At 42.3% G+C, this 999,806-nt stretch overlaps 7 protein-coding genes and 1 non-coding gene across 13 annotated transcripts; 4 read left to right on the forward strand and 4 right to left on the reverse strand.

Moving 5' to 3' along the window:
* Nucleotides 1–1,599: 1,599 nt before the first annotated feature.
* On the reverse strand, nucleotides 1,600–12,133 carry AMER2 (APC membrane recruitment protein 2). 2 transcript variants are annotated; one of them, XM_030922422.1, is made up of 3 exons: nucleotides 11,765–12,019; nucleotides 10,697–11,571; nucleotides 1,600–10,318 (listed from the first exon to the last, which is right to left on the reverse strand). In XM_030922422.1, exons 2-3 carry the CDS (start codon nucleotides 11,469–11,471, stop codon nucleotides 9,441–9,443), a joined length of 1,653 nt encoding a protein of 550 aa, XP_030778282.1. In that variant the 5' UTR covers nucleotides 11,472–11,571; nucleotides 11,765–12,019; the 3' UTR covers nucleotides 1,600–9,440. The 2 variants fall into 2 exon arrangements, with proteins under 2 accessions (XP_030778282.1, XP_030778281.1); XM_030922421.1 differs by having other exon boundaries at nucleotides 1,600–12,133.
* Nucleotides 12,134–92,539: 80,406 nt separating this feature from the next.
* On the reverse strand, nucleotides 92,540–134,240 carry MTMR6 (myotubularin related protein 6). Of its 2 annotated transcripts, XM_010360176.2 has the most exons (14): nucleotides 133,894–134,240; nucleotides 120,442–120,558; nucleotides 114,102–114,264; nucleotides 112,474–112,631; nucleotides 112,165–112,293; nucleotides 108,271–108,405; nucleotides 105,194–105,326; nucleotides 104,376–104,485; nucleotides 103,840–103,965; nucleotides 101,018–101,067; nucleotides 100,408–100,608; nucleotides 98,499–98,630; nucleotides 98,293–98,419; nucleotides 92,540–95,812 (listed from the first exon to the last, which is right to left on the reverse strand). In XM_010360176.2, the coding sequence occupies exons 1-14, from the start codon at nucleotides 133,915–133,917 to the stop codon at nucleotides 95,552–95,554; spliced, it is 1,866 nt and encodes a 621-aa protein (XP_010358478.1). In that variant the 5' UTR covers nucleotides 133,918–134,240; the 3' UTR covers nucleotides 92,540–95,551. The 2 variants fall into 2 exon arrangements, with proteins under 2 accessions (XP_010358478.1, XP_030778100.1); XM_030922240.1 differs by lacking the exon at nucleotides 98,499–98,630.
* A 14,178-nt stretch (nucleotides 134,241–148,418) lies between these two features.
* Nucleotides 148,419–190,756, forward strand: NUP58 (nucleoporin 58). The gene is made up of 16 exons (XM_010360177.2): nucleotides 148,419–148,775; nucleotides 155,291–155,433; nucleotides 156,723–156,758; nucleotides 160,320–160,469; nucleotides 161,168–161,305; nucleotides 162,936–163,046; nucleotides 167,259–167,283; nucleotides 168,429–168,494; nucleotides 168,799–168,973; nucleotides 173,112–173,191; nucleotides 175,027–175,145; nucleotides 175,545–175,627; nucleotides 179,625–179,826; nucleotides 185,282–185,380; nucleotides 186,976–187,071; nucleotides 188,304–190,756. Exons 1-16 carry the CDS (start codon nucleotides 148,669–148,671, stop codon nucleotides 188,471–188,473), a joined length of 1,800 nt encoding a protein of 599 aa, XP_010358479.1. The 5' UTR covers nucleotides 148,419–148,668; the 3' UTR covers nucleotides 188,474–190,756.
* A 12,247-nt stretch (nucleotides 190,757–203,003) lies between these two features.
* Nucleotides 203,004–854,839, forward strand: ATP8A2 (ATPase phospholipid transporting 8A2). Of its 2 annotated transcripts, XM_030922372.1 has the most exons (37): nucleotides 203,004–203,233; nucleotides 305,098–305,242; nucleotides 363,459–363,558; nucleotides 364,026–364,124; nucleotides 365,473–365,518; nucleotides 366,539–366,579; nucleotides 371,191–371,264; nucleotides 373,495–373,564; nucleotides 375,104–375,231; nucleotides 376,479–376,590; nucleotides 384,503–384,668; nucleotides 387,008–387,135; nucleotides 388,191–388,268; nucleotides 392,472–392,560; nucleotides 393,273–393,317; nucleotides 397,852–397,927; nucleotides 404,892–404,997; nucleotides 405,733–405,815; nucleotides 408,937–408,986; nucleotides 411,190–411,259; nucleotides 412,932–413,016; nucleotides 413,936–414,075; nucleotides 415,941–416,079; nucleotides 425,559–425,623; nucleotides 522,850–523,022; nucleotides 594,888–595,071; nucleotides 600,615–600,725; nucleotides 654,402–654,476; nucleotides 663,165–663,287; nucleotides 665,435–665,513; nucleotides 686,519–686,580; nucleotides 687,128–687,184; nucleotides 688,626–688,733; nucleotides 792,385–792,473; nucleotides 799,312–799,416; nucleotides 841,325–841,416; nucleotides 848,933–854,839. In XM_030922372.1, the coding sequence occupies exons 1-37, from the start codon at nucleotides 203,158–203,160 to the stop codon at nucleotides 849,028–849,030; spliced, it is 3,567 nt and encodes a 1,188-aa protein (XP_030778232.1). In that variant the 5' UTR covers nucleotides 203,004–203,157; the 3' UTR covers nucleotides 849,031–854,839. The 2 variants fall into 2 exon arrangements, with proteins under 2 accessions (XP_030778232.1, XP_030778233.1); XM_030922373.1 differs by lacking the exons at nucleotides 203,004–203,233; nucleotides 654,402–654,476 and adding an exon at nucleotides 304,955–304,961.
* Nucleotides 348,824–348,929, forward strand: LOC115894687. The gene has a single exon (XR_004054818.1). It is a non-coding gene; the product is annotated as a U6 spliceosomal RNA (small nuclear RNA).
* Nucleotides 353,626–362,903, forward strand: LOC104659986 (inorganic pyrophosphatase 2, mitochondrial-like). Its single transcript, XM_010360189.1, has 2 exons — nucleotides 353,626–354,217; nucleotides 362,835–362,903. Exons 1-2 carry the CDS (start codon nucleotides 353,651–353,653, stop codon nucleotides 362,901–362,903), a joined length of 636 nt encoding a protein of 211 aa, XP_010358491.1. The 5' UTR covers nucleotides 353,626–353,650.
* Nucleotides 854,840–881,404: 26,565 nt separating the features above from the next.
* Nucleotides 881,405–886,455, reverse strand: SHISA2 (shisa family member 2). The gene is made up of 2 exons (XM_010360182.2): nucleotides 885,989–886,455; nucleotides 881,405–882,447 (listed from the first exon to the last, which is right to left on the reverse strand). Exons 1-2 carry the CDS (start codon nucleotides 886,317–886,319, stop codon nucleotides 881,894–881,896), a joined length of 885 nt encoding a protein of 294 aa, XP_010358484.1. The 5' UTR covers nucleotides 886,320–886,455; the 3' UTR covers nucleotides 881,405–881,893.
* An 83,524-nt stretch (nucleotides 886,456–969,979) lies between these two features.
* On the reverse strand, nucleotides 969,980–980,727 carry RNF6 (ring finger protein 6). 3 transcript variants are annotated; one of them, XM_030922285.1, is made up of 5 exons: nucleotides 980,191–980,262; nucleotides 979,659–979,867; nucleotides 977,882–978,092; nucleotides 975,997–976,092; nucleotides 969,980–972,811 (listed from the first exon to the last, which is right to left on the reverse strand). In XM_030922285.1, exons 2-5 carry the CDS (start codon nucleotides 979,686–979,688, stop codon nucleotides 971,043–971,045), a joined length of 2,106 nt encoding a protein of 701 aa, XP_030778145.1. In that variant the 5' UTR covers nucleotides 979,689–979,867; nucleotides 980,191–980,262; the 3' UTR covers nucleotides 969,980–971,042. The 3 variants fall into 3 exon arrangements, with proteins under 3 accessions (XP_030778145.1, XP_010358486.2, XP_010358485.2); XM_010360184.2 differs by lacking the exon at nucleotides 980,191–980,262 and adding an exon at nucleotides 980,412–980,727 and having other exon boundaries at nucleotides 969,988–972,811; nucleotides 979,659–979,741; XM_010360183.2 differs by having other exon boundaries at nucleotides 969,988–972,811; nucleotides 979,659–979,741; nucleotides 980,191–980,413.
* Between the last annotated feature and the right edge of the window lie 19,079 nt (nucleotides 980,728–999,806).

Below are 999,806 nucleotides of genomic sequence, written 5' to 3' on the forward strand. Positions count from 1 at the left end.
TACTGCAACTGTAGTTATGCCCGTCTAATTCTGAACCATACTTTTATCTTTTCTATTTTTTTCTTTAAAAATATTGTTAGATGGTTTTCAAAAAATTTTTATCTTTGTTGATCTACTTTAGGGTATCTTTGTCTTCTGTATTATTGCTTTTTGCTCTTATTAATATTAATTCTTTTTTTTTTTTTTTTTTTTTTTGAGGTGGAGTTTCACTCTTATTGCCCAGGCTGGAGCGCAATGGCCCAATCTCAGCTCACTGAAACCTCCGCCTCCTGGGTTCAAGCAACTCTTGCCTCAGCCTCCCAAGAAGCTGGGATTAACAGGTCTCATCCACCATGCCAGGCTAATTTTGGATTTTTGGACAGGGTTTTACCATGTGGGGCAGGTTGGTCTCGAAATCCTGACCTCAAGTGATCCACCCGCCTCAGCCTCCCAAAGTGATGGGATTGCGGGCGTGAGCCACCGCACCTAGCCAGTTCTTAATTAAAATTCTTACGTGTTTATTCTGTTATTCTTTTCTTAACTTCTTACATTTAATTAAAATGGATTCTCCGCTTATTAATCCTCAGCTCCTTATCTTTTACAACCTATTTGAAGCTATAAAATTTCTCCTAAGTACAGAGTTGGTTATATTTCATGTCTTAATATAGATCATTTTCATAATTATGCATGTCTAATTGTTTTTTAATATCCTTACTCATTTATTCTCTGATCCATGAGCTATTGAATGGTGCATTTTTCAAATGTCCAAATGTATGGAGTGATTTTAATTATCTTTTTAATACTAATTTCTAGTGTAGGTGTGTTGTGGTAAGAGAACACATTCTGTGAGGAACTATTTTTTGAAATGTGTCAAGACTTACTTCATGGTCTAGGATATAATCAATATTCACAAATGTTTTATTTGCAGTTGAAAAGAATGTGGATTATCTAGTTGTTTGGTCCAGGGTTATAATACGTGGCCAAAGGTGTTGCTCAAATATCTTTATCCTGACTGATTTTCTGTGCTTGACCATCAGCTACCAAAAAAGGTCTAGGAAACAGTCCTCGCTGCCCTACTGTGGATGCGTCCACCTCCCCTTAGGTTCTCAGCCCATTCTTGGACCATGGAATGGAAAGCTCTTGGCCTACAGGGATCAGCAGCTACATCTGGGGGTTTCCGGCCTCCGTTCCTTGAGAGGCTTCCCTACCTGTTACACATAGAAAATGAAAACATACCACCAAAAACAAAATAAACAAAAACCAGAAAGCAACTTTTCAGAAAGATTCCAGGGGCCCTAATGTTGCTGCTACCTGACAGTCAGCGCAGATTAGCCGGCCTCATGAGAGATGATGAGGAATGGAGATTTTCTAAGTAAAGGGCTCAGAATTCAGATCAGAGTCAGAATAACAAATGAGCTTTTCAAAAGGCAGCTGCCCAAACCAAACAAGGAATTTTTCACTTGTTTACAAAGTGTGGAAAGAAATATGGGCCTCCCATTGGTCTTTCCACAAGACAGTCGCACACATCATCATCTCCTGATTATCACCATCATTAGTATAATTTGTAAAAATTGAATAAGACTGGAAATAAAATTGATCCTGGAGAAATAATAACCAGAATTCACTTTAAATGCAAAGGAGCAACAAAATTTATTGACTGAAATTAAACACAACAGTTAAAATGGCAGTGTGGTAGTTTCATTTTCAGATGTTTGAATGGAACAAGAAAAGTGCTATTAGTCCAAGCTTCTTACATTCATTAAAAGAGTGACTATCAAAAACAGCAACATGCACAATGGTACATATGCACAAAATGGAATTATATCAACAAATATACAAAATACCCAAAATAAAATATTTACAGGTTTAAAAATATAAACATTGATTCCTCTATCCCATTAAACCATTGGAGTGGAGAAAGGAGAAAAGACCCTATTGCTATTTAGAATCCCTTTTTAAAACAAGTTTTTAAAACATAGAATTAGTTCTAGGGGACAATTTTTGATGTTTTTCAGGGGTTTAACATTCTATTATAAAAATAATATCTATAAACCTACTAACAATTTTCCTCCTGTGCACAAAAATAATACCGCCAAAAGCTTGTCCTCAAAGACATGCCTGACTTTCAGGAAAACTAATTATAGAAATGGAGTTTCTCGTTCGGGTTTTCTTTGTTACTATTTTCAAATAACCTGCAATTCCCTATATTACACTAAGATACTTTATATAAATAACATGGGCAAAACCTGAAGTTCACAATGAGCCTGCTAGGTAGCTGGTGTCAAGTACAAATGATAGGAATCTACTTTGCCTACAACATCAAAAGCATTTTCCCTGATATTCCTGATAGACCTACGACTATCAGATCCTCCATATTCAGTAAGATTTATCCTGGAAGCAGTGAAAATGTTAAATATTACTTTGCTAGAGTTTCTCCTCCTTTATTTAGAAATAAATGTGTAGTAGGGACCAATGGTTATAATGTAGATATTTGAGAAGGTTCATTGATTCCTTCAGGCCACCTGGAGCCATTTCAAGGCAAGTGAACAAGCATTTTCCGCATGTCTACTCCATGCCCCTATGCTATTGAACCAGATATTTTTAGTATTTCTGCTTTATTTTGTTAAATGATTCAGGTCTGAGAGTATCTGAGAAAGTATAATATGTCTCAAGTAACCAGAAACCTAAGCCATATCTTATTTAAAACATATCTTCTCACATAGAGCAGAAAGTTATTCTACTCGATTATTGAAGAATTTCCAAAATTACCCCATTTTACCAATACCTACCTTACATGGTTCTTGTGAACAGTAAAGATAACAATGTAAAAAAAAAGCACACAGCATCCTCTCTGGCACCACAGTAAACATAGAGGATATGTTAATAGAATTCAATATAAAATACTCATCTTCATGGTGACTGACTTATTGAAGGTGTTCAATAGCTATTAGTTGAATGAGTTAATGAATCAGAAAATGTAGGACAGGATTCTATGGCTGTGGACACAACATAGGATGGACGGCTTTTAAAGGAGCCAGGTGCTTATTTCTGAAGTTCAGAATTGCATCAAGACAAGGGACAACTCAAACAGCTGTCATTTAAACAAACACAAATAACAAGTTGGCAAAGATGTGGAGAAATTGGAATCCTTATGCACCATTGCTAAGTATGTAAACAGATGAAACCACTGTGGAAAGCAGCACAGAAGTTCTTCCAGAAATTAAAAATAATTCTATTTTTAATTAGAATTACCATATGAATGACCCAGTAATTCCACTTCTGGGTATTTATTTAAAAAAACTGAAATCAGGATCTTAAAGATATATTTTCACTCCCTTGCTCATTGTAGCATTACTCACAATAGCCAAGATGTGAAAATAATGTAAATGTCTGTCAGTGGATGAATGGGTTTTTTAAAATGCAGCATATACATATAAGGAAATATTATTCAGCCTGAAAAAAGAAGGAAATCCTGCCATATGCAACAACATGGGTAAACTTGGGGGATGTTATACTCAATGAAATAAGCCAGTCACAGAAGGACAAATACTGCGCGTTCTCACTTCTATAAGGGATCTAAAATAGCCAAACTCATAGAAGCAGAGAGCAGAACGATGGTTGCCAGGGGCTGATGGGGGAGGAAATGAGGGGCTGCTGTTCAATGGGCATAGAGTTTCAGTTACGCAGGATGCATAGGTTAGAGAGATTTGCTGTACAACACTGTGGCTATAGTTAACAATACTCTATTGTATACTTAAAAATTAAAAAAGGTAGGCTGGGCGCAGTGGCTCATGCCTATAATCCCCACACTTTGGAGGTGGAGGTGGGCAGATCACTTGAGGTCAGGAGTTTGAGACCAGCCTGGCCAACATGGTGAAACCCTGTCTCTACCAAAAATACAAAAACTAACAGGTGTGGTGGTGCACGCCTGTAGTCTCAGCTACTTGGGAGGCTGAGGCAGAAGAATCCCTTGAACCTGGGAGGTGGAGGTTACAATGAGCTGAAATCATGCCACTGCACTCCAGCCTGGGCGACAGAATGAGACTCCATCTCAAAAAAAAAAAAAAAAAAAGAGGGTAGATCTCATATTCAATATTCTTACTTCAATTAAAACACACACACATATGCATAGGCCACCCAGAACCCACCAGGACTGGGCTTAAGGTAGGAATAAAAACAAATGAAACAAACTTGCTTGGAATGCATGATACCCTATCAGGGAAGAAATATCGCCATGACAACAGAAGAGATTTCTGTCTGTACTTCCCACGTTAATCCTAAGAGAAGAGGATCCGTCCAACGGAAGGCCAATGTTTGCCTACTCAGCGTAGCATAGTGGCAGGGTTCCCTGCACATGATTGTGAGCACCGTCATCTCAGACACAAAACTAATTTGCAGCTGCATGGACATGGGTTAGCTCTTTCTATTAGAAGTGAGCTGACAATGACACTAAGCAGTACTTAGCTCTTCTATTACTGCAAATCACTAAAGAGTTTATATCCCTGTCCTAGAGACTAGGGGAAAAAAGAGAGAGAGAGAGAGATGGAAAGGGATAGAAACAAAAAGGATGAATTAAAGCTGTCATACTGGAGAGATAATATTACCTACCCCATATGGCTGTTAAGAGGACTAAGTAATTATTTCTAAATCTCCTAGCAGTGCCTGACATATCGTAAGTATTCAACTAATGTTAACCATTGTTATATTTACTATTTTTTTAGAGGCATTCGTGTGGCTTAATTCATAGTGCCCTTCCTCGGCCTCACACCACTCTGCTTCACCCCACAAACTGTAAGCAACAAATGCAAATACCAAAAAAATGTAAAATAAAATTGTTTTGTGTTTTTAATGTATATTAAGAAAATCCAGTTACAGCACAGCTTAGGTGTGAGCTCCAAACTGAGGGGTTTTATTAAGTATTCGATACAGTAGATGCCCCATAAATGTGTGTGGTATTGAATTAAAGTAAATATCAATGATGAAAGGTGCCCAATTTCAGTTCTGGAGGCTTTGTGACTATTTTCATCTTTCCTTTGGCAGTTTGAGAAGGAACTCCTTTCCGTAATCATGAAACTATCATTCTGAATCACCTCTTAAAAACATCATCTGCAGTGACATAAAAACATTCCTTAGAAGTGGCTATTGTTGCAACAATCTGTCTCCTTTAATCCCCTATCACAGTGCAAGGATTTTGAGAAGCAATGCATGACAGCCACCAGGAAATCTGCAGAGCAAGATGAGGTCTCACAATCGATGGCCGCCTGTGAGGAGCCACCCTTACACACTGCACTGACAGTGTTACAGCTCGCTTCTGCCTGTGAACTACACCCTTGCCTTCTGCTTCCCCACACAGGCTCTATACAACACCCGTCTACCATGCCACCCCCTTGGTCCCAAACTGTTTCATAAATATTTTCGTGTGTTATGAATTGAAACTTTCTAAGGCTGAGTTTACACAAATAAGAACTGTTCCTTCCCTTGCTCTGCCTGGAGGCGGGGAAAGGGAAACTGGGTTAGGTGAGGTATTTGGGTTTTTTCTCTTATGTCACTCAGCTTCTTTAAACTAGCTTTCCTCAGTGATGAGACGAGGCAATTGTGATGCTTTTTCCTTATGCTTAACAGCAAAAAACTTCTTGAATTAATATCTTAACAATGAGAAGGGGAGCAAAGCATATGTGAATGGACTGGAACAGGTCTCAGTAGAAACCAAGCATCAGGGGAGCCAAATGCATGTATTTGTAATTCAGGAGAGAAATCTAGATGACTAACAGCAGGGAATGCATTCTGCCATGCGGACAGAGCAAACATGCTAGCGTCATGTGAAGTGTCCCGTCACTGCTGTGTGAGGGCACTTAGGAGACACGAGCTGCCTGAGTGGATCTCTTCACACCAAGCTAACAGTCAGGAGTCGCCTTTAAAATTAATCTGACAAAGGTGTAAATAATGAAAACTCTTAGAAAATTCAAAGAAATCTCAACACCTGACATAGTCTTTTTACCTGGATAATTGTGTAAGCAAAGGGCTATCTGCATACGGTTTAATTGCAAATACTTGAAGACTACCTCTGAGATGAAGAAATAAATCCTTTAAACACAGTGAGTTATTACCTTCATAGATATTAAACCCTTTGTATTTAAATAAGCAGATAATGTGTGGAAAATGTATCTAAAGGAAGTCCTTCGTATTCTATATTCTATTGTTGTTATTAGATAAAATAATAAAAATCTATTTCCTCTTGTGATTATTTCAAATACTGTAGTAAAATTTCTCCCAGTTGGTGCTAATGGCAGGCTAAAAGCATCAACCACCATCTGTACTAAAGCAGAGTGTTTCAAATAACAGTGTATGTGTAATATAGACATTAAAGTCAGGCTATCTTTGTGCAGAGCTATTAAACCAACTGATACATTTTCGTCCAACAGTTGATTGGACTTTTTCCTGTCTAATTTGGGCAGCTTTTCAACCAAAGGAAGTCAATCAACCAACTACCTTAGAATATACATACATGGGAAAGATACAATTAGCCTCTATCTAATCCTTCCCTTAAAAAGTCAGCAAATATGGGCCTGAATCATCTTCACAAGGTCATTAGATATAATGCATTAATAAAAATTGGAATGTAAATCTAGGAAAATTCTTGAAAAAACAATCTCCATGAACACAAATGAGAGAAAGTAGCCCTTGGCACAAGAAAGCAACTATGATCCCTTTTCCATGGTTGGAAAAAGTTGAGAATCCACTCTTCCTGCCACTCCAGGGATTTCCCATCAAGTGATTGAGGCTGTTTAATTCATTGCCCAAATCCTTTATTTGATTGGTGTGGGTGCAATTCTTAAAAATATAAGGTAAAAAACAAGTGGAAAATATAAATTTAAAAAGAAAATATTTTATACCTCTTACAACTGGTTAATTGACAGGCCAGTGGAAATTAAGATAAACTTTGCTCACGTGTTCCTTTTCTTATAAAGAGGAGACACAGCATAATGATGTAAATGGAGGAATAAGTCTGAAAATTAGGAAAGCAAAAACTTCTCTTCTACTGCTTAAGAAATAGATTGCCTTTACTATTACAATGTTCTCATAAGTTTTTCAGGTATTCTTAACTTTCCTGTACAACTGAACAAATGAACGAACATAACCTTGCCATGGATTCATGCAAAGGAGAATATAACCCTTGCAGGAAAATGTACCACAAGGAAATCAAGATCCTTTGTTTTACAGCTAGGAATAAAATTTATATTTTCTCCATTCACTAGGGGAAGATGAATGTATTTTGAGTCTAAATAGTACTATCGGCATGAAATCAAATTTAAATCCCTTGTTTAATACAGAAATAATTTCAAAAATAATTTTCAAATCTAGAGTAGATGTCTTTTGTCGGTTAGTCTGTACACAGTTGTGTGCATGAGCACGTGAGTGTGAGATGCTCCCATGAATTCCTGCTAGTGTGTTCAGAATGCTTAAGGCTATGACTGCATATAGGGCCTCAGCTACACACATGAAGAAATTAAATATTAAAAGATTACTTTGAAAAAGCATTATGGATCTGAGACAATGCAATAAAAGCCAGTCATATGACTAATGAAGAAATTCAGCAAACCTCTCCTAATTGAATCACTGCAAATTTAAAATGGGGAATGGCCTACTTTCTGCTACTGGCTCAAATTTGCTTTCCTTTGATGCCCATTTATTTTGTTACTTTCTTCATATTATTAAAATAGGTTTTCATATATTTAACTTGCCTTAGTCTTTCATTTACGAAACAGAAAACAAACTTAAAAAGCATGTAATAACAGTTCATTACTAACGCAATCTCTCTGGAAATGAGACTCATACAGAAGTGTTCATGTCATTTACATATGTGTAGTTTCACTTGAATATGCGTAATCTTCCTGCTATGATGAATCACCTCCTAGTAGAAGCTCTGGTCTTTCGATTAAATACACTGAAGTGTATTTAAAAAAGGATATTAATTTCATCATTAGACACTAATAGCATTCTAGGAACTGCTTCAGTTTATCATTGAAACTAGGCATATAATAACCCTTTCTGAAACAAATGTTTCATCTGAAATATTAGAAAACATACAAAGAGGCAAACGACTTTTCAAAAAAAATCTTGGCATGAAGGGTATACAATACATAAGCTTGCCAATATCATATTCTGCACACACTTGTCTTCATCATAAGTCCATAAAGCAAAAGGCAAATGATGTGAAAAACTGTATCTTTCTATTGTTTTTCTTTATGTGTTCCTCATTTTGCACTCACCATATTGAGGAATAGTTGGATCCAAAATTTTATAATCAAGGTTAAAAAAAATATCTGAAAAGAGGCTTTGGGGTGAGAAACAGACTCTTACCCAAACAAGGCAGAGCCATTCCTCTGGGACACCAGCACAATAGATTTGTTGTTGTTGCTGTTTTGAGAACCAGAGAACCCACATAAAAGAAAACCAGAATCTCTTCCCATTACAGTACATAACAGAACGTCAATGGTTTGGGGACCGTCATCACGTCTAGCTGTAAGACTGGATTTTATATTCTAGATTATTGACGATTACAAAATGTTAACAGCTGGATAAACTGTAAACTATGCATTATCTTCACATGAGAAGGTTTCAGCTTATAAATGCTTAAATACTGTATCTATTGGCATTTAGTAAAATCTTTCCCTGATCCTGATTTCTGCACTGGGTGGGGGAAGAAACAAACAAAAGCAAAAGCCTGCTCTCCTGAGCCTTTTATATCTCCCCAAACAAATTATTGAAATCAACCAAACCAAAACCCGCCTTTATTTTCCTAGTGTTAGATACTTATCAATTTGCATATCTAGCAACTGAAGTAGGGAAGTTTTCTGCCAATCAGTGGTCCCCTCTGCTCATCAGGTAAATACCTGGCTCTTTCAGCTTTGGAGGTGTTTTCCACACAGTGATACAGCAAAGGCTCTTTCTTTTTTTTTCTTTTCTTTTCTTTTTTCCTGGAAAGGAAAGAAGAAAGAAGGGAAGGAAGGAAATCTGTCTTGGAAGAGGAGATCTCCTCTGGTTCTTCAGTGGTTCCTTCAGGCCTCTGGACACTGGCTCATCCCAATATCCAGGCATGACTCTTATTTAGGTTTGGCTAAGTCCTGTTTTCTGCAAAGGCAAGTAAAGGTGACTTCCAAGTGTTCACTATAGTAAAGAAAAAAGAAGAAAAACTTAAAGGTAAAAAAGAAAAAAGTGCTTGAAAATAATTCTCAGGGACTTATCCTGAGAGGAGAATCCCAAGTGTAGCATCCCTCTTTCCGGTGTTATCCTGTCCCTGCTCAGGGCACAAAGACCTCCTCGGTCCATGCTCTGGAGCAGGCGGGGACGGGTGGTGTCCTGAAAGACTTTCTTTAGGAAAAGCAAAACTAACTTCAGTGGTTTCCAGGGAAAAGTTGTATTCCTTGACATGTGGCCCATCCACTTTGGCCTGGAAGACCTCACAACTTTTTGGCACTGTCGTGGCAGGCCGTTGCCCTGATGGTGGTCCCAGCCAAGCCCCGGTTGCTGACTCTGCGGACCAGCACTTTGGAAACCGGGATTTTTGTTCTGGGCATCTCACTCCTGGAGGGTTGCTGGTGCACCACGGGATGGCTAGATGGAAGGTTGGTCAGGTGCTTGATGCTAATAGGGATCTTAGAGTCCTTCAACAAGCTGCCTGGTGTTCGCAGTGGACAAGTGATGGTGCCTGGAGACACGGGCTTTAACCGGGACAGGCAGGACGTCTCCTCGTTGTCCTTCCCTCCAGGAAGGGTTGCTGGACTTCCGTCCGGGTCAGCATAGAGATCGTAGAGCGCGTCCCCGCTGTAGCTATCCCGGGGGAGGCCCGCCTTCTTCCCGCTGCTCGAGCTGTCTTCCTCTGGGCCCGGCGTGGTGGAGTCCCAATAGCCCTCGTCGCTGTTGGGGACGCCTTCCTGCTGCTCCTTCTCCGGGTGCTTGGGCTCCTCCTTCGGATGGGGCTCGATGGGAATCCGGTTGAGCCTCCTGCGCTTGACCGAGGACGCGTCCTTGGCCGCTTCCACACACCTGGTGTCTTTGGGGGTTTCGGGCGCCACCTTGGTTTCCAGCGCAGCTGCCGCCTTAGCCGCGCCCTCCTGGGGCCCGGGGCCCTGCTCCTCGGTCTGGGACAGCATGTCCCAGAACTCCTGCAGATAGGTGTCGTCCACCTCGTCCGGGCTGGCCATCTCTTCCCCGCCTCCCTGGTAGGCCACCACGCCGGGGTTCTTTTTAGAGAGAGCCGGCTTGCCCGGCCCGGGGGCATGCTTGTCACAGCTGGGACCTGCCTCTTCCTCTTGGTCTGCAATAATATCTCCACAGCCTGTAAGAGAGTCAAAGCTTTTCAGTGAAGTCACGTCAGAAAACATCAAACAAATACGATCTGCCGACGGGTCTGAGGGTGGATCCACAGAGGCGGGGTCCGGGGCGGCGGGGGCCCGGCCGCTGCCGCCTTCGGAGTCGACAAGGGGGACCGTCTTTACCGGAACGGCCCCCGTCCTGGAAGCGTCCTCGGCCGTGCGGACCTCCCCGGGCCCCGGCTCGGGGGGTCCCCGGGGCTTCTCGGCGCGCCCATGCCCCGCGGCGTCCTCTCCCCGGGCGCCGGTGTCGCCGGGGCGCGCGGGGCCCGCGGCCTCTGGGCAGCTCCGCGCCGGGGCGCGGTCGGCGGGGGCGGGCACCTCCTCTCCCCCTGCGGGCTCACCTGCTGGGTCTCGCGGGGCGTCCTGGCTGGGCTCCTCCGGCTCGCGCGCGGCTCGGGGCGTCTCCTCCTTGACGCACTCCAGGCTGGCGGTGAGCGAGCCGGGCAGGATCAGGCCGCCCCCGGTCGCGCGCCCCTCCGCGGCCTCCGCCTTGGCCCGCTTGTCTTTCCGGTGCCAGCGCATGCCGCTGAACAGCCCCCGCAGCCCCCGCTTTTGTTTGCCGCCGGCCTTGCTCGCGTCCGCCGGCTCTCCCTTGCCGTTTTCCGAGCGCCCGTTCTTCTTCAGCAGCGAGAAGAAGCTGTGCGACTTGGCCACCGAGCTGCTGGCGAGGGAGCCCCCGCCGGGCCCCGCGGCTCTGGGGGGCCCCGGATTCGGCCGCCCCCCGCCGCCCCCGCCACGGTCGCCCCCGCCGCGCGGCTCCTCCTTCCTGCCGCTCTCCAGCACCAGCACCTCGGCCAGGCCGTCGTGGGTCCTGCTCCTCACCAGCCCTGTCGGACCCGAGCTTTTCCCGTCCCCTTTGTTTTTGACCCCAAAAATGCTGGGCATGGTGCCACCCGATTTCCTTTTCTTGAATAATTTGAAGGCAGCTTTATTAATCTTCCCCGACGGCGGCTCGGCGGCCGGCGTGTCGGCGGCGCAGTCACAATGCAAGTCCATGTCTGCCGCGAGGGTCCCGGCCCCGGCCTCCGCCTTCCTCCTGCAGACCCCCGCGGACGCGCCAGCTCCGCCGCGCTCGCTGACAGCCCCGCCGCCGCCGCGGCTCCGGCTCGTCTCCATGGAAACCGCGCGGGATAAGCCGCTTTCGTCAGCAGTGGGCTCGCGCCAGGCCACTGTCACCCGTATTCTAAATCAACCTGAGCCGCGCTCGCCGCCGCCGCTGCAAAAGAAACACACGTAAAAGACCATCTTCCCTCCCGCAAGGGCTTATGTAACTCCCTACCCCACTTCCATCCGACTTGGCGCGGCGCTGCATGGCGTTTTTGTGGCAAGAGCAGGCAACACAGCCGCGAGCGGATTGCAGAAATTCGAGTCGTAATGATGGAATTCAAATTCCCTCAACTCTCACCCACCTTCCGAATCCTTCTCCAGACTCGCTCTTCGCGGGAGGGCAACCACGGATCACGAAATGCCTCTAAAAACGACAACGCAATTCAACCCAGCACAAAATGCTTGTTTTTCTTATCCTCTCTCCTGGACTCCATGCATCTTCATGCCTTTCCCAAGCCCTTCATGTCTGTCCTTAGCATTAGTGCACTAAGCGCAGCAGGCAGGAAGCACGTCTGCCTCCATCCATGTCTTGTCCAGAGCTAAGCACACGCTAGGTCCATGCTGTGTGGCTGTCGTTATGGTTATGGTTCTTGTGACAAAAGTACACGGCACCACTCAGTCAGTCGATCAGCAACCCGGCAATGCAGGCACAACAGCTCCCCGGGGTGGAGTTTGCCTGCACCTTTGGGACAACCATGAGTTTTATCCCAGACTCCAGCCACCATGGGATGAAGTCACAGACGCCAGGGCCCAGCCCACATTTGATAACAATAGACAAGCTGACCGAGAACACAGGCTGGGAATCTCAGACCCACTCCACAGGTGGGCCTTCGAGTCTGGGTTCTGCCCTCTCCTTTCCCACTCAGCAGGACACTGGCATCATTCCTGTCACTGCTGTACCACTCCCCTCCCCCATACCACCAGGACTGACTTGTGGCCCCCTTCCCCAATAGACAGAGCAGAAAAAGCTTGGCAGGGGTCCCTGTGTGTCCAGGGGTCTCTGCAGACATTCCTACCTGCCTGGACTGGGGAGAGGGAAAACCTTTTTTCTGGGAACAGCCCAGTCTAGGGATCTCTTCTGTGATCTGATTTTAAAAGTGACTGCTAATATTCTAATCGTGACATCTGATTTCCTAATCCCAGATGAGTGCTTTTTAGCAAAAAGAAGAAATTTGGAGAAGCATATACATATATTAATATAAAATAATATATATAAGCATATACATATATTAATATAACATATGTTAATATAATATTAATAATTAATACAATCAATAATACATTAATATAATATATATTTATATACATATATTAAGTATATACATATATTAATACACATATATTAATATAATATAAGCATATACATTATGCTTATATTAATATGTTAACATAATTACATATTATGTTACATATATTAATATGTTAACATATTAATATGTTATTACATATATTAATATGTTAACATAATTAATATGTTATTACATATATTAATATGTTAACATAATTAATATGTTATTACATATATTACATAATTAATATGTTATTACATAATTAATATGTTATTACATATATTAATATGTTAACATATATTAATATGTTAACATAATTAATATAACTATATTAATATAATATAGTATATATAGTTTATGTTATTTAATAATTTGATTATTTATTAGATATCATTTAAGAATATATGTAATAATTACATATGTATACAAATACCAGTCTCTTCCCTACTCATTTTTTATGTGCTGTTTGCATTATGCCAAGAAATTCCAATCCCCATCCACGTAAGTTGGCGTTTTATTAATGTATGTTGGCCATTGCAGCTTCTGTTGTTATGAGATACAGCTGGTTTACATTTAGACCTTGGAGTTATTAGTTGTATTATTTCCTTTTTTGTTTATTTTTATCAAGAACACTGTTTTGTAAAACAAAGAAATCAATGAGTTCAGGTTCACAAGAGGTTGTTACTTCCGAACTCTAATCCCGTCAACTCTCTCTCACTATCAGTGAGCGTCTCTCCTGGAACAGGAAGTAAGGTGAGGCCAGAGAGGCTTTCCCGGATTCTAACTGACCGCTTGACATCATGAATCAGACTCCTCAGTGCTTTCTGGGGAGACCGGGTGTAAGGAACTGTAAAGAGAAACCCATTTGTTATGTCTTTACAACCTTTTGAAGAACAATAGAAAGTCTCACTTTTACACACATACACACACACACCCATACAGTTGCTTAGATTTGTGAGTTACTATGCAGCTCTGTCAGTTTGGAAGAGTTTGTGACTGGGATCAAGGAAAAGTAAGTCGCCTATTAAAAAATCTCCCTTTCTCCACTGGGAGAAAGTGGTCTGCTTATTCACCCATCAGGACAGGTCAAATGTGACTAATTTACATGAGAATCTTTGGGCCTCCTGAGAGAAATCTGATAGAGGACTTTGGGATGGGTATCATTCCTTTGGGACATCAACACTCAAAGAGAAAGAGACAAAGCTGTCTTCAGCCTGGGGAAGTTGCCCTCACCATGAGTTCCTGGCCCTGAGACAGAAGAAAGCAGGGACCCCTGGAACCATCTGAAGACACTGGGCATGGGAGCTGTAGAGTCTGCAGTGTGAGTGAGGACCCTCCAGCATCCTCCTACCCAACATCCTTGTTATAGGGATAGTGGGAAAAAGCAGGGTGAGGCCAGCTGAAAGGAACTTACCCCAAGAGCCAGAGAGGTAAGGAGAGAGTCTGCAGGGGAGAGAGATGAGGTGCAGAATGGTCCGATGGTTTGATGGTTAGAGTCAGGTTATGAACCATCACAAAGACTGAGCCATACCTTATATTAAACTTCACAGTCAAGAGTGGAGAAAGCAAAATGGTGATTTATTTTTTTCCCTGAAAGACAGACCATGACAGTGAAGATAATTTTACCATAAGCACTCCCATTTTTCTTTATGGTTTCTTCTTTCATTCTTTTCCCCCATCCTGCTCCAGCTTGGGAGTGAACAGAAAATTAGAGTAGAAAGGAATAGAGTACAGGGCCGAGGGGAAACATTTTGGGGAAAAGCCATTCCAAAACATTAAGATGCGTCACAAATGCAAACAGCAAGTGGATTTTGCTGGAAGACATGTGTGGGCTTTTCTTTGTTGGCACCAGGAAGTATTTGTCATTTTGTTGAGGCTTTTTTTTTTTTTTTTTTTTTTGCTAGGTAGTGAGGTTCTCTGGAGGATGGTACTCAAAACAAGGAAAAAAAACGAAGAGAAACACAGGAAGGACCATTTAAGAACTTAACATCATCATCATCATCATTTCCTTTTTTAGGGTTCCTTCAAAGCAGTCCAGCCCTTTGCCCAAAACTTACTGGGTGGAATTCTTTTTCTTTCTTTCTTTTCTTCTTTTCTTTTCCTTCCTTCCTTCCTTCCTTCTTCTTTTTCCTCTTTCTTTTCTTCCTTTTATCTTTTCATTTCTTTCTTTCTTTCTTCTTTCTTGATTTAGCTCTTGTCTTCGTTTAGGATATTTCTTTTTTTTTTGTTTCTTTCTTGTTTCTTATCTTTTTGATGTTATTTACTCTCTTTCTTTTTCTTTCTGTCTCCCTTCCTTTCCCCTCCCCTCCCCTCCCCTCCCTTCCCCTCCCCTGTCCTTTCCTTTTCTTCCCTTCCCTTTCCTCTTTCCTTTCCTTCTTTCTTTCTTTTTTTCCCCAGAGTCTTGCTGTGTCATCCAGACTGGAGTGCAGTGGCGTGATCTCAGGGCTCACTGCAGCCTCCGCCTGCCATGCTCAAGCTGTTCTCCTGCTTCTGCTTCCCCTGTAGCTGGGATCACAGGTGTGCACCAAAAAACTCAGTTAATTTTTTTTGTACTTTTTTAATTTTAATTTTTTTTAGTAGAGACAGGGTTTCACCATGTTTGCCAGGCTGGTCTCAAATTCCTGACCTCAAGTGATCTGCCTGCCTCGGCCTCCCGAAGTGCTGGGATTACAAGCATGAGCCACCATGCCCAGCACTGGGTGGAATTTTCTATCCTAGGTGAGCCGCCAAGGAGCTTCCCTTTGAGCCGCTGTGTGGCTGCTGCTAAGGGACTTCTCGTGTGTCACAGCATTTCTGCTTAAGGAGGCTGCTAGCTTTACCTTAAACTTGCTGTGGGTCTTTAAAGGGATAACGCTTCATCACTGTGGTTTGGAAACAATGCCCGGATTGAGACTGCCACCTCCCGTCCGCAGACCGCTTGGCCAGCTCCTGACCTCACCCCAGGCTGAAATGTCTGCCTCCCTGCCCATGTCCATTCCCACATGGGATTAGCCTCCAAGGTGGACTTGAGAAGCTGTGCTGCCGGTGAGAACCCCTAAATGTCCAACCCCAGTCCCTCTTTATGAGATGAACAGAAAAAAGCTCAGAGCCACTAGTCTTAAAGTTCCCTGCTGTCCACTCTCTTCCTGTATCTGAGGCCTGTCCTTGCCCTCCATGGGCCTCATGGAAGCTGAGACCACAATGTGAAGTGCACAGGTGCCAGGAGAAATATGTGGATGCTCCTTGCAGAAAGCCTGGCCCTAGGTGCAATGCTGCTGGCATGTTCCCGTGCCCCCCTTGCCTGGGAAGATGAGGCTCGAGGCTAGGACGAGCAGCATGAGGGCTACAGGTCTGAGAATACTAGGCCCCGAGCTAAACTGAAGTTCTTGTGTTTTCTTTAGCATATTTTGATTCCTGATTTCCCCAAACATCAGCTTTGACTGTGAGTTAATAGCTCCCGTGGGTTTGTACCTGGATTCTAGGCAAGGGGAGTGCCACAGAAGACCAAATAAAAGCGAAATGAGCTTTTCCCTGTAGTGCTGGTAGGCACCAAGGGGGCACAGGCCATGCGGCAGCTGACAGCGCTGGTATTTGGGCAGTTTCCATGTCTCCCCCCAGGCTTCTGGTTGTTTAATCGTTGGAGTCCATTAGCTTCGAGACACATTTTTCTAATTTCTGCCTTGGTCTGAGGCAAAGATGTCATGTTCCTCTCTGCGTGCCTGTCTGTGTCTCTTCTCCTCTTCTTAGAATGACACTAGTCACATTGATTAAAGGCCCACGCTACTCCAGTATGACCTCTTCTTAACTTACACCTTGGTTACATTTGCAAAGACCCCATTTCCAAATAACGTCACATTCACAGGGACCCGGGGTTAGGACTGCAGCAGATCTTTTGGAAGACACAGTTCAACCCACCACAAACATGGTCAGCAATGGTGACAATCCGTCTCTCCTTCAGTCCTTCAACGCAGCCACCAGGACCCTTGGCACAGACAAGAGTATCCCTGGGCTCAGTCATCAGTGGGTTCAAACTGGGCATGAGCTTCTTCATCAGGTGTAGGCCTTCAGCAGAGTTTGGGGTCACTGATGGCACTTCTGGGGTTGCCAGCAGTATGGGACAGCACCACTGCCAACCAGAGGAAGCAAGAAGGGAAACAGTGTTGACCAAGAAGGGTAGATCTTGGCGTATACCTGTGAGACCTCTCAGAATTTTCTAGGAGGAACCTAAGACAGGTATCAAAGTTCCCATGTAGTGGAAAGGATAGAACAAGAGGACCACTGTCATTCTCCCTGTTCTCCATTCCCTGCATAGAAGCCAGAATGGCCTGAGAAACATGTCACGCCATAGCTGCTCCTCCCAATAATTCCCTTTTCTCTGGCTCTGCCATTTAGCTAGAGTTACTCTTAGAAAACATTGTATCTCAGATGGCAAAGAGGGTGGGATTTCTTCAGCTGTTGGCACTAAAGTGGGTACAGTGCAGCCAAAAACAGGGCAGAATGAGGTCAGATAGCAGAGGGTGCATGGACGGGATGCCAGGGCTCTGGGCATGGATAGATGCCCTGTTAGAGAGCAGCCAAATAAGCAGTGGGAATCATCTAACCCCAGCAGGGATGCAAACCAGAACCAGAGCCCAAGATGAGGGCCCTCTGTTGTGAATGAGGAGGCCAGGCTCGGAGATTCGAGACTGGGAAGCTGCAGGGAGGCTGCAGAAATGATCTGGCCCACAGTGGGACACCAATAGGAAGCCCACGCCCCTGCCCCTTGGGTGTACTTGTGCTCATTTTACAAAAACTCTACTCTGCATCTGCTTCTTGAAACAAAGCTGGCCTCACACTCAGCCCTTGGTCCAGCCCACCCAGCATGTACACAGTGTGAACCACCCTGTGTAGCTAAGGTAGGCCTTCTGCCCAGGTTTCTCATTGCCCCCAATCTCCAGCCATATGAGCAAGCTGCTTTCTGTCATGGCATCCCCACATCACAACCCTGCAACTCTTCTGAATCATGGCCCCCTTTCCCAGCTACTTCCACTTCTGTCAAAAAGACATGGGAAAGTTCTCTTGCTTTCTCATGCCACTCCAGGTCTGCCCCTGCCCCTTGTCTTAAGATCCCCTCCACTGGCCCTGCCATGGCAGCTCTGAGGACATACGTGAGCGTTTCAGACAGTAGCAGGGTCCTCTCTACTCTCAGGTCCCTAAGCTCATGAGGGGAGGGGTGTCTTATCCCCACTCCTTAGGAGCTAACGTGGGGGGAGGGTGCAGGGAGCACAGCCCCTTCCTAAAGACCCTCAGCAGGCTCTTGCATTCTTTCTGTGGAGCAGTTTCACGGTGCACAGGTATCAATCCCAGGGGAGGACTCTAAACACTTCACCAATCTCCATGCACCAGTAGCAATACTCTTGTACAAGTGCAGTGAGACAGAGCACTCATCAGCAAGTGAAGTGAGGCAGTCCTCCAAGGCCCAGCAGCTCTGCCCAGGCCCCATGGAGTCCCATCTGCATGTGCCCTGTGTTGCGCCACAGCTGAGGGACCCTGATAGCACACTCTGAGTTAGGTTTTATGCCAGGGGACCCATGGATCGCTGGGATAAAGTATTGCAGGACATCCTGTTCTAGGGCTGATGGGAACAGAGCCCAGGCTATCCCAGCCAGTTCCTCCTTATCTCAGGATGTTGCATTCCCAGCACATTCTACAGTTATTCTGAGAACTACAGGCAAGTAATGGGGGAAGAGCTGGTTGTCCAAGGCCCTCTGGGGACTTGTCCTGCCCTTTCCTCCTCTGCAACTCTTTTCTTCCATTTCCTAAAGTCTTGGGATCTTAACTCGTCTAGACAACAGACAAAACCACATTCAGAGCAATTACATATTTGTTTAAACTTACCGCTTAGGTCAAGATCTCAGCTCCTGAAGTTCAAATGACCATAGCTTTGGCAAACAAATACTTTTTTCCCCCAAAGATATCATGGACTTCAAACACATATTTTGAACTCTGAAAGCTGAGTCTTACCATTTGCTTTGCCTGCCTATTCCAGCTTCATTGCCCAGCCCTACCCCATCCCTAACCTCCTGCAAACAAGACACAAACACACGTGCTCTCACAGTCTATGCACCAACACTTTTGAGCATGTTTCCTAAGATGTCATTGTCCTCTTGCTTTTCTAAACACTGCAGCTGTCATCTGAGATGCTGTCACCCACTCTGTGCAGCTAATGAATTCCTATCTATTCCCCATGTAATGGCTGGGACCCCAGATCCTCTGTTTCTGTCAGAGGCCCAGCATATTCCCATGATACATCACAAAAATGCTCAGGCCAATTTCTATACAGTGTCAATCATCACGGTGCCCCAGGGCTGACTTCCCATAAGTTGGCTCTGACTTTTACCGAAAGAAAGTTGTGATGAGAGTGAGAAGTTCTTCCCCTCTGCGACAGGCACATCAGCCAACCAGCAGAGCTGCACTTGAGTGGCTCAACCATCTCAGTCAGAGGTAGATGACTCCTCTTCTTGGGCCATGACCTCCTTTCTCCCTTTGAGTCACGTGGCAGGGTGGGTTACTTCCCTTGGTAGTCAAATATGTTAGTTAAGATTGTGCTAGTTTGTGTAGCAAAATAGATTCCAAAATAAAACAGGTCAACTCAATAGAGGTCTATTCTTACTCACTGTTTTAGTCCATTTGGACGTCCATAACAAAATACCATGGATCAAGTGGCTTATAAAGAATAGAAATGTATTTCTCACTGTTCAGGAGGCTGAAAAGTCAAAGGTCAAGGGCACCAGCAGATTAGCTATCTGGTGAAGGCTTGCTTTATGGTTCATAGATGGTGCCTTCTACCTGTGTCTTCACATAGTAGAAGGGGGAATGAACTGCCTTGGCCCTATTTTGTAAAAGCACTAATCCCATTCATGAAGGCACCACCCTCGTGGCTTAATCCTCTCCCCAAAAATCTCACCCTCCTGATACCATCACCTGGGAGGTTAGGATTTCAACATATGAATTTGGGGAGGGCACAAACATTCAGATCATAGCACTCATCTATAAGTCAAGTATTGAAACCAGAAGGGTGAGTCTCTTCCATGCGATCATTCAGGGTCCCAGGCTTCACTTCTCTGTGTCCCCACTGTGGGGTTGTTGCTCTCTGCATTTAGCTGGTGGAAGGAGAAAGAGATCCTGGAAGAAGCACATCCATTTCTAAGAAGCTTGACTCCGACATGGAACAAATCACTTCCTCTCACTTCTGTTGGTGACATCTAGTCACATGGCCACATCTGGCTACGAGAGAGTGGGAAATATGGTCTAACCACGTGCCTGGCCACATTCCTATTACTACAGAAGGAGAGAACAGATTAGAGCAGGCAGCTGGCAGAATGTGCTACAAATCAACCTACTCAGTAGCTGTGCTGGGGAAAGGAAGCATTCCGTCTCCCCAGTGGGTTCACTTTCCTCCACACTTCCCCCTCCCACAAGACAGTGCATTCCCTCTCAAGACCTCCCTGTACCAATCTCTATCGCCTGCTCCCAGCTCTCTTCATACCCTTCAGCCTTCCCTTAGGGGAATGTATTTTTTGGTTCAAGCAAACACGTCTAGTAAATGTTTGAAATACACTAGATTAAAAACCTGATTGTGGTTATTCCCACCTCCAGAGTAGCGTAGGAAGGACCTCCATGGTGTCCATTCTGTTCCATGAGCATTTGTAGAGTCTCTCCCGTGTGCCGGGTGCTACCATGAATAAACCATGATGCCTGCCCTGCACGGTAACCAGGAGGCTCGTCAGTGTGAGACTTGGTTCAGTGTGAACTCGCCAGCTCATTAGGCCGACAGCACCATTGTTCCATCTTGGGTTGTAGGTCAGTGTGATCAGGCCTCAGCAGCTTGGGTGTTAGTTTTCTCTTCTTCTTATTTGAAAAAAACAAAAAAAAAATCTGTGTTTTCTTCCATGATGGCTAATCCCCAAATAGTCAGGCTTACTTCTGTCCCAGATCCTAACCACCTACCGGGTTTTCTTCGTGGGCTTTAGGTTAAGTCCCTGATCCGGTTTCATGTAGCTTTCATTGATGTTTCATTTGCTATCCACCACAGCAAGGTTACTTCTTTCAAAAGACAGAAATCTCAGCAGATGTATTCATTCTGGGATGTGTCCTGGACTCACACCAGTGAACTCATTAGCCCAGGCTAACTACGGGCCTTTGGGGGCCTTTTCTTTCCTTTATTTATTTATTTTTTTTTTCAGTTTGTAGCAAAAAGCAGGATCATGTGATTTGTGCATAGCAGCTCTCCTTCCTGTATGTTCAGTGAGCAGTGACTGAAATTCCCCCCAAGAAGGAGGGCTGTGCTTTCTAAACATGCATACACTTCTTAGCAGTGTCTGCTTTTGTTTAGTGGAAGACTGAAGCTGAAACAGGAAATTTCTAGGTCAGCTATACTTCTCTCTAATAAAAGAAAAGTCTAGCCAAAAAGAACAGCAAAACTATGGCCTGGGCTCTTTGCAGTGTCTTGTCTGATTACCCAATTATTACAGCTCAGATTAGGAAGGGATTAACCCCTGAGGTTGGACAGATGGAGAACACTATTAAAATACCCCATGTGGGGTTTCGGAGTGAGTAGCAAAGTAACCACCTGTCCCTGTTTCTTGGGTCAGTCTGCCCTCATTTAGAGTCTGAAGATCACTGTCTTTGATGTCCAAGTGTGGAGAAACTGAATAGCACAGGAAGCAAGCTGGGGCCCCACCCCTGTCTGGCCCAGAAGCACTGCTCTCCTGAGTCTCTGTCCCTATCTGGAGCCCTGCCCTAGACTGACCTGATCAGAAATATTCAGCTGAATTACAAGTGATTTTAGGGTTGTTATTGCCCAGGGCCCTTGGGAACAATCTGGGGACACTTTATGAGACTGTCACAGACAGAAAGGTTTCCATTTCAGACCTCCCTATTCCTTTGTTAACTATCGAAGAAACCGGCACCTCCTCCTTTCTTGAACCTCTGCATTTCAGGGGCTACATTGGGGCTGTTTTCTTTTAAGTGGTCTCAGAAGCTGCAGAGGGGTGAAGTGAGATCTGTGTCTTTGTGCCTTTTCGCCCCTGCATTGGGGAAGTTGGGCAGTCCCTCTCTGGGCAGGGAGGCTGAGTGACTTTGCTTCATGTTCCAGCCTTGAATTCGCAGGCAGGAAGGTACTATAAGCAGTCCATTCAATAATTAATAAGCCATTTAGTTCTGCTTCAAGTCCCTTATCTTACAGATAAAGGATGTGTTCAGGAACTTTAATGGTTGATGAGAAAACACTATGCCAAATAAAATATGTTGGGTAATCTTGAAATTGTCATGATTTAGCTGGGTGAGTACTTCTCTCTTGTATATATAACTTAAGTCAATTCGAGAAAAACCCATTGAGCACATTGAATGCCTACTTCACCCCCAGCACCACGGAAACACAGAATCTCAAGGTCAGCAGGGTCCTCGATCCCAAAATTATATAAGCAGCCAGCCATTCATGATTGGAGTGCTTCCAGGGAAAGCACTTCACTGCATCCAGAGGCAGTTTACTCCATGTCCTGACAATCCCATCAGAGATTTCTTTTTAGAGCTGATTTTTAAAAAACCGTCACAGCTTCTATCCTTTAGTTCTAGTTATACTCCTGTGTTGAGCAACTTTTATGTGCCAGATGCAGTTTCAGGTGATTTTCATGCATTCAATCTTTTAACTCCAGTCACCACATGAGGTGGGGTCTCTCCCATTTTTCAGATCACGCAACTGGCACAAAGAAATTAAATGATTTGCTCAAGATCAGTAACTAGTGAGTGGCAAAGCACTCTGGCTCCATTAGTATCTCTTCTTCTTCTCCTTTTTTTGGTTTTGTTTTGTTTTGTTTTTTGAGACAGTGTTGCCCCAGCTGGAGTGCAGTGGTATGATCTCAGCTCACTGCAGCCTCTGCCTCCCAGGTTCAAGTGATTCTCATGCCTCAGCCTCCTGAGTAGCTGGGATTACAGGTGCGTGTCACCACACCTGGCTAATTTTTGTATTTTTAGTAGAGATGGGGTTTCACCATATTGGCCAAGCTGGTCTTGAACTCCTGACCTCAGGTGATCCGCCCTCCTCAGCCTCCCAAAGTGTTGAGATGACAGGTATAAGCCACTGCACCCAGCCTCATAATATGTCTTTTTAATCACTGTTTTGATTATCTATTACTGAGTAACATACTGCTCCAAAACTTAATGGCTTTAAATGATAATCATTTTATTTGCTCATAATTTTGTGGGTCAGATATTTTGGCAGGGCTAAGCTGGGTGACTCTTCTTGCTCCACATGGCATCAACTGAGGTCTTTTGTGGATTGCAGTATGGTGGCCACTAGGACCAGGATGTCCAGGATGGTGTCGCTCACACATCTGGCAAGAACAGTGGGGAAGTTCATGTGGCTGACACCAGAGAACTAGCTTGGGCTTCTTTTCATGACAGCTGGACCCCAAAAGCAAGCATTTTAATCAGAAAAGGTGAATACTGCATATCTGTTCAGATCCAGTCTCAGAAGTTATATGCATTACATTCACATATTCTATCAGTCAAAATAAGTCACAGAGCCAGACCAGATTCAAGCAGAGGGTAATTAAGTTCTGCCTCTTTACTGGAAAACAAAAAAGAGTATGTAAGATGGCATATATTATTGCATCCAAGTGTAGAAACTCCAAGAACCAGAAAATTTAACACCATACTGCCCCTCTAGAAAACTAATTCATGCACACTCCAAACAACATCTCTCCAGGTATTTGAAACTAGCTATCAAGTATCTCCAAGTCTCCTGCTCTTCAAGCTTCTTCTTTCTTCAAGTGTTTCTTGTAAAATGTGGAATGGTACTGTCCCTCTCAAGTGTTCTAGAATTAAATGTCATACTCCAAGGTATGCCTGGCCTGGTGAGAGCAGAAGGCCCATCATCTTCTGTCTTTAAATATGGAGATTGAATCAACAGGAATTCTTGACCAACATATAGAAATTCTGTTACTTGAAACTCTGATGCCCCCGACCCTGTAATTGTGCAATTGTTTTGAAAGACCAAAGTTAAATTCTATTTTATGAAATTTGGCCTAGCACTCTTACTCATTGATTTCATCTTCCACTGCAGTCATGGTCCACTCAGCTTTCAGTCAAACCTGCATTTGACTCCTGACTTACCTCCTCCTTCCACAATTTCTTCCAAGTCATCGATAAAACTACTGGCCTGTTCAGATACAAGAAGGAGCTCTGAGGAACATCATGGAAAACCTCTCTCCGTATTAAAATCCAGACACTGATCTGCAACCTATGCAAACTGATAAGGCAGAGTTGTTCAGACAATTCTGGATCCACCAACTTGTCTGAGCACACATTTTCTTTTTTTTCTTTTTTTTTTTGTGAGGCAGAGTCTCGCTCTGTCGCCCAGGCTGGAGTGCAGTGGCCGGATCTCAGCTCACTGCAAGCTCCATCTCCCGGGTTTACGCCATTCTCCTGCCTCAGCCTCCCGAGTAGCTGGGACTACAGGCACCCGCCACCTCGCCCGGCTAGTTTTTTGTATTTTTTAGTAGAGATGGGGTTTCACCGTGTTAGCCAGGATGCTCTCGATCTCCTAACCTCGTGATCCGCCCGTCTCGGCCTCCCAAAGTGCTGGGATTACAGGCTTGAGCCACCGTGCCCGGCCTGCGCACACATTTTTACTTCTTGACTCAGGAGCCAAAAGAACCATCACCAGCACTGTGCTCACCCATGATCTTGGCAGCAAAAGAAATTACGTCAGTCTGGATGTGTCTTGTTTTCTTTTAGAGACAGGGTCTCACTCTGTCACCCAGGCTGGAGTGCAATGGCAAGATCATAGTTCACTGCAGCCTTCAACTCCTGAACTCAAGTGATCCTCCTGCCTCAGCTTCCCGGCTAGCAGGAACTATAGGCATGCAATATCTTGCCTAGCTAATTTTTTAATTTGTATTTTTGTACAGACAGGGTCTCACTATGTTGCCCGGGCTGAGCTCAAACTCCTGGGCTCAAGTCATCCTCCTGCCTCAGCCTCCCAAAGTGTTGGGATTACAGACATGAGCCACTGTGTCCGGCCAGGATGTTCTTACTGAGGCCCTGCTGACTCCTGGCAATCACAACTTCCCTTCTCAAATAATTTCTTTAACACTCCATGCTGGAATCTCACCCCACCTCATGCCCTTTCTGCCTCAACACTGTTCACCCATTTGTTCTCCAGAGTTCTCCAGAGATAACCTCAGTGATGCAGGCACCAAATCAGTTATAACAGCAGGATCTTAGAACCTGATCCTTTTATTAATCTGGGACAGGAGACATGAAATCAGAGCAGCAGGGGCTGCCCACTCTTTAAGAAACACGGGCTTCTGCTCCCCTTCATTATTCATTTTACAACAAGCAAAAGAACGCCTCAAGAGTCTACCTTCAAGAGTCTACAGCATAGCTCAAGGAGGAGGTATACATGCTAATAGTCAGAACATGAAACAAAATAGAATCACTGCCTGGGTGCAGGGAACATGAGACATTATAGGGCTTATAAGACCTTATTTCCACTTGGGCAGGTCACAAAAGGCTTCATGGACGCAGTGGCATATGGACTAGATTCTAAATAGCAGGTAAGTGCTGGCGAGTACGCAGAGAAGTGGCTCTCATATTACTGCCTGTAGGTCTGGAAATTCATAGACATTCTTCAAGATGACCAGGTATTAATTTCAAATGCTTATGCCATTCAACCTTGTGATTTCAAAGTCCAGGTAAATAATCTGAACATAAACTTATTCAAACTGTTAGTTAAAGGATACTGCTGTTTAATGGAACACAGGGCAACCACTAAGACTTTATGAACAGCAACCTGATGCCAGCTGAGGGACCGGGGGGCCCTCCCCGTGGTCTCTCAGATGTCTGATTGACATGCCCTGATTCTCCCTTCCACAATTTATGAAAATGCAAATCTTTCCCATTAACTTTGTAGATTACCAAGAGCTTCTTTTCAAGTACTTTTTTCTGGCTATGCCTTGCCCAGGGCTGCTTTAATTCAGCTCCTATTTCCCTCGAGTGTTTCATGATTTGGGTGATTGACTGCGCTTGTGTGGCTCCTGGACAGGGCTGGGATTGCGCAGTTTGGCACTGTCTCTCGCTCATTCTTGCTTCCTCTACTCCCTCGAGCAACTGACAAATGATTCCCCACACTCCTCCTCAGAGCTTTTTTTCTTTAAAAAGGCAAGTTTTCCCCTAAAAGGAATTCTCATATCAGTTGCTAATAATACACATTTCCCCTCACATTATTGTATGAAGAATTTTTTCATGACATGGGAAAATGCTTATGATAACATTTCTCCCCACTCCCTTCTGAGCAAGGAAAAAGCAACACACAGTCTTGAAACTCCACCCAGGATAGTATCACCCATGTAAAACAATATGCATCAAGGGAAATCTAATCAACGGTAGCAGTGGCCAGCTCTGGAATAGGACACTGGATGATTTGTATTCTTCTACATGAATTTGCTCACTTTACCAAGTCTTCAGAGATTACACAAAGATAACACATATTTGGAGCCCAGGTACCTGGGCAAATGGAAATTTTACTACTCGGAAAAATTGTAAAAAATCAAAAAGCGGTCAGCAGCCGGGGTGGGAAAGGCAGCTGCGGTTTCCTTTTCCCTCCGGGCGCAGGCGGTACACCTGCCAATGGGTGCTCCTGACCTCCTTACCCTGCACCGGTAGCTACCACCTCAAAGTGGAAGCTGGACGTTTGTAAAAGGCAGATCTCGGTGTTCTGACTTCTCCTCGTCCTGTTGGTAGACTGCCTCCGTGACACACCGGCAGGATTTCTATAAGGGCACAGAAGGCACCAGGAGGGTGGGTGAGGATCCTGTGGCCTGCGAGTGCGCGATGGGTACAAGTGCTGGTTTCGGGCCACCCTACAGATTCCCCAACTCACCTTCAGCAAGTACCTGCACCACGAACTGCACTTTCCAATACAGATGGTTCCCCTGTTGGCAGACTAGCAAAACTCTGGGAGCTACCCACAGAAAGTGCTCATCTTGCTACCTCTGTTAGACATTTAGCTTCTGACTAATCAATCCAAAACCATCACCCCACTGCAGACTTTCTGCAGCTGACAGACATGAATTCATGAGGACCAGGAAGGACTCCTAGCATTTCCATGTGAAGCGATACCCCTGAAATTTCATAGGCATGCGGTCACGCACACATCTTTCCGAGGTCTCAGAAGCACAGTAGCAATTCACAGCTTCTCTGAGAACAGACAAGGAGATTGCAGGTGGGTCGTCCTTGAATAAGCTTCTTTCTTCCCCTCCTGCCTCCAGTAACATGAAGCACCAGAATAACTCCCTGTTACTAATGTGCAAGAAGTTTCTTGTAGGTGGTCCATGCAGACACTATTCTTTCATTTTTTAAAAATCATTGTAAGAGGCCGGGCGTGGTGGCTCACGCCTGTAATCCCAGCACTTTGGGAGGCTGAGGCAGGTGGATCACAAGGTCAGGAGATCGAGACCACGGTGAAACCCTGTCTCTATTAAAAATACAAAAAATTAGCCGGGCGCGGTCGCGGGCGCCTGTAGTCCCAGCTACTCGGGAGGCTGAGGCAGGAGAATGGCATGAACCCGGGAGGCGGAGCTTGCAGTAAGCCGAGACTGCACCACTGCACTCCAGCCTGGGCAACAGAGCGAGACTCCATCTCAAAAAAAAAGAAAAACAAAACAAAACAAAACAAAACAAAATCACTATAAGAGATTGGCTCTGTATATGCGGGCAATTCCTTCCTTCCTTCCTTCCTTCCTTCCTTCCTTCCTTCCTTCCTTCCTTCCTTCCTTCCTTCCTTCCTTCCTTCCTTCCTCCCTCCCTCCCTCCCTCCTTCCCTCCCTCCCTCCCTCCCTTCCTTTTTCTTTCTTTCGCTCTCTTCCCTTTTTGTTTTTTACTGGGTCTTACTCTGTTGCCAAGGCTGGAGTGCAATGGCGTGATCTTGGCTCACTGCAACCTTCATCTCCCAGGTTCAAGTGATTCTCCTGCCTCACCCTCCCAAGTAGCTGGGATTACAGGCACCTGCCGCCACACCCAGTTAATTTTTGTATTTTTAGTAGAGACGGGGTTTTGCCACGTTGGCCATGCTGGTCTGAAACTCCTGACCCCAGGTGATCGGCCTGCCTTGGCCTCCCGAAGTGCTGGGATTACAGGTGTGAGCCCTGGTGCCCGGCCTGTGTGCTGACAGTTTCTTCTTACACCTATGAAAATGATGTTTGTCATTCTGACTAAGCAGAATTGTTCTCATGCGCTTGTGAAGCATTGTATTCACACTGAGTTCAAACCTCTGGTCCTCCCACTTTGCACACAGATGGCTGGAGACAACAGACACTCCAGTGCATGTTTCCGTGTCTCCCACTCTCTGCTCTCAGGCAGGAACGAAGCCCAAGGAAACCAGGCAATAATTCTCTGTCCTTACAGCAACAGGAAAGTTCTCCTGGAAGGAAAGGGCTATGGCTCCATTTAGACCTGCAGCCTGCCCTGCAGCGAAGTAGGGAGAAGGCAGGACCGGAGAGTGTGGAAGGGATCAGTGGCTAGGGTGGAAGAGGGCGTGAGAGAGAGAAATGGCTGTCTAGTAGCTTCCAAACCAAGGCAGGACCCAGACATGCAGGGATCCCCATCTCCTTTCTGATTCTTCCCACATAAACACGCTCCAGCTGGAATCTAGGTACCAGCAGCTCAGGTGATTTGGGAAATACTTTAGCTGCTCCACTAGCAATCCCAAAGCAGCCCTGATTTTATACCCTCTAAGTGTATAATGACATTGTGCATTTGGTGTACAAATACAGCATTGAAACAATTCTTCTAGTCATCTTTTTTTTTATGAGGTTAGGATTCTGAGACTTTTCTCTACAGACCTTTCTCTACAGAAATTCTAGAAGGTTCTAAACATGGGCTGGTGAGAACTGGCTTACGTTTTAAGAACCTCACCTGGCTGCTATGTGGAGATTGGATCTAGGGGCAAGGTGGCATGGGAGGCCAATTAGGAGGGTTCCTGGTGGTTTCGGCTAAGGTGGTAGCAACAGAGACAGGAAGAGATGGTGACATGTGTTAACAGACCACATTCTCAGACCTTGTTGTCAGTGACATTAAACATGAGGTTAACATTAAACACAATGTTGATAGAGCCACTTGTATAGCCGGATGTGGTAGGTGTGATAACTACGTCTGCATCTAGTCACTAATATTCAAAGCTATTTACTGAGCTCAGGAAAGCAAAATAAGACACAAACCCTATCTTCAAGTAGCTTACAGAATCCAGGACAGAAATTTTGCCTATAACCAGGTGGAACAAGTGCCATTTGAAAGGCACAATTCAGTGGGATTCAGACCCTCCAAACGAGGACAATGACTCCTGACAGTGGTAACCAGGGGTGCTTCCCTGGTGTGGGTGAGCAAATGTGAAGAGGACGCCTTCCTAACACGCAGAGGCCTATGGGGCAGGACAGGAATAGTTGGGGATAGGGAAGTGTGCAGTGTCCTCAAAAGGTGTGAATGCTGATTCGGGCGGGAGGGTAAGATTCACAAAGGAGTCGTTATTGGGAGGGAAGCTTGGAGGTAGATTAAGGTTAGTTTAAGGAAGGCTATAAATGCTCAATTAAAGGATTTATTCCATGGGCAAAGGGAAATACTGAAGTTTCGGGGCAGGAGGGAGTTTATCATTGTCTGTAGGCAGGCAGATTACAGGGGGCAAACCGGGACATGAGCACGGAGCTCAGTCACCCCTCTGCTGCTAGACAGGAAGAAAGAGTCGATTCTAGAAACAGTGTGGGCATAGAGCCACACTGTAATTACCTGGCTGAACGTGAAGGGTGAACAGAGGAGAGAAAAGAGAACTAAAGGATGCTGAAGTTTAATGACTAGGGGAGTTGGGAATTGCTGTTCATTTCTCTCCAACTGAATTTCAGGTACATCTGGCACAGGAGGGACGAGGTGGCCAGCAGGTACATGGAGACGCACAGCTAACACTGGGGAAAACCAGAGTGGAATAATTTCTCTGAGCCTTCTCCTTAGAGGCAGCAGTTAAAGCAATGAGAGTGCAAGCAACTGCGGAGAAAAAATAATGAAGAACCAGAGAGGAGGAAAGGAAAGGGGGTAAAGGACTCATCTTGTAGAAAACCCACAGCTAAGGGTCAAGAAGGAGAAGGTTAAGCAGAGTGATCAAGAGGTTGGTTGATAGCCCTGCTCTGTAGACCTTTAATTTGTTTGGAACTTGGTGCCACCCTGACATAATAGCTGGCCTGCTAATGTTCCAAATGACCTCCAGCTTGCTTGTCTGGGTATCTCTCTCTACTTTACTGGACATTATGATGCCCAAGTAACAGAATACTGCTGCTGAGAAAGATCTTTTACAAAATCTCTGTTGTACAATTAGAACTTGTTCATTTTCAGGTTTTTAAATCAGACCATAGTTCTGCATTGTGAGTCTTTCAGATCTCCATAAATAGTATTTATGTCTTCCTGGCTGAGGATCTCAAAGACACTCAACAATATTTGAATCTTAGGCTGGAGGACATTTTGTATTTTTTAGTCAGGAATACTACATTTCCTTTCATGAATAGAAGCTTTTAGGAATTATATCATGATGTACAAATAAAGAGGCCCTCACCTGGTAAATAATCCACCATGTATGCATCGTGTACAGAACACAGTGACTCTCGACCTCAGCCTGGCTTCCTGTGTAGAAGAGTATGGCAGAACCCGAGAGGAGAGAGGGATGGAGAGAAAGAACCCCAGCTCAGATCGTACGCATAATTCAGACTGCAAAGCAGGGCGGCTTCATGGCGTGCGGCATCAGTTGCACCAGGCCCATGCTGGGCTAATGCCCCGCTGGTGAGTTTTGAAATTCTTAATACTTTTTGAACAAGGAGCCCTGAATTTTTATTTTCACTGGGCACTGCATATGATCTAGCCAGTCCTGCTGCAGAGCTTAGCATATGTCTGAATAGTAACAGAAGAGGTCAATGGGGTCTCTCTTGGAAATACTGTTTGAAGTGGTTCTATAGGTCCTGCAAGCTGGGACTGCAGGATGTGGCCCCATGGGCTTCCATGACGGTGGCCAACCGAGGCCAGCCTGGGAGGAGCAAGCGCTCTGCAGACCGTGGCGTTGGAAGCTCTACCTTTGAGGCCAGTGTCTGGGCAACAGCTGCTCACCCTGCATGGCCAAAGAATTTAGCTGCAAAAATCTAATTTGGGACTCCCTAATTAAACTAATGAAGTCAGAGCATTTTAATCTGTTCTTGGTGCAGCCCTATGTCTAATCCCAGAATAAATAGATAATTGTGACTTTGTGGCATATGTGTGCTGAGAAAAAATAATGTGTGCTGGTTTTTTTTTTTTTTTTTTTTTTTTTTTTTGGTGATATGTAAGCCAGGCAACATCTTTGTATCCTTTTTTAAAAGCTTGGGAAAGGAACTGATTTTCCTTAGCCAAATGCAATGTTTAAAACGAAGCAAAATTGTAGTGCCTTTAAAATCAGTCACACTGCTATTTCACCATCCTTTACTGACTGCCATAAACAAGTCATGTCCAATAGTCTCAACTCCTGAAAGATCCTATCTGATCCTCAAATTTTTCTTGTTTTAAAGAACACTCATGAATAATAAATGCTACCACACAGATGTCGCCTAAAGAGGCTGAGGTTGGGGAAGTGCAGAGAGAGTCTTGTCTCCCTCCTTTAGCCTCGCATTCTACAAATGAGGAAAATTCACTGATTAGCCTTCAAACTATATCATGTTATTTCCCTGAGACACATACATCTTCATAATGTTGGAAAAGCCTATAAAATCCAGAAGCTAAAGGGTAATTCTGTTGAATCCTTCCATCTTTCTTCCCATCAAGAGTGTTTTTTATTAAGTATTTCTACCTCCTTTTCAAATAACTGAAATGAAGTCACTCTTACCCCCTTTGGAGTTTAGTGATTTATTTACCAAATCTTTTAAATATTAATCTAACTATTAGGCTACTTTTTTTTTGAGACGGAGTCTCACTCTGTTGCCCAGGCTGGAGATTGTCGCTCAATCTCTGCTCGCTGCAACCTCTGCCTCCCAGGTTCGAGCAATTCTCATGCCTCAGCCTCCCGAGTAGCTGGGTTACAGGCATTCGCCACCATGCCTGGCTATTTTTTATGATTTTAGTAGAGATGGGGTTTCACCATGTTGGCCAGGCTGGTCTTGAACTCCTGACCTCAGGTGATCCTCCGGCCTTGGCCTCCCAAAATGCTGGGATTACAGGTGAGGGCCACTGCATCCGGCCCTCAGATTATTTTATGCAGGAGAAATCTCTGTCCTACAGCCTCTCACTTTACCTCTAGCTCAGCTGAGTACTAAATGCAAGGTTTTCATTTCAGAGTGACCTCCGAGAGTGCATGGACAGTTGGCACACTCCACCTCCACTAGCGGAGAGGAATAACTTCTCAAGTGAATGGTGAACACTTGCTGTTTATCATGCCCAAGGCTGGCTGCTCCAGCCAGGGGATGCAAAAATCAGCAAAACACAGACCCTACCTAAAGAGGACATACGGACATTTTACCAATTTTCCTGCGAGTAAGTTTGTAATTTACAAATTTCCTTGACAAGATGTGACCAACCATCTCAATCTGCTGAAACGGAGGGACTTCCCAAGATACGAGACTTTCAGCTTCAAAATCAGGAAAGCCCTTGGCAAACCGGGAGGAGTTGGTTATTCTACTAGTTAAAAAGTAAATAGTATTACTGTGTATGTGGAAAAGAAAATACAGTACACGGGGCCAGGCATGGTGGCTCACACCTGTACTATCAGTGCTTTGGGAGGCTGAGGCAGGAGGGTCACTGGAGTGAGACTCTGTCTCTAAAAAAAGAAAGAAAGAAAATACAGCACACAAGCCCTGTGTGTGTGACCTCTGCCTGAGCAAACACATGGCTTTTGTGGACCTTTCTGTGTGCACCCCACGAACACGGAGGCAGAATGAGTTCCGTGGTTCAGTGACACACTCAAGATGCATACCTTGAGCTCTGAGTCCCTAAGACTCAGGTGAATAAGGTGAATAACGACCAGCTCAGGGAAAGGTAGGCTCTGCAGGAGGCCTTCCAGAAGCCCTGTGGGTGGGGAGGAGAAGACAGTTGCCCACATGACAGGCAGTGCTTTGGGAGGACCCCCCTGGGAGCACCCTTTGACTCTTCTCCCTTCTCTCTCTTGCTGGACTCCCCATCACCATCCCGTCACACTTGACTCCCAAGCGTCACCCCACAACACTTGACTCCTCCAACAGCAGGCAGCAGGGGCCATGGCTCTGCTCGGACCCCACTCCAGCCTCCCCTGCCACTCTAGGCTCCTCCTGCTGGTGACCCCAGCAGCAACGTCCTTCCTATACGCTGCTGTCTCTTGTCCTGGACATTGGATAAAGCTCAACAGGACAGACACGCCGGAGAAAGCAAATTTTATCCCAAGACAAACACTACAGTCTCTCTTCAGAGAAGCCTTTGAAGGTGGAAAACATTACAGTAGACAGAACTGGAGGTTTTCATGAAGCCTGTGAAGAAATGCTGGGAAACTAGAGGAACAGAGAGACAAACAGCTCCTCTTTCCTTTTGTCTTTATTTTGATATTTGTTCTTGGACAGTCCCTTGTTTATTATCCTATGGTGTGTATTCCGTCCACACGATGATGCCTACCGCAGAGCCAAAATGTGAAATGAGACTCATTGTCCACCGCAGATGTGCTGCTAGAGGCTGGCGGGGCAGCGGTGAGGGAGGGAGACGCGTCAGCTGAGCCCATGACAAAGGGATGCTGTGTGTGTTGTTTACCATGACCTTCACGAGAGTCCAGATGGGGAGCTGCACACTCAAGGTCTGAAATCCACAACAAGGGAGATTCTAGGCAGAGAAGAGGAGAACGCAGTTGAGCTTGGAGAGATGAACTGGGTTGGAGTTCAAGGAGAGACGCAATACTTCACTGTGGGCACAGTCATTTGCTGAGCTGAGAACAAGTGCTTGTTCTTGGGCGGTTAACACATAACAATGTCTTCTGGAGACAACAGATGCTTGAATCTTATTACTACTTAAGCTGATGTAAGATTTATATTAGCTTGGTTTAAGTGTGTCACTAGAATAACATTTTTTACTTCCATTTTAATTTTGAAGTTGAACTGGAAACAGTTGTGAAAACAAGCATGAAATTAATTTCTTTATAATCTCTCAGTAGTAATATGACATCAATATCAATAGAGCTCATATTGAAGAACTATTTGACTGAAAAACAATTATGTGTCAGGCACTATGTTAATCTTAGAGAATTCACATAGGCATCTCCTAGTAAAATAAGCACTCTATTTAATTTTATTCCGTATTTAGTTGTCTGCATTCCTGACTGAGCTGAAAATTTCACAGGAATAGGGATCAAATCTGTCTGTATCCTTTATGACTTGCACAGTCCCCAGCAAGCATATAGTAGCCACTCAATAAATACTTGTTCAATGTATGAATATATGAATGGACATAGTTCACATGAGGCATGATCTCTGCCTTTAAATTGTGCAATCTCATAAAGAAAACAAATATAATCTTTAAAAAATCCATACAAAACAGACTGAATTAATTGACAAATAGATAATCACATTCATTCATTTATTTGGTCAACAAATATTTATGGCCAGGTGAGTTGGTTCACGCCTGTAATCCCAGGACTTTGGGAGGCCAAGGTGGGCAGAGCGCTTGAGTTCAGGATTTCAAGACCAGCCTGGGAAACATGGCAAAACCCCATCTCTACAAAAAGATACAAAAATTAGCCAGCTGTGATGGTGCACACCTGCAGTCCCAGCCACTCCGGAGGCATATGAAAAGATACTCTACATCATATGTCATATGTCATCAAGGAAATGCAAATGAAAACAATGGTGAGATGCCACTACATATTTATTAGAATGGCTAAAGTCCAGAACACTGACAACACTAAATGCTGACAAGGATGTGGAGCAACAGGAACTCTCATTCATTGCTGGTGGGAATGCAAAATGGTACAGCCAGGTAGGGAGACAATTGGACAGTTTCTTACAAGACTAAACATATTCTTATCATACAATCCAGCTATTGTAGTTCTTAGTATTTACCCAATGAATTAAAAGCAATACATTTATGTCCACACAAAAACTTGCACACAAATGTCTGTGGCAGCTCTATTCATAACTGCTAAAACTTGGAAGCAACCAAGGTGTCCTTCAGTAAGTGAATGGACAAATAAATTATGGTCCCTCCAGACAATGGAATATTATTCAGGACTAAAAAGAAACGAACTAAACTATCAAGCCATGAAAAAACATGGAGGAACTTTAAATGCATATTACTAAGTGAAAGAAGTCAATCTGAAAAAGCTGCATAATGTGTGATTTCCAACTATATGATACTCTGGAAAAGTCACAACTTTAAAAAAAATTTTTTTTTAAATGGGAGAAGGAAGGAATGAATAGGTAGAGTCTAGGATTGTTAGGATAGTGAAACTACTCTGTATGGCACTACAATGGTGAGCACATGTCATTGTACATTTGTCCAGCCCCATAGAATGTTCAATACCAAGGATGAACTAACGTCAGCTATGGACTCTAGGGGATAATGATGTGTCCATGGAGGCTCATTGGTTGTAACAAATGTACCATTTTCTTGTGGGATGTTGATAGTAAGGGGAGGTTTGGTGGGGTGGGGCGCAGGAGGTATATGGGAACTCTCTGTATCTTCAACTCAATTTTGCTGTGACTTTAAGGCTACTCTACAAAAATAGTCTACTAAAAATGTATAGTGAGGAAATATATAAAAATCAATAATTTCTATTCAGTAAATATTACCATAAATAAAATGAAAATTATAACACTTTAAAATACGTTTATGTTTCAAACATTTAAAAATAGAAACACATTAAAACATAATATGTTGAAACCATAATATTATAACATTTATTTTCACTGTTCCAAATGTAATCTCCCCAATCCCACAACATTTGCTTCAACACAAACAGCTTTTCCCCAAACCATCAACATCAGCTGGTCTTCATGTCCCCATGGAGAGGGCAGCTAAGAAACTCAGCAGGATTCAGATCTCTTTCATGTTATCCTCTGGATCCAGAAGGAAGAGCACCTCTCCCCTGTGCTAGTCCAAGCATCCATTGGTTTTCCTGTCCTGGCTGGAGGGGCCTGTTACGAAGTGTTTCCTTTGGTTACGGCATTAGTGAGCTTTCTGGGCATTTTTTCGTTTTTGATTGCAGAGCAGGTGTAGCTTCTCACTGTAGGCAGCTAATAACTTCACCTGTTTCCCATCTGCCTTCATCTCTCCGAGTTTAACCTCTTACTGATGGGAAGAAAGTAGCAAATTAGGAAGCCCAGGCTGCCCGTGTGGAGTGCACATCACTGGCTGTGGTTTCACGTGTCTCTGACAATAACCAGAGATGGGTTTACTTTCCTCCTGAGTTTTTTGTTTTGTTTTGTTTTTTGAGATGGAATCTCGCTCTCTCTCCCAGGCTGGAGTGAGTGGTGCGATCTCTGCAGATTGCTGCAACCTCCGAACCCCAGGTTCAAGCAATTCTCCTAACTCAGCCTCCGGAGTAGCTGGGATGACAGGCATGCGCCACCACACCCAGCTAATTTTTGTATTTTTAGTAGAGATGGGGTTTTGCCATGTTGGCCAGGCTGGTCTCGAACTCCTGACCTCAGGTGATCCACGTCGGCCTCCCAAAGTGCTGGGATTACAGGTGTGAGCCACCACACCTTGCCCTGAGTTCTTCATACCTGGGCTCCAAGTTGCTTAATTCATCACACTAGGAGCATGAAGTTCAGTCAGAACACCTTTGTTTTCATCCTTTCCTAGTTCATCAAAACTTGCTGCTGCCACTACTCGGAGGCCCACGAGGATTGAGGGGCTGGGCTCTCATTTCAGATGATCTTCCAGGTTACTACCAATGCCATTCCTCCAGGTTTCCACCAACACCATTCCTCCTGTGTGCCTCCGACACGGCAAACTGTCCTCCATCAGAGCTCTGAGAGCCACAACTCCAGAGGTGCCTTCTTTTTTTTTTTTTTTTTTTTTTTTTGAGACGGAGTCTTGCTCTGTCTCCCAGGCTGGCGTGCAGTGGCCAGATCTCAGCTCACTGCAAGCTCCGCCTCCCGGGTTCCCACCATTCTCCAGCCTTAGCCTCCCGAGTAGCTGGGACTACAGGCACCGCCACCTTGCCCGGCTAGTTTTTTTGTATTTTTTTTAGTAGAGACGGGGTTTCACCGTGTTAGCCAGGATGGTCTCGATCTCCTGACCTCGTGATCCGCCCGTCTCAGCCTCCCAAAGTGCTGGGATTACAGGCTTGAGCCACCGTGCCCGGCCCTCAGGGGTGCCTTCTAAGCCCCAAGTCAGAAAAGTTATGGCCCAAAGTCTGCAGCCAGCTATGACAAAGATGGGATTCTGTCCAGCACCCAGAAACTTTTGTGCCACCAAATTGTTCTTTTTCTCCAATCATTAGACTTTTTCATGTTCTTTGAACAGTTCCCATCAAAGTAAGTCATGAGTGGGTCACTTCTTTGTATCAAATCTCGATTCTCCTTTGTCTCCTGAGAGCAGAATGTTTTCCTGGATAAATTGCTTTCATCTTGCCACTCTGTGTTTCAGTGACCTATTGCTGAATAACAAATGACCGTGAAACATCGTGACTCAAAGTAACACTTCAATGATTTCCCATGGTCCTGTGACCTGCGTGGGTGGCTTTTCATGGGTGTCCCCATGGATTGCTCACACCAATGTGTCTGTCTTGGGGCTGGGCTGGCCAAAAGGACCATGAAGGTGTCTTGCACATCTGAGGGCTGGGTGCTGGCTGTACACTGGAGATCATGGGTTCACTCCCCACCCCAGATCTCTCTGTCCCCATGTAGTGTTTCATCCTCCAGGGTTCCCCATGTTGCTGCTGTCTCCAGGAGAACAGTTTGGGCTTCCTCACACCATGGCGGCTGGGTTCCAAGAGCACGAACATGAAGCTTCCAGGCTTTCCCAAGAACTGGCACACTGATTCTGCATTCTATTAGCCAAGCGAGTCACGAGGCCAGTGCAGATTCAAGGGGAGGGGAAGCTGCCTGTACCTCTCAGTGATAGAAGTGGCAAAGAATCCTTAATCCACCACACTGTGCCACAGTCCTGCCCTCAAACTCACTCCCAAATGGCGAAGGGTAAACAAACAATCATCTTTCTGGTGTCACGTGCTTCTTCACCAGATGTTCCTGTGTCTCCTCATGTGCTTGTGTTCAGGCTTGGGGCAGCTTTCAGGAGCCCTGAGTGAAGTTCACCGAACAGACCTTTGCAGAGCCCAACACAGAAGCATGTTAGTTAGCAGTGAATGAACACCTCGACTTCTTCCTGCCTCCACTGCTTCTTCAGGTGACTGACGATTCCACCTGACTTAGGCACCAGGTTTGTTCCCAGCTCAGAATGCCTTTGAGTCAGAGAAGTACTGCCGTGGTGTTTGTCACCCGTGTTCCAGCTGCTTCAGTAGACCTGTGTGATGGAGATCAACTCTGGTGGCTGCCTCCTCTCATGCTGAGGAAGGCCTTGGGATGGGGCATTTTATGCGTCAATGTGGCCAGGCCACCAGATATTTAGTCAAACACCAGTCTTGATGTTGCTATGAAGGCATTTTTAGATGCGATTTACGGTTAATCAGTAGACTTGAGTAAAGCAGATGCCCCTCCCTAATGGGGTTGGGCCTCATTCAATCTGTTAAAGGAGTTAAACAATGGAGGCCTCCTGAAGAAGAGGGACTGCTGCCTCCAGACTGCCCCTGCACTTGAGCTACATCAACTCTTGCCTGGGTCTCCTGCCCCACGAAATTTGGACTTCCCAACCCCCACAATCACATGAGCCAATTTCTTTTTGAGTGTGTGGGGATGGGGTTCTGGAAAAGGGTCTTGCTCTGTCACCCAAGCTGGAATGCAGTGGCACAATCACAGCTTACTGCAGCCTTGACCTCAAGGTTCGAGCAATCCTCCCTCCTCAGCCTCCCGAGTAGCTGGGACTACAGACATGTACCACCACACCCAGCAAATTTTTGTATTTTTTTCATAGAGACAGGGTTTTGTCATGTTTCCCAGGCTGGTCTCAAACTCCTGGGCTCAAGCAATCCACCTGCCCCAGCCTCTTGAAGTGCTGGAATTACAAGCATGAGCCACTGCACCCAGCCCAATTTCTTAAAATATATCCCTCTCTCTATTTACACCCATCCTGTCAGTGTAGAGTGTCTCAGATATGTGTGGCTGTTTCTCTGGAGAACCCTAATTAATGCGGGCCTTGCAGTGCCCTCCAGGTGGGAGAACTGGGTGGGCGGGAGGCTCAGGGAGCTGAAGTTGGAGACATGGCCCCAAGTGGTCCTCCCTAAACTCCACCAGCGGCGGGAGTAAAAGCAGACCTGGCAAGGAACAGCACCAATGTAGAGAAAGGTCCAATGCACATCCTGAGTGAGGGGCTGAGGGAGCTGGAGGGACAGAGGGCCTCGACCCTGCCCTGAGCCTGCACCCTCTGCCTCCCATCCAGTGTGCTCAGAGGATCTGTTCAGCAGAGAAAAATTGTGAGTAGAGAGAGCATAGTTTGTTTGGCATCCAGACTCTTTTTTTATTAATAATATTTATTCACCACGAAGTGCCAGGCGTTCTGAAAGTCTACCATGTATCAGTGAGCTTCTGTTACAGTAGTGATTCATAACCAGCAACCCCAGATCTCAGTGGGCAGGAACCAAAAACAGTTCTCCCTCACAGACACACGCCTTCCCTCGTGGCCACGCTCCTGTTTCATTCTCCACATGGAAATATTCCTGGCACTCGTAGCTACTTTGCATACCTGCTGTGCTCTCCTAGGAAAGGCCGGGAATTTGGCTTCATTTTGTCATCTGAAGCCCTGTGTCTCCTCAGTTGTAGGTCACTTGGCCAGCTGTGTTCAGCAGAACCATAGGAAGCAGTGGGTAAAATCACCGCCAAACCTCTAAGTGAGGCCGGACACGTGCCGTTTCTCCCTTTTCTTTCGTCGCCGGGTGCAGTCGTGTGTTCAGTATTCCAAAGAATTGGCTGCTAACTCACACATTTTCAGGGCAATAGTAGCAGTTCCTATGCTGGGTTCATATGTGGTTACTGCAATTACTATTAATAATAGCTCACACATCATCCGAATGCCTGACGTGCTCTCAGCGTGACCCCCAGCCTGCAGTGTGGGGTGTGCTGCTTCAGAGCGGTGTTTGTGCCTATGCATGTGTATCTACACATCCGCACATGTGCACAGTGAACGCTTGCTCAGCTGTGAGATGGCCTGTGCCAGTCCCCATCTGGCCATCCTTTTTGAACCCTCCATCCTCTGGGTAATTTCCGGTACTCAGGCATTTCCTGGTGTTCTGGCAGGGTGGGTCTCTGTTCTGGGCTTCAGAGATGACAACTATCATGACTACCACTGCTGGGTGAATATGTATGAGACGAAGATCCTTACACGTGAACTCTCTTACTTCATTCTCATCATAGTCCATTGAGGTAGGTGTTGCTATTCCCATTTATGAATGAGAAAACCTGAGGCTAGAAATGGTAATTCACTTACCCAGAGCTAGATGTGAGTTAGGGCAGGTCCCAAGACTCTCATCAGCGTCAGAAAATAGAAGTCTTTCCATCCACTTTAGTGCAGTCTCATTTCTGTAATTAAAAATGTCCAATTTCCTGCAATAGTTGAGTCTCCAACTTAATTTAAAGGGAGATGCTTCTCCAGACAGATTTGGTCTGTAAATATCAATTTACACTAAAAGGAACCAGGATTCCTTGGAGAAATGATCGGTGTCAGAGTTGGGGCAGAAAATGTATACGATGAGCCTAAAATTTCTTGACCCTGAAGGCAAGGAAATAATCAGACCACATCTTCAAAACAACACAGGACCCAGCCTGAAGGTGCACCGGCTCACCAAAGAGGACAACCTGACCATCATAAAAAGAGAGACGATGGCAATCAAATATAGGAAAAACTCATGGGCTTATAGTAACACGAAATCAAACAAACATACCAAACTTATCAGCTCCCTTTGGAGGCTGCTGGGACACCTGCACATTATTCTGAAAATGGGTGTATAACAGAGAAGAATCCAGCATTATTCTGAGGTTTGTTTGTTCGCTTGTTTGTTTGTTTGTTTTTGAGACAGTCTTGCTCTGTCGCTCAGGCTGGAGTGCAGTGGCACCATCTCGGCTCACTGCAACCTCTGCCTCCCAGGTTCAAGTGATTCTCCTGCCTCAGGCCCCTGAGCAGCTGGGACTACAGGAGCCTGCCACGACACCCGGCTAATTTTTGTATTTTTAGTAAAGATGGGGTTTCAACATGTTGGCTAGGCTGGTCTGGAACTCCTGGCCTCAAGTGATTTGCCTGCCTCGGCCTCCCAAAGTGCTGGGATTACATGTGCGAACCACCATGCCCAGCCCCATTCTGCTTTTCATATGCAGACTGCATTTCAGAGTAACCAACCAGTCAATAGGGGAAAATTCTGCTTCATAGAAGAACCCACCTAATTGATAGCAAAGTAATTACACTGTTAGAAAATCACAGTTTTGCAACCCCCGAAAGAAAGAGTGGAGCTTCACAGCAATCATTAGTGGCTGCTAAAATCTATCGGGAGAAAAGCCATGTGCTAAGAGGCCTCTCCCATGAATGAAAGGCAAGGGTCCTGTTTAGACCCTGATTTGAATAAACCTGCTGAAAAATTCATTTCTGAGTCCAGCGGGGAAATTGAACACGGACTGCCTATTAGATATTAGATATTACAGGAATAGTATTAGTTTGGTTGGGTGTGATAATGTTGTTGTGGTTATGGTTTTTTTTTTTTTTAATGTCCTTGTCTGTTAGAGACACACACTGAAGTACACACCAGTAAAGTGATGCAATGTCTGGGATTTGCTTTAAAATACTCTAGGAAAAATAGTACCAGGGCAGAATAGAGAAAACGTAAAAGGCAGAATACTGATGATCGTTGAGAGTAGGGGATGAGTGAATGGGGGTTCATTACTGTAGTCTTTCTGTATATATGTGAAATTTTTCATAATAATTAAAAAAAATTATAATGTTAAAGCATCTCCCAGCTTGCTGCTTCTTTGGGCTGGAAGGTATAGAGGGAAAAGAGGGGTTCCTGTTTCTCCATAAGTTTTCCATTTCCTCCTTACCCAGTGTTCCAAAGGAAAAGTAAGGATAGGAACTTCCTCACCCAACAGGTGCCTTTGTGATCAAAGGTTGGTGTTTTCTGGGCCTGGGAGAGGTCATAGCTCCTTTTCCTCCGGGGTTGGGTGGATTTTACTTTATTTTGTGGAGACTCTTGCCACCCACAGGTCAGCAGCTCCTCTGGCTGGCTGCTGGTTATCCCCCCCTCCCCACCCCATTGCCCCATGCATTTGGGTTTCCAGCCTGGCCTTCTCAGATGTCAGCCGTTTACGATGGCTTTGGGTGGGTTCCCTCTTCCATGGAGACCACACTTCATCCTAGCCCAGTGGCTCCGCAATGGGATTGACTTCTGGGTCTCCTCATTTGTTTCCTTTCCAAATCATCTCCTGAGAGACACAAATAGGGACACTTGACTGGGGTGGTATCTGGGGTCATGAGTGGGAACAACAGCAGATCCTGTCACCTTCTGGGGACTGGTGCCATTTCTTGGCTCAGGTTGTCAGTAGAGGAATCCATCCACCCTCCTATCTACCCATCCTCTCAGTCTTGTGTGCAACAGGCTTCCCCAGGGTAAATCCCCCACTGTGAGCCTGTCCTGGGAGGCTTGGGGGTGTGTTGGTGTCTGCTACACCAGTCAGGGAGCTTTTGGCAGCAAGTAACAGAAAACATGACTAAGAGCGGCTACAGCAAAGGGGGTTGTTATTACATATACTAAGTATAGAAGAAGACAGTTCTGGCCGGGCGCAGTGACTCATGCCTGTAATCCCAGCATTTTGGGAGGCCGAGGCGGGTGGACCACGAGGTCAGGAGAGCGAGACCATCCTGGCAAACACGGTGAAACCCCATCTCTACTAAAGATATAAAAATTAGCTGGGCGTGGGGCGCCTGTAGTCCCAGCTACATGGGAGGCTGAGGCAGGAGAATGGTGTGAACCCGGGAGGTGGAGCTTGCAGTGAGCCAAGATTGCGCCACTGCACTCCAGCCTGGGTGACAGAGTGAGACTCTGTCTCAAAAAAAAAAAAAAAAAAAAAAAAGAACACAGTTCCATATTGATCCAGTGATTTGATGGTATTGAGGCTCTGCATTGCGTCAGCTTCTCTGCTATCTCTGTATTTTCCCCTCTTGGTCACAAGGTGGCTGCCACAGTTCCAAGCATCACGTCCTCACACAAAAATATGCCAAGGCAGGAAGGAAAGGGTAAATCCTCTTCGTGGACCTCTATTTTCAACAGAATGGAAAACCTTTCACCAAATTCCCCAACAGACTTTACATCTCATTGGCCAGGATGGGGCCCCATATTCCCACTCCCCACTGCCCCAACCCAATCCCTTTCTAAGGGGACTGGGATTCTCACGGTGGGTTTAGACTAATGATCTTTCCTGTGGAACTGCTTCCATCTTCCCTCAGTCAGCCTATCCCAGAACAAAATTGGGAGTCTGTTAGCAAGGGAAAGGCGGGGACTGCCTGTCGGCGAGCCGCCACACTGTCACCACAGGCACCAAACACCACCTACTTCCACCTCGTAGTGCTGCCCAAGGCAAGTTCTAAGACCGCATTCATCAGTCCTTCTGAGTTGAAATCAGTCATGCACGTGCCGAACAAACTGAATGAAGAGTGGGAAACAGGCCCAGTGCTACTCCAGGACATGAGCTCCGGGGCTGCAAGGCGGGGTTCCAGCCATGCCCCTTCACTGGGCAACACTGCCAGTCTGGCTTTGCATGTGCCTCAACTTCCCCAGATGGAAGCCTGGGTCTGCTGAACCAGGGAGGCGGGAATGCATGGAGTCGGGGCAGGGGAAAGCGTTTGGGGTTGTGGCACTCAGCTAAGGACCAACATGGCTGTGACACAACAACAAACCACAAACAGCTTTTAGCGTACAAACAGGGAGCAGTGGGGACATAAGGTGAAAATCCACCAGCACAGTGTGATCGAGGGGTGTAGGAATGTACAGTGCCTGCAGATGCGGCTGCCAGGACGCCCTGAGGAGCGGACTCAGAGGGCAATGAGATGAGAGTTGAATCCAGAAGGAAGGGAGAGAAAACAGTGAGTGGAGGTAGAGAGGGTGGGGAGGGACCGCAGAATGGGGAGGGAAAAGGGTCCTTTCCCCTGGGTTTGCAGATTCACTCTTAGAGGGTGGACTTCTCTTTGTTTTCTCCTGAAAGGAAGTGAGTTAGGGGGAGCTTATGTCCACGTTAAGAGGCTGGTGGTGGGAGAGCCCCAATGAAGAAGCGTCTCTAAACCAGTTAGTTTCTGACGATCACTGAAGCAGGTTATAGTGTGGCTTGTTTTCATTAGTTTGAATATCCATGCTCCGGGCTCAGGGGTGAATTTAACTTTCACCACTGTCATACACGAATCAGACCCTCCTCTTGGGGAGTCTGAATGTGAAATATAGAGAGTTAGAAAATAGGGTCAGTAAAGTGGAAGGGAAGGCAGGAGCAGAGCCCTGGAGACCCCGGAGCCTGGGAAAGCATTGAGGCGAAGAAGCAGCGGCCACAGGATCCCTGAAGAAATAAGTCATGTCCGGGTGGAGAGGGAGTGCCAGTACCAGGGAGGGGAGCGGTGCTGAGACACAGAAGGGAGGTCAGTGCTCCTGCTACCCCGGGAACTGCACAGTCCCATCCCTACAGCTGCCCTGCACTCAGAATGAGAAAGCTTCCCCTCTATCCTCTGACCCCTGCCAGGTGACACATCCCTCATTTCTTTATTTCCTCATGTGTCCCTTTAATAAACCCTCCTTACTTAAAGTAACCAGATAAGTACCTTTCTTTGACTCTAAAAGAGCTCATTAAGATCATCATCCTGTACTTGCTTCTCCATTTTGATCCTGAATCAATAAGAACATTTTTCCCACTGTGAAATATATTCCAGTTTTCTATTCATGAATATCGTCATTGCTGGGACTTTGGTATGCATGGATGGTGCCTGTGTGTGGACAAAAAAATAAATTCAGTAGTTTATTCACTCACCATGCATGTTTTCAACACGCACACTGGGTGCCAGGTGATGAAGCTCCGGAGGTGAAGAAGATGGTATTAAAGGGTTATGATTCTATCTAGAATATTTTATGCCTCAGAAAAGAGCGTAGAAAAACTGAAACCAAAGACAAAGGAACTATGGAGGAAGACAGATTTAAAAGACGTTCACTGGCTTAAGGAAGAAGAAAAGAGAAAGGATCACAAGCCCATCTGTCTCTATAGGGGACAGGAAAGCAATGAAGGTCCATCCATATGTGCACAGCACATGTCCCTCAGTGCCACTTGGTCCTCTCCAGGGTGGTGGCTGTCCTCGGGGGCAACGTGAAAAGTCTCCTGCCAGCACCCGTGATGCACAGCCCCCTCCACCCTGGTGCTTCCATCATCTGAGTCTCTGTCAGCAAGTGCCGCGCCGGCATCGGGGATGCTGCCTGCCTGCTGGGCAACAGCAGCTAGGTGCGTGGCTTTTAAGATCGAAAAGATAGGCCAGGCACAGTGGCTCACACCTATAATTCCAGCATTTTGGGAGACTGAGGCAGGTGGATCACCTGAGGTCAGGAGTTCGAGACCAGCCTGGCCAACATGGTGAAACCCTGTCTCTACTAAAATTACAAAAGTTAGCCGGGTGTGGTGGCGCACACCTGTAGTCCTCAGGAGGATGAGGCAGGAGAATCGCCTGAACCTGGGAGGTGGAGGTTGCAGTGAGCTGAGATTGCACCATAACACACCAGCCGGGGCAACAAGAGCGAAACTCTGTCTCAAAAAAAAAAAAAAAGAAAGAAAGAAAACTGAAAAACAATAAAGGTGTATGTGTCCTAGCGTGACTATTAACAGCACTGTAAATGATGTATCTAAAAGAGCCATCTAGACATGTGTGCTTTTGCATGCCAGGGTTTCAGAGGTCATCCAAGGAAAGGAACGGAATGAGACTTGTGTGTCAGACGCCAGGTCTGTGCTGGAATGAGAGAGCGCGGAAGCACCTGCTGCTTACATTTAGAACAATAGAGGAGTTGGGGCCAGGAGCGGGTGTGCAGCAGCTCATTGGCTGCCTGATTCAAGGCCGAAATCAAAGGCTGGATGCCTTTGCACTTCACTTACATGGTTTTCTTTTTAGAAAGTGGTGTCACCTGAAAATCCAATGATTCGTGCACTCTCTCAGAATCTTTCCAACCTGCTGTGAGAAATGTGCGCGAAGTGCACTTTTAAAAAGGAGTCAAGAACGATTTTTCTTACTAAGGTAGTCTGACTTCACACTCGAATAATGATCTTATGCTCACCTTGACTGTTTCCATGTCATCACTGCCTGGACTCACATACTGCATGGGAACTGCTCAAAGACAGTAGCAGCCACTGAGTAGTTTGTGAAATGCTTCATTCCACATCACCCTCGACGACCCTGCTCTTACTTAGTACAAGTGAGACCCATCACCGCCGGCTTGAACCCACCCACGAAGAAACACGGGCTCGGGAGGGGAAGCACCTGGTAAGAAACAGAGCCTTGACTTTCAACTCACAAGCCATGGGCCTTCAAAGAAATTAACCTAATAATCTGAATAAAACATAATAAAGCAAAAAAGTAAAGTTTTTGGATAAAGACTATGGATTTTTTTGACTCTTCATACTAACACAATTCTCACCCCTCTGGCTGAGTTCACCTGACCCAAGACTGCATAGCTTTGCTTCACTTCTTCCAGGAGCGCACAAGACCTGTGAGGCTGAGTGTCTTGAGGAGTGACTAGGAGATTGGCCCAGTCCTGTTTGCTCATGTGTGTTATGTATTGACACCAAGGACACTCCTTTCTGTCAGATGGAAAGAGTCATTGATCTGCAGGAACAAGAGCCCCCTTCTCCTCCCTGGCCATGCTACCCGATGCCCATGAGTACTCCACAGTCTCCAGCCAGAGGCATGTCTCACTCGGGCTTGTCCAATTATCTGAATAGCAAATGGAGAAAAACAAACCACCCATCACCCACAAAATAGATCTTCCAACTTCTGCTTTTAGAAAAGCTCTTTGGACCCTTTTCACAAGATGGCACCGAGGGTGAAGAAGGAAGCTTCTGCCCCTCCTAAAGCCAAAGCAAAGGCTCTGAAGGCCAAGAAGGCAGTGCAGAAAAGCACCCACAGCCACTGAAAAGGAAGAAGGAAGAAGAAGAAGAAGAAGAGGAAGAAGAAGAAGGAGGAGGAGGAGGAGGAGGAGGAGGAGGAGGAGGAGGGGAAGGAGGAGAAGGAGGAGAAGGAGAAGAAGGAGGAGGAGGAGGAGAAGGAGCAGGAGGAGGAGGAGGAGGAAAGAAGAAGAAAGAAGAAGAAGAAGGAAAAAGAAAGAAGGAGAAGAAAGAAGAAGAAAGAAGAAGGAGGAAGGAAGAAGAAAGAAGGAAGCAGCAGCAGCAGCAGCGCACACTGGTCCAAGACACTGCAACTCTGAAGGTAGCCAAAATATCCTTGGAAGAGTGTCCCCAGGAGAAACAAGCTTGACTACTATGCCATCACCAAGTTTCTGCTGACCACTGAGTCCGCCATGAAGACAGAAAACAACAATACACCGGTATTCATTGTGGATGTTAAAGCCAACAAGCACCAGATCAAACAGGCTGTGAAGAAGCTCTATGACACTGATGCAGCCAAGGTCAACACCATGATTCGGCCTGATGGAGAGAAAAAGGCATATGTTCGACCAGCTCCTGAAGACCATGCTTTGGATGGTCAACAAAATTGGGATTATCTCAACTGAGTCCTGCTGGATGGATATATATGTATTATATATTATATATTTTATATATAATATATAAAATACATATAATATATAATATATAAAAACATATAATATAAATATATATATTATATATATAAAATTTCACCAGAAAAATAAACAAATAAATAAAAGCTCTTATAGGCCAGGTGCGGTGACTTACACACTTTGGGAGGCCAAAGCTGCTGGATAACCTGAGGTCAGGAGTTTGAGACCAGCCTCACCAACATGGTGAAACCCCGTCTCTACTAAAAATACGAATATTAGCCTGGTGTGGTGCTGTGTGCCTGTAATCCCAGCTACTCGGGAGGCTGAGGCAGGAGAATCGCTTGAACCAGGGAGGCGGAGGTTGCAGTGAGCCAAGATGGTGCCACTACACTCCAGCCTGAGTGACAGAGTGAGCCTCCATCTCAATAAATAAAGAAATCAATCGGCTCTTACATTTGCCTGGTTGACGCTGTGGCTACGTCACCACCCGCTCTGCCTGGCACACTGCTTGGACCCCAGGAGGGATTCAGTAAGTATTTGTTGAGTGAGCGATTCACACTGCACGGCCTCTGTCCATCTGCACACGGTTGTCCCAGCTCACTTTACTTGCCCTGCCCCTCTAAGTAAGACCACTTGTGCAGGACCAGTGCAGGATATAGATGTCTCCGCACCTGGGGCTGGAACTGCAGGGAGCATGGAGGTCCTACAGGATGGGCCAAGCTTCCAGAGGTGGTGTGGGTAGTAGGAGCTCCATAGAGACCACACCAGCATCGTCTCTTCTATTTCCACTTTTAGAATAAATGAAGTCACTCTCCTGCTTAAAACCTTCCAGGAATTTCCCCCTTTTTCTTAGGGTGATCAAGTCTGAATTCCTTAACCCGGTCTACCTACCCCTTGCGGCTTCGCTCTTGACACTCTGTCCTAACCCACCTCCCGCCCCTGTCCCCTTCATCCACTGGGCTCTGGCCACCTGGCTTCCAAGTGCCACCCGCTCGCTTGCTGCCTCAGGCTCAGCCTACTCCAGCTCTGCCCCCACCTCATCTGTCCTTCACAGCACTCTCTCCATTGGAAACAGATGCTCACCGATGTAAGCCTCTCCCTTCAGACCATGAGCTCCACGAGGCAGAACCTCATCCGTCTTGCTCATCATCATCCCCATGAGAGGCAAAGTAGCAAAAGCCAAGCCAAGCTTGCTCATTCAGCAGAATTTCACAAAGCCCCTGACTCTGTGACGACATACAGCAGCTCTCCGAAAAGATGCTTTGAAGACAGAACAGGATAGAGCACATGGCTCCCTGTGTGTCTTGCCAGAGTCACTATATTCCTTAAAAGATAAATGACCATAGTCCTTGCCTTTTCCTACACAAAATGTCTGATGGGGTTAGGGATTATTCCTCCGTAATGTATAACCAGATGCGCTCTTACACCCAAACCTTGATGTGATTGCGTGTCAGTGTAACATCTGCGCAAGTTTGATGTGATTTTTGCACATGCTGAATTTCCACCACCTGTATATAAGCTGTAGGCTGAAATATTGTGGTGGAGCATTTGACAGAACCTCTCTAAAGGGCTGCTTCTGGGCTCTAGGCTCCAGTCAGTAAGACTTTTTGTGTATGTTGTATTTTTTTATTTTTTTTAGAGATGGGGTCTTGCTATGTTGCCCAGGCTAGTCTTGAACTCCTGGGCTCAAGTGATCCTCCTGCCTCAGCCTCCCAAAGTGCTGGGATTACAGATGTAAGCCACCATGCTTGGCCTAATACCTTTGTTTTTTGGTTTTGGGTTTTTTGGGGGGTGGTTTTGAGACAGAGTGAAACTCTGTCACCCAGGCTGGAGTGCAGTGGCACAATCACAGCTCACTGTACCCTTGAACTCCTGTGTTCAAACAATCCTCCCACCTCGGCCTCCTGAGTAGCTGGGACTACAGGCATGCCCCACCATGCCCAGATGATTTTTGTATTTTTTGTTGAGTTGGGGTTTCACCATATTGCCCAGGCTGGTTTCAATCTCCTGGCCTCAAAGGATCCACCTGCTTTGGCCTCCCAAACTGTTGGGATTACAGGCTTGAGCCACCACGCCTGGCTTCAGCCTAAGACCTTTGAATAACACTAACTTTAATTCTTTAAAAGCTTGACTTTTTTTCATTAATTGGCCCCCAGAAACATTACCTGTCACAGCGCAGATAAGCACTGAATATTGGAAGGAAGGGAATGAAGAAGGTGCCGGGGTGGAGGGCAAGAAAGGAGGGAAGAGGAGAAGGGGTGGGAGGCAAAGACAGTGGCGGATGCTCCTTACTTTAGGAAGGCCCCTCCTTCCTACCCATGGACTTACAGGTATCACAGAGACAGGCAGGGAGGAATTAATGAATAGCCTCCAAAAGACGATTCATTTCATTACATCCCATGCTCTGCAAAGAAACAGTCATTTTAGGAAATTTTCTCACGAAATTATATTGGTTTTATGGTATTGACTGCATTTTAATATTAGTCTGTTTCATTAAAGATAAATGCTTTCAAAAGCTTCCCACGGGAAAAATGCCCTGGCCCAGATAACATTGTGTTAAGCCTCTTAAATAAGCCATTTCTATAAAATCACCAATTCCCTCATTCTGAGCATAATGATGTAGGCTTTCTGACAGAAACTAAAAATCAGGCCTGTTGTCACTGGGTTTTTCTAGGTTTTGTTAAGAGGCCACCCCTCACATGAACTGGTAAGGGGCATTTTCCAAACCTCCTGGTTTCGTGGAGAAGGTAAGTCTAACACCAGCGTTTAGTACTCAAGGAGCCCCTGCCCTGTGCCAGCACTGGGAGAAGCAAGGTGTGACTGGGTGAAGCTCTGCTTTGATCCACGTTCTGCTGTCCAGCAGGTGGCCTCACGTGGGGACTTCCCTTCCTCTGTAAAGTGAGGACTATGATACTCCCCATCTCGGGCAGTGACAAGGATCAAGGGTCAGGATGCTGAGTGGCCCATGAAGAAGTCTCTGAAGACTGGGCGTGGTGATTCACACCTGTAATCCCAGCACTCTGGGAGGCTGACATGGGCGGATCATTTGAGGTCAGGAGTTCGAGACCAGCCTGGCCAACAGGGTGAAACTCTGTCTCCAGTTAAAAAAAAAAAATTATCTGCGTGTGGTGGCAGGTGCTTGTAATCCCAGCTACTGGGGAGGCTGAGACAGGAGAATCCCTTGAACCCGGGAGGTGGAGGTTGGTTACAGTGAGCCAAGATTGCGCCACTGCACTCCAGCCTGGGTGGCAGAGCGAGACTCTGTCCCAGAAGAAAAAAAAAAAAAAAAAAAAAAAAAGCCTTTGATACAAAAGTTGACTGTTGTCGTTCAAGAAGCCATCCAAGTGCATCCTCACAGGAAACTGACAATGGATGTGCAAGTATGAGTGCCACAGGCACGTATTTGCTGCTGTACAATTCTCACTGTGCAGAGGGGGAGACAGGTTTAGCGGAGAGATGCTAAAAGACAACTGTGGGAGGTCACCCTGACGATGTCAGGTCCTGGGGCAAAGGCGGGATTTTCACCCGTGGGCCTGTCCTTCCAGCCCATGCTGTCCGTCAGGTCTGGGTCTGGAAGGAGAAGACAGCCACAGCTGTGTGTCCCTGCACCAGGACTGCCTTAACCCACGCAAAAACAGGTGAGATGCCGGAAGCTGCCACCGGCCAGTGTCCCCCATGGCCCAGCGGTGCTTTTCTCTCTCCAGAAACAAGCACCAGACAAGGCAGCGGGGTCCACATTTTCACACTGGCCCATGAGCTCTGCGACCCTGGGAATGTCATCTCATCTTTTTCATCTTCAGATTCCTTAACTGTGAAATGAGAAAACCACATCCGGCTACACATACTCTAAAGGCTCACGGTGAAGAGAGAATGGGATGAGAAATGGTCCCATTCCTTACACGTTTTGAAGGACTCCACACATGAAGTCTTTGGGCTTTGTGGTTTTTGGTCCAGCAGTCTCTCTGTGGTAACAGAAGCTCAGGCAGCCCTGGCTCCCGTGCAGTGGCCCCAGGACCTTGGTCCAAGTTCTTGGAACCTGTCAGACTCTCCTTCCCGCTTTGTAACTGGACAGGAAGCACGTCCCCTCCCTGGGGTATTGCAAGGGCTAAATGAGAAGGATTGTGAGGAGCTGTGTAAAGCGTAAAACTCTACCCAAGGGTGAGATATTACTACTCCCTCTTTAGGGGCAAGGTCTGTTGTTCTCCCTCGTACGGCACTGTAGTTGCCTAATTGTGTGACCCTAGGGCAGGAGGGAAAATTAGAACTATCCAAAGGTTTCATGTCGTTTCCTTTTTGTTTTTGTTTTTGTTTTTTTGATTTTAGAGACAGGATCTGACCCTGTCTTTCAAGATGGAGTGCAATAGCGTGATTATAACTCGCTGTAGCCTTGGACTCCTGGGCTCAAGCAATCCTCCTGCCTCAGCCTCCCAGCATGCTGGGATTACAGGCCTGAGCCCCAGCGCCCAGCCTCATGTCATTTTTAAATTCCATTTCAGACTCCCTCTCTTCCGTGCACAGTACTGATGCCAGTAAAGCAGAGTGGAAACCAGTGTTCATGACCCAATAGAGCCCACCCAGGGCTGCACGGAGGCTCTCCAAACGCACGGGCACCGTGTAATCACAGTCACAGAGCTCTGACTTCCCGAGAGCCATTTCAGAAGGAAAATGTATGACTGATCAAATATTTCTGGAATACAGATTCTGCAAATTTCGATTAAAAATAATATTTAGGAAATACTCCAGGCTTTTGGTTGAAAGTGAAACATGAGGGTCATAAATATCTCATCGAGCCCATTAGACAGGCCACGGTCCCCATTAGGCAGGCCACGGTCCTCATTAGACAGGCCACGGTCCCCATTAGGCAGGCCACGGTCCCCATTAGACAGGCCACGGTCCCCATTAGGCAGGCCACGGTCCTCATTAGGCAGGCCACGGTCCCCATTAGACAGGCCACGGTCCCCATTAGGCAGGTCACGGTCCTCATTAGGCAGGCCACGGTCCCCATTAGGCAGGGCCACGGTCCTCATTAGGCAGGCCACGGTCCTCATTAGGCAGGCCACGGTCCCCATTAGGACAGGCCACGGTCCCCATTAGGCAGGCCACGGTCCCCATTAGGCAGGCCACGGTCCCCATTAGGCAGGCCACGGTCCCCATTAGGCAGGCCACGGTCCTCATTAGGCAGGCCACGGTCCCCATTAGGCAGGGCCACGGTCCTCATTAGGCAGGCCACGGTCCTCATTAGGCAGGCCACGGTCCCCATTAGACAGGCCACGGTCCCCATTAGGCAGGCCACGGTCCCCATTAGGCAGGCCACGGTCCCCATTAGGCAGGGCCACGGTCCTCATTAGGCAGGCCACGGTCCCCATTAGGCAGGCCACGGTCCCCATTAGGCAGGCCACGGTCCCCATTAGGCAGGGCCACGGTCCTCATTAGGCAGGCCACGGTCCCCATTAGGCAGGCCACGGTCCCCATTAGGCAGGCCACGGTCCCCATTAGGCAGGGCCACGGTCCTCATTAGGCAGGCCACGGTCCCCATTAGGCAGGCCACGGTCCCCATTAGGCAGGCCACGGTCCTCATTAGGCAGGCCACGGTCCTCATTAGGCAGGCCACGGTCCTACCATTAGGCAGGCCACGGTCCCCATTAGGCAGGCCACGGTCCCCATTAGGCAGGCCACGGTCCCCATTAGGCAGGCCACGGTCCTCATTAGGCAGGCCACGGTCCCCATTAGGCAGGCCACGGTCCCCATTAGGCAGGCCACGGTCCCCATTAGGCAGGGCCACGGTCCTCATTAGGCAGGCCACGGTCCTCATTAGGCAGGCCACGGTCCCCATTAGGCAGGCCACGGTCCCCATTAGGCAGGGCCACGGTCCCCATTAGGCAGGCCACGGTCCTCATGCCACATCAAGTAGGTCTCAAGCTCTGGGCTTCATTCATCACATGACTCTGTGATTATCTCGAAACCAGCAGCGAGTCCCTTTGTGGGAGTGATGATTAAAGAAGACATTCATAACTAGGAAGTTTCAAAGCCCACCTGTACTGCTAACATGTGAAGAAATGCTGGGTGTGTGCAAACTTAGAAAGTGGTGTTTGGACTCCCCCAGTAGCTGTGGCATGGGGTGAAAACTATATTTGGAAAATGGATGGTGCTGTGGCAGGGTGGGTCCCACACTTACCCCTTCCCCAGATAAGCAGAGAGGAAGGCCTCCGCTTTCTCTGCACCTGAGCTGCTGCTTCTCCAGAACTGTTCACACTGCAGGGAGGGAGGTGAGGACAAAATTTAATGGGACCCAGTGAATTCAACCTGACAGAACCATGTTGGCATCACCTTTAGGATACGCTCAGTCTTGTAAGGTAAAATGCTGGGTCTCTCGGAAACATCTCCCCTCTTCCTGCTGTTCTCTGAGACCCAGGTTGACAGTGGCTGATGACAGTCTGTGGAGCTGGGGGCCTCATCTCTCCTGGTGTCTTCCGGGGAGCCCCGGGGGTGACTGCAGAGTGGCTGATTGATTGGGCCCTATCCCAGATTTGCTGAGGAACGATGGGGCCTGTCTGGATTTGGGAGGGGAGAGAACGTGCCAGCACCTTCCACGGAGTCCTTGTTATGCCCCCGAACTAGGTTTCCGCCATCCGTGGGTTCTCCCCAGGTTATGAGTGCATGCTGGGTCCCTGCACACCGCCGCCGAGGGAACAGCCCTGGCAAAGGAGCTGCTGGGCCGTGGCCTCACACCACACCATAAGGGATCACCCTGGGGCTATGGATAACTACAAAGATGCCTTCAGAGAAAATGCCTGTTTCTCAGCAAGCACCGTGGGGAGGCTGACATTGGAACAGGTGGCATCTATGGCAGGTGGCTTATCAGAGACAGTGCCACAGGGAGACAAGCAATGGGGATGGGGTAGCCCTGGCCCTGACCCCTTTCACTCACAGAGATGAGCAATGATTTACTGTCAAAAGGATACACTGAAGCAAAGATCCCAGATCCCACCTCCTCCAGGAAGCCATGCAGAGTACTGTCAGCAGGCAGCATGAAGACTCATAACCTTCACTGGAGCCCTAATAGGGACAGAGAGCCAGGGGCCAGCCTCTGCAGCAATCCCTACATCAGGAACAGCAGCAGTCAAGGAAAGCTCATGCCTCCTCTGCCACACCTGCTGGCCACCTCCCTCCTAGCCTCTGGTCATCTATTGCTGCACAATGACAAGGACTCCTTCCTTGACCAAACTTCAGTCAGCTCCTCTGAGTCCTCCTTCATCTAGACCTCACCCTGGGTCCCCATCCTTGGCCTCCAAGCCTAGTTTTAGCAAAGAATCCTACTATGTTCCTCTTAGTAATTTTCTATCTACCCTTCTGTCGGCTATAAGTCCCCTCTTGTCCCTGTTGTGTTTGGAGCAGAGTTCAGCCTCCCTCCCCTATTGCAGTAGTCTTGACTCCTTGTTATAGTTTGGACGTTTGTCCCCCAAACTGCGTGTTGCAATTTGATTCCCAATGTTGGAGATGGGGCCTAATGGGAGGAGTCAGGGTCATGGGGACAGATCCCTCATGAACATCTTGGTGCCACACTCAAGGCGATGAGTGAGTTCTCATTCTATTAGCTCCCATGAGAGTTGTTTAAAAAAAGCCTGGCACCTCCCTCCCTCACCCCTTCCCTTGCCATGTGATCTCTGTACACACCACTGCCCTTCATCTTCCGCCATGAGTGGAAGTCACCGAAGGGACTCAACAGATGCCCAGTCTTCCAGCTAGCAGGATCATGGACCAAAAAAAAACCTTTTTTTAAAAATAAATTACTCAGTCTCAGGTATTCCTTTATAGCAAGTTTGCCCAACCTGCAGCCTGCAGACTGCATGAGGCCCAGGATGGCTTTGAATGTGACCCAACACAAATTTGTCAACTTTCTTGACACATAATGAGATTTATGCACAGATTTTTTTTTTCCAGCTCATCAGCTATCGTTAGTGTTAGTGTATTTTACATGTAGCCCAAGACAATTTTTCTTCTTCCAGTGTGGCCGAGGGAAAGCCAAAAGATTGGACACCCCTGCTTTATAGCAACACAAAGCAGACTAAGACACCCCTATTCCAACAGTCTTGAATAAAATCTTCCTTGCCATTTTTAACAAGTTCAGAATAATTCCTCTTTAACAGTTCCAATTCTACCCCAAAACTTAGTAGCAAGAAACCACCATCTGGTTTTGCTCGCAGTGTGGGAGGGGGATGGGAGCAATCTGTCTCGGACCTATGAGGAGTCAGCTGGGAGCTGGGGCTGAGCAGCCACTTCCACGGTGGCATCTTCACTTCCATGTCTGGCACCTCGGGACTTCCTGGCCTCTCCTTCTCTTCCTGGCAGCTCCTCGTCCAGGGCTTCACACTGTGGCGTTTCCAGCATGGTGAGTGCAGGCATTCCTGAGACATCTTCCCTGGGGTGGCAGCTGACATTCCTGAGTAAGTGTCCTAGCAGGGCCTGGAGAAACTGCAGAGCTGGAAGTCCCACATGTCACTTCTGCCACATGCTAGTGGCTAACCAAGTCTCTGAGGATGGCTCAGAGTCAGGGGGAGGGAGGAACAGACTCCACTCCCAACGGGGAGGTGGCTTGGTGGCTTACATATCCAGGGAGGGGAGGAATTGATGGTGGCATCTTAGAGACAAGCTACCCATCTACTGTCACCTGTTCCAGGTTTCGCTACTCTCAAAACAGGACACCTGGCTGGTCACAGTGGCTCACACCTGTAATCCCAGCACTTTGGGAGGCCAAGGTGGGTGGTCACCTGAGGTCAGGAGTTCCAGACCAACCTGGCCAATATGGTGAAACCCTGACTCTACTAAAAATACAAAAATTAGCCAGGCGTGGTGGTGTGCACCTGCAGCCCCAGCTACTTGGGAGGTTGAGACAAGAGAATCGCTTGAACCCAAGAGGTGGAGGTTGCAGTGAGCCAAAGATCACACCACTGCACTCCAGCCTGGGTGACAGAGTGAGACTCCTTCTCAAAAAAAAAAAAAAAAAATTAAAATTAAAATTAAATTAAAACAAGACACCCCGAGGAACTAACCCTGGAGCCACTGGCTTCTCTCTGACATTCCAAACTTCACAGTCACCTTATATTTTTAATAGTAGATGAGTTTCCAACCTGAAATAGTTCCAGTGGTCAAAGCTCAAACAATTTGAGCAACAAAGTAAATAACATTGTATTCATTTATAATCCAAACTACAAAATAAAAGTCCATGAGTTCTCATGAGGCAGGAGAATAAGGATTAGGGTAACTAAGGGTTAAGGCATAAGCAAAAGAACAGCAGGCACAGCCAGTTCTAGGCAAGATTAGTCAGCATCCAGGCCACATCCTCACTCCTGTGATAACAAGACAGAAATTTCCACTTCAGCTTCTGATTGACTGCGGGTCAAGTTTCCACTTCAGCCCCTGATTGGTTGTGGGCCAATCCTTCATAGGGTGTAACCAATTGGAGGCCTCTAAAGGGCACCTAGGAGTGTTACCAAATTCTTTCACCCTAATAAAAACCCTAAACATTGCAATTGATGAGGGAGCTCTTGAGCTGCTTTCTCAAGCTCACTCCCACTCTGGAGTAAACTTTCCCTTCAATAAATCTGTGCTTTCACTACTCCGTTCTTTTGTTGCTTTGTTTGTGCTTTTTGTTCAATTCTTTGTTCAACACGCCAAAAACCTGGATGACTCACAGTCAAGACCTTCCCATCTGGTAACACTGACTGATAAAATAAATGAATGAATGAATAAGTGGAGGAGATGAGACAACTATCTCATACAAAAGAGTTCCAGAGAGAGCAGTGCTTCTCCCAGCACGGAGTTTGAGCTCTGAGAACGGACAGACTGCCTCCTCAAGTGGGTCTCTGACCCCCGTGTAACCTAACTGGGAGACACCTCCCAGTAGGGGCCGACTGACACCTCATATAGCTGGGTGCCTCTCTGGGACGAAGCTTCTAGAGGAAGGATCAGGCAGCAATATTTGCTGTTCTGCAGCCTCTGCTGGTGATACCCAGGCAAACAGGGTGTGGAGTGCACCTCCAGCAAACTCCAACAGACCTGCAGCTGAGGGTCCTGACTGTTAGAAGGAAAACTAACAAACAGAAAGGAATAGCATCAACAGCAACAAAAAGATCATCCACACCAAAACCCCATCAGTAGGTCACCAACATCAAAGACCAAAGGTAGATAAAACCACAAAGATGGGGAGAAAGCAGAGCAGAAAAACCGAAAATTCTAAAAACCAGAGCGCCTCTTCTCCTCCAAAGGAATGCAGCTCCTCACCAGCAACGGAACAAACCTGGACAGAGAATGACTCTGACGAGTTGACAGAAGTAGGCTTCCGAAGGTCGGTGATAACAAACTTCTCTGAGCTAAAGGAGGATGTTCAAACCCATCGCAAGGAAGCTAAAAACCTTGAAAAAAGATTAGACGAATGGCTAACTAGAACAAACAGTGTAGAGAACACTTTAAATGACCTGACGAAGCTGAAATCCACGGCACAAGAACTACGTGACGCAAGCACAAACTTCAGTAGCTGATTTGATCAAGTGGAAGAAAGAGTATCAGTGATTAAAGATCAAATGAATGAAATGAAGTGACAAGAGAAGTTTAGAGAAAAAAGAGTAAAAAGAAATGAACAAAGCCTCCAAGAAATATGGGACTATGTGAAAAGACCAAATCTACATTTGATTGGTGTACCTGAAAGTGACGGGGAGAATGGGACCAAGTTGGAAAATACTCTTCAGGGTATTATCCGGGAGAACTTCCCCAACCTAGCAAGACAGGCCAACATTCAAATTCAGGAAATACAGAGAACACCACAAAGATATTCCTCGAGAAGAGCAACCCCAAGACACATAATTGTCAGATTCACCAAGGTTGAAATGAAGCAAAAATGTTAAGGGCAGCCAGAGAGAAAGGTCGGGTTACCCACAAAGGGAAGCCCATCAGACTAACGGCAGATCTCTCGGCAGAAACTCTACAAGCCAGAAGAAAGTGGGGGGCCAGTATTCAACATTCTTAAAGAAAAGAATTTTCAATGCAGAATTTCATATCCAGCCAAACTAAGCTTCATAAGTGAAGGAGAAATAAAATCCTTTACAGACAAGCAAATGCTGAGAAATTTTGTCACCACCAGGCCCACGTTACAAGAGCTCCTGAAGGCAACACTAAACATGGAAAGGAAAAACCGGTACCAGCCACTGCAAAAATATGCCACATTGTAAAGACCATCGATGCTAGGAAGAAACTGCATCGACTAACGAGCAAAATAACCAGATAACATCATAATGACAGGATCAAATTCAAACATAACAATATTAACCTTAAATGTAAATGGGCTAAATGTGCCAATTAAAAGACACAGACTGGCAAATTAGATAAAGAGTCAAGACCCATCAGTGTGTTGTATTCAGGAGACCCATCTCACATGCAGAGACACACACAGGCTCAAAATAAAGGGATAGAGGAAGATCTACCAAGCAAATGGAGAACAAAAAAAAAAAAAAAAAGCTTGGACTGCAATCCTAGTCTCTGATAAAACAGACTTTAAACCATCAAAGATCAAAAGAGACAAAGAAGGCCATTACATAACGGTAAAGGATTCAATACAACAAGAAGAGCTAACTATCCTAAATATATATGCACCCAATACAAGAGCACCCAGATTCATAAAGCAAATCCTTAGAGACCTACAAAGAGACTTAGACTCCCATACAATAACAATGGGAGAATTTAGCACCCCACTGCCAACATTAGACAGATCAACGAGACAGAAAGTTAACAAGGATATCCAGGACTTGAACTCAGCTCTGCACCAAGCGGACCTAATACACATCTACAGAACTCTCCACCCCAAATCAACAGAATATACATTCTTCTCAGCACCACATCACATCTATTCCAAAACTGACCACATAGCTGGAAGTAAAGCACTCCTCAGCAAATGCAAAAAAACAGAAATCACAACAAACTGTCTCTCAGACCACAGTGCAATCAAATTAGAACTCAGGCTGAAGAAATTCACTCAAAACTGCACAACTACATGGAAACTGAACAACCTGCTCCTGAATGACTACTGGGTAAATAACGAAATACAGGCAGAAATAAAGATGTTCTTTGAAACCAATGAGAACAAAGACACAACATACCAGAATCTCTGGGACACATTTAAAGCAGTGTGTAGAGGGAAATTTATAGCACTAAATGCCCACAAGAGAAAGCAGGAAAGATCTAAAATCAATACTCTAACATCACAATTAAAAGAACTGTAGAAGCAAGAGCAAACACATTCAAAAGCTAGCAGAAGGCAAGAAATAACTAAGATCAGAGCAGAACTGAAGGAGATAGACACAAAAAGCCCTTCAAAAAATCAATGAATCCAGGAGCTTGTTTTTTGAAAAGATCAACAAAATACATAGATCGCTAGCAAGACTAATAAAGAAGAAAAGAGAGAAGAATCAAATAGATGGAATAAAAAAATGATAAAGGGGATATCACCACCGACCCCACAGAAATACAAACTACCATCAGAGAATACTATAAACACCTCTACGCAAATCAACTAGAAAACCTAGAAGAAATGGATAATTTCCTGGACACTTACACTCTCCCAAGACTAAACCAGGAGGAAGTTGAATCCCTGAATAGAGCAATAACAGGCTCCGAAATTGAGGCAATAATTAATAGTCTACCAACCAAAAAAAGTCCAGGACCAGATGGATTCACAGCCAAATTCTACCAGAGGTACAAAGAGAAGCTGGTACCATTCCTTCTAAAACTATTCCTATCAATAGAAAAAGAGGGAATCCTCCCTAACTCATTTTATGGTTCCTGATATCAAAGCCTGGCAGAGACACAACAAAAAAAGAGAATTTTAGACCAATATCCCTGATGAACATCGATGCAAAAATCCTCAATAAAAACTGGCAAATCGAATCCAGCAGCACATCAAAAAGCTTATCCACCACTATCAAGTTGGCTTCATCCCTGGGATGCAAGGCTGGTTCAACATACACAAATCAATAAACATCATCCATCACATAAACAGAATCAATGACAAAAACCAGATGGTTATCTCAATAGATGCAGAAAAGGCCTTCAACAAAATTCAACAGACTTCATGCTAAAAACTCTCAATAAACTAGGTATTGATGGGGTGTATCTCAAAATAATAAGAACTATTTATGACAAATCTACAGCCAATATCATACTGAATGGGCAAAAACTGGAAGCATTCCCTTTGAAAACTGGTACAAGACAGGGATGCCCTCTCTCATCACTCCTATTCAACATAGTGTTGGAAGTTCTGGCTAGGGCAATCAGGCAAGAGAAAGAAATAAAGGGTACTCAGGAAAAGAAGTCAAATTGTCCCTGTTTGCAGATGACATGATTGTATATTTAGAAAACCCCATTGTCTCAGCCCAAAATCTCCTTAAGCTGATAAGCGACTTCAGCAAAGTCTCAGGACAGAAAATCAATGTGCAAAAATCACAACCATTCCTATACACCAATAACAGACAAACAGAGAGCCAAATCATGAGGGAACTCCCATTCACAATTGCTTCAAAGGGAAAGTGGCATGGAGTACAGTCAGCCCTCTATATCCGCAGGTTCTGCATCCACAAGTTTAACCACCTGCCAATCAAAAAAATCACGAAGTAATATATAAAATAGCACAAAATTTTAAAAATACAGTAAAACAACTATTTACACAACATTTACATTGTATGTGATTTTATAAGTAATCCAGAGATGATTTAAAGTATATGGAAGGATGGTTCATGCCTGTAATCCTAGCACTTTGGGAGGTTGAGGTGAGTGGATCACTGGAGGTCAAGAATCCGAGACAAGCCTGACCAACATGGTGAAACCTCATTTCTACTAAAAATACAAAAATTAGCTGGGCATGGTGGCGGGTGCCTGTAATCCCAGCTGCTCGGGAAGCTGAGGCAGGAGAATCGCTTGAACCCAGGAGGCAGAGGTTGCAGTGAGCGAGATGGTGCCACTGCGCTCCAGCCCGGGCAACAGAGCAAAAAAACCTCTGTCTCAAAATAATACTCATAATAAAATAAAGTAGACAGAAGGATGTGTGTAGGTCACATGCAAGTTCTATGTCATTTTGTATCAGAGACTCGAGCATCCACAGATTTTGTATTGGGCGGGTGTCCTGGAACCAGTCCCCTGTGGATACTGAGGGGTGAATGTATATGGAAATCTCTGAGCTATCTTTGCAACTCTTTTGTAAATCTAAGACTATTCTAAAACTAAAGAGCTCATCTAAAAAGTCAGATAAATCTAAGTCAAAACAATCTTAAGTCATTAATATGAGACTAAGGAATAGAAAACCAGAGGGAAAGGTCTAATCCTCACAACACCTGGAGCCTGTTACTTAAAACAGCAGTTAAGAGGACACAAATGGAATCAAAAGAGATAATGACTTTACTAAATTATAATTACCTCAGATTTGGGATTTAGAATTTTGAAACTATCAGTGACGGTACATGGAGTCATTAATTATAAAAGATAAACCAGATGGTGATTCCATTTAAATTTGGAATTTCAAATTTTGCTCTCCTTTCTTCTGCGTCATCCCGATTGGATACATTTCTGAACTGTAAATTGCATTTGCAATGACAGCAAAAGTGTTTGAGTCAGAATGTCCTCCTCCTGCGTGATGACGATGTTCACGAAAGGGTGATGAAGCAATGCAGTCATCTCGTTGCATTCTAGCTGCCTGATGACGCTGAACCAACCATCAGAAGCAACTTCTCCTAGATGAGGGGAGACCGCAGGGATTTAAAGTTTTGTTAGAGTGTTAACTCCAAAAGTGCTGGTACGGATGCCAGTGATACCAGGGCAGCAGCAGCACTTTCCCACAGCTGTTTCTCAGTGGAGATGCTACTTGGACGCTCACTTAGCCATGGCAACGGGCTGTCGGCTTCCAATCAAGCTGCCATTTGAGTGGCAGCTCAGTGGGAAACCCAGATGAGCACAATGAGGCCCCACTCTTCAAGGCCGACTCCATAATAAACGTAGCTCTTTTCCCAGGCTAAGGGTGCTGTGAAAATGCCCCTTATTTCCTGCATCCCACTGTGTCAGTTCCCATCGCTGTCTTTTTCAATGAGCCAGCATTCATACAGGAGAAGTGGTAATAGCACATAGTTTTGGGAGTGCATTTGATTTTGTCTTCCTAAGAAAGGACTCACGCGGAAGACAAAGGCTCCCTTCATCACATTCTAGTGAAGTGCTTGAGAGGGAGGCCGGCAGAGAGAAGGTTACATATGTGGTGAGGGGGTTCGATTTTATTCCCACTGCACTGGGAAGGCGTTGGAAGGTGCACCCATTCAAGGAAAGTGTGTGCTGGGGAATTTAAGAGATCTGCCTGGAACTGGGGGCAAATTTAGTGGCTCTGCCATGGCCCGTGTACATTTCAATGACATGGTAGAAAATTGGGACTGAAAGAAACAATTCCCTGAAGTTTTGGTCTCTTGAAAGGGTTTCCCCTACAAGCAGCTGTTTTCAGGGGACCCCACAAGAAGATGGACTCAGGTTTTAATTTGAAAAGGAGCTCCTGGAACCCTAGGCTATCAGGTAACAATTGTTAATTCATACACTAATGAATATTTCTTCACCACTAGCAATGTGCCAGGCACTGTGCTGGGTACCAGGATTCATAGAAAGCAAGGCTTGGCCCCTGCCCTTAAGTCACGTACAGCCAGCCCAGGGCTAGAGAGAGGCCGTAAAGGGGAACCCGCCTAGGAAAGACCAGCTCTGGTTTCACCAGGCTTTTGTAAGTTTGACCAACTCATGCCAAGTTTAAACATCTGAAAGAATGATTCCCAGATTGTCTCTGGGCTTGAGACCCAGCAGCTATTTAGGTTTGATGCCTCCTTCAATCATCTGTAAAGCATGCATGTGATTTAAGAACAACTTTTTCCATTGACATTAATGAATTTCCCAAGGTCAACAGCCATCCATTCAGATGCCTGAAAAGCTGGGACACTGACAAGGTTGCATTTGGGGGCCTCACGTTCATCTTTCCGTATCCTTCCCACTCTCCTTAGAATTCTAAAATCTTTCATTCTCTCTCCTCATTCCTTCCTCTCAGGAAAGAATCTAAAACTTACCCATCTTAAGATTTAAGGAACCGATGAAGCTCAAAGCACATTTTAGGGGGACAAAGTTGCTTTCTTTGCTTTTGGCGTAAGCTTCACTCAATTCCACTGTAGATGGTTCCTATATGTTGAACAAAAGAATAAATGAATACACTTAAGCAAAGAAATTAAAATAAAAAATAAAATAGGCTGGGCACCGTGACTCATATCTGTAATCCCAGCACTTTCAGAGGCAGAGGCAGGAGACCAGACTGAGCAACACAGTGAGACCTCGTCTCTACAAGTAAATTAAAAAATTAGCCAGACATGGTAGTGTACACGTATAGTTCCAGCTACCCAGGAAGCTGAGGCAGGAGGATCAGTTGGGTCCAGGAGGTCAAGGTTGTAGTGAGATATAATCATGCCACTGCCCTCCAGCCCAGACAATAGAGCAAGATCCTGTCTTGCAAAAAAAACAAAAAACAAACAAATAGAGTTAGGCAGTAGCATTCCACTACGCCAAATGCATTCATTACGCAATCAACAAACAAAAACAAAGAAATGATATTATAATAGGAAAAAATGTAGAGATGATATGCCCCCAGAAACAAGCATCATCTGCCCCAAGAGAAGGTGGTTAGCAACCTGACCCCACACACATGTACTGACTATACTGTCCACCCTTCACTCATTTTGCCAAGACTGGAAAAGGTGTATCATGGCCTGAGGCCAGTAGCAGCCCTCAGGCTATCTGGTGTCTAAAGCTACTGGGCCAGAAGCTGACCCCACTGACAGAAGCCCTCTCTTTTAAGTGGGAGGGATGGAAAGTGTGATGTGAAGCAACAGAGTGTTGCATCCTATGTGTGTGTTGCTCTTTCCTGGGAAGCGGAGGCCTATCTGCGAGGTCCACTACTGTGAAAGTAAGGGCTAATGGCCGGGCGCGGTGGCTCAAGCCTGTAATCCCAGCACTTTGGGAGGCCGAGACGGGTGGATCACAAGGTCAGGAGATCGAGACCATCCTGGCTAACATGGTGAAACCCCGTCTCTACTAAAAATACAAAAAACTAGCCGGGCGAGGTGGCGGCGCCTGTAGTCCCAGCTACTGGGGAGGCTGAGGCAGGAGAATGGCGTAAACCCGGGAGGCAGAGCTTGCAGTGAGCTGAGATCTGGCCACTGCACTCCAGCCTGGGTGACAGAGCGAGACTCTGTCTCAAAAAAAAAAAAAAAAAAAAAAAAGAAAGTAAGGGCTATTAAACTCGGTCTCCCTGAGAACTTCGCTCAGAGAGAGGGCGCCACCTCACTCCACTTTCTTCTTCTATTCCAATTTCACTGCCTCGTGTATGCATTTCCTTCCAGTAATCAATAAATTGTTGATTTCTTTTTTCTAAAAGGAAGACTTAAAGGTCTTAAATTATTCAACTTGTACCAATTGATATTGACTCCGTAGGTCATTCTTTCTTCAAGCCACACTTTAAACAGCACAAAAACTCTGTGTTGTATGTTTGTTATCCCTCTACACACACACACACACACACACACACACACACACACACACACACATACCCGTACCTTATCTAAGTGACTCTTTTACCTTTAAGATGAATTGTAAGTGGAGTTGCTTCCTCAGCCCTCCCAACTTCTCTGTGGGTTGTATTGTGTGATAAACTTTCCAGAGGAAGGAAGAAGACAAAACCACCACAATCTTTTCTTAAGGAAGGAGGCTGCGATTACACTTCTGCATTATAACAGACTGTCTGTTTTAGACCAAGGAAAGAATGAAGCAGGTTGCTGGGACAGAAGCAAGCTAATAATTTTTAGGTATTTATCTTGCATTCAGGCTGGACACAGTGGCTCACACCTGTAATCCCAGCACTTTGGGAGGCCAAGGTGGGTGGATCACCTGAGGTCAGGAGTTCAAGACCAGCCTGGACAACGTGGTGAAACCCCATCTCTACTAAAAATTAGCCAAGTGTGGTGCACCTATAATCTCAGCTACTCCGGAGGCTGAAGCAGGAGAATCTCTTGAACCCGCAAGGCAGCAGTTGCAGTGTGACAAGATTGCACCGCTGCACTCCAGCCTGGGCAACAAGAGCGAAACTCTGTCTCAGAAAAAAAAAAAAAAAAAAAAAAATCTTGCATTCAGCCACTTTACTGATTCTGTATTAAAGGAAATGCTTTCCCAGTAGATTATCTGGTGCTTTTTTAGGTAGACAATAATATTTCCTGTGATTTTTTTCTCCTTTTACATAATTAGACCTCTTATTTCTGTTTGATATCTAATTGCATTGCCCAGAAAATCCTGGAAATGGTAAGTACTAATAGTGACGGCAGATACTCTTGGGTTTTCTTTTCAATTTTATAGGAAATGTTTCTGAGTTTCACATTTATTATTTTAGCTATTGTTTCATAAAGTCACATATTTTATCCCAAAAGTGCATCCTCATAATTCCTCATCATCACACACTTTTCTACTTATACTTTCAAAAATGTGTAAATGTAGAATTACACTCTAGATTTCTCTGCAGTACAGGAAGTCAGAAAATAGCAAATCAAGGCAAGCGAAATTTCCTAATCTTTTAGCATCTCTGCGAAATCAATAAACTATCCTACATGTTGTTCTGGATTTGAAAAGGTTTTCAAGTAAATTACTCTTTTCTTCGTCCCTTTAAGCCTCAATCCCATTTTCAAGTGTGAAATGTCTTTCAAACACAAAACGGCAAAAAGGGATACCATAAAATGATATATTCAAGGAACAGTTTTTATTTTATTTTAATGTATTTGAGATAGGATCTCACTCTGTTACTCAGGCTGGAGTGCAGTGGCACGATCATAGCTCACTGTAGCCTCGAGTCCTGGATCCTCCTGCCGCTGCCTCCGAGTAGCTAAGACCACAGGTGTGAGCCACCATGACTGGCTTGTTTTTTTTCTTTGTAGAGATGGGGTCTCACTATGTTGCCTGGGCTGGTCTCAAATTCCTGCTTTAAGCGATCCTCCCATCTCGGCCTCCCAAAGTGCTGGGATTACAGGTGTGAGCCACCACACCTGGCCACAAGGAAAAAGTTGTAAAGAATTAGATGCTTTTGTCACTTCGCAGCAGACAGTTTGAAATGACAGCTGCTAGGACTTCTGGTGGTATTAGCAGAATAGTAAATATAACGTAGATGTCATTTTTATTCCAGACAGGAAGCATAGAGGTAGTTACTAGTCAATGACAGTAAATTATACCAGATGCCAAATAAATTTTAACAGCCTTGTAAGCTGCACATCTCACATTCACATATTCATCAATATGTTAATCTTTAGCTATGTAACTCAAGGTCTGAATACAATACCACGTTAAAAAGAAAATTACAAAGGTATCTACAAAACAACATTTGGCTCTTGAGACAAAACTTCAGTTTGATCGATACATTATTCTCTATCTACCCAAGAGAAATAAACCATATATCCACACAAGCACTTGTATGTGAATGTTCACAGCAGCGTTATTCATAACCCAAAACTAGAAATGATCCAAATGCACTTGACCTGGTGAATGGCTAAAATGTGGTTCATTCAGACAATGGAATATTATTCAGCAATAGAAAGAAATGAACTACTGATAGATGTACAACAAGGAGGCATCTCAAAAATATGTGGAATAAGCCAGATGCAAAAGGACACACATCGCATTACCCTCCTTATATGAAATGTCTAGAAAATAAAAATTTACATACAGAGAAAACAGATCGGTGATTATCTGGAGCTGGGGCTGGTAGGAGGGAATGACTGCAAAAGGGCATGAGGGATTTTTTTGGGGTGATGGAAGGGCTCTGGGGGTAGATTTTGGTGATGGTTGCACAACTTGTGGATTTGCTAAAAAAACATTAAACTGTACACTTAAAATAAGTGAATTTTATAATATGTAAACTATAACTCAGCCAAGTATGGTGGCTCATGCCTGTAATCTCAACACTTTGGGAAGCCAGGGTGGGAGGATCAGATCATTGAGCCCAAGAATTCGAAACCGGCCTGGGCAAGATAGCAAGACCCCATCTCTACAGGAAACTTTAAAAAATCAATTAGCTGGGCCTGGCGGCACATGCCTATGGTAATTTGCTAGTATTTTATAGAAGACTTCACATCTATGTTAAAAGGTGAGTCTGGTCTACAGTTTTCTGTTTTGGAATTTTGTGGAAATAAATCTTTATTGAAATTTTTAAGTTTATTTTTTATGGGTCTATTCAAGTTCCTATTTTGTCCAGTTAATAAAGATTTTTCTATTTATATGCATTTACTGTGAGATATAATTTTTTAAAACTGCATACTTATTGATTCCTTCCTTCATTTGACAAATATTGATTGCTTACATTGGACTTTATAGATTTAATTCATAGTAAGGTGTCTGCCACTTCACATTTTAAGGATTTAATCACTGTGACTGGCGCTGATTTTGCTGCTGGTAACACAGTTGTGAACACGACTGGAAAAGTCCTGGAAACCACAGACGGAGTCAACAAATGGATTACAGACGGTGGAGGTAGGTGGATATGGCTGCCTGGGATGAGCTGGTCAGAGACAGGGTGGCCAGGAAGACGAGGAGCTGCGATTTTAAGGGAGGGAGGCTTGCCAAGGCCAGGGGCCAGCACGTCTTGGTTGGGAGAATAGCAAGTATAAGGCTCTGAAGCCAGAACAAGCTTGATAGGTTAAAGAACAGAAACAAGGGCAGAAAGAAAAGGTAGGCAGGCAATGATAAAGGAGGCCAGAGAGGTAGGCACAGGTGAATTCAGAGGCCTCCAGGTCATCATGAGCAGGTGGCATGTACTCTAAGGGCAACGGCCATATACTGGAGGATTTTATGTAGATGGTGACATGATCCCAGTGTATGCTATATGATCAGTTGGGCTGTTACATGGAGTTCGGGCAATGTCTTAGTCTTTTTTTTTTTTTCACTGCTAAAAAATACCTTAGGCTGGGTCATTGGTCAACAACAGAAATTTATTGTTTACAGTTCTGGAGGCTGAGAAATAAAAATCAAGGCACAAGGAGATTCAGGGTCTGGTGAGGGCTCATTCCTCCTAGATGGTGCTTTCTGGTCCTCACATGGGAAGGGGCAGGAGAGCTCCTCTGAGCCTGTGGTGTTATGAGATGTATATGTGTATGGTATATGTGTAGGCGTTCCTCCACGGTTCCTCGCTGCTAACTCCCTTATGTTAGTCTGCTCTCCTGCTGCTAACAAAGACGTACCTGAGAGTATATAATTTATAAAGGAAAGAGGTTGAATGGACTCACAATTCCACATGGCTGGGGAGGCCTCACAATCATGGAGGAAGGCAAATGAGGAGCAAAGTCGCATCTTACATGGTGGCAGGCTGGAGAACGTGTGCAGGAGAACTCCCATTTATAAAAGCATCAGATCTGTAAGACCTACTCATTATCAGCAAGGGAAAGACACCTGCTCCATGACTGAATTATCTCCACCTGATCCCACCCTTGACACACGGGGATTATTACAATTCAAGGTGAGATTTGGGTGGGGACACAGCCAAACCATTATCACCTTGTTACAGTCTTTTGTTATAATGCTGGGTGTGTTGGGCCTCGGGACAGCCTCTGACCTTCTCCCGCCCTCCTGTCACCTGCCCCAAGGCGGAACACCAGTCTTTTCCTGCCTTTCTGATTGCTGGTTTTAAGACCTCCCCTGAGTGGGTCCCATCTCATGTCCTCGGGGAAAGGAATGCTTTCATAAAAACCCAGTAGGAGGACTGGGCTCAGAGTGCTTCCAGATGACTGAAAACGTGGAGGTTCATGGAAGCTCGGAACCGCTTCCCCCATACCTCACCCTATGCATCTCTTCTTCTGTATCCCGTGTACTATCCTTTATAATAAGCCAGCAAGTGAGTGTTTCCCAGAGTTGTGTGAGCTGCTGCAGCAAATTAATCAAACCCAAACAGGGGTCGTAGGAACCCTAACTTGAAGATGGCTGGTCAGAAGTTCCGGAGGTCCAGACTTGCAGCTGGTGTCAGGGCATACGAGGGGAATCTTGGGGACGGTGGGATCCAGTCCCCAGTGCTAGGGAGCCCCCAACCTGTGGGATCTGACACTGTTTCCCAGTAGTGTTGGAATTGAATTGGAGGACACCCAGCTGGTGTCTGCTGCTTCATGTGTGGGGAGAAATACCCACACATTTGGTCACAAAAGTTTTCTGTGTTGACTGTTGTGGTGGTGGGAAAGTAGAGGAAAAATGAGGTGGGAGAGACTTTTTCCCTAAACAAGCCTCTTTTACAAGGGCCCTAATCCCATGCATTTGGTGGAGCCCTCATGACTTAATTACTTCCCGAAGGCTTCACTACCATAGCAAGTATTAGTTTCTGAGATATGAATTTAGGGGAACAGCAACATTCAGGCTGGGAAGAAGAGCAGCAGCTGGGAGACTAGTGGGGTTTCTGTGGATGCGCAGGAGAGAGCTGAAGGTATTGCCACATTATTTTTCTCTTTTGTCTCATTTGTCTTTTTCACCCTTAAGTAGGTATGCTGAAAGTCTGCCTACTTGATTAATTTTTGTCTAAGAAACCGCTCTCAGGTTTCTTGACTTTTTTGATGTTCTCTTTTTAAAAATTCATTAACAGTGTTTTTTATCTTTGCTTTTCCTCTTCTTTCTTTCTGTTGTTTTTACTCATTTCCGCTTCTTAAGCTTAGCTCATTTGTTTGTTGCTTTCTTTAAAAACAGAAACAGGCCGGGCGTGGAGCCCGTAATCCCAGCACTTTGGGAGGCCGAGGTGGGCCAGAAGTTTGAGACAAGCCTGGCCAACATGGTGAAACCCCGTCTCCACACACAAAAAAATTATCCGGGCATCGTGGCGCATGCCTGTCATCCTAGTTACTCAGGAGGCTGAGGCAGGAGAATCACTTGAACCCAGGAATTGGAGGTTGCAGTGAGCCGAGATCGTGCCACTACACTCCAGCCTGGGCGATAGAGTGAGACTCCATCTAAAAAAAGAAAACACACACTCACACACACGTGCACACACACATATTTGTTGATTTCAATATATCCTATAAATCTGATAGGTAGCAAAATCTTAGTTTCCCCAGACATTGCCAACTTGGGCACTAATGGCCTTGCATTGGTGACCCAAATTTCACTGGGTCATGGCCCCACGTGGACAGTTACCATGATTTTTAACCCTCTTAAGTTTGAGGAACTCCCCACCATATAAAGCAGAACATACCTACCATATTTTAAATGAATAGCCCTGATGCTTTCCCAGCTCCTTTTGTGCTAAGACATGAGTCCTAGACCCTAAATTAAAATCCAAGGACAGGAAGAGCTGGTGGCTGTGCAGAGCCCTCCTGGGATGCAGGTAGACAGGGCCACAGCCACATACTATGACGGAGGAGGTTGTGGCATCTGGAAGCCAACAGCATAAAATGTTCCATGAAAGAGGGATGACCAAACACATCAAATGTTTTAAATGAACCAGAGAAACGGAGCAATGAAAACGGACCATTGGCCGTGGAGACCATGGGGAGTGGAATCAGGGGCCGCTCCTTCTCATGGTGTCTGTGTTGTCTATAAACAGGGAAGGAAGTGGCGCGAGGGGATGTTGGAGGCTGGAGGAGAGAACGTGTGTGGGCATCCACAGAAGGGGACAGTACTGAGTAAGGTTGGCACTTTTTTGAGATTTCTTGAACATATGCAAATTTCCAAACATTCAAACATTTCTGTAGCAGCAAGTCCCCATAACGTGTGTATTTGTTTCAGAGGATGCAAGAGTAAAAGCCAGATCAACTGCACTCTAGAGCCAACGTTAGGGGTAGAACCTCTGGGCAACTGGAAGGATGTACCAGGTCCCCAGAGTCTGTGGAGGGAATCACAGGATTGCTCCTGGAAACCCTGAGTGGGTGACAAGGGCTGAGTGGCTGGTGGCCCGGTGGGAACCTTGAGCTCCTCATAGTCCTAAGTCCTCCTCTATGCGGTCTTTCTCCCATGAGGAAAATTGGACTTAAAATGTTTGGATTTCACTGATGTAGATCTCCAATGAATGTTTTTTTTTTTTTTTTCCACTTTCATAGATCCCTGTAATTGCAAAAATCTAGTGGAGGTTATTTCTTGCACTCACTTCTGTTTTGACTGAATAATATGAGGACATTCCCCAGATAAGGACACATTTTAAATGTGCTCCATCAGAGGCCTCTACTTTCCGCTGTGGTTTAAATGCTTATCTTTGAATGTGCTCCTAGTCTATGAGGGAATTGGAAGAAGTATATAAATATTTGAAATGGCTAAAAGCAGATTTCCCCTGTCAAAACAACTGCAGTTTACTCGAAAAGTGAATCCCACAGAACTTAAGAGGCTTCCCTTTCAGGCTTACACCCCAGACAACACTTCCAGCCTAATCTTTAGGCTTTCTAATTACTGGCTTTCACTTTTTTGAGATGGAGTCTCGCTCTGTCGCCCAGGCTGGAGTGCAGTGGCGCCATCACGGCTCACTGCAACCTCCGCCTCCCATTCTCAAGCAATCCTTGTCCTTTAGCCTCCTGAGTAGCTGGGATTACAGGCACATACCACCACACCCAAGTAATTTTTGTATTTTTTGCAGAAACGGGGTTTCATTGTGTTGTCCAGGCTGGTCTCAAACTCCTGAGCTCAAGCAATCTGCCTGCCTTGGCCCAGAGTGCTGGGATTACAGGCATGAGTCATGACTTTCAATTTTAAAAGAGTAAGAGATTCTCCACACGTGTTCCCTATGATGTTAAGTCTCTGTGGCAGACAAGGAGTTGCAAATGGAACTTACAAAGATGCAATCAAAATTATAAATTGTAAATTTAATTATAAATATATAATCTTATAAAATTATAAAAATAAATTATGCATTATAAATTGAATCTATTTATTGAATGCTACAAAAATTGTAAATTGAATGCCAGGTACTACAATCCTATATTAAAGGGTTTTTACCCTATTACTATTTACAAAAGGATATTTGACTACCTGACTTTCACTTATTTCCATGCCAATGTTAAACGTAAGATGTATACCCGTGAGGATATAGACACAAGCAGTCCATATTTCAAGAGTGAAATACTGACTTCATTGTAGATGTGACGCTACACCACCGAGCTGCACTTCATTGGCTTCACTTAAGCTCTGGAATAGGACTCTAAGAGAATCTTCTAAATAGCTCATTCCTATTTTCCAAGCACACTAGTAAATCCACTGTGGAGAACAACTGAACATTCTACAGGCCAGCCTTTGAGACCATAAATAAATAGGAGATGCTAAAAAGAGGTAAATAAATAAGAACAAAGTCTAAGTTTCTGTGGGTGCTTCTTGTCTTTCACCCCCTGTTGCATTTCGCACCGTAGATCACGCCGCTTTCCAAACCTTTCCCCTCTTGACTTTCCCTATCCCTTCATTCATTCAACAGATCTTCACCGAGCGTCCATTATGCCCTCGGGCCTTGAGTGACATCCCACACATGAAGGTCCCTGTCCTCGTGAAGCGTACGCTTGACGTTTGCTGTTTAAAAGCCTCTTTCTGCAGCAGTGCTGAAATTGACGGGAACGGTGGGCAGGAGAGGGCACGCTGAAGCCAGCGCCTGCTCGGACCACCTGGTCCTCGCCTGCCTGGCAATACCTGCCCTACAGCCTTCCATCTGAGGGCTGACCCTCACCTGTTCCGTCTTTGCCTCCTTAGTGAGGCTCCCCATTGCCACTCCAGGCACCCACAGCCTTCTCCTCCTCCTAAGCCCTATTGCCCTTACTGTTTTTCACAGCACACATAGGTTTGCACTGTACAATAGAAATCGCTTCGACTGACGAGAGTTTAGTGACTGTCTCTCCCTCGAAGCTTCCAGGGAGACTCCTCAGTCTCCCTTGTCCTACTGAAAGAGATCAAATGAAATAATGAAATCCACAGGCAGACAGCCTGGGCGGCGCCTTGAGCCTAGCTAAAAGTTGACCCTAAAGGCAGACAGCCCGGGCGGCGCCTTGAGCCTAGTTAACAAGTTGACCCCAGACCCAACCGATAATGTTATCTATAGATTTCAGATGTTGTATAGACAAGCATTGTGAAAGTCCCTGTCTTGTTCTTTTTCTGTTCTAAATTACTAGTGCTTGCCATATATCTCTCAAACTTCCTGAGCCCAGTATAAACATATCCCTCCATATATCTCTCAACTTACTGGGCTCATCCCACTACATGTCTCCCCACCATATATCTCTCAATTCAAAGACTACCATATATCTCAACTTTAGAAAGACACCACCTGGAAAGTCCCCGATAAGAGCACAGTCGTTTGTGAGAGCGTGGGAACCAATAAAAAAACTGCTAAATGTATAGACTTAAAATGTTAACCAATTGTAATGCTGTAACCTAGAGAATTCCCTCGTTCCTCTGCAACTTTACAAGTCCTGTTTACATTAGGCTATAAAAGGCAAGCGCACGCATTGTTCAGGGCCCTCTTGTATGTTGTAAAACGGAGGGACCAAGTTCGAACTTGCATTAAAGATCCTTGCCGCTTGGCTTTGACTCTGGTCTCTGGTGGTCTTTTTTGGGGAATAAAAGGTCTGGGCATAACACTACCTCCACTTCATCTGTTTCCTTGGGTGTCATGCTCGGTTCTTTGCAGTAATGACTTAGTACCTGCTATCGGTCAGACGCTGAGGATACAACGATGAAATAAGCCTTGGTCCCCATCCTCAGGGAGCTTATAATGTGTCAGAGGAGGGAGGCATGTTAGCATTTTCACGGCTCAGTCCTCTGCTATGAGCTATGTTCAAGAAGTACTTGGATTTACTTGAATTCCTAGGAGATCACAAGCAGACCACTCAGCCCTGACTTCAGCCTACGGAAGACCTCTTGTTGACCATGAATTCAAGGATTCATTGGCCTAAGATGATATTGAAGAATGAGTAGAGGTTAGCTAAAAAGAGGGCAAGGGGGAGAGTAGAACATGGGTTACACTGGCAGGGCCAGTCAACCCTTCCCACTCCCAGGTAGGGATCCTCTTGACCCAAGCACATATGGTCCTTGGTGGCTGCACCTCTTGATGACTTCCCAGCGGCCATGGAACAAAACCTGAGCCCCTCATCTGCACACCTGCCCTTCCTTCCTGTATGTCCTGCTTTCCTGGGTGATGGAGGCATTTCTGTCTTTACCATGAACCCTTTTCTCAGGAAGACAAAATTAAATAATAAAGCTATAATAATACGATTTGTAATGGGCAAATGCTCTAATGTTTAAAAGGGAAGAAGATGGTGATAGACAACTAAACAGTGAGGCAGGGGAAAGAGGGGCACTGCTGTGGCACTCTCATTGCACCTGACCCTTTCCCCAAAGGTCTGGGAAAAGATTTGCATGCAAATGACATGAGATAGTATTTGTATTTTCATGAGTCACAGAACTGCCAGAAACAGACCTGTTTTCTGAGCTACAGACTCCTGAACCCAGCTTCCTACTAACCATCTCCTCCTGCCTTTCCAGAGTGCCTTCAATCCTTCCCGTGAAAAGCAGAACCCACAATATTCTGCACATACACCTGACCCCTGCAGCTTTATTTCTCAACTTGGTTAATGACACTGTGGTCCCAGCTGGCAATCCAAGAGATGTCAGAAATGCCTATTTCTGCTGTACCCTCACATTGAACTGGTCCTCAAGACCTTTCGATTCTCCCCACTACAACCCTCTCTACTACTTCCCCTACTTGATATCCCAGTATGCAATGTTTGCTGTTTTATCATTGCCTGAGCAATTGCAAAAGCTTCCTCATTGGAACCTGTCATCTCATGCTGGATTCCCACTCTCCTCCTTTCCCTAAAGCAGAGCTTTGCTAGAACCTGTGAGCAGGTAGCCCACCTGGGAACTACTCAAAGCGGCAGGAATGAAGGAGCCCAGTGAATAATGGGAGGAGCAAAACCAACATAAACATGAATTACTGAGATCACCTCTATAGGCAACTGGGGCTCAGTGCCACCACTTGAGCACATGCAGATTGCCTCTCTGAATGGACCAGGAGGAGCATGTGGCCACTGGCTCCATCCCTCCCTGTGTGAGGGAGTCCCCTGAAAGGGTTAAATCTCCTGCACTTTGGAGCTGGGTGGTTCTGAGCTGGGCACCCCTACCTGGAGTCAGCGGCTTTGGAGAATACCTGGAGCAGGTGCAAAAGGTGTGAGGTGTACTCTTGGGAAAAAAGCTTTAGTGCCAGGTGTATCCAAGCCACAGGAAAGTGCTCACTGCCCCAAGTGATGTGAAGGGGTGTGGGCAAGGCTCCAGAGGCATCTGACACCCGATAACCCAAATCTGCCCTCCTTCCAAAAGATCTTTCTAAAGTGTGTCTGATTATGTAACCTCCTGCTTAAAATCCTCCAGCTCCCGGAGGCTTACAGCGCAGCAACTGCTCCCAGTAGAATAGTCTGCACCGTCTGGCCACCGCCACCTTCTGACCTCATCTCCCATCTACCTATCCCCACCAACACATCAGAGTGCCTGCAGCACCCTGGACTAGTCATGATTTTGTCATTCCTTTGTTATTCATTTATTTTTTGAGATGGAGTCTTGCCCTTGTTGCCCAGGCTGGAGTGCAGTAGCACCATCTCAGCTCACTACAACCTCTGCCTCCTGGGTTTAAGCGATTCCCCTGCCTCAGCCTCCCAAGTAGCTGGGACTACAGGTGCCCACCGCACACCTAGCTAATTTTTACATTTTTAGTAGAGATGGGGGTTTCACCATATTGGCCAGGCTGGGCTCGAACTCCTGACTTCCGGTGATCCACCCACCTTGGCCTCCCAAAGTGCTGGGATTATAGGCATGAGCCATGACCTGGCCTCATTCTTTTGTTTTTGTTAATCTCTTTATCTTGAATGTTCCTTCTCTTCCACCTGGTGAATTCCTACTTATCACCTCAAACTCATCCCAACTATCATTTCTCCTGTGGAGCCCTCCTGACTCCTACCACATGCCCCCATCTGGCCTACAGAGGGGGAGAGCAAAAGCACGCCTCTCTTGTTCCTAAACCCAGTCATCACAGGCCATGTCATGGGTGGAATGGTGTAGCCGGCCTGTCCATTTTCTTGTATTACATGCCGCCTCTCTCCCAACTATCTTATGAGACCCTTCAGGGCAGAAACTCTTCTGTCTTATTTTTGCATTTTCAGTATCTTAAACAATGGTTGACCCATAAGTCACTCACAAAATGTTTCCTGAAGAGCAACATGAATGAGTCACATATAATGAACTAGCCACTTTGCTAAGTATTTAATCCATGTGCCACGTAACCGCATGGAGGAACCAAAAATTTGTCCTAATAAAGTACACCTGAAACCCTTATCAACAGTGGTCAGGCAAAGGGGTTAAACGAACACAGTCAGATGTGAACAGCTGAGGGTTCCATTCCTCTACCACTTACTCATCTTCACCATGCAGAGAAGCTTCCTCCCTTTTATATCCTTTAAAATATAGTCCTGGAAGAGCAACCGCTGTACATTTATTAGTTCACGTCAAAATCCCCAGGGACTTGAAAATGGACACTAAATCAGAGGATCTGGAGTGAAATGCCTCCAGAAAGGGTAAGTGGAGAAATGAATGGTCCTTGCGGAGTGAGAAACTGGGTTAAAGCAGTGGGAACAGTCAGGGAAAACAGCCACAAACACTACATCTCCCAGAGATGAAAGTGCTTCCCTAGCAGCTGCACAGGAAGGAGCAGCATGAAACATTTATTACTACTGCACATTTTCAGAAAGCTTTTGGCAAAGAGCCACCTGGCCTGACTCCTGGAGGTGTGGCCCTAGTCCCCCACCCCTGCCCCACTGCCAGGAGGTGCTGCTGAGCAGAGGTCCTCTAAGTGGGGTCTCTCCAATGGCAGAAGGCTCTTAGCTGTATTGGATGCATCCCATTATGATCCTGCTTTCTATCTAGTATTAATATTCAAACTGAAATCCTAGCTCACTTCTAACTCTGTAATGCACTCAAATATTTAGAATAAATATTTGCCTCAAATTAGGGGGAAGGAAAAAGAAAGCCTATTAAAAGAAAAAAAGGGCCAGGTGCGGTGGCTCACGCCTATAATCCCAGCACTTTGGGAGGCAGAGACGGGCGGATCCCCTAAGGTCGGGAGTTCGAGACCAGCCTGGCCAACATGGTAAACCCCATCGCTACTAAAAATACAAAATTAGCCAGGCATGGTGACACATGCATGTAATCCCAGCTACTTGGGAGGCTGAGGCAGGAGAATCCCTTGAACCAGGGAGGTGGAGGTTGTAGTAGGCCGAGATCGCACTATTGCACTCCAGCCTTGGCAACAAGAGTGAAACTCTGTCTCAAAATTAAAGAAAAAGAAAAAAAAAAAAAAAAGAGCAATTCTAGCAAATGGAAAAGTCACAAGCTATCTGAAATTTGAAAGTACAATTCTTGGTATGTAGCAATATTTTAACATGGTTCCTTTAAATTTCCTCTCAACTCAATCTGAAATTTGAAAAAAATAACCCTCAAAAGTCTGGACCTGTATATCCATCCATCCACCCATCTATTCAATCAATAAGGACTTCCTGAGCACCAGTGGGATGGCAGGCACTGTGCTTAAGTGTTGAGGATAAAAAGAGGACAATACTTTCCTGCCACTAAGAAGCCTTACAGTCCAGGACAAGAAATGAGTCATTTTTCCTTTTCCACGTCCAGTCCCTAGGACATCTTTAATAGATTCTGTTTTTCCAATTCTTCTTTTTTTTTGAGACAGGGTCTTGGTCTTTCACCCAGGCTGGAGTGCAGTGGCGAGATCATGGCTCACTGTAGCCTTGACTTCCTGGGCTCGAATGATCCTCCCAATTCAGTTTCCCAAGTAGCTGGGACTACAAATGCATGGCACCACACCTAAATTTTTGTAGAGATGGAACCTCATTATGTTGCTCAGGTTGGTGCTGAACTCCTGGGCTCAGGCGATCCTCCCACCTCGGCTTCCCAAAGTGCTGGGATTACAGGCGTCAGTCACCATGCCCAGCCCTACTTCAATTATTTTATTAGAAAAGTTATATAGATAAAAATGTAGTCTGCATTCATGGTCTCTATTTACTCATGTCCCATTAAACTATAAAGCCTCTACTACCTAATGTCGGCCTCTGCTCCCTACTGAAACTGCTCTTGCCAAATGAAAATAACAGGGACAATTTCTACCCTTTAAATGACCTGGGCCGGGCGCAGTGGCTCAAGCCTGTAATCCCAGCACTTTGGGAGGCCGAGAAGGGTGGATCACGAGGTCAGGAGATCGAGACCATCCTGGCTAACACGGTGAAACCCCGTCTCTAATAAAAAATTCAAAAAAAAAAAAAAAAAAAACTAGCCGGGCGAGGTGGCGGGCGCCTGTAGTCCCAGCTACTCGGGAGGCTGAGGCAGGAGAATGGCGTAAACCCAGGAGGCGGAGCTTGCAGTGAGCTGAGATCCGGCCACTGCACTCCAGCCTGGGCGACAGAGCAAGACTCCGTCTCAAAAATAAATAAATAAATAAATAAATAAATAACCTCTAGGTGGCACTGGACATAGTTAATAATTTTCTCAAACTTCTTCCCTGCATTCTGTCTCTCTTCGGTTTTCCAGTGGTCTCTCTTTTGCTGTTTTTTCTTAAGGTCTGCCCAGTTTTGAGGGATTCCGTCTCAGATCTCTTATCTTATTCTAAGAACTGAAAAGTGTTATGCATGCCCATAGCTTAATTCTGCACTATAACCTGGTAGCTTCTGGATTTCCCTCTCTAATTGATGTCTCTTCCCTTAACACCAGTCCCACGTTTCAATTTGTATAAAACAGCTCCCCTTGGATGTCTCAGAGACATCTCCATGTAATACACCTAAAACCCAAGCCTTTTTCCCACGTACCCGATTCTTCTCTTCTATGCCCTTCCTAGATGAACGGCAGCCCCATCCATCCCAGTCAGCCTGTGAAAAACCTGGAAATGCTCATACCTAGGCCCTCTAAATTCAGTCTGACCTTATATCCCTCTTGCTTAAAAACCAAAGCTCCAAACTGCCTCTCCATCTTCCTCAATGTGACATCCAATACAGCTCTTACAACTCGCTAGTCACATTTTCATTATGACCAAATTTTGAAATACGTTGCTCCCCACCAAAAGCCATGATCTCCCTTATTTGCCTTTGTATATATTCTAACCGGATAACTTTCCCCTCCCTACCTGGCTAAAGACTATACATTCATCCAAAGGCTACTCCTATATGAAAGCAGGTCAAAAGGAAGCCTTTGATGACCCCTCCCCAGGCTAGACTTCTCTATGCTGTAAGAGCAATAATTTACAGCAGCAAAACAACAACAAAACAAGTAACATTTACTAAGGACTAACTAGTCACACTGGTTCTTAAATGTGCATCAGCATCCCCTGGGAGCCTATGAAAATGCTGGTCTTCAAGGCCCAGTCTGATGCTCAGATCATCTGATCTGGGACTGAGCTCAAGAGTCTACTACATTTTTAACAAGGTACTCTAAGTGATGCTGACACAGTTGATCAGGGAACCAGATTCTGAGAAACACTGAACTACTGGCTCTCCTCCAATCCACTCACCATATTGCCACCAAATTCATATTCATAAAATAGCTTTTGTATTAAAACATCAAGTACTTGGCACCAAGCCTGATTGTGTGCTTCACACACAGCTGTCAACTAACTTCAATTCAGTGAGGTTGATCTTCTCTACAAAGAAACAGAAGATTATAGGGGTTAACTTGCTCAAACTCTCATTCCTAGTGATAGGATTTAAACTTGAGCCTCATTTCAGCCTACAATATATTGGGTCATTCTTTGTTATAAAAAAGTAATGACCAAAAGTTTCACTGGTACCTCCCTGACAGTCGATGGACTCAAATGCTTGGGCTGGATTCGAAGGCCCTGAGTCTTCCCCTCCCTACTTAACTCCCCATATTCCCCACATGAATGCCTTCTGATAATTTTCTTAGCAACACTCCCTTTCCTCTTACATTTTAAATCTCTCTTCTCCATCCCATCCCTCTCTAACTGCCAGATACATGGATCTTCCTTAAATTAAATCACAAGATCTTAGAACTGTAAGGGAACATGGCAAACAATGCCTTCACGTAAAGGGTGAGAGACTGAGACCCCGTGAGGAGGTGCCTTTCCCGGAGGCCAGTACAGAGCTGGAACTAGGTCCTGGTTCTCCTGGTCCTTGGGCCAGCACTCTCTCCTCAAAAAGCACCACCTCCCTTCATTTATTCCAAAAACGACACCTTCCTCTCGTGTGAAGGAGCTTTATGGAGTGATGGAAATGTTCTAAAACGGGATTGAAGTGACAGTTGCAAAACTCTATATTTACCAAAAACCACTGAATTGTACACTTAAAATGGGTGAATATTTAAGTATGTAAATTATATCTCAATAAAGCTGTTAGAAAATAAAATCTTGCCCTTGGAGAATGAACTATACAATTAGTCAGAAGCAGGCTCCAGCACACGGCAGACAGCGGTGCATCACTGTTATCAGCCTACTGCTTGTCCTCAAGTTAGGGTCCCTGTCCTTCCTTAATATTTTTTTGAGATGGAGTTTCGCTCTTGTCGCCCAGGCTGGAATGCAATGGTGCCATCTTGGCTCACTGCAACCTCCACCTCCCAGATTAAGCGATTCTCCTGCCTCAACCTCCCGAGTAGCTGGGATTACAGGTGCCCACCACCACGCCCGGCTAATTTTTGTATTTTTATAGTAGAGACGGGGTTTCACCATGTTGGCCAGGCTGGTCTTGAACTCCTGGTCTCAGATGATCCACCTACCCCAGCCTCCCAAAGTGCTGGGATTACAGGTGTCAGCCACCACGCCTGGACCCTGTCCTTCCTTTCATAGCAGCCATCTTACCTGCTGACACTGGAAGGTAAGCTTCCTGGGGTCATGGGCTTTTGTATTTGGTCCTCTTCTATGTCCCTGGTTTCTACAATAATACGTGGCATGTGGTAGGCATATCAAATATTTGTCAAATGAATGAATTTAAAAACATGCAAACCTCTTTTTCATCACTTGACCACATCAAACCTGGCTTGTTTTTCGAGGGAGGGGATGACCAACCTGCCCAAAGTTCACAGATCCTTGGGGCAGGGCAGGGACCGGCCAGGCTCCAGGGTCTGCGTTCTAACCACTGCCCTGTGCTGCCTCCCATGAGCATTGAACACACATTAGCTGGGAGCGCCAACAAATCTGCCGTTAGTGAGATTACCTAAGTCCTAAGAGATGGCCACGTTGGTCAGTATCATTTCTTCATTTAAGAGAGAGCTGGGTGAACTGTTTTTAATGAAGATTAAGAAGGGTTTTGGAATAGCAAGGCTAAGTGTGAATACAGATTGCTAGCTGTGTAATGGTGAGCACGTTATCTAACTGCTGAATTGGCTTCTTTACAAAAATGAGTAAAAGACCACTGTCCTTGCAGGGCTACCGTGAATCTTGAACCAAATAATGCCTATAATGTACCCAGCAGCCTACTTGGCATGCACTAGGCACTCAATAAATGCCAAGTGACTGAAAGAAATTGGGGGGAGTGGGGGCAAAGTGGAAAAATAATTACAGGAAAGAAGAGTAAGGAGATAATATGAGTAAGACAAGGACAGAAAGAAGAGGCAGAGGGCCAGACGTGGTGGCTCACTTCTGTAATCCCAGCACTTTGGGAGGCTGAGGAGGGCGGATCATGAGTTCAGGAGATCGAGACCATCCTGGCCAATATGGTGAAATCCTGTCTCCACTAAAAATACAAAAAATTAGCCAGGTGTGGTGACACACGCCTGTAGTCCCAGCTACTCAGGAGGTTGAGGCAGGAGAATCGCTTGAACCCGGGAGACGGAGGTTGCAGTGAACTGGGATTGCGCCACGGTACTACAGCCTGGGCGACAGGGCAAGACTCCATCTCAAAAAAAAAAAAAAAAAAGAGGCAGAAAGAGGAACTCAGTAACACCTATGTAAATTTTAAACACACATACACACTCGCAGGACAAGCATCTCGAAGGACATATATTCAATATGTTAAACAGACGTTGTGGCGGGTGAGGAATTCGAGGGAGCTGAAGGGGAATACAGAACGAGGCTGCGGCTTGTATGAGCAGAGGAGCTGATGCTGAGCCCTGAGACCTGAGTCACCCAGTCCCACAGGCCTCTCTGCTTCTCTCTCTCACACACACACCTCCCTCGGACTTACGCAAAGACAAGCAAAGAAGGAAGAGGCCACCCTCTCTGCCCACTCAACTTATGTTCCCAAACTCTCTGATGTTTTGTTTCACTATCTACCAGCTGCTCAAAATAATCTATCTTCTCCTGGCTCCAGTGAGCCCTAAATCCTCCACAATTCCCCTACGCCCTCCCTTGCCACAACGCCTTTGCAACCAGCCCTCCTTCCCCTCCTCAAATGCCAAGATTGCTTGTCGAGGCCTTATTTCTTGACAGTCTGCCCAATGTCTGCTATTTCTAGCGAATACATTATTAGATAAAGACTTCGGAATTTACATCTTCCTGGAGGAACTGTCTTGTATACAAGCATGCAGTTGGATCAGTTAAAAACGAGGGCAGAGAAGCTGACAATTTCTTCTGTCAAGCTTTTGAAACTAACTTGAGGAACAGCAACATCCTCTGATAATAATGTCTGGTGATCTGATAATTTGAATAAGAGCTTCTGACTCAGCCAATTTCACACTCAAGTGTTCTATTCAACATCTCCAACTTCATTTCTTTTATGATAGTCCATGTTTGCTTTCAGATAGCTGGGCTAGAGTGCACCTAAAATTTCTCATTTATCGTATATGATCCTTGTGTGTTTAATTTTCATATTTTTGACAACCATACCAACAGAGCAATTTAAGATGAGCAAAAGGATGACGGTTCAGTTAATAAAGGTGAGAAACATTTTTCTTCCTTCTTCCTTGCCGAAGTGGTCAGCTTTTCGTGGTGACCACCGTTCCTCTAGTTTACAAACCTATATTCTGCCAACATTAGGGAATAGCTGAATGAAAGCCAGAAAAGATGTTTCAAGAAAAAAAGGATACTGATACAAAAATCCTCAACCAGAATACCAGCAAACTGAATTCAACAGCACATTAAAAGGATTATATACCATGACCAAGTGGGATTTATTCCTGAAATGCAAGAGTGGTTCACATACGAAAGTCAATCAGTGTAATACACCACATTAAAAGAAAGAAGGAAAAAACCCCACATGATCATCTTGGTGCAGAAAAAGCACATGACCAAATGCACACATTTTCACAATAAAATGACACTCAACAAACTAGGAATGGAAGAAAGGTACCTCAACATAACAGAGGCCATACAGCATATGACAACCCCACAGCTAACACCATACTCAAGGGTGCAAGACTAAAACCTTTTCCTCTAAGATCAAGAAGATAAGGACGCCAGCTTTCACCACTTTTATTCAATATAGTATTTGAAGTTCTAGTCAGAACAATCAGTCCAGGCACAATGGCTCACGCCTAGAATCCCAGCACTTTGGGAGGTCAAGGCGGGAGAGTCACTTGAGTCCAGGAGTTTGAGACGAGCCTGGGCAACATAGTGAGACAAAATTAAAAAAAAAAAAAATTAGCTGAGCAAGGTGGCGCATGCCTATAGTCCCAGCTACTCAGAAGGCTGAGGTGGGAGAATCCCCTGAGCCCTGGAGGTCAAGGCTGCAGTGAGCCGAGGTTGCGCCACTGCACTCCAGCCTGGGCATTGGAGTGAGACTTTGTCTCAATAATAATAATAATAATAATAATTCCATTAAAATGTATCAAAAATAATACTTATAAACTTAACCAATGAGACTAAAGACTTGTACACTGAAAACCAAAAAATATCGCTAAAAGAAATTAAAGATGACACAAATAAATGAGATGACATCCCATGTTCACAGACTGGAAGACAATATTGTTAATTTGTCAATACTACCCCAAGCAATCTATGGATTCCATGTAATAACTATCAAAATTCCATAGCAATTTTTGCAGAAATAGAAAAACCTATGGAAGAATACATATGGAATCTCATGGGACCCTGAATAGCCAAAACGATCTTGAAAAAGCATAAAGTTAGAAGACTCACATTTTGATTTCAAAACCTACTACAAGTCTACAATAATCAAACAGTGTCGGCTGGCAGGGTAAATCATGCCTGTAATCCCAGCACTTTGGGTAGCTGAGGCCGGAGGATTGCTTGAAGCCAGGAGTTCGAGACCAGCCTTGGCAACATAGTGAAACCCTGTCTCTATTAAATAAATACTTAAGCTTATTTATTTATTTAAATACAGTGTAGTACTGGCATAAGGGCAGACATACAGACCAATGGAATAACATAAAGAGCTCAGAAATAAACCCTCACATATGTGGTCAACTGACTTCCAACAAAGGTGCCAAGACCATTCAATGGAGGAAAGGAACAAAGGCACCAGGAAAACTGGCTCTCTATATGCAAAAGAATAAACTTTGACCCTTACCTAACACTATATACAAAAGTTAACTCAAAGTGAATCAAAAAGTGAATCAAAGACCTAAATAAATGTAAGACATAAAAATATAAAATTCTTAGAATATAGGGCAAAAGCTCCACAAAATTGGATTTGGTGGTGATTTCTTGAAATGACACCAAAAGCACAGGCAACTAAAGAAAAAATAGGACTTTATCAAAAGTAAAAACTTCTGTACATCAAATGACACTATAAAAACAACCCACAGACTGGGAGAAAATATTTGCAAGTCATACATCTAAAGGGATTAATATCCAGAATATATAAAGTATTTCTAGAACTCAACAAAAAGCCCAATTAAAAAATGAGCAAAGGACTTGAGTAGACATTTCTCTAAAGAAGATATATATACAGGCCTGGCATGGTGGCTCATGCCTGTAATGCCAGCATTTTGGGAGGCTGAGGCAGGTGGATCACCTGAGGTCAGGAGTTTGGGAGCAGCCTAGCCAACATGATGAAACCCTGTCTCTACTAAAAATACAAACATTAGCCAGGCATGGTGTTGTGTGCCTGTAATCCCAGCTACTCAGGAGGCTGAGGCAAGAGAATCACCGTAACTCAGGAGGCAGAGGTTGCAGTGATCTGAGATCGCATTGCTCCACTCTAGTCTGGGCAACAACAGCAAGAATCCATCTCAGAAAAAAAAAAAAAAAAAAAGGAAAAAGAATATTGGCCATATACAAATGGCCAATAAGCACATGAAAGGATGTTCAGTATCATTAATCATTACCAAAACGCAAATAACAATCACAATGAGATACTGAGATACTACTTTATACCCTAATGACCATTGGGATGGTTATCATAAAAACAGAGTGGAAAATAACAAGTGTTGGCAAGGATGTGAGAAACTGGAACCCTTTGGCATTGTTGGTAAGAATGTAAAACAATCGCTATGGAAAAGTTTGTTCTTCAAAAAATGAAACATAGAATTATCATAGAATCTAGTAATTCACTTCTGGGTATATACAAAAAAGAATTAAAATTCTTATTCAGTTCTTGTTGAGACTTGAAGACTTATATACCAATGTCCACACCAGCATTATTCACAATGGCTAAAAAGTAGAAATAACACAAGTGTCCATTAACTGATGACAGGATAAACAAAACATGATCTATACATACAGTGGAATATTATTCAGCCAGAAAAAAGGTATGAAATTTTGATACATGCTAATCCATGGATAAATCCTGAAAACATGCTAAGTGAAACACACCAGACAGAAATGGACATATACCGTATTCTACTTATATGAAGCAACTAGAATAGTCAAATTCATAGAGACAGATAGTAGAATGATGGTACCAGGGGCTGGATTGAGGGTGGGGTGATGAGGAATTACTGTTTCACGGGTACACAGTTTTTGTTTGGGATGATGAAAAGTGGATGAGGTAATAGTTATAGTTGTACAACATCGTGAATGTACTTAATGCCACTGAATTATACATTTAAAAATCATTAAAATGTTAAGTTGGTGTTAGGTATATTTTACCACAATAGTAATGAACAAAAGAATACTTGAGGGGAATGGGTTCCCACAGGATAAATGGCAGCTACCCAAATTAGAATTTCCACATCCACCAAAACAACCATACAGATCAACAGGGAGGACAAACTAGGTTGCCCCTGGTGTACACTTGCAGCATGATTAAGAGTCAGAGAATTTTATAAATTTCAATTTAAATAGGACTGGAGAAATAAAGGCCTGAGACCAGTAGCTCTGGTTCCAGTTTTCACCGTCTATACCTGAGTGGACACAATCAGGTAAAGAATGTGCAGAACAGAGTACAATGAGGTTTTGCTGGTGATAGATCAGTAAATGTCAACTAGAGCTCATTCCCAGAAAGAGAGGGTCCCTCTCTCAGTAAAAATATTGACACCATGTCTGAAACTGGGGAGTCAAAGAAAGGCAGTCTTGAGAAAACATTATTTCTAAAAGAATATCTTTGAAAAGAATATCTTGGAAGGGTAGAGGTAACAGAAGAGAAGAAAACAGCTAAAGATAAACATCCTCCTGAGACAAGATGATATAAACAAGTTGAGACAGACAACAAAGGCACCCTTTATTAAGGACACTGTACTTCACTATAGCAACGAAGGAGGAAGCCCTTGAACTAAGAAAACTGTTAAGACACGCAAACTCTTCCATTCTTCTACATAGGACTGTCTGTTATCACTGGTCCAGGCAAATCCATCACAAATACTCATGAACAGAAAATGAAAAACAAACAAGCATTCATGTGAAGTTATTAATAAAAAAAGTTATACATAAAACTTTTCAATAGATGAAACCCAAAAGAGAAAGATTACAGGCAGAGGCAAATGGTACCAAAACTAAAAGATGGATTAAAATATAAGTAAAAATGCAAGTACTGATATGATAAACAACCACTTATCATAAATACAAAAACTCAGAATAAAAACAAAGGAACAAAGTGAAACAAGAACTACTGAACTTAAATAATAAGCTAAAGCAAAAGGAAAATATTTCAGAAATAAAAATTAAATTTTGTTTGCAAAGGGAAATATGAATAACAACATACAATAAGAATCATAAAGGAAAGAAATTAAAAGTGCCAAAAAATTAAATAGAAATTAACAAAAGATGGTAACAGGATCAGAGAGAAAATAATACGTATAGAAGATAAACAAGATCTAATACGTGTACAATTTGAGTTCCTAAAGAAGGAAAGAGAAACAATGTTTAAAACTGATTCAAGAAAACTGCCTAAATACAAGCAGACTTGAATCTACATGCTTGTACACAGGGAAAACTGACTTAGAGGAGTCAAGACATAATTTTGCAAAACTATTGACTTTAAAAAGAAAAAAAAAAAAACCCCACTGGACTTTCAGGCAAGAAACCAAGTCACTGACAAGGGAAAGAAATGAGGTTGGCTTCAGACTTCTTGACGATGTTACAAAGCAAGAGAATAATGAAACAACGTTTTCAAGAAAACCTAGGAAATAAGTGTGAGTATGGTCATGTGAAAATGGCTTTGTTCTTACAGGACACTCACTTTCAATACTTAAGGAACATAGGGCATCGTATCATAGCATCTTACTCTCAGAGGGATTCAGGAAAAAATGTCCCTTCTGTACTTGCCAATTTTTCAGTGTGGCTGGATTGTTTCAAAATAGAAAAAAAAAAAAAAAAAAAAAAAAAAAAAAAATAGCAAAGAAAACCCTGAGAAAGAAGAGTGATGAGGCAGAGCTAGCTCTACCATATAGCCTAGATAAATACAACTGGATGGGTTCGGCACATTAATACAGATACACATGCTACAGAACAGAATTAAGAACTACATAAAAGTGACATCTCAAATCACTGGCAAGATGAACTTACTAATAAATGATTCAAACAACCAGACAGCCATTTGGGAAACAGATAAATTTGGATCCATACATCTTTCTATATATCAGAATGAATTCCAAATGGATCAATCAAATGCAAAAACATAGAACCCTTTAAATATTGAGAACTGAGTGAATCCTTTATACCTAGTATTAGAGCAGTCAGATTATGATTCAAAACAAGAAGTAATATAAGACTAATAAAATTCTACCTCCTAAATGTCAAACTCTTTTACAAGGCAAAAAACATAAGCAGCAAATGACAAACTGGGAAAGTATCATTTGCATGTCTGTTTTCCCATACCTCAGGCTCATCTTGTCCTCTCCCTTCAGTTTTGGAATCAACCATTTGTCCAACAGAACCTTTGTTCCTTTGCACATTATATCACAAAATATAAAAAGCTCTTAAGAAAAATACCTATTTTTTTTTTTTTAGAAAAAATAGACAAAAGATACAGACAATTCACAGAAAAAGTGCAAATGACCTTAAGTACATGAAAAAAATGAAAAAATAATTGATGCCTTATCCATCAATGCTATCTTTACCATGCTCAAAACTTACAGACTACAATCCTATGTAGAAGAATGGAAGAGTGTGCATGTCTTAACAGTTTTCTTAGTTCAAGAGTTTCCTCTTTCATTGCTATAATGAAGTATAGTATTTTTAATAAAGGGTGCCTTTGTTGTCTGTCTCCTGACTTGTTTATATCATCTTGTCTAAGGAGGATGTTTACTTACATGTGGTGGCTCATGCCTGTTATCCCAGCACTTTGGGAGGCTAAGGAGGGCAGATCACTTAAGGTCAGGAGTTCAAGACTAGCATGGCCAACATGGCGAGACCCTACAAAAAATACAAAAATTGCTGGGCATGGTGGCGCGTCCCTGTGGTCCCAGCTACTTGGGAGCCTGAGGCATGAACTGCTTGAACACCGGAGGCGGGGATTGCAGTGAGCCGAGATTGTGCCACTGCACTTCAGCCTGGGCAACAGAGCGAGACTCTAAGTAATTAAATAAGTAAGAATTCCCCACTTTGGGAGGCTGAGGCAGGTGGATCACTTGAGATCAGGAGTTCAAAACCAGTCTAACCGGCCGGGCGCGGTGGCTCAAGCCTGTAATCCCAGCACTTTGGGAGGCCGAGACGGGCGGATCACGAGGTCAGGAGATCGAGACCATCCTGGCTAACACGGTGAAACCCCGTCTCTACTAAAAACTACAAAAAACTAGCCGGGCGACGTGGCGGCGCCTGTAGTCCCAGCTACCCGGGAGGCTGAGACAGGAGAATGGCGTGAACCCGGGAGGCGGAGCTTGCAGTGAGCTGAGATCCGGCCACTGCACTCCAGCCTGGGTGACAGAGCGAGACTCCGTCTCAAAAAAAAAAAAAAAAAAAAAAAAAAACAAAACAAAACAAAAAAAAAACCAGTCTAACCAACATGGTGAAACCCTGTCTCTACTAAAAATATAAAAAATTAGCCAGGCGTGGTGGAGGGCACCTGTAATCCCAGCTACTTGGGAGGCTGAGGAGAATCGCTTGCACCAGGGAGGCAGAGGTTGCAGTGAGCTGAGATCACACCACTGCACTCCAGCCTGGGTGATCCCAGCAAGACTCTGTCTCAAAAAAAAAAAAAAAAAAAAAAAAAAAAAAAAATTCCCTTTATCTTTACTCGATTCCCTGAACTACTTCTAGTCTAGCTGACCTGTTCAAAACACCCTCAACAAAAATATCCTCCTCTCAGCTGGTCATTTTCTTCCTCATATTTACAACCAGATCTGTCTCTGGAGAGACATTTCACCTTGAATGTTTGCGCTCACTGGGCCCTGCTGTTTCTGGAGTTTGTTCCTTCTGGTGGGTTCGCGGTCTCGCTGACTTCAAGAATGAAGTCCACAACCTTCGTGGTGTTACAGCTCTTAAAGGTGGCATGGACCCAAAGAGTGAGCAGCAGCAAGATTTACTGTGAAGAGCGAAAGAACAAGACTTCCACAGCGTGGAAGGGAACCCGGGCAGGTTACTGTTGATGGCTGCGGGGTGGGGTGTGTCCAACTTTTGTTCCCTAATTTGTCCCCGCCCATGTTCTGCTGATTGGTCCATTTTACAAACCTCTAGCTAGCCACAGAATGCTGATTGGTGCGTTTTTACAGAGCACTGATTGGTGCATTTTACAAACCTCTAGCTAGATACAGAGCGCTGATTAGTGCATTTTACAACCCTCTTGCAAGACAGAAAAGTTCCCCAAGTCCCCACTTGACCCACGAAGTCCAGCTGGCTTCACCTCTCACTGCATTCCAGTGTATGTGCACTCACTGGACCCAGCACTTCTTTAAAAAATGCCAGCAAGGCCGGGCGTGGTGGCTCATGCTTGTAATCCTAGCACATTGGGAGGCCAAGGTGGGGGATCACGAGGTCAGGAGATCGAGACCATCCTGGCCAACATGGTGAAACCCCATCTCTACTAAAATATAAAAAAATTGCCAGGCATGGTGGCACATGCCTGTAGTTCCAGCTACTCAGGAGGCTGAGGCAGGGGAATAGCTTGAACCCAGGAGAAGGAAGTTGCAGTGAGCCGAGACTGCGCCACTGCACTTCAGCCTGGCAACAGAGCAAGACTCCGTCTCAAACAAACGAACAAAGGCCTGCAAATGCATGTAAAAAGTTAAGACAAAATGAGAAAATCAGCATTTTGTAACATCAACGAAATAACTGATTTGGGCAAGTATAATTAATGGATAGGTTGTTAGGGATGAGATACTCAATTTGATGCCAAAATATCGCCCCATAGAGCATTTGCTGAGTTCAAAGGGAAAAAAATGTATCTTTACAAGGAAAAGATAACCAAGTGATTAAATTTAGCGTCACCAACAGTGGAACCCCCAGGCATTACATCCTCCTGCAGTAATTCAATATGAAGTACACAGCATCTTTCCTGAAATGTAAACTCTGAATTTCATCTAGTACCTACTTGACAGCAGCTACAGTAGACAGAGGAACAAGTTAAATCACACCACGAAGAAACAATCAGACAAAAGCAGAAAGTGGGGAAACCACAACTGGTCTGGTGCAAAAAGGTCAGTGGAGAGGGCAAGAGGTGACCGGCTGTTCAACACAGAGACGGATGGGCTATAACCAAATGTAGTGCACAAACCTCAGCTGGATACTGACGCAAAATAGCAGGACGAAGGCCATTTGGGAACTAATGGGAAAACAGAACTTGGTACAAATGGTTTCGTCCCTCAGGATGGGCACGGCTACACCACAGTAACAAAGAGCCCAAAATCTCAGTGGCTTAAAACAAAGGTTTATTTCTCCCTCTCACTTGTATCACAATGTTTCAGAAGTGTGATGCTCCCCAGCCTGTTGCTCTTTATGCAAGAGTAATTCTGAGGTGGGTGCGGTGGTTCACGCCTGTAATCCTTTGGGGGGTCAAAGCGGGTGGGTCACCTGAGGTCAGGAGTTTGAGATCAGCCTGACCAACATGGAGAAACGCCGTCTCTACTAGAACAGCGAAACTGTGGTGGAGCATGCCTGTAATCCCAGCTACTCTGGAGGCTGAGGCAGGACAATCACTTGAACCCGGAGGCGGAGGCTGTGGTGAGACGAGCTTGCACCACTGAACTCCAGCCTGGGCAACAAAAGCAAAACTCCATCTCAAAAAAAAAAAAAAATAATAATAATAATAATAATTCTGCATCCCTTGACGAACGAGATGTCTACTGACCATGATGGACGGTTTACAGCAGTGTTTCTCAAAGTATGATTCCCCAACCATTTGCATCACAATATCCAAAATATTGCTAAATGCAAACAAGTTATTGGTATGCAAATAATTTTAACTCCAGAGTCCCAACCCCTAACTACTGAATCACAAACAGAACACCAGGGCTGGAGAGTCTACTACTAGCTTCTGAAAGTTCCTTTCAGTTATGCAGGCCACTATTTTATAAAAGTTGCCATTTAAATGGATATTTTACTTTGCTAGAAATAACTAGAGTAGCACAAATACTGTTTATTAAAATGTCAGGGTTTCATGTTTACATTTTCTTATATCAAGTACAATGGTATATATATTCTTTTTTGAGATAATTATTCTAGATTATAGGCTTTCTTCTAGATGTAAGTTCCTAAAACTTAGTTTACATTGATATCTAGATATACATCTTAAACAGTCTCCAAATTTTCTTTAATTAATCAAGGCATGTTAATGTCACTTGGAATTCGACATGGAAAAGTCAACAAACTAACCAAAACTTGGCTAATGAAGATCAATGTCACTAATAAAAGTCTGCAACTGTAGTAGGAGGTTGGTGCAAAAGTACTTGTGGTTTTTGTCACCACTTTCAATGGCAAAAGCCCCAATTACTTTTGCAGCAACTATGTAGTTTTATAGATGATCAGCATTTAATCCAACTTAGCATGTCAACTGGAAATTTTTCGAAATTTTAAAACTGGCCTTCTGCAAAAACCCCTTTTTCAAAACAGGCTTGACTGACACCATCTCCCTGCTCTGCTGCCCGACCAAATAAATTCAATTTGTTTTTAAAGATTTCCCTTCATCTTTACTCAAGATTCCCTGAGCTACTTCTAGCCTAGCTGACCTTTTCAAAACACCCTCAATAAAATTATCCTCTTCTCAGCCAGTCATTTTCTTCCTCATATTTACATCCAGATCTGCCTTTGGAGAGACATTTCACCTTGAATGTCTGTACTCACTGGACCCTGCCTTCCGTCAAGCTGGCAAGGGCACAATAGAATACTGATTGTAACATGAGCAAGTGACAGAAACAAAAGGAAAACTTAATGACATTATTACCTACATCTGATGGGCCTTTTAGCCCACTATACCTATTTTAAATATTCTGGAAATTATTTTTGTATGAAACAGGTATGATTTATCAACAAACTTTTGGAAAATAAACTCCTCAAACCTTATGCTGTTACGTTAATGTAATGGGGAAGTCTACTTGCCCATGTGAGAAGAGAAAAAAAAAAAAACTACAACTTGATTCTATTTGTTTTATCCAGAAGAAAAACATTCAAAGTTAAATGTGAACATTTAATTACCTTTAAATAATATATGAAATAATTTACATGCTATACACTTCCAAACACACTGAACACAAATCCAACTTTTATAAGACATATACACAGCCTGCTTTTGCCAACATATACCCTGTAGGTCACTTAAGATGTAACTGATTTCTCAGTCCACCTGTGAGCATATAAACACACAAATATATGTCTAAAGTTGAAGATTAAGATAATACACCAGAGTTGAATACAAGAAGTCAGCCACAGAAGATTCTAAAACCACAATCAGTGACTGGAACACCAAGGCACAAAAACTTCCCTTTGTAGTCACAGAGATTAAGTTTCCATTCCCAGTGCTTAAATATGGAAGCAGTATTGGTTAATCACATACTATATTTTATAGTGCATTTCTGTTGCTGTTTAAAAAGGAATATTTTTAAAATTACATAATGTATTACAGAAAAGCAATGGAAAAATAAACAGGGTTAGATAAGCTCTCATACAATAAAGCTTTTTTTTTGTCTGAAAAAGATGTTTATGTTCAAAACTAATATAATAGAGGTGTAACAGAAAGCAGCATGAGGGACCCTATGCAAATTGCCTAATACTCAAATTGTACCTCATGCCACCATGTTATATAAATTTTAAAATTTAAAGCCAGTTGGGTGATATTGCTAATTCCAAGCGATAGTTTTGGGGTTTTTATGTTTTGTTTCTTGTTTTTTGGTAATTTAAAGATATGTACTTTAATAAACAGAATAAACAGTAAATATAACATGGCAAAATGAAATCTTTCCCAGAGTTTAAGTTGCTTTTGTTAAACAATAACTTTGTAGTAGAATCTCTTTAATTTTTTTTTCTATATTTAACAAGAAGAAAAATAATGCTCCACATAGAAATGACTTCAAAATTCATGCAACCATGCACAACCTAAACTATCTATACTTCCCTTTTATGTTTACCCAAAAGTTTTTGGGTAAACTGAAAGTTAGATACTCCAGGAACAGCAACTCACTGAGCAATAAGGCAGTTTAAAAATATACGTATACATATACTATTCACCGTTTCTAAGAACAGTTTTAGAGCTTTAGCTCTTTAAACTTACACAGTTGTGAAAGAAATAAAGCCAACCACAAAATAAAAATCAATGGAACGCAGTAATCCATATATAAAAGACAGTCAAATGTGCTTATACGTATTCAAGAAATCAATAATCTAAGCTGTAAATAATAAGTTACCAAATAGCACTAAACAAATTATGATCAGAATAAACCTTCAGTTTCATTAATTTTGAATATGAAAGTGGGGCAGGCTAAATGTGAACAGTGTACTTCTACAAGTGTTTATATAGAAGTATTGTAGCATGCAACCCCAGCAGTAATGAGAGCACAATTCTTTACAAACAAAACAAGGCTGATCAAAAGAAAAACAAAACAAAAAATCTTGTTGTAGGCTGTAAAACATAAGGGTAAAGAATCCACTGGGAATTTAAGGCTTCCTTAGAAATATTTTTCATGGCACTTCAACATTAAATATCACTAAAAGGCAAAAGATGTAAATATTCATAGTTACAAAGCTACATAATTGAAAGCACATGCCATATCATTTATTAGGAAACTATGTTGTCAAATTTTGTTTTCTTGAAGTTAAATTGTACTTAAGGAAGGCTATTTATGTTTGGCTGAATTAACATAAATCATAAATATCAATTCACTAGTGTACAGTGCAAATTGTGTTTTGAGTAAATACATCAAATACCACTCGTTTCTTACAGAATTGAATGTCATTCCTTGCTGGAAATGCAATTAAAATGACTTATCTCTCTCACAAGGGCAGTTATTATCCTTCCTTCAACTATTAGCCTACCGTTAAACCCTAAAATTTTTATTAGACAAATTCTTGGTCTTGCTTACAGACCATCCTCACAATAATCCTTTTCTTGTATTGCAATCATTGCAGAAAAAACTCTAGGAGTCTAACAAGTCATTCTTGCCACACCATACTCTAAGCTGACCACAGCAGGTTCTGATTTAGAAAACTCTTCTGCATATTCACTATAACGATTATCTGCCAGGCTGCTGCCCTCTATAGTTCGAAGAGCATCATTTACGGGTAGCAGAGTCTGCTCTTTAAAACACAGGGAAGTTTTGAGGGTAGGTGATTCAGGATGAACTGAATGCAACAATTCCTTGGTGAGGATGCCATCTGTTTGCTTATTTTTGCGTTGTTTAATTTTCTAGAACAAACACAAATTTGAAAAGAAAATTACTAATTGCATATACCACAATACTTTACATGAAAAAAAGAAAACATGCTTTTGCAAAATATGTTCTCTGTATGTATAACAAAACTAAATCTCAAAAAATTAGAAACATTTAATGCATATGACATGGTTGAAAATCCTAATTGTGTACAATTTTTTGCTGTGGAAAATTGTTAGTTTTTATGTTTATTAAACAAACAATCCAGCAAGACTTGACTGCAGGCGATCACTAGGCTTCCACACTTGAAATGGACATATATTACCTACAAAGCATAACAGTGAAACATTTATAAAAAAAAAAAAAAGTATATGAAACACGAAAACACAACAAATAATCTTGTGTAGCTAAAGGGCTCACTGTATAAAGAGTTTTTCTTACATGGTTTTCCTACAGTGATTTGTTAGGAAAAAATAACAGATTTTAAACACAACAGAACTTTTATTTTTTTAACAGAAGATTTTTAACGTGTCCTGTGGCAGAGTATCACGCTCTGTTAAATTCTTGGACTGTCCTGATAATCCTGTATTACCTATTAACCTGGGCTTGCCTCTCTTGACCATATCCTTCTACAATTTACTCAAGCAGTCATTACCTCCTTATACAAAAGATGAGTAAGGGAGACTCCTGCCTGAGAGGTAGATGAGACAGTCTTACTGTTATAACTGTCTAGGATTTTAAAAATATATATGTACTTACTGATCCTTTTTGCTTATATAGGATGGCAGAAAAAAGATTATAGGAAAGTCTTAGGGTAGAGAGGGATTTGTTAAACAAGACACACCCAGAAAGCATAAAACATTGGCCAATTTGACATGAAAATTCAAAACATCTATATATAGCATACCATAAATAAAGTGGAAGACAATAGGTTGGACAAAGCCATTTGTAATATATATAACTAACAGAATTAGTGCCTGGCATATAAACAACTCTTACAAATCAATAAGAAAAAGGCAAATATGCCAACAGAAAATGAGCAAAGATTTGAACAGTCCATTCACAGAAAAGGAAAACCAAATGGCCAACAAATATGGAAAGTCATTTAACTTCATTTGTAATCATGGAAATCCAAAACTGAAAACAATTTAAATATTCATTCATAGCTGAATGGATAGACTGTGATATATTCATACAATAGAAAGTTACACAGTAGTCACTAAAAAAACAGATGAGTAAAAGCTGCATGTATCAACATGGATAGATGTCAAAACAATGTTGAGCAAAATGAAGCACATAAACAGTATGGTAACAGTTTTTTTTTTTTTTTTTTTTTTTTTTTTTTTTTTTTTTTTGAGACGGAGTCTCGCTCTGTCGCCCGGGCTGGAGTGCAGTGGCCGGATCTCAGCTCACTGCAAGCTCCGCCTCCCGGGTTTACGCCATTCTCCTGCCTCAGCCTCCCGAGTAGCTGGGACTACAGGCGCCGCCACCTCGCCCGGCTAGGGCGCGGTGGCTCAAGCCTGTAATCTCAGCACTTTGGGAGGCCGAGACGGGCGGATCACGAGGTCAGGTAAGTTTTAAAACATCAGTTATTTAAGCAGAGTGGAGGGCATATGGGCATATACATTGTTTCCTTTTACACCTCATACAAACATTATAGATAGTCTTTGGTATTTTTTCAATACACAATAAAAATATTTTAAGACAAGAAAAACAGTATTACAAATTGTGGATGCAAACATATATAGTAAAAGTATAACAACATGCACAAGAATGACTAAGAGCAAATTCAGCACAGTGAATCTGCAGACCTCAAAATACATGGGTGAAGACTGGCTAAGAGTACAGAGGGTCTTCAAATAGATCTATGTTTTTTTCTTTTTTTGTTTGTTTTTGTTCTTGAGATGGAATCTCGCTCTGTCGCCCAGGTTGGAGTGCAGTGGCACGGTCTCGGCTCACTGCAACCTCCGCCTCCCGGATTCAAGCAATTCTCATGCTTCAGCCTCCCAAGTAACTGGGATTAAAGGAACACGCCACCATGCCTGGCTAATTTTTTAAATTGTTTTAGTAGATGGGGTTTCACTGTGCTGGCCAGGCTGGTCTCGAATTCCTGACCTCGTGATCCGCTCACCTCGGCCTCCCAAAGTGCTGGGATTACAGGCATGAGCCACCACGCCCGGCCTATGTTTTATTTCTTAAAACAAGAACGAGAAAGATCTGAGGCACATATAGTAAATGTTAAAATCCCACAAAAGCTAGCTGGTGGGTACACAGATAGTTATTGTATTTATCTATACATTATGCTATATACTTCTAGTATTTTAATGTATTTTAAAATACAAAGAAAGTGATTCGAACTAACATATTCAATCAAAGTAGGGTTGACCTGATTTTGAAGCAACTGCTTACTTCAGAAGTTTATATGCTGATTTACACCAACAATACAAGTATTAGTCTAATTGTAAACTAATTTCACATCCCAAATATATTAAATTAGATACATCAGAATACTTACAGATTCTAGGTCTTTAATATCTTTCTCTAATTGTTTATTTTGCTCATTCATATTCATAATCATATTAAATACAGACTGCCTAGGATGCAGTGTTCGATCAAATTGGTGGTACATGTTCCTCCAAAACCTTTATGACAAAAAAAAAAGTTTCAATAAATTGTGTTTGAGAAAATTCAAATATAAACACTTCAATGATGTCAACTTACTTAAAATTGAAAGATATTGTATTTGGCTCCAAAACTGTAAATCTGTGAGATTTGGAACTGTAGAGAGGATTTAAATACTTCTTTTGGTCTTCCAAAAGAAATGGCCACAGGGAATAAGTCTTCTCCTTCAACCTTAATGTAATGAGAAGAACATAGAGATCTTTCCTATAGATGCAAAGTAGGAATGGTAATATTCATTTTTATAAATCAGGCGATGGCTTCTGAAGCAGATTTAAATTTTAGTTTTTTCTTCTATTCACAGTCTAACCTCGTCTCAGAATCCCATATTCTCTCTATTCTCCTTTTTCATTCATAATTAGGTAATAAATAAAGCCATGTTTCTTGAACACAACACAGGTATAACACTTTCTCTCACAACCACACATTTTAAGGGATTCCTCTCAACTCACAGAATTTCAAAAACCTGGTCTGTGTTTCACCTACTTCAAATCACCACAAACATACACATAGAACAAGACACTAATGTATCTTTCTGTCTGGCCTTCTTCTCTTAACCGCACATCTGGGCTGTAGGGGCAAGTACCACAGGGCAGGAACACACGTAAGTGTGAGTGGGCACAAAAAGGGAAACAGGCCAAATCAGGATGTTATGCAAGAATTTTAAAAGCCAATTATTTTGCAAATCTAAGAGTAGGTAGGCAAAGGTAAGAATGGTTTTAGACTGCACATTTGCCAAGTAAACATAGTGTAGGTATCCAGAGGGAAAGCGGAAAATCTCATTTTTCCATAACTCCTAAGATGACCCATAGGTGTGTCTTAGAGAAAAACTACTAGGAAATATCTACTTTTATTTCCATCTTTCCATTTTTTATAATGTTTGGCACTAATTAAGAATAGTTTTTCCTAAAATAGCTCTGTACTCCAGGAAAAGAGTCACCTCTGTGCTCCAAATTATAATAAACTATTTTGAATCACTGTAGCATAGAGCTAAAGTCTCAATGTTCTTTGATTGTTCATCTCCGCCGTTCTCTATTCACTTTTTATTCCCTTTACACACCTTTAGAATTTTCCACATGCTCTCAGTTCTGCTGTTAACTCTGTTGGGAGTGTGAGCATGTGGCTATCTTCAAATACTACCAGATTTAGCTTCCTCAGTATGTCCCTTGGATGTTCAAAAGTCTGTTAAGTGCTCTTTATTGCCTACTGTAAGAGGCAATAAAGAAATCCAAACTCAGAAGCCCAACCTAAAACAATATACATAGGACCTCTAAGACCTACTCCAGAGATCTTCCTTGTAGCAGAATTCAGGCAAAACCCCCTATCCCCAAAGACTGGTCAGGAAATAACATGAACTAGGGTCAAGTAGCATCTCAGAGCTTTTCTCTGGACAGACGCGCTAGAGTCAACACAGCTAGATTTCTTTTCCCCAAAGAACTGTCTGTTTAGAAATGTGGGGAGAGCTATAAGGCTCCATCTTACCTTAAAACAAACCAACAGTTTAAAATATTTTACACTTTAAAACTAGCGACCAACACACTCTGGGAAATAAAACAGCATAAGGATTTCTCTGCTCTAAAATATATTAATGCAGACTGGAAAGAAGCATGAGGGGACTTCCCAGGGTGTTGGCAACATTTCACATTCTGGGTTCTGGTGACATAGGTGTGTGAGTTTGGTAAGATTTACTGAGCTTCATACTTACGCTATATGTACTTTTCTGTATGTATGCTACACTTCAAAACACACTTTATAATGTGTTTTTACTATTACCTGAAAGGCAGGGGAATATTAGAAGGGTACTCAGCTTTAGCTTTAGAAATACAAAAAATAAAATCTTTACAACAAAATTTCAAATTGTCAAGATATTTTATTAAGTTTCAACCACGATTTTTGTTAGACCTCGGCTAAGTAGGGGCAAAAGGAGACCCTTTTAATTGAATCATCTTACTTGAGCTCTTCTCTTTCCTTTTGACAATTTCCAAGGAAGTTTCCAAACTGGCATGAATGAATATGTTCATGGATCTGAAGAAGAAATGCTTCACTGAATTCAAAGGCTTGTGGAAACTGTTCGGTCAAATGCCACACACACTCCAAGAACTGAGTAAACACTGGTGAGACTTCCTTTGGGTCACCATCCAAATGGCCACACCTAACCCCACAGAAAGTACAAGCTTTTAAAAACACCTCTGAAAGAGTCCATTGTTCAGGTATTGTTAATCTTAAACATACAAAAATATTCCTAAAGCACTGTTATGTTAGCACAAAAAACTAGAATTTTTATTGAAATCATTTATGAGTTTTTAAACCACAGCTTTAAAGGATCTGTTACCATCTCTAAATATAATGCAGCCAAAAAGGAAGGTAATAAATAGTCAAGTGTACTAGAATTGAAAGAAATTACAGAAAAAAATTAAACATCTTCATGTAAAATACAGTAAAAACCATGACACTCTTACCTCCCACCACGCATGTGAGTTCATAAGGAACAGAAACATTTTGGCATTCTAAACTTGGTTTACTAATTTTATAAAATATATGACTGTGTAACTGTGACTCACCTCTCTGAAAATTTATGTCCAAAAGAGATCCAATCCTTTTCTATTAAAACCTTAATGAGAAAAAGTAAAATTCACTTTCTGACTACTTTCAATTATTTTGTTTAGGCTGGATTAAATCTTATTAGTTTAAAAACAGTATTTACTGTACACTTTTAACTTATAAACAAAACAGTACAAAAAACCACAGGCAGAAGAATGCCAAAACCTTGATTCGAGGTGGGGTTAAAGAAGAATAAAAACGCATAAAAAGAAATAGAGTAGTTTTGTGACTTAAATTATTTCCATTGAACTTATTACATTTTAAGTGAAAAGAACATGTTATAAAGCAGTATTACATTTAAGTTTTTGTATGTATGAAGATGATATATCATAGGAAAAAGGCTAGAAAAATGTAAACCAAAACTGCTAACAAAGGTTAACTCTAGGTGGTAGACTGAGGTGGATATTTTAAACCTTTTGGCTTACTTGTACATTCTTTATATTATTTATATACTACTCTTTTGAAGAAAAAAAACTGATGATAAAAAGACCAATTATTTTAATCAAATCATCTTACTTGAGTTCATGTTCAAATCCAAGTGTTAACATCTATCCTCTTGAATGGACTGACTTTATGTTTTCCTTGCTGCAGCTTCTCTACTTACCCACTCCACTGTAAAAACAGATTTCTAACTTTTTCAGTCTAATCTAAACAAATATTTGTAGTATTTAGTATACTTTATCACTTCATTATACAGTCACCAACCACATTCTTTTCATAGTGTCAAAACTGCCGGTTTTAGCTTCTCTGAGTTTTCTCAAGCCTCTGCTTTTGGCAGAAGACTATACACCGATGTGGCTGAGGATGTAGTCACTGGAGCTCAGGCACAGGCTCCAATCCCAGCTTCACCACTTAGTGTGACCTTGGCCAAGTGATCTTTTGGCTGAAGCTACAGATTTTATTCTGGTCTCTCTGCCATTCTTCTGCACAGCCACGTTTAAAGCATAACTCAATATCTTTCTCACTAAATGTATTCTTCGGCTTATCTCAGTGAAGAGCCAGAAAGCAGCACCATCCGTCCTGGCACCTAATTCAGAAACTTGGAAATCACCCCAGAGGAAGACTCCTCTCTTCTATCCCACATCCAATCCATGACCAATTCTTACTGACTCTGCTTTCTTTTTTTTTTTTTTTTTTTGAAACGGAGTCTCACTCTGTTGCCTAGGCTGGAGTGCAATGGTGCAATCTTGGCTCACTGCAACCTCCGCCTCCTGGGTTCAAGTGATTCTTCTGCCTCAGCCTCCTGAATAGCTGGGACTACAGGTGCACACCACCACACCCGGCTAATTTTTAGTAGAGACAGGATTTCACCATATTGGCCAGGCTGGTCTCAAACTCCTGACCTCCTGATCCACCCACCCTGGCCTCCCAAAGTGCTGGGATTACAGGAGTGAGCCACTGCGCCCAGCCACTGACTCTATTCTCTAAACATCCCTGGAACCCATCACTTCCCCCTTCACTTGTGTGTTACTCTTTTAGTGTGGTAAAATTAAAAACTTTTGTCTCGTAAGTTAGTGTAACAGTGTCTACACTGGCCTCCTAGCCTCCATTCCCACTCCCTCTGGCCTTCAAGACACCAAACCATCTTTTTAAAAAGCACATCTAATCAAGTTACTGTTTGCTTGTTTAAAACTCTTTAATAGCTCCCATTATCCAAAGAGGGGAAAGCCCCATTCCAGCCTTCTCTTCCTCAGGCCCTGACCCCACTCTATTCCTCTGCAGCCAAGCCTTCTATTCTAATATTCACTCTGAACTCCATCCATCACACATTACCTGCAGTCACCAAAAAAGGTTATGCTTTGGTTCACACTGTTCTTATTGCCTGGGAAGCTCTCACATCATCCCCATTTATTACCTATTTTCATTTGGATGTCTAATAAATAATTAAAGCCAAATAAGGCAAAGAAAATATTCCTTATCATATACTCTCAAGGTAAGCTGAGCATTATTTTCTTATTAGCAGCATTCCCGCTTGGCCTGTCCGAGAGTCAGTATGTTAGCAGCACAAAATAGTCGTGCTGAAAAGGGACTGGTGATTTTAAATCTTCCTTTGCTTTAAGATGGCACTGTATTTAATAATTCTAAACTAATGAAAATTTTCTAACATCTCTTCATTTAATTATGAGTTAAGATGTAAATTTTGAAAACATAAGTTAATCTGATCACACGTTTAAAAGCAAGCAAATAAAAATCTGATCATACCTTTAAAAGCAAAGAAACAAAAAGCAGGAACTAGGCCTTTATCTTCACAAAGGAGAAAATCTATTCAACCAGAAATTTTATCTTCAGATATAAAACATGGCTAACATGTTATTACACTTACAAATGCGGGTGTTTTAAATAGAAGGTTTCCTTCAGAATTTAATTTTAAGTACTCTTATTTGTGCATTGTTGTATTACATTATTTGTATTTGTTAGATAAAAATGAGGGACAAAATACTGAATATTTCCATTGCAACATTTTAGGAAAAAAAAGTTATTTAAATCTAAAGTTTATTGTCAGCGTTAGCACACATGGAAATGAGTCTAATTCACGGTTTCCCAACCTCAACAGTACTGACATTACAGGCCAGAATATTCTTTGCTGTGGGGCTGACCCCCCCAGCAAAAATTTTATGCATTATAAAATGTTTAGTTAGCAATATCCCTGGCCGCTCCCACAGATGCCAGTCTCATCATTTCCTTTAGTGCAAAATTGTCTCCAACATTGCCGAATGTCCTCTGGAGGGACATAAAATTACTCCTACTTAAGAACCATTGGTCTAACCAAATAAATCCTTACCATGAATCCCTTGATTGTCCTGTAGTAGGAATCCAATAAAAGAGAACCCAGGGAACAAACCTGGGAAGTCCTATCCCAACCGTCAGAACAATGCACCAACACACTTGCATTTTCAACTGTTATTGCCTGAAAAGAAAGATCACATACATTCTAGCATACTTTAAGGTAAACCAGTAAGTTCTACTTGAAAACCATACTACCAGGTACTGTTACAAAGAAGTGCTATGCCTGCAATAATAATGTCACAGCAACGGTTTCCAAAATATGCAACAAAATACGATAACAACAAACACACAAGCAAACAAACAAAAAACAAAGAAAAAAATGTTGCTTCAAAGTATTTAGAAACATCTTTTTAAGTTTCTACATTAAGTGCTACACGATATTTTTAAGGCTGAAAATAAAGTGAAGCTCATTAAAAAAGTAAAAAATAATAAAAGTTACCTGATGAATAGATACCAGCCCCCAACAGAATGAATCTACTCCTTCCCAATCATTATAGACCCCAAGACCAAATATGAAAGATAAAGTGTTACTTTGGCCAAGAAGATTGCAGCATCCATAACAGCTTTGATATGGCGAAGCCATCCTGAGCTCTCCAAACCGGAGTAGAAATCATTGACAGAAAGCCCTTTAGTGCCATTGACTAAAAGAGGGATAAAAATATTTCAATTAGAATATGGCTAGAGTTTCTGTGTTGTGTTTTCAAGATCTTTCTAGATAAGTGAATTAAGAAAGAAGACAAAATAAATAGGCAAGACTCTATAAATGAAAAGATGCTATTAAAAGCTCAATAACTGATTCTTGGATATATTTTTCTATTATACCTGTGCTTACAAAAATGCTCCAATCTCTCTAAAAACATTGTAGCACAAGCATCTAACTAAAAATAATCTTCTATTTTAATTTTTTAAATTCCATACTATGACTGGAATATTTAAATGAACATTACCATAAATTAGTATTTACTGTACTGACTACTCAAGAATATCTATCTAATAACAATTTTTTTGCAAAACCATTAGAATTGTTCTAATACAGTAGCCACTAACCAAATATGGCTACAAAACATTTGAAATATGGCTTGTCCAAACTCAGAAGTGTAGTAAGTGTAAAATACACACCTGATTTCTAAGAGTTGTTGAAAAGAAAAATATCTCATTACTGATTTTTTTATATTGATTACATGTTAAAATAATGTTTTTAATATATTAAGTAAGGATATCATTAAAATTAATTTCACTTGTTTCTTTTTAATTTTTAAAATGTGACCACTGGAAAATTCTAAATTACATGTGACTAGCATTAGATTTCTTTTGGACAAGGGTGCCTAAAAAAGTAAGCAATAATATACCTTCCAATAATTTCTGAAGGCTGGACCTCATGACATGAATATTTTCAATTCCAACAAACTGAAATCTAATATTGGAATAGTTGTCTTCATTTTCATAACCTTTTCCGGCTGCTCTGTTGGCCATTGCATTCAGCTAAAATTAAAAGTTTTAGAAATTTAGAGACAAATTACTTTTCTCTTCTAATTTACCAAAATGTCATGAAAATACTAAATAAGCCGTATTTTAGCTAGGAGAGAGTTTAAAGGAACTCATCAAAACTGAATAAGCTACCATTCATCTTTTAATAAGTAAAAATGCCCCATGTTATTAAATAGTAATGAAGGAAATAATAAAGTAATATGATTGCTATATAATGGAAAGGTCAAAGTTCTCATAAGTTCATGAAACCAATTCATTTATGCTTTCGTCAGTTTTCCATATGTTTCTAATATTTTAAAATTAGAAATAAATGTCTCCTATCTAATTTTTAAATGATTCAGTTGAGCAGAGCTGGCTGGGGGACTTTTCTTTTACAGCATGAACCTATAAGTTTACTTCAGAACAAGCCTAGAGCACTGATCATTCTGAAAGCCACAGGGAACTGAGAATCAGATCTGAAATATGCTTCAGATTACTTGAGGTCTTCTATATGAGAAATTATTGGAGGCCCATACACCATATAATATGGCATATAACCGGCCATCGAGATACATCTCTGAGAACTGGACCAAAAATAAACTGGTCTCCAGGAAAAAATAGATTGCTCACAGGCCCATGGTCTTTAGCTATTAGATCAAAATGTTGTCAGCGGTCCCCTTAGGATCTGTCATGCTCTATTCTTCCAGGCTAGGATTTCATATAGTATGTTAACACAATTTATTAAAAATTCTTATGAACATGGATAAAATGGAGCCTAAATTAGAAGAAAAGGAGCTCTTCATTTTGTGGATTTGACCTCAGTTTGGTAACAAGTACAGTTAAATTGTATCCTCCTGACTGTAAAATCTACAGTTAGATGCTAAAAAATGCTTCCACATTATTACTACTTGATTTACATTTAACTAGTAAAACAAAGAATGATATATTTTCTGGGAAGAAGATAATTATATAAATAAGAGCTACGAGGTCCTGAAAAACAAATCACTGTATCAGACCTCATCTTCAAAAATTCTCATATTACAATAGCCTTTTATATCTAATATTATCAAAAAAGTGTTCTAGAATTTTTCTAAGAGATATCACCAACACTCTCAACTCTTAATGAAGTCTTTTATTTTTAATAAAAGATTATCAAAGTTATCAATTTCTATTTTTAAATAATAATAATAATTATATATATTTTTTGTCACCCAGTCTGGAGTGCAATGGCATGATCTCGGCTCACTGCAACCTCTGCCTCCTGGGTTCAAGCAATTCTCGTGCCTCAGCCTCCCAAGTAGCTGGTACTACAGACGCCTGCCATCGTGCTGAGCTAATTTTTTATATTTTTAGTACTGATGGGGTTTCGCCATGTTGGCCAGGCTGCTCTGGAACTCCTGACCTCAGGTGATCCACCCACCTCAGCCTTCCAAAGTGCTGGGATTACAGGTGTGAACCACTATGCCTGGCCAAATAATTTTTTTTTTTTTTGAGACAGAGTTTCGCTCTTGTTGCCCAGGCTGTAGTGCAATAGCGTGATCTCGGCTCACCACAACCTTCACCTCCCAGGTTCAAGCAATTCTCCTGCCTCAGCCCCCTGAGTAGCTGGGATTACAGGCATTCGCCATCATGCCCGGCTAATTATGTATTTTTAGTACAGACAGAGTCTCCATGTTGGTCAGGCTGGTCTCAAACTCCTGACGTCAGGTGATCCACCCGCCTTGGCCTCCCAAAGTGCAATTTACTCAACTTAATCTCTTCTTCTGTTTTCTAGATTATCTTTTGTGAAATTGCATAATGATAAGAATCACTTCTAAAATAGTGACCATTCCCTTCACAAAGCTGCCTAAAAACCACTTGCGTTCTATATTGCTCACTCGCTTTTTCTCATTGCTTTCTCTTATTTTCTCATCATTCTGGATTTTTGAAGAAATCCTCACTATAATTCTGCCAATGTCCTTTTGTGTAGCCCACCAGCTCTGCATGCGACGCTATAACAAAAATTAAAAGTAATGTTAGCTATTACCACTGAGGATTTTAGTTATTTCAGTTTTAGGAACCTATATGAATTGCTTGTTTAACTATGTTAATAAAAAGACGGGACTCTGACATTTGTTCCAGTGATAACAATTTGGCCCCACAGCACAGATACCTAAGAGAACCCAAATTCCTGTTCACTATTTACAATTCTCTGGTTCAAATTGTTTCCTAAGTTAACTGTTTTCCTTATTTTCTTGAATATTTCAAGCTAAAATCCATTATTTTAGCATAAAAATGTTTTGCCAATTGAAAATTCTACAAAAAAGAATAATAAGAATTTAGAATGGGCGCAGTGGCTCATGCCTGTAATCCCAGCACTTTGGGAGGTCAACTGAGGTGGGTAGATCATTTGAGGCCTGGAGTTCGAGACCAGCCTGGCCAACATGGTGAAACCCCGTCTCTACCAAAAATACAAAAAATTAGCCAGGCATGGTGGTGCGTGCCTGTAATACCAGCTACTCAGGAGGCTGAAGCAGGACAATTGCTTGAACCGGGCAGGCAGAGGTTGCAGTGAGCTGAGATCACACCACTGCACTCCAGGGTGACAGAGCGCAACTCTGTCTTTAAAAAAAAAAAAAAAAAAAAGAATAGTAACAATTTATTTTTCACAACACACATTTTACTATTTCTTCACAATAACACAAGACTTAGATACTAGCAAGAGTTCTCAATATACAATTCAGCTTTCCTGAATTTATATACATCAGAAGACATAAGAAATCACCATGAGCTACTCAGAAACTGGTCTTCTAAATTGGTATCCTTTAAATAAAGGATTGATTTCCTTAGTATGATTAACCTTAGTTAATTTAAAACTAGGATTCAGATATTTTAAATATGGGCAAGTTTATTAACTCTCATTAAGTAAAGTAATAAAGATAATTAAACTAGCAGACTGTACCGTATTTAAAATACATACTTTTGGCCTGGTATCCATGACATACATATAGCGATTAACTGGATTGGCTTTACTAATGGCTTGAAGCAAATGTTCATCCTCCAGGCACCTGGCACTGAATCCAGAGAGTGGTTGACTACATCGACAAATGGCAGCCTATTTTTTTAAAGAACAGAAAACAGATTATGCAAATATCTCTAAAATGTATCCTTAAAAATGCTTACAAGAAAAAAAGCCAAAAGTGTTAAAATCAAATATAAAAATTAGGAGGCATTAACTTTAAGATCCTCTTTGAATTAAATACTACTTCAATATCTTGACATTCCCTAAGTTTTCCCAATAGTCTCTTCTCATAAGAAAACTAAACACCTCCTTATCTAGTTTGATGAAAAAACCCTGGGTCCTAAGAAATAACACCCAGTCAATTCTCTGTTAAGTAATCTTCTGTTAAGTAACCTACTGTTAAGATACCTGCATTCTGCGTTCCATTTAGATTACAGGATACTTCCAACTGACGTTCAAGTAAAAGATTAGTCAATAAAAATAGAACAAGAATTTTTAAGTAGCATCATTGGAACTTTTACTTTCTAAAGGCTTTAAGATCTCTAATTAGAAATCAGCAATCTTAATATAAAATGAGAAAAATGAGCTTCAATTCAAATTTGGGTTAAAATACAGTCAATCGAATAGAGCAAGAAAATCTATAAGTAGTGAATGGTTGGATTCATTATTTACTGTTTTTTGTTTGTTTGGTTGGTTTTTGAGACAAGGTCTTGCTCTGTCGCCCAGACTGGAATGCAGTGGTGCGATCACAGCTTACTGCAGCCTTGACCTCCTGGGCTCAAACAATCCTTCCAACTTAGCCTCCAGAGTAGCTGGGACTACAGGAACACACCACCGTGCTTGACTAATTTTTGTATTTTTTGTTAAGACGGGTTTTTGCCATGTTGCCCAGGCTGGTTGTCAACTGCTGGACTCAAGCAATCTGTCCACCTCAGCCTCACAACATGCTGGGATTACAGGCATAAGCCATCATGCCCAGCCTACTATTGTTTAAAGTCCTAAAAAAAGATTTAAAAGATTTAGACCCATATACTTTTTCTCCAATGGAAAACAAAAATACATACAAATTCACACAATTGCATATTTTAAACTCACAAAATAAAACCATGAAAATATGATAAAATAGTAGAAAATGAGTATTGCCTAATTAAATTATTTTCAGACCTACTTTCTGATTTGTTAAGTTGTTCACTGAATAACTATTTTCAGCCCAACTTTCCAATAAACAATGTTTACACATATGGCTGTGTCGAGAGGCCATAACCATTTAACCTCTCTATGATTTATTTGTGAAAAGTAGACTAGAAATTTCTGTCTAAACCCTTATCCCTTTGCCTCTGCTCCTTCCCAAAATCCAAGTCAGGTTCTAATAAAGAAAGTTAAAATGTATAAAACCACAGGGACAAAGAGAATGGGAAAAAAGACATAGAGATGTCAATAAAATTTGGGGAGATGATAGCTGACTAGCAAGTGATACCCAATTTTACAGGACAAAGAAAGCTGCTAACTCCCTTAAGTCAATAAGAAGCAAGGTATTTTGTGCAGCAAAATCCCAAAAGGCTCAAAACCTCTGAAGGCTTGAGCAGGGATATAACTGAAAAAAAGGAGAACTGGTGGAATGTCTGCATGAGGGCTAGCTAAGACCATCAGACTCTCCCTTACCTTGAAGACAAGGTTTATTCTATGATGAGGATGAACCTGAAGACTCTATAGACAATACACACAGCTGTGAGCAGGGGTGAAGCCCTATACTCACAAAAACTGAGAGCATTAAGTAAAGTCTACATAACAAAATGTGAGATCCTGCCACCACTCTTTTCACCCTTGGATCACGGCCAGACTTACTATACACATTGGGACCAAAATTAGAGGTTTCTTCTTTAAGGAAACCAACTTATACAACAGAAAGAATCCCAAAGCCAGGCTTGGTGGCTTACACCTGCAATCCCAGCATTTTGGGAGGCCGGGGCGGGTGTATCACCTGAGGTCAGCAGTTCGAGACCATCCTGGCCAAATGGTGAAACCCTACCCATCTCTACTAAGAACATAAAAATTAGCCAGGCGTGGTGGCACGTGCCTGTAATCCCAGCTACTCTGGAGGCTGAGGCAGGAGAATCACTGGAACCCAGGAGGCAGAGGTTGCAGTGAGCCGAGATTGTGCCACTGCACGCCAGCCTGGGAGACAAAGCAGGGCGCGGTGGCTCACACCTGTAATCTTAGCACTTTGGGAGGCCGAGGCGGGTGGATCACTTGACGTCAGGAGTTCAAGACCAGACTGGCCAACATGGTGAAACCCCGTCTCCACTAGAAATACAAAAATTGGCTGGGCATGGTGACAGGTGCCTATAATCCCAGCTACTTGGGAGGCTGCGGCAGGAGAACTGCCTGAACCCGGGAGGTAGAGGTTGCAGTGAGCTGAGATTACGCCATTGAACGCCACCCTGGGCAATGAGCGAAATTCCATCTCAAAAAAAAAAAAAAAAAAAAAAGGAATTTCAGAACACTGGGGAAAAAGAAGATTCTAAAGGTTCTCAGAGAAAACAAAACCAGGTCACAAAGGACTGGGAGTCAGAAATGGCATAGAATTCCTCAACTTACTTGCTGTGAGACAAGGAAGTGATTTACTCTCTTTGAACTTCAGTTTCCCCACTTGAAAGTTACAGGTAATTAGTAAAGCCTACCTTACAAAGTTAGGAAGACATGCATACAAAGCATTTAACATACAGTGCCTCCTGGCCTTCTATTAGCAGGCTACAAAGGTTAAGTTTTACTAATATAAGCAAACCTTATTACAGCATCTCACTACAAAGATGCCTCCTCCACTGCTTCATGTTGCAAAATCCTTTTGATTTGAGTTTACTATTAAAATGGGACTCTGAAATGCCCTTGGTTCTCTCCCTTGTCTCAGCGGTCATCTTATCAAAACCAACAGGTTTTCCCAAATATAAGCAGAATCAAAAGAGAACCACAGGAAAGAAAGAGGATCCTATCTGTTAACTAACTGTATTATTTTCAAGTCACTGCTGGAAGGAAGGAAGGGTCAAGAAAAGATGACAAGAAGTACGAAAATTTCTATATTTGAGTAGTTTTGTTTTAAATTTGCAAAAATGTAATTAAACAAAAAGCCAGTGCTTCTCCATTAGCAATCTTTTTTTTTTTTTTTTTTTTTTGAGACGGAGTCTTGCTGTGTCACCTGGGCTGGAGTGCAGTGGCCAGATCTCAGCTCACTGCAAGCTCCGCTGCCTCCCGGGTTCACGCCATTCTCTCGCCTCAGCCTCCCAAGTAGCTGGGACTACAGGCGCCCGCCACCTCGCCCAGCTAGTTTTTTTTGTATTTTTTAGTAGAGACGGAGTTTCACCATGTTAGCCAGGATGGTCTCGATCTCCTGACCTTGTGATCCACCCGTCTCGGCCTCCCAAAGTGCTGGGATTACAGGCTTGAGCCACCGCGCCCGGCCATTAGCAATCTTTTAATGTAAAAAATAGTGTTCTTGATCCAGGCAGTGGCTCACATCTGTAATCCCAGTACTTTGGGAGGCCAAGGCAGGCAGATCACTTGAGGTCAGGAGTTCAAGACCAGCCTGGGTCAACGTGGCAAAACCTCGTCTCTACTAAAATTAGCCAGGCATGGTGGCATGCGCCTGCAGTCCCAGGTACTCATGAGGCTGAGGCACAAGAATTGCTTGAACCAAGAGGTGGAGGTTGCAGTGAGCCAAGATCGTGCCACTGCACTCCAGCCTCAGCAACAGAGCGAGACCCTGTCTCAAAAAAAAAACACAAAGTGTTATTTTAGATACTTAACCCTGAAGATGAGTTATACCTTACTTCTAAAATCGAAAGAAAAGCATCCTACCTCCTTATCTTGATGATAGTAGGAAAGAACTGGGAATCTTCCCTTGCTCCGGAACTTGGAACTACCAACAATGATGGGTTTGCTTGCTATCCGGGGAACATACAGTTCTCGGGGGTACGTTTCACAAATCTGTAAATATCAAACAAAGCATAACCATTCTATCTCAGTTCAAAACCTCTTTAAACACCTTGAAACCTTATTAAACGCAAGAACAGCACATTTCAGCACACAGACAACTTGCTATGCTGACACTCGCTAACCCTCTGGTACTAACATTTTCTGAATTTCTCCAAAACGTTGTTAAGGTACCTTGTAGTCCCGGTTGGCATCAGACAACTGCCAGTGAGAATTTGGCACTCCCATCCTCTTATACTCCTCAGCGAGATCAATGAGCTGCCAGCCTTGTAGTCGTTCTGAATCATTTTGTTTGGGATTATAAGAAAATGCATAGAGATCTCCATATTTTGCTACAGAATACAAAAGTTTAAGTGTTAAGTGCAATTGATAAGACACACTACAAATAAATGTAATTTTTCAGTTTTTTCCTTCATTTTTCTCTTCAAAATCTTCAAAGAGATGGCTAATACCTGAATATATTTGATATTCAGTATGCAAATGATTATACCTAAAAAGCACACATATCAATCTGAGATTGGATTTTTTGTCATCAGCAAAAGTAAAGCTAATAAATACAGTTAGACTTACATGTTAAATCCTCTACTGCAATATTTCTTTTTCTTAAAAGTAAAATTATAAAGACACTAATAGACATTTCCTACTAATCACTTTCTCAAATGAGATGTAAAATAGACTAACATTATAATGAGAAGCTAGAGATAGCATACAGAACGTGAAATTGCATTATACATCCCTATCGGACACTGTTGACTAAAAATGGCAACCGTTGCACAGAGCTCTGGGGGCGCTTCAGAATCGTCTTTACTAGAAACTCTGGCTTGAGACAATGGGATGTTACAGGCTTATGTCCTCAGAGAGAAGAATGAACAAAGACCTGCTCTGAGATCACTCTTGCAGGCGGCAACCCAGACTGCTCAACCAAAATCCAGTCCAACATATAATTCAAGTCATGTTGGGGGAAGGAAGTCACCAGATCCACAGGGCATAAGTAGTTACAAGATTCTTCTTTAGTGGCTCACGCCTGCAATCCCCACACTTTGGGAGGCCAAGGAGGGTGGATCACAAGGTCAGGAGTTCAAGACCAGCCTGGCCAAGATGGTGAAATCCCGTCTCTACTAAAAATACAAAAATTAGCCGGGTGTGGTGGTGGCTGCCTGTAATCCCAGCTACTCAGGAAGCTGAGGCAGGGAACTGCTTGAATCCGGAAGGCAGAGGTTGCAGTGAGCTGAGATGGCGCCACTGCACTCCAGTGTGGACCAGAGTGAGATTCCGTCTCCAAAAAAAAAAAAAAAAGTTCTTCTTTAGGACTGAACTCAACCTTACTTCTACTCAAATAGAATTCACCCTCTCGTTTCTCTGCTCATCTTCTGTATCTCCCACTCAAATCTATTAAATATTTTAGTCCCACTGCTACCAAAGGACCTTGACCTTCTTCCTTAACTTTTTATTCCGTAATATCAATTTCCAAGTCATTCTCTTTGATTGTGAAATACCCTCTTAAAAAATATGTTGTGCTTGCTATCAATAGACTTAAAAGATTAATATAAAACTGTGGTTTTGTAAGTCTCTACTATAAATGCTTTACTTTTTCCTTACATTACCCCTTCTGATTATACCATTCTTATATCAGATCAATAGTTTCTAATTACTTTCAGGCCAATTTGGGAGAGATAGAGTACACAAGAACCTGACTGTCAGAGTAAAAAAGGATAAAATAACAATAATAAAACATTAAATAAAGTATCTTAGATAATCCATCTCAAATTGAGCATCTAAGCTTTGGTCTCTAAGAACAATACCTTGTTTTGACAGTTGTAGCAAAGAGTTGTAAATATCATGGCAATCTCTTTCTCTGGGAACAATGAAATGCACGGTTCTGAAGTTCTTGCACTGAATCACAAGGGGGCATCCAGAAGTAGTCAAAGCAAGTTTCTCTACTGAGGCAATATGGTGGTGTAATATCTACAGCATGAAAAAACATCCCGGTCATCAACATGGAAAGCACTAAATATTCTCTTCTAGAATGCACAAGTTTAAGAATGTCCTCCTCAACAAAAGTTGCAAATGTTACATACTCACTCAAACTTCAAGTTTTTAAATGACTGAATGCCCAAGTCAGAAATAGGGGTGTCACTCTGATCCCTCCTCCATCTCTCCACATACGCAATACATTATCAGACCCTGGGAACTGCATCGCCTACATGCTTCTGTAACCTATCCACTTCTCTCTATATCTACTGTCACATCCCTAGTTGTAATGTCCCCACTGTTGCTCATCTGAACTACTATAAATGAACAGGCTCCTAAATGCTCTCTCCATACCTACGCTTGACCCTCTGATCCATCTTCTACAACACAGTAGTGAACATTGAAAAGCAGACTAAAAAAAGGAAGGCAATCTAGTCATTTCAAGTCCCTCTCCCGATCATTGACTATGTTCTAGTGACAACAGCTTTCTTTTGGCTCTTCAAATGCACCAAGCTCCTTCACACATGGTCAGATGCTCCCACTAACTGGAATACTGTAACTCTACCTCTTCATCTAAGAACTTCTAGACACATTACTGGCCTTTGCTCAAAACTCATAATATCACCAAAAGTGTAGCCTGACATGCCCCACAACCCTTCCCAAGTAAGTTAGGCCCCCTCCCTTTTCTTACTGCAGCTCAAACTATACTTTCCCTTCATAGTGATGGCAGCAGCGGCCTGTCTGGAGTGGCCACTGTGAGGAAGCCAGTTGCAGTGGGGGAGGTGCAGCCAGGGTTGCATCCTCTGCACAGCAGGCAAGACCTGGGAACAGGTGATCCCAGCGGAAGCCCCATGCCCTACCGAGTTGGCAGGGCAGGAGCCACACTCCTGGGCACAGCTGCAGCCACCTAGCCATGGCTCTGGACCCAGGCATCCCTGTGTTCCTGGGGGCCTAGGAAACCCCCTCCCCCTGCAGGTTCAAAAGTGCCTGCTGCCACTCCCTGGCCTCTTCCCACTCCCATTGCCTGCTCTGTGGTAGAGCAAAGTTGTGGACTATATCCCGATAGCCCAGCCCAGGTACTGCCGTGACCTAGCTGGTTGTACATGTGCTTGGGGCGGCACTGACACACCAACCCCTGGCTGCCTTGGCCCCTCTGGAAACTACTTCTGAGGCTGAAACTTTGGGTGCCCATGAGCACAGGAGGGAGGCCCAGGGCCCGCGGGTGGCATGGTGCGGCATTGATCAACACTACATCTCCAGCACCTAACACAGTACCTGGAACATTATAATTGCCCCCCTCAGATCAAAAAGCTTACAAATGTTATATATCACACACTTCAACTTTAATTTTTTAAATGTGAATGCCCAAGCCAGAAATATGGATGTCATCCCTGATGCCTCCTTTATCACAATAAGAGTTTACTAAATGAATGAGTAAAAAGCCCTACTACAAATTCAATACTTGATGGCATTTTCAATATATGCTTACCATTCTCACCTACTACCAGTAACATTTTGTTCGCTACTAAAATTGCCTACTTTTTCTTAATACCACTCCTATTAAAGTATTTATAGAAAACTTTTCTGGAGAACAAAAGACCATAGGCTCCTAATCATGGCAAGAGATCCATTAATCCCAAATTAATCTAAAAATTCAACATAAATTTCAGTTTAAAAATTCCAATCTGCTTTGTTTTGTAGTGAGTGAGGGATGATTATTTATATAATACACATATATAATTATAATACTATGTTAATATTAATTATACATATTAAATCTAAAGTTCACCTGCAAAATTAAATGCACATAATCAAGAAAAGCTTGAAAAACAATAATGAGAAGCAGCTGTCAATGGAAATTAAAACTACACAGAGAACAAATAATTAACACACACACACATATATGGCCCTTACTTACGGCTAAGATTCAGCACCATTATCACTTATATTAATGGGACTGTGATAAGTTACCAAAAATGATCTAATAATAACATTTAAACAGAGAATAAGGAACAAAAGCTAACTGTAATATTACAAGTTGAGAACCCCTATCCAAAATGTTTGGGACTAGAAGTATTTCAAATTTTGGATTTTTAAAGATTTTGGTATATTTGCATTATACTTATTATACTTATCAACTGACTTCCCTAATCTGAAAATCTGGAATCTGAAACGCTCCAATGAGCATTTCCTTTGAACATCATGTCAGTGCTCAATTTGGGATTGGGGATATTCAACCTGTATATCACTGTTCTGATTTTAACTATAAAGACCCAAAAGCATTTGCAGGAAGAAAATGATGAAGAAACCTGGTCCTACCACTAACTAGTTATGTGATCTTGAAAACACAATCAACTATAAAGTGAGAAAAAGGACATAAGGTTGGTAAGGCCCCTTCTGGTTCTAAAATGTTCATTTCTACAGCTCCAGTATACTAAACACACTTCATTTAGGGGAAACATAAGGGAATATACTGATAAGAAAGCATTTAAAAGACAACAATAGGAGAGTAGAGAATAACACAGATATCTTTTTGCTGCCCCTCAAACTATATTCCTAGCAGCTGAAGGAATAGCTATATGGAAAGCCTTCATTTATATCTCTATGAGACGGACAATAGAGAACATACTGAAGCAAGTGGACAAAGGAGGGGTAGATGGAGTGGATGACATTATGACTAATTATTCCAGAAGGTACTGCTAGGTAAAATTCCTGGCAATTCTGGATGGAGAAGGGATCCAGTGCCTCTAGGGAATACAACTTCTCTGAGATCAGTATCTCAAGTGAGTTTCCTTAACAGCTGATATGGAATCATATATCAATTGGTCAGCCTTCTTCAGGAAATCAGAAGGGGACAATCAAAGAGAGAAAGAGAAGAGTACAATGTGTGCAGTACAGGGGTGTACCACAGAGCAACATGAATCTCTGGACTGGGAGGCATAATTGACCTCTAATCTTGATTCTACTGCTTAGAAAAGTAGTATGAGCAGCTATGATTTACTGCCACTACTATGTTTTAGGCACAGATGTTTTTCGTACTTTCTCTCATCTAAGACTCACGAAAGCCCTACATGATGACGGATGCTATATACCCATTTTACGTGGGTGCTAAGCTCGAAAGTTACGTACTTTTTGGCAGACACTGTTGGTCTGCCATTCCTCCCCACCTTCCTTACTTGTAAACACCCTTTTCCCTCAAGAGATCCAAAATACTAGGGTCTGCATTCTCTGCCTCCTTTTCAGGTAGGAGTAGCTAAGTGACCGGATTTTCAAACAATCAGATGTTAGGGAAAGTCGGCTGGGGGGCCCTTCTGAGAGAGTCTCTCCTCCCTGATAAAAGGAGAGGGGGCTACTGAGGAAAGCCTACCCACCTCTCCTGCTTTGCAAGGTTTGGCACCATGTTCAGTCAGGTATTCATTTACTTACAGCCAAAAGTACCCTGACATAGTCACCCAAGCAGTGAATAGCAGAGCTGACATTTGAACCCAAAGCTACCTGACAACACAGCCTACATGAGCTCCTTTTACTATGTGACACTGCCTGTGTAACACTGAATGAATTACCACTTCGCTGAGCTTCAGCTTCTTCATCTATAAAGTGGAGGTTCTAAAACCTGGCAGAGCTAGTGGCACAGAAACATGCCCAAGTCTCTTCCTCTCAAGCACAGAGACACAAGCCCCATATTCTAACTCCCTTTTCTATTTCTTTTTCTGCTTAGCACTTATCACTATGTATTTTACTTATTTACCTATTTATTGGTGATGTTATCCATATCTCTCAGCACTAGAATGTGGGCTCCATGAGGGCAGAATTCGTACCTGTTATTATTGGTTATTGTTTCCAAAATATCTAGAATAGTGATACGAAACACACTGTAGATGCTCAATAAATGTGTGCTGAATGAATAAATGAATGAATTCTAAAACAGAAAAGGAAAAACAAAGAGTCCAAAATAGCCATGGCAATTTGGAAGAACAAGTTGGAAGGGTATGCTCTACTTGATATCAAAATTCATTTAAAAGCTATAGTCAATAAAACAGTGTGGTACAGTGTAATCAGTATACCAAACGAATAGAAGAGAAAACTCAAAAGCAAAGCCTCACATACATGGAAGATGTTTTTAATGACAGAGCTGGTACTAAAGATGAATGAAATGAAACAGTCAATAAATGGTGCCAGTTGTCTATAAGAAAAAATAAAAATGAATCCCTATTCACGTCATACACCAAAATATTTCCCAGATGTATTAACAACTTACAGGATCAAACTTAAGCTTTTAGAAGAAAATACAGAAGAACCTTTATGACTTTGACATAGGAAAGGATTTCTTAAGTCACAACAGAGCACAAACAATTAAAGAAAAAAATGAAAAATCTATAACATTAAAAATATAAACTTTAACTGAAAGACACATAAAAAACACAGAACACAAGCCACCCACTGGGAAAAGCTATCTACGTCACACACATCTGACAAAGCATTATAACCTAGAACTCTTTCTTTTCTTGAGTAATACTTTTTTTTTTTTTAATTCAGTGGGTACATGTACAGATTTGTAATATGGATATATTGAATGATGCTGAGGTTTGAGCTTCAACTGAACCCATAGCCCAGATAGTGAACACAGTACCCAAGAGGTAGTTTTTCAACCCTTGTTCCTCTACTTCCCTCCCTCCCACCTCTATGAGTCTATTAATGTCTATTGTTCCCATTTTATGCTCATATGTACCCAATGTTAAGTTTCCACTTGTAAGTGAGAACATGCAGTATATGGTTTTTTGTTCGTGTTAATTCACTTAGAATAATGGCTTCCACCTGCATCCATGTTGCTGTAAAGGCCATGATTTTGTTCTTTTTTAAGGGGGCATAGTATTCTGCGGTGTATATGCACCACATTTTCTTTATCCAATCCACTGCTAATGGATACCTAGGTTGATTTCGTATCTTTGCTATCGTGAACAGTGCTGCAACAAACATGCAAATACCCATGTCTTTTTGGTTGGATGATTTATTTTCCTTTGAGTTTATATCCAGTAACAGGATTGCTGGGTTGAATGGTAATTCTATTTGTAGCCCAGAACTCTTATAAAATCAATAAAAGACAATGTAATAAAAAAAGAAAAGGAAACCCTTTCCTTCTTCTTTATCTGAAAAGGGTAAATTCTTTGTAATCAGCTCATTAACATTACAATTGGACATCTACTAGATAGGCACAAAATTTTAAACTGACAATATCAATGTTGTTGAGGATGTACAACATTGTGTAATACACTAGTGAGAATAAATTGGAACAACCATTTTGAAGAGGTGATATACTTAGTAAGGTTATATATGCGCTTATTCAAGACCCCATAATTTTACTCCCAGGCAAATATCCCAGAGGAACTCTGGCAAATATACAGAAAGAAACATATATGTCTCATATAAATACACAAAATGTTGTTTACATGTATATGCATACTGCAATATTTATACTAGAAAAAAAAAATACCCTAATTAAAATTTGTATAAAAACACTGTGGAATATACCAAACAATCCATTTGATCTGTTAACATGTACATATTTTTTAGATTTTTAAAAATTAAAAGGAACAATAGGTATTTTATTTTTATTTTTATTTTTTTTGAGACAGAGTCTCATACTGTTGCCCAGGCTGGAGTGCAATGGTGCAATCTCGGCTCACTGCAACCTCCGCCTCTTGAGTTCAAGCAATTCTCCTGTCTCACAATCCTGAGTAGCTGGGATTACAGGCACCCACCACCACGCCCTGCTGAAATGTTTTGTTATTTTTAGTACAGATAGGGTTTCACTATGTTGGCCAGGCTGGTCTTGAACTCCTGACCTCGTGATCCACCCAACTTGGCCTCCCAAAGTGCTGGGGTTACAGGCATGAGCCACCGTGTCCAGCCTAGGAACAACAGGTATTTCAAAATTATTTATGGAGATAAGAGTGTGGTATTTTATAGAATTCCATGTTACACACTCTTCTGTAACTGATTTATTAGAAGGGAGGGCAGGAGTGATCTGGAGACCAAAAAATATTTTGGTTGAGATAGGTAACCAATGATTAAAAATTGTGTTATATATTGTGTTATACACATTCAAAATAAAACATGACAGACCAAGTCCATTATTAGTATGATAAACAGTATAGCTGCGGTGCTCCTTACCCAGGTTTCCTTTTGATGAGAGTCTATAAATAATAGATGTGTAGCCGTAAGATACAGTGTTCCTGTTAATGACTTGTTGCTGGTACTGAATCGGTCAAGTAATTTTACTTGTTCTACCTAAAAGAAAAAAGATATTATTTTTCATTTCAAAAGTAGTATAAATTATTTTTCTGTTAGCCCAGGACTTACATGCACCATTCTCAATTTTTTTCTTCATTCTGTCTAAAATCATAAGAGCTTATTTAATACTTACTGTTAAATTCCATATATCTTTTTGGGGAATGTATAAGCCACAAATAACATAGAGATTATTTACAGTTACAAATGTAACCAATAGAGAACCACATTGTAGAAAACAGTAACACTTACATTGAGGGTAGCAAGAAAGAGGGGTGCAGTACAAATAAGCAAAAACATTTTTCATACCCAAGAGTCAACACTTTTATCTAAAGTTGGAAAATCAAAAAATAAATATATTATTATCTAGAGTTTTAAAGTAAACTACCAGAAAAATTAAATCAGGAAACATTTAAATGGTTGCCAACTCCAACTAGTCTCTATATTCTCCTCACTATCCCACACCAGGGCAATGACTGTTTTTTGTCCACCTCTGGGCTTTTACTCACACTGTTCTCTGCTTCTAAAATCGTCTCTTCTGCTTAGCTAAGTGGCAAGCATTCTTCAAGACTCACTAACATCCTGCCTCCTAACATTAATCCTTATTAGAGAATTCGTTCATTACTTACGTCTTGGCTTCGTATTCCTCTGTAGCTCTAAATTCCCTGGCACAGATTATGTCCTATGCTGCTTTGGCCTCCTCTAGTGCCTGAGCTGGTAAGGCACATAGTATGTGTTTATGAATACTAGTAGACAGACACACACACACACGCACACAAACACACACACACACGATGTTGCTGCTGGAGTGGAGAGTGGGACTAGGACTAACCAGGAATGTGCAGGAGAGTACTGCTGGGAATCTTTGTATTATTCATCCTTGTGAAAAAAAGTAAAATAACCACTACCAACCTAAAAAATGTTAATTTGGGCCAGGCACAGTGGCTCACGCCTATAATCCCAGCACTTTGGGAGGCCAACGTGGGTGGATCACCTAACTGCCTGGCCAACATGATAAAACCTCTACTAAAAATACAAAAAGCAGATGGGCATGGTGGCACACATATGTAATCCCAGCTACTTGGGAGGCTGAGGCAGGAGAATTGCTTGAATCTGGAAGGTGGAGGTCGCAGTGAGCCAAGATTGTGCCACTGCACTCCGGCCTGGGCGACAGAGTGAGATTCCATCTCAAAAAAACAAACAAGCAAAAAAACGTTAATTTATGTGTACCAGCAGGTTGTAGACAGTTTTTTAAATTGTTTATATCTTCAAAATCATCTAGATAGCTAATCACTAGCTCATTAATGCTACAATTTTTTCCCATATATTAATATATTTCATCACCACTAGGTGCAGTGGCTCACGCCTATAATCCCAGCACTTTGGGAGGCCAAGGCGGGTGGATCACGAAGTCAGGAGTTCAAGACCAGCCTGCCCAACATGGTGAGACCCCGTCTCTATTAAAAATGCAAAAAATTAGCTGGGCATAGTGGCGGGCGCCTATAATCCCAGCTACTCGGGAGGCTGAGGCAGGAGAATCGTTTGAACCTGGGAGGCAGAGGTTGTGGTAAGCCGAGATTGCACCATTGCAATCCTGCCTGGGCAACAAGAGCAAAACTCTTGTCTCAAAAAAGAAGAGGAAAGGAGGGGAGGGCAGGAGACGAGAGAGGAAGGCTTTCTACTTATAAACCTGAATAAAGATTTCTCTTAGAGGTCAACATTTATTTCATTGTTCAGGACCATTTCTTCCTTAAATAAAAATCTAGCTTCAGTTTACAACACACTGCAAATCCAAACTTAAACACCTTTCAAGACAAATGGGATCAACTACTGTTTACTCCTCTTCATTGTGCGTGACTTGGCTGGAAAGGGCACTGTGGCCAACCAGCACTGAGCAATTACCGCAATGTGGATCTCACCTATCTTTTTGGGTGGAGACACAGAACCAAACCATATCATCTCCTAAGCTATTAAAACCAAGTTTTTAAGGCTCTAACAAGAAGACAACAGATGAATATATATGGAAATAAAGGTTACCATAAAGTATCAACACTACTCAAGCAAATAATCTGTGTCCACATCATTCAGTAGGGTTTCAAATAGCTTCTCAGAAAAAATTAAAAAGTCTACTGGCAAGTAGTTTAAAAGTGGGGAGGGGCTGATTTTATTACTATTTAATTAAATAGGAAGTTTGCTTTAAAAAGAAATCCATGTGAAATTTTAAATTTGTGGATTTTTTGAAGATCATAAATATTCCTGGTTGTGCTTGCTCCAATTATAAATCTCAAATTGTAACTTATCTATGAGGCATAAGTATCTATAAAGCTTCTATACATGGAAAACAATCACACCACTTTTCATTTGGATTTTATTCCTCTTCTGTCCATCCCCTGTCCACTATTACTCTTCCTCAGGGGTCCATTCTCTATAGGGAACTTACCTACTGTCATTATGTAAGCCTATATGTTAATGACTCCCAAAATTGTACGTCCAGCTCCCCTCTCTCCTGAGTTCATACTGTCTGCTACACAGATAGTATTTCTTGACATACTAGTGAGGTCTCATATGTGCCTATTGCTGTGACAAGTGCTTACCATACATTATTTCTTTTAATTTTGACAACTCCTGTATAGTATGTACTAGTACTGTCCCCACAGAAACTGGGACTTGGTGAGGTTGGTTAGTCATCTCAAAGTCACACAGCGAGAAGCAGCTAGTGGTATAGCTTAGTCATAAACCTACGTGATCTGATTCCCAAGCCAAAACACCTTCCTACTATGCTATACTGTCTCCACTAGATGTGACGGAGCCATGTTATACATACTGAAAGCAAAACTGATTTCCCCCTCACCCCTCACAAATAGGTTTCTAATTCTGTATTTTGGATGTGAGTTAATGTTAATCCTCCATCCTTATCAAGTCACCCACACTGGAAATCTGTGAATCATCCTATGACTTCTTCTCAATCCCCAACATTCCATCAATCACCAATTCCTATGATTTTTATCACCTAAATATTTTTAAATCTGCCCCTTCCACCAGTATTAAAGCAATTCCTAAATTATAAGAAAGCCTCTGTTCATGTATCTGTCTTTTCCACTAAAGACTAACATACCCCAGGGCAAAGACTGTCTTTCATTTATGCACGAATATCTCCTAACAGCTAGTAGAGTGTCTGACATAATAAATGTTTGTTGAACTAAGATGAACGGCCACAGAAAAATTATTTTCCCCAGGTGAAAACCAGAAGGTGTGCCCAATTTACCAGTGATCCCTTTTGTTGAAATCATTTGATTTATTAAATAAGATTCTTCTTTATCCCATCATACTTTTCCTCATCTCTCTCTCTTTTTCCTACACAGTGGGTGAACAGTAGGTATTCATTCAGTAATGCTTGAATAAACCAGCAACAAACTAAAAGCAAATAGAAAACTACTAATAGAATACATATGTATAGTTCAGTTTCGGGGTTTGGGTTTTTTTTCTGTGTGTAGTACGTATCTGGACTTTCAATCCTCTATCTCTACTCCATCATTCATTAGAATAAAATCACTCTTCTAGAACTGTACAGTTCCTTCTGGCTGGGTCTCTTATCAAGGCGGGAAATTTTTGCTGAAAATGCTCTTTCCAACACTCTAAGCCTATTTCCTGACTCCGCCTAGTTTTATATGCAAAATAATCTGAAATTCTCTTTGTTAGATCTTTAACTTTGGTCAGCTATACACGATTCAAATCCCAGCTGCTCATATGAATCACCTCTAAAACTTTGCAAAAGTACAAATCCAAAGCCTCACCCCAACTTCACTCAGCTATCTGAGGAGATGGAGACCAAGAATCCATATTTTTCATAAGTTCACCTGCTCATTCTTATGCAACTGGTATTTCTTCTAACTTTTAACTCCAAATTAATTCCTCTGACTCAACATGAGGTTAGCTTCCTTCTCTACCTTTAGGCTCTTTTCCCAAATATTTACGGGCTCAGTTTATCCACCTCTCCCACTTTTTAAAGGACCTTATTACAACTTTGATCCTTTAAAATGCACAACTGCTACCGGCTGTGGTGGCTCAACGCCTGTAATCTCAGCACTTTGGGAGGCAGAGGTAGGCAATCACTTGAGCCCAAGAGTTTGAGATTAGCCTGGCCAACATGGCGAAACCCTTCTTTACTAAAAATATAAAAATCAGCGGCTGGGCCCAGTGGCTTACGCTTGTAATCCCAGCACTTTGGGATGCCAAGGTGGGTGGATCACCTGAGGTCAGGAGTTCAAAACCAGCCTGGCCAACATGGTGAAACCCTGTCTCTACTAAAAATACAAAAATTAGCTCAGCAGGCACCTATAATCCCAGCTACTTGGGAGGATAAGGCAGGAGAATTGCTTGAACCCTGGATGGAGGCAGAGGTTGCAGTGAGCAGAGGCTGAGTCATTGCACTCCAGCTTGAGTGACAGAGCGAGACTCTGTCATAAAATAAACAAGATGCATAACTGCATTACATGCACGCACACACCCAAACACACATACATCTCTGAAGAACATGCAGATAAATATATATATATATATATATATATATATATATATATCAGGAAAAGAGCTTTCTGATTCACTCATCAAAAATGTACTGGCTGTCAACTAAAGGCCAATCTACCTGAATCTCTAAAATAATCTCTTTTCAGAAAGCACTGAAAGGTTGGATAATAAATGTCAGGTACTGATATGGTTTGGCTCTGTGTCCCTGTCCAGATTTCATCTTGGATTGTAATCCCCATGTGTGGAGGAAGTGGCCGGGTGGGAGGTGATTGGATCATGGGGGTGGTTTCCCCCATGCTGTGCTCTCTTGACAGTGAGTTCTCCTGAGTTCTGATGGTCTTAAAGGAGGGCACTTTCCCCCTTTGCTCTCTCTCTCTCTCCTGCCACCATGAGAAAACATGCCTTGCCTCCCTTCACCTTCCATCAAGAGTGTATGTTTCCTGAGGCCTCTCCAGCCATGTGGAACTTGAGTCAATTAAACCTCTTTCCTTTATAAATTACCCAGTCTTGGGTTGTTCTTTACAGCAGTGTGAAAATGGACTAATACACATACTCTATCTTTGTCTGCCTAATAAATATAAGCAATAAAGTGCTCTAGTAAATATTTGCAAAACTACTGTAGTTAGTAATCTGGTCAAGTAGGTAGAGCCCTGACAGTCCTCTATGTCAAGCTACTGTCCAGTTAAGTTCAAATGGAGAAAGGAAGAAGGATACGTATGGAGTTTAAAAAGCAAATTCCATATTTAAAGGTGCTCCATAGTTGAAAAAAACTACTGTAAATGATGAAAGCAAAGATCAGCAAAATGTTCTTCACTAATGGGAATACAGAAAATACAAAATGTTCTTCACTAATGGGAATACAGAAAATATAAAATTCTCAACATAGGAAATACAACATTTATGTCTCAATAGCAGAGGCACAACATTTTATCTGATTAAAAAAACATGTTAAGGTACAAAATCTGTACTGTAGATTAAAAAAGATACAGAGGTTTTTAAGCACAGTAGTCTATTAAGAAATATCGCTTATAAGATCATTCCAGTGTCAATGTGGAGAAAATGCTGGGTTGATTAAGGGCAACCAGGTAAGAAGCTAATGAAGCCATCTAGGTGACTGGTTCACATTAGGGCCTGGAGTAAGCTGTGATAGAGAGGAAGTCCATCTTGAGATAATAACAAAACTGATAGGGGAAGGAAGAGAGGAGGAAAAACAGAGGTTCCTTAAGGGTTTTAAGCTTGTCACACTGGTTGCCATTCACTAAGATAAAGTAGTACAGAGAAGAAAACGTCTGAAAGAAAGGATGTCTTTAATATAACAAACTGAGGACTATCTTAGCATATGCCAACTTATATTCAAATTTATTTAACAGAAAATCATTACATACAACTGCTTCAATAGGGTAATCTCTATATGAAAGTGACAGATAGTGAAATTAATCTGAAATCATTCCAAAACATTTATTTAGTATTTACACTAAAGTTCTCAAGAAAATAAGAGAATTTCTAAGAAAATACACTGATTATTTTGCTCTTTGTGGCAAATCCCACCCCTCACCTCTAAGGAGGGGAAATCAAATATTTCTCTTTACTACAATCATTGACATACAAATTTCAAACCACAGACTTAGTCAACTTCTAAAAACCAACTGCTTCTTTATATTTCCCCTTTTCACCAAGGAACTAAAAGTATTTTACAGATGTTGCTACAGATTTTCCCCAGTCTGTTCTGAGAAATGTGTTAAGTCAGATGTTTAGGAAGCAACTACAACTCTTTCAGGTCACTATCACTGAGGTACTGCAGAAACTGTCAGGATCCTTAAATTATAGGTCTCATCACAGCCAAAAAGAAAATGGAAAAAAAGAAAAAAGCCTTTGGGAAAAGAAAGAACGAAGAATAAAAATGGGGCAAAGAGAAAGGAATTGGAAGATATCACTTCGGTGAGGAATGGTAAAGGCCAACACACATTAAGGACTATTTAGTTGAATCGTTGCCAACTATGGGCCTACACTAAAGGTACCCTAATGGTCTATGGAGAAAGTTCAAATTTCAGCCAATTATGAAGTTAGGACTGGAAAACACAGAGAACCCCACACATACGGATTCACATTCAGAAAATGTTGGGGCCATCACAGGTGTAGTGGCTTACGCTTATAATCCCAACACTTTGGGAGGCCAAGGCAGGTGGACTGCTTGAGACCAGGAGTCTGAGAACCAGCCTGGGCAACACAGTGACACCCTCATCTCTACAGGGGAAAAAAAATTGTTTTTTAATTAGCCAGGCATGGTGGCATGTGCCTGTAGACCCAGCTACTTGGGAGGCAGAGGCAGGAAGATCGTTTGAGCCCAGGAGGTAGAGGTTGCAATCAGTTATAATCATACCACTGCACTCCAGCCTAGGTGACAGAGCAAGATCCTACTGGAAAAGAAAGGAGAAAGACAGGAGAAAGGACAAAGAAGAAAGGAGAAAGGAAAGGGGAAAGAGAAAAGAAGAAAGGAAAGGAAAAGGAAGGAAAGGAAGAGAAAAGAAAAGAAAGAAGAAAATGTTGGAAATGAAAAACAAAGGGAGTCTCACAAACAGAATCACATTCAGAAAATTTAGACACCTCTTTATCCCTCAGGAAAAAGTGGCCTCTGGGACAGGAAGGGACCAATGGCTTTCAATCAGACTTCTGTGACCAACAGTTGTACTTATTCTATGACTACAACAATAGACACGGTGGCTACTGAAGCAGAAAGTGCACCATCACTGCTCCTCTGGCTTGTCGCACTCCTTCCCTATAGCCAGGCACTCATCTGGGACTCTCAGAATCATTCCACACTGACATCCTGCCAAGAATTAGCTTTCAAAAACGGAGCACTTCAAGTTGTGTGCAGGAAGTGGAGAGCAGAGATTATGTTTTTTTTTTTTTTTTTTTTTTTTGAGACAGAGTCTTGCTCTGCCACCCAGGCTGGAGTGCAGTGGCCGGATCTCAGCTCACTGCAAGCTCCGCCTCCCGGGTTTACGCCGTTCTCCTGCCTCAGCCTCCCGAGTAGCTGGGACTACAGGCGATCGCCTCGTCGCCCAGCTATTTTTTTGTATTTTTTAAAGTAGAGACAGGGTTTCACCGTATTAGCCAGGATGGTCTCAATCTCCTGACCTCGTGATCCGCCCGTCTCGGCCTCCCAAAGTGCTGGGATTACAGGCTTGAGCCACCACGCCTGGCCAGATTATGTTTTTTGTTCATGTATCCCAATTTCCAGAACAGTGTCTGGCTGCATAAATTATGAAATGAAACAGTCACAGACCTCAAGAGGGGAGAGAGTAACCTCTGATTGTAAATCCAGTGGGCACTTTTCAGTTTTATCTTACTTTGCTTATTCCATCAATGGCTTCCTATCTCACTCAAAAAAAAAACCAAGACTTTACAGTGGCCTTCAAGACTACAGTAACTTGCCCCTGTCCCCCAACTTTAATCTTCCACTATGCTCTTCTTCACTCACCCTGCTCTAGCTGTCTTGCTTGTTCTTAGCAACCAGGCATGCCCTCAAAGGGTTTTTGCTCCCGTTGTTCCCTTTGTTGGGACTCTCCTCCACATCCCCCATGTGGGGATGGCTTACGCCCTCACCAGTTTCAGGTCTGTACTCAAGAGTCACCTTCTCTGTAAGTGCTTCCCTAACCACTCGATTTACAGCGGTCCTCCCTTAAACCCCTCTTCAAGCCTCGTACTCTCCAGAGCCCTGGCTTGCTTTATTTTTATCCATAGCATTTACCGCCATCTAACATACTATAAATTGAACTTAATTCTCTTTATTGTTATCTCTTCTCCAAATAGATAAGTTATAAGGGCAGGAGTTTTTGTCGGAACCTACAACAGTGCCTGGCCCAAGGAGGAGGAAGCAGCCAGAGGATGGAGCAGAGAAGGAAATTAGAACAGGGAAGACTGTCCCCTTCCCATCTGTGCTTCACCTCTTCCAAATTCATCTGGCTTCTCCTCCTCTGCTTGCCTGCCCCCCACCCATTTATTTTTTTTCTTTTTGAGACAGAGCATTGCTCTGTCGCCCAGACTGGAGTGCAGTGGCATGATCTCGGCTCACTGCAACCTCCATCTCCCGGGTTCAAGTGATTCTCATGCCTCAGCCACCCAAGTAGCTGGGATCACAGGCACCCGCCACCAGGCCCCGCTAATGTTTTGTATTTTTAGTGAGACAGGGTTTCACCATGTTGGCCAGGCTGGTCTCAAACTCCTGACCTCAAGTGATCCTCCTGCCTTGACCTCCCAAAGTGCTAGGATTACAGGCATGAACCACCATGCCCGGCTTGCTTGCCCTTTTTAAATGTTTAGACTATTCTCTACAGAGTCTCAACATATTCTTGCATAAACTCATCCAAAATAGAAATTTCAATGATTTACCTAAACACAACTCCCTCCCAAATCTACTCTTGAAGCCACTCACACTAGATTCTCACAATCAGCTAGCTACTAGAAAAAGTCTGACCACCTAAGCTTCTCCTATTCATCCCCTGCTCTGTATTCTTACTCACACTGCCCCAACTAACTAATCAAATCTCTTGATTAGATCATTATTCTGTGAGGCAAGAGAGTGTGGTTAAGAGAACAGGCTTGCTATCAGAAAGACCTAAATTCAAGTTCCCACCTCCACCTCTTCTTTGGCAGAGCTAATTGTGCGAGCCAGGACAAGTTATTTTATTTATTCTCTAAGGGTTTCAGTTTCCTCACCTGTAAAATGGGATAGTATTAGTGAAAATCAAAACAGCACTTTACTTGGAAAAAAGCCTTCAGGTGCTCCTCAAAACCTATTGGCTCTTATTTCAAAGACAATTTAAATACTATCAGTTTCTCCTTACTCTTGATTCATTCTTATTTGTATATCTCCTTCCTTCTTTCAGAGGGAAGATATATTTGTATACATACATGGATGATATCACATTCTAATGACAAAAAGAGGGAGCAAGCTAAAGAACAAGTTAGGCATTAACTTTTGTAATAACTCAATTTGGGCCTTAGTAGCACCAGATTTTTATGAGACATTCCATTTGATTACAAACTCTAGCAGTCAGTCTTTCATTTATAGCTTAAAAAAAGTTCTTCCATTCCATTCAGTAAAGTTCCATTCACAGACAAGACAGTATCATTTGACATCAACATAAGATGTCAGCCAAAGCACTGGCAGAGAAAGGAGAAAGGCTGCATGAAGAACCGCCTCCGCACATTTCTCATTGTTTCTTGGCAGGACTATGTCATGACGGCAAAATTAGAGCTCAAAGCGATAGGCAGTAGCCACAAGATTCATAAGCGAAGCTTGGAAATGCTCTTTCAGAAATCCAGATTCAGGGACTTGACATCTTTGATGCTATACAGTTAGTAAACCAAACGTGACCAAAACAGAATGATATATATGTTCATTAGTATTCAGATAAATACTTAATCTGATAAAATTCTGGTTAGCAAGCAATAATAATCCTAAATATTATTTAAAAACAATACCACATAAATATTATTTATGGCAAAAAGAGGTTGGGGGGGAAGCTCTTAGAATTATTATCATTTATTTCTGAATTAATACTAATGCACATTTAACAATTAGATTAAAACTAGAGAGGCACTGGAAAAAGCATACATAGTCTTTGGAGTTAAACACACCTTAGTTTAAATACTAATTATATCTCTCATGAGCTAATTGAGCAGGTTTCTTAAATTCCTAAGCCTATTTCCTCCTCACCTATAAATGGAGATAATACTACCCAACTGACAGGGTTATTTAAGAGATCAGTGATGATACTGTATAAATTAACATTTATGCAATTGTACATATTATAAAGCAATAATATTGTATAATTGGCTATATTGACATACAGTTGCTCAACAAATGGTAATTACTACTTTTCAAATACAGCTGACTGAACAACATAAATCACTAAATAGTCATAAAGGACACTCTACAGTCAATTTTGATCCTAATGACTAAACTACATAAAGGTCAAAACAGCTAATAAATCTAAAACAATCCACTTTTGGTTTTTAAATACTTACACTTATTTTTGCAGCAAACTAACTAAATCCAGATGAAGGCTATGCATAATGGAAACAAAAGGTTGGCTATGTTCAAACCAATCTTTTAAGAATAAGTTATTTTCCCAATACATTAGTAATTTAAGAAAATGTTACAGTCCCCACAACAATTAACAGAACGTACCCTGAGGTCCACCTCTATCTTGCTGTGATATACCCAGTGTCAATAGAGCATCTGGCACATACTAGGTACCTAGCAAATATTTACTTGTGGTCTACATACACTCACTTAATATTACTCCAGAGTAGTGATCCAATACTAGAAAAACAACCCAAAGTAATAAAAGAGCATATTTGAGAAGTAGTTTTAATAGAAAATCATCAGAAATTTCTTAATCTCTAAAAAGGTCTTATTATACCACCAGTATGGGACCACTGTGTAAAGATAAGTCAAAATCAGAACATTACTTGAAGAAAACGTCATCCATTGATAAAGAGGAATATCAGACAAAATGAAAGTCAATGGTGACAACTTTCAAAGAGCTAATAAGAGGGGCTACAACTCTACAAATAAAAACAAAGATATATATTCACAATACATTGAAGGAGGAAAGATTTAAAATAACCAAGAGATCCTAAATATTTTCCAAGTCTGCTCACTCTTATCCACCTAAGAATAGAATTTGCTCTAGTTGATCAGATTCAGTTTACTTTTACTGATTTTTTTCTTCTTTTTTTTCCGCCCCCATTATGTCACCCAGGCTGGAGTGCAATGGCGCAATCTTGGCTCACTGCAACCTCCAAGTCCTGGGCTCAAGCCATCCTCTCATCTCAGCCTCCCGAGTAGCTGGGGACTACAGGTACACACCACCCCACCCGGCTTTTTTTTTTTCTTTTGAGACTGAGTCTGGCTCTATTGCCCAGGCTGGAGTGCAGCGGCGCCATCTTGGCTCACTGCAACCTCCACCTCCCGGGTTGAAGCAATTCTCCTGCCTCAGCCTCTGAGTAGCTGGGATTACAGGCGCCCGCCACCACGCCCGGTTAATTTTTGTATTTTTAGTAGAGATGGGGTTTTGCCAGGTTGGACAGGCTGGTCTCGAGCTCCTGACTTCAAGTGATCCGCCCACCTCGGCCTCCCAAAGTGCTGGGATTACAGGCGTGAGCCACCGTGCCCAGGCAATTTGTTTGTTTGTTTGTTTGTTTTTGTAGAAACTGGGTTTCACTATGTTGCCCAGGCTGGTCTCGGATTCCTAGGCTCAAACAATCTGCCCGCCATAGCCTCCCAAAGTGTTGGGATTACAAGCATAAGCCACCGTGCCCAGCCTTTTACTGGTTTTCGATTGTGTGCTATGCACCGTAGAAAGCACATGAAAAACAGAGGAGGTTCGAACTGATGCAGAAGTAAGTCACGTGCACTTAGCTACTATATAATACGTATCTGGAACCAATACAAGAACCTGATCCAATGTCTACTCTAGTCCTCTTTTCCGTCTGTGCACCTTCTACTAGTTTGGTTATAGACTTAAGCACCCTTCTATTTTCAAAATTTAAGTACCAACAACTTGCATTCTCAAGTTATTTTATCATTCTTCTCTTAAAAAAATGTTTTAAGGGGTTAGTTTTCAGCATCTTCAATTTTATTAGATATGGTATGCACAACGTTAAAGACAAACTCTAATAAAAATTCATGGGTACCTTTAAAAGGTTTGTGAAACATTTAAAAAAATTTTTAAAAACAAATTCTTCTTGGAATAATGAAGATAACGAACATCTGCTGGTTCCCTAAATGAGCAGGAACTTTAAGATGGGCAGCACCTAACAGGGCTTCAGCTTTGTCAAAACGTGGAGAGGCTGCCTTGCAGTGATTTTAAAATGGCTTGCAGTGATTTTAAAGATGGCTTGCAGTGATTTTAAAATGGCTTGCAGTGATTTTAAAGATGGCTTGCAGTGATTTTAAAATGTTACTTTTCCCGTCTCGATTTATGTTTTTCTCCCTCCCAAAGTTAAACTTAAATGTCGTTGGAAACGTAATTTGGTAATATTCTGACGTCATTTCCTTCCGTTTTAAAATGTGTAATGAAATAAAAATATTTGTTCGTTCTCAAAATAAAGGTCTTCCACACACAAAAATTAAGGCTGGAGTGTAATAAGATTAATCGAATAAAGCTGCGTCCCACCTTTTAAAATATGGAATAACATTTTTCCCTTCTCCAGAACTCCTGTTAAACTGACTACTGACACTTAGGACAATGCCTTAAGTTTGAAGCACCTACACGGGAACACCCGATCCGAAAGACTGGAGACCGAGACAGCAAAGGGAGGTGGCGCGGAGAGCTGATCTCCGTTCCTCCAAAACTCGTATTGTGAATCTGCGACACGGGACAATGAAATGTGAGCAAGGACAAGCTTACACAGCATTATAATGTTAAAGACCGATTTTCCAGTAGATGAGGCAACGAAAGGCCGAAAGACCCCAAAGTTAAAGGAGCCCCAATTTGCCCGAGAAAACGTGGAGCTAGGAGGGCGGTGACAAGTTTTCCCAGACTTGTCCCTACGCACTCCGAGATGCTGCAGGAGGGACCCCTGCTCCCGTAGGTACAGGGGGCCTCTGCACCCCGCTTGGCCCAAGCTGACCCTGCCCTCCAAGACCAGGCCTGGCCAGACCCTCCCGCCCCGGGCCGGGTCTCCGCCGGGCCGGCCCCCAGCCCCGGTCAGGCCAGCCGAGCCTTCGTCTCCTCCTGCCTCAGCCGGGTCAGACCAGGGCCCCTGAAGACTGGTTGTCCCGCGCTCGACTACCTTGGTCGTCCGGATATGCTCCATCGCGAGGAGACGTCAGCCAGCAGCCGGTCTCACGGGCGTACCATGGGGCTAGAGAAACAGGGCGGTGACAGCGACCGAGAGCAAGCGGGAACTCCCTCCGCCAGCCAGCGACGCGGCTCCGTCAGCCGGCCCCGGTAGCGTCAACCGCGCAGGCGCAGCCGGCAAGCGCCGTCTCCTAGAAACACTTCCCCAAACCCCGCGGCCTCCCGGGGAACAAGGGGCTGGCGGACCGGCAGAGAGTCTGCGGACCGAGAGCGGCTTGCTGGTTCGTCCCGGACCGCGGCGGATCCCACAGCGCCCCCTGCTGGAGGAGGCCGATACTGCTCACCACCCCTCCCGAGGCCGTCTTTGTCATCCCGCCGAGCGCACGCGGGGCGGTCGCAGAGGAAGACTGCGTGAGAATGGATCCCCAGTAAAGGGCTCCTGTGGGGTGAGAGCAAGACTGGAGGATGTTCTGAGGTCCATCGCCATACCAATGGACACCACCAAATTTAGTTTGAGCTGCAGTTCTACTCATAAGAATGTATTCTAAGGAAATAATTAGATTTGGAGTTACTATTCTAAGGAAATAACCAAATAACGAAACCAGCCTTATTTGAAACAATCAAATCTCCAATACTACGGATTCCTTATGTAAAGTACGATGATTAGCTAGTCCTCAATCTGGTCTGTTGTCAGAGTCCCGCCTCCTACCTCAATTTCATACGATGTTAGCACCAGCCTCCACTAAAACTCATCCTGTAGAGGGATATCACATAATGAAAATGTGAATGCTGCATTACCGAGGGAAGAAAAAAACTGGCTATAGAACAATAAGTTAGATGTAACCGTGTTCTGTAATTTTTATTTATGTAAACAAAAAGTTTACATTTCTAGATGAGGGTTATTTTTGTTCGAATACGTCTAATGTGGTACTTCTCAGCCTGGAGTGAGTTTTCTCCCCAGGGGACATTTGGCAAGCTCTGGAGATGTTTTTGGTTGTCTCAAATGGGGGTGGGTGGCGGCGGGGGGCAACTGGTGGGTGGAGGCCAAGCCGCAAGTCAGTTGCTGAACACCCTACTAGGCACCAGACCAACCCCCTAACAACAAGGAATTATCCGGCTCAGAGACGACAACAGTGCAGAGGTTGAAAAAACCTGCTCTACGCCAGGCGCGGTGGTTCACGCCTGTAATCCCAGCACTTTGGGAGGCTGAGGCGGGCGGATCAATTGAAGTCAGGAGTTCGAGTTCGAGAAACCCTGCTCTACGTTTTGTAAGTATTCTGTACTAAGCGAATTAGCGTTTGTAACCTTCATCTTTCTTACTGCGATTGGTGTTAGAAAAGCCTAACATCTAAGTTTTCTTTTATAATTAAAATTTTTGTTTCACTTATTTGTTTCATTTTGTTCAAGTTGTCTTGGCTTGTTTTGTTTTGAGTGCCTACTATGTTTCAGACAGATTGCCAACACAATGGAGATGGTTATTAAACACAACAGCCTTTGTGGTGGAGTTGCTGACTCCTTTAAGGTAAATATGTAATAAGAGTTACATTAAACGACCTAGAAACCGACATTAGTACAGTATCACATCCACCGCCTCCCCCCTCAAAAAAACTCAGAAAATCTGTTCAGAAAAAATATATATATACGAACATATATATGGAGAGAGAGAAAGAGAAAAGTAATGTAGGTCTTTACTGAGGATTGCTTTCTGAGAAAACAGAAAGAGGTGAATTGTATAGCACACAGCAAGACTTTCTTAATAAAACCTCTTTATATCATTTTCCTCCCAATTTATATCTTCCTCCTTCCCCATGCCCCTACAGATCATCCTCCCTCTTCTCATCTCCTCACTTCCTGTGTCCTCTCTTTACCAATGCTCACAGAGAGGCAATCACAGTGATGTCAGGTGACCAAAGGTACTGAGTGCTTTACGGGTATTCGGAGGAAAATGCTATTGCTTTCCTTATTTTAGAGACGAGACAAGTGAGACACAATGAAGTAAAGTAACTTGCCCCATATCACATAGCAGATAAAGCCAAGATCCATGTTATAAAGCCAGACAGGCTGACTTCAAAGTCTGTATCCTTGACAACTGTTATATATTGATTGGCTTCTCAAAATCCATATTAAAGTTCTACTTATGTTAATATGATAGTCTAGAAAATTACCTAGCTTTAGAGAAACAAAGTAAAATAACAGACAAAATATTAAATGACATTTCTTCGACTCTTGAGTTGACTACTCTTGCACTAGATAGAATATTCCTTATGGTTAAATCTGACAATCACTCAGTTCCATTATTTTTCCTCAAGACATCTCTTTAGAGGTCTCCAGATGCTTCTAGGAGCCTTTTCTCCCTTTGCTCCAGTTTGCACTTGTGTTCTCTGAGCTTACTGAATGGATATTATCCTGGGACTCTCCTCACCATGGGCCTCAGAAATGTGTTGATTACTCGTGCTGAAATTTAGATCCTGTGGTTTATCTTTCTTGATTTACTTACTTGCATTGTTTTATTTTGATGTAGTATATTCTGTATTAACTTCCTGAGAAAGGGTGAATGGAGCATAAATCCTTGATGGGAAGTTTGACTGGGTCTAGAATTCTGTAATTTTAATTAGGATTTTGAAAGCTCCCGGAGATGTATCCTAACTTTCAATGCAGTTCAGAAATCTGATGGTGTTCCGATTTCCCTTTAGGTATCGCTTCAACTTTCTCAGGATGCTTTTTGGATTTCTTTATCTCCAATGGTCTAAACTTTCAACAATAAACCTTAGCTTTCTTGTTTATTTTTCTGCCCAGTGTTTTGAGCTCTGTAATCTGAAAACATAAGTCCTTCGATTCTGGGACATTTTCTTTTATTATTTCTGTAATAATTACTGTTTCATTCTTTTTCCTTCTTCCTTTTTCTTTCTTCCCTTTTTAAATTTTTTTATTCTTCTCACCTGTCTTCTCTCCCTCATCTTTCTTCTTTCCTATTTCCCTCTTGTCCTTTCTCCTTTCTTTTTATTTTGTTTTATTTTTATTTATTTATTTTGAGACAGGGTCTCACTGTGTCACTGAGGTTGGAGTGCAGTGGCACGATCTCGGCTCATTACAGCCTCGACCTCTCAGGTTCAAGCAATCCTCCCACTTCAGCCTCCTGAGTAACTGGGACTACAGGTGGGCACCACCAAGCCCGGCTAGTTTTTGTATTTTTTGTAGAGACGGGTTTTTTCCATGTTGCCCAGGCTGGTCTTAAACTCCCGGGCTCAAGTGATCTGCCTGCCTCAGCCTCCCAAAGTGCTGGAATTGCAGGTATGAGCCACTGTGCCCAGCCCTTTCTTTTTTGAGTAGAAATTCCTGGTCTGACTCCCTAATTTTACTATCCTTTCACTCCTATTTTTTAAGTATTTGCCTTTCTAATCTACTCTCTAGGAAATTCTTACAACTTAATACTCCAATGTTTCTAATATTTTTAATTGCTGCAATTATATCGATATATTTGTGTATGTATGTGTGTCTATATATACATATTGTGTATATATATATATAGACACATATACATGTACATACATATATAATTGTAGACAAACCTTGTGCTCAGATCTTGGATTCTTTTTTCTTTTTTGTCTACTGAGCACAAGGTTTGCCTCCCAAAGTGCTGGGATTACAGGCATGAGCCACTGTGCCTGGCTTATATTTTTATTTTCTAAGTGTTTTCACTTTAAATAGACTTTATTTTTATTTATTTATTTATTGGTTTTTTAGAGATGAGGTCTCGCTATATTGCCCAGGCTGTAATGCAGTAGTTGTTCATAGGCATGATCGTAGTGCACTCCAGCCTCAAACTCCTGGGCTCAAGCTACCTCCTGCCTCAGCCTCCTGAGTAGCTGGGAATACAGGTATGCTGTACCACAAGATGTTCCAGGCTCACCTTGCATCTTTCCCACCCCAGCCCTAGAATCATCCATTTCTCCAAGGAGCTTTGGTTCCTTTTATTGGAAAACGATATTAGAATCCAAGATCTGTTCTGAACCCAAGATGACCTAACTGGAAAAAAAAAAAAAAAAAAAAAAAAGAATCCAAAATCTGAGCACAAGGTTTGTCTACTAGAATGTTATTGTTTCTAAGTGAAGAGATCTTTTTGGTTACATACATTTTCCTATTTTTCTTTGTTTTTCAGTTTGTTCATTTATTTGTTTTCTAGCCTCCTGCTCTGATACATGTAAGATCTCATCGCTCCTAGGTGAATAATAGTTTTTATTTATTTATATATTTCTTGTAATTTTTGCTTCCTGGACTCTATTGCTGTTAGGTTCTCTCTCTGCTGTTTTGGCCTCTGACTTTGATGTCAGAAGCCATCCTCCAACATCTGATCATCTTTAATAGTCCTTTCCAGCAATAAAATGTTGATTGGAAATTTACTCTTTATAGGAGAACTTGCCTATTGGCAAGCTTCACTATTGAATGATGGAGCAGGGATTTGGTACTTTTGTTGGAGGTCCCCGCATCATTATTTGAAGACCCTGTGCATGTGAAGAGCACAGGGAGCTCTGGGAACAGGTGTCCTGTTAGCAGCAGTAGCTGAGTGGAAGCCCCAGTCAGGTACCATATATAGGATCCAGGTGATCCAGGCCATCTGTTTCTCTGTCGCCAGTTCTCCCCTTGGTGATTACTGCAAGGAACTTTTAAAAGACCCATTTCCCCGCAATACAAGGGGTGGGACATGAAGAAATAGTGGAAAGAGAAGAGGTTCATTCATTAATACTTGTTTTATTGTTAGTAATATTTATAAAGCACATGATCCAGTCTCAGAGGATTTCAATACGCACCTGTGTTCCTACTTTCCTATCCTTCCCCTAAAAAATGTTGACATCTGGCCGGGCGCGGTGGCTCAAGCCTGTAATCCCAGCACTTTGGGAGGCCGAGACGGGCGGATCACAAGGTCAAGAGATCGAGACCATCCTGGCTAACCCAGTGAAACCCTGTCCCTACTAAAAAATACAAAAAACTAGCCGGGCGAGGTGGCGGGCGCCTGTAGTCCCAGCTACTCGGGAGGCTGAGGCAGGAGAATGGCGTAAACCCCGGAGGCGGAGCTTGCAGTGAGCTGAGATCCGGCCACTGCACTCCAGCCTGGGCAACAGAGCGAGACTCCGTCTCAAAAAAAAAAAAAAAAAAAAAAAAAGTTGATATCCAATAACATTCATCAGATTAAGCATTTTCTGCTGTCTGATCTCATCAGTTACGCCAATAGAGCACTTAATACAGTTACAATTCAATTGAGTAGTCCACTGCAACTTATAAACTAATCTGAAGGCAGACAATCAAGAAGAGGTCTGTCTTTGAGGTTAGACTGGTGAATATCAAAATACCAGTGTAATCCCTGACCACAAGAAAGCAGATGGGAATGAAGGTCAACATGTTCTCTTCCTGTAAAGCTTTGGGGGAGGTCACATTGCAGTTGAGAAGATGGCTTAGTTAGCATGAATTCAGAGCAGGGGAAACTAGCTGGATGATAGGAGAGGCTGTTGCCATTCAGCAAAGATCTTAATGCATCAGTCAACCCTATCGGGATATACCAACCACAAGAAAAGGCAGGAGTGGCTCTGGGCCAGGCAAGCCTCTGGAGGCAGTTCTGAAGGTTCATTATTTGAGGGAAATATTAGCTTTCCCTAAACGAGGCCTCATTGTTGAACAGTCCTCCTTCTAAGGGCCCTATTCTTTCTTTAGATATGCCATTCCATCTGCTAGGTTCCTATCAAGATGTGGTATAGAAGCTCTGCTGTCTTTTTAAGAAGACATATCTGTAACTTAATTTTGTTTTAATGTGTATATTTATAATTTCCTTTATCATCCAACTTCTAGGAGACATCAGGTGTTTTCTTACATGTGCCTACAAAAACAACTTAAAATATTGACATGACTAGTAATTGATGATTTTAATAAAATATCATTTTCTTAATTTACTTTGCATTTAAAGATGGAGTTTTTTGCACAAAAAGTTAAAAGTTAAAAATTCACAAAAAGCATCAAAGAAACTATAATTATGGTTTGAAATAATGAGGAATCAGTTTTTTTTTTTTTTTTTTGAGACAGAGTCTCACTCTGTTGCCCAGGCTGGAGTGCAGCAGCACGATCTCAGCTCACTGTAAGCTCTACCCCTGGGTTCAAGCCTCAGCCTCCTGAGTAGCTGGGACTACAGGTATGCGTTACCATGCCTAACTGATTTTTGTATGTTTTAGTGGAGACGGGGTTTTGCCATGTTGGCCAGGCTGGTCTCGTACACCTGTACTCAAGTGATCTGCCCACCTCGGCCTTCCAAGAGCCACCATGTAATCAGAGTCTTCTACATTTGTTTCTCTGTAATGTTTAATGCTTATTTTTACACTACTAAAAAATAAAATAAAATAAAAAATGCCCCATAAAAGGCACAAGAGATATTTGATATTTTGATTATTATGTAAGAAAATATTTTACATTTAAAAATAAAATATTGATACTCTCTGGGGGGTTGGCTTCAACAACAGAAATTTGTTGTCTTGCAATTTTTTTATTTTTATTTTTTACTTTAAGTTGTAGGATACATGAGCAAAATATGTAGGTTTGTTACATAGGTATTAATATGGCATGGTGGTTTGCTGTACCTATCAACCCATCATCTAGGTTTTTGGTTTTTTTTTTTTTTTGCGATGGAGTCTTGCTCTGTTGCCCAGACTGGAATGCAGTGGCACGATAATCTCGGCTCACTGCAAGCTCCACCTCCTAGGTTCAAGTGATTCTCCTGCCTCAGCCTCCTCAGTAGCTGGCACTACAGGCACGCACCACCACACCAGGCTAATTTTTTGTATTTTTAGTAGAGACGGGGTTTCACCATGTTAGCCAGGATAGTCTCAATCTCCTGACCTCGTGATCCACCTGCCTCAGCCTCCCAAAGTGCTGGGATTACAGGCATGAGCCACCGCGCCTGGCCCATCTAGATTTCAAGCCCTGCATGCATTAGGTATTTGACCTAATGCTCTCCCTCCCGTTTCCCCCTAACCCCTGACAGGCCCCAGTGTGTGATATTCCCCTCCCTGTGTCCATGTGTTCTCATTGTTCAACTTCCACTTATGAGTGAGAACATGCGGTGTTTGGTTTGCTGTTCCTGTGAGTTTGCTGAGAATGATGGCTTCTAGCTTCATTCATGTACCTGCAAAGGACATGAACTCATTCTTTTTTATGGCTGCATAGTATTCCATGGTGTATATGTGCCACATTTTCTTTATCCAGTCTATCATTGATGGGCATTTGGGTTGGTTCCAAGTCTTTGCTATTGTAAATAGTGGATGCTTTTATAATTATGTTTACTGTTTACCAGCGAATTGGATATTATAAAAGCAATCACAATTCCTAATCTTGGTGCTTCTTAAGTAAGTGTAAATCATTAAAAGAGCAAGAATATTTCACTTGATTTCATTTCTTGGCTTTTATTTCTAGGAGTTTCATGGAAGAAGGTGAAGTCTATGATTAGAATTCTCTGTGAAGTCAAAGATATCTGAATTCAGATCTCATTTCTGCCACTTACTAGCTGTGAATTTAGTCAAATCATTTAATGTCTCTAACACTTGATGTCCTTATCTGTATAAATAGGTAGTACTTATCATTATGTTCTTCATTGAGTTATTTGTACAGGTTAATGAAATAATGAACAGAAGTACTTAGCATAGTAGCTGGCCTCGATAAGTGCTCAATAGCTGGATATAGCAGCATATGCCTGTAGTCCCAGCTAGTCAGGAGGCTGAGGCAGGAGCAATCAGAGCTCACTCAGCTCACTTGAGCCGAGGAGTTTGAGGCTGCAGTGAGCTATGATTGCACTATTGTACTCCAGCCTAGGTGACAGAGGAAGACCCCCATCTCTAAAAATAATCACAGTAAATAAACACTCAATAAATAATAGTTGTATGTACATGTTAAGCAGAATAAATCCTAGAGTTCCCAGAAATATCTAGATACCTGTCGATCCTCATTCTAGTTCTTCACCATGGAGTTCAGAAATGTACTTGGGTCAGGCTGTGTTCGTTTGGGGAGACTGATCTTGTCTCAGGATGAAATTTGTCTGAATGCACTGTACACTGTATTCAAGTGATCACATTACGTATTCTATATCTCTGCAATTGAGTAGGTACACCTGGCCCAAAGAAATGCACATGTCCAGGTTATCTTCATGCTGGGTTGTAGGAAGACAATACTAGTATTATGTTTCCATAGGTTGCTGTGATCCTCACTCTTTCAGGATCTGGGGGTTCAGAGACTTGCTGTTCATTCTGTCTTTAAAAAGGTTACTAGCCATTATTTTTTCTAAGTGTCCTTCTCTCTAAATCCTTTAGATAAGTAAATCTTGATGATTTGGCCAAGTGGTATCTGTGTCTGGGTTTTTGCACTTGCTATTGATACAGTGCAAATATTGCCGATACAGTGGTTAGTCATGCTGTATTCTACATGACCACTTTATTGAACACTGTGTTCTGTGGGGTGCGAGCAGACTGTATCTTTCTTTTGCTCCACCACTACCCTTCAAGTCTGCTTTCTTGGCTGTCTCTTTACCTCTCCTCAACAGGAACTTGAGCTGATCCTGGAGAAGTACCTGTTTCTCTTGCATTTTAGAATAATCTGATGTATATTCATCAAAATGTATCCAGTTCAAAGCTTCTCCTTTTCCCTATACCACCCAGGTTTGATGACAGTGGGATGCAGGTGGGACGGGGTAGGAAAATCTGTCTTGGCCCACTTCCTTCCTGCTTGCTTTTTAGCTCCTGTTTTGGCTCCCCGAGCATCAGGTCTTACTTGATAAAACCTTTTATAATCTGGCATCACTGATTTGTGTGCAGCAGATGCCTGAATGCCTCCTCTTTCTCCCCTGGGCAACTTGGTCAACTACTTAACCCTTCATCTAACCTCTGGGGCTTGCAGAATGCCTCAATTCCCTGAAGTAGGTGCAGCTCTCTCTACTTCATTTCTTATAAGCTGGCTCTTGGTTTCTGATATACACAGGCTTGGCTACTCCCATTTTTTCTAGAAACTTGTCTGTCTGTACAATAACTCTGTGTTCTCACACCTCCACCATATATGCACACACTTGTGCTTGAACTACCTTGAGAGAGTTCCTATTCTTTGCAATAAAAGAGGTCTAATTAGATTATGGGAAAACTGCTCAGAGCAACGGGAATTGGGCAGGCTTAGGGAACTTTTATCCATGAGATGGAAAAGACATGAATGTACTCCTGCTTCATGGAGGTGGGCATCTCTCTAGTGACCAGAATATGTGTATCCATCAAGCACAATGACTTGTTTCCATGAAAGGTGAGAGCAATAAATGCAGATATATTGTTCCTCTTTGGCTCCCATTTTTTTGAGACTACATGTTGACCACTGCCTTTCTGTTGGCATGTTTCAAGGCAATTAGATAACAGGTCGTTGGTGGCATTTTTATTGTTATATTCCAGTCCTATATATACTATTGACCTTTGCCAATCTTGGATATTTCCTAGGTTTCCTCAGTAATACATGTAAAATTCTTCTTTTGGGGTGAATGCCTACTAAAAAGGTATACTGCATTTAGTTATGAATAATACAGATTTAGCTCTAATGGACTAAATAACATACAAATTGACTTTTCTCTCATTTAAAAGAAATCTGAAGGTAGGTAGTATAGGTTGGTATGGTGCCTCTATAGTATACCATCAGGGACCTAAGCTCATACTATTTTTTTGTGATACCCTCCTTTGCATATGACTTCCATTCTTAAAGTCACTCATGGACCAAGATGGCTATTGGAGATCCAGCCATTGTGTCTAAGTTCCAGGCAGCAGGAAGAAAGGAGAAGAAAGTAGAAACAGATGTATGCCAGCTATCTGTCCCCAAGAAAATGAGTGATCCAGGAAGTCTCATCTCATGTTTCCTACCCACCTCTACCTGTAAAGGAAGATGGAGACATATAGTTGTTTATCTGGTTAGTTTGCCACTTTGGAGAACACTGAGGTTTTAAGGGAGAAGGAAGGAAAGAATAAATATTGGTGGCCAGAAGATAGCTTCCATCGTTTATTTTATGTTGACATTGCTTAGTTTCTCTTCTCTGTCTTCCTTATCCACTACAGTTGTCAAGTCATAAAAGCAATTTTTTCAGGTCCCATCTCTGCCAATAGGAAGGGTGTATCTCAAAATAAATGACTATTGTTTGAATTAAATACATTTAGCTTTATGGATAACTCCTTACATTTATTTTTCTCATTTCTTGGGTGATGAGTGAAAAAAGTCATCAGGAAATAGACCATTACTGTTCTGACCTGTGATTGGGAACTTTTGTTTTGGCTTTCAGCTTTTTGCCCTTAACTTTTTAGTTTGAAAATTTCAAACCTACAGAAAGGTTGTAAAATTATTATAATGAACACCCATATACCTTGTTTTGACAGCCATCCAATAACTTGCATTATTGATTTATTTCTCTATATACATTTGGTGGTGGTTGTTGAATCACTTGAGAATTTAATGAATTTTTAAAGTGGAAGGACACTACTTAAATATTTAAAACCCTAAAATATTTAAGACCTTTTCTGAGAATAATTTTCAAGATAAAGACTGTGATTGAAGGCAAATGGTTACATGTTATTTCTAAAAGATAACCTCTCTTCTGGATATTTCAGAGGACCAGAACTAGAGATATTACAGACTCCTTTCAATAGACTTCAGATTCCCACTTCCTTTATGTGTTAGAACCTCTGTTGAGAGAGGTTCTCAAATGGTTATCCTGATCTGAACACCCCCCACCAAAGCAAACCTATTTTAGATATATTAATGCAAACACAAATTTTAGCCTGGGCAACATGGCGAAAACCCATCTTTACAAATAAACAAATTAGCCGGGCATGGTGGTGCACACCTGTATGTGGTCCTAGCTACTCAGGTGGCTGAGGTGGGAGGATCCCTTGAGCTAGAGAGGCAGAGGTTGCAGTGAGCCAAGATGGTGCCCCTGCACTCCAGCCTGGGCACAGAGCCAGACCGTGTCTCAAAAAGGAGAAAAAGAAAAAAGAAAAAAAGAAAATTTTTTACAGCGCTATTTCTGTTTGGATAATTCAGTTTGATTATGACATTAACAGTGTCATCATCCTGCTGGCAAATCAGCAAAAGATGGAGTTCTTTCACAGAATGCGTACAACGTAAGAAGCGAGGGAAGGCAAAATGGCCTCTCTAGCATTTAGAATCTGAAGCACTTGCTTCATCCTTGGAAGCAGCAGTTCACACAGAACTGACACATAGGTTCGAGTCCTCTAATGTTAAAAAGAGTAACATTTGGAAGATCCTTTGGGATAGGTTTGTTACTCTACCTAGACTAGGTCAGGGTTAAGCCAGATTCCAGTGCTCCATGGTTCTGCTCAGTTGCAGATAGGATTCAGGCTTATGTATGCATAATGCTCAGTTACTGCTATTTTACTGTTTTCAATTCACTAACCAAACCATTGAGCTTAATGAAAACTGCTTTCTTTGGAGTTTCATTTCGGTCGAATGTAAGGATGTAATTTCTTTCTTCACTAATAGGACAAGCAATACAAGGTATATGAGATGAGAAGGGATCTCTGAGATCTAGTCTTATACTTGGTGCATCTAGTGGTAGATTGCAATACTGCTCATCAGATATTCCAGATTTTGTCTCTGCAGTGCTCCTCCTTGAGTGATTTGGGGATTTATTACTGTAGCATAACTTAAAACTATTCTGTCAGATACAAGGCAAGAAATGCTACACTAAAATGTTGATAAAACAAAGTTGAAAGGATAGTTTGCTTGTTAATTGGAATGGCTTCCCCCAAAACCCGAACTTTAATCTAAGTCAGATTTCCTTTATTTCTTTTATAAACGTTTAGCTTTAAAACAATTATAGATTTGGCTGGGAGTGGTGGCTCACGCCTGTAATCTCAGTACTTTGGGAGGCCAAGGCAGGCAGATCACGAGGTCAGGAGATTGAGACCATCCTGGCCAACATGGTGAAACCCCATCTACTAAAAATACAAAAATTAGCTGGGCACGGTGGCATGTGCCTGTAATCTCAGCTACTTAGGAGGCTGAGGCAGGAGACTTGCCTGAACCAGGAAGTCGGAGGTTGTAGTGAGCCAGGATCTAGCCACTGCACCCCAGCCTGGCGACAGAGACTCTGTCCAAAAAAAAAAAAAGTTATAGATTTACGGAATTATTAATTACACAGAGTGCTCATATTCCTCACACCCAGTTTCCCCTATTATGAACATATTAGTTCCTATATTTTTACATGCTCTTTCCTTCCTGAGAATATTACAAGTCTTGTTCATTAACATATATTTCTTAAGTGCCAGCCATTTTGCTATTACTAATTGTAGGTTGATATTCTTCAAAAGTTTTGGAAAGAATACACGAGAAAATCAAAAGACATAGGGAGTGCCTTTCTATCTTCCCATAAAAATCATGTGCATCTTTCTTTTTTCAGTCAAAAGGAAGACTTCATGTGAACAATCCTCTTACTGACCATTCTATAGCCATTACTGAAAATAGCATTCTCTATATCACGGAAGCTTTAAAACTCACAACAATCTTTTATTTTTGCCTCCTGTTCGATAACTATGAAGTTTTTATTTATATCTTAATCCAAATAGATCCTTTTTTTTTTTTTTTATCATCCCCATTATGACCTCCATGACGTTTAAAATGTTATGGCCATGTGCAGTGGCTCACGCCTGTAATCCCAGCACTTTGGGAGGCCGAGATGGGCAGATCGCTTGAGGCCAGGAGTTCGAGACCAGCCTGGCCAACATGGTGAAACCCCATCTCTACTAAAAAATACAGAAATTAACCAGGCGTGGTGGTGTGCGCCTGTGATCCCAGTTACTCGGGAGGCTGAGGCAGGAGAATAGCTTGAACTCAGGAGGCGGAGGCTGCAGTGATAGGCCATTGTATTCCAGCCTGGGCAACAAAGCGAGACTCCATCTCAAAATAAAGTATAAATTTAAAAAATAATTAAATTAAAAAATAAAATAAAATGTCCATGTTTCTTTTTAATTACACAAACACAGAGGTGGTGTATTAGTCTGCTTGGCTGATGTAACAAAATACCATAGACTGAGGTGGCTATAACAACATTTACTTCTCTCAATTCCGGAGGCTAGGTCCCAGATAAAGATGGGGCAGTTTGGGTTCCAGGTGAAAGCCCCTTCTTGCTCTGTCCTCACATGGCACACAGAGAACAAACTCTGTTGTTTTTTCTCTTAAGGGCACTAATCTAGCCATGGGGGACCCACCCGGGTGACCTCATATAAATTGAATTACCTCCCAAAGGCTCCATCTCCAAATACCAACATATCGGGGTGGGGTAGGGCTTTAACATACGGATTGGGGGAGGAGGGAAATAGTTCGGTCCACAGCTGGTGGCAATGCCCAAGCTCAACGCAAGATTAAAGTACTGAATTACCGAATTACGGAGATGAGGTTAGAAAGACTCATCATACGGAGGTCATCAAGTGCCAGACTAAAGAGCCACTGGGCTTTTTAGATCATAAATCCGGGGGTTGCTTATGGGATGGATTTTGTTAGAGATCACGAGTAGGAAAACCATTTGGGGGAGTAATAGAACAATTCCTGAAGGAAAAATAAAAACGAACACTGTGATAACAACCCTCGAATGCACCACCACCAGGAAGCCTTTCCCGACGCTTCGCCAGACAGGTTCTCCTTAAACGCGAATTTTTCTTGAGTTACCCTAGAAATGTAAGTTCCCCTTCACATTTCGCCTTCTCTCGTACACGTTCCTGTGCGTTTCCTAACCGGTTACTTCCACTTCACAGTGCCTGCAGCACACGGTGTGTCCGAGCGCCCTACAGCCGTGCAGCGTCCTTCTGGCGCAGCCACCCGCGCTCGGCCCAAGGTCCCGCCCTCCCGCATCAGGATGCGCGGACGGTGTTTGTGGACTTGACCGCATGCCAGGAAATCCCGCGGGCCTGGCCACTTCTGGGCGCCAGGACCACAGCCGGCCACCCCACCGACGCCAGGGACGCTCTTCTGGACCCACTTCAGGGCCGCGCGTCGGGCTCCCAAGAACGGCGTCCAACTGGCCTGAGGCGCAGGGGTGGGGCTCACGTCGTCGGACGGTTGCACGGATTATTTTCGATTGATTTCCGAACCCTCAGGAAGCAGACACGCTCCCCTTCCTTCTTAGAGATGGGGCGGCAGCCAACGAAGGCCCGAAGCCGCCTCCTTTTCTGTGTGGGGAGCTAGGAGATGCTTAGGAGGGACCTCCCCGATTCTGCGATGCTGAGCATCATTTTTGGCAGGAGGCTACATATGAGTAGTAATTGACATTCATCACTCTATTGTGCAGATTATGTCAGTACGGATGCTACGATAGAAGAACTAAAAAATGACAGAAATGGTTTCACTGTTTTTAAACTCTGGGAGCCTACTGCTTTAAGAGATTAAGCCGTGCGCCAATGCCACCTGGTCCCGGGGTGCCTTGCGCGGCTCGCCGACCCCCCCCCCCCCCCCGCCACTCGCGTCCCAGGGCTCCCTGCGCGGCAGTTTCACTTCCGGCGGACTACGTGCGCGCGGCGAGCGACGGGCGTACTTTTGCGTGGTTGCTCCACCCCCTCAGCCTTATCTTCGCTGCCGTTGGGGTTGGAAGTTCCCGCCAGGTCGGTGCCGGGCGAGAGAGATGTTCCCCGGCCCGCCTCGGCTTTGAGACGAGAGAAGTGTCCCAGAGCCCTTTCATCTTGCTGACGGCGTCGCGCCCCGGGCAGACATGTCCACAGGGTTCTCCTTCGGGTCCGGGACTCTGGGCTCCACCACCGTGGCCGCAGGCGGGACCGGCACAGGCGGCGGTTTCTCCTTCGGAACGGGAGCGTCTAGGTAACCGCACTTTCTCGCCTTGCTGGGCCGGATTTCCCCCGAGCCCCACCCCCGCAAAGCTCCCTTGGTGTCCCCATCCTCTCTCTTCCCGCTGCTTCCTTCCCGGTGAGGCTGGAGAGAAGCACCTAAATGTAGCCGCCCGGCGTCGTAGGCCTCTAGCTCGCCGCGGTCCCCGGGCCCAGCGCGGCCTGGTGAAGTGGAGGGCGGGATGGGTTTTGTGCTGTGAGGTTTCCAGAATCCACGTATAGTTCAGGCATTGTTTGGACCTAGTGGGGTCTTGACTGCTTGGAGGGGCCTGGGGGTCTTCCCCGGAGCTTTAGCGATGCGTCAGTCTTAGGCGTAGAATGAACGTTGAATGAATGAATGAAATTATAGCATGTTGTGGAGTTTTATGATAGATAATTCCAGTTTCATTGCAGCATTTGCGGTCTTGGATATTAGTGTTTTAATAACGTTGTGGTTGTTTTTAACTAGCTTTTCAAGCTTCTGTGCCACATGGGACCTTACCTGTTTTAAAACAACAACAAGAAACACTTTTTTGCAGTGTTTTTTAGTGGTAATTTTGTGCAGTATGTGCAGATTAGTATATCTGACGCAAGAGTGTTGTAATAACTCAATATTGTCTTTTACTTAAATTTCAAAACGTAGGTAGCATGTTCCTCGTTTTTGTGCAACCCGTTAGTCCAGGTGGCGACAAAAACAACTGTCCAGAAGGAGACAAAGTGGTGAGACATTTATTTTAATGAGAGATTTAAGCTTTAGAACTCAATTTTTTAAAAGATAAAGGTGGAGGGGTTCATAAAGTTAAGGAGTGTGCACACTGTCAACAAGATACTTCCTGAAGCTTAAAAGATGCGGCTGTAGATTTAAAAGGCAAAAACTTAAGCATGACCTGCAGTTTAAAAAGGGAGGGAGGAGGAATCACAGGCTACACAGTCAATTCAGAAATTTGAATTTTCATCCGTACTTCCATTATTCTTACTCTACTCGCTCAACAGCAGGTCCTAATAATTTTACTTTTGCCATTTCCGTGTGTCTTTATTTCCAGTTCCACCACCCTGCTCAGGCTATTATCATTCATGGAACAAATATTTATTGGACAGATTCCCATGTGCAGGGCTCTGTTTTAGATATTAAGAGTCTTGCTCTCTTGATCCTTAACATTCTTAGGAAAATACTTCTGATTCTTGTCAGATTTTTAACCAGCTGTCTTTCTTGTTTTAGATGAAAACTACTCCAATCAACTTCTTCAATCTGTTCTGCCACATTGTAGCCAGAGTAATTTAAAAAAAAAAAAATTCTCATTGCTCCCCGTTTAATCATTTCCCGCTATCTTTAGAGTGAAGTTAAAAAAAAACAGACAAAAAAACTTACCATAGTCTGCAAGGTCCACTTCTGCTGGAACCTCTGGGTACTCATCTTGAGCCCGTCTTTTTATTTTAGGTATCCAGACCCACTGTTAAAAACAAACACGCAACTACCAGCCGGTACACCACTACCTGCACACAAATAACTGAAATAAAGTTTCGGAGAAAGATACTAACCCCTACTTCATGGGATGCACTTTGATGTTTTCTATTCTATTTCTTTTTTTTTAATGTTGTTGATGACTTGAATTAATTTTTATACTTCTCTCACGGTCCTGATCTTAGTGTGAGAAAGCCTGTCCTAGCAACATGACCTTTTCTCTTTTCAAGTGGACTTTGCCAGCCCCTTCCTTGCAAGTATCAAATGGTCTCTTCCCCAGAGAGGCCTTTTCTGACCTGTCGGTCTAGGGGAGATTTCCATTCTCCTAATACTCTTAGAGTGCTGATCACAAAATGTAATCAGTTTGTTGTATTTATTGTTAACTTGTTTGTTGTCAGATCTCAGCACTAGAATAATTAATATCTGTGTCTCTCACTGACTAGAAACTGCCTGAGGGCAGGGTCTGAGTCTTACCACCTCTTTCCTCAGTCCCAAGGACAGTGTCTGGCGTAGAAAAAGGGCTTTAATAACAATTTGAATGACTGAGCAAATGAGTTATTAGTAATAAGTTATAAAAAATTACCCAAGTTTTAGAGAGGCTTGGATAAATTAATGAAAGAGGAGACAGTCTGACATAAATTTGTTAGTGCTGGTTGGGAGGCCTGACAGCCCCTAGTGCCACCTGGTGATTTGATGTCTTGAGGTCCGTCATTTTAGGGGAGTTCTCACATCTGGAAAAGGAGTGGGTTACCTGAGTTGATGAGTGAGATGAAGCATTTGAATATTTAGCGTCAAGTCTGGCACTTGCTAAGTGCTCAGTAAATGTTAGCTATTATGTTAGCTGCCAAGTCCGCATTAGGGCAAGCTGGGCAAGTTAAAATAACATTCCTGATGTGATTGAGTCAAGTTGGTTTTTATACATCACATCCTGTCAAGTGCTTGGCACATAACGTTGGTTTGAGGCAATGATTGGTCAAGTCTAGGGTAGCTTTGAATTTAGTAAATTTCACTGACACCAAAATTTCTTTTGCTTTTGTGATAAAATTTCATTTCGATGTGTTTCTTTGGCAGTATTTTCAACTTTCATTATGTAATATTTCATAATATCTTCAGTTATGTTGTCAAGACATTTATTTTATATATATATATGTATGTATGTATTTTTTTTTTTTTTTTTGAGACGGAGTCTTGCTCTGTCATCCAGGCTGGAGTACAGTGGCGTGATCTTGGCTCACCGCAAGCTCCACCTCCTGAGTTCATGCAATTCTCCTGCCTCAGCCTCCTGAGTAGCTGGGACTACAGGTGCCACCACCACGCCCGGCTAATTTTTTTTGTATTTTTAGTAGAGACGGCGTTTCACCGTGTTAGCCAGGATGGTCTCGATCTCCTGACCTCGTGATCCACCTGCCTCGGCCTCCCAAAGTGCTGGGATTACAGGAGTGAGCCACTGTGCCTGGCCTTTTTTTTTTTTTTTGAGACAGAGTCTTGCTCTTGATACCCAGCCTGAAGTGCAGTGGCGCAATCTCGGCTCACTGCAACCTCCGCTTCCTGGGTTCAATCGATTCTCCTGCCTCAGCCTCCCGAATAGCTGGGATTACAGGCACACCACCACATCAGGCTAATTTTTTTTTTTTTTGATGTTTTTAGTAGAAACAGGGTTTCACCATGTTGACCAGGCTGGTCTCAAACTCCTGATTCAGGTAATCCGTCCTCCTCGGCATCCCAAGGTGCTGGAATTACAGGCGTGAGCCACTGCGCCCAGCCGCCAATAATGGTTTAGTATCCCCTAGATACTCGTTTGTTTCTACTCCACATTATACACACAACAGTTTCGAAATAACAATACGATCAGACTACCCACAGCGAAGCTAAATATTTTGGCATATATGCCCCTTTTATGGTTGTACCTATGTTATCTGGGTATAGCTATTGCATACTATATTCTTTTGCTTGTCACACTCAGGTCTCTGTGTGTGTGATATCATATCTCACTTAGTTTTGGTTGTAGCAATGTGTTTTTAATAATACCATTTATTTATTTATTTATTTATTTATTTATGTATTCTTTTTTTGAGACGGACTCTTGCTCTGTCGCCTGGGCTGGAGTGCAGTGGCCGGATCTCAGCTCACTACAAGCTCCGCCTCCCGGGTTCCTGCCATTCTCCTGCCTCAGCCTCCTGAGTAGCTGGGACTATAGGCGCCCGCCACCTCGCCCGGCTAGTTTTTTGTAGTTTTTTTAGTAGAGACGGGGTTTCACCATGTTAGCCAGGATGGTCTCAATCTCCAGACCTCGTGATCCACCCATCTCGGCCTCCAGAAGTGCTGGGATTACAGGCTTGAGCCACCGTGCCCGGCCTAATAATACCTTTTAAATTCAGACTAAATGTTTGAAGATCTGTGGGCTTTTTTTTTTTGTAAGACGGCGTTGCTCTGTCTCCCAGGCTGGAATGCAGTGATGCAGTCTCAGCTCACTACAACCTTCACCTCCTGGGCTAAAGTGATTCTTCCACCTCAGCTTCCTGAGTAGCTAGTATTATAGGCATGCTTCAGCACGCCTGGCTAATTTTTGTTTTGTGGAAGTTTTTTGTTGTTTTTTTCGGTAGAGACACTTTTACCATGTTGCCCAGGCTGGTCTCAAGCTTCTGGGCTCAAGCAGTCTGCCTACCTCAACCTCCCAAAGTGCTGGGATTACAGGCATGAGCCACCCGGTCTGGTCAAGATCTGTGTTTTAATTGTTAGTGAGAGCTTGCAGCACTACTTTGTCTCCCACCTCACCTTTATACACCGAAGGTGCACACAAACACATTTTAAAGATCAGCGGTGAACTAAGTACTTCCTCTCCTTTTACCTACTCAGTATGGATGGCACACCTCAAGTTCTGCCCCTTAATAGGCTCCTCCGTCTCTGTTCCCCTTACAGTGGTTAGCTCTTTGCCTCAAACTTGTGCAGTATCTCTTTGCCATCATTTGGCACTTGATTATAATCTGCCTTATAGTAATTGTAAACTTACTGAAGGTGTGTACATTTCTGCTGCTTGAATGATCTACTGCTTGAGTATTTCCTTTCCTCCTTGTCCCCCAATGTTTGCAAAAATCTGAGTGGCTTCTTAAGCTGGTTATGCAATTGAAGGCACCCAGACCCAAGTCACTTGGAGAAACTCTTCTGGCTTGGAGTACAGTTATTTGTGTTGTTTTCCCCCTGGTAAACGGCATGTTCCTTGACTAGGGACTTGGTCATCTTTCTGCTTCCTTGCTATTCCTGGCATAACGCCTTGTACATAATATATTTAGTTGAATTTATAAGTATCCATAATGATAACAGTCATAACAACATTTATTGAAGTTAATTCATCCTGTGCAATTTCTGAAGTCTTATATTTAAAAAAAAAATTCTGCTGGCCAGGCGCAGTGGCTCATGCCTGTAATCCCAGCACTTTGGGAGGCCGAGGCGGGCGGATCATGAGGTCAGAAGATCGAGACCATCCTGGCTAACATGGTGAAACCCTGTCTGTACTAAAAATACAAAAAATTAGCTGGGCGTGGTGGCAGGCGCCTATAGTCCCAGCTACTTGCTGCTTGGGAGGCTGAGGCAGGAGAATGGCATGAACCTGGGAGGCAGAGCTTGCAGTGAGCCGAGATCGCGCCACTGCACTCCAGCTTGGACGACAGAGCAAGACTCCGTCTCAAAAAAAAAAAAAAAAAATTACGCTAAGTAGGTACTGTTAATTCCTATTTTGCAGATGAGGAAATAGAGGCTCAGAAAGGTTAAGGAATGGCACACAAGTACCATAACTTGGGGGAACTGGTACTGGAACCAACCACACTACTGCTGCTAGAGATTTTGAGACTTAAAAAATGATACTGGGTTCTCCCATGGTGATTACTCTTTATGGAAGAGCAGCAAAGGAAGTAATAAATATGTACGATAAAGAGGATTCCCCATTATGCTATATAATCTCCCTTAACTCTCCTACATAATTTTTGAAGTGCCAACTTGTCAAACTTTGCTTGCTTTCACAATTTGTCTTCCCACCTTTTTCTAGCAAATCTGAACCTCTGAGTTTTGATAAGGGTAGTTGAAAAGTTGTGAACTTTGTTCACATTCACTTGCTTTTATCAGCTGTTCTTTTTTTAAGCTTTCCAACGCTCTCTGAAGAGTTTCTGTTAATGAACACATGATCCTGAGACACGGTGATTTTGCTTTGCGTTTAAGTTTTGCCAGGAAATGTGCCCACTAGTTTTTCTATTTTGCTTTTTTTGGTGGTAAAATCCCTAACTATGAGCTCTCCCCAACCCCACATTGCCCTATGAATGTGGTAATGTGGCAACGGAGAGCTAGTGAAGATAACTTAAAATCACTTTTCTATGGCCATTTTAAAATATGCTAGGTTTCAAAGATTGGTGAAAGCAGAATAATTGTGATCCTTACTTACGATTACCTTGAGATCTGAAATCCTTATTGCTGTAGACTGCTTTTCTTGAAATCTGGTATTTTTTTTTTTTTTGAGAGGGAGTCTCGCTCTGTCACTCAGACTGGAGTGCAGTGACACTATGTCGGCTCACTGCAACCTCTGCCTCCCGGGTTCAAGCGATTCTCCTGCCTCAGCCTCCTGAGTAGCTGGGATTACAGGCACATGTCACCACCATGCCCGGCTAAGTTTTGTATTTTTAGTAGAGACAAGGTTTCACCCTGTTGGTCAGGCTGGTCTGGAACTCCTGACTTCGTGATCCACTAGCCTTGGCCTCCCAAAGTGCTGGGATTACAGGCATTAGCCACCACGCCCAGCCTGAAATCTGGTAGTATTGTATTTTTTAAGACTACGTTTACATGTGGATTTATTTTTAAGGAAGAACAGAAACGTGTTTGAACTTGGTGGGTTAAAGGTAAATTTATTTTTATTTTTGGGTCCTATGACAATGTATTTGATACGTTACGTGAATGAAACTATCTTGAAGAGTTAATTTTTATTTTTCTTAAGTAAATATTGGCTCTAGTAGACTTCCTTTTGTGCATGTAGTTTTTGTTCTGTTTTTGTTTTTTTAAATAAGCAACCCTTCTGTGGGGCTCAATTTTGGAAATCTTGGAAGTACTGCAACTCCAGCAACTACATCTGCTGCTTCAAGTGGTTTTGGAACCGGGCTCTTTGGATCTAAACCTGCCACTGGATTCACTCTAGGAGGAACAAATACAGGTGAGGAGGATCTGACCACATTGTCAGAGAGTAGGCTTGGGATATTCTTTCCTAAATTCTGTCCTGTATCTCCGTTTACAAGGATCATCACTGGGAGTAGACCTTAAAAAATGGTAAATACTAAGATGAAAAGAAATACAAGGAATTGGAATTAAGGGCTAGTGATATAGGCCCGATCAGTGACTGTCATCTACTCTGAAGGAAGGAAGGAAAACATACAAACATTAAATTTTTAGATTGTATAATGTAGAGTTTTTCCTTAGTGAAGATTGTTGTTTAAGCCAGCTTTATCAATTTGGAACATTAACATACATGAGATAATGAGCACCCTTACTGTAACATATTTTACATTTTTTTTTTTTGGATACACAGTCTTGCTCTATTGTCTAGGCTGGAGTTCAGTGGCATGATCATGGCCCACTGTAGCCTGGCAACCTCTTGGATCCAAGTGATCCTCCCACCTCAGCCTCCTGAGTAGATGGAACCACAGGTGTGCACCACCACGCCTGGCTCTTTTTTTTTATTTTATTTTTTTTTACTTTTTGTAGAGAAGGGGTCTCCTCCTGGTCTTAAATTCCTGAGGTCAGGTGATCCTCCTGCCTTGGCCTCTCAGAGTGCTGGGATTGTAGGCCTGAGTTACCATGTCTGGTCTATAATTTACATTCCTAAGAGATGTTTTACATTTTCGCATTATTAAAACATATAAGTGGGAAGAGGGCAATAGATAAAGGACTTGAAGGTTTCGAAAACAATGGAAAATTTTTGTTTTTAATACAGCTGGAAAAATAGTGTTTCACTGGAGCTGACCATTTAAAAAGTTTGCTTCTTTATTTACCCTTTATTTTCTAATACTTTGTTTTCTTACTACTTTTTGCATTGATCTTCCAGCTTTGAGTGCAGCACATTTCACAGCCACATCTATAAAATGGAGAATGACAGGAATAAATATGAGCAGATTAGTCAGTGAGCTGCTTGAGACAGCTCAGTGTAGCATTTTGTTTGGAGTTGCTTTTTCTGGTCTTGCTTAATTTTGTTATAAGCAATAGTTATTTGCATTTTATAAATTTTATTCCTTAATCAAATTATGCACAGCTTGTAATATGAAAACCAGTGCTATGGGAAAAATGCGTGATTAGTGGTTATGGTGGCAGATACTATGATATGTATTGTTCTAATTAGAAGTATTGTCACTCCCTGAGGGTGATTTTAAGTCTTTGCCTTATGACGAGTAAACCAAAAGAATGTCATCTTCATTGATGATTAAATTTTATTTCTCTTTTTGTCCCCAGGAATAGCAACAACTATAACTACAGGATTAACTCTGGGTAAGAATTTTTGAGGAAAGATCCCAGCTCTGTGATCTTCTAATAATTTTAATAAATTGAGTGATCTTTCTACTCTTCTCTCTTCTAATATCTCACAGAGCTGGGGTATAGAAAAAAGTGTGTGTATCACAGATGGTGACTTATCAGAGAACCTTTCAGTATTTGAGTAGTGAAAAAAAGGAATGACTTTGTAGAGTACTTTTATAATTCAGAAAAGTATTTTAAATGCAGAAATTGTTTTTAATGTGGAAGTTTATTTCATATTACTTTTTTCAGTCATTTGACTTCATTTAGTGGAAAAAACACCAAACTTTAAGCCAGAAATTTTGGAAGTAAGCCTCTAAAATAGTTGTGAGGCCTTAGGTAATATTTGGGGGCTTTTAGTTATTTAAAAAATTGAGGGTGTTGAACTAATATCCAAATACATAATACCTTCTGTAGTGTTATGCTAAAGGGAATGTGAATAACTAGGGTTTCAGCCAGCTTTCAATCTGGATGGCAGTAAACAATGTGAACGGAAAGGAAAAGGAAATGAAAGAACATTTAGAAGCCCTTAAATTGAGTTTTAAAATAAGGATTGGCAGACTTCATTTGGATGCTACAGCTGTTATTAACAGAAAACACAACACATCTGTTTATCACCAAAGTTTTGGACTGGATTGGCTACAAAGACAAGCAAGTGAATCTTCTTGTTTTCTTTTTTGCTTTCTTTTCCCCCCCATCAGACAGGTTCTTCCTCTGTTGCCCAGGCTGGAGTGCAGTGGCACCATCACAGCTCACTGCAACCTCAAACTCTTGGGCTCAAGCGATCTTCCCTGAGGTTCCCAAATAGCTAGGACTATAGGTACATACCACAATGCTCGGCTAATTTTTCTTTTTTTTTTTTTAAGAGATGGAGTTTTGCTCTTACTGCCCAGGCTGGAGTGCAATGGCGCAATCTCGGCTCACTGCAACCTCCGCCTCCTGGGTTCAAGCGATTCTTCTGCCTCAGCCTCCCAAGTAACTGGGATTACAGGCATGTGCCACCATGCCCGGCAAATTTTGTATTTTTAGTAGAGGCAAGATTTCTCCATGTTGGTCGGTCAGACTGGTCTCAAACTCCCAACCTCAAATGATCCACCCGCTTTGGCCTCCCAAAAGTGCTGGGATTATAGGTGTAAGCCACTGCGCCTGGCTTTTTTTTTTTTTTTTTTTTTGGTAGAGACAAGGTCTCACTATGTTGCCTAGGCTGGTCATGGACTCCTAGCCTGAAGCCGCGTGCCCTCTTTGTCCTCCCAAAGTGCTGGGATTATAGACTTGAGCCACACTACGCCTGAGTCTTGTTTTCTGAGGTTGCAACCCCATACATGATTTCAAAGTACTGTACTCTGGCAGGAACTTACTAGTTGTGATCAGGGCAATCTAGAAGCATCGTTTCTGGCTTCTTTTCTCTCAGTGATTTCAGGTTAAGTCAATGCAGGTCATTCATACATTTCTTTACTTAATATTGTTTGAGCAGTTATTACTTCCTAACCATGCAGCCTTGTGTATACATGATGCCTTGAACATTGAATATTATCTTGTGGCACTGGTAGTGAGGATGGTCCTTGATGATGACATTGGGAACTGCTAAGGGTTGGAGCAAGACAGTCTGTTGTGAGGTGGAAGGGTTAGGCAGGTATATTAACATGTTCTTGTATAATCTGATAAATTTCCTAAAAGATGTGGGAGAGGCACCATGAAAGGGAGAGGAAGATAACAGTATGGTTTACTTTACGGGCAAGAAGCATTTCAAACAGAGGATTGGCAAATGCAAAGGCCCAGTCATAAAAGCATTCAGGGAAATACGAAATATTTTGTTCTTGGAGCTTAGAAATCAGAGGTGGAAATGGTGGGCAGAGTTGAGATTTGAGGAGCAGGTTGGGACCAGATAGGAAAGGGAGGTATATGTCATGCCTTTAAACTCTATTTTAAAGACAATCTAGAGTTAATAGGATCCTTAAGTTGGGCAGAATCACCAGGATATTTGTGGGGGGTTTTTGTTTTTGGTGGTGGTGGTGTTTTTTTTTTTGTTTTTTTTTGAGACGGAGTTTCGCTCTTGTTGCCCAGACTGGAGTGCAATGGCATGATCTCGGCTCACTACCACCCCTGCCTCCCAGGTTCAAAAAATTCTCCTGTCTCACTCAGCCTCCCTAGTAGCTGGGATTACAGACATGTGCCACCACGCCCAGTTAATTTTGTGTTTTTAGTAGAGATGGGATTTCGCCATGTTGGCCAGGCTGGTCTTGAACTCCTGACCTCAGGTGATCTGCCCGCCCCAGCCTCCCAAAATGCTGGGATTACAGATGTGAGCCACCGCACCCGGCCATTTTTTTTTTTTTTTTTTTTTTTGAGGTAACCAAGATAATTTTAAGAATAGATTAGAGGTTAGAAGAGACTGATACCAGAGAAATAAATACTGTTGTAGTAGTTCTTAAGAGAGGTGGCCTAAGCTAAGGTTTTTAAGGATACTTGTAGTACAGGATATTTCTGAAGTGCAGTCGACAGGATTTGTGACTAATGGAGTACAGGAGAAAGAAGGGATGTCAAGAATGACTGGTTTCTGGCTTGAGGAATTGAACTGAGCAAGGTTGGAGATTTAGCAAAAAGTTTTTGTGGTGAGATATGTAGGAGGCCAAAGGGGCATCAAGATAGAACTAGACAGTGAGGACTTAGGTGAATGTCAGTTTAGACTTAATCACCTGTAGTTGAAATGATGAAAGTGGGTGAGTCATTGGGGAAGTAAGGAAGTGGGAATGGAACCCTAGGAAGTGTCATTTAAGACATGAACAGAGGAAAGACAGCTACAGAAAAAAAAGAGCTGAAAAGGAATAGGGAGATAGCTGGGGGCGGACAGAGACACAGGGGCCAGAAGAAAGGAATAGAGAATGGTTATTAAAGTATTAGAGAGGAGGGACCATTTTTCTGCTGAGAGGGAAAGGAGGAGGATAAATGCTGCATTAGAGGTAAATCTAGGAGTAGAATTAAAATCGGTATATTACATTGATTGGATTTTCTTTTTTGCTTTGTTTTTCTTTTCTTTTTTTTTTTTTTGAGACAGAGTCTTTTGTCTCCCAGGCTGGAGTGCAGTGGTGTGATTTCAGCTTACTGCAACTTCCCCCTCCCAGATTCAAGTGACTATCATGCCTCAGCATCCCGAGTAGCTGGGGTTAGAGGTGTACACCGCCATACTCGACTAATTTTTGTATTTTTAGTAGAGGAGGAGTTTCACCATGTTGGCCAGGCTGGTCTCGAACTCCTGACCTCAAGTGATCTGCCCATTTTGGCCTCCCAAAGTGTTGGGATTACAGGCGTGAGCCACTGTACCAGGCCATTCTTTTGTTTTTCTTAAAGAGCCATCTTTTTTGTGTTCACCATGGTTTAGTCTCTACTTCTACATATTTTCTCTCATAGATGTATCCTCCTTCTGTTGGCAAAAGGTAGTATCACAAACTTTTAGGGATCCGTATTGAAACCAGTATAATAGAACACTTACAGGTAAAGTAGAATTTTGTTTGTTTACTTATTTATTTATTTAAATAGGAACGCCAGCCACTACATCTGCAGCTACAACAGGCTTCAGTTTAGGATTCAACAAACCTGCAGCATCTGCCACACCATTTGCTCTACCTATTGCTTCTACCTCAGCTAGCGGTCTGACTCTTTCGTCTGCTCTGACATCAACTCCAGCAGGTGAGGTAGAATGAAAAATCGTTGCATTCAATGGTTAAATTTCAATTTTATCTGGTTAGAGAACATAGTCAGTCACCTTTACTAAACATAACTTAGGATTTTGACTACAGAAATTATTGATTTATAAAGAAAATAATTTTTAATTATTAAAAATTAAAAATTATTTAAATAAATAAAATTTAATAAATAATTTAATAAATAAAATAAAATTTAAATAAATAAACTTTGAGCATTGAAGCAGGAGAGGCTGTCTTGGGAGATAGTCCCTATTTAAAGAGCAAAGCAGGGGAGAGGGCTAGAGAGGTAAAATGTAAACCTGTTAATATTGACTTTGTTTTCATGGAGCCATTTAGTGACAGGGAAAGACAAAGACTTGGCATAAACTTCACCTATCTTATGATTCATTTAATATGAAGGTGAAGTTGATGGCCTGGGTTGAAGACAATATTGCTGTCTAGAATCAGTTACCTGGTACCATTGTAATATTCCTCAAAGCCCTTATTTCTGTCCCAGATTTTTGCTTTAAAGCTGCTGTTTCTCTTTATTCTTAACCATGTAATTTTATCTTTAGCAAGTAGTTCTTCCAAAGAGCCAATTTTATCATGGATGTCAGTTTTTAAAAACATTGTATTTGTATTTTTCTATGGTGCTGTTAAATAAGTTGCCTTTTGAAAGCTTACTATCTCTTTTTTTTATAGCATCCACAGGATTTACTCTAAATAATTTGGGTGGGACAACAGCCACCACTACAACTGCATCAACAGGCCTCTCTTTAGGGGGAGCCTTAGCTGGTTTGGGAGGTTCACTTTTCCAGAGTACAAACACAGGAACATCAGGTAATTGATGGTATTTATTCTCCAGAATAGTAAATATTTATATTTAATGTACTTATTTTTATTTTAGCCCTTTGAACAAATCACTTTTTCTCTTTAATCTGCATATTTTCCTTTAAATATGAAAACTACATTATAAAATGATGGTTTTCATACATAATTGGATGTATTTGCCATATTTTATTTATTTATTTATTTATTTTGGGATGGAGTCTTGCTCTGTCACCCGGGCTGGAGTGCAGTGGCGTGATCTTCGTTCACTGTAACCTCCACCTCCAGGGTTCAAGAGAGATTCTCCTGCCTCAACCTCCTGAGTAGCTGGGATTACAGGTGTGTGCCAGCACGCCTGGCTAATTTTTGTATTTTTAGTAGAGATGGGGGTTTCACCATGTTGGCCAAGCTGGTCTCAAACTCCTGACCTCAAGTGATTCGGCTGCCTCGGCCTCCCAAAATGCTGTGATTACAGGCATAAGCCACCGCACCCAACCTATTAGCTGTATTTTAGAAATGCATTTTCCTCTTTCTCAATATTGACTAACTAGATAAGAAAACAAAGAAGAGCCTGTTTAAGGAGTCAGTAAATTGATCTAGAGATAACATTTTTTCTAAAAAGAACAAAAGTTATATCAGCTCAGGAATGCATGGTCTTATAGAAGTATAGATTTATTAGGCCGGGTGCGGGGGCTCATACCTGTAATCCCAGCACTTTGGGACGCCAAGGCGGGTGGATCACCTGAGGTCAGGAGTTTGAGACCGGCCTGGCCAACATGGTGAAACACCCCGTTTCTAGTAAAAATACAAAATTAGTCGGGTATGGTGCTGCATGCCTGTAATCCAAGCTGTTTGGGAGGCTGAGGCAGGAGAATCACTTGAACTGGGGAGGCGGAGGTTGCAGTGAGCCGAGATCATGCCGTTGTACTCCAACTTGGACAACAAGTTGAAACTCCATCTCAAAAACAATAATAATAATAATAAAGAAATACAGATTTATCAACACAAGATGCTTGAAATTTTGCTACTTGACTCACGAGTATACATTAATGACTTATGATTAACCATAGTCTGGTCCTTTTTATTCCTTTTGTCAGGGAGGGAAGATTTAAATAAACAAATGAATTCTAATACTGTTTTTTAAGTTTTGTGAAAAGAACTTGGGTGTATGAAATTATATTCAATACATGTTATATTCAAATCTTACAAATTCACACTAGGCTCTCTTAAAAGTATGCAGTTCTGAAGTGTGTTCGGAAGGCAAGATGTATTCACCTGAAAATACACCAACTGAAACTGCTTTTGTAGAGAGGATTTAAAAACCCTCTCTAACAAAACGCCTTTATAACAAATAAAGATTGAATGTCTACATATTAAATTGATATACATTCTGGCCCTTCTAATAATGACAAATTGCATCATCCAAACTACATATACCATTGCATTCAAGAAAGGGTATCAGTCTTTGACCAAAACATGCTCCAGACTTGTTTCTTGTTATTTGCTTAATATGAAGAAATGTATTATGCTTAATATGAAGAAAATCTAGAATCTAACTTTAAAAGCATTAGAGTCCTTTGAACAGTAAGGAAAGAAATTTGTTGTCTTCCAATGGAATTTATAAGTGATGTTTTATTTATAGGACTTGGACAGAATGCTTTAGGGTTGACTTTGGGAACTACAGCAGCTACTTCAACTGCAGGCAATGAAGGCCTTGGTGGTATAGATTTCAGTAGCTCCACAGATAAAAAGAGTAAGTAATGCTGTTGTAACTTTTATGTTCTAACAGTACCGTTGAGGGAATGTCGAGGTTGCTGTAAATTCTTTTGTGTGAAAGATTAGTAGTTTATATTTAGTAGTAACAGTTTTTACTTTTGAATTTGTTTGTATTATTTCACAAATTTTGTTGTGTGTGTTCATTTAAGGTTTTATTTTTGTAGGTAACAGATTTGTATGTGCATGTCTTATGTAGCTATCTTAATGTGTATACGAATATGTATTTTTTAATAGGGATCATGATACATATACAGTATTGTTTTGTAGTCTGTTCTTTTTTTTTTTTTTTTTTTTTTTTTTTTTTTTTTTTTTTTTTTTTGAGGCGGAGTCTCGCTCTGTCGCCCGGACTGGAGTGCAGTGGCCAGATCTCAGCTCACTGCAAGCTCCGCCTCCCGGGTTTACGCCATTCTCCTGCCTCAGCCTCCCGAGTAGCTGGGACTACAGGCGCCCGCCACCTCGCCCGGCTAGTTTTTGTATTTTTAGTAGAGACGGGGTTTCACCGTGTTAGCCAGGATGGTCTCGATCTCCTGACCTCGTGATCCGCCCGTCTCGGCCTCCCAAAGTGCTGGGATTACAGGCTTGAGCCACCGCGCCCGGCCATGTAGTCTGTTCTTATGTAACATCAGAAGCATTTGTCTCTCGGTAATTTTTTAAAAATATTTTAATGCTGCTTAATATCAGTTTTATGGATGGATAATTTAGTCAACCATTGTTCGCTTGTTAGATGTTTATTTCCAGATGTTTTACTCTGGGAAATAAAACATTGGGCATCTTTATCTAAAAAGGCAACATAATATAGTAGTTTAAGAGTGTCTACTATAGAGTGGAATTGCCTGGGTTCAGATCCTGGCTCAACTGCTTATAAGCTCTGTGACCTTATTGAAGTTACTTATATTGTGTGCTTTAGTTTTCCTTATCTGTTAAATGGTTTCAGGGTTGCTATTTGTAAAACCTTAGCAGAGCCAGACACGTAGGTGTCTCCTTTTATTATCAATGTTTGTTTATACTTTTGGTTATTTCTTAGGGAAAATACCTAGAAATTGGATCATTGGCTTAAAGAGAGGGATATTTTGGAGACTGTTAGTATATAGATTGTGAAATCGCTTTGCTAGAAAGATTTTACCAGTTTACCCCCAACCAGTATGAAAATACCTTTCTTGCAGTGCCCTTGCCACATTGAATATTGGTTTTAAAAATTTGCTCATCCAAATTCATTTTGAAAATGTTTTTATTGTTCTGTGTGTTACTTTGTTTTGCACCATCTCTTCTGCTTCTGATGAAAGCATGTTTCACTATATACCGTATATACTAGGGTGTATACATACATATTGACCTCTGAAGATGAGATAAATGGATGAAGATGTGAAATAGTATCTGCGTATCCATATGACTTTTTTAAAAAAAAACAGACACCGGTTTTATTATAAGGAGATACTATTCTAGGTTTTATCATAAGGAGATACTATTCTAGGTTGAATTACTATTTTAAATGTTGGTAAAACCTTTTTAAACTTTTACAAAGTTTAGGTTTCTCTTTCAATGAAAATTGACTAATTTCTAAACAAAGTTTGTTTTTACTTAGTTTTCTCTGTAGCAACTCCATAATTAGGAAAGCCGCCTTAGCAGCTTATTTGTTCAAAATGGAATAGGCTGGTACCACTTTTATTACTTTTATTTTAAGCATGAGAGTGCTTCTCTATTATAATTGTTTTTAGGCTGAAAGAGCAGGCTAAGGCAGAAGAGTAAGATAAATAAATGGGAGAAATTAATCTCCCCTCTTCTGCCCCTCCCCACGTCTTCCTGCTTTCATAGTGTACCTAAGATAGAGTTGAGCGAGGAGAATATATAGAATAAATGCAATAAATGTCTTAGATATGACATTAAATTTTATAAATATTTATGTATACACAAACATATATATATAAAACTTGGGTGTGTTTCTACTATGGATCTCTGATTACTACATCCCAGTTTCCTTTTATCTAGTGCTCATATCAAGGGATTCTTTTTTTTAATCCAAACGATTTCTTTTTTTCTAGTAGTTGTATCAGTTAGCTTGGGCTCTGCAGTACCAGTGTGGGATTTAACCAGATAGAGAGTAGCAGTAAACAGCATTCAGTGAAGAGGGGACAGCATCGAGTGAGACTAGAGATGAGAAGGACCTTGACCCTTTTGAAGAAATGACTGAAGGCCAGATTAGCCATAGAGGAGAAAGATGAGGTTCCAGAAGTCATGGAGGCCTTATTTGCCACGTTGAATTTTGTCATTGTATTAATACCTCAGGCAATTTGGGTCTGTTAAAGGGATGTGATGAGAATTGTATTTTAAGATTAAGAGCTTTCTGACAGCCATATGGAAAATAGCATCCGGGAAGAATAGACATGGAGAACTGTTAGGAAGCTTTTGTAGTGGTCCGCGTGTATTATTGAGGCAAAGCTAGGTAGATTAATTGGGGGTCCATGTTAATCAGGGATCCATGGTAAAAACAGGCTCAAGTTTTTTATTTACATGTTTGTGTGTACCTAAGTATTTACAAAATATAATAAAATGTCATATCAAAGAAATAATATGCTAGTCAATTTAAAAGTTGGTGAATTATTTGAAAAAACATAAAATTAAATCCCTAATTTTATTTCCATATCTCGTAAAATCTAGGACATCTATAGAAGATAGGTGGCAATATTAGAGATACTAAATATGAAATTAAAAAATCTTAAAATCGGTAAAATACAAAACACGGAAACATAAATTACAGTTGGATGAAAGTGGTAGAAAAGTAAAACCCCATGTGCAGAGGTAAAATGTAAATGAGGAAACTAAAATGCTTCATTTTTTTTTTTTTTTTTTTTTTTTTTTTTTTTGATACAGAGTCTTGCTCTGTCACCCAGGCTGGAATGCAGTGGTGTGATCTCACCTCACTGAAACCTCCACTCCCTGGCTCAAGTGATTCTCCTACCTTAGCCTCCTAAGTAGCTGGGACCACAAGTACACAGCACCACACCTAGCTAATTTAAAAAAATTTTTTTGGCCAGGCGCAGTGGCTCATGCCTGTAATCCCAGCACTTTGGGAGGCCGGGACAGGTGGATCACGAGGTCAGGAGCTCAAGACCAGCCTGGCCAAGATGGTGAAACAGTCTCTACTAAAAATACAAAAACTAGCCGGACATGGTGGCAGGAACCTGTAATCCCAGCTACTCAAGAAGCTGAGGCGGGAGAATCGGTTGAACCCAGGTGGCAGAGGTTGCAGTGAGCTGAGATCACACCACTGTACTCCAGCCTGGGTAATAGAGTGAGACTCCGTCTCAAAAGTGAAAAAAAAATTTGTAGGGACAGGGTTTTGCCCTGTTGCCCAGGCTGGTCTCCAATTCCTGGGTTCATGCAGTCTGTCCAAAATGCTTGATTTTTAGGTGCTTATTTTTTCACATTTTAACATCTCTGAAATTGAGATATATCTTAACAAGGGTCTAATATTAGAAATACTTAGGAAATTATGTAAAGGAGACAAATAATATACTTAATGTTGAAAAAGCTCTTAGAAATAAATAAGAAAAATACCTCAAGAAAAGTGTGCATATCACAAGCAGTTCACAAAAGAGAAATATACTTGTCTCATGAGCATTTGAAGAAAATGGTTTTCTTCACCAAATATAAACTAAGAATTATTATGAAGTGGCATTTTTCACCTACATAACTGGCAAAGGTTTTTTAAAAAATATGTCTGTCGTTGTGAGGGTGTGATAAGGTATTCATGGCAGATGGGAAGATAAATTGTGATAATTGTTTTAAGGGATTGTCAGATTGGAGAAATTCAGGTGATCTGACATAGTATTCTGTACTGATAGGACCTTAAAAAGTGTCAAGTAAAGTTTTCAGGAGTTAAACTGGTAGGCAACAACGTACATTTTCCATACAGGGTATTTTTCATGGAAGATGGTTGAGAAAGGAAGATTCTTGCCCTTGAAAGTAGATGTACATCTGCCATATATATCTGCTTATGTGTACTGATGTCTTCATAAAATGCTGTGCTTCTGAGTTCATGACTAGTCATGACATCACGTGATGTTTAAGAGGCAAGCAAAAAAATGCTTAACAGTTTATATTTGTACTTTAATTTGTGTTAATTTAAAACTTGTATTTGGAGTATGGTATTCAATTACTCTTTTTACATGGAGCTTCTTGAATTTTCTAGGTGATAAAACGGGAACAAGACCAGAGTAAGTTTACAAATTTACCCTTAAGACATTTTAATTGAAGAGTTTAACTTATTAAATTGTAGACAGATGGTATAATTGGAAGTAAATAGAATCATATACATTTAGGAGAAAAAACTTTTTTAACGGTATTTGTTAAAAGTGAAATAATAGACATGTTCTGGAAAGATAATGAAAGGTCAAATCTTTAGTTTTTAGTCATTAAAAAAATTTAAAACTATTTCTTTCTAGAAAGGTGTTTGGTATTTCCCTAAATAATATAAATAAATACAAATATGTGTGTTTATTTCTTTAGTCTATGAAATATTGAACAACTCATGGAACTTTACCTTTGGAGCATTTAAAAAAGATGAATTATTGTGCCAGTCCCATTTTATGTCCTGGTGTTTTCAGTGAGGAGAGTAGCCTCCGTATACATCATGTAGATGTTTGAAGATGGTCATTCTTATTATTACCAATTATATTTTCTTACATGATTTGTACTATATTAAATAAAGCATTCATAAATGCATGACAAATTCACTCCTTACAAACATCCTATGTGTATTTTAGCTTACTATTTAAATGAAGAAGATTAGAGAAACTAAGATCTGCATAAGGGTTATGAAATCTAACTCATGATTCCATTGCAGCATGCCAAATTTCACTTGTTCCTGTTCTCATTAAATATTTTTTATTCCTGTAAGCTCTGCCTAGGTCTTACTTTTTCATTCTAATGCATGTTGAAGAACTAATTGAAATGAGAAGTTTTGTAGCTTTCTTTAATAAATACATTAATATTTTGGAACTGAACAAATTGTCAGAATCTTTAAGCCAGAGGGAACTTAGTTTAACATCTCACCCAGTTTGCAGTATTTTCTGATTTTTTTGTTAGACATTTGGTCAAATGCTTTTAAATGTTTTTAATAGATGCCAGTCTTCTTAGATAAGAAATCTTCATGTCAGACGAATTGTTAAAATTATTTTATAGATCCTATTTACAAGAAATTTATTGTTTTTTATAAAGAACTTTGAAATCATCCAAAGAAGCTATACGTGCTTTTTTGCTGTATTTTCTTGTGTCTTAATACTCTAATACTCTATTAAAACTCAGCCGTCAACTTTTTAAAATCTCAGTGATCTTTATACATGTTTTGCATTTTTCTTAGGGATAGTAAAGCTCTGAAGGATGAAAATCTACCTCCTGTCATCTGCCAGGATGTTGAAAATCTCCAGTAAGTGAAGATAAATAACACTTGAAGAATTCTAGAATACTTCTTAAGGCGAGCATCTCTTCCTCCTCAAATCGCATCCTAGAGGAGCATCTCTTAACTAGGGTTAACATGTTAGAAATCAGAAAGAAAGCAGAACAACGGGAATTAAAATTCTGTAACTGCCATTCTGTAAAAAAGTGTGAACTGTAGATGAATTTTTAGTTTTGTTTTTTAAAACACTTGGACTGTTTTAAGTATATATATTTTTTTGTAGGAAACCAAAGATATATTTTTAAAAACTCAGTTTTAAATATATATTTTTTAGGAAATTTGTGAAGGAGCAGAAACAAGTTCAAGAAGAAATTAGTAGAATGTCTTCAAAAGCAATGCTTAAGGTACAAGAAGATATTAAAGCTCTGAAGCAGCTCCTGTCATTGGCTGCCAGTGGAATACAGAGAAACACTCTCAACATTGACAAATTGAAAATAGAAACAGCTCAGGTATACCAACCTGTGGCCATTTTGCCTTACGGTTTTTTTGTTTTGTTTTTTTCCAAAATTGAAATAAGGTGTTTTTTGTTTTGTTTTGTTTGTTTTTAATTATAAAGTTTGATACAGACATACTGGTAGGAAACCAGATAGCTCATACACTTTAATAATGAGTTTTTATTAAGCATTTTCTGTATACAAGACAGTATCCTAAGCAATTTAAATGTTTAAACCATTAAATTTTCTGAAAAGACCCAACAAGGTAGGTATTATTATTCCCATTATATAAATAAGAAAAACGGCACAGAGCTTTGTTAGTAAATGGAAGCTCCTGGATTCAGACCCTGGCAGTCCAACTCCAGAGCTTATGCTGTTAACTAAATAGGTTTCATAAGCGTGGTTGCTAGCTTAATTGGTCTGTTATATAAGAGGAAACATAGCTGGTCAGAAAATAATGTTTTTTAACTCTGTAAATTTGAGTGATGACTTGCAAGTCGTGGTTAAATCTTAGTTGATAAAAGTAGTAGGCCGGGTCTGGTGGTTCATGCCTTATAATCCCTGCACTTTGGGAAGCCGGGGCAGGTGAATCACCTGATGTCAGGAGTTTGAGACCAGCCTGACCAACATGGTGAAATCCCATCTCTACTAAAAATACAGTAATTAGCCAGGCGTGGTGGCGCATGTGTCTAATCCCAGCTATTCCGGAGGCTGAGGCAGGAGAATTGGTTGAACCCGGAAGGCGTAGGTTGCAGTAAGCTGAGATTACACCATTGCACTCCAGCCTGGGCAACAAGAGCAAAACTCCGTCTCAAAAAATTAAATAGTGTGGCTAATATTGTCTGTCACTAAGGTCTACTTGTTTTTCCTCCTTATGGTGTAATATGCAATACATATTTAATATGTAGTTCGTTTCTACCTCAGTGGGAAAGGATGATGATAGGTGATTTATTTTTGTTGTGTTTATCATAAGTACGGAATATACTTGATCTCATCATAGCAGTCTAGAAATCTTTCCGTAAAGTTGTCACTGATCTGTTAATGAACTTCATGTGAGACACACCTTTTTGCTGTGGATTTATCAGAGGGCTGTGATCTTCACAAATGAAATGGTAGTTTTTTTTTTTTTTTTTTTGAGACGGAGTCTCGCTCTGTCGCCCAGGCTGGAGTGCAGTGGCGCGATCTCGGCTCACTGCAAACTCCGCCTCCCGGGTTTACGCCATTCTCCTGCCTCAGCCTCCTGAGTAACTGGGACTACAGGCGCCCGCCACCTTGCCCGGCTAGTTTTTTTATATTTTTTTAGTAGAGACGGGGTTTCACCGTGTTAGCCAGGATGATCTCGATCTCCTGACCTCGTGATCCGCCCGTCTCGGCCTCCCAAAGTGCTGGGATTACAGGCTTGAGCCACCGCGCCCAGCATGAAATGGTAGTATTTTAAGTAAAATATTTAAAGGTGCTTTTGGGTCTTTAAGTCCACTGTTGGAGAATATCTTGTAATCTTTTTAATGATGATGTGTTACTAAAAGAGCTACTCAAAACTGTAATGGCTAAAGGGATTTCAAAGATATTATTGTCCTCAGATTTCCTGGTCTCTTAACACATTTACTTGGTTAAATATGAATGTAATACAGGTTGAGCATCCCTAGTCCAAAATCTGAAATGTTGCAAAATCCAAAACTTTTTGAGTGCTAACATGATGCCACAGGTGGAAAATTCCACACCTGAACTCGTGGGATAGGTTACAGTTAAAACTTCATTTCATGTACAAAATTATTAAAATTGTATACAGTTACTTTCCGGCTATATGTATAAGAAACACAAGTGAATTTTGCGTTTAAATTTGCATTCTATCCCCAAGGTGCTGTGTGCAGATATTCCAGAATCAGAAAAATTCTGAAATCCGAAACACTTCCGGTCCCAAGCTTTTTGAATATGGGATACTACACCTGTATTGCCCCATGTTTCCTCTCCACTTACTCTTCCTAATCATTACGTATGTCCTTTCTAGGGAATATAAAGAGTTAATTATGTTTTTATACTGGAGAATGTTTAGACTGTGATTAAATATCACATGAAATTATGTGAAATATTTGAAATTATATATAAGTTATATGGGAAACATCATTAGAGCAAAATAGTGGAGGAGGCAAACTTGAAAGAAAGATGTGAATGCCGTATGGGACCCATTTTAACTCTAAAACTGAATGATTCCATTCACCGCTGTTTGTGGAGTAGCTGTCATATAGTGGGCATGTTAATAGTCTTTTAGAGATAAAAAGACAACTCCAAAGGTACTAAAAGTCTAGGAGGGTGAATGAAATAATAAAAGATTGAGAAGAGCGTAAAGGTGGCAAAGGAACAAGAGGTTGGGAGTCAAAGTTTCCTTAAGGAAGAATCATCTGAGCTGAATTTCAGGAATTTTATAGTTAATGCATATTGGGCTTAATACCTAGGTGATGAATTGATAGGTGTGGCAAACCACCGTGGCACGTTTACCTGTGTAACAAACCTGCACATCCTGCACATCTATCCTGGAACTTAATAAATTTAAAAAAAGAGATTTTTATTTCCTGCTCACCAGGTCAAAGGGGAAGAAGAAAAAGAGAAAAAAAAATGTTTTTAAAGAAATTTGATCTAAGATTATTCCAATTTCTAGTAGACAGGAACTAATAATCTACTAAGAGTCTAGTGAATTACCAATTAAAAAAATGTTCTGAATCCTCTATAAAGTATCAATCTTATTTAACCCTAAAACGTTTTCTTCAAAGAAAGCCTTTCTGGGAAATAAAAGTTCTGCAGTTAGAAGTGATGTAGACCAGATTCTTGTGGAAGACAAAGTCTTTTATGTACTTCATTTTTAGTAAGTAACTTGAGTTTAAATTAAAATAGGATAGTTAGTTCTTCTTTTGGGGTGAGTCAGAGCTGCATGGTTTATTGAAGTTAAATTGCTGAGTTCAGCTCTCCAGTCATTCAGCTAACATTTTTAAAAGATCTGTTGTGTGCCAGGCGCTTTAGGGATCAAGACTTAGATTAGGGAGAGAGTTAAATCCATCAAGTGATACGATCCAGGTACAAGGGTTTTGTAGGGGCACAGAGGCCTCAAGTGGGCACTTTTATCATCTGTCCAGTGTAGAATACCTTTACATTGAGTCTTGAAAAAGAGGAAAGTATCATGAATGAGGGTATGGGCATGTCTGATGATCTGCAAGCAGTTTAGTGTTATAAGAGTCTGGGCCTGGCTAGAGTCAGTGCTTAGAGTGGTAGAAAATTCAGAGTCTTGAATCATCTACACATAAATTTGTATTGGAGTGGGGTGGGATGGAATCCTGAGTTGAGTGAAAAGGATGTAAAAAAAAAACAGTCATCAACTTAGCAGGTTGGCAGTTTAATGAGGGAGAGATGTTGCTACAGGGAATATAAAGTTAAAGTAACTCTTTGTGAAATAAAGAATACTTAAATAGAGTTCGAAAATATAGTGAAATGATAGGGATGTGGAATGTAAGGGGGTAAACAGAATACTAATCTTGAAAAAACATTGGTTAGAATTGTAGAAAACAATGTAAGAATGGTTGAGTGTGTAAGCTCTAAAAGATCCAGTTCTCAGGTCTTCTAGCAACATGGTTATTGGGCAAGTTACTTAATGGCTTTGTAAATCCATTTCTTCATCTGTAGAAAGAGAAACATTGCCTGCATTGTAGTGTTGTCCTTGAAGGAACCTTTAGCATAGTGTTTGGTACATAGCAAGCACCCAAATGTTAATTGTGCCTGACTCAGCCTCAACATTATTATTGCTACCTGCCTTTAAAAACAGCATTTTCTGCATTTATATTAAAGATTTTAAGTAGTAATATAATCTTTACACTGTCAATGAATTCACTTCATGAATCCTACAGAAATCATAGTTTTAAAAATAGATCTACAGCTCTTTATAATTTTATCATAAAGTTTGTTAAACAAACTGTAATTTGTCTGCTCTTGAAAGGTTTTAGCAACTTGTGAAGCAGCTTCATCCATAATGTGTTCTTATAGCATGAACCTGCAAGGTATTGTTTGAAATTTCAGTCCAGAGACTGAGTATTTTTTTAGTGTGGTATTTTTAACCTGACTCTTAACTGGCTTTTTTTTTTTTTTTTTAAACCCTCTGGTATATTAGGAGTTAAAGAATGCTGAAATAGCTTTAAGAACCCAGAAGACACCACCTGGACTTCAACATGAATATGCAGCTCCTGCTGAGTAAGTTGCTGGATTTTTAAAAACAAATGTTTCTCACTTTCAGAAAGCAGAACAGTAATAATAGTATACAAACTAAATGTTTTTAGTATACTGTGTGGAAAGGCTGAGCTAAAGCACTTTACATGGATTTTAAATTTCATAATAACCCTAAAAAGGTTTATCTCCATTAACACCATTTTCCTGCAGGGTAAGTGAAGGCTAAGATCTGAGCTTTTCACCACTATTAGGCATTTATACTTCATGTACATACTACTTACAGAGCCTGCTCCATTTTATTAAATTTTGCTGGTAATGGAAAATTACGATTATTCATTTACATAGGTAATACATGTTCTGGAAGAAAAAGTAGAAAATATAGATAAGTAGAAGAAACCAACCTGCAGTCACACCACTCAGCTTGTGTATACATGTGGTTTCCATACATGTAAAATACATCTTGTCTCTCTCTTTATGTCCTTCTATGTTGATGAAGATAATAATAACTAATGTTTACCAAATGCTTACTATTTGCCATGCAGTGTGCTTAGGACTATACATGCTTTACCTTCATATTTCACAAGACCTCTGTAGCTGTTGTTATTCCAGTTTTAGCGATAGACTGAAGTATGCAAAAGTGAGTTGAGTGGTGGAGATCTGTTTGATTCCTGATCCCTCACCATTAATTAATTAATTAACTTGTAGAGATGCCATTTCACAGTGTTGCCTAGGCTGGTCCTAGGCTAAAGTGATTCTCCTGCCTCAGACTCCTAAAGTGCTAGGATTACAGATGTGAGCCACCACGCCTGGCCCCTTACTTATGTTATTCTTTTAGTTTTTTATTATAATTTTGGTCTTACAGAAAAGTTTCAAGATGAGAACTAAAAATTCCTGTATGTCTTTCGTTCCAATTTCCTACATATTAACATGTTTACCATATTTTTGTTCCTCACACTCTATATGTATATATACATTTCTCCCCCAGTTTGGTTTATTTGCAGAAATCATGTTCACTATACTAAAGTACTTCAGTGGATATTTCTTAAAAATAAGGATATTCTTATACTTAACAATTCTCAAAATCAGGAAATTCATAATGACCATGGTATTCCTCTTACTCAGATTGGCATGGGATGTGCTTCCTCACTGGACTTCCTCTACTGTTTTATCCCTCTGTCTTGTTCTTAATACTGCCATCAAAGCTAATTTTGCAAAATGCTTTCATGGTTGCCCATTTTTTACTGAAAAACATTCAGATTCCTTTGTATACTACTCAAGATACTTTTTTTTTTTTTTTAAATCTATCTAGCACTCTCCGTGGGTAAATTTATTAGAAAAGTAGCAATAATTACATGTGCTTTCTGTAGTATACTATAGTGTTCTCAGATTATAAATTTCATTGATAAAATAACTATAAATTCTTAATTCTGCAGTCTGGTTGGTAGACGTTTCTACTTTATTGTAAATTTATTTTAACTTTACAGAAAACTTCCAAAATAGTAGTACAGAGAATTTATTTGTATCACTTCCCCTGCTTCCCCTAATGTTAACATTTATAGTATAATTGCCAAGAACAGGAAACTAAAATTGTACAATATTATTAACTAAACTACTAAACTTACTTAAATTCAGCCAGTTTTTCCACTAATGTACTTCTGTTTCAGCATCCTATTTGGGATTCACAGTACATTTGTAATTTCTCCTTAATCTCTTCCAATCACAGTTATTCAGTCCTTCCTTTCCTTGGATAACCCTGATACTTTTGAAGACTATTACTTATTGCAGAATATTCCTTAATTTGGATTTGTCACCCTGAATTAAAAAAACATTTGATCTGACTTTTTAAATGTTTTTTAAAGCTACTTCAGAATCTTGGTTCAGCAATTTGAGGTACAACTTCAGCAGTACAGGCAGCAGATTGAAGAACTAGAAAACCATCTTGCCACTCAAGCAAATAACTCACATATAACCCCTCAAGGTAACATGCCTACTGTGGTAATTTTTTTTGAACTTTTGTTTGTAGGAGATAGATGTGGTTATATAATAGGTATTCTGGATAACTACTGGTAGCCCCTTTAAGAAAATTCCTTTAGAAGTCATTTACTACTCCTTTATTCCCTATAAATGTAATATGCTTTATTATATGAATTGTTACTGTGGAAACAAGGGCAGAAATCTTAGGGCATTCCCCCCAGATTACTGTTGTAGACATTCTTCTCTCAGTCTACTACTTTGTATGTTGTCTAGACATTAGAACATTGATAAGAGTTTTTTTCTCCTACATGTTAACTATGCCAAAAATTGGACTCAAATAGAAAAGTAAAATGGATTGTGCTATGTATATATATTTGGGTGATAATGTAATTTTCTTTTATAGATTTGTCAATGGCTATGCAGAAAATTTATCAAACATTTGTAGCTTTAGCGGCACAACTTCAGTCTATTCATGAAAATGTAAAGGTAAGTTTTCATTGCCCATTTATCTACCTGGATATCTAGACCCAAGTGTTTGTTCTTCTGGGGACAAATGTATCCATTCTTGGTACAGAAATAGCTAAAATTACATATAAGTGAAAAGATGAAAACTACTCTAATCCATAATATACCCAGACATAATGATTGATAGTATCTGTTCTTTTAAAAAAGATCCAAGCACTCTGTACAGTCTGTTATTACAGCTTTTTTTTAGCAGTGTATTGTGAATAACTTTCTATGTTAATACACATATTTCCTGAATATCATTTTTAATAGTTAACGTAGGAGTTTGTTGTGTGTTTGTACATTGTTTAACCCGTTTTCTGTTGGATATTTAGGTGGTTTCTATTTCTTTACCACTATAAATAGCACTATAGAAAATAAACATCCTTAGCCAGGCGTGGTGGCTCACACCTGTAATCCCAGCACTTTGGGAGGTCGAGGCGGGCGAATCACAAGGTCAGGAGTTCGAGACCAGCCTGGCCAATATAGTGAAACCCTGTCTCTACTAAAAATACAAAATTTAGCCAGGCGTGGTGGTAAGCACCTGTAGTCCCAACTACCTGGGAGACTGAGGCAGGAGAATTGCTTGAACCCAGGAGGTGGAGGTTGCAGTGAGCCGAGATCATACCACTGTACTCCAGCCTAGGCAACAGAGTGAGACTCCATCTCAAAAAAAAAAAAAAGAACATTCTTAGTAGCAAAATAATTTTATACTACCTTAATTTTATGTGTGTTTTAAGTGTTTATTGGCCACTGCATTAAAAACCTGCTTATAGGATTTCTCCCTTCTAAATGCAGGGAACTGTTTGTGTTTATTAAATAATGCAAATAAAATGATTTATCACTGAATATTTAGACTGACTCTCGCTGTCTTTTTTTCTTTTTTTTTTTTGTATTTTTAGTAGAGACAGGGTTTTGCCATGTTGCAAAGGCTGGTCTCGAACTACTAAGTTCAGGCAATCCTCCCTCTTCGGCCTCCCAAAGTGCTAGGACTACAGGCATGAGCCACTGCACCCAGCCTGAATATTTTGACTCTCATATAATAACGTTAGTTTTGAAAATGTATTTAAGTGAAATATTAAATGTAAGTACATCTTTTCTAACTAACTGAGCAAATGTAATTAAACTCTTTAATGTTAGAGTATATGTGGTCCAAAAAAACCTTTAAAATTCAGGCCGCCAAACCTGAGTCTAGATAAATTATCAACTGTGTAGAATAGAGTTTAATTGGAATTATCAACATTTTCATTTTTATTTTGATCTCATGCATAGTAACAGAATTTTTTTAAAGTTAACCATTTAAATTACACTATTTTTGAAATGGTAGTGCAGTTTAGACCTTTTGCGTTAGTAGATTTAAAACTGTAACTCAAATCTTTAAATTTTGTTCTAAAGGAGGAATTTTTTTTTTTTTTTTTTTTTTTTTTTTTTTTTTTTTTTTGAGACGGAGTCTGGCTCTGTCGCCCAGGCTGGAGTGTAATGGCCGGATCTCAGCTCACTGCAAGCTCCACCTCCTGGGCTTACACCATTCTCCTGCCTCAGCCTCCCGAGTAGCTGGGACTACAGGCACCCGCCACCTCGCCCAGCTAGTTTTTTGTATTTTTTAGTAGAGACGGGGTTTCACCGTGTTAGCCAGGATGGTCTCGATCTCCTGACCTCGTGATCCGCCCATCTCGGCCTCCCAAAGTGCTGGGATTACAGGCTTGAGCCACCATGCCCGGCCTAAAGGAGGAATTTTATCAGATTTTAAAAAAATTTTATTAGTCTATAATAAATGTTACTTTAATTTTGTAGTAAAATTAATGTATGGCACTTAGAAGTCCATTGTGCAGAATTTTTTTCCTTAATTTTTATTATGAAATCTTTCAAATATACACAAAAGGAGGCTATCATGATAATGAATGCCCAGGTATGACTACGTAACTGCAGCCATTATCAGAACCTTGCCGAACTTGCTCCACAGGAGATGCTTTTTTACCCCTCGAAGTATTTTAGAGCAAATGCCCGGTGTAAATATACTTTTTTTTTTTTTTTAACAGCACTTTCTCCTCTCTGGTTTGGAAAATATATCATTTGTGGTAATATGACCATAAAACAGTGAGACGAAGACCACATAAAACTGCCCTAGATCATGTCAAAATAAACGTTGTAGACGTGAAATTTTGACCTACTCTTTAAGCAACCCAAGAACAAAAGGATATTCCCAAGAACCAAACAATATTTTATGATCAGATTTGGTATGTTGCCATTATTTTTAGCTTAGTTTAGTGAGCAAACTGTAAGCTCTAGGCTTCTTTATTTCTTATAAAAATCTCACAAGACATTTTTTTGTTCATTTTGTTTTTCATTAGGTAATCTGTTGAAACAGGCATTAACTATCTTATCCAGCCAGGCCTTAGGAACATTAACACATTTGGACGTTTTAGCAATTTGTTTTATAAATCATGGCTGATGTCAAAGTTTTTGTTTTATTATTTTCTTTTGTTTTGTTTTGTTGAGACAGGGGCTTGCTTTGTTGTCCATGCTGGAGAGCAGTGGCGTAATCGTGACTCGCTGCAGTCTCAATCTCCTGGGCCCAAGCGATCCTCCCGCCTCAGCTTCAGCCTCTTGAGTAGCTAGGACTACAAGCACGCATCACCACACCTAGCTAATTTGTTAACTTTTTGTAGAGAGGGGGACTTTTGGTGTTGCCCAGGCTGATCTTAACTCCTGGCCTCAAGGAGTCCTCCTGCCTAGACCTCCCAAAGGGCTGGGATTATAGGTGGGAGCCACCGCGGCCAGCCTGTTTCTTTCAACTAATGGTCTTAAGTATCTAAGGTGGATCATTATTTTCCATTATCTGAAGTAGAACTAAAATTTATGGGATACTGATGCTTGCTCAGGAAAAGGAAGGGTAGATTTGCAAGAGATGGGTAATGCTTGTTTTTCTTACATCATATGTCTTGATTCTGGCTTTATATCTTCTCCAATATCCAGTTCTTGGCAGGCCCCCTTTTTTAATACATCATAAATGTAGCAAAGTTTGGAAGATCAAACACAGCCACACAAAAAGGGCGATGATAGCTTTTAAATACTGTAAACAACAGATTTTTAAGTGCTGTACTGGTTATAATCAGAACCTAATGTTTATTAATTTCTGCTAAGAAATGGAAGAAATATGAAATATCTGTGTCTCTTCAAAAAGTGGTTAAAAACCTATCTAAATTAGGCTAAATCTTCAATGAAAGCATAAAATAATTCTAAAGTGAAACAGAATTGTTGCTTGTTAATGGCCTTAATCAAGGCAGATGCTGCATTGGGTAAAAGCAGCTCACTTTATGAACTTGGAAATTTTTCTTTCTTTGGAGTTATAAACTCATTTTTTTTCTTTGAGGTGGGTGGTTGGGTTCATAACTTTAACATGGATCAAGTCTCATTGTTCACTGGTCAAATAGTAGCAATAAAGTAGAAGCCCTCATGACACCCTCCAAGCATTCTGCTGAGGTGCAACATCTTATTTTAGCATGTGCCTTCTAAAAGTATTTAAAAATGTATATATTTAGTACTGACTTTTTTTTCGTTTTTTGACTGTTTTAATCAAAAGGCAATGAAAAGGTTGGACATTTGAGGGGAAAGTTTCCTGAAAAACTGGAATATTTAATTTTAAAGTCTTCATCCATCCATCTTCACATTGATGGAGTGTTTATTTAGATATTACTCTGTCTAAAAACGTAGCTGATTTATTTCAAACAAGACCTCACAAAGACAGTATTTTAGGAAGCATATTGTAAAGATAGGGAGTAAACTATTCAAGGGAGCAGTAGAACTCTTGAACTCATCACTTCCTACACGAAAGTGCATTATTAAGCACTGTAATTTGCAGTTTAGATTGAATGTATAATATTGGCAGTGTCTTTGGTATATTGGTATATTCATCCACGTATTACCATAGTCAATGTGGAACTTCATTTAGCCTTTTTGTTTATTTTTTATTCTTTAGGTTCTGAAAGAACAGTACCTTGGCTACAGGAAAATGTTCTTGGGAGATGCTGTTGATGTGTTTGAAACAAGGCGAGCAGAAGCTAAGAAGTGGCAGAACACACCCAGAGTTACTACTGGACCCACCCCTTTCAGCACCATGCCAAACGCAGCAGCCATTGCCATGGCTGCAACACTTACACAGCAGCAACAGCCTGCTACAGGTCTGAACGCATTCAAGTTATAGCTTCTTACTGTTCCAATGCAGAACATTTATGTGCGTTTTTATAAGTCTTCCATTTGTGTGAGCACTGAAGAAATTTATATGAGTAGCTGTTCCAATACAATCTAAAATTGTGATGGACACAATTATAAACATACCTGATAAAAAAGGCAGGGTAGTCTTAGCAATAATTATACATCAATTAGATACTGAATATTGTGAATTTACTTAATGTTATTTGCTGTATTGCTATAAATGCCCTTTAGAATATGGTGTTTCACTAGTGAATTACATTTAAGAATAACATTAGATTCTGAAATCATGATTGTACCATTTATTGTTTTAAAGTCAGAGATCATCCATCCTTACGTTGAATTTTTCATATATGATACTGATAGATGGTGCATTCTCATTTTACTCAGACATAGCGATTACCCACATTCAGGATGAAGTATGCTTTTATTGACTGAAGTTGTGTTGAAGATCAGTAGGCTTGTTTGTATGTATGTTGACTGTAAACAGAATACAGGCCCTCTAAACCAACTTTTGAAGAAGATACATGCTAGAATTGTACCTTTTCAAGGTGAACAGAACAGCAAGAGCCAGAAAAAGATGTTTTGAGATGTGGATTGCACATTAAGCACAGGAGAAAGATGTTTTGAGATGTGGATTGCACATTAAGCACAGGAGAAAGATATTTTGAGATGTGGATTGCACATTAAGGAGCAACTGAGAAGTTGAACAGATGAAAATAATCGGTGACATGGAAAGCAGATTGTTTTATTCCTTGGTTTAGTTACACTTCTAATTAGAGAAACATTTTTGTGGTCATTCTGCAGTGTTTTATTTGGTCCTGTGTCTATCGGAGGTTAATAATTATCTTAATCCTGCCATCCCTTTTGTCAGGTTTGAAGCTTGAGATGGAAAAATAGTCTTAATTGATACTGATTTTTTTGCTTTAATCATCATAAACTTCTTAGTAATGCTTATTACTCAATAGCATGTGTCTTTCTGAGAGTTCCATATAGTCCAGTAGTACATTATAATACAAAAAAATTAATACATATTTAGATTGCATTCAGGCTACCTATACTAGGGAAGCATTCTCTGGTTTTCACTATTGGCAGTTTAAAACATTGTTCTTCACATTTGGAGATGACAGAATTGACTTGCCATAAGTAAAGGGTTGATGATAGATTTATGTCAAATCCTCTCTATTCCATGGCTGGACCCATGTGAGTAGTGGCTCGCATGAGCACTGTCTGGTAGCTCTGACTGACTGGAGTGGAGGGTTGCATTCTCCAGTTACGGAGGGAAAAGGTCATGCTGGGATTGATTCCTTTGAGGATTGATACTTCTTCTTAAAAGGAATCAATCCCATAATTATGACCATCAGCTCTCATTATTACTTAACCAGTGAATCAAACCAACCATAGTACTAGTTTACTTTTTAGAGCCAGTATTAATCCTAAAGTAGATAAGTGTAGGTTTGGTTAAGTGCTCTTTAAACATAGTGAATTTCCATTCTATTAAATAAAACTTGAGAAATGTCAGTTATATAAAAAGTTACGTTGTAAGTGAATATATTCTATGATAAATACCTAAACTTGAAGCAAAACCTCCTGTCAAGGGTTTGTGTGTGTGTGTGTGTGTGTGTGTGTGTGTGTGTGTAACTTTCTTATCTAGACAGTATTATTTTGAGAAATTCATAGGTTTTCACTCATACATTTTGAGCTCGTGGACATATGGAGATGTGTGTTCATTCTCTAAATGAGTGCCTACTATGTGCTGGGTTCGGGAAATGCAAAAGTAGACAATATAGATTTGGTCTTTGTCCTCTGTGGTGGTTGAGAATATCAGCTTAATTTGGTGTATTCTTGAGCCTTTTGCTCATAGGCTTTAATTTTGCCTGTGACATTTGCCAGGCTTTGGGGAAATTGACTGCCTTCACTCTTCCCTGAAATTTTGAAGTCCACATAAGGGCTTTCTAATCAGATGGCAGAAATTATAATTTATTAACCTAAACAACCTTACAGTGTTTTCGCTTTGAATTGTATGAATTCTTAGAACTGAGAAGCTAAACAATAGTGATAACAATTTTACATTTATCTTTTCTTTCTCCTTTTGTTTCTCTAAAGGTCTCCCAGGCCTTCCCAGTCAAAATTTTAGTTATTTTAGTCATGTCACCATGATGTGAGATTTATGAGCTCTGTTAGATACATTTAGAAATGTCCCTATTTATTGAATGGTGTTTTGTACCCCGTAAGTTATCCCTTATGCTCTGTGACTTCTGTGAAATCTTTTAAGTGCCAGTAACAAATTTTAGACCATCTAGATGAAGGTAGAGAGAGAGAGCTTATGCATTGTTTGTATACATCACTGTTTATCTATACAAGATTTGAGTTCTCAGAGGGATTTTGCTTTTATTTGCATATGAAATTTTTATTAACATGAATATGGGCACAAAGCAAATAGCTATCTTAGACTGCTGCCTTCTGAAGGTGGTTTCTGTATCTTTCTCAGAGGAGGAGTAATAGACTTAAATGACTTGTCTTTCTTCAGTTTATTTAAATGAAAAAATCTATATACTAGGGCTTAGGCATGTATGATTTACAGTTATTTGTTCTGAAGGCTGCAGAGAATTGAATATCCAGCAGGCTATTTGTGTACGAAATCATGAGCATCATTACGTGGGTAACGTAGTTTCATGTTGGCAGAACGTGACGCGTGTCTATTAAGTGCTTCCCAAGCCTCCTGAAAAACTGAAGACATTTACATTAGGCTTTTCAGTATAATTTTAATTTAGGATAGGTTTTTTAGCAATGTACTGGGATTGAGTTTTGCTGTTGTGTTTTGACACTTTTAAGAGTTCTTGATGTTTACATAATAAGACTTTTCTTACGTGACTTAGCTGCTGTTTTAAGGAGAGCCAAGACGTTTTGTTAGGAATTCCTCCTTTTTAGCTTAGTGTAGGTTTGGACATTTAAGGTGTAGTGTTAAATAGGAAACGTTAAGTATTTCATCTTAGTTTCTTGTGGTTTTGTGATTTTGTTGTATTTAATAACCAAAGGAACATTCCCCATTAAATCAGTAAGAGTAAAACTTTTCAAACTGGGGAAAAGGCATTTTAGGTTTTTTAAAGAAAAATTATTTTAAAATGTGACTTAGAAATAACCATACTAATTACATTAGGCATTTTGGGTGATCATGGAAAATTATAAAATATTTTTAGCACTTTAGTCCTTTTTCTGTTAATGCAGTTTTACTTTTAAGAAAGTAGAATTTATTCTGGAAAATATGAATTACAGTGCTAAATCTGGTTTTGTTGTGTGTGAATATATTATATGGTAACTTTTGTAAAATGTTACTCTACATGAAGATTTCACTTTGGCCAGTCATTGATACATATCACTACTAACTTAATTTTATTTATGGAAGTAAGAACCTCTCATTGAATGACAGTTCAGATTTCAAAGCAGACTTCTTGAATTGTTTACGTAACTTTTGCCTGAAGGATTTAGACTCTGCTTTCTAATAGTGAAACTAATATATATAGTGGCCAGAGTGTAATATATGCTAGTACTTTGGCATGGGAGATACTTATCATGAGTTTTTGCTATTAAAAAATGTTATACATTTGCCTACGAGTTTTTAAAATGATGTTGCCTTCAGAATTTGTGTGAAGGTACAAAACTAAAAATGTCATGTATCTGATGTGCAATGAGAAGTCTTGTCATCATTAGGAGTTCTTGATTATCTATATTATGAATATTGATGATTAGAAAAATCTTATGTTCTGTTGCTCTTAACAATAGACCCACACACAACAAAAAGCATGCTATTTGAGTAACTCTTATGACTTACAAGGCTGAGGGCTGTGGTGTGCATTATTCTTTAGGGTCTTCCACCAGCAGTGCCTCCTATTAACCTGTGACACACAAGTCTCTCAATGTTAAACTGGACATGTGTTTTTTTATGTTTTTTGTTAGGAATCAGAAAGTATAATAATATGCTTGGTTTCTTTTTCCTATAGTAACATTTTACAAAAGAGCTGCTAGGCAGGTATTTTATTCTCAAATTGATCTCAAACTGGATGTAAAATTTTAAATTATTTTTTTAATAGTGGTATAAGAATTCTGGCTGCTATTAGTTATTGTTTATTTTCTGGGTAGAAGCTATTCGAAAAGTCCAGTTTCTGTCCCAGTGTAGCAAAATGTAGTTCCTCGGTTGTTTTTCTTTAAATGCTTTATAATTTTACACTACCTTTTTAATATACAAACCTCATTCTTCATTGGACAACTTGAAGGCTTTGATTTCTTTAAAAATTTAAATTTTAATGTGTGTATTACTTTGACAGTTCCCTCAACTTTGAGATGCACTGATCACTGTGCTTGAAAAAGACAATACTGAAGATTGTACTATGAAGTTTATTGAATAATTTTCATAAATTATTTATCCAAATGAGAGATTTTTAGATTTTTGTATTCTGCTTAGTTTAAAAAAAAATAGTAGTTTAAAAGAGAGGCTAGTAAGTTTGATGCTATTCTTGCCAAACAAACTCAGCCAAAATCTTTAAAGTAACAAGTGGGAAAAGGATGACTAATCGTTCTGCTTCTGAGTACATTTTCCAAAACGTTGGAAAGAAACTTCTCAATTGAAATCTTGAATGTATTGAATCTGTCAAGGTACACAGCGGTGCCTTTGTAAATGTTCATTACCTTATTTAATCAGGTGATAAGTGGTGTAATGTAGCAGAGCTTAAGAATAGAACTCAATTATCACTTTTTGTGAACAAGTTGGAATTGTCATGTTACTGTGTAATTGATTTGCTTTACAATGAACAATAAATTTAATAAAATAAAACATTGTCTTGTTTTTTATCTACTTATTGTATATATCATTTATATTTCATATGAGAAATCATGCCTAGTTTTTTGGGTACTTACTCTTATGAAATAACATGATAGTTTTGACATGTTAGTGTCAGTCTCTCTTCATCAGTTGAGACTTGACTCTAACACTAAGGAACTTGATTAAAAAAAATTAAAAACCGCTTACTGATTATACCAACTAGTTTTATCAGAAACAAGTGAGGAGATCTAAAATAATTCTAGAAGTAAATCTAAAGGAACTATAATTTATGATACATTAAAGATTTCAAATTATTTAGTAGGTTAAACTAACATTCATCTTTCATTGCGGTAAGCCTCTTTTAATTGTCTAGTTCTGAACAGGTTAATTTTTTAAAAATCTTTCTTTAAATTTTTAGATAAATCAATTTGGATAGATAAGTTACACTGGAGAGACATCCTGAAAACTGAGTTTTAACAAATGGAATCAGTTAAAAGTAATCACTGTTCATTTTAAAAATAATTTCATAAAGAATCTTTAATCTTGAAAGAGTAAGGCAAATTTGTTTTTTTTTCCCCCCCATTTTTTTTTTTTTTTTATACCAGGGCCACAGCCATCTCTGGGAGTTAGTTTTGGAACGCCATTCGGCTCAGGTATTGGCACTGGCTTGCAATCAAGTGGCTTAGGTTCTTCAAACCTTGGAGGTACACTTTAACTTTTCTAATATATCATTGAACTATTATATATTTGAATCGATACTAGCCTGTAAAAAAAAAATTTCTAAGAGGATCTGCTGCTGTTTTGGAAGTTAAGGTTCCATCTGGCAAAAACGATTCTCAAACATAATTATTGCTTTCTAATATTAGATTTAGTATCATTCCATCTTCTGTGAATAGTAAATATAAAGTATTAAAATTAAGTGGTAGGCATGTTCATGTTTTCAGAGCAATATGCTGACACATGAACTTGAAAATTCTTTAGTTTTAATCATCTTAATTAAAAATCTTAAAATTAATAGTCTTAATGTTAGTTTGGAGTCTGAACTACTTCTGGATGATATACATTCTCCTAATCAGTATCTTCTTTTTTCTGAAAATGAGTACTTAGGGAAATTATTATGAATTGAACAGCTAAACTCATGTCCATTTCTAAGCACATTTGGCAGATTTGCCTATGTACATACTTGTTTACATAAGCAATTAAGCTTATTTTAATAATACTTTCATAAGTTTAGTAAGGTAAGTCCTCTGCAAAAACATCATGCTAAATACAAATACATTCACAATTCTTTGATATGGATAACTGAAAGTTGGTTGTATTTTCACAGGCACATTATAATGTAATGAATAAATTGCCCTTATTTCCACTAAAATGTAAGACAGGAGACCTATAAGCTAGTATGGTTGTTTAATATAGACTGTTCTAAATTAGGAATTATTAGAATCATGGCAGATAGCATAATTCCTATAATCTATAATTAATTTGCCATCACATTTCTTGTTGTTACAGGCAATGATACTGCCACACTCAGTATTCTAGCTAAGCTGTTGCAAAGTAACGGAAAAAGAATTTGAACTTTATTTGTAGAGCACCTGGCTCTTAGGAGAGTGGAAAGTAGTCTTCACGTACTTAGAATGTCATGACCTTTGTGTAATGAAAAATCTTTCCTTTTTTAAATGATTAAGATAGTACTGTTAAGAGAAAAACCATGATCTTCTCACCACCAATTTTTCACTGTTACACTGGCTGGTAGTATGGCAGGAATCTACTGTTACTGAGTAGATTTAAAGTGTTTGACTATAGTTATGCAGTTTTTCAGTGCTACAGATTCTTAATTAACTAAAAATGTTTTGGGAAAGAGCAGAGTAAAATAACCTTGTAGTATTTAGTGTTTACATTGTTGTGCATGTCATGCTTATTAATGTATTTAGTCCTTTATTTGTGAAATGAAATACCCCTAAAGTGGAAATGTTTATAACTGACTGAAATCATACTTGAATGGTGGGTAAAATTTTCTAGCACATTTAAAATAGAAAATACTAATACTTTCTTTTTTATGGCCTTGTTCTTTAAAAATTGGGTCACAAACATAGTCTAAATAGATATAAACATTTTATTTCAGAATTAGTCTGGTTCTTCTAAAAGTCTCATGCAAAGGAGTAAGCAGATTTCCTTAATAAGGCCATGTTTTTCAACACTGTATCTATTAGACCTCTGATGATTTTCGGTTGTACTTGTCCGTATCCTTTAACCTGTGTTTTATGTGCCATTGTATATTTTTCTATTACCCTTCCACTAGGATTTGGAACTAGCTCTGGTTTTGGATGCAGCACCACAGGGGCCTCCACATTTGGATTTGGAACAACAAATAAACCCTCAGGAAGTCTTAGTGCAGGTTTGTGTGTTTCTGCCTGGATTTCAGGCAAATTTAAAGGTGTAAATTATTTAATTTAAAAGTATGTGTTGTTATTTCCAGTAACCCAAAAATTTCCCTCCCTGATTCAGTTTTTACTCCCTGGATGAAGTGTGCAAGCCTAACTAATCATTTTACTTTATCTCTCTCATAAACTAAAGGGCAGGTTTGTAAAATATTTCTAACAAGACTTCTTAGTTTGATTTAATAATTATATCTTCTAATTAAGTAGAGATTCATTTGAACCCTAGTGACTAACTTCGTGGTTAAGTCATTTTCTTCATTATTGCAAAAAGGAACCCATCATTGTGAAAGTTTAACCAAGTTTCTTGTCATAATTCATTCTGGAGAATGATTTCTATTCCAGAGTCCCTCTGGTTTTGAGAATACCAAATCTTTATTATTAATTTAGTTCCTTGTTCATTTTTGAAACAGGTATAATTTTTTTGACTCTTCTTATGAGAAATTCCAAATTTCATCTGCTTTTGCATTTATATTGGTAAATATGGCTTGTTTTAATGGGCAGTGCTTAGGGACAAATACCATATCTAATATAATGACATAATACTGTGAAAGATGTGTTTAAATTTAGAGAATTTAAAGGAAGTTCCACTTAATACAAGTAGTGTTTAAAATCAGCAGTTCCAGTGGAGGAAGATAATAATAGGATTCCATGTTATCAGGATTATAATCAAAATATTGTATTAGTTAACTAGGCAGTAGTAGTACTAGATCTTAATTTTGCAAAAGCTCTTACAAAATCAGAACAGTGAGTACTGCTCTTTTGTTGTTCATTGTCTTGAACATTGTGGGTTGACGCTTTCCTGGAGTGCGTGGGATAGCAAGGGTAGGTCCACATATGTGAATGTCCCTCTTCTACATGTGGCTAAAATGTTGGGGCTAAGGAGGAAGGCACCTTGACATATTTAATTAACAGGAAAGTTTCTGGCAATTTGAAGTTGGTATAGATTTTAGTTATTTGTGCTAAGGTTTCTCTTTTGGCCTGCATCACTAAACTCTCTTTCAAGGTGCCACTTAGTTGTTAGCTAAATTTTCCTGTTAAAATTTCATGTGAGAAATTTAGGGCTTTAAGATATTTGCATTTCTTACAGATTATGTATTCTTTTAGATAGAAATTTACTGCTTCTCCCTGTTTTTATATTTGTTTTTGGAATTCAACTTCTGATATGAATATTTTTTTCCCTAAACATAAGGCTTTGGCAGCTCAAGTACATCTGGGTTTAACTTCAGCAATCCTGGCATCACGGCATCCGCTGGTTTGACTTTTGGGGTGTCCAATCCTGCCTCTGCAGGTTTTGGAACAGGAGGACAACTCCTTCAGTTGAAGAAACCTCCAGCTGGAAACAAAAGAGGAAAAAGATAAACATGGGTTGATGTGTTGAGAGAATCCATAGCAGCACCGTTCATTCTATGAGTCTATTTTTCTAATGATGCAGTCATTAAATTGCATCCCAGGAGATTTATAAAATTTTGATATTTTTCCCTACTCTGGAATTTGAACTTTCTTCATGTTTGCCATACTGACCATCTTTTTTCTTGTGAATTTAAAGTCCAGTTGTGTTTTCTTTTTAGTTTGATTCTCAGTGTAAGAAATGTTCTCATTACATCAGTGATTGATAATGGTTAGAAACCATTAACCGAACACTTACTATTTAACCTAGTGTTTTGTTGATGAGGTTTACATTATGTGAATACATGCACATTTGTTTCTTATACAGATGGTGTGAACTCTAGGGCCTATACTAGAATCAATTTGTTCCTTGATAAAGGCCTTTTGAATTACACTGCAGGGCATCTTGTGAATATGTATGTAAATATATACAGAATAATACACACAGTTGTGTGTGCATATAGAATATATATTTACGCCGGGTACGGTGGCTCACGCCTGTAATCCCAGCACTTTGGGAGGCCGAGGCAGGTGGATCACCCGAGGTCAGGAGTTCGAGACCAGCCTGACTAACATGGTGAAACCCCATCTCTACTAAAAATACAAAAATTAGCCGGGCATGGTGGCAGGCGCCTATAATCCCAGCTACTCAGGAGGCTGAGGCACGAGAATCGCTTGAACCCAGGAGGTGGAGGTTGCAGTGAGCTGAGATCGCACCACTGCACTCCAGCCTGGGCAATAAGAGCAGAACTCTGTCTTCAAAAAAATGAAAATAAAATATGTATTTACAGGCCTACAACTTTTGCCTCAGACTGTTCCCCTTTTCTAAGGGTATTCAAGTTTTCACCTTTTAAGCTTCATATCCTCAGTGCTTGTAGAATGATGAGCTAGAGGCACCAGGTCATTACAGTTGTTTGCTTAAAGACTTATTGAAATGATTACTGGCGTAAATACTTGGCCAACTCAACTTTATTGCCCCAGCCTTTTCCATTTTTGTTTCCACCTTAACCTGTAGCAGCCCCTCCAAATGAGGAATGCTGTAAGACTCATCAAACAGATTTTAACAATTTTATTATCCTGTGTGTCCTTATTTGCTTCTGTGAGATGTTTTTTTCTTATCTGAGATGAACTTTCAGGAGCATATTTGAACTCCAGACTGGTGTTCTGGGGCAAAGAGCTATTAGCCAAACTGATTCTATGCAGGTGAAGGATGCACTAAAGTTCTCACTTTAGTGAGACCTTTTCTAGCTATTCCAATACAGAGTTCTTTCTTATAGGGCTATAGATATTGACACCAAATGGAGTGGCTTCTCAGCCTCTTAATGTCTTAAGTAAGTGCTTAATTTGGAATAGAGAAACCAGTATATTTTAAACAAGAAAAATATTCTTTGTAGCAACTGTAAATTCTCCCATTATAACAGTGAACAGAGCTCCAGGTAATAACGCATAGGCATGTCAGGTTGCATCTGTGTATTTGACTACATTAGTATTAGTATTAGTGACGTCAGGTGGATATAAAAGAAAACCGTTGGAAAGAGAACTGCCTTAGCCATGATTTCAGAGAGAAACCATTAGTAGACCTATTTATGATTCAGTTACAGTTTTCAGATAGGATGTGAACATGGAATTTCATTGAAAATAGTTTAATTTTTTATATAAAAGGTTTTGTATATAATGTGTGTCAGTGACTATTTTCAAAATCATTTTCATCAGGACACCTTTTTTCTAAAATAGGCATTGCATACATGCACATGTACGTGCTCACACGCACACACATATTTTTTGTATAATGTTGGGTTTGATTATAAAAGTGTTGTCAAATCTGTTTTATTTATCTGCATATAGCAGTGATTGGCTTTTTTGAATTGAAATTTTTGTGCATTGATGCATTGAAATAAGGAAAATTATTTATCTCTGAGCAGTAAGCTTATTTTTGCTTATTTCTGTAATATTGCAATCCCCAGATCCAGATCGTGGGAAGTTAGGGAAAAGGTGTGATTTTGTGTTTTGAATTACTGTCAGAATTACATACACAATTACAATAAACTTTTTTTAAAAGACATTTCATTGTACTGCAAAAATCTGAATATTTATATTTCTTGTTTTTTTCTTTATATATTTTGCATTTTAATATGTTGAGCCACTGGAAATTTGTAAGATTAATTTGTTATAGGAGTTTAAATGTGTTGTCATTGTCTCCATTGTCTTTGTCCAGAGCCTATTATTATGGAAACAATAAAATTTATTGTGTCAGTTGCTTTGATTCTTTATAGGTGTCAGTAGCTGTTCTTAATATGTAATTTTCTTATTATTGCTCTTTTCTTCTCCGCTTGGGTTTTAGTATATTCCCTTCATTGGTTTATATATCTTGCTCTTTTTTAAACAGAAGAGTGAACATAAAATAGTAAATTATTTCTCACTTGCTTTTGTCTTCTCAAAATGACAAAAACCGTGAACATTTTTAGTGATAAAGAAGAATATTGAGTAAAGGAAAAATCCCCTTGAACTTTTAGGCCCTGATTCCCCTCCATTTCCTAGTGTGCACTCTTAATGGTTTGATATGTATCCTTGTAGACCCTTTTAAATGTGTCTTAAAGAGTATATAAATGTTACTTCTCTTTTCTTTTTCTTTTATATTCTCTCTGATTTTTTTTTTTTTTATCACATTTCATTCTCTTAGATCCCTCTTTTTACTTTTTTAACAAATGGATTAAAAAGTTTGTGTTCTGGACTTGTTCTTCTTCCCTTCTATTGGTATATCATCAGCATTTTTCTGTGTCCATGTAGATTTACTTTTTACATACTGTCCCATAGAATGGGTGTACAATGATCTGTTGCAACTATTCTGTTTTGTGTTTTCTTAGGAAATGTAATTCTTATTTAAAATTTTGTTATTTCCATAGGTTTTTGGGGGAACAGGTGGTATTTGGTTACATGAGTAAGTTCTTTGGTGGTGATTTGTGAGATTTTGGTGCACCCATCACCTGAGCAGTATACACTGAACCCAATTTGTAGCCTTCTATCCTTCACCCTCTTCCCACCCCTTCCCCTCTAAGTTCCCATAGTCCATTGTATCATTTTTAACGCCTTTGTATCCTCATAGCTTAGCTCCCACTTAGAGATTGGTTTTCCATTCCTGAGTTTCTTCTCTTAGAATAATAGTCTCCAATCCCATCTAGGCTGCGAATGCCATTAATTCTTTTTTTTTTTTTGAGATGGAGTTTCACTTTTGTCGCCCAGGCTGATGCCATCTCGGCTTACTGCGACCTCTGCCTCCTGGGTTCGAGCAATTCTCCCTCAGCCTCCCGAGTAGCTGGGATTACAGGCATGATTACGCCTGGCTAAGTTTTGTATTTTTAGTAGAGATGGGGTTTTACCATGTTGGCCAGCCTGGCTGGAACTCCTGACCTCAGGTGATCTGCCTGCCTCAGCCTCCGAAAGTGTTGAGGTTACAGATGTGAGCCATCATGCCCCGTCAATTCATTCCGTTTAGTGGCTGTGTGGTATTCCATCATACACACACACACACACACACACACACACACCACACCAACTATTCTGTTGATGTACGGTTAGGTTCATTTGACTGTTTGAGTTTCTTTGGGGTTGATTCTGGAAAGAAATTGCTGAAAAGTCATATAAATTGTGTTTTTAAATGTCACATTGCCTTCCCAAAATGCTATACAAATATATACTCCTACCAGTATGTGTATCCATTTCCTAGTATTCTTTGTGATCCTAGTTAATTGTAATCCTAGGTCTTGTGAGGTCAAACTTTTTAATATGTACCAGCTATTTGTATGTGAGTGTAATTGCTTATTATATCCTTTCACAATTTTTATACGAAATTAGGGTTTTTTCTTAATGATTTGGAGGACCTCTGTAGATAATAGGTAATAATATTTTTCCTGAGAGGTATGTCTAGTCAGCTGTGTTCAGAATCCTGCCTTGACCATGTGTGATCTTAAGCAAGTTGCGTAACCTTTCTAGAGTTCAGCTTTATCATCTGGAAAATGAGGATAATATACATGGATGGTTATATTAATAATATAATCTAAAGCATTTGGGTAGTGTAAGCCCTGACACTTGAGAAGCATTAGCTGTTCCTGCACCAATACCCCACTGCATTAATCATTGTAGCCAGATGCTTTATTTGTATACCTGATAGGAAGCTGGTCTGTCTTATCCTTTTTGTTTTTGTGTGGGGAGGCTATTGTAGGACACTTAGTCTTTAAGATGAACTGTAGTCTGTACTTTATTGAGTTTGATTTTTCTTCAAAAAATTCTACTGAGATTTTTATTGGATTTACACAAAATAATATGTCCTGGGGGAAATTGACAACAATAAGGACAGCATGATATATGCATTTCTTGAGTCTTTTATTCTTTTAGCAAATTTTTTATTAGATTCTTGTTGGATTATTTTTACTAGCCATCTTGATTTTATTTGAGTGCAAATTTTTATCCCGTAGTAGGTATGAGGTCATTTACATTATTACAACCAGTTAATTCACCTGTCTTTTCTGATGATCGTATAGTAAATCCGAATTAATGTCCTACCTTTTCTGTGAATAAAGCTGACTTTGCCACACTTTTTAAAGCACACACCAAGACAGGCTTGTTCAGTCACAGGATTCTGGGCCTTGCTAACATGAGCCAGTGTCCTGGGGAGTCTGAGCTGGCATACCTAACTTACATCTCCTGCACAAAGTCCTATTTTCTTCTTAACATCACATCTCCATATATTGGGTGCATAGTCTGTCCTGGGTACCACTCTTGGCACTTTATATACTTGACCTTGTTTAGTCTGAATATTACCGTATAAAGCAGAAATACCCAATTTATAGATGAAGGAACTGAGGCTAACGTTGAGCAACTTATTTGAGGTCGCATAGCTAAGTCATAGGTCTGGGTTTTAAACCCAGATCTGTTTAATTCCAAAGCACAATATTTTACTGCCTGTCTCTGATACAGGAATAGCATGCTGATTTTCATGACTAGCAAAGGCACTGAAGGTAATGTGATTGCACAGTTCATATGGGGGAAACTACAAGTATGTAATAGACCAGATAGGGCAAAGTAAGGTAAGTACCTAGGTCTATGTGATTTAAAAGGAGAGGGAATAGTATCTGTGGTGTAAAGAGTGTTATAAAGAAGCAAGAGCTGGACTTGTGCAGTCCATCTTTGACCTTTTCCTGCTGGTTCCCTATGAAGAGGTTTATGGAGAAAAGCGTCATCCCAGCAGCTGGGCCATGGGGGCGGTGGGGGGTTATGTCCACCTTGGAAAAGGTAAGCAGAGCAATGTTGACTATTTGAATTTTATGAACTGTCAGAAGTTTAACAAGAAAACCCTTCCTGGAAGGCTTGTATGACTCCCCTCTCACATGCCCAGACCAAGTGAGAGTTGCAGGTACAGATGAACTTCAACAGGCCCTTTAGAAAAAGCTCAAGAGAACCTGGCCGGGCGCGGTGGCTCACGCCTGGAATCCCAGCACTTGGGGAGGCCGAGGCGGGCGGATCACGAGGTCAGGAGATCGAGACCATCCTGGCTAACACGGTGAAACCCCGTCTCTACTAAAAATACAAAAAAATTTAGCCCGGCGTGGTGGCGGCGCCTGTGGTCCCAACTACTCGGGAGGCTGAGGCGGGAGAATGGCGTGAACCCGGGAGGCGGAGCTTGCAGTGAGCTGAGATCCGGCCACTGCACTCCAGCCCGGGCGACAGAGCGAGACTCCGTCTCAAAAAAAAAAAAAAAAAAAAAAAAAAAAAAAAAAAGCTCAAGAGAACTATGGAAACAGCAGGCAAGAATGAGAGACCGCAACATACGTAGGAGAGAGTAGGGATGAATGGAAAAATTGATTGTGGCCCAGAATGGTTTTTGCCTTTTTCACATTCATTCAATAGAATGCATTTGCTTTTTCCACCTAGTCTGTCAGCTAATAGAAACAAAAAACCTACCAGGCTCACAAAGCTTTCATTGCTGACAAGTGTGCTGCAGAATTAACTTGGGGAGAACTTTCTTGTCATCACCACCCCTCTTTTAATCTCCCTGGTAGCAAGTCAGTTTAATTCAGTAAACATTACTTAATAATTTGTGTGCTCCACTGCTGGGAATTTAGGAATACATATATGGGTAGGATACTGTCTATACTCAATAATAGCTAACAGTGCTAAGTAGGTGCCAGGATCTACTCTTATGAGTTGCCATACATTAACTCATTTAGTCCTCAATCCTGTGAGCTGGGTACTGTTGTTCCTTTTTTTTTTTCCAGGTGAGAAAACAGGCACAGTTGTTAAATAATAGTCACCACTAAACTAGCAAGCGAATGGGCCAGAATTCAAACCCAGGCAGTCTATGTACAGTCTATGCAGGCTTTTAACTTTACATAAATTGATATAAAGTGGGCTTTCTTAAGTTGTAAGGATACAAGAAAAATTCTCGAGTGTATGAGGCCTGAGGGAATCAAGAAAATACGCGGCTTTGAGGAATAAATATGAATGTGGTTTATATTTTGTGAAGTATTTACAAGTTTAAAGAACCATGTATTTAATTTAAAATGTTAAATTTGAACAACATAAAGGGGTTCAAAATAAAAAGCAACTAATACCTCAGCCTCCAGAGGAAGTTTGTACCCCTTCTCTCAAATGCTTGGGACAAGAAGTGTGTTTCTTATATATATATATTTTTTTTGGTGACAGAGTCTCACTCTGTTGCCCAGGCTGGAGTGCAGTGGCGCAGTCTTGCTCACTGCAACCTCTGCCTCCCAGGTTCAAGTGATTCTCCTACCTCAGCCTCCTGAGTAGCTGGGATTACAGGCATCTGCCACCACACCCAACTAATTTTTGTATTTTTAGTAGAGACAGGGTTTCACCATGTTGGCCAGGCTGGTCTCGAACTCAAGTGATCCACCCGCCTCGGCCTCCCAAAATGCTGGGATTACAGACATGAACCACCACTCCCGACCTGGAATATTTTCATATATATAATGACATCTTGGGGATGGGACCCAAGTTTAAACATGAAATTCATTTATGTTTTTTATACACATAGCCTGGGGGTAATGTTATACACTATTTTAAATCATTTTGTGTGTCAAATAAAGTATTGACTGACCCTTCACATGAGGTCAGATGCGGAATTCTCCATTTGTGGCTCCATGTTGGCACTCAAGTTTCAGATTCTGGAACATTTCAAGTTAGGGATTCTCAACCTGTATTTGCATTCCAGCTCATGGGAAGAAGGAACGAGTGAAGAGAATACCTTTCTTTTCAGGAGTATGAGCCAGCAGTTGCATACTTCTACTCATACCACATTGGCCAGCACCTAGTCACATAGTTGCAAATAGGTCTGGGGAATGTCTTTTGCTAGATATCCTGCACTCAGCTAAAACTCATACTGGTAAGGAAGAAGGGCAGAATTTACCTAGGGTACAGTAAGCAAATCTCCACAGGCTGCTGGGCCTCGGCTTGCCTCCTGAGCAGGATTATAACCTCAATGTCTTTGTTAGCAGCCACAAGTCTCAGTGCTCCATCGTTCTCACACTTTCACTTCATTTTTGGCTTCCAAGAATTTATTTTATTGCTAATTCAACTCTGCATTTAAAAGATGTTTTTAAAAATTGCCCTCATTATTTTCAGGTGTGCTCTAGTGGGGCTGTGTTTTAGGAGTCTACTCCATATACAGTTTTAAACAGAAGGCCTTATGAGTTAAAGTTCCATAATGGAGCTTGTTTTTGTAGATGTTTTTATAGGTGCATCCATAACAATTCTTTCAAATCATTGTTTACATCTTCTCTATTAGCCAAACAAGGATTGCTCTAAAGAACAATACTCGGCCGGGCGCGGTGGCTCAGGCCTGTAATCCCGGCACTTTGGGAGGCCGAGATGGGCGGATCACGAGGTCAGGAGATCGAGACCATCCTGGCTAACACGGTGAAACCCTGTCTCTACTAAAAACTACAAAAAACTAGCCGGGTGAGGTGGCGGGCGCCTGTAGTCCCAGCTACTCGGGAGGCTGAGGCAGGAGAATGGCGTAAACCCGGGAGGCGGAGCTTGCAGTGAGCTGAGATCCGGCCACTGCACTCCAGCCTGGGCGACAGAGCGAGACTCCGTCTCAAAAAAAAAGAAAAAAAAAAAAGAACAATACTCTCTTTTTTTTTTAGTAACTTAACCAAAAACAATCATGTGCTGTGCATCTGCTTCTTCAGGTGTCAAGAATTTCTACTCCTCTATACTGTGTTTTACTTGCAGTTGGTTTAGAATGAGAGATTCTTCCTTTTTAGATCCTGATAATAAACATTTTGTTATAATCCAACGAGGGAATGGCTGGCAAGTTGTTCTCCCTTGGCTGAGAAGCAGTGCAGTCTGCACTGTCCACAGTGGTAACCACTGGCCATGTGTGGCTCCTGAGCACTGAAATATGGTAGGCATGATTGAGGAACTGAACTTTTAACTTTAATTTTTATCAATTAAAATGTAAAAACTGACACACCATTCAAATATTGGGCAGCATTGAAGTGTGTTTGGAAAAACTTGAGTACATGAGTCTACATTTTCAATAGTAAAATTTATAAAATCTAAATGCAAATTAAGTTTCAAAGGAAACTTAGCATTCAAATGGAAAATTCTTTACGTATAAAATTCACACTGGATTTTGAAGACAGTATGAAAAATGCAAAATATTTTGTTAATGATTTGTATTGACATGTTGAATATATTGAGTTAAATATATTTCAAAATGTTTGTTTACTTGTTTTAATGTGGTTAGTATAAAATCTATTATTATTATTATTATTATTATTTTTTCGAGATGAGGGGTCTTGTTACGTTGCCCAGGCTGGTCTTGAACTCCTGGCATCCAGTAATCTTTCCATCTTAGCCTCCCAAGTAGCTAGGATTACAGGCGCACACCATCACACCTGGCTAGTATAAAATTTAAAGTTATATATATGACTCGCATTTTATTTCTGTTACACCATGCTGCTTTAGATGGTGCAGACCATGGTTCTAGGACCAAATATGGCTTATATGTCTAAAAGATAAATTACAGATAATTTAATTTGCTTCTTTTTGCCTCTTACATCGATTGTTAAAGCAGTTTCCTGCTTGGTATCCCTGCTTTCTTTTGTCTACCGTTGTTCATCATCAGAGTTCCTACAGTTATCTTCACAAACAGGATCCTGTCAAGCCCATACTCATTGGTACTCTTTATTTCAAACTTTCTTTTTTTTTTTTTTTTTTTTGAGACGGAGTCTCGCTCTGTCGCCCAGGCTGGAGTGCAGTGGCCGGATCTCAGCTCACTGCAAGCTCCGCCTCCCGGGTTTACGCCATTCTCCTGCCTCAGCCTCCCGAGTAGCTGGGACTACAGGCGCCCGCCACCACGCCAGGCTAGTTTTTTGTATTTTTTAGTAGAGACGGGGTTTCACCGTGTTAGCCAGGATGGTCAAACTCTTTCATAACATAAAAAGCCCCTCAGAGTCCGGCCTCTACAGTCCCTTCTGACACTTTCCCACACCAAGGCCATTCCCCAACACTATGCTCTTTCACACCAGGGGCTGCTTCCTTTGTATGGAGTAAATGTTAGCCTTCAGCAGCATCTTTCCTCATCCTTCTCTAACTCCCCTGGACAAAGTTAGTTTGTACCTCTTCACTCTGGTTGGACTTTGAACCTTCTAATACAGGCTTACCAAGTTATATTTTTATTATTTGGTGGTATCTTTGTCTCCCATATTAGGCTGTGTAATCCCAGGACAGGAGCCCTGTCTTGTTTTAGTTTGGGTTTGTTTTTGCTTACCGTTTAACTGGATTCTATTAATGTTTATTGATTAAATAATGCAGTGGGAAAAGGGTTACTTCAGTGACCCTCCCTGCTGATCTTTCTCCATATAGGCCTTGCAACCATGCTACTAGGGTTAGAATCTCAGCTTTATCACTTGGTGGCTCTAGTTAGGCAAGTTATTTAACATCTGTGTGCCTCGTTAGTAAAATGAAGATAAGAATCCATCTTATAGGTTGACTGTGAAGATTAAAAGTGGTTAGCATATGTAAGGTGCTTAAATATGTTCCTGCAAGATGCAATAAGTATTAACTATTGTCATAATACAGTCTAAACAATTTTTCTCTTTCTCTCAGGCAACAAATCACAGGTTTTAACTGAATTTCGAAAACCCAGTGTTACAGAAACCAATGAAGTAGGAAGAAAAATCCAGTTCTGAGCAGTCCTTGAATCAACAAATATCTACCTTTAAGGAACCTCTAATTCTCATTTTGTAAATCCCATTATTTAAGAAAAGCGTGTTAAATTTAGAGTAGGTTTGGTCAAGATGTTTAGAATTAAGGAAATAAAACTTGCCCTTGGTGTTAAAGGACAATCTAATGGCTCGTATACCAGATCCTGGGAGTATTTAGAGGAATTGGGAAGCAGACCACTAATTCAATGTATAGAAGACACTGGTAGAAAACTCACTGAGTAGGAAAAGTCGGTGCAAAATAAAATTGACCAAGTATAGTGAATTAAATACTTTTAAATTCCAATTATGCAACTCACTCTTTTGTTAAAAAAAAACATTTTATTGAGATATAATTCACATACCATTACAGTTCATCCATTTGAAGTAAAATTCAGTAGTTTTTAGTGTATTCACAAAGTTGTACAATATTATCACAGTCTAGTTTTAATTAAAAAAAAATTTTTTTTTCGGATTGCCTGAGCTCAGGAGTTCAAAACCAGCCTGGGCAACATGGCAAAACCCCGTCTCTACTAAGAATACAAAAATTAGCCGGGTATGGTGGCAGGTGCCTGTAATCCCAGTTACTTGGGAGGCTAAGGCACGAGAATCACTTGAACTCAGAGACAGAGGTTGCAGTGAGTTGAGATTGCACCCATTGCACTCAAGTTTGGGTGACAGAGAGAGACTGTAAAAAAAAAAAAAAATTTTTTTTTTTAGAGATAGTCTCTTCACCCAGACTGGAGTGCAGTGGGGTGATCATAGCTCACTGCAACCTCCAACTCCTGGGCTCAAAAAGTCCCCCAGCATCTGCCTCCCAAGTAGCTGGAACTACAGGCACGTGCCACTATACCTGGTTAAATTTTTGTTTGTTTTTGTTTTTGAGATAAGGTCTCTTTGTGTTGCCCAGGTTGGTCTTGAACTCCTGGCCTCTAATGATCCTCCCACTTTGACCTCCCAAGGGGCTGGCATTACAGGCATGAGCCACCATGCCTGGCCACAGTCTAGTTTTAGAACATTTTTGTCACCTCCCCCCCTCCAAAAAACAAGCCCTGTAAGAACATTTTGTTACTCCTTATTCCACCCTAAGCCCTAGGTAATCATTACTCTCTGCCTCTCTAGCATGTTCTGGATTAGTTTATATAAATGTCACCATCTTTTTTCACTTCACATAAGGTTTTCAAGGGCCATCCATGTTGTAGCATGTATCAGTAGTACTTCATTCCTTTCTATTGTCAAATAACTTTTTAAATTTTTTATGTTTTTGGAGATGGAGTCTCCGTCACCCAGGTTGGAGTGCAGTGGCGCGATCTCGGCTCACTGCAATCTCTGCCTCCTGGTTCAAGTAATTCTCCTGCCTCAGCCTCCTGAGTAGCTGGGACTACAGGCACACGCCGCCACACTTGGCTAGCTCTTTGTAATTTAGTAGAGACAGGTTTCATTATGTTGCCCAGGCTGGTCTCAAACTCCCGAGCTCAGGCAATCCACCTGCCTCAGCCTCCCAAAGTGCTAGGATTACAGGCATGAGCCACCGTGCCTGGCCTATTGTCAAACAATATTTGATTGTGTGGGTATAACACATTTTATTCATCCAAGCATCAGCTGATGAACATCTGTTTCTGTTTTTTGGCTTTTGAGTATTACTGCTATGAATACACACGGACAGATTTTTGGGTCAATGCATGATTCCAATTATCTTGGGGTATATACCTAATAGCAGAGGTGCTGGGTCATCTGGTAACTCTATATTTAATATTTTGAGGAACTGCCAATGTTTTCCAAAGTTGCTGCACCATTTTACATTCTTACCAGCCAAGTATGAGGGTTTCATATCCTTTATTGTCTTTTTTATTAATGGCCATCCCAGTGAGCATGAAGTAGTACCTCATTGTGCTTTTGATTTGCATTTCCCTAACGACTAATGTTGAACATCTTTATCCACATGCTTATTGTCCATTTGCATATTATGCAATTCATTCTTACGTATACACCATTTCTAGGTTCATCTAATTAGCTAACAAATATTTGTGAGCAACTATTATGTGTCAGACATGTTTTTAAGTGTTGGAATAGGTAAGTGAACACATGAAACAAAAATTCCAGGCCAGGTGCAGTGGCTCACACCTGTAATCTCTGCACTTTGGGATGCCCAGGCTGGCGGATCACTTGAACTCAGGAGTTCAAGACCAGCCTGGGCAATGGGGTGAAAGCCTGTCTCTACAAAAAATACAAAAATAAGCCGGGAGTGTTGGCGCTCACCTGTAGTCCCAGCTACCTGAGAGGGTGAGGTGGGAAGATGCCTTGCGTCTAGGAATTCGAGGCTGCAGTGAGCCAAGGTCATACCCGTACACTTCAGCCTGGGTGACAAAGTGAGACCTTGTCTAAAAAAAAAAAGACTTGCGCGATGGCTCATGCCTGTAATCCCAGTACTTGGGGATGCAAGGCAGGTGGCTCACGAGGTCAGGAGATCGAGACCATCTTGGCTAACATGGTGAAACCCCGTCTCTACTAAAAAATACAAGTGTTTATGTAGACAGATGCAGTAGCTCATGTCTGTAAGAACAACATTAAAGGACTTAATGCTACTTAATACTTAATACTGTTTCATTGGTAATGGTATCTAATTTTGTTAATGTTGTTCAGTGATCTATTTGTCTATTCATATGCCACGTACATGGGGGTCTAATACCATAGATGGTCTCGATCTGACCTCGTGATCCGCCCACCTCGGCCTCCCAAAGTGCTGGGATTCCAGGCGTGAGCCACCGCGCCCGGCCAAAGATGCATTTTTTATCAGAAAATTTTTTGAGGGCCCAGAAGAGACAGGTAAAGAACCCTAACTGAAGCTACATTTAGTGTAGATTCTTACCAGCCTGCAGTTTTCAATGTAACTTGCCTGGCCTGGATGTTCTTAAGAAAATTAGAAGCAAAGGCCGGGCGTGGTGGCTCACGCCTGTAATTACAGCACTTTGTGAGGCCGAGGCAGGTGGATCGCCTGAGGTCAGGAGTTCGAGACCAGCCTGGCCAACATAGTGAAACCCCCGTCTCTGCTAAAAATACAAAAATTAACCAGGCGTGGTGGCAGGCGCCTGTAATTCCAGCTACTCGGGAGGCTGAGGCACGAGAATCCCTTGAACCCGGGCAGCAGAAGTTGCCGTGAGCCGAGATCGCGCCATTGCACTCCAGCCTGGACAACAAAAGCAAAACTCCGTCTTAAAAAAAAAAAAAAAAAAAAGTAAAAGAAAATAAAATCAGAAGCAGAGGCCAGGCAGGAGGAGCTCAGGCCGCACTGCTGTCTCTGCTAGCACAGATTCTTTTTGCTGAACTCTGTACTCCTCCTTGTCAGTCCCTAATGTTAATTTAGGTTAAAAGAAATGTAATGATCGCATCAGTAAATGCAAGGTCAGACGTTCACCTGAACGGTTTTATTTTTGTTTTGTTCCGTTTTTACCCCGAGGTCAGAATGTCATCAGGCACAATAAAGATTTAGCTTTTTATCTTCATGGGATTGTGCCCAGAAAGATCAAGCACAGTCTAAACATTATGCGATAAGAAAAAACAAAAAATAGATCAAGTGACCTTGGACAAGTCACCTTACCTCTCGATGGTTTTGTTTTATGAAAGGTGTGAGTGTGTTTTGATGGGTCTGTGCGTGTGTGTGTGCGTGTGCGCTCGCGGGAGAGTGCTGCTAAGGTTCCCTAGGGCTACCTGCAGTTTTAATATGCGTGGTTAGAATGCCAGGCAAGTTGTGTAGAGTGGGGGGCTGGAGACCCCCGACTTCTCTGAGTGCCAAGCCACATCAGACACTTTGGAAATAACCCTTCCACGAAGACCCTACACAGATACCACCAGGCTGGGCACGGAAGAACAGAAACTGCGAAAAGAAAGGGACAGGATGAGTCCTGGGGGATCACAGCGCCTCCACTTCCACATGACAAGTGACAGGCAGGTAAATAGGTAGCAAACAGGCAGAGACTCCAAGTCCCCCAGGGGCACCCCTCTTCTCGAAGAGCCCACGAAATCACAGGCCCAATCCCCCACCCCACCAAGCCCTCCCCATCGCCTTCCCCCACACCTGAAAGCCCCCCGGTCCTGCGTAATATTACGGATCCCTCCCAGCCTCCCGTCCGCTCCTCCTCTCGCGGGGCTCCGCTCAGGGCCGGTCCCCCGCCCCCACGCCGCAGCCCGGGCCAGCCGGGCCCGCCGCGGTGGCGTTCGCGGGCGCTGCCGCATTGGCCGCTGCGGCACGGACGGCGCAGCCTCGGGCGCTGCCCGGCACAGGCGCGGGCGGTCCCGGCCAGTTAGAAGCCCGGCAAGGTGCTGGCCCACCCATGGCCCTCGGGCCGCGGACCCTGCGCCCAGCCCTGCGCGTAGCCCTGCGCTTAGCCTCCGTCGCTCGCCCGGGGCCTCCGAGCCCCCCACACGGGCGAGATGCTGAACGGCGCAGGCCTGGACAAGGCTCTTAAGATGTCCCTGCCGCGGAGGTCGAGGATCCGCTCGTCCGTGGGTGAGCTGGGAGGGGCGCGGCGGGGGAGGGTGGGCCCGGGGCGGGGGCGGCGCGGGGCGCGCCTGCGGTTCTGCGACACTGCCCCGCCCGCGCCCTGCTCCCCTCCCTGGGCTCCCTGGGCTCCCTGGGCTCCCCGGGCTCCCCGGGCTGCAGGATCCGCCGACGCCGCGCGCTGGCCGCACGGGGGTTGGGCGTCGCTGCACCTGCGGGGCCAAAAAGCCCCAGGCCCGGGCGACGGGAGCGGCGGGCGTCAGAGACCCCCCGGCTCGTCCCTGTACAGATGTGTGTGTGCGCGCGCGCGCGTGTGTGTGCGCGCGCCCTGTGCGCGTGCCCGTGCGCCCCTACGCGCGGATGCGGCTCAGGGAGGTGACCTAGGCGGCAGTCCCCGCGGTGGTGGGCACTGATTGGTGGCGCAGGGAAGATGCAGCCTTCCCCGCCGGCGGCCGGCACCGCGGTGCTGCAGAGCTCAAAGGCAGAGGGGGAAAAAGGCATCCGAAAGGTTCCTCCAGTGATTCTCACCACTTGGAGCCCCGGGTCCTCGCGCGCACAGCGGTGACGTACCGGCTCATAACCATCCGTGCATACAACCACCTGGAGACGAACACACACACGCACACGCGCGCGCACACACACAGGTACACACGTCCACACGCACGCGTGCACACACACCCTGCCTGCCGGCTCCTGGGTGTTGGAACTCGAAACCTAAAGCCAAAAACGCATATAACATCCCCGACCCCTTGCACTATTAGAGGCCTGCGTTCTATGATTATAGAACACGTTTAGAAACCATGGTGTCGTGGAGCTGGATGTGATGTGGCTATGACACTTGATAAGGTTACCGAGACCATTAGTTAATGCAGACGTAAAGAGGAACCCCCAAATGATTTCTTACCCTCCAGGACTGCGGCAAATTTGCAGGCAGATCTTTGACATGAGGAAGGTAGAGGGTGTACAGTTTGGAGGTGGGGTCACTTGTCTTCGTGCTTTATTTGTTTTGAGAGAACAGAAGCATGAAAATAAGCGACTTTCGTATTTCTGTAGTTGAGTAACGTGAGAGGGAAGCAAGCTTATCAGGTAATTTAAGCCAGTGTTTGTTAAACTTGGGTAAAGTCAGGACACTTTCATATTCATTTTAAGGAGAATCCCAGCCTGAAGGGGTCACGGGGTGCAGGGTCAAGACTAAATAGCGGGGAAGAGCTGCGGCCGAGAGACAGTGGAAGGGCTCAGGGATACAGGCGTGAGGTGGCGGCAGCCTGGGGAGACCTGGGGACACTCTCTGTACCTTTGCAGGTGGAGCCAAAGGCATTTGCTTGTGATTTGGTTGTGGGGCTTCAGTACAATAAAAGAATTAAAGATGGCCCCACGGGTGTTGGTCTGAGACACTGGAGGAATGCACCCCTTGCTGAGATGGGGAAGCTGCGGAGGACCAGGGTTCTCTTTTGCGGAGAGGGAAGGTGTGAAGAATTTGGTCTGAAATGCCTACCACAGAGCCAAGTGGAGATGATTAGTAGAGAGCTGGATTTATGAGTCTGGGGCTCCGGGGAGTGTGCAAGGTATCTGCATTCAAGAGTCGTCGGCAGGACCGGCTCCAAGAGTGTATCCCCTGCAGCTGCTCAGAGTCTGGCTCTTACAAGAGTAGGCACTTGCTTGGATGTTCTGCCCACTGTTGCTGTCTTGAAAGTCTTAATTTGTGAACAAGGGGCCCACATTTTCATTTTACACTGGCCCCTAAGAATTATGTGATCAGCTGTCAATGTGTATAGATGTGACCTAGAAAAGAGGGGTCCTTGGATAGATTCCTGGGCACTCTAACATTTTGAGGTCAGGGAGATGAGGGACAACAGAAAGAGCCTGAGAGGATGGCCAGGGAGGTCCCTGGAAACCCAGAGGGGGTGCTGTGAAACTCAGTGAGGAGATGTTCAGGGAGGGGTGGGGTGCACCTGTGCCCAGTGCTGCTGAGCTCAATGAAGATGAGACTGGAGAACTGTCGTGTAAGTGGAGGTCACTGGTAATCTTGAAAAGAGCTGTTAACCTATCAATGTGGGGAACAATGCCTCATAGAGCAGGTGTAAGAGAGTAACAGGACAGGAACTGGAAACAGTCCAGAAAACTTTTTTTTTTTTTTTGAGACGGAGTCTTCCTCTGTCGCCCAGGCTGGAGTGCAGTGGCCGGATCTCAGCTCACTGCAAGCTCCGCCCCCCGGGTTCACGCCATTCTCCTGCCTCAGCCTCCCGAGTAGCTGGGACTACAGGCGCCCGCCACCTCGCCCGGCTAGTTTTTTGTATTTTTTAGTAGAGACGGAGTTTCACCGTGTTAGCCAGGATGGTCTTGATCTCCTGACCTCGTGATCCGCCCGTCTCGGCCTCCCAAAGTGCTGGGATTCCAGGCTTGAGCCACCGCGCCCAGCCCCAGAAAACTCTTTTGGGTGAATATTGCAGAAAAGGGAGACGGGGGGAGAAGCAGATCGACTGGTAACTGGGGGAAGATGTGAGTTCAAGAGAGGTCGCTTTGTTTTGAGACTGTCCTATCATCTGACGGCATGAACATCAACGCAGGGAGCTTTTAGGGAGCAAGGGGGAAGGCAGTGATCTGAGAGTAACTGTGAGGAGCAGGGTCCTCCTGGCAGAGCAGTTAAGGCAAGAAGTTTCAGGAATAGTCAGAGGGGTCAGGTTGTGGGGGATCTTGCTGATGATAGGCTGAAAGTTCCAGGAGACAGAGTGGAGGCTCTGAGATTGGGTCTGTTTAGGGTATTTGCATCATGTATGGAGAAGAAAGAGGATCTGCATAGTGTGGGCTCCTGGGGACACTGATGGAAACAGGGGCAAAGGGCCTGACAATCGTGTACTCCCATAAAAATACTAAACAAAGATGTGTGATTTTTAATGAAGTCTGCTACTTTTCATTTTTTAAAAATAAACTAATGATGAAAGGATTGCAGGTCATAGTCAGCCTGAAGATTATATGCTGAGCTGTGTATTATTTTTAAAAATAATTCTGGAATATTTTCTTGTCTGAGCCATCTTTGACTCTGATTCTGCATATTCAATTGCACTTTGATCAGTTTTACCTTTCCCCAAATATCTACTTGGTGCCAGTGTGTCTCATTTTACCAAATAATGAAAATCCAAAGATTTGTGACCACGGGGATCCTCCTGCCCTTATAGTGCTTACAGTCTGCTCAGGGTGGAGCCCCTTGGAATGGAAACAAAGTGAACACAGCAGTGTGTCTCGTGGAGCTTATGGTCTAGGCAGTGATTACAATGTACGTGGGAAGAGCTCTCAACTCTCTGCTCTCACCTTGACCCAGATGAGTAAGGAAATTAACTGTGTGCATGTGAATATGGGTGTCGGGGGTTGTGGGAGGGGAGCAGTGGGGACAGAAAGGAAGGAAGTTGTTCTCTATGGACGACAGCATCAGTGCTATCTAGGGCAGAAGCTCTTCCCTATCTTACTGAATTTCTGGACTTCGTGAAAGAGCAGGCAGGCAGGAAGTGCACAGACCAAATGCAGAACCCAGAGAACTACAAATATTCTTTTTTTTTTTTTTTTTTTTTTTTTTTGAGTCTGTCGCCAGGCTGGAGTGCGGTGGTGTGATCTTAGCTCACTGCAACCTCCGCCTCCCGGGTTCAACCAATTCTGCTGCCTCAGCCCTCGGAATAGCTGGGACTACAGGCGCGCGCCACCTTACCCAGCTAAGTTTCGTGTTTTTAGTACAGACGGGGGTTTCACCATGTTGGCTAGGATGGTCTCGATATCTTAACCTCGTTATTCACCCACCTCGGCCTCCCAAAGTGCTGGGATTACAGGCATGAGCCACCGCCCCCAATCAGGGCTACAAATCTTCTAGAAACTGACCCTGGAGCCCTCCTCTAAATTCCACGCCCAATTCACCCTGCCCTCTGCTGGTCATCAAAGATGTTTTTTAAATGTATGTTTGCTGTTTTTGCCAGAATAACTTGCCTTAAGTTTCAAGGAGGAGAATCAGGGCAGCTGAAAATACAAGCAGAGCTAATGTGAGAATGTAATAGCTGGAGGATATGGTCTGATGCCTTCACTTTACAAATGAAAAAAACAATTCAGAGAAATTCCTTACTTGCTGTGTAATTTCTGTCAGGACCAGCTAATTAGCAAGTCCAATGTGGTTCTTATTGTCCACCTGCCTAGTTCAATATCAGATCTAAATGGACCAGAATACTCTCATTGATTCTATATTGTTTTCTCTTCCTTGACAGGAAAGAAAGATAATAATCTAATTTCTCCTGCTTCCATTCCCTGTACTACCCTGTGTGTGCTCAGTAATTACAGATTTTACTCGTCTCTGTCATGGGCAGCTTTTGAACTTGGTCTAATGGTCTAGATTCTGTTTGGAAGTTTCTTAAGGGCAGTATATCTAGGGGTTAAAACCCCAGACTTTAGGGTTAAAGAGAATTCAGTTTTTTTTTTTGAAATGGAGTCTTGCTCTGTCGCCCAGGCTGGAGTGCAGTGGTGCCATCTTGGCTCACTGCAAGCTCTGCCTCCTGGGTTCATGCCATTCTCCTGCCTCAGTCTCCCGAGTAGCTGGGACTACAGGTGCCTGCCATCACACCAGGCTAATTTTTTTTTTTTGTATTTTTAATAGAGATGGGGTTTCACCATGTTAGCCAGGATAGTCTCGATCTCCTGATCTCATGATCCGCCCTCATCAGCCTCCCAAAGTGCTGTGATTACAGGCGTGAGCCACCGCGCCCTGCCCGAATTCAGGTTTTAACACTGTCATTTCTACCTATATGACATTCAAAAGGTTCATTTACTTCTGTTAAAGATAAAAATAAGAGTTTGCACTTCGTGGGTGGGTGGTAGTGGTCTGTGGGTATGTGCATGTAAGTGCATGCATTAATTGACACATAATCAGGATGATATCAACAGCATGTCAGATTTCTCCCATGCTGCCCATCGTCATCGAAGGCAAAGTCCTCCATCTAGGCATTTATCCTGTGTCATAGAAGAATTGGCAAAAACTTCCTTTATTATTTTCCCCTCTAAATCTAATGATGGAGGCCTAACTAGAAGAGGACTGCATAGTCATCACAGGAGAATGGAAATGTCCTGTTACTGCGATGATCCAGGTGTAAATGGTTACCGAAATAAGCGCTTACTCACCAGGAGCTCTGATTCTGGATAGAGTGTTGTTCATCGTCTAGGAGCTCTGAAGGTCATCCCCTGTTGAAAGGAGTCCTGCCTACAAGGCTGTCTTCTACCCCACACGTGGCCAATAAGCACCTCTGTGGATGCCTTCTGTTGTCCAATAATTGGTTTTACATTCACAACGGATGCGTTATCTTAAACCACCCTCAGACAGAGGTGCCCGCTAGGCAAATGGAATATTTTATAGTTATTTTTGAAAAAGTTTTTAAGCATTTATGAGAGGAAGTGTGTACAGTACCTCTAAAGAAGGGTCTCTATTCTTCCTCCTTGGATCTTTACGTTTACTAAATATAACTTCTGGTCAATACCACACTGGATACAAGATGTTATTTACATCCACTTAGGCTGGGAAAAGTGCTCAGCACAAATGTTAACAACCATTAAGAAGGGCTAAAAATAAAAAAGTGATCTCACCTCCATGCCCTGGGAGTCTCTCCCCATCATCATCAAGGACAAACACAGAAACAGGACCTACTCCAGGAAAGGAGAGAGCCCTTCCAGGAATAGAGTAAGGAGTGGGGACCTGTCACACCCCAGTGGCTTCCTGGGTCTGCCTGCACAGATGTGTCGTAAAAGTACCTGGATGGGCTGGGCACAGTGTCTCATGTCTGCAATCCCAGCACTTTGGGAGGCCGAGACAGGTGGATCATTTGAAGTCAGGAGTTCAAGACCAGCCTGGCCGACATGGAGAAACCCTAAAAGTGTAAAAATTAGCCAAGTGGTTGTGCTGTGTGCCTGTAATCCCTGTAACTCAGCAGGCTGAGGCAGGAGAATCACTTGAGTCTGTGAGGGGGAGGTTGTGGTGAGCCAAGATTGCACCACTGCACTCCAGTCTGGGCGACAGAGTGAGACCCTGTCTCTAACAAAACAAAACAGTACTTGAATGACCAAGCCTGGTGGCTCACGTGTGTAATGTCAGCACTTTGGGAGGTCCAGGTGGGAGGTTCATTTGAGGCCAGGAGTTCGAGACCAGCCTGTACAACATAGTGAGACCCCCCCCCATCTCTACAAAAAATTTATAAATAGCCAGGCATCGTGGCACATGCCTGTAGTCCCAGCTGCTTGAGAGACTGAGGTGGAAGGATCACTTGAGCCCAGGAATTCGAGGCTGCAATGAGCTACTACACCACCTTATTTCAGCCTGGACGACAGAGCAAGACCCTTTCTCTAAAGGAAAAAAGCACATGAATGACGCTGGTCACTCCCCAGCTGTGATGGGGGAGGGCTACTGGGCCCAATATTACCGCTGATGCGTGTGCACGTGTTTGTGTGAACAGGTCTCTTGCTCTGATGGTTCATTTCTTCCCTCCCGCCCTGCCCCTGTTAAGCTTGTCATATAATATTTCCTCATATTTCATGCTCAAAAGTGATCTAATCCTCATTCTGTCTTTTTCCCAGAGTTTTGCATTTTTTTTTTTTGTAATCATTACTTTATAAATACTGCCCATTTTGCTTTCCATCATGATCACTCCCAGGTGAGTGTAGAAAAAGCTGCATTCGGGAATATGGGAAACTGTTACAGGAAGATTTATGCCATTTTGATTGGTTCGCTTCAGGTTGCCTGAATTTTTAATACCCTCTTCTTGTCACAGAGAAGAGAACTTTGTTATTTTTGGCTTTCACTGGAGTTCTCACTTCAGAGTTGGTTAGCATGGGTTTCTGCTTTCCAAGCTGACATGTTTTTCTCTTTTTAGCATCTGTTCCATATACAGGGTGAATAGCTACAGGGTTCCCAAATTGCAAGTGAAGCAGGTCCTCCTCCACATATTCCTCACTAGCCCGCATAACTGACAGCACTTGGCTGTCTCCGTCCCTGCTGTCCTAGCTCTGTCCCTGCTGTCCTAGCTCCGTCCCTGCTATCCTAGCTACTCTGTAGCTCTGCCCACCTGATACTGCGCCACTGATGGCAGGCAGTGCTGTTGGGAAGAGAGCAAAGGAAGTGGGTCTGGTGGTGTGAGAATAAAGATAATAAAGGTAATTACGAATACGTCTTTAGTGTTTTTCACATATTTTTCTTACTGATCTTCACACCATCCCTCTGAGAAATATATTATTATTACTTCCCATTTAAACATTCTATATACATATTTGTATACTTTTCTTTTTAAGTAAAGGCAGGAGAGAAGAAATACTCCAGATAGGAGAAATGTTTTTTTCCTTTTCCCCTCTTTTGCAGAGAATGTTAAGGCAGGCTCGTTAATTTTGATTCAGAGGTTTTGCATTCAGAAGTAAGTTTTCCTGTCTTGTGTAAGCTTTTGCCAAATCATCAGCAATGTACATTTCACACATTGCAGGGAAGCATTCGGGTGCTCCTTCTCCCTTTTCTATCTCTAGAGATACTGTGTAAGCCAAACGCAGCACCGAGGATCCCAGGATTACTGTAAATATTTTAAGCACATTACAGTGACTGATTATAGAGGAAACTAGGGTAAGCAAACTACTCCATGGAGTGAGTGAGTACTTCTCTGTGCCGACATTTGGAATCTCATTCCAGATGTTTAGTTCGAAGACAGTTGCTTTTTTCACGGTCATGATATGTTAGTATTGGGGCGCAGTTCATTCATATTCAAAGGAGAGAACAGTGGCCTGGCTGATGATATATCCAGTCGCTGTGCCGTGGGATCAGGCCTCTTATCAGCTATTTTTAGCCACGTAATGATTATCCTTATTTAAGTCTCTTCCATTTTCTTTTTATTGTCTTTATTCTAATGCATCGAGGAAACGTAACACTGATTTTAAAACTGCAGAATTTCTGTTTTTAACCCTTAAAGCAGTAGTTACTGTATATGTAGCAAACAGACTAAGGAGTCTTCTGGGACTCGGCGGAGCGGGCCCTGCTAAACGTGGAAGATAGTGTGCCGTGTCTGCGGCGTCCCCTGCCCCAACCTGCCGTGTCCCCAGGTTACTCTGCGGTCCATTTATGCTGGAGAGAAGAATAGAAATAAACAGTCTTTCTGGATCCACTCTAAGTTCATTTTCCTGTTGCCCCTTCCTGAAGCTTGGAAATACATTTATTCAACTCGACTGAACTCTTCTAGTGTCTGATTTTCTGGTGTTAGAGTTTGGGCAAATTTTCTGGAAGGGAAGACATCAGTGTGGGCAGGCAACTGAATAGGTTTCTCGGCTGGATGCAAACACAGGGATGAGTGAAGATTGTAAATGAAATGCACAATTAGGGCCTGTTTGTTAAAGACTCCAGGTGCAAAATAATGAGACCTGAACCTGTGCAGCATCAGAGACAAGTGCAAGTGATAATGGAAAACAGCTGGGTTGCAATCAAGCCCTACAAATGGAAACCAGTGAGATGAGAGATGAGGGAGGAGCTCTCCCTGGTCTTGTGCAAGTAGAGTTGTTGAGCTTGTAGCTTGCTTGTCTAATATTTGTCCTTTAGAGAGCCCGAGATACTTTGTACAGAGCAGGCAATACTCTGTGGAGTCAGATTATTAAAGTTGAAGGTGACTTTGCAGATCTTTGCTGTGCAGTGGAGTGGCCGCTAGCTGCCTGTGGCTGAAGAAATGGTGAGTCACGACTGAGCTGGGCTGTAACGGTAAAATATGCACTGGATTTCTGAGACTTAGTATGAAAAAGGAAAATGAAACAGTTCATTCACCATGCTTTCTGTTTATTATATATCGAAATAATATTTTGGATATGTGAGGTTAAATAAAATATATTATTAAAATTATTTTATGTATTTCCTTTTACTTTTTTAGTGCAGCTGCTAGAAAGTTTAAAATTGTATATGTGGTCTGCATTATATGTCTATTGGTGAACAAATTATAGATCATCTAGTCCAAATACTTTAATTGATTATTTATGGAATTGCAGACTTTCATAAATAAAATTATCTGACAGTCAACACCCCCGTTTGCTACACAGGGACAGCAAGGTCATGAAAGGTGAAGATCCAGAGACTTGTCTGATCTTCCAAGGATAGTGCCAGTGTGAAAGAACTAAAGCCATGTCTTTGGATTCTCCAAGCATTAAAAAAAAAATTGTTTTTCTTCCCTGCCCCCTCCCTCCAGCATTTTTTTTTCAGGGTTATTTATCTTCCTCTTGAGTGAATGTCTCCTTCAGGCACACTCTGATATATCCACCTTAAGTGAATTTTGAAAATGAACGGGGTCATGGCACTAGGAAATACTATTATATTTCTTTGAACCTAATCTCTAATAGAATCTGTTTGCCTGAGTCTTTTAGTATTGTCTGATATTATCAGTCAGTATTTATGGAGAGGATCTTCAACACACTCCTCACTCCAAAACTGAGATTTATGGTTAATCTCACTTTTGACTGCATGACAAATCTTAATACCCTACACAACAACCTTCTTTAAGACCAGTGGGCATCTCAGCAGCACTTTTTTCTTCTCAGAGACCAGTCATTGATTGGAGTAGAGCACCTTTTAAAGCAATACATTTAAAAATGTGTTCCCGTTAGTGCACATTTTCTCCATAACACATTACTTTCTCCAATGTCGGAAAAATGGAGAAAGTAAATACAAAAGAGAAAAAGTCTGAATAGATAATGTTCAAATACCATTAGGTTGTGAGTGGCTCTAAGTCCTGCTAGGAAGACAAAGGTAGGTTTTCTTACCAGGGGATGCAGCTGGACTTCTAAAATTGTTCAAGACTGAGTTTTTAGGCCTTTCTTTTAAACTACATTGATGAAATTATGGGCTGTGATAATAAACACAGTGCTGGCAACCCAGATAATACTGGGTGATGATTAGTAGTCTGATAACTTGTATCAGTGTGTGGTTACTTTGATTTCACTCATAATTTGTGAGTCCACATGATGAGAGCTGTGTTGTCCGCAGTCTGTGATATTTTTCAGTGGAGATCTTGGCCTTCTGAGCGTGGGTATAGAGGTGGCTGAAGAGCCCCAGGGTAGGAGAGCTAGTCCGGAGTTCTGAGACTACCCGCCAGGCTCTTCTATGCAGGATGATATGTTGACAAGATATTACAGGGCAATGTCGGCAGTGTTGTGTAGAGGAAGTGGGATGCCATCTGTGTGAACACTGTGATGTCTGTGTTAACACTATGAATTCAGCACCAGAAGTCACACCATGATGTCACACTGTGTCACACCGTGACAATGTATAATGACAGGTATCCCCCATTGTACTATCATACTGAAGAGTTTCATTGCCCTAAAAAATCCCCTGTGCTCCAGCTGTTCATCCCATCCTTCCTCTGTAACCTCCTGCAACCACTGATCTTTTTACTGTCTCCACAGTTAACAGCTTTGCTCTTTACACAATGTCATGTAGTTAGCCTCATATAGGATGAAGCCTGTTCAGATTGGCTTCCTTTACTTAGCAATATGCATTTAATGTTCCCCCATGTCATTTCATGGCTTGATAGCTCATTTCTTTTTATCCTTGAATAATACTCCGTTGCCTAGAGGTACCACAGTTTATTTATCCATTCACCTCCTGAAGAACATCTTGGGTGGTTTTACTTTTTGAAATTATAAATAAAGCTGCTATAAATACTCCTGTGCAGGTTTTTGTGTGGACATCAGTTTTCATGTCTTTTGGGAAAATTCCGAGGAGTGTGATTGCTGGTTGATATGCTAAGAGTATTTTGGAAGAAACTGCCAGATTGTCATCCAAAGTGGCTGTACCATTTTGCATCCCCACCAGCAGTGAATGAGAGTTCCTATTGCTCCACATCCTCATCAGCATTTGGTGCTTTCAGTGTTTTGAATTTTAGCCGTTTGATAGATGTGTAGTGGTGTCTCATTATTTAAATTTGTAGTTTTCTCATGACATATGACATTCAGTGTTTTTCCATATTTGATTGCCATCTGTGTATCTTCTTTGGTGAAACATCTGTTCAGATCTTTTGTCATTTTTTTTTTTTTTGAGACAGTCTCACTCTGTTGCCAGGCTGGAGCACAGTGGCACGATCTCAACTCACAACAATCTCCTTCTCCTGGGTTCAAGAGATTCTCCTGCCTCACTGGGACTACCGGCATGCACCACCATGCCCAGCTAATATTTGTATTTTTAGTAGAGATGGGGTTTCGCCATATTGGCCAGGATGGTCTCAATCTCCTGACCTTGTGATCCACCCACCTCGGCCCCCCAAAGCGCTGGGATTACAGACATGCGTCTTTGGTCCATTTTTTAACTGGATTGTTTGTTTTCCTGGTTTTGAGTTTGAAGAGTTGTTTGTATATTTTGGATATCAGTCCTTTATAAAAAAAATCAGAGGTATGTTTTCCAAATATCCTTTCCCAGTCCATGGCTTGTCTTTCATTCTCTTAATAGTGTCTTTTGCAAGGGTGAAATTTTAATTTTAGCGAAATCCAACTCATCAATATGTTCTTTCATGAATTATACTTCTGGCGTTTCAAGGTTTTTTAATAATATTTTCGCTTAGCTTTTTGAAATTACATATTTAAATTTATTCTTTGAGAGGGTATACTTAAATTATGAATATAGTGTTTACTTACTCTGTCCCTAGCAATGGCTAGAGTTAATTAGTATATAGATCCTTTTTCCCTCCATAGTGACCCTCTCCAAACAAGAAGAAGGCAAAAACCTTGGCACGGTTTTACTCCCCACCCCTGACTCTCCCCTACTTTCTTCCTTGTCGTAATCACCTGAGTTGGTTCCAGAGAGTCATGAGTTTTCTCTGGGTAACAGGTGTGTGTGACTTTCTTTACTCAGCTGTGCTTCCTTGGGTTTCATTCCTGTTGCTGGAGTAGATCCCTGAGGATCTTTTAGGGAGCGTCTGTGAGCGGCCATCTGTCTGATTTTTTTCATGTCCCTAAAAATGCTTTCATGTCATCTTCACAAGTGACAGTTTTGCTGTCTGAGGAATTCTAGATTCAAATTCTTTTTCTCTGACACACTGCTTTATTATCTTACTCGTACTCAGATTTGCTGATGAGCATAGATATCAATCTGGTTCTTGTTCCTTTGTAGCTTATTTCTTTTCGTTTTGATTAGTTTTTAATGATATATCTATCTTTGATGTTCTGAAATTTCAAAATGATGGTTTAAGTATTTCTTTTATTCCATTTGTTGTCTGGTCAACACTGGAAAGATCTTGCAGTCTGACACAGGGTCTTTGTTTTTGGGGGAGAAGTCATCATGTCTCACGTCTTCAAGAGTGGCCTCCTGTGCATTCTCCCTGTTCTGGTGGCAACTCTAGAATTAGACTGCTCTTGCCACTTCTGTCTTTGCTCCCAGCTTTCTTAATTTTCCTTAAATCTCTTTGAGCCCCGTTTTTGAAGAACTCTTGGCTTTGTCTTCTTGTTCGGTGATTCGCTCTTCAGCTTTGTTTTGCGTTGTTTCGTTTTTTCCTCTCCAGTTCGTAGTATCTATTCAGTTTTTATTTCAACAATTATATTTTTTCTTGGAAAGATTTCTGACTCTTTTTTCATAACAGCCTAGTATTGCTTCATGTATTGAATATGCACCCATTTCCTGGAGGTTACGAATTACACTTCCTTTAACATCTTTTTCTGATTGTTTTATTATTTAAGTTCTGTTTGCTTCCTCTTTTTCTTGGTGTTCATGAATCTCAAATGCCTTATGATTCCAGAACCCCCACCCTCGTTTTCTGGCAGTCAGGAGTCCCAGGAGGGGGCAGGGCCGTGTGACACTGCCTTGAGCAAGTGCAGGGATGGGTGGGACATGCCACGGGTTGGGCCGCACCAGTGGCTGCTTTGCTGAGCTATATTGCTCAGTGTTTCTTCCACAGAAGCAGCTCCATGTTCCATAAACTGCGGGGACGCCCTCTCCAAAGGGCTTTAGTTAGTATTTTGACCAAAAACTAGCCGGGCGAGTTGGCGGGCGCCTGTAGTCCCAGCTATTCGGGAGGCTGAGGCGGGAGAATGGCGTAAACCCGGGAGGCGGAGCTTGCAGTGAGCTGAGATCCGGCCACTGCACTCCAGCCTGGGCGACAGAGCAAGACTCTGCCTCAAAAAAAAAAAAAAAAAAAAAAAAAAAAGAAAACAATCAAGGATTTCCAGGGCAGCAGTGAGCAACCATGAGCCTCAAGCTGGATGCTTTAGCCTGAGTTTAAATAGCGCAAATGGGTCTGAGCTGCAGGGTCTAAATGGACCTGTCTTTTCCACACCCGAAACGTTTCTTTCTGTTTGTGTGTTTGTACACATTCATCTCTAAGCACTTGCTTCTGCTTTTGTGGGTCACTTTGAGGTGGGCTGAGTCCTAGTCACGTCTCGATGATTGTAGCACATTCTAACTATTTCGGGTGCTGGGCTGAGCTCTTGGCGGGGTTCACCTGCTGCAGCCCAGGTTTAATGGTGGTCCACCTCGACTGTTGGGATGTGCACAGCTGCACTGCCTTAGCGACCTCACCAGTCACTAAAATGGGCATAAATGACAAACCCATTTATCAACTTACTTCAAGGTGCACCTAGAGAAAGAGGAGAACAATTGGAGTGATGGAAACTATTTAGAGCTGTAATTTTCTAAAACCTGAATAATTTTATAATTTTCAGAGTTTTTGATAGGTGTTTAAACTTAAAAGTTTAAAGATGGCCGGGCGCGGTGGCTCAAGCCTGTAATCCCAGCACTTTGGGAGGCCGAGACGGGTGGATCACGAGGTCAGGAGATCGAGACCATCCTGGTCTACACGGTGAAACCCCGTCTCTACTAAAAAATACAAAAAACTAGCCGGGCGAGGTGGCGGCGCCTGTAGTCCCAGCTACTCGGGAGGCTGAGGCAGGAGAATGGCGTAAACCCGGGAGGTGGAGCTTGCAGTGAGCTGAGATCCGGTCACTGCACTCCAGCCTGGGCCACAGAGCTAGACTCCGTCTCAAAAAAAAAAAAAAAAAAAAAAAAAAAAAAAAAAAAAAAAAAAGTTTAAAGATAGGGGTTTCGTTCTTTAATCTGTAAATGTTTCTATATATTGATTAAAATCACTTTACTAGGCCAGGCGTGGTGGCTCACGCCTGTAATCCCAGCACTTTGGCGGGGGCGGGGGTGGGTGGGTGGATTACCTGAGCTCAGGAGTTTGAGACCAGCCTGGACAACATGATGAAACCCCGTGTCTACTAAAAATACAAAATTAGCCAGGCGTGGTGGTGCGTGCCTGTAATCCCAGGCTTGGGATTATATGGGATAATCCCATACTTGGGAGGCTGAGGCAGGAGATTCACTTGAGCCTGGGAGGCAGAGACTGCGGTGAGCGAAGATCGTGCCACTTCACTCCAGCCTGGGCAACAGAGCAAGACTCCATTTCAAAAAAAAAAAAAAAAATCTTTACTAGTGTTTTCAGTTATTTTTATGGTGAGGGCTGTTTTGGTTGAGATATTGTTGTGTTATCTTATTTAGTGTCAGAATTAAGAAAGGAAGGGAGGGAAGGAGAGAAAGGAGGAAGGAAAGAAGGAAGGAAGGGATAAAGGAAGTGAAGAGAAGAAAGCTGGCTCCTGGGGGACACATCAAGGACACTTCAGCACAGTTCCCAGTTCCTGTGGTCAGGAGAGCTTGTCTCAGGAGTGAGCTGAACACAGGAGCAGTGGCACGGCCAGCAATGGGCATGAGGGGAAGTTGGGGTGAGGGCAGGTGTGCATGAAACACATGCTGAAGGAAATGATGTCTCCACCTGTTTGATGGAAAATAGATTCACCAGGACAGAGAAAGCCAATGAGAATCCAATGAAAGGGTCTTGGGCAAAGCTCTGTGATGTGGAAGAAATGCAGCTCTGCAGCAGGGGGATTCAGTGAGTGTAGCACCAACTGCCCACACCCAATAGGACAGTCATCCCAATTAAATTACCTGTTATAAGGTTGTGATAAGACAAACAAGAACTTAGTCAAGATAGTGGCACTCAGTGAAATATGGGGGAATCCAAGGCTGGAAGTAGCCGCTGTTTTACTTCCAGGAATTGAAAATAGCAAGTTTGGAAATAGGAAACCCCAGCATTTTAGATGTAAGGAGAATCAAATAGAAATTGTTGGGTTTTTGTAATATTAAAGTAGAATATGATTTTGTTGAGTATAATAATTATTTTGGTCATGATTTCCCCCTAAAATACTAAAACTCTGGACTTAATGAGGCCAGTAATTGTCAGCCAAGGAAATAAGACAGTAGGTTGAAAAAGGCAGCATCAGCACTGGCACAGTCCAAGCACTTTCTGGGAGGTGTGCTAAACTGGTCTAGGGTTACTTGGAAATCTTCAGCCTCTTCTTTTAGTCAGGGACAAATGAACTAGAGCACGAAGGGTGAAATGTACTACTGATTGACTTAGACAACCTGAGAGGCACTGAGAAAAGTTGTGTTTGGTAATTAATGCAGAAATGCATTTGTGAGCCTGTTCACCAAATTCAACTTTGGAATGAAGAAGTACACCAAGTAGCTTCTCTTAGCTGCTTTTTGCTCAAATCAACAAATATTTGTTGAACATCTCTTGTGTCTAACGTGTCAGTCAGTGACCTGGATTCCTAGTTGTGGATGAAGGATGCATAATACTGCATAGTTCCTGTTTCCAAGGCTTTTACCATCTGGTTGGGGAGAGAAGACCTGGACATGTAGAAAGGAAATAGTAAAAAGTAGGTGATGTCCAAGACAATACTGGAAAAGATGCTCACAAGGCATAATTAATTGCTAAAGGAGTTGTGAGGATAAGTGAACACTTGAAGCAAAGAGTGGTCATGGTAAACTTTTAGGAAGAGGACACAAGTTAGGTTTCAATTTTTTACCTTTTGTTTTGTTTTATTTTGAGACGGAGTCTCGCTCTGTCTCCCAGGCTGGAGTGCAGTGGTGTGATCTCAGCTGACTGCAACTTCCACCTCCCAGGTTTAAGTGATTCTCCTACCTCAGCCTCCTGAGTAGCTGGAATTACAGGCATGTGCCATCACGCCCAGCTAATTTTTGTATTTTTAGTACAGATGAGGTTTCGCCATAGTGGCCAGGCTAGTCTTGAACTCCTGACCTCAAGTGATTCACCCACCTTGGCCTCCCAAAGTGCTGGGATTACAGGCGTGAGCCACTGTGCCCAGCCCATTTTTTTGCTTTTTAAAAAGTCGAGGTTATTAAGGTATATTTTACACACAGTGAAATGTGCCCTTTTGGGGTGTACAGTATGTATAGTGTATGGGTGTATAATGTGGCTTGATGACTTTGACAAAAACACAGCTGTGTACAGTCAAGATAGGGATTTTCCATCACCCCTAAAGTTCTCCCCTGTCCCTTTGTACTCAGTTCCCTTCCCCTCTCCCAGCCCCTGTTAACCACTGATCTGATTTCTGACTCTGTAGCTTTGTCTTTCCCAGAATGTCATACAAATGGAATTATCCAGTGTGCAGTCTTCTTTGGCTTCTTTCACTTACACACTGCTTTTAAGATTCATCTGACCAGGCGCGGTGGCTCATGCCTGTAATCCCAGCATTTTGAAAGGCTAAGCTGGGTGGATCATTTGAGGTCAGGAGTTCGAGACCAACCTGGCCATCATGGTGAAACCCTGTCTCTACTAAAAATACAAAAGTTAGCTGGGCGTGGTGGTACACACCTGAATCCCAGCTACTCAGGAGGCTGAGGCAGGAGAATTTTTTGAACCTGGGAGGCAGAGGTTGCGGTGAGCTGAGATCGTACCACTGCACTCCAGCCTGGGCAACAGAGCGAGACTCTGTCTCACAAAAAAAAAAAAAAAAAAAAAAAAAAAAATTCATCCATGTTGCCGCATGTCTCAGTGGTTTCATTCCTTAGGATTACTGAGTCGTGTTCTATTATTATAGGGATGGACTGCAGTTTGTTCATTAGTTTCCCTGCTTCTTTGAGCTAAGTTTCAAAGGACAGTAGATTTAAATGGTCAGGAGAGAGGGGAAATGGGATAATTGGAGGTCAAATGGCATAAGGCAGAATAGAATGAGTCACTGAGATGTATCGCATCCTGCTTCTGGGAAGAATCAGTAAATCAGAGAAGACGACTCCTGGATACGAGGCTTTATCTGCATTTTTATTATAAATGAATCCAGCTCAAGCCTTATCTCCTCCTTCATACTTCAACCTGCAGTAAATTCTCCCTACTCTGAATTTCTATTCATCCGTCCATTCTTCACCCATCTATTCATCTGTCCATCCGTCCACCATTGATCCACCCATTCTTTCATCCTCTATTTATTTTATTTGTCCTTCATTTAATGACCTTTGTTTCAGGTCTCCAACATGCCAGGCGCTGACTCACGAACAGGTTAAACAAGTTAAAAATCATAATTCCTGCCCCCAGGAAGTTCTTAGGAATCTACTGGGGGAAACAGCAAGAAAGGTGAAGCTAATAACAGTTACTGTATACTGCTTTGCTTCATTGTTTTACTCTCCGTGTGTGTCCTTGGGGGCAGGAAGCTCGCCTTGCCATCTACTTCAGTGCCTTGAATATCATAAGAGTTCAACGGGGCCGGGCGCGGTGGCTCAAGCCTGTAATCCCAGCACTTTGGGAGGCCGAGACGGGCGGATCACGAGGTCAGGAGATCGAGACCATCCTGGCTAACACGGTGAAACCCCGTCTCTACTAAAAAACACACACACAAAAAACTAGCCGGGCGCGGTGGCGGGCGCCTGTAGTCCCAGCTACTCGGGAGGCTGAGGCAGGAGAATGGCGTAAACCCGGGAGGCGGAGCTTGCAGTGAGCTGAGATCGTGCCACTGCACTCCAGCCCGGGGGACAGAGCGAGACTCCGTCTCAAAAAAAAAAAAAAAAAAAAAAAAAAGAGTTCAACGAGTACAAAAAGTAGCTGAAACTGCAGCCCTGTAGCTTAGTTTTGGCCTTTGGAAAAGAAAGAAACCTATGTGTATGGATGCTGACGTTTTTTCCCTTACGGGAGGCCATACAGAGGCCGTACAGAAGGAAGGCCACAGCAGGGATCCTTGAACAGGCAGTCTTGAGTGGATGGAGCGCTCAGGGAAAATCGCAGCGTGGAACAGTTACATTTTCCTCATCAAGAATACGCGGTTGAAAAAACGATTTGGAAAATGCCAACAGGCATCTATCACACTTCGATATAAATGCATGAATATAAAATTAAAACTATCAGATTCCATTGCGGAGGTGGATGGGCAAAGGCAGCCACTTTGTCGCTGGGCCTACTTGTTTGGTGCTGAGCTGGTGCAATGTGATAGCGCAGTCAGCTCAGCCCACCCCGGTCAACAGCAGCTCTCAGGGGCTGACCTCACACACAGCAATGGGTAGTGGGCACCATCCAAGTGCCTGATGCACTAGTCAGAAGAACATTCTGTTTCTTTAATGCATACTGTACCTTTCCTTTGCACATCAGCACATGTCTTTGAAAATAAGTAATTTTAAAGTCTAAGCTGTTGAAACTTTCAATTATTTTGAACCTTAAAGGAATGTGACTATGAGACCTGAGTCATGTGACAGGCAGTTGTCACCTAGGAGCTGTAACCTTAGTTTCTCTGATTATAGATTGGCCTTCTTCCTTACCTATGTTGTTTTGTAAAATGTTGTAAATGACTAAACAGTCTCAGGGAAGACCTCTTCCCTCTCCACTGTCCATCTTCATCATAAAATTAACTTCCCTCTTTGCTCCCTCACACAGACTTCGTGAGTATCACACAGTCTAAGATGGGAATGTTAAATACATTCTTTTCTTTTTTATTTTTTGTTGTTGTTAATTTTTTTTTAATACTTTAAGTTCTAGGGTACATGTGCACAACATGCAGGTTTGTTACATATGTATACATTTGCCATAGGTGTGCTGCACCCATTAACTCGTCATTTACATTAGGTATATCTCCTAATGCTGTCCCTCCCCCCACCCCATGACAGGCCCCTGTGTGTGATGTTCCCCTTCCTGTGTCCAAGTGTTCTCATTGTTCAATTCCCACCTATGAGTGAGAACATGCGGTGTTTGGTTTTCTGTTCTTGCAATAGTTTGCTGAGAATGATGGTTTCCAGCTGCATCCATGTCCCTACAAAGTATACGAACTCATCCTTTTTTATGGCTGCATAGTATTCCATGGTGTATATGTGCCACATTTTCTTAATCCAGTCTATCATTGATGGACATTTGGGTTGGTTCCAAGTCTTTGCTATTGTGAATAGTGCCGCAGTAAACATATGTGTGGATGTGTCTTTATAGCAGCATGATTTATAATCCTTTGGTTATATACCCAGTAATGGGATGGCTGGGTCATATGGTACTTCTAGTTCTAGATCCTTGAGGAATCGCCGCACTGTCTTCCACAATGGTTGAACTACTTTACATTCCCACCAACAGTGTAAAAGTGTTCCTATTTCTTCACATCCTCTCCAGCACCTGTTGTTTCCTGACTTTTTAATGATTGCCATTCTAACTGGTGTGAGATGGTATCTCATTGTGGTTTTGGTTTGCATTTCTCTGATGGCCAGTGATGATGAGCATTTTTTCATGTGTCTGTTGGCTGCATAAATGTCTTCTTATGAGAAGTGTCTATTCATATCCTTCACCCACTTTTTGATGGGGTTGTTTGTTTTTTTCTTGTAAGTTTGTTTGAGTTCTTTGTAGATTCTGGATATTAGCCCTTTGTCAGATGAGTAGATTGTAAAAATTTTCTCCCATTCTGTAGGTTGCCTGTTCACTCTGATGGTAGTTTCTTTTGCTGTGCAGAAGCTCTTTAGTTTAATTAGATCCCATTTGTCAATTTTGGCTTTTGTTGCCATTGCTTTCGGTGTTTTAGACATGAAGTCCTTGCTCATGCCTATGTCCTGAATGGTATTGCCTAGGTTTTCTTCTAGGGTTTTTATGGTTTTAGGTCTAATATTTAAGTCTTTAATCCATCTTGAATTAATTTTTGTATAAGGTGTAAGGAAGGGATCCAGCTTCAGCTTTCTACACATGGCTAGCCAATTTTCCCAGCCTCATTTGTTAAATATGGAATCCTTTCCCCATTTCTTGTTTTTGTCAGGTTTGTCGAAGATCAGATGGTTGTAGATGTGTGGTATTATATCTGAGGGCTCTGTTCTGTTCCATTGGTCTGTATCTCTGTTTTGGTATCAGTACCATGCTGTTTTGGTTACTGTAGCCTTGTAGTATAGTTTGAAGTCAGGTAGCATGATGCCTCTAGCTTTGTTCGTTTTGCTTAGGATGGTCTTGGAAATGTGGGCAATTTTTTGGTTCCATGTGAACTTTAAAGTAGTTTTTTCCAATTCTGTGAAGAAAGTCATTGGTAGCTTGATGGGGATGCCATTGAATCTATAAATTACCTTGGGCAGTATGACCATTTTCACGATATTGATTCTTCCTCTCCATGAACATGGAATGTTCTTCCATTTGTTTGTGTCTTCTTTTATTTCGTTGAGCAGTGTTTTGTAGTTCTCCTTGAAGAGGTCCTTGACATCCCTTGTAAGTTGGATTCCTAGGTATTTTATTCTCTTTGAAGCAATTGTGAATGGAAGTTCATTCATGATTTGGCTCTCTGTTTGTCTGTTATTGGTGTATAAGAATGCTTGTGATTTTTGCACATCAATTTTGTATCCTGAGACTTTGCTGAAGTTGCTTATCAGCGTAAGGAGATTTGGGGCTGAGGTGATGGGGTTTTCTAAATATATAATCATGTCATCTGCAAACAGGGACAATTTGACTTCCTCTTTACCTAATGGAATACCCTTTATTTCTTTCTCCTGCCTGATTGCCCTGGCCAGAACTTCCAACACTGTGTTGAATAGGAGTGGTAAGAGAGGGCATCTGTGTCTTGTGCCAGTTTTCAAAGGGAATGCTTCCAGTTTTTGCCCATTCAGTATGATATTGGCTGTGGATTTGTCATAAATAGCTCTTATTATTTTGAAATACGTCCCATCAATACCTAGTTTATTGAGAGTTTTTAGCATGAAGGGCTGTTGAATTTTGTCAAAAGCCTTTTCTGCATCTATTGAGATAATCATGTGGTTCTTGTCTTTGGTTCTGTTTATATGGTGGATTACATTTATTGATTTGCGTATGTTGAACCAGCCTTGCATCCCAGGGATGAAGCCCACTTGATCATGGTGGATAAGCTTTTTGATATGCTGCTGGATTCGGTTTGCCAGTATTTTATTGAGGATTTTTGCATCGATGTTCATCAGGGATATTGGTCTAAAATTCTCTTTTTTTGTTGCATTTCTGCCAGGCTTTGCTATCAGGATGATGTTGGCCTCATAAAATGAGTTAGGGAGGATTCCCTCTTTTTCAATTGATTGGAATAGTTTCAGAAGGAATGGTACCAGCTCCTCCTTGTACCTCTGGTAGAATTCAGCTGTGAATCCATCTGGCCCTGGACTTTTTTTGGTTCGTAGGCTATTAATTATTGCCTCAATTTCAGAGCCCGTTATTGGTCTATTCAGGGATTCAACTTCTTCCTGGTTTAGTCTTGGGAGGGTGTATGTGTCCAGGAATTTATCCATTTCTTCTAGATTTTCTAGTTTATTTGTGTAGAGGTGTTTATAGTATTCTCTGATGGTAGTTTGTATTTCTGTGGGGTCCATGGTGATATCCCCTTTATCGTTTTTTCTTTCATCTATTTGGTTCTTTTCTCTTTTCTTCTTTATTAGTCTTGCTAGCAGTCTATCAATTATGTTGATCTTTTCAAAAAACCAGCTCCTGGATTCATCGATTTTTTGAAGGGTTTTTTGTCTCTCTATCTCCTTCAGTTCTGCTCTGATCTTAGTTATTTCTTGCCTTCTGCTAGCTTTTGAATGTGTTTGCTCTTGCCTCTCTAGTTCTTTTAATTGTGATGTTAGGGTGTCCATTTTAGATCCTTCCTGCTTTCTCTTGTGGGCATTTAGTGCTATAAATTTCCCTCTACTGCTTTAAATGTGTCCCAGAGATTCTGGTATGTTGTCTCTTTGTTCTCATTGGTTTCAAAGAACATCTTTATTTCTGCCTTCATTTCATTATGTACTGTAGTCATTCAGGAGCAGGTTATTCAGTTTCCATGTAGTTGAGCGGTTTTGATTGAGTTTCTTAGTCCTGAGTTCTAGTTTGATTGCACTGTGGTCTGAGAGACAGTTTGTTATAATTTCTGTTCTTTTACATTTGCTGAGATTTACATTTGCTGAGGAGTGCTTAACTTCCAACTATGTGGTCAGTTTTGGAATAAGTGTGATGTGGTGCTGAGAAGAATGTATATTCTGTTGATTTGGGGTGGAGAGTTCTGTAGATGTCTATTAGGTGTGCTTGGTGGAGAGCTGAGTTCAATTCCTGGATATCCTTTTTAACTTTCTGTCTCGTTGATCTGTCTAATGTTGACAGTGGGGTGTTAAAGTCTCCCATTATTATTGTGTGGGAGTCTAAATCTCTTTGTAGGTCTCTAAGGACTTGCTTTATGAATCTGGGTGCTCCTGTATTGGGTGCATATATATTTAGGATAGTTAGCTCTTCCTGTTGAATTGATCCCTTTACCATTATGTAATGGCCTTCTGTGTCTTTTTTGATGTTTGTTGGTTTAAAGTCTGTCTCACCAGAGACTAGGATTGGAACCCCTGTCTTTTATTGTTTTCCATTTGCTTGGTCGATCTTCCTCCATCCCTTTATTTTGAGCCTATTCGGGAGACCCGTCTCATGTGTCTCTGCATTTAAGGTTAATATTGTTATGTGTGAATTTGAACCTGTCATTATGATGTTACCTGGTTATTTTGCTCTTTAGTTGATGCAGTTTCTTCCTAGCATCGATGGTCTTTACAATGTGGCGTGTTTTTGCAGTGGCTGGTACCAGTTGTTCCTTTCCATGTTTAGTGCTTCCTTCAGGAGCTCTTGTAAGGCAGGCCTGGTGCTGACAAAATCTCTCAGCATTTGCTTGACTGTAAAGGATTTTATTTCTCCTTCAGTTATGAAGCTTAGTTTGACTGGATATGAAATTCTGGGTTGAATAAATTAGAAAGGAAATAAAAAGCCTTTCAGAAGAGAAAACAAACTGTAACCAATTAAATTATTGCAACTCAAACACTAGCTTTTTATAGAAAATGTTGTAATCCTGTTAAATTTCTTTGTTTTCTTCTTACATAAATAAGACTTGAACTTCGACCTTCAGAGCACTGACTCCATTTCTCTGGAGCACATGTTTCTAGGATGCCAGTTTACAACTTTGTGCTTGAATAAACTTTTAAAAACTGGATTCTAAGCTGGGCGTGGTGGCTCATACCTGTAGTTCCAGTGACTTGGGAGGCTGAGGCAAGAGGATCGTTTCAGGTCAGGAGTTTCAGACCAGACTGGGCAACACAGTGAAGCCTCAGCCCCACAAAAAACCCAAACAACAAAAATGAACTGGATTCTGATCCTGTTGATTATTTCAGGTTGGCATGGCCTTTCAAACCCAAATGCCCCCTCTTCCCTGGGACCTTTCATGGCTGATAAAGGTTGATAAGCTTTTCTTTCCCTGAGCCATAGTGGCACTTTATCTGTACCACTTTTTAGTTCATGGATCCTTTTTTTTAAACTCCCCCAAATTATTTGCATTTTTTTTTTTTTTTTTTTTTTAAGACAAGAGTCTTGCTCTGTCACCGAGGCTGGAGTGCAGTGGTATGATCATAACTCACTGCAGACTCAACTTCCTAAGCTCAAGCAATCTTCTTGCTTCAGCCTCCTGAGTATCTGGGGCTACAGGTGGGTGCCACCGTGCATGCCTAATTATCTTTTATTTTTTGTAGAGATGGCATCTCACTATGTTGCCCGGGGCTAATTTCCAACTCCTGGCCTTGAGTGATCCTCCCACCTCAGCCTCCCAAAGTACTGGGATTACAAGTGTGAGCCACCGTGCCCAACCTATTTGCATACTTTTTTTGTTTGTTTTTTGAGATGGAGTCTCACTTTGTCACCCAGGCTGGAGAGCAGTGGTGCAGTCTCAGCTCACTGCAACCTCCGCCTCCTGGGTTCAAGTGATTGTCCTGCCTCAGCCTCCTGAGTAGCTGGGATTACAGGCGTGCACCATCATGCCCAGCCAACTTTTGTATTTTTAGTAGAGATGGGGTTGCACCATGTTGACCAGGCTAGTCTTGAACTCCTGACCTCAGGTGATCTGCCTGCCTTGGCCTCTCAAAGTGCTGGGATTACAGGCATGAGCCACTGCGCCCGGCCCCTATTTACATACTTTTAAACTCCTCTATATAACTTTCAGCATCTTAAGAATCTGAGGTTCATTTTATGTTGTGCATGCCTTGACTATGACACATGCTCAGGACACATTTATTGACAATCTGACATGACAGTGGGGTTAGCTGAGAAGGGTCCAGAGTTCTGCATCAGGTAGACTCAGGTTGAATGTTGAACACTGATCATGAGATCTTGGGAAAACTGAAACTTCTCCAAGACTCAGTGTAGTAACCTATAAAACAGGAATATTAGGATCAATGAGAGGAACCAGACAGTCTGCAAACTGCCTAGCTTTTGATAGTTATTCCGTAAGTACTGTTTTCATTGTCTTGGTTGTTATCAAAAAATGAAGTGAATGACCACTATAACTGTTACACCTTGTAAGTGCATCTTTAACACAGGTTGTAAAGATTCTGATGGATGGTTTCAGTATTTTAGGTGGAGTTTACAGGCTGTAGATGGCTTGGCTTGTTCTGTAGAGTGTGATTAGACGTGTCTGCCTGTTCTGGCCATTGATAGGCTGAGAGTGAGCTGGGGGTAGTCTAGTGGGAGGAGAGCTCATTACTGGCTAGTAGTGATGCAGGGAAGTTGGGCTCAGGCAGGCATCAACAAAGATGTTGGTCAGGATAATTCATTAAGACATAAACTTGCTTTGTGTAATTTTTGGTATCTGTGTTTTACTTAACAATAGAAAACAAAATAAAAGAAGCAAACCAAAAACCAAGACAAAATAAAACTCCAAAGTCTAACTAGGATGTGGCAGGCTGAGTCCAGGCTGTGCCCTGCGCCTGAGGGGCAGCCAATCAGAAGAGGAAGATAAAGACAAAGCAGGAGGTGGCAGAGACCAATTGCTGGCCAGGTTGATGACATAGGTCAGATCTAGGCTTGCCAGGCCTATGAAGGGGACCATAATATGTCACCCTGAAATATGCCTTTTGGGCTAAGGGTTATTTTGAGCTGAAGGCATTGAAGAAACATCAGATGCAGAAAGAAAAAAAAAAAGCTTACTGTCCTTCCCCTATCTGGCTAAAAGCAGAACATAAATTTCCATTTGTAAAAGTGTCTCCCTCTCCCATACCAGAAAAAGCAAAACAACTCTTGTCACCTGAGATGACTAGAGTCTTATCAGCCCAGAGCACTGAGTGGAGCCTGCATGACAAGCCTTACTAAAGCAGCCTTATCTTCCGTTAATTTCCCCACAGTATTTACTCTCCCACAATTTACTGCCCTTAGAAGCTTTCCCTTTTCCTTTGCCTTGTCACAGCTTCACAATTTATCATTCGTTGTTGAAATGGTATGTAAACTCTCTAGCCTATGTACTTCTTTGGGTCTCTCTCTACATATACATACAAAGACCCTGTGTCTTCCTGAAACAATGACCATCAAATAAAATGTGCATGTCTTTACTTCTCTTCATTTGTCTTTTGTCAGTTTGATTAGCAGGGCCCTCGCTGCTGAACTTAGGATGGTAGAGGGGCAGGGTTTTTCACCCACTATTGGCATTCTTCTGGTCATCCCTCAGTAGGCTGCTGGTCCATCCACAATGGGTCCACTTAGTTACCAAAGCCAGAGATCTTGTCTTGGGCCTGAGGGGGCTTCTGTCTTTTTTAAAAAGGCCTTGAGACTCTGCTTGTCATCCTCACCTTCAGTTTTGTGGCTTGTAGGGGTCAAGGGAAAGCTTTCCCTTCACCCTCTGAAAGTTTGCTGAAAAATCTACTCAAAAAGGGCAGATTACTTAGAGAAAAGGCATACACATTTATTAATGTATACATGGGAGTCTTCAGAATAAAGACCAAAAGATAAAGGAAAATTGTCCATTTTTATGCTTAGGTTTAATGAAGTATGGAGAGCCAGGGAGAGAGATGATTCGACAGAAAGGGCCAGTCATAGCTCACTGCAGCCTTGAACTCCTGGGCTCAAATGATCCTCCCAGCTCAGTCTACTGAGTAGCTAGAACTACAGGCACGTGCCACCATGCTTGGCTAAGTTTTGAATTTTTTTGTAGAGATGGGATCTTGCTGTGTTGCTCAGGGATGTCTCAAACCCCTGGCCTCAAGTAATTGCCCTGCCTCAGTCTTCAAAAGTGCTAGAATTACAGGCATGAGCCACTGTGTCTGGCTGATCCAATTTTTCTTTTTCTTTTTTCTTTTTTTAGAGGAGTCTCACTCTGTCTCCAGGCTAGAGTGCAGTGGCGTAATCTCAGCTCACTGCTACCTCTGGCTCCCGGGTTCAAGAGATTTTCCTGCCTCAGCTTCCTGAGTATCTGGGACTACAGGTGCGCATCACCACGCCCAGCTAACTTTCTTATTTTTAGTAGAGAGGGGGTTTCACCATGTTGGCCAGGATGGTCTCGATCTCCTTACCTCGTGGTCTGCCCGCCTTGGCCTCCCAAAGTGCTGAGATTACAGGTGTGAGCCACCGCGCCCAGCCCTGATCCACTGTTAATAGACTGAGTGGGGAAACCCAGCAAGGCCTGTCTGTCTAGATTCTTCTCGGCCTCTTGAAGGAGTCTATCTTCCTTCTTGATGTGGAGCAGGATCCTTTCTGCAATAAGGAACTTAGGACCTACAGTCAAACAAGGTAAGTCAGATAACTTTTTTTATGGCCAGTTTTTACACAGAAAGAGGAAAAGTTTGAGTGCCTTTTTTAGGTTTTATGGCTGGTCTTGGGGAAAAGGGGTTCTGGTTTCTATGACCTGCCTTGAAGAGGACGGATTCTAGTTTTTATGGCTAGCCTGGGGGATAATGGGCCTGAGAGACAATAGGGCAGAAGAAGGTCAGAGAGAAACTTTTGCTTCTGAGGCCTTGATTTTAGGGTATTGTTTTCCCAGTCCCAGCAGGCTTCTGTCCTGGCTCTTGCCTCTAGGAACATGGGCTAATCTGCCCTTGACCCCGGGTAGCCTGCAATCATGAGGGTGCTCTTGGGTGCATTATGATCTTCATGTTCCCAATCTTTGCGCTCACGAACTCTATTTTGGGGCTGGAAATTTCATGTTTTTAACGCTGACTCTTAGTTGTGGGCGAGCGCCTGCCACTAGCAAGTGTGCATTTCCTTTCCTTTCTACTTTCAGACTTTTCAGACGCATCTATCGCAGGGAGGACTCTAAAAACTTTGCCAGTATATGCGATGTTATCAATCCACTGGCATGACTGTGGTGAGGCAGAACACTCACACAGCAAGCTTTCAGCAAAGCAGCTTTATTACTCACAGATAGGCAGCAAGAGATGGTAGAAGCCTAGGCCCAGGGCAGGCCAGTCCCTCAGGATTCAGGAAAGCTGCCCAAGGCAGATGGAGTCTTGTCTTCTGGAAATGCAAATTTGAATGAGACTTAGGAACACAAATTTGAATGAGGAACTTGGGAGGGGAGGAAGGTGTCTGCACAATTATTTCCAATACAACGTGATAAGCTCTGTTAAGAGCTATGAGTGACGTTGAGAAGTGGCGGGAAGGAGAAGAGCATCCTTCTCACCAGGTATGGGGGTGACCAGGAAAGACTTCATGAGAGAAAAGGGTGCTGTCTGCCATAAAATGTGCATCCATAGCTGAAGTAATGCGTATGAAAGACAATAAGACAGGTGGCAGACATCATAAACTTCAGGCTCTGTACATATGTATAATAAGATATTTTTACTACTATTAGTCTTTTCCTCTACTTGAAAATTTGCTGCAGTTTAGAGCAGTTATCAACAAATGCCACTTTGTGGACTGGCAGAGGCACGATCCCAGAAGGCAGGACCTGGGTATCTAATCTGCATGTATAACCAGCTGTGAGGAGGATGTGATATACCACGTAGTGTGGGGACTGCTGGGCATAGCAGTGGTTCTTACACTGAAGCATGCACTGGAGTCACTTGGAGGCTTATTAACATGCAAGTGGCTGTTTCCCACCCTCAGAAGTTCTGATTCAGGAAGTCTGGGATGGGACCAAGAATTTGCATTTCTCATAAATTCTCAGGTGATGCTGCTGCTACTGTTGCTAGTCTGTGGCACACTTTGAGAATCACTGGTGTACAGTAAGATCCTGATTTCTTGGTGGTTCTTCTTTTCTTCTCCTTCCTCCTCCTCCTCCTCTACTCCTCCTTCTCCTCCACTCCTCCTCCTCCTCTCCTCCTCCTCCTTCTTCTCGCTTCCTTCCGCTTTCATCTCTTCGCCCCCGAACCACCCCCCTCCTCTCTCCTCTTCTTCTCCCTCTTCCTTCTCCCTCCTCCTCCGCCTCCTCCCCCCCTCTCCTCCTCCCTCACCTCCTCCGCCTCCCTGCTCTCCTCCTCTCCTCCTCTCATCTTCTTCTCTGCTTCTCTTCTCTTTCTTCTCTTCTCCCCTTCACCTTCCCCTTCCCCTTCCCTTCCCCTCCCCCTCCCCTTCCCGTTCCCTCACCCTTCCCCTTCCCCACTTCCCCTCCCTCCCTTCTTCTTCCCTTCTTCTTCTTCTTCTCTTCTTCTTCTTCTTCTTCTTCTTCTCTCTTCGTCTTCTTTCTTCTTCTTCTTCTTCCTCCTCCTCCTCCCCCTCCTCCTCCTCCTCCTCCTCTTCTTCTTCCTCCTCTTCCTCTTCCTCCTCCTCTTCTTCTCCTTCTCCTCCTTTTTCTTCTTCCTTTTCTCCCTTCTTCTTCTCTTTCTCCTTTTTCCTTTTCTTCTTTCTTCTTCCTTTTTTGAGACAGGCTCTTGCTCTGTCGGCCAGGCTGGAGTGCAGTGGTGCCATCACAGCTCACTGCAACCTTGAACTCTTGAGCTTAAGCCATCCTCCCACCTCAGCCTCCCAAGTAGCCAGGTCTATAGGCAAACACTGCCACGCCCAGCTGATTTTTAATTTTTCTCTAGAGATAGGGTCTTCCTATGATACCCAGGCTAGTGTGTGAACTCCTGGGCTCAAGAGATCCTCCCACCTCAGCCTCCCACAGTGGCTGGGATGACAGGTGTGAGCCACCACACCTGGTTTCGTGGTGCTTCTGAGGAACACAGTGTTCCACGTAAATGACTGATCTGGATAACTAAAGATTATCTCTTCAAATGCCAAATCTTTGTTTCTTCAGGTCATATTAAAAGAACACTTACTGAAATAAGTTTTCCATTTCTTTGCTTTCTTTTCTTTCTTTTCTTGACGCATAATATTTTACATATTTATGGGGTACATGTGAGTGTTTGTTACCTGCATAGAATGTGTAATGATCAAGTCAGGGCATTTGGGGATCCATCACCTTGAGTGTTTATCATTTCTATGTGTTAGTATCATTTCAAGTCCTCTCTAGCTATTTTGAAATATACACAATATTGTTGCTAACACTCCTTTGCTTGCTTGCTTGCTTGCTTTCTTTCTTTCTTTCTTTCTTTCTTTCTTTCTTTCTTTCTTTCTTTCTTTCTTTCTTTCTTTTCTTTCTTTTCTTTCTTTCTTTTTTTTTTTTGAGACGGAGTGTTGCTCTCTTGCCCAGGCTGGAGTGCAGTGGCGCGATCTCCACTCACTGCAAGCTCTGCTTCCCAGGTTCACGCCATTCTCCTGCCTCAGCCTCCCGTGTAGCTGGGACTACAGGCGCCCGCCACCGCGCCTGGCTAATTTTTTTTTTTGTATTTTTAGTAGAGACAGGGTTTCACCGTGTTAGCCAGGATGGTCTCGATCTCCTGACCTCGTGATCCGCCCATCTCAGCCTTCCAAAGTGCTGGGATTACCGGCGTCAGCCTCCGCGCCCGGCCCTCCTTTGCTTTCTTAACCAGAGGATTCTGAACACCACTGAATCCTTTCCCGATGACTCAGGATTATTCTAATGCACATCCATTATGGTTCTGCACAGTAATACATAGGGTGGGTATTCAAATCGTTTAACACCAGACGGCATGAAGTCTTGCTGAACACAGACTCTTGCTGTAGTGGTGCAGAAAGGTTCTTGGGCCTCCCATGCTGTGGCAGTTACTGGCTTGTGGGAAGGCCTTGAGGGTTCTGGGAAAGGGTCTGAGAGGGCCGGCATTGTGGGGCCACAGAAGGCCTTGGGACAGTGGCTATGTATCACTATGTGGAAGCATTTTGATATTTCAACAACAGGAAGGATGTATTATGCACGTCAACCCTGAATACACATTGGTTCTGTGACTGCCCACTTAACAGGAAGTTTTTGTCTAGTGTTTCTTTATTATCAAGTCCTGGGGAATAATTTATAGTTAACTTTTCTTCATTCATATAATAACTGCCAGGCACTCTGGGTTTAGAGGAAAATGAACCAGATGTGCAGTGAGTGTGCTGCACAGCTCAGAAATGAGACACGGTCCTTAACTCCTCTGAGACGCAGCGCTCTCAGTAAAATTTGAGTACGTTCTTGTCCTTCCAATATTGCAGAATAGTGAGGATAAAAGTGAAAGAGGATGCAAAAGACCTTTAAAAGGTGCCGTTTAAAATGAGTATTGGGCAAATGAAAAGGATTGTTATGATTTTTACTGAAAGTGTTAAAAAGAAGTGGCATTTCTTAAATATTTTCAACCTGAAATAGTCTACTGTAGCAAATGCTGATATCTATCGAGTTATAAGTTGAATCTGATAAAAGAGCTAGCAGCAAGATTACTAATAAATCTTTGCTCTTGGGCTGTGGTAAGAAGGCTCTTGTTTCCTTTAAGTGGCAGCCAAAAGCTTTTTTTTCTGAAAATAACCATTTTTCATTATTATTCTCCTGCTTCAAGCTGTTCTTTTTTTAGCAGTGAATATGATTAGGCTAGATTGTGAGTGACAGAAATAAGTGCTTGTTGGTTCAGGAGGGAAAAAGCAGTAGATGGTGTCCAGTATTCATGGGGTGCACATTCCAAGACACCCAGTAGATACCGGAAACCTTGGATGATACTGAAATCTATATACACTATGCTCTTTCCTGTATGTACATAGCTATGATAAATTTTAATTTATAAATTAGGCACAGTGAGAGATTAATAACAACAATAATAAAATAGAACAATGATAATAATATCCCAACATCAGTACCGTTGTGCTTTGGGGCTATTATTATTATTTAGAGAAAAGGTTTCACTCTGTCACCCAGGCTGGAGTGCAGTGGCATGATCATAGCTCTCTGTAGCCTTGAACTCCTGGGCTCAAACGATCCTCCCTCCTCAGCCTCCCAAAATACTGGGAATACAGACATGAGCCACTGCACCCAGCCTGGGGCCATTAGTAAGTCAAATAAGGGCTGCTTGAATCTGAGCACTGTGATACCATGACAGTCGATCTGCCAAGAAGACTCCTAAGTAACTAAATGTGCTGACTGGGAACATCCTTATAGTGAATTCGCTGGATAAAGGGATGGTTCACGCCCTAGGTGGGAAGGAGCGGAATGGTGCGGGATTTCATCATGCCACTCAGGACAGCATGCAATTTCAAACTGATGAGTTGTTTATTTCTGGAATTTTTCATTTAATATTTTCAGACCATGGTTGACTGCAAGGAACTGAAACTGCAGAAAGCAAAACGGTGGGTCAAGGCGACTGCTGTGTATGAGAGCAAAGTGTCAGACACAAAGCGGCTTCGTGGACACCTGGCCCTGCGTGTGTTAGCGTGTGAATGTCTTTCTGCATGGATGAAAGGCCAGGATGATTTTAAAGGTCCTTTAAAAGTAGCATCGTTTCTGCCGGACGTGGTGGCTCACGCCTGTAATCCCAGCACTTTGGGAGGCCGAGGTGGGTGGATCACGAGGTCAGGAGATGGAGACCATCCTGGCTAACATGGTGAAATCCCATCTCTACTGAAAATACAGAAAACTTAGCCGGGCGTGGTGGCGGGCGCCGGTAGTCCCAGCTACTGGGGAGGCTGAGGCAGGAGAATGGCATGAACCCGGGGGGTGGAGCTTGCAGTGAGCTGAGATCGTACCACTGCACTCCAGCCTGGGCAACAGAGCAAGACTCCGTCTGAAGAAAAAAAAAGCATTATTTCTTTACTTCTGTGCTGGTGTGCCCTGGCACTGGCTCCTGGGTCAGCACCAAATCAAACATACGATTTACTGGTTCAATCGAATTCTTTCTTTGCCTGTTCAGCGGGGAATAGCTGAGTCAGGTTGGGCTCCCGTGAAAAAGACCCTCATGGATATGTGGTTGCTATAGTTTGAATGTTTGTGTCCCCAGTGCAACAGTATTAAGAGGTGGGGTATTTAGGAGATGATTTGGCCCTGAGGGCTCCACGTTTGAGAATGGGATTAGTGCCCTTAGGAAAGGGCTTGAGGGAGCAAGTTTGCCCTGTCTTAATCTGGTTGGGCTGCTATAATGAAATGCCTTACACTAAGCACCTTACAAGTAGTAGAAATTTATTTCCCACAGTTCCGGAGGCTAGGAAGTCTCAGATCATGGCGCAGCTAGATTCAGTTTCTGATGAGGTCCCTGTGTCTCATCAAAGATGATACCTCATTGCCATGTCATCACATGCAAGAGATAGAAAGGAAAAGAGGACGGACTCACTCCCTGACTCCCTTTTATAAGGGCACCAATCCTGTCCTTGAGAGCAGAGACCTCATGACCTAACCGTCTCCTACAGGCCCCACCTTTTAATACTGCTGCATTGGGGATTACATTTCAATATGAATTTTGGAGGGGACACAAACATTCTAACCACAGCACCTCTTTTTGCCTTTCCACCACGAGGGGACGCAGCAAACAAGGCACCACCTTGGAAGCAGAGAGCAGCCCTCACCAGACACTGAATCTACAAGTGCCTCGATCTTGGCCTTCCCTGCCTCCATGACTGTGAGACATAGGTTTCTATTTATGAATTACCCAGTCTGTGGCATTTTGTTACAGCAGGAGGAAGAGACTAAGACAAAGGTCCCAGATGGGTTTGCCTGGGAAAACGGTTGTTCCCAGACCAGTCCAGCTTAGTTTTTATACTGAGTTAAATCAGGCTTGGAAAGTACAGCAATGTTCTGTGCTAGAGAAAAGTATAGAAAATTCTTTAAAAAAAGAATTCAAGTTGAGTTGTGGATCCTATCGCCAGCTTCACTGGAACCTCACTGAGTGACCTCAAATCCATTTTCAATTCCTCTGCATCCGGACTTTTCATTCTAAGCCAGCTTTCTAGATCAGGAGATTAGGTGGTTGCCTCTATCTGTGTGGCAACCATACTTTTTCCAGAACACAATAGGAACATGTGGTCTTGAAATATTTTTTCTAACATGTATTTATTTTGAATGGAATGTTGCCTGCCAACTTAATTCCTTGGTCCCACGTTGCAGCTATGGCACTTGGAGATTAGTGGTTTAAAAGAGTAGATGACTTGAAGTTGGGACTGTCCATTAAAATCCAATGCAGATAGTTGCTGTAATCAATACAAAAGTTACCGGTTTGTTTTATTTGTCCCTGGTAAGATAAATCCTAGAAGTATGAGGGAGGGAGAGGGGCTGCAGGAAGGGATCCATGCATTCATTCACTCATCCATCCATTTGAATGTTTATTGAATACCTGCTCTATGCCAGGCACCGTGTTAAGTGCTGAGGATGTACTGGAGCATTAGGTATAATCTTTGCTCTCATGGGACTTATGGCTCAGTGGGAGACATAGATTGATTGGTAAGTGCTTCAGCAGGGAAAGTAGAGGAAGCACATAGGAAAACCACCCGGACTCAGAGGCCAGAGCAGGCTTCCTGAGGGGAGTGGTCTTAAGACTGAAGCCTCACTTATGCAGATTAGGAAGCTGGGGGCGGGGGTGGCAAGCATGAACAAAGCCAAGGTGACCAGAAGCCTGGAGATGTGTGAAAGCCAGGGAGGAGAGCTGGAAGCATCCACCTGGCTGGCATTTGTGGAGCGAGGCAGAATTGACTGAAAAGCTCAGCCTGGCTGAAGGATTTGAATTTCATCTGCAGGGTGGTGGAGATCCTTTGGAGGATGTGACCTTGCCACAGTGAGATTCACGCTTGAGGATTTTGGCCTGGTTCACTGTGGAGAGTGGCTTGGAGAGGAGAGTGGTCACAGTGAGGAAAGCACTCGAGGAGAGGAGTAAGCGGGGGATCACCCAGAGGAGTGGCGGTGAGGGTGGTGGGCAGTGGATGTGCATCTGAGAAACATGATCCATGTGGAAAGGAGGGAGAAAGAGGAGGCGAGTGCGCTGCTCAGATTTCTGGTTTACGCAACTGGGTGGGTGCAGAACGCGGGAGGAAGAGCAGGGTTGTGTAGGGATAATCATGTTTCTTTTTTGGCTGTGCGGATGTGAGGTGTCTGTGTGGGGGAGGGCAGGTGTCCAGCAGGCAGCTGGATCTGAGGGTGTGGTGCTGGCAGGTGAGAGACTGGAGAGTCATCAATGGGCACTCGTGGGAACTGATGTTCTGGTGGTGGAGGAGTAGCCCTGGGAACAGGGGAAGCGAGGAAAAAGTGCCCTGGCCAGAATTCGGTGAAAGGTCAACATCTAAGGAACAGGCAGAGAGAGGAAGAGAAAGCTGGAAATGCCACTGAGAAGTGGCCAGAGCGCTGGGGGAAAGCAGAAGAGGGTGGTCTCCCGGAAGCACAGGGATGGCCAAATTTCAAGTGGAGTGTGCTCAGCAGGGCCAAATGCTGCTGGGCTGGTCAGATGAAGGCTGGCAAAGGGTGTTTGGGTTCAGGAGCAAGAGGCTATTGGAGACCTTGATGAGAGCTGCTCCACGGAAGGCTCAGGACAGAGGCCGGATTGCAGTGCAGAAGGAGAAGAGGAGGGAAGGAGCAGACTCGAAAGTGTAGACGGCACTTTCCGAAAGCTCAGCTTCAAGGGGAGGGGTGGGAAGAGGCTGCTGAAAAGTTGATCCGAGTTCAGCAAATGGAGTCCTGAAGAGAAATGGAATCTACCGCATATGATGAGTCATGGATGCCCTTCTGTATCCAGTTAAATTAGAATGCACAGACATTTAGCAGTAGAGCTCATCTCCCTTCATTCATTTTTTCTAGGAGTCCCCAGGTCTTCTTTCTGAGTATGGCCCACATATCTCAGCTTCCCAGCAGGTGCATCCTCATTTGCTGTGGTCCTCTCTCCTTGGGGTACTCCCAGTGCGCTCTCTTGAGACCCTAAAGAGCTTGCTGGGCAGTGAGGTACTGCCCAAACTTGTAACCTGCCTCTCCAGGAGAGTTTGACCAACCAACAAATCAAGCTGATTCAGGGCCAAACCTTCTGGATCATGAGTTTTGAAAACATGGACAAAATCCTAGACATCATATATTAGAAACAAAGCGTTAAGATACAGCATTATATACACTCTTGTGCTATGTTTTTAGGCTAGACAGTGCCTTGCACTTCAAAGTGCATGTCCTAGGCAGGAACATTTTGGGGGAAATGGAAAAAGTGATTTATCCACAGGCACACAGCCATCTCTGCTTCCCCTTTAACTCTTCTTTTATTCTCCTACCCCTGTCTCCTCTCAACCTAGCTTCTGGCATGTTGAGTCATGACTCATTCATTCGTCCATTCACTCATTCATTTATTCATTCATCAAAAATATTTTGAGGACTCACCTTCCAGGACATGATTGTCACAAAGAACTCAAAGATTGGTAAACCAAGAGTTTTGCCTGTTAGGGGCAGTATGACCTGTTCCACTGTGGTCAGGTCTACGCAAACCTACTCCCAGATTCTGAGGAAGCAGAGAGGCTGAAGAAAGAGGCTGGTATATACAGTTTCTCAGAAAGAAACATTTAATAGGGACTTACGAACAGGAGCCATGCCTCTGTCTCAGGTGGTGGAGAGATGGTGGAACCCCGGTGCCATTACCCTTCAAATCCAGGATTTACAGACTACGGGGGAGTGGTGGTTCAGAAGGGAGGTGTAGACAATTGAAATATGATAACGTAAGGTTGCTTTGACCTAAGGGCAAGATTTATGGTAAATACCTGCTCTTACAGAAGAAATAATAGGTAAACTGGAAATCTTAGAGGGCTTCCCTAAACAGGAGTTAATCGAAAGCTGACATGGTGGGTTAGCTCCCAAGATGGAGCTGGAATTGTTTTTACTTTCACATGGCCAATGCTCTCACAGGACTGTGCATACACTATAGTGAGAGCCCAACAGAAGGCACTCATATATCTGCCTGGGAGTGCAGAAAGGAGGAGGAGGGCTCCCAGAGGAGGTGATATCTGAGTCTAGCCTGGAGTTGGCTCTCTCCAGGTGGCTGGCATTGAGACCATGCTTGGGGTTAGAATCTCCTGCCTCATCTCCCTCCTGGGGACCCACCTCACTTCTGGAAAGTCAGCTCTAGGGTGAGGGATTGCTGAAGCAGTTTTGTTACTCTTGCCAGAAAATATGTTATCTCTTCTGGGTCAGATACTTTTATTTCACAAACCATTGTATAGGTAATGCCTCAGCCCAAGCAGTAGCTTTCATGTGGGCCACGTTCTTAGGCTGGCAGATGGTCATACCTCTCAGATCGTCAGGCCACCAAGGTGGCTTCCCCTCTCCATTGGCTCCAGCCTGTTACCGCTGCTTCCAAATTCTGTACACGGCAACGGCATTGCTGAGAAAGGACACTTACCTGGCGGTTGTGATTTAAGGGTCACTTAAAGATATCGTGATTGGGCTGAATTAAGAACTGCAGAAGAGACTGCCTAGATCTCAGATGTTGTGGTGATATTCTCAGTATCCACCCAAGGTTTCATGAAAGAAAAGACTATACCATTAAATCTAATCAAACTAGGAAAACTGCTGGCTTGAGAAGAGAATGGATGTCCTATCATCCTAGACATATATTTTTCCTTACAGGGTAATTTAAAGAGAAAGCAAAACTTAGGCATTCTTTCTGGATGGCGTACTTCAGATAAAAGGAAGAACGTCTTTGAATTCTGATATAGAGGTTTGTTTCTAGACTATATTTTGTGTGTTTGTTTCAGTGAGGAGAGAAATGGATTTTTGCAAAAGGTAATTTGTAAGCTGTGGCATTGCCCATGCCTGTACAGATTTCAGGACGTAACAGGTACATGATAAATGTTTGTTAAACATACAAATGAGGGAAAGAATGAACAGAGATTGCCCTCTGACTGCAATGACCAAATTACTGTGAAAGTTTAAGGTTACCGTAGCAGTTGCAATTTTCTGCCTTTGAATTAAGGCTGAGGACTCTCTCTCCCAATTAGTACTTACAAAAGTACAATAAATAAACTGAGCAGCAGCTGCTGATGTCCCCTCTTCTTCAATTTTAACTATTCTTCTCATCTTAGGACTTAGTGAACTCTGTCTTTGCAGACAGGAATGATTATTTTCACTACCCAGAAATATCTGGAAATTATGTATCTTCAGGTACCGAAGGAAACCACCCGGTGAGAAATCTAGACTCTTTTCCTGTGCATTTAGATGCAACTCTGGCTTCTTATTGCAGGCTGTGTTTGCCTGGTATGCACCCTGATAGCTTAGGAACTGGTCCTCATGAAGAGAGGAAACACCCTCTTTCCCAAGAAGCTTTGGTGGGCCCTAATGTCCAGACAAGCCAATGTCCTGATCAAGCGTTGGTGTGGCCAGAGGACAGACTGGGCTTCTTCTCGGCATTCTTCTAGATCCAGGGTTTCTTATGCAAATGCAAGCACTTCTGAAAGAATCAGTCCCATTTCAGCGCAGATCAGTTGGTTGTAACTCAGAGGACTCTCTGGGAAGGTGTCGCGCTGGTAAGTACCAAGGCCTGCAAGCCAAGGAGGAAAGCTGTGCTGTTTGGGGGAGGCAAGACAGACGAATTCTTAAAGCTTCGTCATTTGGCTTCTTTCCCAGAAGAAATTGAGGAAGAAGAAGGCTAATTGAATTTTTGCTCCCTATGAAGACCCTTCCTCACTAGTAAGAGTTAAAACCCAGCAGACAAGGAAGCAGTTTTAAAAAACCAAACTCTTCCAACTGTATGTATTTTGGAAAGTGCAATTTGCATCAGTTATGGTAATGCTGAAACATAATCTAAATGAGAAACTCGTATCCCAAATATTCAGTGAAGTCAGTAAAGAGTAAGAACAAATGCTATCTTCCCACTGCCTAGAATTTCCCTCCATATTGAGGCCTAGGGAAGTGGTTAAGAGCTTGACAAGTAGGGATTATTTGATTTTGAGGAGGGTTATAAAAGAGCTTTATGAGGAAAACGATGAGCAGTTATTAGGAGACTGCACACGAGGGAACAATGGAAAGACCTAGAAGAAAGTAGATTACAACGGAAGAGAATGTCTGAGGGGTCAGGAAAGACCTCCTCCCTGGGTTTTGCTGGGGAGATCTACATGGGTTTCCAAAGGCGATTGCAGTCTGTCCGCCTGTACGTTGAATAAATCAGCAAACATGCCTTGAAAGGCATCACATCAGTTCTGTGGGAGACACCACGGAGCATAAGACATGAACTCCCACTTAGGGGAACCCATGGTTCAAGTTGAGGGGAACCGACTCCGTAGCCTCTCAAAGCCATTTATCCAAGAGAATGAATTAATCTTCTAACAGTTTTCAAAAATCAATACGGTAAAGAATATTTTGCCTTCACAATTTGTAATTGACTCAGCCCCCATCAACCAGCCACAACCTCCTTTCCTCACAGTCCTCTCTTTAACTTTTCCTGAACACTCTGCGCTCTGGATCTGGCCTGATCCCAACCTCTTTTGTTTTTTAATAGACATCATATTTTTGTTTGTTTGTTTTCTTTGTGAGACAGAGTTTCGCTCTGTCACCTGGGCTGGAGTGCCATGGCGCAATCTTGGCTCATTGCAATTCTGCCTTGGCCTCCCAAGTAGCTGGGACTACAGGCATGTGCCACCACGCCCAGATAATTTTTGTGTTTTTAGTAGTAACAAGGTTTCGCCATGTTGGCCAGGCTGGTCTTGAACTCCAGACTTTAAGCAATCCACTCACCTTGGCCTCCCAAAGTGCTGGGATTACAGGCGTGAGCCACTGCGTCCAGCCTTTTAATAGACTTTATATTTTAGAACAGTTTTAAGTTCATAGAAAAATGTAGTGGAAAGCACAATCGCCCTCATCCCCCCTCCCAATCTCCCCCACTGTCAGCCCCCATCAGTATCCCGAACCAGAATGGTATGTTTGCACAGACAATGAACCAGTGTTGACACATCATTATCATTCGAAGTCCATAGCTGACATTAGTTTGTATGTTCTGTGGGTTTGGACAAATGTATAATGACAGGTATCCTCCATTACAGCATCGTACAGAGCAGTTTCGCTGGCTAAAAATTCCCTGTGTTTCAACTGTTCATCCCTCCGTCCCCACTAACCCCTGACAAGCACTGGTCTTTTGCCATTTTTGAGTGTCAGAGCTAAAATCATACAGTAAGTAGACTTTTCAAATTCACTCCTTTCACGTAGTAATGTGTATTTAAGATTCCTCCATGTCTTTTCATGGCTTGTTAGCTCATTTCTTTTCAGTGCTGAATAATATTCTAACCTCTTTTGTAGACCCGTCATAGCTCTCAGGCTGCTACCTGGTATAGAGACAGAAGCAAAGGGGATATGGCTGTCTGGATGGCCAGTGTCCCTTAGGCACTGCATTTGAGAAAGGGTTGCCCACGGAGAAAAGCTCTGTCCCTTTAAAGCTCTGTCCTATAAGGAAATTTTGGAAATTTAAAAAATCTTGTTTCAACGGGTAAATTAACCCCTTACTTATTTGCATAATCATATCATCCTACCTTTGCAGCAGCTCGGGATAGTTTCGTAGTTTCTGTCTCTGAACTGGAAGGAACAGAATGATTGAAACTTATTCCCAGTCCTGCCTCTTCACATAGACCTCTTTCATGCCCTGTCCCCTACTTTCTGTGCTGGCTGCCCACATTCCCCTGTTGTCACTGTCTCCTTAGGGTTTTACTTGGCCGCTTTGAGGCCTCTGTTCCAGGAGATATGCTATTGCATGGGATGATGTGAGCAGGCCTGGATGTAGGTTGGTTTTGCTGCTGCAGTAGGTATAATTTGTCTGATTTTTATTGATGTGGAGCTCCTGTCTCTGTTGGTCAAAGAGAAGGCTTCCTCTCCTCCAGGGTTAAAATGCTTGTGGAGCACATAGGTTCATTGCAGCACTATTTACAATAGCAAAGACTTGGAACCAACCCAAATGCCCATTGATGATAGACTGGAGAATGAAAATGTGGCACATATATACCATGGAATACTATGCAGCCATAAAAAAAGAGTGAGATCCTGTCCTTTGCAGGGACATGGATGAAGCTGGAAGCTGTCATTCTCAGCAAGCTAACACAGGAACAGAAAACTAAACACTGCATGTTCTCACTCATAAGTGGGAGTTGAACAATGAGAACACATGGACACAGGGAGGGGAACAACACACAAGGGGCCTGTTGGAGGGTTGGGGGCAAAGGGAGGGAGAGCATTAGGACAAATACATAATGCATGCAGAGCTTAAAACCTAGAGGACGGGTTGATCAGTGCAGCAAACCACTACGGCACATGTATACCTATGTAACAAACCTACACATTCTGCACATGTATCCTGGAACTTAAAATTTAAAAAAAAAAAATGTATTTGGCATTTAAAAAAAAAAAATGTGACTGGGCGTGGTGAATCATGCCTGTAATCCCAGCACTTTGGGAGGCCAAGGCGGGCAGATGACGAGATCAGGAGATCAAAACAATCCTGGCCAACATGGTGAAACCCCGTCTCTACTGAAATACAAAACAATTAGCTGGGAATGGTGGCTTGTGCCTGTAGTCCTAGCAACTTGGGAGGCTGAGGCAGGGGGTTCGCTTGAACCCAGGAGGCGGAGGTTGCAGTGAGCTGAAATCGTGCCACTGCACTCCAGCCTGGTGACAGAGCAAGACTTCGTCTCAAAAAAATAAATAAATAAAAAATAAAATAAAATAAAATAAAATGCTTGTGCAGGATCCCGGGTGAGTGGGCCCTGCCCTTCTGGGTTCCCACAGACAGGATGGTGAGCAGTGAAGACTCGTACACAGTTCACTGTGGCAGGCGCATGCACATTGATGTGTTAACCTTGTTGAAAGATACTTTTCTTCTGTCTTCTGTCAATGGGTTTTTATTCGGTAACTAAGTTTTAATATAATGAGGTAAAGATTTGCAAGGTATTGTAGTAATGTCTTATTAATGAGTTCTGTTTATAGGTGATCTACACTAAGCTCTTACCTTAAACTCTTTACTTTCCCAAAATAATCTTGGCCTGATTTTAAAAGACTGTTTATAGTTAGAGACTCCTCAGATCTCTTATGCTCTGGGACCATTCTCTTTGTTCCTTGCTCAGCTAGTTCAAGGAAACTAATTTTACATTCAATAATTTTAATTTCTGATTGTAGATGCAGAACAATATTATGATCCTCTTGGAATGCTGCTAAAGGAGCAGCTTAAATATGGAAATAATGAGCTTTCTGCAAACATGCAAAGAATTATAATAATACTTAGAGAAATAAAGCATTGTTGTGATGCTTGATTTTAGTACCTTCAATTATAGTTTGCAAATTCATAGGTCATTTCATGGAATTGTTATTTCAATATCTTTCTTCTTTATTTTTCTGTGCTAGTGTTTGCCCTTTTCTATTTTGATCTTTCTGTAAAGCACTCTTTTTCTGCAAACAACAATTTCTGAAAATAACACTACTGGCGAGACCAGCAGGCCTGCTTTCATCTCTTCTCAGCCCTGGTACATGCTGTCTACTGAAGTATTGACTTAAAGGCTGCAGGCTCAGTAATAATGTCTATTGTGTCTATTTATGGAAAAGGAATTTTCTGGACCTCATTTTCTTTCGGGGAGAAAGGGAATAATTATGGACATCTATATATCAACTTTAGCATAATTGTGTTGAAGCAGGAAAAACAGAAAACAAAAAGACAAGATCGTGGACATCCAGGGCTCAAGATCTAAGATGTAATATTCCAAATATCACAGCAAATAGCCAAGCTGAAATATGAAAGACATGGCAAAACAGGTAACTTGGACGAGTCCATGGAAAAAGTGATTCAAGAGAATGATAATATCTTCTTTCAGATTCTTGTATGGATTCATCATGAGCTTCAGACAGAGCAAAAACACTGTGTCAGGCACCATGAAGCTTGGTCAAGTGTGGTACCTCCCCAGAGAGAATAACTAGGGAAAATATTGAGAATTTTTAAAACGTTGATGTACATCATTGAAACAGGAGATACAGCCTTGCAATCAGGAAGGATCACATGCCTTTCAAGTTTTGCCAGTAGAAGTAATAGGATTTTTGTATTGCAATGACACCTGATTTTGTATTGCAATGACACCATAATTACTTTTATGGCAAGTAGTTGTGGTTAGGGTATAGTCTGACTCTAATTAGCCGAAGAGGCTGAACCCATTAGGACAATGATTTTCTGAACACATGACATACAACGTATGCTCAGCTTTCTGCATGGCTCTTGCTGTAGTGGTTTGGTTTACCACATAGACCCCATTAGCTTCTCCCATCAGCCATGGCACTTACAAGTGTAAATGAATTTATGTAGACAGTCCTTAGTGGGTTTTTTCCCCCCTTATGGTAAAATGTTCTCCCTCCAGTTTCTGATTATTGAATTCATGTTTATCTTCAAGACCTTGGTCAAATGCTATTTGTTCTGGGAAGCTTTTCATCTTTTGTTCTGTCAGAATGAATTTAACATTTCCTCAAAGCCCCAGTGGCATCTATTCCTACATAGAAGTTAATTCACTTTCTTCTGCTGTCATTACATACCTGCTTCTCCCACTGAATTTTAAGTTATTTGAACTCAATGACCATATCTTATTCTTATTTGTAATATCAATGCACAACACTGTGCATGGTGCATATCAATTTGTTCTAAACAAAATAAAAGGATTAGTACCTTGTACAGCAGATCTCATTAAATCAACACAGTTTTTCACTACTCCTGTGAGCAAGACCCTGAATAAGGGTCAGGTATTCTGCTAAGCCTTGCTGTAAGGGCTGGAAGAAAGTGCACAGAAAGCTTCCTCATCCGTAAGTGGGATGGTCTGAAGATCGAGTCACTTGTATGCTCAGTGTCTAATGTGAGATAGGTGCTCAGTCTACAGTAACCATAGCTGTCACTTGGGAATTTTTCTGTTGGCTGTTGACTGAGCTAACATCATCCCTGGAATTTCACTTTGGGAGTTTCTCTGAACTGGTTCTACTCCCTTCTAGGCCTGCAGCCTGCTTCCAAGTTTTCACGACCACTCCTTTAACCATTTTCCTTTGTTCTTGCTATCTAGGTCTTAATATAACCAAACCAAAAACTGTTCATCCAGTTTTTCTGCTCTGTTTTTAGCATTTCTGTTCTCCTACTGACTGTACTCCAGGAGTTCTGGACTCTTAATCTCTCAGATCCTTTCCTTTTCCTTTCTCCTGGAAGCAATTCATTATGACAATATTAGCAAAAGATGATGGCTTATTTATAATGTTGTCAAACTTATAAAATTCTTACAACCTTCTTTTAAAACTAGCTCTATACTAGGGATATACCATACTATTCATAAGTTTTAAGGAGGGTGATCTCTTTTGCAACGACTAAAGGTTTTTCCCCTGCTGCAGCTCATGCTTTGTCCTACTCAGCCAGAAGAAGGAGAGTATCAAGTGTGTTTCTACATGGTTGCTGGTTCCTGAGAGGTGGCTAGTACTAAGAGAAGAGACCTGGATGAAGAGGGGGAACCTAATGTTTGCTTCACGGCTGCCTGCTTATCAGATTACATGAGTTTTCACAAATCACTTAGCTTTCTCAGAGCCCTAATTTTCGATACAGAAAGCAGGAATAATAGTCACTGTCAATCTCAGAGAGTTGTCTATCTTGTCAGCAGAAATGTTTTATACTGTTGTTAGGAGACTGAGAAGACTGGTTTAACAAATTAAGTGTAGCCATATAATGAGGTGGCATAGCTCTGTAGTTCACTGCTCTGGGAAGATGCTTAGAATGTATTGTCTTAAAAAACTACTGCATAATTCCATTTTATGTTAAAAAGTGCATGTGTATTTGTGTGTATATATATGTACATACACATATATATTTATGTGTATGTACACATAAATATGTACACACATATTTATATATACATACATGCATTAAAAAGCAGCCAATACTGGAAGGCAGCACACATAACTGTGAGTGCAAAGTGATCGGAGAGTTAATATCATTTCATCTCATTTCTGATATCTACATTTCTCTAAGTGGTAGGATTCTGGGTGACTTACCTTTTCTTTCGCAGTATTGGAAACAAATTAATAAAAAGAACTTTAAATCTTCCTGCCCAAACTCTTCTCCTCCTAAAACTATCTAAATAAAAATGCAGTTTTTGTCTGCCTATAGTTCTGTCTCTTCCTGCATCAGACCCATATAGATTTATTTTTAGCTGTAAAGATTTGTAGGGAATGTTGGCAATAGTTTAGATGAAAATACAGACTACTTTGTAAACAGAAAGTTCCTTTGGCAGAGGGTGGTGGGTGCCCCTCTCAGAGACAGGCAGGCATCCTCCGGGAGGGGGATAGGTATAGACTGGGTTAAGCTGCTTGGATCATATAAATGAACAACTCTATATAGGGGTGCTTCGGGGCAGAAGTACCAGGCAGTTATTTAATGATGGGCAGCAGTTTATCTAATGATTCCTGCAGGATACCTACGATGCCATAAAGCAGTATTCAAGAGTGATTAATTGCTTATTCTATAAGGTCTATAGCTTAAGCCACCATATTTGGGGACTGGAGGCTACAGGGATTTATCTTCCAAGAAATAACTTTGTTTCTGATGGAGGGCATGTGTCTGATTGTTTGGAGATCATCTGTCTTCTATAGCCACCGGCTGTGCTCAAACTATATTAGATGCTAAAATAATCCAGTTAAGGAAAGCAGAGCTCAAAACACCTATTATCCATGGAACCACTGGCCAGGTGGCTGCTGAAGGACTTACAAGAAGGGCCTTCAGACTTCTTGAAAGACTTTTTTTTTTTTTTTTTTGAGACAGAGTCTCGCTCTGTCGCCCGGGCTGGAGTGCAGTGGCTGGATCTCAGCTCACTGCAAGCTCCGCCTCCCGGGTTTACGCCATTCTCCTGCCTCAGCCTCCCGAGTAGCTGGGACTACAGGCGCCCGCCACCTCACCCGGCTAGTTTTTTGTATTTTTTAGTAGAGACGGGGTTTCACCATGTTAGCCAGGATGGTCTCGATCTTCTGACCTCGTGATCCGCCCGTCTCGGCCTCCCAAAGCGCTGGGATTACAGGCTTGAGCCACCGCGCCCGGCCTTGAAAGACTTTTTTGGGAGTAAAAGGTAGAGAACATCCTCCCTTAGGCCTAGTGCATCTAGTTATAATGGTAAGAAGGAGATAGGGGCCTAGGAAATGGGGGAATCATAGATTCATCACAGAGCAGCAAAGCCAACTGGTCACCCACCAGCCTGTTCCCTCTCTGACCCGACAGTGTCCAGGTAGGACCTACATGAGCATACCCCAGTGATGCCAAATGATCAATTCCTTCCTTCCTTCCTTCCTTCCTTCCTTCCTTCCTTCCTTCCTTCCTTCCTTCCTTCCTTCCTTCCTTCCTTCCTTCCTTCCCTCCTTCCTTCCTTCCTTCCCTCCTTCCTTCCTTCCTTCCTTCCTTTCTCTTTCTTCCTCCCTCCCTCCCTCCCTTCCTTCCTTCCTACCTTCTTTCTTTCTTTTTTTGAGATGGAGTCTTGCCCTGTTGCCCAGGTTGGAGTGTAGTGGCATGATCTTGGCTCACTGCAACCTCTGCCTCCCAGGTTCAAGCAGTTCTGCCTCAGCCTCCTGAGTAGCTGGAACTACAGGTGTGCGTCACCACACCTGGATAATTTTTGTATTTTTAGTGGAGATGGGGTGTCACCATGTTGGCCAGGCTGGTCTTCAACTCCCTGCCTCAAGTGATGCACCCACCTCAATCTCCCAAAGTGCTGAAATTACCGGTGTGAGCCACTATGCCTAGCCCCAAAGGGATCAGTTTGTAAATTCAGTAAACCAAAACAAAAATCTGGCTTTGTGTTTGATTTTTTGGTGCAATACTGCAATAGAAGTAATTCTTCTAGTAGTTTTGGTGACAATATCTTTTATACTTGTAGTCAGACTTCTTTTTATTTCCTTTTTTTTTTTTTTTGAGATGGAGTTTCACTCGTGTCGCCTTGGCTGGAGGGCATTGGTATGGTCTTGACTCATTGCAACCTCCACCTCCCAGGTTCAAGCGATTCTCCTGCCTCAGCCTCCCAGGTAGCTGGGATTACAGGCGCCCACCACCACACCTGGTTAATTTTTGTATTTTTAGTAGAGATGGGTTTTGCCATGTTGGCCAGGCTGGTCTCGAACTCCTGACCTCAGGTCATCTGCCCGCCTCGGCCTCCCAAAGTGTTATTTTTCCAAAGACTTACAACCTTAATTGATAATGTGATAATCTGAGTTAAAATCTAAATGAGCCTAGTTGCTGTTACTGATTCTGACTTATCCTTACGTGTAGTGTGGAGTTCAAGCCATTCTGGTTTTTCCTTTTTAATGGGAATCTAGAGGCCAGAAGGGTAAGTTACCAGCGATTTAGAGGCCAAACAGGTGTGGGGCAAAGGTCTTCTTCCCTGGAGTCTCTCTTCCATCGCTGGCCAAAGACCTTGTCATCATTTCAGAAGGGCTCTTTATTTCCTTAAAGGCTGCTCTATTTTTATTCTTCAACAATCCCCTGTTTTAATTTTTATTTCTGCTTTTATTTCTTTGATGACTAATGAGGTTTATCATTTTTCCATGGATTGACTGAAAATCTTTCGTAGTTGGTGGCTCTTTTCTTGCCTTCATGAGGGCATTGGAGTGAGCGTGAGGCGTGGTCAGTATCTGCCATGTGGAGTGATGATGATCAGAGAGTAGAATCATGGAGTAACCTTGGTGATCACTAAGCCTGACTTTCGCTCCTGAATTAGGAAACTGGGATCCACAGAGACCAGATGACTTGTCAATAACTAGAACTGTGATTGCATCCTGACACTTGACTCTGTGATTATCTTATCACAAGGGCTGTGTTTTTTTTTTTTTTTTTTTTTTTTTTTTTTTTTTTTTTTTGAGTTGGAGTCTCGCTCTGTCACCCAAGCTGGAGTGCAGTGATGCAATCTTGGCTCACTGCAACCTCTGCCTCCTGGGTTCAAGTGATTTTCCTGCCCCAGCCTCCTGAGCAGCTGGGATTACAGGCATGTGCCACCACGCCCAGCTAATTTTTTGTATTTTTAGTAGAGATGGGGTTTCACCATGTTGGCCAGGTTGGTCTTGAACTCCTGACCTCAGGTGATCCACCCACCTTGGCCTCCCAAAGTGCTGGGATTACAGGTATGAGCCACCTTGCCCAGTTGGGCTGTGTTTCTTAAACAGAAGTACCCATCATAATAAATTATATAAGTAAATGTAATAAATTTTAGGAGATTAAGCTGGCTGTTCTCAACTACAGGACCTAGTCTGGAATGTCATACTAACCAGTCCCTGGATGCATCTTATGTTTATGTCACTTTCCCACAAGTTGAGTGCCTTCATTTATTCCACTGAGGCTTCTTACGTATTATTAACCCCACTCATAGTATTAATTCCAAGCTGCAAAGTCTCAAAAGCACACATGATGCTGAATTTCATTGCCCAAGTTGTGGTTAATTACCTGATGTATACTTCCTTCTGAGAGAATTGCCCTTGGTTGTTATATGCTTGTTTTCCCTTCTTTTGTGCTCTCCCTATAACCCAGCTATCAATCATCTCTTCATTAGTTCCTGTCCCATGCTTGTGGCACAGGGTGATGCAGAGCAGGTGCTGGGTAAATACTTTACCGGGGAGCACGCACATTGCCCATTTACCAGAGAAGAAGCAAAAGAGCATGGTGCTTTTGCTCAGGGAGATGGTGTAGAGAGATGGTTTCGGAGAAAACTGATGCTGAAAGCCAACTGAGACTGTGACAGCTATGAGAGTTTCTAAGCTTTTGCATTAGAATAACATCTGCACCACTACAGATCCAATAGCACAGAATGTTACTCACTGTCGCATTTGCCTATGAACATATATTCATAGGCATATATGTGGGTATATTACAGTTAGCATATCCTCCTCCCCATGTGCTCTCCATGCATCCAGTATGTGGCCCCAGATCTTGGGGCAATGCTTGACTGCCCTTTCTCTCACACCCCACCCCATTCAGCAAATCCTGCTGCCTCTGCCTTTGAAACAGGTCCCCAATAGAACCACTTCCCACCACCTGCACAGCTAAGGCCCTGGGCCAATCCAGTGTCATCACTCAACGGGGGTCTGCACTGATCCTCTACCCTGCTCCCTGCCTCAACGGTTTCTTCTCTAGCCTACAGCAGATTGAGCCTTTGAAGATTTCATCAGATCGAATGGCACTCCCACTTGAATCACAAAGTGGCTTTTTTAGTTCTATGTAGACATGAACCAGAGCTCAACAGGGTAAATGCTCTTTGTGGTCCAGCTCTTGAGTCCTAACTGACATCCTGAGTCTCTTCCTCTTGACTTGCATGCGCGTACGCTGGCTTCCCGCTGTTCTTCAAAAGCAGTGAGCACATCCCTGTCTTGGCCTCTGCTCTTCTGTCTGTCTTGAGTGCTGTTCTCTCACTGGGTTTCTTTCCTCATCTCAGTCAATTATCTGATCAAATGTCATCTCTTCAGAAACGCCCCCTTGGCCTCCACATCTAAAGGTGATCTTCTTAGTCACCTGGTCCCTCTCTATCCCCCCCCTTTTTTTTCTGAGACAGGATCTTGCTCTGCCACCCAGGCTGGAGTGTAGAGGCCCAGTTGTAGCTCACTGCAGCCTCAAACTCCTGGGCTCAAGGGATCCTCCTGCTTCAGCCTCTCAAGTAGTTGAGACCACAGGTGTTCACTGCCACTCTGGCTATTTTTAAAATTTTTTGTAGAGATGGGGTTTCACTACGTTGCCTAGGCTGGTCTCAAACTTCCAGCCTCAAGCCGTCCTCCTGCCTTGGACTCCCAAAGTGTTGGGATAGTAGGCATGAGCCACTACACCTGGCCTCTTTTTCTTTACTGAATACTTTATACATTCATTCATTTATCATGTGCCCACCCCCAACCACCCCCTAGATTGCAGCCTCCATGAGACAGGCATTGGGTTTGGTTCACTATTTCCACCATAGAAAATAAACATCTGTGGAATGAATTACTGGGATTATCTGAGAACTGTATTTCAATGGTTAAAATTCCTGTTAAAACCCATACGGCTGAAAGGGCACTGGCAGCCTGCAGATGGTAAGACACTAGGGCTTGTCCTGTCATTGCCATTGGACTTGTTTGTGCTGCTGTTCCCCTGCTCCCACCCCTACCCCCACATAAAATAAAATGTTATCAATAGATTTCACTTGAAAGTCTCTTGGAAGACTCCAGGATTAGTCCTGGCACCAGGGGTAGAAGATGAGAGCCCTGGATGATGTGTTTTCAGAGCAAGTGCAGACAGTGTGCATCGATTCTGGACAGCATTAATGTCTGCGTGTTTATCTCCTTTACAGAAATTCAAGAACCCGTATTACCCTCCCACCCAGTCCTCTCAAAATGGACAGATTCCAAAGCCCTCAAGAAACATTAGCTGTAATTTGTTGCATCACATGCCTTACAAATTGTCGAGGAGAAGCATAAATTGTCAATACTTCTTCCAGAAGGATTAACTTTATTAATATTTATGATTAGCCTCTGAATGGTATCGTTCACCTTTTTGACTTTCTTTTATTCATGGGCGATGCACAAAGCAACTTCTTTTCGGGTTGAAAATACTGAGGCATATACAAAGTAAAGATATCTGAATGGAGCCATAAGCCAAGCTGTATTTTGTGCTTGTGACTTGTGTTTCTTGATGAGTGGTATACGGTCTTGAGCACTTTTGCTGCTTGGAATTGCCGTGGGATTGACAACTTGGGCTACCACAGGGGGTGGTTTAGAACACTGGATTCCAGATCAAGTAAAGCCATTTATCAGTATTGAGGTATTTTCTTTTCACTTGCTTGTCGTCTTTGCATCCTGAGGCCTTCTTTTGTCCCCAGTTTCCCATTAATTCTTGGCCATTTATGGAGACAGGTGTGGTTTAGTTTCCCCCAGTTTAGGCTGAGCCAGGTGTTTCATTCATCTTCAGCTTGTTGGTGTAACTGAGTCCTCACTTTCTACAAAGCTGGGTCCTAACTACCCAGGAACATTTGCACTTATTTGACTTCATTTCTCCCCTTTCCCCAAATGCCTGGGTTCTAAGTCCTGCCTTTTTGGTCTGGGCTAGACACTGGCCAGTTTCTTTACCATTTTGGCTTCCGTCTTCTTCATCCATAGATGAGATAGTTGTATTGGACAATCTGTAAGTCTATTCATTTATGAGCTGATATTTATGGACTGTCATCTCAGATGCTGGATAAATTTTCCTTGATTGATTCATGGACTCCTAATTTGTTTCAGAAAGAATTTAAGGCAGCTGGGTAAGTTTTTACTTCATTAGCTTACAAAGCACTTTCACATGTATTATCCCATTTGTTTATCCCAATAGTCCTGTGAGGCAGGTGAAAGTCTGGTGTTACTAATTTCATGGTACATATGGGATTAAAGCCTCTTTAACACTCCAGATTTGATGATTCTATAGCCCAATTGTTCAATTTAGACTTGTTAGGATAATTATTCTAGCTCAGTGATTCTGAAACTTCGTCGCGTAGGAGTGGAAGTTTGTTTACAGTAGAGATTTCTGACTCACCATATTTGGGTTGGAGCCCAGGAATCTGCATTTCTCATAAGCAATAGCATGATTCTGATCAGGAGGCTGCTGGCTGCGCCTCTGTGCTTACAAAGTGCCTGCCTCAGCAGGGATGTTCACCAAATGTTCATTGACTTAACTTATGCACAGCAAATCTCAAGTCAGTACAAAAACTTTTAAGCATAAACAGATATACAATGGACACAATATGCAGTCAGTTTGACTGTGGAGTCAGTTGATTGGCACCCAAGTGTCTGAAAGTAAAATTAACTGGTGCTCTGTGTACTGTGCTCCCAGGTCTCCTTGTTAATGCCGTAGGCTTCAGATTTTACCTCTTACACTTCTCATACCCATATGTCCCATAAACTCTCATTTCCCCCTGTTAACAGACTGTCTCAACCCACCTTTTCCTTCAGTGGCTTGCTTCAGGAAGCCCATTAATTCTCCCATTAGCAATTAGGGAACCAAGGTCTCCCTGCCCAGGACATAGCTCCCAATGAATAAATACTCTCAGATGTGGAATAACAGGAACCTGTATCAAAAGATCCCCACTGTCCTGTAATAATGCCCCTAATATTTGCATGGAACGAGAAAAGGCTCTATGTTAAAGCGGCATCAGCTGATGTTTTCTTGCGGTCTTTTAAAGTCTATTGATAAATGGCAGTACCCTATAGAAGGTAACAAATAGGGTTTTAAGCCTTGCAGTGCCAGACCTTCACTAAGAAACTCCATAGTCTCCTTGGGGACAAGGCTATTCTGCCTTCTCTATATCTAGTACCGTATCATGTTAAAGAATATTTTTCTTTTCCAAAAAGTTAAATCGTAACTCTCATAGACAAAGTGTTAAAGAGAGAAGTGGGAAGATGTTACGATCGATTCCAGGCAGAATCCAAAGAGCAGATGCATTTGTAGATCAAGAAGATTGAAATGAATTTGCAAATAGAGGCTGAGCTGGCATCTTCCACAGTATGGTGGGCGCAATGAGCTGAGCTGCCTCCCGATAGCATTTCCATGTCTACAGACAAGGATGATTTTGTATCGCCTTCCAAGATCCACAATTCGCAGAGCTCAGACAATGAAATGCTAGAATCAAATATCTCAGAAGGGTGTGAGTTCAACAGTTCATCATTTTCTATTGAAGCACCAATTTTCCTTGCCTTGACTATATGTACTTGTGTTTAACAGTCAGTTTAAGAGAGAATTCATCCTAAGTTGGGCTGCTCTGAGATTTCTCATCTGGCTCTTTCTGTCAGAAACAGAACCACATTCTCTAATGAAGGGATCCTTAAGGTAGTGGGCTGGAAGAGGGGGAAAAAAAGGAAGAGAAGGGAGGGGGAAGAAGGATGTATCAGAGTCATCTTAGAACCAGGGCCATGTGTGCATGTGTGTGTGTGTGTCTGCGTGCATGTGTGTGCACACGTGTGTTTAGGAAAAGCTCCTCATACCCTTGCTGAGATATTTGACTGCTCTGAAGTTTTAGGTTCCCATTCTCATCATTCAGTGCATTGACTCCAGGCACTTGGCCCTGGAGACTTTAGTTCTAGTCTTGGTCAGTGACTTGCACCCTTGGGGCTTTGATCCAATCACTTGACTCCAAATATCCTCATTTAAAACATGGAGAAATACTGATGTTGTTATTGTAGGGAAGTAGAATCTACTTTCTTTTCCTCCCCCATCACTAGGCTCATGATTGAGGCCCCTATCTGTAACAAAAGACAGATTAATAAGAGAAAAGCATACACATTTAATGTAAGTTTTCTGTGACCTGGGGACTTTCAGGAGTGAAGACCCAAAGAAACAAGGAAATACATTTTTATGCTGTTTTGCATTTTTTATGCTATTTTAAGGCTATTTTAACGAGTGCCCAATGCACTCGTTCACTGGGCAGTTGGAGTTTCCGGGAACACAAGAAGTACCATAATGCAAACAGAGAAGAGCCCCTGAGAACCAGCAGTGAGGTTTTTGCTTGTTCTCATCAACTGTCATGTTTTACTGCAAGTGTTGATTCTGTGCAGTCCTCTAAAGAATGGATATAATATCTTGCTTTAGGGAATTTATATCAAATCGCAAATGCGAGACTAATGATTAGGAAACAGCAAGTGCGCGAGTGAAATATAATCAAGGGCTGTTAAGTGGTGCAATGTGAATAGATGGTCATTGCTCTAGGTGGTCAGGAAAGAGTGCTCTGCAGAGAACCCTGGCCCTTACTTTATGTTTTCTGACAATGCACATGCAGGCAGTTATGACCCGGATTCTACTGACAATTGAAAGGAACAGAGAATTGAGGCAGGTGGACGAATAGTTCTAGAAAGGAATACGATACGTACTTCATGGAAAAATGTGCACACTGGTCATGGGTACATTATCTTCCCAGAGCTGAAGGGTTTCTGTGGAAAATATAGTCACCAACTTAGTATTCAGACTTAAGATTGGGAGCATCTCAGATTTTGATTTCATGTTGAAAGGTAGGGAGAGGCCAAAGGGAGTCCTCCTTGTCCTTTTGGGCTTATTTCTTTCTGGAATTTACCAATTCTTCATTTTTTTTTTAAAAACCATTTGAAAAGAGCCATTTTACAATGAATTGGCCAGAAGGAGGTTAATACAGACAGGAAGGTGGCACAGCAGGGCTCTGTGGCCATCAAAGACAAGGATGAAGTGGGACCAGGTGGCCAGGAGTGGTTTTGGCTAGAGCAGACACAAGGCTTTGGAAGAGGCTGTGCCTCCCTGGTTAGCATTTTAAAAATTGTTCTCTGGGAAATGTCACATCCTTGAGCTTATTACATTGAACAATAGAGAGGCTTTTAGATGCAATTTGGTGACTACAAAATAAAATTTTTGGTGATAATTGAAATGAGCTTCATATTTGATTTATAAAATTCAATGCTCTCAATAGATAATGCATGCAGGCCCGAATACCTAGGTGATGGGTTGATCTGTGCAGCAAACCACCATGCACATGTTTACCTGTGTAACAAGCCTGCATATCCTGCACATGTATCCCAGAACTTAAAAAAGATAAAAGTTGAATGCTCTCATTCACATGGTCACAGATAGTTACCTATAGATATTTCTGGAATATTGATGGTAAGAATGGATATCCAAGCAGGCAACTTGAACACAAGAAGCTCAGTTTCATTTGAAGTCTCTGTTCTGTTCTTAGTGAGCTCAAGCATTAAATGACAAACTTAAGGTTTAACTGGTGTGGCTAGAAACAGCTCTGTACAAACCTCCACCTACTTAAAAAAAATTACTTCCATGGGATGTCTTCCTGGGGTTATTTTATTTCAACCATGCCTTCCCTTTATTTCTAGAGCTTTGACTGAGGTTCTAAGACTGCACATGAAGTATTTAGGATTTTGTCTGTTGTGTCAAGTGTGATGTAACTCTGGATCAACAGAGAGCTCACATTCTTTAGAAATATTACTAATCACTTTGACGTAGAAAGCACAGATTCAAAATCATTTTGCATAGAGTATTCCCATAGTGGTTCTAGCATTGCAGTGGATAACCAGATGCTTACTTAGGAGTACATTTTTTTTTCTAGGTCCTTCCCGAGCCCCATTCTTTACTATGTGTGAGACACAGAAACTGTCCTTTTCACATTTTTAAACATGTTTCTCTAAAACTTGTAGTCTCTCCTCTTTTAAATTTTTTTTAGAGTCAGGGTCTCTGTCTGTTGCCCAGGCTCAAGTACAGTGGCGTGATCATAGCTCACTGTAGCCTCGAACTTCTGGACTCAAATCATCCTCCCACCTCAGCCCCCCGAGTAGCTAGGACTACAGGCCCATGCCACTGCACCTGGGTATTTTTAAACATTTTTCGTAGATACAGAATCTTGTAGTGTTGCCTAGGCTGGTCTTGAGCTCCAGGGCTCAAGTGATTCTCCTGCCTCAGCCTCCCAAGGACTGGGATTACAGGGATGAGCCACCGTGCCTGGCACTCTTCTCCTTTTAAAAGAGAAGTAAACTGTATGGAAACTTGAAAATTACACAAGCAACTGTTAGTGTTTACTTGCACAGGACTGGAAGTAGACACTAGAGAAAAGAAAACAAACGTAGAGTTTGATCTCTATAGCCTGCAGTGGCTCTCCGTGGTGCCGTGGAAATTGCTGCAGATGAAGCAACCGTGTGTATATATTTGATGCCAAATTCCGCGGCTTGGCAGACTGATAAAGGCAACATCTGATGAAAGTTCCCTTTGAGGATATTTCAATTTCTTTCCTTTTTTTTTTTTTTGCTTCTCTTAAATTCATCAGCGTTTTTGCATATCATGCAGTACCTAGAACAGATCTGCTCATTACATCCTCCCTACCTCAGTCCCACCGGTTATGAAATGGTGATAAGAAACAGCTCTTGAAAGTGATGAAAAGAGGTGTAAGGCTCAAACCCTGAGCTCTGGTTTTCAGAAAAGACAAAGCAGTATCATTTCCCCCTCTTTTTTTTCCTGGCTTGTTCCTATAGTATTATTTAAACAGTCAAAAACACTTATGAATCAAGAATAATAATATAAATAATTTCTTAAGGACTTAGTAAATACATACAGAGGCGTTTTTGAAAGCAAGTATTATTGATCTCAGTAATATATTTTGGCACAAGCATTGGCTTAATAGACTACTAAGTGTTTATTTTTAAAGCATTGACCTGTTTGTAAGGCTTCATGTCGGGCTACAGGTGAGGTTTGAGAGCACACACTTGGAAGGCTCCACTGGTTCTATTTAGAGATTTCTAAAAGGTTCCCATTAGACGAATGAGTTAAAATCCCCATTATCATTGTAGTCTTCTGTCAATAAACATCCTTGCCTTCCCTGTTTTGCGTTTAGTACAGCCTTATTAAAAAGTTACCAAAAGATGCTTGCATATATTGTCATAAGAAATTCCCATTACTATTCATGCTTTAAATAAAATAATGAACTTGATCTTCACACAAGTCAACCTACATAACACACACAGAGAGGCTCTCTACAAGGAAGGATGTTTATTTGGAAATAGGCATTGCCATGGGAATGTACATGCCACAGTGAAAACTATGTGTGTATTCAGAGAGGTAAAGGGAAAGCAAAGTTTTTAAAGGAAAAAATGAGGAGGATTATGTAATTGTTCGAAATCGTTATCCTTGGCTACAGAGATCAGTAACAAGAGTGCTGCCAGTCTGAGGTTGCACAGGTTGTGGCTGGGGCAAATGTCCTCACAAAAGTATTTTTTTATGTCAGGTTTTGATAGCCTTTGTGCATGGTTGTGGTTTTTGCAGCTTTTGGTAATAGTTCTTGTTATCAGGCATACATGAATGACAACCCTCTCTTCATGGCCTTCCCTGGCTCTGTTTGTCAGAGTTATCTTAACATTAGTGACTCCATTTTGGTTCTGACAACTTTCTCGCGTCTTCTTTCACTGCTGCACCCCCACCACAGCGTCGTGACGGAAGGCATCAACTTCCGCCCTCTGACTCTTGGACAGATGGGCACTGGTATCACTTAAGCTTCACTTTCAGAGCTCTTTCTAGGCCTTTTTACCCACACATAGCCTTCCTTCTTTTTTTTTTTTTTTTTTTTTTTTTAAATAGATCAGATTATACATTAGTAGCAACTTCCTTTTTCTCTTAATGTATCTTTGATAGCTTTCCTTATTTGTAGATGTCTACCCTATCTTAAAGCAGTATAATATATTTCATAGTAGGTGTGTACCCAAGGTAATGAAATGAATCTGCATTAATAAACGTTTAGGATGTCCTGGCTTTTACAAAGCTTGCTGAGTGATCCTTGGCCATGTGCATTTTTTGTGTACATTTTCGAATATTTTTGTATGATAGAATCCTAAGGGTGGAATCGGGTTTTGAATTTTGTAGTACACTTCCATGTGATTTTTTTCTAAAAGCTGTACCAGTCTGTATTTATAAGACAGTCTACAAGAGCACCTATTTCCACTTAGACAAAGTAGCAATGGATATTATCAGTCTTTTTGGGTTGTGCAATCTAAAGGATGTCAAATATGTGTTTAATTCTTTTTTTTTTTTTTTTTTTTTTGAGATGGAGTCTCGCTCTGTCGCCCAGGCTGGGGTGCAGTGGCCGGATCTCAGTTCACTGCAAGCTCCGCCTCCCGGGTTCATGCCATTCTCCTGCCTCAGCCTCCCGAGTAGCTGGGACTACAGGCGCCTGCCACCACGCCCGGCTAATTTTTTGTATTTTTTAGTAGAGATGGGGTTTCACCGTGTTAGCCAGGATGGTCTCGATCTCCTGACCTCGTGATCCGCCCACCTCGGCCTCCCAAAGTGCTGGGACTACAGGCTTGAGCCACCGCGCCCGGCCGTGTTTAATTCTTATAATTTGTATATTACTGACTACTATTAAGTTGAGCATCTTTTTACAAGTTCTTGGTCAATTTTATTAGTTGGAGATCAGATATTTGGCATAGATCTTTCCTTATAACAATATAACTTAAGGTCTACTAAGGACTAGTAAGCGCTTGGGATTTAGAGATTAAGGAGGTTAAATGTCTCCCTTTAAGAAATCTACAAGCTAGGGAACAGCAGTAAGGTATGCACAAATAATCCTAACAAGGTGAGTTGCGTCCATTGACAGCGTGGGTAAAGTTTGAAGAGGGATGTGAGGATGAGGATTTCAGAGGGTCAGGCTTGAGCCAGGTTTGAAGATTTCTCCAGGTGGCAGATGGGGAGGGCCATGAACAATGTGAAGTTGTCGGCACATGGTGTCTTAGAAAGGCGAGTTGTCCTGCAGGGTTTGGTGTGGGAAATGGAGCTGGGAAGGGGATCGTGGACCTGCTGTGACAAGATCAGGGGAAGAAACCTCTTCCTGGGCCCAGCGCAGGGTCCAGGAATCCTGTTGTCACTGCATAAAATACTTTTTATTATCTGTTATAAATTGTGTTGACTGAAGGTGATGATTCCACGTCTTCACTTATCTGCTTGGCCCAAAGTCCATTCTTCCCATTCTTGTGTCCTTTTCTTCCACAGCAGATCATTCTAACACACGGCAGTGTTGTTTCAGCCTTAGGTTCTCTGTAATCACATCATCAACACAGGTGAGTTGGCGTTTCAGTCACCTTCCAATATAGGAGGAACTTAATTGGTGATTCCCTTTTTTTCTCCTCTGAGTACTGCTCATGATCTCTGCAGGGGTTTCTGATCAGGATGTCTTAGAGGCATATATTTAAGTCTAACTGCTGTTACACTTAATAGAAAGTGGCTTGTAAAACACGTTAAAATATTTACAGGGTTCCTTTGAAACATAGTGATAAAATACTCAGCCAAACTTCTTTTTGGAAACAAGTTCACTTAAGCCATTCAATAAAGATGGCTTGGCCAGGCGCCGCAGCTCATGCCTATAATCCCAGCATTTTGAGAAGCCAAAGTGGGAGGATCACTTGAGGTCAGGAGTTCAAGACGAGCCTGGCCGACATGGTGAAACCCCGTCTCTACTAAAAATACAAAAATTAGCCAGGCGTGGTGGTGGGTGCCTGTAGTCCCAGCTACTTGGGAGGCTGAGGCAGGAGAATGGCGTGAACCCGGGAAGCGGAGGTTGTAGTGAGCCGAGATTGCACCATTGCACTCCAGCCTGGGCAACAAGAGCAAAACTTGGTCTCAGATAAATAAATACATGAAGATGGCTTGATTTATGTCATTAAAGAATTTTCCTGCAAGTTTTCCTGATAGATCATGTGCATTTCAGTGATGACAGTGGAGATTCATTTTGTTTTCTAGCTACTAGTGGTTTTCAAAGAGGTAATGACATAGCACATCACTTAAAAATGAAGAAATGGACTGAGGTACACACCCTGAAATATGTACTCTGTGTGAAGTCTCGACACATTTCCCTCTTTTCTTATATTATCGTTAGAGCACTTGGGTTCCATTAGTGCTGTGTTGTGAATATACATTTTGCTTTTTAAGTGCCTCCAACTACTGCTCAAGATCAGTTTGCTTCTATTTTTAATGCTAGAAGCTCCCCAGAACTCCCCAACACCTGAAAAAAATTAACTAGGAAACAGCATCAGCTTCTGGTACTAGATCTCTAGCACTTGCAAGATGCCATAAATTTGAAATCGTGCGGTGTGCAGCCTTTTCAGATTGGTTTCTTTCCCTCAGCACTATGCGTTTAAGGTTTCCCTATGTCTTTTCATTGCTTGATAGCTCAATCTTTCTATTGTGGACTAGTACTTCTTTGTCTGGATGGATGATAGTTTGTTTATCCATTCACCTACCGAAGGACGTCTTGCAAAAAGCAACACCATGAAGACTGTAGAAAGAGCAGTGCTTGCTGGGGTTGGCGGAGGGAGAGATGAATGGGTGGAGCATTGTGTTCGGCTGTTCTGGTGTTGCTGTAAAGAAATACCTGAGACTGGGTAATTTATAGAGAAAAGAGGTTTAACTGGCTCACAGATCTGCACACAGTACTAGAAGCGTGGTGCCAGCATCTGCTTCTGGTGAGGCCTCAGAGAGCTGTGACTCATGGCAAAGGGAGGGGCAGGAGCTTCCCCCTCACATGACAAGAGTAGAAGCAAGCGACAGCGTGGTGGGGGAGGTGCCACACACTTTTAAATGACTAGTTTCCCATGAACTCACTCATTAGCGTGAGGGCAGCACCAAGCTATGAGGGATCCGCACCCCTAGACCCAAAGACTTCCCACCAAGCCCCACCTCCAACACTGGGGATTGTATTTCAACATGAGATTTGAGGGGACAAATGTCCAAACTATATCAAGCATGGAGGATTTTGAGGGCAGTGGAACTACTCTGTGTGATACCATTATTGTGGCTGCATATCATCGTACACTTGTTCAGACCATAGCCTGTACAACACAGAGTGAAACCGAAATGCCAACTGTGGACTTTAGTTAATGATAATGTATCAGGGCTGGGCACAGTGGCTCATGCCTGTAATCCCAGCACTTTGGGCGGCTGAGGCGGGTGGATCACTTGAGGTCAGGAGTTCGAGACCAGCCTGGCCAACATGGTGAAGCCCTGTCTCTACCAAAAATATAAAAAAAATTAGCTGGGCATGGTGGCACATGCCTGTAATCCCAGCTACTTGGGAGACTGAGAGAGGAGAATCGATTGAATCCGGGAGGCAGAGGTTGCAGTGAGCTGAGATTGGTCCACTGCACTCCAGCCTGGGCGACAGAGCCAGACTCCCTCTTGGAAAATTAATAGTAATAATAATAATAATAATAATAAATAATTATCAGCTCATCACTTGTAACAAGTGTAAAACACCAGCACAAGACATTAATAAAGGGGAAAAGCCAGAGGGGGTGTGAGGGAGTATGTGGGAACTTTCTACACCAGGGGTTCCCCCAACATAGGAACCAGGCTGCAGAGCAGGAGGTGAGCAGTGGGTGAGCTAGCAAGTGAAGCTTTATCTGTATTTACAGCCACACCCCATAGCTCCCCATTACTGCCTGAGCTCCACCACCTGTCAGATCAGTGGCAGCATTAGACTGTGCATTCAAGGGATCTAGGTTATGTGCTCCTTATGAAAATCTAATGCCTGATGATCTGTCACTGTCTGTCATCAGCCCTGATTCTACATTATGGTGATTTGTATAATTACTTCATTATATATCACAATGTAATCATAATAGAAATAAGGTGCACAATAAATGTAATGTGCTTGAATCATCCTGAAACTACCCCTCCACTACCAGGCCATGGGAAAATTGTCTTCCATGAAACTGGTTGCTGGTGCCGAAAAGGTTGGCAACCACTACTCTACACTTACTGCTAATTTTCCTGGGAACCTAAAACTTCTCAGGAAAGAAACTGCTGAGCGCGGTGGCTCATGCCTGTAATCCCAGCACTTTGGGAGGCCGAGGTGGACAGAACATGAGGTCAAGAGATCGAGACCATGCTGGCCAACATGGTGAACCCTCATCTCTACCAAAATACAAACATTAGTTGGGCATGGTGGCACGTGCCAGTAGTCCCAGCTGCTTGGGAGGCTGAGGCAGGAGAATCACTTGAACCTGGGAGGCGGAGGTTGTAGCGAGCCGAGATCGAGCCACTGCACTCCATCCTGGCAACAGAGTAAGGCTCTGTCTCAAAAAAAAAAAAAAAAGAAAAAAAGCAAGTCGGCCAGGTGCGGCAGCTTATGCCTGTAATCCCAGCACTTGAGGGACTGAGGAGAGCAGATGACTTCAGCCTAGTCCTTGGCAACATGGCAAAACCCCATCTCTACAAAAATTACAAAAATTAGCCAGGCATGGTGATGTGCGCCTGTAGTCCCAGATACTCATCAGCCTTAGGTGGGAGGATCGCTTGAACCTAGGAGGTTGAGGCTGTAGTCAGCTCTGATTGTACCACTGCACTTCAGCCTGGGTGACAGAGTAAGTAAGACCCTGTCTGAAAAAAAAGTGTATTAATTAACAAAATTAAAACTTAAAAAAAAAAGAAGTGGCCACATTTAACTGGTCATGTGACAAAAATATTTATGAATCATGCCTCAGTTTCCAATCCTTACTTCCTACAGAGTTCTGTGCACTTGGTGCCACCATTCCAACACTGTCCACTACTTCTCGGTGACTTGCTCTTCAGTAAATGTGAATTGAGCACTGAACGCTAGATGTGCTGGGTTTGAGGATGAGCCATAGTGTCTACTCCTTGAGATCTTAGTCTATTGTGGGAAACAGACATATGAACAGGTGAATGGCGCTTAAACCCCTGGGTGTGATATTTAAAGATATGAACAAAGTGCTGTGGGACCACGGGGAACACTGTCTCACCTTCCCTGTAGGAGTCAAGAGGAGCCTCTGAGAGGAGGGTGTGTCCGACCTAGGTGTGTTTTAAGTGTGAGGAGGTGGCAAGGTGTGTGTTTGTTGGGGCAATGCTCGCAAGTATAACAAACCCCCAAGTACATACTGGCTCGAACACGGCAGCGTTACGTGTTGCTCATAGAATGGCTCAGCAGGCAGCCCACTTGCAAGCAGGATTTGAGATCCCAGGGTCCTTCCAATGTTGCCTCATTTCTATGCATCAGCTGGAGAAAAAGGGAGAGAAGTAGAGGCAGCACAAAAGCTTGATGGCCCAGCCTGGACATGTGTCACTTCTGCTCAAGTCCCCTTAGCAAGAGCTCATAGCATGACCCCAGAACAGGTCTGGGAAATGCCCCTAGCTAGGCAGCTGGTGACACTGCTCCAGGCCATGGAAAGGGAGGCTGAAGGTTCTTAAGAGATAGTGAGTGCTCCCTGCCATACCAGGGGAAGTAGAGAGGTAAGTCTAAAGAAATAATCTAGCGGCCGGGCACGGTGGCTCATGCCTGTAATCCCAGCACTTTGGGAGGCTGAGGCGGTTGGATCACTTGAGGTCACGAGTTCGAGACCAGCCTGGCTAACATGGTGAAACCTTGTCTCTACTAAAAATACAAAAAAAATAGCCTGGTGCCATGGCGAATGTCTGTAATCTCAGCAACTCGGGAGACTGAGGCAGGAGAATTGCTGGAACCTGGGAGGCAGAGGTTGCAGTGAGCTGAGATTGAGCCATTGCACTCCAGCCTGGGCCGACAACAGTGTGACTCCATCTAAAAAAACAACAAAAAAAAGAAGTAATACTGCATGTTAACTTTTTGGAAGGACTCTCCCAAATCTAGGGAATTTACCCCATTCTCCCCAAGGAAAATGGGCAGCTGGATGGCTGGGTGGGTGGAGTGGGATAGTTCTTCATGCTGCAGTCATTTATACCCTTGAATGTTTCCCTTTCACGTATATTAATTATTAAAGAAATGAGTCACCTTAATAGACTGCTACGTAGCGTGTGGGAAACCCTGTGGTTCTCAGGCACTGGGTCCCAGTGGGGAGATACACACTCCTCACAAGCTTGGGTGAAGTCGCTATTTGAGGAGCCAGTAGATGTCCCTTTGAGCCCGGCTTGGAAGGGCCTTGTCTGATTGCTGAGGCATTTAGTGATCCTTGTGTGGGCCAGGAGGAGGCCACGGCATTGGGCAGGGAGCACTCTCCAGGGCTTGGAGCCAGGGGTAAGGCATTGGTGACAGGGAGGTGGCCTGGGCAAGACTCAGCAGGGTGCAGTGGTCCAGGCTGGGAGATGAGGCCCTGGAGGAGAGGGATGGCTGTGGGGATTGTGAGGAGGGGTTGGGCTTTTAGACAGTTTGGCAGGGAAACCAGGAAGGTTTAGGAGCCAGTTATCCCAGAGGGAGAAAATCAGTCATGGCTGTGATGTTTGGGTTTTGAGCTCTTAGATACATGGTAGATTTGCTGAAAGGTGAACAATTCCATTCCAGTTTTAGAAAGCTGGGGAAGCAGGCGGGACCTCCAGGTGGAGATGTCTAGTAAACAGCTATAAACGTGGGCTCAGGTCCCTGAGAGAGTCCAGGCTGCAGCCTACCTCAGAAAAGGAGGCTGTGACCTTGGGCGAATGTGCAGCCTGAGCAGGGGGTTCAAATGCAACTGTAGGGGGTGTCCGGTAAGGAATGGACATGGGGGAGCCTGTGTGGAGGGACAGGAAGGAAACAACCACAGCGCGAATTCCTAGAAGCCCAAGTAGGGATTGCTGCAAAAATAGGGGCTGCCAAATGCTGCAGGAGTTTGGTAGGAGCAGGAGTGCTTGTGCACGGCTGGATTTGGCAAAGACTTGTCATTACCCTCGGCAGAGCAATTTCAGAAGATGGTAGCAGGAGGCCACTGTAGGCAACTGAGGAATGAATAACGATCAGACTAGAGGACAGTTTGAGATGTTTTGAGAGGCAAATGACAGGGTAGGTTTTTTTGTTGTTTTTTGTTGTTTGTTTGTTTGTTTTTGTTTTTTGAGACATAGTCTCACTCTGTTGCCCAGACTGGAGTGAAGCGGTGAAATCTCAGCTCACTGTAGCCTCCGCCTTCCGGGTTCAAGTGATTCTCCTATCTCAGCCTCCTGAGTAGCTGAGATTACAGGCACCTACCACCATGCCCAGCAAATTTTTTATTTTTAGTAGAGACAGGGTTTCACCATTTTGGTAAGGCTGGTCTCGGACTCCTGACCGCAGATGATCCACCCACCTCGGCCTCCCAAAGTTTTGGGATTACAGGCATGAGCCACTGCCCCCAGCTGAGGGGATAGTTTATAGTGGTCTCTTAGGCATGATTATAAGTCACGGGAAGAAACTAGTTAATATTGTCACTCCTTGTTTAAGTGACTATTCCTTCCTAAAACACACACACACACACACACACACACACATATACATATATATATATACACACACACACATAACAAGTGTGTGTATATAGTCTGTCTTCTGGTTATTTTGATAACATAGCCTTTGAATGGATTAGAAAACCTCAACATTGTTAAGTATATGTGCGTTCTCTAAACAGATTTGAATTGATGAATTCTAATAGTAACTTTTACTGCAGGGGGAAAAATCTCAGTTACGACGGAATGGGAATGGATTTTCTCTCCCCTGAGCTCTGGAAAACAATTTGAGATTATCCAGTTCTAGTACTAGCTTGATTTCTTCTAACAAACTTTTTTTTTTTTTAAATGTGAAAAAATAAATATGAATTGCTTCTCTGTAAAGTATGGGCTTGTATTATTATTATTATTTTTTTTTTTGAGATGGAGTCTCGCTCTGTTGCCCAGGCTGGAGTGCAGTGGCCGGATCTCAGCTCACTGCAAGCTCCGCCTCCCGGGTTTACACCATTCTCCTGCCTCAGCCTCCCGAGTAGCTGGGACTACAGGTGCCCGCCACCTCGCCCGGCTAGTTTTTTGTATTTTTTTTTTTAGTAGAGACGGGGTTTCACCGTGTTAGCCAGGATGGTCTCGATCTCCTGACCTCGTGATCCGCCCATCTCGGCCTCCCAAAGTGCTAGGATTACAGGCTTGAGCCACCGCGCCCGGCGGGCTTGTATTATTTTTTAAAGCTTACCTCATGATTAAAATATAAGCTATATACAGAAAAATACAGGAATTAATTTTTTTTTGTTTACTGAGCTATAAATTACATACACTAAGTTCATTTTAGTGTATTCACAAAGTCGTGCAGCCATCACAATTATCTAATTCCAGAACATTTTCCTCACCCCCCAAAATAACTCCATACCTGTTAGTAGTCACTCCCCTTCTCCCCGTCTCCCAGCTCCTGGAAATCACTAATCAACTGTCTGTCTCTAAGGATTTGCCTGTTCTGGGCATTTCCTTTAAACTGAGTCACGTGGTATGTGGCCTTTGTGTTTGGTTTCTTTTACTTAGTACAATATTTGTCGGGACCATCTGTGTAGTAGCTTGAATTGGAATCTTATTCTTTTATTTACTGATGAATAATATTCCATTTCACAGATATCCCACATTTTGTTTATCCATGCATCAACTAATGACCATAATTGCTTTTTAATGTTTTCATTTTGAAGATCTGGGGCTTGATTTGTGCATGAAGAACGCTATGGTAGCTGGTATGAGCCCACCTCACTCAGCCCAGGAGCCAGGGCAGAGATGGCACTGGGGATTTGCCAGTTTGCCTCGGAGGTCCTTGTGTGTCCACGTGCTTGGGTGCTCATGGCCGGAAGACAACTTTTGTGCCTGATCTACAGTGCTCCCGTAGGGGACAGGATGTCTCTGAGGACCCCAGCATAGAACAGAAACCCCAGCCACTGCGTGTCAGGTGACATTCCTTCCTTGGGGGGCTTTAGATTTGCATAAACACAGAGAGAGCGTTTTCTTCTGGTGTGAACCCTGACTTCTTTAGTTTGGGGGCTTTGATGGTTTCTACCAAGATCCTAGGGATGTGTCTCATCACATGTTTGTGGGCCGGTCAGAGGGCTCGGAGCTCCTAGGCAGGGGCCCCCCAGTTTTGTGACGTTCCGTGAATTGCTGCAAGCATCTAGCCTGCTCATTTTCTTCCTGTCATTTTTTTTTCTGCAGATGATACAGCCGTGTTTACAACCATGTTTACGCTTCTCAAAGGGAAGCAGTCCCAGAAAAAACTGCCTTAGGATGCATAACTAGGTGAACTCCTGGGTGTTTACATGTTCTTAAGTGGTGGATGTTGTTCTTTTAAGGAGCCTGGCTGTTTTTTCAATGCATGCGTTTTGTATCTACTAGAACAGAGTTCATGACAGGGTCAGTTTGTGACCGGTGCTTTCCAGCCCGTGTGTTACCTAAAGAGACACAGCCACACATGGGGTTTTCTTGGCTCTGTGTGGAATGGGGAGTAGTCAGCTTCAGTACTTTTCCACAGTTTGGAGAAATCTGAGTTAGTCTGCAGAATGGCTTCTATTTCTTTTAAATCTGATCTGTGGGAGTTGAGTTGTTGCAAAGTCTGTCTGCGTTCCTAAGCCTTGGTACTCTGTCTTTTCACGATCACAGGTCAAAGGCATTTTCCCATAGGTTTCTTCCCGGATGAGTAGGGGATGGGAAAGGAGAGAAGGAAGTGTTATGGATTTTCTCTGAAAATCTCTGGTGTGTCCTGAAGTTCATTTCAGGTCTGTTCTTCTTTTCCTTTTGTTTTGTTTTTGAGACAGGCTCTCTCTGTCTCCCAGGCTGGAGTATAGTGGTGTGATCGTAGCTCACTGGCTCTCTCTGTCTCCCAGGCTGGAGTATAGTGGTGTGATCGTAGCTCACTGCAGCCTTGAATTCCTGGGCTCACCTGATCTTCTCACCTCTGCTTCCCAAGTAGCTGGGACTATAGGTGTGAACCGCCACTCCTGGCTAATTTTTGTGTTTTCTGTAGAGGCAGGTGTCTCGCTTTGTTGCTGAGGCTGGTCTTGAACTCCTGGGCTCAAGCAATCCTCCTGCCTCAGCCTCCCAAAGTGTTGGGATTACAGGTGTGAGCCATGGATCCCGACCTCCCGTCTGTTTTTCAAGTGTTGTTTGTATACACGGAAGTAGAGTATACATACATGATTCTTGTGTTTCAGATGAAATGCTTAGTTCCACACAGAACTACCCTGCATGAGAAATCACATGCTTCTGTTCACAATGGCAGTGTCATAGAACCAACCTCAGTACCCATCAACAGTTGACTGGAAAAGGAAATGAGGTATATATACACCATGGAATACTACACAGCCACAAAAGGGAATGAAATCATGTGCTCTGCAGCAACACGGATGGGGCTGGAAACCGTTATCCTAAGCAAACTAACTCAGAAACAGAAACTATTGAGTGTTCTCACTGACAAGCAGGAGCTAAACAGTGGGTACTCATGGACATAAAGATGGAAATAATAGATACTGCAGGCTCCAGAAGAGTGGGAGTGCTGAGGCTTGAGAGATGACCTGTCAAGTACAATGTTTACTATTTGGGTAACGGGTATACTAGAAACCCAGTCCCTACCAGGATGCAATATACCTGTGTAACAGACAAGCACATGCACTCCCAAATCTAAAAAAGAAGAAATCTCGCACTTGATGGGGGTGGAAGGGGAAGATTGGTCAACCCCTCTGTGGTGCAAGGAGTTCTTCAGAGACGGTCAGTACTGAGGCTCTTGGTGCCTGTAGGTTGCATTCAGGACACTGACCCACAGTTGGTCATTTATTCAGGACTCATACCTGGGCTCACTGCCTAAGGTGCATGAGCCTCTTTTTCTTATCTACTTTTTTTTTTTTTTTTTTTGAGACAATGTCTCTCTGTGTTGCCCAGGTTGGAGTGCAAAGGTGTGATCTTGGCTCACTGCAACCTCTGCCTCCCGGGTTCAAGTGTTTCTCGTGCCTCAACCATCCAAGTAGCTGAGATTACAGGCGTGTGTCACTGCACCTGGCTAATTTTTGTATTTTTAGTAGAGGGTTTTGCCATGTTGGCCAGTCTGGTCTCGAACTCCTGGCCTCAAGTGATCCACCTGCCTCGGCCTTCCAAAGTGCTGGGATTATAGGCATGAACCACTGTGCATGGCGTCACTTTCTTTTCAAGCACAGTAACTGCCCCATCACAGAATTAAAATACCATTCTTTTTTATTTTCCCCTATGTTCCTCAGCACCCAGCCCCGTGCATTTTATTGATGACTTGTCTCTCACTCTTTTTTCAGTTTTGCACCACATGCTGTAAGAGGTATGAAGTGCAAATAGGCTTGCTGCATACTTGGTATTTTCTCCAGCGTGCACGTTGTTCTGTTGATATGGACATATCACTGCATTGCTGATGCAAGTATGGCTTGTGTAGCATTTTACATCTCATCTTGTCTCATCCCTGGGTGATGATGGCGTTAATGAGAAAGAAACCACAGAAGTGCTTCTTGCCCTCTGCTCTTCTTGGTACCTGTGCACCTGTTCCATGCTGGGGCACCTTGAGTTCTTATGTGTTCTTCTGCTGGAGACTGATTCAGAACTCTAGGAGTTCCTGGGCATAGGAAACTTTTTTTTTTTTTTTTTGAAACGGAGTTTTGCTCTTTTGCCCAGGCTGGAGTGCCGTGGCGCGATCTCAGCTCACTGCAACCTCCACCTCCCAGTTTTCAGTGATTCTCCTGCCTCAACCTCCCAAGTAGCTGGGATTACAGTCACCCGCCGCCATACCTGGCTAATTTTTGTATTTTTAATAGAGAAGGGGGTTTCACCATGTTGGTTAGGGTAGTCTTGAACTCCTGACCTCGTGATCTGCCTGCCTCAGCCTCCCAAAGTGCTGAGATGACCACGCCCAGCTGGAAATCTTTAAGTATACAATCAATTAAATGATGTGGGCTATATCTGCAGGGAGAGAAAGCCAGTAAAGCTCAAGTTTTGTTTTTATCAACATAGTCTTCGCAGGTTCTTTCTTCTGGAATCATCTAGCTTCAAGTGCAATGTAGTACTTCTTGGGTGTAAATGTCACTGGAATTGATGGCATAGGTTACGTCTTGGTTTTCATTGGGTTTTACTTGTTGTTCTTTTTCTTTTCTTTTCTTTTGCCTTTATTTGCACAGTTAAGGGATCTTGTGGTTTTTTTTCTCTACTGAGGTATACACTTATTGTATTATATTGATTTATGTCCCTGCTCTTCTTCAAGCGGCCTGCATAAGGAAAATATAATGTAGACTATTAATTTTAGGAGCAATCATGGAACAAGGATCTTATTTATGCTTCCCTAAATTTTATTTTAAACTGTAGACTAAAATGATCTTATGAAAAACTTTGCACAGTTAAGAAAAAGCGGCGTGCGTGTGTGTGTGTGTGTGTGTGTGTGTGTGTCTTTTGGACTAAATTTAAGCCACTGGCAATCTTTTTATTGGGTTGTAGCCATAAAGCTTCATCTTTTTTATTTTTTTGACTTGTTAATAGATTTTACTTTTATTTTTTATTTTAAAAAAAGAATTTAAACTTTTATTTTAACCTCAGGGGTTACATGGGCAGGTCTGTCACATGGGAACACTGTGTGAAGCTGAGGTTTGGGGTATAGATGATCCTGTTACGCAGATAGTAAGCACAGCACCCAGTAGGCAGTCCCTCAGCCCCTACCCCATCCGCCATCCAGCAGTCCCCAGTATCCATTGCTCCCATCTTTATGTCCACGTGTACTCAGTGTTTAGCTCTCCCTTATAAATGAGAAGGTATGGTAATTGGTTTTCTGTTCCTGGTTAATTCACTTCAGATAAGGGCCTCCAGCTGCATCCATGTTGCTGCAAAGGACATGATCTCATTATTTTTTATGGCTCCGTAGTATTCCATGGTGTATATGTATCACATTTTCTTTATCCAGTCTGTCACTGATGGACATTTAGGTTGATTCCATGTCTTTGCTATTGTGAATAGTGCTGTGATAAATAAGCGTGCATGTGTCTGTTTGGTAGAACGGTTTCTTTTCCTTTGGGTATATACTCACTAATGGGATTGTTGGATTGAATGGTAGTTCTGTTTTAAGCTTTTTGAGAAATCTCCAAACTGCTTTCCATAGTGGCTGAACTAATTTACATTCATGAACTAATTTACACACCAGCAGCATATAAGCACCCTCCTTTTTCTGCAGCCTTGCCAATATCTGTTGTTTTTTGATGGTTTTTTTTTTTTTTAAACAGAGTCTCATTCTGTCACCCAGGCTGGAGTCCAGTGGCATGATAACAGCTCCACTGCAGCCTCGACCTCCCAGGCTTAGGTGATCCACCCACCTCAGCTTCCTGAGTAGCTGGTACTACAGGTGCCCACCACCATGCCCAGCTAAATTTTGTATTTTTTGTAGAGATCAGGTTTCACCATGTTGCCCATCTTTAATTCCTAAGCTCAAGTGACCTGCCACCCTCGGCTTCCCAAAGTGCTGGAATTATAGGAGTGAGCCACCATGTCTGGCTGTTTTTTGACTCTTTAGTAATAGCTATTCTGACTGGTGTGAGATGGTATCTTATTCTGGTTTTGATTTGCATTTCTCTGATTAGTGATACTGAGCATTTTTTCATATGCTTGTTGGCTGCTTGTATGTCTTCTTTTGAGAAGTTTCTGTTCGTGTTCTTTGCCCACTTTTAAATGAGGTTATTTGGAATACTTCATCTTAGCACCAGAGCTTTCAAAGATGCCTTCAGTCAAATTCCAAGATGGCTTGGAAGGTGTGCCCATAACCTTTTCAATCAGATTCAGAATTAATCAATCGATGGATTCGGAACAAGGTTTCCATGGTCTTGACATTGCTACTTTAATCGAAACCTTAATGTTTACATATTTTGCTCCCGCCTCCTCCAGGGATATGTTCATGCTAAGAAATCTGATGACTTTTCAACAGATCGAAGTTCTTATATAAAGTCAGTTGTCAAAGGTTTTGAAGCTGCGGTAGGTTCAGGAAATTGGTGTAAATAAAATCGATAAGACTATTTTTAAAATAAAGCTTTTTCTGGTGTTGCTGGAGATTGTATTTAGCATTTCTAAAAGATTCTTGATGGTAACACCTTACCATCAAACAGAATTAAAGAGTCATATATCTTTTGGAGTCAGTATTACAAATGGATTTTAAAGAAAATATGTTAAGGGAAGCTCCTGCTTTATTTGAAGTCTAAAGAATAGGTAGGGAGAAAGGGTGAGAGGGTGTATATATTGTTTTGGAGAAGGAATCAGACAAGTTTTAAACAAATTGATATTCTGGAATCTTTATAATTCCCAAAAGGATTCTTTGCCACTGGGCAACCTCTAATTTAGGTATAATACTGTATGTTGATGATTAGATGAGGTAGCCTTATTTATTAAGGCTTTAGAAAACAACCTTTAGAAAACAACCCTTTCCCTTTTAGTCTTTTTCTAATTACGAACTATGTTCATAATTATTTTTATTGTGTTTGTATTGTTTGAAAGTCTTAAATCAGTGAATGTCTTTAGGGCATTCTGTGACCTTTAGTTGATTTTCAATTGTGAGATAGTTCAACCATGAGGGCAGATGAGAAATGAGGGAGGGTCTGGGTAGGAGGTTGACAAGCCAGAGACGTCTAGTGAATGTCAGAGAGGAGCCTACATCTAAAAACCGCCTTCTCTTATTTTCAAAAAAGCTTTAAAGTATATTATCAACCTTTCATGATGATTTCCATAGAAGGATTTTCACTTTCTACAAAAGATCAAAGACAGTAAGAGATGAATTAGAAAATGTAATCTCCGCTGGACACCGTGGCTCACTCTTGCAATCCCAGCACTTTGAGAGGCCAAGGAGGGAGGATTGCTTGAGGCCAGGAGTTTAGATGAGCATGAGCAACAGAGACCTGCATCTCTACAAAAAAATACAAAAATTAGCTTGGCATGGTGGTGTGCACCTGTAGTCCTAGCTACTTGGGAGGCTGAGGTGGGCAGTTCACTTGAGACCAGGATTTGGAGGGTACAATGAGCTATGGTTGCACCAGTGCACTCCAGCCTGGGCAGCAGAGCCAGATCCTGTCTCCAAAAAACAAAACAAAAAAGAGATAAGAAGAAAAGAGAAAGAACATACAGTCTTCATCTCCCAGCTTTAAACCAAGTTTGTTAGTAAATTCAGCCTAGTTGGCTGGGTTTTTATTTCTATGTTACTTATTGTTTTATTTTATCTCACTCTAGACCTTTTTGTGGTAGAATTTTTACCCCATATATCTATGTGACACAGTATGTCATAAATGAAAATCAATGAGAAAACAAAGGATCAGGATAAGAGAAAATAGGAGTAAAAGAAAGGAAGACAAAATCAGAGGTCAGAGAGAATATATTTGGCTCAGACCATTGAAGAATTCAAAGTGGAAAGGAGGCATGATCCCTCACGAGAATTAGTGTCCATTAGAGGAGATAAATTCTGCTCCAGAGACATCGAGCTATTTCTGATACTGAGCCCAGTATTGAACTTCTCCCTTAGGAATCCAAAAAGGTGCTGTGATACAGGACCACATCCCCCACAACATCCCTGAAGAAAACCTAACGACAGGCTGCCCGGGGCGTGCCGTAGGACCTGGCAAGGGCAGCTCAGGGCAATTCCTGCCAGTGTTTCAACTCAGGGGCGTTAAGCCAGGCCGGTGGCCTTGGTGCCTGCAGGGTCTCCCTAATAGAGAAGCGCCTGAAATCTTCCTGGGAGGCAGGAAATGCTTCAGGATGAAAAAAGACATCATGGAGCTTTGCTCACCCTCCTGTAGATCTCCATAAACATCTTTGTATGGGGGCTCCAGACTCTATTCCGGCTTTTTCAATGAGAAAAGAGGCTGTTATTTTGCCCTCACGTTCAGAGATAATGTATGTCATCACCTTTGCATACCTGCTTGCTGCTTGTCAGGCTTTTAAAACTTTCTACCACTTGTTTTGTTGGTTTTAGCTAGACACATTTGCCGCATATGGTTTTGTTAAACATACTGAGTTTGGGGACTTATATATGTTTTCTTTGTAAATGTTAACCAAGGCCAGGCACAGCGGCTCATGCCTGTAATCCCAGTGCTCTGAGAGGCCAAGGGCAGGAGGATCGCTTGAGCCCAGAAGTTTGAGATCAGCCTGGGAAATATTGTGACACTTTGTCTCTAATTTTTTCAAACATTAGCCGGTCATGATGGTGTGCACCTGTAGTCCCCAGCTACTCGGGAGAGGCAGGAGGATTGCTTGGGCCCAGGAGTTTGTGGTTATGGTAAGCTATGATTGTGTCACCGTACTCCAGCCTGGGCAGTAGAGCAAAACCCTGTCTCTAAAAAAAAAAAAATACAAAATACAAAATAAAAAAATTAAAAGTCAACCAAAAGTTATGATATTGAGAGGTCATTGCAGTCTAAGAAGTTCGAATATTAAAATCCAAAGGTCATTTTATGAGAGAAGGTTAACAAGGGAGAGGTTCTGAGGGGTACACGTGCCACCCATTTGTCCTTCTTCTTAAATGATCTGGAGGGGGTGCTAGTGTTGGCGTAACTGAATCGTGCACGAAGATGCAGGTCAGCAGAAAGAGCTCTGCACAGATGCTGGGGAAGCCTGGCTCTCGGCGGTGGTTCTCCCAGTCATTTTCTCACAGGCTCTAGGAATGAATCATCCAGTGTCACTGGGAAAGTCAGCAAGCCAAGGAGAGGTCCCATTAGTTTAGAAATAGTACTGTAGTGTGTCAGGATATACCACTGAGTGTTATTCTTCATTCCCCCTTTTCCTGTGCTAATTTGGTAGGTGAAAGTCTCCCCTCCCACCACCATTAGACATTGCTCCCGCTCGTCCTGTATAACTCTCTACCATCCATCCTACGTTACTTGTACTCAGGAGCTATGCCAGGTGAATTAGAACAGGACAGTCTCAGGGCATAATATAATTCCCCCAGATTATCAAGGATCAGCCTTGAGCGCTCTTAATACTTAGAAACGTCACTGCTGCTTTGTCTTCATGTAATGGATGTAAAGGACTGAACACCATGCCTCTCACCCGTGGCTGGAGAAGATATTGCTCCATAGGTAATGGACACGTCTACAGAGTTTTCAAAAAATATAGATGCAGTCTACACAAGGCATGGGTGAAAGAGGACAATGTGACAAACAGTGATTTTTTTGAGCTAACAATTTTGCAATCTGATGCCTTCTAGATATGGATTACAGGTCATATAGCGTAGAATAAAGCAAAAACAGCCTTGATGATTATTTATGGAGTTCTTTTTCAGTTTGTAATTGTTAGCCAGATATATTTTCAATCTGTTGAGACCTTGAAAAAGCTTTTTGTGTTAAAATTATTTAGATGAATACTTAAAATGATTAAATGATATGTAGACGCGAGAAATCCAGCAATTACATGTGAATATGGTCTAATAGTATTCTGTGGTCTTGGAATACGTTCTCTGCCTCAGGTGTCATCCGAAGTAAAACTATAAGCCCAAAACTATAAGCTCCTAATTGGGGAACAGGATGTTTCTGTTACTTTAAAATTACTTTTTCTCTCCCCCAGTTTGTTTTCAGGTTATTTATTTCAGTTTAAATATCATGCTTAATTTTTGTTAGATATTTAATTTGCTCTTGCAGCTTAGAACAGTGGTGAAATGGCTGCTAAAGTATAGAAATCCAAAGAACATGAATGGAATTCTGAATTTCTGGGCAACTTCTTGTACTTGGTGAAAGTTATAACTGATGAAAACTCTAATTAGGAGAAAAATCGAAAGCACTGTGTGTCAGGATGTATTCCTTTTGGCAATTGAATGCTTTTGTCCCAGCCTTACAGTTGGAACAACAATGTCACAGACTTGAGCACGAAGAACTGACAGTGATTTATATCAAATCCATGTCATGAGGGGAAGGCTTGGGGCAGTCAGCGCAGCATCGACTGTGAAATACTTGATCGTCCTGATCTTCTCCTGGTCTTCCCATTCATTTATCAACCTACCTATAACTTGGGGCTCAGGTTTTTGCAATCTAGATACAAATTATGATTCTTTTAGACATACTTTTTAATAAACATTATTGTATTTCCAGGAAAATTGCCATAGTAAACAAACACCCAACCCTACAACATCCTGCTTTGCATATATACTTTATTTCAACAATTAGACTGTTTGCTTTTTCCTCAATTTTTTTTTACAGTAAAATACACATAACATAGAATTTACTATCTCATCATTTTTAGGTATACAGTTCAGTGGAATTAAGTACATTCCCATTGTCGTGTAACTATCACCACCATCCATCTCTAGGACTTTTTTCATTCGTAAAACTAAAACTGTGCCCATTTAACACCAGCTCTCCTTTCCTGTCTTCTCCCAGGCCTTGCCAACTAGAATTCCACTTTCTGTCTCTAAGATTTTGACTACTCTAAGTACCTCTTATAAGTGGACTCACGTTTTGCTTATTTCACTTAGCATAATGTCCACAAGCTTCTTCCATGTGGAAGCGTGTGTCAGAATTTCCTTCCTTTTAAGGCTGAATAATGTTTCATTGCATGCATAGACCACATTTTGCTTTTCCATTTATCCGTGGATAAGCAAACCAGCTTGGATTGCTTCCACGTTGTAGCTGCTGTGAATAGTGCTGCTATAAACGTGGGTGTACAAATACATCTTTGAACCCTGCTTTCAATTCTTTTGGGTACATATAGACTCAGAAGTGAAATTGTTGGATCAGATAATAACTCTACTTTTAATTATTTTTTCTTTTTTTGAGACGGAGTCTCGCTCTGTCCCCAGGCTGGAGTGCAGTGGTGCAGTCTTGGCTCACTGCAAGCTCCGCCTCCCGGGTTCCCGCCATTCTCCTGCCTCAGCCTCCCGAGTAGCTGGGACTACAGGCGCCGCCACCTCGCCCGGCTAATTTTTTGTATTTTTAGTAGAGACGGGGTTTCACCGTGTTAGCCAGGTTGGTCTCGATCTCCTGACCTCGTGATCTACCCACCTCAGCCTCCCAAAGTGCTGGGAATACAGGCGTGAGCCACTGCGCCCGGCCTACTTTTAATTTTTTAAGGAACTGCCATACTGTTTTCCATAGCAGCTGCGCCATTTATATTTCCACCAACAGTACACAAAGGTTCCACTCTCACCACATCCTACACAACACTTGTTATTTCCTGTTTGTTTCTTCTTTTTGACAGAGTCTTGGCTCTGTCACCCACGTTGAAGTGCGTTGGTTCAATGATAACTTGCTGCAGCCTCAAACTCCCGGGCTCATGTGATCTCCCTGCCTCAGCCTTCCGAGGAGCTGGGACTACAGGTGCACACCACCATACCTGCCTAATTAAAATAATTTTTTTGTAGAGTTGGGAGGAGTCTTGCTATGTTGTCCAGGCTGTTCTTGAACTCTAGGCTCAAGTGATCCTCCAGCCTTGGCTTCCCAAAGTGCTGTGAGTGTGAGGTGGTGTCTCATTGGCTTGCATTTCCCTGATTATTAGTTCATGCTGAGCATCTTTTCCTGTGCTTTTTGGCCATTTACTTGCATATCTTCTTTGGAAAAATGTCTGTGCGAGTCCTTTGCCCATTTTAAAATCTGTGAAACATGTGACCATTCAAGTATTGTGACAGCCCAAGACTCTGTCAATTTGTTGTTGTTGTTACTTTTTAGGAGTTCTCTGTATAGTCTAGATATTAATCCTTTATCAGATGTGGGATTTGCAAAATTTTCTCCCATTCTGTGGTTGCCTTTTTCCTCTGTTAATAGTGTTAATAGATGCACAAGTTTTTGAACTTCGATGAAGTCCAATTTGTCTGTTTTTCTTTTGTTGACTGTGCCTTTTGTGTCATATCTAAGAAGTCATGGCCAAATTCAATAGACGAAGTTTGTTTTTTACAGTTTAATTTCATTCTTATAACTATGACATGGATTATGTTTCTTGTTGTGCCATTACGTATAGCAGATGAAACCTACTGAATAAAAGTGGAGTTTGAAGTGATAGCAACCCCTGGTGATTACTCTTCACTTCAGATGGAATTTTATGTTTACTTTAACCGGAAAAGTCTCCTGGGAAGAAGTATTGCCATTTCCTTGGGATACGGCGAAGGGTAAACATGAGCTTTATTGGATTTTTCCTCCCTTGAGTGCTTCATAAATAATAGAAACTGTGTCTTACAAAGTGAGAAAGAAAGAAGGATAGTAAGTTAATTTTAGATAAAGGTAATGTGGGAGATGACACAACTCTAAGTATGTAACGTGAATGGGTCACACTTCACAACGATCAAATAGAAATGCAATTTTGAAAAACAAACTACACATGGAATGTGTTGTACGCGCCTATCATGATTCAGTTTAAACAGCCGTTTAAATGGGCAATGCTGAGACTGTAGTCTACATTCCCTATCTCCATTCCCTTTTGGGATTTTTTTGTTCTTTACTTTTCTCTTTATAAAATACTGCATAAATTATTTGTTTATTTTGTTTATTGTCTCTCTTTCCTCCCTAAAACATAAGGTACACGAGGGCAGGGAATTAAATCTGTTTTGTTCCTTGCTGCAGCTCTCATGCCTAGAAGGGTTCCTGGCACCCAGTGGGTGATCAGCAAATATCCATTGAGTGATATAATATTAAAAGTAAAATAAGCCACTTAAATGACAAATGCATTTGGCACATTTTATTTTTTAATGTCTTTTATTTTTGAGATTTAGCATAAAGTATATAAATGTAAGGTACACACCTGGATGAATTTTTTTATACCTGTGATTAACACCCAAATAAAAATGTAGCCTAGTTCCATCTACCCCTTCTAAGTTAGATCTTCTAGATCTCTCTTGCTCCTTCCCAGACAATCCCCTTCCTGCCAAGTGCAATCACTGTTCCGATTTTTCTCATCCATAGATTAGTTTGCCTTTGAACGTCATGTAAGTGGACTTGTACAATACGCACTCTTTTGGTCTTAATTCTTCTGGTCGGCAGATTGCGTCTGTGAGATCAGCGGTGTGTGGTATTCTGCCGCGTGATTGATCCCCACCTGTTTATTCCCTTATGAATAAAGGGAATGAATTAGCGAAGACCAAGGTGGATTAGCGAAGACCAAGAAGTGTGATGGGGTAAGATTGATGCCTGCAGATGAGAACCCAGTGGTGGTCATCCAATGGAGGTACAAGACAGGCAGTGATGAGGAGCTTGGAGTTTGACCTCCTTCCCAGCGCTACTACTTATTGGGAACCTGGACGGGTTAATCAACTTATCAGAAGACATATAGGTGGCTTCCATTATTTTTGCTAACATGAATAAAGTTCTTGTATGAATTTTTGTGGACATAACTTTTAATTTGCCTTAGATAAAATACGTAGAATTAACTCAGTCATAAGGTAGATGTATACTTAACTCTTAGAAACTGCCAAAGAGTTTTCCAAAGTGGCTGAATTCATTTACATTCTCTCTGGCAACTGTCGCACATTCTGGAGAACGTGAGGAGTTGCTCTTCTTTTGAAGCCATACTTATGGGTATGCAGTGGTATCTCCTTATAGTTTAAATTTGCATTCCTCTAATGAGTAATGATATCAGCATCTTTTTTTTTTTTTTTTGAGACAAAGTCTTGCTGTGTCACCCAGGCTGGGGTGCAATGGTGTTATCTCAGCTCGCTGCAAGCTCCGCCTCCCGGGTTCAAATGATTCTCCTGTCTCAGCCTCCCTAGTAGCTGGGATTACAGGCACCCACCACCACATCTGGCTAATTTTTGTATTTTTAGTGAAGATAGGGTTTCACCATATTGGTCAGGCTGGTCTTGAACTCCTGACTTCAGATGATCCACCCACCTCGGCCTCCCAAAGTGCTGGGATTACTGGTGTAAGCCACTACACCTGGCCCCGAGCATCTTTATATATGTTTATTGGCCTTTTTGGGTATCTTCTTGTGAAGAACCTGTCGAAGACTTTTGCACTTTTGCTTTTCACATTCTTTATTGTTTTACATGCATTCTTTATTTTGGATGCAAGCATTAGATACATGTATTTCAAATATCTTTTCCCAGTCTGTGATTTCCCTATTCCTCTTCCTAATACTTTTCAACAAACAGAAGTTTTTGATTTTAATGAAGTCAAATGTATCAAATTTTCTTTCTTTATTGCTTTTGCGTTGCGTTTAAGGAAACTTTGCCTCCCTTGGAATCATTTTAAAGGCATTAATACAGTTAGCACAATTAAAATAAGGTTGAATTAGATGCTTTTATTTGAAAGAATAAAAGCGTTAAGTTTAAACAACTTTGAAATCTAAACCCCTCCTGGGGTACCTAAGCTCCTGGTAGCACCTGGTGTTCTCTTTGGAAATGACTTGCATGCAGCCTTGCCTCTTTTATCCCTGCTCTGGAGGATCGGTGAAGGACGGCAGCTGTCTCATTCATCTTTGTCTTCAGTGCACTACACTATTCCTAGCACCAAGTAGCCAGTGGTTTTATTGACTGAATTCGTGAATGCTGACTTTACTCAAATATTGATTTAAAAAAAAAAATTAGCCAAAATATACATCTTTGTGTCCTGATGTAAACTCTTATTATGCTTCTTAAATAGAGACTATGTAAGAAAAATACCATTTGAATTTTACACGGGCTGCAGAGAAGGTTATAGAGGAGGACTCACTGGCATCAAATAATGATTAAGATTCCTGTAGATGGTGGCTGGGTGTAGGAAGGAGACTTTGGGCAGAGTAGGAGTAAATGCATGCATGGCCTTGGTGGATTAGCGAAGACCAAGAAGACCAAGAAGTGTGATGGGGTAAGATTGATGCCTGCAGATGAGAACCCAGTGGTGGTCATCTAATGAACGTACAAGACAGGCAGTGATGAGGAGCTTGGAGTTTGACCTCCTTCCCAGCGCTACTACTTATTGAGAACCTGGACTGGTTACTCAACTTATCAGATTCCTATCTATGAAATGAAGTTCATGTGTACACCATGGAATTGCTCTAAATGATAGCGTGCGTGAGAGAAATAAACAGAGAGAGATATGGTACGTGGAATTATCCATAGAGTGCCGTAAGTGCTCTGAATGTCAGTGACGGTCTTCCTGAGACTTCAGTTTCACCCTTTGGGGCTGTCCTATCAGTCTCTGCTCCCCTGGCTGTCCGTCCAGGCCTGCCGTCATTGTCTCCTGCCCACCCCCAAATCAGAGAAAGGCCAGCTGTGCTATTTCTGAATGTATGGCTCATAACTCTAGTGATGCTTGGAATGCCACAAAGAATGTATGTATACCACTTATCTTTCACCTAGCCCCCTCTTCCCCAAATTAGCACAGAATTTGTTTTAAATATCTTTATGTATCTGCTCCTCAGACTGCTGCCTGCCCCTCCTCACCCCCAAATGAGAGCATTAGTTCACTGTCATAGGCATTCAAATATGCTGAGTAAGTTAATTTATAACTTGTGTAACTGATCAGGACAAATGCTTCTGCCCAGGGATCCAAAGCCTGGAACCACGCCCGCAGTACATTGAGTTTTTTGTTCATTCCATTATCTTTTTTGGAACTAAATCACTTTGCCAACCCCAGATCTTCTTCTAATGAGACTGCAGTACTGAATCATTTGGTATTTTTATGAAGTTTCTCATTGAATGAAATATTTATTGTGAGAAGAACATTAGAAATCCGAAGTTTATCTAAAATAAATCTGGGTACAGCTGAACAAAATCTATTTTGCTAAGCAGAAAAGAATAATAAAAATTTCCCCTAAATGTCATACAGAAGTCTTAGAAGTTTATGTAAGAGAACTTGAATTTTTATAGACCTAGGATTTTGTTTTGTTTTGTTGAGACAAGGTCTTGCTCTGTCACCCAGGCTGGAGTGCAGTGGCACAATCATGGCTCACTGCAACCTTGACCTCCCATGCTCAAGCAATCCTCCCACCTCAGCCTCCCAAAGTGTTGGGATTACAGGCGTGAACCAGCACACCGGGCCTTAAACCTAGTTCTAAAGAACAATAAAACAAGTAGAACATTCCTAATTGCGTTTAATGTTACCTTCAAATTGCTTTTTAGGCTAAGCAAACAAACTAAAATTTTTATCTTTGTTCTAAATAATATGTTTCCTTCTCAGTAAAATAGCAGAGATATTTAGGTTTTGACAAATAAATAACTTTTGGGGGGTTAGCCTAGAGCTTGCACACTAGATCATTTCACCTTGTTAAGTAAAAACTTTTTTTTCTATTTTTAATCAATACATAATTGCACATATTTATGGGGTACATGTTATTTTGATATATGCACATAATGGGTAATGAACAAATCAGGGTAATTAGCGTATCTATCTCCTTAAACATTTATCATTTCTCTATGTTGGTCAGATGGGAGAGTTCCTTTGACCCCCTCGTGGGACTTGTGACGGGGTGACTAATTTACTTGGCTGCCATTCTCAAACCCCTTGCGGAATGGGGAGCACACAGGGATCAGGTGCAGGAGCTGGGGTGAGTGCCTTTGAGCATCAGCAGGAACAAACTCAGTACCAGCCCTGGCAGTGTCTAGGGATTGCCTGCGACATCTGGAGCACCAGAGGGCGTGTGTTACAATCAGTGCTGTTTTAGCATTTGCTGTCCACAGATGGCTAAGTGTTAAATCAGCTTAGTGGAGGGTCAGGGTGACGGTCTTTTACACCCTGCCATTTCAGTACATGCGGTCTTGTCCAGTGTCCAGGAAGAATCAGGTCACGTGGCCTCGAAGGATGGTGAATGTGGAGATTTTATTGAGCAGTGGAAGTGGCTCTCAGTGGGATGGGGAGCTGGAGATGGGATGGAGTGGGAAGATAATTTTCCCCTGGAGGGGGAAGAAGTCCTCTCAGACTATCCCTAGGCAAACTCCTCTCCAACTGTAGTCTTTGATGTCCAGCTGCCTCTCAACATTCAAATGCTTCTTTTCTTGCCTTCTCTGCCATGCTGTTTTACATCTCTACCATTGGATCTTCGGGACTTTATAGGCACAGGATGGGGCGTCGTGGGCCAAAAGGTGACATATGGGCCAGAAAATGGGGATGTAAAGTACTCATTTCGGGCCACGGGTCCAGGCTTGAGGGTGGAACCCGTGCCAGGGACTCTGCCCTTTTCTACCTAGTATTCCCCCTGCTTCCTGTCTGTATTACTGGGAACTTTCAAAATCTGCTCTTCTAGATATTTTGAAATATACAATCAATTATTGTTCACTATAGTCACCCTATTGTGCTGTCAAACACTAGAGCTCCTTTTAATGGAACGTTTTAGAGGGAAATTTAAAGCTTAGTTTTTGTTTGAAGAGTTTTGACTAATATTTAGGGTTAAATTAATTTTGTAATCTAAAAATACACATAAAGTCAAGAGGAAAAAACTGAGGGCGATACCCATAAGGAAAATAAATCACTCTGAATGAGCCTAGATCATTCTGATAGTTAATCTGCCCCAAATAACCTTTTTGTAAAAGTGAGGGAAATGGTGTCATGTTTTATAACCTGTCTTATTTGTCTACAGTTTCATGAATATTTTCCAAGTTTATTACATATTCTTTTGTAACATTTTAAATAGCTGCATAGTAGTCTCATGAAGACAGAGGATAATTTAATAAAGTTCTTTTTATTTTATTTATGTTTTTGAGACAGAGTCTCTCACTCTGTTACCCAGTCTGGAGTGTGGTGGCGTGATTTTGGCTCACTGCCACCTCCACCTCCCAGGTTCAAGTGATTCTCTTTTCTCAGCCTCCTGAGTAGCTGGGAATACAGGCGCCTGCCACCACGCCTGGCTAATGTTTGTATTTTTGTATTTTTATTTTTAGTAGAGATGGGATTTCACCATGTTGGTCAGGCTGGTCTCAAATTCCTGACCTCAGGTGATCCACCTGCTTCGGCCTCCCGAAGTGCTGGGATTACAGGCGTGAGCCACTGTGCCCAGCCAATAAAGTTCTTAAAGTTCTTAGTTATTTCTGACTTTTTGCTATTATAAACAATACTGCAAAAAAAAAAAAAAAAAAAAAAATCCTCATGATTTCCCTAAGATAAATCTATTTAGAAAGATCTTTTCAAAGAACCAATTCTGATTTAATTTTCTTGTTTCTTTCTTTCTTATTGGCTTCCCTTCTCATCTTTCTCTCTTTTTGCTCTGCTTTGTGTTTATAATTTGCTCTTGTTTTTCTAGTTTTTAAATAAAGCATCTTTAGTTTAGACCTTTCTGTTTTTCTAATGGAAGCATTTAGGCTATAAATTTCTAACTTATATCACACACATTTTGATATTTATATTCATTTAGTTCAAAATATTTCCTGATTTTTAAAAATCGTCTTTGTTTACCCTACAGTTTAGAAATGTGTTGTTTAATTTACAGTGTGTGGAGATTCCCCAGAGAGCTTTCTGCTATTGATTTGTAATTGTGGTTGGAGCCATATGTTACATCATTTCAGTTCCTTTAAGTGTGCTGAGACTTGTGTGCTATCGATGGTGGTGTATCTTGTGGGGGCTCCATGTGCATCTGCACTTGCGGGATGGGGTGTTTCCCAAGTGTCAGCCTGTCCAGGGCTTCAGAGTCTTGCTCACATCTTATATATCACTATTTATTTTCTTTCTCCGTGTTGTATCAATTACTGAGAAAGAAGTACTGAAGTCTCCAAGTGTAATTGCGGGTTTTTCTATTTCAACTGGCAGATCTGTCAGTTTTCCATTTTGTATGTAGTATCAAATGCGTAAATGCTTAGGGTTATCAATTCCGGTTGGTGAGGTGACCCCTTTATCATTATGAAATGTGCTTTTTTACCCTTGTAATATTTCTGTTTTTTTAACTTTTATTTTAAATTCAGGGGTACAAGTGCAGGTTTGTTACATAGGTAAACTGGTGTCATGGGAGTTACTTGTACAGATTATTTTATCACCCAGGTATTAAGCCTAGTACCCATTAGCTGTTTCTCCTGATCCTGTCTCTCCTCCCATCCTCCACCCTCCTAAAGGCCCCAGTGTGTATTGTTCCTGTCTCTGTGTCCATGTGTTCTCATCATTTAGTTCCCACTTGGAAGTGAGAACATGTGGTGTTTGGTTTTCTGTTCCTGTATTAGTTTGCTAAGGATAATGGCCTCCACTTCCATCCATGTTCCTGCAAAAGACATGATCTATTTTTTTGTGGCTGTGTAGTATTTCATGGTATATATGTACCACATTTTCTTTATCCAGTCTACTATTGATGAGCATTTAGGTTGATTCCATATCTTTACTATTGTGAATAGTGCTGCGATGAACATGCATGCATGTGTCTTTATAATAAAATGATATAAGTTCCTTTGGATATATACCCAGTAATGAGATTTCTAGGTTGAATGGTATTTCTGTCTTTAGATCTTTTAGGAGTTACCGCACTGGCTTCCACAAAGGCTGAACTAATTTACACTTCAACCAAAAGTGTATAAGTGTTCCTTTTTCTCCACAACCATGCCAGGATCTGTTATTTTTTGACTTTTTAACAAGGGCCATTCTGACTGGTCTTAAACTCTTGGGCTCAAGTGATCCTCCTGCCTCAGCCTCCCAAAGTGCTGAGATTATAGGTGTGAGCCATCTGTGCTGGACCTTGATGTGTTTTTAAAAAAATATTTTGTTTGGTATTCATTGAGCTTCTGGACCTTTGGGTTTATAGTTTTCAGCAAATTTGGAAATATTTTTCCACATTACTTCTTCAGATATTGATATCCTTTTCCTCTCTAACCCCTTTGTTCCTTTGGGACTCCAATTACGTATGCATTAGACCCCCATAAGATTGTCTCATAGGTCACTGATGCTCTGTTACTATTTTTCTTCTTGTGCTTCTTTTTGGAGAGTTTCTCTTGCTGTCTTCAATTTCATGCATCCTTCCCTTTGCAGTGCCTAATCTGCTATTAATCCCACCTCGTGTCATTTTCATTTCAGGTATTCTAGTTTCCATTACAGACTCAATTCAGTAAGACTGCGAGACTTTTGTTGGAGTTCCCCACTCACTGTACTTTGGCTCAGAAATTATTTTTAGCTAGAAAGAGAGTGCGATCCTAGTGCTCATTTTGTTTGTTTCTCTTCTCTCAGGGATTGCTTTTCTATCCTGTCTATTTTTTGATATCAGAAAATAGTTGTTTCCTATCCTTTGTCCTGTTTTCTAGTTGTTAGAGTGGAATGGCTAGTCTACACCTCCTTACACCCTCGTGGCCAGAAACAGAAATGCAATTAGTTTATGTTAAACTTTGTCGATTTGTGTGGTAAGATCATGTCATTTTATTTCTATTTCCTTGGTAATTGATGTGCAATTTTTTTGTCTTTTAAGTTAGCTTAGACTTCGTAGGTTCACGACAGTACAGATTGAGGGAGTCAGTTGCTTGGATATCACCTAACATGGGGTTTTGTTTGTTTTGTTTTGTTTTATTTTGTTTTACAGTAGTGAAAAGTCACCTCAGACCAAAACCACAGGTGTCCCACTGGGTTCAGTTTTCAGAATCTCAATGTAGAGTTTAAAAGGGGAAGAGGTATCCTCTCCTATAAGCAAATATACCTTCATGAGTTTTTTTTTTTTTTTTTTTTTTTGAGATGGAGTCTCACTCTGTCGCCCAGGCTGGAGTGCAGTGGTGCGATCTCGGCTCACTTCAAGCTCCACCTCCCCGGTTGATGCCATTCTCCTGCCTCAGCCTCCCAAGTAGCTGGGATTACAGGTGCCCGCTACCACGCCCGGTTATTTTTTTGTATTTTTAGTAGAGATGGGGTTTCACTGTGTTAGCCAGGATGGTCTCGATCTCCTGACCTCGTGATCTGCCCGCCTCAGCCTCCCAAAGTGCTGGGATTACAGGCGTGAGCCACCGCGCCCGGCCTAACCTTCGTGAGTTTAAAAAAGTCCACAGGTTTGAGTGAGAGAATTTGGAGAGCAGGAAGGTCACAACACAACTCAGATGGTGGACGCTGGGAATGGAACAGCAGGCAGCCACCCACATTCCCCTCTGGCACCGGCCCACCACCACGGGCTGAGCGCACACCGAGAGGAGGTCAGTTCTGTTCCTTAGGTGCAACAGGGTTGAAGGATTCTCAGTCTCTTCTTCACCAAAATACTTCTTTTTCTATTTAGATGCTTTCCTCTTCTTGTAAGATTATGACTGGTTTCTATTTCCACTTGGCTGTGATATTTTTGTGTAAGTCAAACATCAATATAGTGTTCTTGAGAAAAGCGCTATTAAAGATTGATACCCTGTTTCAGGCTGTATTAAGTATGCAGTAGTAGTAGTAATTCACTGGCTATGAAAGCACTTACAGACACAGATGTATTTAAGATACATCATTATATGTTATATTAGACATTTTATATTTCTGGGAAGATTGCAAATATTTAAAACAGTAAATACATTTTTTAGCTTCATCAATAGGTACTGAATTAAATAGGTAAGTTTGAGGCTTGAAAATGCAACTTTAAACTTTTAAAATTAAATGTTTAATTTTACAAAACATAATAGGAAACTTTTGAATTAAAAATAACTTAGGGTAGGTTAGGAGGATCGCTCACATCTGTAATCCCAGCAGTTTGGGAGGTTGAGGCAGGAGGATCACTTGAGGCCAGGTGTTTGAGACCAGCCTGAGCAACATGGGGAAACCTTGTTTCTACTAAAAATACAAAAATTAGCTGTGCATGGTGGTGGGCACCTGTAACCCCAGCTACTTGGGAGGCTGAGGCAGGAGAATTGCTTGAACCTAGGAAGCAGAGGTTGCAGCAGCAGAGATCACGCCACTGCACCCCAGCCTGGGTGACAGAGTGGGACTCTGTCTTTAAAAAACAAAAACCAAAAAACAGTGTTATATGAACTTTTCTTTTCTTTTCTTTCTTTCTTACTTTTCTTTCTTTCTTTTTTTTTTTTTTTTGATGGAATTTTTGCTCTTATTGCCCAGGCTGGAGTGCAATGGCGTGATCTCGGCTCACTGCAACCTCCACCTCCAGGGTTCAAGTGATTCTCCTGTCTCAACCTCCGGAGTAGCTGGGATTACAGGTGCCCACCACCACGCCCAGCTAATTTTTGTATTTTTAGTAGAGAGGGGTTTCACTATGTTGGCCAGGCTGGTCTCGAACTCCTGACCTCAAGCGATCCCTCTGCTTCGGCCTCCCAAAGTACTGGGAGAACTTTTCTTAATGACTCAAGATGGTAAGTGTGAATACAAGGGATTATATTGTGCCTAAGCAGGGCCGTCTTCATGGCTGGGATTTTAGGGCTTATAGCCTCGGGATTTGCTTGTGCGCTTTTATTCTTCTGTGCTAGTTCTTGCCTGAGTTGTCATTTCTGACTAGTGACTAGTGTGCCTGCCTGTAGCCATTTATTTTCCTCTATTCGTCCCTAATCTGAGGTGGGGTTGTATCTAGCCTGTTAATCTTATCAGAAACAAATGTAAACTAAGTATGTGCTTTGCTTCTATAGAAAGACTAACATTCTCTTATAAGAAAAGTGTTTTGATTTTTGTGAAGAACTTTCTGGAGTGAACTAGATTTCTCAACAGAGTTTTTGATTCCTAAGTCCCAGGAGGTTGGGAGAGTTTGCCAGAGGGCTAAGTTATAGGCAGGTGAGGTGTTAATACTTAGCTTTAGGGTACAGTGAATTTGGGTACGGATCTGTGTTTTTTGATAGATTTTCCTGAAGCTGGTATTGAAATTCTGTTTCCTCGTTTAGATACAAGCTATGGATTTCACTGAGAAGTGGGGAGGGCTGTGCTGGGAGGAAAGTAACTGGTTTGGTAGTTGGCAGCAAAGAAAGAGATGAGCGGTAAGATGGTTAGTCATTAATAATGAGGTTGTGACTGCTAAACTGGCACTGTGGCATGTGTCCCTCAGGGGTGAACCGCATGGTCTTTTGGCACCGTGGAGCGTGTCAGTCGGGGGTGAACTGCATGGTCTTTTTGCGTCTGGCTCCCTGTGTTGTTTGTGACTGGGCTCTCTCTTGGCAGATGTGATGTGTACTTTACTTGCTTTGCCGTTGGCATGCCTGTCGTCAACCCACCCTATAGCAGTTGCTCAAGTGCTGTTGTTATTATTCAAATCAAACTAGAAACTGTCTTTTCATGAGTGTGAACATGTCAGCTGGAGCTAGAGGAGAAGCATCAACTCAGGTCCTCTGCCGAGCAGACAGAGACGGAGTTAGGAGTGAGAGAGGTTTACTGGGGACAACCTCTCTGAACGATGAAGGTGGGGAGGGGGTGGGATTGGGCCCAGAAAGCCTTCATGTTGAGATGTTGATCTGATGCCTGTGACAGAAATGGGAGAAGCAAGCAGAGCCGGGCAGGGCAGGTCTCAGACCACACTACCCATCGATGGGACCCTCTTATACTGGGGTTGGCGGCGAAGAGCCGTTGGCCCAGTTGCCTTCTTAACAATGGCTTTGGCTGGGTGCGGTGGCTTTCGCCTATACTCCCAGCACTTTGGGAGGCCGAGGTAGGCAAATCATGAGGTCATGAGATCGAGACCAGCCTGACCAACATGGTGAAACCCCGTCTCTACTAAAAATACAAAAATTAGCTGGGTGTGGTGGCGGGCGCCTGTAATCCCAGCTACTCGGGAGGCTGAGGCAGGAGAATCACTTGAACCCGGGAGGTGGAGGTTGCAGTCATCTGAGATCACACCAGCCTGGCTGACAGAGTGAGACTCCACCTCAAAAAAACAAAACAAAACAAAACAAAAACCCAAAAACAAAACAAAACCCAACAACAACAACAAAAAACCCAAAACAAACAAACAAAAAACAATGGCTTTAACTACTTGTAGAATTTTGAGAGATACTCTGGTCTTGGGAGCATCACATTTACTGATCTTCTGTTAGAGTGGCTGGTGTTTTGCATTATATAAGTAAATCCATTTTGTTTGTGTTTGCATGGAGTTCAGTTTCAGATGGCGTTCCTCAACTCTGGAGGAATATAATCCCTTGATTACTGCTTCTCCCCCTCACTGTCCCCCGCAGCAATGTCTCCTGATACGGGGGTGTGGCTCAGCATCTGACTGTCAGCACAGACAAAGGGAACTCTGGACCTAATAGGAGACTCCTTGATTGTGGCTCTTCTTGCTGCTAGTGCGTTGGCAGCATGTGCAGAGCCGAGTATGCCATAGACACTTAGCTATGATTCAAGATTGTATGTCAGACATTGCTGAGAGCCTGGCACCGTTCCATCAGGGTTCTGTAATACTTGGCTCATTTGTAAGTAGTGCCTTTGGCAGAATGGTGAGCTCTGCCCAGGAGCAGCACAATGCTTTGATTACTTAGGCCTATAATTCCTTGTCTTGATGGAATTATGGGTCATAAGGATATCATACTGTACAGATAGTATATTTGGTTATATTTATACATTTCATTTCATAGCTCATTGATGTGAGCTATTCACATCCATTCAAGGGGGAACTAATAATTTAGATGGCTAGAAATTCAATAAATTCAGAAAGAGTGCCAAGAATGCCAGGCCTCTTGTCTTTCCTATCCCTGCCAAGCAGTCACCTGCCAGACTCCGTTCGTTCATTCCTTTGATCTGCTTCTGAGGTCAGCTGCTGCCCCCTTGGCATCCCAGACCCTCTGACTCATGATTAGAGACCCTTCCTTTGTGGAAACACCTTACCCGATTTGTATCTGCTATAACATATGTTATTCTCCTTTCTTGTAATTTTGTACAAGTTTCCACCACTAGATCATTTTGGCTTGTTATCGTTGGTCTATCAAAGTAGTTTTTCCATTCTCTACTCTTTGCCCTCCTCTTCAGAGAAGTGTCATGCAGGGAACCAGAGCTAGGAGGGTTTGTCTTTCTTGTGTGTCTCTCTGGCTATGGGGTGGAGGAGAGCACGGGGCACTCTGGGAAGCCCAGACCGTAGCTGTTCATGTTGCAGCATATGTGCTCATGGCTTTGTCTTGCTGCACGGGATGTTCTTCTCCATCTTTACCTTTTGCTTTGGAAGCTTTTAGATGAATCCCAGCTGCTGACTTTACAGTGAAAGGCATCTTAAATCTCTCCAACCAATCACCCTTTTCCCCAGCTGGACATACTAGTCTTTCTCTTAGACTCTGAACATCCATAGCTCTCACTGTCTCCGCTTCTTTCACTCTCACAGGTGCTGAGAATGGTAATATCAGTAGAGCACAGTCCACACTTACACAAGTGGACATCTTGTTAACTGGAAAGGCAGACACATAAGCAGAATAATTCTAACGTGGAAAATGCACAGACTGGACCGCTGCACATGGTTACGTTGGTCGTGTGAGATTGAGAAATGTGCTTTCTGGAATTGCTGTCTGCCCACCTGTGCCTGGGGGCCCTATGCATAGAGGAGGGGGATCTAACCCAACCCGAGGATGTGTGATGAGGGAAGACATCTCAGAGGAGAGAAAGCCTAGGCTGTGTCTTTAGGGGTAAGTAGTAAGCAGGCAGAGAACCGGTGGAGAGGAAGGAAGTCTAGGTGAAAGGAAATACACCACATTCAAAGCTGTCTTAGTTATTCTGCACTGGTCTGTTTCCTCTCCAGACTACAAGTCCTTTGAAGGCAGGGAGAGGGTTTTCTAACTACTGCATTATGCACACAGAATGCCCAGAATTTATGGTGATGGAATGACTTCTTGTCTGCTTTAGCCTTTTTGCCTGCCTCCTTGACTTACTGAATTCTTACACATGTTCTTATCTTAAACAGGAGTGTCCAATCTTTTGGCTTCTCTGGGCCACATTGGAAGGAGAAGAACCACCTTGGGCCACCCATAAAATACACTAACACTAATGGTAGCTAATGAGCTAAAAAAAAAAAAAAAAAAAAAAAAAAATCCCCCCAAACTCATCATGTTTTAAGAAAGTTTACAGATTTGTGTTGGGCCACGTTCAAAGCTGTCCTGGGCGGCATGTGGCCTGTGGGCCGCGAGTTGGACAAGCTTGCTCTAGAGTACGTTCATCTTTAGTATTTGGGACTTGGCTTTTTCCTGGCTTAAGCACCCGGTACCATCACTGCTACCACCACTAAAGCCTGTGAGTCTGGAATGGCTATTGGTATTTCTTTTTAATGCATAGACTCTAGGAGTATACTTTTATTTTTAACAACCCCACAAAACTTAATAAAGATAAAAGATTCAGTTAGTCAACAGATATTTTATTGTCTATTTCAGGAAACTCTTTGAAATGCCACGCTCATTTATATAAAGGTCAGATAGATGATTTATGTAGGTAAAAGGTCATATCGATGATCATATAGATAAGGGTCATATTGATGATTCTTATAGTAACAAACAAAAAAATGCATCTGTGGGCATTGAGCTGGTTGCTTAATTACTCTTTGCCCCATTTTTATTATCTCTAAAAAATTATTTCTAAAAATAAGCATGCTCCTCATATGATTGTTATGAGGATTGGACAGATTTACACATACAGATGCTTAGAACAGTAGTAGGCTCAACAATAGTTGTGCTTTTCATCACACTCGTCTATGGCACCTTAGTGACATGGCAAAGACAACAAATTGACCTGGCAACCTGAGTCGGTTGTGGAGGCCTTGGATTCAGATGATTCCGTATGCAGCTCTTTGGCAGTGCTTTTGCTTTTTTAAAGATTTTCTCATGTTTTAAACTTTCTCACTTCTGTGTCTGAGAAGAAAACGTGATACACAAAATGTCAACTCAACAAGAGAGTCGGGAAAAGCCATCCTACTGGGAAAGTCTATTTTATGTCAGTGGAGTTGGGAACGAAGGTGAATGAGTTGGTCTCTGTAGTGACTTGCTCAAATCTGACTGCGTGTATTTAGTGGGTTAAGATTGCTGATGGAAGTAGAGCATTGGGTTCATATGACCAGTGACTGTAAGCAAACAGGACAGGCTGATTGGCAGGAGAAACTGGCGTGATCGTTGAAGCAAATGAATGTGTTTTTGTCTTGTACTTGACTGCTGACTTCCATCTGCTTGGAGCCTCCACCTCCCCGAGAAAGATTAGAACGAATGTCAAGAGAAGCATCAAGGCATTTTCATCATATGTCTTTCAAAAATAGTAGGATTAGGCAAGTCAGCTTTTTGTTTACGAGGAGACTTTGTAGACTAATTCTTCTTTGTAATACATACCATACTTAATTGTATATATTAATCTGTATTATATAGTTATATTATAAATATCTCATACTTACAAGAGTTGGATGGCTTGACTCTCAACATTTCCCATATTAAAGAAGAGATACGTGAGCAGGGTTTTTGTTTTTGAGACGAGGGTCTTGCTATGTTGCCCATGCTGGCCTTAAACTCCTGGGCTCGAGCAATCCTCCCGCCTCAGCCTCCTGGGGAGCTGGAATTTACAGGTGCACTCGCCATGCCCTGCAGAAGCCACATGTGCTGGGGCGCACCTGCAATTCCAGTCACTGTAATTTTAAGGATTGTTTGGAATCCAGAAGAATGGCGTGAGGGAAGTGCATTAAAACACTTACCTGTTTTTAATTTCCAGAAGGTGGAATGGAAGGCGGGAGGAGGAAAGAAAGCAGTGTAATGAGATACACCTTGGTATTTCTCTCCCTGGGGAAAGTTTCCCCAGTCGGAGAGATGAGGTATGTGGGATAAGTGAGGGGACTGAGGAGCAACAGGGAGGTCCTATTTTCTCAAACTGCCCACCTGTGCTTCTTATGTGGTCTGGGAGCTGATCTGAAAGCTCCTGGGGCTTCCCTGGGGCCTGGCTTGGCAGGGTTGTGGGTTGAGGCTGACAGAAGGTGGCAGAGAGAGCACAGCAGACTCTGTAGTCTCTGCAGAGGGAGCCCAGGTGAGGCAGAGCCATCTAGGGAACACAGATGCCCTTTGACAAAGCCAAGCGACACCAGTCACAGACATAGCCCAAATGCCAGCAAGGGGACCAGGGATGTTGTTCTGCAGACCAGAGGAGGCAGAAGGCATTTACGTGCAAGGATCCTAACTGTTCCCCACGCCCCCATCTCTACCCTCCATGGACCCAGCACCATTTTCAAGAGAGAAGCCAGAGGAGAATGAAGTCATCTGGGAGCTAAAGCGTCCTTATTCAAGAAAGACTGAATACCACTTATCTAAACTTTTCACATTGGACTGAGCTACAAACAAAACTGGACATTTTCATTTTTTTCCCAGCTATCTATACTGGATGATGCCTTAGGAGGTGGGTCAGATTAGTTGCAGACGAAATTTAAAGAATTGCATTTTTCTCTGTCCACTTAAGACAGAATGTGAAATTTTGTGTTTACGTGATTCACTCGTCAAACATGTTTCCTGAATGCCTTCTGCGTCCCATTTCCTGGGGATGCAGAGGTGATGAAGACGAGCATGGGCCCTGTCCTCCTGGAGCTCCTATAGAATGTTGGAAGACAGAAAACGAACACACACATTTTGTGGAGTGGTATGTGCCATGCAAGAAATAACGTGTGGTGTTAGGGAATAAGTGAGAATGGGAATGGTGTAGCTAGGGCGTGGTCACAAAGTGCTTCTGTGGGGAAGTGACATTTAAGCTGATGCCTGAGTGACAGGAAGAAGTTAGCAAAGCCTAAGGAATGACATTTGAGGTGAAGGAAAAGTAAGAACCAGGTCTCTGGAGAAGGAACAGAGCTGATGTCTTGAGGAAAGAAGGTCATCATGGGTGGGGTTCAGGAGCAGCAGCAGAGGGGTCATTGATGTCACTGGGGAGGTGGGCTGGCTATGGGGCTGGTTGCAGTGAAGCCATGTGTGCCTTTGGCCAAACTGTGTGGGTCTTCAAAATGCTTAGGACAAGGCTGGGTGCAGTGGCTTATGCCTGTAATCCCAGCAGTTTGGGAGGCCAAGGTGGGTGGATCACCTGAGGTCAGGAGTTCAAAACCAGCCTGGCCAATATGGTGAAACCCCATCTCTACAAAAATACAAAAATTAGCCGGGCATGATGGCGGGTGCCTATAATCCCAGCTGCTCGGGAGGCTGAGGTGGGAGAATTGCTTGAATCTGGGAGGCAGAGGTTGCAGTGAGCCGAGATTGCACCATTGCACTCCTGCCTGGGCAACAGGGAGAGACTCCGTCTCAAACAAAAACAAACAAACAAAATATGCTGAGGACAGGCAAACCACAACTTCAAAGGAAACTGCCCCTCTCTTAGATGAGCTGTTTGAAGATGGTGTTTATGCATATTGAATCAGCAATGAGATTTTAAAGCTGGTATCCCTAACTTGGGTCAGTGTTGGGGTCCTCAGAACAATGGAGAATGTCTATCCTAGCAACAGAGGAAGTTGCTAAGGAGAAGTCACTGGACTTGTATTTTTAAACCTCAACCAATCCAGCCCAGATGAAAAATTACTCTGAATTGAGTGTTTGAAGCATAGCTTTTCTTTTTTTGTTGGTTTTTGGTTTTAGATATGAAATACATTTCCTTAAAAGCATATTTGTTTTCATTTAATTTGCAGGATGAATTTAATATATCTAAGGTATAAAATGGGTTTCAAGGAACAGAAGCCCAATTTATATTGCTGTACTTATTGGAAACAAGGCTTCAAATTACAACGGCTCAACTTTCACCCACTGTGCTGGAGCCCACTAGGTTGTAAATAAAGTATCACCAGCATGTGTCCCTGCTCACGTGCAATTACTCCTGCAATGCTCTGCTCTTTCTCTGCACAGCCAAATCATAATCATTCTTATAAGCCTACTTCAAATGGCTTCCTGAATGAAATCACCCTGTTTCTTTGGCCCCCACTGAGACTGGCAGCCATCTTTGTGCTTTGAATTCCCACATTTCTTGCTCTCTGTTGCTGCAAAAATGGAAGCTTATGCCCCTCTCCCTACCCACTGCTTTGCAAAATGCCTTCTATCTTGGAGGTGCTCAATAACTGAATGCATTCCACACCCAACAATATTTTAAATCATAAAGAATCCACAGCCTGTTACCTCTCTTTGCATCTTCTCTAATCTGAAAAAAAGAAAGAAACCAACAAGTATTTGCAGTAATAAAAAATCCTGACCCATCAGTGTCGCTTTCCCTTTGTGTTTATTTCTTTTGAATTCTTGGATAGAAGTGGATTGCAGATGCTATATTTGGAGAGATGCGGTTTGTGCAAAGGAGGGTCTTGAAAAGGCCTTCGAAATGTGTCTGGCAAGGCTAAAATAATCACATTTTGCATTTGCACAGCATTTTCATTGTGTCTGTTTGATTAGGAGAAATAATCAGCCCAAGTGCTTCCCCAATGGCTGAACTGCTTTTGATGTGTCTGTGTTCTGAAGGATTATAAAACATCTTTGTAAATATGGGGTAGAGGCCATAGTTGAACTTGAAACTCTTTTGAGGAGCGGAATGTGTGTGTATATACATGTGCACGTGCCTCATGTTACAAAGGCTTTGTAATGACTGCACTGTTTTTCTAGAGATTTTTCTGGGGGCAAAGAGAAAACTACCTTTACGTACTTTTCAAGTACCTAAAACATTAGAAAAAAGACATAACCAACTTCTTAATTCATGTAATAACAGTTTGAATACCTATGTTTACCAGAAAATTTCAGCTAATAGAAATTTAGCTGGGAGTTGGGATATAATCAGGCTGTGAACTGCAAAAGAACTTCATTTATATAAGGGCTCAGCAAACCATGGCCTGTAAAGTAAGACTGGTTTTTACATTTTTAAAGATGTGTGAAGAAGAAGAGGGAGAAGAGAACGAAGAAGGAGACTATAAGACAGAGACCGTATGTGGCCCATAAAGCCTAAAATATTCACCAACTGATACTTTACAGAAAAATTTGCCAACCCTTGATTTATGTAATCGATTTCTATTTTGCAGATGAAGAAACCAAGGCTCAGGTGGTAGCCTGCTTACCTAAGCTCACTAGAAGCAGCCTGTATTATTAAAGGAGAATTGGGTTCAAGTTTCTGCAGATCTGGCTTCTAATCATATCTTTCATTTGAGCTAATATGGTTTTGTGACTGATAATAAGGTTTCCCTTTTGGCTCTATCATTCTAGAGTTCACAGAGAAATGTCTGCAATGCAATTCTAACATCAACTACCTGGAGTGAGGTCAGACTTTATAGGTTAAGGGCACAGTCCTCTAGAAGACTGTCCATGCTTCAACTACCAGCTGCAGGCTTCGGGGTTCCCAGACCACCTGCACATCTGACCAACTGGCTACATATTCAAGGGTCCCACTGCCCCTTCGAAGAACTCAGAAAAATGCTACACTTATGGTTACAGTTTTATTACAAAGGAGAGAAGTCAGGACCAGCCAATGGGAGACACAGAGGTTGAGGTCTGGGAGGGTCCTGAACATGAAGCTTGTGTGTCTTCAAGGTGTGTCTCTTTCTGGCGTATTGATGTAAATCACCAACCTGGGAGGCTCCCCTGAGTTTCAGTGTCCACAGGTTTCTCTTGGGGTTTCATTATGTAGGCATTATTAATTGGATCATTGGTCACATGAATTCAACCTCCATCCCCCTTTCCCCTCCGCAGAGGTTGGAAGGTCAGACTGAATCACCCAGCTCAGACCCCCAACCCTCTAACCACATGATTGGCCTTTCTGGGATGGCTGGACCCCATTCTTAAACCATCGAGCAACCCACCATGAGTCATCATCTTAGCATGAACTCAGGTGTGCACAGAGGGGTCCACCATGAATAACAAAGATGCTCCTATCACTGGGAAATTCCAGGTTTTAGAGGCTGCCACGCAGGAACTGAAGACAAAGACCAGACATATTATTGCACAACAGTGTCCAAGCCCGGTCTGACTCCACTTTGACTTTTCATTCTGTGCGTAAGGAGCACAGTTACAGCCTGACTGACGTGGGATGGCCTGTGTGACTGGCGATGGGAGGAAGGTGAGGGTGGCCTGTGTGACTGGCGATGGGAGGAAGGTGAGGGTGGCCTGTGTGACTGGCGATGGGAGGAAGGTGAGGGTGGCCTGTGTGACTGGCGATGGGAGGAAGGTGAGGGTGGCCTGTGTGACTGGCGATGGGAGGAAGGTGAGGGTGGCCTGTGTGACTGGCGATGGGAGGAAGGTGAGGGTGGCCTGTGTGACTGGTGTAGGAAGGAAGATGAAGGTATTTCTTTCCAAAGTGTTTTTTTTTTTTTTTTTTTTTTTTGAGATAATGAAACTTCTTTGCCAGGGAAATGGACTAGATGTGTCTCAAGCATGTTTTGGAGTTTTAAACATTTTGAATTAAGTTAGCGTGAAAATACTGCAGTCTGGAGTTAAGGATTTTGTTGCTGTGTTACTTAAGGCAATGAAACAGTAATAATTGGCCCTTACGTTGACTCTTCTTTCGTGTTTAATCCCTTATTTGAAGTTCTTAACTCCCTGACTTATTTAGTTTATGCTTTTATTTATGTATGTTACATAAAAGTTATCATAAATAAACTAATACATACATATTATTATAATATTTAATATATTGGAGCAAATTTCAAAAACTTGTCAGCATTTTTCATTTTCTTCCCCAAAACCATCTCCATGGAATTGGTTTATGTAATGGATAGAAACTGGGTGTTGCTCTCACTTTTACCTGCTCCCCTGACAATGTGAGGTCCGCCATTGTCCCTGCTTCCTCGCCAGGGACTTCCACATTCTTGTTGCCACACACACATTCTAAGTGAGTGAAATCATGAGGAATTTGAGTTGTTCAGTGAAATGAAAAACATGACCAATCGTGTTTAGAAGGTTAAAAATATGAGAATATACATTTTGTACAATGAAGTGAACAAAGTGCAGGGAGGAGACATCAGCCAGAGAGCTAGAGCTGGTGGAAGGTGAGCTGCTGGAGGTACTGGAGCAGCCTAGTGAGCGTCCCTCCCCTTCCACCCCTTCATGCTTCTGTGGGTCACTGGTGTGTCTACTGTAACCAATCTGCTCTCCTCTGCCCTTCCCTGTTCTTCACCTGTCCTCTTATTGCTGGTCTCTGGTGGGCATTCTCTACCATCTCTCTTGATTTCCTAACATTCTGTTTTCTCCAACCCCGGGCAGAAACTCAGAAGGCAGGAGGAGGAAGACAGGGGTGCTTATCTCATTAGTCTTGCACTTCCCACCCACTTTGGGGCTTCATCAAAACCTACTGGCCCAGATGTTGCCGTGAAAACTCTCCTCTGTCAGATTCAGCCTCCTGGGTCTGGGTTGTGGCATCTAACAGCATCTGTGCCAGATTATCTAAAATCCTGGGCACCTGGTGGTGATCTACAGGTCAATAGGAATTTGTCCTTCCTCTTTAACACTTCTTGCTTTTCCATCTTATAGGGGAAAACAGGTTCTCTGCATACTGCTTTACCATACTAGTTAAGATGTGTGGTTATGAGAAGTTTATAGAATGATCCAGTGGTGGCTCATGGAACCCACACCCCCCAATGCAGCTGGGATCTTGGAGAGGACTGGACCTAGGACCCAAAAAACTGTTGGGGCTGTTTCCACAGCTCTCCATGCAGCTGACCCATCTCTATCTCACACAAAATCCTTTCTCTGTCTCCTGGGCCACTCAGAGGGTAGAAGATGGCCATCTAGAGACCTGGTGTGTGTACGCTAATAGGTCAGCCACATGCAGAAATGGTCCCTACTAGTTCCCATGTCAAAGTTCCCAGAAGAGAGACCCTTGGTGGCCCAATTTGGACCAAGTAACCATCCCTGGTCCAAAGAGCTGTAACAAGTAGACGGGATTGCACAGTATGACCCAGCTCGTGGGCTGCCTGGCTTTTATGAGGAAAGAGGTCTGGTTCAAGGGAGACAGACAAGGAAAAGACTGGTTCAGTTTAAAAGGCTCCTACTACATTAGCCTCTTATGTATTCATTGGGCATATTCTTTCAGACTGCCTACTGTGTGCTAGGCATGGTCCAGGGCACTCTATCCAGGGATGGAGCTGTGAACGAGACGACGTCTCTGCCCTCACGGCCTTGACCTTCCACTGTCTTGTCTGCATTTCCACTTTGCAGGGTGGGAGCAAAGTTAGTGCTTTTCTCTTTGCTTACTCTTGTTCTCTTAGTTCTTTCCCTTCCCTTTGGTTTCTTTCTCAACTAATAGATATTTATCGAACTCCCACTCTCTGCTGACACGGTGCCTGATTATATGGGGGAGGTGTAAGCATATACTCATTTTATGTGGTGGTATTTGCAAAATGCATTAACTCAGAATTATCTCATGAGTCTGAATTTGAAACCTTAGTCATAATGTGCTTTGCTGTAGATGGTATAATGTTTCCTTAGGCAATATGTTTTCCACAAATTTTTTTGAAAATATTAATGTTTTTCTCTAATACAGGGTTAGGTTGAGATGAGGCCACTGAGGTAGAAAAAATTTATCTGAATCTCAGGGACAGGTGCGGGGTGGTATAACTATTTCTACCTAGAAAAAAATCCCCAGATTTCCCCTGCCGTGGTATAGAAAGCTGTGTTGGCCTGAAGCATGCTAGGTAGGAAAGTGGGAGATATTATTCCACTTCATTCTGTCATCACTATTTACTCATGTCAATAATTTTTTTCACTACAATATTTGTTATCCAACATCTAAATTCTTGTTTGGTAAAGTTGTTGTTCCTGTTATTATTTCTATCAGTGATTTTTTTTTTCTTTTGTCCCAGTCTTCTTCAAACCTCAGTGGTCTCATGTTTCTTCCTTTTCTGGTGCACACATTTAAACCTCACCTCCCCAGAGATCTTGCAGAGTTTTCTTTCTTTTTTTATTTTTGGTAGAGATGAGGTCTTGCTATGTTGCCTAGGCTGGACTCAAACGCCTGGGCTCAAGGAATCCTCCCAACTTGGCCTCCCAAAGTGTTGGGATTACAGGCATGAGCCACCGTGCCCATCTCAGGGTTTTGTTTTGAGATGTTTCTCATGTGCATCCTTTTATCCCATCCTCCATTTAATTCATGCTTTTATCATCTTGCTTCTAGTTTATAGAATGTATTTCCTACCTGGTCCCCTTATCTGAAAATTCTCCTCTCCTGCTGTTCCCCCTTTGCCATCACTGCTGGATGCTCTTCTCTCTGGCTCAGAAATCTTCTGTGGCCTCCTGTGACCTTCAGGACGAAGTTCAAGCTTCTTTGCTTGACATTGAGTCACCCACAGTCTGGCCACAGGCTATTTTTTTTGGTGAACTTCTTTTCTCCTTTTTCCCAATTTGGACCCTCCGGGTTGATTTGTTTTTTTAGTTGGCCCCAATACAATTTTGTCTGCTTGGGCCTTTGCTTAAGCTCTTCTTGCCCTTGCCCACAATGCCCTTCCCTTTCCGAATCCACACCTCACCCACATTGCCAGGCTCTTCTGTCTGTACTCAGAATCTATTCCAACACCTGCCCTCCCCCAGCACAAAGAAGCTGCTGACCTCTGAGCCTCCTTAGCACCTTTGGGCCCACTCTTGGTCACACACTGGTAAGTAACCAGGGTTACACCTTCATGCCTTAATTGAGGGAACATTTTCGAGGGCAGGAACCTGATCTTTTGTTTTTGTGTTCTCAGCGGCATCTAACAAGTGATCCTGACTGGGTGCTCATCAGCATCACTTAGTGAGCTTGAGAAACAAAACACAGTGACCACAGAATCTGAGAGGGCAGGGCCCAGGAACATTGTGAGAGCTGCACTGGTAATACGAATGCACAGGGGAACTGAGAGCCACTAGGTGAGCAATGAACCACTTTGACCAAGCACTGTTCAGTGAACCCAGCCTGTCCCTACTGTTCTGGAGCTTGGGCTTCTGGGTGCAGTGAGACAGAGCATCCATAAATAAACTCAGGTAATGATGATATCTGGTACTGTGGAGGAAGACAAGGCAGGGTAAGTGGGCAGAGAGAAAAGCAGTACTTCCATATAGGCTAGCTTCAAAAATATTCTCCATCTGTCTTACATCAGCAAATGCTCCAACACCTGTCCTTCCCTTATTGCAGTCCGGGAGCCCCAGCTGGTGGGCCAGACAGTCTTGAAGAAGGGATTCTTGCTCTCTGCTGCTGCTTGCTGATGAGTAGTGGACCAAGCAGTATCCCATGGAGCCAGAAAGACCCCCGAGACTGGGAGGTTGGAGGGAAGGAGGTGAGGGATCATGTCTGAGTGAGGAATAGCCAGGGCATTGTGGGCACACACAAAAAGCAGGAGGAAAACTAGAGTGTGCCTGGCCTGTGACCAGGGACCCGGCTTGAGCCCCGGAGCCTGCATCCACTAGGCGTCCCCATCTGGGTGAAGGGAGAAGCCTTAGCCCACTTCAGACTTAACTCTTACTTAATATTCAGAATAATATGTCAGCTTTCAGTAAACGAGTTTACATTTCGCTTGTCCCTTTCTTAGGATAAAGATTATCACCCTTCTAATCACTTTAAAAAGATGATGTAGCCAAAACTTTCTCTTTCAAAGTGTTTCTCTATGACAGTGAAAAGTATTCTTTGTAACAGGGAAGTGAAGGTTTGCTTGTGTAAGATGTCAGTTTTTTAATGATGTGCAACGTCCCTTTCTTTGATCGTTGGAAAGCATGGCAAGTATTAGAGGGCTAATGTATATTTAAGAAAAACAAGGTAAGGCTTCATCTGTAGGGTATTAATTTTTCTGAAAAGACGCCTCTCCTCTGAAGGTCACTTCTCAAGCTGGGCAGCCCCTTCTAACAAAGGATGCTGCTTTAGAGTTGGAGATGAGGTTAGGATCTACGTGCCTGTACCAGTTTCAGTAATACCTGGATCCTTCTCTAGGTCTAGGCTGGAACGTCTCAAGTGAAGGTTATTGGGGGGCGGGGGTTTGGGGCCACCCAAAAAGGCTTGACCCATAGGACTGAAATCAAATACTGAGCTAGGCTGGCTTGCCACGTAGCCACAGAAACAGTAATTTAAGCAATAAAATGAAAGCTGGCGCGCTGGTCCAGAGCTGGGTTGGGACAGCTAGTGTACTCAGTTCTCCAGGTGCATGTAGGGAGAAGAGCAGTGGATCCCTTGCAGACCATGGTGGGAGCAAGCTCTTCACCCTGGGGTCTGGGAAGCCCATTTTTACTGCCCAGAGGTGTGCTTTCGCCATCTCCTTCTGCGGTGGCTGCTTGCAGGGTGCATTCCCATTGCTGCTGTCTCTGTTCCTAAGGAAGATCAAAGGAGCCCAGAAAACCCAGCTCCAGAGCTCAGTCCCCAGGACTAGAGGGTACGCTCGGCCAGATGGCTGGGGGTACCGCTGGTCTTGGCGCCCCCGCCATCCCCGCGCGATCGCCGTCCCCGGCCTCGCACACAGCTTGGGCGTCCAGCCCGGCCAGGGCCCTGCAGGGAGGGAGCGCAGGAGCTGGGGGCGGCTCACCCGGGGCGGGGCTCGCTCCACAAGCGCCGGGGGCCGCGCGGGGCGGGGCCGGGGGCGGGGCCGGGGGCGGGGCCGACCGGGGCTGCGGCGGCGTCTCCAGGGGGAGCCAAGGTACATAGGCGACGCCCGCCTCGCCCGAGCATCCTTCCCCGCCGGTGGCCGCCCGCCCGCGGCCCGCGCTCGCCGCCTCCCGCCTGGCAGTTGACTTCTTTGTGTCGTATTCTCTGCCTGCGCCCTGTCTCTGCAGGACCAGTTCGTTCTTCTTTGGGCTATAAGAAGGCAGAGGATGAGATGTCCCGGGCCACGTCTGTTGGAGACCAGCTGGAGGCACCCGCCCGCACCATTTACCTCAACCAACCGCATCTCAACAAATTCCGCGACAACCAGATCAGGTAGGAGAAGGCGGCCGGCTCGCGCGGAAGGCGGTGGAGTCGCAGCTGGGAAGGGGCTCGCCCTCCTGCGCGGGGCTTGGCCGTGCACCTGGCCGGCCCCCATCCATCTCCAGAGCCTTCCCCTGCCCCCTCCCCACCCCACCAGCCCGCAGTGCAGCCCCGCGCTTCCAATGGGCTCGTGCGAATGCAGCCCTCACCGTCCTCTCCTGCGCATCCGTTCTGCGCCCAGCCTGCCTGTGAGCCCCGAGAAGTTTTCCCTCTAATGTCACCGACAAAAATGAGGTCTCTGCTCTTTTCATGCCTGGGCTTCCTTCCCGGAACCCCCTTCTAGCCTTGTTTTAAGCCAGTTGATAGCTCTCTTTAGCAATTTGCAGACCATGCTATGGGGGACGTGCTTCATCAGGGAATCCCACAAGTCACAAGGACTCACATTCAGTTGTCAGTGGTCCACGACAATTGTTAAGAGGTCTTCATTTGCTGGGAAACTTTGCCCAGAGTTAGCAGAAAGATGGAGAGAAGCTAGCGTTTAAATGTCTACTTTTGCTGGCGGCTATGTCACACACTCTGGCTATAGCAGCTTAGTGAATCTTCATAACCTCTTGAAGCGGGCCAGGAGACTGGAATATAAAGATGCTAAATAATGTACCTATAGTCATACAGCTCCTAAATGGCAGACCTGGAAATTGAATCCAGCCCATCTGACTGCTAAGGGTAAATTGTTTTTCCTGCTGTGCAAAGCTAGTTCTTTAGCACGGGTGTGTGTACATTTTCAAATTTCATTAAACTTTCAGGCTTAAACAACTTTGTATCTGGGAGTGACTTCAGAGGATGTAGTTCTGTGAGCTGCTCAGATCACCATGCTTGGGTGTAGAGAAGTTCAGTGATTTATCAAGTTACACGTAGCTTATTGACAAACCTGAGTTCCAATCCAGTGTTCTTTTTTGAAAGACAAAAACTTTGTTATATGTTCAAGTATTCCACTACTGCACTAACACTTGTACAGACGTCTTAGCCTGACATCTTTATTTAGAAAGGTCAAGCTGTTGGACGTTATTGGGGTAGAATAATGGTGCATATTATGTGGAGGTGGAATTTTCACTTATTAAAGGGGTGTTAGATTATGCAGCTTTATTTTGGGTTTTAAGAATGACAGTTGGGCATATTTTATACTTGAAAGTGTAACTTAGAAGAATAGCTGAGTCCCCATTTCAGAATGTGTGGGCTTCGTTTAAGATACAGAGCGTCAACCACAGTGAGTTACCACTTCACTAACTAGGGTGGCTCCAATCAAAAAGACAAATAACAAGTATTGGCGATGATTTAGAAAACTGGGTACCCTCATGCATTGCTGTTGGGGATGAAAAACGATGGAGCTGCTTTGGAAAACAGTTTGGTAGTTCTTCAAAAGGTTCAGTGTAAAGTTCCCATGTGACCTAGCCGTTCCACTCCTGGGTATATCTGCCCAAGAGAAATGAAAACCCACGTCCACACAAAAACTCGTATACATATATTTCACAGCAGCATTATTATGAATAGCCCAAAAGTAGAAGTAATCTAAATGTCCATCAGCTGATAAGTGAATAAATAAAATGAAGTATATCTGTACAATGGAATACTATTGGGCCGTAAAAAGGAATGAAATATCGACACATTGTACAACATGGATGAGACTTGAAAGCATTATGCTAAGTAGAAGAAGCCAGTCACAAAAGGCCTCATAGTGCATGATTCCATTTATATGAAGTATCCAGAAGAGGCAGATTTATAGAGTTATGAGGTAGATTCCTGGGGCGGGAGAAGAGGGAAAAGGTTGGAGGGACGTGGGAATGACTGTGAATGTGGCTGAGGTTTCATTTTGGGGTGATGGTTGCACAACTCTGTGACTTTACCTAAACCATTTGGAATCCTGCCCTGCTCATATAGTTCCATTTCTTCACACCTTCTCATATGTGTTTCTATTGAATTGCTTTCAAAAAGGTGATTTTCTAAAATATATACACTGTGTAAGGATATGGGAATTGAAGAGCTACTTTTCTTTTTACACTCTAGTGTGTTTTCAAGTTGTAGTTTTGCTTAATTCCTATGAATTCCTTTAATTTTGTTATCCATTTGTGTATGCCTAAGTCTGGGAGAATAAAATAGAGACCTTTGTTTTTGTCTAACTTCTTTTGTTTTAATGGAAGAGAAAGATTTTTTTTTTTTTTTTTTTTTTTTTTTTTTTTTTGTGAGACGGAGTCTTGCTGTGTCCCCCAGGCTGGAGTGCAGTGGTATGATCTCGGCTCACTGCAACCTCTGCCTCCTGGGTTTAAGTGATTCTCAGCCTCCCAGGTAGCTGGGATTACAGGTGCCTGCCACTGTGCCCGTTAATTTTTGTATTTTTAGTAGAGACGGGGCTTCGCTATGTTGGCCAGGCTGGTCTCAAACTACTGACCTCAGGTAATCCACCTGCCTCAGCCTCCTGAAGTGCTGGAATTACAGGCGTGAGCCACCACGCCCAGCTGGAAGGTAAAGATTTTTAAGAGCACTGATAATGGAGCTTCACTACCTGTTCTGTAATCAAGGTTGAAAGTTGACCCAGAGTGATTGTATTATTAGCCAGAGGGATTCCGAGTGACTGCCTGCTGTGCAGTTTCATTTGTACTGTTTTGAGAGAGGCAGAGTAAGTTGTGGATGTACAGTGGGTCAGTTAGGAATAAAGTAGGCAGTTACCAACTATTCTATTTAAAGCTTTATATAAGTATATAATTGAATTAGTTGAAATATGTTACAATTCATATAATTTCTGAGTTCATGGCTTATACTGTGAGCACAAGTTTTTGTGTGCACTGGATAGGGTCTAAGAAATTAAAATGTGGTCCGTGATGTTTTTTAAAATGGCCTTTGAGTGTTTGGTTCACCTTGACGGTTTGTTTAAATAGGAATCACTAATGGTTATCAGTGACTTGTAGTTTTTTAAAAAATTGATTATAGGCCAAGTGCAATGGCTAACCTGTAATCCCAGCAGTTTGGGAGGCCAAGATGGGTGGATCACTTGAGGCTAGGAATTTTTTTTTTTTTTTTTTTTTTATTATACTTTAAGTTCTAGGGTACATGTGCATAACGTGCAGGTTTGTTACATATGTATACTTATGCCATGTTGGTGTGCTGCACCCATCAACTCGTCAGCACCCATCAATTCATCATTTATATCATGTATAACTCCCCAATGCAATCCCTCCCTCCTCCCCCCTCCCAGGCTAGGAATTTGAGATCAGCCTGGCCAACATGGGAGAGCCCCATCTCTACCAAAAATACAAAAATTAGCTGGGTGTGGTGGTGCATGCCTATAGTCCCCAGCTATTTGAGAGGCTGCGGCACAAGAATCACTTGAATCCAGGAGGCGGAGATTGCAATGAGGCAAAATCACACCACTGCACTCTGGCCTGGGCGACAGAGCAAGACTCCGTCTCAAACAAACAAACAAACAAACAAAAATGATTATAAAGCTTCTTAGCATTATGGTGTAAGGATTTTAGAAAATGTCGAGCCATGTTATTTTAGCACTTTAATGTTACTGAACTCAAGTTAGGCCTTTTATCTTGGCCATGAATGTTTGCTAAAAGTTAGTAAAGCTATTCAAAGGAATATTTTTATAAAAGAATAAAGGATTTCTTTTTTAATACAATTTTTCTGGAGAAAAGGTTAATGGTTTTCTTAGAGGCAGGGGCACGGAGAGTTTATCCCAGTTCGCTTGCCCCTAAATTGAGCTCTTTGAAAAGACAGGACCACATGGGATAGATGAGGCTCAGGCTAGTCTGCGGACTCAGGGCTGTCTGACTTACCTGAATGTTGTACCCTCTGGCAGGCCTGTCCTCGCTGGAACAGAGTTCTCTCCCCTACTTTCCTCAACCCTAAGCCTGTTTTGGCTTGAAACCCTCTGGATCATAGCAGTTGCTCTGCGCTTGCCTTTCTGGGCAGCTGGCGTTTGACTGGGAATGGGAGTTTGATGCAGAGAGAGGGAGGGCAGTGAGGGGCGACATGCTATCATTCAGGACAGGAATTCCATGGCCCAAGGTTACTGGAATGGAATTGATGTGACTTAAAAAAGAGGGTGGGTCTGGGGAAATGCCTAGAAAGCAGAAGTGAGATCCCCTCTGGGGTCCACTGTGGCCTTAGCACCCCCAGGGGAATGCACTACATGAGAACTCCAAATTCTGGCCAATTCCTTGAATTTTTGGGAGGGACTGTGCCAAGTATGTAGATGTGTCACCAAACCTTGTTCTTGTTCTTGACACTGAAAGTAGCACCAGTGTTTGATCCGAAGCCTGTGGTAGGTTTATTAAGTTTTTCATTATTGAGGCCAATACATTCAGATGATGGAGAATGATGAAGTAGTCTTTTTCTACTAGGGATTGATTTTCTAGGACCTTAACTATGAGAACAATAACTTTCCTCATCCTCTAGAAGTGAATAGTAATTAATGGGATTCAATGTTTATATACATATGTAGGATTATGTATGTGTCTACCTAACAAGATCTCCTTTTCCTGAAGTGTACAATCATATCTCCTTTCAAATGTTTTAAAGGTTTTAGTGCATAATTCAGCCATCTAAAGTATACAGTTCAGTGATTTTTAATATATTCACAGAGTTGTGCAACTATCATCACAGTCAATTTTGGAACATTTTTATCACCTCCAAAAGAAATATTATACTCTAGCTATCATCTCCCATCCCTTCCTCACCCCACCCCTAAGGAACCACAAATTTACTTTATATTTCTTTTTTTTTTTTTGAGATGGAGTCTCGCTCTGTCGCCCGGGCTGGAGTGCAGTGGCCGGATCTCAGCACACTGCAAGCTCCGCCTCCCGGGTTTACGCCATTCTCTGCCTCAGCCTCCCGAGTAGCTGGGACTACAGGCGCCCGTCACCTCGCCCGGCTAGTTTTTTGTATTTTTTAGTAGAGATGGGGTTTCACCGTGTTAGCCAGGATGGTCTCGATCTCCTGACCTCGTGATCCGCCCGTCTCGGCCTCCCAAAGTGCTGGGAGTACAGGCTTGAGCCACCGCGCCTGGCCACTTTGTATTTCTATAGATTTCCCTGTACTGGACATTTTGTATAAATAGCATCATATCCTTTTAAGTTAAATATTAAATGCTTATGAAAGCTCACTATTTAGAGGAAACGGGTGTTGAATTTTTAATTTTATATATCTAAATTTTCAAAAACGTTTAAAGTTAAAATGTTTTTTTCCCCCAGAAAAATCTTGAAATAATGTACTGATCAAAGGAATGAGCAATACTTACGTCATCACTATCAGACATATGTAATCTTTCTATGTGATTATCAGCATGCCATTTGAAATAGTGAATTTCAAAGCCATAAGGCAGTTTTCTTCAGTATTCGAAATAAGGTCTTCAAAGCTAGTTAGGAATGTTTACAGTTACTCAGTTTTGAATGACTCATTCATTTCAGGTGGGCGTTTTAGCTAGCAAAAACTTAATTACAGTGATAACTCGAACTTTGTCAAGTTACTGCATTTCTTCAGGTTGGTTTGCCTTAAAGGAAAATTACTTCATATAAATTTTTGATAAATTTTTGTTGGCTTTGCCAAGGTAAATTTTAAATAGAGTATTACCTTTACAGAAAAAGGAATTGAGCACTGTGTGCTAGGTTGGCACAGTATCATTGTTTATAATATTATGCTGAGATCCTAAGTCTTTTTTAACTTGTTTTTTGGTTGTTTTGTTTTAACTTATATTTTAGGTTCAGGGGTATGTGTGCAGGTTTGTTATACAGGCAAACTCATGTCACAGGGGTTTGTTGTACATATTATTTCATCACCCAGATACTAAGCCTAGTATTCAAGAGTTATTATTATTATTATTATTATTATCTGAGACAGAGTCTTACTGTCTTGCCCAGGCTGGAGTGCAGTGGTGCAATCTTGGCTCACTGCAACCTCTGCCTCCTGGGTTCGAGCCTTAGCCTCCTGAGTAACTGGGATTACAGGCATGTGCCACCATGCCTGGCTAATTTTTATATTTGTAGTAGAGACGGGGTTTTGCCATGTTCGCCAGGCTGGTCTCAAACTCCTGACCTCAGGTGATCCACCCGTCTTGTTCCCCCAAAGTGCTGGGATTACACGTGGCAGCCACTGTGCCCGGCCTCAATAGTTATTTTTTCGGCACCTCTTCCTTCTCCCACCCTCCACCCTCAAGTAGGCCTCCCTGTCTGTTTCCTTCCTTGTGGCCACGAGTTCTCATCATTTAGCTCCCTTTTGTAAGTGAGAACATGCGGTATTTGATTGATTATCTGTTCCTGTGTTAGTTTGCTAAGGATAATGGTCTCCCCCTCAATCCACGTTCCTGCAGAAGACGTGATCTCATTCTTTTTTATGGCTGTGTAGTGGTCCATGGTGTATATGTACATTTTCTTTATCCAGTCTGTCATTGATGGACATTTAGGTTGATTCTATGTCGTTGCTGTTGTGAATAGTGCTGCAGTGAGCATTGGAGTCCATGTGCCTTTATGGTAGTAGGACTTACGTTCCTCTGGGTATATACCCAGTAATAGGATTGCTGGGTTGAATGGTAGTTCGGTTTTTGGCTCTTTGAAAAACCTCCAAACTGCTTTTCACGATAGTTGAACTAATTTACACTCTCACCAACAGTGTACAAGTGTTCCCTTTGCAATCTCACCAGCATGTGTTAGATTTTGGCTTTTTCAACAGCCATTCTGAGTGGTGTGAGATGGTATCTCATTGTGGTTTTGATTTGCATTTCTCTAATGTTCGGTGATCGTGAGCATTTTTTTTCATGTGTTTGTTGGCCGCATGTGTGTCTTCTTTAGAAAAGTGTCTGTTACATCCTTTGTGCACTTTTTAATGCTGTTGTTAGTGTTTTGTTCTTGTAAATTTGTTTCAGTTCCCTATAGATGCTGGATATTAGACCTCTGTCAGATGCATAGTTTGCATATATTTTCTCCCATTCTGTAGCTTGTCTGTTCACTCTGTTGATAGTTTATTTTGCTGTGCAGAAGCCCTTAAGTTTAATTAGATGGGATCATAATTCTAAAAGAATATTTTTGTCTTAAGGAATAAAAAGAACAAAATAATCTTCAATAACCAATTGGTCCATGAATAGTGGAGAGAGATTATATATGTGGTACTAGATTCAATGTCATTGAGTCCTGTGAGGATGAAGAATTCTCTAAATGTTTTAATGCTACAGAATTTATGTAGGATCTGGTGTTAATGCACAAGCTGCTTATAGTTTAGCAAAGAAGCAATACCAGCATCCTAGTTAGAATCATAACTTTTTTTTTTGAGATGGAGTCTCACTCTATTGGCCAGGCTACAGTGCAATGGCGTGAACTCCACTCACTGCAAACCTCTGCCTCCTGGGTTCAAGTGATTCTCCTGCCCCTCAGCCTCTCGAGTAGCTGGGATTACAGGCACCCACGACCACGGCCGGCTAATTTTTGCGTTTTTGGTAGAGAACGTGGTGTCACCATGTTGGCCAGGCTGGTCTCGAACTCCTGACCTCAAGTGATCCTCCTGCCCTTTCCTCCCAAAGTTCTGGGATTACAGGCATGAGCCATGACGCCTGGCAGAATCATAACTTTTTTTGAGTGATGTAAAGATCATTATCTTAAAAACCAGGTTTACATAATCTCTGGTTTGAGATTGCAGTTTATCAAGCTTGACAAAGGTAAAAGTATTCCTCATCAAGAGTAATTGCTGATGTTGAAATAGTCTCAATATTTTCCTTCTGGGTATGCTGCTTTTGGTTTAGAAGCAGATATACTTGGGTAATTTCCAAGCCAGGCACTGTATTTTCTGAACGTGAATGGCACCACAATCGTGAGTTCTTATTTTGGATGTATCAGCAGCAATTAATGCCACAGAAGAATCTTGTAATGAGAACTGTTACCAGCTTTACACCCCTGGACAAGTCTTTTGAGGAATCCTGCAGATGAAAATATTGGAATTGGGGGAGCTTTGGCGTGGTACATTCCAGGTAACCATTGAATGTGTGAGCTTTCTTGAAGCGTATTTTTAGCAACAGAAAAGCCTGTCAGCATTGGGCTAGTTTTATATTTGGTGTTTCTAAGGAAACAGCAAATGTCTGAGAGGACAGACTTTCATGGTGATTTCTTTATCAAGCTGACCCCTGTGTGGGTGGATAATGGAGCCCGGTTTGAATTTGACCAAAGAAACATCTGTGCCATTCCCACTGTTTAAAATAGGTAAAGGCATTTGGTTTGAGAATTTTGGCCAGTAATTTATTTCCCCTCTCTCCTCTTCCCAAATTCTGTTAACTCTTATTGTCTGATGTGAACTTGGGAGCATTTATGATTCTTGATTAAAAAGAATTAAGCATCAGGATTTGTGAGAGAAATTAAAATTCAACCAGAATCGGAAGAGACCCAAGACATGTCAGGTAAGTACTGTGTGGGTCCCTGAATTGGATTCTGGAACGGAAAAGATACATTGGTGGAAAAACTGGTGAATCTTGAATTAAGTCTGTAATTAGTTTAGCATTGTGCCAGTGTTACTTTCTTAGTTTTGATAATTGTGCTATGGTGATGGGTGATGTAAGATGCTAACATTGTGGGGAAACTGGGCGAAGGATAGATTTCAGCCCTATTATTTTTGCAACTCTTCTACAAGTATACAATTTTCAGCCAGGTGTGGTGGCTCACACCTGCAATCCCAGCACTTTGGGAGGCTGAGGTGGGCAGATCAACTGAGGTCAGGAGTTTGAGACCAGCCTGGCCCACATGGTGAAACCCCATCTCTACTAAAAATACAGAAATTAGCCAGGCACAGTGGCAGGCACCTGTAATCCCAGCTACTCAGGAGGCTGAGGCTGGAGAATCGCCTGAACCCAGAAGGCGGAGGTTGCAGTGAGCAGAGATCGCACCATTGCACTCCAGCCTAGGTGACAAGAGTGAAACTCCATCTCAAAAAAGAAAAAAAGTGTACAATTTTCTCAAAACTAAACAAATCTTAAAATCAACTAGAAATGCTAAACTCTTGTTTTTCTGTTGAATACTTTGGTAAATGTTTGGGTCTTTAATTGGAAACAGACACGATTTTGAAGGGAAGATGGTCAGACAGAAAAAGGATCAATATCGTCCTATGTTTGTTGTGATGAGTAGATGGGAAAACCCTTGCTCTCTGGGCATCAGAGAACATTCCCTAGTTTGCCTAATGTCTGATCTAGTTGCTTAAGTTGAAAAACTAGGTAGCAAAGTAGACTGCTCTGTTTCTGCTCAGTTTAGTCATGTGAGCTTCTGTGTCGTTATCCAGAAAGTTGCATCTAAGTGTTTGTTCTACTACTTCTGGCTGAGTCACTCAACAGACAGCAAAAGCTGACTCAGAAATGCTAATCAGCAACCCTTTCAAGAGGGACAATGCTTAGAGAGAACAAAAGGAGAGGTCTGACCATTGTGGGGATGTAGGGATGTTTAACAAAGAAGTTTCCTGAAATCCATGAGGTTGGGTTTGGTCATTCAAATGCTGACCCATTCTTTTCTCTTAAATGAAAGCCAGCTCTTCAAAACTGAAATCATACGTTTTTAGCCGGCACTATTTTATATTAGATGTCATTAAAAATGATTTCGGGCTGATTTTGGGATGGCGTTAGTCATTCTGATGGATTATTCTAGGCATATTCAGTATACGTATAACATATACCATCACTTGAAAGACTTTTTTGGAGACCATTGACAGGTTTCAGCTTAGAAAAGACTTTAGCTTGTGAGTGGACCTAACTCTCATGTAAGTTCTCTGTCTATATCAGTGGTCTCCAAAACTTTTTCATTGGATGTCCCATTTGTACATCTTTTTTTTTTTTTTTTTTTTTTTTTGAGACAGAGTCTTGCTCTGTCACCAGGCTGGAATGTAGTGGTGCGATCTCGGCTCACTGCGATCTCTGCCTCTTGGGTTCAAGTGATTCCCCTGCCTCAGCCTCCCAAGTAGCTGGGACTACAGGTGCGTGCCACCATGCCTGGCTAATTTTTTGTATTTTATTAGAGATGGGGTTTCACCATTTTGGCCAGGATGGTCTCGATCTCCAGACCCCGTGATCCACCCTCCTCGGCCTCCCAAAGTGCTGGGATTACAGGCGTCAGCCACCGCACTCGGCCTGTAAAATTTTTTAGGATGAACCTTTGATATTTATATTTTATATTTAAAACACTCGTATACATGTGCTATCATTGTTATTACTGAAGACCCAGTATGTGTTTACCAAGATTCTCTGTTAAGAATTGTGGATGTAAATACATATTGTTCACAGTCTTCTCTATTATTTTGAATGTTTTTGGCCGATTTGTCAGATTTAATTAAATTACCCTAATGTTTAACCTAGTAAAATGGTTTTAAAGAGCTTTTACTAGGAATGTAGGTGTCAATTCTGCTGCTTTTTATTTTCTTGTAATTGCATTATTAATAAGTATCATTTCCAATTTGTGGTTTTGTTGCATGACTCTTAAGCCATTTGTTCTTTTGGGAGGGTTAATTTAGTTTAAATTAGATAAAGTGATCCATGACTCCACCTAGCTGGGGCCTGAAATGTGTAGTAGTAAGGAGAGAGACAGACAGGGAGGGTGCCACTGTTGTCCCTGTATTAGCTCAGGCTGCCATAGCAAAATACATAGACTGGGGAGCGTAAGCAGGCGTTGGTCTTCTCATAATTCTAGAGGCTGGAAGTCCAAGATCCGGGTGCCAGCATGATCCGGTTCTGGTGAGGGCTCTCTCCTAGCTTGCAGATAGCTGCCTTCTTGCTGTGTCCTCCCAGAACAGAGAGAGTGAGCAAGAGCAAGAGTGAGGGAGAGACAGTCTCTAGTAAGGGCACTAATCCCATCTTGAGGGTCCCACCCTCGTGACCTCATCTAATCCTAATTATCTCCAAAAGGGCCCAACAATAGGATCGCATCACACTGGGGGTTAGGGCTTCAACATATGAATTTTAGGAAGGACACAGTTCAGTCCATAGCACCACTTACCCTTCCCATTTAAGGAGGTTCCTTTCCAGCCACATTACATAGTATCATGTTGGGACACCAATGTCAGTGCATTTAATAAGTGTTCCTGAAGCTTATTTTTTGAAGGTATATATAGATATAAGCTCTGATAGTGTCTTCCCAAACCCCACTTGGGAGCCACCTGCTTTAGATTCAGCTGATTAGGGCCCTCCTTCCTTAGAGGAAAGTCATCTGGTCAGACCCAGTCTGACTTTTACTTTAGGCCCCAGGAACTCTGCGACTGATTATAAGTCTTGTTCCTTAAGTACCATTCGTAATCCTACATTTGGTATATGTGAGGTAAGCATTGCAGTCCCTCTCTGTCAATAACTGGGGGTGTGTGGTTAGTGGCAGCACTGCAGGGGTGGGAAAGTAGAAGGATGGGGCAAAGCTGCTGGTAGAGAGCAATGAGCTGGGCCTGAAAGATGAGTAGGAGTCAGCCTGGAAACTTGGGTGGGGCTTGGTGGGGAGGGCAGGCCAGACATGGGGAACCCCACGTGCAGAGGTGCAGAAGAGTGTAATGGCCATGTGTGTCTTCCTGGAAAAGATGTGGAAGAAGAAGGTGATGTGGTTTGGCTCTATGTCCCCACCCAAATCTCGTATTGAATTGTAACTCCCATATTTCCCATGTGTTGTGGGAGGGACCTGGTGGGAGATGATTGAATCATGGGGGCGGTTCCCCCCATGCTGTTCTCATGGTAGTGAATAAATCTTACGAGATCTGACAGTTTTATCAGGGGTTTCCACTTTTGCATCTTCCTCATTCTCTCTTTGCCTGCTGCCATCCGTGTAAGACGTGACTTGCTCCTCCTCGCCTTCCACCATGATTGTGAGGCTTCCCTAGTCATGTGGAACTGTAAGTCCAGTTAAACCTCTTTCTTTTTTAAATTGTCCAGTCTTGGGTATGTCTTCATCAGCAGCGTGAAAACAGACTAATACAGAAGGGATGATGGACAAAGTGCTGTGAAAGGCCAGGCTACTGCAGACGAGCTGCCGTAGCCAGGAAAATCTTTTACGGGCCAAGTGACAAAGTGATAGTACTCGGGTTTGATGTGCACGGCCACCTGTTCTGCATTTAGAATAAGCACATGAGGCTGCCGTCATTGCCCAGGAAGAAGTGCAGGGCTGTACTGCTGCAGGAGAAGAGAATCACTCCGGATGGTTAGCAGTGGGGCTGTAAGTGGACAGCACTAGGCAAGTGTGATTCCCAGGTTCCAGTGTTTGTGACGGGGAAGGTGTTGATGCTGTTTCTTGTGTTTCTGAGTTTTGTTTTGAACTATTTTGAACTGTGGATTGGGGCAAGGTGATTGACCTCAGAATAGCAGAAAGCCCCTTTCACTCCAGTATGACAGCACCCAGGGGAGCAGAGATACACATATAGGGGGCGACCTCTATTGGCTGCGTCATGAAGGAGCTCCTTCCTCCAGCAAGGTGGGGGCAGCACTGGCTCTGTTGGAGAGACACCAAACTTTTGACAGATCTTTCCCTACCTCTAGATCTGTTTGGTTTCAAGATACTCCAATTAGTAAACTGGAAGTAGAATAATGTCATAGCTTGTAGAATGGTGAGAATTCGATGAGAACAGCTGGGCACAGTGGCTCATGCCTCTAATCCCAGCACTTTGGGAGGCCAAGGCAGAAAGATTGTTTGAGGTCAGGAATTTGAAACCAGCCTGGGCAACTTAGTGAGACCCTATCTCTACAAGAAAAAGATAATTAGATGAGAATGTACCTATTTAAGGCCGCACTGTGTAAGAGCTCACAGAGTCACACAGAGTTGCTCATTGCCACCAGTTACCTGGTAATGACGAATGTTGTTCTTCTTTGCTGCTCATTTTGCTCTCTAATTCGTTGATAACCAAAACAATCAATTATAAGCTGTAACTCAGGGAAAAGGGAAGTGGACTTGCGTATTACTCTGCCCAAGAGTTATACGTTGCCAAGAGGAGAAATATGCAGGCTGAAGAATCACAAAGTACGTTTTGGGCATTAGGGTCTTTTGTACGTATATATTTTCTAGCCTGTAACTGCTAGGAACAAGCAGGCTGGACTGCGAGCGTAAGGCAAATCTAAAATGTGTTTGAGTGTGCATGTGTGGATTGGTGTGGAATCAAGAAACTGGCTTCTCCTTTTGGTGTCGTGAAAGAACACAGTTGCATATAAATTCACATTAAATTCACTGACACCTCCTCCCGCAAACAAACACCAAGATGCTTTATCATAGAATAGTTAAAACCTTAAACTTGGTCCACACGTATGACTAGAGTTTTATTGAATTGCGACTCTAAAGTCTGCATCTGTGTCTTTCTACCCTCCCTCCTTTTTTCCCTTCCATCTTGTTTGGGACCACCAACGTTTTGACTCTGTGGGGCTCTGCTTTGAATATCTCTGAGGAACTTGGCACTGTGCATAGTATGGCAACTGAATACTTAGTTGTAGATTCAATGACATAAAGGAATATTATTTTTTTAAAATTTTTTCTTTTTTTGAGACAGAGTCTCGCTCTGTTGCCCAGGCTGGAGTGCGGGGGTACAATCTTGGCTCACTGCAACCTCCTGCTCCCGGGTTCAGGTGATTCTCCTGCCTCAGCTTCCTGAGTAGCTGGGACTACAGGTGCCCACCAGCAGGCCCTGCTAATTTTTTTTGTATTTTTAGTAGAGATGGGATTTCACTATGTTGGCCAGGCTAGTCTCGAACTCCTGACCTCAAGTCATCCGCCTGCCTCAGCTTCCCAAAGTGTTGGGATTACAAGCTTGAGCCACCGCACCTGGCAGGAATATTCTTTAAATTATTGAATAAAAGATATGACTCTTCTGTTTTGATCCCAGTGAAAGGTGGAAGTTTTGAAAGTATTGCTGTCTAGCATATGAAACATGTTACCAAGCTTGACAGTTTAAAAATAGAGCTCTGTATTTTAAAACAGTAAGGCCATTTGCTGAGTAGTATCACAATTGTTTCTCTAGTACTCAGCCTTGTTAAAACTGCCTCATACTCGTTTTTAATGTTACCTTTACAAATTAGATTCGTTAACGGTTCTAACGTCGATGTACCAGAGTAAATTGAATGATTTCACATAATGAAGATGCCGTGGTAAGGGCAGAAACATGAACTTCTCTCAGTATCACTGTTTTGACTGCCAGCTGTCATGCAGTTTCAACACTACACCTATTTTAACAAAGTTTTTTTCACTGTGTAAGATTAGACATAGCAGAGGAAGTAATTTTAAGTACAGGATAGTGCATGTGTGTGTGTGTGTTGGGGAGGTACCACCATTATTCTCTGTACATGGGTTAGTCCTATTTGTAAGCCAAACATTGTGGACACTGGAAGGTCAAAAAACTCCAAGACAGAAAATAACATAAGGGAAGATTTCTTCTCATACTTTTACCAACCTCCTTCCACTGCTTTATGTAAACGTGTGCACACATAGGCACATGCCATATCTTTCAACCCTTATAATTCACTGGGCCTACACATGAACATCTGTCTTCCTGAGGGACACACCGGTTCACCTGGAAATCATTCTGGTCCACAGTGAGTTAGTGGTGAACGTTCTTCCCCTGCATCGAGGCTTCCTGTGAATCCCAGACGGTGGTTCTAGACTGTGGCCGACACATAAGCGGCAGTGGACCCATAACAACTGCAAACATGTTTAATCACTGTAACAAAACGTTAGTCCTCACATCATATTTGAGTTAGTATTGAACTGTCAGGAATTTAGTAGTTCTCTTCATGTTTAGTTTGGTAGTCACAGACCCATTTATAGAGGTGACTCTTCAGGGCTGTCCCAGGGAACATGTGTGGCCTCCTCATGTGTTGTTGGGTCTTCCGTTACATCATTGGGAAAAAGTGAGTTTTCTTATTCCACCAATTGACAACATTGCTCCTATACTCAACAAAAATTTAAATGAGGGTTGGAAAAGCTTTCAATTTTTTTGCCCCTAAAATTGTACCCCCAAACTCCAAAACTCCATGTTAGTATGTACGAAGTCTGAGGAAATGCTGAGAAAGCTGGAGACTATCTGTTACCTGCTGACGGTCTTTTCATGTGTCTAGTTCACCTTCTGAGGTCCTTCTATGTCTAGTTTTATGGTCCCTTTGCTAGTATTTTCTATGGAGGGTTGATGGGTGCAATGTGCAATGCAGTATTCCAAACTTTTTTTTTTTTTTTTATCATGTGTCATACACTTAAGTAGACAAGAAGCTATTTTCAATTCAGTACTGGTGTTTGCTACAGAGTTAACTATATTTTTTATAGAAATCAACCTGTTATATTTATAAAGATTTTAGAATAGTAGATTATAAGAAAGTTAACTGACTTGGATTTTAAACCGTAGTACTTTTTATATAAATAGTTTACAGATACTGATTGGGATATAAACCCAGGCATTCGAGCCGGCAACAGCTACCCTCTTTGGGTCCTCTCCCTTTGTATGGGAGTTCTGTTTTCACTCTTATTAAATCTTGCAACTGCAAAAAAAAAAAAAAAAAAAAAAAAAGATATTGATTTAGCATTCTTCACAGCCAAGTATGTTTTCTTATATATCCTGAAGATAGATTGATTATGCATCATTTTTTTGAACTATTGTGTTAAGGGGCATGAATTATTTTGATATTTTGAGATACTACCATTAGAAAAAATGAAGGCAGTCAGAATATGTAGCCCTTTAAAAGAAACTTATGTGCTGCTTACTTCCTGAAATACATGGAATGTTTTAAAATTAGGACAGCATCAACATGGCTCCACATATGCCCATGGAATAATTGTTAAAATATAACAAATAGAGGCTGGGCGTGGTAGCTCACACCTATAATCCCAGCACTTTGGGAGGCTGAGGCAGGTGGTTCACCTGAGCTCAGAATTTTGAGACCAGCCTGGGGCAATATCATGAAGCTCCATCTCTGCCAAAAGTACAAAAAATTAGCTGAGCATGGTGTTGCATGTCTGTGGTCCCAGCTACTCGGGAATCTGAGGTGGAGGATTGCTTGAGCCTGGGAGGTAGAGGTTAAAGTGAGCTGAGACTGCACCACTGCACTCCAGCCTGTGTGAGGGACCAAGACCCTGTCTCAATTAAAAATATTAGTAGTAACAATATAACAAATAGAGCTGTGGTTGAGTTCTGTAGAAGTGACGAGCTATGTAGTAACTTCTAAGATGTATTATCTGCTTAGTAAGACCTGAAAGACAGTCTCTGACTAAAAAGGTGAATTGTTTTGTAAAACATTTTTGCCAAGGTTTATGTTCTCCATAAAATTCTCAAATACAATTTTGTGGAGTCTTTGCAGAATGATGTCAGTGCTAGTATTTACTTTTGCTTTCCAGTTCTCGTTCTTGGCATGTTTGTATTCCACAGGCTGTCACGTGCCTCTCATTTTCTGTTTTGTGCATATAAAGGTAACTTGGTTAGCAAATCCATGATATATAGATCGGGTATTTTATTTTTAGCCTTACATTGCATAAGAAAAATCTAGGTTCATTTGGTCTGGGGCGGGCTCTGATTTCTGTTTGCAGCCAGCACTCCTAGTGATTTTGTTGAAGGTGGTCCTCATTTGCTGTCACCCTTATGTGATGATAGTTCATAGGAATTTTGTGAAGGTTAAATGAGTTAATATGCATAAGGCACTTAAAACAGCACCTTACTGAGTGCTTTATAAATTCTGCTATTGCTGTCGTTTGCATTTTAGATAGTGTGTTTGACAATAACTCTCCCACCAATTTTGGAATGTACCACTTGAGTTTTACAAAAAAACCAGGTTTTGACTTGCATTAGTAGAGATTAAAAGGTAAGGTGCATATTGAATAGGATGAATGTGTTTCAGGAACAAACTAGAAATGTTTCCTTTTTGCACTAACCTGATTTTGAAGATTAATTCTAGTTTGCCTGACGTTATCATGGAGAACTTTAAATTATTAAACATGTGATGGAAAAAACTTGCAGTGTAATCTTTCTCTCTTTCTTTTTTGTTTTTGTAATAGCCAGAGTGGGAGGGTAATTAGCTATAGTATAAGGAACAAAAGATGACAGGTACGGAAGTCTTGGCTCTACCAGGGACCAATTGAATGACCTTAGGTCAAGTCCATGATTTCGGTGAGCCTGACTTTCCTTGTTTGTTTGATGGAAACGCACTTCCCTAGAAAGCATGTCAGGAAGCTAAATGAGATTTCAGTTGCAAGAATGCCTAGAACACAGTACAGTGGCCGTAAATATCGTATATCCCACCCTGTTTGACAGGTTGGATAGGCTTGTTGTTCTTTTTTCTTTCTTTTTTCTCTTTATTGTGGTAAAATACACATAACATGAAATTTGTCTTCTTTATTATATTTAAGTATACAATTCAGTAGTGTTAAGGATATTCACACTGGTGTGCAACCAATCTCCAGGAAGCTTCTCATCTTGCAAAACTGAAACTCTGTCCCTGTTAAACAACTCCCTGTTCCTCCTCCCCCTGCCCCTGACAATCACTGTTCTACTTTCTATCCCTGTGTATTTGACTTCTCCAGGTCCCTCATGTAATAGTCTTATTGCTCGTTGACATAGTAATTAAAACTTTATCATTACAAGGAGTCTTGACTGGGCATGGTGGCTCATGCCTGTAATCCCAGCACTTTGAGAGGGTGAGGTGGGAGGATTGCTTGAGCTCAGGAGTTCGCGACCAGCCTGGGCAACATGGCAAAACCCTGTCTCTATGAAAAATACAAAAATTAGCCGGGTGTGGTGGCATGTGCCTGTAGTCCCAGCTACTTGGGAGGTGGAAGTTGCAGTGAACCAAAATCATGCCACTGCACTCCAGCCTGGGCATCAGAGCCATACCCGTCTCAAAAAGAGAAAAACCAAAAGGAGTCTTAGTACTCTATCACATGGTCATTTTTGGAGGTGTTTTGACCTTTTTCTATGCTTTATCTCATGTCTTGCTGTGTACCACAGTAAGAACCACTTTTAAAAAATAGGTATAAATGTTTAATGGAGATTCAGATGAGTCCCCCACCCCCAACCCCCCAGTTTCTGCTGTCTGGTTGACTTTACCATTCGCGTCTTTCCCTGACGACCCTGGCTAGGTTGGGATACACCAGGACCAGGGTGCAGAGTCGTAGTGCCCAGGAGGACGCTTGGTGGGGTGGGTGCAGATTTTAAACCAGATCTGCTTTTTTGTCGAGTGGATCATTTTCATGGCACTGGTGCTGGTTCAGTCTCTGGTGTGTCTACCTGTGACAGGGTTTCCCTTTCATCTTCCCGATTGCTGGTGGTTATCGTTCTAAAACAGCCAAGGCACTGTGATTCTCCCTGTTGAGGGACCGCTACTTCTCTTTTGTCTCCAGTAAGATACACAAGGTCACTCTGGTTCTGTTCCCGGCTTACCGCACCATCTCCCCAGGCTCCTCTTCCTGTGTCTGGCTGCAGCCTTTAATCACGGCACATTCCCTGGAACACTATCATCTAACCTACTCAAGTTCGTCCTCCTGGAGGGCCCTGTCTTTTCAGGCTCAGGTCGCAGCTCTGTGAGCAGTATTTTCTTCCTCGTCCTGCATCTCCACCGTTTGCAGGCGGAGGCGGCCCCTCCGTGCCGCAGCATCTCTCAGACTCTTTTGCTCTGGAACTTAGCATGCTGCACCACATCTATTTTTATCCATCTCTGACTCTCCTGCTCTGCTGTGTCATCCTTGATGACAAAATCTGTCTGTTTCCCCTCGCATCCTCCCCAGCATGGCGCACACTTCCTGCCAGTGGGAAGTGGGAAACCTTTGCTGCAGGACTGCGCTCTGCAAGGGAAGGTCAGAATTGAACAGAAAATGGGAATTGGCTTAACGTGTTGTTCTCAGATATCCCTTCACACTTAACTGCTTATTGAACAAAGTAGAACCCCCATGGTGACGTGCAGTTACTTACGCCTCGGAAATTGATGTATTGTGTAGTGTTGATGTTGTACTGTCATCTATAAACTAAAAGGGGGCTGCCGAGTTAAATGCTTTTAATGCCAATTTCTTCAGACATGGCAGATGGATGTCTACCCTCAAATGGAGGTACATTTGGGATTTGATGTGACAGCTGGCATCCTTAGTCATTTATGTTGGTCAAGGTTTAAAACTTGTGTGTTCAACGAATTTATTTGTAGTAGCTGGTGTATACTGTCTTGGTGCTCGGAGTTACAGTGCAGTGGTGGAAAATCGAGGACTCTGCCTGCGAGGTTACTCCTTCGCTTTTCGAGTATATTTGAGTAAGGGAAGTGTGGTAGAGAACACACATGTTGAACGATCCATTTCCATGGCTAAGTTCGTGGCCCCTTTTTCCTCCCTGCTGTCTGGCTCATGCCCTTCACCTCTTAAAGAAGAGTTAAGGGGCCGGGCGCGGTGGCTAACTTTGGGAGGCTGAGACGGGCGGATCACGAGGTCAGGAGATCGAGACCATCCTGGCGAACACGGTGAAACCCCGTCTCTACTAAAAATAAAAAAATAAAAATAAAAATTAACCAGGAGTGGCGGTGGGCGCCTGTAGTCCCAGCTACTCGGGAGGCTGAGGCAGGAGAATGGCATGAACCCGGGAGGCGGAGCTTGCAGTGAGCTGAGATCCGGCCACTGCACTCCAGCCTGGGCCACAGAGCGAGACTCCGTCTCAAAAAAAAAAAAAGTAGTCTCCGGGCCTGTTTTTCCTGAGCCATAAGGCAGGTGCTTCACTCTTCACAGGGCTGCCCCCGTATAGCTTTAATTCCCACAGCACTTTCCTTAGAAGCTCTCCTCGCAGAGCACAGCATGGCCGGGCCAGGAGCCGGGGCTCCCACGCCTGAGGCTGCAGTCCTCCAGGGGCCTCAGATGTGAGGCAGAGCCAGTCCCAGCTGGCAGCTCCATGGCACAGATGAGGAAACACACCAGAAAGAGTTAGGTAACTTGCCTGAGTTCCTCCAGTCAGTGAGCACCAAAGGCTGTGTGGGGTGCAGGGGGGAGTGATCTGCCTGAGGTACAGGCAATCAGAAGGTACACGCAATAAAACCCCCTAAAAGTCCATCCGCTTTTAATTATCCCCATGTACCAGCAGTAACATTCTCCTCCCTGCAAAAGCCTTCATTTGGACTAAGTTCTAAATAATTGCTGTTTTTTTTTTTTGTTTTTTTTTTTTCTTCAGAGAGGAGGTCTTACTCTGTGGGCCAGGCTGGAGTGCAGTGGTACAATCATAGTTCATTACAGCCTTGAATTCTCCCACCTCAGCCTCACAAGTATCTGGGAATATAGGCACACGTCACCATGTGTGACTAATTAAAAAAAAATTTAGAGACAGGGTCTTGCTGTGTTGCTGTGTTGCCCAGGCTGGTCTCAAACTCCTGCCCCTAAGTGATCCTCTCACCTCAGCCTCCCAAGTTGCTGGGATTACAGTCACAAGCCTGGCTAGTTTTAAAGATTTCACATACATATATAGCATATATAGTATATACATATGTAAAATATACACATATTTTCTTCAATGTAGCACATATTTATTTTATTTACTTTTTCTTTTTTCTTAAGCGCTGTCGGACTTGATTTATTTCTTTTAAGTGACCATTATATTCTACATGGAAATCCATTGGGAGCACTCCCAGTTAACCCTCTGTCTCCAGCGCCTGTAACCAACTGAACTGTACATGTGCATTTTGAGAGCAAGGTCCTAAGAGTTAGGACAGGTCCGGAGTTCCCTTTGGACACAGTGCTCTCCAGGAGCCCCATGGTGCTACGTATTCCTGAGTTAGTTAGTTAGTTTATGTACTTATTTATGATTATTTTGTAGAGATGGGGGTCTCGCTGTGTTGCCCAGGCTGGTCTTGAACTCCTGGCCTCAAGTGATCCTTCTAGCAGAGACTCTCAAAGTGCTGGGATTACAAGTGTGAGCCACCATGCCCAGCACCTGAGTTTAAACAGTAGCTATGAAATAGTGACAGCACAGTGTTTATAAACACTAAGAAAGTAGAACTTGAGTTACTTCAATTCTGTCATTTTATGTGACCACATGGGGGTTTTTACATCTAACATTTAAGGCAGCAAAACAGAATATGAACTGCAGGGTATGTTATTTTGTTTGGTAAGCGCATATTTTAGTCTGGTACATTTTTTCTAGATTCTTACAATTGAAATTCATTCATGATTATTCATTGTTTTAAAATTGAAGACCAAGTCAAGAAAAGAAAATGTGACATTAGTGGTATGACTTAGTAGGTGTTTATACCTTTGACAGAGCATTGGTTTTGTTAGATTTCATATATTAGTTACTTGCCAGTTAATGACATAAATATTGTATCAGTCTGTAACCAAAGGATCAAAGTTTGAGTTGCTACATAGATAGATATAAAAACCATTGAATAAATACTTGTGCTTTTTTCTCTGTTTTTGGACTATAAAATTTTTATGATTTTATTTACTGGCATGATTAGATGCAGTTTTGTTTTTTTGTTTTTGAGACGGAGTCTCACTTTGTTGCCCAGGCTGGAGTGCAATGGTGAATGGTGCGACTTCGGCTCACTGCAACCTCTGCCTCCTGGGTTCAAGTGATTCTCCTGCCTCGGCCTCCTGAGTAACTGGGATTACAGGCACCTGCCACCATGCCCAGATAATTTTTGTATTTTTGTAGAGGTGGGGTTTCACCATGTTGGCTAGTCTGGTCTTGAACTCCTGACTTCAGGTGATCCACCCTCCTGGGCCTCCCAAAGTGCTGGGATTACAGGGGTGAGCCACCGCGCCCGGCCTAGATGCAAGTTTAATAAAGACTATTTTTGCTGTTTGTTTCTTTGTTGGTCAATTTTATGTTCTTTATGGTTATCACTGGAAGAAATTTTGCCATATAGAGAAGGGAATTGCTTACGAAAAAAAATTCTCTTGGTGTCAAACACACTGGGGACATTACTGCCCTCAGCCATCATCACAAGAAGCCCAGCCTTGACCTGGTCTGGACCCTCGCACTGTTCCTAACCTTTGAGTGCAGCTCCTCCCATCCCATGCAATCATGTTTCTGTAGATGTAGCACTGCATCTTACAAGCCCTCAGTTTCCTCCTGTGTGAAGGGAAGGGCTTGAGTGAGAGTTTTCAAGGTCTCTCCCAGTTCTGAAATCCTGTGGCTGAATGGCCCCTAAGCTGTGCCCTGACCGTGGTGAGGAAGGTGTTTCCGTTACCTGTTGGCTGGTTATCACAGTGACTGCAGCTGCTGCCTTTTGGAGTATCTGTGGCATGTGGGGCCCGGTTTCCTTTTGCAAAAGAAGAAACTGGCAAGACGTGGAGGTGGTCCAACGATGTGCAGTCCATTCCCTGTTGCTTTAGTGCCTGCATGAGGAGCAAGGGACTTATTCCAGGTTTCCCATTGTGCTTGGAAGGAAGACGTATTCTCCATAGGCTCCAAAATTCATTTGTTTAGACATTTTAATTACATTTTTTCAATCTGTATTTTTAGCTTGTCCAATTAGTCAGTTTGATAATAGCATCAGTCTCCTGTTACAACTTTCTTGGTCCATTTGCTTGTGAATTTTGTTTTACATGTTTTCGTATAAAACGTAATTTACATTTTGAGTAAAATTTAATTTTATGTAAAATAAAGTGTACCACACTGGTGGGAATGTGGCTGTAATTTTTACTCTGGCCTTGTACTCATTGATTATATCTGTCTTAAACTGGGTGGTGACGTTACTATTTTACCCTTTCCTGTCTTTTTGCTCATGTTGGTGTTACACAACTACTCATAACTTTGTTTTTGATTTTTTGAAGTTGCATAAGAAAATCCCCGCAGAGATCCTTTTTCATTTGATGGGGGCGCTTAAACCATTTGTTGTTGTAACTTCTGGTAGGATATTTTTTGTTTTATGCTTCTTATTTTTGCTTCCTTGCTGTTATCTCAACTCTTTGGCTTGGTTGAGGAAGCTCATTGTGGGATTACTAACTGCATGGGGGAACTGGAAGTGAAGACAGCAGTTGTCATCACGTTGATCTTGCAGAGTCTGTGGACATTCAGGCAGGTGTATCCAGAGAAGTTAAATATGCTGGTCTAGACAGAGCTTGTGGTAGACGTCCAAGCTGGGGGTGAATTTGATAACCATCTGATGAGTACACGGGTGACAATTTCAGCCATACACGGAAAAGATGGCTCAGTGCGTTGAATAAACACCAAAGGCAGAAAACCTCAGGGATGATCCCTGTTTCAGGGTCAGGAAAAGGAGTGTGGAGGGGAGGTTGCACAGGAGCCCTGAGAGGTGTAGGGGCTAACCAGGAAAGGAGGGCTGCCAGCAGCTGAGCTCAGGTGCAATGTTTATGGACTTGGACAAGAAGAAGAGAGACTTCTTTATCAATAGGGTGGAAAGAGCTTAGGGAGTCGGTTTGTGTGTGCGAGTGTCAAGGTCCATCACGTCTACTCTAAAGCTCCAGTTTACCCCAAGAAATGGGGACGAGGCAGAGTGCTTAAAGTGAAGGGGCTGGGGTAGGGTGGAGAGTTTGAGGAAAGAGAAGGGTTGAAACAGCCAGTGTGGGCATGGGAGAGGGAGCTGTCCAAGGTCTGTGGCACGGTGACATCAGAAAACACATGTGGGTCAATGACTGTTAGAATTGCTGTGTTGAATAATGTACTTCCGTTTTTTAATCCTTTGGTGATTAAAAAAAATTACAAGGAAAAGATCAGTCTGGGTCTGCTGCATTTAATTGTGTGTGTAGTAGATGTAATCTCCAAGGCGGGCGATGGGGGTAGTTGGAGGGATCGCTTTGACCTTTCTGCCACTGCAGAGACTCCTGCTGCCAATATTGAAACATTCATAAATATCTTATTAGGTTTCCTGGGAACAAAGCCATGCTGCAAAGGGTATGAAAGCCTGTTTGGCAGGGATGAATGTAGGAAGGATTAGATGAAAAGAGAGGAGACTGTGGGGACACAGCCCGCTTTTCTGTTTGTTTGCCTGCTTGTTTGTTTTTATGAGGGGCAGGCTCTGTGGTATCTGCATCTATATTTTAGAAGCGCTTTGCTGTTGTTCTGATATTCACAGGGCCTTCATCTGTGTTTGAAACACTGAAAACATAAGGATAAAAACTGATCTGAAGCTTCTGACATTTTTATAATTGTTTTCAAACACAGTTAACAGCATCTTCCCTTTTACTGTTTTGGACACCTTCTGTCCGAATCCTTCTAGCTGTGGGCGAATTCGACTTTGTAATTTCTTTTTTCGCAGTGATGTCAACAAAATCACACAGACCTAGGGGTCTAGCCCGGAGCTCTGCCATGTCCTTCTAGTTCCCTGGAGGCCCTTTGCTGGCTGACAGCCCTTGGGTGGCAGCTTTGCTTTCTCTCCACATCTCTTGCCTCTCAAATCTGTTTAAGATTCTGCTTCTTAAACTGTCTGAATTAGGTGTCTGTGCAGATTTCCCTGTGGCCAACTACCTCCCACACCAAACACCTATGTGAGCCCACCTTGGGTGTTGTTCTTGAGGACGTCGAGGACATTTAGGCAAACACAACAAGAACAGGAAGTCGACAACGTTCCAGTTATAACCTCCTGCTGCTGCCCTTCCAGGGTGGGGCTGGGCTTCTTCCAACCCACTTGACCACCTGTCTTTGTTCAGGAAAGGCCGGAGTGTGACATTGCCTTGGAAATGGCCTGTGTAAGAGTCTGGGAAGGGGGTTGAATGAGTCCGAGAAGCAGTAGGACTGGATCTGGAAGGGTTGATGAGGACTGGATGAGGTGTTGTGGGGTTGTGAGTCTCGTGTGGAGAAGAGCTGGAAAGCACAGATGGAGGTGGAGGGACCCTTCCTTACCGTTTCTCTGCTCTCTTTTCCCACCTATCTGGCTTTTTGGTTTAGTTTTTGCTTTTTAAGAAACAGGGTCTTGCTCTGTTACCCAGGCTGGAGCCGAGTGGTGCGATCATAGCTCATTGCAGGCTCCAACTCCTGACCTCAAGCCCTCCTCCTGCTTCAGCCTCACAAGAAGCTGGGACCACAGGCATGCACCACCACGCATGTCTTCCTTTTTGTTTTTTTTGAAGAGATTGGGTCTCACTGTGTTGCCCAGTCTGGTCTCAAACTCCTGACTTCAGGAAATCCTCTTGCCTTGGCCTCTGAAAGTGCTGGGATTACAGCCATGAGCCACTGCTCTAGACCCCTGTCTGTTTTTATAGCTTACAGTCACTTTTGTACTTCCCATGGCTGTGTTCTGACAGTTTCATACGGTGTATACCTTGATCTGAGCTGTACACATCAAGTTGCTTGGTTTGAATATATTTCATCTTTCTGGATTGAAACCCTTTGAACAAAGAGAATAGGATTCTTGTTCATCTTTATACAGGCAGCACTAACTGAGCAGTTTATCCACCAGAACTCTCATCACCAGGGCTCATGCACATTCAGGCTAGATGCTCCAACACTAGATGTTCCCCGCTAATCACCCGAGGGCAATCTGCCTGTATTGTCTGACTTCTTTGAAAGGTGCTGTCCTGGGGAAGGAGTGAGGGTGTGGGCTTTCTGTGCTTGCCTATTTTATCAAGTTTAATTGCAGGAAGCCATTCCTACAATTAATGACTTTATGTAATTATGTAATTTAAATGAATCATTGTTGAAGAGGAGACCGGGTGGGAAAAAAAGGATTGGGAGCATCTTGGCACATGGAAGCAGCTCTGGGGAAACTGAGAGTCTTACGTCCCTGGCTCACGTGCCGCCTCCAGCTTGGACGTTAGACCACCTGATCATTTTCCTATTGCCTCTGGCTTATTTTGAACCCCTGCATGAAATCTACGTTGAAGAGGAGAGAATACTTTTTTTCTTTTCACATTATAGTTAATTGCTGAAAGAAACAGTTTAGTTAGGAAATTTGAAAAAAAATAAATAGTGACTTAATCTAAAGGGGCCTTGATTTCCTCACTGGCAAAAAGGAGTGGATATTTGAAGGCTAAATAAATGATGCAAATAAAATAAAAGAAAATAAAATACAAGTAAACAAACACATGATGAACATAGTGCCCAGAACACTTTGGATTTTCAGGAAATGTTGTCTTCCTTATCATCAGTAAATTGGAAGGTAACAGGGCTTGATGATTATCAGGTGCTCTGATCTCTAATAGCCCAGGATTTTAAAAAAAGTCCTGTTTACTCAGAGGAAGAATTTGTTCTCTTAGAGAGGCAGAGGTGGAGTTGACCTTTGTATGCAGGTCACATTGTGGATGAATGCATTGCTGTGCTTTTGTACTAGAGTATTTCATATTCTTATTAAAATATCAGGAGGAAATGGGAAATCTCAGTATTATGATCTGCTTGTATGGGTTGATGTGTTAATTCAGCCCTTTGGATCTAAAGCTACTCTGGGCACGGCTTGTGTTTGGCTGGCACAGTGCTGAAGTGTTGAGACTGTCGTGGTAATGAGACCAAAGTGCAGGGTCTGACTCCCTCGGCAGACTGCGGGGCCCTCGGAGGACCTCCTGCAGGTGTGTGCTCTTCATGTGAGCAGGTGGTGGGGCGTCCACAATATGTGATGTGTCATGATCAACACAGGTCAATCACCTGATTTGAGAAATTCTTTGAAGTTTGAGGTAGACCATTAGTAGTATCAAAAACAGAAGGAATATTATGTGTGATTAAAGTCGTGAAAGGAGCTATTATTCCTGTGAAATTTGTAGGCTTCATATTTTACTCTAACACATTTTAGACTGAGTTAAACACAGTACTTTTTAGGTTTAATTTAACCATTCAAAAGACTGGTTAGTTTTAGGACTGATTGCCTATTAAATTCCTGACTATTAAGGGAAATAAAAAGTTTAATAGCTGAATGAAAATTGAGTTTGCACTATCTAATTTGGTTTAGACCATACTTTTTCAGATTTCAGGGGAAAATAAAGGCTGTTTTAACGTATGAATGCTCATGAATGTTTATTTGATTCTGCAATGTTAGTTTATTTTTCCGTTAATGGGAGAATTTGAAGGTATGTTAAGCCAACCTAAGCAAATATCTATAATTTAGACCACTGCTTTTTCCTAGTCTATCTCCCCTCTTGAAGATAACTATTTAAAAATAAGATTTTCAGCCGGGCATGGTGGCTCACACCTGTAATCCCAGCAGGAAGGCTGAGGCGGACGGATCATGAGGTCAGGAGATCAAGACCATCCTGACTAACACGGTGAAACCCCGTCTGTACTAAAAATACAAAAAAAATATATATAGCTGGGAGTGGTGGCGGGCGCCTGTAGTCCCAGCTACTCGGGAGGCTGAGGCAGGAGAATGGCGTGAACCCGGGGGGCGGAGCTTGCAGTGAGTGGAGATTGCGCCACTGCACTCCAACCTGGGCGACAGAGCGAGACTCCGTCTCAAAAAATAAATGAATAAATACCTAATAATAATAAAAGATTTTCATTGTCTAGCACTTGTTCGTTATAATTGTTGCCTGTTTCACTTGATCCATATGCTGTCTACCCATACACGTGGACACATGTGCTCTGAATATGAGCTGAAAATTTTGGGCACCCAATACGGGGCAGGTGTCCTGCTTGTTGTTAAGATTTAATGGTCAATAGGGTGAGACTTGCAGTGTCGGAGAGATAAGTAGGTGCTTATACTATGAATGGTGGATATTTGTGAGGAAAATATCAGTATCAAGGCAGCAAATACAGCAGCAATATTTGTGTGCCTGCTTGGATTTTCAGATAGTGGATTCTGACTAATAAAATTTGATATTTCACCTTTAAAATTTCTCATCATAGAAGTAAATCAGTAAGCTCTGCGTTATAAAGGGACTTGAGTCCTTCCGTGATCACCCATTCCACAGAATGCTTATTCTACACGTGCACGTCTCTTCTGGTTCTCACAAATTCTCCAACGATACTGCAGATTCAGCCTCTCACACGGGTCTTGTTACTGATGATGTGCCTAACAGTTAAGCTGGTCTTTTTGGTCATAGAATTGGCCGATGTGGATAATCCTGTTAATACCCTGCCTCAGCCAAACTCAGAGGATGATATTAGATGGCATGAATCTAGTCTGAAAAGCTTTTTTTAAACCCTGCAGGTGTATTCAAGTAAAAATTGAGTGTAGGGGTTTCAATAATATTGGGAAGAGCTAACATTTGTTGAGAACATATTATGTCCTCAATGCCTTTAGAAACATTTTGTTTCTAAACTCCATGCTTGACTTCCATTTTGCAGGTGATGAAATTGAGGCATGGACTGATTAAATAACAAGCCTGGGGCTCATGGCAGACCCAGGAGTGCAGCGGCAGAGCTCATGCTTTTAGCCACTCTGCTTCATCTTCGGAGGCAGGATGCTGAGTCCCATACCCAGAGACTGTTTGTATACAGAGTAGTGCTAATGTTGTTCTAATCAGTACCTAGGAGGACATGGACACTTTGCCTAAGGAAAGTAAAACTGAGATTCCTTATATTTGACAATAAAATAGAATCTCCACGTGGCAGGTGATAACTGCCCCCAAGATCCATTCTCTATCCCACGCCAATTGTTGCCCTGTATTCTGGCCTAATTACATGTTAGTATTCCCTCAGGCCAACTATGGGCCCAGACCTTAGTGTATAGTAACTCTCACTAGATTGAATGCAGCATTTAAGGAAGACTTGGCAAAGGTGAATGTGTTGCTCACAGAAACAAACCAAGAGGGAGGTGAGTCTTGAGTGTGACTTGCAGGTAGAGCTATATGTAAGACCCTACTTCACAAATAATGCCTAGTTCTGAATCTGTATCTGGTGGAATGTTTCAGAACGTGAGATTTGGAGCCAGACATGCTTGGCCCTGATGACACAGACACCTTGGTGAACCATGTGTTGTCATGTTTGGGGGGTTGAATCTTGGTTTAGCTATTGCGTAGCTACGTGAGCCTGGGCCAGTCAGCACCTTCTTCGAGAGCGTTTCCACCTTTGTAAGTTGGTGCTCATCTAGCAGATTTGTTTAAAGGTCAATTGCTGGGCATATATTAATTACCAGGTTGGATGCCAATAATTTCTCGTTGGGGACATCATGTTCTATTCATTCAGGAATGGTGTGGCTATTATCTCAAACTCTGCCAAGACATGTACTGGTTCTCCTCTCCAGTGTACTCTTTTATTTAATGTTTGTAGAGTACTTCCCTGAGCTGGTTCAGTTAGGAAAACAGACAGTAAACCACAGAACTAGATAACTTCAGATTATAGTAAGAACTGTTAAGAAAATAAACAGGAGACATGAGGAAAAGTTGGGATAGGGTGGGGGAAGACCAATGGGCAACCTACTGTGGAGGCGATGATTGTGTTAAGATGTGAGAAGGAGGAGGTAGAGCAGGGTGGGAGGAAGATACCAGGCAGAGAAGACAGCAAGGGCAGAGGACAGCTATGCTACCCCCTAGTCCTAGGGCAGCACAGCTGAAACTCCCCAAACATGACAACTCCATGGTTCACCAAGGCGTGTGTGTCATGGGGGAAGAGTAGATTGTTTCCTCCTAAATCCTTCATTTTATAGTTATCAAAGTGCCCTCCAAAAATGTATTGCCTGCTCCCTTCTTATCTTGAAGTATGGTACAGATCAGTAAGATTCCTGTTTCCCTGAACTTGGAAGAAAGGCACAATAGGGTGAGCAAGGTTCCACACAAGTTATTAGAAGCTGCTAGGGAGAGAGTTCTCTTGTTTGCCCTAGAGAATTCGAGTGAACTCAATTATGTTATTGTAGAGCTTTTCTGAAGGTGTAATTGAAATATTCAGGTGTAACATCATGGGATATGCAGGTAAGATTTGTCTCATTGAAATAACACCTTTAAACTTACCAAAGGTTTTAAATGTCTTAGTCAATTAAAACAGTGCATCAGTGTTACACTGCAGGCATGGATTAGCTCCATAATATTGTGTGGAGTACTCTTGCAGTGTTAGAGAAATGAACTAAAGTGAAATGGAATTAAAGCAGAATATAAAGACCATGAGAGTAATAACAGTGGTAACTTGAGACCCAATATATAATTTTTTTTTGAGACAGGGTCTCACTCTGTTGCCCAGTCTGGAGTGCAGTGGTGCAGTCATGGCTCACTGCAACCTCTGTGGCTCAGGGGATCCTCCTACCTCAGCTTCCTGAGTAGCTGGGACCACAGGCGTGCATCACCACACTTGACTAATTTTTTTGTCCTTTTTGTAGAGGTGGGGTTTTGCCACATTGCACCAACTGATCTCAAACTTCTGGACTCCAGCGATCCACCCGCCCCAGCCTCTCAAAGTGCTGGGATTACAGGCGTGAGCCACCTGGCCCCAATATATATAATTTTAAGTTAAAACATTTTTGTGTATTTTGACATTTTTGAGGCATGTAAATATATTCCCTGTGCATTTTTTCATTGGTACGCCTTATGTATTTTTTTCACTTCTGAAAAACTAAACTTGAGTGCCTGTCTTCTTCAACCCATGTTCGTATTTCTTTGACATACTTGACTCCTACTCGATGATGTGATACTATTTTAGAAGTGTGGTTGGGCAGAAAGGGGAGGCATGAAAGAGATGCAGAAGTCACGTGTTTCAACATGTACTTGGGATTTGTTTTAATCAAGGATGTTAAGACCTGCAGACATCAGCAAGAAGTTTGTACTCACAGTTCCCTAGAAACACGAGGCTGGCACACCACGCAGGGCCACACACGGGAGCTCCAGGTGGCTTAGGAAGTGTGGTTTCCGTGCGAAGGGCAAGGTGGGGTGAGCAAGTTTGGAATTGGCTGGTATGGGTAATTTCAGTGAACTCTGGACATACGGGCTGCTCTGGTTGTGTGGCATCTGGCTCTGGGATGATCAGGGAAGGCTTGATGAACGAGAGTTTCTTAAGGGAGGCCGTTGGGAGGCACAGCACAAACTTTGGATCGGTTGGTTTGCATGTGAAAGACATATTCCCTGGCAAGTTGTTTGCTGTTTCTAGGAATTAGCCCTAGAACGGGCTGTCCCCTCCCAGGGTCAGTGAGGCCTCAGGGGCCAGAGCATTAGGGTACAGAAAATAAGAAAACATAGTTATTAAACTATAATATGTTAGGGGAAGGCTTCTGTTATTTATAATCAAATGGAGACAAGACACACATCCGTGGATGACTTGTAATGGAAGGTAACATAAAGCTCAATGCTGATGGGCGAGGTCATTTTCCCAGACTTCAGGGAAGGGGGATTTGTCCCCTGGGGCTCTGAGGAGATGGCTTACTGGATGGTAGAACAGCCCAGGGTTTTCCAGAAAGGAGTAGGACCAGAAGAAAGGAGGGTGAGTTCAGGACACAGAAAGACATGCGTGTCTGAAGCAGAGGTTTGCACTGGACAGGGAGCAACCATTGGAAAGACATTGCGTGGAAGCAAGTGTTGCACCCTTTAATTACAGGATGGGGAGCTCAAGAGAGGCGTTGTGAATTTATTAACAATGCAAATTCAGATCCCATACCCCGGCTTCGCTTCCAAACTCTGTTAGTTAAAAAGCAACCCTCTGAAGTAATGTCAAACGCCTCAAAAATAAATTCTCAAATGCTGGCTATGATTTGGATCACGGGGTGTTTTTAAACATGCTGTGTGGCATGTCAGACAGCAGTCATGTGTCATTGTGAATAGATTCAGGCAATTAGGAGGTGTGATGTGGTGAGGGTTTCCAATAGGCCATGATGACACTGGCAGTGAAAAAGGAGAAATAAATGGGAGATATTTGGCTACATAGTTTAATTCAGATAAATCCTCATCGAGCCTCGTTATAAGCTCATCATCGATTAATCATTGGGAAGATGAATTTACTGTCAAGTATTGAAACTGTGGAGGGTATCTGTTATTGTCATCTGATTCTCACAGGGGACTAGAACCCAATGAAAGTGATTCCGAGTCTGGGGTAGGGCAGACAGGAGTGTGAAGCAGGCCTCTGTCACTTGCTTTTGGGTGATACAGGGCAAGTTAACTTTTTAAGCTGCTAATAGTAGCTACAAATAGTAACTGCTATGATAACATTCAGAAGAACAGTGGTAGCGGGTGGATCCTCTACCTGGAATGCTGACGAATTCACTCCTACTTGTCCTTTGGACTCAGATGTGACTGCGTGCGCGCGTCGTAACACCTGCTTGTTATGGCTGTCATACTTGGCACTGCACAGCGTCATGGCCTGCGTGCCGTGCTCTAGACTCACACACCTGGAGGCTGGCATTGTGTGGGTTCTGGTTTCTAGTACAATCGTGTGTAGGTATAGTGGGTGTTTTCACGGATGTTGTTTTGCTATGCATTGCAAGAGGCATTGTCAAACCCGAGTGGTGGTTTTGTTTATTAGCTTAAGAAGAGACCACTTGGGGAAGACTTGACTGAGCTTTTGAGCATTCAGAGCTGTCCAAGGGAGAGAGCTGTCATGGAGGTGTCCAAGCGGGGGCAGAATGTCCAGGACTATGCACGTGGGATCAGTGTACTGCCTGGGTGGAAACGCCTCTCTGATATTGGGTCTAGAAGAGACAGGAGCTGCCACCTGGCTTCACTCCTCACCCCTCCCTGTATAGTTCAAACAGCGACTTACGCAAAGTTGTGTGATGAGTTGATGACAGCTTAGCCAGACTCGGCCTGGTTGCCCTGTGCAGCATCGAGACCAAGTCCGAGGCTCCTTCTGTGGAAATGCATACTGGTTGAGAAGAAATCGATGACATACCCAAGGAGAGCAGCCTGTTAGAGAGTGGAATGAAAAGGGAAGTAGTCCTACAGTTCGTGAGGTGGGAAAGGGTGGTCGGCATGCTAACGGAGCGAACCCGTGAAGCAGTGTTCATACAGAACTTTCCAGCTGCAGGAGTTGTGCTGAGATGGAAGTTTGCTTTCTGGATGAGACACTCGGTACTGGTGCTACCCTTGGGCATTTGGAGGATCCAAATCCACAAGAACTCAGCCTCCATTTACACCCGGGGCCAGGACAAGACCTCATGTGCTCAGTAGAAAGAAATAACTCCCTCTTGGAAGGAGTAAGATGTTGGGAAAATAATTAAACACTCTGGATATTTCCTCTTGTGGATCTTTCAGAGTTTGATCAGGTGCCACACACTCTGATGCTGAAAAGGATAGTCATACAGTCAGTTGTGAAGAAAACTAAAGTCCGGATAAAGCTGGAATACTTAATGGCAAGTTTGCTGTAGCATGTGACTCTGAGCCTGTTGCCAGCATTCGGTAGGTAGAGGCGTAAAGATGTGCGTGCATACACACTGGGGGCAAGATAGCAGCTCAGAGCCAAACAAGGCATGTAGATGTTAAAAAAAAACTTCTCCAGTAGGTTTTTGGGATTGTCCTTTGTTGATGATTATCCAAATGTTTACAAGCACTGTGAAGTAACGTTCTCTATCTGAACTCCTCGAGCTGTAAGAGATGATTCTGTCACGTCCATGGGTATGCAATGCACTAGAGAGCATGTTGGAAGGAACCCAGGGGGATTTGCAGTCTGCTTCCCTCTGCCTCATTCCAGTGGAGAGTTGTTCACTGGTACTTTCTTGCCCCACTGCCCTGCTACCCCAGTCCCGTTTTGCATGGAATACTGTCAGTATTCAGTATTGTCTATATAGATGGTATGAGGATTAGGTATTATACTGACAGAATTATTTGTAGATTGGTAATTGGTATAGGATTTGGAAGAGATAGAACTGAATGGTACCCTCTTATTTAAAAATCATTTTTCGGCCGGGCGCAGTGGCTCAAGCCTGTAATCCCAGCACTTTGGGAGGCCGAGATGGGTGGATCACAAGGTCAGAAGATCGAGACCATTCTGGCTAACATGGTGAAACCCCATCTCTACTCAGAAGAATACAAAAAACTAGCCGGGCGTGGTGGCGGCGCCTGTAGTCCCAGCTACTCGGGAGGCTGAGGCAGGAGAATGGTGGGAACCCGGGAGGCAGAGCTTGCAGTGAGCTGAGATCCGGCCACTGCACTCCAGCCTGGGCGACAGAGCGAGACTCTGTCTCAAAAAAAAAAAAAAAAAAAAAATCATTTTTCATCTAACATGTATTTATGTTTTTTCAGAAGTTGTAGTTAGGAGATTATTTATTGAGAACAATTTTTAAAAATCTTTCCTTTCCTTTTTTTTTTTTTTTTTTTTTTTTTTTTTTTTAAAAGAAGTATACTGTGTTCAGACAGAGTCACTTTATAGTGTGATGGGAAAGATCATGTATAATGATCTATGGTCCCCTTGCTAGTAAGTGCATGTCCCTAAACCAGGCTATTGTTCTCATTACTTCTAAATCTTTGCTTGGGTCAGTCGGCTTAAGGCCATCAGACACCATTAACTTTGGTCTGTATTCTCAGAATTGTATTTTTTTTAGTGAGAATTTACAGTTATTGTTTAGTTGTTGGAGAAATTACTGCTCTTACCCATCTTCCTCTTTCTTATGTGAGATAACTTGAGAGTAGTCACTTTACTAAAAGTAGTGTCTGTGTTGGTTTTAGAATTATTGGATTGAATGGATCTGAAATTGCTTTGACTCCAGTCTCAAGTTTGCAGATGATAAAACGTCTATTAGATTTGTTAAGTAGGATTTGTTTTTTCGGGGGTGGTGGTGGTCACAACCCACTGGAAATGCCTGTTAATCAATCTCTCTCCCTCTCTCACGAGATCTATCGATGTATACCCTTTATTCTTCCAGTTTCTTTTCTCAAAACCACATAAACCCACTTGATTTATTTTTCCTTTTATAAGACCATTATTTTCTTTCTTGCTTTTCATATAACCTTAATGTCTGATATTAGTTTTAAAGTCTGATTAGTAAAATCATTTTGTGTTTCATAACTGGTTATACATATTCAAGTCACCTTCACACGTGTAATTTAACTTCATAGACTTCTTAAAACACAACCTGATGTAAGTACCTTCACTTTTATCACTCGTTTAACCCTTTATATTTTTTGTTCTCAGTGTATCTGACCTAGAGACTGTATCTCTCTAGAGATATTATAGTTCTGAATCTGTATCCAGAAGGACGTACACATCCCTGTTTTGCACACATGTGCAGTTCTGGTGGACATTACCAGGAAAGCCTACTCACTTATTTCCCTTTCAAAACTGTTGCCAGCTGGCTACCATGTTGATGGCTCTACATGACTTAATATTATTATATACAATATATGCTATATCATATTCTATGATAATATTAAATATCATTAACAAGATATTATTAGTATCAGACATATTCTTGCCTTCCTTTGTATTCTCCTGTACAGGCAGGCGTTCTTTCCTGCTCTAGAATTATAAATTAACTGCAACTTCACAAGGCCTGCGAAAGAGAAAGGAAAAATGGTGGCCTCCAGGGCAGAGTGTAGAGATAGAGGTGTGGAAAAGTCAAGCAGCTTCTCCAAGCTGACGCAGGGATTAGAAACCAGCTTTCCATGTCCCCGATCAGGCTTTGGTTATTCTGAGGAAATTGGATCTAACAAGCGTTTGGTTACAGCTTCCTATAAAGGACAGTTATGTTTAGCTTTGTTGAAAATCCAATTGTGTGTTTCTCCTAGATAATACCTAATGATGAGAGAGCTGTTCCGCTGTGCCTGCTGAAGGTTGTTGATTTTCTAGTTGAGTGGGACTTATTCGAGGGGAGCTGACAGATTTTTAGCTCCTGATTCTAGGTCATTCATTTCTATGGATGGTATAATGGGTACATGCTTTTTTTTGTCGTGCCTCAGACACAAACCATTAATATTTCTGCTCTTTCCTATTTATGCAAGATATAGAATAGTCCCAGTTTGACTCCCTTATAGGGTGGACTGGGGCCAGATGTACCACCTGGCCGACCTCATGTATGGAAGCCACGAGGCCATGTCTTGGACATTTGCTTAATTCAGAAAAAGGCATCAAGGCAGATACTGCCCGCCAGTTTTGTGCCAGATGTGCTCAGCTGGAAAACTTTGAAACTGGAAACATTCAGTGAGACAGAGTTCTGGCCGACGCGATGGCTGCTGAGGGCATCTGAGGAAGCTCCACTTCCCGATTGAGCTGCCCAGTTCTCTGTTTCTCCTCGTGTGGAACACGGCTGTGGATCTAAAGGGGAGCAGCAACTGTGACACCGTGACGCTGTAATCCCGAAGTGCTGGGATTATAGGTGTGAGCCACCGTGTCTGGCCTGAAGGTTATTTTAGACAATATTTTAAATAATTTTGTACATGAAACAAAGTTTGTGTACATTGAACCATCGGAAAGCAAAGGTGTCATGTCAGTGCTCAAAAAGGTTTGGATTTTGGAGCATTTCAAATTTCGGATTGGGGATATTTAACCTGTGTGTGTATATATACAGTACAGTACAGTATATATAATATATAAAATATATATTATATATATAAAATAACTTATTTTATATATAAAACTTATAAATAGGAAACTAAGTATGTGTGTGTATATCTATATATCTCTATATAAATTTTGGTAAGGAATAATATTGTGTAGAGGGAGATATTACCTTACCAAGAGCCAGAACATGTATAAAACTATTGTAAATTAATGTGATATTGGTTGGGAATTGACAAAGGTATTCACAAAACTAAATACATGCCAATATATTGAAGAGTGATGTCTCAGTTAAAGGGAGTGGATAATTGTGCTGGTACCATTCTTTGTGTGTGTGTGTGTGTGTGTTTGTGTTTTGTTATTGTCATTGTTTTTTTGAGAAGAATTTTTGCTCTGTCACCCAGGCTGGAGTGTAGTGGTACGATCTTGGCTCACTGCAGCCTCCACCTCCCAGGTTCCAGCAGTTCTCCTGCCCCAGCCTCCTGAGTAGCTGGGATTACAGGCATGTGCCACCATGCCCGGCTAATTTTTGTATTTTTAGTAGAGACAGGGTTTCACCATGTTGGCCAGGCTGGTCCAGAACTCCTGACCTCAGGTGATCCTCCCTCCTTGGCTTCCCAAAGTACTGGGATTGCAGGTGTCAGCCACTGTGCCAGGCTGTGCTGGTACCATTTTTAAATAAGTGGCTGTGTGTCAGGATGAAGTCAGAACTGAATTCTATCTTTTATCATATATGAAAATAAATTCTGATTGCAGAAATTAAAGACTGATATAAAAAAATTAGTAAAGACAGTCTTAGCCATTACATATATAATGAGGTTGGGGAAGAACTTCTTAATACTAATCCAAGGTGCTATAAATATTTTGGAACATGTCCAATGTCCAGTACCTCTTTGTACATCAAAGGTGCCATTAAAAACTTGATATACAAATAAGTGATCTAGAAAACTACTAAATGTAAACTACATAATATAAAATAGAGTTAAGAGACAGTTCCAAGAGGCTTTGCAAACGGACACTGGAAAGATCAACAAACCAGTGGGAAAATGGGCCAAGTGTCTGAGGAGATGACACGGCTCACAAATGTATGAAAATCTATTCAACTTGATTAGCAGTCAAGGAAATGCAAATTAATGTGGCAGTGATGTCTTACTTGACATAAGACTGAGTACTGTAAAAAAAAAACTGTTATATCTGTTGCTGGCAGGAATATGCATGCAAATAATACTCCAACACATTGCTGCTAGAAATGTGAAGTTTTAAAATCCTTTTAGCATGTTATCTACTATATATTAAAATTTATGCTCCTCTAGGAACAGAAACAAGACATTAGGTAGGAACTTAGGAAATATGAATGCAGTGTGGATGGTAGTTTAATTTTTAACAACCACGTGACCCTTAGACTCATTAATTCCACTTCGGGAGAATTGATCTCAAATCAAACTCATCAGTATTCATGGACATATGAACATGGGTCTTCATTGAGACATGTCTTATAGTATACAAAGCCTGGAAATAAAGTAAATGCTCATCATAGAAGAATGACTGAATAAATCATGGAATATTATATCACCATTAAAAAGGATGAATAAGAATTAGTACAATTGGCTTGCAAGGATTTTGCAATATTGTTGAGAGAGAAAAAAATTCAGAAAATGGCATAATGTCTCATACTCGTGGAACATTGGCAACCCTCTGTGTAAATATGTGTGTTGAGACATCTATGTAAGATTGTATAAACTTGGAGAAAAGTCTGGAAATGTATATAGGTTGTTATTAAAATAACCACATGTAAATCACTTACATATTTTATTAGATGATGCATATACCCACATAAGCAGATTTTCTGGAAGCTAATGGTATTTACACTTCAGGATGTCTGCCCCAGGGCCCCAGAAGGGACCGTGCCAGTCAACATGGCCAATTATTTTTGTATAATTTAATAGACTTGAGCCTTGCTTGGGGTAAGAACACAATGTCTTTTCACCCAAACTTCCCCCTCTCTCATCCTTCTTCTGTTAGGAGGCATGTTTTGGGGACCTGGGTAAGGGAAAGTTGAGTTGGAAATAACATTTTGTTGGGTTTAGAGATGTATTTACATGTTGTTCAGTCACTTTTGTGAACAGGTAAATTATTAGTTCTCTCAGCATAGAAATAAGGACCAGAAATATTCTTCCTGGCCACTTCTGCACCTGAGGTTATGATATGGTGTAGCATTTCTAGAAGTATCAAAATACCAGTGTGGTATGTTATACTTGAAGTATGTGAGTCATAGTGGAGAGACAGTGTTTGAAATGTGTGGAGCCAGAAGCTAGATTTTAAGTTTCACTTACGAAGGAAATTTCATAGCAATTCCTCTAAACTTGACAACGATCATAAAAATTTACCTGACATATGTTGATAAGTTGCAGAGCTGAAAGAATCTTTACCAAAAGATCAATTAAAAATAATTGATCAATTATAGCTAACGGAAAGAATGAATTCTCTATTCTTTCTATACAAACTATTTACAAAATTTTCTAAGAAACTATCCATACAAATAAAATTAAAAATATGGAAGGGGAAGTATTATAGACTATTCATATTAATATTGTAGTATTTAATAAAAATAGTATGTTTTCTGGATAAAGTGCTGTAGTTTTCAGCCTTCATGAATTTGTAATATGTTGTGATTTTTTTTCATTATAAGTAAACTTCACTTCTGTGCCCAATTTTGTTTTTGTAACACTGTATTTTTCTTAAAGCAAGATTCCCAAATTGTATACATGTTGTATACAAATTGCATCCAGTCCCCACAACATTTAATATTCTCCTCCTCTGATTTCTGGGTAAACTAATGAGTAAATGAAATGAAAAGATGACTAAACATTTTAGAATTACGTAGGAATGAATTATAGTACTTTGTGTTTTAAAATTAAGTGGCTATAAGTGAATATGCAAGAACCAAATGCAATAAGGCTTATTACAGTTCTAAGGCTAAACATCGCTTCTCTGAGGATCCTTATTAGAGCATTGATGAAGAACTTGAACTTCATCTGGCGCAGGCCCCCAGTGTTGTTTACTTTGCAGAAAACACTGCTATGCTGGCTGGCCAGTAGAGGGCACTGTGCTGTTGGTCTGAGTTGTACAGTGAGCGTTCCACCTGCAAGGCGTGGAGAGGTGGTTAAGATAATAAATATTTTATGTGACCAGCCTAGAGCTCACAGTACAAGACAAGAAATTGCTTTCTCTCTCTGACTCTCTGCCTTTGTCTGTCCCCGTGGTCTGTCTCTAATACTCTCTCTCTCTTACACACAAACACACACACACACACACACACACACACACACACACACACACACACACAGAATGTTGAAATAAAGGATGGATTACAGATTGTACACTTTGGGTAGACATGAATAGAGAAAAGCTTGTTGGAGAAGATGACCCCTTGGACTGTTGGCTCAGAAGAGGAGAAGGATGTGGTCTGATGAAAAGAAGAAAGAGAGATGTTCTAGGAATTTTGTGGAGGATGAAAGGAAGCAAGAGAACTTAATAAGAGCAAATACTTTTTAGAATAAAGTGATTTCCGTTTAAAGGGGAAGAACTGGACTCTTCGATTTCCCTGTGGGGTGAGTTTTAGGGTAAAGACTCCTGTGCTGAAAGCCAGCCTGCTCATCTCAAAGGAATACATACAAACGTTGCACTCTGAGTGCTGTACTCATGTGTGTTTCTTGTTAGACTCTTATGGGGCAGATGACAGTTTCCCCTTCTTTTCTCCATGATCTAGGTGTCAGTTGCCCCTGGCAAAAGGAAGTGATTGTGGGGAGTGATAGCAGATATGAGTAGTTACTAGTTCTTTTATGGTAGAAGCAGTATAGAAACAAATTGGGTCTTTAGTCTGATTTCATGTTCTAAAAAAAGCTCCTTATGTATGACCAGTTCTAAACTTAGCTAAAAGAATGGGCTGTCCCTTGACAGTTATATCTGGATACTACTTTTTTACATTAAAGTATTATTAAAATAACACATGTAGGTAGTTAAAAGTTCAAATAGTTTAGAAGTGCTTATCATGAAAATCAATAATCTCCTGCCCCTCTGTGCCATCCCAGTCCTGTTCCACCAAAGGCAACCACTTTGAACTCTTTGTGTTTTTAATTCTTTTGAAGGTTTTACCCCTTCCCCTCCGCAGCCCGCCATCTTCTTGCCAGATGAACTGGCTGCCCTGTCAATGTGTTGCTGTAAAGTGGTCATCCCAGAACTTTCTCACTGCTTTCTTGATATTTAGATACTACTGGGGAGTGGGGTGGGGGGTTGTTTCTTGATTACTGTTTTGTATTGTTGAAGAACATCTTGCAGTAAGAGGCTTCCTAAAAAAGCCTTCATAAAAGAAACATGGTTCCTCTCTCACAAGCCCCCCTCTTCTAGTTACACCGAAATCTTACACAGCCAGGCTGCTACACCCACAGCAAGGAGTATTCCCAGGGCACCCATACAAACCTCATACACTCATATCTAAAAGTCCTTCACTGAGAAGTGAGGCTTGCTATCTGGCCACCAGGAAAAAGAGATTTTTAAATGAATACAAAAGAAAGGGGAGACCTGAGGAAACAGTACAGCAAACTTTAAAAGAATATTTTAGAGTTTGGAGTAATGCTAATGCTAATATCCTCAGACTCATAAGATGACAACACATTCACATAAAACAAGAATAAGATGGCATTTCTAAGAAGGAAACAGAATAAAATAGCTATTGGCAATTGGAAGTATGCTAGCATAACTACAATATTGCAAAAAAAAAGGAAGTGAAAAATAAAGCTAAGCAAATTTCCCAGAAAGTGAAACCAAAAAAAAACAAGATGCAAAATAAAAGAGACCTAATAGTACAAATACAAGGCCAATATCCAACTATTAAGAGTTCCACAGAAACCAGAGAAAGATACTATTAACAAGTTATACAGAAAAGGTTCCTAGAACTCTAAGAAAAAAGGTTTCTGATTGAAAGGGTACCCAAGTATCCAAAACAATAAGAGACACATACCAAAATTTTTCATTATACAATACTAAATATTTTTCTTTATAGAATACTATTTCTAAAACATAAAGACATTTCAAAAAGCCTATTTATAAAGAGAAAACAATCAAGATGAAATTGAGTCTCTTAATAGCAACACAGACCACTAAAGTGACACTTTAGATTTCTATACCCAGCCAAGCTATCAAGACACTCAAATCTCTGCCCTACCTAATATGTGATTGTGATAGTTAAGTTTCTGTGTCAACTCGACAGGGCTATGGGGTGCCCAGGCATCCGGTTGAACATTATTCTGAGTGTCTGCGAGGGCATTTCTGGATGAGGTTAGCATCTGCATCAGTAGAGTGAGGAAAGCAGGTGGCCTCCCTAGTGCGGGCGGCCCCATCAAACAGTTGAAGTCCTGACCAGAACAACCCTCTGCCAAGTAAGAGGGAGCTCCTCCTGCCCGACACCCTTCAAACTGGCACATTAGCTTTTCCCGCCCTCAGAGCTACTGAAACAATGGTTCTTCCTGAGTTTCCAACCCGCCGGCCTTTGGACTGGAACCATACCATTGGCCCTCTTGCCCATTCCTGCTGCTGGTGTTGGGGTTTGCCAGACTCCATAGTTGTGTGAGCCAATCCCTTATCATAAATCTCTATATGTCTCCTAGTGGCTCTGTTTCTCTGACATAATGACACTCTTATTAAACTGAATTATTATTTTAAAAATGGATTGACGTATCTTCTGAGAAACCATTTGTGAAGGTAGAGCCCGTTCTTCCTGCCTCGCAGGCCAGGGCCCTTCCTTAGGCGGCAGCCCCTCTTGTGGGCGGGCTTCTCTCTCACTGCAGCTCAGACTCAGAAGGCGTCTTGGAGGCATGTTCAACTTCTCTGGCAAAAGCAGAAAGAAGTCTATTTTAGAAAAAAGACAACCCCACATCTTAGCTAATGATTCCATTCCTAGTTGTGTGTGTGTGTTTTAAACTGACTGCATATTTTTACATTCCTTTCTAGTGTGGTAGGGGTGTCCTTGTAGGCAGAAGTGGTGAATGTGTTTCCATTTTACAATTTTCAGTCTGAAGCTAGACAGCCTTTAGATCGGGTCTTTACTGCTGTTAGAATCGTGCACATACAGACTGACTGAACTCATGTCTCTACGTTAGATTTCAGTTAGACACCTTCATGGATGGGTCCACTTTATGAAAATGTGAGCTGTACACTTTGGTTTTGTGCGCTTTGCAATATATGCATGATAATCATAAAAATGTCAGCTAGAATAAAGTTTGACAATTATGTGAGAAATCCAGAAAGATAGAATAATATAGCTCGCCCCAGATTTTTAACTCTACAACATGAAGGCCTGATAGATATAGCTTTCTACCCAGACCTAAATGAAACATTTGTGCTTTCCATACTGGAGATCTCTGTGTACCAGCCATCTCAGCTCCGGATGTTCTCCCAGCTTCACCACTTCAGTGTAGATTTCCATCCAGATCATGTTTGATGTTTTAGTTCCTGAACCCTGTCTCCTTGGGAATTGTCCTTTCTGACAAGGTGTGTCCTCCCTGAGAACCAGTGCCCCCTTGACTGAGGGCAGAGGCGTTTGGGACCTGAACAGGATGGGTTTAGGCCCTTGCATTTGGATAACTCGATCTCAGAGTGGCTGCTCCACCTTACTTGGTTTGTAGCATGCCAACACTTGGGACAGCCTTAACCCTTTCCTTGTAGTAGGGATTATTTTCCTCTGTTTGGAAAGAATATGCTGAATTCTGAATGAGAGGCCAAATGTGGTGTCATTAAATGCAATATGTTTTAGTGTTAGAGTTTGACATACTGATCTGTTGTTTCTTCTGGGGCAGTGGCTGCATGGAGCCTGAATTGTGAGGATTCCTGTACTTGTTGAGGTATTTTTTATAACAATAGCTGTTGTTTCTTTTAATTGAAAATGGAGAAGAATCTCATTTAGAATGATCCTTCCCTTGCAGTGCAAAATTAAATAAATCTCACAACTCATTTTTTTTGTTTTTATACCATAAAGTTCACATTTTTTCTTTCTGTTTTTTTTTTTTTTGTTTGTTTTGTTTTTTTGAGATAGAGTCTCACTCTCTCACCTAGGCTGCAGTGCAGCAGAGCAATCTTGGCTCACTGCAACCTCCGCCTTCTGGGTTCAAGCGATTCTCCTGCCTCAGCCTTCCAGGTAGCTGGGATTACAGGTGCCCGCCACCACGCTCGGCTAATTTATTTATTTTTAATAGAGACAGGCTTTCACCATGTTGGTCAGGCTGGCCTCGAACTCCTGACCTCAAGCAATACACCCACCTCGCTCTCCCAAAGTGCTGGGATTACAGGCATGAGTCACTGTGCCTGGCCACATTTTTTTTTTTTTTATAAAGCACCTGGGCATGCTGACTTTGGCAGCACGTAGACTACAATTGGAATGATACAGAGAAGACTAGGATGGTCCCTGCACAAGGATGACACACAAATTCATGAAGTGTTCTATATTTTTAAAGTTAAAAAAAATCACTTGGGTAAAACTTGCTTTTCAATAATGTCACATTTCATGATATTAGCCATAAATATCCGACATCTTGCATTTGGAATTGGTTATCTAAGAGTTGTTCTCACTAGAAGATCTGCCTGGCAGCATGCTCAGTGGTCAAAATGTTATCTTCTTCTCAGCTCGTGTTTCCATGCAGGTGTCGAGATAAAGTGTTTCATGTCGATAGTTATTTATTGAATAATGCACTGAGTAATAGAACAGATTTGGAAATCTGATAGGAGCAGGGCAGTCACACTGTTTAATAGGAATTGTAGGTAGACTCTAATTTATGAACTTACCTTCAAAGGTGTATTATAAGTTGATTGGTCAGTGGTCAACTTCCATTTCACTTGTTGGATGTGTTTTGTCACATATAGTCTGAAAGAGCCTATGTGAGCCACAATAAAGGATTATATAGAGTTATAGCACTAATACCTCTCCTGGTCCAATTACTGCATTCTGGGAACAGGCTATAAGATAAAGCAGTGTCTGACACCCATTTTTCCTGCCGTAGACTAAGAATTAGGAACATGTTGAAAATAGAAATGGCAGTGTTTTAAAATGAACTGATTGACCTTTTGTTTGTGACTGGTAAGATTTCACTAGTTCAGCATTAGTAAAATGAAGTGAAAATTTCCTGTAAGGTGCTCATATGTTACCGTTGACAGGCTCTGTTTATCAGTGGGAATTCTTGTATTCAAGGTTATTTCCCGAATACAGTTTGGGAGGGATGGTTGGCAAAGCCTAAGGAATTGATGCCAGACGTGGAAGGCCGTGGGCTTTGCCATCCATTGGAATGTCCTCCGGGGTGGCTCCCAGGTATGCGGTGATGTCCATCAAGAAAAGCGTCAGCGGGCCACTGAGGAGGGCCTTTGCATGTCAGCGGGCCACTGAGGAGGGTCTTTGCATGTCAGAGGGCCACTGAGGAGGGTCTTTGCATGTCAGAGGGCCACTGAGGAGGGCCTTTGCATGTCAGCGGGCCACTGAGGAGGGCCTTTGCATGTCAGCGGGCCACTGAGGAGGGTCTTTGCATTTGGCGGTGTTGCTCTCATTCTTTCTCTTGATTGGCTGAATGCACTGCTAAGGAATCAGTGAATTGAACGGCTTAATGTTTAGTGTTATCATCTTGTCCTCAACTTCCAGTCATCTAGAACTCCTTGCTGAGTGACTATTTGGGAGGAGGAAGGTGAGTGATATCGTATCGGGAGCCTGCTAGGATGGAAGGCTTCCAGAACATGGTCATGGAATGCTGGCCCCGTTTGCAAAGTCAGCTTCTGGTGGGGAGGCTTAAAGGCTCCTTTATTCTTTCAGTAAATACTGAAGGCTTACTGTATATTGGGAAGATGTAAGAAATGTGTTTTTCCATGGAATGAAGAGAATAAGGCAATTGTTTTTGGCTGTCTTTACACCTGAACTTGGATTTACTGTTTCAATTTTGGTGATGAGTGTTAAGCTTTCGCTTACTTTCTGTGTTTCTGGAGGCTTGCTTGAAAGGGAAGTTACACTTTGAGCAGCTACTGAACTTTGCCTCTTTTAGATCGGTCTCTGGAGAACAGCTGTCAACTTCAATTTTTCTCGGAGCTGGAAAATCAGACTCTGGCATTGTCTGTGGATTCTTGCTTTCTGCCACATTCTGGAGGTCAGACTCCTATGGTGCCTTGTGATTTGTGAGGTTCAGGTAGACCCAGACCCATATTTTGCCAGACCCTATTTTCTAATGGAATGTTTCCCATATGTGCCTAATTATGAGTTATGGAGAGGAGCATGTCCGACATACGTGTAACAAGATCCACCCCGTGAGTCAGTCGGCCTCCTCAGAAGAGGGTTTGCGGATGGATATTATTATCAGGTTTTGTCCTCTCCTGGGAAGCCTCTAGATCTTTCCATCTCCAGAAAGGAAAAAGGCCAATGTGTCAACAAGAGTGACAAGGCCAATGTGTTGGCCCTTTGTCACATCCATTGCAGTTCTCTCCATACTTCTCCACCTCCATTTGCCCAAATTGGGCTCTTTACTGTCCCTCCTACAAGGGGAGCAATGGGACCTCTCCCACCTTGGCGTTTCTGTACTTGCCTGTCCCCTCCCTCTGCAGAGCTCTTCCCCTGTGTGTCCATGATACTTGCTCCTGCTCCTTCACCTCCTTTAGGGCCTAGTTCACAGGTCACCTTTTCAGTGAAACTTCCCCTCGCCACTCTGTTGAAAATAATCCCTTGCTCCCAGCCCCAGCCATTGTACCCTTCTGTATCCTCCTTCCCTGATGTGTTTTCTTCTGCAGTATTCATCACCATCTGTGCTGGTTTGTGTTCTATTTATCTTTTTAAAAAAATCTCTTTTCTCTTCTAGAGTGCAATTTCCTTGAGGGTGTGCGTTTTTGACCACCTGGTTCCCTTCAGTATCTCCAGGGCCTGGCACACTGCCCTAGTGCATAATTAGGACTGAGGAAGTATCTATTGCACATGATGAATGGATGGATGGATGGATGGATGGATGGATGAATTTTTCATAAAGCCCTGCCATCTTCATGTCACCCAGTTTCAGGAAACACTGGTCTCATGTTTAGAGGGAGTCGGAGTGAATAATAGAGAGATGTTCCTGTTTGCTCCTGGCCACTTATCTCCAGCATCCAAGCTCTGAGGTCTTGGGTTTCCATGCAGCTAGAGCCCCTCCTTGCTGTGACTAGCCAGGAGGGCAGCGATGCTGACACATGCATTTCATCCCACGAGTGGGAATGTCTTTAGGGGAGGGGTGGCTTATTTACTTGGGTGAATAAACTATCCTGTTGGGAAGTTCTGTCATTCACCCATTTACTCCTGGAGATGTTTTTCCCCTGGCAGAGTGAATGGTAAGACATCTCCCATCTTATTACATTTTTAAAAAATTGCTACATAATAGTTGTATTGACACATATTTTAAAAGTACATGTGATAATTTGATACATTCATATAATGTGTAAAGATCAAATCAAGTTGATTGGGATATCCAGTGCCTTAAATATTTATTTCTATGCTAGGAACATTTGAATTATTCTCTTCTAGATATACTGAAGTGTACAACAGATTATTGTAAACTGTAGTCACCCTGCTGATCTTTCAAATACCAGCTCTTATTTTCTCTACCTGACTGTGTGTTTGTACCCATTAATCAACCTCTCTTCATCTCTTCCTCCGTGCTACCCCTCCTGGCCTCTGGTCACCCCCAGTGTGCCCTCTGTCTTCATGATATCCACTTTTCTAGCTCTCACATGTGAGTGAGAACATGTGATATTTGTCTTTTTATGCCTGGCTTATTTCACTTAACATAATGACCTCTGGTTCCATTTACGTTGCTGCAAATGACAGGATCTCATTCATTTTTTGTGGCTGAATAGTACTCCATTGTGTATATATGCCAGATTTTCTTCATCCATTCATCTACTGATGGCCACTTAGGTTGATTCTGTATTTTGGCTATTGTAAATATTCTGAATAGTGCTGCAATAAATATGACAGTGCAGATATCTCTTTGATATATTGATTTTCTTTCTTTTGGATCTATAGCCAGCAGTGAAATTACTGGATTATATGGCAGTCCTACTTTTAGTTTTTAGTTTAGTTTGTTTGTTTGTTTGAGATGGAGTCTTGCTCTGTCTCCCAGGCTGGAGTGCAGTGGCATGATCTCGGCTAACTGCAAGCTCTGCCTCTCGGGTTCCACGCCATTCTCCTGCCTCAGCCTCCCGAGTAGGTGGGACTACAGGCGCCCGCCACCACACCCGGCTAATTTTTTGTATTTTTTTTTTTTTTTTTAGTAGAGATGGGGTTTTACCATGTTAGCCAGGATGGTCTTGATCTCCTGACCTCGTGATCCGCCCGCCTCGGCCTCCCAAAGTGTTTGAATTACAGGCATGAGCCACTGCTCCCAGCCCTATTTTTAGTTTTTTGAGGAACCTCTGTGCTGTTTCCTATACTGGCTGTACTCATTTACTTTCCCACCATCAGTGTACAAGGGTTCCGCTTTTCACATATCCTTGCCAGCATTCAATCTTTCCTGTCTTTTTTATAATAGTCATTTACACTGTAGTGAGATGATATCTCATTATAGTTATGATTTGCATTATTCTGATGATTAGTGATGTTGAGCATTTTCCTGTTGGCCATTTGTGTGTCTCTTTTGAGAAATGTCTATTCAGATCTTTTATGCATTTTTAAACCATATTATTTTATTTATTTATTTATTTAGTTTGAGCTCCGTATTATATTCTGGTTATATTCTCCTTATTTATCCCTTGTCAGATGGATAGCTTATAAGTATTTTCTCCCATTCTGTGGGTTGTCTCTTTGTTGATTGTTTTCTTCATTCTGCAGAAGGTTTTTAGCTTGATGTAACCTTATTTGTCTATTCTTGCTTTGGTTGCCTATGCTTTTGAGGTCTTATACAAAAAAATCTTTGTCTAGACCAATATCCTGGAGTATTTACCCCATGTTTTATTTTAGTAATTTCCAGTTTCAGGTCTTAGATTTGAGCCTTTAATCTATTTTGATTTGATTTTTGTATGATGAGAGATAGGGGTCTAGATTCATTCTTTGATATATAATTACCAGTTTTCCCAGCATCATTTGTTGAAGAAACTGCCCTTTCCCCACTGTATGTTCTTCGCACCTTTGTTAAAATGAGTTGACTATAGACCAGTGCTGGGATCGGGCCGCGCCGTGTTATGGCCCTGTACCACACCGAGGAGCGCGGCCAGCCCTGCTCACAGAATTATCACCTCTTCTTCAAGAATGTAACTGGTCACTACATTTCCCCCTTTCATGATATTCCTCTGAAGGTGAACTCTAAAGAGGAAAATGGCATTCCTACGAAGAAAGCACGAAATGATGAATACGAGACTCTGTTTAATATGATTGTAGAAATACCTCGGTGGACAAATGCTAAAATGGAGATTGCCACCAAAGAGCCACTGAATCCCATTAAACAATGTGTAAAGGATGGAAAACTACGCTATGTGGCGAATATCTTCCCTTACAAGGCTTATATATGGAATTATGGTACCCTCCCTCAGACTTGGGAAGATCCCCATGAAAAAGATAAGAGCACGAACTGCTTTGGAGATAATGATCCTATTGATGTTTGTGTAACAGGCTCAAAGATTCTTTCTTGTGGAGAAGTTTTTCATGTGAAGATCCTCGGAATCTTGGCTCTTATTGATGAAGGTGAAACAGATTGGAAATTAATTGCTATCAATGTGAATGATCCCGAAGCCTCAAAGTTTCATGAGGGGGTCTCACTATGTTGCCCAGAATGGTCTCGAATTCCTAGGCTCAAGCAATTCTCCCACCTCAGCCTCCCAAGTAGCTGGGATTAGGGGCATGCCATGGCACCTAGCTCCAGGCTGAATTTGACAACAGATATTTTTAGCAACGTTTTATTGAATTCTTTCAGAACATTCAAATTAACTTCATAAAGACAAAAACTTTTTTGTATTCATAAATTCACTGGTGTATGTAATATTTAATTACCTCTCATAATTATAATAAAAGATACACTTAGCATAAATGGTTTGGGAATAAACACACCTGATGCTTTGTAAAGCTAAAACTTAACTGATGGAAACAAAAGTGTGGGCTTCATTCTAGAATACTCTGCCAGAGGCAGCATACATAATATGTGAACATTAATCAGAATGTTCTACAGAAGTAGAGTCTTTACTAATCAGTCCAGTAAGTTGATCAAGTAGAGTTCGATTAAAAGAGCTTAATTTGTAATCAAAATTAGAAACAAATAGATTTAGCTTGATTACATATAGAGCTTTTCCAGATTATCCTAACTTTATTGGATTAGTTCATCTTTAAAATTCATACAAAATTAATTCCACAAGTGGGAATAAATGACTACTAGAGAATTGCCACTTTTCTTAAAATAACAAAGATTGTAAAAAATGTATCTAATCAAAGATGTCCTACAAACAGATAGTGTTGATGGTTGCACAAAATTGTAGACATACTTAATGTAACTGAATTATACACTTAAAATGCTTAACATGGCAAATTTTATGTTACGGATATTTTATCACAATAAAAGAAAACTGAAAAAAATGAGTTGACTATAAATGCATGACTTTATATCTGGGTTCTCTCTAGTTCTCTTTTTTTAAGAGATGGGGTCTCACTATGTTACTGGTCTCAAACTCCAGGTTTTGAGTGATTCTCCCACCTTGGCCTCCCAATGGCTTCTCTATTCTGTTGCATTGGTCTATATGACTATTTTTATGCCAGTACTGTGCTGATTTGGTTACTATACTTTTGTAGTATGTTTTGAAATCAGGTAGTGAAGTCAGCGTTGTTTTTTGCTCAGGATTGCTTTGGCTATTCAAGATTTGTGGTTCCATATAAAGTTTAGGATTTTTTTTTCTGTTTCTGTGAAGAATATCATTGATATTTTGATAGGGATTATATTGAATCTGTAATTTGCTTTGGGTGGTGTTGTCACTTGAATAATATTAATTCTAATCCATGAGCATGGAATATCTTTCCATTCTTTGGTGTCCTCTTCAATTTATTTCATCAGTGTATTAATAGTTTTTCTTATATAAATCTTTCACTTCTCTGGGGAAATTGATTCCTAGGTATTTTATGTTCTTTGTAGTTATTGTAAATGAGATTGTTTTCCTGATTTCTTTTTCAGATTGTTTGCTATTGGCATATAGAAATGCTACTGATTTTTTTATGTTGATTTTGTATCCTGCAACTTGCAATCATGTCCTCTGTGAACAAGGCTAATATGACTTTTTCCTTTCCAGTTTGGATGCCCTTTTTTTCTTTCTCTTGCCTACTTTCTCTGGCCAGGACTTCCAATACCATGTTTAGTAACAGCGGTGAAAGTAGGCATCCTTATCATGTTCCAGATCTTACAGGAAAGGCTTTCAGTTTTTCCCGATTCAGTATGATGTTGGTTGGGGGTTTGTCATGTATGGCCATTATTATTTTGAAGTATGTTCCTTCTGTATCTAGTTTGTTGAGGATTTTTATCTTAAAGAGATGTTGGATTTTATCATATACTTTTTTCAACATCTACTAAAATGATCACATGGTTTTTGTTCTTGGTTCTGTTAAAGTCATATATCACATTTATAGAGTTGTATATGTCAAACCATCCTTGCATCCCTGAGAGGAAATTCACTTGATCATGGCAAATGATTTTTTTAATATGTTGGTGAATTCATTTTGCTAGTATTTGGTTAAGAATTTTTGCATCTACTGGCTGGGCGTGGTGGCTCATGCCTGTAATCCCAGCACTTTGGGAGGCCAAGGTGGGTGAATCACTTGAGGTCAGGAGTTCAAGACCAGCCTGGCCAACATGGTGAAACCCCATCTCTACTGAAAATACAAAAAGATAGCCAGGTGTGGTGGCACATGCCTGTAATCCCAGTTACTCTGGAGGCTGAGGCAGAAGACGAGCTTGAACCCAGGAGGCGCAGATTGTGGTGAGCCAAGATCACACCACTGCCCTCCAGCCTGGGCAACAGGGCTAGACTCTGTCACAAAAAAAAAAAAAAATAATAATTTTTTCATATATGTTCATCAGTGATATTGGCCTATAGTTTTCTTGCCTGGTTTTAGTATCAGGGTAGTACTGGCCTCATAGAATGAGTTTGGAAGTATTCCATGGTCTTCAATTTTTTTTCAAGGCTTTAGGAGAATTTATTTGTTTATGAATTTTTTGAGTCAGGGTTTCACTCTCGTTACCCAGGCTGGAGTACAATGCTGCAAGTCTTGGCTCACTGCAGCCTTAACTTCTGGGGGCTTAGATCCTCCCACCTCAGCAACCTCCTGAGTAACTGAGACTTCAGGCACACACCACCTTGCCTGGCTAGATATTAGTCCTTCTTTAAATGTTTCATAGAAATCAGCAGTGAAACCATCTGGTCCTGGACTTTTCTTTAATGGCAGGCTTCTTCTTATGGCTTTGATTTAGTTACTTGTTATTGATTGGTTGAAGTTTTCTGTCTCTTTGTGGTTCAGTCTTGGTAGGTTTTATGTACCAGAGAATTTATCCATTTCTTCTTGGTTTCCAATTTGTTGGAGCATAATTGTTCATAATAGTCTCTAATGAATTTTTTGTATTTCTGTGGTCTCAGTTTTTATGTTGCCTTTTTCATTTCTGGTTTTATTTGAGTGTTCTCTTTTCTTCTTAGTCCAGCTAAGGATTTGTCAATTTTGCTTATCTTTTCAAAAATTCGAGTTTTTGTTTCATTGATCTTTTGTACTTTTTTTAATCTCAATTTTATTTATTTCTGCTCTTACGTTTACTATTTCTTTTCTTCTACTAATTTTGGGTTTGGTTTGTTCTTGTTTTTCTAATCTCTTAAGGTGCTCTTAAGTCTTTCTACTTTTTTGATGTAGATGTTTATTGCTATAAAATTCCCTCTTACCATTGCTTTTGCTGTATCCCATAGATTTTGATATGTTATATTTCCACTTCCATTTGTTTCAAGAAATTTAAAATTCTCCTTCTTAATTTCTTCATTGACCTCAGTTGTTGAGGAACATGTTATTTAATTTCCATGTGTTTATATAGTTTCCAGGGTTCCTATTATTATTGATTTCTAGTTTATTTCATTGTGGTCAGGAAAAAATAGTTGGTATGATTTCTACTTTTTTTGAATGTGCTGGGACTTGATTTATGGCCTAAGATAGTCTTTTCTAAAGAATGTTCTGTATACCAATGAAAAGAAAATGTATTCTGCAGCAGCTGGGTGAAATATTCTGTAAATGTGAGTTAGTCTTGTTTTGTCTAGTATACAATTGAACTCTGGTGTTCCTTTGCTGATTTTCTGTCTAGATGATCTGTTCATTACTGACAGCGGGAAGCTGAGGTCCCCTTCTACTATTGTATTGTGGTCTATCTCTTGCTTTAGATATATTAATGTCTGCTTTCTATTTTTGGGTGCTCTGGTGTTGAGTGCATAGATATTTATAATTGCCTTTATCATTATATAATGATCTTCTTTGTCTTTGACTTGTAGTCTGTTTTGTCTAGTATAAGAATAGGTAATCCTACTATCTTTTGGTTTTCACTTGCATGGAATATCTTTTTCCATCTCTTTCATTCTATGTGTGTCTGTATAGGTGATACTGGCTTCTTGTAGGTAGCATATAGCTGAGTCTTGTTTCTTTATCCATTCAGCTATATATATCTTTTAATTAGAGCATTAAGTTCATTTACATGCAGTGTTATCATTGATAAGTAAGGACTTACTACTGCCATTTTTCTGCTTGTTTTCTCATTGTTTGGTAACCAGCTTCCCTTCCTTCCTTCCTTCCTTCCTTCCTTCCTTCCTTCCTTCCTTCCTTCCTTCCTTCCTTCCTTCCTTCCTTCCTTCCTTCCTTCCTTCCTTCCCTTCCTCCCTCCCTCCCTCCCTCCCTCCCTCCCGTCCCCTCCCGTCCCTCCCTCCCTTCCCTCCCTCCTGCCTTCACTCTTCCTCCTCCTTCCTTCCTTCCTTCCTCCTTCCTTCCTCCTTCCTTCCTTCCCTTCCTTCTTACTTCCTTTTTTCCTTCCTGTGGTTTCTTCCGTGTCCTTCCTCTTCCTTCCCTTCCCCCTCAGCTTTCTTCCTTCCTTCCTTCCCCTCCTTCCTTCTTCCTTCTCTTCCTTTTTTTTCCTTTCTTTGTGATTTCTCAGGTAATATGTTTTAATTTGTTGCTTTTTATTTTTAGTGTGTCTATTATAGGTTTTTGCATTGTGTCATCACAAGGCTTGCAAAAACATCTTGTAGATATAACAAGTTATTTTTAAAGAGATAACTTATCTTAGATCACAGAAAGGAATAGAAACAATAAACTAAAAAAACCTCTGTGTTTTAACTCCATCTCCCCTACATAATGATTTTTTTGTTACCTCAATTTGGATATATTTATACTGCCTATTTCTTTCTTTTTTTTTTTTTTTTTTTTTTTGAGACGGAGTCTGGCTCTGCCGCCCAGGCTGGAGTGCAGTGGCCGGATCTCAGCTCACTGCAAGCTCCGCCTCCCGGGTTTACGCCATTCTCCCGCCTCAGCCTCCCGAATAGCTGGGACTACAGGCGCCCGCCACCTCGCCCAGCTAGATTTTTGTATTTTTTCAGTAGAGACGGGGTTTCACTGTGTTAGCCAGGATGGTCTTGATCTCCTGACCTCCTGATCCGCCCATCTCGGCCTCCCAAAGTGCTGGGATTACAGGCTTGAGCCACCGCACCTGGCCCTATTTCTTATATATTTATACTGCAGGTTGCTGTATGTGTTTTTGTTTTTTATAGATTTGTCTTTTGGGCTTCATACTAGAGTTATAAGTGGATTGCACACCACAATTACAGTATTGGAGTATTCTGGGTATGTCTATATGCTTAACTTTACTAGTGGGTTTTATACCTTCAAATGTTTTCTATTTTTTTTTCCAAATTGAAGAAACCTCCTTTAGTATTTCTTATAAGATGGGTCTGGTGATGGTAAATTCTCTCAGCTTTTGTTTGTCTGGGAAAGCCTTTATTTTTCCTTCATAGGTGAAGGGCAGCTTTGCTGGATACAGTATTCTTGGATGGAAATTTTTTTCTTTTAGCACTTTGAAAATTTTGTTCCACTCCCTTCTGGCCTGTTTGGTTTCCATTGATAAGTCTGTTGCCAGATGAATTGGAGATTCTTTATACGTTATTTACTTCTTTTCTTTTGCTGCTTTTGGGATCTTCTTTGTCCTTGATCTTTGAGAATGTGATTATTACATGCCTTGGGGAAGTCTTACTTGGATCAGATCTGTTTGTTGTTCTCTGACATTCCTGTACCTGGATGTTTATTTCTTTCTCAAGTTTTGGAAAGTTTTCTGTTATTCTTTTGAATAAGCTTTCTACTCCTTGCTCTTATTTAACTCCCTCTTGAACACCAGTGATTCTTAGACTTTGTCTTTTGAGGTAATTTTCTTTATCTTGTTGACAATCTTTGTTCTTTTTTATTCCTTTTTCTTCTCTGTGTATTTTCAAATTGCCTGTTTTTGAGCTCATTTATTCTTACTTTTGCTTGATTCATTCTCCTACTGACAGCCTCTAATGAGTTTTTCAGTTCCTCAAATATATTTCTCAGTTTGAAGATTTCTGTTTTTTTTTATTATTTCAGTCTCTTCATGAAATTTCTCTGATAAATTCTTGAGTTGCTTTTTTGTGTTATTTTGAAAATCACTGAGTTTCCTTAAAACTGCTATTTTGAATTCTTGTTCAGAGAGCTCACATATCACCATCTTGTTAGAGTTAGTCACTGGTTCTTGCTTCATTTGTTTGGGGAAGTCATGGTTCCCTGTTTGCTGCTGTCACGTATGAATGTATGTCTATGTGTTTGCACTGGAGAATTAGTTATTTCAGTCTTCTCTGTCTGGCTTCTTTTGTTTTTTTATGGGATATATTTGCTTAGAGATTCGTTGTAATTTACCTGTTGAATTTCTTTCTTTTCCCATTAGGTCACTGCCTCCTTTTCAGCATTAGGTAGTTCCTTAAGCCCAGGTTTGTCTCCTGCTCTAATAAAGAATTGGAGCACTGCCCATCCCAAAAGGGGATAGTGCCAAAGGGGATATCCTAGCACTGTGGGGAGGTTAAGTAGCGATTTGTGCTCAGGGGACCTGTGGGATGAACCTCCTACAGCATGGTGTTGTTAAACAGACTACTCCGATTTGGTATCTCCTTTGGCCAACTTATCAAGTAAAGTTTCCAGAGTTGGGGATAGTAGTCCTGCCTCCCCACTTTGTCTCTGGCTGTCCCCAGGGATATTTTTTCCTTCAGGCATTCCTCATGCTTCCTGTGAGTTGAGGTAGGAGCGAGTGTCCTGCCAGGGAACTCAAGATGATGGGGAAGCTGCTTATCACCTTGATTTTCCTTTTTTCCAGTGTTAAACTGAGGGTCAGGGGGAGATTTTCCACATGCTTGGTGCCAGCAGATTGGGGAAAGGGGTGTATTGGCTATGGATGTCCCATTCTCTTACCGTTTGCTTGGAGCTTTTTTACTTCTCTGTGGCACTGAGAACTGTCTCATTCTCATATTTTCATTCTGGGATATTTGTGGTGATAATCTAAGTGCTGTAAATTTGGTTTTTGTTTTCTGTGCGGGGAATGAAGCCAGCCAGCTTGCTTCCAAGCCACCATTTTGGAACCAGAAACCTCATTGTATTATACCTTACAGTGCTCTGCTGAATTAAATTCAAATAGGAAATTTGAACAAATTTACCTCCTCAGCAACTATCCTAAATCCCTGCTACTCAAAGTGTGGTCATTGTACCAGCAGCATTGAACTCACTTGGGAACTTGTTAAAAATGTGGAATCTCAGGACCACCCCAGACCTACTGAATCAGAATCTGCATTTTAACAAGCTGCCCTGGACACTGGTATGTACCTTCATATTCAAGAAGCACTGTCCTGCAATATTCTGGTAGACTCATTTTGACAGGTGCTGCCTGTAGCTGTTCATAGTGTTATATCTTTAATTCTGTAACCCAACGGCTAATGGCTGTCTATTTTGGCAATTATTTTAATGCCACACAATAACCTTTTCTTGGTTGAATGTTAGTTTCTCTGAATTATTGATCATGCTGACTCTGTCTCAGGATGCAAGCATTTGGGCTCATTTTTCAAGTTCTAGTAGAGTCAAAGTTAGTATACATTTCCCTCTCCACTTCTACCCTCTTATATTTCATTTCTTCCCACAAGCAGGATTCCTTTTCTCCTCAACTCTCCATCTTCATGCTTCTCAGGGACATGTAGGTCCCTAAGCACAGTCAGCATTTTGTTCAAGTGGAAAATGTTCGTATGTCGTTGGGGTCATGTGCCAACTGTGTGCATGTGTATCTGGTTTATACAGATGGAATCTCAGGTTCAAATGTTATAATCAAGTTGTTTTGCAAGATAGTTTCTACACTCTTATTTCACAGTATGTGAACTTTCTTTTTGTTTTTTGCTGACAAATGTTGATTGTGTTATTTCAGTGGTCAGGATTGCTGTAGAGGTATGCGTGATATTCCATTTGATTTTGTCCTCTAAGCCATAGGTAAGAATTAACTTTGTATTGTGAGCCATCACATACATGAGTTTGGTGTATTTTCCCTACTTTTTAATGAGCTTAATGTCAGCTAGTCGATTCTGTCTGGCAAAATTTCACAGTGACATCCTGTTATACCACAGGGCCACGTAAACAAAGAGGAGACCCATGTCAGCAAATTTCTAGCTAATTCAGGGATAGTCTTTCAAGTTTCATATTGTTTAAGTTCTGACTCTTTAAAAAGTGGTCTTCATATAACATCACATACGTCTTTAGCACCTTAGGTAGAAGGTGCTGAAAATGATTTTGTCTTTAAGGATAACTCTGATCACTGTGTTGTGAAATACGAGGCCATTGTACCATGGGGCATGATTTTCTCTGAGGCAGCGGCAGATGGGACTATTGGCAGTGGGACTATTTCTTGTTCCATCAAATGACCTCCGGCTGCTATATTTTTGAGTAGTCTGCTTTGGTTTTACTCTGCTGTTCCAGGCTTGGTTGCTGTCCAGTCTCACAGTAGTGTACCTTACCTCTGGTGTATTCTGTCTCCTGAGCCCTTTGCCCTTCTATTGTGGTGCTTCTAACTTGCTGTAAATTAAAAACCTGCTAGATAATTTTGCTAGAATATATTATAATTAAGAATGGGCTCAGAGTGATGTCTTCAGAGGGTGAGCTAGGAATCATATAGGTACTTCTAAGGTGCAAACTTGAATAAAACCTGTGCACAGCCACAGCTGGTTTGGTTCATTTTGCCTTTGGGTTATTTCACTGTTCACTCACTATCTGCTATGTGCTAGGAACATATGGAATCGAAGTAGACATTCTTGTTGTTCCCATAATCTGTTCTGGGGATAGATAAAATGCAAAGCAAAGCATTACACCTATGTGATACAGGTGCAAACGCTGTACTGTGGACTTCCATGAAGAAGAGTCATTATAAATTTGACCAGACTTACCAGAAGACGTAAGATTGGGTGGGAGGAAGGACACTTTAGTCATGGAGAGACAGGTAGGGTGTAAGGGAGAGGATATCCTAGGCAGAAGCAAAAGTGTGAGCAAAGGTGGTCAAATAAAGGGTGTGTGGAAGGAATGGAATTTATTTGGGTGTGACTGAAGCATGAACCACCTGTGGTGGGTACCCAGAGGGAACGTCGAATTGTTATTCACACGCCTGCTGTTCATAGCATGTAGCTCCTAGAAGGTGGGTAGATGGCTCTGCTTATATTGTGTGAAAATTAAAGAAGCACACGTATGTCTTCCAACGTGGAAAAAAAAGACCTCATTGGAAGATTTTCTCATTGGGGCACCATTTTACAAACTGAAGCTCTTTAGGAGAAGATGCACAGCAATTTCCTTGTTCTGAGTTTTGATACTTTTTTTTTTAAACCATTTGTATAGCTTTCGAAACTTCTTGTCTTGTTCTTGTGTTTTAGAGTTTACATCTATAACTGATAGTATTATTTTTCTTTGCACTTACAGTACGGCCAAGTACAGCGTGTTGACATTTCTACCTCGATTCTTGTATGAGCAGATTAGAAGAGCTGCTAATGCCTTCTTTCTCTTCATTGCCTTATTACAGGTAATGGTTTTTTAACAGTTCCTTGGAATTCGCAACCTTAATTAAATGTAAAATGAGATTTTGCTAAAAGGTTCCTTAACTGCTAAAGTGTTATCATCCTGGAATAGAGTTTGTTTCCCTCCTCCGGTCATTGTTTGATAGAGTGAACAAGCCTGACTTCATCTACAGGGAGACTTCTTTTGGTGTGGCCTTAAGGATGATTGCAGTGACTGAAGGAGGCATTGAAAAGTGGCCTTAGGGCCACACTTTTAAGCCTTTTTCTGTTCCAAACACATAACAAAGGTTGGATAAAATTTTTAAAAATATGTAAAATACATAGCTAGTTTTTAAAGTAAGGTCATTATTTTTGAGTAACAGAAATGGAACAGAACTGCCAAAGTGTGAACTGTGCGTGACTGCCATAATTTTCTTCTTATGGAGAGGATTTTTATGTGCCAACTTCCTACTTGTGGTCTCTTATCTTCCAGCAAATTCCAGATGTATCTCCAACGGGAAGATATACCACCCTGGTGCCATTGATCATTATTTTAACAATTGCAGGCATCAAAGAGATTGTAGAAGATTTTGTAAGTTTTTGCTTTTGGATAATGAAATCATTGTATGCAGTAGATCATAACTTATGTGTTGCCTCGGTGATGTATTTAAGGCAGAAAATTGGGCTATAGCTGAACCAGCCTTTTTAGATGCCTGATGATATTTTTGGGGGGAGGGGATGTGTACTCAGAGTGTCCTAAATACCTGTACAGTGACACTAAACAGTTCCAACTTTGTTTTCAAATATTAGGTCTCTGGAGCCCCATTGATTTTTATCACTGATGTTCCTTATAGCCTGCTTTAGAGCTTGCTAATTTGGGCAGCAAATGAAGGATTGCTGTGCTGTCTAGGATGGCAGCACTGTCTCGCTCTGCCTGAGGCAACTTTATAAGAATCTTCTCCCCTCACAATCATCCTAGTGTAGCTCCAAGTTCATTGGCTACAACAACTATGTTCCTTTTCTCTCTCTTTCTTACTCTCTCTCCCCCTATATATTTGTGTGTGTGTGTCTATGTATATATACACACACACACAAAATATATATATATGTTTGTATGTGCTGTCTCTCTGTCTCTGGATCTTCCTCTCCTCCCTTACACACACATATATACACCTTGCTTTCACAAACATATATGCATCTTTCTGGGAATAGGTACGTAAATAAATAGGTACGTAAATGAATATTTAAAAAAATAGGTATGTAAATAAATATAATACAGGTTAAGCATCCCTAAATCCAAAAACCCCAAATCTGAAATGCTTCAAAATCCAGAACTTTTTGCATGCCGACATGATGCCACAAGTGGAAAACTCCACACCTGACCTCATGTGATGGTTGCACAAAATTATTATAAACACTGTATGAAGGCTATGTGTATAAAGTGAATATGAAACATAAATCAGTTTCATGTTGAGACTTGGGTCCCATCCCGGAGATACTACCTCATTGGGTATATGCAAATACTCCAAGATCTGAAACAATCTGAAATATGAAACGCTTTGGGTCCCGAGCATGTCAGATAAGGGATCCTCAACCTGTACACATTGAAGCAACGTTACTTTATCAATAAAATGAAGTTGGCTGTTTGTTGCTGGGTTTGTCATACTGAATAATCATTTCAGTCTGATCTAAAGCAAGGAGTGAAAAGTTTTGTACTTCCAAGTGCCTAGAACCACAATAAAATAACTGAAACTAGAGGAGAGCACTTCTAAACTTAGGGAGTGCTGATAGATCACAAAATTGTCGAATTGGATTTTACAGCATGAGCATTGTTGGCAGTTAGTTTCCTTGTCCCCTGTAATTTCCTGATTGTTCTGTTTGCTATTTCAATTATTCATGTGGAAGTTTTGTTAGAACTATTTTCTCTCTTTCTGTAACAGAAGCGACACAAGGCAGACAATGCAGTTAACAAAAAGAAAACCATAGGTAAGATCCCAGGCTGAATCACTTTTTCCACTGGAAAACTGTAAGAATAAGGCCTACATTTAAGGAATTTTAAATAAGTAGTGAATGGTATTGAGATAAATTGGGAAGATGATCTATAAAATACTTCAAAGAAACAGTAAAATAACAAACAAATTGAACATGATTTTAGTCCTAATAATTAAGATTTGAACAGCATTTGTGTATTTTAGAATGTTAGAAAAGGTTGTAATTTTCAGGAACTAGACAGTTTTTATGTCCATAAAAAGTCTAAGCATTCACGTCCTTCATTTATAATCTCTCCTTACTTCCATCTTCTACTTCTTATTGTTTTATTTCTACAACATCAATTTTTTGTTTGTTTGTTTAATTTTTTGAGACAGGGTCTCACTCCTGTTCCCCAGGCTGAAGTGCAGTGGCGTGATCATGGTACCCTGTAGCTTTGACCTCCCAGGCTCAGGTGATCTTCCCACCTCAGCCTCCTGAGTAGCTGGGACTATAGGCATGCACCACCACCCCCGACTAATTTTTGTATTTTTGGTAGAGATGAGTTTCACCATGTTGCCCAGGCTAGTCTCAAACATCTCGGCTCAACCTATCTGCCTGCCTTGTCTTCCCAAAGTGTTAGGATTACAGGTATGAGCCACCATGTAATCCTACATGGTGGATTCCACAAAAAATTGTGGAAAAAAATTGTTCCACAATTTTTTTTAAATTGTGGAACAACAGGCCTTTTTTTTTTTTTCTTCTGGGCTGAAAATAAGTAGATTTAACTTACATACATAAACATTGATGTGTATGCATTATAATGTATATATATTACAGAGGTAATATATATACACTGGTGTAATATATATACACTGGTGTTCCATTTTGAGTGGGGGTGCTGATGTTATGCCATCATGGCTAAAGATAGGGTATGTTAGAATTAATAAATGGAATTCTAAAAGAAGGCTTTTGGATTTTAGGAAACTGATTCGATTTATTACCAGTATTAACCAATATTTTATTTCTCTTTTTCAGTGTTAAGAAATGGTATGTGGCATACCATTATGTGGAAAGAGGTAAAAACTAATTTTAAAGATGTACCAGTACTTTTGGTTTGAAGACGTGTAATGAATGGCTGGTCTTGATTGCAGTATAAAGTTTGTGTTAAGACATGGTAGAGTTTTCCGTGAGGTCTGCTGAGACCTGAGTCATGTTTACTCTGTCCCCTGCCCCTTCTAGTAAGGGCCCAATGTGTCACTTCAAGCTATGAACTTCATTGCTCCTGACTGACATTTCTGAAATCTCTAAGTATTTTCTAGTTTCTAAATCCAATTTGAGAAACATTTTCCCTGGTCCTCTGTTGTCTTAATCTAAGTCAAAGTTTATTTTTGTTTTTTAGCATTTGTGATTCTCACTTCTAACATTTTTGGGTGGAAAGGTCATTAACTACAGAATGGTGGAATGGGGGTAAGAAACCACCCCGTTTCTGTTCTAGCACAGTGGTTAGCTGCTCTTAATAATAGCAAGGAAAGCTTTGCCTCCACGTCCCCGGACGTATGAGGTTTAGAGGCTTGAAGAATGGTGTGGTTTTTTGGTTGTTTATGGTGATGAGTAGACAATTTAGAAGAAATCTGCCATACCAGTCTGGGTATTTTATATCTGATAAAATGAGGGTTTTAGCTGGACCTTCTTAATGGACACAGGATGTGTTGGGGGATGACTCTCATAGCCGATTAACATGATTTCAAAAGAAAACGACGTTTTAGAAAGGTAACTTGAAATAGTGTTTCTTGCTAAACATTTAGTAAACAATGTTTTTAAATGCCTCTTACAGTCTTTTATATCTGAAAAATGCCCGTGATATGATAACTGCAGCATTTGCTTTAGTTTTCGTTTTACTTTACTTTGTTTTAGGAGAATTCCCCCACCCTTTAAAGAAATTTCTCCTTTATAAAAGGGTTTTGCAGTAACACCTTCACCTTTGCAGCAGTCTTGAAGTCCTGTGTTGCAAATGTTCATCAGCCTCACGTTTGGAAAGGTCGTGGTTCTTTGTCAGGAGGTTGGGAATTCTTGACACACAGTGGGAGAAACTGCTCCCAATGCTGAAGGGATTCAGGGGTTCTCCCAGCACTGGGAAATTGCCCCTCTATTTCTCTAGGGTCCTTCTTGTTACTCCCTCCCCAGAAAGGTATCAGTATCAGCTAGAGTGAAGAATGATTTGGATTCTGAGGGCCTGACATTACTTGAAACAGCAGAAAATGGAGTGATGGTCTCTGATTGATGGTCCAGGAGCTGACGGCTTTGCAGACTCCTGAAACTCATGACTGTTCCCAATGTTCATTTGGGAGCAAAACAACAATAACAAAGAAACGCCGGTTATATATTGTACCACATGCATTTTTATTTCCATTTAAAATGTATATACTTGTTGTATTTCAGTGGACTCCTGGCATGTGTTAGAGATTGCACTAGGTATGGGAAGAATGAAGCACAGCACTTCCCTTAAGGAGTTTCAAACTTCAGTGGGCTTCCCAGTCACCGTCCGCAGGGCTGCTAGCACCCAGATGGCTGGGCCCCACTCCCAGGCTATCGGATTCACTGGGTCTCGGGTGGGGCCCTAGAATTTGCACATTTAAACAAATTATTAGTTGAGGCTGAAGCCAATGGTGTGGGAAGCACACTCAAGAACCATCGGTGTCCTGGGAGAGAGAGGCAACTAACCTAATGCAGGGCAGTTGTTGAGCTCTGTGTAGGAGAAAGCGTCCACCTTGGGAACAGCTGGGAGGGGCCACCTATCTAGATGCAGTGGTTCAGATCAGGAAAGTCTGCCCTCCAGAGACGCTCTAGTGCCTCTTGAAGGGTGAATCGGGGGTAACTAGCTGCGGAACTGTGAGTAGTTCAGTGTGAGGATGAGAATACAGGAGAGGGCAGAGATGTCAGGCAAGGGGGAGCTGGCTGTCCTTAAGGTCCCCCAAATGCTAGTAATCTAATCTGAAGTGCTGAAGCTCAGGTGTGCCGTCGCCTGGGCTGTAGCTGAGTCAATGGTGAGCACCGAGAGGCAGCTCTCAGGTGGATCTCAGTGGCTTTGATTGACTTCGAGAGGATCTTTCAGCTACTTCCTCAAAATTAAGAGACTTGAGGAACTCTCTGAGGCTAGAGTGGATTCAGGGATCTGGAGGGTTTCTGTTCTCACTGTACTAATTCTTTGAGGGAAGTATTGCACACACAAGGAACAATCACTTAAGCACATTAAATAGAAAACCATTTCCAGGCTGGTCACACTCACGCCTGCAATCCCAGCACTTTGGAAGGCTGAGGTGGGTGGATCACTTGAGCTCAGGAGCTCAAGGCCAGCCTGGCCAAACATGGCCAAACCCCATCTCTACAAAAAAATACAAAAATCAGCCAGGCATGGTGGTGCGTGCCTATAATCCCAGCTACTCAGGAGGCTGAGGTGGGAGATCATTTGAGCGTGGGAGGCGGAGATTGCAGTGAGCCTTGATCAGGCCACTGCACTCCATTCTGGGTGATAGAGTGAGACCCTGTCTTAAAAACAGAAAACAAACAACCAAAAAAATTTTTTTTCAAGCAAAATCCAAGTAAGTCGTTTCTCATGTACATAAAACTTCTTAGTACTTGGTTACTGGCATATGAATGTTGCTTTATTTAGAGAGTAAAGATGAGAGAAAGCCATAATTTCTCTTGTCCTCCCACTTGGAATTTTAAAAAATCCACTGCCTTGTTTCTTTGGAAAACATGACAAATTTTCCTTTCTAGTGATTTTTTCTTTACTAATTACTTCTTCTGATTTTTATATGTAATTAAGCTATTTATATGAGATATTTTTACGTTTTTTTTTTTTAGACAGAGTCTCACTCTGTTGCTCAGGCTAGAGTGCAGTGACGCTGTCTCGGCTCACTGCAACTTCTGCCTCCTGGGTTCAAGCGATTCTCCTGCCTCAGCCTCCCGAGTAGCTGGGACTACAGTTGTCCACCACCACGCCTGGCTAATTTTTTTTTTTTTTTTTTTAGTGAGATGAGGGTTTCACCATGTTGGCCAGGCTGGTCTTGAACTCCTGACCTCAAGTGATCTGCCTGCTTCGGCCTCCCAAAGTGTTGGGATTATAGGCATGAGCCACTGCACCTGGCCCAAATAGTTTTACTTTTAAAAAACACTTTCAATTCACATAACATCCCTTGCTTTTGTACTGGTGGTTGTTAAAATAGCTTTGTGGCATTTTCCCCAGACACTTCAATAAACAACTTAAAGCACCAGTAGGATACCTTTCGGTACATTTGCCTTTTTCCCAGTAGAAAATTAAACATGGGCACCTGCTAGCTTCTAAGATCTGGTAGTTTTTCACAAGTATCATATCACTTGAAATTCCTGGTTTCTAAGAGAAGAGTAACATGGCTAGAAGAGGAAATCAAAAGCATAAGTGCTCATTTTGAGCTTTGCAATTATTACTGTATTCGGAATGGTCTTCTAGTATCATCAGAGAATTCTAATGTCCTTGACTTTCACACTCACGATGTCCTTTCAGTTATGCTCCCGCTGATGGAGACTGACATTTATATGGACCTGCTTTATGCTAGGTGCTGTGTATACTTCCTTAGTCACTGCATTCACCTTACAAGGCCGGTGGCACTGTTTTCCTGTTTCAGACGTGAGATGCTGGGGCGCTGAGAGGCGAAGCAGCTTGCCGAGATCGCAAAGCCAGCACACGGTTATAAAGCTAGGACTGGACTTAGGCTTGCCTGATTTGAAAGCCCCAGTTCTCTCCACCCTGGTGCTTTCTGCAATGTTACTGAAAGGATTTGTAGACACTTGGCCGTGGTGCCGTTTTGGAGACTACAGCCCTTTTCCTTGGCTTGGGATCTTCTGTCTGGTGGAGTCTGTTCCCCAAGGTGGTCTCTGACTTTGGCCGTGATCCTTTTTCTGGAAATTTCTTGAGGCTGTACAAATCTTCTCCATTTTATGTGGTGTATTTCCAGGGGGCCTTTTAGGTGCACTTTTCATGGGTGAATTTCCTGTTGCCTTTTAATCAGAGCATGGGTCTGCCGTGCAGCTTGCCAGTTTTGAACCCCGGTTCTAATGCTCAGTGGCTGTATTACTGTGATCAAGTTATTTTGTTTTCTGCATCTCAATTTGCAAAACAGAGAAAAATTTACGTGTGTTAACTTAGTTGATCCTTACAGTCTCTCTATGAAATATGTGCCTTTACCTTCATTATATCGACGAGGAAACTGAGGCACACAGAGTTTACATAACTTGTTCATCGTTACACAGCTCATCGGGGGTGCAGTGGGGATTGAGCCCAGGCATTAGGCGGGCTTTGGCAGTGTGTGGGTGACCATTCTACCCTACTGTGTACAGCTATGGAAATGCTCAAGTATTTGTAAATGGATGGATAATTGGAAGAAAACGAGATCTTTATAGCTGTTCTGACTCCCTCTCCCTTTCCTTTTTTATTCAACATCATTGCAAAAAAGGCAACCTTACCAGTGTCTGCATGGAAGCACTTTCCTTTTGTTCTTGTCAAGGAAAATAATTTGGGCTTCTGCATCTTAAACTTCATGGCTTAGTTATAGAATATTTTTTCCTTCAAATATTTAAGCACCTTTTTCACCGTGTGTGTTTTGTTTCTTTTCTTTCATGCCTCTTTGTGCTCGTCCCTGGCTCTCTAGGTGGCAGTGGGAGACATCGTGAAGGTCGTCAATGGGCAGTATCTTCCAGCCGATGTGGTCCTGCTGTCCTCCAGGTTAGCTGGGCTAGTGGGCACCTTTTTGTTTTTTTTTGCAATAAATGTTAAGAACCATAAAATATTAAGCAGCGACTGGAGCAGTCTTGAGCTACATGTTTCGTTCTACCATCCTCTCTCTGTCCCGTTCCTCCATTTCTTGTCATTTGCCTTCTCCTGCCAAGACCCTTGGTTTCTTTCTCCCGTTCATTCCTTTGTGCTTTCTCTGAACTCCTTTGTGTGTATCGTCTCCACTTAGTCTCCTGGCTGTGTGGTGGGTATTTCTTATTTATAGGGATACTGAGTCAAGAGCAGTGGAGGGTCCATTCATTAATGTCAGGTGGCAGCATATCCGAGATTTCAGAATCTGTTTCCCGATGGGCCTTGCCAGCAGTCTGTCCTGCAGAACCCAGTGCTGCACTTCAATAGCTGTTCAAGAACCTCGGGTGTGTTCTCAGTGTAATCGTGACCAGCAGATGGTGTTTGCTCTTCATCCGTCCATGTTTTGCCCCTTCTCTATCCAAGTATCATTTTCACTTTCTCTAGGTAGTTTTATTCTAGGAAGGCATCATCACTCAGTGCAATTCTTGACTTTTTTTGGGCTCGATGCGTGAAAGTATATAGCTAGGAAAGAAAGCCAAAATTAGGATGAGAATTGACATCTCTTCTTGAATTCAAGATTAACTTGTGTGACGTTAGGACTGTAACTTCCTATATTTATACACTGTTGGGAATCATAGATCCGCAGGCCGTTTGCATTTTCTTTGATTGCAGATGGCATTTGTTGTATTGAAGTTAATCACTCATTGGATTTTAAGCCTAAGCATTAATTTTCTGCTTGAGATAATAGATTTAAAAATAGGACCCCAGGCCTATGGAGGGGGAGAAAGAACCAATAACACAGGGCAGGATTTGTATTTGTCCCTATTCATTGACAACAAAGAATCTCTTAGAAATATTAAAGTATTCATCACTTGGTAGTTCGGACTTTAAGTCTTGGCTGTGACCCTAGAAAATTTAGTGTGTGTGTGTGTGTGTGTGTGTGTGTGCGTGTTTTGTTTTGGAGACAAGGTCTTACTCCATCACCCAGGCTGAAGTGCAGTGGCTCGGTTATAACTCACTGTAAGTTCAAACTCCTGGGCTCAAGTGATCCTCCCATCTCAGCTTCCTGAGTAGCTGGGACTACAGGTGCATGCCACCACGCCTGGCTAATTTAAAAAATTTTTTTGTAGACGTTGACCAAGCTGATTCTGGAACTCCTGGCCTCAAGCAATCCTCCTGCCTCGTCTTCTCAAAGTGCTGGGCTTACAAGCGTGAGCCACAGTGCCCAGCCAGTTTTTTGTTTTTTTTTTTTTTTGACTTGGTCATAATACGGGGTTGCTTGAGCTGACATCATGTTTCCAGCATGCTCACTATTAGTGTCTGAGTGTGTGCTGTGTGTGTGCCAAACAGCCTGTTGAGGAAGTTGTCCCACTTAATCTTCCCAATAACCCTGGATAGACTTCCTTTGTACATGACAAGACTGAGATACAGAGAGACTAAACAATTTGCTAAGGCCTTAGAGCCCATAAAGGCAGTGCTAGGGGATTTTACTTTAGTGTTTTTTTTCTAGTTTTTGAGGCAGAGGGTGGTTAATCACTAACTATGTCAATGTAGCTAAACTCAAAGATTAGAAATAGAAGTATAATATCTGTTATGCTTATTTTTATTCTTTGAGTTTTCTGTCTTTAATGCTAGGTGTTTTGATTAAAAAGTTGGCCTTAAGATTGTAAAAATGGCATAGAAGCAAAGCCTTGCCAAGCCTATACGTTGATCCTTCAACTCCCCTGGCTGCTGTTTTCTTCAAAAAATGTGTGTTTCTACTGGCCATGCCTTGGGCAGCCTTTTCGGTCAGGCCCAGCCCCAGACTTGAAGGACTGCCTGAACCCAGTGGTTGGGTCTGAGTGGGGACATCACGTGTTTTCCCTTCTCTTTCATCTTCAGTTCTTCCCTATCTTCTTGAGGCTCAGCAGTCACTATGTGGGGCTCACAAGGGGAGATCATCTGGGCAAATGACTCTGTACTCGTGCTGAGTCCCAAAGATGAGTGTGTGTTTCCTTTTTCATCCATTACTCCTACTGTAGTGGTTATTTATAACAATTTATTTTGAAGGGCCAATCAGCAGACATAGATTCCATGATGGAGATTTTCTAAGCTGTGAATTTGTGGAAAGGACCTTATGAAACTTGGCTCTTTTTTTCTCTCTCCTTAGTGAACCTCAGGCAATGTGTTATGTTGAAACAGCTAATCTGGATGGGGAGACGAACCTTAAAATACGTCAGGTAATGTCACCTCTGATGACTTGTGTTGTTATGGTAGACACAGCTGCAAATGTGGTCCCCACACATCTTTTTCTAGAGAAATAAAATATTCAGCCACAAAGGGTTATACCTTAGCCTTAATGGAATCTATGGGAAGAATATGCCATTTATGATGAGAGAGAATATGTGGAGAGCTGGAAAAAGCAGGCTGCGTCAAACTCTAGGTCTCAAAGGGTGTCAGGCCTTCATATAGCGTCTTATTGAGCTCTCTGCCTGTGATGCTGGAGAAAGGGGACATCTCAGCGAAGCTGAGCAGCTGGGAAGGGCACAGCTTAGTGGACAAATGGAGCAGAAAAGCTCCAGGTACCCCAGTTTACATCATTGTTTAATAAAGATTCTAATCCTAGAGGGTGATATAATTAGATACAAAACTTCCATGCCTTAAAGAAAACTATTCTTACCATTTATTTTAATTCTAGAATTACGAATAGTGTTTTTCTGGTTCTTTTTTTTTTTTTGAGATGGAGCCTTGCTCTGTTGCCCAGGCTGGAGTGCAGTGATGCGACTTCGGCTCACCACAGTCTCTGCCTCCTGGGTTCAAGTGATTCTTCCACCTCAGCCTCCTGAGTAGTTGGGACTACAGATTCATGCTACTACACCTGGCTTAATTTTTATATTTTTTTAGTAGAGACGGAGTTTCACCATGTTGGCCAGGCTGGTCTCAAACTCCTGAACTCAAGCGAGCCACCTGCTTTGGCCTCCCAAAGTGCTGGGATTACAGGCGTGAGCCACTGCACCCAGTCAAGAATGAAGAATGGTCTTTAACATATGAACATTTTAAGCATTTTGACACTTAAAAAATGTTTGCTGCTTAAAGTTGAATTCAGCAATTCTGTCCATATATCTTTCTTTTCTACTGTAGATATTTGCTTTAGACTTTTTTTTTTTTCCATTTAAAGAAGAGTTACAGCCTGGGCAACATAGCAAGACCCTATCTCTACAAAAAACTTTAAAAATAGCTGGGCATGATGGCATGTACCTGTAGTCCCAGCTACTTAGGAGGCTGAGGTGGAAGGATCACTTGAACCCAGGATTTTGAGGCTGCAGTGAACAATGATTGCATCACTGCACTCCAGCCTGGGGGACAGAGTGAGATCCTGTCTGTTAAAGAAAAAGAGAAGAGTGCTAGATAGTGTAAAATATTGAAGGGCTACTCTATTCTATCTTTATGACCAGTGTTAGAGTACAGCTAGTAGATTATACTTGCTGTGAGGTACTGGGGTGTGTTAATTCTTACTTGTGCACGGATGTCTCCAGCACAGTAGTAGAATCTTAACTTTCAGCTTCATAACATGCTTTTGCCACTTTTGCATTAGATCGTTGTGGCAAAAGCTACTGGCAAAGTCTGCCTTGAGGGGATGACAGTTTGACTTGTTAGCCCCCCAAATTATTGCACTGGAGATGCCTTATTTTTCTTTTCGATTAACCATAGGGATGCTGAATGGTGTCCCTAAGCACAGAAGACTGTGTTTGACTTCCTCCTTTGGTTTAATCTTGCAGGGTTTGAGTCACACTGCTGACATGCAAACACGTGAAGTTCTGATGAAGTTATCTGGAACTATAGAGTGTGAAGGGCCCAACCGCCACCTCTATGACTTCACTGGAAACTTGAACTTAGATGGGAAAAGGTATTACATGTCTTTTCTTCATTGTCTTTTAAACTATGTGACTAAGAATTACTGGAGCTTTGGAAAAGATGTTTGTTTCCTAGTTTTGTAATATTTCAGAACAGTGAGATTTCATACCCTTTCCATTAATTTGAAGGCTTCCTTAAATTTAAGAAAAAAACCCTGAGCCCAAGGGCCTCAGATGAGGCTCAAAGCTTGTGGCATATTCTTTCTGTGCCTGTTCTCTGCCAGGCAGGAGAAATGGTTTTAGCTGCCTAAACTTGTCCAGAAAAGCATAGGAGAGTTATCTGAGGTGTATACAAGCTAATACACTTGTTACAGAAATGTGTGTGTGTGTGTGTGTGTTTGCTAACCTTCTTCTAAGGAGCATTTGTTTGTTTTTAGGAAGTTGAGTGAAATGAACGCTTATTCTTCCTTTAGAATATTCAGTGCCCTCCTGTCTATATTCTGTTATCTTTGTCCTTCTGGCATTTGTTATGTTGTTCCGGAGTTGTCTTTTGTTCTGATGTTGGGGAGCAGTTTCTACCTTCTGGCCATCTTTTGTCTTGTGCCTCTGGCCAGTGCACCCCCAACCCTGTAACCCAGCCTCTTGGGGTGGCCTTTATATTTTGACGACCCAAAGCTTGGAAGAACCTGATTATGGGAATCAACCCAAATGATTGTAAATACGACAACTAAGTGTGACTGCTTCTTGGTTTCGTTTAGCATACAGAGCTATTCTACGGGTTCCCCATTTTGAATTTCTCAATTATCACTCAGGTCTTTATTTACTCATTAAGTCATCCTTTAAAAAATTGATACTATGATAGGTTGCTGCTTTTTAACATTGTACTTCCTTCTAATAATAGTCTGTAAAATACACTAGATTTATTTTACAAATAGCAACAATAGTAGTGCTTCCAATAATAATACTTATTACAAATGAATCAGCTTCAGGGATTATTTTAGCAGCTTCCTTTCTGGGTGTTGAGTTCCATAACAGGATCATGAAAGATATAATTCCCCGTAACGTTTTATAGAAAAAACATTTTTGTTCCTGTAGTGATGAATGTAAAATAAAACGTTCTATGGGTCCTTCTGGGGTAGATTAAACCAGTGGTGACCTTTGTTGCCTGTTTCTCAGTGAAGTAGTTCAAATTGGAGCAAAGGGAACATTTGATTTATTGTGGGTTCATGTTTAAGGGGAAAACTCATGGTCATTTTCCAGACTATCATTAACTGTCGTTTATTTTTATTTTTATTTTTAGCCTTGTTGCCCTGGGGCCTGACCAGATCTTATTAAGAGGCACGCAGCTTAGAAATACTCAGTGGGTCTTTGGCATAGTTGTTTATACTGGGCACGACACCAAACTCATGCAGGTAAAACAGTTCTCTGCTGATTTCAGTCTTTTTCTTTCCTTCTTTCTGCTTTTATTGACTGGAAGGTGGAAAATGCAGATGTTGCATTAGGAAGTTCGAGTTTGTCTGTGAACCTACATTGGGAAAGAAACTGCCTTTATTTTATTTAGTTCCTTTGGTAGCTTCTTCTAGATAATCTGATATTTGTTACCTTATGCCGGAAATTCAAATGGTCTTTGTTTTCTGGATTAGGGGAACAATCAATTCTAACTTATTTTATCTTCTGGACTTAAGTGGGGATTAGTTCTAACTTTTAAATTTCTCTTTCTAATTCTTCTCTTTATCCCATTAAGTAGAATTTTATAGCAAATTGTCTTATTTAACTGAACTTTAGACACTTTAAAATCAGTTATTTTTGAACTGTTTATTTTTCATATACCAAAGAAAAATGAAGTTAAAATAATTTTGCTCTTTTTCCCTGTTAATGTTTTTTAAAAAATTGTTTGTGAATTTATAGGTCACGTTAATATTATGACGTATTTTGCCAGACAGCTTTTGAAATTCTACATAAATCAGTGTCCCTCTATGTCATTTCTTACATTTCTTTGGTATCACTTGGCATCTTATTTTTGCTAATGGTGGCTATTAATGAGAATTGGCTTTTCAGCTTCTCTGTTCTTTTGTGTAACTTCTACAATGCACATTTGGCTGTATGATTTAAAAATATTTAGCGACCACATACCAAGTCCAGTGCTAGACCATATAGGTGCAATAGTGAAAGGCCCAGGCTTACCTCGGGGAGCCAGTCGGGATAAGGAATAATATAGAATGACAAAGTAGAGAGAGAAACACTGGAATGTGTGTCATTACTAAGTGCTGTCAGTGTGTGTAGGAGGGTCATTCAACCTAGGTTGGAAGCCAGTTGACTGCATGCTAAAAATGATTCCCCTGGCAGAAGCACAGTTTAGATATCAAGCTAGGGAAGAGAGACTGTTGGGTTGATCTCCTCTTTGAGGTCAAATGATAGTCAGATGAAAGAGGTAAGTATTAGAGGAGATGAAGCAGTAGACCCTGGTGGCCACCCCAGCTAGTAAACACGTTGAAGACAGGGAGGACAGATGGGATTAGAAGGGTTGAGAGACTCCCTGAAGTTGAAGAGGGTTGTTGGAGTTGCTGAATGACAGGCTGATCAGTGGGTAGCATCTTGTCTTTGTATTTCGGGGGTAGAGAGTTTCTCACATGGGAGACCTGGGAGTGACCCGTGCGAGCAGAAGTCAAAGGCAGAGCTGTTGAAGGCCATTCGATGTTGACAAGTAAGGATATGAGAGACTAAGGTATTTGATGGGTCAGCGCTGTGATTCTGAAGATGGGATAATGGTGAGGCTGGGCCAGAGAAGAATGCCATGAGCCAGTTGTCAAGACTTCAGTGAGTGATGGGGAGCAACTGAGAGGTCGATAGTGTAGCCAAATGAATGAGTTTTTTTTTTTTTTTTTTTTTTTAACATGGCATCCAAGGAGTAAAGGTCCAGAAGTATTACCAGGTCTTGAATATACATCCGGGAATACTACCCTCAGAGGCCAAAGGATGCAGATGTCTACTGGCGCACCCTCTGCTTGGGGGTGCTCAAAGGAGGCATGTCCTTGACTGTGTGAGGCAAGGAGGAGATCGCTCTTAGGGAGTGGGAGTGCAGAGGGAAGTTCAGGAGCTGGAAGGGTAGGGCCTAGGCGCAGTGGCCTGTTGCAGAGCTTGTGTGTTGAAGCAAGGCGGGAGGGCCCCACGGCAGCTAGGAAAATGAAGAGTTGGTGAACACTGAGAGGCAGCTCCTGGGTGGATCAGGATTATTTAGTGCATCTAAGGTGTGCTTGATCCATTGCCCCTCCTAGGTCCTTATCCATTTACAAGGGCTGACTGGAATGCTTTAAGTTTATTTTTTCTGAGCGGCCTGCATGTGGAGAATTTATCTTGATGAATAGTTTAGTGCTGTAGCCATGCAGGAACTCAGGAGGCTGAGATGGGTGGATCACTTGGGACCAGGAGTTTGAGACCAGCCTGGGCGACATAGTGAGACCCCATTTCAAAAAAAATAAAAAGAGTTTAGTACCCTGCCACCTAGAAAGTATCCTTTAACTCCCATAGTGCAGTGTCAGTAACCCTTGCTGAACACTTTGGGAGCTCTGCTAACCACAAATCACTACTTCTGGCTTTTTGTTTGTTTTTTGAGACAAGGTCTGGCTTTGTTGTCCAGGCTGGAGTGTGGTGGCGCGATCTTGGCTCACTGCAACCTCAGCCTCCCAGGCTCAAGCCATCCTCCCACCTCAGCCTCCTGAGTAGCTGGGACTATAGGCACATGCCACCAGGCCCGGCTAATTTTTGTATTTTTGTGGAGACGGGGTTTCACCATGTTGCCCAGGATGGTCTTAAACTTCTGAACTCAAGCGATCCACCCACCTTGGCTTCCCAAAGTGTTGGGATTACAGGCATGAGCCACAGTTCCCAGCCTACTTCTGTTTTTTGTGATGAAGTGGCTGAGAGGTCATGGGTAGTTAGCTCACATTTGGTCAAGGCCCCAATACTACTTTTAAGATTGTGCATATTATAAATTTAAGCACTTTCCAACATTTCTTATACACTGGGTGTTTTTTTTTTGCAGGTTGTAATATTGTTTTTCTGGAGCATACATTGGTAATACAATGTATTACCAACTTTCTAGAGTTTTTGCTCTAGAAAAACAATATTACATGAGTTAAATGATCCTTTAACACGCTCCCGTCTTCTCTTCAGTGAGTAAGGCATGCACTGAGTTTGCATTCGGTGAGTGTGAGGGGCACTTTTCCTTGCCCCTAGGGGTGAGAAACCTCTTTGCAAGGCTTCTTGCTTGTTGACTGCTCTTGTATAGAATGATGGAAAACCCCAGAAACATCTGTGCCAGACCTGCTGTACCTTTAGGGCTGAAACAACAGGTAAAAATAATGAGCTTTCAAAAGGAATATAATATAACACACATAGCTGGAAGCCATCCTGTTTGTGAAATAACAGTTTGTCTGTGCTTGTGCTACTTGACCACAGAGAGGAAACTCAATTGCCTTTGGGTTCTTCTACCGTTTTTTTTTTTTTTTAAAGTCTCTCACCTCAATGCCTTTTTTCCTTCAAGGTTCCTTCAGTTCATGTTTAGTTTACTTACCTGTAGAAATATTTATGTCTATTATTTCTGTTGGTTGATTCAATGGGAAAAAGAGAGATTATCACACTAATTACAGCAAACATAATTACAACAAATCATGCACTATTCTGAGTGATGCACATATATCAACTCATTTATTCCTCACAATGACTAGGTAGTATTGTGCTCATTTTATAGATGAGGAGGCTTGTGGCATAGAGTAACCCAAGCTTACAAAACTAGTAGGATTCAAAACACGGGCAGTCTGGCCGGGTGCAGCGGCTCATGCCTGTAATTCCAGCACTTTGGGAGGCCGAGGCGGGTAGATCACTTGAGGTCAGGAGTTCGAGACCAGCCTGGCCAACATGGTGAAACCCTCTCTCTACTAAAAATACAAAAATTAGCTGGGCATGATGGTGCACACCTGTAATCCCAGCTACTCAGGAGGCCGAGGCAGGAGAATTGCCTGAACCTAGAAGGCAGAGGTTGCAGTGAGCCAAGATTGTGCTGCTGCCCTCCAGCCTAGGCGACAGAGCCAGACTCCATCTCAAAAATAAATAAATAAATAAATAAATAAATAAACAAATAAAAGAAACAAAACACGAACAGTCAAACTCCAGAGTCAGTGTCACCCAGGTGTCCCCAGGCCCCAAGCCATGGACTGGTACCAGTCTGTGGCCTGTGAAGAATCAGGCCCCACAGCAGGAGGAGAGTGGCAAGCAAGCTAGCGAAGCTTCATCTGTATTTGCAGCAGCTCCCCATCCCTCACATTACTGCCTGAGCTCCGCCTCCTGTCAATCAGCGGTGGCATCAGATTCTCGTGGGAGCATGAACTCTGTTGCGAACTGCGTACACAAGGGATCTAGGTTTCTCATTCCTTGTGAGAATCCAATGCCCAGTGATCTGTCAGTGTCTCCCATCACCCACAGATGGGACTGTCTAGTTGCAGGAAAACAAGCTCGGGGCTCCCACTGATTCTGCATTATAGTGAGCTGTGTAATTATTTCGTTATACACTACAATGTAAGAGTCATAGAATTAAAGTGCACAATAAATGTGATGCACTTGAATCACCCCAAAACCATCTCCACCCAAGTCTGTGGAAAAATTGTCTTCCATGAAGCCAGTACCTGGCGCCGAAACGGTTGGGGACAGCTTTTTCTAACTAGAATTCAATTGCCTGTTTCCTCAGGAGGGAATACAATATCTAAGATACAGATCTGATTTTAGCTTTTTCAAAGTCTGACATTTTGACCTGTTTCTATTTATAATTCCATGACACAGAAGTAGCCAGGTTCTTTAAGAATTTTATGGAAGAACTTATAATGCCTGTGGGAATTTAACATTAAAAGCTCATCACTGGGCCAGGTGCAGTGGCTCACACCTGTAATCCTAGCACATTGGGAGGCTGAGGTGGGCAGATTGCCTGACCTCAGGAGTTCAAGACCACCCTGGGCAACATGGTGAGACCCCCCTGTCTCTACTAAAAATACAAAAAATTAGCTGGGTGTGGTGGTGTGCACCTGTGGTTCCAGCTGCTGTGGAGGCTGAGGCACAAGAATAGCTTGAACCTGGGAGGTGGAGGTTGCAGTGTGCCAAGATCGTGCCACTGCACTCCAGCCAGGTGACAAAATGAGACTCTGTCTCCAAAGAACAAACAAACAAACAAAAAACAAAAAAACAAAACCTCATCATTGATCATTGCAAGTAAAAATGTTCAGGGGATGGGAGTCAGTAGGCTGAGGTTGACTTTCCACAAAGTGTACATGTTGAAGCTTGAAGATCTGGGATTGCTCCTCTTCTGTTAGACGAAAGATAAAGTTTTCTAATCCTCCTAATTGGCCAGAATTCAGCCACTGAAAAAGAGCAGAAGTCAATAACAAATGCAGTATAGAAATGAGGTTTATGGTAATTTTTTCCTGCCTGTACATTTAGTGAATATTTATTAAGAATGATGAGATCATGCTTCATTTTTAAGAGTTAGGATGACCAGTCCTGGACCTGGCCTGCCGGCCCTTACCATGAGGCCAGACCTGGATGTGTCGTCTCAGTTGACCTTGATGTAGTATTTGATTGATGATAAGTTGGCTTTTACTAATGGATTTCCATTTAGACTCCTGAGGAATTTTTTTTTTAAAGTCCATAAAGGATGAATAATTTAGGGAGATAAAGTAAAAGGGAAAAAAGTAGAAATAAAGGAAAAAAGCTGCTGTGTTGTTTAAATATTTAAAGGACTTAGCTTTTCAGAATCACCAGTACAATCTCCCAACTCCTCTACCCCCAAAGAAAACTATCGGGAAATAGTATTTTTGGTTTGCTAATAGAATTCAAATAACAATTTCAGTGATGTGGTATACATTTTTCTCGGAGCTTAGGAGTGAATTGCCTCATGCTTTCATCTCAGTTTTATTTTCACATTGTGACTTTATTTGCATTCTTATCTTTGGAGACGTTGTCATCCTAGCTCTTTTAATGATCACATCCATGGAGACTAGTGAAGAAGAATGCTGACTTGAGTTTGTCACAAGGTACCATTTTTATGGTTAGTGCCCTTACAAACTTTCAGATTATCCAAACTTGGCACATCAGTGTTGTCTCCTAAAAGCCTGGGCCTGGCTGGGTGCAATGGCTCCCACCTGTAATCCCAGCACTTTGAGAGGCCGAGGCGGGTGGATCATGAGGTCAGGAGATCGAGACCATCCTGGCTAACGTGGTGAAACCCTATCTCTACTAAAAATACAAAAAATTAGTCAGGTGTGGTGGCACACCCCTGTAATCCCAGCTACTTGGGAGGCTGAGACAGAAGAATCACTTGAACCTGGGAGGCAGAGGTTGCAGTGAGCCCAGATCACGCCACTGCACTCCAGCTTGGGTGACAGGGCGAAACTCCGTCTCAAAAAAAAAAAAAAAAAAAAAAGCCCGGGCCGGTGATTCATGGAAGGAGACCTACAGGCTCATGCTGTGAGCCTCTTCCTGTCCAATTCCTGGCTTCTAATTTAAGTCAGGAATTATTTCACCTCCAGGAATGGATTATAAATAATTCCCCTGTGGCTTTCCTCTCTTCAGTGTCTCCTTCCCCAACCTGCTGTATTACTGTACTGGTTTCCTCTGGCTGCTGTGACAGATTCCATAGTTTCAGTGACTTAAAAAAACATGAGTTATTATGCTGCAGTTCTATAGGTCAGAAGTCTACTATGAGTAGTAGACTCCCTACGCTAAAACTCGAGATGTTGGCTGCTCTTTTCTGCAGGCTTCAGAGGGGAATCTCTCTGATCGTTTCTCTGTCCCCACCTCTCCCTCTGAGCACAATTGGGAAAGGTTCTCCCTTTTGATGACCCTTGTGGTTAGATTGGATCCACTTGGGTGATCCAGGATACTCGCTCCCTGTCTCACAGTTGTTAATTTAATTTAATCCCATCCACAAAGTCCCTTTTGCTGTATGAAATAGCATACTCAGGCCAGGCACGGTGGCTTACGCCTGTAATCCCAGCACTTTGGGAGGCCGAGGCAAGTGGATCACCTGAGGTCAGGAGTTTGAGACCAGCCTGGCCACCATGGTGAAACGCTATCTCTACTAAAAATACAAAAAATTAGCCGGGCGTGATGGTGGGTGCCTATAATCCCAGCTACTTGGGAGGTGAGGCACGAGAATCACTTGAACCCAGGAGGTGGAGGTTGCAGTGAGCTGAGATCACACCACTGGACTCCAGCCTGGGCAACTGAGTGAGACTCCATCTCAAAAAATACAATAATATAACATACTCGCAGTGCCGCACAAGTAGGATGTGGGCATCACTGGTGGGGGAGGGGGTCATTAGTTTGCCCACCACAAGTACCTTCAGATATTTTTTAATAAAATGACTTCAGGTGCATAACTGTCTTCCTCAAATAGTTCTACTGACTTTCCCATGGCTGAGAGGAGGATCTAGTCCCAAATTTTCCACCTGAACTAGAGTGGTTCTTGAATCCAGCTTTAATGAATCTTTCTCAACTCTCCTGCCAACACTGGCCTCGGCTCCAGCTGGCCTGGTTTCCCCAAAGCAGTGAGAAGGCAGGTGCTAAGCTTGTGATAAGATTGCTATTCTCCTTCCGTTTCTCCTTTGCTGTCTCCATCATTCATGATGCCGCTCAGCTTTCTCCTGCCCAGCCCCTTCCTGACTCTTCCTGCTGCTCCTGCTTCTTGTTCAGAGTTCTCCAAGTGAACGTTTTGTCCATCCACTTATGTTGAAACCCATTAATGTTCTGTTTTGCATTATTGATGTGTATGCATTTGTGTATTTTTTTTTAATTCCTCAAATTCTGAGCTCCAGGAGGGAAAATATGTGTTTTAGAAATATCTCTGTATATTTATTGTAGAACTGTGCTATTACCGTGAAGGTCTTCTCTAGATTTTTGTGGTATGGAATTTCTAAGTTTCTCTTGAATTACCAGTGTTCTGATTTCTTTGAAACTGGACTATATTTAGAGCCTGTTGTGTTCTAAGATAAGGAAAGTGACAATTTTAAGCTATGATATAATCATAAGAAGTACAGAATAAATCATGTAATGTTGGAATGTGTACTCTAAACTGGTAGAGTATGTTGTCTTCGTTAATTAAAACTAGCTATTGATCAGGAGCATGGTACACTTTCGAACTGCATTGATTGTTTGGCAAAAAAAAAAATAGTCTTTTACTTGTCAGTTGTTAAATATGGTTGTTTTACCTTCTTTCCCCCAACCCCTTGCCCCAAATCTGTTCTGTGACCCTTACTGACTGTCAACGCTGTTGTGTAGAATTCAACCAAAGCGCCTCTCAAGAGATCAAATGTGGAGAAAGTGACTAACGTACAGATCCTGGTGTTGTTTGGCATCCTGTTGGTCATGGCCTTGGTGAGCTCGGCGGGGGCCCTGTACTGGAACAGGTCTCACGGCGAAAAGAACTGGTACATCAAGAAGATGGGTAAGTGTCGGGGTGGGTTGCTTGCTCCAGTGGAAGAAAACCATTCTTGAGACGTTCTTGCAGGCATGGTTGATGTGTGGTGTCCCTGCCGTCCTTCTGTTCTCTTCGGTTACTGTACATAATGCCAGCCCTTCAAGGAGAATTGAGATTAGGATCATGTGACGAAGCGAAGACAGGCACATTTGGGAATTGTTTTATACCCAAATGGTTATTTTAAACTCTGTGTTAAAGTATTTTCTTAGTAGTTGCCCTAGGAATTACAATGTATTTCCTAATTTATCCAAATCTACTTTTGATTAATACTAACTTAATTCTAGTAAAATACAGAAACGTTACTCCAGGTGTACCTCCATTTCCTCTCCTGCTTGGTGCTATCATTGTTATATTCCATTTATCTGTGTTGTCAACTCCAAATACAGTGTTATAATAATCTATGTCTCTTAAAGAAGCTAAGGGAAAAAAGAAAAAAGTATATTGCTAGGGTTTTTTTTTGTTTGTTTGTTTGTTTTGTTTTGGTGGTGGTGGTGGTTGTTGTTTTGAGACGGAGTCTCGCTCTGTCACCCAGGCCGGAGTGCAGTGGTGCGATCTCAGCTCACTGCAACCTCCACCTCCTAGGTTCAAGCGATTCTCCTGCCTCAGCCTCCTGAGTAGCTGGGACCACAGGCATGTGCCAACATGCCTGGATAATTTTTGTATTTTTAGTAGAGACAGGGTTTCACCATGTTGGCCAGGCTAGTCTCGAACTCCTGACCTCAGGCAATCCACCCGCCTCGGCCTCCCAAAGTGCTGGGATTACAGGCGTGAGCCACCACACCCGGTCAGGGTTGTTTTATATTAACATATTTACTTACCATTTCCAGGTCTCTCTCTTCATTTCTTCCTGTGGATTTGAGTTAACAGCTGGTGTCATTTCTTTGCTTCATGTATCTTCATTCTCTCCTCACTCCTTTGTACGGTCACATATATTACATCTGTATATAAGTTCAACAATGCAATTTTATGATGCTTTTTGCAATTGCTTTTTTAAAATTGAGAATATATAAGTATACTACTATCTTTTATAAATACTATAGAATTACCGTTACTAGGGTCCTTTGTTTATGTGGATTTTAATTATTGTCTGGTATCTCTTTCATCCTGGAGAGCTTCTTTAGTATTTCTCGTATTTGTAATTGTCAGGTAGACATTTGTTTATACCTTAGAGATATTTGTAACTATTGGAACTTAGAGATCTTATTTAGAAACTCCTTAATTCTACAGGAGAACAGGAGAGCAGAGTAATATGTCAGGAAGAAAAGCAACCAGCAGGAAAAGTGGAAGGCTTGGTAGTGAGTAGGAAGCGAAGGGGTTGTGGAAAGGTAAAATTACTGGCCAGTGTATGCCTGCTTCTCCTGTACCTTCCCAGCTCCTTGTCTTTCCATCACAGCCACTCTCCAGAACTCTAAATCGGAATCATACTGCCACCATTTGATGTAATTTCCTGGGGAAAAAACCCAATAACTGTAGTTTGGAGCCATTACAAATTCTCAATCTCCCTCCAATCCTAACCTGCTCCTATCTTTATTCTCATTCTAGTTCCCTTCATAGACAGCTTTAATACCAGTTCAACCCTGTTGCAACGTTTTCCTTAAGCCTCTTGCTAAGTTAAGAAGATCTCACTACTTTACCCTTCAAGCAGAAGATCATGGCTGTCAAGGAAAGAACTTCCCTTTTGACGCCCCCAGACCTTCTCCCCCTCTCCCTGCCTCATTCTCTGTTCCCCCTGGAGCTGATGCTGCCTCTGCTGTGGACTCCATCCCCTAGGGTCCTGTTCCATCCTTAGGGATCTTGTTCCTTCCAGATATCCCTTCTCTTATCTTTAGTTGGGCTCAAGACTTCTCTCTCTTTGTCTGCTTCTCTTGTTCACACTTTTGTCGATCTTTCCAGCTCTTTGGAGTATCCCCAATATACATGTACCTTAGTGAGACTGTAGGTATTCCTTACAACCATTTCAAAGGCCTGTCTTCTTTTCCACGTTCTTTCAAGTTTGCTTCTTTTCTCTGTTCTTCAAAACTTGACACCAGCGTTTCTTCTTCCGGATGGCCTTCAGTGACCATGCCTTCCCATTGGAAAGCCTCCTGTGTTGGTTCCCGCCACGCCCTGTGAGCCTCTCTTTAGTAGATGCATGCTGCTGTGCAGTCGCATTGTGGGACCTGTGTGCCTCCTACAGAAAGCAGCCTTTGAACTCACAGTTCCTGACATACAGGAGGTGCTCAATAACTGTTTTAACATGAATCTCTAAATAAGCCAATAGACTTTGGTTGTGAACACCTTTCAGATACTCTGGTTTCCTTCCACAGACACCACCTCAGATAATTTTGGATACAACCTGCTGACGTTCATCATTTTATACAACAATCTTATTCCCATCAGTCTGTTGGTGACTCTTGAGGTTGTGAAGTATACTCAAGCCCTTTTCATAAACTGGGTGAGTATTAAAGCAGAGTTGAGTCACTATCTTCCAATGTTATTTCACAGCTTTTGGCATTTAATTGAGCGCTCAAAAAAGAAGAACTGTGTTCATTTACCATTATTAGGTCCAGGGGCTTAAACTGGCCATACAAAGAACTGGCCAGGGATCACCAGCGAGGGTGTTTTTGGGCAGTGATTCCTATTCAAGGGGTTGTTGTGAGGATCGGTCAGATGATGGGGTGGAATGCTGAGCCAGCGTCTGTCATCTGGCTGCACCTGCTATTGATGCTTTTAACATCCAGTTAGTGCTGAAGAAAAGGCCTCTTGGGTGTGTTTACTATAGTGGTCACTCGCATATCAAAATTCATTGTGACAGTCAACTTGGATTTGATTGTAGGGGTGGAGATAAGATTTTTAAAGGACTGCCATGGCCCTTAAGCAGTGGACTTCAGCAGCCGGTGTTTGTAGACCAGGCACTTTGATATGCATTTTTATTTGATCTTCACAGCAATCCTGTCAACAAGGTCAGAATTGTGAGTTAGTCTAGGTTGTGAAATGATTATCTTGAAACCAAATCTCATATATATTATATAAATATAAATCATATATGTGTGTGTGTATATATATGTATGTGTATATATATATATTTCTTTTTGAGATGAAGTCTTGCGCTGTCGCCCAGGCCGGAGTGAAGTGGCGTGATCCCAGCTCACTGCAACCTCCATCTCTCGAGTTCAAGTGATTCTCATGCGTCAGCCTCCCCAAGTAGCTGAGACTACAGGCTCCAGCCACCACGCCTGGCTAATTTTTTTGTATTTTTTTAGTAGAGACAGGGTTTCACTGTGTTAGCCAGGATGGTCTCGATCTCCTGACCTCGTGATCTGCCCGCCTTGGCCTCCCAAAGTGCTGGGATTATAGGCGTGAGCCACTGCCCTCAGCCAAAATGAGCATTTCTATTAAAATAAAAGTGTTTTAAATTACCCGTTCTTAGCTTCTTTTCTGTGTTAATGTGAATGAAGGATTAATGGTATATATTTTCTGAAATCCTGTCTCTTGTTCTCTCTCTCTCAGGACACAGATATGTATTATATAGGAAACGACACTCCGGCCATGGCCAGGACATCAAACCTTAATGAAGAGCTTGGGCAGGTGAAAGAGCCTCGTTGGGAATTTTGGGAATGGTGACATGAGCATGAGGGGACATGAGTGTTAGCAGAAGAACCGTGGAGAGATTTTGCAAAAATGCCTCTCCTTGAACATGGCTAGAACATCTGAAGAGCTATATAATACTTTTGAGTGTGCCATTAGATATAAGTGTTACTTGGTTTTGTCTTGCTTTTTAAGACACAGCCATATCATATCACCCAGAAGTAACCTGCAAAAAAAAAAAAAAAAAACAGTAATATTAAAAAATACAGTGCAACATCACTTGGAACCCTTAAAACAGTATTATCAGGAGCAAATAACAGGGAAAACGATGGCTAAGATACTCAGATATGGAGTAACCCTTCAAAACGTGTTGAGGCCAATTTAAAGGACATGCATTTCTCGCATGTTCTGGATTTTGTCTCTGGAATATTCTAGGGAACAGTATCTTTTGCACCTTTACCCAGGAACTCCTCTTGCCTTTACTAAGTTATGCTTTGCATTATGTCTGTGTCTGACATTGAAATTCCTGTAAGGAGTAACCTCTTTTTAAATGTTTTAATTTAATTTAATTTCTTTTTTCAACTTTTATTTTTGATTCAGAGGGTACGTGTGCAGGTGTTTTATGTGGGTGTATTATGTGATGCTGAGGTTTGGAGTATGAATGATACCATCTCTCAGATACCTGAGCCTAGTACCCAACAGTTTTTCAACTGCTTTTCCCCAAACCCGTCTAGTAGTCCCCAGTGTTAGTTGTTCCCATGTTTATGTCCTTGAGTATGCAATGTTTAGCTCCCACTTAGTAAGTGAGAACATACGGTATTTGGCTTTCTGTTCTTGCATTAATTCACTTAAGATAATGGCCTCCAGCTCCATGCATGTTGCTGCAAAGAACATGATTTCTTTTTTTTTTTTTTTCTGACTGTGTATTCCATGGTGTATATGTACCACATTTTCTTTATCCAATCCACTGTTGATGGGCATCTAGGTTGAGTCCATGTCTTTGCTATTGTGAATAGTGCTGTGATAAACGTGTCTTTTTGGTAGAGCGATTTGTTTTCTTTTGAATATATATCCAGTAACAGGATTGCAGGTCAGATGGTAGTTCTGTATTAAGTTCTTTGAGAAATCTGCACACTGCTTTCCACAGTGGCTGAACTAATTTGCACTCCCATCGATAGTGGATAAGTGTTCCCTTTTCCATGCAGCATTGCCAGCGTCTGTTGTTTTTTAACTTTTTAATGATACCCATTCTGACTGGTGTGAGATGGTATCTCACTGCGGTTTTGAATTGCACTTCTCTGATGATTAGTGATGTGGAGCATTTTTTCATGTTTTTTGGCCACTTGTATGTTTCTTTGGAGAATGTCTGTTCATGTCTTTTGCTCATTTTTTTAATGGGGTTGTTTGGTTTTTGCTAGTTCAATTGTTTAAGTTGCTTATAGATTCTGGATGTGAGACCTTTGTCAGATGTATAGTTTGCAAATATTTTCTCCCATTCTGTAGGTTATCTGTTTACTCTGTTGGTAGTTTCTTTTGTTGTCCAGAAGCTCTTTAATTTAATTAGGTCCTACTTGTTGATTTTTGAGGACTAACCTCTTTTGAATGCCTTGCCGTTAAAGATTTTGGTTTCATTTCATACACCCTATTCAAACCCACCAGGAACCCTAAGGGGAGGGTGCTGTACCTTCATTTTCTAGAGAAGGAAAGGAGTAACTTATCAAAGGACACCTGGTTATTCAGTGTCAGATTGGGGACTTCGGGTTGTCTGTAGAGATCTGGCCTTCCCAAGCTTCCCTGCCTGGTGAAAGAACATTACCATGTTCCATCTCCCCTGCTCCTCAGTGTCCCTCTGTGAAAATGCAGGAGACATGGCTCATCCATCTGAGGGTTAGAAAAACTCCCTTATGGAGGTAGGCTTGCTTTCTTTGTTTTTCTTTCCTCAAGGATAGAGTGAATTCTGTGGTGGTTTTTGTGCATCATTTTTGAGTTTATTGCCAGAAAACTGAGGCTCAAATTTGTAGATTAAAATAGATCTTTGTAGACAAAAAAAGCAGGTGATTTTTTCTTTGATATAATTTTCCAAACCTACTTAATATTTGCTTTATCTTTCCTTAAATTGTGTATATTCTATAAGTGCTCTTAAATTCTTAGTATAATAGGATGGATTGTTATTACAGAGAATGTCCTTGGCACAGAGCACAAATCCTCCCACTGCCTTTGGGGCTCTGGTCACATAGGGCTGGGTACAGCACCCAGAGCAGGCCTTGGACCTTGGGCTTTCAATCCTCATTGAATGGCGTTGTCATTTCCTTTGTTGGTAAAATCCTTCTCCTGTAAGAATCAGTGAGTTCTTGGTGCGTATCAGGCTAAATTTGCCTCCTCTTTGAACTCTTCTCCAGTTTTCCGGGCTTGGATAGTCTGTCTTCTATGTTCCCATAACAGTCTTTCCAGACATAAATACAGTAAAATAAGGGGTGTGAGTGATGTACTGTCCATTTCTCTCTGGAGACTTTGTGAGGGCATGGGTGTGCCCTAGACAAGATCTTTGGTTGCCTTTGTTAGTTTAGCACAGTGTACAGTATATAATTGTCTGCAAGTGTCATTGAACTGTACCTGAATAATTCAAGGATTGAAAGTACCCGTGGATGCTTCAGTAATTCATCCTAATTGAGGATATGGGGAACGTTTGCATGGGGAAGAAGTTTTGAGTTGGGACTTTAAGGACAAGTTAAAATTTAGTAGGCAAGGTGATAGCAAATCTTGATAAGCCCTTATTACAAAATGTTCATTTTTATTTTTATTTTTTTTATTTTTTATTTTTTATTTATTTATTTTTTTCTGTCACCCAGGCTGGAGTGCAGTGGCCAGATCTCAGCTCACTGCAAGCTCCGCCTCCCGGGTTCATGCCATTCTCCTGCCTCAGCCTCCCGAGTAGCTGGGACTACAGGCGCCCGCCACCTCGCCCGGCTAGTTTTTGTATTTTTTAGTAGAGATGGGGTTTCACCGTGTTAGCCAGGATGGTCTCAATCTCCTGACCTTGTGATCCGCCCGCCTCGGCCTCCCAAAGTGCTGGGATTACAGGCTTGAGCCACCGCGCCCGGCCAAAATGTTCATTTTTAATTTTTTTTTTTTTTTTTGAGACAAAGTTTCGCTCTTGTCGCCCAGGCTGGAGTGCAAGATTTGTTTATATCGTGATCTCAGCTCACTGCAACCTCTGCCTCCCGGGTTCAAGTGATTCTTCTGCCTCAGCCTCCTGAGTGGCCGGAATTGCAGGCACCTGCCACCATGCCTGGCTAATTTTTTTCGTATTTTTAGTAGAGATGGTGTTTTGCCACGTTGGCCAGGCTGGTCTCAAACTCCTGACCTCAGGTGATCCGCCTGCCTTGGCGTTCCAAAGTGCTGGGATTACAGGTGTGAGCCACCGCACCTGGCCTTTAATTTTTTATATGATATTTTAATTTTCTTAAGAATGCAGAAGGAATCCCTGCTAACTAAGAGGCAGATTCTACTAAATTTTCCATACCCCTAGACTTACTGCATGTAAAAATGTGTTTAAAGTATAAATTACCCCTAGGGTACTAATATTGTATTTAGAAGTAGTATTTGACTTCTTTAGGAGCTTGAATACTTGAAGTCCCTTTGATCGTTTTCAAAAAACTTCCCAGTGTATTTGTCTATATTGTATCATTAAGAAAAATTACTGAGTAAGCAATTCATGTAATCAGTTCCTCTTCTATACAACAGTAAAACACTGCTTCCCTAGACCAGTTCTCTGGGATCTCTGGAAGATATCTAGCACTTAGCAAGTCCTGATGCCTCTTTGGAAGACTACTGAGAAACTGGAGATTCCTCTGGAGGCAGTTCTGTTAATACCTCTCCCTTGCTAATCCATGACATCATTTCTGAAATGTTACGTGTAGAGTGATAATGCATATCAACCAGTAGCATATCCTTCAGTCAGAGCTCTTATTGCAGCTCCGTCTGCATATTTTGGTACACTTTGACTATATAATTAGTTATGGAAGAAGGTTTAAGTGGTCTAAACATTAAAGTATTAATATATTTTTTGTTACTAATTTGCTTGCTTTAAGGAAATCTACCCGTTTCATACAGGTTTTGAAAAATATAGAAGGGAAGATTTCATTTGTTGATCTTTGCATCTCAATACTTCCTGATGTATATTTCTTTCATTCTTTGATTTAGGTGAAATATCTCTTTTCTGACAAGACTGGAACGCTTACGTGCAATATCATGAACTTCAAGAAGTGCAGCATTGCCGGAGTAACCTATGGGTCAGTGTTTATTACTTACTGAAAATTTACTTGTGTTCTTTCAAGCAAGTAAGTTTATTTTTAGCTACTTAGTCAAATATCTTGACTTTCTGATGTTTTGAAAGGATAAAGATCCTTTCAAAATAAAAAAAAATCTAAATCCTTTACAATAGATTGAGATATGTAGTTACTATGGAATGTGTTTCTAGCTGAATGGATCCCAAATTAAACTCTGAGCAGTTAAAACTGGTTTATTTCTGACCGGGCGCAGTGGCTCACACCTGTAATCCCAGCACTTTGGGAGGCCGAGGCAGGTGGATTGCCTGAGGTTGGAAGTTCAAGATCAGCCTGGCTAACTTGATGAAACCCTGTCTCTACTAAAAATACATTATTAGCTGGGCATCGTTGCATGCACCTGTAATCCCAGCTACTCGGGAGGCTGAGGCAGGAGAATCGCTTAAACTCGGGAGGCGGGGGTTGCAGTGAGCTGGAATCTCACCACTGCACTTCAGCCTGGGTGACAGAGTGAGACTCCATCTCAAAACAAACAAACAACAACAACAACAACAACAAAAGTGGTTTATTTCTGCAATATTAACTTGGTAAGAAGTCCCTGAGAATCTGTAAGTTTGTATATCTAATCTAAGAACTACACATTTACTCAGGTTTTGATCCGAATGTCTGCCTTTTGATCACAGTTTTGTGACCACTCTGTTTTCACTTTCTTTGGCAGTCACTTCCCAGAATTGGCAAGAGAGCCGTCCTCAGATGACTTCTGGTAAGTCGATTCTAGCACTTCTTGACACTTGAGTGGAAAAGCCTTTGGAGTAATTTTTATTTATTTATTTACATTTTTAGAGACAGCCTCACTCTATTGCGCAGGATGGAGTGCAGTAATACAGTCATAGCTCACTGTAGTCGTGAACTCCTGGATTCAAGTGATCCTCCTGCCTCAGCCTCCTGCGTAACTAAAACTACAGGCAGGCACCACCATGCCTGACTAATTTTGTAATTTTCTGTAGAAATGAGGTCTCACTGTGTTGCCCAGGCTAGTCTCAAACTCCTGGCCTCAAGCTGTCCTCCCGCTGTGTCTTCCCAACGTGCTGGGATTACACGTGTGAGAAACCAGGCTCGCCCTGGAATAATTTTATTAGCATTTCTCAACTGCCTATTTTTTTATGTAAATAAAAGTTGCATATATGTTATTTTGAAAGAAAACCAGATAAATTTAAGGATGAACATGGTTTGAAAAGTCCGGGGATACTACAGGACTTTTTACCAAAAAATCGACTGCCCTTGGTTCAGTACTTCCTACTCATTCCCTGTTCCCTGGAGGCAGTCCACCTCAGTGCTTTTGCTTTTTTAAAAATTTTATTTTTATATTTCAAGGTAATGTTTATATTAATTTTTAAATTAAAGACATTTAGGCTGGGTGCAGTGGCTCACACTTGTAATCCCAGCACTTTGGGAGGCCAAGGCAGGCAGATCACTTGAGGTCAGGAGTTCAAGACCAGCCTGGCAAACATGATGAAACCTTGTCTCTACTGAAAATACAAAAATTAGCCGGGTGTGGTGGTGGGCGCCTGTAATCCTAGTTACTCAGGAGGCTAAGGCAGGAGAATCAGTTGAACCCAGGAGGCAGAGGTTGCAGTGAGCCAAGATCGTGCCACTGCACTCCAGCCTGAGTGTCGGAGCGAGATTCTGTCTCAAAAAAAAAAAAAAAAAAAAGACAAAGAAATTAAAAACATTTAGACATTGTTCTACTTTTTACGGTGGATGGTGAGAGTTTATCTCCTACTGTTGCTCCGCCCCCTTTGGAAGCATTTCAGATTTTCTGTACCTCCTCAGGCATATGCCATTTCAACCATGAAGCTTTGGGCAGGTTTTTAAATTTTTCCTTTTTTTTTTTTTTTTTGAGATGGAGTCTTGCTCTGTCACCCAGGCTGGAGTGCAGTGGCGTCGTCTCAGCTCACTGCAAGCTCTGCCTCCTGGGTTTACGCCATTCTCCTGCCTCAGCCTCCCGAGTAGCTGGGACTACAGGCGTCTGCCACCGAGCCCGGCTAATTTTTTGTATTTTTAGTAGAAATGGGGTTTCACCGTGTTAGCCAGGATGGTCTTGATCTCCTGACCTTGTGATCTGCCCACCTCGGCCTCCCAAAGTGAATTTTTTCCATTATTTTGGACATTCAGTGGACCACTAGTGAGCCATTTCTGTCTCTGAATTTCCTCTTCTAGATTCTCAGCAGTGTCTTTGTATTATTTCTATGATAATTTTCCTCCTCTCCAGCTTCCCTGTTCCCTCTGCATCTCTTGATAGTCAGATATTGAATCTCTTGGGTTGATCCTCCAATTTTGTTATCGTTCTCTCTCATTTTCCATATTTGTTTTTTTTTTGTTTTACTTCCTGGTATTTTTTTCACCTTGGTCTTCTATCCTTTGTCATGAGTTTTTCGTATGATCTCACTTTCGGTTTTCGAAAGCATTCCCCTGCCGTTGCTTTTGCATTCTGTGTTTTCTCTGCTCTCCTCTCCCACCGTCCTTACCGCTCACCCCTGGTGTTTTGATTTATTTTCTATAGGCTTTCTTCAAAAACCTGGTGATCATTAACTGTGTGCTCATATATTTTTATTTCTTTTTGTGTAAAATATGTGTAACATAATATTTATCATTTGACTCTTTTAAATGTACAATTCAGTTGCACTAAGTATATTCAGAGTGTTTTGCAGCCATCTGCACCATTCATTTCTAGAACTTTTTCATCTGAAACCCTATCTATTCAACAAAAATTCTTCATTGCTGCCTGCCTCCAGACCCTAGTAACCACCATTCTATTTTCCGTCTCTATGATTGTGCCTGTTCTAGGTACCTCATACAAGTGAAATGGTACAGTATTTGTGTTTTTGTGTTTGGCGTCTTTCCCTTAGCGTGTCTTCAGGGTTCATCCATGTTGTAGAATGTGTCAGAATCGTTTCCCTTTGGAAGGTTGAGTAATGTTCAATTGCATGTATGTGCCACGTGTTGTTTATCCCGTCATCTGTTCATGGGCATTTGTGTCGCTTCTACCTTTTGGCTGCTGTGAACATTGATATACGGGTATCTGTTTCAGTCCCCCCTTTCCATTCTTGGGGGTATATACCTAAACATGGAATCACTGGGTCATATGGTAATTCTGGGTTTAACTTTTTGAGGAAAAACCTTGCTGTTTTCCATAGCAGAGCCACCATTTGACATTCCTGCCAGCAATGCACAAGGGTTTCACTTTCTCCACATCCTTGCCAACACGTGATTTTTCAGGTTTTGTTTGTTTTATAATAGCCATCCTAATGGGTATGAAGTGGTACCTTATTGTAGTTTTGATTTGTTTCCCTTATAAAGAGTGATGCTGGCCGGGCGCGGTGGCTCAAGCCTGTAATCCCAGCACTTTGGGAGGCCGAGACGGGCGGATCACGAGGTCAGGAGATCGAGACCATCCTGGCTAATACGGTGAAACCCTGTCTCTACTTAAAAATACAAAAAACTAGCCGGGCGACGAGGCGGGCGCCTGTAGTCCCAGCTACTCGGGAGGCTGAGGCAGGAGAATAGCGTGAACCCGGGAGGCGGAGCTTGCAGTGAGCTGAGATCTGGCCAGTGCACTCCAGCTTGGGTGACAGAGCGAGACTCCGTCTCAAAAAAAAAAAAGAAACCTGATTGCTAGGGCTGTGTGTGGAGTGGGGACCCTGTGGTTGATGACTGATTGCCTTCCCAGAGAATGATCAGCCAGGACCCATGATTGTATTAAGGGATCCCTGGATGTCAGTGTCTGTGGGTCTTTCTTGTCAGCCAGTCAGCTTTCTTTTCATAAAAAGAACTTTCTGGTTTCCTGCCAAGGGCTATAAATTTGGTGTAACTGTTTTTGGAAGCTGTGTGGAGGCAGCGGGCCAGTGATTGTTACCTTTCAGCATATATAGAATTTCATTTAAAACGCTGTTTTGGAAGGTTGCCCCAGCCTATGCACATGTGTGCCTGTGTGCCCAGTGTCCCTGGGCTCAGGACTACTCTGGTTTAATTTCTGTAAAAGATAAGCTTTTTTTTTTTTTTTTTTCTGGCTGTGGAAGGTTCAGTTGTCTGGCTGCATGGGATATGAGAGGATTCTTGAAGTGTTTCACAAGTGGACGTGGAAGCTATGCTGTCTTCCTCTTTCCCTGTACCTCACAGGTCTTGAAGTGTTTCACAAGTGGACATGGAAGCTATGCTGTCTTCCTCCTTCCCTGTACCTCACAGATGCCTTGTACTGCCATTTGTTCCACCTTCCCAGCACTCTGTTGAGGGCATCAGCTTGCATTATAGGTGCTCCCCCCTGCAAGCTGTTGGTTGCTGTTTTCTGTGCTGTACTACACTTTGATACCTATTTCGAGTTAAGACTGACATACACTCTGCTGTCATGTCTTCTTTCATTGTCTTTGTCTTGACAGTGATGAAATTTCAGGAGGGGGCCAGATGCAGTGGCTCATGCCTGTAATCCCAGCACTTTGGGAGGCCGAGGCAGGTGGATCGCATGAGGTCAGGAGTTTGAAACCAGCCTGACCAACATGGCAAAACCCTGTCTCTACTAAAAATACAAAATTAGCCAGGTGTGATGGTGGGCATCTGTAATCCCGGCTACTTGGGAGACTGAGGCAGGAGAATTGCTTGAACGTGCAAGGTGGAGGTTGCAGTGAGCCGAGATCACGCCACTGCACTCCAGCCTGGGCAACAAGAGTGAAACTTCATTGCAAAAAAAAAAAAAAAAAAAAAAAATTCAGGAGGGAGTGGAGATAAATGAATATACAGTTGGTTCTTCACATTTTCTTCAGTGTGATAGCTCACAGCTATCATATCGTTTCCTTTCTTGTAATTATTTGTTGTCTTCTCTCTCCTACATATGAGCTCTGGCCATAAATGGTTGCATGTATACAGTGCAGTACTTCCTCTTGTTTTGTTTGCTTTGAGTGGACACTCTTGGAAGTTCTCTCTGGTAGAAGTGACTCAGGGGCCAACTGAAATGACAGTCATAGTCTTGATCCCTGGCTTCTGTTTCTTCTCCTTGTAACTATTGTTCCTCGTAACTGTTGTTCTTTACAGTAACTCGTGAAATATTTTATTTATAGTAAACTCCAGGATTAATTGTTTTCAGGTTTGAAATAATAATACAGAATTCCAAGCCTTTGAAAGTTTAATGTGAATTCCTACAGGACTTTAGGTGTGGTTCTTCTGGAAGGCAGATTCCTTCCAGGTTTGGGTTAACTTAACAGAAACTTTTCAATTGGATACATTTTCTCTGTTCTCTCTTACAGTCGGATGCCTCCTCCCTGTAGTGATTCCTGTGACTTTGATGACCCCAGGCTGTTGAAGAACATTGAGGATCGCCATGTAAGTGCTCTGTTTTACTTTGAAGACAGCAAACAGCTTACTATGCACCTTTCTTGTAGATATGCGTGTAGTATTTTGCAAGTTGCAGTTTTAGAGGCTGGGAAAAGTCTCAATTTGATGGTGTGAGTCCTTCTGAGAAGTGATCTGAGATGCTTTGTGGTGAACACTGTGCATGAATTAGTGTATTTAAATACATGATGACTTTGTAAAGTAGCACACCAAGATCAAGACAAGCCTTACCACAGAATTCTGTAACAGTTCCAATTGCTGTTGCTTTGTAAGATTTCTGCAGTACTATTTCGTCACAGTTGTGAATCTAAGAGGCCAAGTGTAACTGCATGTCCTTTGACTAGGATACTTTAGGAAACAAAAGCAAGATATATAATAACAGGTAGCATTTATTGCATTCTACTGTGTGCCAGGCAACTAACATATATTTACTTCAACATTTTAGTCAACATCTGAATCACATCTGAGAGGTGACAAGGAAGTTAAATAAAAGATTAAATTGGCAAATAGTTGCCCAGCACATAAATGTAGAAATGAGCCTTAAACCTCAGTCTGTTAGATTTTTAACTATGACATCACACCACTTCAAATCAGTATTAACTGCAGAATCACATCAATTCACTGTTATTTTATTTATTTATGTATGTATTTTTAATTTTTCTATAAGTTATTGGGGAACAGGTGGTATTTGGTTACATGAGTAAGTTCTTTAGTGGTGATTTGTGAGATTTTGGTGCACCCATCACCTGAGCAATATACACTGCACCATATTTGTAGTCTTTTATCCCTCGCCTCCCTCTCACCCTTTCCCCAAAGTCCCCATAGTCCACTGTGTCATTCTTATGCCTTTGCGTCCTCATAGTTTAGCTCCCACATATCAGTGAGAACATATGATGTTTGGTTTTCCATTCCTGAGTTACTTCACTTAGAATAATAGTTTCCAGTCTCATCCAGGTCACTGCAAATGCTGTTAATTTGTTCCTTTTTATGGCTAAGAGGTATTCCATCATCTCTATGTGTGTGTGTGTGTGTGTGTGTGTGTGTGTGTGTGTATGTATATCTTATATATGTATATATCATAATTTCTTTATCCACTCATTGATTGATGGGCATTTGGGTTGGTTCCACAATACACAGTTGTGAATTTTACTGCTGTAAACATGTGTGCAAGTATTTTTTCCTCTGGGAAGATACCTAGTAGTGGGATTGCTGGATCGAATGGTAGTTCTACTTTTAGTTCTTTAAGGAATCTCCACACTGTTTTCCATAGTGGCTGTTCTAGTTTGCACTCCCACCTGCAGTGTGGACGTGTTCCTGACCACCGCATCCAGGCCAACATCTACTGTGTTTGAGTTTTTGATTATGGCCATCCTTGCAGGAGTGAGGTGGTGTCGCATTGTGGTTTTCATTCACATTTCCCTGATCATTAGTGATGCTGAGCATTTTGTCATATGTTTGCTGGCCACTTGTATATCTTCTTTTCAGAATTGTCTATTCATTTTCTTAGCCCACTTCTTGATGGGATTGTTTGTTTTTCTTTCTTACTAATTTGTTTGAGTTTGTTGTAGTTTCTGGATATTAGTCCTTTGTCAGATGTATAGATTGTGAAGATTTTCTCCCACTCTGTGGGTTGTCTGTTTGCTCTGCTGACTGTTCCTTTTGCTGTGCAAAAACTCTTTAGTTTAATTAGGTCCCAGCTGTTTATCTTTGTTTTTATTGCATTTGCTTTTGGATTCTTTGTCATGAAATCCTTGCCTAAGCCGATGTCTAGAAGGGTAATTCACTGTTATTTTAAAGGCTACTCTGAAAAATGCCAACTTAGAAAATTATTCACTGATCAAAGCATTTCACAACTAGTTAAGTCAGTATAAATTAGATATCATATGGTTTTTTTTTTTCTGAAAAAATGTCTAGATTTAAAATTCGGTAAACATGAGCAAAATTAAAACTTTATCTTTCCAAATTTCTGAAATTTTAGGAGACAGATATATTTAAGATTTTTCTAAGTTTTCATGAGGAAATCCTACTTTCCTCTATCACAGTTAGTACCCATTTGTTGCCAGCACTTCTGAAATGTGGGTGTATATGGCGTGCACACCCACAGGCTGTGATGCTGCTATCCCCACTCAGTTCTTGGTGAGGCTGGTGAAGTGGTCCAAGCCCACAGAGGATGCTGCTGGAGTCTATGTTCTGTTTCAGTCACAGACAGCTACAGAATCGTTTCTTGGATTCTGATCTTAGAGGTAGATCCAGCTACTAGTCTAGAGGTTCTCCAAGCAGAAGAGTGGTGCCTCTGAAGAATCATCTCTGCAGGAAGGTGGTTTTAATCAAAGATGTCAAAGAAACAAGTATACTTTCAGCACTTGAGAGGAAACAAGTGTTTTCAAATAGTATTCAGGTCGAGGGTAACCACACAGGTGGGCAACTGAATATATCTGTTCAAGTTGGGATGGTGAATGGAAAAGGAGAAAGTGGAAGGGTGACATAGGAGCTCTGGAGACTGCTCTTGGTCCAGTTTCACGAGTTTGCTTTCTTAGATCAACAAGGAGAAAGTAGCAAAGGAAATAAGATGAGCACAGTGTATGGAACATCACAGAATTCCAGTATTGGGCTAGGAATAGCAGCAAACTGTTGGATCCCCATTTACATCAGAGACTCATTTATTTATTCACTCATTTCGCAAACAGTTTCAGGACCTCATTTCTATGAAATACCTTGCTGTCGGTACTAGGGGAAGAGATGAATAAAAAATACCCGAGGGATTCCTGTTCACTGGGGAAGCAGACGTGGGAAATTCTTAGGAGTCATAGTACGGTTTTGCAGGATAGGTAAGGTGCAACTGAGGAGGTGATTTTGGTTTGTGTAGACAGAGAGGAATCCCATTCTCTTTGGTGACTGTCATGGCTACCATCACTGTTGACATGTGAGCAGTGTGGCCACCCACACAGAATGGTATTTGCACTGACATAAAGGTGGGATGCCGTAGAAACCCAGTGGCCTGAGGCAAATCTTTACTTCTTTGGGGGCCCCCTACATGCTTCTGGGATCCTAGTGTTTGAAAGATTTCAATGCTTGGCTCGGTTAATTTCTGACTCTCACTGGTGTTCTCTCCGAAGCTGGCCCGGGACTGACGTTCTGGGTCCCTGTGCGGGTTTGGGGGTTTGACTGTCCATCCCACACTCTTCGTGAGCCTGTCCTCCGCTGATGTTTGAATGGAGATCTGAGCACAGCTACTACCTCTCCCATTGCCTTCCCCTGCCCACTGCTTTTTTCCTGACTCCTCCTTGGTGGCCATGGTGAGTGGAAAGCACTTTAGGAAGAAATCCTACTGTTTATATAAGTTAGTGATCTTTCTTCTTCTTTCCTTTCCTCCTCGTCGTCTGCCCGCCTGAGCCAAATTTCCTTTTAGTTTAGTGGCAAAGTCATTGAGAGTAGGGACAGGTGCAACCCCTGTGAAAAGGAAGCCCTGCCGTGGGAACATTGTGATGACCATCCAAACACAGAGACTTCAAGGGCATTTTAATAATCTGGATACTCATAGAGTTTCAGTACAGGCATAATGAGGAATTGATTGATTGGTTTGGGAATTTATTTTCTAATTTTTAGTAAAAGCCTCCTAGCCTATGTGTACCATTTTTAAGCTTTCTTGGATCCTTGAGGCCTTCTGAGGTACCCTTCATCTTAGCTACTGTGTTAACTAAACTCTTTGACATTTAACTTCTAGCTCCACCATAATAATGAAGACCATAGAATAGGCTGCAATATTTTTCTTTGGGGAGATGTGGGGTTGAATTAAATGTACCCATTGGATGTTTTTAAGCAGTTTAAAACCAGGGCCTATTAGATTACTTGTTCATTTTGTGAAAATATGTTTGTGGAGAGGGAAGAAGTATTTGAGGATTTGTGGCTGCACATGCCCCACATTCTCATCTATATTGTCTTGGGACTATTGACTAAAATTAAAGCATTTGGTCCAAGAAAACCCTTACTTTCCTCCCAAGGGAATACTTGCATTTGTTACATAATTTTCTCTTTTCCTATATCATCATTTCACATTTTCTGGGTCCTTTAGGACTGTGTTAAGCTTTGTGTGGGCTGATAGCCAAGATGGAATTTGGCTCTTAGAGAATCAACCTGTGAGAAATTTCGGGGGACAGTTTATGCAACCACCTGCTTACATTGCTAACCCAGTGTGTGGGATAAATTTCCGAAGGTTCACAAGGAAGAAGATACAACTTTCTGTCGAATCATTATGCCTAAGACTTCTGAGCTTGAGTCTTCAAGAAGAAATCATTTATATATGTATATGATTTGGATAATTTGTAGCTGCAATTTCGCTTGCAAAACAATTCAGACGTATCATTTTCTGCTATTTTAAATGCACCAAATAAATAGAAAATATTCATTTCTAGATATATGGCATTTTGTACATATTACAAGCTGTTAACTGAAGGAAAAACATTGTATGATTCTGTTTCTATGAGGTACATACAATAGGCAAATTCATAGACACAGAAAACAAAACAGAGGTTACTGGGGGGTAGAGAGAAGAGAGAATGGAGAGTTATTGTTTAATGGGTATAGAGTTTCTGCTGGGGAAGATGAAGTTTTGTTTATAGATAGTGGTGATGGCTGTGGAGCATTGTTGAATGTGTTTAAAATGTCATTGAATTTTATACTTACAAATGGTTAAATGATAGATATTACATGTATAGTTTACCACAATACAAATGTTTAACATCTAAGAAGACACGCACACAACACACACACACACACACACACGACTAAGCATCCATAGGCTTCAGATTAATTTTGTCTCTTCTCCCTAATTTATTATAGAATGCAGTAGGAAGAAAACCAATGATAGGTTAATTTTATTTTAGGATTAGCAAAAGATCTTCGTGGATTTTGTCTGGCTTCCCATTTGCGGTAGAAGGCTCTGTGTGTGTGTGTAAGTCTTTTTAACTCTTAGAAAATATTTCACTACTAGGTTTACTTATTTGTAAAATCTAAGACCCTTTTTATGTTGCTTCATTATGGGACAAGGTCATGTTCAGAATTGGATAGTTCTCAGGTACGGGGAAGGCAACCTTGGATTGAAGCTAAATTCTCACAGAAAGCGCTTTTGGGGAAAATGTCTTACCATTTTTGCAACTCAGGCCTTGAGGAACGTGTACATTCCTTAAGCTCATGACTTCACTGAACTATAATTTAATGTGCCTTTTCTTTTCATGATCAGAAGTAGCCATGTGAATGGTTGTGACTTGATTCCATGAAATTCCTCTTAAGTCACATTCATAAGACAGAGAAGAAACTAAAAATATTCTTGTGGAAGTCGTCATTCATTTATGACTGAAAAAACAGAAAACTAGAAAAAGAGGAAGCACATAGCTGCTTCCTTCATACGATGATATAAATCTGTCTCAAGTTTATAGCCAGTTGCCTATTTAAAAGGGATGCATTAGAGACACTGATGTTAAAATAACCGCAGGAAAAGGCAGCTTGGTTATCACCCCTGCCTTGAACATAATTCTGGAAGTGCTAGCTCATGCAGACAGGTGAAAATTGAAAGTTTGTATATTGGGAGGAAAAGGGAAAACTTCTCATTTGTGGGTGAAATAATTGTCGACATTGAAAACCTAGGATAGTCAACGGCAATTCAGAGAACGAGTAGGAGCTCAGTGACCATTGGATATTAACTTACAAAAATCAACGTTTCTGCTTACATCCCAACAAGAAACTACTGTAAAATGTAATGGAAATGAGATTCCATTCATAATATAAAAGGCAATAGATAAAATGCCTTACACAGTACTTCATGTACAATGGTCACCAAAATAATTTTTGAGCAAATAAAATAATTAATAGACATATGCTAGGTCTTATATTTAGAATATTTAGAAGCTTTTAATACATAGGAAGACACACTGTTTTCTTAGATGGGAAGACAGCATTATTTTCCCACTAGTTATAAAAGTGCTCTAATACCAGTAAAAAAGTATACGTTTTTTCCCAGAGAGAATAAGAGAATTTTATTAAATACATATCCAGGGCAATTCTGGTTTTTTGTTGCTGTTCAAGAGTAATGGGTGAGAGATGCACTGCTTTACAGGTGTTGAGAGATTATAAACTTACAGAATGGACACTGCATAGAACAGATGTCGGGGAGGGGATGGGAGCCTGGAGACAGAATCTTCTGTTTATGGGGCCTGAGGTACAGCGGTGGGGGAGGCAGAACACACACTTCCGGAGGATCTTGCGGGAGTGAGGCGGAAGGACGTGGGTGAAGCAGAAGCACAGGGGAGGTGGAAGCAGAGGAGCAAGTGGAAGCACGTGGTGAAGTGGGAGCACATGGAGAGGTGGAAGCACTTGGGCAAATGGAAGCACATGGGTAAATGGAAGCACGTGGGTAAATGGAAGCACGTGGGTAAATGGAAGCACATGGCCAAATGGAAGCACGTGGGTAAATGGAAGCACGTGGGTAAATGGAAACACGTGGGTAAATGGAAGCACGTGGCCAAATGGAAGCACGTGGGTAAATGGAAGCACGTGGGCAAATGGAAGCACGTGGGCAAATGGAAGCACGTGGGCAAATGGAAGCACATGGGTAAATGGAAGCACATGGGTAAATGGAAGCACGTGGGCAAGGCCGAGGCTCCTGGGCAGGCAGGGTGTGCTGAAGTACAGGAAGGCTCTTCGTCTTTTCTCTCCCCGTCTCTTGAGCTACAGCGCAGGAGCTGCATCCCAAGAGAAACCCAGGGATTAGTGCGCGCGAGAACCGGCTTGGGGACTCCAGAGCGGTAGGAGGGGGCTCTTGAGGTCCATATTAAGGACCTCTACCCTGTCCTACAGGGAGCAGCAGGATGACCGGATGTTAGGTGGGGATCTGCTTGTGTGAGCCCTGGTGCCTGTTGAAGGTGTTGTGACTGACACTAATCCCGCCTCACGTTTGCAGCCCACAGCCCCTTGCATTCAGGAGTTCCTCACCCTTCTGGCCGTGTGCCACACGGTTGTTCCTGAGAAGGATGGAGATAACATCATCTACCAGGCCTCATCCCCAGGTGAGGGTTCTGGCCGGGTGTCCCCTGCTGGCCCCTTCTCAGGAGACTGGGTGTTGGAGTTATTCTTGGAGATGCTGCCATGTAGTCCGCCCCATAGACCCAGCTGTCTTCTGTTGGCCTCGTCCTGAGGCCAGGCTGTGGCTACAGGTGCAAAGCCGTAGAGAGCCCGGGGTGGGCTCTCCTGATTCTCATAACCCCTTTTTAACAGCAAAGGGAGGACCCCGGTTATGTTGCGTTTCCCGGCGGTGGTGATTGGGCCTGACAGAGCTCTGAAGAAAACACAGCTGGCTTCTTCCTCGTCCTCTCCACCTCAGATTCTCCACCTGCTGGGGAAGCTGTGCATGGGGGTTCTCTTTACCCACTTTCTGGGGCTTGGGAATCCCACAGCACAACTAAAATACCGCCGTGCTCAGAGGAGATGTTTGGTGGGAGTCGTGGGACTATTACTTAGGTTTATTGGAGAGAACTTGATCCCAAGCGAGAGTAGCAAGAATAGAAATCATTCTTGTCCTGGTGAATTAGCATAGATCCAAGCCCTCCACCTAACAGAAGTGCTCATTTCAGAACCTGGTGGTAGGAAGAGCAAGTGTTTCTCTACCCCGAGTCCTTACTACTGCGCAGATGACACCAGGCCTCCTTCAGTAGAGTGGGTTTTGTCAATTTGAAAAGTGACACTGAACAGAATTCTGTCATTACCAGTGATATGTCAATGTTTCACCAACTCCCAATTGACAGATGAAGCTGCTTTGGTGAAAGGAGCTAAAAAGCTGGGCTTTGTCTTCACAGCCAGAACACCATTCTCAGTCATCATAGAAGCGGTGAGTAACATGCGTATGCACGTTTCAGATCACCTACTTTTGTGAAGATTGTGCATGTGAAATGGCATGTCGGTTGTAAGTGATAGCTAAACGTCTCTTGTGGTGAAAAATCAGACCTGTGAAAAACTGGAGTTAATAGGATGATACTAGCTTGTTTGAGTTGTTTTGCATTGCAGTACTGTTTCGCCCTTAAGGATGCTTTTCCACGTGTCTTTCATACACTGATGTGAAATTATTTGTAGCAAAGAACTTCACAAGTCTACTCTTTGTTCTATAATAATTGGGAAAATAACTTAGCAGCCCACTTGTCTTTGAGGGCAGGTTCTACATCTCTCTGTAGCCTCAGAGCCCAAGAGTTCTTACTCAGTGGAGCCTCACAGTCCACTGGGCCTCAGAAGTCTCTTCAGCTGGGAGAGGAGTCAGAGTTAAGATCTGTCTCTTTTTTTTTTTTTTGAGACGTAGTCTCACTGTGTTGCCCAGGCTGGAGTGCAGTGGTGCAATCTCGGCTCACTAAAACTTCTGCCTTCCAGGTTCAAGCAATTTTCCTGCCTCTGCCTCCCGAGCAGCTGGGACTGACTACAGGCACGTGCCACCACACCTGACTAGTTTTTGTATTTATAGCAGAGACGAGGTTTTGCCATGTTGACCAGGCTGGTCTCAAACTCCTGACCTCAAGTGATCCACCCGCCTTGGCCTCCCAAAGTGCTGGGATTACAGGCGTGAGCCACTGTGTCCGGCTTTGATGTCTTTTATCTGTATGAGGGATCCCCCCTGCAACTGAAGTCAAGGGGTTTACGTATTTTCTGATTTTCTTCTGAGTTTCCGTACCTACAGGCCAAAGGGAGAAATTTAGTGATAGAAAAATAATTATATCAACAAGAAGATCAAATACAGACCTTTGGAATGGGCATTAGGGGAAAATGGTGGTTACGACTGGTGAGGCAGTGGTGTTTTTCGTGATAACCAGTTAGAAGGGCTGTTTTCTTATTGTCTGGATTGATGATGAGGGTCTGGGGCTAGTCCCTGCCATCCCTTGCCTTTCCCTACCCCTCCATTTGGGGAAGACTCAGGGATTATAGTTTTTGGCTTTGTGGATGCATCCTTAAATCCATAGACCTTTAATGCATTTGAAATTCACTTCCAAATGGTATAATAACTTGATATTGTTCCTGACTTGGGAGTACTGTAGTAAGTTTTTTCTTTTAGTTATATGCAAAACCTATAAAATATCATATCTTATACAAAGTACCCATTTATTGGCATCTTCAGTTTCTTATGGAGTACAGAGATGAGATCATGTGGTCATGTTTACTTTTACTATGCTTATTTTAGTCAACAGAGGGAATTGAGCTTAGGGAAAGGTACCATCATTAAAAGTAGAATGAAGTACTGATTGAATATAGAATTTCACTTACAGAAGCTTTTTAAAAATGAGGTCTTTTCTCCCCTTCAGTTGGAGGAGAATTTTAATCTTAGCCGTAGGATTTTCAGTTGTGTGGGTGCTGCTGCATGTCTCTGCATTGCAAAAATCGAGGTTGGGAGTTGGGGGCTTGGATCATAGGTGAGAGGCAGAAGAGAACAGGTGCGCACCACTTCACTCACAATGCCAGGTAAATGTGGAACCTAGAGAGCCTATTGGTGTCGTCCTCCTGGTGTTATATGCTGCATTGACCCCTCTTTGTTACCTCATTACAGTTTTAAGGTCATATTTCTGGGGGTCACAAAAGACTACCTGATTAGTTAGGACTCGTAAATAACAATAATAAAAAGAGTCCCTTTCAACCATTCATCAAACCGCCAATTCTCAAATTACAGGTTTTGCATATAAGTAAAAGAAAAAACTTACTGCTGTACTACCAAGTCAGGAACAAATTCTCAAATTCCTACATATTTACATGAAGTGTCCTCACCAATAGTCAGAACAGCCACGTCCATGGGCTACATCTGGAGGTGGTTGGTATAACTGTGGTGCAGAGAGGAGGTGGCCCCTGGGAGTGGCAGCCCTGGTGCTGGGTGGTGGTGGTAGCACTGGGTGTCTTCTGAATGGGGACATGATGAAAAGTTGGGACAGTCTGTGGAGAAAGGGAACTGGGAATTCATGGTTCCGAAGAGGTGAATAAAGATTGAGGAAGGCTGGGTGAAGTGGATCATGAGTTGTTTTGTGGGCTGCAAAGAGAAGAAGTGGAGAGTTGTGGGTGTGAAGATCATGATTCCGTCATCTACTTGGTAATTTGAATGTGTTACTTCATTGATTACTTCTCTGAGCCCTAAAAGACAAATGCTTTTGCCATGCATAAGAAAGTCACACACTTAGAGGCAGAAACTGGATTCAAACTCACATGTATTGGATGCCAAAGGCCACATTCTTTCCACTGTGAAGTGCTGGGGAAATGGAAAGATTAGATTAAAAATTTGAAAATAGTGTACACACCATCTGGAATTTTTAGATGGGAAAAAATTGTGAATATTGACATTCTAACTTGAAAGAACCCAAAGAAAAAGAGCGTTTGATTGATTGTTCTGAGACCAGGTACGGATTCACCATCTCTTTATCTGCAAATTCAAAACCCAAATGCCTTTGAATTCCAAAAGATTTTTTCCTAAGCTTGGTGAATAGTTATTTGGCAGCAAAACCTAATCAGAAGCAATGAGGCTGTTTATGATCTTTATGAATCTCACTTCCTGTGATATGCATACATTTTGCTGGAGAACGTGGATGTGTTGTATAACAGCATGTTACCCCAGACCTTGCTGGGGACATTATGGTAGATGGTCTAGAATATGCGTATATTTTTATAAAATTTGTAAAATCCTGAATTCAGAAGCATAACTGGGCCAAAGGTTTCTGACGGACCTGTGCAGCTGGTGTCCTTTATCTCCATCTCTTGGAAGTGTCTACACCAGTCACCTGTTAGGACAGCCATAGCACTGAAGAAACATGAGAAGCTTCCACCAGAAGAGGGAGCTCTGACCCCACCAGACTTGTGAGAAAACAGTACATGTTGCAAAGGGCTAGGAGGTGGGAAGAGAGAGAGCCTACGTCTGTTTATGTTTTGGAGACAATTGCTTTCAGATTTTAATACTCTGCACCTTGGGTAAGAGCCTATTTTTCTTCGTTTAGATGGGACAGGAACAAACGTTCGGAATCCTTAATGTCCTGGAATTTTCTAGGTATGTTTCTCTTTCATACATTTGAAAGAAAATAATTTATTTACCAACTTCATCAGAGTGTTTACATGATTGTATGGTATGATCCAATATAGTACTTAAGTATTAAATATAATAAATGTATCTCCATAAACTCTCTTCTCCTTGGAATTTGTGACTTTCATTAAGGAAAGTGAAGCAGGTTATTTTTCTTTGTTTTACTCAAGAGAAATGCTCTCCTTCCATGTCCTCCTTTTTCTTTAGATTGCCAGAGCCTGATGTTCTTGCATCAGCAGCTGCAGACATGTCTGAATAGTTTGGCGCATGTGATGAGGGCATTATTTTCATTGGCGTTTCCCAAGTCCCATGAGGTCATTCCTCTTACTCCATCTGAGCGCTCCTCTGGAGATCTGAGAAACTGACAAATGATGACAGATGAAATCAGTTTATCTCATTAGAGGCTGGGTCCACGTAGGGCAGTTTTCCTGGACTTACTCGGAAGCATTCTTCCCCAGTACAATTTTGAAAAGTAAGACCCAGGATTATTTGTTGGACTTTTTTTGTTCACATAGAACATTCATTGTTATAAGGAAACATCTTAATTTTTTGTTTCTTTGCCTCTTTTTAACATGGAATTGTCAGTACTAAAGCAAAGTTCTGTTGCTATCTCAAAAGCATCTTTTCCTATAATTAAAATTAGGTGGAGTTTTCAATAACCTTTGTTAAATGATTCACAAATTGTTTGCTCTATTTTGTAAGCTATTTTTAAATAAGGATTAGTTTTGTATCTTTATATAGGAAATACTTTCCAGCCCTAGTCTTTAGTTTTAGGACTGCAGGCTTGGACTTGGAACCATGGGGAGGGGAGGAGGGATGGTTGATGACGGTGGTGGCTCATGTAGGAAGTGGTGACACTGTCCCTGCGTGTGGAGGTGAGCGACGTGCTAGGCATCTCTCCAGACTGTTTCGTGCCCCATCTTTTGTTGGAAACTGCAGTGCCCTGTGACTGCATTAACTGGGACCAGCAGTTATTGGACAGGCAAGGAGGAGGAGAAAAGAGAGTTAGATAAAAACAGGTGACTATGGATAGAGACACAAGGATGTATTAAAATGTATTTATGGGAGAATAAGAAGGAGCAGAAAGATAATTTGTGGTTATAGTGGTGAGTCTATTTGTTTTTCATGGACTCATCTCTTTTCCAGTGCCAGTTAATCTTGATAATACTCCCTTGAAGTAGTTGCTTTACACATTGAGAAACTGAAACATGGGTTTTGAGTACTGCCAGGAGTGCCTACCTGTAAGACGGTTGACAGAGAAAGCAAATCCAGGTCAGCTAGAGCGCTATGGGTTAGGATGCGGGCATTTATCCAGAACTGAAGAGAGCCTCTCCCCCACTCTTAGAGACTTACAGTCCATTGGGAACCACCACACTGAAAGGCCACAGAGATGGGGGGTGTAGGGCCTCCTGTAGTTGGAGTGTGCTTCAGGAGGTTGAAATGTTGTTGGCAAAGGAGGATCAGAATGTGTAGAAGAGGAGAATGGTGAGTCCTGTGTGTGCTCAAAGCCTGGTGGTCGTGCGTGGGAGTGTTGGTGGGAGATGAGGCGAGGCTGCACAGGTGGATGGAGAGCAGTAAGAAGAATTCATAGGCGGTGGAGACTCACTGAGGACTCGGTGGGTGAGGATGGGCCAGGAGGAAAGACCGTGTGAGGAAGTGTAGATGCTGTGGTGAGCAGGGAGAGAGTTCCTTGGTGCTGAGTTGGGAGTGTTCTGTGGATTTGTGATTTCTTTTACTCCAGTTAAAAGATGACACAGGGAGGAGCTTCTGAGTTAAGTGGATCTATACCGAGTCTCCCACTTTTGTACCTACTAGGCACGTTACTTGATAGCTTAGAGGTGGAAAATAAAGAATATTTTTAGAGAGTAGAGGCAGAAGTCAATCGGATGTGGACTGTCAGTGCTAGAATTCTCCTTTTCTGTTTTTCCTACTGCAAATAGCGGTGCTAGTCCATTTTCATGGCAGGGAAAGAAATAGGCATATGTTCATTAGATGTAAATAAAAAGAGTAGGAGATACACAGGCCCTACTTTGAAGAAAAAGGCAGGGAAAGATAGACCTTGGCCATTTTTAGGAACCCCAGACCATCTTTTGTTTTGACTGGTGTTCAGCTGGGGGACGTGCATCCTGTAAACAGACCAGTGAAGACTTTATTTTTTTCACTCCCCCAGTGACAGAAAAAGAATGTCTGTAATTGTCCGAACTCCTTCAGGACGACTTCGACTCTACTGTAAAGGGGCTGTAAGTATCGGAGAAGCGGTGTGCACAGCAGAGTTCTTGGCAGCTTTGTTAATCTGCTGCCTTTCCTAACTGCTTTCCTCATCACTCCCTGACTGTTTGTCCAGAGTGGAAAGACTCTTTCAGGTGGGCTGTGAAGTTGACTTCGTAGTAAAAGCCCACTGAAGATAATGGTGGTTCAGGGCAGTGTGGCACAGATGGTCAGTGCAAAGCTTACTTTTAGCCAATCGTTGGTTTCAGAAACAGTGACTCCATGTGTCATGCAAAATCCTTGGAATATGAATTCTTACTCCAGTTTTACCAGCATTGTGTTTTGACTTTGGGAAGATAATTTGTGTTGACCTATGATAATCTTAAGTACTCTGATATATATTGGTTCTCTAGCACCTCTTCTTCTCAATTGTTATGGTTTTTTTTTTTTTTTTTTTTTTTGTACATTATAGAGAGCCGTGTTGTAGGTACAAAGGCAATGCCCATGTGTAGCTGCATTATTACTGCCCCTTTTAGTCAGTTTCCTAGGTCAGGCTTTGTGTCCTGTGTACCTTCTAGTAGCCAAATCTAAATGATTTATTTCAAAGGAAAAATGTTATTGCTTATGAATCTTAAGACTAGATCCTGTTAAATTGTAGTCTTATGTATTGAGGGAAAGAATTATTAAACTTATTTTGACTATGTCAAGAATACAAAGCTCTCCTAGGATTAATTAGTGGTTGACAGTATTACTAATCTTTACCAGTTGTGGCAAGAAGAGTGGTTTTATTTGAGTACATGATGACTAGAGCTTTTTACAAATGAGAGAATGCATGGGAATTTTAAAGGCATTATATTTGGACTTGCTAAAGAATTCTGTGTTTATGGCAAAATGAATTGAGCTCATCTAGGTTTTGTTCTCATATGATATATTTTTAAAACTTTTTGTTTATTCATTTGCTATTGTGTTCCAAGTACCACATTGAGTACAACAGGTGTCAGTGTGAGGTGGTAGAGAGAGGAGGGCTGTCAGTATAGAAGAGGTACATATGAAAAGGCTGCAAAGGTGTATTTTATTTTTATAGGATTTAATTCTCTCCAAAACCAAACTCAGTTTAAAAAAAATTTTTTAGAAGCCTAAAACTATGCAATTTGTAACATTTGATGGATTATCTGTGGGATCTGGTCCCCTAACCCTTCTTGTCAGTCATGGAAATAGTTGTAGACAGATGAGCTGTGCACCTGTGTGTTTCTCAACAGAACTGAGTTCAGCGCCCAGTGGGTTGTGCCCTCTATGCTTAGGATTGCCTCCCGTGTTGGGAAGCAAGGTTGTATTTGAGTAACTTAGGATGTGCATTTTACCCTTTCCCCTTCTGCACAAGCACCTGATAAACTTTGGGATATGAGTTTTGCAAATTTTGGTGAATATAGGCCCCCTTGTGTTCCGATGATTCTCCCGTACTTCTGGTTCTCCCCAGCATATTTTTGTTTGGCTTTTAAGATACAGATTTCGGTTTTGTTGCCACATTCATACCCAATTTGTTTTCCAAAGCTCATGCCTGAGCCCAGCCAAATGCTAAATTCCTACTTACCCACTCGGGTATTCTCATGCATGTTAGATAAACAGAAACAAAGCCGTGCTTAGCATGCTGGCTGGAAGGTTTACTGAAGGGTTTGCCAGTCACAACGTTTCCCTATTTTATAGGATAATGTAATTTTTGAGAGACTTTCAAAAGACTCAAAATATATGGAGGAAACATTATGCCATCTGGAATACTTTGCCACGGAAGGTAAGTGGAATTTGGAAATGTTGTTTTTGGCCATTGGAGCTGTACTTTCAAGCATGTTGTCTTGATTTCCAGGAGCACATTCTTCCAGTGCCTGCCCCATCCCCTCCTGTGCCCATGGCAGTGACAAGATGCATAGCCAAATCCAAACTCGGTTACCTGTAGATGCCTCTGTCACTCATCAGCACTGGAGCCAGAGGGAGATGCAGGCCAACGCACAGCATGTAGAATCACCTTTAGTTACTAGTCCCCTTCTCAGAAAACTCATGTGGTTATTTTCCGGTTCCTCTCTTGGTGTCCTTATGTTACTGGCTTATCCATGACTTAAGGAAATAATAATTCATGGAACCCATAGTGAGCAGGAAACGAGTTCTCTGGAAGGCTGTAAACGACACTGGTGTCAGGTGTTTCTGCTAGCGAATGTCATGATACTCAGCATGATAGCTGGAGCCATGCTGAAGTGCTGACTGCTGCTTTCTGACCTCTGGCTCTGCATGCATGCACATGTGAGTACACACTGACACACATGCATGGGTGTGGCTCCTTGAAAGCCTGGATCTTTCATGGGATAGCACATGGGGCCTTTCCTTGCTGTCTTGAAACACACTTCCCACCTCCTCTGCTTGCTGAAACCTGCCTACTGTGCATGGATCATGCACAGCCGCGGAACCTCTCTGCCACGGAGAATTCACTATTCTGACTTCTTGTGCACTCAGACTTACAGAAGAGGTAGTTTATATTAGAATACAGGCGAGTTGTTTTTAAATTTCCCTTGGTAGATGTGGGAGTGTTGAATTAGAGTGACCTAAAGTACCGAGTCTCTTCAATTTTTTTGAGCATACTGATGGGAAAGGGAGCACAGGCTGTCCCCTAGGAGATCACGCGTTCTGCCTGCCTCCATTCACCAGTGGCTGTCTTGCAGGCTTGCGGACTCTCTGTGTGGCTTATGCTGATCTCTCTGAGAATGAGTATGAGGAGTGGCTGAAAGTCTATCAGGAAGCCAGCACCATATTGAAGGACAGAGCTCAACGGTTGGAAGAGTGTTACGAGATCATTGAGAAGGTAACCGCACACAATACAGTCTTCACAGCTCCATGAAGGACTTAACCACCTATTTCACAAAGTCTTTGACCAAGAATCCTTTTACTGTGTAGGGATGTTCTCTTGTCTTGTGTCTTAATGGACCAGTAGCTCTGAGTCATTTTCTTTGCTTTAGGAAGCACTTGATTTGCATGGTCTCTCTGAAAGGTCTAGCCACCCTCAGCTAAACATTATTGATAGCTTCAGAAATATGAGGTCAAAAACAGCATCAATGACTTTGCTTAAGATTAGGCTTAATGAGATTAGCTCACGCTGTTGAGTTACAGGAGCAATCAGAATGCTGTGGAGGTGGGTTAGATGTTGTAATGCTAAGCTTTCTCGCACTAACTGACTTCAATGATACTTCAGCTTTGCAATGGCTGCTCCATGTTGCCTACTTTGATTTTATTGTTGTTGTTGTTCTTTTCAGTTTATCCTAAGGCATTAGCTCACTTTCAATTTATTGGTTTCCTTCAAGTGTGGGAGCCAGATTGCAGCTTTTTCTGTTTCATGTTGGCAGCCATAGGGCCATCCAATTTCCAGTTTCTATCACTTTTTTTTTTTAATATAGAGATGGAGTTTCCCTCTGTTACCCAGCACCCAGGCTAGAATGTAGTGGTGCAGTCATAGCTCACTACAGCCTCAAACTCCTGGGTTCATGCTAACCTCCCACTTCAGCCTTCCGAGTAGCTGGGACTGCAGGATCATGCTACCATGCCTGGCTAAGTTTCACTTTTTTTTTTTTTGTAGAGATGGGATCTTGCTATGTTGCCCAGGCTGCTCTGAAACTCCTGGGCTCAAGTAGCCCTCATGCCTGGGCCTCCCAAATCCCAAAGTGCTGGGATTACAGGTGTGAGCCACCAAGTCTGGCCCAGTTTCCATAACTTTGAAAACATCGCCTATTAACTTTTTTTCATTCCTCTGTTGGTTTTAAAAAATTCTCCTCTGCTTTTTTATACAGTTTTTGGTTTAAGTTTTATATTCAGTTATGTATATTCAGTCATTTTAATGTACTGAATTAAAATGAACTGAAAAAAACTGAATTCAGGTGTTTATTTGCCCTGTTTTACTGGAAATAGCCCACATTATTTTTAGAATTAGAAAAAAGTAATTAAATAGGTGACATGCCTATGGTGGGTGCTCAAGAGGTAGCTGGATCTTCCCACAGTCTGTGACCAAGCAGAGGTGCTATATCCTGGAGAGACTTGGGATGTGGGTACATGGAGCAGGCCCTTTGTGTAGTCTCTGAAATCTGCCAGACCAGCAGGCACAGCACAGGCAGCCCGAGGGAACCACACATCCACACCCATCCTCAATGTGAGCTGATCTGCCCTGGACCTTAAAGAGCTCCAAAAGGGGCAACGTTTTATAGCTACCCTCCATCTTAAGATACTTGGATGTTTTTTTTCTCTCACTGTTAAATCCTTAGCACCACAAGTCTCTTATTCCTATTTTGCTGTATCATCTAGAATTAGTTCTCATCATCGTTTGTTAAATGTGATATAATGTGCTACTCATTTGTGGACTGAAAGGGAGGGCTCAGGTACTGTCAGTGTCCTTGAGATAACCTGCCCATCTGCCCTGCTGCCAGATGGTTTCTATTCTAACAAGCTCCTGTATCGAGAAATCAGTGATGAATACTGCGCGGCCTGTGTCTGTAGAGTGAGTCCATCACTGCAAGGCATTTGGAAATGCCACCCATCCAGATGCCGTCTGCAGACATAGGTGTAAAATAGAGGAAATAGAACAACTGTCTCAGAACAGTTTGATTGCCTTTCTTTGCCAGAATTTTAGTGCTGTTCTTAAGTATGTGCCAGTCTTTAACTGAGGATATTTTTTCAATCTAGAATTTACTGCTACTTGGAGCCACAGCCATAGAAGATCGCCTTCAAGCAGGAGTTCCAGAAACCATCGCAACTCTATTGAAGGCAGAAATTAAAATATGGGTGTTGACAGGAGACAAACAAGAAACTGCAATTAATATAGGTAATGATTTTTACAAATAATTTCCTGATGCTGCCTTTTGTATTAGTTTTTCGAGTATCTTGTAAATGTGTCTAAATGTTTCTCAAATTCATTGACCCATGGCGTTTTACAGGACTCTTCATTCACAAGGCTAAGAAAAATGGACCCGAATCAAATGAAGATGCCCTCATTCCTGTTACAAACATTAAAACCATCATAGTTCCTAGAAAGGTTTAGACACACTTACGTAGGGCATAGAATTCAAGACGTGACAGCTTTCATTTTCTTTTTGCTTTCTTCACAAGATTTTAGTCTGAGACGAAGCATGTTTTCACTAGGTTTAAATATGCCTTATTTTATGTAATTATAACCATTTTAATAGTTTTGCCCATTAATGGACTTTTCTAAGAGCCTTGCATCTTGCCCTGCCCAGCTTCGATGACAACTTCCTTGCTTACAGAGCATCACAGAGATGAAACTTGAAGAAAAGGAATTTAAGTCAGGATAACTATGCCATTGTTAAAGGAGCACATTTTAAGTTTGAAAAGGAGTTGAAGCTACTCGTTTTTTAAAAATCTAATCTTGATTATTTGAAATATTTAAACATTATCTGGCACTTTTTTTTTTTTTTTTTGAGACGGAGTCTTGCTCTATTGCCCAGGCTGGAGTGCAGTGGGGCCATCTCGACTCACTGCAAGCTCTGCCTCCCGGGTTCATGCCATTCTCCTGCCTCAGCTTCCAGAGTAGCTGGGACTACAGGCGCCCGCCACCACACCTGGCTAATTTTTTGTATTTTTAGTAGAGTTGGGGTTTCACCCTGTTAGCCAGGATGGTCTCGATCTCCTGATCTTGTGATCCACCCGCCTCGGCCTCCCAAAGTGCTGGGATTACAGGCATGAGCCACCATGCCTGGTCTGTCTGGTACTTTGATCACCATTATAGTGTAACAAGACCTGGTGCATATGTGGTAAAATGAACACATAAGGACTGCATAACTTATAATATCTCGCTAGAAGTAGACTTTTCTCTTCTCTCTTCTCCTCTCTCTTCTTTCTCGAGATAGAGCCTCTCTCTGTCATCCAGGCTGGAGTGCAGTGGCGCAATCTCGGCTCACTGTAAGCTCAGCCTCCTGGGTTCATGCCATTCTCCTGCCTCAGCCTCCGGAGTAGCTGGGACTACAGGCGCCGCCACCACACCCAGCTAATTTTTTGTATTTTTAGTACAGATGGGGTTTCACGGTATTAGCCAGGATGGTCTCCATCTCCTGACCTCGTGATCCACCCTCCTTGGCCTCCCAAAGTGCTGGGATTACAGGCATGAGCCACTGCGCCTGGCCGAAGTGGACTCTATTTCTATATCTGTTTCTATGTCTGTGCTCTGTGTGTTAGGAGGAAACCTACTACAGCCTCTGTATTCAAGTGACTGTAGTGCTCTTCAGAGTAGTCTGCTTGGAATATTCTCAACATAATCCAGTGGTGTCCCTTTCCTGAAAACCTGATCTTTGTTTCATCTTTGTCTTACAACCTCAATTGTAAATAATACCTGCCTTGTTGGGTAAATTGAATTAAAAAAAAAAAAGACAAAAGCCGTATAATCGTTTCTTGTCAGGGATATAGCTAATTAAATGGAACTTGGGCTCCCAAACAACTGAAGTTAAGCTCACAAGAGAGTGACATAGGATTCATAAACAGTTCCTGAAAAATCAGCCATAGGTTTTGTTCCTGGATTTGTTTTTTTTTGTTTTTTTTTTTTTGTTTTTTTTTTTTTTTTTTTTTTTTTTGAGGCGGAGTCTCGCTCTGTCGCCCAGGCTGGAGTGCAGTGGCCGGATCTCAGCTCACTGCAAGCTCCGCCTCCCGGGTTCCCGCCATTCTCCTGCCTCAGCCTCCCAAGTAGCTGGGACTACAGGCGCCTGCCACCTCACCCGGCTAGTTTTTTGTATTTTTTGTAGAGACGGGGTTTCACTGTGTTCGCCAGGATGGTCTCGATCACCTGACCTTGTGATCTGCCCGTCTCGGCCTCCCAAAGTGCTGGGATTACAGGCTTGAGCCACCGCGCCCGGCCTGTGTTCCTGGATTTGTGCTGGTTGTCACTCAGATGCTTGGTTTTGGAGAAGAGTATGATGGTATTTTAGTGCAGAATCATCACTGCTAGTAGAAAATACAAACCCCAAGCTTACAGCGCTTTGATGATGTGGCTGGCATTTTTACAGATGAAGAATAACACATTTGCTTTTTGTATACTATGTTTCTGTATAAGTATATAGATTGGCCCTTTATGTGTTATTTTTCATATGAGTTTGGCCTAAAACACCTGCTATGGATCTGCGGCCCCTGTTCTTCACAGATGGCATGCTAAGTCGACTGCCACCCTGAAATACTTACCTAAAATGTAGGTGGCATGCCTTCCACCCTCTTAGAGCAATGTGAAAAAACAGTGGGTAATTGATCAAGTTAAAATTGAGCTGTATTATAACTTTAACCTGCAAACAATACCTCAAATTTGCCCTACTGTCACAATATAGCCTGCATAGAGTTTTTTGATGATGGGCCATAAAATACAGTATCTTGGGTTAATAAAATGATGACTTACTCAAAAAAAAAAAAAAATTAGCTGTAAAGTGGTAACCTTTCTTAGTTTTCCAGATCTTGAGTGTTCCTGCTGGCCTAATAACCTGTGCATGTCGCTGGTCCTAGACTAAACTATCTTCAGTGTGTTCTTGGATGTGCCCTGGCTGGAAAAGGGCCACAGCTCCCTCTTACTGCCTCTCATCCACACTACACTGTCCAGCCCCTGGGAGCACATGCAGCCTTTTTTTTTTTCATGTTCATTTTGTTATACCTGAGTCTATCTAGCTAAATTTGGGATAAACACTGAAAAGCACTGAAAATCAACCCAGAAAACACAAATGGATTATTAATTGAAAAGGAAAGTTTTACTTGTATGCGATGAGGCTGCTCTGAGCCTTATGAGATAATTGATACCATTCCAAACAATTTTTAAAAAATGATTATTACTATTTTTTACTTTTTTCTAAGAGGGTGTAGTCATGTGTAGTTCTGGTGCCAGAACCACTCACATCATTTGCTATTTCTTTTCTTTTTTTGAGACGGAGTCTCGCTCTGCCGCCCAGGCTGGAGTGCAGTGGCCGGGTCTCAGCTCACTGCAAGCTCCGCCTCCTGGGTTTACGCCATTCTTCTGCCTCAGCCTCCCGAGTAGCTGGGACTACAGGCGCCCGCCACGTCGCCTGTCTAGTTTCTTGTATTTTTTAGTAGAGACGGGGTTTCACCATGTTAGCCAGGATGGTCTCGATCTCCTGACCTCGTGATCCTCCCGTCTCGGCCTCCCAAAGTGCTGGGATTACAGGCTTGAGCCACCGCACCAGGCCAAACCTATGCTATTTCTTAACTGATCTTTCTTAGCAAGTACTCTCCAAGACAACTAGAAGATGATGCTTTATAACCTGATGACTTTTTGTCAAAGTCTGTTTATCATGGAGGCTTTCTCTGTTCGCATTTTATCTAGTGTATCAGTCAGATTCAAACACGTCTTGGGTGTTACTAAGTGAGCTGCTAACAGCTGGAGAATTGATTTCTTTGGGAGAGCTATGTCTGAATTGTTTCTTCACTTCGCCTTTGGAACTCAAGCTTGTAGCCTTGGGTGATGTTGAGAATTTAAATGTCATTTTATGATTTAAGGTATCTGTTGAGCCTACAAATGATGCAGAAAGCTCAGGAAAGCATATACGTCCAGACATTTTATTAGACTTATCAGTGTCAGACCACAGGTGGCAGCTGTCAGCAGCATGAGGTCATGCTCTAGATACAGGGTGGGTTTCTAAGCCTGTGTTCTCGTCATATAGCCCTCATACCCCTGGTAGTATGAACCATTATTGACTTGTCTTCCATAATACTTTACATTTTCATACATCCTGTGTGGGTTTTAAGGTATTCAGAAGATATTTGGGAAGATGAAGTATTTAGCAGTTCTCCTTCTAGATGAAAAAAGGGAAACAGCAAGTTAATGGAGTGTCTGGCAAGTGCCAGGCACTTGCTTCAAGATCACCTTCAAGCAAGAGTTCTGAAAACTCTTTTTTAAATCTTTACATATGAACAGTCTTACAGCTCGAGGAGGAAATTCTACGTTTCCCAGGGCTATACCCTACTTAATGACCAAACTGCTACTAGGTTTCAGGGCTCTTGACTTCTGATGTGGGGCTTATTTAGAGGGATTCACATAGCTTTTGCAAAAAATGTTTTCTGCAATTTGATTTAAAAGAGCATGGAGAATGGTAGTATATTTCATCTATTCCAAGGCGCACATTGTTTTTACATGTTAATGTCCCTGAAATGGGGGTGCCTTATGGTTGTTGACTCTTACGTTTTTAATTCACAGCATTATCTTAAGTGGTATGTACCATTAGAGTTCATCTTTAGATTTGGTGACGTTAATTATCTTTGGTGTTTGGGGGTGTTGGCTCTTTTTAGAGTTTTTCTTTTTCTTTTTTTTTTTTAAGTATATCTATCTCATAGTTTGAGAATTTATTTTTAAAGTTTAACATTTTGTTCATACCTTGGGAAAAAAATACACTTAGTCAAATCAAGTACCAGGACATGTGTCTCCTGTGAGCCAGTGAATTTTATGTAGATAGACAATCATCTTGTGCATAGGTTTTAGTCGTTTGAAATGGGCATGTTGCCAGAATCCTGCAATGCTGTGCTTGCATTTATGCTAACTAGCTGTGTTTTGAGAAGTTGGCGATTTTCTCTTTTAGCTGAAAAATTTGGCATCAGCTGGTCTAAAGTGAAATTTCAGATGTAGCCCTGGTAAATCTCGCAGTGGTCATTTCCTTATTACCACTGGATAAAATATCTATTAAATAGTTATGCAGTAGATGTGGAGTTTTCAGAGTCTGTAATTTTTTTGTAATGGATGTAGGATGAGTGAGAACAAAATCCTAGTGTGTATTCCATTTTAAAGTAATTAAGTTGGCATTAGCTTTCCTCTTAAAACATTTCTGAATTGAAATTTCAAGTCTTTTCCCCACCCTCCCTGTATTTTGCTACCCATCATTTGATACTTTTAAACCATTTCTTATGGTCTTGGAGGTTTATTTTTAAAATGTTAATAAATTCTATTGTGTATATTTAAGGTAAACAATAGGATGATGTGAGATACATGTAGATTATTTTTTAAGTTTACTTTTAGGAAGTGACTCAATATGTCACTTGCCCCTCCTGTAATTGCCCGTACATTTTCTTGTTCATTTAAAGGAAGGTGAGTTGCCATTCTCGGGTGAAGCCGGACTGTGAGGGTGGCAACACTGGTAATGCTCTCAATCTTACTGCTGTTTTTCACGGAAGATTCAGTCCTGTATTTCTTGATTACCTGCAGCTGACATTGCCAGGTGCTCCACTATAAGCTTGGGGAACTTCCATTCCACACTTGGGGCATGAGTTAATTATGAGACAAGTCAGAGAATGAAATAGATGAGGAAGCACCAATTGTGCAGTGTAGATGTTAATCATGACTGGCTTTTGTAATAGTTACTAGCAAATATTATCTATTGTGTGCCAGATACTGCACTAAGTCCTTTACATATGTTTTATATTTAATTCCCTCGGAGAATTTAAAAGGCATTATCCCCCTTTAAAGATACAACTGAGGCACAGAGAGATGAAGTAACTTAGCCTAGGTCACACAGATGTGAGAAAGCTGAAAATCTTGAGCAGTTAACCACAACACACAGTGTTCATTTCTCAGAGGGAGCAACAGGAGTTGTAAAGGACCAGGGGAGTCTTCCTGGATGAGACACGTTTAAAACTTGAGCCTTCAGAATTTGTTTGAAACAAAAATGCCTGAAAATAGAATGGGCCAGGATATCCCATCTTGGGGAGGAGCCGTGAGGTGAGGCTGAGGCAGCGCGTTCTTCTGTGTGGCAAGGGTTCCTGAGAAGGGCCTGAAGGGGCTCGAGGGAGAGGTGCCCAGGCATGTGCTCCATGGACAAGGCCTCAGCTCCCTGGTTCTCTGGATGATAATGGGCTCTGGACGGGCTCCTTTGATCCCACCTGGAATAGCCTAAAAGACCATCTTTTAGGCCGGGCGCAGCGGCTCACACCTGTAATCCCAGCACTTTGGGAGGCAGAGGCAGGCGGATCACGAGGTCAGGAGATCGAGACCATCCTGGATAACACGTCTCTACTAAAAGAAAAAAATACAAAAAATTTTTTTCTTTTAGATGGGTAGCCAGGCGTGGTGGCGGGCGCCTGTAGTCCCAGCTACTTGGGAGGCTGAGGCAGGAGAATAGCCTGAACCCAGGAGGCGGAGCTTGCAGTGAGCCGAGATGGTGCCACTGCATTCCAGCTTGGGCAACAGGGCAAGACTCCATCTCAAAAAAAAAAAAAAAAAAAAAAACCATCTTTTGTCATGCATTCTTGTTGTCTGCCAGTGGTTTTCATACGTGCAGACACTGACTGACCAGATTATCTGTAAAGCTGTTGCGAACCAGTCACATGTTGACTGTGGGTTGGTACCATGTTGAATCCTGTGATGGGTAGCTTGGTGGGTTCGTGATCTCAGGATACATGGTTTGTAAGGATGCATTGTTCCTGACTTGTTCAAAAATGTCTCCAGAGAAATCTGGATTTGATATCAAAACCAGTGTTCTCTGTTTTTAAGGAGGAAACTTGGTTGAGAGAGCTGAGGGATTTGGTTTGGTAGTATTTTCTAGTGTGAAGCATTATCTTATTGTATTAAAATCAAGTCCTGCTGTAAGTACCATAGACTCTGTAATATTTTGGTTTCTTTGAATGTTGATTATATTCAGGCAGTAGAATAAACCCTTTTGTAGTATACTGCTAATTTCAACTATAGTAAAAAATGAAATCCCAGAGGTTCTCCTCTCAGTCATTTTATGGCCGTCTTGTTAGATTGCGAGATTAAAGAAGTAGACCTCAATTTACAAGTGTGGACTGACATTCTATACCTGGCTCTTCTCCAAGAGTTGATCTCATTTTATCCAAAAACATTAGAAATCAAGCACACCAAATGTGGATTGACACAATTTAATTTGCTACATTAGTTAAGCCACAATTAACTGGGTTAAACTTCCCTGGTCTGTCTAGTGCGAGTGCTCCGACTGATAATTCTCTAAGCAAAATCTCACTTCTGGATCCAAACTAAAAACAACAGCAAAACCCTTAACCTGTTTCTTCTCAGAAGTCTTTGGTTTTGTACATTTAAATTCATGAAAGTGTCAGTAGTTTTTTTTTTCTCTCCCCCAGCCATGGCTAGAAAAAAAAGACTTAAGAGTTTTGCCGTATCTTTGTGTAGCTTCAGTTGTCAAATGGCATTTTGCTTAAATTGAAAAATATAAAAGCAGCAAGCGAGGGCTTAAAAATTACAGCCAGCTTCTGCAGCTGTTGTTCAAATAAAAAACTACCAGTAAATCTTTTTGCATTAGTTACACTAAATTTGTAACAGTCTACATTGCATGAAGTTGCTGGAAGTCTCTGGGGATGAAGAAAGAGTAAATCTAACATAGAGGGAAATGATTAAAGTTGCAATATCCCTCTTTGCAAGTGGAAAGAAAATGTAGACCTCCCTTCTGGACCTAATCTAAGAACTTATAGGAAGGAAGAATGCATTTGTAAAATTTTAATGGGAAACAAAGAGTTCGATTATTCTAGTCCTACTAGGCAGAGCTTTTAATGGCATTTTGAGAGGCTCTCACTTTTATCCATCACTGTTGTTAAAATACAGACTTGAACTAGTTTGTAAATGTATAGAAAATTGCTTCTTGTTCCCCCCTTCTTTTTTTTTTTTTTTTTGTTTTAGAGATTTAACAGGTATTTGCCCATGTGGTATTGTGATTTAAAATTATTCAGTTTGTTTTGGCTTTAAAAACAAGAATGTATTTGTTTTAACAAGAGAAATAATCTGATTCCCTTGAGATAACTGTTAACTTGGCTATGTCTTTTTCATGTTGCCTTAAAAAATTCACATTTGGATGAAAAGCTGTAATTTTGCCCTTTAAAATTTGATCTCGGAGGTGCTTTACAAAATGTTCTACATGGTGGTCCTAAGGAAGGATGTACTTTCTCAGATAAACAAACGAAATTTTTTTTACTGTTTCCTTCAATCCCTTCGTTCCCCCAAAAACCCACAACAGGGTTTTCTTGGTCTTAATTTTTGTCTATCTTGAATTTCATTTTGTGCCTGTTATGAGGATTTCTTAGGGATGAAAAGAGAACCTGCTAGTAGGTCTGAGCACATAAATGCAGCAGTTCTGCTGCTTGTCCCTCAGGTAAATGCCGTCTTCTTTTCTAGCCATGTGAAGCGTCTGTGAGAAGGACGTCTTCTTCCCTGTCCTGTGAGGAGAATCCTTGCTCCCCCTGGCCCTAGGAACAGTACTAGCTAAGCCCTTCCTTGAGATTGTCACCTGTTTGCTTGAAGGCTGATGATTGATTTCCCTTTTCTATAATCATTAATCCATTACCTTAAGGTGCTGAGACAAAACTAGTTGTGAGGGCCGATTTTCTGTGGAGAAGGATTTTTTTTCTTGCCTTTTCTCAATGAGAGAGATTGAGTTGGGGTTTGGTGGAAAGCACAAGTGGTCGCTAACCCCTCAAGGCACTGAGAGGATGGCAGGGTGATCTGAGAGACAGGCCAGTGCGCTGGTGGACACCTCTGGTCTTGGAGTTGCTAGAGCCCTCTCCTCCCCACCAACGGTGTGGATTGGAGGGGAGGCATCCCGAGAGGTGCTTGGCTTGGTCCACGAGTGCTCACCCAGGGCAAAGTGTGAGTAGAAAACAGCCCAAGGCTTCTTGGAAAATATGGTCTTCTGCTGGGAGGGAAAGCAGAAAATAGTATCTTGCTTAACCTGTAGAGATAACTTTACTGAAAAATGAGAAGGAAATTGTTAAGAACTAGGAGTACTTTTGTTCCAAATAAGCCTTTTTTTTTTTTTTAAAGCCTTTTTATAGTAACAACCAAAAAAAGACTTTTTTGAAACGTGGATTACTTTAAATTTTCACAGGAAAAGTGACTCCCTCAGTGTATTCCTTTGAAACCTGTTGTGAAAACTGGCTGCTGTCTTAAAGGAAGGGAGGGAGCTGGCCATCCCAGTGGTGGCCATCCCAGTGGGCATGTGTGGGCTGATTTAGGCGCACCATTGGGGTCCACTGCCTGCCTAAAGTGTTCACTGTCACTTTAGACAATCCGAAGCTTATCTTAATGATATACAAGGATAACAGATACAGAAAAATCCACCAAAAATTGGAAAGTATTTATTTTAGCCTTTAGTTGTAAAAACATTCCCAACTAGTTCTATTCAATCTGTCTACAAGAATCAAAATCAATGTACTTGTCCTACTCCTCACTGTTACCCTATCCTCTCTGTGAGCTGGTAGGGCGTAAAGTGGCAGATAGAACCAAGGAGGTTGAATGTAAGGAGCCCACGGAAGGAAAGAAAAATTCACACATTGTCTCTTCCTCCACTTCAGGGTATTCCTGCAGATTGGTATCACAGAATATGGCCCTCATCCTGTTGAAGGAGGACTCGTTGGATGTAAGTAGTTTTTCAAAGTTGTGTTTGCTTTGCTATAACAGTATTAAACTCGTTGTTTCCACTATCGTTGATAATCAGGCATCATGTTTTGCTAAAAAAACAATTACGAAAAACTGCTTATTTTCTGTTTATGTTAATATTTATGAATGGATGTCAGAAAGCCTTATCTTTAAACATCAAAGCGGCAAGCTTAGACTATTGCCTCGTGATAATACTTTTATTCATCTAGTATGTGCTCCCACTTTGAGCACATACGATGTTTGGTTTTCTGTTCCTGAGTTACCTCTCTTGGAATAATAGTCTCCAATCTCATCCAGGTCACTGTGGGAATGTAAACTAGTACAACCACTATGGAAAACAGTGTGGAGGGTCCTTAAAGAACTAAAAGTAAAACTACCATTTGATCCAGGAATCCCAGTACTGGGTATCCACCCAGAGGAAAAGAAGTCATTATACAAAAACTGCACACACCTGTTTATAGCAGCACAATTCACAGTTGCAAAAACATGGAACCCACACAAATGCCCATCAGACAAGTAAAGAAACTGTGATACACACACACACATATAGATACACACATACATATGTATACATATATATATATATCAGCTGTGAAAAGGAATGAATTAATGGCACCTGCCAGGGTTTCGAAGAAACAAGTAATTGAACAAATTGTGAAACATAAGAGATTTACTACATATTTGGATAAAAGTATAGTTTCTAACGTGTTTCAACTTATGGAATAAACCACAGGTTATTGTTGTTGAGAAGCCATCAAAGGAAAGATATACTGGCAAAGATGTGTTTGCTCAGAGCAAGCATTCATTCTTGAACACAAAAGGATGTACAGTCACTGATGGAATGGCTACTGAGCAATGAAAATGGAATCAGATAAAATTCATTAATAACGCCTGTGGCAGAGACGACATTTTCCGGCATCCCTGTGGATGGGTGTGGCCATGAGCTTAAATTCTCACTGGTGGAATGTGAGCAGAAGTGATGTGCGACCCTTGTGCATTACCCATCGAGAAGGAAATCTCTTGCCCTGGTTCCTCAGCTCTTCCCATTTTGCTGGCTGAAAATGGTATAAGGCTGGAGCTACTTTGGGGGCTATTTATTGGCAAAATCAGAGTTGCTTCCCTAGATTGGGCCCCTGGATGACTTTGGGAAACAGAATCTGCAGATTCCTTCTGGAATATTTTTCTGAGAAAAGGTTATATAGTTTGAACTATTGCATGGGGTAGTCTCTTTGTTTATCCTCACCCTACTAATCGTACGGAACATAATATTAAAAGTAGGGTCATTACATGCTCCCCCAGCATGACACAGTGCAGGGCTGTCCTCAGAAGGGAGGAGGGTCTGATGCTGTTGGCCAAGGAGAGCTAATGGAATTTGAAGGTCAAGGGATTTGGATTCATTCAAACCAATACACATGTCCTCATTCAGGTTCTTAAGGTCCCACTCTTTCCCATCAGTGCCCTAACTTTCATGGAAGAGACCTGATTAGTCTATGACTACAACATTCATTGAATTCTGCAACCCACAGAATTAACTTTTTAGGCTGCATATGTTGAGCTGCTTTGAGAGAAGAGGTTCTCTTAGTCTGTCATAGAGACTGTCTTGTCTTCTGACTTTGTCTTGGCCTCTGATTTTGCAATTTTCATTCTTTAAGCTTCCCAGTGCAGTGAGAGGTGGCTGACCTATCCTTAATCTTGTATTCTTTCTGCCCTAATGGTGTATTTCAGTAGCTGCTTGATCTGCCACAGACTTGGCTTTAATAGGCAGTTGTTACAAAGCGATCACAGGTAATGATTTTAAATCAGCTCTATTGAGATATAGTTTACATACATATAAAGGTACCCATTTTAAGTGTACATGGTGATATGTTTTGACAAATGTATATATGCATGTAATCACCACTCCATTTAAAATATTGAACATGTACAGGATCTCAGAAAGTTCTAACCCTCCATTTCCCCAGGCAACCATGGACCTTCTTTCTAACACAATGGATGAATTGTGCTTGCTTAGAATTTCATATGAAGACTCTTTTTGTCTGGTTTCTTCAACACAATTATTTTGATATTCATCCATGTTGCTGTGTGTATCATCTGTTCATTCCTTTGTTTGCTGGGTATTTCATTTTCTGGATATTCCACAATTTGTTTATTCATTCACCTGTTACAGGACGTTTTCATTATTTCCAGTTTGAGGTTATCATGAATAAAGGTGCTATGAGAGTTTTTTTCTGTATAAGTCTTGGTGAACATCTGTTTTTGTTTCTCCTGGGTAGATACCTAGGAGTAACATTCTTAGAGGGAAGGTATATGTTTAGCTTTATAAGAAATTTCCAAACAATTTCCATTTTACCCTCCCGCTAGTATTACCTGTGAGTTCTCATTTTTACATATCTTCACCACTATTTGGTATTGTCAATCATTTTAATTTTAGACATTCTAGTGGGTATTATTGATAATATCTCATTGTGACTTTAAGTTACATTTCCCTGATGACTAATCATGCTGATTTTCTTGTGCTTATTGGTCATTTAAAAATCTTCCTTTGTTGAAGTCTCTGTCAAACTTTTGCCCATTTTAAAAAACATGTTTTATGCTTTTTAAAATTACTGAATTCTAAGAGTTTTCTAAATATGTAATTTGGATATAAACCCTGTTTCATAGACATCTGTTGCAAATTTTTTTTTTTTTTTAACCGATCTTTGTCTTGCCTATCCATTTTCTTACCAGTTTTAGGGAAAATAGACCCTAGGGTGGCCTCCAATAATTCCTGCCTCCTGGTATCTACACCTTTGCCTAGTTCCCTCCCCTTGAGTGTGTGTGGAACCTGTAACTTAATTTTAACCAGCAAAATATGGCAAAGGTAATGGAATGTCACTCCCTTGCATGATATAAGAGTCCATCTTAGCAGACTGGAGTGAGAGACTTTTCTCCATTTATGGCTTTAATAAGTAAGTTGCTATGTTGTGAGAAGGCCTATGGGGAGGGCCATGTGGCAAGAAATTGCAGACAGCCTCTACGAGCTGAGTGTGGCCAAATCTACATCTAGCAAGAAAATGGAGACCTTAGTCTGACAATCACAAAGAGATGAATCCTGCCAACAACCTGAGGAAGGCTGGAAACAGGTACTTCTCCGGTCAGGCCTTCAAGTGAGACCCCAGCTTAGCTGACACCTTGATTACAGCCTTATGAGGTCCTGAGCAGCAGATTCAGCTAAGCTGTGCATGGATTTCTTATGAGAAACTGAGATGATAAATATATGTGGTATTCTACATTGCTAAATTTATGTTAATATGTTTTATAACAGTAGAAAAGTAGTATAAACACCTGTTGAAGAGCCAGAAGTTTTTTTTTGTTGTTGTTGTTGAAGTCCAAATTTCTTTCTTATTTTCTTTTTCTTTTGCTATGATTAGAGCTTTGGTGCTCTCTAAGAAATATGTGCTTACTCTAGGACTGGGAAGAGTGCCTCCTGTGTTTTCTTCCAGGAGTTTTACAGTTTTAGCTTGTGAGTTTAAGTCTGGGATCCATTCATGTGCATGGTATGAGGTAAGGATTGAGGTCCAGTTTATATCCCATATAGTTATCTAGTGTTTACAGCATCATTTGTGAAAAATACTATTATTTCCTCATTGAAATACCTGTGCTTTTGTTAGAAACTGATTAAGCATATATGTGACTCTTTTCCCTGACCCTCTAATTTATTCCATTTGTGTATGTATCCCTCTTAGTGCCCAATTCTACCTTGTCTTCAATATGATAACTTTATAACAAGTCTTGAGATCCTCCAACTTAATTTTTTTGAAAGACTGTTTTGGTCATTTCAGGACCTTTGCATTTCTGTATACATTTTAGAATCAGGCTGTAAATTCCTCCAGAAAGCCTGTTGGGATTTTTATGGAGATTTCCCCCAAATTTATGTATGGATTTCATGCAATTTGACACTTTAAATGGGATTAATATTTGCATTCTATGAAGGTGGGATATCTCTCATTTACTTAGGTCTTTTAAAATTACTCTCAGCAGTATTTTGTAGTTTTCAGTGTATAGGACTTGTGCATGTCAAATTTGCTTTTTCTGGTTATAATGGCTCCTTTTGAGTCTTCCATTTTTCTTCATTACATTTATACATTCCTTTTAATCTTTCAATATTGTTAGGATACCTCATTTACATTCTTCCTCTGCTAATTCCACTTCTTTGTCATTTATGGGTCTGCTTCTATTTGCTAACTTCTTCTGTTTGTTATATGTCACATTTTTCTGTTATTTTGCCTGTCTAGTAATCTTTTTCTGTGTGATGGTTATCATTAATATTTTGTGATCAAGTGTCTAGATTCTGTTGTTTTCTTTTAAAGAGTATTGTGTTTTGGCAGGAAGTTACTTGTGAGTTTGTAGTAGCCTTTACTCTAGAACTACTACAGCTTTCCTACCAAGTTACAACTCATTGGTGCTGCTGCCTAAGACCCTAGGTGTTCACTACGGTTTTTCTACTGTGGATGGTTGGAACTTAAGTATCTGCCAATTGTGTGTGAGCCCTGGAAATTTTTTTTTTTAAACAGCACTGATAGTTGTTCTTTTTTCATATATATATGAAAAACTGTATGTATCTATGTTAGGGTTTTTTTCCCCCAAATCTCATGTCATGTCCCCATACATGTGCATAAATTCCTGTTTGCTTGAAGACCCAAGGGGACCCTTACGGATGCTCGAGCTCTTTCTCTGTGCGGTTCCTTCTCTCCCTTAAGCACTTCTCTCCCTAGCCACCCGGCATTCTCTAGCATTCTCTGTTTCCTCAGAGCAGTGAGAACATCATCCTCTGGGTTCCTCTTCCCTGAATCACAGTTTGGAAAGTACCTCTAGTCAGAAAGCTTCAGCTGTCATTGGCTCAGCTCATGAACTTCTCTTCTCCTGAGGATTGTCCTCCTGTGTTGCCTATTATTCAGTGTCTGAAAACAGTGTGTTTCATACACTTTCCCAGTTTTCTGGCTGCTTACAAGTCTCCTATACTAGTTACTTTATCACACCTAGAGGCAAAATGTGAGTAATCACTCTGCCTCTGTCTTTGATAAATATTAATTTCCAGTTTAAAGACCTTTATCACTTGGATTTTTCTTTTGTAATAATTTGCTGCTCCTAGAGTGTGGCCAGTTATCTCTGATTTTGAGAACTCCAGGGAAACTTAGCTGGATCAGGAGAAAAGAATACCAGAATAGTGCATCTGTCTCAGCTCTGGGTTCCAGGGAAGAGGCAGGACAATGACTGCAATGGCAAAGAAAGCAGGTCATACATGATCATTTCAGTAGCTATTTCAGTCCTACTTGCCATGGACAGCTAGTATCTTTTTTTCCACCAATGATTAGGTCATCAGTACCTTCAAACCCAAGCAAAAGAAATAATTAATGCCAGTTTTTCATCGTTGGAATATTTCTTAGAACCACTTCTGATACCAACTATAGGAACAGTTGGAGTTCCATGCAGAAAATAGTGACCGTCAAGTTCTGTTCAGGAGATTAAAAACCACATCTGGTATCTGAACAGAGTGGTTTCAATGTTAAGAATTGTTAATTAAGTATAGAGTTTGCTAACTAGGTAACTAAGAGTGCAGAAAGAAAGCTCTAGGGCAGGGATTGGCAAAGTACAACCCTCAGGAGAAATCTCATCCTACATCTCTTCCTGCAAATAAAGTTTCATTGAACACAGACATCCCCAAGGCTAGGTCGAAGAAGTAATTGTCAAGGGAATTGCGAGCAGACAAGGGGCAAACAAGAAGGAGCACGTTTCTTTCTTTGTCTCCAGACCTGGAGTCTCTTGTTCCCTCTCTGCCCCTGTCCTGCTGGCGGGGCCTAGAGCCACCTGTGAGTGAGGAGTACGGTTGGTAGAGTTCCCGCTCCAGTAGCACAGACTGAGCACAGAAGGGAGCCTGGACACTGAGAGATGTTAACAGCTGGCACAGAAACTAATTTCAAGTGTAAAGACTTAAAATAGGAAATTAGGTGCTTGTGAAATTATTGGGAATGCGGAAGGAGCAGAAGTCAGCGAGCCCTAGAGAGGCTTCAGGTCCATGCCCCTGCAGCTTTGTTCCTGGAGTCAGAGCCCTATTGCTGCTACCCGGGAGACCTCAGGGAGCCACTGCCGACGTCCCAGCATCCTCACACCTATGAAGTCAGGTTGAGATGGTAGAATGTGGCCTCTTCATGCTCTGTCTCTGTCTTCCCAATCTTAAGCAAATGCATCTTGTTGATAGAATTCATACAGCATCTTGGTAATAAAGGAGTCTAAGAAATACGGCTTTACCTTCCAGTCCCTGTAATACAGGGAAGAACATGGAAGAAGACAGAAATAAATACTGAAGCCAGCAAAGAATATCTAGCACCAGCTCACTTGTAGGCAGGAAGCAGGCATCAGGAGGACATGGGATACTACAAGATTGCGTGGATGTGGTCAATTCCATAAAAGTCAGACCTTTAACATTCAATCGATCCTTTACAGCACTTTGCAGTGACAGGTAGAGTGACCATGGACCACACAGAAGTTGCCTGTTTTGTTTCTGTTGTTATTCTCATGACAAAGAACAGTTGTCCAGGTTAAAGGTGACGAAGGATGGCTTAAGGGTCAGGAGAACATCTGGGGCACTGACAGGGTGAAACTCCTGCTCTCTGTACTACGAAAAGTCTTTGCCCCATGGTAAATGTTCATAGTAAGTCATAGTTAACTAGTTTCAACGTTTCTATTACAAAAGTCCAGTTTTCCAATTTGATCTTTTCTCTGATGACAGGTGGCTCGTGGTAAGCTATCTACACGTGTATAATATGCACAGGCATAATGTCATCATTTGTTGCTTTAAGATGAATATGATGTTTTCATGTGGGATATGATGGAGGCTTTTTTGGGTTTAGAGAGACCACTTTGAAGAGAGATGTTTAGAAATACTTAAATTGTTGGTTTTGTTTTGTTTTGTTGTTTGTGTTTTTTGAGATGGAGTCTCATTCTGTCACCCATGCTGGTGCCATCTCGGCTCACTACAACCGCCGCCTACTGGGTTTCTGTGATTCTCCTGCCTCAGCCTCTCAAGCAGGTGGAACTACAGGTGCGCTACAGGCGCACGCCACCAGGCCCGGCTATTTTTTGTATTTTTAGTAGAGACAGGGTTTCACCATGTTGGCCAGGCTGGTCTCGAACTGAGCTCAAGTGATCCACTCACCTCAGCCTCCCAAAGTGCTAGGATTACAGGCGTGAGCCACTGCGCCGGGCCAGAAATGCTTGTGTTGTTAACGTGATTTTTATTACACAAAATGTGAGTCACATATTTTAACCAGAGTACTAAGCAGCCTCTCCAGTAAAAAGAGCTCATGGTCTGTTGAGTGCTTTCTCGTGAGTGCCTAGAGCTTCATATAAATTATCTCTCTTAACCCTCTTAGCAACTCTGTAAGGTCATGAAATATTCTTTTTTTCAAGGTTATTGCTAAAATTTTTGATAGAAAATTTCTATTTTTTTTTCCCTAACATCTGCTAAAAAAATTCCTGCTACTGTTGCCTACTTGGTAAGATCACTTTGTGATTAAACTTGCTTATCAACATTTTGTGTGTGTGTGAAGGTAGTAAGACTGTGGTATACTAGAAATGTTGCTTGAACAATTTTTTTCTAATTTATTTTTAGGCATGTTCAATTAATAATTCTTTTAATCCTTTGAAGGCGCTTGCATTTAAAGGTCAGAGACTATTAGAAAACATTTTTTCTTGGGGTTCTGTAGTAAGTGTTATTGCGGAATGTCAGCAGGATGAGGAAACAGGGCTGGCGGGGAGGGGAGAAGCTGCTGTGTTGTGTAGGTGGTTAAGGAAATGCTCTCTAATGAGATGACTTTGGAGCCGACTTATAGGGAGGGAGCTGTGGGACTGTCTGGATGGGAGACGGCACCTCCCACTTTGCCTGGAGCAGTCTGTTTGCACCTATTTTCCTGGCATAGATTTAAAACTCCCCCTTTTTACTCCCCAAAGTGCCTTGATTTGGAGGGTAAAATTATATAATCACCCTGTATCTGGAGGAATTGTGCTTCAGGCAGATGGTCGAGCAAATGCAGAGGCAAAGGCCGATGCTCCCCACTGCATTTGAGCAGCATGTGGCTGGAGGGGAGAGTGAAGAGGGAGCCAGAGAGACAGCATGGACTCATCCTGTAGCCGTGTAGAGCATCGTTAGGATATTCTGAGTGAAATGGGTGTCATTGGTGGAATCTAAGAAGAGTGACATGATCTGATTCACTTTTTAAAAGCGTATCTGGACCAGGCACAGTGGCTCACACCTATAATCCCAGCACTTTGGGAGGCAGAAGCGGGCAGATCATGAGGTCAGGATTTCAAGACCAGCCTGGCCAATATGGTGAAGCCCCGTCTCAACTAAAAATACAAAAAAAATAGCCAGGCATGGGGGTGCGCGCCTGTAGTCCTAGCTACTTGGGATACTGAAGCAAAAGAATTGCTTGAACATGGGAGGTGAAGGTTGCAGTGAGCCAAGATCGCACCACTGCACTCCCGTCAGGGCAACAGAGCGAGACTCCATCTCAAAATAAATAAATAAATTTAAAAAAGGGTATCTGTTCTTCTTTGTGTCTGTGTGTATTTGACTCCTCTAGGTCCCTCATGTAATAGTTTTACTGCACTTTGACTCTTTGACTTAGTAATTAATACTCTACCATTAAAAGGAGTCTTGGCCAGGCACGGTGGCTCATGCCTGTAATCCCAGCAGTTTGGGAGGCCAGAGTGGGTGGGTCGCTTGAGCCCAGGAGTTCAAGACCAGCTTGGGAATGTGGTGTGAAACCCCATATCTACAAAAAAATTTTAGCCAGATGTGATGATGCATGCCTGTAGTCTCAGCTACTTGGTAGGCTGAGGTGGGAGGATGGCTTGAGCCCAGGTGGCAGAGGCTGCAGTAAGTCCAGCCTGGGTGACAGAATGAGACCCTGTCTCAAAAAAAAAAAATAATAATAATAATAATAAATTAATTAAAAAGGGTATCTGGCTGCTGGAGTAAGCAGAGACTAAAGCTGAAGGGAGGCAAAGGCATGGAGGCAGGAGCCCACCTAGTAGCTGGAGGTGCTGATCCAGGCAGAAGATGATGGGGGTGTTGGAGTGGAGGTTGCAGTATTGGTGATGGGAAGTGGTGAGATTCTGGGTGTATAGTATTCTGACAGTAAAGCTGACAGGATTTGCTGATGTATTGAATGTGGGATAGAAGAAGGATAAAACCCCAGGGGTTTGGATCTGAGCAATTGGAAGGATCAGGTTGCCATTTCTCAGATGAGGAAGACCGTAGGAGGAGCAGATATGGTAGGGGGAATAAGGAATCTTTATTGGGCATTTTAGGGTTGAGATAACTCTTAGATATCCTTAGGGTAGTTGAATAAGTGTGTCTGGGAAATCAGGGGAAAGGTCTATTATGGAGAAAAATACTTAGGAGTAGTCTGTGTAGTGTTTTCAATTCTGAGGCTGAATCAGGTCACCAGGATTGCTAAGAGATAGCAAAGTGGTCTCAAGAATTCAGCTCTGGTGGTGGGCGTGTGTATGGGGTAATTCATTGCTTAAAAATTTGGGAGAGGAGAGACAGCAAAGGAGATCAAGAAAATATGGCCACTGAGGTAAGCAGAGAAGCAAGAGAGTTTGAGAAAATATGGATGTTGAGGTAAGTAGAGAAGCAAGAGAGTTTGGCATTTTGGAAACCAACTAAAACAAAGTCTTTCAGGAAGAAGGAAAGGAACTGATGTGTTAAATGCTGCTAATGGGGTCAGTGAAATGAGGTCTGATAACTAATTATTGGATTTAGCAGTGTGGAGAGGTCATGGGTAACCTTGTCAGGAGCTATCTGGGGCATTATGGAGATGAATGCTTGATTGGAGTGAGTACAAGGAATTGGGTGGAGAACAACTGGAGAAAATAAAGGAAGTTTACAGTGAGTTTTGCTGAAACTTCTTGTAGATCTTAGGTTAGCATGGTAATTGATTTCCCTATCATGATGAGCAAATTAATGGGTAACTTTATTCTTCCAAAATGTGTAGTAAACCATGATTTTTAAAGTAATTCATCCAATAAAATGAATATTCTTCCTTTTAACATTTCCTCTGTTTAATTGAAAGTGGTGGATATTTGTTATTAATGGTCTTGAAATAATTACTTGAATCAATCAGAACTTTCAACTTAATATACCAAGCTGTTTATAATCTAAGAATCTTACTTTTGTTTATGCTTTTCACAAAACAAAGGTGGATAGTATTAGTGTTCCTGTATTCTACTATAGCTACCTAACAAATATTTCCCATCCAGTGGGTCTGTTTCTGACAGGTAGTCCATGTTTGTGAAATCTAGCTTTTGGAAGGGGTGGAACTCAAAAGTCCTTGTCCATCTTTTGTGCTGATGGTACTCTTGAAAGCCCCAACTCGCAGAGAGAGACAGGCATGTGTCATCTGTCAGGGAGCCCGACAGCTCTGGACTTACCACTGTTGGCTTTCTAAGTGAAGAAAATCGGTAATTACATGGTACATCATAAAGGTATATCATGAAAAATGTTTAATGTCAACAGCAATGATGGTTCTTAGGCTGAGATAACAACCTACTTTGTTGTGACAGTGGAGTCTCAGGGTATTGTAAGAGAAAAATTATTATATGAAAGGCTAACATTTGTCAAGTTCCTTCATCAGTGAACTTTCTTCTGTGGTCAAGTTTCTAAGCATTGTTCTTCCTATATAAGGGAACTTATGTAGACCGGGACATGTTTTATTTGGAATGACTTCCATGATGTGGCTCAGACAGAACCTTTGATGTAGTTCACTTGATTAATGGGATTATAGCCATCAAGCTTTGTTCTGAGGATGATTTAGGTTTTCTGGCAATCTAATAGGTTTAAACCTCATTTGCCCCCATTTAAAATTACCCAATTCATTTAATGGTGAAAAATATATATTAATGAGAAAAAAGAAAAATAAAAAATGTTCTCTGGGTAGACTTCCATTACCCAGAAAACTGGAATAAGTAGAAGGATATAGTTTATATGTATTTTTGGCTCTTTTTTATTCACTAATAATACAATAACCTTGTGTGTATGTCGTATATATACATATATGCCTGTGTGTATATTGGTAGCCATTTTTTAAAAAATGCAGCTACACACAATAGATATACTTGTTAACCTAGTTTTTTTCTCTTGTAGCTGAGATTGTATCTCCAGATCAACTAAGATGTGGCTGCAGCCCAGTTTTAGAGAACTAGGTAGATAACATTTTGTATATTTCTGTGATTTATTTAACCCTTTTCTTACTTTTGGACATTGAGGTTGTTTCTGACTTTTAATGTCTAGGAAAAGATCTCATTTTGTTTTCTGCTGTTTATTTTGTTTGAATAAATTCCTAGAAGGCTCCTAGGTCAAGAGAAACATGCCTTCTTGAATGGAGGTGATCTATATTCACACACACTTTCACATGTATGTACATATAAATGCATATACTCCTTCTTGCCCTCCAAGTGAGTTCTGCCAGTTTAATTGTAATTTATTTATTAGGGGATGAAAAGAGCTTATCACAGTTCTGTACAGGTAATATAAATGTTGGAAATGTCGGTATTTTCTCAGTGTTGTTTGTGGAATTAAAATCCTTTGAAATGAGGTTGTATTTAATATGTTCTAAATTTGAGGCTATCATAGCAAAAGTGATATCTTAATAGATGGCTGCATCTATTAACACTGATGAACTTTCCATTTACATAGCTCTCTCCTGGCTTTCCTATTTGATGTGCCACGGGAGGTGAACCATGAAAAGTAGTAACTGTTGCTGATGCTGCTTATGTTTGAGTGATTATTTTCTTTTCAATTTTCCAATCTTAATTGTACGATTTAAGCACATGTTGAAGAAGAATAATTCATTGGCAGATAAAAATAAGCCTACTCTGGAAGTTGGAACATGGTTGTTATTCCTTAGAGATTAGCTCTCTACTCTGCTTTCAATAGGGAAATTCTTGACTTACTAAATTGCCACAGTCTTCTTCATCCAGCTGAATGGTCTGGTTCTTCTACTTAAATTTAAATTATAAGCCTATTGGAAAGTATTTTTGTCCAACTGAGTATATTCATTTGGCCTTAACATTTTATTCAGGTACTTTTGCCCTGTATTACCAGGAAATTAAATGTAAAAATAGTGTGAAACAAAATGATTGGTATACACCCATGCACCCACGCATTTTCTATAGAGGGTTAATGAGAAGTGAAAATACTTTTCTGTGCTATCCATTGTAATAGTTGCTAGTCACATGTGGTTATTAATCACTTGAAAAGTAAATAGTTTGGCTGAGGAACTATCAATTTTAAGTAACTTAAATTTTAATAGCCACGTGTGGCTAGTGGCCATTGTACAAGGCAGCAGAGTGTAGGTAATTTTCAAGGGTCCCCAACCCCCGGTACTGGTCCGTGGCCTGTTAGAAACTGGGCCGCACAACCAGAGGAGGTGAGTGGCAGGGCGAGCTCCCATTACCGCCTAAGTTCCACCTCCTGTCAGATCAGCGGCGGCATTAGATGCTCACAGGAATGCGAACCCGATTGTGAACTGGGCATGTGAGGGATCTAGGTTACACGCTCCTGATGAAAATGTAGTGCCTGATGATCTGAGGTGGAACAGTTTCATCTTGAAAACACGCCCCACAACCTGTGTTAAAATGGTCTTTCACAAAACCGGTCCCTGGTGCCAAAACGGTTGGGGACCGCTGCCCTACGACAAGGGCTGGCCAGCTCTGGTCAGTGTGCCAAATCCAGCTCACCACTTGTTTTTACAAATAAAGTTTTATTGAAACACAGCCATGCACACTTATGGATGTACTGTCAATGATCACTTTAATGCTACAATGGCCGAGTGCAGTACAGATGCCCCTCGACTCATAGTGGGTTTACTTCTGGATAAACCCATTGTAAGTTATGTTGAAAATAACATTTAATACTCTGATAAACTGATTAAGTCAAAAAAATCATAAGTTGAACCATCAAAGTCAGTGACCATCTGTAGTTGCAACACAAACTGCACGGCCCACAAATCATAACATATTTACTATCTGGTTTACCAAAAGTTTAGTGACCCCCCTGCCCTGTGTAATCAGATGGAAGCTGACCCAGTTCCAGTTCCATTGTCTGCTGTAGCTGCGTTTCTGAAGCAGTGTTTTTAAAAATGTTAACAAGCATTTTGGGAGAGTTGGGATCTATGGCTACTTTGAGAAGATGCAGAGTTATAAATAAGTAGATTCGTCTACTACACTTTTTACACAACCTTTAATCCTCTTCACTATAAATCGTGCAGAGGTTTATTATATAGAATATTTTGTTAACCAAACTTATTTGAGCAGTGATTTTCTTTTTTGGTAACTCTTGTTATAAGGGACACAGAGTTAGAAATGCTGCTTTTTAAAAATAGCGAGTTTTCCTCTTAATAGATGATAGTAAAATAAGCGTGTGCAAGAGAATCTTCAGAGTAGGACAAAGGTTAAATGGATTGAATTAGTCTACTTTGTGTTGCTATGAAGGGAATACGTGTGCTTGGGTAATTTATAAGCCAAAGAGGCTTTTTGGCTTATGGTTCTGGGACTACTCAAGAAGCGTGGCACCAGCATCAACTCGGCTTTTGGTGAAGGCTTTTGTGCTGTGTAAAAACCTGTGGATAAGGTCAAAGAGGGAGCAGGTGTGCAAAGAGGGCCTGAGCCCCACGGTGGGGAGCAAATCTCTACGTGAGATTTGGGGTGACAAAGCATATCCAAATCATAGAGTGTATGTTTAATTTCTGGGTTTCCATTAAAGCAACAGATATTTGAGCACTTTTAATAGGTCAGGCAGTTTGCCCAGGTTGTGGACATAGGATTACACGACAGTATGTTCTCTACTCTCAAATTTCTGTGCTGTTATGAATTTGAGCAGTCACCATTAAATCTCAGCTCTACGTTTAAGTTCTGTTTGTGACAGTTGCCACAAAGGAAACGTCTAAGATGCTAAGTATATATGGTTAGGAAAAAGGTTGCAAACTTTTTCTGTAAAGGAATAGATAGTAAATATTTTAGGCTTTGTGTGCCATATGCTCTAGGTGTCACCTACTCAATTCTCCCGTTGTAATTAGAAAGCAGCTGCAGATGACACGCAGACACATATCACACAGACAAATATGCCGGTGTGATTATGCCATACATACATCTGTATCTGTCTGCATTTGCACACTTCTCAAGCACTTTCCAAAAATGACCATACAAATCATAAAGTATTAACAGAATTTTAGAGAACTGATTTTCGTTCGGCTCATGTTCTGTGAGTATTGTGCCCTTGTCCAAGACCTTCAAAAAGGTCATCATACAAATCTTATATTCTTGGAAAATTAAAAACCTGTACTTACGAATCTGGCGTCAAAGAGGAAATCACATTGGAAATTAGAAAGTACTTAGAACTGAATGATTAAAAAATACTTTTGCATCAAATTCATGGGATATGAATATCCCAAAGAGGGAAATTTTTGAAGCTTTACCGATTATATTACAAAACAAAAAAGACTTAAAATGAACAAGCTATACATACAATTTAAAATTTTAATAAAAGAGCAAGAGAAGATTAACAAAACCAATAGTAAATTCTTCAAAAAAAAAAAAAAAAAAAAAACTAATGAGATAGGCAGGAAGCAAGATGGTCAAGGAAAAAAAGCAAAAAGATAAACAATTTTAGGAATCAGAAAAGAGAAGTCACAGGTAGAGCAGTGAGTAGAATAATGTGAGAGTACAATGAAGGACTAATTTGAAGCCTAGATGGAATGGCCAGTTACCTAGGAAAAATCCATAATATTCAAAATCAGGCTTGAATAAATAGAAAATGTGGATAGATTTGCAACTATTAAAGGAGTGGCCTCATTACGTACAATTTCTCTTAAAGGAGAACACCAGAAACTCGTGTGATGCTTTGAGTGTAGTTCTGACAAGCATTAAAAGATTCCAATTTTTTACACTGTGTTCCAGAAAAATGGGAAAACAGTCAACACTTTTTAGTGTAGTTTGATGCTAGTAAAACCTTTAAACTAAAACCAGTAGAGGCAGAATGTTAAAGGAAAATTACAGGCCAATGTCAGTTGTGAACCAGACAAAAAATTTTAATAAAATATCACAAACTAAATCCAATAATGTAAAAAAAAAAAAAAAAAGCACACATTATGATTAAATTGGATTTTTTTGTTTTGCAGATTTATTGAGATATAGTTAACATACATAAAATTTACCCATTTGAGGTGTAGAATATGCTCAGAGAGTTGTACAAACATTATAGTAATCAATTTGGAACATTTTCGCCACTGATAAGTTTGTACCACATTATTCATTTATTTTTATTTCAATAGATTTTTGGGGAGCAGGTGGTGTTTGGTTACATGAATAAGTTAGTTATATAGTGGTGATTTCTGAGATTTTGGTTGACCCATCACCCAAGCCGTGTACACTGTACCTAATGTGTAATCTTTTATCCCTCAACCCCCTCCCACGCTTTCCCCCCAGTACCCAAAGTCCATTGTATCATTCTTATTATGCTTTTGTGTCTTCATAGCTTAGCTCCAATTCATGAGTGAGAACATACGATACATGGTTTTCTATTCCTGAGTTACTTCACTGAGACCAATGGTCTCCATATCCATACAGTTTGCTGTGAAGGCCATTATTTCTTTCCTTTCTGTGAATGAAATATATATAGATTTCACAATGACTTATTTTCCTCTGGGTAGATACCCAGTAGTGGGATTACTGGATCAAATGGTAGATCTCCTTTTAGTTCTTTAAGGAATCTCCACACTGTTTTCCATAGTGGTTGTACTAACTTACATTCTCACCAGCAGTGTAAAGTGTTCTCTTTACTGCATCCACACCAACGTCTATTTTTTTTTTTTTTTTATGGCCTTTCTTGCAGGAGTAAGGTGACATCTCATTGTGGTTTTGATTTGCATTTCCCTGATCATTAGTGATGTTGAGTGTTTTTTCATATGCTTGTTGGCTATTTGTATTTCTTCTTTTGAGAATTGTCTATTCATGTCCTTAGTCCACTTTTTGATAGGATTGTTTTTTTTTTCTTGCTGATTTGAGTTCCTTGCAGATTCTGAATATTAGTCTTTTGTTGGATGTATAGATTGCAAAGATTTTCTCCCATTCTGTGGGTTGTGTGTTTACTCTGCTAGTTGTTTCTTCTGTTGTGCAGAAGCTTTTTTTGTTTAATTAAATCCCATCTATTTGTCTTTGTTTTTGTTACATTTGCTTTTGGGTTCTTGGTTACGAAGTCTTTGCCTAAGGCAATGTCTACAGGAGTTTTTCCAGTGTTATCTTCTGGAATTTTTATGGTTTCAGGTCCTACATGTAAGTTTTCGATCCATCTTGAGTTGATTTTTGTATAAGGTGAGAGATAAGGATCTGGTTTCATTCTTCTACATGTGGCTTGCCAATTATCCCAGCATCATTTGTTGCAAAGGGTGTCCTTTTCCACTTTATGTTTTTCTTTGCTTTATCGAGGATCAGTTGGCTTTAAGTATTTGGCTTTATTTCTGGGTTCTCTATTCTGTTTCATTGGTCTATGTGCCTCTTTTTATACCAGTACCATGCTGTTTTAGTGACTATGGCCTTATGGTATAGTTCGAAGTCAGATAATGTGATGCCTCCAGATTTGTTCTTTTTGCTTAGTCTTGCTTTGGCTATGCGAGCTCTCTTTTGGTTCCATGTGAATTTTAGGACTTTTTTTTTTTTTTTTTCTAGTTCTGTAAGGAATGATGGTGCATTTTTGTGGTAATTGCATTGAATTTGTAGATTGCTTTTGTCAGGGTGGTCATTTCCATTTGTGGGATGTATTTCCATTTGTTTGTGTTGTTTATGATTTCTTTCAGCAGTGTTTTGTATTTGGTATGTATTTCCATTTGTTTGTGTTGTTTATGATTTATTTTAGCAGTGTTTTGTATTTTTCCTTGTAGAGGTCTTTCATTTCCTTGGTTAGGTATATTCCTTTGTTTTTTTTTTTTTTGGCAGCTATTGTAGAAGGGGTTGAGTTCTTGATTTGATTCTCATCTTAGTCACTGTTGGTGTATAGAAGAGCTACTGATTTGTGTACGTTGATTTTGTACCTTGAAACTTAGCTGAAATCATTCGTTAGTTCTGGGGACCTTTCGGATGAGTCTTTAGGGTTCTCTAGGTATACAATCATAACATCAGCAAACAGCAGCAATTTGACTTCTTCTTTACTGATTCGGATGCCCTTTATTTCTTTCTCTTGTCTGATTGCTCCGTCTAGGACTTCCAGTACTATGTTGAATAGAAGTGGTGAAAGTGGACATTCTTGTCTTGTTCCAGTTCTCAGGGGGAATGCTTTCAACTTTTCTCTATTTGGTATAATATTATTGACTGTGAGTTTGTCATAGATGACTTTTATTACATTGAGGTATGTCCCTTGTATGCTGATTTTGCTGAGGGTTTTCATCATAAAGAGATGGTGGATTTTGTCAAAGGCTTTTTCTGCATCTATTTAGATGATCATGTGATTTTTCTTTTTCATTCTGTTTATGTGGTATATCACATTTATTAACTTGCATATGTAAAATCATCCCTGCATTCCTGGTATGAAACCCACTTGATCAAGGTGTGTTAACTTTTCGATATGCTGTTGGATTTAGTTAGCTAGCATTTTGTTAAGGATTTTTGCATCTGCGTTCATCAGGGATATCGTTCTGTAGTTTTCTCTTTTTGTTATGTCCTTTCCTGGGTTTGATATCAGGGTGATACTGGCTTTATAGAATGATTTAGGGAGGATTCTCTCTTTATCTTGTGGAATTGTGTCAACAGGATTGGTACCAATTCTTTGAATGTCTGATAGAACTCAGCTGTGAATATGTCTGGTCCTGGGCTTAGTTTTTGTTGGCAATTTTTAAAATTACCATTTTAATCTCACTGCTTGTTATTGGTCTTTTCAGAGTTTCTATTTATTCCTGGTTTAATCTAGGAGGGTTGTATTTTTCTAGGAATTAATCCATCTCCTCTAAGTTTTCTAGTTTATGCATGTAAAGGTGTTCATAGTAGCCTTGAATGATCTTTTGCGTTTCTGTGGTATCAGTTGTAATAACTCCGTTTCATTTCTAATTGAACTTACTTGGAAATTCTCTCTTCTTTTCTTGGTTAGTCTTGCCAATGGTCTATCAATTTTATTTGTCTTTTCAAAGAACCAGCTTTTCATTTCATTTATCTTTTGTATTTTTTGTTTCAATTTTATTTAGTTATGCTCTGATCTTGGTTATTTATTTTCTTCTGCTGGGTTTGGGTTTGGTTTGTTCTTGTTTCTCTAGTTCCTTGGGTTGTGAGCTTAGATGGTCTATTTGTGCTCTTTCAGACATTTTGATGTAGGCGTTTAATGCTGTGAACTTTCCTCTTAGCAATGCCTTTGTTGTATTCCAGAGGTTTTGATAGGTTGTGTCACTGTTATTATTCAGTTCAAATAATTTTTAAATTTTTCTCTTGATTTCGTTGTTGACCCAGTGATCATTCAGTAGCAGGTTATTTAATTTCCTTGTATTTGTGTGGTTTTGAGGATTCCTTTTGAAGTTGATTTCCAATTTTATTCCAGTGTGGTCTGAGAGAGTACTTGATACAGATTCAGCTTTCTTAAATTTATTGATAGTTGTTTTGTGGCCTATCATATGGTCTATGCTGGAGAATGTTCCAGGTGCCGATGAATAGAATTTATACCCTACTGTTGTTGGGTAGAATATTTTGTAAGTAACTGTTAAGTCCATTTGTTCTGAGGTGTAGTTTAAGTACGTTGTTTCTTTGTTGAACTTCTGTCTTGATGATCTGTCTAATGCTGTCAGTGGAGTATTGAAGTCCCCCACTATTATTGTGTTGCTGTCTGTCTCATTTCTCAGGTCTAGTAGTAATTGTTTTATAAATTTGGGAGCTCCAGTGTTAGGTGCATATATATTTAGGATTGTGATATTTTCCTGTTGGACAAGTCCTTTTATCATTATGTAATGTTTCTCTTTGTCTTTTTAAACTGCTATTGCTTTAAAGTTTGTTTGGTCTGATATAAGAATAGTTACTTCTGCATGCTTTTGGTGTCTGTTTTTTTCTACCCCTTTACCTTAAGTCCATGTGAGTCCTTACATGTTAGGGGAGTCTGCTAAAGACAGCAGATACTTGGTTGGTGAATTCTTATCCATTCTGACATTCTGTATATTTTAGGTGGAGCATATTCGTCATTTACATTCAGTGCTGACATTGAGATGTAAGGTACTATTCTATTCATCATGCTATTTGTTACCTGAATACCTTATTTTACTGTGTTACTGTTTTATAGGTCCTATGAGATTCATGCTTTAAGGAGGTTCTACTTTGTTGTGTTTTGAGGATTTGTTTTAAGATTTAGAGCTTCTTTTAGACGTTCTTGGCTGGGCACGGTGGCTCACTCCTGTAATCCCAGCACTTTGGGAGGCCGAGGCGGGCAGATCACGAGGTCAAGAGATCAAGACCATCCTGGCTAACACGGTGAAACCTTGTCTCTACCAAAAATACAAAAATTAGCTTGGCGTGGTGGTGTGCACCTGTAGTCCCAGCTACTTGGGAGGCTGAGGCAGGAGAAATTGCTAGAACCTGGAGGCGGAGGTTGCCATGAACCGAGATTGTGCCACTGCACTCCAGCCTGGCGACCAAGCAAGACTGTCTCAAAAAAACAAAACAACAAAAAAAGGAGGTTCTTGTAGTGCTGGATTGGTAGTGGCAAATTCTCTCCACATTTGTTTGTCTGAAAAAGACTATCTTTCCTTCGTTTATGAAGCTTAGTTTCTCTGGATACAGAATTATTGGCTGATAATTGCTTTGTTTAAGGAGCTAAAGATAGGACCCCAGTCTCTTTTAGAGACTGAAGTTCTTGTGTCAGTAGACAAAATTCTGTTCAATTCTGTTGCTGAGACGTTCCAGTGTATTTTGTATTTCTTTAAGTGTGTCTTTCATTTCCAGAGATGGTGATTGTAGAGTTTCTGCTGAGAAATCTGTTGTTCATCTGATAGGTTTTCCTTTATAGGATACCTGTTGCTTTTGCCTCACAGCTCTTAAGACTCTTTTCTTTGTTTTGACTTTGGATAACCTGATGACTGTATACCTAGGCGATGATCTTTTTGCGATGAATTTCCCAGGTGTTCTTTGAGCTTCTTGTAGTCTAGATCTCTAGCAAGGCCAGGGAAGTTTTCCTCAATTATTCCCTCAAATATGTTTTCTAAAGTTTCAGATTTTTCTTCTTCCTTGGGTACGCCGATTATTCTTAGGTTTGTTCGTTTAACATAATACCAAACTTCTTGGAGGCTTTGTTCATTTTTTTTGTATTTTTTCTTTGTCTTTGTTGGATTGTATTAATTTGAAAGCTTTGTCTTCAAGCTCAAGTTCTTTTGTCTACTTGTTCAGTTTTGTTGCTGAGACGTTCCAGTGTGTTTTGTGTTTCTTTAAGTGTGTCCTTCATTTTTAGAGGTTGTGATTTTTTAAAAAATTTATGTTGTCTATTTCTCTGGGGGATTTTTCTGTCCATATCTTGTAACATTTTCAAAATTTCTTTAAGTTGGTATTCACCTTTCTCTGGTGCCTCCTTGAGTAGCTTAATAAGCCACCTCCTGAAGGTTGAGAGCTTTTTTTTTCTTGGTTTGGATCCATTGCTGTGAGGTAGTGTGGTCTTTTGGAGGTGTTAAAGGGCACTGTTTTGTCATATTACCAGAATTGTTTTTCTGGTTCCTTCTCATGTGGGCACGTTTTGTCAGAGGGAAGATCTGGAGCTCAAGGGCCGCTGTTCAGATTCTTCTGTCCCCTGGGGTGTTCTCTTGATGTGGTGGTCTCCCCCTTTTCCTAGGGATGGCGCTTCCTGAGAGCTGAACTGCAGTTATTGTTTGTTCTCTTCTGGATCTAGCCACCCAGCAGAGCTGCCTGGCTCCAGGCTGCCACTGGGGAGTGTCTACAAAGAGTCCTGTGATGTGGACTGCAGGTCTCTCAGCCATGGATACCAGCACCTGCTTTGTTGGAGGTAGCAAGGGAGTGAAGTAGACTCTAGGAGGGTACTTGGTTGTATTTTTGTTTAGTGCACTGGTTGGCCTCCAACCAGGCGGTGGCACTTTTCAAAAGAGCATCAGCTTTGGTGGTATAGGAGGATACAAGCTTGCCCTAGGGTCATCTGGGTAAGTATTGGGGTTTCTCAGGCAGTGGGCAGGGCCACAGAGCTCCGAAGAGATTATGTCCTTTGTCTTCGGCTATAGGGGTGGGTAGAGAAAGACCATCAGGTGAGGACAGGGTTAGGTGTGTCTGAGCTCAGATTGTCCTTGGGCAGGGCTTGCTTCCGCTGCTGTGGCGGATGGCGGTGTGGTTTTCAGGCCAATGGAGTTATGTTCCCAGGGGGATTATGGCTGCCTCTGCTATGTCATGCAGGTCGCCAGGGAAGCTGGGGAATGTTGGCAGTTACAGGCCTCACCAGCTCAGCTCCCGTGAAGCCCAAAAGGCCAGTCTCATTCCTACCATGTCTCCCCAAAATAGCACTAAGTTTATTTCCAGGCAGTGGGTGAGCAGGGCTGAGAACTTGCCCCAGGCTACCAGCCTCCCACTGAGAAAACAAGCAGGGCTTTCAGGTCTCACACCTTCCCACCTGCCATGGTTTCTGTGCTCCTGTCTGCACTCCTGATTCAACCCCTCCTCTGGGCTCTGTCCAGGAAACTTCAGGTTCACTTGAAATTATTACAAAGTTCAGCTGGAGGTATTTTCCCTGCGGTCTTTCCCTGATTCCATGGCAGCCCTCCCCAAGGATTCCTGAGACAAAACCAAAACTGTGTTCTCTGGGGACCGAGAGATCCCGCGGGACTCTTCCCACTTCTTCCTCTACCTTTGTATTTTACTCAGCTCTGGAAATTCATCTCAGCGCCATGTAAGGTCAAATCCTCTTCTCATAATCTGGACCTTCGGTTCCCCTGTGGTTCAGGGGCAGACTGTCCCCCTTTCCCACTTTCCCACTTTGGGCACTCACAGTGTTTGAGCTGTCTCCTGGAGCCTGTTAATCCACTCCCTTCAAAGGGTCTGTGGATTCTCTCGGCTTTCCTGGTATGTTCCTGCGGTAGTTCTTGGAGCAAAAGTTCACAATATGAGTGTCCACATGCTGCTCTGTTTGTCTAAGTGGGAGTTGCAAGTTAGTCCTGCCCCCTGTCTGCCATTTTCTCCTGTACCCCAGTTATCTTATTAGAGGCAGACCAAAAAGCCCCCAAATAATTAGCATTCATTTATCATTGACCACCCCCAACAACACACTTTCACACGTTCAATGCTGGAATTCAACTTTCTGAAACTGATAAGGTACATCTGTCAAACCCATGCCACCCAACATTCTTCCAGTCCTTCTTCCTGGATCCATAAATACGAATCTTTTCCTTATTTTCATCCTTTAGTGACCACTGAATTTTCTTTTCTTTTTGTGAGACAGAGTGACACTGTCGTCACTTAGTCTGGAGTGCAGTGGCACCATCTTGGCTCACTGCAACCTCTGCCTCCTGAGTTGAAGCGATTCTCCTGCCTCAGCCTCCCAAGTAGCTGGGATTACAGGCACCCGCCACCATGCACAGATAATTTTGTTATTTTTAGTAGAAATGGGATTTCACCATGTTGGCCAGGCTGGTCTTGAACTCCTGACCTCAGGTGATCCACCCGCCTCAGCCTCCCAAAGTGCTGGGATTATAGGTGTGAATCATGACCACTTAATTTTCAAGAACAGTATTTGGTACTGCTTAACTTACCAGATTCTGCAAGTCTCTAATGATTTCTTATTTGGGAGCTGGAGAGGAGATGATACTTCTAGGATGCTTCAATTTCAGGAACATTCATTTTCTTTTTCTGAGTCATGAGCACCAGGGTTCACCCTAAAATATTAGCCAGATCTCATAGGCTGAATAGGTCACAGGGTACAAAGTGCTGTGCAGACTGATGCATGTGGCTCCCATTGAATATAATAACAGCCCTTTGACACGTGTGGCAGCTGCTGCCAGAGTCTCCAGCCAGGATCTAGGCTAGAGGGTGGTACATGTGTAATTTAAGTAATAACATAAAGATTAAATATGTAATTGGAAATGATTTCGTAGAATAAAACTGAAGCCTGGTTTATCTTGAAAAGGAAATTATTGCAGACACGTAAATAGCTTACTGTACAGTTTAATGACAGTTTTAGTAGCAGACAAGACTCAATTGATAAATCTCTACAAGGAGAGTCAAGTAGGACTGAAAATCTCACTGCACTTGCATGAAAACAACAAAAGCTAAAATGCCAAACCGAATGCAAACTTTGTTCATCTCCTCAAAGTTAATTGTTTTGACTGTAACCATACAGTTATTATTTAATGGCTATACACAATTTCTTTATGATTTTCTAAGAGATTAATTTGAAGGTCGTCTTGTTATTTATGTGGCATTTACAGGAAAGTCAGATATGAGTTTGTAGTTTTAGGGAGTGATTATATTTATAACTCAGTTTATTTCAATGTTAGGTTTTGTTGTTTCGTTGAATCCGTGAGTTATAATCAGTGTTCATTATTTCAGTTCCCTCTGAGAAATGAGAGGATAGTTTTGTGAGTAGAAAATGATTTGAAGAGTTTGGCAGAATAAAACTGAAAACTGATTCATCTGACAAAACTCAATTTTAAGTTTGGTACAGAAACAAGGACTAGATACTTGCCTCACTAACTCCATTCTTGGTGTTCCCTTGACTTTACTGTTTATTGTGGTTTTATGTTAGAATTCCTTGAATTTATTAATTTTTGTTACAGTTCCATCATGAAATTTACTGAGTTACATAGATTTAAATTGTTTTCCATGGTACTTCTTTATTAATGCAGAATTTGAAAAATTCACGCAGTTCTAGGGAGACTATTTTAAGATACATCCTGTCCTCCTTCTTTTTTCATTTGAGCTTCCCCTCATCAATCTTAGTATTTACACCTAAAATCTTATGAGTTGAGACAATATGGAGATTGATTATTGATCTGTAAATTATGTGAAAGTTCCCAACATAGAAGCATGTTATATATATGAAATCAGTGTTAGAATTCATGGCTTGGTAGCCATAGTGTAAAATTGTATTTAGGAGCTGAAAGGCGGTGAATATGGATGGACGTTTAGGTGGCAATTAAAAAGATTTCCCAGTACTCTCAAGAACATAAGCTATTTGACCTATTTGACATAAGTCTTATACTTCCTTTTACTTAGATTTCTGGTTTTGCTTTCTTTTGGTACATGTTATACCTGATACTGTTCTACAGTGGTCTTCAGTAATTTTTTAAGGCTTGAAATAGAATGGAAAGATTGAGAGTGATCTGCTGAGGTAACTGGGCCAGAATTGGTTAGGAGCACTCGTTTATAAATGCAAGGGAGGGTCTGTGTAGGAGGACCTGGGGAATGTGTAGGGCGGTGTGGAAAGGGAAGACATGGAAATGATATTGATACAGATGGTTGTTCATGCCGGCTGTCGTCACTGCCCCGAGACTGCCTCATTGCAGTGAGGGGAAAGATTTGTCATTTTCGGGAAGAAGGTGTGGAGCGGCCCGGAGGCAGCACACAGTGGCTCTCCTGTGGGTAGGATGTTCACTAGGTTGGGTTTACTTCAGTGGAGACCCATGTTTAGGATGCTTGAAAACATCTCATTAGCAGCTTTGTCTGTTTTAAGCTCTGGAACAGTGAAAAATTCTATTAATGGCAGTAAACTTTTTGTTTTTTTTTTTTTTTTGACAGAAACCCAATTATGTCCCTAAAGTTCTAATAGATTTTTTTTCTTTTTTCTTTTCTTTTTTTTTTTTTTCCAGCAAGATCCCTGTGTGGGGTAGGATAGGGAGATTCATGCTGCTGGGAGCAAGACAATGGTTACTAGTAGTTGACGCCTTAAGACTTTGCAGGGTCACATAGAATAGCATAGTCCTGGGCTACATCCAGCATGTGTTTCATTCGGTTCTTGGATGATGGAAAAGGACTTCCTCAAGCCGTTTCTTAGCATCGAAATGAAAGAACTCCCAATTCTTAGAGTGGCAACGATGTGATTAAAAACTTGAGCTTAGGTTTCTGTTTTCCAGTCATGGTAGGTTAGGTTACCCTGACCACTTCTCCTGCTGAAAATAAGTAAGATTGTTAAATAAAATAGTTAAAAATACATTTTTTCAAGCATTGAAGAAAGGAGAGTAAGGGATTCTTAGGTAAACTGAAGGAGAGCAGGAAGCCAGAGAGGCGAGAAGGGCCTCGGATGCAGAGCACCTTGTGTGGAGGCTTTTCAGGGAGCGGAGGACGGGGTCCACAGTCTAGGGAGCTTCCTCCCATTCAGCTGGGGGCCTTGCAGGGCCACACCTGCAGGATAAGGTGACAGAAGACAGGCAGGCTTCCTGAGGATATGAATCCTGGGTTCTCCTCCCCCGTATGCTCTCAGGGCCCTGACTACATTTCTCAGAAGTACTACATTTCTACTACGTTTGTACTACATACAAATGTACTACATCAGACTACATTTCTCAGAAACCAATGCAGCTCCTCTTCTTGGGAGGACACTTTGGTTCTGTTAATTCACTTTCAAAAAATCATAAAGCACAAGAAAGAAGACATCTCCAGCTATTAGCACAAAAAGACGCTGTAAATAAACTACAGAAACTGAAGATACTAGAATAACCAGATACAGAATATAAAACAACCATGCTATGTTAAAAACATAGACAGGAACCCTATAGGGGTATCTGTGGAGACCAGCAGACTATAAAATGTAGCATAGCAGATGTGAGAAATGAGTACATAGAACTTCTGGAAATGAAAACTATCACAACAAATTAAAAATTATAAGGAAAAGTTGAATAGTATATCAGGTAATACTCTAAAAAGAATGAGGAAAGTAGTAGGTAAACAAGAAATTATCTAGAACAGAGGTCAACAAACTTTTTCTGTAAAGGATCTGCTAGTGAATACTTTTGGTTTTGTGGACCGCATATGGTCTCTATTGCATAGCCTTCCCTATTTTAATTTTGTTTTTACAGACCTTTAAAAATGTGAAAACCATTCTTAGATTACAGGCCATGGGATATGTCTGGCCCACAGGCCGTAGTTTACTGACCCCAATCTGTATATATAAAGAAGAGAGGAGTCACGAGAAAACCCGGAAGGGCAGCTGAGGCGTACAAAGTAGAATGAGGAAGTTGACCATGCTTGATCAGACTAAAGGCAAGAGAAAAACTAGGGCGGAGTAAATATTTGAGGAAATAACAGCTAGGGATTTTCTGAAGGTGATAAAAAGATACTAATCTATAGATTCAGAAAGCCCAGTAAGTCCTAACAAGGATCAGTAAATACATTCTCTCCACGGTGTATCACAGTGAAACTTCACGACAGCAGATACTAAGAGAAGGTGAGGAGTAGGGGACGGGTACAGCATTGCTTCCTCAGAGAGGTGAGCTCTCACCAGCAACAGAGGCGCCAGAACACAGCAGAATACCATTTTCAATGCTGAAAGAAAATACCTGCCAACCCAGAGTTTTATAGGCAGAAAAATCTTTGAAGAATGGGGTTAAAATCAAAACACTCACGAAGGTAAAGAGCCGAGAGTTTGCTACCAGCCAACCCATACTAAAGAAAATTTTAAAGGTTGCATGTTGTGCAGAAAAAAATGATCTTGGTTGGAAGATCTAAGCTGTTCAAAGTATAAAAAGCAAAGAAAGTGGGAAATCAGTGATAAAACTTAGATTAATACTGAATATATGGAAAAACATCTTGAGGGGTTTTAGAAACATTGACTTGAAATATAATGCAATTGCCTGTAAGTTGAGTAGAGTGTGAAATAGATATGTTTAAAAATCTTCATATTACCTTGAAAAATAATTTTTAAGCACAGTTTTATAGTTGATAGAAATATGAAATTAAGACAAAATTCTTGACTCCATTTTAAGTTGAATAATTGAACAAAATGTTAGAAAGAGGCACAATGTAGCATGTTGCGTGATTCCGGTAATCAAGGGGGAAGTGGAGATCAATGAACCAATGGCGACATTTCACTGTTTTTTAGTAAAATTGTATGGAGCCATAGAGAAAGGGGAGGAGAGACTTAAATAATAAGAAAAACCTCAACAGATCTGTGATGCTCATGATGGGAAATTCTTTTGAGAGAAGTGGAGAAGTGGGCGGTTGGGACTAGGAGTGCGAGTGGAAGGATTATCGATGTTGCTGTTGGGCCTCCATGGTATCACTCCCATAGATACATGTATATCTATATTGTGTGTGTGTGTGTGTGTGTGTGTATGAATGGAGTGCCATCCTTCCCCTTCCTGGGCTGTAAGCTTGTTTGTTAGTTAAGACTTCATGGTAGAAACTGCTGTATTCATCTTTAAAATATTTTGCACATAGTTGGTGCTTAAACCGCTTACTGAATTGGACTCTCCAAGAAGGGTATTTCTTAAAAGAAAACTGTCTTGCCTTATTTGTTTTCATTTACACCTAACTAGTTGACATAACCCTCAGGACAAGGACTGTGGGCGTTTCTTTCCTTGTTGATCTTACAAGCTACTGATATATGGCATTTATGACTTTGGAAGAGACTGTGGGTTAAATCAAGGGGTCAGGGTTCCTTCATCACCTCAGGACTTATGGTTTATAAATACACAAGAGGAAAAGGAGACAAATGAAATTACAGAAATGGCCTCAGTTTGATTGAGTTATAACCTTAACTCTCTAATTTTTATAGCTCGAGGCAAGTACTTTACCTTTTTTATTTCACCTCAATGTAATTTATATTTTGCTAAGTTGTTAGGTGGCCCAGTTAACCTTAACAAGATACTTAATGTTAACTAGTTTTCTGAATATTTTCAATGGTGCCTCTATTAGAGAGTATTGTATGTAGGTGAACAACGTACTTCCCAAGCACAAATTACAGTATTTCCTCAAATTACACGTTCTAAAGGCAGTTGAGGTATGTATGTAATTATGTGTTAATCAAGTTAGTGATTTGCTATTAATTGGGTAAGTACAACTTGTGTGAATTACACTTGCACAGGGGTGGTCTTGTCTCTGAGCTGCTTTCAGAAAAGTAGTTCACCCAAGTAAAGTGATTAGTACAATTTTCCTGATGACCAGTCCTCTTAAGTTTTTCATTTCTATTTCAGCTCCTGTAAGTGTAACAAGATGATCATTTTAAAAGAATTTCCTTCCATCTGCAGATGTGTGTTGCTTCTGATACATTTGAATCAGCTGAAATCCAAAAGTTTTTTACATTGGAATTATCTCTAAAGACATAAAATGGTCTTATTTTTCCTTAATGGTGTTAGGAAAACCGAATAGCAACAATGGATTGTGCATGATCAGTTTTATGTAGTCGCATTTTGAGGGGAGCTTTAAGCAAGAATAGGCAACGAGAAAATGTGCATTTAGTGGTGGAAGGGATGAGAGATTCATTGTGGATCTGAGGATTACTCTTGCCTCAACAAGTGCAGAATTGGAGCTAGTCTTCATGAGGAGTGACTCTCAGGTTTGAGCCCCATAATCAAGAGACATGAGAAATGTTAACAAGAGAAAACCTTTTATTTTGTCAGATCCCTTTTCGAGGAAGAACAAATGCAGTTTTTGAAAACATTAAGCATTTAGAAAAGGATGCAGAAATGTAGTAGGACAAATGTGCCTTAAAACATACAGCCTTTTTATGTCCAAACCTTCCACACAACGTGAAGTAATTGTCTAAAATTACAAGTGCTACTATAGTGATTGAACTCTAGTTGCTAATTGAGTCTTCAGGTTTAAAAATACACAGGCCTCAGCAATTCAAAGATTATTAAATTACACCTTCTTGTGGGAACCAACATCAATGTGTTTGAGCAGTGAGTAGGGAAGGTCTTTGGGGAGGCAGGGGCAGCGGGTGTCTCATTACAGCGTTTGCCACGGCAGAGCTCTTGAGAGTTGTTGCTTTTTCTCAAGACGAAAGATTTTGCTAACACTTCATTCCATAGAATGTTGAAAAAAAGTGGAGCTCTCTTGCATCACATGACTGTTACTGCAAGTTTTGTGTTGATCTCTGAATAACCAGAAATTTAAAAAATTTGCTTATGAACCAAAAGGCACAATTGGTGTATAACTCAATTATTTTTATTTAATCCTCACAACAGCCTATGATGTAAATGGCTGTGTCTCCATTTTATGGGTGAATATGTTAGGCTCAGAAGTGACCCGTCAAAGGTCACACAACTAAGTAGAATTGCTGAGACTGCATTTTTTAAAACTGTCTTAGCCATCTGATGTTTCAAAGGTTTTACAGTCAAAATTGAAATGATGTGATTGTAATGTGCTTTTCCAAAGAAAGAAAACGAATACTAGATACTCACTAAACACAAGTGATTTATTCTTTGGTTCAGCAAATTTACTGAGCACCTTTTGGGTGCTAAGCACAATTTTAGGCAGCTGGGAATGCATGATTAGAAAGGATCTAGAAGATTCCTTCCTGTCTTGGTCCATTTTGTGTTGCTATAACAAAATGCCACAGATTAGGGTAACTTACAAAGAAAAGTATGTTTAGCTAATGGTTCTGGAGGCTGGGAAGTCCAAGAGCATGGTGCTGACATCTAGTAAGGGCCTTCTTGCTGCATCATAACACAGGAGAGGGCATCATATTGCAAGAGCACAAGAGCATGTGTGTCAGCTCAGGTTTCTGTACTTCTTCTTTTAAAGTCACCAATCGCATCATGGGCATCCCACCCTGGTGGCCTTGTCTAATCCTAATTACCTCTTGAAGCCTCTAGTTCCATCAGCATATGATTTTGGGGATTAAGTTTTCAATGAATGAAATTTGGGGAACATATTTACACGATAGCAGTTCCTTAAATAGAACTCAGAGTTCAACTGGGGGAAGGTAGATGAATAAATGAATAAGATAGCATAAGTATATTGAAAGATAAGTAACAGGATGGTGTGTTAAGAAGTGGTCTGGGGAGTAAAGAAGTCACCCTTAGTGTATTAGTCTGTTTTCACACTGTGGATAAAGACATACTTGAGACTGGGTAATTTATAAAGAAAAAGAGGTTTAATGGACTCACAGTCCCATATGGCTGGAGAGGCTTCACAGTCATGGCAGAAGGTGAAGGAAGAGCAAAGGCATGTCTTACACAGCGGCAGGCAAAGAGAGAATGAGAGCCAAGCAAAAGGGGTTTCCCCTTAGAAAACCATTGGATCTCGTGAGACTTACTCACTACCACAAGAGCAGTATGGGGGAAACTGCCCCCATGATTTAATTATCTCCCACCAGTCCCTCCCACAGCACGGGGGAATTATGGGAGCCACAGTTCAAGATGAGATCTTGGTGGGAACACAGCCAAACCATATCACTTAGGTAGGATGGTAAAGAGAGTCCTTAGTGAGGAGCTATTTCTGGCTTGAGACTCCAGGAGAATGGGATGGGACCAGGGGTGGATATGCCAGACAGAGGAAATAGCAGATGTAAATCTGCCAAGGTGGTACAGTGGCAGAATATATAGGAGGTGGTGAGGCAGAACCTCAGGAGCAAAATAAGCCCAGTGAGGTCAAGAAGCAGACAAAGCAAGACCATGCCATGCAGGGCCCTGTAGAACATGGAAGGAAGCAAGATTGTTCTAGATGCAATGTGACTCCATTGACAGGGCTGTGGATTGAATTATGTTCCCCCAAGATTTGTATGTTGAAGCGCTAACCCCCAGTGTGGCTGTATTAATTATGGTTAAATGAAATCATAAGGGTAGAGCCCTAATCTGATAAAATTAGCATCCTTAGAAGAGAAACACTCAATCTCTCTCCCCACCGTCTCAACACCATGTGAGAACACAGTGAGAAGGTGGCTGTCTATGAGCCAGAAGGAGAGCTTTTATCAGTAACAGAACTGGCTGACACCTTGATCTTTGATTTCTAGCCTCCATAACTTTGAGAAATAAATGCCTGTTGTTTAAGCCACCCAGTCTGTGGCATTTTGTTATGGCAGCCTGAGCAGACTGAGATGGAACTGAAAGTATTGTCATTAACTGAGATGGAGATACCCGGAGGAAATGCATCATTGGCAAGGCCACTTTGGCTGGATATTAGACCTCAGTGTTTTGAAACACATTCTTCCCTGTTGGATTCTGTCATGAATGCAGTTGATGATGCCAACTCTTGCCATCAAGGCTCATAAGTACTACGAGCCAGGATGCAAGGGTTTTACTTGACAATGAAAATTTTACCCATCAGGTGAACTGAGTCTATGGCTTGGGCTGACAAAGAAGCCATGATCACATTGAGAAGCCATGTTATCCATATTGCATGGTGAACTGGGACTCTGGAGAGAAGGGCACTTCATTCTCCCATTTCCCTGTTTATTGGTGTCAGATGTGTGGCTATGGTTCCACAAAGCCTGACTAGACACTCCTAGGCCACCCTCTCTCTTGCTGACTTAGAAACCCATGCTGTCTGTCTGTAACCATCTTTATAGTCTTTCATTTTAAACGTTTTTCTGACTCGCATTTTTTTCTTTAATGTTAATTCCTTCAGTCAAGTTACAGTGGAGGTCCACTGGGTCTGGGAGCCGTTCATTCTCTTTCAGATAGCATCGCACAGCTTTGCTTTACCCTTTCTGTTAATTAATCCTGCTCTATGTCCCGGTTGTGGAATGTCTCTCCAAGCCCACCGCCATTACTCTGAGCTTCTTTTTCTGTAGTCCACACCTGTAAATGCACTTCATTTTCATACTTCCCTGCCTTTATTCATTCTCATCCCTTTACCTGAGTACTCTTTCCTCCCTTCCTAACTCGGGACAACACTGCCTGTATTAGTCTTCTAGGCTGCTATGACAAAATACCACAAACTGGGTGGTTTAAATGACAGAAACTTGGCATCTCACAGTCTGCAGGCTAAAAGCCCAAAATCAAGGTTTCTGCAGGATCAGCCCCCTCTGACAGTTGAGGGGAGTCTGCTCCAGGCTTCTCCTCCAGCTTCTGAGTGCGTGGGACTGTGAGTGAGTGAGTGAGTGAGTGAGTGAGACTGTGAGTCTATGAGTGAGTGAGACTGTGTACACATTGTCACTTTATAGGACACCAGTCATGATAGATTAGGGCACACCCTGATGATTTCATCTTAACTTGATTACCTGTGCAAAGACTGTCTCCAGATAAGGTCACAGGCTGAGAGCACTGGGGATTAGGACTCCAACATACGTTTTATTGTGGGACATTATTTAACCCACATACCCCTTCTCTCCTCCATGAGGGGGAGCATCACATCACCAGCATCCTAAGCCCTTGTTTGATAACTTGGGTGATCACCACTCTTCCAAGGGAGTGTGATTGGTCACCTATTAGACTAATAGGTCTGTTGGCCACTGTCCTTGTAACTCTTCTGTCATGTTTCTTCTCTGACTTGCCTGTCACCCTCAATGGACCATAGTCTCCTTGAGGGCAGGGGTCAAACCTGCTCCTGGGCACATAGAAAGCGTTCATAGACAGAACACATGGGCAGTCTCAAGTAAACATATTGGCTGTTGATTGTTGTAACCTCTTCAGTCTAAGAATAATTTGGCTCAATAAAAAGTTTTTAGAAGAAGCAATAGAATGGCAAATCATATCATTGAAAAGCATAGAGGCTAAAAATATTTTTAAAATTAAGACTAGTTAATACACTATAATAAAGGCACAGTTACATTAAGTCTATTTTCTTGGTATGAAAGATGAAAAATTAATGATTTTCCTTTTAATCAGCCGTTTAATCTTGTAGATGATCTTCATAAATTTCTTCCAATCACCATTAGTAATACTCTTTCCTTTTTGAAATAATAGCTCAAAATATAAATATCTTTATTTTATTTGCTATTTAAAGAGCTGCCAAGTATTTTGCATTAGGTGAGCTGGTGCATATGATCTGTAGCAGTTTCCTGTAGCTTTCGGGAGGCTATTTGAAGGAATAGCATAAGCTATGTGGCAAGGCCCATCAGAATGTCATCTTTCATTTTTTCTCTTTGCTCTGTGGTCACCCATCCCCTTCCACCCTCTGCCTTTTTACTGTGTTAGATCAGCGTGGCTTCTGTTTTCCAGCATAAAACCCCTGACCTCAAGTGAAGAAAAACTAGTTTAACATATATGGTGTAAATTGTTCTGCTTTCTATAAACTTTATACTAATATTTTTATTATTTTGATATTTGAGAGGGAAAGGGTAATATAGTATTGCAGTTCATATGGCAGCCACAGTTTAATTTTATGGCAAAGTCAATGACTTTAGAGATGCTGCAGTATTTATAGTAGCTTTGTGTTGTCAATTTCTTTCAAAGAAAGCAATTCTTAGAATATCATAGACACGCACACCACCCTCATGCTGTTTAAGATACCTTTTTGTCCCCCACCCCCACCAAGCAGGGAACTGGGAGGGAAAACCAGGCCTCAAATTTTGTGTGCTTGCTTCTAATGTTTTATTTCTAAGTGAATTGAGACCATATGGTTACATAAACCCAAAGCTAGGTGGTGCAGGGATTTAAGTTTGTGACCTTGAAGTGATACTAGTTTTGCTTTCAATTAGTGGAAAATAATGCATTCATAGAACAATTTATAACTCACACAGACCCATTCGTGAAAAGCCCACTCCAGATACTGTTGCGTGTGTACAGAAGTGTCCCGTGCAGTGGGATCGTTAACACAGACCTTGGAGGAGGGGGTGGGAATTTAGAGAGACAAGAGACACAAGAAATGGAGACAAGACAGTATCCTGATCAAGTCTCGTTTAATGGCGGCGGTGCAATGCCTTATATAGGCTGGCAGGGAAGAGGAAGTGCGGCAGAGCAGGCGGGGAGGAGAATAATGAGAGATGTCACCAGGCGCATGCTCGGTAGGCTTAGTCTTTCCCGGGCGCGGGAAGTTATCTGCGCGCGCGGGAAAAGTTGATGATGAAGAACCAGGAAGTGCGCCATCTTGTCTCCACAATGCGGAGCTTAAGCAACAGAGGCGGCGGCAATTTCCGGGCCTCACGGCTCCGGACACAGAAGTGGCAGCGCCATCTCCATACAGATGACTAATCAGTTGAGACTGAGCCCTTTCCCTTTTCCATGGAACAGCATTTATTTGTTGTGACACTAATTTCACCATGTCAATTTTCCCCGCCAGTGTGCCCCAGCCCTAATCCTCATTTCACATGCATCACTGTTCTCCCCTCATTGAAACTTGGCTTGAGGCTAACAATATTAAGTGGCAGAACTGTGGTTTGCTAAAGGCAACTAGCTGATGCTCATGTAGTCCTATGAATAGAAAGATCTTCCGAATATTTCCTTGAGGGAATGGTTCTACAGGAAATCTTGAGACAACCCTTAAGTTGATACATGTAAAATACACTTCTTAATAATACATGGTGGTGATAATCAGATAAATGGAGTGTTGACTGCGAACCTGAGCCATGTGCCTGGCTAATGAACAGGATGTTTATTTTCTGTTACTACTCTGGACATACCAAAGGCAACTGCATCATCTATTGAGAAAAAAAAAATCCTTAGGGTCCGCTTTCTCATCCTTCATTTTAATTTACAAGAGCAGTAACTGCTTTTGGGACTGACTGGGGTATTTTCTGGGGATTAAGTCTGGTTCAAAGGCCTTTGGCTGTGCCGGAGGCCATAGGCTTCAGTGTGAAATAACCGCCTGGGTGTCTGTATTGTCATAGCTTAATTACAGAATTTGCATCTTGAGTTGTTGACTGTGGGTTTTCTAAGACTTTGAGAGTGCTAACTGTGATTTGCTTTTCAGTTTCTGACCCAGCAAGCAAATAACGTTTCCCAGGCAATGTTAAATAAGGAAAAACATACCTGTGGTTTTTGGAGGGAGAAAAACTCATCTTCAAAATTGACAGCAGCACTGTCCAACAGGACTTTCTGCAGTGATGGCGAGGCTCATCTGTACTCTGTTCAGCACCTCCACTCACATGTGGCTAGTGCAATTGAGGAATTGAATTTTAAATTTTATTTCATTTTAATTTATGTGTAATTAGCCACATGCAGCCAGTAGCTACCATATTGGATGCTGCTGATGGAGAATATCTTTGAAGACCAAATACAGCTCTTCCTGATGATTTATAGTAAATTTGACATACTTAGGTCTACTCCAGGTATTTTTGATATTTTTGGTCCTAAGTCGATTTGAGAAGAGCCTTAGGTTTTTGAAGTCGTGTAAACTTTATATTTATGAAACAATATTTTGTCAAGTGCTCAAGTGCTGGATAATGATTGTATTCACTCTGAAAGAAAATCGTTGCTGCTTATGTGTGAAAAGAGTAATTTGGTGAGCTCCTACTTCATTCACAAGCTGGAGGGGACAAATGCTATACCTATACTAGGCACTGTACTTTCTCAGTGGGTGCTCGTATACCTTTAGTGACTCATGGAATATCATTACAATGTTTGGCAGGGGTATTTTCAAAATGCTGCCACTACCAACGTACAGGCATGATGCCCTCTGCTTCTTTCAGCTTTACGTAGACTGGGATACAGGAAAAGCTAAAGTGTTTTACTTACTGTCACTCACTCACTACAATACTTCTGAAACCAGAAATGTGGGGAGTTTTCTCCACATACCAAACCAAGCAGTTTTCCAGCAGCAAACACCAACTGGGTGTCCTACAATTTAACTCAGTTGGAGTTGGAGCCCACAGATTAAGGGCTCGGCCCCATGAGGCTCTCCCCCACCTTAGATTCCATTCGCAAGCCCCACCCCTTGACACCCCTCATGGTTCAATTAATTTACTAGAGTAGCTCACAAAACTCAGGGCAACACTTTACTCACATTTTCATATTTATCATAAAGGATGTTATGGATGAACAGCCGGATGGAGAGATACACAGGTCAAGTATGGGAAGAGGCTCAGAGCTTCCCTGCCCTCCTCAGGAACCTGCATATGTTCATCAACCTGGGGCTTTTATGGAGGCTTCGTTATGTAGGCATGACTGATTAACTCACTGGCCATTGGTGGTTCACTCGCCTTCAGCCCCCTCCCCTCCCTAGAGGTTGAGGGGTGGGACTGGAAGTCCCGACTCTCTAATCCTGCCTTGGTCTTTCCTGTTTCACCCTGAAGCTACCTAGGGAAACCAAGAGGGTAGGGTGACCTAGGGGTCAGTGGTAGTCATCTCATTAACATGCAAAAGACGTCACTCTTGAGGTTCCAAAGGCGTTTGGGGCTCTGCCAGGTAACAGGGATGAAGAGCAAATACATATTTCACAATATCACGCACATTACACACCCCCCTGACTTTTGCTCTAATGTTTCTGTCCTTCACCTCATGCTACCTTTCACCTGACTGGCTTCTGCAGGCCTTGCGTTAAATCCCTGCAGGGGTAGCTCATTGGGTAGGGTGGGCCTTAGGTAAAGACAGAATCCTGAGCTACTCTGTGGGCCAGGCCCTGGGAGTACCTTTAATTTGGTAGAGACTTAGAGGAAGATTGACAGTCTGTGTCTTCTGTGATGAGGGTGCCTTTTACTCCTCCAACTCAGCTGGGAAGCTGCCCTCTTCCGTGGGAGAAGTTGTGCTCTGCTCACCCCTCTGAGCTTTTCCTCACTTTCCCAGTGAGGAGGATCTAGAAGTTACTCTCAGAGTCACAGTCTGTTTGCCGCCGACAGTTTGGTTATGCTTTTATGCCTAAGTGACAAACTGTAAGTTTTTACTTTTAAGTAAAACTCCCGAGTCACGGAAGCATGTTTAGTATCTAAGAATGTTTGATTCTCAAAGTATTGAAAAAGAAGATTCAGCCTCTACTTGATCCCTGTTAACAAAGAAAGATGCAGTTAGATTTCTCTTGAGCTTGATGATATCTTCTATAATAACCTTTAGAGATCCGTTCTATTAATGAGGCATGGTATTGGTACTCCAAGTGTGCACACCAGCTGGGGAACCTCCCTTTCAGAAGGGCATGTAAAGAAATCCCTTCCCTCCTCGAGGCTTCATTATACACTCTACACGCAGTGCTCGGCAGTCCGCTTTTAAGGTGAGTCATCGTATAGTATGATTTCTCAGGCTTCAAGGGCAGATAATACACATCAAGAACCTCAGAACAGCTTACTTTTCAGCCTTGCCTTCCTTTACAGAGAGAGCAAGAGAGTGCATGGGAATACAAGCGAGATCACCTCTTTGTCTTTCTAGAAATCTTGTATGTGGGCATTAAAACTAATTTAGAGTTTCTTATGTCCTTTCAGTAATAGCAACAAAATAATTATAATGACAACAATGAAGTAGCCAACTTGTGTAATTTTGTCTTTGGCTAAGTCTTGAATTCCAGTAATTTAGGTGTGAGATAAGTTGGATGTAAAGTAACATTATTTAAATCGAGATCATCGGGACACTGGGCATGGTCGCTCATGCCTGTAATCCCATCACTTTGAGAAGCTGAGGTGGTTGGATCACTTGAGCCCAGGAGTTCAAGACCAGCCTGGGCAACATGGTGAAACCTTGTCTCTACAAACACATAAAAATTAGCCGGGCATGGTAGAATGTGCCTGTAGTTTCAGATACTCCGGAGGCTGAGGTGGGAGAATGGCTTGAGCCTGGAAGGTTGAGGCTGCAGCGAGGCAAGATCATGACACTGCACTCCAGCCTGAGCAACAGAGTGTGACCCTGTCTCAAAAAATAAATAAGTAAGTAAATACAATATCATAAGGAAATAAGACTGCTTCACAAATATTTTTATTGTTGGTGGAAAAACCAATTGACTATTAGGAGTGATAGAGACAAACTTTATGCCGTATCTAAAAATCTGAAAACTTCATCAGGAAATGTATGAATTTAAAGCAGATAAACTCAGTCAAGCTTGACACAGACACTAGCAGTCTCTACTTCTGGTCTCTACAGCTGTTTCAGGAGACAGCATCTCAAAATGAGTTGTCAGAAAATCTGCCGGATTTTCTCGAGGGACCGAAGCTACAATTGGGAATTGTGCTCCTGATAGAGTAGGCATCACATAAATTGGACTCATGAATATTAGTAATTTCTTTAAAGTACTCAGTAATTCTAAATACTGGCCTTTAAAATGGTGACGTTATGCTCTAACTGCAGTAAGTCCTGTTAGAGCGCTGTTTTTAGTCCCATAAAGTGCTCATTCAGAAATAAAATTCTGACATCAAAAATGGAACCAAAAACTAAGCTATAAAATTTTTTTCAGTTTAGTGAGTAATAGTTGTCTTAAGCCTTTTAAATTACGACTTACATGATTGCTTAAGGCCCCCTTGGAAGTCTGAACTGATGAAGTTTTCTGTTAAATTGATCTTTACCGAATAGTGGCATTGAAAGTAAGTCCACGCATCTTGGTTTGGCTCTGCTATTGTCTCATGCAGTTGTGTTTTGTTTATTTTGTTTTTTGAAATTAAAAATGGCTGAAAGACCTGTACCAAGCATTTCTTTTACTTGCCTTCTCTAAATCTGTTCAAGTTTATTCAGAATTGTAATTTTAACTCTTTGATCTCTGACCAAGCATAGGCCTCCCACATTAGGTAGTTAAGGACTGTGAAGGCTTAAACTTATGAACACTTACCATAGTGTTTAGCAATTGTTTGGAAACTGTAAGAACAATTACTAGATCATTAGCAAGCACTTTTATTTTTGGATGGGGGAGAAGCTGCAAAATATCTCCTGAAATGGCTCTTAGGGATGCTCCCTCTAATTTTAAAAAGTAAAAGGGGAAAATGAATTTGCATTCACTGGTGTGTGCTGTTTCAGTGTCATCACCATGAGTTAGGCTTGTGTTGTGTGTCAGAGCTTTGCTCTGTGCTGGGGATGTAAGACCAAAGTCACCATACTCATGGCTTCAGTCTCATGAAGCATGACCCACATAACATTTTAAAAGAGACAATTCATAAACAGACTTAGAGAGCATTGTAGAAATAAAGGAGAAGGTGGGGAAGGAGTGTGCTAAGATTGAGGAAGGTTAAACTTGAACAGTGACTTGGGGAGAAAGCACTTGGGGAAAATAAGGTGTGTGAAGCCATTGCTTAACAGAAATAGCCATAGTTTGGGGAGGGTTCTACTAAATATTTGTACTGCAGGCTGTGTAAATGAATGTCCCATGTGAGGAGGTAATTGTGGCTGAGATTGAGGATGTGACATCTCGACACTCCCCTTTTGGAGATTCTCAAATCACAGAACCATATTAAAGTCTCTGAGACATCCTCTTGCCAGGAAACCTGTTTAAATCCGTTTATTGCAGGATTTTTCAAACTCAGTTGAGCATGGAGTCCTTGTAATACTCCACAGAATGATTTCTGTTAAATGGCTTGAGGGAATGCTGTCTGTTGGAGGCATCAGACAGACTGGAAAGCTTGGCTAAGGTCAGGTATAGGAGGCCCTATAGGGCATGCTCAAGTTTTGAAGATTTCCTCTGTGCAAAAATTTTAGTGTCCTCACATCCCTTATCAGAAATGGAACTGCTCTAATTATACTGAGCCTCTCTGCTTTGGAGAGACATAAAAGGAAAAGCTGGACCTTTATCCTCAAGGGGCTCAGAGATTAATGAGAAGACAGAAATGCAAACTATTGTGATGTATAACATAATTATTTTAAACGGAGCTTTTGCAAAATGCTTTCTACGAGGACAGTGCACTCCCTCCTGTTCTGCAGGGACTCACTAAAGCTTCAAGTCCAGATTTGCATGCCTGGAGGATGGATGAGGAAAGATGGATGAGTGTGGGGGAAGAGGTGGGGGATGTGGTGGTGCCAGGATCAAGGACTGATGGAAGTCCATAGTGAAGGCCGTGGGAGTTGGTGAGAAAGAGGTAGAAGGTGAAACTGGCAGGATTTGGGGAGTGGATTTTGAGGATAGGAAGGAATATCTCAAAATTATGGAAGCTTTTGTCTCAAACAACTTAGTGTCAAATACATTCCCTGTAGCAGGGCCCTTTTTTCTAACCTCCTGCTGTGTTTCTGTCTAGACTCTTGCTCAGCAGAGTAGACATTAAGAAATATGAGTTGACAGATTGTTATATTTTATAATGTGCAAAATCCTATGCTACTAAGTTTTAACAGCTACTTTTAGTTAAGTGTTTTATATGCATGGGGTATCCTCGAAATAGAATCCTAATTCTATGATGAGGATTGTCATTGATTCCATCAAATCACATATAGGTTTGTAAATTCTTGCTTTAGGAATTGCTGTCTTTAATCTGCCCAGCATTCTTAGTATTCCCCAAAATAGCATCTTATTATTATTTTCTAAATCTAATATCAATGGACACAAAACAGGTACGATAATCCATGAAACATAAACAAACATGAACCTGACATCCGACTAGGAGATTTTTTTTGGTTCCACCTGATCTTCGCCTATCACAATCTCACCTTCACTCCTGTTCTGAATTTTGTGTTTATTATTCCCTGGTTTTTAGAAGCAGTTTCTCATCATACATGTATGTTTTTCTAAACAACCTATGGTTTAGTTTTGCTTATTTTTGAGCTTTGAAGAACATTGTGGCCAGGTGTGGTAGCTCATGCTTGTGATCCCAACACTTTGGGAGGCCAAGGCAGGATGATTGCTGGAGCCCAGGAGTTTGAGACCAGCCTGGGCAACATAGTGAGTCATCATCTCTACAAAAAATAAACGTAGCCAGACATAGTGGTGCGTACCTGTAGTCTCAGCTACTCAAGAGGCTGAGGGTAGAGGATTGCTTAAGACTGGGAGGTTGACACTGCAATGAGCTGAGTCGCACCACCGCTGCACTCTGGCCTGGGTGACAGAGGAAGACCCTGTCTTTAAAAAAAAAAAAAATTGTGATCATCTGGTTTTTGCTAAAAAATGTATCCATGTTTTAACACAGGTATAGTTCCTCTACCTTGCTGTGTATTGTTGCATCATAGCATCATGTTTTCATCCTTTCTCCTGTTGATGGATATTTGGGTTGCTTGCAGTTTTTTGTTAAGACAGTGTCTTTGTGAACATTCTTGTATATAACCCCTGCTGTGTGAAGCTTTTCCTACCATTTATATATGGTAAGAGATAGAGTCCAGTTTCATTCTTCCATGTATGGACATCCAGTTTTCCCAGCACCATTTATTAAAGAGACTGTCCTTTTCCCAATGTGTATTCTTGGCACCAGTGTTGAAATCAATTGACCGTATATGTGAGTTCATTTCAGGGCCTTTTATTGGTGAGTCTTTTTTTATGTGAGTACCATGTTGTTTTAATTACTATCACTTTATAGTATAGTTTGAGGTTAGGTAGTGTGATACCTCCCACTTTGTTCTTTTTCTTCATGATTGCTTTTTTTTTTTTTTATGGTTCCATATGAATTTTAGTATTATTTTCTTATTTTCATGAAAAATAACATTGAAATCTTGATAGGTATTATATTGACTCTTTAGCATGCCTTGGGTAGCATGGACAATTTAACAATGTTAATTCTTCCTGCCTATGAACATTGTTTATCTTTTCATTTATTTGCATCTTTTTTCATTTCTTTCTTTAACATTTTATAGTTTTCAGTGTACATGCCTTTCACCTCGTTAGTTTAATTTATTCCTATTTTATTTTATTTGTAGCTATTGTAAATGGGATTGTTCTCTTGATTTCTTTTTCAGAATGTTCATTGTTAGTGTATAGAAATGCTCCTGATTTTTGTTTGTTGACTTTGGATTTTGCAACTTGATTGTGTTTGACAGTTTTTTGGTGGAATCTTTCAGGTTTTCTCTGTATAAGATCATGTTGTCAGCGGTGATTTTTTTCATTTCTTACTTCCCAATTTGGATGCCTTTTATTTCTTTCTCTTGTAGAATTGCTCTTGCAAGGATTTCCAATGTTATGTTCAATAGACGTGTTGGATTTTTGTCAGATGCTTTTCCTGCATCTAATGAGATCATATAGTTTTTGTCCTTCATTCTGTTAATATATTGTATTACATTTGTTGATTTCCATATGTTGAGCCATCCTTGCATCCCAGGGATAAATGCCACTTCATCTTGGTGAATGATTCTTTTGATGTGGTGGCAAATTCAATTTGCTGTTTTATTGAGGATTTTTACATCGATGTTCGATCAAGGATATTGGCTTGTAGTTTTTTTTTTTTCTTGTGATGCCCATGTTTGATTTTTGTATCAGAGTAATACTGGCCTAATAAAATGATCCCTTCCTCTTTTATTTTTTTGAAGGAGTGTCTGAAAAATTGGTGTCAGTTCTTCATTATAGTATTTGGTAAAATTAAACAGTGGAGCCATCTAGCCCTGGGATTTTCTTTAATAGAAGACTTCTTATTACTGATTCAATCTTCTCACTTGTTAGTGGTTTATTTAGATTTTCTGTTTTTCATGATTCAGTCCTAATAAGTTGTATATATCTAGAAACTTACCCACTTATTCTAGGTTATCCAGTTTTAGGTAATATAATTTGTTCACAGTGTTCTCTTATGGTCCTTTGGATTCCTGTGCTGTCAGTTGTAATATTGCCTCTTTCATTGCTGATTTTATTTATTTTGAGTCTTATTTTGGGTTATCTCTCTAGTCTAGCTAAAGGTTAGTCAATTTGGTTTGTCTTTTGAAAAAGCTAACTCTTGGTTTTGTTGATCTTCTGTACTATTTTTCTAGTCTTTATTTTATTTATATCTGCTCTGTATTAGTCCATTTTCATGCTGTTGTTAAAGACACACCCAAGACTGGGAAGTAAAAGATGCTTATTTGGACTTACAGTTCCACATGGCTGGGGAGCCCTCAGAATCATTGTGGGATGTGAAAGGTACTTCTTACATGGCTGCAGCAAGGAAAAAATGAGGAAGAAGCAAGAGCGGAAACCCTTGATAAACCCATCAGATCGCGTGAGCCTATTCACTATCACCAGAATAGCACAGGAAAGACTGGCCCCCATGATTCAATTACCTCCCCCTGGGTCCCTCCCACAATATGTGGGAATTCTGGGAGATACAATTCCGGATGAGATTTGGGTGGGGACACAGCCAAACCGTATCACGCTCTGATCTTTATTATTTCTTTCCTTTCACTCACAGTGAACTTAGTTTGTTCTTCTTTTTCTGTTTCCTTGAAGCATAATACTAAGTTCCTTCTTTGAGATCATTCTTCTTAATATAGGCATTTTATTGCTGTAAACTTTCCTCTTACAACTGTTTTTGCTGCATCCCGTGAGCTTTGATATGTAGCGTTTTCTTTTTTGTTTGTTTCAATATATTTTTAAATTTTTCTGTAGTTTATTTATTGATCCATTGGTTGTTCAGAAGGATGTTGTTTAATTTTTATGCTTGTGTGAAGTTTTGTTTTGAAATTTCTCCTGTTACTGAATTCTAGTTTCATACCAGTGTAGTCAGAAAAGGTGCTTGGTATGATTTCAGTTTTATTAAATTTTCTAAGACTTGTCTTGTGGCCTGTCATATGATCTGTCTTGGTGAATGCTTCATATGTGCTTGAGAAGAATGTGTATTCTGTTGTTGTTGGATGGAATGTTCTGTGTCTGTTGTTAAGTCCATTAGGTTTAAAGTGTTGTTTAAGTCCAATGTTCCCTTATTAATTTTCTGTCATGATGACCTATTATTGAAAGTGGAGTATTGAAGTCCCTTGCTATTATTGTATTGGAATCTGTCTCTCCCTTCAGATTCTTTCATATTTGCTTTATATATTTAGGGGCCCCAATGCTGGATGCATGTATATTTGCAACTGGTATGTCCTCTTGATGAATTGAACCCATTATTATTATATAATGTCCTTCTTTGTCTCTTTTTCTAGCTTTTTACTTATAAAGTCTGTTTCATCTGATTTAAGTATAGCTACCTCTGCTCTCCTTTACTTTCCATTTGAGTGAAATATCTTTTTCTATCTCTTCACTTTCAGTCTATAGGCTCCCTTAAAAATGAGATGAATGTTTTGTAGGCATTACATAGTTTAGCCTTTTAAAAAAATCATTTAGGGCCGGGCATGGTGGTTCATGCCTGTAATCCCAGCACTTTGGGAGGCCGAGGCAGGTGGATCACGAGGTGAGGTCAGGAGTTCAAGACGAGCCTGGCCAACATGGTGAAACCCCATCTCTACTAAAAATACAAAAAAATCAGCTGGGTGTGGTTGTGAGTGCCGGTAATCCCAGCTACTCGGGAGGCTAAGGCAGAGAATTGCTTGATCCCAGGAGGTGGAGGTTGCATTGAGTCCAGATCGTGCCACTGCACTCCAGCCTGGGCGACAGAGCGAGACTCCATCTCTAAAAAAAAAAAAGAATCATTTAGTCACTCTGTCTTTTTATTAGTGAATTTAATCAATTTATATTCAAGGTAATTACTGATAGATAGGCAAGGACTTAGTATTTTGTCAGTTTTATTCTGGTTATTTTAAGATACTTTGTTCCTTTTTTCCATTCTTGCAACCTTCCTTTGTGGTTTGATCGTTTTCTGTGATGATGTGCTTTAAATCCGTTCTGTTTTTTTTTTTTGTCTACTATAGATTTTTGCTTTGTAATTACCATAAGGTTCACATGGAGCGTATTATACTTCTAGCAGTCTATTTCAAGCTGATAAAAACTTAATTTTGGTTACATGCAACAACACTACACTTCTCTTTCCCCCATTTTATATTTTTGATGTCAGCATTTGTCGTTTTGTAGTATGTATTCCTTCATAATTTATTTTAGCTATTGTTGTTATTAATAGTTCTGTCTTTTAACCCTTGTACAAGGAATAAAGGTGCCTTACACACCACCATTACAGTCTTAGAGTATTCTGAATGTAGCTCTGTATTGCTTATACCATTAACTATTACGTTGTTAATTCACAGCCTTTGTTTCAGCTTTAAAAATTGCCTGTAGCGATTTCTGTAAAACAGACCTAACAATGATAAACTTCTTAGCTTTTGTTTGTCTGGAAAAGTTTCTGCTTCTGCCTCATTTTGGAAAGACAGCTTTGCTATGTAAAATATTTTTGGTTGGCAGGTTCTTTTCCCCCTTTGACACATTGAATGTATCATCCCACTCTTAGTCTGCTGGGTTTCTGCTAATAAATTTGCCAAGATACTCATATTGCGACCTCTTTGTATGTAATGTATTTCTTATCTCTTGCTGTGCTTAGAATTTCTTCTTTGTCTTTGATTTAGATAGTTTGATTATTATGTGTGTTAGTGAATGCCTCTTTGGGTTGAAGTTGATTAGAGACCTCTCTGCTTCCTGTATTTGGATATGGGCATTTTCCTACCAGTAAGAAAAGCTTTCAGCCATTCTTTCTTTTTTTCTTTTTTTTTTTTTTTTCAGTTGGAGTTTTGCTCTTGTTGCCCAGGCTGGTGCGGTCTTGGCTTACTGCAACCTCTGCCTTCTGGGTTCAAGCGATTCTCCTGCCTCAGCCTCCCAAGTAGCTGGGATTACAGGTGACTTCCACCATGCCCGGCTAAATTTTTTTGTATTTTTAGTAGAGATGGGGTTTCACCATGTTGGCTAGGCTGGTTTCAAACTCCTGACTTCAGGTGATCCACCCACCTTGGCCTCCCAAAGTGCTGGGATTACAGACAGGATTACAGACATAAGCCACTGCACCTAGCCCGTTATTTCTTAAAATATGCTTTCTGGCCCTTTTTCTCTTTCTTCTCCTTTTGACTTGCTATTGTGCGTAAGCTAGGTCCCATAATTTTCATAGTCTTTTTTTATTCTTTTTTCTTTTTATTTCTCTGATTAGATAATTTCAAAGTTCTGTCTTTGAGCTCACTGATTCTTTTCTCAGATTAATTGAGCCTGCTGTTGAAACTTTCTATTGCATTTTCCAGTTCAGATATTGCTTCTTCGTCTCTATGATTTATTTCTTTTACAAAAAATTGTTTCCATTTCTTTCTCAGTCTTGCCATTTGGATTAGTTCCAGGACTCTCCTCTCCCCCATGTATACAAAAATCTGCAGATGCTTAAGTCTCTTAAACAAAATGGTGTAGTAGGCTTGGTGCAGTGGCTCAGGCCAGTAATCCCAGAACTTTGGGAGGCTGAGGCAGGTGAATCACAAGGTCAAGAGATGGAGACAATCCTGGCCAACATGGTGAAACCCCATCTCTACTAAAAATACAAAAATTATCTGGGTGTGGTGGTGTGCACCTGTAGTCCCAACTATTTGGGAGGCTGAGGCAGGAGAATTGCTTGAACCTAGGAGGCAGAGGTTGCAGCGAGCCAAGATCACATCACTGCACTCCAGCCTGGTGACAGAGCGAGACTCCGTCTCAAAAACAAAACAAAACAAAAATGGTGTAGTATTCATATAAAACCTATGCATATCCTCCCATAGACTTCAAATCATCTCTAGATTACATGTAATGTGTAATACAATGTAAATTCTATGTAAATACTTGTGCTGTATTTTTAAGTTTGTATCGTTTTTCATTGTTGTGGGTTTTGTATTGTTTCTTTCTGAATATTTTTGATCTGCTGTTGGTTGAATCCACGGATGTGGAACCCATGGATATGGTGAACTGACTGTATTATGACTATATTCTTGCAGTTAATGGAATTTCTTTAAGAGGATTCTTCTGAATTTTTTGTCATCATTTTATAGACATCCCTTTCATTAGGGTCAATTTTTGGAGCTTTGTCAGTTTCTTTTGGAGATGTCATGATTTTTTCCTGAGTCCATGTAATCCTTGTGTCCTTGCATTGGTGTTTGTGTATTTGAGGTAACAATCTTTTCCAGCTTTCACAGGCATTCTTTGGAACAGGCCTTTATTATGTAGTCTAACCTGCAATTCTGGTTGGGCTAGCTGCTAATAGCTTTGGGCAGGCAGAGCTTATTTTGGGGTTCTCTAGATATCTGGGGTGCTGCCTTTGCCTTGAATTCACATGGGGCAGCTGGCTGGACTGAACTTCACAATCAGGCTGAGCTGCTGGATGGGCACTATGGTAGCCTCAGGTTAGGCCAGGGTGTGTTCTCAGCTCAGGTGGTACCACTATTTGAGTTCTGCAGTTGGACAGGTTGTGGGAGAGGCCCCAAAGTTAAGTGGAGACACTGAGATGGACAAGACCAGATGCTATGCATGATAGAAATGCATGGTTGAAGTTTTCCTTCCTGCCTGTGTGGGGACTTAGTGTGAGTTAAGTGTTGAGGTTAAGTGTGGTGGAAACTTTCCCTCTGCTGCCCTGTTCTTCAATGAAGTTTGATGCCTTGGTTGTCTCCCTGCCTGGGTAGGGTCTGGGGGTAAGCTTTGAGGTCACACCAGGTGTTGTTAGACTCCCAGGTGTGGCACAACTAGCTTTCCATTTTGCTGCAATTCCCTGTGGTGGTCGTTGCCCTGCATGGGCAGGGCCCTCAGGTAGGGTCCAAGGCTGGTCCTGGATTGTGCCTATCTAGGAATTCAAGCCAGGTAGCACTTTCCACCTCTTCCAGGAGCGATCAGCTCAGCTTTGCCTGTGAGCTACACTGTTAGCTGGTACCTCTAATCAGGTACCTCTGCTGCCAGGTACGCAGAGCTACCACCAAGATCTGTACACTCATTGCTTTGTTTCCACCTGACCCAAGGTGGTCTAGTTGTGCTGTATTCCCCTGTGTTTCCTTTGAGGTGAGACCAGAGTGGACTTCCTAAGAAGCATCTTGGAATGCTAGGGAAGCTGGATGTTTGCTTTCAGGTTCTCTTTTTTTCCTCTGTAGAAACATGGTTTTTGGGAAATCCCCTGTGTGGCACTGGGCCAACCTGAGGGATGGGGTGGGGCAATGTTGTCAAAGTGAGATAATTTCTCTCTCTCTTTCCATGCGGCTTTTATTCCATGCTGTGGACCACACAGGTTACTCTGACTTATTGCTAACTTGGGGGGTTTTCACCAAGACCTTCTTGTCTATGGATAGTTGCTAGTTGAAGTTTTTGTGGGGTGGTAGGGTAGTGAAACCTGTGACCTCCTATCCCACCATCTTGCGGATGTCCTCTGAATTCTCTTTGTACATTATTTTTGTAATCTTGGAACATTGCTGAACTCTCTTATTAATTCTAATATGTAGATTATTCTGGATTTTTAAATGTAAACAAAAATACCACTTCTGAATAACAGTTTTGATATGTCCTTCCAGTTTTTATGGCTGTTTCTTTTTCTTGACCTATGTAGCTGACTAGAACCCTCCACTGCAAAACAGAGTAGTGTTGGGGCCAAATAGAAGTAGTGTTAAGGGTACTTTTGCTTTTTTTCCTATCTGAATTCTACTAATGTTTTACATTTAAGGATGATACTTATTGTAGATTTTCTGTAAGTACTGTTTATCAGGTTACTATGAACATAGTTTGAATTGTATCAACTACTTTTCCTGTATTTATTGAGATGATCTTATGATTTTTCTTTTTAATCTTTTGATTTGTGAACTACATTCAATAATTTCCCAATGTTAAACCAATCTAGCTTTCCTAGAAATAGCCAACTTGGTCATGATGTGTTACTTTTTAAAATACATTATTTGATTTTGTTTTCAGTATTTGTTTAACATTTTATATCCATATTTGAATGTAATTTGCCTCTACTGTTCATTTTCCTGCATTGTCCTTATTGGATTATGATACCACAGTTACATTACCCATGATAATGGGTTAGGGAAACTTTCCCTCTTTATCTCCTTTGGCTTAGTTTATGTAAAGCTGAAATTATTTCTTCCTTGAATGCTTGATAGAACTCACCTGAAATTTTCTTTGTGAGAAAATTTGAACTACTAAGTCAACTGCTTTAATTATTATAAGATTATTCAGCCAGGCGTGGTTGCTCAAACCTGTAATCCCAGCATTTTGGGAGGCCAAGGTGGGCGGATCATGAGGTCAAGAGAAAGAGACCCTTCTGGCCAACATGGTGAAACCCCGTCTGTACTAAAAATACAAAAATTAGCTGGTCGTGGTGGTGTGTCCCTGTAGTCCCAGCTACTCAGGTGGCTGAGGCAGGAGAATCACTTGAACTCGGGAGGCAGAGGTTGCAGTGAGCCAAAATCGCGCCACTGCACTTCAGAGAGTGAGACTCTGTCTCAAAAAAAAAAAAAAAAAAAAAAAAAAGATTATTCATACTTTCTCATTTCTTCTTTTTGAGACGGAGTCTCACTCTGTCGCCCAGGCTGGAGTGCAGTGGCGCAATCTCGGCTCACTGCAAGCTCCGCCTCCTGGGTTCACGCCATTCTCCTGCCTCTGCCTCCCCAGCAGCTGGGACTACAGGTGCATGCTGCCATGCCCGGCTAATTTTTGTATTTTTAGTAGAGACGGGGTTTCACCGTGTTAGCCAGGATGGTCTCGTTCTCCCAACCTTGTGATCTGCCTGCCTCGGCCTCCCAAAGTGCTAGGATTACAGGCATGAGCCACTGTGCCTGGCCACTTTCTCATTTCTTAGAAGTCGGGCTGTTATAGTAAGCTTTTTTTTCTGAAGATTTATTTTATTAAATTTTCAAATTTATTGGCCTAAAGTTGTTCACACCTATCATCCTTTTTTATTTATGATTATAGCATCTCTCAGTTTTATTCAAGTTATGTATGTATTGCAGATTTTATTTATTAGAGAAATGTGTTCAGGGGAGTTTATTAGATTTTTCAAAGGACAACCTTTTGGCTTTGTTTGACATTTTGGGTATGTGAATTATATCTGTTAATTTATCTCTTATCTATTGTGGTATTAGTATTTTTCTTGTCAGTGTCTTCTAAAGTATGTCTTTATTTAAGGTATTCCTTATTTAACTGATATCTTGGTTATAAATAATCTGTTTTTCTTTAATTTTGACTTTAGTCAATTTTTTGTTTATAATTTTATTACTTTTATACTTAGAGAATCATCCTTTATTTAGAAATGAAAGATTAAAAAAAAATTTTTTTTTTTTTGAGATGGAGTCTCGCTTAGTCGCCCAGGCTGGAGTGCAGTGGCGCAATCTCGGCTCACGGCAAGCTCCGCCTCCCGGGTTCACACCATTCTCCTGCCTCAGCCTCCCAAGTAGCTGGGACTACAGGCGCCCACCACCTCGCCCGGCTAATTTTTTGTATTTTTAGTAGAGACGGGATTTCACTGTGTTAGCCAGGATGGTCTCCATCTCCTGACCACGTGATCCGCCCGTCTTGGCCTCCCAAAGTGCTGGGATTACAGGCATGAGCCACCATGCCGGGCCAAAAAAATTTTTTTCAACATTAGTTTTATTTGTATCTCTAACTGTAATCAAACTATGTCTCTGATCTGGAATTTTATTCTGACCTGTGATGTTAAGACTTCAAATCTGTGGTTGAAAATTCCAGCTTTATGGTAGAATCACCTGAAGTTCTTTTTAAAGACATTTGCCCAGTTCCCTTCCACACTCACTAAATGTAGGAGTGGGATGGGGTGGTAAAATCTCAGAATATTTAAAATATGTCTATCACAGACGGTTCTTGATGCACAATCAGGTTTGGAAACCACTGATTTAAATGTATTTATTTTCCAAATAGCTACCTGATTGTTCCAGCACCATTCACTGAGCAAGCGTTTTCCTTATTACTGGTTTGGGATTCCTCCTTGACCGTGTGTGTTAAACTCCAGGGTATGCTCGGGGTTGCTCAGTGACTCATTGATTCCATTAACAGGCTTGTAACAGCGTCACAGACTTAGCGATTCAAACTTCATGACATATTTTAAGGTTTATTAATGCTAGACCTCCCTCTTCCTTATTCTTATTTTTTCAAATGTGTCTCATCTTTCTCCTCAAAAAATTTAGGATCTTTTTCATTTAAACATGTTATTCAGAACAAGGTTGGTTGTATGTGATCACCTTTTCCAAGTCATTTCCACTGCTTTGTTGTTAAGATTATTTCTTCCGTGTGTAAACTTGTGTCGTTACGTAATTATTTTCTTTGCGTTTGTGAGAAATACGTAATTTCCTTGATTTTCTAACTGCTATTATTGGTACATAGGAAAGTTCCTGATTTTCTTTCAGTAGAGTTTTTAAAGCGCACTCTGCCTTTTGGCTCTGCCGAGGTTCTTTCAGTTCCTGGGTTGTGTCTCTTGCCCTTCCACTGACTGTGCCATTCTTCCTTTCATTTGGAATGTTCTCCATCACTCCCCACACTCCCACCTGTACCTAATGATTGCCTAAGCTTTAGATTTCTGCTGAATCATCCCTTCCCCTGGATGTTCCTTCAGACTTTTCACTAGGTCATGACCTCCTGCTGTGTACTTCATCACAATCTACATCTTCTGTTACTGTGCTCTGTTTCAGTGCAGTCACTCTTCCCTGCTGGATTGTAAATGTCTTCAGGTCCAGGAAGGTTTTTGGTTTTGTTTAAGTCTTTAAACCATCCGAGTTAATTTTTGTATATGATGTAAAGAAGGAATCCAGTTTCGATCTTTTGCATATGGCTAGCCAGTTATCCCAGCACGATTTATTGAATATGAAATTCTTTCCAGACTGGATAAAGGTGGTACATATACACCATGGGATACTATGCAGTCATAAAAAAGAATGAGATCATGTCCTTTGCAGGAACATGGGTGGAGCTGGAGGTCATTAGCCTTAGCAAACTAATGTAGGAACAGAAAACCAAATACCACATGTTCTCATTTATAAGGGGGAGCTAAAGGATGAGAACACATGGACACATAGAGGGGAACAACAGTCACTGGGGACTATTGGAGGGTGGAGAGTGAGAGGAAGAAGAGGATCAGAAAATATAACTAATGGATACTAGGCTTAATACCTAGGTGATTAAATAATTGGTATAACAAACCCCCATGACTCAAGTTTACCTATATATCAAACCTGCACATGTAATCCTTCACTTTAAAATAAAAGTTAAATTAAAAACAGTATTTCATTTTTGTTTTTGCTGTTGTCTCCTTAATCAGGAGAGCAGACCACACACAATGGGTATTTAATAAATTGCTTAAATGAATGCATGAATGTTTGCTTCAGCAACATAACTTTGGCAACATGGAGATTGTGGTGGAATAGGAGAGAAGACGTAGAGAAGCCAAATGAAGTCTGTTCCAACTTTTCAGGCAGAGGACGGTAAGTGTATGAGCTAAGGTAGACTTAGGATAGAGGGTAAGGGTTAGCTTTCAGAGTGAAGAGTTGTGATTGGCATCAATTAGGTGCTGACTGGATGCTGGCGAGAGAGAGAACCGGGTGCATGGGATACCTCTGGGAGGAGCTGGCCTTGGGAAGAAAGGTGAGGGAAAGGTGGGGACGTGTGCTTTCCTCCCTGTACACCGTGAAGGTAAGGCATGAGGGAGAATGCCCCGTAGGAACTGTTGTTTGCCTGAAAATCCAACAAAATTCTCTTTAGGTTTGAAAAGAGAGCAGTTCTTTTTTGCTCATTCATGGAATACTTTTCAATGAGTTGCTTCTAAGGACGGTAGCAGAGTTTTTGTTGTTGTTGTTTTGGTTTGGTTTTTGGTTTTTAGACAGGGTCTGACTCTGCTACTTAGGCTGGAGTGCAGTGGCACAATAAGGGCTCAGTGCAACCTAGACCTCCTGGACTCAGGTGATCCTTCCACCTCAGCCTCCTGAGTGGCTGGGACCACAGATGTGTGCCATATGCCTGACTAATATTTGTATTTTTTGTGGAGATGGGATTTCATCATGTTGCCCAGATAGTCTTAAACTCCTGGGTTCAAATGATCTACCCGCCTAAGCCTCCTCCCAAAGTGCTCGGATTAGAGGCATGAGCCACTGTGCCCTGCCCTTGGTAGAGTTTTGAAGACAGTTGTTATGATGATAAGCCATTGCCCTGAATCACTAGGCCATCCTTGGTTGGGCTTCACAGGACATAAAATGTGGGAGTTTCATCGCCAGACAGTGGGTGGTGCTGGGTTTCCTATTGGGTGGACAGTCCTGCTAATGGGAGAGTTCTGTCCTTAGTCTGTGCCCTTGGACTGAAGGCAGAGACACAGAAGGTCATCTCCCTTCATTTCGCCTTTCTGCCTTCATTGTCAGTGGGGAGACAGTCCCCCCCGCCCAAGTCTCACTGTGTGTGACCCTGTGCAGGTGGTTCAATGAAATGCCCATCAGTGATACCTGTTTTGATGCTGCTGTGATCCTGAGAATTTTCCCACTTATAGGTGCTCTCTATGGGATATCTGTTGACACTCAACTATTTTCAACAGAAGTCTCCCAAATTGGCACTCATCCAGGGTTATGTTAACTGCCCAGTGTACCGAAGGGTGATGTGGACAGGTGGAAAAAGACTGAGTTAATCTCTTAGTGAGCCTAAATGTTTTTTACAAGTGGTTGGTTGTCTGAGGGTAGGAGAATTAGAGGAGTTTTACATTCTACATTGAGGAAGTAGGCGCTCACCCATGGTGGGTGGTCCGATGTCCTTGTTTCTTCAATGGAGTTCTTTTTTCTTATTTCTTTAAGACAGAGTCTCCCTCTTCACCCATGCTGGAGTGTAGTGGCACAATCTCAGCTCACTGCAATTGAGCTCCGCCTCCTGGGTTCAAGCAATCCTCCTGCCTCAGCTTCCCGAGTAGCTGGGATTACAGAAATCTGCCACCACGCCTGGCTAATTTTTGTATTTTTAGTAGAGACGGGGGTTTGCCATGTTAGCCAGGCTGGTCTTGAACTCTGACCTCAGGTGATCCACCCGCCTCGGCCTCCCAAAGTGCTGGGATTACAGGCATGAGCCACCACACCGAGCCTTCGGTGGAGTTCTTAATGTCATTTAGAACACTATTATTGTTGCAGCTGAACTGGAGATGGTAGGAAATAGTGAAGTTCTGCAGTTGTTGAAACAAGATGCTCCCTCAGCTGTGCTGTTGCCCACAGTAGAGAGGTAAGACACTCCAGAGGAGTGGATGGTCGAGCAGCTCTCAGATGCCGCTAACTGGGAACAGGTCTCACAGATTCCTTACTGACCTTAAGCATCCCCGAACGAAATCTCTTTAAAGGGGGGGAAAAAAAAACCCCGAAGTACATTATTAGATCTTGCAATACAGTTATTGACAATGTATTTTCTGTAGTTTAAATGAACCATTTGTAAAACTTTAGAGAATGTGACAGGTACCTTATGTAGTTTTAGAAGTATTCGTGTGCAAATGGGCAGAATGAATTGGAGTTTAGGTCACTTTGCCAGCTTGTGAGATGTCACTAGATTTCAATGCATGTCGATAAACAAGCTCTTCTTTCCAAATACAACTGCATTTGTTATTTCTGAGAGTCTTTGAACAAATGGGATAGGGATTCACAGGCAGGGCCCAGTGCCTGGCTGGATCTGACCGCCCTGTGTAACCTTGGACCCATTGCCGAAACCCTATGCCTTCGTATCCTTTTTGTAAAATGTGGACACTGTCGTACTCAGCAACACCATGAGGACCAAGTAGGTTTACACACGTAAATGGCCGAAACCCTATGCCTTCGTATCCTTTTTGTAAAATGAAGACACTGTCGTACTCAGCAACACCATGAGGACCAAGTAGGTTTACACACGTAAATGGCCGAAACCCTGTGCCTTCATATCCTTTTTGTAGAATGCAGACACTGTTGTACTCAGGAGCACCATGAGGACCAAGTAGGTTTACACACGTAAATGCATGGAGAACAGTGGCTGACAGCGCTCAAATGCTCACATTAGTGAAATTAAGTGATTCCTAGTGAATCACACTGTTACTTACAGACGATTTTTTTTTTTTTTTTTTTTGAGATGAAGTCTCACTCTGTCACCCAGGCTGGAGTGCAGTGGCATGATCTCAGCTCACTGCAACCTCTGCCTCCTGGGTTCAAGTGATTCTTTTGTCTCAGCCTCCTGAGTAGCTGAAATTACAGGCATACGCCACCATGCCTGGCTAATTTTTGTATTTTTAGTAGAGACAAAGTTTGACCATGTTGGTCAGGCTGATCTTGAACTCCTGACCTCAGGTGATCTGCCCACCTCAGACTCCCAAAGTGCTGGGATTACAGGTGTGAGCCACCACACCCAGCCGAAGTTTGATTTTTTTTTAAAACTTAAAAGTCCCAATGGATTCACATCATTGAGATTTGTAACCTATTATTAAGGTATATTTTCTGGCAGGGCATGGGAAGAGATTGCAGTGAGCTGAGATTGTGCTACTGCACTCCAGCCTGAGCAGCAGAGTGAGACTCTGTCTCAAAAAAAAAAGATAATATTTTCTTCGGCTGGGTGTGGTGGCTCATACCTGTAATTCCAGCATTTTGGGAGTCCATAGTGGGTGGATCACTTGAGACCAGGAGTTCAAGACTAGCCTGGGCAACATGGTGAAACCCCATCTCTACTAAAATTACAAAAATCAGCTGGGCATGGTGATGCATACCTGTAATCCCAGCTACTCTGGAGGCTGAGGCAGGACAATCGTCTGAACCCAGGAGATGAAGGTTGCAGTGAGCCGAGATCGCGCCACTGCACTCCAGCCTGGGTGACAGATGTGAGACTCTGTCTCAAAAAAAAAAAAAAAAAAAAAGTTTTCTTCGTTAATTCGGGATATATATTGTCCAGGGGAGTTGGGAAAAAGCCTAGACTTGAGACCTGACACCCTGACTTTATAACTCCAGAAAGCCACGTGAAATGAGTTTGGTGTTCAGGTCAGGAAACAAAGTGTGAAACAGGAGGAGGAGCTGTCTGTATCCTCTTATGCCTTGTCTAGAGATGTGTAGGAGGCCGAGAATGGTTTAGTGAGCACACTGCAATACATCAGTTATCTCTTCCCTCCCGTCTCAGAAACTGACTCTGTGCCCTAGGATCCGTCTCCATGAAGCAGGAGCTACACGCTCAGATGCCTGGAGGGGTGAGACAGCAACATAAATGTCTGTCATGGGCCAGATGGGGACTGTCACCAGCGGCAGAACATGTTTAGCCACTACTCACTGCCAAGCAGTTGTTTCCTGTAGGAATTCAGGCCCGTTGTTCCAGAACTCCTGATTTTTCAAGAAGAGACAGAAATTGTACTGCGTAGCCCAAATAAATCTTGGATTAGATTCTGGCTGCAGTCACACCAGTTTGCAATCTTTATAATGGGAAGAAAATATTAATGATCTATGTAACACACAAATGTTGGTGTTAAACAGATACTTTTACTCTAGAATCTTTGAGTAAAATGAAGTCTGATGACCTTGTTAAAACATATTATGTAGTGCTTGACTTTGGTCATTCAGGAAATACCTACTGCGTGCGTAACACATAATTTAGTACATATTTTCTCTTTAAAATGAGCAGTTGCTACAAATGAAACCTGGCCCAGAAGTAGCAGATTGTCATTCTGCAAAATATTTGCAAGGCCTATCTTTTGCCTTTTAGGTTTCATTAATTTGATGGAGGTAATGTTACTTTGGTTCTTCTCTTACATTTAATTGATGGTATCATCTTCCAAAGATTTCAGTTTTACAGATTGGAGTAGTGAACTCAGGAAAGCATTAAGAACTAGTAGAAAGATTTGAGTAGGTTGGGCAACTTGGCACCAACGCCACTGGTAAGGGACGTACACACTCTCTTCTTCTTTTTCTTTTGAGATGGAGTCTCGCTCTGTCACCCAGGCTGGAGTGCAGTGGCCAGATCTCAGCTCACTGCAAGCTCCGCCTCCCGGGTTTATGCCATTCTCCTGCCTCAGCCTCCCAAGTAGCTGGGACTACAGGTGCCTGCCACCTCGCCCGGCTAGTTTTTTGTATTTTTTAGTAGAGATGGGGTTTCACCGTGTTAGCCAGGATGGTCTCGATCTCCTGACCTCGTGATCCACCCATCTCGGCCTCCCAAAGTGCTGGGATTACAGGCTTGAACCACTGCACCCGGCCCACACTCTCTTCTTAATGACTTAGAGGTGATGAACTCCTGACTGATTGCCTCAGCCACCAGTTAGTTATTTGGCTGTCACTAAAAATTATCTCAGTTGTATTACTTGAAAACTTAGGATTTAAAGGTGTTACCGTAGAGGCAGATGTGCATCTGGAATTACCTGTATCCAGAACACCAAAAATGACCAGACATGGCCCTTTCTTCATATGAGTGACTGCTACTTCTTGACTTATTAAAGATGTAGCTTTGGCTGGGCATGGTGGCTCACACCAGTAATCCCAGCACTTTGGGAGGCCGAGGCAGGGAGATCACCTGAGATCAGGAGTTTGAGACCAGCCTGGACAATATGGTGAAACCCCCATCTCCACTAAAAATACAAAAAATAGCCGGTGGTGGTGGTGCGCACCTGTAATCCCAGCTATTTGGGAGGCTGAGGCAGGAGAATCACTTGAAGCTGAGAGGCGGAAGTTGCAGGGAGTTGAGATTGCACAATTGCACTCCAGCCTGCGTGACAAGAGTGAAACTCCATCTCAAACAAACAAAACCCAAAAAGAGTTAGCTTCACTTTGTTTGCTCTTCCTGTCTTCCAGATAAAATTATCAAGAGATTCAGTCACAGATTTGCCTCTGCTTTCAGACACTGCCAAATCCAGAGCAAAACCATACTTCTGTGAACTTTCCCCAAAATCCTCTAACAAGAGCCCAAATCTGCAGCAAGTCCCTCCTAAAGTTCTTTTGCTCAGAGCCACCCCATAGTTTCCCACAGACTGCTGGCTCCCTGATTACAGAGAGCCAATAAACTCAACTTGGTACCACTATAGTCTGCTCCTGGTGACCTGTGGATGAAGGGTATTGCTACTTAGGTAAGATTTGGAGATATTATTACATCATTATTTACTTATTGGCACTCGTGAAAAATTAAAGGTAGCAGGACCTATCATAGGAGGTTGATGATAAAAATGGAATGATTTGTTTCAGTGAAAGCTGTCTAACAAATCGTCTCCCTCAGAAGGTTACGTATGTGCAAGCTCTTCATTGTCTGGAAGAGCCAGTGCGTCACTCCAGGCAGGTTTGCAGACAGTCGTTTGATTCGAGTTACAGATAGTAGGAGGTGATCCTTTGAAACCTATTTAGAAAAAGTTCTTTCTAAAAGCTATCGATTGTGCTGATTATGATCATAGCAGGTTTCAACCTGCTGTCCAAGTCTGGAACTTTAGACAAGTTAAGATCAACAAGCAGTCTGCTATCGAGTTTCATTTAATTAGGGTTTGCTGCCAAGTCATGGTTTTGAGGCCAACTGCATGCCAGGCGCCTTTCAAAGGTTGTCTGTCTAAGCTGGGGGAACCTTGGAGGATGCTCTGCCCTTTCTCCAGTATTAACCTTACACCAGATCTCTGGGGCTTGCCCTGAGATAAGCCATCTCTACACCACTGGAAAGAGAATGCTTTGCTGCTAATGCATGAAGGCAGAGCAAAGATGTAAGGCAAATAAGTGGAAAATCCAGTTTGGTAGGCTTTTCCCAAAAGCAAGAGAAAAGCGTTTGTAGTCCTTTATCAGGACAGTGGAGGAGAAAGAAAAAGTAAGCTGACTTTTATTTTTTCAAGTCACTTTCCTAAGAAACTTGCAAGGACCTCTCTAAGGCACTGCTATCTGTCTTTGTAGGGCAAGCGTGAAGCTTTCCCTTGCCAACTTTATGATGTCATTGAATTAATAATACTGTAAAGGCTAGATCAGAAGTCAATTTGGCAGCTGTGCCTTTAGGGAAATTTTTGGGAGAGTGACCTTCCATTTCTAATAAGCGTGTTATTACATTTAGAATTACTAAGAGCCAAGCTACCCTCTTGAATTTGCTATTAGCCGTTTTTTCTCTTTTATTTTTAATGAACTAGAACAAGTTGAAGCCAGTTGTTTCTATTAGTAATAGTACACAGTAAGAAAGGAACAAAAAAATCTTTTACTATCAGGCCCTTTATGTTGGACAGGTTTAACTCTTCTAAATGTCAGAATTCGTGAAAGACTTCTACAGTCTATTGCTTTTTTCTTAATTTGGTTAGAGTGGGAGAAGCCAGTGGGTTCCTTTCACGAATTTTATATTTGAATGCCTCCTTATGTGTGAGTTTTCTTCCTTAAAGTAAGAAAGATCATCTTCATTTAAACCTTTGTGGGATTCTGAAATTCGTGTGGAATATACATGGGCCCCAAAGTCCAATGGTATATTCTGTAACAATGCATCTAAAGAGTATTTAACCCATCAACCACTAGAGCCCAATTTAAAACACCAGTCCTTAAGGCAGGTGGTTCCTGGGCTGATGTAAATGATTAGAAACCCAGAGGGCAGTTGAGAAATAGCTAGCAAGCAAGTTGGATCAATTTTAATATCAAATAACACTCTCAAATAAGACCGAAGACGTTTTTACGAATGATGTTGGCAGAGAGAGATGGCAGTTTGGAGCCAAAATTTAAATCCCACACTGTAAACCTAAAACAAAAGGGTGCTCTAGGTTAAATTTAAAGATGATGAATTATTGAATTGTGGAAAACATAGAAGGAAAAAAGAAAGAGAGTATGTTCAGGCAATAAACCAAGTCACATAGCTGGAGATACTCCCTCATTAAACAAGACCTCTTTAAGAACAGAGGCTGTCACAACAACTTGGTAATATTCCACACATTTGCTGAGGTTAATTCAACAATGCTGGGTAATTACCAAATTACCTAGCTGTTTCCATCCCCATGGAAATGCTGCTACTGGGGATTCCGGTTACCCCAAAAGGGGCTCTTTCCTGTGTGGCATCGTGAAGACAATACGTAAAACCAAAAGTGAGTGCCAAGCAGTGCAGGCGATGGTTGTGCAATGGAGAAGTGGGAGCTCACAGATCAACGTCTCAGCTCTTGAGAACTGGGAAGTTACAGATATAGGGGATTCTTCATTTTAATAAGCCCGTAATGATGGCCCATTTGTGTCTGTGTTCACACGTGGGTCTCTGAGAGGCAGACAGAGTTCACTACATGTGAGTATGGTATTTAGATTCCTTTCCTGGAATGCAGGTTCCTTGAAGTTCAGGGATATTGTGATGCACAGATGCTTTGATCCAGACACACAGCCTGGCCTACCTGTCAGATACGGACCACAGGAACCGTCTGTTCTAGTACCTTTCCACTTCCAAAAAATCGGCCACTGCCTAGGCTACCCCTACCAAGTCTAGGTGTGTACATTAGCTTAAAATAATTCATGGTATTAAAGGTCAAAATTATTTATCTATTTGTACCTTGATTGATTCTGATGATATTCATCATTTTGCTTACTGACTGGTGTTTTCACTGTGGTCCTGCCACACAATTTTTGTTTTTGATTGTCATGACTTATATCGGCTTTTGAGAGGAGCGTAAGATTGTCTTTTTCTTTCTTGCTCATTAACTTGTAATACCTCTTATATACTTAAGAAAGTCAAAATTGCCTTAAGTAAAGGGTGAAAAATTGATGATGAACTTCAGAAGAATTAAACCCAATTTGCACAGTGCTGGAGAGTCTGTCTTTCCTTGCATTACTTGGGTAGAGCAAAAATTAGAAGAGATGAGATCTATTATCTGAATCATGGATAGTGTGACCTACCCACAGTACCTATTTTTTAACCTCCCAGTGGGCGCTGAAATCTGATTCAGCACATTCTTGGAGAGTGATGGGTAAATTTATTGTTATATAAAGATTTTTCAAAAATAAGCATCAGATTTAAACATAAGAAGAAAGGATGAGGTGCTGATTTAAGTGATTATGGGAAGCTGTGATTTATACACATGAAATCATCCATTTGGAGATGGGTGGTAAGAACAATGAGGATCTTAGGGACTGAGTATCTGTTTCCCAGGACACTAGAGGCAGCATTAGGTAGTGACTAACTTAAGAATTCTGAAGTCCGATTGCCTGGATTTGAATCCTGGTTCTAGGCCTTTCCAACTCTCTGACCAGGAGCAAATTACCTAAGCTGTTTCTGCCTAGGCCTTCCAATCTGTAAAATGGTGTTAATAATAACCTCTACCTCATGGCATTATTGTGAGGATTAAAGTGAGTTAATATATGCAGATTTCTAGAAGAGTATATAGCATATTGTAAGCACTGTTACATTTACTGTCATTACTTGCTGTGATGAGTGTGCAGAGGTTAACCAGGAGACAAAGGAAGCTCACACCCCAGTTGTTGTGGGGGCTACATTCTTGGCGATGTTTTATCATTGCCCCTGATAGTTTTCTCATTTTTAAGAAAAAAGAATTCATAGGCTTAGCATGTGGTTGATTTAAGCCTAGCTTTTGACTGATTCTATATGGGATTCTGGTTCTCTGACTAACTTTGATGTTCTAACTTTACCTAGTGAATATTTTTTTTTCTTAATTTTATCAAACAGGGAAAGGGTCTTTTGATTTTTGGATTATTTGGCATAAAATTATATTCTTGAAATCATCTTGTTACTGTCAAAAACCTGACTGGAAATGAACAGTGAGTCACTGCAGACCGAAACAATTACTCAAGGAAACATAACTTTATAATCACTGGACCTAGAATCAATTAGTGAGTAATCCAATCTGGGGGTGAGAAATGAACCCTTGGCAACATTGTCTTTAGGCTGCAGATGGTCCTTGAAACTATTAGCCGGTGGATCTCAGCACCTGAAAGATTTAAGGAAGCCTGGGTCTATGCTGAAGGTGTCTTTAGGTAAACTGTCATATTTGCATGCAGCATCCTTTTAGAATATCGACAAGCTCTTTATATGCATGCATTATCTCATTTCCAAGCACCCTGTCAATACATGGATGGGTGGCATCAGCACAAATGCAAAGGAAAGGGGTTCATCAGTAATGAAATAGCAGGAAGGGAGCAGGAGATGGATATCTGATGGCTGTCCTTCCCTGTGCGTCGTGCGAGTACCACTAGGCGATCATCTCAGGGCACCTGCACAGGCATCTGAAATGCAGTGTAGCGGCTCTGCTTGGCAGATTTGAGGACATTAAGGCTTACAGAAGATAACTGTCTTGGTCAAGATCACATACGTGGGACATGGCAGAGCCAGGATTCAAATTCAATTTTGAATAATTCCAAAGCCAATGCAGCACCTGAATGCGTAGGTTTAATAAAATTCAGCCTAATCCTTCTGAAAATTAATTCAATGCAGGAGTGACTTTAGCATCAATATTAATTCAATTTTCTTTCTTATAACTTATTTCAAGTTCACTGTTTCCCTACAGTTGGAATTGAACTTTTTCTTTGATTGCTGGGCAGATCTCATTTATGAGTTTGCAGATGGAAGAGGTATTTTTTAAGTCAGCTTTGAAGTTAAAATGAACTAGAGTATGAATATCTCAGTTTAACCTTCATACCTGATATAATAGTCACATGGCCTCATCATCCATCATCTTTTGTATGTCACCAAGGTGCACTGGGCCACTGGCTTTTATCCCATGATCTGTAGAGTTGCATCCCAGATTATCTGTTTCAAGGATTGCAGACTAGCTACTTTTTCTGAACTAGAATTCTCTTTGTTCTAGACCTGTTATTTGGGTGATATATAGAGAGGAAGCAATCTTCGACCTGATTACTATCTGGCTATAGAACTTTACTGTATCCCTTAGTGTACAGGACTGCTTTGAGTTTTGCCTCTATTCTAGCCATTTGCTGAGAAGAAAGACATTGGTGGCGGTCTCCTCAGGAATTTTTATTAACCGTAAGTGATTTAAAACCATTGTCAAACCTGTAACTTTCAAGAGTTCCTATGGCAGAATGAGGAGAGAATATTCTGAAGTTTAATTAGAAACTATAGAAATTAGAGGGCCAGGCACAGTGGCTCACGCCTGTAATCCCAGCGCTTTGGGAGGCCGAGGTGGGTGGATTGCTTGAACTCAGGAGTTTGAGAACAGCCTGGGCAACATGACGGAACCCCGTCTCTACAAAAAATACAAAAATTAAGCCGGTGTGGTAGCAGGCGCCTGTAATCCTAGCTCCTCGGGAGCCTGAGGTAGGAGGATGGCCTGAGTCTGGGAGCGTAACAAAGCCAGACCTTGTCTCACAAAAACAAACAAAAACTGAAGAAATTAGAAGATGACTAACGGCTGTGGTAATTTACTTTCTTCTAAGGAAAGATCTTTACCTACTTTACAAGAAAGATCTTTACTTACAATAAAATAAGTTACCTGTAAATGGCCTTAAATATTGATTAGTTTGTAAGAGACAATATGAAATTAGCTAAAATGTAGCAATATTTGATTTCATCATTTCCTTCCTCACCCACGCCTCTTCTGGAGTGGGCAGTCAGTCACATGATCCTGCCCCCCTTCAGCGATTGGACTGTGGCTGTTACTGTCAGGACATGCCCGTCTGTAGGTCTGCTGATAGAAGTCTGAGATAGACGGGCTCAGAGACCAGCTGTGCTAGTAAGAACACCATAAGAAACTGTTCAAGCCAGAGAGAGCAGTTGCCAGCGGGCAGTGGTTACTGGAGCTGGAATGCCAGATGAAGTCTGATGGGTTTGGCTCTGATGGGTCTTGTGAATCCAAAACCAGGTAGCCAGAAGGAGCCACTTGATCAAGAAGATATAGAAAGATCTCCAGAGAGAAGCAGAGGTACCATCCAAGATGTGAAAAATTTGTCCACATCCCGATTGCTACCTGGATTCCTGAGACTTGGTTTTCATTTTCTCCTGTGAATCTACTGACCATATACCTTTTTCCTTGTGGTAACGTGGGACATAACTGATTTTCTTGAATGCGAGAGAGCTTTAACTAAAAGAAGGTTGACACTCAAGACAAAATGAAATATTGCAAATAGTCAAGAAGATCTACACTTGGGTCTAGAATGTTATAGAATTAAGAAAATAATTTTCTGTGGCATCAGAGATTAAAAAAAGGCCATTGAGACCAGGAGCAGTGTGGCTGTGAATCCTTCCAGAGCCCAGATGTACAAGGCAGCAGACTTAAGTAACAAAGGCTGTGGCCAGCAACAAAGGCCGTGGCCGGCAGAGTCCCTGGTAGGCGGAGGTCCCCGTGCACAGTGTGGTGCAGCAGTGAACGCAGGATTTTCCTTCACAGGGCAGGAAAACTGTTTCCTAATAAGCATTGGCATTCAGGTTAATAACCAGTTGATAGGATTATATCAACCTGTCTCTAAGTCAAAACCGATTATTCACCTTTTTTGAGTGGTATTTTAGAATACAGAGGTCAAAGGTGGGCATGGTGGTACACACCTGTAGTCCCAGCTACTTGGGAGGCTGAGGAAGGAGTGCTTGGGCTCAGGAGTTCAAGTCAGCCTGGGCAACGTAGGGAGATCCTGTCTCTAAAAATAAATATTAAAAAAGAACATGTAGATCAGAATTTGCATGACTTTTTTCCTCAGGTGCAGAGATGGTAGGGGCATACTTTCAATCCCTGGTATATGACTTTCTTTCTGGTCTGCTGAGTAATATGTGTGACATGTGACCAAGGATATGGGGCTTGTGTGGAAGAGTACTAATATGTGTTTGTATAGTTGTGCCTGTGCCAGGTAAGAGCCTCATCTGTACCTCCGTCTTAAATTCCAGAAACCATGGATGCATACAATAAGCATATTGGATAGGTTCTCTAACCCAGAGCTTATTTGTTTTTATTCTTACTATTATTTTAGAGATGGGGGTCGTACTGCGTTGCTCAGGCTGGACTTGAACTTCTGGGCTCAAGGAGTCCTGCCTCAGCCTCCTGGGTAGCTGGGACTACAGATGTACACCACCACTCCTGTCTCAGAGCTTGATTTTTAAGCCTTATATATATTTATAAAATATATTCAGGATATATTTTATAAAATAAATATATAAATACATATTTATAAAATATATATAAGGCTTAGAATTTTAACGTTAAGAATGCTGTTTCTCTTTTTTAGTTTCTATTGGCCAATGGAAAGGACATCAAGTGATTATAGGCCAAATTCATAAAATGTTTACCCAGGACAAGGCTGGTTTACTTTCATGTAATTCAAGTATTGTTATTGTATAATTTAGTTATTTATACTCCCTGGGAAGGTGTTTCTTGGAGCATTTTAATTGTTGAATCTTAAGAATATTAGTTTTTATTAATTCACCATTTATTTATTTTTATTTTTTATTTTTTTGAGACCGAGTCTCGCTCTGTCGCCCAGGCTGGATTGCAATGGCACAATCTCGGCTCACTGCAAGCTCTGCCTCCTGTTCAAGTGATTCTCTTGCCTCAGCCTCTCAAGTAGTTGGGACTACAGGCACCTGCCACCATGCCCGACTAATTTTGTGTGTGTGTATATTATATATATATTTACGTATAATATATATGATATATATACACATATACATATATATATGTGTGTGTATATATATCACCATGTTGGTCAGGCTAGTCTTAAACTTCTGTCCTCAGGTGATACACCCACCTCTTGGCCCCCCAAAGTGCTGGGATTACAGGTGTGAGCCACCACACCCGGACAGCATATTAGTTTTTAAATTAATGATTCCAAGCTAAGCTTTGCTATTGGAAATATAGGAGTTAATTATGACGATTATCATTTGATGTTATGGGAGCTAAATGTGGGTATTTTTGGTGTTTTTCGTTTTTCTGTTACCTATGCTAAATTCTGAGTCTTTTGACAACATCAAAAGGCACTATGACAAATGCGCATATACATTTATCTTTGCTTTCGGGGAGACTCGGTCAAGGGTGTAAAACTTCAAAATGGATTTGTGACTGAATTAAGGTTTTCTGAGTAGAGGTAAGGCTGAGATAGCCAAAACTACTTCTGCTATCTCTTTAGAAAAACTACTTTTATTCAGTCTGTTCTTATAAGAAATAAGTGTGGTTGATTTCATTTTTACCATAAGCAGAATGAAAACAAAATTAGAAGTCAATACTTTTTTTTCCCCCAGCTTACTTTTTGTTATTGAGGTAAGAATTACATAACATAAAACTAACCATTTAAAGTGAACAATTCAGTATATTTAGTACATTCATAATGTTGTGCGACCACTACCTCTAGTTCCAAAACATTTTCATTACCCCAGAATTAAAATCCTGTACCCGTTAAACAGTAACTCAACCCTTTCCCCTCAAAATCACCAGTCTACTTTCTGCTTTACGGATTTACCCACTCTGATTATTTCATGTAAATAGAATCACGCAGTATGTGCCATTGTTTAGATATAGTTTGTTTGCCTCCACCAAAACTCATGTTGAAATTTGATCCGCAGCATGGCAGTATTGGGAAGTGGAGCCTACTGGAAGGTGTTCGGGTTATGGGAGTGGATCCTTCATGAATGTCTTGGTACTGTTCTCCCAGTAGTGAGTGAGTTCTCATTTTTAGGAGAATGGATTAATTTTCATGAGAAGGATTAGTTCTCACGAGTGTCAGTTGTTAACTCCCTTAAGACACCTTGTGCGTTTCCCTCGTTTTGCACATGTTTGTTTCCACTTTGACCTTCTCTCCCACTCTCCATCTCATGCTGTGATGCAGCATGAAAGCCCTTGCCAGATGCCAGGGACATGTCCTTGAACTCCTTAGTCTGCAGAACTGTGACCTAAACAAACCTCTTTTCTTTATAAATTACCCAGTCTTAGATATTCTTTAAGAGCAATACAAAATGGACTAAGACAATTTGTAACCTTTTATGCCTGGCTGCTTTCACGTAACATCTAATATTGCCTTCTTTTGTCTGATTTTTTTTTCTAGTGTACTTTTTTGATTCCCTTTTCACTGCTTTTTCTGTATACTTTTTAGTCATTTTCTTACTGATTTACCATGAGTATTACAATTAATATTGTAAGTTTATAACATTCTAGTTTGAAATTGTGCCAGTGTAGCTTCAATAGCATATAAGAACCCTGCTGCTATATAGCTCTGTTCCCCCTTTATGTTATTTTCACAATTTTATCTTTGTATATTGTATTAATATAGATTTATAGTTATTGTTTTATGCACGAGTCTTTTAAATCATCTGGGAAAAAGAAGTGATACAACCCCAAAATACAGAAATAATGAATTTTATGTTTACCTATGGTTACCTTTACCTGTGATTGTTATTTCTTCATATAGCTTTGAGTTCCTGTGAAATATCCTTTCCTTTCAGTCTGAAGTATTTCTCTTTAGCATGTCTCGTAGGGCAGGCCTAGCTCCTTAAGTTGCTGTATGTCTGGGAATATCTTCATTTCTCCTTTGTCTTAGTAATTTTGCCAAGCATAGGATTTTTGGTTAAGTTTTTTTGTCTTTCAGCTTTTTAAATATTTCACCCCATTGAATTCTGGCCTCCATGGTTTCTGATGAGAAATTGGCAGTCGATTTTATTAGGATTGCTTGTATATAATAAGTTGCCTCTTTCTTACTGTTTTCAAGATTCTCTTTCTTGTTATTGGCATTTGACAGTTTGAGTGTAATGTGTCTCAGCATAGATCTCTCTGAGTTTATACTACTTGGAGTTTGTTGAGCTTTGTGGATATGTAGATTCATGTCTTTCATCAAATTTGGGAGTTTTCAGTTATAATTTATTCAGATACTCATTCTGGCTCTTTATCTCTCTGGTTTTCTTCTGGAACTCCCATTTGCATATGTTGGTGTGCTTGATAGTATACCACAGGTCCCTAAGGTTCTGCTTATTTTTCTTCTTTTTTTTTTTCTATTTCTCAGTATAATTTAACAGTATATAAAATACGCATAGGAATATCTTCACATTTGCTGAGTCTTTCTTCTGCCTGCTCACTTCTGCTATTGAACCTCTTCAGTGAATTTTTTACTTCAGTTACACTTTTCAATTTGAGAATTTCTATTTAATTCCTTTTTATAATTTCTATCTCTTTACTGATATTAGCTATTTGCTTATACATTGCTTTCTTTATTTCCTCTACTTTTTTTGTCCATATTTCCTTTTCCATTTAAGACAGTTAATTTAAAGTCATTGTCTAGTAAGCCCAGTGTTTGAGCTTCTTGGGGAATGGTTTCTGTCAATTTATTTTTTTCCTATGAATGGGACATACTTTCCTGTTTCTTGGTATGCCTTGTAATTTTTTTTGAAAACTAGTTGTTGTGAATATTGTTATGTGGTATACCCAGAAATCAGATTCTCTCCCCTAACCAGGGTCTATTGTTGTTTACTGTTGAGGGCTGCCATCTGTTTAGTGATTTTTCCAAAGACTGCATTCTTTACTGTGTATCATTACTGAAGCCTCTGTTCTGATGACATGTGGTTGCTGACATTTCCATTTTGTTATCTCACTGGTCAGCCGGTTACGTGACAGAGGATTAAATGTCTGGAACCAAAAAGAAAAAAAAAAAAAACACCAAACTTTTTTCTAGTCTTTGCAGCTTAGTTCTGACCTAAATCATTCCCTCAATGCTAAACCAGGTCACCCATGACTCTGCCTTAGCCTTCACCTCCTGCTGTGCAGAACCCACAGACCCACCAGTGGGTCAAACCTGTGGTCCTCTCAGGTCTTCTCTGAGCATGTGGCATGTCATCCTAGGCATGTGTTTTTCACCCTAGCTTCCACAGCATATACATTTTTTATTCCCTCTAGAAACTTCCTTCTTAGCCTCTGCCTTCCCTGCCTTTTGGTCTGTCTGTTGCTTGCCCATCCATTGTCCCAGGCATAGGTAGTGTGCATCTTTAAATCTTTCAACAAATGCCGCTGCTACCTGAAACGCCACTGCAGCCCAAGGGAACAGGAATGAAGCAAGTATCAGCCTCTGTACAGCCCCTCAGGGAACCACCAGGCAAGTCAAAATACATACCTGCAGTATTTTAAGAACAAGGTTTACTTTTAACTCCCTGATACCAGCAAACCACACTAGGAGGGCAGGCCACCTTCCCCATGGCTGCTCCATGGTGCTGGGGTTACAGTGTGGTGGGCAAGTGGGAGAAAAGACCCCAATGCTTTCTTACTCAAATCCAGCTGCATTTTTCTTCATTCAGCATACTCCTTACTATCATAGGTTTTTAATTAACTCTTAGAGTTCTGAAAAAGCTGGTTGTGTCAGTATTTGTTAGCTTACTCATTATTTTAGTTCAGGGACCACTTGTTTGAGTGCCCTACTCCACCATTTTGTATGATGTCATTTGGTGATTCCTTCGATGTCATTTGGTAATTCTTTCTGAAGGAAGATAGTTCCACTGCATAGAAATCTAAGTATGAATATTTTCAGTGAAACACGCTGTTATTCAGGCAGCCTTTTCTGCCTGGGGTTATTGAATCAGACGTTCTGTAGTCTCTTGCCCTGGTGTTCAGCCCTGGGAGCTGGATGGTGTCTGAAATGAGTTGTTCTCATCCTCTTCCCTCTCGCTGCAGGTTCCCTTTCTGAATTTCCTGGCATAATGCCCTGCTGTCTTAAATGTTTACTAATATTTGCTAAGTAAATGATTATTTCAGTTTAGCTATATAAGGTGAAAATGGTTTCCCATTTTCAGAAGAATGGTTTACTACCTTTTGGCTGGCACACCTATATAGCTAACACAAATGTGATTTAAAATTTAAATGAATTTGCAGAGCCTGAAAGATCCTCTTCTTTGACTACCCAGGAGAAAAACAGGTAGCAACACATTATGTCTTAGAGGATGTTCCTCCCGATGCCTTAATTAGAAACTTGTAGATGACTTGCAGTCCAGCTGTGTGCTCATTTGCATTGTTGAGTCTAAAGGCTTTACCTAGAGAGTCACAACTTGATTGTTGTCCAACTCACCCTGAGTCACTAACACTGCAAGCTTGACCTATATGTGAAATCAGGATGCCAGTTCCTCATCAATTTCATGACTTAAAACTTTGTTTTACTTCATTTATTCTTGTTGGCAGTTCTGTTAAGTGTCTTGCTTCAGCTGTGTCTGCAGCCTCTGGACAGGTATAGTGGAGCCTAATGGGGGACACTGTAGGTCATAGAGTCCACCTTGGATGGGTATCAACTTGAAGTTAGTGTCTGTCTGCCTGCCTGTCTCTCATATGTTTGTTTGGGGGGGCCTATCTGTATATATGCTTCTGTCTTATTTGAAGATTCCAGTTTTTTTCATGGAGAGGCAATAACAGAGACCCAAGGATGTTCTTGACTCCCTTTCAGCTTTTCCTTGTAAGACACCATAGAGAAGGTATCTTAGGTCTTTTGTTTTTTCAGACTGTGGCATCATCAGCTTTTCTCCAGAGTTGTGGCTGCCTCTCACAACATCACTGCAATGTGTTGTCATGCTGGCAGAGTCTTTCCGTTTCTCTTTGGGGCAGGAATGGAGGCAGGAAGATACTCTTTTCTAGCACATTTGGCAAGGGGAGTTCAATTCAAAACTCTAAGGAATTGGTTTTTCAAATCTGTACCACCTTTGTTATTATTATTATTATTTTAAGGACATTTAATTTTTCTCAAGTCCAAACTTCTCATTCTGGCTATTTATTTTCGTCATTCTCTAAATTTATTGTCAGCGTTTCTGAAGCTGCCTTTGCCGGTTGCCAGGCACTGGCTTTACTCCTTTTGGAGTAAAGATGAGTCTGACCCCAGGGTAGGATCAAAATCTGTACCAGTAGGTCCCAGTTCTGGCTTTTTGAGCTAATATAGTCAATTTAATTTCCCTTACATATGATAGCGATTAAAACATTTTAAGACTGTGAACATGCTTATTTAAGACCGGAAGAGACTGGGTCACAGAGGAAGAAGGAGGCAATTACAGAGGGGGAGTGGGCAGGCTTCGGTGGTTTGGAGACTTTGGGAGACATGAATAATATAAGGGATTGGTGGAAAAGAGGGAGGGAGCAGGGTAGAGACAAGAACCTTTGGTCAGCCTGTAGTTTTTAGGGTCAGTATTCTCTGGAAATAATCTGTCCAGCTTCTTCAGAACAAAAACATGAATAGTGTATTAGATTAAAAATCACAGGACTCCCAGGCTAGCGCTGACTCTCCATTCAACCCTGCTTCTTTCCTACCATGATGGACATGGCAAGGAGAGGAGGGACAGAATGCTTTCTCCTCCACCTCTCACTGTTCCTGTGATTTTCAGATTGTACTGTTAGTAGAGTTCTGCAGCCACTATAACAGCGAATACTGATGATCGTCTCTAAATGTACGTGGAATTCTATTTGATGATTCTTGTTTAATGCCACAGAGATTTTGGATAGGATACAAGAAGATTACCCATGATGTGGCAGATGAGACCAGTTGGGGTAGCTACAAAGCAGTGGCTCTGACTTCTGTATACTGCACAGGAAGCTGAGTCTCCTTACTCTCCTTCTGTCTTGTACGATACCAATGTGATTATAGAAATAGAAGTCAAAAATATTTTAACAAACGTGGTACTGGAAAATCATACAGCCCTACTGGCTAATTTTCCTGAATTTCATGATGTTTTACAAATTGGCATTTATTGCTCCCTGTCTACGCTGACTCGTTTCTCTACTAAGCTTGCTTTTTCCTACCCTAAACACAGATCGGATCATAATCTTCCATATATCCCACCCAGACAGCTATTGGTGAGTAGGAAAAATGGTTTAGGCTGATAAAGAATGATTCACAGCAGTGGAAAGAAAGCCAGCCACTGAAGTAACTTATAAAACGAATCCAGTAATTCAGATGTATTTATAATTTTATTTGCCTGTGTGGTCCTAGTTAGACTTGGCTCTGCCCAGGGAAAGGAGGGGAAAAAGAAACAATTTTAGGGGGAAAAGTGAAAGATGGTACAAAAATTTGGTGAAAATTACATAGCCCATATGCCGCTTTGTCATCATTAAGCTAATGTTTTCAACAAGCTGTTTTTTGTGGTTCAGCAGAGGAAACTCGGCAGTGTGATTGCAGTCATGGAATCCTGCCTGGCTTTGGTTCCACCATGGCTACATCCTGTCATAAACGGAGACTTCGGGAAGGTCTAGGAAATGTTGTGGTGTTAGTGTCTTCAGTTAAAAGCCAACCATTCACGGTTGTCTGGCCCAAAGTAACATTTCCACACTTAGAGAAGCCACCCAGCCTCTGTCCCTGTTTAGGCTAGTGTGAACAAATTCATCCTGGCCATGTTGTCTTACCAGACCTCCTATGAGGATCCAGATGTGTCCCCCCAAAAACTAAATGTGTTCTGTAAGGACCTTTGGCTCTCTTAGCTGCTTTAGTTTTTGTCTTCAACCATGTATGAGAGTGAGTGTGCAAAATAGGCTTTTTAATAAATTATGCGTCCTTAAATAATATATCATTTCCATTCCAGTTAGCTTTAGGCCCCCAAACCAGATCATTAGTTCTCTGGAATTGGCTGAGAGAAGCTCGCTTTTATGTCTCTGATGCCTCTTGGCCCATCCTTTTCAGCAAGAGAGGATTAGAATGGATTCACTGGAAGGGCTGCAGGGAAGTGGTGTATTTAGCGCTGTGCAGTGCCTGCCACAGACTGGAGTGTCAAATTCCTCCTTTCTCTAAAGAGCATAAAATTCCCCTCAGACTTGGAGAGCTAAATGCAATTGAAACATTGAGGGAAAGAGCGTGCCTTGGCACATTCTCCCCATCCCCAGATCCTCAGCAGTGCATTTCCTCCAGTGTAGTGACTCTTAGGAGTGCGAAACCTGAATACTTTTTTCTTTTTCTTTTTTGAAACGGAGTCTCACTCTCTTGTCCAGGCTAGAGTGCAGTGGCGTGATCTCGGCTCACTGCAAGCTCACGCCACTCTCCTGCCTCAGCCTCCCAAGTAGCTGGGACTACATCGCCTGCTGCCATGCCTGGCTAATTTTTTTGTATTTTTAGTAGAGACGGGTTTCACTGTGTTAGCCAGGATGGTCTCGATCTCCTGACCTCGTGATCCGCCTGCCTTGGCCTCCCAAAGTGGTGAGATTACAGGCGTGAGCCACCGTGCCCAGCCAAAACCTGAATACTTTTTCAAAATTAGAATGACCACAATAGCAAATAGGACAGAATGGGAGCGGTATTGAGGTAAGAATTTGGTTATAGGATTAAACCAAGTACAAATTATTTCTCACTCGCCTTCAAAAGATAATTTTGAACTTGTGAACATATCAGATTTGCTGGTCGTGCCACTGAGTAATTTGAAAGCGAATTTCAGTCACCAAAATGGACGTAAGTCTAGAAGGACCCTTGACTTCTTTCTGTTGTCTGTTTTAATGGGTGCGTTCTGGAACCAAATGGGAGTCCTCCTGCTCTTTCTTTTTCCCTTTGTCCCTAAGTTTCAGTTGCTTGTCTGAGTGTTCAGCTAGATGGTTCACCTTTTGTAAAGCTGAGCATATGAAACAGACATGGTGGAGCCTTGGGGCCCTCGTAGTGCAGAATTTTTGGAATGGCAGCAATGTTACCTCTATAGTGTCCGCTTTGTTCTTTACATTTGTGTTGCATGACCCGTAACACCAGGTGGAGGAAACCATGTTGAATTTCTCTGGGGGCCACTCCTCAGCAGTTGTCAATCTGTAAGTGCTTAAAAATGTCTAGCATTCTTCCTTTCCAGAGGGCATCCTGTGTTTACACATTTCCGCAGTGGAAATCAAGCCTGGTGGCTAGGGGAGTTGTAGAACAGGACAGACAGGATCAAACCAGGCCTGGCGTAGAGGTGTTCCTTGGGAAATACCTCCAGTTGTTTTCAGACACTTGCACATATGCGTAAGTAATAAGTTTTATCAAATAGCTTTTTATTTTCATATTTTGGGAAATGAGATAACACAGCCTTTTCTGGTGAATATCTTTTGTTCTTTTAACAGAATGTGAAACCATTACACTCTAAGTAGGAAGAAATGAATATCATATAGACAGGTTCTGAAAGATCTGGGCTTTAATTTTGTTGTGATTAGTGTATTTCCGAGAGGGAACATGTTTGGAAGAGTCTTGAAAATACTCTCCTGGGTTGTGCCGGTGTTCCCGGGTTGGACAAGCTCACCTTTGACAGGCAGGCTTGGATGCTGCTGATGGAGTTATAGAGAGGGCTTTGCATGCGAAAAAAACATTTGTAGTTGAAATGCCGCAATTAATCATTTCCTGCTTTGATTCATGTTATAGAAATCAAATTAACATAATTAAATTATGTATATTTTTACAATCATATATTATTAGAAACGAAAAATACTCGAGGTATTGGAGGCCCCAAATATCCTGACTTGATTATTACATATTCTATGCATGTCAAAAATACTTACACGTAACCCATAAGTGTGTAAAATATTGTATCTTAATAACAGAAAAACAAATTATATATGTATATTTTAAGAATCAGTAGTGCCTTGAAGGATAGATATTCTGATAGGTAGGCAGTGGTTAGCTGCAAATGATCTCATTGGTGGTCTGGATCAGAAAACTGGAATTTCAAATTAGAGAATATGTTTCTGACTTGACATCATAAGCATAGATGTCTTTAAAATGCTTTAAATATTCACAGGCATTTGGGGGAAGAATGAGCTAGATTCTTTCTTCCCTCATCTAGCTTAGATATTTCTACGTTTGCTATCCTCAGTACATCTTATCTCAGTAGCTCTTTCCCCGGCTTGAGTTGTCCTGGAAAGGTACAGACCTGTGGGAGGTGGAGGATGGCAGGGAAATAAGAGGTCATCTCAGGGGTCTGCAGAAGGGTGACATGTAATTGAGTTCTGAGACCACACATGAACTCTGCCTCAGGACACTGCAGTCATTGTCCTGGTCACACACTTTATTGCAAGTGAGTGCCTCACACTACCCAACCAGCTCAACCAGCTTCACTATGCCTCACCAGAAAGCCCTATTTTACCTGTCGAAAGTAAAAAAGGTTGAAGTTTGCCAAGTGGAAAGGAAAAGACAGACAACATATTAAGTTATTTTTTAAAAAATTTTACATATCCCTTCTGGAACCTGTTTTTGTGTTTGACTTGATGAAAGTATACGTGTATACTTGTGTGCATGTTACAGAAAACTATAGCAGAGAATACAGGCCAGTATTCTCTGTAGTCGAATAAAACGTCTTGTTGCTAGAGTTACTCAACAGGGAACTCCCAATTTGACAAGTTAAAACTCCTAAACAAAAAGGTGTCTTATGTTTTGTAGGTTTGTTCTTTTGAAGGGATTTAGGAAACCTCCAACTTCTTTTTTTGTTTTTCTTTTCCTTGTGCCTTTGTTATAGGGAAGAGGAGTTTTTTCTTTTCCTTTCCAGAGGAAGGGAAATCTCTGGGCCAGATCATTGCCTGGGACAGGATTCTCTTGCTAAACGCCCTGCACACCATCTTCCATCCTACTGCAGCAGACTCGCCTTTTAAAAACTCTTCTGTTGTGGCATCAGCTTAGTCTAGAAGTCTGCTGCCCACTATGGTCTCTCCTAGCCACATGGGGCTGTTTAAAATCGCATTAATTAACGTTAAATAAAATCAAGGTTTTAGTTCCCCAGAGGCACTCACCACATTTCAAGCATTCGGTAGCCACCTGTAGACAGTCCAGAACATTAAAACATCATAGAAAATTTTACTGGACAACACTGATCCAGACTCATAATGGTTTTCAATTTCTTTAAGACTTGAAATGTGAACTCTTTAGCCTGGCCTCTAAACCTGCCCAAATTTTGCCATCTGTACAGATTGAATATAATGTATCAGAAGGGAGAATGCAGAAGGTGGTCAAGAAAAGCCATGTTGGTATAACTCATATGAGACCTGGGTGATGGTGGAGAGACATTTAATTCCCTTCTGAAGAAGGCATGGCACTTGGACAGACAGGAGGTGGTCCAGGTAGCTCTGGGATAATGTGTGAACATGAAGATCAATTTGAGGAGTATAGAAGATCTTGGCCCTGGTGAAGTGTAAGGTGAATAGAGGACAACGGGAGAGATAGGTGGCCTGTATTCTCTGTTATAGTTTTCTATAGGGGACTGTCTTCTCATGGTCTTCAGCCTGTGTTTGAATTCAAACATTTCAGTCTCCTCTGTCCTCAAAAAGAACATGAAGGAGTCAGTTCACTCATGGCAAAGCAGATGGGAACAAAGCAGATGGGTGCTAGTGGATAGTGTGGGCTTCGGACTTTAAGGAATGATGATGAGAGTTAGTGGTCCACAGATTCTGGAAGGAGCACCGTGGTGATCTGGTGCAACTGAGAAGAGGTGGGGGATATTATAGAGGGCTATGAGGCAAGTAATACCTTTACAGAAAGTCAAATTTTAATGATGGAAAGAAGGCAGGAATGTAAGAACTTCAAAAGGAACAGAACATGACTCATGATAGCTCAGGCGACCCAGAAGATAGAGTGGATAAGTAATAGAGGTGCAGGTGGTTCTTGATGACAAGAACTTGGCCTTCAACTCTGTGTGCCTAGCACCTGCCGAGGCACTTGGTGATTAATGGATTCTGTTAAACATTTGTTGCCTCTGTGGGGAAGGCTGGGCTCACCAAGCTAGTAGTTGTGGAGTATGGGGGAAAACAGAGTTCTGTGTCTCAGGCAGTAATTTCAGCAACAAATGAAGAAGGCAGATAATAGCCTGGGGAGAAGGGTAGAGGCCCTTAGTGACAGGCTGGCAGCAGGCAGAGGATGTGGCCGGGAGTACTGCTGAGTTTATAGGATAAAAAGGCCCCACTGGGGAGCTGCTGAGTTGATTGAATTCCCTAGACCCCAGATGCCAAGGTAAATGCTGCTGGGGCAGCTCTGGCACTTTTCTGTAGTGCTGCCTGTGGCCCTGAGAGTGTGCCAACAGGTGGGATTCTTCTGAGGCAGGAGGGCAGGACTGGTGGAGTCACGCAGAGGAGCCGGCTCTGCAAGACAGCTCCTGGGTGGCAGCTTACCTTCCAGCACACGTTTTATGCAGCAGAGACCTGGTAAAGCCTTGTTGTTTGTAAAGACAACTTTGGTAGCAGGATAGCTGGGAAGCCCTACCTTGGAAATTAGTCCTGGGGTTGAATTGTCACTGTGCCACTCACCTGCTCTGTGACCTTGGGCAAGTCAGTTCACCTTTAAGGCTGTTGGCTTCCTCATAAAATGAGGAGAATAATTCTTAATCTCCCTGTGACTGGAGGCTGCTGTGTGGAGGAAAGTGATGTATGTGAAAGCATGCAGTAAGCTGTAACATGCTACAAAAATGCAAATTATGTATAAGTTGGGTTGCAGGGGCAAAGAAAGACAATCCAGTGAAGGTGTCTTTACAGTAACCACTGTGAGTTAACGACAACATGAATCAAGAATATGGTAATGGAGGCCGGGCGCGGTGGCTCACGCCTGTAATCCCAGCACTTTGGGAGGCCGAGGCGGGCAGATCACGAGGTCAGGAGATTGAGACCATCCTGGCAAACATGGTGAAACCCCGTCTCTACTAAAAATACAAAAAAATTAACCAGATATGGTGGCGGGCGCCTGTAGTCCCAGCTTCTCGGGAGGCTGAGGCAGGAGAATGGCGTGAACCCGGGAGGCAGTGGAGCTTGCAGTGAGCGGAAATCACGCCACTGCACTCCAGCCTGGGTGACAGAGCAAGTCTCCGTCTCAAAAAAAAAAAAAAAAAAAAAAAAAAAGAATATGGTAATGGAAAAATTAGGGAGACAACAGAAATAAAGGCCTCTAGTTAGAATTTTAAAATTACACTTGGAAACCAGGTAAGCAATGGGAGGAAGGCAATAGGATGAAGGAGAATGAAGGCTTACAAAAGATAATAGGGTTCGGGGTTTGAATGATTGAGAGAATGGTGGCAACGTTAACCTTGAAGCAGAAAGAGAGGAATACTAGAAATCCAGATGATAGGCTTTGTTTTGGACTTATTAAATTCTCTATACTACTGGAACATCCTGATAGAAAATGGTAACAGGACTTGCTGGTTGTAAGCACAGAGAACAAATTGAGATTGGTTTTGGAAGCCAACCACCAGAACCAGTGTCTGAGGTTTTGCAAGAGGCAAGAGAATGTTATCACCCAGGCAGCCGTGTAGCATTAGAGGAAGGCCAGGGATAAATTTTGGGGCAGATAATGCGATTTGACTTCCTTGGGTGTTAGATCTTCCTCAAGGTAAGCGTAGTTTTCTTACCGCTTGTATGGTGGCCATGACACTTATGGCTGTTAGCACTACATGTTTATGTGTTCGTATTTTTCACATACTTTCAATTCTTGGAGTTAAGGGATTCTGTTAATCTTGTATACCATAGACACCTGAACATAAGCTAAATGCCTACTAGCACACAGTCAGGATTTGAGTGTGTTATTTTGAAATAATGAATCAGTGCTCTGAAACAAAGGTGGTCATTGTTAAGGATGATCTGGAGAGGCCTGGGTGAAGGATACCACCCTGTGCCCATTCCAGGTTAGTGACATGAAGAGACCAGTTGACATTGTCAGTGTCTTTCTCCTTTGACATTCTATAGATTGAGTTAAGAACATAGATTGTTGATTGTGGATTAGGGAAGATAGGAGGTCCAGGGGATTAGGACAGCATCAGTCTTCATGAAGTTCAAGGTAGTTGGAGAGGTGGGTTAAACCGAGGAATACCGGTCTAGAGTGATTCACAGTGGCTTATAGAACAAAACACTTTTTCAAACAAGACAGGTGGAATTAAAGTGGGGGCAGAAATTGAACAGGAGAGAAATTTCATGCTCTAGGTTCTTGGGTGTGGCTGTGCTAATTGTGGGGCTTTTGTGGGTTGGATTGCATTCTTGAAAAGATACATTGAGTTGTTGAGTCCTAAACCTCCCTGCTCAGTACCGTAGAATGTGACCTGATTTGGAAATGGAATCATGGCAGATTAGTTAAGATGAGTTCATAGGTTGAGGCTTTCCTGCAATGATTGATATTCTTCTAAGAAGAGGGAAGAGATGCACACACATGGAGGATCACCATGAGCTGATGGAGGCCGAGACGGAAGTGAGCTGCAGCTGTGTGCTAAGGAATTGGCAGCCTGTCACCGGAAGTGGGGAAGAGGCTAGGAAAAGATCCTCCCTACAGGTTTCAGGGGGATTGTGGCTACCTTGAATTCAGATTTCTAGCCCCAGGAGCTATGAGAGAGTACTTTTCTGTTGTTTTAAGCCACCCAGTTCGTGGTACTTGGTTGCAGCAGCCCCGGGAAACTGACACCATGGCTCGAGGGAAGCGGAAACGAAGATGATGGAGACCAGGGTAGGAACCGTGGATGCAATGCTGAAAATTTGGAGCACAACACGGAGAGATAGAGTGAAGAAAATGGAAGGGGAATGTTCTGGAGTGTTCTGTAGCCTCCATAGCTAACTGCTCATGTCATCCTAAGGCTCCTTGTACCCCAGTCTCTTTGAAAGCAAAGAGAGGGGCTTTTGCCATTGCCACGAAGGTGCTCTCTACAACCATGTTTGTATTATCTCAGCGGCCCAGGCCTGTCAGTTGCTGGCATTTGGGTTTAGGTTGTACTTGGTGTGGGTACTTGGTTTCTTTTAGAAGTATTATAAAAGGGACACTGTATATTTAAATAGCATGGAAGACTTCAGGTTGAATTGGGTCAAGGTGCTTCCCACTCCCTGCCCAAAAGAATTCTAATTGCAGACAACTCATTCAAACAATATAACTCAGTATATTTTTCTGAAGGGAGGGAAACAATTGGAATTGAAGTGACTTATTCCTTTTGCAAGATCCTCAAGGAAAACTAGAAATTCTAGAATGGCTTTCTGGAGAAAAGTCTTTGAAGGGGTTGGGGAACTGTGTAGGAAAAAGAAAGTAAAGAAAAATCCGTGTCCGACGAAACAGACTTGACAATATGGAGGATGTAGGGAGTGTCCGGATACCCAGCCTGCTTGATTGTCTTTCTGCCTCCCATGACTCCAGTTAGGGTATGATGAAAATGGGTGTCTTTACTTTGTTATCCTGGAGCTTCTCCTGCGTTGGAAAATGATTTTGGGATTAATGCTAACATTTTAGAAGATTTTTCCCACATTGAGTGTAAAATTAAATGTTTACGTACCCCTCACTTAGTGTTTACTTTAATTTTTCCACACTCTTCAGGGGTTGGCAGGTATATAATTCTGGATGATGGCACGTGCTGTGTGTACTCTCCAGTCCTGGTGCTGCAGGGTTAGGGCGTGGTACCTCTTGTTCAGTCCATGCAGGGAAAGTGCAGGCAGGGAGCCGTCGGAAACGCCTCCAGGCAGATTACGAGAATGGCTGCTCCCACAACAACAAAAGATGGCTCCTGTTGGAAACGGAGAAATAGAGATAGTCTGAACTTGTGGACAGGTGTGTTTCCTTCTTCTTAGAGATGAGTATTTAATTTTTCTCTTTTTAGCTCCCTCTCTCTACCAAGACAAAACAGACAACTCTTTGAAAACACCTCCAAATGATTTATGTGCCAAAGATGCGTGAAAATGATCATCTTAGATGTTGTTGGGGGTGGGAACAACCCTCAGTGGTTTGTTCCATTCTTACCTATCCTTGAAAATAGTTGAGAACAAAGGAAGACCTGGGACTGGCTGCCCTGGATGTGGTCTGGTTTGCCCTGTAACTTGTCAGAGTGATGGGCCCCCATCGGGTGACAGCGTTGGACTAGAGCCCAGGCTGAGAGAGCACTGTGTCCTTGGCTGATGCACCAAAATGTGTCAGATAGAAACAAAATTACTGCGTATCCATTTCTGTGCGTAACTATTGCGGAAGAAAAGCAAAATTAAAAAAAAAAAAAAAAAACGTGATCACCATTCTCTGTAATTTAGACTCTTTTTTGTAGTAAGAAGTGCCATGCAGCTATCGTGAAGATGCTGGTATCTGTTAGCTGCACTCCATTGCCATGGCCCATCTTCTCGACCTTCCACTCTTATTGTGGGTTTCCCTGTTAATCAGATCCTGCCTCCCCCCTCCTCTGCAAACACCTTATAGTTTTGAGAGATGATAATCAGGCATGAAATCCTTCCCCTGAGTCTGAGTCTGGGACTTCAGTCACCTTCAGCCTGAGAGGCTGGAGCAGGCTGGCACGCTCCCCGGCAGTTGTTTTCTTAGTTGGTGCGCTGCTTTAATTGGCCACAGTTCTCCTCATCTGTCATGAAGACTCTTAAAGCTCATACAAGAGTAATTTTCTCCACCTTCTTTATTACGAGTTATTTTCTCTTGACGAGGCACACCACTGACTCTCTGGAAGGCTTCTCTGCTCGCTTTCTCGAGAAAGCCGTTATTTGCTGAGTTTCTGCAGGCTGGCCGATTGAGTTACAGCCTCAAGAATGTTAAACCTGGTTCTCAGCTGCAGGATGTCTTTCCCCAAAGTTCTTGTACTGCTAGGCCTACCCTGAGGATTCACTTAGGTGTATTGGTTTACAACAACATTAAAGCGTCCCCTGAACTCCCCAGCCCGCCTGCCCCCAGGTGGGTGGATTACTTTTAGGACTATGAGGTAGTGCTCTCACAGGGGTTGGAGCTAAGCGTTGGCCTGCAGTATAAGCCAGTTCCCTTCTGGCTGGTTTCACATACATTTATGGCTTTCTTTTACACCTAATAGGCTTGCTTTGGGTTTTCGGGAAAAAATTCTTCATGCAATTAGGGGGAGATTCTGTGGTCATTTACCATAAAAGGTTGAAAGCTCTAATAAGGTAAAACATAAACCCAGAAAGTAAGCATTAATTGGATCTCTAAGTATTGTGTTTGATAAGATATACGTAGCGAAAGATCATAAACAGAAAAAGTGACTTGCTGATATTACATTTGAGGTTATTTTAGTAATGGTGTATAGGATGAAATAGACCAGGAAACAACTTGGAAGGAGGGGCCTCACGTTCACACATTGCCCTTAGACATGAAGCCTGTAGCAGCTGCAACATCCAAGGTGAGGTTGTGGTTGAGACTGTAGTGAGCAATTTGTATGCACTTCTGCATCATCGCTGTCCGTGTGGGCTGCAGTTGGTCCTCTTGCTTGTTAGTGTTCTAGACATGTAAGTTTCTCAAAATGTGTGATTTTGTAGTAGAGTCATATAATTCTACTAGATCTTGTGTGTAGTTTTGTGTGTGTGGACTAATACTTATGTGGGTTTCAGTCTACACATTTGTGTTTTATTCTTGTCATTAGAGTTCTGAAATGATAGTTGGCAGGAATGAATTCTCGTCTCAACTGAAGTGCCTCGTTGCCCTTGCTTTCCTCTAACCAGTAGGGGGAGGTAGGAGCCATGTGGAATTACGAATGGTGGCCTTTGGGAAAGCCTGTTCAGGTGTTGTTCAGAGTTACAACAACAACAACAAAATGCTATCCAAACCATCGTTTCCTTTTTTTTTTTAATTATGAATTTTTAGTCATTCTTGATTTTGTGGCAAATTGATGGTCAAGAAGGCCAAGTTGAGCCTGCAGTGGTGTTTTGTTTGGACAGCACTGTGAACATCGTTAGGTGGGGGCAGGCACTTTCCAGTTTTCCACAGTCCTCACTACTCCTAATGTCCTGGCATTTTTTTTTTTTACCTGCCCGGTGCCTTTGGGTCATTTATTTGCATGGTACACAAACACAAAGTACATTTTCATATTTCTTCCTTAAAGAGAATCAAATAGTAAAGCAGATTTCTATTTTTATTTGTTTCTCCAACTATCTTATAACTGTGATATAAAGTGAACAATGAGATGCTTAAAAGGTTTGAGAGGAAGCAAAATTGCTAACGAATAAGCTGTAATAAAAAGGCTTCCGTCCAGGGTAATGTTATTAACCAGCTAGTTAGCCCTTGAGTGTTTGACATTGATCTTATTGACTGCGCTTAACAGAGTGAGAAGTTTGTATGTTTCAGGTTTACCGTGTGAACAGTCTTAATAGTGAATGATTCTGGTTTAACCTTTCTCAGTCTTACTGGAAATATTTTTGCTCCTCCATTTCCTTTATTCCTCAAATGTTGCTAAATTAACTCAGGCCTTGGAAAACCCTGAAGAGTCATCTCCATTTCACATACTTCTCTTATTTTTTCAATTGGAAGTGTTGATCTCAAGACAAGCTGAAGTCTGAGCCTGCTTGCATTGATCTGATTGATTCTGCTGTGTTCTCTGCTCGGCCGCCATGGCCTTCTTCTGGAAAGACCCTATCAAGTTCGTCCACTGTTGTGAATGAAAATAATCAGTTGGTGAAAGCACAAAATTAGAAACCTCTTGGTATATTTATTTCTATGTCTCAAGAATTCTGATTTAAAGCAGACTTTATTCCAAGTAATGTGAACAGTAGGTCGTTCAGGAGTCTCGGATGAATCAATGTTTTCTTCCCTCCTCTCCAAGAAAATCTATTTAAAGCAAAGGTCAAATCTGTGCTGGATTTAGAACCTATTAAATGTAAGTCTGGAAAACAGAGCCACTTCTCTTTTTTTTGTTCTCCACATAGTTTCAAGCACTGGGGACACTGGTCTTCTGCAAGTCATCATCTCCCACGTATTCCCGGTATTTGTAAATTTTCTTTTGTTCTGGAGGATGGAGTGTAACCTGTAGCGTATATACTTGAGTGAATTTGAGCTCTTTTGAGTCTTGGGCTTAATACATTTAGAAATAATTTAAACCTTGAAAGTTGTCTTGGAAGAGTTTGTTAGGCTTTGAATTATGCCTGAGAAGAATGTATTAATATATATATTAATCAACTCATTTAATTAACCTGCTTACAAATTGACTACTCCTGCCTGTGGTTCCTCCCCAACCCCTCCTATCCTGTCACCCTCTGGCCTCCTCCATCTCCATGAAGGCTGATAAGCTGTAGTTGGAGGTGACAGCCTTAGACACAGTCCCTGCCTGGGCCTCACACTCGGTTACCAAGCCCAGTCCCCTTTGCTTCTGTAAAGACTTCAGTCCTGCTGCTCCCTCTGACCAGGCCGATTAGATATGTGGGTGATGGCATAGTCTCTGAACTGGACTCCCTGTTTCCCATCTTTACCTTTTTCATGTCATTCTTTCATTCAGTAAATATTTGAATATGCCCTGCAGGCCAGGCTATGCCCTCGGCCCTGGAGATACAATCGTGAAAGAATAGGCCAGGAAATCCCTGGCCCCTGCAGCTGATTCTCTAGTGGGGAGGTGGACAGTGAGCAAAATGTATCGGTAAAAGATGTAGAAGATGGAACATGGTACGTACCCCGAGGGAAATGAAGGAGGAAAGGGAAATAAGGAGTTTGCGTGGGGAAGTGTGATTTTAAATGGGGGCACTCAGGAGGGCCTCCCTAAGAAGCCACATTGAAGTGGGGTGAGCCACATGGAAATCTGGGGGAATGGATGCAAGGGAGCAGCAGGTCAGCCTATTAGAAGAAAAGCAGAAAGTTAGTGGGGGCTCTGGCATGAGACGAGGTCAGAGGGGTGCTGGGCCTCACCAGCCATCAGAAGTCACTTGGCTCTTATTCAGATGGAGACCAGAAGCTTGAGAGGACTTTGAATGCAGTGGCAGGACCTGCCTTCCATGGTAACAGGATTTCTCTGCTGGGTGGAGTCCCAGAGACAGTTCAGAAGGCTGCTCAGATGGTCCAGGTGAGGGAGGGTGACCTTAGCAGTCGCCTGGTGAGATATGGTCAGGGCCTAGATGCATTTCAGAGGCACAGGCAGCATTATTTGCTGATTGATTGAATATATGGGGCATGACAGAATGGAAGAAGAATGACTCTCATATTCTTGGTGTGAGTGCCTGGAAGCATGGAGCTGTCCTGGACTGAAAGAGATAGAAGTGTTCACTGCTGTGTTTCTCTGGGTGGTGTTCCATAACTATTCCATGCAGGGGGCGTGTGGGCATGGGAGGGAGGGGGCCAGGAACTCAGTTTGGGGCATGCTATATTTGGGATGCCTGATGGGACTACTGTTTGGGATGAGTTCTGTCCTGTTGGAAATCACAGAGAATAGGGCTCACAAGGAGCGGATGGAGCACGGGCCTGTGGGGCAGGAACATGATGGAGTGCTCCAAGGAGACCCGTCTCCAAACCAGAAACTTACAGCCGCCCTGGTTGTCTTGATTTCCACTTCTAATGGCGAGGTGGGTCCAGAGGAAAAAACAAGCAGTACATGCTAAATGACAGTGACACTCAGTATCCCAGTATCAGGGAGGCAGTAGGGACTGGGAGGCACCTTGCCAAGAGCGAGTATGTTTATTTCTCAGGGGTAACAAGTTCAGTGGGAACGTGGGCCCAGAACTCCCAGACACTGTCATGTTTCAAGAGAAGGGAGATAACAGAGTTTTCTTGTGGAATCTCTTGGCTTTTAAATTTTGGCTTATAAATATATTTTTTTAATGGAATGAACAATTAACCTCTTGTCAACCTACTGATTGTATTTCCTGGTCACTCAAATTCACTGTCAGGACATTTTGTGCACTGAGGTACAAGCTGTTCTACTTCCGTTCTCAGGTAAGTCTCAGTCTTCTTGACCACGGCCCTGAATGCCCAAGATTCTGATGGGCTCCTGCTTCCCAAACCCTGCTTGGTTTTCATCCATGGCTCTTGACAGCTCATGACACCATGTTCTGTTTTTATTTGTGTAGTGTCTGTCCCCTCACTAATGTGTAAGCCCATTGAGAGCTGGGCCTTGGAAGTTTTGTGCACAGCTGTGTTCCTATAGTCAATGTTTCATGACTGCTGATTGACTGTATGAATGGCTTACCAAGCTAAAGTCTCAAATATTTTCCTAAATGTTATCAGAAGGCCCTTGTTGCTGGCCCAGTGCAGAAGGTAGTCGTGGAGCAGAGGACAGCACATGGCCCACAGCGGCCATGAGCGGAGTGCTCTGGCCGGGGTCACGAGTTCAGGAGGCAGCAGATAGTCCCCAAACAAGAGGTGGCAAGCATTTCTTCAGCACCTGCAGTTTGCTAGGTGATTTGTTTGTTTGCTTTTTTCACCCAGTGGGGGAGTGGTAAGGAAGCGACCCAGGTGATCTTTTTCCATTCTTTAGCCAACATTGATCGAAAGCTTATATGATCCACAAAGAGCAAGTGACAGCTGCCGGATGCTCATTTGAAATTTATAGATGCTAATGGGGTCATAGCGGTGGAAGTGACTCTCATCAGGCTGTCTCCAGGCACAGCAGTGTCCCTAGAGAGCAGTTCTGGGTGTTTCAGGGGCTAGAGAGGCTTCCTGATCCCCCACCATCCCAGGAGGCCTTCCCATTGCAATCGCAGGGAGCAGTAGGCTGCTCTTAAAGCAAAGAGCCAGCTCGCTCTCTATGGCATTGATACTCAGCGACTTCTGATCTGCCGTCGCTTGATCCCCACCCCTCCCCAGTTCTTTGCTTGTTGCTTTCTTAGGGATTGGCTCCTTTTTCTGCTGGCCACACACCTATTATCCCCATTTCCTCTCTGGTCCTCTCACCGTTCACCGAGCACTGTTTATTCTTTTCAGTAAATACACTTCTTGGTTTTGTCTGTTATCGCAGACAGGGGTGATAACCATAGGCAGAGGTTAGGCTCCCAGCATCCTCAACCTCTTTAACTGACCTGGGTCCTTGTTCCAATCCATCTTCCATACTGTTGGTGGGTGATCTACAAATAAAAATTCAAGTATGCTATTTCTATCCATACAAACCTTCACAAGCTCCCTGTAGACTCTGGGATGAATTCCAAGTGCTTCCTGCCAGCCTGCCAGAGTCCCCACCCTCCAGCACCTTCCTGACTCAAGCCTGTGGCTCACCACACTTTACAGGCCTGGGATACTCACTGCGCCAACAGCCAGACGTGCGGGGATCTTTGGCTGTTTTGTGCTGTTGTGTCCCTGTTTCATTCTGAAACTCTTGGGTCTCTAGGATCCTGTGCACATTATAGGCCCTTCCTGCCTAAGAGTTAATCACAGGATTTTGTTTCTTGCTCTGTGTTTCAGTGTTAACATCTATCTCCATGATCTTGACTACTTGCCAGTCTGTGTAGGATAAAGAATGGTGAGGAGAGCCCCGCCTGCCCCAAAGTCCACCCTCACCCACCCTGGTTGGTTATGGGTTCTGCACAGTCAGGAGTCTTTTGGCCAGGTGTGTGTCAGGGAGAAGATGAGACTTCTTCCTCACTGTATCTTCAGTGCTGAGGCCACCAGCGGAAATGTATCCTAGAGTGTGCCAATGTCATTACCAAGTGGAGACTCTCATGTAGAAAGTATTTCCAATTTTAAATGTGGTAACAGTGTCCCATGTGAGCATGAGATATTTTCCTGATATAGCAGAGGATTTGTAGACAGCTGTTCTTTTCTCTCATGTAACTCTGTCTGTACTCCCCAGCGCCTGATTCAGGGAGCACCGAGGAGGTCCTGCTGGAAGGGCTTTCCAGAACCATGCCCTGTGGGCTCACCTGCAGCCTGGGAGCCTGTAGGGGACAGCCCAGCTTTAGCCCTTTCTGTCTGGCACCTTTGCTTCAGCAGGTTCCAAATGTGAGCCTGTGCTCCCATTTTCGTCCTGTGGCTATGATCTTCACTGCCAGTTTGCACAACCTGCAGCTGCCACACATGCATTTAGAATATTTTTAAATCTCCCTTCACGGTTTCTCTTTCAGAATTTGTCACTGTTTTCATTTGCTGTTTGCACAAGACTAAATACAGCCTGGGCACATTATATTTGCTAAAAGAGTCAGAGACCTTGGAGACAGTAAGTGTGGTGACTGTGTCTTCAAAATATTGAAGTTATAAGTTTAAATCTCCAGGAGTCAGGAAGTTAAATAATTGAGATTAACATGTTCATTTTCTTATACAGCATCTGTGAGGTTTGCTTTAAAAGTTTTAGCATATCTTTTAAGAAACTGGTTTTATCTTAAAGCAGATAATGAGTTCAAGAATTGTAACGACTGCACCACTTACGTGCTGCTTATGTTGGTGGAACATATATCAACATTTGTCACTGCGAGCCAAATAAAGATCTTAATGACATCAATAACCCTTTATCTTCCTTTAGTAAAATTTACCTGATATACTTAATCACATAGTTATTAAAAACGCTCTTTGTAAACTTTAGTTGTCTAGAAAATAATTTATCCAGTAGTTTCATTTTTAGTTTGTAAATGTAATCCCCGTTGTGTTCTGCTTGGGCACTTGATAATTTTCCCAATTATCAAGGAGACTTTAGAAATAGTAAGCGGAACAGCCGTATCATTAATATGTTAAAGTTGAAAATGTTAATCCTCAAAGGTCGGGCAATTAAGCGAAGGTTGTTATGTTCATAGTAAAACTATTCCTAGTTAGAGTGATGATATTAAATGTGGCAGTGATTCATTGTGTCCCTGAAGTAGACAGTGACTTCCAGAGATCCACTCTGGGCAAATGGTGTGACAAGCAACTGTTCCGTGGGATTGTGGAGGTCATTTGATACACAGCTGAGTGGTGGCTTGCAAATGCTGATTTCACATTCTTCTTGTAGGAAGATCCCACTTTGAAATAATTTTCTTATAGAAAAAACCATCTATTTTAAGGCAAATTCCATGTTCTAAAAACTACAAAAAGGATCCACAGTCAAGTAGTAAATGCTTCTTAAAACAAATGCCTTATTTTTAAGAGATTACTGTACAGAGCTATTCAATGATTTGTTTATTTAGCATATAAGAGGATTCCTGGTATTAAAATAAAAATATAGTTTGGGGGAAAAGAATAAGTGTATTAAGGGTTGCTATTTAATACCTTTTGAGAAATGAAAACAGGAAATATCTTCAGAGTTTTTTTTTTTTTTTTACCTGAATGATTTCAGCCCTGTCACACTGTTAGTCAAATTTTCTTTCAGTAAATAGTAGTAATGAATAGTGTTCAAACTTTCTAGGCTCTGGAGGCCGAGTACATAAATAGTCTCTTTCTTATAAATGACACTTGTTCATTAACAGCATGGCCAGTTTACGCATCTCACTTCCTCAGTCTGTCCTCTAACACTGCCTGGGATGCTTTATCAGGAAAATGTGGGTTTTTAAGAAATTTGTGACTTTTTTTTTTTTTTTAAAGAAAGAAACTAAAATTAGTGTATCTCAGCTACCCTGCGAGAGAGCTTCTTAGACAAGGCAAGTTCACGCACACAGTATGTCCCTGGTGTTCTTTTTTTTTTTAAGATGGAGTCTTGCTCTGTTGCCCAGGCTGGAGTGCAGTGGCGTGATCTCCGCTCACTGCAAGCTCCGCCTCCTTGCCATTCTCCTGCCTCAGCCTCCTGCGTAGCTGGGACTATAGGCTCCCGCCACCACGCCCGGCTAATTTTATGTATTTTTTTTTTTAAGTAGAGATGGGGTTTCACTGTATTCGCCAGGATGGTCTCCATTTCTTGACCTCGTGATCCACTGGCCTCGGCCTCCCAAAGTGCTGGGATTACAGGTGTGAGCCACCGCGCCCGGCCGTCCCTGGTGTTCTTGAATCGTCCCACTGTATGTGTCTTGAAATCTCAGCAAACAGAAATTCGGTTCATTCATTAAGCATTTAAAAGGTCTTCAACACACCATTGGTTATTTGGGAAATGCAAATTAGAACTACTAAATCTAATACTATGCACCCACTGGAAGGCTAAAATTAAGGAGACTCAGCTTGCAGGTGTTGGTGAGCATGGACTCGTGGCAGAGCTCACCTGTGAGCTCACCTGGGAACCCACAGTGACTCAGGCACTTTGGAAAACAGCCTTACAGTTTCTGGGAGGTTAAATATGCACTTGATCTGTGTGTGTCTGTATGTGTGGTATGACTGGGTAACTCCCATCTTGGGTTTCTACCCAAGAGAAATACAAACATAAGTCTACACAGAGACTAGTCACATAGATTCATAGAAGAATTATTCATAATATCCTCCAAGTGGAAACAATCCAAATGTCCAATAATGGGTGAACACCGAAACATGTGCTGTGTCCATACATTGGAATACTGCTTGGCAACAGAAAGAATAAACTGTTGACATGTGCATTAATATTGGATGAATCTGAAAGCATCAGGCTAAGTGAACAGGCCACACAGAAAAGACTGGAAACTGTGATTCTGTTTATGTAACATTCCAGAAGAGGTCAAACTGTAGTGAAAAGAGGTAGATGAAAGGTCAGCAGAGCCTGGGGTGCAGGAAGGGACTTGTGTGCAGCATGGAAGGAGGGAACTTGGGCGATGATGAAAGGGTTCCGTATCTTGGTTGTGGCCGGGGTTACCTGACTCTACCTTTGGCAAAACTTGTTGAATCGCGTGCTTAAAATGGGTCAGCTTTTCTGTATGTCAGTTGTATCTTAATAAAGCTGATTAACAGAAGAGTATTTCTGTAGAGGCTTGCATGCTAGTGTGAATTCAATAAATTGGGTTGGCTTATTCTGAGGATAAGAGTTTTTTTTGGTTTGTTTTTTGTTTTTTTGTTTTTGGAAATAGAAATATTTTGTGGGAGGTAGGGATGGCCAGTGTAGAGAAACGTGTCATGGAGTAAGTGAGAAGAGATAACCTGAGGGTACCAGACTGGCACCTGGGTGCTTGCAGGTGAGAAGCCAAACATCTCTTGAAAATGTTTGCTTAATGCCTGTGAGATATCATCCTGTCTTCCTTTGAATTATTGGTATTATAGGTAGTCCTTGAAATGTTATATGTTTAACAGAAATTTCTCTTATCTACTTATGGACTTTAAATTTAGGGATATTCCTAGATTGGAACAAAGCAATATTCAGAGCAAAAAGGTACAGGCTTTACCTGCCACCAGCAGCTGCCAGAGTGGAGGCCTTATGTAATTACTTCGGCTTCAGCCTTGGCAGCTTTTGTTAGCCCAGAGTGGATTTGCTATATTTGTGCTTTGAATTTTACCGTTTACTCTCATTAAGTTCTATAAATACAAAAGCATTGAGAGTATTAGTGCTGTCAAGAAAGAGGTGTGATTATGTTGGAATTGAACGTGATAGTAAAAAGAACATGAAAGTGGCAGGAAAATGGTGAGTGCAGCTGCACTGGGTGTGGGAGGCTGGGCAGGGAATGATCTGAAGAATGGGGGAAGGCGATGGTGAGAAAAGACACAGGTGATGGTCGTCAGGGGACAGGAAAAAGAGATTCATGGAGGGGAAGAAAAAACATTGAATGTGTGGGATAAAGAAAGAGCATTATCATTAGATACTCAATAGCCCAATTAATTCAGGAGAAGGGAGTCTGCCCTGGAACTCGAAGGCTAAGCATGGTGTGGTTGAAGTGCTGCTAATGAAACTTGAACCTTCTGCTTTGGGCATGGTCAGCTCTGAGCCCACTGGAATTTACAGGACATCAAAGTAAGGGCTGCAGCAGCTGCTGCTCCATGGTGTCTGGAAATCCCTCATGGCCCTGCCGAGCTGACGGAGGAAGACAGCTCCTGCCTGTGCAGATTTCAGTGGTGCTGGAACCATTCAGTTTTGAAGAGAGACTCGTGCCGTCTGCAAATTGGTAGAAATGCATCTAGGTTCTAGAAATTTTCATCTGTCCTGGCTTGTTTATTAAATCCAAAGTGATTAACAGTGGAACCACCTTTTGGATCCTATGTACCCCTAGGTTGAGCAGGGCTGCACTTCCACTGTCTTTCAGGGTTCACCAGATGAACCTCTGAGGATCCTCTAGGAATCAGCAGAGGCACGACATCTCCTGAGATTGGAAGGTGGTACTGTCTGTAGTGATAACATAATTTTAATTTATAAGCTGGGAATGCAAAGGCAATGCTGACCTTGCTAAGAAATGTGAGGTTCACAGGAGAACAAAACTGGGGAAAAAGGTAGGGAACAGTTGTCAGTAACAGTCACTCACTTTCAACATTAAATTGTGTGTGTGTTTAATTGTGAAGGAAAATACAATTGTAGAACATGCACCAAAAGCTAGAAATAGACAGTTTAATATTAACACCTAAAAGCAAATTCTAACTGAGGATTTTGGAATAGTTTTTATCTTTCTGGATATGAAACCTCCAGCCCCGACTTTCTATGCCCCTTATAACAGTTAAGTCCATTGTAACTTTCAGTAATTGGCTTTTTATTAAAATAAGAGACCGTAGTATAAATTTTAGCAACTGGACTAAACAGGCATTAACAGGCCGTGGGATCCAACCATAATTTGTAACATCGTTCCTCTGGGAAAATGGATTCTAAGTGCCCAATAACTACCTTACAAATAGACTCTTGAATCATAGTCCATTTGAGAATAAGGAACTGTTTGTGATAGTAATACCTTCGACTGGCTCGCTTGAGAACTGCACAGAAGGGACCTATATTCCACCACATGTGTGTGGTGAACCCAGCTCATCTGGGTTTGATCAAAGATTATTGCCAAGTGGGCATGGAAAGTGCAGGAATTAAACTCAAAGCAGAGGCTGGAGACACGTCAAGGATGGCGTTGGATGGACCTGGAGAGCTCTTAGTGGTAGGAAAAGAATTTCAATCCCAGAGGCAAAGGAGTGTGTCTGAGCAGATGAAGGGCAGGGAGAGAAGAGAATGGAAGGGTAAGCAGGATTGAGAACCAGTCATTTTCAAGCAAAATGTAACTCAAAATGTACCAGGAAGGCTGAATAGCCCACAAAAAGGTCAGAGAAAGAGACGTGCCTCAGATCTGCCTCGCCCTGTCTCTCTTTTGTTTATATTTATTTATTTATTTATTTTTATTTTATTTATTTATTTTGTCTGTCACCCAGGTTGGAGTGTAGTGGCACAATCTTGGCTCACTGCAACCTCTGCCTTCCAGGTCCAAGTGGTTCTCCCACCTCAGCCTCCCAAGTAGTGGGAAATACAAAGGTGTGCCACCACACTTCTCTAATTTTGGAGTTTTTGTTGTTGTTTGGAGATGGAGTCTTGCTCTGTTGCCCAGTTGGAGGGCAGTGGCACAATCTTGGCTCACTGCAACCTCTACCTCCTGGGTTCAAGTGATTCTCCTGCCTCAGCCTCCCAAGTGGCTGGGATTATAGGCATGCACCACCACACACATCTAGTTTTTTTGTATTTTTTGTATTTTTAGTAGAGACTGGGTTTTACCACATTGGCCAGGCTAGTCCCTCTCCTCCTCCTGCCAAGGAAGAAGAACCATGTATTGGCATCCAATCTGTCCTCATGTGTGCTGCAGAAATAACCCTAAGTAGAGAAAGCACCCTGCCTAAGATGACCATCAATGTCTCCATTTATGCTGTGCCCTCTTACAAAAAGCCACAGGCAGTGGTCTCCACATTTCAGAGATTTCTGTTCGTCACTCTTTCCCTCCTTGGATCCAGGCATAAGTCCAGTGGGGAGGCCCATGGGTCTAAAAGGCACTGAACTAGACTGGGCCTCTACTGTAGCACCTGGATGCTCTCCCTGGGCCAAATCTCTGTACCTTGTCTCATCTCTTTGGTGACGTGCTTCTCAGGTGGCTTTTCTGTCCTTAATTCATTGACCCCCAGCAGGCACGCCCTCTAGAATTTCCCACACTTACCTGAATTTCCTGGTGAACACACCCAGGCTGCCAAGCTGGCATTTTCCCAAATCAGGATAATTTTTTGCTCTCTACCCAAATTCTAAAGGGCAGGCTGTTGTTTTAGATCAGGAAGGCATAGATGTTTTCAGGATGCTTGTTTGAGATTCAGAATTACAAAGCTAATTGACAATAAAAAGTATAAAGTTTTCTTTATTTATTTTAGAGACAGGCTATTGCTGGACTGCAGTGGCATGATCATAGCTCAGCACAGCCACCAATTCCTGGGCTCAAGCCACCTCTGCACCTCACCCTTCTGAGTAGCTGGGACTACAGGCTTGCACCATCACGCCTGGCCAATTTTGTGCCTATATGTCCCTTTTTTTATAGTGACAGAGTCTCACTCTGTTGCCCAGGCTGGTCTTAAACTCCTGGCCTCAGGTGATCCTCCCTCTTCGGCAAAAGTGCTGGGATTACAGGCATGAGCCACCATGCCTGGCTTCTTTGTTTTTAATAAAAGTCCATTTAACTTTTATGCATAGAACATTATTCTGTTAATGATTTGTCTGTTGTAGGCGTACCTCAGAGATATTGCAGATTTGGTACCAGTCCACAGCAATAAAGCAAATACTGCAGTAAAACAAGTCACACTATCTTTTTTTGTTTTTTTTTTTTTGGTTTTCCAGTGCATATAAAAGTTGTGTTTACATTGTACTGTAGTCTATTAAGTGTGCAATAGCATTATGTCTTTAAAAAACCCAATGTGTGTGCCTTAATTTAAAAATACTTTTTGCAAAAATATGCTGGCGATCACCTAAGCGTTCAGCAAGTCATAATCTTTTGCTGGTGGAGGGTCTTGCCATGACGTTGATGGTTACTGGCTGATCAAGGTGGTGGTTGCTGAAGGTTGGGGTGGTTTTGGCAATTTCTGAAAATCAGACAACAATAAAGTTTGCTGCATCTGTTGACTGTACCTTTCAAAAAGATTTATCCGTGGCATATGATGCTGTTTGATAGCGTTTATCCACCATAGAACTTCCTTCAAAATTGGAATCATTTATCCCAAACACTGCTGCTGCTTTATCAACTAAGGTTATGTAATAGTCTAAATCCTTTGTTGTCATTTCAAGAATGTTCACAGCATGTTCACCAGGAGTAGATTCCACCTCAAGAAACCACTTTCTTCGTTCGTCCATAAGAAGCAACTCCTCGTTTATTCAAGTTTGATCATGAGGTTGCAGCACATTGTTGCATCTTCAGACTCCACTGCTAATTCTGGTTCTCCCGTTGTTTCTACCCCATCTTCAGTTACTTCCTCCACTGAAGTCTCAAACTTGTCAGTTATGCACGAGGGTTGAAATCAACTTCTTCCAAACTCCTGTTCATGTTGATCTTTTGACCTCCTCTCATAAATCGTAGGTGTTCTTAATGACATCTAAAATGGTGAATCCTTGTTGAAAGGTTTTCAATTTACTTGGCCCAGACCCATCAGAGGAATTACTGTCTATGGTAGCCATAACCTCATGAAATGTATTTCTTAAATAATAAGACTTAAACTCTAAATGACTCCTTGATCCATGGGCTGCAGAATAGATGTCAGATAAGCATGCATGAAAATGACATTCATTCATCAACAGCATCTCCATCGGAGCTTTGGGTGGCCCAGTGCGTTCTGACCGAGCAGTAATGTTTTGAAAGGAGTCTTATTCTGAGCAGTAGGTCTTAACAGTGGGCTTTAATATTCAGTAAACCATTCTATAAACAGATGTAGTGTTAGCCAGACTTTGTTTTTCCATTTCTAAGCATTGATTTAGCATAAATTTTCAGAACGGTAAGGGAGCATTGGCTTCAACTTCAAGTCACCAACTTCATTATCCTCTAACAAGAGTCAGCCTATCCTTTGACACTTTAAAGCTTGGGATTGACTTCTCTCTAGCTATGAAAATCCTAGATGGCATCTTCTTCCAATAGAAGGCTGTTTCATCTGCACTGAAAATCTGTTATTTAGTAAAGCCACCTTCATCCATTATCTTAGCTAGACCTTTTGGTGAAGTTACATCAGCACTTACTGCCTCACCCTGCACTTTTATGTTATGGAGACAGCTCCTTTTTTAAACTTCGTAAACCAATCTCTGCTAAGCTTCAGACTTAACACAACTTCCTCACCTCTCTCGGCCTTCATAGAGTTGAAGAGAGTTAGGGCCTTGCTCCGGATTAGGCTTTGGCTTAAGGGAATGTTGTGGTTCCAGACCACTTTCTCCATATCAGCAATAAGGCTGTTTTGCTTTCTTATCATTTGTGTGTTCACTGGAGTAGCTCTTTTAATTTCCTTCAAGAACTTTTCCTATGCATTCACAAGTTGGCTAACTGGTGCAAGAGGCCTTGCTTTTGGCCTGTCGAATACATGCATAAATACATGCCAATGATGGCATGTATTCACTGCCTGAAGTAGAAGTGTATTTTCCTTGATAGGGGAATTTCTTTTTGTTTTTGTTTTTTGTTTTGTTTTGTTTTTTGTTTTGTTTTTGAGATGGAGCCTCACTGTCACCCAGGCTGGAATGCAGTGTTGCAATCTCGGCTCACTGCAACCTCCACCTCCCAGATTCAATCAATTCTCCTGCCTCAGCCTCTTGAGTAGCTGGGATTACAGGTGTGCGCCACCATGCCCAGCTAATTTTTGTATTTTTAGTAGAGATGGGTTTTCGTCATGTTGGCCAGGCTGGTCTTGAATTCTTTACCTCAATCAAGTGATCCGCTTGCCTCGGCCTCCCAAAGTGCTGGGATTGTAGGCGTGAGCCACTTCACCTGGCCCAGATAGGGGAAATTCTTGTTGAATAAATAGTAACAGGAGGAAGAATGGGCTTTACTGAGTGTTTGCTGTATGCTAAGCCCCGTGCTAAATAATTTATGTTGATTAGTTTATTTGTTCAAAAGAAAAGTGCTATAAAGTGTGTTTAGCTCCCTTTTACGCATGAGAATAATGGCAATTTAAAGAGGCTAAGTATCTTGCTGAAGGTCACAGAGGTAACAAGTAGAGAGCTTGGACTAGAACCCAGGCCATCTGACCACAGTGCAGGGCTCTAGACCACATCTTTCTTAAATAAATCTTTATGAAATTGTCAAAAGTCACTTGTTGAGAATAAACACTGAACAATAAGACAGTTTTCTGGAACCTGTTTCTCACTTTTTAATAGTAGCTGATCCTCATTATTACTAGAGGTAGAAGGATTCTTGTTCATTAAACATATTTCTTTAAGATTGTAATTTACATTATCATGTAATAAATTGCGTATGAATGTTACTTAATAGTCATCTTCCAGACAGAATAATTTCAGCAGAATTCTATGTTTCCCGATTAACTTAAACTATATTTTTTATGGGTCCAAAATTACATTCTTATATTTGAGTGAGATATCCTATTCATAGTCATAAAATCACTGTGAAAGCAAGAACGTCTGTATTTTTTTTTTTTTTTTTTTTTTTGTTTTTAAAGAAACCGTCTCACTGTGTTGTCTAGTCTGGAGTCGTATGATCAGGGTTTACTGCAGCCTCCACCTTCCAGGATCAAGCTATCCTCCTACATCAGCCGGGACAGCAGACATGCAGCAGACACGCAGCAGACATGCAGCAGACATGCACCACCATGCCTGGATAATTTTTTAATTTTTTTTTTATAGAGATGGGATTTCTCCATGTTGCCGAAGCTGGTCTTGAACTCCTGGGCTCAAACAGTCCCTCCTATCTCGGCCTCCCAAAGTGCTAGGATTACAGGCATGAACCACCATGCCCAGCCCATTTTTTTTTAATCTAAAAAATGTTTCCTTGCTTTAATTCCATGTGATAATGGACATTACACCAAGATGCTTTTAAGACTGGTAGTAATGTTTTGGCAGGTGTCGGCAGTTTAACTTGATTAGATATTTTCTATAACGTGGGACAAATGATCAGCTTATTTCTTACGCTGGCGATGCATGGAGAGAATGGTTTAATCCGAAGATCTCAGCAGGATTCAAAATTAATATTTTGTCATATTTTTATATCCCTTGATGTCTTTTGGATGCTTTAAAGATTATCTTGTGCAAACTGAGAAATGTTAGTGTTTGCCATTCAAGTTCCAATAATGCTGTCTTTCCCCCAAAAGCATATTTGTTTATATGGAGTTTTCTATTCTAGGGGCACCAAGAATAATGTGTATGTAGTGTAAAGAAGTGGATTATTGTAAATTTCAAACAGATCTCACTGTGAAGATGTTTGCACCCGTAAAACAGACCCAGAGGGCGTTCCAATGAAATTTTAATGTGTAAATGCACAAAGCTGAACTGTTAGTATATTTATATTAGAATGAGTGTGTTCTCATTTCAAGAAACTTAATTTTGAATTCTATCTTGTTTTTGGTATTAAACACGCAAAAAATGTGATTTTCCCCTGTACTCTTGTTTCAGGCCACAAGGGCAGCCATTACTCAGCACTGCACTGACCTTGGGAGTTTGCTGGGGAAGGAAAACGACGTGGCCCTCATCATCGATGGCCACACCCTGAAGTACGCGCTCTCCTTCGAAGTCCGGAGGAGCTTCCTGGATTTGGCCCTCTCGTGCAAAGCGGTCATATGCTGCAGGTAGGAACGTGCAGGCGGTGCACAGTTCACGCCCTGCTGTGTCTGTATCCCGTGTTGATATGAAATAAAGGGATGCATGGGAATTCTAGGTTTAAAGTTTCATATCTACAAAAGCCAAAACAAAAGTACAAATTTATTTTTAACTGTTGGTGCACAGATTTTGCAGAGGCAGTTAGTGGCTTTTACATTTTGGTTTTGTGTATTGTCTTCTGAGAAGATAAAAAGAGTAAGGACCAGGGCTTCCAGTCACATTCGCCATGGGGGATAAATTGGAAAAACACTGGCTCAAGCCCCTTCGAGAAATTACTGGGGTCCAACTTACTGCACGTGTCTGAGCTCGACTTCCAAGACTTACGGGTCTTGGATGCTTCTTTTCTGACGTCTGTTGGGGTATTTCTTTTCAGTTAAGGAGGAGCTTTGGTCGGGTTCATGTGATAGCAATTTTTGTGGTAAGATCTAACCAGAAATCTTAGTAGGTTCTTCATGGAGTCTGGGAAGGTTTTTTCTTTTTTTTTTTCCATTGGCAGTGGTGGGGTATTGTTCCATTCCATTGACTGCTGGCTACGTGGAGGTCTAGTTCTGATAGAAATAGGAAAGTCAGACAGAATTATAAGGGCAATAAACCACTAGAAAGATGAGTGGTCACGAAAGGTCACAGAGAGCTGGAGGGGCTGGCTAGTGGAGCATCGGTAGTGGAAAGGCATGTCACTTTTATGCCTGTGACCACAGGATATTCAGGGACCATAGGGATGAGGACAAATTCAAATGCGTTTGAAACAATGAACGATGAGTCTGTTGTACCTTTAAGTCAGGAAGCCTGGTGCGTCTGTGAGGGACCTGGTGCGGCTGTGAGGGACCTGGTGCGGCTGTGAGGGACCTGGTGCGGCTGTGAGGGACCTAGTGCAGGGAGCAACGGCCAGAGCACCTGAAAGTGAAATACACTGCTTCTGGGTTTTAGGATGGCCTCCTTCTCTTTTCCTCAAAAGCTTGGTTGTGATACAATTCACATACCTTACAGTTCACCTGTTGAAAGCAATTCATTGGCTTTGAGTATATTCACAAAGTTACGTAACCATCCTCACAACCAATTTTAGAACATTTTCGTCACCCCATAAGGAAACTCCTGTATCCATTATCAGTTAATCCCATCTTCCTCCACTCCTTCACCCCCACCCCAAACAACCAATCATCTACTTCACTTGGCTGTCGAATTAGCCTGTTTGGGACATTTTCACATGAATGGAGCCATAAAAGAGATGTTTTTTTTACTGACTTCTATCCATCCCTGTTGTTGCATGTGTCAGTACTTCGTTCTTTCCATGGCTGAGTAATATTCCATTGTTTAGATGTACCACATGTTCATCTATTTCTCAGTGCATGAGAATTTGGGTTTTTCACACTTTTTGACTGTTGTGTGTAATGCTACTGTGAAGATTGATGTGCAGGCTTCTGTTTGGACATGGGTTTTTGATTCCCCTGGGTATGTACCTAGGAGTGGAGTTACTGAGTCACGCAGTAACTCCATGTTTAACCTTCTGAGGAACTGTGAGATGGTTTTCCAAAGTGGCTGTTCCCACTGTCTATGTGCGATTGTTCCGGTTTCTCCATATCCATGCTAACACTTGTCACTAGCTGTCTTTTTGATTAGTTAGTCTCGTGGATGTGAAGTCGTATTGCATTGGAGTTTGGGTTTGAATTTTTCTGTTGATTAATGATGTTGATCGTTTTTTCATGTGTTTATTGGCCATTTGTATATCTTCTTTGGAGAAATGTCTATTCAAATCATTTGCCCATTTTTAAGTTGGATTATCTTTTTATTATTGAGGTATCAGGGTTCTTTAGCTACTCTGGATACAAGTTTCTCATCAGATGGGGGATTTGCAGTTTTTGCCCCGTTCGGTTACCTTTTCACTTTCCTGACGGTATTGCTTGCAGCAAAATTATTTTGACAAAGTCCGATTTCTCTATCTTTTTCCTTTGTGCTTTTGATGTCATAGCGAATGAGCTCTCTTTTTAGAGTACTGATCCTGTGCATGCTTTCCTGGATTATATTTGAGCAGTTTAGATTAGGGCTATGCAAATGGAAAGAAGGATGGAAAGAATGGTGGGGAAATACTTTTATTCATAAATTTCCCTTTATTTCTTCATTGTAAAGCTGCTGAGTAGGTGGGTACCTGATTATATGAATGTCTCCACACTGGAGATTGTTACTACTCTACCTCAGAGCCGTGAGTCACGGTGAGTCAGCCGCTTCTGCTGTCACTGCCCTGTTGATCAAGGGGTCGTCCCCCTGACTTGCTGGTGGACAAAAACAAGTAACAATGTGGAAAAGTCTGGTAAACTGTATAACCCAATGCAAACACGCTAAAACCTTGTAAGTTTTTAAGAGGGAAATCAAAATGAGTCTGTTGGATTCTCAGGGGAGAGCCAGGAATGCCTATAAGGGTTTACAGGAACATGCTCTTTTCTTGCCAGGTGCTTGATACTGAAATACACACACACACACGCACACACACACACACACACACACACACACCCATACCTTTTTCCCCTTCTTGTTGTGACTGCCTCACAGTGCTTTGTGTGTCTCATAGGCTGTATGCTTGAAGACTTCTCAGGGGAGTTCAAACTGGAATTGGCACAGAAAGCGGACATTTCAAATTAAATACTGTTACAGTCTACAAAATGGAAGCATTAATTGAAAAAGGGAATTTAGGATAGTGCATTATTTTCTTGCTCTTGGAGACATTTCCTGGCTGATCTCATACATAAGGTTTTAAAAAAATCAACATGTACTTAAAAATAAAAGAAAAAAGTACTTGTACACTTCAGATATACTTATTATTCATTGCAAATTTAAACTTAAGCTAAATTCAATATGTGGCTTCAAACATAAATTTGACCTTAATTTTCACTTTTCATCTTCAAAATATAGTTGTGAGAGTACCTGTTTCTCTAATAATGAAAAAAGTAATTTTTTTTCAGAAAATAACTGGCCTATGAAGTCATGAAGCATATTCTTATCAATATTGATTCAGAGATTGGTGAAGTTGTGTAGAAATAAATACCTTTAAACTAAAACAGTATTTTAGGTGGCAAAAAGAGGGGAATGCAAGAATTTGTTAACTATGTTGCTGAAATTAGAATCAAACAATTTCCTAATGATGCATTTCTTTACCCAAATATTTTCCATATGGTTAAAATCCTAGAGAGGTCATATACAGTCAGTACTCCAGTACAATTTACTTTGTGTCTGGCAGGGATGTTGCCATGTCATTTGTTGAAGTGCAAACTGGTCCAGTCCAAGGTTTCTACTGTGGGCTTGCAAGTATTGTGACATTTACATTGCAAATTCCTAGTGTCATGGGTGAATAAAGAGAGGAGACATGGTCTTTGGCATATAAGTGCAAGTAGTGAATAAGAGACTATATTATTGTATTTGCCTCTATTCCTTTGCATCTCACATACATCCCAATTTCTTGAAACCTGGCCCTTAGTGAAGAAAGCATAGCCGGGTCTCCATCTGGCCACATGCAGCAGACTCCCTTTTGTTCTTGATTTTCAGATCCTTTCAGCATCTGGTGTTGAGGGTTCTTCCCTTGTGGGGTTCTCTTTTTCTTCTGTGGCACCTTTCTCTTCTCCTTAGTTATCTGTCTCCTTTATGGGCTTTCTGGCTGCCTGTGAAATGTTGTTTTCCCAAGGTTTTACCTCTGGTCCTATCATGTTCCCACTCTGCATCTCCCCATGTGCCTTCCATCTAATGTGTAGGATGGCCTCGTTCACCTTATACATTAGTGACTTCTCACACCAGCTTCACATGGAATCATCTGGAGAACTTCTGTTTGTTTGTTTGTTTGTTTTTGAGACAGAGTATTCCTCTGTCGCCAGGCTGGAGTGCAGTGGTGCCTTCCAGGTTCAAGCAATTCTCCTGCCTCGGCCTCCCGAATAACCGGGACCACAGGCGTGCCCCACTAAGCCCAACTAATTTTTGTATTTTTAGTAGAGACGGCGTTTCACCATGTTGGCCAGGATGGTCTCGATCTCTTGACCTCGTGATCTGCCCACCTCGGTTTCATGAAGTGCTGGGATTACAGGCGTGAGCCACTGCACCCGGCTGAGAACTTTTTAAAAACATATTTTCCTCGAAAAGCTAAATCTGGAAAGTACCATATGACCCAGAAATTCTACTCTTAGGTAGGTACACACCCAAAAGAATTAAAAACAGGCTCTCAGACAATACTTGTATGTGCATGTTCATAATGTTCATAGCAGCACTGCCCACGGTAGCCCCACACTGGAAACAACTCACGTAAGAATCCACGCAGTGGAATATTATTGAGTCATAAAAAATGAAGTAGTGACATGTGCCACAATGTGGATATACCTTGAAAACAGACTGAGTGAAAGAAGCCAGTCACAAAAGACCACATACTATTATGATGCCATTCCTGTGATATAGTCACAGTAGGCAAATCCACTGAGCCAGGAAGCAGGCTAGGGGTTCCCGGGGGTTGGGAGGGAGGAAGAATGGCGAGTGACTGCTCGGTTGGTATGGGATTTCCTTTTGAGGAGGATGAAGTGCTTTGGAACAGGCTACAGGGGATAATTGCACAACGTTGTGACCATACTACATTCCACTAAATTGAAAATGGTCAATTTTATCTTATGTGATTTTTACCTCAGTAAAATATAAATAAATGAATAAAAGAATTCATCCATTTAAATGAAATGTTTGTTGAATTAAAAAACTGAAATGTTTGACTGAAAATTCACTCATTTGAATGAAATGTTTGTTGATTACAAAAAAATGAATCCTTTGAGCAGAAGTTGTGTTATTTTAAATGAAACGTTTGTGGAAAGAAAAAAGAGTCTGATTCCCAGGCCCTTCCTCAGAGCAATAAGATCAAAACTCTAGAAATTCTACAAACTCCCCATGGCACCTCTCTTTTCCTTAGTTATCTGTTGATTCTAATGAGCAGTCAGGGTTGAGAAGGCAACTTCCACCAGCTGCTTGTCCAGCGTGGCCCCTCACTTCAGCTCCAGATCTGTACATCCAACCACATCTAGGACTTTTTTTTTTTGAGACAGTCTTGCTCTGTTGCCCAGTCTAGAGTGCAGTGCCATGAACACAAACACAGCTCACTGTAGCCTTGATCTTCTGGGTTCAAGTGATCCTCCTGCATCAGTCTCTCAACTAGGTGGGACTAGCGTGCCACTATGCCTGGTTAATTTAAAAAAATTTTTTTGTAGAGCTAGGGGCTCGCTGTGTTGCCCAGGCTGCTCTCAAACTCCTGGGCTTAAGTGATCCTCCTGCATCCTCCTCCCAAAGTGCTGATATTATAGCCGTGAACCACAGTGCCAGGGCCTTTTGACAGCGTTAGCAAGCATGATTTTATATGTAGGGGACCTTCAGAGAGATTGAACCATATAAGCACATTATTACATTGAAGTCAGAAATTAAAGTCTCTTAATTTGTTTATCCTTTTCAGGATCGTATTTAGTTTTATAAATAAGGAAATAAAGGCCTCAGAAAAATTATATCATCTTGTCTGTGGTCACAGCTAGGAATGGAAGAGACAGCATTTTATGTTCTATCTGAATAATATTAGGGCCTGTGCTCTTAAGTCACACAGTTGGCTGTGTCAGCTAATTCATTGTCACACGTTTATTACTGATAATACAATTTGACACAAAAGTTTTGCTTTTAACATATTTTTCAACTGTCTTATATGTTTAGACTTACTCAAGAAATCAATATAAAATCTTGTAGGATTTGTCATTCTCCAAAGAGGTAAAAATTATGTGGAAAATGTGTAAACCATTTTCAATATGTTCAAGAAAGAGTTCTCTGTTCTTCCCCCTTTCTCACTTTCCCTTTTTCTTTGAAGGTCTTTATGTTTGTCCAAACGGAGATAATTTCTCTAGCACAGACGACCAGGGGAGAGGACTTTGACCTCTTGAGAACACTCAGAAATCTTAAAAGTGACTGTCTCGTCAGGGAAAGAGTCATGAAAGAATCATTAGTGTTCCCCCTGTGAGGACGTTAGTGATGGCCCCATCGGAGTCCCCAGCAAATACAGGTGACACGGGGCCTCTGGGCACCGCCTCGTTAGCAGATGTGATTTACGGCTTCACGTCTCTGGGCAGGAGATGGAGTGAAAGGAAAACACCGTGGCATGGATTTCCATGGGATGTGCAAATTAAGGGTTTCCAAAGGCATCATTTATTTTCTATGATATATTTAGACTTCTGTCTTTCAGGATAGATTCAAAGATAAACATGTATAAGCCTTCTGTGATATCATAGATATAAAAACAGGAGAGAGAAAAAGGCAGAGTGCATGCACTGAGTGTTTAAAAAGACTTCTTGGGTTTATTTTTCTAACTGTAAGAGTGATTTATGTTTTTTGGTCAAAAGTTAGAAAATGCAGATAAACAAGAAGAAAGAAAATGGCATTCGCAATCCCCCCAACTAGAGATTAGCACTGTTGACAGTTGGTTGTGAAGTCTTGATCTCCTTCTGTGAAAACACTTTTCAGTGGATGAAGGGTTACACCTTTTACAATATGCAAAGTTAAAGGTTATACACAGTTTCTGTGTCAAATTTGAATATAAATGTGTTTTTTAAAAGCATAATGGCGTTCTGTTATATGAAAACACAGCAATTAATTTATTCCTAATTGATGGCTAGTCAGGTTAGCAATGATTTTTACATGAATAGTTGGAAAGACACTTGATGATTTATATAAAATAGTAATGGATTCAAGTATAAGCAACATAGAAATTTGCAAAAGGGCTTGTAGCCTTAGACTCGGAAAGTAAGATGAATTGGCTTAGAGTCAGAGAGAGATGACTAGTAGCTTAGTCCCTGCTGGGACAAATGTATTCTCGTCTGTTTAGTAAGCATAGTATGGATTCCAAGCCCCTGTTTGGGGTGTGTTAGCCTCACTAAGAAAGGGGAACAGTTTAGAGGTTATTTTGTGAAAGTATATATATGTATATATGTATGTATATCCTGTTCAGCATTTTAACACACTGGCAGTGTATCATTCCCAATGTCAGGTCAGTCTTCCAGACTGTCCTAAGCTTATCACTCAGCCTGCATTAAAAAACCTGGTGGACATCTGTCTTAACTTTAGACTACCTAATGTAGAAAAGAACTGGCCTTCTGATTTGGTTTCTTCCCCAGCTTAACTTTTTTACCTGAATGGGGCATGATGGACAATAGGAAATCAGAACGTTATGCATTTTGTGTGTGGTGTCTTTCAGCCTGTGAACTACACACAGAATTATGTCAAAACAGAGTTCAGATGCAGTAATTAGAATTGTACCACCAATTGTGTTTTAGTTGGCCTCCATATTGGTAGGGATCACTTGCACAAATAAAACTTTTCTTTAGTTTCATTTATGATGTGATTTCTCAGCATCCTGAATGTTTAGTTTTAAGCCACCTTCCTACTTTGACATCTTGTTCCAGAGAGCATTATTAACTTGTCGAGGCTGTAAGTCTATCCTTGGGTTGTTTGATTGTGGCTTAGCATATATTTGCCCATTTGTTGATTGCATGCAATTAATGTAGAATTCACTTTTAGATAGGTTTTTTAAAATTTAGCTCTGAAATGAATGTTATTATTTGAAGGATTACAGCAATTTTATTTGGTTCTAAATGGCTTCATTGTTTTGTTAAGGATGAGCGTCATCAGATGTAATAGTTCTTCAGCACCAGCTTGAAGAAGAAAAAAAAAAAACAATTTCTCAAAGCCCAAAGTTTAAACACTGTTTTTCCACCCACAGATCTTACCATAGTTTCTCTAGAATAAAACTAGACTGATGCAGATTTTGTAGTATATTAAAAATAGCTCACGGCCGGGCGCGGTGGCTCAAGCCTGTAATCCCAGCACTTTGGGAGGCTGAGACGGGCGGATCATGAGGTCAGGAGATCAAGACCATCCTGGCTAACCCGGTGAAACCCCGTCTCTACTAAAAATACAAAAAAAACTAGCCGGGCGAGGTGGCGGGCGCCTGTAGTCCCAGCTACTCCGGAGGCTGAGGCAGGAGAATGGCGTGAACCCGGGAGGTGGAGCTTGCAGTGAGCTGAGATCCGGCCACTGCACTCCAGCCTGGGTGACAGAGCAAGACTCCGTCTCAAAAAAAAAAAAAAAAAAAAAGCTCACTAGGATCATTGTAGAGGCCAGAATATGTAGACACTTGAGTATTAATCTAAAGTAGGAAAAGGAAACTGTTTCTAAATAATTATTTACAACTTAGGAAACAAAAGAAACCTTTTGAAATTAAAGCTAATTTTGATGATAACATGTTTAGCAATGGAGGGCAAGTCTCATCTTAAATACCTATTGCAGCAAATAATGTATATGAATTACTCTGTAAGATCAACTTCTAACTATTAAGGATTTCTGATGTTTTGATTCCCCTCTAACTAAAAGTTAAATATCATCACTATCTGGGTGTTACTATTTCAGAAATTAAAAATAATTAGCGTGTCAACTTTGTGTCTTATGTCCTGGACTAATAAAACAATTTGGTGGGGAGCAGTATAGTACATGTGATAAAAATGTGGACAAATATTCAGCATAAGATTGAAAATACGGGAAGCTCTTCTATATGTCAGCTATGAGCGACTGAGTGAACAGACACAGATAACATGTTGGGAATACTTGCCAAGGGGCATTTAATAATGAGGGTTGATCTATAATAATATGCTATGTAATTGGGAACACATCTCTTCGGAGATTTTTTTTTGGCTTATAAAATTGTTAACATATCATTTTGCCTATGTAGTAAGCCTACTTTTCCTGATGGTTCTGAAACCTGATTTACATGGCACAAGTTCCCTTCCACACACTAATGTTTGTTTGCAGAAGCTCAGATGCAAACTGAGCAGTGGAAGTCACGAAGCCCTTTCCTCTTTCGGCAGTAGTCTAAGAATTATGGTAATAGGGTCTGTGTGATCTCCCATGCATCTGCTCTGCAGCTTTCAACACATGGGGACCCTTGTGAGACACCAGAATTGCTCACAGACGCATGACTTCTCAGCACTCTTCCTGTGTTCTTCTTTCCTTTCCCCTTTTTCATGAATGATGACTTCATCAGTGCATGTCATTTTTGACAACATTGCTTGCCAAATGAAACAGGGTGATACAAGGTCACACTGTGGCCTAAAATTCTGAAGTAGAAGCTCATAATATTTGGTATCTTTCCTGCTAGAAAAACAAACCGGAAAAAAAACAAATCAAGAACAGAGCTTAATTAAACATGCAGAATATGTCATGCATATTCATGTCCCCAAGTCTTGCCTTGTGATGGGATTTGCACTGAAAGTGTTTTTTCTCCTCTTGCCTGTGAAATCGTTCAGAATGTGTTTCATTAATACAAGAACGTGTCATGTTAGCTTTCATTAGGAAAACATTTCACTTCTGACAACACTGACACCTTTCTGATTGAAATATGCAAAACAGCTCTTATGTTAATTGGTCCCAAAGAAAATTATGTTATCCGTTTTCCTGTCCATACATCTGACACTTTCCCTCATCTGTCACCCCCTGAATTATCAATGCTTTCCCTTGCCTGATTTTGACAGCCAGTATTCTGCCTATGACTTTAAAAACCATAGAAACCCTCCATACCGGGAGCTTTACTGTCCTCCAGTTTGAATAGGAAGCACCAAGATTACAGTCAGCAAGGTGTAGCCACATCTGCTTCTACGCCACATCTAGACTGCAGCTTCTCGGTTTTAAGCCTCTCCCATTGTTTCTTGCTCGTTTAACTTGAGAGAGGAAACAAATGACAAAGAGGAATGTTTATACTTTTTTAGTGTTTAGTCTTATTGAGGGTCACAAGTAGATTTTGTCAGCAGGAGCTAGGTCAGACTGACAGAGCTAACTAAAGTTGCCAAACTTTGGGAGCCTGTGCTTGGTTTGAGTTTTTTGATTGGTGATGTCGGCGCCTTATGGCCATTGTCATCTGCAGAGCTTCACTGGGTCAGCAGAGTCTGAGAGGGTCTGTTGAATGATTTGGTTTCTGTTGTTTCTTGTTAACCAGTTAACTGAGCTCTGTGAGAGTCCCAGGGCTGAATTGTCGCCAGTGGTTTAGTTTCTGACAGGCCTGTAAGTGTGAGAGGCAGACAGACAGAGACAGACAGACACCCCCTCCCCAACCATCCCATCAAATTCTTGGCACCTGGGTCATCTGAGCAAAACAGAACATGCATTTTTTTCTCTTACTAAGCAAGTAAGTGGCGTCCTTTCACCACTTAGCCACACCAATCATTAAAGACCAAAGTAAATACACCAAGTTGAAGATAATCCTTTCACAAATATACAAGTGCGAAGTTAAAACTGCCTGTCAATCATTTGTGCATTTTTCCTTACTCTTGTTTGTTTTAATGGATGGGTGTTGTTTGAAGATATTAGAGCTTGAGAAATTAGGAGTCCCGGGTTATCACAATTATCTTTCCTCTTTACACATAATTGAACCTTAAGTTCTTAATTTCTCTTTAAAAAATCATGATGAATAGATACCGAGTTTTTTTTTTTTTTTTTCTGAAACAGAATAACAATAGTAGGGAATCTGTGTTTCTATGTAGATACATGAACACGTGAATATACGTTTAAGCTCAATGTTTTCAAACCCTGATGAGAAATGAATTTTGAATGATCAAATATGGAAACAAGTTTTAACAATAGTATAGAAGGAGATTGAGTCTTTTTTTAAGGGAAAAAAGTAAATGTTGAATGATATTAATTTAATGATGACACTTAGATCTGACTTGATAATCCTGTATACCTGTAACTGTAGTATTAGCCTATGCCAATATAAACCTAGTTATAATACTTAAAAATAATGAGTAATGAGTGCAATGAAGGACTGATACCAACATTTCATGAAGATTTGAAATATTTATAATTAGAGAGGTTGAAGAAACAGTGGGGTCTTTCTGTGGCCATATTTGTGTTTCCTTTATTTGAAATCTGCCGCCAAGAGTCTTCACTGTAATTCATCACTGGGTGTCTTGCATTTGTACATTTCTGTTTCAAAATGTCTCAAGCTGAAGTTTTCTTTGGTTTAGTGTCACTTGTGTTTAGATAATGTTGCGGGAGAAGGAGGAGACTTTTTTAATTTTTTTAAATTTTTTATTTTAAATTATGGATACGTACTAGTTGTACTGTTTTATGGGATAAATGCGATGTTTTGATACAGCCTTACAATGTGTAATGATCAGATCAGGGTAATTGGGGTGTTATCTTCTCAAGCATTTATCATATTTTTTTTGTGTTAGGAACATTCCAACTCCACCGTTTTAATTATTTTGAAATATACAATAAATGATTGTTAACTCTAGTTGCTCTGTTGTGCTACTGAGCTTGAGATCTTATTTTATCTTACTGTATGTTTGTACCCATTAGCCAACCCCTCTGGATCTCCCCTCCTCACCACTGTTCCCAGCCTCTGGTACCCAGCATTCTGCTTAGGAGAGGACTTTTAAATATCTTATAGGTCTCCGTAAGATCGATTTTGTATTTGATCCTAATCTTTTTTCGAAACAGGCTTTTATTAGTGTGGTTGAACAGGTAACCACACTGCTTGTCAGGCCAACTCCCAGGACTGGCCAGGCTGTTCACTGTGACCCAACTGAGGAAGTGCCTATTGTTTAAGGTTGTTGGGTGAACACAAATGGCACAGCCTTTGCCTGCCTAGAGGACTCAATCTGGTGGGAAGGCCAGTCTGGTTATGACAAATACTAACACAGTCACAGCATGAGGTGCTATGAAGCCGAATGTTGGAAGATGACAGAGCCTAGTAAGCTCCAAGGGATGAGTGTGTGGTGGGATATCCTAATGCCATCACGATGCTAGCACTTAAGCTGTTGCAATGTCCAGACCCTCTGCAAACACTTAGCATCTACTACTCCTGAGAATCCTGAAAATGAAGAGGAAAGTTATTGCTCTTATTTTATAGGTTAGCGAACTGAGGCATAGATGAACAAAGATATATTCCTGAGGTCATCTAGGTATTTTTTTTTTTTTTCTGGGTCAGAGTCTCACTCTGTCGCCCAGGGCTGGAGTGCTGTGGTGCGAACTCAGCTCATTGCAACCTCTGCCTCCCAGGTTCAAGCAATTCTCCTGCCTCAGCCTCCCTAGTAGCTGAGATTACAGGGGCGTGTCACTACACCCAGCTAATTTTTGTATTTTTAGTATAGACAGGGTTTCACCATGTTGACAAGGCTGGTCACGAACTCCTGACCTCAAGAGACTGGCCCTCCTCAGCCTCCCAGAGTGCTGGGATTACAGGTGTGAGCCACCACCATGCCCGGCTGGTCCTGTAGATATTAATGAATGGTTCCAGGGTTTGAACTCCGGAGTCCATGCTGAAAGACTTTATTCTAAAGATAATGGTGTGGAATTAAAGTATTTTGAGCAGAGTAACAGAGCTAGATCACAGGCTGGGCATGGTGGCTCATTTCTGTAATCCCAGAATTTTGGGAGGCTGAGGCAAAAAGCTGGTGTGAGGCCAGGAATTCTAAACCAGCCTGGGCCACATGGTGAGACCACATCTCTATATTAAAAAAAAAAAATTTTTTTTAAACCAAACAGAGCTTTGGGAGAAGGCAACACTATGGAGGTCAAGTTAGAGTTCATGTGCAAGGTAGAGGCCCTTGTCATACTTCAGTTTAGGACAGGGTAGACCTCCACTAGGGTCCCAAGTCTCTGCCACATAGTAGGTGTTAAAAAGAAAAGTTGAACTGAATTCCTAGATTCTCTGGAATGGACTATGATCCGGATTTATAGTCATGTAAGAGTTAGAATCTGTAATTAGTGACTGACTGAATGTACTTGGGGATGGTGAGAGAGGGGTAGAGGTGAAACACTCCTGTAAGACAGCCCATGTCAGAGGGAGTCCTGGAGGAGGATTTCATTTCCAGCATTGTGAGATGTTTAGAATTGCCACCAGCTGCTGGGTGTTCAGTTCTGGTGCAGATAGGATTCTGCAAGCCCGTATTCTCCCAGTTACAGGCTATCAATCTATCTGAAGCTAGAAAAAAAAAAAAAAAAAAAAAAAAACCCTCTTTATTTATTTATTTATTTATTTATTTATTTATTTATTTATTTATTTATTTTGTATCTAGCATTTACAGAATGCCCATTTCTGGTTAGTCACCATAGTGTATAGGGTTATAGGATGAAAAGGAACGAGAAACCATGAGTTGAGTATACAGTCTCACTCCTGTATCAAGTTACTTTGCTTCAACCAGATGTATTTATTAGACTACTCTTTGACTTCTGGCTTATGAGTCAGGGGTGTCCACAGAGTTCCCCATTAGAAAGGAATTCTTCTACCTATCTCTCAGTCTGCACAGGACCATGAAGGTCTTCATCTTCCAGGTTTGGCGGTGGCTTATGTCAGTTAGTGCTGCTGCCTCCTAGCAACCCTGGAGCCTGGAAGGTGAGCCTTGTAGGAAATCCTTCTTTCTAGGCGCACACTCAGGACTAGGAGAAATGTTGAGGAAGATGAAGGATTCTCCCATAACTCAATCCTCCTGGGCAGGTGATTGGCAGGGCCAGACTTTGAGTATCCTTGCTGAATAATAAGCCTGTTTGGTATGGAATCCATGTGCTACTGATAGCAGGGTAACGCTGTGGATTTGCTGAAACCGTAAGGGACTACATGATATATAAAAAGGATATCAGTGATCCCATGAGTGTGTAACACAAGACAAAAGACATAATAAAAGCCAACCTAATACTAAGCTTAGATTTCCATATTGCTCAGGCTGTGTAATAAAAATTCTTACTGTAGAATTTTTAATCGACTGGAGTTTCCTAGTAAACTGAATTTGTGTATGTTAAAAGGGTCGGAAAGTTGGGTGGAGATGATGGGTGGGGAGAATTGCTTGAGTAAGAGATAATAACCTTAAGAATATTTCCTTGCAAAATATACCTGGGAATTCTTCATGTTTAAAATTATGATATTCCAGCAGCGATAAGTTATTTCATTTGATAAAAGCAAAAGTAAGAATTATCGTCATAGAACTAAATATAGTTTACTATACCATGTCTTCCATTAAAACTATCCTGAGATTAACTTGATTTATCTTGTCTCAGTTAAAGTTTAGCAATTTAATCCCTAAAAATGTAGATAGTGCTCATTGTATAGAATTCTCCCCTTTCCCAAAATGATGTATGTTTCTCTTTTACTAAATTCTCAACTTTGTTAGTCCACTCCATATTTCAGTCTTGCTGTAAGTTTTAGAAAGCAGAAATCACATCTTCTGTTTCCAACTTGAAAGGCAATTTTACAACTCTGTGTAACAAATTTCATCATTCCCACTACGTCTGTTTTTTTCCGATAGGGCTAAGAGGCAAGTTTTATTGATTTAGAATTTTTCACCAGTTTATATGCATTATGCTCTTCAAACTTGCTTTTATGTGTGCATGAAAGGATATTGATTTAGAACAAATTTATATTAGCCCACTTTTCAAAACCCCGCAGCTAATCAGCGTTAGTTTTGGTGCTACAGCTTTCATGTAGACATTCTGCAGGAAAAAACCAGAAAGTTCTCATTACCATGTACCGAGATTCTCAGTCAGGATTCTAGAGAAGTCTGTCTTGCGTCTAGTAGTTAGTGATTCATAAGTTTTTGTTGTTTATAACTTAGTACTTTTTTCTGAAGCTATTCCAGCCAATTCACAAGTCTCCTAAGGATTATTTCAGATGCAGGTCACTTTGTGTTTCTTGAGATGACTTTGAAATCCATCTGTGTGTGTGCTGAATGAATACTGAGCATATGTGCCGCAAACACGTTTCCTGACAAACAACTGTGCCTTGTTCTGGGTCCTGGGGACCTAGCAGCTACCACGGTGGACGAGGTCAGCACAGCCCGGCACAACCGTTGCCTCTGTGAGATTCGGCCTGGGAGAAGAGCTGGCCGGTAAAAATTACGTAGACCGTACAATTATGAATTAGATGCTTGGTCTGTTGTATTTCAGCAAGTAGATGCCTTTGATCTTAGGTACGTTGAAATCTTAAATTTAATAGCTTCTCTAATGCTGTAGGCCGATGTAGATTTCTGTGGCTATCCTTAATGATCAGCTTTGATTAACCCAGAGTTTGGTGTTAAAAGAGAAGTTATATCCCTCAGCTAAAAGAAAGAAAGAAAGAAAAAGACAACCACCACCACCTTCTGGTGACTTCCTGTCTTTCTCAGAATTAAATTAAAAAACCTAGCAGGATGCTGCTTCTCCCTTGTTTTCTGTGTCCTGGCCATATTGGACTCCTTTCTGTTCCTTTGGCTCTCCAAGCAGACTTTGCGCCAGGACTATAACAGGATTTTGCCCCAGTGACACATGGCAAACTCACCTGATTCGTGTCTTTGCTCAGATGTCAACTTCTCAGCTCAAGGCAGGGTGCCTTGAGTACTCTGGCTCTGTTAGTGTTGCTTTCCATATATTTATTTTGCCTGATAGCATTTACCACTACCTGACATACTATTACACTTTCGCCTAATTATTGATAATCTGTCTCCACCCAACAGAATGTTCATTTCATTAGAGAAGAGATTGTGTCTCCTTAGCCTTCTCTTCCATCCTCAGCACTGGAAATGACGTGAGACACGCAACGAACACTCAATAAATATTGTGAATGAATGAATGATGTGATAGGCTACCCAAACCTTCACTTTCTTGGAGGCAGCCTACTCCCTTCTCATGACGGTTGCTGAAGTTATGCTGAGGACAGTGGTGATTGTAACTATGGAAAATGTTTAGAGTGTCAGGGTCAACTTTTTCCTCCTTTGGTTATTTTTCCAGTGCAGGACACCTGCTTAGCTACTTTTATCTCCATGTTCTTGGCCATCTACTTGTAGGAAATTGACACCCATGTAAGAGAATGCAAAAGTCTCTTGGAGGAACCAAGGAGACTTATGTCTCTAAGTTAGCATGAGTGCAGCGTGCTCTTAAGATCTCTGCTTGGACACTAGAAATAGAAAAAAAAATGTATGAAGAAGTTTGGATAAATGCTTCATTTGAAAGTTTTATACCTTGGCATTTGCTTTCCCATTCTCATGCCGCTTATGAAGGGTGAAGTTGGCTTCATTGACAGCTAATACTGTTGAAGTCTATTGTAAAATCATTTCATTAGGTTAGTGTTTATTGAGCAACTACTATGTGTATGTGTTGTGTTGGGAGTGGTACAAGATGAGGCTGGAGGAGAAAACTGGGGCCGAATCACCCAGGTCTGCAAGTCTCATTGGAACTTGGACTTGCTCCTCAGTGCAGTGTGAAACCTTTGAAAAATTTTAGCAAAGGAATGATGTGGTCAGATTTGTATTTTTAAAATAACAGCTTTATTGAAATGTAATTAGCGTACCATGTAATTCACACATTTGAAGTATACAGTTCAGTCAAATTAGCATATTCATACAGCAGTATAACTATCACTATTACATTCCATTTTAGAACATTTCATCACCCCCAAAAAGAAACCCTGTATCCATTAGTCATTCCCAATATCTCTCCAGTTCCCCAGCCCAAGGCAACCACTTATTTACTTTCTGTCTCTATAGATTTACCTATTCTGGACATTTCTTAGCAACTGGCTTTTCCCACTTACTGTAACGTCTTCAAAGGTTCATTCATATTGTAGCACTTCAATTCTTCTTATTGCCAAAAAAGATTCCATTGTATGGATATATCACATGTGGTTTATTCATCACTTGGCGGATAGTTGGGTTGTTTTTTGCTTCTTGGCTACTATGAATTACGCTTCTATAAACATTCATCTACAAGTTTTTGTGTGGGCCTGTGTTTTCATTTGTCTTGGGTATATACCTAGGAGTGGAATTGCTGGGGTATGTGGTCACTCTATGGTTAACCTTCTAAAACAGAACTGCCAGACTCTTTTTCAAAGTGGCTACACCATTTTACATTCCTACCAGCAATGTATGAGGATCCCAGTTCCACCATATCCTTGCCCAAACTTATCTTTTTAAAGTTATAGCCATCTTAGTGGGTATAAAGTGGTATTTCATTGTAGTTTTGATTTGCAATTTCCCTGATGATTAAAGATGTTGAACAACTTTTCATGTGTTTGTTTGGCTACAAATAGCCAGAATATCTTCCTTGGGAAATATCTGTTCAAATCCTTTGCCTATTTTTAAATTGGATTGCTTGCCTTTTATCACTGAGTTGTAGCAATTCTTTATATAGTCTTAATGTCAGTATCTTATCAGATACATGATTTGCAAAAATTTGTTCCCATTTATTGGGCTGTCTTTTCACTTGATGGTATTGTTTGTAGCACAAAAGTTTTAAATTTTGATGAAACCAGGTTTATCTACTTTTTCTTTTGTTGCTTATGGAGTCATATCTAAGAAGCCATTGTCTAATCTGAGGTCATGAAGATTTACTCGTATGTTTTCTCTTACAAGTTTTATAGCTTGGCTCTTACCTGTAAGTCTTTCAGCTCCGTCTAGTTAGTTTTTGTTACAAGATAAAGGTCCAGTTTCATGCTTTTGCACATAGATATTCAGTGTTTCCAGTACCATTTGCTAAAGAGACAGTCTTCTCCTTTTTGAGTGGTCTTGGCCAGGTATATATTTTTAAAAGATCACTGTCAGCAGAGTTTGAAGGGTTTAAAGGAGGAGCAATAAGAATAGAAGTGGGGGCCGGGCGCGGTGGCTCAAGCCTGTAATCCCAGCACTTTGGGAGGCCGAGACGGGCGGATCACGAGGTCAGGAGATCGAGACCATCCTGGCTAATACGGTGAAACCCCGTCTCTACTAAAAAATACAAAAAACTAGCCGGGCGAGGTGGCGGGCGCCTGTAGTCCCAGCTACTCGGGAGGCTGAGGCAGGAGAATGGCGTGAACCCGGGAGGCGGAGCTTGCAGTGAGCTGAGATCCGGCCACTGTACTCCAGCCTGGGCGACAGAGCGAGACTCCGTCTCAAAAAAAAAAAAAAAAAAAATAGAAGTGGAGAGATAAATTTGAAAATTATTTATGTAGCTCTTATTATGTGTTAAACATTGTTCCAGGCACTGGAACTGTGATCATAAACAAGTCAGACATAGCCCCGGCCTCATGGAGCTTACATTCTGGTACTGAGGATGAGGGATACAAATCTAACAGGAAAGAGGGGAAAAAAAAAAAAAGCAAATGCAGTGATGACAAGTTGTGAGAGAAGAAATGGTGTTGTGCAGTGTAAGTTATATGACTATTGAATATATAAAGTAAATTGCTTATTTAGTTTTTTCCTTTAATTTCAAAGGGTCAAACATGCCAACTTAGAGGCAGGTTGGTTAGAGCGGAGTTAGGAAAACACTCTTTCTGGAAAGAAAGGTGCCTTTAATCATTGCTGCCTATACATGCCACTAGCACTGGTGAGTCTTCACTTAATATGCATATCCACCTGCTGGCAGCATTGCCAGAGAGTGGCAGTCGGAAAGAATGGCTGCTTGTTCATTCGTTCATTCATCCATCAGATTATGGTAGCATGGATTACCGAGGTGAAGAGAAATGAAGAGATTTGAGGGTGGTCTAGATGTAAAATGGAGAGGATTTGTAGTCATATATGAAAGGTTAAGAGTGAGGAAGAAGGAGCTATCGAGAATGGGATCGGGGATTTGGGATTTTGGTAGTGATGATAGCCATTGAGTGCTGAAAATGGGCTAGGCTCTCTATCGAGCTCTGTCCAGGCATTATTCCGTATGATCCTGAAAAAATTAAAAAAACAAAAACAAAACAAAACAAAAAAACACCCACTAAGGTAGGCACCACCACCACCGGCAGCAGCAGACAAAACCAAGGCTTTAGGGGAGGTCAGGTCACTTACCCTAGATCACAAAACTATGAAACCAGATAAGTGATGGTGCCATGTGCTGCTTTAATGAACTACTTTTACTTTGTTGAGCTCTTCTTTTCAAAAAGTATCTGAAGATTGAATGAAGAAATACACAACAATTCTAACTAAATGTCGAATGAAGAAATTTTGAAGGGAAAAAGTAGATCAAAACCACTTTATTGTCATCTTACTGACTGTGTATAATGAATGGCTGTCTTTTGGTGGATATGTTTCCTTTTCGAGAGATTAACCCTCATCTGAACGCCACCCTCGGTATAGATGCTGCTGGTCTTGTAGTATGTGCTTGGCTTGTAGTGTAGTTCCTGTGGTCTGGCATGTACCTAATGCACACGGGTTGAAGATTGAAGTTAACCTCGCTTATCGTTGTCATTTTAATTTCCTTCCTTTTACTACATTATGTATGTTTTTTATGATAGTGCTTTAAAGTCCAGGCTTACAAGGAAAAGGAAACAATCTCGTGTGCACGTCCCCAGGATTTCAGTGGAGCAGATGGCAGGAGGGGTCCGGGTGTGGTATGTGTTGCCTGTTTCAGAATTACGTCCCGTGCACCCCAGCATGTATTCCCTTGATGTCGGCACTGGGCAGGTGATCCGATTTTAATTTATGTGGTGTGGTGGCCTTTTAGAGCAGGATAATAACATTGAGAAAATCGGGTTGAGGTCAATTTGTCATTTATTTTGTCCTAATAAAATAGAGTAAATCTTTCAAAACAGATTTACGTAAGTTCCTTGAATTGGAGGAAGCCTCAAATTTAAAACTTTGTTAAGGAACATCTTAATATCACAGAGACTCGGGATCAGAACAAATTTAAATGACATATAAATTAGCATAGGTTTTCATTTGCTATTGATTTTTTTCCCCTTTTTCTTGCCCTGGTATTCTGAGTCTCTTGGCTCATTCTTTCGTGCGTATCATTTTGGTTTGGGTTATGAATGCTCACTGGCATCCTGGTGTACAACACTGAGAGCCAGTGGGCTGTTCTTTTGCTGCCATTCTATTGTGTCTAGAGAAATATCCAGGGAGGGGGTTGTTTGTTTTTGCCTGATGCGGCGCCGACGTCGGGAGTGTACTGAAAAACAGAATGCTAAAGAGCCAGCACCAAGCTAGGAAACATCCGCCAAGAACACCCCGGAGACAGACTGTGAGTCACAGAAAGGAAATCAGATTGTTTTTTAGCCCCAAATAAGAAAGATTAAAACACCAGTAAATTGTTTTGAATTGATTTTTTAAGGTTAGTTGGAAGTAAAGGCTTACAAACATGTAGTTTATTTGGTGACAGATGAAGCTTAGAAGTGTTTCTTCTGTTTAATGGGTTGGCTCTTTGCATTGATTAGAACTAGATAGACAAGTTGGTACAAACATGGCAGGAGTGAAAGGGAATGGGCCCCTGTTGATGTGTAAGAACATACGGTGTGGGTGTGGGGACAACAGTGGCTTTTTCTGCATGTTTCAGGGTTTCAGGAGACTTGCCTTGTTCTGCCCCTTTAAATTAGACCTACTGTGAAAAACTTACAGGTCAGTGTCTGGGAGTGCTTTTCTCCTTGGACTTTCTCAGCAGAGCACTTAGATCCTGTGAATGCATCTCGGCATCGGAGACTTCCGTGACTAGGCTCTACGCTTTGATTTTGACTGTCCTGTCATTTCATTTCATTGAAAATAAAACAATTCCACAGTATTACAGCCCTGTGCTGTCTGGGCAGCTACTCATTTTCCTTCAGTGATTGCTGGTTTTAATTGGTTGATTCACAGAGGAGAAAGAAAAACAGACAATTTGTTACTTTGGCAAGACTGGTTTTTCTAAGGATGCTACAGCCTTGCTGGGTCTATGTGGCAGTTAGTAAGAGAAGCTGGCTTAGCAGCTCTGAGGTGGACATGAACATTGCTTCTTAAATTGAAAGGCCGGGTGGGTGGATGGATGGATGGATGGATGGATGGATGGATGAATGGATGATGGAGATAGATAAGATAGATAATTGCGGCAAGCATTCCCAGAACATTTGTTACTCACCTCACTAAAATTAAGCTGCTGTTATTTTGAGATGATGTGGCAGACAAGGTAGACTGAATGACTTAACATCCATTCCAATCTCCAGTCTGTGTCTTTTCCTGTCCTGTAGACACTAGAAAGCTGAAAATCATCCTCTGGCAGCGAGGATTCTGAAAGTGACTAGTTAGCCTGTCAGAATCACTTATGTAAAACTTGAACACAGAGCAGAATGAAGTGGGTAGAGGGATGGTGTGGTCCAGACATCAGCTTGCTGGCCTGACTGGTAGGCGAGCTGTGCCCAGAGCTGGCACCGCTGTGGGGCCCCCATGGTGGCCCCTGTGGCCCATGCTTGGAGGCGATGTAAGGATGGGGCTCTGGTGGGGCCTCTGGTGGCCCCTGTGTCCTTCCTTGGAGACATCGGTGTGAGGACAGGTTCCCTCATGTGGCATCCCCTCTGTGCTGGTGTCTGGGTCTTGGGGGTCATCCTGGAGGCACAGCTCAGAGGCTATTCTTCTAGTCTCTCTCCTGATTTTATAAGCTCCGAATTCTTGTATAAAGTTACCTTCTGGTTAAAATGCCCAGCATGATTTCGGTTATCTGCACATGACCTCTGATAAATGTATACTTCTGTGGGACAAGTTTTCAGAGTTGGCAAAGAAAATAGGTTCATCTTTATGGACCTTGGGATCTCCGTGTGAAACTCTCACCTTCCCTCAGGTCATCCGCTGCTCTCACACGTGGCCTCTTGCCTTACACAGGAAGGCGACTCTGGGACGTTTGTTGATGATGGCTCATCTTGCCCACGCCTCAGGTGTGAAACCTCAGAACCATGTGCATTTCTCCTCCTCGTCCCCTTTAACCGTTCTCCAGTTCTTGCTTCCTGATGCTTGCTTCTTTTGAGTCTAACTTTTCATTCAGCCTTCAGCATTCCCTGTGCTACGACAGCCTCTGCTAAGAACTTCGTGCAACTTCTCTTATGATAGCTTCGTAAAAACCTTTTGGAGGCAGGTTCGATGCCATGTCCCAAGGCTGAACCTAGTGCTGGACTGGGCAGAGAGGCCTCAGCTCTGACTGGTCCAAGCTGTGAGAACTTTAGGAGCTTTTTTTTTCCCTCTCCCTGAGACAGGCTCTTACTCCGTCATCCAGGCTGGAGTGCAGTGGTGCAATCTACACCTCGAACTCCTAGGCTCAAGCGATCCTCCCACCTCAGCCTCCTGAATAGCTGGGACTACAGGCTCGTGCCACGCCATAATGGCTCATTATTATCTTTTTATTTTTTTGGTAAAGATGGGGTCTTGCTGTGTTTCTCAGGTTGGTCTCAAACTCCTGACTTCAAGTGAGCTTTTTTTTTCCAATAACAGTTTTGTAGAGATACAGTCCATATACTAAATAATTCAGCACAGTTCAGTGGTTTTTAATATAGTTACAGATACGTACAACCATCATTACACTAAATTAAGGAACATTTTCATCACCTCTAGGAGAAAGCTTGTGTTTGTCTATTTTTACTTTGGTTGCCTGACTCTGAGGTCTTACTAAAAAATCTTTGCCCAGACCAGTGTCCTGAAGCATTTCCCCAATGTTTTCTTCCAGCAGTTTTTACAGTTTCAAGTCTTACATTTACCTCTTTAATCCATTTTGACCTGAATGCTGAGAGAGAGAGTTCTAAATATGTACAGCTTTTATGTGTCAGGTTTTTAAGACAGGAAACCCGGTACACTTGAACAGCCCTAGCCCCCAGCCCTAAGCAGCCACTTATCTACTTCCCATTGCTATAGATTTGCTTATTCTTCCCGTTCCATCTAAATGGAATCATACGTCATGCAGTCTTGCGTGTGTCTGGCTTCTTCTGCTACGACGGTGTTTTCCAGATTCATCCACATCCGTGTATGTGTGCTTCATTCCTTTGTGTGGCTGAATAATGTTCCATTTGTATGGATATACCACATTTTGTTTATGCATTCATCAGTTGGTGGACATTTGGACTATTTCCACCTTTTATTGGCTATGATAAATAATGCTGCTATGAACACACATGTACAAGTTTTTGCAAGGATATGTTTTCGTTTTTTCCTGGGTATATGCCCAGGAGTGGAATCGCTGGCTGAATGGTAACTGTATGTTTAACCTCTGGAGGAACCATGAAACTGTTTTCCGCAGCAGCTGCCTTATTTGACACTCTCACCAGCAGTGTGGAAAGGTTCTAATTCCTCTACATCCTTGCCAATGCTGGTATGTGACTTTTTGATATTATGTGATGTCATGTGGCTTCTTGCTTATAGCCATCCTAGTGGGCATGCAGTGGTAACTCAGTGTGGGAGCTGTGGCTGTGAACCCCCGTGCAGTAATACCCTCTGCTCCTGAGTAGTCTCCTCAGTTCAATTTCCCCTTCTTCTTTGATGGCAGTAGCTGATCCCTTTTGCTTCCAGGGCCTTTGCCAATACATTGCTACCTAACAGGGTTACTCAAGTACTGTCTGGTCCCAGGACTTCCCTGAACAAGGCCATCAGGAGGTTCCCCACTCCCTATAGGGTGCTGCCTGCATTTTGCTGGGGTTACGGGTACCCCATTGTTGGCCTCAGCCTTGCATTCTGCTTTTCTCTCAGGCAGACTTTCTGACCAGTGAGACTGGTATATGTTTTGCATCCTGTACATGCTGTGTATTTTGACACTTCTCTTTCTTGATCCACTTTCTACCCATGCCAGCCAGAAGGGACTTCTGTGCTGCTACAGAATTTATCATTAGTAGCAGACACTTGGCACTAATTCATTTCTTAATGTTAGCTGTCTATTTTGACTTTTGTCTGTATGTACCAAAAATGCATATAACTTATAAAAGCCACAATAAAATATGTATTTTTTTCTAATTCCCTGGCTAAGATACTCAGTCTTTTCAAGATCCCTGTGTACCTAAAATCATCATCTCCTTTCTGTCCCACAAAGGTAACTAATTTTATTAATTTTATCATTCACTTGCTTTTCTTCATAGTTTCTATAATGAATCAAATTGCTTATTTGCTCCATAATCAGATATGCATAATTTGAATGGAATTGTTGTCTATTATTTTCTGCATTATGGGTTATTTTGTTCAAGGTTGCTTGAGTTTACTGTTAATTCATGTAGCTGGAGTGTATTCATTCTCACTGCTACATAAAGTTCCATTGTATGAATTTTACCTTAATTTACTTTATTATTCTCCTGGTGATAGACGTTTGGCTTCTTGCCAGATTTCGACTGTTTCATATGATGTGGCTACAAAATTAGTAAATGTCTTGGGCACATTTTTTTTTAAGGCATAATACTTGGGAGGAGAATTGCTTAGTAGTGGGGAGTGTGCATTTTTAACTTCACTAAGTAATGCAAACCTATGTTCTTAAGTGAATTGCCAGGAGTTTATAAAAGTTTCCTTAGATCTACATTCTTGCGAAGACTTGTATTTTCAATTTATTTTAATCTTTACCAGCCTCATGAATATTAAATGCTATCTCCTTTTTCTAATTTTATACTTTTCTTCTTGCTAAGGAGATGACATTCTTTAGCAATGTGTTTTTGCCTTAGAGGCTCTTACTTGATATTAAGTTGTCTTACAGGGAGTTTCTTGTAGTTAGAATTTGCCTGGCACATCTTTTTACCTCCTTTCACTTTTGGCTTTGCTGTATTCATTTTAAACATCATCTAACCAGATTTTGTTTGTTTTCTGTTTTTAACTGCATTGAAGCTGGATAATTCAGTTCATTTGCACAGAGGCTATCATGATTGTTAGCTGTTGTTTAGGGTAGGTGAAAAATGGAAGAGAGGAGTTTGCTTACAGCCATTGTTCTGGACAACATTCCAGTCCAAGATGGCACCAGGATTTGTCACCCGCTGGGGCACTCCCTCCACATCACCCCCGAGACTGCAACTGGGATGACTTTTACTTTCATGATGAGCTGACTTTAGGAAAGGGAGATGATCTGAGCAGGCCTGACCTACCACATGAGCCGTTTAAACCTGGGTGGAGAGAACAGAGATAGGGGAAGTCAGGGAGATTTCAGATAGCAGTAGGATTTGATGGGCCGTGGCTGGTGTGAAGATGGAGGAGAATGCGTGGCCAGGAAGTAGGTGACCTCTAGGTGCTGGGAGTGGCCCCCAAATGGCCATCCAGCATGAAAATGGGGCCCTCAATCCTACAACTCTAAGGAACTGAATTCTGTCAGCAGCCGTGGGAGTTTGGAAGAGGATCTTGAGCTCCAGATGAGAACACAGCCCAGCTGATACCTTGATTTTACACTTGGGAGACCCTGAGAAGAAAACCAGTTCTAATTTGTCATGCAGCAAGTAGAAAAGAAATGCATTCATGTTGCATTTGGGAGGACTCTGTGCCCGTGATCAGGAACTTCCAGAAGCTAATTGGGCCTAAATACCCAGCACTCCAGAGAAAGAGTCAGCCCGGGGATGGATTCGCCATGGCTGTCACTAACAAGCGGTAGAAATGGGACGTGTGGGTGAGGTCAGTCCGAGAGAGAGAGTGAACAGGCAGGGAGAGGCTGAACAGGGAAGCTTGGGCCACATTTCCCAATGTCGAATTGTGAATGATGGCCTGAGGGCCTGAAAATTGATAGCTCAGGGCAATATAAGTTATAACAATTGTAAGTTTTATCTCCTTGATGAGTTATGACTCCGTTATGAGCTGAGAGTCCATTATACACTGACTGTTTCCAAAAATGCCCAGTGGCCTCATCTGCTGTTATTTCTCCATTTTAAAAATTCACATTGACTTCTCTGGGCTCCACAGCATGTGCAGGCTGCTGTCTAGTCCTTGGGTCATTTCCTGGGAGTAAGGAAGAGAAATAAATCACTGTTACATTTCCCTTCCAGCAGGGATATCTTATGGTAGGCATGGAAAAGTAGAAGAAAATGAGGTCCCTGTTTTTATGATGTCCTAGGCCCATTGACCGCAGGTGGGGCCCACAAAGGGTGTAGACAATTCAGTGAGGGCAATCAGTATAAAGCCGAGATTAATTTTATCCTATACCAGTTCAGGAAACCATTGACTCTTCCAGTTTCTAGGTGTCTTAAATAAAAAATTCTCAGAGTAAACAAGTGATTGAAATACTACGTGTCAGGCCTTCTGCTAGGACTGAAGAGTAAATGTCATCCTCGATAGGCAGATTTCCTGTCCTCCCAGAGCCTGTTATCTGTCAGGGAGCGTAGCCTTTAAACAGGCACTCTGAAGAAGCTGTGATGAATGCTGGGTTCTCTATTATTGTCACCTCTGAAGGCCATTGGTAACCTGGAGGAATGTTCTTCCACTAACAGGAGAAAGCACAGGCTCAAAAAGAAAAACTTCCCTTCATTCTTCCAGTTTCTCTTAGTCAGTTTTACTTTTACTTCCTGTCCTCTGTGAGCACGTGTCTGTACTGTTAAGTACGAATGGACCCAGAGGTTTCAGGCAAAGCCTCAGGGACGAGCTGCATGCCTGTCTTGCAGGTCAGGGCTAGGAATGGTGACAGGGCTAGGAATTGACCATTCTTCCATTAAAGTGGACCACAGTGGGATCTAAGTCCTTTTCAGGCCCTAGGCTCAGTCTGTGCTGACTCTGACCCTCTGAGATGTCTATTCCCAAACCTGAGGGACTGAAGACCAGCATGAAGGACAACAGAGAACGCTCTCTGACAGGGGTGCTGGGGTGCAGGTGTAAGTGAGCTGGGTCTTCTGCAGCGCTGGTCACTGCATGCTGTGGGCATAAAATGGTCTGTCTAGTGGAGGCAGCCAGGCTGCTGGGAATGACTCCAGGTGGACCAGCCACGTGATTCTCCTGTGCCTTCAACCCGATGCTGTCGAGTGGCATGCCTTAGCTCTGCACATTCTGACCCCGCCTTGTTGAATGCTTTTTGTACTTTTGCTCAGAGAGAGAAATTAGAATGATTTCTTTTTTATCTTGTAGATCAATCTTGTGACTTTTTTTTTTTTCGGATAGAGTTTGTCTCTGTCGCCCAGGCTGGAGTGCAGTGGCGCAATCTCGGCTCACTGCAAGCTCCACCTCCTGGGTTCACACCATTCTCCTGCCTCAGCCTCCCGTGTAGCTGGGACTACAGGTGCCTGCCACCATGCCTGGCTAATTTTTTGTATTTTTTAGTAGAGACGGGGTTTCACCATGTTAGCCAGGATGGTCTTGATCTCCTGACCTCGTGATCTGCCCACCTCGGCCTCCCAAAGTGCTGGGATTACAGGCGTGAGCCACCGCGCCCAGCCTCTTGTGGCTTTTAAGGCAGCTCTCCATGAGGACCACAAAAGATCAGTCTGATAGCTAGATGTCACATGCCGTGGCAGAAACACTCCTACGAGCATACACTCATTCTGTACTAGGAAGTATACTAGGAGTTTTATTTGTGTTATTTATTTCATTCACATGGCAACACCATTTTCCTGGTAAGATGACTGAAGCTCAGAAAGGATAAGTAACTCAAATACAGTTGCTAAATATGTTTACCTTTAGTATGTAGATAGACACGCATTCAGAAGAAAACGAAGGTGAAATATATTGGACCCATTTGTTTCAAATGCATCAATTGTGTTTATTATTTAAAAAAATTCTTTAAAGAGAATTATTTTGTAAAGAGGATAATTTTCTAAGTTATGTAAAGCAGGTTGTAATGTTTTGTACAAGTACCTGAACTAGGGTACCCTTGTTGAGAAGGTAGTAAAGTGTGGCTATAACTGCATGTAAATGTAACTAAACGCGTCGGTGTCCCTGTAACTAAAGGCGCGAAAGTGTGAAGAGAATGGCAGGCGAAGGGCACCTGGACGGTGGGCATGTTCGTTTCCTGTGGCCACTGCAACAGATTATCACAAACGTAGTGGCTTCAGACAACAGTAAGTTATGTCTTAGGTCCTGTGGGCTCCGGGGAGAATGTGTGCTTGCCTTTTCAGCTTCTAGTAGATGCTGGATTCTGATGACTTTTTAAAAATAGTAACTTCCTTGGCTTGTGGCCCCTTCCCTCATTTTCAAAATGCATCTCTTCATTCTCTGCTTCCGTTGTCACTTTGCTTTCTCCAATCCTGTAGTGAAATCTCTCTCTCTGTGGATACTTGGAATTCCATTTAGCGCTCACCCAATCTCAGCTCATCTCCCCACTTCAAGATCCTTTATCTGCACATTTCCTTTTTGCCACCTAAAGTAACACGTACAGATTTCAGGGATTAGGGTGTGAACATCTTTGGGGACGGTTATTCAGCCTACTACAGTTGCCTTGAAAGGATGTAGGAATGATCAATTCCAGGGAGTCCTTTTTACAGGAAGAATGCTAGATTTTTGCGGATCCGGAGGAAAAATACCCTGCAATATGCCAGGAATGCTGGGAGAAAGCCTCCATGGGGAAAAGAGAACCACCGTAAGGAGAAGGGGGTGCAGTGGGCAGACACACATACGTGTACATTTCAGCCTCATTTTTTCGTTGTCTTGATTTTCTGTGTAGTAGCTGGTGTCTTTAATATCATATCCCCGTCCTTCTCCAACGGGGGCACATGCATGAACGTGATGTAGAGCTGGGGGAAGCAAGCCGCAGAGCAAACCTGGCACATCTCGGGGTGTGTTTTTTTCCCTCAGATCTCAGAAAATCACATTTATATGTAAATTAACCTAACTATGGTGTGATGGAGAAACCACAAAACAATAAATGATCAAGCTTCACCTTTAGGTCACAAACTTTGGTAGTCTTGGAAATATTTTTGAATATATCGGAACATTACAGAAAGAAGTTTAGAGAGTTTTGTGGGGGTGTTTGGTTTCACAAAACGTTAGGTACCGCAAAATGCTGTGGCCAACCAGGAAAGTGATTTTGGCACCGTTACTATTTGTGTTCTCTTTTGTCAACGCCGAGGGAGCCGCCCGATGCCAGAGCTGTACTTGCATTACTGAAAAGCAAGTATCACAGGTCTTTGGGCAACACGATACACTCTCACGTGCCCGGGAGACTCTGCGTGTGAGATGATTGGAAATGCTCATGGCTAAAGTCAACCATTATCCGGAATAAACTTCCCCAGAGGGAGTTTTTCAGAAACACACCAGGGACCAGTAATAAAACATAAACTATAAAATGTCCTCCAGCAACAAAAACACATGGGATGTTTTTCTATATAATATTTCACATTAAACATAATTGTAGATTAACTTTTATAGAGAAAATATTTTTTCAAGCCAGATATGCTTAAATCCTTTCATTTCCTCAAGTATGACAAAGCACTGGGAATATACTCCCCTTTGTAATTTCCTACCGATTTGCCCTAGTTGTGAATGGAACATTAACTCTGCGAAATCTACATTTAGGAAACGACCCCAGATGAAAATCTTAAACTGGCCAGTCCAAGCCCTGTGCTCTGGTCCTGGCACTGTGGCCCACCAGGTGGTCACGTGACCCTGCTCACCTGTGCAGGTGCCCCCACGCCTGTCAGATCCCAAGCTCAAGGGGGCGTTGAGGATCAGGTCACCCACAAGTTCCCTTCCTGCCCTCAGCTTGCACGCGGCTCATCTGTCAAGGAATCACATACTGTGTCAGATTTTGTTAAAGCAAAAACCGATTTTTATAGTCTTCATAAAATGTAAAAACTTGGAATAAATGTAACAATATCTACATTCCTAGTGTGAATGAGCAGCAGCTATTAGTGACAAAGGGAACAGGTCTTGAAGTGAAACCTGCCTGGCTTGGAATTCTGCCTCCACCACTTACCAGCTGTAGGCCTTAATGAAGGAACTGGGTGGAATCAGGGGTTTTCTCATGGGTGAAGTGAGACGACTTCATGCAAAAGTCCATGCAAAAGTAAGGTTCTCAGCACAGTGCCTGGCTAACAATATTACCTGCTTAAGAGAGTAGGGGTAACAGCAGCTGCAATGTCATGTCTACTGTTTTAGCTATACCAAGCTCCATCCACATCTTGAGTTGATGCTGTGAAGAAAGGTCATATTACTTTTCAGTATTACTGGGGATATTTGATCCATATGATGGACAGATAAAATGTCTCTGTCTTAGAGAAAAAATTGACTTTTTAGGTAGCCGGGATTGCAGCACACTATTGTTAGCAGACATTTGAGATGGCTTCTAAAAACCGTGCAAGCGAAACACCCCAGGTTTTGAGAAGGGGGGGAGCACTGTGTCCCAGGTCACAGGGCTGTCTGTGGACAGAATTTGCCTGTATCCTCTATCTCATTCTGTTTCACCACTGCGGACTTTTGATTAGACACCTTCCTTGCATCCTGAGTGATGGGAAAATGTGTAATTAGCAAATGCATCTGCATATAGAATTGTGTGCCCGAAACTGCTGTGCTTTTAGTTCTCATACGCGTGCTCCTTGGAAAGTGACTGTTAGTTTTTCAGATTGCAAACGTAACTTCTTTCCAGGTCCTATTAAATGGAGGTTTTCCTCTTGCGTTCATAAAAACTCAGAGCTAACCTTGGAGTGGTGTCTTTCTCTCTGCCTCTCCCTTTCTCCTTCTCTCCTTCCTCCTTCACTGTTTTTTCCCACCCCCTCCTCCTTTCTTGTGCAAGATTTCAGTTAGTTGACTGAATTGCCTTTATGTGACTATGACCTTGAATTGCCTCTGCTCGTTCCCCTGTGCTCTTGCACATTTTTTCATTTGAGGACTACAGGCTAAGCATACTTAATTGTTACCTTGTAATACACAATCAAGATGACCTGGTCTTGGTTTCTGTGACTATCTCAGCCTCTTGCCCTCTGTCTCGCAGAGAACTAGGGAAGGATGGAAAGTGACTAAGGGCGTGGAATGCCTGAGGCATGGCCAGGCCAGGTACTGTGGCAGGTACTTTTGCGTGTTGTCTCATTTAACCCTGATTCATACCTTTTGGGACAGGTCATGATATTCCCATTTAACTGTGCTTTAAAGAAGTTGAATGGCTACTGGGTCACACTCAGAGGGTTTAAGACCTGGATTTGTATCTGAGTCCAACCATGATGTCATTTATGTGGACTGTGTCACGATATGCATGTCTTTTCCTGGTTTGGTGGTTACTCCCCTGGCAAGGTGTGCATGAAGTTAGTCCTGCCCTATACCTGTTACCTTGTTTTATTTGACTTTTGTTTCCAATCCTTTTAAAGATGACTTTGTTAAACTGAAAAAAAAAAAAAAAAAAAAAAAGCTAGAAATGTTGATCCGATAGCAGATTTGCAGGAGACCTAGGTACTCATCACTCTAGCACTTCCTAAACTGTAGTTAAAGAAAAATTGTTCAGGATGCTAAGGGTAACGTGGGGGAAAAAAATAGCTGTCTGTGCAAATAAATATGTATAATTGTTAAATGTGATTGTTTCCCTCTGCATCTTTAACCTGATAATGTGCATCCTGCCAGAAGGGAATATAGTATACTGCACCTCCCCAGCTTGTTTTTGTTCACATCTAACTTAATTTATTAGAAAGTAGCCTGGTGCAGTGGTGCATGCCTATAATCCCAGGACTTTGAGAGGCCGAGATGGGCAGATTGCTTGAACCCAGGAGTTTGAGACCAGCGTGAACAACATCGTGTAACCCCATCTCTACAAAAAAGACAAAAAATTAGCCGGGCGTGGTGCTGTGTACCTGTGGTCCCAGCTGCTCCGGAGGCTGATTTGAGAGGGTTGCCTGAACTCATGAGGTTGAGGCTACAAGTGAACTGTGATCAGCCACTGTACTCCTGCCTGGGTGACAGAGTAAGACCCTGTCTCAACAACAGTAACAAAATTATTAGAAAGCAAAAGTCTCTTTAAGACAGGTTTGTCTTCAACTCGATCAAGTTGACTTTTGTTTTGAAGAACGAAAGGGAATCATGGTTTGGCAGTGTCAGCGATGTGTGGGGCCTACCTTCTATTATACTGGTCCTGATTTTGCCTCTGGTGTCTGAAATGAATAAACATGTGAACTAGGGCTCATAGGGCAGCTTCGGCTCTGCTTAGTTTATAGCTTCAAGCGACAGGATACCTGTCACACTCACGTGTAATATCCGTTACTGATTTCTCTTTGTGGTTGAGCTTCTTTATTTTATTCTATATTCCTACTTTATAATTTTTCACGTATAATAGACCAAATGTGATGCCATAAAGAAGGCCAAATGTAGAATCCATGCCCAATTTACTTATTCTGGAAACCCTTACTATGTAAGCTGAGATTTGAGGAGTTCTTGGATTTTTATTATTATTATTCTTTTTTGAGATGGAGTCTTGCTCTGTCACCCAGGCTGGAGTGCTGTGGCACGATCTCGGCTCTCTGCAGTCTCTGCTTGTCAGGTTCACGCCATTCTCTAGCTGGGACTACAGGCACCCACCACCACACCCAGCTAATTTTTTGTATTTTTAGTAGAGACGGGGTTTCACCATGGTCTCGATCTCCTGACCTCGTGATCCACCTGCCTTGGCCTCCTAAAGTGTTGAGATTACAGGCGTGAGCCACCACGCCTGGCCTATTGTTTGTTTTTTAAAGGAAGGAATAGGCGAGGCATAAGTGGTTCACACCTGTAATCTCAGCACTTTGGGAGGCCAAGGCAGGAGGATTGCTTGAGACCAGGAGTTGAAGAACAGCCTGGGAAACAAAATGAGACCTATCTCTACAAAATATTAGCCAGGTTGGTGGTACATACCTGTGGTCCCAGCCACACGAGAGGCTGAGACAGGAGGATCTCTTGTACCTGGGTTGTTGAAGCTCTAGTGAGCCATGTTCCTCCCACTATACTCCAGCCAGGTCTCAAAAAAGAAAGTGGAGAAGAAAAGAAAAGAAAGGAGAAAGAAAGAAAGAAAGAAAGAGGGAAAGGGAAAAGAAAGAAAGAGAGAGAAAGAAAGAGAGAAAAAGACTGGAAGGAGAGAGAGAAAGGAAGGAGGGAGGGAAGGAAGGAAGGAGGGAGGGAAGGAAGGAGGGAGGGAGGGAAGGAAGGAAGGAAGGAGGGAGGGAGGGAAGGAAGGAGGGATGGAAGGAAGGAAGGAGGGAGGGAAGGAAGGAAGGAGGGAGGGAGGGAAGGAAGGAGGGAGGGAGGGAAGGAAGGAGGGAGGGAGGGAAGGAAGGAAGGAGGGAGGAAAAGAGAAAAGGAAAGACTGGAAGGAGAGAGAAAGAAAGGGAAAGGAAAGAAAGAAGGAGAGAGAGAGGAAGGAGGGAGGGAAGGAAGGAAGAGGGAGGGAGGAAAAGAGAAAGAAAAAAAGAGAAAGGAAGGGAGAGAGAGAGAGAGGTAGGAATAAAGATAAGGCTTAAAGCCATAGTAATTAAAATATTGACCAATTGAACTCTCATGCCTGCCATTTTTTAAATTCTCTTCCCAAACGCTTTTGACCAAAGAATGCTTTTTATTTGGGGTAAATGTTGTCCAGCCTTAAACTTTCTTTTTTCTGGGTAAGGGTACTAAATCCTAGAGTGCCGATATACGATATTTAGGCCTCACCCCACTGGTAAGTGGAATGTGCCTGTTGATGTAATCAAATTCACAGAATGTAGAGTATAACACCCTCTTGGTTAAAAAAATAAGCAGAGGGTTTTCTGGCGGAATCCAGCTAACATTCGCAGAAATGAAGCACATGAGGTGACGAATACAAATGGGTCACTTAGAACTGGGAAAATCCATTGTCACAGGGCACAGCGCTTGTTCTTTTTAAGCAAAAGAGTCTTGCGAACATCCACATTTATTTCATTCATATTGAAGGTCATCGAAAGCTTAAGCTCTGAAAATGGAAGTGGTTGATTTGAAGATGACAAATGGAAACTGGGAAACTAGACTGCTTCCATAGGGGGGCAGCTTGTCCTTTTTCTCAGGATTCCGGGGTCCCTGAATTGCGAGTTTTCCCTAACAGCCTCTCCACTTTCTCTTGTGCTGTTCACCTCCCACCCACTGCTCTGTCTTCCCTGTGTTTGTGAAAAATCAAGCTTTTCTCTCCCTAACCCAGAGAGCTGGGCTTTTCCCTACTTCACTATTGTGTTTAGGAAAAGGAGGCAGCTTTTTCCTAAAAAGCAGTGTTTGGAAGTAGGAGGCACGGATGATGCTTTCCGGCTGTTATCTCCAATATCCTTGCTGGATGAGCAGCCTCGCGTGTTGGGAAAGAATCCGTACCAGAATTCGGAATACGGGGCTTGTGGCCACGTAGCAATGAGGTCACTGACCAGCTACAATCCCTGGAGCAAACTGTGCACACTGCAGGCCTCTGTTTCCTGTTGGTGAAATTCGACGGAGGGGCCATGTGAACTCCAAGCTGTGGTATGTTGTTGTTCTGAAATTCTGTGTTTTATTTAAATTATAGTACCTCAGATAAATAAATGAAACATCTCCTGAATTTATTTTTAATATGTAATTCATGGCCAAGAATATTAACTGATGAAGTGAATCGTTTCAAGAAGGACTTTGTAATTTTTCTGTGGGATTGTATTTCACTAGAAGTGCTTCAGTTCCATTGGGTCCTGCGTGACGTACCTCAGCTTGTCTGTGAGCTGAGCTGGTCTAACATGCTAAGTGATAACAGAATAGATTCTGTGTTTTATGAATCCATCAGCCAGTTCTCAAAGGGATAACAATTATGAAAAATATATATAATTTATCCCAGTAAAAGAACTAGCCTTTTGCTGAAAAAAATTGTACCCTCTATTATTGCTTTTTTTTTTCTGTCCCACAGGTGTGAATAAACCTGGAAAGCATAAACATTTGGAAGTTATTGAAATTTATTGAAAATGTAGTACAAAACTCCCACCCTTCCTTTGTTTCCACTCAAAATGTAGAATTATTATAGTTGGCTGCAGTTTTTCTTATATCTCAATGGTAATTTTCCCACAAGTAAGAAAACTGAATGGGCAGTATCTAAGAATAAGAAGCTATTAAACAGCAATTTTACATGCCTTTATGATGAAATACCACAGAAGATGGGGACTGCGTGTCACGAAGTCATGGAAGTCTTCACTAACAAGGAAATAATCTGACTGACAGCAGGTGTTCTGATTAACAGAGAAGTTCGTTCATAGCATAATAAAGAATGGCATGAAGAATTATACTGTTAAAAAAACCGAGCCAGATTTTGTTTTTGAGCAAAGCGGGGTATTTCCACCCCCCACTGCCCACTGTGAGAATAAGAGATGTTTATTGTAGAACTGGAAAACGATGAAGGAAATAGAAACTGCTAATGGTGTCAGTCTCCTAAGAGGACTACTGTTATCTCCTCCTCGGCACTTGGTGTTCACGTATACATGCGTGGGCATGCCCATACCTGTGTGTGCACACGTGCTTCGTTTTGCATGGTGTGTTCTGTGTACATTTTCCGCAGGGTCCAGTAGGCCATAAATGACAAAAAGAGACTGGGAGCCTCTGTCATTAGCACTCTAAAGTTATATTCTTTCCACTAGGAACCTTTGCCTTTTGATTTGTGCCCATTCAGTAGTCATGTATGATTTATTCTACTCTTCGTGCTTTGTCGGCCGTCTCACATACTAGATTTTAATAGGTTTTCCGAAGGAGATGGTATACGGAAGTTGAAAACATTGAAACAATCTATTTTATAGATGGGTCCATATCAAAAAGCAAAAAAAAAGTCATTCATGGTCCCAGGAAGTATCTTGAGAATTCATCAGTTCTGTCTCCTTTCCTCAAATAGAACTGCTCAGATCCTCTGAAACTAAGGACCTGCTGAACACAAAATTGTAAACCACAGATAGTGTTTAACACCCTTTGATGTCAGCAACTTTTTTCTTCTACCTAACTTCAGTACCTTATGGCACAGCTTAACCCCATTTCCTTTTGATTTTTGTTCATTGGCGATGAGGAACAGCTGGTTACCTCTTTTGTAAAAATTACCTTTTCCCAATATACAAACAAGATCAAATTACCCTCTGACTTTCTCTTCATGTTACATTTCTTCTTTTCATCCTTCTCTTTTACCATGAAAAGCTTGTTATGCACACCACATAGTGCCTAGCATATGGTCTGCATTCAACAAATGCCTATTTGACTGAATAAACTTCAGTATGCATTGTTAATTGCTGTGTAAATAAAGCATCACCCTCCCTCCTAATTACCTTCTCCCATTCCATCCCCATTCCTGTACTGGTCAGTGCTACTGGGAAAGGCCCTGTGTCCAGCTGGGAGTAGGAGCTAGGCCACTGCTGAGACAGCACTTGCAAAGACCATTTGCAAGGACTTGATCACATCCTTACTTTTCCCATCTTCAGTTTCTGTCTCGAGGATGGGAAGTGAGTAGTGAACTGAACATAGAACAATAGGTAGCGTAGGTTTATCTCTTTTCGGCTGATGTAGTACTTTATAGTTTACAATGCATTTAGTGTCTTAGCAAGCATTTATTGAGTGCCTGCTATGTGCTACCCAGTGGGCAAGTACTAGAGCTTGAAGGTTGCTTAAAACCCTTGCCTTTAGGGAGCTACAGCCTAGTAGAGGGCCTGGAATGTAACAAAAAAAAATCATGACACGTTGTGATAAGGTTTCTTTTTTCTTTTTTTTTCTTTTTTCACATGGAGTTTTGCTCTTGTTGCCCAGCCTAGAGTGCAGTGGTGTGATCTCAGCTCACTGCAACCCTTGCCCCCTAGATTCAAGCGATTCTCCTGCCTCAGCCTCCTAAGTAGCTGAGATTACAGGCACAGCATCACCACACGTGGCTAATTTTTGTATTTTTAGTAGAGACGGGGTTTCACCATGCTGGTCAGGCTGGTCTTGAACTTCTGACCTCGAGTGATCCACCTGCCTCGGCCTCCCAAAGTGCTGGGATTTCAGGTGTGAGCCACAGCGCCCAGCCGTGATAAGGTTTCTAATAGAGATGAGATCAAGGCACAATGGTGGCAGAAAGGAACAAGCGATCAGTTCTATCTGATGGTCAGGTGAGACTCCAGAAAAGGTGGTTGACTTGGGCTGTAGCACAGTACCTAAAATGTAATTTATTTAATATGGTTCCGTTCCCCTGTCTTGAAGGTAGATACTGGTCTTCTGTTTTGGAAATCATATTGCAGGTTGCTGGCTGGCTAGAGTATTGGATGGCAAGGAAGAAATGATTTGAGATGTAGCTGAAGAGTTAGGGGTCATATCTTTGAGGACACTGAAGGAGAAATAGGGTTGCAAGTTTTTTCTTTTTGTTTTGAGACAGGGTCCTGCTTTGTTACCTAGGCTGGAGTGCAGTGGTATGATCATAGCTCACTGCAGCCTTGACCTCCTGGGCTCATGTGATTGTCCCACTTCAGCCTCCCAATTAGCTGGGAGCACAGGTGAGCATCACCATGCCTGGCTAATTTCTTAAACTTTTTGTAGAGACAGGGTCTCACCATGTTGCCCAGACTGGTCTTGAACTCATGGGCTCAAGTGATCCTCCCAAAGTGCTGGGATTATAGGCGTGAACCTCCACACCAGCAAGGGTTGGAGGTTCTTATGTTAGAAAAAAAAAAAAAAAAACAACTGACAGCAGGAGGAGGATGAATGAGAGGAAGGTAAGTCAGGAGGATAAGTGAAACAGGAGGCTTGTTGTGTAGTCGTGCACCATATGATGACATTTTGGTCAGTAACAGACCACATCTACCATAGTGGTCCCATACGATTATAATGGAGCTGGCAAATTCCGTTCACTCGGTGACATCACAGCTGTTGTAATGTCGTAGTGCATATACTTCATTTTTTATAAATCGAGGGTAGCCTAAGTGTATAGTATTTATGAAGTCTACGGTAGGTACAGTAATGTCCTAGGCCTTCAAATTCACTCACCATTCACTGACTCATCCAGAGCAACGTCTAATCTTGCAAGCTCGGATTATGGTAAGTGCTCTATACGGGACTACTGTTTTTATCTTTTACATCATATTTTTACCATGCCTTTTCTATGTTGACATGTGTTTAGATACACAGATGCTTATCATTGTGTTACAGTTGCCTACTGTATTCAGTACAGTAGCATGTCGTACACATTTGTAGTCTAGGAGCAATAGGCTATACCATATAGCCTAGGTGTGTAGTAGGTTATACCATCTGGGTTTGTGTAAGTGCATTCTGTGATGTTTGAACAATGACAGATTTCTCAGATTGCATTCCCCTTGTTACCAGATGCATGACTACATTCCAAGGGTGAAAAGATGGCAGCTCGAGAAAAGGCCGGAGAGGCAGTGGGTTAAGATAAGGAAAAATTTAGAAAGTAGGAGGAGGATTGAACTTACTTTGTCCTAAATGTATGTCTTCACAGAAGGCACTGCTGCGATGAACTCTGTGTTCCTGGGTAGGAATCATGTATTAACTTCAACGAGACATGAGGTTGAAATGATTATTTGTAAACTGTTGACTGTCCGACGTTTCAGAGGGGCCTGTGAGGTGTAGAGGTTGGCAGGATTCTTTGGAGACATGAATACAAGTGTGACTTTGGACACAAGTCTGAATGAAGGGTCAGTGTACCTTTCCTGTAAAGGATGGTTTAGTAAATATTTTAGGTTTTGTGGTCTCTCGGCATCTGAATTCTGTTGTTGCTGCACAGAAGCTGCCATGGACAGCACATGAATGAATGAATGAATGAACGTGGCTGTGTTCCAATAAAACTTTATTTACAGAAATGGACAGTGGGCCTGATTTGACCCAGGGCAATAGTTTTTTGATCCCTGGTCTAGATGATTATCAACAGGTAGGTTCTAATCATGGGAGTGTGCGAGGGGGTGTCCTATGTGAATATGCCCGGACAGGTACCCCAGGGAGTATAACCGGCGATTGCAGAGTACAACACACCAGCAAAGAAAAATGAGGTAACTATCGATAGGGGAAAGACTGAAGTGGGAGAGTTTTCAGTGTTAGGGAGGGTGTGTGTGTTGAAGTCAGCTGTCACAGAGATAACCGGAGTGCAGAGATAATAACCCACAGTGCTTGTGGGATTGGTGTGTTAGGAGGGGAGTTTTAGTGGAGGGTGGGGCAGAAGGAATTTTAAGAGCGAACAGGAGGCAAGAAGTGAAGACAGGAATTCTAGGCCATGTTTTCTGTGTGTTGTCCCATTCAGAGGTCGTAACTGCAAGGGAAGAAGGCAGCTCTATTTACTCCACTTTTAAATATGAGGAAATAGGTCCTCAGGAAGGAAAAGGAATAGCTCAAGTCTGAGACAAAACTCGCACTCAGGTGTTTGCACCTTATGTTTGTGTTATTTTATTTTACTTTTTACTATAGCCACCTGGATCCCAGTGAATTCTCTTGGTGATTCTGTAAAATTTCAAGTTGAGAGAACCCTTTCTGGTCTGACCAAGAAGAGTTAACCTGTTGGTTTACTGATCCCCAGTTGAGTTCACAGGTAGGAAGCCACCCTTATAGAAGAACCCAAAACAGGTTCTGTTTTTGTAAATTACTGCTTTCTTTTCTGTGTGTGTGAGACAGGGTCACACTCTGTCACCCAGGCGGGAGTGCAGTGGCACAATCATGGCTCACTGGAGCCTTGACCTCCAGGCTCAAGCAATCCTCCTACCTCAGCCTCCCGAGTAGCTGGGACCACAGGCAAATGCCACTACGCCTGGCTAACTTTTTAATTTTTATTTTTATTATTTATTTTATTTATTTATTTTTGAGATGGAGTCTCGCTCTGTCGCCCAGGCTGGAGTGCAGTGGCCTGATCTCAGCTCACTGCAAGCTCCGCCCCCTGGGTTCATGCCATTCTCCTGCCTCAGCCTCCCGAGTAGCTGGGACTACAGGCACCTGCCACCATGCCCGGCTAATTTTTTTTTGTATTTTTAGTAGAGACGGGGTTTCACCCTGTTAGCCAGGCTGGTCTCAATCTCCTTATCTCATGATCCGCCCCCCTCAGCCTCCCAAAGTGCTGGGATTACAGGCGTGAGCCATCACTCCCAGCCAGACTATCACTTTCAGTTACTGAGATCAGATGACATTTAGTGTAGATATGATGCCTCTTTCTGGGTCTGAAGACTGTGTCATACATTAGGCACACTGGCTTGGTTAATCTCTGCATCACTTTCTTGTCAGTGAGAAATTCCTTTTAGAGTGCAAGATACTGTCCAGAGTAAGTTGGGGACTGGGATTTAAACTCCAATGTCCCAGGGACTTCTCACAGGTAGAGTAAATGTAACATAAACTGATGGCAAATTCTGGAACACAGGTATGGCACTCCCTCGTCTCTTGCTTTGATCCCATTGTCTCTGCTTTTTTTCTTTTTGTGCTCCCCTCCCCCCCACCCCCACCCCCCCCACACACACACCGCCTCCCCCCACCCCCACCCCCACCCCCCCCACACACACACCGCCTCCCCCCACACACACACACTTCTGGTAGTTGCTGTAGTTTAATCTTTAAGAAGGTTGCAGGGGTGTGGAATTTTGTTACATCCTGTCTTCTCATTCTGAGGTCTACCACCATGGCTGGGCATGTGAACCCAGCCAGTGGTAAATGATAAAAATATGCTGTGATTGGAAGGAGGTGCATAGCGAGCAGGGAACACAGGAAGCAGAGAGGGATTTGTGGTGAAGGGTGGGAAGGGGCCTGGGCCTGGAGGGCCCCACCAATGTGTCTGTGTACCCTAAATACTTCTGTTTTCAGCTGGCTTGCTTCTGCTCACAGTTTCTCAATTTACATATGTAAGAACTGCAGGCAAAATGGCTGGAATCAAGGGCACATGCCACTTGGATCCTTGCCAGCTTTTGTTTCAGGCTGACAACTCTTTGGATGTAATACAAGATTTATAGTTGTTTGTTTCTTCTAATGAGGTGGCAAGGTAAGTCTGCATCTGTTACAGCTGTTTGGCACAGGATATGTTGATTTATTTTTTAAAAGAAACATGAAAACATAAAAGTTTCAGGGTCTAAAAATAGTGTACATTATTGAGATGGTAATTGAACTTACCATAAGTCAACTTATCCTATCTTGTTGATGAGTGTGGGTGGGAGGCACGACTGAAAGATATATTGACAGTGAAATTGAGTAAAAGCTCTTCCATTTCTCTTGAACTTCTGGAGCAGGAGAGTCACATCCTGGGATTTGAGCAGGGGAAGAAAACCTTCTGGTGTTTCTCTCAGGTGTCTGCACAAACCAACCTCATCTAGAGCCCAAATGCTGGAGTGCCAGCCTTCCATGGCACTTGCTGAACGCAGGGCCCAGAGCATCTTGGCGATGCTTTTAGGGAGGTTCCAGGAGGAGCTGCTGTCTGCTCATCAGGGACTTTGAGTGTGTCTCACGTATCCTAAATGGAGCTTGTTCACCTCATGCCCTTCTTTGAATGAGAAATTCTGTTCTCTATCATCAAACTATACTGGAATAGAAAGTGTGGAGCAGAAAGTTTTAAAGAAAGAAACCTATGGATTTTTAACTTGCTTATGTATAACTAACTCAACCGACAGAAGAGAGCAGTCTTAATATAGCGTAGAGGGAGGTTTTCTCTTTTTATTTTTTTTAGCAGAAATTTTTTAGCCTGTTCTATTGCAAAATAAATTCAACTCATCTTGGAGAAGAGCCACACAGATGGAAAACAGTAGAAAGACAGTAAAAAAATAAATAAATAAATGGCAGGGTAACCACTTGTAGCTTTATGTTATGAGGATTAGTGTGATGTATCCTATTTTATTTAAAGAGGAATAAACTTAAACTTCATGTTAATGAAGTTGGCAGATGATCCTGAATCACGGGAGATATCAAAAATCTGGAAGGACAGAAATATTATAATTATGCCTTCAGGAGATTAAAATATAGGCAGGAAATAACAAAATGAGATACAGCTTGGAAAATGCACATTAATGCAGCTGGGAAAAAATAATGTAAAATGCAGAACCTAAGTGAACAGAAGAAATGTGCACCAAAATGCCAAAGGCAAGCAATATTTGGATGTATACATTGGACTACAGTCCACCACAGTGGGCTGACCTTTAGGGGCCACCTACATTGCTCATCCTCAACAGAGAGAGAGAAAGAGGTGATTATTTTTGCAGAAGGATGAACAGCAGTGTTTATTTTTCATTTCCATAATTTCACTGTTGAAGAGATAAAGAGATGGTAAGTCAGTCATTGGCAAAAAGCAACATAACAATAAGGAGTGTGGGACTCTATGACAATAGGAATGATGAATGTCCAAACTGAGACAATGTAGCAGGGTAAGTGGAAATAGTGGGCTGAAGTGAAATTTAGGAGGGAGAAATCAACACAGTGAAGATCCAACAGGGAGGAAGGAGAAGTTGAAGCTGATTCTGTGTAGCTTCATGGCTTTATGGAGCACATGGCCATTGTCCCTACCCACCAGAGGGATTATAGGTGGAAACGCAGATTTGGCATGGAAGATAATGAATTCCATATTGGTTGAGTTGCCTAAATTGGTTGGAGCTGAAAGGATGTTCAGCTGTAGGAGTTCTTGGCATGTAAATGACTGTTAAGGTCTGACCGGGTTAGTGTGTCAGCTAATTTGAAGTGTTGGTGAGTGATAGGAAATTTCATATAATTATATTGTAGAGCATGTTATCCCAAAAGGCTGAAAAATATGAGAACCTCAGACACTTTGTTGAGCCAACGGAAGCCAATCATTTAAACGGACATCTTTACATAAGACTCTGCTTATTCAACTTTCTTAAATATGGCTACGGTATTATAGATAAAGCTGTGTGAGTAACGAAATGTTTAAAAACACATACTGTTTTTAAGAGCTATATAAGAAAATAAGGATTTTTCAGAAAGCGTATGAGTTCTCAAATTTAGTTTTATTGGAAAAATTTTTGTTTGAAAAAATTAATTAAAAAATCATCACCAATTCTCAAAAATCATGGACATTTTGATGAGCACTGGATGTAAGTCCTGCATTCTAAGGAAGCCATGTTGGAAGTCAGATTGTTGCCTCATTTCTGAAGACATCGGGACTGATGATCTCCCTGGATAGTAATTAGCTGTTAATGAGCACAGTATCCAGACCAGAAGTGTCCCTTAAATAGCTGAAACATACACTCAAGCAAAATTTTAGTTGTTTGTTTGTTTTTAGACAGGGTCTTGCTCTGCTGCCCAGGCTGGAGTGCAGTGGCATGATTATGGCTCACTGCAACCCCGGCCTCCCTGGGCTGAAGTAACCCTCCCACCTCAGCCTCCTGAATAGCTGGGTATACAGGTGTGCACCACCATACCCAGCTAATTTTTAATTTTTTTTTTTTTTAGAGATGGGGTCTCACTATGTTGTCCAGGCTGATCTGTAACTCCTGGGCTGAAGCAGTCCTCCCACCTCAGCCTCCCAAGGTGCTGAGTTTACAGGCATGAGCCACCGTATCTGGCCAAAATTTTAGATCTCAATTGAAAACTTAGGAAAGTTGAATTATTGCTCTTCAACTAAAATGCAACCTTCACAAAACAAGGGCTCAACATCACAGAATTTGGGGGAAAGGTGCTGGACCCAGAAATGTGAGAATTGGGTTCTGGGGCAGTATCTGCCCATTTTAGATGCATGAGCTTTACAAGGCTCTTGAGATACCTGAGCCTGAGTCTATAATGCCTAAGGACAGGTGCCACTCCTTCCTTTCACATCTTCGTTGTAGAGTTTCAGGAGGCGTAAATGTTCGTTGTTGAAATTTCCAGCAACCTTCCTTAGAGGTACAGTCATGCGTTACTTAATGATGGAGATACATTCTGAGATATTCATCGTCAGGCAATTTTATCATTGTGTGAACATCATAGAGTGTACACACACGAACCTAGATGAGATAGCCTGCTACACCCCTGGGCTGTGTGGAATAGCCTGTTGCACCTCGGCTACAAACCGATGCCACATTAGTGTTCTGAATACTGTAGGTGATTGCAGCACAGTGGTGAGTATTTGTGACCTAAACACATCCTAAACATAGAAAAGGCACAGTAAAAATACGGCATTATAATCTGATAGGGCCACTGTCGTATATGCAAAAACATCATTATGGGGCACATGACTGTATTTGTAAAAGTCAAATGCCTTCATGTGCATATGAGGCATAGGAGATGATGTATATATATAAAGTAAATTGTTAATGTAGGCAAAGACCAAGTGTCTGAAACCGACAAGAAATTAGGGGTACACGTGTGTTTCATCATAAATAAGTTTCACTACAAGTTAGGGGCTAACTAGAAACTGAGGCTGTGTGCTTCTCAAAATGTTTTCTACTTCCTCCCCCTCATCATTAAAGTGTCTCAGTTATTGTCATTGTTTATATTTAATTTTCAGAAGGGAGATAAATGGTATTCAGTCATTCCTAAACATATTTGACTTAATTTCCCTCCAACCCTGCTCCACTTTTCTCTCTCTCTCTCTCTCTTTTTTTGGGAGGGGGGTGGTGAATCTTTTGGATCAGTTGCTCTGAAGAATATGGGCTGGGAACTCATGACCAGAGATTCTAGAAAAGATGGAGGAAGCAGTGTTTGGGAAATGACCTTGGGCAGTGGAAGAGAAGTTGGTCATCCCTTCGAGTCTGGAGCATATGGGATGTGGGAAGAGGTAGAGAACAGACAGGTTTGGCGGAGGTACTCTTATAGCACAGCCATTTCTGGGGGAGCCAGCTTCCAGTTTGGAAGGGAGGGGATTTATTGAAGAGGTGAAAGGTATATGGGTGTTATAAGTTGTACTGTGTCCACCCAAAATTCTCATGTCAAAGTCCTAACCTGCTAGTACCTCAGAATGTGAGCTTGTTTAAAACTAGGGTCATTTCAGATGTATTGAGATGAGGTCATTAGGGTGGACCTCATCTTAATATACCTTTATAAGGACTGGTGTGTCCTTATGAAGAGGAGAAATTTGGACACAGGCACACAGGAAGAACGTCATGTGAAGATGAAGGCAGAGGTTGGGGGGAGCTTCTGCCAAGGAATGCCATGAAATGCTGAAGGTGGCAGCAACCACCAGAGGCTGAGAGATGTCTGCAGCAGATTCTTCTTCTCAGCCCTCAGAAGGAGTCAACTGTGCTAGCACCTTGATCGACACCTCCAGCTTTCAGAGCTGTGACAATCAATTTCTGGTGTGGAAGTCACCCAGTTTATGGTGCTCTGTTACAGAAGCCCCAGTAAACTAATACAAGGGGAGATGTTAGCATGGAGAATTCCAGCAGAATTCTAGCAGAGTGGTGGACGGTCCACTCAAGGGAAAGCATGGAAATCATGAGAATCGTTCCCTTTGTGGGTGGTCACAAAAGTGTGGGAGCAGAGCAAGTGGATTTGCCAGCCACATTTTTCATTTGTAATGGTAGATGTAGCATCAGGTTCTGGCATGTGTGGGACAGGAAACGCCTGAAGGAATTTTAGACAAATGTGTCCTGAGGTGTCCAGCCGCACCACTGAAAGAGTACCACAGTGATTTGTTCTAGAGCTTTCAACAAGTTGATCAGTTTCATCCACTTCACCTGTTGCTGGGTTTTTCTTAACCTTAGCAAGAACACTAATTAGTTATGAAAACCTGTATTGATGAATGAGGTGAAGGCTGTGAGGAACATGCATACTCTCCGTTAGCCATTGATTTATTCATTGGTGGACTGCCCTGGGAAAGAGTATATCAGATTATAAGAAAAGCTCCAAAATGTTATAGGATGTCAGTTAATCCTATGACTACATCTACTACTTACGAAAGAAGTATGTACTGTCATTTGGAACAGTATAAATGTTTAAAGTCATTAACTATCTTATATTGTGGGTCTGGTTTAGTAATTTTTACAAACTCACATCTTCCAGTATGTGCCTTGATCTTGCAGGAGGGAAGACACTGAAATTCAGTGTGAATTTTCTTCGGCAATTGCCCTATTTTTCATTTTTCTGTTTATAAACCCATTTGAATGCAGTGGATTTTACTTAATCCTGAAACTGTATTCAGCATATCTTTTCTTCCTTGGCAGCTGCTTCACAGCTATTAAAATCAGCTCTCATGCCTGCACACGGCATCTGGCTCACTCACTACCCACCGTGTGTATGTGCGCCCCTTTCTGTGAGCCAGTGGCTCAGCCTCCCACAAATGCAAGTCTGTGGGTCAGAGATGGTACTGAGAAGCGGGAAGCTATGCATGTGTTTGCGCGTTTCGTTTAGACTGTACTTCCCTTAGTCCTTTCAAAAGCACTAAAATGGGGGGAGGAGAGAACTTAATTTTTATACAGATTGTTCTGTATTTTCAAAATGACATCATTTCAGTTACATCAGTGATAAAAATAATTAGGAAGTAATAGTAGGCTGATAATTAGATTGGGAGCAACAAGATGGTGTTACTGATCCTAGCCCAGCTATGTCCTTATTATGAGATATTGGTTAGAATTCTCAGTAGCCACTGGGGTGATAGGAACCTGCCTCAGACAGTGCTTGTAATAAAAAACTCGCTACAAGGCATGTTGTGAAATTAAAATGCATTCATCTAGAGAGAAATCCTGGAGTTTCTTATCGTTGCTAATTAGAAACAGGTTATATTTTCAGAAGAAAGGACCTTAAATACATTTTCCGAGAGTGTTTTTACAGTTGCGTGACATGACTTGGGGAGTATGTAGGGGAGCACTAGAGCAGAGGCCCAGTTTTTCTTTTTCCTTTTCTTTTCTTTCTTTTCTTTTTTCTCTTTTCTTTTCTTTTTTTCTTTCTTTCTTTTTCTTTCTTCTTTCCTTCCTTCCTTTCTTTCCCTCCCTCCCTTCCTTCCTTTCTTTTTTTCTTTCTCTCGTTCTCTTTCTCTCTTTCTCTTTCTTTTCTTTTCTTTCTTTCCTTTCTTTCTTCCTTTCCTTTCCTTTCCTTTTTCCTTTTTCCTTTTTCCTTTTTCCTTTCCTTTTTCCTTTCCTTTTCCTTTTCCTTTTCCTTTTCCTTTTCCTTTTCCTTTTCCTTTCCTTTCCTTTCCTTTCCTTCTTTGTTGGTGTCTCTTGCTCTGTCACCCAGGCTGGAGTGCAGTGGCGTGATCTTGGCTCACTGCAACCTCTGCCTCCCAGGTTCAAGCGATTCTCCTGCCTCAGCCTCCCGAGTAGCTGGGACTACAGGCACCTGCCACCACGCCCAGCTAATTTTTTGGTCTTTTTAGTAGAGACGGGGTTTCGCCAGGTTGACCAGGGTAGTCTCAAACTCCTGACCTCGTGACCCCCCGCCTCGGCCTCCCAAAGTTCTGGGATTACAGGCATGAGCCACCGCGTAGGGCCCGGCTTTTCTGACTCGGCTTAGGAATTTGGAGGATGTGGCTGGGGTGCTCATGGCATAGGACTCAGCTTGCTACTTGTTTTCCTGAAGCTGACATGGCAAGCCCCATGTGTTATGCCGCGAGCAGTTGATGTCAATGGGAAGTGGTGTACTCAGTGACAGGAGCCAGCCTAGACTATAAAGTCAACTTACAATGAACTTATCTTTATTTATGTCCTGTTTTGGTTCCAAAGACTGGACATGGACATTTGATTTGGCATCGTTTTCAGTATTATCTCATGAGGACTCTTGGAATGTTTCATTTGCTTGGTCTACATCTATCTAGGCTCTGGACTATGTATCCGCTCTGTGATCAAACATGGAATTTTCCTGATGCCTGGGGATGGGCTGGAGTGTTTGTAAGTAGAGTAAATATGAATTCAGCCAAGATATAACTGATACAAAAAGAGAGTGGTATTTAAGGAATGAGATGATAATCGTATGAATGAAATAACAGCCAGTATTGGTTTCTAATGCCAATAGAACTTTGATTGCTTATTCTTTAAGTTTACTTTTAAGCAAGCAAACAAAAACCACCTGAGTTTTTTGAGTCATCCTCTAGTTCAGTTTCTTAGGAATGCAGTATTTTTGTGGTGCCAAAAAGGGTATTTTAGTAAAATAGAAACAGTGTCAGGATACATCACCCTGAATGTGACGGCACGCTAGGCAGGAGGCTGATTACATCCTATCATGTTGATGGTTTGTATTGTTTTCACCACACTCCAGATGCCTGTCGGGGCTAAATTCTCGTTCATCTACAGTGAGTCTTCGTAAAAATGTTCTCTAATACCCAAGAGATATACCCTGTTGCAAATAATACTTTTCAGAAAAGTCTTTAAAATTCAGGTAAAGGCAATTCATTCATACGAGTTGTTTCTCCAGCCGAAATTGGCATTCTCAATGATGTTCTCAATAAACTGATGATAACTGCCAACTCAAGACCCCCCACCCCCAAAAACCTCCCAAACCCCCAAAACTGTCGTGAAAAGAAGGAAGTCTTGTTCATGGCTCTCGGGATGTCTGTAGGAATTTGCACATAGACATGAACTTAAAGCAGGATAGATGGATGGCAAGGGCTGCGCATCTAATTGGATATTTAACTTGGGAAATGAGAACAGTGAGTCTAGCACGTAGGCAAATAAAGTTCTGCAGAATGAAGCTGATTAAAGAATTTGAATTTGAACGTGAAATGACTTCTGTAGTCCTTTCTATGTATGTAATGGTGTTTTTGTAGGTAAATATTTGAGGTCACTCTGTATAGTAGAGAGGTTCAAATATTTGTGAAATTGCGTTATAGTTAGAAAACAGTTAACCCAGGTTGAGTCTATTACATTTCCTGCTCAGTTGTGGGAAAGCTGGTGATCCCACACAGAAAGGAAACTGGACCAGCACCTTCTCTTCCCTGGACAGACATTATCCATGGTCCAACAGCAACAACAATGCCTTGCCTCAAGAGCTAAAAATCTGTTGATTCTAGCTGAAGTGTTTAGAGAAAAGTGCGTTGAAGACTGAACCGTATAAACAGGTCAGAGTGAAAGTCAATTTTTATAACCAGAGTCAAAATCAGTGTGGAATAATTCATAGGTCATTCTTAATTTCATATGTTAAACGTTGTGGTAGATTATCTCCAGCTTTTTGGCCCACGCTTTCAAAATACCCGTGTGATCAAAGCTTCTTAGATAGGATATGTTTTGCTCCGTTGTGGGGAAAGACAGAGCCTATGGTCATTCTGTCCTGTGAGCCTCTGCTTCCTCTGTAAAACGAGAGCTCCTTTTCCTCGTGTTTCCTGACCTCATCTAAGGGTTTTTACATTATTTTCTAAGGGAGGGTGTCACTGTCTTTGGAAAGATCTCAAATAGCAAATTTTTGTTTTCCTGTATACATATAAGAAAACTGGAAGTAGGCATCAGTAGAAACTTAGGTCTACCTCAGCTACAATTCATTTATTTATTCAATAGTAGTAACAGAGGATTAGTGCCTGTGAGAGCCACAACGCTTGAGCAGGCAAACAGGCCTCATCCGTCTGTGCTCCTTGGGCTCACATCTTCCTAAGGAGGACAGTATTGTGGGAAGGTTAGTAGAGAAGTTAGTTTTCAGTGTTGTGTTTCCAAATTTTTGCGGTCTTTCCACATAAGAGTTTGAAAATATAAAGGGCTTCAATTCGCATTGTTTGGCAGATGTAACAAAGGGTATCCTGAAGGTCCTTTTATTCATGTTTGTTTTATGTCTTCCGCATACCTGATAACTCTTGCACAACAGTATGTGCTGCAGTGGAGGAGGTAAGCTCAGTCATGGAGGAGGAGCTAGGCACGTGGAGGTGCGCTAAGTAGACCAAAAGCTCTGCAAGGGGTTTAGCATCGCCTGGGGATAGAGTGCATGGGGAGGGGTTTGTTTAGGGAAGAGTTTCAGGATGTGTGCTTTATAGATACGATTTCATTTAATCTTTAAAATCCCCCAAAGTATGGATCAGCTCCATTTTACAGATTAGGACAGAGTTGCAGTGACTAGCCCAAAGCCATGCCCACGCATGGACTAAAATAACATTGAATTACCAAGAAATGTTCTTCAGGGATGTAAAATGCGCCAAGTTTGACTTTCCAATAAGCCGACATTTTTAGTTGGCTTTGTTCAGATAGTTTTCCACAAGTATATAAGTTTTGTTTTATTACAAAGACATTTATTGGGTTTTAAAAAATTCATTCAGCCCATCATTCAGAAAATCTAGAAGGGTTAACTGCTAACATTTGTAGTTCATTCTGATTTAGGAATCACAGTATGGTTTAAATTTCAATTTGAGAAAAAAATTACTAAGTAGAGATAAATTTGTATCTCATATTTGTTTAAGCTCTGGGTTTCCAAAACAGTACATATAGATGGTATTGGACGCTGTGAATGGGCTAGTTTAACTTAAGAACAATTTCACTCATAGTAGAAAAATTATTTTTTGATGAAAGGAGGTGATAGGATTTATCCCCCATGCTGTTTCGTGTTGAAGATATTTCAGCAAATTGGTCAGAGTTCTGCCAAAGTGTTTTGAATGTTCTTTAGAACTGTTTGGAATGACCTGATTTTTCTCCTCAGGACACATCTGAATTTTCTTAAGCTTTTGGAACTCTTTTTTTTTGTTTTGTTTTAAATGTTACATAAACTCTTTGGTTCGAGCATTGAATGAAATGTTATGACATTTCAGGCAAAAAATTTATAAGCATTAATCAATGTAAGATATTTGCTGCTTTTTCATCCGACCCCATCTAGCTTTCATCCTGGCGCGCACCGTGCTGGAGGCGCGGTTGCCTGTTTAATTGTTTAGTGCAGAGCGCGGTTTGATCTCTTTCTTGTGCTTTCAGTACTGGTAAATTAATCAAAAGAAGTTACTGCTCTGCTGGACATTAGCATGGGTTTAGACGTTTCTGCTTCAGGGCCTGTTCATCAACTAAAATGCTTTTAAACCCTAAATGGAGAGTAAACAGTGTTGCTGCGGCCACTTTGAGGTGAGCCATTACTTGTGACCCGCTTACATTTGGGAAGAGGCCTGTTTGTATTAGCAGTTATTCTGGTTTGGGTTATAGCGTTTTCAAAATGTTTTTTCTCCTTTTTATTTTAGTGTTTTTAGCATTTGTAAAGAGTGCCCCCCTATCACCACCATGTATACACACATAGGCATTCCAGTAACAGTATGTGGAGATTAAAATCAGTGGACATTTCTATGAAGTTTGAAAGGTGAAATGTGTGTCTTCACCATGGCTTGTAGTGAGAGGACAATGAAGTGATAATGCCAATTGAGATAGCAGATAGCAGAACAGTTTTGACTAACATGAAATTGTGGATGCTTAGGTTGTTTTTCTGTCTTCCGTGAAATAAAAGTTGACACTTTTCTAACTATTGGCCGTGGGTGGGCCAGGCATTTGGGAGGCACTGCCTATGCTGAAGAGAACAGATTTTTGCCTTGCAGGAATGAGTCCCTCCAGGAAGACAGGCCTGGAAATGGTGATTTCTGGGCATGGGCTGAGTATTCTGATGGCAACAGAGTGGAGGAGGGGGAAGTGAAACTGGCAGAGGGGAAGGAGGGCCTCATGGAGATGGGAGAAGCATCAGAGGACCCCGCCAGGAAGGAGGCGACATTGGAGGTGGTCTTCAGGATGGAGCTGAAGTTAGCTGAGGGGAGTCCAGATGCGAGGGAGTTTGCAGTGCAGATTTTGTCTGGAGAAAAGCAGAGCAGTGGGAATGTGGGTTCAGAGGGGGTGTAGGCAGCAGGCAGTTCTGATGCAGGCATTGTCACATCGATGTCAGAGCGGGAGGCTGTGCTAGGTGGGGGCGGTCAGGAAGCCCCTTGAGTGAGCAGCTCCGGAGCTTAGGCTGTTCCTGGGGCAAGGGGGATGGGAGGATTTAAGAAAGCGTGAAGTGGGCGGCTTTGCCTTAGGAGCAGACTAAGGCTGCAGTGTAGACAGGCAGCAGCCAACTCATGTTCCTTCCGGTTTTCTTTAAAACTGGAAAGGAAGTTAGAGTGGGACATTCTGGTCATTACAGAGTAGAATGAATGACTGATGATAACCATCATACTGTCTCTTCAGTTGCTAATTGTTGACATCTAAGTTTGTTTTTAAAATAATTATTTGGCCAGGCGTGGTGGCACATACCACTAGTCCTGGCTTCTTAGGAGGCTGAGATGGGGATTGCTTCAGCCCAGAAGTTTGCGTCCAGCCCGGGCAACACAGCAAGTCCACATCTCTAAAAAATAAAACAAACCAAAAACATGAAGAAGTAGTATTTGCATGTATGTGAGCTCCTGTTTGTGTATGAAACAACCAAGTTCATCTTTAGAAATTATCTGATTGTCTCCATATTTATTTACTTACTTGTGTCCCTCTAAAGCCACAGTAAGGAGAACTTGGTAAAGTCCTCCCTGAAGGGTCACTGGTCCAGTTAGTGTGGAAGACAGGCCAGTGTCCAGACAGTGGCTCCTGACCCAGGCAGAGCAGGCTGCATTTCTCAGAGGGCCGCTTTCCGGAGTAGTTGCTAGACTTGTCAGGTGACCAAATAAAATAGTACACACCTGTGTGTAGAGTTATCCAAGCCAGGAACATGGGCCCTAACTGTGGGCAGTTTCTCTGTGCTAGGGCTCCCTCTTCCCTGGTTACTCTCATCTGTCTCTAGTTTCGGGCCATCCCCTGTGCCCACCCCCACACTGAAGCAGCCTCCCTCCCCACAGCCCTCCCCACGACTCTGACTCCCACCGCTTCCGTGTTGCTCTGCCCGGCTCCCATTCGGAAGGCCAGTGGTTTCAGTCCAGCTTTGGGAACACCGTAGATACTTTCAGTTGCGCAGGGCCCTTCTCCCCACCACGTGATGGGATTCCAGAAACGAGTGTGTTCGAGTAATAGGGAGGAAGTGTGGGGAGCCTGGGGGCCCTGTCGTTAAGCACCTCACATGTGTGGTTTTGGCATTGAGTTTATACCAGCACAAAGGCATCAAAAAGCTTACGAAGAAAAATCCTCTTCTGCTCTATGTATATAAAACTTCTATTTTGAAAGAATTGCTTGGGAAAAAAATAGAAATCTTTTTGGAATTACATGTGTAGTTCACTAAAGTATTCCTGGTGACAACATAGCCATGTTTAAAGCCCGAGATTGTGTTGTTCTCTGTCCAGGGTCTAAGAGTGAACTGGAGTCTTGGAGGTCTTCAGCGTCACAGTGTATCAGAGCACTCACAGAGAGCTTGCGAGCCTCAACCACAAAGGTGCCCATGGGCTCCCAGCTAGTACTGCTGTCTTTGGTGGACAAAGGCTCCATTTTCTTGATAAAATTTAGCTTACTGTGCAAATGTGATTTATTTGGTGGGTTTCCTGATTCTCCTACAAGGAGATTCTCTGTGGTTATTTGAAAGTAACTAAGTCAACCTCCCATACCTTGGCTTACTTTGAATTCAACCTCATCAACAGATGCCCTGAGGGCCCCAGACTGCAATAAGCAGCTCGGCTACGGTGCCTACCAGACGGGTAAAGGCTCAGTGCAAAGAAATGGCCACATCTTGTTTTCTAGGACTTCTTCAAATACCTTGTACTTGGAAAGTTATGATGGAAATATCCTGTAATGTAGCATCACTGAAATGGCTACATTTTAGGCAAGGATTGTAAAGCTTTAAAATTGACTGAAACCTTGAAGTGTATTTATTATTTATTTATTTTATTTTATTTTATAATCTTTTTTTTCCTTTTCTAAGAGACAGGGTTTCACTCTGTCACCCGAGCTCGAGTGCTATGGCACAGTCATGGCTCACTACAGCCTCTAACTCCTGGATTCAAGCGACCTTCCTGCCTCAGCCTCCTGAGTAGCTGGGTCTACAGGCGTGATTGCCATGACTGGCTAATTTTAAAATTTTCTGTAGAGACAAGGTGTCGCTATGTTGCTCAGGCTGGTCTTGAACTTTTGGGCTCAAGCAGTCCTCCCACCTAAGTCCAGGAGTTTGGCCTCCCAAAGTGCTGGGATTATAATGCCTGGCCTGCATTGTATTTACACTGCTTTTAATAAATTATTAGCTTTTTCTTTACAAAAGTAATCTATGTTAATAATCTAAGCAGAAAGAACAAAATGAAGGAATAATACACCCAAAATCAGAGATAAACACTTTCTAAATCATTTTCTCGTGAAGTTTTATCACTGCATATATATGTATGCATACATCTAGTATGTGTCTAAAATTGGATGGTACTGTACATGTACTGTTGTAACTTGCTTTCTTCATTCAACAATAGGTAGTGAGGGCCAGGCGCAGTGGCTCAGGCTCATGCCTGTAATCCCAGCACTTTGGGGGTCGAAGGCAAGAGAGTACCAGTGGGCATGTATATTGTTGCAATCCTACATAAAGGCAACCTGAATACAAATTTAACATGTGCATAACTTCTGAATAGGCAGCTTGGCTATTTATGCTAAGAAATTTATCCTAAGAGGCCAGGCACAGTGGCTCACACCTGTAATCCCAACACTTTGGGAGGCTGAGGCAGGTGGATCACTTGGGGTCAGGAGTTTGAGACCAGCCTGGCCAACATGGTGAAACCCCATCTCTACTATGAAGAAAAAAATTAGCCAGGAGTGATGGTGTGCCCCTGTAGTCCTAGCTACTTAGGGGACTGAGGCAGGAGAATTGCTTGAACTCGGGAGGTAGAGGTTGCAGTGAGCCAAGATCACACTCCTGCACTCCAGCCTGGGCGACAGAGTGAGACTCGGAAAGGAAAGGAGAGGAGAGGGGAGGGGAGGGGAAGGGAGTGGAGGAGAGGGGAGGGGAGGGGAATGTATCTTAATGAATAAGTAGACAAGGTCATAGGCACAGTCATTAGCTCATTGCTCATCAGCAGGTCCTTGAGAGTACAGTAGATGTAAAATGTATTGTTCTGGGAGAATGGACATATGCTGACTGCGTGTTCTTTTGTTTTGTTTTGTTGTTAGAAACAGGGTCTCACTATGTTGCGCAGGCTGGAGTGCAGCAGCAGCGCAAGCATAGCTCAACGCAGCCTCCCACTCCTGGCCAGTGCTTGTTTGCCCACACATCAGCGTTATGTAATATTAGTCCACTTTGTTGTTGGCAAACTCTGTTCAAAGTGTTTCCTCCACCTCAGATTCTTTTTGGCTAGTTTTGGTTCAGCATCTCTATCCATGGTCTCAGAACTAGCTCATGGCAAGGCTCCTCTGATTTTTCTAACTGTCCTCCTTCCCTTTCCTCACCATCCTGTAGTGTGTCTTGGAGCTGTGTGTGATAGCAGTTTTTACTGGGGTGATTTATAAATAGGTCACGTCTCCCCTCTTGAAGTCTGGAGTACTGGGGGCCACCACCAGCGCTGGTTGCTGTGGGGTCTTTGTGCCCTCCCTTGGTCTCCTTCAGTAAGCTGGGCTCTTGAGCTCTTGTGCCAAGAGAAGGAACAGACAGGGCAGACGAGGAGTGGGCATGGGGCGCTGCTGATCAAAGAAAGGGTAGCGGGGCGGCCAGCAGCGCATCCAAGAACAGTGTATGAGCAAAATTGGCAGGGAAATCCGGGAAGTGGGAGCTCACAAACCGAGTGCGAACACTTAACAGGGTGTGGTCCCACAGCTACCCTGTGGCTCCGCCCACAATCATTTGATAAAGCCATTTCTAGCTTGTTTCCAGCCCCCAGCTCAGTGCTGACTCATGTGAATGTTGGCCAGACGCTGTGGCCTGACGCTCTGGCCTGTGTGGTTATTGGTTTCCTCTCCCTTTGCTGCATACAGTCCTCTGTCTGCCTTTCTACAGAGTACAGCAATGCATAGCTGCAAATTTGAGCATCTCATTCTAGTGCGGTAGGTCAGTCCACAAATACTCTCTGAATGCCAGCTCCATGCCGGCTATTGACATGAACACCACCAGGGCTATGCTGGGAAAAGAGCAAACACGCTGCTGGTGTTGCAGGGAGATCACCAGAGGGAAAATTATCCTCAACCTGGAGGGATGGCTGCTTAGCTCAGTGATGTCCTTTCCCAGCTTGTTTCTTAGAGATGTTTTGTCTTTGGAACCGGCAGCCACATGAGAGCCGTGTGTCGCTCCCTGACTGTGGAAGGGTCTCAGTATCCTGAGTGCTTGGGGTGCACCCAAAAGACAAACACCGCTTGCGTCAAAACGCAGCCCCCAGAGCTAAGGAAAAGTCTGTCTGTCACTAACATGGCATCTGGAAGAAATCGAAAATGGGTATTTCCTAATTCCTGTTAAAGTGTATTAAGCCAACATCCATGTATATTTTTCCTCTCCTTCATTCACTCAAGGACTTTCAAAGAAATTGCACCCCTTGCACTTAGCATGGTGTCTGTGTGACTTAGTCAATGAGCCATTAGGCACTGCAGATACCGTTTGCTCAGTCAAGATGGATAGCCCTGCCTTGTCACAGCGTAACGCCTTGGAGGCCATAGGCTGTCTCTGCACGTCTCCCTTAATTGCCTGGTGCATTTATGGGGGTTGACGAGTTTGTTGCCATCTGCATAGCTGGGTTGTTTAATATATTTTTCTTTGTTCTGCTAATGACCTGAACTTCATTACATGCTGATAAAGAATCCTAAAATGCACAAAGAAAACTGACAAAGAACGAACTGGCCCTGGCCCTGAACGGAACAGGCATACCACTATGCCGGCTGCCCAGACTCTGCACTTGTTGTTATAGGAAGGAATGACTTTCTGTTTGCATTTTAGGAAAACTCCACCTTTTAAACATTTTAAATGGAAAAAAAAGATGTATGTGATTTTTTTTTTTTTTTTTTTTTTTTTTGCAGTTTTACTGATATGAGCTACAAATAGCTTCTTGGAAGCCAGTCAAAACTCTCTTTTCAATAATGTTGAAACATTTTCCTTTGACTGGAAATTAATACCTTCAATTTAGAAGAACTCCAGATAGAAGTTTATAGCGCAAATACAGCCCCATGTAACTAAGGGAATCTTGGAGAATTATCTGATGTCAAAAAACAGAGCGGTGTTAGCTCATTTAAAAAAATTGTTCTAGTCAAATATAAAGCAAAAAATCCAATTTTTAATTTTTATAATATTTAAGAATCATTTCAGAAATAAAGTACTTCTGTTTTTTAATATAGCAAAAGACAGATTATTATGGTAGAGAATAAAATAGGATTTTAGGCTAAGAAAAATGGTCATCTGTTGGAGTGCATGGTTCTGTTTTTCACTTGTTAATTGTCTGGTGTTATTTTACATAGTTAGGCTTTTTCAAAATTTATTTTATGTCAATTTCTCTCAATTTTCTTAGTGAAAAACTGTTTCTAGACTTCCATTTATACTACTTGCACCTTGATTGGATTATTTGCTGGTTGGCTTTTTGGGGTTTTTGTTGTTGTTGGAGATACGAGTAAGAAGAAAAACTATTTCCAGCACATGAATGGAAAAGAATCACTTTGCTGTGTTTGACATTGCTTGAGGAGGCAATGTTTGTGACAGTTGCACATGATCGTACGTTTGTAATTCTTGTGAACAGCTGATATTGTTTTAGGGTATCAGGTCAGGTTGAGCTAAATGTACAGTTCTAATCAATCAAGACAAACGATGGCACTATCACAATTCCACCTCCAGAGGCAGGCCCTCTCCACTGTAGCTCCCAGCTTCACCCAGGGACAAAGCTATGGAAAGGGAGACGTCCTGACCCTGCCAGAGTTCCTTCTTCATTGCTCGTTCATTCCATCTCCAAACCCACCTGTGTCCTGTGGCCCTCAGACTGCTTATCAAAACTGTTCCCATTATTGCTGCAGTCTGATTCACATAGGCAAAACTGGCAGGAACTGCTGTGTGCAAAGCTTTCTGTTGGATGTAGGGGCAATTAAACAACGAACACACAATCTTTTCCCTGTAGGAACTTACAATCTTATCTCTGTTATTCATATTCAGTGAATGATCATTTTAGTGTGAATATGTAATATGATATAATAGGTTGATATACAAAGAAACTCCAGGCCGGGCGCAATGGCTCATGCCTGTAATCCCAGCACTTTGGGAGGCTGAGGTGGGCAAGTCATGAGGTCAGGAGTTTGAGACCAGCCTGGCCAACATGGTGAAACCCCATCTCTACTAAAAGTACAAAACATTAGCTGGCTGTGGTGGTGGGCGCCTGTAATCCCAGCTACTCGGGAGGTGGAGGTAGGAGAATCACTAGAACCCAGGAGGTGTAGGTTGCAGACAGCCGAGATTGCAGCACTGCACTCCAGCACAGGCGACAGTGTGAGACTCCATCTTAAAAAAAAAAAAGAAAGAAAGAAAGAAGAAAGAAACCCCATATAGAGTTCGACATGAAGACAGTGGACTTGAAGGGAAGGGAGATAAATTCAAACAGGGACACATCAGCCAAGACTTTCTTCTTGTTTCTCTTTCCCTCCATCCTGAAGACCTTGAGAGGGCTTAAAGCCAGAAGCTGAGAGCGAAAGGGCACTCCCAGCCAGGACTAGCTCTCAGCCTGGATGGTGTCCTCACAGAGGCGGGGGGGATGGTGCTCCAGGATAGCATGCAGCAGCAGCACCTACTCCAGGTAGCAGCCATGATAGGTTTTTTTCACCTTTCATCCATCTTTATCATTTATTTGGTTTTCACGGTTATCTTGCGAAGCAGATGGCGATGGCGGTATCCCCATATTATAAGCAGAAAACTGTGAATTGCAGGATTAGGTAACTGTTGGATTCTTTTTCTTTGAGACAGGGTCTTGCTCCGTCATCCAGGCTGGAGTGAAGTGGTCACAGGTCCTCTGCTGGATTCTTACAGTGTTGGGAGTGGAGACTGTGGTACCTGTGTTCTGTCTCCCACCCACAGCCCACTTGCTCAGCAGAACTATGTGAAAGCTTCCAAATGTGTGTTTTGAAGAAATGAAAGAATGTAACAGAGCGGGCGAGGGTGTGGAGCCTGGAGCAAGAAGACGCTTGTGTTTAGGTCTTGTCCTGGCCACTTGTTAGGTTGTGACCTTGGGCACACTGTGTCAGTCTTTCTGAGCTGGGTTTTCTCACCTGTAAAATGGAGAGAATAACAGCACCAACTGTGCAGAGTTGTGCTTAGGATTAAATCAGCCAATGCATGGAAAGCACTTAGCCCAGTTACTGATGATCAGATAATATGTGCCAAATCAGCACTTGCTGCTGCCCCATCATTATTATTACTGAATCCCATATTTTTGTTTTCAACTTAAAAGCATAGGCTTTGGCTTAAGGAGCATTAGAAATCCTCCTCGTTGGCCTCTTCACAGAGGAGGAAAAAGAGGACCAGGGAGGGGGTCCGTCTGGTTAAGAAGAGGCAGGAGCCCCTGTACAGCCCATCCCCTGAATCCTGTTCGCTCAGTGCATTCATTCCCCACCCTTCCTCCTTGTTCATTTGTTCACACATTGCTGTTGCCTGAGTTCCTTTCTCCTTCCTCACAGCGTACACTGAAATCTCTACGGGAGACAGTACACCTACTCTCCAGGGGATGGGGTGGTGGGAGGAGGGTGGAATTTTCCAAGTAGCCCACAGGATCATAAAGGCTTTTCCACACATGTTGGTTTTTATCACCTCGGACCATTGGTCACAGAATCTGGTCTGGACCTTGTGCCACTGTGGGAGGGTGGCCATAGGAGGAAAAGAAGCAGCATCCCTCCTTGTGGTTGCAGTGGACACGCGCATGCTCTCCTTACCTTTCTATCACGGCCCCAAGACCTAGCTTGCACTTGCCACTGTGCTCTGGAAGCTGGGTCACTCTGATCTAAGTGGATGGCAGGTCATTTTGTTACATGGTTTGGGGAAAAGATTACAACACCAAAGTTGTCACTACTTTAAATTCTATCCATGCGCCAGTTCAATGTAACGGTATACTCTGTGTGTTGTGTGTGTGCGTGCACGCAGAAGAGCCTCTGCCAGGCTGCCTGCTACTCCACTGCCTTAACCACTCTCTCTATCATGTTCAGTCACAGTTGAGTTGATGACTCCCATATTCAGCTGAGAAGTGAGTGTAATTGTAAGACACAGGCATGATATTTCAAGACCTTTACAGCATGAGAAGTGAAAGCTTTTTCTTAGTCAGCTGAAACCCCTGTTATATGTATTTCTGACCCCCAACCCCCTCATGTCTCAAGCTTTGTGGCTGGAACTTTCTTCATTCTCAACTCCCCCTTTGGTACTCACCCAATCCAGGCAATTGTGTGTCTGGCTCACTCTGGCCTTTATCTCCTTTCTGAGCTCAGTGACTAGCTCTGCTCTGAAGGCACAGGGTCCTGCTGGCCCCATGCTGCAGCTTCCAGCCCAGGTGAGTGAGGCAGGTGTCCGCAGTATTGACCCCACCCATGAAGCCACCACAGTGGCATAACAGGTTGCCGCTGTTAACTTACAAAATGAGGTAACCTGATAAACATGGCTGTCCTCATGTTCATTTACTCTGAAGCGTACTGAATAGCTACCAGGTGGAGTCGAAAGTTGAGATTCGGCTTCTCTGAACAGGGGATGTAATAAACTCATAGCTTTAACCTTTCACCCCCTTTGGTCAAAAACTGCAAGATGATCATTACTCATTTCATATGATAAGTGTGTCCTTGAACATGAAATGGAAACAATTGAGGAAGAGAAAGAAAAATAAGCTGTGTTTTAAGTCCAAAAAACCATTGCAAAAACATGGGCAGTTCAACCGATATTTGTTTGTTACCTATTGTGTATGGTGCTAAGAGGCCTAAAGATGAGTAAAACAAGTCCCTAACACCAAGTAGCTTGTAGCCTAATTATGGAGACGGAAGCACATAGCCAACCACATTTCAGATCAGACTTTGTCCAAGGAAGTGTTACTATGATGGTATTAATCAATTAGGAAAGCAAGTTGCAAAATAACCTTTACACTAGCGTATGTCAACTGCTATTACAATTAGCTATAAAAATGTGTTTCTTCTACGATACACAATGTTTTGGGGCTCATGTCCTCTCTATATGCAGGCCCCCATGTGGTTGACCATTGTACTTACATTCATCCACCTGCCAGCACCACCACATCTATCTGAAATCTGTCTGTCCATCTTTTTTCTGTCATTCCCCAGGACCTTATCAGACATATAGAATCACCAGAAGTCATTTTCATGTTCCATTTTTGGAACGGTAGAATGCCACTCCTGTTTTTTTAAAACAGTTTTACACATATGATCACAAAAAAGAAAAGCATTATTATTTCCCGCTATTGAGATCTAGAATAAGTGGCTTGTTCAACAGTTCAGGTTTTAGAAGGTGTGTATGCTACTTGGAAGAAAGACCTTTGTGTAACTTACCTCCTTTCCCACCCAAGAAATTCTACTTCCAAATTAAGAAAGAGAGAGAAAGAAAGGAAGGAAGGGCGGGGGGGGGGGGGGGGGTAGAGAGAAGAGGGAGAGAGAGAGAGAAGAGGGAGAGAGAGATATTAATCTGCAAACTACCCCCTGAGTGTGAAGCACACATGGTGTTGGCCGTTGCTGTCCCTGTCCCTGTAGCTCTGGGGTCTCTTAATTGCTTGGATTAGGACTGAGGTGAAGGTCAGAACTGGATAGCCTGCCCATTATTTCCAGAGCGCAGGAAGTTAGTTTGGTGTAGATATGGGACTGGTAATCAGATGACCTTTTGTTCTGTGCACAGGTGATGGGTGAAGGGCAGGCCTAATTAAAACCATCCAATATATTAAGCATCTCCGTTGTCATTAATTTTCAGCCATGCATGAGCTCATGATGCCTGGTCCTGCGGGAGTCACAAGTTTGCTCTGAAATGTCAAAACTCAAACACTCTCAGCTTTGCTCTCAGTTCTGATTCCTATTCCCACCTTCCCCACAGCAGAGGTCAGGCACACTGTTTTGAAGTACTAGTAAAATGTGCAGTGGGGAACAATACATGTATGTTAACTTCAAGGAAGCCAGACACTCCTGAGAGGGTCTTGGGGGCGTTAATAAAGCATCTCAAGGAAGCAGAGTATCAAATTCATGCTTTTTGTGCTAAAAACATTAAGGTATTTAAATGTGTTATTCTAATCCCTGTTTCAGCCTGGGAACAGAAGGATCTAATATCTTTTATTTAAATCCCAGCCTTCCTGGACTGCTCCATTCTTTTCAGTCTAGTACAGGAAGAGACAGACTATAACCAGTTGATTTCAGTGACTATAAAACTATATAATTCACAACATACAACACATTCAACTTTTACATAAAATGCACTTGCCCAGATCTTAATACATTCCACATCATTTAGTAGAGATGTCAGGTTTTCAGAAGCTAGACTCCTGTCAGAATGCCACTTTAATTGTTCTGTTTTTTTGGACATGCGATAAAATTGTCACAGACGCAAGTACCGATGCGTAAATTCTGAACCCCCAAGCAAAGTATCCTTATTTCAAAGTGAGCCCTTTCTCAGTTGTGGAGTAAACCGATCTTGAGCAGACAGGGTGTCCTCCTGTTTTTCTGAGAGCCCCTCTGCAAGTCTCAGCTGCAGAGGCAGCATTTACGGCTTGAATGCAGGATCGAGTTTTAAGGGTTTTGTTCAGTTAATAAAGAATATCAAGTTGCCCTCACCACTAACAACTGTAGGATGGCTGATCTGTAACTCCTGTTTCAAAGAAGACGATGCTCATAGGATGTTGAAGCAGTCACAAGTCGTCATGTAGTAATTAAGATCAGTAAAATGTATAGAGAGAGCAGCCACATGTCTCAATCAATTGTTACGGCTTCTTCCCTTTAAAAATTTTTGGTTTTCAAGGACATTATTAGAGCCTGAAATCAGAATTTAGACGCCATATAAAGGTATCTTCAGGTAAATAGAATAGCTAATCTTAAAATTCTTCGTATTTTGTGTGCATACGTTGGGAGGTGTATATAACACTGAAATAATTAAAATTGAACTTCTTATCATTATTAAATATTGAAAATGAGTAAAACGAACCCTTTGTACAAGGAAATTATTAGTAAATGTTAATGTGTTTTTGCAGTAGCATATTAACATAAATATTTTCTAAAAGCTCTCCATTTGTGGAGTGTGAAGAAGAGCTCAAATTCTGTTTTTGAAAGTTGAGTTATAAAGAATCTCTTTTGGAATATGGAAACATTTAACCTTAGTATTTTTGAAAAATGATACACCCTGTTAAATAATTTTTGTACTTATGCAATGCTGTGGAAACTTCAAGCTTTCCACAATTTATACATGCTCAAATATATGTGTTAAATTCCTAAAATTACCATGGAATTGCAGCACTAAGATAAAAAGCAAGATGCTTGCACAGCTGCCTGCCTCTCCCCTCTCCTTTGCACAGACTCCTGGTGTTGTGACCTTAGCACCCGTTCAATTGCCATGTCACCAAAACGAAAGGACCTATGGCTGGTATTGCCAAAAGATGGTGGATGTTATCAAAACATGCATGTTTCAGCCATACCAAAATAATGCCGTCAGTACATCTGGGCTCTTAGATTACTTGCTCCACAAATCCTGGAGCGTGTTGACCTGTATTTCTCAAGGGTGGCTGGATAGCATCAGGGTTCATTATTAGGTCATGCATGTTTTATCACCAATAATGAGATATACGTTTGTCATACTAGTCAATCAGCAAGAATCCTTATCCTACTGGGCACTGTGTTAAATAGTCATTTGTAGTGCAGAGATATTACACAGGTATTCTATTGCGATGGAATCTGATTCTAGGCTTAAATCATTGCACAAAGAACAAACAGGTGGTTGAGCTAAGCTGGGCAAAGTGACGCACACCTGTGGCCTCAGCTACTTGGGAGGCTGAGGCAGGAGCATCGCTTGAGACCAGGAGTTCAAGACCAGCATGGGCAACGTAAGGAGATCCTGTCTCAAAAAAAAGTATATGTGTGTAAAATATGTTAGTACAGTATACATACACACACATATGATAAGGTACTTAAATATAAATAATTTGTTGAAATGATTTGCATCATACAACATCCCCAAGACCACTTGTAAACGTTTGGCAAGCTGGTATCTGTTAAGCCCTGAAAGTGCTTTTGTCAGGTGTTATGCAGGGGCTAGAGATGGGCTTATAATAGTCAAAGCATTATGATCTAAAGAGGCCAAGAAAAAAACTAAGCTCAGGTGTTAGCTTTTCCCAGGAGAGCCCTTTGTAAGGACAAAGATTGTTGTCAGCCATGTATCATTAAAAGCTGTCACAAGGGCCGGGCGGTGTGGCTCAAGCCTGTAATCCCAGCACTTTGGGAGGCCGAGACGGGCGGATCATGAGGTCAGGAGATCGAGACCATCCTGGCTAACACGGTGAAACCCCGTCTCTACTCAAAAATGCAAAAAAACTAGCCAGGCGAGGTGGCGGGCGCCTGTAGTCCCAGCTACTCAGGAGGCTGAGGCAGGAGAATGGCGTAAACCCGGGAGGCGGAGCTTGCAGTGAGCTGAGATCCGACCACTGCACTCCAGCCTGGGCGACAGACGAGACTCCGTCTCAAAAAAAAAAATAAAAAATAAAAAAGGCTGTCACAAGGCTGGGCGCCGTGGCTCACGCCTATAATCTCAGCACTTTGGGAGGCTGAGGCGGGCGAATCACCTGAGGTCAGGAGTTCAAGACCAGGCAGGCCAACATGGCAAAACCCCATCTCCACTAAAAATACAAAAGAAAAAAATTAGCTAGGTGTGGTGGTGCACGCCTGTAGTCCCAGCTACTTGGGAGGCTGAGGCAAGAGAATTGCTTGAACCTGGGAGGTGGAGGTTGCAGTGAGCCAAGATCGTGCCCATTGCACTCCAGCCTAGGCGATGGAGTGAGACTCTGTCTCAAAATAATAAAAGAGCTTTCCCAGAAGGCCTAGAATGTTTTTAAGAGTATTTGGAGAAAATAGAATCAAGACCACTAGCATGTTGGTCAGGAAGTTTGCAAACGATATCTTTTCTCTTGAATCACAGGACAAGTGGGGTGTTTTTATCTGCTTTCCATGAATGAAGCATTGAGATCTCACAGAGGTGGCCAGTCATTTATGTATTCCTTTCATTCTCTCCATCTGCGAGTAGGCTTTCAGAACTGCACAGTAATAGCATGTTCCTAGGTCTGTTGTTTATACGGAAGTTAAGATAGTTTTGTTTAAATAGAGCTGTATTTTTTTTCTATTACACTTAATTATGGGTGGAGATGTAACTAGTCTTGAAATCATGATTTTGGTAGTTAGTCACCATTTATTGAATGTCTGCTGTACAAATCTTAAATTAGACATTTGCAGAAGGGTGAGGAAAGGGAAGGATAGAAAAGAAATGAAAGATGTCATCTCTGTCCTTGTGAAGGTTAGAGAGAAAAACCTACTCCCCCAGGATGGATATAACCAATTGCATTGAATAGTTTGTGGAAAGAAATGTACGGATTAAATAATTTTTTTAAAAAGCCAATTCTTAAAACTTCTATGTCACCTGTCTGCTCTTTCATAGTGCAGCTGATGGTGTTAGGAAAGAATGGTAACTCAAGTCACGTGGCATTTTGTAGGAAATCCCGTCTTTTATGTTCAGATGTGGTTTTGAAACGTGTAAGGATTCTGAGAAATGCTTCCATAGGAGGGGCTCCATAACACATTCATCTTTAGAGGAAATACTGGCGTAAGATTTCCAGCATTTTTTGCTGCAAAAGCAACCAAAGCTAGAAACACTCATTCCTGAAAGTCTGCACACATGGTTCATTTACCAGTGAGGTGCACGTAGTTACTCTGAAACCCCTTTGCTCATGGATTAGTCTTTCTGCTGTCAGCACTCACCTTGCTTTTCAAAATATGTCCCACCTTAGACCCAACCCTTGCGAGGCCGCCTCTTGGTCAAACACTGCATTCTTTGGAATAAAAACTGACCTGCTCTCACCTTTCCTTTGTTGTTGCGTGTCTCTAAGGCACACTCTCTTGCAGCTTCCTTAGTTACAGCTCCCCACCATGTGTAAGTTTTTATAGTGAGGGAGCACTTCCATCTCCCTTAGAACTATTGAGTGATCGAGTTGCAATTTTCTTTCTTTGTGCCTCTAAATAAGCTAACCCACAGGTACGTATTGGGCTTGCCTGAATGTACCCCCATTCCTACCACTATCCTTTCCCACTACTGCCCTCCCAGCCCCAAATTCTACATCTGCCACTGTGCTCCAGTGGCCATTCCAAGCTGCCCAAATGATCTACTTTTAGAATTTAGGGCTACAATGAAATACACCAAAATCTGGTACATGAGATTAAGTTTTGAGGGAGCCGCACAGTTTGGGTGAGAGCACAGATGTTCCAACAGGGAACGACTGTCCAGAAGACCTGGACACCCTGGGTTGCATCCTGCACAAATGTACTAAATGCACCTGAAGAAAGAACACAGTGGTCAGAAGGGATGTGGTCAGCCATGGAGGCATTTAATAAATAGGATTGGTTAATTAATTTAACTGGTTTTAGACTCAAATATCGAGTGTTTGTATATCTATCTACTTAAGCTATGAGATTTTTAAAGGTACTGAAGTTTTTGACTGTTGTGAAAAAGAAGATGTTATATTTTATTTAAGTAACTATTTTAATAAGAAAATCCTTTTCATAGGATAGTAATTTTCAACAGGAAAATGAACACTTTTCCAAATGAAATCTTCTGATATATTGGAGCACTTTATTTTATAGTTAAGTATTATGTATTTTAGGCTTTGTATTGATAAGTTGGTTTCTGTGTCACTACAAAAAACAACTTATGAAGTATTGTATGTTGTATTTCAGTTAGTTTCTGCCCCTACCACCTTCTTATTTGAGACACTCAGATTAAAAGAATATTTCTAATGAAATACCAAACAAAATGTATACTTTCTGGGTTTCTGTTTAAAAGTGAAGAAGAAAAACCTACATATGCAAAACTTTAAGAAAGGGGATAAGATTCAGTGTTTCTTGTAATTGTTAACTGTCAGTATGGTAACGTTGTATGTATCTTATGCTATGGAAATTCAGGCTTAGCTAGAAAACATTTGTAGTAGAAAGAACTTGTGGTATTGTCTAGGCCAGTGCTGGTGACTCGAGTGTGGTCCAGAGACAAGCAGCAGCGGCAGCAGTCAGGAGCTTGTTAGAAATGCACATTCACAGGCCCAGCCCAGACTTTCCGATCAGAGGCTGTACCTTGACAATCCCTCTGGGTGATTCTGATGCTCACTTAAAATTGGAAACTCATTGATCTAGGACAGTGGTTTCCAAACTTCCTTTTAGTCATAAGGACTGCTGTATGTAATAAAGAGGTTTTCAAATCCAGATAGTGAAAGAATTTTGTGAGTCTGGTTAATTAATAAGTGTTTTGGGTCTCTTGGGGGTTCCTGGGTGGAGTTCCTTGTAACCTCTCTGGCTTGAGTGAGCTCAGTATACAAATCTGCAATCGAGATCCAGCCCCGCTTTGACAACTGGGCAGGCAAGATCAGAGGAGGTAAAAAATCTGCCTAGCTTATCGGGGAACCCCACCCCAATATTTCAAAGTAGGTTCTTTCTACTTTCCATAAGTGTCAGCTGGTCCAAGAAATAAAGAGAAAGAGTAGAAAGAGGAATTTTACAGCTGGGCCTCAGGGATGACATCACATATCAATAATAGGACCGTGATGCCCACCTGAGCTGCAAAACCAGCAAGTTTTTATTAAGGATTTCAAAAGTGGGAGAGGGTGTACGAACAGGGAGTGGTCACAAAGATCACAGGCTGCAAAGGGCAAAAAGGAGAACAAAGATCACAAGGCAAAGGGCAAAAGCAGAATTACTGATAAGGGCCTATGTTCAGTGGTACACGTATTGTCTTGATAAACATCTTAAACAACAGAAAACAGAGTTCAAGAGCAGAGAACTGGTCTGACTTCAAATTTACCAGGGCAGGGTTTTCCCCCACCCTAGTAAGCCTGAGGGTACTGCAGGAGACCAGGGTGTATCTCAGTCCTTAATACTCCCAGAGTGGCCGTTTATAGACCTCCCCCCAGGAATGCAATTCTTTTCCTAGGGACTTAATATTAATATTCCTTGCTAGGAAAAGAATTGAATGATATCTCTCCTACTTACACGTCCATTTATAGACTCTCTGCCAGAAGAAAAATATGGCTTTTTTTTCCCCGACCCTGCAGGCAGTCAGACCTTACGGTTGTCTTCCTGTGTTCCCTTGCTGTTACTCTGTTCTTTTTCAGGGTGCACTGATTTCATATTGTTCAAACACACGTTTTACAATCAGTTTGTACAGTTAACACAATCATCACAGTGATCCTGAGGTGATGCACATCCTCAGCTTATGAAGATAACAGGATTGAGAGATTAAGATAAAGAAGGGCATAAGAAATTATGAAGGTATTATTTGGAAAGTGATAAATGTCCATATTAAAATGAAATCTTCACAATTTATGTTCCTCTGTCATGGCTCCAGCCAGTCCTTCTGGGGTCCCTGACTTCCTGCAACATTAGGTTTGCTCAGATGATACTGCAAGATCAGAAGTAGAAACTCTGAGAGCAGGATTTACGTATATCAGATAAATTAATGTGTGATCATTAGTTCTATAAAAGCAGTTACTCAAGGTTTCACTTAAGTGTTATATTTGAAATAACTTTAGAGAGCTAGTTTTTAAATTTCAGGGACGTGTATCCCATAAAATGAGATACTCCAGGAACTGATTTTTGTAAGTCTCAAAAGAAAAACTTATTTTTCATTTTAGAATCTATTATATTATCCAAAAAAGCAGATAGAATACTCCAGTCAACTGAATGCTTTTGGTTTATATTTCTGTTCATAATACACCAAAATAGGATTAAAGAAGTGCCCCCAAGCACCTAGGTTGGCTCAGCTGTGGTCTGGAGTTTTTATTTTATAGGTTGAATTATTATATGTTGGGAATACTTATTAAGTGTGGCATGTGATTCCAGGTCACAAGTTAACATTAAGAAAGAGCCGGCTTGTGCTTCCTGGCAACTTGGTAGACTAAAATACTGCATATGGCTAAAGCGGGGTGGTGCCTCTTCAGTTCTGTAGACACTGGCTGTTGGACATCTGTTTTGAACCCCTAGTGTGTGCTAGAATTATGTTTTCTCAAGGCATTACAGCTGAGGGCGTAATAAATCCTTGATGAGAATTTCATGCTCCTAAAACCCTGCCGTATGACTTACTTTATATACCCTGGTTGGGTTTTCCCCTAATTTTTGCTTTTTGGGAAAGGCAGCTGTTTGGATGTTCATAGATTGTACTTGAAGCCATTGGAATCCTGACTTGACTGACTTGAGATCCAAATCCCAGAGTGGCAAGCCCAGTGAGTCTATTTGACTTGCTCCTCATTTCCCATTGGTTGGCCTATTGCTAACCTCCCTAATAGAAAACCAACGACTTTAACCTCAAAGAAAACCCGGGTGCGTTGAGGTCCTTTCCTGTTCCACTCCCGAGATTTTCCGACCCCTGCAGTGTGAAGTGACCAAGCCTTCCGCCCATGGGCTTCCTTTCTCTCCAGACCACCTCGAATTTGCTTAAGAAGCAGCCAGCTTTCTTGATTGCTTGAGTGACATATAGACTCAAGGAGGAGTCGCAGCCTCGGGCCTCCCGATTCCTATTTAAGTTCCTGTTTTACGCTCTCTTGTGATACTTTCATGGATGCACAAGAAGAGTTGTAGATTAAGTGATGGCTTCCTTAGTGAGGTTCCACCTCAGTGAGTGAACGATTTTAGTTAAAGAGTGATTAAGGTAATCATGGGACTCCAGACTCGGGATACACTATGTCCTCAGTGTCTCAGAAATTCCTTTGCACAGCCCTTAGACCAAAAGGAAAACTTGTTTCTAATTATTAAGTAGGTAAAGTCAAAATTTAAGAAGTATTTATGACCCTACAACTTAGCAGACATTTGAATCAATAATGTCATTGAAAGACATACATTGAAAGAAAAAATCCTTATTTCCTCCATTGTTACATAATCATTACTGTTGACAATGGCATGTGGTTATGTGACTGTTGAGCACTGCACAACTTCCTGAACTGTAGGCTAAGCATAGCTGCTGCCTTGCTCATTTTCTATTCCACATCGATTTTCACAAGGCATTTGCTTTTTATCATCACCACCATGAGAGCTCAGCTTCACAAAGACATATCATGAAAAGGGATGCAGTGTGATTCATTGTTGAAACTGTGAGCTACTTCCAGCTAGTACTTTTCACTGTTACCTGAGAAACATTGCTGTATTTCCCTCAAAAATTAAAAAATTTCTGCTGCAGCATCCCCAGGGCCCCTGCACACCCAGTTGGGAACCACAAGTCTGATGGCATGCAGTTCTCCGAAGTGTCCAGTCTTGTGTTGTTTTTCCAACAGTTAAGATGTTTCACATAATCCTATGCTAGGTGGAGTAGGAGATGCAATTGTTTTATACTTGCTAGTCAACACAGTGGTTTAACATGAATACATCACAACCATTCTATGAGGTGGCTGGTTCTCATTTTCCCAGTCCCACTCATGGAAAGCAGGGCCTCATGGACCTCCTCTCCCTGCTTAAATGGTTAATGTGTGGTGCACAGGAAAAGGTCATACTCAGGCCTTTAACCATGGCTTCCAGGTTGTTTTCTCCAACCATATTTGATCTGTGGTTCTGTGGAGTTCAAAAACAAAATGGGAAGTCACTTTTGTGTAGCCAGTTACAGTTGTGGACTGCCTCTGCCAAAAAGATCAGCCCTTGGCTTTAAGTAGCAGTTGCACAAACTAGGAGGGAATACATACAGCTTAATATCCCTTCATGTTAAAATTGCTTATGTGGAGTTGACCAGAGGCTTCATTGATAATCAGTGGTAAAGCTCAAGTAACTTTCTTTTAGGTCACATTAAAGTGAATCTGGCATCTGCTACCAGGGAGATGGTGATTCTGTTCTATCCTGCTCTCTGTTGCCTAAAAGATTATACGTGGAGGCTATTTTTTAAGTTCTGAAGCATGCCTATTAAATAATGGTTGAAGAACCTGAGAATATTTAGCAAGCAGCAACAGAGCTTTGGGCGGAAGGATGTGATAGCTATTTTTATATTTCAGCCTTCCAAATATTTGTAAGAGAAGTTAGACTTTTCCTGTTTAGCCCCAAATGACAGAGTTAGTACTCTTAAGTATGCTCAGTAACAACAAAAAAGTAATGATAATTTCCAGTGGTCACACCTACTCCAGGAGGCATCGAACTGCTGCCATTGCAAACCCTTGTGAAAATGCTAAAAGGGATATCAGGTTGTGTAACCCAGCTCCTAAAGTCCTTTCATCACGTTTTTCCAACTTTCTAACTTCTATCTTTGTCACTGAGCAAAGGCTTTTTGGTTCTACATTCAGTTTGCTGTCTCGCCAAATGCATTTCTTTCTCAAGTTGGTAGAATGAGATGTCAGGTAGCACTTCAGTTTTCTATTTGGAACAGGTATCTTTGTGGATAGGGACCATCTAGGAGCAGTTGAAGTTCTTACTGGGCAAATCTTTGAGTGTCCATTCTAGCTGATGCATGAAGTCCAATGTGGGCATGGCCAGCAGACCTCTGGGACATCCAGAAAAATCTTTTACTTTGTGTTTATTCTGTGTGTGTGGCGGCGGGGGACTGTGGGGCTGTTTAAGTGATCCAAGAGCTCACCTGTAAATTCCCCAAATCAAGCATCAGCTTACCAATTCAGAATGTAGAGTCACTCAGTCCTGAGATGCTAGTCTTTGCTTCATGTTGCTGTGTTTTCTGGTCTACACTCTGAAGAAGCACTTCACTATCATGAATACCCCTCTGCTTTAGACCCCACAGATTTATACTGGCTCCTCTTCCCAGACAGCTTGAGGACTTGGGAAAGCTTGGCCGCCATCTTGGATTCCTTGTGGAAAGAACCACTCCTGTGCAGGGGCTGATCTCGCCCCCTTGAGGGCTGTGCTTCTGCACGGCTCAGCAAGGGGAGACTTCCACTCCCTGACTCCCATCCTAAATCCTCTGCCTTGGCTGACCTTCAAACACAGCTTCCTTTTCTGAGGTGGATGTAGAGAAGTCTTTTTTTCTTTCCTCTTACCCCAGCCCTCTTTCTGCACGTTCTCATGCCCTGCCCATTTCCTTTCCCTTCTGTAAAAGCAGATTTTACAGAAAATTCCCTTGCCAGCCCTAGGTTGTATATGATGTACCATAAAGCAAAAGGAGGTCTGTGCTGGCTTTCTGATTTATTGGAAAGACATTTCCAAAGACCCCTGTAACTAGCCTGACTGCCTTTATCATTCAGCAGGGCACACATACCCCTGAGGAGTTTGTGCAGATGCCTCCCACTGAGCAGAGTGATTACAAATAGGCTGTGTTTTAAGTTAGTTTTCTGTTGTGTATTTCATCTGAGAAGTTGGCAAATACTTGAAAGCCACAGGCTCCTGTTTTCTGAAAGCTTCTTTGCACATGAGCATAAAATGTATGTATTGAATTTGGAGATCATCCAGTAACTGTCCTTTTAATGCAGCGGAATGTAGATTACAGCTGTTTCCTCTGGAAAGATGTGCATAGTTCTGATTTCCCTCTCTTTTCTCACAGAGTGTCTCCTCTGCAGAAGTCTGAGATAGTGGATGTGGTGAAGAAGCGGGTGAAGGCCATCACCCTCGCCATCGGAGACGGCGCCAACGATGTCGGGATGATCCAGACAGCCCATGTGGGTGTGGGAATCAGTGGGAATGAAGGCATGCAGGCCACCAACAACTCGGATTACGCCATCGCACAGGTCAGCAGTTTGGGCGTCCAGCTGCCCCATCCTGTTGAGAGATGGTAGCTGGGCATGAGGACCTGGTGTTTAAGCTTCCGTGCAGCCCCAAACCTCTGCCGCTCCTCTTAAGGTTGCTGTCTAGATGAAAACCCGGGGATATTTGGATTTCTCTGTGGTTGTGATCTTGTGCAGTTTGGAGGCCCTGTCCTGCTGGTTGGTTTTCTTTGGCCAGCTGTGGGGTTGGCCAAGCTGCTCTGTGATCCAGGCAAGGTGCTGCTCCTATCAGACAGGTCCCTGATCTTGCTAATAATAACCTCTCACCTTCAGCTTCTGCATCTGCTGCATTGCTTTTCCTGCTGAAGCACAGCTGTGCTCATGACAGCCTTTCTCTGTAATCCCATTCTGGTCTCACCCCTGCCAAAGGTGCTGGGACAGCCCCTGGTTAGGTGCTTAAGATCAGGGGTGAGCAGTGATTTACAGCTGTCGTCTTCCCTGTAGTTGTGACAGGGCGCTGCCCTGTGAGGTGAATTGCCACGAGCATGAGCTGAGTTTGGGCCGTAATGACCAGTGGTCAGTAGCAAACAGCCTCCTGAAGTTAGGCCAAGTTCGGTCCATTCCTCTGTGATCTGAGCCTCGCATGCCAGGGCTCCTGATGTGCTGTACTGCACTGGTGGCCTGAGGATGAAAGAAAGGTCCACTCCGCAGGGATAGCCCAAAGGTGAAGGAAGATAGCCAATTTCCTGACCTGTAGGGTGCATATCTGAGACCACCTTTGCAAAATGATGACTGAGACAGCGGAAGAGATCGAACTGAACCGAGTCCATCTTGCTTCTAACCTCCAGGCCGTCCCTGTTCATTCCTGGGCGTAAGCTGAACTCACTTTGAGAGAAGCTTAGTTTATCGTTTAAACAAAGATGGTAACAGCCCTTTCCCAAAGCAGACCTCCTCCTTGCCTGGGGACTAGACTGACATTAACCGCAAGATTTGAAATGATGGCTTAGGAGTCATGCAGTTGGAGGCTACAAGATTCTGACCCTCTTAAACTGCTCCTAAGGTCAGTGCTTGAGATATTTTGCAGACCCTGCACTTGACGGATCAGCTAGCCCCACCCAGATCCATAAACTGGCTCGTCTAATCTTGTAGCTCCCACCACCCAGGAACTGACTGAGCACAGGAAGACAGCTCTGGACTCCCTATGATTTCTTCCCTGACCAGTCAGCGTTCCTGGTTCACTGGCTACCCCCATCCACCAAGTTTTCCTTAAAAGCTCCCGGAATGCTCAGAGAGACTGATTTGAGGAACAATAAAGCTCCAGTCTGCCTCACATTCAGCTCTGCGTGAATTATTCATTGCAATTCCTCTGTCTTGATGAATCGACTGTGTCTAGGCAACGGGCAAGGTGAACCCCTTGGGCGGTTCCATATCTAGGTGATTGGGCCTGCTGGATCATCCAGAAAACCTGGACATCACAGTGAACCTAGGGCATGTCCGTCTGTCTCCAGATTGCGACACATCGTGAGTAGATGCCTGCCCGTCGGCAGGTAGCAGGAATCCCCTGGTGTTTCTACGGTGTTGAGGTGTTTGAAGAATGTGTTCACCTCAATCACGCGAACACAAGGCAAAAAGGCTATCCACCCCTTCCAGCTGAAGTCAGGGCTGCATATACAAAGTGAACGAGCTTCCGATAGCCCCAGGGCTTCAGGCCAGTCCTTTGCAGCTCTGGGGCTCCACCTCCCCAAAGTGGGGGCTCTGTCTTAGATCACCTCTCAGGTTTCTTCTCAGCTCGCAGTTCCACAGATGCAGGAAGGAATTACAAAATCCTCCTGGCTCTGAAAAGCGCATGCTATCAATCTTCTTCCTTTGCCGATTTCAAATAAATCCTCAAGATAATTTCTGAAGTAGGTAAGAGAAGGAATCCTGACTTTATAGGTGGGAAAACTGGGGTTCCTTCCTATCAGGTGACTTACTTCAGGTTCAAGCAAGCGAGCATCTTGGGGTCAGAAAACAATGGACCTGAGTATGAACTTGGGGGCCGGCCCCACACACACCTGCCTGTTTACTTTCCTGAGTCAAATGCTTTGAGGCCTGTGGGACTCCCACTTCCTGTAGTCTGTCAGCAACCATAGATGTTATACACCCCAGCATTATTAAATACTTGAGTTATAACATCATATGGCTGGAAGGGATCTTAAGAGGTTTCCTAGGAGTTCCAGGCAAATATTTGTCTGTCTTTTTCTTTAAAATGTCTAGGGAAGGGAGATCCCATGACCTGCTTTATTGAAACTGCATACGAATAGGATGTGTTATCCAGAGCAATTGCTCTCTTCAAATTAAAAGTGTCAAAGAAGGGTGGAGCAGGGAGTGAGGCTCTAAAACGCCACTGGGGGTTTTCCTGCCCCTCCAGCATCATAGTCACCTCTGCCAAAGGAGCTGGCGCAGCCCGCATGTGTCTGTGCACCCTCATTTCTCCTGTCCATGGTCCTATTGCCGATTAGGCGGGGGTGCTGTTACTTCAGGTTCCTGCTAACCTCACACCCTTTCCACCAACCAGCATGCTGCCTCTACCTTAATCACCAAGCCAGAAAAGCCACAGCTTGATGAATTTCTTTGCCACTCTTGAAATGATAAACATCTCTGGTTGTTTATCACCTTGGGCTTTATCTGTTCATTTTAATGTGGATGCATTTTTTTTTTTTTTATTACGCTTTGGAGGAAGTACCCTGTAGGGTTATTATACTCAGAAGGAAAAAAATTTTAGCTCAAAGACTTACCTTGGGAAAGTTATGAAGCAGGCAAAGCTCTGGTTCTATTTCTTCCCGGCCTGCCTCATGCTTTTATGCACATGGGTCGCCCGAGACTGAGAGCCATCCTTTCTCAGCTGCCTTGCCCTGGCCAACCTTGCTGCCGTCCCTGCATCATGGTGCCCCCCTAGCCCTCGGCTTTCCCTTCTCCTCGGGAGAACCATTCCCGCCCCCTGCCCTCCTAATGTTTTCGGAACAACCCCATGAAGACAGCATTTTGATTTAGAATACACATTTTTTTCCCCTGAAAACAAATCACTGTAGCGCTCAAGTTGAGGCGTTCAGGACGACTCAAGCAGATGGTTTCTGTGCCCATTGAAGTTTAACATCAGGGGGTCCCGGTCAAATACAAACTTCCTTTTTATTTGTTTAGCCGGTTATTTTATGATTTCCCATTCCCCTATGGAATCCTTAATGAGCCTTTATGGGGAGTTTTATTTTTCCATGTGCACCTACTTCTGCCACTTCGAAGCGATGATTTAGATTCCGAGTGCATGGTGAGCCCTGCGCCTTCCCTCACCTCCTGGAAGGACACGCTGAGCTGCGACCCTGCCTAGGATGGAGTCCTTTCTTTAGCGCTAATGGGGATTATTATGCAGTTTCCTCCTGAAAGTTTTTTGTTTAAGTATTGTGTTGTCAGTCTGGTCGTTTCTTTTCTATGGAGAGTGACATTTAATTTCTTTCTTTCTTTTCTGTTTTTTTTTTTTTTTTTTTTTTTTCTTCAGAGTTTCACTCTTGTTGCCCAGGCTGGAGTGCAGTGGCGGGATCTCAGCTCATTGCAGCGTCCGCCTCCTGGGTTCAAGTGCTTCTCTTGCCTCAGCCTCCCGAGTAGCTGGGATTACAGGCACCCAACACCACGCCTGACTACTTTTTGGATTTTTAGTAGAAACGGAGTTTCACCATGTTGGCCAGACTGGTCTTGAACTCCTGGCCTCAGGTGATCCGCCCACCTTGGCCTCCCAAAGTGCTGGGATTACAGGTGTGAGCCACTGCCCAGCCGAGAGTTACATTTAATTTCAAAAGTCATCTGAAATTAATAAGTGTATGACTGCAAAAGAATTTCTAATGTTCTGGGGCATTCTCAATACAGCCTGCTTGTCTCTCCTAGTAGTGTAATAGGGTTCTCAGACTTGTGGACTTACTGACTCTCTGACTTAGAACAGGAGGCATTAAGGTTTTCCTGCAAGGGAACCAAGAAGGAACTCAAATCCGGGGTAAGGCATATCAAATGTGTAGAAACATGATGTAAACAGGATTGCCCTTAACGGCACATTTATGCCAGAGCAGGACACCATGCACCGGACCAGAGAAACTCATTTCCCTCCCTCCAGCGCAAGGTTTACACTTTTTGGGACCTTTTTGAAACGGCACACAGAAGGCAAAGCCAGGCTAAGGGGTGGCTGAGGAGATACGATCCAAGTGGTGTCCAGAGACCTCCTCCCGCAATGAGGATTCCTGGATGTTACTGGAATATCTATGGCTCCAACTCAGACCACAGGAGCCATCACATCACTCCCAGCTTGGGACCCACCAGCCGCTCCTGACTGCATAGCACTCTGGCCAGAGGTGCTCTGTATTGGTTGGAGGCAAAAAGAGAGAAGACAAAATGGGTCAAGAAGTGGAGGCAAAGTGTGTGTGTGTGTCTTAGTATATCTGTGTGTACATGTGTATTTGTGTGAGTATCTATGTGTGTGTGTCTCTGTGTATCTCTGTCCTGTGTGCCTCTACCTCTGTGTCTAGGTATGTGTGTCTGCCTGTATGTGTCTGTTTATCTGTGCCTGTATGTGTCTCTGTGTATCTTTGTGTGTATATCCGTGTGTATCTATATGTGTGTGTAACTTTTTAACCTACGCAGTTGTTAGTGGAAGTAGTGTGTGTGCACCTGTGTGTACCTTTCCTTTAAACAAGACTCTGTTGTGTGAGTGTCCCTGTCCCTTGCTCTTTTTGTCACTGAAAAATCTGTGATTGCTTGGATGTCTGACTTGCACTGTACTTTTCCTTCAGTTTAGTAGTTCAACTTTGTTTAATAATGAATCCCTATTGAAACACTATTCACAATAGCAAAGACATGGAGCCAACCCAAATGCCCGTCAATGCCAGACTGGATAAAGAAAATAGAGTGCACACCATGGAATACTATGCAGCCATAAAAAGGAACGAGATCATGTCCTTTGCAGAGACTTGGATGGAGCTGGAAACCATTTATCCTCAGCAAACTAACATAGGAACAGAAAACCAAACACCACATGTCCTCACTTATAAGTGGGAGCAGAACGATGAGAACACAGGGACACAGGGAGGGGAACAACACGCACTGGGGCCTGTTGGGGAGGCAGGGGGAGGGAGAGCATCAGAATAAATAGCTAATGCATGTGGACCTTAAAACCTAGGTGACGGATTGATAACTGCAGCAAACCAACATGGCATATGTTTACCTATGTAATAAACCTGCACATCCTACTTAGAACTTAAAATTAAATTACAAAAAAGCATTTGTTTAAATAGAATTTCATAAGAATAACAATTAGAAGTCCAGCAGTATGTTTCGGGAAAATGATAATTATGTAGATTTCAGAGAGGATTTTAGTTGTTCTCACTGGGCCTGAAAGCTCTGTCTTCAGAGAATGGTTTTCTGAGATTCCTGCAGCATTTTGTTTCCTCTACCTACATTATCTGACTTCTGTTCGTAAGGACATTCTGTTTATGACTTTTATTCCTCAGTGATGAGCTCTTCGGAACTTTGTCATTTTCCTCTTTCAGTTTTCCTACTTAGAGAAGCTTCTGTTGGTCCATGGAGCCTGGAGCTACAACCGGGTGACCAAGTGCATCTTATACTGCTTCTATAAGAACGTGGTCCTGTATATTATTGAGGTAAGAAGGAGTACTTGTTTTTCCTTGAAGGGGAAGCTCTTTTCAGAGGATATCTTGAGGTATTTAAAGTCATTTCAAGGCAGGGTTTTGTTCTTGTAAAATTAAAAGATGCTGCTGTGACTTTCTATAGCCTGGGTCACATGTAAGCTCCCATGAAGCTGGGCTCACCATCCTGGTCTAGATCCTCATGCTGGATGACCAAAGCAGACATCTGAAGCCTTTTTTCCCTACCCAGACGTGCCTTCCTCCCTAGCTCTCCTCCTGTGTTCCTCTTTGCCGTGCCTCTTCCTCCGTGTCCTTGGCTGTGAATCTTGCTGACACTCACACCCCTTCCAGAGGAATCAGATCCTAGCAGCAGAGACCTACTACACCTCGCCAGGTGAACACTGAGGTGTTGCTCGAATGAACGGGGGAGCCTGATTTCTGCCTTATTTCTCGCAGACTCTGCAAGTTTTCTAGCATCCATTCAATGCTTCTGGGATACTTGGACACTGGCATTTATGTGGGAAGGGTGTGGGAGTGAGGGGACGGTGGGGAGTAAACCAGCGAGGTCATTGACAGTATTGCAGTGAGTTCACACTCTGTTGTCAGACAATTTTCCAAGATGCTGATTCAGTTACCAGTAAAACAAACGTGCTTGCTAGAGGAGTGGGCCCAGGAAGAAGTGGAAAAGTCACTTTATGTTTGCTATTAGTGGGATTACAGCCCTGCTGTAAAGGGGTGGCTTTTGAGGCCATCATGACTAATCGATTTCCAAATATGTTTGTCTATGGAGGAAGGCAATGTTAATTGTTTATGGTGTTTTAATGCTTCATTCTACTATGGGTTATTTTATGTCTGATTTCTTGACTCTTAGTAAAAATAATAACCAAGGAAGAAATCAACTTTTTCTGATGTAAGCTCTGACAATACTCAGTTCAAATAACTAGTAATAACAAGTGCCTTGCTAAGGTAACTGTAACTAACAACTTCTTTACCGGGTTTTCTAATCTTTCCTACTCAGTCATTCAGGTCAAACATGTAAGTTCTTGTCACACATCTGGTAACTAAACTACTAAGGAGCGATTTCCCCAAATTGTGCAGGTTGTTCACAGCCCAAGACAACTCGGCGAAAAGAGTAAATGAAGCAGCAGCATAACCTGTGCTGCTTCATTCTTCAGTTGCCCGGAGTCCAGCTGGAAACAGCAATGCATTTTTCTAAGTTGCACAAGGGCCAAACGTATTCGCCACGATGTGTGCATTTGCAGAGAGGATGCCTCTCCTAGTTCACACAAAAGCCCCTTGTGGGCTGAGGAGCAGACCTGATTCTTTTTTTTTTTTTTTTTTTTTTTGAGGCGGAGTCTTGCTCTGTCACCCAGGCTGGAGTGCAGTGGCGCGATCTCGGCTCACTCCAAGCTCTGCCTCCCGGGTTCACGCCATTCTCCTGTCTCAGCCTCCCGAGTAGCTGGGACTACAGGCACCCACCACCACGCCCGGCTAGTTTTTTGTATTTTTAGTAGAGGTGAGGTTTCACTGTGTTACCCAGGATGGTCTTAATCTCCTGACCTCGTGATCCACCCACCTCGGCCTCCTTAAGTGCTGGGTTTTGCAGGCCTGAGCCACCGCGCCCGGCCGAGCAGCCTTGATTCTTAAAGAATGTTCCAAGCAATCAAAAGGGATCTGGTTAAAGTCCTGAAACTGACCCGTTCTTTCTAATTTGAATCTTTTGTGGGAGGTGTCCTGTCTGCTTAAGCATTATTTCCCTAGGGAGAAAATATACAGTAGAGACTTGAGAGATTTGCTGATATAATTGACATTTTATTCGGTGTAATGAGGTTAAAATCAATAATTTAAAAAATTATTCATAATTTGCCTGCTGGTCTTGTGCTGTAGTATTCAACGCAGTTCACTCTGGGTAAGAACTTGTAGATGTTGGTGTGAGAGCTTTAGTGGTTTCTCTTTATTTTTACAATTCCCTTTTGGTACTTAAAATTCCCCTTTGGTACTTTGTCCCCCTCCTGCTTCCACATTTTTTTGTGTCTGTGGTAGGAGTCACTCCTCAAAGTCACTTAGGGTCATGGACGATAGTGCAAAGAGGTATCGTAGGGTCATGGACCATCGCGTAAAGGGGTATTGGAATCCCCGTTTCTTCGTGCTATCCCAGGCTTCCCAGCATTTTGTGCTCCTGTAATTGCTGGCTTTCACGGTTTCTTAATAATCTGGTCTTCTTCACAATCAGCACATTACAGATAGTCTAGACTTCTTATCAAGACGTTCTGCATGGAGCTCCCAACCCTTTCGCTTTTCAGATCATCCCCTAGGCCCCCTTCTTAGTCATTTACACCTACTATCTTGCTGGTGGTTTTTTTTTTTTTTTTTTTTTTCCTCTCCTTTGTTTGACTTCAAGTGGGCTGAGTCTGAGAAAAGTGCGATTTTAGTCTGCCTGAAAAATCCTATTTGGAAGGAGGCCCTGAAAGTGCCACATGCGTGCCTCAAATTAATATTTCAATTGTAGCTGAGCAGCAGTTGTTAAATGGTCTTTTGTAAACAGCCTTTTAAACATTCTTTATCAAGTTAAAGAAAATGTAAAAGTCTCCACCCCTCCATGCCCAATTTTCTATTTAGTATTTCTCAGGGATATTAATTTGAAAACCAAGAAAGAAAAGTCCTTGACCGAGCCCATGTGGTTGGAGCACGGACTCAGGCAAAGCCTACCTACCACTGCCAAATTACTTCCTTGGCATCAACATACACTTCAACTATAGTTTTAAAAATAGGAAAGTACTACTTACTTGCATGCCATTTTAGTATGTTGTGAACTGTAAGATCAAAGATTATTTTAAGTTGATTTGCTTATTTGCAAAGAATACTTTTTTGTTCTAACGGTAACCCTTATAATTAATTACTTAAGTGAGAATAAATTAAACACATTACTTATTTATCTTAAATGGTTTTCTTGTAACTCAAGGAGCGATTCTTTACAATAGCCAATATATTGTCATCTCAAATGCCCTCTAAGATACATAACTACTAATCACTTAAAAATGTAGTCTAAAGGCAATTTGACAAATTAAAAAAAGAAACCTACACATGTGTGCATGCACACACACACTTTATGGCCTTAGCCATTATTATGAGGATCATTATATATAGGACTTGAATTGCCAGTAAAGATTGTAGGGAAGAACTGTAAGCCTGTGATGTAATGCAGTCTACTCACTTGGCATACTAACCCATAAAAGTGGATTTTTCTGTATAAGGAACACATGGATATATTCACGTTGCTATATAGAACACAAACTGAAAGTTCTCCCCACTCTCACCCCCAGACCTCCTTCCATATTATCTGTCCTGACCTTTTTCTCTGTAGGTATGGAGATACTTATGTACACAAACAAATCAAGAATTTTAGATAAATGTCCTCATGCTGTGCAGAGCCTTCTGCAACTCATTTCACCTGACAGTGTATTCTGGAGACCATTCCCAGTTACTATGTATAGACCCAGGGCATACCATTTCACAGAGAGATTTCCTGCAATCTATTCAGCCATTCCTTGCACTGATTAACATTCCACTTCTCTCCAGCTTCAAACCCCAAAAGCCTTGTGGAATAACAGCTTTCTCACTAGCCCATAAATATTCCACCCAAATGAAATTGATCAAAGTAGACCATTTTTACCACAGTGCCTTGACATAACACATGCTTATGTGTTTTTATTTATACAACAAGTTGTTTGTTGCTGACAAATCTTATTAAATGCTACTTGAGTGTGCCACATAAAATTCAAGCCAAAATCACTATTGGTTCGAGTGATTTAAAAAATAGGAGCAAAATTATGCCATACATGGTTTCATGTTAGCCCTATTCATAGGTAAAACTGAAAATACTACAATCTGTGCCTCCATCCCCCTGCAACTGCCTTGATTTAGTACTGTTTTCCTGGTGGATTACAAAAACCGCTAGTTTCACTTCCTTGACCATCTCTGCTGTAGCTAGGATATGATTTCTGAAACATACATCTGATCAATTCCAGTGTCTGGCACAACCTCTGGAACGGGGTGCTCGAAAATGCTGGCAATGAAAGAGTGATGAATGCTGCTGCGCCCTGCAGCCCCTTCCCAGGCTCCCTGTGCCTTCTGATGAAATGCCCATCTCAGTCCCATCACCTTCCCCTCTGTGGTCTGGGTTCCAACTGTCACCAGCCTTCTCTGCCACTGTATCCTCCTTACTTTGTTTGTAATCAGTGTTACTGAAGTATGATTGATGTACAGCAAGATACACACTTTTTAATTGTTCCTTTCTGTGAATTAAAACTGGGTTTTTATCATTAGAAACACACTGGGGATGTTGTCTGTCTCCCATAGACGGTGACAAGAATGTCTCAGAGAGCTCTGGAGACAGATGGCAGTGATGGTTGCACCAGGCTGGGCGCTAGAACTGCAGTGCAAGTGTCAACATGGGACCATACACTTAAAAATGGCCAAGGTGGCAGACTTTGTTATCTCTACTTTACAACCATTTTAAGATGCTAAAAAAAAAAAAAAGAAAAATGTCACAGACACTTGGCTGCTTTCATCGCCTTGAGAGACACAAAAATGTATAAGGACAGACTGTATGCTTTGGCGAGCTTATTGAAGGTTTGGAAAACAAATTTTACACATAGTTTTGTTTTGCATTAAGCTAATTAAATGCTACGTTTCATGGTCGTGGCCAGATGGACCATATTTCTCAGAAGGTAAAATCCTGTCGTTGTCTAGAATGCTCAGAGCTTCAGAGCCTTGCAGGGCAGCCAGCTGGGAGTGGGGTTGGGGTGGGCGGGGCAGGAGGGCGGGGTGTGTTCCCTGTGTGTCTGCATTGCGGGTGGGAATGGGATGAAATTAGCAAAAGCAAGGAGATAGAGCTGGGTAAGGATATGTGCGTGACCAGGGAAGGGCATCTGAATGGCTCATTCGGAGTTGTATTGCCATTAGAAGCTGGGATTCCTTTTTTTCCTTCTCTTTTTGCAGTAGTCAAATTACATAGTAAATGTGATTTAGGAAAAGTTGTCTATCAACATGTAGGGCAGATGGCAAGCAGAGAACTTACATGTAATTTTGTAGTTTTAAGCCTGGAGCATAAATCATGCCATTATGTAACTATCTCTCCATGTAATTTATAAGCAGAAAGCAAAGACGGATTTTTAAAACTCTTTGATTTTGACAATGGGAGGAATTTGCCTTAAATGTAAAGATTAGGGGTAAAGAGGTTAGGAAAGGTTCCTATAAATTTTTGAAGTCCTGATTGACCTCTGTGTGGTGTCTCTTAAGGAGAGGGGTTGCGTAAATTCTTTAATGCTCCTACACTAACAAACTATGAGTTAGTTGTTTGGAGTTTTCTTAATAGAGTACAGTTTCAAAGCACAGCAGCATCAGCATTTTAAGCATGTATTAGGTGGCATATGCATTTGTTTGTGGACTTTCTGAATGCCTGGGAAAAGGTTATTTGGAATACATAAAATTTTTAGTGACCATAAAATTCAAATAGAAAAATGATAGGGACGTTACTTGAACTTAACCTATATTTCAAAAAAAATTATCATAGGTATCTCTTGTAAACTTTGGTATAACATAAGGAAAATATGCCAAATTATTTTTGAAATAGAGATGAGTCTGAAATCATAATGGTGATTAGTTGGTGGTTCCTAATACAAAGAATAACCATAACATATGTATATTGATGTGAAAAAGTGGATATTATGTACAGCTTGGAGTCTACTTATTTTTGGCAACACATATAAGAAATTTTAGTGTTTTCTTGGGGGTGATTAAACTGATACGGGATAAAGGCCAGGAAATGAGATGCATATTTAGCATGAAGGTCTGGAAATACTATCACTGAAATAGACATAGAGATTCTAAGACCACAGCAATTTGGGGACCAAATGAAACTGAACCGCAGAATTTGGTTGATAGCCATTTAAACATTTGTCAATATCTGACAAGCCTAAACAAGCAAACAAACTTTTATTATACTGCAGCAGAGGTTCGCAACCTTTCTGGCACCAGACACTGGTTTCAGGGAAGACAGTTTTTCCACAGACGGGATGTCTTTGGGACGATTCAAGCACAATACATTTATCATTAGATCCTCATAAGGAACGTGCAGACTAGGTCCCTTGCGTGCGCAGTTTACAATAGGGCTCGTGCTCCTATGAGAATCTCATGCTGCCACTGATCTGACAGGAGGTGGAGCTTAGGCAGTAATGCCCGCTAGCCCTCCGCTCACCTCCTGCTGTACGGCCGGGTTCCCAGCAGCCACTGACCAGCACCAGTCCAGTCTGTGGCCCAGGGGTTGGGGACCCCTGCACTACAGGATATGAGAACAACCTTTACTGGCATTTTGTTTTCTGTGTCTTCGAATTTAAAAAGTGAAATGAATTATGGTTCATGTATAAATTGCCATTCTAATCCAAAACGTTTTCAGTAGATGAATACTTTGATTTTTTAAAAACTGTTTTGCAAACATATATTTCCTTTTGCTGTTTTACAGCTTTTTTCTGTTGGACCTGTGAGAGATTTTGTTTTATCATCAACTTTTTATTATTGTTTGAAAATAATCATTATTTTGCAAACTTTTTTTGTTTTTTGAGATAGAGTCTCTGTCGCCCAGGCTGGAGTGCAGGAGCGTAGCGCTGGTTCACTGCAACCTCCGCCTTCCGGGTTCAAGCGATTCTCCTACCTCAGCCTCTTGAGTAACTGGGATTACAGGAGTGCACCACCACACTCAGCTAATATTTTTGTGTTTTTGGTAGAGACAAGGTTTCACTATGTTGGCCAGGCTGATCTCAAACTCCTGGCCTCAAATGATCCACCTGCCTCGGATTCCTGAAGAGCTGGGATTACAGGCATGATCCCTTTGCCCGACCTTCCAACATTGTTAGAAAAAAATCATATCTAGGTTGCCCCCTCTTTCCATTATTATGTGATTAGCTTCTTGTTTGGGGAGCCTTAGTTAAATATGTTAATGCAGGGAGATGCTGTGCACTTGGTCAACCCTATTGCAAATTGGTATCTATGTCCTGTTGGTAACCCATGCTTCATTATAAATGATGAAAGAAGTCACTGGCTTTGGGCTGGATTTCATTTTAAATGTTAGAATCATCAGAGAGTAGATGTTTTAAACCACGATCAAAATTTCGTCCAGTAACTTTTCCCCTCTTGGATATAATGCATGACTTACCTGTACCTGAAAACAATGTGTTTCATTTGGGGGACACAAGAAATTTCATTACATGGTAAAAGATAAAATCCTAATAGTTGAGTTTTCCTCGTCTGTCCTGTGCATCTGCCTTGGCAGAGGTAGCTTTATGTTTCCTGTTACAGCTTTTTTTTTTTTTTTTTTTTTTTTGAGACGGAGTCTTGCTCTGTCACCCAGGCTGGAGTGCAGTGGCGCGATCTCGGCTCACTGCAAGCTCCGCCTCCTGGGTTTACACCATTCTCCTGTCTCAGCCTCCCGAGTAGCTGGGACTACAGGCGCCTGCCACCTCGCCCGGCTAATTTTTTGTATTTTTAGTAGAGACGGGGTTTCACCGTGTTAGCCAGGATCCTGTTACAGCTTTTATTTGAGAGAATAGATTGGCAGCTATGAGTGCGGTGTTAAAATGTTATAAGTAAAAGGCAAATTGAAAAAATACCATTGACATATGGACCTTTCTGTAAAGGCTGTGGCTTCATCAAGTGTGGAGCCATCCGTTTTCTATGAAAAGTTTTAATAAGTATTGAGCACCTACTCTAAGGCAGGCAGAATGCTGAGACTGGGGTACTGGGACATGCCCCACAGAGTTCCCCATCTAATATGGGTTGGGGAAGAGGTGAGGACAGTCATCCCTTGGTATCCACAGGGTACTGGTTCCAGGACACACCCTCCCCACCTTCAGATGCCAAAATTTGTGGATGCTCAAGTCCTTTATATTAAATAGCATAGTATTTGCATATAATCCATGCACATCCTCTTGTGTACTTTACATCATCTATAAATTACTTAAATATCTAATGCATTGTAAATGCTATGTAAATAGTTGTTACACTGTATCAGTTTTCTTTTGTTTTGTTTTGTTTTTTTGAGACAGAGTTTCTCTCTTGTCGCCCAGGCTGGAGTGCAATGGCATGATCTCGACTCGCTGCAACTTCTGCCTCCCGGGTTCAAGTAATTCTCTTGCCCCAGCCTCCCGAGTAGCTGGGATTACAGGCACGTGCCACCACACCTGGCTAATTTTTTGTATTTTTAGGAGAGACGGGTTTCACCATGTTGGCCAGGCTGGTCTCAAACTCCTGACCTCAGGTGATCCACCTGCCTTGGCCTCCCAAAGGGCTGGAATTACAGGTGTGAGCCATCTTGCCTGGCCCAGTTTTTAAATATGTAGTATTTTGTTGTTGTTGTTGTTGTATTGATATTTTTACTGTTTTTCTTTCCTGAATATTTTTTTTTCCTGTGGTTGGTTGAATCTGTGGAGACAGAGAGCCCGGCTGTACAGCATCAGTGCTCTGATGGCTGTGTGCACAGAGACCTCTGCATGCACAGGCCTGGTGCCAACCCCATCCCAAGAGCCTCTGGGCTTACAGTTTGTGATTACCTGGGTGGTCCCTATCTTGTGCTGATTATTGTTGAGTCATAACTGCAATCGGAATATGTTGGTGGGAAAACTACTTAGAGAAATTTCCCATTGGACAATTGAAAAATGGGAATTCACTAGAAATGTAAACATTCTGAATTCTGCTTTCCTTGCCTCATGCATCCTCATGCTCCAAGTTAAGCACTCTTGGGTCATGGGGACAAGAGGAACAAGACAGTCCCTCCTCTTGGAATCAAATAGAGAATGTGGATAAGAATTCCCACAATTACAATATGGCATGGTGGGGCTGGCTTCGAGGAAGACAGCTTGCAATGAGAACTGTTAGAAGTGGTGCTTTACAGGCTTGGTGGGGTAGGGCCTCAGGATCCCAGGATGAAATGAGTTAAGACCTGAAGGATGAGTAGCAGCTAATCAGGTGAAGGGGCAGGAGGAGAGGGTCAGGGAATGTGCCAAAGAGAGCCCAGCACCTGCCTTTCTCGTCCATGTTTTCTGTCTGTTCCAGCTCTGTGATAAATGTCAGCAATTAGCCCAGCCCTTAGTACCCAACAGAGAAGAAATGCATTATGCTCCATGTTTTTATATTTCAGTCAGAAGATGGCTGGAGAACTAGTTAAACATGCACCTAGGAATGTTCTCTGAAAGGCCAGCTGGTTGCTGCTGGTTGATAAAGCTGGGAGTTTATTAGCAAAAGGTGGAGAGGGGGTGAGAGGACAGGGAGGAGGTAGGTATTAAGCCAGAGAAATACTAGCAGTCTGGAGGGATTCCCTACAATATACACAATCACTTTGAACTTTATAAAAATAGACTCTTATACTGCCCTTTCCATGTGACAATCTATGCTTTTTCTAATGATGTTTTTGCAGCCGCCTTACTAAAAGGATCGTTATGAAGATCCAGCACTAAAAAAATGTTTTTAGGCATTGATGGTTTAAAAATGGAGTCTTTGGAACTCTATAAAATGTTTAAATCTCCTTGGAATAAAAAAAATGCAAGTCCAGAAACAGCCCATGCAAAGAACTTCCAGGGCTTACGTGAGCTTCGAGAGGTCAGCCCTATGCTGGAGCTGTGCTTCATAGCCTGGTTGCCTCTCTCCCACCCTACCTGTTACTGTGGCAGAAGTGATGGGAATCCAGCCCACTTCACCTCACAAATTCCAACTTGCTTCCCTTCCTTAAAGGCCTCTTGCATTCAGAGACAGCACCCACATAGTTTAGTACTGATTGCTTCCAAGGGGTGAATGTTACTTTTATTTTTCCAAATTGGTTGTGACTTCCCTAAGGGCAAATAGTCCTGCCTACATTTCAGTAGAGGCACACATGTAAGAATCTATTGGACATTTTGGTTTTGGGATTTTGTTTGGTTTTTTAAAATATAAGAGAAGATTACGTAAGTAGCATATTCTTATCTAACTTAAATCTTTCCTGGTATAATTTTCATGCAGAGAACTAAACCCTTCAAGTACTAGAAGATACATTTCTTTTTCTTTTTCTTTTTTTCTTTTTTTTTTTTTTTTTGAGAAAGAGTCTCACTGTGTCACCCAGGCTGGAGTGCAATGGCATGATCTCAGCTCACTGAAACCTCTGCCTCCCAGGTTCAAGCGATTCTTCTGCCTCAGCCCCCTGAGTGGCTGGGATTACAGGTGCACACCAGCACACCCAGCTAATTTTTGTTTTTTAGTAGAGACGGGGTTTCACCATGTTGGTCAGGCTGGTCTCAAACTCCTAACCTCATGATCTGCCCTCCTCGGCCTCCCAAAATGCTGGGATTTACAGGCGTGAGCCACACCTGGCCTACGTTTCTATTATATTGTGTTTAACCCTATCTTTTGAGAAAATAAAGAATAATTTTGGCTGGGTGCAGTGGCTCATGCCTGTAATACCAGCACTTTGGGAGACTGAGGTGGGCAGATCTTGAGGTCAGGAGTTCAAGACCAGCCTGGCCAACATGGAGAAACCCTGTCTATACTAAAAATACAAAAAATTAACCGGACATGGGGGCACACACCTATAATCTCCAGCTACTTGGGAGGCTGAGGCAGGAGAATCGCTTGAACCCATGAGGCAGAGGCTGCAGTGAACTGAGAGTGAGACTCCGTCTCAAAAATAATAATAATAATAACAACAACAATAATTGAATGATTTAAACACATTTCTCTCTTAATAGAACTTCTATTTTGGCTGAAACTCTCAGAGATTTTCATTCTTATGTAGTTGACTTTACCAGTTAGGTTTTTCCCTGCTAGGTTTTCTTGCCATTTTGGTTTGTGTTGGTCTCATTTTTTTCTTTCTGTTCTTTCTTTTGCCAGTAGAGACCTAGTTGTCTAAAACTTTTGAAATCAGATTTCATTTAAGTGTACGACTTCTGTGACAATGTCTGAGCACAGAGCCACTGATTTTTCTCTCTGTATACCCAAATAGCACCATTCTAACTGGATTTCAGTAATAACTGATTTAGGGTGGTAGAAAGCCCAAGATCAAGAATGGAGACTTCGTGTATAGGCTGTAGAAAAAGAGTGGTACCTTTTCCCACACTGACTAAAAAGTTCAGAGAAACAAAGGGATTTTCACAGCAGTGCTTGCTATTCCAACATCTGCCCTATTCAGTTTTGAGTTAATATTTGAAACTGTCCTCGTTGCCTGCATAAGTGACCAAGTGACCATCAATACAGAGACTTTGTCACATACCTGTTTTAATGGCTCTGGAGAATGCCTGATTTTCTGAGTTATTCCCTAGAGGTTTTCAGAGTCAATTCCAAGAGTACTACACAGACTTTATATTAAGTCGGGTCATCCCGAATATTTTATGAAAACCTACCCAGCCATTTCTACATGACACGGTAGCAAGCATAGAGATGAAAATTGTAGTTACTAGATTAGGCAAAATTCTTCTACGCGCTATGTGTAATGCCATGGGTTGTCTGTATTTTATATTTATATTGTGCGAGTGTGTGTATGTGTATTATACACACATGTATGTAGAAGTACATATGTATGCACATACATGTATATAATTATACACAAATATACACATACAAATACTATATGTACTATCAGGCTTTCTCAGAGACTTAGTGTTCTTTTTATCTTTACTGGAAAAAATGTTGTTGGTAATAGCAAAGACCTTTGGTGTTAGCCATTAATGAGGCAATGCTGTGAAAAATCCTTTGCTATCTAATATGTCATGGTGAAGGCCACTGGTATGAGCTTACGTTGGAATGCAGGATTTTTCTGATGTCATGAGTGAACTCAAGTGACTACATTTTGAATCTTTTTACTTTTAAAAACAATTCCACACCCCAGTTCTTTAGCTAAGATTGTCGTCTGAAGATGTGTGCCCTGTTCATCCTGTTGCACGTGGCCAGAAGGCTCTGAAGAATGGTTTAAGCCATTATGAGGAGCACAGACATGGGGGAGAAGGAGGTAATCATCATCGATACATCATCCCTACCTCTTTCAAACTTTTGTATCTATTTTGTACTTGGTTTGTTTGTGTTTGAGGTGGGGAGAAGACAGAGGGAGGACAGAGGCTTTCAAGGAGTTTGTGAGTTTAGCGCTGGCCTGATAGCATGTTTCCATCTTGAAGAAAGGAGAGGTGGGAATTGAGAATGGTGCAGCTGCCTTGGTAAAGCCTTATGGTGGCTTTATTTCTACTTGCCAAATACTGGAAACAACCTGTATGTTCCTTGACTGAGAAGTGGATAACTGTGCAGTACATCCCTGCAGTGGAATATTACTCAGCAACAAAAAGGCGCAATGCACAGAGTACAGGGCTTTGCTGAGCAAATGCATTGTGCTAAATGAAAGAACCCAGACTCAAAAAAATGACACCCTTTCGTATGATTTTGTATAAATGCGTGATTCCACTTATTTGACATTCTGAAAAAGACAAAAACTGGGGGGACCGAAATCAGATCCGTGGTTTCCAGGGTGTTTGGGTGGAGGAAAAGGGTGACTACAAAAGAGCACACAGGGTTTGGGGGAGTGACAGAAATATTCGGTGTCTTGATTGTGGTGGTTACACAAGGGTGTGCAGCTATCAAAACTCACAACTGTACATTAAAAAGGATGAATTTTACTGTATGCAAATTATATCTAAAAAGAAATAAGCAGGTACACATATATATATACACACACACACATATACATATATATATTTCAGTAATTGCTTCTTGGTAATTGAATCATGCCAAGGATAACATCTATCAGAAAGGTCTTTTACTGATTTTGAAATTCTGCCCCAACACATGCCCCCTCCTCCGCACACGCGCTCTCTCCCACTCTCTCCCTCTCTCTCCCTCTCCCTCCCTCTCCCTCCCTCTCCCCCATCTCTCTCTCCGCCTATCTCTCTCTCCCTCTCTCCCTCTCCCCCCCTCTCTCCCTCTCCCTCTCCCACCTCTCCTCCCCTCTCCCTCCCCCTCTCCCCCCATCTCCCCCATCTCCCATCCCCCTCCCCCTCCCCCTCCCCCTCTCCCCCTCCACCCCCTCCCCCTCCCTCCCGCCCCCTCCCCTCCCTCCCCTCCCCCCCCCCCTTCCCCCTCCCCCATCCCCCTCTCCCCCCTCCCCCTCTCACCCCCTCCCCCTCCCCCTCTCCCCCGCCACCCCCCCCTCCCCCGCCCCCTTCCCCCTCTCCCCCTCCCCTCCCCCCCCTCCCCCCTCCCCCTCCACCCTCTCCCCCCCCTCCCCGCCCTCCCCCTCTCCCCTCCCTCCCCCTCCCGTCCCCCAGCCGCCCCTCTCCCACTCCCTCCCCTACCCTACGCCCCCCCTCCCCCTCTCCCCCCCCTCCCCCTCTCCCCTCTCCCCCCCTCCCCCTCTCCCCCTCCCCACCCTCCCCTCCCCCTCTCCCCTCCCTCCCCCCCCTCCCCTCTCCCCGTCCCCTCCCCCTCTCCCTCTCCTCCCTCTCCCTCTCCCTCTCCCTCCCTCTCCCTCTCTCTCCCTCTCCCTCTCCCTCTCTCTCCCTCTCCCTCTCCCTCTCCCTCTTCTCCCTCTCCCTCTCCCTCTCTCTCCCTCTCCCTCTCCCTCCCCTCCCTCTCTCTCTCCCTCTCCCTCTCCCTCCCTCTCTCTCCCTCTCCCTCTCCCTCCCTCTCTCTCCCTCTCCCTCCCTCTCTCTCCCTCTCCTCTCCCTCTCCCTCTCCCTCTCCCTCTCCCTCTCTCCCTCTCCCTCCCTCCCATAATCCCATATGCTTTTTTGTAATCATTTTTATGGGATTTATAGGATGTCCAGCTCATGCACAAGCGACAGCCTGTTTGTAATCTCGGTAGCTCAGCCTCCCGAGAGTAATCCATCCTTCCATGACTGAGTTTTGATTCAAGAAACAGGGCTTGCCATCAAGATATTGATTCTATACCTTATAAACCAGGGAGCGGTTGAAAAAAACTAAAGCTTAGTCTCCTTTAAGACAACGGAAGCCTGGAAAAGTTGCACTTTGTATATGCGTATGTGAATAGTAGCAGGGAATTTTCTTATTCCCGAGAGGTTAGATGGTTCAAATGTGCTGGGGCAGGGCTTTTCACTGGGCTGTCAGAGCTTCCTATCCCTCATTATTTTCAAGTTTTAAGAAGATATTTAAAATGCTTATGTTTCTATACATTACATTAACTTTTAAATCTTTTACATATGAATATTATAGTAAATAATAAATCATACTTCACAATTGCAAAGACCTTCTGTGCCCATGTTTAGCATATTTGGTCTATTTCTCTTCCATGGCACTCAATGACAGCTGAAGAAATTTCTTTAGGACGACAGATTGTCAGCACATTGACATAGATGGGTTTAGATGTATATTTTTAGTGGGAATGAATGAAATTTAAGTGAGCTTTTCTCGGAAATATAATAACAAGGAGAAGAGCTGCTATTTCATGTGTCAAGCTTACAGGACTTTTTTCCCCCTCTTTGGATTATAGTCAACCTAATTAGCAATTATTAATGAGTATCTTATAAAATAGAAAATTTGGAATTTGCTGAAAACGTCCTAACATCTAGTAGAATAGCACTATTGACAAGTAGTAAAGAAATTTATCTCAAATCTCCCTTGCCCAAGATAGAGAAAAATTAATTAAGAATAATCTAGGCCGGGCGCGGTGGCTCAAGCCTGTAATCCCAGCACTTTGGGAGGCCGAGACGGGCGGATCATGAGGTCAGGAGATCGAGACCATCCTGGCCAATACGGTGAAACCCCGTCTCTACTAAAAAATACAAAAAAACTAGCCGGGCGACGAGGCGGGCGCCGGTAGTCCCAGCTACTCGGGAGGCTGAGACAGGAGAATGGCGTGAACCCGGGAGGCGGAGCTTGCAGTGAGCTGAGATCCGGCCACTGCACTCCAGCCTGGGCGGCAGAGCAAGACTCCGTCTCAAAAAAAAAAAAAAAAAAAAAAAAAAAAAAAAAAAAAAAAAAAAGAATAATCTAAAATTTTTTTCTGGTCCTTTATTGTACTTCATTACTTAATTAGTCCTTAGAGGAACCATCAAAACTTGGTAGGTGGAGACAGCCTTTGCTTATATTTATCTGTGAGATGGAACTAGAATATGGAGTTCACAGGACATCTTTTCCCTAACATATCTTTCTTTTTTTTTTTTTTTGAGGTGGAGTCTTGCTCTGTCACCCAGGCTGGAGTGCAGTGGTACGATCTCAGCACACTGCAACCTCCACCTCCCGGATTCAAGCAATTCTCCTGCCTCTGCCTCCCTAGTAGCTGGGATTACAGGCGCTGCCACCATACCTAGCTAATTTTTGTATTTTTAGTAGAGACAGGATTTCGCCATGTTGGCCGGGCTGAACTCAAATTCTTGACTTCAGGTGATCCGCCCACTTTGGCTTCCCAAAGTGCTGGGATTACAGGCGTGAGCCACCACACCTGGCTCATACCTAGTTTTAAAACTATGATTACTTCATAGAATCCTGGTTTCTTCAGAAAAGTACTTTATCAGGATGAAGGGCTAATTGTGTGGTTATGACCTAGTTACTGCTGGAAGTGCTGGAAATCATTCAGTAAGAAGGCAGGTGTGTGTTGTTTACTCTCTCCAAAAATTTGGGACCCTCTCTTCACTGCGTAGGGGCCATGAGGACTGGAGTTCCAAAAGGAAGCTGGGACACACGTGAAACCCCTCCTTTTTTTTTTTATTTTTTTGAGTCGGAGTCTCATTCTGTCACCCAGGCTGGAGTGCAGTGGCGCAATCTCAGCTCACTGCAACCTCTGCCTCCCAGGTTCAAGTGATTCTCCTGCCTCAACCTCCTGAGTAGCTGGGATTACGGGTGCGCACCACCACGCCTAGCTAATTTTTGTATTTTTAGTGGAGACGGGGTTTCACCATGTTGGTCATGCTGGTCTCGAACTCCTGACCTTGAGATCCACCCGCCTCGGCCTCCCAAAGTGCTGAGATTACAGGCATGAGCCACCGCGCCAGGCCAAAACCCCTTTTAATGAAGGAATGTCCAAGCTGGTTCCCCAGAGGATGAAATTGGGCAGGGCCCTAACGAGGAAGAGCAATTTCCAGAGAGGAGAGAACAGGCCTGGCTTCCTAAGGGGCTATCTCAGATCTTCATTCAGCACTGGCCCAAAGGAAAGTATTTCTCCATAGTCATTTGAAATGGCCACCGTGCCACACACAGCCCTTACCTGGATTTCTTTTAAACCGCAAAGATTTTAAAGGAGAGATGTTTAAGGACGTGGAACCCAGGGAGGAGAAAACACCTATAAATTTTATGTAGAATATAAAACAGTTTTAATTTTTTTCTGGAAAAAATAATGAAGAGCTTCCAGGGACCTTCAACAGCTACCTGCAGACACCGTAGGTTTCTTGGTGTGATCGCCAGCAGGGCTTTTCCAGGCAGATCCACAAACGTGCAGTGAGAATGTGCATCTCGCTCTATAGATTCTGGTGCTGGGGGCCGAAGTGCCCCCTCAACACTTCAGGAGCCGTGCTACCTGCCCTGCACTATCCAGATCCTCACTCAGCTGTCAGAAGGCTTTTCCCTTCTCCTTAAGGGAAGGAGGCTTTAAGGCGTTACCCATCGCACCAGAGGAGGGAATAAAAGAAACCTACAGTGGTAACTTAAAAACAACAAATACAAAAATAAAGCTACTAAAACTTAGTTGCAGAATGAGTGACATTCACAGCTTCACTTCTGACCCTAAAACTGTGCCCCTTGACAAAGGTGTGCCCTTGGTCTTAGCCTGTGTCAGCCTTCCCTTCTCGGGTGAAGGATCATCTAGGTGGGAAGCACTTGGAAACTTTATTTGTAGTTACTGAGCCAAAGTTTGTACTTAAAACTATGATTGTCAAGCATATTTAATGACCAAGAGAAAGCTTTGGTAAGGTAAATAATGATAATTTTTCATATCATATAAACTGAGCTATGCAAAATACGCACATATAAAAAAGACTAGCAGGATGAAAAAGAATGTATCAATGTGCATATATTTGGATGGTAAATTCATAAATGCTTTTTTTCTATGTCTTTTACAGATTTTTTTCATGTTCTAAAATGCTGTGTTGGTTTTTATAATCAGAACTATATCACATTTTAATTAATACATGTTTTCAAATTGATTCTATAAAGAAGGGGTTTAGGAGAAATCCAACCACGATTTGTAGCTGGCATATTAAAAACAAAATACCCCAAAACCCATAGAAACAAAAGTGGCCCACCGCAAGAAAAATTAGGATATTATGGGAAGGAGTATCACTTACAGAATCTTAAAATATTTAAATTATTTTGCTGTCAAGAATACTCATGTTTTATATTACCAATATATACTATTCAGTACTTGTTCAAAACGCTAGTCCACCTCAGCATGGTGTCACAAAGTTCCACTTCATGAGTCTCTAGTGGACATTTGATAGTGTAGATACTTTTGCATAAGTTGGACTTTAAATGTACCAAAATATCATAATTATCATGACTCAAGGTACACAAAAATGCACTGCTGCAAAGTCTATTTTAATCTTTAATTTTACATTACCTTTTTTTTTTTTTGAGACAGAGTCTCACTCTGTTGCCCAGGCTGGAATGCAATGGCACAATCTCAGCTCACTGTAACCTCTGTCACCCAGGTTCAAGTGATTTTCCCTGCCTCAGCCTCCACAGTGGCTGGGATTACAGGCACCCACCACCACACCTGGCTAATTTTTGTATTTTTAGTAGAGACAAGAGTTTCACCACGTTGGCCAAGCTGGTCTCAAATTCCTGACCTCAGATGATCCGCCTGCCTTGACCTCCCAAAGTGCTGGGGTTACAGGCATGAGCCACTGCGCCTGGCCTGCTTTACTTTTTTGAATTCCAGGTGTATTACTCATTAAATGTGGACATTGTAGCAAAGAACAATGTAGTTCCCATGGTAGTGGACTATATTGTGTTTTATTTGGTTCTTCTGTATTAGTTGGTGGTTTTTTTTAAATCTGTGTTTGGCTATTTAAAAGTTTATATTTTGATCAAATGAATAAGATCTGGTATTCGATAGCACAACCAGGTGATTATAGTCAACAATAATTTATTGTATATTTAAAAATAACTAAAACAGCCAGGCACCGTGGCTTATGAGGTCAGGAGTTTGAGACCAGCCTGGCCAACATGGTGAAAACCCATCTCTACTGAAAATACAAAAATTAACTGGGCGTGGTGGCACACACCTGTAATCCCAGCTGCCCGGGAGGCTGAGGCAGGAGAATCGCTTGAACCCAGGAGATAGAGGTTGCAGTGAGCCAAGATCGCGCCATTGCACTCCAGCCTAGGTGACAAGAGCAAAACTCCGTCTCAAAAAACAAATAAACAGCTAAAACAGTAGAATTGGATTGTTTATAACACAAAGGAAGGATAAATTCTTGAGGTGATGGATACGATTTACCCTGAGGTAAAATGCCTATTTCAAAATAACTCATGTACCCCATAAATATATGCACTTAATATGTATCCACAAAAACTAAAAATTTAAAATTTTTTTAAAAAATAAAATAATTTACATTTTGGTAATTGGTTATAGTAAGTTCTTAAGAGAAATGAATAAAACTTTGCATTAACTATTCAGACTTGAAACGATTTCATCTGCAACTATATAGACTGTTAAGGCAGGTGTTCCCACATTTTTAGGAATTTGATGGAAAGGTTGTCTTACTACCATAGGTTTTATTTGGTTTAGGTTTTCTTTTCTGTAGTATTTTTATGTTTTAGAGTCCAAACTGCGCATTTAATGGCATGACTGTTCATGGGTGGAGTCTCCCAGAGCTGATTAGCTGTTTGAATGCAAGTTTATTACTCATAATGACACTTTAAGTGTTAAAGTTTTGGTAAACATTTCATCTGAATTCATAAAATTAAAATTGTTGATATTTCATTATCACTGAAGGGAGAAACTATAGAATTAGCAGTTGATTCTGTTTACACTGTGAATAATTATCTATGGAAAGGGTACCCTGATTAAATCTGACCTATTTAAGAGATAAGTGAATCTTAAATGCTTAATTTACAAAAGTTTGATCTATGTCCAATGGGAATGAATCTCTTTTTGTATTCCATGATTAATTTTTTTCAAGAATTCCTTAACTTCCATGTTATTTTCCCTGTTTAATTTTACAGAGGCTATAACTTCCTCAATGCAAGTTTCCTTCACTCTTGAGAATCTCCTAGTTACTAGTGGCCACCATGTGTCACATGAGCTTCCATACTGAAATCAAACCAAGTTTGTTTCATTTGCCTTGTAAGAAATGGTAGTTATTCTTCTGTGAAGACATACATAAAATGATCAGTGATGCACGTAACTGAAAATCCCTCAGGGAGGCATTTATTTGTGAAAAGTGTCATCTCGTTCTCTAAGAACTTCCTCAGCTTTTTTTGTTTGTTTAGGGGAGGGCACAGGAACATGGTGGCATGGTGTTACGTTTGGTAATTTGGTGCACACAACAATTTGTGGTCATGCACTTCAGTGTAACTCTTGTCCCACTGGCCTATCCAAAGTACAGATGTATCTTCTTATAGATGGCTTTTTAAAAAATAGAAAGCCCATCCTCAATGGATAAAAACTATTGCAAAAAATGTTAAATCCTTAATAAGAAAATAATTTCAAATTGCTGTGCATTGACAATATTTGAAGGGAGTGGGGGTGTTGTAAGGGATCTTTTTAGAAAGAAAGAGCTGAGAGACATGAATTTTGCAGTGCAGAGAACATGAGCTTTAGATTGAAGCTCCGGTTGAGTGGTCTTTCTGTACTTCAGAGTCAACATTATAAAATAAGATTTCATTGACCTCTCAGGGTAGTCATGGCACTTAAATGATGCAGGGGAGGCAAAGCTTTACCTCTATCCTCTTAGGGTCCTGGCTGGATCTGAGAATTAAATGGACATGACAAATTAAGCCAGGCACAGTAATCCCAGCTACTAGGGAGGCTGAGGCAGGAGGATTGCTTGAGGCCAGGAGTTTGAGACCAGCCTGGGCAACATAGACCCCCATCTCTAAGAGAAAAAAAAATTGACAGAACAAATTAACAGGAGAAAAGCATACCAATTTATTTAATGTTTTATGTGGCATGGGAGCCCTCAAAGGAAAATAAAGATTAAAAAAAAACACAGAGTCAGGTATTTTTATATATTGAATTGGACAAACAAGGATAAGTTGTGAAATGAGATAAGGCCAGCAGGCTTGGCCTAGGATAGGTAATTGTTGGAGAAGGAACTGGGATGATGAGGGTTAATTAACAACCTTTACACAGATTTCCCTTGGATTCAGCCTTCTATCCCTGGTGATAAGAATGCTACTTTTCCTTTTGGGGTCTTTCACCTGGGAGTTTCACCTCCTGCCTTTCAGAAACAGAACGAAGGTCACAGTGGTCTTCTTGTGACTCCTGTTTTTTAGGTTCCCTTAAATCAGAACAGTCAATATGCCAGAACATCTTATTTTTAACTCCTTTGGTGGCATGAATGTAGGAGCTCCTCCCTGAGTCTAAACACATGCAGCCCCTTCCCAGACAGAGTCACTGCCATAGATGATTATGTGGGATCTGACAGAAGTTTGTCACTTGAAAATAGTTTCGCACAAGTCTGCCACCTTGGAGGGCAGCTGTGGGTTGCAGGAGAGCCTGGAGAGAGTAGTCCCTGTGGACTTGCCTCCGTCCCTGAGTGTATTTAGATGAACAAGGACCTTTCCCCTGAACATTTATCTGCATGGATATTAAGGACTCCCTTCTCTGGCAGCTGCCCTCACAGCATTTCAGGTGCTCTTGCTGATGACAGATGAAGCTGCCGTAAAGCAGGGGGATGTGATTAAGCAAAACATATTTTCTCTTTCAACCCGGAAGAGCAAAATAGTAACTCTACTTCATGAAAGCAAAATTGGATATTTCCAATAGAACACTCAGATCTTCAGGAAAATGTAACGTATTTCCTAAAGGAGGTTAAAGATGAAACCTTTCATCTTTATCCATATATGGAGAATATATGGCTCCATATATTCTACCATAATCATAACAACAGCAGCTCACATTTATTGTGCCTTTTAATGTACCGTCCATTGCTTTAAGTGCTTTACACATACTGTATTCACTTCTTTAATGTCCGCCAACTCCTAAGCCCCTGTTAGATGATCTTCATTTTACGTGAGGAAGCCAAGGCACGCAAAGGTGCGATGTAACTTGTCCACACTCAAACAGCGGCGAAGCCGGCATTTAAACCAGACATGCTGATTTTAGAACACTGACTGCATATGCTGCATCTATGACGGGTCAAAGTGTACAATGGAGAATGGTGGGAACCAGTACCAGGAATCTGTGTAGACCTGGCCAGAGCAGGAAAGGAAATAAACACAGTTACATCATTAGAAAACAACAAACTGGATAGTAAGGTCAGTCCTGAAAAGTCAACCAAAAGATGCTCACGTTACTGCACAATATCTTGAATCAGGTCCAGGTATCTAAAACAAGCCTCTTTCCAGTGGTTTTTCAAGAATCTTGCATATGATATAGGGTGAAGCAACTCATTTTGACTTTAAAGGAGTTGTGTGGCAGGTTCCGGGACACCTGGAGGCACTCTATGAATTTCTGCCTAAAAATTCATCCATAGGAAGGAGATTTGCTGAACTGAGAAAGTGAACATTTCACAAGAAATACATAAGTCTCCATGCGAAGAAGTAGCTCCCTGGATGATCGCCGTCATGCTGCCTGTTTCCATCTCCAAGCCCTGCTGCAGCCTGCCTCCTTGTCTCCACCCAGGCCTGGAAAACCTAACCCTCATAAAAGTCTCAGTAAGCAACAGTGAGAATAACCATAGGGTGTTACAGGAGAGATGGTTTTGGCAGCCAAAAAGGGCTTATGATCCTAAGATCCACCTGAAAAGTGTTCTGTTGCCCAATTCTGTATTAATTCTGAGCAGAGGCAGCAGAAAGCATCTTTCGGGGTGGAGAATTTCTGAGATCTTAACCGTCAGGAAAACGACACTTCCAGGCAGCCGTGGAAACTGAAATCCAAGCCCTAATCTTGCTCAGAGCTTCTGAGGTCTATTTGTAGGAAAACACTGGGTTATTGTCTGAATAACATACATCCAAGTTACAATGGAAAATAAATCTGCCTTATGGAAAGAGAATGAACATTTGCTGGGTAGAGTTTATGCCTGGCTAGATGCTCCACCTCCAGGCTCTAGTTATTCTACTAGGGAGTGCAGCCTGCGCTCGCTCTTCTGGGATGGCTGTGGAGCCCAGGGCATCTCTCTCTAAGGCTTTCAACAAGTCTTTATGAGCTGTCTAGACTCGTTCTCTTGGAATGAGTTATTGCTCTGACCTGAGGAAAATTCCCCATCTTTCTCAGTGTCAAGCCAAAATCTCTAGGGCTTCGGCATTGCCCCATAGTTCTGGCCCATTGGCCAAACAATTAACTCTTTTTGCAGCTCACACAGGTAAACGTGAGCCAGTGCTGCCCTTACAACCTGCCTCCCACATCCGTGTCTGTGGGTGGCTCTCTCCTGAAGATGGTACTTTTCCAGAAGTTTCCAAATGATCAGAGAAGAACTGCTTCTCGGTACTCCTCCTTCTCCTCCTCCTCCTTGCCAGAGGCCTTGAATTTGCTATTGAAAGATTTGGCAATATACTCTGAAACGTGAAGATAATGAAGTGGTTGGGTGTGAACACATGTTACTTGACTATTCAAATATTAAAAATATGATATACATGGTGCATTAGTCCATTTTCACACTGCTAATAAAGAACTGCCTGAGACTGGGTAAACTTATAAAGGAAAGAGGTTTAATTGACTCACAGTTCTGCAGGGCTGGGGAGGCCTCAGGAAACTTATAATCATGGTGGAAGGGGGAGCAAGCATGTCCTTCACATGGCAGCATCAAGGAGAAGTACAGAGCAAAGTGGGGGCAGAAAGCCACTTATAAAACCATCAGATCTCATGAGAACTCACTCATTATCACAAGAATAGCAGGTAGGTATCTGCCCCCATGATTCAATTACCTCCCACCAGGTCCCTCCAATGACATGTAAGGATTATGGGAACTACAATTCAAGATGAGATTTGGGTGAGGATACAGCCAAACCATATCCCATGGCAGCCTACATTAGAGATTTGTTGCACGAATAACAGAATTTTCTAAAGTTTTGCCTTGCATAAAACACTTCCTATTATTGTTACAAATAAGTATACATCATCTTAGAACTTGTCTTTACAAATATGAACAATGAGTAATGGCAGGGAAACAAGTGATTAAGATTCAGTGATTGAGGCTCAGTTTCTATACTGGCAACTCGATGAAGAGCTTGAAGACCAGCAGCTACATTCCCTGTCTTGATCATCCGGGGGTAGGAAAAGTATTGAAAGATGGGATGACTAATGCCTGCTAAATGCTCGCCAACTTTAAAAAAAAAAAAGTGACTGTAGTATTATGAGATACGAATGGTATGTTTTAATTAGAAACTACAGCAATCCTAAGTGAGCTTCATTTCTTACACAAAATATAAGAAGATGATACATGTTCACTGTGCTTGAGAACTTTTTCTCAAATTCAATGCAGAAAGGCAGTCTGTGAGGCAGTAGGAAATGTAGATGCTGGAATTCTGATATCAGTATGTGTATCAGTTCTGATTGAGTTGTAAAATAGAAGCCTGAGGTGCTGGATATTAATTAGCAATAGATAAGTCTGAAAATAGACTTACCTTCAATTTCATCATAAAAGTCAACCTCCCACCTAACATGTTGAAACTCCTGTGGTTGTGAAAGAAGAAAAATGAGGTTCTACTTCCCTTTCATTCCATGAGCCCCTTCAGTGGTTACTGCCTCACTAGACGTGCAAGTTACTAGAACCACGGAATATAAACTGTTACATAAAATGATGAAATATGCACACGGAAAATAAGGGAGCTTTTTAAAATAAAAACTAATTTGTATGCTTTGGAAAGACTCAAAGGTGAGTTTGTTATTTTTTTAAGTGAATTAGATATGGGTGAGACAACTGTGAAAAACTGGAGAATTTTTTTTAAAGTCATGAAGGATGTTCACTCAAATTGCCTTGTAATTTTTCCTTTACTTAAACCCCCTGAAACTGTACGTTTTCTAACTGAAATCACATTGACACATTGTAGTATCTATGTGTGATGGAGAATGTGGAGCCGGGAGAGCAGTTCTTGGATGCAGAACCACATTTTGGTTGAATGACTTTATGTTTATGTATTCGTAGTTAAATGCAATATGTATGTGGTCAGGTTTCATGGCTTTTTCAAGTGACTGACTGCAGGTCTTAAGTAAATTGGATGACAGGACTGTACGAGATTTAAAAAACGAGTTCAATATAAACTCATCAGTTTGTTGAAACTGAATATCAAAATGAGAACCTCAATGTTTGGGGAACAGTTAAATCTACAACATAGTAATTTAGTAGAGGTTCACAGAGTCAGTTTAAGGAATATCCCATGATATGTAAAAATATATATGTATATTATTAAATTGTATATTTGTAAAGATGTGGCCCAGATATAAACTTTGTTTACCTCCATTCATATAATAAATATCACACAGATTAGTTGTGCTGTCCACCTCTTGTGCTTGTGCACAGATCAGCCTCTGGACCCAAAATGCCACATCTCTCTTTCCCGTATGTTAGTATTGAAGTTGTGCCAATCCTTCAAAAACTGACTCAGATGTTACCATTACCTGAAGGCTTGCCTAGGCTCTCCACATCAAACTGTGGTTCACTTAGCCAAACCTGTTTGTCGTTAATACGTTGGAATATTACCTACTGTTTCCTGTAGCTAGAAGTGGTGCTTAGTACTATGGTTTTTGGAATCACAGTACTGAAGAGGCATCTGAGAACTGTGTGTGTGTTTGTACACAGTACCTAATCTCTAGTTTTTCTAAAATGCCATCTCTGGCACATATGCTTAACTTATTTTAAAGAGCGCACAGTGAAATCGTATGACAAGCAGCGCAAGAACTTCTGTTTTCTGTGTTGGAAGAAATAACGAATGATTATACACAGCAAGGACAAAGAGATGAGTTTTTAGAGAAAAAAGCACATTAGCAATAATATTCCACTGGCAAAGTAACTGCCTATGCATGTCATACATTGTATACATTGGCAAAGCATTTTGTTTAAACTTTACCTTTTAGTTTTTTCCAGTATGTATAAAATGCTTATCTTAATTTATAGTCATTTTCTGCTGGGGGTAGGGTAAGGAGTGGCCGTTTTCATGATATTAATGTACAGTGGATTCTTGGCTATGAAGGACTGTTACCAGATATTACAGCTTGTATTAAAAGTGTGAAGATAGATATAAGCGGTGACTGTTTGAAAAGCTGTAAGATTTAGAAGCCTCTCTGCTCTGACAGGGATGGTAAAGCTAATTTTAATTCTGAAATGTAACTTCCGTGTGTTTTACAGTTTAATTTTCTATAATTTTAACCAATTTTATATAATTAGTTTTGTAGCTTTATAAGTATATTAATCTAACAGTTAAATAGAGAAAAGCAGTTGTTTCTACACCTATAGGACTAGAATGTGTGGCTAGTTTCTCTTATTGGCGCCCCCACACAGTGGTGCTTTCTGTAAACATATTCTAAATATAGAAGTGTCTTTAAAAATGAGCTTTTCCTCTTTTTCTGTTAAGACGGAGCTTCCTTTGGGCTGGCATTTTGTTTATTCTGAAGGGGCTCCTCCAGGAGAGACACTCCGAACTCCGTGCACTGTGGGTGCCAAGCTGCCGCAGGCTGCTTTGGGGACCCTGCTGAGTGACTTCTCAACTTAGTGCACAGAAAAATGAATTCTGTGAACTTAAAATCAGAGTCTCTGCCCAAGGGGACTCCTAGCATCAAGAAAAGGTAGAAGCTAGCTGAGGTTTAAGAGGTTTGTGTAGGAGAAAAATGAGGCGTTAAACAGTTCAACACTGCCAGCAGATTTTTAGCATTGTTTAATAGTTTTAAATTATGGAGGTCTTAGGTCCAGAATGTAACAGTTATCCAACTCACTGACATTAAACATGCAGTTGCCAGCTTCTGTTTTCTTGGTCATTAATTTTCAGTCTATGTATTTTAGGTGCTTTGCTAAGGATTTTGTTAAAATAACTTTTCTTGTTTGCATTCTCATTTCCTACAAATTCAGACGTTGCTTTAGAATCCAACAGATAGATACTTGGAGTTAGCTTATTTTTTCCTTCTACCCTTATTTTTTTCCTTCTACCTTTTATTTAATGAAGAGGCCAGGTGTGGTGGCTCACACCTGTAATCCCAGCACTTTGGGAGGCTGAGGTGGGCATATCACTGGAGTTCAATACCAGCCTGTGCAACATGGCAAAAATCTGTCTCTATAAAAAATACAAAAATACAAAATTAGCCAGGCATGGTGGTGCACACCTGTATTCCCTACTTGGGAGTCTAAGACAGGAGGATCACCTGAGCCCAGGGTGGTTGAGGCTACTGTAAGCCAAGATCATGCCACTGCACTCCAGCCTGGGCAACAAGAGTAAGACCCTGTCTCAAAAAAAAACGTAACGAGGTAAGATATCTTTTGTCTGGTTGTAATAAAAGCTGTAATACGTGTAATTTACTCAAAAGCAGAGCTTGCTTTGGAAATCTCTACATGCTTAAAATTTAAAGCAGTGCATATATAGTCTCCATTATTAGTCCATACTGTAAACCATGCTGGTGTTCCAGGGATTGAGTATGAGTGTCTATAAAATGGCACATGGCACTTAATTTTGAAACTGTGGAAATATTTAAACTACTGTCTTGATGAAGGCTGAGAACTTACTAGTTCTCACATTGATCTGAAGGCATTCAAAGATGCTAAATGATTGCCAATATAGCTTTTTTTTTTTTTTTTTTTTCTGGACTGTTTAATTCGTGGGGTAGGTATATCCAGTATGTATAAGAAAGTAAAAAAAAAAATGCCAACACTTTAATCTCAAATAACAGTATACAGTGCTCTAATATAGTATCTGCTACTCTGAAGGGCAGGGCATAAGAGCAGGCTGCTGGTGATGAGATGAGGTGATTCTTCATTTGTTGGAAGATCAATTTTATTTCATGCCCTGGAAATGCTTGCTTTACGAAGAAACATATGCAGGGCAGCGTGTATCATGAGGTCTCCAAGAGAGAGAAGATTTGTTCACAGGGCTGAGTTGAGGAGGCAGGAGAACAGCTCTCAAATCCACCTGCCTGTACATAGGCTTAGGAATATTTTTTGGGTTAGGAAGAAACAGGTTCATCTGTGCAGGCGTAGTGGGGGTTCATGGCACTTCATATGACATATATACAGAAGATGGCAGCTTTAGCATGATCTGTGGGTGGAGTTTTTTGGTTCTCTGGCTTCAAAAGGCCACCTCAGGTATTTGCACAGGCCCACTTGAAGGGTTGATGGTCTCAACTGGTTTGAGCTGAACAGCAGCTGGCCCAAGTTCCTGAAAAACAACCGAAGCCAACATTGCCACAGTGACCCAGGAATGTCGTCTGTAATGCAGCCAGTGCTGGTTAAGTTTCAGTGTTCTGTGGCACGGCCTTCAACTTCATGGAAAAGGGACAAAATAGCATAAAGCAAGTGGCCAAAAACGCAGAGCAACAGTTGTGATCAGACTAACCTCTTGGTTTCACTGCTGTGAACATCTGGATGCAGTTTTTTTGTATAGAAATATATTTTCAGTTCTCTTCAATACCTAGAAGTGGAATTGGTGAATCATAATGATAACTCTATGTTTAACATTTTGAGGAGCTGTCGAACTGTTTTCTGGAGTGGCTTCCTCATTTTGCCTTCTTACCAGCAATGCGCTAGGTTCCAGTTTCTCCATATCCTCACCAGCACTTGTTATTGTCTGTCTATTTTTTACCATAACCATTCTGATGGGTTTGAAGTGGTATGCTGTTGTTGTTTTGGTTTCCATTTCCATGGCGAGTAAGGATGTTAAACATCTTTTCATGTGATTATTAGCCATTTATATATCATCTTTGGAGCAATGTCTATTCAGATTCTTTGCCCATTTTTAGACTGGGTTATGTCTTTTTATTGGTGAGCTCTAAGTGTTCTTTATATATTCTATATACAAATCCCGAATCCTATATCAGATATATGATTTGTAAATATTTTATCCCATTCTGTAGATTGTCTTTTTACCTTCTTTATAGTGGTTTTTTTTTTTTTTTTTTTTTTTTTTGCAGCACAGATGTTTGTAATTTTGATAAAGTCTAATGTATCTATTTTTTCTTTTGTCCTTTTTGCTTTTGGTATCTTATCTAAAAAACTCCTGCCTAGCCCAAGGTCAAAAAACTTTATTCTGTTTTCTTGTAGGAATTCTATAGATTCAGCTCTTAAACTTAGGACTATTGTTTATTTTGAGTTATTGTTCGTTAATGGTGTGAGGTAGTTGTCCCACTTCATTCTTTCGCATGTGGATATGTAGTTGTACCAGTACCATTTACTGAAAAGACTGTTCTTTTACCTATTGAATTGTCTTGGTAACTTGTTGAAAATCAAATGACTAAATCAGGAAGGATTTATTCCTGGACTCTCAGTTCTACCCATTTATTTGTACGTCTAGCCTCAAAATTATTTTAATAAAATCAAATAGTGAGCACATTAATCCAGTGTGAGTAATTCATGGATCCATTACTAAATCCATATGAAAAATAGAGAATGGAAAAGTATCTTTAATCCTGTTACTGTAAATGTTTTTCTGTATTTCCCTTGAGTGAGACTTAGACCATTTAATTCCTTTACAACAGCTATTCCTACTTGTTTCTTTTTTTAGCTCACTCTGCTCATGTTACTTCTTTTCCTGTGCACTGGAGAAGCCAGAAGTAACACCGCAAAGCAGCATAACCCCTAAAATCACTTGTCTGTCTCACACATACAGGAAGAAAGGAAGAAAGGGTAAACTTTTAATATTTTATGTTTTATTGTTCCATTTTCTACAGTAAGCTACTCATTTACTGCATCTGATACTGAGGCTCTACAGCAGCCGTGCACTTTAGTCTGTCTCTTAGTACACTTCTGGAGATATTGTCGTCAGTGGTTTAAATCACAAGTTGCCTTAATTTAAAGACAAGAAAGAGAACATTCTGAACAAAACAAACATTTTTTAGCCCAAGTTCAAACTGGCTTTTTTGCTCCCCAAAACTTTTTTTTTTTTTTTTTTTTTTTTGAGACAGGGTCTTGCTGTGTCACCCAGGCTGGAGTGCAGTGCCACAGTCATAGCTCACTGAAGACTTGACCTCCTGGGCTCAAGCGATTCTTCCACTTCAACTTTCTGAGTAGCTGGGACTACAGGCGTGCACTACCACGTCCAGCTAAATGTTTAAATTTTTTGTAGAGGTCAGGCACAGTGGCTCACTCCTCTAATCTCAGCACTTTGGGAGGCCGAGGCAGGCAGACCACTTGAGGTCTGGAGTCTGAGACCAGCCTAGGCAATGTGGTAAAATCCCGTCTCTACTAAAAATTTGCTGGACATGGTGGTGCGTGCCTGTAATCCCAGCTATTCGGGAGGCTGAGGCAGGAGAATCACTTGAACTGGGGAGGCAGAAATTGCAGTGAGCTGAGATCATGCCGCTGCACTCCAGCCTGGGTGACAGAGCAAGACTCCATCTCAAATAAATAAATAAATTTTTTTTTTTTTTTTTTTTTTTTTGTAGAGATGTGGTTTCACTATGTCACCCAAGCTGTTCTCAAACTCCTGGGCTCAACCTCCCACCTCAGCCTCCCAAAGTGCTGGGATTGCAGGCTTGAGTTACTGTGCCCAGCCCCCCAGATACTTTTTATACCTGAAATATCTATTTAAAGTGTATTTCTACTTAAATTTTTTTTTAATTTTTCAGATACTTACACTTTAATATGCATGCCTTAACTTTTACAAACCTCTGTAACTTTATAAACAGAGATTACTTGGGAACCAAACTGGCAAGGCATATTTTCAGAGAGCTGAGAGGTTTTCCACAGAGCTGAAAGAGAGCTAAGGAATTACAAATCTCAGAAGGAAGAACTGTGTCCTACCTAAGAGGTAGGCATGAAGAACACATGCACTTTTTGCAGACTGTGCTGTTGAAATTTATGTGCTACGTCTTCAGTTGTCTGACTTGGACAGTGACACTGCTTGTGTATGAAATAACATTAGCTTAAAATTATTAAACAGTGAAATACTGCTTTTATTAGCTTAAAATTATTAAACAGTGAAATACTGCTTTTAGAAATGAGATGTCTTCAGAGATGGGAACAACAGACACAGAGGCCTCCGAAATGGGAGAGGGAGAGGCCGCAGGTTGGGAAAACTACCTGTTAGGTACTGTGCTCACTATTTGGGTGACATGATCACTAGAAGCCCAAACCTCAGCATCTCGCAATATACCCATGTAACAAACCTGTACATGTACCCCCTGAATCTAAAATAAAACAAAGAATCAAAAGGAAGTGTCTTACCAAAAATGTAAATCTATATTGCTTTGCCCTCTCAAACTCAACATGTCCAAAAGAGAGCTGTTGATTCTTTCATCTCAACACTTGTTCTTCCTGCTCTGTCTTCCCCTGCCCTGTCCTTTCCCCTCCCTTTGTGATCCACCCCTGCCGAGCTTCCTACCTTTTGGCACCACGCTCATAATTCCTTATTATGCTCCAGCTGTATTGCCCTCTTTACTGATCTGAACAGGTGACGCTCTTCTTCCTCTAGCTGCTTTGCTCCCAAATGTTCTGTCCCATTTTGAAAGGTTGGTGGGTCTCTCCTCTAGGTCACAACACCCTATGTTCTTCAGAGCTCTGATGTTCTTGTTTGTGCGTTTCCTTCTGTATTACTTGTGTCCTCAGTGGTCTATAAGTGCCTTGGAGACAAGGGTTCTATCTGTCTTTCCCCCTCAATCTGCAGCAGCTGGAATAGAGCCTAGTCCATAGTTGGTGCTCCATAAATATGTATTCAATAATGATCAAGCAGGAGTGAGTTATAACCAAAGGTCAAAACCCTGGGGCATTGGAGAAGACATGCATATGCGTCAAGCCATAATTAACGCGTTGCCTCAGAGAGGACCACGTCAACTGTTTGCTTGCTGGGGAGCTGGCTTCTGGCCGCTTCAACCATCTAAATACAGTCAAGGAGAAAGTTACATCAGTTCCATTTGTTTTTGTTCTTCCATCAGGTTTTGAACCCCAGGAGAATAGTTGCCATAACAGTTTTCCTTCAGCTTTTGGTAGTCTCTAACCTCCATTCAAATGAGGCTTCTTACTGTCTCTGAATTTGTCCATACTTCTAATCTTATTGCTAATTTGCACAGAAGTCTGTTTCTTTAGATAGTAAGTTAAAGATGAAAATTTGAATGGAGACTGCTGATCCTGCTATAGGCCCATGCAGCCAGCTCCTGGCCATCTCTCAAGGCTCAGCTGAAGTGGCCTTTCCTCAGGGAATCCTCCTTCAGGTCCTTGGCACATGTTACTGTCTTTGATAAATAGCACTGACTCTGTTTGGGATGAAAAAAGCTAATATGCGATCTGTTATTGGGCCCAGCCCCAACTTAAAAATCTCCTTGAGGGCAGAGAACATCTGTCTTTAAAAAACAAAAACAAAAAATCCAAACTATCTCCACAACCTGATATATACTCAATATTTAATAAAAATAAACTGAATTAATTAATCCTTTCCAACTTTAAACTACAGATATCTCTGATTGATAGATCCATTTTCCAGCAACAATAGTATGTGACTGTGTCTATCTTAGTAAATAAATTTCTAGAAAGCTCAAGTACCAGGACAGGAATGGCTCACTGAGAGCAATAGGGTGTTGAGAAAGAGAGAGAGGGAGCAAGCAGAGGGAGCTGGATGTACACTGCAGTTCAGTCAGTCACTTGTTTCCTGAGTAGACTTTGAGTTTTTGAACGGTTATTGGTGTGATTATGTCTGTGCCATCAAATTGCTGATGAACTCTTGCCAGGTTTTTTTTTTGGAAAATATTAAAGGATGTAATTCTGATTATGTTTATATTTTGTTTCATTTTGTTTTCAACTTGCCCTGTGAATTTTCTCCATGACGTTATGATATCTTAAGAGATGAATCTAATACAGAATTATGCACAATGTTTGTCATTTGCCTCCCTTAAAAAAAAAAATGTTCACAACTGTACTAAAAGATCCTGTCATCTTAACAAAGAGGCAGCTGTTTCCCTGGAGTTTTTTCCCTCTTAACTATATCAGCTATACTGAGTGGGATGTAATCACATGATTTAAAATTGATAATTAGTGTGTGAAAGGCACTTGGCAATGAAATACATACCAATATCAGTGACATAATTTTGGCAGCAGAAGAATGCTAAATATAATCCAAATGTCAATGTAGAAATGAAAACAGTACTAGCTAGTCAATGATTTCTATAATGTCTTGGGAAAATGAAGTCAATTACATTACATTTTAAATCAAAATAAAACAGGTAGTTTAAAAGTTACAGAAGCTGGAGGCATAGTATACTTGTGTGTATGTGTATGTATATACAGCGTATGAATATATTTAATGTCATTAACAATGACGATCCTTGCCCCCATTGTACTTCTCTTCTAGTCATAAACCCTAAAGAACGCCTCTTTAGATGTTTCTTCTAGGGCAAGGCGCAGTGGCTCACATCTTTAATCTCAGCACTTTGGGAGGCTGGAGGGGGTGGATTGTCTGAGCCCAGGAATTTGAGACCAGCCTAGGAACATGATGCAACTCCATCTCTACAAAAAAAACCTCACAAAAATTAGCCAGGCGTGGTGGCATGTTCCTGGAGTCCCAGCTACTCGGATAGCTGAAGCAGGAGGATCGCTTGAGCCCAGGAAGTTGAAGTTGCAGTAAGCCATGATTGTGCCACTGCACTCCAGTCTGGGCAACAGAGCGAGACCCTGTCTCAAAGAAAACCCAATTGTTTCTTCTGGAAGTTATCTTCATATCTCTGAATATGTGTGCCTATTTTGCAATATACCAAAATTTGTTGGTTTTAGACATTATCTTTTGACTTCCTGTTTCAACAGATGAGGATTTCCCTCTCTACATTGCAGCCTTATCTTCTCTCCTTCTCCCTTCACACATAGTTACATCTCTAATTTTAACTAATTCAGATATCCATGATAACCTTTTTAAATTATGTAAATAATGTTCATTGTAGGGCTAAGAAGTATGATTATTTTTTCTTTCTTGTTCAGGTTTCGGTTTTCTCTGTAGTTTTTAATGGCCTTTCTTTTTGTCTTTTACCCTAACTGCATCCCACATTTGTTTAATACTCTCCAGATGTTCCATTATAGTGTATGTTTTCCTGAGTCTCCTGTCCACCTTCCCCTTCCTTCTGAAGCACCCTCTGCTCCAGTCCCCATCTGGACTGCTTGCTCTCTAGGCCTCTGCTTTCTGCTGAACTTCACTTCTCTTTGATGCTCTCCAGGAGGGCACCATTTCCTGGATTCACTGTTTTCCTTACTCTCAGTTTCTTCACTCTCATTCCTGAAGCACATATATCAATAGATTTTTACTGTTACATCAGCAGTATATTTATGAGACATTGGATAGCCAGAATATCCTTATTCTTTTATTATATTTGACTGGTAAGTTAGCTGGGTATAAAATTCTAGGCTGAAATTCTTTTTCTCTCAGAATGCTATGTGTTGTTTAGCTTCCTTCTGGTTGATTGGAAACTCAATACAATTTTGATTCTCCATCCTTGGTATTTGGACTCCATTTTCTCTTTATGTTTAGTGTTCTGAAATTTACAAAGATATGTGTTTGTGTGAATCTCCTTTTCTTAATGTGCTTTCAATCTAAAGACTGGTTTTCTTTAGTCTGGGAAATTTTCTTCTATTATTTTTTGGTAATATCCTCCTTTGCATTTTCTACATTTTGTCTCTACAACTTAGTCATATATTTATTCTTCTGGGTTTACATTCTAATCTTATCCTTTTACTGTTTTGGATATTTCCGTGACTTATCTTCTAGGTCCTCTATTGAGGATTGGGTTTTTATAAGCCACGTTTTTCTCTCTTTTTAATTTTCAAGTGCTTTTCTATGTCTTTTTTTCCCTACAAGCATTCTGATCTTAGTTTACAGATGTAATATCTTCTCCTATCTCTTTGAGGATATGAAATAACATTTATTTAACGTTTTCTTTTCTTCTCTCATTTATCTCTGTTTTCTCTGTGTTCTTTCTTGTGAAAACTTTTCTTAAAAGCTCCAGTGAGTGAGTTCAATCTTTCTTTAATTAGCTTTTATTTCTTAATTACATTGTTTAACATCCATCTAATAATGCAAACGTTGAAATACTGAATGGCTAATACATTTCAGATGCTAATAAAATTAACATATGTTCACAGTAATTTGGCCCTGTGATAAAAGGTGAGAGCTTTTTTCATTGCTTATCACTTTTATTTTCCTTTCCTGGAAGAACTTCCAGAAAGCAATAGAATTTCTATTGTTATGAAAATAATAGGGAACAAACTTGTTAGCAGATATAGATAATGAAAAGCACTATCCCTCTCCTTTAAATCCTACTGTGGAAAGGGATTTTACACTGTGCAATTACAAAGAATATTGCATTTTAACTATATATTTATTGATACTTGGATGACAATTAAGAGAACCGTTCATGGAATTAGCTGTGGATTTCTTTTCCAGATGTTCATGATTGTGTCATATATTCAGGTTACATCATCCATTAGCTTATTTAGTGAAAGTCTAATATACAAGTATCTGCAGCAATAAAATATATTTTGAGGATTTTACTCCTCATAAAACACATTCCATGCTGTAATTATTGCCTTGAGCAGTTGCTGATTCCCTATCTATTTTAGTATTCTTAGGCTTTTCAGCAGGATTGAAAAATATTTCTACTGATTGTTCAGCTACTATTCTGAAGTCATAAAAGTATGCACTTACAATAGACAACTTGCTATATCAATGCCTTAAAATTATTTGCAATAAATTATGTTATTTTCTGAATATTAATAATGCCATAATTAAGCATAGGGAATAAAATGACCTTGATAGTAGCTTGATTGCTAGGAATTTTTAAAGGCAAGTATTACTTGTTCCTTCTGAAAATAAAAACTGAGAGCAAAGAGAAAGGGGAAGGAGAAAGAAACAAGTGTTCAAGAATGTTTTTCCATGAGAAGCTGTGAGCTGAATGCACCAGCATCATCCATCTGCAGCTTTCTGAGGCCTGGGAGGGACACGTGGTGCTGACTGAGCGGTGGGGCTCCTGGTGCTGTCTGCCATTTTTGTTCTTGCAGGGATCTTAGTGCTAAGCCTTTTGCAGGCAGCTCCCAGTGTGGGGCCCTTGAGGAAGCCACCGCTTCTGAGGACCAGAAGCTGATAGCCAGGATGGTGGGGTCTACCAGCTGGGATGGAGGGCCAAGGAGGAGAGTGTTTTTACCATGGGCGGCACAGGTTAGGCCTTGTTTGTCTCCTGTCATTTTTGATCTGTTGGACAGACATGGCCATTGGACCAGCTTGACCTCTTCTGTCACCTCTTCCCTGCTGCTGTTCTCAGCGATGGCTCTGGAGGTTGTCATGCTTCCTGATTGTGGCCCGTCATGTCTGATGAAGTCTCTGTCCCAGAATACATACTTATTTAGGGTTAAAGCAGAGGAACCATAAACTTTAGGTACCATTTATGAAATGTGTTGCAAAGGGCCTTTTATTTGCTTCTGTCCTTGCCCTTGACCTTTAAGTGTTACTGTCACCCAGAGGCCCACAGTGGATTTTCTTTTGCCTCCTTACATAGGTTCCCTCGCTGGAGACTTCTACTGTTGTGGTTATAGCATATTTGCTAATGTTACAAACATTTTTCTTATCAGAAACTCTCCCCTGAGCATCAGCCTTGTGCTCTGGATTTTTTCCTGAAGAGCCCACAGGTACTGCATATTAAACATGCCCACAAAATACATTTATCTACCACTTGGCCCTGTCCCTCCCGAGCTTCATCTCTGGTTGGGGTCATTACCATCTCTCCTGTCTCCTATCAGAAGAGGCCTGGAGTCATTCTTTGCTGCCACCCTATATCAGGACCATCAACTGGGCCATCTCAGGATCTTTCTTCAAGACTAATCCCAGCTGGTTTCAAACTTCTGGCGTCAAGTGATCCTCCTGTCTCAGCCTCCCAAACAGCTGGGATTAAAGGCATGTATCACTGTTCCTGACCTATCTGGAATTCCTGCCTCTCCTGATGCTCCAGCCTGCCTCCTAAACATTTCTGTTAGGTAATTAACAATTACCTAACAAATAATTAACAAATACTTTCACAAGTCAGTGGTTAGGTTAGACTTACAAAAACTATCAGTAAATCATGCTACCCCCTGCCCCACTACCTTGATGTAGTTACCCTGTGTTCCCAGTTGCTTTGAGAAAGCAGATTCGAGAGCAGAAAGTATTCCTAAGGACAGATGAACTTTCCACGAGAGTCCATTCGTAGTGGTCAACTTCCATGGTACTCTGTGCTCTCCCTCCCCACCTCCCTCTCCAGAGCCTACATTTCCCAGTTTACAAAAGGAAGGAATATATCTCACCTCTTCAAGTCTTACTGTGGTGTATGTGCCATGATACAACAAATCTTAGGGACACAAACCAATGAGACAACATTTAGTGGGGAAAAAAAAGGCTGCCGATGTTTATTATATCCGGACCCTGATAGTACCTTTATCTTCTGTCATGGAGTTGAGGCAGTATCTATTCAGTGGTACAACCCACCCTCTCACCGTATACAGTGGTCAGCGATACCTTGCTCCTGAGCAAAAGTCCAAAAAAATTGCTGGTGAGAAGCATGGGAGGCAACTGCCCCTGATATCATGGAGACACCAAGGTCATGGCCAGACTCTGTTCATCGGATCCATCTGTGTCTATGAGTGAAAGCTCAGAAGCAAAAGAGTCATCATGGGATGTTTATTAACATGGGCATTGTAGTTGAAATATGAAATCAGTCTTTTATTCTGATGTAACTGATTGGGTAGAAAGTAAAGACAGAGGTGTTGTCAGAGTGTGGCAAAAATTTTGCAAAACTTAAATGAGCTAAATCTGCAACTTTAGGGTTTGAAAGAGCACTTAAGGCATGTGACACCTTCAGTGACTGTCTCCTCTCATTTTTGATCTGTTGGACAGACATGGCCATTGGGCTAGCTTGACCTCTTCTGTCACCTCTTCCCTGCTCGCATTCTCAGTGATGGCTGTGGAGGTTGTCATGCTTCCTGATTGTGGCCAGTGATGTCTGATGAAGTCTCTGCCCCTGAATAAATACTTCGGGTTAAAACAGAGGAGCCATATGATATATGTTGAGTGACCGATTATGTTGGGGAGAACCTTTTTCACAAATAATACAATATGAGGAAGCTTAGCCATGTGTAATAAGAGAAAACTATTTTATCAAATGGCAGTGAAGTAGCAAGAGACTATTACAAATGAAACATTTTTACTTTCCTCAAACTTTGCTGAGTATACTGAGTGAAAAAAGATAAATCTAAATGAGACCACAGCAGGGATAATTCAAGGTCATTTGAAACTTCTTGGTCTACCTCCAGATACATACTTCTCAGAAGTTAAGAAAGTAAATGGTTCTTGTGACTAATTAATAATATTTTCACAAGTCAGTGGTTTCTGTTTCTTTGCTTTTTAGAAGTTTAGAAAATGACCTAATCACAATGTCAGCAGATAGAAGATTTCAAATAACTTTGCATATTATTTTTGGCATATGGTTCAGAAGAAATCTGAAGTATTGATGGCTCTTGCTGTAATGAAGCTTTACATTCTTTTCAATATGTGAACTATTAATAGATTTCTCAGGACTGAGATCTATAGAAATGAGCAACAGGAATAGAAATGAAAACAAAATTTTTATTTCCATTTACCATTTCTGTGAAGTATAACAGGTGATCAATACAATAAAACTACATTAAATTATGGTAAAACTATATGTGTCAAGTGGAATGGCAAACAAGTTTAAGGTAGAAGGAATGATACAAAATTTTTGACTGTTCAAAAAATGCTTGTTTCTATTCACAGTAGCAAAGACACGGAATCAACCCAAATGCCCATCAATGATAGACTGGTTAAATAAAATGTGGTACCTGTATGCCATGGAATACTATGCAGCCATACAAAGAAATGCGATCATGTCCTTTGTGGGGACATGGATGGAGCGGGAAGCCATTATCCTCAGCAAACTAACACAGGAACAGAAGACCGAACACTCCATGGGGAGCTGAGCAATGTGAACACAGACATAGGGAGGGGAACGCCGCACACTGGGGCCTGTGGGGGTTGGGGAGGCAGAGCATCAGGAAAATAGCTAAGACACGCTGGACTTAATGCCTAGGTAATGGGTTGACAGGTGCAGCAAACCACCATGGCACATGTTTACCTACGTAACAAACCTGCACATCCTGCACATGTACCCCAGAACTCAAAATAAAATTAAGAAGTTGGTTAAGTATACAGCTAAGAGTAGGAGAGCCGTGATGTTAGCCAGTTGGTCTGACTCCAGAGTAAGGTCTTAAGGGCACTGCAGAGACATCAAGGGGTTCACAGTCCGGTGGGAGAGACAGGCAAGCCAGCCAGGATTGTGATATATGATATATGATATGATGTGATATGATATGATATGATGATGTGATATGATACGATATGGTGATATGATAAGATACGATGTGATATATATGTTATGGAATATGATGATATGGTATGATATGATATATGATATGATGATGTGATATAATATGGCCTGTGATGAGGCTGTGGGAACAGAGAAAGGACACTTTATGGAATCTTATGGAGGTGGGGAAATCATGGAAGCATTTCCAGAGTAGAGGTTCTAGCTATGTGTCCCCCAGTACCCTGTGATGGTTAATGTTGTATCAACTTTACTGAGCCATGGGATGCCCAGATATTTGGTCAACATTATCCTGGGTGTTTCTGTGAGGCTGCTTTTGGATGAGCTTAACATCTAAATAGGGAGACTGAGGACAGCAGATTGTTCTCCCTAATGTGGGTGGGCCTCATCCAGTCAGCTGAGGGCCTGAAGAGAGCAGAAGACTGACCCTCCTGTGAGTAAAAGTCCTCTTGCCTGGCTACCTTCAAATTGGTACATGAGCTTTTTTTTCCTGCCTTCAGACTGGAACTGAAACATCAGCTTTTCCTGGGTCTCCAGCTTACAGACTCCCTCTGCAGATCTTGGGACCTGCCCACCTTTCTAATTGCATGAATCAATTCCTTATAATGAATCTCTTCGTGTGCGTGCGCGCGCACGCGCGCACAAACACTAAATGCTTGTTAATGTCTTTTTAAAAGTGGGTTGTGATGAATGTCTGGTATTTAGAATCCATTAGCCACATTAAAAAGTGATGTAAATTTATTTTATAGTTTTAATATTTATAATATGCCAGAAATTATATCTTTTAAAACCATTTATCCTTACCATTAAAAATGTTAGATGTTACCTAAACGCAAATATGTAGAGATTGCATTGAGTCTAGAGACTCAAAATCCCAGTGACATTTTTTGCAAAAGCAGGAAAACCTATTCTAAACTTCATATGGAATCCCAGTGGATCCCCAAATAGCCAGAACAATCTATTTGGAGGGTTCAACATTTCCTGATTTCAGAACTTACTACAGAGCTACAGTAGTCAAAACTGTGTGTGTTACTATGAAGACAGATACGTAGACCCACTGGAATAGAATAGAGAGCCCAGAAGTAAACCCTGGAATATGTGATTAAATTATTTTCAACAAGAGTGCTGACATTCAATTAAAAAAAAAAAAAAAAGACAGTCTTTTCAACAATTTGGCTAGGAAAACTGGATATACAGATGCAAAATATTGAAGTTGGACCCTTACATAACACCATATGAAAAAGTTAATTCAGGACGGATGCTATGGCTCATACATGTAATTCCAGCACTTTGGGAGGCCAGGACAGGTGGATCACTTGAGCCAAGGAATTTGTGACCAGCCTGGGCAATGTGGTGAAATCTCATCTCTACCAAATAAAAATACAAAAATTAGCCAGTTGTAGTGGTGCATTCCTGTAGTCCCAGCTACTCATGGAGATGAGGGGGGTGCTGAAGTGGGAGGATCACCTGAGTCCTGGGGAGGTTGAGGCTACAGTAAGCCATGATTATGCCACTACATTCTAGCCGGGGCGGCAAAGTGAGACCTTGTTTCAAAAAAAAAAAAAAATAATAACTGCAAATGAACCAAAGACCTAAATGTAAGACCTAAAACAATGAAACTCTTAGAAAAAAACATAAGGGGACAGTTTCATGACATTGAATTTGGCAACATTTACTTGAACACCAAAAACATAGGCAACAACCATAAAAAATAGATAAATTGGACTTCATCAAAATTAAACATTTTTGCCCTTCAAAAGATTCTATCAACAGTGAAAAGGCAACATATGGAATGGGAGAAAATATTTATAAATCATATATCTGATAAGAGATTAACATCCAAAATATCTAAAGAACTCCTAAACACAGCAGCAAAAAACCAATTCAAAAATGGGCAAAAGACTTGAGTAGACATTTCTCCAAAGAAGATATACAAATATCCAACAAGCATATGAAAAGGTGCTCAGCATCACTAATGATTGAGGAAATTCAATTTAAAACCACACTGAGATACCACTTCATACCCATTAGGATGGCTACTGTCAATAGCAAACAAAGAGTTGCTGACGATGTAGAAGAAACTCTTGTGCATTGCTGGTGGGAAAATAAAATGCTTTAGCCACTTGAAAGGTAGCATGGCTGTACCTCCAAGATGTTAAACATAGAATTACTGTATGATCCAGCAATTCTACTTCTGGGTATGTATCTCAAAAAATCGAAAGCAGGGACTGAGCGCATGTTTTTATCCCACTGTTCATAGCAGCATTATTCACAGTAGCCAAACAGTGGAAACAACCAAAATCTCCATGTATGGATGAATGAATAAACAAAATGTGCTATATACAATACAGTGGCATGTTATTTAGCCTTAAAAAGAATGAAGCCCTGGTACATGTTACAACATGGATGAATACAACTTTCTGTTAAGAAGTATAAGCTACATAGACAAGGACAAATATTGTGTGCTTTCATAGAGGCAGAGCAGGGATTGTCGGGAGAGGAGAGTTGCTTAATACCCATGAATACAGAGTTTAATGGTTTAATTAATTAATACCATTTATTGGTTTAATTAATACCATTAATACAGAATTTCAGTTTGGAGTGATGAAAAAAGTCCTGGCGATGGATGATGGTGATGGGTACACATGAAGGTAAGTGTTTTTAATACCACTAAACTGCACACTTGAAACTGGTTAAAATGGTAAATTTTATGTTCTGTATGTTTTACCATACAAAACAGTACATAAAACGTATTGAGATAGTTTTTGAGGTTTGTAGATACACGGATCTTTAGATTTCTCTTAGTGAATGTGTGCACAGCTGCTCATGTATTTGGAGAATTCCTGTCTAGTGTCCTTCACGGTCTGAATCCAGCCCTCTTCTCTCACTTCATTTTCCTTGTTCCAGCCACCTGGCAGTTCACACCTGCTAGGCTTTTGTACAAGTTGTTCTCTCTACTTTCACTGCCCCTTCTCCCCCCACCCAGTTGATGAATGGAATCTGATACTTCAAGACCCAGCCCAAGTGGCCACCACATTTGGAAAAGTTGTGCTCACTCCTCCAGACAGAACCTGTTTCTCCCTCTCCTGTGTTCCCAAAGAACTTTTCTGTACCTCAGATATGTCCCATGCCTGTCCCCAAACAGAGTGAATTGTTGGACAGAGATGGTGTCTCACCTTGGCAAGTCCTACCCATGGCACAGAGCAAAACTTGAAGCAGGATCTTAGTAAACAGTTCAGTAACTGAATTTTTCAAATCTATATATGTGATTCTTTCCTTATAACCCTCCTCTGGGAGAGTAGACAGACCTTTCGCTCTACTTTCCAGAACCAGAAAATAAGACACAGAGCAAGCTCACACCTTATCCAGGCCACAGGCTCACTGTGGCAGATGGGAAGTAGAGGGATAGCGTCAAAATCTCTTCTGATGATCCTAGTCTATGCAGCCAGGCACTAAATCTTACTTTCAATAAGTTAAGAGTGTGACTTTATTGGTTATAAAACACATGTTCTCAAATATTTGCCATAGATCCTGTCCATAAATGAAGTGATCTTGTACATATTTCTGCTACCCCTTCCATAATAAACCCCCTGCCACTGTTCCAACACCAGGAGGTTGGAAACAGCTGTGTCATTAATGAACGATAGCAGATCCTAACCAGTGACCTCCAGATGAAAGGCTCATTATTTCCTTACTGGTCTCGAGAGCTATTCAGTCCCCTAGCAAGCCAGCTCAGGATTTGGACTGAAGAGTCTGAGCCTTGAACTATAAAAAAAATTTACGAAGTCCTTGACACAATGTGGAGCGATTATGTTCTATTGTGCCAAGAATTTCTTATTAAAAATCAATTTAATTGTGCATACCCCATCTGGTCGGTATTACGGTCTTTTATGGGGGGAGAACACGATTTTGTGTTTACCTGATGTTCCATCGAGTAAGCATGTAGTTTTGCAGAAACAGACATTTTATAACGCTGAGAAATGACTAATTAGAATTTTTAAATGTTGACCAGACTTCTTTTTACTAACTTCTGTGACTTTGAGCTATAAGATTCAACTTTGTTGCATTAGTTGGGATTTTAATGGAAAAGAAAATGCCAGACTAAAGTAAAAAATGTATGTGTGCACATCATCTGCTACATTTATATCCATGTCATAATTTCTATTTTAAACTCTCGAGATTAAAATTCAAGTCCTTTTATTCTTCTTTTTCTTTTTTGGTTTTGTTTTTTGTTCTTGAGATATGATGTCACTCTGTCATGGAGCCTGTGCACAATCATGGCTCACTGCAGCCTCAGCCTCTCTGGTTCAAGCGACCCTCCCACCTCAGGCTTCTAGGTAACCAGGACTACAGGCATGTGCCACCATGTCCAGCTAATATTTGAAAAATTTTTTGTAGAGACGGGGTCTCACTCTGTTGCCCAGGCTGATCTCAAACTCCTGGGCTCAAGCAGTCCTGCTGCCTCAGCCTCCCAAAGTGCTGGGATTATAGGCGGGAGCCACTGTACCCCCTCTAGGTTAAAAGGACACCTCAAGTCCTTTTAAACATAACCTGGATTTCCCATTAGTATTTAATTTGTGTTGTTTTTTATTCAAGGAATTTGGATAATGAAGGGTGAGAAGATTACTTCTGATTGTCTGCTAGGTCAGTCTCAACCATTTTAGCAAAAGATTGCAATATTTTCACGCAAAATATTGCCAGATAATATTTCAAACTGGAGTGGTTGCATTTTGTTGTACAAAATGGGGAAGATTTTGAAAGCTTGCTTTTCAAACAGTTTATACCCTAATCTTAAAAGGATCCGTTGGCATTCAAGAAAAAATATCTGGATAATTCATAAATTTTTTGGTGCGCTTATGTGCTTATAGTTAGGTGTTTTGTTCACATGACAATCTTAAAGTATCAGTAATATAATAAGTTAGTAGCCATGAATACTCATTTGATTCTGAATTGCCTTAACTTAAATGTTTTAAAAATTACTTACTTTTAAATAAGTAGAATTGACTGCGAGTCACTGCAGTCTACTAAACACCTATTTGAAATGAGCCATAATATCTTTCATGTTCTCCGTGCCCCGATTTCCTCATTTGTGAAATGGAATAACACCTTTTGTTAGGATTGTTAAGATATTTAAATTAGATAATTCATTTAGAGTATTGCAGGGCCGGGCGCGGTGGCTCAAGCCTGTAATCCCAGCACTTTGGGAGGCCAAGGCGGGCGGATCACAAGGTCAGGAGATCGAGACCATCCTGGCTAACACGGTGAAACCCTGTCTCTACTAAAAAATACAAAAAACTAGCTGGGCGAGGTGGCAGGGCGCCTGTAGTCCCAGCTACTCGGGAGGCTGAGGCAGGAGAATGGCGTGAACCCGGGAGGCAGAGCTTGCAGTGAGCTGAGATCTGGCCACTGCACTCCAGCTTGGGCGACAGAGCGAGACTCCATCTCAAAAAAAAAAAAAAAAAAAAAAAAAGTATTGAAAGGTTCGTGGAACAGAATAAGCAATAAATACACGTTAGCCTGTATCATCATCAAAAATAACAGAAACGACAATTCTGCAGTGTGTGGTTTTCTTATTTAAAATCCTCTTTTAGATGAGCTTTCCCCTTTAACATTAAGTATTAATATTCTGCATATATCCATTTATTGAGCACCTACTGTGTGTCCACCCGTGTGCTAGATCCTAGATGTACAGTATTGAGTGGAACCAATATAATCTCTGAGCACCTGGAATAGCCAGATAATAGTACAATAAAAATTACAGAATGCGACAAGCCCGAAGAGAACAATGAGCGTGGTGTGGTGATAAAGACGAGCAGGTTCTCTTCTACATAATTCTTTGAAGTTGAAGTAATGTTTATTTGTTACACTGATAATAAAAATGTATAAGGAAAAAATAACATCTCCTCTTCTGGCTCCATGTCTGCTCAGGAATCCATAGAAACAGTTTGGTCAACCGTCCACACTTTTCTTTGCGCTAATACAAATGTATGTAAACATATAGCATTTTCGTTGTGGTTTTACAAAAAACAAAAATGGATTCTATGCATTACTCTGTAACTTTGTTGGTTTGCCTTGAAAAGTCCTTAGAAGTGTTATTAATATGTGATGTTTGCTGCTGGTCATTTTACCTGCCTAAGACTCAGTCAGCAACAGAAAACTCTACAAAGATTTTATAGCTGAGACCTGTCATTACCACAGTATCCTTTCTAGTCTCCATTTAATTCTGGCCACTCCATCCCATAATTTATTGAACAGAAAAAGATACTCTAGGCCAGACGCAGTGGCTCACACCTGTAATCCCAGCACTTTGGGAGGCTGAGGCGGGTGGATCACGAGGTCAAGAGATCGAGACCATCTTGGCTGACACGGTGAAACCCCATCTCTACTAAAAATACAAAAAATTAGCTAGGCGTGGTGGCAGGCGCCTGTAGTCCCAGCTACTCAGGAGGCTGAGGCAGGAGAATGTTGTGAACCAGGGAGGCAGAGCTTGCAGTGAGCAGAGATGGTGGCACTGCACTGCAGCCTGGGCAACAGAGCGAGACTCTGTCTCAAAAAAAAAAAAAAAAAAAAAAAAAAAAAAAAGATACTCTAGGATGTCCTACTACTATTACTGTTATTATTATTCCTGACAACCTCTGCTCTGTGATAGCATTTCTGATGTTTTTCCCTTGATTCCCTACCTACTTACCTATTTATTTATTTTACCTTTTCCTTTGTCAATCTCATGCTATTTCTTGGGCATTCCTTCATTTCCATACTTATAAATTTAACATTTTAAAAGACAGGTGTTTCTAGTTCATAGATTCGCTACAATCACCCCCTACTAAAGAACTTTAGAGATTTTTTTTTTGTCTGTGCTTCCTATTTTGTTTTCTGCTACCAACAGTACTGTAAAACAAGATGGGTTTTTATATACTGGTACTTTCATTTATGTGAAGTGGATTTCCAGAAATAGAATTTCTAGACAAAGTATATGTTTATATTTTATCTGACTACATATGGCCAGATCAAGTTTCAAAAAAACAAGCATTTTGACATTTAAACAGATACCTTTGGTGCCAGTTTATCAGCCCAGACCTGATATGCAAATCAGTAGATCGTGATGTTATTGCCACTTCAGTGAGAAACCGTATGTTAATTTACTTCAATATTCTCCATAGGGTACTTTTTCTCTTCAGTCCTCTACCAGGGATCCTGAAAGAGCAGAGTAAACAGAGGAGCAGGTCATCCCTTTTCCACATGAAGTAGTCGTCTGTTAAGTGTCGGCTGTTAGCTGAGAGCCTGAGAGTGGCGGCAGGTACAACCCGCCGAGGTTGGACGATGGCAGCGGGACGTCCAGACAGGAGCCTGTGCAATTAGCCAAGACGGTTACTGCGTTTTTGGCAGTCAGGCAGCAGTTAAAGCAAAGAAGGGTCTTTTTTCCAAGAAGGAAAAGCCATTTAATAAGTTTGGGTCAGTTTGCTCATAACAACGCTACATTTGAGGACCAAAAACCCCAGGAGCTTGGCAAGCCAGCAGTGCTTGGCAGGTTTTCCTACCAACTCACCAAGTCTGAGGCCATCCTGTCGGGATCTGGCTCTCTGGGCTTTGACTGTATTCGTTTAACAGCATTCCTAGTTAACAAGAAACTAAAGGCAGAGGAATCTGTTTTCCCGTTAATCCAAAAGTAAAATTTAGTGGCTATAAGCAAGCCACCATCCAAGTCACTGCACGTCAGATGGGGGATGGACCGTCTGTTTGTCCTGAGGGCTCTGCGTTTGGCGTACACAGCTGGGAACGTGTGGCCCACCAAAAATGACACTTGTGTTTAGGAATTGGGTGGTGCCGTCCTTTTTGTGTATGAATTAACTTTTGTATATGACTTACTAGTGTGAAAGTCTGATTTTATAATGTGTCAGAGAGCCATCGTTTACCTGTCTCGTGAATAAGTAAAATAGAAAGTAAGTACGTTTGTATAAATATTTAAAAATACACTGCGTTCTCATACTTTCCCCGTTTCACCTATGGAAATCTTGCCAAAATGAAATCAAGTTTGAGCGTTTCAACGTAAGAGAAAACCAGCTCATGGATTTTAAAATTAAGAAGTGGATTTTTGTTTGCTTTGTTTTGTTTATGTTGGTTTTGGCTTTTTTGTGTTTGTTTTTTGTTTTCTCTACCAAGTAAATAGTTTCAATGAAATAAATAGGTCCAATCATCTAATGATGGATTATTTGAATGCATATTGAAATTGAACTGAAAATGTTGAGAATGAGCTTGTTTATGCTTCTCAAAAAGCTGTAGCACCTGCGACTGATAAAAATTAGTGCAAACATATCAAAAGTCTCTGAAGAAACATGTGGCCAATCCATTGCCAACTTGGACAGAATCAGAACACTGGCTGCCCAGCGGAAATATTCCAACATTCATCTAATCAACAATGTTAAATGAAATGAAGAATGAAACCTCTTACATGACTCAGTATTGCTTGGAACAATGTTAATGTCAACAAGGTCAGTTCATGGAAGGAGATGCTGTATTTCTTAAGATTTTTACCCTCTTCTATATTTTCAATGACTCGGGTGTCTTGATTACACCAAATTCACTCAGTCTTTGAAATAATTTCTCATTAATAATTTATAAAGTTATGTGTTTGTTTTCAGGATCCAAATTTGTGGATCCTGACAATATTACTCTTTTATTCATAAAAGAGTAAAGCTTTCTAAACCCAAGCCCCCATACATAATAAGCGGAATCATGGCTTCATGCAACCAGCCATGTGTTATTATCTTGTTTGTAACAAACATCTGTTAGAAACAAGATTTCTAAGTTTTGTATCAGGTTAACCAAATAAACTTATTTCTTTAGTCCAGGGTTTCTCAACAGTGGCATTGTTGACATTTTGGATTGTATAATTTTTTGCTGTAGAGAGCTCTTCTGGGCCTTATAGGATGTTTAGCAGCCAGCATCTTTGGCCCACTCAATGTCAGTAGGCCCCTCCCCCAAGGTGTGACAATAAAAAAAAATTTCCAGATATTGTGAAATGTCTCCTCAGAGGCAAAATCACCCCTAGCTGAGAATTACTGCTTGAAACAGTTATATAAATAAAACATGAATGTGTTAAGCAAGTGTCCCTGTTTCCCCCAGAGAACACGTCTACCACCTAAAGATGATGAATATTAATGATCTCTTATGTTTCCCAGAAAGTTGCCATGCATATATGAGTATGTACATCTGTTCTGCATGGTCATGGCCATTCAGTGCTACCCTTATTTTTTCATTTTTAACGTATCTGTGAGATTCTTGCATTGCAGTGCATGCGGACTTATATTTAAAATGAAATCTTTTTAAAATTACATAGAGTTCTTTACAGGAAGAGCCATAATTTCTTTAACCAGCTATCAATATACATGCAGGCTCTGATTTTTTGTTTTCCATATATAAGGGTGTGGCATTGTTTTCAAAATAATGCCATACCATTTTATTTTTGTGTTGACCACTATGTGATTACAGCTATAAGGTATAATTTAGAGTATGTCCCTACAAGTGGAATCACTTGTTCAAACGAAAACGAAATTAAACGTATTTATAGATAATGCTGTATCACCAGCTGGATATTACAGTGTTGTTTCCCCAGTTTATCAGACTTTTATATTTTTACCCATCTGATAAGAAAAAAAGCTATATCCATTTGTGTACATGTGTAATAAAAATGAGATTTCCTATGTTTCTAAGCCTTTTCTCCCTCTGTGATCATGCTGCATATACTCTTTGCCAATTTTTCTAGCAGCTTGTAGGGTGTTTTCTTTCTGATTTGTAAGAACTCTATATATTGAGGAAATTGGGCCTTTGTTTTCCTAGATATTTCAAATATGTTTGTACTATTTATTTAATATTTTTCTCTATAGAAATTAATTAGTTTCAAATTTGTCCCTCATTTCTAAGTGTAATGTCTTACAAAGAGTCATTTTTCACATACAGCAAAATAATGTTTTTCATGTTTACTTCTAATGCTTTCAGAGTTTTGTTTTTTATGCTTAAATATTCAAGGCATCTGAAATTCATTTGACTATATAGAGACTGAAATACCGCATATTCTTTTCCAAATACTATGGTAATTTATCATGTGATAAAGGACATTTCAAACAAGTGGGATAAAGATGACTTATTAAACAAATTCTGCTGACATAATTGCTGATATTTAGGTGCAAAATAATAAAGCTGCGTCTGTCCTCGGTGCTTGCAAGGAACCAACAGAAGGCCATTGTAGCTGACTGAAGGAGATGCAGTGTTGTCAGAAAGATAGGTGGGGACCTGATTGTGTTGGGCTTTGTAAATCCAAGCTAAGAAATTGATCTTTTTTGAATAGAGTGTCTTTTTCGTGTTCATTTGACATGTTTCTTGTATGTAGCATGTATTTTGGATTCTATTTTTTATCCACCTGAGCTTTTATTTTTTATTATTAATATAACACACATGTTTAATATTCTGTCATCACATTCTATGTTAGTTTTCAGCTTTTGATGTTTCCTTGGTTTCTATCTTTTACTAAAATCCCTATCACCCTTGATTTCCCTACGGACTTGTAAACATCTTTTGCTCCTTTTGGTGTTGTGCACCTCTTGAGAGAAGTAGCAAGCCTCCTTGACTTTTTCTCTTTGTTACTTTTTCTGGGTGAATATACTGAAGAATTGATCCTATAAAATCTTAAAACTCATTAATTCCTATAGCGGGACATGTGTGGGTATTGATCTTTCTGTGTCTGTTGCTTGTTTTGTTTCCTGGATGAAGGATCCCCTCTCTACTGGCTGATTAGAGTATTTCAGAGAATTTTCTTCTGTTATATCTTTGAACATTTAAAAAAATCTGTTTTCCTCTTTTTTTAAAGTGTATCTTTTTGGGAATTTTTTTGCTTATCTTTAAGGGCTTTTAACTCTATCCATTTCTCTTAAAAATCTTTATTAACCTTTTGACATTTACTGAGAATTGTTTTCTCAAGCTTCACTGTCTATCTCTACATGTGGTTTCAGCAGTGTCAGTTCTTTTTTTTTTTTTTTTTTTTTTTTGGGAGACACTCTCACTTTGTCACCCACACTGCGGTGCAATGGCACAATCTCAGCTCACTGCAACCTCCACCTCCCAGGTTCAAGTGATTCTCCTGTCCTCAGCCTTTGGAGGAGCTGGGATTACAGGCATGCACCACCATGCCTGGCTAATGTTTGTATTTTTAGTAGAGGTGGGGTTTCACCGTGTTGGACCAGGTTGGTCTCAAACTCCTGACCTTAGATGATCCACCCTCCTTGGCCTCCCAAAGTGCTGGGATTACAGACATGAACCACTGCGCCCTGCTAACAGTGTCAATTCTGGCTTTCATTTCTCTTTAGGGTGGCTTCAGTCTGTGACACTGACCTCTTCCTATTTGTGTCTTTGTTTTCTGTATTAGACATCTTATTGTAACTTTCATTTCTAAGAAAATTCACGTTTTTATTAGCTCTCTTAGTCTCACCAAGAATGTTTGAGATTTTCTTCTGTAGGGTGGCCTTGTTCCGCTGGAAAGATTATTTCATGTGCGTTTGTCGTGTCCTCTTATTTTTTCTATAATATTTTTGGAAGGTGTCTAGGGGCAAGGGGATTCCAAGTTGTCTTGGAGCACTTCCTGCTCTGGTCTCCTATCACTCTGCAGTCATGAGCACCTCCCTTGCTGTTGTTTCTTTCCCTTAGAGGAGGCCTGCATTCCCTAGAGGGAATTTCTGTGTGTTGTAGGTTTCTCTTGGAGGATTCTGCACTTTTTGTTCTTTTCAGTTCACCTTGAAACTTGATCAGTGTCTGCCAAGTTGATTGTCATTTGTATTTTCTATGGTGCCCTGGTGTCCTCCCTGCTTGATTCCTGAAAGAAAGGAGAGAAAGAGCATATTGCCCTTCAGCTTTAATTCGCCTGCTGTGTTGGATCCATCCAGGATTCACCCTCTGCCACTGCTTGCCCTGACCTCTATATTGTATCCTCTAAATTAGAGTTAGTTTGGCTGCTTCTTGGATTGTTTCACCCATTTCTTTGAAACCTTTTTTAATTGGTTTAATCTAAAAAATTAATAAAATTTATTAGGTGCTGTCTGCTGTGGGCATTCTCCCTTGATTTGATCTAATCTGATCATATTCGTTTGCCTCTATTGTATATCATTTGTAGTTTTAAGTAAAGCTACTCATAGTTTCGTTGTGTATGTGTTTGCTTTTTTTTTTTTTTTTTTTTTTTTTTTTTGAGACATGGTCTCACTCCATAGCCCAGGCTGGAGCGCAGTGGCACGATCAGAGCTCACTGCAGCTGCCCACCTTTTAGGCTCAAGGAATCCTCCTGCCTTAGCCTCCTGAGGAGCTGGGACTACAGAGGCATGCATCACCACACCCAGCTAACTTTATTTTTTGTGGAGATGGGGGTCTCACTATGTCGCACAGGCGGGTCATGAATTCCTAGGCTCAAGCAATTGTCTCCCCTTGGCCTCTCAAAGTGCTGGGATTACAGGCTTGAGCCACTATGCCCAGCTTTTTTCTGTTTTTATTTGCTATTTTCAGTTGATAACAGGGAGGGCAGAGCAGTAGAAATATCACTGCTACCTTCAACAAGACAACATATTAACTGGATTTTGCAATACAATAAAATACTCACTAGATATCTTTTTGGTCAATTGTTTGAATAGGAGAACTCAGAATTATAGCACAGCCTTGGGAAAATTAACTTAAAACCCTTGAAACAATTTACTAATGTGTTTGAATCTGACGTGGATCCAGGCTCTCATTGCACTAAAAGTGTGGTTGAAGTATTGATTGCCAAGACCTCCAGTGGTCGGGAGAGAGTGGGGTTGAAATTGTGGTTTTAGGGATGGCTAGTATTTGAATAAATGTTGTAGGAATTTTCCAAGCACAGAACACAGCATGAATCTCTGGTTCTTAGTTCTTCACCAATATTTCCTCACTGAGAATAGCCAGACCTGTTGGAAGGGTAGTTGAAATTGAGTGACTAGGAGAGAGAGCATCAAATGCTACATAGAATGGTGATGACAGAGGATGGAGGGAATCGGGGTGATGGTCAAAGTGTACAAAGTCTCAGACAAGAGGAATAAGTTGTATGGGGTTTTTTGAGATCTATTTTGCAGTGTGGTGAATATAATTAGTAGTGCATTGTACATTTCAAAGTTGCTAAGAGTAAATTTCAAATATTCTCACCCCCTCAAAGTAAGTATTTGAGGTGATAGATGCGTTGGTTAGCTTGACTTAATTATTCTACCCTGTATTCGGAAAGTTTCATATCACTTTGTACCCCATAAATACATGCAGTTATAAAGGGTCAATTTACAATAAAATAAAACGTTTAAAAGGAGAAAGAAATGAAGAGTGAATAGAAGTGTGGAAGGATTTTTGAAAGTCAGCAAGTTTATCTTGGATTGAAGAGGGGACCCTAGTAGTTTTTTGAACAGAGGAATGACAAGGTGAAAGCTGTATTTAAGGAAAACTTGAACTAGCACTTGAATTGGCATTTAATTTGAGCTCATGGGGACTTGGGGAGTCCCTGTTTGTACCGAGTATCATACTGGATATAGCAGTGCACAGAGCAGCATGGGGAACGCTTCCTGCTTCAAGAAACTTAATCTGGTGAACACAAGAAACTGACTTTGAAAAATCTGCCTCACTAAAATTTCAGTACCAGAGCTGACCTCGACTCTGGTTGCCATGGTGTCTGCTCTGTGTTGCCAGTTAGGTTCTACCCCAGCAGCGGTCTCCGTCTGTGATGATGTAACACAGCTAATGCTGACTCTGTGATTTGTATGGGACACTCTCAAGTCTGCCCTCAATCATTGGAATCACATCTCGTATAAATGTAGCTGATTATTCAACAGCAACTTTTAAAATTCCATGTTTTCATGTTTGCTTCCTTCTAATTCAGGTTTCTGTCTTAGAAGAAACCTCCCAGTGGCTCGGCCCTCTTCCACCCCAGTCCTGCTGCCTCCGTGTACTCAGACATGTACATCTGGGTGATCTTTCCGTCTCTGACAGTGTTTTTTGGTTTTTTGGTTTTTATGTTTTTGAGATGAAATCTTGCTCTTGTCGCCCAGGCTGGAGTGCAGTGGCACCATCTTGGCTCACTGCAACCTTCACCTCCCAGGTTCAAGCGATTCTCCTGCCTCAGCACCCCCGAGTAGCTGGGATTACAAGTGCCTGCTACCACATCCCGTTAATTTTTGTATTTTCAGTAGAGATGAGGTTTCACCATGTTGGCTAGGCTGGTCTCGAACTCCTGACCTCAGGTGATCCGCCCACCTCACTTCCCAGAGTGCTAGGATTATAGGCGTAAGCCACCGCACCTGGCCTCTGACAGTGTTTTACCCTTTGTCGTGCACACTAATTATATCCTGGCACTTGGCTCTATATTTGTTTTCATATCAGTCTTGCCTAATCAGTTAGAATCATAGACTACTTGGAGGCATGAATAACAGTCCACATTTTATTTCTTCTTTATACATCTCTCATTACTTCAAAAAATGATTTGAGCATGTTTCTTTTATATGATTCTGTTTTGACCTTGGTCAAGGTGGTAGACATCCGATTAAGGAGGGTCAATAATTTATGAACTCAGAACACAGAACAGAGGAGTTTTTGTTGTTGTTTTTAATTTATGATTTATATCTATTTGAAAGTCCTGCAGAGACACATCGTATTTCTCAAATCCACTTTAGAGAAAAACAAGAATGTGAAGCTGAGACTCCTCCAGTCAATGAGAAAGTTTTGATACCAAACCTATTAAAAACAAATTAAATATGTTTTTCTGTGAACGTGTGCATATTGTCTCTTAAAATAGATGTATGCCTTAAATATAAATTTTCCTTACAATACGGATTTCTGTGATATCGGGAATCTATGTTTTATAAAGGAACAACTGCTGCAGTCCTGTGGCTCGTGATTCCTCAGCAGCTGTGTCCAGCTGCTGGTCCACGTTCCCGCTACTTCTTCGATGAATGGAAACATTTAGGTCAATATTGATATAAAACTTCATGAACTTTCTTCTCTTGCAGCTTTGGTTCGCCTTTGTTAATGGATTTTCTGGGCAGATTTTATTTGAACGTTGGTGCATCGGCCTGTACAATGTGGTAAGCATTCTTCATCTCTATCTGATAGCATGCAGAACTGAGAACTTCAGTGACATTCCTTCACTGTTTATGTCTGGGAAGTGTATGTAAGTCAATCATCTGTATACTTAGCAGGCAGCACAAATACAGCTTTAGGCCCTTTGTTGCTGTGAAACATCCTGCAGAAGCCCAAACTCTCCACACATGGTTTCAATCATAGCAGATCATTCTTGAATAACCCCATGAAATTATTAACCCATATATCTTGATAATAGACCCTTGTTACCCCCTCACTAAATGCCTGTGCAACACCTTCATGTTTTTAGCTCAAGTACAAATTTCTGAACTACATCTAAACTCATTCCACTTCATTATTCTTGTTCTGAATTCTTAAACACAGATACGAATATACAGTGTGTGATCTGGTGTCCCCTCTGGCCTTCCTGAAAGGGCATCTGTCCTTGTGGAAGAACATTTCCTTCTGCAATTAGAGCTAAAATAATGAATTCTGACTTCCAGCTACCGTGGAGGATGGTAATCAGCTCATCTGGTATTTTTTATGATATTCAAATTCCTTTTTTATTACTTTTTATAACTGTGATGAATTCAGAAGCTAGGAATAAATACAAACTGTAGCTAAAATGGCTCAGTAGCTGCTTAGCTTTCTTGCTTTTTGTTTCACTGGCAGGAAGAACTAAGGGGCTTGTAGCTGAGCCCTCTAGGGACCCTGGAACGGCCCATTTTTTGAATTGTTCTCTCACTTGGGAATTTACATTCCGAAGCAGCCATCATAGATAGATGTAGATGGAAGTTACCAGGCATACAATAATAAAACCTATGGTACTATAAATATTTAGTGTGCATATCCATTGGTGGCTAGATGTTTAAGTCTTCCATGCTTTCACCTGCCTTTATTGAATAACCTCAGTGCTGGGTGCTGGTGTAAAATGCTGAATGCAGTAGTTTGCCCTGGTCCTGTGTAGCTTGCAGGTTAAGAGGGTCAGATATGTGGATTCAGACACCTCCAAGGAGGACTGGGTCCGGATCTTGAGTTAAATATTGTGTTGGTGAGTCAGTAACTGTGTTAACTTGCTGCAAAGTGCACTCGTGTATTTCTTGCTGATACTGCTGCTCTAAAAGACAAAGATTAGGAGGGGCAAGAACAGGACGGAATTGATGTCCTCCTGTGCTAGAAAAGCTACTCTGACCACCTACCCATGGATAGGGGCTGCAGGGCCTCCCCTTTGTGTACTAAGGGTAGACCACAGGTTGCTAACTCTGCACCTCCTGGAACTATTTTGAGTAGGTTAAAGCTGTCCTACCATTTGGGGGAAATATGCAGAATGCTCCACGATTATTCAGGACTTGAAAGGGTCAGGTGTCCATGGAGTTGACACTTCACACAAACACATGCCACATCCCTATTTTAGAAACAAAATGCTGAGACCTAGGAGAGATTCTGTTGTAGGGCGAAGAACAATCACCTGCTTATAGCATGAGTGGATTTTAGCCCGATTTCCATGCTCAGGGCATGAGGGCTGGATTCTTTTCTTAGCTGCATGCAGTCTTGCCCAATTCAAATTAATCCAACAGATTTTATTGAGTGCCTACTACACGCAAGATGCTGACAGGCTAGAGGCAGTGTTGGTCAAAATAAGGCCCACAGACCATTTGCAGGAGAATAACTAGGGTTTATTTGAAAAACGCAGATTCCTGAGCCCCGCCTCAGATTAACAAAGAATATCTCAGAGATATTGCAGTTTTTGCCTTTTTTTTTTTTTTTTTTTTTTTTTTTTTTTTTTTTTGAGACTGGGTCTTGGTCTGTCACCCAGGCTGGAGTGCAGTGGTGCCATCACTACTCACTGGATCCTTGACCTCTCTGGCTCAAGCAATCCTCCCACCTCAGCTTCCTTAATAGCTGGGACCACAGGCAAGTGCCACCATAGCCAGCTAATTTAAAAAAAAAAAAAAAAGTGTGGAAACGGGGTCTCACTATGTTGCCCAGATTGATCTCAAATTCCAGGGCTCAAGCAATCCTCCCACCTCGGCCTCCCAAAGTGGTAGAATTACGGTCATGAGCCACAAACTTTTCTAGTTATTGTTACGCATGACGTTAGAGTTGGGTTTATATTTTATGCAGTTTTTCTGTCCCCGAAACTATAGAGAGAGTACACTATGATAGAAAAAAATATTTCAAGGTGAAAGGTCCTAGATTACCACAGATTCCACAGTGCAGGCATTGAAGTGGGCTGCTGGTGAGTGCTGGCAGTTGGGATGGAATGGTCGAGGATCTGCCAAGTGAACTCAAATGCACCACTGGGCTCTGGACTTCCTCATACTGGAGGGGCCAAACCTTTTGGGAACATGAAAATTTGCCCCCATGATAATTGTGACATTTGTATAAAATAAATAGAAATTTAGAGAAAAGTTACAAAAAGGGTACAAAGAACTACTATTTACCTTTCACCCAGATTGAACAGTAATTAGCATTTCCCCCACTGCATTCTCTTTCTCCATACTTGTCTGCATGCACACGTGCCTACACTCATGCACACACTTGTGAATGCATTTATTTCTGACCCAGCGGAGTATTACAAACATCATGTCCCTTTCCTGCTGAATACTTTAGTCAATAGTAGCAAGATCTTCCTCTTATACAACCAAACTATAATGATGAAATCTGAAACATTTAACATGGATTTAATACTATTATCTAACTCATCTTAATCCATATTCCAATTTGCCATTCTTGCTCCAATAATGCCCTATTTAGCAATTTTTCCAGCCCAGGATCATTCTAGAGACCACCTGCAAGAGAACATTTGTGATGTGGAAGGCTTTTGCTAGTGATCCTCTTCCTCTGGGCTGGGTTCTCCCCTGTCTCATTCTTCAAGCAGTGTTTCTCTCCTACTTTTTCCTCTAAATGGACTCTTTCTTTGATTCCACAAGTCAGCTAAAGTAGCAAGTCATTGTTTCTCAAACTAATTTTCTTTCTTTTTTTTTTTTTTTGTTGAGATGGAGTCTCGCTCTGTCACGCAGGCTGGAGTACAGTGGCGCGATCTCGGCTCACTGCAAGCTCCACCTTCTGGGGTCCACGCCATTCTCCTGCCTCAGCCTCCCGAGTAGCTGGGACTACAGGCACCCGCCACCACGCCTGGCTAATTTTTTGTATTTTTAGTAGAGATGGAGTTTCATTGTGTTAGCCAGGATGGTCTTGATCTCCTGACCTCGTGTTCCACCCACTTTGGCCTCCCAAAGTGCTGGGATTACAGGTGTGAGCCACCACACTTGGCCTCTCAAACTAATTTTCATAACAAGTTAATAGCATTAAAACAGGCTTGAGGCCGGGCGCATTGGCTCACACCTGTAATCCCAGCACTTTGGGAGGCCAAAGCAGGTGGATCACCAGAGGTCAGGAGTTTGAGACCAGCCTGGCCAACATGGTGAAACCTCATCCCTACTAAAAGTACAAACATTGACTGAGCGTGGTGATGGGAGCCTGTGATCCCAGCTACTTGGGAGGCTGAGACAGGAGAATTGCTTGAACCTGGGAGGCAGAGGTTGCAGTGAACTGAGATCACACTACTGCACTCTACTCTAGCCTGGGTAACAGAGCAAGACTCTGTCTCAAAAACAACAACAACAACAAGAAACAGGCTTCTTCCTAAATAATGAATGAATGCTGTCCCAGAAGATTTTCATTGTATCTATAGTCAACTTTATTATTTATTTATTTATTTATTTGAGATGGAGTTTTGCTCTTGTTGCCCAGGCTGAAGTGCAGTGGTACAATCTTGGCTCACTGCAACCTCCGCCTCCTGGGTTTAAGTGATTCTCCTGCCTCAGCCTCCCAAGTAGCCAGGATTACAGGTGTGCATCACCACACCCAGCTAATTTTTTGTATTTTTAATAGAGACAGGGTTTCACTATGGCCAGGCTGGTCTTGAACTCCTGACCTCAGGTGATCCGCCCTACCTCAGCCTCCCAGAGTACTGGGATTATAGATGTGAGCACCGTGCCCAGCTTATAGTCAAATTTCTATATCATTTTGTTTTGTGGGTAGAATGAGACTAAAAATGTCACCAGGAACCAATGCCACTAGGATCAAATGGATTTCAGCTAAATTTTATGTCTGTTATAATGCAGAGAACACTCTAGTATTATTTAACCTCTTGCGGAAAATGAATCCTTTTGTCAAGCCAGCATCATTTGAGGAAGAAGTCTCACTTATAAACAGAAATACAAAAATTCTAAATAAAATATTGGCAAATGGAGTTCAATAATATGTTAAAAGAAAAAGTATGTGACAAAGTAAGATTTATTTTAGGAATACAGGAGGCTTGAAATTAAACATCTTTCTAAATATCACTGTATCAATAAAATAAGAAAAACATGATCCCGTCAGCAGATGCTACAAAAATGTTTGAAGCAATTCAGCTGCCATTCCCAAAATAAGAACTCGAAATAAAACAGGAATAGAAAAAAGCCACTTAACCAGAATTCATACCATTTACAAAAACCAGTAGCATGCTGCCCAAAATGGTAAAATTCTGAAATGATTTCATTTAAAATAAGAAGTTAATCAAGATGCCTGCCATCACTATATAATTCGTTGTTTTCGTATTTTTGGCAACTGCAAAGAGGATTGCAAATATTGGGAAAACAGTGAACAATCTCTGTACTTATACAAATATGCTCACAGAAATATAGTAATGTAAATATGTTCATATATGATTGTTTATCTAGAAAACAAAACCAGTAGAGAAATACTAGAATTATAAGAGAATTTGATAAAGTATAAGAGAATTTGATAAAGTTTGAGAATTATAAGAGAATTTGATAAAGTGACCAGATAAAAGTCTTATTGAACAAATGGAAAAGCATACTCTTTTCTTGTATGGGAAGACTTACTATCATAAAAGATTCAACTCTTCTAAAATTAATGTAGATATATGTGATTCCACATAGAATCAATCCCAACAGGTGAATGTTTTGGGAGGAAAGGGGAAAGTTGCATATAGTTATATTAAAGTATTAATGGAATTTACACATATCTGAGAATAAATATGTAACGCACGCCCAAAAAAAGACCATAAAAGTAGACTTATTTTTACTAAATATCAGACTATACTATGAAGCCACCATAACCAAATCACTGTTATTGACAAATAGGTTGGAGATTCTAGAACTACATTCCCGTTCTAGGGTCTACATGTGTAATACATGAGAATTTGATTAGTCTTAAAGATGATCTTTCAATGTGTTGAGGAAAGTTTGGCCTCATTAATTATGTTGTCACAACTGACTCTTTATTTGGAAAAAAAAAAAACGGACTCCTATGTAGAAAAATTAATTCCAGATATATTAAAGACTTAAATGTGGAAAACAAAATAGTAAAATTCTACAAGACACTCCTGAAAACATGTAATTTTCATGGAGGAGAAACTTCTGTAGCCACAATTGGACACGCAGAAGCATTTCTTGGCCATTTAAATATTAAAAGCTTTTATATGGCAAAAGAACCCATTTTAAAAACCAATAGACAAAGAGTACATTTGCATGAAATTTCATAACATAAAGACAGAGTTGATATCTATTCTACTCAAAGAGCTCTTTAAAAAGAGGCTAAGCCATGGATACAAAGTAGACAAAAGACATGAGTAGACATTCCACAGAACTGCAAATGCAGATAGCCAACAAATGTATGAAAACATGCTGAAACTCACTGGTAGTTGTGGAAATGCAGCTTTTTAAAGTTAGAAGTAACATCTTTAATTTTTAAGACTGGAGAACATTAAAAGACCAATGTAACAACCTTTGCTGATAGGGAAATAGGGAAAAATCTGTGATTGTCTTTTGCAATGGGAGAGGAAAATGCTTTCAAAATCCTTTGAAAGGCAGATTCTGGTAAAATTAAAAATGCATGTATCCTTTTAACTCTGCTGCTGGGCCTTCCTCCCATAGAGATAAAAGAAAAAGCCTGTATGTTATAATATAGTATAGATATGTATTACATGTTTGTGGTAACAAAGAACTGGAAAGAAAATGAATGCCCGTCAGTGGGTGAATGGCTAAAAAAACGGTACATCCATACTATGAATTATTATGTGAGCATTAAAAGACTGCATTAGCATCAAACCCAAGGGACTTGGGGGGCTTTCTGTAATGCATTGTTTATCGAGAAGAACATGATGAAGAAAAATGTGTATAATGTCTACTTTTTTGGTTGGCAGGGGACAGGGTCTCACTCTGTTGCCCAGGCCGGAATGCAATGGTGCAATCATAGCTCATGCAGCCTCAACCTCCTGGGCTGGAGCAGTCCTCTTGCCTCCACTTCCCAAGTAGCTGGGACTACAGGCACACACTACCTCGGTGTGTTCTGTGAAATTGTGACAGGGTCTTGGTGTGTTGCACAAGCTGGTCTCGAACTCCTGTCTTGCCCTCCCAAAGTGCTAGGATTGCAGGCAGGAGCTACCACGACTGGCCAGTGTCAACGTTTGATGAAACAAATTATGATCCCTAATTGTGTGTGTGTGTGTGTGTGTGTGTGTGTAGTATGCAGTATGCTGTAGGCAGAGTGGAAAATGTGTAGGCATGCTGGGCTTCATTATAGCATGGTGATGAAGGGCAGGGGAGGATTTGAAGATGGGTAGAAGGAGAAGCTCAAGTTTAAAAAAAAGAAAAAGACTGCCACGTCAACAGTAGGCACGACATCACACGTACACACGGATGCAGAGCAGTGGAGGTGAGGGTATGTACTAAGAAAGTGTGCATGGCTCCTGGCTTCTGGTAGAAGCTCTGTCCAGCTATAAAACAGACAACTTTTGTTGTTGTGAGGGAAGTGAGTGCAACAAGTCTCCTGTGGATTTCTCCTTGAAGTCTTTGTAGCACATTGAAATCCCAGGGCTGCTTTCCATTCTGCTGTGGGCTGAAGGAAGAGCCTGAGAGTTTTACTGGCTCTACTCACCACACATCCGATTGGCTGCTCCCAATAGACTTGGGAACAGCTTCCTCTGGCCACACACTCCATCTCCAAATAGCTAGTGCGAGTTCAGAATTCTCTTACAGATGCACGTCCAATTCCCACAGGCCTGAGAGCTTGCTGGGCTTGTGGGTGGGGATTTGAGGGATGCTCAGCAGCAAGTGACCCAGGCTCTGTGAACCATTCCCAGAACCAAGCAGGAGAAGGACCCTCAGGGCCAACATGTCCTGAGTTAAAATGACATGTTTCTTCCAAGCACCTTCTTCAGCTCCTGCTTTATCTTTCTAATACATAAATGTGAGTACAGGTGAAAGTCAAAGGTCTTGCAAGACACCGTCTGCCCAAGAACTCATTGTCACTAGAGACTGTCTGGTCTGGTCTCCTTCCTGTCCTTGCCTTACACCGCACCCCTCAGCCAGCCACCATCCTGTGTATCTTAGAAGGTTCCTCGTCCAAAGACTTACAACAATTTAAAGATCGAATTGGCTTTTATTAGCCATTCTGGAAATGGGTAGCATCTCATTCCATGAAACAGAATGAGTGCTCTGATGAGCTGAGCAGGGGAGGCCAGCTTTACAGGCAGAAAGCGGCTAAGGAAACAGAAGCAGAGCAAAAAGTGATGGGCTGTTTCAAAGTGACTTTCTTTACAGAGTTGAAACAGAGGGGACTTCCGTAGCATGCTGCCTCAGGCAAACTGGGTCCTTTCTGGTGCCCAGGTAAACTGGTTGCTGTGAATCGCCTGTGTTTTTTGTTTGTTGGTTTGTTTGGTTTTGGAAAACTGGCCTGTTTTAAAGTTTAGTTTGATGACACAGCTCTTAGCACAAGTAACTCCATTCTGGTTTGGTCAGGTCTGCTGGGGCTGAGTGCAGGAGCTCAGTCCAAACAGTGGCCTTCTATAAACTTTGTTCAACACCTCCACACAGGCATGCTGATGTCTCAACTTTGTAAGGGGTGCATCTCTCGTGGGACTGCTTCCTCACCCACATCCCTATCATCTTGCCAAATCCTGTTGGTCCAATACCTTGCAGGTCAGATACTCTTTGGTGCGAGAATCCTTTGGTGACTCTCCCTTCTCCTTCTGTGTCCTCCCTCAACAGGTATTAATAGTTTTGCAGAGTCCTGCGTTTTGTGTATTGATCTCTATGCCTGTTGCCCCACTCCCCTCCCCCACCTTTGCAGTAGATGGCGTTCCTGGAGGTCAGGGACCTGATTCCTTTCCTTCTTTCTTCTGTTTGTAAATCTCTCCATGCCTGGTGCTTATCACAGTATCTAGCCCATAATTCATTTATAGTAAACGTCTGCTAAATGAATAAATGGAGTACATTATGCTTCCTGAACTTTTAGTATAACGTCAAGATGGAAAGTTGTAAATTTTACCTCTGCTATCGTGAACAGAAAACAAAGCAGCACTTCACAGAGCTAACTGTGGCATGATTCCACGTCAGCCCTCATTTGACAAAGGAAGGTAGTTGCTAATTTAACAAGAAGTCTTGGCTCATCGGATAATGTATGATGTTTTTAGTGTTCAGTGTATTCATTTGCTAGTGATTAATGTAAAAATGGTCTTTCATTTATTTCCTTTGTTTGGAGGGTGTCTGGGGATCTGTGAATCATGAAGTCTCAGGTTTGGACTTGACTGGAAATGAAGTCATCATTTGGTAGAAGGGAACACTGAAGCCGTGTGGGTCGGAAGGACTGCTCTTAATGGCTCATTGTTCTCCCTGCAGATTTTCACCGCCTTGCCGCCCTTCACTCTGGGAATCTTTGAGAGGTCTTGCACTCAGGAGAGCATGCTCAGGTTTCCCCAGCTCTACAAAATCACCCAGAACGGCGAAGGCTTCAGCACAAAGGTAAACAGGTGTGATCTCAGAATTGTCACCTCGGAAAGGCGTGGCTGTTTGAGTCTAGTCATCTGCCTATGAGATATTTGAAGCTTGAGAAAGAACATTTGAGAAGTGCTAAGAACATGATCCGCTCGTCCCACCACCACCACACACACACACACACACACACACACCCCCACAAGCCCAGTGAATTCAAGACGCCTTCTCAGGCGACGGGTCCGTGCCGCGTGGGCTGCAACCTCCGGTCCCAGCATGTTGACTGCTTCCCGCTTCTCCCCGTCAGCCCCTGACATCAGTGTGGGCAGCAGCTCCCACAGCCCAGGTTCAGGATCCGCTGTCAGAGACCCCCCTTGTGCGGTCCTGCAGCCCTATGTGGAGGCCCGATGGCAGCTTACCTAACTGTTGCTGGGTTTGTCATTTGAAATAAAATGTGTCTTTAGCTGGTGCATAAAATTGTCTAGATATGAACTCAGGGATCCCATAAGTTGCAAGGGTTTTGTTTGGTTTTGTTTTTCTGGACCAGAGAATCAGAAAGGAGCCCAAAAAAAGGTGTAGATGATCCTGACAAACCCAGCCCAAAGCTGGGTGGGGTGTTAAAGGGGTCGCAGTCTCAGACAGCAGAGGGGTCTGCCACACAGATGCCATTTGCAGCTGAAAGTGGCAGAGTGCTCGGGTGACCCCATCCAAAGAAAAGAGAGATGTGTGCCTGGGCGCAGAGGGGCGAGATGTGAGCATGGCTGCATGGCCTTGTTTCTGCCTCAGGTCTTCGTTCAGGGGGGATTCAGAAGTTTAGACAGAGGTCCGTTGCACAGTTCACCTCCAGTACTGTGTGCTGGTGGCGGTCACGATTTGCGTGCGTGGTTCCTGGGCCGTCAGTGAGAAGGACATAGGGAGTCACCTCTCCAGGCCTCAAGGAGCGAACAGTCTCCCAGGGCCTCTCTTCTGAGCCAGATGTTCCTGACATCCCTGCAGCCGCCTTCTTCTGGGGAGGCTCACTAGTTACATCCGAGGCAGGGAGGAAACAGAAGGGCTCCTTATTGGTTCTGCCGTCTCCCATATCCAAAGAGACCTGAGGGACTCCTTTTACCAATCCTTGTTGACTGTGATTCCATTAATGGGAAAATATGACCCATTTTTCACTGCATTATTTACATAAATCCATTTTCTGCAGAATTTGAATGCGAAGGCCATTTGAGGTGGGAAGTAAGTAGGAGCTGAGGATGCACGGAAGCATCTGCAGGCACTTTGAAGAATTTTTTTTTTTTTTTTTTTTTTTGGATAGGTCAGAGATGGTGCAAAATGAACATTTAAAGCAGGGGGAAATTCCATTGTCTTATAATAAAATTTTTCACTATTTTCTGTCGTCTCACCACTACTTAGGCTCAAACTATATGATAATTCCCAGGGACAACTGGTAGATGTTTAAATAAATGTAATCTGGCTTTAATAGTTAATAGTTCTGTCATCACAGTGGTTAAAACAATGATTGTGATATATTTAGTGAAACTAAAGTTTAGAATAAACTAAACCTTGTGTCCTTTTTTCTGACCTTTACATATTAAAATAAAGGGAACTTTCAAGTATGCGTAGTATCTAAAATCCCAAAAATAATAGAAAAAGTTGAATGAGAGGGATTTGAAGTAGTAAAACGAAACAGTGAGAATGCCGTGCAAAAATTTACAAGTGCCATGTTTTCAGTGCTTTTAAGACATCCCATCTGCCCCAATACAGTTTAATTGTTAAGAAGAGACACAGTTTTAGTCTCTTCTTAACAATTTTGACCTACCAGCCTTTCTCTGGATGTTTGTAAAGTGTTGTTGTCTCTCTTACAATGCTAAAGAAAACTGATCAGAATGAATTTTTCACATGTGGATAGATTGTGTTGGTCTGCATACATGTGAGTAGATATTTAGGTCTTTGTAACTAAAGTAATATGATCTGGAGATAATCCAGTCATTTTATGTAAAAATTTAATAGTTGATTTGGGTGAGGGTTTTGTTTTGTTTTGTTTTTCAAAGTCAAGAATAATACGCTACTGCTGGAACCGTGCAGCGCACGGCCAGGATCCTTCACAATGTGGCGTTTGTTGCGAGTTTCACAGAGGTCAAGCATTTTGGGGCAGCTCCTGACTCCCTTGGTTTGTTTTTCCTTAGGTTTTCTGGGGTCACTGCATCAACGCCTTGGTCCACTCCCTCATCCTCTTCTGGTTTCCCATGAAAGCTCTGGAGCATGGTAAGGGCTGTGTGATTTCACCTGTCAGCAAGGAGCTTTGCAGCCGCTCTGCTGCCTGTGTGTTCACAATGTTTTTTTCCAGTTCTGCAGAACGAGAGATCACAGGAACACATTTTAGAGTGAAAACATACCTAAAGCGTAATGAGAGCTCGTCTCAGGTTTATAGCTGGTAGGTTTCATCAGTTCTGGCTTCGAGAACCCATTTTCTTTCCAGTTGACTGGATAGTTTGGGTACTAGGAATTCTCAACTCAGTTTGTAAACACTATTTGAGTCAGAGATCTTCAAGGAAAGCCCTGTACTAGAATGAAATGTTGATGCTTTTTGTCCGTGCTTTGAAATTCTCTGGTAATTACTTGGACTTTTATTTCCGAGCCTCCCCTACCCATATGCAGAATAACTCAGATCTTATAGGAGTTGGATCTTACTCCTAGCTTTCTAACAGTGTCCTGTCCTTGATGTATGCCTTTTGAAATTAGGGTTTGAGAACTAATTCTTCAGATTGGTGTTTGTCTTTACAGCGAGAAGAGGATATCTGAGAACTGTGGCAGACTCATGTTTTTTCACACTTCTTAATACATCCAGAACGTGGCCTCCTAAAGAGACATATTTTTATTCTCAGAAAATAAAAATGTATCATGAGAATGCTACTCTTTCATCCCTCTCAAATAGTAATAATCCCCCTGGGAAAAATTACTCCAAATGTTGACTAGACAAGGCCCTTTATTGTTCAAAGAACCAAAGAATATAAAGTTTCCAAGCGTCTTTGTTTCTGTGTCAGTGAGTTTTAGGCTTCCAACAGAAATGATTCATCCTCACTGATATTCTTTAACCTATTAAATACTGACAGAGGAAATGCGTGCACTGCCATTTTCTTATGCCACGTGACATATTCTTTCAATTTCATCAGAACTCCTTTTCCTTTGAGGGTTCCTAAGTCTTTAAATCAGAGAATACAATTTTATGCTTTCTAGCCCCACCCCAGAAAAGAGCATTCTAGTGAAATCGTTGTCTTTTAACGTGAAACCCTTCTTGTGATTCATCTTTACTCAGTGGATTTAATTTATTTTAAAATGGTTTTGTAAATAAGAGTGTGTAAGTAGAAGAGTTGGGGATGTGATTTTGTGTCAGAGGTTGTGATATTTTGGTGACAGACTCAGCCATCATCGTAGCTGGAAGAATTACTGATGGGAAGTGGTATGTCTGATGAGCATAAGAGAAATTTCAGCAATCATCCTTCATACGTGAGCCCAGGCTTTAGTACTTAAGAAGAGTCTGCAAATAGCATGAACTAGCCGCAAGTACTCTCTGAAGACCCCTTACCACTTCTTATCTAGACATACTACTGTGGTCCTAACTCAGAAGTGCTTGCCTTTTGACTCTCAGAAGCTTTACAAGATGGTCATTTACTTACCTGCTTCAAAGGGACTAATGTGGCCGTTCTGCAGTGGAGACGATGGTTTTCTAATCCTGGAATTACGATCACATACATTCATGAGGGTGGTGCCCCCATGACCCAAACACCTCCTGTCAGGCCACAGCTCCCAGCACCTCTGCATTGGGGATCAAACTTTCAACACATGAGCTTTGCAGGCTGCATTCCAACCAGAGCAGATTTGCAAATGAATAACTCTAGTACAAGGTAGAGAATAGCTGTTTCAAGTAAACCATAGATAAAATGCTATTAGATGTCAGAGGACTGAGAGATGCCTTTCATTTGGAGTTATTAATAGCTTCCTAGAGAAGGTAATATTTAAGTTTAGCCATGAAATCCAACAGAAGGAAGAATCAAGCAAAGTGGGGAAATCAGGACAGGTGTGGAAAACTGAGCAGCTGAAGGGTGGAAGATGGGGAAGTTTAGGAAGGCAGATAAAAGCTGAATTACAGAGGGCTTTGAGTATGAGGTTAAGAAACTGGGACGTGGCCAGGCGTAGTGTCTCACGCCTGTAATCCCAAAACTTTGGGAGGCCGAGGTGGGTGGATCACCTGACGTCCATTCAAGACCAGCCTGGCCATCATGGTGAAACCCTGTCTCTACTAAAAATACTAAAACTAGCTGGCTGTGGTGGCAGGCACCTATAATCCCAGCTACGTTCGGGAGACTGAAACAGCAGAATCACTTGAACATGGGAGGTAGAGGTTGCAGTGAGCCAAGGTCATGCCACTGTACTGCATCCTGGGCAAAAATGCAAAACTCTGTCAAAAAAGAAAAAAAGAAAAGAATGAGAAAGAAAGAAAAAGAGGGAGGGAGGGAAGGAAAGAGAGAAAGAAAAGAAGAAGAGAAAGAGGAAGAAGAAGAAGAAGAAAAGAGGGAGGGAAGAGGGGAAAGAAGGGAAGCAAGGAAGGAAAAGAAAGAAGAAAAAGGGAGGGAGGGAAGGAAAGAGAAAAGAGGAAGAGGAAGAAGCAGGAGGAGGAGGAGGGAGGAAAGAAGGGAAGGAAAGGAAGGAAGGAAGAAAGAAAAGGAAGTTAGGAAGGAAAAGAAGGAAGGAAGGAGAAAAAAGAAGGAAAGAAACTGGGACTTAACTGTTTAGACATTGAAGGGTCAGTATAGAATTTAGATCTAGACCTTTATGATCAGGGCAATTTGGGAAAATAAACCTGTCATGTCTTGTAAGGTGAGCGGTAGAAAGAAAACTACTGGCAGAGATTCCAGGGGACAGCTTAGGGAGGGTTAAACCCAGGAATGGGATTGTGTTTGGAGAAGATGTTTTGAAAGGAGCTTCTTTGTTTGCTGAGATTGTAGCATATCTGTGAGGTAAGAAGGTAAGAGGCTCTCTGAGGGCGCAGTGAATGTAGATATCAGCAAGCCAGGCACTGCCTGTCCTGCCCTCTGAAGGCTTACCTGAGGTCAGAGTTGTTGGGCAGGAATTTCGTACATGTTGCTTAATTACCAGTGCACTGAGTCCTAGGATCTGTGAGTGGAGCTTGTATAATAAAGAGACACAACCTAGTCTAATGAGTCCAGGTGCGTCTTCTTCCAGGAAGTGATATTGAAGTTCTTGAAAGAGGAGTAGGGGGTGGTCACGTGGGACAAGGGAGATGTGGGACAAGGGCCTGGTTGGGAGAAGGAACATTCCTGGCCAGAACCACGCAGGTGCATAGGACCTTAGCTGCTGAGGCCATGGGAAGTATTTTAGTGGGACTGGGGGTGCCTGGACTCTGGACTCTTCTTTATCCACCTCTGGTGAGAGGCTTGGGACACTGGGCATTCCTGCCCTGGACTGGAAAAACCAGTAACCTCCTGCTGTGCGTGACTGCTCATATAGCCCCCTGCCCCCCAGTTGATATGTGAAAACCTCAAACTGTAAGGTGATGGTGGATAACATAGGGCCTCTGGGAGGTGATTAGGTCCTGAGGGCGGATCTCTCAGAAATGGGATTAGTGTACCTATAAAAGGGACCCTAGAGAGCTCATTTGCCCCTTCCACTATGTGGGAATGTAGCTAGAAGACATCACCTATGAGGAATGGGCCCTCACCTGACACCACAACTGCCTCCTCCTTGATCTTAGACTTCGCAGGCTCCAGAACTATAAGAAATGAATTTCCAGGGGTTATAAGCCATGCAGTTTAGAGTATTTTGTTATAGTTGGCCGAAAGAACTAAGACACTCCCTCTCCTTCTTTCCCTATCCTTCTGGAACTGTCAATCAAAACACATCTCTACACATTTCTAGCATCCCCCGTGTAGTGGACAACCACCCCTAGTCAAGACAATTACAGCATAGAGAGGAGGTAGGGGCTGGAAAAGGGGGAAATAAGTGAGGGAGGATCTGATCACTAACAGCTGGTGGGGGGGACTTTTTCTCAGGGCAAGGTTGGAGGTAGGAGAGTTATGTGATGAGATTTGCCTGTAAAGAAGATGAAGACTGCTCTGTAAAGACACATGTAGGACCTGGCAAGAGTGTGCCAGGACCATGCAGTTGCACAGGACCTGAGCTGCAGAGGCCATGGGAAGTCTTTTTAGTGGGAGTGGGGGTAGCAGGGATTTTTTTGGTGGGGATGGGAGTGGCAGGGATAAAGACTGTAAGCACCAGAGGACCGGGATATGCCAGCTGACTGGAGGACTTGTTTATGTGTGCTGATTTGCTGTCCTGAGTACAAGTGAATTCTTGTTACACTTTTTTTTTTTTTTTGAAACAGAGTCCCATTCTGTTTCCCAGGCTGGAGTGCAGGGGCGCGATCTTGGCTCATGTGATCTCTGCCTCCCAGGTTCAAGCAATTCTCCTGCCTCAGCCTCCTGAGTAGCTGGGATTACAGGCTCATGCCACCACGCCCGGCTAATTTTTGTATTTTTAGTAGAGATGGGGTTTCACCCTGTTGGCTAGGCTGTCTTGAACTCCTGACCTTGTGATCGGCCCACCTTGGCTTCCCAAAGTGCTGGGATTACAGGCCTGAGCCACTGCGCCTGGCCTTATTACACTCTTAATTGTCATTTAGGAGAATGTATATCCTCCCCACCCCCAAAGAGGCATAGGAACATGGTACCAGTTTGAGACAAACTAGGGCACTGTCAAAGCCGGGGGCCCTTGGTCTAACAGAGGGGCGCCTTCTGGCCTCTCCCCCTCCCCCAAGAGCTGCCTGAAGCCGTCCCTCAGATGCCCACCCACATCCAGAGACCCAGAGGAGTTTTGTTTGACTGGGGCTGAAGTCCCTAGAGTAGTTTCATTTCCCCCTTGATACGGTATGGATGATATCACAAAGACAGGAGGTTTTACTAGAAAATTCTGCCTCCACCGTCTGTGGAGAGAACCTCAGGTATATATCAGCGGTGTTCACTTTGGGCAAGGCAACAGAAACACACTTCTTGTTGGGAAGAAACATTTTCGAGAAGGTATATTGTTCATCTAGAATGCTTCCAAGAATTTTGCTTTGCTTATTTTCATGTGGTTTTGGAGAGACTTTTCAAAGCACTCCTTTGCTGATGGAGTTTGTGATGATTCATTTCAAATTTCAAAATAAATTTTTCCACTGAAGCAATTCAGTAAATCAGATTTCTTCCAACCATCACAGCCGTACACTTACTGCCATGGTCTGTCTGCACTGCTCGCCTTTGATCTGGAAAGCGATGGTAGGTTAGACCTAGGATGTCACCTTCACAGGGACCCAAGTCCATCCGGAGCCCTGGTGTCAACCCACACCCGAGTTTCCTGTTGGTGCGTCCTGTCGGCAGAGTTGAGCAACCCTCCTTGAAGTGTAATGTTATTGGCGAAATAATACAAAATCGGTCTTGATTTTAAAAAAGGAAGTATTCAGATGATAAAATTTAAGAGAGAGGTAATGGGAAAGAGACTATACTTCACAGAAGAAAAGAGCTCCTAAAACATTTGTTCTTGATTCCCCAGAGTCCACACCGTAGAAACTGTTCCCTCACCCTTTAAGGAGAATACCACACAGATTCTTATGTATGGGCACTAATTAAGCAACTGGGCCTTTCGACATTTTTGGAGAAGGCTATTTTATAATTTTTAATAAATGTGCTCCTGTAAGATCAGGCATGTTTTACATACTGAAATAGTAGTGCACATGTATAAAATAAAACTTAGTGTGACTCTCTTTGCCCATGGCATTGTTGGGTCATATTAGTTTAAACTATTTCTGACCCTTACTTTATGACTGAAAACTTGAGTATTTCATACCATATAAATCCTGAGACTTGCGTCGTTTCACATTAAGCTAAATTTGGGCAAGATTGCCGGTGTTCTCTGAGAGTGCAACTTCTTAAACTCAATTATTCACTCATTTTTGTAAAGAGATAAAAGAGTGGCTGGGCAAGGTGGCTCATGCCTGTAATCCCAGCACTTTGGGAGGCCAAGGCAGGCAGATCACCTGAGGTCAGTGTCAGGCCTCTGAGCCCAAGCTAAGCCATCATATCCCCGTGACCTGCACATATTCATCCAGATGGCCTGAAGCAAGTGAAGAATCACAGAAGAAGTGAAAATGGCTGCTTCCAGCCTTAACTGATGACATTACTTTGTGAAATTTCTTGTCCTGGCTCATCCTGGCTCAAAAGCTCCCCCACTGAGCACCTTGTGACCCCCCACCCCTGCCGACCAGAGAACAACCCCCTTTGACTGTAATTTTCCGCTACCTACCCAAATCCTATAAAACAGCTCCACCCCATGTCCCTTCGCTGACTCCCTCTTCAGACTCAGCCCGCCTGCACCCAGGTGAAATAAACAGCCTTGTTGCTCACACAAAGCCTGTTTGGTGGTCTCTTCACATGGACGTGCGTGACAGTCAGGAGTTCAAGACCAGCCTGACCAACATGGTGAAACCCCATCTCTACTAAAAATACAAAAATTAGCCGGACTTGGTGGCGCATGCCTGTAACCCCAGCTACTTGGGAGGCTGAGGCAGGAGAATTGCTTGAACCGGAAGGCAGAAGTTGCAGTGAGCCGAGATCGTGCCATTGCACACCAGCCTGGGTGACAAGAGCGAAACTCAGTCTCAAAGAAAAAAAAAAAAGATAAAAGAATATGTTATCTTATACCAGGCTCCTCCTGGGTTCTGGGGACACAGTAGTGCATATAGCAGAAGAGTTTCTGCCCTCATGGAACTGACACCTAGAGAAGGCAGGATTTGAACAGGAAATGTTAGCAAAGCAGAAGGTCAAGGTCAGGTGGAATGTCTTCCAAGGAAAACTGACTTGGACTGAGCTTTAAGGACTGCTTCCTGGAGGGGGTGGCAACAGTTGAAGGATGAGTAGGAGTGAGGTAGAAGAGGAGAGAGGAAAGTGCTTCAGGTTGCAGGAATAGAATAGTTGCAAGAGAAAGATGGCATGGAGCAGTCGGGGAGTAGACTGTGAGACACAGATTGCCTTGGGATGGTGAGAGTGGAGACAGAGAAGTCAGACCTTTCCAGGCCTTTGGGAATAAATGAGCCTTTAGGAGTATAAGTGCAATAAGGTCATTGGCAGGTTCTAAGCAGGGAGCTGTGCAGTCCGATTTATTTTAATATAACCACACAGGCCAGAATGATGATTAGAGTCCAGTTCCTGGGCTGTTGCTGATCTAATTTAGCCATAATGGCACTTGAGAAAAGTGGATGGGTTGGAGGCAAAGCTACAAGGACTCAGTATTGCATTAATTAATAATCCCCTTCTCCACCTGGTTGCACAATGTCCTAAACCCACCAGAAGAATGTGCTAATGCAGTCATAAAGGGCAACAAAATATTGTATTTTACACTAAGGTACGTGAAACAATACACTCACATTTTGTTCCCGCATAAAGTCACCAACCGCGCTGTGTGCAGCATAGGAAAGACCTAAAATACATTTAAAAGATTCAGAGACAAACATTAAATGCTAAATGGGACAGGCAAAGAGGGTAGTAACTCCACGTGGCCTCTGCCATCTGGGAAGACCTGCAGAAAGAACAGAGTGTGGTGGAAGTTCATAAAACCCTGAAGTTAGTGGAACTTGCTCCCTAAGACCTAGAAACACAGAACATTCTGGGATTCTTTCAGATTTACACAAATGAAACCACAGCTCATAAATCTGCGTAACTGGTTACTAACCCAGTCATAGTACGTTTAAAATATAAATGGGTTTCCCAATTCAAATGCAAAATTTTTGTTTGTTTTGTTTTAAATGCAGTTATGAACTGTGGTAAAACTCTGACTTCAGCTATTTTTCTGTATTGTGACAGTGTACCTCACACATCCTGAAACCCAGAATTGGGCTGGAAGGGTCATTGTTTTCATTCAGTTTAATATTTCTTGTGTTTCAGTGTCTCTTTTAATAAACTGTGTTGCGTGTGTTTTAGACAGTTGGGTTCGGTGTAATGTTGTAAGAAGTGTGAGCCAGAGTTCCTAGATTTCACTCTTAGCAGGAAGTTGAATCGAGATGGATTAGCCAGGGAATCTCACCGGCTTAACCCAGTAAAGATTTATTTCCCACCCATGTCCCTATCCAGTGGAAGAGTGCATTGTTCATTGGCGTGTTGAGTATATTTTTCTTATTTTCCATATTCCCGATGCACTGGCATTAGGGGCCTTGATTCCGGAGAGACTGTCCTCCCAGGGCTAGCTAATTCCTGAAGATAGCAAATGCCTCCCCTGCCTGCACCCCTTTGACATACAAATCAAGCCTGAGCCCACACCCCCAGCCACCTCCTTTATCAAACTCTCACACACTGAGCCAGTGTTCCTTCTGCCCAACAGCACCCCAGGCCAGGTACCCGACAACTGGGGACCGTCCTTACAGCCCCGAGCCTGCCAGAATTACTCCAGTTATACAATCGTAAATGTCCTCATTTAGCATACCTACCCTGCCTCACCCGTTCCTCCCTGTGAGAACCCCAGGAGAGGCCTGGGCCATGCTCAGCGTCTCTCCAACCTCCTGAGTTCCGTGGTGCTACCTGGCATGGCCTTGCCTGGCATGCTGTGCCTCCTGCTTCTAGCATCTGTGAGTGTGAACTTCTGCCTCCATCACAATCATTCCAGGTCTGCCTGTCTTATCGTATCTGTTAAAGCTAAGCCTGCTTCATTTCAACACAGTGAGGCTCCGGGGAGTACACCCTCAGCCTCAACACTGGAAGGGGAGAGACAGGATGATTTGCAGGGCAAGGATCATTTGTTCTTACCCGTGTCTGGCAGGAAGAGATCCATCAGTTCTGCCCACATCTGATTGGCAAGAACTAGTCCCAGGGCCTAGCACGGTGTGGGGTGCTGGGGGATATCACTTAGGTGTGTACCCAGGAGTAAGAAACACGTGTGGCCTCGCTGGGTGACTGCCTGAGCATTGGTAATCAAGTTAACTTTGCATCATTTTTACTTCCTTTTTCAGATTTATTTTCAGTAAACAAAAGTGAAAAAAGAGAAAGATTGAAATTTAAGTTTCATGTCCTTAACTTCATCCAGCAGAAATGGCAATAGAGGAGAAAATCCAGCAATAGGCTTATATAACCAGGAGCCTCACCCGGCAGCGCTGGTTGTGAATGTAATTGTAATCACTAACACTTGTATAAACCCTGCTTTTTATAAAGCAACCTCCAATACTTTATACTACTCTTTACGGGGAGGAAAAAGTAAATTTTCTCTTCATGAATTCGTAGTGTCGGAGGCAGAAAGCATAATTTTAATTCTAGTACAAGCACTACAGGCATACGCAGGTTAACTTCTAAAAGTTTGTAATTTAGTGACCTGAAAGTTGGAATACATCTTCACTCAATGTAAATCTAGAAGTCGCTAGTTGGGGTGCGCTTCCTCTGAGCCACTGGAGTCTTGAGAGGCCCATAGACTAAGGTGGGGGCGGGGGCTGGCTCAGTTAATGTTCTGGAATCCTGGCTGCTCGGAAACAGTGCTGCTGGAAGCTCCTGAAGGGGAAGGAGGAGAGAGGAAAAGCAGGAGAAACTTAGTATCTGCTCTTGGACCAAAATGTCTTGGCAAATGCCTTGGAGTTGAGGGAATGGTGCCACCTCTCCCTCAGTTCTCCCTCCTGAGCCCTGCATGAGTGTGATGCCTGCATTGTTCAGTTCAGCTGTGCCACTGATTCTGACTACATCTAAAGTATACGTGTAAATTCAGCCCATCTGTTTTCATGGTTGTTAAACCCTGTCTCTTCTGACCACTATGTTATAACGTTGTCTTGAAATTTTGCCTTTGTCAGAGCTATTTCTGAATACATTTTGTGGTTTAGCTGGATGATGATGTAATGCTTTTAATGAGCATTTAATTGAAATGGCATCTTTATAAAATGGCATCAACCTAGCTCTTTGGAATATTCTGAAATAAGTTCCTTGATCATTTTGTCTGTTTAGAAAATGAGACATGCTTTTCTTATAAATTGTGGCTTTTCCCACAAATATTTTCAAAGAGATTTTTGCAGACAACGTTTTTGGGCTGTTACTGCTAATGTTGGAGGGCCCGTGTGGTTTTGTCCCAGTTGTTCACAGTAAGCTGGTTTAGTGACTGTTTCCAGACCTCATTTGGCTAATCCTATGTTAATTATGTCTGTTCCTGAACCCCAGCCAGATGTGACGACTGATAGGAGTCTGGAAGAACAGGCTCACCTGCTGCCCTGGGTCAGTGGATCCTGGAGCCATATATAGCACTGAATTGTCTCTAAGAGAGCATCTGGGACTGAGTTTCTGTCTCTTTCATTTTATGGTACTTTTCATGCATGCCATAAGCCCCATCATTATATTAGGTTTATATCACATGCAATCACAGATCATTCTAAATGTGACTTCGTATTTTATCAAAGCAAGCACATGGGGAACTTGTGTTACCTTTGTTGTTGTTGTTGTTTACCCGGTAGAAATTGTCCCCTGGATTTCTGAGATGGGTGATGCCCTCCTCTCTCATCTCAGCCCTCACCAAGGGTGGACCTGATCCTGGATTTGCAAAAGGCTAACTGATCCCAGTCTAGTTCCGGTAAATGCCTGTCCCTCTGATGCAATGGGGAGACGAAGCCTTCTTACCTTTCTCCTTGGTCTTTAGGCCTTTGTGTACCAATGATGGGTGTCTGCAAGGAAGAGCTTGGCTCTTGGAGAACACAGGTTTGGTGAGATCACATCTCTCTGTATGCACTTTAGATGAATTTCTTTTATAGAGACCTTTTTGGAGCCTCATACATTTGACCCCTGCTGACCTCGCCACTGTAGCCCCACCCCCACCTCATCAGCTCACCTTTCCACCTCTGTGCCCCATACAGGCTGGTTTTCTTTTTGCCTGAAATGTCCTTTCCCCTCTCAACTGACCCCCACTCCAATATCCATCTCTGCTCCCCACACTACTTTCTCTGAAATTATGCTCTTACCACGGTTTCCACAGACGGTGGGTAAATACTGTTCCGAAGACTGGCTTGGGGAACCCAACTATTCCAGGTTTGGGATTTTGTCCCCCTTTGAAAACATTCACTTGAGATTTTAAATATCTGACTAAAATAAAGACAGGGAAGACTCTCAGAGTGGTAGAATTGTAACAGAGCTATTCAGATTTCAGCTCAGTGAGAAGGAATATTTTGTCAGCAACCTGCTTCAGAAATAAACTAGACAATCAAATGAGGTTTTTCCAGCCTGCATTATCAGGAAGCTGTAGCTTGGGAACACCTTCGCGACAAACACTTTCCTAGAACTTCTTTTCTCCAGGAGTAGCTTATTGGCAGGTTTTAACAAGAAACAACACCCACAGTGTTTGCCTCTAAAACAGTCGAAACAGAACCATCTAGTCCCCCGGGTTTCCCCACAGGGTGTGCAGGTTGATGACTGTGACTCGTTTGAAGGACGCTGTCTTTTCAGAGGCGCTTGACAAGTCCAAGAATCTCACCTTGGTTCGGGAGTTTCTCCTCCAAAGGAATAAACTATTTATTTCCAGATGGTGTTAGCTTTGCCTAGGGAAGGAGATGCTCTTTTCTAGGCTGAAAACTAAAATGCATCGCGGAGTTACCTCTCCAAAACGAGGAACTGAAATATTAGGCTTAGCCCATCTTCATTAAAGTTTAATGCTCAAATTACCTTATGTGTTAACATTTTATTGAATGCCAGTAGCATTCACTGTCATGACAAGTTAGAAATTAATGCATTGTCGGCTGGGCGTGGTGGCTCACGCCTGTAATCCCAGCACTTTGGGAGGCCGAGGCAAGTGGATCACCTGAGGTCAGGAGTTCAAGACCAGCCTGGCCAACGTAGTGAAACCCCGTCTCTGCTAAAAATACAAAAGTTAGCCAGGCATGGTGGTGGACACCTGTAATCCCAGCTACCCAGGAGGCTGAGGCAGGAAAATCGCTTGAACCCAGGAGGCAGAGTTTGCAGAAGCTGAGATCACGCCACTGCACCACTCCAGCCTGGGTGACAGAGTGAGACTCTGTCTCAAAAAAAAAAAAAAAAAAAAAAAGGAAAGAAATTAATGCATTGTCAAACTCTAGAAGTTACATTTAAAAAACATCCTTTAGATTTCTCTGTTTCTGCTGTTCTGCCAAATTGCCAGCCTCCTGTACATAGTCTTAAGGGCCCCCCTCCACGTAGGTGTTCTCTTCATAGGCTAGCATTCAGTCCTGAATGATCCAAGGATTTGTCTCTTGTAAAGACCATCCAGCTTCATGAATTGTGTTGCTCTGTGCTAATGCCTCATGCTATTTATTTGATTTTCTTTAAAAAAATTTATTTTTTCTTTTTTAGAGATAAGGTCTCACTCTGTCACGCAGGCTGGAGTGCAGTGGCACGATCATAACCTCAAACTCTTGGGCTCCAGCAACCGTCCTTCCTCAGTTTCCTGAGTAGCTGGGATAACAGGCACACACCACCATGCCTGCTTCTTCATATTGGTTCTCTCTCCTGATTGCGTAGAGGATTGTATCCCACCCCGTTGTCTCCTTCTCAGCCTGATGGGAGAGATGAGAACTCTCTCTGTTAGACATTCTCTCTTCAGTGTAGGTTCTCTGTATTTACTCCACCTTCTCCTTTTTCTTCCCTCTGAGGCAGTGGTTCTCAACCAGCATTGATTTTTGCCTCCCAGGGGACATTTAGCAATGTCTGCAGATATATTTGGTTGTCACAACTAGGATGGCTGCTGCTGGCATCTAGTGGGTGGAAGCCAGAGATGGCCTCCAAGCCATCCGCGATGCACAGGACAGCCCCCAGACAAAGAATTATCTGGCCCAAAATGTCTGTAGTGCCAGCTTTAAGAAACTCTGGGCTAATGAAATGCCCACACCAACTCAGAATAAAAGGTCAGGTCTCCAGGTGTTCCTGACACTCCTGGAGTTGTTCACTTTCTGTGCTTCCTTATGTGGTACAAAATTTCATATGAAATTAATTTTCATATGATTTCAGATTTCATATGAATCTAATTTTCTGTCCACCACAATTCTCTCCTGGATATTTCGTTACCGTTAGGTGTCAGTATTTAAAATGAGTACTTCTTAGTCTAATTATTGTTTTTGTTGAAATTATCTTCTGTCATTCTTAGGAGTCCATTTTTCTGACTCAGTTAATTAATACAAACTCTCCTTTACAAAATTTACAGTTTCTTGGCCGGGCGCCATGGCGCATGCCTGTAATCCCAGCACTTTGGGAGGCCGAGGCAGGTAGATCACCTAAGGTCAGAAGTTTGCAACCATCCTGACTAACATGTTGAAACCCTGTCTCCACTAAATACAAAAAAAATAGCCAGGCGTGGTGGCACATGCCTATAATCCGAGCTGCTTGGGAGGCTGAGACAGAAGAATCACTTGTACCTGGGAGGACGAGGTTACAGTGAGCCAAGATCGTGCCATTGCACTCCAGCCTGGGGAGTGAAATGGCACAGCCAGGGGCTTCTGGGATGAGAGAGGCCTCCTTGGGAGGCCCCCAGCACCCGCTAGGCCTCACCACTTCTCCCCTCTGCCTGCCTCAACATCCCCCTGAGTCCCTGCCAGCCCGCCCATACCATCCTGCGGCCTCGCCACCACCCGTGGGCAACAAGAGCGAAACTCCATCTCAAGAAAAAAAAAAAAATTGCTGTTTCTTACTAACTGTGTGACCTTGAACATATTTGACTTCTCTTTGCTGCATCAGGTTCCTCATGTGAAATATGCACAAAATTATACTATTTCATGTAGTTGCTAAAGTATTAAAGGAGCTAATATACGTAAAGTGCTTAGAACTGTGCCTGTCATATAGTAAAGAGCTTATATACAATATTTTTTAAACATAAAATTTCTTGGCCAGGTGCAGTGGCTCACAGCTGTAATCCCAGCATTTTGGGAGGCCGAGGCAGGCGGATCACTGGAGGTCAGGAGTTCAGTACCAGCCTGGCCAGTATGGTGAAACCCTGCCTCTACTAAAAATGCCAAAAATTAACCAGGCGTAGTGATGCACACTATGTAGTCACAGCTACTCGGGAGGCTGAGGCAGGAGAATTGCTTGAACCCAGTAGGTGGAGGCTGCAGTGAGCTGAGATTGTGCCACTGAACTCCAGCCTGGGTGACAGAGCGAGACTTTATCTAAAAAAAAAAGAAGAAAATAAATAGAATTTCTTATAATGTCTAAAAAATTTGTTTATTGTATGCATGTCCATAAAATATGAAACACGTTCTAAGTCCTCCCTGTTAAATAAATGCTTTGTATGTTTTAGTCCCTGACTCAACCAGCATTAGAAATATTGGTATTAGAAGAAAATTCAAAAAGTTGTCAAACCGTAACCACAAATTTTGATTTTCAGCTTAGTCTCCCATACCTGCTAACCCTTTCGTCTAATCACAGTTTTCTCTAGGGCCCCTTAGGGCTAATGCAGGTGGCACTTCAAGCATAGACATCATTGCTCTTCTCAATTCAGATGCCTTCATGAGCAGGTGGCCTGAGGTGGAGATGAGGAACGACATCCTAAGCTATGTTGAGGAGGGAGAAGATCTGAGACTCTCAGATTTCTGCTGTTAAATCCACGGGGCTGATTTAGCAGCTAAGAATATGGGCCTTAGCCTCTTAGAGTTTCCTATCTGAAAGGAGCCTTAGAGATACCTTAGTTGTCATCATCTGCATCTGATATAAAAATCTCCATTTTATGGGTGGGGAACTGAGACTCAAAACTTAAAATTTTAAAAAAAGAAATAATGGCAGAGCTGGAACAGAGAGCGGGGCTGCAATAGGGTCTGGTAACTCTCATTCCTGAGACTCTCTCCACTAACCCTAGTTCCCTTCTCTCCACCTCATGTTTCTTTGTTTTGTAATATGGTCATGTTTCATTGCTGTCTGTTCTTCCTCTCGTGAACTTAAAATATGAATCATTTGGTACCACGTTTTCATATGTCTTCCTGTATTCATATGACCAGAATCAGTATTCTCCATCCCAAACACTGCTGTTTGCCTACACACTCCAGCCAAAACCTTTCTTGATCCCCCACATTCTTTTCTACCCTACATCCAAATCATAAGAAAATGGTTTTTTGTTTGTTTGTTTGTTTGTTTTTATAAGAGACAGGGTCTTGCTCTGTCACCCAGGCTGGAGTGCAGTGGTGATCGTAGCTCACTGCAGCTTCAACTTCCTGGGCTTAAGGAATCCTCCCACATAGCTGGAACTATAGGCATGCACCAGCATACTTGGCTAGTTTTTAAGAATTTTTTTCATAGAGATAGGGTTACCCAGGCTGGTCTCGAACTCCTGGGCTCAAGCAGTCCTCCTGCCTCAGCCTCCTAAGTGCTGGGATTGCAGGTGTGGGCCACTGTGCCTGGCCAAATGCTGTCATTTCCACCTTCAAAATATTTCCAAGTGGCTTCTGTCCGAGCTACTCTGGGCCTGCATTGTTCAATAGAACATTCTGTGAGGATGGAAATGTTCTGTAGCTGTACTGCCCAATAGAGTAGCCATTAGCCACAAGTGGCTGTTGTGTATTTAAAATGACTGAGGAACTGAAGTTTTTATAGCAGTTTTATTGAGCTATAACTTACATACCATCTAATCATTTAAAGTATGCAATACTACGGTTTTTAACATATTCACAGAATTGTACAGCCATTACAACAAAACATGAGGGAACATTTTTATCACCCCCTAAAGAAGCCTTATATTCATTAAGAGTCACTCCTGGCCGGGCACAGTGGCTCATGCCTGTAATCCCAGCACTTTGGGAGGCTAAGGCGGGTGAATCACCTGTCGTCAGGAGTTCAAGACCAGCCTGACCAACATGGTGAAACCTCATCTCTACTAAAAATACACGTGGTAGCACACGCCCGTAATCCCAGCTCCTTGGGAGGCTGAGGCAAGAGAATCGCTTGACCTGGGAGGTGGAGATTGCAGTGAGCCAAGATCAAGCCATTGCACTCCAGCCTAGGCGACAGAGTGAGACTCCATCTCAAAAAATAAAAAAAAGTCACTCTCTGTTTCTCCTAAGCACCTCCAGTACCTGGAAACCACTGATCTGCTGTCTGTCTCTGTAGATGTGCCCATTTCTGGATATTTCATAGAGATGGAGTATGTGGCCTTTGGTGTTTGGCTTCTTCACCTGGCATCAAGTTTTCAAGGTTCATCCACGTCGTAGCATGTATCAGTACTTCATTCCTTTTTATTGCGAAAGTGTTCTGTCATATTGATATACCCCATTTTACTTACCAATTCCCAGTTGATGGACATTTGGGTTATAAATAGGCTATTGTGAATAAGGAATAATGCTGTTCATTATTTTAAGCTATTATGAATAGTTATAATAATGGTGCTATGGCATTTAGGTACAAAGTTTTGTGGGTTTCATTCACATGTTTTCATTTCTCTTGGGTGTGTACCTAGGAGTAGAATGGCTAGGCCACATGGTAACTATGCATAACCCTTCGAGAAACTGCCTCACGGTGTTCCAGGTGTGCACCGTCTTACTTCCCCCCCAGCCTTGTGTGAAAGATCTAATGTCTCCACATCTTGTTATTGTCTGATTTCTCGTAGGCACCCTGGTGGGTGTTAAGCGGTATCTCATCGTGGTTTTGATTTTATATTTCCTTGATGGCTAATGATGTTGAGCTGTTCTTCATGCAGTTACTGGCCATTTTGATATCTTCTTTGCAAAACTGTCTATTCAGATCCTTTGCCTATTTTTAAATTTTTTTGGGGGGGGGCTTTCTCCTGTTGAGTTGTAAGAGCTCTTGGTGTGTTTTGGATGCAGGTTTCAGTACATAATTTGCAAGTATTTTTTTCCATTTATCGTGCTGTCTTCTTACTTTCTTGGTGTTGTCCTTTGAAGCACAGAAGTCTCCAATTTTAAAGAAGTCCAGTTCATCTACGTTTTTCTTTCCTCACTGTGCTTTTGGTGCCATATCTGAGAAACCATTGCCAGATCCAAGGTCATAAAGATTCATCGCTATGTTTTATCATAAGAGTTTTATAGTTTTACAACTCAAAAACAAAAAGTCAAATACTGCATGGTCTCACTTATAAGTGGTAGTTAAGTAATGTGTACACGTGGACATGGCATGTGGCATGATAGACACTGGAGACTCAGAAGGATGAGAGGGTGGGAAGGGAAAAGGTGACGAGAAATTCTTTAATAGGTACAATGCACGTTGTTCAGGTGATGGAGACACTAAAAGCCTAGACTTCAGTCCAATATATCCATGTAACAAAATTGCACTTGCACCCCTTAAATTTACATCAATTAGAAATGATTTTGTAGTTTTGTTTCTATGATCCATTTTTTTTAATTTTTATTGTGGTAAAAACATCAGCTGTGCCATTTTAACCGTTTTAAGCATACAATTCAGAGACATTAATTACAGAATGTTATGCAACCATCACCACTGTTTTTCCAAAAATTTTCATCACCCCAAACTGAAACTCTGTGCTCGTTAAGCAATAACTCCTCATTCTCCCCTTCCTCCCTAGCCCCAGGTAGGAATGAATTTTTTATTGTATTTTATTTTAATTAATTTAATTGTAAACAACTAAATGCAGCTGTTGATTACCATATTGGGCTGCACAGTTATAACACGACTAGTATCCTCTTGGATAGACTGCAACAATCATTTCTAAGCTGGCTTTGCATTTATTATTATCCCATTTATGGTTATCTATGGTCCATTCTCCCATAAAAGCTGGACTATTCCTTTAAGAACATAACTTATTCCATTTCATTCCCAGCTCTGAACCTTCCAGTGATTACCTATTACAATTAACAAAGAAATCCAAGCTCTTTGTTGTGGTCCACATTTGTCTGCCCCTCTGACTGTCTGTATTCTCCTTTTCCTTCTCCCAGTGCCTGCAGCCCCCCTGTCTTTGTAATGATCCTTGAGCTCATCAAGTGCTGTCTGTATTCAGACTCTGCAGTTTCTCTTCTCTGCCTGGAACACTCACCCTGTAGATGCCCATTTAACTCTCTCCCTCATACCATTCAGATCTGCTCAAATGTCACCTCCTCAGAAAGATTCTTCCAGAGCTCCCTATCTAAGATAGCAAACCCTGTCACCCTGTATGCTATTACTCTACCTTATATCTTCTGTGTTTTATTCTTATTTTTTATTAAGACAGGGTCTTACACTGTCACCCAGGCTGGAATGCACTGTTGCAGTCATGGCTCACTGCAGCCTCAAACTCCGGAGCTCAAGCAGTCCTCCCACCTCATGCCTCCCAAGTAGCTGGGACCACAGGCGAGCACCACCACACTCAACTGATATATTTCTTTTCTTTTCTTTTCCTTTTTTTTTTTTTTTTTTTTTTTTTTGAGGCAGAGTCTCACTCTGTGGCCCAGGCTGGAGTGCAGTGGCATGATTACTCACTGCAACCTCCACCTCCTGGGTGCAAGTGATTCTCATGCCTCAGCCTCCTGAGTAGCTGGCAATTCAGGCACCTGCCACCACACCCAGTTAATTTTTATATTTTTCGTAGAGATAGGGTTTCACCATGTTGGCCAGGCTGGTCTTGAACTCCTGACCTCAGGTGATCCACCCGTCTCCACCTTCCAAATTGCTGGGATTACAGGCGTGAGCCACTTCTCTCAGCAGCTAATGTATTTCTTCATAGCACTTATTACACCTGACATTTTATGGTGTATCTGTTCAAGGATTTATGTCCTGTCTCCATATAAAGACAGGGACCTTCTCTTCCCAGTTCTCATAATAGTGCCTGGCATAAAATAGGCTGTAAGTAAATATTTGTTGAGTACATAAAAGAAGAATGTTATTTGTTTCAAGGCTATAATCTATGTTAGAATCAAAGAGATGGTCTCTATACTAAACTGAAGTATTTCTTCACTGAGGCAGGCATTTAAAAGTGTTGCACTTGTTAGTAAAACAGTCTTAAGGCCGGTTCCTGAAAAATGAACCCCTACAGTTTTGAGTATTTGCTAATACATCAGTGTGCTGCCTTCTTGGGATTAATTTAGCCTTTCTCTTACTTTTTTAACTTGATCCATTCCTTTCCTTTTAATGAAGTCCTGCCTAAGCTCCAGTCTGTCCTTGCCCCATCTCCCCTGAGCTTTGAGACCATTCCTTTTTAAGTCAGTGGCCATACCTCGCCCTGTTCTTCTGTTATAACTCTCCCTTTACCTAGCAGCAGGCCCTCCATTTAGTGCAGACTGTCATGTTGCCTTCCTGGTTCATCCTCCCTTATCCACAAATTTACCTGGCTGGAATCAGGAGACTGTGTGTGCCCAAGGGCTTGATTCAGGGACCCATGCTTCCCCAGTTCCACTTATGACTCCATCACGATGCTGTTTTAGGAAAAAAAAATAGATATTGATTCTCTAATAAGAGTGGGATTGTTCAACAAGCATTGGGTAATTCAGCGAGCCCAGATATGTATGTATAGCAGCTACTGGTTGGAAATTTGAACACAAGCATCCTTATCTACCCAGCCTGTGGACCACAGACCAGGACTGAGTATAAAAAATAATAAAACCCAATGCCACATGTTGTGTCTTGTAAGTCGGAACTCAGCATTGGGTACACATGAACATAAGGAAGAGAACAATAGACGCCAGAGAACTTGACAAGAGAGGGAGGGAGGAAAGGCTTGAAAAACTACCCATTGGGAGGCCAGGCGCAGTGGCTCATGCCTGTAATCCCAGCACTGGGAGGCTGAGGCAGGTGGATCATGAGATCAGGAGTTCGAGACAAGCCTGGTTAAGATGGTGAAACCCCATCTCTACTAAAAATACAAAAATTAGCCGGGCATGATAGCGGACACCTGTTATCCCAGCTACTTGGGAGGCTGAGGCGGAGAACTGCTTGAATCCAGGAGGTGGAGGTTGCAGTGAGCCAAGATTGCGCCATTACACTCCAGCCTGGGTGACAGACTGAGACTCTGTCTCAAAAAAAAAAACCAAAAAAACAAAAAAACAACTACCTATTGGGTACTGTGCTCACTACCTTGGTGTCGGAGTCATTTGTACTCCAGACCTCAGCATCACATATACCTTTGTAACAAACCTGCGCACACACCCCCAAATCTAAAACAAAAGTTGAAAGAAGTTGAAAGAATTAAGAATAAAGGAAGATTGGCAGTGTCGTCCAAGGAAACTAAGCCTGATGTTAAGATAGGCTCTGGGCCGGGCGCGGTGGCTCAAGCCTGTAATCCCAGCACTTTGGGAGGCCGAGACGGGCGGATCATGAGGTCAGGAGATCGAGACCATCCTGGCTAACACAGTGAAACCCCGTCTCTACTAAAAAAAAATACAAAAAACTAGCCGGGCGAGGTGGCGGGCGCCTGTAGTCCCAGCTACTCGGGAGGCTGAGGCAGGAGAATGGTGTAAACCCGGGAGGCGGAGCTTGCAGTGAGCTGAGATCCGGTCACTGCACTCCAGCCTGGGTGACAGAGCAAGACTCCGTCTCAAAAAAAAAAAAAAAAAAAAAAAAAAAAAAAAAAAAAAAAGATAGGCTCTGACCACTCAGGATTAAAAACAGACTTCTCTATGCAGGTATAGTGGAGATGATGAAGCAACTCTATTAGCATCCGTTGTTATAGACATTGTCATAGCCATCATTGAGAAGGAGAAAAAAAAAAAAGGAAAATATAGGAAAACTGAAGCTTCAAATCCTTCTTGTATTTTCTACACGCCTGTGGTTGGAGTGCTTGCATTCCCCCAGGTGATAGGCTCTGGAAGCTCATACAGTTGCAAATGAGAACATGAGTAGTAAATACCCCCAAGATTCTTTCCAAGTTGTCATTATGAATTGGTTTAATATGCATGTAGTTATCTTTTTATTGGTCCATAATTCCAATTTAGCAAAAATTAAACATGAATCGTAAGGGAACACCTGGAAAAAGCCTCAACATTGGTGGCACTTAATAGATAAATATGTTCTTATTCCTTTTTAAAACAAACTGGACAAAGATAAATTTTAATGTTTACAAAAATGTAAATTTCAATGCAGATCAAGCATTTGGTTGGTTGGCTTGTTGGAAGCTTGACTTTATTTGCTTCATTTGGAGAGAATATAAGATGAAAAAGTTCATTAGGAAGAGAAGTAGGCATTAGAATCACAAGATGGGATTTTGAAATATTCTGTGAGTTGATAGATGTTCTTAAAGTTCCCTGTTTAATGCTCCAAATTAAATAGGTGGCCATGCTCGGCTCGTTGGATGTTAATAGTAACTTCTTTGTTTTTCAGATACTGTGTTGACCAGTGGTCATGCCACCGACTATTTATTTGTTGGAAATATTGTTTACACAGTAAGTTTATCTCTGTTTATTAAGCCATTCTTAAACAGCTTTTGTGTGGCTTGCACTTCTCTAAACGCTTAAAAAGAGCCATCCTCGTTATTATTATTTATTTCAAATCTTCAAAATGTATTTTGTATATCCTTCAAAGTTCAGAATATCTGTGAAATGCTTACGTCATCATTTCTGAAGATTACGCAGCGTCAAGGTTTCTGGACAGGTGGTTAACAGATTTCCCCATTCTTCAAACGGCCATTTTACACCTGCCTGCAAAGGAAAACAACACTCAGGAAGGCAATTTCTCCCAAGCTAAGAAAAGGGCAAAACTATTATTTGTGAGAAAGACTGTTACTGGAACGAAAGCTCTTCTGGAAGTGAATCTGCCTGTATGTTCCCTGAAAATAACCCCTAGAGGATTAGCTCCTGACATGGCTCATACTTTCAAACCAGAGCTGCCTTGGGGAAACTAGCCCTGGAGTGGGGAGATGGGATTTCTCACAGAAAGTGAAAGCAACTCATTGAGAATAATGTTTTTCCAAACTGCTTTTTGTTTTCACAGTATGTTGTCGTTACTGTTTGTCTGAAAGCTGGCTTGGAGACCACAGCTTGGACTAAAGTAAGTTTTCTCTAGAATTGTTTCTCTGTTCAGTATAGATATTTTTCATGCTATGGTTTCTTTTTAAGCCTTGGGGAAACAATAAGCAATATCTGGCTATCTTCTTTCAGATTTTCTATGTAAAAATTGTGGTTTGATCTTTATCAGGGTAAATTTGTAATCCAAAGTCTCTTGGTGATTCATTTGCTTGGCACATAATACAGCTCTAAACTATTAACAGTCATCTCATTTCAAATGTACATGCTCATTGTAAAAACAAGAACCATATATACACACACGTATATGGAAAATATAGAAAGACAAAAAGCAATGTCCATAATTTTACCACAAGAGACAGTCACTGTTAATGCTTTCCTGTGGAACCTTCCAGACTTTGTTCTGTGTCTGCATGTGTGTGTATTTTTTAATAAGATGATACATTATAAAACATAAGACTTCGTAATCCCTTTTAATTTAAATATATATTAGGCACATTTTCTGTGCCTTAAAATACAATTCAACAAAGTTATTTTTCTTGATTAAAGAATGTTCCGTTTTAGAGACGTTCCATCATTTATTTCATCACTCTCTTATTTTAGACATTTTGCTTATTTCCAGCATTTAAAGATTACAACCAAAGCTTCATGTGTGTCTCTCACAAAGTGTCATGACCTGGCTGCTGTTTAAATGCTCTGCTAAGAAAAATGGGGATGAGGTGGGAGGTCAATGAGGAATCGGGAATCCCCTAGAGACAGTGGCAGTTAATCCCGGTCAGAGGTGATGATGCCTTCGCTTAGGATGTTAGAGGAGGAGGTAGTGAGAAGTGGTCAGAGTCTGGATTCATTGTATCTTTCTAAAAGCTAACAGAGCTTGCACATGGATTAGATTGTGGGGTGTGAAGAGAGAAGTCAAGGATCATCATATTAAGAGGACAAAGAAGAAAAAATGAACAACTCAGTAGGTGCTTCAAGGGCCATTGTTAAGAGGCAACATCCATTTCAGATTTAAAAATTTTAAAACTGGACTAAAGGAACGGAACGATCAAAGTCTTGAAATGATAAATAAAAGCATCTTATTTATTTTTTTCTGTTCAGCCACTCTGTTGCCAGATTAATGAGTCCTTATTGTAAGACAGCCACAGGTTGGAGCAAACACTTGCTATGAACTGAGAGGGGCCCACTGTCACTATGGGAGAAATCTTAGAATAAGGTCACCTGTGACAGCAAAAGCACCTTTATCTTCAGGGTACTTTGGGGCCATTCATTACTTGAATTCATTGTTAAACATTCTGGGAATTAGACATGGGAATTAGAAAGATTGAACTTCCCATTAACTGGTGAGTCATCAACATCTTTCCATAAGGAAAGGCAGCTTGGATGCAAGGATTCTGCAGCAAGTAGAGTTGGAGTGAACCTGCCAGGCCTGTCGAGAAGCCTGTCTGAGTGTCTTTTTCCCTCTGCAGTTCAGTCATCTGGCTGTCTGGGGAAGCATGCTGACCTGGCTGGTGTTTTTTGGCATCTACTCCACCATCTGGCCCACCATTCCTATTGCTCCAGATATGAGAGGACAGGTAAGTACTCCTGATTGGGAGTGTGCCTTCTGTGTCTTGTGACAGCAGTGTTTCTCCATGGGTGGGTGAGCAGGCGCTGTGTGTGTTACAACCACGATGAGCTTCAGGAGAGGCTGGTCCTACTTGCTTCCATCAGAATCTATCAGGAGAGAAACCAAACCAAAGCACCTGGAAGAGGTCTTCCAGTCCACAGAAATGGCATTTGAGGTTTCAGGTGTTACAAAAACTGTCAACTTAAATCCTCTGGCTTATTGGCATGCCCACATTTCCATAATGAATTATATGTTAATTACACACAGTACCAATATGTACAGTTTGAAAACTGGAGCTATTTTGAATGGTTCCTAATCCAGTGATTATGTCGATTACAGTTTTGATGTTGTACTCTGGTTTGTTGTTATACTTTGCTGGGTCACCTGTGAGAGATGAATCTAACAGCTCTACGAACCAGATCATGGATAAACCAGAATCTCTCGTTGTTCATCTCTTTGAACTAGAGAGGCTGAGATTAAAGACCTTTACACTCATTTTAATGTTTTTTATTTTTCTTTCATATGATCTTTGTCCAGTGCATGAGATTGAGCCATCAACAGTGACAAACTGTATCCTATAATCCCACAGTATCGGGTGTGGAGAGGAATGAGCTGACAATCCTGTGGTCCACACCTCCTCAGTTTACCAAGGAAGCTGTGCAGGCCCAGGTCTCCAAGCCCACCCCACAGACCCCACCCTGGGGTTGCCCACATCCAGCACTGCCCTTAGACCCCAAGAGGCTGCTGGGCCCTGCACTTTAGGGGCCTCTGCTCTGGCCCTCTGTGGCTGGGTGTGTTCCTTGGCACGGAGTGAAAAGCTGTGATGCACAGAGTCGGTCTTCCCACTTGTAACCTATTCTCTGGGCTCCCAGAACCCCTTGTTTCCTTCCTAAACAGCCAAAGGCCCACTGCCCAGGCCTGCCTGGTCCTCTCTCCATATCCAGGCCAGTGTGTACACCCCTGGGCCACAGGGGCAGCTGTTTGCAAGGATGTGCACTGAGTAGATGATGTTTGCACCGGTGTTCCCACCCACATTTGCAGGACGCTTGTGCCGGGGCACAGAGCCCAGAATGGGAAGGGAACTGTGGGTCAAGCTTTCAATGGTGTTCCTGCCCCAGGATACATACTCCAGGGCCAGGCCTGTGCATGGTACACCTGGCTCCTATCTCTGCCTTACTTACTCTGTAGACATGAACAAAACCTCGTGGGTCCACCCAAGTGTGGACCATGTCTAGCAGCTGTTTCTTGTGAGATAGCCCAGGGTAGCATTATTTGCCATTTCACCTGATAGCTCTGTCAGCTCATAGCTCACGTTGTCTGAGACCTCCACTGAGTGTGGGTGCTGAGCGGGACGGACCTGTCCTATGGGAGTGGGCTTGCATGTCGTCTCATGCATCTTTGCTTTCTGTAAGGAAAGAGGACAAACATACAACATGCTTTTCAGTTTTTTTCCAAATCCAGACAGTAGAGGAAATTAGAGGGCATTCAATGAACCCAGAAGATTGTTGTGTAGCAAAATGAGCATTTTCCAACAAAGGTATTTTGTGTTTAAATAAATCAGTTCTATTTTAAAGCAATGTGATTGATCCCCACAAAAAGCAAACCAAGAAAAGTATCCACTACAAGACAACGATCCTTTGGTAAGGCATTGGTGCTTAGAATATCTGCTTTGTGTTCTCTTCCTTTTGGTTCAGGATGGATCTGCTGTGATGAATATTTCATTTGGGAAATTTTATGGTGCTGGACAATAGATGGGGCCTCGCCCGATGGCCATAGACAGTGTTTTAAATTAGAGAGTGACAGCTGACAGGACGGGGTCTCTTGGCGTGTGACTGACAGAAAAAGCCCATTCCTTTGAAAGCCCCTCCTGTGCCCTAGACAGAGAGCTGTGCCGGGGAGCCATGTGTACCTCAGTAACTCCAAATGTGCGTAAGTTAGGCTGCTTGCCACCTCCCATTCCCATCGAGATACCGACTTTCCAACTGCAGAAGGACCAGGCTGGTCATGCAGCTACTAAGGTGCCGACATTTTCACTGTGCCGGTCACACAAGCATGATGGTCTGTATGGTTAGAAGGCTCAGATTAATGGTGACATTCACATATTTAAGGACTCTTCCAGCAGACATTTAGTGAGCTGTTTCTACCATCCAGAAGCAAAGAAGTGATCATATTCAACCACATTTCATTTCTCTGTAAAAGCTTATTTTTATTTGAAACATGTCGTTTTAATGACGTTATTGGTTGGTTCCCATGAAGCAAATGATAACGATGTGAAATAGAGGATAGCTGCGTGAAATAGAGGATAGAAATATCCTGTGAAATAGAGGATAGAAACTGAGGTTTTCATTAGGCAGTAAATGAGAGGATTAGTGTGATTCTCTAGTGGCCGGACTTCCGAGTAGGTACTCTGCTGTCTGAGTCTAAAGAACCGTGTGTCATCTCTAGTTTACCTCCAGGGCAGGGGGCTCCAAGTGGGTAAAGGGGGCCAGGAAACCGTGTGTAACTTTAGTGGCACAGCCACCCTTTGTACTGTTTCGCCTGCAGTCTGCCACTGTGTATTTTGACTCAGCACTTTGTTCATTCTTTGAAACATGGCAGGGAAGTATTACAAAACATCGTTTCAAACGCTTTCGAAGGATTGCTTGGGTGGAGAGTGGCTAAGACTAGCCTGAAGTCTCAGAAAGCCTTCCTGCTGGCTCAGGAGGACTTATATGCTGTCATAAAAAGACATAGGAACTGGGTTCAGGTGCAGTCAGTAAAAGGAATTGGCTCTTTGGGGGAATTACATGCCCATGCCCTGTTCATTCCTGGGGGTCTAGGTTGGTAAATGCTTAGGAGTAAAGGGTATTCCAGGAAAAGGCCACTTTTTAAAGTGACTATTTGAAGAATGCTTCTAGTGATTTTTATAAACCATTGTTTACGGTTCACTAAACAGTAGGTTTTGGGCAAGTGAACCTGGTTATGTGAAGTTCTAGAATTAACCTAGTGCCTAATAGCAAACGACATTTCTCACTCAGAAGCGAGAACCAGATTTGACACACAAAACATTCTGTCTATTCATAACATCTTCAGCCATTGAAAAGATGCATTGTTTCTGCCGGGGGTTTCCTAAACTAATTTGATTAAATATGTCTTTGTCTTGTCCATTATATTTGGAGTTTTTGTCACGAGGGAGAATGCGGGCTTTCCCTTGAGGGCAAAGGAAAGGAAGAGCTATAGAACTGAGTTATTCTATACTATCAAAGACTCTTTATCTTCCCTAAATCACCTCATGATATGGTATGTGAAACCCAGCCAGACAGCATGTCAGGAAGTCCCAGTGGAAGTTTCTGAAATCAAAGAAGTCATCTGCATCCTTCCCCTCCTGAAAATACACCACATTTGTGGGATTTTAAGGGGCACCCTGTTTTTCCACTTTTCTCTTTTGAAGCTTGGATTTATAGTAAATTAAAAACTTGGGTTGTGTCTGTCCTGGGGAACGCCAGTCCTTAGCCATGGAAAATACGTGATGATGTTTTTCCGTAGGGGACCAGGTGCTTTTCTTTCCCTCATAGCATAACCATTAGATAGAATATGGGTCCCCAAAGCAAATACTTAAAGGTGGAAAATGACAAAATCCCTTAGCTCACCGCCTGCCCCCAAGTTGCCTGCTGAAGTAGAGCTTTGAGTTGGAAAGATGAGGGAAACTTAATCCTAGACCAGGTCAGGAAATGTGTTTCTGTTTTCTTCATGCTTTTCCCAACACCTCTAACTTCAGTGATGCTGGAGGGAACGCCATCTTACTTGACCTCTGTTCAAACGTCCGGAGACCTGGCTGTGTTCATGCCCCAGCTGTGATAAGTTATGTAACCACTGGCAAATCATTTTACTTGCATTAATCTCCTAATCAGCAAAGTCAGAATAATGCCACCCACCCTGATTACTTTAGAGGATTGTGATGAAGGTGTAATAGGCTAGTGGGAAATCTAAAACATGCGTGCTCTTCTTTTTCCTGGAGTGATGAACTGTTTTTGAACCTTCATCAATAAGAATATTGCTGTGATTTAAATTTCAGGTTCTTTTAGCCAAAGAATTTTAACATTTTATGGGTTCTAAATGGGATGTTTTTCAGTAAGGTCTATCGACCATCTGCATCCAAATCATCTGGGTTGCTTGTCAAAATGACAACCCCCACACCCCAAAAATATGTACAGGCAGTCACATACACACACAGAGACATACATGCACACACACACACACAGATGCACATATATACAGACACACAAAAATATGTGCAGGCAATCACATACACAGAGACATACACATACACACACAGAGATACACATACACACACACACATACACAGACACGCACACAAAAATATGTGCAGGCAATCACATACACAGAGACATACACATACACACACAGAGATGCACATACACACACACACATACACACACAGACACGCACACAAAAATATGTGCAGGCAATCACATACACAGAGACATGTGCGCATACACACATACACACACAGATGCACATATACACAGACACAAAAATATGTGCAGGCAATCACATACACACAGAGACATACATGCACACACACACACAGATGCACAGACACACACACACATATACAGACACACATACACACACGCACACATATACACAGACTCACAGACTCACACAGACACACAGACACACACAGGCACACATATACAGACACAGACACAGACACCGACACACACACACACAGACACACATATACACACACACAGAGACACACATGCACACATACACATATACACAGACACAGAGACACACATGCACACACACACATATACAGAGACACACAGACACACATGCACACACACAGACACACATATACACAGACATACACAGACACACACAGACACACATGCACACACACAGACACACATATACACAGACACACACACATACACAGACACAGAGTCACACACAGACACACATGCACACACAGACACATAGACACACACAGACACACATAGACACACACACACAGAGACAGTGCACACACACTGACACACATGTACACAGACACACACATACACAGACACACATAGTGAATTGCAAACTCTGGGTGTGGAGCCCCAGCATCTTGGCTTTAGTAAATCTTCAGGTGATTCTTCCCTTTAAAGTTTGAGAACCACTGCTTTAAAACGCTTAAAATATGACTCTATTAGAATGTTTTAGCTCTTGCTGGGTGTTACAGGAGAAGGTGGTACACTGAAGATACAGCTGAGTGATTGCTCATGTTAAGTGGTTGTATAAGATGGCCAGCTGGTGATGGTGACCGCCTTCAGAGCAGCTAGCTTTCAAAATAGGGAATTACACCACAAGATATGAAATTGTTCACCGTGGAAAAATTCTCCTCACTAACTTTTGCTGCGTTTCCCTTAAAGTTCTTTTCATTGCTAGTAAGAGAGGGGAAAAAACTTTTTGACTTCAAAGCATACAATCTGCAACTCTGCCTGCAGTGCCAGGCCCCTGACTCCAGCCAGTTTCTGGAATAGGACAGGCTTTTTTTTTTTTTTTTTTTTCATTCTAAATACAGGAATGGGTTTACTTTTGAGTTTTATGTACACAATTGTGTACGCACAGTGCAAACCCCAGTGAACCAAAAGTAAACAGAGGGAGGAATGATTTGCCCTCAGTGAATCAGTGATTAATTCTTCATCTTCCCCAATCATCTCCCCTGGATTTATAGCAGGCCTAGGTATATTCCACGTGAAACTTGCAAAGACTGATGTTAGTTTCGCAGTTGTACGTGCTCTAGGAGGTAAGCTGAGAAGTTGGGGTGATGTCAGGTAGGTGGCCATCTTTGCTCAGCTCCCATTCCAGGATGTCTCTGGAAGATGGGAGCTTAAGTGGAGGAGTCCACCTGAGGGTCAGGAAGAAGACCTGTTTTCAGGTGAAGTTCTGTGGTGTGGGGCATGTTTGGTTGTCCCACATCCATCCTCCTTCACCCTTTCCTAAGGGTGCCCAGTGTGTATTCACTGATGTGACTTCCACCCCTAAGTCCAGGGGAAAGCTTCATTCCGTCCCTGCTGCCACAGTGAGCGGGTCAGGAAGCCTGAAGGAGACACAGGGAGACACTTGCTGGGGGCTTCCAGGATAGCAACGAGTTTGCTCCTAAAACAAATCCACGAAAGCGCTGGCTTTCCCGCTGAGCCACGGCTGCTGTTATGATGCTGGGAATGGTTCAGGCACAGGAGGAAAATCACCCTCAGAATCCTCCTACGGCCTGAAAGATGGACTAGGAAGACAAAACGGCAAACAAAAACAAAAGCCTCTTTTTTATTGTTTGATTATTTTTTATTTGACAAATAAAGGACTCCGAAAGTCTCTCTGCGATTGTTGAGACACTGTATGAAGCCAGCCTCGAAGCCCACACCAGGTGGGGCGCTCAGTGAGAATTTCCTGTGTGCTGCCTGGCCTTGTGGGCAGCCCTTGCCAAGGAAGCCTCTCTTCACCCAAGTGCGGGTGTTGGGATGTTCCCTTAGCTGCCTCAGCCAAGGAAATAAACGCTTTTTAAAAACAAGCTTAGGGCTTTAGCATGTTTAAACTGTTGTATTATACTCAAAGTTACAGATTGGTTAAGGAGCTGGTAAAAATTACTTTAGCATTGCAATTATTAGTTTTTTAGTAACATTCCAGAAAACAACTAATAAGCATGTCTTACACTTACTGGAATTAATCTTTAATACAATATTGAATAGTCTCGGTCCAGTTTTCCTCAAGTTTCAGAAGCCCGTGGCATGGCTGGTGAGGAGCGGTCAGCCTCGTCCCGGAGGAGGTCTCATCGGCAGAGACTCGCCTTTCGGTTTGAAATAACACCGTGACATCTTTCTGTACCGTTTTCTTGAGTATTGAAATTGGCCCAGTTATTCATTGACGTCCAAGTTACATTCTGGCTTTTAAACGCGTACGTTTTGTGGAATAGTGAGACTCGTTTGCAAGAAGTAACACAGTGTTTGTGGATGACTTCCTCATCTGAATGCAAAGCACCATGAGCGAAGTTAAGATGGTACCGACTTCCTGGCTTCTGCTGCACCTGTGACTTGTCGCCTGCACCCCAGGGTCCCCCATCTGTGTGCATTTCCTTCCTAGAAGGCTCCCAACACCAGTCCCTTTCTGAGGGAAGCCCTAGAACCAAAAACAAAACTATAACAAAAACAACCAAAAAAAAAAAAACCCTCTTCATTGGTAATAAAAAGAAAAATCAGAAACATTCAGTTGGGCAGTGCTAGCTAGGTGAGTTCTCACAGCCTGTAAATATTTGGGTTCTAAAATCAGAATACTCAGGGTCCATCAGACAACAGTTCTGTCAGAAAATGGCTTTTGTCATTGTTGCATATAATGCCAACTTGTTTCTGTTTTTCTCCTTCTGGTTAAAAACAAAGGAGAAAGTATATTTTTTTAAGTTGGAAGCTCCTTAAAGTGGCTTCAGATTCTTTCCACAGGCAGTGATGGGAACATAACTCCCATTATCCTAATTGCCTCTGGATTCTCCGGAATCCTCCTGGATTAAAGTGACCCGAATCCGATTTCTTTCCTATTCAGTGCAAATTGTAACTGTGAAAGTAGGATTTGAACTAAATTAAGCTAATGCCTAAGACATTTAGGAAGCTAAGTCTGTTATCTGTAATATCCATACTTGCGTTATTTCTGAGCTTGTTTTTCAGGTATATGAAGGGGATAATATCTATCTTAGGGTTTAATAGGGAAATTAAAGAAAATAAGACATGTCAGTAACAATAGGTAATGCTTATTGAACAACTGAAATGAGAAAAGTTCTCTCGTCCCCCTGGCAGGGCGTGTGGCAGGGGTGTGGTTCGCTGCTTCAGTGCCCCACTGCTCAGACCTCTAGGGGAGCGTACAGATGGGCAGGCTGTGGGGCTCCGACCCCACTGCAGTGTCTAGGGGTGAGTGTTTACAGCTCCTGAACTCCAGTGGGCATGTGTTACAGGGTGCTCTTTTAGTTTAGCTGTCTATAGGCTGCTTGTGTTAACCAAGTCAATGAGACCCTCTACTTTGTCACAAGGACAGCGGGCTTTGTGTATCCCAGACTCTTGCCTTAGGTGTACCGGAAGAATCGGATCACAGGTGGGCTTGGAGAATGAGTGCAAGATGTTGTTGAATGGAGGTAGCTCTCAGCAGATGGGGGAGCCAGAAGGGAGTTGGTTTTTCCCTGGAGTTGAGCTGCTTGGCAGCCCAGCTTGTCCTCCGACGGCTCCGGCCAAACTGTGTGTCATTCTGGCGATAGGTGGCCTGACGGTGCACTGGTGCCTGTCCGTGCATTCCTCTAGACATCCAGCAGCCCAGTGTTCCTCTGCTGATGTGTTCCTCTCAACGTCCAGCCACCATTGTGTCTGCCTGCTAGGGTCTTGGTTTTTTAATAGGCACAGGATGGGAGCGTGGCAGGTCAGGGTGGTCTTGGAAAATACAACATTTGGGCAGGAAAACAAAAATGCCTGTCCTCACCTAGGTCCCTGGACACAGGCCTGGGGGTGGAGCCCTAGCCAGGGACCATGCCCTTCCCCCCTTCTGCATCATTTAAAGGGATCACGCCCTTCCCTTCCTAGCACTTCCCTTCCATATCACAATTACTACATACCAGGCAAAACATATTCATGAAAATATGTTTAATATATGCAATTACATGTGTAATGAAGTAAGCGTCATCTCATTCAGTAATCTGCAACCACATGAGGAAACTGAGGCTTAGCGAGAAAGGATCAGTCTCTCGGCCAGGCAGGGAATGGAGTGGCTGGGATTCCTCTGGAGTCAGTTGGACTCCAGGCTGGGTCTCTCACTTCGTGACTATGGAAAGCAGCTACAGTGACGACGAACCAGGTGTCTGAGAAATGGTGCTCAATTCTCCTTAACATTTTGCTTTTTAATACATTTTATCTGAAGTGACTTACCCTGCAATGCAATCGAATTTTTAAAATATGAATGTTGAGTTAGAAGGAATAAGCAGACTTTATGTCTGAGCTGCAGTTTTCTGTCCATGAGCCCAATCTTTTTTAAAGTAAAGCAGGTTTCAAACAACAGGATTGATTTTTTACGTTCATTATGGAAAGCCTTCATTTCTTCAGTCCTTGTCCTCCCTTCCCCCAGATACAATTTCCTCCATTTTGGCAGTTTATTTTCTTTCTGGCCTCTCATTTCAAGGGTGCTGTGTGCTAATCAGAGGCCAGGCGGCTTTGATTGTGAGTGGGTGGTTTTTTCTTCAGAGGTTTTGTTGTGGTGTTGGCATTTGTCATTCATTCTGATGTTAATTTTAAAATATCTGTCAGCAAATTAAAGTACACATTACATGCTGATTTTGTTTGTTTGTAATATTTATGCTTAGTGGTCACAGTGTACGTTTGATGTGGTTTTGAACTTTTCCTTTCTTGAAACATGTGGAAATGTGTATGTGGGCCACTCTTGTTAAGATTCTGCACAAGGGTTTTCTCCTCCAACATCTGCAGAGGGAGGTGGCCTTGTCTGATGGCTGGAGATCATCATCATCACAGTTCTCCAACCCAGAGGGAGGGATCCTCAGGTTTATCCTATTTAAAAGGTATAAAAATGCTAGAGAAAGTCCACCAAGTCCAGTTATGCAAGAAAACATGACCACGGTAGGTTAGAGAGAAGCATAGCATGCTAGTAAGCATGTACCAAGATGTTTCTGTTTTATGTAAATGATGATGCGAAAGCTATTGTGGACAATATCTGAGAGGCCCAAAATACTGAACAGACTTAAAGTAGGTGAGATTTTCAGTGACTATTGCTTACGTCGGCAGCACAACACATCGAGGCATCCACTGAGTAAACTGGGTGCTTTCTGAACTGTGATTACCAGCTGTCCTAAGTGTTGGCATTCCTTTGGCTGAAGACAGGAAAGAGAAATCTAGATTGCTTGTGTCTGTGCTCATATGTGTACTTCAAGTCGCAATACTTTCTTAGTGATTGAAACCTGATTTCAATGCAGGATGGAAACTGAAAGACGGACGTATTTAAATGTGCAGAATGCTTTCCACTGTGCTCTGAAGGCAAACCCTAACCACCTTGCCCAGCAGCAGCAAAGACATCTCTTGTGCACGGTCCAGTGGCATCTTGTCATCTTCCGCCCGCCCTCCATCCATTCCCTTCACCCCTTGCCCTTTTTCAGAACACGCATTCAAATGGTGCTGATTTTACCTCTTTGCCACCTCTAGGGTCTGGATCTGTGACCCAAACTAGTCAGTCGGGTCCTCTGCCTCACTGACCGTGACAATTGATTCAGGAATGCACATGGTGCCCCAGGCTGGACTATCGCTTAAAGACAATTCAAGGATTTTTTACAGAAACTAATTGGGGGATGAAGCTCTTTTGCTGCTGGGTCTCTTATAGGAGGGTGGTGTCAGCCTGGAGCGGCTAGGCCCCCCTGCAGAAGGTGGCTGGCTGAGGACGAATTGAGCACAGAGGAAAGGTGAACTGAGAGCCATCAGCATGGAGCACACCCCTGGATCCAGCTCTGCCTGAAGCTAGAGCCATCTCTGGCCTGTTAGATATTGTTGTTCTATAGCAGAAACACAGTTTGTTGGTTCCCTTTTCCTACCATGCATCTATCATCTTGGAGTAGGAAGGGACTTTGTCTACTTTTTGTAGCCTTCAGTATGTCCTTCCCCCAGCTTCTTTACCCAAGGGAAAGAAGACAGCCTTGGTTAGAAGCTAATCGTTTGAAATAGGGAAGGAAATAGGAGCTTTTCTAAGCAAGGCCTCTTTCTCTTGGCAGCCAACAATTCTAAATGGCTTAGAGTCAAATAGTCCTGAGCAGTGCTGTCCAATAGAAATATAATGGGAGACTTGTGTATAATTTTACATTTTCTAGTGGCCCCATTAAAAGAGCAAAAAGAAATTCATTTTATTGATATATTTTATGTAGCTCAACATTTCTAAAATATTATCACTTTGAGATGTAGTCAACATAAAAAGAAGTGGTTAGTGAAATTGAAATAGTTTGTGTTCTTTTTTTTTTTTTTTTGTACTAAATCTCTAAGTCCAGTGTGTGTGTTGTAACTACTACACGTCCTAAATCAGGCTAGACTCAGTAGCATCTGGCCAGTGGCTGCTGTGTTGGACGGTACAGCTCTTGACCTACAGACATCTGGAAATGCAGATTCATTCTCCAAAGCTAAATTTAGTGCAGGCAAGATCAAGAGGTAGGAAACTCAGCCTCAGCCCAGATCCTCCAGGTTCCTCCCACACACTTGGGGTGTGCACTGCCTAACTTCTATTTTAGTCACTCATCATTGAAAGGGTTTTGGCTTTTACACAAGACTTTCCCTAAAAATAAAACCTGGGAACAACTGAGCTCTTAATCTACAGGCTTATTAATTGCTTTAAGTGGAGTTTATAAATCAAGATTTATAAAGTGTGGATCTGACTCAAGTCATTTTTCCACAATTTTGGCTAATCATTTTCTCCTGAATGTTGGAAGGAAGAGGTCACGACCTGGGACTTGGGTCATATTTATGTCACACTGCAACCAGCTGAGCAAGAAGAATCTGTGCCACTCAAAATAGGTTAGGTCTGTTCCTTCTAAATCATTCCTTTATTATGTAAGTGACAATTTCTAAGCAAGATTATTATTTAATGTCTAAGATTGTGGGAACCTTAGGTTCTTAGACATTATTTAATTTCTAAGATTGTGGGAACCTTTCACCTTTGTGTCCTTTTTGAGTTTCAGTCCTCTCCACCCTTATTATGATGAATCCAGGTCCTGTCATTTTTACCCCCTAAGTATCTCTTTTTTTTTTTTTTGAGACAGAATCTCACTCTGTCACCCAGGCTGGAGTGCAGTGACGTGATCTCTGCTCACTGCAAGCTCTGCCTCCTGGGTTCACGCCGTTCTCCTGCCTCATCCTCCTGAGTAGCTGGGACTACAGGCACCCACCACCACGCCCAGCTAATTTTTTTATATGTTTAGTAGAGACAGGGTTTCACCGTGTTGGCCAGGATGGTCTCCATCTCCTGACCTCATGGTCTACCTGCCTGTGCCTCCCAAAGTGCTGGGATTACAGGTGTGAGCCACCGCACCCAACCTTTAACCCCTAAGTACCTCTTAAATATATCTGTTTCCACCCAGTTTCGTCCCATCCAGTTAGTTTGTGCAGCATCATTTCTTGCATGGACGATTGCAGTAGCCTCATGACTAGTTCTTAGCATCTGATCTGCCTGGACCCATTCCTCTACTGGAGCCAAAGTGATCTTGCCAAATGTTTAAGTCTGATGTCATTGTTCCCTGGGGCCTGTTGCCCTCAGGATAAAGCCTGGGGACATTTACCTGGCCTCTGAGGCCCTGCGAGGCCTACCGCTGCTCTCTTAATGCTCCGCCTCACCCCATCCACTCTGGTGGCCTCCCACTTCCTGGTGTGAGGAGTGAGCTCCCACAGGGCGTTTACACCTGCTCCTCTCACTTCCTGACTGCACTGGTCTCTGCCTTCTACCAAGTTAATGCTTACACGGTGTTTAGGTCTCAGATGCTTGATTACTTCTCAAGGGAAGCCTTTCCTCATATCCTGGACCTACATGCTCCTATTGTACGTTCTCTTAATACCCTTTACCTTTCGCTTGTTGTGTAATACTTACCACAACTAAAACTCTACATACGTGTATGAAGTATCATCTCACATCCATTGGGGGCCACTCTCAAAAACACAAGAATAGGAAACAGAAAATAAGTAGTTGGTGAGGATGTGGAGAGATTGAAACGCTTGTGACCTGTTGATGGGAGTGCAAAATGGTGCAGCTAATATGGAAAACAGCATGGAGGTGTCTCAAGAAATTAAAAATAGAACTACCATATGATTTGGTTACCGCACTTCTGGGTATATACCCAAAAGGATTGAAAACAGGGCCTCAGAAAGATATTTGCACACTCATATTTATAACAGCGTCATTCAAAACAGTCCGGAGGTAGACACAAGTCAAATGCCCATTAAAAGCTAAATGGGGGGGCGGAGCAAGATGGCCGAATAGGAACAGCTCCAGTCTCCAACTCCCAGCGCGAGCGACACAGAAGACCGGTGATTTCTGCATTTTCAACTGAGGTACTGGGGTCATCTCACTAGGGAGTGCTGGACAATCGGTGCTGGTCAGCTGCTGCAGCCTGACCAGCGAGAGCTGAAGCAGGGCGAGGCATCGCCTCACCTGGGAAGCGCAAGGGGGAAGGGAATCCCTTTTCCTAGCCAGGGGAACTGAGACACACAACACCTGAAAAATCGGGTAACTCCCACCCCAATACTGTGCTTTAAGCAAACAGGCACACCAGGAGAATATATCCCACACCTGGCCGGGAGGGTCCCACGCCCACAGAGCCTCCCTCACTACTAACACAGCAGTCTGCAGCGATCTATCCGCAAGGCAACAGCGAGGCTGGGGGAGAGCGCCCGCCATTGCTGAGGGTTAAGTAGGTAAACAAAGCCGCTGGGAAGCTCAAACTGGGTGGAGCTCACAGCAGCTCAAGGAAGCCTGCCTGTCTCTGTAGTCTCCACCTCTGGGGACAGCGCACAGCTGAAGACCAACAGCGGAAGCAGCGGGGGCTGGTGCAGACGCAAACGACTCTGTCTGACAGCTTTGGGGAGAGCCGTGGATCTCCCAACGCGGAGGTTGAGATCTGAGAACAGACAGACTGCCTGCTCAGGTGGGTCCCTGACCCCTGAGTAGCCTAGCTGGCAGACATCCCCCACTAGGGGCAGTCTGACACCCCACACCTCACAGGGTGGAGTACACCCCTGAGAGGAAACTTCCAAAGGAAGAATCAGACAGGTACACTCGCTGTTCAGCAATATTCTATCTTCTGCAACCTCTGCTGCTGATACCCAGGCAAACAGGGTCTGGAGTGGACCTCAAGCAATCTCCAGCAGACCAACAGACAGTCTTTCTGACTGTCAGAGGAAAACTATCAAACAGGAAGGACACCTATACCAAAACCCCATCAGTACGTCACCATCATCAAAGACCAGAGACAGATAAAACCACAAAGATGGGGAAGAAGCAGGGCAGAAAAGCTGGAAATTCAAAAAATAAGAGCACATCACCCCCTGCAAAGGAGCGCAGCCCATCGCCAGCAACGGATCAAAGCTGGTCAGAGAATGACTTTGACGAGATGAGAGAAGAAGGCTTCAGTCCATCAAACTTCTCAGAGCTAAAGGAGGAATTACGTACCCAGCGCAAAGAAACTAAAAATCTTGAAAAAAGAGTGGAAGAATTGACAGCTAGAATAATTAATGCAGAGAAGATCATAAACGAAATGACAGAGATGAAAACCACGACACGAGAAATACGTGACAAATGCACAAGCTTCAGTAACCGACTCGATCAACTGGAAGAAAGAGTATCAGCAATTGAGGATCAAATGAATGAAATGAAGCCAGAAGAGAAACCAAAAGAAAAAAGAAGAAAAAGAAATGAACAAAGCCTGCAAGAAGTATGGGATTATGTAAAAAGACCAAATCTACGTCTGATTGGGGTGCCTGACAGTGAGGGGGAAAATGGAACCAAGTTGGAAAACACTCTTCAGGATATCATCCAGGAGAACTTCCCCAACTTAGTAGGGCAGGCCAACATTCAAATTCAGGAAATACAGAGAACGCCACAAAGATACTCCTCCAGAAGAGCAACTCCAAGACACATAATTGCCAGATTCACCAAAGTTGAAATGAAGGAAAAAAGCTTAAGGGCAGCCAGAGAGAAAGGTCGGGTTACCCACAAAGGGAAGCCCATCAGACTAACAGCAGATCTCTCGGCAGGAACTCTACAAGCCAGAAGAGAGTGGGGGCCAATATTCAACATTCTTAAAAGAATTTTCAACCCAGAATTTCATATCCAGCCAAACTAAGTTTCATAAGTGAAGGAGAAATAAAATCCTTTACAGATAAGCAAATGCTTAGAGATTTTGTCACCACCAGGCCTGCCTTACAAGAGACCCTGAAGGAAGCCCTAAACATGGAAAGGAACAACCGGTACCAGCCATTGCAAAAACATGCCAAAATGTAAAGACCATCAAGGCTAGGAAGAAACTGCATCAACTAACAAGCAAAATAACCAGTTAATATCATAATGGCAGGATCAGGTTCACACATAACAATATTAACCTTAAATGTTAATGGACTAAATGCTCCAATTAAAAGACACAGACTGGCAAACTGGATAAAGAGTCAAGACCCATCAGTCTGCTGTATTCAGGAGACCCATCTCACATGCAGAGACATACATAGGCTCAAAATAAAGGGATGGAGGAAGATCTACCAAGCAAATGGAGAACAAAAAAAAGCAGGGGTTGCAATCCTAGTCTCTGATAAAACAGACTTTAAACCATCAAAGATCAAAAGAGACAAAGAAGGCCATTACATAATGGTAAAGGGATCAATTCAACAGGAAGAGCTAACTATCCTAAATATATATGCACCCAATACAGGAGCACCCAGATTCATAAACCAAGTCCTTAGAGACTTACAAAGAGACTTAGACTCCCATACAATAATAATGGGAGACTTCAACACTCCACTGTCAACATAAGACAGATCAACGAGACAGAAAGTTAACAAGGATATCCAGGAATTGAACTCATCTCTGCACCAAGCGGACCTAATAGACATCTATAGAACTCTCCACCCCAAATCAACAGAATATACATTCTTCTCAGCACTACATTGCACTTATTCCAAAATTGACCACATAATTGGAAGTAAAGCACTCCTCAGCAAATGTACAAGAACAGAAATTATAACAAACTGTCTCTCAGACCACAGTGCAATCAAACTAGAACTCAGGACTAAGAAACTCACTCAAAACCGCTCAATTACATGGAAACTGAACAACCTGCTCCTGAATGACTACTGGGTACATAACGAAATGAAAGCAGAAATAAAGATGTTCCTTGAAACCAATGAGAACAAAGATACAACATACCAGAATCTCTGGGACACATTTAAAGCAGTGTGTAGAGGGAAATTTATAGCACTAAATGCCCACAAGAGAAAGCTGGAAAGATCTAAAATTGACACTCTAACATCACAATTAAAAGAACTAGAGAGGCAAGAGCAAACACATTCAAAAGCTAGCAGAAGGCAAGAAATAACTAAGATCAGAGCAGAACTGAAGGAGATAGAGACACAAAAAACCCTCCAAAAAATCAATGAATCCAGGAGTTGGTTTTTTGAAAAGATCAACAAAATTGACAGACCGCTAGCAAGACTAATAAAGAAGAAAAGAGAGAGGAATCAAATAGACGCAATAAAAAATGATAAAGGGGATATCACCACTGACCCCACAGAAATACAAACAACCATCAGAGAATACTATAAACGCCTCTACGCAAATCAACCAGAAAATCTAGAAGAAATGGATAATTTTCTGGACACTTACACTCTCCCAAGACTAAACCAGGAAGAAGTTGAATCCCTGAATAGACCAATAGCAGGCTCTGAAATTGAGGCAACAATTAATAGCCTACCCACCAAAAAAAGTCCAGGACCAGATGGATTCACAGCTGAATTCTACCAGAGGTACAAGGAGGAGCTGGTACCATTCCTTCTGAAACTATTCCAATCAATAGAAAAAGAGGGAATCCTCCCTAACTCATTTTATGAGGCCAACATCATCCTGATACCAAAGCCTGGCAGAGACACAACAAAAAAAGAGAATTTTAGACCAATATCCCTGATGAACATCGATGCAAAAATTCTCAATAAAATACTGGCAAACCGGATTCAGCAGCACATCAAAAAGCTTATCCACCATGATCAAGTGGGCTTCATCCCTGGGATGCAAGGCTGGTTCAACATTCGCAAATCAATAAACGTAATCCAGCATATAAACAGAACCAAAGACAAGAACCACATGATTATCTCAATAGATGCAGAAAAGGCTTTTGACAAAATTCAACAGCCCTTCATGCTAAAAACGCTCAATAAATTCGGTATTGATGGAACGTACCTCAAAATAATAAGAGCTATTTATGACAAACCCACAGCTAATATCATTCTGAATGGGCAAAAACTGGAAAAATTCCCTTTGAAAACTGGCAGAAGACAGGGATGCCCTCTCTCACCACTCCTATTCAACATAGTCTTGGAAGTTCTGGCTAGGGCAATCAGGCAAGAGAAAGAAATAAAGGGTATCCAGTTAGGAAAAGAAGAAGTCAAATTGTCCCTGTTTGCAGATGACATGATTGTATATTTAGAAAACCCCATCGTCTCAGCCCAAAATCTCCTTAAGCTGATAAGCAACTTCAGCAAAGTCTCAGGATACAAAATTAATGTGCAAAAATCACAAGCATTCTTATACACCAGTAACAGACAAGCAGAGAGCCAAATCAGGAATGAACTTCCATTCACAATTGCTTCAAAGAGAATAAAATACCTAGGAATCCAGCTTACAAGGGATGTAAAGGACCTCTTCAAGGAGAACTACAAACCACTGCTCAGTGAAATCAAAGAGGACACAAACACATGGAAGAACATACCATGCTCATGGATAGGAAGAATCAATATCGTGAAAATGGCCATACTGCCCAAGGTTATTTATAGATTCAATGCCATCCCCATCAAGCTACCAATGAGTTTCTTCACAGAATTGGAAAAAACTGCTTTAAAGTTCATATGGAACCAAAAAAGAGCCCGCATTGCCAAGACAATCCTAAGTCAAAAGGACAAAGCTGGAGGCGTCACGCTACCTGACTTCAAACTATACTACAAGGCTACAGTAACCAAAACAGCATGGTACTGGTACCAAAACAGAGATATAGACCAATGGAACAGAACTGAGTCCTCAGAAATAATACCACACATCTACAGCCATCTGATCTTTGACAAACCTGAGAGAAACAAGAAATGGGGAAAGGATTCCCTATTTAATAAATGGTGCTGGGAGAATTGGCTAGCCATAAGTAGAAAGCTGAAACTGGATCCTTTCCTTACTCCTTATACGAAGATTAATTCAAGATGGATTAGAGACTTAAATGTTAGACCTAATACCATAAAAACCCTAGAAGAAAATCTAGGTAGTACCATTCAGGACATAGGCATGGGCAAGGACTTCATGTCTAAAACACCAAAAGCAACGGCAGCAAAAGCCAAAATTGACACATGGGATCTAATTAAACTAAAGAGCTTTTGCACAGCAAAAGAAACTACCATCAGAGTGAACAGGCAACCTACAGAATGGGAGAAAATTTTTGCAACCTACTCATCTGACAAAGGGCTAATATCCAGAATCTACAAAGAACTCAAATATACAAGAAAAAAACAACCCCATCAGAAAGCGGGGAAAGGATATGAACAGACATTTCTCAAAAGAAGACATTCATACAGCCAACAGACACATGAAAAAATGCTCATCATCACTGGCCATCAGAGAAATGCAAATCAAAACCACAATGAGATACCATCTCACACCAGTTAGAATGGCAATCATTAAGAAGTCAGGAAACAACAGGTGTTGGAGAGGATGTGGAGAAATAGGAACACTTTTACACTGTTGGTGGGATTGTAAACTAGGTCAACCATTATGGAAAACAGTATGGCAATTCCTCAAGGATCTAGAACTAGATGTACCATATGACCCAGCCATCCCACTACTGGGTATATACCCAAAGGATTATAAATTAGTCTACTACAAAGACACATGCACACGTATGTTTATTGCGGCACTATTCACAATAGCAAAGACTTGGGATCAACCCAGATGTCCATCTGTGACAGACTGGATTAAGAAAATGTGGCACATATACACCATGGAATACTATGCAGCCATACAAAAGGATGAGTTTGCGTCCTTTGTAGGGACATGGATGCAGCTGGAAACCATCATTCTTAGCAAACTATCACAAGAAGAGAAAACCAAACACCACATATTCTCACTCATAGGTGGGAACTGAACAGTGAGATCACTTGGACTCGGGAAGGGGAACATCACACACTGGGGCCTATCACGGGGAGGGGGGAGGGGGGAGGGATTACATTGGGGAGTTATACATGATATAAATGATGAATTGATGGGTGCTGACGAGTTGATGGGTGCAGCACACCAACATGGCATAAGTATACATATGTAACAAACCTGCACGTTATGCACATGTACCCTAGAACTTAAAGTATAATAAAAAAAGAATAATATGAATGAAAAAAATCTAAAAAAAATAAAAAATAAAAAAATAAAAGCTAAATGGATGAACAAAATACGATATATACACACAATGGGATGTTATCCAACCTCACGAAAGAAGGAAGTCCTGTCACCATTCCACAACACGGTTAAGAGTTGAGGACCTTATGCAAAGTGAAATAATCCAACATGGTTAAGAATGGAGGACATTATGCAAAGTGAATAAGCCAGTCACAAAAGGCGAATACTCTGTGTTTCCCCTTCTATACAGTGACGACTCGTAGAGACAGGAAGTGCCTGGCAGTTGCCAGGGGCGGGTGGAGGGGAAATGAAGAGCTGTTGTTTGATAGACACCGAGTTTCAGTTTTGCCAGATGAAAACGTTAGAGAGCTGTCGCACTACAGCGTGACTTTAGTTAACGATACTGAACTGTACCTTTAAAAATAGCCAAGATGGTAAATCTTATGTTTTTATCACGATTTTTAAAACATACCTTCGTGTGATTTACTAATTCATATCAGCTTCTCTCTTAAACTGGAAGCTCTGTGAGTGAAGTGAATATTCTCAAATATATCCTTAGTACCTAGTACCCATCCCTTTTTGGTATTCAGTAAATATTTAAATGAAGGAATTAATAACATTGAACAACCTCTCAGGTACAATTGGGCTGTAGTTGGCTCTGTGCAGTTAGTGCATGGTATCCGTTTGCTGCCTTAACACAAACATGCCAAATATTTCAGCATTTATACAATTATAATTGTATAAATTACACACAGGATCTGTACCGAAGAAGTGATTAATAGATTAATGAATTTAGCGTTTTTTTTAAGAGAAGTGTGTATAAAAAGTCAGCACCACAATCCATATTTTTTTCACCCAAGGAATGATAGACATTTCCATTTAAAATTTCAGCCCAACTGTTTTAGCCATGTGGGTGATGTCTGTGGTATGATATTCATTGATATTGGTGTTTGGAAACGGTTAATAGTCACGCTTAATTTCTTCATGGAAAATGTTTGTTTGGGAGATGATATTAAAGGAGAGGCAAAAATGAAATTAAGGTGGATATTTTTGAGCACCTAATTCCAGGAAGTACTACGCTAATCATTCTCCGATGGTTTTATAAGAGATTAAAACTGAGGAAGACAGTGGGTCACAGATGGCACTAGCAGAAGTTTATGCACCCTAAACCGACACATTGTTGGGCAGCATTGTCATTATGATGTTCGAGGGACTGCCATTTCCAAAGTCATAAATCTAAGCATGTGTTGGAGACAGGGTTTGGTTGAGAAAAATGTGACACACAGGTAGCAGCCGGCCTCCAATAAATCTGGGATGATTTCATGGAAGAAATGGAACTTCTCTGGGGCGTTGTTCCTCAGCAGATCGGGGATGGGTGTTTCAAGGCCCGCTGCCTTGGAAGAGGCTGAAAGGGAAGGGTGGGTCTGGCCCTACGAGCTCAGCTGGGGCGTAGGATTTCAGTGTCAAGTGAAGCTGTATTACAAGAGAAGAAAACGTTTAGGATTTGGAAAGTCTATCCCCAGCACAGCATCTTGATTAAAGGAAAGAGTAAGGAAAACGGCGAGTTAAGTGGCTGTGAGTGCAGTCAAGAAGCAGAGCTGGCAAAAGGAGAGGGAGGGAGGAAACAGTGATTGATAACGGGAGGCTGAGGAGCCTGACGCTGATGGGGAAGGCCAGGTGGAGCCATGAAACCTGGAAAGAGAGGCTTTAAAAATTTCACTGCAGGAAATTACAGGCCTGTTGAGAAACTTTCCGATGTATGGCATCAAAACAGAGTAAGACTGACCATGAAAAAAGATCCTTTAACATAGTAAGTCAGAATTTTGCCTTTTTATGATTAATGTGGGAAAAGTAATTCTTAGAAATAAGAGGAAATGGAGGGAATATCAACATATGAATTTTATTTGTGCTCTTTTTCTGAATGCTAAATCGTTTAAAGTGAATCCTTAATAAGAAAAAAGAAAAAGTCTTTGTCTGGAATGTAAAGAAAAAAAGAATTTTTCCACTATTCAAAGAGAATTAAATATTGTATTAGGGCATTATAACAGTTTTCTATAATATAAACTAATTGATTCTAAGTGAGATTTTAAAATCTAAGATGAGCATGATTTTGGAAAATAGCTCATTATTGCTGAGATTGTTTGTTTTGAACAGGAAATATAAAATCAAGAAGCAACTTTAAATAATTAACAAAGTTATCTACTTGGGGATTTATTTTTATTTAAAAAAAAACAAAACTAATCCTTTTTTTCCCCCAATGTTTTCAGTGATTCTAACTTAGTGAAGTAAACCTAATGAAGTAATATTCTCATACATGATGTGAAAGTAAATTTGATTCAAACTTTTATGTAGTTCTTCTGACATAGCTCATCTTAGTGACAGATTGCCACCTACCAGATGCCATTTTAGGCCACTTTCTCCCCCCAAAACTTTTTTTTAAAAAAGGAAAGTAATTCTCTTTATTCTTCAGTATCACTATGCTAGAGTTAGGAGTTGTCTAGAAAGTTACAGTTTGGGTCCAGATGGTCCACAGAGCTCACTTGTTTGTGTTTTAAAATTTGATAGGGTGAAATGAGCTTCCAACACTTAAAGCTCCCAACGTGGAACGTCTGACCCATACAGAGATGTTTAAAGCTGTATTTTTTGTGACTTCTCCATGTCGTTTTACTTTGTTTCATTGATACAATATTCATTCATGTTGTATGTCTCTTGCCTTCAAGTTAGTTCTCAGTTGTCTTTCCTTTAGATGTCCTTGGCACCCACCTCATCCCCCTCCCCACCCCGCAATTCTGTTTCCAGTTCAGTGGTAGTTATTTAAGGGTGTTTCCTCCCGTGTTCTTAGAGCAAGTGCCTTTCTAAACTTTCGTACTAGCCATGTGGCGTAAGTTTCTGTGTAGTTTATCAATCCCAGTTTTTGCCTAGAGACCCCTCTTAAGCTGTTTACTGCCAGAATCACCATTGCAGTGAATCCTAAAGCCATTGTGTAAGCCCCCAAGCGTTTCAGACCTGTCAAGGAAAGTAACTGTGTTCATTAAGCACAGTACTTAGTGCTTTCAATTGCTGACAAAGGGAAAATGCTGCTTTTCCGGTGACTTCTTAACAGCGTCACCTGTGTCTACAGAGAACCCTCAAAGACCTGATATGTATATGTCAGACTCAGAAGATTGCCCAAGAAAATAACTAGTTGGCTAAATGGATTGTAAACAAAATGGTATCAGTCTGACCACTCGCTTCCACTCAGTTCTGGAGAATGGGGGTTCATTTACGCCTTTAGATGAGAAACTTTTTGAGGACAGCATATTCTATAGTGTGAAGAAGACAACTCAGGAAATGTGTGAGGAATGGATGACAAGAACAGGAGGGGAGGGCCAGAAGAGAAACCACAGGAGCCCCCTCCTCAGTCACCCGCCAGTTGGGCTCCTTCAGGCAACCCTGTGACTTGCTGTATAAGGTGTATCAAAACGAATGAACCGAAATCATTTTGGGTAATTCCATGTCATCCACACGCATGGTCTCCCAGTGTTACAGGAAAGGGGTCTGAATCCAGACCCAAGAGAGGGTTCTTGGATCTTGTGCAAGAAAGAATTCAGGGCGAGTCCGTACGGTAAAGTGAAAGCAAGTTTATTAAGAAAGTAGAGGAATAAAAGAAGGGCTATTCCATAGGCAGAACAGCCCTAAAAGCTGCTGGTTGCCCATTTTTATGGTTATTTCTTGAGTATATGCTAAACAAGGGGTGGATTATTCATGCCTCCCCTTTTTAGACCACATAGGGTGACTTCCTGACGTTGCCATGACATTCGTAAACTATCATGGTGCTGGTGGGAGTGTAGCAGTGAGGATGACCAGAGGTCACTCCTGTCACCATCTTGGTTTTGGTGGGTTTTGGCTGGCTTCTTTATTGCAACCTTGTTTTATCAGTAAGGTCTTTATGACCTGTATTTTGTGCCGACCTTGCATCTATCTCATCCTGTGACTTTGAATGCCTTGTCTGGGAATGCAGCCCAGTAGGTCTCAGCTTCTATTCAAGATGGAGTTGCTGTGGTTCAAACACCTATGACACCAGTACCTCAGGCTCTCAACGCTCTGAAAAACAGTCCCTGCCTTCCTCTCGCCCCAGCACATTCCACTCACCCTGTCTCCACTCATGTCCATCATCACTTCCCCAGGAACAGGAACTTAAAATTCAGCCACCTTCCCACTCTGTCTCCCTCATCCCTCACATCCAGAGCAGTGTCATGAGTGTTCACTCTTGCAGCTGTGTCATTTGTGCGTCCCAGTGTTCATAGCATTCTACCACCGCTCTCCTTGCAGATCGCCATGCAATTTGCTCCCAGAGGGCACAAGCCTTGTGCACACAAACTTGGTCTATGGGGCATGTGGATGGGGCAGGAGAGCAGAGGGCATTCGGCACTGAGGATGAGAATTTAAGTAAACTCAAAGAATCAGTACTTTGGGTATCTTCTTTTGTTGTGGTTTATTCCCACAAAAGCATATCTTAAACTCTCATTCTCTGCTAGTGTCTCTTTTTGAGAAATGCTTTTTATCAGGCACCTGGGACAATATCTCCAGTGGTGTCACTAATTGAAGCTGGCTAGTGAGAGGGAGAGCAGGAGGCTCTCTTGGCCACTGGCCTTGACCTTGTAAGTTCGGGGCTATAACCTAAAAATGCTAAACTTTATTAAATATGCCAGTCAGGATCTTTGGTTACAGTGAAGGAAAAAAATGGACTTTGCTTAATAAACAGAAAAAGAATGCATAGATGGTTATCAGGCAATCCATAGAATATATGAAAAAGCTGAAGAACCAGGCCCAGAAAGCTGGTAGAAGCCAAGGAGGCTACTTCAGACCACCTGGTCAAGACTCAACCCTAGCACTGCCACCATTGGATGTGCACCTCTGCTGGCGATGGATTCTGGACTCCACCCTCCAAGTAATCTTTGAGGTGCCCAGTGCTGCCAGGCGCATCTGATGGACAAGCCCAAGTCTCCCACTGTGCACCTGCTGTGTCCTTTCTGCAGTGGTTCTTCAAGCAGAGTTATGCCAACAGCCCCAAATGTGTTTTAGGATGATCCTGGTGATACCCGTATTCTCCTGCAAATAATAGCAGGGAAAATGTCTTTTTCATTCGGCTTCCATAAGGGAAAGAGGAGGAAAATCCTAGACCTTTTCTTGAATGTCTTCTCCCAATGAGAAGACACATTTGCCTAACTCAACAGATAATTGAGTAAGTTTAAGAAATTAAACTTAAAAAAAAAAAAATTCAGTAATGCACATAGACAAAGCAAGAGTTTTCCCTGTGAGAAAACTTAAATAAGGCAGACCTGAGCTTGATACACTTTAAAAAGGTAGATGGTGAAAAAGAGGTGGCCTCCTAGACAAAGCCACAGTGGCATAGGCCTGTCTATGGAGTGTTCTGTCCATGGGGTACTGTTTTGGGCACAGTGACAGCGAGGAATAATCAGTTATCAGATAATCCTAAAAGCAGAAATTGACTACATGTAATCATACATAATTCGTCAGTGTCTAAAGCAATTTGAATAACAATTTTCCTTTCCCTTGTGCTTCCAAGATAAATCTAGCAGCTAATCCATAGACAGCTACCTCTTGGCAAACTTTGCTTTTTGTGAAGTAGCCACATGTCCCATCAGATTAAAAAGTATAATTTCTTTGTTTTCACAGGATGCTGTCTAGTCAGGAGCAACCAAAAAAAAAAAAAAAAGGAAGAGAAAAAATGTGATTAGTATTATATCATTTTATTAATGAAGGCGCTGGTAGTTTCACACTTGAGTAAATCAGTTATTACAAGCAAGGAAAGTTGCTCTCCAGCCATAATCCTGACAGTGAGGCCTCAGGGGTATTGAAAGATTCCAGATGACTTTTGTTTTTGCAGTAGAATTTAGGCATTGTGAACTTCTTTCTAGAACACAGTTAGGTCGGTTCATGTAAATCTACTGGAAGAATCTTTACAATAAGGAAATGGTATTGATAAGCTACCATTTTTCCATTCCCAGGAGCTACTATTTATTGTTACAAGTTATGTTCCCCTAAATGAAAAAGGCAACCTCACCTATCCCTTCATGCCCCCACAGCTATTCAGCATAAGTTAATCTTTTCAACAGAAGCAGCCAACTTTTCTAGCAAAGGAATTTGCAATCTTTGTGGTTTGGGTAAAAAGGTGGCTCATTTTACCAGTTTCTTGATGAAATATGTTTCATGATAAATTCAAACTTTCCTCAGAAAAATTCCCCAAATCTACTTTTCTGTACAAAATTCAGTATGAAAGCCTTTCTCTGTTGAAGCAGCCAAAGATTGAGTTTGTATAGACCTGGGCAAACAGTTTCGGGTCCAAGGTTAAGGATATTTATTGCTGGAGGTATTACATGTATTCGTATCCAGGAAGAACAAAATTCAACACCTTGACACTGGTTTTCAAATATATTAATTTACTTTCTTTTGTTTGGGAGGCATTTTTTTTTCTCCCTGCCCTCTTTTTAATCCTTTTCCACACTGGGTAGAATGTGGAAGGATTTTTGCCAGGGATAACTAGCAAAGGTATACAATGTGTTAATACACAGGAGATCTCCTGGTTTCTTGCACAGACTTCAGAGAAAGCTGCTTGCACTCTGACTTTGGCATAACATGCAGGAAATTCCTCATTGGTCTGCCCAATGCAATAAACAGACCTCCTGCATCTAACCGCATCCATGCTGAAGTTTCTCATGTGAGGTTACTTTTGCTTTTCCTGTAAAAGTTAAGGGTCGCAGCATTCCCATTCCACACTTTCTTTCGCTCCTTGGCTTTGGAATTTGTGTAGGACTGTGCTTGAGGGTTAATAGGACTTGTGGTTTTATATTTTTATGTTCTTCATGCATACAAAAAGGATAGACTAGGTAAACAAGTCCTCCATGGAGAGAGAGAGAGAGAGAGAGAATAGATGCTTCTGATATACCTTACAGTATATCAGCTTGATCAGAAAGCCAGAAGTCACAGGCTATATACCTGTGGGTACTCTTTAAGGACATCGCTCTACTCACTGCAAGGCGAGTCCCCTAGTAATCCCTGCTACTCAAAGTTTGGTCCCCAAGGCAGCAGCATCAGCCTCATCAGAGGACTTGTAGAAATGCCGAGTCTTAGGCCCCAGCCCAGAACTACTGAATTAGAATCTACATTTTAAGCCCCAGGTCATTCCTAGAACCTAAAAGGCAGAGAGGTCCTGGGTGACATGCCATGCCACCAGAGTGTCTGAGTCCATTTCAGTAAGGATGCCACGGGAGGGTATGAGGGGGAAAGCAGGCTGACCACTGGGGCAAAGAGAAACAAGAGCCTGGAAGGACATCGCCTGAGTTAAATTATGCTCATTAATTCAATTTGAGGCAGGAATGTGTGTAAATAAACGCTGGCAGCTGCAGCGGCTCTGTTTCCTGCAGGGCTCAGGCAGGAATGCAGGGGCCATTGGACGTAAAAACCTGACTCGGCATTGGGTGGATATTTCTGCAACCACGAGATAATGACAGAAAAGATGGTATTATCATTATCGTATTAGGGAAGTCTTAAATGCAGAGTTAAGTGCCAAACCAAGTGGAACTGGAGAGGCTGTGTTAGCATAGATAAAATCTTCATTATTTGGAAAGATTAAGCTTACTTGACTGCTCCCTCTTCTATTTTTTTAAGTCAGTACAGATCAGATTTCCAGGGGGTTACAATGAGTAGGACAGCGCCATGGTCAGACACAGACTGTCAGTTTTTCCATGTAAATAACCTTTTCGCATCCACTTTTTCTCATACAAAAAAGACTAAGTTCATGAGAAACAGGGAAGAGAAAATTGAATTATGTAGGTTAAGAACAACTCCATTGTACTATAAACCTGTAATATGTTTATTTGTTTAATGTTTGGCTCATTGTGTGTTCATTCATTGTTTTGAGGGCTGGGCAGCGATCACCAGTTAGCCAGTTGATGTTTATTAAACCCCATGCGGCATGCTGGGCAAACACACTTGCTCACTTAACCATTGGAAAATTGGTCTTGTTTGTACTGTCATTTTTGGAAGCTCATTGAATATTACGAATTCTAAAGAGATGTCTGTTTTGCAGCTTAAAAATGAGCCACAAATCGCTTGTGTCTACTCACTGATGGAATAGTGCTATGAATGAAGAGAGTAGTGTTCTTCTTAAACTGGGCATGTTGTCCTTAAAGCCCCTGTGCCTGAGATGATGATGATGATGATGGTGATGATGGTGATGATGGTGATGGTGATGGTGATGATGATGATGATGGTGATGATGATGATGATGGTGGTGATGGTGATGATGGTGATGGTGATGATGGTGATGATGGTGATGGTGATAGTGATGATGGTGATGGTGATGATGGTGATGATGGTGATGGTGATAGTGATGATGGTGATGATGGTGATGGTGATGATGGTGATGGTGATGATGGTGATGATGATGGTGATGGTGATGATGGTGATGGTGATGATGGTGATGATGATGATGGTGATGGTGATGATGGTGATGATGATGGTGGTGATGATGATGGTGGTGATGATGATGGTGATGATGATGATGGTGATGATGGTGATGATGATGATGGTGATGGTGATGATGGTGATGGTGATGATGGTGATGGTGATAGTGATGATGGTGATGGTGATGATGGTGATGGTGATGGTGGTGATGGTGATGATGGTGATGATGGTGATGATGATGATGGTGATGGTGGTGATGATGATGATGATGGTGATGGTGATGATGGTGATGATGGTGATGGTGATAGTGATGATGGTGATGGTGATGATGGTGATGGTGATGGTGACGATGATGGTGATGGTGATGATGGTGATGGTGATGATGATGGTGATGATGGTGATGGTGACGATGATGGTGACGGTGATGATGGTGACGGTGATGATGGTGACGGTGATGATGGTGATGATGATGGTGGTGATGGTGATGATGGTGATGATGGTTATGGTGATGGTGATGACGGTGATGGTGATGACGGTGATGATGATGACGGTGATGGTGATGACGGTGATGACGGTGATGATGGTGATGGTGGTGATGGTGATGATGGTGATGGTGATGATGGTGATGGTGATGATGGTGATGGTGATGATGATGGTGATGGTGGCTGGCACTTCCCAGCGGCTTCCTTGGGAAGATAGAGGATGTTGTGATCGCCTGGGCTGGGACAGTGATGAACTTTCTGCCTCCTGATCTTCTCTCAGATGCAGGCAGTCCCAGCTACTCTGAACTCTTGAGCTGTTGCTCTAACCTTGGCCTGAGACTTTCCTAAGCATGCTTTGAAATGTAAAATGCATGAGAATGGGGCCCAAACATCAGAATACCTGGGTTAACAGAGTTTGATTTCCTTGCCCCTGCGGCTTCTCCTGCCCCCGTTCAGGCGCTTGCCCTCCTCCCACGAGCCATCCCAGGTCCCTGGGGTCCTTCTGCATCACCTCTGATGAGTCCACTCTTGTCCCCTCTCCCAGCCTCTGCCGACTGTTGACTCTTCAGGGAACATGGGAACTCTCTACAGAGATGTAAGGGGCTTGACGCTGTGCCCTCGCCTGCATGCCTTCCTGTCACTTTGTGGCAGGGCCCACAGTGGTCCCACTATCCTGAACTGGCCTCTAAGTCCTGGTCTGCCCAGGGCTCGCTTCCTCTCTCCAGCCTGGAGAGTCAGTCTCCTTTCTCTGCTTGCTTTTTTTTTTTTTTTTTTTTTTTTTGAGACTGAGTCTCGCTCTTGTCGCCCAGGCTGGAGTGCAGTGGCGTGATCTTAGCTCACTGCAACCTCCACCTCCTGGATTCAAGCAATTCTCTTGCCTCAGTAACCCTAGTAGTTGGGACTACAGGCACCCGCCAGCAAGCCCAGCTAATTTTTGTATCATTAGTGGAGATGGGGGTTCCATCATGTTGGCCAGGCTGGTCTCGAACTCCTGACCTCAGGTGATCTGCCTGCCTCGACCTCCCAAAGTGCTGGGGTTACAGGCATGAGCCACCACGCCAAGCCCACTTGCCTCTTTTCTCCGGTGTCTCTTTTCCTGACCCTGGCCCTCTCTTCTTCTGTTGCGGTGACCGGCATGCTCCTTACAGAGACCATCCTAAAGGCTGGTGAGGAGGGCCGGATCCTGCTGGGGAAATAGTGCCTGCCCTGCCCAGCTCATCTGCAGAGCTCCTGGGGTTGGAGACCCCAGCAATATCAGCGTATCAGTCCAGAACAAGAGAAATCGCAGTGTCCTGCTGTTTCTCATTATGCTGTTTTCTTCCTATTTATTCCATGGTCTTGTTTCTCTTAGAATTAAACAATCAGAAACTGATATGAGGGGAATTCAATCAGAGCAGGGTATTTGTGGAGCCAGGGCATTTCTCCTCTTTGACACAGCCACATGGCTTGTTTTCATGCATTACTCCTTAATAGTGTGTTTATTTATCTAGACTCACACGATTCTCTCTTGCCTTGGGTAATCCACTATTAACTGTTAATAACCAGGATCCCTAGTGAAGGAAGGGATTTTTCTAAGAAAAGCAAAGGGAATTGCAGGTTTGAAATTCTAGAAAGAGTTTCGGGGCGGGGGGGGGGGGTGAGAATACACCCCCACTGAAGAGGATGTGGGAAAATAGCTGAGAGTGCTCTTTGAGAGGCAGATGTTGTACTTCTGCTGATGCTCCACTGTATTCAAGTTGCGTTTTGTTTGAAAGAAACTTTTCCTCCAAGAATATCACAGTAGTTAGTTCTGAAATTGACAGGCAGTGTTATATCATGTCTTGGATAAGGTATATATTTTTATGTATCTGTAACTAATCAACAATGACATTAAGCTTTCCAGATTACTTAATAGGGCACCTGTCACTCCCAAAAGAAAAGTTGGAATGTCGGGGTGGCGATGGTGGAATAGCATTATTTGTTGCTGGGATTACATCATAAAGCTAACTTAGCTCTTGTTCTGCAAGAGTCTCAGAGTGGAAAAACAGTGACCCTTGCCCTGGCTGGGTTTGGCTGCCTGAGTTTTGTGTTTTTATAATTAGAAGGGAGGTGTGCCTCTGCTTTATGGACAATGCCTGGCAAATGCTGCCCTCCCTATTTTTGGCTCATCTGCAAGTGTGGTGTGCATCTTGTAAACAGGTCACTAATTCCAGGCTAGGGGCTGGAAGGCAGCTGCAATCTCGCTCGTGTGGTTTCGCCCGCTCCACGTGCGCTGGATGCCGATGGCGCGAGGGAAAGCCTCTGAGAGCTCGGCTTCGTGGGGCCGAGCGTCTCCCAGGGCCACTCCGTGGAAATCCCTTCCAAGTGGCAGCTCAGAGCCTCTTTGTGCCGTCCGATAGCTGTTCCATAGCGTATAGGAAAAACAGCTGAGACTCGGGGCCTTCTCCAGAGAGACTGCTGGAGATTTACTGCCAAGAGAGTGGGAAATGGTGAGAAAAACATGAGGTGGCTTCCAATCTGCAGGCCCTTAGTACTACAAAGGCTTTATTTACATGCTACTGCTGGTTGCTCATTGTAGGGTCAAATTTATGAAGAAAGGGGTAATCGGCTCAGGTACATTGACAACGGCTGGTCTGCTAGCCGACCCAGAACACTTTTCCACATGCCAGCCAACGATGCATAATGTCTAAGTAGGCTCTATAAACATCCGTGCTGTGTGACTCATTTGTGTAAAGGTCCAGAGCTTGCAAAACTAGTTTATGGTGTTGGAGGGTCAGGAGAGTGGGTATGCCTGGGTGGAGGGGAGGATGAGTAAGAAGTAGAAGAGGCATGAAGAGGCTTCTGCTAAGTGGGTTGTTTTTTTTTTTTTTTTTTTTTTTAATCTAAGTTCTGTCCATGGGTATTCATTTTGTGAAAATGGAAAATCGTTTGAGATGCACATATGTGATCTGTGCACTTGATGTACGAATATTCGACTTCTATAAAAAGTTTACACTGAAAGTATGACATAGATCATAAGGAAAAACTTCAGTCCAACTCTCTCTTTTTTTTTTTTTTTGTAAGACAGAGTCTCTCTGTGTCACCCAGGCTGGAGTGCAGTAATGCAGTCTTGGCTCACTGCAACCTCTGCCTCCCGGGTTCAAGCGATTCTCCTGCCTCAGCCTCCTGAGTAACTGGGATTACAGGCATCCATCACCACACCTGGCTAATTTTCGCATTTTTAGTAGAGACGGGGTTTCGCCATCTTGGCCAGGCTGGTCTTGAACTCCTGACCTCGTGATCCACCTGTCTTGGCCTCCCAAAGTGCTGGGATTCCAGGCGTGAACCACCACATCCAGCCCCTCAGTCCAGCTTTTATTAATAATAAATTCGGAGAAGAGAGGAAAGGAAGACAACAAATGTTAATACTATGTGTCTTCTACATGCAGGCCCTGAGCCGGGAACTTTCTTTACATCCACCCTGGGATCTGTTCAGCTTTTAATCACTTCTTACTAAGTTTTGATTTGTCTGTTGAGGATTCTGTTTGTGTGTGTGTGTGTGTGTGTGTGTTTTTTTAGTTTGATTCTTTTAACAGACCAATAATCATATCAATATGTGTTTGAATCTCAATGGAATACTTTCGAATAAATGCTTCCGTGGGCTGCTTATCCAATGAATAATCTACAAATTCATTTCAACACACTAAGTTGGATATTACCACCATTTGAGTGATATTTGAGGTCGTGGAAGTAGGTGACACTGCCCATGGAGAGTAGGCAAGGAGGCAGGAAGGAAAGAACCCAGACTTACCCCCCCCCCCGCCAGAGAACACTGGCATTTGCAGGATGAATAAACAGCCTTCTGCTTAACAAGGGTAGCACAGCACAGGCCAACTAGACAGAGGTTCGTGATCGCTCTGTAAGGATGTTTGAATAATTCAATCTTGCTTTCACTTTATAGAAGTGAAATAGCTTTGGGCTGTCTCTGTCTGAAATTTTAGGTTAGGACCTAAACAATACCCTGATGAGAATTTAGTAGCACTGCAGTTTTCCTCCTTAAACAACTTTATCTAAAAGATGCCTATAAATATTTTGTATAAAACTTCCGAAATTGGCTGATATGGAGACTTTCTTCTGTGTCAAGTTCAGAAAAAGCTAAAAGCAAAAGAGGAAGCAACCAAATATGGGCATTGTATGCAGTAACTAATGAAGAGAGTGATGTGGCTTGGAATATACAGTGTGCTCCAACGTTTTACAGCTGGGTTCAACCCGGTTAGTATATAGAAGTTTGTAGAGTTCAGCCGGGTGTGGTGACTCACACCTGTAATCCAGCACTTTGGGATGCCAAGGTGGGCATATCACCTGAGGTCGGGAGTTAGAGACCAGCCTGACCAACATGGAGAAACCCCATCTCTACTAAAAATACAAAATTACCTGGGCATGGTGGCACGTGCCTGTGATTCCAGCTACTCGGGAGGCTCAGGCGGGAGAATTGTTTGAACCCGGGAGGAGGAGGTTGTGATGAGCCAAGATTGCGCCATTGCACTCCATCCTGGGTAACAAGAGGGAAATTCTGTCTCAAAAAAAAAAAAAAAAAAAAAAAAGTGTAGAGTTCATGGGGTCATTTGTATAGAAGGAAATTTTATTAAAATCAGTAAATTTTTTTCGTTTATGTATGTGAAAATACTATTTCTAAAGGTCTCCTCTCTTCTTCACCTAAATATGGCATCTTTTTCCTACAATCTGTCAACAACTATGCCAAGAAGCAAACAGTGTGAGTTCTACCACATAAGAGAAACTTCCTTTATACGTTCTCCACAAAAGATTTCAATGTTATTTCATATACCATCTTCAGACAGTAATTTATTTGTTTTACTGTTTTTGCTGTTGTTGCTTCAGGCCTGATCATTTTCCCCATTTCCTAACAGGAACCAATGTCTGTTAATTGCTATTAAATTTGCTTGTTCATGCTTTGTCATATATATAATTTAAATGATTTTTTAAAAATAATATATGGTCGGCCGGGCGCTGTGGCTCAAGCCTGTAATCCCAGCACTTTGGGAGGCTGAGACGGGTGAATCATGAGGTCAGGAGATCGAGACCATCCTGGCTAACCCGGTGAAACCCCATCTCTACTAAAAAATAAAAAAAAAAATTAGCCGGGCGAGGTGGCGGGTGCCTGTAGTCCCAGCTACTCGGGAGGCTGAGCTTGCAGTGAGCTGAGATATGGCCACTGCACTCTAGCCTGGGGGACAGAGCAAGACTCCATCTCAAAATAATAATAATAATAATAATAATAATAATAATAATAATATATGGTCAAAAATCCTTACATTGAAAGGATTGAAAATCCGCTAGGTGAAGGATTGTATGAATACTTTTTGTTTAAATCACCATCTTTTTATCTGTTTCTGAGCTCTAGAACTCTTGAAGAAATAATTTCACTGTTCTTAAGAAAAACTCAGAGATGTGGTTTGGTCATAACGCTGTTCACACTTGCTTGAGGCCCATTGGTGGATTAATGCTCTCCTTAAGAAGGACGATTGTCTGAGGCTTGGCATAGGTTTTCAGGCACCTTAGCTCTTTTCCTGTTGGATGCTGTCAGTATCACGGCTGCATCCTGCTTCCCCAATGCATGACCTCTCCTTAGCCTTCACGGTGGTCAGTCTCCGGCAGCACTTAACCTCCTGCCCATTCGTTCCTTCTAGAAATTCTTCCTGTTTTTTGCTTCTGAAGCATAATTCCTTCCTAGCTCTCTTGACTGTGACTTTGCCACTATTTCATTGCTTCGTTCTCCTCCATGGCCCGTTCCTTAAATGTAATCGGTCGGAAGGATTTTTTTCCTCAGATACTTTTCAATTTTTTTTTTAACACTTTTTAAACTTTAAAAACAAATTTTACCTTCTCTCTAGATTACATTATATATACCAAGGTTTCAATTCCAGGTGAAAACTAACAACTTCCAAATATGTATCTTTAGCACAACACTTTATAGTTGCTTCCAACTCAGTTTCCTTTGAAAGTGGAGACAGGGCCGGGCACAGTGGCTCACACCTGTAATCCCAGCACTTTGGGAGGCCAAGGCGGGTGGATCACAAGGTCAGAAGATCGAGACCATCCTGGCTAACACACTGAAACCCCCCTCTACTAAAAATAGAAAAGAATTAGCAGGGCATGGGTGTCAGGCGCCTGTAGTCCCAGCTACTCGGGAGGCTGAGGCAGGAGAATGGCGTGAACCTGGGAGGTGGAGCTTGCAGTGAGCCGAGATCGCACCACTGCACTCCAGCCTGGGAGACAGAGCAAGACTCTGTCTCAAAAAAAAAAAAAAAAAGTGGAGATGGAGACAGATCTTTTTTGTCTTTTGTATCTTTTTAAATACCTAACAGAATGCCTGGTATACAAATATTAGATAGAAGAAAAATGTACATCAGTTAAAAGTTATCAATTTCTATATCAATTTTAGGATTTATTCTAATGAAATATATTGTACTGGAAGATGTACTGGAAGCATAAATGTAGCTATTTCCTTCCCTGATACGTATTTGTACTTCTGTCTTAATGACCAGCAGACCAGCCTCACAACTGGTCCATTCGTAACTAAAATCTCTATCAGACAGAAGTGCGTATGGGGGTTTTAGATGACATTTTACACAATTATTGTTTTCTTCGTTTTTCTGGGACAGATTGATTTTAAGCATAAGTCTGTGTAGTAGAAATATGAAAATATTTGGGAATTCTTTTTTCTTTAGTGGGAACCTTTTATTGCTAGAAATGAATATCCCATAGAGCTAAAGAAAGACCTATGAAATTTAGCTTTTAAAAACAAAGCTGTGTGTAAGTTCTGTGGAAACAGAAGGTATTGCTTAAAAACGACACGGCAGATGTTATGAAATTTGTTTTAAAGCATTACTCTCAGGTTAAGTCATGTTTGCCAAGTTACAACCTGGAACACATTGTTACAGCTCAGCAGAGCCCTGAAATGGAGGGTCTGTGATGATAAAAGGGTACTCACGTTGTGCAGTGGACCACGAGTGCTCTGTCAAGCTGTGGGTGAGGGAATGTACCTCGCGTCACCTTAGCAGAGTCCAGCATCTCTCCCTGAGTTGACTGAGTGAAGCCAAAGTAAAGTTGAAAATGCAAGCTACGTTGTCCCTAGGATTTACTTTTGTTTAACGAAAGTGTGTGTTAATAGATGCTGTGTGTTGCTCTCACTCAGTTTTGGAGTTATCTGTGGTTTTCTTCAACGTGTACTTGATGTTTCTTTAGGGCAAAGTTACGCCACTTGAAAACGATGGTGTTGAAAGTGTGTCATATTCAGAATGGGATAGAAATTGCGTTGCTCGTTAGATCTGAGCCTTTGTTTTGTTTTTTTGAGACAGAGTCTCGCTCTGTCGCCCAGGCTGTGTGCAATGGCACGATCTTGGCTCACTGCAACCTCTGTCTCCCGGGTTCAAGCAATTCTCCCACCTCAGCCTACCAAGCAGCTGGGATTACAGGCACCCAGCATCATGCCCGCCTAATTTTTGTATTTTTGGTAGAGACGGGGTTTCACCATGTTGGCCAGGCTGGTCTGGAACTCCCAACCTCAGGTGATCTGCCTGCCTTGGCCTCCCAAAGTCCTGGGATTACAGGTGCGAGCCACTGTGCCCGGCAAGATCTGAGCCATTTGATCCCTGCCTTCATCTCCATTAATTGATAATGTATCTATTCATTAGGGAGCTCTGTGAGGTGGGTTCTGACTGATGTTGGAGGGGATGTGCTATAATTCCTACCTCTGCATTTAAGTGTATGAGGGATGTCCAGGATATCACCAGGGATGTCCAAACTGTCCCACTTTGGGTAAAGGACAAAAAGCAGGCCAAACAAGATTTTCTTTTGTCTGACACATTTTTTGAAAAAAATATTGCAAGGTAAAATATTTAACAGAATGATTGTAGTGGGTTGGTATTGTGTGTGTGTATGTGCGCGTGCGTGTGTGTGTGTGGTTTGCTTGATTTCGAGACTTCATGGTCTTTTAAAAACATGGAGGTGTATGACCTTCAAAGCCTTTTTCTCATTTTTATTAGTAGGTAGTGTCAGCTTGGGCTCTTACTGTGCAGAGCCTATCTTGGCACGGGGTGGCATCTCTTTAGTTATGACTCATTCAATTTGGCTTTGTGGGTGAAATTTACTTGATGCCTATGAAAAATAAATGAAAAGGCAATGGAAACAACAAATGGAAACATTTCTCTCTCTCACACACTCTCTCTCTCTCCCCTCCCCCTCTCCCCCTCCCTCCCTCCCTCTCTCCCTCCCTCCCCTTCCACCCTCCCTCTCCTTCCACCTGTGTTGTGCAGGTATACTGGGAATGAAAAATAAGTTAAAAGGCAATGGAGCGGGGAGGGGGGAGGGATAGCATTAGGAGATATACCTAATGCAAATGACAAGTTAATGGGTGCAGCACACCAACATGGCACATGTATACATATGTAACAAAGCTGCACGTTGTGCACATGTACCACAGAACTTAAAGTATAATAATAGTAATAAAAAGGCAATGGAAACACTTCTCTCTCTCTCTCTCTCTCCATCCCCCTCCCCCCCCTCCCCTCCCTCTCCCTCTCCCTCCCCCCTCCCCCGCTGCTTTCTTCCACCTGTGTCATGCAGGTGAACTGGGACAGGGTATAGAGTGCAATGCTCTCCTTCGTGCCTGGGAGCTGCTCCCTGCCCCCCCCCCCCCCCCCCCCCGCCGTGGCCTATTTGATGAGTCTGGGAGTGTGTGGGGCCACAGGCTGGGTCTCAACTTTGTGTGAAGCACAGATGTTTTGCTTAGTGTGTTTGGGTTTTTTTGCGTCAGAATGGGGACCAAATATTTGATGACTCCTGATAGAAAATATTCTCCAAAGAATACCCAGGACTGAAAACATTAAAGTTAGCACAAAGTGTTAAGTGGTTGGTAATATTAGTATGAGATAGGCTCAGGTTCGGGACTGTTTCTATCAAACATAGGACATATCAATCAAATGTTGTAGCGTAAGTCCAGAGAAGGTGATTGCTGGCGAGCATGGAAACATGCATGCTTGGTTCCCAGTCTGAGTGCTGGAGCTCTGTAGAGCCAGGACAGCTTGGGATGGCCTGCCATGTGCCTGGCAATTCTGTGTTAGCGGTGCTGTCCTTCCTGCCCCTTGTGGTGTGACATGCTACAACTCATTTAACCCCCTGCCTGGGTATGTCTGACAAATTGAGGACATAGAACCTGATTTATCTAGAGTTTTGCCAGATAACGCGTACAGGTGTCTGGTGTACTCTCCTGAAAATACACTATGGCTATACAGAGAATTACAATAGCAAGTGACTGAGTGCTTCCTGCAGATGGCAGGGATAATGGAAGCCTCCCAGGAGGGCCACCATCTTGGCTGAGATCTGAGTGAGGAGCAGAGCCGGCGGTGTCTGCACCAGGGGACATGGTGTGTTCTGAGGACAGGGCCACAGTCAGACAGGTAGGAAGGAAGAGGTCGGTGCAGGGGAGGGCACAGAAAGAAGAGCAGAGGGGTGCATGGTAGCCAGACCCAGGAGGTCTCTGTAAAGGACAGAGCAAAAAGCTTGATTTTCCTGCAGATGGGATGGAGAGTCTTTGGAGAGCTTTAACAGGAAAATGAGATGCTCTGATGTCCGTTTCCAAAGCTGACCCTGCCTCTCTATGGGGAAAAAATAAATGGTACAGGGGAGAGAGTGGAGGCAGGGAGGCCAGCTGGGTGATGGGGACTTGGAGGTGGGAGTCAGGTGGACATGAGGCACATGACTGTGTTTGAGGATGCTGGGACCTGCACAGGGACTGGAGTAGGAGCTGTCAACTGAAGCATAACCAGTATCATACATTTGGAAGAGCTTTATTTCTCATGAAGGGTTACAGCCTACAGGCTAGCCATTCCTCATGCTGGGAGGCAGAGCTGAGAGGGAGGGAGGATAAGACAGGAATTTATGCTGAAATTTCTGGGTGGCTGGAAATACATATTTAGTGAGCTATAGGAGGAGTCATGAATATTTATGAGAGGAGAAACATGTGCAGGCATAATTGACTTCCATGCCTCTTCATAGATCACATGTTCAAAAAATGGCCTCATTAGCATGATCTGAGGTGGAGTTTTCAGCCCTCTGACATGAAAAGGCACAGTGGAGGACACCAGAAGCTCACTGCATCCTCCGAGAGTCAGCCAAAATGTGTCCCAAGGTGGTGGTCAGTGTATACGAAGGGATGCGTTGTGAGACAGGTGAACTGTCACAGTGGAAGCAGTGAAGAGGGAGGGGCATCTGTTCGCAGCCTCAGATGATTGGCTAAGGTGATAAAGGAATGAGTTGTCCATTTCTTGTTTTCCAGAGCTGGTTTCTGCTTACTCCTTAGGAAAGAGTTGTGGCTAAAGGTTAGTAAGGAAGGGGTACACTGAGGCATGTTCAACCTTATGTGTGATGTGGTCAAGAACTCCATTTTTAAGGTTTCTCCAGAGTCTCCTTGGCCAAGAGGGGGTCTGTTCAGTTGCTTGCGAGCTTAAGATTTTATTTTTATTTCTCAAAGGTCAGGGAGAAAGAAGCATCCAAGGCACCTGCTAGTTTTACCTAAGCAAGGAGGCGGGAAGGTGTTAGAGCTGTTGACCAAGATGGAAAACACTGGGAGAGGAGAGGCTTGTGGGGAAACCACACCTCCCTTCTAGCTGTGTCCATTGCGAATGCAGGTGACACACGGAAGCAGCAGGAACACCCATGAGTGTCTTCATGGAGTTTGGATGGAGATGGAAGAAATGTGTTGTTAAAGGCTGCCTCATCTCAGAAGCCAGTGGGTGGTGTAATTAGTGCTGAGAGGTGGGCTGGGGGATGACTGCATTGCTTTAGCGAGGAAGGAGGAGCAGGGAGCTGAAGGGAGACAGGTGGAGGAGGCCAAGCAACTGGCTAAGCCCATGAGGGCTAAGGGAGGCCCAAAATGCGGGACATTGGAGAGGAAATATTCTGGAAGCTTCTACGGGCAGACTGCGTTGTACTGGAAGGGGCCAATGAATAGTGCTGGGTCAAGGGTTTTTAAGTAGAATTTAGAGTAAGGGAAGCAGAAAGTTGGTTTGAAGAGGCAACAAAAGGAAAATGGACTGAACCGAAAGGGCCTTGGGAGTGTTATGGGATTGGAGAACTTTTCTTCAATAATTTAGGAGCTCCAGTAGCATTTATGTTTATGTGAAAGAAAAAAAAAATCACACATGTTACTTAGAATTGGGAAGTTTTATGCACCCATGTCTAGGAATTAAATTTTATATGAATTCATAACTATATTATATACACAAAATTTAAATTGTGATTCTTAAGAAATCAAATCAACTAGAAAGGACAAAATGAAATTTTTAATTATTTGTTTTTCCATTATTTTTATACCCAAATCTTAGAATCGGGAACGGAGTCGTTTCAAAGGCCAGTTTTTGAGAAGAGTGAATAGACATGCTTAAAATTGGCGCTGATAACAAAGAAACTACTGTGAATGGCTGAGGTTTCAAAGTTAGATTAGATTTCACTCTAGATCATATTTGCTAAGATAATAAAGCCGTGTAGGCTTGTTCTAGCCTGTTGGCTGGGAAACTGTCTCTAAACAGGATATGGTGATTATTTGTGAATGATCATTACTCATTCTGACAACAGATCCTCACTGCATGCCCAAGGGAACATCCCCTTTTAAACATGCATCTAAAGATGACTCCAGTAAAAATATCATATATACAGCGCATCAATATTAGCTGACCTACCAAATCTGAAAATGCCTAAGTAAAGATAGTACACAATAATTTAGTTGTATTAAGCTAGATTCAGGATCTGTTAAGTAGCCTCATAGTTATAGAAAAGGACAACAAAAAAATTTTTTTGGCAATCTAGTGGAATAGGAGTATGGGGTTTAAAAAGGACAGTGAAAAAGTTCACTGAGCGGGAAAGGAATGGAAGATTGCTCAGCGGATCTGTCGGAAACCCTTCCCCCGCCATCACCTCTGCATTTCAAAAAGCGAAGGCAATTCCGGTCAGAAGACGGTATCTGACTTCAGAGTGACATGCTGTGTGTGTGTGTTTTAACTCCCACAGTGAAGCTTCAATTACATCTTCTTAACCCCTTCCCAAAGCCTTGGGAAACGCTGGACATTTTTCTATGTAAGCAGATGGGGTTACTTGTCCGAATGATGGGTGTTTTTGAACCTCTGACATCTAGCGTCTATCCATAGGAAATCCCATATCTGGTCGGCAAAGAATAGAGTATAAATATTATGTATCTGATATTTACACTTTAGGCCGTAACTGTTTGAAACGGTTATATCTATTCATGTGAAATTTCTGGTCACATTATAGCAACGACATCAGTTTTAAAAAAACGAAAAAGAATTCCCTAAGACTGTCCACTCTGCCTGTGTGTGTGCACGTGCGTGTGTATGTGCAGGCATTTTGCACCATGCTGCACAACAGCTCCTCTTCCTCCATTTGCCCTTGACTGTTGATCGCCCAAGGCTCATTTCTTCATTCTCCTCTGCACGTTCCTGTACTTTCAGCCCCTGTCTTAGAGTGACCCCAGTTCTATGTGTTCAGCCCAGACCTCTTCCTGAACCTCAGGCCCACGCTGGTTGAGTGAATTTCCAGAGTTTTCAATAGGACATTTCCTCCTAAATGTCTGTGGTCTTACAGTCCCTGAAAATCAACTGTCAAAATATTAACTGACTTTATACATCTCCAGCATGCACACACGCACACACATACGTAAATGCACATGGCAGGGGTTGGGGCACAAAGTAGATAGAAACTCCTGTCTCAAATCGCTTGAACCCGGGAAGCGGAGGTTGCATGGCATGAACCATGCCGTTTCACTCCAGCCTGGGCAAGAAGAACGAAACGACATCTCAAAAACAAAACAAAACAAAAAATCTCCGGTCTCCTGCCATAGCTCCTGTCTTGGTTTCAGGTTACTCATCCCAGGAACCCAGAGACTTATTCTTGATTTTTTCCTCTCCCACACTCTCCATATGCAAATAGCCCCCAGATACGGCTGCTTTAACCCTGCGGTTGCATTTGAATCTTTCCTTTCCTTCCTGCTGCCCTCCACCACAGCAACAGCCCCCTGCTAGGTCTGACTGCCATGGCTCTGTTCCTTCCCTTCACCTCGATCTCACATGTCACTTCCCACTAACCCCACCTGGTCTCCCATCCTCCATCCTGTCCCCTCTAAGTCTGTTCTTCGCTGGAATGATCCTTTCGGAACCTGAATCACTCATGTCCTTCATTCCTCTGTTCAGAAACTTGCAGTGGCTTCTGGCCTCATTAAGAGAGTAAGTCTAAGTCCTTGCAATGATCCAGACCATTGGTGATTATCCCCGCCCCTGCTGTCCTCGCTCATTGCTGTCTGCCACGGTGGTCTCGTTAGTCAACGTCCCTGGGTAGATTTTGTCTTTAGTTTCTGAACTTGCTGTTCCCTTTGCCCTCAGCCCTCTCGAGGGGTCACTCAGATCCTCAGCACTGCCCTCCTCAGTGGACCGACATCGACACCTTATCCTGTTTCCATGTCACTTTTCACCTCTGGACACACTGTGGGATTTACTTATTTCTTTGGCTTGATTTCCCACACACGTTCACACAGTGGATAAGATCGGCGAGGCTGCAGTTTGTGTCTGTTCTGCTGCTGATTTCTCAGCTTCTAACAGGAAGTCAATAGGTAGTTTTGAAGTAAATGAATGTGAATCTTCTGGGGAGCATTAAAACAAAACAAAACACTGTTGTACAAACTCTACAGGTTGAGGATCCCTTATCCACAATACTTGGAATCAGAGGTGTTTCAGATTTTGATGTTTTCAGATTTTTGAATATTTGCATTGAACTTACCAGTTGAGCATTCGTGGTCTGAAAACCTCAGATCCAAAGTAGCTCTGGTGAGCATTTCCTCTGAGCGTCATAGGACACTCAAAAAGTTTTGGATTTTGAAGCATTTCAGATTTCACGTGTTTGGATTCGTGATCCTCAACCTACACCTCGGACCTGTCAAATCAGAAACCTCGGGGTGTGGGATCCAGGAGTTGATATTTTTTACAAGGTTCCCAGGTAATCCACTGCCCAGCTCAGGCTGAGCGCCATTGGTGCCAGACAGATTTCCTAAACCATGGACATCATCCCAGCTTCATGCCCTTCGACATTCTCCATGTTCTCATGGAATCATGCCCAGACTCAGAGTGACAGTTACAAACCCGCACCCATTGGGCCACAGGGGCCTTTTGGCCTTGTGTCCTGCCACTCACCACGCGCCCCTTCCTGCCTGCTGGAAGCGCTTGTGTCTTCCCTCGGGTGTGATGCTGCCTCGTGCCCTCCCTTGCCTTTGTCTGTGCTGTTGCTCCGCTGAAAATTCTTTCCATTGTCTGCTGGGTGAATTGCTCATGGATAAATTTTAGATTCAAATGTCAGTGTTTAACTATAGTTTTCCCTAATGCTCTGTCTCTTTTTCGCACCCCCCGATAATTAATGATTGCTTGTCTAACACATTGTGTGTCACGTCCATATCACACACCGTTAGAGTTCCTCATTCTCTCATCAGACTCTAAGCACCTAAAGGATGAGAACATTTCATCAGTTTATCGTCAACATTCAGTGAATTATCACCTATAGTTCTTTTATCCTCAACATCTACCAAATTGCCAAATATTGCTGTTTAGTGTGCCAAAACAAAAATTATGTTAATGGGCCGGGCGCGGTGGCTCAAGCCTGTAATCCCAGCACTTTGGGAGGCCGAGACGGGCGGATCACAAGGTCAGGAGATCGAGACCATCCTGGCTAACACGGTGAAACCCCGTCTCTACTAAAAATACAAAAAAAAAAAAACTAGCCGGGCGAGGTGGCGGGCGCCTGTAGTCCCAGCTACTCGGGAGGCTGAGGCAGGAGAATGGCGTAAACCAGGGAGGCGGAGCTTGCAGTGAGCTGAGATCCGGCCACTGCACTCCAGCCCGGGCGACAGAGCGAGACTCCGTCTCAACAAAAAAAAAAAAAAAAAAAAAAAAAAAAAAAAAAAAATTATGTTAATGGTGTGAGGTATCTCTTTATCAAGTTTTCCTCAGTATTCAGTAGCCAGATTCCTGCATGGGCGTGTCTGTAAGCATGTGTACACCCGCCCACCGTCCCCAGGAGAAGTGCGTGTGCCCAGCCTGGTTCCTTGGTCCTGAAGGGAGAGCACATGTCACCCATTGTCATGCTATTATCCATTAACATGATGTTGTATCTTCTCTCTACCCGGAGACATCACCCGTCTTCTCCTCCTCCCTGAAGACCTCACTTTAGCCTCTACTACTCTCTCTTTCCGCAGATAACCTCCTCAGGTACTTTACTTTAAAAAAATTTTTTTAAGGGAGGCTTTCTAAGTGACATCTCTTATACACTCATCATTTCTAAAACGATAAGATTTTCCCCTATCTTATAATTCACTGACTGTTGAGGATAAACCGGTGAAATGTTCTCATCCTTTAGGATGAGTCTGATGAGAGAATGAGGAACTCTAACGGTGTGTGATATGGACGTGACACACAATGTGTTAGACAAGCAGTCCTCTCCGGATTTAGCTTCCTATTGTCCTGATCTATCACTTCTTAATGCATGCTGATTCTGCTCTAAGTCTCATTCACTTATTTTTATATTCTGTCTCTCTCTCCCCGTCCCACTCTCTCCCTCTCCCCCTCCTACCCCCCCGGCCCCACCCCCTCTTACTTCCCTGTTGGTCTTCAGTTTTCTGGTTTCTCCTAGCATAAAATAAAAATGAGAGCAGCAGCCACCCTGCCTGGTATCCCGTGCTATCCCTGTGCTCCCTCCTCCACAGTTTCGCCATCAGCGGTTGGTGTGTGTTGAGTTTCTGTTCACACCTCCGGCTCCTCTCCATGCCCTCCACAGGCCGCTGCCATCTGGGTTTCTCTGGAATTGCAGAGGCCACAGGTTGTCGTCTACACTCTAGCCTCGATGCCTGTCTCTGTCCAGGTTTTCCTCTGCCAGCTGACCTCTTGCCTTCTGATTCCCGGAAGGACAGGGAGTTGGTTCCTGTAATTTTCCACTCTCCAGGGGCCCCTTCCTGCCTTTAGAGTGCCCATGCCCACCTCAGCTCTTCCTTGCCCTGAGGGCTATCAAACCGTCAATGAGAGAACTTGCCGGAAAGCCTGAGTCCACACAAGCATTACATACACTGTGTTTTCCTTCCCGAGTCTTAGTTACTTCCTCTTTGTTCTTTGTCTGTACTCCTCAAGCAAACCTCTCTCTTGAGATGTTACACTTCTCCCAACGCTCTCTGCAGTTTTTATTCTAGCACCAGTCTATATTTGCCTACGTGGTGAGGCCTTACCTTAAACTTTACATGTCTAAAACACATCGTTTCTCTTCCTCATCCTTTTTAAAATAAGTCCTTCCAGATTTCTCTCTTTTTGTCATTCATCTTCTGACTCTAGTCCCCCAAGTCTGTGATCATCTCTGTATTCCTCCCCCTTTATTTGCCCTTGATGGCCAGCCAGTCTTTGCATCCTGTTCACTACCCGCCCCCTCCCCCCCACCCAATCCTAGCATAAACCTTCATATCCTGTATTACTTCCTGTCTTCAATCTCTTCTTTTGTATTACAGCTACAAACTTGACCTTTCTGAAAGCCTGTTTTCATTGTGTCACTCTGCTCAGAATCTGCAGGGATGCCCTTATTTCTCTTCCAAGATTATGTGTGTAACTCTACCCACTCTTCAAGGGTTTCCACAGCGTGCCCCACCTTAGCAATTCCCAGCACCCTGAGGCCTGAGCAGCGGTGGGGTCTCCTCTCTCCTCTCTGCCTTCTGATGAATGCTCTTGTTCTTCCTGTGTGAAACGCTCCCCGGCCTTCTCTCTCCCCTTCTTGCCGTATATCCCCTTTCTTCTTCTTCTTGTTCCTCTGTGGGTACATCTGTCACAGGCCCTTGGTTTTCTGTCACTGCTTCTACCTAACTATTGGGATGACAGAATGAGAGCCTTCAGATAGGAAATTCTGGTTTCTAATGTCGCTTAAAGTCTTACCACTTTATTAAGCAAGCCTAAGCTCGGTGGTGGAGTCCCTGAGTAAGCCATGTCTTCCTCTCTTTCTCCCTGGTGATCAGCTCTGTGCTTGGAGCATGGGTCCTTAATAAATGTTTTGTAAATGAACAGTTAAAAACAGATAGAAAAGATGCACGTAACTGTTTATTGTATTCCAACAAATGATAGCTTTGAAAAGGAGCTAAGCTGGCCGGGCACGGTAGCTCATGCCTGTAATCCCAGCACTTTGGGAGGCTGAGGCGGACGGATCACTTGAGGTCAGGAGTTTGAGACCAGTGTGGTCAACATGGTGAAACCCCATCTCTACCAAAAATAAAAAAACTAGCCGGTGTGGTAGTGCATGCCTGTAGTCCCAGCCACTCCAGAGGCTGAGGCAGGAGAATTCCTTGAACCTGGGAGGTGGAAGCTGCAGTGAGTAACCACCGTGCTACCTGTGTGGAGATCACGCCACTGCACTCCAGCCTGGGCAACAAAGCAAGACTCCATCTCAAAAATAAATAATAAAACAAAATAGAAGGAGCTAAGTTAAAGTCGAACACCCAGTTTGATAATCATTTTCTAACAACTGATAGGAGCTTGACCTCTGGTGAGTTTCTAGATGACAGTGATCTTAGACCTCTCTCTATCTCTGGCTGTTTTCATTCATACAGTAAAGAGGTTTATTGACTCAGCCACTCAACAACCATTTCATAACATGGGGACATGTTGATCTTTAAGGGGCTTTTCAACTGTAAAACAGTGATGATGACATTTTCTAAAGACAAACACTCAAAAACCTTGCTTATTAACAGGCCTGTTGAAGATTCTCTTTTTCACATCTTTGTCATCACAGGCTTTCTTACCCTCCCTCCACTCCACCCCTGCTTGTTCTTGTCCTAACTTTATGTCTACACCAAGGCTAGGCCTTTGTGCTTTTAGCTGCCAAACACTATATACTGTTAAATAAACACAGTAGAATTCGAGTAAAAAGAGATTTTCTTAGAGTTCTGTGATGGACCAAAGCATGAAATGATAGAACCAACTCTACGAGGAAATAGGAAATAGGACCTCGAAGGTCCTTTTCAGAGTTAAACTGTCCCGTTGGATTGCTTGTCCATTTTAAGACTTTGACTTATTTCAGATATTTTTTCAGATCAACTTTCAGTGACGACAAGTGAACTCTACAGTCTGGCATCTCCCCTAGCAGACTATCAAAATTGAAATAATTGATATAACATTCATCATTTGAGGTAAATACCTTAGGAATCTCATTTAAAGATAGTCGTGTAATGCCCCATTGTTTTCTCCCGAGGCATGCTTTCTCTGCTCCTGTGTCTGTGGGGCAGTTTTCTAATGCAGTGGTGTCAGTAGTTTCTGTAAGTCAGCTGTCACTGTATGTAACTCTATTCCCAGCACTTTAGGTCTGTGGTAACAGTGACTTAGGTGTGTTGAACATAGTTTCACCCTTCAAGTTGTCTTGTCCAGCTGGGATTACAGAGGAACCGAGAATTTCCTAATTAGTCAGTTAGACTGATCTTGGATACTTTCATCTTTGCAACGTCTTGACATCTTGCAAGAAAGTAGTGAAGCTGTGATTGTTCTTCCCATTTAGAATAGACGAGGGTGTCCGCAAGGCCTCGGGTCCCTCCGAGGTGTCTTGTAACGGCATTCCACAACAGCTGTTCTGTTTTAAGGCTCAGTGCACTGCACGAATTCCAGACGCCCCACGGCTGCTGCAGTTGCTGAATGGTGACTTCAGGCTTCACTTGGTTCAAGCCTCAAGGGGGCTGAGCCAAAGCTGGCATGACTTACTGTTCAGGCAACAAGTTCCAAATAGAGAAAACATTTCAAATACCAACTGACTGCTGCTTTCTTCAAAAGAAACTGCCTTCAGAGGAGAAGCTCTTCCCTGTGCTCCTGATCCTGGTGCAATGACTTCCACAGCATTTTCCTTTCCCAGCCTTTCTGTAGTGGGGACAGTTGACCTAGTGATTGTGAATAATTTTAGTGTGCAATGCTTAACTTTTACAAAACGAGCCAACAAAGCAGAAAATATTATTTGGATGATAAGAGGACCAAACAACCTTAAGGAATATTTTTAAAGTGTGGATTTAAATTGAATGATAATATTAAAATTTTAGGTTTGGTACCATGTACCTTGAACTTCAAGGATTGTTATTTACCAGTAATATCTACATATTAAATCTTTATTTAAACCTGATATCCAGAGGAGGAGGAGGGTGGGGAGAGGATGGCCAGTGGGTACAGAATTCCAATTAGAAAGGAACAGTAAATGTTGGTGTTCTATTGCAAAGTAGAGCGACATACTAGTCATGTGCTAATTAGTGACATACTAGTCATATGCTAACTAGACAATGCTAGTTAGACTTATTTGATAACTACACAGTGTAAATATGTATCAAAACATCACATCGTACCCCATAAATATGTATAATTATGTGTCAATTAAAAATAACTTTTTTAAAAAGCTGATATATTTTAGCTGACTGTCAAAGCTCTGCAAATACAGTAGAGTTGATTAATTTTCGTATAATTACGCATTTTAGGTTGGTGCAAAAGTAAACTGCAATTACTTTTGTACCAACCTAAAATGCGTAATACAATATTTACTTCCTTGAAAAGGAAATCCTGAATGCACATTTAAATTATGAGTTCCCAGAATAATGTGGATGGGAAAATAATACATTTTAACCATTTTTAAGTGTCCAATTCAAGCCAGTTATATCCACTGTTCTACCTCCTATCTCTATGAATTTGCGTATTCTAGGAACCCCGTGCAGGTGCAATCATACAGTATTTTCCTTAGTATCTGGCTCATTTCACTGAGTGTGTTTTCTAGGTTCATTATGTTGTAGCAGATGTGCGATTTCCATTCCTTTTTCAAGCTGAATAATGCTCCGTCTTGTACTGGCCTATTTTGCCTGTCCCATCATCTGCTGCGGGATGGTGGTGGTGGTCGTGCCTGTGGCTTTGGTGAGGAATACCGCAGTGAAAAGGGATGCACCAGTTTCTGTTTTTGCACTGATTCATTTTGAAACGTGCCTCGCTCTTTTTCCTATAATAGGTAATACTTTTTGACAAGAAATATTAAATATTTTTCCAAAAGTGGTGCAGGATTGGCTTTTTGGCTGTTTTCATAATGGAATAATACTTTAATGGGTATAGGCCCTTATTGGAAGTTCTGGGTTCTAGGCTGGCTGGTGAGAGATTTGTGTAAGTCCTCATGCCTCACTGTAAATAGCGAGCTCACTGTTAGTAGTGAGCCCATTCAGGGCACCTGTAAGTGATTAAGTCAATGTAAAGAGAAGACTCATTATCCCTCTTTAGATAAGGCCAGGAGATTTGTGAGAGGGTTTGGCAAGTTCCGTGCAGAACTGCGGTACAGTTGAAACGGGGCTGTTACCTTATCAGCCCTGCGTGTGAGCCCTGCAGGTGTTACGTGGACAGCAGTAGAGAGAGTCAACAGATTGGATTCTTAATTTCTGTATAGGAAAAACATGGGACAACGGGTGTCTCCTGTATTTAGTCTGTGCTTAGATGTGCACTAGAACCTGATGAAAGTGTTTTTGTTTCCGAGTTAGGAAAACACGCTGTTTCACTCACAAGCTTGAATGAAGATGGTGGTCTCTGCCCAATTTCCACGTATTAATACATTAACAACAACTGAGCTTATAATAAAGAATTGTGCCCTTTCAAATTGTCTGAACTGTCTGCTGTATGTCACATTTTACCTTTTTAGAGAAGTGCTAATTCATGTTAAGTCCGCCTGAGAGATTTGTTTAATGAGCAGATTAAATGGATGATTATCCCTCTTTTAATTTTTTTTTTTTTTTTTTTTTTTTTTTTTTTTTTTAAGGAAGGGCTTCTTGTGATGTCCTCTGTTATTTGGCACAGGAACACAGAGGGGTCTTTTTAAAATTACCCCTGCAGGGTCACTGGGACCCAAGCTGTTTGCTTCATTAAACCCTGGTGGCTTCTTTAGAGCCAGCCCCTCCAAACAGCCCTGACACAATTGTATCTAAATTAGCATCTGACTGACCCCCTTTCTCTCCTCTTTTCAAGCCCCTGCTGACAGGGATTGGCAAAAGATGTTAATTGGTTGGGCCTGGCTTGGAACAATAGACTTGCCAAGATGACAAAAGGACTAATGTTTCTTTCAATATGCATCCAGATTCACATAAGTACCTCTTTTAATTCCTGGGAATTATTGTAATGCCTGGTCAATGGGATAATTGACCCTCAGCAGCCAGCTCTTACTCCATAATACGGCATGGCACAGGCCTATCCGAGTAGCAGGTACGAGGGTGATTTGCGGGGGACTAAAAAGAGATTTTCTCAGCCAGCGTTCTGTGATGTACCAAGGCAGCCCAGTGGGAGTCCCAGAGACGGGACTAATTTGAGCTTAACAGGGGGAAGATGTGCTAAGAGCCACTAAAACTTATGCTCGGAATCATAAAGGAATGAGTTAGGAGTTTGAAAGAAGTGAGTTAGTAGCTTGGCAGCTTAGAACTCATATGGTCAAGGATAGGACATGGGTCCAACAACTCAACAACTCTAGACAGGTAGAAACATGGCAAAATGTTGGCTTCCACACAGGAAAACACAAGGTTCATTTCCAGCACGTACCATAGCTGCTCGTCTTATGGAAGAGGCATTTCCATTTCAGACGTTAGGCTAAAGGAGCCCCCAAACCTATTCTTACCTCACTCTTTTTTATCCCGAGTTGCTAGAAATCTTACAGATAGTTTTGTATGGTACTGAGACTCTTGGAGAATTTGTTTTAAAAAATTAATTGTGGAGAAAAGGGAACCCTTGTACACTGTAGTTTGGAATGTGAATTAATACAACCATCATGGAAAACTATATGGAGGGAGGTTCCTTAAAAACAAACAAACCAACAAAACTAGAATTGTCATGTGATCCAGCAATCCCACTCATGGGCATTTACCCAAAAGATTTCAAATCAGTATGTTGAAAAGATGTTTACACTCCCAAATTAACTGCAACACTATTCACAGGAGCAGAGTTATGGAATCAACCTCAGTGTCAATCAGCGGACGAATGGATAAAGAAAACGTGAGACACACACAGGCACATGCACACACACTGGAATACTATGAATCCTTAAAAAAAGAGATTGTGTCATTTGCAAAAATATGGATGGAATTGGAAAACGTTACGCTAAGTGAAATAAGCCAAGCACATAGAGGCAGGTGCTGCATATTGTCACTTGCACGTGAAATCTGAAACAATCAAACTGAAAGGCAGGGAGTAGAATGGAGGTTATCAGAAGCTGGGGATGGGAGATGGAGAGATGATGGTCAGAGGATACAGAGCCTCAGTGAGAAAGGAGGAATATGGTTTTTTCTCTGGAATATATTATACAGAGTAATGAATATAGTAAATAATAATGTGTCGTACACTTAAAAATCACTAAAAGTAAATTTCAAAAGTTCTCTCCACAAAAAGACATGTATTTGATGTGAGAGATCTATTAATTTGCTTGATTTAATTATTCCACATTGTATTCATGAATCATGACATCACTTTGCATCCCATAAATACATGTAACTCGAGTCTGTGAATTTACAACCTAAATTTTTTTTTAATGAACTGTGTAAGTGTGGTATAGTATGCACTACAGAATAGTCTTTGAGCTTTGGGTTGTAATTCCAATCAAGGCTAATGTTTAAAGCCAGCTGTCTCCGACCTCCATTGCGATAACAGTTGGCACTCCTCGGTGCTTAGTGGGAGATTCATTTTGTAGTTATGACAACCCAGTCTAAGAAGTAGGTGTTTGTGAAAGCACCGATTAACTGAGTAGCCTTTGAGTCAGATAGCCCTGCGTCTCTCTCCCAACTTAGCTACATGTGTGAGTTTTAGCAAGTTACTATAATCCCTAAGTGTTGGTTCCTGCTTTCGAAAAGGGATAAAGAGTTAAAAATAGCAATTTTCTAAAGAAATCGCAGAGCAAAGTGAGCTGATCTCATGTTACTCCATACAGTGCCAGATATAGAGCAGCACTGGATAGGCCATCTGTTGTCATTATTGCCCCAAGATTGCATAGCCAGGAAGCAATAGAGAGGCAGTTCACACCGACTGCTGTTTGACTCTGAAGCCTATACTATTTCAGGATGCTGCATTGGCAGTTCATTCCTGCAATTTCAGGGAAAATATCCAAACACCTAAAAAATGGTGAAAAAAATAGAAATGCTTGTTTCCATCTTTTTCTTTTTTTTTTTTTTTTTTGAGACAGAGTCTCACTCTGTTGCCCAGGCTGGAGTGCAGCGGCGCGATCTTGGCTCACTGCAAGCTCCGCCTCCCGGGTTCACGCCATTTTCCTGCCTCAGCCTTCTGAGTAGCTGGGACTACAGGTGCCCACCACCACTCCCAGCTAATTTTTTGTATTTTTTTAAGTAGAGACGGTGTTTCACCGTGTTAGCCAGGATGGTCTTGATCTTCTGACCTTGTGATCTGCCCGCCTCAGCCTCCCAAAGTGCTGGGATTACAGGCGTGAGCCACCGCGCCCGGCCTGTTGTTTCCACCTTTTAAAAGAGCAGGTGAGAAGAAAAATTCAAATAAATGTAACAAAATTCAGATACGTCATTCTGACCTTCTTTGCCAGAAAATTATTTTCCTTTCATAAAACTATAATTTACTTTTTTCTAGTGAATGTCTGTCGGGGAAGGAGAGCATTTAAGCAAGATATTGATTGTTAGTTCTCAAGTTTATTGGTTTCTCACAAAGAAAAAGGTCTGATTTATACACTAGAGTGTGGGGTGCATGCCACTGCCTGAAGCTGGTGTAGAGGATCCTTTAGGCTTCAAGTGTCTCAATCAGAAATCATGCTGTGTTTGTTCAGATGCTCGATCTGGAGAATAAGTTCAGTCTTTAGGAATTAAGTTCTCTTAGGTTGATGTGAATCAAATTTTAAAAATGGTGAAAAGCAGCAATTTTTGAAGTGATTTGAGTTAGGAAATTAATGGAGAGTACAAAGTCGTTCTGAGCTTCTCTGTGGGCAGCTCTGGTTTGTATCACAGAACGGGGATCCTTTAGCAGGAAGGCTTCTGGCTGACCATGGAAGTCAGAGTTCTAGTCCAGCTTCGTTGCTGAGCAGCTCTGAGCCCTTGGGTGGTTTTGTCCATCACTCCAGGATGTTTGTTCCCTGAGCAGTAAAATGAAGGGACAGAACCAGGTGACCTCATATGACTCCTCAGCATCAGACCAAAAGACACTCCGGTCATCATCTCACTTGATGTTTGTGCCATTAGATACTCACAGCTACCTCTGTTTCCTGAAACTCTTCTTTGTGGATACCCAAATTATTTCTTGCCTCGTTCCCTCGTATCCATCTCTTTCCATCTCATTTGCCAGTTCTTCCTTCCCTGGCTTCCATGTAAGTGTTTTTCCTTAGAGTTCAGTCCTTCCTGGATTTCATGTGTTTTCCTTGGTATAACTTCCGTTCCCATGACAATCTGCAATGTGTATGTGTGTGTTAAATATTAATATAAATATCCAGCCCTTACCTCTTTCTTGAGCGCCAGACTTGGCTTTTCTGGGAACCTCTCCCACTTTACACCTGTGTGTTTGCTTGGCCACCTAAGCATCAGCATACTTGAAAATAAAACCTACTGTCTACAGCCTGTGTACTGATGAGCACCCTTATCCATCTCGATGCTCAGATGTGGAATGTGGAAGGTTTTTTAATACTCTTACTATTCCCTAACCTACACATCCACCTGTTTCCATCCCTCCTCTCCTTCACCAGTGTGTCTTCAAATCCACATTCTCAGTGCTGCTGTACTGATGTGGCCCTGTCACCTTCTGCTCAACTGCAGCAGTTACTCCAAACCATAGTCCCTTCACGCCATGCTTTACCTTATGGTATACCCCTGTCACTGCACAGACACTGGATAAGGGCTACAGAGCAAACCCCAGTCTCCTTAGAGGGGCTTTGCAGTGCTCCCCACGGGGCTTTTGTCTGCCCACCCTTTCTTTAACTCCACCTTTTGACTCCAAGACTGGAACCAAGCCATGGCTTACACGTGCCATGCATCTCTCTGTGGAATGCCCTTCTTCCCCCTTCCCGACCTGTTAGGATTTGGCTCACCTTTCAAGCATCAAACTCTCACCATTTGTCAAGGTTTTGCCATAAAAGGTGTTACTGCCTCTGTAGAATCTTCTCCAGACTTCCCAGCAGAGTTCATCTCTTTCTGTGCCGACCCACAGCTCTTAAGCATTTCTGTTCTAAAGTGCTTCTGTTCTAAAATTACGTTGTTTTCTACCAGTGCATTGGAACATTTATCATAATGTTGAAACAAAAACATGAAACATTTCTGTGAAATTCTTCTTTGTAGAAATCATAGATTTCATGTAATTATTTACTTAAACCCACGCTAGAGGAGCATCTGTCATACTGCGTTACCGTCAATGGGTTGTGTATCAGTCAGGGTCTAACTGGGGACAGAGAAGCCAGGCTAATTATTTAAAATATTGTCATTAAAGGAATTCATTGCAGATGTAATAGAGGGGGCTGAGAGAGAACCTGGGGGTGAACAACGGAAAATCGCCACCACCCCGTGATGAAAAGACCAAGATAAGAAGCAATAAATACACCGGAGCTCAGTAGCTGGGTCGCTGGGCTCAATGGCTCAGGAGCTGGAGCCCTAGTGGGCCAGTCCAGCAGGGGTGGGAGCCATAAGTGAATCATGGCCAATTTTGGAAACCTCCAGGTACACAGGGAGAAGTCCTGGCTTCTCTCTTCTTCTCACCCTTTAATCTCTTGCCAGTGCTTCCCACTGGGAGGACCCAGTTGGAAGGTGCAAGAAAATGCAGCCTGCATGGGTTGGCCCCTGCAGGGATGAGGCAGAACTGACTCCAGTCCTAGAGATCCAGCACAGACCCAGGCTGTATCTGTCTCCCTCATATGTTTTCTTAAACACAAGAACCTCATCTTACTTGCTTTTGCAATTGCAGTGCCTAGCACCAAGTAAGGTTTAATAAGTGTTTAGTGAATTGCAATGAACTCTAAGGTTGCCTTCCAAGACTAAAATTACATTGTTCTCTACCGGTGCGTTGGTCCATTTATCATCATGTTGAAACAGAAACATGAAACATTTACCACGAAATTTTTCTTTTTTTCTAACATAGAGTTTGTATAATTATTTACTTAAACCCATGCGTTAGTTCAGTCTCAACCCTGTTCCTTTATTAACATGAAACCAGTGCTATTTATCTGCTCTCGGTTGGTTTTGAAAGCATTTTCCACCAACTGTGCGTCAGATTAAATACAGGAAGGGAAATGGAGACATTGATTTAATAAACGCTAACAATGTGACAGAAAGAGAAAAAATTAGGTTGTGGACAATTTTTACATAATTCATCCTAAATATGCCTTTGAACAGGCTCCTCCTGGTCTGTGACCAGGCGCCCTGTGCCACTCAGAACAAACCTTCTGCAGTACAGCCTGCAAGGCCGAGGGCACAGCACACTGGGTCGAGTCAGAGAACTGTGTCGCCGGTCTCAGCCTTCCTTTTTAAATTGTCTTGCATTCCCTTGGTGGGGACATTCCAAAGAAGACAATCCCCGCAGCAGGTGCACGTGGTGCTAGTGTCCAGCTGCATGCATTTCACAGGCAAGTCAACCTTCAGCCTCTTTTCTGTCACTGACCCTCCGCAGAATTCTGCAGATTGCACTGATCAGATGTAAAGTTATCGCATCGGCTGTGCCATGGGATTCAATGTTTGATGCACGTGGTCCAGCGAGGGTGGAAAAAATCTTAGAGAACACCCCAAGTTCTTTGTTTCCAAATGAGGAAATGGAAGCCCAGAAAAGAGTGACTTTTTGTGGCTTTTGGCCTGTAACTCATGTCACTTCTAACCCGTCATCATTTTCGTTTTGCTATTCTAGCTCTGGAAGTTGTTTTAAACCTTAACTCTGAACAGAGTATTGTAGTGTGGTTGTTGTATTTGTGAATTAGTTTGCTTCTCTTCTTTCTGCCTCCTCTTATCTGTGTTATTTTTTTCTATATACCTCTTCTTATTACCTTGAGACTTGAACTCGAAAATCATGTGTTGAGCCCTTGCTGAGTCCTAGATAATATCCAGGGTCCATATAAGTTGGGGTTTTTTTCTGGCACCAACGTCCCTATCAGTCCAATTGCTCTCACTATAAAGTCCTTAAATCTTGCACTTATTTTGACTTCTTAGTGCATTAACAGATTGTGCACAACTCAGAAGGATTGACTGTAGCCACCCATGCCCGGTAGTAACCTCTCTTCATGTCAGTAGAATTTTAGAGTCCTTGTCTTTGAGGTCATCCTCCAGTTCAGCTCCTGGTCAGAGCAGGGGTCTCTTCTGTCCTAGATATCTTCATGAATACAGTTAGCAAAGTTGACACCAAATGTTAAACATAATGAGATTAACCTGGTTTTCTTCCATCCCTTGCCTTCCCTTCCCTTCCTTCTTTTTCTCCTCCCATTTAAAGTCTTTCTAAATCTGCCGAGAACCAATTTTAACTTACTCTGCAGCTGAAATTACCAGGTCCAAAGTCAAGGCAAATACAATACAGTAGTAATTGTTTTGCATTGATTGTATCTACTCATAGTAACCCTGAAGGGGTTTTTACAGTCTGCATCTTATGAAGAAATTGAGAAAGAGAGAAGAGGTCATCTACCCAATGTCACAGAGATGTTCAGCTGCAAAGCTAGGCTATAGTCCCAGGGCCTCATGGATTTCGCACCTGCCCATTCCACTTTGTAAACTCACTCTACTGTGTTAGGAGGTACAGCATCAGCTGGTGGCTGTAACAATTACAATTCATACAAATAAGTGTAATTTCAAGACCAAGCACTCATTAATGTTGACATAAATAATTTACTAGACAATTCTATCTTGGTGAAGTTTTAAAATAGCATGGCTTTCACTGTGCTAATAAATATTTAAAGAAAGATGTATTTTTCCCATAATTTCTTCAAAATGTGATGTATTATTTTAAAGGTTAATAGATGTATCATAGCCATGGACTACAGAATTTTTAAAACCTTATTTAATTCTAAAATTTCTTAAATACCAGAGAATACATTTTTGTTCTTTGAATATTAGAAGCCCCAAAAGATGGTTGACCGTGAAGAAGAAGATGAGGGAAATAGGAGAAGGCAGATGTTTGAAGAGAATAATTATCTGCAGAGGGACATATGTTTTTAGATTCAGTGAATTCATCTCTTGTAAAGTGGAAATCCTGGCCAAACCACATAAATGGACTTGAGCTGACTGCCAGATAAGGAGCATTTCAGAAATAAAAGGGCAGTGGTGCAGCTTGAAGGATAGGCTTCCAAAAGCATTCTGATAAAAATAAAATGCTTCAAGATGCCCAAGGTTCCTGGGTGATAGATAGGAGCTTTTCCTGGGAAGAGTGACAGTTATTAAAATAGGAAGGAGAGAAATTTGTAACAGGAAATGAAGAGGCCAAAGTGTGATAGTTGTTGATTGGGCTGCATATGCTTTCAACTATGTGATATTCCAATTACACAGTTACTTGTTGATGGTGGCTCTGTTGTTGCCCAAGGAGCCAGATCCATGGTTAAACAAGAAAGAAACCAACGTGGTATATTAACGTCCAACAGTGAAAAACCAGTGTCTGCTACCTAGGACACCAAAGGGAACCCCTCGGTCCAAAGGGACTCTTAATTTGGAAGGGAATAAGCAGCAGTTTATGTTATAAAATATTAAAATTGCTTATTTTAAAGAGAATTTGCCCCAGTTTTTGAAAGCCCCCGGCCAACAATAAATATTCTATGTATTGCACGAGTCAACACATAGAAAATTTGGATGCAGTGAAACCAAGGATAACATGATTCGGTGTTTGTTGATTGGCACTTGTCTCCCATCCCTCCCAGCAGCCCATCCTGGTTATTTCGTTTCGTTTTGGACCCCACTTGTAACATGATGTTAGGGGACTGCTGTATTGGTTACTGTGATTATTTTAAATAACTTATGTATTCCTCATAAAAATTATTAACACAAATTGCAACCTGGGGTTTGGTATTCAAATGGGAGCTAAACAGCAAGAAGTAGTAGTTTAAAATACTGTTCTTCATAGGCAGAGATACTAACACATGTGATCCTCAAAAGTGGATATGAGCAACTGTGTTGCATGAAAACCATAGATAATGAATTCTCTTTTTTAAACCTGAACTAAGTACTGCCTGGAAACTAAGTGAAATTCACATGTAAAAGAATATATATTTTTCCAGATATGAAGCTACCTATCCTTTAATATGTTCTTTTCCAAAAGTGTACATTGTCCTTTTTACTCAAAATGTTCAGGTAAGTCCACAGTGAAGACGCAGACCTGAGGGAAGACAACATCAGTTCATCTGGGGAAAACACAAACAAGGTCTCCACTAAAGCATCCAGCATATGGCAGATGATGTCAGCCAGGGATAGCAACTTAGAGCGTTTAGGATTGGTGTGATTCTTATCTGAGTGTACCCTCTCCTGTATAACTGTATTCAGACCTCATCTGAGAGATTGGAGGGATTTGGGTTTTGCATTTTTGGTTTCGGGATGTGAAAGAATGTATATCTTTCTGCTGAGGAGGGCTGTCTGAGCTCTGAGTGTGTAGGAGGTGCTGCGAGGTGGGCTGCAGGAGCCTCAGGGTTCTCTACTCCTCCTCCAGCTCCCGCCCTAAGAGACTACAGTCTCACTTTAAGGGACGTTTACCCTCCCTCAACCCACTTCCCTACTTCCAGGTCAGCCTTACCTGTCAGAGCCCATCACTGCCCCTCATTACTTTGAAATTAGTCTCACCTGAGTTGGCAGCCGGCTTTTAATTCCAATTCCAAAGATTTTCTGTCTCTTTCTTACAGACCTCTCTGTACTTTTGTCTGTTTTGGGGGATTTTCTTGAGACAGAGTCTTGCTCTGTTGCTCAGGCTGGAGTGCAGTGGTGCCATCATAGCTCACTATAACCTCGATGATAGCTCCCACAACCTTGAACTCACGCGCTCAGGCAGTGCCCCCCACCTCAGCTTCCCAAGTAGCTGGGACCACAGGCATGTACTACAATGCCTGGATAATTTTTTAAATGTTTGTAGAAACAGGGGTCTCGCTATGTCACCCAGGCTGGTCTGGAACTTCTGGGCTCAAGCAATCCTCCCACCTCAGCCTCCCAAAATGCCAGGACTACAGGTGTGAACCATTGCGCCCAGCCTTGTTTCGTCTCACACGCACTTTCTTTGGTTCTTTAAAACCCTTCTTCAGATTCTTTTTGTGCTCCAGCTAGCTCATCTCCTTCTCTGGTCTTTCCCTGTTCTGTAACTTACAGGTTCAGGTTCTACACCCCAGCATTCAGCCCGTAAATACTGGCTCATTCTTCCTGAATGGTCCTTGTACTCTTCTGGCCTCCATTCATACCTGCATGTGTATGACCTCCAAATCTAAATCTCTTAAAGGTTAGGTCACCCTTCCTAGTGCTAGACTCAGTGACCCAGTGCCCTCCAGATGTATCAACCTAGTTAACACACACACACATCCTAAGCTCCGCACGTGTGAAAAAGATGTCTTTGTGTTCCCCTGCCCACTATCTCCTCTGTCCACTCTTCTGCCTTAGTAAATGGCTCCACTATCCACCAGCTCCTCCCTTTCACCAGACTCATCAGTCACCAGGCCTGGTAATTTGCCAAGTCTCCTTGCAGGCTACCCTGCCCAGTCTCACAAGAACCTCACGGTTTCTGGCCAGGATGTCCATGGAGGCCCATCCTGCAGCTTTCAGTGCTCTTAGGCTCCCACGCTCTTCCTCTGCCTTTGCCAGACTCCTTTTCCTAAATACTCTCAACATTTCTTTATTTTCCTTTTACTTATTTATGCTCTGGGAAAAACTGTTCGCATCCAGAGGGCAGGCTGGGCGTGGTGGCTCACGCCTATAATCCCAGCATTTGGGAGGCTGAGGCAGGTGGATCACTTGAGCCCAGGAGTTCGAGAGCAGCCTGGTGAAAACCCTCTCTACTAAAAATACAAAAAAATTAGCCAGGTGTGGTGGTGCATGCCTATAGTTGGGGCTACTCGGGAGACTGAGGTGGGAGAATCTCCTGAGCCCAGGAGGTCGAGGCTGCAGTGAGCCAAGATCGTGCCACTGCACTCCAGCTTGGGCAACAGGGTGAGACCCTGTCTCAAAACAAAAACAACAAAACAAAACCAGAGGGCAGAAACTGTATCTTCCTTCCTTGTAGCTTGAGAAGCCATATAGTCCTCTTTTCCTCTTTCCCATTGCTCTCTAAAAGCAATGACTCAGGAATGAGATCTTAGCAAAATTTAACAGTGAGGCTAAAAGACTTTTCCTACAAAACAGTATGCTAATATTAGAGTATATAGCATGGACTCGTTTTCCTCAAATTATCTAAAAAATTATCAGACATCAGAAAAACTGAGCTGAGACCGGGCGCAGTGGCTCATACCGTGTAATCCCAGCAATTTGGGAACCCGAGGCGGATAGATCATGAGGTCAGGAGTTCAAGACCAGCCTGGCCAGGTTAGTGAAACCCTGTCTCTACTAAAAATACAAAAAAAAAAAAAAAAAAAAATTAGCCGGGCACAGTAGCAGGTGCCTGTAGTCCCAGCTACTTGGGAGGCTGAGGCAAGAGAATTGCTTGAACCTGGGAGGCGGAGGTTGCAGTGAGCCAAGACCCTACCATTGCACTCCCGCCTGGCAATAGAGCTAGACTCTGTCTCAAAAAAAAAAAAAAAAGAAAAGAAAAACTGAGTTGAAGTTCATATTTTGTTCCATGTTTATTTACTTGTGAAATCTTGTACTGGCACAAAAGACTTAGGTCTAAAGCTGCATATGCTATTTTGATTGATTAGGTGATATGTTGTAGAACCGTACAGTATTTATGGTTTGAAATAAGTTTATGGTATTTATTTGATCGAATATGTATTAAAGTGAAAAGTATATTGAAATATTAATATAGTTCTAGACCAGATTAAGTAAATAACTTATTGAGGTAGTGAATCTTTTTCCTTCTATAGTTTATTTGTTAGATTTTTGTAAAACCCTTGTTAGATTTTGTAAAACCATTGGTGCTTTTGTTTTGTGAAGTTTGGGGAATAAGAATTAACTGCATTTTTCACAAGGTCAGGAGACCGAGACCATCCTGGTTAACCCGGTGAAACCCCGTCTCTACTAAAAAAAAACCCAAAAAACTAGCCAGGCGAGGTGGCGGGTGCCTGTAGTCCCAGCCACTCGGGAGGCTGAGGCAGGAGAATGGCGTGAACCCGGGAGGCGGAGCTTGCAGTGAACTGAGATCCGGCCACTGCACTCAAGCCTGAGCGACAGAGCAAGACTCCGTCTCAAAAAAAAAAAAAAGAATTAACTGCATTTTTTGGGTTTTAGAATAGAGCAGGAAAATTCTGGTGTAAATGATTGCCTATAATGTCAATATAGAAGAATAAGGCGGTGGAATTGTACCGCATCATCAGTAAAAGTTCTCTTTAGCCTAAAATCCTACAGGTGGGTCCATCATCCTAATCAGTAACACGCAATTTCAAAATATCTCTGTGGTCAGTTTATTATGCTCATTAAGACTTTTTCTTCTAAAGCAACATTCAGAATTTGGATGAACTGAGTGAGTCTGAGCAGGGGCCCTGGTGGATTTATAGATGTTTAGAATAAAAGGATGCTTTTACATGAATCAGTACAATTCTTTTTATTATTGCAACCTTGTTTTAGGCATTTATGTTAGCTGGTGACAAGATGATGAAATCTTTAGATCCTGATGTTTCAGTGAACCACAAATAGAAGGAAGTTGACAACTATCACACTATGGAATTGCAGCTATTTGCAGAGATGACAGAAAGGGACATCTGTTTCCAGTCAGTGGGCAGGGAGTTGGTTTCCCATAGGCAGCTGCCTGCACCTTCTGTGGAAGGCCACCAAGTTCTCAGAGGTTATACATACGCATTCCCGGAGCTCTTCGGAGGGCACGAGGAGGGTCAGTGACATTCTCGCATTCTTGTTCTGGCCGGCCATTAGAATGATAGGCCACATCTAATACATCCGCACGTGTCCAGATATCCTGGACAGGGGTGTGGGTTCCTAAAAAGCGGGGGTTCGGTAGGCTCTACACATCTGTTCATCTGTTTGCATCTCAGGCAACTGTGAGCTGGCTGGGCTTCCTGACTGTGACAGACACAAATTCTAATCCTCGCAGCCTCATTCCTGCAATTGTACCTAGACCCTTGCCTGCTAGGAAGCCCAGGAGATGCCTTCTTTTACGGGGAACCAGCCTTGGACCCTGCGCCGTGTTGATCCAGAACTAATCCACATCAGTTTTCTGTTGTGGATCTTTTCTGTTGATCTTCAACTTGAAGGGCAAGGGACAAGTGGAGTTAAATCGAGCCAGACCTGGCCACCCTGTTTACTTTAGAAAGCAAAGGAACAACCTAGAAACACATGTCTTAGTAGGAGCACAAATTAAGAAATAGTGCCCCTGCTCACACCAGAGATGGATCGCAATTATCATATTTGACCTAACAATACCCATCAAGTTTTCCCCTTCCCAGATCCACCAGTGTAGCCCTGCCAAGAGCAGCAGCAATTTACTTGCCAGTTCATGAAGTCTTTCTAAAATTGTATTTTATTAAAGTCTTTTATTTCACTTTCAGCGAACATTTATTATTTGCCTCCTACAAGCCAGCACACCACAAGACATTTGGGACAGAAAGGGTAGATTGCAGTCCACAGCCGTAGAAGGCCAGGCTGAGTGCTAAGAGCGTGAAACGTACAAGTTGTGAAATCCTTTGCTGCTTTTTCCTACCACCATTTTCAACTTAAGAAAAATGACACTATTGATATTGATGTCCAGCCAACCAACAGTTCTTTTTGTAAATTGTCAAGACTGAAGTTGCAGTGAACAAGTCCAGATCCCGTCCTGCCATCTAGACCCAGTGTAGCCTGGGGATAATTCAACACCTAGCCTCTATTTTTTTTTTTCTGTAAAATAGGCATGATCACAAGTCCCTCTGTCCCCTAGAAGTCATCAAAATAATCAAAAAATGGACATGAAAGATGTCCATTATTCTCATAGAAGATGCGACCTAGATCCAGGGTAGGCATATTTTATGATGGCTTTGATCTTCATCTTTCTGTAGACATGTGGTTGAACAATTTAAGTTCTTTCTGGCTTTATTTTTCTAAGATTGCCACATAGGTAGATTATGTAAGTCTAGCATTTTCTGTGTGGTTTTTCTCTGGCTGCATATACATTACAGGAAAATGATAGTATCGTTACAGTGTCCGGTTTGTTAAATGATGGACTTTCATCAGTATCAAAGGGTAATTCTTTTCCAAATAGCTGAGATGGATGGGGAAACCAGTACTAGCCAGGAAGCTCCCCTTCAGCCTGCTTCCCCCATCTGCACAGGAACCGAATGGATGGATGGTGTCCTACAACACAGTCCCTCCTCCTTCCGCGTTGTGTGCTGTGCCTCTCCCACTCGGAGCAGAGTTACTGAAGGCTTAACGAGAACAATTAACGCTGTGGACACAGACCCGACCTCCGGTAGATATCTGGATTCATTTCCTAGGGCTGCTGGTAGAAAATGCCACAGACCGGGCTGCTGTAACCACAGAAATGATTGCCTCGCAGTTCTGGAGGCTGGAAGTCCAAGACCAAATTGTTGAAGGGTTGGTTCCCTCTCAGGGCAGTGAGAGAAAATCTGTTCCAGGTCCCTCCTAACTTCTTTTTTTTTTGGCAATCTTCCGCATTCCTTGGCTTGTAGAAGCATCATCCTGATTTTTCCTTTCCTCTTCACGTGCAGGTCTTCCTGTGTGCATGTCTGTCCAAATTTCCCCTTTTTATAAGGACATGAGTCATACTGGATTAGGGCTCACCCTATTTATCTCATTTCAGCCTAACTAATTGTATCTACAATGACTCTATTTCCAAATAAGATCATATTCAGAGATACTAGGGGCTAGGGCTTCAACGTTTGATTTGGGGGGGAATACAATTTAACATATAACGGTATTTTTTTCATTGAGGTATGATATGGTTTGGCTGTGTCTCCACCCACATCTCATCTTGAATTGTAGCTCCCATAATCCCCATGTGTCGTGGGAGGGACCCGATGGGAGGTGATTGAATCATAGGGGCAGGTTTTTCCCGTGTTGTTCTCGTAATAGTGCGTAAGTCTCACAAGATCTGATGGTTTTATAAAGGGTTACTCCCCTGCACACGCTCTCTTGACTGCTGCCACATAAGACAAGCCTTTGCTGCTCCTTCGCCTTCTGCCATGATTGTAAGGCTCCCCAGCCATGTATAACTGTGAGTCCATGAAACCTCTTTTTCGTTATAAATTACCCAGTCTTGGGTATGTCTTCATTAGCAGCATGAGAACAGACTAATACTAGGTGTTCTGGGTTCCTTCTGTATAAAATTATCATATTTGATAACCAGATAAAAGACTGAATTGCCTTTTTCTTTTCTTTTTTATAAGTGATGTGGTACTTTTATTCCCTGAAAAAAGTCACCTCTCAGCTGCGCTTGTGAAGTCACAATGACTTTCAGGTGCTTACTGTTTTTATTTGGATTTTTAAAATTAAATTATTCAGATCACGCCTGTAATCCCAGCACTTTGGGAGGCCGAGGCAGGCGGATCATGAGGTCAGGAGATCAAGACCATCTTGGCTAACACAGTGAAACCCCATCTCTACTAAAAATACAAAAAAAGTAGCCAGGCGTGGTGACACGGACCTGTAGTCCCAGCTACTTGGGAGGCTGAGGCAGGAGAATGGCATGAACCCGAGAGATGGAGCTTGCAGTAAGCCGAGATCATGCCATTGCACTCCAGCCTGGGCGACACAGTGAGACTCTGTATGAAAAAAATATATATTAGATGGGCCTCCTCCTTGACAGGCATTGAGCTAGTTGCTGAGAATGCAATGAAATGCTTGGCTATTGTCCTCAGAGAGCTAGTAAAGGGAACAAATATGTAGTACAGTATGTTTAATTATTGAAATATGTACACTGAACAAAAAAATTGACTAAAGTTATCAGTGTTTTTTTTTTTTTTGAGACAGAGTTTTGTTCTTGTTGCCCAGGCTGGAGTGCAATGGTGTGATCTCGGCTCACTGCAACCTCCGCCTCTCAGGTTCAAGCGATTCTCCTGTCTCAGCCTCCCCAGTAGCTGGGACTACAGGCACGCCACCATGCCTGGCTAATTTTTGTATTTTTAGTAGAGACGGGGTTTCTCCATATTGGCCAGGCTGGACTTGAACTCCTGACCTCAGGTGATCCACCTGCCTCGGCCTCCCGAAGTGCCAGGATTATAGGCGTGAGCCACCGCACCCAGTCAGTTCTCCGTTTTCACAGGAAATTTCCATAATGAAATTGTCTTAAATGTGGACTGAGTGTATTGTCATGCTGTTTAAAACCCTTCAATAGCTTCAACTTGACATTATGAAATAGTCCAGGATTCCTAACAAGACTTAAAGACCCTCCATAATCTAACTCGTTTCCATGGCAGCTTTCACTTGCACTCCGTGCTCCACCATGCTAGCTCCTGGAATGTTCCAGGTCCTCTCCAGCATCGGGGGCCTTGCCTATACCTAGAGCAGGGTCGTCTGTTTTTCCCATTCCAGTGGCCCCTCCCCTGTCACCGAATCAACTCCTATACATCTTTCAGGCATCTGGGGTCCTTCCCAATCACTCTCCACTCTGGGAGTCAACTCCCAGAGCACTTGACTGTAACTTTTATGCCATTCATCATTCATTTAATGTCTTTGTTTTCCAATGCATGGACAGGGACTCTGGGGAGCAGGAACTGGGTCTCCCTTACAGTCCATGGTCTCTGCTGCATGGAATCCTGTCTGGCATACAATAGGTGTTCAGTGGCTGTTTTGCTGAATGAATGAATGAAACGTGCAACAGATCATGGGGATTTGGGGATCATGTCCCCAAAATAAGCTTAAAATTTGAAAATAAAAATAAATGATTTATTACCAGTCACAAAAAGACTGAAATTTTAAATTATTGTAGGCTAGGCACAATGATTCACACCTGTACTCTCAGCACTTTGGGAGGCCAAGGCTGGAGAACCAGTTGAGGCCAGGAGTTTGAGACCAGCCTGGGCAATATAGCAAGAGCCCCTCTACAGAAATTTTATAATTTTTAAAAATTTTAAATTATTGCAGAGCTCTCAGAAATGTTTGAAAGCATGAACAAATGGATTGACAATGACTTCGTAGTGACTTCTCTTGGTGCCCAGAAAGCTCTGGGAGGACCACGGGCAGATAAGCAAGGCACTTTCCCTGCATCCCGCTGTGCCTCCCGCACCTCCTCCTTGCCACTCTCTCCCGTGTGATTGTTTTGTGTTTGATTTGCCTCCTATCCAGTCTTCATTCACCTTCTTCCCTTTCCTATGGCTCACACGCGTGGTTTGTCCTGATACGAGCACACAAACGCTAGCTGGATATTGCCCTCCACGCTGCACGGCGGGTCCCTGGGCCCCAGAGCCCCACTCCTCCTCGGCTGCTGCACACACTGGAAACTGCGTCTGACAGAAAGATTAAACATCTGCATTTTATCACCTTTGCTGAACAAAAGTCCATGGCTTCTTCATTTCAGGACTGAGTTCAGTGTTTGGTTTTTTTCTTTGAAAACAAATCAGGTTTGACTTTGGGGGCCCCTGCATGATTTCCAATCTCCAAATAGGCTGGTAGCTGCCTGTGTCAGAATTCTGAGCTATTTTAGGTCATAATGCCAGTTAGCATTTCTCAAACTATGGCGCTGCTTTTGGGCCAGCAGAGTCCGAAAAGAAATAATAGGATGTTTGTTGTAGTTAGATGAGTTAATGCTGAGAAATACGTGTCTCCACACACAGAGATTTAAAAGGCCTGAATATTCATACAGTCTTATCAAAGCCACTCACTGGTTATTAGTTCTTCATAACAAGTGAAAGATATGTAAATCCTCAGAGGTTCATGGTATATCCAGGCTGAATAAGTCTGAGCCTTAGAAAAGAATTGACGCATTGAATTTTTCATAGACATTCATCCATCTCTGCCATTCACTCCTATAACCAGGTGTTTCTCTCTCAGGCTGCCGTCCTGCCTAGAGTATGGCAAAAGCCCAGATGAAATTGCGATCGCTTTGTCTCCAAACTGTATTTGATTTAGCTTTATGTTGATACCATTTATCTTATTTTGCTTCAAACATTTTACGTGGACGAAGACGGCTTTGAGAGCAGAACACCCACATTTGGTATCACTGCATTCATTTCTCCTGTGTTTTGGCTTCAATTCAGTGCTTTTAATATTCATGAAGGTTGAAAAAATAAACATCCTAGACTATTTCCTCTGAATGGAAATGTTATGGTTTCAAACCCCAGAGAAAACAACGGGTAAGTTCTACAAACCCACATCTTCTCCCCGTCAGTTGGAAAGTGGCCCCAGCTTGGCAGAAGTCACAGCCCCCTTGACACTCTGGAGCTTTCCCGAGCAGATGGCCAGGGGCCTGTGTTAGGGAAGAGAGAGAGTCAGCAGACATGCATATTTAAAGACTCCCTTCGGAATCATAGATACTAGAATCTTTTCAGTTGACTCGGAATTATATTATTTCTGTCATGAAGAATATAGAAGAATCATTTATTCTGTTGACGTCTCTGTGTTCAAATGAACGTCATTGAAATTTTTTCGTAGTCCTCTCTCCTTCCTTTACATTGAGCCTATATTGATATTCATCCTCTCTAGAATTAGCCAGTCCCTTCAACATAGAGAACTCCTATAGAACATGAGGGCAGGGGAGAAAGAGCAAGAACTCCATGCAAATTTGAAAGCCAACCTTTAAAGAGAAAGAAAATGATGACTCTAAATAATTAAAAAGAAACTGACACTCAGAAGTGGTGTTTCAGTAACAGAACACTGTTCTGGGATTCCTGTGCCGTGGGAACTCCATGGATTACCCATCTTGTTGACTTTCCGTCACCACAGTCCAAGGTGACACTCCCAAACTCACCAGCTCTCTTCTTCCCTCCCTTGCGTTCAGAGGCTGGTCACATGCCCCAGGCTGATGGCTGCACTGTTTCATAAATGGCAATGAAAGTTCTCCCTTATTCTTCCACGGTACAAGGTGAGCCTCCCTAATGTGAAAATCCCAAATCTGAAGTGCCTCTGAATTGGAAACTTTCTGAGACCTGACAGGACGCCACGGGTGGACAGTTCCACACTTGAGCTCATGGGCTGAGTCGCAGCCAAAACACGGAAGCCTCTCTTTTTCAAAACTTCTCTGTATCATGTATCTCCTCTGTGTTTTTTGGGAACCCTGCAATTTTTCTATGTGCTTAAGGCTAACAACCTCTTCCTGAGGTTATGGTCTGCATCTCTGTGGCTGACTCATAAGCCGCTAACAACCTCCTTCATTCCTGCCACTTCCCACTGAGGATGCTGAAGAGACAAATATGGGCATCCCCAGCCTCCATCGTAAATGTGCGTGGCCATATGAGCCAGAGTGGGCCAGAGAGCACCAGGGAAGTCACCGGACGTCCAGCACGCAGGCAGAGCTGGTGGGGACTGCCTCCTCTCCCTTCCCTGAAGGCAGATGGGATGCACATTGCCACAGTGACCATCCTGGAACGGTGAGGCTGGAAGCCAGAGGAAAGGCGGCCCACATGAGGGTGGCAGTGTTAAAGGACCCAAAGGTCTGGGCACTTGAGAGCACCAAGAAGGCAGATACATCCTTCAGAATTACATTGGGTCACAAATCAACCACTGCTTGTTTGAGCCACTGTTTGCTGAATTTTTGGTTACATACAAACAACCTGATACTTCCCTCCATGCTACTCCTGAACAAAATGAAGATTTAAAAAAACCTTGCCAGGGACCCGGCTCAGTGGCTCATGCCAGTAATCCCAGTGCTTTGGGAGGCCGAGATGGGAGGATCCCTTGAGCCCAGGAGTTTGAGACCAGCCTGGCAACATAGTGAGACCTTGTCTCTACAAAAAAAATAATAAATTAGCCTGATGTGGTGGCGCTGCACCTGGACAGTGACTTGAGCCCATGAGTTTGAGGTTGCAGTGAGCTGTGATCATGCCAGTGCACTGAAGCCTGGGCAACAGAGCGAGACCCTGTCTCTAAAATAAAACCCAAAATCCAAATCTTCCCTAATCCTGTGACTACTTGTACATTTTTAATTCCCCTATCCCCATGGGCTTTTCCCTAATATCATTTAACTTCCCTAACATGAACTCCCAAATGCCTGAAATGACTCTGCTCTGTTGCTCCACGGTTCTCTCCAGCTTGTAGGTGGAGCCGCCCCAGGTGCCTTTGCTCCTTGCACAACATGGAGCTTTTCTCTGATGGGTTGTGAGGGACTTTTTTTTTTTTTTTTTTTTTTTGAGACGGAGTCTCGCTCTGTCGCCCAGGCTAGAGTGCAGTGGCCGGATCTCCACTCACTGCAAGCTCCGCCTCCCAGGTTCACGCCATTCTGCTGGCTCAGCCTCCCGAATAGCTGGGACTACAGGCACCCGCCACCTCGCCTGGCTAGTTTTTTGTATTTTTTAGTAGAGACAGGGTTTCACCGGGTTAGCCAGGATGGTCTCAATCTCCTGACCTCGTGATCCGCCCGTCTCGGCCTCCCAAAGTGCTGGGATTACAGGCTTGAGCCACCGCGCCTGGCCTGGAACTTTCTAGTCTCTGAGACCTGTAGGTCTCTGCCAGTCTCCCCCTCAGCCCGCCTGCAGCATTTAATGCTGTCCTCTCCCTCCATGCTGACACTCTCCCCTCTCTTCTGCACTGCACCTGGAATGATCTTTTAACAACGTGAATCAAACTATGTTCCTTCTGTCTTTCAAACCCTTTAATGATTTAGAATTATACTTAGAACCCAGATCCTTTACCTGCTAACAAGTCCCAGCCTGGCCTGGCCCTGTGCTCCTCTTAGCTTCCCCTTAAAGCACTGTCTGCCCACCTCCGCCCCCATCCCCCACCACGCCCAGTTCCTCCCGTGCATTAAGGCCTTGCGCTCAGGGCCTTTGCGTGCCTATTGCCTCTGTGTGCAGCTCCCCAAACTCTCTTGGCAATTTCTGCACCTTTTGGGAGACTCAGCTCAAATACTGCCTCTTGAGGGAAGCCCTAAGCCCCCTCTGCAGTGGCACCAAAATGCTTTCTTCCACTGCCATTGATGGCAAGGATGTTCATTGTGTTTTTTCTTTCATGTTAACATGTTTGCCCTTCCCCAGAATGTAAACACCTTGAGGTGAGGAACCTTGTGTGGTTTTTTTTCTTCATTGTGTGCCCAGAACCTGGCTCAGTGTCTCACACATAACATGGGCTCAAAAGTGTTTTTTGGTTGGATAACAGATGAAGGAAGGCTCAGTGCCGTCTCGCTGTCTGTCAGATAGAATCTCAGCCACCCAGCTGCTGTGCACTGGGCCTTGGGGTCTGGCTGCAGCCGACCTGTCACGCCTCCTCCGCATCCCCCCACGTGGGAGGAACTACTCAGCCTTGCCGCTGGCGTTCCTTCCTTCCTGCTGGTCCTGCATCTCCAGCTCCCTCCTGTTGCCATTTTAATATGAAAACCGCATCCACTTTGACAAGACCAGTTCATGCTGCATTTTGGATTTGTCCCCAACCAGAAGTGACCTCTGCCTCCCTTGTTCTTCCACAGTAGAGGGTGAGCCTCCCTAATGTGAAAATCCCAAATCTGAAGTGCACCCACATCGGAAACTTTCTGACACCTGACAGGACGCCACAGGTGGACAGTTCCACACCTGAGCTCATGGGCTGAGTCACAGCCAAAACACAAATGCATGACACGGTTCATTTAGCGTCCCTAAGGGAAAAAGAAAATCACCCTCAGGCTATGTCTACGAGGTATATATGAAATGTAAATGAATTTCGTGTTTAGACCTGGGTCCCATCTCCAGGATACTTCATGGTGTATATGCAGTTATTCCAAAATTCAAGAAAATCTCAACTCCAAAACACTTCCGGCCCCAAGCGTTTTGATTAAAGGATACTAACGTGTGTATTGCTTTATCTTCACTATGGCTGCTGTCCTATGCTGTGCAGTTCAAATGTAAGATGCCACAGAAGCGACTGTGCCCCGTGGGCCCTGGTGTCCTCCCCCACCCTCCTCGACTGCCAAGTGCAGAACCTTGTTTGACAGGCACGTTGGATAAGCAGTGGGCTGTGGTGGTGGGTGCTCTGCCCGCTGTGAGGCTGAGAGCACTGAACAGTCTGCAATACCTGAATCAAATGGAAGTAAATTAGAAGCAGCTTGAGTTGAGGAAGAATCTTGAAGCCTGTGGCCAACCTTGAGAAGAGCCTTCATCAGTGTGTGAAGTGGCATCCAAGACAGGGGAAAGCCGGGGCCGGGCGCGGTGGCTCACGCCTGTAATCCCAGCACTTTGGAAGGCTGAGGCGGCCATTTCACCTGAGGTCAGGAGTTCGAGACCAGCCTGGCCAACATGGAGAAACCCCGTCTCTACTAAAAATACAAAAATTAGCTGGGTATGGTGGCGCATGCCTGTAATCCCAGCTACTTGGGAGGCTGAGGCAGGAGAATCACTTGAACCCGGGAGGTGGAGGTTGCAGTGAGCCGAGATCACGCCATTGCACTCCAGCCTGGGTGACAAGAGTGAAAGTCCATCTCAAAAAAGAAAGAAAGAAAAAAAGGAAAGAAAGGGGAACGCTGGAGAGTTGAGGTTTGGGGCCCTATTATACATTTACCCACACAGTGATGGATGCTCCCCGTCAAGTAGAAAAAACGTATCACAGAAGCACGTCAGCTTAGGCGGCTGAGCAGATGTTGTGCTGAATGTGGATCTCAGAGGGGAACAGAAAGGAAAAAGGCCTCTGGTGTGGTCCTCAGAAAACAACGCCTACCTCCAGCCTCTTGGTCAGAGAAGAAACGCCAGGGAGCATTTTGCTTGGGGATTCCCTGGTGTCTGTTTTGTCACAGCTTCCTGCAAGAAAGAACCCTTTTCATCCCGAAAGAACCCTTTTCATCCCTTGAGTAACCATTGCCCCCTCCCCACAAAGGAAAATAAACAGGAACATTTCCCTCTGGGGCGGCTCTGGAGCATCAGCTGTAGCTGCTGTAGCAAAAGACCAAACCTGAATACTTGCACCTTGTGGTCATTGGCGTCAAAGGCTGCAAGTTTTCTTTCCACCTAATTTTCATATGCTTGTGAGCCTTGGGAGGACTTCATTAAAACGGCAGGGGAGCCAGAATCAGCACACAAAGGAACTGTTTCGATGCTTCAAAAACCCAAGCAAACAGAATCTGGATTATTCAATTAGGTAGGCTTATGGGATTTATCCTGAGTGTTTTGATTGCTCAAAGCCTGCTGGGGAAGTCAGTTATAAGGTTTAGACCTGAAAGGAACCATAGTTAATGCCCCCCAAATTTCACTTTTCATCCTCTTAGTTAGGCTTCCCGTTACCAGTGCATTGTTGTGAGCTGTGCACGAACTTTTTTTTTTTTTTTTTTTTTTTTTGGAGACAAAGAGTCTCACTCTGTCACCCAGGCTGGATTGCAGTGGCGTGATCTCGGCTCACCACAACCTCCGCCTCCCAGGTTCAAGTGATTCTCCCACCTCAGCCTCCCCAGTAGCTGGGAGTACAGGTGCATGCCACCACACCTCACTATTTTTTTGTGCGTATTGGCAGGGACAGGGCTTTGCCGTGTTGGCCTGGCTGGTCTCAAACTCCTGATCTCAGGTGATCCGTCCACCTTGGCTTCCCAAAGTAATCCCGAAAGGGATTACAGGCATGAGCCACCGCACCTGCCGTGTGTGAACTTTTTTACTCCAACTTCTGTTTCCTCAGCTTCTCCTTCCACGGATGCCAGATAACATGGCAGGGCCAGCCCAGTTTCCCATCTTAATTTTCTGCCTCACTTGGCAGGGATGTTCTTGGATTCCCTTCTACTTTCCCTGATGGTTTTTGGCTATGCAGGATAGCCTGGCAGTTCTGAGCACAGGATCTCTAAGCTAGGTCACTGCTTGGCCCCAGACATATCACCTAATCTCTTCATGCCTCTTAATACTATCTGCAAAATGAAACTCAAGATCACAGGGTTTACTCTGTTAATTCAGGTTGGGTTTTTTTTTTTTTTTTCCTTTTTTAATTCGTGTTAAAGTGCTTAGCACAATGCCTGGCTCAGGATGAGTGTTGAATAAATGACAGCAGTGATTGTGATTACACGGGGATGTAGGTAGGTGCATCTCAGTCAGGTGTAGCCAGTGAATATGGAAAGACTGGGAGGGTGTGCACCTAGGCCTTCCCAAGGGCATGGGGGTAGACCCAGCTTCAGTGCTGCACTCAAGCCCAGTCTAAGTCAGCCTCAAAGGCCACGTGACAGATGCACAAGCTGAAGTTGGTGGAGTGCCTGTCCATGGGACTGGCTTGCCCAGAGTACATTTCAAGTGACAAGGACTCTTGCAGTGAGCTTGGTTGCAGTTAGTTTGTCATTACATCATGAAACTCTCCCTCTGAAACTGGAACCCAAGAGTCCAATCCACAGAGGGATTTATTGCCAAGATCTCAGCCACAGCAAGACCTGGAGGCAGGCAGCTCTGTCTCCTGGGGCTGAGTCAGTCTGGGCTGATGGTGAGTATCGTGCAGACCCCTCCGAGAGTGCATACTTGTAGCTAACCAGCTCAAAATAAACTCAGGTGCAAAGGCCTATGAGGAAAGCTACCCAAGAGAAAAGGTTTACCTGATGCTAACTTAAGAATCCAAACGAAAAGACTTAGTGTCAGTTGCTAACAGTTTATGAAGTGGTGTTACCGGTGCTGGGCCTTAACTTCTTTTCCAGATGTTTATACCCCAACAAAGCAGCCTGTATAGGATTTATGGTATGTACGGGTAGGCTGTGTAGAAAACAGCTTCCCTTTCATTGTCTCTAGTGAATCCATTAGGTAAGTGTCTGCCCGTGACAGAGCAACCACTGAGAATACAGGGATGTAGAGAACGTGTACCTCGCACTAGGAGGCCGTCAGTCTAGTGAAGAAGTGAGTACACATAGGCATGGCATTGAACTGATACAGATCTCAAGGCACAGTGGCGGGAACATGCTCTGCAGGGTCTGCAGCCTTGATTCCAGTGGTGGCTTTTACCTCCAGTCAGCAGTGTGACCTTAGGAAGATTATTTGACCTTTCTGAGCAAACCATCCTCATCTACCAAATGAAGGATAAGGCTCTTGTGGTAGGGTCACCATATGTATTAAATGAAGGGAAGGCCAGTGACCAGTACAGTGCCTGACAAATGGTTGTCATACAACGAATGGTGGCTCTAGAACTGTTATCATAGAGGAACACGGGAGGGAGCAGGCTGTGCTGCTGGAGAAGCTCAGGCAGTGTCTTTTCAGCTGTGTCTTGAAGGAGGAAGAGGAATTCTCAAGGCCAGAACAGTGGCGGAGGGGCACTGCCAGCTAAGTGAAGACGGGGAAAGACAAATAAAAGAAGGTTGAGGATTTGAAGAAATTCAGACAGTTGGGTATGGCTGAAATGCAGGTTGCTGGGGACTAAGGGCCAGGAGCTGGGTTCTGAAAGAAGGAGTAAGACCCGGAGTGGACTCAGATACCATTCTGGAGAGTTTGATTTGCCAACTTTTGCAAGAATGTGCCAAAAATCCCAGCTGCTGTTACTAAGTGCTAAGGATGCTACTAAGCTAAGCTATATATCTATAAAACATTGGATGTCCAGCAAACACTCTGCAAGGATGACACCCTGTTTTACAGACGAGTAAACTCAGGCTTATGGAAATTCAGTTACTTAATCATTAAACTCACCCTATTAAATTATGGCGGATTAGGGCAGCTGCCTCCCTGAAGGACATGTTGTCTCCGTTGATATATCATGTAAATTCTGTTGTCTTCTTTTTCTGATTTATAGTCACTCATTGTTATTCTACCTTGGTACAGCGAGCAAATAAACTCTCTCCACCATTGTCAGACTTGAATGAGTTGAGTCAACTTCCCCTGCTGGGCAGTTGATTAGAGAGAAGGAGAAGTGGCTCACTATTACAGTGTAATTTTCTGATATAAAGATTCATTTTTACTTTGTGTCAGTCCATTTGCATTGCTGTAAAGGAATACCTGAGGCTGGGTAGTTTATAAAGAAAAGAGGTATTTTGGCTCACAGTTGTGCACTCTGAACAAGCAGCATGGTACCAGCATCTGCTCCTGGTGAGGGCCTCAGGAAGCTTCCAATAGTGGTAGAAGGCGAAGAGGGAGCTGGTATATCACACGCAAGAGAGAGAACAAGGGGTAGAGGAAGTGCCACAATGAGATCTCATGCAAACTCATTACCATGGAGAGGGCACCAAGCCATTAGGGATCTGCCCCCATGGCCCAAACACCTCCCGTGAGGCCCCACCTTCAACATGAGGGATCACATCTCAACATGAGATATGGTGGAGGCAAACAACCAAACTGTATCACTCCCCAAATAAACATTACATTAAAAACTGCAGACTATATTTTAATTTTTCATAATAGATATTAGGCTTGAGTTGCAGGTAATATGAGACATTTGATGGAGGTTAAGCCTAAGGATTTCATAAAATTGTGAATGTCACCAAAAGTAAGTAAGATTCGAACTAACTTTAGATGAATCATCCTCAGTCAAAAGATGGGAAAGTAGGTGTTAGCATCAGCCTTAGAAATGGGGTATGTCATACATAAAGCACCCAGATTCCTATAATCTGAATTCCTGCTATCACCCTCACCCCTCAAAGTACCCAACTCACATTGATTTGGGATGAATTCTAAACAGGTGTTTCCTCTGTGTTGCAAATGGTTTGAACTGGAGCGTTGCATCCCTCTGGCATGTTCATCCAGACCCAACTGATGCTCGTGAACGTGTTTGCTCCTCTGACAGCCAGTCCTTGCTGATTCCCACGTTGGTCAGCACTGGACACAGAACAGATGTTGGGGATTATAGAGAAGGTTTCGGGAGGCTGTGGGTCTGAGTGTCTGCGGAAGTCATTCATTGTGGAGACGCAGACAGGCCCTGCAGAGCCTTCAGTGAGAAGTTCGATTAAATAAGTCTCAATGGGCCTGCGTATCAGGGCACAAAACAAATGTTTTCCAGGTATCCCTTAATTGAAAGAAAAATAATAAATCATCATCTTCAAGTCAGGCTGAAGGAGAAAGGGAAATAATCCCAATCCCACAAATTTTCATCTGACTTCTAATCTAGGAGTTCATTAGGAGGATCATGGCACATACTCATCTGAGTAGAATCCTCTGATTAATTCCATGATGAAGCATCGGAAGACAGTTTGCAGAGCAGGGGAAGGCTGACTGACCCCCTGGGAAAAGTCTTTTAAGGTTGGGCCCAATTTTCCCCAGTACAACACAGGACCCTTTCTTGCTGGTCTGCTCTGGTTGTCCTGGAGTTTCTTTGTCAGGCTGCTCTACTGATGGTATTGTCTACACCTCAGCTCACTGTCCAAGATGCTGTCAGAGGTCTGAGGCCTGGAACTCTGTGGGCTATGACGGGGTTTTACCCTCTGCTGAACCATCCACCTACAGCCCTCCGCTTATTGAAGCAACAGAAAGCTCACCAGAGGTGGCTGCTTGTTTCCTTCCGTGTTTCCAAGTCACTCTGTAGACTTAGTGAACCTAAGCTTGGCACTCCTCATAGCTGTATATGAGTCTTTTTCTGGGATAAGTATAGAAATGTTTCATCTGAGGAGAAAGCAAGTTGGTAATAAGGAAAACAAAGCAACTGACAATAATTGAGTAATATTTTTTAAAGAAAAGGGGGTAAAGGAGACATACAGCTGTATGTCATTGGCATCAAATGCCGTACAAAAACGCAAGTAAAACTATAAGGGAAAACAAAATGTACCATTGCAGTAAATATTCTGTGAACCAAAATCTCAAGTGCAGTCATAGAAGTCCTTCATTCAACTTGTGTGGCTTTTTATTTTCTTTACTTTGTCTTTGTTCTCTTTCTTTTTTTTCTTTTTTCTTTTTTTTTTTTTCCTTTTTGTACAGCAGCCGAAAGTAACCTCATTGGTTGTGTTTTTGGAAAATGAAAGAAAAGGCTAATTATTGTCCTTTGCTTTTCTTGCTCTGAAAACATCTTCTGTTCTCCAAAATTAATGGAGAAATATAAGAAGACAGTTCTGTATAAGCAAAAGAAATACCTTGGGGCCTTTAACAATTAAAAGGAACAAAGGCGGCCGGGTGCGGTGGCTCACACCTGTAATCCCAGCACTTTGGGAAGCCGAGGCTGGCGGATCACAAGGTCAAGAGATGGAGACCATCCTGGCTAACACGGTGAAACCCCATCTCTACTAAAAATACAAAAAATTAGCCAGGTGTGGTGGCGGGCACCTGTAGTCTCAGCTACTCTGGAGGCTGAGGCAGGAGAATGGCGTGAACCCAGGAGGCAGAGCTTGCAGTGAGCTGAGATGGCACCACTGCACTCCAGCCTGGCCGACAGAGTGAGACTCTGTCTCAAAAAAGAAAAAAGAACAAAGACATAGGAAAAGTCTGGGTGATATTTATCAAGAGTATATGATATCAAATATTATTTACATATTAATCCAGTTTTAAGAAGGGAAAATGCCATAAACGTAGGAAGTTCTCCATAGAAGAATCAGTCAAAAGTATTCCTGTTTGCTCACGTCTAAGAATTCTGAAACTAGGAAAACTGTATTGAAAAGATAAATTGAAATATATTGGAATGGGAAATGTAGCTGAAGTGTTTCCATTAGGGTACGATGAGAAAAACTGAATCTGTTTTATGTAAATTTTCAACAGTGACCTGGTAAAAAAAAGTCAAAGTACATTAATTAAATTTACAGAGCCAGAAAAGGTGAAGACCCAGGAGGTTAAACGTAGAAAATACAGATGGACTGAAAGAGATGAGAGGAAATGGACAGACTTTTACGGCATGATATTCAGCTTGGAAATATGCAGGAGAATACGACGGGGAATACCAGCCAAAAGTCAGATAGCTAGTTTAAAGAAAAAGTTAATAAAACATTGAAGTCTGAAAAACTGTACAGACCAAAGCCAGGAAATTACAAAGTTATGGATCCCACAGTAACTGTAAATTAACCCCATTGCACATATGTAGTATTTCACATTACCGTCTGTGGTGTTAACTTTCACGCCTAAACATGCATGTGTGTGTGTGTTTCACCTGAATTATGGTTGTAAAGGGAACAAAGGTGCTAATAGGACACCGAATGGATTGCCAGCTCCTTTCATGGGTCACCCAGGAGCCTCCAGGCCCAAGCTGCTCGTCCACCTTGGAATAGAGCAAGCAGGGAGACAGGCTTTGATTCAGAAAGTGTTCTCTAGAGGGGCTGGAGACGCCTGTTTCTTGACAATTGTAAGGAAGTTGTGAGTGTCATGGGTAGATGGAAGGACGTCTGCAACACGTCCTTGTTCCAGAGACAATGCATTGGATTTCTATCATCCCTGCTCCTCCCTTCTCCTTTCCTTTCCATTTCTTTTTCTTTCTTTTTTTTTTTTTTTGAACATGAAGTCTCACTCACCTTCACAGCGCAGCTCCCACTGACGAGGACTTCACGGAGGGCTGGCTGTTCTTATTCCTCCACCTCCTAGCATAGCTGTCACCCAGGTTCTGTCCAGGTTCTCTGCCCGCCGTGTCCTCCTTTCCTCTGTGATCACATGAGCCTCCACGGGTTCACCCATCAGCAGACACAGGCGGCCCTGTCCCACAGAGGACTAGCCTGGCCTCTGAGAGAGGCTGAGAGCTTGGGTTCTAGGGTCTTGTTGGATGCTGGCTCTGCCACGACCCTGGCCAAGCGGCTTGACCCCTCATGCCTGAGTGACCTCACGTGTGAGAGGGGAAGCAGCAGCAACGTGGGCTGTCAGGAGGGTGAGCTGAGCTGATTCACGGAGAGGGCGGGGAACATGCCATGGTGTGCGGAGTCCACGTGGCTCTTTCCTCACCGTCACAGCCGCCCTCATCCGGCTACATGGATCCATCTGTGTGGAGCACTCCACACCCACAATTCCTCAGCCTCTCTCCAGATCAAGAACTTTCTGACTCCCTCAGGAAGGGAGATCCACGGAGCCTCAGAGCCACTAGTTCCACCTCCCCCGAGTACTGCTCCTGCTTCCCCCTCCCATCTGGCTCTTGCTTGACTTGTCCCCTCCGCTACTTCAGGGTCCTCCTCCTGTGCCTCCCAGATCCTGTCTGCACTTCAGTTGCTCTCATAGCTGGTACCTTGGTGACTGTCCCCTGTTTGAAACGATCCCATGGCTTTCTGTTGTGTCCTGAAGGAAATCTGGGCTCCTCAGTTCAGCAGCCCTCCTTCCTCACAGGCTTGCCCCTGCCATGTGTGCCCTCAACCCAAGCACACTGTTCTGCAGGAAGCACCTCTGCAGGAGGCAGCGTGTCTGGCCCTCTTCTGGCTATAGTGCTCTTCTTACCTGCGCTGAAATGGATCCTCAGTGAACCCCACACAGGCATCTCTCCAGAACCCGTGTGACTCTGCTTTGCCCTACAAGTATCTCCTCACCCGTCCCATCCTGACCAGTTGCTGCTTGGGGACAACCACCGTCCCTCTCGTTCCCCCTGCAGTTCTGGCAGCAGCACACGCTGAATCCAACTGTGGTGACTTCATGCCTGTGTCCATTCTTTAAACCGGCATCTCAGGCCTCACACCAAGCACCAGGGTAGAGTGGAATGTGTCAAAATTGTGACAAATTTTGCACAACGAGACAAAAGCCCAGGAATTAAATAAATGGCCTATTTAAATATTAACATGCCATTTGCTTCATATCTTTTGGAAAATAAATAAAATGCTGACCACATTATATGAGCCTCCTTCGCTGTCCTCCCAGTCTCAGTGCCCCTGAGATAGAAATAGTCTCATTACTGTTGGCTGTTTTCATGCGTGTATTCTGCGTGCATAAACCTATAGAAAATATTAACAATACACAGTGCTAAACATGTGGGGTTTTGAAACTTTAAATAGATTGTATTATATGTACTCTTCCTCAACACTGGGTTTTAAAAACAAAAAAAACAACTGTTTTTGAAGTTTATCATAGTGATATAATTGTAGAACATTCCTTTTAATGTTGTTTTCCATGATATAAATATCCAACATTTTTTAAATTCTCCCATTGATAAACATTTGAGTTTCCTTTCTTTCACCTGCAATTGCCAGAAATGCTACAGTGAACACTCCTGAACCTATCTGTTTGTAGACATGAATGAATTTCCCAAGAGGGCATAATCTGGAATGGAATGCACATTGCACACTTCTCGGTCTGTGGCTTTCCTTTAACTTTGTTGATAGGTGTCTTGTGGTACGAAAGTTTTCCATTGTTGATGTAGGCAAGCTTATGGATTTTCTTTCGTGGCTTCTGCTGTTGGTATGGTCTCTAAAAGCTAATCAAGGTCATAAAGACATTCTGCTATGTTTTCTTCTAAGAAAAATGCTCAGTGCCTTTCACTATGAGTTCTGTGCTGTACCTGGAAGTAACATCTGCCTGGGGTGCAAAGTAGATCCTGATGTTTTCCATCGGGACAAGTAGTATTGCCTCTTCGCCAGAACTCCCTCCCCTGTCCGTGGACAGGGCATTTACTAGACTTCAAGCATTGTCCAGTAAGGTTGTTCATGTCCCTGCTGAGAGTCGTGGGCATTGCACAGAAGGGAAGGGTCTGAGCAGGAGCCCTCGTGCTGCTCTGTGCGTTCCATTAGAGGAACGAGAGCATGTGCCTCCAGCGTTTGAACCTAGGGAGCATCTGAGATGATCCAGGGTGGGCCATGTGGAGAAGCGTCCTGTCTCCAGAGATTCTCAGAACAATAATAATACCTCCAGGAGAGTTCAGCAGTTGCAAGCTTGAAATCCCTGGAGAACTGCTGTGCTGTCAACTGGAGGCTTCCTCTCCTCACTCAAATTACTTCCCTTTTATAAAAATGATTCTAGTCATGCACCAGGTAACAATGTTTCAGTCAACAGCGGACCACGCATATGACCCACACGTATGATGAGGGGGGCCCCTAAGATGATAATGCCATATTTATACTGTACCTTTTATATGTTCAGATGCACAGATACTTAGCATTGTGTTACAGTTGCCTACAAAATTCAGTACAGGAATATGCTGTACAGGCTTGTAGTGTACAAGCAATGGGCTGTAACAGGTAGCCGAGATGTCTAGTGTGCAGTCCCATCGAGGTTTGTGTCAGTACACCCCAGGATGCTCCCACAACGACGAGGCACTCACCTAACTATGCATTTCCCAAAATGTATCTCGATTGTTAAGCAATATGCGTCTGTGTTTTGTAACCTGTCATCTCCTCTGGTGTGATTTGAAGACTGTTATTTTCGTTTCATAGGTCCCAACCTTTTTTTTTTTTTTTTTCAGACGGAGTCTCGCTCTGTCGCTCAGGCTGGAGTGCAGTGGCCGGATCTCAGCTCACTGCAAGCTCCGCCTCCCGGGTTTATGCCATTCTGCTGCCTCAGCCTCCCGAATAGCTGGGACTATAGGTACCCGCCACCTCGCCTGGCTAGTTTTTTGTATTTTTTAGTAGAGACGGGGTTTCAATGTGTTAGCCGGGATGGTCTTGATCTCCTAACCTCGTGATCCACCCGTCTTGGCCTCCCAAAGTGCTGGGATTACAGGCTTGAGCCACCGCGCCCGGCCATAGGTCCCAACCTTAACAGGACTTGTACTACTAAGGAATAGTGAGGAACCATGAAATCCAATCAAACCTGGCTGCCTGTTTAGACTCCCAGCCTTCTATTCATGGATAAGCTGCATGTTGCTTATTAACTGAGCACCAAGACGTAGCAGTTTGGCTTTATTGTGTAATGATGCATGACTGCTTGCTCAGTTAGCACAACTGCAGTGTGCTGGAGGAATAGAGAAATCCTCTGGATACAGTCCAGTTATTATGTTTATCGTTTTAAACTGTTACATTTTAGGCAAAATGGAAAAAGACAGGAGTCAGAAATATAGTAAAAGAATTAATTTATGTATGGTAAAGTCAGACTAGGATTACTGGCTAAAAATTGAAGCTGGACTATACGAATTTAAAGGCTTGCAATCAATTAAAATGAAAGTTATTTAAATGCTAGCAAATCATGATATAGAAAATATTAGTAAATGATGAAGTATTCAGTAAAGCCATTATCTGTTAAGCATATAGGCCTGTAAGGGCTGGGTGGGTGGCTCACGCCCATAATCCCAACACTTTGGGAGGCCTAGGTGAGCGGATCACCTGAGGTCAGGAGTTTGAGACCAGCCTGGCCAACGTGGTGAAACCCCATCTCTACTAAAACTACACAAATGAGCCAGACGTGGTGGCGTATGCCTGTAATCCCAGCTACTCGGGAAGCCGAGGCAGGAGAATCACTTGAAGCCAGGAGGCAGAAGTTGCAGTGAACCAAGATCGCACCACTGCACTCCAGCCCGGGCGACATTCATCTCAAAAAGCAAAGAAAAGAAAAGAAAAGAATCTAGGCCTGCAGAAGGATTTCTTGAGCCCAGGAGTTCTGTAGTGTGTCGTGCCAATAGTGTATCTGCACTAATTCGGCATCAATATGGTGACCTCCTGGGAGCAGGGGACCACCAGGTTGCCTAAGGAGTGACAAACAAGCCCAGGTCAGAAACAGAGCAGGTCGAAACTACTGTGCTGATCAGTGGTGGGCTCACAACTGTGAATAGCCACTGCCCCTCCAGCCTGGCAACATAACGAGAGTCTATCTATCACTAATAAAAAAAAAAAAATTAAAAAAGTACGTATCTCTGACACCATGGGACAGGTACTGATTCTTGAATTGGAGAGACCTGGATTCAAATCCTGAGTTGGTCTCTTACTGTATGACCTTGGACTCTCCATTCAACTCCTGAGCCTTATTTCCTTTATCTATAAAATGGGAATAATTAGTATCTCCCCTACAAGGGTTTTTGAAATAATATATGTGGGCATACCCAGAAAAGAAGGGTTTGACAGAAGAGAGTGGAGCCTGAAACCAAGACCTGCCTCTCACTTATGCCCGAGGCCAGTGTGTCATTGATGAAAATAGGAAATACTAGGGACAGAGGGGAGGAAGTGAGGGTTGGTTTTAGGCAAAAAATATACATGTTTATGATTTGGGATACCGGTTGTTGGAAGTCGGAATGATTGCAAGGTGTGCTGGTGAATCTGCCTGTGCCCCCAGCAGTGTGTCTGTCTGTGCGTGAACCGCTAGCCGGCAATATGCACCTCATTCTGTCAAATGCTTGGATGCTTATTGATGAGGTCCGTGGGAGTGTGTTTTCTCCATCTTTGTGTGTCTCAGAAGTAACCAACAGCTTGACACATAATAAGTTCTCAAAAACTGCTGGCAGAAGGAAGTCACATTAGTGGTGGATGTAACATTATTCTTTTCATGAAAAAAAGAAATCGACATTAAAATTAGAAAGCATTATTTTCATTTCTGAATTCGGTACTTGGGATCGACATTTTTCACAGTTTTCTTTGGGTTATCATAAAATCTTTATTAATTCAAGTCTTTTCTCCCCCAAGAATGTTTTTCTATTTTTAAAAAAAAAAAACCACCACCACCACCATGAACTTTGGTGTGGAGGGGCAGTAAAAAGTGTAATAGTGAGAGGGGGAGAGAGAGAGAGAAGAATCCCTGAGGGGCGAGAAGCTGCTGCTAAATTTCAGTTGCAGTTGTCAGAATTAAAGAAAACATTGGAGAAAATGTCTCATCAAGGGGTCCCCGGATTTTTCTGCTCCGGGAAGGCTGCCTGAGGGATGGACCGTGGCCAGCTGGCAGGGGCTCAGACGCCTGGTACTGTGCTCCAGCCACTGAGCTCATTGGCTCCAGCTAAGTTATTTTACAGTCAGAGCTGTTTCAAGATCAGCACAAGGCACTGTACAGATGTTTGGGGCCGGGGAGGAGTAGAATTTGTGGAAGGAAGAAGCGTATACTTAGTTTGAAGGGTTTCGTTCCAGGACCTCTCAGGGTTCTGGTGAAAGGATCGTGTGAGAGTGGGAGCGCAGCTGACCAGGCTAGGCAGGGCAGCCCTGTGAGGCAGTCTTGATTTTACAGAGGAGGAAAATGAGGCACGGAGAGGTTAATTAACCTTTTGAGTGTCGCAGTCTAAGGCTCAGAGGCACAGTTCCATCCCAGGTCCATCTGAATCCCGAGTCCTCACTCCCGATTCACCGACTTACTCCACTGCAGAGACCATCCCTGCGAGTCCTGCCACTCAGTGAGGTCCAGGAGGCCAGTGGCCATGTCCCCAAGGGGACATCTCTCCCCTCCTGAGGGTCTCTCTCATACATCTCAAATCTGAGATACAGATTGAGAAGCGCCCCAGAAAATCCACTGCATGGAAGGCAAAACAGCCTTAGCCACAGCAGTGACCACGAGCAACAGAAGCCTGGCTGGGAGCACAGTCATGATGTAGGTCAAGGTTGGGGAATTCACGGCCTCCATGTCCACCCCAGCATCTTCAGCTCCTGCTCAGGTCACCAGTGGGTGTCCTCTGCAAGCTGATATAAATTATTTTCCAACCCAGATACACATTCATGACTTAATTCCACTCTCCTCAAACTCGCCCATGGAAGGCCTGTAACAGAGGAGAGCGAGAACACGCCCTGGGAGGTCTGCGTAAGTATCCTGTGGCATTACATCTCAAAAATGAGATTTACTGAAAGATGCTAGTTTTAGGTAAAAATAAATTATTCAAATGTATTGTAAAAATGTTATGAGTTTTATGTTGGTTTGTTTTGTTTTCTTGAGACAGAATCTCACTCTGTTACCCAGGCTGGAGTGCAGTGGCATGATCTTGGCTCACTACAACCTCTACCTCCCAGGTTGGAGCCATTCTCCTGCCTCAGCCTCCCAAGTAGCTGGGATTACAGCCATGCGCCCCCATGCCTGGCCAGTTTTTGTATTTTTAGTAGAGATGGGGTTTCGCCATGTTGGCCAGGCTGGTCTTGAACTTCTGACCTCAGGTGATCCACCCACCTCAGCCTCCCAGAGTGCTGGGATTACAGGCATGAGCCACCGTGCCCAGCCGTGTTACTGGTTTTAATATGAAAGGATCTGTTTTCTAAATCTTTGGGTGAGATTGAAGATCCAGGAGGATATGTCTTGTTGATCCTGTGGCATGGGTGAGATTGAAGATCCAGGAGGATATGTCTTGTTGATCCTGTGGCGTGGCGTAACTGCCTACACAGTACTCTGATTTAGGATCCATGCGTCTTCCAGGTCCAATTAGCGTTTTCAGGGGTATTCTGAATGCCCAAAGGAGTGACTGACAGGGACTTTTCGGTAAGATGAAATATCTCATATTCAGGGTATATTCATGCGTATACGCTTTCTGTTATGTGATTTCCATTCTCTACGTCTTCATTAATTCCGAGTAGGAAAATAGAGGCTGGGGACCGTGTCCTTCCTGGCGTCACTGTTATGAGGCCCTGTGGGTGACTGCTTGCCTTTAGCATTGGTGAGGCCTGCTGTGGGGTGGGAGAAGTCTTTACCATCATCAGTGACAATAACTAGATGTCTTCAGTGTATGGTTCCTGCCATCTGGGAGTCTCTATAAAAGCCTCAAGGCCAAGAGAGTCTCCAGGACTTCCAACTCATAAGTCCCCTTTCATTCAGTGATAAGGCTAAGATAAAGATAAGCATGTGGCCTGGGCAGTTCTACTCTGTGTGATGGAGGCAGCTTCACTCCTTCCCCATCCCTGTGGAAGCAGCTGAGGCTCTGGAGCACAACCTGGGCCAAGACTCACCCTCTTCTTCCTGGGGCCGTGACTCAGGCGGACAGCCTGATGTGCAGCTACTTGGCAATCATCTCCTCTTTTCTAGTCTGTTTGGGCACAGAATTATTGGTGAACATCCTTCATCATCAAAGAGCGAGATCTGAGTGCGCCTTCAGTGGTGTTCTATGGAGATAAGAGCAGATAAGAGAACATCATGCTTGCCACTGCCTGATGAGGGGATGTTCACCTGCACCAATTAATTAAAATAGAAGGCAGCCAATGGGCATTGGGCACCAGGGGCTGATGTTTGTATTGGAGTATAAAAAAGAGACTTAGCTTTCTCTTGGCACCGGCGTCACTATTAACACTTACTGTCTGTCACCAGTCAGCAACCTATTCCCAGTGTAATCTGGGACTTCGATAGCACAGCTCAACCCTTGCACCTCTCTGAGAGGAGTGGTGGGTAGCCCTTCTCCTGACAGCAGGAGCAGATCATACTCCCTGGGACCCAGTTCCGCCTCAAAACTCATTAAGGAATCATCACACATCACCGCTGGCCACATCTAGGATGTCTGAATAAGAATGGTGGTTATCATCAATAGTGTAAAAAATCATTAGTTATAGGTAACATGTGTGGCACTTACCGTGCGCCAAGCACCTTTTATAGTACTTTACAGCTAGTAATTCACTTCAGCTTCACAGTAGCCCTACAAAGTATGTTTTCCCCATTTTACAGAGGACAAAACTGAGCCACAGTGGTTAAGTAATGAGTCAATGGCAGAGCTGGGATTGGAGCCCTGGCAGCCTGCTTATGCTTGCTATGGACTGAATATGTCTTGCTTCAAATCCCAGAGTTGCAGCCCTAACCTCCAGTGTGATGGCTGGATCATGGGGACTTGAGCAGATAACTAGGGTTAGCTGTGGTGAGGAGGGTGGGGCCCTTGTGTTGGGATTAGCGCCCTTTTAAGGGACAGCAGAGAGCTTGATCACACTATTCGTGCACAAAAAGGAGCACACAGTGAGATGGGAGGTCTCTGCAAGCCAGGAAGAGGTGCTTGCCAGAACCTAACCATGCTGGCTCCCTGATCACAGACTTCCAGCCTCCAGGACTGCAAGCAGATACATATCTCTGGTTTAAGTCACCCGGTCTGTGGTGTTTTGTTACGGCAGCCAGGAGGGGACATGGATGGTGCTTTTCAAGACTGTGCAGTCCCTCCTGGAAGCTTCAGCTCCTCGGCCTTGCAAGAAACACTTGCTGGTCACTGTCTTTGGTCCTTTCAGAAGCCCTTCCTCAGTGGTGCCTCCACCAGGCTCCTGACTTCATCCCCCTCTGTGGGAGGAGGGGTGAGCAAAGTACCCTCTCCCTCTGTTGTGGGAAGCGCGAGTAACTCACGGATGGTGCCATAGGGCGTGCGTTCCAGCAGTGCAGCCAGCAGTGAGTGAATGAAATGAAATGGAATCCATCTGTTCCAGGGCTGGGCTCTGCAGGGGCAGGAGAACAGCTTTAGTGACTGCATCCCTGCACCTTCCACCTGTGGAGGCCAGCAGGCCATTGCTGGTGGGAGGGGACCCATCTCAGGGCTCCCCACTCAGATGGTGACAAGGTGAGGTGGCCATCTGCCCTATCTTTATCAATGTCTGTCCTAAATACTGCGCTTTGACCTTGACCCTAATTGTCTGGATGATCGGGGGTTTGGCAATCGTTAGGCATCCAGTTTTTCTCTTCTGGTCCGGGATAACTTTGCACAGGGCCTCTCTTGGCTTTCTATATAACCACAGGAAGATTGCAATCTAGAAATAGTGATTATTAAAATTGCCTATAAGCACACAATATAAACAAGATGCCAGAGACACACAGGCCCCCAGCACAATTCCTGGAAGCTGTAGTCTCACCTCTGCCAGAGGAGGGCCCCAGCAAGGGTTGAGGCTGGGCGTCCAGGTGCCTCTGCAGCCCTTCCCAAGGCTCCAGGCGGACAATTGCCCCGAGACACAGAAGATAGAGACCGCACATGTGTCTTCAGTGAACTTATTTATGTTGTTCTTGAAAGTGAAAGAGTACAGACTGCCTGTTTTGTTTTGTTTTGTTTTTTTTCTGAGACAGAGTCTCGCTCTGTCACCTAGGCTGGAGTGCAGTGGCAAGATTATAGCTCACTGCTGCCTCCGCCTCCCAGGAAACGATTCTCCTGCCTCAGCCCCGCAAATAGCTGAGACTATAGGGACACACCACCATGCCTGGCTAATTTTTGTATTTTTAGTAGGGACAGAGTTTCACCATGTTGGCCAGGCTGATCTCGAACTCTTGACCTCAGGTGACCCATCTGCCTCCTTGGCTTCCCAAAGTGCAGGGATTACAGGTATGAGCCACCGCTCCCAGCTCAGACTGCTTATTTTTAAACCACACAATACCCATTTTAAACCTGCCCCATTTTTACCTTGGAAATAAAAGTCGCATATCTCAGGGGCAATGTGCTGTTTCCCTGCCTGGTTTCCCATGTCACGCCCTGTGGAGAATGGCCCAGGAACCACCTGTCTTTACATCCAGATAACAGCTTCAGGAAGAGACAGCAGAGTAGGGCAGGGGTCGTTCTGGGTGATGTAAAATAGCTATTTGGTTAAACCAACATGTTGGTCTCTCAAATTGGGTCCTAAGGAGAAAAATAGGAAATTCAAAACCAGCTAATAATTTCTGTCCTGGAAAAGAAAAACCAGCTAATAATTTCAGGGAGTCAAGGGTTTCACCTTTCTCTCAAATAAGTAGGCAAAGAACAGTAACAGCACTCCCCTTCCTCACTCTGTTTGGGAAAATTGGGAAATGTCTTCTCCTCACTGCCTGCCTGTTTATTTAACAGTGAACAAGAGTTTAAATGTTACCACCAATTCAAACCAAACACACCCAATTCCGTATGTCCTGAATGGAGAGGGAGTCAAGAGTTCTTGTTTTCGTCAGGGTTTCCTTTCTGGAGCTTTATTTATTTATTTATTTTTAATTTTGTTTAACTAGTCAAGGGCAAGGGCAGTAGCAAGAAGTGGGAAAAGAGAAGAGGGGGAGTTGGATCTGTACCTGACTGTGAATAATCAGTGGAGGTAACTCGCCGCCTCCAGACCAGTGTCCTCTCTGGAGCTTGTAACCTTGGGCCGTCCCGCGAGTCAGTGGAGAGCAGTTGCTTTGGTCCTGAATAGCTCACAGGGTGGTGGGAAGATTTGCCAGAGTCGTCCCACCTCATGCACACTCCCTTTCCCCCATAGCCACTGGAGTGGAAACAGACACCATACCAAGTGCTGCTGAGGATGTGGAGCAACTGGAATGCACGTGCACTTGCTTTGTTCAGACAGCCACTTTGGAGAACTCTTTGGCTGTGTCTGATAAAGCTAATCATACTCTTCCCATATGACAGAGCAAGCTCACTCCCAGATGTTGACCCAAAAGAATTGGAAACATATGGCCACACACACAAAAAGACTTGTGGAAGCTTGTAAATAGCAGCCTTACTCTTAATTATAGGAAATAACCCAAATGTCCATCAACAAGAGACTGGATGAACAAATTGTGATCTATTCGTGCAATGGACTATGATTCCAAAACTAAAAAGAATGAATTACAGATACATGCAACAGCACGGATCCCGTCTCAGAGACATCATGTTGAGTGAAAGAAGCCAGATTCAACAGAACTGTACTCTGTCATTTCATTCATATGAAGTTTGAGAACAGGCAAAACTTAGCTATAGTGACAGCAGGCAGGGCTACCTATTGAGGGTGGAGATTGACTGAAGAGGGCACAGGAGGACTTTCTGGGATGATGGGAATGTTCTCTATTTTGTTTTGGATGGTAGACAGGTGTAGACAGTTGTGTTAATAGCTGAAGATTTGTGCATTTTAGCATATTTAAATTATAACCCCCAGAAAGCATTGCCTCGTCCTCCTGGGGGGTGAATGTGCTTGGTAAGAGCATACTGGGGGTGCTTTTGAGAACCCCTTACCATGTTATGTTAATGAACCACCACTGACTTTTGTGGTTTCGGAATAGCAAGGTTCATTGATAAAATTCCCTTGGGCCTTGGTGACAAAAAACACTGATAAAGTAAGTGTGTTCATTATTTTTGTTTCTAATGACACTAAGTTTGTAGGAATGACATTTTTAGGGAGTTGCTCAATCTCACTCTCCATCAGTTGTAGGTGACAGGGATGCTAAGTTGGCAGATTTTCATGCTAGAAGCTGTGGGTTTACATCTCCTTTGTGCAGGTGTCCTAGACATACCAGTGGCTTGTTATTTAAACATCAGGATCGGGTGTGTGGGTGGTTTTTAAGTTATAGTAGGGATGCAGGTGCTGTGGGATCACTTCATTGTTTATCTAAGAATTCCTTTGCATGCACACAGGGCTTCTGAAGTGAGTGCTAGTAGAATCCCAATATATTGAACTGAGATACCTTCCCTGTTTGCTGTAAAATTAAGCTTAAAATTGACACCAAGTTTGAGGCATTTCATACAGGGAGAGAGTGGGCATGAATGATTTCGGGAAATGAGGAACTAGATTTCAGCCTGGAATTTGCTTCCTCCCTCCTGTGGCAAATTACTGTGGGCTTACTAAGTACTTTATCTGGCCATGGTATTTTCTTTTTCTTCTATTTTTTTTTTTTCTACCAGATATGGTCTCACTCTGTCACCTAAGCTGGAGTGCAGCGGCACAATCATAGCTCACTTCAGCCTTGAACTCCTGAGCCCAAGCGATCCCCCCACCTTAGCCTCCCAAATTTCTGGGACGACAAGCACACTACCATACCCAGCTATTTTTATTTTTTTGTAGAAACAAGGTCTCATGATGTTGTCCTGGCTGATCTCAAACTCCTGACCTCGATCTGTCCTTCACCTCAGTGTCCCAAAGCGTTGGAATTACACACATGAGCCACCACGCCTAGCCAATTTTCTTTTCTGTTGCTTTGCAGAGTTAGGGCCAATTTCATTCATCCTGCACTGATGTTTGCCTTCCCAGCAGATGATGGGTGAGCTCAGCACACCTGCATCTCAGCCAGGCCTTTAGCGGGTGCACAGCTCCTCATTGTGTCAGTGCCGCACAGCCACCCTGAGCCAATAGGTTTGGAATGTACATTGCCACCCTTCCTAAAAAGGCTCACAGTCAAAAGACAAGGAGATTTAACTTTTGACGTGCACGCTCGTGAAAACCAAGGTTTTCAGAAAGCCAAACCTCAAAAACAATACAGAGAGGCTCCCTTGACGTTTGAATGGAACAAAATTTTAAGAGGCAACACTGAGGGGCAAGGAGGGCTGGGAAGAGAAGGTGGCAATGGCAATGGCAAGGATTCTTCCAAATCCAATTGTCCTGATAGGTTTTGCTTTTCTTCGTTGTTGTGTTGTTGATGCTGAGTGGGGATGGATTGGAAAAATTATTCCCCTCCTGTGTCTCTTTTGTAACTTTACAAGTGCTTCTCATTTTCTTTTACTTACAATTTGAAGTTGGTGCCGGTGTTTCTGGTGTGAAATGGAAGTGAAGCTTCTGCCGTGAGTGTTGTGCAGGTACAAGCTCTGTTTGTCCAGAGAGGTGCAGGTGCAGAGAGTGCAGCTTGTCCGCCTCTTAGGGAGGGAGCAGCATGCAGGGGCCGACCAGCATCTTGAGGACTCAACTCTCTGCCTGCAGGTGCTGTGGGGAAGGTGCAGACTTAAATTTTCTTCTGTAAAATGGGGACGGGGGATTAAATAAGATGCTTTATGGGAAGTCCTGGCACAGAGTGATGCATGAAGAAATTTGAGCTTCCTTCTCCTTACAGGTGAACTGTTACTGCTCCACCTTTATTATATCTCTTCAAGTCCACGCCACACTGGGGAACACAAACTGACCTTATGTCGCTCTGGTTACTCCTGCCTTTAAAAAAAAAAAAATGGAACTAGGCAAGACAGTCAAATAGGAACAGCTCCAGTCTGTAGCTCCCAGGGAGGTCACACAGATGGTGGGTAGTTTCTGCATTTCCAACTGAGGTACCTGGTTCATCCCATTGGGACTGGTTAGATGGTGGGTGCAGCCCACAAAGGGTGAGCAGAAGCAGGGTGGGGCATTGCCTCACCTGGGAAGTACAAGGGATGGAGGAACTCCCTCCCCTAGCCAAGGGAGGCTGTGAGGGACCGTGCTGTAAGGAACGGTGCATTCTGGTCCAGATACTACGCTTTTCCTATGGCCTTTGCAACCCACAGACCAGGAGATTTCCTCGGGTGCCTATATCACCAGGGCCCTGGGTTTCAAGCGCAAATCTGTGGTCGTTTTGCACTGAGCTAGCTGCAGGAAGTTTTTTTTTTTCATACCCCAGTGGCACCTGGAATGCCAGTCAGACAGAACCATTCACTTCCCTGGAAAGGGGGCTGAAGCCAGAGAGCCAAGTGGTCTAGCTCAGCAGATCCCACCCCTACAGAGCCTAGCAAGCTGAGATCCACTGGCTTGAAATTCTCCCTGCCAGAACTGCAGTCTGAAGTTGACCTGGGACACTCAAGCTTGGTTGGGGGAAGGGTGTCTGCCATCACTAAGGCTTGAGTAGGCAGTTTTCCCCTCACAGTGTAAACAAAGCCACCCGGAAGTTTGAACTGGGTGGAGCCCACCACAGCTTGGCAAAGCCACTGTAGCCAGACTGCCTCTCTGGATTCCTTCTCTCCAGACAGGGTATCTCTGAAAGAAAGGCAGCAGCCCCATTCAGGGGCTTACAGATAAAACTCCCATCTCCCTGGGACAAAGCACCTGGGGGAAGGGGCAGCTGTGAGCACAGCTTCAGCAGACTTAAACATCCCTGCGTGCCGGCTCTGAACAGAGCAGCGGACCTCCCAGCAGAGCATTCGAGCTCTGCTAAAGACAGACTGCCTCCTCAAGTGGATTCCTGACCACTATGCCTCCTGACTGGGAGACACCGCCTCTCAACAGGAGTCGACAGACACCTCATACAAGAGAGCTCTGACTGGCATCTGGCGGGTGCCCTTCTGGGATGAAGCTTCCAGAGGAAGGAACAGGCAGCAATTTTTGCTGTTCTGCAGCCTCTGCTGTTGATACCCAGGCAAACACCTCCAGCAAACTCCAGCAGACCTGCAGCAGAGGGACCTGACTATTAGAAGGAAAACTAACAAACAGAAAGGAATTTCATCAACATCAACAAAACAGATGTCCACTCAAAAACCCCATCCGAAGGTCACCAACATCAAAGACCAAAGGTAGATAAATCCACAAAGATGAGGGAAAACCAGCACAAAAAGGCTGAAAATTCCAAAAACCAGACTACCTCTTCTCCTCCAAAGGATCACAACTCCTCACCAGCAAGGGAACAAAATTGGATAGAGAATGAGTTTGACACATTGACAGAAGTATGTTTCAGAAGGTGGGTAATAACAAACTTTTCCGAGCTAAAGGAGCATGTTCTAACCCAATGCAAGGAAGTTAAGAACCTTGAAAAAAGGTTAGAGAAATTGATAACTAGAATAACCACTTTGGAGAAAAACATAAAGCAGGAAAGATCCAAAATCAACACCCAAACATCACAATTAAAAGATCTAGAGGAGGAAAAGCAAACAAATTCAAACACTAGGAGAAGACAAGAAATAACTAAGATCAGAGCAGAACTAAAGGAAATAGAGACATGAAAAACCCTTCAAAAAAATCAATTAATCCAGGAGCTGGTTTTTTGAAAAGATTAACCAAATAGATAGACTGCTACCCAGACTATGAAAGAAGAAAAGAGAGAAGAATCAAATAGACACAATAAAAAATGATCTAGGGGATGTCACCACTGATCCCATAGAAATACAAACTACCATCAGAGAATACTGTAAACACGTCTATGCAAATAAACTAGAAAATTTACAGTAAGTGGATAAATTCCTGAACACATACACCCTCCCCAAGACTAAACCAGGAAGAAGTCAAATCCCCGAATAGACCAATAACAAGTTCTGAAATCGAGGCAGTAGTTAATAGCCTACCACCCATAAAAAGCCCAGGACCAGATGGATTCACAGCCGAATTCTACCAGAGGGACAAAGAGGAGCTGGTACCATTCCTTCTGAAATTATTCCAAACAATAGAAAAAGAGGGACTCCTCCCTAAATCGTTTTATGAGGCCAGCATCATCCTGATACCAAAACTTGGCAGAGACACAACAAAACAAAAACTTTCAGGCCAATATCCCTGATGAACATCAGTGTGAAAATCCTCAATAAAATACTGGCAAACCGAATGCAGCAGCACATCAAAAAGCTTATCCATCACCATCAAGTCAACTTCATCCCTAGATGCAAGGCTGGTTCAAAATACACAAATCAATAAGCTTAATCCATCACATAAACAGAACCAACGACAAAAACCACATGATTACCTCACTAGATGCAGAAAAGGCCTTCAATAAAATTCAACACCCCCTCATACTAAAAACTCTCAGTAAACTAGGTATTGATGGAACGTATCTCAATAAGAGCTATTTATGACAAACCCACAGCCAATATCATACTGAATGGGCAAAAGTTGGAAGCATTCCCTTTGAAAACCAGCACAAGACAAGGATGCCCTGTCTCCTATTCAACATAGTGTTGGAAGTTCTGGCCAGGGCAATCAGGCAAGAGAAAGAAATAAAGAGTATTCAAATAGGAAGAGAAGAAGTCAAATCGTCTCTGTTTGCACATGACATGATTGCATATTTAGAAAACCCCATCATCTCAGCCCAAAATCTCCTTAAGCTGATAAGCAACTTCAGCAAACTCTCAGGATACAAAATCAATGTGCAAAAATCACAAGCATTCCTATACACCAGTAACAGACAAACAGACAAATCATGAGTGAACTCCCATTCACAACTGCTACAAAGAGAATAAAATACCTAGGAATACAACTACAAGGGATGTGAAGGAGCTCTTCAAGGAGAACTACAAACCACTGCTCAAGGAAAAAAGAGGACAAAAACAAATGGAAAAACATTCCATGCTCATGGATAGGAAGAATCAATATCCTGAAAATGGCCATACTGCCCAAAGTAATTTATAGATTAAATGCTATCCCCATCAAGCTACCATTGACTTTCTTCACAGAATTAGAAAAAACTACTTTAAATTTCATATGGAATCAAAAAAGAGCCCACATAGCCAAGACAACCCTAAGCAAAAAGAACAAAGCTGGAGGCATCACATTACCTGAATTCAAACTATACTACAAGGCTACAGTAACCGTAACAGCATGGTACTGGTTCCAAAACAGATGTATAGACCAATGGAACAGAACAGAGGTCTCAGGATTAATGCCACACATCTACAACAGTCTGATCTTTGACAAACCTGACAAAAGCAAGCAATATGGAAAGGAATCCCTATTTAATAAATGCTGTTGGGAAAACTGGCTAGCCATATGGAGAAAACTGAAATTGGACCCCTTCCCCATACCTTATACAAAAAAATTAACTTAAGATGGATTAAAGACTTAAACATAAGACCTAAAACCGAGGGGCAGAGCAAGATGGCCGAATAGGAACAGCTCCAGTCTCCAACTCCCAGCGCAAGCAACACAGAAGACGGGTGATTTCTGCATTTTCAACTGAGGTACTGGGGTCATCTCACTAGGGAGTGCTGGAAAATCAGTGCTGGTCAGCTGCTGCAGCCCGACCAGTGAGAGGTGAAGCAGGGCAAGGCATCGCCTCACCTGGGAAGCGCAAGGGGGAAGGGAATCCCTTTTCCTAGCCAGGGGAACTGAGACACACAACACCTGGAAAATTGGGTAACACCCACCCCAATACTGCGCTTTAAGCAAACGGGCACACCAGGAGATTATATCCCACACCTAGCTGGAAGGTCCCACGACCACGGAGCCTCCCTCATTGCTAGCACAGCAGTCTGCGATCTAACCGCAAGGCAGCAGTGAGGCTGGGGGAGGGGTGCCTGCCATTGCTGAGGCTTAAGTAGGTAAACAAAGCCGCTGGGAAGCTCGAACTGGGTGGAGCTCACAGCAGGTCAAGGAAACCTGCCTGTCTCTGTAGACTCCACCTCTGGGGACAGGGCACAGCTAAACAACAACAACAAAAAAAAGCAGCAGAAACCTCTGCAGACGCAAACAACTCTGTCTGACAGCTTTGAAGAGAGCAGTGGATATCCTCACATGGAGGTTGAGATCTGAGAAGGGACAGACTGCCTGCTCAAGTGGGTCCCTGACCCCTGAGTAGCCTAACTGGGAGACATCCCCCACTAGGGGCAGTCTAGTGTGAGACACCCCACAACTCACAGGGTGGAGTACACCCCTGAGAGTAAGCTTCCAAAGTAAGAATCAGACAGGTACACTCGCTGTTCAGCAATATTCTATCTTCTGCAACCTCTGCTGCTGATACCCAGGCAAACAGGGTCTGGAGTGGACCTCAAGCAATCTCCAACAGACCTACAGCTGAGGGTCCTGACTGTTAGAAGGAAAACTATCAAAGAGGAAGGACACCTATACCAAAACCCCATCAGTACATCACCATCATCAAAGACCAGAGGCAGATAAAACCACAAAGATGGGGAAAAGGCAGGGCAGAAAAGCTGGAAATTCAAAAAATAAGAGCGCATCTCCCCCTGCAAAGGAGCACAGCTCATCACCAGCAATGGATCGAAGCTGGTCAGAGAATGACTTTGACGAGATGAGAGAAGAAGGCTTCAGTCCATCAAACTTCTCAGAGCTAAAGGAGGAATTACGTACCCAGCGCAAAGAAACACAGTGCAATCAAACTAGAACTCAGGACTAAGAAACTCAATCAAAACTGCTCAACTACATGGAAACTGAACAACCTGCTCCTGAATGACTACTGGGTACATAATGAAATGAAGGCAGAAATAAAAATGTTCTTTGAAACCAATGAGAACAAAGAGACAACATACCAGTATCTCTGGGACACATTTAAAGCAGTGTGTAGAGGGAAATTTATAGCACTAAATGCCCACAAGAGAAAGCTGGAAAGATCTAAAATTGACACTCTAACATCACAATTAAAAGAACTAGAGAGGCAAGAGCAAACACATTCAAAAGCTAGCAGAAGGCAAGAAATAACTAAGATCAGAGCAGAAGTGAAGGAGATAGAGACACAAAAAACCCTCCAAAAAATCAAGGAATCCAGGAGTTGGTTTTTTGAAAAGATCAACAAAATTGACAGACTGCTAGCAAGACTAATAAAGAAGAAAAGAGAGAGGAATCAAATAGATGCAATAAAATATGATAAAGGGGATATCACCACCGACCCCACAGAAATACAAACTACCATCAGAGAATACTATAAACACCTCTATGCAAATCAACTAGAAAATCTAGAAGAAATGAATAATTTCCTGGACACTTACACTCTTCCAAGACTAAACCAGGAAGAAGTTGAATCCCTGAATAGACCAATAGCAGGCTCTGAAATTGAGGCAATAATTAACAGCCTACCAACCAAAAAAAGTCCAGGACCAGATGGATTCACAGCTGAATTCTACCAGAGGCACAAGGAGGAGCTGGTACCATTCCTTCTGAAACTATTCCAATCAATAGAAAAAGAGGGAATCCTCCCTAACTCTTTTTATGAGGCCAACATCATCCTGATACCAAAGCCTGGCAGAGACACAGCAAAAAAAAGAGAATTTTAAAAAAAAGAAAAAAAAAAAGAATTTTAGACCAATATCCCTGATGAACATCGATGCAAAAATCCTCAATAAAATACTGGCAAACTGGATCCAGCAGCACATCAAAAAGCTTATCCACCATGATCAAGTGGGCTTCATCCCTGGGATGCAAGGCTCGTTCAACATTCACAAATCAATAAACATAATCCAGCATATAAACAGAACCAAAGACAAGAACCACATGATTATCTCAATAGATGCAGAAAAGGCTTTTGACAAAATTCAACAGCCCTTCATGCTAAAAACGCTCAATAAATTCGGTATTGATGGAACGTACCTCAAAATATTAAGAGCTATTTATGACAAACCCACAGCCAATATCATACTGAATGGGCAAAAACTGGAAAAATTCCCTTTGAAAACTGGCACAAGACAGGGATGCCCTCTCTCACCACTCCTATTCAACATAGTCTTGGAAGTTCTGGCTAGGGCAATCAGGCAAGAGAAAGAAAGAAAGGGTATTCAGTTAGGAAAAGAAGAAGTCAAATTGTCCCTGTTTGCAGATGACATGATTGTATATTTAGAAAACCCCATCGTCTCAGCCTAAAATCTCCTTAAGCTGATAAGCAACTTCAGCAAACTCTCAGGATACAAAATTAATGTGCAAAAATCACAAGCATTCTTATACACCAGTAACAGACAAACAGAGAGCCAAATCATGAATGAACTTCCATTCACAATTGCTTCAAAGAGAATAAAATACCTAGGAATCCAACTTACAAGGGATGTAAAGGACCTCTTCAAGGAGAACTACAAACCACTGCTCAGTGAAATCAAAGAGGACACAAACAAATGGAAGAACATACCATGCTCATGGATAGGAAGAATCAATATCGTGAAAATGGCCATACTGCCCAAGGTTATTTATAGATTCAATGCCATCCCCATCAAGCTACCAATGAGTTTCTTCACAGAATTGGAAAAAACTGCTTTAAAGTTCATGTGGAACCAAAAAAGAGCCCGCATTGCCAAGACAATCCTAAGTCAAAAGGACAAAGCTGGAGGTGTCACGCTACCTGACTTCAAACTATACTACAAGGCTACAGTAACCAAAACAGCATGGTACTGGTACCAAAACAGGGATATAGACCAATGGAACAGACCAGAGTCCTCAGAAATAATACCACACATCTACAGCCATCTGATCTTTGACAAACCTGAGAGAAACAAGAAATGGGGAAAGGATTCCCTATTTAATAAATGGTGCTGGGAAAATTGGCTAGCCATAAGTAGAAAGCTGAAACTGGATCCTTTCCTTACTCCTTATACGAAAATTAATTCAAGATGGATTAGAGACTTAAATGTTAGACCTAAAACCATAAAAACCCTAGAAGAAAACCTAGGTAGTACCATTCAGGACATAGGCATGGGCAAGGACTTCATGTCTAAAACACCAAAAGCAACGGCAGCAAAAGCCAAAATTGACACATGGGATCTAATTAAACTAAAGAGCTTCTGCACAGCAAAAGAAACTACCATCAGAGTGAACAGGCAACCTACAGAATGGGAGAAAATTTTTGCAATCTACTCATCTGACAAAGGGCTAATATCCAGAACCTACAAAGAACTCAAACAAATTTACAAGAAAAAAACAACCCCATCAAAAAGTGGGGAAAGAATATGAACAGACATTTCTCAAAAGAAGATATTCATACAGCCAACAGACACATGAAAAAATGCTCATCATCACTGGCCATCAGAGAAATGCAAATCAAAACCACAATGAGATACCATCTCACACCTGCTAGAATGGCAATCATTAAAAAGTCAGGAAACAACAGGTGCTGGAGAGGATGTGGAGAAATAGGAACACTTTTACACTGTTGGTGGGATTGTAAACTAGGTCAACCATTATGGAAAACAGTATGGCAATTCCTCAAGGATCTAGAACTAGATGTACCATATGACCCAGCCATCCCACTACTGGGTATATACCCAAAGGATTATAAATCATGCTGCTATAAAGACACATGCACACGTATGTTTATTGTGGCATTATTCACAATAGCAAAGACTTGGAATCAACCCAAATGTCCATTTGTGACAGACTGGATTAAGAAAATGTGGCACATATACACCATGGAATACTATGCAGCCATAAAAAAGGATGAGTTTGCGTCCTTTGTAGAGACATGGATGCAGCTGGAAACCATCATTCTTAGCAAACTATCGCAAGAACAGAAAACCAAACACCACATGTTCTCACTCATAGGTGGGAACTGAACAATGAGATCACTTGGACTCGGGAAGGGGAACATCACACACTGGGGCCTATCATGGGGAGGGGGAGGGGGGAGGGATTGCATTGGGAGTTATACCTGATATAAATGACGAATTGATGGGTGCTGATGAGTTGATGGGTGCAGCACACCAACAAAAAAAAAAAAAAAAAAAAAAAAGACCTAAAACCATAAAAATCGTAGAAGAAAACCTAGGCAGTGCCATTCAAGACATAGACATGGGTAAAGACTTTATGACTAAAACACCAAAATCAATGGCAACAAAAGCCAAAATTGGCAAATGGATCTAATTAAAGAGCATCAGCAAAAGAAACTACCATCAGAGTGAACAGGCAACCTACAGAATGGGAGAAAATTTTTGCAATCTGTCCATCTGACAAAGGACTAATACCCAGTATCTACAAGGAACTTAAATTTACAAGAAAAAAAACAACCCCATCAAAAAGTGGCTGAAGGATATGAACAAACACTTCTCAAAAGAAGACATCTATGCGGCCAACAAACGTATGAAAAAAAGCTTGTCATCACTGGTCATTAGAGAAATGCAAGTCAAAACCACAATGAGATACCATTTGGCACCAGTTAGAATCACAATTAAAAAGTCAGGAAACAAAAGATGCTGGAGAGGATGTGGAGAAATAGGAACGCTTTTACACTGTTGGTGGGAGTGTAAATGGGTTCAGCCACTGTGGAAGACAGTGTGAAAATTCCTCAAGGATCTTGAACCAGAAATACCATATGACCCAGCAGTCCCATTCCTGGGTGTGTACCCAAAGGATTATAAATCATGCTGCTATAAAGACACATGTACACGTATGTTCTTTGCAGCACTATTCACAATAGCAAAGACTTGGAACCAACCCAAATGCCCATCAGTGATAGACTGGACAAAGAAAATGTGGCACATATAAACCATGGAATACTATGCAGCCATAAAAAAGGATGACTTCATGTCCTTTGCAGGGATGTGGATGAAGCTAGAAACCGTCATTCTCAGGAATGATGGTTAATTAGCAAACTAACAAGGGAACAGAAAACCAAACACCGCACGTTCTCACTCATAAGTGAGAGTTGAACAATGAGAACACATGGACACAGGGAGGGGAACATCACACACCAGGGCCTGTTGGAGGGTGGGGGGCTAGGGGAGGAATAGCATTAGGAGAAATACCTAATGTAGGTGACAGGTTGATGGGTGCAGCAAACCACCATGGCACATGTATACCTATGTAACAAACCTGCACGTGTTCTGCACATGTATCCCAGAACTTAAAGTATAATAAAAATAAAAATAACCTTTTCTAGTTTGTCACCACATTGGTGGACAGCTGGTCCTGGGGCACTGGGGTGCACGTGATTAGTGGCATGGCTGAGGCTAATGCATTCACGAATCCTGATCCGCAGGTGCATGGGTGTCCCTTGTTAATACTCTTTCGTCTCACTCTAGGCAGTGCTGCACAGCTTATTGGCTTTATAGTCAGACAAGCCTCCTATCCTGTGTCTGGCTCTCACCAGCTTGGTCCTAATGTATCAATAATTCTACCCACCTGAGCCTCATTCTCCTGTAATTTACTGCAGTGAGTTCCTAGGCATATGGCACCTAAGTAGTCAGTAGATCACCTTAGAAGGATTTCAGGACTCTGGGTCTCGGTCCATCTGTGAAAATTAGGATGGTAGGAAGCTTTCTGAGACACACTTTTAAAATTAGTTATATGTGTCACATTCGCAGCTCCCAGTTTTGAAGATCAGCAACAGAACAACACTTTCAAGTCTCTGGGTAACCTTTATTAGTTTAGGATGGACTTCATATTTTCAACAAGAGAATTCAAAGTTCATTTTCCTTTTTTCCCTCAGCAACTAAAGTTCTGAGTTTCATAATCTGTTTCTTATTGATACATAATATTTTACATATTTACAGGGTACATTTGAGTTATAATCTATTTTAAATGACACATTATTGTAAAATCACTGTTTCCTTAAATAAATACACATAGTGAATGATCCTGCATGTATCTGCACAAGTACAGCTTGAACGAGTCCATCTTCCAGGGGCCAAGCACCGCCTCGGGCATCTGTAGCATGAGCAGAACCCAAGGTCCCCTCTGGAGACCCTGTTTACCCTGGAGGCAGGACAACAGGATCTGGAAGGAGCAGGCTGATCCAATCCCTTTCGAGAGAGTTGAGTTTTGCCAACATACATGTTTTCTGTAGAAGAAACAGGAAATGGAGATACACAAAGAGATACGACAATGCAAATCACCAGTTGTGCCACCCAGATCCTCGTTTCCATGTACCGTTCCGTGCATTGTTCCTGAGCACGTAAGCCTGCCCACACTTGAAGGAGGCACTCTCAAGTCCATCGGGGCCTGGGACACCCCACTGTTTTTGAAGTCCTGGAGTGTTTTTGTAAAGGTCAGGAAATACCAAAACAGGACTACAGAAATGATGGTATCTATTGATATGTACTGACAACTGTGTAATAAAGAGGTAATAAAAATGTGTGCGTGTGGGCATACCTCATCTAGGGGTGACACCTCTAGTTTAATTTTGAAGCTTGGGCCAGTGGTGCTTCCTTTCCCACAACCGCCATGATAGGTCCTCTATGAGATGTTATCACAGAACCCATGTTTCTTAGTGGCAGTAGAATACGACATCTGTGTCAACAAATATAATTCTACATTACTTTAACTGCTTGCATGGAAATCCATTGTATGTAAGTGCCATGGTACATTTAATAGATCTTCTCCTGGGACATCTACTTCTGGTTTCTTTGATAGAATAGCACTCTTGTGAATATCATTGCACTTGCTTCTTTGCATGTTTCCTTCCTTCCTTAGGATGAAGACCTAGAATGAATTCTGAGAGATGTCATTGATGGGGCAAAATGTACTCACACATTTTTAAGGTTTTAAACTTTTCTGTCAGAAGCTGGTACTCTTGGTTGTTTGAAAAGGAAAGCAAGTCCTCCCATTCCAGGGTTGGATTTCGACTCTTTTCCTGTAAACCTCACTGCTTTTTTGTTTAATTGTCATAAAATGCCAACCACCACCAACAGGCCTATGTGAAGGGGCCCAGAGGCAGGAGGGCTGGGGTTAGGCATGGCCTTGGCCAGATGGGGAAGCTGGGTGCTCGGGATCAGGGTAAGCAGGTGGGGATGCTGTGAGTATAGACGCTGGGCAGGGAAGCCCTGCAGGGAAGAGGGAGCAGTAGGGCTGCAGTGCGTGTGGCCGTCCAGCTGGAGCAGAGGATGGAAACCGAAGAGTGGGTTGACTCTTGGGTGCCAGCTTGAGTCGGGTGAATCCTGCCCTCATTGTACTGCATAAAGGGAGCTATAAATCCAGACCTCCGGGATTCTTAGACCCTTCCAGTCCCTGTGGAGGGTCCCAGAGGCGGTTAATTGTGTCTCAGGCCCTCTGCTCTCCCTCCCTCTGTAAGTCTCACTCTCCTTTGCAGTGAGCTCTAGCGAAACGTCTAGTCCAGTAGGACCAAATGGTTGAGGCCTCCAGAAAAGAAATCCGGTGAACACGAAGGGTTTGTCACACTAACCTGAGTCCCTTTCTCAAGTGGCCCACCTTGTAGGCCAGCCTCCCAATTCCTAGCCAGCTGCAGGCTCCAGGCTTTTGCTCATTCAAAACCAAAATTGGGCCGGGTGCGGGGGCTCACACCTGGAATCCCAGCACTTTGGGAGGCCGAGGCGGGCGGATCACGAGGTCAGGAGATGGAGACCATCCTGGCTAACACGGTGAAAACCCGTCTCTACTAAAAACACAAAAAATTAGCCGGGCGTGGTGGCGGCGCCTGTATTCCCACCTACTCGGGAGGCTGAGGCAGGAGAATGGTGTGAACCCAGGGGGCGGAGCTTGCAGTGAGCCAAGATCGTGCCACTGCACTCCAGCCTGGGAGAAAAAAAAAAAAAAAAAAAATTGAAGGCATCTGCCCTACTCAGGCCCCCATCTCTGTTCAGAGTAAACTCCATCTCTGTTCAGAGTAAACTCCTCCCTCCATCTGCTTTTGCCCTAAGTTCTCTTTTCAACTCACCTAACATCTAACTTGGCCCTGCAGCTCTGATCCCCAAAACCCTCTCTACCTGTTCCCTCCCAGGCTATCCCTGACCAGCGTGCCAGGAACAAGGAAGTCTTGAAAGCTGCACTCCTTGCTGCTCTCCCCTGTCCTTCATCCTTCCACTTGGAATCTCTGTCCATCTACCCATCTCTAGCTACTGAAATCCTGTTCATGTTTCCAGGCACATCTCATACTCTGTCATCTTTAAGAAGTCTTCCCAGAAGCCCCATCGGATATTTTCGTGATAGGTGCCATATTCCACTGTGTAATGTAGATTGCACCAGAGGGTATTTAATTCCCTGAAGGCAAGGACTATAACTTATTCATCTTCCTTTCCTGGGTGGGGAGAACCATCATGCCTTGTACCAAGGACACGGGTCCTGGCTCCGTGAATGAACAGAAACTGAGAGAAAAGGAGCTGATGATGAGTGAACGGAGGAGCCTAGTGAGGCACTGTTTACTCCTCAGTGGAGCAGTGTTGGTGGCTCCAACAGCTCTCTTTAGGAAGGATTTAGGACAGCATCCTGATCGGAAGGGGCTTGAAGCACTTTATAAAAGAGAGGCAAGGACACACCTGAAACTAGAAGAAAGAAAGTGAGAGGAGAAAGGGCTGCAGAGAGGAGCATGCCCCTTCCCTCCCCTTAATGGTCCTGCCAGTGCACGGGTTACCTCTCATTGCATTTAATACCATCTGTTGTTTTTGTGTTGTGAAATATTTTCCTTGATTAAATTATGTTGCGCTGTTTTTGAAAGAGGACGTATTCAAGCAAGTGTCACTTCTATTTCTTGCAGGCAACTATGGTCCTGAGCTCCGCACACTTCTGGTTGGGATTATTTCTGGTTCCTACTGCCTGTTTGATTGAAGATGTGGCGTGGAGAGCGTAAGTTTAAAAGTGAAGCGGGGACCCCAAGTCTGGCTTTTCTGTCCCTAGAATTGTCTTTCCCATGAGCCCTGCTACAGGGTATGAGAATGACAGGAATTCGGAAGAAAGGGGTCTCCTGCCACCTGCCAGAAATGAAAAAAAAATTTCTTTTCGTTTAACTTGTGCTTCATCTTAATATGAAAATATAGACAACCATAACAGTAGAAAAATCAGCGGGGCGTGGCGGCGCATAGCTCTAGTCTCAGCTACTTAGGCCAAGGTGGGAAGATCACTCGAGCCCAGGTGTTTGAGGCTGCAGTGAGCTATGGTCGTGCCACTATACTCCAGCCTGGGCCACAAAGCAAGACCCTGTCTCTCAATAAAAAGAAACAAAAAGAAAAGAAAAAAGTGCAGACACAAAGGAGCCCTGGGAGAAACTGAAGATCAATAGGGAAGTTGCTTGTAAGGCAGAGTTTCTAAGTACACACCCATTCCATCCAATTCAGAAAGTATGACTCAAAACTCATCTCTCTTTGTATCATAAACTCAGTGCTAAACATGGCCTGGCTTCACTTCCCATGCTTAGAGGGAAGCTATGTAGGTAAGTCATTTAAATTACAAGAATGAAGTATTCTTCATTTTTCCAAACAACTCAGAGTAGGAATGCTTTCAATAAAACTCTTCCAGAGTGAGTTCACGGGTCTATGAGGAAACCGGTCACAAAGATGGCATGATCATGCAGGTTAAATAGGAAATCATTCATGTTCAATTTTGCTTTTATGTTTTAAAATATGTCATTTTCAAGATACCTTCTTACAATGTAAAAGAAGCCACTAAGTTCCAAGGTCATGTCGATTTTAATTTCATCCATGAGCAAAAGGAGGGGCCGCTCCAGATGAAATGGGACTGAGTTTTGTTTTGGTTTGACCCAATTTCTCCTACAAATGGGTGCCACCTTCTCTGCAAACTGAGACTCCGAGCTCGGCTTTACTTTGGGCAAAACACAATTATTTGGGGACTCTGAGATAGAGAAGTGAGACTGCAGTGCACGCCTTCCAGGAGCAGACATCAGATTTCATTCTCAGCCCTCCATTCCTCCCACACTCGACGAGAATTTGTCTTGCCTGACAGTTAAGGATGGCTTTTGAAAAAGTCTTCCTTTTGGCATTATCTTGACAACCGATGATACCTCATGCAAACCTAGAGAGAGGGGGAAAGAATATTATAACATGGATTTTCTTTTTTTTTTCTCTGTTCATTAAGTTTTTTAACTGTTAGAAAAATTAAACAATTCTCATTTCTTAAATCCTTTGATTTACCATTACTTCCATTTTATTTGGTAAAACCATGTTCTGCAAATAGCAGAATCAGAATCCTCGGAAATGAAAAGACTACTGCCAGAAAAAAACATTTTCTTAATCTAATAGATTACCGTAAGAAAACATTAGTTGTGGCCGGGCGCAGTGGCTCACACCTGTAATCCCAATGCTTTGGGAGACCGAGACGGGTGGATCACAGGGTCAAGCGGTCAAGACCATCCTGGCCAACATGCAGAAACCCCGTCTTTACTAAAAATACGTCTTTACTAAAAATTAGCTGGGCGTGGTGGTACGCGCCTGTAGTCCCAGTTACTCGGGAGAGTGAGGCAGGAAAATCGCTTGAACTGGGGAGGAGGAGTTTGCAGTGAGCTGAGATCATGCCACTGCACTCCAGCCTGGCAACAGAGCAAGACTCCGTCTCAAAAAAAAAGAAAAGAAAAGAAAGAAAATATTAGTTCTGTTATTTTGCTCTTCCAACCAATAGGCCCAATTGTGGCACAATCTATTCTCTTGCTGAATTTGTTCGAAACCTTTGTTTTGCAAAGATAAGTCAGTTCTAGATAAATGGAGAATAGTCTTGGCCACATCAGCTGGCCTTTTCTATTTACGGTGATTGAAAACTTGTAACATGATTATAAATTAGTTTATTTTAATTCAGCTATCTCAAATTAGTGTCATTAAAAAAATTCTATTGAGACTGTGTATTTGCAGAAGACTTTAGCAATAGTCTCTTTCTTCCATCTGAAAGAGAATGTTTATACATGACAAAGTGTCTGTGCCTCTTTGTCCGTTTTCTGGTTCTTTTCCAGTGCATTCTGAGTAATCATTCCCTGTCACCACAAAGCAAATTATCTATTCCCTCAAACAGGACTTGTTTTTGGTTTCCCCTGGCACTATAAAATTAGCACCATTTACATTTTAACAAGGATAAATCAAATGACACTACTCCCAGCTTCACCATATGGAAAAAGTAAAAGTCACTTCCTTTCCAAGGAGTGTGCCAACTGGGTCAGAGAATAAACCTGGGCTCTGCAGTGAAGGTGCTGGAGGGGCAAGCAGGGGAGGCTGAGGGCCATCCCTCTGCAGCAGGAACACTCGGCCACCCAGCACCTGGCACCATGGGCCCAGAACTCAGCTTTTCCTGGGAGCCAACAGCATCTCAGCTCTGGGCTGAGCCAGAAGGGCCCCTGCTGAATTCCAGAGGTGCTTTCTAAAATGGATTTTTGTCTTGTTTTATTTAGGGGAGCAGGGAAAATAGCGTATATTGGCTGTCAGCTGGAATATTTGCCCAAAGCACATACATGCTCAGTTTGTAACATCTTTTTAATATCTAAACTACCCTCACCCCTTTCCTCAAAAACAAGAAATTTTTCAGTTTATTGGCGCATTTTCCCTCTGATTGTGAGGCCCACATTATGTCTCGTATTATTCTCCAAACCCGAAATACTTGTTTTTGAGACAAGTAAATTCAGAGGCCTCTCGCAAAAAGAGAAGGCCTGTTGTGATCACTTACCTCTGAGAAGGCTACAGTGCTTCGCGGAGATTTCTCTTTCTGAATTGCAGCTTTAGAAAACGCTGTTGGCTGCTTCTTACCATGCACTGAACAAAAATATTAATCCTGCTTGTCCCCAACCACCCATCATCGGATTTGAGTTGTCAGGTATCTACCGAGGCACGATGTCTGTGATGCACCTTGGGGTTCCCAGAAGGGGTGTGCCTTCGTGAGTGGGCACAGGGGCAGCTGTGATGGCAGTACATGGTGATGCTGGGAGAGCTTCCACAGGGGTGCTGCAGGCCTCTCATCTTGCCTTGGGCCCATCTTCAGGATGTTTTGTTTTGTTCCGAACTTTGGTGGTTATCACTCTCTTTTGAAAGGGCTTTCAGGCCGGGCGCAGTGACTCACACCTGTTATCCCAGCACTTTGGGAGGCCGAGGTGGGCAGATCACTTGGGGTCAGGAGTTCAAGACCAGCCCGGCCAACATGGTGAAACCCTGTCTCTACAAAAATACAAAAACTAGCCGGGCGAGGTGGCGGGTGCCTGTGGTCCCAGCTACTCGGGAGGCTGAGGCAGGAGAATGGCGTGAACCCGGGAGGCGGAGCTTGCAGTGAGCTGAGATCTCGCCACCACTCCAGCCTGGGCGACAGAGCGAGACTCCGTCTCGAAGGAAAAAAAAGACTTTTAAATTCCAGCCCAACACAGGCCTGCCTTTTCAAGTATATTTCTGTGAGCACTAAAGAAAGTGAGTTGCTCCATCTTTCTACATTTTCCCCATTTCTTTGCCCAGTTTCTCGCTTCCATTTCAGGACCTGAGCTGTTAAGAGTAAGAAAAGAGAACCAGAATGAGGTAATTCAATCACTTTTTCCATGAAGTCTGTCGACTTTCTGGATGAAGATCCGTTATTAGACTATCTTAAGTCAGATTTGGCACGCCATAAAATGCCTACACTATTATCCCGCTAACCAAAATTTTCATATGGAACAAAACTAACCTACCTTTTATTAAAATAATTGATTGATTATATGTGATACCTGGCTAATGAGTATTTTTGTTAGAAGCATGAAGTTTAAATTGCCCAGAACTATTTTAATATCCCTTCGCTTATATTCATCCAAAATGTTTACCAATGACAGCATGCTGAGGTAAGCTGCCATGTACCCCCTCTCATCTAGGTGAAATTTGTTAGTATTGCTTTATAAAAATAATATAAGCTCAAGGCCACTGAACACAGAGGAACCCATTTCCTTTTATCTAGCTGTATCTCCTGTATTTTACCGTACATCAACAATATAGTCCCCAATTCCAGAATGACTTCATTTCCTTATTATAATCCCAGATAGGCAGTTAAATGGAAATAAGAGGTAATGAGCAATTTCTATATACAAATGGGCCTTGATTTCTTTTAACTTTCTGACTTAACTAATTTCTTTTGCAGCGCGTAACATTTATGCTTCCACCCACATTTAGAATTAAATGTTTCCTTTTGACTTGCTATTCTTGCATACAAAAGAAGAGTCCAGGGAAAGAGTTTCAGGAAAAAAAAAAAGGATGGAAAGTTCAAGATCCTAAAACAATCTATTTCTTTTGAGTCTCTGAGAACCTGGAGACACCCTTAGGTGTATCTGAAGACTCAGACAACTCTCACACTCACGAGTCAGTAGCCAGCACCCCAACTCTGTCTCTTCTGTGCTCATCCAGCCTCTCGATGTGGGGTTAGAGGAAGCAAGCCCTGGGCCACTAGGCAATAAGCCGTTTACAGATAAGGGGCTTACTCTGTCAAAGCTGCTGCTCAGAACACGCCAAACCCCAGCTCCTGGTGAGACCTAAGTGACATGCCAGTGGCTAATGCTTAACAACTAACTTTATAACCTATAAATATTAATTTTAGACCACTCACATGTAGCCTTTAGACGGGAGATTTTAGAATCAGTTTTTCTAATTCAGGCATTATTAGATAAAGGTGCTTGAGAACAGGGTTTTAAATTGCCGGCATCCCTTTACTCAGGTGCTATTAAATACACGCAGAAAGAGAAGTTGAATCATCCCCAGCATTGCAATTTAGTGTTTTCCGATAGCGACCAAGGTCCCAGGCTAGCTCACAGGGGCTAGCCTGGTGGAAATAGTATCAAACTGCTGAGTAACTCTTGAATATGGGCGCAGTTTCATCCCCTGAGAGCACGCACAATGCCTGGGAGCACTGAGATGCTCAGACCACTGCCCTTGAAGGCCGTGTTGTAATTGAGTGAAAACCGGCAGCTTCCACAGTGGGTTGGATTCTGACCTAAGCTGTAGATTCCCAGTGCCTAACCTTCCTATTCCAGCCTCCCACCTAGGAACCCCATTTCCTCCCAGCCCGGGAAATAACAGTGGGGTCTGTTCTACCCCTGTGCAGGGGAAAGGGGAGAGGGAGGATGGTGGTGGAGAGAGGGATCCTCGAAGAACCAGCAGTGCTGCTCATAGTAACCAGGCTGTTCTAGAACCCATGCAAGCCCGTGGCTCAGGGCAGGCGGGGCAGGCACTCGGTGGCCTTGTTGTCAGTCTAACCCCAGAAGCCCGGGAGATAAAAGACCACTTTCGGGGCCCCACATATTACATAATAATGAGCAGGGTACATTTTAACATCGTTTTTGACTCTCCTTTCCAGCAAACTGTTAGATATTTGCTCATTTATTGTTTAAATTAAAATTCCACAGGCTCTGCTTTGAACTGCAGTGTTTTATCAATCCTGAGTCTCAGGACACTGTTTGATGGAATTAAGGCATTATGTGTTAAAGCCTGTGTGGCTTTCCCTTGTTTACTTTGGGGGAGAGGATGACAGGGGCATAGACAGTGTCTCAGTGCTAATACTCCATTATAGATTAACTCAGAGTGTCAGGAGATGGCTCACATTATCTTAACAGGCTTTCTTTCCTTGAAGGTGGAGGGTGGGTGAGGTGGTACAGGACTCTGCAGGAAGAGCCCACATCTTTGGAATGTTCCCAAGACACTGTTTTCATTTCTGGGCAAAGGTGCTCAGTTTTTGTACTCGTTCTATCTTTGGGTCCTAGTACGTAGCAGGATCCTCACATGTATTTATATGGAAATTAAGCTGATGCAAAGCTGTTCAATCTGGTGTGTTACAAGTTTATGAATCTTTTCCCTTTACGGTTTTTCCCTCTTATATAACCTGTATCTTGTTAAATGTCTTTTCACTTCGACTGTTTCCAACTAGCAGCTAGATTGTTTCCAACTAGTGGCTCAATTTTAGCTTTGTTTAGTTTCCATTTTATGAAGATTCTGAGATCAGCCAGTTATTGTGAAGTATTCATCTTAGTTTAATCAGTAAAAGAGTAGAGGGAACTCTTCCTACCATTCAAGAAGAGTGGGCTGTCCAGGCTGCGGGTTATTTCATACGTTGTATTAATGCCACTGAGGCCTGCATGTGTGGACTAAAATGGTAAGTTGTTGCCAGAGGAAGATGGAAAACCTGTACTCGGGATTTGTGTTGACTCCACGTTTCAAGCCGATGGTTTTGCATCCAGAATATGCACTCTAGCATCCTAAGCCCTGTGGCTGCTGTGGCAGTGGCTCTTTTCACACGAAAGAGGGAGGGAGGAAACTCGCTAACCCCTGGGATCTCTGACTGTAGTTGGGGTCCTTGGACCAGGCAGCCAGTGCCTGTTCACTGAGGTGAGGGTTTAAAGTGTCTTCTGAGTTTTCAGTTCCTGCCAAGAAATGCTTTAGAGGCAGACCCTGGGTCTTTGTGAACCCCACCCAGTCTTTGAGCAGCGGGCTCCTCAGCACACTTCCAGTTCTTTGCGGGGTGGGGGTGACTCTTGACATGCATGATCCAGGTCTGGTCTGCAGCACTCAGGATGCTTCCGGGCTGTGGAGGTGGAACCCGGGTCATGCATGGAGATGTGAATGCTCCACCACTTCCCGAGCCTCGGCCTCCACCAAAGGGCATTTGGCTGTGGCCTGAGAGGGGAGTGGCCTGTCTTTCCCAGCTGTGTCAAGTCTCTATGCCATGTTCTTTTTGTCTTTTCCTCATAATACAGAGCCAAGCACACCTGCAAAAAGACATTGCTGGAGGAGGTGCAGGAGCTGGAAACCAAGGCTCGAGTCCTGGGAAAAGCGGTGCTGCGGGATAGCAATGGAAAGAGGTGGGGGAACTCCGTCCCGCTCCGCACAGAACACGTGTTCTCCCGGCCCTGTTCCCTTATTCCTTCCTGGATTTCTTTTTCTCATCTTGGTGTTCGATGGGAGCACAGTGTGCTCAGGTTTAAGAATTTTGGTTATTCTCAGATTTAAATCACACTCTCTCAGTGACCACATGAAACCTAAATCTCTGGAAGTTTCCAGGTAAGACTGGGGGTTTTACTGGGTTTGGAGGTGAACAAAATAACCCATGTGCAGCAAGTCGACGTCGTGGCCGATTATCTCAAGGTGGAAGAGTTCGGGGTTAGCAGTATTACCACCGAGGAGTTTAAGCCAGGCCTTTGGATTTCAAACCCAAGTCTCGTACCCAAGCATGAGTATCTGCGGTGAAGGTTTGCGTGTGGAATAATGCACGTTGTTACTCAGGTAAACCTTGTCACATTCCACTTCAGCAGATCTACGTGGGGGAGTAGTTTTTAGTGTTAACGTTTTCTGCTGGGGGGTGAAAGGAATCGTGTGAACTCCTGGAACTGACAGTGCTGCTTGCTCGCCTAATTCCTCCTGAACGCGAGCCTGCCCTTCCCCACAAGGAACAGCTGGGCCTGAGCGCAGTTTTCGTTTCATCATAAGACATTAAAATGTCGTTAGAGTGCACTCTGTTAAAATCTTTGTACCATCAAGGGAAATTTCTCTGGGCCTAAGAACAGTTTGCAGGGTACTGGAAGCTATTGCTCTGTTAAGGACATGGAATATCGATGACATTCTGAGTACAACTCTCCTAAAATGCTTAGAAGGAAATTAGTAACTGTTAATGAAACAAACATCAAAAAATCAAATACTTACAGAGATCCTCACTTTGTGTTTTGCTTTATATTGTGTTTATTTGCACCATCTTTTAGAGCAATGAAGACAAAGCAATTTTGTTTGTTAAAGAGAATGCAAACATTTTGAGAGGCTTTCAAAATACAACTTCAAACAGATTTTAGGAAAGGGATGATGGCAGAGAGTTGAAGTTGTGGTTTTGTATTTATTTATGAGTTTATTTTTAGTCAGTTTATCCAGCATTCATTTTATAGCAGCTATGCTAGTCTACTTCTGGTCCTAAATCTCTGTGGGCTCTCCATTTTCTACAGAATAAAGTTCCAGGCAGACAAGTTCAGAACAATACCCTGTGTGAACCTGACTTCACGCCTTTGCTGGTGCTCTGTCCACAGTCTGAAGTGCGCTCACATTTCTTTCTGTTACTGTCTTTTTCACATATTCAGAAGTCAGAGACATCAGTCTTGTTGACCTCAGTCAACAGGACGAAAAGCACTGTCTTCCATAAGCTTAAGTTTGTGAATATATGGGGATGGGGGCTGATTTTACCGCAGATGTATACGTAACCACTATGCGTGGTCGAGGCTTGTTGAGGGCTGTTCTATCCGTCAGACAGCCGAGGCATAGGGCTCAGAACCTCTTCGAGTTTCAGGGACCTACCATGCTCTTTGAGACTTGAAAAAAAAACATATTCATAGGCTCCAAAAATGAGGGAGCAGGAAATTAATTTCATTTCTGCATAATGAAATAAATATTTAAAACCCTGTAAAATGCATATCACTCTTAACTGTTAAGTTTAGTAAGCACAGTAAGTTTATTATACTTAGAAACAACTTACAGGCTCTCTTATATCTCAGGTATACACAATGATTGCTGAGGGGGCATAAGTCATTTCTAAATAAAATGAGAATTTCAGAGCAAAATTCTGAAACTCCTTTCAAACATTTTACAGGAAAACATTACATACAATGTAGTGTGAGAATGTGCTTTAGCGTGTTTGTTCTGATGTGAGGAGGGGTCATCTGGCTTGAGCAATCGAGAAAGGCTTCATGTTGGAGATGGACGAACAACAGGCCTTTGAGGTTGGGAGGGTCTTGAATGGACAGAACTGCCGAGAATCTGATTTGGGCAGAGGGAGTGGCACATGTCAAGGCTCAGGTCCAACACTGTGTACAGAGACCAACCACCCAGTTTGGAGGGCCACGTGCATTTTGCAGAGATATGGAACCTGCGTTTGAATTCTGGCTTTGCAACCTACCGGTGAGGCCTTGTGCAGGATGTTTCATATGTTGAGATTGTCTCTTCATCTGTCATGGAAGGCTAATATTTTCTTTGGGGCATTAGGGTTTGTGAAACATGTACAACGCAGCATATTACCTGACCCATCTCGGGTGCGTAAAAGGTCAGCTGCTCATCCTCACTTCGGCAGGAGAGTCATGAGCTGTCAGCCTTGAATTGTATTGACGGGAGTTGTGGGCTGTCAGCCTTGCAAGAGTGTGTGAGCCCATTTTTGCTTGTTGTTGATCAAACGAATGTTATTTTTACAATTCACTGATCCTGTTCAAAATTCACTTTTAAACGTTCAAATGGATATCAGAAAATAAGAGTTTAAATGTGGCTGCCTACCTTCTACATTTAAAAGTCTTATTTTCTGGTTCCTTGTAAATGTCACTTTGTAGTTCATATGATGGTGTGTGAGTGTGTGCGTGTGCACATGTGCATGGGTGGGTCTGCATGCTCCCACTTGGTTGCACCATTTTCCTTTTCTTCTAGTCCTAGCATCTTACTTTACCCTGGAATTCCTAGCCAGAGCATAGTTTGGGGACTCCACAGCTCATCCTCCTCAGGAACCCCCTCCCATCTGTTTTTCTCACTTCTAATTGCTCACAGATTTTCTGGGTGGTCCATCTGCTAACTAAATAATGGTGGCGTGCGTGCCGCTCTCTGCGTGGAGACTGTGCTGTCCTGCTTGGCCTCCTGAGCTGCCTCACAATTGTTCTTTTACCACCTTTGCTTTCTTCTTTCACACCCGCTTAGATTCCTGAGGGTGGCGGGTAGACACTTCTTCAGCTCTGTCCTCCCTTCTAAAGATCTTATAGACCCCGCCTCTTTGAGGGGTCCTGAGTGCTTTTGTCTCTTCTCACCCGTCCCTGTTCCTTCTTTGCTACCCTCATCTGATCTTTCAGCTGATTTGTGTATCTCTCTAGCTGTTACCCGCACAGGAAGCTCTGTCAATATTTGCTGACTGACTGGCTTGGCAATACCAAAGTCTAGTGAGGTGGTAGTGAGGAAAGGACGGTGACTTCAGTGCCAGATGAGCTGACACATTGGTGTCTGGTGTGTCAGCTCGTGTGTCAAATGTGCACAAAGTGGCCACAGAGAGATGCTGACAGTCACCAGGCCTCCAGGGAGAGGCAGTTTATCTCATTGCTTAAGAGTACAGCTAACATAGACTCACACATGGAGAGGCATTTGTGATGTAAGATTAGCAAATCCTATCCTTGCAAAGATGCACAGGCCAGGAGCCCATCCTCCCTGAAACCCACCGCCTCTCCTGCCTTCCTGTGCCAGCCAAGCCGGGGCACCCCTGGGGGTCCTCAGCATCCCTAACCCCAGGGGCTTACTCAGCTCAGTCCTGACAGCATTGCTTAGGGCCCTTTAAGGGACATTCTGATAGGTTATGAAACCCAGGTCCAAGTCACTGGCAAAAGTTCTAGCAGTTTTTCTTAGGAATGTAATCACAGGAAGTAGAACAGAAAAAGTCTTCATGCGTTAATCTTTTTAGAAAACCCTCTTGTGCCAAATTTACAATGACAATTTTGAAATTGTAGCCAGGGATTCTAAGTTTCTCCCTGTGCCTCGTATTCATTCAATAAAATATTTTCATCTAACATTTTATTGAACTTGTCTAAGCCCCATCCTTTTATACTATTTTGATAAAGTTAAATTTTCATGAACACGCTTCTGCACTTTCTCATTAGTAAATCTTGTCTCCCAGAATCAACCTGTGGAATTGATACTTTGATAATCCTGTTCTCATGAAGCAGCAGATAATGAGAAAGGGTGAGATAAGGGAATTAGATATCCAGAAAGCAGAGTGAAGAAAGTGCTTCAGGGAGTGAATAAAAATGTGTGTCTTGATTTTAGTTTGTTCTTCTTGAAGGAGTGTTTTCCACGATGTGGTGTTTGTGCACCTCATAGACACTGGACACATGTGACGACTTGGGTTGATCCGAATACCTTTTCCCAAACTGTCGTCCCGGTAATCCCTACCCGGGGAAGCAGGAAGCCCCCTGTACCGCACATGAAATAGTCTACCCTGCATATCGTTATTCTGAGTGTCTCAACAATGAGGAGCTAAATGGAAAAAAATTCCTTGTTTTATAACGTCTTGGTGGCATCTTTCCCTTCTTTATTCCTGAAGTGTAAGCCATGCAAATTTCTTTCCTGGTGAAAGAAAATCTGTCTTTGGCCACTCACCTTTACAGATATAACATAAACCGATGACGGCAGGTAAGATGACAGACTTTTGTTCCTTAATGTTTTTTGGAATGAGATAAGCGGTTGCCCTGTAATACTTTAGGTACAATGGCAAGCAAGAAAGAAAAGGGGGAATATATTTGTTGAAAACATCTAGTTTTTGAGGTATGCGTAGCCTGAAGAAACAAGGAGAGCTTGTTCGATTTCTAGATCGCCTTTCACTCCCTTCATCCCAGTTGGTGGGAGTGGGGTGGGGTGGGGTGGGCCCAGGGCTGATTTCCTCCATTGTCAAGGGCAAACAGACCCAGCTGCTGCCCCTGCCTTCGCCAGGAAGGCGGTGGATTATCTTCCCCTTAAGTGCTTTCCCTGGGTGTAGCTTACGCTGTGACTTTGGAGAAGGTAGCTGTGTGGCTGGTCTTCAACCTTCTGGCGAGCCATTGCCTCGTCTCCCTTCAGTTTTGTGTTCTGTGAACATCTGTGCGTGGCCCTGTGATCCAGGGTAATCTGGACAGCCCATCACCGCCAGGGAATTCAGGAGGGAAACCTGACTCTCTCCTCCGCCCAGGCGCCGCGGCCGCTTGCTCTGCGGCTTCCATTTCATCCAGGCTGCCTCTAAACAGGGCCCTGGTCACAGCCTTGGACAGGTGGCCAGGGATCCTAATGGAGCTCTCTCTGCTGAAAAATAGGGACGGAGCCTGAACCACAGCAGCAGGATTTCAAACAAACCCGAGATTGTGCCTCCACTGCAGGCAGTGCTCTCGAGTGCTCCTTTGAAAACCAGTCGTATTAAAGAAACAAAACAACACGAACTCCCCAATGCAGTCTGAGTGAGAACTCAACTCAGAAACACCTGCCATGCTTTGATCTTTAACGGAAATCCTTTGATCTTTAAAACAGCATTGAGAAAGCTGTTTGGAATCATCACACCTCTAAGTCAAAATCAGTCCCACTGCCAAGCTGAGCGTGACGCTGAGCCAGCCTGAGGCAGGAGGGACGCTGGCCTTTTGCATGAGACTACGACGTTGCCTGCTTTAGGACGTTGTCACTTTAGGAAATCGGTTTTCTCACAGTACTGACCGTTGGCAGCGCACGTGTGGTGCGTCTTCCTTTTGTTTTCGCCCCACCTCTCCCACGCTTTCCTCCTAAAATACCTATTATTGGCTTTTTGCTAGCCAAAAGGATAGGAAATTAGGGCATCATTTCAGCAAACCTCTCCAGGCCAGGTGGCAAATGTCTGCTTCCAGCACCTGGTTGAGATTTATTTTCCTTCCAGCTGCATTTTTTCCACGGCTCTGTCATGAAGCAGAGAAACGAGTGCAGACGGTAAAGACAGACGACCTGAGCTGGGCTCTAGCTTAGCTGTGTGGCCTTGGCTGGGTTATTCACTTCTCTGAACTTCAGTTTTCTCATCATACATTTACTTGGAGGTTTAAATAAATAATGCAGATTAAATCTATAGCATATGTAGATGTTCAGGAAGCGTCCCCTAACTGAAAAGCTGCATAACAAGTACATTTCACTGGCCATGTTTGCCATCTAACATGTAAGCCTGGGGAAGATGCGAATGCAGCAGGCTCTCTGAGTTGCATCGTCGGGGTGCGCCCCCTAGTCTGAGGTAAAAGGGAGAAATCGAACAGAATCCCAGGCACATGGGAGTGGTGTGGACGATCGGTCGTAGTGAATGTTGGATAGCGGCTTGGGGGGAACTCTAGTGAGTTCTGAATCTTGTGGTCTCCTCAAGACAGCCTTTGGATTACAGCTTCAAGGAGCTCCTCTTTGTGAAGAGGACAGTGTACCCAGCCCAGGCTGTCCCTTCTGCCCCAGGGTCTCCCGCCGGCCTGCCCCTGTCCATCTGAGCTGCAGTCTGTCTGTACCGTCTATGCCGGCCCTCACCACTCCTCCCAGGAACCAGCCCTTCCTTCAGAGTCCCCTGCTCCATTGGGATGAATTGTTCCCACACTGCAGACTCCCTCTTGGTGTCTGCACTGTCCCCTCGTGTCCTGAGCATCCCTGGGTGCCAGGTCTTGACGTCTTCCCAGCATCTGTGCAGTTATCCCCCCTGGTCCCCTGCTGTGGTGCTCGTCCCTCTTCACCTACCGTCCCACAGCTGAAGCCATCCTCTGTGAAGCGCAGCCTCATCGTGCCACCTTCTGCCCTCAGCCCACCACCTGCTGAGCCAGTGCAGACCAGAGCCACAGTGATTTCCGCCTCTGCTTCTCTTCTGGCGTGTATGACCTTCAGCCTCCACCTCCCCGTCCTCCCCACACTGTGCCCTTCTGTGGTTGACGCCACCCTTGGCCCTTCTTGATTGACTGGTTTTATATGACAGTGTCGCACTGTGTCCCAAGCACTGGACCACGTGTGGGCTACTCAGGGGCAGCAGGACAGGCCTTGTCCTGGGAACAAATGCCGTCCACCTCGGGACACACTCTCTGATGTCACCAACTTCCCTGCTGTGCTGATGGCAGCCTGGGCTTCCCTTAAAACACTCATTGTAAAAGTTTTATTTTCATTATTCAAATATTCAAGCATACACAGTGGTAGGGAGATGAGCACAATAAGGTCTTATGAAATCGTTGCCCAGATCCAATCATTATCAAGATTCTGCCAGAACTGCTTCATCTCGCCCCTTCTGCTCAGAGTCTTTCTTTCCTTTCCAGAAACATAAAGCGAATCCCAGGCATCATGACAGTCCACCTGCGCTTTAGGGGGCTCGCGAAATATTCCACGAGACTTTATAACATCTGTGATACACAACATGCTTGTTTATGTTATTAAATGTGAAAGTCCAGTCCCCATGATCACATCTAACAAGTTAATAATAATTCCTTGGTATCAGTCAAACACCTGGTCCATAAAAAGACTCTCTGGCTGCCTCAGCCCTGCCTTTTTAGGATTGGTTGATTGGTGTTAGGATCTGGGCAAGGTTCACACGTAGTTTGGTTTCTGTGTTCCTCAAGTTCCTCCGAATCTGGAGAACCTTCTCTTGTTTTTTTGTTTTGTTTTGAAGATACAGGGCCCCATTAGGTTGCCCAGGCTGGGCTTGAATTCCTGGGCTCGCTCCATCTTCCTGCCTCAGCCTCCCAAGTAGCTGGGATTACAGGGAAGTGCCACCATGCCGAGACCTGTCTTCCTGATTTTTAGTGCCATGGATTTACTCATTATGCTCCACTTTAGTTTTTTTTTTTTGGGGGGGGGTTTGGTTTTTTTGTTTTTTTTTGTTTTTTTGTCATAACACTGATCCCCACATGCAGCAAATGAAAGTTTCTTCATGTGCAGAAAAGGTGATGAGGACTCAGAGATGGAGTCACGTCTGCTCATTGTCCTCATTGTCACCCAACTAAAGAGAGGCAACCCTGCATCTTCTTACTTCAGGCCTCTTTCCACCAAGCCAAGATACGGAGAGCCACCCAAATGCTTGCATTTGCAATTACATCTTTATTAGAGAGACTGGAAAGCCACGGAGCCCCCAGAGAGACCAGGAGGGGTGCTTACCTTCTGGCAGGGTCTACTGAAAAGGGTCACAGTCTACTGTCTGATGAAGCTTCGTGCAGAGTCCAAGGAAGCTAGAGAATTATAGTTGCATGTTGTTGACTTTTAGATCCCTACATGTAGGAAGAACGTGGACCAAGCAGAGAAATCATACCCTCCCCACAAGAAATGCTGAAACCAAACTAGTGGACAAATTCAGAGCAAATACAGAGAAAGGAGTGCGTGAAAGAGGCTCATTTTGTTTGTTTGTTTGTTTTTTAGATGGAGTCTCGCTCTGTTGCCCAGGCTGGAGAGCAGTGACGCAATCTCAGCTCACTGCAAACTCTGCCTCCCGGGTTCAAGCAATTCTGTGCCTCAGCCTCCTGAGTAGCTGGGATTACAGGTGCCCGCCACCACGCCCGGCTAATTTTTGTATTTTTAGTAGAGACAGGGTTTCACCTTCTTGGCCAGGCTGGTCTTGAACTCCTGACCTTGTGATTCCCCCACCACCACCCCGGCCTCCCAAAGTGCTAGGATTCAAGGCTTGAACTACGGCTCCCGGCCGCGGCTCATGTTTTGATATGGCTCAGAAAAGAGAAGCCTTGCTAAAGAAGCCAATTTCCACCCACAATCACCTTCATGGAGCCTAGTATGGTCTATGAAAGAAATTAATTGAATGCATTTAATCTTGTAGAGCGAAGAACCTTGGGCAAAGCCGAATGCCGCAAACATTTTAGTTGAGACAACAGCAAGAGTTCTTAGGAGAACAGCTGGAGAGCCAACGACGCTCCCAGGCAAAGCCAGTTAAAGCTCTCGCCTTGCTGACAAATACTCGCGACAGGTCAGGAAATGCATTAGTGGAACAAAGGGAGTGAATGGGGCAGGAAATTACCGAAAGGCTGCCCGCGTGACCCAGCCGGGCTTCTGGGGACTGTTTGCATCCACAGGAAGGAGAGGAGGAGGAAAATAAACTCCTCAGAAAGTAAAACACCTCATTAGCATTTAGTTAATGCCTAAGCTGCCTGTGTCAACTAAAAATAATTGATTCTCTGTTATTTTAAGAATGTTAAATTCCAAGAGCCTGTTGTTATTGTTCTTATGGACCGATGTTTAATAATTAGAAATTTTTAAAATTAAATACCAGATGTTATTTATTATTAAGCTTCTTGTTCAGCTTTAAAACGGTGCTGCAGCTGTATCAGAAGTCTAATCAGGAGCTTAGCTGCTGGCTCAGTGCTGTGATGAAGAAGTGCAGCATGTTTAGGAAACGCCTGGAGAGAAAATGGGAAGAGGTGTCCTGGTGATGGAGGGAGGTAAGCCTGGAGGAACCACCAGCGTTAGTGGTTTGCTGGTAACACAGCCTCAGGCTGTATTTCCACGATGACTTGAGTACATTTCCTTTTTTGAATTATGACTTAAATTAGTTCCATGTCAACTTTCTCCATTTGCCAACAAGACTTTTCTTCAAGAACCATTTTCACCGATGAATTTATTGTCTGTTCCGAACAAAACTAGTGTGGACAGCTCGCTGTTTCCCTTTTTAAGAAGTAATGAAATATTTTAATCCCTTTGGGGGGAAGATAGTTTTATTTAACCCACTTGAGCAGCAACAGAAACATTTAAAGGTAGATTTGCAACAACAACAAAAAAATTGCCATTGTATAGGTCACGTAATTTGAATAGCGACATTGTACATTCCAGGCAGGGATTCGTTCTTCAGGAGGTTCTGGGATCTCTTTGCTAATCGCTTTTCTCCTGCGTTATCGGTGAGTTGTTTGCTTTTCCCTTTGGCTTCCCGTTTTGCCTACCTCCAACTGTGACTGATCTCTGAGAGTAAGACATTCCAGCCTGAAAACAAACAGGCAGGTTCACCCAATCTGAAACTGAGTTACAATTTAGATGTTATCTGAGAATAACCGGATTCTACTGTTCATTTCTCAATTAGCCTCTCCCTAAGTTCTTACAAAGGCGTAGAGAAGTGTAGACTCCCAGGCACCCCAGCATTCAGGGTTAAAATGACTTTGTAGTGCATCTGAGAGAACTGCTGGATCCCCGGGACGTACTGGACTGTTAGAGGGGAAAGGAAGCCTCGGGAGAAATGCTGGGTGTTTTCCATTCATATTTGATGGCTGCTTTTGCACACTACAGCACAGAGCATGTCCTCCCAGGCCCCTGATGTGGTCTCTGTGGTAAGGTACACTAGTTCTGTATCTATAGCCAGCCTTTGGAAAGCCAGTCAAGGTCCTGTTAGATCACGGGTGAATGACATCATTGACCTTGTGGTTGAGAGGAACTTGGAGAATATGTAAAAGTTATCACTAAGAGATGGTCATTGTAGCAGGAATCACTGCATTTAGCAATAGATGTATTGGATTTTTGGAGATATTTCTCTATTAACAGGAGCAGAAAAAAAAATTATTTTTGGGTTTAAAAAAAACTGGCATGGGTCTCAGGCTGGTATCCCTAAGAGTAAATTCTTCTGTAGACCAGGACACGTGATTGACTGTCACACAGCCTGGATTGTTAGTGATTCAGTGAGTCCCAGTTAAGTCTTCCTTTTCTAATAGGGCAGTGATAATATGATTATTCAGTGTTTATTCTCTTTCTCCGGCAATTAGGATTGGCTCAAGGCCCCTTAGGTGGTGGTAATTGGGACTTCACAGTTACTAATGAGTAAACATGTTGGCCTCATAGCAAATAGAACCAGTGATTGGCCTAATGTGGGGCGAGTCATTTATGTATCCATGCAACTGACATTTCTTAAAAAAGGAGGAAGTGCCAGGCCAGACTCCGGCCTAGAATAAGAGAGGGAATTCCTACTGCGTTAGAGCTCACCTGGTAGTGGGAGACAGTGAGTGGTGGCTCTTAGGAGGAAAATGAAGCAGAGGACATAATGGGGAGTGAATGGCTGGGCTGGAGCAGTCAGGGAAGCCTCCTAAGATGACAGTGTCAGGGAAGAAAAAAGTAATGTCTTTTCCTCATGCATTACAAGGCTCATGGCTGACACTCCTGTAACAACAGTCAGAGTAATCAGAGAAAAGCATAACAGACTGACTTGTCAAAGTTTTATGCAACATGGGAGCCTTCAGAAGTGAAGACCAAAGACCCAGGGAAAAACATATGTATTTTTATGCCGATGAAAAACAGACAGTCATGCAAAAAGGTGATTGGACAAAAAGGGGGGGTAATTTATCAAGTGTGGGGAACTCAGCAAGACCTGTCTGTTGGAACTGTGGGCCTCTCTACGCAGCCCTCCTTCCCGCTGGGTGTGAGGCAGAACCGCTCTGGAACGCAGACCTCCTCTCAGGGAAGGAAGGTCAGGAAGCTTCTTCATGACCATGCTTCCCACTGAAAGGTAGGGAGGGTCAGAGCAACCCTCTTGCTTTTGAGGCCCTCTCAATGTCCTGCAGTTCACAGTGCTCAGGGTCATGTTTCCTGAGCCATGACAACCTTTAAACTGAGACCTAAACAGGCAGTCAACCAAGAGGAGGTCGGAAAGGAACGTTCCAGGCGCCAAAATTTGATAGGAAGGCCTGCAGGGGGAGTGGAAGAGATGCTTGGTGTGACCAGTGCCTGGGAAATGCATGACAAAGTCATCTAAGAGATCTAAGAGGCAGCAGGAGCCAGATCACCTGGGCGTTTGTGAGCAAGGTCCTAGAGCATTGAATTGTAGCCACCAGGAAACATTTCCGTGGGAGGAGTTTAAGCAAGGAACATACATGACACAAATTTTTAGAATGTGGGATTACCATACCACTTAAAAGCCATAGAATCCCATCCTCAAATTTAAAAATTGAGTAAAATCTCTAGCCAGGCACAGTGGCACGCACCTGTATTCCCAGCTACTCAAGAGGCTGAGGCAGGAGGATCACCTGAGTCCAGGAGTTTGAGGCTGTGGTGAGCCGTGATTACACCTGTGAACAGCCACTGCACTCCAGCCTGGGCAACACAGCAAGACCTAGTTTCTAAAAATAAAGAAAAAGTAAAATAAAACCTCAATACTGTATATAAAACACACACAAAATATTTATTAGTATGAATTTATGATATGTGTTCAAGTTAAGACAGTTACTGTTTTAAAGTCAATTAGCGTTAGCAATGAGGTGATTTTTCAAAATGACAAAAATTAGAAGTGAGTGTTAGGGAAGGCAGTTTGCCTTATATCATCTCTGTATCTAGTTTACTTTTGTTTTGTTTTGGGTTGTGTTGAGAAAAGCCTTGAGGAATAAAGATTAGTTGCCAAGTTTGTGTTTTCATAGTTTGCCTTGTGACCTCAGACTTTCTCATTTTTGTTCTTGATTATATTTAACTGTTGCATAAATATACAAGTCATATAAAGAAAGAACCAACAGTTTGTGTACATGCTCTCTCTAAAATCAAAATAGCATCATGTGATAATTGTTCTCTTCTTATGTGACTGACTTATGCAGACAGGAACATGGATCAGGTAATGCACTTTGTTAGAATAGGCTAGTTGCCAGTATTATTTTATGTGAGTGGACACGTAAGAATGCTTGTTTGAAAAATAGCGATATGTAATTACAATTACTGATTACTGATCAGTGACCTATTTGTAAGACCAAAAATAAGAACCTTTATTTAATCTGAGATCCTGACAGAAGCAAGTTAACTTGAAAATATCTGTGGATTTCAATATATTAAGATTTTATGTGTATTATATGAAACAATTCATATGTTCTTATACTAATTAAATATTTTTTAAATATTCAATGTATGAAAAATGCACTTTAAAAACCAGTGGCTGAAAGAATAGTAAACAGCACTGTAACCCTAAAAGCTTGCATTAACTTTATATTTCAATTTAGTCACAAAATCCAGATGCATACGTTCCTCAAAAAATGTGAGGTCTTTATTAAGCATAGACATTTTTGAGAGAGTAAGGCACATTTAATTATTTAATATTATACATTTACTTTTGGAATATGAAATGAGGAATTTAAAATGTTAATGATTTTAAAGGTATAATTTAAGAGTTTTACATGTCCTCACTGAATTTACTGATAAATACAACTTTTCATTACTAGTGGAATCAAAAATTTTTAGTTCTCCCATATCTATTTTTTTGGCCGGTTCATCAGAAGCACTCAAATATTTTAGATGGGAGAAATTTTAGATTCTTAAGGTATTTCTAGAATGGTAGTGGTTTTGTTTCTCAAAGCATTGATCTGTCACCCAGACCTTTTGCCCTTCTTGCTCTGTCTCACCTATTCAAAAAGCACGTGCTTTTTTAAAAAGAACTGAGGACAGGAACGGACAGGAACCGGCTGAATACACTTTTGTCATATGGAACTTCGGGCTTATTGTCTAAGCTATCATCTTTTCACCATCCTCACAAATCTGTTGAAAACTGAAGACTTGTCCAAGTTGTCACAGACTGGAGACAAATTCCGTTTGCATGTTCCCAATTTATGCACAGTGCCTTTCACGTGATGCAGAAGATTGCAGACATGAAAGCACTGAAAAGCAAAGAGACACCAGGGCTGGGCTGGACACAAACTTGCTGCCATGTTGCTGGACAAATTGGTTGTACTCTGTGATCAAACATCTAAAGATATTCTGTACACTGGAGCATTTGAGACACAATGACATTTCAAAATAAAATCCAAGTGAGCTTTTTTATTTGATAACCTGGAGAAATGCAGTGGCCACACCTTTCTGCTCCCTTTTGGCCTCTGCTTCTTGGACCCATATGCTGTGTGATTGCAGTGCGGCCAGCTGGAGAGAACACTTCTGCTGTGTCCTCAAGGTTTTTCACTTTAGTTTCTTTGATATTTGGAAATGGAAATACACTTATGCCCTCAAAAACAATTTATTAATCTTTGTAACTGTACAGTTTTGCAAGGAATATCTACAAAGTGCACCATTTGATTCCAGGTAAATACATTTCTCTCTGTGGATCTTCAGGCAATTCTTCCATTAGGCACAGCAGACATCCTCATCTATGTGCCTCAGATTCTCTGTCCTTTTTGTTCCGTATAGGATGTCTTTTTCTTCTTCCTTTTTATGTAATATTCTCAAAGGATATAACCACATTCCATCAAGTTTACTTCATGGTTTGTGTCAATGTATTATTCTTGCATTTGCTTCTTTCTGGAACACAGCAGTTTATACCATGCGTGGGTTTCATGTTTTCTGACTTTAGTTCTTTCGTAGCTCTGTTGGAGTGAGTCCAACTTATGACATCATTAGCAATGTTGTGTAGGCTCTGGGATGCACCTGCTGTGTGTTTGCTTTGATTTTCTGTGCTGCCTTCATGGTAGTGTCCCCAGAAAATAATTTTACATTCCTAAAAACTGATATATATTCAGCAACATTTCTCATTCACTTACACGATGAAGAGCAACAGCAAAAGAAAATGAAGTCACAACAGCAAATGAAAAACCAGATCATAGAGTTAGCAGTAAAGTTTGTAGTTTGTTCCCCCAAAACTTTGTTCACCCACCTGAGAGCAGCACAGAACATAATGCACCCGGTTTTGTCTTCTACAAACCATTACCCCTTGACATTCTAATCCTTAAAAAAAAATCACACACAATACCTGCCGAGCAATCAGCATTGTAAGTTTTTTTAAATGCCCGTGAGTAGGCATATCCTACTGTAGAGAATCATGTTCTAAAAGTAGATTTCCTTTAGAGAACTTTGGTGAGTTTTCTTCCTAATCTTCAGGGGTCAACTTGGATCAAACTAGGGCTTCTGAGAATTCTCCAGGCATGGTTCCTCTCCTGTAGTTGTTAACTTAAAGATGTATTTATTGTCATCCTTTATGGCGATGCGAATCCAGGCAAAAGCATGTATCAAACGCTTACGATTTGCCAGAGGTCAAGCTAAGCAGTGAAGAAACAGAGAAACAGTAAGGTAATGATGACAAATAGTAGACACAGGATGAGAACACAGTGTGAAAAGCAGCTTAATAAAGTGATGAGTGACATTCCAGAGAGCCCAGGGAAGATTAGAATTACAGAGCAGGTAGTGAAGCAGGGGACGAGAATGACACAGCTGATGTAAAGAGTTATCTGGAGCTGGAGTGCAGTGGCTCACACCTGTCATCCAAGCACTTTGGGAGGCTGAGGCAGGAGAAAGACTTGAGGCCAGGAGTTCAAGACTAGCCTAGGCAACATAAAGAGACCCCCATCTCTACAAAAGTTTTTTAAAAAATCAGTCAGGTGTGGTGGTGTGTGCCTGTGGTCGCAGTTACTTAAGAGGCTGAGGCATGGGGATCGTTCAAGCCCAGGAGTTCCAGGCTGCAGTGAGCCATGATCACACCACTGCACGCCAGCCTTGATAACAGAGCAAGAAACCATCTCAGAAAAAAAAAAAAAAAAAAAAAAAAAAAAAAGGTTATCTGGGAATAATGAAAAGTTTGGTATGATGAGGCTGAGAGTCCAGAAAGGTGCTAAGAGGGTAGGTTGGGGCTGGGCCTGGTGGCTCATGCCTGTAATCCCAGCACTTTGGGAGACGAAGGCAGTTGGATCACTTGAGGTCAGGAGTTCAAGACCAGCCTGGTCAACATGGTGAAGCCCCGCCTCTACTAAAAATACAAAAATTAGCCAAGTATGGTGGCACACACCTGTAACCCCAGCTACTTGGGAGGCTGAGGCACAAGAATTGCTTGAACCCGGGAGGTGGAGCCTGGCCAACAGAGTGAGACTCCATCTCAAAAACAAAAAGAGGTTAGGTTGGATAAGTAAGTGAAGGCCAAATCATAAGACCTGTGATGAAGTTGGGGCTGTATTCTGTAAGCCACAAAGAGTCATCAAAAGCCTCACTTGTAAGAACTAGTTATTGACTGAGAGCCTGTGAGTAGAGAACATGTGCCACTTGGCCTTTGCTTTATCAAGATCTTGGCAGCATGACCATGCAGAAACAAAGGGATGTGTCACCAGGATTCCTCTCTCATGCACGGCTGTGTTAGGACACACATATTTCATTAGAGATTGTTTGGAAAGTCACCTCTCACCCCCACTCTAGAACAATTTACATTAGAGAAAGGTTTTCTTACAGTGGCCTCACACACACCCTTTTGAGGAGAAATGAAAAGCTGTAGTTTAACAACCACCTTACACGTAAGAATGAAGGAACCAAATGTGCAAATTTAGAATGACGTTGCATTGGGCTGACCGTAAAGTACCTTCCATCCCCAGGGCACTGCTAATGCGGAGAATGTGGTTTGTTATACAAGACCTACTGGGTAGCTGTTTATTTAGTAGAAATAGTGTATGCTGGTTACAAGAATGGAAAAGAGGATAAAACTAAAATTACTATTATCAATTACATCCAAAAGGCACACAAAAAAATAACCACAAGGTGTATATCTCAAGGTCAGAAGGCCAAAATAAAGAGCCAAGTTCTTATTTCTTCTCCATCTCCTTTCAGTTCATTCTCCCTGCTGTCACCCCACACATATACTCATGGTTCCTTAAAGTCTGTCCTTGGGCCAGTGGTTCTTAACTAACTCTTATGTCAATAGAGGATGCTTTCAGTTGCCAGTACCAGAGACCCCACTTCAAACTGATTTTCAGGATTGGAGAAGCACCTAGCTTGTTTAATTTGAATGTCCTGCTGAGGGGCAGTCATGGTCAATCGATCCCAGAATGTTGTCAGACCCACCAGTCTCTTTCCATCTTTTCACTTTCCCCCCAGTGCTTTATACTGAGTCTGGTCCATGGCCCCTGTGGAAATAACAGGGAGGTGACCCAAAGTAATGGGGACTATGGGCATCCTTGTTCACCAGTGGAGAGGGGGTGTTTGCCCCTGACAACCAGTTGACCGAAGTTACTGTTCACCTTGCCAGGACTACCCTGAGCCAATCCCTACAGTCCGAGAAATACCACGGTGGATTGGTTTAGACTGGGATTACCAAAACCCATCCGTGTAGGAAGATTGGGGTGGGGGTGTCACTGTGGCTATACATGCTCTTCAACAGGGAGGGAAGAAATGGATGTTGGAGAGAATATTCACATGTCTCCTTCAGGCCTCTGAGAGTCTCATAAGAGCAATGTGCTATCTCCCTGTGTGTTAATTTTGCATTTGATTTTTGGAGGATTCACTAACCCACTGAGGACTGTCATTCTTTTTTTTTCTCTTCGGCTTCATTGAGGTATAATTGACAAATAAAAATTGTGTATATTTGAGGTGTACAACAGATGGTTTGATATATGTGTACGTTGGGAAATGATTGCCACGACCAAGCTAAATAACTTATCCACCACTTCACAGTTACCCTCGTGTGTGTGGAGAGAACACTTAAGATCTACTCTCGGCACATTTCAAGTATACCAATACATTGTGATTAACTATAATCACCATGCTGTACATTAGCTCTCCAGAACTTACTCATCTTAAAACTGAAAGGTTATACCTTTGGCCAACTTCTTACTGTTTTTCTCACTTCTCAACCCCTGGTAACCACCCTTCTCCTCTTTGTTTCTGAGTTTGACTTTTTATAGATTCACATACAAATCAGATCATGCAGTGTTTGTCTTTCTGTGCCTGGCTTATTTGGCCTAATGTGATGTCTTCCAGGTTTGTCCTTGTTGTCACCAATGGCAAGATTTCCTGTTTTATAGCTGAATAGTATTCCATTGTGGATTTGTACCACATTTTCTTTATCCATTCCTCCGTTGATGGACACATAGGTTGATTCCGTATCTTGGTTGTTGTAAATAATGCTGCAGTGAACATGGCAATGCAGATGTCTCTTCAATATACTGATGTTATCTCCTCTGGATGTATATACCCAGTATTGGGATTGCTGGGACATATGACCATTCTATATTTTTGAATTTTTTGAGGAATCTCCATACTGTTTTCCATAATGGCTACACCATTTTACATTCCCACCAATACTGTAAAGAATAAGGACCATTATTTACCTTAGAAAAGCACTGCTTCCCAGAGGCAGAGGTGCACCTCATTCCTAGATTTCAGCATTCTCCGGTACTGTTTATCCATTCAGGAGGAACTATAGTCATCAGACACTGGAGATAAATTGCGGTTTTAAGCTTTTACTTCATAATTTTTACAGATGATCTAGAGACAGGCCAAGTAATAATTTGTAAATAATTGATTTTAAACATCCAGCTCATTCTTTGAAAAACTCATAGCCCAAATGTTTTGTGTGTGTGTGTGTGTGTGTGTTTTTTCCCCATTGGGAAAGGACAGGGAAATGTGGCTTCCAGCTCCTGCGCCCCAGATGTTATATTTTACCATGTCTTTCACATCTTCCTCCCATCATTACCGTCAATCTTTTCATAGACGGCGAGGTACCAAGAGTAAGGTAATTTAGCCAGACCTTTCAGGACAGCCTCACTTTGTGGAGCCCAGGTGAAGTTTTTCCAATAACAGCTGTTCTCCCAACTGGAATATACCAACAAGCAGCAATGGCGCCAGTCATCTCATTTTGCAGTTTTGAAAGAAAGGGTTTGCCAGAAGTACTGGGCAGGTTTAGCAGCTGTTCTGCCTGGAAGAAGGAAAGGTTCTTGACCTGTGAAGGACCCTTTAGCATTGTCTGTCTATGTGCTGATCAGTTTTAAGTAAACCCTGCACTGAAGCAGTGAAGAAAGACACTGGCAAAGCCAGCATACTGTTGCCTCCCCATCACCACCGTGAAGCCTCCTCTTTAAATGCAAGGCCCAGAGAGGATCCAAGATGTTGCCAAGACCATCTGTAGCCACCAGCTACGCAGGGGTGGGGTCATGTTTCTTAGCCCACAGCAACACAGATGATAGGCCTGGTTCTTGATCTGGACAGCCTTCACACAGCACCAGATAACTGAAGGCTAATTTTCCTTTCCATTTACCTTAAATCTCAACAGTAACACAACTAAAAATAAAAAAGGCACCATGGAATGGGTCCTGTTTGTTCCACAAAAGAACTTTTCCCCAGGTGTGGCCTCCCTTGAAAAATGGCTGCACTCTTGGCTTTCTTTCTGTGACTGATTTGCAAATCCATTAGTCACATTCACCTTTGGCTAAAGACTATGGGATAGTTGATTTATTTTGGATGATGCAGGATTTTTCAAGAGGCGTTTTCATATATTTAGCCCAACTGCTTGACCAGAAGAAACAGAGTCATAAGCATCTATACAGGATTACAGAAAATGAAATTGTAACTTCAGCTACAAAGCAGCTCAGCTAGTTCATGGAGACTTGTCACAGGTTGGTGACTGAGAAGGGTCTGCCTGAAACACTTGTATGTCCAGGTTCAGCTAAGCATATGCATGTCAGCCTCAGCCGCTGGGGTCCCCGCCTGGTCCTGTGGCATCACGTGGCTCAGATGGTGTCTTCACTGTGAGTGTGGAGACACTGGGCCAGCACCTGCACAGGCAGATGGTGAAAGGCCTCAACTCTCTGGTAATGATGATGGCAGCCATATGCTTTCTCATGCATCCAGCTCAGCCTCCAACCTACAATACCATAATGATGACATGTGGGAAAGTCTAGATCCCATGCCACATCCCAGTTAAAATACACACACTGGAAAAGGGAGGGGAGCTCCGCTGCACACACATTACTTTTTTTCTATGGCTTTTCTGCATCTACCCAGGACTTCATTGCTAATACTGCCTCCCTCCATGTGGGGTGAGGTGGGAAAAGGATGATAGGAAAATACTTCCACCCGTTTACTGTGGCAGGGCTAAACTCCAAAGTGCCCAGGACTGCTAATTCATTCACCCCTTCGTGACAGCTGATTTACCCACACCCCACCTTATTTCCAAAGACTCCAAGTAGCTCAAGAAAGGAATAAAGAGCTATAGTTAAAAAAGAATTTCTCCAAGTCCTCTGGCTCTCTCCATGGGCTGGGCTGAACTTTGAGTGACTCACCCATGGTCTGAAGTCCAAGAAACAAATACCCTAGGCTGAGATCTGGAGATTGTTCTATTTGCAATTCTTACGGAGGGAGTTACTGTGTTCTCCACTGATTGGGCAGTGTGTTTTCCCAGGGAGACAGCATGAAGCAGGCACCTGCATCCACTTTATTCTTTTCCTCTTTGTGAGTCTTGCACGGGCCGTCAGCCTGTTTGTGAACTGTGGCAGGACATGGAGGTCAGCCTGTGCCAAGCACCTTGAACCCTCATTATCTTTAATTAGTGTTTAGGAGGTTAATCGGTGGTGAAGCTCATCTTTCTTTAATTACTTCAACAATTCAGTCAGGGAGTCCTTGTAGCCAGCTTTGAATTATTCTGTTTGTTTGGATGCTTATTTGAATTTGTAAAGTTGGATGTTTATTGCCCAGACCTAGACCCTGTGTGCGTGGAAGAAAGTGTTAGGAAAAGAGGAGAGACAAGTATGGGGAAAGTTATTTTTATTGCGATTAATTTGCAGCCTAATAAGCCCAGAAAGTTTGCAGTTTTAAAAGTGCATCAGTCACGTGAGAGAGATCAATAATTCAAACTCGATGCAAATCTTTTTAAGCTCCAATGAGCACATTTATTTTATTTTTCATACAAGGATAAGTTCACATTCAAATAATTAGTTGATTAAAACATATTATTAGGTCTCTACTCCATGTCTTGACATATGAGGGGCTTTGTCCAGTCACATTTAATTTTCAGTGTTGTACATAATAAAGCTATCAACCTTGGGAAATTATATTCCAGCCCAAAGGCTTTCTTCAGAAACTCTCCTTAATGCCTGGCCGACATTTCCTTTTCTTTTTTTTCTAGCACCTGATGCTCATTCTCTCCTCTATTTATTTTCAGTGATGACCAGACACTTTAAAGTTGATCTATATTTACCTTTTTGTAAGGAATTCTTCCCACCCTCCATTTCTTTCCTTCCTCCTCACTTCCACCTACTTGTTCCTTGAATGCGGCCGTTGTTCTCATGCTTCACGGAAGGGTGAACTTTGGCTGAAGTCATGATTTCCACTCAACAGGACAGTAAGTCTTAGCCACATTGTGCCTCTGTCTGCAAAGTGTCCACTGCTCTTTGGCAAAGTTAGGATGTAGCCTTGGTTATCCTTTGGCCCTGGAGATTGTGTTGTTAACAAAGCAGCTCCCTTAGAGCGGGTTTTAGAAGGTCAGCAGGCCAGCGCCTCCCTTCCCCTTCCAGGAAGAAGCGGAATCTCAGACATGGTTTCAGGGAGGTGCTCCCAGGAGCCTCTGGCAGGAGAAAGGCCTTGTGGCCTTGCCGTTCCCATCTTTGTCTTTGCTTTTGTACTTCGGCCCAGTCTGCGTTGACTCTTTCATCTCTTTGCTTCTTCAGTCCTTCAACAAATAGTTTTTGAGCATCCACTGTGTACCGGGCACTGTTTTGGGTGCCAACCATTAACTGTAAAAAAAAAAAGGCAAAATTCCTGCCCTCATAGAACTTACATTCTAGTGAGGAACACAGACAGTACACACAATGTCATGAAAAGTATGACACGGAAAAGCCAAGCTAGATGTGGGTGCAGACAGTGATGAGGGGAGGGTTTCTGGGAAGCTGGTCGGGGGAGTCTGGTCCGAGTGAACTGAGGGAGAGAAACTTGTCCATGGGAAGAACATCCCAGGCTGAGGGAAAGCATATGCAAAGGCCCTGAGGCGGGAAACCAGAGTGATCCGGGAACTTGCAAGGACGGCCATTTGGCTGGAGCAGAGGGAGGGAGGGAAGCACAGTAGGAAATAGCATCGAGAGGAAGCCAGGGTCCTTGCGTTTATTGTATGATTCTGAGTAGGTAAGCAGCATGGTCCTGTTTGTGGATGTAGAATTTTAACAGAACTTTCTGCTTATAAAGCTGTATCTTTGTGGTTAACTTAGTGCTTCCCTGCTGTAGTATGTTTTCTCCATTTCCCAAATGCCCCTATTTGTAAATGCACAGAGCCTAGACTATCCTTCACTTGGTTTGTGACACCCAGGCCTTTTCACCCCGTGGCACAGCATTTCGCTTGGGGCCTGTCCAGGTCAGCCAGGTGCCCTGCTAATTTATCTGTTCCTAGCAGCCCCGTGACTCCAACCTGACCTTTTCATAGGCTTGCCGACAGGACCACAGAGCTCAGCCTTGCAAGTCGTGGAATGAGGTAATGGTTTCCATATGTGCCAGGGCTGTCATTCAAATTCTTTGCCTGCTCAGCAAATGAGGTCAGAATGGCTCTGCCTGCAGTGGACAGCCTCTCCCTCGGCTAGTGTGCCTGCTGGAGATGCTGGAGGAAGTCTCCCCACCCACTTTCAAGGCAGCCTGGTGAGATAGCATTGCTCTGCACTGCTCACAAAGGGATAACTGCAGAAAAACATGAAATAAAAGGGAATAGAAGGGAAGAGACAGACTTTTTTTATTTAAACCTTTTATTTGGAGATAATTGTGGCTTCATAGGCAGTTGTAAAAAATAATAGAAAGCTCGCATGTACCCTTTACTCAGTTTCTTTAATGGTAACATCTTACAAAACTATAGTGTCACAATCAGGAACCTGACATTGACCCAGTCAACACAAAACACCCATCACCACAAGAACCGCTTCTCCCCCGCCCTTTCCACCCCACCATTGTGCTTTTACAGCTACCCCTACTTTCTACTCACTCCTTAACTCCCGGCAACCATTGATCTGTTCTCCATTTCTATGATTTTGTCATTTCAAGAATGGCATATACATGGAATTGTATAACGTGGAACCTTTTGTTAGTGACATTTTCTCTCAGAATAGTTCTCTGGCGTTTCATCCAGGTTGTTGCATATGTCCGTAGTTTCTTCCTGTTTACTGCTGAGTAATATTCCACCTCACACATGTACCACACTTTGCTTAACCATTCACCCGTTGAAGGAGATCTGGATTTCCAGTTTTTGCTCTTATAAATAAAACTAGTACAAACATTTGTTTACTGGCTTTTATGTCAATATTAGGTCATAATTTTTCTTGGATAAATGTCCAGGAGTACAATAGCTGGGTTTATAGTAGATTCATATTTAGTTTTAGTTTTAGGTTTGTTTTTTTTTCCAGTAACAACCATGTATTTAGCTCATGATTCTGTGGGTTGACAGTTTGGGCTGCACATTAGTGGAGGGTTACCTGATTTGTGTGTGTGAGAGACATAATTCAAACACATAAACTTCACCATTTTAAAGTGTATAATTCAGTGGTTTTTAGTGTTTTCACAAGGCTGTGGTATGTTTGGTTTTTAAACAAACTGCCAAGCTGTTTTTCAGAGTGGGCATACCATTTTATATTTTCATCATGATGCATGAGTGATCTAGTTTTTCTGTGTCCTTGCCAGCCATTCAGTGCTTTTTTTTTTTTTTTTTTTTTAATTTTAGCCATTGGGATTGCTGTTTAGTGATCTCTCTTTGTGGTTTTAGTCTGCATTTTCCTAATGGTTAATGATGTTGAACATCTTTTCATGTGTTTATTTGCCAACTATAGTCTCTCTGGTGAAACGTCTTTTCATGGCTTTTGACCATTTTCTAATTGGATTCTTTGTTTTGTTTTATATTGAGTTTTGAGAGTTATTTATATAGTCTAGATATTAGTTCTTTGTGAGACATACGGCTTACAAATATTTTCTCCCATTCTGTACCTTGTTCTTTCAGCTTCGTAATAGGGTCTTTCATAGAAGAAAAGTTAATTTTAGTGACGTCCAAATATCAGTTTTTCTTTGTGAATTATGTTTTTGGTGTCAAGTCTAAGAGAACTCTGCTTAACCCTAGATTTCAAAGATACTCTCCGATTTTTTTTCCTAAAAGTTGTATAGTTTTATATTTTACTTTCAAGTATGTATGTTGAGTTAATTTTTGTGTAAGGTATGAGATTTAGATCAAAGTTCTTTTTTTTCTGTGCATATATAGCTGCTCCAGCACCATTTGTCAAAAAGGCTTTCTTCCACTGAATTGCTTTTGCACCTTATCAAAAATCAGATGGGTATGTTTATGTGGGTCTGTTTCTGGGTTCTGTCTTCTATTCTATTCATCTGTTTATTTGGGTGACACACTGTCTTGCTTATTGTAACTATATCGTAAGTCTTGAAATCAGATATACTGATTTCTTCCATTTCATTCTTCTTTACCAAAATTTTAACGATTGTTCTTTTACCTTTCCATATATACTTTTTGGAATAGTCTTATCTGTAACTACAAAAAATGGTTGAGATTTTGACAGGAATTGCTTTAAATCTGTATATCAATTTGGGGAGAATTAACATCTTTACTATGCTGTGTTTTCCAATCCCTGAAAATGGCAAGTCTCTCCATTTGTTTAGATTTTCTTTGATTTCTTTCATCAGCATTATGTAGCTTTTAGCACATAAATTTCATAAATGTTTTGCTCTGTTTATGCCTCAGTATTTCATATATTTTTGAACAATCACAAATTGCATTGTATTTTAAATTTTAGGATCTGTGTGTTCACTGATAATACATAGAAATACAACTGATTTTTGTATGTTGATCTTACATCACGTAACTTTGATGAACTAACTTATTAGTACTAGGAGTTTTATATCCATACAGAAATGTATATACATATTTATGTGTGCGTATGTCCATACAGAAATATATATACATATTTATGTGTGCATATATATGTATTTCTTGGGATTTTCCAATCATGTAATCTGCAAATAGCTACAGTTTTATTACTTCCTTTCTGGTCCCTGTATTTTTTATTTCCTTTTCTTGTGTTATTGCACTAGCTAGAACTTCTAGCACCGTGTTGAATAAAAGTGGTGAAAATGGTCATCCTTGCCTTGTTGCCAGTATTTGGGAGAAAGCATTCAACTTTTTATCATAAAGTGTGGTGCTGGCTGCTGGTTTTTTTGTAGATGCTCTTTGTCAAGTTAGGGGAGTTCTTTTCTTAATTTGCTAAGAGATTTTTTGTCTGTTTTTAACTCATGAATGGGTGTTGAATTTTGTAAAATGCTTTATCTTCATGAACCAATATGATTGTGTTTTTTTTTCTCTCTTTAGCCTGTTAACATGGTAGATTACATTGATTTCTGAATATTGAACCATCCTTGTATCTCTGTAATCTCCACTTGGTTGTGTTGTGTAATTCTTGTTATATGTTTATGAATTGCACTTACTAATGTCAGGTTTTTTGCATCTATGTTTGTAAGGCACATTGGACTGGGGCTTTTTTTTTTTGTAATGTCTTTGTATGGACTGGTATGGTATAATAATGGCTTCATAAATAAATTGGGAAGTGTCCTTTCCTTTTCTGTTTTCTAGAAGAGATTATGTAGAACTGGTGGTAAGTCTTTAAACTTTTGGTAAAATTCTCCAGTGAGGCCATATAAATTCAATTTCCTTAATATTTAGAGAGCTATTATAATTATTTCAAATTGTGTGATTTTTGGTAGTCTTGTTTTTCAAGGAATTGGTCCATTTCATCTGGTTTGTCAAATACATGTGTAGAATTGTTTCTAGTATCCCACAGTTATCTTTTTGATATCTGCAAGGTCTGAGTAATATCTCACTTAATTCCTAATATTGGTAATGTGTGTCTTCTCTTTTTTTTCTTTGTAAGTATTGCTAGAGGTTTGTTAATTTTATTGTTCTTTTCAAATAAGAAGATCTTTATTGACTTTTTTTTATTGTTTCTCTGTTTTAACCTATCAGTTTTTATTCTTTATGATTTCCTTCCTTCTGCTTGCTTTGGGTTTATTTTGCTGTTCTTTCCTAGTTTCTTCATGTGAGAACTTGGAATTTTTTTATTTTTTTAATATATAGATGAACTGCTGTGAATTTTCCTCTCAGCACTGTTTTAACTGTGTACACAAATTTTAATGTATTTTCTTTTTCATTTAGTTCAGTAATTTTTATATTTGTCTTAAGGCTTTTTCTTTATCCCTTATTATTTGGAAGTGTGTTATTAATTTCCAAGTGCTTAAAGATTTTTCTGTCATCTTTTTATTTATTTCTAGTTTGATTCCATTGTGTTTGTAACATGTATTATGTATAACTTTTAAGTGTGTTGAAGTTTGTTTTATGGCCCAGAATATTCTATTTCTTGTTATATATTCCATGTGCACATGGAAAGAATGTGCATTCTGCTGTTATTAGGTAGAGTGTGCCGTGAATATATCCTGTTGGTTGATGGTGTTTGGCAGTTCTTTAAATTTTATTGATGATTTTCAATTTGTGCTACCCATTGTTGAACGAGGGATATTGAAAAATTCAACTATAATTGTTAATTTGTCTATTTCTTCTTTCAGTTCTATCAGTTTTAGCTTCACATATTTTGCAGCCCTGTTACTTGGTGCATAGACATTTAGGATTGCTATGTATTCTGAATGGATGGATCCTTTTGTCATTACATAATGTCCTTCATTTTCTCCAGTAAATTACTTTGCTCTAAAGACTACTTTATCTAATATTAATATAGTTACTTAGGCTTTATTTTGATTAATGTTTGCATGATGTACCTTTTCCATCATTTTCTATCTGCCTATATCATTATATTTGAAGCAAGTTTCTAAAAGGCAGTATGTAATCAGCTCATGTTTTTAAATTCATTATGTCATTCTGTATCTTTTAATTGGCATTATTTATACCATTTGTATTTAATTTATTGCTGATATATTGGGGCGTAAGTCTGCCATTTTACTTTTCTTTTCCTGTTTGTTCCGTTTTTCATTTCTCTGTTTTCTTTTTCCTGTCTTCTTGTGGATTATGCAGACATTTTTTAGAATTCCATTTTGATTTATCTGTTTTGAGTCCATCTTTTACTCTAGATTTTTTTACTGGTTGCCATTACATATATGTATATATATATATCTCTCTCTTATCATAGTCATTTTACCAATTTGAGTGAAGTACAGAAACATTGCCTCCTTTTATATCTCTATTCCCCACTCCCATTTATAATATGATTATCTTAAGTATTTTCTCTACACACTTTTATTTTATTTTATTTTATTTTATTTTATTTTATTTTATTTTATGAGACAGGCTGTTGCCCAGGCTGGAGTGCAGTGGTGGGATCATGGCTCACTGCAGCCTCAGCCTCTCAGGCTCTCAGGTGGGAGGATTGCTATCCTCCCACCTCAGCCATCTGAGCAGCTGGAACTACAGGTGCATACCACCACACCTGGCTAATTTTTTAAAAAAAATTTATAGAGACAAGGTCTCACCATGTTGCCTAGGCTGATCCTGAACTTCTGGACTCAAGAAATCTGCCCACCTTGGCCTCCCAAAGTGCTGGGATTACAGGTGTGAGCCATCACACCCAGCTCTACATACATTTAAAACCATATCAGACAATGTATAATTTTTGCTTTAACTCATCAAGCATAATCTGGAAAAATCAAGAGCAAAAGAAAAGCTTCTCGTATTTACCCATATTTTTGCTTACTGTATTCTTTCTTTTTTATGTTCCAAGATTTCTTCTTTTATCATTTCCTTTTTGTTTCTAGAACTTTCTTTATTATTATTTTTTATTTTTTGAGATGGAGTCTTAACTCTGTTGCCCAGGCTAGGGTGTGGTGGTGTGATCTCGGCTCACTGCAACCTCTGCGTTCTGGGGTTCAAGCAATTCTCCTGCCTCAGCCTCCTAAGTAGCTGGTATTACAGTTGTACGCCACCATGCCCAGCTAATTTTTTTTTGGAGATGGAGTCTCACTCTGTCACCCAGGCTGGAGTGCAGTGGCGTGATCTCGGCTCACTGCAGCCTCCACCTCCTGGGTTCAAGCATTTCTTCTGCCTCAGCCTCCCAAGTAGCTGAGATTATAGGCACCTGCCAACATGCCTGGCTATTTTTTGTATTTTTAGTACAGACAAGGTTTCTCCACGTTGGCCAGGCTGGTCTCGAACTCCTGACCTCAGGTGATCCACCTGCCTCGGCCTCCCAAAGTGCTGGGATTACAGGCGTGAGCCACCGTGCCCAGCCAATCTTTGTATTTTTAGTAGAGACGGGGTTTCACCATGTTGGCCAGGCTGTTCTCGAACTCCTGACCTCAAGTGATCCTCCTGCCTTGGCCTCCCAAAATGCTGGGATTACAGGTATGAGCCACCATGCCCCGCCTTACAGAACTTTATTTAGCTATTCTTGTAAGACAGTTCTGGTGGTGATAAATTTTCTTAGTTTTCCTACCATTCGAGAGATTTCTTTTCATTCCTGAAAGATATTTTCACTGGGTTGACAGTTCTGTTCTTTCAGCGCCTGAAAAATGCTGTGCCATTTGCTGTAGCCTCCATGGTTTCTGGTGAGCAATCCACTGTCAGCGCACGTGGTTTTCCTCTATTGGTGTTATTTCTCTTTGGGTGCCTTCGGAATCTTTGTTGTTAGTTTCCGGCAGTGTAATTAAAGTCTGTCTTGGTGTGGATTTCTTTGGGTTTATCCCCTTTAGAGTTTGCTCTGTACGTTTATATTGTTCATCAAAATTGGGACATTTTCAGCCATTATTTCTAGTGCTTTTTTAGTCCTGCCTTATTTCTCCTCTCTTTCTGAGACTCTGAAGACATGAATGTTAGATCTTCTATTATATTCTTACAGGCTCCCGAGGCTCTGTTAATTTTCGTAGTCTATTTTTCCTCTACTACTCAGACTGGGTAATTTCTACCGTTCTGTTTTTCAGTTCACTGACTATTTCCTCTGTCCCATGCATTCTGCTGTTGAGCCCATCCACTAAGGTTTTTATTTCAGTTGTTATATTTTTCCATTCTAAAATTTCACATTTGTTCTTTCCTGCAGCTTTCTATTTTTTTTTTTTTTTTTTTTTTTTTTTTTTTTTTTTTTTTTTTTTAGGTGTGTTCATAATTACTTACTGAAGCATTTTTACCATGACTACTTTAAATACTTTAAAATGTTTGTCAGACAGTTCCACTATTTCTGACATCTTGGTGTTAGCATCTATGGATCATTTTTATTTTTCTCCCTGTTTGAGATCTTCCTGGTTTATGGTAAAATCAGTGATTTTCAAATGAAACCTGGACATTTTGGCTATTATGCAATGAACTCTGGATTTCATGGCAGCCTGGCTCCTACCAGGTAGAGGTAATCCAGATTCACTAATGGCCTCTGTTTATGTGTTCAGGGTAGGGATAGGAGCTCCTGCTCTCCAGGTGCAGGGGTCCTGATTCTCCATGAGACCTTTTCTGACATCACCCAGTGAAGAGGGAAAAGGATGCCTTCACATTTCACTGGGTTGGCGATGGAAGTCTAGTCATCCGAAGTGATCTCTGCTGACACCCCAGCAGGCAGGGGGCCTTACTGGCTGACTGGGATGAAAGTGCAGGCTCCCTGCTTGGTCTTCTTTGTCACCTCCCCATAAGGGTGTTGGAGAGCCTCATAACAGTCTCCTGAGGGAAGAAGTCTAAGATCACCACTAGGTCTTTGCTGGCATGGGTGGGAGGGGCCACCCTTTTCTCTGGGGTATCTGGCTGCAGATGAATAGTTCAGGCCCAAACGTTTTCTGTTTTGCTAGGCTGCCCCTTTCCTGTTCCTTTGTCTAGAGAGAAAAGGCGTTTCTAGGCCCTTTTATTCATACCTGTGGACATCCAGAATCGTCCCCTGCCTCCACTAGCAAAACCTTGTCTGGGGCAGAGGAAATCAAGCTCTGTGCTGCTACAAGCCTCTCTTCTCTCCAATAGCCCCATTTTTATTATTAGAGGAAAGTTGGGTCCGGGGAGGACTGGAGGAATCTGCTGTTTATTTTTGGAATGGAATTTGTATTAGGGTTAGTTAACCTTGACCCCTATGGTTTCTTCAGCCAGAATATCCCCCAAAGTGTTCCATGTAACCTGAGGTCTTAAAAAAATGACAATGTTTCATGTCTATAAATCCACAAACACTGCTCACAGTAACTTCTTGAGTTTGGAGAGGGCTTTTCTCTCTGGAAGAGAATAGGGACAGTGTCCATATTCTGGCATTTTAAAAGAATAATACAGAGGAATTTATCTTGGCCACTATTGGAAAACCTAGTGTGTCCTGAGCTCAATGCTGGGCATTATGGACAGACAAAGAGACAAATGATGAAGGATTGAGTTGTGGAGACACAACATAAGAAGGGAGTCACACCACGAATCAGTTAATACAAAGCCCAAATGCAATTTTACATATTGAACCACATCCTCTGTTTTCAGCCCAGGATAGGTAGTTTGAAAAATGTACGAAACGTGTGAGACTTGGTTCCAGCTGAATGAAGCCTCTAGTTGAACATACAGATGGTGTGTGGTGTTTTCCAGGAATCAGCATGCACAGCGCTCCTCAGTCTGCCGGCTCTCCAAGGGTTTCTGTAAGCTGAGTCCAAAGTGGCATCTGAGCTTTGGCCTCTCTCTGGTCCCTTGTCTTCTGAACACCTCAGAGGTGCTCACAGGCCCCACATCTGAAACTGGATTCATTGTTGTTCCTGCTGAACCTTTTCCTCCTCCTGTGTTTGCATCTGGATGGTCAGCAAAGGGCCGTCCATTGTTCAGGACCCAGCTTCAGTGCTGATTCTCTCCCCGCCATTCTCCAAGTTCTTCACTCCTCCATGTCACCTCTCCTGAGCCTAGCACAATCTCTGTAAGGGCATCATCACCTTATCGCATGATAAGTGTCTGCACAGCGAGGTCACCTTGAGGACTGTGAGTTCATGAGCGCAGAGGCTGTGTCTTGGGTGACTTTGTTTCCAGCATTGGGTCTCACACACAGTAGGTGCAGTACAAATGCTAAATGAACGAGAGGTCAAGAAGTCATGTTTTTTTGTTTTTGTTTTTGTTTTTTAATTTTTTTTTTGAGACGGAGCCTCGCTCTGCCGCCCAGGCTGGAGTGCGGTGGCCGGATCTCAGCTCACTGCAAGCTCCGCCTCCCGGGTTTATGCCATTCTCCTGCCTCAGCCTCCCGAGTAGCTGGGACTATAGGCGCCCGCCACCTCGCCCGGCTAGTTTTTTGTATTTTTTAGTAGAGACAGGGTTTCACCGTATTAGCCAGGATGGTCTCGATCTCCTGACCTCGTGATCTGCCCGTCTCAGCCTCCCAAAGTGCTGGGATTACAGGCTTGAGCCACCGCGCCCGGCCAAAGTCATGTTTTTAAAAAGAAGATGCATATGGATTGGCAGAAAGGGGGAAGGGGAATCACGTACTACCATCTAATAGAATGGAATTTCTGCAGGGCTTCTAGTTCCGTGGTAAATAAATGTAACTCTTATTGAAGTTTTAGGCTGGAAAACTGATTTTGTTTTGTTTTATTCTTGTGATTTTCCTTCATTACGTAAGTGTCTTTAACTGAGGTAAACTTTCAGATAAAACAAAGGCCTGGGTAGGTCTGGAATACACTTGAGCCCCAAAGGTTTTCATTTCCTAATGATAATGAGTCAAGTAAGTTGCCAGTTGAGGCTATGAAATATCATTCCCTTTAAAACAGGTTAGAATGTTAGCAGCCTGGTGGGTTGGTCGATGTTTGGCCTTCCCTGAAGGACAGGGAACCTGGGACCAACTTTTTTTCTTGAGGGCCTGTCACATCTGTGTTTTGCAGACTGCCCAGCAGCTAATTGAAAAATACGTTTCTAAAACTACCTGCTTGTTTTTGGCTTTGTTGTAATGTCAGCTGTGATTCCGATCAGCTGTAGCTATTGACAAGATCTGAAATTCAGATTTGGAGTTATTATTTGCTGTGTACTCCACGCTCCCACTCTTTGGCAGTTATGCATGTGTGATTTTTGCAGGAATAGCTTTCTAACAGAAATGTGGACACAAGAGTTTCTTTTTCTCCATCATAACTCAGCTCTCCACTTCTTCCTGAGACTGATCATTTTTCGAGGCAGGAGCATAACACCTTCTCTAGGATTTGTCAGATTCTAAAAAGAACCTTTTTGGAAGGACTTGTATGAGCTTGGGTTTCACCATCATTACTGGGGAGGCACCAAGACTGCACGTATCTCTGGTGAATTAATGTCTACACAACACCTTTCATCGCAGTAGTTCCCAGCTAGCATACCTGCTTCTGCCAGTACAGAGCCAGAAAAAAAAAAAAAATTAAGTACTTTAATGCCAATATCCCCCCACCATGGGAGAAATGAACTGTAAAAATGGCATCATTACCAACAGCTCATGTGATAGGAGGGAATTGACCTTGATTTGGGACCCAATCCACCTTTTTTTATTTTTTTTGATTCAACTTTCTTTCTCAAAAAAATGGTGATAAAATGCACGTAACATAACATTTACTATTTTATAGTGTGCCATTACCTGGCAGTTGGTAGATTCACAGTGTTGTTTAACCATTACCACTGTCTAGTTCCAGAATATTTTCATCTCCCCAAAAGGGAACCCCATACGTGTGAAGCAGTCCTTCCCCTTTTCCTTTCCCCACCTCCCTGCCCTACAGCCCCTGGCAACCACTAGCCTGTTTTCAGTCGGTACAAATTTGCCTGTTTTGGACATTTCATATAATCGTATAATACACAGCCTTTGAGGTTGCGCTTTTTCACTTAGCATAATATTTTCAGTCTTTGTCCCTGCGAAGTGTGTATCTATACCATATTTTTTTATATGGCTGAATAATTCTCCATTGTATGCATCGACCACATTTGCTTACACATTTGTCAGTTGGTGGACATTTGGGTCATTTCTACTTTTGATTTCTGTGAATAACGCAGCTATGGATATTGTACTGGTATCTGTCTGAGTCCATTTTCCATTCATTTGGGTATATTCTTAGGAGTGGAATTGGTGGGTGATGCAATAATTCTGTGTCTAACTTACCAAGGAACAGTGGCTGCACCATTTTACATCTCACCAAGTAACATGCAAGAGTTCCAGTTTCTCCATCTCCTCTCCAACACTTATTTTCTGAGTTATTTTGGTTTTTGGATTTTTTTAATAGCCATCCTAGTAGGTGTGAAGTGCTATCTCATTGTAGTTTTGATTTGCATTTCCCTAATGACTAATGATACTGATTATCTTTATGTGCTTGTTGGCTATTGTGTATTTTCTTTGAATAAGGGTCTATTCAAGGCTTTTGCCCGTTTTTTAATCAAGTTGTTTGTTTTTCTCTTTTTGCTTTTGAGTTGTAGGTGTTCTTTATATGTTCTGGATACTAGACCTTTATCAGACATAATTTGCAAATATGTTCTCCCATTTTGTGCTTATCTTTTCATTTCCTTGATAATGACCTTTGATGCACAAAAGTTTTTAATTTTCATGAAGTCCCATTAATCTGTCCTTTATTTTAGTACTTGCATTTGGCCATTGCCAAAGCCAAGGTCATAAAGATTTACGCCTGTATTTTCCTCTAAGATTTATATTGTTCTAGCTCTTATATCTATGCTTTTAATTAATATTAATTTAAAAATTATAATTTATATGCCTCTGGGGTACGAAGTTATGTTTTGATACAGCTATACAATGTGAAATGATTAAATCAGGCTAATTAACATAGTCATCACTTCACCAAGTTACCATTTTTTGTGGTGAGACATTTGAAATTTACTCTTAATTATTCTGAAGTATATAACACATTATTATTGACTATAGTTACCCTATTGTGCAATAGATCTTAAAACTTAATCCTTTTGATGCGTTCATGTCCTTTGTAGCAACATGGATGAAGCTGGAAGCCATCATTCTGAGCAAACTATTGCAAGGACAGAAAACCAAACACCACATGTTCTCACTCATAGGTGGGAACTGAACAATGAGAACACCTAGACACAGGGCGGGGAACATCACACACCAGGGCCTATCGTGGGGTGGGGGAATGGGGGAGGGATAGCATTAGGAGAAATACCTAATGTAAATGACGAGTTAATACGTGCAGCAAACCAACACAGCACATGTGTACATATGTAACAAACCTGCACATTGTGTACATATACTCTAGAACTTAAAGTATTAAAAAAAAAAACTTACTCCTTTTGTCTAATTGAAATTTTGTACCCTTTGACCAACAGTTTCCCATTCCCTCACTCCTCCACTCTCAACCCCAATCTCTGGTAACCATCATTGTCCTTTCCACTTCTATGAGTTCAACTTTTTAAGATTCCATATATAAATGAGATCATGCAGCACTTGTCTTACTGTGCCTGGCTTATTTCATTTAGCATAGTGTCCTCTTGGTTTATCCATGTTATAGGAAATAACAGGATGTCCTTTTTAAGGCTGAATAGTATTCCATTTGTGTGTGTGTGTGTGTGTGTGTGTGTGTGTGTGTGTGTACAGTTTTTTCATCCACTCATTCATTGATGGATGGCTAGGTTGGTTTCATATCATGGCTATTATGAATAATGCTGCAGAGGAGCACAGATATCCCTTCAGCGTACTGATTCCCACTCCTTTGGATTATATACCCAGAAGTGAGATTGCTGGATCATATGATAGTTCTATTTTTAATTTTTTGGACAAACTTCCACTGTTTTCCATAGTAGTTATACTAATTTATTTTCCCATCAACAGTGTACAGGGGTTCCTTTTTCTCTGCATTCTCACCAATATTTGTTAGCTTTCTTTTTTTTTTTTAAATAATAACCATTCCAACATATGTGAGGTAGTATCTCATTGTGATTTTAATTGGCCTTTCTCTGATGATTAGTTGTTTGAGCATTTTTCATATACCTGTTTATCATTTGTATATCTTCTTTTAAGAAATGTCTATTCAGGTCCTTTGTTCTTTTTTTAATTGAGTTATGTTTTCTTGATATTGTTTGAGTTCCTTGTATATTTTGGATATTAATCTCTTCGCAGATGTATAGCTTGCAAGTATTTTTTCCCACTCTGTAGGTTGTCTCTTCACTCTGTTGACTGTTTCCTCTGCTGTGCAGAAGCTTTATTGTTTGATGTCATCCCATTTGTCTGTTTTTGCTTTTGCTGCCTGTGCTTTCGGAGTTACATTGAAAAAATTACTGTCCAGACCATTGTCTTAGATCTTTCCCCTATCTTCCTCCAGTAGTTTTAGTTTTAATTCGTATATATAAGTCTTTAATTCATTTTGAGTTGTTTTTGTATATGGTGTGAGATAAGGATCAAGTTTCATTCTTCTGCATGTGAATATCCAGTTTTCCAACACCATTTATTAAAGATGCTGCTTTTTCTTCATTGTGTGTTATTAGCACCTTTATTGAAAATCAATTGACCATAAATGCATGGGTTTATTTCTGGGCATTCTATCCTGTTCCACTGGTCAGTGCATCTGTTTTTGTGTCAGTACCATGCCATTTTATTTGCAATAGCTTTATAACATATTTTGGATACAGGGAGTGTGATGCCTTCAGTCTTTCTCTTACTGCTCAAGATGGTTTTGGCTATTGAGGGTCTTTTGTGGTTCCATATAAACTTAAGGATTTTTTTCTCTTTCTGTGAAAAATGACATTGCCATTTTGATAGCGATTGCACTGAATCTGTAGATCACTTTGTGTAGTATGACTATTTTAACAATAGTGTTGTTTTACAGTTCCTGAACACAGGATAGCATTCCATTTACTTGTATTTTCTTCAGTTCTTTTATCAGTGTTTTGTAGTTTTCTCTATATAGGTCTTTTACCCCTTGGTTAAATTTACGCATCAGTATTTTGTGTTGTTGTTGCACTTGTAAATGGAATTGCTTTCTTAATTTCATTTTTGGATAGTTCATTATTAATATATAAAAACACTACCCATTTCTGTATGTTGATCTTGTATCCTGCAACCTTACTAAATTTATTAGTTCTAAACAGTTTTTTGGTGGAGTCTTTAGGATTTTCTAAACATAAGATTATGTGTACCAACAAACAGATAATTTTGCTTTTTCCTTTCCTATCAGAATACTTTTTTTTACCCTCTTGCCTAACGACTCAGGCTGGGACTTTCAGTTCTATGTTGAAAAGAATTGGCAAGAGTGGGCATCCTTGTCTTGTTTCTAATCTTAGAGGAAAAGCTTTCAACTTTTCACCATTGAGTATGATGTTAGCTATGGGTTTTGTCATATTTTATTGTGTTGAGATATATTCCTTCTATACCTAATCTGTTGAGTTTTATCATGAAGAGGTGTCGAATGGTTTTTCTGCATCTGTTGAGATGATCACATTGTTTTTATATTTTATTTTGTTAATGTGGTGTGTTTATATATTTGTGTATATGAAACCATGCTTGCATCCCAGGCACAAATCCCACATGACCATGATGAATGATAGTTTCAATGTGTTGTTGAGTTCAGTTTGCTAATATTTTGTTGAGGACTTTTGTATCTATAGTCATCAGGGATGACTGTAAGTTTTTTTCTTGTGATGTCCTTGTCTGGCTTTGGTGTCAGGGTAATGCTGACTTTGTAAAATGGGTTTGGAAGTATCCCTTCCACTTCAGTATTTTGGAAAGTTTGGTAATTGGCATTAGTTCTTTAAGTGTTTGGTAGAATTCAGAAGAGCAGCTATCAGGTCTTGGCCTTTTCTTTGATGGGAGATTTTTTACTAGAGATCCAATCTCCTTCCTTGCTATTGGTCAGTTGTGATAGGTTGTGTCTAGGAACTTATCATTTCTTCTAGATTATCCAATTTGTTGCCATATGATTGTTTGTAGTAATGTCTAATTACCCTTTACATTTCTGTGATTATCTGTTATAGTGTCTCACCTTTCAATTCTCACTTTGAGTCTCCCCTTTTTTTCCTAGTCAGTCTAGCTAGGAGTTTGTAGATTTCATCTTTGAAAAAAACCTACTTTTAGTTTCACTGATATTTTCCATTGTTTTTGTAGTCTCTGTTTCATTTATTTCACTCTGATCTTTTTTGTTTCCTTCCTTCTGCCAACTTTAGGCTTAGTTTGTTCTTCCTTTTGTAGTTCCTCAAAGTGTAACATTAGGTTGTTTATTTGAAACCTTTCTTCTCTTTTGCTATAGACATTTATTTCTATAAGTTCCCCTCTTAGGATTGCTTTTGCTGCAACCCATAAGTTTAGATATGCTGTGTTTCCATTTTCATTTGTTTCAAATATATTTATATCTTTGATCCATTTTAAGTTAATTTTGTATGTGGTGGGAAGGGCCCAATTCCATTGTTTAGCATGTAGAAATCCAGTTGTCCCAGCACCATTTACTGGAGAGATTATTCTTTTATTATTGAATGGTCTTCACATCCTTGTCAAAAATTAATTGACCATTGATGTATGGGTTTATTTCTGGACTCTCAATTATATTCTCTTGATTTGTAAGTGCCATGCTATTTTTATTATTGTAGTTTAGCAATAAGTTTTGAAATAGGTATGTGTAAGTTCTATAGCTTTGTTCTTTTTTCAAGATTATTTTGGTTATTTTGGGTCCCTTATAATTCCATGTGAATCTTAAGATCAGCTTTTCTATCTCTGCAAAAAAAAAAAAAAAAAAAAGGGATTTTGATAGGAGTTACACTGAATCTGTAAAACACTTCGATTAGTATTGCTGTCTTAACACAGGGTATTTTTCAATTTATTTGGGATGTCTTTAATTTTTTCAGCAGTGTTTTATAGTTTTTTATTTATTTATTTATTTATTTTAGATGGCCCAGGCTGGAGTGCAGTGGCACCATCTCGGCTCACTACAAGCTCCGCCTCCCGAGTTCACGCCATTCTCCTGCCTCAGCCTCACAAGTAGCTGGGACTACAGGTGCCCGCCACCACGCCTAGCTAATTGCTTTGTATTTTTAGTAGAGACGGGGTTTCTATATTAATATACAAATTGATGGAACCCATATGGCCCTAACAGAGGCAAAAGAAAACTCATTCCGAAGAACTAGAGCACACACAGGAAATGAACCACAATGAAGGAGAAAGTCCTTCTGTACTGAGGATAGGCAAATTAGCTTCCCAATAGCTGGAATTGCAAGGAAAGTCTGAAAGATTCTATAAAATAGTGATGAAAGAAGATACAGAAATTAAAAAGCAAGAGAAGGGTAGTATGTAAGAACAGGTGGATTTGGAAGAAAAATAAAACATATAGACATGAAAAGTCCAGTGATTTAAATTAAAACATATTGGAAATTTTTAAGGTAGTTTAGATAAAACTGAAGGGAGAAGGGGAATGAAAAACATGGAAGCGATTTAGGGATGTGGAAGATAGAATGAGATTGATATGGAGATACTGTAGATAGAAGCTCCAGGAGAAAGTAAAATAGAGAATGGAGGGGAGGCAGGAATCTCAGTGTTTTCTGTAAGTGAAGATCCACAAACGTTCAAGCTGTTGTAGCTTTCCAGAGCTGAGCAACTGAACAGGATATAAAAACAAACCTATTCCTGGCTAACACGGTGAAACCCTGTCTCTACTAAAAAATACAAAAAACTAGCCAGGCGAGGTGGCGGGCGCCTGTAGTCCCAGCTACTCGGGAGGGTGAGGCAGGAGAATGGCGTGAACCCGGGGGGCGGAGCTTGTAGTGAGCTGAGATCTGGCCACTGCACTCCAGCCCAGGCGACAGAGCGAGACTCCGTCTCAAAAAAAAAAAAAAAAAAACCTATAACCAGTCATACTAAATATTGTCATGAAACTGTAGCCCATCAAAGACATAGGGAATTATTGTAAAAGCAACCAGAAGGAAAAGACAGATTCCCTGCAAAAAATGGCAACCTGAGTAAGCTTCAGTGCTGAAGACAAGAAGAGATGGGAAAATCAGAGTTGTGTGTTCTAAAGTGTTTGCATTATTCAAGAAGGGGGTTAAATTATTTTCTAACTTTTGACCTTGTCAGATATGACGGCTAGAAATATAAGGGTGACCACTGAAATAAATAATAAAGTATTCCTCTAAACCAAAAAAAAAAAAAAAGCAAAAAACATGATAAACAGGAAGCATAAAAGAAATGACACCATTTATACATATTTTTAAATATAATTAGATATTAACTACCCATACGTATCTATGAAGCAACAGTATAAAATGTAGACTGGAAAGTTATTTCTTTTTTATAGAAGGGAGAAGAATGGGGAGTATAAGGAATTTACATTTGAGACTTTATTATTTTATTAAAATCTGAAGTAGTTATCATAGTTAGGCCTGCTCCTGACATTTGCAGGACTCAGTGTAACAGTACCCATGGAGACCTTGAACCACGCACAAATATGCGAAAGTTACAAATCAAGCTAGCACAGAATTCTGTCCCTTCGTGATGACACCTTCATAAAGTCTGGTGCGCTTCCTGATTCCTGGCTTATTTGAAGGCCTCAGCCAGAGCAAGGCAGTGTGGGAAAGAGCTCACTCCCTGGACACCCTGTCTTTGCTTCTGCCTGCACTGAGGGCATCTGCACACGTATGGTGTGGTGGACATCCCAGCCCACGCATCCAGGTTCTGTTCACACCCCCATGCAAAAAACACCCCTTGGCCACCCCCACAGGCCTGGGGCGTGCACACTGGCTGTATGGTCTACTTTTAGGGGGATGGAGCTCAGGATGAAGTCAAGTTAGCCTTGGATGCAGGCCTGGGACTTCTAGGGTTCCAAATAACTGAGATGGTGGACGGCAGGCCTGGGCCATGGGAGGAGGTACCTCCTTGGCTGTGGACCCCTCACTGTGTGTGGAGGAAGGGATGTGGCACAGAGTAGGTTCCTCTGAAGCAAGAGGTCACATTTTTAAATAATATTTCATTATAGGCTGAGCGCAGTGGCTCACGCCTGTAATCCCAGCACTTTGGGAGGCTGAGGTGGGTGGATCACCTGAGGTCAGGAGTTCAAGACCAGCCTGGCCAACATGGCAAAACGCCATCTCTACTAAAAATGCAAAAATTAGCCAGGCATGCTGGCACGTACCTGTAATCCCAGCTACTGGAGAGGCTGAGGCAGGAGAATCGCTTGAACCTGATAGGCAGAGGCTTCAGTGAGCCGAGATTGCGCCACTGCACTCCAGCCTGGGCGACACAGCAAGACTCTGTCTCAAAAAACAAAAAGAAAAAAAAATCATTATACAAAAAGAAGAGAGAGAAAAGTGTTCACCATTCTAGGCGGCATCTGCCAGCACGGGAGCCCTGCCAGCGAAGCCCCATCTGACCTTTGTCAAGTTATTTGACGCAGCTGAGTCTGTTTTCTCACCTGCCTGGTGAGAAACCAACGTGTGTCATTTCAATGGTCCCTCCCATTCCTGAGGATCTGTGACATTCTCATAAGACCCATTATGAGGAGAAGCTTATGGGACGGCCAGCGTGGTTCAGGGGGCACGTCCCTGTGGTCCGGGGTATGGGGGCAGAGCTAGTCCTGCATGGTCCTCAGCTTCTGAGGAAGTGATGTATCGGGTGCCCGTTATGTCCCCATGTGGGGACTGGCTGGTGAGGCTACCTTGGGGCCAGGCAGGGGGAGGAGCCCCCTCTGCACACAGTACCCTTCATTTTGTGCAGGAGTCGTGGCCAGTGCTGGGAACGTGTTGGACAGGGAGGACACGTCCTTCTTTATACCTGCCACATTTTGAAACCAGGCAGCACAGGGAGCTGCGAACAGTCGGTGATGGCAGCTACACAGAGAGACAGGTGCCATGGGCTCACTTCTCCTGTGTCTGCACATCCGTGCCATCCAGGGCAATTGCTCAGCCGGACCCAGTGAGATTAACTTGGCCCATAGAAGAAAGAGGAGAGGGGAGGGAGGACCAGTGTGAAAGGAGGGAGAGAGTATTTTTCTTCCTCAGCCATGAGACGTTTTACCAAGCTTAGCTAGCTGAGGCTGGCCCTTAATTGGTGATGAATTAAACATTGTTATTTCAACCAAGGCACTCAGAAAAATGCTCTCTCTTGGAAATTGAAAATGAGCTTCAGCTCAAAGAACTGTGAAGAACAGCCAGGGTCCCCCTCCTCTTTCGATGGCCCTGGGGGAGCTAGGGGTCTGCAGTCATGGGAGGGGCCTCCTCAGGCTCCAGACTCACCAATAGTCGGGGCAGGGGGGTACATGGGATTCCAGCACCTGCAGCTTCTTCTACAAGTCTGTATGTCCTCACATTCCCACAAACGCGATGGGGGCTATATTTGTCTGCCTGGGCTGCCACAATGAAGTGCCATAGGCTACGTGGCTTAAACAGCAGACATTGAGTGTGTCACAGTCTGGAGGCTGGAAGTCCAAACTCGAGCTATCTACAGATTGGTTTCTTGTGCAAGCGCTCTCCTTGGCTTACATGTGGCTGTGTGTTCTGTGGTCTTCCCTCCGTGGGTGCCTGTGTCCTCATCTCCTCTTATTAGGACAGCACCCATGCTGGATTAGGGCCTGCCCTGATGACGTCATTTTACCTTAATTACCACTTTAAAGGCCCTGTTTCCAAATACAGTCCCATTCTGAGGTACTAGGGGTAATGACTTCAACATGTGAATTTAGAGGGGACATTCAGCCCATAATCTATGATGCCTCTAGGTCACTGGCAAACTCCCAAAATGACAAGTGAAATGACAGCCTGATAGTAAAAATCAAAGCACTTTGACCTGCCTGGGCGGTTTTCAAGCAGTCCCTTTGGGTTTATAGAAATAAACAGACTGGGCATGGTGGCACACATCTGTAATCCTAGCACTTTGGGAGGCTGAGGCCGGAGGGTCACTTAAAGCCAGGAGTTTGAGACCAGCTTGGGCAGCAAAGCAAGGCCCTGTCTATACAAAAAATGTTTACAATTAGCCAGGTGTGGTGACGCACACCTGGAGTCCCAGCTACTCAAGAGGCTGAGGTGGGAGAATTGCTTGAGCCCGGGAGTTCGAGGCTGCAGTGAGCTGTGATTGTGCCACTGCACTCCAGTCTGGACAACAGTGAGACCCCAGCTTCTTAAAAATTAGAATAGAAATAGCCAAGCTCCCCAGCAGTTCCACATTTCTTCACAGCAGTGGCAACCTTGCAGGGAACAGGTTCAGGTAAGGCAGGGACTGCTCCTTAGGCGTCTGTTTTAGAAAACTCGCCTTGACTTTTCATTGGGGTTCAAAATAATCAAGTTCTGCAGAACGAAACTGGGCTGTGGCTGGGGTCCTGAGGCCTCCGCGGGGCTCTCACCACGTGCAGGCAGGGGGCTGCAGGCAGGAGTGAGCGCTGAGACCTTTACCCGGAAACAGGCCTCTCCTTGCAGAAGTGTCCTGAAAAGCCCAGGGTCCCGCGGGTATGGACCGGGCCCAGGCACACTTCAGCGAGGAGGAGGCGCTGGCTGCGGGAGGGACTGGAAACGGCGTTTTCCACAACAGGGAGCCAGCAGCGAGGCGCCCAGATGGCATGTGCTGGAAATCACGGGCAGCTGGTGAAGCAGCAAGCCTTACCCGACGTGGGGAGGTGATCCCCCACCTCACCCCACCCCCTTCTGTCTGTCTCCTTGTACAACCCGAGTGTTCAGGTGACTCGAGACTGACGCGCTTGCTTTATCCGCAGGCTGAACGAGCGCGACCGCCTGATCAAGAGGCTGGGCCGGAAGACGCCCCCGACGCTGTTCCGGGGCAGCTCCCTGCAGCAGGGCGTCCCGCGTGAGTACGGCGGGCGGGGGCTGATGGGGAGTGGGTGTCGGTGGAGGGCGGGGGCTGATGGGGAGTGGGTGTCGGTGGAGGGCGGGGGCTGATGGGGAGTGGGTGTCGGTGGAGGGCGGGGGCTGATGGGGAGTGGGTGTCGGTGGAGGGCGGGGGCTGATGGGGAGTGGGTGTCGGTGGAGGGCGGGGGCTGATGGGGAGTGGGTGTCGGTGGAGGGCGGGGGCTGATGGGGAGTGGGTGTCGGTGGAGGGCGGGGGCTGATGGGGAGTGGGTGTCGGTGGAGGGCGGGGGCTGATGGGGAGTTGGAGTGGGTGCTGATGGGGGGCTGGGTGGGTGCTGATGGGGGTTGCGGGCGGGGCGCGCATTTGGAAGTGGAACTGCAACATGTGTATTTGGCCCCAGAAACGTGCAGCTTGAGTATAGGTAATTCCCTGGGACCACAAAATCCTTAAACTTAAAATCATTAAACTTAAAATCATTAAACTTAAAATCATTAAACTTAAAATCCTGATGAGGTTATGATCCTTCCATCAGCCTCCCAAGAGGACTTTTTTAAGGTTGAAGCAGTATGACCTTTAAACTGTTGCCCCTAAAGCTAGCAATATGAACTGTTTTGTGTAGTATTGCCATATTGATTGAAACAATGACCATCATTGGGGAAAAACATCACGCTTCTCCCAGGAAGGCTGCCCCACGTCTAAGGCTGACGTCCCCCTGCCACCCCCGCCCCCACCTCCAGATTCCAGAGGAGAGTGGGAGGCTGGGAAACATCCCCTCTCCCCTGCCTCCGACTTTGGAGCTCGGCGGGCGCGGGGGAGCTCATGGGCTTGTTTTTAGCAATCCAGTCATCAGATCCCAGCTGAGGCAGATCCAGGCCACCTTCCCCAGGGCCAAGGCCAACCCAGCCCTGCCTCTCTGGGTCCTGCAGCCTTCCCCAGCCCCTCTCCACCCCCATCATGTGCACATGCCAGCTTTTCCTCCCATACCTACTCCCTGCTTCCCTTTCCCTTCCCTAGGAGTTTAGAGGGAAACTGGTAGAAAAAGATGAGTTGGGCCGGACGCGGTGGCTCAGGCCTGTAATCCTAGCACTTTGGGAGGCCGAGGTGGGTGAATCACTTGAGGTCGGGAGTTCGAGACCAGCCTGACCAACATGGTGAAACCTCATCTCTATTAAAAATACAAATTAGCCGGGCGTGGTGGCGCACGTCTGTAATCCCAGCTACTTGGGAGGCTGAGGCAGGAGAATCACTTGAACCCAGGAAGCGGGGGTTGTAGCTAGGCAAGATCATGCCATTGCACTCCAGCCTGGGCAACAAGAGTGAAACTCCATCTCAAAGAAAGAAAGAGAGAGAGGGAGGGAGGGAGGGAGGGAAGGAAGGAGACAGGTTTCTGAACGTGAAGAATCATTGTTCACACAGTATAGGCAGTGAAGGATCTGTGTTCAGTTGAGCTCCGCCTGTCAACAGGTATTGGCAGATTTTCTCAATGGAGAGAGAAGGAGGGAGACAGAATATCATTGCTTTTCAGTGATCTACTCCCTGTCCTCACTTTGCCATGTGGAATATCGTATGGGAAGAAGGGGACTGATGTGCTTCTGTCCTTTAATGCTCCACTGCCCTGGGAGGTGGCTAATGCCACCCCAAAGAGACAAAGCAGAGGCTCAGGTCAGAAAGTGGTTGGCCCAGCATTGCTCAGTGGCATGCCATGAGGTCTGGATTGCAGCCTCAGACTCTGGCCCAAAAGAGAGGTCAAGTCAAGAGGTTTGATGGGACAGGAGTGCTAACTGTAGGGCAGCCCTCTGGAGATGGGCTGCCTGGGTTCCTGTCCCTGCCTCCCTACTTTTTTGTGACTTTGGGCAATTTACTTAATGTCTGCTTCTGCATCTGTAAAGTTGGGTAATATGAGAACTTACTGGACGCTAGAGGTTCGGTGTAGATCCTGCCACCCACAGCTGCACAGAAAGCCAATCCCTGAGGCAACAGTTATTGCCAAGGAAGAAGACTTTATCTGGTGCTATAGCCAAGGAGGTGGCGGATTAGTCTCAAATCCATCTCCCTCACGGACTAAAATTAGGGGTTTATATAGCAAGGAAGAAATGTTAGCAATGTGTAAGAAAACAGGAGTCAGGATGGGTAAGGAAGCAATCAAGATTAATGAGGGGCTTAGCATCTTCATTGTCTGCATGAGATCATTGGGTGAGTTTCAGATCTTTGCTACTTTTTGAGAGGCCTGGGGGTCCTTACCGAGGAAGGAACTCAGATAAAACAAATATTAAGTGTCAAGCTTTAAGACCAGAAAGGTCGTTTCTATGTTAGAAAAAAGAAAAAAAAAAAAACTGTCTGTGGGACTATTGGGTCAGTTTCAATTAGGAGGATTAAATGAGATCATAAAGTGCCTAGAACAGTAAAGGCAATATAGAGTCCAATAAATGTTGGGTATTATTTTTCTGTCATTAGCTGAATAATTTTGAGAAACTTAATTTCTCTAAATTTTTATTTTCTCCTATGGAAGAAAAAGAATTTTAATGATAAACATCTTCCACAGTCCTTGTGAGTCTTCATGACAGTAGGTGTAAAGCACCTTCTGTATGCCAGACACAGAGACAACACATACAGGTTCCCAGAACTCTACAGGGTCTGTTCTGTGGAGCCGTGTTGCCTCTCTGATGAATGTTTCAAAATAACCATAGACAGAATATACACGAGATATATATTGTGATCAAAGACCGAATGAGAATTTTTATGGGAGAGTCATAAATGTCTTAAGACAACTACTAAATGCTTTTCTTAAGTCAATATTTGGAAGGCCAAAAAAAATCTACTGAATAAATATAAGAAATAAGAAGGCTTCCAAAATCACACCAATTTTTTAAGCACTCAGTGACTAGTACCAGAACCTGATGGATAACTTAGGACATTTCTGTCACTAACAGCCGGAGAAGATCATCGGGTGGTCAGAGCCGGTCCTGGGGTGCAGGACGGGCATATAGCAGATCTCAGCCTTTTATGTTCCCCCTGGGTCTGTCCAGGAAACTGGCAGGAAAAACTCTAATCTTGGTAGTATTTTAGTTCCTGTGAGCCACCAACATACAATATTTGTAATCAGCATTTCCTGCAGAGTCTGATTTCCTCATTGTCCCCATGGTCTTCTCATTTCTATGGCCATTAGGAATCTTTCCAGACAGGAAACTGCTATTTTCATTAAGATGCTATCAGAGCGCAGATTCAAAGGAATGCTACTTAAGGGGAGTTTTATTCCAAAATAATGAAAAAAAAAAATGACATGGTTTTATGGATTTTACCAAATGTTCTACCCAGAGAAGACAAAACAGCTAAGAAATCCATCTATCTTCCCACCTCCTTTCACCTACACGATTCCATCCTCCATTCTGGCTGTGGCTATTTAGAAAGCAGATGCTTTAGGAAGCCAGCCAGGGAAAGTTGGGTCCATGAGAGCTCCCTCCAGGCCCCCATCAGGACTTTTCTGGCTGCTTGGACTTCCTGAAGGATGAGTGAAAGTGGGGGATACAAAGACCTGGAGGCTTCCTCTGAGCTTCCTGTTTGGATGCAAATGGCAGTTAACGGTTCAGTAGGCAGAGCTGGGAGCAGGTCTGTATCTTCCTCAGGTGGGACGGAGGCTGGACAGGCAGGGATGGTTGAGGGGTGATGGTGTCTGGTTTTCCAGTAAAACTCCTCCCGTGACAGCTCTTAACTCCCACCAGGCCTGTTTTCTAAGAGGAAAATGTTTTATCTGAACCTGGGAGGATTCCCTCTCCCAAGATAAACCCACCAGGCCATCCTCCTTTCACTCTTGAATTGTAGACTCCACTTTCATTCTTGGTTAAGGTTAAGAAAGTCTTAGCATACAACATGCTGGAAATGTGGTGGTAGGTGCAAACAATGGGAACTAGGGAGGATAGTGGGAGACATTTAGCACAGACCTCGGGGTGCTCTACTTACCCTGGGAGGTTTACAACAGGAGGGGGAACTCTTCTCTGCCTGTCTCTTCAGAGGAAAACCTCGGAACCCTTCCCACCCCCGGGGGGCCGAATTATCCCTCTGCAATCCCGTGGGAGGCCCTTGTGACTGCAGCACTAATGCACACAGAAGAAGTGACAGAGTTATGAGCTGAAGAAACCCCCGGAGTTGGGTTTCCAGTAGACACAGGCATGTTATGGAAAACAAGATAAATAAAAGAAGAAAGCTTTTGCACCTTCCATTTAAACAGGAAGTAGACTATTCCAAAGGCTAAGATACCTTTCCCAGAAGGACACTCCCAAATTTATTTTTATGTCTCCATGAGTTCCCCACAACCAGGAGAAAAAAGCAGGCCAAAAGAGATATAATACGTAGTTAATTGTTCTTTTTGGACAGACTGTTGACACCAAACACCAACCCTTTCTTTTCTGGCATGGAGGTGGAGGCCTCCATGTCGGTGCAGTGCGAACTAGTACTGACAGAGGGAGAGGATCCTGCAGCCTGGGTGTGATGGGCCATGAACATGTCCTGGAGCCCATAGAGAGGATTGGAGCTTGAGAGAACTTGCGCCTTGCCTGGTCCAGGCCATTTAATTTACAGAAAAGTACACCAAGACCCAGGGAGCTTAAAGAGCCCAAAGTCACATGGACAAGTAGCAGCAAGCAAGGACTAGAACCACCCTTTGTTTCCTGGCCACAACCCCGACCCCATGCTGCAGCCACTTGGGGCCCCCAGAATCTAAGATAAAAACAAGCAAGTGGAGAAAGACGTCTTCAGGGTGGAGAGCTCAGTAGTCCTCAGCCTGCCACTAGAAGAGTTTATAAAGAGTATGTCCAATTCTTTGGGGTGACTGTTCCTTACTCAGAACCACTTCAGTAGGACTGAGGAGCAGCCCTTGGGATGATGCAGCAGCTGTGGAGCCGGTGGTGACGCTGCCATTGCAGCTGCTGTTCTGCCAGCCCCTCAGGAAGACATCAGATGCGTACTAGAAATGTTCCTTATTAAAGAACTGGAGAATGGAAATTGTCCAAGTTGACCACAGTACATAGCCTTGTTACTGGAGCAGATGAGACAGTGTTATTTGCTAGACTTTGCTTTGAAACATCCCAAGGAAAGACATCTCCTCTTGGGCTGCAGTAAAAATACTTTACAAGGACCTGCTTGTACAGGATTTGGGATGAGAGTGTGTGTGCCACACGGTGCCAGAGGGAGGCAGGAGGCTGGGGCAGCTCCTCCAAAGCTGGGCAATGGAGGTTTCCTTGTCCCTGCTGATTTCTGATTAAGCAACTTGGTGAAAATCCAAAAGCTCTTAGGAGAACAGGAGTGGTGGCATTTGCTCTTCAGTGCTTGGAAGCAGATCATGTGAAGACTCTAAAGCCCTGAGTATGAAAGCACAGCCACCTGGTCAGGAAGTTCAAGTGCGCTAGGTGTGGGCCCAAGGCTGGAACAAGCATGTTCGCCCCCAAGGGAGCTCCCCTCCCGGCTGGTGCTGCCTTCAGGCTCAGGGACCCACCTGCTCCTGTTCCCAGCTATCTGGGGGCTCACACTGGTCTGGGAGCTGCTTCACTGTAGCTACCACGTGGTGGGAATTTTTGGTTTGTAGGTTTTGTTTTGTTAGAAATGGAGGTGAGCAAGTAGACAAAAGCCCCCTGTGGAAGATTCCTCTGTTCTGTTCACCTGGCTCAGCTTGCATCACCTTCTCTCCCACCTACTGTCTCTTCCTCCCATGGCCTCACTGGTCTGGGCCCTCCTCTCTGCTGCTCAGCCCATGTCCTTAGTCAACTCTCAGGCCACCTCTGCAGACAAGCCCTTGCCTCCCCGGATAACCCCCCTGAGCCCTTGGGATTCTCAGGCAGTGGCTGGAAGGCATGCTGTCTGGAAGAGCCGGGAAGCCAGCCCTGGACTGGGACTCTCAGTTATGGGAAACACAGAGTAAGAAAACAGCCTGAATGTCTTCCTTTGAAATCTCCTCCTCTTCTCCATCCCACGAGGACTCTTCTGTCTTGTTACTGTACGTCTTGATACTCTAGAAATTTCCTTTTTAAGCCAGATGTCTGAGGAAATTAGCAGGCAGTCCAGGAACTGATACATTGGCACACTTTCCGACTTCTTTTCTCCTTTTAAAGAGTATGACAATGAATTCACAGCTCCCCTGATAAGTTGTAAGCATACATGGATGGAAGTCAAGATTGTCAGGTTTTGATTGTGTTGTCTTTTGGCCAGAATGTCTAATTGAGCTGTGGGACTTTTCCAGACCCCTGACACACAAGGGTTAGCCTACGGAGAGCGGGCCTTATACATGTCTTTCTGTGGGAAGGGCCAGTTGGCAGCAAAGCCCCACTCTGGGCTTGTGAACACTAAAGCCGTTTCTCGGCCATAGAGTGTGGATCCTGGGTTTGCTTCTCAGCTCTGCCACGCATGAGGCCTGTGACCTTGACCAGGTCACAAAAATCTCTGTGCCTCAGTTTTCCCATCTGTGAAGTGGGAGGAATATAATCACCTATCTCATAGGGTTTCTGGGAGGATTAAATGAGCTATATGTTACAGAGCAGTGTCTTAGACACATGGCATTTAATGAGTCTTGGCTACTATTTATTTTATTAGTAGTATATGAACTGATTGTGTAAGATCCAGTCTTCCTGTGGTGACAGGTCCAGTCAATCACTAAATTCCTTTTGACTTTATTGTGTGACCTTTTTCTTTATTTACACAAAAACAACCCTACTTTGATTACTTATTACCAGTCCAGATCAGTCTTGATTTAAAAACAGGGCTGGGCACGGTGGCTCACGCCTATAATCTCAGCACCTTGGGAGGCCAAGGTGGGCAGATTGCTTGAGGTCAGGAGTTCGAGACCAGCCTGACCAACATGGTGAAATCTCGTCTCTACTAAAAATACAAAAAAATAGCTGGGCATGGTGGTGCATGCCTGTAGCCCTAGCTACTCAAGAGGCTGAAGCAGGAGAATTGCTTGAACCCTGGAGGCGGAGGCTGCAGTGAGCCAGGATCGCGCCGCTGCACTCCAGCCTGGGCAATGGAGCAATATTGTGTCTCAAATAAATAAATAAATAAACAGGAAGGCCCCAGGCATCACGTGCATTTTGCCAGCTTGCACTATTAGTGTTGTGTGTGTTTTCCCTGGCATGTTTTCAGCTTCATAAATTAGCCGGCTCTCCCGCAGCGTCAGGCAGACAGGAGTATTTCCTCTTAATTGGCAGTGGGAAAGTGGAGACGGGGACCAACGACCCACTGTATACGATTCCCACACTGAGCTCAGCCGCAGCCCCCTAGAAATAGGAAACCTACCCTCAGAGCCATTCCCATCCCAGCATCATGGGACCCCAGTCAGCCTGCCCACGGCCACGGCCCCTCTGTGGCCACAGGTTTCTTCATCTCAAGCCTCCAACTATCCAAGGCTAAGGAGGCCAGGTGTCGCACGCCACTCACCCGCACGCTGCCAAAAAAGCAGCGTATTGAAACCAAGTGTGCCCCCCCAATTCTCCTCTTAACCAGTTCCTCCTGTGTGCTTCCCTTTCAGATGGGTATGCTTTTTCTCAAGAAGAACACGGAGCTGTTAGTCAGGAAGAAGTCATCCGTGCTTATGACACTACCAAAAAGAAATCCAGGAAGAAATAAGACATAAATTTTCCTGACTGATCTTAGGAAAGAGATTCAGTTTGTTGCACCCAGTGTTAACACATCTTTGTCAGAAAAGACTGGCGTCAGCAGCCAAAACACCAGAAAACACATTTCTGTGGCCTTAGCCAAGCAGTTTGTTAGTGACATATTCCCTCGCAAACCTGGAGTGTAGACCGCAGGGGAAGCTATCTTTGCCCTCCCAACTTGTCTGCAGTGCTTAGCCTAACTTTTGTTTACGTCGTTATGAAGCAGTCAACTGTGCTCCGTGAGGTGTGAAATTAAAAACATTATGTTTCACCAGTATTTAAACATCAGTACTAGTTGTCCTGGGAGAAAGGGAAAGTTTTATGTTGCGTGAGAAGCCCATCTTGTGTAATTGGAGCAGGGCACACTTGCTTCCTGTTTGGTTAACTCACAGATTATGTCCAACGGGCCACATTGCAGACTTCACTGTAGGCAGGTTGCTCTCCTGCTTTGATTCCTGTTTTGTTTGTGTAAAGTTGGCATAAACTTCTTGATTGCAGTGAAATCACAAAATTCTATATCGGGGTGGTCAACCTGAGAAGATTTATTTGAACCTCTTAGCCACATTTCCAGCAGGGCAAACCAACTGATGCCCTGGCAGAGTCTTCCGCACCCTCTCCAGGTGCACTCGGCCCAGTCCCGCTGCCGTGTCCAGGCGTCCCTCACCCCCACACCTGCTGCATGGCTGGCCATGGCGCTCAGTGCATGGTGGCTGGTGGGCAGCCAACCCAAACCTGCGCCTTTCCTTGTTCCACTGCAGACTCAGAAACAGATGCGAAAAATTCCTTCTTCCACCGTCCTTTTTGTTCTGTAAAGAAAGAAAAGAAGCATAGCCTTTCCGCATATATTCTAAATGTCTCTGCCTCTGTCTGACATGGGGCCACCCCACAGGTCAGAGTGGTGGTAGAACCCCTTCAGCACTCCCAGCCGTGGTCAGGCTCTGAATACTCCCTTCCCAACATCCAGACTGCTGGGTCTTTGGCATCCACTTACATTAGAACCCACGCTTCTTTCAGAGCACAGTTTGGACTTTCACTGTTGGGAAATGAATGAATTTATAACATGCCCGTGCAGCGAAGGAACACACCTGTCACTCTTAGCTCTAGAGTCAGAGGATGAGTAAACCCAGATGCAAGAATATAGGACATTGAACGGGGAGAACAAGACGACCACAGAAGTCCTCAGAAGGAGAAGTAAGGGCGCGGAAGACACTGAGAGGAGGACACAGAGGAATCGCCACCAGATCTCCGCAGTAGAAACTCTGAAATAAACCCTGAGACCCAGACAGTTGTCATGATCAGCCCAGTGTGTATGAGAGCTTAAACAAGAGCTTCACACGCAGTTTTAATTGAAAAGAATTCCAAACATTTCAGGGAAGCACTTTTTTTAAATACACCGACATGGTTTCCTTTCTGTATCCCATCAGTGTTAGACACAGGTACACATCAGAATACGGCATATCCTGAATTCTGAGACAAGGAAGTGAAGTGCTGAATCACTGATTTTCCCAACTGCAGAGTCCCACACTCTAAATCTTAACCAAACCTAGATGCCTTCAGGCATGAATGTGAGCATCTGGAGCCCTTACTAAACAACCTGCCTGGAGCCCTGTTCTCTGCTCTGGTTGCCAAGCCAGATTTTTGGATGGCCTAAATACTTCTGGGCAACTGTTACTGGTGAAAATGGGAGTTCAGAGCACGTTTTGGATTTTCACTGTTGGGAAATGAATGAATTGATAACATGCCTGTGCAGCGAAGGAGCACACCTGCCACTCTTAGCTCTAGAGTCAGAGGATGAGTAAACCCTGTGGGGATGATTATGCTAAATGAGGAAATAGCACATTAGTGCACTTTGCTTCCTAACCCTTTATTTTCAGAAATCTACAACTTACTGGGCATGGAAATCATTTAAAACGTGATTTGCATTGACTAAGAAAACGAATCCTCACTTAGGAGGTAACCAGGATGCAGAGAGGGCCTGAGGGGCAGCAGAACAATGCAATTCACAGGTGAGGCTCCCAAAAGAGCCATTCCTTTCTCCCCAAGGTGCATAAAACATTTTTAAATACTGGAGTACCCAGCAAGACTGAAGGATTGTCATGCAGGAACTGTAACACAAAATGTGCCTATGACGAACACGACAAACCAAGGTGTATGGTTTTTTTTTTTTTGCACACCCAGAAAGGTGATGGCCAAAACACAGAGGAGAAACGAAAACTGGAATTGAATGCGCATTAGGCATCGTAACTATTAATATTTTGTTTTATTTGGGAAATAAGCCTATTTGGAAAGAGTGGATTAGAAATTCAATTCTTTGTCAAACAGTTAGCTCTGTCTTGAACTTGAAGCCTTGCAAATCAGAATTATGAATTTGTGTGTTTGTGTTTGGGGTTTTTGTTTTTATTTCTTACATTAGAGTTCATATTTTCTGGGATTTAAATATACAGGTGTATTTTCCTATTCTCTTGAGAAGTAAACTAAACAATCTTTGCAATGATGACGGGTGCACACAGAAGAAAACATGAGAAGACGTTACTTTCTATCCTCTCATGTGGTTGAGCATTCTTACAGCCAAATGACTCAATTGGGTTTCTAGGAGGAGCAGCTGTCACTGCATGTGATATATAATGTTTAGCCAGGGCCAACTCAGGGGCTGTGTCATTTGTCCTGTCTTCAAATTGAGGTCAGAGTGTCACACACAACCCCTTCCCTGGGGCAGGGTGGACTGGACTAGGTTGCATACGCTGGCTGTCAGCTCAGCGAAAATGCCACATGGGGCTTGTCACTCTGCCACACACTGACTCACAGGCTGGCAGGTCACACTCAGTGCTCCAGGGCCTGACTCTGGATTGAGCTAAACTGGCAGAATCCACTTAGGCCAACCCTTGGTCTACTGCTGTACACAGCCCAGTCCTGTGTTGAGTCTCTCTCGTCCTGGATGACCCTGCAAAAGGAAGAGACCAGTTATGCTCTGGGCTTAGTTCTGGGTTTCCACTGCACACGGACACGTGCCAGCAAGGGTAGCTGTGGAAAACACGTATCAGGAGAGCAGGGTCGTCTGGATTAATACTCTGTGCTGATCAGAACGGGCTCGCTCATAGTTTAGGAGTGGAGCTGATGTGTCTGTCCTGCCTCAATGCAGAATATTCCAGGCTGCTTGACCAGGGTTATGTCCGCCCACCTCCCAACACACATGCGCACATGAAGATAAAAACAAGGTAACTCTTTTGGTTCAGTACACCGTACAAAACATGCTTTGGAGCAAGGAGTGCTGTTTCTTTAACACTTGCAGAGGAATATCCTGAGAAGTGAACCTGGGCTTTGGGAGAGCTCAGCTGAGAATTCTGTTGACATTTTCTTTCCCTTGACAAGGCTTCAGGTCTGTCTCACTATGGGGAGCTGGCTGTGAAAATCAGTAATAACTTGTCAAGAAGCGGTGAAAAATGGGGGGAAAAGTGAGTCTAGGTAACTAATGTCTTATAATGCATATATAAGTAAATATTGCAGGCTTTAAGGTTGAATTTTGTGAAAAGAAAGCTGTCGTCTGTAATTTCCATTTGTTATAATAATGACCTTTAATCTTGTTGTTTGGAACCATAAAGCATTTTTATCAGGTACTTCTGTTCCAAGGGATTTATGTCTTAGACTATAGCTGAATTGAATGTTTGCAAAACTCTGCTATAGGATAAGGTGGTCTTTAGTTTTGAATGTGTGAAAAGACTGCACACTTTTCAGCCAGGGTTTGAGTTACTGCCCAGGGTCATCGTCTCAAAGTAATTCAAGGAGTGATTTAACTTCAGCATTTGAAATGTAGCCTTTATCTCCTGGGATCCATAAAAAAATGTGAACAGGGAAATGGTGGCTGAGCAGAGCCTGAAATAATAACTTGGCAAAGAAATGAGTTTATCAGGTCGAGTCAAAACATGGCGTCCCCTGTTACACTCAAGAAATGCTTTCTTCCTGTAAATGTTTACACGGACGTGTGTAATAACGATGGGGACAGTTAAAACCCCCTCCCTTCAGAAAAAGAAAATCTACATCAGTTGGGTTTGTTGGTTCTTCATTGGCTCAAGGCAGTTAACCGCCTCATAATAGCCTTGGGGGAGATTATTTAACCTCATTCTAGCCATTTTTCCATCTCAAAGGCCAAGAAGGACTATTAGAAGGGTTTTGGATGGGTTTCAGAGGTGAGGGCCCAAGACCCCCATAATGACATCATTAGGTATCTTTGAAAGGAACAGACCAGCATGCTCAATGTGTTGTCCCCTTCATTTATTTATTTTTTCTCAGTCTCCCAAGTTGTCCATCAGTGCATTCCCCCTCACCTTACCTGATGTTCACTTAATGCCCAGTCTGTAACTAATGTTCTGTTTAAAGCTCTCTTAATTTGTTGGCTATGAGTGATTTGTGAATCCGGGATGTAACGCTGGGTGAGGAGAAAAGGGCATTGAGCCAGCATAAATCTTAACGGGCAGAAGCCACAAACAAATGGGAGCAGAAATGAAGGACGAGCTCCCCCGCGCCGTACCCCTTGTATAATCCAGTGTTAACCTCTGAGGGACACCTCGGCTCTCCCGACCTAGGAGAGACAAAAGAGGGATTCTTTTTACACCCAGGCTGGCGCATTTTCAAGTGACAATCTCTGGCTCTAGTTGCCTTTGAGATATCCACCCTGCTCTTTCTCCCAGGCCTCAGACCAAGAAAAACATGCTCTCAAGATTAGCCCATAGGCAGTTCTTGTGACCTGGCTGAAGAAAGAAAGGAGACCTGTTTGTTTTAAAAGTCAGGCGCAAAGTGTCAGGTAGCTTTGATTTATGACAGAAAGAGGAAGAAGAAAGTTGGAGTAATAGCACTATCCAAATAACCCTGCCCAGGAAACTTGGGGGTCAAGAGAGCTTATCAAGAGCCTTTTATAGGTAAGCTCTTCCGTGTGAAAAAGGCCGGAAAGAGGGAGAGAGCCCAGAGAGCAGGCTGTGAACTCACTTCCAGTGGGATTGGAGTCTGTTGCATTCCTAGAGATAGCCTGATATATGGTTTATAGCTGAATCAATAAACACCACCAAAAAAAAAAAAAACAAAAAACAAAAAAAGGAAACCTGCCCTGTCATGGAGTTTCTCTCTTTCCCTGCACAGTAAAGAGTTTTGGGTTTTCATGGATGAAATCAATGTCAGTACTGAAACTCACCCTCCTCTCCTGCCCCACTCTCCCCCGTTGCCCAAGATGGCCAAGTTCAGGCCTATGCAATGCCGCTTCTCTCTGAGCCTCCCTCTCGAGGGCCATGCAGGCAGCCGCAGCAGGGCCAGCTGCAGGATGGGGCTGCAGGTCACTGAACTGTCGTTCAAATGCATCATCTTTGTGGCCTCGTTCTCATGCGAGCAAAGCCATGTGCTCTCCTGTCTGCTGTCACATCTGTGCCTGGACTGCTTAAATATTGTTTGCGACGGGGAGGTTTTAATCTGGTTATGCAGAGGGAAGCGGGGCGGTGGGGGCATGTTTAATTGGCTCCCAGCAGAGTGGTGAGCGCTTCTGTGGTGTGTGGGGTTTTTTGTTCCCTCCCTCTAGAAGTGTTACCGTTTTCACGTCCTATTAATGTCCTCTGGTTGTTAAATTACAGCAGCACATTATAGTGCACTGGGTTCCCTCCTGGAGTGAATAAATGAAGGGCATCTACTTGTATTTTTAGAAGTTTTGGGAGAATGTAGTGATTTGTGGCTTTGATCAATCCTGTTGACTGGTGTATGTCTGTGTAAACCTGTTTCAAATAAATTTTTTGTTAAAGTAAGTGATTGGACTGTTTTATTTTGGAATTTTCTTTTCCACTAATAAGCATTTACTGCCACAGGGACTGCGGCCTGTAACACAGGTTTGTCAGCAGGTGCAGGCTCAGGGACACATACACCCGGAGAGCCGAGGCCCAGGCAACAGTGTTCCCTGGCAGGAGCACAGGAGAGTCTGAGTTGCAGATGAACATGTGCTGTTTTCTCTGAGGCAAGGCCCCCTTTTCTAGAAGAGAGTCCAGGGGGCCACACTGAGTTTGGATTCAGTCGCTCAAAAGAAAGAATGGTGCTTACAAGACCTCCTTCCTCCATGACTTACTTCCCTCTAATTCATCTCAGTTGGCAACAAACTGAGAGGGAGGCAGCTCAAATTCAACTGGCAAGCAGGAAATCATAACATTCTTACTTTAAAAAGAGGAAAGACACCCCTGCCCTTTCTCTCTAGGTACAAGGAGTTGCATTCAGGTAAATATCCATTGCCTCCAGGTTCTCTGTGATGCCTCAGCCAAGGCAGCCTCCTTGCACCTGGGGTAAGGTGGGAGGAAGCTGGGGGGCCCCGATGTTGGCCCCTTGCCTGGCTTTGTTTGGGTAGCTCTATACTTCCCCAGCAGGGTGTGACCTGGGGATGAAAGACAGCCTGTTAGATGACAGTTCCTCTGTAGGGGCTTGAGCCTGGTTCCCAAAAGACTTCTTAATTGCACTCTGAATTTATAGCAATTTTCCATAGCGGACTTTGATTCCTCCCAGATGGTCCAGTTCCTATCAGACCTGGATTTGACCAGCCCAGGGCAGTCCTGACCTCAGTGACGGTGTCCCAGGCATGGCAAGGACACGGGAGGCCTCACTTGCAGGCAGAGAGTTCTGCAGTTTAGAGCTCACCAGAGAAGGGCTTTCATCTCCTGCTCTACATTGGCCAGGCCTTTTTTTCCCCCAATGGTGAAAAAATAAAAATGATTTAATACAATCAACAGCGAAGTGTTAAATTCCAACCTTTGCCATTTCTTGTTCATATCTTTACAAAATCTGCCTTTGCAGCTGCAATGGTTTTCCTGAAATGTCATTCTTCACTGGTTCTCAGCAGAATAAATTCAAACCATTGCGAGGCCCTTATCAGCTGAAAACAGTTTGCAGACCCTAACCTTTCTGCCTAAAGCAATGTTCGTTGTAATGATGTCCTCCGAAAAAGTCTCAGGATACTTTGAAAAATCATTCAGCTTCTGCTACTATTTTCAAAATGTGTATTATGGAAGAGACATATGTAATGTGAGGGGTTAAAGTGTATAGCAAACTTGTCCAACCTGCAGCCAGGACAGCTTTGAATGTGGTCCAACACAAATTCATAAACTTTCTTAAAACAGTATGAATTTTTTCTTTTTTTTTTGACACAGAGTTTCGCTCTTGTCGCCCAGGCTGGAGTGCAGTGGCACGATCTCGGCTTACTGCAACCTCTGCCTCCCGGGTTCAAGTGCCTCTCCTGCCTCAGCCTCCTGAGTTGCTGGGATTGCAGGCGTCCGCCACCACACCCAGCTAATTTTTTGTATTTTTAGTAGAGACAGGATTTCACCATGTTGGCCATGCTGGTCTTGAACTCCTGGCCTTAAGTAATCCACCCACCTCGGCCTCCCAAAGTACTGGGATTACAGGAGTGAGCCACCGCACCTGGCCAGTGTTACTGTATTTTATGTGTAGCCCATGACAATTCTTCCAGTGTGGCCCAGGTAAGCCAAAAGATCAGACACCCCTGGGTGTATGGCAGAGCAACAGGGCATGTGAGGTGGGGCTGCTCTGCCTCTGATATCTTCCACCTCATTCTGTCCCACATGTGAGTCTTTTGAGGGAACTTTCCAGCTCTGGTTGGAATGCCAAGCAGTTAATGTTTTGTGTTTTTTTTGAGATGAAGTCGCACTCTGCCGCCCAGGCTGGAGTGCAGTGGCGCGATCTCAGCTCACTGGAAGCTCTGCCTCCTGGGCTCACGCCATTCTCCTGCCTCAGCCTCCCGAGTAGCTGGTACTACAGGCGCCCGCCGCCGCGCCCGGCTAATTTTTTGTATTTTTAGTAGAGACGGGGTTTCACTGTGGTCTCGATCTCCTGACCTTGTGATCCGCCCGCCTCGGCCTCCCAAAGTGCTGGGATTACAGGCGTGAGCCACTGCGCCCGGCCCGAGCAGTTAATGTTAACTGGGGCTACAGATGAGGCTCTGGGACTTGATTACCAAAGGGGGACAAAAATAAAACCCTTCCACCTACTAAAGCTACAAGCACCAAACACATCTGGTCCACCTCAAAAGCATTAAACTTTCACTTATTAAAAGTAGGCCATGCACATAAGATGATTTAAAATTCCTGAGGGTTGGTCTCAGAGCTCTGTCTTCAGCTGTTCGTCCTTCTCTACAGTGAACTGTTGTTGACTTAAGATTCCAGAGCAATGGCTTTTTGAAGAAAGGGTGCACAGGTAATCTCTAAAGCAACTGCACTAGCCTCAACCTTGGATTTGCATGTCTGCCCTGGGAGTTTCTATATCACTGTTACTAGATAGTTGACAAAATGTAATGCTACTGGTACTCTCTCCTCTACTCTAAAAAAATGGGTTTTGATTTAAAATATTCTAAATTAATTGCTGAGAAAACTTTCTTCCTGATTTTCCCCCAGTTTTTTTTTTTTTTTTTTTTTTTTTTTTTTTTTTTCTGAAATGGAGTCTCACTCTGTCGTCCAGGCTGGAGTGCAGTGGGGCCATCTCTGCTCACTGCAGCCTTTGCCTCCTGAGTTCAAGCGATTCTCCTGCCTCAGCTTCCCGAGTAGCTGGAACTACAGGCACCACCACTGCACCCAGCTAATTTTTGTATATTTAGTAGAGACGGGGTTTTGCCATGTTGGCCAGGCTGGTCTCAAACTCCTGACCTCGTGATCCACCCACCTCAGCCTCCCAAACTGCTGAGATTATAGGCATAAGCCACCGCACCCGACCTTGCCCCAACTTTTAAAACTGTGATGTACGATTAAAAAGCTCTTATGCCTGGCAGGGCGAAGTGGCTCACGCCTATAATCTCAGCACTTTGGGAGGCCGAGGCAGGCGGATCACGAGGTTAGGAGTTCGAGACCAGCTTGGCCAATATGGTGAAACCCTGTTTCTACTAAAAATACAAAAATTATCCAGGTGTGGTGGCACATGCCTGTAGTCCCAACTACTCAGGAAACTGAGGCAGAAGAATCGTTTGAACCTGGGAGGTGGAGGTTGCAGTGAGCTGAAATCGCACTACTGCACTGCAGCCTGGGTGACAGAGCAAGACTCCATCTCAAAAAAAAAAGGGGGGGGGGGGCTCTTATGCCAACCTAACACATCTTGCCCTGTGACTGGGAGGCCAGATGGTTGTCACTTGTCGCTGTTGCTTCCCGAGTGGCCTTAAGTGGAAGGTATGACTAGCTGTTAAGAGCTGAAAGAGAACAGCCCACAGCCCACTAGCCACAAACAAAACTGTTAAGCTCTTTTTTCCTTTGCCAGTGTCCTTAAGAGGAGCTGCCTGCAAATTACTTACAAAAATGGCTGCAGGAAAAGCTCTTGAATTTGTTTCAATATTACATATAAATTGCATGTGGTTGCAGAGAATGAGGTTGGGAGGCCCTTATTCAAGAAACTGCCTCCAAGCAATGTATTTAATACGTTAGCTGGAAAATGTCTTCATGCAATCCTACTTCCCGATTTATATGATGAAAACCCCCCTGTAATGCAGAGCGGAGAGCTAAGGGGTGCTCCACAGAAGCACCTGTCCTTGTGAGTGAGGGAGAACTGTTCAGACAGACAGGATGCGTTTGCAATTGTGTGCGTGAGTATACACATGCATGCGTACCTGATAGTTCTATGGGAAAAAATGAAGTAAACCACTGTACAGGAATACAAAAGAAAAAAATTCACTTTTAACTTTGAGAATTTGACAAAGCAGCTCCAACAGTGCCACGGACTAAGGGCTTAACCCACGTCTTGTTTTAGGAGACAAGAGATAACCCATTCTCTGGAAACTGTGTGTTCTAAAGGGAAAATGCTTTGGGCTCTTTCAGTCCCAGCTGAACAGCCAGTTGGATGTTTGTCTGAGAACCAGGGCGTTTTCTGCTAAAATTGCTGAGGCTTCTGCTCCCAAGGAGAAGCCTCAACTATGGGCAGAGGTGGGGGAGCACTGGGCCTTGCATTTAGAGCAGGGGAGGCCGGACTTGTTAGCAATCTGGAATCTCACCATCCGAGGGAGCTTCAGCTTTGGGGCCTCTGCCATCTTCCGTGCATGTATTCATGTGAATACAAGCTGACTTCCAGACACTGGAGAGAGAATGGCCAACCAGCCAAAGTCCCTGCCCTCATGGAGCTTACATTCTAGTGGGAGAAACAGACAGTAAAGGAAAATGTAATGTGATATCATGTCCTACAGTGTAGGTGGTAATGTAAGCATAGGCTCCAAGGCCTGGTGCTAGGGCTATAGATCCTGTGGCTCCTAGTGGATAGTTTATGTTTGGGTGAGGGACAAAGGACAAGATGGAGGAAGGTGAACAAGAAGGCACAATCCATGTTGCTTCCGGGTTCTTCCTCACCAACTTTCCCGCGCACGGGAAAATGCAGCCCGCGCCTGGGAAGATGCAGATCAACCGAGCATGCACCAGTGACGTCAATCGGAAGAGATCAAAACTTACCCGGCCATGCCTATGGAGATGCCCCTATCACGCCCTTATCCCACCCACTGCCCTCCCCCTTCCAGTATCAATACATAAAAGTCCGCAGGAGCCAGCGTGACTTCTTCAGCCCCCGCATTCGTGGACCGGAGAACCTCACCCGAGAGTGCTGGCACGACTTCCCTGGCCACCCCCACACCTGAGGACCAGAGAACCTCGCCCGAGAGTGTGTGCATGTTTGCAATAAAGGGCTGCGGCTTTCTTATGTACTTTGGCCTCATGTTTAATTACTTAGCTCTCCTAAATTAAGTTACATTAAATTAAATTAAGACAGGTGGTGCCGAGACCCGGGAGGAGACCCCTCCTCAAGGCCCCCCCAAGGTCCGAGGAGCCTCCTCTTTCCATGCCACGGACAGACCAGGACCTAGACGTCGCTTTCCACACCTCCAAGTCTCCTAGAGGTGAGTACCTCTTGCCTCCCTCTCATACTCCTTGGCCAGAAGTCCTGCGCAGGCCCAAGGCTTTTTCTTTGGTCACCAGGTGACCCACAAGGAGGTTCCCAAAGGTGGAGACGTCTGCCCAAAGGACCCTCCATTCCAATCCACGGGAGACCCATCCAGGATGAAGACGTCCGCCTGGAGGTATTCTGCATTCTGGCTCCAGGAGCCTCCTGGTCTCTGGTGGCTCCAAAGGACGCTTTGGAGCCAGATAGAGTTCAGCTGCCGCCTACCGTGAGAGGAAGGCAATAGGAAATCCCCAATCCAAAATATCAAGAGACATCCATTTAGGGTGTCTTCTGGCCAATCTCAAAACTTTACAATTAGAACAAGATCTTAAACGAAAGCGACTAATTTTCCTCTCCACGGTGGCATGGCCGCAATACAAGTTAGATAATCAGTCTCAATGGCCACCAGAAGGAACCCTTGACTATAATATTGTACTTGATTTGTCTAATTTCTGCCAAAGGCTAGGAAAGTGGTCAGAAATCAATTATGTCCAAGGCTTTTAGGACTTGCGCTCTCGCCCGGACCTGTGCGCCCAATGTTCAATGGCCCAGGTCTTGTTAGCAAAAACCCGGCCCTCGGCCCCCACCTCAGCAACTGAGGAGGACTCCACCTCCATTTCAGATGGGGCCGATGGCGGGCGACCTCCCTCCTGACCTTCCAACCCCTCCGCTCCCTATGGACCTCCCACCACCCCTCCCGACGCCCCTCCCTCAGCCACTCCCCTTACCCCTCCCTATGCACTTCCCACCGCCCCTCTAGACACTCCTCCCTCAGCAGCCACTCCTCTCACCTCTCCCATTGCAGCCCATACCCGTTCAAAGACTACTATACCAAACCTTACAAATCAGCCTTCCACTAACCAACCTAACCCTGCCTCCCCTACCAATCTACTGGCCCCCTCCGAGAGGTCGCCGGAGCCGAAGGGCTAGAGTCCATGTCCCTTTTTCCTTGGCTGATCTCTCCAAAATTGAACAACACCTTGGCGATATCTCAGCCAACCCCACGCAATATTCCAAAAAATTTAGGTACCTTTGTCAGGCATATGATCTAACCTGGCATGACTTACAGGTCATTTTGTCCTCCTCCCTTAACCAAGAGGAAAGAGAGTGCATTCTCGCAGCCGCCAGGCAACATGCAGATCAATGGCATTTAACCAACACCACTGTCCAGTTAGGAGAGATGGCTGTCCCGTCCATAGAACCAGACTGGGACTACCAACCACAGCAGCCTGGCCGCCATAGGAGGGACATTATGATTCAATGTTTCTTGGCCGGTATGCAGGCAGCCTCTAACAAAGTGGTAAATTTTGATAAATTAAGGGAAATTATCCAACACCCAGATGAGAACCCGGCTTCCTTCCTAAATCGCCTTACAGAGGCACTGGCCCAATTTACCTGGCTAGACCTCACTTCCCCAGCCAGGGCAGCTGTCCTAGCCTCCTATTTTATTTCCTGAAAAAAGCTAAAAAGGTTGAAGATAGGCCTCAGACTCCCATACAGGACCTAGTAAAAATTAGCCTTCAAAGTTTTTAACTCCAGAGAAGAAGCAGCTGAGGCCGCAGAGCTAGACAAGGAGAAAAGAAGGGCTGCGCTTCAGGCGCAAGCTTTAGTGGCTGCCCTCCAACCAGCGTTGCCCACTCTGCCGGCAGGGAAGACACAGGGCAAGTCTCCTAAGGGCTCCTACTATAAATGCAGAGACCCAGGACACTGGGCAAACCAGTGTCCCCAGGCCAAGGTGGCCACTCCGTCTGGCCCATGCTTTAAGTGTGGCACAACTGGGCATTTGGCAAAAAGGTGTCCAAATCCTCACCCAACTACCACGCCGTGCCCAACCTGCCAACAGGAAGGACACTGGAAGTCTGATTGCCCCGCCAGCAGGGCAGGCATTGCACCTCAACGTGGTGCCTCTCCTCGAGGGTCGGAAGGCTCCTTCCAGCTCCTACACCTGGACGACGACTGACGGTGCCCACACTCAGAGACCCCGGTCACCCTCGCCGAGCCCAGGGTAACGCTACAGGTAGCAGGTAAGCCAATTTCTTTTCTCCTCGTTATGAAGGCTACCTACTCAGTTTTGCCATCCTATAGTGGACCTAGCCAACTCTCCACTATTTCAGTAGTAGAAGTAGACAATAAGCCATCTAACCCTCGCCAGACCTCAATGTTACACTGTTGCCTAGACTCAATGTTAAACTGTTGCCTGGACTATGCATGTTTTGCCCACTCTTTCCTCATCATGCCCTCATGTCCCACCCCTCTCTTAGGATGAGACATCTTAACCAAACTTTCCATAGTGACACATCAATCGTGGGTAACCCTACTTCCCCTTGCCCTTACCAGACTACGGGCGACACCTAGAAGCCCTACAGGCCTTAGCCCATTTGAACTAGTATACGGGCGCCCACCTCGCACTACAAGAACTCCCTACCCTCCCCAAGCTGTTAGCACCCTACCTTCCATACCTTTCTCTTTTAAGACAATTACTTAGAGAACACGCTGAGAGGTCACTTCCCCAACCTACACAAGGAAATCCAGACGCCCCCTCGGCCCTTTCTCCAGGTGACCAGGTTCTACTCAAGGATCTACATGCAAAGGGCCTTATTCCTAAGTGGAAGAGCCCATATACAGTAATTCTTACCATTTCTACAGCAGCCAAGCTTTTAGGTCACAGTTCCTGGGTCCATTTTACCCAGTTGAAGAGAGCCTAGCCCCCTCAGGCTAAGTGGCAGTCCACCCAACTGTTGTCCACCTGTCTAAAAATAGCCAAGATAGAAACAAGCTAGATGAGCCACACCCTCCTCAAATTTTCCTGTTTCCTCACTATTCTTCATCTTAACTGACTTTTTCCTCACAAACCCCATAGATACCCTCCTCCCCGACCCATCCCCCAACCAGTGGGTCTCCCGACTTTTCACTCTCATAGAAGACCTAGCTTGGCAGGGTGCCCTTTGTAATTTCAGCAATGTTGAACTTACTCTCCACACGCTTGCCACCATTATTATGGTTCACTCTAATCCCCCTAGTTACCCCTACTAATCCTAACTTTGTATGGAGATTCTCTATAACTGAAACCTGGTCTACAGACAACCAGATACACTCATTCATGCAGGGCACTGCAGAATGTCCCCTCCCAGGGCTGTCAATCTGCCCTCTCCCTAAACTTTTCCCTAAGTTCCATCACCGGAGGCCTCCTAGCCATATGTTTCTTGTATGACCAAACAGAATACAATTGTAAAAACTACTGGCAAGAAACCAACCTAGGGTATCCATACAATCACTGCAAAATCCATCCTTTGTATGACTTCTTTGCATAATCTCAACATAAAAATATGTTTCAAAGCCCTTTGCCAGGAACAGGGAGTACAAGGTGGACTATATGCATCATCCTCTTCCTCATATCCCACCGCAACCATCCAGGTAAAGAGAGTATACGTGCAACAAGTACCCCTCCCTAAGAGTAAACAAGTACATCTTCCTAAGAGTGTACAGACCCTACAAAATTTAACCGTAAAATCTCATGAACAAAAAATACAGAAGCTGTTAAGCCCCCAAACCCCCCCTAACAATGAAGACCCATTCTCATGGCTAACACTTATTCGCCAGGGACTTAACCCAGGCTGCTGGAGTAAGAGACCTCTCCCAATGCTTCCTTTGCGCTGCACTCGGAAAAGCTCCCTTAGTGGCAGTCCCTCTACCAGCCGCTTTCAATATCACCACCGACTCTACCAGCTCCTCTCAAGCAACATCCTTGCCTCAAGTCCCACTATACCGTAATCCACAGAGTCAAACCCTTCCTTTTTGCTACTCTACTCCCAACGCTTCATGGTGTAATCACACCCAAGCTCCCAAGGGAATCCAGACGGCCCCCATTGGCGGCTACTTCTGGTATAACCAAACTTTATCTAAAACTCTTAACCCCACCTCCATCACCCAATCCCTTTGTGTTCCGGTGTCTTTAGTGCCTAGTTTAACCCTATATGGCGAAGCAGAATTGTCCGAGCTAGCTTCACAGCTTACCACTTCCAGCAATAAAATTCAAAAACGGGCCGTTTTTCTTCCCTTAGTCATTGGGGTTTCCCTAGCATCGTCCCTAGTAGCCTCAGGACTTGGGACAGGGGCACTCGCCCACTCAATTCAGTCCACACGGGCTCTCTCCACTCAGGTCCAGGAAGCCATAGAGGCTTCAGCTGAAAGTCTGGCCTCTTTACAGCATCAGATTATCTCAGTGGCCCAGGTAGCAGCACAAGATAGGCGAGCATTAGATCTTACTGCCGAAAAAGGAGGAACATGCCTCTTCCTAGGAGAAGAGTGTTGCTATTATATAAACGAATCAGGCCTGGTTGACACCAACGTCCAAACATTAAACAAAATCAAAAAGGAGCTTCAACAATTTAACACCCCCTTAACCCCGGACCACCAGTATGGCTGCTGCCTGTAGTACAGCAGATGCTTCCATTCCTCATTCCCATACTAATCCTCTGCCTTATGTTATGTCTTGCTCCCATTCTAATAAAACTTCTCTGAGCCAGGGTCCAAGAGATCACCCGAGTCACCTTCAACCAAAAGCTCCTGCATCCCTACACCCAACTGCCAACCTCAGACCCTAACTACGCCCCCTAACAGCAGGAAGCAGCCAGACAGACAACGGCGCCCCAAATTCTTATAATCAATAAGAGGTTGGACTGTTTGGGTGAGGGACAAAGGACAAGATGGAGGAAGGTGAACAAAAAGGCACAATCCATGTTGCTTCCGGGTTCTTCCTCACCAACTTTCCCGCGCGCGGGAAAATGCAGCCCGCGCCCGGGAAAGATGCAGATCAACTGAGCATGCGCCAGGTGATGTCAATCCAAAGAGATCAAAACTTACCGGGCCATGCCTATGGAGACGCCCCTATCACGCCCTTATCCCGCCCACTGCCCTCCCCCTTCCAGTACCAATACATAAAAGTCTGCTGCCGGCAGGAGCTGGCGTGACTTCTTCGGCCCCCACATTCGTGGACCAGAGAACCTCACCAGAGAGCGCTGGCGCGACCTCCCTGGCCCCATACCTGAGGACCGGAGAACCTCACCTGAGAGTGTGTGCATGTTTGCAATAAAGGGCTGCCACTTTCTTATGTACTTTGGCCTCATGTTTAATTACTTAGCTCTCCTAAATTAAGTTACATTAAATTAAATTAAGACAGTTTAGTCTTAACAAATGCCATCATCTTTCTCTTTTCAAAAGAACCTCTTAAAACTCTGACTTGACTTGTACCTGTTGGCCCTACACATAAGTGCCTGGGAGGGAGAGCAGTATAGTATGTCCTCTGTTCTTTCCCACCTGATGGCAATCTGTCTGCTCACCAAAGATAACCTCTGCCTCAGCCAGACCCAAGGGTCTATTAATGTCTCAAGCTTATCCTCCCCACTTAAACTCTGCTGCTGACTCTTCCTTCTCCTCCCTCATGGCTTAAATCCTTCCTACCCTTGGAGGCTTTGTTTTCATCAACCTCATACATGAACCCTTCTCAAACAACAGTGCTCCCTTCTCTCCCCACAGATAGCTTTACCTGCAGTATCCGGGCACCCAGTCTTGTAGTTTTTTTTCTATTATGCGTCTTACATGTGTCAGCCTTATATCTCCAAGAAGATTTAAACTTTCCCACAAAGACCTCTTTCCGCAAGTACATGGTGTGGTTTGTGTAGCAAGATGAACATTAGACTTGGAATTGGAATGATTGTGTTAAAGTATTTTTTTGCCCAGTTATTAGCCTTGTGACCTTGAAGAAATCATTTCACTTCTCTGCACTTCATTTTCCTCACCTACAGGACTGGGACGTTACCTTCCTACCTCCTCACAAGGTGATATAAACAGGGCTCACCTGCTGCATCCACAGTGTAGTGATACTATTACTGTTTGATCAATAGCTATTTCTCTTGTCAGTTAAGTAGTTGGGGCACCCACCACTACCTCCGGACCTTCCCACAGTCCAGCAACGAAGAGGTAATGCTGGTCATGGGGGCCTCCTTACCGTACAACACTCTTAGTCTAGGTTCTGTTGCTCTCCACACAGGAAGCTAGTCGCTGAGACAAGTACTGCCAGGGAGGGTTGCAGTGAGGAGAATAGGAGATGAGTCTCAAACCCATCTCCTCTATAACTGAAATGTGGGGTTTATTAGCAAGGAAGAAATGTAACCACGTGTGGGAAAATAGGAATTAAGGAAAGGTAAGGAAGGGGAGCTGGTCAACAGGTAGTCTTAGGCAATCATGACAGTGAGGAGTCTGGCATCCCATTGTCCAGATGCAGCGATCTGATAAATTTCAGTTCCTTTCTCCTGTCTGGGAGAACTGATGGTCAGTTTCCTGAGAAAGGAACTCAGATACACAAATACAAGTTTCTCAGGTGTTAAGACTTGGGGGATCCATTTCTGTTTATTCAAAAGAACCATAAACTTCCTTCTGTGGGGAAATTAGGCCCGTTTTAGCATGATGGTCCTTGTCCATTATGACTGGTCAGTGCCTACCACCCTTCAGATTGAAAAGTGTTTTTTTTTTAGATGGAGTTTTGCTCTTGTTGCCCTGGCTGGAATGCAATGACGCAATCTCAGCTCACTACAACCTCCACCTCCTGGGTTCAAGTGATTCTCCTGCCTCAGCCTCCCAAGTAGCAGGGATTACAGGCACCAACCACCACATCTGGCTGATTTTTATTAGAAACAGGGTTTCGCACTGGTTGGCCAGGCTGGTCTCAAACTCCTGACCTCAGGTGATCCACCCACCTTGGCCTCCCAAAGTGCTGGGATTACAGGCTTGAGCCCTGCACCCAGCCTGAAAAGTGTTTTTATAATAACACCCCTGGTTGTGATGTGTCAGGAGTTTGTTCCTTCCAGTGGGTTGCTGGTCTCACTGAGCTCAAGAATGAAGCTGCAGACCTTTGCAGTGAGTGTTACTGCCCTTAAAAATGGTACCAACCGAAAGAGTGAGCAGTAAGAAGGTTTATTGTAAAGTGCAAAAGAACAAAGCTTCCACAGTGCAGGTGACCTGAGCTTGAGTAGGTTGTCCTGCTGGCTGGGGTGGCCAGCTTTTTTTCCCTTATTGATCCCTTCCATGTTCCATTTCTGTCCTATCAGAGTGCCCTGTTTTCAATCATCCCTGCAATTGACTACTTTTAGGATCCTGCTGATTGGTGCATTTTACAGAGCGCTGATTGGTGCGTTTTACAGAGCGCTGATTGGTGCATTTTATAATCCTCTTGCTAGCTACAGAGCGCTGATTGGTGCATTTTACAGAGCGCTGATTGGTGCATTTTACAGAGTGCTGATTGGTGCATTTTACAGAGCACTGATTGGTGCATTTTATAATCCTCTTGCTGGCTACAGAGCACTGATTGGTGCATTTTACAATCCTCTTGTAAGACAGAAAAGTTCTCCAAGTCCCCACTCAACCCAGGAAGTCCAGCTGGCTTCACCACTCAGGGAGACTCTCCATTCACTCCTCCCATAACTATGCCATTTCATAACTATTCCAGGCACTCTGGTCTATGCTAATGATACAGAGAAATAAGGCACCCAAAGACCTCAGCCCAGGACGGGAGACAGACATGTAAATATACAGGACACAGCCAAAAAGTTATCTATTATTAGGCAACAAACCACCTCAGCACTTAGTAACTTAAAGTAACAACAAGTTCTTTTAAACACTGAATAGCTGGGTATAATGGCAGGCACCTGTAGTCCTAGCTACTCAGGAGGCTGAGACAGGAAGGTTGCTGGAGTCTGGGAGTTCAAGACCAGCCTGGGCAACATGGTGAGATCCCATCTCAAAAAAAAAAAAAAAAAAAAAACCAACAAAATTAAATATAAAATTATCACATGATCCAGCAATCACACCTCTGGGTACATACCCAAAAGAATTAAAACCAGGATCTTAAAGAGATATTTGTACACCCATACACAGCAGCAGTCTTCACAATAGCCAGATGAAAACAACTCAAATGCACATTGATGCATGAATGGGTAACAAAGTGTAGTTTATAGAGACAGTGGAATACTCGCTTCTCAAAGGAAAGAAATTCTGACACTTGCTACAAGTGTAAGAATAAACCTTGGATGGACCTTGAAGACATTATACTAAGTGAAATAAGACACAAAAAGAGAAATATACAATTCCACCTATAGGAGGTGCCTAGAGTAGTCAAATTCATAGAGACAGAAAGTAGAATGGGGCTTAGGGGAGGGAGGATTGGAAGTTCATGTGTAACCTGTACAGTTTCAGTTTGGGAAGTTGAAAGTGCTGGAGGTGGTGGTGGCAGCAGTGGCTGCCCAGCACTGTGAAGGTGCTTCAGTGGACTGAACTGTGTCCACTTCAAAATGGTTAAAATGTTGTTATGCATACGTTACCACAATTTTTACAAAATCAATCTTTTTTTTTCTTTTTGTTCTCATCTACAATTTGGAGAGTGCCCAGCAGGAATGACCTATCTCTGATCCATGAGTTTTGGGAGCTCAATTGGGATAATTTAAATGGCTGGGGCTGTGCTGTGAACTGAATATTCTGTCCCTCCACCCAGACTCATATGTTAAAACCCTAACCCTCAAGATGATGATATTAGGAGGTGGGGCCTTTGGGAGGTGATTAGGGCATGAGGGTGACGCCTTTGTGATGGGATTAGTGCCCTTAGAAGAGAGAGTAGGAAGAGGGTTCTCACTAAACCCTGACCACGCTGGCACCCTGATCTCAGACTTCCAGCCTTTAAAACTGTGAGAAAGAAATGCTTGCTATTTAAGGTCCCCAGTCTGTAGAACTCTGTTATAGCAGCTGGAGCGGACCAAAGTAGGCTGTCTGGGCATCTCCATCTCTTTCTGGCATCTCAGGGCCTCTCCCTGTGGCCTCCCCATGTGGTTTCTCCACTACGATAGCCTCAGAGTAGTCAGACTTCTTACACAGCAGCCCAGGGCTCCAAGACTGAGTATCCCAGGAGCCAGGAAACAGAAGCTGCCAGGCTCCAAGGCCTGGACCAGGAGACAGGCTCAGCATCCTTTAGTGAAATTCTTTTGGTACAAAGCCACAGTACCCACCCAGATTCAAGGGGAGGGGCTTGCATTCCCACTTCTCCACGGAAGGAGTTTGAAAGAATCTGTGGTCATTTCTATTGTACCACAATGTGATAAGTGAAGTGCGTTCAAGGTACAAGATGGTGTGGAGACAGGATGACTCTGGGGATTCAGAGAGACTTCTAGGGAAAAGGAGAAGATTGCCTCTAGGATGAGGTCATTCATGTGAAAAGATCTTGTAAAGTTAAACCATAAAATGTTCCACTGATGCATTATCAATGATGGCTACAGTAAATATTGAATTAAGACAAGGTTTTACAGCTGTTTCCCAATCAATAAGATGTAAGAGGTAATAAAACATAGACCTGACCTGCACCCCCATTAAATTCATGAAAGAAACTCTGTGCTACTGATCTGGCAGTGCCTGCAGCAGGCCCGCCAAACAGAAACGTGTGCGTACTTCAGGAACCAAGCAGCCTGTGGGTGATGTCCAAGTAGAGCCTGTCACTCTGAATTCCTCTCTCTGGCAAATCAAGGCCACAAGCAGGCATTGAACACTATGTGCCATGTACTGCAAGGTGACCTGTGGTCATACCAACATAGCCAATTCATTTTCTGTTCATCATAAAGATGCATATGGGCTCAAAGGCCATCTGTCAAGCACGGTTCTTCTTAATAACCACACTGTGAAAATGTCACTGAATCAAATCAGGCTCTTTAATTTTTTGAGATGGAGTTTCGCTCTTTTTGCCCAGGCTGGAGTGCAGTGGAGTGATCTTGGCTCACTGCAACCTCTGCCTCCCAGGTTCAAGCAATTCTCCTGTCTCAGCCTCCCAAGTAGCTGAGATTACAGGTGCATGCCACCATGCCCAGCTAATTTTTGTATTTTCAGTAGAGACGGGGTTTCGCCACATTGGTCAGGCTGGTCACAAACTCCTGATCTCAGGTGATCCATCCACCTCAGCCTTCCACAGTGTTGGGGTTACAGGCGTGAGCCACTGCACCTGGCCTCTTTTATGTTTCAATAAATGGTTGCTGGATGAATCCTGATCCTTAGACAAAAAGAAGTCTTTCTGGTCCAATGTGCCTTTCGTTAGATACAAGGTTTCTTAAAACTAAAACTAATATAGAAATATTACCCTGGTCAAAAAATTGAAAATTCATTAAGAATAAAAGCTAGAAAAAAATCCACTGCGAGTCATGCTTAGCTTTACAATTTACTAGTGAAAGAAATTGTTTTAGGATAGCACTGGTGATTTTAAACCTTTGCCATCCTTACTTGGTTCTGTTAGACCAAATGTTTGTTGCCAAATAGCAACTAAAATCTAGACAGAAGCAGCAAGTATCACCCGCACAAAAGTCACCAAACAAAAGGTCCTGGAATAAAGGAAAAGGGACTAATGTTCCTATTCTATCTCAGGCATTGTGAACTCATTGGCTACTTGAAAATTTTTGTAAACAAAGAAAAGCCTGTAGCTAGTCCATATAATACAATATAAGCCAGTTATATAGTCCATATAATGCTTAGTTTAAATAAATATGGTATTGTATTAGCCTAAGGCTATCTCTTAACTTCCTTTTGAAATACTTGAAATCTTTATATACACATTTTTTTACCTCTACAAATATTAATTTAAATGTGCAGATGCTTTTCAAGTTATAATGCAGCTACATCCTGATAAAACCACAGCAAGTTGAAAATGTTGGAAATTGAAAATGCATTTAAGGCACCTAACCTGTGGAACACCTTAAATGTGCTCAGAGCATTTACATTAGCCTGAAATTTGGAAAACCATTTAGTACAAAACCTATTCTATAATAAAGTGTCAAACATCTCATGTAATGTATTGATCACTATACGAAAATGAAAAACAGAATGGTCATATGGGTTCTTGAAGGGCAGTTTCCACTAAATATGTATCGCTTTGACACCATTGTAAAGTTGAAAAATAAGTCAAGCCATCATAAGTCAAGGACTGTCTTACTGTGTGCAGGCATTGCACTAGGTGCTGAGGAACCCTCTGTAGCTGAAGAAATCTTGGTTTCTACCTTCAGCAACTCACCATCTAAGGGGACATGTACACATTTCGATGCAGTGCCAGGCAGAATGAAATCAGAATACAGCAAGTGCTACAGAAATGAGGAATAAAGAGGAACTAACTACACCAAATGTATGTGAGAGAAGCAGACAGCAAGACTATCTTCTACCCATTGCTACTGCTTTTTGTTCCTGTCGCCTGATTTCTAAGGATTGTTGGATAACATGAAAACAGAGGAACTATAAAAGGACCCAGGCCGGGTGTGGTGGCTCACACTTATAATCCCAGCACTTTGGGAGGCCAAGGTGGGTGGATCGCTTGAGGTCAGGAGTTTGAGACCAGCCTGGCCAACATGGCAAAACCCTGTCTCTACTAAAAATACAAAATTAGCCAGATGTAGTACTGCATGCTTGTAATCCCAGCTACTTGGGAGGCTGAGGCAGGAAAATCACTTGGACCCAGAAGGCAGAGGTTGCAGTGAGCCAAGATCATGCCATTGCACTCCAGCCTAGGCAACAAAAGCAATGCTCCATCTAACAAAAAAAAAAGAAAGAAAAAAAGAAAAGATCCAATTAGAATGTGGCTAGGTGAGATTTTAAAGATGGTTTAAAATTTAACCAAGGAAACCCCACCACTTACCTAAAATCAGAGCTCTTGCCTACAAAAGCAATACCATGTTAGGAGAAAGCTGTGGTGGTAGGCACTGTTATATTGTCTCACTTAATCCATGTAACTTCCCTGTGAGTAGGTGTGACTATGAGTTCCATTTCAACCAGCCAAAGCTCAGAGAGGTCTCCTGATTGTCACACACTTGGCAGAGGTGAAATAGGGACCTAAATATAACTGTCATGTCCTCCAACACCTGTGCTTCAGCTCAACAGAATGACCTTCTAGGCTGGGCACAGTGGCTTACACCTGTAATCCCAGCATTTTGGGAGGCTGAGGTCAAAGGATTACTTGAGCCCAGGAATTTGAGACCAGCCTGAGCAGCTGGGGAAGCTCCGTCTCAACAAAAAAAAAGAAAAGAAAAGAAAAATTTAATTAGCTAGGTGTGGTGGCAGTCCACTGAGTAGCCTGCAGTCCCAGCTACTCAGGAGGTTTAGGTGTGAGGACTGCTTGAGCGCAGAAGTTCAAAGCTGCAGTGAGCCATGGTCGTTCCAATGCATTCAAGCCTAGGCAACAAACTTGAAATCCTGTCTCATAAAAACAAAAAAGAATGTCCATCTACAAACAGGCCCTGAAAAAGATGCCTGCAAAATCCTCAGCAATGCAAATGCCCAGGGAATGCTATTAAACTCAGTTTTAATGGAGTATCCAATTTTTATTTTTGCATTAAAATGAGATGTATGAATATTTTAAGTATCACTGACTTTATAAATGCTTATAGTAAGTAGATTAATACAATTGCAACACACACATCAGAAAGATGAGGAATGTCCTAAGAACTGTTCATGTCGCAAGGCATAGTTTCTCCTTGAGGTGTGCCGGTACTGACTTCCAACCTGGTCCTTCCCCAGATACAAGGCTCTGCCATACAGGACCCTGGACTCTGCAAAGCTGGTGTGCTAAACTCTGCCAATAGGGGGCAGTAGAGGTAGACTGTAAGCCTGAAGGAGAGGAGCTGGCTTTCCCTCTCTCCTGCCAGTATCTTCTGTAGTCTCACCCTTCACCCTGGCAGCAGCTGGTACCAGTCTCCAGGGTTTTCTCTGTACTCTCAGAACCAGCCTCACTGTGTCCCCGTGGGGCACCAGGACCAGCTGCCAGAGGCCCCTCCCTGAGCATGGCAAGGCCTCTCCTTCAAGCTTTTAGATTCCAATACCCTCAACCTCTTCCTTTGTGCCCTCAGCCCTAGGGGTGGTAGCAGCTTCTGCCATTCACTATTTCTGTATGATCTCAGCATTGCCTCTTTCTATTTCAGTTCTCCAACATCTGTTTAACCAATTCCTCATACAAATTTTCTCGTGTTACAATAACTGGTATGACTGTGGCCACGTATACCCTGTGACACAGCCAACTCCACCCCGGGAGTCCACGGAGAGAACTGAGTGCTGATGTTATGATTTTATTATTAATATTATTATTATTTGAGATGGAATTTCACTCTTTTTGCCCAGGCTGGAGTGCAGTGGCGTGATCTTGGCTCACTGTAACGTCTGCCTCCCAGGTTCAAGCAATTCTCCCGTCTCCGCCTCCCAGGTAGCTGGGATTACAGCTGCACGCCACCACATCCAGCTAATTTTTGTATTTTCAGTAGAGACGGGTTTCACCATGTTGGCCAGGCTGGTCTTGAACTCCTGACCTCAGGTGATCCATCCACTTTGGTCCTCCCAAAGTGCTGGGATTACAGGTGTGAGCCACTGCACCCAGCCTGATGCTTAAATGTTTTTAAATTTTCCTGCCAGCATTCTTCCTAATAGCACAAAACTGAAAAGAACCTAAATGTTAAATCAATAGTAGAGTGGATGCAAAAATTATGGTACAGTCACAGAATGGAATACTAGACAGCAATGGAAAGGAACACCACCACCACCAAGCCAGACACCAGAGAGTATTTATGGTGTGATTCCATTTATATGATGCCCAAAGCCAAGCGGAGCTCATCCATGGAGATGGGGATCAGAGGAGCATTTGTCTTTGAAGGGGGCTATTAACTTGATATTTTTCTGTCTCCTGATCTGGGTGATGGCTTACTGAGCTATACATTTAAGATTTGTGTGCTTTACTGTGTGTAGGTTATAATGAATTCAGTAGAAAATTAAAATAGATCAACGTGGGCAGATCACCTGAGGTCAGGAGTTCAAGACCAGCCTGGCCAACATGGCAAAACCCCGTCTCTACTAAAAATACAAAAATTAGCTGGGTATGGTGGCAGGTGCCTGTAATCCCGGCTACTCCAGAGGCCAAGGTTGCGGTGAACTGAGATGGTGCCACTGCACTCTAGCCTGGGTGCCAGAGCGAGCCTCAGTCTCAAAAAAAATAAAATAAAATAAAAAGAAAATAAAATAAAATAGGCCTGGCTCAGTGGTTTATGCCTATAATCCCAGCACTCTGAGAGGCCAAGGCCAGCTGATCGCTTGAGCTCAGGAGTTCAAGAGCAGCCTGGGCAACACAGAAAGACTCTGTCTCTACAAAAAATTAAAAAATTAGCCAGGTGTGGTGGTGACCCTGTAGCTACTTGGGAGACTGAGGCAGGAGGACTGCTTGAGCCTGGGAGGTCGAGGCTGCAGTGAGCCATGATCGCGCCACTGCACTTCAACCTGGGGGACAGTGAGACCCTATTTCAAAATAAATAGATAAATAATAAATAATTGTAAAATAAAATGATTTGGTCTATATTCCTGATTGAACCTTGATCGGTTCAGAGAGATGGCAAGAGACAGGCTAGAAAGGCTCATGGGGAGGAGCCAAGCCCAGCAGAGATGTAAGAATGAGATGTTCTGTGACTTGCAAAGCAACCGTGCAGAGAAATAAGACAAGACCACTCACGGCATTCCAAAGTGTGGTATTGACTCAAGGGACAGAGAAAGTCAGTTCTGTACAAGTTGCTTAGTCAATCTAAAAATACAATAAATTTAGGCCTTCCTTGGTAAAACACTATTGATTTGTTACTGGAACAAAAATAAGAAAAATATCTTAAACTGGTTCTAAGGATCTACATCTATTTGACATATTTTGTCAATATAAATGTATATATTTTTCTATATTGGAAAGGTTTAAAATGTCTGGAAAGAAGTTAAATTATATGCTTATTACAAAAATCTATTGGATACTACTAGCATGGCCCAATATTATATCCTTCTGTCCCCACACCAATCCCCTTTTACAGAGAACACTCCAAGGTTCAGAGACACAAAGTGCACACCAAAGGCCACAGCACAAGTGGTAGAACTGGGTTCATCCCATTCCACAGGAGGTTTGATAGAATCAACTACAACGGAGACAAGCAATGCTGAGCACTGTAAACTCTTCTTCTAAAAATCAGCCAAGAATTGAGAACAGAGTCTTGGGTAAGATAGCCTCATATAATAAGTTCTTTCTGTTTCAAATTTTCCTATGATCCTTCTATACACGTATGTATACACACGTGGCAATGTTATATACATGTTACAGATGGCAATCAGTCTTCTCCAGCTGTGAAGTCTTCTGAGTAAATAATGTATTGTGTAACCTATGATTTTTCTAAATGGAAAGACCTACATTTCAAGATGGTTAAAATTAAGATGCAAGTTGTCATGCTTAAAATTCGTCTTAAAGCTGCCATTAACTTTTTTTTTTTTTACTGTTTTATTATTTCTCATTTAGACGTTTTAAAAAGCATTAATTTTAAACTTCTCGTTCCCAACTTGCATCTAGGTCCTTCAATTCTGAGTATAAATGGTAAAGATATTACAAAGATTTAACTGGAATGGCAAAATGACCCTCACAGCCAAATCTCCACTCAAAGCTGTAATTTTATCTCCAAGTTATTTTGTCATGGTGATGCAGGGTTATTGTTGATATCCAAAAATACCTAACATGTTTGACAGGAATAACTGAGTGTTTTCCTAGGGTTTTATTTTCCATTTTTCACTGGTCAATGATTCTATACAGAAAAAAAAAGAGAGAGCAAAGGAGAGAAAATGCAAATTAGTGCCCTAAAAAACATTCTACCTAGTACACTGCAGGGACTTTCAAGGAGAAGAGTTAGTAATTTCCTTTTTTTTTTTTTTTTCTGAGACAGAATCTCACGCTGTTGCCCAGGCTGGAGTGCACTGACACAATCTCGGCTCACTGCAACCTCCACCACCCGAGTTCAAGCAATTCTCTTGCCTCAGCTTCCCGAATAGCTGGGATTACAGGTGCCTATTACCATGCCCAGCTAATTTTTGTATTTTTAGTAGACATGGGGTTTCACCATTTGGCCAGGCTGGTCTTGAACTCCTGACCTCAGGTGACCCACCCACCCTGGCCTCCCAAAGTGCTGGCTGGGATTACAGGAGTGAGCCACCACACCCGACCAGAGTTAGTGATTTCTAATTCTTTGTCATCTCTCCCTTAATCTCTGATAGGCACTTGAATCACAATAGCATTAGTGCTTTCAATTAAGAAAACATTTCGGAAGGCAAAGAAATATTTGATATAGGTGTTTTTGAAAGAATAGGCTGAAAGAAAATAGCTAATCTCCAGATCTGAGACAGAAAGAGAGAGAGAGAGAGAGAGAGAGAGAGAGAACATGTCCTCAAAGCTCTACCATCTAAGCAAGTAGAATAAAAGGAAGATTAACGTTGAGTGATGAGGAAGGGTGTTTTCTTTTGTATGCATGCTTCATTCCTTATTGCAATATTTCAGCTGCCCCCTTTTAAACATAAAATGTGCACAAAACTTGACCACAAGTGTGGCTTCCTTAATGGCCAGGCCCAGACCGAGACCCATGTCATCCCCGTCCCTTCTCTGGCAGGTCACAGGGAGTCGACATACTTCCTGGTGAGTAAGCCTCGGTACCCCCCATTCCGTGCCTTGAGATTGCTCTGCTTGAGAGCAGTGCCATTGTAAGATCATGCAGCTTCCTCAGAGGGTTTGGTTGTTCTCTTAACAAGTAAGAGAAATAAGCAAAATGGGAAGTGACCACATTTTTTAAAATCCTAGAAAGTTCATTGAACCATTACTGCTGATGCATTATTTACTTAGCAGTAACTCAGTCCAGTAGGGCTGGCAAGTGCTTGGGATGCTTATTTTCTATCCTGACAACTGACAGGGTCAGTCTGGTCTCTCTGTCTGCCCAGCATCACCTCTCTCTCCAGATTCCCATGAACTCCCCCCCAACTTCTATGAGAGGAAGTCAGCCCCAGACATGGGTGAAGTGCACACTGCATATTTTCATGCGACCATTCTGATTGACTGGAGGTAGGCCAGGCTAAGTGAATGAGAAGTCTCCATTCTGAAATCCACTAAAGAGAAACAAACTTACTCCCTTTAAGCATTTAGGAAGCTCAAGCAACTAAAAGCAAGCTTGCTGTTTATTAATTTCAACTGCTGACCCACTTGAAAAAATCATTGAGAATATGTATGGTAGGGAACTTACACTCTTAGCAAAAGACCACAGTGAGTTTGCAGGAAACAGAGACAAAGTCCCTGAGAGAAAAAAGGACTAGTCTTAAGTGCCACTACAAGGTAAGGGCCAAACAGAAGAGAATGTGTTATTCTAAGCTCTCTACGATCTCAACTTTTAGCACCAAACTTTCTCTCTGGGATTCAGTCCATTTCTGAACATTTGCCCTGACTTTCATCATCAACTTTGTTCTAACCTTCATGGTTTCTTCAGGCAAGGCTTCTGAAAGGAACTTAAATCCTCATTTGTCACTTTGGGAGACCAAGGCGGGAGGATCCCTAGAGCCCAGGAGTTCAAGACTGTGGTGAGCCATGATGGTACCACTGCACTCCAGCCCAGGTGACACAGTGAGACCCTGTCTCAAAAAAAAAAAAAATCAGCATTTGTAACAAAACAAGGAGAAAATATGGGTTACAGAGTTTGTGAAATAAAACTGTGCAATCTTAAAAGAACGAGCTCAAGGTAAATTTAATAGATGAAGTATTTCATTAGTCAAGCTTATGAGAACGTAATCAGAAATGGAAGGCTACGTGAAAGTGCGTGTTGCAGAGGAAATACGCGAAACCAAAACACACTTGTCTTAATGGTATTTTTGCCACTTTGGATGTTGATCTTATTGCTAAATCTTAACTTCTCCAGTGGCAGCAGAAATGACAGATGTGTAGTTTTCACGCTCTTCATAGACACAACATGCTAATTTCTTCTTCCTTGCAGTCAGAGTCTGATTCTCTGTCCTATAAGCAGGGATATAGAATCCCCCCAAAACTATCATAAACCGACACTAGAGGTTTAGATACAGCAGAAAATGTACAGCAGCAAACTATTTTTCTATCTGTAAATGACAGAACTTAGAATATTTCTGCAGGGTGTAAGTTACCCTTTATAGGTTCTGATTTATCTTTCATGACAAGGAAGGTGTCCTTAAACCAGGTAGTGGAACATTTTTGCTTTGTCAGCTAAATTTTTCCAGTTCTTACCAAAACTGAAAAGATCTGAGGTTGCTTCTAATAATGTTAACTTTTGGAAAACGAAGTAGCATTCACTAAATGAAAAATTCATTCCTTGAGGTGTATTTAATTACCACATAGAAAAAGAAGAACTATACAATCTCATGCTAAGAAAAGCAAGCATTTTCCATCCCTCTGTTTAAAAAAGAGTGCCAGGGCCGGGCGCGGTGGCTCAAGCCTGTAATCTCAGCACTTTGGGAGGCCGAGACGGGCGGATCACGAGGTCAGGAGATCGAGACCATCCTGGCTAACACGGTGAAACCCCGTCTCTACTAAAAAAATACAAAAAACTAGCCGGGCGTGGAGGTGGCGCCTGTAGTCCCAGCTACTCGGGAGGCTGAGGCAGGAGAATGGCGTGAACCCGGAAGGCGGAGCTTGCAGTGAGCTGAGATCCGGCCACTGCACTCCAGACCGGGCGACAGAGCGAGACTCCGTCTCAAAAAAAAAAAAAAAAAAAAAAAGAGTGCCAAAAATGTCACAGAGGTGACTCCTGCATAGGGGAAGGGAGGATTAGATGAGGGACTGACAAACTATAGCCTGCCAGGGAAATCCTGCTCACTGCCTGCTTTTGTACAGCACTGGAGCTTACAATTACATTTTGAAATGTTTTGGGGAAAAAATTGAAGACTATTTTGTGACATGTCAAAATCATGTTAAATTTGAATTTCAGTGCATATAAAGAAGGTTTTGGCCAGGCACAGTGGCTCGCGCCTGTAATCACAACACTTTGGGAGGCCGAGGCGGGCGGATCACGAGGTCAGGAGATCGAGACCATCTTGGCTAACATGGTGAAACCCCGTCTCTACTAAAAATACAAAAAATTAGCCAGGTGTGGTGGCGGGTGCCTGTGGGCCCAGGTACTCGGGAGGCTGAGGCAGGAGAATGGCGTGAATCCAGCAGGCAGAGCTTGCAGAGAGCTGAGATTGCGCCACTGCACTCCAGCCAGGGCGACAGAATGAGACACCGTCTCAAAAAAGAAAAAAGAGGAGGTTTTATGAGCATATAGATGCGCTCATTTGTTTATGTATATCTATGGCTGCTTTTGTGTGCTACTGCAGAGCTGAATAGCTGCTAGATACCATATGGCTGGCAAAACCTAAAGTATTTACTCTCAGGATCTTTTTTTCTTATTTTTTTGAGACAGGTTTTCACTGTCACCCAGGCTGGAATGTAGTAGTGAAATCACAGCTCACTGCAGCCTCAAACTCCCGAGCTTGCAAGTGATCCTCCTGCCTCAACCTCCCAAACCACTGATACTACCAAGTACGCCACCACTCCCAGCTAATTTTTATTTATTTTTTCTTTTTTTGTAGAGATGGGGTCTCGCTATGTTGCCCAGGCTTGTCTGGAACTCCTGGTCTCCAGCGATCCTCTCGCCTTGGCCTCCCAAAGTGCTGGCATTACAGGAGTGAGCCACTGAGCCCACCCAGTCCCTGATTTTTACTGAAAAAAAAAAAAAAAAAAGCTTGCCAATCTTTAGGCTAGGTGATATCTGAAGTCCCTTTCAATTCCAAAGTTCTAAGAATTTCACTTCCAGAGATAAGCAGGAATCTGCCATCAAACACAATACAGGCAACACCCATTAGCCTCATAATATAATGACTCCAAAAGAACTGTTTCTTTTGTGTTGTCAACATTTCCCATGAAACCTGTAAAATAATACTCACTGACTCACAGAACATTCATGTAAGCTTCCCAGATATTGATTACTTTGAAAAGTAGGCTGTTGGTTCTAGAAAGCAATATTCATAATTTTTAGAAATTTTACTCCATTAACAGGTTGACTAGACCATCTGAAGAGTGACCAAGTACAATGAAAATGAAAAAAGAAACCCAACTCCCCTAGGAATTCACATCATAAAATATTTATTAATAAGTAAAATGATTTTCCCCTGCCTTTGGTTATTAAAAAAGGAGTATATTTGATGATACCAGTTGCCAACAATGGTTTTACATTATTCAGTCATGAAACAGACAGAATAGAAAGATGATCGATAGATATCGTGTGTAGAAGACCATGCCACACAACGATTTGTTTAATTACAAAATCTTGCACATCCTTAAAGTCACCTTTTTTTAATAAGTAAACAACACACAAATAAATTCACTTGAATTTGATAATTTGGAACCTTGGCAATGAATACAGTGCCTGTTGAGGCCTGAGAGAGAGACGAAATCAAGAACTGTGTGGGAGAAGAAAGGCAATACTTCTCTGAAAAGCTTTTCTCTTGACCTAATAGTCCCTATTGCCCGAAAAATAAGCCATTTTGATAACAAGAGTATAAAAAGCCTTATGATCTGCAAAGTAAATCATCTCTGTGGTTTAAATTTCATCCCAAGTCTCAGGTTATGACTAAGGAGCTATACTAAGTATCTTTGTAACACATTTCTTTGAATTTTTATAACTAAAACAAGAAAATGTTTTATCAGATCTAGGCAGAAATACTGATCTTCATTTATAAGTATAGTAATTACTTGCACTCAGGACTATATAGACACAGGGATCTGAAAACCAAACAGAAAGAAATGCCAAACCGTAACCACAAGGCAAAATTCAAAGTAACTCAGAGAAGCAGCAGGTGATAGCTTATGATTTCAATATAAAAAAGAATGCATTACCTCTCTCAGGTGTCACCTTAAAGCCAGAAAATTAAGATACAATCAAGAAGGGGGTGAATGGTTTTAATACTACACCACCTACTACTTCAAGATTAAAATCATCCCAGAGTTCTGAAATGTCTTCATTAGTTCAGTAACTATACAATTTATTTCAGTCTCTTTTTAATGTAGAAAATCACTTTGTAATAAGATCTCTACACAAGGTAAAAAAGCACAAAATAGGCCCCAAAAGCACAAAAATAGACAAAATATATATCTTTTTACAATGAAAGTAAGGTGTGCCTGTGGAATACTGAGGCTGATGACTGATCTCACAGAGTTCAAACAGGTTTCCTTTTAGAATAGTCCTGTTATTTGTGTCTTCCCCTTAACCTTGGATGCATTAAAAAAATAAAAATAAAAAAATAAAATAATGGCTCAGGCTGGGGGCAGTGGCTCACACCTGTAATCCCAGCACTTTGGGAGGCTGAGACAGGCAGATCGCTTGAGGTCAGGAGTGTGAGACCAGCCTAGCCAACATGGTGAAACCCCATCTCTACAAAAAATACAAAAAATTAGCCGTGGGGGCAGGCACCTGTAATCCCAGCCACTTGGGAGGCTGAGGCAGGAGAATTGCTTGAATCCAGGAGGCTGAAGTTGCAGTGAGTCAAGATAGCACCACTGCACTCCAGTCTGGGCAACAGAGCAAGATCCTGTCTCATTAAAAAAAAAAAAAAGGCCCAGGTAAAAGGGAGATAACAGGCATTTTGATCTTGTGCAGTCAACAACAAAAAAGAAATAATAATAACAACATAATAAAAACCCTTAATTTATCAGTTTATAAAATTCTTTCGCCAACCATCTCTCAAGGGCACTTGAACTCAAGCATTTGTTACCTACCCATCAGCAACATCACAGGCATCTCCAGCTGAGGCCGGTTTCCCATCATAAATCAACGATACCCTGGATGAAACATATCCAGAAATGCTAATGTGGAGATGTTTGCATACAGTCTGGGGGCAAATGAAGCCATCCAAAGGCATCGTGCCATAAATACCACCGACATGTGCAGACTTCCACCTCGAGAACCCACCCCTGCCTTCCTCTCCCTTCAGTAAAGGAACCCGCCAGTGACTCTGGGTTATACAGTCACCGCTGGGTACATCTTCTGTTCACTGTTGGTGTGAGGGAAGGGGGACTGAATCTGCCTGTAGCCAGGCTGCAGGCCGTCCATGAAAGGTGGCACAGCAGTCATGGGCACAGAGTCATGCTGCACCGTGTACCCCACGTATGGGGGATGCAGATACTGCCCTTGATGTGGCACAATCTGGGTGGCCTGCTGACAGTTCAGCACAGAGAAATTCGTGGGCATGTTGACATACACATTGTTCATGGTCCCTTCCGGCAAGCAACAGTTGGTCTGTGACCTTGTTGGGGGCGCCCGGGCCCCCGAGTTGGCGCTGGAGCTGGAACTGGCAGCTGTGCTGGACTGGCGTGAGGACGACCCCCGGGAGGTGCTGGCACTGGGGATCATGGGGATGGTCTCCATCAAGCGGTTACCCCCTGGGGCTCGGCTCTGTTGGGGATCCTGCTTAGGCCGGAGACATCTGCAGCAACAGGCTGCCACCAGGGACCCCAAGATGATAAAGGCGACAAACACGGAGCCAACGATGAGGAACGGCACGTAGATGGGCACTGAAGCAAAGGACAGAAGCACAACATTATGATTTACTCTAGGAATGCAGTACCAATCACCGACTGGCAATGGCAATGAATGAATGAGCAACACCGATAACCCACAGCTGAAGGACCGACACTGGGCTAATTGGTTCGTATATTAGGAGTCCATAAGATGCACCATTCTTTATCAAGTGTTTAGAAAGATCCTGAGACCCTACAGGCATGGCAGTTCAGCCCCTAGAAGCAAACTGTTTATATTTAGTTCAACTCATCAACTGCAAGACTGATTGAGCCGGATATCCAATTTAGCAAAAATATGGGTTTAATAGGTTAAGACAGTTATGGTTCTAAACTTCCTACCATAATCGAACTGTGCAAACAAGTCTGCCCTACCATTTTGTTGTAGGATCTTCATAGTAATAATGACTGTAACTTATTTAAAAGTCTTTTTTCCCCCAGAAAGTTAAGTTCCTTGCAAATTTCTTTTTACCATTCTTTAGCAAGTTCTTTTTTCATAAGCAGTTAAGTCAAAAATTTAGGCCAGACTCTAAGTCACTACCATTTCCAAAAGGCATCTGTACGGCACAAGAGGGTCAAGAAGGGGCTGAAAAAAGACCCTCCTCACTCTTTCCTAGCAAAAGCCAGGGTCCTTGGGTAGCATTGCGTCCAGGTGACGGGGTCTGTGTGGAGGTGGCGGGAAGTTATTCCAGGCATTGGGCCATCCTGAAACAGTGTCCCAAGAGCAAACATCAGGAGCAACAAGACAAGTGTTGCAGGAAGAAGAGTCACCCATGGCAAGCCAAGAAGGCAAGAGTGCACAGGGAGAGCCCTCAGAGCATAAAGCAACGGCCACGATACTTCACCAGGGAAGCTGATTTTAAAATAGAAAACAATAAAAAGTAAAAACAAAAACCTTTTGATAAAACCACTAGCAAACTCCATTTTAAAATTAGTTTCTGGCGGGGCACGGTGGCTCACACCTTTAATCCCAGCACTTGGGGAGGCCAAGGTGGGTGGATCACCTGAGATCAGGAGTTCCAAGACCAGCCTGGCCAACGTGGTGAAACCCCGTCTCTACTAAAACCACAAAAATTAGCTGGGTGTGGTGACACGCACCTGTAATCCCAGCTACTCTGGAGGCTGAGGCAGAAGAATCGCTTGGACCCAGGAGGCAGAGGTTGCAGTAAGCTGAGACCGTGCCCTTGTACTCCAGCCTGGGCGACAGAGTGAGAGTCCAACTCAAATAAATAAATAAATAAAATTAGTTTCTTAAATCTTTTAGGAGCCATAGGGATGGCACTACAAGGCTTTAGAAACTAGACGCAGGTTGATGGGGTAGAATCAGACGGGAGGTGCCTGCAGAATGCCTCTGAGCCACCTTCGTGGAATTCTACCCTACGTTACCGACAGCCTGCATTTTCTGATGTGTGCTTGTCCCATACCCCTGACTACATTTTTGGGAAACACATGAAGACAGGGACGGATTGGGTCTTACTGGTCTTGGCAAAACATAATGCCAGCCCACAGTCAGATGGGGCAGCATTTTTGGAAGGATCCCGCGCCTTTGAGGTCAGCTCTATGAATACCCTTTGATCATCCATGAGAGCAGCCAGGCTTTCTAATTACGCTCCTTTCGACTGTTCTGGTATTCCTGGAGTCAGTGTTTTTAAAGTATAACACCAGGTGGAATTATGGAGAAATAATGCTTTGTAAGTAAAACAATACTTTATAGGTATTTAACCAAAGGCTGACTGTGGAAGATTTCCTGGAGTTTCAATGCTAAACAGAGCAGTTTCTATATATAGCGCCCGTTTAGCAGGTAGAAACACTTGCTACAGTGTCTGCAGCACAGCTGGTGCCTGGCAGTAGACCTGTTCTAATTACACTATCACTTCAGGCTAACTACGGATCACTGGAGAAGTGGATGCAGGGCTTTTTCCTTGGCGTGTTATAAATATTTCATTCTCTAAATTGAGACACAAGCCCTAAATATGTTATCAAAAAATAAATTAATAAGAGAAAGACAGGAAAAAAATGTACCCCAGTCATAGCAGAAACTGGCTGAAACCAGCATCAGTCCACATAATGAGTTTTGGGGAGAAATAACTGTTCTCTTTCCAGGATTTTTAATTGGAAATGTAAATAACTACACAGGGGTAAGGAATGCAGTGCTACCATAAGCCCCCCGGCAGGCTTAATTAGGCATATTGTCCTTCACTGCAGAAGAGAAGTGGAAGAAATACAATTTTTAGGAAAAAAAACGTTTAAAAGTAGCATGAAGAAGGCACCCATGCACAACACAGGGCGTCAAAAGTCTCGTCATGAGCAGTCCCGACTAGTCCAAAGCCATCCCAACTTTTTGGAAACCATTAATGAGCCCAATTCAGCAGACATCTCACTGTAGCTGTTTGGGGTCTGGTTCGCTTCTCCGGGCTTTCTTCCATGGCCACACAGTCTGCGAGGCTGAGCCTGTGTTTTAAGACTGCGCTGGTTCTGGAATTACCCTCTCTTCAGATTCAAGACAGAACAATAGGAGTAGCAGGCTAATAAAATGCTTGACTGCAAAAGGGAACGGCACTGAAAAGCGCTGTCTCTCACCGGGTCCTGGGAGGCAGCTCTGTAAACACAAACCACGCTGTGCCAAAGCTCAAGGCAGCCCGAACCCAGGCTCCGGGTGCTAGCGACGTCTCCCAGGTACACCCAGCGGGCCCCCAAAAAGGAGGAGCCGCCCCCTCGGGGATACGTTTGCCATTTTACCTCCCCTCCCCCGAACAAGAGAAAGAGAGAGAGAGAGAGGAGAGAGAGAGACGGTGTAGACACCCCAGGGAAGCATTCCGGAAGGTTTCTGAAGAGTGAAGTGCAACGCAACCTACCAAATTCTTCAACGGGTTTACTTTCCAAGTCTGGCTTTGGCAATTTGAAAAAAAAAAAAAAAAAAAAAGAAATCAAAGCCACAAAGAGCAAGGCTGGGCACTGCTCCGATGTTACACCTACTAAGTCTGACGTGGTAAGGAAAACAGTCCAGAAACCCCAGAGGCGGGTGGCTGCAGGGAAGAGGGGCCGCCGCGTGGAGAAGATGGGAATCCGCCGCGTCTGGCACAGGGCAGCAGCCCCGGGGAAAGCTCTGAGGAGCTGCCTTCTTTTCGGGGAGCCTTCAGGGAAGGACGTCTGCCAGGCCCTCACGGGCGGGGGCGCACCCTCACCGTCTTCTCGGGTACCCCTAAGACATGGAGCCCTATGGAGACAGGAGACGCCAGAGGGGCCCGGAGGACCCTGGTCGGAAGGAATATGGGGGCTCTCTGTGGCCCACACTGCCTTAGGAGTGTGATTTTCTTCGGAAAATTCACTCTAAGCCACCCTTTGGCTGACAGATGGAGAAACTGAGGCCCGTGGGGGTGAATTAGTAACCCACAGCGACCAAGTAATAAGCCAGACTGCAGACTCCGCCTCCTGGTCCTAGGTCCTTTCCTGAATCTCCCCCTCCAAGCTCCCAGGTCCCTGACGTCCAGGCAACGCCAACCGTCCTCCCTTTCGCGCTGGGCGCAGGCCGCCCTACCTGCCGAGCCGTCGGGGCCGTCTTTGTCCGCCCTGCCAGGCTCGCCCGCGCCCTGCTGGCGGTCGTTGTCGCAGCCGCCCTGGTCCAGGCGCGCCTCGGCGCTGGAGCAGCAGTAGCGCAACGCGCAGCTGCCGCAGCAGATGGTGGCGTCGCCGCCGTCGAAGCGCTCGGGACACTGGAAGCCGATGCGCCAGACGCCCTGCGCATCCAGCCAGCCGTGGCAGTACTCGCCGCTGGCCCTCGCCCCCGCCGCCAACAGCGCGGCCAGCAGCAGCTGCAGGAGCGAAGCGGCGTTCCGGGAGGCGACGGATGAGCGGCGACCGCCCCACATGGCACCACCCTGGCGCGGGCGGCGCGTCTCCAGAGAGCGCAGGGCCGGTCTCCGAGAAGTTGTGGCCCCGGCGACCCCCGGGCCTCGTCGCTGACTGTCCCGCGGCGCTTTCCGCGCGGGCCACTAACCTCTGCCGCGACACCCAGGAGGCGACGACGCCGGGCCCTAGGTCCAGGAGCTCCTAAGCCATCCCCCTCCTCAGCCGGTGGCCCGGTCCCCTTAGGGGCTGCCTTATGAGTTGCACTCGCTGATGGAAATCTCAGGATGCAGTAAGAAGGCCCCCGGGACTGTCGTCCCGAAGCCTCTGGAGGCTTCACTGGCAACCGGACCCTCCCTGAGCATCCCCGAAGGGACGCTCACTCTAGCCGGATGACCACTGGGCGCGCCCCCAAGGACCTGGAGCCAGGACTCCGCCGCAGGGTTTAAGCCTCAGGGTCCCGCGCGCGAATTGGGGCCCGTGTCCCCTCCTTTATCCCCTCCTCGGGCAGGTAGAAGGAGCGAAGGCGGGCAGTGCGCGCAAGACTCTGGGCAGCAAGTGAGGCAGCCGGCCGCGCTCAGCCTCCTCTGCCCCGAACTTGGTCCGCATGGCTCCGGCCGGGCCGCCCGGGCAGCCCTCAGGGGTGCAGCCCCGACGCTCCACTCGGCGGGGCCGACGGCCAATCCTCCCAGCACGTTGCCGAGGGAGCGCTCCCGATCCCGGGAACGTCCAGGACGCAGGCGAGGATCCGGCGTGCCCCAAGCCGCAGTCCTCGGAGCCTGCCCGGCTGGCGGCGGCCGCGGCTGCTGCTGGGCGCGGATCCAGCCGGGCGGCTCGCCCGGGTTCCCCTTCTCCGCCTCCCCGGCTGCAGCGCGGTCCCACAGGAGCCCGGCAGCCTCCGGCCGGCGCTCCCTCTCCGGGTCGCTGCTTCGCCCTCGGGAGGTGCGCACCGATGGAAGCCTCCCACGGAAGTTTCGTTCCTCCGGGCTACGGGAGAAGCCGAGCGCTGCAGCCGCGCGCAACCTCTCTTCGCCCGGTGCCAGGCCAGCTGCGACTCCGCTAGCTGCGCGCTGAGCTGCGTTTTTATAGAGGCTGGCAGCGCCCCGCTCCCCAGCGCGCATGCGCGCTGCGCGGCTCCCGGTCGCCCAGGAACCCCCGCCGGCACAGGGCAGCCCCTCTCTTTCCTAACCGGGCGAGGAGAAAGGTGTGGCCGTGGGCGGGGTCTGCCTGCTGGAATAGGCGCGGGAGGAAACACAACCTAAGCAATCCAGGCCTCGCTAACACAAATAACAATAATAATGGAAGAAACTCAATTTGCTTTGTGAAGATCTTTGGCATTCAACATTCGGTTCGTTTCTGCAAACTTCTCAAGGGATTACGATTACTGTCCACTCTACAGATCATAAACTCGCCGCTCAGATGAACTCTCTCAGCTTCCAGCAGCTGATGTCCTGGCCACGGTTGGTCCCAGGCCCTATGCAGGAAGAGCTCCGATGTTTGTGGCTCACTCACACGCCTGGGGCTGTGTCTGGTGGGCTGGAGGCCTCCACCACAAGGTGGAACGGAGAGAGTTCTGCAAAGATGTCACACATTCGGCCACGGTCTGGATGATCTGTGTCCCTTTTTCTTTCTATATTTGGGTGTGGTGATTTATCGGATTCCAGCAGGAAAGTGCCTCCGTCCAACATGTGGCCTTAGTGGTTTAGACAGCTGCAGTCAGGAAGAAAACAAGGTTCAGACAGACCAGAAATTCAGCTTTGATGAAGGAGAAATTAATAGCTTCTCTCTTCCAGAAGCTGGAACAACAGGTGCTGATGTTATTAAAGCAGCAGTGATTATTTTTAAAGGAACGAACGCCCCTTCCCACACCGTCTGGGAGTCAGCAGAACTGAATTCTAGACCTAGCTCTACTAGTAGAGAATCACTGCGTTTTTCTGGTCTCAGTGTCTTCATCTATAAAGTGGAGCATAGGACGTGATGATCACTAAGATCCCTTCCAAGTTCATGACTTCAGAACACAGGCAATTTTATTTACAGCAAAGACACTCAGATTCAAGCAACCGTTGGATGCTTGTGTATTCTGGTTAATGTGACATTGTTGATTATTCTTCCACTTGTCCCAACAATGTCAAATCCAAGAAAAAACCGTACCCTATGTCCCCGCTCCCCAACACACACCTTATTCTTTTCACTAAACCTCTCTCCAAGCATTGCACTTTGTTTTCTTGCAGTTTTTTTGGTTGTGTATCATTTTTAGCTACACAGAATTATGTATTTTAAATGCACTATTCACCAAATTTCTTAAGTTAGTAAGCTAAAAAAAATTTCAGTATCAAGAAATCATTCATTCAAGAAATACATGCCATGCACTTACAGTGTACTGTGTTCTGTGCTGTTTACTGGGACTCATCAAGAAGCCAGACAGCACGGCCATTTTCTTCAAATAGGGCCTAAAGTCTCCTGGGTAAAACACAGAAATCAGACAAAAAGACAAAGAACTGAATAAGCAAAGAGAATGCAAGTATGATCAAAGCTCTCACCCACAATGAACAGCATCAATTTAAGCACATAATCTAGGTTAGGGTGGGGAAGGAGGTCAGAAAAATCATCAAAGGAATAACACTTAAAATGAGGCCAGAAGAAGCCAAGGGAAGACTGAGTCTTCCAGAATGAGTCGTTTTCTTAGAAGATACCATTAGCCAACATTTATTGAGAGCCTACTATGAGCCAGCCACCATGCTAAGAATTTCACGTGCATGGTTTCATTTAATCCTCACAGCAGCCCTATAAATAAGACAGTATTACTATCCTCATTTTACTGGTGAGGATACTTGCTCAATCCCTAAAGATAGAGAGTGTTAGTTTGCCTGGACTGTACCCAATTTTTCCTGACTCCTAAGCCCACCCACCACACTGCTGGTCACCACAGCCTCCATTACAGAAAGCCCAGGATTGATTAACTGGGAGTTCTGTACAGACCATGAGATGGTTAGATATCATCTTCCTATGGCAGCACGAGTTGATTTGGGTGGTGTTCAGAGGGTGAATACTTTGTTTTTGCCATTTGGAAAAACAATTAATGCAAGAGAATTGTACTTATTGTACTATTTAGAATTGTATAATTTCAGACAGTACCTATGCCATAACCTCCTTCCACGATCCACTGATCCTATTCACCAAAACATCCACAACTTGTTAGAATTTATTTATGAAGAAAAAAATTGTTTAACATTTCATATTGGAATCGATTTTGTGACCAGATAGTGCCACCTTTAAAACACAAAGTTTTTCCCAAATAGTCTACAATTTAATCTATAATTGGTGAACTTAGAAGTATGGTGCTCTAAGCAAATTCATCTTCTTTTTTTTTTTTTTATTACTGTGTTTCCTTTCTTCCTTAACAGTTAGGGGGAGGCCCTTTCACGGTTGCTTTACGTAGTGATTGACCATCTTCAACGCTGAAAGGTCGTTTATGTCACTTTGTCTCTCGTATTATCGTTTCTTTGTATATCTGGAATGCTGTACTGAAATTTTATAAAATCACTTGCCAAGTATTTAGTGAGGTTCTGCATGGGAGGTGCTACGGGGAGATGTTAAAATAGTCTTGTTCCTTCCATAGGAAATTTTTTAAAAATCCCTCATTGGTCTTAAAAGACAACCAAAACTATTTTACTCATTTCTTCTGAGAAACTATAACTAGTAATTACAACATAAAGGTAGTAGTAATCATAATTTATGATAATCAAAATGAAATGTCAGGCAGTCTGCCAAAATATATTTAAAAACATATGAAAGCGTGCCGCCCCCTTTTTTAAAAAGTTGAATTCTATAGACACTAACTGAAAAAGTATATTTTCAAGTTATTTTGCCTTTCAGTATGTGCCTGTCTGTGTATATACATAGATATATATATAAATAAAATCCAATTGATTTAAAAGCAAACTTCTGACACATCTTCACTAGTACAAATAGCAAGTCATGTAACTAAAGAAATGATTACTTACAACTTTACTAACTAGAGTTGATACAAATCAGATGGAGGTAATCATATTTCATTTGGCTGGCAGTTCTAAAAGCTGCAAGATCTACAGTGTTTTTCTGCAAGTTTCAGCAAGAGCAGAAGGTTCTTACCATCTGCACACCCGTCAGCAGTCTGTTTAGGGAGAATGGCCTTCACTAGGTTCATTCATCTTTTTCTCCTCTTCTCTCATAAATAGAAATAGTATTGAAAATTTGGCATTTGGTTTACCAAAAGTTCTTTTAAATTAAAGTGTTTTTGTTAAAACCCAAACAAATGTGTTAATTTACATTTATTTTAATTTTGTCTTCTGATTACCTAACCTCATCTAAAAATAAAAATGTTCATAAATTTGTGAAAAAATTGTTCTTGCTTTAAAATTTTTAATTTTTCACCCTCCTTATTTTTCTTGTAATTGACATACTGACTTCCAGAAAAGTAATTTCCATATTTTCAATTATATTTCTTCTCATTTGTCATTATAAACTATTGACATAGTTCTCTCTCATCCGCCCTCCTTACTCCATTGTTTTAGTGAACCCCCTTTAATTTTTGATTTTGAGGTTTACTGTGGATACATTTTCATTTTGGAGATATGGAGTTTCATGGAGGGCTTATTTCACTAATGCCTTCATATCTAAAAGAATAGCATAAGGGAAAGCAAATCATATATATGAAAAGAATCTCGTATCCAGAGTGTAAGAGAACTCTTACAACCCAGAACAAAAAGGCAACCCAACCAAAAAAACTGGCTTGAATAGACATTTCTCCAAATAAGATCTACAAAAGGCCAATAAGCACATGAAAACACCTCCAACATCGTTAATCATTAGAGAAATGCAAATCAAAACCACAAGATATCACTTTACTTTCACTAGGATGGCAATAACAGTAATGATGATGATAATGGGAAATAATGTTGGTAAGGTTGTAGGGAAATTAGATCCCTTGAACGCTGTTGTTGATGGGAATGTAAAACGGTTCAGCCACTGTGCAAAAAAGCTTGACAGTTCCTCAAAAAGTCAGGCATAGAATAACCATATGACCCTGCAGGTCCACTCCTACGTAACCCCAAAGAGATGAAAACATATGTAGAGACAAAAACTTCTATATAAATGTCCATAGCAGCACTATTTACAATAGCCAAAGGGTAGAAACTACTAAAATATCTGCTAACTAATGAGTGGATGTACAAAATGGGTTATATTCGTACGACTGGAATGTTATTTGGACATAAAAAGAAATGAAGCATGAATACATGCTACAACACAGAAGAACTTCGAAAACACTGGGCAAGTGAGAGAAAGCAGACACAAAAGGCACATACTGCATGAGCCCATTTATATAAAATGTCCAGAAGAGGCAAATCCAAAGAGACAGAAAGTAGATCAGAGCTGGGTGTAGTGGCTCACTCCTGTCATCCTAACACTTTGTAGGGGTTGAGACAGGTGGATTGCTTCAGCCCAGCAGTTTAATATTGGCCTGGGTAACATAGTGGGACCCTATCTCTACAAATTTTTTCTTTCAAAGTAGATCAGTGCCTGTCAGGGGCTGGGAGGAAGGAAGAAGGGGAAGTGACTGCTTAATGGGTACACGGTTTCCTTCTGGGGTGAAAATGTTCTGGAGCCAGACAGTGGTGATGGTTGCACACATTACGAATATACTAAATGTCACTAATGGTATTTTCATGTTGTGTGTATTTTACCATAATAAAAAAGAATCTAGAACAAATAAATAAATAAAACCCTGCAGCTGTGAAAGTAGTTATCTGCCCATGATGTCACTTGAAGGTTCTGAAGCAGGTGCACCAATTTTGAGAGGATCTATTCTTTTACCAGTGAATGGCCCAGAAAGAGAAACATTTAGAAAGTCTGAAACACAGCCAGATACCTCTGAGCGTGATTCCAAGTCCCTAAGCTAAATGTTGTAAACTCTGTTATGGACTGAATTGTGTCTCCCCAAAATTCATATGTTAAAGCCCCTAATCCCTAACGTGACTTTACTAGGAAATAGTGCCTCTAAGGAGGTAATTAAGGTTAAATCAGTGGGGTCCTAATCCAAAAGGACGGTTGTCCTTATGAGAAGAAGAGACACCAGCCATGTGTTGGCACAGAGCAAAGGTGGTGTCCTCACTCAGTGAGAAGGCAGCTGTCTAAAAACAAAGGAGAGAGGTCTCAGGAGAAACCCAAACTTGCAGGCAACTTGATCTTAAACTTCCAGCATCCAGAACTGTGAGAAATAAATGTTGGCTGTTTAAGCACCATCTGTGGCATTTCTTATGGCACCCCGAGTTGACCAATAGACCATCCCTCCCCTTTCTCCTCTCCACTAACATCAGGAATGCCATGAGATGCAAGCATGAGGTCTTCCTTCACCGTAGTCTTCAAATGTAAGGCAGCTTGGGCCTTAACTCTATCTATGGATCATACAGGGATGACTTGAAGTGACAGGAGCTATGTATGCCCTAGAAACAGTTTGAGAAAACTAGATCTCAGTCTAGAATAAGAGACAGTAAATGTGTGCTGATATAAAATGGTTGAAGAATGGAGTGAGGCCAACTGGCTGCTAAGATTTGAATATTGTACATATCCAAGTTCAATTTCCTCCAGTACATTTTATTCTGGTCTCTATGGAATTAGGATTTCTTTTATTCCCTTGTCTCTTCTTCCAGACAATCAACTCCTTGAAAATGGAAACTAAACCTTACTCATTGTTTTTTGCTGTTGTTGTTTGTTTGTTTGTTTTGAGACAAGACCTCACTGTCACACAGGCTGGAGTGCAGTGGTGCAATCACGGTTCAGTGCAGTCTTGACCTTCTGGTCTCAAGAGATCCTCTTGCCTCAGCCTCAGTTGGGTCTACACGTGTGTGCCACCATGCCTAATTTTTTATTTTTGTGGTGATAGGGTCTTGCTATGTTGCCCAGGCTGCTCTTGAACTCCTAGGCTCAGGCAATCCTCCCATCTTGACCTCCCAAAGTGCTGGGATTACAGATGTGAGTCACTGCACCCAGCCCTTGCTTATTTCTGAGTGCTCTGAATGCTGGACATAGAGTAGGCTCAATTTATCCATTCAATAAATATTTATTAAGCATGTACTATATGCCAGGCACAAAAATCCTCAATATTGACTTATTAGTTTCAAGGAATTTGAAACCAGTGAAATTACCTAACTGTGAAAATCATTCTGAGTACTGTACAGCAGCTCGGATATAGGCTATCTGAAAAGACTAGGGGAAAAAAAAATATCTGATGCTTCCTCGCACCCAGTGGTTCACACCTGTAATCCCAGCACTTTGGGAGGCCAAGGCAGGGGATCATTTGAGCTCAGGAACCAGCCTGGCCAATATGGTGAAACCCTGTCTCTACTAAAAATACAAAAACCAGCCAGGTGTGGTGGTGCACACCTGTAATCCCAGCTACTAGGGAGGCTGAGGGATGAGAATCACCTGAATAAAGGAGGTGGCTGTTGCAGCAAGCTGAAATTGTGCCACTGTGCTCCAGCCTGGGCGATAGAGCTAGATTCCATCTAAAAAATAAATAAATAAAAATAACCAATGCTTGAGAATAAATCCTTGGACGGTGGTTTTAGAGGGGAAGGTGATTCCTAGTGATTCCTAGTACATAGCCTCCCATGGTCCTGCCCCCACAGATTCGAGGCTTAAAATAAGAGTTTTGCAATGAAAGAAGATGCAAAAAAGGAACGAGTTGTTTCCTCTCCATTACCATGTGAAAGAAAAATGTAAGCTACCCACAGACGGACAGTAGGACATGGCAGCTATGTGCTGTCATTGGCGGTGTTCACTTTGGTTGTAGCTGCCTCATGTTCAGTATCGGTGGACAATGGCAGTGCCAGTGCCTTCTGCAGCACTAGCTGTATCTCCCGGACTTCTGCTCTCAGAATAGAAGGCATGGCTGAGAGCTAGAGGAGGGATGAGGAAACTGTGCCCACTTCCTGGTGACCAGGAATATGAGTTCGAGAAGCAGCTGGAGACACTTTTCAGGGATTCCCACAGTGGAGACACATTTCTGAATGGGATGGAGCAAGAGGAGGTAGAGAAATGTTTTGTACGAAATTTTATTGTTTTACATTCAGGCTGAGAAACTAGATTGCTTGAATATAATTTCACATTTTTAAATAAAATAATTCAGAAGGCATTTTTGGATCATAGTTTCCTTGAGATTTCTCATTATTAAAATTATTGTTTTTATATGATCAGGTCATAGGGAAAAAAGTCCCATTGATCCTGGGTGTTTAGATTTGGTATAAACAGGAACTCCCTTTATCAAAGCTGCCTTAGCAGCCTCCTGGTAAAGACATGAAAAGATAAAGAATCATTGTGCTGCTTATTTTAACAGAAGCAGAATTATGGCCTTCACAGCACAGCCTCACAGTGGCCGCAATTATCCCTGTCCAAATACGTTCACTTTTTCAAACCAAGCCCTCCCTCGTTCTATGGTTTCAACCTCATTTTTGTACCTTTTGGATTAGTAAGAGATTTTCTTTGGCTTTTGGAAGAAGTCAACCTCTCAGGAAACAATTGAATTAAACTTCATGTTTGTTTAAGGAGTCCTTGGATAGTACCCCACATCTGCCTTTCCTCAAAATGTCTCCGATGAAAGAATAAACAGAATGTTCTGCATTGTGTGGTATCCAAATGAGCAGGAAAATGTTTAACAAGTTCCATATTCTGAAAATGTTATCGTCCCAATAACACCGTAAGACTTGTTAAGTATTTCAGACCATTTCACAGCTTTACAGCATTCAGTACACTTCTGGCTTCATACTGTTAATTCTTATATAATGTAGTAGTTATCTAGAGAGCCTTCAACTAGCTAGCCTTCATTACCGAATTAGAAGGAACGGTTTTTTTGTTTTTTATTGTTTTTACGTTAGAAAATATATTTGAACAGATGAAGTTCAATCAGCTAATAGCCGCTATTTATTGAGCATCTGGTTTGTGCCAGGCATTGTGCTAAATTTTTTGACATCATTATAGTGTCTCATCTAATAAATACATTGTTAAGTAAGGTTTAAAAAAAAAGGTTTCACTTCATCTGCTTTTCTAAAATTTCCTAAGTTGAAAAGAAATTTCCAGCCTATGCAGAATGTTATCCAAGTATTTTAACACAAAGCCTTTTCTAGTTTTTATTTTCAATGAACTGTTTTCTCATGTTACACAAATGAGATGCGATATCTTATCAGAAAAAAAAATCCACAAAGCACTGGCATTCTTAATTTCTATTACTAATTTCCTTTTTGGTGCACAATGGTTTCGTTTTATTAGGTGTACATATTTTTAGTTACTTTATTCCTGGAAGTGGAACAATTTATTTTGGAGACATGAGGCCCAGAAGAAAATACTAGAAAAATGCAAAACAGAAAGTATAGAAAAGTTTAAGATGATTATTATTATGCACAAAGAAAGCAAAGGGGGAAGTTGCTCCGAAACTATCTTTAACAACGTGAAGGAATATTTTAGGAGGCACCTGAGTACAGAGAAGACAGACCAGAGGAAGTGGAGTTGAATTACAGAAAAGTGGTATTTAAAGAACACTCTCTAACCAACATAGATGCAGAAACGGTCATGCAGATGACTTGAGAGGTGAGGAGATCTCCCAACCCCTCTGTTTCTTAAAGACTTGTGAAATCACCTCTAGCTTTAGAAGGAGAGGGGGAGTCTTCGGATATTACTATGCCAGTGGACAGGGCCAGCACTGGTTAAAATCCTGGAGGCTTACTAGGATTTCTTTCTACCTTACTATACAGTGAAACATTTTGAGGCTTGTCATAAAGAAAACAGCAAACATGGTTGATGTTTGTTCTTTTGACACAGGTCAATCTTCCTGACTTCCTCAAACAAATAAAAAGATGATGATGATGATGATTTGAGACAGAGTCTGGCTGTGTCACCCAGGCTGGAGTGCAGTGGTGAGGTCTCAGCTCACTGCAACCTCTGCCTCCCAGATTCAAGCAATTCTGCCTCCGCCTCCTGAGTAGCTGGGATTACAGGCATGTGCCACCACACCTGGCTAATTTTTGTATTTTTAGTAGAGATGGGGTTTCACCGTGTTGGCCAGGCTGGTCTCGAGCTCCTGACCTCAGGTGATCCACTTGCCTCCGCCTCCCAAAGTGCTGAGATTACAGGCGTGAGCCACCCTGCCCGGCCTAAAAAGATTTTTAAACAAGACAAAATTGTGACTGCTATTAAATGTATCTGGTAACTGATTCCAATAGTATTTCAATGCTTTGGAACAATAACCATTTTTAGTGCTTTTGAGAGTGTAAAGAAAGGGAGAGCAGAGAGTGACTTGCCACAGGCCTGCTGCCTGGAGACCTGGTAATCTGTGGGAGTAACACAGTTCCGACTTCTGCACTCTGGAAAGCCAGAGTCAGTTTCAGATGTAGGCAATTTACATTTATAGACCGGGTCAAGCAAATTGGACAGTTTAAGTGAGCACTGAATGAATGGGAACATAAATATGTTGGGGCCTATAAATGGTCATATTTATGGAGTGCAGTAAAATCCGTATCTCTCCCCACTTGGAGAAACTTTGCCAAGTGGATTGAATGCAGTGGTCACGATACTGAGTGCTGAAACCACGGGAGAGGCAAACTCTGTTCTTGATATTGAACTTCCAGCGTCTATAGTACTATTTCAGATGCACTTGAATATTCACTATCCCGTGGTAGAGAATGCGTAATAGTGCTAAGAAACATCAACAACATCAACAACAACAACACACAAATAAACGAAGAAACAAAACCCCCAAACCAAAAGCAAACCACTTCCTTTTGAACTCACTCATAAATCTCCAAAATCTGTACCAGACTGTCAAACTCAGCCTAATTTTTGGGAAAATATACTCCATATGTCATTTGATAGAAAGAGAAAGATTAAGCCAACTCCAAGTAATAAAAAATGGGTAACCGGTCCCACGGCACAGCACTCACTACTGTTTTATTCATTATGGTGGGTTCTGTTTGGTAGTCTTAGAAGAGAAGCTGAAGATTGGAGCCTGGCTTACGTTACAATCCGAGTGTCGGAATAGATTTAGCCTTCCAAATACAGGAAGCACGGTCCTCCAGTTGTTGAACTCTAGTGTGAGCTAGCATGGTGGGGTCTGAGTCCTGAGTAGGGAGCAAGTTCACTAAGCCAGCAGTCTTTCTAAAAGACAACTAGAGAAATCCAAGAAGAGATCCTCTCTGCCGCTTTGTGTGTCACGGTAAGAAAACACCGCCTCCCTATGGAAATATTCTGACATTGTTGCTTTGTCTCTAACTCACTGGAGATTCCAAGATAAGTATACATATGTAACAAACCTGCACGTTATGCACATGTACCCTAGAACTTAAAGTATAATAAAAAAAAAAAAAAAGAATAAAGAAAACTTGGGATTCTGATCATTGATGTGTATCAATTTTCACACTCCCTTCATTAATTTCACCATGAGCTATTGATCTCCGCAGACTTCAGCACTGATTGTTTTTTCCCCACTAAACCAGTTTAAGTGCTCTGGTTTTTACGGAGTGATAAAATCATGCTATGTCTAATTGACTAAAATGAATTAGAAACTCTGTTTTTTGTTTTTTTAACTTTTTATTTGCAAGTAATTTCAAAATAGAGAAAAAGCTGCAAAAATAAAGAACACTACAAAAGAACCACGGATTGTTAAGATTCTGGGTGATCCATTTTATGTCCATGCGGTGACTCATAAAATTGAATTAACCCTACTCCTGATTTGTGGCTATCTGTCACATAGACTTATAGACAGAAGCACCATCATTACTAGTTTGACATTGTTTGGTATGACAGAACCCAAACCATTCTCTTGCACTGGTCATTGATTTTTCCCTGTTTTCAACAAATTATTAAATCTAAATCCTATGCTTAGTGAAATACTATTTGGGTAGCCCACTGCTAGCAGCTTGGCTAACTTCACACATATTATGTGTGAAGCTGAACTTTGGGCCTAAGTGCTACAACAAATTATTAAATCTAAATCCTATGCTTAGTGAAATACTATTTGGGTAGCCCACTGCTAGCAGCTTGGCTAACTTCACACATATTATGTGTGAGGCTGAACTTTGGGCCTAAGTGCTAAACTGAATACAATTTTGAGGTCTTCAAATTCAGAGAAAAATATAGGAACACCGTAACAGGCCTAAGACTTCCTAGCTTTGGCTCTTGCACTCCATCTTCTGGCTAAAAGTTGGTCTTGAGATGTTTAAATTGAATACACCATTCATTACAATTAGTTACATGACATAGAGACTTCAGAGCATTAGACTGATTTCAGCAAAAGAAACGCATGAACGTTATACCCATGAAAATGTACTACCTCCACAGGAAAAAAAAGCAATTTACAGGATCAGAAGGAAGATGACTACAAAGCTAAAATGACGTCCTGTGCTCACCTGGAATGCCGATCTGTGATGCTCATGTCAGGAGTATGCAGGCCAAGGTTTTAAGGCCAGGTGGCACAGGCAGAGAAGAAAGAGGTGGGAGGCGGGGTTAGGCACAGGGAGCCATGGTCTGATTATTGCGATTTTACTTTACATCTTAGGTAACTTTTCTCCAAGACACCAGCTCTGAGATCTACACTCCTTGAAGGCAAGAACTGAGTCCTGTTCATCTTTGTATCATCCACAGACCACACAGTGTCTTGTTGAATGAGTGAATTAAGAATGAGCCACTAATGTATTCACTCTTTTTTAAATGTGCAGCCATGCTATTTAAATTAATCTGAAACACAAACATTAAATTTAGAAATATTTCTAGAAATACGTCTGTGTAGTCACATTTTTCGATTTGCTCCTGAGATGGAGCCTATTTGTGGAAACAAATGATCTATTTAGAGTTCTAATTATTCCAGACCCAGAGTGGGCTAGAATGAGTATATAGTTTACATCCAAAATTAACTGTTATCTTTTTGGGGTTTTAAAAGCATCATAAACAATTCTACAGATCCTATCTATAGATTCCATATGCTTTGGCCTCTTCTGGATTTAACAATATTTGCAACCTACTCTTAAAAGAAGTGAAATAATTGTCATGATGCCATGGTAGTGACTGTCTCAACTGTAAGAAACATGAAGGTTTTGGATAATTGAAGCAACGAGACATGGAGACAGGTTTCTACACAACATCAAGTTTAAATCTCCCAGGGACTAGGATCCTTTTTGCGTAGATAGTCCCTGTCCTTAACCTCATCTATACTTTGACTCTACAAGCTTTGCTGATAAGTTTCACTGAGGGTCAAAATACAATGCAGGGCCAGGCATGGTGGCTCATGCTTGTAATCCCAGCACTTTGGGAGGCAGGCGCTTGAGCTCAGGAATTTGAGGCCAGCCTGGCCGACATGGTGAAACCCTATCTCTATTAAAAGTACAAAAATTAGCTGGGTATGGTGGCTTATGCCTGTAATCCTAGCTACTTGGGAGGCTGAGGCAGGAGAGTCGCTTGAACCCGGGAGGCGGAGGTTGCTGTGAGTGGAGATCGTGTCACTGGACTCCGGCCTGGGCAACAGAGCGAGACTCCATCTCAAAAAAATACAAAAGTATACAGTGCAGTATTATAGCTAATTCTGACCAAAGGGAAAAATAGTGAAAAAGAAGACCTGCCGTTTATCAAAGACCTACTGTGCGCCCCATATTCTCTACATGCATTGCCTCCTTTCATCATCTAAGCACCACGTGGGATCATAGAGACACGCAGAGCTCAGCTTTGGCCTTGCGTTCAGCTAAAATCCTGCTGTCTGCCTTTGCTTCCATTCTGGAAGCCTGCTTTATGTCACCCCTGAACTTGCATCTGATCAATGGTCATCCACTTGCATAGGCTACCATTGTATCTAATCATTATAAGAACATCAGTGATACAAAGGTGGTGTGACATTTTAATTTGTTGTTGATATTACGATACAGTTTTCACTTTTAAATATAGATAAACATTCAGTTTGAATGTTTATGACAAAACACATAAACAGTGAAAAACCTCCTTTAAGTGTTTAGAGATTGGAATTCCATCAGTCCAAGTATGAATTCATACTTTTTTTTGAGACGGAGTCTTGCTCTGTTGTCCAGGCTGGAGTGCAGTGGTGCGATCTCAGCTCACTGCACACTCTGCCTCCCGGGTCTACACCATTCTCCTGCCTCAGCCTCCTGAGTAGCTGGGACTACAGGCGCCCACCACCATGCCAGGCTAATTTTTTGTATTTTTAGTGGAGATGGGGTTTCACCATGTTAGACAGGATGGTCTTGATCTCCCGACCTTGTGATCCACCTGCCTGGGCTTCCCAAAGTGCTAGGATTACAGGTGTGAGCCACTGCACCTGGTCGAATTCATACTTCTTATTGCAAGACTGCAGTGAGCGCAAAAGTCATTAATCTTATGTAAAAGAAAGCATGTTTTAGGATCTGTATCTTTTTTTGAGTCCACCAACATACATGGAAATTTAGATGACAATACATGGCAGAAAAAAAAAGATTAATAGGCCGGGCATGGTGGCTCACGCCTGTAATCCCAGCACTTTGGGAGGCCAAGATAGGAGGATCGTTTGAAGCCAGGAGTTTGAGACCAGCCTGGGCAACATAGTAAGACCCCTGTCTGTATATATATATAAAAAAAATGTAGCTAGGTGTGGTGGTAGGAGCCTGTAGATGTAGCTACTTGGGGAGCTGAAGAAGGAGGATCACCTGAGTTTAGAAGTTTGCGGCTTCAGTGAGCTGTGATTGCACCACCACACTCCAGCCTCTGAAAATGTGAGATTCTGTCTCAAAAAAGAAAAAATCACAAGGAGGAAAATCTTCCAAATCATTCTACAACAAGGTATGTTACACATCATCTTTGATTCAGATGCAATAAAGACTAAAGGGAGAAATGTAGAATATTTATATTAAAATGAGCTACTCAAACACCTTGCTTCTCTAACAATCACAGGTGAAAGTGGGCTCTATTTATATGTTTGGTAGGCAGCTGACAGAGGAGAAATCTTACAGTGGAGAAATTATTGTATCTTCCCCATCATGTCAAATTTATAACATTTGACTGATACAACGTTAATGATAAAATCATGTTAATGAGGTGAGTTGAATGCAAGAATGGCTCTAATTCTCTACCCCTCCACATATTCAGACTCTCGAAATGTGACTTTGGAGCCCCTCCCACCTAGAGGCGGAGTCTATTTTCCCACTTAGAATCTGGGCAGCTTTGTGATTTGCTTCGCCTAACAGAATGCAGCAGAAGTGACCATTCTGAACTGAGTTCTCAGGAGGCCTTGCAAGCTTCCATTCTCAACCTTTGAACCCTCTCATGTCATGAGGGCGAGCTCAGTTCTCTACAGGAAGATGAGAGACAGTGTGGAGCAGAGACATGTGGCAGGCAGCCCTCCACCCACCCGGCAAGTGGCTGCAACCCCGGGAGTTGAGTCAGCCCGGCTGAGACTCTACAGTTCTGGCCCAGGTCAGTAGAACCACCCAACTAACTGACAGAATGGTGAAGAACAGATGTTTATTGTTAAATACAACTGAAGTTTTATGGTTACTGGTTACACAGTGTTATGACACAAATAATGATATAGTTAATGATTACTTTTTTGTGGTTTTTTATTTTTTTGAGATGGAATTTCACTCTTGTTGCCCAGGCTGGAGTGCAATGGCGTGGTCTCGGCTCACTGCAACCTCTGCCTTCCAGGTGCAAGTGATTCTCCTACCTCAGCCTCCCAAGTAGCTGGGATTACAGGTGCCCGACACCAAACCCAGCTAATTTTTGTATTTTTAGTAGAGACGGGGTTTCACCATGTTGGCCAGGCTATTCTCAAACTCTTGACCTTAGGTGGCCTCTCGAAGTGCTGGGATTACAGGCACGAGCCACCTTGCCCAGTCAATTATTACATTTTAATAAGAATATCAGGTTTATCCTTTTATTCCAGAAATCGATGTTATCATGGTAATATTTGGCCTTGTTGCAGCAACTTTTCCACTTAGCCATTTAAAATTCAGCCAAAGTATGGATTTGGTGCATCTCTAAGAGGTAATAATTGTTATCTTCAGCTTAAAAATAATTTTTAAAAAGCACACGTACAATTGAGGCTCATGAGGGTTTCTCAGACCCAAGTTCTAGCTATCTCACTCCAGAGCTGTGTTAACACTAAGCTACATCCTTCTGAGGCAGCTCACACCTGTAATCCCAGCACTTTAAGTGGCCGGGAAGGGAGGATCACTTGAACCCAGGAGTTCAAGCCCAGTCTGGGCAACACAGAGAGGCCTTGTCTCTACAGAAAATTTAAAAATTAGCCGGGCATGGTGTTGCGTGCTTGTAGTCCCAGCTACTCAGGAGGCTTGAGCCCAGGAGTTCGAGGTTGCAGTGAGCTGTAATCATGCTATGCACTTCGGCCTGGGTGATAGAGCGAGATACTATCTTTAAACAAACAAAACAAATAAAACAACTCTAGCTACATCAGGAATGAGCTCCAACAAGAATGGAGAAGTCATTGTATGGCGTGATAGATGATTTATTCTGGGTAGAAAATGAAGAAAGCTGCTTCCATTTGAAAACTGATACCTGTGTACACTATTAAAAATAACTGGGGCCAGGTGTGGTGGCTCAAGCCTGTAATCCCAGCACTTCGGGAGGCCAAAGTGGGCAGATCATTTGATGTGAGAAGTTTGAGACCAACGTGGCCAACATGGTGAAACCCCGTCTCTACTAAAACTACAAAAATCAGCTGGGTGTGGTGGCGCGCACCTGTAATCCCAGCTACCCGGGAGGCTGAGGCAGGAGAATCACTTGCACCTGGGAGGCAGAGGTTGCAGTGAGCCAAGATCACGCTACTGCATTCCAGCCTGGGCAACAGAGTGAGACTCCATCTCAAAAACATAGTATTAATTTGATGATTTTCTGGGAAAAGGGTCTGATAGCAGGAAGTACTATAATCCCATCACATACTGACACACAGATACTCAGTAAAAGTTTATTGAATTGATGAAACACGTTTCAGTGAAATATATTTTGCAGTTTAAAGAAAAATCTCTTATTTTTTCTTTTTTTTTTTTTTTTTTTTTTTTTTGAGGCAGAGACTTGCTCTGTCACCCTGAGTGGAGTGCAGTGGCACAATCATGGCTCACTGTAAACTTGAACTCCTAAATTCAAGTGATCTTCCCACCTCAGCCTCCCAAGTAGCTGGGACTACAGGTGTGAGCCACCACACACAGCTGATTTTTTTTCTTTTTTGTAGAGATAGGGTCTTGTTATGTTGCCCAGGCTGGTCTGGAACTCCTGGGGTCAAGCCATTCTCCCGCCTTGGCCTTCCAAAGTAGTGGGTTTACAGCCGTGAGCCACCATGCCCAGCCTCTTAAAATTATTTTGCAATACAGTCCTTTCTGTTACACTCCTGACGTAGTTACTCTAAAATTAGAGCACCAATGTGACCACATGGGTCTCCTCAGATTCAACTAAACTGCCATTTGAGGGGAAGTTGTTGGGGAATGAAGCAGTGTGTTTGTAAGATTGGCACAAACGAAGTCAACTAGCCTGTGAGTAAGGATGCCAGTGATAGAAGGCAAATGGACGGGGTAGATAAGATCAGTGGTTCCCAAAGTGATTTGAGGACCAGCAACATCAGCATCACCTGGGAACTTGTTAAAGGCAGATTCTCGGGCCTCGCTCCGGCCCGTGGAATCAGAACTCGAGTCAGGCTCAGCAATCTGGGCTCTAACATACACTTTGTTTTTTTTTTGAGACAGACTCCTGCTCTGTGGCCCAGGCTGGAGTGCAGTGATATGATCTCATCTTACTGCAGCCTCTACCTCCTGGGCTCAAGTGATCTTCCCGCCTCAGCCTCCTGAGTAGCTATGGGGCATGCCTCCACGCACAGCTAATTTTTGTATTTTTTGTAGAGACGAGGTATCACCATGTTGCCCAGGCTGGTCTTGAACCCCTGAGCTCAAGTGATCCGCCCACCTTTGCCTTTCAAAGTGCTGGGATTACAGATGTGAGCCACTGTGCCCAGTCTCCAACACACTCTCCATGATTCTGATCCTGCTGAAGCCTGAGCACCACCAGGTAAGAGAACAGCGTCATTCCAAAGGAGGGTTTCCTCCTTCCTGTGCTTTAAGTGTGGGTCTTACTCTCAGTCCAGAAAGGTGGAACCAGGCAGCTGTGACCTTCCTTGTTCTCTGCTCCCAGAGGTTCCTGCAGAAGTTGGAATTTCCTTGTTCTGTGTCTCAGTTTGTTAAAAATGAAAGTGTAGGGGAGAAAAAGGTTGGGAGAAGGTAGCTAGTGATTGCCCTTGGCTGCCCGTGGCTGTGACCTCCTGCCACCACCTCACTTTCCCCTGGTTTCTGGTGCAGGTCAGCAGCCTCCCCTCTCCTTCAGCGGAATCCTGTGGCTGCTCTGAGGAGGTCGAAGTACCTTGTATGTCATGTGAAAACTATGTCCAAGCAAAGTGCTTTGCCTCCAGCTGCGAAATTGATTCGTGGCTTAAAATCCCCAAAGAGCGTCTGCCACCAGCTGGAGTTGCTATTTTAAACCTAGACAAAAGGAGTGTGTGAGACGGGGAGGGACTGTGTATTATGTACAGGAAAAAAAAAGTTTTAAAATATTTTTTTCCTCAGAATTGGGAAATGGCACATACAGGGGAAGAAATGTGTGAGGAAAAGTGATATTATTTTACTTCCTATATTATAATTTTTTGGTCTGATAGCCTAAAATTTAGTTAATTGTAACAAAGCTCCTTCTGAAATTAGAATCAAGAAATTCAGCTTTTGGGGATTTAAGGGACTGTGGAATTAGATGAAAAAGAAGATGAAATCCAGCCCCTGCAGACTCCAGGGAAGGTGTGTTCCTTGTTGACCGCTTGCCTGGGTGAACTGTCTGGTTACATTCAGGAACGCTCTGTGCAATACCGCATGGAAATCAGAAGTGCCTTTTACCACAGACACAACAGATTCAATATTCCTCAGATCTGGACTTTTTTCCCCTCCAAATTAATTGTTCTCCATAAAAATGAGTTTCAAACATCCAGTTAAAACCTGCCAATGATTCACTGCCTGAGGACACTAAGCCTGCAGAAAAGTTTACCCATGAATCATCCCGTTAGTGTTGCCATAACTTGTATTTTTTATTGATACCTAATATACATATTTATGGGGTACATATGATATTTTGATGCATACGTACAATACGTAGAGCAAATCAAGGCAATTGGGGTATCCATCACCTCAAACATTTATCATTTCTTTATTTTTGTTTGCTTGTTTGTTTGTTTTTTGAGATGGAGTCTTGCTCAGTCACCCAGGCTAGAGTGCAGCGGCGTGATCTGGGCTCACTGCAACCTCTGCCTCCTGGGTTCAAGCGATTATCCTACTTCAGCCTCCCAAGTAGCTGAGACTACAGGCACTTGCCACCATGCCTAGCTAATTTTTGTACTTTTAGTAGAGACGGGGTTTCACCATGTTGGCCAGGCTGGTCTCGATCTCCTGACCTCGTGATCTGCCCACTTCAGCCTCCCAAAGTGCTGGGATTATAGGCATGAGCCACCATACCCGGCCTATTCATCATTTATTTGTGTTGAGAACATTCCAAATCTTCTCTTCTAGCTATTTTGAAATACACAATATTGATAACTGTAATCATCCTACTATACTAAAAAACACTAGACCTTATTTCCTCTAACTGTATGTTTGAACCCATTAACCAACTTTGCTTCATCCCTCCTCTCCCCCCACCCCTTCCCAGTCCCTGGTAACCATCACTCTAACTTCTGCTCTATGAGATCAATGTTTTTAGCTCCCCAATATGAGTGAGAACATGCAATATTCGTCTGTGTCTGGCTTATTTCACTTCACACAGTGACCTCTGGCTCCATTCATATTGCTACAAATGATATGATTTCCTTCTTTTTATGGCTGATGAGTATTCCATTATGTATATATCTCACATTTTCTTTATTCATTCGTTGATGGATACTTACATTGGTTCCACATTGTGGCTGTGGTGCATAGGACTGCGATAAACATGGGAGTGCAGATATCTTGATAAACTTACCGCTTTTCGGGGGTTATATATGCCTAGAAGTAGGATTGCTGGATCAAATTAGCCATTATTTTATTTACTCTGCAAACATTTATTGAGCACTTACTAGGTGGTAAACTAATACAGAATATAAAAGTAAAAAGATACTTAACCTATAGGAAGGAAACAAATGTGACAGATAATGAATTAAATAAGACGTAGTGAGTGCTATGGTGAATCTTGTTCAACCTGGGCATAGAGGAGGGGAGCAGTGAAGAAACCTCCCCTGAAGACGAGAGTCCCAAGCTAGGTGAAGAAGAGGGAGGGGGGTTTCAAGCAGGAGGAGGGGACTCTGCAAAGACAGACCAGTCTGAAAACACAAAGGACTAAGAAGTCCTCCTGACTGGCAGGCCACACCTGGAGAGTGGCTGCGGAATGGAGCTGGGAAGAGCATTCAGCTGTGGCTAGCATCATCTGCCAAGGTCAAGCTCTAGAAGATAACTCCACTGGGAGTTTGCAGGTGGCCTGGACAGGTTGGATGGAGGGCAGACAGAGACTACAGGAGAAGCAAACTGAATATTTTCATTTGTCTCCAATTAGTTACATCATAAACTCTCATCCTCCCAAACCACAGCTGACACTTCCCCAACCAAAACAGGCCAGAATTCCTGGTGGATAAAATTCACTGTTATAAGATCAGTGGCTATTTGCAGAATGGAACCAACAAATCAATAAAAGGCTTCTTTTGAAATTTCCAGTATTATTAAAGAAAAAACAGAAATAATGTTTTAAGTTGTTATGTGCATTTAAAAAATGTTAAAAAGGTTAAAAATGTTATATTTGTTTTTAAAATGGTGAATGCTACTGAAGCACCTTTTCAATGCACCTTAAGATTCTGAAGCAGAAGGATGCTGCCATCTGGTGCTCGGCCACTGCTTTGGGAGCAAGTTATGTGGAACAGAAAACTACTATTCTTTTGGCCCAGATGTTTTATTTTCAGCTAATGCATAGATTCTTACACAGTGCAGGGGGTAAAAAATCAAAGTTTGTGATAGAAAAATACATAAAAATTGAAAAAAACAAATACAGATGGGTGGAACAGCTGCAAGGATCGCATTGGAAGCAAGTATGCTCTGCCTTCACAAGCTCGGGGACAGGGCTGAGAACGGGAGAAATGTCTCTCATGCCCCCCAGTGTCTACTGGCCTGACCTGCAGCATCCAAAGATTTTTCAATCATTTCAGAGAAAATCCCGCCAATTTACATCACAGTGAATTTTAATTCATCATCCTTATTTACAAAAGTTTCCTCCTCCTTTTTTATTATTATGACAATAATTTAAATATTTAAGTGTGGTAGACAGAGGCCTGGTGTTTGCTGATGTCTGTGTGCATGGAATTTACTCTGGCTGCAATATGGGGCTAATTAAGGACGCCAAGAGGAGCTCGAGGATGTGATGAGGTGACTGCTACCCGTGAATAAACGTGGGAGATCTTCTGAAATTATTACCGGGTGGACAGGGACCAGGGCTGTGTGCCTATAAACTGCAGCAGAGTGTGTGAAAGTGAAAACTAGTGCTGAGCAGAGACCATGGCCAAAGAGGAAAACCGTGAGGACAGGAGGAGAACCAGAGATGGGCACTTGGTGGGAAGCCCTTGTGTACGCTGGACCACGGGAGGAAGAAGAACCCGACTAGACCTGGAATTCAGTGTTGCTCCAATCTAGTTTAGCTGGAAGACACACATTAGAATAAGCATCTCTCAGTAAACAAACAAGAGGCCATTAAGAAAAGAAATCCCATTTTAGAGAACCAATCAAATAATGTGATCAAACTAGTGAAGAAAATGGTTTACCTATATCTGCTCTTCCAGTTCTACCAGAAGCTGCTAAAATTTGATGTTTAAAATTCTTTTAAACCTAAGAACGTGGACAAAATTAAAATTCACACCACAGACTTTGAGGAAATGTTTCCTGCATGTGGTTTTGGTGGGAAGAGGAAATAGAACCACCACAACTCAATGAATCTATTTATTCACCTGTTCCTTGGAAGCCCAATCTCCTCCACCTCCTTAAGCCTTAAGACCAAGCCCCCAGTACCGTGCCCACTGCACAGGAGATCTCAGTAAATGTTTGTTTATAGGATTTGAAGTAACCAAGATAAAATGATGCAAGGAGGTCTCACAGACACAGAACAATGACTACTATTATATCACGAAATACTCTACAACTCATTTGTCAGTAGGTTGGATATTTTTGTGAAGCAACTTCTCATATGCTGATATTTACCCATCCTTCTATATTTCCTCAAGAGTACCTTACTGTTAGTCTCCACCAACTCCCTCTTCCCCTCAATGAAAATGTATTCCTGGGCTGGGCGCAGTTGCTTATGCCTGTAATCCTGGCACTTTGAGAGGCTGAAGTGGGTAGATCACCTGAAGTCAGGAGTTCAAGACCAGCCTGGCCAACATAGTGAAGACTTATCTCTACTAAAAATACAAAAATTAGCCAGGTGTGGTGGTGCATGCCTATAGTCCCAGCTACTCAGGAGGTTGAGGCAGGAGAATCTCTTGAACCCAGGAGGCGGAGGTTGCAGTGAGCTGAGATTGTACCACTGCACTTCGGCCTGGGTGGCAGAGTGAGACTCCATCTAAAAAAATAATAAATAAATAAATAAATAAAAAGTATTTCCATCAGAAAGCCACCTGTTCATTCTTTCTGACACTGATTTATTATAATCACAAACGCACTGCTTTTCAGAGCACAATTTGTGTGGCTGCTCAAAAACGTCATAAGGCATAACAGCTAACAAAACTTATCTTACCAATAAAATATCAAGATAATTCAATTGTATTCAAAGGAAGAAGAAACACTTTTTATCAACTAACACCGCTGGTTTGACATAAGTGAACCCAGAGCAGTGGGAAGAATGGAAGCAGGTTTTAGTCCACAGCTTCCCGTGCTTCATGCTCTCATGGTCCGGGGATAGTATTTTTAAAACACAGTGTCTCTGCCCTTTTGAGATGCAGCAGATGAACACGACAGTCATGCCTTACTTTTCCCAAGAATTAAAAGAATGTGACATATGCCCGGTAAAACAATCTTCGGCTATACCCACTGAATGAACCAGGAACACGGTGTGTCATCGGGAGAGGGCAGCACATTCCCCCTGGCTACGTCCAGAAGCTGGTTTCCCTTTGAGTCAGCTGAAGAGTGTCCCAAGTCCTCACTCAATCCTAAAAAGCCCAGAGTTACAAGCATGGGTGGCTGTGAACTGCAACTGCAAGGCTTCCAAAAATCAAGGCTGACTCCTCATGCAAATTTCAGGACCGCCCTGGACATTAAAACACACGAACGAACAATATAGTGAGTTCTCTTTTCTGAGACCTGGAGTGGTTCCGGCTCCCACCCGCATAGAAATGATGATTCCTCGACATGAAAACCCCAAGAGGCCTTTGGGGCAGATGGCTTTTCTTGGTTCTGTGGAAGTAAAATGCTTGAGAAGCAACTTATCCAGGGGTATCTAAATTTTTGTGTTTTTTTCTAAGTATTAGATGTTCCATAAATGTCGTCTTTAGGATAACTTGACAAATCCTGACTTGGGCAGGTGCAGTGCACATGCCTATAGTCCCAGCTACTCAGTAGGCAGGAGGCTGAGGCAGAACATCTCTTAAGCACAGGGTTCGAAGCAGCCTGGGCAACATAGTGACGTCTCATCTGAGATTAATTAATTTAAAAAAAATACTGATGTGAGGGGTAAAAAATCACATTCAGGAAAAGCCTGATCTTGTAGTTGGTGTGTAATCGCATATTTCCTAGTGGAGATTGCATTTTATTCTGCCTGAGCTGAGGGTCAGCAGTGGACTACGTACACAAGTCAGCAGAGTGGAGGAAACATCCAAAGCCGCACGTGACCAGTGGCTGGCCTGCATTGACAGGAAAATGATGGACCATGGGTTCCATCTAGTATCCTTGGTTTTCTTAGGAAAACCAAACAAACAGCAAACAGAAAGTCTGAGCAAATAGCCTTGAGAAAGGCAGGCTGGAGAGAGACTGCAGACACTTGCCTTTAGAAAGTTCCATCCCAAGAGGGAGCCTTACAAAATAAAAGTCTTCCTGAGCAGAGAAGACACTTTGTCAGGGAGTTTTGGAGCAGGAAGTTTTCCCAAACGATTCACCTAGGACGGACCACAGTTGGGTTAGTTTTTGTGTTAGGAAATCTTTACTCAAGGAGCTTCCTGGCTGGGGACAGGGAATTTTTCTGAGAATTGATAACACTCTGTAAAAACAAATTGTGTATCTAATAATTTTTACCTGACCTGACTGTAACCTATATGAGCTCAAGCAGCAGGTTTTTGTTTCCTGCTGTCACCCCAGGGCCCAGCAAATGTGTGGCAGAGTGGCTGCATAGGAAACATTTATTACAATACACATGCAGATTAAAGTATTGACTAATCATATCATACACCTGATATGACTGAAAATTGCTCAAGTGAGCCACGTGTCGGCTGAAGACACTCTATGTGCTGACATTAAATTCACATTAACTGGCCAGGCACAGTGGCTCACCTCACACTTCTAGTCCCAGCACTTTGGGAGGCTGAGGTGGGCAGATCACTTGAACTCAGGAGTTAAAGACAAGCCTGGCCAGCGTGATGAAACCCCATCTCTACTAAAAGTACAAAAAAATTAGCCATGCGTGGTGACGTGTGCCTGTAGTCCCAGCTACTTGGGAGGCTGGAGAATCGCTTGAACCTGGGAGGCAGAGGTTGCAGTGAGCCAGGATCTCACCACTGCACTCCACCCTGGGCCACAGAGCAAAACTCCGTCTCAAAACAAAACAAAACAAAACAAGCAACAGCAAAAAAAACATATTAACTCAACCTCCTCCCATTCTCCCACTGCCCACACATCCTGCTGGGAGCCCAGCCCCTTTTAGAGATTTCAGTGAGTTGCTCTAGGTGACCCTGCAGAAGTTCCCTTTTCACTTACAGTCATTCTGTATGTGCTGACCCCAAAATAGAACCCAGGCATTTTCTCCAGATTTCCCAAACACTACTAAAGTGGTGGTGTGTTTTAGACATTAACTGAAGACTTGGGGGTTAAGATTGGGGTTGTGTTATCATACAAATAGCAAGTATTCTAAGACATCTGGAGATTCAGGCCTTGGTTTCCTTCTCTTCTTACTCTCAGTTCTCCTCAGCCAGCTCATGCAGCCTCCCGTAGACCAATGACTGAGATCTCTGCCTGCAGCCCCTTCTCTGCGTTCTCCATCTGTGCACTCAGCTGCTCCCTTTATATCTCCATGTGGATGTTGCGCAGGCTCCTCAGTCTTACTTGACAAAACCTGAAATAGTAGAAAGAAAGCTCCTGCTGCAACGTGCTCAGACCCCTGGAGGCTGCTGCATTGCGTCACGTTGCAATAAGACAAGGATTTTACTACGTTGTGATGGGGGCGACTCTCTTTTCAATGTATTCTACCATTTCTTGGCTTCTGCTTGGTTCACTTCATATACATTGTTTTACAGCATTTCCCAGGCATATTTCTCTATGGCCAAGCTATTCTTCTTTGAACTTCTAGAGAAGTGATGATGTTGGTTGGGTTTCCTGTTGTCTTTGTTAATACGTAAACACAGCTCATGTACTGGGGAGTTGCCAGTAATGATCATGGCCACTAGTGCATGGGACACCTTCTCCTTAAGCTGCAGATAATTCTTGTGCTGGGTACAATGGCATGGTGGGCCCGTGAGGGTTCTGTATTCTCTTCCAATCTTTTCTTCTCTATTTTTGTCTTGCAATTTTATGATGCGCTGGACACAATTCAAGGGCATCTTAGCCACCTTTTGAGAGTGTTACCAGCTCCTGCCTCTTTCTCTGAGAAAGGCAACTACTCTGCCACTGAAGGCCATTTATCACGTGATCTGGAGTTCTCCAGAAGTGTTTAGGTCACATGTGATGTGACCTACAGTAAATGCATATTATCCGGTTCACATTACCAATGGCTTATGTGTTCATGTTAGAATTAGGTCTTGGGGAAAAATTAGAAAGAAATTGTAAAAACGCACTCTTCAGATGTTTTTTATAGTGCCAGTGTAGATCAACCTGTGATCTTTCAAAATATGAACTGACTTAAAGAACTGCCTAACATTGATGGTGAAAGTACTTCTCCCTCAAAGTTTAGGTGGTTTTCTGTTTGCACCTTTGCTTTTTGCATGCTCTAATGTTTAAAGTTTATGAGGGCAAAAGTTTTAAAGGTTTGAAAATGATAAATGCTAGCATTTCAAATATGGTAATCTGGTACTTTTTAAAGCAGTTTATGTTAGGTAAATTGGGATGACTTCAGCTGCACTGAGCAGAAGCCCCTGACTTAAGGTGGCTTAAATGGTAAGGCACCTAATTATTAAGGGTGGCCCGATTGCTGATTGAGACAGCCGCTCAAAGATACCACTGCAGGGACCCAGGTTTTCCCATCGCTCTGTTTCACTATCCTGAGCATTGGCCTTGCCTCCACCCAGACTGGCTCCTCTTGTGCTCACGTGATTGCTGCAGCAGTTCCAGGTATCACATCCAGGTATAGAAACATCCAGAAGCAGAAAGAGGCCATGACTCCTGGTCTCCTTCTTCATAGGAAAACAATCTCTCCTACAAGCTTTTCTGCAGACTCCCCTCTAATCTCATTGGCCAGAATGAAGTCACATGCCCACTTCTAAACTAGTCACAGATGCTGAAAGAGAACCAGCATAATTGGCTTAAACCAAAACGGGACTTACTTTGAGTTGACTAACGTGAAGAAAGTATGGCTCCCTGAACCAAGTCTCTCTGTTAACAAGCAAGTAGAGAACAATTGTTAGCCCTTCACCTCCCACCATGATTGTAAATTTCTGGAGGTCTCCCCAGAAGCAGAAACCTGCAGAACCATAAGCTAATTAAAACTCTTTTTTAAAATAGATTATCCAGTCTCAGGTATGTCTTTATACCAGTGTGGAACAAACTGATACAATGGGGCACTAATCTCTGAAATCCCCGCAGGATTGCAGGATTGCTTTTGGTTTACTATTCTCCTAGGTAGAAGCAGTTCTAGTGGCTTCCACTTGCCTTTTCCCACCACAATGGACCTCACTCTACAGGTCAGGGAACCAATGTGAGGATTTTTCCAGCTGCTTGTGTATTCCAGAACTCAGGAAATAACCACAGGATGGGTTTGGAGACCCACTGGGCCAACTGTGAGACAGACCTAGACAAAAACTCCATTGATCACCTGACCTCTATAAACCCCTACTCTAAATGGTAGACCACAGTGACATTTGGGTCTTCTAGAATCACTGTCCATTCAGAGATAGTGTCCAAAAGTCCCCAGGAAGGTCTCATTATTTCCTTTGCCCCAGTGCACAGTTATTCTGATTAAAAGGCTATAGATCCCTTTGGGAAAGGTTGGGAGAAGTATTAACAGTATAAATCTTTGGCAGTGTACTGGGTCCTTTCTCAAGGGGACTCAACAACACAGGTTTCTGGAAGTCAGACTATTCTGTTTGTTGCATTGACACTGCTGTTCATTACGGTAACCACACCTACCTTGCCTTTGGTGGTTGGGTGCTACCACTTGGCCCTGGCCACCATGGGATCAAATTATTCCCGTTGCATTTAGGTTTCCAATTAAGTGATCATAGTTCCCACTGTAAGGTCTGGCCTACAGAGAAGAGTGATCACAGAACTCTTTAAGGATGCCAGAGCTCTACTCACAATTTTATTTCTCACAGTCATGGTGAAAGGTATGTTTTCTGGACATACCTAGGGTCACTGAATAGATCTTAAATGACAGATATACTCTAGCATCAAATCACCCTAAGCCTTAGAATCCTTCCTTCTGTATTAAACCAAAGCAACTCTGATGCTTCTACCTCATTCTCTATGGACCACGTTTTCATCTATGTTTCAGCCAACCATCCCCAGTAGCTAGAATCCTTTACAACTCCCAAGATTCTGCAAAATTAAATGCACAATGTCTACTTAATGGATCTGATATGGTTTGACTCTGTGTCCCCACCCAAATCTCATGTAAAATTGTAATTCCCAGTGTTGGAGCAGAGGGTTGATGGGAGGTGACTGAATCATGGGGGCAGACATCCCCCTCGCTGTTCTCATGATAGAGCTCTCATGAGATCTGGTTGTTTGAAATGCACCATGATTGTAAGTTTCCTAAGGTCTCACCAGCAATGCTTCTTCTGCAGCCTGCAAGACTGTGAGCTAATTAAACCTCTTTTCTTCATACATAACCCAGTCTCAGATATGTCTTTAGAGCAATGTGAGAATGGACTAATACAGGGCCCATATCAATCAATTCAGCCTGATCCAACTCTACGTTTCTCCCATCATTACCCTACACTCTTAATACCCATTCCCACAGAAAGTTCCCCAACTTTCTGCCTGTGCATATTAGGAAATTCAAGTATTTATTTTGAAGTGTAGTGCACTCCCTCATTGGTATACACTATATCTTTAGGGTCCCGATGGGACTTAAATCTGGTTATAAGTCTAAAAACAAAGAGAGGTGATGGGGATGAGTCATGAGGAGAATGAGCATTGTCTTGCAAGGCAACTCTCTCAGAGGAGGCTATTAAAGTTCCTTCAGGAATGTTAGGTTAATATTTTCAGATTCAGGTGGGAAGGCATATACCACTGTGTGTGGAGGAGCTGATACTAATGGAGGTAGAGAGACTTATACCACTGGGTGTGAACAGGATGCTTCTATGAGGTGGGGGTGGAGGGTAGACAGGCTGCTTCCACTAACAAAGAAGACCCATCAAAATTTAGGAGTCAACGTCCTCAGCTTCATCAGGGTCTTCCCGCATATCCTCATCCCAACTTTTAGGATCCCATTCTTTCCCAATTCATGTTCTCACTTTAAGGGTAGACATCCTGTGAAGACGGGAGTTCAATTTGTGTTATCCTTCAGCCAGTTGTAGGATAAGATTCTGGGTCTTATTTTCAGCAATCTCAGCTCTGTGGCTACAGGACACAAGAGTCTCCTTTAGGACACACAAGAAAGTTCTCAGGTCATTTGTGTGGCACTTTAGCTGGGAATTCAAATCCCTGAGTTATTTCCCTTCTTTCTCCACTTTGTCCAGTGACATTAGGACAACAGATCAACCTCATTAGACTTATCAGTTTGACAAAAATGTTTAAGAGTAATATACAGTGTATTAGTCCATTTTCACACTGCTATACAGAACTACCTGAGACTGGGTAATTTATAAAGGAAGAAGTTTAATTGACTCACAGTTCCACATGGCTGGGGAGGCCTCAGGAAACTTACAACCATAGCATAAGGCCAAGGGGAAGCAAGCACCTTCTTCACATGAGGGCAGGAAAGACAACGAGCAAGAGAGCAAGGAAGTACCACATTTTAAAACCATCAGCTCTCCTGAGAACTCACTCACTATCATGAGAACAGCATGGGGGAAAGTGCCCCCATGATCCAATCACCTCCTACCAGGTCCCTCCTTTGACACATGGGGATTATAATTTGAGATGAGATTTGGGTGGTGACATGGATCCAAACCATGCCACACAGGTACCCAGATCCTTGCTTCTTATAAGTGATTGATTACAATGATCTAATTATGAGAATTACATATTTCTATTGCCAGAAATATCTATAGCCATGAACTATCAATGCACCCTTTCCTACTGGGAAGAAAGTCATTAGCATTTTTAAATCTAGTCATATTAGGGAACACATTCCAGAAATCCCAGAATCAGTTAAAATAACTTATTCTCAAAATTCTGTTCCTGTAGAACCACTCTTGGTACCAAAATATGTATTAGTCTATGTTCTCCAGAGAAATAGAAACAATAGTATAAATATCTTTATATATATATATATATATATATATATATATATATATATGAGAGAGAGATATGTGTAAATATATAAAAATGTATAATAAATATATATTATATACATTATAAGGAATTGGCCCATGTGGTTACAGAAGCTGGCAAGTCCCAAGATCTGTAGGGTGAGTTGACAAGCTGGAAACCCAGGAAAGCTAATGATGTAATTCCAGTCCAAAGGCCAGCAGATCCAGGGAAAACCAATGCTCCTATTACAGTTCAAAAGCAAGAAAAAGCCACTGTCCCAGTTTGAAGGCCAACATGCAGGAGGAATTCACTCTTGCTCGGGTAATAGCCAGCTTTTTTTATCTATTCAGGCCTGTAATTGATTGGATGAAACCCACCCACATCATGGAGTAGATATATAGTCTTCTTTATTCGGTCTACCTATTTAAATGTTAATCTCATCCAAAAACAGCCTCACAGAAACACCTAGAATAATGTTTGACCAAATATCTGAGTACCCTGTGGCCCACTTAAGTTGACATGCAAAATTAATCATCACACTTACCTTTTGTGTTCTTTGTGTTAACTATTTTGTCTGCCATATGTTGTTTCTGTTATTGGGGAAAATTTCATTATATCAAAAGTTCCATCTGAATAATTCAATTTGTAATACAAGATGTAGTAGGTTTAAGAAAGAACAGACGCAGCCGGCCAGTGCTTACGCCTGTAATCCCAACACTTTGGGAGGCCGAGGCAGGCAGATCACGAGGTCAGGAGATCGAGACCATCCTGGCTAACACAGTGAAACCCCGTCTCTACTAAAAATACAAAAAATTAGCTGGGCATGGTGGCGGACACCTGTGGTCCCAGCTACTCAGGAGGCTGAGGCAGGAGAATGGCGCGAACCCGGGAAGCGGAGCTTGCAGTGAGCCGAGATCACGCCAGTGCACTCCAGCCTGGGAGACAGAGCGAGACTCCATCTAAACAAAGAAAGAAAGAAAGAATAGAGACAGCCAACCTAATTGTGAAGTCCTCTTTGGCTATAATTGATTTTAGTTTCATTTTGCCCTTACCTGACTCCCTTGACTGAGATGTGTCCTATTGGAGGAAGTAGAGCAAAGTGGTGAAGCGCATGGACTCTGGAGCCAGCATGCCTTGGTTGACATCCTAGCTCTGCTCCTCACTAATGCAACCTCATCAGCCATTAACTTGTCTATCCCAATTTAAATGAGCATAAACACACATACACAGTGTATATATAATGTGTATACACATATTTTTATACATATATATACACACACACAGAGTACAGAGTGTCTGGTACACAGTAAGTATTATACACTTGAAGTGTTAGCATATTACATGTTACTTGTGTTTAACCATATTTTGTTAAACTCACAATTAGCAATTCTGGATTTTGCCCAACTTAACCTAAAGCTTCTGATCAAGTTTTAATGATTCTTTCATATTATAAACCAGCTGAAAGGATAACACTGAATAGATTTTAGTGATGTCATATCTTTCCAGGATAGATTGAAGCTTGCGCATAACAATAGCTAGCGATTTTAGAAAATGATCATTAGGATTGTGAGTGTGGAGGAAGGAGACTCTACCAGAGTGACCTAAGCCATAGCAGATAGGGTCAGAGCAAACAGAAAACAAGGTTAAATATGTCCCTGTACCTGAGACAAGGCTAAAGGTGAAATGAAGATCCAGCACAATTTGTGTGCACATTCCTTTCAGACGCTTAAGACTTTCACCTACAGTTGGATTATAACCCCAAAGATACTATCATAGTTCTTATGATAGCTAATAAGTCCTGTTAGTCTCTTAGAGATATAAGCCAAAGAGTATATATAACTTAAAATTTAAAACCTCAAAACTTTAATTCACTCTTCACACCAACTATAGACTTAAAGGAATTACACCAACTTTAATCAACTGCCTGAAAAAAAGAGGAACGAATAATACCTTTATGTACACGGCTGTCCTTTGAAGAACATTTCATTATTTGACAGTAAACTTACATAATCTTTTATAATCTCTTCGATGCCTGAAATCATAAGAAAAATCATCAAAGGTAAGAGAGTTCTATATTTTCTTGTTGGAGACAGACACATCTGGAATTTACTGCAAAACAATCAGAGTTACACTATTAATTTCATGACCAATTCTTGTTATATTTTGCTCAAAGTCACAGTATTATTACACTCAAAGTCACACTACTAGTGACATGACTCAGGGCATGAAGACAATAGACATGTTAAATTAAAAGGGGAAGGAAACTCTTAGCATATTAAAACTATCCCTTGAGTGTGACACTATTACGTGATAGAAAAGTCATCAGTGCAAGTACTTAACACCTCAGTCACAGGTTGCCTTCCTTGTAGAATACTTTTATTATGTCTTGAAAGGATATTTCAAAATCAAAATCTTAATCTGAAATAGCACTTTTCAAAACAGTTAAATCCAGATGGTCTGATATCTTTTTTTTCTTTTTTGTTCTTTTGTTTTTTTTGAGACAGAATTTCACTCTGTTGCCCAGGCTGGAGTGCAATGGTACAATCTCAGCTCACTGCAACCTCCACCTCCCAGGTTCAAGCAGTTCTCCTGCCTCAACTTCCTGAATAGCTGGAATTACAGGCACACGCCACCACGCCCAGCTGATTTTTATATTTTTAGTAGAGACAGGGTTTTTCTATGTTGGTCAGGCTTGTCTCGAACTCCTGACCTCAGGTGATCCACCTGTCTCAGTGTCCCAAAGTGCTGGGATTACACGCGAGCCACCATGGCCAGCCCAGATGGACTGACATCTTAACTGAACCTTTTCTCTCTCTCTCTCTCTCTTTTTTTTTTTTTTTTTAGGCAGAGGAGACATTTTTTGGAGACCCAAGGGAATAATGTTTCTTGGGTACGAATCAGTTGCGGATAGTGCTCTAGGACTACCCACTGTTTAGAATATGGGAAATAAAGCTCCCAATAGTTATTATAACAATGTTAAAGGGAATCTGAGTACTAGAAGAAAAAAAGGGGGAAATTTTAGGATCGCTTACACTCTCAATGAACTGCATTTAAAACACCTTTTGTATGTCTCCCTCTTCTCCATTTCTCTGGGGTGCAGCTCAAGCAGGTCCCTCTACCCATGGACCCCTTCCTGTCTTTTCCTCACACAAGGCACCAGAGCTGTTCATGTCAGTGAGCTGCTCACGACTGCCACTGCCTTCTCACTGTCTCCAGGATGAAGTCCAATCTTCTGCGGGTAACACACCAACCTCTTTATAACCTGGCCTCAGCTAACACCTTGAGCTGCTTTTCCACTCTATCTTATGCTGCCCAAACAAAATTTTTACTGTTTCTGGAACACTTCGTATACTAGATAAAAATGTAATATTTTATATTTGTAACTTATTTATTTTTGAATATGTAACACATTCAACATGTTTCACAATTCAAAATATATGGAAGGATTCAGTATGAAAGTTCTACAGTTCCCACTGTCCCCTTGGTTCCTAGTTGTCTCCAAAAAGGCAGTCAGTGTTTCCAGTTTCCATGCATTTGCTCATGCTGCGTGCTGTGCCCAGAGGCCTTCCTTGGCCCATGGAATTACTTTTTCCTCCTTCTTTAATGTTTGGCTTCAATGTCACCTCTTTTCAGTAGCTTTTTCTAAACCACTCACCCCCAAGCCAGAAGCAGGCTGTGTTCCTTCAGCACTTTATAAATACTCTGTCTTATAAAATCTTATACATTACACTCTGAGCTTTCCAGGGGCAGGCAGCATGTCTAATCATTCATCCTTAAATGCTTAATTCCATGAAGTGGTTTTGACACATGCTATGTGTCCTCTCTACATGTTTACTGAATCAAATTCTCCTGTTTAAGGTCAATTCAACAAGTTTATCAAATTCTTATCTCAAAGTTTAGCAGCTTCTAAGACATTGTTTCTCAATGACTTTAAAGCTTCCTGGGAGAAACAAAACTAGTTATAATATGTAACATAGATCATTGTTATAGACATTAGAGAAGTGAGAAATCAGCGTGGACTATAGCATTTGTTGAAGTTTGGAGGAGGATGGCTTAGAGCTTTTAAAAGATTAAAGATGTAGTCGGGCGCGGTGGCTCATGTCTGTAATCCCAGCACTTTGGGAGGCCAAGGCGGGCAGATCATGAGGTCAGGAGTTTGAGACCAGCCTGACCAACATGGTGAAACCCTGTCTCTACTAAAAATACAAAAATTCACCGGGTGTGGTGGCACGCGCCTGTAGTCCCAGCTACTTAGGAGGCTGAGGCAGGAGAATTGCTTGAACCCAGGAGGCGGAAGTTGCAGTGAGCCAAGATTGAGCCACTGCGCTCCAGCCCAGGCAACAGAGCAAGACTCTGTCTCAAGAAAAAAAAAAAGACTAAAGATGTAAAATGTTTTATTTCATTGTATGTTTTATTTCATTTTTTTCCAAGATGGAGTCTTGCTCTGTCACCCAGGCTGGAGTGCAATGGAACGATCTCGGCTCACTATAACCTCTCCGTTCTGGGTTTAAGTGGTTTTCCTGCCTCAGCCCCCGGAGTAGCTGAGATTACAGGCATGCACCACCACACCCAGCTAATTTTTGTGTTTTTAGTAGAGACGGGGTTTCACCATGTTGGCCAGGATGGTCTTGAAGTCCTGACCTCGTGATCCACCCACCTTGGCCTCCCAAAGTCTGGGATTACAGGCATGAGCCACCGCACCCAGCCAAGATATTTTGAAGGAATGGGTAGGACATAGACAGATTAATGCCTTCTAGGTTTAGGTGCCAAAGTCTGGATATAGGAAGAAAATTGAGTAAATGGGAGGAAACGTATCTGGCTAAATTGCGGGGTTCATACCAGAAATAAGGTTGAACAAACAGGAATAAACCAGATTATGTCAAGCCTTGAGTTTAACTCGTTTTGAAAAGATGCCATTTAAGCTACTATTTGAACTTCCTTTAAATTTTTTATTTCAAAATATAGTACAATTATCCTTTTTGGAGGTGCCATAAATGACCAAATTGCTCCAATAATTTGTCATTAAAGATCTTGATCAGATGAATTGCAGGCCAGAGCATCTATTGTGCATCCGTGTATTTTTCAGGCCCAAAATGGAATTTCAGTGTCTCACTGAATGACTGAAATATTGTAAGAAGATAGTTCTCTTTTTTTTTTTTTTTTTTTTTTTTTTTTTTTTTTTTTGAGGTGGAGTCTCACTCTGTCGCCCAGGCTGGAGTCCAGTGGCGCGATCTCAGCTCACTGCAAGCTCCGCCTTCCAGGTTCACGCCGTTCTCCTGCCTCAGCCTCCCGGGTAGCTGGGACTTCAGGCGCCCGCCACCTCGCCCGGCTAGTTTTTTCGTATTTTTAGTAGAGATGGGGTTTCACTGTGTTAGCCAGGATGGTCTCGATCCTGACCTTGTGATCCGCCCGCCTCAGCCTCCCAAAGTGCTGGGATTACAGGTGTGAGCCACTGCACCTGGCTGAGAGTTCTCTCCTTAGAGTATTTAAATTTATTCTCTACATTGAATTTAATTTGAAACTCTAATTTCAGCTAAATGAAATTCTTACAAGTGTTTCCTTAAACTCTTTAAGAATCCTAATCTAATAACATGTTCAAACACATTACCTGCAATATAGTAAGGAACAAGAAGAAAGCACTGGCAGCGTTGGTAAACTGCAGGTACAAAATTGAGGGAGAAATGACCACACACTGTACTTGGCTGTGCTGTAGGTGAAAAGCACAATTTTCTGTTGATATTCGGAACTCTAAAACAACTAGCAGAAAACAGGAAAAGTTAGTTATAAATCAAAAGTGGATTATAAATAAAACAGTTATAAAACACTGGTCCTTTTCTAGAGATATTTTGTCTTTTTTTGAAAGTACTCACTGTTACCTGAAAGCAATCTCAGAATAAAAGAATAGTCTTCCCCATTTCAGGAACTAAGTAGTATGTATAGAGTTAACATGGAAAACCAGGGGTCCAAGTCATAATATCTAAACACATCCAAAGGGAAAGATGACAAAGAATACCATCTTTTATTTCACTAATGATTGAGACCATTCGTTCATTTATTCACTCTGCAAATATTTATTGAGTAGCTGCTGCATACCAGTATTTATCTAGGTGCTTGAGATACATCAGAGAAAACACAGAGATCCCTGCCTATCTGATAGAGCAATATAAACAATAATCAATAAACATGATAAGTTAGGTGTACATATATGCTAAGGCAATAAGCAAGATTTATTCCACATTTTTCTATTAGCTTGTAATACTTATGAGAAGAGTCCCGGCCGGGCATGGTGGCTCATGCCTGCAATCCTAGCACTTTGGGAGGCCAAACAGGTGGATCACCTGAGGTCAGGAGCTCGAGACCAGCCTGGCCAATATGGCAAAACTCCATCTCTAGTAAAAATTAAAAAAAATAGCTAGGTGTGGTGGTGCACACCTGTAATCCCAGCTACTCGGGAGGCTAAGGCAGGAGAATTACTTGAACCCAGGAGGCAGAGGTTGCAGTGAGCCGAGATCGCACCACTTCACTCCAGCCTGGGCAAAAGAGCCAGACTCTGTCTCAAAAAAAAAAAAAAAAAAAAGAAAACTCCTAACCAACCTCTGTCTTATAGTTTCAGAAGTAACAAGAGACATCAATTCTTCTCCCTTCTCTCTCTCTCATAGTTATTTTATTATTAAAAGGTATTTTAAATCTGGGAGGCTGAGGCAGGAGGCTTGTTTGACCCCAGGAGTTGCAGGCGTCAGTAAGCTGTCATCGTGCCACTGCACCCCAGCCTGGGTGGCGAAGCAAAGCTCTGTCTCTAAAATAAACAACAAAAAAATCCTAAATCTATCTGCATCTAAATGACTAGATCATGTCACAGACAGAGAAAACCCCCATGGTATGTTTCTTTTTTTCTAATAATTCTGCTTTGTGTAACAAGTTTCTGGTTTAAAAATCAGAAAGACTAAAATCGAAACTGCATGCATCCCAAATTATCCCTGTGATGTGGGGTGGAGGATGGGGCAATAATATAGAACAGGATTCCGGATGAATTCTACAACATCACCTGGGTTTGGTATAGGTATAGAAAGCAAACAGGCTCATCAAGGGAAGGCCCGTGTCCCCGATTCTGCCTCTGAAAGGCAAGCCAGAGCCTGCACCGCTGCTGGACGGGCAATGGGTCTGAAGGGATCCCATTCAACTGTTGCTCCCATTCTGGTAGGAAAAGGGTGAGAACAACCTTGTCAGTAGGGGAATAGATAGAAAGCCAGGTCCCAAGAGTCATGGCTCAGGTGTCATCTGTTTCCATGGGTTGTATGGAAAAGCCAGCTGCCCAGCTGTAGGCACCTTGAAGAGTGGGCTTTGGGTGCAGCGCTTTCAGTTTAAGGGGTGGACAGGGCAGAAGGAGTCTTAAACAAGCCGCAGGTCCTGGTTAGACAACCCAGAGTGAGCTTTCTGGGTCACTCAGATAATTCTGCTCACTGGATTGCAGAAAACAAAAAGAACAGCATGAAAGCTGCTTTTAAAAGAGAGAGAAAACATAATAACAGAACTGTTATACATTATATAACAATAATGTATACATTACATATACATTATATATAATATACATTATACATACTATATATACATTATATATACCAAATATGCATTATATATAATATACCAAATATACATTATATATAATAAATATAAGTGGCAGAAAACATAGAATGGATCAAAACACAAAACCCAACTTAAAAGAAATATTCCTACAAAATGTCTCAGAATAGTTCCAGGTAAATGGCTATCCAAATGTAGAGGAGGAAAATTAGGAAGAGAAAGAAATAAAATGAAGTAGTAAGAGTTTTCAGTATTAATACTGGACAACATTGAATTCAAACTCAAAAATATTAGGGAGAAAAAGAGGATCACCTTGTAAAGATTAAGAGGACGATCCACAAATGAAGATACAAGTGTGATAAGCCATTACGCATCAGTTAATACATTGGATATATAAGGTTTAAAAATGGAGGAAATAGAAGGAATGGACAGACACAAAATGGTGGGGAATACTGACATTATTCTTTCAGTCTTTGCCCAAATAAAAGGATATTTAAAATTTGGGTATTATAGTTAAAATACCATATATGTATTAGTCGAGAGAGGTGTGTGCATATTATTGTGTATTATCAAACCCTGTACCCTTAATAGAGAAGAATAAACATTCTTTCAAACATGGGAAATTTACAACAATCAACCAACAAATTTTCAAATAACAAAAATAACTAAATCTATGTTTCTCTGACCACAGTGCAATAAAACTGGAACTAAATAACTGAAATAAAAACAAAAATAAAATAAAAACTATTTAGAAAGTATTAGATTTTCTGATTTTTTAGGAACTTAGATAAAACAAGAAATCAGAACTGCCAGGTGCTACAGTTCCAGTGTAAGAAAAGACAAATCAGTAGACCCTCGTTAACTACACTGAATGACACTGAAGTAGCAGATGGGGGTTTATATAACGTGGGGAAATCATTACAAATTACTTGGGGGTGAAATGACTAGTCAACGAATTAGAAAATAAATTAAACTGGGTCTCTACCTTATACCTTACACCAAAATAAGTTGCATCCGGAGGAAAGATTTAAAGTTAAAACAAAAAAGATTGCCTAGGGTTGGGGGGGTTGAGGGAAGTTGCAGTGCTGGGGAAACGGGGAATAATTGCTAATGGGTATGGGTGTGGAGTTTCTTCTTGGGGTAATGAAAATATTCTAAAATTGGTTGTGGTGGTGGTTGTACAACTGTGAATATACTAAAAACCATCAAATCGTACACTTAAATTGGGTGAATTAAATGATATGTAAATTTTATCACAATAAAGCTGTTATAAACAAATTAATAAATTAATAAAATTTTTAAAAATGAAACTGTGGAAACATTAGAAGAAAATAAGGATAACTGTTATCTAATCTTGGACTAGAGAACTCCGTTTTAACTTTGCAGAGAAACCAGAGAACACAACGGCAATGAGTGTAATTTGACTACAGTAAAAAAAATAAAAGTTCTGTTAAGAAAGAAATATGAGGCCGGGCGCGGTGGCTCAAGCCTGTAATCCCAGCACTTTGGGAGGCCGAGACGGGCGGATCACGAGGTTAGGAGATCGAGACCATCCTGGCTAACACGGTGAAACCCCGTCTCTACTAAAAAAATACAAAAAACTAGCCGGGCGAGGTGGCGGGCGCCTGTAGTCCCAGCTACCCGGGAGGCTGAGGCAGGAGAATGGCGGGAACCCGGGAGGCGGAGCTTGCAGTGAGCTGAGATCCAGCCACTGCACTCCAGCCTGGGTGACAGAGCAAGACTCTGTCTAAAAAAAAAAAAGAAAGAAAGAAATATGAATAACCAACTGGGAAAAAAAATACTTGTAGCACATGTGAAAAAGGTGTTAATATATCTAGTATACAAAAAGTCTTTAAAAATTATTAATAAAATATAGCACAGTATAAAAATAGAACTAAGGCAAAAACAAGTAATTATGTTTAAAAGGGGCAAAAAAAGACAAGTCAACCTCAGTAATAATCAAAGAAGTGAAATCAAAAAGAGATTTTTCACTTTGCAGGTTGACAAAGATTAAAAGGATTGACCAATTCCATCATCAATGAGGACATGAAGAAATGTGAATCCTCAAACTGACAGTGTCCATGTAAACAAGCATAATCTTTCTGGAAAATTATTTGGCACTTGTATAAAAGCATAAACAGAGTGTGCCCTTTGGTCTAGAAGCTTTACTCTGGTTAATTTGTTGTAGTTGCCCACAGAATAAGAGATAGCATACAGAGAGAAAGAGATAGATGGATGGATGGCTAGATAGATAGATAGATAGATAGATAGATAGATAGATAGATAGATAGATAGATAGATAGATAGATATAAGTATAAGTCGTTGGATGGTTAGACAGATGAATAGGTGGATGGAGAGATAGAAAGACAAATGGATGAATAGATGAGGGATGAATGGATAGATAGAGACTCCAGGACTCCAGGAAAGTAGGAGAGAGGAGCCAGGGAAGCTACAGTAACTCGGCAAACATTAAAGTACTTTCTCTCTGCAACACCTCCATAAGATGATGACACAGTTTCGATGACTTGAGGTCTCTGCCTCTGCGTTCAAGTTTCAAGTTCCAAGGAGAGGGGATTGAAAGGGCTCACCTTGGGTCAGATGTCTATCCCTTAGGAATGATCAACTATGAGTAGCACATGTGTATATATGTGTACGTTGGGGCATTGAATTGACCATCCAGCCCCTGGAAGCTCGTTGTCAGCATTCACACTTCTAGGAATTTACCATAACAAGATAGATAAATATCAAGTAAATTTAAATGTATGTAAAAAGTTATTTATCATAGTGTTAGGGTATCTGTGAAAGTTGGTCTATTTATAAATATCTACTAGTAAAAAATGGTTAAGAAAAGTATGATAATTATTCAATTGACTATCATGTAGTCACTAAAAATGACTATGCAGATTTATATTGATTTACATGACATTGCTAAGTGATAAAAACAGGTTTTAGAACAATATTTGCAGTAGAATCCCATTACATAAAATTGCATATCTATATCTCTGTAGGTGAATGTGTGTGTGTGGGTATGTGGGGGTGTGTATTGAATTTTTAACAAATACGTCAAGTGGTTATTTCTATACAGTAGAATTTTAGGCAATAATTATTTTTGTTTGCCTTTTTTTGTTTCAAGTTTTTTTCCCCATTATTCTGAAGGTCCAATAGCTGAATTCCTATTTGAACTTCTTTTCTACCATCTCTAATGTTCATAATTTATGATATAAACCTTATGTAACAAAGTCAATAATATGAACAGGGCTTGTTATTTACATTTAATATTAATATTTGAATATCAGCTTTCAGATATTAGTATTCTTTATATGCTAAAATGTGATGAGCTAATAGAAGTATAAATATACTACAATAATTAATTATTGTGAAAGCTGTAAATTTTAACAAAAAAATTGCTAAGGACTTCCAAATGTGTAAATATGAAAACAGTTTAATATTTAGTATAAACATTGTAGGTTTTGGCTACATAAACTTCAGGGACATTATATTGCCTTTGCGCCAAAATGTTCACAAAATTTGAAACAGCAATACATCATAGAAGATAGAAATTAGATTATTTCATCAATTGTAGTAGTTATAGGCTTAAATGGTGTATCAGTATTTTTAGTGTTAACATTAAAAATGTATTAAGTATTAAAAATTTATTAAGTATAATAAACATTATGAGTTGTTTTTAATTATCAATTCCATTTAGGCTAAGAATCTGAAAAATATCCTGCCTAGGGAATTCCTCAAATTTGAAGAGAATAAATTAAAAACAGAAATAACAAATTTTCCATCTCAAACTCCAAAATTATGTAAAGCAACACTCATGATATCCAGAAAATGCAAATACAATAAAGAACATAAGGAGTATATGAAAGGAAGAAAGCATTGAAGAAAAGTTAAGTACTCGAAACACATTGTTTTTACTAACCATGCTTCGACATACAAGAATACGTAAAGAACTCAATTCCTTATATTTTTAGATTTGTAGAGGCTAAAATTTTAAACAAAATCTTGTCGAAATTATTTCTATGATATAAACTATTGACCATTTCTACTCATTGAAAATTAAGAATTTTTGTCTGAACTACGAATCTTAGAAACAATGCCTGTCTAGAAACAAAATATTGCTTAAATTCTTTTTTCTTGAAATAGATTGAGCTGTGCACAAAAAGTAAGTGATAATATTAAACATGTCAATTAAAGAGAGAATATACTTAGTATCAAAAATGTGCAGTTCGATAAACACAGACCCAACCTAGAAACTGTTGATTTTGAGGGCCTTCCCATACTATAATATCAAACTTTTTAACTTAACCTCACTACTTTTGACTTGGCTACTAGCTTTTATAATAGCATCATCATAATTTTATAAGATTATTAAAAGTTTTCTATTTTATTCTATCACCTATTTTATTATTATTATTATTATTTAAGATATAAAGTCACTGTGTTGCCCCAGCTGGACTCAAACTCCTGGGCTCAAACGATTCTCCCACCTCAGTCTCTCAAGTAGCTGGGGCTACAGGCTTATGCCACTGCATCCAGCCTATCTTTTTTTTTGAACATTTGTCGACAATTCATGTAAACACTATTTTGCACATGGTGTGAGGTAGGACCCTAATATTATTCTACAAATTGTACTGAGACAATTGGATGATGAATTGGTTGGCTAGAGTTGCCCTAACAAAATACTACAGACTAGGTGGCTTAAACAACCGAAACCTGTTTTCCTACATTTGTGGAGGCTGGACATCTGAGAGCAAGGTGTAGGCAGAGCTGATTTCCTTCCGAGGCTTCTCTCCCGGACTTAAAATGGTCTTCTCTCTGTGTCCTCATGTGGCCTTCCCTCGGGGCATGCAAGCTCCTGGTGTCTCTCTGGATGTCCTCAGATCCTCTTCTTATAAGGTCACCAGTCAGAATGGATTGAGGCTGACTTGAATAGACTCGTTTTAACTTAATTACCCCTTGGAAGACCCTATCTCCAAATACAGCCACATTGTGAGGCACTGGGGGCTAGGGCTTCAACATCTGCATTTTGGGGAAACAAAAATTCAGATGGCCATAAAAAGAAAAAAAAAGTCATCCTCAGCCCTCTGATTTGAAATGTCATTTTATTAATTTTAAATCTAATAATGAAAGTGAATCTATTTGTGTTTTCTCCATCTTGTCCCATGGACCTGTTTGATCATTTGTGTCTCAATACCATATTAGTCGAATTGCTGCACCTTTGTGATGTGTTCTGATATCCGGATTAGCAAATCCCGTCTGTATTCTTTATAACATTTTAAAAAATGTTCTCATTTAATCTTCTAGATATACTTTGCCTTTAACCTGTTAAATTTTGCATAATAAAAACTCCTACTGTGATTCTGAATAAAATGTTACGAACTGTATGAATGGTTTGGGTAAAGTTGACCTTAAACATCGTTGACTTTTTCCTTTCAAGAATATGAAGTCTATTTATTTAGGTCCCCTTTGTGTCCTTCAGTAAAGTGTTTTCGTTTTATTTATGAAAATATTATACGTATTGCTTTTTCCCCTAGGGCTCTACACGGCTTTGGTTGCTATTGCAAATAGCATATTTTTATTATGTTTACTTGTTGGTTGTTGTTAGTATATCTGTTGACCTTATATCTAACTTACTGAATTATCTTATTGGTTCTAGCACCTTTTATGTTTGAGTAGTTTGTGTTTTCTCTGCAATTTTAGAACTTAATTATGAAAGTGTGTCCTGAAAGCCTTCAGATGTTTTTGTCAGGTTCACCTCAACACACTCTTCCCCCTTTGCCCTGCCTAGTAGAAAATTCCATTGTGTCTTCTCTTTCGCTTTCTATTCCACTCAAAACCGCCTCCAATTAACTTCCAGGGACTCCAATGTGATGTTGTCAGTTGACCCAAGTCAACCCCCAGATTTCTATTACTTTCATATACTGAGAAATTTAAATCTTCTGTCTAAACATTACCTATCTATGCTATGTGTATTATTTATAGTTTTATCTTCTGTATATTATGATGTTTTCACATCTTAAAAACTCTTCTGACTGGTGAGAGACTGCCTTTCTAGGGCTAGCCAATTCTTAGAGACAGCTAAGGACTAGGCCAGAGCATGCCTTTGATACAAAATCTAACCAATGAAGAGTCACACCTCCTCTATCTGGCTTGTGCACCCCAGAAGGGGGTGCCTTCATCATCCCAGAGCCATGTAACAGGCCACTAAAGACCACCCCTATAGCTTAGAACCCACCAGTATTATTCAAACTAGCCAGTCCTAAACTGGTCACCACGCCCTGCCCTGCTTTTCCTGGGGAAATCACAGTAAAGACTATAGCCTAAACTCTCCCTTTCTTTCTGTCTTCTGCCTCCTGAGGAAAACCTGGTACTTCCCCTGTGACCCTGCATGACACGTGCTGACATCTCTGTAACACCCGTGAGTGCAATAAACTCTGTCTCCCAGCACCTCTCCTGTGTCTCCTCTTTTGCTGCACCTGACTGATCATCTCATGGAGGAACACAGAACACTGTACCAGGGCAGAACTACTGTCAAAATGAAACATTCATTAAGGCATGTTTTTCCTCAGTGGAAGAGAAGACTATTTCCTCTGAGTAAATCTGCTTCTCTCCCAAGCCCGCAAGCCCCAGCTATTTTTAATTTGTCTTAGAATTCTACTATTTTGGCAAAACCAAACATTAGTGTGAGATATTAACAAAATAAGATTAAAAACCATTGAAGTTATGACAAAATTTAGCTAATATACTTTTAGAATGAAGAGCTATTTTAAGACTTGTTAAAGATAGCATGACAGTTTATGATTGACACCTGATTGTAATATTTACAACATCTCTGTAGCACATTGATTCCAACAGAAAGAAATATTTATTGATCAACTAATTTTTGAATATTTGTTTTACTGTGGAAACTTTCAAATATATACAAAGATGGAGAGACTGGATAACGAAATCCCACACTTATCCCCAAGCTCCAACAATTATCAACTTGTGGCCAGTTTTATTTCGTCCGTACTCCTCACTTTACCACCGGACCTCTGCATTATTTTGAAGTAAGTCCCAAGCATCCTGTAATTTCATCAGTCAATACTTCAGAATAAATTAGATGGATAATTTTAAAACTAGCTTTACATATATATCTATATAAGCTATATGTATCCTACCCATAAGTATTTACATCTAAGAATGAAGATATAGGTAAATTCCTTAAATAAATTTCAAAAAGAAAGAGCACACACTAACTGTGTCCAGGGACCTGGGTTCACATCACTAACTCTGGAACCTGGGTTGCATCCCTTCACCTCTCAACACCTCTGCTTCTTCATGTTCAACCATTATGGAACACAGTACGTTGATTCCTTAAAGAGCTAAAAACAGAACTACCATTTGACCCAGCCATCCCATTACTGGATATACCCAAAGGAATATAAATTGTTCTACCATAAAGAAACACACACATATGCTCATTGCAACACTATTCATAATAGCAAAGACATGGAATCAACCTAAATGTCCATCACTGGTGGACTGGATAAAAAAAATGTACTACATATACACCATGGAATACTATGCAGCCATAAAAAAGAGTAAGATCGTGTCCTTTGCAGGAACATGAATGGAACTGAATATCCTTAGCAAACTAACACGGGAACAGATAAACAAATACCACATGTTCTTGCTTACAAGTGGGAGCTAAATGATGAGAACACACGGACATAAAGAGGAAAACGAGACACTGGGGCCTACTTAAGGGTAGGAGGGTGGGAGAAGGGAGAGGAAGAGAAAAAAATAATTATGTACTATACTTTGTACTTAGGTGATGAAATAAGTACAATGAATCCCCGTGACAAGAGTTTCCCTATATAACAAACCTGCTCATGTACCTCTGGACCTAAAATAAAAGTTTCAAAAAGAGAAAGAAAGCACTTTTCCTCATATGTATAGGTGTTGCTAAGGAGAGTTCTCTCTCTCAGTGGACTGCATGGTGACGGCTATGAACAGGAATAAATGACAGCAGAGGCCACTCAGGCAGATTGGCCCTTCCGCGTGAGGTAAAAACACATCCGATTCTTGATAGTGCACAGGAAAATTTAAAGTTCCTCAAAGGTTTGAGAAAACCACTGTAGCCTGAGTCACATGAGTTGGTCCATACGAAGTGTCGTTTTGGGGCAGGGGTAGGACCACATCTTCTTCCTCCTTTTCTCTTCCCAGCTACATATGCTTTTCTTATCTGATGAAGTTTTTGCAGAAAATGTTCTTACAGGGGTTGTTGACGTAAATGGTGTGGCATTTTGGCTCTTCGGAGCCTTGCATAGTTTGTAGCCAGCTCATCCTCTCCTTCACTTTCTGAATGCCCAAGGACAAATGAGTAGATCCTGCAGCCAGAAGGCACAGGGCACTACACAGAAATGCAAACAAAGGCAGACACTGGCCAGGCGTGGTGGCTCACGCCTATAATCCTAGCACTTTAGGAGACTGAGGCAGGAGGATTGCTTGATTGGAGACTGGCCTAGGCAAGAAAGCAAGACCCCATCTCTACAAAACATTTAAAAATTAGCCGAGCATGGTGGCCGCACAGCTGTAGTCCCAGCTACTTGGAAGGCTGAGGTGGAAGAATTGCTTGAGCCCGGGAAGGCAAGGCTGCAATGAGCCATGATGATGCCACTGCACTCCAGACTGGGTGATAGAATGAGTCCTTGTCTGAAAACCAAAACCAAAACCAAAAAAACTCCCAGAAAGACGGGTTCACAGATGTCAGCTGTGTTGGGTGCCCTGGGAACAGACTGTACTCCCAGCCACAAGCTCCTCTCCTGCCCGCCCTCTCCCTCAGGGATCTGTTACCCTGGCCAGGTGATGGGGGGCTGGCTGCATAGAAAGGGTTCCCTGGCAGCTCACACACCCCATTCCCTCCCTGCTCCACAGACTCTAGGTGGGCATCCAGGCTGAGGGAGCCGTGGGGACTAGGATGAGAAAGGAGCCAGGCTGGGCTCAAAAAAAGGAAGGAGTGTGTGGGAGGGAGAAGTGCAAGGAGTAGGGAAAGAGGTAAGGGGAGGAGGGAAAGGGGAGATCCACCTGAGAGTGTCTTGGCTGAAGAACATTATCTCCCTGACCAGAGAGGAGCGCTCTGACCAAGGCAGCCATTAATGTCCCGTCAGCTTGGCTAAACCGTAAATGGGTTTCGTCCAGACTACAGGCCCCTGAACTACGTTTTTTTGTGTCCTACAGTAAATTCACTTGAGAAAACTTGTAATCATACATTTTTCCTCTATCTTCTTTGAAATATATATAGATCTTAAGAGCCTTTTGCCAGCTTTAAGACCCAGGGAATGTCTTTCTGAAGGAACTAGGGCATCTCTTATAAATGTAACCACCAAAGAAGACAGCACCCCATCTCGGTTTCTTTGAGAGGCTAGGAGCCTGACTTTAGTGGATGCCTTGCTCCATATTCTAAAACTACCTCCGGTCATGAAGACAGGAGCGAGTTTACTTTTCCTTTTGGTAAAGCCAATTAGCAAATACAGATGGGCTACAATCTCCCTGTGCCCACCTAACTCTTAAAAACTCTCCAGTCCTTTGTTTCAGTGAAGCTGAGTTCAGACTCTCTAGTATAATAGTTTTTTTCTAAAAATCTTCCTTGCCTGTTTAATTCTGTCCGGTTTAATTTATACTTTGACATCTCCTAACCTAAAAACAAATGGGATTTTTTTTTTTTTTTTTTACAAAAAGATTAAAGTGAGTTTCGTTTGTTTTTGATGACAAATAGAGGTCAGGCTGGGAAAGGATTTGCCCTGTATGCACTCAACACTAAGGGAGTATGTTTATACCAGAGTCCATTAAGTAAGTGATTTACTTAAATACAAAAATAAGGCTTTAGATAATGGTGGGTCATCTGATTGGGATCAAACTTCCTGTTGAAACACCTTAAAATGCTGGATTTTACAAAAAATGCTTGGAAGAGTCAAGCTACCAGCTATTATCAAGCCAAAATTTAGTCAAAAGCAAAACCCAGATTTAATAGGTGAAGAATTCAAAAGCACTTTACTATTGAAGAATTTTCCCTGACTTGTCAATGGTCCTGTAGTCCAAGATCAGTGTACATGTTCAAATCCTTGGGTGAAGGAATTTTCCTGCCGTAATTTCTATGTTTTATGCGGCTATTTCTCTTCAAGCATTTTACTAACTATCCATGTGTGAGGAACAAAAGATGGGTAACAGTTAACTAAGCAGCTGCTGCTGAAAATAAATAAGGCCCAAATCATTTTAGTGTGATCTTCAAAACTGTCTCATGAAGTGTGCTGACCTCTTGCTCCCAGAGGGAAAGTTGCTGGTGACCAGATGTTCCCAGTTGAAAGGTCTAAACCTAAGCTAACATCCTAGCTCACACACTAAGTACCTCCCTAGACACTCCTTAGTAAAGTTATTAGATTTTTAAAATAATAATAAATTTTATGAGTCTTAATCACAAACCAACTGAATTCACTTACAAAGATTGGAGAAAGGGAATATTGGAGCCACACTTGTAAGCAGTGTGGGAAAATTGTATATTCACATGCAAAAGAATACAATTGGATCCTTACCTTACATCATCTACAAAAAATAACTCAAAATGAATCAAAGACCTAAACATTAGAGCGAAGACTATCAAAGTACTGGAAGACATAGAGGAAAATATCTTTTCACGACATTGGAGTTTGGCAATGATTTCTTGCTTATGACACCAAAAGCACAGGCAACAAAAGAGAAAATAGATACACTGGACTTCTTCAAAATTAAAAACTTTGGTGCATCAAGGATTCTATCAAGAAAATGAAAAGACAACAGAATGTGAGAAAATATTTGCAAATTATGTATTAGATAAGAGCTTAATTTCTATAATATATTAAAATCTACAGCTAAACAATCCAATTCAAAAATGGGGAAACGACTTGAGTAGACATTTTTCAAAAGCATATATACAAATAAATGGTCAATCAACACATGAAAATGTCCTCAACGTAAGTAGTTATTAGGGAAGTGCAAATCAAAACCACAGTAAAATAACACTTCACACCTATTAAGGTGGCCATTACAAAAATAATAGAAAATAGCAAGTGTTCATTAAGATATGGAGAAATTGAAAGCATTGTGCATTGGTGGGAATGTAAAATAGTGCAGCTTCTGTGTAAAACAGTATGGTCATTCCTCAAAAAGTTAGATATAGAATTATCATGTTATCCATCAATTTCACTTCTAGGTATATAGCTAAAATAATTAAAAGCAGGGATTCAAACAGGTACTTGCACACAAGTGTTCATAGCAGCATAATCCACAATAGCCAAGAGTTAGAACCTGAATGTCCATCAGCAGATGAATGGATGAAATGTGGTACAAAAATACAACGAGATATGATTCGGTCTTAAAAAGGAATGAAATTCCTACATATGCTACAACATGGGTGAACCTTCAAGACGTTATGCTTGGTGAAGTAAGCCAGACACAAAAGGAGAAATGTTATATGATTCCACTTATATGAAGTACTTAGACTAGTCAAATTCATAGAGACAGAAAAAGTAGACTAATAGAAGTTATCGGGGCTAGGGGAGGGGGTTAAAGAAGAGTTACTGTTTAATGGGTACAAAGTTTCTGTCTGGGATGATTAAATGGGTTTTGAAATTGTGGAGATAAGTAATACTTGCATAACTTTGTGAATGACACTTAATGCCACTAAACAGTATACTTAAAAATGGTTAACATGGTAAATTTTATGTAATGTCTTTTACTACAGTAAGACATATAACTGATATTTTAAAATATTAAACAGTGACTAGGGACAGAAAAATACACAAAGGGAAGTGAGCATATATAATCTCCATTCACAGTCTGGCAAGTGATGAATGCCATGGCAGGTCATTGGGAAAAGAACGGACCATTCTGTCACCGATGCTTGAATAGCTGGTTAGCACTATGGGAAAAATACAGATCTCCACCTTCCACGACTCACAAAAATAGATCCCAGATAGGCTAAAGGTCTAAATAGGAAAAGCAAAACTTTAAAAATTCAAAAGAAAACATTGGTGACATCTTTACATCAGGATAAAGGAACGATTTCTTCAAAAATGGTGAAAAAACACAAACCATGAAGGAAAATACTAATTAATCTGACTTCATTAAAACAAACTTCTGTGCATTAAAACAGCAAGATACATTTTAAAAGCAACATACATCTAGAATATATCTTTACTGTATATAATGTAGAAAACGGAGAAAGGTTTTCTACCCAGACTATGTAAAAACTCTTAGAAATCACTAAAAAAATAGAAACGTGAGCAAAATATATGAACAAAAGATATGAATCGGTAATTTAGAGAAGGAAAAAAGCCGGGTGAGTCATAATTATATGAGAACATGCACAAATTCAGTGAAGCTCAAAACTAAAAATTAAAGACGATGACAATGCCAAAGATTGGCAAGGATACGGTGAGGTAGCAACCGGCAGAGGACACATCAACTCTTTACAAGTAAATCTTGTAGAAAGCTCTCTGAGGAGTTAACTCTGCTAAACAGGCCATGGTGGTTGTCTAAGGTGTGAGGCCTGATGTGAACTAATGAAGGGGCATGAAGGAGGACAGAGGGTTTGGTTGGTAAACTCTCTGAATTGAAATTCACCCTTCCTAGTCAAGGCTGGCCATTGTTATGCAAGGGAATTTGTCTTCTGTCTTCTCTAACTGTACTTTTCCTTTTGCTTTAAGCATACTCTTCTTCCCAGTCTCTTCTCTCTCTCTCTCTCTCTTTTTTTTTTTTTTTTTTTTTTTTTTTTTTAGAGAGAGATCGAGACAGGGTTTTGCTCTATCACCCAGGCTGGAGTGCAATGACACAGTCATAGCTCACTGTAGCCTTGAACTCCTGAGCTCAAGTGATCCTCCCATCTCGACCTCCCAAAGTCCTGGGATTACAGGCATGAGCCACTCCACCCAGCCCCCAGTCTCGTCTTTAAAGACTTTTGAGGGGATCGAATTGTGTCCTTCAAAAAGATATGTTGACATCCTAACCCTTAGTACCTGCGAATGTGACTTTATTTGAAAATAGGGTCTCTGCCAATGTATTCAGTTAAGATCTTTAGGGTTGGCCCTAATCTAATATGAATGGTGTCCTTAAAAGAAGAGGAAAATGCAGGCTGGGCACAGTAGCTCATGCCTGTCACGCTAGCACTTTGGGAGGCCGAGGCAGGTGGATCACCTGAGGTCAGGAGTTTAAGACCAGCCTGGGCAACACGGTGAAACCCCTGAATCTACTAAAAGTAGAAAAATTAGCCAGGTGTGATGGTGCAGGTCTGTAATCTCAGCTACAGGATTTGTCCTTGTCCCTCCCAGAACAGGAGGTCCTGCAATGCTTGTACTCAGTGATCCCAAGTGCCCCTGGGATGCAAAACCCAGAGCAGAGTGCTTTTGGGGTCTCTTAGCTATGGTGTGAAGTGAGGTACCGGCAGATGAGACTCCATTCATTCCATGCAGCTCTCCTGATACATGAGGCTGAGGCAGGAGAATCACTTGAACCCGGGAAACAGAGGTTGCAGCGAGCTGAACGTGCCATTGCACTCCAGCCTGGATGACAGAGTGACTTGGTCTCAGAAAAAAAGAAAAAAAGGAGGAAAATGCCAGGTGAAGACAGAGACACAAGGGGGAGAATGCCAAGTGATGACAGCAACAGATATTAGGCTGATGGGTCTATAAGCCAAGAAGGAAAGATGGACGGGGACCACCAGAGCTAGGAAAAGGCAAGGTAGGTTTCTGTCCAGAGTCTCAGAGGGAGAAGGAACCTCTGACATCTTAATCTTGAACTTCTGGTTTCAGACCTGTGAGAGAATACATCTATGATGGTTTAAGCCAGCAGTTTGTGGCAGCCCTAGGAAAGTGAGAGAAAGATAAACCTCCTGGAAGCAGTGTCTGTACCAGCGACTCTACTTCATCGACTCCCATTCACTCCTCAACTTGGTAGAAACTGGCTGCCACAACGCCATGGAGACCACTTTGCCAACATCACCAATATCCTGGTTGTCAACAGATCTAGTGGATTCTTCATAGTCTCTCTTGTTACCTCCTGGCAGCATCCTTTTCCTCTGCCCTTCTCCAACATGTCACTGTCTATCAGTCGGAGTTCTGTCTTGGTTCCTTTCTCTTCTAATTTTAAGTACCCAGTGGGAGAGCCCATCTGTAATTCAACACACAGGTGATAACCATAACCATGAGAGTGGTCCTGACAGTATGCCCCAAACCCAACTCACCCAAACCTCCTCCACCTTACGTTTTCTGTATCTCAAGAAATGGCTTCACAACCTATCCTGTTGCTCCAGCTAGAAACCCAAGTACCACCCTTCAGCTTACCCTCTTACCCTCCGCATCCAATTGATAAACGATTTCCTCCTAAACATTTTCCTATCTACCATCTCTGCCAAAAGGCTATGGCAAGCCACTGGCCTGCATTTCTCAGCTGCATTGTTGCAAGAGCCTCCCAGCTCTAGCTGTGCCCTACTCCACCACATTACTTCTTTCTAAAACACAAATATGATGTCACTCTGCTTAAAAACGCTACTGTCGACTGGGCGCGGTGGCTCACGCCTGTTATTTCAGCACTTTGGGAAGTAGAGACGCATGGATCGCTTGAGGTCAGGAGTTTGAGACTAGCCTGGCCTACATGGTGAAACCCTGTCTCTACTAAAAATACAAAAAATTAGCCAGGCGTGGTGGTGGGTGCCTGCAATCCCAGCTACTCAGGAGGCTGAGGTGAGAGAATCGCTTGAACCTGGGAGGCAGAGGTTGCAGTGAGCCAAGATCACACCACTGCACTCCAGCCTGGGCAACAGAGAGAGACTCCATCTCAAAAAATAAAATTAAATAAAATCCCTTAATTGGGTAGCTAATATGCAACAGAAATTTGTTTCTCACAGTTCTGAAGGCTAAGAAGCCCATCAAGATCCCAGCAGATTCAGTGTCTCGGAAGGGCTTACTTTCTTGTTCATAGATGGTGCCTTCTCACTGTGTCCCCACGTGGTGAAAGGGGAGAGGGGCCTCTCTGGAGCCTCTTTTATGAGGACACTAGTCCCATTCATGAGGGCTTTATCCCCATGACCTAAATACCTCTGAAAGGCCCCACCTCCTAATACCATCACCTTGAGGATTAGCATTTCAACATGTGAATGTGGGCGGGGGAGCGGGGGGAGGGCACCCAAAAACATTCAGACCATTTTCTTTTCTTCCCCCCAGGCAGACCAGGTGTCTGCCTAGTCTGTGTGTGTGTGTGTGTGTGTGTGTGTGTGTGTGTGTAGAAAGCTTAAGATCTATCCTCAGCAAATTTCAACTATATAATACGGTATTGTTAACTACAGTCTTCAGACATATATTCGATCTCCACAGTTTATTCATTTGCATAACCAAAACTTTGTACCCCTTGACCAACATCTCCCCATTTTCCTCTCCCCTGAGCACCTGGCGGCCAGCATTCTACGCTCTGCTTCTACGAGTTTTGACTGTTTTAGGTCCCACATATAAGTGAGATCATGCGGTGTTTGTTTTTCTGTGTCTGACTTACTTCACTCAGTGTCATGTCCTCCAGGTTCATCCATGCTGTCGCAAAGGACAAGCTTACCTTCTTTATTAAGACTGAATAATATTTCACCGTGTATATTGTTAAGCAGAAATGCTGTGCACTGGTGTTAATTCCCGGGAGGAGAACACCGTGCACCAGTTACTAATCCCAGAGGTGGACTCTAAACACCTTGCCAGTTTCTGCTAAGGTTCCTGGTCTGGCAGGAGGTTTTGCACAAACCCAGCTGCCAGAGTTCTGGAAGCACTCTTGATGCTGCCGGGGCTTAGAGTAGATCCAGCTGCCATAGCAGTCGGACCTCTACAATTTGCATTCTTAGGTCTAGTCGATGAGACAGACACTCACGTAACAAGTCAGGCAAAGAAAATGTATTACCCACAGATAGACAGCAAGAATCAACAGAAGCCTAGAACCCGTGGCAAGCCAGTCTCCCAAGGATCAGGAGAACTGCATGGAATGGAGTCTCCTCTGCCTGTGCCTCACTTCACACCGTAGCTGAGAGACCCCAAAAGCACTCCGCTCTGGGTTCTGTATCCCAGGGGCACTTGGGATCACTGAGTACAAGCATTGCAGGACCTCCTGTTCTGGGAGGGACAAGGACAAAGCCCGGGCTATTCTGAATAGTTCCTTCTTATCTCACAGCTCTGCATTCTCAGCACATTCTATTCTTATGAGAACTGTAAGTGGGAAGGAGAAGTGTTAGGTCTGCCAAGACCATTCAGGGTCCTGTCCTCCCGCAACGCATTCCGCCAACTCAGGTACCCCCTAGGCAAGGTCAGTACACCTCACACACCCAGTGACGTCCTTGGATCTGGACGCAGAGGTTTGTCTCTTAAGATAGATGTAGCACCTTGACTGACATGATCTCAGTGCAACATCATTGAGCTTTCACCAGAATACACTTCACTAGGCCCAGGAGGACTACTACTACAAGCAGGACATCCAGGCCTGCCTGAAGCAGGGTCTAGCCCAGGATCCCAGCAGTCCAGGCAAGAAGTTGCTAAAGAATCAAAGAAGGATCCTCAGGTGGCTCCACTGTCTGCAGCCAGCAACCCTGCTTCTGGGCCTCTTCCGCTTGTGTCCCTATAAGCCTGAGGTGTTTATCCGGGTACAGCAGGAGCATTGGCAATAACCCAAATGCCACCCCGTTCTGCCCCCAGATAATCAAGGGCTATCCAGTTATCCATCGCCGTCTTGGCTAGTGAGCTCAGTGACCCTGTTGGCCCCAAATAGCTCCAGCTGTAGTGTGAGCTATCTCTGCCACAATCAAAGACAAGTTGTGTACTATTTTTTTCTCCAGAGCATGTACACCTATGCCAGGTATGAGGACATGTCAGCAGAGTGGAACCAGCTGTCTGTTTGTCATCCTACTAGGGTGTCTCAAGCAACCCTGCAACATGGCAAGAGTGTGGGGCCTTTCCAGTTTAGAGGGTCACACACAGTTGAGGACCCCAAATTCCCAAACAGCATGCCCCATTTGAGGGTGATGGGTACTCTGCAGCCCAGTAGGCTCCTCAAAGGAACAGATAACCCAGGGAACCACATGTCACTCTGGTCAGAGAGCAGTTGCTATAAAAGTCTCTAATCCAATTGGACACAGCCTGTGACTGGTTTAGCCATGAGTTAAGTAGGAGGATAAAGTTGCGGAATCTATGGACCTTGCCATACCATTGCTGATGCTTAAAGTCTGTCTCTGACTTTATGTCCATATTCTAGACAACCCACATTTAGGATGTCTTTTCCCGATTAGAACCATTGATGGCTATTGGGATGTCATCAGATTGGCAATAGGCCACACGTGGACTATTGGCATCTGGGAGGAAATGCTCCAAATATCCAGGTGGCAGATCCCGCAAAGCTTCCAGTCACCACCTGCTCCCACTGCCGTGCCGATATTCACCAACGTTTTGTCAGTCCAGGGCCCACTGGGTATTCTAAAGGAACAAGAAGGGGAGAGGCTAGTTTCCCCAATCCCTTGCCTGCTTCCTGCATTTCCTGTAGTTGGAGATGGTCCCACCTATCACTTGGGGTGATGGCTGTCCAGGTATTGTAACCCAGTCTGTCTGTCCAGTCCTTAGGTTACTACCTCTGCAGCTCCCGCTGCCCTGCTTCTTAACCCAGGCCTTTCTACATCAGCCTTCCAGTCTAGGAAGGGGGGTTACATCCTGTACTTGACAAGGCACCGGACTAGATCCAGGTACTCCTTGGTTCCATTCCCAACCCCTGTGCACCCAGGAAAAGCAGCACCAGGGAAAGCATGGCTTCCAGATTAGAGTCAGGGGGCTCTGCCTGGGGTACTATCATGGCCTGAACTGCAGAGCACCTCCAGGATGTGTACTCTAAAGGGAAAAAGGAAAAAGAATCCTTGGGAACCCCAAGATTGGGATGTCATTGGCAGGTACAGGCCAATCAGGTGTCTGCCTGGGCCTTTAAGAATCTAGTCACTCAATTGCCATTCTCCCGACCAAACGCCTAGGCTGTTGGCAACAGCCCATGAAACCATGAAAATGTCGCAAGATGTGATGTCAGTGGTGGCCTGCACAGCCATAACCACTGCACATAGTTTAACCCATTGGGTGGAAATGTCCATGTCCAGTCTCAGTCAAAAGATGGTCAACCCAGTGGACTCTGTCTGCATTCAGTTTCACAGAGCTGTCAGTAAACCAAGCTATACCATTGGTAGGTATGTCTCTGTATCTTGGACCCCTCCCCACAGAACGAGGGGAGAAGGTCAAGTTCAAGGGGATTCCTCTTGGCATCCAGCAGTGGTTAGAGTGATGCTGGAGGTTAGAGTGATGCAGATAAAATGCTCCAATGCTTTTCTATGCAACCATCTTCAGTTTCCGTGTTCCACTGGGATGCTACGGGTTTTTAATTGTATTCTGGAGCACTCTTAGAGCTATTTTCATTGGTAGATAAATTGCTGTTTTTGCAGGACAAGAGCTGGTGCCTCCTCATCCACCATCTTGCTGAAGTCATTTCTCTTCAATTCTAAATCACATCCTTTGAGTTTTTTTTATTTCTTGACCCAGGATCTAATCAAGGATCAAACAGCTAGCTGTCTTTCATCTGGAACAAATAGTTCCTCCATATTTTAAAAAAATCTTCATGACATTGACCTTTCTTAAGGCTTGTTTTTATCAGACTCTTCTGATAATTTAATTGAAAACACGTATCTCCAGAAGTTTTCAAAAATGCTTTAAGCAGGTGTGGAGACAGGACACACAAAATACTTTAATGATTAACAGATTATCACACTTACAATAAAACATTATTACATAAAGCAAATAGCATGGATTGAAATATGGTGTTTCATGATCATTCTCATGTTTACTTTTATTCTTATTTCTAGACATTTTTGAAGAGTTCAGACCCATTGATGTAAAGAATGTCCCTTATTTAGGTTTGTCTCTTTGCTTCCTCAAATTAAATTTTGATTACACATTTTTGGCAACAGTGTTACACAAGACAGAACGCCTCCTCAGTGAATCACATCAGGGGCATGAAATATAAAATATCAGTGTGTCCTTCTATTGATGATAATTGATCATCTAATTAAAATAGTGTCTTCCAAATTTCTTCATTGTAAATGGTACTTTTTTCCATTTGTAATTAATAAGGAATCTGTGGCTGGGCACAGGGGCTCACTCCTGTAATCCCAGCACTTTGGGAGACAGAGGTGGGCTGATCGCTTCAGCCCAGGAGTTCAAGACCAGCCTGGGCAACAGGGAAAAACTACATCTCTACAAAAAATTAGCTGGACATGGTGGCACACACCTGTAGTCCCAGCTACTCAGGAGGCTAAGGCAGGAGGATTGTCTGAGCCTGGGAGGTCAAGGCCACAGTGAGCCATGATCATGCCACTGCAGTCCAGTTTGGGTAACAGAATGAGACCCTGTCTCAAGAAAACAAACAAACAAACACAACAAAATCTGCTATTTTCAGAAACTCTGATTACCATACACAACTTAGTATCCCACAAAACCTATTAACAGATTTGAAAAAAGAATTTCTTTGGTGACCTTGAGTAGCCAGATGGCTGGGAACATTGAATTAGCATGTAGGCTTTGAGGTAAGAATTCTGGGAGATTTGTACCCTTTGTATACTGTGGATGGATTTTGCTGCATAATTTTCTTTGCTGACATTTGTTGTTGAGCCAAGGACAGCCTCTCCCCCAGTTTAGCCTCTGCTGAAAGGCACTTTAAAATGTGTTTGAGTACTGAACTATTCAAGTCAAAAAGACATGCTGTTTTATAGAAATCTGTTATATGCTTTTGCTCTAAAAGTCTTTAAGGCTTAAAAATCAGCTAAACTACAATGGTGTCATCAGTTTGTCTTCAAATGGGAAAAACTCGTGAAACTCAACACAGGAGAATAGATTCACTAATTGTTTTCCCTTTATAGAGTATTGACCATGACATTACAGAGAAATACAATAAATTGTGAAGGAAGCCTCACAACTTAGAAGCGCCAGTGTGAGGAGCTCGAAATCAATGAGCCACGTAAAGCAATTCTACTTTTTCTTCCTTCCTTCCTTTCCCCACTCTGCCTAGACACTTTGGGCATCTGTGTATATTTGCTGGTAGGTGTTTTATTTGTGGGATAGGATGAGGGATCAGGACTCTTATTCACTTATGATCATTTGCCTTCCTGCCTATATCCATAGTAGACTGTGAGCAACTTGAAGGTAGGAGCAGCTTAAACAGATTCTGAAACATATTACTTTTGCAGAAGTGAAACTGAGAAGATAAAATGGAATATGTTAGTCATGCAGTAAAGAATAGTTTTGGACTAATACAGAATAGCAACTGAATTATTTATCTATAAAATTTGCAGCTTAGCAAACAATTTCATGGTTGACTGCATTCTGTGCTATACTTTTCACTCATATTGTCACAGAAAGTACAGATTACTTTGCTGGAAAATTCATACAAAAATCTGCAATATATTCCTCAAATTATATTTTAATCAGTTTTCCTCAGTTTAGCCTCTGCATAACGGCACTTTAAAGCTTTTCGAACACTGAACTCTCAAGTGAAAAAGACACATTGTTTTATAAAAATCTATTCTACGCTTTTTGCTCTAAAAGTCTCTAAGGTTTAAAAATCAGCAGGGCATATTCTGCTATCAAAACTACAACAGTATAATTTAGTTGTCTTCAAAGTAAAAGGATTTGTAAGACTTGACATATAAGAACAGATTAACTAATTGTTTCCCCTTTATTGAGTATTGGCCATGATGTTACAGAGACGGACGTTCAGTTTTGAGTCGTTTCTACTCGCAGATGTTTCAACGTTTCCTGGTCCATAATGACTGCACAATACGAGTATCTCAGCCTTTTAAAGCTGTTCCGGCTTAAAACAATGCCTTGCCTTACATTTTCTATGAGTGAAAATAACCTAGACTGAATGCTAAGTGTACACACTGTGTAGGCCACAAAGGATAGATCTGTGTGTGTATTCCTGCAGAAGGCAGACGATCCAAAGCAAATGTCCTTAGCGGCCCTCCACCAGTAGAGGGCAGCCTTCTCCCTACAAACTGTCTACCTGGTGGGCTCCAAAGTGCGCTGCAGGAAATTATTTTAGAACTTGCAGGTATTGTTATCATTTTATTGATTGATTGATTGACTGATTGAGACAGGATTTCACTCTGCCACTCAAGCTGTAGTGCAGTGGCACAAACACGGTTCATTGCAGCCTCCACTTCCCAGGCTCAAGCCATTCTCACACCTCAGCCTCCCAAGCAGCTGGAATGACAGCCACGCACCACCACCCCCGGCTAATTTTTTAAAATTACTTTTTGTACATATGGGGTCTCACTATGCTGCCCAGGCTGGTCTCGAACTAATGGGCTCAAGTGATCTGCCCGCCTTGGCCTCCAAAAGTGCTGGAGTTACAGGCATGAGCCATCATCCCTGACCAAGGTATTATTTTTATTTTAGCTTTTTAAAATTGCTATTTGGTGAGCTCTTTGTAATAATACATAAATATATATGAGCATGCATTACATTTTTATAACTTATAAATAAATATATATACATATACATTTGAAGTGCATTTTTTTTTAAGTTGTTACTTAAAGTAATGTATTGTCAACAAAACTGTAGAGGCCATGACTCTAAACTTGTGTTCGCCTAAGAACCTTGTGCCTTTCCAAAACCAAAGGTCACACTTCTGGAAAGTTCCTTCCTCCCTTACATTCAATATCTATTTACAGAACATACACTATGTCCTAGTTTCTGCTAGGTTCTGAAAATACAGTAAGAGGCAAAAGAGCCACAGCCCCTCCCACCCCGTGCCCTTATGAAACTTGCAGTCTATATAAACATAGATATTAGACAAACACAAAATGCACATTTTAACCCTAAAATGCGACGGGGAAGCCAGTCAGACAATTTACTCAGGAGTGAGAATTCAGGTCATTCACCAAGGCACCCATGTCAAAGATTCATTACCCCCCCCTCGCGGCCCTAAAACATGTCAGAGTCATGATATACACACTGTAGAGGAAGAGTTCAAAAACAGATCTTAAGAAGTAAAAGCAAGCGATCAAAACATTTCTGGAAATCTGACACATCTGGAGTGCTGTGTGGAGACGTCAGGGCGCGTGGAGCTTTGAGCAGTTAAAAACCCGGACGGGGCCGGGCGCGGTGGCTCAAGCCTGTAATCCCAGCACTTTGGGAGGCCGAGACGGGCGGATCACGAGGTCAGGAGATCGAGACCATCCTGGCTAACACGGTGAAACCCCGTCTCTACTAAAAAATACAAAAAACTAGCCGGGCGAGGTGGCGGGCGCCTGTAGTCCCAGCTACTCCGGAGGCTGAGGCAGGAGAATGGCGGGAACCCGGGAGGCGGAGCTTGCAGTGAGCTGCGATCCGGCCACTGCACTCCAGCCCGGGCGACAGAGCGAGACTCCGTCTCAAAAAAAAAAAAAAAAAAAAAAAAAAACACGGACGGGGAGGCCAGTGGGTGTGTGACCGCGTTTCTCTGCAAGGCTGTCCCGCGGCCGCAACGCGCTTGTTGGGCTGCAGAGCAAGAGCGGGACGCGCCAGGGGGCGTCTGCGTGGCACTTGGGCGCCGCAGCCACGCGTGCCACCGACGGGCAGTCAGCGGAGACGCTTCGGAGCAGGTCTGTTAGGGCGCGCGCAGACACATGCACGTGCAGAGCGCACGTACACGCGCACACCGCCAGCGCGGACCCTGACGCGGCCGAGCCTCGGGATTGGGCCTCCTCGGCCGCCGTCGTCTTCTCGGCTGTCACGGGGCCCGCAGCGGCGCTTTACCCTCCGCCGCCGGTAGCGCGTTCGTTCCCTATGCTGAGTGTCGATCTCTGGGGCGCTAGAGTGCCGGCTTCGGGGAGGGCAGGGAAGCGTCAGGGACCTTTCTAGAGCCTTGCGTGGCCTGAGGTCCGGAGCTGGGGCTGCCCCCGCGACCTGTTTCTGCCATCAGTGGGGCCACAGGCGTGAAGACGGCTTATACCGCCACCCTGGGCGCCTCTGCTCCTGGCTGCGACGTGGGGCGTCCTAGTCATTGGACTGAGAACCTGATAGGAGACGAATAGAAAGGGGGAAAGCCCTGGAAAATTAAGCCGGCACAAGAAAGGGGAAACGTTTGGAGGTCAGGCAAGGCTGATGGCCTTGGGGATCGCAGAGCAGGAGACTTAGATGTCCAGTGAGAATGTCAGCCCATGAGCTCTGGTGTGCAAGAAAAATGCCTCTTTTCTGGACTTCAGGTGAATTTCTGACTCCTCTGGGCTGCATACGACCGCCCTTCCCTGGCCCCAACTGGTGAACTGGTTTTTTTTTTTTTTTTTTTTGAGACGTAGTCTTGCTCTGCCACCCAGGCTGGAGTGCAGTGGCCAGATCTCAGCTCACTGCAAGCTCCGCCTCCCGGGTTTACGCCATTCTCTTGCCTCAGCCTCCCGAGTAGCTGGGACTACAGGCGCCCGCCTCGTCGCCCGGCTATTTTTTTGTATTTTAAGTAGAGACAGGGTTTCACCGTATTAGCCAGGATGGTCTCGATCTCCTGACCTCGTGATCCGCCCGTCTCGGCCTCCCAAAGTGCTGAGATTACAGGCTTGAGCCACCGCGCCCGGCCGCTTTCTTAAATTTAAGAATCAAAATCTTCCTATTAGCTAGGCGTGGTGGCTCACGCCTGTAATCCCAGCACTTTGGGAGGCTGAGGCAGGTGGATCACCTGAGGTCAGGAGTTCAAGACCAGCCTGGCCAACATGGTGAAACTATGTCTCTACTAAAATAGAAAAATTAGCTGGGTGTGGTGGCGGGCACCTGTAGTCCCAGCTGCTGGGGAGGCTAAGGCAGGAGAATTGCTTGAACCTGGCAGGCAGAGGTTGCAGTGAGCCAAGGTCGTGTCACTGCACTCCAGCCTGGGCGACAGAGCCAGATTCCATCTCAAAAAAAAAAAAAGCTTTCTATTGTAACAGATCCTTTGATGAAAATATGCCGCCTTGCCTCAATTCCTCTAAATCAAAAGGCTTAGTGTGAGTTGGAATAAACGTATCAATGGCTACATTTTTTGTTTATGTATATCTGTGTTCATGCAGAATTTCATATTTCATGCCAAATAGGAAATGGAAAACTAAAACTTTCAGAAGGGAAACTATTCTCATTTAAAGGCAGTTTGCCCCAAGCTTAAGGAAACTCTGCCTGTTTTTGCTTCAGGCTTCCTTTTACAGAATCCAGAGGGGTAGAAATTGATTTAGCTTCATCCTCAGGACATTGGGTGATGAAACTTCAGACTGAATTTGAGACAGGTAGCATTCATTCACTCTGATTTTTAAGCTCCTTGTAGATAGGGATTTCACAATCTGTTTAATAAACCACTTCCATGTTTATTTACACTGTCTGCTCAATTTTGCTGTAACCACTTCCGTGTTTAATAACCCTTACTGTTGGAATTGTTTTCCTGACTCTAATCCAATCACTCCTCTGACAGTTTAGCATTTTGGATTCTTAGATCTGGAAAATATGGAAAATAGCCCTGAAGATCACTGTATTCATTTTCCACGAATTTGATGGACTAAAACACACAGACTTACTTTCTTACAGTTCTGTGCATTAGAAATCCAACACAGGTCTCGGCTAAAATCAAGGTGTTGGCAGGACTGTGATCCTTAATGGAGGGTGCAGAGGTGAATCTTTTCCTTGCCCTTTCTACCCTTCAGAGGCCGATCAAATGTGGTTTGTGGCCCTCTTCCTCCATCTTCAAAGCCAGCAATGTTGAATCTCTGACCATTCTTCACATTTTCCTCTGACTCAACTCAGCAGGGAAAGGTTCTCTGAGGACATGTGAATAGATTGGGCCCGCCCTGATAATCCAGGATCATCTCCCTATTTTAAGGTCCTTAATTTAATCACATCTACAAGATCTTTTTCCACATAAGGCAACATATTCATAGATTCTGGGCATTAGGATACAAACATCTTCAGAGGGTGAGGTGGGGGCATTGTTTTCCTGCCTATCATAGTTATCTCTTCCAACTCACTTCTCAAAGCTGGAATCCCTCCTATGTGACTTCTGACAGATGCTTACTTAACTCAGTACTTCCACTGATGTGGAGGTTGCTGATTCATGAAGCTGCCAAGGAGAATGTTGGCCAACCCTAAATGTGAGAAAATTATTCTGTTCAGTCACAACAATTCACATACATGGGTTCTTACCTTAAGCACAGGAGAAAACCTCACCTTGCAGCCCCATAACACACCCACCACATGAAGTTTTTTAAATATTTGAAGACAGCAAATGTTCTGTTCATCAATTGAACATTTGAACACCTATGATATGTGGGTGCTATTCTAGGCTCTAGTAATAAAATGATTAATCAGCCAGGCAAGGTTTACTACTGTTAATGTGACCTAATTTATCATTGTTTGCCACCTCTCTTCCTCAAAGGTTGCAGTGGTTAGTGGATTCATGGGTTCATCATCATCAATATCAACACTGTGATCTTTTGGTGACTTAGCATGAAACAGAAAAATCTATAAATCCAAAGGGGCTGAGTCACATGAAATGTCAGAATAGAGTGACAATCCATAAATTAGTTCTGAGAATACAGAATCATCATCTAGCTCCAGTGTTCAGTAGGCCAAGCCTCATTAAAGGATGCCATAAAATGAGAGCATTAAACACTAATAAATAGGTGATATTCCATGGAACAGCCTTTCCATTTAGGAAAAAAAAAAGACATTTTAAGTTGGGGGGCAGGGGTAGTTTAATAAATAGATTGTTCAGTACACAATGTTGAGATAATTGGCCATCTGTTTAGAAGGGAAAAAATGGCTAAGCCACATTCTTATCTCCAGCCATTCATAAAAATTAATCCCAGATGGATTAAATATATCTAAATACATTCATTCATTCAACAAATAGTTATTAAGCCACTATCCTGTTCAAGTTGCTGTGGATGGAAAAATCACTCAAAAATCTCCTTTCTTGTGTAGCCTACATTCTAGTGCAGAGTGGGAGTCAATTACGAAATAAGCAGTGAGTCTAAATAACACCCAAGTTAAGATAACCTGTTAGCAGTTGGATATACAAGTTTTACATTTAGGGGAGATGTCTGTGTATGTAACTTTGGGGGGCATCAGCTTATAAATGGTTTCTAAAGCCATGAAAGTTAATGAAATAATTAAGGCAGTTAGTGTACATAGAGGTACAAGAACAGAGCCTGGGAAAATTCATCATTAAGAGGTTAAAAAAAATGAGGAGGCAGGAGATTGAGAAGAGGTCAGTAATATGGAAGCAAAGTCAGGAGACTGGTATCTTGGAAGCTATGGAAAGAGAGGATGAGGGAGTTATCAACTGACATGATGGTAGGTCAATTAAGATGAGGACTGATAATTAGCCAAAGGATTTAGAAACCTGGCAGACATTGGCAACTTTCATAAGAAAAACTTAAGTGGACTGGTGGGGTCTAAAGCCTGACTGGAATGTGTTATAGCAAGACCTGGGGGAGAGAGAAGTTGGAAATACGGAATGTAGACAACTCTTCCAAGGGGTGTTGCAGTGAAGGAAAGTGGAGAGATGGTATGGTAGTTGGAGGGGTAAGTGAAATCAAGAGAGAGGTTTTTTTTAAATACACTTGCATACTTAAGGAATGATCCAGTATAAGAATAAAATCTGTTGATGCAGGATACAGTAGATATTTGTCGAAGCAGTTTTGCTGGATGGTTGAAGACGAGTTGATTGAACAAGTGGAAGAGTTGATCTTAATTTGAAGCACAGACAAGATGTGAGAAAAGAGCATGCATGGGCAGAGAAGCAGGTGAGTGGTAGATGTAGTAGCACAAGTTTGTAGATGTTCTTGTGTGATTATTTCTATTTTCTTAGTGAAATAGAGAGTAGATTATTATCTAGAAGAATGGAACAGAAGGTAATGGAATTTTAAATAATAAGATATAAAATAGTTACCTAGGATGACAGGGCACAAATGCACTAAGGAAATACAATATTACTGCTGGGAAGCAGTAAGATTCCACATGAGATTGGTAATAATGAATTTAAATGAGACTAGTCAATATAGATGAGAACAGTCAATATAGACAGATGGGTATTTTTCTGAAGCCATATTCAGGTGCTAGAGTGTGAGCATCAAATTAAATTTTACCAGTGGTTATGGTTTAGCCAAGTGAGTACCAAAAAGCAGGAGAGAGGCAAGAGAGTTGAGGGTTTAAGTAAGAAAGATGAACAAATACAAGGTAATACCTAACTCAGGTCCACTGTAGCCATTCTATCCCATCAAAGGGGAGGAGAAGAAAAACTGAAGAACACTTGTGAACTTTACAGTCCAGAGGCACAGGCTCACTAAAAGACTAATACCTAATAATAGGACAACGTAATGCTTCACCTCACCCTAGACCTTATCATCACGTCACTTATATCACTAAAGGCCTGTTTACAGCAGTTCCTTTTTACCCAGTTCATCATGTCCAGGTATCAAGAAAAAACTGCAAGGCATACTAAAATATTTGAAGATATAATGGCTGTATTAGGGTTCTCTAGAGGGACAGAACAGGATATATATATATATGAGTTTATTAAGTATTAACTCACATGATCACAAGGTCCCACAATAATAGGCCATCTGCAAGCTGAGGAGCAAGGAGAGCCAGTCCAAGTCCCAAAACTGAAGAGCCTGGAGTCTGATGTTCAAGGGCAGGAAGGGTCCAGCACCAGAGAAAGATGTAGGCCAGGAGGCTAGGCCAGTCTTGTCTTTTCACATTTTTCCCCCTGCTTTATATTCTAGCTGTGCTGGCAACTGATTAGAAGGTACCCACCCAGATTAAGGGTGGGTCTGCCTTTCCCAGCCAATGGACTCAAATCTTCATCTCCTTTGGCGATACTCTCACAGATGCACCCCGGATCAATACTTTGCATCCCTCAATCCAATCAAGTTGACACTCAGTATTAACCATCACAATGGCCAAAAAACAATATTTGAAGAGAGAGCTGGCTTAAACCGGGATATAGCAGAAATACTAGAAAAAATATCATCAGTCTGGGGATTTAAACAACTATGATTAATGGATAAAGTAGACAGCATGGAAGAATAGATGGGCAATGTAAGCAGGGATGGAAATCCTAAGAATCAAAATGAAATGCTAGAGATAAGAATACTAACACAAATCAAGGCTGCCTTTGGTGGGCTTATTAGTAGACTGGACACAGCTAAGGAAAAATTCTGAGTTTTAGGGTATCTTAATAGAAACCAAAACTGAAAAGCAAAGAGGACAAAGACTAAAAAGAAAAAAAAAAAAAAACAGAATATTCAAGGACGGTGAGACAACTATGAAGATATAACACACATATAATAGGAATTCCAGAAGAAGAAAAAGCGAAAGGAAAGAAAAGAAATAGTTGAAACAATAAAGACTAGGATTATCCCCAAATTAATGTCAGATACCAAACCACAGCTCCTGGAAGCTCAGAGAACACCAAGCAGGATAAATGCTAAACACGAACAAAATTACACCTGGGCATATCATTTTCAAACTACAGAAAATCAAAGATAAATTAAAAATCCTGAAAGAAATCAAGAGGCTAATTAACTTGCCTAAGATAACACAATTAGTAAATGGCAGTTATAATTCAAAACAAGTATATCTGTCTCCAGAGCTAGTGGTCCTAACCCCTGTATCATCATGGGGTGACAAACAAGCCTCAACACCTCCCTTCTTACACACACACACACAATTTTACACAAGACTGCATCTTTTGGTAACTTCTCTCAAGATGACCTTATTATTCATTTGACCCTGATTTTCAACCAGACATTATACATGATTCATTCATCAGCATCATAATAAGATAAACCCAGGGTCTAATGGAAACATTTCAAACAGATTGACATACATATAGTAGGAGACCCAAAAGAGAAAGAGAAATAGACTGAGATGTAAAAAACACTTCAAGATAAAATGGCCAAAATTTTCTAAAATTTTATCAAAACTTACAGATCCCAAAAGTTTACTAAATCACACACAAAAAAAATACATTCAAAGAAAACTATAGCTCGGGACATCACAGTCAAGCTGTAGAAATCTGAAGATAAAATCTCTTACAAACAACAAGAGAAAACAGTTATCACAAACATGCACTGCTTCTCATCAGAAACAATGGAGGACAGAAGTCAAAAGTATAAAATCATTAAAATGCTGAAAGGGGAAAAAAAAAAACTGTCAACCCGGAATGCTATACCCAACAACAACAAAAAAATCTTTCAAAACTGAGGAAGAAATAAAACATTTTCAGGCTGAGTGTGGTGGTTCATGCCTGTAATCCCAGCACTTTGGGAGACTAAGGTGGATGGATCATCTGAGGTTAGGAGTTTCTGACCAGCCTGGCCAACACAGTGAAAACCAGTCTCTACTAAAAATACAAAAAATTAGCCAGGTGTGGCAGCATGTGCCTGTAATCCCAACTACTTGGGGAGGCTGAAGCAGGAGAATCGTTTGAACCTGGGAGGCGGAGGTTACCACACCAGTGCCCTCTAGCCTGGGCAACAGACTGAGACTGTATGGAAAGAAAGAAAGAGAGGGAGAGAGGGAGAGGGGGAGAGGGGGAGAGGGGGAGAGGGGGAGAGGGGGAGAGGGGGAGAGGGGGGGGGGAGAGGGGGAGAGGGGGAGGGGGGAGGGGGGGAGAGAGAGAGAAAGAGAGAGAAAGAGAAAAGAAAACATTTTTAGATAACAAAAAGCTGAGAGAATCTGCCACTTGTAGTTCTATACTACACCGTCCTTTAAGCTGAAGGGAAAGTATACCAAATAGAGATGCAAATCCATAGAAAAGAAAGCAAGTCACCAGAAATATTAAGTACGTAGGTAAATATAAAGGCTGCTTCCCTCTTCCTGTAATTTCTTTAAATGAAAACTGATTGTGAAAACAAAAACTAACATTATAAGGTGAGTCTATAATGTAGGTATAGAAATCAAAGATATAACACAAATGATGAATGGGAGAATGGAATTATATTGCTTTGAAGTTTTTATATATATAAAGTGAGACGTTTGAAATGGAAAGTTAAATATGGGAAGTGGGAAATGGGACAGGGGAAGAGTGATAAGTTAAGGATGCTGAGAACTGCAGAAACTCTCAGCATGAGTGACTACATCCAAACCCCTGCACTAAGAGACTTGGCCAAACTCTAACATGACTTCTGGCAGGCTAACGCCCCATGCCCCTGGGATGATCCAGCACGCCCCTGAGATCCTGCCTAGAAAAACTCAAGGCTGACAAATAATTTACCCTTTGTTCCAGCCAACACCTGGGGAAAGGTCCCTGACCTCCCTTTCCTAGAGTATTTACCTTAAAAAGCTTACAACTACAAATCTTTTCTCTGCCCAGCTGGGCCATACATGTGTCTCTTACAACTGTATGGGAAAGAGGAGTCTTTCCCGGGGACCTACAGGCCACTCCTCTGAAATGTAATCATTAGAAAGGATAGGGCCTCTGTCTCTCAGTCTCTGTGGGAAGGTAGAAGTCTACCTTTATAAATGGCAGTGAACAAACACAGATGGCCTAATCATATTCACATTGGCCAATCCTCGTACCCACTTTTTGAAATTTTGTCACTTTCCTGACACTGCTCAAGCCCTCTGCTTGCTCTCCCTCCCTACTCCTTCTCATGGGTCTTTTAAGACACTCGGTTACCTGTGTAGGAATCAGAACGGAAATCAGCTCTTTTCTCTACTGCAATAGTTACTGAATAAAATCTGTTTTCACCTGTTTAGCTAATGTCCAACTTTATCGCTGATAAATATATATTTTAGGCTGGGTGTGGTGGCTCACATCTGTAATCCCAGCACTTTGGGAGGCTGAGGTGGGCAGATCACAAGGTCAGGAGACTGAGACCATCCTGGCTAACGCGGTGAAACCCCATCTGTTCTCTGATCATATGGGAATTGAATTCGAAATCAATAACAGTAAGGTATTCAGGAAGCCCCCATAGCATCTTGGAAGTAAAACAAATCCTAAATAATTTGTAGGCGAAAGAAGAAATCATAAGAGAATTAGAGAAAGTTTTGAATTGAATAAAATTAAAATATAAAATATCAAAATTTGTGGATGTACGTATATATACACACATCCATACATATGTATATATGTGAGAATATGTATGTGTGTGTAGTATGAAAGTATATGTGTGTGTGTATATATATGAGAGTGTGTGTATGTCTGTGTGTGTGTGTGTATATATATGAGAAATATTCATATTAAGGAATTGGCCCATATGATTGTGAAGCTTGTTATAGCCAAAATTTGCAGTGTAGGCCAGCAGAAGAGACCCGGGAAAGAATGACAGTTGTAGTTCAAGGGCAGTCTGCGGGCAAAATTCCTTCTTGCTCAGAAGAGGTCAGTGTTGGTCCTACTAAAGCCATCAGCTGATTGGATGAGACCTGCCCACATTATGGAAAGAAATCTGCTTTACTCAAAATCCACTGATTTAAATGCTAATCTCAGCCAAAAAACACCTTCCCAGAAACATTCAGAATAATATCTGACCAAATAGCTGGGCACTATGGCCCAGCCAAGTTGTCATATAAAACGAATTATCACAGCATCTATGAAAAACCTAGAGCTAACATACTTAATAGTGAAGGACTGAATGCTTTCCACTAACAGCAGAAACAAGGCAATGATGTCCACTCTCACCACTTCTACTTAACACTGTAATGAAGGTCCTAGATAGTGTTTAAAAAAAAGGCATATATATTGAAAAGGAAAAAGCAGAAGTATCTTGATTTGCATATGACATTCAGTACACAGAACATAATATAAAATACTTTTAAAAGCTATTAAATAAGTAAATTTAGCAAGATCAGAGAACATAAGCTCAAAATATGAAAATCAATTGTATAGGTATATGTGAATAATAAATGGTTGGAAATCAAAAGTGTGAAAAAATAACATTTACAATAACTTCAGACAACTTGAAATGTTTAGGCATAAATTTAACAAAATGTACAAAACACAATTAAAAATACAAATCACTGCTTAGAGAAATTTAAAAAGACCTAAATAGAGATATATACCACGTGAATAGGTTAGAAGATTCAATATTGTTAAGATAGCAGTTCACCAAAGTGATCTATAGAGTCAGTGCAATCCCACTCAAAATCCCAATGTTCTTTTACACAGATATTAATAAGCTGAGTTTTAAATGTATATGAAAATGCAAAGGACCTAGGGCAGTCAAAATAGTGTAGAATGACATAAGAAGTGATATATAGGACAATGGGAAGACTAGGGAGCCTAGAAATAGAGCCACACGTATATGTTCAACTAATTTTCACTGAAGAAATTCAGTGAAGAGGATAGTCTTTTAACATATGCTGCTGGTACAAATGGGTATCCATATGCAAACCAACAAAATTTACCTGGATTTTTGCCTCTTGTCACACTAAAAATGATCTCAAAATGGATCATAGATATAAATGTAAAAGCTAAAAAACTAAATGAAAACAACAACAACAACAAAAACTGAAGAAAGTCTTTGTGATTTTGGGATAGCCAAAGATTCTTAGGTACCACACAAAAAGCATGGACCACAAAAGAAAAACATTGATAATCTGGACTTCATCAAGATTAAAAACTATTTTTTCTTCAAAGATACTATTAGGAAAGTAAAAATTCAGAGACTGAGAGGATAAAACATATATCTACATACATATATTTGTATATGTATGTAGATATAAATTACAGATGAATAATACTCCTAATACTAAAGAATTCTTACAACTCAATAGTAACACAATAAACCAATGGGGTAACATGGGCAAGGACACATATATAGAGAGAGACAGATGAAGATACATTAAAAAATAAGTACAGAAAAAGATAACTCTTATGGGTTAAATGTTTGTGTGTCTCCAAAATTAGTATGTTGAAATCCTAACCCACAATGTGATAGTATTAGGAAGTGGGGCCTTTGGGAGCTTATTAGGCCATGAAGGTGGAGCCCCCGTGACTTTGGGATTAATGCCCTTATAAAAGAGATCCCAGCGAGCTCTCACCCCTTCCACCCTGTGGAAGAAGCCACTTATGAAGAAGCCAGATGCTTACGAAGACAGCCATCTGTGAACCAGAAAGTAAGCAATCACCAGACACCAAATATGCCCGTGCCTTCATCTTGAACTTCCCAACCTCCAGAACTGTGAGAAATAAATGTTTGTTGTTTATAAGATACCCAGTCTATGGTAGTCTGTTATAGCACCCTAAACAGACTAAGGCAATACCTGACATCATCAATCATTATGGACATTCAGATGAAAACCATAACAAGATACCATTTCTATCCATACAAATAGCTAAAATCAAAAAGCCTGACAGTATTGATTGCTCGGGAGAATGTAGAACAATTGGAATTCTCATCCCAGGCTTGGCTTCACAGGTGCCATGCTCAGATGAGCCCCACCCTTGGTTTAATGTTCTGCTGTCACTGTTTGAAATTCTTTTTTTTTTTTTTTTTTTTTTTTTTGAGGCGGAGTTTTGCCCTTGTTGCCCAGGCTGGAGTGCAGTGGTGCAATCTAGGCTCACTGCAACCTCCACCTCCCAGGTTCAAGTGATTCTCCTGCCTCAGCCTCCCGTGTAGCTGGGATGACAGGTGCCCACCACCACACCCCCCTAATTTTTTGTATTTTTAGTAGAGACAGGTTTCGCCATGTTGGCCAGGTTGGTCTTGAACTGTTGACCTCAAGAGATCTACCTGCCTTGGCCTCCCAAAGTGCTGGGATTGCAGGCATGAGCCACCATGCCTGGCCTAAAATTCTTAATAATTTTACCTTTGAACTAGTGTTTTGTAAGCAAAGTCCAATAAGGCAATGGAGGATAGTGTGAGCAGAGGAGACACTCACAATATGTGTGCTGTTTCTTGCTGCCCCATTCAGATATAGTGTTTGCAGTGACCTATGAGCATGAATTCTGATGGGCAAAATGCGTGGGAGTTCAGCAAGACTCAAAGTAAGTAAAAAGTAATCATGTTATTTTTCAAAAAATTAAAAATAGAATTACCATATGATTCAGCAATTCTGTTTCTGTATATGCCCAAATAATTAAAAGCAGAGACTCTGGCATTGCATAACATAAAGATGAAACAGCAGTAAAATTCATGCTGATAATTAATAGCATGAATAGCAAATAGAAAACACCATGACAAGTCAAGAAAATACTGCAGAAGAAAAAAGCTTTGTATTTTCCTTTTTTTTTTTAACAATGGACCCCACATTTTATTTTGCACTGAGTCCAGCAAATATGTAGCCAACCGTCTTATACATCACTAGTAGGAACCTAAAATGGTCCAACCATTTTGGAAAACAGTTTGGTGATTTCTTGTAAAGTTAGCAACACGCTTACCACATGACCCATGGGAGCCAGAAGCTGTTTGAACTAATTTGGTTACATTTGTACACTAGCGAAGACTGTGAAACAGATTTGATGATTGGCAGCCCAAGAACCACATGGAATGGAGGAGGGGTAATTCTCTCAAATGAATGGAGTAAAGGATGCTGAGCAAGCAATGATAACAAAGGCAGAAGATAAATAGTGGGAGATGTTGGGGGAGGGGAGGAAGGAGGTAAGAAAGCTGAGAATATTCCATTTGCAGATGGCAGAGCTCAAATTTAAGATTCCTGCCAGCCTCAATAAAGCACTTGTTTGATTCAAGTCTACATTAGGACACTGTCTAGAGGAATGGCCTGTTTATGCAAAAGATTGCTTGTCAATTCCTGAGACAACTGAGCATGGATTAAATGCACACAACTGCGTATGTGACTCTGATCTTGGGAGTATAAAATTATTAATGATTTTGCTTAAGAGTAGCATAATTAAGAGGCAGACATGGGCTCAGATTCCTAAAATAATAATTTATGGTTAAATGAGGCCCATTACATTACCATTATGTTACAATCCAAAAGTTTGGTTTCATCCTATGAGAGCCAGTTGACTGATACTCAATGTCCCAGCTGTGGATCTGCTTGGAAGCTGCAAGGACTAACTCCTTATTCTTTATGAGGACCACAAAGAGAGGCCACTTATGAAGGTGTGTGGTTCTAGACCCCAGGATAATGGAAGAAAGGGAGGTTTGTGCCACTAGGCCCTTATTCTGCGAACGGAGCCCTATCCTACCATATTTGGCAGTCTGGCCAAAATGAAGCTAACAGTGATAAACTTGGAGAACCAAGGCCTGTTTCAGGTCCTGCCAGTGGCCTCTCAGATGACTTGGGTAAATTATACATCTCTCTGTATTCCCGTTTCTTCCAAAATAAGCACAAGTAATTCTCACCAATCTACTCTTGAGTTGGTTTGAATATCAGATGAGACAATGAGCATGGAATCTCTTCAGATAAAATGAAATGTGATAGAAAATTAAGATGATGTGCCAGTTATTATTCTTGGCATTTCCAAGGGGGTGCTGACACCCTCCCCTTCACTTTCAGATTATTGGCAATAGGAGAGAATCAAATTAAGATCATAATTAGATGATTTGAGAAATTCACATTACTCTTTAAAATACTGAAGAATTCATTAAACCACGATCAAAAGCTTCTGTGGCTATTCCAGGTTCCTGAAATCCTAGGAACCACTATGAATCCAGAAGAAGCATTAACTGTTAAAGCTCAGAGAGGAAATATTTTAGCAGTGACACAAGGCAGCTTCTTATCTCTTGCTTCACAGCATCACTGAAAATAAATTTAAAAAAATACAAAACAAAATGAAAATACAACTTTTAACTGATCCCCAGAAGAACAGACTCTTCAGAAAAGCTGACAGACAGAGAGCCAATGATCAAGAATAAAAATAGTATGGTACATTTAGAAAGGAAAAACAAACACCCACATCACATGGGCAGCTACTTACTGTGAACAAACCATGAACAAAAGTACCTCAAGGCTAAGGCAAATGGGCCACAAACTGGATATGAGTCAGCAACAAAAGTCCTTCTATTAATTAAGCTCAAGACTGGATACAATGTTAACAATATTTTATGCTGATGTTTAGGAAGCCCTTACCACATGCCAAGGGCTTTTAGTGTATACCTGTATTATCTTACTTAACCCCACTAGGTAAGTGTGACTGTTATTTGTATTTCACAAATGGAAAAACAGATGACCAGAAAATTAAGGTACTCGCATAAGGCCTCCAAACCATTATGTGGCAATTTGGGCCACGAGCTGACATCTGTCACCAAAGTCTGTGTACCTAATCACTGTTGCAAATTGCCTCTCGAGAGCATCCTGCTCATACAGAGTGCAGGTTGCAGTTCTGGGCTTTGACAAAGAGGCTTGGCAGACCTTAAGAGGATTCAGAGGAGAGCAGTGGACTAAGGTTATTTCACCTGGAGAAGAGAAAGCTAAGATGTGATCCCCAGCAGTGTTAGCTTCTCTGATGGCAATTGGGATCAAGATACAGATAATAGATGCAGGTGATTTGGGAGAGCAAAGGAGGATTTGGGCTAAGCCAGAACCAAACTGTGATTGTTTCTAAATATGCTAAGGATGTTAAATATTTGTGGCAGTCATAGAGGTGCACCACTTAAGAGAACCTGCGTGAGAAGCACGACTGACAGAGCCTCCAGTTGTCACACCTTTGGGTGTGCCACAGTGCTCAGGCCCAGGCCATGCTTCCCCCAGGCTGCTCCTAGCAGTGACTACGCATGAAGGCAGTATTAGAACTGGGCCATTTCTGTCCAGTTGTGGCTCCTCTATGATTCTGGAGAGCTCTCTTAGAACTACAATGCAGGCCGGGCGCGGTGGCTCACGCCTGTAATCCCAGCGCTTTGGGAGGCCGAGGTGGGCGGATCACAAGGTCAGGAGATCGAGACCATCCTGGCTAACATGGTGAAAACCCGTCTCTACTAAAAATACAATAAAATTAGCCAGACATGGTGGGGGGCGCCTGTAGTCCCAGCTACTCGGGAGGCTGAGGCAGGAGAATGGCCTGAACGCGGCAGGCAGAGCTTGTAGTGAGCCGAGATCACGCCACTGCACTCCAGCCTGGGTGACAGAGTGAGACTTGGTCTCAAACAAACAAACAAAACAAAACTACAATGCAGTCTGAGGCTTTTCCTGCTCAGGCCTCCTTCCTTCCCTTTCTTCTCTGGAAGGTGTCAGACCCACAATGCAGTCTGGAGGTTCTTCTCACCTACTCCCACTCCCTCTGCCTTTATCGTCAACAAGTGTTTCCCCAATAAATTTCCTGTATGTATAATCCTGTCTTGGTGTTCAGTTCTCAGAGACCCAAACTGACAAAATATTGAGTGTATAGAAAATGGAAATAAGGCCGGGCGCAATGGCTCAGGCCTGTAATCCCAGCACTTTGGGAGGCCGAGACAGGTGGATCAACTGAGGTCAGGAGTTCGAGACCAGCCTGACCAACATGGTGAAACCCCATCTTTACTAAAAATACAAAAAATTCGTCAGGTGTGGTGGCAGGCGCCTGTAATCCCAGCTACTCAGGAGGCTGAGACAGGAGAATCTCTTGAAACTAGGAGGTGGAGGTTGCAGTGAGCCGAGATTCCACCCCTGCACTTTAGCCTGGGCAATAGAGTAAGACTCCATCTGAAAAAAAAAGAAAAGAAAAAGAAAAGGGAAACAATAACCCCTTTGGTCTTTAAAAGCAGGCTTGGCAATTAACTGAGAAATTTTAAGTGCAGGTTCTCGAGAGCCCAAGGAGGATGTGTTTGGAAGATTGTCCATCTTCTCCTAGGCCTGAGGTTCTATGAGTCTGTACTCATCACTTCAATATAACAGGTTAAATGTTCCTAGTTTATTTCCATGTAAGAAGGGCCTAAGAAATATGACTATTCATCTAATTGAAAATGAGAAATGCCTGACATGGTATTCATCTAATTGAGAGGTATTCAATTCTAATTGAAGGTATTTATCTAATTGAAAATGAGAAATGCCTGACATGGCATCTTCACTGCATCTGCCACGGTCTCTGATCTGAAACCTGCTCTACTCACACACATGCTATTAAAATTATTGCAGGGTGAACAGAGACCATACTCTCCAGACCATAAGCTGCAGAGCTGAGGCCTGGGCCCTCCAAACCAGTTTGGGAAGTGCACTCGGAGTCCCTGGAGCAACATGATAAATTGGCCCAAACTTCCGCAGAGTCCTACCAAGCCAGACAGACCACGGCTCATCATTTTGTCCCGAATAGGTTAGAAGAGGTCTTTCTCTGTGTTGAGCTTCAGTTATTAGCCTTACAACACCAATAATTAGACATCTTCTGACAATAAACACATGGCGTCAGACATTAAATCATGTAAATTATTAGTAAAGACATTAAAAAATACAAGATGTTTTGCCTTGCTTCTAACCAGCCACTTGACCTTGGATAAATTAGTTAAGCTCTCCAGATCACCTAAGAAATTCTGAGAGTTTATGCTCAATGTTATAAAATCATTGAAGTTGTAATCCTCAACCTGTTAAGAGGTCACTGTTTCTCAATAGGACTGCTCTAGTTCAGAAAATGCCTTTCCATGGGATAGATATCCATTTTGCTCAGGTGGGTGTGGTAATTGTCCCTGTCTCAGCATACTCAGCGGTCAAGACAGTGAAACCTCACTTCTCACCTGAACAAACTGTTTGAAGAGCTTCATGTAATGTATTGAATAGGAAGGTGTCTACTAACATCAGTTTCCAAGACACAAACAACTCTACTATCAACCACACAGGGTAAACCCTCTTTAAGATTAAACCTAAATCCTTTTTCTTTGTTAAAAAAATAAAGTAAAAAAGCCAGGCACAGTGGCCACGACTATAATCCCAGCACTTTGGGAGGCCAAAGCAGGAGGATCGCTTGAGTCCAGGAGTTCGAGACCAGCCTGGACAACATGTCGAAACCCTGTCTCTACAAAAAATATAAAATTTAGCTGAGTGTGGTGGCACATGCCTGTAATACCAGCTACTCAGGAGGTGAGGTAAGAGGATCACCTGAGCCCAGGAGGTCGAGGCTGCAGTAAGCTGTGATCGTGTGCCACTGCACTCCAGCCTGGGAGACAGAGTAAGACCCTGTCTCAAAAAATTTTAAAAAAACTCTGAACACACTTCAGCATTAAGCTTAATGCAGCATTAAGGTGTGAAGGGTTAACCTGCTCTACCATGCTGCTCTCCCGCTTTGCTCTGCCCACAGTCAGAAGAGCCACAGCCTGCCAGCCAGCCCTTTGATTGGGGGCCCTTTTACCTACTCCCTGCTGGTTGGGGGAGGGGAGCCAGCAGAGGAAATAGATGGATGCAGTGAGAGACAAGACAATGAGCATACAGCCCAAGCCACCATCTGCCTGGCAGGGTGGCACGAGACAGAGTTCGGGACGCTGGTGTAGCCACTGTGGTTAAGCAGACAGTGTCTGCAGTAGGCCGTCGAAGATCGGGCAATTTGAAATTTGAGAAAGACAGGCTTCGCAGAGTGTCAAACACTTGGGTGCAAGATGAACTGTTGAAGAACTCTTGTTCTGTTTTGTTTGTTAATTTTCAGGACCATTGGATTTTTCTGCTTTTGGCTGCACTTGAATAGTATTTCAGAAATATTGTGGGTTATATGGGTTATATACATTTTCGTGGACTGGCCTGGGAGCCTTTCCTCTCTTGCCTCAAACCACTAATATCTGATATTATTACTATGGGAAATGTGTTCTGAGTTTCAAAGAAAATCTTACAAACAAGGTTTTAATGTAGAAGCTATTTGTAAGCCAGGATCTATCTATATACTGAAACTTCTATGCATTTGTTTATTAAATATATATTGAGGGACCTAGCATGTACCAGATACCATGCTAGGTGCTGAGAATAACCAAGGGGTTCACAGTCCTCTGAAGAAGCACATAGATGGGGAAGTGAGCAGGTCCACATTATGACTCTCATGGGCCCTCAACACTTTTCCCTTCGTGGGCCCCTTCCTCCTTAAAAAAATTTTTTTAAAATGTATTTTACAATTGTGTTGGTATAAATACAATCCAAGTTGGATTATATTCTCTCTTGGTATGTGGCTGGTTTTAAAAGAAATTAAAGGCCGGGCGCGGTGGCTCAAGCCTGTAATCCCAGCACTTTGGGAGGCCGAGACGGGCGGATCACAAGGTCAGGAGATCGAGACCACCCTGGCTAATACGGTGAAACCCCGTCTCTACTAAAGAATACAAAAAACTAGCCGGGCGACGAGGCGGGCGCCTGTAGTCCCAGCTACTTGGGAGGCTGAGGCAGGAGAATGGCGTAAACCCAGGAGGCGGAGCTTGCAGTGAGCTGAGATCCGGCCACCGCACTCCAGCCTGGGCAACAGAGCCAGACTCCGTCTCAAAAAAAAAAAAAAAAAAAAAAAAGAAATTAAAACATTTTCATGGATCCCTAAACGTATCCTAGACCCTCAGTAGGATTGTGCCTACTGAGCCTAATGGATAGGTTGGCCCTGGAGAGGAGGAGGGCAAGATGAGGACTTGCAGGAGTGACACCTGAGGTGACAGTTAAAGGATAAGCAGGAATTAACCAGAGAGGCAAGAGGGGAAAGGCCATTTTAGGAAGAGGGAACAGCATGGGCAAAACCTTACAAGTATGAAAGGCAAGGTGAGACACCCTGCAAGTGATCCTAAACAGTAAAAATGAGATTGCAAAAGACAGGCAGAGGCCAAAATATGAAGAATCTTGTGTGCTATTCTAAGAACAGTGGGAAATTAACAGGGACAGCTGAGGAGTGACAAGTCGAAATGAGGCTTGTAGAAAAATTACACTGGAATAATTGGAAACAGAATATGAGACTACCTGAGAGATGATGGCACGAATCTATGTGAGAAATAGTGACAACCCTAACTGAGACAACAAAATAAAATGAAAATAACAAGTATTCCAAAGGATGCAGGTTGATTCATTGGGTAGGAGGAATGAGGAAGAAGTCTGGGTTCCTATTTGTTCCCTTCTTAGCCCTTTAGTGCTTGACTAGCCATCAAACATACACCACATCAAAGCAGCCAGCCAGCTCAGATATGGGAAACTGCTGGTCTGACCTTTTGGCCTTATCTCCAAGCCCTCCTGTTCTGACAACACCCTATTTTAACTCAGTTCTCAACCTATAAGGCTTTTCAGTGTCTTGGTCACAGTTTCATACTTGACCCTTGACTACACCAGTGCCATGAACACGGGGCAATCCTGCTGCCCATTCTGGCCCCTTGGACCTACGCTAGCTAAGGCAGTCCCACCTGGCCTCCACATGGATGTGGAGCAGACTTTTCTGCCTTGATTGAACTGGTGTATGGTAGAGGCATTGGCTATGCTAGGAAAAAGATGACGAGAAAACGATGTGGGGAAGATGATTATTTCCAGTCCAAATATGCTGAATTTGAGGTTCCAAAGGGACAACCTAGTAGACATTAACTAAGGCAATCACAAACGTGGTGCTAGAATTTAGGAGAATGTGCTAGAATGGAGAGGAAGATTTAGGTGTGTGTAGAAAAGAATTTTTACATGGTAAGCGTCAGGCTGGCCCTAGAGAGGCCTGTTCGCAAGGTTGGCTCTTAGCTGGCACCTAGGAAGTCGATTGGGGGAATATTCTCACTATTCCCTGAGAAGGGTGGACCACTGTGCCTAAACTGTTTGTGCAAACAATATAGTTTACGCTGAACACCTGCTTTCCTCCTGGGAGTCTGGAATTTTGGTATGTGCTAGGCAAAGGGTGCCTGCATGACCAGCCCCCAGTAAAACATTGGGCGCTGAGTCTGTCACGAGCTTTTCTGGTAGACAACACTTCTCTCATGTAGCCACAGTTTGATGCTGGAGGAATTCAGTGTGTCTTGTGTAACTGCTGGGGCAGGACTCTTGGAAGCTTACCTGGATTTCTCTGGACTTTGTCCCATGCGCCTTTCTCCTTTGCTGACTGTGCTTATATCTTTTCCCTGTAATAAATCTTAGCAGTGAACATAACTATATGCAGATTCCTATGATTTCTTTCAGTGAATCACTAAATTTGGGTGTGGCCTTGGAGACCCCCAACACAGAGATTTATGAGGAACACCTGGTCATTCGGTGCTGGGAATAACACCGTAAGTGGCCCCCTCCCAAGCTACATGGTTGCAATGGACTGGCCACAGAATCTGATCCCAGTTGGTTGGAGTAAAGGTCATGCTGCTCGATCCTACAGACAAAAATGAAGATACCTTCTTCTATCATAAAATGCACTGGCCTGAAATGCAACAAAAGGACAAGGGTGACATTCAAGGGAAGGTTAAAGAAAGACTCCTAACTATTCCAGCGGCAAACTCTATGTGGCTGAGAGTTAGAGTCATAGAAAGATCCTCTTAACTAAATGCAAAAAGAACAAACAAAAGACCTAAAGGTTGTGAGGACCATGGCTATTCCTTTAGCAAATTGAGAACAGTACAAGATTTCTGGCATTGGATACAAGATCCTAAGTAAAATTGTTAAGAAACTAGTTACGGTTTTAAGGAAGGTGTATCGTCAAAAAGTCCCTAGCCTGTTGTACAGAGACCTGTGACCATCCAGCATTATGGTAGACCCTGAACGAAGCCCCAACACTGAGGTGCCAAGATCAAAGCCATTCACCAGCATCTCCTCAAACACCTGCCTGCCATCACCACCACAAGCACCAGTAGGAAATCCTCCCTCGGTGCCTTTTCTGAAAGTGGCCCCAACAATTTATTCTACATCTAAGAAGTGAGGCAACAAAAAGAATGCTTATGAGACTCATTGTTTCTATCATTCATCCTGCTGAGCTTGCTCAGCGAGATACGGTATTATATAACCTGTACCAGTAATCAATGTATGGCACTTCTTTCCCCCTTTTTGGTTTGACTTTTATTCTATTTCACTGTATCAGGTAGGCAGGAGAAGCTACTTTTATCATTTATCCCATAATCTGCAGAATGGTGAGAAGTCACAAACCTGATCAAATCCAAGCTAATGGAAGAATTGACACTACCCAGAAAACCTGAACTCTGAGGGGCTAAATTGTGTCACTTCACAGTACAGAAGCTATATGTGATTTTGGATTGTTACCCACTGGGGAGAAGGTGAGCACATTTGGAATTGCACAGAAGGTGGCTGGATTAGGATTAAGTAGGAACATTTTTACAATTAAATGTGAGAAGATGTGAGAGAGAGAGAGAGAGAGATATACTGGGCAGCCAAGAAGTTACTCCATCTTCAAATAAGACATTAACACAATAGAGGAAAAATATGTCTGAAGGTCATTATTTTCCAGAAGAAATGTGAAGTTATTTTTAAAAAGGAATAAAAAATATATAGGGGCCAACTCAGAGTCTTCAGAGACTTAATACTCAAACAAAACTTGCTGAAATTATGGGTCTCCAATGATCAAAAGGGCAAATATATTCAGGGACTAACACACTCATACTCACTGAAAATAACTCACAATCTGTCTCTAGAGACTAAAGGAAAAAATCATCACTGACAGCCATCATCATGTCTTTTGAAACGTTGGATGATGTTCTCAACGATAGATGAATCTGGCTTCCTGGGAAATCATCTCCTAATACAGATACTCCAGCTCTCTGACTTCCAACGTTGCACAGGACTGAGGGAGAGACCCCAAGTGAGCCACCTACTACTGCAAAGGGAATTAACTACCCTGGCTTTCACGTAAAGTGCTGTTTCTAGTTTCTCCCTCCCCTGGCCACAGATTATTCCAATGGAGAGATGCAGGAAGATTAAAAGTTCATTAGATGTTCTTGTCTGGGAGTAATATACATGAAAATGCCTCGGGCTGAGCTTGTCAACTCTGGCCCTTAATGCAGCATCTTCAGATGCCTCATTCATCTCTTTCCTGGATTCATCTTTATAATACAGATTCTGTTATATCTTTCAGGGGCAACCCTTCTCCATTCATGAGAGAGAAGGATGTATTTGCATATGGAAATTAGGGTAATCAGACATATGATAAAACAAAGTTGTAAAATTAGAAAAATATCTTTAGGAGGAACTAAATTAGACTGAAAACTTCCCAAGGCATTTGTACTTCTCCAAAATGCAACATAGCAGGAAAAGCAGGAGCTTTGGAGGCAAATAGCCACGTGACTGACTCCCTAAACTCTGCCAATTACTAGGTTAGATAGCAAAAATACTTAAAGGAGACCTTCAGAGGTTCCAGTTATGAATTCACATTAAATACTGAAAGGAAAATAACCTCATAAGAGTGATAATTAAGTAAGGGTCATAATGCTGGCTGAAACAAAAAAAATCTAGGAAAGGAGAAAACAGGGTAAAAGGATGTAACTACGTGAGAGGGCGGCTGGAAGCTGACAATCTAGAAATAGAAGTTGCCAGACAGCCACACTATAAAGAACAACCTCTACAGACCTGACATGGAACATAATATTCAAATGAAGAATTTCTAACTATTTGTTCCTCTCTATATTGGAACCACAAAGGGTATAATCATTGCTAAACAGAAACTATAAATAGATTAATGTGTCTTTGTATTTGTCATCAGCCTTGTTTATTAGGAAATGAATGAAAATATTAAAGAATATCCTTTTTTGTTCTCAACTGGGTTATCAACTTAGGAAATTCATTAAGCTGTACTGTTGTTTTCAGGGAATTTTCCATATAAAACACAACCTACTTCTGTTTCAAATACCTATATGGGATTTCTTTCCATGCTGGTAACACTATCATGTCTTGCAAAGGACTAAGTCAAAGAATCAATATGCCTTTATTTTTTCTGTAACCTTACTTTTTTCATTCCACCCTTCCTTTGTCCTCCTCCTAATTTTCCTATTGCATCAGGCCCAGGGAGGTAGAACTTCCTAAGGAATACTCCATATAAGAAATAAACGGGCCAGGCACAGTGGCTCATACCTGTAATCCCAGCACTTTGGGAGGCCAAGGCGGGCGGATCATGAGGGGATCATGAGGTCAGGAGTTCCAGACCAGCCTGGCCAACATGGTGAAACCCCGTCTCTACTAAAAATACAAAAAATTAGCCGGGTGTGGTGGTACATATCTTTAATCCCAGCTACTTGGGAGGCTGAGGCAGGAGAATCGCTTGAACCCGGGAGGCAGAGGTTTCAGTGAGCCGAGATTGCGCCACTGCACTCATGCCTGGTCAACAGAGTGAGACTCTGTTTCAAACAAAATAAATAAATAAAAATAAAAAATAAACGCTAGATTCAGTCTCTCCTCATACTGGGGGCAAATTGTAACACTAAAATAAGTGAGATGTATGAATTAAGCTATGTTCAAGATGTTTACATTGGCATACCTTATAATGGTAGTTTGTGCTAGCTCTCCCTCCTCCACCTAGGTGATTCTCTCTTCATCTGTGAATATATGACTCTCTTCTACCTCTTCGTACTGAACTAGAAACCAAATAATGTCTTTTTTAAAAAAACATTTTTACACCCTTCTCTTTCCTTTCCGTTTCACTGCCATCGTTCTAGGTTAGATAACTGATGACAACTGGTAATACAAATAATGATGTCTTTTATCACAATAGTTCTCTTATTGGTTTCTTTGCTTCCCACCTCTCTCCATTCCAATGTGTTCTATATGTTGTAGCAGACCCATCTTCCTGGGCCATGAAAAATGATCTTACCCTCTGCCACTAAAATCAAGAGACATCTAACATCTCTATAAGGTAAGATAAAAAGTCCTTAGTTTGCTATGTAAAGCCTTCAAATCTGATCGATCAACCTTCCCAGTTTTATGTCCTCAAACTGACCTACGTAAATAATTTACTCCAAACAAAGTCACAACTTTTATGAAAACCTTTTACTCCATGCGTTAAATGCACTCCTTAACAGGCATGAATCTAACCTAATGAATCGAATATAGTCACCAGTCAGAAAGGAAAATTAAACGTGGAGATATTTCTAAATCTCACAGAATCTGGTCTTAAGTACTATTCTTGTTATTTTGCCCAAGCGGTATCACCACAAGAAAACCTTGTCATATATTAATAAGCAAATATGAAAGTAAGAATAATAATCCACTGTATCAATTGATTTTCAGTTTCTAAGAGCAAATCTCTTCCATGAAGCCAGGGACTTTTGTCTGTCGTCTGGGGAATCCTCTATCCCATAACACTGCCTGGCATCTAGTATGAAATATTAGCAGGGGTGAAAAAAACCACAGTGGAGCAACAGAAAAAATAGTTCACATCCAGTCTTTGTTTTAATGTTTATTGGTAGAAACAGATCTTCAATGCGTACTTTGTGTTTATATAAACTCTACATTCTCTTAAAGGTTTTTGTTTTGTTTTCATTGGAGATTTTTAGCCTCCAAGTGAACTTAACATAGCATCTATGCATCTGATTCTTTATAGACTTTTTTTAAGATTTTAAAACTAGATTTGAGAAACCATGCATATTCTATACCTTATTTAATAATCCAAAGAATTGTTTGCACTTTCAGAAAAGTTACAAAAAGGTTGAACACAAGTTAAATAACCTATATGGATCTAAATTTTCCATTTCTGAATACTTTTTCAGTATTATATATTGCTTGCTGTCTAATAAGTTAGATTGTCAGAGACACGTCAGTAAATTATCTCTATTTTAAAATTATATCTGAATCCCCTTTCTCTGAGATGATCTTGCCAATATTAAACATTGTGCCATATGCAGTATTAGCCCAAAAGCTTAAATAAGAACCAAACTTGTAGACTGAATACTTTAACCTTAAAATTACATACCTATATATACACCTATGGTATGCTGCATATTAAATTTAACATTTCAAGTAACATATATAGCAAACATTCAGCCAAATACTCTTTCATGAAAAGATACTGTCCTTAAAATAAAAAGTTAATGAAAAGCTTATTTAGACACAAATGTCTAGACATAAGTACTAAGCCTATGAAACTTGAAACTAAAGTCTGCTATACTATTAAGAAAAAGAAGAATCATTCTTAACCTACTGAATTGCGCAGATACAAAAGTGCTTAGCATGACAAAATTACCAAAAATAAAAACATTTTAGAGGTTATTTGGTTCTAGCAATATTAACTATTCTGTATTTCTGGATAATTTAACATTTGTATTTTAAATTTTATATAAATTTCTTTTTAACAAGTTTAAAAAAGCACACAAAAAATAGTTCAAACTATATATAATCTGTTATTTTTCATCCTGGTTAGCTTATCACAAATAACTCAGCAAAACAATACTTGAACATTCAGTTCTACTAAAAAACAGTATTTGAGTAAATCCCACTTTACCCATTGTTTGCTAAGTTGGACCCTAAAACAGGCTGCCGACAGATCGGACAAGTGCAATTCTCTGAGAGCCATCGGTCAATACAATGAATGTGAAATTCATGCATGCAAGGTAATTGCCTGAGCTTGTTTCCAGTTACGTAGTCACTGATACAAACACTACAGATTTTACCTAGTTCACTATCAATACTGTTATGCTCATAGTGCCGGGTGGAAAGATTGTCAATCTGCTCTTTGGTTAAACCACGTATTCGATCATCATCATCACCTTCATTTAGTAAAAAAAAGTGAGCAAGGCGAAGAATAGGTAGTGTTCCAGTTTCAACTAAATTGTTTGAATTTCGCAACTGCCTGCCACCCCTATTGTCACTGTTTCCAGTATGAGGCTGGGTGGTCTCGTTTTCACCATGCATTTCAGTGCTGACTCCTTGGGCCTGCCTGTCTTGAGAGGAACCTTCCCTGTGCTGGCTCCTGTTGTTAACTGTACCTAAGTTACTTAGTTCTGAGTGCATCTCTGGTAAATGCTGGCCATTTCTCTGAAGCTCTGACTCAGATTCAGCCTCCATTAGAGAACTCAGTTCTCCAAACCCAGTCATGATCTGCCTTAAAATTGACCGAAGAGCCACTGATGATGGCTCAACAAGCTCATTCTCAGAAATCCTACGAAGAGGAACTGTTATGGTACTAACATAGGTTCGAATACCTGACCGCTCTAAACGAGAAATGGTTCGGCGAAAGCCCCCACTATTGCTTTCAATAGTGACTGTATTTTCTGCTAGCCCTACTCTGGATCGAGTTCTATTTGCAATACTATCCCGATCTCTATTTTCTCCAGGACGGATCCTTCTCACTTGAAGGTCCAGTGTGATTGTTGGATGTCGTCGTACAGCAGTTGAGGATCTGCTGGATTCTTCTCCTTCTTCTACTGTTATTCTTGACACAAGCCTTGAATTAGAGAATGGGGTATATGCAGTACCTCTGCGTTCTCGTTCTCTATCTGGCTCTGAAAAGACTCGAGTTCTACCTCTCCTTCTAACAGATCTTCTAGTGGTTTGCTGTACTGGTCTACTTTCCCTTTGGGAACTATGATAAACAGTGCCACTCTGTCTCTGAATTGGTGAACGGCTTCGACTACTGAAAGTAGATCGTAATCTTATTGGCTCTAATCTTTGGTTTGTATTCCTCACTGTAACATTACTTCTATCCCCATTTTCCCAAACATGTGCTGCTCCAAACCGTTGCCCCTCCCTTTGCCTGAGTTCACTACCACCTGATTGGTTTGTGTGACTACTGATATTAGTGTGTGAGGCGTTAGCTCGAGGAATGCCAGCTGCTCCCCCAGTTCCAGTTCTTAACCTTCCCAGTGTTGAGAAAGATCCTTCAGCTGGATTTTGCCCCCTTGAAGCAAGCCTAGTCCTTGGAATGTTGGAACTACTACCACTGAAATTCACTGAGGTTTGGCTTCTTGTTCGCCTAGCCACAGGACTAGTGGACCCTTGTTGCCTATTTGCAGTATGAGCTCTGTTCCTATCTGAAAGTGGAATGTCTGTATAATCTTCTCCATGAATTTCAAATCCTCTATTTTCATGATTTATGTGGATTTCCAAACTAAACCGAAATTCTCCACTGTTCGGGTTTGTTCGACTCACAGCTCTCCAAGTTTGGTTCCCATTTTGTCCACTTCGAGTTGCATTTCCTGTGCGCCGAAAGGTATTCAACCATTCTAGAAGAGAATCTTCATGTGAACTTTCTCTAGGGACTTCTGAGTCTAGAAAGCAAAGCAAATCAACTTAAGGTCAATTCCTAAGACACACCTTACAGCTTTATTGAAAACTTGTAAGACAAACAAAGTTTGTAATAAATTAAAGAAGAGCTGTGGATTTTAATGAATAAAAGATGGTAAAAAGACAACTTTTTAAAAGAAAAGTATATATACTATAAGCACATTATAAAAATTAAATTACTATTTACATAATTACAAAGTTTTAAATACTATTTATGCAACGCTATGGAGAAATCCTCATTCTTACTTTCTATCTGCCCATTACTAGCAAAATACTAAGGCGAATGAGAAATATATCCACTACCAAAATTTTACATTCAAACTTTACGTAAAATTTGTCCTGTATTTGTGGAATCTTTCTGAAAAAGTCAACTCAGTCATTTTTGCAACTAGGTATTTCTGTAATCTTAGAAATTTTTCCTATTTCTCAGGTGCTGCCAAAAATGTACGTATCAAGAAACGTGAGTTTCTGAATATAACATTAAAACCACATTACTGTACTTGTCTTTGTGTGAAGCTGAGAAACTAGGCAAGTTACTTAAGGTCTCTATGGCTGATCCTTGTCTATAAACTGGAGATAATAATAGAATCAATCTCATAGGGTTATCCTGAGGATAAAATAAGATGCTATATATAACATAATTAGCATAATATCTGGCACATAAAAAGCCACACCATAAATGTTAGCTGTTATACATAATAAAGTACATTTTCTATTCATTTAGAATGTAAGCTCCAAGAAAACAAAGATTTTTGTAGTTTTAGTCACTGTTACATCTCCAGCCTCTACAACAGTACCTGGTATAAATCAGACTTTCAATTAATATTGCTCAATTAATCAATTTAGAAGTAAATGTGTCACATATAAACTTCTTTGACTAAGGTACTGCCACTGTGCCAAGCTTAAATTTTCCATTTATAACCAGTAGAGATTATATAAAGTACTAAATAAAAAGCATCAACACATTAACTACACAAACTTCAACTTTAAAGTTTGTTCTACTCAAAAATAGCTATTATAGGCTGGGCGCAGTGGCTCACACCTGCAATCCCAGCACTCTGGGAGGCCAAGGTAGGCGGATCACAAAGTCAGGAGTTCAAGACCAGCCTGACCTACATGGTAAAAACCCATCTCTACTAAAAATACAAAGAAATTAGCCAGGCATGGTGGTGTGCACCTGTAATCCCAGCTACTCAGGAGGCTGAGGCAGAATTGCTTGAACCCGGGAGGCAGAGGTTGCAGTGAGCCAAGATTGTGCCACCGTACTACGGCCTGGGTGACAAGAGTGAGACTCCTTCTCAATAAATAAATAAATAAATAAAACAGCTATTACATGACATCATTCTGATTTCATTTCATTCCTGCAATCTCTCATAAGACTTTTTAAAATGTTGAAGTTGAAGCTATTAATCAGCTGTTGATGCCAATAAAATAAATAGCAACTGAGTCATATTCCCAAGATGATGAGCTGTTTTATATTTGATGAGTACATTTTCCATTCAAACATATCAGTATTAATTATCGTATCTATATAGTACAACTCACATATCTAAACACAAAGAATAAAATGTGTTAATGTCTACTTTCCATTTGTTTGGAAAAAGATATGAGTAAAAGGCAGGTGAACATGAATTATTTTAAATGCTACTTCCTTTTTTGATTAACTTTTGATTAAGTGTAGCGATGATGGTGCATGTGAAAGAGTTTGCCAAGTACCTAGTCAAATCTACCTTACTCTTCTTCCATTGTAAAAGCACTGGAAATGGGCATGTGGACAGCCTGGCAGTTAGGTATGGCCATGAGACTAAGTTCTCGTGAATGGAACGGGAGAGTAAGCGATACATCCTACTCTCAGGCTAGCGCCTGGACCTCCTTCTTACCAGCTAGAACCTAGATATGGTTGCAACTTAGCCAGATCATACAAATGGTACCCTGGAGCAGTGATGCCCCATAAAACTTTCTCAAGTAATGAGTATGTTCTGTATTCGTGCTGTCCAATACAGAAGCCACTAGCCCCATGTGACTATTAAGCACCTGAATGTGGCTAGTATGATGAGCTAAATTTTAAATTTTATTTAATTTTAATTAATTTCCATTTATTTATTTATTTATTTATTTATTTTTTTTTTTTTTTTTTGAGACGGAGTCTCGCTCTGTAGCCCGGGCTGGAGTGCAGTGGCCAGATCTCAGCTCACTGCAAGCTCCGCCTCCCGGGTTTATGCCATTCTCCTGCCTCAGCCTCCCGAGTAACTGGGACTACAGGCGCCCGCCACATCGCCCGGCTAGTTTTTTTGTATTTTTTTAGTAGAGACGGGGTTTCACCGTGTTAGCCAGGATGGTCTCGATCTCCTGACCTCGTGATCCACCCGTCTCGGCCTCCCAAAGTGCTGGGATTACAGGCTTGAGCCACCGCGCCCGGCCAGTTTCCATTTAAATAGTCACATGTGGCTAGCAGCTACTGTACTGAACAGCACAGTTGCAGAACCATTCTGTTAGCTGAATGGATTCCAGGAGGATTTCTTTCCCCGGACTGTTAAGTAAGAAACTTCTAGCTTATTGAGCCATTGCACTTTGGGGTTTTTATATGACTTCATGGTAACTAACACAATGATTTTGATATAATATGTGAAACTACTAATAAATACCTCTGAGGAGGGAAGTAGAACTGGTTAAGAGGAACACAAAAGTGGCTTTTACTTTTAACTGTACATACTTCATTTAGTTTGAAGCTCTTTTACAGTACTTTCTTTATAAGAACTTTTTATATGTAAACCATCAAACAGAACAAAGAAATAGAAACAGGTTTCCTAACTCAGTCTTTCTACATGGTTCTATATACAAATTTTTAGAAGCTGAGAAATATCACTTTAGAAAAAGTAGTGTGTACATTCCAAGATTAAAAATAACTATGCTGGGAATTAACTTAATTGTATATTATTTCATAAAGCTCTCTGAAGGCAATCTGTGTGTTTAAGACATCTTTGCATTCACTCCTCTGTCCTATACTGCCTAACCATACTGCTTTACTACTCATATACATATTGTCTGAATGAGTATCACATTAAAACTGGAAAAAATTGAAGACAAACATACTATACAAGGTCTAAGAATTTCATTTCTGCAAGTGCTCCAATCAAGCCTGTTCCTTATGGAAAGGACTCCATAGTACCTCTGTAATTCGTTCCATTTCTCAAGTCAGGCTGAGATGCTAGCTGTTCCTTGACGCCATCTAACCGCTGTTGCAGTTCTTCTGATGTTATTTCTCCTAAAACAATGAAAAATTGCTCATTTAAGAATTCTGAATTAAGTTTTATGAGACCTCATGAAGGGTAAGACTAATCTTTAGTAACCTATAGAAGACAAATGTCTTATTACTTTCATATGTTCTGTAAATTGAAGACAGTTAAAAACTTGTACCAACGCGCATCAATTCGGTTGTGCTTCATTTATTAATCTTGTATTAAAAATTATTAAAATAAGATTTAGCCGGGCGCGGTGGCTCAAGCCTGTAATCCTAGCACTTTGGGAGGCCGAGACGGGCGGATCACGAGGTCAGCAGATCGAGACCATCCTGGCTAACACGGTGAAACCCCGTCTCTACTAAAAAATACAAAACAAAAAACTAGCCGGGCGAGGTGGCGGGCGCCTGTAGTCCCAGCTACTCGGGAGGCTGAGGCGGGAGAATGGCGTGAACCCAGGAGGCGGAGCTTGCAGTGAGCTGCGATCCGGCCACTGCACTCCAGCCTGGGCGACAGAGCGAGACTCCGTCTCAAAAAAAAAAAAAGAAAAAAAAAAAAAAAGGATTTAATTTGAATAGCCAGGCACGGTGGCTCATGCCTGTAATCCCAGCACTTTGGGAGGCCGAGGTAGGTGGATCACCTGAGGTCAGGAGATCGAGACCATCCTGGCTAACATGGTGAAACCCCGTCTCTACTAAAAATACAAAAAATTAGCCGGGCACGGTGGCGGGCGCCTGTAGTCCCAGCTACTCAGGAGGCTGAGGCAGGAGAATGGTGTGAACTTGGGAGGCAGAGTTTGCAGTGAGCCGAGATGGCGCCACTGCACTCCAGCAGGGGGGATAGAGGGAGACTCCATCTCAAAAAAACAAAACAAAACAAAAAAAGATTTAATTTGAATAGTTGGTAAAGTGCTGCCAGTTGATACACTTAGGAATCTATAAGCAATAACTCTGTGGATTTTTGTCAGTTAAAAAGAAATTAAGGGAGCTTTTATAGAGAAAACTTCACATCGTTACTTGAATTTTATCCCTATTACTTCATTATATGGATCATCAATATAAAAACATACAATATATAAATATACAAATTTCCATTAGTTCATTTGTAAAAAACTTTATGGAACACATTGGGCTTTTGGGGGGAGTTATTAATTCAGCTGAATAAATAAATTATAATACCCCAAATGAATTCAAATTGGGTTTTAAGTCAAATTTTTTTTTGAGATGGAGCCTTGCTCTGTTGCCTAGGCTGAAGTGCAGTGGCATGATCTCGGTGCACTGCAACCTCTGCCTCCCAGGTTCAAGCAACTCTCCTGTCTCAGCCTCCCAAGTAGCTGGGATTACAGGCACACACCACGACACCCGGCTGATTTTTTGTATTTTCAATAGAGATGGGGTTTCACCATATTGGCCAGGCTGGTCTCGAACTCCTGACCTCAGGTGACCCACTCACCTTGGCCTCCCAAAGTGCTGGAATTACAGGCATGAGCCACCACACCCAGCCAAGTCATATTTTATTTGTATAAAAATTACAAATAGGACCATATATGTAAATACTTAACACCATTATGTACATTAACCTGTTTCTTAGTTTGGCATTTGTGTAACAGTGCTCCATGTCCCATATTTTCACCTTATAAAATACAGAAGCCAGTGATTTTCTACTTTATTACACTAAAAAGTTCTTAAACTCACAAAAACAATATACTATACTTTCATAAAGAGAAGCAGGGAAAAAGAATACCAATTCTCCTTATCTTGAAATCCTTCCACCTAATGATGAAAAAAGGTGTCTCCTCTTTTACCCATCTCTTACCAGGGGTGCCTAAAAGGTTATGGTCTCTCATAAGCCGATAATCTTCATCATTGAGGTCATTAATAAACTGATAATAGGCCTCTTCTCTGTGGAGACGCTCTTGCTGCCATCTTCTCTCATTTTCATGATGATTATGGTCTTGAGATAAGGTTTCTTCACTGCCACCATCTGATCTAGATCTAGACTGATTCATCCTGAGATTCCTGGCTTTCTGTTCAAACAACAGAAACAAAATTCAAGGTGTTAAGTCATGGACCACATTTGGCTTTGTATTTTTAACTTACAGTTTTTAATTTTTAAATGTTGCCCCCTACCCAAATACTGTATTTGCCAAGTCTTGCAGTGAGAACCTTACATATAAAATGAAAAACAACTTCTAGGAAATACAACACAATTGGAGCTACTTCTTTGCCTAAAGCCATTAAGTCAGACTGGATTTGGGTTTACCACACAATGCTCATGCCTGAATACCATAGTGATTATCTCATTTTTGACCTGGCTAACGATCTGGAAAAGTTGATCCAGAAGTCCTCATTTATGTTTCAGTATCTGGGTACTTCACATTAATTACAAATTTTAGGCTTGAATTATGCACATTCTTCACTTAATGAGCAAAGGGATATTGGAATGATATAATTTACATTTATTTTCAGCAAGGTATTCTTTCCAAAATAAGGCTCATGAATGTAATATTATCCCCCACTGCACTTCGTTGAGGTGAAAATCATTTAGCCTAATTAATATCTACTGAACAGACTGGGAGGTGATCTCTCGTCAAAGCCTACCAGGAAGACTTTGAGACCCAACAGGAAACAAGACATCATGTATGGCTCAAGGATTGTGAAAGTGCATCAGAGCACTTTGTATTTCCCCATATCAAGCCTCATCCTTAAGCCTGGAATGGTTAGTCCCAGGAGTTTCAGAGTGCCAGTGAAAGTTCCTGACTTTGCCTAAGAAAACACTATTTTTGAATTATATTTAAATGTCACTCCTGAGAAGCTCGCTTTTAAACTATAAGGAAATCAAGGGAGAAAGATGTTTGTTTCATAAATATTTTAAAATTTCTTAAACACATCTATTTAGTAAGTCACACTAAAACTCACTTAAGGATATTTTTAAAAATCCAGATGCCCAAATCTCATCCCCAATCCTTGATTAGAGTTTCCCTACAGTTTTCCAGAGTAGGGCCAGGTCTGCTGTTAAGAGCTAATTTGGGTGTTCTGCAGATGAAATAAACTATTCCTCAACAACTTCTGGCATGTCACTAAACGGTAGGAGTAATACAGCACCTGATTCAGTAGAGGCTGGAGGCTCAAATGGCGAGGCTGCCAGTGAAGCAACGGTGCAACTCCGCCTCTCGAAATACACCAGGTGTTTAATAAGCAAGCTGCTTTAAATATAAGGTGAAATTAGCCTACAAGTCTAAAATACTGTAGGAGTAAGCAACTATTCAATTTCACCTGTAACACTAAATTACAAATTCAAGGATTTTTTTCACTGTGGTTATTTTGTCATTTTGAACAAATGACCTAGTAACATTATCCACTCAAATACGAATTAACACTACTAAAAACTCAAGATTTCTATCTTCAGATTAGGACCATAATTAGCAAAGAGCATATTTCGTAGGTACAGCAATAATAGGATTTTTGTAATAAATAAGTTTACAGAAACCTATCATAAAATCAAGCTACTCTAATATTATTTAAAACTTAAGAGCTTCTCCTTAAAAGTAATTTTCTTATACAGTTAATCACAATGAAAACAAAGCGAATACCTTATTTTCCTTTCGACATGCTTTTAACATATGCCATGGTATCCATCCTTCAATTGCTTGTGCCTTTTTTGAGAGTGGCCCATCTGAAGCAATAAAAGAGAGTTGAATAGTTCAATAAACTGTCTCTTTGAAGGCCAGGAACGGGTGGTAGTCTCCCCACTCTGCTGCAAAGCCAAAGCGAATTCTCCAGTGGATTTTGTTAGACACATCTAGAAAATTAGATCCCCATACAATTAGGTCATGCAAACCTCCGCAAGGCCCCTACCTCCCGCAACAAACTTAGGCCTTTCGTCCTACACGTCACTGCTCCTGGGTTTACGCCTCCTCTCTCAAAGGCCTTCCTTCCTATCCTGTTCCCATTCGGATGTTACCAGGGTTAGGCGTCTCTGGCTTACTTTTAAACCTTGACTTTCTTGCCACCCCCACCCTCCGTCCCGCTACTGGTTTCTTTCCTTGCCGTTGCGACGGAAGCTCGCGCCGGGGGACGACCCCCAGTATGATAAACAAAGTGGGCTCCAGGGGCCCAACCAACCTCTTCCCAAACGAGCCTCAAGTAACGCTTCCCTTAGCGACCTAGATTCCCACAGGGAAGCACGTGATAGACGGTGCATCCCAACCAATCCCCAGCCAGCGGAGCGCATTAAGAGGGCAGTTAACCAATCGGAGAAGAGATGGGTGGCTCGAAGGATGGCCTGCTTTCCCCGGCGTCTCCAGGAAGTAGTGATGGGACCCAGATCTTTCTCTCGAACCCACCTCTCCAAGTCCCGGGCCTTCCGCCTCCTGCCCGGAAAAAGTGTGCCGCGGACGGCCGTTCTTTCGGGTGCTGGAGGCTGTGACTAGGAGGCGGGATAGGCTTGCCGCCGCGCCTCCGGAGCCCGCTGTGCTCTCGAATTGGCCACTGAGAGAAGCCGGAAGCCCGTGCTGCAGCGTGGGGTCGTCCAGCTGGGGAGGATGCTCCGCGGGAGGAACGGCAGTCCCCAGCCCTTCTTTCCAGACAGCCAGGCTGCCCACTCGGCGGAGGGGAGTCGCTCCGCAGCCGGCCCCGAGCTCGCACCGGAGCTCGCCAGTGCGACTGAAAACTGCGTCCGTCGGGAGCTAGGGTGCCTGCGTCCCGCGTTCCGCCCTCTCCGCGCCGTCCTTACAGTGCCTGCTCCTCGAGGCCAAATACCCGGCCGCTCAGCGCTGGTGGCAGCCACGTAGTCGTAGAGACAGCTTCCTTTCCAGGCTTGGGAAGTCCCAGCACTTAACTCTGCGCGTCGGTGTTGCTTGTTTGCCAGCCAGACTACAAAGTGCACCCAAAGGTGTATTCGTCTCTTTACTTCCGGGTGTAACGTACTACCCAGCCAGGCCCTTTCCCTTGCTATTCGTTGGAACCTGGAAATTACAAACCCTAATAAATTCTGAAGTTTGTCCATCTCTATTTGAGAAACGGTCTCGCCCTATCGCCCAGGCTGGAGTGCAGTGGAGCGATCGTAGCTCACTGCAGCCTCCAGCGACCCTCCCTTCTCATCCCAGTAGCTGGAACTACAGGCGCTTGACACTAATTTCACATTTTTTCTTTTGCAGAGACGGGGGTCTCGCTATGTTGCCCAGGCTGGTTTCGTACTCGGCCTCAAGCAGTCCTCCCACCTCAGCAAAATGGGATTTCAGGCATGAGGCACCCGCTACATTTGTGTTTTTTCACCTTCCCGCTAGGAAAGCAGTTTGAAACTCCCAACATTCCTCTCTCTGATTTTATTTCTGAGATGCGAGGCTTACTAAACTTGGCTCACCATTAGTTAATATGCTGAGTAGGTCTCCGTCTAACCTGGTATAGGCCCCCTTCCTGACATCCCCACTATCCAGATGACTTCATCACTGGAGAGTGCTCACAATGCCGTTACTTGTCATTCCCCCGTTTGTTATTTCATTTCTGCATTAACTTTTGAGGAACTACCATATTCCCGTTATTATGCTGGGCAGTCCTCAGCATCAGTGAGCTACCAGTGTAGTAAGGATCTATGGACAAGTTTTTAAAATAAGCATATGGATATGGATACTAAAATGGAAATATATAAAACAGCCTAGAAAGCCCTTCCAGATCTCTCCGCTGCTTACATTGACAGACTGAAGTCTTGGCACTCTGAAACTGCTTGAAGTTCCGCCACAAGCTACGGGAACTCCTAAGCAACCGCCAACTCCACTTTTACCTAATTTCCTCTGTCTCCCAAAACTCAGCTCAGTTCTCATCTTTAAGGAATTTTTCCTGATACCTCTGAAATAACACCCTTATCTCACCCTCGAGCCCAATATCTACACATAAAACTAGGCAAATGTCCCTTTTGGGGGCTCCCATACTCCCTCTATATAAACCCATTTTAACATGTATTCATGTATTTAACAAATACTGTGACTATGTATTAGGTGCTGGTAATGACAGCAGTGAATCAGACGAACAGTCACGTCCTCACAGAATGAAGTCCTTGCCCTCTTTTCCCCTGGAAAAAGAGTCATTGAGCAAGTACTTGCAATGATTTTCTGATTTTAGGTTTGTCCTACCTAGAGTCTGAACTCCTTAAGTGTGAACAAATGATCTTATTCATTGTTGTAATCCCAGAACTGAGCACAGCACCTGGCAGAACATTCTCCTCAGCCTACTGCATGTATGAGCAGAGAAAAGTGCAATCTTTTGGCAAACAGGATTATTGCACATAGTGCAACGACTTCAGATATTGTGAACACACATCATAGAAAATAAGTAGAAATCATTTTTCATATTTATGTGAATTTTGGAGAGTGCAAATGCAATAATCCAAGTGCAAATACTTTTTACATGTTGAGTGGGAAAGACATTTGTGTCTCTTCCTATTTTTCCTATTTCCTATTATATACCCTAAGAATAAAAAAAAGTATAAAAATGTGTAAATAAAAATCCAATCAAGTGATTTACCAGGTAGGAAGCTGCAGGTTTTTGTGAGTAGAGAGGTAATGTATGTAACTTGAATCCAACACCTTGCTTCCGTTTTTGTGGTCCAAGAAAAAATGACTACCAAGAAGGCCTTAGATACAATAGCTGGAATAGACAGCCGAATCATTCTGGATATCTACTCTGGGTCTCCAGACCTGGCAAGGTCTCTGGTCTAATTAATTTCTGTTTATTGGATTGGTACCTGGCCTTTTGAAGTGTGTATGCCTCATGTAACTCCTGCACTTTTTACAATTAGGAATAAAAAGGTGTAAAATAATTAAAACCATAAGATTAAAAGGATTTTCTGTATACCTGGTAAATTATGTACTTGTCATGTTTAAGAGATTTTGGCTTCATACAACAACAGCCTTAATTACAATTTAAAACAAAATGGAGCACTCGATTTCAAGTTTTTAAGTTTAAGTTGAAATCTTACTAAGTTTATGGATGGCATCGGAACAGCAAAGAGAAATTTAGGCTCGCCATATTGTCTTATTATTGGTTTAAAAATTATTGTGTAAGATTTGAAGAAAGAATTAAATTTAACATTTGAAGTACTTGTGAATGAGATAAAATATTAAATTTATAAATACAGTTTAAAATGTTGGCTTGAAGATAATTAAATAAGTATGTGAATGAGATTGAAAGTTAGTGAAAGGCTAATTCCAAATGACTGTTAAGATTTACTATACTTGGCCAGGCACGGCAGCTCACATCTGTAATCCCAGCACTTTGGGAGGCCAAGGCGGGCAGATCATGAGGTCAAGAGATCGAGACCATCCTGGTCAACATAGTGAAACCCCGTCTCTACTAAAAATACAAAAATTGGCCAGGCACGGTGGCGAACACCTGTAGTCCCAGCTACTTGGGAGGCTGAGGCAGGAGAATCGCTTGAACTCAGGAGGCGGAGGTTGCAGTGAGCCAAGATCGTGCCACTGCACTCCACTCTGGCGACAGAGCGAGACTCTGTCTCAAACAAAAAACAAAAACAAAAAGATTTACTATGCTTACCACTAGAATAATAAGAGCTGTGAACCAAATGTGAAAACCTAAGGTGTAACTAGGACATTGAATTTGGAACTAATAAGTTGAATATTAACTGTTTAAGGCAAATATTTTTTTAAAGAATATTTTCTTTATTTCCTCATAGCTCTTTTAACAGCTTTATTGAGATATAATTCACATACCATAAAATTTGCCCATTTAAGGTATATAATCCAGTAGTTTTTAGTATAATCAGAGTTGTGCAGCATTCACCACAATCTAATTTTAAAACATGTTCATCACCCCAAAGGAAACCCTACACCTATAAACAGTTACCCTTATTCCTACTCCACCCTATTCCCAGCCCCTGGCAATCACTAACGTACTTTCTGTCTCTGAATTTGCCTAACGTACTTTCTGTCTCTGAATTTGCCTATTCTGAGCCTTTCAAACAAATGGTATTCTATGTCACGTGGTCTTTTCTTTCTGGTTTCTTTTCTTTCTGGTTTCTTTCACTTAGCATAATGTTTTCAAGGGTCATCATGTTGCAGCATGTCTCAGTATTTCATTCCTCAAGAGAAACTTCGGAAGAATCCTTTTCTGCATATGAAAACAACCCTCCAGGACACTCCTGATAACCTGGGTCTTAATTAGGCCAGAGATGGTCTTGGATCAGGTTACCTAGAAATGAAGCCTGAGACAAGGATTCTTATTGAAGTGTTTTATTAGGACAGTGCACTCTGGAGAAGGGGATAGAGGAAGCAGGACTGGCCAGAAGGACAAGGAAACAAGAATGAGCCTCCACTGATCCCATGAAATTCACCACCACGTGCTGGCCGACAAGGCCAGCTCTTTGTACATACGTGCCCGTCCATCACTGGGTGAGATCTTCAGGGGCAGGATTGCAGCAGAACCTCATGCGTGAGGTGGCTCCTGTTTTAGCCAAGGGAAATTCTCTAGAGAAGAAGGCAGCTGAAATTGTTAGCCAACACTCCCAACAGCTGGAGTACAGATGCATGAGCTTATAGAGTGGATTTGGGCAGGAAACAAAAAACGTTCACTATGGTCCACGCTTTGTATTATTGAGATTATTTGCTTCTCATGTTAAGTTTCTCCATCTGAGCAGTTTCTAATCCCAATTTCTGGGAAATTTTTAAAAGACAAGGGTATTGGGACAAACTACAGCCCCTGCTGCTGCAGCTGGTTCCAAGGCCGTAACTGATACTCATTATCTCCCTCCTGCACTACCCTTTCTAGATTCCCCTCCACCTCAGCTAGCACTTCTGCTGGCGCAGGTGGCTTGACTGGCGGATTGAACCAGGCACTCGTCCCTGAGGGGTTTCAGACCCTAGTTATCATGCTCTTACCAGGCTGTGGTGGCTGTACTTATTCATTGACAGGTACAACTAGGCACGGCAATACCAAGAAATGCTCCCATTGGATCTCCTGAGTACCCAATGTATTCCTCTTTGGTCTAATTATGTAGCAGCAGCCTCCACCTTGTTCTGATGGTTTGCTTGCAGGTCTTCCAACATTAAAAGCCCACAGTGATCAGAGAGCACCATAGCTTTCAGTTTAGTGGGACTCTTACTGTGTCCTATGATGAAAGCATCCCACCTCTGAGTATAGGACCTGATTATCCCTTGATCACTGGGTCCACATTTCTATCTCCTGTGGACACAGCACCATATGCCAGCCATTGGTTTAAGGAGTATATTTGCGTTATCCTGAAGAATAACGCTCTAACCTCACAAGGGGTTATTTCCAAGATGGAATTTCAGCCACGCCTTCAATAGGCCATTGCTCCACTCTATCAATTTGATAGCTTCCAAGAGGTATGGTATGTGGTATGACCACTGGATCCTCTGGTCAGGTGCCCAACACTATACCCTCTTGTTGGAAAGTGAGACCCTTGGTCTGAGGCAGTGTTACGTGAGATCCTGTGTCAGACTGTCTGACATTCTGTAAGTCCTGCAGTAGTGGTACTGGCTGAAGCACTGTAAGCAGGAAAAGCAAACCTGTACTGGGAATATATGTCAAATCCAGTCCTGATGAAATGGGACTCTTTCCAGGCTAGAAGGACCCAATGTAATCAACTTGCCATCCAGCAGCTGTTTGGTATTCTTGAGCACTCAGTGTTGGTCCCTGTTGCAAACAGGTCAGACATTCAATAGCAGAAGTAGTTTTATCAGCCTTGGAGAGAGTCCAAGCTGTTGGGCCCATGAATGGCCTCCACCTCTGCTACCATAGCTACTCCATCTATGGGCCCCTTGTGCGAGAACTGGGGTGGCCACAGACAGAGGCTGCCGAATATCTGCTGGCCTAGACATCCTGTCTACACAGTTGGTTGATGCCTCTTCTGCAGTGGAAACTTTCTAATGGGCATTATGTACTAAAAGGTCCTTATACTATGTGCCCCCTCCCATAAGTCTATTTACGTGCTTATTCTCCAGCTTTTCCTAGTCTTCCTTCTTCCAGGCTCTTGCCCAACAAGTGAAGCTCATATTTGTTATTGTCCATGAGTATATGGGCAACATACTTCTATGTCCAAAGTCGATGACTAAATGCACTGCTTGAAGCTCTGCCAAATGGGATGCTTTCCCTTTCATCCCTTTCAGAACCACCCCTGAGTGGGGCAGCAGTGCTGCAGCAGGTATTTCCAGCTTGCATCCACACCCAGCTGACCATCCAGGATCCAAGCTTGGAGTTTTTCCTTTGTTGTCAACTGTTCATGGGGAACTCCCCTAGGCCATAGCTATGAGTTTAGGGAGAGGCATTGGTACAACAGTAGTAGGTGACATGGGGGTCTCAGCCACCTATTTGTGCAGCTCACTCATGCTCTGGACTTGCTTGAACCTAATTGCAGACCTACTGATTCCTTACAGAGGACTGCTGCTGCACCCAGCTGACCTTATGACACAGAGAGTCTGACAGAATCCAACTTATGATCGCTTTGGTGTCTCATGGTCACTTAGTGACCCGTGGTCAGATGCTCAGTTTCTACCAGGGCCCAGTATCATGACAGAGCTGTTTTTCAAATGGAATATATTTCTCTGCAGCAGATGGCATGGCCTTGCTCCAGGATCCTGGGGTCTATGACTCGCCTATTGGGGCTTGCCAGAAGTACCACATAGCATCTTTCTTTACAACAGACACCTCTAGTACCATGGGATCTGCTGGCTCACAGAGTCCAAGTGGCAGGTCTGCTTGTACCAAAGAATGTACCTACCATAAAGCCCTTTATCACCCTGGGCTTCACTAACAGCTAGCAGCTTTCCAAGTCACCTGATAAATACATTGCCAAGTACAGTGACTATGCTGCCTCCAAAACCCAACAAGGCCTACCAAGTATTCTGCTTTTTTTTCTTAGTGGTAGGAATTCAGGCTACAAGAACTTGTCTTATACTTTGGAGGGGATGTTCCAGCATACCCCAGACCACTGGATCTTTAAAAACTTCACTGATGTGGCAGGCCTCTGAATCTTGTTAGCTTCTATCTTCTACCTTGTGGAGAACATATTTTTGTTATTCCATTTTAATCATTAGTTTTATTTGAGGCAATATATCCAAAATAAATTTTTAACATTCAATTATCATGAAGAAATACTAAGGAGATACTTTGCACCCTTTTTTGGGACAAAACCTCTGAAGTCCATGTGTCTACAACACTCATGAAACGTGACAGGGACCTGCTGCTTCTCAAGCACCCAACACCACATGTGGCCACCACGGCACCGCTGGGCTCCGTGTCCGACTGCCCTGCAAAAAGGCTGGGGCCTCTGGCCCAGAGCTTCTGGCCCCTCATGTTCTTCACGGCGGTGCCTCTGGCCAGGCTTTACCCTACCCGGGGAACGACTCTACCCCACCTCTGTTAGCCCAGTGCTATCTGTCCAGACCCAGGGCCAAGGCCCCACCCCCCCCAACCCCGCCTCCTAGCGGCCTTCCCTGAGATTCCTCAAATCAGGGGAACAGGAGGAGTTGCTATGTACCCAGGGGCACCCGTCCCTCCGGAAGCTCTCAGGGGAGGCGGCCCGCAGAGATTCACCCCCACCCTCCCCACCAGCACTTAGCAGGAGGGCAGCTCCCTGGGTGGGGGCGGGGGGCGCCACACGTCCAGCAGCCACATGTCTCACGGGTCTTGGAGGCAGGCCCAGGCTCCCATGGGGTTGGGCGGAGGCAGAGGAGATATCTGGGTTGAACTACATGCTGATTTTGGTCCGAGACACATAGTTGCAGATGGTGCCTTGCCCCTGCATGGGGACGCCCTGCGAGGTGGGTCCCGTGAGGCTGTGGCCGGGCCCTGTGATGCTCATGGAGGTCGTGGGCAGCCTGCTCTGTGCCGTCTGCTGCATGGACACGTGGCTCAGACCGCTGCCGATCAGGCTCTGCGTGAGGGAGGAGGGCAGCAGGCTTGTGTTGATGGCGCCGCTGAGGCTGCCCTGGGAGTGCAGGGATCCGACGCCCAGGTTCATGTTCTGCGTGGGCGGAGCAGGGAGCAGGGACTGCGTGTGGAGAACATGTTTCTTACCAAGGCATATGGAGTACTTGCCATTTCTTGCTTCTAACATCTAATTAACATGGTTTCATAAATATTGGAGACCAGTGCCATGTTCTGCAGGATGCCCAGGTTGTCCAAGTCCCTTTGGACTATATTATATGACAGAAAGCAGGATATTAACATTGCCCTGGCAAGAGAATATTACGTCAATGCCACGTAGAAAAAAACTGCTTCTGATCTTTCTTCCTGGTGCATATAGAAAAGAACACATTTACAGAAGGATAGCTCTTAGGATCGTGCAAAAGTAAAAGTAATGGCAAAAACTGCAATTACTTCTGCACCAACCTAATGCATACATGTACCAAGGCTGTAGTAATATGCTCTAGTAAAGATACCAGATCTTACAAACCAGCTGCAATGGGGCCAATATTCGGCTAAGTTCTTGGTAGTCCACTGTAGTACACTGTGATCTAACCAGTGTTTCTGAGGTCAGACTGGTTAATTAAATAGGGTTATGACAAAGAGCACCACCTCTGCATTCTTGAAGTCTTTCGGGATGGTGCTAATGTCTGCCATTCTCGGGACCTGTAATACTCTTCTTAGTGTGAGAGGGTCTGTTTCAAGGACTACTATTAGAGTTCCTACTAAAATAGCTCTAGTTTCACAGCTCAGGGAACCAATGTGAGGATCCTGCCAAGTGCTAGGTATTTCCATTCTCCATGAAGGAACCAGCGGAATAACCACTGGTGGAGTCCACAGACTCAGTGAACCTGTTTCAGATGGGCGTGGGCCAGACCTTCAGTTATCACCTGACTGTCAATCAGGCCTTCCTGGTAACAATGCAGCCTTTCAGTCCATTGGTTCTGAGTCTGAGAAATGGCTCAGGTCTGGAAACGGGACAAGAGATCATGACTTTCGATTGGGGTGCCCGACCTCAGCCTTCTGGTAGCCTGTTATTAATTGTAGGTTATCTTCTATTTATATGCCTTTAGCACTATTTTTTTCTGTTGCACTATTCTCCTACTTATCTTTCTTGTTCCTAGGAACACCATATTCGATTAGTCCTCTCCATCGGTCCCCAAAGGTCAGTGCCCCTGGCTGACATCCCGACCTGGCTGCCCATTACAGTAATTAAGTGGTTTTAATAGTTAAGTGCTTCTGATGGCTAAGTGCTGTCACCTGGCCTCTGCTATTCTGGAACACTCTAATCTCCTTTGCTACCAGGAAGTCTAGTTCTGTAACAGCATCGCTTATCATCAGCCTCAGCTGCAGAAGGCAGCTTCGCAATGATGTCGGTATCCCTTTCACCGGTGAGTTTCTTACTCCATTAGTTTCCTCGGAACCTCCTGAGGAAAGTAATCACTGGTAGACTTCCTGGTGTTAGACGGTAGATCTGTTCCAGCATGCCCACTTCCCTGAGCCTTTTGTCCTCTTCCTCCACAGCCTGCCATGGCAGTTCTGGGCTCTCCACTTCATTGAATGTACGCCGCTTTTCCCCCAAGCTTCCAAGAGTCATCCAGCAGCATAATAGAATCATCCCGGAGGCAATTCCCAGTGAATTATTATTATTATCATGATTATTTACCCTCATGTTCTCTGTGATGGTAACTTTCCAGCGAATCAAATCCTGTCTTGTAGGCCCCATACCCCATACAAATTCTCCCTTCTCCTGCTTGATATTCTATGCCCCTTGGTCCAGCACCTCATGGTCCCCTCCCATTCTTCCTGTTTTGCTGGTATATATTGCCCATGTCCGGTAACGCTTTGGCCTGTAGCCCCTTTCCACTCAGCACAGCAAACATTAATTACCCCAATTGAGTCATGACGAAGTGTGACCCCAGTTTTGGTCTGGTGTCCAAAAGTGAAAGGTGGAAGGCAGGAAAACATTGTCCTATAAGGGTCCGTTTCATTTGAAACTTCTGCATAGCAAGGAAAGGAGGGCATTATCTTTTAGCAGTGGGAGTGGATCACTTCTGCAGACACCTTGGTTTGGTGGAATCTGGGGGTCAAATGCTGCATCTGTCTACCCAGCAATGAGATATAGCCTTATTCCACAGTTCAGAGTCCCACCCTACCCTTGCAGGGCTCTGCCTTTAACGAAGGAGATCTGCTTTGACTGAACATTAAGCCTTCACTGTAGTTCTTTGTTGCAGAAAAGGGTTGGGCTGTCTTCCAGCTGCAGGTGACGAGAGTCTCTTGCAATGCTGTCTAGCAGGCCCTCTGTCTCTCACAGTGCACTTTTCATTCATGATTAGCTGACTTGAGCCTGTCATTTCCTCTCTTAAGCACATCATTGGTGACCAGCAGCAGCCATCCAGTTCTACGGTCCCTTCAATTACTATTTTCCAATATCTCCACAATGCCAGGGACGGCACCAGCCACTGCATTCCCTTTCACCCGCATCATATTCCAGCCCACCACAGGTGAAAGGCAGCCTGGACAGGTATGCTGAGAACTGACAATACTCCACCAACGTCCTCATGATCCATTGTCTAGTAGATGATCCAACTCCAGAAGTCTGTCCTGCTTCCTGGAACTCCTCTGGCACCAACTATTGCAGGTGGGATTCTCTGGAAACAAAGCCTGAGTCAGTGATTTAAGATGAAGTACTCTTCAGGAGAGACCTTTCAGTAGGGAGGGAAGAAGAACAGGGAAGGGGAAAGAGCTGAACAAGAATTTGCCAAAGACTAGCCTGAGCTTAGGCCTTTTATTTGGAAAAACCAACCCTATCTCCCTTTGCCTGGCTAACTCTTTTAGGAGTCATTGTTCTTATAGCTCCTTTTGGATAAGAGTCACTGGCCCCCTCGGCATTGGCTAGGTTTTCTGTCTACGTGATCTTACAGTAACCTGCGGTAACCTGTGTCTTTCACTTATCAGATGGTATTATAATTTCCTTTCTACTTGTTTAAGGAAAGGAATTTTCCAAAATGGTACTCCCTTCTCTAAGGATCTCAGCATGCCTCAGGGCGAGGGGAGGGATAGGAAAGGATACATATATACCCACACAGGCATACACACATATACACTTTTAACTTCCCAGGTGATTATATTATATTTGCAGCCCTACCCTAAACCCTTTCATATCTACTAGCCCAGTGGTTTTCAATGTTGGCTACATACTGGGATCTTCTAAGGAGCTATTAAAACTACTGATGCATGGGCCTGATTCCCAAAACATGCAGAATTGATTGGTTGGGTATGGGGCCTGGGCATCAGTGATTTTAAAATTTTTATATATTTTTTGAGATGGAGTTTTGCTTTTGTTGCCCAGGCTGGAGTGCAATGGTGTGATCTTGGCTCACTGCAACCTCCACTTCCCATGTTCAAGCGATTCTCCTGCCTCAGCCTCCCAAGTAGCTGGAATTACAGGCACCTGCCAGTTAATTTTTGTATTTTTAGTAGAGACAGGGTTTCACCATGTTGCCCAGGTTGTTCTCGAACTCTTGACCTTAGGTGATCCACCCGCATCGGCCTCTCAAAGTGCTGGGATTAGAGGCATAAGCCACTGTGCCCGGCCATCAGTGATTTTTTTTTTTTTAAAAGCTCCCAGATTATTCTAATATGCAGTTGAGATTGAGAACTACTGGACTAGACTATGATGTCCATGGTGGTTGATTTTTCGTCTTACTCCTCTAGATAGTTCCAGGGCCTGCCTCAGTCTCTGTAGTAGGCAGATAATAAATATGGAACAAATGAATGCGTGATTGTAAAAGGTAGAGAGATAAGTGCATTTTTTCCCTCATTATGTCATCAGCTGACATTTAATATTAAGTCATGTTTATAAATACAATTGACCGGAGCGAATTTTTCACTTTAATGTTCACAAATATCCCTGGGAGTATGACCCGCAGACAACACTCCTGTGGTCTCAAACAGCTTCAGGTAAGATCCCAGACACTCCTCAACTTTCCTGGCTTTCAGTTTTCAAAAGTAATTCTCTCTGCCTTGTGTACATTACATGGAGGTCAAAAGTTACCAAACTGGGGGCCGGGCAGTGTGGCTCACGCCTGTAATCCCAGCACTTTGGGTGGCCGAGGTGGGTGGCTCACCTGAGGCTAGGAGTTCAAGACCAGCCTGACCAACATGGTGAAACCCTGTCTCTACTAAAAATACAAAAAGTTAGCCATAGCCAGGCGTGGTGGTGGGCGCCTATAATCCCAGTTACTTGGGAAGCTGAGGCAGGAGAACTGCTTGAACTCGGTAGGCAGAGGTTGCAGTGAGCCAAGACTGCGCCACTGCACTCCAGCCTGGGCAACAAGAACGAAACTCCATCTCAAAAAAAAAAGAAAAAAAATAAAGTTACTAAACCAGGGCCAGGCACAGTGGCTCACAGCTGCAATCCCAGTACTTTGGGAGGCTGAGGCAGGAGGATTGCTTCATCCCAGAAGTTCAAGACCAGCCTGGGCAACATAGTGAGACCCCCATCTCTATTTATTAAAAAAAAAAAAAAAAGTTACCAGACTAGTTTTAGCTTCTCTGTTGGTGCACAAACCCTGCAGAGCTGGCCTTGCTGCCTCCTGAGGCAGTGTGGGGCCACAGTGCAGAACTTCTGTGGTGTCCCCACCTGTATGCAGAAGAGCACATGGTCCAACTTGGTCTTCTTCAGGTTCCCACAGGATCCATCCAGATGCATGAAGTAGGTGGAGAAATGTCAGAGAGCAGACCTATAAGATAAAACATCTAATTAATTAAATACACATTCTCAATTAGGTACCAACCTCTTCTGAGTCCTCTACCATCTGTAGAGCTAGTCCTAATAGAAAATCTTTGAGATAATACAATCCCAGCAATATTTGATCTTTTTTTTTTTTTTTTGAGACAGAGTCATGCTCTGTCGCTCAGGCTAGAATGCAGTGGCACAATCTCGGCTCGCTGCAACCTCCACCTCCTGGGTTCAAGCAATTCTCCTGCCTCAGCCTCCTAAGTAGCTGGGATTACAGGAGTGTGCCACCATGCCCAGCTAATTTTTGTATTTTTAATAGAGACGGGGTTTCACTATGTTGATCAGGCTGATCTCGAGCTCCTGACCTCAAGATCCGCTCACCTCGGCCTCCCAAAGTGCTGGCTGCGTAATCTCTCACTAAAAGTTAGAAGTGGGAACTAAATATGGAATATTGTCATGGCCAGATTTACATTCTGGTGGATTTTCTTCTACAATGGAAGTTGTTTGCTTCTAGACGGTGTTTACATACTCTGCTCTTCCTGTGCCTTAAATATGTGGGTGGCAAAATCAGTGCCTGTTATGGGAGCGGTTGAGGAACAAATGCTATAACTTTTCCTGTAACAATTGTTATAGGAACAGTTCAGGAAGCTTGTTCTTTTTTCCATCGTTGGCTGCAACTGCTTTTAGAGCTTGGCAATGTAATTTCTGTTCTTTTTCAGAACAGTGAAGAAAAGGGTAAAGGACTGAAGGAAATGTGCCATTCTCCGTGGACAGGCAGGCGTGATGCTTTTGAACTGTAGCGGGCCTCCTGTAAGCACTTGTTTTAGATGGTATAAATAGTGACCTAAATACTAGATGGCCAAGCATTTGTACTCTGTAGTACAGTAGCAGATTTTGATTTCACTGTTATCATTGTTGTTCTTTAAAATGTCCTATCTTTTACAAGAGCCTCTGGGGAAAATTTCTGGGGGCAAACCTCTGATTTCCTCTTTGCAGCCAATAGCTTGACTGCTGTACTGCATGCACTCAATAAAGTGATGGAAAATATTGAATTCATCATGAGTTTTGGTTTGAGGAAGCCACAAATTTGGCAACCAAACTTGATATTCAAATGCACCTCCCTGGGAAATTCCATAGAGCTCAGCAAGGCAACTTGGAATCTCAACTAACCTCAGAGTTACTGTAAAGAAACCCTAAGTGCTCCAACAGTGCAACACGTTCTTCAGGAGCTGAAAGATATATCCTCAGAACAGCACCTCAGAGCTCTTAAATGCATATCTCTGGTACTATCAGTCATGGGATAACTCAAACTCAGTATGTCAGAGGAACACCACGTACAGAAGTGACTTACCAGATCCCGACATGCTCTCAGCTGAGCTTCATTGTTGCAGAGACAAAAGGAAACACAGAGCAAAAGATATAAAGCTTCCATCAACATTTATGAAGCCCTCAGTCTGCCTGACATGAGGCAGATGTGTAGGCATTGATGTGTACGCATCGATGAAGGTCTCATGTATTCTTCCTGTGATGAAGGTTGAGAATGAGTGCTATAAAAATGGACAAAAGCATTTCAAAGTATATTTGACGAACACATTGACTGACTAAAGATTGAGTGACTTGGCTTTGCATAACATAAATTTTGATATGAAACATCATCTGGATTTAATGGTAAACACATATAGCAACTCTATACAACTAAGTCAGTGCTTCCTACAGATAATTCAGAAACTAGTTAAAATACCCAAGAGACTTTAAAAATAGGGCTTCTCTTATAGTTGATATTTGAAAGAAAAGCTGTAAGGTGTATGTAGGCCACTTAATCACTGAGTATCTTTGTCTACAGGCCTCCCATTGCATACTTTAGCTCTTGATAATCTGCCATTTTGAATGGGCTCTGTTTGAACTCTCCTGTTTTGGGGACCTATCTGTTCTTCCAGAAAGTGACACTGAAGTTTCCAGGTTTCACGCTACATGAGCTCTGCTAGTAGCATTCTTGAATTGTTTTAATTGTCATTTTAGATATGACATTTATTATCACCATGGATCTAATTGTTGAGTCTCGAGCTATCAATTCTTCCAAGAAATAAACGTTGAAGAGGTATAGGAGGAAGGAATACATTTTATAAAATGTTACAATGAAGCTCATGATTGGTCTGTGACTAGTAGGAGTTTTTTTGTTTGTTTGTTTTGTTTTTTAAACTTTATGTTCTAGGATACATGTGCACAACATGCAGGTTTTTTACGTATGTATACATGTGCCATGTTGGTGTGCTGCATCCGTTAACTCGTCATTTACATTAGGTATATCTCCTAATGCTATCCCTCCCTGCTCCCCCGACCCCACAACAGGCCCTGATGTGTGATGTTCCCCTTCCTGTGTCCAAGTGTTCTCATTGTTCGATTCAAACCTATGAGTAAGAACATGCGGTGTTTGGTTTTCTGTTCTTGCGATAGTTTGCTGAGAATGATGGTTTCCAGCTGCATCCATGTCCCTACAAAGGACATGAACTCATCCTTTTTTATGGCTGCATAGTATTCCATGGTGTATATGTGCCACATTTTCTTAATCCAGTCTGTCATTGATGGACATTTGGGTTGGTTCCAAGTCTTTGCTATTGTGAATAGTGCTACAATAAACATATGTGTGCATGTGTCTTTATAGCAGCATGATTTATAATCCTTTGGGTATATACCCAGTAATGGGATGGCTGGGTCAAATGGTATTTCTAGTTCTAGATCTTTGAGGAATTGCCACACTGTCTTCCACAATGGTTGAACTAGTTTACAATCCCACCAACAGTGTAAAAGTGTTCCTATTTCTCCACATCCTCTAGCACCTGTTGTTTCCTGACTTTTTAATGATCGCCATTCTAACTGGTGTGAGATGGTATCTCATTGTGGTTTTGATTTGCATTTCTCTGATGGCTAGTGATGATGAGCATTTTTTCATGTATCTGTTGGCTGCATAAATGTCTTCTTTTGAGAAGTGTCTGTTCATATCCTTTGCCCACTTTTTGATGGGGTTGTTTGTTTTTTTCTTGTAAATTTGTTTGAGTTCTTTGTAGGTTCTGGATATTAGCCCTTTGTCAGATGGGTAGATTACAAAAATTTTCTCCCATTCTGTAGGTTGCCTGTTCACTCTGATGGTAGTTTCTTTTGCTATGTAAATAGAAGCTGTTTAGTTTAATTAGATCCCATTTGTCAATTTTGGCTTTTGTTGTCATTGCTTTTGGTGTTTTAGACATGAAGTCCTTGCCCATGCCTATGTCCTGACTGGTATTGTCTAGGTTTTCTTCTAGGGTTTTTATGGTTTTAGGTCTAACATTTAAGTCTCTAATCCATCTTGAATTAATTTTTGTATAAGGTGTAAGGAAGGGATCCAGTTTCAGCTTTCTACTTATGGCTAGCCAGTTTTCCCAGCACCATTTATTAAATAGGGAATCCTTTCCCCATTTCTTGTTTTTGTCAGGTTTGTCAGAGACCAGATGGTTGTAGATGTGTGGTATTATTTCTGAGGGCTCTATCCTGTTCCATTGGTCTATATCTCTGTTTTGGTACCAGTACCATGCTGTTTTGGTTACTGTAGCCTTGTAGTATAGTTTGAAGTTAGGTAATGTGATGCCTCCAGCTTTGTTCTTTTGGCTTAGGATTGTCTTGGCAATGCAGGCTCTTTTTTGGTTCCATATGAACTTTAAAGTAGTTTTTTCCAATTCTGTGAAGAAAGTCATTGGTAGCTTAATGGAGACGGCATTGAAGGAGTTTTAAGAATATATCTAAAAATCCATAATGGACAGTAAAGGGAATTACCAGACAGAAATGTGTGAGTTTGCCAAACAAGAATTTCAGTGTAGATTTTGTTTTTACCAAATGAACTTAAAGGAATAAGTTATAGTGAATAACTTAAAGGAATAAGTTTGAATGGAAGAGCCCACCATTGTTGTTCACATTTGGTTGTTGCTGTCTGCATTCCCTTGTTGAGGCTACATCTTCATAAGCTTTTTATTAGGTGTATGTTCAACACTTCTGTTTCATGGTCAAGACAGAATCAGAGGCCATGGATACTGACAACTGACCTGTCTGTTTTCTTCTGTCTTTGTCAATGAGTATATCTACAGCCTTGTCTTGATGTTTTTTGAGAGATAGGGCCTTGCTCTGTTACCCAGACTGGAGCGTAGTGACGTTATCGAGGCTTACTGCAGCCTTGACCTTGTGGCTCAAGTGACCCTCCCTCCACAGCCTTCCAAGTAGCTGAGATAACAGGCATATGCCGCTGTGACTGGATAATTTTTTTTTTTTTTGTAGAAACGGGGTCTCACTATGTTGCCCAGGATGATCTCAAACTCCTGGGGTCAAGCAATCCTTCTGCCTCAGCCTCCCAAAGTGTTGGGATTATAGTCGTGAGCCACTGTGCCCAGCCCTCATCTTGATTTATAAGCAAAACCTGAAAAATCTACAAAAAATAAGTATTTGGTGGTTTACCTAGAAATAATGCAGAAAATATTGCTATTATTTTCAGTGAAGAAAATCAATCTTGTATTGTTTATTTCACTGTAAATAAAATACAAATTTTCTCTTTAGAAAAGTTACCATATTGTACTTAGGCTTCTAAAACATAGCCCTGGCACAAGAGTTTAAGATTAAAGCATATCCGCTTTACTAAAGGAGACATTAGAACAGGGATGTACAATTTCGTATGAAGGTCAATGTTAGTGAAAACAGAATAAACATGTATAAGGACCCACCATGTTCCAGACACCATGCTAGCTATTGCATAACAGCCAGTGAGGCATAGTATACAAAAGGAACTCAGCAAGTATCATGGGATAGCCATCTGTCTAACGGAGTAGGCATGGAGCAGAGGGCAGGTGGGAATAGGAATACCTTCTGTGCAAGTAGTGCACATGCGCCTTGTTAAACCATCTTTTAAAATATGAAAGATAGGCCAGGCGCAGTGGCTCACACCTGTAATCCCAGCACTTTGGGAGGCCAAAGTAGGAGGATCACTTGAGGTCAGGAATTTGAAACCACCCTGGCCAACATGGTGAAACCCTGTCTCTACTAAAAATCCAAAAATTTGTCAGGTATGGTGGTGCATGCCTGGCATCCCAGCTACTTGGGAGGCTGAGGCAGGAGAATTGCTTGAACCTGGGAGGTGGAGGTTGCAGTGAGCTGAGATCACACCACTACACTGCAGCCCTGGTGACAGAGAAAGACCCTATCTTTTAAAAAATAATTAAAAGTGAAACATAACATATCTGGAAGAGATGCAACTGAACTGGCTAGGAATGGGCAGAATAGGATGCAAGCACATAAAGCTGGAAGCACAGGTTTGGCATGTGTGAGAATAAAGAGAAAAAGAACAAAAAAGAAGGCATGAAGCATAGTTCGGAAAGCTCAGTTTGTAACTGCCATTCATCTGTGTCATTTTTTATTAATGCTATTGTTTATCTCAAGAGAAGTCACAGACATCAAAGGCATTAGGCTAGACTGGCCAGGGAAGAATTATTATCATTATTGTTAGATACAATTTGCTGAATGTCCGCCATATGCCAGGCCCTGCACTGAACCCTTTAAATATAATCTCTCTAACCTGTACAACAATCCTACAATCTTGGCAATATTCCTAGCTAACAAATATGAAAACTAAAGCCAAGTGAGGTTATATAACTTGCACAGGATCCCACAAATTACAAATGGAAAAGCTGCTGCATTACTAAATTACTGAGAGGGAGACAAATGATTTGAATAATAAAGATATTTTGATCTACTTTTTTCCCCCTCCCTTTGGGTCACTATATATATAAGTAGATCAGACTACTGTAAAATTCAAACATAAAATTTAAAATGATGTATGAGTTTATAATGTTATTAAAGTAATGGTATTATGTAAACATTCTCAATGTATAAATAGTACATTTTGTAAATTCATTCCAAAATGCATTGTTTGTAATTTAGAATGCCTATTCTACAGATAAAGCATGCATGGTAGTTTCCAGGCTAGCCTAGATATACACATTTAATATGTACTAGATCTATGTTTTGTTTTGTTTTGAGACAGAGTCTTGCTCTGTCACCCAGGCTGGAGTGCAGTGGCACGATGTCAGCTCACTGCAACCTCCACCTCCCAGGCTGAAGTGATTCTCCTGCCTCAGCCTCCCGAGTAGCTGGGATTACAGGCATGTGCCACCACACCTGGCTAATTTTTGTATTTTTAGTAGAGACAGGGTTTCACCATGTTGTCCAGGCTGGTCTCGAACTCCTGACCTCAAGTAATCTGCCCGCCTCGGCCTCCCAAAGTGCTGGGATTACAGGCATGAGCCACCATGCCCAGCCTAGATCTAAATTACTAATTGTCCAAATATAGGTTTTACTTCCTGGGATCAGGGGTACATACTATTCAGAAAGTATTAAGGGAGGAGTGAGGAAGAGGGAGGAAAGTAGGAGAAGAAGAAGAAGATTTTCTGGTGGTAAACTAGAAATGAAGTTTCTAAACTACAAGCTGTTGTGTTTCAAATGTTTGTAAATTGTTTTTTGGAACTCAAAAGTTATTTTGCCAAAAAAAGTACACATGATGGTTTAGTTTCTAACCAGCCCACAAAGCTTATTAAAGTGGTCATTTGTTGACATTTATTAATTTTTATTTGATTTGAGCTTCTACTGTCCTTGTTTCTCCTTTTCTCAGCTGTTCTTTTATTATCTGTGTGACCTTCAGCAAACTACTTAACCTCTATAAGCCTCAGTTTCCCCATGTGTAAAATGAGGATAACTGTAGTACCTATTGAATTCTGAGGATTAAATTAGTTAATGCCTTGTACATAGAAAATATTCAATAAATAATAGTCACTATTACTATTACTCTTACGATATTACTGTTATCTGTCTTAGGTTGGCTACCTGTCCTCACTCCCCCATAGACAGAACCTTCGACAATAATTTATGTAAAAATGATTTATTTAGGAAGTGTTCCCAGGAAAACCAGCAAGGGAGTGGGGAATGGAACTGAGAAGGAAATAAGCCTAAATGAGGTATAATCTAAACTGACTCAAACTCAGAGGCG

The sequence above is a fragment of the Rhinopithecus roxellana genome, chromosome 18, assembly GCF_007565055.1.
Source record: "Rhinopithecus roxellana isolate Shanxi Qingling chromosome 18, ASM756505v1, whole genome shotgun sequence".
NCBI lineage: Eukaryota > Metazoa > Chordata > Mammalia > Primates > Cercopithecidae > Rhinopithecus > Rhinopithecus roxellana.

Bases quoted from the DNA above. Each gene is read 5' to 3' on its own strand.
- AMER2 (XM_030922421.1), bottom strand. From the start codon at position 11,471: ATGGAGACGAGCCGGAGCCGCGGCGGCGGCGGGGCTGTCAGCGAGCGC.
- MTMR6 (XM_010360176.2), bottom strand. From the start codon at position 133,917: ATGGAGCATATCCGGACGACCAAG. The intron at 105,327-108,270 runs GTATGTATTTTA...TTTTAATTTTAG, and splicing joins TCATGGATACCAGGCCAAAA to CTGAATGCAATGGCCAACAG. The intron at 101,068-103,839 runs GTAAGGATTTAT...TTTCTCATTAAG, and splicing joins GGACAATCAAGGGATTCATG to GTTTTAATAGAAAAGGATTG.
- NUP58 (XM_010360177.2), top strand. From the start codon at position 148,669: ATGTCCACAGGGTTCTCCTTCGGGTCCGGGACTCTGGGCTCCACCACC. The intron at 160,470-161,167 runs GTGAGGTAGAAT...TTTTTTTTATAG, and splicing joins TCTGACATCAACTCCAGCAG to CATCCACAGGATTTACTCTA. The intron at 163,047-167,258 runs GTAAGTAATGCT...TGAATTTTCTAG, and splicing joins TAGCTCCACAGATAAAAAGA to GTGATAAAACGGGAACAAGA.
- ATP8A2 (XM_030922372.1), top strand. From the start codon at position 203,158: ATGCTGAACGGCGCAGGCCTGGACAAGGCTCTTAAGATGTCCCTGCCG. The intron at 387,136-388,190 runs GTGAGTATTAAA...TCTCTCTCTCAG, and splicing joins AAGCCCTTTTCATAAACTGG to GACACAGATATGTATTATAT. The intron at 595,072-600,614 runs GTCAGCAGTTTG...TTCCTCTTTCAG, and splicing joins CGGATTACGCCATCGCACAG to TTTTCCTACTTAGAGAAGCT.
- LOC104659986 (XM_010360189.1), top strand. From the start codon at position 353,651: ATGGCCCTGTACCACACCGAGGAGCGCGGCCAGCCCTGCTCACAGAAT. The intron at 354,218-362,834 runs GTCTCACTATGT...TTCTGGGGATAG, and splicing joins CCTCAAAGTTTCATGAGGGG to ATAAAATGCAAAGCAAAGCA.
- SHISA2 (XM_010360182.2), bottom strand. From the start codon at position 886,319: ATGTGGGGCGGTCGCCGCTCATCCGTCGCCTCCCGGAACGCCGCTTCG. The intron at 882,448-885,988 runs GTAGGGCGGCCT...CCTTTGCTTCAG, and splicing joins CGGCCCCGACGGCTCGGCAG to TGCCCATCTACGTGCCGTTC.
- RNF6 (XM_010360183.2), bottom strand. From the start codon at position 980,299: ATGCGCTCCGCTGGCTGGGGATTGGTTGGGATGCACCGTCTATCACGT. The intron at 979,742-980,190 runs GTTGGTTGGGCC...TTATTGCTTCAG, and splicing joins TGAGGCTCGTTTGGGAAGAG to ATGGGCCACTCTCAAAAAAG. The intron at 978,093-979,658 runs GTATTCGCTTTG...TTGTTTGAACAG, and splicing joins CATGTCGAAAGGAAAATAAG to AAAGCCAGGAATCTCAGGAT.